Source organism: Orcinus orca, chromosome 19 (assembly GCF_937001465.1).
Source record: "Orcinus orca chromosome 19, mOrcOrc1.1, whole genome shotgun sequence".
In the NCBI taxonomy this organism is placed as follows: domain Eukaryota; kingdom Metazoa; phylum Chordata; class Mammalia; order Artiodactyla; family Delphinidae; genus Orcinus; species Orcinus orca.
Window position 1 is genome coordinate 5,469,643 of NC_064577.1, and position 1,153,433 is coordinate 6,623,075.

Genomic DNA, 1,153,433 nt, shown 5'->3' on the forward strand with positions numbered 1-1,153,433 from the left:
CTGCCAAACACATGCCCCATTGGCCAAGGGACGAGGCAAAAGGAGTACTGCTTAAAAAACGAACTGGCAGCCTCCCCCATCCTCACCCTCCCCGCCAGCTCATTCTGGCCGGCAGCCTTTCCAACTAATCAGCAGGACACACATGCCTTGCAACAGGGTGACACCGCCATCCCCCACTGCACCCCTACCCCCAAACAAAGCTCCAATGTGCGGTGTGTCCCTGCAGGCCTTATCTCAGCCAGGAACAGGACCCACTCCTCACCAGGCTTGGTACCAGCGGCACCCCCAACAAGGGGGTGGGGGGCAGCGAACCTTACCATCTCCCCTTCCCATTGGCGAAGCAACTGGCATGACAGGTTCGCAGGGCGGGGCATCAGGGCAGTCTCTCCCAGAGGCCTGGGGCAGATAGTCCAACCTTCCCACACGCACCCCACCCCTTGGCAGGGAGAGGTGAGGTGAGCAGCCATTCGCAGGGGACAGCTGGCACACCCTAATCCCCAAAGCCTACCGTTCACCCACCCGCCCCCCGTCTTCTGCCCCAAGGGGAGGGGGCCCAGGGAAGCAGGGTCTCCATTGTTTTGCCAGCTGTCTGGCAGCTGCTCCTTTGAGAGGAGTCCGGTGTCGGCCTGGCAATGAAAGGGTGAAGGCCGCTGGGAGGGATAAAGGACTCGGTGGAGGTGCTCGCCTTCCCCGCTGCCTTCCTCAGAGCCTCGGTCCGTCAGTCTGTCTGGGGGGCCTGGGCCTGGCCTCGAGAAGCCCCCTACCCCCCGGGCTGCAGCCTCCACCCCGCAGCTCGGGGCCACCTGGGCTCCCCCGAGCCCCGAACGCCCCCCCGAAACTGAAGGCCACCCTGTCCGGCCTCCCCCCGCCCCTCGAGGTGGCAAAAGGGGCCGGAGCTCGCCCTCCCGCCCCACTCCCGGTCGGCCCCGCGTCCCGGCGCCGAGCTGCGCGGCACGGCCAGGGACCGGAGCCGGGAGTCCGGGCCGCCGCTTCCAGGGTACAGGGGAGGAGGAGGAGCCGGCGGGCCCCGCCGCCCGCCCGCCTTCCCGGCCCGAGCCCGCCCCGCCGCCCCCCCCCACCCCCACCCCGGGCCCGGCCCGCTACCGAGCGGCCATCCCCGCCGCCCCGCACTCACCGGCCGCCGGAGCCCGCCCGGCAGGCAGCAGGAGCGAAGACGCGGCATCCAGCGGCCCCGGCCCGGTCCGGGCAGAGCGCAGCACGGCGCAGCGCAGCGCCGCCCCCCGCGGCCGCACGAGCCGAGCCGAAAGGGAGCTCCCTGCTGGCGGCTCCGGGGATAAACGGCCGGCCTTCCTGGCAGCGCCTGGGCGCGCCTCCAGAGCGGGCCAGGCGGGCACCGGGAGCTGCCCTGGAGGCCTCGGTCCGGGTCCGAGAGGCCCTGCCTGGAGATCCTATCTGCACTGGGCACTGGGGGCTGCTGAGCGTGCCCAGGGCAGGCCCCGGGGTCATGCTGAATGTATGGAACAGGCTCTGTCCGCGGCAGTCACTGGTGGACTCTGCTGGCTGTGTCCAAGAGGGTGCTGCCCAGGACAGTGCTGTCCAGAGAGAACAACTGAGCCTCGCGGGCCACATCTTCCCAGGGTGACTCTGCAGAGACAGACATAGGGTGCTGCTGGAGGATGCCAGATGGCCTAGTCCAAAGCAGGCACTGCCAGCCATGCCCAAGGTGGCACTGGAAGAATGTACTCCCCAAGGTGGACACAGCCTCCTGGTGGCTTGGCCTGAGAGAGCCCTGTCTCAGGTGGAGCTGCCTAAAGGATGAGCCAAGGCCCAGGAGTCATAGCCATAAATGGCACTCACTCCCCAAAGGAGTCCCGCAATGCCAAGATTAACAGCTTTCAGAAGCTCTTTGGAATGAGGTCTGCCCCTGGGTCCTCATGTCCTATCAATATCGGGTGAGCTGCTCTACCCACTAAGAAGGAATTTTAGACTTTCTGGAAGAGGCCAGAGACATTTAGAGACCAGACCTCCAAGAGAGGTGCTATGCCTTGAGCTGAGAGAGAGAGGTGGGCATTTCTACGGGCAGTGTCCATACTGAAGGGAGGTACCCCAGAACGTGAAAGAAACTGAGTGGGGTGGTGCAGGTAAAAGGGTGTCGCAGACAAGGGCAGCTGCCTCCGTAAACAGCCCAACCAGGAACTTCTGGCAGGGGTGGCCCAACCCGACAGACCAGGGAAGGTTCAAGCAAGGGGGCTCAGGAGCTAAGAGCTAAGTAAGAACTGAGAGATCCTGAGGAATAGACCAAACCCAGAACGTGCATGTTGGATAAAGGAATAGCATGTAACCCAAACTCAATGCAGCACACTTTTACTGAGATCCTGCTAAGTGCCAAGTGCAGCACACTCTGAGGGACATAGAGCTATCAGACCTGGAGCGTCTCTCCAGGGAACTCACATGGTGAGGGCGGGGGCTGGTAGTGAACTTTGACTGCAGGGGGATTCACCACGCTGTCATCCCTTGGATGATGAGATGACGCTATAATGGATGGCTTATTTGGCTGGAGGAATGAAAGAAAGCTGCTCTGAGGACATGCCATTTGAGCGGAACCTTGGAAGCTAAGTAAGACAATGATTATCACTATTGCTTTCTGAGCAGCTACTATGTGCTAGACACTATCTCTATTCCTCACAACAAACGTATGAGGGAGACATTTTTTTAAAAGATCTTTTTGATGTCAACTTTTTTTTTTTTTTTTTTTGTGCGGTACGTGGGCCTCTCGTTGTGGCCTTTCACATTGCGGAACACAGGCTCGGGATGCGCAGCCTCAGCGGCCATCGCTCACGGACCCAGCCGCTCCGCGGCATGTGGCATCTTCCCAGACCTGGGCACGAACCCGCGTCCCGTGCATCGGCAGGCGGACTCTCAACCACTACGCCACCAGGGAAGCCCTGATATCGACCATTTTTAAAGCCTTTATTGAATTTGTTACAATATTGCTTCTGTTTTATATTTTTTGGTTTTTTGGCCACGAGGCATGTGGGATCTTAGCTCCCCGACCATGGATCAAACCCGCACCCCTGCATTGGAAGGCGAAGTCTTAACCATTGGACCCCCAGTGAAGTCCCTGAGGGAGAGATTATTTTTATAGATAGGGATTGAGTGCATGGACTCGGGAGCCAGGTTGCCTGGGTTCAAATTCCAGCTCGGTCAAGGCTAGCTGTGTTACTCTGGGTGACTTACAAAACCTCTCTGTGCCTCAGTTTCTTTATCTGAAAAAGTGGGCTAATAATGCCTGCCTCAAAGTCTATTTTGAAAATCAAATGAGTTTAGTGTTTTCAACAAATGTTGCTGGAACAGCTGGACATCCACAGGCAAAAAGAGAGAGTCTAAACACAGACCTTACACCCTTCACAAAAATTAAAATGACTCATAGACCTAAATGTAAAAGACAAATACACAAAATTGCTAGACGATACCATAGGAAGAAACCTAGATGACCTTGGCTACGGCAATGATTTTTTGCATACAACACCAAGGACATTTATGAAAGAAAGAACTGGTAAGCTGGACCTCATTAAAATTAAAAACTGCTCCGTAAAAGACAATGTCAAGAGAACGAGACGATAGGCCACAGACTGGAAGAAAATATTTGCAAAAGACACGTCTAATAAAGAAATGTTATCCAAAATAAACAAAGAACTCTTAAAACACATCAATAAGAAAACAAACAATCTGATTTAAAAATGGGCCAAAGACCTGAACAGTCACTTCACCAAAGAAGATATACAGATGGCAAATAAGCATTTGAAAAAAGACTCTACATCGCGTGTCATAGAGAATTGCAAATTAAAACAACAAGGTACTATTACACACCTAATAGAAAGGCCAAACTCCAGAACACTGACAACACCAAATGCTGGTGGGAGTGTGGGGCAACAGGAACGCTCATCCGTAGCTGGTGGGAACGCACAATGGCACAGCCACTGTGGAAGACAATTTGGCAGTTTTGGGATTTTCTTTTAATTTAATTAATAAATTTTTTATACAGCAGGTTCTTCTTAGTTATCTGTGTTATACATATTAGTGTGTACATGTCAATCCCAATCTCCCAATTCATCCCACCACCCCCACCCCCCGCCCCGCTTTCCCCTCTTGGTGTCCATACGTTTGTTCCCTACATCTGTGTCTCACTTTCTGCCCTGCAAACTGGTTCATCTGTATCATTTTTCTAGGTTCCACATATATACGTTAATATGCGATACTTGTTTTTCTCTTTCTGACTTACTTCACTCTGTATGACAGTCTCTAGGTCCATCCACGTCTCTACAAATGAACCAATTTCGTTCCTTTTTAACGCTGAGTAATATTCCATTGTATATATGTACCACATCTTCTTTATCCATTCATCTGTCGATGGGCATTTAGGTTGCTTCCGTGTCCTGGCTATTGTAAATAGTGCTGCAATGAACATCGGGGTGCATGTCTTTTTGAATTATGGTTTTCTCTGGGCATATGCCGAGTAGTGGGATTGCTGGGTCATATGGTAGTTCTATTTTTAGTTTTTTAAGGAACCTCCATACTGTTCTCCATAGTGGTTGTATCAATTTACATTCCCACCAACAGTGCAAGAAGGGTTCCCTTTTCTCCACACCCTCTCCAGCATTTGTTGTTTGTGGATTTTCTGATAATGCAGTTTGCAGTTTCTTATACAACTAAACACACTCTTCCCATGTGACCCAACAATTGTCCTCCTTGTTCTTTACCCAATGGAGTTGAAAACTTATATCCACACAAAAACCTGCACACGGATATAACAGCTTTATTTATAATTGCTAAAACTTATAAGCAACCAAGATGTCCTTCAGTAGCTGAATGGTTAAACTGTGGTACATCCAGACAATGGATTATTATTCAGAAACCAGCTATCAAGCCATGAAAAGACATGGAGGAAACAAATGCTTATTACTAAGTGAAAGAAATCAATCTGACAAGGCTATATGATTCCAACTCTGTGACATCCTGGAAAAGGTAAAACTAAGGAGACCATAAAAAGATCAGCTGTTGTTAGGACTGGGATAAGGGAGGGATGAATAGGCAGCGCACAGAGGATTTTTAGGGCAGTGAAACTACTCTATATGATACTGCAATGATGGATGCATGTCGTTATACATTTATCCAAACCCACAGAATGTACAACACCAAGAGTGAACCCTAATGTAAACTGCAGACTTTGGGTAATGATGATCTGTCAGTGTAGGTTCATCAGGTGTAACAAATACACCACTGTGGTGTGGGATGTTCATAGTGGGGAAGGCTGGTGGTGGGGAGGGTGAAGGGGGTATGTGGAAACTCTGTACTTTTAGCTCAATTTTGCTATGAACCTAATATTGCTTTAAAAAATAAAGATTATTAACTTTTTAACAATTCAATGAGTTAATATGTAAAAAGAACAGTTCCCAGCATACAGTAAGCATTCTATAACTGTTAGCTTTGTTTTCATAACTTTCCCAACTCACAGCTATGGAAACACAGCCTGCAAGTGGCAGAGTGAGGATTCAAACTGAGGTCCCCAGGACTCAAAGCCCATGTTCTTTCCCCTGTACCACGGCAATGAATGAATAGACATATTAACATCTGTGTTATTTATGTGCGTCCACATCAGGGCACTCGGGGGTAGCACACGGTGTTCCTAAGAGCTCCTCTAGCCTGAACCAGGAACCAATTTCAGAAACCCGGCAAGAATGAAACACCAGAGCAACGCCCACAGTGACTCTGGCTCATGGTCACTTGTTTATTAATCTTTTACTTCTCAAAGGTCAGAATAATCCCTGCCCTGGCTCTAAGTAAAAGTAAAAGTAAAGCCCCATTCCCCTTCAAAGAAAAACGTCACAGCAGTGTCCACATAAAATAGCCCAGATGACCACGGAAAGGCCAGTTTTTTCCAGAAAATTCGTAAGCTCCTAAAGCAATCTGACTCAAGTCGAGAAGCCCCTAAGGGAGAAGGCTGGTAATAATAAATATCCCTTACAGCAACTGAGCCTTCACTATGGGTCAGCATTAAGCTAACCCCTTGGCTGGCATTGTCCCATTTAGTCCTCATCCTCACCCTATTAGGGAGGTGATGTTCTTATCCCCATTTTGCAGATTAGAAACCAGGCTGAGGAAGATGAAATAATTTGCCCAAGGCCACACGACTAATAGATAGCAGAGCCCGGAATGCTTGCTCTGAGTCACTCTGCAGGGCTGTGTCCTGGGCAGAGTGAAAAGTGCATGGACTTTGGGGCCACGCGGCTTGAGAGGACACGTGGCCTAGCAGCTGCTGGCAAGTTCCTTGGCCTCTCTAAGCCTCAATTGCCTCATCTATAAAATGGGCATAATAATAGTGCCTACCTCATAAGAGTGTGAGGATAAAACAAGCAAATTCATTTAAAGCAATTAGCCTAGTACTTGACAGGTAGTAAGTGGTTAATAAATGTTAGCCCTTATTAATCTCTCTGACTCTCCTCATCTGTAAAATGGAGGCTGGTAATAATGTGTAAGTCATAGAGTTATTGTGCGGCTTAGAGGAAATGGCACAGGTAAACATGATGATACTCGTCACACAGTAAGCTACCACGATATGACACTCCAGAAAGGATCGCAAATAAGCAAGCCAGTTTTTTTTTTAAAGCTCACGGAATTGCATATCTGTGTGATAGCAAGTGATGTTCAGGTGACAAGAGCACATGTTGAATATTGTTCCTCAAAATGCATTAGCCGAAGATCCTTTATTCCTTTGCATAGACATTTGCAGTGTGGGTGCAGAACCCTCTCTAGGAGACTTGAAGCTAAATTCTTAGAAGAGAGTACCTGCCGAATACCAGGCCAAAAAAAGGAGCATGTCTCTGAAATGACATAAAAAAGTTTAACTTGGGAAAGTTCAAACACAGACGAAATAAAAGAAACAATATAACAAACCCCTGAGTACCCATCATACAGCTTCCATCAACTCCTGGAAATCTTGTTTCAACTATACTCCCCCCTATAACTGTAACTTTAAAACAAATCCCAGATCTCGTATCACTTCATCTGAAAACATTTTGGTGTGTATGTCTAAAAGATAAGGATTATTTTTGAAACAACACCACATACCATTGTCACACGTAAAGATTTTAAATAATAATTCCCTCATATCATCAAAGTTCAAATTTCCGATTATCTTCATAAAGTTTTTTTTTAATTGCTTGTTTGTTTGAATCAAGAGTCACATGTTGCAGTTAGTCAACTTTTTTTTTTTACAATTAATTTAATGGCAACTGGTAATCATCAAATTAGCAATAGTTATCTTCAAAAGTTATTACACTAGTTGTGCTGTAATTTCTCGAGGTTGATCAGATACCTAGAGTCACAGCCATTTCCCACGTAAGATGCATTATATGAATCAGGCTTGATTTATCACCAGCATTTATAAAACCAGACCTAGGGAAAGAACTAGGTCTGGGGATACATGCATGGTCTTAGTGTAGCAAATTCTTAGCCTGCTCTGATTATTATAAAATCAGAATAGCAAGAATATTTGCAGGATGTGACTTTTAAGTATCTTTTAACCTCCAGGTTTCTCTTCTATCTCTTCCTTTTTTCCCTCACAACTCATTTGTGGGAGAAACTAGGTCATTTATCCTACAGATTTTCCACAATCTGGACTTTGTTGATTGCATCCCCATGGGGTAGTTTAATATGATACTCTGGACTCTGTATTTCCTATAAATTGGCAAATAGATCTAGAGGCTTGAGCAAATTTGAGTTTTATTTTGGGGGGAAGGATACTTCATAGGTGGCATGGTCTTCTTTCTTCAGGAGGCATATAGTATCTTGTTGTCTCTAAAATGATACTTAAAAACATCAGAAATATATGATTATCTTTATTAGAAGTGTAAGAATATGAAAAGAGCCCATCCAGCACCAGATGAATGAAAAAACAAAATGTAGCATTTATACAATGGAATATTATTCAGCCATAAAAAGGAAGGAAACTCTGACACATGTTACAATATGATTGAACCTTGAGGACATTACGCTAAGTGAAGGAAGCCGGTTACAGAAGGACAAATGCTGTATGATTCCAGTTACATGAGGTACCTAGAATATGCAAACTCATAGAGGCAGAAAGTAGAATAGAGATTACCAGCATCTAGGGGGAGGAGGAAATGGGGAGTTATTGTTTAATGGGTACAGAGTTTCTGTTGGGGATGATGAAAAAGTAATGGAAATGGATGGCAGTGATGGTTGTAAAACATTGTGAATGTACTTAATGCCACTGAATTGTACACTTAATGGTTAAAATGGTAAATGTTATGTTATGCATATTTTACCACAATAAAAAAATATCTTTAAGAGCCCAGCTATTGGAAATTCCCTGGCAGTCCAGTGGTTAGGACTTGGTGCTTTCACTACTGGGACCCAGGTTCAATCCCTGGTCAGGAAACTAAGATCCTGCAAGTCACACAGTGCAGCCAAAAAATAAAAAGAGTCCAGCTATTGCATAGAATATGGCCCCTCTTCAGTTTATATGTCGGCCTTTGTCTGAACCTGCAGCCTTACTCCTTCTGTACTGATCTGCACATAGTTGTGGGACTCCTTCCATGCTCCCAAGAATCTCACGGGCTCCGCGTGACCCCACAATGAGCCACAATCCCACCAGCCTCGAGCCCAGCATCCTAGACTATAGACATACACAAGCAGAGCTGTGGAGGCAGCTGGAGTATGTGCTTCTGGAGATATAAGGCTTGAAATTGAGCCTCTCTTTGCTACTTACTTGTCATGAGAGCTTAGTCAAATCACTTAACCTCTCAGTTTCCATTCTTATAAAATTAGGGCTATGAACTCCTACCTCACAGGGTTGTGTAAGGATGGAATGAGGTTGCATAATGGTCAAGGGCTGTACAAAGAGAGGGCTTCATGTTGTTATTATGCTTGGAGTGATTCAAAGAGGATCCAGCTAGGACATAGGTTTATCAGCTCATTGGGAAAATAATGTCTCCGGAAGTTAGTTACTTTGCAAGCTAAACTTTTCTTGACGTCATTCTTGGTGAGGACAGCAGTAGAGTCACCAGCTGTCAGTGCCAACACTGAGGGCATTCCCAGGATGTGGGATTTTCAGTGCTAAAACAGAAAGTTCCAAGCAAAATAGGACAAATTGGTCACCCAAGCCATGACCTACAAATTGCTAATGCTAGGGACTGCCTCTCAGGCTTGCTGACTACTGCCTATTTGACCTGCCTTTTCTTCTCAGCTTGGCCCCGGAACCTCTTCTTCTAAATCTCTTTGCTGGACCTACTTCCTCTGTTTGCCCTTCAGTGTTGGTGCTTCCTAGGATTTCTTCCTCCACCTTCTGCTCTTAGGATCCTACACCCCCTCCTTGGGAGATCTTGTAAAGCATCTGATAGTAAATATTTTAGGCTTTGCACGTGTCTCAACTACTCATTTCTATGACTGTAGCACAAAAGCAGCCATAGACAATGCACAAACGAAGGAGCATGGCTGTGTTCCAATAAAAATTATTTTTAAAAACAGATGGTGGGGGCTTCCCTGGTGGCGCAGTGGTTAAGAATCCACCTGACAATGCAGGAGACACGGGTTCGAGCCCTGGTCTGGGAAGATCCCACATGCCTTGGAACAACTAAGCCCATGCGCTACAACTACTGAGCCTGCGCTCTAGAGCCCGTGAGCCACAACTACTGAGCCCGTGCACCGCAACTACTGAAGCCCATGCACCTAGAGCTCGTGCTCTGCAACAAGAGAAGCGAACACAATGAGAAGCCCGTGCACCGCAACGAAGAGTAACCCCCACTCGCTGCAACTAGAGAAAGCCCAGCGAGCAGCAACAAAGACCCAACACAGCCAAAAATAAATAAATAAAATAAATAAATTTATTTAAAAAAACAAACAAATATATGGTGGGCCAGATTTGGCCCAAGGACTACAGTTTGCTGAACCCTGGCCTAAGGACTGGAATCCAAGCTTATTAGCATAACCCAAAGGCAATTGGTCCCCCGCTACTCAGGACCAAGACACCAGTAGCCTGAGGCCCAAGGAGAACAGCTTCCACTGCAGCAAGCAGGACTCCAATTAGACTTGGAAAGAACTTTCTTAGCTGTTAAAATTGCCCCAAGTTGTAGGAGACAGGGGAATGTCCATCTCCTCTGGTTTGCTGACATGCCTCAGGCAAAGCCCTTTCTGGCCACTCCTAATTCTGGTCTGAAGATATCAACCTTAAATTAAATCAGCATAGATGAGTCGAGCCACTATTCCATGCAAAGCACTAAGTTAAGAGCAGGACTGTGTGTCCTCTTCCTGCAAAGCTCAGCATCTCTGCCCTGCCTGCAACGGAGGTGCAAAGACCAGTCAGAGATATGTGCAAAGTTACACAGCAAGATGGATGTAAATAACTGCTGAAGGTCACAGTCAAGGGGAGTCACAACATGCATGACTAATTATCGAGTGGAATCGTCCTGGAGGTTCAGAGGAAGAACAGATCAGAGGAGGGGTCAAGGAAGGCTTCACAGAAAGAGGCTAGGATTTGAGCCTATAATAGTAGAATTTCGACGGTCACAGCACCGCTGAGGAACATTGTGCACCTGGTGCTTTATACCCCTGTGATGTGGGTATTATTAGTCTCTTTTTATACAGAAGGAAACTGAGCCTCAAAACCCCAAGCAGCTTGGCCAAGGTCACACAGCCAGTGAGTGGCAGAACAGGATTTGAACCCAGTTAGTTTGGCCCTGAAGCCAACCAGGGCAGAGCTCCCCAGGAGGGACTGTAGCAAAGGGTGGGAAGAAGCGGGTGAAGGTCCGGGTATAGCTCCTACTGTGGCTGGAATGGGAAAGAGTGGATAGCGAGTTCTGGACTGGCTCGTGGAAGATGCTGGATGCCAGGCTGAGGAGCTTCAAGGGGTTAATTCAAGTGGAGAGCTGAGCGGGAGGCAAGTGCAGGTTAGAAGGGAGGGAGGGGACAGTGCAGGCAGGAAGGTGCTGGCAGGTTCAGCAGTAGCAGTGCAGGCAAGTCTGAGGCAGGGAGGTGATGCGGGGACTGGGTAGGAGAGACTAGGAAGGAGGATTTGTGTGGGGACTCTGCTACCAACAGCCATAGGAGCAAGTGAGGGAGGAGTTGGCAATTGATCCCACAGTTCTCCATGGGCCAGGCAGCAAGGCAAAAGCAACCCTCCAGATAGCTAAAGTTAATACAATGGCTATGGGATAGGGAGGGTGGGAGGGAGACGCAAGAGGGAGGGGATATGAGGATATATGTGTACGTATAGCTGATTCACTTTGTTATAAAGCAGAAACTAACACACCATTGTAAAGCAATTATACTCCAATAAAGATGTTAAAAAAAGAAAAAAGAAAAAGAAATACACACACACACACAAATACAATGGCTTATGTTTATTGTGACCAGCTACTATTGGTGAGTACTTGACATATATAAACTCATCTTATCCTCACAACACTCTTAGGAGGTAGGGTTTATTATTCCCATTTTTTTCAGGTAAAGGAACTGAGGCACAGAGAGGTTAAGCAACTTGGGCAAGGCTATGCAGCTGGTAAATGGCAGAACTGGGATTTGTTTTTCGTTGTTTTTGGTTTTTTTTTTAATATTTATTTATTTAAGCTGCGCCAGGTCTTAGTTGCGGCATGTGGGATCTGGTTCCCCGACCAGGGATCGAACCCGGGCCCCCTGCATTGGGAGTGCAGAGTCTTACCCGCTGAACCACCAGGGAAGTCCAGAGCTGGGATTTGAACCCAGACAGTCTGGTTCCAGAAGCCTTGCTCTTAATCACTTTGCTATCCTACATCTGTTGAGGTAATGCTTTCAAGAGGAAGCAGGATTCCCCAACCTCAAGGATAAAGCAGGAGAGTGATGGCGATGGCAGGGTTTTTTGCCGGGTGGCATTGCCCAGTGAGACCTCAGGTCTCTGCTGCTACCTTGAGCCGGTTGCCTCTCACCATCAGGCAGGGAGCCTGAGGCGTGCTGAGCTGGGGCCTGCACTGACCCGGCCTACACCTCCAGGCAGAAGGGCACCTGGAGCCCAGGGCTGTCTCATCAGAATGGAGCAGGGGAGCATGGGCAGGCCACCCCATAAGTGGCAGCAGTTGGCACAGGCCACAGAGAGGGGCTGGCAGGGGAAGACCCAGCCCCAGTACTACAGCTTCACCAGGTTCGGGAGAAAGAATCCCACTCCCACCCCAAATATGAAATTCAGAAACATCACCTTCTCTGCGGCCCTGGACACAAAGGAGTCAGTACTAGGGGGACAGGGATAGGAGTGGTAATGAAACAAGCATGGAACATCAAACCCAAACAGGGAGTATTGCCCCAGCAGGAAGGCCAACCCCGTAAAGGCCTGCAGTGCCACGTGGGCAAGGTTGATGGCCAAGACTCTGTGTGACCTCAGGCTGAGGTCCTGGGCTGCAGCCTCAAGGCATTTGAGGAGAATCCTCTCTCCCGCCAGGAGCTGTCCCTCTAGGAAGTGAGAAGACTCCAGGAACCCCAGTCTGGGTACCTGTGGACACAGAAATCACAAGGTTTAAGGGAGGAATTGAGGTGAGGGAAGGAATAGGGAGGGAAGGGGGGGGGCGCGGATAAATATAAAGCCCCAGCAGCCAGATATTTGCATAACTATTTCTGGCCCACAGCAAGAACTCCAGTTCCATCTGTGCCTGATACCCAGGCATGCCACTTGCTGCCTGACAAGGACAAGGAGAACAAACTGGCAGAGAAAAGGACATTGAGGAAGAAAGGATGGAAGCAGCAACTCTCCAAGTTTCTCCCCAGCACAACCCCAAATTAACCAAGACAGTCTGAACACTTACACTGCAATTAGGCTTCCGCAGAAATGTTCCTGACTAATGGGCTTTTGAACCTTCCAACCGTCCTGGGCATTTTTTTTTTTTTCAGACTTACAAGGCACCAGGCCTGTTTTTCTCAACATGCCACAGCAGACTATTCATAACTTAGATTGTTTCTCCTCCAGGTTCCGGGGTCACATATAACTATTTGTCACCATGCCAGGATGTGGAAGAGGCAAGTCTCACAGCCCCCATTCTTGCCTCCCATTGCAAAAATCTTATCTAACTTTACATGTCTGTAGCTTCTAATCCTAGGAATTACTGAAAAGCTTGCCAAGGCATAGTTTAGAGGGGGTATTGACACCCCTTATCACCATCAGCCCCCTCTTTCAGCCTCCCAAATGCGAGTACAATCTAAATAGAGCAGCAGCATGCTTACTGCGCAAACTCAGGGGCAAGACAGGACCCCAGCCTTCACAGCTGACTTGATCGTCTTCCCTAGTCCCCTCCTAAACAGAATCCTGCAGCTGCCCCTGGAACCTCTCTCCATTCCCCTTAACTTTCAAAAAGACAAGCTGTCCACATGAGTGAATGAGGGTTGAAGTTTCTGGTTGCCGGGGCTTTAATACAATGGATGAGAGCACAGTCTCTCAGGAGAACTTTGAAAATAGGGCAGAGATCTATCTGTGCAGGCCCAGGGTTCTCAACCTCAGCTTCAACCTCAGCACATTGACATTTTGGACCTGATAATTCTCCATCATAGAGGACTGTCGTGTGCATTGAGGGAAGTTTAGCAGCATCTCTGGCCTCTATTCACTAGATGCCAGTAGCAACCCCCCTTCCACCCCGAGTCATGACAATCAAAAATGTCTCCATTGCCAGTGGCCCATGGGGAACAAACTTGAGAACCTGGTCTAGGCTAAGCAAAGTGTTTTCCTGCTTGGAGGCAGGGGATGAAAAAGTTGACCTCTAGATTCTAAGATCCAAAAGGAAAAACTCCAAGAGGGGTAAACAAGATGCTGTGACAGGCTAGAAGTCAGGGAGTAGAGCAAAGACCCCGTATCATAGGAAACTGTGATGCCCCAGCCAGCCAGCCAAGGTCACGTAACAAGGACCCTGCAGAGTCAAGAGTAGTGAATCCCCAGGTTTTCAGCAGCTACAGGCCTTATCATGCAAATCAGTTCCACCTCCAGTGTGTCCAGCTCCTCCTCTGAACTCAGATCTTCGGGGATTGGGGGAGACTGCTGGGTAGACTTCTCTGGGTGTTCCTTGGAACCACACAGATCATAGAGGCCTGCAAGAAGAACCAAGGCCTGGAAGGGTTTCCAGGTCCATATCTTAGAGTATCTCTGCCCGCCCCAAAGCCCTAGAACACAGGGCCAGAGAGGGGCACTGCTGGCAGGGTTCTTAAGCTCCTCTAGTTCCAAATCAGTAGTACAGATTCTTCCTTTTGCCTCAGCCCCCCACGTGGCCTGGCACAATACCGTTACTGATCTTTTCTGTATCGAAAACATTATTTTGTTCAACATGGATTTTTTTTTTTGCATCAGTTTAAATTTTTGAAAATATTCCAGTAAAATATTCTTTATCTTGATTAGTGAGGTTTTTAGCATTCCTTAAATTTTGTGCCTGAGGCTACTGCCTCCCTCACCTCATTCTCACCCCAGCCCTGCTCACTGGGTCCCCAGCAGGACAGCCCATGAGGCACATGTGAAGGCAGAGGTCACAAATGGAAGCCCACAGGCTGAATTCTGCACATAAATGTGTTTTGATTGGCTAGCACTGTGTTTTCAAAAATGTCTTGATTTGTAGCCAATTTTTTTTAAGTCAAGAGATTCACATAAAAATCCACATTTCTGGTTTCTTTTGAAACCTTGGGTGATCTAGCAATACTACATACCATGGTCAATAGCTGGCGGGACCTGCTTAGTGGTTTTCTGTTTAGGATAGGGGGTGCTGTCCAATTTCCCTCAGCCACACTCACGCGGCTTCTCCTACTTACAAGACCCATCTGATCTCCTGTGCAGTGGTATGCTGGAGCTGGCTGGTACCCATTCACAAGAGTTGATTGTCAAATTTCTAGAGTCAGTTGTTGAGCCATTATAAAAAAATTAAATTATATAAACTTACAATTAAGTACATTAAATTGAAAACAAAACTCAACTTCCTAATGACTATTTTTACTATTATGTTTACTATTTTACAAATACATTTTACTATTATCTATTCTCTTGAGGTTATTTACATCTGTTGTGTCTATATGGTGGAAATATTATATAGTGGTGTGTTACTGCATCTCTTCCCAACACTGTGTTCAGTTTTGTCACATTGGAAGCATGAAACTGGCCACAATAGGAGTATTTACACCATGGAAATCGGCAAACACCATAAAACGGGGCTTGATTCATTGTGCTGATGATTGTCTAGACTTAAGTTTTTTGGTTTATTTTTTGGCCATGCTGCAAGGTATTGTGGGATCTTAGTTCCCTGACCAGGGATTGAACCCAGGCCCCCGGCAGTGAAAGCTCCGAGTCCTAACCACTGGACCGCCAGGAAATTCCCTAGACTTAAGGTATTGATGGAGAAAATATTAATAACATCAATAAACTTAGTGTGTCACATCTGTAGCTGTTACATTATGATTAGCACAAAAATTTGAGGAACTAGTCTTTCAGTATTTGAAAACTACCATGCAATTCAGCAAGGAAGTTGCTTAGTCATTGACTAAAAAGTGAAGTTCAGACAAAAGAAAAAATCTTTATTGTTTCACTTTCATCTTATGCCTTAACTTCAACAAAAATATCAACCAACATTCACGTCAAAAGTACACCTGTTTATCAGTTGTAACCTAAGGCTGATTACTGATACAAGTGGCCCTTAAAAATCAATGAAGGCATTTTGTGGGAATGAATTGGCTAAATGGAATTGACCATAAAGAGTATTGTATATTTTGTTATTATTTCTAAATTGTGTGCTACACATTCTTTATACAAATAAAACATTTTAATAACCTTATGTGTTTCCACACATCTTTCCAGGGAGCCAGTTTTTAAACGTTTACCAGCACACCCCTGTTGGCATCTGTTTGCCACTCTTACTGTAAAGTTTCTGGGCTAAGAAGGCAGTTACTTTCTCTTCTGTTTCTCCCCAATTCTTTGTGCCACATGGTCCCAGGGTGGGCACCCAGGAGTCCCCCAACAGAAAATCTCTCAGAATCCACCTTCCTTCCAGCAACCACCTGCTTCATGCCAGCCTTCTCACATGTGCTCGTATCAAAGTCCTCCAACAGCTAATTGAGATGGACGTGATTATCCCCATTTCACAGACGAAAAAACTGAATGGCAGAGCCAGGATTTCAATCTAGGTCTGCTGCCTCCAAAGCCTGTGCTCTTTGTACCATGCAGCCTCCCAAAGGAGAGAGAAACATGATTTAGAGCAAGCAGGGCACAGGAGAAATACCTATGTATCTCTCTGATCCCAGATTAAAAACAATGCCATTGAACCTGTGCCATAGACAAGGGCTGCCCTGGAGCCTTCTCCTCCTTCTATCAGCAAGATATTCCTTCAGTCAATTCTAAATCCTTATTATGGTTCTGGATTCTGGAGACCCCTAGAGCCAGGCCCACAACTCTCTTACCTGGAAGGGAATAGTTATTGCTGAGAGGTGGAGGCTGAAAGAAATCTGCTGCCTGCTCCGGGATGCTGCAGACCAGGAAACACGCAGAACATGGGCTTTTGTCCCCAAGCTGTGGGGGACTTGCAGGAGGTAAACTCAGAAAAGGATGCCACCAAAGCTAAGACCCACAGTGTGTGTTCTTTGTGTTCAGAATCCTACACCCTCGGCACAACTGAAGCCACGAGTATCCCCCTACCCTCCAGTGTTCAGGACCAAGCTGTGGCCATGGCCTGCCGGGTTCAGGAAATTCCCTCCTCAGGTATGGACACCCTGACGTAGTCACCCTTGCAGAGGTGCAGGTGAGGCCCGGCTTGGAAACCACCTGGCTCCCAGGAGTGCTTGGCTGGCACTGACAGGAACGGATCAGTAGCTAGGGCTGTTCCGTTCCCAAGGCGGAAGTTCCTACCAGTGAAGCTCTTTTCTCCCAGTTTGGTGGAGGGGCCCCGGGGAAGCTTGGGAATGACGTTTAGGAGTGCCTCCCCAGCAGAAAACCCTGTTCCCCAGAAAGACTTCCCAGTTTGTCTGACCTTCCTGATGTCTCTCGGCATCTGAGTCTGAAATCAGGGGCCCCAGGCTCTATCACTTCTTGTGTGACTTGGGGCAACTCACTCCACCTCTCTGGTCCTCATTTGTGTAACAGAACCAACAAATATTGGATGGCCGGGGCCAGACTCAGGAACATCACATTCCTTACCTCATTCATATCTTCTCTCTGACCCTGTGAGGTTAAGATTAGGATCCCTACGTTGTAGGAGCGGAAACAGAAGACCAGAGACGTTAGGTAATTTATCTGGGATCACTCAGCTAGAATTCAAACCCAGGTCTAGGTGACTCCAGCTTCACAGATTCCTGTCATAAACTATAAAGTACTTGACACAGAATAGCAGGAATGACTCTGTTCTCTACTGCAGGGTATAAGAAATAGATGTGAACTTTATATCTGTATTGAACCATAGAGTTTAGTTTAATCCCAGGCCATTTTGGGTTCCCCTTCCCTCTGCACACAGGCCTCTCACTGTTGTGGCCTCTCCCGTTGCGGAGCACAGGCTCCGGATGCACAGGCTCAGCAGCCATGGCCTACGGGCCCAGCCGCTCCGCGGCATGTGGGATCTTCCCGGACTGGGGCACGAACCCATGTCCCCTGCATTGGCAGGCGGACTCTCAACCACTGCGCCACCAGGGAAGCCCTGCACCAGGATTTTGTCAAGGTGTCCCAAGGCAAGTGTGCAAGCGCTCAGCCCTCTATGTCATCTGCCTCTATGTCAACTGATTGGTAGAACCGGGCCATTGGTTGTCCCACACTGGGTTACTGCTGAGATGTCCTTTATTTCTTGGCTTTCTCTGTTATGTCCATGCCAGGCTTGAGGGTCCAGGGTTCTTGGCAGCCAAGTTCCCATCTGCCCCACCTCCCCAGACTGCCATTTCCTTTTTGCTGCCCCAAGCTCCAGCCCTAGTACACCACAGGATCCCTCTGGCTAAGACTCATGGCCACCTACAGAGTCATCCTTTCCCCTCTGTCTCTTCTCCTCCTTAGCCTGGAGGAAGCTTCTCCAGTTTCTGAAAGGAGCCCCTCTCCTCTCAAACACCCCATCCGGTTTTCACGTATGATATTTTCCTCAAATATTCAGTCCTACTCAGAGGTCCCTCTATTCCCCTGAAGACTAGATTTCTGGAGAGGGAGGCCAGAAAGCAACTTTATTTCTGAGGTGTCATCCTCTGAGGCAATGAGCACAGGACGACCCAGCTCCTTGAAAAGCAGGAAGTGGTGGGGATGAGGTGTTAAAAATACCAACAGGAAGGAGAAAAAATGGGTAAGATCTCAAAAAATTTTACATCAATAATCTTGTACAAACTTACTATTCTTTCTCCCAATTCCCCTTTCTTTGGGGGCAGAGATATAGCGTTTCAGGGCTTAATACTAGTAGTAGCAGTAATAATAATAATAATAGCTAATATATGTTGAGGCTTTTTTTTTTTTTTTTTTTTGCGGTACGCGGGCCTCTCACTGTTGTGGCCTCTCCCATTGCGGAGCACAGGCTCCGGACGCGCAGGCTCAGCGGCCATGGCTCACGGGCCCAGCCGCTCCACGGCATGTGGGATCCTCCCGGACCGGGGCACGAACCCGCGTCCCCTGCATCGGCAGGCGGACTCTCAACCACTGCGCCACCAGGGAAGCCCTATGTTGAGGCTTTTTTATAGGCCAGGCACTATGATAACTGCTCCATCTATATTACTCCATTTAATTCTCATAAAAATTCTGTGAGGCAGTTCTTATTATCCCCATTTTACACATGAGGAAACTGACCCTCTGAGAGCTCTGCCCCAAGTTCTTACAACCTGTACGTGTGGAGCCCAGTTCTCACCCAGTTTTCCGACTCCAGAGACTGTGCAGCAACCACTGGACCACACTGTAGTTGGCTGACCGGTATCACTCCGACTGCCCACTCACCAGCATCGAGAAATATTGTCTACAAGCAAGTCAGGCACCTCCTCAGGTGAGGATGTAATGGAACTTTGGCGTGAATGGGTTTCACCCGCAGAAGCAGGAAGTTGGCTGGGAAGGAGGTTACTCCCAAGGACCAAAAGACCGGACTGTAAGTCCTTGGCCCACCTGGCAATGGGCTCCCCAGGCCAGACTCAGAAGCATTGCCTGGGGTTCCAGGCTGGACCCACCTCCAGCCTGTCTTCCCTCTTGTCTAGAGGATGCTGAGAAATCACTGCCCTAATCCAGGGTCCCCTCATCCACCCAGAATGTGGGTACCAGAAGTGGTGTCAGATGAAGCAGGTACCAGCAGTCTGGCCCCGGGAGGTGAGGGGTCAGCCTGGGAACAGAGCTGCATGTTCCAGGTCCAGCTGCTCCCTGGATACACACATGCACGCACACACACACACACACACACACACACACACACAGAGTGACAGACTGTTAATCTTCCCCTAATATGAGATTCCTTTTCTTCTATAGTGATAGAACTTTTTATTAATAGCTAGGCAGTATCTACCCAGAATAAAGACCTCATTTCCCAGCCTTCTTTTCAGGAAGGGTGGTCATATGACTATTTTCTGGTCAATGGATGTACATGGAAGTGTAAGTGCAACTTCCAGGCGGGGCTCACCTGGGTGATTTTCTTGCCCCTTGTGCCACTGACTGAGGTCACCTGGTGGTATTCAGCCGGTGCATGGGTTGGCTTGGAATGTCCAAGTCAGCTTCACTCACATGTCTAGCATCTTGGCATTGGCACGGGCAGCTTTTGGTGAAAGGCTCAGCTGGGACAGTCAACTGGAGCACCCACGTGTGGTCTCTCGAGCATGATGGCCTCGCGAGAGTTGGACTTCTTATGTGGCAGCTCAGGGCTCCACGAGAAAGCGTTCCAATGATCAAGACAGACACTCCGTGGCCTTTCACAACCAAGCCTTGGAAGTCACTTGACATCACCTCTGCCTATGCTATTGGTCAAAGAAGTCACAAGCCCACCCAGAGTTGAGGAGAAGGGTCATAGACCTGCACTTTTCAATGGAAGGAGAGTCAAAGAATTTGCAACTTTGTTTTAAAAACACACCACCAGCCCTGGACCACTAGGTCTGGACTTGAAGTCAGAGAAAAAAGAAACTTCTATCTCATTTAAACCACTGTTATTTTGACTCTCTCTCACGCACAGCTGAATCCAACCCCAACAGACACACATATATACACAGACATATTCACAATATGCACAAGACACGGAGGGTGGGGGTATGGGCAGATACTGAAATCTCACAGGATTAGGAGTATTCATTTACTCACATTTAGTCATTCAACAAACCAAGCTCAGCAGCTGTCTTTCCCCAAAGCTCTTATCTCACTCCATACTTCCCCCGTCATAACACTTTACATAACCTATTGTAATTACCCATTTATTTGTCCATATCATCCTTGCTCTGCTCATCTCTTGGACCATCTCTGTCTTGTTCATCATCATTCACTTATCACCAAGCACAGAACCTCCGTAAATATTTTCACAGGTTCATATTTTACAAAGAGACAGCGGGTGATGCTTCAGACTGCTGGGGTCTGGAGATCAAGTGGAGAGAAGTGACACTGGTTAGGAGTCTGCATGATGCCTGGAAATGATGAGTTCCCGGACTGAAGCGTCAGCAGCTTCAGGGGGATGAAATGAAGAGAGAGCAGGAGGTGGGACTGCCAGGCCTTGGTGATGACAGGTGAGGGAGAAGCAGGAGTCAAGAGTGGCACCCACAGGAGTTCCCTGGTGGCCTAGTGGTTAGAATTCCAGGCTTTCACTACTGAGGGCCCGGGGTTCAATCCCTGGTGGGGGAATGAGATCCTATAAGCTGTGGGGTGCAGCCAAAAAAAAAAAAAAAAAGAGTGGCACCCAGGTTTCTAATCTGAGTAAAAGAATAATAAACAGTGGCATTGTTTGCTGAAAGAGAAAAACAGGAAAGGGAGGTAGAAGACTCAGGGAATGTAATGAACTCAGTTTTGGCTATCTGCATTTCAAATGCCTGGGGGCCGTCCAGGCGGAGTCATGCAGGAGGCAGCTGGACACACAGAGTTGGACAAACCCAAAGACCGGTAAAGACATGAGCACACATTCAGAAACATTTCCACTTGTGTGCGTTCATCGTTCGTTTAAAAGTGCTGGAGGAAGCAGGGTCCGGAGCAAGGCCCTGGCATGGAACTTGGTAGACTCACACGCCCGTCTCCACCACAACCTGATGTGTCATCTTGGGAAGGGGCTCTGCCTTCCTGGCTCATAGTTTTCTGCTGTGTTGTAAAAATGGGAGGATTGTTTCTGACTTCTCTTTCCTTCTAGCTCTCCTGGGCCACGATTCTTAGTGAAATATTTGAAGGTCTACGACTTGCAGGCTATCACGCTAGACACTGACCCCAGTCCTGCTTCTCACACACACAAAAAACAAATCGACAGCAGCAACGAAAAGAAGCTCACCTTCAGGAGGAGGGTGCCAGGTGAATTGCATTGTATCCCTGCACCCAGTTCTCTGGCCACTCAGTACTCACACCTGAATCCCACCTTGGCCTCCAGGCTCCTCCAGCTATTCTTGGCCTAATCCTACCCCAACAGCTGTTTTCTTAAAGACCAACTAGGATTAAAAATTATCCTAATTCCTCACATTTGTGTCACACTTTATATTTCTACTTTCTCAGTATAAATGATATTTATTGCACAGGAGCTATGTGGTAGGCAATGTGTCAGGCTCTGAGGCTCCAGGATGAAGAAGACATGGGCTCTGCCCTCCTCACAAAAGGAAGGGAAGAGAATTAGCAATGTAATCTGGTGTGATACAATCACACAGGGGCTTGCAGGAACCACACAGGGGCGGCATAGGTGGGGTGTGTGTGTGTGTGTGTGTGTGTGTGTGTGTGTGTGTGTGTGTGTGTTTACGAGACTCCTCAAACCCTGTGAAATTTTCACAGAACATCAGCACTGGAAGGGATCTCAGAGACCACTTAGTCCCACTTTCTCATTTTATTTGTGCAGAAACTGAGGCCCAGGTAAGTTAAGTGAATTGCCCAAGGACACACAGCTGGTGAGAGCAGCAAAGCCTACACTGGGAGCATATATCCCAGACTTCTTCCAGGTCTCATCCACTGTGCTCTTTCCCCCTCACCGCACTCCCTCCTAAGATCATTCAATAATAATGATATATTTTTAATTAATTAATTAATTTTTGGCTGTGTTGGGTCTTTGTTGCTGCATGCAGGCTTTCTTTAGCTGTGGCAAGCGTGGGCTACTCTTCGTTGTGGTGTGTGGGCTTCTCATGGCGGTGGCTTCTCTTGTTGTGGAGCACAGGCTCTGGCGCATGGGCTTCAGCAGTAGTGGCACACGGGCTCAGTAGTTGTGGCATTTGGGCTCTAGAGCGCAGGTTCAGTCGTTGTGGTGCATGGGCTTAGTTGCTCCGTGGCATGTGGGATCTTCCCAGACCAGGGCTCGAACCCGTTTCCCCTGCATTGGCAGGCAGATTCTTAACTACTGAGCCACCAGGGAGGCCCCAGTAATGATAATTTAAGCTTTATAAGTGCTAAGACACTGTCTGGCACCATGCTAAGCTCTCTACATGAATTGTCTCATTTATTACTCACAGCAACTCTAAGAGTTAAGTCTAAGAGTCTGGTTTTATGGTCCCCATTTATGATAATATTGAGTCTCAGGTTAATTGACTTGCTCAAAGTCACCCAGTTAATATGTGAAAAAGTCAATATTTGAACACGGGTAGTCTGAACACAGAGCTATGTGCATGAAAAAAAAAATCACCTGGTGACCTTGCTTAAGGTACAATTCCTAAGTTCTACCCGTGGAAAGTCTAATTCTACGGCTCTAGGGTGCGTTTTAGCCATGCACTCTAGGTGATTATGATTTGGTGGTCCTTGGACCACACCCGGAAAAACCCAATTCTCTTGTATCTTTTTTCTAAATTCAGAGTTTTCTGACAGACCCCTCTCTTCCCCAGGGAACTGGCTTTGGGAGAATGAGGGACAGAAGTGTGCCCCCTGGTGGTCAAAGATTAGAGGCCAGGAGCTGCAGCCAAGAGGGCCCTGGGTCAACATCACAAATGTGGATTTTTCTACAGTTCTGTTCAGCCAATGTTCCTGAGGTGCCACTATGTGCCAGCACTGAGCCAGTGTAACTCACGGTACACTCGACAGAAGCAAGATTTCTGGGAGCAGAATTCTTCACGGTGACCACTCGCTTGTTTCTACCCGCCGATACAAAGGCATGGATTTCTGGCTGCAGTTGGGCACATTTCATCTGCTCCAGGTAGTCATATCTGACAGTACATGGCTCTGTATTTTAGGTCTTTAGGGAGGTGCAGAAGAGGTTTTTGACAAAAGCTGAGCCCACGCTCTGGCAGGAGGATGCAGGAGCGTATTCGCCGTTCAGAGTGAAGAGGCCAGGCTTCGGAGTTAGGCTGCTACAGCTCTGCTGCTTCAGGCTCTGGGGTCCTGGGACAGTTCTTTCATCTTCCTGAGTTGCAGCTGCCTCACCTGAAACATGAAGCAATAATAATGCCTACCTCATAGGGTCGTGACAAGGAGGAAACGGCTTCCTGGAACAGTGTCTGGCACATGGTAGAAGCTTGACAAACTGTAGTGTTTTTGATATACTTTGTAGTTATATATCATGAAGTATAAAAGAGATAAACCAGGGCTTCTGATATCAATCTTGATTTAATCTCCTTGAAAAGGAGCAGTAGTAATTCTCAATCCCGTGTAATTGAGGGAAAAGACCTACTCTAGTGCCGAATCCTCTAATATGTGCCCACAGATGTGAAAACTGCTCCACACTGTTTGTGGGAGTGTAAATTAGTACAACAACGTTGGAAAATTGTTTGACGATGTCTGCTAAAACTGAGCGTATGTGTGACCCAGCAATTCCACCCCTAGGTATCTTCCCAAAAGCAATGCTTCTAGATCTTAACCAAAAACATATATAAGTATGTTCACAGCAATACTATTTATACTATACTATAATACTATTTATAATAGTCCCAAAGTGGGAACTACCCAAGTCTCTATCAATAGTACAATAGTACAAAGGATTTAAAAACTGGTATTTTCATAGAATAGAATACCATGCCCCGGTCTGGAAAGATCCCACATGCCGCGGAGCGGCTGGGCCCCGTGAGCCATGGCCTCTGAGCCTGTGCGTCCGGAGCCTGTGCTCCGCAACGGGAGAGGCCACAACAGTGAGAGGCCCGCGTACCGCAAAAAAAAAAAAAAAAGATTGTGTAATTATTAAAATAAAAGAAACAGAATGTACACTTTTCAAACCAGTGGAGGAAAAATAGATAATTTAAAAACTCAGTCAGAAGGCAGGAGTGAAGGGGGAAATGCACAGAAATCATGATAAAAAAAGACACAAAGTAAGATTGTAAATTGCAGTATATTCATAGTATGGAATATTATATAGTCCATAAAATGAGTGAACATGATCTACATGTATCAATATGGACAGATTTCAAAAATATAATGTTGAAGGAAGAAAGGGATTTGCAGAATTTATATGTGTTATGTACATTTATGTGTATACATTTTATATGTACATTATGTACTTTTTTTTACAAAACAAAAAAATACACATATATTTTTATAAGCATGTAAAAGAAATATACAAACATAGATGGGAAGCATCCATAAGTTCAGAATAGTGGTTGCTTCTGAGGTGGGATTGAGGAGAATAAGACTGAGGGAAGTACAAAGGAATCTTCAATTTTATCTGTAACGTTTATTTTTTTAAAAAGACCTGAAGTAAATACGGCAAAATGTTCACTCTTGTTAATTCTAGCCAGTAAGGCACAAGTTTTGGATATTGAAGTCTACTGGGAAAGTTCTTCCTTACTCTTTAGGACGTCACTGGAAGCCACTCTCTCTCTCCTGATGGATGGGAAAAATGAAACACATGGTCCCAATTGCTACTGGAAAACATCCAATAATCATGAAAGCAACCAGGCTTACGATGAAGCCAGTAGAATAAAGATGGAAAAAAAACCCAGGTCATGGGCTTTCCTGGTGGTGCAGTGGTGAAGAATCCACCTGCCAATGCAGGGGACATGGGTTTGGGCCCTGGTCCGGGAAGATCCCATGTGCCACAGAGCAACTAAGCCCAGGCACCACAACTACTGAGCCTGTGCTCTAGAGCCTGCGAGCCACAATTACTGAGCCTGCGTGCCACAGCTACTGAAGCCCGTGTGCCTAGAGCCCGTGCTCCGCAACAAGAGAAGCCACCTCAATGAAAAGCCCAAGCACCATAACAAAGAGTAGCCCCCGCTCGCCACAACTAGAGAAAGCCTGCACACAGCGACAAAGACCCAATGCAGCCAAAAATAAATAATTAAAAAAAAAACCCAAAAAACCCAGGTCATTGAAACATCACTGGATCAACCAAGCCTGAAGCTTACCTTACTGCATTATTATTATTATTATTATTTTATTTATTTATTTATATATATCTTTATTTTTGGCTGTGTTGGGTCTTCGCTGCTGTGAGCGGGCTTTCTCTAGTTGCAGTGAGCTGGGGCTACTCTTCGTTGAGGTGTGTGGGCTTCTCATTGCGGCGGCTTCTCTTGTTGAGGAGTACAGGCTTCAGTAGTTGTGGCGCATGAGCTTTGTTGCTCCGCGGCATGTGGGATCTTCCCAGACCAGGGCTCGAACCCATGTCCCCTGCACTGGCAGGTGGATTTTTAACCACTGAGCCACCAGGGAAGTCCCCTTACTGCATTATTGTCTGTTAAATGAACTAAATAATTTTCTTAGTGGCTAAGCCAGTTTGCATTAGGTTCTCTGTTACTTGCAGCCAAACTTATAATAACTGATAAATGGGATTGCAGAAGTGGGGACATACAGAACTATTAAAGAGGTAGAATTAGCAAGAGTCAGCCAAAGGTTGGATATGATGGTGAGAAAGAGAGAGGAGTCAAGATTGATCCCAGGTTCTGGCTTGGATAACTAGGTGGATGGTGACACCATCTCTGAGACAGCGAAAACCAGAGGAAGATCAGGTTGAGGGGTAGGAGTGACAGTGGAGATCATCTGAACCGCTTGGCTCTGTTGGGTTTGAGGAGTCTGTTGAAAGCCATCTGACTGCAGATGTCCAGGAGGAAGCTGAATACTCAACACTGGAGTTGAATAGTGAGCAGTGTCTCCCCAAAATTCATGTCCACCTAGAACCTCGGAATGTGACCTTATTTGGGAATACAGTCATTGCAGATGAAATTAGGTGAACTTAGATGTGGTCATACTGGATTAGAGTGGACCCCAAATCCAATGATTGGTGTCATCAGAAATCCATGTGAAGACAGAGAGACACATGGGGAGAACAGCATGTGAAGATGAATGAAGGCAGAGACTGGAGTGATGCATCTACAAGCCATGGAAGGCTGAGAATTGCTGGCAACTACTGGAAGTTACGAGAGAGGCATGGGACAGTTTCTGCCGCAGAGCCTCCAGAAGGAACCAACTCTGCTGACACCATGATTAAAAGTTCTGGTCTCTGGGGCTTCCCTGGTGGCGCAGTGGTTGAGAGTCCGCCTGCCAATGTAGGGGACATGGGTTCGTGCCCCGGTCCGGGAAGATTCCACATGCCGCAGAGCGGCTGGGCCTGTGAGCCATGGCCACTGAGCCTGCGCGTCCGGAGCCTGTGCTCCGTAACAGGAGAGGTCACAACAGTGAGAGGCCCGCGTACTGCAAAAAAAAAACAAAAACAAAAACAAAAACTTCTGGCCTCTGGAACTCTGAGAGAATAAATTTCTGTTGTTGTAAGCCAAGTTTGTGGTTATTTGTACAGTAGCCCTAGGAAACGAATACACAGAGAGATGTCTGAATTTGAAATATAGCTCTGAGGGTTATCAGAATAAAGTGGTTGTTGAAGTCTTGGGAGTAAATGAGATTAGCTAAGGAGAGTCTAGAATGAGAAGAAAAGGAGGCCAAGAACAGAGTCAGGAAGACTGACCTAGAAGGAGCAGGAAGGGGAAAGGGAAGAGACTGAGAAGATTGAGAAGCAGCAGAGAGCGGTCACTCAGACGGAGGTCAAGGGAGAGTTTCTAAAGAAGGACACGTTCAATGAGTCAAATATTGTAGAGAGAGAAAAAAAAGGGTCCGTCGGATGTGGCAATATGGAAATCACTGGTCTCCCTTGCCAAAGCAGTTTTGGAAGAAAGGCAAGGACAGAAATAAGATTGCTGTTTTTGAAGACAGAGAGGGAGGTGAGGAAGTTGAAATAGTTACTTTTTTTTAAGACCTGTGGTTATGAAGGCAGAGAGAGAGTAGGTGACATCCAGAAGGGGAAGCAGAGTGTTGGAGGGGGTAGGTTGGGGTTTTGTTTTCAGATGAGGAGGCTTAAGCATGTTTATAGGCTGAGGAAAAAGAGTCAGTAGGAGAGAGGTTAAAAATTAACATGACATGGAGACCAAAAACCAGAAACAAACTCCATCACTGATGCAACCAGCAGACATATGTAACTTCCAATCAGATCTTTGAAACAAAAAGTGAACAGGAGCCTTTAAGGAGGTGCAGTATAACTCACCAGTCCCTGTGTTTGGGCTGTGCACAATGACACAAAGAGTGCAGTATGACTTCCAGGAGGGGAAATTGAACCAACCCAAGCAAAACGCCTACAGTTACTGATTTTTAATAATTCCCAACCAAAAAAGCTGGCTGACCACCTTTTGTCATATAATGAAATCTACAGTTGACAGTGTTCACCCAGCCATCCAGACTTTCCAATCAGTTTTTCCCAGTGCACTTTTTCTTCAATAAGAAAGGACATCCACAGATCATGACACATGTAGGAAAAGTCTCCAACATAAAATAATAGTAGTAATAAACAAACAGAAGTAAAGGAACCTGAAGAGAATAGAGATATTGTAGGGAGATGAAGAAACTTCAAAGAAGCAAAAATATGCACAGGGAGATAAAAGAAAATACTGCATCTATGAAACAAGAACGGGATGCTTTAAAAATGAAACAATCAGAAAACAAAACTGGACTCTTGGACATTAACAACGTGATAGTTAAAATAACAAATTTGGTAAAAAGTTTGTGGTAGACAGAATAATGGCCCTGCAAAGATACGTCCACATTCTAATCTCCACAGCTTGTGAAAATGATTTTACATGGCAAAGGGACTTTGCAGATATGATTAAGGAACTTGAGATGGGGGACATTATGCTGGATTATCTGGGTATATAATCACAAGGGTCCTTTTGAGGGAGGCAGGCAGGAAGACCAGCGTCACACAGAGAGAGATTCAAAGATGCCATGCTGTTGGCTTGAAGGAAGGGGCCATCAGCCAAGAAATGCAGGCAACCAGCCTCTAGAAGCTGGAAAAGGCAAAGAAAGAGATTCTCCCTGAGAGCCTCCAGAAGGAGTGCAGTTCTGCTTCCAGAACTGTAGGATCATACATTTGTGTTGTTTAAATCACTATGTTTGGGCTAGTAATTTGCTATAGCAGCAGTAGGACACTAATATAGAATTAAAAGCTAAGATCAAGGAAATCTCTTAGATGTCAGAACAAAAAGACAAAGAGACATAAAAATAGAATAGGAATATAAAAAAAACTAGAGTATCAGTTCGGGAGGTCCAATGTCCAACGAATAATAGCTGCAGAAAAAGAAATACATTAAACAGAGGTGAGAAAATGATCAAAGAAGTAATACAGGAACATTTCAGAGAATTGAAGGACCTGTCTTTTCTGAAAGTTGAAAAAGTCTACTAAATGCCCACAGAAATAAAGGGAAAAAAAGATTTTACCAAGGCACAGCCTCAGGAAATTCAGATCACTGGGAATTAAAAAAAAACCAAAAACTTCTAGAAAGAATGAAAAAAGTCTCATACAGGATGAGGAATCAAAATGGCATTATACGTCTCAATAGCAACATTGCACATAGAAGACAAAGGGGAACCGCCTTCCTGATCTATAGGGTACTAGCACTCTATACGCAGCCAAACCTTCAATCAAATGTGACCATACAAAAATACATTTTTAGATATTTTGACCTTAAAAAATTTATGTTCATGTGCCATTTCTCAGGACACTGTTAGAGAATGTGTTTTCCTAACACAAGAGGGTAAACTATGAAAGAGGACACAGATTCAACCCTGGAGCACTGACAAGGGAGTTCCCAGGATGTCAGCCAAGAGAGGTCTCTGGGCAATACCTATGCAGTAGCATAGACAGAAACTTCTTCAGTCTGGAGCAGGAGAACAGAGGCTTCTAGATGGAAGTCTCCAAGGGGAAAAGATGCAGCCAATAGGAGGTTCTGATAGGTTGAGCATGTAGGACATTGTATTAAGAGGTATTTCATGAAGATGCAAGAAAACTGAAGCTATGACAAAACTAGGGAATGTTTAACTCCAGGGAAAACAAAACACTGTTCAAGAAAGGAAACGTTATCATGCATTACTTGGTCCAGTAGTAAATAATATTTACAAAGTCATAGAAACGAATTCACTGAATATGGATTTAAGCAAAATTTGTAATGGATCTATAGGACAGTGGGGAGGGGAAGAGAGCTAAAATCCTGTCTGCCAAGATAAGAAATCAGTATATAATGTCTAAAAATCAATGAATACCAAAGGAAAAGCTAAAAGAGTTGAAAATGGTAACCTTTGAAAAGCAGGGTTCCTGGGTTTGTAAAAAATATTTATTGTACAGTTAATATATGACTTCTTCAGTTACATATACTTTTGTAGTAAAATATAGACATTATTTTTTAAAATACTAGAAAAGAGAGGGCTAATCGATTAAATAAAATTCCTAAGAAGACAGAATGGTATGTTATCCAGGACAGGAAGTGGTGAACATCTGGGACTGGAGGTGAAGAGGTGAGGGTTGGTGTGGAAGTAGATAGTGCTGCAGGTACTGTAGGTTCCAGGGTTAGGAAGTTGGGGAAATCCATGCCTGATGAAATAGGATGTAAGTTCTCCTGCTGGGGGTAAAGGGAGCACAGGTGGGTGAGCAGCATGAAGAGAGCAGCGAAGTAACACACCCATGTTACAGGATGTGAACATGGACGTTTTGGCTGAGACATTAGATGTTAGAAACCAAAGTGAGGGGACTTCCCTGGCAGTCTAGTGGTTAAGACTTCACCTTCCAATGCAGGGGGTGCTGGTTCGATCCCTGGTTGGGGGGAGATAAGATCCCATATGCCCCACAGCCAAAAAACCAAAACATAAAACCGAAGCAATATTGTAACAAAATTCAATAAAGACTTTAAAAATGGTCCATGTTAAAAAAAATATATATTAAAAAAAAAAAAAGAAACCAAAGTGAGTTATGTGACAGAACACTATGCAGAAATTCCAAAGGAGGTGTTTGAGAACTGATTTGACGGCTCTTAACACTTCCTTCCGACACCGAGGCTGTACAGTTGGAGAGATGAGAGACAGACTATGGAGAGAGTTTTTTGAGAAGCTGTGCTGTGAACCCCATCATCCTTCAGGGAAGGAGTGAAAGAGCTTCACCTTAGGTGAAGGCTCCAGGGTCTCCACTTAGAAAGCCTGTTATGTGTCCCTGCAGTTAGAAATCTAAAGGTCAGAAGTTGAGCTGGGCAGTTGCTGAGGGATGAGGCAAAGCAGAGGAGGCTAAGTAAGAATCAGCGTACATTCTAGAATTTGCTGTGGTAAAGTACATGTAGTGTTTCCTGAGGCATGGCGTGGGTCATGCCTCAGAAGGAACTGGGATGGAGCTGGAGCAGATTCAGTCCAGCAGAACTCTTGGAGGATTGATGGGTCCTCAGCAGAGTAAAGCTAGACATAGACCACCAGGGGCCTAGGGGCTGTAGAAGGAACAATAGCCAGAGTGGAGATGCACAGACCTGGGTCAAGGTTACTGCAGGTGGTGGTGGCGGCGGCGGGGGTGGGGGGGTGGGGGCAGGGAGGTCGGCGTCTCCCAAGAACCAGTAAGTGCCCACAAGACGGGCAGTTTTGAAGATTTGCTGGGCACAGAATGTGAAGCCATCTTATCACAGGACCATCAGGTAAGGAATGTTCTGCTCTCCTTCTCCCATTCCCTCCAATCCTAGAAGGATCAGAAACCAGTGAGTAAGCAGGAGAAAGAAAAAAGAGTGCCCTTAACCTGGGCTCAGGCTTTCTGCCTAACGCAGGTCCTATCTGGGGTAGCAAGGAGAAGACACCTTTGAATGGAGATTGACGTTTTGGTTACTATAGTGGATTGAACATTCTCACTTTAACTTGAGACTGTCTTTTATGATTTAAAGTACATCCAACTTTTTATTACCTAAAAATGGCCACAAAAGGTCTTGGGACTGCCCAAGTTTACATCCAGGGCAAGGGAAAGAAATTAGCTCCAGTGGAAAAACATAATGAGGCAGAGGAGATGAAAATAAATGTGCTTTTATGGCTACTCTCTATGAGTCATGCTGTTCAAACAAATGAAGGGTGAGGGATTCCTATAAACAACACAGTAAAGAATATGGATTTTGGAATCAAAGAGAATCAAGTTTGAAACCTGATTCTGCCACTTCCCAGCATTGTGACCTTGGGCAAGTAACATAAGCTCTCTGAGTCTGATTCTTCTACTGTAAAATGGGGTTAACCAAGCATATCTTTCAGCGATACTTGGGAGGATTAGATAAGATAACATTTGGGAAAACACTTAAAAACATATAGATTCTCTCCCGTTCTCCACTCTATCAAAGGATGTTGTAGGGTGGCTGGTGGGACGGGGTATGCCAGGGAAGTGATCGTGAGGATGGTGACTTTTTTTTTTTTTTTTGCGGTACATGGGCCTCTCACTGTTGTGGCCTCTCCCGTTGCGGAGCACAGGCTCCGGACGCGCAGGCTCAGCGGCCATGGCTCACGGGCCCAGCCACTCCGCGGCATGTGGGATCTTCCCGGACTGGGGCACGAACCTGTGTCCCCTGCATCGGCAGGCAGACTCTCAACCACTGCGCCACCAGGGAAGCCCGGGATGGTGACTTTTTTACACTGTCTTCTCCAAAGGACAACAGAGAAGCAGATTGGCAGAGGGGTATCACCTCTGGATCCAGACAAAGGTGGAAGGAGACCGGTGTCGGCAGATCAAAAGCAGGACACCCCGTTCCATTTGAATTTCAGATAAACAGCAAATAATTTTTTAGGATAAAAAATGTTTAGGACCTATTTATACTTCAAAATATTAATCGCTTATCTGGAATTCGAATTAACCTGGGTGTCCTATATTTTTATCTGCTAAATCTGGCCGCCCTAAATGAGACACAGAGTTGAACTACTTGGCTGTAGTTGAGAGAATGGGCTGAGTGCCACCCAATAGGATAAGTCCCATCTTTGTTCCTATTTTTCTAATAGTTTCATGGGGTTCCAGTTGAGAGGAAATGACAAGCTGCGGTATTGAGAAATTCAGTAAGACCGAATGGAATTGAGATGCCCTCCAGCTAGTTACACACAGGAGAAGCAGGTTACGAGGCTGGGCCCTTAGGACCACGGCACTCCCTAGTAGGCAAGCGGGCATCCGTTTATGCCTGGAAGCAAAGGGATAGATGAACACAGAAAGAGCTCAGAAAGAACCAGAGACTTGAGATGCTCCCAAGTTCTCTCCTAGCGCTTGCGCCTTCTCAGGCCCAGCCAGGCCCTGGCTCTCCTACTTGTTTAAAGGTGTAGCAAGGACTAGGGCAATAAAGGTCCCCCCGAAGCAGCCCCTCATGGGGGAGGTAGGTGCTGGCTGAACGCTGACTGGGCCCTTTGCTTTGTACTCATCCTGCTTATTCCCAAACAACAGAAGTGCTGCTCAGCCGCCTGGTCAGCCCCATTATGCTCTTGCCAAAAAGTGCTGAGTCCAGGGGCTGCCCTGGCCCCATGACCTCACCCCTCTCACCCTGGGCCTCATCCTGTGAGGCTCCCTGGGCTCAGAGACAAGGTCAGGGTGTCCAAGCCATCCATAAAATTCTTCTGAGCATCTACCATGATTGTCACGTAGCCTTAGTGCTGGGGAACCCAAGGTTCAAATCGACCACATTACATTTGGGGACTGTCTCATTCTCCTCAACGCCTGTCATCACCTCCACATCTAAAAGCCCCTCCCACTGGGTAGACAGTTGCCCCACCTGTTCATGTGATGAGTGTGTGGACTGAGAACAGACTTCACAATCCCTGTCCCCCGTAGATCAATGCCCTGCAGGAGATTAGACTGACAGAATGCGCTGTTAAAATGGAATAGAGAAAGCTATTGGGAAAAAAAAAAGAAAACGGAATGAATGTGGTCTTTTTGAAATTCAAAGACAGTATTTTTTATCTGATAAATGTTTCTAAAACTTTGTTGCTTGTTCCCACTCATCTCTATGAGAATCTGGCACAAGATAGTATCTGACTTGGAACAAGCTATAATATAGTTACCATTTATTGATGGTACTGGGTCCCAAAGGCTACCCTAAACACCTTCATTTCCCTTCATCTGACAGCCGTGGGTCAGGTAGGTATTATCATCCGACTTTACGCCAGAGAGGCAGGGTTGCCAGTAGGAAAAACTCTGTGCTTTCGAATCAGAGAGACGTGCATTCAAGTCCCTGTTGGGCTCCCTGGCCCAGAACTTGGCCCCTCAGATCTTCAGTTAAGTCACTGGTAAAATGGGTATCATAATGATCTACTTCATGGGGTTGTTTTGAGAATAAAGAAGGTAGTGTCTGGTTCACAGTAAATGCTCTGTACACTGTAGTTATTGTTATTAAGGATGAAGAGGAGAGACCCAAACCCAGCTTGGGAGAAGGGAATACAAGCTGGTTGCTCTCTTGGTTCCCACTCCTGGAGTGGCTGTGCCCTGACTTTCCTGGAAAGAGACAGAGGAGGGAGTTGGAGCTCTGAGGCCATAACCATCATGGGGCAGGTGAAGCAGTAGTTCCAAACAATGTCGGGGGGGGGAATCCTGTAGAACTTGGTTAAAAATCATATTGAGGGGACTTCCCTGGTGGTCCAGTGGCTAAGACGCCACGCTCCCAATGCAAGGGGCCCGGGTTCAATCCCTGGTTGGGGAACTAGATTCCACATGCATGCCGCAACTAAGATGATTCCAGGGCTTCCCTGGTGGCGCAGTGGTTAAGAATCTGCCTGCCAATGCAGGGGACGCGGGTTGGAGCCCTGGTCCGGGAAGATCCCACATGCCACGGAGCAACTAAGCCCGTGCGCCACAACTACTGAGCCTGCGCTCTAGAGCTCCCAAGCCACAACTACTGAGCCCATGTGCCACAACGACTGAAGCCCAGGCGCCTAGAGCCTGTGCTCCACAACAGAGAAGCCACTGCAAGGAGAAGCCCGAGCACCGTAACGAAGAGTAGCCCGCGCTCGCCACAACTAGAGAAAGCCCACGTGCAGCAACGCAGACCCAATGCAGCCAAAAATAAATAAATAAAAATAAATAAATTTATTAAAAAAAAAGATCCCGCGCGCTGCAACTAAAGGAGCCCACACGCGGCAACGATCCCATGTGCCGCAACTAAGACCCAGCGCAGCCAAATAAATATTTTTAAAAAAACATTGAGGTGCTATTTGGAAAGCATGATGGTTGCACTGGAGATTTGGTACTCCTTCTCCAGCTTCCTTGGACTTAAGGTAATTGAGGAAAGAGGACAGAGGACAGGCTAGGGATTCTCATGACCCCAGGAAAATTGGATGGATATTTGTAAATTGTTTGCACAGTGACCTTGATCTTCCCCCTTACAGTGGTTTTGTTCATGGGATTGGGCTTTTCAATCAAATGTGAAAGCCCCATTTTTCTGCAAAAATTAAAAATTGGCTCAATCAGCCTGCATGGATCTAACACTTCAGTAGTGTGTAAAGCTCCCAGATTGAGATGCTGAGCATGTAAGAAGCACAAACACAACACAAGCAGGTCGGCTGTGGCTAGGGTGGTAAGGACTACATCAGTTTCACCTCTGCCCCCAGAGTCACAAAACTCCATCATTGGATGTCATTCATTCATTCAAAACATATTTACTGGGCTTCCCTGGTGGCACAGTGGTTGAGAATCTGCCTGCTAATGCAGGGGACACGGGTTCGAGCCCTGGTCTGGGAGGATCCCACATGCCGTGGAGCAACTACGCCTGTGAGCCACAACTACTGAGCCTGCGCATCTGGAGCCTGTGCTCCGCAACAAGAGAGGCCCTGATAGTGAGAGGCCCCCGCAACGTGATGAAGAGTGGCCCCTGCTTGCCACAACTAGAGAAAGCCCTCGCACAGAAACGAAGACCCAACACAGCAAAAATAAATTAATTAATTAATAAACTCCTACCCCCAACATCTTCTTTAAAAAAACAAAACAAAACAAAACAAAAACATATTTACTGAGCTAAGAGTTTTGCCCAGAGCCAAAGATATAACAATGAACAAAACTGAGCCCCGGCCATCATAGAGGATGGCGTCTAGCAGAAGCAGCAGATAATTAAGCAAACAGTTTCTTTATCTTCAAAAATAACTTTGTTTTGATAGAAATATGTCCACATTGTTCAAAACTCAAAAAGTACAGAAAACTAAAAAAAAAATAAATAAATAAAAATAAAAAAATAAAAGATAAAAAAAAAGTACAGAAAACTATACTATGAAAAGTTTTGTCCTATACTCGAACCCCAAGGGCCCAGTTTCCCTCCCGAGCCCAATATTTCTAGTTTCTAAAACAATTTCTAAGTGTGATCCATGCCATCATCGGTAAGTGCAGGGTGTCATGAGAGCACTTGGTGGGGGTACCTAAGCCAGTCCAGGAGTTAAGGAATGAATGAATGAACAAATGAACAAATAAGTGTTTTCCCAAGACCCCAGTTCTGAGGAGAAAGAAAAGGAAAGTCGAGGAAGAATCACCAGCATGGACAGCTGGTGCCTTAAACCCTTGCACAGCCACCAGCCGGCCACGATCCCCAAGGCGACTCTGTTCTCGCCAGCCATCGATCCAGATGCCATCAATTAATCAAGCAGCAGAAACATCCTAGGGTGGCACATCACGCTTCTCATCAGACCAGTGGATTTGGAATGTTCTGCCTGACCTGCAAATACTTGTGTGTATACCAGAACTGGCCCCTGGATTTTTGGTTCTGAGAAAAGGGGGCTCAGACAAACCTGAGTTCCAGGCCAGAGAGGTTGGCAGAGGGATTGGGAGAACTTTACTAGGAAAAGTTTCTTCCTCTCTCCAAGCTGCTATGAGATTTTCTACAGGATCTGTCACCAGAAGGAGAGTAGGATAATATGTAATAATAAACCTACGATGTGTCAGGCAGATAGTATCTCCTTTTTGGGGGTTGAGAGAAGCTGAATAACTTGCCCAGTCACCCACCCAGGGGGAGTTGGGATCTGAACTCACATCCGCCAGGCTCACCCATGGCAACCTCCACCCATGCACCCTCCTCCTTCTCACAGTAGCTATGATTCTTGAACAACACATCCTCCCCTTCAGGGCTCCTGGGGAGGCCCCCAATCACCACACACTCTTCTCACCAAGAGCCCTGAAATTCCAGGGAGAAATCATTTTACCTGTTAGGGTACCTTGGGCCTGTGAGACTGCTAAGGGCCTAAAGCAATATATTTTTTAAAAACCTCAAAAGATTTATTGGCTCCAAATTTGAAAAAGAAAGCTGCGAAATTAAAATGAATATTTAATAACATAGCTACAGAGAGAGTCCTGTCTACTAGCTGACCATAACTGAATTCGACTCTTGCATAGTTATACATATAAATATGGTATAATGAAGATTTCCAAGCACACACTGAACCATTTTTTTAAAAAATAGAGTTCAGAATTGTAATAATCCTTTGTATTTTTAAACAAAAACAACCAAAACGTATATCCTGTATGAGAAGGGAGGTGCGTTTTGATGTGTTTGTTACGACATGGGGTCTTAGAACGTCCTGGGGTGGCGAGAGGAAAAGAATCTGGAGAAGAGTAGGGGACAAGATGCACGCAGAGGCCTGTCCTCACCTCCCAGCTGCTCTGAGAGCAAGTCCACAGCAGCCAAGGCCTGCACAGCCAGCCTTGCCCACAGCAGCAGGGCCTCTCTGGATTTCTGTATCCCAGGTTTAAACAAAGCCCTGAGGGATGCCCGCCCAGCAGGCTGAGCCACCAAAGCTCTGGGATCAGGGGGAACAAAAGCAGAGGGAAAGCAGAGTGCTGACAGGGCCGGAGGGCATCAGCCGCAGGGCTATAAAGAGCAGGGCCATAGAGGAAGTGGCACCAGATGGAGACCCAGACTGTGCAGCAGGAGCTGGGTGAGTAAGGCCTTGAGGGGTGCTCTGGTCCTTCCTTTCCTTCCCCTGCAGAAACATGCCCAGAAAGGGGACCCCGTCTTCCTGCCTTGTGGTCAGAGCCTCTGAAGATGGCTGCAGAAGACTGGGGTACTCTGGGGGAGGTAGTCTCCTCTTGCCACCCCAAGAGGAGTCACTTACATGACAATAACCACTGCCCTAGCCACCACGGCTGGGAGGGGGCATGGGGCCCCAAGAAATGACAGGCTCCTGGGGCATAGGGAGAAGGTAGGGGGGCAAGAGCTAGGAAGTGCTTGTTCAGAGGTTCAGAACGGAGAGTTACGTCACAGAGTTTATATGCATCAGTCCCTGGGCCAATACCAGCCAGAGGGAAAAGCTATGAATAGCTGTTCTGAGTTAAGAAAATTGACGTCCACCTGCCTGTCTTCTTTCTTCCCTCCCTCCTTGACCTCTGCCCCCTGTCCTTCCCTCCTTTACTCTTCCTACCATCTTTTTCTATCTACCTCAGCTCTATGAGCCTCCTCACCTGTAAAATGGGGACAAGGATAGTGCTTCCCTCATAGGCTCATTGTGAAGATTAAATGTATTAATGCATGTAAAGCATGTAGGACAGGGCCTGGCATAGGGTGGGCCACTGTTAAGTGTCAGCTATTATGATCATCCTCTTTTCTTCCTCACTTTCCTTCGTTAAGTCTTTCAATGCCGCCCGTCCCCCTCCTTAAACACGCACCACCCCAACATGGGCTCAGCATGGTGCTGCATCAGTCACTCTGGAGACCCAGGCCCTGCCATGGAGATGTTCACCCAGGACATATTCAATAGGAAGACAGCTCAGTACTGTGATGAGCGCTGGAAATGAGGAAAGAAAGCAAGTCACCATAGGCTGGGGAAAGCAGCAAAGTCTCCGGAGGCAAGACCAAGGCTGGGTAGGTCTAGAAGGCAGAGAAGTAGGGAGGGAATGGTGCATGGCTGTGCACAGCTGGTCCGTGTGAGGGCTGTGAGAAGCCAGGTGACAGTGGTAATATGAAGCATCTGGACTGGATGGCTGCCAAGGGGTTTATACTGGGGTATGTAAGACTGAGGCGATGCTGCCACCAGCAGCGGGTGCCTGGAGGCAGGCAAGAGGACGAGAGCCACGTTTATCAAGTGGTCATGGCATCTGTTCAGTGCTCTACCTGCGTTATTGCTTCTAATCCTTACAATAACTCTGCACATAGAAGTTTTACCGATGGAAAACAACTGAGGCTCGGCTAGGGAGAGGCAGAGCCAGCGTCCCAACCAAAGTCTGTTTACTGGACTTCAAGCCTCCTTTACTTCCGCCTGTGCTCCTCTTCCCTCACCCCAGAGACCATGTCATTGGTGTGTGTTCTGTCTTCCAGAATCCCTTCCAACCACCAAGATGGCTCAAACTAACCCCATGCCGGGGTCTGTGGGGCCATGGAAGGTAAGCCCATCGCTATCACAGGGAAAATTGAGGACTCCATCAGGGCAGGGGGTATAATACCACCTCAGAGCAGGCCTCAGAGCTGTGCTTTTCCATGGGACAGTGACCGACCAATAAAACACCAGCTTGTAGGGGAAGGGTTCACCCAAAATCCAGATGCTGTCTCAGGAAGGTTCTTCTCAGGGTGCCCCATTCGGACAGAAGAAGGATGACCCCGGAAGCCCATGATGGGTGGGAAATGATACCTAGTTTTCTAGGTCAATTTTCCTCCACACCACTAAAATCATCTTAAAATAGAGCAGCCCAAGTGAATTATGACATGGAAAAACTGAGGGCCCAGAAATGAGGACAGATTTGCCACCAGATCCCAAATAAATGGTTGGACTATGGTCTCCTGACTCCCAACATGAGGTTGGTTGTAACCACTGCCTGAAGTGGCTGGTCCTCAGCCACTGTTTCCCTCAACACCCTTACCTTCCTCACTGGGTCAACTCTTGAGTCCTGTTCACAGCTTTGGGAGTTGTCCTCTAGCCAGGTTCAAGAGCCAAGTTCTAGTTCAAGGTATGAAAGGGGTTTATCACAACTCTCCCTTTACTCTTTAGGTTTCTATAGCAGGTGTGGCTGGAGAAGCTAAGAAATAATTCACAGGGAGGCCCTCCCTGGGTCTCCCAGATTCATGGCTTCTGGCCACACTTATGCAGGAAGCATGGTGGAGTAAAAGTCCACAAATCACTGGTACGCCCACTAGGTCGGCTATCATCCCTGGAGGACAATTCCTGTCAGAAACCAATCCCCACGCCTCATCCCGACTGGGCATGTGAACACCGCCAACCAGTGCTATTAGTTCAAACCCCTTCTTAACCCAGTCTACACTAGAAGAGACCTCATCAGGCCTCCTGGGCTGCAGCTAGTGATGGAAAACATAGGTTCAGACACAGGTTAAGATGTTGGCCTGGGCCTCTGTTCTTCCTGATGTACCACTTTCTTGCTCTGTTTTCCCATTTTAATCCCATTTCAGATAACCATCTATGACCAGGAGAACTTCCAGGGCAAGAGAATGGAGTTCACCAGCTCCTGCCCAAATGTCTCTGAGCGCAGTTTTGACAATGTCCGGTCTCTCAAGGTGGAATGTGGCGCGTGAGTATAGACCTCAGCAGAACATCAGGCCCCTTATTTCTGGTCCCTTCAGACATGTGGCCATAAAGGTGGAGATCAGGGAAGAAAGATGTTCCCCCAAACTCTAATCATTTCTGGGAGAGCAGCCTCCATACTTAAGTAATCTCAAAAAAAACCCAAAAGTCACTACATATGTAATTTAGTAACTCAAAACTGGAAGGAACATGAGGTTCTTAGTGGCTTGGTATTAGATTTGGGCGGGATTAAAGAAATATATACCATGTGGTGGGGCAGTGATGGTAATCAGTTCTGTGCTTCTGGAGCCCAGAGGCTTCTGCCTGGGATTCCCTCAGAATAGCCACAAGCCCCTTGAGTTTTTCTTTCCTACAGAAAAGAGAGAGGAAACTATCAAGCTACAGCTTCACAGCTAACTCCCCTCCATGTCCCAGAGCAGACAGTTAGCTAATTTCTCTTTGTAAAAAGGAACTCAACTCCAGAGAGTAATTGTAGTTCCTAGCTAGTCTTTCAGGAGTTTCTTGGTGGTGGTTAATCTCCTTGGCAAGGAAGACCCTCTCTTGTCTTCTTATTCTTGGCAAGTTAGTTGAGGCCTTGATCATCAGCCTGAAAACACAAAGGCAAGGACTCTACTTTGGCCTAGGCAGAACTGGCCGTGCATGTAGATAGGTTTCCACAAGTTGCTCACCCCCAAAATTGAGCTCTTCAACCCTTAAAGTAAAATTCTTTAAGGTGTCATCAGTAACTGAGACCTGGTTGTGAAAAATCAATCTGAGGTGTTTTAATAAATAAGGTATAGGTATATATAGGCATGCAGAAGAACCCACAAAGTGACAAGGAAACAAGAGACTAGTCATTCATCAGCTGCCTGTTCATCCCTTTGCTTCCTTAGAAAGAAGTCAATAGGTTTGGCTGGAGCCAAAGCAATAGTCAGTCACTAGATCCTGAACCTGGAGCTCCAAGTAGAGAATAAGGTAACTTGGAAAGGAAATATAATTTTAGACTGACTTTGTCAATACTCATTACTCAGGCCAGTGAAGTACACCTCTTCAGTGGATAACCCCAAACAAATATATTTACAAACCCACATAGTGCAGCTGCCATTCTCCACCTCTCATGATAAAAGTATTACTTTGTATGGCTTTAATTGGATATTTTACCCCACTGTTAACATCTAAAACAAAAGATGCCTTCTCCATGAGGCCATGTAAGCTCTGAACACCATGAACAAACACCATTACTTGTCTTTGGCAGCTGGATTGGTTATGAGCATACCAGCTTCTGCGGGCAACAGTTTGTCCTGGAGAGAGGAGAGTACCCTCGCTGGGATGCCTGGAGCGGGAGTAATGCCTACCACATTGAGCGCCTCATGTCCTTCCGCCCCATCTGTTCAGCTGTGAGTCCCTGAAATTTTCATTTCTGTGCATGTGGGGGATGGATAAGAGAGGGTGCATATGGACTGACACTTATGTTATTTCCCATCAGTTATGCTGAAATGTGGCAGGAAGGAAAAAAGTATAAAAAGAAAAACACTGCTCCCTTAGTTTCTAAGTTTACCATTTGATTTTTTTCTCTCCTAGATGGTATTTTTATTAAGCTAAAAGTAAGGGCTTCTTATAGGTGTCAGGAAGCGGGTACTCAGGAGCCCAGATCTTCAGAAGTGCAATAGGATAATTAGTGAGAGCACTTACCATGTAATAAAAGTAAATCCTGGGCCAGTTAAATTTCAATCTGTGTATCATTTTACCTAGAAACAGGGTAATGCTGAAGTAACCCTTTAGTACAGTGCAATGACTGAAGAAGTAGGCAAGAGCTCCAGCACCTCTTATCTTTGATTCCTAACTCTTGTTTCTAACACTAAGCAATATTCAATTATGCATCAGAATGGGATGCTTTTAGTCTTTTGGAGAATTCAAGCAGAAGCAGGATGACCTTGAGGGATGTGTTGAAAAATGATCCCTACATTGGGAGTAAGGCTAGGCTAAAACCTTTTCAAATGTTCATCTATATCATGTGATTTTCTCATGATTTTAGCTGTTAATTATCTCATCTTAAAGTCCTACCAAAATTCAAGTAGTGGAAATGGTAAACTAAACTGTTCTAGAACTAAAAGGTATTTAGTATTTCCCTATCTGGATGTGTCTTCATCTCACTTTAACTCCAATTTTTTTCCTCTAATGTATTGATATAATTTACACATAGTGAAATGCACAAATCCTAAGTGTATATTCTTATGAGTTATGAAAAACATGTATACCCACATAACCAACACCCTAACCAGATAGAGAACAATTCCATTGCCCCATAAAATTACCTGGTGTCCCTTTCCAATCAATTGCTCCTTTCCACTTGCTATCACTAAGGCTAGTTTTGCCTGCTTTTGAACTTCATAAAGGTTAGTCTCTGCCTTCTTAATGCCTGTGTAGTCTTCATATCCCCTACTGGACATTTACATTGTTTCCAATGCCATGCACACACACAAACACTTAGGCACACATGGACTTACTTTTCCTATCAATTTGTGGGATCTTTTCCACATTACAATTAATCCTTTGGTTGGCTATGTGTTTCAAATATTTTTCCTGCTGTCATAATTTTCCTTCATTGGTCTTTCGTTGTTCCAAAGTATATCAGTTATTTGTACATCTTAAATGTTATGGTATTGGGACTTCCCTGGTGGCGCAGTGGTTAAGAATCTGCCTGCCAATGCAGGGGACATGGGTTCGAGCCCTGGTCCAGGAAGATGCCACATGCCACGGAGCAACTAAGCCCGTGCGCCACAACTAATGAGCCTGCGCTCTACAGCCCGCAAGCCACAACTACTAAGCCCACGTGCCACACTACTGAAGCCCGTGTGCCTAGAGCCTGTGCTCCACAAGAGAAGCCACCGCAATGAGAAGCCCGCGCGCCGCAACTAGAGAAAGCCCGCGCGCAGCAACTAGAGAAAGCCCGCGCGCAGCAACGAAGACCCAACGCAGCCAAAAAGAAAGATCTTAAAAATCTTAAATGTTATGGTATTAAATTGGATTAAACAGGATAACCCAATTTTTAAAATTTTTTTTTTGCGGTACGCGGGCCTCTCACTGTTGTGGCCTCTGCCGTTGCGGAGCACAGGCTCCGGACGCGCAGGCTCAGCGGCCATGGCTCACAGGCCCAGCCACTCCGCGGCATGTAGGATCTTCCTGGACCGGGGCACGAACCTGTGTCCCCTGCATCGGCAGGCGGACGCTCAACCACTGCGCCACCAGGGAAGCCCAGGATTACCCAATTTTTAAAATCTCTGTATTGCCTGAAATATTTTTACAATTAATGATCATGTACTTCCTCCTGTAAACCAGGAGAGTTTTGTGTTTGATAAATGTGGTAAAGAATTACAATGACAGCCTTAACACCGGTACTAAACTTAAAAAAAAATTTCTGCATTATAGAATCATAAGGAGTCTAAGATTACCATCTTTGAGAAAGAAAACTTTATTGGACGACAATGGGAAATCTGTGATGACTACCCCTCCTTGCAAGCCATGGGTTGGTTCAACAACGAAGTTGGTTCCATGAAGATACAATGTGGAGCGTAAGTGCATCTGTTTTTCCTCCCCCAGACATTCCTGTATGGAAGGATTTATGTTGACTACTCTCATACCTTTTTTCATAATCAAGGTTAATTTTCAGCTGGTTGTAGGTATCTGCTCACAAATGGTGCCTGGCGTATTTAGGATGGCTCTTGTTTTCTAAGCCTAAAAGCCTTCCATATCATTGTGTCGAGGAAAGAGGCTCAGGTTTGGGGGTCTTGACCAGGTTCCTAACTAGTTCTAATAATCCAATCTGCTTTGGCTTTCCTAGCTGGGTTTGCTACCAGTATCCTGGATACCGTGGCTATCAGTATATCTTGGAATGTGACCATCATGGAGGAGACTATAAACACTGGAGAGAGTGGGGTTCTCATGCCCAGACTTCCCAGATTCAATCAATTCGCCGTATCCAACAGTAGTGGATTAGAAGCTCCAAGTAACAATTCCCCAAGCACGAGTCCTTGCTAAGCAATCTAGAATGAATTTTATGTTCTGCTCAGATACTGCTTCCAAATGTTAGCTGCTGAAATCCACAATAAATGTCATTAAAAAAAACCCAACAACTTTGTAGACTGAATTAACTACCATGCTTTATAGAAATCACATTTACATGTCTGAGAATCTTAAAAGACAAGCTTCAGTAAAACCCCAAGTTCCCTTTTGTGTCCTTGCAAGTCACTTACCTGGCCAAGGACAATGATTCCCTATTTCAAAGAACATGAAAGCATATAACCCAAATGCATCAGTCTATATAGTGACACACACTTTTGGTAAATGTTTTTTCATCTTTTCTAACCCCCACTCTAATGTTGATGTTAGCACTGTTTTTTTTTCACTTGTGACAAATCAATGCTAAACAAACTTAGGAAGTTTCTCAAATATGCATTGCCATATTGCTTAACTGCTTAGCTCAATTTCAGTTTCTTATTTCAACTGGAAGAACATAAGGCTCAATGTCATGACAAAAGGCAGGATAGCTGCTCTCACAACCGATTTTTCCATACATATGGCAATTCTTAAGTACCTTAATAACCTGTATGATTAGAAAAAAAACCATGACCTATGACCATGCTATATTTAAGACAAATTATTTGTACATTTGACACTTTGAAAAAAATATTATCAATGTCATGATCTTAACTTAGTTTTCAGTAGTTTTTTTGAATTAAAGCACACAAAAGATGATAACACAAACACCTCAGAAACTTTAAAATTTTTTATTCAACAATGTACACTTATTGTCTCTTAATTTGATCTACAAATTTCTCAAGTTTTTTTTCCTGATAAAATAAGTAAATCTGGGTATGGATGTAGAGTGTTTGTAATTTGTATTTTTAAAACACTGAACATGAAGTAAGACACCAATAAAGGAAGATCATCATGAAACTGACACTTCCTCAGAATCCATGACATCAGAAACAGCTATGGCAAATACCTAAGCATTTAGCAAAAGGGTAAATTTCTGGCCACTGTTCTTGTATCTAGAAAAGGCCTATCATTCTGGACTGGTCAAAACAAACACTGAAAAAACATTTTTTAAATTGGGAGATGGAAGGAAAAAAATCCTCTAACATAATTGTAGCCCATTAATTGTCCTTTCCCCCAGATTAAGAGGTAACTCAGCTCCTAAGTGCTGATGCACACAAGACACAGAAATTACTTTGCTCCTCCAATAATGTTCTAAGACTGAACATGTGAACCACTGACAGATGCTGAGGAGTAGTCATAGCCATCAAAGATGATGCTATACTCCTGCATTCATGCCTTTTAAGGCCATGCATTATGGGCCACCTTTCACATCTTGATTAGTAGACTTAGATTTTAACTGTCACTTTCAGTGAAGGTATAGAAGGGTTTTGCTGTGTTTTCAAAGACAACAACATACATTAAGAGCACACTTGATGATAGAGAAGTAATATTCTTCTATACATAGGAAAAAGCTATAAAACAGAAATATTTCTTTTATATCTAGGAGCAAGGGGAAAATACCATTAGTATTATCTCTACTTAAACATATTAGCCTCTTCTACAAAGGTCCGGAAGAGAATATAAAACAATCTTTTAGAAGATGATTTGACAAAACCTGGCCAGTACATCTACACAACCTTTACCTTTAAGTACACATACATGTGAAGTAAAGCTATTTAGTACATGCAGACTGCAGCAATTAAACCAAATCAGCTCAGTTTCTAACCTGTTCTAATCAGCTTGGGCAGTTTTAAAAAGATACACATCATCTTTAACCTGTGCTTTGATCTTTAAAGAATTGAATGATTCTTATCTCAAGTCAGTCATTCATTCAGTAAACCAAATTTATGCTAAAGCAAAGGTAAAAAGGCTATCCTACCTTTAAACCAGGTTTAGAGGTTTAATATAGAATTGTCACAGAACTCCATGTGGCAAAGGTCCTTCCTTCACTTCAGTTTCAATTACTTCCCATTTCTATTTGATCAAATCAACGAAAATTTCATTGAAGAGTATCCAACAGTTTGGAAAGCTGATAAAACTGCCCTGTTTCAAAAAAAAGCCCTTTAGTAGACGTGAGTCAAGCTCTCATTTTAAACCTATGTTATTAAAATAGGTGCCAATTTTCCTCTCTTCTAGTTCCACTGATGAGCTAGCCCAGAACTCTAACTTTGAGCCATGTTTCTAAACATGGTAAAGCTAAGAGCAGCAAAGTAATAAGGATAGGTCACTTTTGGTAATGACACACAAATTAAACTTTCAAGACATGTGCATAGCTTTATTCATCTACTTAGATCTAACCTTTTCATGGAGCTTCGGCAAAATTCGAGTGTGCAAAATGCATTTCTAAAACGTAATGCAAGCAAAGCTTTTCACATTTACACTGGCAGGAAATACAGAGAAACTAACAAGTCACAGTAGGGAGAGTTCAGATCTTTTTTTTCTTTTTTTTAATGACAGAATTGCACAGTTCATTATTTTGAGACAATTGTTGCAGACATAAATATTTAAAATTTTCTAAGCAAGGTGCTTTAACAATAAAAAAATTTAAAGTTGGAAAGAGCCAATAACTTGGATCATAGCTCACATAGAATTCCAAATGAAAGTGGACTCCATTATCTCCCTAGATTTTGCAAACAATGCTTTTTATAACACTAAAGGAAACAGCAAGCTGAAACTTCTTTCAAAGCACACAAGAAATGGTGTCATCACATTACTTGAAGAAGGTGCTGAGCGGGGAGGGAAAGAAAGTGAAGAATCCTTTTACTATTTCCCACTACAGAACAGCCACTAACAGACTAAGAACTGAGAAAAAAAAAAAAAAGGAAAAGATACAACCAAAAAAGTAAATCAAATCACTTCCCAGTTTATAAAATAGTTCCAGTTTGTGACGAGATCTGTAACTTTAAACAGAGAGCACCAGTTGGGTGATAGAATGAGCATTTCATACTGCATAAAAATTAGTGAGGTGGTAAGAACCATCAACTATCTCAGGCATTGTAACATGGCCTTTCCAATTTTTTTTTTTAATATACATGCAAGGCACATTGATATAAAAATAGATCTCTGGCCAACAAATATATTAAATAAGCAAATTAAAATTTTGGCTTTGCAATATTGGCAACATCAAAATATAATCAGATAGCTTTGGACCACATCTCTCTCATATTCTTCCACCCCATTTGGTGTTTTTCCTCCATCATATTGGGTTCAATCTCCTTCAAGTTTGAGTACGTGCTTGAGAAATGACTTTTCCTCTTGTAAAGTAGCATAAGTTTATCTTTCCTAAGTAAAAGTACGCTAGAGAAGAATAGCTGGTTTTGATTGATTTGATTAAACTAAATCGGATTGGCTTGGGGCAACATTATTTCTCCTCTGTATACAAACAAAAATAAGCTCCCAGTATATATAGCAGACAATTGTTTTCTTTCTAAAAGATCAGCAACAAACCAATGATACTTCCTTTAAGCCATTCTTCCCAACTCCTCTTTTTGAGGCAGAGGGAATAACAGAAGCAAAATTAAGATTTAAGATTTTCAGTAGTAGAAGACATTTTAAAGCCAAAACGTGTAATACTAACAGAATTTGTATTTTCCTAAGTTAATGTCCTTCATAGGCCAATACCATAAATAATTTGCACTGATTCCCTCCCAAAGAGAATTTTTAAATTCATTCACTTTTGTTAGTGGCTGTGCTACAGGAAAGGTATCAAAGCAACCTATAAAGGTATGGTATATAGTAATGTAAAAAGTGCATCACATTCTTGATTTTTCAGTTTCTCATAGCAGCAGCAGGATTAATCCAAGACAGAAAATAGTTGTATTCTCATCCTAAAAATGCAACAATACCTAATGAAATGTATTCAGTATCATGAAAGGATCCTCCTCCATGGAGGATAAAGGAAACAAACAGGGGTAAACTAAAGGCATTCATTCATATTTACATATTAAACCACTTTTGTTAACACCAAATCTTTACACCTAGCAAAAGAAATATTTAAGAATAAAGCAGACATTACTAAAGCAGTATCCATTTTTGGAGCCTTTGTTTAGCACCTGAGGAGAAAAGGATTTATGGAAAGCTCTGCAATTTACCTCAAGTTGGTTTTGTTGGTCTACAGAGTAAAATTTTGATATGCAATCAAAGTGAAACTGAATTGGAAAATGTCTGTAGCTATTTTAATAAGGCTGCAGAAAAGGGATACTGCAGTACTATAAAATGGCTTTAGAACTCTGGACATAAACAAAATCTTACGGATAAATAGGGAAGTCTGAATCAGCAAACCCACTTGTGAGGATGGCTGTTCCATAGGTTTCTAGCACATAACTGCTATTTGACACTCCCAGTAATGCAAAAGCAATATACCATTCATGCTTCACTGAGTGTTTTTATCGTGTAGACAACTTAAAACTCTATTTATTCGTAAGACCCTTCTTGAGTAGCAAAATGGTGTGAAATTTAGTTTAAAACTCGGTAAATTTTGAGTGAAGTGAAATTTTGCTTTTCAGTGAAGCCAATGATTCATCATTCTTTAAACCAACCCAGGGTGGTCCTGGTTCTCACACATCTGAACAGATTGATGTATATTTAAATAGAAACATTTTAAGATACTTAAAGCAGCAGCCCATCTTTCTCAAAATAAAAGAATCCTGGTGCTCTGTCAATTAATTACATTAATGAAAATAACATCAATATTAAGAACTAATGATAACCTAATGCATCTCTGCAAACATAAAGCAGTTATTATTCTTTTAGTCTTATCCTCTGCCCCTCCCCTTTAAACAAATATCAACATTTTGGGGGGAAAAAAGCTGAGCAAATTCTACCCTTTCTTTTAAAAATTCAACAGTAAAATTATGGGTAGGACTATTAAAAGACACTGCCTGATCAGAATCTACAACTGGTGCAGCATTAACAGACCTGATCATAATATGTATTTGTCCCACTATAGTGTCTGTTTTACACAGTTAGCACAGGTATACAAGAGGGATCATGTGTTATTTGAGGATATGGCTCAGTGGCATAACTATTCTCATAATCCTTGGAAAGTGTAGACTTTTAATCTATTTCTAGAACTTGAGGAAGAAAGCTTTGAAAGAATGACTTCCTCCTTATTCAAAGTCCTCTTCTAAATTTCCTTGACTGTGGCCATTTGGTACATGACATACAATTTCACTAAAAAAGTTTACAGCAAAAAATAAACCATTAGATGCCTCCAACTGGGTTAGCAACAAGCCTAACAACCAAGTACGGAACTACCACTGCTATGTAATGTTTTGTGAAAGAAACACATTTTGTACTGTGGACAACACTCATTGAGGTTTGTCATATTTTCCCTAGAAACGGTTATTTGAAAAAACAATGCAGCACTTTTTTTCCTTTATAAAGTTTTTGCAGATTCTGTGATGATTAGGGTAAGCAGATGATTAAGGAAAACAGCAAAATTCTAAACCTCTCCAGCTATTTAAGGAAAAACAAACTGCCATTAACAAATTCCTAGTTATTGTCTATCCACTCCTAGAAAGTAGAGGAGGAGGAAGGGCTGACTACAGATGCTGTAAATACATTGTATGTGAAAGCTCATTATTACTGAAGTCAGAGGAAAGGCTATGGAATTAACTTCAGTTCAGCAAAGTGGGGTGAATGAAGAGAAAGATAAATACACCCTGTCTTTTGTGGGGAAGGGGAATTATTCAAGACATCTACAAGAGAGTGGTATGTGACACAGACACCTACAATCAAGACAGATTTAAAAAGAAATCTTCACCCTTAATTAGTATCTTCATAGCTATTAAAAAAATAGGTCATGATTTCATTCTTAGTGCCATTTTTCAAATACTACCCTTTTAAGGATTAAAACCACCTGACTTTATTCTGTGTAATGAAAACAAATGGCACAAAATAAATACAAGTTCATTCTCTGAATACTAATATAATGTCTTACACACATTCATTTACTAATTTTTAATATCTCCCTCTCTCTCACACACACAAGCACTCAACAAACACACACACAGACACACACCTTTTCAGTCTTTATAATGGAGGGATGTTAAAAATCCCCTCTAGACTGTATTTGGTTTATGCTACAGTACTAATACTCTGAGTTGAATAAAAATTCTTTATACCGAACAATAACACATCAATGTTATTTAAATGTGCTAAATTAATCACAGCTGAAGCTTACACAAAATAATCAGAAAACATCAACTCTTAAGATTTTTCTTTTTTTAATAAGTGCTCTGTAAGGAATTGTGTGAGGACCTAAGAAAGATTGCGACAAGTAGAGTTAAGTGTTACCAAACAGCACAAAGGAGACATGTCTCAAAAGTCCTGCTTGTACCTAGGCAAGTAAGTCCATTAACCCAATGCCCCCAAAATACTGACAGTTAATTATGGGGCACTAGGGTTCCAGAAGGTTAAGAGACATCCCTAACTCTATACCTCTAACCATATAATCAAGGAAATTTCAGTGGGGAAATCAAAGTGAAATGTTGCATTGTTTCATTTAGAAGTGAGACTCAAAAACCTTTGGACAGACACAGAGATGGGGTACATTCTCTTTTTGGCTTCTCTAAACATGGAGGCCTGAGGGATGTGGAAGGGAAGTAGGAAAGCAATGACAACTTTCAAAAGGTATTTTCAAGTAAGTGTTGCTTCTAAATTAAAAATTCAGATGCGGGCTGTTTTTTTTTTTTCCTTTTAAAATATATATTCATTCAACCTCTGTATATCACAAACCCAGAAAGTTTCTTGTGAGTTGTGACACAGAAGAGCTTTCAAATTCCAGGTAAGCAAAATGGATGTTTAAAAAAAGGAGGGTGACAAGGGGAGAGGGAGAGAATCTGGCCCTAAGGCGACAAGTGGTTACACAAGGCAATTGAACACACAGCAGAACTTTAAAACCTGTAAAACAAACTGGAGCCTTTTTTTTTTCCTTTAATCAACCTTGTATCTTTTTTTTTAACCTTTTGAAAATTTTTATTTAAAAAAAAAACACAAAAACACAGACTTCTTTCACTTCAGTATGTGGTATGATGCATTTTCCAGTTTGTTCAATGCTTTAAAGCTCAAGGATGCCTCTGCTTTCAATTGTACATGGGCCTGAAGCATCCTAGCTTTTGGCAAGCAGGCAGGAGACTCAACAAAAATCAAAATAGAACAAGGCAGACTAAATGCAGGGCACATCTGTAAACATATTATACATTTGAAAATTACAATATCTGTAAAAGTGATACAGTTTACAGGGGAAATGAAACTATCTGGAACTGGCCTACCACAAGTTTCTGAACCTGGACTGATACAATAAGTTATTATATATATATATTATGTATAAAAGTTTTGTTTACATCAAGTGGAATTGGCAATCCATGCTTATACTTTTAAAATCTAAGCAGGGCAGAAATCCAGACTATAAAGATATTTTCTCTACTCTATGCTGAGTCCAACAGCTTCTTTCACAAACTACTTGTTAAAAGCCTCAAATAATCAACAAAACAAGAAAACTCATCCATACTACAGTCGCTCAAAACTGGACATTTCTTAAGCAAAAGGGTTGAGCAAAAGTAGTTACTTTCTCCCCAAATACCCCTGGGGATCCAGTCTACTTTTATTAGAAGACTACATCTCTCTATATAAATGCCCTGCTATTTTAACCTGTATTTGACATACATGGATATACTAATTTCTATGTGTGTGTGACGCAATGCTATGTCAGGCCAGAGAACTTGTTTTTACGCCACTAACACCACCCAATCTTAAATTGGACCCTTAGTTTCTGCACACACAAAAAAATTTATTTTAGCATGCTATATACAAGCTGCAGTGCAACAGGATGGTAATGTGATGATAAGACAGGGCTAATGCTCTTCTCTGCCCAAAAGAAAATTTCCAGAATTTCACATTATTTTCTTTAAAAAACCCATTTGCTCTAGTATTAAAATATATTTATTAAGATATAATCAGAAGCTAATAAGCTCAGAAGTATAGTCTGAATGGAAACACACCTTCTATAGGCAGGGTTTATTACCTCCTCACTGGCTAAAAACATGAAGTTTCATAGTTTTCATGGACTTTTTTCTTCCCCCTTTAGATTATTTCTGAGAAATTAAAAGAGAATTTACAGAAAGGTACAGAAGCTTCTCTTCAGATGTTTGATGAAAAACAAGAAAAACAGCACATTTAGTGTTAGTGACAGAGAGCAAGTCCGGAGCACCTACAGTTGAAAAGCAGAATATATTTTTGCTCCCACTTACACAATTACATTAAAATATGGGCACAGGAGTATTTTTCCATATTAAATATCTAAAGCCAATTGTTTGTTCTGTAACTTTTCTTTAAATGACACTCATGGATTCTTTACTTATTAAAGTCCAATATGTAACCAAAGCCAAGTGAACTATGTACCACCAACTATTCCAGAACTGTAGAACTTCAATGCCCTCCCCTATCCCCACCCCACAAAAAAATAAAAGGAAAGAAAGAAAATATTTCCCCAACACCCCACAGAGGCTGCTTAGCTCCTGGCAAGACATGCAAATCATATTCTCTAAAAAAATACACCCCTGCAAACTTCAAGGCATTTTATCCAGCATTCTCGCAGGGCTCATAGTATAACCAAAAGATCAAGGGAGGAGTGGGGAAAAATGTTGAATCATTCTGGGTTCCCCGTGATTAGTGTATCACTTTAGTCACAGAACAAGATACAGAGATCTTTTAAGTGGATTTGCCTTTCCAGTGGGTCATTTGTTGCCCAAGTTGATGACAGCAGGAACTTTAGAACCACGCTTGTTAATAAGTCCATATTCATTAATCACTTGCATTCACACTTAAAAACGAAAACTAACAAAAGAAAAAAGAAAAAAAACTATTCAGTACCAGAGATTAAATAACCATGTGTAGTCTCTTGAAATAAATTTGATTCCTTAAGAAGTCTAATTACTTTCAGGTGCCTTTTTTTTAAATAACTATATATATATATGTATATATATATATATTTGTATATATTATCCTGTGATTCTACTTATGGTTCCTCTGCTGCGTTGAAGATCTAGGAGCATAAAAGCCTTGTGTCCCCCATGAACGGTGGCTCTAATGCTGCAGAAAGGTTACAAATAGGCAGTCTGGTCCTTCATTGATCTGGACTATCCATGGCTTCATTGTAAGTGATTATCCTTTTGGGATCTGCAGGGAAGTTTAAAAAATAAACACATAAATAAAAACGAAGTCTGAAATCCCCAAATGCCCATGTTCAAAAAACAAATCCCAAATAACCATCATCATGTAAACTCCTTTTATGAAAACACAATTTAAAGGCCATTTCCTCTTTGTATCAACACATGTGTGATTCATTTTTTCTCAAATAAATCCACCTCAATGGATTCCCAGCATAAAGGTCCTCGAGCCAGTGAGGGGCCTCAACGCCTACAGGTTAAGAGGGTTGAGTTCAATTAACCAGGACAATGTGCTTCTCCTGATTATAAAAGTAGCACATTTGAAAAAAGCAGACAAAGGTTAAGTCATCAATAATCCAATACTAAAGTAAACACTTAGATTTATTTTCTTTTGTTCTTCTCAGCAAAATGAAGTCAAAATTTATTTAAGAAATGTGGATTGTCTATTAAGGAACTGTTCAAGAAACACCTAGCACCAAAAATTTCAGGTTAAATTAAAGCAAAACTACCAGTTCCGTCCTAATTATTACTTATTTCTTCCCTCTAATTTCCCATAGCACCACCAGACTTTATCCTCAGCAACAGCAAAAACCTGTGGATATCCTAGGTTGAAGTATAAAACAGTCAGAATGTGTCTGGGCAAAGACTCCAGTGTTATTTTAAATTCCCATTATTTATCTGTATGCCCCCCTCTTCTGGAGAGCAATGTTTTTATTACATACTACGTCTATCTACCCTAAGAACTTTTTGAAGTACACATGCTTTAATGAAAATAAAACTTGTCAACCTAATAGAAAAGTATAAAGGCCTGAAAATAATATCGAAGAATTCAAGCTCACCTGAGGCTAAGAATCAATCTAACTTAGTCCAGAAACAATATCCTTTCTAGAACTCCAAGGGACATCCATTAGCAGCTTGCCAGGAAGGCAACGCTCAATTCTTAATAGTTAATAACCATTTTAGAGTAAAAAACAGGTAGGTCTACTTCTGCAGGGTATATTTTCTAGTCTATGTTTTAAATGTGTGTTTGAATAAGGAGGTACACAGAAAGCAATTCAAAATAATTTAAGAGCTTGCTAGTTATTTTCAGGTCATGGCTGTGTTAGACAAAAAAGACCTGGCCTAAGAATAAGAGAGAGGATGGAAGAAGAAGCAATGCTGGAAAATCGGGGAATCTTACTTTCTAGTCCGGACACTTTCTAGTTTATATAGTAACCCCTCTGTGCCTCAGTTTCCTAATTTGTAGTAAGAAAACAGAATTTCTAATGCCTTCAAGTTCTGAAATTCTAGGACTTTCACATTCATCTGAAATTCACTTATTTTAACTAGCAAGGTGCATGGCAAGTGGGATCCAGCCCTGTAAGTGGGCTTACAGGGCTCTGAAAGCCAAAATCTATTATTAGTGACTGACTCTCCAAACCAATACTCACTTTATTTCAGGTATCCCACAACTAACATATTTTATTGTATTTGGAAATAAAGCACTCAATAATTAAGATAAGCAATTTTCAGTTTTTTTAAAATTCCAAATTATCCAGATGTGGATTATCCAGTCCCTCTGCCCTCCTGCTACTCACATCTTGTTTACGGGAGTGAAGGAAGCTAATCTGCTATTCTGTAGATTTCTAACCTTCTTTGCAGAGAATATACAGCCCAAATAAGGTTTTTAAAACAGCTAATATTTTTATGAACTATGAATTTCAGTTCTTAGGCTACCCTTTGTCTATCACACAAATACAGATAAAGACTGGCCATAAGGACATTTTAGGTAACCTAACCATTCTTACCTTGCTTCTGCAAATTCCAAACAGATTCCATTTCTGCAAAGAAGGAAAAAAAGGATTACTTTTATACACCAAGTTTTGTAGAGCAAAGTTTAAAGCTATGCTTTTCACTTTAAACCTAAAAAACCTAGACGGATTATTGCTGGGCTGGAGGTAGGGCTGGGTTCTATGAAACCCAGACAAAATATTCATATTTTCCTTTAATTCTTGAGCGTGTCATTGAGATGGCCTTAAATGTTGATTACAGAAAATCAATTATCACCTGAAATCAAATTGCCAAGAGAACAATCTGTCTGCACAAACAGTAAAGATATGCACATGCATGCTACAGATAAAATGTTTTTTTGTAATAGCTCATTGTTATTAAAAAACACCAAGTATTTTTTGTCAACCCATCATCCTTCAACAAGGTGCCGACGTCTTTTGAATGAAGCAGTCATCAAATTTAATTAAGCTTGACACTTAAAATGCCTTATTAAAATTTTACTTAACTCTGTGTTATAGGTAAGTAGTTCTCTCCTACAAACCCAACCTACTCTTCTTAACCCATAAGGTCAAAATGTCAATCCATACCTATTTATTAATAACACACAACCCTTATCTGTTCCAATTCCATTCAAATGTGATCATTTACCATGTGCCTATTTTAGTATCTTAGAATAAGGGAAGTAGGTACATGACCAAACTGTACTGACATACAGAGAGAGGGCAAGAAAAACTCTACCTGGAAGCATAAGAAAAAGCTTCACAGAAGGGATATTTGAAGCCTTGAGGAATAAGACAGTAGACGACTATTACACCACAAGAACCTAAGAACTGTTCCTTGAAAGGAGATTAATGTAAACAAAAACTACTTAGTAATGGGAATGACCTATAACTAACACTGAGAATAAGTGCTCTTCCACAGCCCTATAACTACCATTTTGAAAAGACAAAAAGGTGATTTTTATTCTGTATAACTGGACTGTCTGTAATTGTATTCTATAATTTATCAGCAACCAATTATAGTTAAGGAAAAATAAAACTGGAGCTCATTAAGATCAGATACATCTGAACATGGGTTATAGTTAAGGTACAATATAATAGCTCCCCAGGGCTAAAAGGAAGTAAGTGTCGTCTAGATCTAAAATTATTACTTTTTGTTTTATGTGAATGGATGGGGTCAGGGAATGGTAGAATCACATTCTCCCTGCCCCCACCCCATCAAACTCACTTCTAAAAAACCTGCTAAGATGTTTTGAAAATTTGTCAAAATTGGATGTTTGGAGTAATGGGTTAATTATTCAAAATGATCAAAGAATTACCCAGATAAAATCCCATTCAAGGTATCACAGCAATTCCCTGATTAAACAAAGACTGGGAATAATGCACTGGTTGCCACTTGGTCCAAGAGCTTAGATGGATGCTATGGCCTTTAAATTGCTGAGCAGATGCCCATCTAAAGATTGGCAGGAAAATTCCCATCTCCTAGGAGGTCTAAGGAGAGAGAATTGCAACCAGTCTAATCTGGGAAAAAAAAGAAGATATATCAGGAAAGGAATTCTAGTCATGGCACTCATGTATCTATCACTTCAATATAATTTCTAATCCCACTAGTTTCAGGCAATTAGGAGTAGCTGCAATAGTCATTAGAGCTGTTATCTACAAACTTCTGGATCTCAGAATGGCTTACTTTAAGAAGTCCGAAGATAAGCCTTCCTTTGGTTGACCTCACTACAGAAAAAATTAATCCAACCACCTTTCCCCCTTTTAAAGTACAGAAATCTCCCATTTTGCAACAGATAAATTCCTGAGTTGTGTATACACAGATTACTTGATGCTCATTATTTAAAGTCTGCTTAATGCAAAGATACATCTATATTTAGTTGTATGTTGAGAAAAGAAAAGAACAATAGAACTTTTCATTGTTATAGCCCGCCTATGCTATAACATTTTCCTTTCTCTTCTCAGCCGAAAACCTCAACCTGCCGCTGCCCCACCCTGTTTTTGGTGGGGGGGGGGGGCGGGAGAAGGGCACTACATTCAAGAGTCACAGTAGCAGCATACTATTGTACTTCTAAAGCTGAGTAAACATACACATTTAGAATAAAGACAAAAATAACTATTTGCAAACATCCCATTTCTTTAGTGGATTGAAGACATTTCCTTAGCTTCAACTAGGACATTCAGTTTTACATTCTACTCTAATAATTTTAAATTATTTCTGGCAAGAAAATTTTATTACCCTCATATATGGGCTCTGGAGTAGTGAATTTGACTATGACTCCTGAGGAGGGAAAAGGGATGCTGACTTAGCTAAAAAATTAGTCATGGGCCAGCCTAGCTTCCAGCCAGGAAATCAGCATTATCTGCAGTGTTGTACTGAGAAATGAATGCAATTCCCCTTCCTGCTATTTAATATCAATTACTTCTATAACTAGTAGCAACTTGATCTCCTTGACTAGAATTTAATGTTTCCATGAAACTCCAAGTTAAGATGAAAAAGAAGGGGAAATAAATCAAATATTGTTTGCAGGATTATATGCCATGCTTCAACCACTCTAAAAAGACGAACAAGAAGCTAGTGACAGAGAATACATGGGAAAGAACTGAATGACATTTTGCCCTCTTTCAGGTTACAAAAGTCTGGATTCAGACATTAAATATGAAATGAGTTTCTGTTTAACTTTATAACAAGAGAAGCTGAACAAGTATAAAGAAGCCTACAGAAGGCACCTTCAACTATACAGAATCATAACATAGCATAACATTAATCTTTTTACTTTTAACACTGCCCTCTTCTACACACATGCACTCACACACACACACACGTCTAACTTCCCAGTTCTTTTAAAACAGGAATCACATCATCCAATTATGTAAACAGTTATTGAGAAACAGCCACAGGGCCAAACTTGGTAGGCAATTTTGTCATGATTCTATCATTTAAACTACCACCACCCAAATTTGAAATTTTACTGTATCAAAATTTTAAAAATTCAAATATTTAGTAATGCCACTCAAATGAATAAAATGTAACATTCAATTTTCTAAAGCAGACTACCTTCTATGTAGTTCCCTATCTCAAGGCTTCCTGTAGTAAATGCCCAATTACCTACAAGTTCTTAATTCCAAGTGGATTAAAAAGCACTACTTAGGGGATAGGGATATAGATACAAAAACAGAAGAAAATGCTCTGCCTCTGTGAGCTTAGTAGAGTAGGTAGGTAGCTTTTCTAGGTAGAAGAAACATCAGCACAAACAAAGCTTGATGGTATTTTAAACAAGGTGTGCTAATTTAAAGCAGTCAGCCAACTGGGTTCTACATACCACTTGTTTTTGCAAATAAAGTTTTACTGGAACAGAGCCACGCCCACCGCTTTTGTGTACAAGGCTGAACCAATAACAACAGAGACTGGCTCACAAAGCCTAAAATATTTACTATCTGGTCCTTTATAAAACAAGTTTCCTGACCCAGGCTTTAGCAGTCACAGGTAATTTAGTAAGTCACTAAGAGGAAAAGATTTAGACAACAACACTATTCAGGGAACAAAGCTGAAAGTCATCAAGAAGGAAAGATTTAGACAAAGAAAAATGCCTTTTTGCTATTTTGGGGGAAGAGCACAAAGCATTCATAAAGAAAAGTTTGTTATTTAATTACATCGGTGAAGGGAACCTACTGAAGAAATATGAGGTTATTAACTAAATATTAGGAATGATTCCTCAAGGCAGCTGAAGAGAATGGATGAAATGACAATACAGAAAAAGAGCCCAGTAAATGTTACTGCAGAAGTAAAGAATTTAGGACAGTTGTATTAGAGACAGAAAAGAATGGAGATGTTAGAGAGGATCCATATAAACCTAACGATAAGGGCTGTATTTGTATTGTATGTTAATTCCCTGAGAGGGAAGGCAAGAAAGAAAGAGCAGGTTTTAGGAAAAAAATGAATTCAGTTTTACAAACACAGAATTGGTGTGATGTTGAATTGAATATACGTGGTCTGAACTCAGCATAAAAGCAGCTGAAGAAGTCTTAAGCTTAATTCACAGCAACAGAATTAAATGAGATTACCCAGGAGTTCAAAAGCATGAAAAGGGGACTGAAGGAGCACCAACATTTGAGAAAAAGAGAATGATACCAGGAAGGTTATATCAAACATACAGGAAGTAGGAAGAGTGGGTAGAGTTAAGGAAATGGAAACTAGAGAATTCAGGGAGGGAGTGTTCAACTACTGCAACTCTTACCCAAGGTTAAGACATTTGTAACTTTCTAGTTACCTATCCCCTTTTCTCTAGCCCAGTGCCACTGCCCTGGTTCAAGCAGTGGTATCCTATGCACATTTCTGAAGTTGTCTTTTAACTGCTCTCTTATGCAGTTAACTGAGCCTCACTTTCTATTTTCTACACCATGGTTATAATTCTCTTCCTTTAAAAATATAAATCTGAAAGTGACCACACTGCTCAAAACATTTCAATGGATTCCCACTTGCCTACATGGAGACTGGTTCTGTGTATGTCTCATATAAAATTTATTTGTAGGGCGTCCTTGGTGACGCAGTGGTTCAGACTCTGCCTGCCAATGCAGGGGACGCAGGTTCAAGCCCTGGTCCGGGATGATCCCACATGCCACGGAGCAGCTAAGCCCATGTGCCACAACTACTGACCCCGCGCTATAGAGCCCGCGAGCCACAACTACTGAAGCCTGCACCTAGAGCTAGTGCTCCGCAACAAGAGAAGCCACTGTAATGAGAAGCCCGCGCACTGCGACAAAGAGAAGCCCCTGCTCTCTGCAACTAGAGAAAGCCCGCACGCAGCAACAAAGACCCAAAGCAGCCAAAAATAAGAAATGAAATAAATAAATTTCTAGCATTTGACACAGTGGCTGATACATTAATAAATTCAATGACTAAGTTAAAGATTTAACTTGCACCATTCACCTTCCTTGAAACAAACTGAATAACTGGCAATCTTCAAACACTATTTCACTTCCACCTAAAATATTCTGACTCTCCTTCTACAAATAAATAAGCCAACGTTCACTTCTTTTTTGAATCCTGACTACCCTCATCCCCTGACCCCACCCATTCACCTTAGCAGTTTCTCTATATTCTAAATGCATTTTTCTATAGAGGAATGACACTAGTAATTTCTTTCCATATGTTTCCCCATCAGACTGAGTTCCTTAATAACATGAACCCTCTCTTTTCATCTGCTTATCACCACACACAGTGTTTGACATAGTAAATAAATATTGATTTGAACGGAATACTACTCATAAATCAGTCAAGGAAGTAATAATATAGAAAAGTAGTTTTAGGTAGACCCATTTGAAACTGCTATTATTCAACCTGTTTTGACCTACAAAAACAGCAATTTCATGTGGATCAACCAAATAGATTAATCTTCTAATTCTAAAATCCTTCAAAGAAAAAGACTGAAGAGGGTTAAAGCTAACTAAAAGCTTAACTGTTTGCCTTTAAAACTGAAAGATACTACTGTCCCAGTTTAATAGAACATTTAAAAAAAATCATTTATAAACATTTTAAGAAGCACGTAATGGCTCCCCACAAAAAGAAATCATATATAAGGCAAAACAAGCTGATTCCCACAAATGAGAACCCCCAGATCAATTTATCAGTAATCATGCCTTCCAACCCCTTATTAAGACATTTTAGATCAATTTCTGTAAAATTCTGCAAGGGTGGTGGCATAAATTTAAATTCTGCTTTTTCTCTAGTTTAGATTTACCTGTCTTTTGATGATTTCTGGCTATCCCAACACTGTGTTTTGCTATCCTGACTTCCTCCTTCTCAACCAGTCACTGTACCTACCTACCTATTCTTTTGCTTGTCAGAAATTTCTCCCCACCCTTTTTTCTTTTCATTTTGACTATACCCATAAAGAAATACTGTACATTTTCAAGTAAAGTTGATTAAGGTAGTTGTTAAGTCACCACCTTTTCAGTAGATGCTTAATGAACTCTTCAGTGTATCAATCTCAATCCTACATTCCCAATTTGGAGCAACACCAACAGACAACAGAATTGTCTGGACAACCTCTAAATACACACAATCGAAACTTGGAGCACTTATTCTATTCCAGATTACTTTTAAAGGTTAAATATAAAATTCAAGTTGCTTACAATGAAACTGCCACTACTATGAAAGTAATAGACAATTTCTGTTTTTATAGCATGGGTGATTACTTCCCTCAGGACTTCAGCTAATGAAATCTAGGGGTTAAATTTTAGCTTCTATTAAATTCCTTACAAGTTACCTTCCAGATTAGTAGCAAATTACTGTACTCATAAAGCAGAATTAATGAGAAATCAAGTACCCAGTATGGATGTTAAAATGGAAAGTCACTGGGAAAAAAGGATCTCACACGATTATTAAGAATTACTTGTCACATACATTCCTATATGTTCCATATTACAGAGAGGGGAAAAAAGGACTCTTCCCAAATATAGGATATTCAGCTAGGACTGAAACCAAACTCAAATCTGCAGGTACCTATTAATAAGATTATTAGAAAGATAGCTTTGATGGCACAATTATGGAGCAAATGCAATACAGTGAAAAGGCTTATTAAGCACTGTGTTAACGGGAGAAAATTTAATATTCAGATCTTTTTGTGAACAAATATATAAACTGTATGTATAGTTCCCATCAGTTTTATGGATCAATTTAATTAACCATAACTTGCCTCCTCAATATCCTGTTTCCCTTGGGAGATTGGGATTGACATATATACACTAATATGTATAAAATAATAAGAACCTGCTGTATAAAAAATAAAAATTTTTTAAAAATCCTGTTTCCCATTATCCTGCAGATGTAGAAATATTTATCAGTTCCCTCTTGCCCTTACCCAATCTAAAAACTTTAAAAAAATAAATGTTTGTTCATTTTTGGATAAATAATACATTCACATGACTGCAAATACAAAGGGGAAATCTTTGTTACTTCTCTGCCGGGACTATTCCAAGAGTCTGACTAATCTTTTACTTCTAGTCACCAGAAAAATGGCTTCTAATCTACTCTACAAATTGGTGCCACATTAATCTACTCGAACAGAGATCTACAAGTCAATTGTTTAATACCAACCCAGTTTTTACAGCAGTTGAGTACAATCTGGTAACACAAAACAAAGGCTGATATACTTATTTTATAAAATTAGAAAACCCAGGCCTAAAAATGATAAATGATTTGCCCAAGTACATAGGAATTAGGAATAGCATTAAAACCCCTGTCTTTTGTCAGTTTAAATTACTTCATTCTACTTGCCTATCTCCCTGATATTCAGTGGCTCCCCCTGCCTCCAGATGGAAATTAAAAACCTCCATGATCTGGCAATTTACCTTCCTTCTCTTTTATATCCCCTCACCACATCCAAAATGGATATCTTCCTACCTTACTTGTTTTCCAACTTTTCTGTTCTTTATCTTTCTGTTCTCTGTATTTTCATTAAGTCAAAAATCTTACCCCCATCCATCAAAATCCAGTTTAAATGCCACTGCCTCCAGGAAAACATACCCTGCATTTGCTCTTCCTACCTTTACTCCAGTAAGAAACTCTCTCTCCCCCAACTAAAATCTCTTATTTTTATCCTTCTTATGACATTTAAAATCCTTGCCTTAAAACTTGTTTATTGTTTTCTCCTCTACTGAAGTTCTTTAAAGGAAAAGACTCATCCTGTGAAAGCAAGTCTTCCACAACTAGGCCTATGGTAGGTACAACATTAAGAGGAAAACAAATTATTGCACAACTCCTTAGAAGTACAGAAAACTGTGACAGAAAAGAAAAAAAAAAGAATTAAGCTGAGGAAAGTTCTCTATAGACCTAGAGTCCCAATCCTAGTCGGCAATTAGAACCACCCAGTGAGTTAAAAATTTCTTTCAATCCAGGACCCAACTCGAGTGGATCAAACCACTTATGCCAATAACCTGCCACCTGTGGAGGTAATACATAAACAATTTTTTAAAATTTCATGCAATAGCCTAGAGCTGCCTTAGGAATATTTTATACTAGACAGCTTTCATTTTGACTCACCCCAACCATCAAAAATTAAATCTTACACTATTTATCTCCCCTGCGTCTCTATGTGCTGGGTAAATTTTATCAAATCAAATTATTTAATGAATACTCCAAAATGTCAGCATTTTGAATGCTTAATATCCTTTAGTGCAGTATTAGCCAGGCAAGATAAATTAACTGGTTTAAATTAACACATTAACCACACAACTCACACCAATCAATGTTACTTCTTGGATTCAAATGACTTTAGACCATTTCAAAACTAAAGATATCACCTCAGAAAGTTAGGATCTAGTATTCTAAGCCTTTGACAACAAATCAAAGAGTTCTACTAACTAAGCATTCTGAGTAATTACTTTGAAGGTGGCAATGGTTATACGTCTTGGGTATGTGCATTAAAAGCCATCACCCTAACATACTCAAAGTATCAATGAGTAAAATGCTGATACCTGGAATTTGCTTTTAAAAACTCCTAAGCGTGTGGAGGTGGGTAGATGAAATAAGAATGACAATGTTTTCTAAATGTTCAAGCTGGATGATGGGCACATTGGGGTTCACTGTACTATTTGGCTCCATTTTTAAATATACATAAATATATTTATATACTTATATATACTTAAGTTTTTCATAATCAATTAAAAAATTATCACTTTAAAGTTTTAATTCAAGTGTCACTTGAGATAAATAGGAGAAGACGACCTACCTCTTAACTTAAATACTGGTACTGCTATGTCATGGTACAATATTCCCCCCAAAACCACAAAGATTAACAGTCTTACTTCTTAAGAAAAGTTAGTAGCATATTTATATCAAAAGCTATAAGAAAAATCCCAAGAACAAGAATTCCCATCAATTCCTTTTTTATGCCTCACTGTATCTTCATTTCACATCCCTCAACTAAACATTCAGATTTTTAAAATCTGCAGTAACTAATGTTTAAGACCACAGGTAATTAATATTTAATCTAAAAAATGTGCCATTCCTGTCGAACTGACATAATGCACCCTCCTACCCACTATTTCCAAATAAAGTTGCTGAAGGGCTTATTTTTGAAGTTAGGAAGTATGCACAGAACTTTCAATTCTAAGTCTAACTTCATTCAACTTACTCAGTACTAGTTTACTTTTGAACATTTAAAGATCATACTAAAGGATCAAGAAAATAATACAAGTGCTCTTTTAAAGGATAGTCCAATAAGCCCCACTGATTATTGCCTCTTTTAGAACACTTGAAAAAAGGGCAAGCCTTCCTTTAAGAAAAAGATCTTCGTATCTTCAAAAGGTTGTGACCAAAACAAATTCAAATAAAAGAAAAATTAGTGACCTAATGGATTTGGTAGGAATTCAAAGAACCTGCCACTTTGGGACCTAATTGAACTGAGTATTACCTGTTTGTTCTAGGGAGGAAAATAAAAAAATCAATACCAATTTCATCTCAATAATGTCCAATTACAAAACTCAAACTGATGCACTTTACTAAAGCAAATCTTTCAGTTACATCAGCAAAAGTAAGTACAACTGCATCCATGTAGGGGTATTTAGCTTATCTAAATACCATGGATTTCACAGTTAGTTAGCCCATCTATAGGACAAGTGCATACACAGAATACCTAAGAATAAACAGGAGTTAATACTGCCATTTAAAAAGGCCTGCATTTCTCCATAATAAACATCATACATAATACCAACAACCAAGCTCCCAATGGAACAACTTGTCCCAGAATTTTTCCAGGTTGTGGGAGAACATAACACAACCAGGTATCTTCTCAGGCTCACACAACCACCACCAGTATAAAGTAAAGATTTTCCAAGTACAGCGGTCTCTAGAGGGCAGATGGCACAGAAAATATCAAAAACACCCAACTCCCCTGGCAGAATTTAACATATAATTAATCAATGTCTTAAGAAACTAAGTATTTCTTTTTTACCCTAACTTTCCTAAAAACACCCAGCTCTTGATTAACGCGTATTTACTTCCGAAGAGCAGTGCTGGAGAAAAGTGAAAACAGGTAATTTTATCTGCCAGGATTTCTACTCCTAAACTCCCAGAAGGCAATTCTACTATTTACTCCTATTTTTTAAAGGAAGAAAAATTTAAAAGGATATCTGCTTATTTTACTAAATGTCTTACAATCTGCAGCTAAAGTATGGAGACTAGGTAATTTGCTTAGAAGTCACATAAATAGCTTTGTTATTCATCTATGAGGCAGTGATTCTTCCAGGGAGAATATGGTAATTACCTTACCCCTATTATCTGATATGCTATCTCTTCGCTGCAGTTGCAAATCATTGCCTAAATGAGCTACTGTTAAAAATGGGACTGTGCAGTATATATTAGGCGTGTGCATGTACGCATGGGGTATAGATTTCTGTTAGGGGAGGTGGGGGAGGTAGAGAAGGAAAACTGAAAACCACTGTTCTCCAAAGCACAGAGGTACTTGTAACATCATTTGTAAACATCATTCATGAAACAAAAAACATTGTTTTAAGTGGGAGTTTGGGATTAGCATATGCAAATTGGTATATATAGAATGGATAAACAACAAGGTCCTACTGTATAGCACAGGGAACTATATACTCAATATCCTGTGATAAGCCACAATGGAAAAGAATATGAAAAACAATGTATATATGTATAACTGAGTCACTTTGCTGTACAGCAGTAATTAACACAACACTGTAATTCAACTATACTTCAATAAAAAATAAATTTTAAAAAACGGCTACAAAAATACTGCAAAAACAAACAAACCAAAAAAACATTATTTTAAGGCTTTAAATTAGTTATGCCAAATAGCAAATTTTTCCTTAAGACACAAATAAGCCTTATCCTAAGAAGGTTATTAACATGGAGCTTGAAAGATATCTGGTTCTTTTTTAACATGGGCTTTGGGGCTGTGACAGGCGCAGACTCCCAAGAGCCTGGTCCATACAATGATGATTGTACCTGCCATTGTAGTTTGATTATTTTCTAGCTACCTTTTAGCACCCGTTATTCCTTCTTATAAGAGAAAAAATTAGTTGACACTCCACCTTTTTGGACTCCTCCAAAACACTGCTCCTACTCATTTTAAGCAAATTAGAACAAACAAGTGAGCTCACTAATAAAGCAGCATATGATATAAAAAGCAAAGGAGAGGCAACACCTGTTCAAAGAAAAAATTTAATATTCCTTGAACAAAAGGCAGGAGGTCAATTATCCTTGTCTATATAAAAAGAAACACTTTTAAGTTGGAAAAGTGAACATTCCTTCTAAACCTTAACCGTACTGTTTTCAAAGACCCTGAATTAGAGTCTGATATCAGCTGCTTATCAACATTGTTATTCTCAACTAAGCTCTGGAATTCTTAAAGAATCTCATAGTAGCTTCCAAATGTCACTCTTAATACAACAGGCAATAAATGTACATTAAAATGACCAGTAAGAACCTTCATATAGGAAACAAATAAGTTACCTTTAGTGTGATATACAATAGCAGCCCTCAGGTCAAAAGAACCCCAGCTATCATTCCTTTCTAGGCCTCTCTGGTATCTCTGTTCTTTGGCGGAGCCTAACAAAGTGTTCGTAGGAGACGCCAGAGGATTTTGATTTTCTATCTCATAGTCCTTTGAGAGAAACACTAAAGCACCTTGACTACTGGTGTCTGCTTTTTGCAGGTCACCTATATGACTGGGTTCCAAGGATAAGGCTCCACTCTCACTAGTAGTCCCAGATTTTAGAATGCTACCCAGAACTTGAGGACTAGTCCGTTTTTCCAGCTCATAAGCCTTGGGAAACACAGGATGCTCAGTTCCTGAGGGGATTATTTCAGCACCCTGTGAAACCAAAGTGGCAGGATATTCCCCTTGAAATGTCACCTCCATCACTTTATGATCTGATGATTTCCCAATAACAGTCTCAGGGCCAGCACTGGGCTCATTGATAAATGATAAACCCCACTGATTCTGGAAGATATCCCCCAGGTTTTGCTGATCTGTCTGAGAGGGTAGATCCACTTGTGCTGTGCTCAACAGCACAGTTTGCATATTTGAAGGGTAGATAAAAAGGCTGGACTTAATTTGTTCAACAGCTGCTGAAGTCAGACTCATGTCTTGGAGAACTGAATCAGTCCCAGAAGAGATGGGTGTTAGAGTATTAGCAGCAGTAGTTAGCAGTGGCTGACCCCCAGGAGAATACACACTTGCATCAGTCCCTGCTAAAACTGGCCCATTAGAGAAGCTGGCCGAAGTAACAGATTTCAGCGCTGACATAGGGACCTGGGATAATCGACTTGAAGATTGGGTCTGAGTTTCCCCAGTAGATGACGAAGAGGATGAAGATGAAGATGGTGACACGGAAGAGTTCTGTACAGTTTTGTTGAGGTTTTCCTTAACTTTGCTTGCATAACTTATTTTAGGAACTATTTTAGCACTGCTATTGTCCACTGGAAAAACTGGGGGTGGTTTAAATAGGGTCCACGAGTCCTCTTTGGAGGCAACAGCAGAAGTATGCTTTCCTTTGGGCCGATCATCAAACTTTTTGCTGCTCACACCAGGCTTAATATCAGAGCTTTTCCTCAGCATATCACCCACAGCAGGTTTTCCTCGACTTGGTCCTCCAGGCCCAGTTTCATACTTCCAAATGGGCTTTGAACCATCTACTCGATTTCCCTTTTGTTCACTGTAGTCAGGCTTGAAAGTTTCAAGTCCCTGTTTTAAGGTTGGGACATTGGTCTCTTGTTGCATTATTTTGTCCTGCACTAAATTAAGGTTTTCACAACCCTTGGCACTATTGCGCCTAGCTTTCCTTTTTTTAGGAGTGGTATATCCGCTCTCAGATCCACTACCATCATTATCTGCTCCTTTGCCCATATAACCATTAGCAATATAGCCAGAATTATTTGTTACAACACCATTTGGAATTGCTACGGTATCAGTCTTGTCTACAGATTGGTTCTCTCCGGATTTATTTTCATAAGACTTCCCATTCTTTTTGTCCATACTGTTTTTCTGAATGAAATTCCTGGTTTTAATTCCTGCTTTCCCAAAGGTGCTGGACTTTACAGTCTGCTTCAGATTAGTGTCTACAACTTGTTGGTTGCCATTGAGGACCCTGGAAATAGGGTTGGTGGCTTCATCAGAACCCAGGTTCTTTAAAGATATTTCTCTTTCTCCAGCATTACCATTTAGTTCACCATAGCCTAGGGAAAAAAAGGTTAAAAAAATTACAATATGTACATAACACTTAACAACTATTCATTTACAACGCACTAGACACTACGACTTCAGCTTTATGTTATTATTTCATAACTCTATGAGAAAACACTTGTCAGTCCCATTTCACAGATTAGGAAGTTTACTAAGCAAGAGACAGAACTGACCTGGTATCAAACCAGAGTCTAAGGTCAGAAAGAAGATGACATCTTAAGCATAATATCTCTCACCTAACAGGATCAACCTTCCCATCATTCTCACAAGGCTGTTATAAAATTTCCTTTATAGGGACTTCCCTGGTGGTCCAGGGGTTAAGACTCCATGCTCCCAATGCAAGGGGCCCAGGTTCAATCCCTGGTGGGGGAACTAAGATCCCACATACCATAACTAAACACTGCGCGCTGCAACGAAGACCCAGTGCAGCCTAAATAAATAAATAAACAATTTAAATATAAACAAATAAGTAAAATTTTTTTACAATTAAGAACAGAGCTACCTTCTGGGAAAAATCAAGTTATACTGATACAGTAAATCTAAGTATTACAACAAAATTAAAGATTCCACTTCTATGAAACCATACATGGCTGGTGGTCACCATAAGCAGTTCCTATTGCATTCTGTGAAACAAAAATCTAACACTTGTGAACTTTTTCAAAAGTGGTCTTGGGCTTCCCTGGTGGCGCAGTGGTTAAGAGTCCGCCCGCCGATGCAGGGGACACGGGTTCGTGCCCCGGTCCGGGAAGATCCCACATGCCACGGAGTGGCTAGGCCTGTGAGCCATGGCCGCTGAGCCTGCGCGTCCGGAGCCTGTGCTCCGCAACGGGAGAGGCCACAACAGTGAGAGGCCCATGTACCGCAAAAAAAAAAAAAAAAAAAAAAAAGTGGTCTTAAATTCATTGACACTTCCCAGACATTAAATCATACTACTACTGTATGAAACCCAAGCACCTATGTACTAACTCTTATAGATACATTTTCTTCATTTTATATTTGGGTAAACAGACTCTCAGAGAAATTAAGGGACTTGCCCAAGTCACAAAGTGGAAGAATTGGAAAGCTGAACTCCAGTCTGTCTGGAACATGGTTTCCCATCACTATGTCATACTGCCTAACCAAATGATTCAGTAAGATACTAACAAAACTACAATGAACGGTATCTACTTTGAAAAAGTGTTATGGTATTCAAGTTTAATTTAAGAACTTCAGTCACCAGAATCAGCTTATTACTATAGGTGATTCAGCCGGGTCAACAACTTTTCTCACTTCCTTACTAGTAAAATAGCATTACAACTTATCTACCTTACTGTGAAATGTTCCCTAAAGCATCTTGAGGTCAAGTCATTAGAAACAGATACATGATCCAAGAGAAGGATGGATACAGACACACACTCACACTCATTTAAGGCAGCTTTTCAGGGGGTGGGGGGGAAATCCAATAGTATTTAGTATTCCTAGTATTTAGTATTCCAAAAGGAATAAATAATTTGTCACTCTCATTCATTCTCTTGGGCCTTTAGCCTGTCAAGGCTAAAAGGCACATGAGCTTGTACTTTCTTGTCTTGAGATTTGTTTTAATTTCCAATATGGTAAATATCAATAGACATAATCCACATCAAAAGCTCTTTGTATACTTTAAGAGTATAAGGGACACTAAGATTTTTTCTAAGGCCTGAGAACCATTGTTTTAAAAGAACTTGATGTGAAACAGAACAAACTGAGAAGATTCACAACACTGTTTACTATAATTTTAAGTCACTCCACATCAGAGAAATGAGCAAATTATATAAACTTTCAGGAAATAACTTAAGAAAACATACTGAAGGCATAATCATTCTTGAGATATAGTGGCACAGAACTTGTTTCATGAGAGAATATATTTTGTAGAAGTTCTTAACTTCTGTAAAGGTACATTTTATTTTTTGGCTGGCTAAAAAAGCTATGATAGCCAATCAAATCAAACTTTTGGTGGAAAAATTCTATGAAACAGCAGAGATCACTGCTTAGGATGTTTTCTAAAAGGTTCTTATTTTTCTCCAGAAAAGCAGAAATTTCGACAGAGACTCTCAACGTTTTTTAACAGATACAAGTTTACCAGTGCACAACTCTAGACCAATGAGAACTATATATACCATTTAACATACTAACAGGCTAAAACAAAGGCTTGTACCCTTGGGCCAATTAGTCATAACTTTTCAGATCTCAAACATAAGCAGTCTTAAACACAAAAATAAATAAATAATCCAAAGTCCAAACTAGTTGGACCAAAGCCAAGACTTTAAAATAAAATTTTTCCTATTTAATGGCTCTGATATCAGAAATCACCAACTTAAAAACCACCCAGAAGCCCCTATACTTCCGCCCCCCAAGTTTTAACAACAAAAAATATTTCTCATTTAACCATATAAAAATTTTCCCATGGCAACTTTGTTGGTTGCAAAAAGTCTGCCGAAGAGACATTTTCTTTTAAAAATTTAGATATTGAAAGAAAATGTAAACACTATAGAATTACTGAGAGAAATCAAAAGTCTCCAAGTGCTTTTATTATTTAGGATTGCCATGCTAAAGCACCTAACCCTACTTCAAAAGGACTCAGCAGAACTGGAGTTCTGATAAATCTAGCTTTTGGATTAGTATCTGAAATTACCGAATGAATTTGCATTTGTCCCTCTCTTGCTCCCTCTTCTGGATAAAGAAAAATTGTTACTCTTTACAGGTTTATGGGTAATGGGTCATAAAAGCCCACCTCGACACGTTACAGACACATTTCAAAAATCCTCACAAGTTTTCTTAATATATTAGCACTATGCATGCTGAAGCAACAGTGGTGTGACCAGGCCACACAAGAAAAGCTGCTCGCCCCAACTGTTTACATTCTCTCAGAACTGCTAAACCCAGTTTCCCCTATTTATTCCCTTTCAGGATAAGACAAACTATTATAATTTGAAGGATGCCACCTTGAATGGTTCAGGGGCTGCCCCCATAAGTAGAGAGGAGTCCTGCAGGAGTATATTAATACCTGACAGACAAAACTGAATTTTCCAATCTGAACTGTAATACTGCCTTATAGTCCAAGTAACCATAGTAAGATTTTTTTCACCTGAAGTTGAAAAAAACCTAACGTTAAAAAGATCTAGTATTATATAGTTTCTAACAGTTTTTAAACTGTTCCAAATCCTTAGGATTAAATACTCAACAAATTTAATGTTCATTTCTACTGCACACCATCAGTCCCTACCACCCCCCAAAATGGAAAAGCTGACATTCCAATTTCACTCTTCAAGTACTATTAAATCTGCAATAGAAAAGCAGTTTTTCTCCAGCTCTCAGTAACTGCTTATATCAAATTTGACACGCAGGATTTAACATTCATTCTCCTACCGTTTCAACTTATAAAGAACCATTATTTTTTTTAATCTGCGTGGTTATAAACTTTTAAGTTCATTTCTTTTCAAATGTTTTCTAAAATGACTTTTGCCCTCAATTTAACATTTGTTAAAAAGAAGAGTTTGGGGATCCATATCGGTTTTAAAATCGGAAAACACCTTTCCTTTCTAACATGGAAAAAAAGTCTCCTCCCAGGCAAGATGGTAGTGCACCAACCTCATGGATGAGCCACCTCGGTTCACCCTTAAGGGCAAGAAAAAGGGGTCAAAAAAACGTCGCCCTCTCTACCATTCAATCAAACATTTTTCTAATCTCTCTCCTCAAAACCTCTGCCCAAGCCCGGAAAATAAATGTTGGGGTGGTTGGAGAGAGATAGAACAAGCTTTTTTTTGTAAAAATGAGCTGCTAGAAGGAAAGGGCCCAAGTGAAAGCCTGAGAGGCGGAGTCGTGAGCGAACCTGGCAGGAGACGAGGTTCCTGTGGCAGAGAAACTCGTGACCGGGGAGCCTGGTTCCCGCTGGGTACCCCACCCGGTCTTCAGGCACCGCCTCTACCCAAAATGTATCCCTCCCGCCCCCCCGCCCAAGCCCTCCTGCCCCAGGAGCGCTCGCGGCCGCCGCCCGCGGCCTCCTTCTCCCTCAGCCCCGCTTCGAGGCCGGCTCCCCGCCCCGACCGCCCGCGCCTCCCGCCGCACCCGGGAGCGGGAAATGCGGCCGCCAGCACGCGGGGCCCGGCGCAGGCCGCTCCCCTCGTGGCCGCTTCCCTCCCCCACCCCAACCGCCCCCGCCCCTCACCCCAGGGACCCGCCCGGGGCCGCGCGGCCGCCACCGGGTTACACAACCCGGCCGGCGACGGGGGGAGGGGCGGCCGCGGGCCGGGGGCGGCGGCGCCCCCGCAGGGCGGGAAGCGAGGTGACGCCGAGGGGGATCCCCAGCCACCCGGCTCGGCCGCGCCGTGCGCCCCTCGACACTGTTCCCCCTCCGCTCTTCAGTGGGCCGGAGTCGGTGACAGGAATCGGCTTCCAACATGGCGGACAGGAAGCGGCCCCGCGAGGAGGAGAGAACATTCCAGCCGCGCCGGCTTTGGGGGGAGCGGGCCCGGGGCGCCGGCCTCGGGGGGAGCCGCGGGGATAGACTGCGAGGTGCGGTGCCCGAAAGGGGCGTCTAGGGGTGGAAATGACCCGAGAGTCGAGGGGTCCCAACCGCCCCCCCAGACGGGGAACCCCAAGGCCACAGGTGGGCTTGGGGTGGCGGGTGAGGGAGGACACTTCCTCAACTCTGCCCCCCTACCCTCTCATCGCCGTACGCAAAAGGGTCTCGCGACGCCACCCGAGTCGGAATTCGCTAGGCCTTCCTGAGTTACACCCGAAGGACTTTCCTGGGGGGGCGAGGTTCACCCCCAACTCAGGGCCCCCAAATTAGGGTCCCTCCGGGGCCGCAAGAAAGTAAACGAGAAAGGAATATAAGCCTAGACTTCCAAGGCCGACCCTCCGGGTCTCCCTCCAGTCCGGGCCGGGAAGGTCACACTGGCCTGGTTGGGCCTCTCCCAAGCTGAGGAGAAGAGGGCGCTGCAAACCCCGGGGCCCAGCCCGAGCTTTCGGAGAATGAAAGGGGGCTTCCCCAGACCCGCAGGACACGGACACACACGCACACACACCCTGACCCCGTCCGCGTTTCCCCGATCCAGCCCCACCCCCATCTCCCCTACCCCCCACCTCCATCCCCCTTCCCCCATTCGTCCTCCCTCCCGGACCTGTTTTCTTCTTCGGCGTTTCCTGGTGCTGCTGGAGGGCGTGTTTCTGCTCATGTTTCAGCGGCTTTGGCTGGGCCTTGGGGCTGCCCTCGGCTCCATGCTGCAGGTATTGGTGAGGCTGCTGGTGATGGTGGTGGTGATGGTGGTTGTGGCTGTGGTTGTAGAAATAATAATGGTGGTGGTGGTGCGACTGCTGCTGCTGTTGCTGCTGGGGGTGATGGTGCGGATGGTGGTGGCTGTGATGGTGCTGAGGCTGTGGCTGGCTGGGCTTCTCCTCCATTGAAAGCGGCTGGGACTCTCTAGCTGAGGCTGCGGGCTGCTGCACCGTCAGGATCTGAGACTGCTTCTCAGGGCTCACTCAGTATATCTGAGCGCGTCTCGCAAGCGCACTGGTTAACCGAGCGATTCTGCGAGATTGGCAGCCGCACCCCAGCAATCAGGAGCCACGCTGTGCCTCTGGCCCCGCCCCTAGCCCAAATCCTCTTTCCTTCCCCTTAGCCACTGCCTGCTGGCCAACGCCACTTACCCTATGCAACCTTACAGGGCCGGGCCTTCAACGTCAGCACTATGGCTCTCTCTTCTGTCGCTTTCTCTCCTTCACTGCGCAGTCTGCGAACAGCACTTTCTACACTTCTCGCCCGCAAGCTAGCTCATGTTGAGGGCAGCAGATTCCACTGGCGATTCCAGTGGCTCTGGGAGCCATCTGTTGGTTTTGCATCTCCTAGAATCTATTGGCTTTTTTTTTTTTTCTTTCTAAATCCTTTTCCGGGTAACCAGAGGGGAAGCTCAATTCCCTTAACCCTGAGACCACTAAAGGGGCAATACAAAAAGAGGAAATAAATACATTTTTAAAAATACAAGAGCTTCGCAATCCAGTAGATCATTTTGTATTCTGGATTCATTTTGCTTTGTATTCATATGCTAATCTCTTCCTTTCCACGAAGGGATTATAGGATTCCACAATGGGGTATCTGTGTAATTTTCTAAAAGAGCACAAAGGGTTTAAATCATTGTTTCTTTGTAGTTGGAGGCAAGGGAGAGTGGGAGGAATGAAAATCTAAAATCTACACTGAAGTAGGTTTTTTTGTTTTGTTTTGTTTTGTTTTAACGCTGCAGGTGAGGTCAACTGTGGAACTAAGAAGGGTTTTAGATTGTGAAGAGTTTCAAGAGAGAAAGAGGGTGAAAGAGCACTTTAAAAGTTAAGTTAAAAAATTTTTTTTGCATATATGGAAAATATTGGAATTTAAAGAAATACTCGGTTGCATTTTCTAATATTGATTTAACTTATCCTGCATTATCACATCACAGCCTGATTTTTAAATGTTTAGTCAGGTCAGTGGTTACTCAGGAAGGAAGAAAACGGTTGTGATGGGGGCACAGGGGTGCACTCTGATAATATTTTATTTCTTGACCTAGTTGGTGATTACACATATATTTGCTGTATAATTATTTCTTAAACTGAATATGTATGTATGTATAATACATTTTTCTCAATGTATGTTATACACTGGATTTTTTTAAATTTACCATAAAATATATAAGATTTACTATTTTACTCCTTTTTAAGTATGCAGTCCGGTGTCAGTAAGCACACTCACACTGTTACGCAACCATCACCACTGTCCATCTCCAGAACTGTTCATCATCAGAAAATGAAACTCTGTACCCATTAAACAATAACTCCCTGTTCCTTCCTCCCCCCCATGCCCTGGTAACCGTTATTTTATTTTGTATCTCTATGATACCTCATATAAGTGGAATCATACAGTATTTGTCCTTTTGTGTCTGGCTTATTTCACTTAGCGAGCGTAATGTCTTCAAGGTTCATCCATGCTGTGGTATGTATCAATATCAGAATTTCCTTCCTTTTTAAGGCTGAATAATATTCCATTGTATGCATATGCCACATTTTGTTTTTCCATTCATTCAGCAATGGACATGTGGATTGCTTCCTCAGTGTATATTTTACAATTTTTAAAAGTGGCTTGAATTCCTACAGCAGGACAATGTTAAAGGAACAAGAAGCTTAAAAGAAAAAGTTTGTGCTTTGAAATCAATGAATATCAGCACAAAAGCATAATTAAAAGGTAAAAATCTTTTTCCAAGAGCAAATGTCACTGAATTCAGACAACCATGTCCAGACTTGACTTGTTCTTTATAGTGAGGATTTGCGTTGCCTTGCGGAATTTTAAAGAAAGACCCCTTTGGGTGGTGGGGGAGTAAATTTACCCCATTTTGAGAGCTAAAACCCTAATAATAACACGTTGTGACAGATAAGTCCTTGCTGTTGAATAGTATTGCACCACTTTCCCATCTATTAAAGAAATAAAAGTGTTTATGGAATTTAGGATTATATTGATAGGGCTTTATATTCTTTTGCTGACTTGGGACGTTTGGTTGAAAATCAAGAATCCCTGAGTCATAACTTCTCTTTCTACATTTTCCACATTATAGTTGCAGGCAAACCAAAAGCACTCACTCCAAGTTTCTGACTTTTCAAACCTTGGCCTGCCTTAGTTTCTTCACACACAGTCATATGAAGTTTAGGAAACTAAGCCTTGCTCTCAGATGCTCTAGTTACTATGAATGTCGCTGTAGTAGTATGTAGTAGTATGGAGAAAGACTTGTGATATAATGTAGGGAAAAAATGCAGACTATCAAATTATATGTACAGTAAGATCATAATCTTATAAAAACATGAATCTTTATTTACTTATTTATTTATTTTGGCCGCGCCGCGCGGCTTGTGGGAATAACTATGGAACGACAACAGTAGAATGTGTACCTTTTCTTCCTCCTGATTTTTCTCAAATAGTTTTATGTAAAACATATTTTGAGATTTGCCATGTATTTGAAAATAATAATGCCATAATACCAACCCCCTTGAAAAGAGAATAATTGGGGGACTTCCCTGGTGGTCCAGTGGCTAAGACTGTGCTCTCAATGCAGGGGCTCTGGGGTCAATCCCTGGTCAGGGAACTAGATTCCACATGCTACAACTAAGAGTTTGCATGCCGCAACTAAAGATCCCACGTGCTGCAACTAAGACCCAGCACAGCCAAATAAATAATTAAATTTAAAAAAAAGAGAATAATTGGGTCTACTTATTTCAAGCATTTTTATATTTTAAATGAAGCCTGCATTAAGGAAAAAAACACAACAAGAAAATATAGCGTAAGTCTGGAGAAATTATGGGTGCTATTTTTTTTCTTTTCTCTGTTCTCCAAATGTTCTGTTATGTAGTTACTACTTTTCATAATAACATTATTTATTTTTTTATTTTTTGCAGTACGCGGGCCTCTCACTGTTGTAGACTCTCTCGTTGCGGAGCACAGGCTCCGGACGCGCAGGCTCAGCGGCCATGGCTCACGGGCCCAGCCGCTCCGCGGCATGTGGGTTCTTCCTGGACCAGGGCACGAACCCGTGTCCCCTGCATTGGCAGGCGGACTCTCAACCACTGCACCACCAGGGAAGCCCCATAATAACATTATTTTTAAAAATTAAAATAATAAAAAATTGAATCTGCACAATCCTTAAAACTCATTTTACACCATATTTTACCTACAGTCAATGTACAAAGTTGTAATGGAGAGACAGGAGGTTCCCATATAAGGTAGGCTAATGTTTTAACTATCACTGTAATCATAATACCTAATCTTTATGGAGCATTTATGATGTGTCAGGAACTGTACCAACTATTTTATCTTTGTTTTCATTTGCAATTCTTTGAGATAGATATTAAGCCCATTCTACAGATGAGGAATTTGAGACCTGAAGAAGTTAAGAGACTTGCTTATAATTTAAAAGCCACCAAGTTTATGGTGGGGCCTGAAGTAGATTCCAGGTCAGCTGTATAGAAAGAATTTCTAACACTGTCAAAGTGTGATGTACATTTCTAAAATTTTAGTAAACCTCTAAAAAACATTCAAGCTGTATCATAACCACCATGAAGGTGGTATCTGGTTACCAACAGAGGCATATGTACTATGCAGCTAATGAAGGTTCAGGGCCACTCAATGCACAGGCCCCTCCAAGCCCTGGAGGGGCCCTAGAAATGGTCTCTTGAAAGAGAGAGATATTTTTTCACTGTTTTGTAAAAAATTTTTTTAAGTAACATATTTTTGTAATTTTTCCTTAATGAGGGCCTCCCTGCAAAACCTGGATTCACCCCTGTTAATAGTCATTTTTTTTTTTTTTAATTTTTTTTTTTAATTTTTTTTTTTTTTTAATTTTTTTTTTTTTTAATAGTCATTTTTAACAGTCATTTGGGAATCTGACTCAGAAGTGTTGTAACTTCAATAGGTCCTTTAAAAGGTTCTGGTCATTTTATAACACAGAAAAATGTTATGCTATAACTCAAGGGCAAAGAGCAAAATAAACTATGTGTATACATTATGATTGCATATAAGATATGAATTAAAGGATTGTGAGGGAACTTGAAAATGAAAGCAATAAAATCTTTTTATTCATTTGTTCATTTGCAAATATTTATTAGGTACTTTTTATGTACCAGATCTTATGCTTTTTGTTATTTGGGGTTTTTAAAAAATCTGTTTCTCTTATTGATAGAGTTTTAGAACTTGGGTGAATACATTTGCAACACTGTCTTAATTATCAGATGAAAGTCACTTTTCACACACCTGTACTCTTACACTTTGTCTACTTTGACAGCTTAAGAGATACAGAGATAGTTAATTCTCTGGACCTCAGTTTTCTCCTCTCTAAAATATGGAGAATGGGCAAAGTAGCCTCCAAATTTCTTTCTATTCTAACATTCCTTAATCACTATCACTGCTCTTTCTTTCCATATTACTCCTTTATTTCATTATAATAGACTCTACAGCAGCAGAAGTGTAACTGATAAAAATCTAGCTTTTCAACTGTAACAGTTGACTATAACTTTAGAAATTATAATCAGAAACAGAATTATGTAGTTTTATATAAATGGAAATTGGCTCCCTGATGATAGTTCCAGTTTCAAACGAGGCAAATCATTGGTAACATCCACTGTTTTATTTTGGCAGGGAAAGAATTTTATTCATGTATATTTCCTTTAGCTCTTAATATTTTTGTCTTGAGACACTATCTTCAAAAAACTTTCAAAGGAATTGAATGGAGGTATGGGTAAATTAGGTTAGTCTTTTAATAACAAATATGATGTCTTTTCTAAATATGAAAGTTTTTTAAATGACATTTTTCCTTTATGAAAAGCATTATGGGAACAAGTTTGAGGGAGAAACTATAGCAGAGTGGTATGAGTATAAATTTTGTAGTCAGACAGAACTGGGATGGAATCTCTATTCTGAAACTGCTTAGCTTTGTGACCCTGTGTGAGCAAATTATTTAACCTCTCTAAGCCTTAGTTTACTTATCTGAAAAATAGAAGTAATATTAGTGCCTAACTCACAAGGTATAGTGAAAGTCAAATTAGATAATGTAAATAAAGTTGTTCGGTATAGTGTTTATAACATTAGTAAGTGGTACTAGGTATTAAATATTAGTGATACTAAATTATTAAATATTAATACATAAAATTTCAGATATAATATTTCATTAAGGAAACTGAGTTTCAGAAAAATCAATTAGCAAGTTAACCAAGAATAGAATATTTTCCCAATTTTTAAAAAAATAAGCAAATAATATGTTTATGTATGACTGATTCACTTTGTTATAAAGCAGAAACTAACACGCTATTGTAAAGCAATTATACCCCAATAAAGATGTTTAAAAAAAAAAAAAAAAAGCAAATAGCCCTTTTGGCCCTCTGAGCAGCACCATGGCAGTGGGCAAGAACAAGTGCTTATGAAAAGTGGCAAAAAGTTTGCCAAGAAGAAAGTGGTTAATCCATTCTCTATGAAAGATTGGTATGATGTGAAAGTACCAGCTATGTTCAGTATATGAAACATTGGAAAAACACTAGTCAGGAAAACTCAAGGAATCAAAATTGCATCTGATGGCCTCAAGGGTCATGTTTTTAAAGTGAGCCTTGCTCATCTGCAGAATAATGAAGGTGCATTTAGAAAATCCAAGCTAATTACTGAGGATGTTCAGGGCAAAAACTGCCTGACCAACTCCCATGGCATGGATTGTACCTGTGATAAACTGTGCTCCAGAATGGTCAAAAAATGGCAGGCCATGATCGAATCTCATGCTGATGTCAAGACTACCAATGGTTATTTGCTTCATCTAATTCTGTGCTGATTTTACTAAAAAACACAATAGTCAGAAATCCAGAAGATGTTGGGAATCATGACCCGAGAGGTGCAGACAAATAACTTAAAAAAAGTGGTCAATAAATTGATTCCAGACAGCACTGGGAAAGACATAGAAAAGGCTTTGCCAGTCTTTTTATCCTCTATCTGATGTCTTTGTTAGACAAGTAAAAATCCTAAGAAGCAAAAATTTGAATTGGGTAAACTAATGGAGTTTCATGGTGAAGGTAGTAGTTTTGGAAAAGCTGCTGGGGATGAGTTGAATGCTAGAGTTGAATGAGCTTATGGATATGAGCCACCAATCCAAGAATCTCTTTATAATTCAGACATTTAATGGTGACAATAAAAAGTCTTATTTGTGATGTTTAAAAAAAATAGAATAGGCAAATGCTGTCAACTAAAATCAATAGTGCATTCAGTAGCAGTCCTCTCTGAGTAGCAGGTTCAAAGTTGACTTTCACTTTCTTCTTTTTTGCGTCTCTATTTTTTCATTGTACATTTAACATTTATACTTTTTGTTTAAAAAAAGTATTTTAAAAAAATGAATGAATTTAACATCTAACTCTCCTGTGAACATTAATCCAAAAAAAAAAAGACCAACAGAATCAGTATGCCATTTGGGATTCCTTTCTGAGTCTTCAGTAGACAAAATGAATTTATGTATGAATGAATCAATAAATATTTAGTTGTCAGTGTGTATAATACTCAGTTTGTTGGAGTCCATAGTTAGATGCATCTAGAAGTTAGATAAAATGTCACTCCCTGGGAATAAAACTAGTAAGACTCAACATAAACTGGATGAAATTAACCACTACTAGGGAATCTAGTCAGTGTGATTAGAATGCCTAAGAAGCTATTAAAATAAATAGTGTAACCATGGAAACTACTGTTATAGTTTTTATTCAATTTTATTTCCCTCCTTATTGTCTTTTAGTGTTTTTAAATTAGTATTTCAAAAGTTATATGATTGCTGTTGTGTTAGTTATTATTGCTGTGTAACAATTTACCCCAAACCTTACTGCTTAAAACAACAAACATTTACTATCTCACAGCCTCTGAGGGTTAGGAATCCAGGTGCTGCATACCTGGGTGCCTCTGGCGAGCATCTGCTTCCAAGCTCACTCATGTGGTTGATGGTGGGACTCAGTTCCTGGTGAGATGTTGGAGTGAAGACCTCAGTTCCTCACTGGTCATTAGCCAGAGGCCTGTCTATAGGGCAGCCCACAACGTGGCAATTGTCTTTCCTCAGAGTGAGCAATAGAACAAGAGGGAGCTCTCAAGATGAAGCCACAGTCTTTTTGTAACCTAATCTCAGAAGTGAAATCCCATCATTTCTGCTACATTCTATTCGTTAAAAGTGAATACACACCTACACACAAGGGGAGGGGAATCACAGGAGGGTATGAATACTATACTTTCATTAGAGGGATCATTGAAGGTTATCTCAGAGCCTGCCTACTGCAGGTATAAAACCATTTATTAAACTTCTGCTTGCTCATATGTCATCACCTAGCTACATTCTGAATATAATCCCATATTATATATGACTTGTTTATAAGGAGAGTACACTAATCAACACACATAAGTTCATCATCATTTATTAAATTAATAAATATTTTTAAACACTTGAATTTTGTCACTTGCCAGCCTTGTGAGTGTGGCTAGTGTGATTCAGTCTTCCTAACGCTGATAAGTATATGAACCTAAACTTGTGACCAGGCCCAGGATTGTAGTCTTGCCTTGAGAGGGCCCACCTGAACTACCACAAGGCCTCCTTATGCAATAGGAATGGCAATATAAAACACCTACATGGCTAGTCAGGTTAACTTAACTTGGGTTAAGTTACTTGGCTGTAAGCAAACTTGGATGTAAGAAACATTTCTCCTAACACAGCATCAAATTCTACAGTGACAGCTCTATTAAAACATACACCTATTTACCTCAAGAACTGGGTAACTTAATATCTCAGTCTAATATCTACTTTCAGCTTACAGAAAGATAATCTGATACACACTCTCAAAATCCTTAGTTACATCTTTTCACATAATTTAATATTTACTCTTTTACTGTATAAGGTAATAGTCACAGGTTCCAGTGTTTGGGATATGGATGTATCTTTTTGAGGGCCATCATTCAGCCCACGACAGGGCCGTTGTCTGCAAAGAATTTTTAAATAATAGTAAAATTGGCTAAATGTCAGTCCACTTTTTATTATCACCCTATGCAGGCAATTTTAAACAGAGTCAATGATAAAATACTCCCCATGGGGGCAGACCACTTGCAACACCTTCCCCCGCTCTCAGTGTGCCCATACTGAATATTCCAATATGAGCTATTCAGCCTGGCTTAACTTTTCACAGTCAATTTGGTGTTTCATCGATAGCCAGGCACATCCCCTAATCTTGGTATGACTGACCCCTCATCCTTCAGGAATCAAGTAAATGTCACTTACCCAAGGAAAATTTCCCTAAAGACCCTTTCTAAACCCAAAGTGCCATACCACCCCTCCCACTTATTTCCTGGATCTGTTTGTTTCTTTCATAGCACTTGCCACACTTTGCAGTTATTTTATTTGTAGGTTAATTTTTCCCCATCTCCTTTGCTTGTTTGTAAGGTGCAAGTCTTGTCTATCTTGTTCTCTGAGTTATCCCCAGAACCTAGCACAGGGCCTTGCACATGGTAGATGTTCAAAACACGTGTATTTTCATTGCATTCTCAGCTTGTGTGCTACCAGTGAAGCACATTGGCTCAACATTGAACAAACTTGTCTTTCTTCATCTCATGTCCATTACCCAAAAAGAAATAGCCACTTGTTGTTTAGGACTGGTGACACAGAGAACCATTTATCTCCATAATTCAGAAACACCTTCAATTTCATGGATCTTAGTAGAATTGTTTCTCCTGATCCAAACTCCAACTCGGACATGACCATGAATGTTTTATCCTGAAAATTCACAGAGATATTGTAAGGCCTCATCACAAAATAAAATATAAGTATGGCATTAACATTGTGAAGGGGGACCTATACATTTTGCCAGGCATCACACTAGAAATGACACGAGTCTAGTCTGTACCTTAAACTTAGCAAGTTCCAAAGATAAATCATCAATTTCCTCTCCTAACCATATGCTCCTCTTAACTTCCTTCAGCATTTCTTTTAGTGGCACAACTATTCACCTGGCTAGTTCTCCATGCTCAGTCTTCAGCTCTCCTTTCTTCTCCCTTTACTCTGTCTTCCTAGGAGATCTCACCCATCTCCAAGTCTAAAATATTATCCCAGGACTTCCCTGGTGGCGCAGTGGTTGAGAATCCACCTGCCAATGCAGGGGATATGGGTTCAATCCCTGGTCCGGGGGGATCCCACATGCCGCAGAGCAGCTAAGCCCATGTGCCACAGCTGCTGAGCCTGCACGCCTAGAGCCCATGCTCCGCAACGGGAGAGGCCCCTGCTCATTGCAGCTGGAGAAGGCCGGCACACAGCAACAAAGACCCAACACAGCCAAAAATAAATAATTAGTAAATAAATAAATTTATAAAATAATAAATAAATAAATAAATAAAATATCATCCCTACAGTGTTATTTCTAATATATGTCCTCAGTCCTCTCCTCTGAGCTCCAGACTCTCAATTGCCTACTTGTTCTATCTTAGATACATCGCAGGCATTTCAGATTTATCATACCCAAAAGCAAAACTGGTTTTTCTTCTAACCTCTTTCTGTCTGATCTTCTCAGTCTGCAATGACACTACTATTCACCAGTGGCTTAATCCAGAAACCTGGGAGTCTTCTTGGACTCCCCTCTTTCTCTCATCCCCCACAATTATTTCATTCACAAGTCCTATCAGCTATACCCACAAATATATGCAAATTGTGATGACTTCTTTACATCTCCACTACCTCCTAGTCTAAGCTATTGGTCTCTACTTTCATGGCATTCCTTGCCAAACTCATTTCATATCACCCTCTCCTCAACCATTGTGTTACAACCATTCACTGTATCTTTCAGTTCTCTGTACAAGTCAAGCCTTAGCACATTCTGTTTCTTCTGCTGTAATGCTTCTCCCCGGCTCTTTCCAAAGCATGTTGCTTCTCATTTTAAAACTTAATGTGTCACTTCAAAGACTCTTTTCCTCCCTGCCCTATGTAGTAAGTAGATCTCTCCACTTCTACTCTTTTTTTTAAAGATCGAAGTATAGTTAATTTACAATGTTGTGTTAGTTTCTGGTGTACAGAAAAAGTGATTCTTTTTCATATTCTTTTTCATTATGGTTTATTACAAGATATTGAATATAGTTCCCTGTGCTATACAATAGGGCCTTGTTTATTTTATATACAGTAATTTGTATCTGCTAATCCTGAAGTCCTAATTTATCCCTTCCCCCCCTTCCCTCTTTGGTAACGATAAGTTTGTTTTCTAAGTCTGTGAGTCTGTTTCTGTTTTGTAAGTAAGTTCATTTGTGTCACATTTTAGATTCCACATATAAGTGATGTCATAGGATATTTGTCTTTCTCTGTCTGACTCACTTCACTTAGTATGATAATCTCTAGGTCTATCCATGTTGCTGCAAATGGCATTATTTCATTCTTTTTTATGACTAATATTCCATTGTATATATATGCCACATCTTCTTTATCCATTCATCTGTCAATGGACATTTAGGTTGCTTCTGTGTCTTGGCTATTGTAAATAGTGCTGCTATGAACACTGGGGTGCGTGTATCTTGTTGAATTAGAGTTTTCTCCAGATATATGCCCAGGAGTAGGATTGCAGCATCATATGGCAACTCTATTTTTAGTTTTTTAAGGAAACTCCATACTGTTTTCCAAAGTGGCTGCACCAATTTACATTCCATTTAGCAGTGTAGGAGGGTTCCCTTTTCTCCACACCCTCCCCAGCATTTATTTGTAGACTTCTTAATGATGGCCATTATAACTGGTGTGAAGTGGTACCTCATTGTAGGTTTGATTTGCATTTCTCTAATAATTAGTGATGTTGAGCATCTTTCCATGTGACTATTGGCCATCTGTATGTCTTCTTTGGAGAAATGTCTGTTTAAGTCTTCTGCCCATTTGTTGATTGGGTTGTTTGTTTGTTTTTGTTTTTTTATTGAGTCACATGAGCTGTTTATATATTTTGGAAGTTAAGCCCTTGTCGGTCACATCATTTGCCAATATTTTCTTCCAGTCCATAGGTTGTCTTTTCATTTTGTTTATGGTTTCCTTTGCTCTGCAAAAGCTTATAAGTTTGATTAGGTCCCATTTGTTTATTTTAACTTTTATTTCTATTGCCTTGGGAGACTGACCTAAGAAAACATTGGTACAGTTAATGTCAGAGAATGGTTTGTCTATGTTCTCTTCTAGGAGTTTTTTGTTTGTTTGTGTTTTTTTGAATAAATTTATTTATTTTTGGCTGCATTGGGTCTTCATTGCTGTGCTCAGGCTTTCTCTAGTTGCAGCGAGTGGGGGCTACTCTTTGTTGAGGTGTGCGGGGTTCTCATTGTGGTGGCTTCTCGTTGTGGAGCTCAGGCTCTAGGCACGCAGGCTTCAGTAGTGTAGCACGTGGACTCGGTAGTTGTGGCTCGTGGGCTCTGGAGTGCAGGCTCAGTAGTCGTGGCACACGGGCTTAGTTGCTCTGAGACATGTGGGATCTTCCCAGACCAGGGCTCGAACCCGTGTCGCCTGCACTGGCAGGCAGATTCTTAACCACTGCGCCACCAGGGAAGCCCTCTTCTAGGAGTTTTATGGTATCCTGTCTTATATGTAAGTCTTTAAGCCATTTTGAATTTATTTCTGTGTGTGGTGTGAGTCTGTGTTCTAATTTCATTGTTTTACATGCAGCTGTCCAGTTTTCCCAACACCACTTGCTGAAGAGACTGTCTTTTCTCCATTGTATATTCTTGTCTCCTTTGTCGAAGATTAATTGACTGTAGGTGTGTGGGTTTATTTCTGGGCTCTCTATTCTGTTCCATTGATCCATATGTTTGTTTTTGTGCCAATACCACACTGTTTGATTACTGTAGCTTTGTAGTATTGTCTGAAGTCTGGGAGGGTTATGCCTCCAGCTTTGTTCTTTGTTCCTCAGGATTGCTTTGGCAATTGTGGGCCTTTTATGGTTCCATGTAAATTTTAGGATTATTTATTCTAGTTCTGTGAAAAATGTCATGGGTAGTTTGATAGGGATGCATTAAATCTATAGATTGCTTTGGGTAGTATGGCCATTTTAACATATTAATTCTTCCAATCCAAGAGCGTAAAATGTCTTTCCATTTCTTTGAATCATCTTCAATCTTCTTTATCAACGTTTTATAATTCTCAGCATATAAGTCTTTCACCTCTTTGGTCAGGTTTATTCCTAAGGTTTTTGTGTGTGTGTTTTTTTAAATGCGATTTTAAAAGAGATTTTTTTTTCTGATATTTCCTTCTTAGTATAAAGAAATGCAGCCAATTTGTGTATGTTAATCTTGTATCCTCCTACCTTGATGTATTTGCTTATCAGTTCTAGTAGTCTTTGTGTGGAGTCTTCAGGGTTTTCTATATATAGTATCATGTCATCTGCATATAATGACAATTTTACCTCTTCTCTTTCAATTTGGATACCTTTTATTTCTTTTTCTTGTCTGATTGCTGTGGCTAGGACTTCTAATACTATGTTGAGTAGAAAAGATGAGAATGGGCATCCCTGTTCCAGATGTTAGTGGGAAAGCTTCCACCTTTCTGCTGTTGAGTATTATGTTGGCTGCAGGTTTGTCACAACATAGCTTTTATTATGTTGAGATATGTACCCTCTATACCCACTTTGGTAAGAGTTTTTATCATGAATGGATGTTGAATTTTATCAAACGCTTTTTCTGCATCTGTTGAGATGATCATGTAGTTTTTGTCTTTTCTTTTGTTGATGTGGTGTATGACATTGATTGATTTGCATATGTTGAACCATCCTTGTGATCCTGGGATGAATCCAACTTGATCGTGGTGTATGATCATTTTTATGTGTTGTTGGATCCAGTTTGCTAATATTTTTTAAACTTATTTTTTATTGAAGTATAGTTGATTTACGTTATGTTAATTTCTGCTGTACAGCAAAGTGACTCAGTTATACACATATATACATTCTTTTTTATATTCTTTTCCATTGTGATTTATCCCAGGATATTGAATATAGTTCCCTGTGCTATACAGTAGGACCTTGTTGTTTTTCCATTCTATATGTAATAGTTTGCATTTACTAACTCCTAACTTCCAGTCCATCCCTCCCCAAAACCCCCTCTACCTTGGCGGTTTGCTAATATTTTGCTCAAAAGGGAAAAATTCTTATTCCTCCATTTCATGTCCATTACTGAAAAAAAAGTCACTTGTCTGAGACCAGTGATATAGAGAGCTATTTATCTCCACAGTGCTGAAACAGCTGCAGTGTCATGGATCTTAATATAGACAATATTTTTTCCCACGATTAGGGAAATTTAATATTGAATCTTATAGGAATTTCAAAAAGAAATTGAATCATAAAATACAGGAAAGATTAACGGTAGGAAGGGATAGAACCTGGAAAATTTGGCCCTGAGGCAGTAAAATATTTTCTTTAAGCTTCTGGAATAACAATACAGATGTTTCTTTTTTGCATACTTCCAAGTCATCTCACAAAGATAGACAACATCTGCTGCCTATGCTGGCCAGAAGTACAAAAGTTGTTTATTAAGGCATGATTCACCCACCCAGAGGCCTTCATTTCCATGAAGAGGAGAAGCAAACTAATTTCAGATAAGCCGGGCATAGTAATTTGACCTAACAGGAAAATGGGTCCACAGTTAACACTCCCTTGCATCTTACACCACACGACAGTGTCCAAAGCAGTGTCGCTTCTTGGCTACACTTCAGAACTGCTTTGCATACCTGGGCTTCCCAACATCCAGACATCATTTGTTACGCCTCAAGCAGACAGTCTTTAGGCTAGCTTGAAAGTACTCAAAGCTATAATAGCATTCAAACAACAACAAAAAGTCCTCAGATTTCCTTAGTTTCTATCTTTGAACAGTTCAAAGAACTTCCACATTTATTTTTTTCTGGTTCTTTCCCTGTCATGGTATGACGTAAGAAGATCTAAGATTAGAGAACCTGAAGTTCAAATAGTTTGTTCAAAGCCACAATGAAATTACATATCACAGTCAGACTCCATTCTCCCAGCTCTCTCTAGACCATGTAGTTTCCCAAGGGGTTTGAGACCCTTTATGAAAAATTTCAAAACTACATATAATTATGAGTCTTGAGCATTTTTTCTAACCTTCTTAACATAGAGAAAAAAATATTACTTTGCCGTTTTTAAATAAAAATGGCTTTGTGAGGACAGGCTTCTAAATTTCCTCATTCTAAATTCACATAGAAAAGATCAAAGGCATAAAAATAGAGGAAAAACCTTCCATATGCCAGAAACTTGGAGGGATGTCTTCTAGTTAAAATGTAAAAGGGCTCAATTAGGAGGAAGGGTCAGTTCAATATTCCACTTTTGTAAAATATATTATCACCCCAGTAGAATTCCATGAGCATCCCCTTACTCAAGGTCGAAGGCTAGATGAAGGCAGACGAGGAGCTAGTCAGGGCACACACTCAGACCCACTTCAATCTCTGACAGAGCCCTCTGCCATTCCTACTTAAATATTAACCAAAGCTGGACACATACAGACCTCTCTATGTTAAGATGAGCAAACGGAAAAAACCCATAGGACTATGAAAATATGCTGAGGCTCAAAGGATGAGGTTTCCTTGAAAAATCGGAACAAAGGTGGGTGATATAGAGAGCAGAGTCAGAAGATCCAATCAACAAAAATGTAAGCATTTATGTTCCCTAATGATGTATCCCCAGTACCTAAATTAGTGCCTAGCATAGAATAGTTGTTGAATAAATTGACTGAGTACATTAGGAATCTCAGAAGGCGGAAACAGAATAGGAATAGAAGCAATAATTAAATAATTTTCCTAATACTTAAGCCTGCTGGCAAAATGAATGAAAAGAAATCAACACCTAGACTAGCCAGGTGACATTTTTTAATATTTCTGGGATAAAGCAAAAAGCCTTCGAGAATCCAGGCAGGGGAGTGGGAGGGAACAGATTATCTCCAAAGGAACTAAACTCAAACTGGCCTCAGAATTCAGCACTCTAAGACACAAGTCAATAAAGTATATCCTGCAGAATTCTGAGAGTAAATATTTATAATTTAAGAATTCTACACTCAGCAAAGTTGTCATGAAGTTGTGAAGGCCTCATAAATAAGTACTGAGATACAAAGGGCTCAAAAGTGACACTACACAGGTTATCTGCCCTGAAAGAAAAAACTTCTCAAACATGTACTGCTGAATGAGAAGTCAAGAATAGGGAAGAAGGGACTTCCCTGGCGGTCCAGTGGCTGAGACTCCATGCTTCCATTGGAGGGGGAGAGGGTTCGATTCCCTGGTCAGGGAACTAGGATCTTATACGCTGTGTGGCGCAGCCAAAAAACAAGAGTGAGGAAGAAGAAAGTCAGACCACAAAAAATTTATGCATAAAAGAATTTTATTTAATTGTCTAAAATAACTCTCATAAGAGAAAATACATAATGTAGAAAAAGAAATTTTTCTTTCCAAGAGGGATAATCAAGGTAGAAAAGGCCAAATTCCACGAACAAAAACCAAGCTGAGAGGATGTGGGGAGTGGGAGGTAAAGAATGAGGAGAAATAGTGTGCTACAGCAAAGGAAACCATAAACAAGACAAAGACAACCCTCAAAATGGGACAAAATATTTGTAAATGAATCAATGAACAAAGGATTAATCTCCAAAATATACAAACAGCTCATGCAGCTCAACGTCAAAAAAACAAACAACCCAATCAAAAAATGGGCGGAAGACCTAAATAGACATTTCTCCAAATAAGACATACAGATGGCCAAGAGGCACATGAAAAGATGCTCAACATCACAATTATTAGAGAAATGCAAATCAAAACTACAGTGAGGTATCACCTCACACCAGTTAGAATGGGCATCATCAAAAAATCTACAAACAATAAATGCTGGAGAGGGTGTGGAGAAAAGGGAACCCTCTTGCACTGTTGGTGGGAATGAAAATTGATACAGCCACTATGGAGAACAGTATGGAGGTTCCTTAAAAAACTAAAAATAGAATTACCATATGACCCAGCAATCCCACTACTGGGCATATACCCAGAGTAAACCATAATTCAAAAAGACACATGCACCCCAATATTCATTGCAGCACTATTTACAATAGCCAGGTCATGGGAGCAACCTAAATGCCCATCAACAGATGAATGGATAAAGAAGATGTGGTACATATATGCAATGGAATATTACTCAGCCATAAAAAGGAATGAAATTGGGTCATTTGCAGAGACATGGATGGACCTAGAGACTGTCATACAGAATGAAGTAAGCCAGAAAGAGAAAAACAAATGTCGTATATTAACACATATATGTGGAATCTAGAAAAATGGTACAGATGAACCGGTTTGCAAGGCAGAAACAGAGACACAGATGTAGAGAACAAACAAATGGATACCAAGGGGGGAAGGGGAGGTGGGGTGAATTGGGAGATTGGGATTGACATAATATGTATAAAGTAGATAACTAATGAGAACCTGCTGTGTAGCACAGGGAACTGCACTTCGCTGTACAGTAGAAACTAACACAACATTGTAAAACAACTATACCCCAATTAAAAAAGAAAGAAATAGTGTGCTAAACACACCATCTTGCACAAGAGAAATGAAGAGATATTATTTCATTGTGATATTGAAAATAAGGTGTTTTTCTTTAATCCAAAGGTGAGCATTTTTAGAATAAAAACAGGATGTATACCTTCCAAAGCATGACACAGGATTTGAAAAGCAAAGAATACATAGTTCATATAGTAAGAGACAAGAAAAAGAGAAAATCGTTTCAGAATATGAAAAGAATTAAGAAAATAAAATGACAGAAAGAGTCTGAAACATCAGAGCATCTAAGCAATCCATTCTTTACCAAAGCAGTGTGTGAGAAACAATATTTCATTCATTCATCGATTATTTCAATAATCTTATGGAATATCATAAAGCCATTAAAATTAGGTTAGTAGAGGATAGTGAAATATTATATAGAAAATATAATAAAAAGTCAAAAAGCAGAATCAAAATTATTTCTATAGTAATTCCAATTTGATTTAAGACATGGAAATGTACCGGCAGTCATAATGGTTGAGATGATAGACTTTAGAATTGGATATAGATTTGTATCTCAAATCTACCATTTACTAACTAATGACCTCAGGCAAACAAATGAATACTCTCAGCCTCAATTTGCTCATCTGTAAAGTAAGAATGATAGTATCTTCTTATAGAACTATTGAAAGGATTATAAGAGAAAAACTGTATAAAAAGGAAATCAAGATATCTGGCATACACAGTAAATGATAACTTATATATGTGTGTGTATTATTTATATATAATATATATGTATATATACACATAGAATATATATTATACATACATATTACATATACATATTATATATGCAAATATACATATGTGACATGTGTATATATGCATTGTGTATAATATATACAATATAGATGTGTGCCTATGCACACATACACATAGAAATAGAGCCAAGAAAAACTATACAGAAGGTTTTTTTGTTTTTTGTCTTTTTGCGGTACGCAAGCCTCTTACTGTTGTGACCTCTCGCGTTGCGGAGCACAGGCTCCGGACGCGCAGGCTCAGCGGCCATGGCTCACGGGCCCAGCCGCTTCGCAGCATGTGGGATCTTCCCGGACTGGGGCACGAACCCGTGTCCCCTGCATCGGCAGGCGGACTCTCAACCACTGCACCACCAGGCAAGCGCCTATACAGAAGTTTTAACAACGGTTATCTCTAAAACTAACACAACTTTGTAAATCAACTATACTTCAATTAAAAACAACTATGGTGGGACTTCCCCGGTGGCACAGTGGTTAAGAATTGCCAATGCAGGGGACACGGGTTCGAGCTCTGGTCCGGGAAGATCCCACATGCCGCGGAGCAACTAAGCCTGTGTGCCACAACTACTGAGCCTGCGCTCTGGAGCACGCGAGCCGCAACTGCTGAGCCCACGTGCCACAACTACTGAAGTCCGCGCGCCTAGAGCCCGTGCCCTGCAACAAGAGAAGCCACCGCAATGAGAAGCCCGCACACCGCAACGAAGAGTAGCCCCCACTCGCCACAAGTAGAGAAAGCCCGCGCGCAGCAATTAAGACCCAATGCAGCCAAAAATAAATAAATAAATTAATTAATTAATTAAAAAAAAAACAACTATGGTTATCTCTAGGTGGTGGAATTTTGAGTGATATTTTTTGTTTGTTTCTTTATACTTTTTGTTTCTCCCTCATGTTTTTCTGCATTTTCCAAAATTTCTGCAAAGAATATGCTTGCTTTTACAATTATTAAAAAGATTAATTAAAATTAAAATACATAGTAAAATTTTGTAGGATAGCAATACAGATAGAAAAATATAACAGTCCAAAAGCAATATCCATTCTTAGATACCTAAAAGGCACAAAATTATCTATAAGTACAGCAGTGTCTTTCATATAGCTTGGGTTCAGTTTTAGCAAAACAAAACAAATGTCTTTTCCTCTGAATGGTGAATGCCTTGGAGGTACTCCAGAATAATATTGAATTATTCACATTGAATGGTTAATGCCTGGAGTTACTCCAAAATAATATGAAATCAAACCTTATTTCAGTAATAACTTTTAAGCCTAAAATCCTACAAATTGAATCAGTCCTAGTACATGTATCTGTTCCAGAAACCAGTCTCCAAATTTAGAGAGTCTAGGTCTGGCACTAGGAGATTGGATGTTTTAGACAAACGCTCCTTGATGCTGAGGGTAGAGGTTGTGGGGAGTACAGGATGATGAAACCAAACACCAATCTTTTAAATATTGTTAGTAACATCCATTTCCACCTCAGCTATCTTTTACCAGAGTAGTATGCGATAAACAACACTTCATTCATTCATTTATTCTTTCAGTTAATATTTATTTAGGAGCCTATTATGCATGCAGCACTGTGCTAGGCACTGGGTTTACAGTGGAGAACAAAACAGGTGAGGTTTCTGCTTGCATAGGGCTGAGAGCCTAGTGGAGAAGATAGACAAATACATACACTAATAGACATGCAGTTGCAAATTGTGATGAGTGCTATGGAGGAAAGTTCAGAATGTTTTGAAAGAGAACTGGGGGAAGGGATATTTTAGGGTAGGAGAAGGGAGTGGTCAGACATGACCTCTCTAAGTAAGTGACATTTCAGTCAAAAGATGAGTAAGAGTTAGGGGAAGAATGGTGAAGAGTATTCTAGGAAGGAAAAGTGGCATATGCAAATGCCATGAGGCAGAAAAAAGCTTGAAGCCTTAGGAGTAATTGCAAGACCACTGCAGTCTCCTATGGAAAAGCATGTCTAGGCTCCACTTTTCCTCATCCCAGTGAGAACAGAGCACAATGCAATGAGACAACGCACAGGTGGCAGCAGCACAGGTCTTAATCACATCTGTCACTTAGCTGTTTAACCTGATGTCTGGGCCTTTTTTCAGCACCTTTGAAATGAGAATTACGGAGTTCCTTCTTGAACCTCTTGTGAAATTTCATTATATTTCATCTGTAAAATACTTGCCCTTTTTATGATGTTACATAATCATATGTGTAATGTAATAATTGACAAAATGTGGCACTTTTACTATTAAAATGCACATTCTGAGGAAAAAGAGTAGGCGCTACCCGCCGGTTTAGGAAAGTGAAAAGAGAGAACTATATTCACTCATTTGCAATTGTCATTTAATTCCAGAAGGCTAATTATGATCATGAGCTAGGTCATCTATTTTTGTGAAAGTAAACTGTTATTTGCAAGAAGATGGTCTATTTGAAGCTTTCTCAAGGGGAATCCAGTGACTTAGCCTCAGAGCTTCATTGTGAAGTCTCTAAATCAACATGTGTTTCACTCAAATATACTCCTGCTTTGAACCATGTGGTACTTAGATAAGTGTCAGAGTCAAACTGACAATAATATATCCAGAGTCTCACCCCCACCCCAACCCTGCACTGGTCCTAAGTCCCTTGCTGGGCACAATGCTGAACTCTTGCATGCAATAGTTTTTAGTTAAGCCCTGCTATAACAACCCTATGAGACACAGTCAATTCTCATTATTTTTGGTAGTTATATTCTATAAAGTGGCCACAAGCACTGAATTAATGACTATCAAACCATTGCTCCTAAGGGAAACACAAGGTTAAGTTCCTACAAACTTCTGGTTATAATATTTTTATCAACTGATCAATACATAACCTTGCTTTATGTGTGTTTCTGTTTAAAGACACCATATTTATTATATATTGTCGATTCCTTAACGTTGAACTCATGGCCAACAGCCTTATAACTCATGCCCGAATGAAGCTTATCTAATGTTTATTTTCTCCATCTCTTCTTCATGGCAGTCTTCTTGCACCTAGGAACAATAGACAACACTTTAGCAATAAGCTTGGGGGACATATTAAGTAGTAAAATCACCAACAGAAAGTGCAAAAATGCAAAAAATGTGGCATTAAATAGACCACTTTCTATGGTTATGTCTACATGTGGTGCCCTGGAACTGCGGCAGCCATCCTGCAGCCATGAGGAGATAAGCCCGAGGACAAAAGCCAACACACTGAAGAGCAGAAAGTTAGGAAAAAAAACCCAAAACCCTACATCCTTGATAACGTTATTTGCTGCTAAATTAACCATCCTAGTAACTATTCTATCTCTTTCCTATTAGGTGAGATAATACATTTTCCTTATTTAAATAATTTGAGCTGGAGTTTTCTGTTGCCTGTAATCAAAAGCAGCCTAATTGAGAAAGTCTGCCAAGAGAACTTTTTAGCTCACTGATTTTCAAAGACAGATATAGTTCTCCTAAGAGGAATTGCCCTCTGCCTAGTAGACAAACTAACATGTACCCTATTTCCACAAATTTGGATGGAATTTGAGCTCATGGAAGAAGATAGTGAAATGATCACTTATTTAGCTCACACATGAAGCTTAACATGATGTTTCTAGAAATTTAATGGTTTTTCTTTTTAATAATAAGATACTCACGTGAAAAATATTCCTCCAAATATTCCCCCCTCACCCAGAAGACCTCTTTCATATATCATTAATTAGAATTACATTACATGCTCATGCCTAAGCCATAATTGGCTTAGATCAATAAAAATTCACATCCTGCAGACAGGAAGGACCCAGATGTCCATATCTTAATAAAACTGGGGTTCTGTTAGAAAACAAGAATGGGAAAAGGGACAACAGTTGGGTAGGCAACGAACAGGGTCTACCACACTGCTAAATAGCTATTATTTGATGTTATCATACCCATTAGCTAATACTAATATCCTATACCCATGATAGATGTCATTGATAATGGAGCTCTGTAATGAGTCACTTCTTCAACATTATAGGTTTACTTTGTGGGGGTGGGGGCGGCAAGAATAATACAAATAACTCCTCCCCACCCCCAATCCATTTGGGTAAAAATTGCCAACATGATGAGCCATTATCCAGAAATACTTCAGAGTGTAGTTCCTACAAACATGGATATTTTCCTATGTGACCCCAATACAACCATCAAAACTGATATGTGACCGCCACCTAATACTCAGAATCTATTCCATTTTCAGCCATTGTTCCAATAATGTCCTTTGTAGGTATACAATTCAATCCAAGATCTTATGTTGTGTAATTGTGACCTTCAATCTGGAATAGTAGTTCCTCAATCTTCCTTGACTTTCAATACCTTACACTTCTGAAGACTACAGACCAATTATTTTGTAGAATATCCCTCAATTTGGGTTACTCTCATGTTTCCTAATGATTAGATTCAGGTAATGCATTTTTGACAGAATTATCACAAAAGTGATACTGTGTTTTTCTCATTGCATCCTATCAGGTGGTACACAATTTCAGTTTGTCCCATTGCTGCTGATGATAACTTTGATCACTTGGTTAATGTGATATTTGCCAGGTTTCTCCATTCCAAAGTTACTCTTTTTCACTGTGTAACTAAGTATTTTGTAAGGAGGTATTTTGAGACTATGTAAATATCCTGTTCCTCATCAAATTTTCACCCAGTAACTTTAGTATCCACAATGTTTCTTGGTTTAATTAACTATTACTACAGGTTGCCAAATGGTGATTTTCTAATTCCAGTATTCTTTCTACATGTATTAGTGTTCGAGTGTAAAGAAAATCTTTCTAGTCTTCCCATTGGTTTTCATGTATTTATCAGTGTAGACTTATGCATTGCTGTTTATATAATCCATTACTATCCTCATGTATTTTGATACCCAAATTGTCCCAGATTTAGCCCCCTTGAGGTGGCTTCTGTATCCTTTTGATGTACCCTCATGATTCTTTGAATACGACCTTATTTTTTGTGTACAAAAAGATGTTCCAAGCTTATCTTGTGCTTTCCATATTCCAGATAGTTTGGAATAAGCTATTTCTCCCAGTATCCCTGATATCGTTTAACAGAGAGTACTATTTAGCAACCAAGATATGGCACTTGTGTACTCATTGCTATTGGATTGTTGCTGCTCTAAGGCCCTCTAAGCTAATGGATATCTATATCTATATCTATATGTAAATATAAATTATGTACACATATATGTCGTATACAATGTATAATATTGTGTACCTATATATGTATTATATGTATATGCATGTGTACATTTATTTATTTATTTTTGGCTGTGTTGGGTCTTTGTTTCTGTGCGAGGGCTTTCTCTAGTTGTGGCAAGTGGGGGCCACTCTTCATCACGGTGCACGGGCCTCTCACTATCGCGGCCTCTCTTGTTGCGGAGCGCAGGCTCAGTAGTTGTGGCTCACGGAGCCAGCCGCTCCGCGGCATGTGGGATCTTCCCATACCAGGGCTCGAACACGTGTCCCCTGCATTAGCAGGCAGATTCTCAACCACTGCGCCACCAGGGAAGCCCTGCATGTGTACGTTTATATCTATATTTGTTTTTATGTCTCTCTCTGTATTTTAAACCATGAGTTCACACCGATAAGTTCAATTCTAATATAACATTAGAAGGCCTTTCTAGTTTTCTCCCCTTCCATATTTGTAATTCCCATAGTAAAATATCCTCAATATTTACTCATTGAGTCAATTCCCCCCATATTCTCCAAAGTGACTAATTGCCCAAATTCATGATGCTCCCTCCTCAGGCAAACATTCTCTTCTTCCCACTCATACATCAACAACCTGCACCCAGTTGCCACTGCTCTTCACCCCCCTTCCTCGTGGACACCTATCTTGCTTGCACCCCCCATAATGGCTTTTGGATTGAATATTCAGAAGGAGAGGAAGTCAGAAGGGCAGGAAGGCAGGCAAGAAGGCAGTTGGGAAAGCAGGCAAGCCATATATTTACCTTTTAAGAGACGGTACTCTAACCCAAAGGAGAACTATAAGAGTGAGAAATGTTGGACGTTGGGTCAGGCCAGTGGAGATTATATTTTGGAGGAAGCAGACCTTCACTACAATCTTTAAATAATAGGGTAAATATCAATACTTAGAGGTTAATGTGAATTAGGCTTTTTCCTTCTAAATATTTATGTTCATAATTTTTAAGTTAAAATAAATCACATCTCTTAAGTTAGAGCCTTGATACTCAAAGTATGATCCACAACCAGCTGCATCAGCATCTTCTGGGATCCTGTCAGAAATACAGAATCTCAGTCCCCACCCTAGATGTTCTGAATCAGAATCTGCATTTAACAAGATCCCCCAGGTGATTCATCTGTTCGCTAAAATTTAAAAAGCACCGAGTTTGAACATTCACCATTTGTTGGCAAAATCCATCCTGGTCTCACCTACAAAATGTAAGTAGTAAAAATCCTTCTTCACTAACTCCAGAAGTTAAAGATAAAAGTAAATACTTCATCTATCTCACCTCACATGCTATTATTTATTATTTTTATCCCCTCACTTCCTTCTTCCCTTTCTATAATGCTTGTCTGCCTCCCTCCTCTTCTCCCTTCCTTCTCTTCTTTTTAAATGTCTAGTTCCCTTAAATAGGGTGTAAACACCTTTAGAATAGAAAACATTTGCCCTATAAGTCTACAGTTTAGTCAAATAATGAAAAGTCTGGCTATCGATTTACAAACTAACTTGTAAGGGAAATATATTCAAAGAGTACAATGAAATAAAACCCAGTTAGATTGCTCTGCTTTCAGAACTAGCTTCAGATCAGAGAACTAAATTATTTTTCTTACTGCAAAATGTCAACATTTTAATTCTGGAATCAGGCAAACCTGGATTCAGATATCAGTCTGTGATTTGCTGGCTGTGTAACATTGAGCAAGTCTCTTAAACTCTCTGAACTTTTATTTCTATTTTTGGAGTGCTCAAACTCATGAGCTTTGGAATAAGAAAACCAAGCTTTGAATCTTGCTTCTTTCTCTTCTTTGATATTTAGACTTAGGCAAAGTATTTAACCTTCTTTATCCTCAGTAAAATAGAGACCCACCTCAGAGGTTTGTCCTGGGAAAATGCATTTCAAGGGCTTAGCACAGTGCCTTGACACATAGTAAGATGACCATTGAACAACGTGGGGATTAAGGGGACTGACCCTTCATGTAGTGGAAAATCCATGTATAATCTACAGCTGGTGCTCCCTATCCACAGTTCTGCATCCGGGGATTCAGTCAACTGCAGATCATATCGTGTAGTACCGTATTATCTACTATTGAAAAAAATCCATGTATATATGGACCTACACAGCTCAAACATGTGTTGTTCAAGGGTCCACTGTATGTTCAGTAATTGTTAAATCTATGTTCTTTTCTCAATTTTGAAATAAGGATAATTATCTGCAACAAAGGTTGTAGTGAGAGCTTAGATGTGAAGAGTCTGTGGTACAAAGTAAGCACTCAGTAAATATTAGCTATGATTGGCTCATAGTGTTGCTGTGAGGATCCAGTGGGATAAGATAGTGTGATACTCATAATCATTATTGTTCCCTTCCAATAGGGAGTAATTCTGACTTTGAGTTTTAGAGAATTTTGACTATGTTGTCTGTAACCTGCAAGCTGTTTTAGGGTTGGTTTTTTTTTTTAAGCCATTCTACATTTTACTTAATCCCTATACTTATCACTTATGTATATGCTGAAATGCTACAGAAAGAAACAGCTGGGCGTTTCCACTTGGATCTGGCTTGATTATGCTCCTCTGATCCTAAGATCCTGCTCCTGAAATGGCCAGCACCACCCGGTTCTTCCCAGGTGAGTGGCTGGATTTTGACTGCAAAAAAAAAAAAGGAAAAGGAAAAGGAAAAGCAGGTGGAAAGAAATGTTCCAAAATCTTCTTTAAGCTAAACGGCAAGGACTACATCTGCCTAGGAAATGACTTTTTTAAAGGCCATGCAAAGGATAAAAGGAGGAACAGAGGAAAGAGCAGCATCCAATTGCTATGGCAACTGGAATTTTGCAAATAAATACTACAGCATAGCTTGTTTCTCAAACAAACTGACCTATTCTTTCCGTTATTTGGTTCCCCTTCTGTTTCCTTATTCTCCCTTCATTAGTGTACACTCATTCCTATCATACCTTGGAAAGAAAAGGATAAGTATTCCTTTTTGAGACTTTTTACTCCCCCCCACCAAATAAAATCTGGTAACACCTTGTTTGTTCATACACTGAGATGGGAAGTGTCCGTATTATACAGAAACTCTGTCCCTCCATGAGTGTCATCATGGAGGTATGGTAAGCCAGAAACTTCCCCCAAATCCTGACAGTCGAAACAATGAAGGTCTACTAATGACTTGTGAGTCACCAGATTTCTCTAAGCTTCCCTTTCCCAGTGTGCATGGGGTAAATGCTGCCCCAAATTTTAGGAAATGTGGGCAAGATTTGGGTCATTTGTATTCGTATTCAACTGACCCAGTTTGGACCCAGTCTCCCTTTACAGCTTAAGCTGTCACTGATCTCCAGTGCTTTAGCCAAACACGTCTACGTGTTCCTGGCACACATACTTCTTCTGTGCCTTGGCTCTTCCCATCTCTCTGTCTGGAATGCCCTTTCCCCTTCTCTCGATTTCCTCCTTCTATTTTATCAAACTCACGTCTGTCTTCCTATATGTCTCAAATCAAATAACACCTCTTCCACAAAGCCTTCTCTGATTTCCATAGCTAGTACATTTCTTGCTTTTCTTATTTGTGTTCGTCTCTGGTATTTGTAGTTGTTTGTGTACATCTTTCATCCACTTCACCTTCCCCCCAGAAGAGATTAAGCCCCTTGAGAGCAGAGAACGTATATTCTCCTTGATTCCCTATAGCATCCCAAACTATAAATGGCCTTTTTACTTACATGTATCCCTCCCCAACAAACCCTTGACTTATAAGCTTTTTAAGACCAAGGGCCGTGTCTCGTTCCCTATTACTTACCCAGTACCTAGCTCATTGCTTGGCACATAGCTGGTGCTCAAAAAAATTATGGTTGAAGTAATGAATAAAAGTAGATGCTTTTGGAAATGAATTAGATTAATTTGTAAAATAAAACGTTAAATAGTGGGGAAAGTATATTGAGTAGGTACATGTGCATGAAATTCATTCATTCATTCAATCAGCAGTGAACAAGGCAAATGAGGATCTTGACTTAATGAAGCTTATGTTTTAATGGGGCATGCAGAGAATTAACACACAAGCAAACAAAAAGATAAATTCAGGGACTTCCCTGGCGGTCCAGTGGTTAGACTCTGCACTTCCACTGCAGGGGGCATGGGTTCGATCCCTGGTTGAGGAACTAAGATCCTGCATGCCGCATGGCACAGCCAAAAAAAGGTAAATTCAGACTGTGATAAGTGCTGTGAAGGAAATAAACAGGGCAATGAAATAGAGTTACTTTAAATAGGGTGTTTTAAAGTGTTGTTTGTAGGGTTTCTCAACCTCTGAACTATTGTCATTTTGGAATGGATAATTCTTTCTTGCAGGGGGCTGTCCTGTGTATACTAGGTTGTTTAGTAGCATTTCTGGCCTCTATCCACTAGATGCCAGTAACAAACCCCTCCAGTTGTGTTAATCAAAAACGGCTCTAAACGTTGCCAAATCTCTGGGGGTCAAAATCACCCCCAGTTGACAACCACTGTGTTAAAGTACTACCTCTTTGAACTTGTGACATGAGCTGAAACCGGAAGACAAGACATAAATAAACCTTCAGAACTAGTGAAGTGTATTCCAGGTAGGAAAGTAGATTACAGAACACACACACACACACACACACACAAATAGACTATAGATATGAAGATTATTCATGTGGTGGAGGGGAGTGATATATGATATGATTGGAGAGGGAGGCAAGGGCCCAATCATATAGTTGCTTGAAGTCATATAAGGAAGCTCAGTTTTCATTTTAAAGCAATAGAGGCCATTAAGGATTTTAAGCTGAGACGTAGCATGATCTAATTTGTTTCTAAAGCTTGCTGTAAGGTGGCAAATGGATTGGGCAAGAGTTGAAGCAAGGAGACTAATGGGCAGACTATTGGAACAATCCAGGTGAAAGATGATGAGGCTTTAGTCTGGGGTAATAACAACGGTAATGAAGATACTTGAACAGATTTATGATATCAAAGAAGTATAAGACAAATGCTATCACTTAAAATTAAATACTACCAGCTAGAACAAGACAACCTATGGAGTGGTAATCTGGGCTCCTTGCTCCACCTCTCATAGTAATGGTTGGTCTATTGTCTCCATTTGCTCTGCAGATGAGTTTCTGTGCATCCACCAAACTTTAGCCCTCACATGGTTTTGATCTACTGTGGCCTAGCATCTATAGTACCTTTTCATTCAAGCACCCACCACCTGCTAATTGCCTTGGTCTCTCAGCTTCTCATTTCCATATTCCTGAGAGAGGGAATCTGATTGGTCTAGTTTGCTTCAGGTTACCCTCTCTTCTAGGGAATATGGGAAGAACAAATTCACTAAAGATGGGATTCAAGTGAGGAGACAATGATTGGCACATCTACTGAAGATGGCAGGTTTTTGGTTTTTTTTTAACTCTGTGCTAATTTGAAAAAATTTTGTGTGGGGCTTCCCTGGTGGTGCAGTGGTTGAGAGTCCGCCTGCCGATGCGGGGGACATGGGTTCATTCCCCGGTCCGGGAAGATCCCACATGCCACAGAGCGGCTGGGCCCTTGAGCCATGACTGCTGATCCTGTGCGTCTGGAGCCTGTGCTCTGCAACGGGAGAGGCCACAGCAGTGAGAGGCCCGCGTACCGCAAAAAAAAAAAAAAAGAAATTTGTGTGTGTGCAGGTAAAATATACACAACACAAAATCTGCCATTTTAAGCATTTTATGTACAGAATTCAGTGGAATTAAGCACACTCACAATGTTGTAGAACTATCACCAATATCCATTTCCAGAACTTTTTCATCATCCCAAACTGAAACTCTGTACACCTTAAACAATAACTCCTTTCTCTGCTCCCCCTAGCATCTAGGAACCTCTGTTATACTTTCTGTCTCTGTGAATTTGCCCACCTTCGTTACCTCATGTAAGTGGAATCATACAGATTTGTCCTTTCGTGACTGGCTTATTTCATGTAGCATAAGGTCTTCAAGTTCATCTATGTTGCAGCATGTATCAGAATTTCATCCTTTTTTAAGGCTGAATAATATTCCACAGTATGTATATACCACATTTTGTTTATCCATTCATCTGTTAATGGAAATTTGGGTTGTTTCCACTTTTTGGCTATTGTGAATAATGCTGCTATGAACATGGGTGTACACATATCTGTTAGAGTCTTTGCTTTCAATACTTTTGGGTATACACCTAAAAAAGGAATTTTTTTCTTTTTGCTGGATCATATGATAATTAACCTGAACTTTTTGAGGAACTGCCAAACTGTTTTCCACAGTGGCTACACCATTTTTAATTCTCACCATCATTCAGCACTTCAGACCACTGCAAATTCCAGGAGTCAACTCAGTCTATCAGATCACCAATGCAACAACCCAAAATACATAAATATTTTTAAAAGTAAATAAATAAGTAAAATAAAAGTGAGATACAGATAAGTCTTAAATAAGCAGCGTTCACAACATAATGTCATAATGTCATTAAAGAGGTATATGCAGGGACTTCCCTGGTGGTTAAGACTTTGCCTTCCAATGCAGTGGGTGCAGGTTTGACCCCTGGTCAGGGAGCTAAGATCCCACATGCCTTGTGACCAAAAAGCCAAAACATAAAACAGAAACAATATTGTAACAAATTCAATAAAGACTTTAAAAATGGTCCACACCAAAAAAAAAAAAAAAATCTTAAAAAAAAAAAGGGCATATGCAAAGTGCTTTTGGAAGCACAGAGGATAGAGTAATGCTGGCAGAGCCAGAGAGGAAGTGACATTTGAGCTGTGTTAAAAGATGAAATGGAATTTTCCCGGCAAAGAAGAAAAAAAACAGTTATACCATGCATAAGTAAAGACATGGCATTTTCAGAATCTGTTATCTAGTTAAACTTTCTCCTGTAGGTCTTAGAAGCAAACAGCAGAAAATTACCTTTTATTATTCGGGTCCATGGTTGATACCTGTGATGGTAACGTGGAAGATAGTTTGGAAGAGGGAGATTCTTAAATCCTGGAGATCTGCAATGATATTGTGGTTGCCTAGGCAAGAGGCACAAAGAATCTGTTGAGGTATGGAAGAAAACAAAGAGCTATGAAAGAAGTTGCTTATCGACTGCAGCAGTGAAAGAGGGGGAGTACTTGAAGACAACTTTCAAGTTTCTGGCTTCGGCAACTGGGTGGATGGTACTGCCATTCTCCAAGCTAAAGAACGTAAGAGAAGCAAGTCTGTGAGCATGAAGAGAATACACCCATTTCTTTTTTTTTTTTAATACCCATTTATTTTATTTTTCTGCCTACATCTCTGGAAAAGAGGATTTCCCTGCAAGTATTACAGATAGTTTAAAAAACTGACTTTTATCTGTAACATAAAATTTTAATTTTGCTCCTCTTAAAAAAATTTTAAACTGTTGCATGATATTCCACTGTATGGCTGTAATAATTTCATGACTTATTTCAGAAGTTTGTTATTTATTGTTATCATACTATTGTTTATAGATAATTTTGAATTTTAAAAATTTATTGCTTTCCACATTTTCAGGAATAGGCAGGTACCATTAATACAGTTTTTAAAAAGTTAGAGAAAAAGCAATGATATTGGAGTTTTGAGTAAGGGTACTAGAATGTTGTCATTGAACAGAAAAAGGGAACTCAGAAGGATGAACTTTTTCTTGGGACAGACTTGGGGGTGCTGAATGAGGAGCCAGTGTTTCTAGTCTGGAACAGGTTAAGACATAAGACTAGAATTCAGGAGAGAAATGAAGTATGAAGATTTGGGGTCATTCACAGAGGGAGAGTTGAAATTACACAAAGAAGAGAGGGTAGAGGGAAAGAAGAGAGGGTGAAGGAAAAGGAACTGAGAACACAACACACAGAAAACATGAGGGTTTGTTGCTAGATTGAGTTCATATTCTAGTTCCATAAATTACTATCTGTTCCAAAAATTACTAGCTAAGAGTCTTCTGGACAAATCACTTAATGTTTTTGAAACTCAATTCTCTCTTTAGTAAAATGGGTGTAAATAATACCATTTACCTAGAGTGCTGTAAAAACAGAGAAAAAATGTAGGAAAAGTATTTTATTAATTATTTTTGTTTACAACAAATTATCCCAAAATTTAACTGTTGAAAACAACAGTAATTTATTATTTCACAGTTTCTAGGGGTCAGAAATATGGAAGTGAGTTGCTTAGCTGGCTCAGGGTCTCTTATGAAGTTGAGATCATGATGTCAGTGAGGGCTGTGGTCCTCTGAAGGCTGTAGGATCTGCTTCCAAGAGAGCTTATTCGTATGGCTGATAGCAGAGGGCCTCAGTTCCCAGACACGTGAACTTCTCCACGGGGCTGTTGTGTGTGCCACTTCACAATGTGGCAGCTGCTTCTCCAGAGTGACTGGTCAGAGAAAGCTGTGATGCCTTTTAGGACCTATCTCCAAAGTCAAACACCATCACTTCTGTTGTAGTCCATTCATTAGAAGTGAGTCACTAAGTCCAGTCCACACTCAAGGAGAATGGGATTAAGCTCAATCTCTTGAAGAGAGGAGTGTCAAAGATTTTGTGGATATATTTTAAAACCACAACAAATACCTGGCACACTGTTACTTCTTCTTTTTTAAAAAACAAATTTATTTATTTATTTTTGGCTGTGTTGGGTCTTCGTTACTTTGAGAGGGCTTTCTCTAGTTGCAGCTACTCTTCCTTATGGTGCGCGGGTTTCTCATCGTCCTGGCTTCTCTTGTTGCAGAGCACAGGCTCTAGGCACGCGGAATTCAGTAGCTGTGGTGCGTGGGCTTCAGTACTTGTGGCTCACGGGCTCTAGAGCTCAGGCTCAGTAGTTGTGGTGCACAGGCTTAGTTGCTCCGCTGCATGTGGGATCTTCCTGGGCCAGGGATCGAACCCATGTCCCCTGCATTGGCAGGCAGATTCTTAACCACTGCACCACCAGGGAAGCCCACTGTTACTTCTTGAGATTTGATCCTGAATCCTCTTTTCCTCTCTATCAGTCTTGATTTTCTTACAAAACCCATCTTCCCTTAGCTTTCCCTTTCTTCGTAAGTGACACTACCATTCACTCAGTTACGAAAAGCCTGAGTCATTCTTTTTGTTTTCTTTATTACTATTATTATTTTTTGGCTGTGTCGGGTCTTAGTTGCAGCACTCGGGGTCTTCGTTGTGGCGCACGGGCTTCTCTCTAGTTGTAGCGTGCGGGTTTTCTCTCTCTAGTTGTGGCACGCGGGCTCCAGGGCGTTCAAGCCCAGTAGGTGGGGCACGCGGGCTTAGTTACCCCACTGCATGTGGGATCTTAGTTCCCTGACCAGGGCTCGAACCCACGTTCCCTGCATTGGAAGGCAGATTGTTTACCACTGCACCACCAGGGAAGTCCCCTGAGTCATTCTTGATTCTTTTCTTTCTCTGACCTTGTATATCCCAAGAAATCTATCTGCAGGTATTGTTGGTTCTACTTCTAAGGTAATGAATATATGAAAGTTGGGGAATTGAGGTGGTAGGGACCCACTGGTGAGATGGGGAAGCAGAGGTTTGGTATGGTTCTCCTGCCTTCCTAAGGCAGCTTTTCAAGTGTACAGGTCTCTGTTAAGTGTTAAGTATGGAGGGTTGGTGAGATTGCTTCCTAGCATTCATAGCAGCCACCCCTTTTTTCCAGGTTTATTGAGATGTACCTGACATATAACGTTGTGTAAGTTGATACATTGTGATGATTTGATACACGTATGTATTGCAAGATGCTTACCACAATAGGGTTAGTTAACACATCCTTCACTTCACATAATTATCATTTTGTTGTTGTTGTTAAAGTGAGAACATGTAAGATTTACTCTCTCAGCCACATTCAAGTATACAATACAGTACTGTTAGACAGTACATGCTATACATTAGATCCCCAGAAATTATTCCTCTTATAACTGGAAGTTTGTACCCTTTGACCACCTTCACTCATTTCCTCTGCCACCCAGCCCCTGGCAGCCACCAATCTACTCTCTATTTCTGTGAGCTCAGCTTTTTTAGATTTCACATGTAAGTGAGATCATACAGTATTTGTCTCTCTGTCTGAACTTTTCACTTAGCATAATGCCCTCAAGGTCCATCTATGTTGTTGCAAATTGCAGCATTTTCTTCTCTTTCTATAGCTGAATAATATTCCATTTTGTGTGTATATATAAATATATATATATATATAATATATCACATTTTCTTTATCCATTCTTCCATCAGTGGATATTTAGGTTGTTTCCATGTCTTGGCTGTTGTGAATAATGCTGCAATGAACATGCAAGTGCAGATACAAGATAGTGATTTCATTTCCTTTGGATGAATACCCAGAAGTAGGATTGCTGGATCATACGGTAGTTCTATTTTTAATTTTTTGAAGAACCTCCATACCATTTTCTATAGTGGCTGTACCAATTTACATTTCCACCAATACTGCACTTGGGTTCCCTTTTCACCACATCTTTGCCAATACTTGTTATTTCTTTTCTTTTTGAAGAGGTGTGTAAGAGGTGTGAGGTGACATCTCATTATGGTTTTGATTTGCATTTTTCTGATATTAGTGATGGTGAGCATTTTTTCCTGTATTTGTTAGCCATTGGTATGTCTTCTTTGGTAAAATATCTATTCATGTTCTCTGCCCATTTTTAAATTGGATCTTTTGGGTCTTTGCTACTGAGTTTTACATGTTCCTTATGTATTTTAAGTATTCAGTATTAACCCCTTATTTAATGTGTGGTTTGCAAATATTTTCTCCCGTTCTGTAAGTTGCCTCTTCATTTTGTTGATTGTTTCTTTTGCTGTGCAGAAGCTTTTTGTTTGATGTAGTCCCTCTACAAATATAGTGTCATTTGTTTATTTTTGCTTTTGTTGCTTGTGCTTTTGATGTCATATCCAAAACATTATTGCCAAGACCACCGTCAAGGAGATTTTTCCCTATGTTTTCTTCTAGGAGTTTTAAGGTTTCAGGTCTTACATTTTAGTCTTTATTCCATGTTGAGTTAATTTTTGTGACTGGTGTGAGATAGGAGTCCAAATTCATTCTTTTGCATGTGAATATCCAGTTTTCTCAACACTGTTTACTGAAGTGACTATCCTTTCCTCATTGAGTGTTTTTGGATCCTTGTCAAATATTAGTTGACTGTACATGAGAGCCACCTTTTATTAAGCATTTACTTTGTACCTTGCACTACACTAAGTAATTTTCATGCATTATCTCATTTAATCATCACACCTCTCTAAGGAGTAGCTGTTACTATTGCTCACCTAACACGTTTGCTTAAAAACTTACTTTTACTATTATCAAGATAATGCATGTTCACACATATATTTTTTTATTCTTCTGTTAAATTATTTTCTTAGGATAATTTTCCGAAGTGGAATTACTGGGTCAAAGAATATAAAACTTTTAAATCCATCAATAACTTTTTTCTAGGCTCACTTGGAGGACTTGTTTGCTCTCTTTCTTCATAGTCAACTTTTCTATTAAAAAAGAAAAGTGGGCTCCTTCCCTTCCTGATGACCTGCCCAACCCAGAGCCTGACAGACAGTAGATCCTTAATAAATATTTACTTTATGAGTACCAAATATATTTAGAGTATCTTATCTAAAAGCCCATCTAAGAAAAATGAGTAGGGACTTCCCTGATGGTCCAGTGGCTAAGACTCTGCACTCCCAATGCAGGGGGCCCGGGGTCGATCCCTGGTCAAGGAACTAGATCCCACAAGCTGCAACTAAAGATCCCGCATGCCCCAACTAAGACCCGACACAGCCAAACAAATAAATAAATATTTTTTAAAAAAAGAAAGAAAGAAAAATGACTAGGTCTGTCTTTAATGAAGATTCAAGGATGAGGCTTCAAGGAATTGCCTGATTTTAATTGAACTCATTCATTCATTCATTCATTCATCTATAGTTTGTCTTCTCGCAAACAAGACCTTGGACTTCCCTAGTGGTCCAGTGGTTAGCACTCGGTACTTTCACTGCCATGACCCTGGGTTCAATCCCTGGTCGGGGAACTAAGATCCCGCAAGTTGCACAATACGGCAAACAACAACAACAACAAAAACCTTAAGGTGGCTTAGTAAGTTGCAAAAACAAATAGCAAGAGAAAATATATTCCATATAAGAAACGTAAAGCAAAGGGACTATAAGGGTAGGAAAATGGAGCCAAGAGTGAGGAAATCTCAAAAAGTGCATACCATGAAGTTTTATATACACTTGCTAATAAGGACAAAAAATTTTGATTTTAAGCTCCCTGGCAACCTGAAAAAAAGATGAGAATGTGATCAGCTGCAACAATATTTGCAGTGTTCATAGGCAAAAACAGTCTGGTTACTTAAGGAAATCACCACCTTTCCTGGAGATAAAACTTGACATAGCCCATCAACAGACGAATGGATAAAGAAGTTGTGGTACGTATATACAATGGAATATTACTCAGCCATAAAAAGGAATGAAATTGGGTCATTTGTTGAGATGTGGATGGATCTAGAGACTGTCATACAGAGTGAAGTAAGTCAGAAAGAGAAAAAAAATATCGTATATTAGTGCATGTATGTGGAACCTAGAAAAATGCTACAGATGAACTGGTTTGCAGGGCAGAAGTTGAGACACAGATGTAGAGAACAAACATATGGACACCAAGGGGGGAAAGCCACGTGTGAGTGGGGATGGTGGTGTGATGAATTGGGCGATTGGGATTGACATGTATACACTGATGTGTATAAAATTGATGACTAATAAGAACCTGCTGTATTAAAAAAAATAAAATTCAAAAATTAAAAAAAAAAACCCAAAACTTGACATAAATTTCTGCTGTGCTTTCTCTGACTGCAAATCTTGTGAACAATGTCACCTCCAACAGCATCCTCCTTATAGTAAGCATGGAGATACATTTTGAAGGGCTGTTTCTTATAGTGCCTATAATAAAGGCTGAGAACATGACAGCCATGTATAGTTCAGTAAAGGCAAAGGATGATGATGATGATCATGATGATGCCCAGAAGATAAGCAACTCTCCTGGTTTTATTCAATCTATGCTTCTTTTATTTAAGGGATCTCTTGTGAAAGTTCTTAATCTAAGGTTCATGGACAACATTTAGAGTATTTAAATTCTCTGAAATTGTATGCAAAAATATTGTGTCACTTTGAGGGATTATGACATGTCAAGGTAGATTCGGCAGTTGCAACAAATGTACCGCTATGATGGGGAATGTTGACAATGGGGGAGGCTATGCATGTGTGGGGCAGGGAGTATATGGGAAATCTCTGTATCTTAGTCTCAATTTTACTGTGAACCTAAAACTGCTCTTAAGAGATAAAGTCTTGGGCTTCCCTGGTGGCGCAGTGGTTGAGAGTCCGCCTGCCGGTGCAGGGGACACGGGTTCGTGCCCCGGTCCGGGAAGATCCCACATGCCGCGGAACGGCTGGGCCCGTGAGCCATGGCTGCTGAGCCTGCGCGTCCGGAGCCTGTGCTCCGCAACGGGAGAGGCCACAACAGTGAGAGGCCCGCGTACCGCAAAAAAAAAAAAAAAAAAGGTAAAGTCTTAAGAAAAAAAATTATGTCCAGGAGTAAATGCATTTTCCTAGGAAAAAGTTTAGAGCAGTAGTTCTTAAGCTTAACTGCACATTAGAGCCACCTAGGGAGCTTTAAAACTATAATTGTGGGAACTTTGGGTATCCTGATTTGATCTTGAGGAGCCTGCACATGGCTATGTTTTAAAAGCTCACCAGGTGATTCTAATGTGCAAGGTTGCTGTGAATGCAAAACACCTAAAGATTTTGTGAAAATGCAGATACTGATTCATTATATCTGGGATTAGGTCTGAAATTCTGCATTTCTTTTTTTTTTAAACTCATTTTATTGAAGTATAGTTGATTTACAATGATTCTGCATTTCTAAAAAGCTTCTACTGCTGCTGATCTTCAGAACATACTTTCGGTAGTAAGGCTCTAGAGCAGTAATATTCAAAGTGTGATCTGGGGATGCTTAAGGTGGAGGGAATGGCTTATTTGCATAACAAAACCAAGATATTATTTGCCTTTCTCACTACGTTGGCATTTGCACTAACGGTGCCAAAACAGTGGTGAGTAAAGCTGTTGGTGCCTTAGCACAAATCGAGGTGGGTAGCGCCAACCGTATTCGTACTCATTGTATTCTTTACTGCCATCTGCTTGCAATTTTTTTGAAAAGTGCAGTTTTACTTAAGAATAAATGACGATGCAGTAAAAATTATGAATTTTATTAAATCTTGACCCCTCGGTACATGTGCCTTTATTTTGTATGACAAAATGGGAAGTGTACATGAGGCACTTTTGTGCTGCATGTGTAAGAAGGATCGATGGCTGTCTTGAGGAAAAACATTTATGTGATTCATTGAGTTGTGATCTGAGCTGGCTGCTTTTCTCATTGACTATCAGTTTTACTTGGAAGAATGACTAACAGACAAACTCTGGCTATTCAGACTTGTGAATTTGGCTGAAATTTTCTGAAAAATGAACAAAGTGAGCCTGCGTGTCAAGGAAAATAACTGATGGGCTTCCTTGCCATTGATAAAATTTGAGTTTTCAAACAAAACTTAGGATTTTGGGAAACTTGTTTTTACCACCATGAGCTCAACAGCTTCCCAATACTTTAAAGACTTTTCTGATGATGATAAATGTGTTTTTTAAAATATTGTACAATAAAATGTGTCAACAGTTGGAAGATCTGCATAGCTCAGTGAACCAATATTTTCAAATGACCAGTGCATATTAAATCATGCATGGTTAAAAGATCCATTCAATGAGCAAGAAAGACCAATGGATTTTAATGAAACAGAGAACAAAAAGTTCATTGATATGGTTTCAGATTCTACACTGCAAGTAACCTTTAAGAAATGACTACTTGTTGAATTTCCATATAATATCAAAAAATAACCACAATTATCTGAAAAGACTATTAAAGTATGTCTCCTTTTTCCAGCTACATAGCTGTGTGAGGTCCAATATTCTTCATATACTTCACCTAAAACAATATATTGTAACAGACAATGTGCATATATATATATGGGAATCTAGCTAGAGAAGACATTAATGAAATTTGTAAAAATATAAAACATTGACAGTCTTCTTATTACATTTTTTGGAAAATATAGCTACTTGCCATAAAAATATATTATTTATGTTAACATGTACTAATAAGCTTACATCTATTTTAAAATGAAATCATTATTTCTTTAATTTCTAATACAGTAATTACTGATAGATATAACCAACATAAACAAAAGCTCATTAATTTTTAAGACTTTTTGGTCTGAGAACTGCTTGCTCTAGAACTTTCATTAAACTACAAAGAGGTCCAAGACCTCAAAATGGTTAAGAACTTCAGACTTTTAGAAAGGAATGGATGAACTGATGGTATATTCTCCACAAAGCTTATTTTTCTCAGTTAAGATTTTTTTTAATAAATTTATTTATTATTTTATATTTATTTTTGGTTGCATTGGATCTTCATTGCTGCTCACGGGCTTTCTCTAGTTGCAGTGAGTGGGGGCTACTCTTTGTTGCGGTGCGCGGGCTTCTCATTGCGGTGGCTTCTCTTGTCACGGAGCACGGGACCTAGGCACGCAGTCTTCAGTAGTTGTGGCACACAGGCTCAGTAGTTGTGGCGCACTGGCTTAGTTGCTCTGCGACATGTGGGATCTTCCCGGACCAGGGCTTGAACCTGTGTCTCCTGCATTGGCAGGTGAATTCTTAACCACAGCACCACCAGGGAAGTCCCTCAGTTAAGCTATTGAAAAGTATGGAATGGCAGTGTGTTCTAGGATATATTTCTGATAAGAAATTGGAGTACAACAGTTCTGAGCTGCCAGTTATCTACAGTCTTAATATTAACAGTTTGAAAACAACTCTTGAAGCTCAAATCCAATTCCATTTCCTAATATGATATACAAAAATCTTTATGAACTATGCTTTACAAGAATTAACCAATTTAATTCATGACAACCCTGGTAGGTACTCTTCTTTTTTTCCAATAAATTTATTTATTTATTTCTGGCTGCATTGCATCTTCATTGCTGGGTGCAGATTTCTCATTGTGGTGGCTTCTCTTGTTGCAGAGCATGGGCTCTAGGGATGCGGGCTTCAGTAATTGTGACTCGCTGGCTTCAGTAGCTGTGCCTCACGGGCTCTAGAGCACAGGCTCAGTAGTTGTGGCGTATGGGCTTAGTTGCTCTGCGGCATGTGGAATCTTCCCGGACCAGGAATTGAACCCGTGTCCCCTGCATTGGCAGGCGGATTCTTAACCACTGCACCACCACGGAAGCCTGGTAGGTACTCTTATTATGTCTGATTTGTACATTTTGTTGAGTGAATGAATGAGTGACTACATGAGTAAATAAACTTAATTTTTTTACCTGTACATAAGTCTAATTTATTATAGTAAAGGGTTCTCAGTAATGCTCTACTCATCCAATTAGTGATCACTTCTTATCTTTTTTTCCCTCTTTATTTGCCTATCTTCAGTTTTCATCTGTGTTTTTTGGTTTTTTTGTAATAAATTTATTTATTTATTTATTTTTGGCTGTGTTGGGTCTTCGTTTCTGTGCGAGGGCTTTCTCTTGTTGTGGCAAGGCAAGGCCACGCTTCATCGCGATGCGCAGGCCTCTCACTGTCGCGGCCTCTCCTGTTGCAGAGCACAAGCTCCAGACGCGCAGTCTCAGTAGCTGTGGCTCACGGGCCCAGTTGCTCCGCGGCATGTGGGATCTTCCCAGACCAGGGCTCGAACCCGTATCCCCTGCATTGGCATGCAGATTCTTAACCACTGCGCCATCAGGGAAGCCCTCATCTGTGTTTTTATTACCATCTGCTTCTTTGTTTTATCTCCTGAAAAGCCCCAGAGTTAATTCTTTTCCTTCTTGGGACTTGAGATCTCTTCCCTCTAAATCTCCATGCATCTTTTGAAAATAAATACAAATAACTCAGTCTCCATCATCTAGTCCCACCTGGCTTACTGCACCCCAGTGCTCCTGCTCCCTATATGGGCCATGTGCTCATCCTATCAGGCAGATCTCACCACCTTCTGATAACACTAATAATAACAAGAACTAACATTCACTGGGTAATTACTATGTGCTATGTGCTTTACTGAATGACCTTACTTAGTCTTCATTGGGTAGCTACAGTACTATTTTTATCATCCCTATTTTACAGATGAAAAAAATAGAAGTTTACGGAGCTCACATAACTTGTCCAAGTCTCATAGCTAGATAGTAATAGAGCCAGGATTTGATTTAAACCTTCCACCACCACCCCCACAGGTCTACTGAGGTATAATTTACATATCATAAAATTCACCTATTGTAAATATACAATTCTATGATTTTTAGCAAATTTATAGAGTTGTACGACCATTGCCACAATCTGGTTTTGAAATACCTCCCTAAGCCCAAAAAGCTCCCTTGCGGTCATTTGCAGTCAATTCCTGCTCCTACTCCGAGCTCCAGACAGCTACTCATCAGCTATCTCTATAGAGTTGCCCTTTGTGGAACACATGTAAATGGAATCCTACATTGCATTTAAGTGGAGCTTTTTGTGTCTGGCTTTTTTCACTCAGCATGATGTTTTTGAAGTTCATCCATGTTGCATAGTGTGTCAGTAGTTCATGCCTTCTTATTGCTGAACAATATCTGTTGGCTGGGTGGTTTATGATGGTTATCATAAACCATCACCAGCTGACGTACATTTAGGTGATTTCTACCTTGGGACTATTATGAATAATGCCGTTATGACATTTACGTACAAATTTCTGAGTGGACACGTATATGGTCATTTCTTTTGGGTAGTTCTTCAGAGTGAAATTTCTGACTCAGAGTAAGTTTATGTTGAACATTTTAAGAAACTCTCAAGCTATCTTCCAAAGTGTCTGTGTCATTTTATATTCCCACCAATGATGTATGAAGGTTCCAATTTCTCCATATCCTCATCAACACTTGGCATTGTCAGTCTTTTGGATTATAACCATCCTAGTGGATGCGAAGTGGCATCTCATTGTGGTTTTAATCAGCATTTCCTTAATGACTAATAATGTTGAGTATCTTTTCCTGCACTTGTTAGCCATTCATATATCTTCTTTGGTGAGAACCCATGACTACAAAGTTAATGCCTCCCAAATATGCCATACTCATTCTTGCCTTTCTGCTCTTGATAGTCTTCCTATAACCTAAAATGCCCTGTTATTTTATGATCCCAAATTTACAATTTTTAAAAATGTATTTCTAGATTTGCATCCCCTATAAGACTAATCCTGGCCCAACCTTTTATACATCCTATCTTCCATCCTTTTTTCTTTTTTTTTTTTTTTAATTTAGGCTGTGCTGGGTCTTAGTTGCAGCACTCAGGATCTTCATTGCAGCATGCGAGATCCTTAGCTGCAGCATGCGAACTCTTAGTTGCGGCAGGAGAACTCAGTTGTGGCATGTATGCGGGATCTAGTTCCCTGACCTGGGATCAAACCCAGGCTCCCTGCTTTGGGACCGTGGAGTCTTACCCACTGGACCACCAGGGAAGTCCCTCCCATTATATTTTGCATACAGCAAAAATCCAAAAAATGTTTATTAAGTTTATGCATGGACTTTGCCCCAGTTAAAACATGTGAATTCTACTCCATTTCTGAGCAGAACAGATCCTCAACATATATTTCTTGAAAACTGATATGGAAGATACCAAGTCGAATAGAGCAAAATAAAGTTCATCATCTATTTAATCATCTGGTACAAGGTACAGATACAGGCCCAAATAATGCAAAAGTACATCTTCTGCAGTTGTGTCATCACTTCAGGCTTAAATGACACCCAAAAGCTTACTATCTATTTATGCATCGGTTTGTTTAACTATCATTTATTGAGCACATCCAATGTATCAGCAACTGTGTAATTGCTACTCTTAGATACTAGAGGTAAATAAGATCCTTCTATTTGTTCATGGCAAGAGGAAGGGAAGTGATAGGTAATCAAATAATTCTAATACAATGTTAAGTGTTGTAATAAAGGTAGTTCCAACGTGGGACCACTGAGGAAAATGCGATCATGCTGTCACAAAAGAGATGACTTTGATTTGGTTCTTTAAGAAAGAATATTAGCCAAGTGAAATGTTGGGCTTCCTGGTAGGAATCTGGCCCATCTCTGGGTTTTTCTCTCACCTCAAGGAAGTCAGACTGTCAAAAAACCATATCCAATTTTGGACTCAGTTAAATAATCAGGGCACAAAGTTGTCCTGGATTGACCTGAGTTCCTAGGGATGTTGGAATAATGTTAACAACAGCACTTCTCTTCACCTTTTCCCTCTCTGGACTCATTTCCGGGCATTATCCTCTGAGTTTTTAGGAAATGAACAGTCGTAGAAATTAACAAGGGCACAAGGGCATGAATACTAGATAACAAATGAACCTCTAGAAAAAGGCCATCTTTAGCAATCTGATCTCTTCAGTCCCGGAGGATAGCCTAAGAGCTGGAGGCTCTGAATTGTAAATAAAGTAAATTGTTCCAAAGTGAAACCATTAGGTTTTTAGGTCCAAAAATTCTGCCCACTTGTGTTTGGTTTTAGCCCATACTGACTGCTATTTAAGCCTTTCTTGGAGGACTTAATCTGGAAAACAGAAGTGGATGATGGGACTTCCCTGGTGGCGCAGTGGTTAAGAATCTGCCTGCCAATGCAGGGGACGCGGCTTCTAGCTCTGGTCTGGGAAGATCCCACATGCCGCGGAGCAACTAAGCCCATGTGCCACAACTATTAAGCCTGCACTCTAGAGCCCGCGAGCCACAACCACCGAAGCCCGCATGCCTAGCCTGTGCTCCACAACAAGAGAAACCAGTGTTATGAGAAGCCCGCGCACCGCAATGAAGAGTAGCCCCTGCTCTCCGCAACTAGTGAAAGCCCGCGCGCAACGAAGACCCAACACAGCCAAAAATTAATAATAAATTTATTTTTTTAAAGTGGATGATGGCCAAGGAAACAAAGTAAGCATAAATATTGAATAGTAATATTCGTCTTGGGAATTGTTATTCTGAGTAACTCTAAACAGGAATCTGTTTCTCCAGCCATTAACCTGGTGTAAAGACGTAATTTCAGTCCTGACTCTGAAACCTTGGTCAAACCACTTAAATCTCCTAAATCTTAATCTCTTTATCAGAAAAATAATCTGCCTTTCATTCTTTATTGAAAGTTAAAGGAAGTAAAGTATGTAACAACCCCTGGTTATCTGCTTGATGATGGTGATGATGATGCTAATACTAATAGCAAACATTTATTGAGCATTTTCTATGTGCCAGGCAGTGTTCCAAAGTGCTTTTTATGATAAAGATTGTGATTTTTTTTAAAAAAATTTATTTATTTTTGGCTGTGTTGGGTGTTGGTTGCTGCATGCGGGCTTTCTCTAGTTGCAGCGAGCGGGGGCTATTCTTTGTTGTGGTGCATGGGTTTCTCATTGTGGTGGCTTCTCTTGTTGCAGAGCATGAGCTCTAGGTGCCCAGGCTTCAGTAGTTGTGGCACGTGGGCCCTAGAGTGTGCCAGCTTCAGTAGTTGAGGCGCATGGCCTCAGTAGTTGCTGTGCGTAGGCTCAGTAGATGTGGCACAAGGGCTTAGTTGCTCCACGGCATGTGGGGTCTTCCCAGACCAGGGATCTAACCCGTGTCCCCTGCATTGGCAGGAGGATTCTTAACCACTGCACCACCAGGGAAGTCCTGTGATTATTTGTTGAATCACTGCTCAGCAGTACGTCTATATGAAAGACCAATGAATTATCAATTTTCTTAGCCAGCTTGGACTGTTATAACAAAGTATGTATACTGGGTGGCTTAAACAACAGACGTGGATTTCTCATAGTTCTGGAGGCTGGGAAGTCCAAGATCAGGCTGTCGGCGTGGTCACATTTGCAGTGAGGACTCTCTTCCTGGCTTGCAGATTACCACCTTCTTACTGTATTCTTACATGGAGGTTAAGGGGAAAAAGTCTGGTCTCTTCTTCTTCTTATAAAGACATTAATCCCACCATGGGGGCCCCACCCTCTTGACTTTATCTAAACCTAATTACCTCCTGAAGGTCCCACTTCCAAATATCATCACATTGGAAGTTAGGGCTTCAACGTATGAATTTTGAGGGGGATACAAACATTCAGTCCATAACCTCATTCTAGGAATTGGTTCTCCATCTTGACTGCACATTAATCATCTAGGGAGCTTTTAAAAAATATCATTGTCTATATGCTAGACCAATTAAGTCAGAATATCTGGAGGTAGGCCCAGTTCTTCATTATAGAATAAAGGAGAGTTACAAAGAGGTAGCATTCACATTTTTCCTAAGTAATGAGTACCCAAATTCATAAAGCCCAAGGAGCCCTGATTCACCCAATTTTCACTTCATTCCTGGATTTCTTTGTTTTTCCATATAGGAAGAAAATCCAAAGAGATACTTCTTTAATTATTTCTGTGACTTCTGAAGAAAACATGTATCTGAAGCATGGTTAACACAGCGCTTACTATTTCTCAGAGTCCTATCAGGTCTCTTATTACTAGTTTCTGGGGCAAGCTTTGAATTTCTTGTAGAGATGTTCTGTTCCAGATTGATTGATTGATTGATTGATTTACTGTGCGGCATGCAGGCTTAGTTCCCCGACCAGAGATCAAACCCACACCCCCTGCAGTGGAAGCAGGGAATCTTAACCACTGGACAGCCAGGGAAGTCCCTGGATTTATTAATTTGATTACGATATATTGGCTGTATATCCAGAGCTGTGCTGGGTGATGGGGATTTAAAGAAGAAAACAAATACTTTGTTCCTAAAGAATTCACCCTCCAGGGTAAGAGACCCACACAAATAACACAGATAAAAAGTGGAAACTTTTATGTAAAAATATTGTGAAAGGTTTGAGAATGCTCATAAGGGAGCAGTTAATTATAGGCTATTAGGGAAAACTGGAGAGGGAGTATGCCATTAGCACTGGGCTTTAAGGACAAATGATAACAAGGGACGGGAGTGGGTAGAGAGGGTATTTCTGGCAGATAAATAATGTGAACAATGGGCTGAAATGTGATGGAATGTTGAGTGGTCCAGTGTCACTCAAATGTAGGGCATTTAAGGAAATTGTAGAAAATGAGAATAGGATGGTAATTTCTGGTTAGATTTTAGAGGAGATAGAGATTAGAAGATGTAGTTTAAAGAGAGTAGTAAAGCTTTGAAACAGCCGTTTTACAGAATGAGAAAGGGAGTTCACTAGGAATGAAGGTAGCAGTTACCATTTCTGAGCACTTACTATGTGCCAGGCAATGTGCTAAATGCAGGATATGCATTGATGAACTAGGTGGACATGGTCCCTGCCCTCATGGAGCCTCCAATCTAGGAAGGGAGGCAGAGAACCAATAGGTGTATTCTAAAAATATATAACATTATTGTTGAGATAAACATATGAAGAAACAAATGGTATCATGTAAAGGAATGGTTAGGGATGAAGGCCAGGTTGGAGAAGGGGAATAGCCTCGGACCAAGACTCAAAGGATAAGGAATAGAACATGACAAGAGCAGAGGGAAGAGAGCTTTTGCCAAAGCTTGTGTCAAGAGAGAGTTTTGCCTGTTCTAGGAATTGAAAGAAGGCCAGTGTGGCTGGAGCACAGCAGAAGAGAGTGGCATGAAGTTAGAATAGATAGCTGGGTAGAGGCCAAATCATTCAGGGTTTCTTCTAGGCCCTGGTAGGGAATTTGAATTATATTCTTAGAGCAATAGGAATTTGTAGACTAGTTTTAAGCAGGGGAATAACATGACTGGATTTGTGTTTCAACATTAGTTACTGAAAGTGGAGTGGATTGTGTCAGAGCAATCAGGAGGCCTCGAGAAATTTTTGGAGGACTAATGCTTCTGTCAAATGAAATCCTGAAGGAAATTAAGAGCACAGAGTGGTTTGGTGAAGGAGTTGATGATGTAGGTTTAGGTTTTGTTGACTTTGGGGCGATATATATTAGTTATTTCTAGCATAGCTCCAAGTGGGACTGAGATAAGGAGATTTGTAGAGTCAGTATAGAGAATTGCACAGACTGTGGACAGCTAATGTAAGGATAAGAAGGGTCAGAGAGGTAATGCCTTGACTGGAGTACAGAGAAGCCAAGGTGTTTTTTTGCCCAGAGCTACTTTTACAGGGCTGTCAAATACCTCACATTATCCTGTTGAAGATGTTCCACAAACTGGACTAGACCAGTAAGATCCAGGTTGTAGCACATCATGTAACCGAGAAGGACCCTACGGGGCCTTCCCGGGACAGGCCTCTCCCCCATATCCTCTGCTTTAGCTCCTCTCTGAAGTACCTAGATAATAGTATCTGAGGTACATTTCCTGAGTTGTTTTACAGGTGTGAAAAACCCCCACCAAATGGAAGATGTTAACTATCTGATGACCATGAGCACATAGGCCCAGGTCTCCTGGAGCCTAAGGACTGATAATGTTAACACCTGTGCCACCGCCCTGTTACTTCACCATCAGCCAATCAGAGAATTGTGCATGAGCTGATCACATACCCTGTGACCTCCCTCCCTCACCTGTTTTTTAAAATTGCTTTGCTGAGGGACTTGCTTGGTGGTCCAGTCGCTGGGACTCCACACTCCCAGTGCAGGGGGACCTGGGTTCTAATCCCTGGTCAGGGAACTAGATCCCACATGCTGCAGCTTAAAGCCCCCCACACTGCAATGAAAACATGGCACTGCTAAATAAATAAATTAATATATTTTTTAAAAATGCTTTGCTGAAACCCTTCTGGGAGCTCAGGGCTTTTTAGGGCATGAGCCACCCATCTCCTTGCATAGCCCTGCAATAAACCTTTCTCTGCTTCAAATTCCGACATTTCAGTTTGTTTGGCCTCACTGTGTGTCAGGCTCACAAACTGACGCTAACAATAGCAAGTAGTTAATTAAATTTATTGAATGAATAGGATTGATGTGGTAATTCTCTATCTAGCAAGGGTAGTTGAAGGTATAGGAGTGGATGAAACCACTGAGGGAGAAAAGAGAGAGAAGGAAAAGGGAACAGCCAAGAACAACTAAGTTCTGATTGGAATTGATCTGACATAAACTGAATGGTGTGACCACAAGAGAAATTTGAGTTAGACTCTGGAAGATCTTAAAGTTGATATTTTTAGTAAGAATGGGAGAATATCTGTTAAAGAAACATGTTTAATTTTCTATCTCTTACGCCCAGAGATTTTTAAGAATAGACAGCCTACTAGATAAGCAGGATCTCAAGCATTTGGGGACACGATTTCAATTAGATTGGTGTTTTTTACATAGGTCTTGCCAGGACCAACCAGGTGTTTTTAAAACAATAGAATATTGAATAAAATGGCATTCAGTCATTGTCTCTTGTACAAAATGGCTAAGTAGGGTCTCTATAAAGAACTGTAATTAAAGGGGAGTGAAAACAAATTCTTTGCTTACAGTTTCAGTGGGTTTAATTAAAATATATTTATGTGGGGCTTCCCTGGTGGCGCAGTGGTTGAGGGTCCGCCTGCCGATGCAGGGGACACGGACTCGTGCCCCGGTCCGGGAAGATCCCACATGGCCCGGAGCGGCTGGGCCCGTGAGCCATGGCCGCTGAGCCTGCGTGTCCGGAGCCTGTGCTCCGCAGTGTGAGAGGCTGCAACAGTGAGAGGCCCACGTACTGAAAAAAAGAAAAAAAAAAAAAAAAAAAAATATATATATATATATATATATATGTGGATGAGCCAGCCCATTACACATGTAATATGTATCTAAAGTATCTGGATTTAGAGTTCTAGGAAACAAACTCAAAGACACTAGAATAGGCCAGTTGATTTTCTACTTTTCTATAGGAGAGTTACTATAACCTAATTATTAAGATTGAGGGCATTAACGTTAGACAGACCTGGTTTTGATTCTTACTCGGCCACTTCCTAGCCCTGTGACTTTATGCAAGTTACTCAACCTCTCTAGGCCTAGTTTTCTCATCAGTGCTATATAGAAAATGAAAGAACCTACTTCAAAGGGTTATTGTGAAAATTAAATGAAAAAATTAAAGCGTTTAACCCAGTGCCTTAAAGGCAATCCCTGACACGTTCCATTACAGAAAAACATAATAGAAACAATATAATATCCAACACTTAATATATGCCAGCTACCGTGCTTAGGTACTTTAAATACCTTATCTCATTTAATCCTTTGAGATAGGTACTATTTCTTACCTGAATTTCACTCATGAAGAAACTGAGGTTTGAGGAATTCCAGGAATCAGAGAGCTATACGGATACCTAGTTAGCTCAGTCACCCACAGGTGTGCACATGTAATTTAATGCAAACATATGCAAGGATATTTACACGCTCATTGTTGCCAGTCCCACATTTCCTGGCACTTCTATCTGAAACTGGTGGTGCTGGCATAGCACAGTGGCATTAGTGGAAATGCGTGGAGGAGCACCTACTCAACCAGCATGAGTGTTTTCAGGAAAAAGGTGATGTAATATCGCAAAGAGCACAACTCTGTCTCTAACTTGCCTTAGGACCCTAAATAAGTCATTGAATTGACGCTATGGGCCTCAATTTCCTCATCTGTAAAATGAGGGAGCTGGCTCAGTTCCAGAATCCTCCGAAGCTAAGCAGCCCTCAAGCCTACCACCTTGTATAGGCAGTTCTATACAAACACTCTCGCCCCCATGGCAACGGCCACTCAGCTCTCAGCAGCACTGGTATGCGGCTCTACTCTAGCCAGCAGTACTATTTCCATCTCAAATTCCTGGGTGAATAGAGGGCCTGAATGGGGGAGGGATCTGTTGGTCAGAAATCTTAAAGCCTCTGGCTTTAAAAGAAATTCTGGAATAAATTGCCTGTGGGTGGTGTGTATGTGCTAAATCAGAAAAACAGCATCAGTTTTTAATTCTCAAAATCATCCTTTTAGCAGGTAGAGGAGCTGTCTTAGCTGAGATGAGACTTAAAGGGTCACTTTGCCACTAAGTGCTGAGTCAATGAGTAGAGGAGACTGTGGCCCAAGTTCATTAGTGTTGGTGAGGATGCCAAAGGAACGTTGCCAGAGGGCATTTAAATCAATCCGGATTTTTGAGAAGCGATTCCAGTATTTATTTCCAAGATCCATACACTTGGATGTGACTCTTTCATTATGATGGGCATTATCAGAACTCCATTTTAGAAGCGTGGGGACTCTGGGACAAAAGGACAAGAATTAAGGTTTGAGAGAAAGACAACAACTCTTTTCAAGGAAAGCAGGAGATGTCTTTGACGAGGCTACCCTATATCTGCCCTACTCTGTTTTCAAGCCTTTGATAAGTTGTTTTCCAAGTCTGTTACTGGTAATGGTGATGATGACGATGCTGAATTCATGGAAGGGAGGAGCTCCTGCTTTTTCCTCCTCCACATTGCTTCCTTAAGTTTGAGTCCTAGAGTAGAAGGGGGCACTGTCTTTTTATAACTCGGATGCAAATGAATCGGGGGCTCCATAAGATACCAAGTTTAAAGAATTGACTTTCTGAGAGGGAGTGGTTCCGGGAAAAATGCAATGCACACTTCCCTAGGTCTCCACTTGAGGGCAGCAGTGCTAGCTTTTGCAGCCTCTTTAGGGCTGCCCACTGCCAGATCTGCATTTCAAGGGCACTGAAGAGAGGAAGAGTGTGGAGGTGGGGATGGGAGGTTGGGAACAAGGCTGGTAAGAGTTCTCAGAAGAGGGCTTTCTAAAATGGGAGACAGAGCTGTGTCCATGGAACTGGGGGAATCCTGGAATAAATGGATGATCTTTGCTGAAGACGAAGCAACAGAACTTGCTCGGAGATACAAGAGCTGTGACATTCAGGGCAAATCAAAGCTGGCTGCTCCTTATAAACCTGTGGAGCTAGAACTTGCTAATTTTCCTCTTGCCACTAGAGGACAGAATATGAAAAGAAGATTTGAGCTTCATCACCCTTTCAAACTGGCTATACAGCCCTGGAGGAATTCTAAGCTTCAGAAAGGATAAATCTTGGTCTTGCTAACATGTATATCTGGTCAAACCATTTCCCTGATGACATGTTTTCAATGGCTCCCTAAAGTCTCCAGAGTAAAGTCTGAGCTGATGAGAATGGCATACAAAACTCTTTCCTAATCATCCTTGGTCTTCCTTCCTAACTTTATTGGTTAACTCCCTGTTCCCCACCTGAACAGACACAACCTTAGAGGGAGTGGTGAGGTGGAAAGGGTGAGGGTGCTGGAGCCAATCACAAACCAGTAAATCATCCCAGACCCTCTCTTTTCCATCACTCTCACATCCAACTCCACTAATTCCTGTCTATTCCATCACAGATAAACTCTGTGAGGCAGGACCCCATCTGCCTTGTTCATCTTTATATCCTTGGTGCCTAGCACTCATAGTAGGAGCTTATTAAATATGTATTGATCAGAGTAATAAATGAATGAATACATCCATGTCACTGTTACCGTCCTGTCCAACTTACTACTATCTCTTACCTGGTCTGCAATAAGAACTCAAAGGGTCTCCCTGTGTCCCCCCTTTATTCCCTGTAACCCGTTTTATACTCTGCAACCAGAGCAATCTTTCTGAAATGCAAATTCGCTTAAAATCCCTCCATGGCTTCCCCACTGGTCTTAAAATAAAGACAATAACCCTTAATATGGCCCATACACTAAGTATAATTTAACAGTTTGGACACTTGCTAGTTAAGTGATCATAAGAAAATTATTAAATCTCACTGAATCCTGGTTTCCTCATCTAAAAAATGTGAACAATAATTATTCTTACCTCATAGGGTTATTGGGAGGATTAAATAAGCCAATTCATATATATAAAATGCTTAGCATAGTGTTCAGTTCTGTGTTCAATAAATGGTAATTACAATTATTAGGTCCTGAATGATGTAGTTCCTGCCTGTCTCTTATTATTCCCTCTCATTTCTGGCAGCTTCATTAAGCTACTTTCAGATCCTGGAATGTGCTATGCTCCTTTTTATTCCTATTCCTCTTACTTCTTTTTATTTTTAAATTATTTATTTGTTTATTTATTTTGGCTGCGCTGGGTCTTAGTTGCCGCGTGCATGTGGGATCTAGTTCCCCGACCAGGGATCAAACCTGGGCCCCCTGCATTGGGAGCTCGGAGTCTTAACCTCTGGACCACCAGGGAAGTGCCCCTATTCCTCTTTCGGGTCCCAGTGTACAGTTTACTTCCTCTAAGAAGGCTTTCTTGACACTCCCTGTCTGCTTCAGGTGACCCTGCAGTGGGTTCCCATAGCGCCCTATATACCATTTATCACGGCATTTGTTATCCGCTCCTGGCACAGTGACTGACATATAGCAACGCCTCAATAAATAAATGTCTTGAACCAACTCTACACCCACTGCACTTCTCTTTCCCATGCTCTTTGTTATGTTTTTTCTTCTTTCTGTTCTAAACAGAACTTCATGACCGCTACATCCATATTTCCTTTCCAAGGGAAAATTCCCCACCTACAGCCACTGTTGAAGAGGCAGCCCTAGGTAGCCATAGTTCATGTACAGTTCATGGAGGTACTTTTGCCTTAGCTGACTAGACCAGAACTGGCATCTGATGCAATGGTGGACAATCCAGAACCTGGCCGGCAACTTACAACATACCTGGCACCAAAAAAGGACTAGGTCAATCAGATTCTCTCTTACTCTCTAAACATGAGTTAGAGAAAGGAGAGAATGTGGTTATTTTTTTAAATAAATTTATTTATTTATTTTTGGCTGTGTACGGGCTTTCTCTAGCTGCAGTGAGCAGGGGCTACTCTTTGTTTCAGTGTGCGGGCTTCTCATTACGGTGGCTTTTCTTGTTGAGGAGCACGGGCTCTAGGCGCGTGGGCTTCAGTAGTTGTGGCACACAGGCTTCAGGAGTTGTAGCACTCGGGCTTCAGGAGTTGTGGCTCGCAGGCTCTGGAGCGCAGGCTCTGTAGTTGCGGCGCACAGGCCCAGTTGCCCTGCGGCATGTGGGATCCTCCCGGACCAGGGCTCGAACCCACGTCCCCTGCGTTGGCAGGCAGATTCTTAACCACTGTGGCACCAGGGAAGCCCAAGAATGTGGCTATTAATGACAGGAACAAGAGCTAAAATGACATGTAAAGAAAAATCATGAGGGCTTCCCTGGTGGTGCAGTGGTTAAGAATCTGCCTGCCAATGCAGTGGGCGTGGGTTCGAGCCCTGGTCCAGGAGGACCCCACATGCCACGGAGCAACTAAGCCCGTGCGCCGCAACTACTGAGCCTGCGCTCCAGAGCCTGCAAGCCACAACTCCTGAAGCCCGACGCCTAGAGCGCGTGCTCTGCAACAAGAGAAGCCACGGCAATGAGAAGCCCACGCACCACAACAAAGAGTAGTCCCCGCTCACTGCAACTAGAGAAAGCCTGCGCACAGCAACAAATACCCAACACAGCCAAAAATAAATAAAATAAATAATAATAAAATTTTTTAAAAAGTTGTATAAAAAAAGAAGTCATGAGATAAACTCAGAGTCATGAGGGGTCAAGGCAAGCTAGAGCTGTGAGGATATAGAAACTATAAATTAGAGAACATAAATACAAAGCGAAGAATAAGGAACCAGTTGGAAAAGAGGTCCTGCCTGGAGGATAGCTAAGTCGTGCTAATAGTCACTAGCATCCTGAGCATCAGGATGAAAATTCCTAAGATGCTGTCTCTTGCTCTTCTGGGCTGTTAGTTTTCCTGGGTTTCTTGTGACATATATCTTTAAAACAAAATTGTTGAGCTAAATGGGGTGAGTCATCCTTTGCAACCCAAAGTGCCTAACTAATAAGCCATTTGTTTTAGGAAAACCCAGACATCCTTCAAGGTTGAATTTCTGGCCCTCTTGTCTCTTCTGTCTCTCCATTCAGAGAAGTACTTGTCACATTACCTGTAATTATTGGTTTTTCTATCTGTGTCATGTGGATATCAGCCTTTGAACTCTTTGAGGTCAGGTAATTTGTCTGTGTTTCTCAGCAACATACTCTGTCCAGAGGCATACTTGATATATAAAACCAGGTACTGATCAAAGTACTTTACATATTTTAATTTATTTAATCCGCATGGAAGCCCTCTGAACAGGGTACTATTTTTTCTATAGATAATATTGAGGATTTATTTATTTATTTATTTATGGCTATTAGCTCCTGACCAGGGATTAAACCCGTGCCCCCTGCAGTGGAAGCGTGGAGTTCTAACAACCGGACCACCAGGGAATTCCCAAGGATTTAATTTTTAAAACCACACTCTCAATGCTTTGCTTTAGCAAACTGTAGCCAGAACTTTTAGCATATACTGGTAATTTTAGTTTCTCCTACTTTTTCTGACTGTCATTTGATAGTTCTTTTTTAAAAAAATTTTTATTGGAGTATAGTTGATTTACAATGTTGTGTTAGTTTCAGGTGTACAGCAAAGTGAATCAGTTATACATATGCATATATCCACTCTTTTTTAGATTCTTTTCCCATATAGGCCATTACAGAGTATTGAGTAGAGTTCCCCGTGCTATACAGTAGGTCCTTATCGTTATCTATTTTATATATAGTAGTGTGTATATTGAACAGGGTACTATTATCTTCCCCATTTCACAGATGGGGAAAGTGAAGCACAGAGAAAGCCTTGCCAAAATTGCAAAGTGAACGGTAGAGAAGGAATTCATACTAGGAAGTTTGGCACCAGAGTCCTATGCAATATAGCTTTGAACTAAAGGGGAATGTGGGCATGGAAGAGTAGTTAAAAATGAATATTTGAACACTCTTCTACAGGGTACAAAGAACTTCCACATGTATTATGAGGACATCAGAAGTCCCCTCACCCTTTGTGGGAAACTAGCCAGCAGTCCTAGCCTTGAAATACTAAATGCCCAGATTCTCCCTACAGGCACAGGAAAAAATGAAGTATAAGTAAAGGGCACATATGGATGTATTTTGTAAACTCCATGGACCTTTAGAGATGTTAATACTCTTGGTAGGTTGGTCAGATTTCTAGGCTAGTGTCCAAAGAAAGAATTGTATTAGAATGTGGAAACCTTTCATTTGGGGCAAAACAGCCATTTTCTCAGCTATTCCAAGAACTGAGTCTGTCTATAAAACCTACAATTGAGGGCTTCCCTGGTGGTGCAGTGGTTGAGAGTCCGCCTGCCGATGCAGGGGACACGGGTTCGTGCCCCGGTCCGGGAAGATCCCACATGCCGCAGAGCGGCTGGGCCCGTGAGCCATGGCCGCTGAGCCTGCGCGTCCGGAGCCAGTGCTCCGCAACGGGAGAGACCACAACAGTGAGAGGCCCGCGTACCGCAAAAAAAACAAAAAACCTACAATTGAGAGTGTGTATTTGGTGTTGTGAGGAGAGTGGTGATTCCACATTATGCTATTGTTTTTAAAGGAGTCTGAGTTTAGGGACTCTTGCAGATGCCTATATTGGCAGCTGCAACCATTTCTTCTGAGTTACCATGACAACAGGAAGCCGAACTTCGGGGGCTATATATTGACGAGTGGTAAGGAGCCAATTGAAAGGAAAACTCTTTGAGGAGGCCTGGTGTTGTTTGGGGTGGTAGTGGAGCAGGGTGTGTATGTATTGGTATAGGGTAAATCCAGATGCCTCCTGGCGAGATACACAAGTAACTTCCTCCTAATTGCCTATATCTCAGAGATCTGAGTTACCAGGGGAGAGGTCTGACAGTAGCAACTGTTCAGCATGAGAATGTTCTTAAATAGTAATGGTGCTGTGTAAGAACAGGAAGAGTCTTTAGGTTCCCCAGAAAGTGAGGGAACGGCAGGAGATGCCTATACCTGAGTAAAATTTCCCCAGGAAGTGAGTGCGATTTGTGTTCGGGCTGAATTCCTGGTGACACAGCCATATGGCTTTTGCTGACTGCCATCCTCCAGACAGTATATTCCTTTTGCAGAGCAGCTAAAATGTATAGAGAACTGTGCTTCCCTCACCGTCACCTTTACTCCCTCCCCCATCATCAGCAGGTACTCTTTTATTTCTTTATTTCTTTATTTATTTATTTATGGCTGTGTTGGGTCTTCGTTGCTACATGCAGGCTCTCTCCAGTTGTGGCCAGTGGGGGCTACTCTTCATTGTGGTGTGCAGGCTTCTCATTGTGGTGGCTTCTCTTGTTGTGGAGCACGGGCTCTAGGCGCGTGGGCTTCAGTAGTTGTGGCATTAGGGCTCAGTAGTTGTGGCTCGTGGGCTCTAGAGCGCAGGCTCAGCAGTTGTGGTGCACGAGCTTAGTTGCTCCATGGCATGTGGGATCTTCTGAGACCAGGGATCGAACCTGTGTCCCCTGCATTGGCAGGCGGATTCTTAACCACTGTGCCACCAGGGAAGTCCCCAGCAGGTACTCTTAAATGAAGATGCCCCTACCTATCCTTTCAGCCTGAATTCCTACTCAAGATGCAGGATCTGGATCTTTTCCCCAAGCCACTTTCCCACATCTCTGATTTTCTCCCAAGAGTAGGAGGCTCCAGGGGACCACAGCTGACTCTGCCAGGCACAGAGGGTTGAGTCATTCTGCAGGCGTCAGAGCTGTTAGCAACAGCTCTGCTGATCTGTATGCAGCTCCAACTCCCTCTCCAGTTCAGAGTTTTGGAGCTGTCTTGTTCAAAAGTAAAGAACAGAACACAGATGGCTGGTAACAGGATCCCACAGGGGCCTCCTTTCCCACTGAGCCCATCCTGCTAATCCTTTTATAGGAGAAGAGGAAATAAATGGTGAATGAAGCAAAAAAGGAGTATCAGCTTTTGCTTGGTTCCTTGGGTCTTAGGATCTTGGATCTGAGAACAATCTTAACCTCCTGCTACCCATTACATTTCCCAAGCATTTTCCTGGTCCTTCTTTCTGGTCCTTCTTTCTTCACATCCACTTCTTTTCCCTCCCAGTTCTCTATTCTCTGTAGCATCTTTGAATCTGATGGAGTATTTTGTTGAATGTCTTCTATTTAATCAGGCAATTGTAATCCATACATGTATAAGAAAATCAAATGCACTAGAAATGCATTTATCAGTTTTATCTCTTGGGAATCCCTTTAGTTTCTTCTACTGAGGCAGCATAATGAATTACAAAGAGAACAGGCTTTGGAGCCAGAAAGTGGGTTCTAGGCTCTGTCCTAGGAAATAAATAAATACATTAAAAAAATCTGCTCTGTCATTTACTAGCTGCGTCATCTTGGGCAATTTACCTAACCTCTCTGAGCTGCAGATATGGCGTCTGAAGATGTGTATAATAGTATCTACTTTGCCAGTTGATTTATAGATTAAATTAGACAGAGGTAAAACATAGTATCTGGGACATAATAGATGTGCCCAGTAAATGTTAACTCTTTCCTCCAGTCTCCTGTTGCAATAAATACGAGGTCCCTGATTTTCAAGAATCTGAAGAAAATTTTTCCCATTGAGAAAGTCAGCATCCATGCTCAGGTGCTGCAATTGAAGAAAGAAAGGCGAGTGGGAGGTGTGTGTGAGTGTTTTTGCAAGACTAGAGGACAAAGACTTTGTAATAACTAGCATGTGAATACGCTAATGTTGATTTCCCCCAATTTAAAGATTCTTGGTAAAGATTGCTGGTTTCCTCATGTTGCTGCTGCAGTGTGGTTGATATTAATTTATTTTCCTTGGAAGATAAGATGCTGGGTTGCTGATTAGGTAAGTTTTTATCCCTCTCTAAGCTTCACCAGAACAAAGGATCACTGCTCCTCTTCAGTTCAGGAAAGAAGGAGGATTGGTTGAAGTTTGTGTAAATTCCAGGAGAAAAGTTAAGTATGGTTTGGTATTATCCTTGGCACTGAGAATACCAGAAGTGTTTGTACAATCAGGTCAAATGCCACTGTTCAATTTATGTGATTACCAAAGACTCAGCTGATACAGGGCTGTGGTTTGACACGGTCCCTTTGTTCCCGATAATAAACATGTGTAATGTCAATTATACTAATGTGCTTTGCTCTGTTTGAAACAAGGAGGCTGATGACGAGGCCAGGACACCGTACCTCATTCTCTCTGACCAGGTGCTCTCTGACAACACGCTTTTCCTGTCTTTCTTTGTAACTGGTAATTAGGTTCTCAGCTGAGCTGCCAGGAATCTTGACAGTTTTCACAGGCAGTCACCATCTGACAGTTTACACCTGTGGGCTTTTCACAGCTGGCATGTTCCCTCCCTGGAAAGCAAAGTTTCTCAAATCCTAAGCTCCTCCTATCATTCAAAGAGTCTGATGTGAGTGGAAGGATAGCTCTCTCAGTGCATCATCCAATACCAAAGCAGACTCTTGGGTCCCGTGGTGGTGATGGGGGAAACCTCTGTATTCATGTATATCCTCAGCAGTAAGGGCATATAATTGGGCAATAGAGTGGGAGTGGTCCAAGTCAGAGGCGGCATGGGAGTTTGAGAATTTGACATAATCAAAAAGAGAGGAAAAAAATTAGCTAATAAAGTTGCTTTTTCTTTTGCTCTTAAAAAGCTCAACCCCTGTACACCCAAACAATTGAAAGCAGGGACTCAGATATTTGTACACCATGTTCATAGCAGCATTATTCCCAATAGCCAAAAGGTGGAAACAACCCAAATGTCCATTGACAGATGAATGCCTAAACAAAATGTGACACATACATACATGGAATATTATTCAGCCTTAAAAAGGAATGAAATTCTGACACATGCTACAACATGAATGAAACTTGAAGACATTATGCTAAGTAAAATAAGACAGTCACAAAAAGACAAACACTATGTGATTCCACTTATACGAGGTACCTGGGGTCATCAGATTCATAGCGATAGAAAGTAGACTAGAGATTACCGGGGGTGGGGGGTGGGCAGGACGGTGGAGGTTGTTGGTTAATAGGTATAGAGTACAGAATTTCAGTTTCTTAAAAAATTTTTTCACTCTTTATTTTATATTGGAGTATAGCCTATCAGAGTTTCAGTTTTGGAATACGAAAAAAATTCTGGAGGTGGATAGTGGCAATGGTTGTACAACAATGTGAATGTACTTAGTGCCACTGAACTGTATATTTTCAAATGGTTAAAGTGGTAAATTTTGTTATGTGTGTTTTACCACAGTCCCTTTTGGATTAGGGGACCTAGGTAGTCGATTAAAAGAAATCAGTTCTTCCCAGAAGCTCCTCAGATGGGCTCGCATACTTACCATGATCGCAGCACTGGCCAGACTGTACCATCAAGCCTATTTTGCTGCTCATGTCTTGTTTTTGCTGCCTAGCATCCACCTCCATTGCTGGGAACAAGCCTGTCCTCTATTCATAGTCTATGTGGTTCTTGTGACATTGCATTCCAGAGATGGAGCACGTTTATCAGGCCTAAGCCCCCAGTGTGTGCAGTGTATGACATTCCCCGGTGTCTGGCTCAGGGATGGGCACATGATCCAGATACAGCCAATGAGAGGCAATAAAACTTTCTCTGGCATTTTGGGGAAAAAAATTCTCTTATTTTTTTCCTGAAATTTGATGACAATAATGATAACAAAAATAAAGAAATAGTTAACACTTATTAAGTGCTTATCCCGTGCCAGGGAGAGTTCTGAACACAATTTATTTTCTTTAGCCCTCACAATAACTATACGGGGTAAGTACAGTTATTATTCCACTTTTACAAATGGTGGAACTGAGGCACAGAGTGTTTCAATTAACTTGTTGAAGTTCTCATAGCCGGTATGTGGTGAGGCCAGGCGTCAAACCAGGTCTCACTCTGAACCACTACAGTCTGTTGCCTTGAAAGGATGTAAGGACTGGAATTGCTGATGCTTCTTGCTGTGAAGCCTCCAGACCAAAGTTAACATGGTGGAAGTCCTAGAGATGAAACCAGAGCATTTAAGCCCTAAACCAACTCTGCCTGAAGCCGGCCCGAACTGTGGACTTTTTAGCTTGTGAGCCAAAATATTCCCATTTTTTTCTTAAACTACTTTGGGTCTATGTCACTTACAGCCAAAGAGTCCTAAATGACTTAGGACTGTTTATTCGTTGGCCTTTTCCATCAGGCTGTGATCTCAAGAATAGGAATTGTATCTTATTCATCTCTATATCCATAGAGCCTAGCATAATGCACATAACTGACATTCAATAACGCTTGCTATCTTTCAATTCATTATTCCATAAACACTTATTGTGGGTTGTCTGTGTGTCAGAAATTGGGTTAGATGTGGGAGATGGAAGTAAAGTGAGTGAATGAAGGCTGTTATCCTGGAGTATGTGGAAGAATAGCAACTATAAATGTTAATGTGATAGAGAAATCTAGGAAAAGATGCATATGTGTGCTAGAGTTCCCAGGAAGTTGCAGTCACCTTGGCACTATGTACCTGGATGCTGGGCATTTTCTGGGTTCCTGCACATGCCAGATACTTTCAGAATTGTCTAACGTTCTAAGAATGTCTGGGAAGGCACCCGCCTCCCAAACTGACGTACATACCAGATACATAAATACCAGGTACCTGGTCTTGTCGTGTGAACCATGTGTTTTCCACTGTGCTTCTCTCTGTTGCTTGACTCTCAAAAGTGCATTCTGTAAAATAAGTATGCCCTGACCATTTCTCAGAGTTATGGTGAAGATCAAAAGAGGTCATAGATATGAAAGTTCTGTTGTGTCCAGGTGATAGTTGCTTTCTTTTACCTGGCCACAGCAAGTGCCAATATATTGTACTCTAGCTAGCATCCCCACAACACCATATCATTTGGCCTTGCCAGCAGTTCTATTCTTCTTGTAGTGAACATCTGTTGTTTTTGTCTGTCCAGAATTTCTCCCTCATCTTCTGGCAGAAAGTACCCTACATTCCTTTAAGGAATTTCCTCTCCATCACTCTGTGTAGTTTTGTGGAACTGTTACTCTGAGCCTCTTGCCACAGAGTGGACACACAATCCTAGCTAGGGCAATCAAAATGTCTCACCCCTTGGTGAAATGACTAGCCCAGAGAAGGGCATATAACACAGGGTCCAATTTGGGCCACTCAAAGATGTTCCTTTGGATATTATATACTGTTAGGTGAGAGTGAGAAGCTTTCCTTTGCCTTTAGGGTCACTAAACTGGGATGAACTGTAAATCTGGACTTCTGTGGCCATTCCTCCCATTCCACTCTGCCCCCTGCCTCAGTCCAGCATCCATGCCTCTGCTACATGAATAAACTACTAAGATGAAAGTTCATCTAATATGATCTATGTGAAGCCTGTTTGCACCTCTCATGGAAACACTGTCTCTGGTCCATAAGACCCAAGTTCTGATCTGCTCGTCCTCACAAAGTACCAAATGACTTCAATTTCTACATTTACAATATTGTTATATTTTTGTGTTGAGAACATTTGTGAAGAGGAGAAATAAAGGATGAGTTTCATGATAACCATTTATATGGTGCCATTTGATCACTAGACTAGACCTCTGTCCCCTGCTCGGGGGTTTTGGGCAACAGGTGAGAGAGAGCAGGTTATGCAGGAAAGGCCACATAGCAGGAGAGATTAAGTGGTTGTATAAACCTAAATTTTGGGACGGGGCTCCTGTCACTAGTGATCATAATACAGTGTCATATCAGCAAAGGAAGCATCTGGTTAAAACCAATATTAGAAATGCCCTTGATTCGTTTCCTGTGTATAGACAGTATTAATGGCAGCATTCAGTGTTGGGGTATATTAAACTAGATGACAGCAGTGGGAAGCACTCGGATCCTCAGTTGCATTCCCCACTCCAATACAAACACAGACAACCTTATAACAAAATCCAATCTATGGAGAAAAATAGCCAAGCAATTGGGAGCTGGGTATGGTGCGTGGAGAGACTGAAAACGGGAAACAAAAAGAGGCAAACACCTGACAAAATTCTTTTAATTCCTAAAGCACTGGACTTTTCAGTTACAGGGTTTAATAAACTTCCTTTTTTTTTTCCCCTGTAAGGTGATTTCAATTGTCACTTTCAACCAAAGACTTCTTACCAGTATCATATTACTGCCTAGCAAAGAGAAGGCTAAAGAGGAGGCCCAAAGACAATCCTAGGCCAATAAAATAACAACTTATTTTAAGTTTTGATTGCCAGCTGTTTGTTTCATATCCTACATATCAGAACTCTGGTAGGAATTTGTGTTTTCAATTGTGGCAGATGTCAGCCAAAGACACGGGCATGACAAAATCACCAATTGGTCCAGAAGATACATTCCAAAAACCTCTCAGTCCACAGACATGCTGCCCAACCCTTGCCACATTCACAGATGTCCCAGACAGTCGTGATGCACTGATCATGGGTGCCTGCCAGAGGGTAGTGTCAGAGCAGTGCAATGGATATTTACCTCCTGACACATACACAATAACAGCTAACACTTTAAAACATTTCCCATGGGTTAGGCACTTTACATGGTATCTTATTTAAATCCTCACACAACCCTGTAAGGAAGGTAACGTTAACCCCATTTTACAGATAAGGAAAGCAACACCCAGCCTGGTTATGAAACTGGCACAAAGTAACATACTCACTGACAGGAGTAAGAGATGGAGGTGGGACTCCACAGTCAATGTTTTTAACTACGGCTGTACTACCTTCACATCCAGTGCCTGATATCTTCAGGGCTGGCTTTCTTTTAGACTCCGGTGCGGCTGCTTTCATTTATTCATGGCTTGCTGCAGATGCTTATCTGATAGATACATGAGACTGAAAGGTTTCTAGGACAGGACTTTCTTGAACTGAATTGTATTCTACCATCCTTAGGGGACCTTGGCCCAGCATTTGTCTATTTCTGTGGGTTAAAATAGAATAATCTGCTGCCTCCACATGCAGGGCATTTTCAAATGTGGCATTTGTAAAAGGTTCACAAAATGAACCCGATAAATACGGGGATGCAGAGCTCAAGAACCAACTCTGTATATGATGAGTGTTACTTTGCAGTCTGTGAAACCATGCTTCTATCAGGCAGCCTTTTGTAGACACATCTGAATGAGGTATGACCACCAGACTTCAAGCTGTCAACAAATTTAACAAGTATTTGTTAAATTGAGTTGAACATGACTTGGTCTTTTAATGAGTGACAATACTGAACAGATAGTTTCATTAGCTAGAGGTCGTGTCAGTCAGTGTACCCACCCACACATTGACAAGCTATCTTTCTGCACACAGATACATGTGCAACAACAAATACACTGACATTACACGGTCAGGCATCTCTTAAACACTCCAAATGTGTACGTGGCATCAAGCTATCCTCGGTTGGTGGTACCAGGAGTATAATATGGTAGAAAGAGAGCATGCTTTGGATTCATTCACAACTGGGTTCAAATTCTAGCTCACCACTTACTTATTAGTTTTTTGATTTTGGGGAAGTGACATAAACTCTCTGAACCCTGGTTTCCTTACCTATAAAACAGAGGTAATAATAATAGTACATCACAAGTTTGTTGTGAGGATTAAATGAGACAATGTTTGGAAAGAACTTATTCTTGGTTTTGCCACTGCTTGGGTAACTTTTCTGTCAAGGTCAAATCATGGTTGGTACCCATTCATCTCCCACAGCTTTCTGACCCCAATTTATAGGCTCAAAAGAATACCTAGTTGAGATATGAGATGGCCTCTCAGGGAGGTGACACTTGAAGCATATTAGCCGTTAGCAGAAGAGTGAATAATATCAGGATGGTAGGAATATCCTAAGGTTAGAGAGGTATGCAGGGGTTTTGTTTGGATTTAATTTGGAAGGCTTTGGGGAGTCATGCAAGAGTTTTAAGCAGAGAAATTAAACATTCAGCTTTTAGAAATTGCACTTTAGGAAGAATAAAACCATTTAGCTCAGGACAGAGAATGGGGCATCCTGAGGGGTAGCAAGGAGAGTAGTTGGAAGGCAATTACAGTACCTCAGGTGAGAAACTGAGGTATGAACCACCACAGCAGAAGCAATGGGGATGAAGAACGAGACCAATCCAAGAAGTGTTCAGGAGTTAAATCCACAGAAAGTGCAATATCTGCAACCATTCTAAGCATTGACTTATTTTCCTACCATCGATGAGTATAATTTTCTTTTTTTTGATAAATTCTAAAAATTAAATAACTGATATGTTTTGCAGTATCTACTAACAGTACTTTCCTGTTGAACAAATTTGACATTGGGATAAGCCCATGTGTAGGTGTGTGTGTGTGAAATTTGAAGAATTTGAGGAGGGAGGCCTATTTGCACCAGATCATAGGCACAGATCTGGAATAATAATAATAATAATGAGACAGCCAGAATCTCTTAAGATGCCCCATGTGCTGAGGAAATGGGGCGGGGGGAACTACAATTTGTGGTAGAGGTGGAGGTAAGTGTGAGAACGAGGTAGTGGCAGATACAAAATACTATAAAAACACCACACATACAACATCAAATCTTTAGATTTAACTACCAGTTTATAAGAAATACAATCATTGAAGCAAATATGAAATGACATCATGAGGAGGCAACTGGCCAAGTCCAGAATGTGGAAAATTCTTAGGATATATAATCTGATTTCTTCAACAAATAAACTACATATGAAAAAGAAAGAAAAAAGGAAGGAAGGAAGAAAAAAGGAAGGGGAACATGAAAAGAGACTTAAGAGACATATTTATCAATCAAATGCAAAGTGGAGAATTTGTTCAGACCCTGATTCAGATAAATGTGCTATGAAAAGATATTTTGGAAACTATTGGGAAAAACTGAACACGGATTGGGTATTAAATAATATTAAGGAAGTATTGTAAAGGTGTGATAATGAAATCAAGGTTATGTTACAACAAAAGTATTTGTTAGAGATACGTATTAAAGTGCGTACTTACAGGTGAAATGTTATGATGGTTTATTAGAGATTTACTTAAAAGTACATGGGGTGAGGGGAAAGGTTGTGGGAGAATAGGTGAAACAAGATTGATAAAGTGTGATAACAGCTGAAGCTGGATGATAGACACATGGTTTACTATTCTATCTGACTCCCTTTTTTGTATGTGTGAAATTTTCTATAAAAAGATTAAGAACAAATACTATGGGAAAGCATGAATCTCTTTCCATTCCCAAATGTATGAAGTAACTAGAACATTCTTGCTGTAACACTTTCAGAAGATGGGATCAGGACTGGAGGGGCATCATTTAAGGAGTGGGTGGAGGATGAGGGGCTTCAGGGACAGGAAGGTACAAGAAAAACTGGTTTTGAGTGGTGCTGAAAAGCCAAAGAGGAACACAAGTTTCAAGATGGAAGGAGTATCAACTGTGTCAAGTATTGTAGATGTCAAGAAGGAAGGGATTAAAATGAATACTCCACTAGACATAACTAAGGAGGACACTCTTGACCTTGGCGAGATCAAATTCTTAATTTTCTGTGGAGGTGGGATGAGAGACAAATTTTCCAAGACTTTGTCTGTGAAGGACAGGAGAGGTGAAGATCATAATCTTTCTTTTCCCCTCAGAGAAGGAGAAACTTGGGCTTGTTTTTTTAAATTTTATTTTGTTTTATTTGTTTTGTTTTTAATGCTGAGGGGAAGTTGCCGTTTGAGAATGGTTGACGATATAGGTGAAAAGAGTAATGACTGACTGACTTGCAAAGCAAGGACCCTTACTAGGAGAGGGAACATTTAGAACAAATTACATGTACATCCGGCTGAAGCAGAGAGCTTGTTTTTTCTGATCACAGCCAATGTACTTTCCTAGTTTATTGTAACTTCCAACAACTGTTCTGGTGTACATTTTCACTCACAAATCTCACACAACAGATCTATTCATCTCAGTTGTTTTACTGATTGAAGAACCAAGATTTTTTATGACTGCACCTTAGGCATACCTTTTGGTTCTTGAATAAAATTTCTCTTTGTGGCCCACTGGAGGGGTTTTCCCCTAAAAAAATGTTTTTCATTTAAAAAAATGAGAAGCACTACCTCTTCCCTTAGAACTCTTTAGTTTGTTTACTGCACTTGTTACTCAACCTACTCAATCCACAAAAACTTTTCAAGAATTTGTCCCTTTCCTACCATCGCTAACTATAGGATGGTTTAGCTCTGTATTTCCAACTCTTGTTACAGTTCCAAAAATTATTATAAACGTTTAGAATCTGAAAAACTCAGTTACATACTGATTACGCTGACCAGCTTACCTCTGAATTCCACGGAGGGATTGAAATAAGGTGTGTAAGAAGGGGGCTATTCAACATGTCAGGGCAAGCTTCTCATTCGCAGGGTTTTCTGGGGGGGACGGATATTTTGGGAGTGGGAAAAGCAAAGGAGAAGAGCAGATAAGCTCTTCTTTCTTAGATTTCAGGGTGAAATGAATGCACCTGACGCTTCTTCCTTAGATTTCAGGGTGAAATGAATGTACCTGACGCCCACGTGGCAGAACGGCTCCGCCAGGTGAGCGAGGCCGGACTGGAGACAGGACAGAACTCTGGGCCATTCTGGAGACTCCGCCCAGTGTAAGCACTCGCGCGCTCCCGTGAGGGCGTGCACGCGTACGCAGTCTTGCCTCGCGCAGGGTCGAGCCTGTCAGGCGGGAAATCTCGCGAGATTGGAGACTGGGATGACTGTCGGGAGGAGGGGAGTGGTGTCTGGGAAGGGGGGGGAATCTGGGCAGCGGCCGGGCTCTGTGGCTTCAGGGCTCGGAGAGAGAGAGAGGGAGGGTGGCGAAGAGAGTGAGTCGGTGCCGCCGCCTGCCTAAGGAGAGAGGAGGGGTCCTGCTTGCCTGCGCCCTTCGCGGGCCGAGAGCGCGAGGCACCCGCGAACCTCTGAGGCCTCCAGCCCCTGGGGACCCCGCCCCGCCGGCCGGCCGGCCCGGGGCCTCTCTTCCCTTTGTGAGCGCCCCCTTCCCAGGGGTGGTGGTGGCTGAGGTCTGTGCGTGGGCCCGCCCGCCGAGGGGCCGCGGCGGGGGACCGAGAGGGCCTCGGCTGTGTGAGGACGGGAGGCGGCCGAGGCCCGGGCCGGTTCCCCCGAGGCGGCGGCGGCGGCTCCCGGCACTTCCCCGCGCCATCTTAGCTGAGTCCAAGCGCTGAGGGCGCCTCCTCGACCCCGGTAGTCCCTTCGCCCCCCCCCCCCCCCCCCCCGCCCCTTGTCGCAGAGCTTGGGCTGGGCGGCTTGCTGGGGCTCCGGGGGGGGGGGCGGCGGTCTGTCGCCTGGCCCCCTCCTCCTCCTCACTCCTCGTCCTCCAGCGTAGCGGCTACCCAAGCGCTGCAGGGGGCTGTGGCTGCCTACTCCGCCCCAGACCTGTCGGCGAAAGGGTAAGGGCACCTCTGCCTTGGGAAAGGGAGACATGGAGGGGGCGGGGAAATTCGGCCCACTTTGGCCGCTGCGCGGAAGAAGGGATGTGGGGGTGGGGTGGGGGAGGGAGACAAGGAGGGTCTGTGATTCTGTGGGTGGGGTGAAGAAGCTGGTGAGCTGGGCGCCCTCCCGTTTTGAGGGGCAAGAGCAATTACATTCCTCTTTCCTGAGGGTTACCGGAAGGGGTGGTAGAAGAGGATGTCTCGAGGAAGGTGTGGCCCTCCTAGGGAGACTGGATTGATGTGCACCCCGATTTAAAGGCGCGAGGTCCCTTTCCCTTCTGATTCCTCTGCTCCTCCCTCTCCTCCTTTGTAGTGTCTGTGAATTCTTGGGAAGGGAGACCGCTCTGGGTAGTCTACTGGGTGGATTCCCACCCTCCCTCCTTGCTCGGGAAATCTGTACCCCTCTTCTCTAGGGGTGATGGAAGCGTTTCTTTCCCTCAACCCTTCCCCATTCTTTAGTCTACTGCAGTGCTGCAGAAGTCCAAGGCAGTTTCTTCATACACAGGCCCGTGTATACACTGAAGGGAGGGGGAGCAAGAGAGGGAAGTAATGGCGCTTCCCTTAGAAAGGTTACCCCTTTTCCTTTGGTTTTAAATCGATAACGGTACTGGTTTAATACTCCTCCCCTGAGATCTGTCCCTGGGAAGTATGTCTGTTACTGTTGGGGGGCTACGGCCTCTCAAGAGAGACCCTGCCATGTTAGAACAGTTTTGATGTCTCTTTTCAAAACTGGGTTGACTTTTTTTGTGTGTGAGCATATTGGGTTTTCGTTAGGATTAAAATAAAATAATTTTGTACTCCCTCATTTCCCTCTTTTTTTTTCTTCCTATGACTTTTGTAGTTCTTGAAGAATTATTAAAGATTATTGTATACAGACAGGCTGTCTGATGGACATTCCTTCTCCCTGAGCTGTGAATTTTTAGGGTTAATACTATTTTGTATACATTGAAATCGGAATTTTCCGAAAATGATTAGGTTACAAACCTTTCTGTTGAAAATGCCTTGTTTCTTAATGTAATAAAAATTAATAAAGATTAATTTGCCTAATGATATTGTGATAGGATCTGTATTCTGTAGTCAGTAAGTCGTTTTTCCACTTCTTTTGCTTCATGTCATATTTGTTTAAAACAAATCATCTTATCTGGTTTACAGTAGTACTTGTTGGTTTTGTTTAGTAGAGTAGAAATAAATTTAAAAAAAATTAACATTCTGGAAGTGTGTTGCCAAGTTCTTGTGACCAAAGAGTAGTCTTGAAATCTACAGTTGATACTTTTTTCTTTAAGTATTTAGAGTTACTGATGAAGTGATTTCAAAATGTTCCGTACATGAATATTCATATAATTAAATAACTTTTATACAAAGTGATGAAGGTGACTAAACTAACTACAGAGATCTTGTCTTGACGTTTTACTAGCAAGTTGTATTTGGTGTTTAAGCTTTACTTAGTGGGTGACTTGTTTTTAAATACTTCCAAATGCCATCTGCATATTACATTGTCCATCAGAGCTTTTTTGGTGTTTGTTGTATTTTGAAACCTGTTTTAAGACAGGTATTTAAAGATGTTAGTAGTAGTGGTGTTAAGCATTAATTTAGTTTCTGTCATCTTATTTCATGATTTTAATATAGGGAGACACATTAATGGTATGTTAAATCAGTTTTTATTGTTTTTCCTCAGCAAATGGAATTCTCCTTACTTTATTCTCTTTTGATTTTTATCTGAACTCATTTTAACTTAAACAGCACTTCTCATTTGAATCTTTATTTCATGGCACAAAGCTGCATGTTGTGGTGTGTAGTTTTCCCCTCTTTGGCAAATTGTGAGGTAAAGTCTAATTCCTGTGTTATGGCTTGTTGGTAATTAATTCATATATACTAGCATGTATAAACCCAAGCATACTGCTCAGTAAAAAGTGACTGTTTCTGTCTTCGAAAGGTGAAGGCAGAGGGGATTTATCAATAAGGGCTACAAAACTTAAGGATGTACACTGGATATAGGTAAACTACTTGCTATATATCAGCATACTAGAACTAAGAGGTACTCTTTAGAACAACTATGAAGAAACCCTTTTCAGTAGTTGGTAGGAATTCGGTTAAAGGTGGTAAAACTATGTTCATGACCAATTAGATAAATTCATTATTAAGGAAAAACTGTCTGCGGGTTATTGCAGGTGAGTTCTGATGCCCCTGTCAGAAAGAGAAACTAAGAGCTGTTAGTCTGAGTTAATTGATTCCAGATTATATGGTACCTCTTGGGTTTCTAGTTATCTACAAAATGGCAGTGTACATCACTTCCTGTTCTTTCACAACTGATTCTCTGAATTCCCTCTTAGTGACTTAATTTTTGGCATTCTGATACCTGATTTGTTAATTTGGTTATAATTCTCATGTTTTATAGATGGAAGAATTTCTAAGAATCAATTGGGTTTAAAGGCTTTGTATAGTCTAGGATTATCTTGACAGTAACTAAATTTCCTTCCAAATTAAAGGATAGTTTCTCAAACAGATTTAAACTGAGAGGTTTTAAAGAAATACAGCAATATACAGGACCAAAAGTATGAGTGAATTGAATAGAAAATAATTATTGTATTTTCTGTAATATATATTTTGGGAGAACTGTAGATGTGGCAGTTAACTGACCATGTTAATATAAAACAAGTTTTCTTTACATCAAGGTATATACATGATATTTGGTCCCATGCTGTGATGCCATCCCAGTAGTAAGAAAGAAACTGATTACTTACAGAATACTAGGACTGAATACTCTTAACTAACCATAAAAAGTGTAATTTATTTTAAGAATTTGCTGGTACCTAGTAGATATGAATACTTAGTAAATCCAGAAGTTATCTAGGGGGCCAACTGTTGGCATTGAAATTAGATTTGAGATTAATCTGTTATTCAAATTAATAAATTCTTTGTTTTTCATTTGACTGCTCTGTATAGTAAAATCATTTTATTTCTCCTCTGTATATCTTTTTGGTTATCAGTAGTCTGTTGTAATAATTGTACTCATACTGATTTAACCTTTTAGAAATTAGGAGCTTTTTTCTATGTATAAGGTAAGGGCTGCTATTCAGTTCAGGATCATATATGAATGCATCTCTTCTAAAAAGTGTCAATTCTGTAGTTAAGTCTTGCATAAAATTGAGATTGTTCCATTAAGCAGAGTGCCAACGTATGTTCGTCTGCCTTTAGGTTTCTGTACTTGTTCATGGCTGGATTATTTTTTTATATTCTTCAAGATTTCAAATTCTAAAAATGTAAGTGTAAAAGATACAAACCTCTATTCATTCCATTATATTGGATTAAAATATTTTAATTTTAATGATAAAAATTGATATTTAATATCATTAAAGTGTTTCATACCTTTTTAAAAAATCCACATGAATTTAAATGTTGTGTGGAGGGGCTAGAAACAATTACTTTCAATTGGGATGTTCTTTTAACATTTGGTAACAATTATTTCTGTATCAGTCTCTTCTGTTTGTGCTAGAAGCAGACTTTTTGTTCTGAAATACAGTTTAAGGCTGCATTTTCTTAACTAGTGACAAAATTAAGCGGCCCATAAAAGGTGGAAAGGTTTTTCACAATATAAAAAATTTATGTGGCATGTAAATAAAGTTAATAAAAGTACAGGTTACTAGGTACTTTGCATAATTAATATATAGCCTGTTAAAAATGCCAGTAGCAGTGACATTGTTATAAAAGCATAACTACATTTAATTGGCCTCTAACTTATCTTTAAAGCTGAGAAGGGGCTGAATTTTCTTTTTGATAAAATTATTCAATATGATTATGTTGTGCAGATTCAGAAGTAGATGAATTACTTCATTTAGAAAGACATGCAAAGTTTAGTTTCTGAGAAAAACATCAACAGATACTGGAATGGAACAAAATATTCGGGTCTGCAGCCACCAATAATACAACTGTCACTTAATATATCTTAATTTTACCATTTATTAGCTGTGTAACTTCTTTATATAACATTTTTAAGCCTCACTTTCCCTGTCTATAAAATGAAAATAATGCCTACTTTATAAGGTTGCTAGGTTTAAATGGGATAACCCTTGTTAAGTACCTAATGTATTGTTTGATACATAGTAAGCACCCAATAAGTTGTTGGCTGTCACATATTAGCCACTTAATAAATGTTTACAAATGAAAATAGTGAGTCTAATATTTAAGAATGAATTACATTCCATAATTTTGATTTGAAGTTGGATTTATACATTTGGAGCTCAACGTATATTTTTTAAAGAAATGGTTCGAATTTCTAACCAAGAATAGCTTACAAACTTTTTTGTACCTGAAATGGACTACTATGTAGTTCTATAAGAGATTTTCTTTTTCCTTTGCTGGATGTAAAACCTGTCCTAAAGAACAAAATTTCCTTCCTCTTTGGTACTTCATTTGTTTATTTAAGTCTTTTGCTATCATACTTCTACTTCCTGGAACTCTTTTCACCATCCCTGGCTTTGAGGGAATCCAAAGTACTCATGTTCTCCTAAGCGTTTTTTTTAGGTATGTTTTGTAGGTATGTCTCATCTTGAAAGTGCTTTATATTCCACAATATATTAATTCAGCAAATGTTAAGTGATGATTACATGCCAATAAGGTTTGGTCCCTGCCCTGGAGGAATTCTGTCTTCTCACTTTTTCCACTTCCTAAATAGTTTTCTCAAACCAGATATTCAGAGGAAAGCAAGGATCTTCCTGTGGTTGTCAGTTCCTCTAAGCCAGTGCTTTTCAAACTTCAGGTTGTGACCCATTAGTGACTTGTCAGTTCAATTTACTGGGTCACAACACCAATTTTTTTAAATAAAAAATAATGGGAAATACCAGAGCGTGTTGTGTAAGTAAGGGTGAGCATTGTAATGGGAAACTTTTTTTGGCTTTATTTTTATGTGTTCTGGGTACACAGATAAATTTTTTTGAAGTTTCTTTTTGAACTCATGCTTTTTACTTCTAACTGCATATTTCTGAAGTATGAATATGCTTGTTTTTTCTTTTTCTTTCAACAATTCTCCTTTCAATCTCTCCTGATTCTAGTCTCTAGTCTATTTGTTAGTTATGTTGCACATATTTACCGTTCCTAGGTCTCAAAGCTTGTTGGGGTACTGATAGGTCCTGGGCAGGATACCAGCAGTTTTGGGTATGATGATAACTTCTGAGGTTTTTATATTGGGGAGCATGTTATCACATGCTCTAATGTCACGTCTTATGTATGTGAGGGCAATTTCTCATGAATTGCAGGATTTATTTTAAAAAAAGAAAACTTTATTTGGAGCATAATAAGAAAATATCTTTTATTTTTATTTGAGTCATATATAGATTTAATTTTAAACTATTAATTGCACTATATATATGTTTGTTTATTTGTTTGTTTGTTTTTTTGCGGTACGCGGGCCTCTCACTGTTGTGGCCTCTCCTGTTGCGGAGCGCAGGCTCAGCGGCCACGGCTCATGGGTCCAGCCGCTCCGCGGCATGTGGGATCTTCCCAGACCGGGGCATGAACCCGTGTCTCCTGCATCGGCAGGCGGACTCTCAACCACTGCGCCGCCCTATTAAGTATTTTTTAAAAATTTCAGTGTGCTTCAGTGCATTACATCTAATGATATCCTTATATTTTGGTTGATGTTTTTAGTTCACTTATAGTGGTAGTTACGAGTCTCTAGTTTGTATTTTGGACTGATTTTTTCCAGTTTGTTTCCACTGAAGCAGAGAAAGGTTTTAGAAAAAGTTGATGAACAGCATTACTAAACAAGGTCAAGGTTTTTCCTTTTTTACACTTGGGAATTTAGTGTCACTCAAAATTGGAAAACTTGTCTCTTTGCCAAAAGCATCCATATTTTTGATTGTAAAGACTAAAATTACTTATTAACCTATAATGGTACTTGATAAGGAAACTTTACTCTTCACTGTTGCACTCTGTTTAGTATGTGTTACAGTATTTAATATACTGCGGTTAAGGAAGCTCATGCTGTGTAAATGGTAGATGATGATTGTGATGTTTTTTATAGGGAACATCACATTATTGGAGTACGGTATTTCAGTTGGTTTTGTTTCTTACAATTCAAGGGTTTTGAGTCCTGGGGGCGCAGTATAATGTGCTCACTCTCAGATTCTTTACTTTGACATATGTGCTTGTTACTGATGATAATTTTTCCATTACCCAGAAAAGCACAAGTAATTTGAAAATACCGTAATGAAAAGATCCTTTTATCTTTAGTTTAGATACTGACAAAATATTTTTGTGTATTATGTGTGAAAGTTCAGTTCTATGAAATAATGCCATAAAACTTAAATCAAGAGTAAAAAGATTTTAAGGAAAAGATGGGAAAATTTTCTATTTAGGAAAGAAATGTTCTGTAGTAGAGAAACTTGAATGCTAGCAATAGAAAGTATAGAATTTGGATATTTCTTTGTTTATGTGGCATTTTGATTGAACTGATTATGCATATGCATACAAATGTATGGTAAACTGGTTGGAGAGGTCCACTGCCTTCAAGAATAGCATGGTTTTAGGGGAAAACAAAAATATTGATCCACGAATTTTGTTTTTGTAATATGTATTAGATAATTTGATAAATTAGAAGAATAAGTTTCACAAGAGAGTTTATTACTGTAGTAAATGATGTTATACCAAAATCCTAAATAATGCATTGTTACCAAATGAATTTTTTTCTTTCTCTGGTTGAATACATGTGAAATACGTGTTGTTTATTATTTGATAATCAAATAAATGATAAGGGTGGTGGGCTTTTTAAAATTTGTTTTTTGTTTTCTTTCTGCATTTAGTAGTTTCAGTATCAGAAGTGAATTAGATTTTGTGTCTTTAAGGAAGACCAAATGTGATTTTTTTTGCAATTGTTTTTTTCAGTCAACAAGAATGAACCTATGTTGGAAGTTAAATGTTTTGAGAATTTTAAATAGAAATCAAATAAAGAACTTTCATTTTTATTTATCAGATTTGAAATGTAGATGTATTAATAATGTATCATTCTCTCAAAAATTTAAGTTGGAGACTTAGTCTCCTAACATTTTACAGTCTGTCTACTCTAAAGAACTAAATTTAACAAGACATCTGGTTGATTTAAGAGCCTTGTAAATACACATTTTCTTTCAACCTTCCTGGAGATGGCATGGAATATATTAGGGGAGGAATGGTGAAATAGATACAGTAAGCAAACATCGAAAATGCGTTTTATGATTATCTTTGAGGTGGTAAATCCAGTCATTAACAATATAATGGTTCTGCTTTTGACGTACGACATGTTTATTAAATAATACAAAAACTGTCTAATTGTTTTTGACAATTAATATATTAAGGTACACCACCATTCTGTTTTTTTTAACATGAATTATATTGGATTAATATTAGGTGAAATGGTATCCCAAATTTTAGTATCTATTATTCTACTTTATCTCATTCAAGTGGCATTGTGATATGAGATTATAACATTTTTTTTTTGAAAAAGTGTTCTTTGTTAAATCCTTTTGAAGCATAGTCATTAAGCTCTTTGGTTTACTCATATTTGGTTTAAGCTTAATATAGAAATCAATTTCAGTTTAACACTTTGAGATACATAGGTTATAATTTATGATCTATCGGTATGTACTATGAAAACACCAAATCAAAATAGTGATTGATGGAATTTGAATTTAAAGACTACCAGTATAACCATTATCTACATAGCTTTAGTATCAAAATAAGATTGTCATAACACATGTACTTATCATGTATCTTTTGAGTGCTGCATTCTAGGCACTGTACTTATCAAAATAGGTTCAGTGATGACACATCTATTTATTATACATTTTTGACTGCTATTTGCTAGATACTGTGTTGGGATACAGAAATGAGTACGATTTAATCTCTCCTGTTTTTTCAGTTCAACAGGGATACGGACTTGCAAATAAATATATCATACAATAATGCAATGCAAAGTTTCGAAAACATGACAGTGTTGACATTTTAGGTAGGATAATTTATTGTGTGGATTTATGCTGTGTATTATTAGATATTTTGAAGCATCCCTGGCCTTTACCCATTAGATGCCAGAAGCACTCCCTCTCCCCAGTTGTGACAATTAAAAATGTCTCCAGGTATTGGCAAAAGTCCCCTGGGGAGTAAAATCACCTGTTATTGAGACTCACTGGTGTAGTGAATACTAAGGTACAAAGAACTGTCATCAGACAAGTGAAATAAAGTGAAGGGATGTTTAGGTGGAATGACCCCTAAGGGAGTGCAGTTTTATATGGGTCTTGAAGAAAAGTAGGAGTGGAAAGGGAATTATATACCTGAGAGCATGAAAGATCAATGTCTATGAATGTAATTAGTAATAGTTTGTGGCTATAGGCTATTTATGTGGTTTGGGATGGAAATTCAGTAAAATGAAGCTGAAAAACTACTTTGGGGCCAAAACTTTTTTTTATTTTAATTTGATTTATTTATTTTTTTATACAGCAGGTCCTCATCAGTTTTATACACATCAGTGTGTACATGTCAATCCCAATCGCCCAATTCATCACCCCCCCACCCCCATCCCCCCACCTCTTTCCCCCCTTGTTAGTTCTCTACATCTGTGTCTCAATTTCTGCCCTGCAAACCGGTTCATCTGTACCATTTTTCTAGGTTCCACATATATGCGTTAATATACGATATTTGTTTTTCTCTTTCTGACTTCACTCTGTATGACAGTCTCCAGATCCATCCACATCTCTATAGATGACCCAATTTCGTTCTTTTTTATGGCTGAGTAATATTCCATTGTATATATGTACCACATCTTCTTTATCCATTCATCTGTTGATGGGCATTTAGGTTGCTTCCATGACCTGGCTATTGTAAATAGTGCTGCAGTGAACATTGGGGTGCATGTGTCTTTTTGAATTATGGTTTTCTCTGGCTATATGCCCAGGAGTGGGATTGCTGGATCGTATGGTAATTCAACTTTCAGTTTTTTAAGGAACCTCCATACTGTTCTCCATAGTGGCTGTATCAATTTACATTCCCACCAACAGTGCAAGTGGGTTCCCTTTTCTCCACACCCTCTCCAGGATTTGTTGTTTGTAGATTTTCTGATGATGCCCATTCCAACTGGTGTGAGGTGATACCTCGTAGTTTTGATTTGCATTTCTCTAATAATTAGTGATGTTGAGCAGCTTTTCATGTGCTTCTTGGCCATCTGTATATCTTCTTTGGAGAAATGTCTATTTAGGTCTTCTGCCCATTTTTGGATTGGGTTGTTTGTCTCTTTAATATTGAGCTGCATGAGCTGTTTATATATTTTGGAGATTAATCCTTTGTCCGTTGATTTCGTTTGCAAATATTTTCTCCCATATTGAGGGTTGTCTTTTCGTCTTGTTTATGGTTTCCTTTGCTGTGCAAAAGCTGTTAAGTTTTATTAGGTCCCATTTGTTTACTTTTGTTTTTATTTCCATTACTCTAGGAGGTGGATCAAAAAAGATCTTGCTGTGATCTATATCAAAGAGTGTTCTTCCTATGTTTTCCTCTAAGAGTTTTATAGAGTCTGGTCTTACATTTAGGTCTCTAATCCATTTTGAGTTTATTTTTGTGTATGGTGTTAGGGAGTGTTCTAATTTCATTCTTTTACATGTACCTGTCCAGTTTTCCCAGCACCACTTATTGAAGAGAATGTCTTTTCTCCATTGTGTGTCCTTGGCTCTTTTGTCATAGATTAGTTGACCATAGGTGTGTGGGTTTATCTCTGGGCTTTCTGTCTTGTTCCATTGATCTATGTTTCTGTTTTTGTGCCAGTACCATATTGTCTTGATTACTGTAGCTTTGTAGTATAGTCTGAAGTCAGGGAGTCTGATTCCTCCAGCTCCATTTTTTTCCCTCAAGACTGCTTTGGCTATTCGGGGTCTTTTGTGTCTCCATACAGATTTTAAGATTTTTGGTTCTAGTTCCATTAAAAATGCCATTGGTAATTTGATAGGGATTGCATTGAATCTGTAGATTGCTTTGGGTAGTATAGTCATGTTCACAATATTGATTCTTCCAATCCAAGAACATGGTATATCTCTCCATCTGTTGGTATCGTCTTTAATTTCTTTCATCAGTGTCTCATAGTTTTCTGGTCTTTTGTCTCACTAGGTAGGTTTCTTCCTAGGTATTTTATTCTTTTTGTTGCAGTGGTAAATGGGAGTGTTTCCTTAATTTCTCTTTCAGATTTTTCATCATTAGCGTATAGGAATGCAAGAGATTTCTGTACATTAATTTTGTATCCTGCAACTTTACCAAATTCATTGATTAGCTCTAGTAGTTTTCTGGTGGCATCTTTAGGATTCTCTATGTATAGTATCATGTCATCTGCAAACAATGGCAGTTTTACTTCTTCTTTTCCAATTTGTATTCCTTTTATTTCTTTTTCTTCTCTGATTGCCATGGCTAGGACTTCCAAAACTATGTTGAATAATAGTGGTGAGAGTGGACATCCTTGTCTTGTTCCTGATCTTAGAGGAAATGCTTTCAGTTTTTCACCATTGAGAATGATGTTTGCTGTGCGTTTGTTGTATATGGCCTTTATTACGTTGAGGTAGGTTCCCTCTATGCCCACTTTCTGGAGAGTTTTTATCATAAATGGGTGTTGAATTTTGTCAAAAGCTTTTTCTGCAACTATTGAGATGATCATATGGTTTTTCTTCTTCAGTTTGTTAAAATGGTGTATCACATTGATTGATTTGCTTATATTGAAGAATCCTTGCTTCCCTGGGATAAATCTCACTTGATCATGGTATATGATCCTTTTAATGTGTTGTTAGATTCTGTTCGCTGGTATTTTGTTGAGGATTTTTGCATCTATACTCATCAGTGATATTGGTCTGTAATTTTCTTTTTTTGTAGTGTCTTTGTCTGGTTTTGGTATCAGGGTGATGGTGGCCTCATAGAATGAGTTTGGGAGTGTTCCTTCCTCTGCAGTTTTTTGGAAGAGTTTGAGAAGGATGAGTCTTAGCTCTTCTCTAAATGTTTGATAAAATTTACCTGTGAAGCCATCTGGTCCTGGACTTTTGTTTGTTGGAAGATTTTTAATCACAGTTTCAATTTCATGACTTGTGATTGGTCTGTTCATATTTTCCATTTCTTCCTGGTTCCGTCTTGGAAGGTTATACCTTTCTTAGAATTTGTCCATTTCTTCCAGGTTGTCCATTTTATTGGCATAGAGTTGCTTGTAGTAGTCTCTTAGGATGCTTTGTATTTCTGCAGTGTCTGTTGTAAATTCTCCTTTTTCATTTCCAATTTTATTGATTTGAGTCCTCTCCCTCTTTTTCTTGATGAGTCTGGCTAATGGTTTATCAATTTTGTTTATCTTCTCAAAGAACCAGCTTTTAGTTTTATTGATCCTTGCTATTGTTTTCTTTGTTTCTGTTTCATTTATTTCTGCTCTGATCTTCATGATTTCTTTCCTTCTGCTAAGTTTGGGTTTTGTTTGTTCTTCTTTATCTAGTTCCTTTAGGTGTAAGGTTAGATTGTTTATTTGAGATTTTTCTTGTTTCTTGAGGTAGGTTTCTATAGCTATAAATTTCTCTCTTAGAACTGCTTTTGCTGCATCCCATAGGTTTTGGATCATCGTATTTTCATTGTCATTTGTCTCTAGGTATTTTTTTATTTCCTCTTTGATTTCTTCAGTGATCTCTTGGTTATTTAGTAACGTATTGTTTAGCCTCCATGTGTTTGTGTTTTTTACGTTTTTTTCCCTGTAATTCATTTCTAATCTGATAGCGTTGTGGTCAGAAAAGATGCTTGATATGATTTCAATTTTCTTAAATTTATTGTGGCTTGATTTGTGACCCAAGATGTGATCTATCCTGGAGAATGTTCCGTGCGCACTTGAGAAGAAAGTGTAATCTGCTGTTTCTGGATGGAATGTCCTATGAACATCAGTTAAATCTATCTGGTTTATTGTGTCATTTAAAGCTTCTGTTTCCTTATTTATTTTCATTTTGGATGATCTGTCCATTGGTGTAAATGAGGTGTTAAAGTCCCCCACTATTATTGTGTTACCATCAGTTTTCTCTTTTATAGCTGTTAGCAGTTGCCTTATGTGTTGAGGTGCTCCTGTGTTGTGTGCATATATATTTATAATTGTTATATCTTCTTCTTGGATTGATCCCTTGATCATTATGTAGTGTCCTTCCTTGTCTCTTGTAACATTCTTTAAAGTCCATTTTATGTGATATGAGTATTGCTAGTCCAGCTTTCTTTTGATTTCCATTTGCATGGAATATCTTTTTCCATCCCCACACTTTCAGTCTGTATGTGTCCTTAGGTCTGAAGTGGGTCTCTTGTAGACAGCATATAGATGGATCTTGTTTTTGTATCCATTCAGCAAGCCTGTGTCTTTTGGTTGGAGCATTTAATCCATTCACGTTTAAGGTAATTATCGATATATGTTCCTATGACCGTTTTCTTAATTGTTTTGGGTTTGTTTTGTAGGTCCTTTTTCTTCTCTTGTGTTTCCCACTTAGAGAAGTTCCTTTAGCATTTGTTGTAGAGCTGGTTTGGCGGTGCTGAATTCTCTTAGCTTTTGCTTGTCTGTAAAGCTTTTGATTTCTCCGTCGAATCTGAATGAGATCCTTGCCGGGTAGAATAATCTTGGTTGTAGGTTCTTCCCTTTCATCACTTTAAGTATATCATGCCACTCCCTTCTGGCTTGTAGAGTTTCTGCTGAGAAATCAGCTGTTAACCTTATTGGAGTTCCTTTGTATGTTATTTGTCATTTTTCCCTTGCTGCTTTCAATAATTTTTCTTTGTCTTTAATTTTTGCCAGTTTGATTACTATGTGGCTTGGCGTGTTTCTCCTTGGGTTTATCCTGTATGGGACTCTCTGCGCTTCCTGGACTTGGGTGGCTATTTCCTTTCCCATGTTAGGGAAGTTTTTGATTATAATCTCTTCAAATATTTTCTCGGGTCCTTTCTCTCTCTCTTCTTCTTCTGGGACCCCTATAATGTGAATGTTGTTGCGTTTAATGTTGTCCCAGAGGTCTCTTAGGCTGTCTTCATTTCTTTTCATTCTTTTTTCTTTATTCTGTTCCGTGGCAGTGAATTCCACCATTCTGTCTTCCAGGTCACTTATCCGTTCTTCTGTCTCAGTTATTCTGCTATTGATTCCTTCTAAATGAAATGTAGATTTCATTTCAGTTATTGTATTGTTCATCTCTGTTTGTTTGTTCTTTAATTCTTCTAGGTCTTTGTTAAACATTTCTTGCATCTTCTCGATCTTTGCCTCCATTCTTTTTCCGAGGTCCTGGATCATCTTCACTATCATTCTGAATTTTTTTTCTGGAAGGTTGCCTATCTCCACTTCATTTAGTTGTTTTTCTGGGGTTTTATCTTGTTCCTTCATCTGGTACATAGCCCTCTGCCTTTTCATCTTGTCTATCTTTCTGTGAATGTGGTTTTTGTTCCACAGGCTGCAGGATTGTAATTCTTCTTGCTTCTGCTGTCTGCCCTCTGGGGGCCATATCTTTTTAACTGTTTAATTGAGGCATAATTAATGCAGCAAAGTGTATAAATATTAAGTGTAAGCTTGTTGAATTTTTGCAGATGTATATTCTCATGTAGCCACCGTGCACAACAACATATGGAACATTTCTAGCATCTCTTACGTTTCTTGAAGGGCCGTTGCTGTGCTCCTATTTGATGTGAAAATCATATAAAAGCAGGGGTGTGGTATCATCAGATTTGTGTTTTAAAAAGATTACTCTGGAGTTGTGGAGAATAGATGGGCAAAAATTACACATAGGGAGTTTGGTTATAAGGTTATTAGAGAAGTCTAAATAAGGAGTAGAGCTGACATGATGGATTTTAGAGAGACTAAGGTGGAAATATTGATGGAATCAAGGGTTTACTAGAGGTAAGGGACAGGATATGTTGAGAATGACTCTTGGTAACAAGCAGTTCAAAGATTTCAGTGACTTTTAACAGGACAAACATTTTTTGCTTGACATGATGTATGTGTAGTGTGGGTTTGTGGGGGATTCTGTTTGATCTCACTACGTAGGGTCTCAGACTGATGGAGGCTCCATCACATGGTTCCATGATCTCCGTGGCAATGGGAAGGAGACTGTTGCTAATAACTTATTGGCTCTTAAAGTGTCTACCTAGAAGAGGGTCATGTCGTTTTGGCTTATTGTTCATTGGCCAAAGCAAGTCATATGGTCTTAAGAGATTTCACAGAGAGGGTAAGAAAGTGCAGTATGTCCTGAAGGGGAGAACTGAAATATTTCAGCTATGGTAAATATATGTCGTTTTGATTTACAGCTTATTTAGTCAGTTAAAAAGTGAATAATATTGAAATTTATGGTAAGAATTTTAGTAGTAACAAGAGCCACCATTTATTGAGCATTTACTGTGTGCCAGGCACTATTTATGTATTTTAAGATATATTTTTCATTTCAGTTTTTTACAACATCCCTGGAAGGTAGATGGCAGTTGCATTTTATAGAGGGGAAACTGATGCTCATGAGGTTAAATAACTTAAGATCACATAGCCAGGAGTATATGTAAAGCCTGAGCTAGTTGTACTTTATTTGGTTGAGTAGAACCTTCTTGGCAGTAGGGTAGAAGGAGGGAAAAAAACCCAAAACCTCTTTGATTGAATAATCAATCAAATATTGTTAATTCGACGTGTTGTTAATTAGGCTTAAATGAATTAACAGTGGTATTGTTCTTGTAAATAACATTTTGTCCTCCAAGATTTTTCTGAAATTTCACAAGTGTAGACTATTTAATTGCATTTTAAAGATTCACAGATTAGAAGCTGCTGTTTGTTATTCATTTATTCTGTTTTTTACCGCCTTCTGTCTGATTCCTGCGTATATTGCTCTACTTAACCTGTTCTCTAATTTTTTTTAAAATAAATTTATTTATTTATTTTTGGCTGCGTTGGGTCTTCGTTGCTGTGCGCGGACTTCCTCTTGTTGCGGCAATCGGGGGCTACTGTTTGTTGCAGTGCATGGGCTTCTCATTGCAGTGACTTCTCTTATTGCAGTGGCTTCTCTTATTGCGGTGGCTTCTCTTGTTGCGGAGCATGGGCTCTAGGCTCGTGGGCTTCAGTAGCTGTGGCTCGAAGGCTCTAGACCGCAGGCTCAGTAGTTGTGGTGCACGGGGTTAGTTTCTCCGTGGCACGTGGCATCTTCCCAGACCACGGCTCGAACCCGTGTTTCCTGCATTGGCAGGCAGATTTTTAATCACTGCGCCACCAGGGAAGCCCTTGTCTAATTTTTTGATTGTGAGAATCTTTCGTCAGTTCTTTGTATCTGAAATTCTAGTGTATGTGATTTATCTCTCTATTACTACCCTTAGTGAGAATTTCCTTTCAGGTATGTGAATTGCTAGTCATGGGGATGTTGGTAATTAGAATAAGAGGGAGTCTGGCTGTTGGGAATAGAAAATTCAAGTAGAAGGCTGAGTCAGGAGTAGGGATTTTTGTAAGAAAACCTTAGGAAAGATTAAAGGAAACAAGTAAATCTGATCTGTAAAACTGTCTTCTTACCTCCATTGGAAGGAAAGGGCTTATTTTTGAGAAGCTGACAGTACTTCAACATGAAGTTAATGGGCAGAGCTAAAGCTCTCTGTAGTGGGCAAGGTCTGTGAAAAATAAGTTAGTCAAAGCATTTCCATCATCCAAGCTGTCCTTGCATCCTTGGACCATGGTTGGCCTTTGGAAAATCAACTTTTGCCTTAAAAATTTTAAAGTCCTCAAATAATGGAAAAAAGTTAAATTGTTTAGAATAAGTTGTAACAATACATGATATAAAATTCAGAAGGTACAAAAAGATGGGACTTTCCTCGCCGTCCAGTGGTTAAGACTCTGAGGTTCCACTGCAGGGGGTGTGGGTTCCATCCCTGCTCGGGGAACTAAGATCCCACGTACCACGAGGCGCGGCCAAAAAAAAAAAAAGAGAAAAAAGAAAAATACATAGTTAGCAAATTAACTGTATGGTGTGCATAGCTAATATTGGATATATAAATGTTATTAGTATTCTCTTAGTCATTTAGTGTGTCCAAAAACATATGAAAAAAACGTTTCTAAGAGCATAAATCTACTTGTGACGTCAGTCCTCCTGACCCTGTTTTCTTTTTTATATCTCAAGTGCCTAAAACATCAATTTGTTTATTAGGTAGATTTTCAGGGAGCAGGACTTTGACTCTCAGAGAGGGAGACTCTCTCTCTGTTTGCAAAACACTGTGTTCAGTGTTAGAAAAAAAAATGTTCATAAAAGACAGGTTTAGAATTCACAAAAATAAATTCATGTGTGGTCCTTTATGCCCTCTGTTTCTTTGTAATACTTAACACTATTTACCATCTCCTTCCTTCTTAAAAATTTTATTTTACTGATTCTTCTTTCTGACTGCCCCTAACTGTAGATGTCTCAGCAGTTGATACTTTTCTTTCTCTCTCTGCTCCTCTTTCTCTCTCTGCTCTTTCCAGTGCCTCTCCCATCCCCATCCTATATGCCCAACTGCCTGTCTGAGATGTCTTGTACTTCTTGGATATCTATAGGCACATCAGGTTCAACACATCTAAAATGAACTCATCTTTTTCATCCTCTTTCGCAAAAGGTTCCCCTTATTTACCCACCTGCTTCAATGCTAATAACACTTTTTTTTAAAGTCAGCTTACTTTACCAAGGTATAATTTACTTGCAGTAAAATTCACACATTTTTAGCGTAGAGATCAATGGCTGTAACCATCAACCTAGTGAAGATGTAGAACAGTTTTATTTCATCTGAAAATTCCCTAGCAATCAGTCTCATTCCACTCTTATTCTTAGGCAGCCAGTGATGTGATTTCTGTTACTATGAATTAGATTTGTCTTTCCTAGAGTTTCGTAGAAATGGAATCACACAATATGTGGTTTTGTGCTTGGCTTCTTTCTCTTGGCATAATGTCTGTGATACTTATCCATTTTGTTGCGTGTATCAGCAGTTCATTTCTTCTGTTCCTTAGTAATATTCCTGAGTTTGGAGATACCATAATATATTAATTCACTTGATTGATATTTGAATCTTTTCCAGTTTTTGACTTTTTTTTTTTTTTTTTTTTTTTTTTTTTGCGGTAAGTGGACCTCTCACTGTTGTGGCCTCTCCCGTTGCGGAGCACAGGCTCCGGACGCGCAGGCTCAGCGGCCATGGCTCACGGGCCCAGCCGCTCCGCGGCATGTGGGATCTTTCTGGACCGGGGCACGAACCCACGTCCCCTGCATCGGCAGGCGGACTCTCAACCACTGCGCCACCAGGGAAGCCCTGTTTTGATTCTTTTAATCTCTTTCCTCACCTATATTCATCCAACAGATTGTGAAGTCATGGGGTTTCTTCCTTTGAAATATGTTTAACCCTTTGTTCTCTTTTCCAGGGATCTTTTTTTTTTTTTTTTGCGGTACGCGGGCCTCTCACTGTTGTGGCCTCTTCCGCTGCGGAGCACAGGCTCCGGACGCGCAGGCTCAGTGACCATGGCTCACGGGCCCAGCCACTCCACGGCATGCTGGATCTTCCCGGACCGGGGCACGAACCCGCGTCCCCTGCATTGGCAGGCGGACCCTCAACCACTGCGCCACCAGGGAAGCCCTTTTCCAGGGATCTTTAACAGTGTTGTGAGAAGCTTTTTTTTTTTTTTCTTGAAGCCTTATTTTAGGAGTAAGGGATAGAAGGGTGATTATGCAAATGGAGTCCTTGCTGAGTGAGGTTTATAGTCAGGTGGAAATGCTGACTGAAATTGGTGAGAAGATGGTACTGACATTGAAGGATGGGGAAAAGGAATGTTGCTGCTGAATGCTCTCTATCCCTGGTAAAGCACTGTTTTAGTCCCTGTTTTTGTTGGTAGGTTGAGATTGCCATTTTTTAGCTTGTTTTGATTTTTGTTTTGTTGTATATTCATGGGTATATATGTAGTGTGAGTGGTGAAAAAGAAAGGTTTTTTTCACGGATATTCTCATTATGTGACTACTTAACCCGGGCCTTGGCTTCATCATCGGTAAAATGGGGATAATAATTAATACCTGTCACATAGCGTTGTTTAGAAGATCAGGTGCGTTATTATATGTAAAGCTCTTAGAACAGTACCTGGCATGTTGTGTTCTATCAGTGTTAGCTAGTATGATTACCTTAATTCTAAGTTACTTAAAAGGCTGTCTTTTTCTCTCCCATTTCAGTTCCTCTTACATATTAATGTAAGATTTATCTCCTAACACACCACTCTTTGGCTACCTGTTCAAAGCTATAAAGCTGCTGTATTATTTGGCAACTATTTGTGTGTCCTTTTTTTCAATTGTGGTAAAATATACAAACAGTAAAGTGTACAAATTAAATTTTACAAATGTATCTACCACTCAGACTAAGCTATAAAAGTTTCTAACATTACAGAAGCTTCCCTCTTGTCTCTTTCCCTTCAGTAACCACTCCTCCCACATCTGTTTTGACTTCTTTACCATAGATTATTTTTGCAAATATGTCCTTTTTAATTTTTCATTTATTTTTAAAAATATTTATTTATTTGGCTGCATCGGGTCTTAGTTGTGGCAGGCGGGATCTTTTGTCATGGTGAGCAGGCTCTCTAGTTGTGGCGTGTGGACTCAGTAGTTGTGGTACATGGGCTTAGTTGCCCCGTGGCATGTGGGATCTTAGTTCCCTGAGCAAGGATCGAACTTGCATCCCCTGCATTGGAAGGCGGATTCTTAACCACTGGACTACCAGGGAAGTCTCTGTCCTTTTTTAAATTGAGGTGTAATTGACATACTAGTATCAGGTGTACAACATGATTTGATAGCTGTATGTATTGTGAAATCATCACTGCAGTAATTCTAGTTAACAGTTGTCACCATACATAGTTACAGATCGTTTTTCTTGTAATGAAAACTTTTAACATCTACTCTCTTAGCAACTTTCAAGTATGCAATACAATATTATTAACTAGTCACTCTGCTGTACATTACATCCCTATGACATTTGTTTTATAACTGGAAGTTTGTACCTTTTGACCCACTTCACCCATTTTATCCACCCGCAGCCCCTGCCTCTCGCACCTGCCAATCTATTATGTGTATCTAGAGCTCCGCCCTACACCCCAATTCCACATATAAGTGAGATCACATGGTATTTGTCTTTCTCTGTCTGACTTATTTCACTTAGGGTCCATCCCTGTTGTTGCAAATGGCAGGATTTTCTTGTCTTTTTATGGCTGAATAATACTCCATTTTATATATGTGTGTATGTATGTATCGCACATTTTCTTTATCCATTCATTAATTGATGGACACTTAGGTTGTTTCCGTTATCTTGGCTGTTGTAAATGTTGCAGTGAACGTGGAGATGCATATATCTTGTAGTATTTTCATTTTCTTCAGATAAATACCCAGAAGTGGAATTGCTGGATCGTATGGTAGTTCTCTTTTTAATTTTTTAGAACCTCTGTACAGTTTTCCATAGGCTGCCTCAATTTACATTCCTACTAACAGTGTGCAAGGGTTCCTTTTTCTCCACATCCTTGCCAGCACATTTCTTTTCATTTGGGTAATAGCCATTTTAACAGATGTGAGGTGATATTTCATTGTGGTTTTGATTTCCATTTCCCTGATGATTAGTGATGTTGAGCAGCTTTTAACCTGTTGGTTAAAGCAATTAACCAACAGGTTAAAAGCTGCTGCAACAGGTTAATTGAGCAATTAACCTGTTGGCCATCTGTATGTCTTCTTTGGAAAAATGTCTGTTCATATCCTCTGCCCATGTTTAAATTGGATTGTATGTTTTTTTGCTCTTGAGTTGTACGAGTTTTTAAAAATATATTTAGGATATTAACCCCTTATCAGATATATGATTTGCAAATATTTTGTTTTAATAAATTTATTTATTTATTTATTTTTGGCTACTTTGGTTCTTTGTTGTACGCGGCTTTCTCTAGTTGCGGCGAGCAGGGGCTGCTCTTCGTTGCGGTACGTGGGCTTCTCATTGCGGTGGCTTCTCTTGTCGTGGAGCATGGGCTCCAGGCTCACGGGCTCAGTAGTTGTGGCTTGCGGGCTCTAGGGCACAGGCTCAGTAGTTGTGGTGCACAGGCCCAGTTGCCCTGCGGCATGTGGGATCCTCCCGGACCAGGGCTCGAACCTGTGTCCCCTGCACTGGCAGGCGGATTCTTAACCACTGCGCCACCAGGGAAGCCCGCAAATATTTTTTTCCTGTTCTGTAGGTTGTCTTTATTTTCTTGTTGGTGCAAATAATTATTTGTTTAATTTTAAGCTTATCTGTGATTGGCCCCTCCATATCTGTGCAGTCTTATTTCCCATTACTGCTCAGCACACAGATTTTATTGCATCTGCTCTGCCTGTGTTCATGATGTCCCTTGGATGCCCTTCTGATCTCATCTGCCCTTTTCTCCCTGTCCATTCAAGTGTTCTTCCATGAAATTGTCCCCAACTGTTCCAGCTTATATTGTCCTTGTTCTTTTTTTTTTTTTTTTGTCCCCACCACACAGCATGTGGGATCTTAGTTCCTGGGCCAGGGATTGAACCTGTGCCCCCTGCGGTGGAAGCACAGAGTCCTAACCACTGGACTGCCAGGGAATTTTCCCTGTCCTTGTTCTTATCTAAGTACTTTTTGGCTCATTATCAGTATCCCAGTTTAGTACTTAATGAGATATTCTCCTTTTTTGTAATTACGTAATTGTCTTAACTTTAGTGGGACAGTGGTTATTTTCTATTTCTCCCGTATGATGCCTAACATAGTATACATAGGACTAATTGTTGATGAGAATCTAATTGAATTTTTAAAGTTTAAGTTCTCCTAAGTGTTGGATAGCAACTAGCAGTCGTAGTAGACAGCTTGACAGTGAACTAGGACAACTATTTATAAAACTACACAAAGTAGGGCTTCCCTGGTGGCGCAGTGGTTGAGAATCTGCCTGCTAATGCAGGGGACACGGGTTCGAGCTCTGGTCTGGGAGGATCCCACATGCAGCGGAGCAACTAGGCCCGTGAGCCACAACTACTGAGCCTGCGCGTCTGGAGCCTGTTGTGCTCCGCAACAAGAGAGGCTGCGATAGTGAGAGGCCCGCGCACCGCGATGAAGAGTGGCCTCCACTTGCCACAACTAGAGAAAGCCCTCGCACAGAAACAAAGATGCAACACAGCAAAAATAAATACATTAATTAATAAACTCCTACCCCCAACATCTTCAAAAAAAAAAAACTACACAAAGTAAAAAGCACATCTTCATGAACCTATGTAGATCTTGAGGCTATTCCAGTGTATTAGACTGCAGTAGAATGTGAAATTTAGAACTGAAAGGATCACAGAGATAATCTAATTAGGTTATTCTTACCCCCTCCTTAATGCTGAACCCATGGGAATTGCCTTTGTGAGTTCAGTAGGTCTGAACTTCCTGAGATTGTATGTAATTTGCCATGTATATATGTGCACACGTGCATTTTTCTGTGGTGATAATCTGTAGCTTAATTGGATTTTCACAGGTATCTGTGGCTCTAGAACTGTTAAATATCCTGTGATCTAGCCAAAATATGACATTTCACAGATGAGACAACTGAGGCTCGGAGATAATTAAGACATAAGACGCTTACTCATATAGTCATTGTTATTCACAGTGATGATCCTGAGTCAACAGGAAAATATTATGTTCGGTGTGCTTTTCTTTAAAAAAAGAGAAACAAGACTGTATGGAAGATTCTAATACAGTTAGGAAATGTTTCTGTCCCAGATGGTTAAAACAAACTTTTAAAAAATTGAGATGAAATTCACATAACATTAAATTAATAATTTTAAAGCGAGCAATTAAGTGACGTTTAGTACACTCAAAGTATTGTGCAACTACCACCTCTTTCTAAGTTCCAGAGTATTTTACTTACCCCAGAAGCAAACCATTTACACATTAAGTAGTTGCTCCCTGTTTTCCCCTTTTCCTGCTCCTGATAACCACCAGTCTGTGTTCTGTCTCTGTAGATTTACCTATTCTCAGTATTTCATATAAATTGAATCATAGAACGTATGTATCTAACTTCTTTCACTAACATAATGTTTTGGAGGTTCATCCACATTTAGTACTTCATTCCTTTTTATGGGTGAGTAATATTCTGTTGTATACAGAATTGTATACACAATTTATCCGTTCATCTGTTAATGGACATTTGGGCTGTTTTTACCTTTTGGCTGTTGTGCTAGTGCTGCTGTGAACATGTGTATACGTGTACTTCTTTAAGTACCTGTTCTCAGTTCTCATGGGTTTATACCTAGGAGTGAAATTGCTGGGTCATACAGTAATTCTCTGTTTAACTTTGAGGAACTGCAAACTGTTTTCCACAGTGGCTGAATGCACAGGGGTTCCACTTTCTCCACATCCATTCCAATAGTTGTTATTTTTCATTAACCTTTTTTTTAATGATAAGCCATCCTCATGGGTATGAAATGCTACCTCTTTTGCTTTTGATTTCCATTTCCTTAGTGGCTAATGATGTTGAACATCTTTTCATTTGCTTATTGGCCTTTTGCATATCTTCTTTGGACAAATATAAACTTTTGATTCTCAAAGAATATTTTAGTTACCAAGAAAAATCTTTGAAGATGTAAAATATTTGGTGTTACTGTATAATTAAGTGCCAAACTGGTACAAATACAACATACTATGCGTAATTAAAAGATGTGGGGCTTCCCTGGTGGTGCAGTGGTTGAGAATCCGCCTGCCGATGCAGGGGACGCGGGTTCGTGCCCCGGTCCGGGAAGATCCCACATGCCGCGGAGCGGCTGGGCCTGTGAGCCATGGCCGCTGAGCCTGTGCGTCCGGAGCCTGTGCTCCGCAACGGGAGGGGCCACAACAGTGAGAGGCCCGCGTACCGCAAAAAAAAAAAGGAGATGTGGTGAGACTAGTTTAAACTTTGAGTTTAAAACCCCTTCTAATATTGTGTACAATTATAAATTTTAATGCAGATAAAGTAATTTGGGGGCTTTTCTCACTTCAAATATTTGAATATTGTCCTCTGACTTGGCATTGAAAGATGTTCGTTTGATTTTGTGCATGAAAAAAAGCACATTTGAAGTTATGCATATCAAATTACTTGATTTCAGGTGACTAACATAAAAACATATAATACATTAAACAGACAATAAAAATAAGCAGATGAAAATAAAGGTAGGATACTAAGATAAGTGCTGTAGTAAAATACACTGAAAGTATCCATGATGTTCACTTTTTTTTAGCTTTATTGAGCGGTAATTGATATATAAATAATTTCACATATTTAGTGTATACATTTTGATGAATTTGGACATAAGCATACACCTGTGATACCATCACCACAACCAGAGTATCCATCACCTCCAAAAATTTCCTTATGTTCTTTTGTCGTGTTATTTGTTTGTTTAGTCAACTAAACTTCAGTTTTAAAAAAAAGCTGAAGGTTTCCCTGGTGGCGCAGTGGTTGAGAGTCCGCCTGCCGATGCAGGGGACATGGGTTTGTGCCCCGGTCCGGGAAGATCCCACATGCCGTGAAGTGGCTGGGCCCGTGAGCCATGGCCGCTGAGCCTGCACGTCCGGAGCCTGTGCTCCGCAATGGGAGAGGCTACAACAGTGAGAGGCCCGCGTACCGGAAAAAAAAAAAAACAAAAAACTGTTGAGTAAAATTTTAAAAAATGATTCAAGATTTTAGTTTCTCTCTTTGGAATTAAATTCAGTACCTTGTTTGGTACTTTAGAGAGGCAGATTTGAACTCATTGATTTTCTAAAAGGGGTATGCTTCTTCAAAGTAGGGTGATCTTTTACTTGTCTTCTATTATTTAATAAGTATTTGTTAAGTGAAATTTCAGTTGTTCGTATATTTGCCTTCCCACTTAATCATTTCTGAATTCCCACATCTAGGAAAGGGCCTGGGACTTGGTAGCGGCCTAGTAAATATTGAATGAATTTGGTTTACTGGTTGGTTTTTTTTTTTTTTAATTAAGTTATTTATTTATTTATTTTTGACTGTGTTGGCTCTTTGTTGCTGTGCGTGGTGGGCTTTCTCTGGTTGCAGCGAGTGGGGGCTACTCTTCGTTGGGGTGTACGGGCTTCTCATTGTGGTGGCTTCTCTTTTTGCGGAGCATGGGCTCTAGGTATGCGGGCTTCAGTGGTTGTGGCTTGCAGGCTCAGTAGTTGTGGCTTGTGGGCTCTAGAGCTCAGGCTTCAGTAGTTGTGGCTTGCGGGCTCAGTAGTTGTGGCACACGGGCTTAGTTGCTCTGTGGCATGTGGAATCTTCCCAGACCAGGGCTCGAACCTGTGTCCCCTGCATTGGCAGGAGGATTCTTAAGCACTGCACCACAAGGGAAGCCCTTCTGGTTGGTTTTCATGTTGTCTAGTTGTGTCAAATGAAAGCAAGTTGGTTCAAGCTTGACAAATAAGAATGCTTTATCTACATGAAGTTCCTCTTCCCACATGAGTTATTATATATATTTGATATTGGCACTTGGAGCATTATTATACCTTATTGTTAATGATTTGCTAAGATAATTATATCCTTTAATGTATGGTCAAAACTGACATATCTCCCCCTAAAGTTTTACACATTTTAAAGGATATTTTGCCCCTCTTTTTTGGTAATCGTCCTTTTACTTAAAGAAGTATTACAATAATTGCTTAGAATAAAATGCATCTCTCAGTTTGCTAATATTCTGGCATACCATAAAAATTCATTAACTACAAAGGAATAGGTATTGTGAAAATTTAATATTTCTTCCATAGGATTATTTATAAAAATCAAAGTAAATGCTGGAATATCATTTTAATACATAGCTGTTGGGTAAGGGCTTATAAGTTTGGTGATTTTACTAGAGAGTCAGGAATTCTTTTTTTTTAAATTTTTATTGGAGTATAGTTGATTTACAATGTTGTGTTAGTTTCAGGTGTACAGAGGAGTGAATCAGTTATACATATACATATATCCACTCTTCTTTAGATTCTTTTCCCATTTAGGGCATTACAGAGTATTGAGTAGAGTTCCCTTTGCTATGCAATAGGTCCTTATTAGTTATCTATTTTATATGTAGTAGTGTGTATATGTCAATCCTAACCTCCCAATTTATCCCCCCCCTTCCCCCCTGGTAACCATAAGTTTGTTTTCTACATCTGTGACTCTGTTTCTGTTTTGTAAATAAGTTCATTTGTACCATTTTTAGATTCCACATATAAGCAGTATCATATATTTGTCTTACTCTATCTGACTTATACTTCACTCAGTGTGACAATCTCTGAGTCCACCCATGTTGCTGCAAATGGCATTATTTTGTTCTTTGTTATGGCTGAGTAATATTCTATTGTATATATGTACCACATCTTCTTTATCCACTCCTCTGTTGATGGACATTTAGGTTGCTTCCACGTTTTGGCTATTGTAAATAGTGCTGCAGTGAACATTGGAGTGCATGTATCTTTTCGAATTATGGTTTTCTCTGGATATATGTCCAAGAGTGGGATTACTGGATCATACGGTAGTTTTGTGTTTAGTATTTTAAGGAACCTCCATACCATTCTCCCTAATGGTTGTACCAATTTACATTCCCACCAACGGTGTAGGAGTGTTCCCTTTTCTCCACACCCTCTCTAGCATTTATTGTTTGTAGATGTTTTGATGATGGCCAGGAATTTTTTGTAATTTTTTTCTCAGTTTTATTGAGATATAATTGACATGTAATGTATTTTTTAAATTTTTGTAATAATTTTTGTCTTACAGAAAAGTTACAAAGTTAGTAGAGTGTTCAGGTATGCCCTTCATCTAGCTTTCCCTAATCTTTCGTAACTATAAAATAATTACCAAGACAAAGAAATCAACATTGTTATAATCCTGTGATCTTAACCTCAGCCCTCCTTTGAATTTTACATTTTTTCACTAATAACCCTTTTCTGTTCCAGGACTGCACTCTGCAGTTTGTTGTAAGACCTTGTTCTCCTCCAGTCTGTTGGTGGAACCTCAGTCTTTCCTTGTCATTCATGACCTTGATTTTTTTTTTTAACCTTGCCATGTTTAATGAGTACTGGTCAGTTACTTTTAAAATGCCTCTCAATTTGGGCTTCTTTGGGGACTTCTCTGGTGGTCCAGTGGTTACGACTCTGTGCTTCCATTGCAGGGGGCACGGGTTTAATCCCTGGTCGGGGAACTGAGATCCCACATGCTGCGTGGCATGGCCAAAAAATTAAAATACACACATTTAATTAAAGTACGTTACAACTGGGGCTTCCCTGGTGGCGCAGCGGTTGGGAGTCCTCCTGCCGATGCAGGGGACACGGGTTCGTGCCCCGGTCCGGGAGGATCCCACATGCCGCAGAGCGGCTGGACTCGTGAGCCGTGGCCGCTGAGCCTGCGCGTCTGGAGCCTGTGCTCCGCAGCGGGAGAGGCCACAGCGGTGAGAGGCCCGTGTACCGCAAAAAAAATAAAAAAATAAATAAAATAAAATAAAATACGTTACAACACTAACAAAAATTTGGGACTTCTTTGGTGTTTTCTCATGATTAGACTGAGGATATGTTTTTGCTAAGAATATTGCAGAGTGTATTGTGGCCTTCTCAGTGCATCATATCAGGGATATGATACATGATGTTGGTATGTTTTACTGTTGATGTTAACGTGGTTTTTTTGTTTAAGGTGGTATCTGTTGGATTTCTCTACTGTGATTTTCCCCTTTATAATTAATAAATATCCTGAGACTGTGTGTTTAATAGTACTTTTGTCAAAACTAAGAAAACTGACATGAAACAACAAGGTCTTACTGTATAGCACAGGGAACTATATTCAATATCCTGTAATAAACCATAATGGGAAAGAATATGTATATATATGTATAACTGAATCACTTTGGTGTACACCGTGAAGTAACACAACATTGTAAATCAACTATACCTCAATTTAAAAAAAGAAAGAAGGAAACTGACATGAGCATATTACTTACTAACTCACAGACTTTATTTGGATTTCACCAGTTTTTCCATTAATGTTCTCTTTCTGTCACAGTCTCCTCTGGAATATGATAGTTTCTCGGTCCTGTATGTCCTTCTTGTTTGGAAGAATGTCCGCCAGTCTAGGTTTGTCTGGTGTTTTTCTCATGATTAGCCTGAAATGATGGGTTTTGGGGAAGAATACTGTAGAGGTGTAGTGCTTTTATTTTTTTTTTTGGCCTTGCTGCGCGGCATGTGGGATCTTATCGAACTGCACCCCGTGTAGTGGAAGCACGGAGTCTTAACCAGTAGACCGCCAGGGAAGTCCCTTAGTGCCTTTCTTATCACGTCATATCTGGAGGTACAAGATAGCCACATGACAACACTGATGATGTTAGCCTTCCTCGCTTGGTTAATGTAGTGTTTGCCAGGTTTCACCACTGTAAAGTTACTAATATTCCCTTTCCCTACTCTGTTCTTGGGAAGTGAGTCACTAAGTCTAGCCCATCCCTTAAATGGGGAGGAGATTCATGTGATTTTGGTTTGCATTTCCTTGACGTCTCTTCATGTGCTTACTTGCCATCTATACTTTTCTTCAGCTAAGTGTCTGTTCAAATTATTTGCCCATCTCCATTTTAAAATTGGGCTGTTTGTTATTATTTAGTTATGATTGTTTGTTATTATTTAGTCATGAATTATTTATTTGTATATAAGCCTTTTATTAGGTAGATACATGTTTTGCCAGTATTATCTCTCAGTCTGTGGCTTGGTTTTTTCTTAACAGTATCTTTTAAAGAGCAGAAGTTTTCAATTTTGATGAAGTCTACTTTATCAGTTTCTTTTATGGGTTGTGCTTTTGGTTTTATATCTAAGAAATTTTTCTATAAACTAAGGTCACAAAATTTTTTTAATGTATTTTATTTATTTATTTTTTGCTGAGTTGGGTCTTTGTTGCTGCTCACGGGCTTTCTCTAGTTGCAGAGAGTAGGGGCTACTCTTCTCTTCGTTGTGATGCGCGGGCTTCTCATTGAGGTGGCTTCTTTGTTCGTTTCTTGAGCGCGGGCTTTAGGCGCGTGGGCTTCAGTAGTTGTGGTGCACGGGCTTAGTTGCTCCGCGGCATGTGGGATCTTCCCAGACCAGGGCTTGAACCCGTATCTCCTGCATTGGCAGGTGGATTCTTAACCACTGCGCCACCAGGGAAATCCCTGTTATTACCTTCTTTATGTTTGTGTTTAATTTGCTCTTTTCTTGTTTGTTTAAGTTGGAAGCTTGCGTTACTGATTTCAAATCTTTTTTCCTTTTTTTTTTCTTTTATATTTTGGCTGCACTGCACAGCACGTGGGATCTTAGTTCCCTGACCAGGGATCGAACCCACGTCCTCTGCATTGGCAGTGAGGGGTCTTAACCACTGGGCTGCCAGGGAAGGTACCCTCTTGTTTTCTAATATAAGGATTTAATGTTATGAAATTTCCCTTTAAGTACTTCTTTAGCTGTGAACCAGAGTTTGGTATATCATGTTTTCACTTTTATTCAGTTCAGAATATTTTCTAATTTCCTTTGTGTCCTGCTCTTTGATTAATCATGTCATTTAGAAATATGTTGTTTAATATACAGATATGCAGCAATGTTCCTAATTTAATTTTTAATTTAATTCTGTGTGGTCAGAGAACACACTCTGTGTGAATTTAATTCTTTTATATTTACTGAAACTTGTTTTATGGTCCAGTGTATAGTCTAGATTGGTTAATGGTCCATAAAGCTTAAGAAGAATATGTATTCTGCATTTATTGATGGTGTGTTTTTTAAATGTGAATTAGGTCAAATTATTTTGAGTGTTAAGTTTCTGTATACCTGTTGCTTTTCTGTACTTGCTCTCTCAGTTATAGAGAGGAATGTTGAAATGTCAAATATAATTATTCATTTCTCTATTTTTCTTTTCAGTTTTGCTTCATGTATTTTGAACCTTTGTTATTAGGTGCATACCCATTTAGGATTGTTGTAAATTCTTGATGAATTGTCCTTTTCTCATTTTGAAATACCCCTTTTTTTCTTTGGTAATTTTCCTTCTCTGGAAGGTCCTTTGGTAATATGGCTACTCCAGCAATCTTTAAACATTTTTTGAAGATTGTGTTAACATATGCATAACACAGAATGTACCATTTTAACCATTTTTAAGTGTACAATTCAGTAGCATTAAGTACACTCACAATGTTGTGCAACCAGAGCCACTATTCGTATCCAGAACTTTATCATCCCAAACAGAAGCTATGTATCCATTAAAAAATAACTCCCATTCCCCCTCCCCCAGCTTCTGGTAATCTCTATTCTACTTTTTGTCTCTGAATTTGCATATTCTAGGTACCTCATATAAATTGAATCATACAGTATTTGTCCTTTTGTGTTTGGCTTATTTCACTTAGCATAATGTTTTCATGGCTGATTCATGTTGTTGTATGTCTCAGAATTTCATTCCTTTTTAAAAGCCTGAATTATATTTCATTGTATGTATATATCACATGTTTATCCGTTCATCTGTTGATAGACATTTGGGTTGTTTCCACCTTTTGGCTATTGTGAATAATGCTGTTTCCAGCATTGGTATATGTATCTTTGAGCCCCTGCTTTCAATTCTTTTGGGTGTATACCTAAGGCTACCCTGGTACCCTTAACAGTGTTTGCATGGTATGTCTTTTTTAAAAAAAATAAATCTATTTATTTATTTTTGGCTGTATGTGGGCTTTGTTGCTGTGCGCAGGCTTTCTCTATTTGCAGCGAGAGGGGGCTCCTCTTTGTTGCGGTGTACGGGCTTCTCATTGTTGTAACTTCTCTTGTTGCGGAGCATGGGCTCTAGGTGCACAGGCTCTAGGCACACAGGCTTCAGTAGTTGTGGCACGCGGGCTCTAGAGCTCAGGCCCGGTAGTTGTGGCGCATGGGCTTAGTTGCTTTGCGGCATGTGGGGTCTTCCCAGACCAGGGCTCGAACCTGTGTCCCCTGCCTTGGCAGGTGGATTCTTAACCACTGCACAACCAGGGAAGCCCTATGAGAGACATTTTTAGGTACATAAGATTCAAAGATAAATAAGGTAGCTTCTTCCTTTAAGGAACTCACCTAGTGGTTAGGTGAGATAGATATGTAAACAAATAATTCAGTACAATGAGATGATGTAAGTGCTAATTGAGTATAAGCAAATTTAATGGAGGTATCACTCACAGAGAAAACCAATTAATTTTGCCTGGAAGAAGAACTGGGTTGGGAAAAGTTTCCCAGTGGAGATGACAACCAGAAATTGAAATGGAGAGGAGTTTGGCATGAAGTGTACTTAATAATTTTGAGCACTGTGTTTTCTGCACATAATTCATTCAGACCTCACAAAATCCCCATGACATAGGTATTATCATTTCCCCTACTTTAGAGATGGGAAAGCTGAGGTTAGAGAGATTAAGTTACTTGCCCAAGAAGTTAACTGCCGACAGCTAGTATGTTGGCAGATCCAGTTTGGGGACTTAAATAATATGATTTCAGAACCTGTGTTTTTAGTCACTGTGTGTTCAGAGCTCTGTAGAAAGAGGAGCATAGTGATAAACTGAGAGGCTCATGTCGTCAGAGCACTGGAGGTTGGAAGGAGATGAGGCTAAAGAGGTAGGTAGTGTCAGACCATTCAGTTTCTTGAATGTCATGGTAAGGATTTTTGTTTCAACCAAAGTAAAGTGTAAAAGCATCGAGCACTTAAAGAGAGGGAATGACATAATCAGATTTGCGTTTTGAAAGGTCATTCTGGTTGTAGTAGATGAAATGAATTGGAGGGGGGCCGAGAGTGGATGCAGTGGCACCCTTTAGGAGTTTGTTATAATAAGTAGCCCGGGTAAGGTAAAGTAATAGCCTGGATAGAATAAGTAGGTGATTGTGGAGATGGAGGAAAGTGGACCGATTTAAGAAAGATATAAAAGGACAAAACTACAAGACATGATGATGGATTGGGTTATGAGTGAAGGAAAGGGAAGTGTCAAAAAATAACTCTTAGGTTTCTGAATTGTCCAGTTGGATACATTAGATTGGTTCATTTTATTTTATATTTGACGCACAGAAAGAAGATTGATTATGTTGTTGATTGATTATGTTATCTAATCTAAGAGGTTAGATTATGTTGAGTTAGAAGTGTCTTTGAGTTATTCAAGTGGAGATGTCAAACACATGGTGTTAATAGTACCTTTGAACTTTCTATGTAGTGAATAAATAAGCTTGCTCATTCTTTTGTTCCTAATAACAACTTTTTCAGGGCTTCATCACAGTTGTAGTCTCTTGAGTTACTGGTAATAAAAAAGAAAGTAAATAGAGTTTGACTCTTAATCATTAGAGCTAATAAAAGAATGTGGAAAGATTCTGCAGTCTAGAAAGCCACAAGGCAAGTATATTAGGACAGTTCTCCTTTGGAGAATGACAGAACCAAGAATAGATCCTGGAGAAAGACTAGTGAAAAGAAGGCACAAAGTGCTAATCTAAGTCTAAAATAACAATTTAAAAGTAATCTCTTTTCAATATTGAAGTTAAATATTTCCTTCCTTTTGGTAACAAAGGAACTATTCCTGGCTTATCTAAACTACAGTTACCCAAATTACTGTAGATCTGCAATGGGAATAGCTATACCGGAAGGGAAGTGTTTTCTCTTTATTTCCCCATCACATTTGATGATGAGCTGATAAATCACCACAGTTTTGCTTTATATATTTGGGCATATTGGGTATTTTAATTATTTTAAAATTTTCTTGGAAAACAAAAGAGGTCTGATGAATAGTTCTTAAATAAGTTAAAAACTATTCTCAAGTTGTTAGATTTTTATTGTTGAGCTTAGATCAGTGGTTCCTCTTTACCAGAAAATATATTGCCGCTCTTGAAAGTACTGTGATACTGAACTAACAAGACTAAGCTTTTGTTGCAGATTTTTAAACTTCTAGGTATTGTAATATTGGCATTTGTGTTACTGATATTTTAAAGTTCTCTGGAAAAAAAGTAGTTTTAAAAGTAATTCATGTATAGGGACTTCCCTGGTGGCGCAGTGGTTAAGAATCCGCCTGCCAATGCAGGGGACACGGGTTTGAGCCCTGGTCTGGGAAGATCCCACATGCCGTGGAGCAACTAAGCCCGCGAGCCACAACTACTGAAGCCCGCGCGCCTAGAGCCCGTGCTCCTCAACAAGAGAAGCCACTGCAATGAGAAGCCGGCACATCGCAATGAAGAGTAGCCCCCGCTCGCCACAACTAGAGAAAGCCTGTGCACAGTAACAAAGACCCAACACAGCCAAAAATAAATAAATAAATTTATTTTTTTAAAAAGTAATTCGTGTATAGATGTAGACCATTTGGAAGATAAAAACCTGATTTTTTACCACCTAGAAATATCACTGTTTGTGTATTTTTCCTTTACTATTGCTTCTCTGTATCTTTAATATGTAGGCAGTATATGGGGTAGTAGTTAAGAATGGGGATTCTAGAATTAAACCTCCTGAGTTCAGATTTCTGTTCTACCACTTATTAGCAGTGTGATTTTAGCAAATCACTTAATTTCTCTGAATCTTGAGTTTCACATCTTTAATGTGGGGATAGTAAAAGTAAACATTATTGTTTGCTTTGTGCCAGGTACTTTGCTAAGTATATTATATGTAAAATCTTAATTTTCATAACATCTCTACTTAGGAGCTACTTAGTGCCTTTAAGAGGATAAATTAAATAATGGATGCAATATACTTAGTATAGTGCTTAAGGCACAATAATGTGCTTAAGGCACATTACTTATTCTTTTTCAAAATTGCATTTATACAATATAGTCAACCTGTTATTAAAGCTTTTATTGTGGCAACATCCCCATGCCATTAATATTCTTGGAAAATGAAAATTTTTAAATGGCTTTAAAGAAGTTCATCAAATGGATTCATTTAGTCACCTCTCTAGTGATAAAGATCATTAAATGGTGTTATGAACATATTTTTATGATTATTTCTTTAATTCCCAGAGGTAGAATTGAGTCAAAGTGCAGGAATATTTTTAAGGTTCTTTTTTTGTGTGTGTGTGCTATGTTGGGTCTTCGTTGCAGGTTCTTGATACCTTGTCCTGCATTGCTTTCCAGAAATGTGAATCAGTATACATTCTTATTTCTCATACATTCTTTTTTAAAATATTTATTTATTTATTTGGCTGTGCCGGGTCTTAGTTGCGGCACGCGGGATCTTCATTGCAGCATGCAGGCTCTTTAGTTGTGGCATGCGGGATCTGGTTCTCTGACAAGGGATCAAACCTGGGCCCCCTGCATCGGGAGCGCAGAGTCTTAACCACTGGAGCACCAGGGAAGTCCCTATTATTATTATTGTCTGAGTAATTTTACTTCTTGTCTTTGTTTCCTCAGCTAAAAGTATAGGCTTTACTTCCATGGTTTCTTGCAGTTCCAAATTCTATTTCTGTAACCCTGGAGTAGGGTTAAGTTTTAAATTATTGTAGGTTGATTACTTTTTGTATCTTTGATGCCATTTTAGCAGTCTTTGACAGCTAATTAATTTCAGTGGTTTATCAGATTAATTATATGGAAAAGTAAAGAATGTTTATTTAGTTCATATTAAAATGAAAAGAGACTGACCAACAAACTCCAAGTGTTTGTGAGGATGTTAACAACATATATTGCTGGTGGGAAAGCAAAATGTTGTGGCCAGTTCGTACTTAGAAAGTTAAATGTATGTTTACCAGCAATCCCTATCCTAGGAATTTACCTAAGATAAATGCAAACACATGTGCTAACAATGACACATACAAATAATGTTCATAACAGCTTTATTCATATTAGCCAGAAAATGGAAAAACTCAAGTGAACATCAACTGAAGAATGGATAAACAAATTGTATTATATCCATACACTTGAATGCTACTCAGCAATAACGTCGATGAATCTGAAAGGCATTATACTCAATGAAAAAAGCCAGCCACCAAAGGCCGTATGATTCCATTTATAAGAAGTTCTAGAAAAGACAAAACTATAGTGACAAAAATTGGACCAAGGGTATTGGGAACTTTTTGGGGGTGATGGAAGTATTCTTGATTGTGGTGGTGATATCAAGACCGTATATACATATATCAGAACTGTACCTTTAAAATGGGTGGATCTTACTGAATGTAAATTATACCTCAGTGAACCCTATTTGAAGGTATTTAGAACAGTTATTTGGGTTCAGTAGCAAATTAATATTTATTGATATATACCAGAGAACTATATAATTGGTATCTTACGATTAACGAATTTGCAATATTATTAGAAAGAAAATACAGTTTACAGAGTCGTTATATCTCTTAGAAAATAATACTGAACCTCAGATACAAGTATGGTCAGTTCTGCTATAACACAACATGTGTGTTCCTAAAACAATCACCATGTTATGCTAAATTATGTAGTGAAAACTACAGGGCTTATGGGAAAAATGGGGTTAGGAGCCCAACACTCAAAAACTTTAGTGTCACATAAAAAAAGATAGGAACCTAATAAAAACAGCATAGTTTTACACATGTTAAATGATTAATAAATATATAAATATTACAATAAATACAGAACTTACTGAAAGAGACCTTAGGTTTGTTGTGGAAGTTGATTTAGTGGGAGTTATTGTGAAGTGACAAAAGACAGGTTATCTAAAATCAGATAGAAAACTTTAACACCAGATGTGGTTGGGCATGTATATAACACATGCGGTGAACTAAGGTAGCTAATATATGTTTAAGGTGTGTGTGTGTGTTTTGTTTATTCTTATATGGCTTGGTGTTTTAAAATGTAGGTTTTACTATTTTTCAGGTATGATGAGACCAACAGTTCAGAAGATGACTGTCATTGAAAAGATAGTTTGTTTCAGTTCCCAAGAGGAGGTGGGACACCAAGCCATCTAAGGCCACACAGGGAAGCACCAGGTTGGTCAGGAGGCAGAGGGAGCAGGAGGAAAATATGGCAAGAGCCTTTATTGTGGTTTCTGTGGGAGGAACTGGGCGAGGCAGGTTAAGCAGTTTTAGGATTGGCTACTTTTAATAATTCAGTGGTCTCTGAGCTATAGGGGCTGTCCTAAGGAAGGGTCTGGTACGTGGCCCTGGCGTGATTAGGGCAGGGGAATACTGGCCTGGAGTGTAAGAGCTAGGTAAAAGAGGTAGTTGGAAATATGGATTTTGGATTGATTGGTTTACATATGAAAGATATGATCTCAGGTTAGTTGTTTGCTGTCTCTAAGAATTGACTGGCCCTGAGAGGACCAGAACATTGAAAATACAGAAAATAAGAAAACACAATTAATAGACTTGGTTCAGCTGGGTGCAGTTTGCTGCACTCATCTAGTGTTTCTCAGGGATGAAATTGCACGTAAGTAAATGAATAATTCACATTGTACTACAATTGTTTTAAAAATAAATGTTATAGCAGAACTGACTGTACAAAGTAGGATACAGTATTTGAGTCACCATTCCCTCCTTTGCAAAATTAATCATGCAAATTCTATTATATAGATTTTACATTAGTGTAATTCCTTGGGACATGACTGTATTTGTAAGCAAAACAATTTAATGGTAGATTTGATCTTGGGAAAGTAATCACAGATTTAAATTTAAATTTTAACTTAGAGAAAAATTTTGTCTTAAAGTACATGCTCAGTGTAATTCAAGCAATTAAGCTGGGTAATATGTGGGGGTGAGAGACAAGATGGTGGAGTAGAAGGACCTTGAGCTCACCTCCTCTCCCGAGCACACCAAAATCACAACTAACTGCTGAACAAACCATCAATAAAAAAGACCGGAACCTACCAAAAAGGTATTCTATATCCAAAGACATTAAGAAGAAACCACAATGAGACAGCTGGTAGGAGGGGTGCACTTGTGATATAATCAAATCCCATACCACCTGATTGGGCGACCCACAAACTGGAGAATAATTGTATTTCAGAAGTTCTCCCATAGGAGCGAGAGCTCTAAGCCTCACGTCAGGCTCCCAAGCCTAGGCGTCCGGCATCGGGAGGAGGAGCCCCCAGAGCATTGGCTTTGAAGGCCATTAGGGCTTGATTACAGGAGCTCAATAGGACTGGAGGAAACAGACTCCACTCTTGGAGGGTGCACACAAGGTCTCGTGCACACCAGGACCCAGGGCAAAAGTAGTGATTTCCTAGGAGCCAGACCTACCAGCTGGTCTTGGAGGGTCTTCTGGGGAGGTAGCGGGTGGCTGAGGCTCACCCTGGGGCATGGACGCTGGTGGCAGAGGTATCGGGTAATGTTCTTCTGTGAACTCTTGCTTGAGGCAGACATCTTGCTTGGGTCATTAGCAGCAAGACCTGGCCCCACCCAGCAGCTTGTAGGGTCCAGTGCTGGGATGCCTCAGGCCAAACAACCAACAGGGTGGGAACACAACCCCACCCTTTAGCACACAGGCTGCCTGAAGACTTCCTGAGCCCCCAGCCACCTCTAGACACAGGCCTTGACATGGCCCTGCCCACCAGAGGACCTAGACCCAGCTCCATCCACCAATAGGCAGACACTGGCCCCTCCCACCAAGAAGTCTGCACAAGCCTCTAGACCAGCCTCACCCAGTAGGGGGCAGACACCAGAAGCAAGATGGGTAATATGTAGGAAGCAGATAGATTTGAAGTTATTTTGAAATCTACATGGAAATAACTGTTATATGCTTAATAAAATTATTTTTATTTTTTAAAAAATGAATTATCTGCTTTTATAATTGGAATGAGTTTAAAAATATCCACCCGTACCTAAACTTGCATAGAGTCTTAGAAATAAATGAAATGATAGGGTATTTAAATAGTCATTCAACAAACTGTTCTTTTTTTGATTGGCTGTGTAAAACTGTTAGGCTCTATGTATGCAGGAGCTCTAGAACCTTATGATACTGCCTGGGAATATAAGGCATGTAAACAACGAGATTATGAGCTATTTGTAATGAGGTGGATAGACCTAGAGTCTGTCATACAGAGTGAAGTAAGTCAGAAAGACAAAGACAAATACCGTATGCTAACACATATATATGGAATTTAAGAAAAAAAATGTCATGAAGAACCTAGGGGTAAAGCAGGAATAAAGACGCAGACCTCCTAGAGAACGGACTTGAGGTTATGGGGAGGGGGAAGGGTGAGCTGTGACAGGGCGAGAGAGAGTCCTGGACATATACACACTAACAAACGTAGTAAGGTAGATAGCTAGTGGGAAGCAGCCGCATGGCACAGGGATATTGGCTCGGTGCTTTGTGACAGCCTGGAGGGGTGGGATAGGGAGGGTGGGAGGGAGGGAGATGCAAGAGGGGAGACATATGGGAACATATGTTTATGTATGACTGGTTCACTTTGTTATAAAGCAGAAACGAACACACCATTGTAAAGCAATTATACCCCAATAAAGATGTTAAAAAAAAAAAACAACGAGATTAAAAATATGTATTAAAATAGAGATACAAAATGAAAATTTATATAGTAAAGAGAAAGGAATCACTAATTTCAAATTGAAGTTCTGAAGCTGTATTGGAAATAGTAGGATAGGTTGGTTAAGAATGTAGACAGTATTTCAGGTGTCATGGAGGCTTTTGCTGGACATTGCTATGATTAAGGGATAGATACACTAAGAGAAAAGACTGGAAAGGAAGGATTTGGCCAGATTGTGGAGTTCTTGAATGCCTTATATACCGTTTGAACTTTATTCTTTAAGTGTTATGGTATTATTTGAATTTAATAAAAAGGTGAGCAGTAATTTTGTGACTTTTCTTAAGAATTTCCTGGGAATACCCTGGTGGTCCAGTGGTTAGGAATCTGCACTTCCACTGCAAGGGGACATGGGTTTGATCCCTGGTCAAGCAGCTAAGATCTCACATGCCGCCCAGCATGGCCAAAAAAAAGAATTTCCTGCCTTAGTTTGTACTTATATATATTAATGAAAAAATTAGAGAAACAGTAAGAAAGATGAATTGGAGAGAATGAAACTACAAACAGTCCAGATAGGAGGTACTGCATTAGTCTAGGTGAGATATGATTAAGGCCTGAACTAGGCTACCCACAGTGAATGGAGGAGATGCAAGTCTGTTGGGTTTACCAATGTATTAGCTTGATGTTAGAGGAGAAAAAGAGGAAGGGAAAAAAATTAAAAGGTCACATCTAGTTTTTTGGGTTTTTTTTTTAAACATCTTTATTGGAGTATAATTGCTTTACAATGGTGCGCCAGTTTCTGCCTTACAACAAAGTGAATCAGCTGTACACATACACACATCCCCATATCTCCTCCTTCCTGCGTCTCCCTCCCACCCTCCCCATCCCACCCCTCTAGGTGGTCACAAAGCACCAAGCCGATCTCCCTGTGCCATGCGGCTGCCTCCCAGCAGCCATCCATTCTACATCTGGCAGTATACACAAGTCCATGCCACTCCCTCACTTTGTCCTAGCCCACCCCTCCCCCTCCCTGTGTCCTCAAGTCCACTCTCCACATCTGCGCCTCTATTCCTGTCCTGCCCCTAGGTTCTTCATAACCATTTTTTTTTTTTTTTTTTTTTTTACATTTCATATATATGTCAGCATACGGTATCTGTCCTTCTCCCTCTGACCCACTTCACTCCGTATGACAGAGTCTAGGTCCATCCACCTCACTACAAACAACTGAATTTCGTTTCTTTTTAGGTCACATCTAGTTTTCTGACCTCGGAGACACAAGGAATAGCCATGCCATTATCCTGGGTGGGAAATGCAAGATGGATTTGCTGAGTGGAATTGTGGGGTCATGTGGTAATTCTGTGTTTGGCTTTTTGAACTGCCAAACTTTTCCACAGTGGCTGTACCATTTAGCATTCCTACCAGCAATGTGTGAAGGTTCCAATTTCTTAACATCCTCCACAACACCTGTTATTTTCTGCCTCTTTGATTATAGCCATTCTAGTGGGTATGGTATGGTATTTCATTGTAGTTTTGATTTGTAATTAATAATGATGTTGAGAATTTTTTCATGTGCTTATTGACCATTTGTGTATCTTCTTTGGAGAAATGTCTGTTCAAATCCTTTGCCCATTTTTAATTGAGTTATTTAATTGGATTAACCCAGTTAACAGTTCTTTTTAAAAATATTTATTTATTTGGTTGCACCAGGTCTTGGTTGTGGCATGTGGGTTCCTTAGTTGAGACACACAGCCTCTTTAGTTGTGGCATGCAAACTCTTAGGTGCGGAATGCGTGTGGGATCTAGTTCCCTAACCCGGGATTGAACCTGCGCCCCCTGCATTGGGAGTGTGGAATCTTAACCACTGCGCCACCAGCGAAGTCCCAAGAGTTCTTTATATGTTCTGGATACTAGACCCTTATCAAATATATTGCTTGCAAATATTTTCCCCCCTTCTGTGGGTTGTCTTTTTACCTTCTTGATTGGTGTCCATTGATGCACAAAAGTTTTTAAATTTTGATGAAGTCCATTTTATCTGTTTTTTCTTTGCGTGTGCATTTGGAATCATATCTGAAAAACTGTTGCCTAATCCAGGGTCTTGCAGGTTGTCACCCATGTTTCCTTCTAAGGGTTTTATCGTTTTAGCTTTTGCATTTTTGGTCCATTTGGATTTAAATTTTATATATGGTGTGAAGAGGAGGTCCAAATTCATTCTTTTTTGCATGTGGATATCCAGTTATCTCACCAACTTTTGTTGAAAAGACTTCTTTTCCCACTGAATGGTCTTGACACCTTTGCTGAAAATCATTTGACCATATATGTATGGGTTTATTGTCCCATACATTTGACTGTAAATATGGACTCTCAGTTGTTTTCTGTTGGTATATATGCCTATCCTTATGCCAGTTCCACACTGTCTTGATTACTGTAGCTTTGTAGTATGCTTTGAAATTGGGCAGGGTGAGTCTTCCAATTTTGTTCTAAATCCTTAAAGATTGTTTTGGCTATTCTGTGTCACTTGCAGTTACACATGAATATTAGAAAGAACTTGTTCATTTCTGCAAAATGACAGCTTGGAAACTGTTAGGGATTACTTTGAATCTATATATTAGTTTAGGTGGTATTACCATTTTATGTGTTCCAATCCATGAACACGATGTTGTTCCATTTATTTAGGTCTTTAATTTCTTTCAACAATGTTTTGTCATTTTCTAAGTCTTGCACTTTGGTTAAATTTATTCCTAAGTACTTTTAAAATATATTATTATTAATATTTGTTTTATTTTAGTGACATTGTAAATGGAATTGTTAATTTCATTTTCGGAATATTCATTGCTAGTATATAGAAGTACAACTGATATTTGTGTATTGATATATCCTGAAACTTTGCTGAACTCATTTGTTCTAATAGTTTTTTGTGGATTCTTTAGGTTTTTCTATGTATAAGATTATGTCATTTGTGAAAAGAGATAATTTTATTTCTTTTCCAGTCTACATGCCATTTATTTCTTTTTCTTGTCAAGCCCTGACTTGAACTTCCTGTACAATGTTGAATAGAAGTATTGAGAGCCACATCCTTGTCTTGTTCCTGATTTTAGGGGGCAAGTTTTCAGTCTTTCACCATTAACTGTCACGATACCTGTGGGTTGAGGAAATTCCATTCTTTTCCTAGTTTGTTGAGTGTTTTTATCACGAAAGGGTATTGGATTTTGTCAAATGCTTTTTCTGCTTCTGTTGAGATGATTGTTTTTTCTTTCATCTTATTAATATGGTATGGTACACTGATTTATTTTCATATACTACCCTGACATTCCTAGAATAAATCTCATTTGCTCATGGTATATCTTGTTGAAAATTTTTGTATCTGTACTTATAAGGGATATTGGTGTGTAATTTTCTTTTAGTGTGATTTAAAAAAAAATATTTATATATTTGGCTCTGCCAGGTCTTAGTTGTGAGTGGGATCTTTAGTTGCAACATGTGGAATCTTTAGTTGAGGCATGTGGGATCTAGTTCCCTGATCAGGGATCAAACCTGGGCCCCCTGCATTGGGAGCACAGAGTCTTAGCTACTGGACCACCAGGGAAGTCCCTCCCTAATCTTAATTATAAAGATTTTAAGTGCTTGTTACATCTAAGATGTGAAAGGTGCGCAAAAGTTTCACTTGGTTAGTCTAATTGGAGTAACTAATAAGGTTGTGTAAGTAAGGACCTTTTTTTTTTAATACATTTTAAAAATTTGTTTTATTTATTTTTGGCTGCATCGAGTCTTAGTTGCTGCACGTGGGTTTTTTTTTTTTTTGTTTGTTTGTTTGTTTTTTGAGGCACTTGGGCTATTTCATTGTGGTGCGCCGGCTCCTCTCTAGTTGTGGCATGCGGGTTTTTTTCTCTTCTCTAGTTGTTTTTTCTCTTCTCTTCTCTGTCGCAGGCTCCAGGGCGTGTGGGCTCTGTAGTTGTGGCGTGTGGGCTCCAGAGCACGTGGGCTCTGTAGTTTGCGGCATGCAGGCTCTGGTTGAGGTGAGCAAGCTCAGTAGCTGTGGCGCTCAGGCTTAGTTGCCCCGTGGCATGTGGAATCTTAGTTCCCTGACCAGGGATCGAACCTGCGTCCCCTGCATTGCAAGGCGGATTCTTTACCACGGGATCACCGGGGAAGTCCCTGTAAGGCCTTTCTTGAAAAGAGTATTACCTGTATCTCTCTTTAAAATTAAAAGAAGAATAATACATGCATTTGGGGAATAAAAACTTGAAAGGTAGAAAGGATTCATAGGAAAAAAAAAGTCTCCTAAACACCCCTATTTCTGATGAATCCCTCCATAGATTACCTGTGTGTATACAGATATATTTTTTATTTTTATATAAATGGTTACATATTACTTATACACCTATATCTTGTTTTATAAAAAAAATTGAATCTTCATATCTTTATCAATGCTCAATGTTAAACAATATTCATAATACTGCCCTATGCATTCTCTCCTACCCAACAACCCAGTGACTTCTTTAATAATATTATTTTTGCTTTTCACCTTTCTCTTCATTTCAGTTTGAAGTAGTAAACAGTGGTTCAGGTAATTGATTCTGTATTTCCCACCACTAATTTGCCCTGTGATTTTGAGAAAAGGCATGTGACCTTTTGAAACCAAATACTCTCTTAATTTCTTCCAACCTTAAACTTTTTTAATTATAATGTATAATATTTACAAGTAGGTTGAAGCACCAGGCATCAAATCAGTTCTCTGTCAATTAAGGTTGATGTGAATTCCTGTAATGTCAAATTTATCTTACTGATGACATTTCTCAGTTATTGGTAAAGTGATTTGTGTATATGTGTGTTTCTTTTGAGGGAAGACATAGTAGACAGTGTAATCTGTCTCTGCCAATTCTGTGTAAAGAGACAATTTTTCTTTCTCTAAAGTAATTGAACATTTGACTAAGTTGGCTGGTTTCTAAGCCTGAACCCTCTGAGTAACATGTAGGGAAAAGGGCGTTATGGTATTGAAGCAGTTGCTTAAGACCAACAATGTCCTTTTTGTGAAAATCTGAAGGTTCTTAAAAGATGGAATACTATGACATCATCACCGTTCCTCCAAGGAGCATTCCTCAAGTAATACTGAATATGCTGTGATTATCAGCACCCTTCCCCCATCTTCTTTCTGTGGCTTGACTGATGTTATTGTCAATTATTTGACTGTGGTTTGCAAATGTGGAGCAGTTACTTAATTCTGAAAATCCTTTTGGGTCTGAGATTTTAAAGTATATTGGGTTTTTATTCTAGTTTCATCAGCTTTCTTAGCGATCTATGTTTTAGGATTGAATAAAATGGTATCACCTACAAAAATTATGTATCTTTTACATTCAGCCCTCAGTAGCTTAATAAATGATATGCTTCTCTGATCTGTTTTTGTGGAACCAGAAACAAATTAGATCTCATTTGCTGTTTATAGGATTGTTAATGTCTTTTACTCTTCTCTTTTAGTAGGAAGGATATGGTGAGTTACAATAATGATATTTTCCCCGAAGGACAGATTAGGTATCTTTAAAATGTAACCTAATAGCCTATTTTTTGTTTTTTTTTTTGAAGAAGATTGTATATGCAGTCTCATAGTACCTTTAAGAACTTTTTACAAATATTTATATCTTTTAAGCCTGATCTGTAGTTTATCAGGCTATATTAGTCCTGTACTTAGGGTATTCATGTACCTAATATTCATTTTCAGCAGAAATTATGGAGTTTATGATTAGGGTTGCTGTGAAAGTTCCTCTGTGCTGTTTTCTTTTCCTAGTTTTTCATGACAGCTTATAAAAATGGACAAGATTCAGGCTTCCCTGGTGGCGCAGTGGTTGAGAATTTGCCTGCTAATGCAGGGGACATGGGTTCGAGCCCTGGTTTGGGAGGATCCCACATGCCGCGGAGCAAATAGCCCCCATGAGCCACAAGTACTGAGCCTGCGCTTCTGGAGCCTGTGCTCCACAATAAAAGAGGCCCCGATAGTGAGAGGTCCGCGCACCGCGATGAAGAGTGGCCCTCGCTTGCCACAACTAGAGAAAGCCCTTGCACAGAAACGAAGACCCAACACAGCAAACATAAATAAATTAATAAAAAAAAAAAAAGGGACAAGATTCAAATCAAGTACCTTTGTCAGTTTTACATTGATGACTCTATTGTAGCAATGTTCTGCATGGGTACAGGGCAACCAGTATGGTGCTGATTTTTATAATAAAGTACTTTACTTTTGGAAATTTGAGGATGTATAGAAAAGAAGCAGTTATGCAGTGGATACTATTAACTCTAGCTTAACAGTGTAATGATATATTTCAGGGATTTCTAACTTTATTGGCGTTCTCACTTTTTATACATTTTATGTTCATCTCTTCTGTCTTCTAACAATCCAAAGAATATGCACAAATGTTGTTGGATTTTTTTAAATCTTTTTTCCTGGTTGTAGAAATCAAACATATGATTATTGTTGAAAATTTGGAATGTAAGAAAGCTATAGACTTGTGAATGTTTTTCAAAATACCAGCCATAATTAACTAAAAATAATCCATATGATTTTGTTGTATTGCCCTCTTTGCAAAAACTACAGTTGAGTCTCAAACAACGTGGACTTGAACTGCACGGGTCCACTTCTACGCAGATATTTTTCAGTAAATACATGTATGTACTGTCAATGTATTTTCTCTTCCTCATGATTTTCTTAATAACATTTCCTTTTCTCTAGCTTACTTCATTGTAAGAATATAGTGTATAATGTATATAACATACAAAGTGTGTGTTAATTGACTTTATGTTATCAGTAAGGCTTCTGTTCAACAGTAGGCTATCAGTAGCTAAGTTTTGGGGGAGTAAAATCAAACATAGATATAGAAAATTCACAAAATAAATGAATTTGTTTAATGAACTATTGTAAATGAAATCCCGTATCTAAGGCAAGAAATAGAACTTTGCCAGCCAGTCCAGAATTTCCTCCATGTGTCTCTTCCCAATCACAACTCCCCCTTTCCCCTAAAGTAACCACTATCATGACTTTTTTTTTTTTTTTTTTTTTTTTGCGGTACGCGGGCCTCTCACTGTTGTGGCCTCTCCCATTGCGGAGCACATGCTCCGGACGTGCAGGCTCAGCGGACGCGCATGGCTCACGGGCCTAGCCGCTCCGTGGCATGTGGGATCTTCCTGGACCGGGGCACGAACCCGTGTCCCCTGCATCGGCAGGCGGATTCTCAACCACTGCACCACCAGGGAAGTCCTATCATGACTTTTTTTTTTTTTTTTTTTTTTTTTCTGTACGCGGGCCTCTCACTGTTGTGGCCTCTCCCGTTGCGGAGCACAGGCTCCGGACACGCAGGCTCAGCGGCCCTGGCTCACGGGCCTAGCCACTCTAATGCATGTGGGATTTTCCCGGACCGGGGCACGAACCCGTGTCCCCTGCATCAGCAGGCGGACTCTCAACCACTGCGCCACCAGGGAAGCCCTATCATGACTTTTATAGTGATAACATCTGGGAGTTTCTTTATAGTTTTATCATTCAAGTATGCATCTCTGTACTCCATTATTGAGTTTTGAGAGTTCTTTATATATTTATATATTTTATCTATTTTGAGATATGTGACTTGAAATAATGTTTCCCAGTCTTTGGCTTGACTTCATTCTTTTCTTTTAAAAGTGTCCTTTGCAAGAGTAAAAGTTTTTGATTTTGATGAAGTCCAAATGATCAGTTTTGACTTTTATGGATTATACTTTTGGTGTCAAATCTAAGAACTCTTTAACTAACCTAAGGTTACAAAGATTTTCTCCTGTGATTTCTTCTCAATGTTTTGTAGCATTAACTTTTTAACACTGAGATAAATGAACCATGTTTGGACTTAATTTTTCTGTAAGGTATGAGGTATGAGTCAGAGTTCATTTTTATACATATGGATGTCCAGTTGCTATGACACCATTTTTCAAAAAAGATTATCTTTTTTCTGTGTTGTACCTTTGTCAAAAATCAATTGACCAGGGACTTTCCTGGTGGCGCAGTGGTTAAGCATCTGCCTGCCAGTGCAGGGGACGCGGGTTTGATCCCTGGTCTGGGAAGATCCCACATGCCACGGAGCAACTAAGCCCGTGCACCACAACTATTGAGCCTGCGTGCTAGAGCCCGAGAGCCATAACTACTGAGCCCACACGCCGCAACTACTGAAGTCTGCACACCTAGAGCAATGCTCGGCAACAAGAGAAGCCACCACAACGAGAAGCCTGTGCACCGCAATGAAGAGTAGCCCCCACTCGCCACAACTAGAGAGAAGCCCACATGCAGCAACGAAGACCCAACCCAGCCAAAAATAAATAAATAAATACATTAAAAAAAAATTGTCTTGACTAATTTGGATTCTTTGCCTTTTTATGAACATTTTACAATCAGTTTTTTGATATGTACAAAAACATTCTGTTGGATTTTGATTGAGATTGCTTTGAATCTATGAATTGTCAAATTTTTAAATCAGTTGGGAAGGATTGACCTTATAACAATATTGAATCATTCAGTTCATGAACATGGTACATCTGTTTAGTCAACTTTGATTTATTTCATCAGGGTTTTATCGTTCTTACTATATAAATTCTACTCAAATATTTTATTTTTTTTATTATTTATTTTTTTTGTGTGGTACTTGGGCCTCTCGCTGCTGTGGCCTCTCCCGTTACAGGGCACAGGCTCCGGATGCGCAGGCTCAGTGGCCATGGCTCATGGGCCCAGCCGCGCGGCATGTGGGATCCTCCCGGACCAGTGCACGAACCCATGTCCCCTGCATCGGCAGGCGGACTCTCCACCACTGCGCCACCAGGGAAGCCCCTACTCAAATATTTTAGACTTATATCTGAATATTCCATTTTCTTCCCTTGCTGTTTTGTATGTTCCTTGGGGGTTTTTTGTGTACACAGTAATGTCTGCAACTAGAGGTGTTTTTTTTCTTCCTTTCTGTTATTTATTCCTTTTCTTTCTTTTTCTTTACTTATAAAACTTCTAGTGTGATGTTGGATAGGAGTGATTATAGTGGAGATTCTTACCTTGCTTTCCCTATATCTTTAGGGGAAAGCTTTCCGTCTTGAATCATTAAGTATTGTGTTAGTTGTAGTTTTTTGTAGATAGCATTAACCAGGTTAATGCCGTTCCCTTCTATTCCTAGTTTTTTGAGAGTATTTGCCATGAATGGATGTTGAATTTGTGAAATCCTTTTTCTGCCTCTGTTGATATGATCCTGTGTTTTTTCTTCTTTAGTCTGCTTAGAATGGGAGAATTATGTTAATTTTTGACTGCTGAATCAGCCTTGCATTTCTGGGATAAATGCTACTTAGTTGTGATGTAGTATCATTTTTATATATTTCTGGATTTGATTTGCTAATTTAAAAACATTTTTTATTGAAGTATAGTTGAATTACAATGTTGTGTTAATTACTGCTGTACAGCAAAGTGACTCAGTTATACATATATATACATTCTTTTTCATATTCTTTTCCATTATGGTTTATCACAGGATATTGAATATAGTTCCCTGTGCTATACAGTAGGACCTTGTTGTTTATCCATTCTATATGTATCAGTTTGCATATGCTAATCCCAAACTCCCAATGCAACCCTCTCCCATCCCCCTCCCCCTTGGCAACCACCAGTCTATTCTTTATGTCCCTGATTCTGTTTCTTTTTCATAGGTTCGTGTCATCTTTTATTTTTTAGTTATTATTATTTTTTTAATTTATTTATTTGGCTGCACGCAGAATCTTTGTTGCGGCATCCAGGGTCTGTTTCCCTGACCAGGGATCAAACCCGGACCCCCTGTATTGGGAGGGCAGAGTCTTAACCACTGGACCACCAGGGAAGTCCCTGTGTCATCTTTTAGATTCCACATATAAATGATACCATATGGTATTTGTCTTTCTCTTTCTGACTTACTTTGCTTGGTATGATAATCTCGAGTTGCATCCATGTTGCTGTGATTTGCTAATATTTTGTTGAGGATTTTAGCTCTTATCTTCATTAAGGATATTAGTTAGAAATTTTCCCTTTTTTTCCTAATGTTCTTGTCTGGTTTTGATAGGGTAGTTGTGGCCTCATAAGATTAATTGGGAATGTTCTCTCATAATTTGAAGAGGTTATGTAGAATTGGTATTATTCTTTTAATGTTTGATAGAATTTGACAATGAAACTGTCCAGTTTCAATGGACTGGAGTTTTCTATGTGAAAATATTTGAATTTAATTTCTTTCTATACATATGTCTATTCTTACCTATTCTTGATTATTTCTTCTTGATTGAGTTTTGGTAGTTTATATCTGTCAAGTACTTTACTTCATCTATATTATCAAATTTATCAGCTTAGAGCTGTTCATTGTACTTCCTTATCCCTTTTAATGTCATAAGGTGTATGGGAATATTCCCCCCTTTGATTTCTGTTTTTGGTAATTTGATTCTGTTCTTGTTTTCGTTGGTTAGTTGGGCAGAGGTTTCAGTGTTATTGATCCCGCTGTCCTGTCCCCCCGACCCACACACCAAAAAACAGCTTTTGGTTTTATTGATTTTTCTCTATTGGCTTTTTGTTTTCTAATTTCATTGATTTCTACTCTCTTCTTTAGTGTTTACTTCCTTACATTTATTTTTGGTTTTATTTGCTTTTCTCTTTCTAGATCCTTAAGGTGGAGGCTTAGATTATTGGTTTGAGATCTGTCTTGTTTTTCCAATACAGAATCAGTGTTTCTATGTAAACACTGCATTAGCTGTATCCTACAAGTTTTATGTTGTATTTTTATTTTCACTCAACTCATTCTTTTCTAATTTTCCTTGAAACTTCTTTATTGAACCATGGGTTACTTGGGGAAAAACCAAGTCTTTATGTGATGATTCCAACATGAGTCATTTCAAAATAATTTTTTTTTTAAGTTATCTTTCTGTTACTGATTTTAAGCTTAATTACACTATGGTCAGATTACTTATTTTATATGAATTGAAAATTTTCACGCTTAAGATATGTTTTATGGCTCAGAATATGATCTCTCTGTGGGACTATCATATATGCACTTGAAAAGAATGTATATTCTGTCAGGTGTAGTATTCTGGAAATGTCATTAGGTCAGGTTGATTGATAGTGGTGTTCTACAGTGTTGTTCTGTGTGTTTTCAGACTGCTTTTTCTTTAAATTTCTGAGAGGAGTGTTGGTGTCTCTCAGTATAATTATAGACTTGTCTTATTTCTCTTTTCATTTGTATCAATTTTGCTTCATTTTATTTGAAGCTCTTTTGTCAGTCAGGTGAATACAAATTTAGGATTTGATAGTGGAATCCTCTCATTATGTAATGTCCCTCCTTATCCCTTGTGATTTTCCTAGTTCTCAAGTCTGTTTTGTCTGATATTAATGTAGCCACTCTAGATTTCTTTTGTTTAATATTTTGCATTTCTTTTAGAGCAGATCTGCTGGGAACGGATTCTCTTTGTTTTCCCTTAGGTAAGAATCTCTCTCTCTCTCTTTTTTGGCTTTCATTCGTAAAGAAGATAGATAAAGGATTCTGTTCTGGGTTGGCAGTTCTTTCCTTTTATCACCTTTAAAAGCTATTATTCTACTTTCTGTGGACTTCATTGTTTTTTATGAAAATCTGTGGTCATTCAAATTTTTGTTTATTTTTGTTTTTTAGCATTTTGATTATGATGTGTCTAGGCCTGATTTTCTTTGAATTTTTCCTGTTTGGGGTTTACTGAGCTTCTTGAATCTCTAAATTTATATCTTTTGTCAAATCTGGGAAGTTTTCTGCCATTACCAAGAAAGTTTTTTTTCTCTACCAATTTATTTTTCCTCTCCTTATATGAATGCCAGTAATGTGAAACTTAGACAATTTGATATAGTCGTATAAGTTACTAAGGCTCCATTCATTTCATTCAATCATTTTTTCTTTTCCTCAATTTAGATAATTTCATTTGCTCTCTCTCCAAGTTTACTGACTCTTTCCTCTATCATTTATGTTCTGTGGTTGACCCCATGCAATGATTTTTTTTTTTTAATTTCTGATACTGTATTTTTCAGTTCTGAATTTCCCATGAGGTTCTTTTTTTATAGTTTCTCTTTCTCTGCTGAGAATTTGTCTTTTCAGTTGTTTCAAGAGTGTTAACCATCATCTCATTTATTATGATTATAATAGCCACTTTAACATCTTTATGTGGGGATTTCCCTGGTGGTGCAGTGGTTAAGAATCCGCCTGCCAATGCAGGGGATATGGGTTTGAGCCTGTGTCCGGGAAGATCCCACATGCTGCAGAGCAACTAAGCCAATGTGCCACAACTACTGAGCCTGCGCTCTAGAGCACACGAGCCACAACTACTGAGCCCACACACCACAACTACTGAAGCCCGCGTGCCCTAAAGGCCATGCACCACAACTACTGAGCCCACATGCTACAACTACTGAAGCCCATGTACCCATAGCCTGGTCTCCACAACAAGAGAAGCCACCACAACGAGAAGCCCGTGCACCGCAACAAATAGTAACCCCCACTCGCTGCAACTAGAGAAAGCCCGAGCACAGCAACGAAGACCCAGTGCAGCCAAAAAGAAAAAAAAGTCTTTATGTGATAATTCCAACATGCATCATCTCAAAATAAGCATCTGTTGGTCCTCTTTTCCCTTGATAATTTGTCACATTTTCCAATTGTGTGTGTGTGTGTCTGTTTTGTGTGTTTATTTGTTTTTGCATGTAGAGTAATTTCGGATTTTATCTTGGACATTTTGAGTATTGTCATTTCTGATCCTGTTACTGTCCTCTGGAGAGTGTTGATTTGTTTGTTTGTTTTAGCAGACACCTACCAGTTTAGATGGCAAGTTGTCTCACTTTCTGTGGGTGGTGGCTCTAATATCAGTTCTGTTTACAAAGCTTTGTTGTGCTCTTTGGATTTGCCCTGCATTGTGCCTCTCAGTGATAGTCTGGGACTTGGGCAGTGGTTTATATCATAGATTAGTTCTCTTTAGCATAGCCTCTGCTGCACCTCTTTGAGACTGTTTTACACAAATGTAAATCATTATTTGTATTGGTTTGTACACAGAATTAGGGGATCTCTTTTCCAGCTCTCTCCTCTCCATGATTTCCCCCATACTCTTCAGTTTCCAGTGGCCTTTTTCCCAGTTCCAGAAAGACAGGTTTCTCTCAGAGCTTTTACACCTCTGCATTGTACAGTTCGCCATAACTGGGGCTGCCCTTAAGTGAAGTGGGGAAAGAAGAGAGAGGAGGAAAAAAAATAATGGGAATTCCCCTAATACTTTTTGGATGACAGAGAGTCTGTTTTCCCAGTTTTTCTGGCCAGAGAGATTGGTTTTCTCATTGGGTTTTTCTGTTGCTGGGGCAGTGCAATTCTATGGCTGAGGAGAGAAAAGAAAAGACCAAAAGAAGGCATTTCCCCCCACAATCTCCAGATCACAGGGTTCCCTTTTCCTGCTCCTTTGGACAGGGGGAGAATTTCTTTAAGTGTTTTCTTGTCAGCACCCTGAACATAGTTTTGTAACTGAGGCCACACTCTTTTGTCAGAGACGGGAGATAAAGGAGGAAAATGGAATCAGAAAACTCGTGGCCATACCCATTATTCTTCAAGTTTTGACTTCTCTCCCCAATCATTTGTATTGCCTGTTTATGGCATGTTGATATATATATCCTTTGGCCATTTATATTTTGGTGGATTAGGTATTTGATTAGTGATTTGGATGATATCTCTATCTTTAAGGAATAATAATAACGCTTAATTTTGGGTGCTCTGGATGTTTCAGTTTTTGCGTTCAACTCAATTTTTTGATATACAGATTTTTTTAATGCATTAGTCTTTTGTAAGTTAAAGTACTATAGCCTTTTGGATGTTCTCTCTATTTGGAGTATGTATTCTTCTAGTTTAAAAAGTATTCTATTTTATTTTTCTCAAATTTAAAATTTTTTTAAAACGTTGAAAGTGGTTGCTATAAAAATTCAGGTAATATAGATGTCTAGGTTAACAAGTAATGTTCTTCACAGCCCTACTTTATCAGAGAAAATAATAACATTTTAATACATATCTTTCCATACCTTGTTTATAAATTTGCTATATATATATCTTATATATATAAATATGTATATATACACATATATTTATATACTTATATATACACACATATATATATATTTAAAATTAATTTTTAATATTTGGCTGTGCTGGGTCTTCGTTGCGGCACGTGGGCTTCTCTACTTGTGGTATGTGGGATTTTAAGTTCCTGACCAAGGATCAAACCCGGGCACCCGACGTTGTGAGCATGGAGTGTTAACCACTGGACCACCAGCGAAATCCCTACATATATTTATCTTAGATTTTAAGACATTTATTTAATTTTTTTAAAGTTATTACTTTAATTGAGGTATAATATACATAAAGGCATCTATTTTAATATAGTTGGAGTTTTGACAAGAGTAATTCACTGCTGCAGTCAAGGTAATAGAAGATTCTATTACCCCAGAAAGTCCTTGTGAGCCCTTTCATGGTCAGTTCCCCTTTTCTTCCCCCAACTGACCCCAAACAACAGTGACTCTGTCACAATACTAGTTTTGCCTATTTGAGAATTTTTCAGGGGAATCATACAGTTTTTACTGTTTGGTTTCTGGTTTTTTTTGCTGGAGCATAATGCTTTTGAAATTCATCTAGGTTGCTGCATGGATCAGTAGTTTTATTCCTTTTTATTGCTGTGAAAAGAATTGCATTGTGTGAATGTATCACAATTTTATTATACATATATTTGTTGATAGACGTTTGTATTATATGCAGTTTGGGGCTATTATGAATAAAGCTGCTGTGTACAAGTCCTTTTGTGTGCCTTTGTTTTCATTACTTTTGAGTAAGTGATAACTAGTTAAGGAACTGTTCCATCTCATAATAAATGTTTATTTAACTTGATAAGAATCTGTTAAACAGTTTTCCAGAACAGTTGTATCATTTCAAATTCCCATCAACAAGGTAATGAGTTCCAGTTCTTCACTTTGGTTTTTTTTGATCTTTTTATTTTTTTGGACATCTGCATGGCTTATGGGATCTTAGTTCCCTGACCAGGGATTAAACCTGGGCCCCCTGCAGTTGGAAGTGAGGAGTCCTAAGTACTGGACTGCCAGGGGATTCCCCTAGTTCCTCACTTTGTACATTTATCATTTCTTATATTTTGTATAAGTATTTTTGATATGGATTCTTTAAGTGGGAATTTTGTGTGAAATGGTAAGTGCATATTTGATTTTGCTAGATTTTTCTCCACAGGTTTTGTACTGTTTTTGCATTACCACTGCTACTATATGAGAGTGCAGATTTCTCTTCCATCCCACCATCAGTGTGTGGTGAATTTTTGCCATTCTGATAGGTACAAAATGAAATCTTAGGATAGTTTTAATTTGTATTTCTTATACTTTGAGTGATGTTGAATGTATTTTCATAGATTTCATGGTTGTTTCTTTTCTTCCTTCCTTCCTTCCTTCCTTCCTTCCTTCCTTCCTTCCTTCCTCCCTTCCTTCCTTCCTTCCTTCCTCCCTCCCTCCCTCCCTTCCTCCCTCCCTCCCTCCCTTCCTCCCTCCCTCCCTCCCTTCCTCCCTCCCTCCCTCCCTTCCTCCCTCCCTCCCTCCCTCCCTCCCTTCCTTCCTTCCTTCCTCCCATATCTCCTCCGGGTTGTTGGTGGTGGTGGTGGTGTTTTCTTGGGGGAGGGGTGCTGTTTTTAGAAACTACCAATTAAGAATGTAAGAATGTTAGGTTATTGTCTTTTTTTGCTTGTTTTTTTGAAATTCTTTACATATTAGGAATACTAACCCTTTGTAAACGTAAGTTTCAGACATTTTTTTCCAAGTTTATCATTTGTCCTTTTTGTCTGGAGTGTCTTTTTCCATGGCCCCTTCTCCCAAGTTTTTTTTTTTTAACCTGTTAAATATATCTGTCTTTTTCCTTATTGTTTTGGATTTGGATCATAGTTAGGAAAGTTTCTACATTCCCTGATTACAGAGGAACTTACATTTCCTACTAGTACTTATATAGTTTCATTTTTCTAATTTTTGCATTTCTGACCCATATGTAATTCTGATATTACAGTTTGAGGAACAGGTGTTATTTTATATTTTTCCAAATAGCTATTGGGGTCTCCCGGCAACACTTATTTTATCAAATACTTTTTTTTCTTCATTGATTTGAGAGGTTTGTTTAAGCCATTTAGCAGTAATGGTTATGTAAGGTATGTGATAGGGATATCATTATATAATTCTTATAATTTTTTCCGAATGGGTTCTTAGTTTTCTTAACAAAATTTATTTCTTCTCCTTTAATTGTATGCTGAATTCCGAGATACACATACATGGGTTTGTTTCTGGACTCTTTTAGATTAATGGTTTACTTGTCTTATTTTAACATTCTACTGATAGCAATAGATTTGTATTATCTTTCGGTATGTGGTACAGCAGATTTTCCAGTTCCTTCATTTCTTTTTTCTCTGATTTTCTGGAGGGTGCTGTCCTTATGAATTTACTCTGTTTCTCTACTATTAACTTAAATATTTCGCATATCATATTCTCATGTATACTATTTGGTAAATATTTGTGGAAACGAAATCATTTTAAGGGGTGTTAGAGAAGAATTAAGTGTGTTCTTTTAGTTCAACAAATATTTATGTAATATTAACTGTTGGAGGTATGGTGTAGGATGTAGACAGGTAATATAAAGATGAATGAGACACATTGTGCCTACCTGTCTAGTTAAAATTTTACACATTACATTTAATCTAAATCTTGAAAGATTTTGAGTGGGAATTTGTTAGGCAGATAGGAATATGCAAATCATGGAACTGGTTAGAGAATTTTAATGTAAAATAATTCTGGTAATAAAGGTACTATAACTTGATCATTCAGAGTTCTTAAATAAGTCTTAAGTAACACTGCAGGTTTTTAAAAAATAGGTGGATTAATTGAATAATAATACTTTGTATGGAATTTACTTCAATCTTCTGTGATCACATATTCTTAGAACTATAATTGAAATACTTTGCAGGGAACTTGCAGAGCAGGAAAATTGGTAAATGTATATGGAGCAGCCTAGAAAGTGTGTTAGAAATGAAATACAAATTAATAATTTAAATGTTTTTATTGCAGTGGAGTGTTAATTTAAGGAGGTACAAAAGACATTTAAATATGTTTTGTGTAGTTACAAGGAAGTTTTCTACCAAAAATTAAAATTGGTTCAGTTGACTTCACTAAAAATGAGACCAGTAGTTACCTGCTTAAAAGTTGTGTGAAGTGGGGGAGAATTGACTAGTCTAATGAAATCAATTAGGAGGCAAATGAAATACATTTTGGAGGGTTTTCTTTTTTTTTTTTGATTGGTGAATTTATTTAGGTTAAAATAGCTGACATTTAATGTAGTGCTTACTATGCCTGAGTACTAGTCTATGCTTGTATTTATTAACTGATTTAACCTTTACAACCACTGTATTAGGTAGGATATTATTTTCACTTTACAGATTAGGAAAATAAGGCTACTCAAGTTCGCAGTTTATAAATAGTGTTGCTAGGATTCATATCCAGGTAGTAACATTCCAGAACCTAGGTTCTGAAGTTTCTCAGTAATGACAGCCATTTTTTAAATTGGGTATCTGATATAGAGGAACTGATAGCAGAACCACCAGGGAATTTATTGGTTATCTGTAATGTCTACTTATCTAATGCAGCAGATTTGATAAAGGCCATATTTTAATGTGAATGTTTACAGGGGAAGCAGTTGTCTGCATTAAATTCATTACTTTCTCCTACTGCATTTTTCTTTGGAATGTTTGTGTTAGAGTTGATTGAACACTGGCATATGGTATCTGAAAGGAAAAGAAAGACAGCTAACTGAGTTAAATCCTTTGTGTATTTTCTTATATTTGAAAATCATCCTGTTGTTAGGAACCTATTACTGGTACATCTTAAGTTGTCATGCATGTTTTTTTAATGGTCTGTGTGTTCTATTATCTCTTCTGCCAATGGGCTCACTACCTCAGAATTAGATAAGGATTAGATAAGCCTTCCAAGATACAAAGATTTAGTTAATTTTTAAAAGTATATGTACAGTAATACCCTATGTATAGTAGGACTCATTTTTTTAAGCACCACAGGTGATCGTGATGATGAGCCAGATTTAGGAACTACTGCACTAGTAGATCACACTTCCTTCTCAGTGAAATTCTAGGCCTGAGATAATTTTATATATACTATCAGAAAATGATCTTATACTAATTATTCTTAGCAGCTTTTGGTTTTCCTGACTTTTTTCTTTTCTTATTTCTCTACAATAGTTTATGCCAGCGTGGCTTCATTCATACAGATGAACCAAGGATTGGGATAGCAATATAAAATTAGAATCAGACAGCTGATTGCCCAGCAGGATGCCATCAACTAACCGTGCGGGCAGCCTGAAGGACCCTGAAATTGCAGAGCTCTTCTTCAAAGAAGATCCAGAGAAGCTCTTCACAGATCTCAGAGAAATTGGCCATGGAAGCTTTGGAGCAGTGTATTTTGTAAGTGTTAAAGGCTTAATGTCAGTGACCAGGATTTACTTAAAATCCAGTCCTGGCAAAATGAAAAACAATAATATAAAGAGACAGACAGAGGCCATAGTCCATTATATAGTTACATGCATAGGTGTGTGTGTGTATAATATGAAAATAGCTTTATTTATTGAGTTTCTTGGATTATTGAAAAAATGGAAACGAATATTATTTTACTTTGACTTAGTGTTTAGAATTTTTAGCACACTGTTTTTAGGAGTCATATGACTTGCATTGCTATAGAATTAAATATTGCAGAACACTGACTTCTGTAAAGTTCCATACAGAGTCAGTTTTAGTTTTGTGGAAATCTAGGATTATTATTTGGCAGAAGGATATGTACCAAAGTTTTTTTTCTTGTGTGCGTATGTGTGTATTTTGTACTTAAAAAACCCCAGAAAACACCAGATTTGCCATTTTAACCATTTTAACTGTACAATTTGTGGCATTAATTATACTTACAATGTTTACAACCATTACCACTATCTATTTTCAAAACTTTTTCATCACCCCAAACAGAAGCTCTGTATCTATTAGCAATAACTCCTCATTTCCCCCTCTACCCAGCTGGTGGTAACCTCTAATCTACTTTTTGTCTCTATGAATTTGCCTAGTCTAGATATTTCATATAGTGGAATCATACAATATTTGTACTTGCATGTATAGCTAATTTCACTTAGCATAATGTGTAGCATAATCACTTGGTGGGTCTTTGATGTTGTAGCATGTATCAGTACTTCATTCCTTTTTATAGCTAAATAATATTCCATTGTTTGTATATGCCATGGTTTGTTTAACCATTCATCTGTTGATGGGCACTAGATTATGTCTACCTTTTGCCTATTGTGAATAAATGCTACAATGAACATTGGTGTACAAGTATCTATTTGAGTCCCTGTTTTCAAATTTTGATATGTACCTAGAAGTGAAAATACTGAATTACATAGTAATTCTATGTTTAACTTTTTGAGGAACTGCCAAACTGCACCAGAGTGGCTGCTTCATTTCCATTCCCATCAACAATGTACCAGTGTTCCAATTACTCCATGTCCTTGCAAATGCCTATTATTGTCTGTTATTTTGATTTTAGCCATCCTACTAGGCCTGCAGTAGTATCTTGTAGTTTTGATTTGCATTTCCCTAATGACATATGTCGAGCATTTTTTCATGTGCTTATTGGCCATTTGTGTATCTTCTTTGGAGAAATGTCTGTTCAAGTCTTTTGCCTGTTTTAAAAGTTGGGTTTTTTGTCTCTTTGTTGTTGAGTTGTAAGGGTTCTTTATGTATTTTGAATATTAAATTATTGGATACATGATTTGAAAATATTTTCTTGCATCTGTAGTTTATCTTTTCTCTTTCTTGATAATGTCGTTTGATATACAAAAGTTTAAACTTTGAATGAAGTGCAGTTTATCTATTTTTTCTTTCGTTGCTCATGCTTTTGCTATCATGTCTAAGAATTCATAGCCAAATCCAAGGTCATAAAGATTTACCCCTGTGTTTTCTTCTAAGAGTTTTATGGTCTTAACTCTTCTATTTAGGTAATTGATCCATTTTGAGTTAATTTTTGTATATGTTGTGAGGTGGAGGTCCAACTTCATTCTTTGCATATGGAAATCCATTTGTCCCAGTACTATCTGTTGAAGAGACTGTGTTCCCCACTGAATTGTCTTGACATCCTTGTCAAATCACTTGGCCATATTGTATACATTTATATCTGAACTCTCTGTTCTATTCCATTTGTCTTTATGCTAGTACCACACTAGCATACTAGCATGTTTTGATTACTGTAGCTTTGTAGTGAGTTTGAGATCAGGAATAACTTTATTATTCTCTTTAAGGACAGTTTTGGCTATTTGGGACCCCTCTCAATTCTGTATGAATTTAAAGAGTAGCTTTTCCATTTCTGTGAAAAAGCCTATTGGAATTTTGATAGGGATTGTTTAAATCTGTAGATCATGTTTGGTAGTATTGGCATGTTAACAATATTAAGTCTTACAATCCATGAACACAGCATGTCTTTCTAAACATTTATTTAGGTCTTATTTAATTTTGTTTAGCAATGTTTTGTACTGTTCAATGAACTATGTTCTGATGAACCTACATTGACGTAGCATACTCACCATAGTTTATATCAGGGTTCATTCTTAGTGTTGTACATTCTTTGGGTTTGGACAAATGTATAATGACAAGTATCATTATAGTATCATATAGAGTATTTTCACTGCCCTGAAAAAAGCTCTGTGTGCAGGTTTTTGTGTAGACGTAAGTTTGCAATTCCTTTAAGCAAATACCAAGTGCTATTGCTGGATAAGTAAGAGTGTGTTTAATTTTGTAAGAAACTGCCAAACTATGTTCTGAAGTGGCTGTACCATTTTGCATTCCTACCAGCAGTGAATGAGAGTTCATGTTGTTCTGAATCCTAACCAACCTTTGGTGCTATCAATGTTCCAGATTTTGGCCGTTCTAATTGGTATGTAGTGTTATCGCATTGTTATTTCCATTTCCCTGATAACATATGATGTGGACTATCTTTACAAATGCTTATTTGCCACCTGTATATATTCTTTGATATATACAGATATATACCTGGTATATAGACCTCTGTTAAGGTCTTTGGCTCATTTTTTTAATCAGGTTGTTTTCTCATTTAAGCGCCCAGTGGGTCCAGGGCTTTTCTTTTTTGGGAAATTTTGTCTTTTTTTTTTGGGTTCGTGGGCCTCTCACTGTTGTGGCCTCTCCCATTGCAGAGCACAGGCTCCAGACGCGCAGGCTCAGCGGCCGTGGCTCACGGGCCCAGCCGCTCCGCGGCATGTGGGATCTTCCCAGACTGGGGCATGAACCCACATCCCCTGCATTGGCAGGCAGATTCTCAACCACTGCGCCACCAGGGAAGCCCTTTGGGAAATTTTTGATGACTTATTCAATCTCTTTACTAGTTACAGTAAGTAATAATAATAAGTAATATTATTCAGGTTTTCTATTTTTTCATCCTTTAGTCTTGGTAGGTTTTGTTTTTAGGAATTTGCCCATTTTGTCTAATTTGTTGGCATAGTACTCTCTTATAATGCTTTTTATTTCTGTAGAATCAGTAGTAATGTTCCCACATCCATTTCTAATTTTAGTAATTTGGGTCTTCTCTTTTTTCTTAGTGTGTGTAGGTAAAGGTTTATCAATTTTGTTGATCTTTTTGAAGAACCAACTTTTGGTTTCAATTATTTTGTCTATTTTTTGATTCTTTCACTTATCTCTGCTTTAATCTTTATTATTTCCTTCCTTCTGCTAACTTTGCATTTAGTTTTTCTTTTTCTGGCTTTTAAGTTGTAAAGTTAGGTTAATTTGAGATCTTTCTTGTTTTTTAATGTGTTTATAGCTATAAATTTCCTCCTGAGCACTTCTTTCACTTGGTTCCATAAGTTTTGATATGTTGTATTTTTGTATTAATTCAGCTCTCAGTATTTCTAATATGCCTTGTGACTTCTTCTTTGATACATTGGTTGTTTAAAAGTGTGCTGTTTAATTTTTACAATTTTGTGAATTTTCCATTTTTCCATTTTCGTTATTGATTTCTGACTTTATCCCATTGAGGTCAGAGAAGATACTTTGTATGATATCTATCTTTTAAAATCTACTGAGACTTGATTTTTGGCATAACATATGGTCTGTCCTGAAAAATGTCCCATGTGCACTTGAGAAGAATGTGTATTCTGTTGTTGTGTATAGAATGCGTATTCTGTTAGATCTAGTTGGTTTATTGTGTTAAGTCCTCTATTTCCCTGCTTATCTTCTGTCTGGTTGTCCTCTGCTTTATTATGAGTGGGTTATTGAAGTCTCCAACTATTATTGTAGAACTGTATATACTTACTGATTTGTCCATAGGTGTGTAAATGTTTATAATTGTTATATTTTCTTGCTGTATTGAACCTTTATTAATAAATAATGTCCTTCTTTGTTTTTTATAACCTTTCTTGATTTAAAGTCTTGATTTACAAGTCTTTTTGTGGACCCAATTTTTCATTTCTTTTAAGTAAATACCTAAGATTTGTTGGAGTTGTTGGATCATAGGGCAGGTGTATGTTTAGTTCTATGCCAGTTGCCAGACTTTTTCACTAAGTAGAAAGTTTACATTCCCATCTACAGTGTATGAGAATTCTTTTTGCTTCATATCCTTGCCAGCATTAGATGTTGACAGTCATTTTAATTTGAGTTATTCTGATGGGTGTGTAATTGTATTTCAGTTAGGTTTTAATGTACACTTCCCTGCTGATTGATGTTGTTGAGCTCTTTTTCATAGACTTAATGATCATTCACATATCTTTGGAAGTATCTGTTCAAATATTTTGCCCATTTTTTGAAAATCAGGCTTTCTTTTTAAATTGAGTTTGTAGAATTTCCAGGATACTTGGTCAATCAATATATGTTTTGTGAATATTTTCTTCTAGTATGTGCACTGGAAAATTATATATATTCTGCAGTTTATTGGGCGTGATTATCTATGTATGTCAAGTAGGTAACATTTGTTGGTTATATTCTTCAGATCTTTTGGGTCCTTTCTGATTTTACTAGTTTGTTTTTGGTCTGTGTGTTCTATCAGTAACTGAAAGGTATTTAAAAATCTCCACTGATAGTGGATTTATCTAATTTGCTTTTTAGCTGCATCTTGTTTTACTTTATACATTTCTGATCTATGTTACTGGGAATGTACAAATTTAGGATTATTGTATCTTGTTGAATTGTCCCACTATCATTAAAATTCCACTCTTTACCTTTCTTAGTATTTCTTGCTTTAAAATCCACTTTTTTGTGTGTGTGTGTGTGTGTGGGGTACGCGGGCCTCTCACTGTTGTGGCCTCTCCCGTTGCGGAGCACAGGCTCCGGACACGCAGGCTCAGCGGCCATGGCTCATGGGCCCAGCCGCTCTGCGGCATGTGGGATCTTCCCGGACTGGGGCACGAACCCGCGTCCCCTGCATTGGCAGGCGGACTCTCAACCACTGCTCCACCAGGGAAGCCCTAAAATCTACTTTGATATTAATGATAGCTTTCTTTGGTTAATGCTTATGTAGTGTATTTCTTTTTCCTTTTCATTTATTATTTCTGGAACTTTATTCTAAAGTATTTCTCATCTTTGTTGTTTTTTCCCCCACGAATTTTTTTCCACCTTTATTGTGATATAATTGACATATAACATTGTGTAAGTTTAAGGTGTACAGTGTGTTAATTTGATACATTTATATATTGCAAAATGATTACTACTATATCATTAGCTAACACCTCCATCCCACCACATAATTACCATTTCCTTTTTGTAGTGAGAACATTTATGATCTACTCTTTTAGCAGCTTTCATGTATATAATAAAGTATTATTAGTTGTAATCCCCATGTTGTGCATTAGATTCCCAGAATTTGTTAATCTTATAACTTGTACCCTTTGGCCATTATCTTCCCTACCCCCAACCCCTGGTAACCATCACTCTATTCTCTGTTTCTCTGAGTTCAGCTTTTTTAGATTCCACATATAAGTGATAATAAACAGTATTTGTCTTTCTCTGTCTTACTTATTTCACATAGCATGATGCCCTCACGTTTCATCCAGGTTGTTGCAAACAGCAGAATTTTCTTCTTTTTCATGGCTGAATAATATTCTGTTGTTTGTATGGACACACACTACATCTTCTTAATCCATTTATCCTTTGATGGACACTTCAAGATATGGTTGTTTCCATGTCTTGATTATTGTGAATAATGCTGTAATGAACATGGAGGTGCAGATATCTCTTCAAATCGCAGTTCCAATTCATTTGGATATATATCCAGAAGTAGAATTGCTGGATCATATGGTAGTTCTATTTTTAATTTTTTGAGGAGCCTCCATACTGTTTTCCATAGTGGCTATACCAGTTTATGACCACTGCACACTCTTGCCAACACTTGTTATCACTTGTCTTTTTCATAATAGCCATTCTGACAGGCGTAAGGTGACATATCATTGTGGTTTTGATTTGCATTTCCCTAATGATGAGTGATATTTTCCTGTACCTGTTGACATATGTCGTCTTTGAAAAAATGTCTATTCAGGTCCTCTACCTATATTTTAATTAGGTTGGTTTTTTGTTTTTGTTTGTTTGTTTTTTGCTATTGAGTTTTATGAGTTCTGTATATATTTTGGATATTAACCCCTTATCAGATACATGATTTGCAGATATTTTCTCCCATTCCATAGATTACGTTTCCATTTTGTTGATTGTTTCTTTCGCGGTGCAGAAACTTTTTAATTTGATGCAGTCCCACTTATTTAATTTTGCTTTTGTTGTTTGTGCTTTGGGTGTCATATCCAGAAAATTGCTGCCAAGACCAATGTCAAGGAGCTTTTTCTCTATCTCTGTTTTAACTGGAGTGTTTTGCCCATCTATATTTGATGCTGTTACTAACATAGTTGGGCATAAGTCTGTTTTCCTATTTGATTTTTGTTTGTCCTATCTGTTCTTTCTTTATTCCTCATTCTTGCCATCTTTTGAATTAATCAAGTGTTTATTGTTTTTTTGTTTTAAAATATAGGTTTTAATTCAGGTATGGAAAGACCAAAGACCAGGTAACAACTGCCATTGAAAAGATAGTTTAGGGATTTCCCTGATCGTCCAGTGGTAAAGAATCCCCCCTTTCAATGCAGGGAACACGGGTTCGATCCCTAGTCAGGGAACTAAGATCCCACATGCCGTGGGGCAACTATGCCTGTACACCAGAACTAGAGGGAAGCCTGAGTGCTGCACAACTAAGACCCGATGTAGCCAAAAATAAATAATAAGTCTTTAAAAAAAAAAAGAAAAGATAGTTTATTATACTCATAGATTCCAAGAGAAGAGGGCATGCCATGCCAGAGAGGGCCACTTGGGGAAGCACTGGTATAAGTGAGAAAGCAAGGGAAAAAGCATGGGCAAGAGCCTTGTGGTTTCTGTGGGAATAAACAAGTGAAGCAGGGTAAGCAAGTTTTGGATTAACTACTTTAATTTTAGCAGGCCGTGGGTAGAGGGGCTGTCCCTGGTTGTCTGGCTCTCGGCCCTGTGGTGATTAGAATATGGTGTAGGGGCTCATAGTGTGAAGGCATTGGAGATACAGGCTCTGGATTTGTGGTTTGTATATGAAAGAAGTGCTTGTTTTTTCTCTCTAGGAATTAGCTAGCTCTGGGAGTATAGTCTCTTCCTGTTAGCAAGGCCCTAGCTGTCAAAGCGTCAGATTACAGCAATTTAGAAGATATGATTAATATATTTTTTCTCACAATTAACCTTTTGGTTATACAGTCCTTTATTATTATTTTAATTGTTACCCTAGAGATTGTACTATATATTCTTGACTTATTATAGTTAACTTAAATGAGCACTTTTACCACTTCTCAAACAATGTAAAACCTGTACAGTATTTCAACTTTCTCCTGTTTTTTGTGCAGTTTTTCTCATACATTTTACTTCTAAAATGTCCATTTGATTCCCTTTTTTTTAAAAAAAAATATTTTATTTATTTATTTGGCTGCTCTGGGTCTTAGTTGCAGTGTGTGGGATCTTCATTGAGGCATGAGGGATCTTTTTTTTTTTTTAGTTGCAGCATGCGAGATCTTTTAGTTGTGGCGTGCAGGATCTTTTAGTTGTGGCATGCAGAATCTTTAGTTGCAGGATGCAGGATCTTTAGTTGTGGCATGCAAATGCTTAGTTGCAGCCTGTGGGATCTAGTTCCCTGACCAGGGATCAAACCTAGGCCCCCTGCATTGGGAGCTTGGAGTCTTAGCCACTGGACCAACAGGGAAGTACCCCCCCCACCCCCCGCTTTTTTTTAAGACTCTGTCAGTAACTCCAGTATTTGAGTCTCCATTGGGCCTATTTATATTTCCAGTTTTTTCCTTTTCAGTATTTGGTCCACTTTTTAGCATGCCTTACAATTTGTGATCGGTTACTCTTCTTTTTAGAGGAGAATTTGTAGATGTTTTGGATGGTTCTATTTTTCTTCAAAGACAGTTGTGGTTTCTTTTGGTAAGCTGATAGTATAGTGTTGAATCACCTTGAGGCTTGGTTTTAGGCTTTATTAGGGCTAGTTGATGTCAGTTTTGCCCTTATTACTAGGCCTTTGCCCTTACTCTTAAACCATGGCTCTTCTAGAATCCCAACTGACTGTCTAGGGTGTTTATCAAAGCTCAAGCAGGGCTTCCCTGGTGGTGCAGTGGTTAAGAATCCGCCTGCCAATGCAGGGGATATGGGTTCGAGCCCTGGGCCGGGAAGATCCCACATGCCGTGGAGCAACTAAGCCGGTACACCACAACTACTGAGCCTGTGCTCTAGAGCCCGAGACCCACAATTACTGAAGCCCACGCGCCTGGAGCCCGTGCTCCACAAGAGAAGCCACTGCAGTGAGAAGCCTGCACACTGCAACGAAGAGTTGCCCCCACTCGCTGCAACTAGAGAAAGCCTGTGCACAGCAACGAAGACCCAACACAGCCAAAATAAAATAAATAAATTAATTAATTAATTTATTACCAAAAAAAAAAAAGCTCAAGCAGTTTGGTGGGGTTTGAATTCCAACCTCCTCTCCAGCACTTTTTGTCTTCTGAAAGCTCTGCTTATCTTTTTAGTCTTCCAACTGCTGTTTTCTTTTGGGTTTCTGGGAGTTTTAGGCAGTACATACTTAGGAGTTGACTGTTCACTTGAGGAGAATTCGCAGATTTTTGAGCTGCTTCTTTTCAGCTCCCTCTTCTGTGATTATGCCTTTTTTTCCAATATATTAACCTTTACAAAAAATTGAAATATTGTTGATTTACAATATTATGTTAGTTTCAGGTGTATAGCAGAGTGATTCAGTTATATATATTTCAGATTATTTTTCATTACAAGTTATTGTAAGATATTGAATATAGTTCCCTGTGCTATACAGTAAATCCTTGTTGCTTATCTATTTTATGTATAGTAGTTGTATGTATTAATCCCACACTCCTAATTTATCCCTTCCTCCCTCCCTTTCCCTTTTGGTAACCAGAAGTTTGTTTTCTATGTCTGTGAGTCTGTTTCTGTTTTGTATGTAGATTTATTTGTATTATTTTTTAGATTCCACATATAAGTGATATCATATAATATTTATCTTTTTCTGTCTGACTTCACTTTGTATGGTATTTTCTGCATCATTCATGTTGCTGCAAATGGCAATATTTCACTCTTTTTTATGGCTGAGTAATATTCCATCATATATATACCACATCTTCTTAAACCATGGTTGTGCTTTTTAAGTTCCAGACGCTTTGGAAGCTCCTGTCTCTGGCCTCTCTCCTCAGCCTAGCTTCCTCCTTGGACTCTTGTTTTCCTGTAATACCACAAGTTCAAGGATGAAGCTGGAGTAAATTTATTGCTCACATTGGATACTGTTCTTCTCTCAAGGCTTCTGGTCTCTAAAGCTTTGCCTACATTTGTTGCTCTCCAGTAGTTTCATACAATTGTTTTACATACATTGACTGCTTTGATTCTTGTTTGGGCTTTTGGGACAGTCTAACAGAAACATGGCAAAAATTAGTGGTGAAGTTTCCCTTGATTTATGTTTGATATTATTTGTACTTGCGTAGACTTTTCATATATCCTACTCTAAAGATATGTGGTTTTGTTTTTTTATTTTTATTTATTTATTTGTGGCTGCATTGGGTCTTCGTGCCTGTGCATGGGCTTTCTCTAGTTGTGGTGAGTGGGGGCTACTCTTCGTTGCGATGCATGGGCTTCTCATTGTAGTGGCTTCTCTTGTTGCGGAGCACAGGCTCTAGGCACGCGGGCTTCAGTAGTTGTGGTGTGCAGGCTCAGTAGTTGTGGCTTGTGGTCTCTAGAGTGCAGGCTCAGTAGTTGTGGTGCATGGGCTTAGTTGCTCCACAGCATGTGGGATCTTCCCAGACCAGGGCTCAAACCCGTGTCCCCTGCATTGGCAGGAGGATTCTTAACCACTGTGCCACCAGGGAAGCCCAAGATATGTGTTTTTGGAGCAATTGGTCTTTCATTGTTGATATTGAAAAGTAGAGAATTTCAGTAGGTTTTCTGTCTTCTTCAGACCTGCCCATATGATCTATCCAGTGAGGAAAGTTATTGTCCTTTTCCTTTCGTTAAAGGGACTGAATTAAATCACGTATTAGCAAATTATCAGTGATTTTAAAATTTTAAATAAAACTATAAAATTGCATTATCCAAAATCCAGAACTGAAGTGGGTGTGTTTTGAATTAAGGTTGTAATGAGAACTAAGGATGGGATTAGAGAAAGGTAAAAAGGAAAGACAAGCAAGGCTCCTGAAGGGAACCTCCTCCACTAAATACTAAAAAATGTAGGCTTTAATCTGAAGTCTTGAGGGAACACTGAAGTGCAACAGAAATATTATATTTCCATTTGTGACATAGAAAGTTTATTTTTGTAGCAGTGTAGAAGAGAGATTGGCAAGTGTCAAAGATAAAAGAAGGGAGGCTGATTATGAAGATTTTATAATTGGAAAGAAATGCTGAGAGCTCAAACTAGATAGTGGCAGTGAATTTAAAGCTTAAATTGATAGAATCAAAAGAACTTGTTTTCTGACAAGATAAGAGGGTGGACACTGTGGTGCCTCACTCACGGAAGAGAATTATTTACTGAGGATGGGGGAGTGGTGGGCAGGGAGAGATTCTCTAGTGCTTGGACCTCCTTGTGCAGTATTTCTGGGTTTGTCCTACCCAGGCTGGATTATTTTAGAGAGCTGTGGTTGGGAGAGAAAGTCTCATAGTCCCAGAGTTAAGTATAGCAGGGGCAACAAAAGCTAATTGGTCTAAGCTAGATATCAGGAGCTGGCTTAGGAGAGATCTGGTGGTTAAACACAATGGGTGATCCTGGATTGGGAAAAAATTCCTGTAAAGTACATTGAGATAGTTGGTGAAATTTGAATATGGACTATATATGCACTGTATAATAGTATTATATCAATGCTAAATTTCCTAAATTTGATCTTTTGTTTTTCAAGAGAATGTTCTTGTTCTCAGGAAATATATGAAGTTCTTTGGAACCAAGAGTAGGAATTTATCTCAAGTCCTATTCAATAATAAAAGAATGATAATGTAATGATAACAGTATATATTTTTAGATAAAGAGTTTCAAAGCAAATGTGGCAAAATGTTAACCAAGGATTTATCTATAGTAGGTGCCATGGTCTATATCTATAGTATAGCTCATGGTCCAGCCTGTGAACTATTTTCATTTAGCTTTCAAACTAAGAATGATTTTTACATTTGGAAAAACAAAAGGAAGAGTATGCAACAGAAAAAGAAGAAATGTATTTGGCCCACAAGGCCTAAAATGTTTAATATCTTGTTCTCCACCCTCCCAACGCAGGGGGCCTGGGTTTGATTCCTGGTCGGGGAACTAGATCCCACATGCGTGCTGCAGCTAAGAGGTGTGCCTGCCACAACTAAAAGATCCCACACGCTGCAACTAAGACATGGCGCAGCACCCCCCAAAAAATGTATATATATATATATATATATATATGTATGTATGTATGTATGTATGTATGTATATAAAGAAAAGAAACCTAGGTTCTGGTTAGGGCCACCTGAGGAACCATTGCATGGAAGCTTAGAGGGGTCAGGGACAACTGCTCAGAGCAGGTGTTTTCTGTTAATTGTTTTGATGTCTGGGAAACATGTACCATATAGATGAGCAAAGTTTAACTGTAGCTCACAACTGACTAACTTTGCTGTCATTCTATTTCTAGGTCACTAACATTCATATTTTGTAGTATCAGCTAAACCCATGTGGCAGTGTGTGTATGTGTGTGTTGCATATGTGAGTGTGCACACCTAAAAGTGTGCTTCTGATTTTATGTGCTCTCTCACCCCAGCCTCATGACAGGGCTAAATGTGCAGTGTCTTTCTATAGAGTATATACAGGAAGGACCTTCTCATCAAATTTTTTTAGGTGACTAAAAATAGTTCTTAAAATATAGGTCTGAATTTTCATTAATTGACAGTAGGGGTCACCTTAAATTTAAAAATACTTCAATTGAGCCAGGTATTCTGGCTGTCTTCAGACAAGCTAATCAAGGACTGGCATCATAATAAAGTGTTTGAAACCAAACCAAAGAGTCAGATATCCAAAAGGACCACTATCTCTAGATTGCCAGGAAGATAAACGTTTTCTTTTAGTTTCCAGTACCTTACATAGAACCAACATGATGTCTGTAGATGGGCCATAGAACACTGGCTTTGGAACCAAGCTTCCTAACAAATGTGGCAGACCATGTATGATCCCAGTGAAGTCATTTATTTACTTTGTAAAAGTTTTTTTCTTTATTTTAAAAACAGATGTAATATTTACCTCTTATTTCCTAGTGTAAGATTTTATTAATCTGTATTCTTTTAGGGGCTTGGCAAGTTTTATATTTTCACTGGTACAGCAAATTGTTTAATGTTTTAAGAAAAAAGATATAAATATAAAAAAGAAGGGCTTCCTTGGTGGCGCAGTGGTTAAGAATCCGCCTGCCAATGCAGGAGACAGGGGTTCGAGACCTGGTCCGGGACGATCCCACATGCCGTGGAGCAACTAAGCCCGTGTGCCACAACTACTGAGCCTGTGCTCTAGAACCCGTGAGCCACAACTACTGAAGCCCATGCGCCTAGAGCCCGTGCTCCACAACAAGGGAAGCCACAGCAATAAGCCTGTGCACCACAACGAAGAGTAACCCCTGCTTGCCACAACTAGAGAAAAGCCCGTGTGCAGCAACGAAGACCCAATGCAGCCAAAAATAAATAAATAAATTTATTTAAGAGAAAGAATTATAGAAAGACAATTTACATATAATTGATTGATATGGTGATTTCAGATCATTCTTATTAATTCATTAAAATAGCTCCCAAATGGATATTCACAGTTTCCTGGTCTGTAACAAAATGATTGGTTGTATATATTGTCTTTTTTTGCTCTTTACAGCATGAAGTTTGTCCTTAGGCCTGTAACCAATTTTGCCTTTACTCCTTTACTTTCAGATGGTGAGAAGAGATAACATGTAGTATTGTGCTCTTATTTAATTACTCATAGCTCATTTAATTCTGTTCTAAATAGTATTTTAATTTTTTTATTTTTTGAATTATAATGGACCTACAATACTATGTTAGTTCCAAGTGCACAACATAGTGATTTGATATTTCTATATGTTACAAAATGGTTACCATGATAAATCTAGTTACCATCTGTCACCATACAAAGTTATTACAGTATCATTGCCTGTATTCCCCATGCTGTACATTTCATCCCTATGACTCACTTAGTTTCTAACTGGAAGTTTGCACCTTTTAATCTCCCTCACCTGTTTCACTCATCCCCTCACCCCCATCTCCTCTGGCAAACCACCTGTACCTTCCCTGTATCTATGAGTCTGTTTCCATTTTGTTTGTTTTGTTTTTTAGATTCCACATGTTAAATGAAATCATATATTTGTCTTTCTCTGTCTGACTTATTTTACTTAGCATATAATTATTTTAATTAGCATAATTATTTTACTTAGCATAATATCCCCTAGGTCCATCCATGGTTTCACAAATGGCAAGATTTCACTCCTTTTTAATGGCTTAGTAATACTCCATTACACACACACACACACACACAGACACACACACACACAGACACGCACCATTATATATATGTGTGTATGTATATATGCAGCATATCTTCTTTATCCATTGGACACTTAGGTTGCTTCCATATCTTGGCTATTGTGAATAAAGCTGCAGTGAACATGGGGGTGCGTGTAATATTTTCAAATTAGTGTTTTTGTTTTCTGTGAAAAAATACACAGAAGTGGAATTGCTGTATTGTCTAGCAGTTCTATTTTTAATTTTTGAGGAAGCTCCATACTGTTTTCCATATTGACTGCACCAGTGTGCATCCCCAGCAATAGTGCACGACGGTTCCCTTTTCTCTATATCCTCATCAACACTTGTTATTTGTTGTCTGTTTAATAGCCATTCTGACAGGTGTGAGATGATATCTTACTGTGCTTTTGATTTGCATTTCCCTGATGTATCTGTTGGCCATCTTTATGACTTCTTTGGGAAAATTTCTATTCAGGCCCTCTACCCATTTTTTAATTGGGTTGTTTGTTTTGATGTTGAGCTGTATGATTTCTTTGTATAATTTGAATATTAACCCCTTATCACATATATCATTTGCAAATATCTTCTCCCATTCAGTAGGCTGCCTTTGCACTTTGTTGACAGTTTCCTTCCCTGTGCAAAGCTTTTTAGTTTCATGTAGTCCCATTTGTTTATTTTTTGTTTTGTTTCCCTTGCCTGAGAAGACATATCTGAAAAAATATTCCTAAGACTGATTTCAAAGAGTGTACTGCCTATGTTTTCTTCTAGGAGTTTTAATCCATTTTGAGTTTATTTTTGTATATGGTGTGAGAGAGTAGTCCAATTTGATTCTTCTGCATGTAGCTTTCTAGTTTTCCCAACACCGTTTATTGAAGAGGCTGTCTTTTCCCCATTGTATGTTCTTGCTTCCTTTGTCATGGATTAATTAACCATATAAATGTGGGTTATTTCTGGGCTCTCTTTTCTCTCTTATTGATCTGTGTGTCTGTCTTGTGCCAGTATCATAGTGTTTTGGTAACTGTAGCATTGTGGTACAGTTTGAAATCAGGGAGCATGATACCATCAGCTTTGTTCTTTCTTAGTATTGTTTTAGCTATTTGGGGTTTTATGTTTCCGTACATATTTTAGAATAATTTGTCCTAGTTCTGTGAAAAATGCCATTGGTATTTTGATAGGGATTGCATTGAATCTGTAGGTTGCCCTGAGTAGTATGGGCATTTTAACAATATGAATTTCTCCAATCCATGAGTAAATACATCTTTCCATTTGTGTAATCTTCAGTTTCTTTTATCAATGTCTTACAGTTTTCAGAGAAAAGTCTTTTACCTCCTTGGAGGAATTATTCCTAGGTAATTTTTTTTTGACGTAATTTTACATAAATGGGATTGTTTTCTTAATTGCTTTCTTTTTTTGATAGTTGTTATTTGTATAGAAACTCAAGAAACTTCTGTACATTAATTTTGTATCCTGCAACTTTACTGAATTCACTGTTGAGTTCTAATAGCTTTTTGGTGGCATCCTTAGGATTTTTTAATATATAGTATCAGGCCATCTGCAAAAAGTGATAATTTTGCTTCCTCCTTTCCAATTTAGATGTCTTTTATTTCCTTTTCCTTCCTAATTGCACTAGCTAGGACTTTCAGTACTATGTTGAATAAAAGTTACGAGAGTAGTCATCCTTGTTCCTAATCTTAAAAGAAAGGCTTTCAGCTTTTCACCATTGTGTATAATGTTGTCTTCAGGTTTGTCATATATATGCCCTTTAATATGTTAAGGTATATTCCCTCTATACCCACTTTGTTGAGAGTTTTTATCGTAAATGGATGTTGATTTTTGTCAAATCTTGCTGGCCTTGTAGAATAAGTTCAGAAGCATTTCTTCCTCTTCAGCTTTTTGGAATAGTTTGAGAAGGATAGGTGTTAACTCTTTAAATGTTTGGTTGAATTCACCTGTGAAGCCATCTGGTCCTAGACTTTTGTTTCTTGGGAATTTTTTGATTACTGATACAATTCATTACTGGTAATCGGTCTCTTCCTATTTTTTATTTCTTCCTGATTCAGTCTTGGGAGATTGTATGTTTCTAGGAATTTATTTATTTCTTCTAGGTTGTCCATTTTATTGGACATTGGACATTTATATTGTCCATTATAATATTATTTATTATAATTGTTCCTAGTAATCTCATTTGTAATACATTTGTAGTCTGTGATGTCAGTTGTAACTTCTTTTTCATTTCTGATTTTATTTATTTGGGCCCTCTCTTTTTTTCTTAACGGATCTGGCTAAAAGTTTATCAATTTTGTTTATCTTTTTGAAGAACCACCTCTTATTTTCATTGATCTTTTATATTGTATTTTTAGCCTTTATTTCTGCTCTGATCTTATAATTTTTTTCATTCTACTAACTTTGGATTTTGTTTGTTCTTCTTTTTCTAGTTTCTTTACATTTAAGGATAGGTTGTTTATTTGAGATTTTTCCTGTTTCTCGACGTGGGCTTGTATTGCTATAAACTTCCCTCTTAGAACTGCTTTTGTTATGTCCCATAGCTTTTGGTTCATTGTATTTCCATTTTCATTCGTCTCCAGGTATTTTTTTATTTTTTCAGTGACCCACTGATTACTTAGTGTTTAATATTATATAGTTTAGCTTCCATGTGTTTGTGTTTTTGCAGTTTTTTTCCTGTAATTGATTTCTAGTCTCATACTGTTGTGGTTGGGAAAGATGCTTGATAATAATATTATAATATTTATATATGAATTTTTATTTTATTATTTATTATTATTATTTTTTGGCTGCGTTGCGTCTTCATTGCTGCATGCGGGCTTTCTCTCTAGTTTCAGTGAGCGGGGGCTACTCTTCATTGTGGCGGGTGGGCTTCTCATTGCGGTGGCTTCTCTTGTTGCAGAGCACAGGCTCTAGGTGCGCAGGCTTCAGTAGTTGCAGTATTGAGTATTCGTTACTCAATCCTCTTTTTTTTTTTTTTTTTTTGTGGTACGCGGGCCTCTCACTGTTGTGGCCTCTCCCGTTGCGGAGCACAGGCTCCGGACTCACAGGCTCAGCGGCCATGGCTCACGGGCCTAGCTGCTCTGCAGCATGTGGGATCTTCCCAGGCCAGGGCAAGAACCCGTGTCCCCTGCATCGGCAGGCAGACTCCCAACCACTGCACCACCAGGGAAGCCCCTGATTGCTATTCTTTGCCTTTAGCTCAGCTTTCATCTCAGCAAATGAGTTTTCTAATTTTAATTGGCTCCTCTTTATAGTTTCTAATTCCTTGTTACAGTGGGTGGCATTTTTATCAATAGCTTTCTTAATTCCTTCAGTATTTTTATTACTTTTTGAACTCGGGATCTCATAGACTGGAGAGGTCTGTTTCTTTTTTTATTAATTTAATTAAATTAATTTATTTATTTACTTATTTGGCTGCGTTGGGTCTTCTTTGCTGTGCGTGGGCTTTTTCTAGTTGTGGCGAGCGGGGGCTACTCTTCATTGTGGTGCGCGGGCTTCTCATTGTGGTGGCTTCTCGTTGTGGAGCATAGACTCTAGACGCGCGGGCTTCAGTAGTTGTGGCACGCAGGCTCAGTAGTTGTGGCTTGTGGGCTCTAGAGCGCAGGCTCAGTAGTTGTGGTGCACGGGCTTAGTTGCTCCGCGTCGTGTGGGGTCTTCCTGGTCCAGGGCTCGAACCCATGTCCCCTGCATTGACAGGCAGATTCTTAACCATTGTGCCATCAGGGAAGTCTCGAGAGGTCTGTTTCATTGCTTGTTCTTTCAGGAGATTTTTCTTGTTCTTTTAATTGGGAGTGGTTCCTCTGCTTCTTTATTTTACTTATATTTCTCTGACTCTGTGCATTTAAGAGAAACCCTTATCTACTGTGGTCTTGAAGGGCTGTTTTTATGTGGGAGCATCCTTGTGTAGCCTGTGTGAGTCTGATATTTTTGGTGCGAGGACTGTTTTTAATATGGGTTCCTGCCATGTCTTTCTTCAGTGTGTAGTGGCTTTTATCCTCTTGATAGGAGGTGTGATTGGTGGTGTAGTGAGCAGATAGCCTGCACTGGATGTTGAGTGGGGCCTCCTATTTGCTCTGTAATTGTCACAGCCCTTTCGGGGGTAAGGTCTGCTCCTCAGTTGTTGTAATAGAAGCCCCTAGATTGGTTTCTGAGCTGTGATGTGAGGTAGGTGGTACTGGAGCACCTCCGCTGGGAGAGGAGCCACTGAGTATTCCTCTACAGGAGCTGTCCACCAGGAACTGCACTCTGTGGTGTTGCCTGCCACGTTATGTGCACTCACAAAGTACACTGTTGTTGGCACTACCTTCAGCCTTGCCTCAGTCAAGGGAATGCAGGCAGTCAGCCTGGATATCCCTCAGGCTCTGTGCTCACAAAGCCAGTAGGGCAGATCTACTGAAGTCAGGCACCTGGACGTTCCACGGGGGCTACAGAATCAGCCCAGCTCTTGGCCCTGCCTCTGCATGCCTGTGTCCGCAAAGCCTGTAGCTACTAACACAGGACCACCCCAGCCTTGGAAGCAACAGTAATCCACTGGGATGTCCGGCAGGCACAGAGCTTACAAAGCTGCCAGTAGCCATGTAAATCCACCAGTCTCACAGCCCCTGAGGGTAGGCTCAGATTTCAGCCCCACTTCTGCATGGGGACAACCCACCAGCACAGAGGTGGTAGAGGTGGAGCCACATTGACTGTGAGCTCAGGTGAGCTCGTGGAGAATGAGGCTGCTATGGTGGGGCCCCGTCCCTCCCTTTACATGTGTGTTTAACTATGTGGCTTCTATTGTGGCCCCAGGCTCTATCCTGCGCACACCCCCAGTTGCAGCCCAGAGCACCCTCCAGCTCCTTCCGTCTGTCTCCACACAGCCATCCCCAGCCCTTTCCCCAGGTCTGTCCACTGAAGCCCAAGTTGCAGCACTCAGCCCCTGCACGCACCAGCAGATGTGCATCTCGGGCTGGGAAGTGCAGCGAGGTGTCCAGGACCATCTGTGCTGGTTTCTCTCTGTTCTGCCTCCCACAGTCTGGTTGCTGCACTCTCCTCTGAGCCTGTGAAGCTCCGTATCTGTCCCAGCTGATCTCCCAACCAGTGAAAGGGGTTCCCAGACTGAGGGAACCTTCCTCTTTCATAGCTCCCTCCCAGGGGCACAGGTCCCATCCTGATTCCTTTTTTTTTTTTTTTCTTCATTCGACTCTGTTACGTGGTGCTCTTTCTTGCAGTTTTAGTTGTATTAGATATTCTGCCAGCGTTCAGTAGGTATTCTGTGAGAATTCTTCCACATGAAGATGTTTTTTTGTTTTTTGGTTTTTTTTGGCGGTATGCGGGCCTCTCACCGCTGCGGCCCCTCCTGCTGCGGAGCACAGGCTCCGGACGCGCAGGCCCAGCAGCCATGGCTCACGGGCCCAGCCGCTGTGCGGCACGCAGGATCCTCCCGGACCGGGGCACGAAGCCGTGCCCCCCGCATCGGCAGGCGGACCCCCAACCCCTGAGCCACCAGGGAAGCCCTATAGATGTATTTTTGATGTATTTGTGGGAGGAGGTGTGCTCCACGTCCTTCTCTTCTGCCATCTTTATCTCGAGAAGCGGTTTTCTTAATGTCCAAGAAAGAAGTTAGGAGTAAGGAAATGAGGAAGGCTAGAAACAACCCTGTTGTATGTTGGATTGGAATTGGAGGTATCAGTAGGAACTCCTCTCTCTCTCTCTCCCTCTCTCTCTCTCTCTCATGCGCACTTCTCTCTCTCTCTCTCTCTCTCTCTCTCTCTCATGCGCACACACACACACAGATATACACATATTTATAAAGAATAAAAATTCCTTTTATTAAATGTAGAAGAACTAAGGGAAATAATTGTTGCAGCCAAGATCCACTAGTAGATGCTAAAATTAGTAGGTTAAAGTTTGAGATGAAACAGGATATATGCATAATCTCAAGTATAGCCCCAAAGATATTTATTAATTAAAATGGAAAAATCGGGCTTCCCTGGTGGCATAGTGGTTGGGGTTAGTAGTTAATAATTTTACCAGTGTTAATTTCTTAGTTTTGATAATTTTATTATGCAAGATATTAACATTAGGCAAAAGCTGTGTGAAAGGTATATGGTAACTCTCTGTACTATATTTGCAGCGTTTCCCTAAGTCTAAAATAATTTCAAAGATAAAAAGTTTTTTTAACTGACTAGTAACCAGAAAGGGACTTTTTCCCAAAAAGTGGGGAGGATGTAAGTTGACTCTTTTTTTTTTTTTTTTTACTTCAGAAAGATAATATACACTTCAGAAATTAAAATTTCTAGGAAATAAAATTGGTAGTTAAAGGAATATATTTTATTATTTTAAAGACTGTAACTTTAAGATTGAGCCAGCGATATACTATTCTAAAGTCATAAAACATCTCTAAGTATTCCTTTCTTAATCTATAGTGGAAAACTCCACTCATTGATTTCTTCTTTGTATAAAAATTGTTTTTTCCCCCTCAAACAGTAAGTATTGTACAGATGTTTAATATTTTGGCAGTATTATGGGTTTAGTCTTTTTTTATGGGCACCTTAGGAATGAAACTACAATTTATTAATTAATAAATTTAGTAATTTATTAATAATAAAATGTTATTTCCCTTGAGAATATATGGTTCAAATTCTTAACAATTTGAGCTTTTGGTTTATACCCCAATTATAAATTGGAGACAAAAATAATAAAAACTCCATCTATAATTTCACTACCCACGGACAGCTACTATTAACATTTAGGTATATAAGTTGTAGAATTTTGTGTACACATGTGTATGTGTGTGTTTGATGTTGCTCACGTTTGTTTAATTTGTGGATTGGACACAAAATAGAGAAGAGGGACCCAGGATATTGATATTTTAGAAACAACCCTTTTTCTATATTACAGTTTTGTCTGAATTTATGCTTATACCTTTCCTCTCCAAATACACTAATATAGAGAAATATAGAGAAAAGGAAAAATATACATAGAATCTTAGAAATGGGCCCAATAAAAGAACCCCACTGAGAAAATCCCTGAAAAATAGCCATTCAATATGCTGGTAGGAATTTTTAAAATTGATTTTATTTAATTTAATTCATATATAATAAATATCCAGATATTAAATATATAGTTTGATGAAATTATACAACCAAGTTCAACATATAAAATGGTGATAGTTGTAGGAATGGATATGAAGAGATAGAGGATGGAATGATTCTTGTTTGAATATACCTCTTTGGATAATAAATACTTTATATACTTAAAAATTAAAATTAATATGTATGGGGGGAAGGTTGTCACTGACATCAAAGGCAAACAGGAACAATGAACCCAACTGTATTTCAGACATAACCACATTGAAGGGAAAAATAGAACTAATAGGAGTAACTTTTGTACGTAGTATTTTAACTGTATACTCTCAGTCTGGTTGGGAGAGGGAAACTGTAGGCAAATCTTGAACCCTTCTTAATAGACTTGTTTCATATTTGTATGGGTGTGACGGATCTGAAACTATATGTTAAAGGATTAAGTGGGAATTCCTTGGTGGTCCAGCGGTTAGGACTGGGCGTTTTCACTGCAGTGGCCGGGGCTCAATCCCTGGTCGGGGAACTAAGGTCCTGCAAGCCACGTGGTGTGACCAAAAAAAAAAAAAAAGAAGGAGGATTGAGTAATGAATAATGTTGATGTTGTTTGGGGTCAGGATCCTAACTGTGAAAATATGGAAAGAAATATGGAAGTGGGGAAGGTAAGGAAGAACCCTGTGGGTTTGATTGGATAGGAATTAACAGTGTTAATATGAAATAATTATATCTCATATATGTGTGTGTTCATCTCCTAGCTCTGTCTGCTGCAAGATTCTATTTGTAATGACACCCAGTAGTAATGAGCACACTTAGCACTCAGATCTCGAATTTAATTCCTAACTAAAAGGAACAAGAACTTATTGGAGGAATGTCTCATTTTGTTGCAGTGGGCAGGGAACATAAATGATAAGCCTTAGAAGACCTTGTGCCAGAAAGTTAAAAAGTGCTTTAAAGAAAGAAAAAAAAAATGGGGCCTGTCAAAAAGACATTGAAGCCAGCTTAGAAGGGCTCCCACTGGCCAAATCTGGAACAATTTGAACATCAGTATATAAAGATAGTAATGGATTATAACCCATTTAATAAAATAGGACTTCATAATTTCCATGATAGATGATGGATGGATGGATGAAAAGGGGGGTGTTTTCCTTATAATAGAATGCCTGACTGATAAATGTGAAGGGAATGGTAGAGGTGGGGGGAGGAAATGAGCATTTTGTAATTGTCATAGTGAAGATTGTTTTGGGCTATTATCTTTAATGTTTGCTAAATCTAAGGGAAAATTTTGATGAGCAGGATGTTTACATGGTTTTAAAGTATCTCTCCACAGATTGTTAGATACAAGGTAGGAAACAGTAACTTTAACTATACACATTGGAAAAACACAGACAGCACCTTTAGTGGGTGATGAAAATTGGTAACACCAATGAGGAGTGGACACATTGTATACCTCCAGATATGATACCCTGGGAAGGACACAATATCACTCTTATAGTATTCTTGCCAGAGGTGTATAATCAGAATCTAATCTTGAAGAAATGTCAGACAAGTACAAATTTAGTTACATTCTCTAAAATACCACTGTGTATTCTTCAAAACTGTCAGTATCATGAAAGATAAAGAGGGGTTATGGAATTGTTCTAGATTAGAGAAGACTAAGTAAGCACAATATGTGATCCTGAAGGGAGGGAAAAACATGTTTGTGAACATTAAGTATTTTTACTTTTTGCTTTTTAAAAACATGAATAAGCAAAAGTCGTATCTCCTTTTAACTTGGTCATTTAATTTTAATCATCATTACTAGTACATTTGGATTTTAATAGTCAAATTTTAGTTTAATTTAGTATTTTAAAATAATATTAGATTTGCAGATTTCACAGTTAGTACAGTGTTTTCCCCTATAATCTTCATCTAGTTCCCCTAATGTTAATATGTTACATAATCATGGTACATTTATCAAAACTAAGAAATCAACATTGCTAGGATACTAGTAACTAAACTATGTACTATATTCTGTGTACTAAATTTTACCAGTTTTTCTGCTGTCTCTTCTCTGTTCTAGAATCTAATCCAGTATACTTCATTGCATTTAGTATACCCGCTTTTAAATTAAGCTTTGTCTTAGGCTAATTAAAAGTGTAGCTGTTTAATGCAAAACAGTGGAATTAGGTCCTTACCTCATACTATAGAAACTATAGAAAAATTAACTCAAAATGGATCAAAACCTCAATGTCACAGTTAAAACTATAAAACTCTTAGAAGAAAACATAGCGGTAAATCTGCATGTCTTTAGTTTTGGCAGAGCATTCTCAGATGTGACACCAAAAGCATGAGCAATAAAAGAAAAAAATAAATTGACCTTAATCAAAAATAAAAATTTCTGTGCTTCAAAGTAGTGAAAAGACAACCTACAGAATAGGAGAAAAAATTTTGTAAATCATATATCTAATAAGGGACTTGTGCCTAGAATATGTAAAGAACTCTTATAACTCAATCAAAAGACAACCCAATTTAAAAATGGGAAAAGCATCTGAATTGACATTTCTCAAAGAAAGATGTACAAATGGCTAAGGAGCACATGAAAAGATAATATCATTAGTCATGAATCTTGAAAAAAGCCAGTCACAAAAGACCACATATTACATAGTTCCATTTATATGAAATGTCCAGAATGGTCATATCTCTAGAGACATGGAAAAGTAGATTAGTTGTTGCTTAGGGCCGAATGGGTTTTTTTTTTTTTTTAATGAAGAAAAGAATTTTATTATAAAATACACATAAAATTTACCGTTTGACCATTTCTAAATGAACAATTTGGAGTTTCTTTTTGAGGTGATGAAAGTTGTAAAATTATAATGATGGTTGCATATATCTGTGAATGTTCTAAATGCCACTGAATTGTACACATTAAAATGGGTGTATTGTATGGCATGTAAATTATATCTCAGCTCTTATAAAAGAGCGCAGTATAGCTGTTTAGACCTGATTAAAGTAAAGAGGTTCGTAGATAGATAAGCAGAGAACATTTTGGAAAAATAAATTTATATTCAAGCAGGATGTCTGTGGATAGATCCGCTTCACCCATTACAATAAGTGGTGCCAGTTTCCTAACCAGTACACCGGTAATTGAAATTGGAATGTGATTAAGTTTCCCAGGGCCCACTTAACTGAGTGCCTTTTTTTTTTTTTTCCCCAAGCCACTCTGTTGAGATAAAATTCACATATGTGCTGTCTTTTTTTTAACAAGTTTTAAAGTATAAATTACATACCATAAGTTCACCAATTTAATGCCTACATTTCAACGATTGTCAGTAAATATGAGTTTTGCAGCCATCACCATAATCTAATTTAGAACATTTTATCTTTGGGAACTCATTAAAAATCTGAATTGAAGATGAGTTCTTCCAACAGATGATTTGAGGTGGTTCTGATACTTTTAGTGAACCCATTTAAAATATTTTGCAGCTAGTCTCATGTGCCTTCTTAATATATAATCATTTTTTTAACACATGGAAGTTTAGCTTTTCTAGTTAACTGTCGTGTTTCTGTTACATTTTTATTACCTTTTTTCAGAATTACCTCAACAATGTTAAGTAATAATTGTGATAGCATTTTAGCATTCTTAAGCCTGATTAGCAGTAGTTTACAATAGAGGTGATTTATCATGTTAAAGAATTACCTTTCTAATTTGTTTCCTAAGAGTTTGGCCTTCTTTGCAATTGAATACATTTAGAGTTGGGCACTTCTGCATTTTCAGGATTTATTGAGCATTTATAAATATGTGTGTGTGTGTGTGTGTGTGTGTATTATTTGTTTGTTCCCCCTTTAACTTTTACAAATTGTGGTAAATTATGAAATGTTTTTTTCTAGTATTAGAATCTCTTTACAGATTCTAGTATTAGAATCTGTAAGTTTATCCAAATGAAAAACTGTATATATTTGTGTATTTTATCCAAATGAAAAATTATTTTAATGCTCTATAATATTTTAAAAATTTTATTTAGAGTTTTCTTGTCTATATTTACAAGTGAAATTGATACCTAACTTTCTATTTTGTGCTGTTTGTGAGGTTTTAGTTATTGGGTTATACTGCCTTCTTAAAATTAATGGGCTAACTTTCCTTTTTTTCCCCCCTTACATCCTGAAAAGTTCACCTGGTAAAACTATTTTCCACTGAAGAGTAGTTTTTTTGTTGTTGTTGTTTTGTTTTGTTTTTTTGGTACACGGGCCTCTCACTGTTGTGGCCTCTCCCATTGCGGAGCACAGGCTCTGGACGTGCAGGCTCAGCGGCCATGGCTCATGGGCCTAGCCGCCTCGCGGCATGTGGGATCTTTCCGGACCGGGGCACGAACCTGTGTCCCTTGCATCGGCAGGCGGACTCTCAACCACTGCACCACCAGGGAAGCCCACCACTGAAGAGTATTTTATATTTGTTTGTTTGTTTGTTTAATATTTGTTTATTGGTTTGAGTTGGGTCTTCGTGTGGCAAGTGAGATCTTTGTTGCTGTGTGTGGGATCGTCATTGCAGCATGTGGGATCTTTAGTTGTGGCATGCAAGATCTTTAGTTGCGGCATGCGAACTCTTAGTTGCAGCACATGGGATCTAGTTCCCTGACCAAGGATCGAACCCAGGCCCCCTGCACTGGGAGCTCGGAGCCACTGGACCACTGGGGAAGTCCCTATGTTTTGTTTTGCTTTTTGGCTGCTTGCGGAATCTTAGTTCCCTGACCAGGGATCGAACCCGTGCCCTCGGCAGTGAAAGCCGGGGTCCTGACCACTGGACTGCCAGGGAAATCCCCACTCAAGAGTATTTTAAAGACAATTCATTGGTGTTCTTTTCAGTCTGCCACCATTGTTTGTTTTTCTTACATTTTCTTCTTTAGATCAGTTTTAGTAATTTATTCCTTCCAGAAAATTGTCCGTTTCATTGAGATTTCAAAATTGATTAGCGTAGGCTTGTACATATACTAGTCTTGTTTTGTCTCTCTGTTATAGTACTATTCAAATTTCTGTTTTTTCCTCTTAACTAGATCTCTCAAAGATAAACCCTGCTTTATATTTCTTTCCAAAGTACCAGTTTCTGGATGATTTGATAAGTTTCACTATATGGTTATTGGGTTCTTTTGTTTTTAATGTTCTTTGAAGGCAGTTTCGATGTTCCTTTTGACATGGTAGCTCATAAATGCTTTTATTCTCAAAGAAATTATTGCCCAGATTTAATCTGTTAATTTTTACAATAGTTCTTTCTTTGTTTTTTTAGGCACGAGATGTGCGCACCAATGAAGTGGTGGCTATCAAGAAAATGTCTTATAGTGGAAAGCAGTCCACTGAGGTAGGTGAAATATTTATATTCTTCTTGGCATGTTAGAAAAAGACATACTGTTTTGTTTTTGTTTGTTTTTTGTTTTGTTTTGTTTTTTTGCAGTACGCGGGCCTCTTACTGCTGCGGCCTCTCCCGCTGTGGAGCACAGGCTCCGGACGCGCAGGCCCAGTGGCCATGGCCCACAGGCCCAGCCGCTCCGCGGCATGTGGGATCCTCCTGGACTGGGGCACAAACCCATGTCCCCTGCACCGGCAGGTGGACTCCCAACCACTGCGCCACCAGGGAAGCCCGACATACTGTTTTTAATTGAGGGTAGCTGGGAATTTTTTCAAAAAAGTGTAGCATACCTAAAAGTATATGAATATTAAGAATATATCTCAGTGTATTTTCTTTCACAAACTGAGTGTACCTTTTTAACTTGTACCTAGAGCCATAAACAGCATATTACTGGCATTCCAAAAGCCTACCTGTCCCCCTGCTTTTAATTTTTTAACTGTGGTATAATATATTACTTTATCTTTATCATAGAAGGCTTATCAGTTTCTAAAAGAGTAAACTAGAATAAGATGCATTTAACAGTAAGTTATATTGGATGTAATTTTTTTAATGATTCAGACTTTAAGGGCTGATTTAAGCAAACTTTAATCAGCAGACAATATATATCTAGTCTGAAAAATAAAAAAAATACAATTATTGATACTACACTGAGTATACTTTAGTTCACTAATATTGTGAGTAGTGCTTTTTAGTATATTTATTTTGTTTAATTGCATAAATTTATTTTATGAAATATAGTCTACTTTTAAAAACTAGGATCTGTCAGTCTTTAATTTTTCAATGTAATTATTTTTAATTGTGGTAAAATACACATAACAAATTTACCATCATAACCATTTTCTAGTATGTACTTCAGTGGCTTTAAGGACATTCACATTGTTTTGCATCCATCACCACCATTCATCTCCAGAACTCTTTTCATCTTGAAACACTGCAGTTCTTTACCCATTAAACAATAACTCCCCACTCCCTCCTCCCCTCACCCCCTGGATATCACTCTTCTATTTTCTGTCTCTATGAAGTTGACTACTTCAAGTATCTGATGTAAGTGAAATCATGCAGTATTTGTCCTTTTGTGACTGGATTATTTCACTTTACATAATGTCCTCAGAGTTCATCCATGTTGTGGTATGTGTCAAAATTTCTATCCTTTTTATTTTTTGCATGTGGGATCTTCCCGAACCGGGGCACGAACCCGTATCCCCTGCATCGGCAGGCGGACTCCCAACCACTGCGCCACCAGGGAAGCCCTCTATCCTTTTTAAAGCTAGTGTGTGTGTGTGTGTGTGTGTGTGTGTGTGTGTGTGTGTGTGTGTAAAACACTACATTTTATTTATCCATCCATTCATCTGTCAATGGATGCTTAGGTTCCTACTGCCTCTTGGTTATTGTGAATAATGCTACTGTAAATATGGGTTACACAAATATTTTTTTGAGTCCTTAGTCTCAGTACTTTAGGTATATGCCCAGAGTTGGAATTGCTGGATCAGTCTTTAGTTTTTAAAGAGTTTGGTTTTCTACTTTTTTGGAATCTCTTTATTTTATGATAAATCTTGTTTTTGTAATGATCATACTATGAATATGATAACACTATTATGATTGTATCACTGTTCCATCATTTTGATACCTAAAAAACTCAGTTTCTTACAGGATTACTCTCATTTATATTCTATTCTGTAGCACAACTTCTGAACTAAGCTTTCATAGGCAAACTTGTACTTGTCTGTTTGATTAGTCACACCTAGAACAAAAAGTTTCATTTAGGGCATCATCTTTTCACATCTAATATTAACGTCTTTCATGAAATTTTTTTCAATTGAAAATTGCAGGGTTTTGTTTTGTTTTGAAAGTTTCAAATATCATTCAGACTTGAAATTTAAAGGCCATGAAACATTTTCTCAGTTTAGCAGCTTATATCTTACACATTTTATATAAAACACTGTGAACATATTTTGCTGTATTTTGTTGAGGGCTTGTGAAATAACATCGGCGATGTATGATCTTACATTCTAGTACAAAACGTTTTTTAAAGTTTCCTATTATGCCAGTTTCCCTGCTTTTAGAAATCTGGCCCAAGTCAGTGGTAAAGGTTGAAAAAACGAAAACAAGAACAAAAAATAGATTCCTCATTCTCACCCCACAGCTGCTAAGCCTCTAGAGTCTCTGGGTGTAGACCCAGTAAACAGTATTTTTAGAGTTCTCTGATTGCTTCTTAAGAGTAACTATGTTTAGGACATGGCCTAAGTGTCTAAGGTTGTCATGGAGTAGCTTATGGCTGAAGGTTTATCTGTATTTCCTGGTAGGTGTCATTGAGGAATGCTCTTAGTAAAATATGTAGGGAAATGTTTTCATACTGTTTTTTTTTTTTTTCTGTGAACTTTCCCATATAATAACTAATTGTTCTCTAGCATTTTATTTTAGGAAGTGTGCACTTACGGGTTTAAATCTTCGTTTGAATTTAAAAAGCAAACAAAACCTTAACGTTTGGTAGAACACATAACCCAAAAACACAATAGATGAACTTTATGGTATGTAAATTATACATGAAAAAGCTGCAAATAAGAAGGGAAGATGAACTTTTGAAGAAAAATCACTAAATATGGTATATAGGTTTCATCAGCATGTTTGGTGTGTGGTTATAAAATTTTAATAAGACTCACTGATGATAAGTTTTACCAAACTAAAATTTGTCCTACCTTGAATGAAACAATTTTATAAATTATGTAATTGAGTTATAAACTATATGAACATAACTTTTTAATTTATTATTTATATATTTACATATTACAAATGAAATTTAATGTTCTCAATAACCCTTCTTAATCTGATAACTTTTTTCTTATATAACTTTCTCAGGAAAAGCAGCTGTTCATAATTTTTTCCTTTATTCGTTTTTTTCCTCCCCATAGAAATGGCAGGATATTATTAAGGAAGTCAAGTTTCTACAAAGAATAAAACATCCCAACAGTATAGAATACAAAGGCTGCTATTTACGTGAGCACACAGCATGGGTAGGTATATGCTTCCTCCTTGCTGTAATTTTAGTTGGTTTCTGTTTAGAGTTAATTATTTCAAGAATGTCTCAAAATGGTTGTGTAAGGCCATGCAGAAACACCTTGAAATGTTAGTTCATTCTGAGAGGGAGAGCAGCTTTTCCTAGAGCTCCTAGGCAGGAGAGGGAATGTATGATTTGTGAGTTTACTGCAGAGATTTAGCTGACCTTTATGTACATTTCTTGTACTCATTTTTTAAGGTAAATGGTGACTAGGGTTTGTTTTACTTCAAACACTCTTCTTGATCTCCTTGGTGAATTTATTTTATCTCAAGTAGAATCTTTTTAATAATATATTACATGGTACATGGTAAAATGTTCTCTGACATTTTTTAGTAGTATCATTCTTCAAATGGTTTATCAAACATTGTGAAAGCAATCCTATTACTTGAGGATGAAAGGTAGCCTATCTTTGACATAAACATATTGTAATCTATTTAACCACAAATATCTTGGTGAAGTCCTGCTGAGTCCTGGTGAAATTTGAACTGATTATGATTCCTTGGCTGAATAATACTAATGCTAGAGAATTGAGACACTTTGTTACAAGAAGTGGTGATTAATATTGCCCCATTGTTACTGCTGAGGTGACACGGTAGTAATACTGTAGCATTGTGGGCATAACTGTATCTTTTAAGAGAGAGGCTAAATTTTCTTTAAATGGGAATGATCCCTTATTTTGAATAATTAATAAGTCACAGCTAATTATCATTTTAGTATCCTGAACCTAGATTTGTAATGTTTGGTGCATTTTTATCCAGTTTAATTTTGGTGGTGATGGCAGTACTCCTAAATACAAGGCTGTGGTTAAAGAAAAAGCAGTGACATTGAGGAGATTACCTCTCTGTCTCTCATGTTTCTCCATTTGTAAAATAAGGATAGTAATAGGGCCTACCTCATAAGGTGGTTGTGAGGATTTAATTCGTTTTTTTTTAAATATTTATTTGGTTGCACTGGGTCTTAGTTTCGGCAGGTGGGCTCCTTAGTTGTGGCTCACTGGCTCCTCAGTTGTGGCTGGCAGGCTCCTTAGTTGTGGCATGCAAACTCTTAGCTGCTGCATGCATGTGGGATCTAGTTCCCTGACCAGAGATCGAACCCGGGCCCCCTGCATTGGGAGCGTGGAGTCCCAACCACTGTGCCACCAGGGAAGTCCCTTAATTAGCTTTAATATATATAAAATATCTGGCACATAGAAGGTGCTCTGTGTTTGCTTTAACTATAACCTAAGCTTTGTATATATAGTTCCAAAGGACAGTTTTTTGCTTCCTAGCGATTACTAAAGTATTGCTTTAGTACTATAGATTAATAGTAACAGAATGTGTATATTCCTTTATAATTTTAGTAGTAGTTATATATGAAATACACATCTTATACAAATGATTATATGTTGGTATTGTAAAAGATTAATGTATCATTAGCTTAACTTTACATATGCACTTAATATATTACTAGATACGTAAATACTCATTTTTTAAGGTAAATGGTGACTAGGGTTTGTTTTACTTCAAACTGTCTTCTTGATCTCCTTGGTGAATTTATTTTATCTCAAGTAGAATCTTTTTAATAATATATTTTAATACTTATATAATTTTTCTTCCCATGTAGCTTGTAATGGAATATTGTTTAGGATCTGCTTCAGATTTACTAGAAGGTAGGTTCCCTTTAATCATTAAGAAAAAATAGTATTAGCAAAATAAAATGAGAATTCAATAAGAGGTTTCTTAAGTAATGTACAAATTTTCCAGAAAGAATAAAAATCTTAACCTTTCTATATTCTCTGCATAGTATGCACTATCCTCATTAAATGTAATGTAATAGCATAAAAAAAGGGATTTTAAAAAAAAAGGGATTTTTCTCTCATTTTGACTCAAGTTTTTTTGGAATCTTTGTCATTCAGCTCCATCTGTTCCTTCTGTTCAGAATGAAGATATTAGAATAAAGGGAGAACTTTTATTACTTTTGTTTTTGTAATCACCAAATAATTGCTTAATGTTGTTAGCTTAGAGGAAAATTGGCTGTGGACTATATACTTTAACAGCTAGGCACAACTGTATACTAGTTGAAAAGTTCAATAGCATTATTTTCTTATCTTTGGAAGGAAATCCCGTCTTGCTAAATGTTAGTTTTTAAAAATTGCCCTATATATTAGGTATGTATTTTTAAACAAAAATGTTCTTTATAAAAATATTTTCAAATAACTTTCTTATTTTAAGTTCACAAAAAGCCATTACAAGAAGTGGAAATAGCAGCAATTACACATGGTGCTCTCCAGGGATTAGCCTACTTACATTCTCATACCATGATCCATAGGTAAGCACTTTGAAAATTATTATATATTAACAAGCAAATGGCTTGTTACATTATTCACTTATTAACCCTGAAAGTTTTGTTGGTTATAGCCAAATAAAACCATTTCTTATAAACTGAGGTGTTTTAGATTGTCCATGTTTAAAAGTACATACTAGTACACTTGATCTCTTTGTTTAGGATAATTTTTATCTTTGTCTACACATGTTGCTGGATTTTCCGAAGTTCAGGCATACCTCATTTTGTTATGCTTTGCTTTATTGCACTTCACAGATACCTCGTTTTTTTACAAATTTAAGGTTTGTGGCAACCCTGTGTCAAGCAGGACTCTAGGTGCCATTTTTCCAACAGCATTTGCTCACTTTGTGTTTCTGTCACATTTTGGTAATTCTCACAGTATTTCAAACTTTTTCATCATTTTATTTGTTATGGTGATCTGTGATCATTGATCTTTGATGTTACCATTATGATTGTTTTGCCATTTATTAGCAGTAAAATATTTTAAAATTAAGGTATATACAATGTTTTTTTAGAGATAATGCTACTGCACACTTAGTAGCCTACAGTATAAACATAACTTTTATATGCACTGAGAAACCAACAGATTCATATGACTTGCTTTATTGTGTATTCTGTTTGTTAGGGTAGTCTGGAATCAAACCTGTAGTATCTCTTAGGTATGCCTGGATGTGCACTTTATAGATTTGTGCACATTTAATTGAAATTAATTGTAGAATCATTTAATTTGGGGAATGGAAAAGACATTAGGGATTATATAGTCTTACTTTTTTCATTTTACCAGTGAAGAAACTGATGCCCCAATTTGTGACTAATTTCCCAAAGTTTACAAAGCCAGGTGGATTTAGACTAGAACTAAACCTAGATCTTGTCTTCCTGGTAACTGATAATGCCAGATTTATTCCATGATAGGGATAAATAAATGATACTTAATACTTTTTATGCTTTGAGTATTGATCCTTGATGATCCTTGATAATGAATAGTAAAATTAAGCCATTCCATAATGCATTTTTAGCATTGGTATTGGTTTTACCTGTTTTAGAAGGAAATTAACATTTTTTGATTATATATGTGAATCAAGCAATACATGTTAAACTATATAGTAGAGTCAATTGTGAGTTAATGTGATTTTTTTTTTTAAGATTAGGATTGTAAGGTCCAAGAGAAATTTACATACTAGTAAGTAAGTGAATAGAAGATTTAGAATTATAACCTAAGGTCTTTGCACCGCACAGCTTGTGGGATCTTAGTTTCCTTACCAAGGATTGAACCCAGGCCCAAGGCAGTAAAAGCGCTGCCAGGGAATTCCCTAAAATATCTCTTCATTTTTAAAAAACAAATGGAAGGAAAATAGATTAATTTAGTATTATGTCCATTACAATAGTAAGAATTGACAAGTGCTCGGAAGCTTAGTTTTTCTGTTTTTGAAAGGTTAAGTGTATGTTATGGTGCCCGTTGGACATACAGTCCCATTTTATAAATATCCATAATTTTCTGGGATCATGGATATTACATTATCCATATGTTTGTTTTCATTTCATATCCTGAGGGTGGAAATGATATGAATAATCCTTTTTTAAAAATTGGGGGCATGAAATTCTTTTTTTTTTTTTTTTTTTTTTACATTAAGTAGGTTACTCAGAAATCTTAAAATTATGAAGGAGTGGTCTGCTATTTAAATTTAATTTTTAAAACCATTATTTGTACCAATAAACAGGACCTCAAATGAAGACTATACACTTTAATTACCTGATTTTCTGTCTTGTTTTTACTGCTATTTTGCCTTCTCTTTTACAAAATTGTTACTATATATGAATTCTGTATTTTTTGTATGCTAATTTGGATCTTAATTCTCATCCCAATTGAGAGATTATCCTAGGACTTAATTATTTTGATTTCTCCTTCTCTGTTTTACAAATTTTTATTTGATTTTTATCATTTTTTTACACAACCCAGTGAAGGAAAGAGAAATAATTTTCTGTGTTCCTTAAACCCAGAGATATCAAAGCAGGAAATATCCTTCTGACAGAGCCAGGCCAGGTGAAACTTGCTGACTTTGGATCCGCTTCCATGGCATCTCCTGCCAATTCTTTTGTGGGAACGCCATATTGGTAAGAATAATCTTATCTGGATTTGATCTTCATAATTGATATTGTGTGTGGTTGTGCGTCTTTAAGATGTCTTTCTCCTGAAAATACTATGTTATTTTGGACATTTTAACTTTAAGCATTACAGTTAGTTTCAAATATAGATTTGGAGTGCTCCCCTTACATCCCCCATTTTTAAAATTTGTCCCCCCTACAGTTTCCTTCCTATGATTATCTGCATCATATATTGGGTGTGGGAGTGAAAACATTCAATAAAAATTCAAGTGGGGAAAAGATAGAAATGCTAAGTGGAAATGTGTGTGTTTTCTTTAGATTTATATTTACTATATATCATTGATCTTCAGACTAGGAGTACCTAAAGACTGGTAGTGGACTTGGAGTTCTCTGGGGTTTTTTGTTTTTATTTTTTATTATGGAGAATTTCAAATATAACACTAGACAAAAGTATAATGAACCCTACGTATCATTCATTCAGCCCAGCAACTTTATCCCCATGGCTAGTCCTGCCCTATGCACTCACCTCTCCCTTTGTTCCTCTCCCCTCAGTTATTTTGAAACATTCTAGACATCATCTAATTTTATCCATGAATAATTCATTATTAATGTCAGCAAGTTTGAAGGGAATAATTTTCCAGATCTTCAACTTTCAAATGTATCTTTTTCTATGTATGCTGAGAGCTGTGTCTTAGGCCCACTACGTCATCTTTCTCACCTGCCTTTCAAATCTCCCTTCTCCTGCCTCATAAAAGAAAGGCTTCTAACCCACCCTGAATATTACAGTGATGCATTGCTCTGTGGTGTAAAAGCCTCAAAGTAACACCAGAGGAACAATTTGAGAAGATGTAGCATCTGTCAGATATTGAAGAGTCAGGACAAAACTCTTGGCAGGTCCTTGTACCTTTCCAGTCATCTGCCTTCCATTCCTTTTACCCTTTGCTTTTTCTTTCTCCCCAATTATCTTCTCTCCTTTTTTTCTAGTGCAGAATTCATAACTGACATGGTTGTCGTGGGGACACATAAACATGTTATTTGCATTGAATTCAGACTTTTTTCTGGCAGAAGGTGATTCTGATTTGACTGATTGATATGACCATGAAGACTGATTTTGCTAACTAGATTATAGGGCAGTGTTTTTAATAAATTGAATGAACTAATTCTGCAGCTCCAATTTTTAATATCTTTAAAGCACGTACACAATATACATACATACACTGTGCATTATATCCTTTGCAGCTATTAAATTTATAAAATTTACATATCAACTCAAAAGTGTGCAAGGGATACACAGTTTTTATAAATTCATTGAAGGTAAATAAATGAATAAAAAATTTGAAGACCACTGCTCTAGATGACCAAAAATTTCTATGTAAAACCCTAGTTTAGATAGAGTCCCCCCCATAAAAAAGGGTTCTGTGAGTGTATATTTCTCAGTGCTTCCCCTCTTTAGATATTAATGATGAATATTAGATATTAAAAAGGCCCTCAAAAGTTCTGCAATAAAAAAACAAATTACTTGTTTAACTTTTCTTGATAATTTCTCAAACTTCCTTCAGCATCTTAAAGAACACATTGACAATTGAAAGTTTACAATAAAGTAAACATATTGGTTAATTTGTATATAGTGTACTTGGAACAGAGGAACTAGGTTCATATTTATATGTCTTTACACAAATGCACATGTGCACGCACACACAAACACACACACAGGGATACCTGGTAATAATCTTATTGAAGCCGTCAGCAACTGTTATAAGTACCTATCTGTGCTTAATACCAAATACATATGAAGTATAAGGTAAAGTATCATCAAGAACCACAGACTCTAGTTGAAGACGTGAATTAGTGTTTCGTTTTTTGTAGGCTTTTTTGGGGGTTTTTTGTTTTGGTTTTTGTGTTTTTTTGGCTGTGCCAAGTGGCATGTGGGATCTCCCCGACCAGGGATCGAACCTGCCACCCCCGCTGCAATGAATGGAAGCGTGGAGTCTTAACCACTGGACTGCCAGGGAAGTCCTGTGTTTCATTTTATCACCAAGACACCATCGTTGGTTGGTTATAAAGTTGATAATTTTGTGATTGTTTTAGTTGTGAGCTGCCCTAGCCACTTTTATCATGGGACACTATTCTAATTTGAAAGAAAGGCTGACAAGCTATGCTTATTCAGCGTTGGATATTGTGATAGGTACTTCCTGAAATAAATGGAGTGAGTTTGTCATTTCAAGGGAAACAACTGATGGTATTCAATGCCAATGGTAAAATTCCATCTTTCAAGCAAAAATTAGATGGAATCCTGAGACCAAAATGTTTGAGAATCACTGGCCTAAAGGCTATACAGTATTAGAATTTGCAGACTTGAACGGATGCAGAGTACAGCCCTCCTCTAGGGCATCCTTCCTTTAGGATGCTGTTATATGATCATGACACATGGTGAGAATGAGTCTCACACTGTATATGCAAAGGTAAATATTTACCTCACAACCTGTAATACATTTATTTCATATTATAAAAATTCTTAATGTCCAGATATATTGCCTGGAATTCACACCAGGTGTTCTCCATGTAGATAGTCATTACATTTTAAAAGAATAGTATACATTTTTTTAACTTTAATTTAAATGACATTTTATTTTTTAGGATGGCCCCAGAAGTAATTTTAGCCATGGATGAAGGACAGTATGATGGAAAAGTAGATGTATGGTCTCTTGGTATAACGTGTATTGAACTAGGTAAGCATGTTCTTTATTACTATGTAGTAAATTTTGATCAAAGTTTTACCTCAATTTCTATACCAAATTACAGCTTTTTATTTTTTATGTTGGTTGCTAAGGGGAGCAATATGTTTATTACATAGTTTTCATTTTGGTTATCTGGTAATTTTTATATATATTAGCTTAGGTATATTGTATTTGCTCTGTTAAATTAGGTCTAAAATAATTTCCACTATAGTATTAATTAAATTTGAGGTATCTATGTCTTATTATTAATGAGTATTTGTTAAACACTTGGAATATGTATGTGATTAGTAGATTTACCATCTATAGATGGTCTCTGAAGCATTTATGAGTTACTTACCTTTACCTAGGATACTTACTACTTTGAGTTAGATTTAAGAATTAGCTGTCAGGCTGCATACATATTGTAGTAGTTTAATTTTATGCACACATTCTGTTGCCCATAAATTGAACTATGCTTAAAGCAGCGGACCACCATAACTTCACTAACATTCCCAATGTAAGTGAGCCAGGTGGGTAATTGAACTGTCACTGTAACTGAAGATGATGGCCATCCTCTTGCTCTTGATTCCCCAGGCTTCCCCCCACAAGCCCAATATCCTTTTCTTTTTTCCTTCTTATAAGAGCATTCCATTAAACTTTATTTAAAAACAAGAATATTTAATTGAACCATTCTAGGAGTGACCAAGAATTGAAAACAACACATTAAAGTAAAAATCCATGTGTAGGGCTTCCCTGGTGGCGCAGTGGTTGAGAGTCCGCCTGCCGATGCAGGGGACACGGGTTTGTGCCCCGGTCTGGGAAGATCCCACATGCCGCGGAGCGGCTGGGCCCGTGAGCCATGGCTGCTGAGCCTGCGCCTCTGGAGCCTGTGCTCCGCAACGGGAGAGGCCAGAACAGTGAGAGGCCTGTGTACTGCAAAAAAAAAAAAATCCATGTGTAATTTTTTTTTTTTCCATGTGTAATTTTGACAAATCATATTTATTTTAAAGTTTGATAACAGCAGTAAATAGAGATTTGGCGATTACCATAATGCCATTCTCCTCTGATCTCTTCATCTCAGTTTGAGGTTTGCAAAATGTTTCTTCCATTTGAAAGTATCCTTAAGTGTCTTAAATTCTTTTTCTCTTGATTCTTCTTCCTACTGGTAGATCTTAATTACTTTCTTAAGAAACCTGGGTATAAATGTAAAAAAGCTGGTTAATATATTCTGCCCATGGGTTATTTTTACACTCTTATGCTGGCTGATGCATATATGTGCCCCTTGGTGATAGCGAAATTGCATTAATGGTCCTGTTAGATATCATTGATATATTTTAGTATTTATCTGATTAGAAAGTATTCATTGGCTAATTGTACTGCTCTAAACTCTGCAGTTTCTGTGAAATGGTTTCTTTTTTCCAGACTTTTCTAGCTTCTTTTTATTGTAGTTCACAAGATAGAATTACTTCACAGTGAGAGTTTTTATGCTTATATAATAAAGCAACTTCAGAAGATGTGACTGCCTTTGGATAATTTCAAATGAGTGAGATGTCTTAAAGAAATTCTTAGAGTTTTAGGCATACATTTGGCATCTTCAACTTTTATAAATAGTCTTTCATAATCACTTTAAAAAATTTTACTTACAAATGTTTTGAATTATGAAGTTGTTCTAAGTTCAGGAACTATATTTTAAGCCTGCTTTGGGTTCCAAGGGAAAGGTCTAGAGGAGCACAAGCAAATAAAACTCTGCATTGGTAGAAATGTTCTGTGTCTTCATGCCTTTTGAGCATTTGAAATGTGGCTAATGTAACTGAGGAACTGAACTTAAAATTGTATTTTTCTTTTTTTTTTAAATATTTATTTATTTAGTTGGTTGTGCTGGGTCTTAGTTGTGGCATGCAGGCTCCTTGTTTCCACGTGTGGGATCTTCGTTGCGGCATGCGGAATCTTTAGTTGTGGCATGCGGTATCTTTAGTTGTGGCATGCAGGATCTTTTAGTTCTGGCATGCAGGAACTAGTTCCCTGACCAGGGATCAAACCCGGGCCCCCTGCATTGGGAGCTCCGAGTCTTAACCACTGGACCACCAGGGAAGTCCCTTAAAATTGTATTTCATTTCAATAAGTTTACATATAAATAGTCACATGTGGCTAGGGGCTACCCTGTTAGACAGTACAGGTCTATAGGCATGCAAATTAGATTTGTAGTCTTGGGAACTAAATCTGTTACATGCTTTTACTTTAAAATAGTTAAAGATAGTGAATTAAAGCAAACTGTTTTCTCATAGCTTGGTTATGTCCTATGACCAAGAAATCTTAAAGTGCAGGATTTTTCATAGGTGAGTTTATATGTATGATTACAGTTAATCTGATGGAAAAGATCCCTGGTTTGTTGTTTTCAGGAATGATTGTACAATCATGTTTATAAAAATAAATTTACCACATTTTTCTGATTATAAAAGTATATATTGAGGATGTAAAATTTCAGAACTTTAAAAGGAGTAAAAGGAAAATAAATCAAAATAAATATAACTACAGTAATTTGTTAATGTGTGCACAGGATAGAAAGATGTAAACTGTGACATCAAAAACATAAATCAGTGGTGCACCTTGCAGCTATGGCGGCCTTGTGGTGGTGCTGTCCATTCAGCCACTGGTGGTGGTGGCGACTTCCTCTCAGGAAGTCCGGTCTCCACCTCCTGCTCCCACCACGCTTGCTCGGTGGCGGCAGAGGCAGCGGTTGTCCCTGCCTCTCCGCCTCCTCCACCTTGGCCTATCCACCAGCTGGCATTGGCGGAGAGGGAGATGGTAGTTGTAGATGGCCACCCCTGCCTCAGAGAAGATACCACATTGAATGAGCAAAGAATGAACTTTTTACAGATACCTTTTATAAAAGGCTTATAAGGAATAGTGCCATAATTTGAATCACAATGGATTTCACATTATGAGGTGAATGGGAGTGAAGTATTGGACAAAAATAGATTTTTTAATCTCTACATCATGGTTTTTAGCTCCTCAGTTGTTGCACAGTCTCACTATTTGGGGAAAGTTTGTGCTAAAAAACTGAAGCAATTAATGGGTGAATATGATCAAATTTTTCCACCAAGTTCTCAACCTGATAAGCAGAATCCTTTGTCAACCTAATGAAGTATTCAAGGAAGACATCTGACTCTTTTCAAGATGAACTTGAAGATTATATCAAAGTGCAGAAAGCCAGAGGCTTAGAGCCAAAGACTTGTTTCAGAAAGGTGAGAGAGGATTATTTGGAAACCTGTGGATACAAATAAGAGGTTAATTCTAGACCCAGGTGTAGAATGTTTGATCAAAGACTCCCTTATGAACCCGTCCAGACCTACCGAAGACCGTGCAATATTTCACAAGCAGTGGAGAAGCGGTTACCTCAGTGACTACCAGCTCATGACAGCAGGCTGAGACTGGACTCCCTGAACTACTGTCAATTCACCAGGGACTGTTTCTCAGGAAAACCAGTATCCCTGAACTTTAGTCAGCAAGAGTAAAACTGTGGCTCATACAGTGTACGATCTGGAGTTTACAGGCACCTCTCCTCAGAAAACAGTGCCAAGCTAGTTATAAACAGATACATCAGAAGAGAGAAAGATACCCAGAGGAAGGCCAGGAAAAACCAGAGGAGGAGTGGTCCAAGCATAAGAGGAAGAAAGCTTATGAGGAAATAGATTTAGACAAACACAAGAGCATCCAAAGAAACAGAGGTGGAAACAGTCAGAGTCAGTACAGAAAAGCTTAAGAACCGAAAGGAGAAAAAAAGCTGAGGTGTAGCCTCTAAGAAAGAGGAACAGAAGCGTAGAAAAGAGAAAAAGGAACAAGGGAAAGAAAGGACAGAAGAGGAGATGCTTTGGGACCAGTCTGCCCTTGGATTTTGAAGCTCTTGCATTGGTTCTCCTGAGGTTAAACTGAAGAAATAGTTAAGGAGCTTGGTTTTATGATGTTTATGTTCATATCGCTCTTTTCATGTGAACAGGTACAAAGGCTAAGTGAACAGAAAACATTTAGTGTGCTTGCTCTCCAAAATGGAAATTACTTTTCTGCTCCTAAAATCATTACTACATTTTTCTTATACATAATGTAATTTCCCTTAATGAGGGTGGCTCTGCTTTTATTCATCAAATTGCTATGATGGTGGAAGTATTTTTCCCTTGGGAGGTCATTTATTTTAAATTGGAGGATTAATAGGCTTTATAGAATCTATTTCTTGATTGGGTGTTAGTTTGGGGTGGGTGTTTTTATATTCATTAGTTTTCTCTGTGAAGCAGCTTACATTGATTTTTTTTTTCTTCATTAGATCTAACTTGCAGTCTATTTTCTAGATTGGAAAGTGGAAAATGACATACATTATATAATAAGCTTAAGTTACAGTTTTAAACGTTTCAAAAAGTCTTGATACAAAATGAGTTTATATTCTGGAAATGTTTATAATATAATAAAGTTCTAATTTCTACAAAAAAGTACATAAATCAAAACCAACAAACAAAAGATAAAACATGGTGGTGGGGAGTAAAAATGTAGAGCTTTTTTTTTTTTTTTTTTGCGGTACGTGGGCCTCTCACTGTTGTGGCCTCTCCCGTCGCAGAGCACAGGCTCCGGACTCGCAGGCTCAGCAGCCATGGCTCATGGGCCCAGCCGCTCCGCGGCATGTGGGATCTTCCCGGAGCAGGGCACGAACCCGCGTCCCCTGCATCGGCAGGCGGACTCTCAACCACTGCGCCACCAGGGAAGCCCTGTGTAGAGCTTTTTTTAAACTTAAGTTGTTATCAACTTAAAATAGACTATTATAAATATGTTGTTTTATATATTTTGTAAGCTTCATATCAATCACAAAGCAAAACCTCTAGTAGATACACAAAAGATATAGAGAAAGGAATCCAAACTTAACACTAAAGATAGTCATCAATTCACAAAGGAAGAGAGTGAGAGGAGAAGAAAGGAACAAAGGAATTATGAAACAGCCAGAAACCGATTAACAAAATGGCAATGAGTACATATATTTATCAATAATTACTTTAATTGTAAGTGAACTAAATTCTCCAATCAAAAGAAATGGAATGACTAAATGGATAAAAAAACAAAACCCATCTGTATGTTGCCTACAAGAGAGTCACTTCAGATATAAGGACACATAGAGACTGAAAGTGAGGAATGGAAAAAGATATTCCATATAAATGGAAACCAAAAGAAAGCTAGGGTAGCTATAGTTTTGTCAGACAAAATAGACTTAAAAAAAAGACTGTAATAAAAGACAAAGAAAGGCATTACATAATGATTAAAGAAGTCAGTTCAGCAAGAGAATATACCTTTTGTAAATATTTATGCACCCAACATAAGATCACCTAAATATATAAAACAACATAAACAGACCTAAAGGGAGAAATCGACAGCAATACAGTAATAGTAGGGGACTTTAATACCCCGTGTTCATCAGTGACTAGATCACAGACAAAAAGTCAATATGTGACATTGACCTTAAATGACACATTAGACCAAATGGACTTAACAGACACACACAGAACATTTCATCTCAAAGCAACAGAATACACGTATTTCTTAAGCGCATACGGAATGTTCTCCAGGATAGATCTTATGTTAGGCCACAAAACAAGTCTTAATAAATTTAAGAAGATTAAAATCACATCAAACTTCTTTCCCAACCACAATCGTATGAAACTTGAAATCAGTTATAAGAAGAAAACTGGAACATTCACAGATATATGGAGATTAAACAAAACAGTACTGAACACTCAATGGGTCAAAGAAGAAATCGAAAAATATCTCAAGACAAATGAAAATACCTGGGACTTCCCTGATGGTCCAGTGGTAAAGAATCCACTTTCCAATGCAGGGGACGTGGGTAAGATCCCTGGGCAGGAAGATCCCACATGCTGCGGAGCAACTAAGCCCATGCGCCGCAACTACTGAGCCTGTGCTCTAGAGCCCATGAGCCACAACTACTGAGCCCACGTGCCACAACTGCTGAAGCCCGCACGCCTAGAGCCTGTGCTCTGCAACAAGAGAAGCCACCGCAGTGAGAAGCCCGCACACCACAATGAAGAGTAGCCCCCGCTCACCGCAACTAGAGAGAAAAGCCCACACGCAGCAATGAAGACCCAACGCAGCCAAAAAAATTTTTTTTTTAAGTTTTTTTTTAAATTATTAACATCGCATCAAACTTCCTTTCCAACCACAGTCGTACGAAACTTGAAATCAATTATAAGGAGAAAACTGGAATATTCACAGATATATGGAGAGTAAACAAGATGGTACTGAGCACTCAGTGGGTCAAAGAAGAAATCAAAAAATATCTCAAGACAAATGAAAATAGAAGTACAACATACTAAAACATATGGGATTAAGCAGGGACTTCCTTCGTGGTCCAGTGGTGAAGAACCCTCCTTCCAGTTGCAGGGGACGCCGGTTTGATCCCTGGTCAGGGAACTGAGGTCCCACATGCCTCGGGGCAACTAAGCCCGCACACCACAACTACTGAGCTCACGTGCCTCAACGAAAGAGCCCATGTGCTGCAATCTACAGAGCCCACACACTCTGGAGCCCACGCACCACAACTAGAGAGAGAAAACTCGCACACCACAACTAGAGAGAAGCCCGCGCGCCACTGCAATTAGAGAGAAGCCCGTGCACTGCAACGAAGATCCCACATGCTGTAACTAAGACCCGATGCAGCCCCCCAAAAAAACCACTAAGGGACAATGGAAAATCAAAGTAATAAATGGGATTTCAAAAAAAAAAAACAGCGAAACATGGGATGCAGCAAAAGCAGTTCTAGATAACTAATGAGAACCTGCTGTATAGCATAAGGAACTCTACTCAATACTCTGCAATGGTCTATATGGGAAAAGAATCTAAAAAAAAAAAACCGAGAGAGGGAGTGGATATACATATATGTATAACAAATTCACTTTGCTCTACACTTCAAACTAACACAACATTGTAAATTAACTATACTCCAATAAAATTTTTTTTAAATGATTAAAAAAGGCAGTTCTAACAGGGAAGCTCATAGTGATAAATACCTACTTTAATAAATAAGAACAATCTCAAATAAACAACCTAACTTTCCACCTCAAGGAATTAGTAAAAAAAGAACAAGCTAAGTCCTAAGTTAGTAGAAGGAAGGAAATAAAGATCAGAGCAGAAATAAGTGAAATAGAGACTAAAAAGACAATAGAAAAGAACAGTGAAACTTAAGAGCTGGGTTTTTTTTTAAAAAGATAAACAAAATAGACAAATCTTTAGATAGACTTTCCATAAAAGAAAGAGAACTCAAATAAAATAAGAGATGAAGGAGACATTATATCTGATAACACAGAAATACTAAAGAATCACAAGAAACTACTATGAACAGTTATACATCAACAAATTGAGCAACCTAACAGAAATGGACAAATTCCTGGAAATATTCAATGTACCAATACTGAATCATGAAGAAACAGAAAATCTAAACAGACTGATTATTAGTAAGGAGATTGAATCAGTAACCAAAAACCTCCCAGCAAACAGAAGTCCAGGACCCAGTGGCTTCACTGGTGAATTTTACCAAACATTTAAAGAAGAATTAATACCAGTCATTCTCAAATTCTTCCAAAAAACAGAAGAGGAGGAAACACTACCAAACTTATTTTACAAGGTCAGCATTACTCTGATACCAAAACCAGACAAGGACACTATAAGAAAAGAAAATTACACGCCAATATCCCTGATGAACATAGATGCAAAAATCCTCAACAAAGTAGTAACAAACAGTATTCAACAATACAGTAAAAGGATCATACCCCATGATAAAGTGGTATTTATTCCAAGCATGTAAGGATGGTTCAAAATGCACAAATCAATCAGTGTGGTACATCACTTTAACAAAATGAAGGATAAAAATCATATGATCATCTCAGTAGATGCAGAAAAAGCTTTTGACGGAATTCAGCATCCATTTATGATAAAAATTCACAACAAAGTGGGTATAGAGGAAACATACCTCAACATAATAAAGACCATATATGACAAGCTCAAAGCTAACATCATACTCAACAGTGAAAAGCTAAGATATTTTCCTCTGAGATCAGGAACAAGAAAAGGATGCCCACTCTTGCCACTTTTATTGGAAGTCCAGATAGGCAAGAAGAAGAAATAAAAGACATCCAGATCAGAAAGGAAGAAGTAAAACTGTCGCTATTTGAAGATGACATGGTATTATATACAGAAAACCCTGAAGATTCCACCAGCAAACTGTTAGAACTAATAAACAAGTTCAGTCAAGTTGCAGGGTACAAAATCAGTATACAAAAATCAGTTGTATTTCTGTACACTAATAACAAACTATAAGAAAGAGAAATTAAGAGAACAATCCCATTTACAATCATATCAAAAAGAATAAAATACCTAGGAATAAATTTAACTGAGAAGGTTAAAGACCTGTAAACTGAAAACTATAAGACTTTTATGAGAGAAATTGAAAAGAACACAAATAAATGGGAAGATATTTTGTGCTCATGGATTGGAAGAATAAATATTGTTAAAATGTCCATATTATCCAAAGCAGTCTACAGATTCAGTGCCATCTCCATCAAAATTCCAATGGCATTTTTCACAGAAATAAAACTAACAATCCTAAACTTTGTATGGAATCACAGAAGACGCTGAATAGCAAAAGCAATCTTGATAAAGAAGAAGAAAGCTGGAGGCATCATACTTCTGTTTTGAACTGTATTAGAAAACTTTAGTAATCAAAACAGTATGATATTGGCATAAGACAAACACATAGATCAATGGAACAGGATAGAGAGCCCAGAAATAAACCCATGCCTATATGGTTAATTAATTTACAGCAACAGGTCAAGTATAGACTATAGGGAAAGGACAGTCTCTTCAGTAAATGGTATTGGGAAAACTGGAAAACCACATGCAAAGAGTGAAAATGGACCAGTATCAGGAATTCCCTGGTGGTCCAGTGGTTAGGACTCAGCACTTTCACTGCCATGGCACGGGTTCAATTTCCTGGTTGGGGAAATAAGATCCTGCAAGCCACATGACATGGCCAAAAAACGAAAAGAAAAGAAAATGGACCACTATCTTATATCATACACAAAAATCAGCTGGTTACATACAGGGGAAATTTATCAAATAAGAAAATATATTAAAGATAATGAGAGTGAGGTTTTTCATTGTCAGAGGGGGGTATTACAAATCATGGGAAGAGGATAAGCTGGAATAAATACTATGGTATTGGGTTGGATTTGTGATATTATGGTGAACTCAATTGTTTTCAATAAACAAATATAGATATTTAATGTGCATGTATGCCCTAACTCTATCCACTGAGAGGATCTAAGAACAGTGACACCTCAGTAGCAGTGAGTACATCCGTTGCCATAGTTTCTTGGAGTGGGGAAAGTACAAGATGCTCCTGGAACATCTTAGTGTGCCAGAAAGCAAGGAAGGATCAAGGAGTGATGGGGCCACGTGAAAAAAATAGAAGCCATCATAAAAAGGTTCTTAATGCTCAAATGTGAGGCAGTTTGAACATCAAAATAAATGATAATAGCAGGTTATAACTTATTAAATAAATAGAAGTCTACAAGTCCATATAATAAAGAATAAAATGAAAGTTTTATGAAAAACAGGATATTTATATAAGTACCTTCTCACAAAATACTTGTTAATTACAAAGACAAAAAGAGAAACTACTGTGAAGAAGCCTGGTAGACACCACCGTAAGTGATCAAAGTGAACACCATCAATAATGAAACCATTTGAAATCATACATCATCTTATAGAATAAATTAGAAAAATATAACATTTACTTCTGTGATATTCCTGCCAAAGTTGTATAGCCCAAATTTAATTATTAGGACCAACCCAAATTGAGGGGTATTCAAGAGTCTTTTATACTTCAAAATTGTCAAGGTCATGACTTGAGCGCACCTTAAGAGACTGGAAAAAGAAGAGGAAATTCAACCCAAAATAAGCAGAAGAAAGAGAATAAAATATCAAAGCAGAAATCAGTTAAATAGAAAGCAGAGAAGCAATAGAGAAATCAGTGAAACCAAAAGCTAGTTGTTTGAGAAAATTAATAAAATTGGTAAACCACTAGCCAGATTGATCAGGAAAAGAAGAGAGAAGACACAATATCAGGAATAAGAGGTGACATCACTACAGATTTTACAGGTATTAAAAGAATTATAGGGACTTCCCTGGTGGTCCAGTGGTAAAGAATCCACCTTCCAGTGCAGGGGACGCAGGTTCGATGATCCCACATGCCGTGGGGGCAACTAAAACCCATGCGTGACAACTACTGAGCTCGCACACCTCGACGAGAGAGCCCGCGTGCCACAAACTACAGAGCCCCCGCACACCACAACTAGAGAGAGAAAGCACAAATGCCACAACTAGAGAGAAGCCTGCACACCACAACGAAGAGCCCATGCGGCAATGAAAGATCCCTCACGCTTTAACGAAGACACCCCACCCCACCCCACCCCCCACCCCCACCCCCCCCGGCCCTGTGACGCAACTAAGACCCAACGCAGCCAAAAAATAAAGAAAAGAAAGGAGGGAGGGAGGAAGGGAGGGAGGGAAGGAGGAAGGAAGGAAGGAAGGAATTATAAGGAAATACTATGAACAACTTTGTTAATAAATTTAACAAGTTAGATAAAATAGATAATTTCCTTGAAGGATGCAAATGACCAAAGGACGTTTTTGCTACAGAGGACATTATTGGGATACTCGATTGAAACTTGAATGGGGTTTGAGGATTTAGATGATAGTCATGTATCAGTATTAATGGTCGGTTTAATGGCTGTGTTATGGTTTTTTAGTATGAGAATATGTTTAGGAAATATACACTAAAGTATTTAGGAAGGGTGGGGCATCATGCCAGCAATTTACTGTACATTGACTCACTTGAAAAAGTTCTTTGAACTCTACTTGAAATTTTTTTTGCTAAGTTTAAAATTATTTCAAAAAAAAACAAAAACAAAAAAACTTTAACAATACTTGTATGTCCCTGTATAACAGGCACATATTTTAACAGGAAAGTTTTCTTTCTTTTACAGCGGAAAGGAAGCCTCCTTTATTTAATATGAATGCAATGAGTGCCTTATATCACATAGCCCAAAATGAATCCCCTACACTACAGTCTAATGAATGGTGAGTATTGCTAAGAGATATATTACTCGACATTGTATAAATTAAATGCTTTTTCATAATGTTATCAAAGTGATTTCATTTCAATTAGGTAAAATATATTACCTGAAAAGATATTAAAATAGGTTATATCATGTTTATCCTTTATTATGTCTGCTTTCTTAGCATATATATAACTTAGTTCAGAAACAAAGGATAGATGATGCCACATGGAAACAAAAAGTATTTGCTTTTCACAAAAAAATTATATTTAGTTTTTTGAACTTTAGGAACATACATAACCCTGATTATATAATAAATAGCATGATTTAAACATAATATTTTATAACTAAAATATAGATTGCCACAACCTGTAGTGAAGTTCAGTTGGAGAATGGTTTATAATTTATATAGTATAAGACATAGGTAAAATGGTTTGATTTATCAGAATTACCAGATAATTCATAACTTTGGAATCATTCTAATTGTTATTATGACATTTGTTATTCAGACTGCTTAATGTTTTTTTTCTTCTAGTGCTTCCTTGTTGTGATAAAATTACATTCATTCATGTAAAAAAGTTTATGGAGAACTGATTGACAGTTTTAGAAAATGAGGATTTTTATCAGAAAATTTTACTGGGAAATTAATTCCTCAGGTGTATCTAGCATTTGAAAAATTCCAGGGGTATATGTAGCATATTTAATAAATATTTTTAAAAAGGTAGACGCATAAGTTAGCAATACTTTATTTTTTAAGGATTAATTAACACACATTCATAGTTCTTAGTACTTTTGTAGATATACATAGAAGGAATCTTTTGGCTCAGACTTTAGTATTATGGTACATATAAGTAATAAATATATTGAACACAGACTGTCTTCACACTGTGTTCAATTGATACGCTGGGGATTCAAAAAAGAGTTCCTTTTTTGCTTGTAAAGAACTTAAGGTCTTCTTTGAATATTACAAACATCGATGGAGAAATTATTACTGGCTTACTCATTGAACTCTCATCAGTAACACTATATAATAATAATGTGTTAAGACTTCTGATGTTTTAAAAAAATATCTCAATTGGTTTTCTGGATTTAATGGAAGTTTTATCCATTTGCTCTAGGACATCAAATACTTAGGTATACAAAATGCTCCCTTCAAAGCAAATGGAGTGATATTCTGAATCACTCTATACAGAAGATGATCCAGGGGGCAAAGAAGAAAGAAAGGTGGCTTATAGAAAGGAAAAAAAAATAAAGTTATCTTAGATTTGAATGCTAAAAGGAAAATATTGGCTTTTCTAATTTTCCCTCAATATACAATGAGTTATGATATTTTAAATGTGGGAGCAGAATTTTAAAATAATCTGTGCAAATTTATCTTCGGAAAATGGTGAAGATTCATTGGTTGCTTTAGATAACTTTTCATAGATATATATGAAATGTATATAGTATCTCCTTTTTTTATCATTTCTTTTCCATCCCCCCTCCCACCAGTAGGCACATGCCTTGTTTTGTGGATGTTTTTAAAGGAAATAGCAATATGTTCACTTGATACTTTCCTTTACAATAGGTCTGATTATTTTCGCAACTTTGTAGATTCTTGCCTCCAGAAAATCCCTCAAGATCGCCCTACATCAGAGGAACTTTTAAAGGTCAGTTCAATTATACTCTGTTTTCTACCCCTAAGAAATTATTTAAGAATGTGTTTTATTTTTCTTTGATTCTGCATCAGTATTAAGTATTCTCTACTAGTTTTTAATTAAAATGCTAATTTTGTATACTGTTCTCTCTTGAGACTCTTCTTAGATGCTAAATTTTTTCATTTATTTTTTGAAAATTGATTGTTTTTACTGTGTCTGGATAGTTATTTTGGATATAGTTAAATATCCAAAATAGTACCAAATGGCTAAATTTTTATATGTGCAATAATATATTCATGAGTTATAATTACAAATTTTAATTCATGTGGAACAATATCATATTTCAAAGTTGGTAAAGCATAGTTTAACTTTGGATCTAATTTTTATATCTACCATACTTTATGTATTTTTCTGTCCTGTATTAAAATAATATGAAAGAAAGAAATGACATGTAATATATTTACAAAAATATTGTGGGAGGAAAGAGATTTTAAAAGAAACTGTTAAAATGGATATCATTTATCCTTTTTGGAAATACATTTTTCTAACTTAGCAATGAAAATATTTTTTAAATCATGTAAATTCTATTCAGTTTTCACTAACTTTCATTGCCTAATTTAAATAAATGATTGGTATATGCTTCCTGTTCTCAAAAATTTTATTTCATTTGGCAGTTGACTGTCTTATTAATAGCAGTAATAGTATTGTTGAACTTAATATAGTTCTTAAAACATCTACATAAAGCAATAGTAAGTAGATTTGATTCTCTTTGTGACCCTAAGAAATCTTGTTGATTTTTCACTCTAAAATTTAAGTAGCCTATTTTTATATGAATGTTTTAGAATTTCAGAGGGATTCAGTTTATTTTCACCAACGCACATCAATTAAAGATACAAAGAAATTGAAAGGATCTTATATATATTCAATAGTATTATTTGCAACTTTAGCATGTAGAAGAGCAGTATAAAGTTTCAGTAATGCTTGGGGAATTTTAGGCAGTAAGCGCACTCATACCGTCAGAAATGAAAGCTTGAATAAATTGGTACTCACAATAGCAACAAAAGATTTAGTAAAGCTAGGAATTATATTAGTGAAAAATAAGCAAGATCTATATGTAGAAAACTGTCAAACTTAGAAATATTTCTAAATATATTATTTTTGGGTAAGAAGACTGAATATTGTAAATAGTGGTACATACCAAGCTAAGGCTTAGGAAAAAGGAAGAATGTGATTTGCTTCTTACACTTGTCTAATATAGGTGAAAGAAGCTCTTTGGGTATAACCCAACCCACCAGGCCTAGGTATTTGGTATTTGGTGATTAGGTCCCAAGTCTGTATATAGTATTCATTTACCTGGTCCATAGTGTGTATTGGCACAGCCTTATTGGAAACGATAGGAAGTAGCTATCAAGTGCTTCTTTCCCTTTGGCCTAATGACATTTCTTTCACAATCCATCATAAAGAAAAAAATTAATAGAAAAAAGGTGTTTTTTACATATGAAGCTATTTATCTCAGAATTAAAAGTTGGAAATAAACTGTCCAGAATTAGGGTAATGGTTAAATAATTATGGCATAAAGATTTGATGAAATATTCTGTAGGCATCATGTTTATGAGTTTGAAATAACAATACTTATGATAGTGAAAGTAGAATCAAATATGATATAGTTAGGACTCTGCATAGAGAAGAAATAAATTTGGCTAACAAAGGACGTAAAAGTGTTACAAAAATTCAAGGGTATCTCATGAACTCAAGGACAGAAGGTATCTTTCTGCAATCTATATACTAACTGTATCTACAAAACAAAAGTCTATACATAGAAAATTTCTGAAAAGAAAGGTATCAAAATGTAGCAGTGATATTCTAAAGTTGGAATTGTTCTTTCTACTTTATTTGATAACGTTAAGCTTTATTAAATGTTAGTGGTAAAAATCACTAATAATATAATGGCTTTTAATCAACTGCTAGTGTTTTATGAAGAGTATTGTTTATGCAACATACAAAGAAAACCATAATATCCAGGTTTATATTACATAATTCACCATCAGTAAATGCATTTCTGTTGAAACCTAATAAAACTCAGAACTGACGTGCCTTTTCTGTGAAATCAACAGTTATAAGAATATGTAAACCTTTATTTAGCCTTTGTTTAGGGCTCTAACTGGACTTACCTCTTAGTGTTTAATTAAACCCTTTTATCATTTCAACTCTGCATTTTCAGTTGACCAACAAAAGTATGATGTGCAAAGTTTTTATAAAATGTACGGAGGTAGTTACGTAGGCAGAGAGTGAATATATGTAAATGACAGTTTCATAAATATAAGATGTCAGAAATGTAATAGAATTAAATAGCTATAGATTATATGCGTTATCTATCATGATTATTCAGGATAGTATCTCTAGGGTCTAAGAAGGGGTACATTTGTACTAACTGAAAAATATATAGATTTCAACTTGACTTTTACATTCTCTTATCCAGCACATGTTTGTTCTTCGGGAGCGCCCTGAAACGGTGTTAATAGATCTTATTCAGAGGACAAAGGATGCAGTAAGGGAGCTGGACAATCTGCAGTATCGAAAGATGAAGAAACTCCTTTTCCAGGAGGCACATAATGGACCAGCAGTAGAAGCACAGGAAGAAGAAGAGGTAGTAATTTAGAAATGATGCAAATATTGAGCTCTCTTCATTGGCTTCTTTACTTATGCAACTTGTCTTTTACATCACGAATCTCTTACATCAGTGGTTCTCAGGTTGTGTTTTCTTAACACTGGTCCTGTAAGATCCCAGGTGGGAAAAAAGGGTTTTGTGTTCTTTAAATCCAGTCCCTTCATAGTGCACATTGGCATACATAGTAAAGCTCTGAGAAGTCTTGTATTAAAGAAACTGGTTCAACTTTGTTTAATCTGGTCCCTCTCAAATATCTTGGACACTGAACCCTTTTTTTTGCCTGCTTGTCCAGTTGTGTGGGACATGCTTTTGAAAGTATTTGAAACTATAGACTCTGGAAGTTGACAGTACTCACTCACAAGTCATTAGAAAGTTACCAAGCATTCTTCCAGGGACACTTCTTTTCAGTTCTGCATACTTTGATTCCATCTACGCAGTTCTAAAATACTCATTTTACAAATGAGTAAAAGCAAGGGTCAGTGGTTAACTCACTGTAGGTAGAGCCATATGGGTTCAAATTCAAATAGCTGTCACTCTTAAGGTCAAGTTCTTTCCCTGTTGCCTTTTAGGGAGAATGGAAATATAAATTTGCAATGGATATGTTACAGAACTTTCTCACATGGAAATATACATATAAAGCTATCTTTTTTACTGTAAATATTTTCAGTTTTCTTCTTTGCTTCTGTCAGAATTCCAGAGCTTTGATTTGTTTTTTCTGTTTTCCAGTGAGAGAGATCACTTTGCATTCTGAAACTAGGAGCAGCAGTTAATTACTTTTATTTTTAATAGTGCTACGTAATTAATGAACTATAAAATGCAAGATTTTATTAACCTACAGTTTTGGGTATTTTTGTTTTATTTTTTAGTTCTTTTGATAGTCTTTTGAAAATTGTTTTGGGTTATTCTAGATATATGAAACAAAGTTGTGGTAAAGTAAAGTTGTGAAATTAATAAGATTCTCATGTAGTTTAATCTATAACAGCATCTCTGTTAGGCTAGAGACATAAGAAAAGTTCCTCTATATATACCATGTGTCCATATTTATTAAATTCTGCATATCTTATAGAATTTTGGTATGGTAAGACTATTGTAATGTTGGTACCCAGATACCATGGCTTGCCTGGTTACTTCACAAAAACATTCTTGTGATTGTGATTAAATATATATGTAATACATAATTTTTAATTTACAGAAAAATAGGAATTAAATTATTTGGTGGTAGAAGGATAGGTTAGAGACTATATTTTAAATAAGAAAGAAAAATACACTTCAAAAGGCTTCAACAAAAAAATAACAACTAAAAGGAGTTGTTTCTAGGATTTTTTTTTTTAAAGGTTGGGGCTTGTCTTTTGTTTCTTGGAAGCGCAGAATCCTAACCACTGGACCGACACGGAATTCCCGTGTAAGATCCCAGGTGGGAAAAAAGGGTTTTGTGTTCTTTAAATCCAGTCCCTTCATAGTGCACATTGGCATACATAGTAAAGCTTCTTTTAACGATGGGAATCATTGAGAAATGAGCAGAATCTCTCTATATAACCCATGAGATGTGTGGTAAAAATGAATTTCAGAAAGTGTCAAACAATTTAGAGAAAATGCTGTACTTTGGAAATAACCCAAAACTGATAAACTGCCTTTTTCACACAGTTGGTTTGGTTTTTGTTATTTACCTGTTGGTCATTTTTATTTGTTTATTTTTCTGTTAGCAGTTGGTTAACTTCCTGGTCTCACCAAATAAAGGAAATGTCTCATGATACACCTCTGACTTTCTAAAGACTGTGTGCCAAGCAGTGTGCTTGGTGCTTATGTTCAAGAAATCGGAAGAGATACAGATATTTGAACCTAATGCTCTTTTTCCTTAGGAACAAGATCATGGTGTTGGACGGACAGGAACAGTGAATAGTGTTGGAAGTAATCAGTCTATTCCCAGTATGTCCATCAGTGCCAGTAGCCAAAGCAGTAGTGTTAACAGTCTTCCAGATGCCTCGGATGACAAGAGTGAGCTAGACATGATGGAGGGAGACCACACAGTGATGTCTAATAGTTCTGTCATCCATTTAAAACCTGTGAGTATTTGGATTTCAGTGAAAAAAAATTTCAACTTTGGTAAATAATTTTCTTCATCTGATTAGTTTAAGAGGAGTTTTTTTTTTTTCTGGATTTTTGTATTTTATTTTATTTATTTTTTTATACAGCAGGTTCTTATTAGTCATCAGTTTTATACACATCAGTGTATACATGTCAATTCCAATCGCCCAATTCAGCACACCACCATCCCCACCCCCCCCCGCGGCTTTCCCTCCTTGGTGTCCATACGTTTGTTCTCTACATCTGTGTCTCAACTTCTGCCCTGCAAACCGATTCATCTGTACCATTTTTCTAGGTTCCACATACATGTGTTAATATACGATATTTGTTTTTCTCTTTCTGACTTACTTCACTCTGTATGACAGTCTCTAGATCCATCCTCGTCTCAACAAATGACCGAATATCGTTCCTTTTTATGGCTGAGTAATATTCCATTGTATATATTTACCACATCTTCTTTATCCATTTGTCTGTCGATGTGCATTTAGGTTGCTTCCATGACCTGGCTATTGTAAATAGTGCTGCAATGAACGTTGGGGTGCATGTGTCTTTTTGAATTATGGTTTTCTCTGGGTATATGCCCAGTAGTGGGATTGCTGGATCATATGGTAATATATTTTTAGTTTTTTTAAGGAACCTGCATACTGTTCTCCATGGTGCCTGTATCAATTTACATTACCACCAACAGTGCAAGAGTGTTCCCTTTTCTCCACACCCTCTCCAGCATTTGTTGTTTGTAGATTTTCTGATGATGCCCATTCTAATTGGTGTGAGGTGATACCTCATTGTAGTTTTGATTTGCATTTCTCTAATAATTAGTGATGTTGAGCAGCTTTTCATGTGCTTCTTTGCCATCTGTATGTCTTCTTTGGAGAAATGTCTGTTTAGGTCTTCTGCCCATTTTTGGATTGGATTGTTTGTTTCTTTAATATTCAGCTGCATGAGCTGTTTATATATTTTGGAAATTAATCCTTTGTCCATTGATTTGTTTGCAAATATTTTCTCCCATTCTGAGGGTTGTCTTTTCGTCTTGTTTATAGTTTCCTTTGCTGTGCAAAAGCTTTTAAGTTTCATTAGGTCCCATTTGTTTATTTTTGTTTTTATTTCCATTACTCTAGGAGGTGGATCAAAAAAGATCTTGCTGTGATTTATGTAAAAGAGTGTTCTTTCTGTGTTTTCCTCTAAGAGTTTTATAGTGTCCGGTCTTATATTTAGGTCAGTAATCCATTTTGAGTTTATTTTTGTGTATGGTGTTAGGTAGTGTTCTAATTTCATTCTTTTACATGTAGCTGTCCAGTTTTCCCAGCACCACTTATTGAAGAGACTGTCTTTTCTCCATTGTATATCCTTGCCTCCTTTGTCATAGATTAGTTGACCGTAAGTGCATGGGTTTATCTGGGCTTTCTATCTTGTTCCATTGATCTATGTTTCTGTTTTTGTGCCAGGACCACATTGTCTTGATTACTGTAGCTTTGTAGTATAGTCTGAAGTCAGGAAGTCTGATTCCTCCAGCAAGAGTGGAGTCTCTGTTTCCCCCAGCCCTGTCGAAGTCCTGCAGTCAAATCCCACTAGGCTTCAAAGTCTGATTCTCGAGGAATTCCTCCTCCCGTTGCCAGACCCCCAGGTTGGGAACCTGACGTGGGGCTCAGAACCTTCCCTCGAGTGGGTGGACTTCTGTGGTAAAAGTGTTCTCCAGTCTGTGAGTCACCCACCCAGCAGTTATGACATTTGATTTTACTGTGATTGTGCCCCTCCTACCGTCTCATTGTGGCTTCTTCTTTGGATGTGGGGTGTCTTTTTTGGTGGGTTCCTGTGTCTTCCTGTCGATGATTGTCCAGTAGCTAGTTGTGATTCTGGTGTTCTCGCAAGAGGGAGTGAGAGCGCGTCCTTCTACTTCGCCATCTTGGTTCCTAATCCCCTTCGAGATTTTTCTTTTATTTTCTTTGCTGTTTCAGAAGTTTTGAACAATTTTAGGTAACTTATTTTAGAATGGCAGTAGGCTTGTTAATTCCCAATGTAATGTCTGCATTTGGGAAACTAATGTTTTGAGAATACAAAAAGAATATTTTTAAAAATCTTAGAAGAAAAAATACAGAAATACTATGTATAATGTATTATTTGAAGTTACTTAGATGGAAAATAAAGTATTTAAAAATAGTAGATTAAAAAAAAACTAGTAGGTTTATAATGAAATTCATTATAATATAACAGTTGCCTTTGAAGAGTGGGAGAATGGGTTAGGATGGGTGGTGACCAAAAGTGACTTTTGCGTTATCCATAATGTTTACATCTTTAAGATTTAGTGTAATTAAAGAAAAGTATAAATTCTGGGTTTAGGAAATACTGGTGTTTAGTACATTAGTCTTCATACTTTCAAATGCAACATTTTGAATTTTCTTGAAAATATTTGAAGATCAGATAACTCCTTTTAGCAGTTAATAGGAATGCTTCCTTTTAAACTTCACAGCTTAGTGTTACCTAGAAAGTTATTAGGAACAATAGCTAAAAGGTGGAACCAATCCAGGTGTTCCTCAACAGATCAATGGATAAACAAAACCATGGTATATACATACGATGAATATTTTTCAGCTGTAAAAAGGAATGAAATTCTGATATATGCTACAACATTAGTGAACCTTGAAAACATTATGCTAAGTGATATACGTCAGATGTAAAAGGACAAATAATGTATAATTCCACTTATATGAACTATCTAGAATAGGCAAATTCATAGAGACAGAAAGTGGATTAAAGGTTACCTGGGGCTGACTGAAGGATGAAATGGAGAATTTTTGCTAATGGATACAGAATTTCCATTCGGGGTGATGGAAAAGTTTGGGAAATAGTGGGGATGGTGGCACAGCATTGAAAATGTAATCAGCGCCCCTGAATTGTATACGTAAAAATGGTTAAAATGGAAAAATTTATATTACAAATGTTTTAACACACAGTTTTCAAGAATGATTTAGTTAAGTAGTGTTATTTAGGGAAAAACCATGTTTAATTTTTATATTCTTAGGTAAGAGGATTAGCTGTAAAAAGATTATTCCCACAATTAGTTGGTTGCTAGTTGACTTCCTCTTCAGTTAATGAACTAAGGTATATGTCAAGAAAGACATAAGTTCTCAAAATTTGTATAACTATTTTTTGTTTACTTGGGCAAATGGCAGAAGTATTATAAAGATCTTTTTAAACTATATTATTACTTTTAAAGCCCAAGAGCCTTAGAGTAATTAATTTTATTACTGCTGTTTAAAATACTGGCTGCATGCTTTATTATCTTCGTTTTTAAGTTATGTTAAAACTTTTTAATTTTGCATTTAATGACTGTTAATAACTCTAGCCATATACATTTCCTTATCATGAATCTGTGTGCTATTTCATACACTGAGGAAATAATGTCTCCTGATTCAAATTGTGTTGAAAATAAAATGTCAGCATTCCCATTTTTTGTTTTTGCTTTTTAAGATTATGTCTTTGAGATTTATTGATCAAGTTGTGTTTAAACTTTAACTTTCTTGAAAGTTCACATGAACTGTGTTGGCCTTAGGTAGTAATGTCTGTTTCTTTGCCTAGGAGGAAGAAAATTACAGAGAAGAGGGAGATCCTAGAACAAGGGCATCAGATCCACAATCTCCACCCCAAGTATCTCGTCATAAATCACACTACCGTAATCGAGAACACTTTGCTACTATACGGACGGCATCACTGGTATGTACTACTGCAAATTAGAAATATATTTTTCATGTTGGACCTTGGCACCTATACTCAAGTATAATTATCTCTTTTTTTTTTTTATTCTGGGTTTATTTTGCAAAACATTTATTTAACATTTAATTACCTCTTATGAGAAAGATATTATACAAAGCACTCTGAGAGATGTGTACACAAATAAGAAATATATTTGAATATATTGAATTAGCTTGAGAGGGCTAAAAGGTACTAAATAGGAATTCAGATTACCTTTGAATCGGGGCATAAAGGGAGTATTTATAAAATAAATCATCTGAGCCTTTAATAATTAGTTGGTTTTAGGCACAGGGGAGAGGAAAAATGTAATTTCCACCTAAGAATTGACCAAAATGAGGGAGGGGATGTTTGGGAAATAGCAGGTAATCCAATTTGATGTACTCAAAATGTAGTTCTTCTGATTTCCCAAATAATAAAAATGGATTATTTGTTCATTACAAGGATGTTGTTATACTGGGGTACTCATAACCCTAATCAGTCAGATATGTAAGTCCAAAACATGATAAAGGATACTTACTAGGGATAGAAAGAAAATACGTTAAGATATCAAAGGGAAAATAGGTTAGTAGAAAATATGACAGAAAGAAAAAAATATATGGGAGTTATCTGAATTATCAACTACATAGCAGATCTTATAAATCCCATGCTGTGGCCCATGAATCTGAATGATGTCTAAGGTCAAGAACACCATCCCCTGCCATAAGTCAAGTCATTCCTACTATTCTACAACATGTAAATAATTCTTTGAAGAGAGCAAGTAGCAAACAATGATTGCTTAATTTTTTCATGACTATTTTAATAAATACCTGGACAGGGGCCAGCTTGTGGGAAAACATCTTTGTGACTGGGCACATATTAAGTGTTTCCCAAGCAAGCCTTCTGTCTCAAATTTTGGCTCCCTCAAATTAATTAAGGACACTATTTATTTATTTAGTCAGTTAATTAGTTAGTTAGTTAGTTAGTTGTGCTGCGCTGCATGACTTGCAGATGTTAATTCTCCAACCAGGAGTCCTAACCACTGGACCGCCAGGGAGTTCTGTAAGGACAGTCTTAAAAAGTTATGGCTTTAGGGCTTCCCTGGTGGCGCAGTGGTTGAGAATCCGCCTGCCAATGCAGGGGACACGGGTTCGAGCCCTGATCCGGGAAGATCCCACATGCCGTGGAGCAACTAAGCCCCTGCGCCACAATTACTGAGCCTGTGCTCTAGAGCCCGTGAGCCACAACTCCTGAGCCTGTGTGCTGCAACTATTGAAGCCTGCGTGCCTAGAGCCCGTGCTCTGCAACAAGAGAAGCCACTGCAATGAGAAGCCCTCGTACCGCAACAAAGAGTAGCCCCGCTCACCACAAGTAGAGAAAGCCTGTGCGCAGCAACAAAGACCCAACACAGCCAAAAATAAATAAATTAAAAAAAAAAAAGTTTTAGAAAACTTAAGATCCATATCCTTAAACCTAGTAAGTCCATTTATTTCAAGTAAAACATTCAGAGAGTAGGTATATTTGTGTACAAAGATATGAGTAACTATATTATTCAATATGATTACCACGTACCATAACTCAGGCTGGCTTATGCCTTGGATTTTTTTCATACAATAAAATGCGTAGATCTTAGGTATTCAATTTGAAGTATTTTTAGTGGTACACATTATGTTAACCATCGACTAAAAAAAAAAAAAAATTAAAATTTATTGTCATCCCACAAAGTTCCCTCATACCCCTCTTTAGTCAAGTCTCCACTCTCATGACCACCACTTTCTGTTTCTTCACTATTGTTAGTTCTGTTTTTGGATTTTATATAGGTGGAATCACACAGAATGTACTCTTTTGTGTCTGGCTTATTTTGCTCAGCTTAATGTTTCTGAGATTCATCTATATTGTGTTCATCAAAGTTCATTCTTTTTTATTACTGTAAATATATTTCCATTGTGTGAATATACCACAATTTTTTAATCCATTCTTCTATTGAGGAACACTTGGTTTGATTCCTGTTTGGGGCTATTACCCATAAGATTGTTATAAACATTCTTATACAAGCCTTTATGTGAACATTATGTTTTAATTTCTTTTTGGTAAATACCTAAGAGTAGAATTGCTGAGTCATGGGGTATATATATGTTTAACTTCCTCTGTCAAAAAGTTTTCCAGGGCTTCCCTGGTGGCGCAGTGGTTGAGAGTCCGCCTGCCGATGCAGGGGACACGGGTTCATGCCCCGGTCCGAGGATCCCACATGCCGCGGAGCGGCTAGGCCCGTGAGCCATGGCCGCTGAGCCTGCGTGTCCAGAGCCTGTGCTCCATGGCGGGAGAGGCCACAACAGTGAGGGGCCTGCGTACCGCAAAAAAAAAAAAAAAAAAAGTTTTCCAAAATGGTTGTACCATTACACGTGCCTATCAGCAATGTGTAAGAGTTCCAGTTGATCTATATCCGCTCCAGCATTTGGTGTTGTCACTTTTTTTAGCCATTGTAGTGGGTGTGAAATAGAATCTCATAGTGGATTATTTTGTTTGTTTTTTGCATTTCGCTGTGACTAAAGATGTCACCATAATAAGCACATTTTCATGTGCTTATTGTCTATTCATATATCTTTAGTGAAGTGTCTCTTCAACTCTTTTGCCTGGTTTCTTACTCAGATGTTCACATTATAATATTGATTTGTACGAGTTCTTTGTATAGTCTGGATACAAGTATTATATCTCATATATATCTTGCAAATGTTTTCTCTTCATCTGTGGTTTACCTAGTCTTTTTCTTACTGTTGTCTTGATGAGAGGTTAAAATTATTTAGTTTTAAATTCCAATTTAAACAACCAAATTAAAACATAGGTAAAGGACTTGAATAAACATTTCTGCAAAGAATGTAATACAAGTCGCTAACAAGCACATGAAAAGTGCTCAATATCATTTGTCATTTGGGAAATGCAAATCAAAACCACAAAGAGGAACCACCTCACATCCACTAGGATGGCTATTTTTTAAAAAAAAGAGGGCCTTCCCTGGTGGCACAGTGGTTAAGAATCCGCCTGCAAATGTAGGGGACATGGGTTTGAGCCCTGGTGCGGGGAGATCCCACATGCTGCAGAGCAACTAAGCCCGTGTGCTACAACTACTGAGCCTGTGCTCTAGAGCCCATGAGCCATAACTACTGAGCCTGCATGCTGCAACTACTTAAGCCCGCACGCCTAGAGCCCATGCTCCGCAGCAAGAGAAGCCATTGCAGTGAGAAGCCTGTGCACCACAAGAAAGAGTAGCCCCCACTTGCTGCAACTAGAGAAAGCTTGCGTGCAGCAATGAAGACCCAATGCAACCCAAAATAAATAAATAAATAAATTTTAAAAAATAATAATAATGCTGCAGTGAACAGGAAGGTACAAATATCTTTTAAAAAAAGGAGGGCTTCCCTGGTGGCGCAGTGGTTGAGAGTCCGCCTGCCGATGCAGGGGACACGGGTTCGTGCCCAGGTCCGGGAGGATCCCACGTGCCACGGAGCGGCTGGGCCCGTGAGCCATGGCTGCTGAGCCTGCGCATCCGGAGCCTGTGCTCCACAACGGGAGAGGCCACAGCAGTGAGAGGCCCGCGTACCGCAAAAAAAAAAAAAAAAAAGGGAAAGGGCTTCCCTGGTGGCGCAGTGGTTGAGAGTCCGCCTGCCGATGCAGGGGACGTGGGTTCATACCCTGGTCTGGGAGGATCCCACATGCTGCAGAGCGGCTGGGCCCGTGAGCCATGGCCGCTGAGCCTGCGCATCTGGAGCCTGTGCTCTGCAACGGGAGAGGCCACAACGGTGAGGGGCCCTGTGTACCACAAAAAAAAAGAAATTTAAAAAATAAATAAAAATGAATTTAAAAAGGAAAAGAAAAGGAAAAAAAACAAAATAACAAGTGTTGGAGAGAGTGCAGAGAAATTGGAACTCCTGTATATTGCTGGTAGGAATGTAAAATGGTTCAGCTGCTGTGGAAAACAGTTGATGATGCCTCAAAAAGTTAAACATAGATTTACCACATGACCCAGCTGTTCTACTACTAGGTATATACCCAAAAGAATTGAAAACAGTTACTCAAACAAGTACACTACACACATGTTCACAGCAGCACTATTCACAATACCCAAAAAGTGGAAACAACACAGATATTAATATTCACCAGTGGATGAATGGATAAAGAAATTATGGTATATGCAAATAATGGAATATTATTTAGCTATAAAAAGGAATGAAATACTGATACATGCTATATACAACATGGATGAACCTTGAAAACATGCTAAATTAAAGAAGCCAGACACAAAAGGTCACATATGATGCTATTTATATGAAATATCCAGAGTAGATAAATCCATAGAAACAGAAAACAGGTTGGTGGTTACCAAAAGGGGAGAATGGGGAGCAGCTGCATAACAGCTGTCTTTTAAGTATATAGAGGTGGTGGTTGCCTAACATCGTGAATATACTAAATGCTGCTGGGTTGTTCACTTTAAAATGATTAATTTTATATTATGTGAATTTCACCTTAATTAAAAAAATCAGTTTATACATTTTTGTCTTTATAGTCAGTGCTTTTTGTGTCCTGCCCAAGAAATATTTGCCTGCGCTATGGTCATGAAGATATTTTGGGTTTTTTTCTACTTTATGATTCTAGATTTTGTGTTTATGTCAAATCATTCTCAATTTTTGTATATAGAGTGATACAGAAGTCAAGATTTTTGTTTTTGCTTTTATATACAGAGAACCAGTTGCGTCCGCAGAATTTGATGATAACACATTTTTTCCTCTTTGAATTGACTTTTTGGTGGAAAATCAATTGACTAAATATATTTGGGTCTATTTCTAGATTTTATTCTGTTCCTTTGATCTGTTCAGCCTATTCTTCCACCAATTCCACATTGTTTGGATTACTGAAATGTGTGTCTTCCAACTTTTTTTCCCTCAAGATTGTTTTGGCTGTTGTAGGTCCTTTACATTCCAATATAAATTTTAGAACCAGCGTGTCTATTTCTTTAGGAGACTGCCTGGAAATTTAATTGGAAACTGCTCACTGGAATCTCTTACAGTGATTGTCTACTTGGCTAAGTAGTAGAGTGCTCTAAAATGCTTCTGAAATAAAAATGTTTTCCTTAATTTTATTCTTTTCTCTCCATTGTTTGTGTGTCTAGGTTACAAGGCAAATGCAAGAACATGAGCAGGACTCTGAGCTTAGAGAACAAATGTCTGGCTATAAGAGAATGAGGCGGCAACATCAAAAGCAGCTGATGACTCTGGAAAATAAGTTAAAGGCTGAGATGGATGAACATCGCCTCAGATTAGACAAAGATCTTGAAACACAACGTAACAATTTTGCTGCAGAAATGGAGAAACTTATCAAGAAACATCAGGCTGCTATGGAAAAAGAGGTGGCCAATTCAGTATTACTATTTTATTTACTCTAGATTGTAACCATCTCAGAATTAACCAAGATGGCATTGTGATGTTAGGATATATCTTCCCCAGAACCAAGCAAATCAGTTGGGGAAAAGAAGAAACATTTATATAAATTGTGTAATATTAAGTACTGAGTCTGGGAAGCAACAGATGTGGGATTATTTCCTGACACTGATAGTTTTATAGTATCACAGTGGGTAAATCATGCAACCATTCTAGGCCCTAGGTACCCTGATTATCTGAGGAGTTTGTTAATCACCTATCAATAGGTGATTTAGGTCTCGAAAAATCATTCATGATTCTCTTCTCTGTGATTTTTGGAGACCTATCTTAAATTTATAGCAGCATTTTAATATCAGAGAATAATTGAAGATTATAGAGAATGTTAGAGATAATAAAAGAGGTTCAGATTAAGATTTAGCCCATTTGTGGGTTTTTAAAAAAATATTTATTTATTTATGGCTGCATTGGGTCTTCACTGCTGAACGCAGGCTTTCTCTAATTGCAGCGAGCGGGGGCTACTCTTTGTTGCAGTTCAGGGCTTCTCTTGTTGCAGAGCACGGGCTCTAGGTGTGCGGGTTTCAGTAGTTGTGGCACACAGGCTCAGTAGTTGTGGTTCACAGGCTCTAGAGCTCAGGCTCAGTGGTTGTGGCACACAGGCTTCGTTGCTCTGTGGCATGTGGGATCTTCCCAGACCAGGGCTCGAACCCGTGTCCCCTGCATTGGCAGGCGGATTCTTAACCACTGCACCACTAGGGAAGTCCCAGCCCATTTGTTTTTTGGTGTTTTTTTTTCATTTATGGCTGTGTTGGGTCTTGGTTGCGGCACGTGGGATCTTTCGTTGTGGCGCCCGGGGTCTTCGTTGCGGCTCACAGGCTTCTGTCTGGTTGTGGCGCATGGGCTCGAGAGTGCATGGGCTCTGTAGTTGTGGCACGTGGGCTCCAGAGCCCGTGGACTCTGTAGTTTGCCATAAGCGGGCTCTCTAGTGGAGGCACGTGGACTTAGTTGCCTTGCAGCATGTGGGATCTTAGTTCCCCAACCAGGGATTGAACCTGCGTCCCCTGCATTGGAAGGCCGATTCTTAACCACTGGACAACCAGGGAAGTCCCAGCCCATTTGTTTTTTTACAAATAAGTGTCATTTTACTATATGATTTAAGTATATTTTTTTAGGACTCTTGTTACGTGAGACCTTTTTTTTTAATGTTTTTGATGTCCCATCAGTTAAATTTTATTTTGATAGTCACACTTGTCAGGTAAAATGTAAGCTTCTCTGTAAATTCACACAATATCTAGAAATGTGTCTGGCTTGTCCACATTGAGGCATTATTTATTATAGTTACCCTGTTCAGCCTTTCCCCCTAAAATAGAAGAACTACTCTCTCATAATAGAGAATTTGGCAAAATAATTTACGGAGTAAATAATTATTTGCTTTTGAAGTAATTTGATGAAAGAATGTATAGATATTTAGAATCCTGTTGGACATGGGGTAGTATTTTTAATAACTCGGGAAGAGGTAGATACATATTTAGAAAAGCAAATCATGAAACAGGATGTGCAATATGATTACAGATTTATTTAAAATGTATGTATGCATAGAAGTAAATAGGAAGAGTGTGCACCAAAATGTTTATATTGGTTATCTCCGGGTGGTAAAATCATACAAGATTTTTTTGTGTTTTCCTGTATTTCCTAAATGATCTACAATGAATATGCATTGCCTATATAATCAAAAATAAAACAGTATGATATGTATCTAATATTTAATATTTTCATATTACTTAATATATAAGTTAAAGGTCAGGGTTTTGGGGCTTCCCTGGTGGCGCAGTGGTTGAGAGTCCACCTGCCGATGCAGGGGACACGGGTTCGTGCCCCGGTCCAGGAAGATCCCATATGCCGTGGAGTGGCTAGGCCCGTGAGCCATGGCCGCTGAGCCTGTGCGTCCAGAGCCTGTGCTCCGCAACGGGAGAGGCCACAGCAGTGAGAGGCCCGCGTACCGCAAAAAAAAAAAAAAAAAAAAAAAAAAGGTCAGGGTTTAATTTGAAGAGGAGTATATTACATTATTTAATATACAAATCAATCTAGATAAAAGGTCATTACTTAATTATATTTGTGGATAGATATATATCTGTTTTATTTTCTTGGGGGAGGACATGTAAAATTTTTAAAAAGGTGAAAACATTTTGATTTTGTAAAAGATCAACATATTAAAGATGAGTTCCATTTTACTGGTTCTCTGAAATTCAAATAATAAGATGCTGAGTAATTGGTATTGGTAATGCTTATACTGATTTTATGTTCTTAAGGGTAAAAATATCCTTAGTGGTATATATTAAACTGTTGCTTTGAATCTACTTAACTAATTTGATCCATTTTTTAAATTTCCCATAGGCTAAAGTGATGGCCAATGAAGAGAAAAAGTTTCAGCAACATATTCAGGCCCAACAGAAGAAAGAACTAAACAGCTTTTTGGAGTCCCAGAAAAGAGAATATAAACTTCGAAAAGAACAGCTTAAGGAGGTATCTATTTTATAAAAATTTTCACGCCAGTTGTCTACTTATTGATTTTATCTATTGATGTTGATTGACTCATAGAACCATTAGGATAAATTCTTCTTCTGTTGTTTGTGGCCACTAAATGTTTACCAGTTTGAATGAAGGCAAACTTTAATCAGTTATTCTTCAACAGTTACTCTTCAACAGATATCTTCAATTGAGTAGGATCTAAAAAGAATCATCTCCTAAAAATATAAATTATTTTATTTATAATAGTTTTCGTATGCACTTACTAAATAACTGACTCACGAGAAATAAAATACTTGAGCTGTGATCGATGTGGAAGCAACTTAAGGGCGGCTGGCCTGGGCTCAGGGCTAGAATCCCTGAGGACCCAGGAAAGGGCAAGGAGGCGGGTGGCAGGCTCCCCAAGGACGGGTCTGAAATCATCAGGATCTAGACGGGTATTGGGCTTCAGGACATTTATTTCATGTCCCTCCGTACAGGCCCTGGGGCCAGGTGTGGGGGCAAGAGACCAGGCAGGGGTAGCAATAAATAATGCGGACAGACAGAGCTCCCCTCGAGACAGATGAGATTAAAGGTTACAGGGGAGCCACAATGCCGAGGTGGGGACTGGCAGGGCAGGGGCAGCTGAGAGAGGGAGGGTGAGACCAGGCCCTCATTGTCACCTGCAGCATCCCTTTCCTGCCCCAGCCCCCGCTACTTTGGGGAGGAAGGGAGTCCCCCCCAAAATATACTTGAGCTGTGAAAGGAAGCCACACATTTCTTTTTCTAAAAGTAGACCATACCAGGCTTCCCTGGTGGCTCATGGTTAAGAATACGCCTGCTAGTGCAGGGGACACAGGTACGAGCCTTGCTTCGGGAAGATCCCACATGCCGTGGAGCAGCTAAGCCCATGTGCCACAACTACTGAGCCTGTGCTCTAGAGCCTGCGAGCCACAACTACTGAGCCTGTGTGCTGCAACTACTGAAGCCCACGCGCCTAGAGCCCATGCTCTGCAAGGAGAAGCCACCGCAATGAGAAGCCCGTGTACCGCAACGAAGAGTAGCCCCTGCTTGCCTTAACTAGAGAAAGCCTGCGTGCAACAACGAAGACCCATCGCAGCCAAAAATAAATAAATATATTTAAAAAAAAAGAAAAACTTAGACCATTCCTTCTTACTTTTGGCTCAGAAGATTACAATAATTTGTTCATAGAGTAAGGATAAGAGGCATATTTGCTCATCACATTTTCTTTAATAGCAAAACATGCTGATTATTTATTTACGATTCCACGATTTCATATTTATTTGCTCTCCATGTGCTGCATTTTTGAACTTCTTTTAAAAGCAGATGTAGTCTGACTTTGAAGAACACCTTGATTGTTCCAAGGCAGTTTCTGAAAGGGGGTAACTATTCAGGATAGTAGTCAGGAGAGAGAAATGATATGTCTCAATTTAGACCCCCTTTTACAGACTGATTGACTGAAATTTTTAGTCCATGTAATTAATTATTAGGGCACTGATAAATTAATTGGTCTTGATAAAATAATAGTAATCTCTTTGCTAGTAATGCTTTTATTTGTGTAGGAATTTATAGTCACTTATTTAAATGTTATTATGGACATATTGTTGGCACAAAAGCTTGCTCTGTATACGCTGCCAACTGAGCTTCATTGAAAAGATTTTTCTAACTCTAAAGGGTATAACCTGTAATATATTCCTGTGACTGTAATACAAAAGCCAAACTCTATATTGGCACACTGGGTTTGAAAAGACTGTAAATAGGTCCCCAACTGTAAATAAATATCCAACAAAATGCAGTTTTACAGATCCGTTTCCCAGTGAAATGAGATTTTCGTTTTATGGGTGCATTGCTTTAGGTAGTCCTTTAAGCATATAACAGGTAGTCCAGCTAATAAATTCGTTTTCTTTTAGAAGCCAAATTAGTGTGTATTTATGTGTGTGAGTTCATTTAAAACAATCATTTTTAGCATAGAGGAAGGGATATACTAGAATCTTAGTGGAGAAGTTCCCTGGCAAAAGATTTTGAAAAATATACCCAGGTGATTATTTATGTGCCCTTTCTCTTCCGTGTGTACACATATACCCTTAAGTTTAGAACTACTAAAATTTTTTTTATGTGTTTGTATATCTTATGAACTAAAGTTATAAAGAACTGATCTCTTTCTTGAAAACCAGGGGAAGGACCATAAGGTTAGTAGTCTTTGAAAAATTATCTTATACCTAGGAAAGATGGCTTATTTATATACTGTGCAACATTGTTGCTTTTTAGGTTGAAGATATATTAGTATTAATTATCATCCTAGAGTTTGCCTCATTGAGCGCATTGTCAGTGTTCTCATCTGGCCCAATATAAATGCATTTTCATTTAGATAGTTGTAAGATAATATATATATATTTTTGAAGTATAGTTGATTTACAATGTTGTGTTAATTTCTGCTGTACAGCAGAGTGACTCAGTTCTACATATGTATATTCTTTTTCATATTCTTTTCCATTATGGTTTATCACAGGATATTGAATATGGTTCACTGTGCTATGCAGTAGGACCTTGTTGTTTGTCCATCCTATATGTAATAGTTTGTATCTACTAACCCCAAACTCCCAGTCCTTCCCTCCCCACCACCACCACCAGCACGTCTGTTCTCTATACCTGTGAGTCTGTTTCTGTTTGTAGATAACGTTCATTTGTGTCATATTTTAGATTCCGTATATAAGTGATATCATATAGTATTTGTCTTTCTCTTTTTGACTTACTTTGCTTAGTATGATAATCTCTGAGTCCATCCATGTTGCTGCAGAAGGCATTATTTCATTCTTTTTTATGGCTGAGTAGTATTCCATTGTATATATGTACCACATGTAAGGTAATACTTTATTTTCACTTTTATTATTTTTTTATTGGAGTATAATTGCTTTACAATGTTGTGTTAGTTTCTGCTGTACAATGAAATGAATCAGTTATATGTATACCTACATCCCCTCCCTCTTGGACCTCCCTCCCACCTCTGCCCCCCACATCTCCCCCATCTAGGTTTTCGCAGAGCACCGAGCTGAGTTTCCTGTGCTTTATAGCATGTTCCCCACTAGCTCTCTATTTTACACATGATAGTGTATATATGTTAATCCTAATCTCCAAATTCTTCCTACCCTCCCCTTCCCCCCCCTTGTGTCCACAGGACCGTGGAAGGTGATATTTTAAATGCTATAGAAAAGCACTGGTTTTGATTTGTTTAGTTAAATACGATTCATAAAAAGGGTTTCTATTCTCCCATGGTTTTGTTGATTTTCCATTTAATTTCTAAGTCTTTTATACTGAGTCTATCCATAATTTTGCCAAAAACTTAATATTTAGAATGTCAGAAACCAAGAAGTGACACATTAGATGTATATTTGCCCTAATATTAATTCATATAAATAATTTTTACCTGAAAGCACTGCCTTATGTCTCTTCTTGGGAAGCATTTAAAGAATGATGTGTTTTACTTCATTTACCAATATTGTATTCTTTTAAAACTAGTAACCATCATAAATGTAGCTGTGTAAAGCTAAAAGGTATGCATGTTTTCTAGCATACATTTCTCTTTCCTGTCCTACTTCACCGGTTAACTCAAGAAAAGGAAAATATTACCTACCTCCTTAAGGTCATTGCCCTGCCTTGAGCATTAGAAAGGACACAGATTAAGTACTTTTATTTAAATGCACCAAATACCAGATGATATATTCATGCAATTAATTTTTATGTATTTTGAACTGAGTTTTGGTTTTTTTGGTTGTTTTTTTTTTTTGCGGTACGCGGGCCTCTCACTGTTGTGGCCTCTCCCGTTGCAGAGCACAGGGTCCGGACGTGCAGGCTGAGCGGCCATGGCTTACAAGCCTAGCCGCTGCGTGGCATGTGGGATCTTCCCGGACCGGGGCATGAACCCGTGTCCCCTGCATCGGCAGGCGGACTCTCAACCACTGCGCCACCAGGGAAGCCCGAACTGAGTTGTTTTTTATGTTGCCAGGAGCTGAATGAAAATCAGAGCACCCCAAAAAAAGAAAAACAGGAGTGGCTTTCAAAGCAGAAAGAGAATATACAGCATTTCCAAGCAGAAGAAGAGGCTAATCTTCTACGGCGTCAGAGACAATACCTAGAGCTGGAATGCCGTCGCTTCAAGAGAAGAATGTTACTTGGGCGCCATAACTTGGAACAGGACCTTGTCAGGGAGGTACGTTTGAAACGAGAATATTTCCTGAAAGTATGTTTGTCATTTCCCAGACTCAGGGTCTTTGCACTTGTACCTCCCTCAGCCTGAATTCTTCTTCCCTAGATTATCTACATGGCTTGCTTCTTCCCTTCATGTCTCTCCTCAGATACCACCTCCTCAGAAGTGCCTTCCCTAATGTCCAAATCCTTCTTCTCTAAATGTTCTTCTCTGCACTTCTCTCTCTTACACATACACACTTTTTGGGGGTAAGTTTCTCGTCCTGCCTAGAATGGAAATTTTCTAAAGTCACTGGTTTTGTTCCGGTCTTTATATCCCCCTAGTATCTGGCCCATAGTAGGTATTCAATAAATATTTATTAAATACATATTAAATCTGTGAATGAGAGGGGTGTTCATTTTTAAATACCATAAAATTATTGGATACTTTATACCTTTTGAACTGAAATGGGTGCCATTAAGTATGTGTTATCATTTAACACATTTTTTATAATCATGTAATTATTAATTGAGCAAATGTAGAAACTCTTATGCCAGTGAAAACATATTCTCACTATCAGGGATACCTGTGAGCACAGATTAATTTATTTACAAGAGTGGCTTAAAATAAACTTCAAGTATAGCATAATTGTTCAAATTCACTAATAATTAAATAAATTCAAATTAAAACAGTTGCATCAATTAAATAATATAAAGACTAGCAACATTGAATCCTAGTAGTGGCATTGGGAAATGTGCAGTGTTGCTAAGAATATAAATTGATACTGATATATTGATAGATATGCTTTTATCTATCAAATCCACTCCTAGAACTCTATCCTAAAGAAATAATAACATGATTATATGATGCATCATGAATAAACATTTAATGAAAATTTCTTTATCAAGCAAAAAATGGAAAATTATGGTATTGCAAAGCAGAAGCTTACTATGAAACTTAAAAAAAAAAGATCTGTATATACTGATCTGATGTGGATGTATATCCATTATATTAGGTGAAGAAAGCACATTATATGCCTATAATGTATGTTATTCAGTTTTTAAAACTGTATGTTTTTGTGTAATAGATGTTTCACGATAAGCATGGGGAAGGTTGGGAAGCATTTGCACCAAACTGTTGGCCTCTGGAGAAGGGGTTTGCAGGGGCAAAGGGGGTAGGTTTGACTTCTGTGTGTGTGTGTGTTTTATGCTTGTTCTTTTTAATCTGAAAAAAAAAAAAGAATTAGAACATTTGTTGAGCAGCATGTGTGAGGTATTGTTCTGAGAACTTTCCATTTGTGAACTCACTTCATCCTCACATTAAATCTGTGAAATAGCAATATTATTATCTTCATTTGAAAAGTGATGAAACTGAAGCACAGAGAGTTTAAACAATTAACCCAAGGACTGCTCATAGGTAGCAGAGCCAGATCCATGTTCTTATTCACTATACTGTGCTGGGTATACTGCCTGTAATAGAATTGAATAGGATACTCTGAAGAAATTCAAAGAATGGCTTACGAGTTCTCTTCAGATATAAAATTGGGAAACAATAAAGAAAGAAAAGAAAGAAGGAAGGACATTCAGCCTACTGAGATAGATTTGCTATGTCTTAAGCTTATTGCATAAAATAGTATTAATGAATAGTAAATGAATAGAATAAGGAAATTGGTGCTACTAATTGCCCATTTACTGCTGTAAAGGTCATAAAATCTAATATTTACTATGCAGTCATTATTGAATCTGAGGATTACATCTACTTCCTGATTAATCTATTTCTTAGGAGTTTTTTCCCTAGCATTGTAAATTATACCTTTGTCTTTTGTGTTATGGATTAGGAGTTAAATAAAAGACAGACTCAAAAGGACTTAGAGCACGCCATGCTGCTGCGACAGCATGAGTCCATGCAAGAACTGGAGTTCCGCCACCTCAACACAATTCAGAAGATGCGCTGTGAGTTGATCAGACTGCAGCATCAAACTGAGCTCACTAACCAGCTGGAATATAATAAGCGAAGAGAACGAGAACTAAGGCGAAAGCATGTCATGGAGGTTCGACAACAGCCTAAGAGTCTGAAGGTACCTTTAGCCTAAGCTTCTTGACAAAGGGGAATAGGGATAAAAGGCATCCATATAAGCAGTAAAAGTCTAAGACAGAAATCTGTCGTAAAGAAATTGAATAAACCTCTTTCTTTTCATTTTAAGCATGTTTAATTACTTTTGACATGGAGTGTCTGTAGCTACAGACTTTTGCTCATGTATTTCTCAGTAGAGTACCGAAAAAAATTTAACTGTAGCAAATGCCATAAATAAGAATCAAAGTTCTTATTTTAATGTACCCAAATGTCCAATGCTGACATTACAGTCTACACGTCAACATGCTAACTAACCTGTTGGCTTCTCTTTATTGTTCCAAGTAATACAGTTTTGGAATCTTATTTGCTCCTAGTGTGATTTGTATCCAAAAAAGACAGTAAATTCCTAGACAGTACAGAAGCCAGTGAATGAAAAAAAATGCCTTTTTACCCCCTCTCCCTTCACTGTGTGTGCTTATCTTAAGAGGAATAGTGGAATCACCACAGTGTTACTCCCATTCTGCTTATTTTCTTTATGTATTTGGTAGTGTAGGTGAGACCATGGCGTGGTAGTTGGGGTATGTTTTGTTTTTTTGTTGTTTTTTTGTTTTTTGTGGTACGTGGGCCTCTCACTGCTGTGGCCTCTCTTGTCGCGGAGCACAGGCTCCGGACGCGCAGGCTCATCGGCCATGGCTCACGCGCCCAGCCGCTCCGCGGCATGTGGGATCCTCCTGGACCGGGGCATGAACCCGTGTCCCCTGCATCGGCAGGCGGACTCTCAACCACTGCACCACCAGGGAAGCCCAACACAGTATTTTCTTTTAAAACCCTACCCCCTTATCTGAATAACTGTCCTGGAGTGAAGTGAAATTCATTCACAGGGGTAATCTGTGTCAAAATCTAGAAGCTACACCACACCGAATGGTACCTATTGATTCCCACTCAACTCCATTCAAACAAGCTGTCTTGAACAAAAGTATAGAAGCAAAGTTAAGATGTTTTTACCCTTTCCTTGTGAACCTGAGTAAAATTTCACTTTGTTTTCCGAACAGCTAATTAACATCATTTACAGAGTAGCTTATGTTGACTACTCACATAATCTTCATTAGTCACTGCTTAGAAAATTGGAATTCATAATGATTTTTCAAATTTATTTTGTCTTTGTAGTGGAGAGGTATATACTCTTTTGGCTATAGAATAGACAATTTCCCACCAAAAGATTAGTTAAATAACATGTCTGTGAAATTAATGACTGTTTTAAAGTCAGCAGCACCCAGAAATAAACCAGACTGAAAACTTGTTAGTTTTCTATCATCATACCATAAATTTAATATGACTGCATTTATGTAGGGCTTGGCATAGAGTTGTTTGATGTTTACCCATTCCTGTTTTTTGTTTTTGCCTTTTCAGTTTGAAAGCTTGTAAATACTAGTGTAATCTTCACAGATACTATACAAAACGTGAGGCAAAAAATAATGTTTCACAATTGTAGTCAGATTTAGAATAGAATGTCTCCTTCTGATGACAGATGAGCTCAAGATTTTCCATAAAGGAGATTGTTCTGTTACTTTACTAGGGAAGAAAACCATCATGTTCCTCTTAGTTATGTATTTCTGTCTGCTTACTCAATTTGAACAAAACTGACTTGATTTTAATGCCAAGTTATCCATTTTTATTTACCTAAGTAATGGTTGCCTCTTCCAACTTTTTCCAGGACTTTAAAGGGAGGTAGGGGGACTTCAGTTTTAGCACTTATGTAATTTGACTAGGATTTGGGGTGGGGGGTTTGGGGTACTATGTCTATGGAATGGGTTGGATATATGCCTGCTCTGTTGTTTCTTCATCTGGCATCCAGATGATGTTTTGTCAGTGTTAAATGAGTAGAAACAACTGTAACTTACATTCATCTTGCTTTCACTTGAGTCAAACATTGAGGGATATAGTTTATTCTTGGTACAAGTATTACTCTTCTTATAGAAAAAACATTTTTCAAGGAGCTTTTCTTTTTCCCTCATTAGGCTAGTGATGTGGAATAATTAGTTTTCTTGGCACAATCCTTTAAAAATAAAAACTTTTAAAAGAATAGAGGCTGTTATACAGAGGTAGAAGAGAATGTCTAAATGTCATTGTCCCATTCCTGGCTAACTTGGAAGAATTTTGTTAACCAAGGACAGTATTTAAGAGTGGTGCCACTGGGACTTCCGTGGCGGTCCAGTGGTTAAGACTTCACCTTCCAATGCAGGGGGTGCAGGTTCAGACCCTGGTCGGGAGCTAAGATCCCACATGCCTCATGGCCAAAATACCAAAACATAAAACGGAAGCAATATTGTAACAAATTCAATAAAGACTTTAAAAATGGTCCACATCGGGCTTCCCTGGTGGCGCAGTGGTTGAGAATCCGCCTGCTGATGCAGGGGACACGGGTTTGTGCCCCGGTCCGGGAAGATCCCACATGCCGCGGAGTGGCTGGGCCCGTGAGCCATGGCCGCTGAGCCTGCGCGTCCGGAGCCTGTGCTCCACAACGGGAGAGGCCACAACAGTGAGAGGCCCGCGTAATGCAAAAAAAAAAAAAGGTCCACATCAAAAAAATCTATAAAAAAAATTTACTTGTAACTAAATGTACTAGTAAAATAATGAGTATGACCTGAAGTCCTATGAAAAAAGTAAGGTTCTTGATATTCTAATGTTTTAAATTAGAGATTTTTGTCACAAAAATACATAGAATGCAATGGTTTGACCTAATAACCAAGTGGAAAAGTACTGTACCTGCAACCTTACGGTCTGACCTTTTTGTTTTTCATCTCCTCATCTCCTAGTAGCCTTTATTTTCATATAAGCATAAGGTATAACAAATGCCATATGTTAAAAATTATATACATCTTTTTTTTCCTTCCCAGTCTAAAGAACTCCAAATAAAAAAGCAGTTTCAGGACACCTGCAAAATCCAAACCAGACAGTACAAAGCATTAAGAAATCACCTACTGGAGACTACACCAAAGAGTGAGCACAAAGCTGTTCTGAAACGTCTCAAGGAGGAGCAGACCCGGAAGTTAGCCATCTTGGCTGAACAGTATGACCACAGCATTAATGAAATGCTGTCCACCCAAGCTGTGAGTTCATTTTATTTAAGCAAAACAAATTCAGTGCCCCTTTCATCCCACCACCTGAATGAAATCCCAGCAATTAAAATACTGGTTGGAAGTGATAGCTCTCCTACAGCTTGAGAAATAGTGGTGGTTATCTATATTTTTCCTGTTCTCTGCATTGCTTGGAGGTAGGCATGATTTATATAGAATTCTCATTGATACATTTAGTCATGAGGTTCTAAATAGGCTCTCTGCCACTGCCTCAGGTGTTCAGCACATATCCCAACGGTATAGGAGGATTAGAGCAGCAGCTTTGTTAAGCAGTGAGCAAAAAGTAGTACTGTATTGGGGATCCAAATGGTCACATTTTAGTGAAGGCAAATACAAAATATTTTCTATATGAGTTTTGCAAACTTTTTCTTAAAGGGCCAGATAGTAAATATTTTAGGTTTTGTAGTCCGTGATACAAAATTGAGGATAATTATGTGGGTACTTATATAGCCATTTAAAATGTAGAAGCCATTCTTAACTAGTGGACTATCAAATTAATTAATTAAAACAGGCAGCTGTCCACATTTGGTCTGGAGGCTATAGTTTGCTGGTCCCTGTTCTGTAGTTATTTCCATTGCAGAGAAGAGATTGAGAGTCTTACATCAGCTAATCAGATTCTACATTTTTCTTAAGAAAAATATAATTATTCAGGCATCCTCCTAATAGATCATGATAGCTTTTATCTTCATATTACCATCACTGGTTACTGTGCCTTCCTTTTCCAGAGATGTTTACTCCAAGATACAAGAGAGAACAATTGTGTATCCTACAAAAGAGTTGTCTGTCTTTTCTCACACCTCCTTTCCATAGGTCATGGGTAAATAGCTCACAGTAGGATATATCTGGGTTTTTTCCTCTCTTTCAGCTGCGTTTGGATGAAGCACAGGAAGCAGAGTGCCAGGTTTTAAAGATGCAGCTGCAGCAGGAACTGGAGCTGTTAAATGCATATCAGAGCAAAATCAAGATGCAAGCTGAGGCACAACATGATCGAGAGCTTCGGGAACTTGAACAGAGGGTCTCCCTCCGCAGGGCACTCTTAGAACAAAAGGTATAGATAATAGAAGGAAGTTAATTGTGCTAGTATTTGCCTTCATCAGAAACATTTTATAAATACATTTTCATATTAGCAGAGGTGGCATTAGATTGTTTTCACCATACCATATTTCCTTAATTCTAGTTTTGGTGGTGTTTTTCTTTAAAATTATTGTTTCAGTAATAAACCTTATTATAATTAATGAATTCTAAACATCAGAGGAATGTAGTTAAGTAGTAATTGCTAGAGGAAGGATATGGTGTTATGTGAAGAGAGTTGAATTGTGAGAGAGTAGCTCTGGCTCCATGTTCCTCACTTTTTTTGTGTACCTAGCTCTACCTAAAGAGATTGGAGAAAAACTTGGATAGTGAAGAAAAAGAACTTTAGTAATTGCCTGAGAGAGGCAGGGGCAAAGGATCTGGAATATATACTTTACTCTTCTATCCTGGGCCTGGAACTATACAGATTGGTGGAAGAGTACTAGGGGACAGAAGGTAAAGCCAGTTCTACACAAGCTGAAAATGTTACTTCTAGATGTATCTTTTTTTCTTTCTTTCTCTCTTTTTTCACTTATTCTTTGCCAGATATATTAGAGAATAGAACTAAAATCCCCAGATTCACTTCCTTTCCATCCTTTAAGATATTATAGCTGTGCATGTGTGTGTGTGCGTGTGCGTGTGTGTGTATTTTGGGGAAAGACTGATGGACAGAAGATTTTTAGATTTTGAAAGATAAAGAGGAAAGTTTTGCCATGAGAAGTAGTAGAATATAATTGTATCTAGGATTCAGAGCTATGTTCCAGAATTCCTGAGCCATAAGTTCCCAACAGGTGATAGTCTTAGCTCCATTGATCCTTTTGTATGTTAGTACTTGGCTAACTTAATAAAAGTTGTCATGGTTTCTAGACCATTGCTCCATAGATTTTCCTCTGTTTCCTGCAGTTCTTGTGATAAAAATAGAATTCCTTATTAAATTAAAAAATACATTCTTAAAAAAACCCACCTAAATAAGATGTTACTCTTCTTCTGGCATAGCTCTCATTACTGGCTTCTTCAAGAGGTTCTTGCCTCTAAAAATTGTCTCACTTATGTTTCTCATTCAAGATGGGAAAGATATAAACACATATAAATTTTGAGAAAAATCTAGTTTGTCCCATGTACAGATTTCATAAATCTGTCTGATTCCAACTTGCTTATTAAAATTCAACCTAAAGTTCTATCTCTTATGCTTCAAAAAATTATCACTAAAATGAAAACTCCCTATAGTGTTGTGAGAGAAATATTAGTACTATTTACAGTCAGCCCTCTCATACCTGTGGGTTCTGCATCCATGGATTCAACTAACCTCTGATTGAAAGTATTAGGGGAAAGAAAATTCCAGAAAGTTCCAAAAAGTAAAACTGCCATCTGCTGCATGCCCCCAGCAACTAGTTACAGAGCATTTACATGGTATAGAGTATTGTAAGTAATCTAGAGGTGATTTAAAGTATGAGAGTATCTGTGTGGCTTATATGCAAACACTACACTATTTTAGATAAGGGACTTGAGCATCCTCAAATTGTGGTATCTGAGGAATGGTCCTGGAACCCTTCCCCCAAGGATACTGGGGTAGGACTGTGTATTTGTATTTTTAGCTCCACCTAGTGGTTCAGAGTTAGGGCTGATTAGTGTCTTAGGTACAATCTTATTTCACTATATGAACCAAGCCTGTATGTTCTACAGAGCCTAGTAAAATATGGGCATAAAACTGATACACATTGGTGAAGGTGCAGTGGCACTCTCATATAATGTTAATGCATTTTGCAAAGCAATTTGGAAGTGTGTGTGTGTGTGTGTGTGTGTATATATATATATAAAAAACATCTTTATTGGAGTATAATTGCTTTACAGTGGTATGTTACTTTCTGCTTTTTAACAAAGTGAATCAGTTATACATATACATATGTCCCCATATCTCTTCCCTCTGGAAGTATATATTGTACTTTGGAAATGTTAAGTGTTTGAGAATTTATTCTAAGGAAATCCAAATATAGGAAAAGCAAGATGCTAAATATGGTAATTATAGCATAGTTTATAATGGTTTAAAATACATAACCATCTAAGATAGAGATATAATTAATTATGGCCAAGCCACTTAATAAAATCTTATTCAGCCATTTAAATGATGGCTACAAAGACAGTATTAATATAGAAAAATGCTTATGATGTGTTGAATAAAATAAAAAAGACCAATCACACTTAAAGTGAATTGAAGTAATGCTAGAAGTGGCTATATTAACATGATAGAATAGTTTGTTTTTCTGTTTTACTTCTTTGGTGGGGACTATACCACGCGGCATGCAGGATCTTAGTTCCCTGACCAGGGATGAACCCGTGCCCCCTGCAGTGGAAGCACAGAGTCCTAACCAGTGGACTACCAGGGAATTCCCTATATTTTACTTTTTTAATGTGGTTTATATTACTTTGATAAGGGAAAATACATAAGATTATTTAGTATGACAGATAATAAAGGAACAGTAGGGTGATGAATCTATAGTGCTTTGAGTTGCTACTAGGGCTAATATTTACATTTCAAGTGACATGCATGTAAAGCAGTTTGGGGTCAGTTGGCAGCTACCAAACCCAGGTATCCTCTCTACAGAAACTTTGAAAAATCTTAACTGCTGTATTTTCTGCACTTGGCACTTACTCGTTGTACAGATGAGAAACAGTAATCTGAAAATAAATAGAGGTGGAACCAGAGTGAATATTACTTGTTTCATGATGAATAGTTCTCTTTGAAGTTTGCTTTAATCTCGAAATGAACCAAGAGTTGTTTCTGTAGGTTGAGGCACCAACAAAGTAAAAGTAAGCCTCACTTGACTCACATAAGGTCCTTTTATGACTTTTCTCATATTTCATTTACATTAAAATTTTCAGCAAAATGACAACATAACTATAAATGTTAAATTCCCTATGAATTTAAAAAAAATTTATTTTTTATTGGCGCCTAGTTGATTCCCTGTGAATTTTATATGTGCATGAAAAGTGGCAGTATTTCCAAAATATAAATGTTTTCATTTTTTAGTTTTATCATTTCAATTAATTTTCTTTCAGTATTTCACTTAAGTATCAACAAACATGGTTGGTAGTTTTTAAGTGAGAATTGACGACTGGAACATCTTACAGGATCTTTCTTTGTGGAACTGAAAATATTCACACAAAAATATCACATTTGATTTCAAAGAAGATAGGTCGAGAGAGCCTCTCAAGTCTTAAGTATGGTAACTTTTATCTACCCAGTGAAACCACCTTTCTAATTTGCAGTAATAAATAACATGTTTTAAAAGAAATGGGGATTAGTGTAACCTATCACAAATCTTAGGTTTTATTTTTCTTTAATTGAAAAATGTTCTGAGTTTCTTGAATGGCAAAACTAATCAGCAAACGAAATTGAAGCAGTACTTACTGGATAAAAGGTACATAAGCATTAATGTGTTTAATATTTTTATCATGAGTTTCCTTCAGATTATATGCAAGGAATTCAGATCAGTTACATGCTGAGTGCTTTCCCATCATTTATTAGATCCTTCAAATTAAAATAAGTGCTTTTAAGTAAATGGATTTAAAATTTTTTACATATAACATACTTTAAAAATTTGAAGTTCTCTGAATCCTTAGAGATAAATAAGTTTAATTCCAAAGAATTGGGTATTTTATCTATAGATATGAAAAGAGTGGGGAAATTATTTTATAAATACACAGTCATTTTTTAAAACCTGGCAAATATAGAGAAACAGAAATGTCCTTAATCCTTCCACTCAGAGATCACCACAGTTAACAATTTGATGTCTTTACCTCACAGGAAGCATTCATGTTTAATCTAAGTTCTCCTTCAATCTTCAAATGAATGGCCCTCTCTAAATCTTTGTAACACTAGTATTTAGAACTTTCGATAATTTTCAAACTCTTCTTACTGGAGTCCATCTGGCCGATCTGTAATTCTCCAAACACTTCTTATTTTTACCATTTGTCCATGTTTTCCCACATGTTCTCTCTGCTGAAAATATTTTCCCCTCTGCTTGTCTTCCTGGTAAACTTGTATTCTTCCTTCAGAATCCAGTCTCTACCACCTCCTCTAAGAAGACTTCTTTGCCCTAGTCTCCTTCTCCTGTAGAGTGAATCACTCCGTCCCTTAGTATTTCTGCTATACTTTATAAATCTATTATTACATCTTACCATATTCTATTGTAATTTTTATTTGCATGTGTTTCCCATGCTAAACTGTGTTTTTCTTAAGGGCACTTAAAAATGACACATAGAAAGTAAACATTTATTGAGCTAGATTTCTACAGATAGCAATATGACTATTGGCTTAAGTTCTCAAATATCTTGAAACATGATTATTTAATGCTCCTTTACAAATTCTCTTTTTTCCTATCTTTTAAAAACTTTTTTTCATGGAAATTTTCAAACATATACAAAAGTAGGGAGACTTAGTACAATGAAATTCCAAGTACTCATCACCCAGCTTCAACATTTATCAGTATTTTGCTAATATTTTCTTATCTATTCCCCCCACTACATACACACACACATACACACACACACTCTTGGGGGAAAGAATGTCTGGGATATATATATATTTTTAATTAGAATAATGTATTATTCTAACAAAAGTACAAAGTATGGAAAATTAGTGTGTTTGAATCATTTCAGATTAGAGAAAATTTCACACTTAGCAGATTTAGACTTTTAGCACCTTTGAAAAGAAACATTCAAAGTTAAGACAAGTGTCAGGACAGGCTCCTGACTACCTTCAGTGATGATTCCTCTGACTTAGGATGTGCAGGTCACAGAACAGTGTGGTTATTTGGTTTTTTTCTCTGCATTTTGAGAGTGCCACAAAAACACACTTAAAGAGAGTGAGACAGGTGATCACTGACTAGATGGCTGGTGGTTAGAAGATGGTAGAGAAACGTTGGGACAAAAGGAGAAAATCACAGGCTGGACGAGGTGGTCAAATGGACAGCCTGGGGCTTCCCTGGTGGCGCAGTGGTTGAGAGTCCGCCTGCCGTTGCAGGGGACACGGGTTCGTGCCCCGGTCCGGGAAGATCCCACATGCCGCGGAGTGGCTGGGTCCGTGAGCCATGGCCTCTGAGCCTGCGCGTCCGGAGCCTGTGCTCTGCAACGGGAGAGGCCACAACAGTGAGAGGCCCACGTACCGCAAAAAAAAAAAAAAAAAAAAAAAAAAGGACAGCCCGAAGGCGCTGACAATGTAGTACATGGTCTTGTTCTCCCATCGCACAGTGCAGCTCCCATCAGTAGAGCTGTCCCAGAAGCAGGAACTTGCCATGTGTAATCCCGCTCTGTTCTTCTGCATGATTACACGGGTCACAATGTATTTAAATGGTTTCCCCAGCTTGGTGAGTTGGCTTAGGGTTTGCTCCACTATGTTTGTGGTCCACTGATTCACTTTGCTGTGCTGATAGGCATTGCCACCAATGGCTCTTTCTATGGCCTCTTTTACAATGTTGCTCACTTCATCAACAACAAAAGCAGTCTCCTTGGTAGCCTGGTAGTCTTCCATCTTTCCTTCAGTGCCTTGCCTCTGCCTTCTGTCTGGGATATTTTAAAGCAAATTCTAGCATAGCATCATTTCACTCCTAAATATAGATAAGGACTTTTTTACTTTAATATAATCATAAGTCCATCATAATATTTAACAAAATTGATAATAAAATTTAAATATTACCTCATACTCAGTCCATGCCTAAATTTCTCCTGTTATCTCAGAAATGTCTTCTTTAAGTTGGCTTATTTGGATTGGGGCCCAAACAAGGTCCAGACATTGCTTTGGTTAATTGTCTTTTAAGTTAATTAGTCTATAATAGGGCCCTCTCCCCTACACTTTTTTTTTCCCTCCATTTGGATTGGATCATTTGTTCTGTAGGAATTCTCAAATCTGGATTTGGCTGATTGCGTCCTCATGGTGTCGTTTAATGTATTCTCATTTTTACTTCATATTTCCTATATAAACTGGTAATGAGATCCAGAGGCATGATTATATTTAGATTCAGTTTTTAATTTTTGCAAGGAATTTTCATGAGGGTTACTGTGTACTTCCTTTTGCATCACATCAAAAGATACATAATGTCTAGCTGTCCCCCTTTTAAGTGACATTAATATTGATCAGTGGGTTTAGGCAATTATCAATTTGATCAGTCATAAAAAAGTTCTCCATCAACTTTTTTTTCATTCTCTTGACTTTATTATGAATTATTTTACATTTTAAAAAATATATGTATAGTCAACTACATTTATTTGTAATACCTTTCAGTTTTTCAGAACTGATGATGATGGCTACCCAACCACTAATTTCTAGGTATATAGAAACTAACTTTTTTTTTTTTTTTTTTTGCACGGTACGCGGGCCTCTCACTGTTGTGGCCTCTCCCCTTGCAGAGCACAGGCTCCGACCACGCAGGCTCAGCGGCCATGGCTCACGGGCCCAGCCGCTCCGCAGCATGTGGGATCTTCCCGGACCAGGGCACGAACCCATGTCCCCTGCATCGGCAGGTGGACTCTCAACCACTGCGCCACCAGGGAAGCCCTAGAAACTAACTTTTTAATGAAAATTTTAGTTTTTGTTTGTTTGCTTTTCACTTAAGGCTTTGGTCTATCTGGAATGTGGTATAAGATGGGGTGCCATTTTTATTTCCTTCCAGATGGTTGGCCAATTGTGCCTGTGTCATTTGTTTAAGAATCCATCTTTTCCCCCATTGAATTAATTAATTAATGCTTTTGTCCTGCTTTAAAAACCTACAAATTGAGATCTTTATTTCTGTTTCACTAATAGTCTGTCCCTACACCAATACCACATTTATTTTATTTTTTAATCTTATTTATTTAATTATTTATTTAGTTTTGGCTGCATTGGGTCTTTATTGCTGTGCGCAGGCTTTCTCTAGTTGCTGCGAGCGGGGGCTACTCTTTGTTCTGGTGCGTGGGCTTCTCATTACGGTGGCTTCTCTTGTTTCGGAGGACGGGCTCCAGGCGCGCGGGCTTCAGTAGTTGTGGCATGTGGGCTCAGTAGTTGTGGCTTTGGGACTCTAGAGTGCAGGCTCAGCTGTTGTGCACGGGCTTAGTTGCTCCGTGGCATGTGGGATCTTCCCGGACCAAGGATCGAACCCATGTCCCCCGCATTGGCAGGCGGATTCTTAACCACTGCACCACCAGGAAAGTCCCCCACATTTATTTTATTAGAGTGAGATTTTGCTGTGTCTGATGAAGCTAGTTTCCCTTCACCCACTTTTTTTTTATTCAGTGTTTTACCTAATGATTTAGTAGCCATTGGTGATAATTGCCTTGATTTATTATTTCAGTAGAGGTTATTGCCTTTGCTTTTAAGAACTTGATTTTACACATTTTAGAAATATAAATTATGTATTATTTCTATAGTACATCTCTTTGATTTTTGAATGTACAGCCATAAAATAGCCAGAGGGAACTTTTTTATGATTCACTTCAAAGCTGAGTAATTATCACTTCCTTAGTTTGTAGATTTTAAAAAATAAATCAGCTTTCTTTTTGCTTCTCTCCTCCTAACCCCCATCAGATTGAAGAAGAAATGTTGGCTTTGCAGAATGAACGCACAGAACGAATACGAAGCCTGCTGGAACGTCAAGCCAGAGAAATTGAAGCCTTTGACTCTGAAAGCATGAGACTAGGTTTTAGTAACATGGTCCTTTCTAATCTCTCCCCTGAGGCATTCAGCCACAGCTACCCAGGAGCTTCTGGTTGGTCTCACAATCCTACTGGGGGTCCAGGACCTCACTGGGGTCATCCCATGGGTGGCCCACCACAGGCTTGGGGCCATCCAATGCAAGGTGGACCCCAGCCGTGGGGTCACCCCTCAGGGCCAATGCAAGGGGTACCTCGAGGTAGCAGTATGGGAGTCCGCAATAGCCCTCAGGCTCTAAGGCGGACAGCTTCTGGGGGACGGACGGAGCAGGGCATGAGCAGAAGCACGAGTGTCACTTCACAAATATCCAATGGGTCACACATGTCTTATACATAACTTAATAATTGAGAGTGGCAATTCCGCTGGAGCTGTCTGCCAAAAGAAACTGCCTACAGACATCGTCACAGCAGCCTCCTCACTTGGGTACTACAGTGTGGAAGCTGAGTGCATATGGTATATTTTATTCATTTTTGTAAAGCGTTCTGTTTTGTGTTTACTAATTGAGATGTCATAGTATTTGGCTGCCGGGTTTTGTTTTTTTGTTTTTGTTTTTTAACTTTCGGAGAAATTTTGAAAAGGGGAATAGATATGTATGTGTGTATACATACACACACACACACACACACACACACACACACACACACATACACACACACATATATCTCAAGCATGTGGTTACAAGAAATTGGCTAGTTAGGGGGTATTTTCTGAACACTGCAAAAATAGAATGCAGGAATGTGTCTTGAGTCATCACTTTGGGGCAATTATATCCTAAGAAGGTCGTGAAAAAATCTAAAGCCTTTCTCCATACCCCAAATTCTTATAAGCTACTCACAGCAGGCAGCATATGCTGAAACACGTTATTATGGAAACACATCTGTGTCCCCTCACCAATGTATTTTCTTTATTAAATTGGTCTGACTTCTCAGCCTCATTTGGAGTGAAAAAGAATGTGGAAATCCATGAACACTAAAGGGTTCCATTGACTTTTTCAGAGAGTAGAAAACAATTTAGTTCTTTTTCTGAATGCTGCATAGATTTGTCAGTGATTTTTTTTTCTTTTTTTTTTTTTTTTGGTCCATTCAATTGTGCCTTGTTTGTGGCATGGTGAGATGGGAGGTGTAAGGAGATGACAAGTTGTGTGGGAATTGCATCAACGAACCTGTGAGCCTTTAAAGGGGAAGACCAGAAGGGTGAGAGAGACCCCTGAAAGTTCATATGGTGGGTATGTTCAGCAGCATAGTGAGGAGATGAAGCCTCTATATCCTGACATTTTGTTGCTTATACTGTGATATCTTATCCTAGCTAAGCTCTATAACTCCCAAGACCCCAAACAGTACTTTTACTTTGTACAGAAACAAAGAACATATAGCCAATACAAATCAAATGCCAGAGAGTTTTGAATGATGCCGTATTTGCAAACTGCCATCTATTGGAATTCTCACCACACTACATAGACATAATTTGATTACCCCTTTTGGCTTATGGGATTTCCTGTTTACAAGTAGAATAGCCAATTATTTAAATGCTTAGTTGCCATAGTGAACCAGGAGTCACTGAGCCAATGACTTTACCAGCTGCTGACTAATCCTCATCACCACTGTAGATTTTGCTGCATGTGCAGGTCCTCTTTTTTTTTTTTCTTTTTTTTTTTAATTGCTGTTTTTGTTGCTGCAATACTTTACAAACTTCTAGTTCCTTGAGACTTAGTGACCATTTGGCATCATGTTAACATCACACAACAGGAAACACCACTTCCAGAAGTCTCTAGCCTCAGTGCTAAAGTACTACTGAAAAGGAACTAGCAAGTTTGGCAAATTTTAAAAAAAAAGTAAAGTAAGTTATAGTGGTCAGGGAATCTCTTGACAAACGCTAACTTTTTTTTTTTCCCACAGAGGGGCGTGTTTTGTTTTGTTTTGTTTTGTTCTGTTTTGTTTTGCAATGAAGGATCAACCCAATGCTGAAAGTTAGATGTTACTTGGTATTCCACTGCTAGTGTGGAAATTGAGTTGAAGGTGGGTAGGAAGCTGTGAGTATGACTTGAAGGAAAAAAACTTTCTTTTCAGTGATAAATCAGAGTTTCTTACAAGTTGTCTTGACCCCTCCCTTGTCTTGAAGAACCCTTGCTGCTGACTCTGGATCCTGCTTTTTGTAATAGTCAGAGAACTCCAAGGTAGAATTTTCTGAGTCCCTCTCAATGATACTCTTCACCTAGACCAGGCTAATGACCAAACAGTAATCTATAATTGTTGAAATATTGGCTTTCTCAACAAAATTTAAGTCTTCCCCAGGTATGTCAGTCTAATCTCCATGAATCCTCCCCTTTAGGAGTTTCTGGCATTCATTTAAAAGTAACTAGAAGAAAAATTAATATTTTAATGTAAATCTTTTAAAAACCAAGATCACAGTAGAATTCACACACAGTTTTAGGCAGTGTTTCAGGTAGCACTCCGGTACATTGTCCTCTTGGCCATGCTTGAGATCACCAGTTTTTAGGTGAACGTGACATGTACTTCTTGTCTATCTAATGAAAGGAGCTTTTAATTTTCTATCATTTTGCATTCACCTATTATACAGTATTTCAAACAAATTGAGATATTTACCTATTTGGAGGAAAATGATAGGAGAGAGCTTTAAAATTAATGTCCAAAAATATGAATTTGATACCTTTAAAAAAATTCTTATTAGGTCTGGCCCCTCTATACTACTGGAGGCATGGAATAGGAGTGCAGCTCAGTTTTACATACAAAACTCTTTAAAATAAAAAATACTACCAATAATACATGTTAAAGTCCACTTGTGGACTTAAATTAGTCAAATTGAGTTATTGAGTTCATGCAGATCATATGTACTTGTAAAATTGTGATTGAATACTGACTCCAAATGTCTATCCAGTAGGTCTTTGTATCTGATTTAATTGTGTGGCAACCAGTTTTACATGTAGGCCATGACTATACCTGGATTATTCCATTAAGTTCATTTTAATTAAAATATATATAGTTTGCAAAAATGGTTCAACTTAATTGATTTGTGTGTGTTTGCAAGATCTAACTTCTGAGGAATATCATACATGGTAGGAATTATCAAAGAGTAAAGCTTGTAGCAGGAAAATTTGAAAGGTTTTGAGAGATTCTGAAGAAAGAAGCAGGCACTTTCTGAATCAGTGTACAGACGTCAACATTTGATCAAATTACTACTACCTCTTCCCCATTGTTGGTGTTCACTTGATATATATGTGTTTAAGAAAATAAAAAGTATGGGATATTTGTCCAGCATATCAGAAAGTCGTAAATGCTATGTCTGGTATCCAGAGCTTGGCAGTAAAAGTTTCTTGTGTTCACTGTCTCTCCCTTTTTTAAGTTAGCATTAGAAAAATGCAAAACCTCATACCTTGAAATATATTGTTCCTAATGGGGTTCCCTTCCTTTTGCACATATTTTTCCCCTTATTAAAGTCAGCTCTAACCCCAAATTAAAGTATCAAAGTATTTTCATTATATAGATAAAGTTAGTTGGAAAATATGTTTTTATTAGTTTTATTCAGAGCTGCCATTCTTTTTAGTCATTTCTGTGCCTAGAGATGAGTAGTCCTGCATTTGAAGCCACACCCACAGATATGATATGCTTGGTACTCTAGGCCAAGGATTTATTGGTAAGTTGAACTTTTTAGCATAGTCATTATGATTTTCAGCTGCCTAGACATCAGGTAAACATCATTCAGTACACTAAAGAAACTGTCCTTGACTCTCTCCCACTCCCACCTATTTTTCCTCACCCCCTTTTCAAAAATTGAAAACGCTATGAGTGTCTTTTTCAGACCATAAGGCAGACTTTAGTAGCTTTCTACTTCTTTAACTAAATGGCATTTTAAACTTTTATAGAATACATTGTGTTGGACACTGGAATAATACTGTTTATTTTCACCTGTGAAAAATGACTTTATTGTACTTGAAACACCTCCTTTGCATTTCTCCATTTGTGCCATTCACTAGTGGAAATAAATTGTATTATACCATAATCTACTGGCTTTTAAAAACTGTGTTAAATATGCACATTTTTGGTATAGTTATTATCATTTGTATGTATATATTGTATATACATATGAGTGTCTATATGTGTGTATAGATTGATGAATATAATTCATACTGTACATTTCCATCAGGGCACTTAAGGTTCTGTTATTTTGTTTCATTATTTTAGTCCTCAGTTAAGGCAAGAATGCATGTGTTTCTTAACAATGAGTACTCTGGGTTGATATTTATGAGAAGGTGGTCATTAGATGCAATCTTTTCTATTTTAATCCCCTCTTAGCACTTGAGTGGGTGGAAAGAAAGTTAAGTAAAATGTGGAACCATAAGTTGCAATGCAGTAAAATAGTGCTGGGGAAGGAGCCAGTTAGTGTTTCTGTGAGTTTGTGTCATGATGCAATGAAAGATAGGTGATGCAGAGAGAAATGAACCATGGAAACTAAAAACACTGGTGGTGATTCCTCTGCAAAGATAAAAAGAACCAATAAGTCACATAATCTTCATGTGCACTCCATGCATATTTCTTAGTAGTGGTGCCATTGATCCTCTTACCCTTTTTACTCCATTGATAATAATTATTATAAATTTTGCTAAGGACCAAAACATCCAAGAAAGGAATTACTGCTAAAGCATCTAAGGTTCTCCTAAACTATAAAATCAACAGGAAATGGCCACTGGGAGAGAAGGATTTGGTATTGGCAAGGGGCTTTCTCCTTTTAGCTGCCTCTTCTTGCTTACTAATAGTAAGTTCTTCATGCACCTTCCACCCCTTCGGAGGCACTACTTTTCAAGCACAGATTTGGCCCAACACTGCAACCCTTTCCTAAGTAGTTTATATGGCCCTGCATTTTGTTCCATGCTCACAATGTGAAGTGTCTAGTGTATGTTCCAGTCAGAAAATAATATATTTAAGGTGTATAAGTGTGAATCTCCTATAATGATGGAAGAGGAGGCTCTTATTTCTTAGAAAACTGCTTTCTCTAAGGAACAAATCTAAAACTTGGGCTGTCATCTTGGAGCTGCTTACCAAAATACAGATCCTTATTAAAGAGAAACAAATTCTCTGTTTTCCCTCATCTATCATGATAGTGCCCCCCAACCAGGTTGTAGCATTGCCTATTAAAAGGCACTCACTTACTCTTAGTTGTTAAGAACTGGAAATTTTCCATCCTCAGATTCCTTAAAGGATGAAGAGTGTGCTGTACACTTAGCAGACTTGCCTCTTGTATGCAAGGACTACTGATTGAAGTCTATTTTGCTGTGTGTCTGGTTATGTTGTCTGCACTTTTATTAAATCACTACAGTAAGTCTACATTGGAAGTGACTTAATTTGTAAAGAAGTTTTATTAAACACTGTCTAGAAAAAGAAAGTGAAGCTGAGAACTCTTCCTTTATTGTGCATTTATATTTTCTACTGAATTCTGGTAGCCCCCTTTAAAGTCACATTAACTAATTCTTCCCTTGTTTATATTCAGATTTCCAAAATTTCACTCATGCAAGGGAAGAGAATCTATTTGGCCTAATGGTAGTCTTCAGATCATAAGAAATATGTAAATTAGCATGCACCTTATCTGCCTGTTGTGGGTTTCTTAAACTTGCACTTCCCTCTCACGCACCCCAAAATAGATATCCTTTAAAGAAAATAAAGGCAGAGAATTAAAACTGGGGAGCCATTTACTATGTCACCATCACTGTTAACTGTTACCCAGCAATCAGAACTTTTTGAAGTTTCAGAGCTTGTGTGTGTGTATGTGTCTGTGTGTGTGTGTTTATGTTTGATTGTGTTGGGTTTGTTTTGTTTTTAAATGTACAAGAGAGTCTTTAAATAGAGAAAAAGGTTAATCCTCTCTGAAACAGGATGCCCATTGGATATACTAATCTGGACATCTGTAGGTAGTTTACCATGAAAAAGTAGAGAGAAGATGAGACTTGTGAATGAATGAAAAGGGTATCTTGATACCCCAGAATTCCCCCTAAATTACGGGTAATTCAACCTGCACAGTTTCCTTTTCACTCATAGTTTTTAGCAATTGTGAGTGAAGAAATCATGTAATTATCTGTAAATATTTAGCTAACAAATTGACCTAGTTTCTGTATTTTTTTGTTTTTGTACTAAAGTTTATAAGTCTGTGCCAGCTAGAGAGGAGTTGCTGTCATTGCCAGTTGTGGTCCTAGCATCTAACCCTGAAACCATCCTAGGTAACATTTTTAGAATTAATGCTTCAGTGTTGTTAAACAGGGAGAAATTAAGCTCAACCATTGGTCAGGTTTAAAATCTTTTGAAGCAAAGTCATTTTATTTAATACAATGATTACATGTCTTCAATCATGAATGAGGTAGGGAACCTCCCTCCCCCAGTGGCCATGTTTACAGAAGTGTGTTTTGTCTATAAAGTGCAAGGGTTTTAATGTTTATGTAAATTATGCAGGTGATAACATTATGGCTTGGAATTGTTTATTGGGCTCTCGCTGAATTTTCAAATGAAATGAACTATGCTTATTACTGGCACATTGATCCCATTTCTGGAGCATTTTCCTATTTCCAGAATTACATGTATTCCTTTGTCAATCCTTTGACAATTTCTTTGTCATTAAAGCTGGTAAACATAGATGAGGGAATTGCATTTTTTTAAATCCATGAACCTTCATTTGTGTGCCTTCATTACTCATGTTTCTTTGGCAACTCTGAGGTCAGTGAAGTTTAGAAATGAGATACCAGTGTTAATGAAAAGTGTGTACTCTTCGCTTTTGCATGGCTTGGCTTAGCATCAAGGGTATATTTGGGCCACTTGAAAGCATGAAGACCAGTTGTATGGGAACAGGTTTCTCTCAGTGGCACAGTTTGCTTTTTCTGAGCCCTCAAATACATTGCCTCAGCATGAACATTATTGTTTGTATAAATTACACATGGTCATGGAATGAATTATGTGATTTGAAAGGATGGAACTGCTTAATGTTTGCAGATTCCAGCTGGCCATGTGACTATTGGGCACATATCAAACAAACCTGGGGGGAAATATTGGAACCCTTCTAACCCTTTTTTGGTCATAGACAAGTATATTTAGTTTATTAAGATGTTGGCTGCCCCTGGTATGTTGCCAGAAAGCTCTTTTTTGGTGCCTATTCCAAATGTGCTTTCTTGCATTTCATAGTATCAAAGAAACCACCACCCCTTCTTCCCAGCAGCATTTTATGTCAGACCTTTTATTCCACATTAAATGGGAGTTGTGCCTACTTAGAGTGCCCCTCCAATTAATTACATACACGTGTCCTAAAATAATCCAAGCAGGAGACACAGGTAGGAAAATTTTTTTTAGGAAGTCCACTCGAGGCCAGTAATCTATCTGACAAGGTATTTTACCACGTTATCTTGCCACTTGATAAATGAGCCTATTAGGAATTGCAGGTGGTTTCATAGGGCAAAATCCAAGTAGAGAGGGATATGTGGGATTTCTATTAAGAGATAATTTTGTTATTGTTTTACCTCTCCTTTTATGATCCTTCTCTGCTAGGTTAGAGTGGGTTAATTCTCCAAATTTATTTTGTTTTTTATTTTTTAGGGAAATTTTTACAAAAGTGATGGTCTGATGTAAATAACATTTTGAAGTATAGTGCACATAAGTTCCCGAGACTATTTCAACCTGATAATTTGTAAGTGCTTTAGAGTTTTTTGCATTAACACTTGTGTTGCTAAATCCTATTTATGTAAGTCTGCTAAAAATTTTAACCCATTTAAAACTTAAACATTTAAATAATGGATGAGTTACTCTGAGCAATTTAGCTTTCAAAACCCCCTTGTTTTAGTACATGAAAAAGATAGCCTAATGCGCATTAATGAGGTTGGAGAGACTATGAGAAATATGTATAGTGTATATTTTAAAACAGCTTTGCTTGTATTGTGAAGATTTAAAAACAAACTTGAGATTTTTAACGTAACTATTAACACAGTTTTAACATAAGTTATCCCACTGGGTTTAAGAGCATCTTGAATGTATAATCCTTTTTGTAACCCAGGTTGGTTTCTGCTTTTACCAGTCATCCAAACATATTATTTATGATTTTAGTTTTATATACTCATTTACTTTTGTTTTCCTCAACCAGCATGATTTTTTTGCACATGTATTGTAGAAATTTTTAAAAAGAAAAATCAGTACATCATTTTCTCTGGATTTTCTTCACTTCTCTTCCTTTCTACTAACCCATTACCTTAAAGGCCATATCGCTCCATTTGCATTATTTGTGCAAATGCCAGGGTTGGTTTTTATTTTTATTTTTGCTATTTACCTAAAAAAAGAAAAATGCTTCAGTCAATTGCTTTTTTATTTAAAAAAAGAAAAAAGAAAAGAAAAAAAGCTGTAACCTTATCATTTCTGAGTAGACCATTGAGAGATGAATGCACACCTGTAATAGCCCAGGACCAGCTTTGGTGGCTAAAGGGAATATTTTAACTAAGCAAGAGGTTCTTTTCTAAAAGTGGTATATATTATTCACAATCTCTTTCAGTTATTCCCACAAGTCAGGGGTCCAGATAAAATGAGGGTTATCAGCTAACTGATATGTTATCATTGAGGTTCATCAATGAATTTGTACATTTCTAGTTCCCTTTGGTGAAGGGAAGAAAAATGATGATTTTGCAAGACCTAGATTTTGGCTTGGTTTCTTGCCTCCTTTTTTGGCAGCCTTCATCTTCTCATCTCCTAAAGCCCTTGAGCCTGTAGGGTTTTCATGGTGGACAAAGGACCTGTGGTCTTTTAAAACTAGGACTGACTTTTTTGGCAAGAGATTATCATGTTGAAAGTGATGTTCTGCCACTTTACCGGAGACTAATTTTAAATATACACAGTCCTCTTAATTTTCGGACCAAACAGACACCCACAGGGGAGGCTTATCAAGGGTTGCAATGGGGAAGAAGCCTCTCCCTCACTGTCAGCACCAGCTGGTAAAGGTGACTGTACAGATGTGCATTTTCCTTTTGGTAGAAATGGTCCGCAGCACTAATTGGTAAGGCTTATTGTACAGTATATTGTCAGTATTCTTCTGGTTCAACATACCTTATAGTTCATATATAACCTGTATTAATTGTATAGATTGTGCATTTAAAGCTGTTACCAAGTTGTCAGAACATAAGAGCGAAAACAAGGTCATATGTAATATTTTGTTTGTAAGTATCCTTTGTATCATAGCAAAGGAAATGTTTAAAAAAAATCAACTGTAATAAAGTAATTTTAGTACACAGAGTGTCTGCTCAGTTTTTTTAAGTAATTGTATTCCCATAAAGTATATTTCAGTTCAGTGACTATTTACTGGGTAATTACTGAATCTCAGGCACTGTGCTGTACGTTGGGGGGTTACAAAAATGAGTAAGATATGGGTAAGAATGAGCTCCCTAGTGTAGACTAAAACCCTCTAGACTAATTGCCTCGAATTCTGTGTGCCCAGACAGTGAAGTAGCCTACTGTGCTGTGGATGTGAGATGATTCTACTTTAGCTTCTAATGGCTTGTTGCAGGTTCTTAAGTTTTATATAGACATATGTTGTGTTCTGTGTAACTACAGTTCCTCCCAGACACATGGACACATAGATGTATGCAGTTCTTGGACCTTGTACAAAGCTTCACAAGGTGGTTTCACCTGGGTTCGTTTTCCCAGATTTGAAAATCATCACATTTTAGCCCTGAATGGGGTAGAGTATCTAATCCAGTCCTGTTAAAATGACTGTCAGAAGGCTTAATTTGGAGGGAAGGAGTTTCTTGGGCTGGGGTTTATATGTTTTTTTCTATTAGAAAATAGTTTTAAGTGTTGTCATTTTAAAAAGTATAGTTGAGATTACCTACTTTATTGAATAGAAGACTATCAGAAAAATGGCACTTTTAACTTTTTAACATAGCTTCTAAACTCCTAGAATGTTGATGCTGAGCTATTTTGAGATTAATTAGCATTTATGTAGTGTTTAATTTGCCTGGGTCAAACAACTACGTGGCAGAGCCAAGATTTGATTCCAGGTGTTCTATCTCCAGCATTTCCCAACATCCCACCTTGAATTTGGTTGAGTTAAAAGGGGGGTTAAAAAACAAGAGTTCTTTCTGCTTTATCCCCACAATTGAGCAGTTCAAACTACAGTGGATGGAGAGTTAGGTGTGTCTACCATGTCAGCAACCCAAAACAAATGCTGTCATTGACTAAACACATCAGAGATGCTCTGAGTTATGCTTAGGGTTTAAAGCCTATCCTACCTGACTATAAAAGAAATTTTTTTTTTATAAAAAATTTTAACATAAATTAAAAAATCACCACAGTGATAAACTAAACAGCCCCAGGGTTATAAGTTAGTGCTATCATCTACATGACTATATCTATACTATATCTACCTGACTATAAAAGAAATTTTTTTTTATAAAAGAAATTTTAACATAAATTTAAAAATCACCACAGTGATAAACTCCACAGCCCCAGGGTTATAAGTTAGTGCTATCATCTACACCTCAGTGATGCCAGCTGCCAAACCAGGGTTTTCCTATATATGTCCTAGGCAATTAGTGACTTTAATTATACTTTCAGATACTTGTTCTTACGGATAAGAGGGAGACAAGGCTGCTGAGGGTGTTGTTTATTGCAGGCTGTGTAATAACTTTAGGGGTGCCATTTATAGATTCATGTTGGCTCCGCCACAAGAGTTGTGCAGCAGCTCTGAAGACAAATTCTTTCTCCTTTTGTTAACACCCTTTACATTATGGAGTTTAAAATGAGCATTATTTACTGTCATCTTAGCCAGTGATTGAATAGGAAAAGGCAAAGTATGGCATAAAGAGCAGTGGTTTAGGGTTCTGGTCTTTAGCCCCATCACTACTAACTGAGATCTTCAAAGTCACATCCTTTCTGACCATCACTTACAAGAAATAGGAAAGCAGATAGTTTTTGGCTGGAACAAATGAACCAATGTATAACCTGTTAGCCATAACATGGTTATCAGAGAGAGAGAGCGTGTGTGTGTGTGTGTGTGTGTGTGTTTGGGAAGGGGGTGGGGAGAGTTTGTCCTCAATTGGGCAACCCAGCACCCAGTTTGTAAGCCTCAAAGGTGCTGCTCTTCCAGGCCCTTCCCAACTTTGCAGTGGAATTAATAACTGGAAATCCTTGGCCTTACAAGAATCAGAATATAGACTCTGATCTGAAAGCAGATGCCACCTCATTGTAGAGGTCTTTGAGCTCTGGTTGAGGAATTAAATGGGCTTGAAGAATGGGATCCATCTGCTTTTACTATTTCATTATAGCCTAACAGGCCTTAATTAAGGCCTATTCACAGTCTCAGTCTTTGCATATGGAATAACTCATAACTTGCCCAAACTCATATGAGTCACAAATGAAGTAGAAACTAGAACCCACATCTCCAAACTATTTCAGTGCTCTATCCAACACACAAATTACTAATTGCCCACTGGAAGATATCTCTGTGTAGGTACCACTGATGATCAGGGAATTTTGAGCCTGCTGGGAAATTATTAGCCCAGAGCAGAAGGCCTGGCTGTTGATTAAACAGAGGTTCCGCTGGTTAGTGTTAGGGGACACAAGCCTAGATCTATAGAAGTGAAGCAACAACCAGCAAATAGAGAATGTGCAGTGAGGCTCCGTTAACTCCACAGGTAGGTAAGCACAGCTCAGTACATAGAGGACTTAAGAAGAAGACAAACAGCACATTTGTTTGTGGAGATTTAAAAAAGAATTACATTCCATTGTTGCAGGGAGACTGCAATTTATTATTCAGAGGCAAACAAGCTGAGAGAATTTTTTCTTCAATCTCACTAGTGATAGACACTAGAGCAAGATACCTTATTACACAGGAAGGCTGGAGGAGCCAGAGACATTTGTTTTTTAAGTGTTAATATCTTTTATTTTTTGTTTTAATGAAATTCTACTTTTCCTCTAAACTTTTAGCTCTTCCTGGATACTTCAAAGCATAATTATTAGATGTCTTAAAACATCCTCTGGTCACTTTGGTAGGGTTATTTTCATTAAAATCTTTATGTCATCTCCCAACTCCCAGAATTTAGACCAGGTCTATGATCTGATCCTCAAGCCCATAAACCAACCAGAAGTCTTTACAACCCACTGAGTTCATTAGCATTGTTTCCAGTCACTGACTCTCAGATGAGAAGAGACCTTATATCTAATGTAGGCCACCCTTATTTCTCAGCACATGTCCCCTCCATGATATGTGCCTAGGAGCAGTCTAGCTTGTGTATACCACCAATGATGTGGGACCTTCTGCTTCCTAAGGCATTCGTTCCATCCCTGGGCACTTGGACACTCCCTAGGTATAACTTCTTAATCTTAACTCTACAAACTGTCATACCTAGTGAAAACAGTTTCTGATGCCATCTTTTGTGGCTTGGCTGTAGGATCATTGGTATCATTGAATCATTGGTATCATTGGCAAGTTCTGCCAAAGTGGCCAAGTATCTCTGCCTGTTTAAGCAGGGTGGGAACTTTATACTAAAGTTCATTTCTAAAGGAAGAAACCATGGCATTACTGAGGGTGACTGACTGACAAAGGATCCTGCAGTCTGGGTGGAAGATGAGTACAGAGCAACTTCTGACTCTGGGGTGGTTTTGAGGTTATATATAAAGCTAAGATGACACTTCCTGTGTCAAGACCTCTTTTCTAACAGTACTCAAGTCTTAGCAAGGATATCTTCACTCAAAACAGAGATGACATCTCAAAATGAGGATTTGGTGCTGTGTTTTTTTTATTATTGTCATCTCTGGCCAAGCCACCTTGGAAACCTATGCATAAATACATAAAATACTAAATCTTTAAGAGAATTAAGTTACAGCTTAGCACAGTCTTTGGTATCAGAGGTCAGAACTTAGTAGGACTCAAGAAAACCTTGAGAAGCAGTTGTCTGCTTCCTGCATTCTGATCCAGTGGGTGGAGACAGATAACTCAGGTCTGAGATTATGCCTCCTTTATTATAATTGGATTGTGTTTTCTTTTCCCCCTTTACCATTTGAAGGTGTTTATAAATAATGAAGAGACCAAAAGGGAGGCAAGCAAGTGAATGAGACCTGAGAGGATTGCTAAAGACTTGCTACCTGAAAAACTCCCAACTCAGTGGTACTTCTTTGGGTTTTGTTTGTTTTGTTGTTTGTTTCTTGCTTCCCCAAACTCATAATTTGTCACTTCGTTTTTAGGGCCATGCCTTCTCTCAGAATGTGTGCCTGGGGTTCCTCCATCTGGTTTCATATAATTAGCTATTAACCAAAGCAGAGCCAATTTGGGTGATTCCTTCATCGTTAGACTGAAGGACAGGGTCACCCAAACCTGCTTGAACAGGAACGACGCTTTCTTGGCAAAAATGGCTTGAAAAGCAGCGATGTCACCAAATGGTGATGAGAAGATGAGAGAGAGGTAGCTTCCTGAGAATGGCTATGAGTACCTCTGGCACAGGGGCATGGAGGAGAAATACTTTAGGGTTTAGGTCATTAGGGCTGTGGATCCAAGGGGATCCAAGGGACAAGGGCTGTTCTGCTGTTCACAGAGCTTTAAGACTATAACTGGAAAAAAATTTATATATATATATATATATATATATATATATATATATATATCTCCTCCCCCACCCCACCCCACAAGCTGGCTTTCCTGTAAAAAAGGAACCATGATTTCTCCCAAAGCTATTATCTTAACCAGAGTCCCGTGGTATCTGGCCTAGAGAAACAATCTGGATTTTAGCCCTTAGGGGCCCTTTAATCCTGGGTGGTGAGGGTGGGGGTGGTTAAAAACCACTGGACTGCTCCCCATTTTGCAGTGAGTTCTGAATGGTTATAGGGTCCTGCATATGGGACTGCAAAACCTAATAAGCTGAAATCCCCACTGTACCAGATGCTGGGGGAGGGGGCTGGCCAGATGTCAGTAATTCTTCTTTGCCAAGCCTTATACCCAGGCGTTAACCAGAAGTAGAACAGCTTCTTTAGGGTTCACTTCCTTATTATCTCTCCTGCTCAGAAATGGTGAGAGAATGTTAGATGAGGAACATAGAGGAGGAGGAACAAGAAGTGGGGAAAGGAGGGAGGGAATTTTTTCATGACAGGATAATGTGCCTTAGACAATTGAATGTTGTCTGCGTTTCAGTTTAGATTCTTGGATAGTTCAGAGTTTCTTTTTATTTGATCCAGAGGAACAAGGATGGGCTAAAATTATCCAAACCTAAAATCATGGCCCCAGAAGTTCCTCATACCAAGCCTTAGGATATGGCTTTTGGTAAACATCTCTCCTTCTTCAAATTGCTTTGCTATTTGTGAGGCCAGTATGGAGCTTCCTGTCAAAACAGGTGCCTTCTTTCTTGATGACCAATTAAAATTTCAGGGCAAAGATTTTCTGGGAGGAACTGGATGTCCTATTGTATTGCTTAATGACCTAATCCAAACCAAGGTGTGGGTCGATCTGTACAATGCCTTATTTTACTCTGATCTTAAGCATTAGTCCTCATAAAACCAAACAGCCTATCAGTCACTGAGTGGTCGGATCCAGGAGGAAGCTTTTCCTGCATCTACATGGATGGCCTTTTGAATAACTGAGCAGAAAAAGCATGGTAATGTGAAATATTCATAAATCACTGAGTCAGTTCTAGCCAATCTCTTGGAAATTTTGTTTGCTTTCTCTGGTCCCAGATGTCTCTCCAGGGTCTGGAGAGGGAAAGGCTAGTAGTAGTGTCAGAAAAGAGGGCAACTAACCAAAAAAATACCTAAGATATGAGGTTTATACTTTTACCACTTAGAGAAAGCCCACATCTCAGGAGAAAAACACCTCTCGCTAGAACTCTCTGGAGTTAATCCCCCGAAATGGTACTGGAGGGAGCAGCTAGAATGTCTGAGAGCCTGGCTCCTTGAGCCATGGTCAAGCAGACCCTGCGAGGATTTCCTCTTCCTAAAATCATCCTTGGGATCTCTCTAGTGAGTCTTGAGGTCCTAGGCTGAAGCCCCAGATCAGCCCCACTCCCAGTCAGGACCTGCAGAACTCAACCGAAAGACTGGCCCTTGGTATTCCAGACGCAGGCGTTCACGCTGTCTAGCTGGTTGCCCTCCCCAACCCAGTCTCAGCACAGCACTTACTGCCTCTGGGCCTATCTCACAGTCAACGCAAGACGCGTTAGCTCTGTGAGCCACTTCCACGTCTGCCACCACATGAAGTCAGCAGAGCGCCACAGCCGCAGAAAAAAACGAGGGAAGTAGCATCGAGACACAAACATCCTGTCCTCACTACATCAAGTGGCTCCAGCTTGAGAACCAGCGTCACAGAGCTGATTATTTATGTGGCACAGACCTGCCCAATGGCTCACAAAACTCATCTCCTTTGTATCTTTGCTGTGAGCGATCATTTTCTCTTGAGTCCAGGGACGTACATGGAGATATTCTTTGGCTTATGAAGTCGGTGACAGGGGACAGTGACAGGGAATGCCCAGCTGCTGAACCAGGATGCGTTGGCATGTGTAGAGCAGGGCCTGGGCAGGAGTTCTGCTCAGGGGCAAATGAACGCTAGCTTGCTGAAGTTCCATCTCTTTCCACAGACCAGTTTAAGAGAGAAGGGGCTGAATCAGGGGCAAAGAGCTGAAGCTGCCTGCCCCATTCAGTCCTCAATGCCTTTTCAGGACACAGCCGTGCCCAGCTCTTTCTTCCTCGCAGGGCTGGCGGGTTCTTGGGTCAGGTCTCACCTTGTATACGATCTCTTCCAGCTAAAGATCTCTTCCAGGTTGGAAGAGGGAGAGACCTCCCGCTTTGGCAGGGTTCCCCAGCGACGCCGGCCCCCTAGGAACGAAACTCGGCGCCTGCTCAGCCCTTTCATCCTCTCCTCCGTTCGGAAGAACTCAGTCAAGGCCCGGAAGTACTCCAAGATGACCTCGTGGCTCCAGGCTGGCAAGGGCTCCTGGCGCAGGAAGCCACAGTGGCCTCCATGGCGGCTGAGCAGGAGGAAGAAGTAGGGGTTGCTGTGAAAGAGTTCAGTTGGCAGAAAGTGGTTTGGGGGCCCACACACAGGATCATCGGCGCTACAGATGCATAGCACAGGTACGGCTGCCTCGTCCACATCCCGGAGGGGGTCGTTGTGGTCCCAGTAGGTGTCCCAGCTGATGGGGAAGCTCTTGGTGTGGCAGAAGAGGGTCTCTTCAAACTCTCGCAGGGAGCGGCTCCTGAACAGTTTTCCAGTGTCCACTGTGTCCTCCAGGGCTGTGGCGTACCTGGCAGAAAGAAGTTGAATGGGGAAGGAAGGAAAGAGAGGAAAGAACTGGAATATAAATTGACAGCAGAAGTTATAGAGTGGCAGCCCACAGGCCAGATTCTGACCACAGAGGCTTTCTTTGGCCATATAATGTATTAAACTTCCATGTCATTGCCATCATTTAAAATCAGGAGATTTCATGTAAAATGCATCTATCTGGCTTCTCGAGGGGATTGGGGAGATCTGGCGACATGGGCTGGCATGGCAACAATCAGGGTATTTCCTCCCTCCTTCCTGTGTTACAGTTTCTACCAGGACAGTCATTCATGGCATTACCTCCCCAGCCCTGGGGGAGCATTTGACTTTACAGCCGCTGAGTTATTGCAACAGCTCTCCTCCAGACCTCATCTTCAGACCCTCTGTAGGGAACCTGTTATGAAATGTCACCTCCTGAACCTCTCTTGGAAGAACTCAGTGGCTCAGACTATCCAAACTAGCAAGTGACATCCCCCAACATTAACATCTTACTTTAAGTTGTATTAGTTTGTTTGCTTTTTAAAAAGATAATATGCTATCCAGCTGATGACAAATGAGTGTGTCCTTGATCAGTGGGGCAGGTATTCCTAGAGAGGACTGAGTGGCGGAGGAAGTGACTGGGAGTGTAATTAATTGGGTGAGGCCCCAAATGGGAGCCTGAGAGCAACTGCTCTGGGAAAGAGGGACATCTTTGCTGTTTCCACCTCCCTGGAGAGGGCCTGGCACCCTGACCAGGAGGCCAGGATGTGCAGCTCCGTCCTTTATTTGGATTAATTCAGCCTTAGCCAGCTGAATTTGGATAGGTGTTTCCTGCAAACATTCAAAGAGGCTTGCCCCAAGTTGGCAATCCCAAAATTCCATGGGCAGGGCAGTTCCTAAAGGCCCAGGTTTCCTCTCCACTTCCCTTACCTTATCCTCCAGCTGGAGCCCAGGGTCAGTACTGAGGGTGGTCATTTGGGGATGGAAACTGGCAGTTAAGCCACGTGAGAGTACCTTGCCCCTGGACTGTTCCAGCGGCTCTGGGTTGCCATGGTAGCACATGGGCTGTTGCTGAGCTCAGGGTTGACCTTCTTAGAACAGGAGGCAAAATAGGGCAAGGAAAGAAAGAGAAATCACAATTGTCACCATGTATTGGTGCCAGGCCCCTTACTTTCATTATCTTATTTCATGCTTATAACCACCTTGGGAAGTGGTTATTATAAACTCCATTTAACTGAAGAGGGAAGTGAGGCTCAAAGGGGTTAGCTAACTTGCTGGAAATTCAGGATTTGAACCCAAGTGGGTCTGACCCCACATCCTAGGTCTTTCTGCCACACCACACTGCTGCCATCATGTCTTTGACCTCGTTCTTCCATCTCCTAGAAAAACAACGGTGTAAGCAGAGGCCTGGTTATTTGCTGTGGGAATGTCACTCAGGCCTTCTCAGTGGAAAATTCTCCCATCACCCTGGTGGTAGATTCTTTTCTTTTTGGAGATTAAAAAAAATGTTTAAATACTCTTAAAATTTTTGCATTAAATATTGAGTATATACCTGGGAATATGCAAAACATCTGTCAGGTCTAAAGAATTTTAATCAATCAAATACCACCAAATTTCTGATTCCTGTCACCTCCAGGCTCAGAGGAAACATTCTGGACAGATAACCAGTCACAATTGCTTCCAGAGCCCTCTTTGCTGATTTGACAAGCTATGGACTAAGCGATGTCCGTGTCAGGTGCTGCCTCTTGTGGCGGGTGGGGCAGGTGCTCAGGTTGCTAGGACACGGTGGGGCTGAGGTGAGTGAGGCCAGGGGGCCCCAGGTCAGGAGTCCCTGCTCTAGCTAATGATGCTGAGTCCATCTGTGGCTTTTAAACCTGCTTCCCTGATTCTGTCCAGACTAGAGGGTTTGGACGCTTCAGGAAGTGTGTGAGGAAAACTTTGCCCAAATTGCTCTAAACCTGTTTGATTCAAAACCAGGCAGAGCCGTTTCTCAGCCCCAAACCTCTATTCCCCCGTTGCTCGTCTGCAGCCGCCGTTACCCACCTGCTGAGGGCGATCTTCTGGTGGAGCAGAAAGCCCCGCTCGTAGGGCCAGGGCAGGCCGGCCTCAAACCACTCGCGGCAGCATAGCACCGGCGAGATGCAGGCTGCACCGGTCATGTAGCTGGAGGAGCCACACTCGCCCAGGTAGGACAGCAGCAGCGCCGAGCCTGAGCCCTCGCTCACCGCGAACAGCAGGGCTGCGGGGTGTCGGAAGCGGATGTAAGTGATGGCCTCTTTGAGATCAGACGGGTCCCCGAAAGGCTGCAGCCGGGGGCTGACCAGTGGGCAGCCGTGGTGGCCGCGACGGTGGAAGATGACCGGGTAGTAGCCGCGCTCCAGGGCCAGCAGGCAGAGGCCGAGCACGTTGCGGGTGAGGCGTCCCCAGGCATTGGGAATCACCAGCAGCACCGCCGGGAGGCCCCCGGCATTGGTGACCCGGCGGCCCCGGGCGCAAGGTCCCACGACCCAGTCCAGGGCCACCAGCCCGTCGTCCGCCAACTGCAGGTACTCCCGGGCCAGATCGGACCCCGGCCCCACCGGCAGCACGAAATGGCAGAGGGTCTGCAGGTGGGGCCCGGAGAGCCAGGAGCGCGGGCCCGGCTCCAGCGCTGTCGAGCGTCGCAAGGCGCGCAGCAGGCACTGGGCCAGCGCCGACGGCTTACAGATAAGCCTGCACCCGCCGGGCAGAGGCTCACGCCCGTCGCTGAACTGGTCCGCGGGGCCTGCGCCGTCCACCTCTTCCTCGTGGTCTTGGCCCTGCGCCCCCGGCAGGGTCCTCGCTCCGACGGCGCGTCTCCCGGGGCGCCGCAGCAGCGCGGCGAGCAGGCCAAGCAGGGCGAGCGCGGCCAGGAGCAGGGCGAGGGCGGCGCCCCACGGCGGCATGGCGAGGCCGGAGAGCCCCCGGCGGGCGGCAGCGGCGGGGAGGTCCCCTTGGCGAGCTCCCCGCTCTGGCCGCGGCTCCGCCGGGCCGCGGCGGCTGCCCAGGGTCCTCCCGCGGGGAGGGAGGGGATGCACTCCGGATTGGCCGCGGCCCCGCAGAGACAGCCAGTTCGGTCCCGGCTCCCCTCACCCGCCCCCCACTCCCGCCCACGGCCCTTTGTACAGTGATTGCGACAAGCAGGAGCAAGAGGTGAAAGGAGCGGAGGCCACGGGGAGGGAGCGAGGACGCGCCGGCGAGACGGAAGGGAGTGGGGAGGGCAGCAAGCCGAGGAGTGGGGTGTGGGGGGCAGAAAAGTGGGGAGACTTGGAGACCGAGGCTTGGGGGACGGGGATGAGTCTCAGAATCCCCGTGGTGTGTAGGGTGTGCAGCTACCGGGGAGACCTGCGTCGCTGCGCCCTCAGGGGCCGCTGTTGAGAAGTAGCAAAAGGGAGAAGTGAATAAACCGCAGCTCCCGGCGCGGGCTCCCGGGCTTCCGCGGGGCGGCTGCAGTGCAGCCAGAGCCACCACCCGCACCTCCGTCGCCAGGCTCGGCTGTGCTCTCTGACCTCGGTGTTTGTCTCGGCCCCGCGGGCACCCGCAACTGCGCAATAACCCGGCCGGGCGGGGGTCCGGCTCAGGGCCAGCGAGGGCCAGGGCCGGCGTCGTGCCCCGACCGCGGGTTAGCAGCAGGAGGCTGGAGTGCCTGGGAATGCTCGTTCCCTTGCCTGCATTAGTGCGCTGTGCCGATACCCCGGGAGCGTGGGGCTCCCCTGGAACCTGGCTTCAGGTAGAGGAAATCCTCACCACCGCTCCCCAGGAAGGACTTCCCCAAAAGAAACAGCCCCAAACCTCCGAGAATAGGCTGGAGGAAAAGACGCACTCAGGTGCCCTTGGAGGGGGATGCCTATCACCCCGCGACCCGGCCGTGGCAGGGGATAGATGGCAGTCCCTTCATCAGCTCAATAACTGGCAATTACCGGGGAATGGGGGAAGGGTAAGAAATACCCCTTGCAAGTCACAGCTATGTGGGAGACGGTCTTGCTCTATTTCAAAGTTTTGGGCTGGGCATTTCAACTCTCATCCTCCACCCACTTTCCCATCTTTCCTCAAAATCCTGAGCCGGGCCGAGGAGAAGGGCACCGGGGAGAGGGCGGCAGAGCGGGCACCCGCTGCAGGTGACGTCTGGCCAGCGCTCCCTGCTGGGGGCGAGGCCTGTGACTCCACCTCACGGTGACCAAAGTCTCCTTGGGCATCTGCTTGTCCCCGCTGGGCTAATTACGAAAGCGGAGGCGGACGTGGGCAAGAAAGCAGCCCCCAGCCCGGCTCCAGCTTCCTGGGACTTCTGGGTCTGGGGAGCGTGGAGGCCTGAGACCCTTGGAGACTCCTCCGTGTTCGGGCGCTATTTGCGAGGGCAAGAGTGGGATGGGATGAAGGTGTAGCTCTAGAGTGGGGACCCTCTTCCTTCTGCAGCTCGGACTTCAGGCTTCGGTCCCTCTTCTAGATGCAGGTCACATTGGTAAGTCTGAAGCGGGTTTGCCGAAGGAGCGGACCCGTCTCCCCTCCTGGGCCACCCAGTTCACAGTGGAATCCCAATTCCCGCCCTCCTCCCCGCTCCAAGATCCACCCAGGAGCTGCAGCTGCTCCCTGCAGGCCGCGGAGACCCTCTGAGACGAGTGCCCGGGCGAAGGAGGTGGTCCCGCCTGCCTCGCAGCGCTGCGCGCGGAAGACCGGCCTCCGAGCAATTTTTCCGGCTTGGGGTTGAGGACGCTTGCGCGTACTGTCCCGGGCTGTGGGCGGGCACTGGGGCGGGGCGAGGCGAGGCGACGGGAGGGGCGCGCGAGCCTGGAGAGTCGCGGCGCGCGGTCTGGGGTCGGGGCGGGACGGCGCGCGCGAGCCCGGGGTCTACGTGGGCACGCGGGCGGCGTGGGTGCGCGGGGGCAGGGCCAGGCGGCGCGCGCTCCCTGGCTTGCTGGGCTGCGGGCAGTGCTGGGGCGGGCCGGGATGGCGCCTCCTCCGCCTCCGCCCCAACTGCTGCTCCTGGCGGCCCTGGCGGGGCTCCTGGGTCCCAGTGAGGTAAGGCGACCCGCTCCCGAGAAGGCTTCGGCCCGGGATCTCAAAGCGCTTTGCCAAAAGTTCGTGCTGGAAGGAGTGGCGCGCGGAGAGGGGACTAGGAGTTCTCCCCTTGGAGGGCTGGGCCTGGGAGGGAGAGGGCAGAGCTCGCGCCGAGGCCAAACGCCCCAGCTCTTCTGCGCCTTGAACCCACAGGTGGTGGCTGAGCCGGCGGAGGAGGCGGGAGCCCGTTGTCCCGAGGGCCCGTGGCCTCTGCCCCCACAGGTGGGTGCCTGGAGGGCGGTGGGAGAGTGGGAGAGAGGAGTGTGAAGGGGCAGCCCAGTCCCGCCCTGGCCTCGCGGCACCTTCCACAGCCACCCTCTGAGCACCTCTGCCGGTTCCTCCGGCCCTCAAGCCACCAACGTCTCCATTCCAAAGTGACGGCACGGGCCTGCTGTTCTCTCCCCACCCCCACCCCCCAGAGTCCCCCATGGGCTCTAAGCTCTCTTCTCTCCCCCTGTATAGGTGTCGCCAAGAGTGACCTACACACGGGTGAGTCCACGGCAGGTAAGTACAAGCAGGAGGCATCCTCAGTGTCTGCACTGGAAACAGCGAGCTCCTCGCAGGCTTTCTCCACCTTTTCTGCTCACCAGCTCCATTCTTTACCACTCCCCCCAGTAAGAGGCAATGTTCTTAGTCCCAGGACAGTGAGCCACAGGCCTTGGTCCTCTGCAGTGCTTGTCAGGCATCCTGTTGAGTAGCTGGCTGTGTGGGCAGGAGGCTGCAAGGGAAACTCTGAGGGTAGTAGGAAAAAACAACCTGTGCTCCAGCTCTGCTGTGTGACTTTGGAAGTCTCCTGACTTCTCTGGGCCTCATTTTTCTGTAAGAGAGGTTATTAGTAACGTCCCGCCCCATGAGGAGTTAACAAATAGTGTGGGACAGCACTTTGGAAAATAGGAAGCTGTAAGGAGTGTGTGTACCCCAGGTTACCAACCAAACTGTGGGTTCACCTTGTGTGGCTGCCTATTTTCATTGCCAGTGGTTGGATAGCTTCTCTGTCCCTTTGGTTTTCCTTCTGAAATATCTATTTTTTTGATCCTTGTAATAGCTCCAGGCCAAAAGAGCTCATGCCACCCACCTGATTCCTTTTCCCAAACAGCCCTTTCATTCCACTGTTCAGAAACCAGTGGCTCCTTATTTCTCGCCTTATCATGGCCATACTCCCCTGTCTTGTTTTTCAGGCTCTACCTCGTTAAGTAAACCTCATCCAACCCCCCCACATCTTTGGTTCCTCTCATTTTGTTGGTCTGCTCACCACACGTATGAGTTCGAGGCTTATTCCCACCCCTGTACTTTTGCACCTGCTTATTCCCCTCAACACCTGGCGTATCCTGACTTGAAGGGGGCAGCTCCCTGCCCTCCTGCCATCCATCCCCATCCATCTTCAAAACCCAGCATAGGAGTCAGCTCTCTCTTGAGACCTTGCCTGATCATATTAGCCCTTATTTATTGATCACCTTCTCCAAATTTGTGTAATGCTTATAACCTATCTCTTGTAATTGAACAACTAATCACTTTGAGTTTTATTAGTTTGCGCTTTCATTTGCATTAGTTCTGTTCCCCTGAGTTTCCTTTGCATTCCCTGCAAGCGGAGTCCAGGAGTTCTCTTTTGGCATCTCCTACAGCATCTGGCACAAGTGCTGAGCGTTAGGTCAGCTCAATCAAAGAATAATTCATAATTGATGAAGTGTTTCCATCCTGAGATTGTGCACCTGCTGCCTTTGTGCCCTGTATTTGGATGCGTTGGGGAGATGAGATTGAATATATAGATGGGGCAATACATAGAAGAGCTGGTCTCTATTTGGGGGGTGCTTACAGTCTAGACCGGGAACCTGTAGAGCCACCGTGGCAGGTCCAGAGAAATACAGCTAAAGAGTGTGGTCTGAGTCTGGCAGGGTTAACCACGCATGCTGTCACAGAAGTTGTGAGCTTTGAGGGGTGGCAGTGCATGGAGAGGAGGGATGAAAGGAATGCTCAGAGGCAAGAGGGGGTGCATGCCAGTATCCAGGGCCCTTTGTCCTTTCCTGAGCCCTGAAGGTGGAAGGGTCATCTGGCCATCCTGGGAGTCCCTTTAAGTTGGCTCCCCAGGATGGGAGAACTTGGGATTCTTAGGGAGGGACCTGGCTTGATGTCTCCATGCCTTTCCTCCAGGCTGAGGATGTCAGCTTCCTCTACCATCCCTGTGCCCACCCCTGGCTGAAGCTCCAGCTTGCCTTCCTGGCCCACATTTGCATGGCCCAGCCCTTACTGGCCCCTGACTCCAGCCTCACCCAGGATCGGGTGAGTGGTTGCTGAAAGGTGGTTGTCTGGCACTGGCAGGGGCTGCAGCCCCACGTGCAGGGCAAGGGGAATTCAGGGCCTCCTCTTGCTTGCTCCCCATCTTTGTCTTAGCTCTAACAGTTACCTCCTTTCATAGCCCCTGGTACTGGCAGCATGGGGGGTGGCACTGGAGATGGCATGGGTAGAGCCAGCCTGGGCTGCCCACTGGCTGAAGAGGAGGAGGCGGCGGAAGCAAAAGAAGGAGAAAGCATGGTTTCGCTCTGACAGTTTTTCTGGGCCCTATCCCTTGGTGCCAACACCGGGCAGAGGGAGGCTGTGCCGGAGAGGGTGTGTGCAGGTGAGGGGTGCTGGCCAGGCTTGATGGTCATTGGGTTGGTGGCCCAGGGTGGTGGTGTCATTGGGTAATCTGGGCAGGGAAAGGGTGACTGCTGTCTCTTCTCCTCCTAGGCCACGGCTTTGGCCTTTACTCTGCGGAGCTGGAGGCCCCCAGGCGTAGATGTGGCATCTAGAGGGCCTAGGCAGCTCTTCCCTAGTGGTGCCAAGAGGCGTGGGCTGCGGGCTGCCCTTGGTCTCCAGCCCACCCCCTCAGCCCTGAGGTTCCGCTCTGTTTCCCCACGGAGCATGGAGGCCAAGCAGCCTGTGTTGGGACCCCAGGGTGCAAGGGATAATGCCCCATCTGTGCCCACTGGCCCACTGCTGCCTGGGGGGCCTGGAAGCAGTGTCAGCTCCAGGCTAGAGGCTCAGGTGCCCAAAGGGCAAAGCAGCCCAGGGGCCTGTGCCTGTCCAAGTCAGGCTTCCCCGGCCGCTCGGGCAGCAGCGCCTCCGCGGGCAGCCCGGGGCCCCACCCCGCGCACGGAGGAGGCCGCCTGGGCTGCCATGGCCCTGACCTTCCTGTTGGTGCTGCTCACCCTGGCCACGCTCTGCACGCGGCTGCACCGAAACTTCAGGCGTGGGGAGAGCATCTACTGGGAGCCCACAGTGGACAGCCAGGACACAGTGGCTGGTGAGAAGCTCCCCTCCTCACCTGCCCCGCCCCGCCCCGCTCCCGATGGCTTCCCTGCCCTTGACAGCTCCCCACCCTGCCCATAGCGGTGCTGAAGCGGAGGCTGCAGATGCCCCCTCGCCGGGTCAAGCGCTCCCGCCGGAGACCCCTCCTCCCGCCCACGCCGGACAGCGGCCCGGATGGGGACAGCTCCGAGTGACCTAACCCAGCCCTGCCACTGTGGCAGGTCCGGCTCCTCCTCCCGCCGGGAGGCTGCGCCACGTGGACCGCGCGCAGGGCCGCCCCCTGGTGGCCAGATGGCGCAGTCCTGCCTAAGCGTTGTAAAAGGGCTGGTCCTTAGTGTGTGGTTTGCTGGGAGGGATGGAGAAGGGAAAAGGGAGGAGAGAAAAAGGAGCTGTCTCAGCCTCCGTTGCAAAAACTCCGTTTTTCTTATTAAATTATTTTAGTAGAGCCTGGAGTTGAGCTTGTGCATCTGCCACACAGACTCCCTCCCACCCAGGGCACTGTCCTAGGCCATTTGGGTCGTGTTTGATGTAGGGGGTTGCTAGTATCAAGTTGGGCACTCACTGGCCTGTCTCGTCTTGCCAGCCTGGCCTCAGACACTGGGGTTTAGTAACGTGATAGACCCCTCCCACCACCAGGGGTGAGCAGGTGGTGGGGATGGTGGTGGTATTTACTGAAACATTGTTATTTCCAGGACTCCTCTAAGAGATGACAGGGGCTTCCCTTCCCTCAAGTACAGGGGCTGGAAGAGTCGTGGTCTTCACTTGCTTCATACTTTTGCCAGGTTGGTCTTTCTCCGTTTCACGTCTGCCACCTCCCCAATCCCTCCCACAGTTCCCTAAGCATCAGAAAGGGCACATGGTCACTTATTTATTTTTGATACAAATGTACATGACACACATCTTGACACTCAGCCCACCACCACCACCACACAGGTAGAGCCTGGCCCCCGGGGACAGAGGCGGGACGGGGAGAGGAGCTGGTGGGCGCTGCCATCTGCCTCTCAGCCTTCCCAGGCTGCAGCCCAGGCTCCAGGGACCCAGATACTGCAGGCACTGGCCTCTCAGAGGTTACAGGGAGGGGGCTCTCAGCTGAGTCAGGGACCCCGGGGAGCCAGCCCCAGGCTCAGGTGCTCAGTTCTCTGCCCCAACCAGCACAGTTCCCCTCCACAAAGGAGGGGAAGAGAGATGGAGCCAAGTGGTTTTCCTTTTACGTTCATAGTGAAAGGGTATGAGTGGGGGGAACAATGAGGGGAGGCAGAGGGCAGGACCCCAGCTGGTTACCCGGCAGTCCCTGGCCCCAGGATGGGGGGGAGGGGCCAACGCCCAACACGGGTCCCGCTGCTCTGGTCCCCTCACCCCCTCACAAAACTCCAGTCGGGCCAGGCCTCCGGAACGGCACTGCCGCCCCGCACATTCACACGCAGGCACGCAGGGACACTCAGTTACCACAACGTTAAAATTAAGGGGTGGGAGAGAGGAGAGAGAGAAAAAAGACTTTTCCAGTGTTTGTTTGCTGCTGGGGACCCCAGGAGCACAGGTTGGGACCTGTGCCCTAGGCTGGGGCCGTTTGGCATTGAAGGAGAGCAGCAGGGGGCTGGTGGCTACAGGGTGGGGACATCCACAGGTATTATGTACAAGGGGGGATGCCCCCGCTCAGCCCCCAATAGGGCTGGACTGGCTCATGGGGGTGGGGTGCATGTAAGGGAACCACCGCATTTGGAGTGTCCCCACCCGACCCTTTGCTGAGGGTGCCCTAGAGGGCAAGGGGCTGGGAGTGACGCCTTGTAGGCCCCAGCACACTAGAGGGGGAGGGGATGCTATGTACAGGGAGAGGTGCATGGAATGTAGGGGACAGAAGCTCCTGCCACCTCACCTCCCCATCCTTGGGGGCTTGAGGGGGACGGGCACCAGGGCACCTGGCTGCCAGGTGAGAGTGGCAGCACTAAGGGCACTTGTGCCAGCGGCTCTGTTGGGGTGGAGATTAGTGTCTGGAGTGGCCCAGCTCCCATGGCCAGTGAGGTCCCAGGGTGCGGGTGAGGGTGCAGGGAGAGTGGTCACTGCTTCTTCTCTCGGGTGGTGATGGTGACCAGCTGCTTGGCAGCCTTGGCGATGTCGTAGGCGCACTGGATCACCTGCTGAGTCAGCAGCTGGAAGTCCACAGGGGCGCCGGGCTCCGGGGGCACCGTCTTCCGGCACTCGCTCTGCAGCCGGTAGGCGCTGGCGTTGAGCAGCCGCAGGGAGCTGCGCACTGGCTCCAGGGCTGGCCTCTGGAGGGAGGGCAGAGGGAGTCGGGCCTTGGATTTCAAACCACGAGCCATGATATGGCCCAGTGTGTCCATGGCTCCACTCAGGTAGTTGTCAGATCCTCTACACCTGCCCCGCCCTGAGGCCCTGCCCCACCCTGAGGTGCCGCCCAGTCCTGCTCCCCTCTCTGGCCCCTGTACCTTTGGGAAGAGAGAGGCCATCTCAGTCACAGCCAAGTGGATCTTTTCTGAGCACGGCACAAAGCTATGGGGGGAGGGGAGGGTAAATTAGGAGGGCTCTCAGGGAAGGTTCCCAGGGACAGTGGAACACTGGTCCCTCTCTTACCCTCTGCAACACTCCAGAAGTCCATACGAGCCTCCGCCCACCTCCATACCTGTCATGCTTGAATTCCTGGGCAGCCCGCAGTAATTCCTGAATGTTCTTGGTGACCTGCTCCGTCTTCAGGATGACATCCTCTGTGCTGGGAAGCCCAGGGTCGAGGTCTCCATCCAGGCTTTCTAACTCCGGGTGGAAGTCCTCTTCCTTGCCCAGCTCTAGAAACCTCTTCCCTTCCAGGCTGGGGTTAGAGAGGAGAGAGGGAGGCATTCCAGCCATGAGGCCGCTTGCCTACACCCTCACAGACGCTCAGGGGCCACTCACCCCCCCCCCTCCCCCGGGTGCCTCACCCCAGCAGCGGGTCCCCACTTTGCGTGTTCTCATAGTCACTGTCCGCTCCGCTACCATGGCGGGAAAGCTTGCTCTGGAGGGGTACAGGGAAGGGGTGGCAGGTAAGGTGCACGGTCACAGACCCCCCGCCCATCACCTCCCAAGCACACATCTCACTCAGCCCATCCCTCTGGCCTTGGGGATGCACATTACCGAGTGGCGGCTTCCTTCCTGGGAGCACGACAGCAGTGGGGAGGAGGGAGTGAAGGGCACAGCTGAGGCCGACACCCCCTTCCGGACCTGAAACCCAGGCAGGGCTGGAGTCAGTCTCCTCCTCCCCCCCACCCACCTTGCGGCTTCCCTGCAGTGAGGCTGGGACCATGTGTGTCTAGTCATCCCTGTGCCCAGCGTCCAGCATAGAGCCTGGCACCTGCTGGGGCTCACAACCTATTTGTGGGAACGGACCCACCTCCCTCAGGCCCTGCTTACCCGGTAAAGGCCAGCAGGGACGTGCACTGAATAGATGGCGTCATCCTCCAGCTCCTGGGGGTGGCACAGTGGGCGTCATGGAGGGCCCTGCAGTGGTCCCAGCCCCGTCTCCACCCCCCACCCCGAGGCCCGTAGGCAGCTCACGGTGCTGTGGAAAGGCTGGAGCCGGGTGGTGAGTTCATCCCCAGGCGGGCCTCCAAAGGGCTTCAGGGCAGAGCCCGGTTCATACATGGAGAAGGCCTGGCGGTCTCTGCGGTGGGTGCTCCCCCCAGGCCCCATGGGCGCGTGCTCCGCTCGTTCGCTGGGGAGTGGGGCTGTGGGCACTGGCCCTGGCGGCTGCCGGATCTGCAAGTTCTCGGCCTGCAGCTTGTGGATCTGAGAGCGAGAGTGGTGTCAAGACACTCCGGATGGTCCAGGCAGCTCCACCACCTCCAGGAGGGGGTAACTCCTCCCCGCACTGGGGCCCTGGGAGGCCCCCATCCTCACCTCCCGCTGCAGCCTCCGGAGCTCATCACTCAAGCTGCTGTTGACTTTCATGAGCTGCTGCACCTTTGCCTCGGAGGCAGCCAGGGCCTTCTTGAGCTCCAGGTACTCCTGCAGCGTCACGGCCCCATCCGACAGGTCTGAGGAGTCCATGCTCTGCAGAAGGAGATGTGAGCTGTCAGTCCCCTTGTCCCCGAGGCCCGACCTACGAGAGGATGGAGCAGGGCCTTGGTGGAGGCGTGGGGAGGGGCAGCGCTCAGACCCGAGCACGGTTGTTCCGAGTGGCACCGGCGCTGCGCAGGGGCTCCTGGTCTGTGTCCTCGTCCGAGGCCACGCTGTCATAGTCGTGCTGGTCGTCCAGGTCACTCTGGCTCCGCACAGACAGCTCGAGGTTGTCTGAGGGCACAGGCCTGTCACTCAGGGCTCACACGGCCCATCTACCATGCCACCCCCAGAAGGGAGCCATGAGAGAGAATATCCTGGAACAGTGCCCACCACCGCGCCCCCATCCACGCCCTTCCCACCTGTGGGGCTGCTCAGGCTCTTGCCCTGCTGTCTCCGCTTGGCCTCACTGAGAATGTCGATGATCAAGGTGGCAAACTCTCGGGCATTAAAGCGGGCCAACTTCTGTCGCCCCTGAGAGGCAGAAAGGGCCAGGCCGGTGTGAGAAAGCCCTTAGGGCTGACACACAGAGATGGGGACAAAGCAGCCAGGCCGTCTGACAGTTGACTTAACCACTAAACGTGCCAGACCAGCTCGCCGGGCCAGGGCAGGGGGTGGGGAATGACACAGATTCGGGGTGCCTAGGGGAGCTCTCAGGAAGAGGCTGGAACACCTCCCCAGGGGGCTGCTCACCAAATGCTCCAAAGAACAGCCTCCTCCCCATCCCCAAATCCCAGAGCCAGCGGGGCCAGGGAGAGGCCGCAGCCAGGAGTGGGGAAGACTCGGCCCAGACAGCAGCCTGCCAGGAAGGGCAGGACCCATAGAGCTGGTGACCCCAGGAGGGGAGATCATCGCCCCAGCTCCCCCCACCCCGCCCCCGGTCCAGCCCACTCACCTGATTCCGCGTGGCTGAGTATTCAGGGTTAACGGGCAGGAAGGGTACGGCACTGCGCTCCGTCACCAGGGTGCTGTGGTTTTGGGTTGCCAGCCACACTGGGGGGGAGGGGCAGGGAGCGGATGGTCTGCGGTGGCCAGGCCCACGGGGTGGAGGTGGGAAAGCGAGGAGCACAGCCTTCCGAGCTCCTCCCCATGCCCACCGAGTGTTGGTGTTCAAGAAAGGGGTGGTCTCCGGACAGGGGAAGTAAGGCTGGGTCAGGGAGAGGCCGGTTGGGGACTGACAAACAGAACAAGGCAACTCCCTCCCGCCAGCCCCTGCCAACTGGGAGTTTGGGCTGGAATCTGGCTGTGGCCAGGAAGAAGGGATGTAGGGGGCGGAGTGGGACTGGGGAGAGAGCCAAAGTGGGAGGCCGCCAGCGCAGAGGAGCCCCAGTCCAGGGCGCTAGGGGGAGGAGCAGGCTGGCCGCGTCCAGCTCAGCATGCTCTGCCTGCTGGGCTGGGCTCACAGCTGGCCGGGGCTTACGTGCAGGCCTGCCGGGCAGACCAGCCCCCCGTACCTCTTCCTAGTCCCAGTAAAAGGACCCCAGAGCCACACCAGGTCCCAGCCCCTCCCCAGCAGGCAGGCGCGCTGTCCCCTCTGCCCAAGACTTCGATCCCCTCCCGGCTCACCAGCGTCATTTTCTCTTCGATCCACCTCATCATACACGTCCATGGCAAGTTCCTCAAAAAGCCGGTTGCTGAGCTGGAGGCGGAGACGGGGACCCAGGCTTTGTCAGATCAACTGGCCCCCCAGTGCCAAGCAAGCCAGCTCACCAGGATCTTAGAAGATGTCGAAAACGATTTGTGTGTCCCTTGTGCCGCCCAGCCCTCCCCCCAGTCTCAGAACTGGCAACTGGGGTAGGGGTCTGCCTGCCAAGCTCCGAGGTGGGAGAGGCAGAGGGAGACCAAAGCAGACTGGTTAGTGCCCAGGTAGCTAGAGATGCGCCTCGTGCCCTGGGAGCCTTAGGAGGGCAGAGCCAGGGTCAAAGGCGAGGGGTGCAGAGGTGGAGGACAGGTGACTGAGGAGACTAGAGTGAGGGGCAGGTCCAAGACTTGGAAGAGGGCACCAGGTCAGAGAAGGGGGGAGCCGTCACAGGGACAGCCGTCGCAGGGACGGGGGCAGGTCAGAGATGGAGGGCAGCTCCAAGCCTTAGGGGCCCGAGGAGACTCACCGCCTGCAGCTTCTTCTTGGCAGCTTTGGCCAACTCGGACAGGTCTAGGCTGTGGACGAAAGAGGGAGACGGGATGGGGAAGAGGGGAGGGGCCAGATGTGAGCGGTGGCCAGGCCCCTGCCAGTGACCTCCCAAACATGCAGGGATCCCAGGGAGATGACACCCCAGGTGCTGCACACCGAATGCCTCCCTGCCCCACCAAACCTCCAGAGCCTGTCCCCGAGCAGGCACCATATACCTCTGAGACATGCACTTTTGCCGAGATCTAAGTCCAGAGGAAGGCAGCAGAGGGAAGAACAGGACAGAGGCAGCAATTACCCAGGAGCAGGGCAGCAAACGCCTTCCCACGTCAAGCTCAGACCCGTCGCCGTGCACACACCAGACCCAGAGTGTACCAAGCCCAACTCGTCTTCCCCCCAGCCCCTCCTCGGCCGGCTCGCTCTTCCTCTCAGTGACCCACCGCACCAGCGGCAGCTCCTGGGGGTCACCTGCAACCTCCCTCAGCCTCAAGCCCTAGCCAGGCTTTCCCCAGGTTCTGCCATTCCATCCTCCTGCCTGGTCTTTTGCAACATTTCTTCACCCATCTTCCCGCTTCCAGTCTTGCCCCTGCACCCCTTTATTCACCCAGAAGCCAAGGTATTTTTGACACATCTGGCTGCGCTACCCCTCGCCTTTAGAACTTTTCAATAGTAACAGGTTATGTATGGCACACTTCAACAAAAAGCTCACTTAAAAATATGCTAGGGAATTCCCTGGCGGTCCAGTGGTTAGGACTCGGTGCTTTCACTGCTGGGGGCCCAGGTTGGGGAACTAAGATCCCGCAAGCCACGCGGTGCGGCCAAAAAATAAACGAAATAAAAACGCTAAATGCTTTGCAGGCACTATCTTATTTAACCCTCTCAGAAGCCCAGAAAGATAGGTACAGTCACCCTTATTTCCAGGAGCAGTAACTAAGGCTCAGAGAGGTTAAGGAGGCTGCCTGAAGCCACACAGCCAGTAAGTGGCAGAGCAGACTCCACACGACCGTGTTGGAACCTCTCTGCTCCTGGGGTGGTCTCAGCGCTTGTCGGGGCTCAGGACCGGCCACTCTCTTGCCCCGTCTCTCTTCCAGTCTTGCTCCTGGGATTCCCTGCCTCTCACATGCTTCAGCTACACAGTCTGCCTGTAGTTCCTGGCACAGCATTTCTGACGTCTATGCCTTTGCCTCTTTTGCTGCACTCCCCACAATGGACTACAACTGACTAGGGTGCCTCTCCTCTTGGCTGTGACCTCCTTAAGGGTAGGGATCACGCCTGAGTTACCTCTGGGTCCAGCGGCAAGAACAGCTGGCACTGGGAAGGTGGTCGGTTAACATTTCATTGAGAACACGTTTACAACACACACGCAAGCAGGCAGACACATCAGGCAAAATCAGACCAGAAATGTAGCGGGGTGTCTTGGGGTCTCAGCAGAGAGATCTGGGCGTTCAGGGATCCGAGGTGCCCAGGTCTGACCATCCCCATCTGGCCACACTGGCTTCTGGAGAGGGAGGGAGCCTCCTCTCCAGATCCAGGCCAGCAGGCACAGCTTGGCCATCGCGGGCAGCCACCAGGTGGCGCTAGCATCCATCTTGTGAGCTGGGTGAGCATCCCCCCACCCCACCCCCCACCCCCACCCCGAGCCTGAGCTCCTCGGGCCTCTTGGATAAGAGGCAGAAACACCTCTACTGGCCTTGGGCCCGCAGCCCCTGCCCAATTTTGGCCTGGCAGAATCCCAAAGTTAGTCAAATTCCCGGGGCCCACCACCTTTTCACTGAAGAGCAAAAATTTGTCTAAAGATTTTACAGTTGGGGTCAGTGCCACTGGGAACAGAACTCAGTGATCCGCTGCTCCTAGGGGGGCTGCTTCTGGTACTCAAACCCCATGTGCTTGACAGCCATGGGGGTTAGGCTGTGCTGGCCGTGTGCTGAGTCAACATTTCTTACCTGCCTTGGGGCCCAGCATTAGGGAGTGAGGACTGGACTGCGATATGCTTGTGCCTCCAGCCCCGAAGGGGAATGGGGGTGGGGGTCCCAGGCCCCTAAGGCTGAAGAGTTGGGGGGTGGGGGCGGCTCTGGGGGTCTGGCACCCACAGGGCATCCAGCCGCCTCTGGGAAGGGGTGTCAGGTGGGCACTCACCTGTCTGCCATCTGTGGGATGATGTAATGCCCATTCCTGTGATCTGAATAAAAATAAAAATGCCAAGTCACTGGTGCTGGGTGGCCTTAGCAGCTGGGAGCCCACCTCACTGCCACGAGCAGGGCTTGGCACCCAGAAGTGACAGGGGAAGGGAGGAGGGCAGGCCACCCCCAAGAGCCCTGGGAACTGGCTGGAAGTTATGCCCACCCCCACTCCCTACCCCAACATGCTGCAGCCCAGAGCCTGCAGCAATTTCACAGGAGCCAGTTGCCTAGCAACGTTGTTCCCCAGCCGGCTTTGTCACCATGGCACCTGCTGCTGGGGTGTGTCTGGGTCCCACCTGCCTGGCCCAGCCAAGCCTGCCCCACACACTGCTCACCCGGCTTGCGTCCACAGAGGTAGAAGGCCAACCGGTCAGTGAGCTCATACTGGCACTCGACTAGCCTTTCCGCCAGCTCATGGTGCCCCGCCTGCCTGTGGGGAGGGGGCATGGCTCAGCCCTACAGCCGCAGCCCGCTCCCCACACCCACCTGAGCCTCACCCTTCAGCGGACCCTCACCTGGCATAGTCAATGGGTGTGCGGCCGTTAACATCAGGGGAGCCAGGGTCAGCCCCGTACACTACGAGAAGCTCGGCCTGCAGCGTCTGCCCTGCCTTGGCAGCCACATGCAGCGGTGTGGTGCCCTTCTCTGGGTGGAAGAAGTTGGCCTGGGCACCCAGGGACAGCAGGCGCAGACACGTCTCCAGGTTTCCCGTCCGCACGCTCGAGTGGAGTTGCTGTGAGGAGCAGAGTGTGCCACAAACGGGTGTGGGGGGGCCCCTCCCACCTCCAGCGGCCCCTGGTCCAGGCCCGCCTGGGACTCCTACCAGCTCCAAGGGGCCCAGCTGGAGTTAGGCTGTCGAGGAGACAGAGGGCTTCCCACTAGGAGTTCATGCCAATTAATCACAGCTGCAGTCAGTCACCACCTACCACAGCTGTTAACTCTGTGGTAGATGCTATTTCTTTCCCATTTTACAGATAAGGAAACCGAGGCTCTGGGAGGCTCAGAAACTGCCCAGAGTTTTCTGCCTTTCGGGCGGCAGCTGAAGAATTTTAGCCTCGTGTGTCCACTTGGGAGCGGAGGGGCCTTATTCACACGCGGCCTGACCACGCAATCTCGTCCCTCCACCATGCCCACCATGCTTGCCTGACCTGGCTGCCTTGGGGGCCTAGGGCTCAGTGGTGATGGCACTGTGGGTGAGGAGAGGAGAGGCCCAGCCCTCCGCTGTGGGGCCCCGCAAACCTTGCTGAGGTCCTTGGCAGTGACTCCGTCGTCATCCCGGCAGGGCAGCTTGTGCACAAAAGCCAGCATCTGGTACTTGGCTCTGATGAACTCTGACTTGATGGGGCTGCATGGAGCACGCAGGAGGAAATGGGGAGCAGAGCGGGAGAGGCCAGTTGCCCAGCGACCTCCCAGGCTCCTGCCCCTGAGCGCACAACCTCAGCCACCACCCCTCGAGCCCGACTCACTGGACTTTGTCTTGGGGGTTGGCTTTGCGCCGGCCGCTCTGCACCTGCGCGGGGTCCAGCAGGGAATGCTCCCAGATGGAGTTGGCCCCGTTGCTGGCGAGTGTGTGCACCATCTGTAGGGAAGAGGTGCCAGAGTGAGAATGCCCACTGCGCGCTGGGGAACACCTCCGAGCACCAGGCTGGACACAGTACTAAAAGGCCTACTGTGTGCCTGGCACCGCTGCACCCCTACCCAGTCAGGCCATCCCAGCCAAGGATGCGGGTCCTGCTTAGCACTTCGGGTGACATGGTGGGCACACCAAGGCTCTGAGACGTTAAACTCAACACTACATGGCCAAGCTACTAGGTGGCAGAGCTGGGGTGAGAGCCCAGGTCTGTGTGACTCCGGTCCTGGAAGCCTCCTCTCCGTGTGGGCCAGCGCCCGGGTGGAGAGGGTCAGGATTGGGTTTTGCCCTGGGTGGGTGCTGCCCCGGGAAGCTGCAGGATCCAGACAGCTGTGTATGTGGGTGCGGGGGGGAAACGTGCCAGCGCTCAGCACACGCTACGGGGAAGGAAGCACGGCCCAGCACAGCCCGTACCTGCAGCAGAGTGGGGGGCCAGGCGCTGTGGCGAAGGTGCTTGACGATGGAGATGTGGCGTCCCAGGCTCCGGTGCACACTGCAGCACTCGTCACACACCAGCACACCCCTGCTGATGGAGGCCCAGCCGGGGTCTGCCGGGGTGGGGGCAAGGGTCAGCCACAGCCAGACACGGGCGAGGCCTCCTGAACACCGCCCTGGGCCCGCACTACGCTTAGAACTCCACGCACATTTGCTCACTCAGTCCCCCAAGGCTCTGGGAGCTGGACCAGCGATGAGGACGCTGAGCTCTGGAGGTGGGAGGGACTCCCATCAGAGCCAAGCCCTTTCCTACAGGTCTTTGCCCCTCTGGGGAGGTGTGGTCCCCAGGGCCTACTCAGCGGGCAAAGCTTCCTGTCCTGCAGCCACTGCGACCAGTTCCACAGCCTTTCCCCAGGGAACAAGGCTGCCACCCTAGCCCTGCCCCAGGGAGGCAGAAGTCCCCAAGGACTGCACGCCACACATCTCTAGGCACTCCTGTGTCCGGATCAGTGCCACATTTCTCCTACACTCAGGCTTCTTTTAGAACCACTAGTTCACCTGCCTGACCCATCACACCCCTCTGAGGGCTCCCGCCTCTGTCCTCATCCTGGCAGGTAAGAGCCCCTTTCATGACCGAGTCTCCTGACACCACCAGTGATGGGGTGAGCTGGAGCCCCTCTTAAGGGGGATGGAGAGAGCAAAGGAACTAACACTGACTGAGTACCCACTGTGTACCAGTTGGGTGCTGTAAGTACGGTACCTCTAATGACTGTCAGGCAAGGTGGGAAATGCTACCCCTGCTTTACCAATGAGGAATCAGTGTCTCAGAGAGGTTAGGGTGCTTATTCAAAGCCACACAGCTAATGAGTGGGATTGCTGGGATGTGAACCCAGGCATTTAGACGCTGGAGACCATGCCATGTCCACACCAGCTGCTGTTGCAGCCCCAAGTGGGCGAGGGCCATGGGAGCCACTCTCCACTCCTTGGGGAGAAATGAACTTTAGAAGCAAGAAGGGGGACCAGAGCAGGATGGGAACTCCTGGGGTCCTTCTCCAGGGCAGGGGAGATGCCACCCATCCCAGGCCCCTTGGGAGAGGGGGAGGAGACAGCTGCATACAGCTCAGGCTGCAGAAAGGTCACGGGGGAGAAAGCAGCCATTGTGTGCCACTGGAGAGTGGGGGCAGGGAGCCGCTCTCGCAGGACACTGTGCTCTGCCCAGGCCCCCGGCCTGTCTCACGAAGCCCCGTCCTGGCGGGGGGTGAGGGGGTGGGGACTGGCTCTCTGCCTCGCCCCTAGTGCTCATGTTGTCCAGAGCGGCCCCCACCAGGGGAGGGGACAGGCTTGGGGTAATGAGAGCCTCTCCAACCAGAAGGCAATTCTCAAACCCTTCCCTGCAAGGACTTCTACCAGTGTTCGCCAGAGAACTGTGAGGAAACTGAGTCAGGATACAGCCTGAGCTCTGCCGTGGTGAGTGTCCCCTCCATGGCATGGAAACAGGAGGTGAAAGGAGGAGGGCTCAGTTCTTTGGGTCTGGACTTCTTTAGGGATCCCCCCAACACAGGGCAGAGGGATGCAGGAGGTACCGGCCATACACCTTCCTCGGAGGCTGAGGGGCCCACGAGGAAAGGACCCGCCATCTGTGCCAAGAGGGGGAGCCCTAGAGCAAACTTTAGTGTTGGCTTTACCCAAACGGTGAGGCCCCCCCAGGCATGTAAAGCTCCTTTCCCCCCCACCCCCAAACACCACTGGGTCAGGGGTCTGCCTGCCAGCCCCCTCCGCCAGCCCAGGCAGGAAGCTGGAAATGACGCAGCCTGAATTCCTCTTGTTGAAATGGTGGGGTTTCCTGTCAGGAGGGAGCCGCCCAGGCCAGGATCATAAATGGGCAGCTCTAAGGCCTCCACCCCAAGCCCGTGGCCCTACCGGAGAAGCCAGACCTGGGAAGGCTGGCCAGATATCCAGGGCCAGACCAGACATGGTGAGCCCCTGAATGAGGCAGTGACCAGGATCTGGGGAAAGGGGTCCAAGGCTCTGCTCGGCACTCCCCCAGCCTGGGGGAGGGGTTCTCCCTCTCTTCCACGGTGACCTGAAATAGGAAGGGTGGGCAGGGGACACTGTCCTGGTCTGGGGCACACTGGTGCCAGCTCAGTTCTGGATGACACAGATGGGTCACCTTACTACCTACTCCCTATGTCCAAGGGGCCTGGGCCTACCCAAGCAGGAGCCCCCAAGGCCCACCTAGGCCAGTTCCTAAGCCAAAGGGCCAGGAAGGGTTTCTGAAAGTCAAATGGCTACTGTAATTTAAGGTTAAGGGACCCTTGCCCCCAAATAGGCTTCCAGGACCAAACTCAGGGCAGAAGGGTAGGGGGCAGAAGGGTTAGGGGATGTGGTCTCCTCCTCAGTACCCTGCCAACCTTCCCCCTGGGCTTCTGCCTCAGTCGTGGGGTGGGGGGGCATCTGGTACGTGTGAGCAAGTGGCAGGAGGGGTCCTGGGATAATGTTCACCAGCACCAACCCCATGGAGGCCTCTATTAAGGTGAATACGTGTCACCACCCAAAGCCACTGGTGACCTCCAGGGCCCGGAGCCAGCCTCTTCTTATCTAGGGACCAGACCCTCACTAGACAAGAGGGAGAAGCCCACCATCTTGAAAGCAGGCAAGAGTAATCCATGGGGACAGAGGTCAGAATGGCGGTTGCCTCTGGGGGGTGTTGACACAAGAAAGCCCTATAAGGTGATAGGAATGCTCTACCTCTTGATCGGAGTTGTGGTTACACAAGTATATACACAGGTAAAAACTTATCAGGCTGAACAGTAAGATAAAGGCACTTTGCTGTACATAAGTTATACCTCAGTAAAAGAGGAAGCCCATCACTCACCCCACCCCATAATCTACATTATGAAGACAAATGAGCCTGCAGGTTCCCAAATGTCCCTAGCTGGTGGCCAGCCTTGCTCACTCAAGGTGCCTGCAGGATGGGCATCTTGAGGTCTTCACGCCTGTGCCTGGGGCTGCCAAAGTGGGAAGGCTGCCTGAAGGCCTGTGGTGTGAGGCGCAGGCCCATGACAGAGAAGCCAGGACTGTGCGGCAGGGTGAGTGGAGGGGCAGGAAAACGTTCTCCAGGGTTCCCCGACCCCTGGCCCTCTCCTGGATTCCCAAGGCTGGCAGGGACACAGACGGTGCCTAATGAGGTGGCACCAGCTGCCAGAGCAGCCATGCTATGCCCAGCCGTCTCACAGCATACTCACACTTGTCCCGTGTGCCCAGGCCTGTGAGCAGAGGGAGGACAGGGCCCTTCTGGGTCAGGCTGCATCTTACCTTTCACCTCCATGACCCTGCAAATCAACCAACCACACAAAGGCCACGACCCCATTCCTAGGGCTGGGACTGCAGGGCTCCTATCACAATGAGAAGCCTACGACTTTGGGTAGGAAGCATACACCAAGGAGGTGGCTCTGGACCTGGGCTCCAAACTGCTGGTTTCCCTCAAGCCTCTTACCTGGGCTGCTACAGGTCCCAAACTGAAAATGCCACGCCATGCATCATAGGGTCGGGGTGTGGGGTAGCCCCAAAGAGTCAGCTGGGGTCCTGAGAAGCATCCAGACACTTGAAGAATGCCTGCGATGTGCCAGACACCATGCTAGGTGCTGGGGTGGGGGGATGAGCAAGACTTCATCAGCACCCCGCATGCCCCACCACTGACCTCACCACCTGCCTCTTCCTGATCTGTATTCTGGATCAGAGGAAAAGCAGACTCCAGAGGGGCACAAATGGCTCTGTGGGATGAGGACTGGGGGTGGGAGCTGGGCACCCCAACACAACAGATACACACCACTCCTGCCCATGCCCACTGGACATCCAGAGGCTTCCAGCCAAACAGTCAAATGCAGCAGAGAAAGGACAACTGCCTTGCTAATGCTGCCCAGTGTCCCCCTGGCCCAGAATCAGGACCACAGACTTGGAGGTGGAACAGTCCTCAAAAACCATTTCTACTCCAACTTCTTTGCCTCAGAGTTGAGGAAACTGAGACCCAGAGTGAGGAAAGTCTTGCCATGAGTCACAGAGTAAGCTGGAAACAAAGACAACACCAAAATCCAGGCTTCCCTGATAAAGTGTTTACTAAGCAACCCCCTCCCAGTCCTACCTGCCCTCCCCCACTGCTACGTCTGCCCAGCAGAGGTGCAGGACAGCCTCGGACAGACAGACAGAAGGCAAGCTCTCCTCCCAGCCCGTCCATCCCCAGACCTGTCTGCAGCTGGGGTAAGGAGAGAGTTTCTAACTAATCAGGGGTAGGGACACCCCTTCTCTCCTCCCCTCGCCCCCCCCCTCAGATAGTTTCTTCAAGGCCCTCTAGACCATGACATGCCCTGAGAGGAGGCCTCAGGGTCAAAACCACCCAGATCACCGTGCCTCTGCCAGGCACCCACAGTTCCCTGTTGGGGTCCTGGTCCTGTCCAAAGGGTGGCTGCAAGTTACGGGCCCACAAAACAGCACCCCACACTCTCACACTTATTTTGTGCCCAGAGGTTCACAGACAACTCCACCCTCCCCCGAGCCTGCCCAGAGGTCTCCCAGGGAGATGGCGCCTTTTCTAAAAAGAAGCCGGTCAAGGGCCAGGTCTTTCCTTTCCCCAGGCCAGCTGCTGAGCCCCATCACTGGCAGTGTCCTCCCACATCAGAATGGAGCAGCCTCTCTGGGTCACTGATCCTCACTTCCTCAGTAGGTCGGGGGTGGGGTGGGGTTTACATCAGCCTGGACCTGACTCTGCTGGGAAGGAGAAGGGAAACACCACAGTAAATATAGCCAAGAGGCAGGCCAGGAAGCCAGGTGGATCCCAGGAATCTAGGCACCCCTCGGCACTGCTCCCTACCCATTTCTGGCCAGACTGGGCTAGGGGATGGGGAGGTGTCTGTGCCCAGGCTGGGGTAACGCCAAGCCCACCTTCCAAGTAGGCCTTACTGGAACCCAGTAAAAGCTGTCTCGTTGCTCCCAGTCACCAGGCCTGGGGACGCCTCGGGGGAAGATGCCCAGGCTCGTGGTGGCCCTGAACACCAGGCCCTGCGAGGAGCCTTGGGAACCCGGGGCAGGGAGTCCTAGGAGTAGCCACCCCGTCATCTGCTCCCGAGGAAACAGTATCCAGGCCCCCCTGGCCCATCTGCCCAGCTCTCTGCCCCTTGCCCTCCGCCACCCCGCGGGCGCGCAGACCATGCGAGCAGCAGGTGCAAGACGCGGGGGTGGCACTGAGATGACACAAAACCACACTCGCCCCCACCTCCTAAACCCGGCCGGCCTCTGCCACAGCCCTCCTGCCACCCCAGGCTGGCGCTTCCGTTTGGATACTGAGATGGAAGGGGGGGCAGCCAGCTGCCCTCCTCCCTCACACTGAGGGGTGGGAGGCGGCGCCGGTAATGTCCTTCCTCGCCGGTCCACGGACGCGAGGAAACAGCGGCCCCCCAGGCCTCCCTCCCGCCAAGGACGCGGCTCCGCAGTGGCCCGGGCGGGGGCCGAGACCGGAGGCCGGAGGCCGCAGCCCCCGGCCCGGCCCCGCCCCGCCCTCCGGCCCCGCAAAGCGCTCCCGCCAGGCCCCGGCGCCCGCCCGGCGGTGCCTCGGTGAGCGGTCCCGCCCCCGGCCCGGCCCCGCTTACCCGGGGCGCTGCAGTCCGCACACACCTCCGCTCGCGGCCCCTTCCGGGACATCCTCAGCGGCGACGCGGCCGCAGCCCTCTGGGCCAGCGTGGGGGGCGCGGGCGGCGGGCCCGGGCGGCGACGGCCCCTGCAGCCCGGCCCAGCTCCGGCAAGGCCTCGGCTAGGCTCCGCGAGCCCGGCCAACCGTCCGCCCCCGAGGCTGGCCCGGAACCCGCCGTGCCCGCCCGCCCGCTCGCCCTCGGGCGCCCTCCGCCCCGCACCGCCCCGCGCCGCCCCGCGCAGCCCCTCCGCCGCTCGCCGCTCTCTCTCTCCGCCCCCTGCGCGGCTCCCGGCCGCTCCTGCAGGAAGCGGCGCAGGCCCGTCCCACCGGGGGAGGGGCAGACTGCACACCCGCCCCGCCGCCAGGCCCTGCCTGCCGCGCCTCCAGGAGAAAGGAAGCCGAGAGCGCGGGCGGGAGGGGGCGGGGGCGCTTAAAGGGGCCACGGCCGCCGCAAGGCCAGAGCCGGCAGTGCCTCCTACGGCCCAGGCCTCGGCTCCGGCGCACCCCTGTCCCCAGACGGTGTGAGTTTGCCTCACAGCCCCATCCCCTTCATTTCCGGGGGCAGTGACCCCTGGGGATCAGAGAAGAGAGTAAGGAGCTGGAGGCCCGGGCTCCCCTTCCTCATCAAGGGGCTGTGGTTCAGGGTACCCGCTGTGGTTCAGGGTACCTGTCTCTGTTTGGGGTGAGTTGGGCATCCTGGTCCCCCATGAGTCCGCCTGTGTGTCCAGGTGTATGTGTGGTCACACTCTTGCTGACTACGCACACCGCCAGCAATATGGACGCCCAGGTGCCAGAGGTCATGCAGTGTATCCCCTGCCACCGGGCTAAAAAGACATTTATCCCTCCTCCATGCTTTCATCCAGAGAGGAAAGAATCTGGGCAATTTTTTTTGAAGACCTCCTGAGGAGTGACCACTGTGCCTGTGTGCAGTAATACCCACTTCGCATCGGTCTTGTATATATCAACGGTGTTTCTGAGCCACCAGGGGTGTGTGTGTCCAGGGCGTGTGCATATAACATACAGGGACCTTTTTTGTGGTGGCCTTTTTTCCTGGACTTCACACTGAGACTCATTGGAGGTGGGCGGGAGTGGACAGGGAGAGAAGGCGCAGGCCGCACGTGGGTGCACCCCTGGACTGAGCATGCTCCCCCATACACGTGTGCCCCACGTGCACCCAACCCCCATCCCTGCAGCAGCAAAAGGCCAGAGCTCTGTGAGGAGAGGGCAGGGGTGCCCAGGCCCAGGCCCAAGGGCCAGGTCAGTGGTGACATGATTAAGGGACGGTTCCCCAGATTAGGGGAGGGTTCCCCATCGGCATGTAGTCCTGCTGTGTAACAAGGGAGCAGGAGGGGGGTCCTTGGGCAGGGGTGCAGGAGTTGGTTGATTTTATCCCAGCGGTGCCAGAGCAGCAGTGACTTGTGGGTGGCAGGCTGCTTCCCTGGGGGAGACAAGTAATGTTCATGAGTCACACCACCCGAAATATATGCAAAGCTGCCTCCATCGCCTTTCGCTGCAGCCCAGATTGACAAGTTTGTTTGAGATTGCGATCCACGAGGTATATTTATAATCGCACCTTAGAAAAAAATCTTCTTGCAGGCACCCCCTCCCCCCATAGCCAGCAGCTCCTCTGGCAGGGTTTCTGCGAGCTAAGATACCTCGCGGGGGGGGGGGGGGGGCGGGGGAGGGAGAACACCACCTGCCGCCCTGTGCTGCACTCCACCGAGGAGTCTGTCCATGGGCTTGGTGGCCCCATCCCTGGCGATGGGAGGAGCGGCCTGTCCGCTCTTCCTGGGCGCACAGCCCACGAGCTGTGGCCGCCCGTTCACCCCCGATCGACCCCCAGCTATGGAATTTCATTTATTAGAAGTCGAGGCGGCTGCTGGCAACCCCATTGCTTGGCTGTCTTTGTTTCTCTGCTGTGTGGGCGCGTCTCGAGCACGTGGCAGCTGGAGCGCGCAGGCCGGAGGAAAAGCGACCTGAGTTTAGAGTCCAGGGCCGCTTGGCAAAAAGAGAAACTCCGGCTGCCCAGAGGATAGCACTCCCCCGCCCCCCCCCCGCCCAACCAATCCAGGCTGAGCTCCCCGCCTCCTTAAGCCCCAAGCCTTTTCAGGGGAGGAAGGATAAGTCACCCCGTTCCCCCCACCCCGCTAGCCCCATCTCCTGGTTGGCCCTGGGACTACCTGGGAGTGGCCGAAGCAGGGCTCCACTCTCCAAACTTTGTTCCCAAAGCCCCCAGCCCCGCCACAGACGAGCTTCTGGGTCTGGGGCTAGGGATAAAAGGGTTTCAGAATTTCCCTTTGGAGACTTTGCCACCTCAGGAAGCAGGACAGTTAAAGAGAGATCACAAAAAGACTCTAAAAACAATTTAATGAGGAAATGTACAGGCATTCTCCCGGCCACTCCTAGCCGTCCCTTCTCCGCTCCAGCCTCCTCCCCAACTCTGGCAGCAGCCACGACACTCTGCTGACCCCTCGTGGTGGAGGTGGGCAGCGGTCTCCGGCTGCGGGAGACGCCAGCTGGCTCCTCCCAGCCTGGAGAAAGGGGCGAGGCTGTCCACTCCTCCCTCATCCTTTCCCGCCGGGGCCTGACACTGCAGGGTGTGGAGGAGGAAGGACCGAAGACCACACAAAGAAACCTGATAGAGGCTCGGAGAGTTTGCAAACTTTTGCTAGCACCTCTCACAAAAATGCTTCCTGGATTGTTCTAAGTAGGGCTGGTATGGAATCCCTTATTCCTGTCTTGTTATAAGGTGGGCTCAAGAAGGCTCTGTGCCTGGTCCCGCCACCTGTCCCAGTCCGCCTGGTCGGGGGAGGGATGCACCATTTCCAGGGCAGTCACTATCCTTAGCTCACCCGAGGAGGTAGTATTTAGTGTCACATTTTAGAGGTGAGTGGTCCGAGAAACCAGGAAATTTAAGCAATCTGCTTAAGGTCAGGCAGATAGTAAGGAGGAATTCAAACTCAGGTTCTCTCAGACACCCCAATCCCTATCCACTCCAGGTCCTACCAGCCCTTGCAATAGGCTGTCCCAGAGGGCAATTCCACTTTTATCACGGCATCTGCAGGCACCCTTCTGGAAAGACTTCTCTGCCCTGGGGTTATTCAGGAAGGAGTTAGTCTCTGGAATCAGTCACTTCCTCTCCAGAGGGGACCACATGGGGTGGAGGTGGGGAGCTGCCACCTGCTGCTGTCTCTGCCCAGCCCCACTCTGGTCCTTGCAGAGGACAGAGTATGGGGGGAGGGGTCTGTTCTCCCAGTCTTAATAGACATTCTCTTTCTAATGTCAAATGTGGAAGATGGAGTTGAATTTTGAAAGAAGGCAGGGAAGACTCCTACGCAATATTTCAGGTGCCAGATTCCTGGTTGCTCCAGTGACCCTTACTAACGCCCCGCACCTTTCTCAGGATTCCTTCCATCAGTCACTCTTTTCTTGGAATCTGGATCCTGCTCACGTTCCACTAGGACCCAAACTCAATCCTGAAGGCCACACCTTCCCGCGACCCCTAAGGCTTGAGCAAGGCCTTGTAACCCCCTCCTTCCCCAGCAAAAGGCAAGATGCCAGCGGGTGGCGGTGCGCCCCAGTCCAACTGGCGTCAGGATACTGCCTCCGTTCCGGCCAGGCCTGACTCCCTCCCCACTCTCTCAGTGAATCAGGGGGCCACTGCGGGACCTTCTCCGGTCACTCGCCACCCCCAGTTCCACGAGGCGGACTACAAGCCCCATGATGCCGCGGGGCCGAGTTATAACAAGCACTGCCCAGGGCACCCACGTCCCCCTCCTCTCTCCCCCGCATCCCCGCATCCCTAGCCGACCGCTCGGGCTGAGGGCCGGGCTATGCAGCTGCGGGCGCGCGTCCCTGCGGCGGCGGTGGCGGCGTCCCTGGGGCCCTCGCCCCGTGCGCCTCCGCGCCCGCTGCGGGCGCCTGCTCCCTCGGCCGAGCAGCGTCTTTGTACGCGGGGGTGTGGGAGGCGAGGCGCGAGTCCGCGCCGCGCCGCCGAGTGCCCGCGCCCTCTCCGGGCGGGTGGGGGCCTCTCCGCGCAGCCCGCCGCCTCGCGAGGACGCCCGCGGCCCGCGCCGCCCGCACCGTTCCGGGCGCGCCACCCCCGCCCGCCGGCGCCGCTAGCACATGCCCGAGCCGCAGCCCTGCGAGCAAGCAGCGCTGGCCCCCCGCCCCGCGGCTCCGGGCCCTGGCTCTGGCGCGGTCCCTCCTCCCGGGCCGGGCGCCGCGGCCCCGGCATGAGGAGCGGGCGATGATCCCCGCCAACGCCTCCGCCAGGAAGGGGCCCGAGGGCAAGTACCCGCTGCACTACCTCGTGTGGCACAACCGCCACCGCGAGCTGGAGAAAGAGGTCCGCGCCGGCCAGGTAAGAGCGCCGTCGGGGCGCCGCGAGGACCCCATGGCCGGGCACGCCCGCCCGGCTTGGGGAGGGGGCGCGGCGCGGGCTGTCCCGCCCCCCTGGCGAGTTTGCAGCGCTTCTTTGTTCGCAGCCGCCGCTTTTGTGCTGTTGACCCGGAGAGGGTGATGGGAGCGGCCCCCGCCCGCTTCCCTCCGGCCCGGACTGGCGGCCCACACGTGCTCCGGACCCTCCCAGATTGGGGTAGGGGACGCCGTGCCCCTCCTCCGCGGGGGCAGTGAGGGCTGCGGGGAGGGGCTGTCGGCTCCATCTGTGTTCCACGCGGTAGGAGAGTCCGCCCCACTCAGCTCGGCAGCAACACCTCCCGCGTGAGTGTGCGGAGGTGGGCAAGGCCTGCGTAGGGAGGGGGTCACGGGTCAAGGATCAAAGAGGCTGTGACACTCCCAGACATTCCAGCCCCACCCAGTGCCCTCTACCCTCACGATGAGCGCTTATCTGTTTGCTCAGACTGGGCAGAGCCCCTGGATCCCTCAGACCCGGCTCAGGAATGGGGAGTAAAGAGAGAGACCCTCTTGGCTTTAGCCCTGTAGGGCCTTGTCCAGGTGCTGAAAGGCGCTCTCCTGCCCTCTGGTGCTGGGGCCTGGCTTCTAGGCGCTGAGGAAGCGAGGGGCCCTTTGGACTCTGGCAGGATTTGAGGGTTTGCACACAGAGCAGGCTACCAGGTTCCTCTAGTCAGTGAGAATGGGTGGGTCAGCCAGCTTTGGCTGGGCGGTGGCCTCCAAGAAGATAAGGTAAGGGATGGGGTCTCCTGGCCGTTCTTTAGGACCAGGGCAGGCAGGCAGGCAGGCACAGGTCACAAGTAGTTCCCAACTCCGCCGTTGGCCTTCAGGCACAGGTAGGCACTCATGGCATGGACGACTAACCCTCCAGGGTGGGGAGGCAGGAGCGAGAACTGGGCCCAGCCTGCCCTGGTTTGTCTCCAGTTGAGGCCTGCAGACTTGGCCTAGATCTGAGATCCTGGGGCCCTGGGCTGGGAGTGGTTTGCTAAGGCGTTGTCCCTTTGGGAATATGCCTTTTGAGGGCCACTTCCTGAGTCACAGGAAGTTCAGTTTGAGGAGCTGTCTGCTTCCCAAGGGAAGAGTGAGGTGGAGAGCAGGACATCCCCAGATGGTGAGCAAAGTGAGGGTCAGAGTGTGTCTCTGAATTCCACCACTGAGCCCTCAGACCAGTGCAGCACCCAGCTCTGCATAGCAGTCCCAGGAATTGTTGGGGTGACCTGAGCCTCCATCTCTGGTCGGGGTGTCCACTTCCATTCTACCTCTGCTTTCACAAGGATGCTCCAGGTTGCTCCTCAGACCACATCTCTGTTTATCCATCATAAAGGAAGTGGTTTGCAGCCACTGGTAACGGAAGCGAGGTCAGAGTGGTGGATCCTGCGGGACAGAGATGAACAAACCAGGCACAGCCCATGCCCTCCAGGAAACCCCGTTCTGGTGAAGCAAGTGTGAACAGGGAAGTACAGTGTGATGTGCAGGGTGCTAAAACAGTCCAGCCTCTTCTGGCTCATTCTCTGCTTTCCTCCCCTTGAGGGCAAGAGAAGACAAGCCTCTGATAGAGGTTACAGCTGGAGGGATTTAAGTATGATCTGAGAGGAACTTCCCAATGGGATGGTTGATGGTTGGTTGAAGAATTGTTAGGAAGAAGGCTAGTGGCTGAATGTCCGGATCACCTCAGTCACACTCCCTTGCCCAAGGGGTGGGTGGTCCTTTTCTTGCAGAGATTGGAGAGAGGCAGAATGCCTTAGAAGAAAAGGCTTTTTCACCCAGGCCTCTCTGATTGACAGTCCTCAGGTCAGCAGTCATCTTCCTGGGGTGAGGCTGCATGGGGAGCACTGGAACCCGCTGCAGGTAGGGGTGGTCTGGACCACTGAGTGTGTTCCTCTTTGCTCCCCTCAGGCTGCCACAGAAACCAGGGACCAGGTTCACCCCATCCCCACCCACTCATCCCCTCACCCTGGTGAGTTTTTGTCTTCCTGAAACGGATACTGCCTGCCCTGATCCAGGCCAGGGGGAATATAGGGCATTGGTTGAGATTAAACCCTTCTTCAACCATAAAGGAGTCAGGGGTGCCAAGAAGGGGAATGCCAGTCAGTCTGGGTGGGAGAGCCCCCTGGCTGTATTTCGACTCCAGGACTGACCCAGAGTGATGCTTGCATCCAGATGTGCACTGCTCAGTCCCCAGGGCCTCAGACTCCCAGGGAGAACTGAGGATGCCCACCCCAGCCATTTCCTGCAGTGATGGGTCTGGGGGCAGCCACTTAACATCATAATGAAACCCGGTAGACCCCAGGCATCTCATCTGGGGGTCCCTGATCTCTGGTCCTTCTGGCACCCACTGTCACAGAAAACAGCTGGGTTTTCCTCAAACACACAGCAGCTGGGTTTCCCTGGTCTTCACTTGTCATAGCTGCCTCTTCTTCTCTCCAAGAAAGCCCTGCAGAAGCCCTCCCGTGGGCAGGCTTGGCAATGCTGGCCAAGGAGGAGGGGGATGGCACGGCAGGCTTCTGAGCAGGTGCATGGGGCCTGGAAGCAGGGAGTGGCGGGGAGATGGGAGGTGCTCAGCGGGTGTTTTTTGGTGAAGGGAAGAGTCCATGATCACCCCTAGCCAATGCCCAGCAATACAATGGTTGCTGGGTGCCCTGCTTCCTGCCACACACCTGCTCTGCCAGGTTGGGAGGGGGCAGGGGGTTGTAGGGTAGTGGATGTGCCAGTTCCCCCTCGGCTGGCACGAAGCCTGAGGTCCAGACAGCTGGGCATGGCCTTGGTTTTGGAGTCACGCGTCCCTGGTGTTCCCTGGGGGTGGGAGGTGGAGGTTAGACTGAATAGCTCCCTGTGGGAGGGCCAAGGAGAGCAGGATTCTTCCCAGGCAACAGGCACTCTGGAGGGGGCTGGACTGTGGTCCTAGAGAAACATTTTCTTTCTTCTGGCGGCTGCCTCCACCATGGTCCTCCTTCCTGCTTTCCCTGGTTCATCCTTCTGACCTAGAGGCAGGTGAGATGGGATCGTGGGGTCCCCGGATACTCAGAGAGAGGCTGCCTCACCCTAAGTACCTGTTGTGCCAGGAGCACCTGTGATCCCTTCTCCTCGCAAAGCAGGCAGTCCTGGGTATGGGCCGTCACCACAGCTGATGAGTCGGGAAGCTCAGGAGAGGGAGCCACAAACCCTAGAAACCAAATATCCATGTGTCTGGGATGAGGGGGAGGGGCTGTGTGGGGCAGGATGGAGGGGGTGGGTGGCGGGCGTGGGCGGAGGGGGTGGGCAGAGGGGTGGGTGGAGGGGGCAGGGCGGAGGGGCGGGTGGAGGGCATGGGCGGAGGGGGAGTCAGCAGGTGCCACCCCCACTGGCCCGACTCCACTTGGGGAAGCATCTTGCCTCCCTCCCCCCGTTGAGTGAGCTCAGGCCTGCCTGGTGGGAGAGCAGAGGAGCAATGGCCATACCAGACTCTGGCTGTCTTCCCTGGGGCTGGGGGATGGAGCGGGGCAAGGAAGGGAGACGCAGGCTGAGCAGGCAAGGGGCCCCAGGCTCTGGGCCCCTCACCTTACTTCTCCAGCACCTGTGTTTAGTCTGTACATTTGGAATGTTCTTATAAGATTTCACCTAACAAAAGGACTCTGGTAATGCTAAACAACTTTGAAAAATACCCTGCTAGCCCATGTGGGTTCAAGGAGTGTGCATGTGCAAATGTTCTGGCAAATACGTGTGTTACATGAGTAGAGGGCAGCTGGGCACACATGTGCTTGTACACTTAGGGGTGCACATGTACAGTGAGTGTGGAGGCAGGAGTAAGAGTGTGTGTCCTTATGGTACGAGTGTGTGTGTGCATGCAGGTGTGTGTGTGCAGGCAGGTACGAGTGTGTGTGTGCAGGCAGGTGCCAGTGTGTGTGTGCAGGCAGGTGCCTGAGTGGAAGCAGGGAGACTCTGCTCAGGGAGCCCCAGCTCCTAAGCTCGAAAGACCCCTGCTTTGGGCTCCAGCTGAGGCCAGCTGGGGTGCAGAGTTTCCGCTCTCTTGGTGGGGAGGGCTGGCTATTGGGTTTCCTGGGAAACCTTTTCATTCCAGCAATTAAATAGCAGGCCTCTGCCGAGGAAGTTAATGAATTCTCCCGCCTGGGCCCCCAGCAAGGTGCTTCTGCCACTGCAGGCCCGGCTTGGGACGGGAGGGGGAACTCCTCTGGGGCTCGGCTGACAGTACGCAGGGCTGATGTCGGCCCCGGAAGACAGCGGTGTCTTGGGGACCCTGGGGAGTCGGGAGAGCTCCTGTGGAGTGGGGGTAGGGAGGCTCTCTGTGGAGCCTGGAGCTGGGGCACCTGAGGGGGAAGGAGGCAGGCGGCATCTGGAGCCCTGGGACCGGGCCCTGCTGGCTCCCTGGGGCCTTGTTAGCGGCAGCAGCATCTGGGGCGGGGCCGGTGGGAGGCATGGGTGGCTGGGCTGCGGCCCCATGGGAAGGCCTCTTCCTGACACCCCCCATGACCCAGCCAGCTCAGGGTCTATGGATCCTGCATCACTCCCACCCCAGGACTCAGGACCCCACTCAGGTCGGACCCTGAGGGGCCCAGCTCAACCAGTAAGAGGCTCTCCTCCCCTCTGGGGAGCTCATGTAGAGCAGCAGCAGGGGGGCCGCTCACAGGGGCCACGCACAGTTTTGGGGTTTTTTTGAGGCTCCCAGTATATTTAGAAATGAAGAAATGCCAACACAGGGTTATAAAAATTATATAAACCTGAATTATTTTAAATGTCTTATTTTTGACGAAGGAGTTCCCACTCATGTTTAAAATATGTAACTGTTGCTAGAAGGTAGCAGTCCTCACTACTTTCCCACTCCTCTCAGAGGCAACCACTTTGAACTCTTCAGGCTGTTCTGGTATTTGCCTCCATAATTATAAGCAATATACCTCTACAAGTATTTACCGGTTAATCAATTTTACACTTTACTGCCTTGCCTTCCTTCCCCATGTCCCTTAAAAAGTCATCTATGCATTTGTTTAATAAGCATTTATCAAGCACCGGTTATGTGCCAGAGGCTGTCCAGAGACTGGGGATGTAGCCCTGAACAAGACAGACCGTCCCTCTGTGGGGCTCACAGTCTAGGAGAGGGAGACAGTGAAAAAATAAATAAGCACTTCAATGTTGGGAGAGAACTAGAGCAGGATAAGGGACAATAGATAGATAGATAGCAACTGACATTTGAGATGGGTTGTCAGGACCAGCCTTTCTAAGGAGGTGACATGTGAGCGGTGGCCTGAATGAAGTGAGAGAAGCAGCTTTGTGGCTGCTAGTACCCAGGAGAAGATGGTTCCGGAGAAGGCTGATATGCAGGAGTGGAGCTTGGAGAGATGGGAGAGCATGTGAGTTCAAAGAGATGTCCAGGATTCTCTTCTCAACTGGATGGGAAGCCATGGAGAGATTTTGAGCTAAGGGGCGTCAGGACCTGAGGAATATTTCACAGAATGACAGCGCCTATGATGGGCCCTGTGAAGAACAGACCTCAGGAACCAAGAGAAGAGTGGGCGGAATGAGGTGACAGATGGGGTGGCCACGACCAGGAGGGTAGCCTGAAGGTGGTGAAAACTAAGATGACTTTGGATCTATTTTGAAGGTAGAGCCTGTAAGGTCAAATTTTACTGATGGGTTAGATATGGAAGGTGAGAGAAAAAGAAGAGATAAAAACAGTCCTAATGTTTCTTACCTGGAAAGGGAGTGAACTGAGGTGCCGTCTACTGTGATGGGAGAACCGGGGCAGGTAAAGCTGTCCAGGTATGGCTGGCATAAAGAAAGCAAGGGAGGGCTTCCCTGGTGGCGCAGTGGTTGAGAATCTGCCTGCTAATGCAGGGGACACGGGTTCGAGCCCTGGTCTGGGAAGATCCCACATGCCGCCGAGCAACTGGGCCCGTGAGCCACAACTACTGAGCCTGTGCGTCTGGAGCCTGTGCTCCGCAACAAGAGAGGCCGTGACAGTGAGAGGCCTGCGCACCGCGATGAAGAGTGGCCCCCACTTGCCACAACTAGAGAAAGCCCTCGCACAGAAACGAAGACCCAACACAGCCAAAAATAAATAAATAAATCAATTAATTCAAGTACCCTTAATTAAAAAAAAAAAAGCAAGGGAAAGAAGTCACAGGTCAGAACATCCCATTTTGTTTCATGAATTCAATTTCCTTTCCATATTTTTCTCAGGGTGTAAATTACTGTCCCCCCCCAAATTTTTTTTTCTTCTGTTTCCTGCATTGACAGTTGTTTCCTCTGGGTTTTTAGCATCTATTTGCATGTTTTGGTATCTTTCAGGTTGGCAGCTTTCCTCAAGTGTCCAGTCACCCTCGGCTCTTGGGGCATATTTAAGGATGGGGGGTGTGGAGCTTATTAACGAATGGGTGCTGCTCTAAGATGACTGGCCTGCTTATTGTTAGGATCCCCAAATTTCTGTACCCAGAGGTCTGTGGTGCCTCTGGTTCCTGCAAGAAAGAATTCTCCAGTCTCCTGCTAGGGGTAGGTTAGGGGCAGTGTTATGTGCAGTCTGGCTGCCCGTGGTTCAGGACTTGAGGCAGGGAAGGGACTGGGCTTTCACTGTTCACCAGTTTTCAGTCCCGTGACCTCATCCTCAGACCAATGTCCGAGTTCAGTACATCTGAAGCTCAACTTCTATAAAGAATACACCCCTGGCATCCTGTGGAGAGGAAGGGGGGACATCTCCCAGCTTTACAAGATTGGGGAGGGGGTTCTGAATTTTAACCAGACCCCCCTGTATTCAGTCCTGAGCCTTTCTCCTACCCCTGCTGTTCCCACTGCCTGCATGTTCTGCACCTGTCAAGGGTGCTAAGGGGGGAATCTAGCTTGCTAATCACTGGGGTTTCCCTCTGTGAATGCTTGGGTTCTAGTACCTTCTGTTCCCTTAAGTCAACTGTGATGCCCCAGCCACTTTCTTGTGGGTTTTAAATATTTTATTGGCATTCTTATACTTACTCACACATTTACTTTTATTTTTTTAATGTGGTTGTGCCGGGTCTTAGTTGCAGCAGGCAGGCTCCTTAGTTGCAGCATGCGAACTCTTAGTTGCAGCATGCATGTGGGATCTAGCTCCCTGACCAGGGATCGAAGCTGGGCCCCCCGCATTGGGAGTGCAGAGTCTTAACCACTGCACCACGAGGGAAGTCCATCACACATTTACCTTTTGAGGCAATCTTCATTACTTTGTATAGATCTAAGTTTCCATCTGGTATCATTTTCCTTCCACTTGAATAACTTCATTTAACATTTCTTTCATGTCTTCTGGTGATAAATTCTCTTAGCTCTTGTTTGTCCATAAAAGTCTTTATTCCCCCATTTCATTTTTGAAGTATATTTTTCACAGGATATAGAATTCTAGGTTGACAATTGTTTCCCCAGCACTTCAAAGATTTCATTCTGTTGTCTTCTAGCTTGCATGGTTACTGGTGAAAAGTATGTAGTATTTCCTATATTTGTCCTTATATACATAGCGTGTCTCAATTCTCAAAATGCTTTCCACAACATTGTAAATCAACTATACTCCAATAAAAATTTTTTTTAAATACTTTTAAGATTTTCTTTTTATCATTAGTTTTCAGCATTTGATTATGATGGGCCTTGGCGTAGGTTTTTTGGTGTTTTTCTTCCTTGAGATTCATTGAGTTCCTTGGTTCTGTGGACTTATCATTGTATTAGTTTCCGCAACAAATTACCACAGACTGGGTGGGTTAAAACAACAAAAATGTATTCTCTCATCATTTTAGAAGCCCAGGTTCAAGGTATCAGCTCCACTCCTTCCAAAGTCTCTAGGGGAGAATCCTTCCTTGTCTCTTCAAGCTTCTGGCGGCTCCAAGCATTCCTTGGCTTGTGGTTGCATAACTTCAGTCTCTGCCTGCATCTTCACATGGAACTTCTGTGTGTGTGTGTTTTATAAACTGGATTTAGGGCCTACCTGGATAATTCAGGCTGATCTCATTTTAAGATCCTTAACTTAATTATATCTGCAAAGACCCTTTTTCCAATTAAGGCCACATTCACAGGTTCTAGCAGTTAGGATGCAGACATATATTTTGTGGGAGCACCACTATTCAACTTACTACAGTAGTTTTTTTAAAATCAAATTTGGAAATTTTTTGGCTATTTCTTTAAATTTTGTTTTATTCCTCCACTTCCTTATCCTATCCTGTGGACTCCAATTATACATATGTTAGAATGCCTTATAGTGTCTCACAGATTGCTGAGGCTGTTTGAATGTTTTTCGATACTTTGTTTCTCCTCTTTTCTTCAGTTTGTACAGTTCTGTTGCTGTATCTTTAAATTCACTGATTTTCTTTTTATTCTGTAGTGTCTAGTCTACTGTTAATTCTATCCAGTGAAAATTTCATTTCAGATATTGTACTTTTTATCTCCCATTTCTTTCCCTGTGAATGTTGTGTTTTTCTTTAAACTTTTGATCATATTGAGCCATTCATCTTTGTTTCTATTAAATGATTTTTCTCCTGATTATGGATTTTATATTTTCCTACTTCTATGCTTGTCTAGTCATTTTTAACTGGATGTTGGACATTGTAAATGCTGTGATGTTAAGCATCGGGATAGTGTTGTCTTCCTTTAGAGAGTGTTAGACTTTGTTCTGGCAGCCTAACTTACTTTCAAATCAGTTTGATCCTTTGGAGCTTATTTTTAATCTTTACTAGATTAGGTCTGGGTGAGCCTTTTCTCTTGGGATAGGATTCCTGCTCCTAAGGTATAACCCTTCTTGGGTCTCTTGAATACCCTGGGTAACCAACAAGGACTCTCTACTCTAGCAGATTGGAGCTTGAATGTCTCCCTACCATGGGTGAGCTCTGAGAATTTATCAGCCTATTGTTCCTTTTCTGCCTGATTTTGTTGAGTTTCACTCCACACATGTGAAGTTTAGTATTCAGCAAAGACTCAAAGGGACCATATGCAGATTTCTGGAGCTTTTTTTTTTTTTTTTTTTACATAGCTCACTTCTTCCTGGAACTCTGCCCTGCAACTTCTAGCTACCTCAGCCTCCCTGAACTCCTATCTCTCTCTTTAACTCCTCAGCAAGACTACCATGCTCTGCTGGGGATTCCCCTACCTGAACTGCTGTCTGGAATATTCCTCCAAGTAGAAACTTAGGCAATCATAGAGCCCACCTTGTTTGCTTCTCTTACTTCAGGGATCACAGTCCTGGACTAATTGTTGCCTAATGTCTGAAAACAATTATTTCATATATTTTGAAGCAATAGTTTTCTCTGTTTGGTGGGAGGGTAATTTCAGTTATCTCACCATATTGGAGTAGAAGCCTTTTCCTGGCATTTTAATCAAGTTTTGGGGAGGAGAAAAGGAGTTACATACATGTAGTCAGTTCACGTATTTAAGCAGAAGTCCTAGTTTCCTGAAATATATCTAAATATTTAACAAACATATGCTTTTATCATGCAACAAAAATCTCATGTAATATAATCGTGTTATTCACAAAACAATAATAGTATTTATAAAAAATGTTAATACATAGTGTCCCATAGGCATAGGACATGGTTTGAAGTTGTACCATGAACATATTCTTTCATTCTTATCAATGTATTACTGCAACTGTTTGCTAAACCTCTCAGGGATAATGTCAATGATCTAAATTGGTGGCCCTTCCTGAAGGTGTGGTCTTGGACCCCTAGGATAGGTCCTGTCTCAGGTGCCCTCCCTGGCCAAGGGTCTTTCTAGACCACACTTTGGCCCCAGGCTTACTCTTTACAGGCAGCCCGCTGGGCCTTGGAAGAGTGAACCCAGTCAGGGCACCTAGGTGGACAGGAAACGAAGTCCTTCCCTTTCTCAGAGTTACTTCCTGCCCTCTCCTGCAAGCCCCTTTCCCCTCACCTGACCCCAGCTCATTGTGTCTGTTTTTTCCATTGCCTTCTGAGATGGGCAAGACAGGACAGCTAGGTGGTTGCTGCCTGCCTAGCGGCTGTTAGGCTTAGATGGGCTACCTCAGAAGTGACCAGGGCAACCTCTTCACCTCTTCCAGGTGGACATCGAGCAGCTGGATCCCCGTGGGCGGACTCCCCTGCACTTGGCCACCACCCTGGGGCACCTCGAGTGTGCCCGCGTGCTCCTGGCACACGGCGCAGATGTGGGCAGGGAGAATCGCAGCGGCTGGACAGGTGGGCACCCCTACTCACCCCTACCCCACAGCCTGGGTCTCCCGGCATCATATCCTCACCTCTGATTGGCTGAAGGGAGCCCAAGGCAGGGTCCTGCCCTGTGACGTCGCCTCTTGCCCACACCCCGCCCCCAGTGCTTCAGGAAGCTGTGAGTACCCGGGACCTGGAGCTGGTGCAGCTGGTGCTGCGGTACCGGGACTACCAGCGGGTGGTGAAGCGGCTGGCAGGCATCCCTGTGCTCCTGGAGAAGCTGCGCAAGGTGAGGTCCAGCTTCTTAGCCTCCCCACCACGGTCTTTGAACACTATCTCTACCGCAGGCTTAGCCACTCTCCTCTTCATCCTCCAGGCCCAGGACTTCTACGTGGAGATGAAATGGGAGTTCACTAGCTGGGGTAAGAGGGGCTGACGGGGGCCTCTCCCACCTCAGGGCTTCTGCACTTGCTGCTTCCCTGTCTAGAGCACTCTTCCCATCGCTCTCCCATGGCTCCTTCTCCCCTCTTAGCTCTCAGCTCTCAGCTCATTGCTACCTCTTCCTGAGGCCTTTCCACAATGCCTCTATTGATTCCATTATTTCCTTCACTTTGTAATGACTGGCTCATTTGTTTGTTACCTGTCACCCCTTACTAGAAGGTGAGCTCCAAGAGGGCAGGGGTCCTGTCTTGTTCAATGTTGTATCCCCAGTGCCTGGCACATAGCAGGTGTTTAATAAATATTTGTTGGAAGACTAGATGAAAGGTTGAGTGAGTGAATTACATGGTGGATACTAGGGACTTGGTGGTGGCTGAGTCATGCCTGTCCCCAGCCTCAGGTGGTTCATTTCTGAGTGACTGTGGTCTACATTTGTAGGGGGGAACTGGGGCAGGGGCTGCTTTCCCACCGGTTCCCTTACCCTTTTCCAGCCACACTCCTGACCCTGACCCCCATGCTCTGAGGTGGCCGAGGGTGGTGGGCCAGACAAACTGAAGCCACCTCTGACCTTCTCTTCAACCTAGTGCCCCTGGTGTCCAAGATCTGCCCCAGTGACACCTACAAAGTGTGGAAGAGTGGGCAGAACCTTCGGGTAGACACCACACTTCTGGGCTTTGACCACATGACGTGGCAGCGAGGGAACCGCAGCTTTGTCTTCAGGGGCCAAGGTCAGGCAGGCGGGAAATGGGGCAGGGTGGGGAGGCTGGGGACAGCCCCCTGAGACCCCTGACCCCCTGTGCTATTCTGCGGCTGGCAGACACGAGCGCCGTGGTCATGGAGATTGACCACGACCGCCGGGTGGTGTACACAGAGACCCTGGCTCTGGCTGGGCAGGACCGTGAGCTACTGCTGGCTGCTGCCCAGCCCACCGAGGAGCAGGTGCTGAGCCGGCTCACCGCACCCGTCGTCACCACGCAGCTCGACACCAAGAACATCTCCTTTGAGAGGTGAGTGGGCATGGCCTCGGAAGCCTGGAGCCAGCCCGGTGGATGCCCCCTCACCGAGACCACGCTGCTTCCCTAGGAACAAGACCGGCATCCTGGGCTGGCGCAGCGAGAAGACCGAGATGGTGAATGGGTATGAAGCCAAGGTGAGGTCATAGCTCCCGGGTGCCAGCCCCACCACACTCTTGCCTATAGCGAGCAGGGCAGGGGTTTCCTGACCATGCTTTCTCGGCCTTGGAGGTGCAGAGGCAATGCAGCGTGGAGGCAAGGTCATGAGACTAAGAGGCAACTGATGAGAATGGCCGGCATTTATTGAGCACCAAATATTATGTTCATGCTCAAGGCTCTGTTCTGACATTTTAAATGTATGTACTTGTATGTATGTATGTGTGTCTATGTACACATGCACACATGTCTATGTATATATGTGTGTATGTCTCACACACACACACACACACACACACACACTCATTTAATCCTCACGACAACCCTTTCGGGTAGATGCTATTATTATTCCCATTTTACAGAGGTTTATCGAGCCCTTTCCACCATTTCCCATTTAATCTTCACAACTCTATGAAGTAGGGTACTGGCCCATTTTATGATGAAGCAGGGGCTTGGAGTGACTAAGTGGCCAGTACAAGGTTGCCCAGAGCTAAACTTCAGACCCAGCTGGCTGACTCCAAAGCCAGGCCTTTACCCCTAAGAAGACTGTTGTGGGGGACGCCCAGCAGTCACTCTGGGACCCCCATATCACCCATGTGGGGCCATGTGGTGAAGGGTCTAACCAATGCAAGTTTCTGTGTCATTGTCGTCTCCTCCTGGAAGCCTTCCCTGGTTCACAGGCTGGGCTATGGCCTCTGGTTTTTGGTCCCACAGTCCTGTGCTCTCCCCATTAGAGCATGTATCACACTGTGTTATTACTGTCCATTGTCTTCTTGATTGTGAGCCTCAAGAGGGCAAGGATCATGTCTGGCCATGCTTGTTCACCACTGTATCCCTGACGGCTGCCTCAGTGCCTGGCTTATAAAGGCTCCTCACAAAATGTTTGTTGAATGAATAAGAGAACTGAATGAATAACTTCATATAATTACTTGCCCAAAGGCCTGGAGATTAGAACTGACAGCACCCCCCTCCCCTGACCGTTCTTTGTAGGAAGTGTTCATAACGCCCTTAGGGGCAGGGTAGGGGTACCAAAGCTGTCTGTGAGTCCTTTCCTCATCTGTCCCCAGGTATATGGGGCATCCAATGTGGAGCTCATCACCCGGACACGGACAGAGCATCTTTCAGAACAGCACAAGGGCAAGGTCAAAGGTAATGAGGCAGAGGTGGATGGGGGAGTGGGGGGGAGGAACCAGCCCTACTCAAGTACCTCCATCGGTATTTCCTCTGACATCCCAGCAAGAGCCAGGATAGCTTATTCAGGCAAATAGGTTTCAATTCAAGTGCCAAATCCTAGTGATTGGTAGTTGTTGCCTAGAGTGCTGTTAAGATTCTAAGGCAACATTTGGGCTCAACGGGAAGGAATGCTACAATTGATTACTAATATCTGCATTGGATTTGGGGCAGGGGGGGAATGTCATGTACACTGTTTGTTGGCCATTCTAGTCTAGTGGGACATACCCTAGGCAGAAGGACAGGGGCCCTGCCACTGATTCTCTGTGCCCACTGATACTACAACTGACTCTCTGGGCACCAGTTCGTCTGTCTAAAGTGGACAGACATAATTCCCACCTCACAAGAGAACAAAACGAAGTTAACGTGGATGCACCTGAAGGAAAACACATACACATGCATACCCCAAAATACTTTTGGAAGTTTTTCTTGAGCCCCAGGCCTACTTCTATTCCAGCTGTGCTTATGGTGGTCCTGCCCCTGCCCCTGCCCCTTGGAGTCCTCAATCACCTTCAGGTGAAGGTGCCTGGGTGTGTGGTGTGGGCGAGCAATCCTCCCTCCCCCCAGGGACCAGCCTCCTCCCTGGGTCTTGGGTGCTGTCACTTCTGAGGACTGCAGTGGCCTCTGAAATGCCATATTTCTTGCAGGCTGTAAGACACCTCTGCAGTCCTTCCTGGGAATTGCTGAGCAGCATGGGGGCCCCCAAAATGGGGTGAGTGTGTTCAAGGGGTACCCCTCTGTGGAAGGGTGTGGGTGGGGATCAGGAGGAAGTCTGGGAGGCACCCTGTGGGGACTTCCTTTCTTTCCACAATGCCCAAGGCCCTGTCAGCTCCACAGTGGCGGGGGGACAGATCCGGGGCTTGTAATACCAAGTGGCTGGCCTGGCCTCGGGGACTGAGAAGGGCTCATAAGCCCCTCCCTGTGTGGTACAGACCCTGATCACTCAGACTCTGAGCCAAGCCAACCCCACTGCCATCACCGCAGAAGAGTACTTCAATCCCAACTTTGAGCTCGGCAACCGTGACATGGGCCGACCCATGGAACTGACCACCAAGACACAGAAGTGAGGCCCCATGGTGGTGCTGGGGAAGGGTGGGCAGGGCTGGGAGGCCATGGCTTCTACAATGTCCCTCACCCCTTGGGATCTGGGGTGCAGGTTCAAGGCCAAGCTGTGGCTGTGTGAGGAGCATCCCCTGTCCCTGTGTGAGCAGGTGGCCCCCATCATTGACCTCATGGCCGTCAGCAATGCACTTTTTGCCAAGCTCCGGGATTTCATTACCCTGCGCCTGCCTCCAGGATTCCCTGTCAAGATTGGTGAGGCTCCACCCCCATTTCCCTTGAGCAGCTATTGGGAGGATGGGGCTTAGAGGAGGTAAAGAGTGGGTACCTAAGGTGTGAGGGAGTGGGTGGTGGTGCCTGATGGTTTCTGCATCCTCAGAAATCCCGATTTTCCACATCCTCAACGCCCGTATCACCTTCGGGAACCTCAATGGCTGCGATGAGCCGGTGCCGTTGGTGCGAGGCAGCCCCAGCAGCGAGACCCCTTCCCCAGGCAGTGACTCCTCCAGTGTCAGCAGCTCCAGTTCCACGAGTGAGACCCTGTCCCGCCCTGAGCCCGCCCTCACTTCCCCTCCCCACCGGGCACTTCCCCGGGAGTGGCCGGGAGGGGAGGTCTGGTCCACTCTGACCCACAGCCCGGCGCCCCCAGCCTCGTGCCGCGGCTGCGAGATCTCCCCCGCGTTGTTCGAGGCCCCACGCGGCTACAGTGTGCTGGGCGGCCAGCGAGAGGCCGCCACCCGCGACGACGATGACGACCTGCTGCAGTTCGCCATCCAGCAGAGCCTGCTTGAGGCGGGCAGTGAGTATGACCAGGTGCGTCCCCACGGCCGCACGGGGCCACCGGACTGCGGTGCCGCCACAGCTAACTGGCTTACCCCTGCCTCCACCCAGGTCACCATCTGGGAGGCGCTAACCAACAGCAAACCGGGCACTCACCCCATGTCCTACGAGGGCCGCCGACAGGACAGGTCAGTGCCCGCCCGTCCGGAGAGGGTTTGGAGACGCCTATTCCCCCACCTCCCATACACATGCCCAGAGAACACCAGGGCCCTGTCACGGTGCGTATGGACACTGCCGCATGAGCACCCCTCTTGGCCCAGAGGAACCGTGGTACCACCATCAGGGACCCTACTGGTTTCAAGATGGCGTCTACCACCATCACCCGTTCCTGACTCAGGGGTGGGTGAGCAGTACTCCAAACGCGGCCTTAGAGCCTTCACAGACCCTCGCCAGACAGAATGTCGGGGCTGGTGTTCTAGAAGACTGGGAGGATGGGCTTTGTAGGAGCTGGCATCAGCTCCTACCGGGTGGGAGGGAGCCAGGGAGGTGACGCGGGACTCATCGCTTCCACTGGAGAGTGTTGAGGCCTGCGCTGTGCCGGGGCCTCCACACCGTCTCCCGCCCCGCATACGGGCGCCCGGAGCCCTCGACGTATCTTACCTGCCTCCAGGAGCGCTCCGCCCACGCCGCAGCGCCAGTCCACAACCCCCGCGGGCCTGGCGTCGGTCCCCAGCCCTCGGCCGAGCCCGCGCCCAGGCCAAGGCGGCCACGTGTTCCGGAGCTACGATGAGCAGCTGCGGCTGGCCATGGAGCTGTCTGCGCAGGAGCAGGAGGAGCGGCGGCGGCGCGCGCGCCAGGAGGAGGAGGAGCTGGAGCGCATCCTGCGGCTCTCTTTGACTGAGCAGTAGCGCCCACGGCCGGGCCCCTTGGCCACGCCCCGCGGGACCCGCCCCGGAGCGAGAGTCGCCCCTCCTGCGCGCTCTCCGAGCTGAGTCCGCAGACCCGAACCGCCGCCTCGGGGGCGTAGCGGCGCACCCGGCACCAGATGGGGAGGGGTTCGGCCCGGCCGTGGGGTACCTTCCTGGAGGCAGCTGGCACGGCTCCCCTGCTTTGCTGTATCCTGACCCCACCCCACTCCCCCGGGCTCGGACCGGTCCAAGGGCGGAGCCAGGCCGTTTGAGGGGGAGACGGTCCTTAGAGGAGCACTGTCTCCATCCCTTGCTCCTTCTGGCCGGTCCTCCTTTCTGCTCACTGACCCCACTCCAGGACACTGCCCGTGAAGCCTTTGCATCTCCGCTCTTCACCCCTGGGGGGCAGCTGAGCTCCCCACGTGCTGTGTGGCTGCTTCGTCCTAGACACAAACCAGCACGTCAAGGGCCCAGCTCCTCCCCCACCCCGGCATTTCAGCGTCAAGTGCACTTAGCGGGGTGCCCGGCTCCCCCAGCCCCCACACCCCTCCCGGGTCTCAGGGTGGTCCCAGCTTCTCTTTGGGTGACCAGAGGTTGGAGTCCCCATCCCCAAGGCACGTTTTTGTGATCAGGGAGGGTGCCCAAGGTGGCCCCAAGTCTGGGCAAGGCCTGGCTCCCTCGTGGTGTCTTGGCGAATGGGGAGGCATAGTGGGCGTGGGGCAAACACCAGACTGGACACAGGGGTCGCCCAGGGCCCTGGCACCACCATCCACCCCTTCCCACCAGCTGCTGCTAGCCCTCTGTGGTTGTGCATCCTACTTTCCCTCCACCCAGGGGCTGACTCCGAAACCCTTCATCCAATGGTGCTAACCCCCGGCTCTCCCCTGCCCCACCCCACCACCCAGAGAAGCACAGACCCCGCCAGGGGCAGGGGCCCACTGCACACCCTTGTCTGGGTTCTCTCGGACTGGCCTTCCTGGCTCAGCCAGTGAGGCTTGGAAGGGACACGAAAGCGATGGAAGAAAACAACAAAGGGAAGCTGTTCCTCTCACCCTCTTCCCTGATGCCAGGGGCACCAGACTGATTCTGAGGCACAAATAAAAGAGGCTTCAAACCCGAGGCTTTTCCTACCTGCCTTTACTGGGGAAGAACGCCCATCTGCGGGTTGAGGGTTCCTTCTGAACCTCAGTGTGGGGAGGGCTCTGAAGTAAGAGGATGTCTGGTGGGTCCTGAGCCGAGTGTTGCATTTGTCAGGGCCCCCAGGAGTCTGGTGGTGGCATTTACAGAGGCTGGGGGTCTAGCATCCCCACCCATGCAGGAGGCACAGACTGAGCACTTGGTAAAATGTTTCATTCAGTACGTCTTGTTTTCCTCCTAGAGTCAAGGCCGCAACAGAGGGCTGGTGTGTGTGTGTGTGTGTGTGTGTGTGTGTGTGTGTGTGTGTGTCTGGGAGGGGGGAGGGGTGTGTGTGTGTCTGGGAGGGGGGAGGTGTGTGTGTGTGTGTGTGTGTGTGTGTGTGTGTGTGTGTGTGTGTCTGGGAGGGGGGAGGTGTGAACCTGCTTCCTCATGCCAGTTCTCTGGGTGGTTCTGCGGGAGTGCCGCGAGGAAGCCGTCCTCTCCCCTGCAGATGGAGAGAAGGAAGAGAGCCCTCTGCCGTAGACTGCTGGGTGTAGCCCGTGGGTCCGGCTGTACAGCCAACGTTTGTGTACGTCCGTAGAACTCGGGTGACGCCCGTTGAGTTTACCACTCAGGGTGGTGGAGTCAAGTGAGCTGATTACAGGGAGAAGCGTAATTTTCCCCAGCCAGTCTGGGGAGACCCGTCAAATCGCTACCCCTTTGAGGTCAAGCCCAAGCTCCCCAACATCCCCAAGCATTGCGCTAATACTAAGCACTTTCCCTGCCCTGGGCGGGAAGGGAAACAAAGGGGACACTGCCTGCCGTGCAGCACCATTGTTGAGGCCCCCGTCACCCTGGGCCTTCCAAGGCCAGCTCCTGCTGAGTCCTGTACGAGGCACACAGCCCGGTAGGCGCCAGACGGACGCGAGTGTCCGCAACGCTTCGTTTGTCCAGGACTCCCGCGAGGGGCGGAGTTCCCTCCCTACTCCCGGCCCAGGCCCAGAGAGGCGGGGTCCAGAGGACCCAAAGCCGGGGCGGCGCGGGAGTGCTTGCGCTCCGCCCCACTTTGCCCTCCCGGCTTGGAGCTTCCCCGGCGCGATGCGCTAGTCCGTGCCGTCCACCAGCTCGCACAGCATGTTCTCCAAAGACGTAATGCGCTGCTCCTGGGCCTGCACCTGCTCGCGCAGGGCCTTGATCTCCTCCAGCAGCGTCTCCAGGGTGTGCTGCTGTTGGACGCAGAGGACGGAAGAGGCGGCGTTGGGCGGGGTGCGGTTGGGGGATGTGAAGATTGGGCCTGGGTGGAGCAGGGCGGGGCCTTACCGACAAGGGGGCGTCGCTGGCTGACTGGCTGCGGCGGGGGCCGGGTGGCGGGCGCACGTCCAGGATGTTGCGCTTGGTGACCCGCAGCTCGCGGTGCTTGGGGGGCATGTAACCGTCCCTCAACGAGATGAGCACGGGTTCGGCGTCCTGGCCGGATAGCCATTCATCCGCTTCTAGGGCCGGTTCGGGGCCCGGCGTATCTGGGTAAAGGTCGTCTTGGAACAGGTCTGACTGCAGGTGTAGGGGAACACGAGAACGAGCAGGGTGCCAGGCCTGCTCCGCTCCTTTCCGCCTCGGAGCCCTGCCCAACCCCTCTCCCAGCCACTCACCTTGCGGGGCACAGTCATGATGATGGGTTCACACTTTCTTTCGTGCAACTTGTAGAACCTATAAGGGAGCGGGGATCGGCACACGCTCAGGCTCCGACTCCCTTAACTTTTGCCCGGGACCAAGGGGTTAGAGGCCAACACTTGCTGAGCGCCTACCATGCATTGCACTTTAAACATTCTGATGGGGTGTTTATCATCATTAAGAGATGAAGAAACTGAAGTTCAGAGAATGTCAAGCCTGTAGCATTGGGGCTGGCACTGGAAACAAGCCCGTATGACACCCCCCACCCCCGAAAACCCACTATTTTCCAGAGACTACACTATTGGAGAAGCCCCCGAGTCTTCCCGGATGGGACCTGGGAACAGAAGCAGGTGAGCGGGAAGGGCAAGGCTGCTGACCGTGCAATCTCGCACTTGCTGACATCCAGTCCCCGCTTGGGCATGAAGCCCATGCCCCTCTGCGGCTCCTTGCTGCTGAACGTGTTCAGGTAATGCACGAAAGGTGGTTCCTCGGTAATCTCAAAGTACCGAATGCTGCTGTCGCCCTGCAAAACCAGTCGGTTCGGAGATGCTGGGCGGGCCCCCGATATCTCGGTCCAGCCCCCTCTTCTCCCCTCCCGGCTGCGAGCACCTTGCCACACAGGTAGACGATGCTGGAGTCGGGATCGTAGAAGGGCAGTAGGACCCCGTTGCTTGTGTCCATCTCCTGCAGTGCCACTGGCTCCTCGAAGTTGTTCTGCCCGAGCACAGGAGGCGTGACCAGCCCTGTCCCGCTCGCCGTGCCGCTCTGGATCCCCTGAAGCTCCTTTACGCGTCGTGCCCTCCCCAAAACCCACGCATTCCCAAGGCAACTCTGGTGAAGAGAGCTGCAGACCCCACACCTGTACACCACTCTCGGTCCCCCGCACCTATATCCCCTGCACCGCCGCATGCAGTCACCGCAAACCACCCCCAGGGACTCGGCATCACCAGGCGGGGGCGCCAGCGTGGGCTCCTTCAGGCGACGCAGCAAAACTGGGCAGAGGGGTGGCTGTGAGGATGGCAGGCGCTGCAAAGAGGGCAGCAGCCTCCAGCCCTGTCCAGGTGGGCATGCCCTGCGGGTGGGGGGCGCCTGGCCCCTCTCCCGTGATGCCAGTCCCCGGGGCACACACCCCAAGCGTCCAGCTGCGTTACCGGGTCCCACAGGCCCAGCTCTCGCTGGCTCATGCGGGTGAAGCCCGTGGTGAAGATATGACCCTGGCGCGTGAAGACGGCCCTCATGGGCCTCATCCCCTCGTGGGCCGCAAACCTCTCCTGGGGGGAGGGGGAGACAGGGAGAGGCGTCACCCAGCTGCCTGCCCTGGGGAGCCTGGAGGGCCGGGCAACCAACTTGCTGACTTGGGTGTGGGGGGCGGAGACAAAAGGGGTCTTAAATATTCAGTTTCCTGGCGTCTCCTGGCTGGCCCCAGGCCTGGAGACCGCGGGCCTCTCTCTGCAGATTCTGAGCCCTTAAGCGCCCTCAGAGCAGGGGATGCCTGCGGGCTTCCCAGGGGAGCAGAGAGGCGCTTCCCAGACGGGAGCTCCCCGCTCCGCTTCAGCTGTCTTGGGCGCGGGCCACGGTCTGAGAGAGCGCTCCCGGCTGACCCAGCGAAGGAGCGAGCGCGTGCGCCCGGCGCGGCCTGGCCTACCGGGTCCCAGAGCGCGAGTTGCCGCTCACTCATCCTGCTGAAGCCGGTGCTGAGTAGCTTCCCGTCTGCGGTGAAGACGGCCCGCAGCGGGCGGGCGCCCTCGTGAGGCCGGGCTCGCTCCTGCTCGCGGGGTTAGTGGGTTAGAGTGCCCGCCGCGCCGCCCCGCCCCGCTCCGCTCCCGCCGCGCCCGCCGCGCGCACTCCGCGCAGACGTGCACGTGCCCCGCGCATCCAGCGCCCCGCCTTAGGTTGAGGCTGGTGAGGCAGGTGCCGCCGCCCTCCCTGGGCACCCAGCTGGGGCAAACAACGCGCGAGGGTTGCCTCCAATCTCCCGCCCAGCGGGTCAGCTAGGTTGGAAAGGGGCCTGCCCGCGAGCCAGTGTCAGGCTCAGGCGCCGGAAGATGGCGCTGGGTGCCGGCTGGGAGGAGAGGGGTCCGGGGGCGCAGGTTCGGTTCATGCAGGTCTGGTGGGAGGGTAGAGTTTGCAGCTTCTCCCCTCCTCAGTCACAAATCGAGCAGCCCTCCTCTGAGCTTCTGAGATGCAGGGGAGGGGAGGGAACAGGAGCGGGGCTGAGAATTGCGGGCTGGGGGCTTACTTAGGGCAGGGGCTGTGGCTGCAGACACGGCGGGGCAGGGCTCGTGTCTGGGGTTGAGGTGGAGGAGGTGAGAGCTGGGACGAGGGGCTCAGGGGGTTGTGGGTACAGAGGCCTGACAGCTGCTTCCTGGGGCAGGGGTCGGGACGTAGCCAGGCTAGACACTCACCGCCACCACCTGGCCCTTGCGGGGGTCGATGATGCGCAGGGTCTTGTCCTTGCAGGTGGTGGCTAGCAGCCTCCCGTTGCTGTTCCAGCACACGCTGTGGATGACGTCCGGGTGTATGTCGTCTAGACTCAGAAGCACCTCCCCAGTGCCCACGTTCCAGATGATGATCACATTGTCACCACCTGCCCAGAATGGCCAGGCACCGTCACCTGGCCCTGCCTTTGCCACTCCCCACACCCCCCCAATCTATGGTAGGGACCCCTCCCTAGGCCCCCAGACCTGCACTGAGCAGGACATTCCGGGCAGTGGGGTGCCAGGAGAGGATGCCCACACGTTTGGAGTGGCCCTCGAGTGTGAGGATGGGTTCTGTAATGTTGCGCATAGGGGTGTAGTCTGGAATCTGCCACACCTAGATAGAAGGAAAAGGCATACGGTAGGTGGGATGAGGAGCCCACTTTGTCACTCTGCTCTTCCCTTACTTCCCCCACCCCCCTTCCCCAGGGTCAAGTGCAGGACAAGATGTGATGCTGCCCACATAGGGCAGAAGCAGCTGGGAGCCAGGAGGTGGCACTGTCAGCTTTCCAGAGACCTGCCTACTCACACGAGCAGGGAGACTTCAAAGCACTGCCCCCCTGCTCTTCAGGCCCCAAGGTAGCCATGGCTAAAATTAGTCCTAAGCAGTTCATCCTGGGAGGGGGCGGACATGTAGCTAAAAATAGCCTGGGAGCTGGACAGGGCAGGGCCCTGGAACTCAGCACCTCCCTCACCACCTTCTGCAGCACAAGTGAGGCAGCCCTCCCTGCTTCCCCTGCCCAACAGTCCAGCAGCATCCACCTGGCTCCTACCATGATGGTGGTGTCATCTGAGGCACTGGCGATGACGTTGTCATTGTGTGGGCACCAGTCGATGTCCAGCACAGGGGCAGTGTGCCCAGTGACCAGTGGGTAGTTCTTATCCACTCGCCCTGTCTGCAGGGGTCAGAGAGGGAGATGTGGGGCCACTGTCCTGTGTGTTTTCAGGGGGTGGGGAGTGGATCTGTTTACATCTCAATTCTCTATTTTCTGTTTTCTCTTTGCAGAACCCACCCCCTTTCTGCTCTTCCAACCCCATCCGGCCTACTTCCTCTACTTCACGGAAGACAGAGTTGAAGTCATTTCACATCAAGGAATCAGACACAGAGAGGTAAGATAACTTAACCAAGGACACACAGCAAGATACTGGTAGAGCCAAGACTTGACTTCTTAGTCCAGTGCTCTTCTAAAAACATCTACTTGGAGGAGACTGTTCTTGGGCCTGTTCCCCCAACTGAAATGTCCATGGGAAGCCCCTGGTGGAATAGGTCAAGGTAAGATGCAATGCAGTGCTTGACAGTCCTTTCCTAGCCACAGTTGGCAGATCTCCCCCTTGTCAATGGCTTTACCTTGGAACCACAAGCAGCAGGCATTCCTTGTGCCTGCCGTCTCCCAACCTGAGCTGGGGCCCATCTATTTTTAATCTTTATGGTATGTTTGTGGGGGCTCTGAGGCCTTTGCAGGGGCTGGCATCAACCCAGACCAGGCGGTAGGGGAGAGGGGTGGCCGTGTGGCATTGGAATGGCACTTGTACTGGGGGAGGAGGTGGCTCCGGCTGAAATTTGAGCCCAGGGGATGATGTCCTTGGATGGTGTCTGCATTGTCCTGGAGTGAGTCACTGGCTATTGCCAGGCCTCATCCTGACCTTGCCACCTGTGGGGCCTCCCCTAACAAGGTGTAGGAGTCGGAATCCAGGTCAAGGTCATGCCTTGGAGTGGCCATCCTGTGGGTAGAGATGGCTGAGGGGCTTGAGGCTACTCAGTAAAGGTGCTGGTCATTGCCTGGCCCCATCCCTGGAGTAGAGGGGCCTCTGGCCTTATATGTCATGTCCCCTGGCCCTTTGCTCTCATTCTACCTCACTGCAAGAACCAGAATGGGGGAGATGGCCAAGAACTCCTTAGACAGAGCCTGACCCTGTCCTCAGTGTGCTGCTCCGGGGTGTGTCCAATGCTCACCCTGGGCTGCGTACAAAAATCCTGACACCAAAAACATAAGGGGTGTGGCATCAGGAGAGATAGGAACAGAATCTGGCCAGCTTCTGTCTCCACTGCTTCCCAACTATCCATCACCTGCTCCTGGTCCCTGCTGGGAACAGGGTGCTGCATGGAGAAGGGATGGGCTGTGAGTAGGTGGGGGCCGATGTGATGCTGCTGTTCTAGGAGGGGTGACAGAGCCTCCCAATTGGTCCCTGAGTGATTGGGGAACAGGGAGCAGTCAGTCCACATAGACTGCCCTCCTGACTGAGGAATGGAACTAGGTGAGAACACAGGCGGCTATCAGGAGTCCCCAGGAGTCACAGCCAGTGTCCTCCACCTGCTTCCTTCCCCTCATCTCTCACCTTGGCCAGAGGCAGGACGATGAAGGCACCTCCACCTCCAGCCTCCACAATAATGGCCAGGAATTTGGGGTTGACGGCACAGAAGGAGCTGTCCCATGTGACCTTGGACACACGGATGTCCTCGTAGGCCTGGTCAGCCTTTGCCGCCTGTCCAAACACATGGCGGAACTTGCTCTGCCGAACCACGCGCCGGCTCATAGCTGGGGGCAGAGATGGAGGATCTCGGTGCCCAAATTTTGGTCCTTAGTCCCGTAGCTGTGGGAGGGAGGGAGGAAGAGTTGGGGGAGTGGCAAGTGAGAAGGGTTATCTGACCAAGAGTCAGCTATAAATTAGTATAGAGTCTGGTCCTAGAAGCAGGGAGTTTTCTTCAAGGTGATGTATGGGAAAGTTCTTTGCTTAGTTCGAGGGGCTAGGATTTGGGGCCTGACTTCTCCTTAGAGAGCCAGGCTGGGGGGACAGTGGAGCCTGACTGGGCCTGAAAGCTTCCTGGAAGTTGAAGTGGTTTGGGGAGGAGCCTCAATGCCAGGCTGCCCTCCCGCTGCCAGGCTTGGATGAGCATCCCTTCACGGAAGTGGTTTATCTCCCAGAGGCATCTCGTCCAGAATCAGAGGCTTTGGCTTAAGGCCATTTGTGGGGCTAGGACTGCAGCCACTCAAGATCCTAAACTCAGCATCTGTGGCATAGTTTAGGGGGATGGGGTTTTGCCTTTTTCTAAACATTTGCCAAGGAGAAGTTCCTCCTGTTAGCTCACCTGAGTTCTTCCTGCTACTGTTTTCATCAGTTTCCTCCCATGCTGTTGGTGGGGGGGACACAGTGTAAGGTGGATCTCTCCTCCTCCCACTTCTCTCTGCACTGGCTTCTCTAAGAGGCCCTCACCACTGTGTTCTGGCTTTTGCCGGCCATATTTCAGCCCCACTTCTCCTCTGGGTCCTCTCTCCTACTAAATTCTCTTGGGGGTGGGGTCCTCGACCCCCCTGCCCCCGGCCTAGAGCCAGATTTTCAGGCGTGGAGTGGGGAGGGCGAGGTGCCTTTTCTCCCGCTTGGGGCTTGAGCTAAGCTCTTCCCCAGGAGACACACCGAGCTCTTCCAAAGCCCCAGCGACTGACTCCAGCCCCTCCCCAGCCCCGGGCATCCTTGTGCCCTTCAAGACGCTTCTGCGGCTCCCGGCCTGAGGCCCGGCCTCCCCGCACCCTTCTCCGGCCTCCTGCCCTGGCACTGCGTTCTTGCGAGACGAGGTGTCTGCGCCCTGCGGGCGCGCGGGCCGCTGTTCGGCCAAATATAGACACCAAGTCCGCCCAGCCCGGGACCGAATTTGGCGGCGGGTGGGGGGGAGGGGGCGCAGACCTCTGTCCCCTCCAGACACCCCGCCCGCTTCACTGGCTGCGGTGGCGGCGGTGGGGGGGTGGGTACCTGGTCCTGAGCCGGCCGAGGGGCGCTCACGCTGCGACTTCTCTGCGGAGGGGGTTGGGGCTGCGCTGGGGACCAAGGGAGGCGTCAGGGCACCGGAACTGCCTCTCGTGGTGTCCGCGGCGTCTGGGGCCCGGGCGTTCGGCTGCGCGCTCCGGCCACTGCCTGCGACTCTCGGGGCCGGGCGTCGCTGCAGTCCCAGCTGCCGCTGCCATCAACCTGCGGAGGCGGACCTAGGGCAGGGGCGGGGTCACATAGGCCCCGCCCCCTCCAGCGGCGGGAAAGTCGAGTGCTGCAGCCTCTGCGCGGCCAGTCCGCGGGCCTTCGACAAGCGTCAAAAGTAATTCTGCGTGTGTGCGCCGGCTGTGCGCGCTCCTCCGCGCTCCGCGCCTAGCGGGTGGGCTGAGGAGGCCCAGGTTCCCAGACCCAGAGCTGGGCGCTGAGAGAGGGAGCCTACGAGGGGGCGCGCTCCCCTCAGAGCCCGCGGCCGAGCAAGATCAGATGCCTTCACGCTGCATTCCTGCTGCAATCACACTCCCAATTTAGACCATACCGGCGGTCCGGGGCTGTGGGACTGCACGTCCAGACACCCCTGAGGAGAGGTCCCGGAAGATGCTCTGGGGGCCATTGGATGAGGGCCTAGGCTGGCCCAGGGCAGCTGTGAGGGTACCCGACAGGGGCCTGTGAATGTGACTGTTATTAATAGCAATAGCGACCACTGTCACTGTACTAGGCACTTCACCCCGTTAGAGAGGATTCCACGGAACAGGGCACAAAGCAGCCTAAAAACCGGTGATAGGGGTGTAGGAGAAAAAAAAGTGAACACCAGGTTCAAGGGAAAGCGGCTGGCACGGGTCTTTTATTTATTTTTTAATAAATTTATTATTTATTTATTTATTATTTTTGGCTGCGTTGAGTCTTCGTTGGGTGGGCTTTCTCTAGTGGACACGAGGCATGTGGGATCTTCCCGGACCAGGGCTCAAACGCATGTACCCTGCATTGGCAGGTGGATTCTTAACCACTGCACCACCAGGGGAGCCCTGGCACGGGTCTTTTAGACACTCAGCCTGACTCCTAAAGTCTTGAGGGCCTTGTTTGAATTGGTGCCCGACTGTGTTCCAGGGAAGCCCCTGCCCCCTCCCACTCCCTTCCAGACCCGCGGATCTGAGTATTGACCAGGGTTAAGGAGGAGACAAAAAGAAATCTGATCAGAATGCAGCCAGTGAAGAACTAGTCCCTGTAGCTGCTGTCTTTCCAGTGCTCACCCACTGCCTGGATTTCTTCCTTTGGATCATAAGGCCCTGGAGAGCAGCAGGGGACCGGTTATTACTTCTCACTCTCCAGGACACACCTGGAAATCAATGGAACACAGCCTTCCAGAGGGTAGAGATTAGCATTGGGGGTAAAGGGAGGGAAGGTGGTGGGAACCTCAAAGGCCCTCACAAGGCTTGTTTCTCAGGAAGAGTCCAAGTATTCAGTGGCTTGTGGGGATCAGAACCAGAAACTGTTACAGGTGCCCCAGAAATAATTATGGCATTGGTGGGGAGGGGGCATGAGTGTAGATGAGGAATCTCCCTTTTACCTGAAGATTCCAGGCACATGATTAGGAGGAAAAGACCTGAGTGACTCAGTAGCTCCTTAATAACAATAGCTAGACACTGTACTAAGGGCTTTACACATATTAATTCCATTCTGATACTAGTCTTCTGAGATGGGTACCATTATTACCCCTATTTTACAGGTGAGGAAACTGAGGCACAAAGAGGTTAAATAGCTTTTGCATCACTCAACTGGTAGGTAGTACAGCTGAGATTCTTACCCAAGAGGTCTGGTGTCTGTGTCCAGCTTTTCAGCACCATGCATTTTTGTCTCTCCCTGAAGGCCACCTTATCTCACAAGTGCTGATATTGAGAGATACGCTTGTGGCACAGAGGAAAGGATGCCTATACTGATTACAAAGCTGGAGTTTCAGCCGTTGCTCAGTCACCCTATTTTTTCAGCTCTTCTGGGCTGTAAAGCGAAAAGGGCTGGGTCAGGTGCTTTTCAAGTCTGCACCACTTGTTGGCAGAGAAGGGATTTGACATGCTGTCTCCTACCCTGAAACAGCAGTTTTTCTTCTCCCATCTCCTTTTCTCCTCTTTAAAGAGAGCCAGGTACTCCATTCTAGAGGTAAGGGTCTGGGACTAGGAAGCAGGAATCCTTTCTTTCCCTCCCTCCCTCCCTCCCTCCCGTCCATGTTTGGCTGCGTTGTGTCTTAGTTGCTGCACGCGTGTGGTGCGTGAGCTTCTCATTGTGGTGGCTTCTCTTGTTGTAGAGCACGGGCTCTAGGCATGCGGGCTTCAATAGTTGTGACACACGGGCTCAGTAGTTGTGGCTCGCAGGCTCTAGAGCGCAGGCTCAGTAGTTGTGGCGCATGGGCTTTGTTGCTCCACGGTATGTGGGATCTTCCCGGACCAGGGCTCGAACCCGTGTCCCCTGCATTGGCAGGCGGATTCTTAACCACTGCGCCACCAGGGAAGCCCAGAAGCAGGAATCCTTCAATCCATTCTGCCTTCAGTTCCATGACGTGGGTGGGGGGGGTGGTTGCTCTCCAGGTACAAAAGCAGGAACTTACAGGTGTTGTTTAGAGCTGGCATGGCTCAGCCCTGCCCTCTAGCCTTCTTCTGGCTGCCAAGGCCTGGCAGAGCTGGGGGTAGGTGGAGCCAAGGCACAAAGAGCCAATCAGTGGAAGAAGCTACTTGGACTTGGTGCTTTCCCTTGCTGTTATCCATTTGAACTGTTACCCATCTGAATAGCAATCCATAAAAGATAGGCACAGACTTCATCTTTCATAAAGCCATTTTCTGGAAGAGGTGGCCTGGCAACTTGGACATGATTTGGTCCATTTGCTTTGGCTAGAAAGCCATGACCGATCAGGGTCAGGGACTCCAGGCACCCCTAGAATATTTTGTGAGATGACCTTGCCTTCACCATCATGCACTCTGGCACTCCAGCCAGAGACCAGTGGTGTGCCCATCTCATTTGATATGGACGATCCAGACTGAAGCAGGCTGACGTAATTTTAGTTCAAGGCAGTGTTTTCTCTGGAAACTGAGCTTTCCCTAGATAGTAGGGCTGCTTTATATGTGATGAGTGGCACCACTAAATATCTCATGATGGGTCTGTGGAGGGGTGGGAGAAGTGGAGACCCCTCCCCCCAGCCTGTTTTTGTTTGTTTGTTTTTGTTTTTGGCCATGCCGCAGGGCTTGCGGGATCTTAGTTCCCTGACCAGGGATTGAACCCGCGCCCTCGGCAGTGAAAGCACGGAGTCCTAACCACTGGACCACCAGGGAATCCGCACTGCCCCCCACCCCGCGCCCGTTTTAGGGAACTGCTCTTTGGCCCCATCTCTCTTCCTCTACTACTGACATCAAGTGCTTCTCTTCTCTTCTAATGATGGGAGAGGGTTAAGCTTTTACTTCTTTGGAAAGTCACGCCCTGTTTCTAGAAACCTTTCAGTGAACTGAGGTGCCTTGTGCCGAAAGCTCGTGAACTCTATCTTGTTAATGTCCAGAGAATTCACCTACCCAAGAAATCCAGTCTCTGCTGGGGCGCGTCACGGCAGCTGTCCCAGAACACTTTGTACCACAGATGGTGGCGGAATTTTGGTCCCTTTGCTTATTCATTCTCCTAACGTTCAGGTGGTGACTTTGGCAAGAGCCTCTTTGACCAGGCAAGTTCCCAGCGTGGTCACTTGATTGGAGCCACACTGTCTGAAATAATCTTTAGTGATCCCATTTCCCATTCAGTCTTCATTTTGTGAGAGGTAGAAAGTTATATTTTTTCCCAGAGCTCAGCTCTCTCCTAAGGGAGGGAGATCAATCAATGGGAATTGCATCATGTTTACCATCAGTGTTCTCTTCCAATCCCTCCACCTTTAAGCAACCCCCTCTTTTGTTGCACTTGATCAAGTACACGTTTCATCTTCAAAATAAAAATTTATTCAATCTGTAACAAGAACATTGAATCTGCACATTTGCGCACAAGTTCACATTTAAAAACAGCGGAGCACATCAGTAATAAAAAAACCTATGATACAAGTGGAACATCCCAACCACCAGGAAGATTAAGGAAGGAGATGAGACCACTCTTTATATTCTGCTTCAAACGCCTCAAAAAGGTCCCAGAGATTCCAGGGAGCACCTGCTTTATTTAATAAAATGTGAGCATAAAAGTTTGGGGTGGCCTGGGGCAAAGGTAACAGTCAGTGGGAGAGTCTTTTGGACTTGTTTTCTACATTTAGAACAAGTCCTACAAAATTAAAGTAGAAAGAAAGAAAAGGCACCTTAAGCTATGCCAAGCAAACCAAATTCCAATAAAACATAAAAACCAAACAGTTCCCTGTGGATTTACTGATTGGGAAACATTTCAGGGCCAGTTACCCAGCTTCCAGACTGGGTCATCAGCTTGAGTTAAGCCCTGGGTATTAGCTCTCCATGTGTGCACAGGATGCTGCCACCAGTGTTGCTGTGAGGACACAGATGGCAGCACTAGTCATATACCCCTTGGGACATCTTCAAGCTGATGAGGGATGATTCCAGTTTAGAAATCCTGTCCCAGATCTCTGGGGCACTGAGAAAGTGAGGCTGGTTCTCTTTTCATAGCAGGAGCCAGGCGCAGGCACCCTCCACTTCCAGGCCAGAAAAGTACAGAAGCACCTTGCAATAGCTCTCCATGGCATCAAGGGACCCCAAGCCCTGGAGAAGGGTTAGGAGTGTGCAGCTTCCTGCTTTGGTAGCAGGAGGCTTTTTCCTGATATAGCCGTCGGATGAGTCACGGCAGCAAATACACTTATGCCTAATACATGCCTTAATCTTTTAGTTTGGAAGGGAAAACAAATCCAAGATGTTTTTAAGTTGGATTGGTGCTGAAATAGCTAAAATTTCATCTCATCTACCATCAAAAAGCAAAACAAAATTAGACAAAAACGACACTAGCCATTCACCATTACAACCATCACTATAAGACACACCATCACTGAGGAAATGATGAATATTTCCATACAGAGTGTTGGATGGGAGTGCAAGACACAGATGGAAGTCAGCTCCAGGTTTTCCCCACTTACCCATAAGGCTGACCTTGCTCAGTGTGAGGACTCAGGATGGCCAGGGCTGGGTGCCTGGAGGAGGAATCTGAGCGGCCATCAAGATGATGTACGTTTTAATATTCACAATGTAAACAAAATATCCACAAACAGTTCAAAAAAGCCAAAGAATGGCTTTATTTAAAAAATTTAAAATGCCCTTGAAAGAGACCCTTTTTGCATAATGCTTTCTTAAAAAAAAAATAGAGAGAGAGAGAAACAGTTCCCACAAAAACATCTTTACCAAACATGGCTAGATCACTTCAGAACTGAAATCCTCAGATGGAACAAATGAAGATTTCTGTGAGCTGCTATGTCTCAGAAGCTTCAGGTCTATCCGAGAGCCATCTGTCTGGGGCCCTTTAGCAGGAGGGGACCTCAGAGCCTGGGCTGTCATCCTCAGGCTGTCCTTGGGGCTCTTGGTAGTTCTCAAAATGAGGAAGAGGAAATACCAGTTGGGATAAAGGTACAGAACCAGGAAAATGCTAGATAAAGAGCCTGAAATGTTAGGAATGATCCTAAACATTCGGAATCTGAAAGGCAACCAGAATGAGGAGAGATGAGTATTACTACACTACTGTACTGTGTATCTGCTATAGTACAAACTACTCCTAAGTGTTTCTAAAATCAAAAAAGGGGTTTCTCTCCTTCCTACTGACCAGGTAACCATCCAGATTACAGCTCAAAATCTGTGTGCTCCTGGGGCTTTTATCCCATGCACCACAGTGTTACTTTTTACACACACACACACACACACACACACAAACCCTCCAGAATAATTCTGAGTCAGACTATGATGGTTTTCAAAATAAAGAGAGGCACTGAGCGAGAGGTCCAAACTTTTCCTACTCACCTCTGTCAATCTACCAGACCTGCTGTTTCGGGTCTGGCTTTTCCATGAACAGAAAAGGGAAACAGGCCACCTGAGATTATCCGTTTGAAGAGAATAAAGTTTAGAAAGTTCTTGATAGGCCGTCATGTACTTCCCCTGGACAGTGCTCAGCTACATAAATAGCACAAGAACACTCAGTTTTGGGAGTCTGAGGGCTGGCAAAACCCTATGGCATGGCTGAATTACAGACCTTGTGTAGAGAATGTTTATTTAGGCAGGTAAATTAAATGATAAAAAGTATAATTATTTAAGAAAAAAAGGCAGAGCAAGACCTCCTCTACTCTTTAAAAAAAAAAAAAAAAAAGGTTTTGTTTTTCTTCACAGCGTTTGAGGTTCCCCCACTCCCAATCTTTGTTGTTCTTTAATGCAGTGAGAGTGAGCATTAAACACGGTGGCCGGGAAAAGAAGAGAGAACAGCGCAACACTGTCGACCCTGTGTGTACTTCTTAATGTGAGGGATGTCACCATCTCAAGGGATTAACTGAGTGGACGCTACTCTCTTAACCTCCATGCAAAGCCTCCTCTTCCCACCCCTGCCACAGTTTCCTCTCCTTTCGCCAACATATTGGTGATGGAACTGCCTCAACAAGAAAGGGCAGTTTAGATGGATGAGGCCTGGAAATTCATAACCCTGTCCTGCAAGCCTCCTCACACTGGAACATGCCACCTAGTAAAACATTTTACAACACATTAAATATCCCGGAGCCACAAAGCTGTGTGGATGACACATTTGAACATTTAAGGAAACTATTTAGGGACAGCACAGGTACATATCATTACTACACCATAAAAACACTTAAGAGCAGGAGGTTTCTGTCCAATCTGCCTCCTGGCAGTGATGTCAGACCCAACTACGGCCTCCACCCGGCAACCGGATTCACAGCTCCTCTTGAACACGTACGAGTGGCCTCAGTCCACCTTTTCTCTCTCCTTTGGGTCACCATACCACCTGTCCTCATCGAACTCTGGCCTCTGACATCACTTTGACAGTCTGTGCATCTTTTTCCTCTAAGTGCTGTGATGAACCCCAAACCTAAATCTTAGGTCTGTGCTCGGTCAACCTCTCAGCAATGGGGACAACCACCAAAGCAAACAGGAAGCAAATTTGCAAACCTCTTCAGTTTTGATGAGCTGCAGTGGTGTTCCATTCCAAGCTAAATATGTTTTCTGTAAGAAGCTGAAATAGGCTTGTTTACGGCAGGTGCTCCTGTGTTAAGGACCTCCACAATAGCAGCAAAGCAACAGCATCCTAAACGCGGTCATTTAAGGGTGCCTGCCCTTGGCCGAGGCCTCCCTGCAGCCCTTCAGCCTAATCCATTAGGAGCTTCCACCCTGGGCAGCGGTAACACTCACATATACTCCCTGGCTCTGGTTCAGCTAGTGGTGAACAACGTTCTGGGATTTCAGTCTCAAAGAGAAATCAGCCTTCAGTCAAACTGTGATCTAATGGGAGCCTTTAGGGGTTTCTCTGAGGAGGAAGTTACTAACGCATAATTTGGCAGGAGCTGGTGATTAGAAGTCTCCATTTTAAAAAAAACCACCATCATTATATACTCTGCAGATTCCTACCAACACCCATCAGTCTTATTTCTGTGGTGTCCGTATGTTTTCCAGTTGCAGCTTTACTATTTCTTAAAATGGATAAGTCAAAAAGACCCTACAACATACAACATTAACAACAAAACAATGTAAGAAAGTGACAACATTATGTACATAAGTACTGTGTATAAACTAGAGAAATGACAAATCTTCCAGGAAAAGGAAAAAAAAACTTATGTCAAGTGTTAACAGTGATAATATTAAAAAGAAAACTTTGCATTCAATGGAGGTTATACATATGTAATGTAACAATTCAAATACCTACAAAATTAAAAAAAAACAGGCAGCACTGGGAGAAACAGCATGAGGGAGGAAAATAAATTGGAAAAAATATGGCCATTAAACTTAGAAGGCCCACAGAATTATTCAAGTAACGAAAGGGTTAAAACCCTACATATGTATTCATTTTACAAGAACACACTGACTTTTAATTGCTGTTTTTCAAACTTGTCCCTATTGTGTTTTAGTTGGGAGAATGCTGCAGGGCACATTTCCAGGGGATGGGGGGTGGGGTGGGGTAGGATGACCACCTGTGTGGAGCCCGTCCACCTGGAAGATACTGGGCAGTGGTGGTCTCTCCACCCCCAATTTCACCTCCTTCTCTTCTTCTGCTTTCCTCTAGAGAGGACCTCTCAGAAATCCTTTGGAGTTCATTTTAAATTTAATAAAATTCTTTGCTTGGGGTAAAAAAGTATTTGCTTGATAAGTTTACAAAGCCAGCCAATTATCATGCCTTTTTGTAATGATACACTATGGAGACCAGGAGAAATGAATTCTGGAAGACCCTCTTTGAGAGCAAAGCAGAACCTTCCCATTTCGGCAACTCCAAGGGGCTGGGGCTGGGGCTGGGGCTGGGGCTGGGGCTGGGGACGGGGACCAAGTCTGAGAGCATGCTGACGTTGGGCTGCCCCCTTCAGTGAATCCAATGCATCAGGTCTGGAGACCTAACCATCATCACACAGGCCTGGGGCAGCATTTCCAATTCCCAGCTTCAACCCCACCTTCCCCATCTGCTTCCTTCCTCAATCAAGCAAGCATGCCTTCCCTCAGGGGGCAAAATGAGGAGCAGGTGGCAGTAGACTGAAAAACAGCAATTTGCCTTTGATAAAGGTGTTCTTTGAAAATGAGTATTCTTTGAGGTTTGCATTTTCCAAAAATAAAAAATGATAAAATGGTCTTGCCGTCCAAATCAAACTCTCTCTCTCTCACACACACACAGAGGAAAAAAACCAAACCCTGCATGCGCCAGGAACAGTAAAATGACCAAAGTATTATAAAATTAACCAATAAAGTGCATGTTCCTTACATATTACACCTGCCCCTTTTACAAACATTTCTTTCAGAAAGTCACATGTAGAGGCTCAGAATCACATGGTATTATAGAAGGGGTTGGTTGTCCGTTTTTTATCATTTGCTTTTTTCAGTCTCCTTAGGGCGTGAGTTCTGCCGTGCTGCTGACGGGGCACTACAGCCAGCCCTGGAGCTGGGCCTGCACCCTGCAGTCCCTGGGTCTGTACCAAAGGAAGGCCTCCTTCAGAACTAGTCAATTCAGGTCCTGCCCTGGGGAGCAAACACTGCTGACTGGAACCAAATTCTTTGGCATACTGTACAAGGGGCCTCTCCACCGGCTTGCTCTGTGCGATACACTCTGTTGTTTTGAGTTGCTCTATGAACCACTTGGTGGGCTCTAGGTTCTGGGGAGCATCTGGGTTTTCTGGGGGCTCCTGGGCCTCCATTCCCGAGCCCATTCTGAGGAAGGGCTGAAGCAGTTTGAGATGAGGGGACTCAGAGCAGATAGGCCCCCTCTCCGGTAAACAGTCTTTACAGAGGTCCAGGTAACCTAACTTGGCGAGGGAAGCTGAACGCCTCATTTGCGATGGTTTGGGGAGCCCTACCTGGGAAATCTCTCGGGACTCGATTTCTTTAGCGCGTTCCTTCACCCCACTGGGGCTGTGACTGAGACCCTTTATACCGTCACTACTAGGGCTGTGTGGGAGCTGACAGGCTACAGGTGATGGGTCCAGTTTTTCTTGCTGCTCCCCAACACTGTCACCGAGTCTGCTAATTAAACACAGGTCTTCGCTACTTACCTGGGAGCCCTGATATGGCACTCCACTGCCCCTGGAGAGGGGGCCCTCCTGACTTTCCTCCCAGCTGCCCTTCTCCGCAGAGGGCTCATTGTCTGTGGTGCTGCTTTGCTCTGTGAAGCCTTCCAGGTGAACCACCGTCTGGGGATGCAGGTAAGCCAAGCTGGCACCAAGTACGTGTGCTGAGTGACTGACAGAAGGCGCTGCCGTCTCCAGGGCAGCTGCTGGGCTGTTGCCCCCGTCTCCAGGGCTGCTCAGGGTGGGGGCTGGGTGGGCGGGCCTGCCGTGCTCAGGCTCGGGAGAGGAAGAGTGAGGCAGAGGTAGCGCTCTGGGGTGCAGAGAAGCCTGGTCGGGGCTCAGTGTCCGGTTCAGATTTTCATCCAGTGCACAGAGGACAGTAACGGACTCCTCCACTTTCACTTTCCTCAGTCCCTGCTCCCCACTCTTTTCGCTGGTGGCTGTTTCCCCCTCTGGCCCGTGATCAGGTGTCGTGACTGTGTGGGTGTATTCAATGATTTCTATCTTCTTGGGAAGAGGCAGAGGGACTGCTGGTGTCTCAGGTCCCTGGCATGAGACCGAAGTCCTCTGCTCCTTCAGGACTCCTTCCTGCTGTGTTCTGGGACCTGACCCTGGGCACTTCTGAGGAGCTGGCAACGGGTGAGACTCCGGCAGCTCGGGTGCTGGAACGATGGCATGCTGCTCAGAATGGGGTAGGGAGCCAGCCTCAGACCCACTGCATTTCCCTTTGCCCTTGCTCGTCTCTGGTTCCCTGGGGACAAATGCATGTTCTAGGGTGGCTTCATCACTCCTCCCTTTTGATGCCAGATCTGCCACAGAAGAAGAATCATTCTTGGAATTCTTACGAGTGGACAACGAGGCACAAGCAGGGGCAGCACCGTACTGCTCCTGCTCCTGCCGCAAGCGCTCCTCAAACTCCAAGGTGGCTCGCCTCACGGACCCGGGGCACCACTTGGCACCCGGGGGCATCCCTGGGCCCCAGAGCTCTGGCTCCCCCTCAGCTGGTTCCTCTTCTTCCAACTCTGTGGTGGATGAGTGTGCCACTGGGCACCCTTCTGGCTCCCACTTCCCTGAGTCTTTGGCTAGTTCAGGCTGGGCTGTGCAGGAACCTCCACTCTGCTCCAGATTTCCAGGTTTGTTCTCTGCGGCTTGGGCCCTCTCAAGGGGCAGCTCATGGACGATGTGCTTCTTTGGTGTATGGCATGGAATGGCTAGGATGTCGCCTTTCACTTGAATCTGTCCAACTCCTTGACTGATGGATTCAATCTCAGTGACGATTTCTTTGACTGAAATTGCATTTTCTGAGTGAGACTGCATGAAGATGTCTGGACTGACCAGTTCTGAGATTGCCTAAGAAGAGAAAACAGTGAGATGGTTATGGCAAACTGTAATCTAATTGAAAATGCCAGATTTTTTGCTTACTAATCCTCTGATCCAGGAGAACCTTCTGGCTCTCTGAGGACACAAATCATGGAGTGCCTGGGACTGTCCTCTGCCTGGGGTTGTATTCTGTTCTGTCGTACAAGAAAAAACCGGATTCATCAAAGGCAGAGATAAAAAATTAGTCATAGGTTGTGTCACTGTCTAGTAAACTTGTGTTCTGTTGACTCAAATAGGATTCTAATCCAGTATCTTGCTCCAAAAGTAAACAGCAAGTAGCCTTGGAGGCTCCTATAATCCTTATTTTCCTAAGACCATGAGCCTTCAGGATTTAGGCCATACTGGGGTAAATGAAACCTTTCCTCTCTAGCCTATCCCCTTCCAGTTTGATCCTAACTTGGTTCAAGGGGAAGAGTTCCACTGAAGGGCTCAGTGGCCACCTTAAATATGCCCAGTGTTAGAGGAAGCTGGATGTCTGATTTGGAGACTCACTGCTCTCTTCTGTCCTTTGTCTTGCCAGCTTTCGTCCACGTCCTCCCACTGCTTCTCCCAGCAGCCGCATCCCAGCACATGGGGGCACTCTATATCTGACTGCACAGTTCCTAGGTTTCACATGGCTTCTTCCTTGGCTTATGCAGCCACGTGCCCGAGCAAACTTAGAAACTGCGAATCTGACATTTTAGTGTTCCACCAGTTACATATTCCCAGATGGGTTTAGAACAAGGCCAAAGAAAACTGGCCAATGCAAAATCAAGTCCTACTGTAAAAAAATAAGAATTTCAAAATTTAGAAATGGCCCTTGGACATCTCTTAAAGCAACATCATTATGACCATCAATCTACTTTGTTAACATTTTTATAAACCTTCAAGGTACAGTATTTCCCTAGGAATTGTTCTTGTCTTTCTCCTTCAAAAAGAGTCAGAGCTAGTACAAACTAACAAGATCAGTTATGCCTTTGGGAGAAATCTGCTGGGACATCAGGCAGAGGCAAACTTGCCAAGGCTGGGAGAGAAGCCACAGCGGGCCCAGTGTGTGCATGGGCTGCGGAGAGAGTGCTCATATGACCAGAACTTTGCAGAAAAGCTATTTCTGTCAGAGCCACTACATCCATTAGTCCAAAGGAGAGCTCAGGCATTCTGATTTTCCCGGTAGAAACGAAATAGAGGCATAGCTTTTGGGGAGAGGAGAAGACAGAAGCAGAGGCAACAACTGCCCTGGGGTAGTTAAGAAGAGAGAGGACAGATGAGGAGTGAACGAGGTGGTAAATATAAGTAGACAGCAATCAGGAGATGTCAAGAATCTAGTCAGCTCCACTGAAATCGTGAAATGACTTCATTTATGTTAGAGTAAATCTGTCCCCACTTGCTTCCCAATTACTGTATTATACTGACATAAGATGCCATTGTTTTTTAAGATGCAACCCAATTTCAAAAGTCAAAATGAGAATAAGTGTGAGTCTTAGAGTTGATGATATATAGTAATTCTTTCCCTGGTCTGAGACGGCTCATAAGAACTCATGCCACTGAGACGAATCTTGGGATTCTGTCTGCTCCCAAATCATTTCCCCAAACCATCCCTCAATTCTTGAATACCACAGCATCTGCAATGAGGAACAATTCAGAGATGTTATTAATAGCAAGAACTCAGCATGGGAATCAGTTGCTACTCCAACAACTATTAACACACGTCTAGTCTTTGAATTTTCTGAGGCAGAAAGAATTTCCCAAACAAATCCATCCTCTCAGAGAGACACACGTCTCACTCAGGCAACAGATCAGTCCCTGGCACCTCACTGTTGGTGAGATTTGATCTGAACTGCGGAGGTCCACAGGGGACCTTCTCCTTGGTCAGGCAGGACATTTGTTTTGGCTAATCCCTTCTTCCCTCATCCCCTCTCAGAAGTGCTTCCAATGACACCAAAAGCCTGGAAAGATAAATTCCTTGAAAGGCAACTGATTTAGAAAAATATTTAAACCCTAAATTTTCACGCCAGACTGTCTCTCTCACATCGCCTTCCTAAATCTTTAGCAACATCAAAAATACAGTGAACATAGCGGAGTCCCAAATATTTTGTCATTAAAGAGAACTTCATTAGGCATAGAACTATAAAGACAGTTTTTACCTTTGACTGTTCCTCATCTATTGAAGATTCTTCAGATGCGTGGGGAGTATTACTCAGAGAGCTGCTTCTCTGGTCATCAGCGGTCGCTTCGGAAGGGGCTACTTCGACCACTGACAGTCGACAGCTCTCGCTCCTTCCTCCACCCAGTTCCTCCATCCTTGAGTGAGAAAAAGATCGGGCCCGGGTTTCTTGGGAAAGCTCTACAAACTTCTCTAGCGCGCTAAAAAAGTCAATGCGATCTGTACTGAAATCTGAGACTTCAGCCTGGCAACTGGGTTGGGGGCTCGGTGAGTCAGGATCAGGGGACATGGGGAGATCTTTCAGGCGGGATGTCAATTCTTCCATGGGCAGTAAGTGGACGTTCATGTCTGCTTTCAGTGCGTCTGTCTCCAAATCTTCCACTGTTAAGTCTGGGAACTTGTTGGCCATTTCTGGGTCCTGTCCAGGTTGGATTAAGGCTTTGGATGCATGGCAGTTGTCAAGAGGGAATTTTGATTCATTGAGACAACACCCTGATGAGCATCCATTGATGTCATTTAGGTTTAATTCATCTTCAATCTGTCCGGCATGAAATTCCCTAGAAGTAAACTCCAAGCAGATCATTCTTTCTTTGGTACACAGGCCTTTCTGATTTTCATCCTGTGGGACGACATGTTCCACGAAGACGGGAGGTATGGGTGGGTGACTCTCCATGGTCTTGACCTCGGCAATCTGGTCTGCTGAGGTGGTGATCTCCTTCTTGTTGAGTTCTAGTCCTGCTTTGCAGATGGGTTCGTGGTGGTCCGAGAGGTCACTATCTGAATGAGATCGCCAGAGCTTGTTATGCCGCTGTTTGCTGTGGAGGACATACATAGGAAACGCCTTACTCTGGTTTGTGAAAACAATCAATACCCTCCCAGGAAACTGCTCCCAGATAAACTTAACCTGCAAGATGCTTTGTTAATGCCCAATGGAAGTAGGTAATCAACAGCTGAAAAGAGGCTCAATTGCACTAACAGCAAACAACAAAAACAAATGAATATGAGATCTGATTTTTTACTATCAGACTTATAAGAGCTAAGATAGCCAGTTAGCCACTGGCCATTAACAGCCAGTGTTGATGATGGTTTGGTCAAACTAGCCCTCTCATAATACACAGTTGATAGGAGTGTGAACTGTAGAATTTTAAAGAATGAAATCTGGCAATAGCTCTCAAAATCTAACCCTTTAAACAGCAACTCTCCCTTTAAAATTTTTACTTGGAGAAATACTACTACGTAAGTGGCACAAGGCTATACATATAAGGATGTTTACTGTAATACTGCAACACCAAAAAAAATTTATTTAAATTATAGTCCATACACTTATATGAGGCTATTAAAAACAGTCAAGGGGACTTCCCTGGTGATCCAGCGGGTAAGACTCCGCTCTCCCAATGCAGGCGGCCCGGGTTTGATCCCTGGTCGGGGAATTAGATCCCACATGCCGCAACTAAGAGTGTCCTCATGCTGCAACTAAAAGATCCCATGTGCCACAACTAAGACCCAGTGCAGACAAAATAAATAAATAAATATATTTTTTAAAGTTAAAAAAAAAACAAAACAGCCAAATATTTTAGTGGAATGATGTTCAAGGTACACTATTAAGTGAAAAGCATGTTGAACACATGCTTGGAATAGTCAGTTCCCATATTAGAATAAGTATAGTGAAATATCTACAGAACATCACCAAACTGGTAACAGTGTTTCTTTCAAGGAAGGCAGGGCTTTTACTTTTGGGGAGGGCTTTACAGTTCTACACTCTGTAGTATGTCTACAACTTTTGAATTAAAAAAATGAGCCTGATTAATATTAATAACTGGGGGGAAAAAAACACAAAACATTATCCAAGTAATACAAAGAGAAATAATCAATTGGAGCCCATTATAAGTTCTCATAATTGGGATAAAGAGCTGATATAGGATTAATCACTGATGTGGAAGTGTGAGGAGGGTGGTAATCCTTCTTGAAGTAGAAAGCAAAGAATAGGGAGTTCCCTGGCGTTCCAGTGGTTAGGGCTTAGTGCTTTCACCGCCATGGCCCCAGGTTCAATCCCTGGCTTGGGAACTAAGATCCTGCAAGACATGCGGCGCAGCCAAAAAAAAAGACAAAACAAAGATGAGGCTAGTAAATCTGGAGAAAAAGGTTGGTAACAGAACGGAAGAGGGTAAGCGTAAAGTACAGGACCTTTCATGAGGATCTGTGGATAAAAACCATCAAGCTAAAGTGACCCCTGGAAAAGGAGGTGGGCCAAAAAGACTATATGCACACATCCATCCTTTGGTTGAGTTTATGGAGAGAAGGTCTGATGAGATCTCATTTCAAACCACACTCTAACAAGGAAGCACAGTTCTCAAAGCTCCAATGAAAAAGAGAAAGGTGGCCCTGTGGCTGGGCAGGGAACAGGTCGCTAAATGTGGCATCTGGGGGTATGGTTTCCATGACTTACAAGCTGATGAAGAGCTACCTCGCCGCAGGGTGGAATGGAAACAGCCCAGAACAACTAACCCTGGGCTCAGGGCCATACCTGCCTTGGCTGCCTGTGAATCTCTGCCGAGTCACACGCCTGCACTAATGTGAACCCCTGTTTGTGCTCAACTCTGCACCTGCTCTCAGCTCCCCCCCGCCTGCCTGCTGCTTGGGTGGGGCTCTCTCTGACTCAGGCCTGCCCAGCAGAATGGTGCTTTTCTGGGTAGGGCGCAGGTCAATTTGTTTATGAAGACAAGCTATAATCAAGTAGCTGGGTGTAAGGTGGGGTTTTCCCCCTTTCCAAGCTGCACGAACTCCAGCCACCCCTAGGAGGAGACAACGTATCACACACCCCAAACGAGTGAGTGGCTGTGGGGAGGGGCAAGCTGACTGGTTGGATAGGTGGGCCCGAACTATACTTTGTGACCAACGGGTGCCAATGTGCTCCCCTTAAAGCTTCTTCTTTTTCGTCTGACACCCTGTTCCCTGACCTAAATAGGACTGTGTTCTCCAGTTTCCATCCCTCACCTATCATGAGGATGTTCAAACCTGCACCAAGTCCTCTCAGCCACCCACCAAGGCAGGACAAGTCCTGTGATGCAAATCACTGGGAAGATATCTCAGGGAGTAGCTGTTCTCACCCTAATAGTAAAGAACAGCTTATCTCATCAGACAACAGGCAAACGGGAAATTTTCATGATCCCGAGAACCCTCCAAAGTATGTTTTAAAAAAACTGCCTGTAAATCACTAATAAATTGAGAGGGAACGAGAGACTGATGTTATGCTAATAGGCACCAACAGTGCAAGTCTCAGAGAAAGTAGCTGACATCATAGCTGCTTTACCCAGCAGGGATTTCCTTCTCTTCTTGGGGAAGATATTCATCAGAAAGTATTGGGTCAGGGCTCTGGAATTAAACTGACACCTCTTGTAAAGGAGAAAGAAAAACCCCAATCCAAAAATAAGTCTGATTCTGCTGCCTTTTTCATTTTTGCAGTAAAACCTGCAGGGAGAGTGGCAGGCGGCTCTCTGACATAGTCATGATACTCATTACCACAGCCTGTAAAGCACTGCTATTCCATGTGGCCCTTCCTGATTCCCCCTTCTCCTCCCAGTGCAGGGGTTAGTAGCCAATCACCTGAATTTTGTGCTTATCATTCCCTCCCTTTTCCTTATTGTGTCATCGCATGTTTTGTTCCCACAATATATAGCTTAGTTTGTATGTTTTGAATTTTACATAAATGAAATCATACTGTATGTATTCTTCTACAACTTTTTATGCCTAACATGTTTTAAGACTCATCGATGTGTGTAGCTGTAATTTCATAGAGTGTAGTGAATATGCCACAATTTATTATTCATCCACCCTGCTGATAAGCAGTTTTAGCTATTACGAACAACACTGCCACGGACATTCTTGTGCCTGGTGCACACTTTGGTTTCACAAAGGTGTTAAATACAGGAGGGGAAAAAAGGTGGGTCACAAGGCCTATGTGCATCATGAGTTTTACTTGGTATCACCAAACTGTCTCCCAATGAAGCCCTTTCTCAAGCCAGTTTATTCTAATGCTCCGTCACTGGTAGGAATAGGTGTAAGACATTAGATCATATCTGTTATTTTAAACTGTTAATGTTTATATTCAGCTGATTCCCGCGACCTATTCCAGGTAGGCAGCAAGTGCCAGAAAGAACTTCAGAGCTGGTTTGTGGCCTGGATGATGCAAACAAGTCTCAGGTTCGTGGCCTCTGACCTGAATTTGGATTCACATAAACACACTGACACACGTGAGATGACTAGGCCGTTCTGGGTAAGAATTTGCCCTTTTACTTAGTAAATGAGCAAGAAGGAAAGCTAAATGACAGGATGCACATGATGTCCCATTCTCTTGCCTCCACTTTCTTTCTTATTGTTATATGTTTGGTAAAGTACCAACTCTGAGAAAATTATATAGAGGAAAATACTGCTAAAAATGGAGTATCAGTTGCAGTAAAATCAGACTATTTATGGTTACTTCTTAGGGCATTAGGCAGCCTGTAGAGAAGAGGAGAAGGAAGAGAAGAAGCATCAACAATTGAGCATTTTCATGCACTGTGCGTGGTCCTAAATACTTGAAGATTATTTCACTGAAAAGCTGTTAAGAAAATCCTTTAAACCTTACTTGTGATTGGCTGTCACCTGACCAGGAATCCATATCCTCTCATTCTCGGGTTCCCTCCTGCTGGCTGACCATTATGTACCAGCTAACTAGACTTCAATGTCTTCACCAGCAAAGCCAGGGTGAAAGACAGCTCTGTCTCCTCTGGCCCTGGTGACAGGGACATTCAAACAATCAAAACTAACATCTATGAGGACATGTGTCACGAACTCTCCCTGGCCACCACCCAGTTTTTCTTCCTTGCCCCTTATACACTGGAACCTAATATCTCAGACACATGGTCCACCTCGCAGATGCATGAAATCTGAACTTGTCTAATGGAACATAAATCTGCCAGATATCTAAACGATCCAACTCCAGAATAACAAACAGGGTTGCTGGTAGTTTAATGGAGGGTTTCAACACGCACACACGCACACACACGCACACACACCCCTCCTCCTGCCCTCACTCCCATCCCCCGGCTATAAAAACAGAAAAAATAAAATTAGATATGAACAGTATCAGTGCCTTTATGATACCCTCACTTTTAGGTCTAAAGGAGACTATTAAATATTAGTCTCCCTGAGGCTTAAAGACATACTAAAAGATGCAAAAAGTCTCTTGTATTTCAGAGGGACTGTCACTGTTTGGTCCACCCTCTCACATTCTGATTAAGAGACTGTAACCAATTCATAAATCACTACAGGGGCCTAGAGTCACTTTGTTAAACTTCTCTTCCACCAAGAGGTCAAAGTACCAAGCTAATACCCTCAAACAGAGGGCTGCCACCTCACGTTAAGCACCCAGTGCCACTCTGGACAACCAATGGTGCTTGACAATGCTAGGATCAGAGCTCTATCTCTTTGGGAAAACCACCATGTGCCTTCTGGGAGAAGATATGAAATACAAGATATCTAAGCACCTGGAGAGGAAATGGAATTTCTTTGCAAATACAATGAGTGGGATTTTCCCAAGGCCTTTCCTCTCTTGGTGACCTAAGCTGCAAGGCTTGACAGAGCTTCAGACCGTCACAGGAATCTGGGGCTTCTCCTTCTTTGCTCTTCTAAGCAGACAGACCCTGGAGCAGTACTCTAGGGCTGGGCAAGAGTCTGAGAGGCCCAATCTACTCGGCAGTCAGCCTGGCAGGTAGCCTACAAGTGCTGTTTCTTGACAACACATCATAGATTGCAGACCCTAACAGCTATATACCCAAGAGGCATTCCTACTCTTTTTCCTTACTGGCAGAGGCCTGATTTGGTTTGACTGTTCACTGCCCCACAGTTTCAGGGAATGTGGCACTTCCCTAGCACCAGAGAATGAATGTGAATTTGTTTTAACCAGTCCAGGAAATTCTATTTGCCTACCCAGTGCTTGGTTTTAAGAATATGACCCTGTCCTGGTCAGTGGTCCTGTGGGGGTGGGGTGGGGTGGGTGGGTGGCAGTCTAGTGGGGAGCTTCTGGGAAAAGTCTTCTCCTCTAATTGAGATGCCCATTCTTTCAGCCAGACGCGGTGGAATTTACATGTAGATGCCTAGACATGTGGCAGATATCTGGCAATCATGAGGCAAATTCAAGGACCAAGCTATTAACTAAGCAAGGGAGAACACAAAGTAGAGCAGGAAGATGAGAGCAACAAAGTCCCTGATTACATCCCCGAGCCCATTACAGTCTTCTTCGGTGCTTCTTGCTACAAAAGAAGGTAAATGGTCCAACTTTTTAACTACCTACAGCTGGGTGCTGGTTCCTGCTGATGCACTCTTCAGCCTTTCTACCCTGCTCTCTGCCCTGGAGACTGACGTATGAACCACCTCCACTGGTCCCCTTGTCTTCGGACTTCCACAGGGTTTGGCTAATGGGGAGCCCCAGCAGGAGACTGGAGGGAGGAGAGTGAAGGCAGGCCTCTAGTCCTGTAGCTCCTTCCCCGCAGCGCCACTCTGGCTGGCTGGGTCCCCTGACTGAAGGCTACTGCTCCTCTCTGAAGGTGCCTTTTCTCCAGGAGTCTCCGTCCAGGTTCTAGTAACTGCGCCATCCCTCTCTGGGCCCAGGAGCTATTACCAAACAGCCCTGCTGATATAAGTTCCTTGATTCCACTACAGTTCTACACCTTTGTAAACAGTCCCTTTATAAAGTCTTCCCCATATAATCTGAGTGTGCTGCTTCTTGCTGAAATCCCAGTTGATGAAGATATTCTATTACTTGCAGCTGAAAGCAGCCTAAGTGACACCCCCAGCACTAGATTTTAGTTTTTAAAATTCAGGAAACATCACAATACAGAAAATTCCAGGACACTTCCATTCCAGTTTCTAACACAGTTAGTGTGTCTGTTGGTGGCGGAAGGCAGTGGCTAGAGGAACTGAATGGCACATGCGTGTGTGTTCTCTGGGTAGCCTTGCAGGAGGGGTTTCATGAGAACCACTTCTGAATAACCCTTAAGGGTGCATAATATACATTATATACACTTTTATTTACAATAACCCTGTGAGCTAGGTCTCTTGATTTTCATTTTATAGATGGGGTCAGGTGAGGATCAGAACTGTGCAAACTTCTCAAAGTTGCAGCAAGGGGGTGAACCAGGAACGGAAACCACATCTACTGACTCAGATTCTGTGGTTTTCTCACTCCCCAGGGCTTGCCCCTCCCTCTGTGAATCAAGACCAGGAAGGCAGGATGGAACCAAAAGGGAAAGGGAAGAGGCAGGGTGACTTGTGGGTTTATGTTGCCCTTCTTATCCTCATCTAAGATTTTTCTGAAATACCTTTAACATCTAAGAAAAACTACATACGCTAAAAAAAAAACAAAAAAAACACCACCCCAACCCAACAGCTTGCCTGGGATTCCAGAAAAAATACTGAAGTTGGCAGGACACACAGTATCCTTCCTCTCAACGGGTCACGTGAGGACACTGCCTAATATCCGTCATGTGTGCGTCTGGGAATATACAATATTTGTGTCTCATCCAACCCTCAGATGCCTCTTTCTTGTGCCAAAAAGAACTTCTCTGTCCTACCTTCTGATGTAATCTAAAAATGTCATCAAAATCTGGCCCCAAAGACCTACAAATTCTTTTTAAGTGGAGGAGACTTCAGTATCCTCCCAGCCTCCTAAGAGAATGGCTCAGATGAAATCATGCCAAGTACTGAGTAAATGGGAGGGGTTTTTTAGTGGAAACCGTAATGCTATGCTGTGGCCACATTTTCACAATACTTCGGCGGTGGGAGGGTGGTCACTCTGCCTGGTTAGGCTGGAAGGCTATTTACCATTTTGTTCAGGGGAAACACAGCCCAGATTCAAGAGTCGAGACCAAGTCATGAGACTCACTGGAGTCAAACTCTGGCATCAGCCCCGACTGCTTCTAGGCAGCAGTGCCTTCACCCTAACAAAACCACCTAGAATGTGCCTACATGGAAAAACAAAGCAAAATATGGTACTCCACAGCATGTAGCATCTCAGGAAGTTGATTCTTGAATTCAGTTTACTAAGAGAGTAAACTGAATCTTTTTCCTGAGATCAGCTGAAGGTGGCTTTCACCACCAAAGGGTAATAAAAATAATGTAGTGAAATTACTCATTTTATAACCAATTACCAAATTATTGTTGAAACAGCCAGTTCTTATTGATACAGGAAGATGTTCAAGACCTAGTACTGGGTAGACAGAGAAAGACAAATACTCTATGGTGGTATCTCTTATACATGGAATCTAAAAATGCCAAACTCGGAGAAACAGAGTAGAGTGGTGGTTACCAGGGCATGGGTGGGGTTGTTGAGGGAAATGGGGAGATGTTGGTCAAAGGGTACAAATTTCCAGTTATGAGATTATAAAGTTCTGGGGATTTAATGTACAGCATGGCAATTATAGCTAATAATACTGAATCATATACTTGAATGTTGCTAAGAGAGATCTTAGATAGTCTTACCACAAAAAAGAAACGGCAGTTATGTCAGGGGTTGGAGGTGTTAGCTAATGCTACAGTGTTAATCAGTTTGCAATATGTAAATGTATGAAATCAATACACTGGACACCTTAAACTTATGCAATGTTGTACATCAACTGTATCTCAATAAAGCTAGGGGGAAAAAAGGAACAGTGGCAGTTAAGTGCAGTGTAAGTGTTCAATAAATGCTGCCACAGTTTAAAAAAAAAAAAAAAGACCTAATACTGGGTGAAGAAGTAAGGCTGAAGAACAGGTTTTGTGGGGAAAAAAAAAATCCATCAATATATGTGATAAGAGGTAAGATAATGTCAACTGCTCTCTGTGGTTATTGAGTTTCTAAATGATTTCTCCCTTTGTAATTTTCTGCATTTCTGCAAAACATATATATATAAAATCAGATTAAAAGATCTTAAAAAAGAAAACAAGTGAGCTATTTCTGGGAAGCCCCTTCATACCTCAAATGGGTTATATATATCCCAATTCTACAGATTTGTCACATGACCAGAATTACTGTTGAAGGTTCAGTGAAACCAAGCACTGAAAAAAAAAAAAAAAAAAAAAAAAAAAAAAAAAAAAGTGCCCAAAGCAGCAGCAGGTACTTGTTTTAAGAGAATGGGCCAGGGACTTCCCTGGCAGTCCAGTGGTTAAGACTCTGCACCACCACTGCAGGGGGTGCGGGTTTGATCCCTGGTTGGGTAACTAAGATCCCACATGCCATGCGGCCCCCCCCAAAAAAAGGGCCAAAAATTTTCTAAGAATTTCAGCTAGCACTACCCTGGAAGCAATCAGTATCCATTTTGATAAGGCAGCTGCATCTGGCCTTAGAAGTTGTTGAGAAGTATTTATTAAAATCTGCACCTAGGGCTTCCCTGGTGGCGCAGTGTTTGAGAGTCCGCCTGCCGATGCAGGGGACACGGGTTCGTGCCCCGGTCCGGGAAGATCCCACATGCTGCGGAGCTGCTGGGCCCGTGAGCCATGGCCACTGAGCCTGCCCGTCCGGAGCCTGTGCTCCGCGACGGGAGAGGCCACAACAGTGAGAGGCCCGCGTACCGCAAAAAAAGAAAAAAAACCTGCACCTAATTGAGATCTGAGATAAGGGAACAGTATTTCCACCCTTTAGTTTAATGTCTTTAGTTTAGATTAAATGCCTAATCTTCCATGCTGATCTTAAATACTGGTACTTAATTTTTAAAAACTAGATGGATAGAGGTTTCAATTTTCAAATCCTATCACACACTTAAATTAGGTGAGAACTAGCTGCAGAAGACATTTCACTGTGCCCTGGGGAGCATAAAGGAGGGAAAATATGAGAAAGTCAATTAAGGACTCACCTTGCCAGCAAGATCCCCTGGTACTCTTCCAGCTGTCTCATGAAGCTGGGGTTGGGCTTGGTCACTGTTCGTCTTTCCTTCACATAGTCATAGGCTCGGTCCAGATTCCAGCCATACTCCTTCATCGCATAGGCAATCACAGTGGAGGCTGAGCGACTCACCCCCATTTTGCAGTGCACAAGGCATTTAGATCCATGTTTCCTAGTTTGGGGGATTGAGGTAAGGAGGAAAACACAATAGTGAGTACACTTTAAGAGCTAGGTTCTAAATGTGTCCACGTCTCCTGTCTGGCCTTTCCATTTTCTTGCTTTGTAATTCACCCCACCTTAGTGCACTTGTGTGCACCTCTAATCAAATGTGTGGGGCAATTCTGGTGCACTCAAACGATATTCAGTGTTAATATTAAGCCTCTCTAGTTCATTCAGCAAACATTTATCAGGCATTTACCATGTTTAAGACAATGTGCAAGGTCTGGGATGCAAAAATAAGTAACAGTTTTTCCCTAAAGGGTAGGACCCATTGGGAGAAGTAGACAATTAAAATTCAAAAAGGTAATTGCAATGACAGTTGGTCACAGAGCACAGAAGGAAAATTTTCTATTTAGAGACTGGAGCCCATTTTGTGTGTGGCTGGAGGCCAGTCCTCTCAGCCCCAGGGGCACGTTGACGGCTGGCATGCTATTGAATTACAGGTGTGGCAGTGATTCATCTAATTTACCCAAATGTTGTGAGTTGCTTCCAGTTCCAGTTCCAGTAAGAGTTCTGTCCCGGGAGGAAAGTACAAACCAAATGAAACTAACTCTCCTCTTTACTCAGGTGTAGCCCTGGATATTACTTTTCACAACACTTTTCACAACCCGTGTTCTGTCTAGGGACTGGCTATATAACCCGTGGAGCTGGATGGGACCATGTGATGTACCACATGGCTTTCTCAGCAAGGAGGGTGGAATGAATAATTAGCTGTTTTTGTGTTTTTTTATGGGGTGGAAGAAAGAGAAAACAAAGTCACCATAAAGTGACACTAACAAACGAAACTCCTCAGTCTTATGCCAGAGCTCATTACCTTGTATCTGAGCATTACTCAGCTCTGCTAATTCTGCTAATAACACAGTGTCTGGCCCAGAGTAAGCCTTCAAATATTTGCTAAATGTATGAACAAACTTATGGATCTCCTGATTACACCTGTCAGTTGTAAGTAGGAACAACATTTTAAAATCTGGAAAAAAGAACATTTACTCTTATCACTAGTGTACGTGGGCTGGAATCCTTCCCAAGTGGTTATTCCAATAAATTAAAAAATGCACACGTCAGCCTAACAGGGGAAATCTATTCATCCACTCACTCACTCTATTACAGGAGACAAGCTTCCTTCCAGAAGCTTATAATCCTTCTGCGGGAGACAGACACACATGAATGAGTTAAGCACCAATGCAAGGAGGCATAAGGTTAAGTGCCAAAATGAGAGGGCCAGCCAGATAAGCTATGGGAATGGAGAGAAAGGTCTGGAATAAGTGAAACAGTCTCAAAAGAAAGGTACAATCTTAGTGTCCTATGGCTGGTGCGCATATGCGTCTCTGTAAGCTTAGGTGATTCCAAATGACTAGGACATGTTTGTTTTGCTTATGGCACCACAGAGTTTTCACTTAGACTCCAGTTGGGAAGCCGAGTCACAGTGACGCAGATGGAAGTTCAGACATGTGCTCTATATTTTCCCATCAAGCTCTGACTTTAGTACATCGAATTTCAGGTCTATGCCTGCAGGCACAGAAGGTGCTCAAACTTGGACAATCTTAAGAAAAATACAATTATGAAATCCACTCCTATGAAAACATTTCTTCATTTTGAACTGGGCTTTTTCAGTGGATGGCTTCTAACTCAGGTAATGAAGGATCTGCAGTTAGTTCTCACCTAGCCCAATTTCACCTTTCAGGTTCATTGCCCACCCCACCCCCTCACTTCAAGTGCTAGATTGTCCAAATTAAGCCCAGCATCACATTAGGAATGCTAAACTAGAGTGGCCCTGAAAGTGTGGAGTCCTAACCACTGGACCGCCAGGGCCCTGATTAGGGTGAAACACATGAGGTGCCCAGGGTGCCACTTAACGGGAGGCACTCACTCTGAGACGCTGACCTATACTTGCAGGACATGGAGAGTGCATGCCTCTCAGTAAATGTAATGTGGGCGCCTCACGTTACCTCCCTCTAACCCCAGCCCTGCTGAAATCAAGTCTTTCTCTTCACTAGGACTGGGGCCTTGCCTTGATCTCTAGCCTCTTTGGCTGTAACCCTGACAACTTGCCTAGTCTTTTCCAGTCCCCTTTCCTTAAGGAACTAGACTATTCCCATATACTTGATGGACTGAAATGAGACATGATCTTAGGTTCAAGTCCTGTCTCAACCACTAGTTAATATCTCTGAAACTCATCTCTGCAGTCTGTCCTCTTCTGTACAGAAGGAAGACAGCATATGCCTCTCTGGGTTTTGGAACGTACAGGAGAGAATATGTGTAAAGTACATGGCACATAGGAAGCATGCCATGAGTGGCAGAAGCTTCAACAGTATAAAACAGTCTCTCAGGTACTGGTTAGAGACTGAGAAAATGGGCTCAGAGCTGGAGTATGGGGATTCAGGACAACTAAGAGGAAGCATTTCCTGACCATGTAGGTCCTTAAGTGAAGTGTGGTATCATTCTTGAAGGAGGACTTTAAAAACAAAAGTGGGAATTCCCTGGCGGTCCAGTGGTTAGGACTCCACGCTTTCACTGCTGAGGGCCTGGGTCTTCTGAGTGTCACCCCACCTGCAGAGGGAATGTGGCCAACATGCTTACTGATGGTTTTTTCTACTGAAGGGACAAATAGGACTGGCACAAAAATCCCCAAGGACTTAAAAAATCAGTGTTGATATATTAATACTAATACTAAACACTAAATTAATACTATGGAATTGTTTCACTAAAAGGACCAATTAATTTAAGGAAGATAACAACAGAAGGGCCAGAGGAAAAATTTCACTATTTAGAGTAGCATAAAAGTAAAGTAAAAGAATGGGGAAAAATTTCCAAAGTGTACTGTTTCTCTCCTTGTCTTCAGAGAGCAGGATCAAGTGTTCCACCTGTCTGGAATAATTTCTATTCTGTAACTTTCAAGTGTCCCTATTGGTAACTTAAAATTCTTCCTTCTCTCATTCAGAATTTCTCCTCTATTTCAGAATTTCTTCCTTCTCTCATTTCTATTTCTTTCACTGCAGCTTGAGTTTATTTTCTCTAATTTTGTGCTCAACGGAAATAGCCAACATGAGATCATCTTCCAGGGGCTTCATCTACTTAAAGCAAAAGTACTAAGTCACTAGTCATCTTTTTCCTAGTATTGAGAGCTCAGTCTCCTTTTTTCTCTACTTCCTTTCCTCTGAGTATCATCAGTAAGTTATCTACAGCTTTCAGACCCCAACCATGTGTGGTGCACAAGGAAGAGGGGTCAGAACGTGTGTGTGGGACCATTACTCACTTTGCTTTAGAGATGAATTTGTAAGTGTCATTCCAGTAAGCCAGGAGATCCGTTGCCTCTTCATCATATACCCGAATGTTGTGATACTCAAAGACTCCTGGGAAGAAGTTATCTATCTCTCGAGTGACATTCAAGATATATCGCACCCTGTGAGGAAACCAAGGGAGATTATGAGCCCTACTACTCAGGCGAAATCCAATTCCCAGCACTGGAATTTTTCTTATTTAAAACTTGCTTACTTCTGGGCTTCCCTGGTGGTGCAGTGGTTAAGAACCTGCCTGCCAATGCAGGGGACACGGGTTTGAGCCCTGGTCTGAGCCCGCATGCCGCGGAGCAACTAAGCCCATGCGCCACAACTACTGAGCCTGCGCTCTAGAGCCCACAAGCCACAACTACTGAGCCCGAGTGCTGCAACTACTGAAGCCCACGTGCCTAGAGCCCGTGCTCCACAACAAGAGAAGCCACCGCAATGAGAAGCCCACGCACCGCAACCAAGAGTAGCCCCCGCTCACCACAACTAGAGAAAGCCCGTGCACAGCAACGAAGACCCAATGCAGCCAAAAATGAAAATAAACAAATAAAAAACAAACTTGTTTATTCCTGAGGCTGAAATTAAATACTAAAATATTGAAGAAAGCTAAAAAAAAAAAACCCTAAGAGGCTATCCTTATTTAATACAGAAATTGTATAACAGGGTCCTGCACATACCTGGGTATCAGGGAGTTACTGAGAGAAAAGCTGTCTACCAAGTTCAACATCTATATTCCATTTTCAGTTTGTGTTTAGTTATACAATCTCATCTTTCAGAGTCTTTTGAAAATATGCCTTGCATTTTACTCCAAAGAATCAACTTGAGGCCCATGATCTGACAATTTCTCTGCAGTCACTAAAATTACCAGCAACAAAATTTTTTGGAAGTCATCTGTATTAAATCAGACTATTAATATGTACCTTAAGAAAAAAAAATAGAAGGAAACATTCCCTCCTATCTTTCTAAATGCCAGGTTGTCAGTTTTTGCTCTATCACTCTCCTTAAACTACATGAAGGCAAGTGAGGCCAGGCTGGTAGGGTCAGAGGAAAGTTGGACTTAAAGCTCTCTTAACTCTCTAGGCTGCATTCCTGGCTGCTATGGCAGCAGATGTGTCTGAGAGTTCTCCCAGGCTTGCAGAAAATGGTTTCTGTATCAAAAATTTCTTTTGCTATCTCTCTTACTGTGCAATCTCAATAAATGCTTCGGTTTAATCTGCCAAAGGATTACCTTTTCTCAGTGCTGTATGGACTTAGACACCACTGTTGTCAACTCCAACAGCACAGCACAGACTCACTCATTTCCCTCTGCAGAAGCTGCTTCCTGGCTTCCCTGGTGGCGCAGTGGTTGAGGGTCTGCCTGCCGATGCAGGGGACGCGGGTTCGTGCCCCGGTCCGGGAGGATCCCGCGTGCCGCGGAGCGGCTGGGCCCATGGGCTGTGGCCGCTGGGCCTGCACGTCCGGAGCCTGTGCTCCGCGACGGGAGAGGCCACAGCGGTGGAAGGCCCGCGTGCCGAAAAAAAAAAAAAAAAAAAAAAAAGAAGCTGCTTCCTTCTTAGAACCACACGTGGGGTTCTACAAACCCAATCACTGAAGTCAGAGAAATGACTACTAAAAGGGAGAGCCAAGCTAACCAATTCTGCGGTTAAGGTCAAGCAACCAAAATTTTTCTGGGACATGGTTTGAATCTGTTTTAACTTAGCATCAAAGTTCATTACTAGAAAGGATTTTTTCTTTTTAATTTAAAAAGCAAGCTGGGCTTCCCTGTCGGTCCAGTGGTTAAGACGCGGCGCTTCCACTGCAGGGGGTGAGGGTTCGATTCCCTGGTCAGGGAACTAGGATCCCACATGCCGTGTGATGTGGCCAAAAAAAAAAAAAAAAATTAAGAAAAAGCAAGCAACATGCACCTGTAGAAAACACTCCAGCAGTTCCCCAAAAGGTTACCACCATATGACCCCGTAAGTCCTCTCCTAGGCATAAACTGAAGAGAAATGACAACATATGTCTACCCAAAGATTCATACATGAATAGTCGTAAGAGTATTCATAATAGCCAAAAAGTGGAAACAACCCAAAGGCCCATCAAATGATGAATGGGCAAATAAAATGTGGTGAGTATATATATCTCCATATAATGGAATACTATTTGGCAATAAAAAAGGAATGAAGTACTAATACATGGTACAACATTGATAAACCTTGAAAATACAATGTTAAGTGAAATAAACCATGCTTAAGGGACTACATATTGTATAATTTCATACAAATGAGATGTCCAGAATAGGCAAATGTATAGAGACAGAAAGTAGGCTAGTAGTTTCTAGGAGCTGAAGGGAGGAAGGGAAATGGGGGTGACTGCTAAAGGGTGCAGGCTTTCCTTTTGGGTGGGAAGATGTTCTGAATTCATTGTTGCACAACTCTGTGAATATACTGAAAACCACTGAAGTACACATTTTAGAAGGGTGAACGATACATGTGAATTATATCTCAAAACTGTCAGAAAAAAAAGGCAAGCACACTTCCTCTTATCTCATTTAAAATAAAAATGAACAACCTTCCCATCCCCAATCCCATACTTCAGTAATGGATTATAGCAGGACAGGGTTTCCCAACCTTTTTCATTACAGCAGTCTAGTCAGCCACTACCAATTGGAAATGGCACGCCTCGAAACTTCTTTGTCATTCTTACACTTCATTGTAAGCTATTCCTTACAATGCTTTGTAAGGAATAGCATTTTACTTGGAGTTCTAAAGTAAGTGGATTGGGAGAAAATGGCCTTATTGTCAAAATTACACTTGAAAAATCCCTTATATCATCCACAGGGGGCAATATACATGTTTTGTGTACAGATCTCTGAACCATAATTCTTGATCCATTGAAGTTTTTTTTAAAAAATAAATTTATTTAATTTTTATTTATTTATTTTTGGCTGTATTGGGTCTTCGTTGCTGCGCACGGGCTTTCTCTAGTTGCGGCGAGCGGGGGATACTCTTCGTTGCGGTGCAAGGGCTTCTCATTGCAGTGGCTTCTCGTTGCGGAGCATGGGCTCTAGGCACACGGGTTTCAGTAGTTGTGGCATGCAGGCTCAGCAGTTGTGGCTTGTGGGCTCTAGAGCGCAGGCTCAGTAGTTGTGGTGCACGGGCTTAGTTTAGTTGCTCCACGGCAGGTGGGACCTTCCCGGACCAGGGCTCGAACCCATGTCCCCTGCATTGGCAGGTGGATTCTTAACCACTGTGCCACCTGGGAAATCCTTCTTCATCCGTTAAAGTTTAAGCACCAGTGAATTTAAGAAACAAGATCTAAGTAGATGTCTGAGCATCTAACCATACTTGTCTTTTTTCTGTGTTCTATAATTTAGCATTGTAAGTAGTAAATGAGATAAATAGGTCTCATCTCCAGCTGGGGATATAAGTCAAAAGTCAAAGTGAATATATGCATGAAGCGATTCTAATGCATTTGGCAGGCCGTGCTCTATCAAATCTCAGATTTCATATTAAACACTGTATCAGGTGCTAGTTTCCTGCAGGTCACATTCTGTCAATTTTTCTACCATTCCTTCACATTTACCGGGCACCCTTTTGATATAAGGCTCTGAGCTAGGTATGTTTCACACAAAACTAAGATATGGTCTCTGCTTTCAAGAACTTCTGATTCAATCCTTATCAACTTAAATTTTCCAAGTTCTATTTAATTTCATACCTTAATATTAAGTAACCAGATTTCCATCCCCCCCGCCCTAAGAACTCTTTGTATAATCACTTGGCTTCCTTTCTTCTGAGGGAAAAGTAGGAAGTATGCATCTAATCACGTTAAAGACAACCAGAAGGCTGACTTGTAGCTGAGAAAACAGGCAGCCAGCAACCAGTCAGGGAGTCATCACTGTCTCTTGAGTCTCAGTAGGTCTTATCTCTGTCCAAAATGAAGAGTTAGAATGGCCAATTTCCAGACATGATTTTCTCTTCTCTTATTGGAATGATCTGACCTCCTAAGGCTGAGTTCAATGAAAGATTTAGGCATTAGCTAAGAAGTGAAAAGGGAAGAATGGCAGCATTTTGCTTGCTGAATGTTCACTGTGGTCTCAGTTGCTTCAATCAAACTCATAACCATGCCGCTTAGGAACACATTTCCTACTACAAGGTCAGTCTTCTTGTTCAATTTTATACTGTCTCTTTTATATTTATAACCTACTTAGTCTTCATGCACCTTACTATAAAAGGATAGGAACTGAGTCTTATTTTTCTTTGGATCCCTAGCATCTAGCACTGTGCTTGGCCTACAGAAGTTGCTCAGTAAATGTTTAATACAGACCTGTGAACCCAGCATATGCAGTTCTGTGTACTCTTACATAAAAATAGGCACCAAAGTCTAGAGAGACAGTAAAAAGATCAGTGGTTGCCAGGGGGTGGGGGTGGGGAATAAATGGACAGAGCACAGAGGATTTTTAGGGCACTGAAAATACTCTGTATGATGCCATCGTGATGGACACATGGTCATTATACATTTGTCCAAAGCCATAGAACGTACAGCACTAAGAGTGAACTGTAACGTGAACTATGGACTTCAGATGATTACCAGGTGTCAATGTAGGTTCATCAGTTGTAAAAAATGTACCTCTCTGGTGGGGATGTTGAGAACGGGGGAGACTATGCATGTGTGGGGCAGGGAGTATATGGGAACTCTGTACCCTCCCCTCAATTTTGCTGTGAACCTTAAACTGCTCTTAAAAAAAAAAAAAAAAAAAAAGGGAGTCAATAACTAGATTTGGTTTTAAACAGCATGAAAGGCTTGCACATTTGTTTTTGAAAGCCTTTCCACTGAAACAGTTGATCTTTCTTCGGAGGTGGGGGGGATGAAACAGTGGGAGAATAGCCATTTTAATTTTTATTAAATTATACCCAGTAAGAATCAACTGGAAGCAACTCTTAAGCTTAAAGTTACTCACTGACACCTCTCTGACGGGAAAATGTAAAGATAAAATAGTGATTTCTGCGACATGGGGGTGTCAGCAATTGCTCTGTGTGCTTACCCTCGGTTCTGTAAATCCTCTAAGTTAGAGGCATTCCATTCCGAGCCCTGTGGAACCAAAAAGACAAGGTTAGAGAGTATTAGCCAATGAACCGAATACAATACTTGAAAAGGAGTCCTGTGAGGGAAGAAACAGTTTCTAAAAAGAAGGCCAATAACATCTACCAAGTTTCCTCTCTCAGTGCCAGGTACTTTATATGCTATCATATTCAGTTTCCACAAATGATAGAGTAAGAAAGTTACCTTCATTTTTTAGAGATATGAAAACCAACCCTTATAGAATTCAGATAATATCTGCTCAAGATCACATTGCTGGAAAGGTTTCTTTGACCATTCTCCAATCTAAGTTAAATGTAGTCTGTCACTCTTGTTTATAGTAGTCTATTTTAGCAATAGCATGCATCACTATTTTTACTTGTATATTTATTTACGTGCTTATTTACTACCTTTCTCCTCCACTATAATACAAGCTTCTTGAGGGCAGCAACCAGGTCTCTTGTTCTCTAAGGAAACTCCTGCACAGTGCCTGGCACCTCGCAGGTATTCTTAAATGAACAAAGTAGCATTATTATGAATTAAAACTGGATTTCATTTTAAAACCCCCACTTTTTCTAGTGCATTATGTTGCATCTAAGAAATTGGGATGGTACGGTGTGTGTGTATGTCTGTGGGGGAGAGAGTGAAATAGTCAAACAAATGAGAGAAACATGATGTGCAAAATTTAAAGGAAAATGTCTCTACAGATTATCTGCAAGATACATCAATTGTTAATATTTTGCCATATTTGCTTTCTTGCTGTCCTTCCCTTTCTTTCAATATACATCATACTTTATTTTACCCGAACCATTTAAGTAACTTCAGCATCATGACACTTCAATACTTGATCATGTATCATTTAAGAACAAGAATATTCTCCTATATAATTCCATTTTTGCAACCAAGAAAGATAACATGAATACAATAATAATCTAACATATCATCTATATTTGAATTTTAAAAATTGCCCTCAAAATGTCCTTTATATTCATTCAATCAAGAATCATACTGTGCATTTAGTTGCCATGTCTTTAATCTAGAACAGTCCACCCCTGTGCCTTTAGTAATTTTGTCTTTCATGATACTGACATTTTTGTAGACTACAGGTCTGTAATACTGGAGAGCTCCCCACAACCTGGATTTATCTGATTGTTTCCTGATGACTAGATTCAGGTCAAACATTCCTGGCAAGAATATGACAAAGGAGGGCTTCCCTGGCGGCGCAGTGGTTAAGAATCCTCCTGCCAATGCAGGGGACACGGATTCAAGCCCTGGTCTGGGAAGATCCCACATGCCGCGGAGCAACTAAGCCCGCGCGCCACAACTACTGAGCCTGCGCTCTAGAGCCTGTGTGCCACGACTGCTGAAGCCCATGTGCCCTAGAGCCCATGCTCCGTAACAAGAGAAGCCACTGCAATGAGAAGCCCGCGCACCACAACGAAGAGTAGCCCCCGCTCACTGCAACTAGAAAAAGCCCGCGCACAGCAACGAAGACCCAACACAGCCAAAAATAAATAAAATAAATAAGTTTATATAAAAAAAGAATATTACAAGGGAGATATTGTGTACTTCGTACTGCATCAAATCATGAGGCACATAGTGTCAGTTTGTCCCATTATTTCTCAGGCTGAGTTTGAATTCTTGGTAGATACCTTTGTGTCTGCCACATCCCTCTATTGTAAAGGTTCCTTTGAAATTAATTAGTAGTCTATAGTAATCTTTGAAGCCGTGTGAAAGGCAAAGTAATCTTTTTGCCCTATGATTTCAGCATCAATTGCCGATCTTGCCCAAATGAATTATTCTACTGGAGGTTACAAAATGGTAATTTTCTAATTCCATCTTTCCTTCTGCAAGTTAGCTGACATTCTTCTGTAAAAGAGTCTCACCTAATCAATCATCACACCCTTTATTGAAGTGTCACTATGGACTCTTGAATTCTTTTTGTATTTAGAAAGTTATAATCCATTACCATCTTTTTTTTTGGACATGCAGATTGTCCGGAATTTGGCCAGTGGGAATCTCTTCAAACAGGTTCCTTTTGATATGATTCCATTAGTCTTTGAGCGCATCCATGCTTTGTGGTACAAAAAGTTGTCCCGGATTCACTTTGTGAGTAGAATCAGACAGTTCCCCAAGAAGCCCTGGTTTCTTTTAGTGAAGAATGATATTTTGTAACCAAGATCTGGGCAGTAATTAGGTATGCTCCTAACTACTGGGTGTCATTGTTTCTAAAACTTTTCAGTGGTCAGATCTAGGAAATATTTCTAAAAAAATACTGAGTTTATATTTTTACCTTCAACTGAAATTAATTCAACACCACAAGGTTCTTTCTTGCCTCTCCCACACTGTTTATATATCTCCTTACTCCACGGTGAGAACTTTGGTTCCCAACAACTCATTTACTCTACTTACAAAATAGTTTTAACATTATTACACCAATACCAAAACCAATAACAAAAATATTAAGTTCAAATTTTCTTTGCATTTCTTTTTTTTTCCCTTATTATATCCCACTAAGGGGTACAATCAGAGTATTATGCTTAAGTTATTTGAATTAATTTCTTTCTGTGAGGTTATCAATTTGACACATATTTGGGTTCATTCGCTCCTGTTTATATTCAATTTTAGGGTGTGTTTTTTCTTCCATGTTTTCCATTTTTTTGAATATACAAGATTTTTTTGGGGGCGGGGGGCGGTTACGCGGGCCTCTCACTGTTGTGGCCTCTCCCGTTGTGGAACACAGGCTCCGGATGCGCAGGCTCAGCGACCATGGCTCACGGGCCCAGCCGCTCCGCGGCATGTGGGATCTTCCCGGACCGGGGCACGAGCCCGTGTCCCCTGCATCGGCAGGCAGACTCTCAACCACTGCACCACCAGGGAAGCCCTATACAAGACTTTTATAATATTGAAAGTCAAAAGTTTATTAAAAAGTAAACTTGAAGTCTCACTCCCACCCCCATCTCCTCAATCCCCATGGGTAATCGTTTTTATTAGTTTGTGGCTTATTCTACCTATGTTGTATTTTGAAAAAAATATAAGCAAATATATACTTACCACTTCTGAATTACACAAAGTACTTTACTACACATGCTTTTATTGTTCTTTGCTTTCTTCACTTTGCAATATCTCCTCAGACCCACTCCACATCACAGTGCCACTTTCCCCACAGCCTTGCCAACAAAATGTGTGGTTAAGCTTTTGAGTCTTTTCCCAACTGATAGGCGTGAAATGTTATCTCGGTGTAATTTTAATTTGCATTTCTGTTTAGCGTAAAAGTGAGCAACTCTTCAATGTTTCAGGTCTATTTTCTATCTTTGAGCTATATGTTCATGTCTTTTGAAAAGGCAAACATTTAAAAATAAGAATTTATCTATTTCAGAATAATGCATTAAGTGGAATTTAGCTTTATAAGACTCAGGTTCAAGTCCCAACTCCCCCTCTGACTGGGGGACCTTGGGCAAACTGCTTAACCTCTCTGTTTTCACTTTCCTTATCTGTAAAATGAAACACTCCTCCCACCCTAGTCCTAGGAATCTAATGGATAGCTTCCCCTCAAACTACAAATATAAAGTTTCTCCCCATTCCTTTTGCCATGTAAGAATACAAAGAGAAGTCTGTGACCTGGAAGAGGGCCCTCACCCGACCATGCAGGCACACTGGTCTCAAGACTTCCAGCCTCTCCAGAACTGTAATAAGTTTCTATTGTTTATAAGCCAACACCTCCCGCCCCTCCCTCACGTTTCTTTCATATTAAAATGGAAAACCCTCTCTCCATCCTAAATCCTCCTCTGGACACTGTCCTTTTCCTTTTCCTGAAAGGAAATCTAATACTCACTTTCTAAAATTCCTCATCTAATACTTTCTAAAATTCCTCATTTCCCATGTATCTCAACCCACAGCACTGTGGCTTCTGCCCTCATCACTCTTGCTAATGACCTCTTCTAATTGTCTAATCCAGAGGTTACCTTTGTAACCTTATTCCACTGGCCTTCTATGAGTATCTATCTTGATATGGTCATCACTCCCTCCTTATGGAATTAGATCAGACTGCACAAATATCTAGCCTCATGCCTGGCACAACGAAGAGGATCAACAAATGCTTGCTGAATAAATCATCAAATGAGATAAGTAAATGAAGCACTCTGAAAACTGTCAAGTGTTATGTAAGCACTACCTTCGTATTACAAGTGATCTGTAATTTGGCCATCGAACTTGGAGATCTCAAGGATGCTATGTTGAAGTACATTTAGGAAAACTGTCAGTAAGTGACGGATGACTGATCTTTTCTACAGACCAGGGCTCACCTGACTTGCTTTAAAAAAAATATAAGAGGTTCTAAAGACTCTGTGCTCAAACTTAGAAAACTGGCTCCCATACCAAAGAAAGAGGCAAGAATTATTTTTTTAAAAAAAGGACTTTCAAGGAGACAGAAGCCAAGCAATAAGGGTTTAGTGGCTAAATTGGAGCCAGGGAAATGTGACCACCTCACTCCTTAATTTAGAAATCTAAATCCTCTGCGGAATTCTGTACAGCTAGATGGAAATAACCCTGATATGATGGTAAAAGTCCATGGTTTTCATCTACCTGTCCAGAGAAACTTCAAACTGACAATCTGAAATGACACATATCCAGAAACAAAATAAATTAAACTCATCAGCTACTGACTCAGTGAAGCCCATGTAAAGTGACTTGGGCTTTGCTTAGGGCTGTTTCAGGTTCAACCTGAAAGAACTGGAATCAACATGGTGTAATTACTTTTCTGTCCTCAATACAAATGCCATGCATATTAGCCCCCTTGGGTCCTCAACAGACTCAATCTCTTTTTTTTTCCTCCATGCTTCTCAGGCAGTGACATAATTCCATGGGGGTTTTCGATAAGTTCTATGTAATTATGCAGAGCATATTTTAATTGTATGGAAGTATAAAATGAAATCTTGAAACTATACTGTAATACATTTTTTAAAAATTAATTTATTTATTTTTGGCTGCGTTGGGTCTTTGTTGCTATGCGTGGGCTTCCTCTAGTTGCGGCAAGTGGGGGCTACTCTTCGTTGCAGTGTGCGGGCTTCTCATTGCAGTGGCTTCTCTTGTTGTGGAGCACGGGCTCTAGGCTTCAGTAGTTGTGGTGCATGGGCTTAGTTGCTCCGCGGCATGTGGGATCTTCCCAGACCAGGAATCGAACCCATGTCCCCTGCATTGGCAGGCAGATTCCTAACCACCCCACTCCTACAGTTTTTAAATAAGTTCACGTCCACCTTTCACTCTGGTTCACCTACACTGTACTCTGGCCCAAAGACTGAAGTGACTGATTTCTTTTAAAATGTTATCCTTAGTACATGCACCCCAGTGTTCACTGCAGCACTGTTTACAATAGCCAAGACATGGAAGCAACCTAAATGTCCATCAACAGAGGAGTGGATAAAGAAGATGTGGCATATATACAATGGAAGATTATTCAGCCATTAAAAGGATGAAATAATGCCATTTGCAGCAACATGGATGGACCTAGAGATTGTCATACTGAGTGAAGTAAGTCAGAAAGAGAAAGAGAAATATATGATATCCCTTATAAGTGGAATCTAAAAAGAAATGATACAAATGAACTCATTTACAAAACAGAAACAGACTCATAGAGAACGAACTTATGGTTACCAGGGGGGAAGGGTGGGGGGAAAGGATAGTTAGGGAGTTTGGGATCAATATGTACGCACTGCTATATTTAAGATGGATACCCAACAAGGACCTACTATATAGCACAGGGGCCTAACTCTGCTCAAAGTTATGTAGGAGTCTGGGGGAGAATGGATACATGTATATGTATGGCTGAGTTGCTTTGCTGTGCACCTGAAACTATCACAACATTGTTAATCGGCTATACTCCACCCCCACCTCCCAAAAAAAGGGGAAGAATTCTGTAAGTTCCAAATTGGGATGAAAACTAAAATTGCCTGAAGTAAAAAAAAAAAAAAAAAAAATGTTATCCTTAGGAAATAACCTTGTTGGGGTCCAAAAGTTCCAAGCAAAAAGAGGAGAGCACATCTATGGCAAAGAAGGACGACTGTACTGGGGGTTCTGCAAAGATCATACAACTCGAGATAATCTTCAAGGATTGGTATCCCTGTCCAAATCTTTATGATACCATACCTACAGCCTCAATGCTGTGAGTCACTTTACTGTGGCAGCCAGGCACAGGATCAATAACTTTTTCTTCTAAAAAGTTAATGCTACACATCTCCAGTTGAGGGGCAAAAATCATGAATATGAGACAATTTTTCTTTGAAACCAAAACTCTACTTTAAAAGGATGTGTAATGTCAAATCTTGAAAAAGATACAATCAGCAGTAAAATTCTGACTTCTCTCTCATTCACAAACAACATTACCGGTTGCCTGTCCAATATTACTGTGTTTTCCTAATTTAACTAAGAATGCTGCCTGCCTTTCTGCAAAGGCTCTCTGTTCACATCTAGCATTTTCTCGGCCAAATCGGACAGCCTCCAGGAGAGCTGTTGATACGAGATTTGGTTGGCAAAGGCTTCCAGCTCAGAGAAGTAGTACACTCTTAAGGGTGTGGAAGAACTGCTTTTTCTGGAAATACCCTGGCTTCCAACCAATCAATCCTGGCTTCTCGCTGCAGATTTTCTTTAAACTACGCTCTATACTTTTCTTCTGCATATCGGCTGGACACCTTTCCAAATAAACATCTCTGTGCAGTGCACTACTAAGCCGAGCATTCTTCCAAAGGGAGGGGAGAAATCCTGCTGCATCCGTTCACACAATCTGCTTGCGCTCCAGGCATGGCAGCTACGCACAAGATGAAATGACTTTGCAGAAAATTAACAACACCACTTACAGTTTGGATAAAACCTCTTTTTCTGTGTCAACTGCTGGGAAAGCCAGCAGAGCACAGACTCACTGGAGAAGAGACAGGGGTTTGGACACAGGATATGGTGGTACAAACAAAGGGAAATACAATAAGATGTTTAGACAACCTGTTCATGCACTTATTTTGTTGGATAAGAGTTAAATTCCAGGATTCTCTAGTTTGAAAGTTTTTTTCCCAAATAAGAAAAATATTCACAATGCAAAGAACATGTCCATTCTCGAGAAAACAGAATTATATCTGAAGCTGAATACATTTTCCTTTTTTCAAAAATATGTACATAGATACATATTAAAAAAGCAAAAAAGAACTAGGAGGCAATATTATATAATGAAAGATAATAGTGCTTATCTCTCTTGGTGTTGATTAAATGTCATTTATTGTCTTCTGAAGTTGCCTAAATTTTCTATAACGAACATGAATTATTTTTGTAATAAGAGAAAAACCCAAGACAGAAGACTACACCAATAATCATGAAATAATAGGATGAGTTTAGTGATACAAATACTCAAATGCATTTCTAGTTGATTAGCGACTAATCTGGGGAGAACTGGATTGTTTTTTCTGCTTAGAGTACTATTAAAATTTATTTATATGTCCTAAAATAGTACCATTTGAGGAAGGGGTAAGGAGAAGGTAGTTCTTGAGGGGGGTGGCATCAGAGACACAGGGAAGCATGTCTGAAATTAAACAAGTTAGTGACTGAATTTGATATTCATCATGTCTACCTCCTTTTAGGTATTAAGATCTAAGCTCAATGGGAAAGCAACTTCCAAGTTTATAGCTTTGGTCACTTTCAAACGAGTTATTTTTGGCTACAGGCACTTGCCCTTCATAAAAATTAGTCATGTTACATGGAGACAGTTGGGGGCAGGGTCCATTTGAATGAGTGACTCATAAGTTTTCTATGCACAACACAAAAATTATTTCCAAGGATACAAGAGCAGGGAATACATGAACCCTCATGGAATTATACACACAAAAGACAACAAAGCCAGGTGCTACACAAACGGAAAGGTCCATGACAGTTCTGCCGAATGATCTACATTGAGAAATGGCAACACACATTGGTCAAGTTAAAGTAAAGAAAAGAAGCTCCCCTCCCAGCTCACAGCTTTTCATGGGTAATTTCACAGCTAACCACCACCATGAATCACTTGACAAGCATACGTACTCCAAAGTGTCAACAAGTTAATTCAGGGCACAAGTCTTCAATGGCATGAAGTCTGACTGCTTGGTGAAATAAACTCTTATATTCAGGGTGAGATGATGCAGTTTAGTCAGTTCCTGTGCATATTTATTCCTCTTCTCTCCTGTTTCCCACCTTCTAATCACTTCACAAATGTCCTTACCAGAGAAACGAAGTGAAATTAAAACCAATCGATTTAGTTCCTTGTTACAATTTTTAGTCAAAGTATGTGGGAATTGGAAATAACAGTGAGGTTTTGGTGTTCCCCACTGACTTCAATTATCCTTGTTATCCTTGTTCCCACTACCATGTACAGATGAAAACTAGAACTCTTTAACATTTGGGAGATAAATAGGTCTTAGGATTTTAGAAGCTTTCCTAATCCATCTGTCAGAGAGATCTTGGGCTAATTAGAAGCCACTGAATGTTCAGGTACCATGAAGAACAATTTTAAATCACTGAAGATTTGGTAATCAAAAAGTAACTGAGGGGGCTTCCTTGGTGGCGCAGTGGTTGAGAGTTCGCCTGCCGATGAAGGGGACACGGGTTCATACCCTGGTCTGGGAAGATCCCACATGCCGCGGAGCGGCTGGGCCTGTGAGCCATGGCTGCTGAGCCTGCATGTCCGGAGCCTGTGCTCCGCAACGGGAGAGGCCACAACAGTGAGAGGCCCGTGTACCGCAAAAAAAAAAGTAATTGAGGGACTAAAAATGTAGCTACAAGGTTCCAAATGTTTTAAAAGTCCAATAGTCTTTGTTATAAGTAGTTTTCTGGGGGGGGCTTCCCTGGTGGCGCAGTGGGTGGGAATCTGCCTGCCAATGCAGGGGACACGGGTTCGATCCCTGGCCCGGGAAGATTCCCACATGCCGCGGAGCAACTAAGCCCGTGTGCCACAAATACTGATCCTGTGCTCTAGAGCCTGTGCTCTGCAACAAGAGAAGCCACGACAATGAGAAGCCCGCGCACCACTCGCTGCAACTAGAGAAAGCCTGCGCACAGAACAAAGACCCAACACAGCCAAAAATAAAAACAAATAAATAAATACATCTAGTAAAAAAAAAAAAAATAGAAAGTAGTTTTCTGCTCTCTTCAGATATATCAGATCTTAGACCCATTTGGCAGATTTAAAAGAGTGACCTCAAAAAGGATCATTCTTTTTTGGGGATACACTGTATAAAACTACTGTGGACTGGTCTGCTTTGTGGCTCTATTATGTAGGACAGATGAGATCTTTAACAACCCATGGGCAAGAAAGGCCTGATCTGTAGCATTTGCCAATTTCCTCGGTGTAAATTTTCCCACCATAGTCAACTGATGTCACTGAGGAATTGGGAAGAGATGAGCAGAAGCACACCATTATGTAACATTTCCACCATACAATAGATGTAAATAACCTTAAGAGCACAGATAATTGTAAAATGTAGTAAAATACAGGAAGTGATGAGGTTTGAGTATTTATGACCTTTGTTTTTAATGTAAGTTACATTTTATCTAAATATAATAAAATTTGATAATTACCCCCGCCTCCATGAGTTGGTATGGACTAGCCCCAGCACACCCCTTTAAAGTGGCCCTAGGACTTACCAAGAACACGTGCTCAAATATCTGTGTAGGGCTATCCATCTGACCAAGGATCACTATCATTTCATTATCTATAAATTCCTTGAATTCTCGCAAGTTGCACACCATTTGCATTTCCAATTCAGTTCGTATCTGAAACAGAGATGACATTTTGTACTAATCTCTGAAAAGTCCCTCTGGACTTTCAATCACTCACCATTTCTAGCCCCGCTCCTATTATCTTTCTACCTCTAGCCTTGGAACAATGGGGACTCAAGGTCTCTTACCTCTTTGGATGTGATATTCTCCAAATCCTTCTGCATCATAATCTCCCTTAATTTGGTTTTAATTAGCCTTTCTGTTCGCTCACGTTCAGTTGGTCTGAGAAGAGAGAAATGGTGATTTTTCTTAGGCAGGAATTTGACCAAGTTAATGAATGTGCCATCTGATCATGCTTCCAAACTGGCAGCCCTTCCCTTTGTTACCCTTAAATTTATACTCTGGAGGCACGGGAAAAAGAAAATTATACTTTATAAAGTTTCTTTTCAGAATGTATAGAATATAAACATGTAGAGATTATATATATATATAAACATGTAGAGATTATATATATATATAATATATATATATTATATATATATAATATATATATATATATAGAGAGAGAGATTATATATATATATAAACATGTAGAGATTACTTGAAGAGATTGTACATGTCTAAAAGCCCATAAATATATTCACGTATACAGATCCAAGAAGGAGTAAAAGACAAATAGGCTATACTGAGTGTAATACTTTAATGGAGGACCATTTCCCATCAAGTACCCCTGAGTACCACTTGCTGAGCTAGAATACCAAGCTGGGAAGACCAGTGGTGCGACCTACTATGGAACTGGGTCTTCTGTAGCTTAAAAATGCCACCCAATGCTGACCATCTGTTGCTACGGTTCTAGAAAAATGCGAAAGAGAGAAGAGTGATTTCTGCCTTCTTCAATGAAGCAAATTCTCTTCCAAAATGGATTTTAAGGATTAGCTACCTGGAGTACTCCATCCAAAATGTTTTCTTTTTCACAAAAGCTCTCACCAATATCTCTGTGAAATTATTATCCCCATTTTACAGATAAAGGAAATAAACAGCTAAAAGGTTAAATGACATGCCAACCGTCACTTTCACTGGCAGGAGACCCAGAACTCTCCGTCCAGCCTAACACTCTACCTGCAAGATTATGCTGCTTCCCTTAGTCTTCTGACTCTCTTAAAAACAAAAATTTCCCTTGGAACCTTACTATGAAATCAAACTAGGAAGCTGATTCTCCAATTACTGGAAAGATACTAGTTCAACATAACTAGATGCTTCTCTCTAAAAGCATTATTTCATATTATGCAGAATTTGAGTGAGGCTAACAGAGAGTACTTTCTGTCTCATCTTTCCCTCCTACCAACTTGAGAAAGGTATCTGCCCTGTACTTCCTTATTTGGAGATGGAAATGGACTAAGCCTTCAGGCATCCTGCCCTTGCTGCCTACGGCCTTATCACTGGCTGCAAAAATAGCTTCAGTATAATCTCCAAAGATGGATGCTCTGACCCCACAACCTTGGGGCTCCCCACCACTCGTACTCTTAGTTTCTCACGAACCCTGCAGAGTATAGCTAACGCCTCTGCCATTTCCCTGTCAATCGGCCAAAGCATCCTGTCTTGACTAGGATTAACATTCTTAACCATGCTCCCCACCATTTTTCCTAGACATAGCTAATGGTAGAAAGTTACACATTTCAGTCTTCTACTAAAAATAAATATTGGTAAAAAACAAATTTTAGCACCTGTGTGCATCGGTTCGATTCCCTACTTTAGCAGACTTTCTCCCAATCCTTCACACTTGTTGGGCCAGAGTGGTTTGGGAGCAGACATACCTGGGTTTTAATCCCAGCCCTGCTACTTACTAGTGGTATGATCTTGAACAAATACCTTCCCTTTGCTGAACCTCTGTTTCCTTTCCTATAAAATGTGAACAGTAATACTATTTGCCTCATGAGGTTTTTATGAGAATTAAATGAGATACCATGTATGAAGTGCCTGGCATAACATCTGACGTACCCTGGAGGCACCATACACCTATGTTCCCTGCTCTACCTTCCTTGGATTTCAAAATATAAACTTTATTCACAGTAGAGCACTTAAGTCCATTTTGGCATACATTCTCCTCTGTAACCTCAGCATTATTTTTTAGGCTTTTCTAGTCAACTTAGGGAAGAAGAGGGAATGGAAAAGGCATTACAACACAAACATACTTTCTCCCTTGATTTCACTAGAGAAAAATCTGGAAAATACATATATACACAAAGAAAATAAAAATCATTGAAAATCCCCGTCATTATTAATACTCTCACCTACAGCTCTCAGTCTTTTTCTACAGACAGACATTTGTTTATTAAATATATCTTAAATTGTGGTTATATGGTACCTAGTAAGAATTAACATTTAATGAGCCTTTACCATGTGCCAGGGACTACATTTTACATTACTATTATTATTTTTTTTGCTCAGGGATAGAGAGAGATTATGGGCAATTTTATTTTCTTTCCTTTTCGTGTTGTAATTTCCAAATCTTCTCTAATAAAATCAGGAAAAATGAAAATTCTGATTTAAAATGTTCATTTATGAACAAGATGAGACATCCATTTCTCCAATACCCATCAACCAGTCATAAAGCATGAAATCAATAACACTGCCCACGATTCTGAAAGCCATACATACTATCCTTATCTTTTTAGTTACTGTGGAATCTTATTTATTTATTTGTTTGTTTATTTATTTACTTATGGCTGTGCTGGGTCTTCGTTGCGGGCCTTCTCTAGTTGCGGTGATTGGGGGCTACTCTTCGTTGTGGTGCGCGGGCTTCTCATTGCAGTGGCTTTTCACGGGCTCTAGGCGCACGGGCTTCAGTAGTTGTGGCTCACAAGCTCTAGAGCGCAGGCTCAGTAGTTGTGGCGAATGGGCCTAGCTGCTCCATGGCACGTGGGATCTTCCCGGACCAGGGCTTGAACCCATGTCCCCTGCACTGGCAGGCATATTCTGAACTGCTGCGCCACCAGGGAAGCCCCGGTTACTGTGCAATCTTGAAAGGACTAGAGCTACTAGTACTAACTGGTTCTCGTACCAATAATACCCTATACAAAAAAGCCTTCACTGTTTTTTTTGACTGTTCCATTCACACAATTCTTGGAAATTTCACCTTTCCTAGTAAAAAGCATTTATTATCTAAATTAAGCCTTTAAAAAAAGAATCACGAATTGTTTTGGTATCACTTTAGGAATCTGAAGGTGAAGGTTTGTAAGACCATTTAGCAAGTAGCTACTCTTCTTTCCCAGATGTAGAACACCTTGGAAGTGCAGAAAGATCAATTCAGAGCAAAATAAACATCCTGATTAATTTCCAAAGCAGGAACTAAGTGTGAAAAAATTTCCAAAATAGTCACATAAGTTTCAACACATAGACCTAAAAAGGAAATAAACATCAGCTCCACCTTAGGCTATCCAATTTGCAGTACAGCAGGGAGATTTAATAAAAATGTTACAGACCTAACAAGGCAAATGTGGGGCTGAGTAAGACAGAAATTACAATATATATTTTTAAAAATTTGAACAGAAATCAGTTAAAAATTAGCATAACAACGTAGGTATTCTAAATTGACTGGAAACATCTTGTTTTCTTAAGTATTAGCAACATCCCTCTAAAAGCTTCTCTATGTCATTAATTTGCTTAGGAAATGCTTCTTTTAAGATAATGGAAGGTCAGACTTCAGCCTAACTCCTTTAAACTCAAATTTCAAATTAGTGGAATCTGAATTAATGGGATTTTATGGTATTGCAGATCTTAACTATGGAGACTCCACTGTGCCCAGGAGTGAAACTCTTCAGGCCTTTGCACACAACAGAAAGGACAGGTTTCTTTGCGAGGCAGATGTGTAGTGCAGACAATGACTAATATCACTGGTAAGGTTAATTCCCTAAGAGGAGAGATTAGGGAGGAACATGCTGGTTCTGACCCCCGAGAACGCAACAGAGAGGACTTCCATGATCCTCAGCAAGATGACTTACATGTCTGTGAAAAGAGCTGGAGAATCAGGCCGGTGGGACTGCACATCCTGCATAGCATTCCATTCATTGACTGAGGATTGATCTGAGTTGATATGGCTCTCGTAATAACTCACCCAGGTGAGAAACAGGCTGCCAGGGTAGTAGTTATGCATTCTGGCGACTTCACAAGCCTTGTGTAGACTCTGTAATGCAGACCTGAAAGATATGCTGGGAAGTGAGCACTGGAGAACTGTGGGGATACCAAAAGGCCAATAATCCATGTGCTCCCCAAACTCTTCCAATTTTTAAATCCTATAGAGTTGGGCCTCTGGAGAATCTATTCCTTGGAATTCAAGAATCTCTGATTCTGATCATACTACATTATCTCTTCATAGCAATCAACTAGACATTTCTTGCTGAAAGATATGATGCATTATTAAGGCAGGGGGTAGAAGGGAGCAGGAGAACTGACAAGCTACCAGTGAAAAATAGGTCTGAGTACCTATGGAGCTCACAATCCTGTAAGCTGGAACCACGCTGTGGCTACTGCCACTAGAGAAGTAAAGATCTACTTCATTTACTACACAAACATTTGTTTCTCTTGGCACAGAGTCACGTTAGAACATGTATTCCCTATGACTCTTAGAGGTTCCACAAAGATCACATAGACAGATGTTCCTAAGCCTTGAGGACAAGTCCTTTAATGCCCAGGATGTACTGATCTAATGACATCTGTCATTCTTGCTACCTTAGTCTCCTAGTCTTTTTAAACCATTTATTCATACACTTGAGCTACTTTCTAAGAACAGCTCTGGTTATACTGAGACTAATTAAATCTCTGACTCTGAACTCAGGAACTCAAGAAGGGTAAACAAAACTGAAAAGTACCTTTTTGGTTATATACTTGGGAAAACTAAAGCCAGAAATGCTAGAAAGAGTTATATAAGAGCAGGCATCTTTCTATGTTTTTGTTTACTGATTTGTCTCAAGTGCCTAAAAGAATGCCTTCTTTAAAAAAAAAAAAAAAAAGAATGCCTTCTAGTTCAAAGTTGGAGCACAGTTAAAATTTGTTGAATGAAATGTCTTATTAGCTATAAACTAATGTCTCTCTCCTAAGGGAAAAGGATAGTATGCGAGTACTCTGTGGCCAATCTATACCCATCTTTTTCTTAAAAATGCCTTTTTATTGTTTTTTTTCTTTCACAACAAATGTGATCATGCTCATTTTAGAAAATTTAGGGACCTCAGGTAAACAGCAGAAATATCCTTAATCTGACTGCCCAGAAATAACCACTGTTGGTCTCTGCAGAGATCAGCTGATCATATTCTGCACACCATTTAACTTGTTCTTTTACTATACACCTTGTCATCAACATCTTTCCAGGTCAATAAATATTCTTCAACTAGATAATTTTTAATGGTCGCATAATATTTAGAAACATGGATGTACCATAATTTAACTGATTCCTATTATTTTAGCCATTTAAATTGCTTTCCTTTTTATTTTTATTTTTTGTGGTATGTGGGCCTCTCACTGTTGTGGCCTCTCCCGTTGCGTAGCACAGGCTCCAGATGCGCAGGCTCAGCGGCCATGGCTCACGGGCCCAGCCACTCCGCGGCATGCGGGATCTTCCCGGACCGGGGCACAAACCCGTGTCCCCTGCATCGGCAGGTGGACTCTCAACCACTGCACCACCAGGGAAGCCCCCTAAATTGCTTTCCATTTTTTGCTACTATTAGAACACTGACAAACATTCTTATAGTTAAAAATTTGCACACACCCTTATTACCTTAGGATAAATTCTTAGAAGCACAATTACTATGTCAAAGGGCATACAAAATGATACAGCAAGCTGGCAAATCATTCTCCAGAAAGGTTGTTCCAGTTTATTTTCCCACAAGTAAGTCTATGACAATGTTGTTCCTTAAGTCCTTGTCAACCCCATAAAATGTAAATTAAAAAATAAAATCGTGACCAACTTCATGAGAAAAACATGCCAGTCCATTTTTAGTAGGGAAACAGATTTTCCCGTAAGAACAAAGTTGCAGAATCTTTTAAAATGCCTCCTTTTACTTAACGTAAGCCAAATTCTCAGAATTCTCAGCAAATTTCAGTTTCTTACACAGATTCAAAGGTAAAAGCCAGCTTAGTGCAATGTACAGGATATTCAATGCATGTTTTCTTCATCCAGGAAACACATGCTTCAAAAGCATATGCCACAAGTGTCTGGTGCAAATGTCCTAAACACACTCAAGGCATAACCAGCTCATACTTCAGCTGCAGAGGCTGCAGTAACTACTTTCCTGTGAAGGAAACACCTGGTCTAAATGCTGCTTTGATCCATACATCATCTTTTTCTTTTCTTTTTTTCTTTTGTGACTTTCAGTTCACTACTCCTCATGTGGTACACCAAAAAAAGTTTATTCTGCAATAAGCCAGCAGACCTAGGACTAGTCAGTCTACTTTAGAACATCAAAGCTTGAATTACTTGAATCCTTAAGAATTAAAACTGCTTTGTACTCCTCCCCAAAATATAACTGAAAACACTGCATTTATGGGACTTAGGACTTACGGGTTTTACCTGGTATAGGTCAGTTGCTTTTAATGGACCCTTAGTCAAAAGAGGTTGTAAGTTTTCTATGAGAAATTTATCTGTGAAATATGCCCTAAATCTAAAAATTGGTCTAAACACATAACCTGAAACTCTGTCCTACCTCAATTACTGCATGAAATAAGATTTAATTGTTCAGCTGACTCTCTTTTAGGACCGCACCCACTTCAAGCCTATCAATCCTGTTATTCAGGGGTAAGTTATCTCCCTGGAGTCTTTTTCAGGCTCCTTTATTTCTTGTTTGGCTTGCATTCTGCCCATTCTACTCCTCATGGGGACTTCCACTATACAACAGGCCACTGAATGAGGAACTGAAATTCAAATCGCTGACTGGGGGATGACTCTGAATCTTAGAGTCACATCATTCCCTGTTTATACTGGATCATTTTTCTAGATAATCTAGAACAAGAGAATAAGAATCTATTCTGTCTAAACGTAAGAGATACTCTTAGGCCAGTTATATAACCTCTCCAAACTCTATGGTTTTCTCACCCATAATAAGGAGCTAATAATACTATTTTGGGGAGTTGGTGTGATGATTAGATGTATTCCATGTAAAGCACTAGGCTCAATGCCTGACATATATAGTAAGTAACCCAAAAGTGTCAGTACACCAGCTGATGGTTATTAACAACTACAATGTTTTTTCTAGGCTTTATTTGCATTATGTAAATAGTCTCACAAACAGTTGCCAGCAATTAAATGGAAACTTATCGATGTATAATATAACTCCATCAATGCTATCCCTGATTACCTGAAGAAAGGGGAAGTTAATGCATAGTTGTGAATGTTCTAGACTTGGCTCTAGACTGCTACTTAGTCAATGTGTCCCTATAAAACTCAGTTCCAACTGGCTATCTGATCCATTGTCTTCCAGAGTCTAAGAGCACCTCTGAGTTTCACTTGTTCACCAACGCTGAAGGCCTTCCATTGTGATAATCTGAAAACTGAACTTCTAGGTCATCTTTAACTATGATGGCCACACAGACAGATCACACAAAATCCTATACACACAAACAGATCATACAGCATTTTCATAAAGAACTGTGCCATTTCAAATACTACTTCTCACAAAATATTGTTCCAATAACATTAAAAAAACTTTCATAGAGATATTAAAAGTCCTCTTACCACATTGCCTGCACAGACACAGGTTTGAATATGTGAACTCTGTTATCTGTTGATACGCTGAACCCACTAAGGAAAACAGAATGAGACAAAAATCCATAAATGAGAGTAGGTTATTTCAGTTGTGAGTTTTCAAGGCTGTTTCCCAGGCTAGCAATTGCTGGCGCAGTAGAAGGTATCATCAGGCACTTTGTGTACAAGTTAACTGGAGTATGGGACTTGACTGAAAAGCTTCAACGAATTGTCTGATTTTATCTACCAAGCAAAATGAATGGACTCCCACATTGGAGTCAGGGAATTGCATACTGTTTCCCAGCTGTAGCTATGGACAAACTGTTCTGCTGTATGTTTCTATTTGGAAGTCTTGTGGGTTCTTAGCAAACCTGACCCTGGTTTTATAAACTGGAGCAAACATCTTGGTCTCTTGGGGACACATTCTAAAAACACCAGTAGGTGGGGGTGGGGGGTCACTGGAAAGAACTGGCACAGGAATGGGTTATACTGTAGGCTGACAGCTGGCAGAGGCAGCAAGAGATTATGTGAAACAGAACGTATCATCCTCTGGGAGAGCACTGCAACAGTCCCACGTGCTCAGACTAAAGAGCGAGCCAACAAACTAGCTCTTCTTTGTGTGGATTCTTACCATAGTCGGTCTAGAGGAGTAGAAGCGAGAGGCTCTGGCAAGCTGTATTTTTACTCTACTTTACAAAACAGGAGTTTAAAAGGACTCACTGAGCTGCTGACATGACAGTTCAGCTGGGCATAATGGGCCTCCCATTCAGCTGAATGAATGGGCACTAAGATGGAACCCCACCCCTTGGCTTTCTGTAGGAGAATAAAAAGGGAAAGCTCTTACCCATCACCATCCAAATGAATTAGGGTGTCACTCCAGAGAGGCAGGACTAAACCCATGGTACAAGTGCTACTGCAAGACAAGAAATAGTCCATAAATTACTTCCTGTTACTCTAGGAAGCAGCTGTTTATTAACTCTTTCACTACAAAGGATAAGTCCCTAAGCTCGAAATTCTGACATAAGTGCAGAAATTTCTATCATATTACCAGTAACCCAACATATGTGTCCACAAGCTGTTTTTAAACAGGTGTTAGTTAGGTCTCTAGGTATTAAACATAGAGAACTTATTGACTGAGCTTCCTTTACTGCTGTCTTGCAAATGGCCACTGTCTAAAAAGTCCAGGTGATCGCTGACTTGCAACTGGCAGGTCTCAGCCCAAGTTCACAGCACCCAATTCAACTCAGAATTATTTCCAATGCCAAGAACTATTGCTAGTTACTGAAGACCTCTGAATATGTGATTTGCTCAATTCTAATCCTGCGGTTTACATAGATTTATTAAATACCAGAACGTACTCAATAGTCTAAAAGGGAAAAGTAATTGTTAATGGTTTGTAATCAAGTTAGAGAGACAAAACAGGCACATTACAACTTAAAAAAATAAAACAGTGCTTGGTGGCTGTGCACTGAAACAGCATTGCTGAAATGCAGAGTGAAGCGGAATGTCAACCACCAAAAACAGAGTAGCTCTAGTATGGTATGTTAAAATATTATTTAAATCACACCCTATCCCAGGGAGGAAACTAGCTTTAAGTTAATGGAACAGGTTAGGATGGGAAGCCATGGACTCCCAATTGTGTCTCTATCACACCACTTCTCTGGACAACTATAATCTACCCTAGAACTCTGCCACTTTCTCTCCTTAAGGCTGCCATACACCATTTTCCCCTCCATCCAGTCTCCCAAAGGCTCCTACACCCTCTCCCTTCCAATATATCTTAGAAAAGCAGCATGGTATGGTAAAAAGAACACCAGATGTAGGAGGTGGAACAGCGAAGTATGGTTAAGAGCAGAGGCTCTGGAGTCAGAGGGGCTTTAGAATCTGGATTCTGGCATTAACTGTATAATTTTAGGCAAATTACTTAATTGCGTTGTACTCCAGTTTCCTCATCTGTAAAACTGGGATAAAACCACCTCCTTTATTGGGCTGTTTTGAAGGTTAAATTAGATAACACACCAAAAACAAATGTGTACAACAGTGCCTAAAACACAATAACAACTACCACGTATTGAGCAGTTATACTATATCAAAAGATCTGGATTCGATATCCTTCAGTATTTCAATTCCTTTTGACAAGTTATTTAACCTCTCACAGCCTTAATTTCTTCATCTTAAAATATAGGTAATGAAACCTAAGCCTCACAGGATTATCATAAAAATTTAAAATATTTAAAGTGAAACAATACATATGAATGTATTGTCATGTAAAACAAATGTTGAATATGAATCTGTGGTGGGTGCTCTAACACAATGGAAAGTGATTTTGGCAGGGCAGGGTGGGGGACATTATGAAAAGTGCATTAAAAACAACATGGGGGAGCTTCCCTGGTGGCGCAGTGGATGGGAGTCTGCCTGCCGATGCAGGGGACACGGGTTCGTGCCCCGGTCCGGGAAGATCCCACATGCCGCGGAGCGGCTGGGCCCGTGAGCCATGGCCGCTGAGCCTGCGCATCCAGAGCCTGTGCTCCGCAACGGGAGAGGCCACAACAGTGAGAGGCCCGCGTATCGCAAAAAAAAATAAAAAAATAAAAAAATAAAAACAACATGGGGAATACTGAACTCCTACTGCTGCTGGAGTCACTGCAGGGCTAACAAAGGCCACTCCCTAGTTGGGCTGTATCTAAGGCTCTGCACTGCACTTGCTGCCCCGTGTTACTCACAACTCCACTAGTGATTCCAGAGTTCAGGAGATTCAAATCAAGATTGCAACAGCTTAGGCACATTGTAACCTTGGGCCTGAACTCCTGAACAGCTACCAAGCCAGGCCCTGGAGGGAGGAAGACTGCTCCACCACTGTTTCTGTTGACTAGATGAGGTGAGTACAAGGAAAACCTGTTTTTAAAATGGCTTCCCAAGGTTGAGCGAGTTATTTTTAGAGTAGTTTTTTTTTTTTTCCTTAAGTGAATGCTTAGCTAGGTCCTAGCAGCAAGTATAATTTGGGTATAAACATGAAGGATTTATAGCTTAGTGACAAATCTAGAAATTAAGTAACTACATAAGATACCAAAGGTCCAAAAGAGTGTGATCTATGAGCTTGTGACCAGACACCAGTTAAACTTTAGACAAGTGACAATGATATGCAGGAACCAAACATCACATTTTCTGCTTGTATTCAGGTTAGAATGCTTTTTTACATTAAGAAGTAGCTTTTTCACATGACAGGAAAGAGAGGCCTGAATTAGGCACACCTAGTATTTTTATCTAGTTTATCTTGAGTCTCATGAAAGTTTCTCCATTAAAGTATAGTTACTTATTTTAATAGATACTCATCCCATTAAAAAATTATTTATTGAGTGCCGCTATGTACCAGACATTTCAAGGTGTTGGGGGTATGAAGAAAAATTATAAAATAATACCATAAAACTCTATTACTTTATAACTTGAAATATATACCAAATGCAATTTGGAAACCAAGGTTATACTTTTTATTTAAAAATTTATTACTTAAAATATAACACAATACTCAAAGAACTTATAAATAGGCTAAATAAATTGGCTGTAATATATCTTGAGAATTACTTGGGATGAGCATGTCATAAACAATCTGGGTTCCACTTTGGTTTAATACTGTTTTGAAACATTAACTTTTTATATTCTCAGATACAAAATGATACAGATTCCTTCAAACAGCAACTGAGATAGAAATGATACTAGATTACTTGAGCAACAGTATTCTGAAGTGGGCAGCAATTTTCTTACTGTCCAAGCTCATTCAAACAGAGGATGTGGGGGAATTCATAATATCAAATTTACCAAATAGAATGAAAACTAGTTTCTATAGCTTTCCTTATCACATTTTGTCTTCCATAAACGAAAATTGTCTTTTGTTAGTCAGATATGATTCAGGCAGGACTATTACCAAAGACAGATGCAGTTTATCGGGGATAAATTACTGGGCACCCACATTAATAAGCATTCTTTATGATTTCTGGGAACGTTTAGGACAAAGTGAAAGAGAGATAAGATTAGACATCTGATTTCCCAGACTCTGGGTCAGGAGAATCTGAAGTTGTCGCCTTCTCTCTCTAGGGCAAGACTCAAATGACATTTCCATGCAGCTCCAGTTCCTGTTTTATGGGATTTCCAAAGGAGGAGTCAGGGAGAACCAAACAAAGGAAATGAGATGGAGAGCAGCCCTGTCCACCTGATCTTTCTGCAATGATGGAAATGTTCTATAAGTGTACTGTCCGACAGGGAAGCCACAAGCCACATGTAGCTAGAGTACTTGAAATGTGGCTAGCTGTGGCTGAGGAACTGAAATTTTAATTTTATTTAATTTTAATTTATTTAAATAGTTACAATGTGATTAGTGGCTATTGTACTGGACAGTACAGATCTAGAGACATAAAAACCCATATCAGAGGTCTTAAAGTACTAATGAATGTAGGCAAGGTAGGTATTCTTACAGGATAAATGCTTATTGAAAGATCTGTGTTGCTTAGGTAACACCAGAGGTTAAAACCATGCAGGAGAAAAAGCTTCCTAAATGTGGTTTACAAGCCTGTGTAATTTCAGAGCGTACAATTAAAGGCTGTAAGTGGTATACAAGGTAACAACTCTGGCCTTGTGATCCTGGTGAACCCACATATCATTTTCAGGTTGACTGCTATGTACAAGCTCAGGTAAACACTAGTTTGGGAATCTTTCTGGTGACAATGTGATTTTTTTTTTCCTTCCAACATCAGGACAATGAGAATCACTCTTAGTCTCCTCTTCTCTTTGCCACTAAATTCTCCCAGGCCTGGGTCACACCCCTAGCTACTCCACAATCGCATTCTAGTCCTGAACCAGGAAGTCAATGCTTTGAGATATCTGGCAGGATTTCCTGAGGCTTATTATCTACAGTGCAAAGATCTGCTTAGCAGCCACATTCCACAGTCTTCCCAAGGTTTCTCCAAAAAAAAAATGGGAAAATAAAATGGAAAGCAACAAACCTTGGAGGCACAAAAAAGCCAGGTGATACATGGTATCACCTTAGGTATCATCTTAGGATGTATAGTGCTGCTAAAGCCAAAGGTAAATGATTATAAAAGGTTCTGTTTTGAGTTTAAACAATCATCCCCCCTGCCTTTCTTTAACTCAGAAGAAGAAAAAAGGAAGTGTAACATTTGACAAAAGCAAGGTGCAAGGCCATGGATATAAGAGACTGGAATTAAAGTGGGCTCTCTTTGAACCCAGAACCCACTGGTACACTATCACAAAGGGTGTGTGCCCCAGAACCACCAAATGAATCGTTACTGCTTAAAATAAAGAGGACTGCAAAGAAAAGCCAGTCTTTTCCCCCCCTTGGAGATAGAAATTTAAATCATTTGCTTTATATCATTACCATCTAAAGATGAGAGGAAGAAGGTAAGGAATAGTGGTAAATTAGGAACACACAACCAAAGACATTCACTAAACATTTTTGTCTCTCAAGATTGTGTGACTAAGATACTTTTGATGTTCTCTAGTTTTACACACTGAACTTTTAGAGTAGAACTGCATAAGGTGTTTTTGTCATAACTCAAAAGGTACCTGGAGTGGGTTGTTTAAAAAGAGGTTTTCTCATTCTCCCCTCTGTGGTACCATACCTGTCATTAGAGGAGAAATCCATTCCTAGGACGATGCTTTCTTCAGTGTCTTGTCTACCGTTAGTTGAAACCACTACCATATAGCGTGTTCGATTCTGGTAAGTACTTTCTAGTCTTACAGCCTGGAGGTTAATAGACAATAAAGAAATTAAGAAATTTAGAAGATCAATTTTAGATCATTCAACCCTTTTTACATCACCATTTTAAAGCATACTCAAGGAGATAGCAGAGCCAGTAATTAGGAGACCTAAATTCAAATCCCAGTTCATGGATTAACTATGAAAACTTCAGTAAGTTAACTGGAGGGAAATATAATAATACCTATTCCATTGGGTTGTAAGAATCATATGAAATAATGCATGTAAAGTACAGTGCTTGGCATATACTAAATGCTCAATAAATGTTTGCCATTAGGATAATTTATAACAATAACGATTACCAGGGCATGTTCTAATGATCTAAGAGTGGAATGTGAGGTATATGAATGTGAGCACCTGACTCACAGATCCATGTCCCGCAAACAATTATAATAGGAAGCAAAGTTTAATATCTAAGAGAAATATGCTCTATTGCATTCTTACAGATTATACACTACAAGATTTTCTTTAGTTTCAAATATCAGAAGTTTATATTATTTTTATCAAAATTATGGTATTTTAAAAGGTCCTTCAGAAAATTCAAATATGCACATGGTCTCAGATGATATTAAGGATTTACTGTAAGTGTGATAATGGCATTGTGGTTATGCCTTTTTCTTAAATATCTGGAGTGAGATGACCTGAGGCCCAAGTTTTACTTTAAAATCTTCCAACAATGGGAAGCAACAAGATATTCTTCAGTAGGTAAATGGATAAACTGTGGTACATCCAGATAATGGACTAAAAAGAAATGAGCTATCAAGCCATGCAAAGACATGGAGGAATCTTACAGGCATATTACTAAGTGAAAGAAGCCAATGTGAACAGGCTAGATAGATAGTATGATTCCAACTCTATGACATTCTGGAAAAGGCAAAACTATAGAGTCAGTAAAAAGATCAGTAGTTGCCAGGGGTAAAGGGAGCACTAAGGATTTTTAGGGCAGTGAAATTACTCTGTATGATACTCAAGTGGTAGATACGTGTCATTACACATTTGTCAAAACCCATAAAATGTATAGCACCCAAGAGTGAACCCTAATGTAACTATGGACTTTGAGTAATAATGATGTGTCAACGTAGGTCCATCAGTTGTGACAAATGTTCAGCTCTTGTGGGAGATCGTGATAATGGGGGAGGCTATGCTTGAGTGGGAATAGAGGGTACGTGGCAAGTCTCTGTACCTTCTGCTCAATTTTACTGTGAACATAAAACTGTTCTAAAAAATGCAGTCTATTGAAAAAATTTGCTAAGAGGGTAGATCTTCTACTAAGTTCACCACCGTCGTCATCATCCTAAGGAGGAGGAAGAGGAGGGAGGCAGGGCTGGAGGGAACTTCTGAGGTGATGAATATGTCTATGATATAGACTGTGGTAATGGTTTCACAGGTACATACTTTTCTCCAAACTCATCAAGTTGTACATATAAATATGTACTTTTTGTATGTCAATCGTACCTCAAAATAAAGTGGTTTTTAAAAAGTTCCAGCAAAGAAAGAATAAAAGGGGGAGATAAATGAAAGAAATCTGGCAAAATGTTGATGGTTATTAAAGTTGGGTAACAGGTTCATGCAGACATATTTTCTACTTTATATGTTTGGGAATTTTCTTAATAAGAAGGCTCAAAAAGATACTTTATAAACCTTAAAAATAAAGTAAAATGGCTACTAGTCAACATTCATTCAATTATTTACTCTGTATCTACAGTGTATATCATCAGGGCAGCCATGAGGATTCAATGGTGGAAGAGAGAGATATGGTTCCTGCCCTCACAGACTGTACAGTCTAGACTACTCTTCTTTTTATCTGTTAATAAAAAGCCAGGAAGATGTGCACTGGAGGCAATATCCTCTGTATAACATACTCTCCCACCCCCACTCCTTATCTCAGAAGAGAAACGGTTTCAATCCTATCACCTGGCTCAAGAAATCTGTCACAAATTTGTTAGAAATTTCTATCTGGAATTCTTTCAGCGCTACTCTTCTTGGAGTCTCCTCCTTCATTCTGTCACTATTCCAAAAGTGGCCAGGCAAAGAAAAAAAAGAGACATCACATGACCCACTTAAAAAGGCAGAGGTGAGTCAGTCTCTCCTGGTTATCTTTTCACCTCTATTCTGATACTCCTAGGAAAAGCTACTTGTAAGCACAATCACCTGAAGTAACTACATTAAGCTTGTCTCTAATAAAGAGCTGATACAACAAGAATGTAATTCCCACCATACTAACTCCATGTACCAGGTAGAGAGCTGTACTGCTGACTTTTATGTTCCATGAAATAATAGAACATTTCAAACCAAATTCACTTGTGAGAAGCTAAGAGGAACTACTAGTTAAACTGACGAAGGTCTAGCCCTATTTGGCTGGGACCAAGTGAGCATTATACACATAGAGCTATGAGTAGCAGTAAATGCACATGAGGAGGACTGAAAGGCAGCACAGACTCTATGATTCTAGAAACATTCCACAAAATATTAAACTAACCAAAAACCTGGTGCAGGTAAACTAGAATTTCTTATAAACAAGATCTCAGATATTATTACATATCTAAACCTGGGCTTGCTTTGGCAAGCTCTGATCTAACTGTTCAGTTTCCTGAATATGTATGTTACAGGTCTTTTATCCGGTCAAAGCTCTGAGAATTTCTGGAAAGGCTCACATGCAAATGACATGGAAACAACTAAACTATGCTTCTGATCATTTATCTATAACTTCTACACCAACTAGTGGGGACTGATTGGCTAAGTTGAAGCTGATAAAGGTAAAAACAAAAACAAACAAAAGACCTCCATAAATATTACCTATTATGCAAGCTATCAGGCCAAGTTAGCAGGTGGGTAGCAAGTTTCTTTGTGATAGTCAAATAAAACATTAGTTGTTTCTCTTTTAAAAGTGAGGTGTGTATCTGTTTATCTATGTATCTATTTAAAATATAAAGAGCATTTCAAATGTTTGGCCCTCCCTTGCTTAATCTAATCAGAACAGAAGATCCTAAACCTAATGGGAAAGGCCCCAGTCATCTCACACTGATTTAGGCTTGAGAAACTGGCACATCATGGATTCATTCCATTTTAAGCTTCTTAGATGGAAGAATAGCACTTAGAGGTCTTGGGATTTGATCATGGACCTCTAGATAGCACCTACCGTTATTACTAAACCTTTACTAAATGGAAGTGGAGCTTTAATCAGTGGGTGAGAAGTCATGACATTAACTTAACACCTACATCCTAATTAGAAGGGCAAGATCAAAAATTTTTTTTTCATTAATTAATTTATTTTTGGCTGCGTTGGGTCTTCGTTGCTGCGTACGGGCTTTCTCTAGTTGCAGTGAGCGGGGGCTACTCTTTGTTGCTGTGCATGGGCTTCTTATTGCAGTGGTTTTTCTTGTTGTGGAGCATGGACTCTAGGCACGCGGGCTTCAGTAGTTGTGGCATGTGGGCTCAGTAGTTGTGCCTCACAGGCTCTAGAGCACAGGCTCAGTAGTTGTGGCGCACGGGCTTAGTTGCTCCACAGCATGTGGGATCTTCCCAGACCAGGACTCGAACCTGTGTCCCCTGCATCGGGAGGAGGATTATTAATCACTGTGCCACCAGGGAAGCCCAAAATCAAATTTTTTTATGAAAATTTTTTTTTGCAATGCCAGGGGACAGACCTGAGGCTTCGAAATTCCCTTTAAGCTTCAAGATTCTAGATTAAGGAAATAAATAAAAATTTAAGAGCCACAGCATAGAGAAAATACTAATACCCACCCTGGTTTGAGGTCTATTTCACTCCTGTGTTGGGGAGATTAACAAAATCTAATAATCTAATTTGATTCATTAAGTCAATCAGAGAAATATAATTTAAAATGGCAGTTTGCACATACCCTAATATTAGAATTGGCAGGAATTCCAATGTTTCCTCAGTTTCCAGAACTCACATGGAATAGATGACAAATAAGGCAACAATTCAGATGCATTTGATTAAAGTTCTCATTGAAAAGGATACTACTGAAGTTTACTCTAATCGCCCAAATAAAATAACAGTTTGTTTTTTTAACGTCTTTATTGGAGTATAATTGCTTTACAATGGTGTGTTAGTTTCTGCTTTATAACAAAGTGAATCAGCTATACATAAACATATATCTCCATATCTCCTCAACATTTTGGATTTAAAAAAATATTTTTCTTATCTATCTATCTATCTATCTATCTATGGTTGGGTCTTCCTTGCTTTCCCTAGTTGTGGAGGGTGGGGGCTACTCTTCGTTGTGGTGCACGGGCTCCTCATCGTGGTGGCTTCTCTTGTTGTGGAGAACGGGCTCAGTAGTTGTGGCTTGTGGGCTCTAGAGTGCAGGCTCAGTAGTTGTGGCACACGGGCTTAGTTGCTCCACGGCATGTGGGATCTTTCCAGACCAGGGCTCAAACCTGTGTTGCCTGAATTGTCAGGTAGATTCTTAACCACTGCGCCACCAGGGAATTCCCAACGTTTTGGATTTTAAAACGTGGCAGCAATAGCAACTGAGAAAATTATTCCAAGAAAGTCCATTTATTGCTAAATTTGGAATAGTACAAGTTTCAGGAGAACTGGATCCAGCAATCCTAGGTCTGAGAAGTCATCTCATTTTCAAAGCTCATCTTATCAAAGAATGTTAAAAACTTCCCTTGTTTAAACGCTTAATCTGATTATAAGCAGTTCACAAACCGATACAACAACTTCTCTGCTCAGCATCATCCAGCATCAGGAAATACTCCTTAAGTTTACATTGCACCTTTGTCTTTAATCTATTTCCAACAAGAATCTTACATCATGCCCCTACATGCAATGTTTATCCTGAGGGAAGCCACATTACAAAGTCCCAACGTCAGAAGGCAGCTCACGCAATCCATCAAGAAAGGTTTCAAAAGTATGCAAATATTAAATTCTAGCCAAAAGAACAAAGTTAATACCTAAAATTAAAATAGACTTCAGATGTGACACTAATGAACTAAAGAACACTGTCTTCAAAAGAAACAGAGCTTGAGGGAGTCTCTGGATTTTATTATTTTAAAAAATCTCTATGAAATTCTTTAAAAAAAGACCCTATGGGAGGACTTCCCTGGAGGTCCAGTGGTTAAGACTCTGCCCTTCCAATGCAGAGGGTGCAGGTCGGGGAACTAAGATCCCTCATGCCGCGGGGTGCAGCCAAAAACAAAAAACAAAAAACCCCTGCAAACCCAATGATTTATATCTGTGCAGGCATTAAAAACAGATTTATTTACTGACATGGAAAGATACCCACAGGAAAGTTTGACAAAAGCAGGTTATAAAACAACATTTAGATTTTCACCTGTTTGTTTTAAAAAAAAAAAAAGATAAAAAAGGCACTCTCTGACATAACAAATACTTTTTTTCTTCTTTCATTTCTGAGCTCAGATCAAGTACAGAAACCTTAATAGTTATAAAGGTCAGTAGTAAAATCTTTTCATCATGGCTCAGAACTGATTAGCCTTTCATACACACACTGCCCCTGCCCCCAACTTCATTCAACCACTGACAAGTCTTCAGTGATCCACTGTCACCTTATAAGTACATAAGCCCTTACTTATGTTTTAAATTACTTTATACTTTTGCTTCTCAGTACTACAGAGATCATGCATTAGGTAGACTGCAAGGTTTTCTGATGCTCAGATTTGGCTATTTTCATCACTGACCCAGTTCAGTAAGAGCAGATCGCAGAGAATCAGACACATACTCTTACACGTACACGTAAGACTAGAAGGATACTCATCCAAACAGTAAGAATGGTTTTCTTGGAGTATAGGATACAAAGTGATTTTTACTTTGCCTTTATGCCTCTCTGTACTGTCTGATTAAAAATAAAAAAATTATCCCCTTTTTCTTTTTGAAAAAAAAAAAAAAACAAAACCAAAAAACTCATTTTCTTAAATTCTCCTGCAAATTACTCAAAAACAACTCCTATTACCTTGTCAGCACCTCATTGCTAGTTAAAAACACTAGCTTAAGTTACTTTAAATGTTAGCAAAGCTCTTAATTTCCCAGTCTATTTTTTTTTTAATTAAATGGGTCTTTGATAATGTGCAAGAGCACTGTAAAACCACTGCCTTCATATTATCAGCTATGGTCTTCCCAAGTACTAAAGCTAACGCTTAAGATGGTATTTACAATGCAGAGCTTCCCTGGAGGAAAAATTAGTTTAGTCCTATTTTCAATGCTAAAGCAAAATGTGGGATTTAGTGCCTTTATTTGTTGTTGGGTTATTAAAAAAAATAAAAGCAGGAATTTCAGTTAACTATCAAACTTTTTAACCTTATGCACAATCCCCAGAATGAGAGTTTCAGCATTTCAAATTTAACTCAAAACAAAAGGCTTTGCTTTGAGTCTACAAATGCTCCTTTCAGTTAGAAAAGTGCTAATTTGTCCAAAGTCACACAATGTATTCACTCATTTTCTTGAAGATGACTCACTCAATAATCTGAAACATAATGACTATGTGTTTGTAACAATTCAAAACAACTGCTGTAAAATGGCTTGTCACTTGAGCTCTGAATTAATTTAAAGGCGTCAGTTACATTTTTTGAATTTATATTTTATAAATGTAAAGCAGCTGAAGCTGCATACTTCAGCAGGAAGGAAAAAATTTAATTGCCAATTCTGCCTTAGTAACTGCTCCCTTATGCTTTCCCAAGTCTCTTGTGGTTGAAATTATTTTAACATTCAGAGGTGCAACCCAAATTCTGGAATTTTATTAATGAGAAAGAGATAAAGTGAGTAACAGACCTCAGCTTTAGCTCTACCAAAGCAAATAATTTTTGGAAACTAGCCACAAATTTCTATCTCTATTTCTAATATATGCAAGTGACCATTATTATGGGTTTTAGAGGGGTTGTTCTCAAAGTGTGACTCCTGGACCAGCACCATCAGCATGACTTGAAAACTTGTTAAAAATGTAAATTATCATTGCCTCCCGCTCCCCAAATCAAACTCTTCAGGTGGAGTCCAGCAAATGTCAGTTTAACAAAGCTCTGGAGGTGATTCTGATGTACTCTAAAGTCTGAGCATCACTGCTTTAAAATACTAATGCTGTAAGAATTGGACCCCACTTTTTTCACTTAAAAAGAAGTGTTTAAGATAGAAGTATATCAAGAAATATAGACAAGATTTATGTAAGTATAATGCTACATTAGGATTAGGATATAAAATAATTTTGGAGGGATTTCTTATTTCAATTCCTTTAAATTTCAAAGTGAGTTTCTCAACAAAAATTAGTGGCCATGTCAAGAAGGCTATAGAGGCAGCATTCAGGAGAAAAAATGACAGAATCTAAACACAGAATGATCAGTGTAATTACCATAGAGTTCAGAGGGCTGATCATCAACTTTCCAATCATTCATGTATTCTACTCATTATCTCTCTTCCCAGACACAAAGCAGAGATCAGCTATTTGGATTTCCACAGATACATTAAGTTCAATTTCCAAGTTATCACCTTAGCCCAGAAGGGCTCGTCACCACGCACCTGGATTATTGCAATAACTACCCAGCAGGCTTCCTGATTTAAGTTGGCTGCCTCCTCCCCTCTACTCTGTATTAGCTTTTGAGGAATATTTCTTAAATACTGTAGCTGTCAAGTGCTCATGGAACATTCTCCAGGATAGATCATATCTTGAGTAAAAATCAAGCCCTGGTAAATTTAAGAAAATTGAAATCGTATCAAGTATCTTTTCCAACCACAACACTATGAGACTAGATATCAATTACAGGAAAAAATCTGTAAAAAATACAAACACATGGAGGCTAAACAATACACTACTAAGTAACCAAGAGATCACTGAAGAAATAAAAGAGGAAATCAAAAAATACCTAGAAACAAATGACAATGAAAACACACGACCCAAAACCTATGGGATGCAGCAAAAACAGTTCTAAGAGGGAAGTTTATAGCAATACAATCCTACCTCAAGAAACATGAAACATCTCAAATAAACAACCTAACCTTACGCCTAAAGCAATTAGAGATAGAAGAACAAAAAACCCCCAAAGTTAGCAGAAGGAAAGAAATCATAAAGATCAGATCAGAAATAAATGAAAAGGAAATGAAGGAAACGATAGCCAAGATCAATAAAATTAAAACCTGGTTCTTTGAGAAGATAAACAAAATGGATAAACCATTAGCCAGATTCATCAAGAAAAAAAGGGAGAAGACTCAAATCAATAGAATTAGAAATGAAAAAGGAGAAGTAACAAATGACACTGCAGAAATACAAAGGATCATGAGAGATTACTACAAGCAACTATATGCCAATAAAATGGACAACCTGGAAGAAATGGACAAATTCTTAGAAAAGCACAACCTTCCAAGACTGAACCAGGAAGAAACAGAAAATATAAACAAACCAACCATAAGCACTGAACTTGAGACTGTGATAAAAAACTTCTAACAAACAAAAGCCCAGGACCAGATGGCTTCACAGGCGAATTCTACCAAACATTTAGAGAAGAGTTAACACCTATCCTTCTCAAACTCTTCCAAAATATAGCAGAGGGAGGAACACTCCTAAACTCATTCTACAAGGCAACCATCACCCTAATACCAAAACCAGACAAAGATGTCACAAAAAAAGAAAACTACAAGCCAACATCACTGATGAACATAGACGCAAAAATCCTCAACAAAATACTAGCAAACAGAATCCAACTGCATATTAAAAGGATCATACACCATGATCAAGTGGGGTTTATCCCAGGAATGCAAGGATTCTTCAATGTAGGCAAATTGATCAATGTGATACACCATATTAACAAATTGAAGGAGAAAAACCATATGATCATCTCAATAGATGCAGAAAAAGCTTTTGACAAAATTCAACACCCATTTATGATAAAAACTCTCCAGAAAGTAGGCATAGAGGGAGCTTACCTCAACATAATAAAGGCCACATATGACAAACCCACAGCCAACATTGTTCTCAGTGGTGAAAAACTGAAACCATTTCCACTAAGATCAGGAACAAGACAAGGTTGTCCACTCGCACCACTATTATGCAACATAGTTTTGGAATTTTTAGCCACAGCAATCAGAGAAGAAAAAGACATAAAAGGAATCCAAACTGGAAAAGAAGAAGTAAAACTGTCACTGTTTGCAGATGACATGATACTACACATACAGAATCCTAAAGATGCTACCAGAAAACTACTAGAGCTAATCAGTGAATTTGGTAAAGTAGCAGGATACAAAATTAATGCACAGAAATCTCTTGCATTCCTATTCACTAAAGATAAAAAATCTGAAAGAGAAATTAAGGAAACACTCCCATTTACCACTGCAACAAAAAGAATAAAATACCTAGGAATAAACCTACCTAAAGAGACAAAAGACCTGTATGCAGAAAACTATAGGACACTGATGAAAGAAATTAAAGATGATACTAACAGATGGAGAGATATACCATGTTTTTGGATTGGAAGAATCAATATTGTGAAAATGACTACACTACCCAAAGCAATCTACAGATCCAATGAAATCCCTATCAAATTACCACTGGCATTTTTCACAGAACTAGAACAAAAAATTTTACAATTTGTATGGAAACACAAAAGACCCTGAATAGCCAAAGCAATCTTGAGAAAGAAAAATGGAGCTGGAGGAATCAGGCTCCCTGACTTCAGACTATACTACAAAGCTACAGTAATCATGACAGTACGGTACTGGCACAAACACAGAAATATAGATCAGTGGAACTGGGTAGAAAGCCCAGAGATAACCCACGCACATATGGTCACCTTATCTTTGATAAAGGAGGCAAGAGTATACAATGGAGAAAAGACAGCCTCTTCAATAAGTGGTGCTGGGAAAACTGGACAGCTACATGTAAAAGAATGAAATTAGAACACTCCCTAACACTGTACACAAAAATAAACTCAAAATGGATTACAGACCTAAACGTAAGGCCAGACACTATAAAGCTCTTAGAGGAAAACACAGGCAGAACACGCTGTGACATAAATCACAGCAAGATCCTTTTTGACCTGCCTCCTAGAGAAATGGAAAGAAAAACAAAATTAAACAAATGGGACCTAATGAAGCTTAAAAGCTTTTGCACAGCAAAGGAAACCATCAACAAGACGAAAAGACAACCCTCAGAATGGGAGAAAATATTTGCAAACGAAGCAACTGACAAAGGATTAATCCAAAATATACAGGCAGCTCACGTAGCTCAATATCAAAAAAACAAACCACCCAATCCAAAAATGGGCAGAAGACCTAAATAGACATTTCTCCAAAGAACATATACAGATTGCCAACAAACACATGAAAGGATGCTCAACATCACTGATCATTAGAGAAATGCAAATCAAAACTACAATGAGGTATCACCTCACACCAGTCAGAATGGCCATCATCAAAAAATCTACAAACAATAAATGCTAGAGAGGGTGTGGAGAAAAGGGAACCCTCTGGCACTGTTGGTGGGAATGTAAACTGATACAGCCACTATGGAGAACTGTATGGAGGTTCCTTAAAAAACTAAAAATAGAACTACCATATGACCCAGCAATCCCACTACTGGGCAAATACCCTGAGAAAATCATAATTCAAAGAGAGTCATATACCACAATGTTCATTGCAGCTCTATTTACAATAGCCAGGACACGAAAGCAACCTAAGTGTCCACTGACAGATGAATGGCTAAAGAAAATGTGGCACATATGTACAATGGAATATGAGCCATAAAAAGAAACGAAACTGAGTTATTTGTAGTGAGGTGGATGGACCTAGAGTCTGTCATACAGAGTGAAGTAAGTCAGAAAGAGAAAAACAAATACCATATGCTAACACATATATATGGAATCTAAAAAAAAAAAAAAAAAAGGTTCTGAAGAACCTAGGGGCAGGACAGGAATAAAGACGCAGACGTAGAGAATGGACTTGAGGACACGGGGAGGGGGAAGGGTAAGCTGGGACGAAGTGAGAGAGTGGCAATGGACATATTTACACTACCACATGTAAAACAGATAGCTAGTGGAAAGCGGCAACATAGCACAGGGAGATCAGCTCAGGGCTTTGTGACCACCTAGAGGGGTGGGATAGGGAGGGTGGGAGGAGGATAGGGAGACACAAGAGGGAGGAGATATGGGGATATACGTATATATATAGCTGATTCACTTCATTACACAGCAGAAACTAACACACCATTGTAAAGCAATTATACTCCAATACAGATGTTTAAAAAAAAAAATACTGTAGCTGTCCCATGTAACTTCTTGGCTCAAAAACCTGTAATGCTTCACTACAGATTACTGAAAAGGTAGAGGTACTAAAGGTATTAAATATTAGGGGGTCAGATAGGGAATGTAAATGAGTGGAGTAGTCCACGTGAAGATTAAATGGGTAGAAATACTTTTCACTTTCCACAAAGAATCATACTCATCCCATTTTTACTTTCCTACTTTTATTAGATGTTTTACTACAAGGCAACAGTGAAGGAATGATGAAAATGGTGACACTTGACTTTAGTGTGCAGGAGACAACAGAATATGTACAAATTACAGTAAATTAAGAACCCAGGCCATACTGACGCCCTCCCCCTACCAAGTCTAGCCAAGTTTTGCCATGTAAGAATAAGGTCCCAGTGTTGTCAGAGTTCTTGATTTTTCAAGAAAAGCCCCAAGTCTGGATTTCTACGTGAAATCATCCAGCTTTAAAATTCTGGCTCAGATTTAAAACAACGACAACAACAGCAACAAAAACCACTGTGTGGTCCAAACAAAACATATCTCTGGCCTGGGGACTGCCAGATTGAGACCTCTAGTTTGGAGCATTAAGTCCCTATTTGCCTGCCTTGTCTTTTGGTATTTTAACTTCCCTGTATTAACAACAGTCCCCATACGTAGGCAGCATTTTATACTCTGACATGCTTTAGTGTCCGTTTGATTCTCTCAACTGTGAGAGGTAGAAAAGAGATAAGGAAGCAGGCACAGACAGACCAAGTGATTTGTCCAACATCATATGGTTGTCACTAAGCCCAGGTCTCCTGACTCTGAGACCAGCATAAACCTTTGGCCACTTAACTCTCTCCCTGTCCCTCATATGTGTGCTTTTGCTTCAGTCATGCCCTCATCTAGAATGACTGTCTTCTTTCCTTCTGCCAATCTCATCATCTTTCAAGACCCAGCTTAAGCTCTACTGTCTATATAAAACCTTCCTCAACTAGGTTAAGTGGCCCAGTTTCTTTTTTCTGAATTTTAATTGGTGTTATGGTCAATAACTTACAAACTGGCGCTCATCAAGTCTTGAACCAAATTATTTCACATCATTTCAGATTAACTCATATCCCCAGTTACATTCTAAGCTCTTTGATGATGGGGACATGTCATTCTTCTTTTCTATGCCACACAGTTTTTATGCTGGGACATAAAAATGACTGTTTAATGTTTGCTATCTTAGACAGTCTTTTGAGGAAGAAAGTTATAATAATACCTCTAACTTACCAGCCTGATGTTGTCTTCTGGGCGGAGTAATATGAACATTGCTTGGAGATGCTGTTGGAGGTCACCTGGTGAAATTTACAAAACAAAGGATAATTATTCTCCATTGTAATGTTAACAGAGAGGATTCCTTCTACCCTAATAACTTGTGTAAAAGAAAGTTCTGGTTCACTGAGGGACTCTAATTAGACACAGAAATTGAGTGAGTGTCTTCATATGAATGGTAGACTGGATCTCTATACATTCACTTTTAAGTCTACACTACATTAAAATTTGCTTCGTGTTTGTCCTATGGAAGCTGCACTTGAAACCAGTCAGTTTTGTACCATGATTGATGTTGATGAGAGCGATGGTGAAATGTGTTGGGCAGAGAAAGCACTGGCTGTGCTTTCAGGCCCACTGAAGGTGGAATCAAGGGAATCTTGAAATTGGGATGTATGGTATACAGTGTTAGAATTATCTCTAACTTTTAAAAAGCTAACCATTTTGCCATTCCTATCTCTGTAATTGTGATATTCAGTTGCACTTAATCTAAGAAGAATTTTAGATTCCCCCCTAGAATAATGTCAACAGTTAAAAATGATTTCCACATCAGTAGCTGATATTAAAAAGATCATCCAGCAGATCTCAAGGGATATATATTCTAGTGAACATATTATTAGGTGCTTTAAAATGGCCAATCAGGGACTTCCCTGGTGGCGCAGTGGTTAATAATCTGCCTGCCGGGCTTCCCTGGTGGCGCAGTGGTTGAGAATCTGCCTGCTAATGCAGGGGACACGGGTTCGAGCCCTGGTCTGGGAAGATCCCACATGCCGTGGAGCAACCGGGCCCGTGAGCCACAACTACTGAGCCTGCGCGTCTGGAGCCTGTGCTCTGCAACAAGAGAGGCCCCGATAGTGAGAGGCCCGCGCACCGCGATGAAGAGTGGCCCCCGCTTGCCACAACTAGAGAAAGCCCTCGCACAGAAATGAAGACCCAACACAGCCGAAAATTAAAAAAAAAAAAAAAAAAAAAAAAGAACCTGCCTGCCAATGCAGGGGACACAGGGTCAAGCCCTGGTCTGGGAAGATCCCACATGCCACAGAGCAACTAAGCCCATGTGCCACAACTACTGAAGCCTGCACACATAGAGCCCGTGCTCCGCAACAAGAGAAGCCACTGCAATGAGAAGCCCTTGAACCGCAACGAAGAGTAGCACCTGCTCGCTGCCAACTAGAGAAAGCCCATGCGCAGCAACAAGGACCCAACGCAGCCAAAACTAAAATAAATAAATAAATAAATAATAGCCAATCATTATTTCAATCCTCACTTGCTTTTATACATCCTATAAAACTAAGTTGAAATTACTTTGTTTTAAACTATTATAGATTTCCTCAATTTCCCTGTTCTGTACTAGAAAATCAGAAGCTTTGGCTAGTAGGAGATAATTAGATAATGTGCTATCATAAACGATAACAATCAGAGAACAAAATAACTTCATTCCTGACCAACCCTTTTTCAAGAGTCTAAAGTGACTAATGTGGCTGCATAATCATGGATGCCACCGTAACCTGTTCTCACATTGGTCTTGGAATCTACATACATAATTTTCATCCACGTAACTTCACAGCTGTTAATGATGAGATGAAATGCTGATATGTGCAAGAAGTAGAGAGAGACAGGAAGAAAAAAAAAGTACGTTGGCAAACAACTATGTTTGTCCCTTGTGGCTTGTGGGATCTTAGTTCTTCCACCAGGGACTGAACCCAGGGCCCCTGGCAGTGAAAGTGTGGAGTCCTAGCCACTGGACCACCAGGGAATTCTCCCCTTTCTGTTAAAAATAAAAGAATCAGCGTGGGGAGACAAAGTGTTAGGTATAAACAATGAAGAATGACTACAGTTACAATTGAGGTAAGCAGCTCAGGCTTTTAAAAAATTAAGTTTCCTTTTGTTCTCTCAGGACAAATAACCTAAAGAAAGAATTTTCAGGATGGAGAACTTCTAGAGGAGAAACATTTCTGGGCAAACAGCAGCCCTAAGACTCCACTCCAAGCACTAGTGGCCCAAATATCTAGCTGGACCTTCTTAGAAGGTCCGACAAAAGTCAGGGAGCCCTACCCCTACAGTAGGGCTTCCTACGCGAGCTGGGTATGTGGAAGTTCAGGTTCGCTAGTGGTGAAAAGTACTGCCATGAGGTATTTCCTCTTGGGAAACTGTCCTTCACAGAGACTAATAGAGGCAATATACCCGTACCATTAAGATCCTTTTCCTACATTTTGTTTTCATATACTTCACTGCGGGTAGCCAAGTTTTAGACTTCAGGTTGATTTTAAAGACTTTTGGTTGTTTCTCTTTAAAATGTTAGCAGACATTCACTTATAATATCACTTTTTGATTACAAAAAAGTACTTGGATATTTTTAATGAAGCCCAGATAAAATTCTAACTCGTTCAAGAAATATGCATAAGAAAGTACAATTAGACAGAGTAAGCCCTTGATCTGCTTGCAATTCTGCCATCATCTTTCAGTTACTGCCGGCTCAGCCAAGGGAGCTCCAGCTTATGTGAAGGTCTGGCTCTGTGAGCTGCATTTATACTCACACTGCCTCATCTGTTCTGGTCTGGATCACAAGTAAAGTCCATTCATCTTGTGTTAAATCTGCTTTTCTTTTTGGTATGGAGAAAGCTAAGTGAACAAGGTCAAGTAGAAACCTGGGTGGCAGCTGAAAAGCCACTGACCCCACTTACTATTACATGCCACAGAGCAATTTGCCTAACATCTTAGTCAGACACACTGGATTTAAACCAATATTTTGTCTTCTTTTTACTGTGATAAATATCCACACCAAACAGAAACCCAAAGCTCAGCTGGGTCTACTTCCTCTGTGCATTCAAGTTTTTGTGGCGTTGGGGAGGAGTTCCCCCCTTGACTCTGGTGGTTGGCATTGAAGAGGAAGGTTTTTAGAAAATGTAGTACAAAGCGAATTTTCCAAAGAGTTTTTTCACCTGCCCTTTTTAAAATTTTTCCATGGCTGGAGAGTTTTGGTAGGAGGATAATACTGTCCAATGAGATGGATTATAATTCTGAGCTGCTACATTTGGAACTAGATGAAGGTCCAAACAAGAAGTAGGGCAGCCACTAAAATAGCTAAGATTACCTGCACTGGAGTTAAACTCACTACTGGCTCCATGGGACACAGTACTTCTGGCTTTCACCTCTGACCTACACACTCAAGGTTTACAGTCTTCTTTCTTCTCTTCTTAGTAATTCCAATTGCTTCCACTCCTGGACATCACACGTCATCAAAATGGCACATTTTGGACAATAAGCAAACACTCTTTGTATAGCACTGATTGGGATTTCTCTAATTGGTGTCCTCAGGACAACGGACTTTTTTTTTCCCCCCAAAATGACACAAGTTAGGCTTGCTGTTAGAAGAGAGGCATAAGGCTGATTATCTTCCTTTAAACTGTGGATATCCTATACCTGGAGACCTCTTTCTCTAGACCAACTTTCTTCAATTCTTTCTTAACCTCATCACCACAATGCACCTGACTTTAGAGAAGTCTAACATATGGAAATATTAAATGCGTACACTACTGTTAGTGGGTGTGATACAGTGATTTATAATAAAATATATATATATTTGGTCTTTGTCCAGTTCCTGGCACAGAGCTGTTAACATCATTGGAATTTCTTTTTTTTTTTTTAACATCTTTATTGGAGTATAATTGCTTTACAGTGGTCATTGGAATTTCTTAAGTGATGTGGAGCAAAGAAGGTGTCTTTTGTTCTATTAATGACTTGACTCTATGAAAGCACCTAGGGATGGGGGCTGTTGCCAGGGGAACCAACCGTGTGATTAGAGGGTTGGAACTTCCTTATCTGGGCAGGGGAGAGGGGCTGGAAGTTCAATGGATCACCAATAGCCAGCAATTGAATTAATCATACCAGTGTAATGAACCCTCCACAAAAACCCAAAAGGGCAGGGTTCAGAGTGCTTCCAGATTGGTGAACACATGGAGATTTGGGGAGGGCATACACTCAGAGAGGGCACAGAAGCTCCGTGCCCCTTCCCACATACCTTGCCCTACGCATCTCTTCCATCTGGCTGATCCTGAGTTATATCCTTTTATAATAAGCCAGTAATCCAATAAGTAAAATGTTTCTCTGAGTTCTGTGAGCTGCTCTAGCAAATTAAACAAACCCAAGGAGGGGGTCATTGGAACTTCCAATCTACAGACAACCCGGACTTGTGACTGGCACCTGAAGTTGGGGGTAAGGGGGGCAGCCTTATACAACTGAGCCCTTAACCTGTGGAATCTGACACTATCTCCAGGTAGATAGTGTCAGAATTGAGGTGAATTGCAGGACACCCAACTGGTGTCTGAGAATTGCTTGGATGTGTGGGGAAACAAGCCTCATATTGGTACTGGGTGCAGAATATTAGTGGGTTATTTCAAAATCAGAGTATTACACTTATCCCTAAGTGAACATTTATTTGATGATTCCTTGTTTCTATAAAAGTCCTCTGAATTAAATTTCCAGTCTTTTTAGCATGAACACAATCAAGAAGTAGACTCTGGTATTTAAGAACTGGTATTTTAATATGTGATATCATAACTCTTGTTAACACAATAGTGCTACTGAATTTATTTATATTAGTAATATGCCATATTAGTCTCCTCATAACATCACTAGAGAGCAGACAGAAAAAAAAAGTCATCTTTGGTTAATCGATTTTGCATAGAGTCTGAAGAAACATCTGAACATCTTTTAGCTGATTACCAAAACCTTAATTGAGATGTCACATAAGACTTCATTAGTGTATTTTTGTGCCTGATTATTTTTCCAACAAAAATTTATTGTTGAACATCTACTTCGTGTATAAGGTATTCTGCTAAGTGCCAGAAATATGGTCCATGAGAGCGAAAGAAAAGTGATTACAGCATAGTACAATGCTTTCTTTCACCATTACAGAACTGTTGAAGAAATGGCGATGAGGTACTCAGTCTTTTAGAACAAAAGGTAAAGAAACCAAGAAAAGGAGTGGCATATGTGGAGCTTTACCTGCATGCTTATTGCGTCTGTGGCTGATTCTTGGTGTGGATGAGCCATTTCCCCGTGGCAGAAAAAGGGCAGCACCTTTGACCGTTAGAAAGCTCTCGCTGATGCTATAAGGAAAAAGTAAAAATAAATAAATAAACAAGTAATTTAAGGAAGAAAATCAAACAGTAAGATGAAGACCGACTTTGGGATTGTTTTCTCTTCCCTTTTCTAAAGTTCCAACCTCATGGGATGAAGTAAAAATAAAATCAAAAGAGCCTCTGATAAACAACAAGGTCCTTCCTACTGTATAGCACAGGGAACTATATTCAATATCCTGTAATAAAGCATGATGGAAAATAATATGAAAATGAATACGTATGTGTGTGTGTATACACACACACACACACGTATAACTGAATCACTTTCCTGTACAACAGAAACTAACACAACATTGTAAATCGACTATACTTAAATTAAAAAAAAAAGAGAGACTCTGGTTACTCACACAGTCTTGTCTACTATAATTTTTCTGAAACAAAACTTACAATATTCTATATACATTACATGGTAGCAGTTAAGAGTGAAGGCTTTGGAAATATAGGGTAAAGGCTCTGGAACCAGACTGCCTGGGTTTGAATCCTAGCTCTACTACTTCCTACTTGAGTGAATTTTAGGGGGCCTAAGTTTCTTTACCTATAAAACAGGGATTAATAAATAAATTGAGGTTGTTGTGAGGAATCAATAAGAATAAGAAGCTTCTTAGAGTGGTGCCCTTAATAAATATTACTTTAACAACTAACAGAGCTAACAGATCTATGGTTATCAATAACTAATAGATCTATGGTTGTCAATAATGGTGTTTCAACAGCATTCTAATCAGACGTGAAATACGATACAATGCTTAGCTACTAATAATAGATCCAAAGTTTGCATAAAAGACTTATATTTAAAATATACACACATCACACTAAAGCGTTACTCAAAATTTTACTTTCACAAACTTGCATTTCCATATGATTGAAAAGGAGTAGTGCACAGGAAGTCTGGTCAACCCATGGAGTTTGCCCTCCATGTTAACATCCTTTATGTGAATGATAGCTCAACAGAGGTGGGGAACTACTGCTCAGCAGAGAGGCTATTCAAAATACAATTACTAGTGGATATCCACAGAAAACAGAAATTGTATCTAAATTATTTCATATCGACAGACTTAGCCTTTCAATGTTATCTACAGAATCTGAAAAGGATAGAACTTCTAAGTCATTAATGGCAAAGTTTAGAAACACATAATGAAGGATTCCAAGATTGCTTGCGAGTACACCATTCAGTGTTAGCTAATGTATTGTAAATTACACTGTGCTCCCTACTCAACATTTCCACTTGGAAAACTAATTGGCATTTCAAATTTACACTGCCAAAACTATTCTCTTGAGTCCCCTGCAAACCTGATCCCTAGCTTCATCCACCCAAGTTGTTTGGTACAAACATATAACAGTCGTCCTTGGTTTCTCTATTTCCAACAATATATATCTAATCCATCAACAAGACCTATGAGATTTACTTTCAAATACATCTTGAATCTGCCCATGTAGCTCCATTACTACTCTGACAATGGTCCAGGGTACCACTGTTTTTCACTTAGACTACCGTTAAAACGTTTTCTTTTATTACAGAAAATTTCAGACATATACAAAGTAGAGGTAATAATACATGAGCCCCCCACATTCTCATACATTTCAGCTTCAATTCATGGGCAATTCTGCTTTTTCTATATCTTTACCCCTTTCGCCCTATCCCTGAAGTGAAACTAACCCCAGACATTATATCAGCAAAAATCCTCTAAACTGGTCTGTCTGCAACTATTTCTGTATCACTACTATCCACTTACCAAACAGCAACCAGAGTGCTTTAAAATATACAGATAAATATCATATAATGTCACTTTCCTGCTTAAAACCCACCAACAGCTTCCCTTTTTATGTATAAATTAAACCTGAAGTCCTTAGCTGGGACCTCAGGGCCCTGTAACAGCTGATAAGAAGTTATTTCTCTGGTCTTATACCATCTCCCCTTTTGTTCACTATGACCTGGTTGCACTAGCCTTCTTTCTGTTTCTTCTATATTTCAGGCCCCTTCTGAGGGCCTTTGTGCTCTTTGTTTTCTACTTGGGACACTTTTCTCCTGGCCTGTCACTATTTAAGTCACAGCTCCAATATCATCACCTCTCGCCCCATCCCAATCATACTCTATCCTGTTGTCCTGTTTTGTTTCCTTCAGGATATTTATCATAAGCTAAAATTATATTTATTCACTTGTATACTTGATTGTGGTCATCTCCCTATGATAGAATATAAGCTCCATGAAGAATAAGACTTTATTTTGCTCAGCACTGTTGTATCTTCAACACTGGAAATAGTGCCAAGCACATATTAAGTGCTTGACAGATATTTGATGGGTAAATGAATTCATCCCAGGGGTTTTTTCCCCCCATACTCTTTTATCTGACCCATCCCTGAAACAGGAATTGTAATTTAGGACAAGAAAATAGAAATTCTGTAATCTCACAGGTAAAAAGTAATGATTACAGAATTCAATATATGTGGCAGATTACTGGGCTGTAAAATACAAATGTGTGATGATAAATTAATAGACTAAATGAAATTAAATCATCTCTATAACAGTTGTCAGTCCTTGATTCAATTTTATCGTTTAATCATGTGGCATGAAGCTGATATACCTTTAAGGTAACTTGCCAAATAGACTGGAATATGTCTTCTAAAAACAAACACAAGACTCCACAGCGGCCACTTTACAATTCTGCGTGCTGGCTGCCTTTGTTTTGTTTTGTTTTCATCTTTAAATAAAGCATTGCACTCTTGTGGTCTGTTGCACAAGTCTTGTCTCTTGTTACATTTGTGGTATGCACATGTCACCCTGCTGTGGGTCACTCTGTTTCACTCACATTACAGGAACAACCTAAAACAAAATGTCTGAGCGACAGGATGAGTGGGGTACACCACAGACAGGAAATGACATTCACACTGCTGCCAACACAGCAACTGTCTGTTTTACTAAACGAAAATATTTTAAAAATAAAGGCTAAATAGTCTACCTATCAGCAGGCAAGTTACAGCTATGGGCACTTTGGTTTCCAGTACACAAAGGGGTCTCTACATCTACTAAAGAAGTATATTTGTTGAGAGCTTATTTCAGTCATTCTTTTGTAAGACAAAAGTAGTTTCTCTTTGACAAACACACCAACTTCCTGGTTTTTAGACTTCTGGAATATTATTCTTAGATACATTTGTGGCTTATGCTTTAAAGCATATTTCTTAAGTGTCTTCTTTAAAATGTATGTAGGGCTTCCCTGGTGGCACAGTGGTTGAGAGTCCGCCTGCAGATATAGGGGACACGGGTTCGTGCCCCGGTCCGGGAGGATCCCACATGCCGCGGAGCGGCTGGGCCCGTGGGCCATGGCCGCTGGGCCTGCGCGTCCGGAGCCTGTGCTCCGCAACGGGAGAGGCCACAGCAGTGACAGGCCCGTGTACAGCAAAAAAATAAATAAATAAAATAAAATAAAATAAAATGTATGTAGTGCTTTCACAAGGGGAGGATTGGGGTGGAGGACAAGGGCCCTTGGTTAACTCAAAGCTACCTGGAAAATTTCTGATTATAAAAGAAAAACCAGGAGTCAAAGTCACAATTGGTATAAGGGAAAAGATGCCGTTCTATTTGAGTCATTTATACAAATCTCAATAAACTTTTCTGATACAACAAAATGCACAGCAGGTCCAGCTGGGCCAGGAGACTGCCCTAGTAGGTGCGATCTAGGCCCCCAGAGAGTCATGGCAGATACACTCTGGATGGTACGATCAATCCTCTTTATTCTGTGGCCCCAGATTATGACTCCCCAGTTATCACAAAAGTGGCATAAACTGTTGATCACAAGGGGACCAGGAATGAAAGTGTAGCTAATTACAAAAAACGCTTTTCATCACTGAAAAAAAGTCAAAGTTCTATAAACGCTATCAAAGATGGGATGGCAACATGGTGGCATGGAAGTGAAAAAATAAAATTCGAAATCACCAGAGTTTAGGAGGATCAATTTCAACTTGAAAATTATATGCTTTATTTGCATATGAAGAAAATAATATGTATATTTAATCACATGTACTTCAGTGTAAGGTAAAGGCTTAGTATATCTTGCTGGAATAGTGAGAGACATTTATGTAAATATTTGTCTTTCTGAAGCATCTGGCTAAAGATTCAATCAACAGAGTTGGTCTCTAATTTAAAATCTAGAAAGGCAGGTGAAAACTTCTACATGTTTCCTGAACTGACCAGTTATCTAGAGCCTGGCCCAGGAAGAGGAATGCTCCAGTAAATTCTATGGAGCCATCTGTATGTGATTACAGATGTCCAAGTTAAACACAAACCTCAAAGGACTTAAGAACCCCCATATTAAGGAAAACACAAGATAAAGAACATTCTCCAAATCTAAAGTTGGAGAGTCATTAGCTGCTTGATGAGAAAATGACAAGGATCATCTTTCTAACACAGTGACAGTGACATTCTCCAGTTTTTATCAGAATACGTCTGAAGAACATCTACCCTTCTCTTGCCATAAGATCACTTGCTCAACAAATGGAAAGTCATCCCTAGTTTGATACATGAACTGAGCTAATAACAGCTAACTTGAGTAGATGCCAACTGTATGCCAGGCACTCAGCTAAGCACTTTACATTATTTCATTTAACCTTCACAACAATCCTATGAAGTAGGCACTATTTTTTACCCCCAGTTTACACATAAGAGACTGAGGGGCTCAGAGGTGGTAAATTATCTGCCCAAGATCATACAGCTAGCTAGCAATCCTCTGAGTAAAGATTCAAACCAAGTTCTGACTTGAAAGCTCATGCTCTGAATCACTCACTCTCTATTATGCTGTTCTAGTTTTATGATATAGTTTATGGAAGATGAAACACAATGCCTTCCCTACAGAACTTTTCAACAGCACAGAATTTAAAAGTAGAGACAGAAGTGAAAGAAAAGGACTGAAATCCATTCAGATCTCAACTCTTATTCCTTTTTTGTTCCCCCTATCAAGGCCATGAACAGAAAGACTTTACTGAGGGGAATGAAGAACATCTGGCTGAGAGATGAATCCAGATGGGCTGGACAGCAGAGAAAAGAACTGGGAATGACAGTAGCGTTTTAGTCTCAAAAACAGAGGAAAGAGCACTCTGTTTTAAATAATTTGGGAAAGCACTCTGGGCCAATCCCTCCCAATCAAAAGCACTTTGCAAAGCATGAAACTCGTTAACTGGCAGTTTCTTCTCAGGCAAAGTGTAGAGGAAAAGGTCAACTAAGTGAAGAAAATACTTAACTGTTCTCAGGTTAGAATAACCTTTGAGGAATGTGGCCAGGGTGGTCACCCATGACCAGCAGGAAGGCCAAGGAAGCAAAACAAAGCAATGACACACCTGGCCAAACTGCTACATGTTAGTTTGACAGACATTCTTCTGTTTTACATGTAACACACGAGATGAAATGAATCATTCACTATGGGAAATCAAGTTTCATAAAGTGGGTGTAATGCTTTTACTTTAACATTAAAATGAAAAAGTAGATTTTCATGTTTATAATGTTTCTAATGCCAAACTCTTGAGTTTGTTTGGCATTTCTGCCTGAAGCCAAAATTCATAGGTAAATTATTGTGTAATACTGATGGCACAAAATGTTATTGCACAAGGTAAGCTAGTTAGCATTTATGTAAAATTCGAATACACATAATCTGAACTGTTATATTTTTATCTTGAAGAATATTCACTTATGGGAAACTTGCAAATACATTCCACTCTCCTAACAACACTCTCCCTTTCCTGATAAGCTTTCTCTGCTAATTTAGTTGCTTAATTTCAGATTCAAGGTACTAGGGCAGCTCTGTCAATCCCATTAGGTGGAAAGGAATTCATGTCCCCACTCAGTGTGACCACATCCCACAGAAAGGTAAGTTCATAATAAAAAGTTTCAAATATCAGACCAGAGGCCAAAGGACTACAGAGCTATCAATACTAGTGCCTACTGAAAAAGTCTGGCTAAATCCAAAAAACAGGAAGGACAAAATCACTGTGCCTTGATGGATGAAACATGGCTACAAAAGTCAAAAGCACACTTCAGGTAGTGAGAAAAGTTTGATTCTGCAATCCTAAAGAAATTTAGCTTACAACGGGAGAAAATCCAAACCCAAATACTGTATGCACTATTCTCTGTAATTAAACAATCCCCAACCCCATCTCCAACATACAGGCCATACGTTCAAGTGACAGTGTTGGAATGGCAATGGATACCTGGGACCCTCTCTGCACCCAGGACATAAACTCCCAGATACATGCCTATGAATGCAGGCAGCGGGATTTCTTCTCTATCAGCAGACAAGCAGAGGCTGGGGTACATTAGTAAACCGGTTATTGGCAAAGTGGATAAGAGCTTAAGGCAGTTCTTATTCATTAACTACAACCACCAGACCATTTTAGTTCCAGCTAATCTTCCTCTTAAACTCTGTTGCACAATGCCCAGCACAACTACCTTCAGATGCAGCTATTTTCCCCCCTTTCCTACTTCTCTACAATCTAAGAGGGAAAAAAAAAAGGTCTGTCTGTTCAAGGCTGAGGGACAAATTCCATCAGGACTAATCTTCCTGGTCCTTTCCCTACAGACGATAAATTGGAGGGGGAAAAACCCCAGAATGTTCCTTTTGAATGTTCATTTACTGATAAGATCTTGTAACTATCCCCTTTTTGCCTCAAACATGTACATCTTAGAAATGTCCAGATAGAAACACAATCTAGGATCAATAATTTTATCACTGGCCATACATTCAACCTTCCAGTTACTACAGATGGGGGCACATCTGAGTTGACATTTGTGGTTTCTGGCTGTCCAGCAATAGAGCTCTCCTTTCTAATTTCACCCTAGTCTCCTTTTGGGAATGTGCCTGGTCATGGTGACCCTCCAACTCTGGAACTGCAAGGGGCCTTGCAGGAAGCTGGCATGTGGTTTAGGCTTGGCCAGTTGGAAACTCTCTCCTGAATCTCAGGCAAGTGACCCAAGTGAGTAGGGAGAATGGGGGATGGTCACATTCATAGTGGGGAGAGTAGCAAGGTACAGCACAGTCGACTCCTGCTCCTGGGCTTTCCTTGAATGCCCTTTGCTCCTGCCTGTTCTCTAAGTTTGGTCTTCTAGTCTCCCATCCATTAGGTAAGCTCTGACATCCTTCTAAGAAATATTTTGCTTAAGATAGTTAAAATTCAGGGCTTCCCTGGTGGCGCAGTGGTTGAGAGTCCGCCTGCCGATGCAGAGGACACGGGTTCGTGCCCCGGTCCGGGAAGATCCCACATGCCGCGGAGCGGCTGGGCCCGTGAGCCATGGCCGCTGAGCCTGCACGTCCGGAGCCTGTTGCTCCGCAACGGGAGAGGCCACAACAGTGAGAGGCCCGCGTACCGCAAAAAAAAAAAAAAAAAAGATAGTTAAAATTCATTTCTGAGCTTGCAACAAAGTATCTGGTACATCAACTGAAGTTCAGAGATGTGAATGACTTGCCCCAAGTCACACAGCTAGATAGCAGTAGAGCATAGACTAAGGCCCATGTCATCTGAAACCCAGGGCGGCACTTTAACCCTTTATCTTAAGTTAGCGGTTACCATAACAGGACATATTTGCTGACTTAATAATCTGAAGCTACCAGAAGTTAAAAACACATCTGGTCAGTTCATCTAAAGAGAACAAAGGCAGGATTTCATGGCAAAGCCTGGTGTGATATTTGTTCTACTTTTCATGGTATCCTGAAAACAAAGTTCAGGTCTGGATAGGGAAATATTTAGACATACTCCCATGAGGCAAATACTTTCATGCTGTTTCTTAAAGTTGCTTCTTTTTTCTTTTTCCTTTAGTATGTTTGTTGGATATTAAACATTGCTTTAAAAAAATATCAAAAACTAGATGCCAAAAACAAGAAGTAAGAAAGACCACGAGGCCTAGGCAGGAGGGCAAGAAAGCCTACATGGGAAAAGAAGTGGATGCCTGACCAGCCCTTGGTTCCTCTGCAGTCTTCTCTCAGACTAAAGGTGCTTCTTTCTAGATGTTGTCTGGTCATATACACACCCGACCTCGTGTCAGGGATTAAAAGTGTTTAGATTTTGGTTTGGAGTTTTGAAGTTCTACCAAATAATGAAAGGTCAGAGCTGGAGGGCCCTCAGAGAGGGTCTAGGTCATGGCTCCAACGGGTAGTAGGCGGGCCTAATTCAGCACATTTTGTGAGACCAGCACAGATGTAAAATCATTTTAATTTCTGAATACCTTTGAGAAGAGCAGCCACTCTCTCCAGCTCCTCCAGGCGGCCACCACCCCTGGAATTACACTGAGAAGTCTGGCCCCCAAACACTTCTGAGTTTGAGCTAAGATTCAGAGACCAGAACTTCTCGTGGCACTACTGCCACCTTCTAATCTCTGTCCCTTTGCAGCCACTCTACCAAGTCTCAGCCTCATCTCCAACAGCCATCTGCCAATATTCCACCTACCCCTCCTCAGAGAAATAAAATAGAAAGAGAAATAAAAAGAAATAAAAACAAATACTCCCCCCTCTCCCACCACCACCAAAAAAAAAAACAAAAACGAAAACCGCAGGTGCCTATGAAAGGAGTTGGTTTCAGGCACTTCCTAACACAACGGCCCCTAGTCCGCCTGATGACTGACAGTGCTGGGGAGTTTTGTTTTCAAGAAGGTCCTCCTCCAAGGAGTGGAGAAACCACCTCAGCTCAAAGGAGCCCATTTCCTTTACAGGCTGAATTAATAAAGCTTCTCAGCCATAAAGTCTTGTGGCCCAAAACTCTAGACCTAAATACTTTTCTTTCAAAAAGGTAAAGCCTAAAAGCTGTCTGAACCAAAGACTAAATGACCTAAACAGTTCTTTCTCAGTATTTAAAATGCTGGATGTACTGATCACCAAGAGACATGACCAACATTACTTAGCACCAAATTTTAAATAGTTGGTGGGATTAAACAAAAAACAAAAGGATATTAACTAAGAAAAACTGTTCAGCATTTGAAATGTTATTTCATTTGCATGATTCAACAAATGCCTTTCCAGGTATTTTAAACACACGTGCAGAAGGAATGTAAGTTGGGCTTTTAAGCACTTGGCCAAAGCATCAACCCCTGCTTTCAGACCATTTCTCTTTCACCTTTACGCAAAGCCTCTTGTGAGGCTCAGGGCAACTTCTCTAGTCTTTGTTGCTGTCACCTTCTGACATCCTTGTCACTAGCTTTAATTTACTCCTTATTTTGCTCAATCTTCTCTCTTTTAACCCTGATTCCTACTACAATCTTAACAGATTCCATTGTTCACAGAGATGAACATCCAACAGCTTGTCCCCAAATTTCTTGTCCCCTTGATCTTCAAACACCTTCACCTGGACTCCATTTAGACTTCTAATTCCCAGAGTCCCTTTCGAAGGCATCAGAGTTTGATGGACTTGATTTCAGAAGCCAAACTCCCACTTTCTGACTACAACCCCCTTTCTTGTGACCTTCATGTGTTCACTCTCTCTTCAACCTGGTTGAGACTCCGGCCCCTTGATTTCTCAATTTTTTCCCAAGCCATCTACCTCTTTTTGGCTTTTCTTCCTTCCCTAACCAACCTAGTCCCATGTCCTATTTCCTAACTGGTTTCCCTGCAATCTGTTCTCTTCGTTTCTGAATTCCCTTCATAATACTTACTACAGCTTAAAATTATAGTATTTTTTGATGACTTATTTATAATTTTCTGTATGAGCAGCAAGCTCCTTGAGTGGGAACAACTGCTTTGTTTAATGTTCTCTCTCTAACGTCTAGCATAGTACCTGACACTAAGTGCACGTGCAATAAATATATATTGAATAAATGAAAGGCAGCCCAATGTTTAAGGAGATTATGAAACCATGCCTCTGGATGCCGGCGCACATCCATGGTCTCAGTGACAGAGATGTCAGAGATGACAGCAACAACGCTGAGTTGACTCAGCTGGGCAGTTAATCCCTCCAGACACAGCCCCCCCGCCATTTCCATCCCTACCTGCTCCAAACCCTCCTCGCTCTCAAGTCCCATCACAACTCCTGTTTCCTTCAACTCTCCACTTAACCTTGTCTTCTACACCGTCAAGAAATGGAGGCTAGCTGGTGTGATTTCTCCCAATTATTGATACTTTCCCTCACCTGCGGACTTACCGCCTTTCTCCAATCTGAGAGAATGATGCATCCAGCTGTCAAAAGTCAACCCTCTCACCTGTGTCCTTGACCCCATTCCCTTGTATCCTAGTTTTACCAATTAGTCACCCCTCTCTCTAGTGACCGCTTCTCCTCAGCCCAGAAACATGCTCAACTCTGTTCTTTCACATCCTTAAAAAAAAACCCTGACTTGATCTTGTGTCCCCTTCTAAGTTCTCTTCCTTATTACAGCAAGTCTATACTTGCTGTCTCCATTTTCTTCCCTTGTCAGTCGTTTTTTTTCTGCTGCCATCTTGCTTCTGTCCCACCTCTGAAACTCCTCCCCATCCTAAGTCTGCCAGTGATTTCCCAAGTGATAGATCCGAAGGACAAAGATCCTTGTCTTAGCTTGACACCAATTTCTGTTTTTCATTTAGCACCTGGAGCCTTGATGAGCACTAGCAAATCCCTTTCTCCTTTTTGAGACTCTCTCCTCTTAGTGTCTAAGACACTGAACCAACTTGATACTTCTCTAAGCGTCCCAGCTCGAGATCCTCTGCCCGATACCCTACCCTACCCTGCTCACTGCTCTTACACCAGACAGATTGTCTGACCTTCACAGTGCTCTGAAACTCATTTGCAACTAATTGTACTTAAAAATCAGAATTTCCAGCTTCTCTTGAAAGATGAGAATATCTGAACACATATGTCCACCTTCATGCCTAGCAAAAACTGGCCAGAGCTGCACAGTGGCTGCCCCTTTAGATATCACATGATGGTAAGTGCTACAGAGAAAAGCAGCAGAGTAACAGTGAGCGCTGCTGTATGTATTTGTGTTATAAGGTATGCCCAGGGAAAGTCTCTCTGATGACGTTTGAGCAGAGATGTGTAGGAAGTAAGGGAGGTGGCTGTGTGGCTGTTTGGGGAAACAACATTAAAAGTAGAGGGAGCAGCAAATGCAAAGGCTCTGAAGTGTACTTGGCTGGTTTGGGAAATAGCAAGGAGGTCAACAGCACTGAAGTGTAGTGAGCCAAAGACGTGTGGTAGAAGATGAAATCAAAGAGATAGGGAAGGGCAAGTGGCACAGGTCTCAGTGTCTCCACTTCATTTGTAATTTGGCTTCCAAGGCACTGTAGTTGAGATTTTCTTTAGTTAGTCAAATCCAATGGGCATTTTTCAGTCCTAATCTTTCTTGACCATTTGATATCATTGATGACCTTGTAATATTCTTTCTTTGTATTCCTCCTACGCTTCTATTCCTTCACATTTTCATTTGTGGGCTCCTATTCTTTTGCCAACCTCTTAAATATGTTGTCTTCTATCATTTCCTTGTCATTCCTCTTCTTGCTCTATATATACTCTTTTGGATGCCCTCATCCACTTTCATGGCCACCCTGTCCTATAAAGGATAAAGGACGACTCCTGACTAGTTAGCTACTGATAGATAACAAATTACCCTAAAACTTGGAAGCCTAAAGCAACAAAATCATGTATTATCTCACACAGTTTCTGTGGGTTAAGAGTCCAGGAGCAGGCCAGCTGGTGGTTCTGGCTCAGGGTCTCTTATGAGAATGAAGTAATCTAAAGCCTAGACCGGGGCTGGGAAGATCTGCTTCGCTTCCAAGATTGCTCCCTTACATGGCTATTGATAGGAGGCCTCAGCTCTCTGCCATGCAATGGTCTGCTTGACTAACCTTATGACATGGCAGCTGTCTTTCCCCTGAGTAAGTGATCCCAGGAGGAACAAGGCAGAAGTGCGGTATTTCATGTCTTAACCTTGGAAGTGACACACCATAATTTCTGCAATATCCTATTAGTTACATAGGTCAGCTCTAATGCAGGAGGGAACTACACAGGGATGTAAATAGTGGGAGGCAAGAATCATTGCGAACGATCACTGAGGCCTGACTGTCTCGCCTCCCAAATTGGTTCTCTAGCTCAGATTTATCACCAAAGCCCCAGACCTGTACAGTAAGCTGTCTACTGAATAGCTATTGTTTGTTGATGATAATGGCAACAACTCTGCCATTAACTTCACAAACTTTTTTTGTGAAAACCTGGAATTGGGTACAATGGCATGTCCATCAAAACGTTCTCTCCGGGAGTTGTGTGACGGTGGTGGAAGTGGTTAGGTGCTGGCTCTGAGCACTATGAAGTAAACTTAAAGATGCTGTAACTATCATTTACTGAGTACCCGCCCTGTGTCAGGCACGGTGCCTGGTGCTTTACAATCACCCTCTCGCAACAACTCCATGAACAGAAGTTATTCTTCCCATTTCACAGATGAAGAAACAAAGGTTTTGAGGGTAACTTCCCTAAGCTTACCAATTACACAATCAGCATGACAAAGCAGGGATCAAATTTTGGCCTATTTCCAAGTTATGCTGTTTTGTTTTGTACTTTGAAACTCCACTCCATGGCTTTAGTAGTCTTGAGTTCTTTGCCTGTTTTGTACAATGCAGTCTCACTGTAGCCCACCTAGTAGGGTACCGAGAGGGTTCTAAGAAAGAATTCTCAGATTATCAGAAAACCAAGGTTTTATGTTTTGGTTTTGGTTTTAAATTGAGTTAGTTCAGTACTACTTTACCGCAGCCTTACAAGTAATTCTCAAAATTCACTGGCCACAAAAATTTAACCCAGTCTGTAGAACGTCAGTCTATCATTTTTCCTTGCCTAACCAGTTCTTCTATAGCTGTTCTCTACCTTACTAGGCTAAGAAAATGAAATAATTTGCCAACAGGCACTCTTAAAAGTCTCTCAAAGATACTAATTCTCAAACTATCAAACCAAGGGGAAGAGAGAAAGGCATGGCAAAGTATGTTGACTCTTTTTTAAATCTACTCGCTGGTTTTCTTTACTATCCACTGCACTGTCTGACTTTTTAAAAGTCCTTGGGCAAAATCCTTGTATTTGTAACTGTCTTAATGCACATTACAGATCCTTTCAGCCCCATACTGATGCACAGTGAAATCTAGGAAGAACACTGTTGCCAGTGCTTAGGTTCTGACACTTAAAAAAACAGTTAACTTTTGTAAAATAGTAATACTAGTGATGATGATGATGATGACTAAGGAGCAGGAGGAGGAAGAGGATGAGAAGGAAGAGAAAAAAACAAACAGCAAAAGGCAAAGTTCAAAGGACAATTTAAGGAGCTGTCAGAGAAAAGGGAAAAGAGAGAAGCAAATGGCAGGCAGTCTCTGGCCTTAATCAGCTCACATTTTTTAATCGACCTGATGTTCCTTGTTTCCTGTCTTACAGAATCATCACAGAATTGTACCACCGATACAGGTGAAAAAGTTACTCCACTTTTCCTTGCAAATTTAATTTATTGAGCTTTCCTGATGCCTGATTTAATGTTTAATAGTTAATTTTTCAAATTCAGTAAATGCACATTTTTAGATAAACTCATGCAGAAGCAATGACCCACAGCACTTTCTTCCCTATTTTCCAGATAGTATTCATAAGAAATCAGAGGGCTAGGGACAAAGAGATCACACAGTAGTATTTTGCAATACTCTAGTGTGCAATATGAAGCAATGAGAATTCCAAACATTTTAGTTAGGATTTGGAAAAACAGGAAAATATTAAAATCAAAATGATTCAAGAGTAAATTAAAATTTTCCTGTGTGTTTAAATGTGGTGGAGGGAAAAATGGTAAATCATCACATATTTGCTCCAGTGTAGGAACAATCACCTAAATGTTTTTAGGTACTGGTTGAGCTAGGTCCTAAAACTACTCCAAGTGGCAACTCAGGACAAAGGAAAACATAAGGAACAAAAGGAAATTATTTTTAACTGCCAAAGGCAGATTTTTTGCACAATAATTGGAAGGAAAGTTGCAACCCTGAGGAGGATCTTTTAACCTTCTCACATGGCCATAGACAGATAGCAAGGGTGTATGTAAGTGTTGCAGACTTCCTTAGTCATCAGGGGACCCTACACACCACAGAGGTCTACCCTTTTACCTAAGCACAGGGGACCACAGGAAGTCTAAAAGGAAGGTGGCTGAAGGTATTCTTAAAAGTGCATATTTTTTTTCTTTTTGGAGGGCTGTATGAATTGAAATGTTTATTTATATTTATGATAAATACTGATATATGGACTAATCTGTTTCTTCTCTTTACTTAGCTTTTACTTTTCTTGTATATTTCATCTATCAGGGTAAAGAATATGTATTTCTATTTTTACATGCTTATCAACATTTTAATAAATATATTTAATGCAGCAAATCAATATTTCTAGTTTGAGGATGTTTCTTCCTAAATGAGGCTTCCCTGGGGTGGGCACAGCAATGTGCCTTGAAAGTCAATATAATTTAAAACACCAGTTTTTAAACGTTAAAATTAAAAATCCTGCACATATATGTGTCTTACTTTTAAGAATAAAGGTTGGATCTCAGCCATACTCTAAACACTAGAATACTTGGATCTAGGAAAGGAAAATAAGAGAAAGAGGACTCACTGACAAAATGCTGATAAGCTGCAATGCCCTTTCAGTAACTCAAGACCAAAAACCAAAAGATGATGCCAGGATCAGGGGAAAAAAAAGAGAAGTGGCTGAATGACAAAGTATCTGAAATTCGGCTTAAGAAAAAGGACGTAACCAGGCAAAACGCTATGCATGTAAACAATAGGAAGGTAATATGGCAGGAGTGGAGATGGCTATTAGTAAGGATGGAGGCATTGTGGGTGATTTTTTTCTTTTTGCAAATTTCTTTTTAATGATGGTTATACTGTGTTTTCAATTTTAAAAAAGAACCCAAAAAAGCCGGGGGGGGGGGGAGCAGTACAGGAAAACACACCGTGGGAACAGAGTCATGCACACAGATGTTTTGCGTAAGCTGCATTTTCAGAGACATCTGCCTTTGTACAAGACTTGAGAAAGTAAAGCTGTCGTCAACAAGTTCTCTGAAGTGATGGGTGGGGCCTGAGAGAAAGTGAGCTGTGAAGAAACCAACAATTAGTACCCTTAGGGCTCAGAAACCCACAGTTTCTTAGATTAAGTTCCTCATTTATGAGCCACCTCTCTGCCCAAAATGCTTTGCCACCAGCAATGTCTGCTACTCAAACAAGGAGGACTCAAGCTGCCCATATGTCTCCACTCAAGTGACTGAGCTTCTTTGTCAGCAGCACCACTCAGCTCTTTGCAGAGAGAGGCTATCTCTCTGTGGTAGAAGAGATAGGGCACAACCTACTGTATAAAAATCTGAGTGGGAAGCAAGCTTCCCTACTCCTCCCTTCTTGCTTCAATTCCAAATAAAAATGTTTATCATGTACAGAAAAATTCGTGTAAAAGCAAAGATAATACACTTGTTCTGCCACCTTGCTTTGCTGTATGTTAAACTTTACTTCTGTTTAATGAGATGAATATTCCTAGGTCTGTATTGTTTGTTTTTTTGTGTGTGAGGCACTGAAAGGAAAGTCCGTTGACACTGTTTTATATAGTGCCCGCTCTAACACCATGTACGGAGTATTTAATAAATGTGATCTGAAAATGACAACAGAAACAATGCTGAAGACTCAAGCACATTTCGAAGGATAATAAAGTATGAAAGTCACTCACTGTAAAACCTCTTCTCTGGTGTGTGTACATAGGGTGTGTGAGCCCTGAGGTCTGCAACACACATCACAGGGAGAGCCTGCTTTACTTGTTCTTCTTTGCAGCCTTCAATCATGCCTGATGCCAAGTGGGGAACTTCTATTCACAGAGGAACTTTCAACTTACTTGCAAAGTTCTTAACAAAGTTTTATCTGTTATCCTTTCTTGAACTTCCCTTTTCTGAGAAGTTGGGTGTGCTGTGTGGGTTACTGTCTTACATCTGCCTTCTGAGTGAGTTTACTACAAAAGATTTTAGAAACTTCTTGTTCAAGCATAGTAGCCTCTTCTAGGTTCTATATGAGCTTCCCTTACTGCTAACATGACAATGGAGCTGATAATCTGTATTTATATAAATTTGTTTGGATAAAGCTACCAAAACTGCTAATATAATCTTTTTTAAAAAATATTTATTTATTTATTTATTTTGGCTGTGCCGGGTCTTAGTTGTAGCATGTAGGCTTCTTAGTTGCAGCATGCGGACTCTTAGTTGCGGCATGCGGACTCTTAGTTGCGGCATGCATGCAGGATCTAGTTCCCCGACCAGGGGTGGAACCTGGGTCCCCTGCATTTGGGAGTGTGGAGTCTTAACTCACTGGACCACCAGGGAAGTCCCTATAATCTTACTATATGGTGAAAGAGTTAAGAGGGAGGGTCAAAGTAAACAAGGGGAGAGGTAGGTAGGTCATAGATCTGAGTGGTCTTATATTACTGGCCAAAGAATTTGGACTTTACCCTGAGGATAACAGAGATCCATAGTTTGCATTTCTAGAAAGATTCCTCTAACTACAGTATGGAGAATGGATTGGAAGGGGTTGAGACTTAGAAATAGGGAGACAGATGTTACTCTAGTGTTTCAGGCAAGAAGTAGAGAAGGATAGTCTGATCTGAGCTAATGGGAATGAAGAGAAGATGGATATCTTGGGGATATTTGTCTAGTTTACTTTCTGGTACCGATGGAAAATTTACTCTGTAAAGAAATTCAAATTCTAAGAAAAAATCTGAGAGAGAAAGCTTTGAATCAGTGTCAATTCCTTGCAATCAAAGAATGTCTTTTTCTTTGCACCTCCTGACTCTTCAGACAGATCTTTTCCTTTGAACAAATCGCAAAGCTTTACAGACTCTCACGCAAGAGGGTCAAAACAGAAGTCTTATTGACATGGACATTAACTTTCATACCACCTGCTTCTGTCCAAACTTTTCTCAAAGTAGATTTTTTTCACTACCTCAACTTTCTCTTAAGTTTTACTTTACTAATCCTCAGATTTGGAGGTCAAATTTGCCTTAACCTATCTGCCAGCTGACAGCCAATCATCCTGCATAAACCAGGGAAACTTACAGGCAATTCTTCCTCAGTCACTTTGTTATCACACATGTCTAAATCATTTCCTGCCAGGCACCAAACTACCAGCATCAAGGAAGAACAGCTGAAGAGAATACTTTTACACAAAGGACTTCCCTCCTTCCTAATCCCCTACTCAACGGATATGACAGTATACAGATGATACAGTCAGGGCTCAACTTAAATGGAAGATAGTGCAGCTAAGCTGTGAAACCACCATCTTAAACCAATCATAAAGAAAGCAAGGTTAATTGTCTGCACGTAATAACAAGCAAAAAATGAATCAGAAACCTGAAGCCAACTTCAACCAAAAGAAGGCAACTGAATTTTACAAATTCATCTGTATTACATTAGAATAGGACATCAGTGAAAAACTGCTGAGCTGGTAATGCTAAATCTCTTTGCCTCTCAGCTAAATTAAGTTACCCATTATTAAAGACTATCTATGAGAAGACAGTTCTCATAGATAATTAATTTCCCCACCTCTAAAATCTGTAGTTGTGTAAAACGTAGCTCTGGAGAACTCAGAAAGAATTTATATTAAACATTAACCACAGGCTATCCAGAGGAAAGGACTGGAATAAATCTGGGAATATACTTAAATCACAGTAAAGTTGCCATGTTATAAAAGCCAACTAACCTTGCTTCTTATTTCTCTTCTGTTAAGTGGGATCACAACACTAAATAAGATGTTAGAGTGAAAGATGATTAAAAATGTGATGAGGTGGCTGTACCAAACCTTTCTTCGTTGTCTCAGGGAAGACAGTAGGGGCACACCTGGCCAGGACTCAGCTGACCAGGGTTTTCTAATCTCACTTTACATATGGTTTGGTGCCTTTGAGTCAGTTTTAGCACTTTAGGCAGATTCTCTATTTACAAAGAGAAGGTTAGTATCTCACCTGCTGCAGGGAAACATGTAAAGGTAGAGAGGAAAAAGCATGGAACTGAGAGTCAGGTGACCTAGAGTTCTTGCTCTGTCACCAATGAATTGTATAATATGACATGAGACAATCGGATCTCAATTTCCTCATTCAACATTATAAACTCCTTAAGTTTGTGATTTTAGCAGATTACCGCTAGGAACCTTAAAATCATTCCATTAGTTCAAGATGAGATCACCATATTCCTATAGTATTAAACAGTCAAAAATACCAACTAGGTTTTTCACAGCAGAAGAGGTAACTCTCAAAGAATGCCCCTAAAAGGTTATGTCACAATGGGCTGGATGCCTCTGCAAATGTGATGTTAAATCCTAGAGGTTTCTGCTCAGTAACCAAATGGTTAATCTGTCCACTGGATTCCTGATTCCACTGGAAAATTTTTCTGCAAATGGAATCCCATCCCTCCCCCATTCCAGTGTTGATCAATTAAAAAAGAAAAGGATGAAACGGCTGCTTGAGTCGTTTTACACTCATAAAAGAGGGTACAAGTTGCCTGCCTGAGCTAAAAGGTGGTGTACCGGAGTCACCCGAATTGGCCATATTACTGATTCACTTGGCCCTCTAGAAAGCCATTCTACCTCTGAGTTTCTCCATCTGTAAAACAGGATTAGTTCTATCTATCCTGTCTCACATGCTTAGGGATAAAATATCCTTTCTTCTTAGTTGACCAAAGTTTGTGCAAGCTTTCTAAAAAGTATCAAGTACCAGAATTATATAAATACAAGTTATTATCCTAAAGTACATGAAGCTTAGGCTTTACCTTTTAAATTCTGAATAAATGTTAACTTTTGGTCAATGAAAGAAAAAGAAACCACCCCCAGGCATGTTTTTTTTAAAAAAATAAATTTATTTATTTGTTTGTTTGTTTATTTTATTTTTGACTGCATTGGGTCTTCGATGCTGCGTGTGGGCTTGCTCTGGTTGCGGCAAGTGGGGGCTACTCTTTGTTGCGGTGCACGGGCTGCTCACTGCGGTGGCTTCTCTTGTTGTGGAGCACCGGCTCTAGGCTCCTGGGCTTCAGCAGTTGCAGCACGCAGGCTCAGTAGTTGTGGCTCGCGGGCTCTAGAGCGCAGGCTCGGTAGTTGTGGCACACGGGCTTAGTTGCTCCGCAGCATGTGGGATCTTCCCGGACCAGGGCTCGAACCCGTGTCCCCTGCATTGGCAGGTGGATTCTTAACCACTGTGCCACCAAGAAGTCCCATGGGCATGTTTTCACATGGAATGAACTCCTGGCTTCTTTCTGAAGTGATTTACTTTAGCTTTCAAAACAATTTTTTGTTTTAGCGCATAAAACCTTTTAACCCAAGGAGCAGCTAGAAAAAAGCATCTCTACATACAAGCAGAACTAAAATAGTGTTCCTATTTCTTTAAATATAATTGTAACACTAGTAATGAAGACCAGCTAAGGTCATTCTACTGTCTTTTTCCACATTAGCCAAGTCCACACCTTGCTATATTTAGACAAGGCATGCATACCCCACTAAAGATAGGAGACTCAGTCCTAGGTTTAGGGTCAGAACAGTGGGGTTATTACCTCAGCTGAGGGGGAAAGACACTAAGAAAGAAAACCTATATTGATGCATTCCTTGGCAACCAACAGAACAACCAATGCTCAATTTTATCTCACTGTGAACAGATGTATAATCTCTAGTATGCATAGAACAATCTCTACCATACATAACTCCAGCACAGTCATGACTAAAGCAAAGCAGTGAATATCATTTAGATAACTCGCTCGCCAGGACTGCTCACCATGCCTTAGCCAAAGAGCTGTCTAGGTCAACAGGGTAAAATATTCAGCCGCTTGATCTCTTGGGAACTGGAACAAATAGGTTTTCAACTCGGGAATCCCCACTATGTCAAAAACACCAGGGTCTGACTGGTAGAGTCCTCTAGCAGTGTCCAGCTGACAGCCTCTTGGATCCAACGTCCGGCAAAGGAAGAACCAAATGGGGACAAAACTGACTTACGTACTTTTTTAAAAAAGCTTATGGAACATGGATTTTATAATAGAGACTGTGTTGGGGCTTCCCTGGTGGCGCAGTGGTTGAGAATCTGCCTGTTAATGCAGGGTACACGGGTTCGAGCCCTGGTCTGGGAAGATCCCACATGCCGCGGAGCAACTAGGCCCGTGAGCCACAACTACTGAGCCTGTGCATCTGGAGCCTGTGCTACACAACGAGAGGCCACGATAGTGAGAGGCCCGTGCACCGCGATGAAGAGTGGCCCCCACTTGCCACAACTAGAGAATGCCCTCGCACAGAAACGAAGACCCAACACAGCAAAAATAAATTAATTAATAAACTCCTACCAACATCTAAAAAAAAAAAAAAAAAAAAGTCTTATAAAAAAAAAAAAATAGAGACTGTGTTGAACTGAGTCAGGGACATGGTAATGCAGGTAATGGAGGAATCTGCTTGGGTGGATATATTCTGTAAGGGGCCCCTAAACCTGGGTCAAAAGAAAAAGTCTGGGCTTCGCTGGTGGCGCAGTGGTTGAGAGTCCGCCTGCCGATGCAGGGGACACGGGTTCGTGCCCCGGTCCGGGAAGATCCCACATGCCGCGGAGCAGCTGGGCCCGTGAGCCACGGCCGCTGAGCCTGCGCGTCCGGAGCCTGTGCTCTGCAACGGAAGAGGCCACAACAGAAAGAGGCCCGCGTACCGCAAAAAAAAAAAAAAAAAAAAAAAAAGTAAAAAGTCTGAGGAAAATATCTTAAAGAAAAACACAACTGCCCTCAAGAGAAAGCTAAGAAAACCCCAATAACAATCAGATGTTTCTGGTACCTCCTCAACTGTGAGGTGAAAAAAATTAAATACATTTAAAGAATTCAGTAAACATGCTTCTGAAACATAAGTATAACAAATAGAAATCTGTTTATCTTCATTCAAAGGAAACTGCACACTGCAATTATGAACATTTCCACTGCAGGAAAGATAAGCAGATGTTGGATGTTTTCCCAAAGTTTTTTCAGTGTCACTGAAGAGGCATGTTTTTTCAGATTAATGGTTAATGCTAAAAAGGCAACATTTTGAATGTTGTTTTTTCTCTTCCTATATATTTTAACATTTCTACAGTGACATATTTAACGAACAGTCAGTAAAGAGAAAACAACTACACATACAGCTTATACAGTATACTTGTATATTCATTTTCCAATATTTACTTCTAAACTAAGCAACATAGAAAAATATTTTAAATAGTGTAAATTCTGAAAAAAACTCCATTCTGTTTCCTCTGCATTTAAAATCCTACTTAATGAAAAATAACTACATCTAAATATTCTCAACTGACACTGAAAGACTGAATCCTCTTGTAGGACAAAATTCTAGTATGTAAATAAATAAGCTTTTTTAAAGGGTGTTTAATTTCTAAGAGAGATAAACTGGTCTGAGTTTTCTCACGGCTTTTTATGCAAAACACAGATTTTTTTTTTGCCAAATATGCACTGGATTAGGCCTAAATAAATGAATTACGTGAGATGGCAAGAAAGCAAAAATGGCACATAAAACTTAATTGCTCACACTTCTAAAAATTTGTAACTATACACTGTAGGCTGCAGAAACTGGTCTTAAATAGCAAAGAATGGTTTAATGGGTTGGAGAATACTTTGACTCTCAGTGCACAACACATTAAATAGCACACTCATTCCACTAAATATCTAAGCCCAGGGCAGTCATCCCCAAACTTCTCAACAAGCTCCTTATAATTTAATAAGAATCTGGCTTAAATGCATTTAGAAATTCTCCTAATTCTTCTCACGACTTTTACTTTAAAGTAACAACTTTAAGTTATTTCTGCCTTCCTGGATATAGTTCAAAGCACCAGAAATACTTTACCCCAATACTGCTTCTCTTTTCACTCACCACACAGGTTGTGACTATTTGCTGAGGAACAACGAACATTCAGGCTTTACAGTAATATTCCAAATCTTCTTTAGCAAAGCAAATACCATTCTTGGAATATCTACTCCAAGATTATTAGAGAGAGAGAACTCAAAAGGCTGCATAATCCTTCTCAATAGAGAGAAAATGGTAGTTCAAAATCTTTCATTGTGGGGAAATCATGAGTGATTGTTTAAAAATGGATAAATGAATCTCACTGGGAAGGCCAAACAGCTTAAAAACACCTTACTTAATTTCTAAGTCAAATGCCTAAAATAGTCTATTCCAGGTTCTTAATTTGGGGTGAGGGGAAGGGCATTATGGGCATTACATTCCTTTGAGAATTTGATGAAAATTATGGCTTTTTCCTGCAGAAAAATAAATGTACTAACAATATATACACCCACCTTTGCATATCATTTCATTGTATTCATGAACTTAGTTTAAAACTCTGGATTAAAGGAATCTTGTCGTTGCCCTCAGGAGACTATGAGCAACTGGGAATTAACAGTCCTCCGACCCCCTCCCCCCCACCTCATCTTTTAGCAGACAACAACTCAGCTTTAACAAGAGGCAAACACTGAATGATTGGTGCTTGGATTTAACTTTGAAACCAGAGGAACAGATAAGGCCTGGGGCTTTCTAAGGGTCTTCTATTAATACTCTGGACTCTTGCCATTCTAAAGCACGCAAAAGGCAAATCCTATGAAAAGGCCCTCTCACCTGCCCCATAACGCTGCCTCCTCTCCTCATTTCTGGAAATCCCTCTACAATAAACTTGCTTATATCACAAAGATTCCCAAGCATTAGGTGAAAGTTCACTTACTGAAGCCCTGTAGTACAAGATATAACAGAATTTCAGTACAATAAAGGATTTTGGACAAGATTTTGAAATTCATTAAAGTCAAATCTGACCAGCAAATGAGGTTTACATTTCCTAAGCCTGCTGGATACGCCAGACTTTTTTAATAGCTACCCAGAGCATGCCATTTCAGGTAGCATGCCATTACTGTACTTATATTCTAACAGTGTGAAAAATCCAACATCACCAATACATTAAACACTGCTTTACGTGGTAGTGATTTGGCACGAAGGAAATGACTAGATTCAGAGCTTTTTTGAGCTTATGATTTTATAATCCATGCTACATGGGAGAGGAGATTTAAATGCAAGGTATAAGGTAATGTTTATGTAAGTTAACAATCCTTATCTATTTTTTTTTTAAATTAATTTATTTTTGTTTGCATTGGGTCTTTGTTGCTGCGCGGGGGGCTGAGCGGGGGCTACTCTTCGTTGCAGGGTGCGGGCTTCTCATTGCGGTGGCTTCTCTTGTTGTGGAGCATGGGCTCCAGGCTCGCAGGATTCAGTAGTTGTGGCTTGCGGGCTCTAGAGCACAGGCTCAGTACTTGTGGCACACGCGCTTAGTTGCTCCGCGGCACGTGGGATCTTCCCCGACCAGGGCTCAAACCCATGCCCCCTGCATCGGCAGATGGATTCTTAACCACTGCGCCAACAGGGAAGCCCCAACAATCCTTATCTACTGCTATTATGTCTGTAAATGCAGTGGCCTCATATTGTTTAGATTATCTGTCATACCTAAAAATTGATTTATACATTTATACCACATGTCCATACTTCAGTTTGTGGCTCAAAAAATTTATCAGTTTCCTGACCATTTTCTCTAAAATAGCACTCCTTCTCCCAGGTTACTTTCCATCTTTTTTGTCCTGCTTTATTTTTTCTTTATAGCCAAATCATCAGCTGATTATTTACAATAGTTTATTTACATTCTGGAATGTAAGTTCTAAGAGCTTAGAGTTGGTCTTTTTGGATCATTCCCAGTGCCTAGAACATTGTAGGTGATCAATACATGAATGAACAAGTTATTTACTAAGTGGAGATACAAAATTAATTGGAGGCAAATATAGCATAGTGAAAAAGCATGAGATATAAAGAGGATTTGGATTTTAGTCACCGCTCTTACATTTATTAATTATATAACCTGAATAAGTCATTTAATCTCTTTGAACGTCAATCTCTTTCCTTTAAAATGATGCTAAAGTATTACTACAAAGGGTTATTTGCAAGGGTTATAGGAAATAACAGAAGTAAAAACTTGTTGCAAATATTAATGATTCTATCCCAGCAGTTATTCTTGGAAAATTGGCAGAAAATTCTGTAAAACAGATCAATCTTAAGAAAGCAAGTTATTCTGTCACCTAATCTTTGGTCTTGCAGAACTGCAGAGGCAGAATGAAGTAGTGAGAAAGCACAGCATTACAAGGGATGGACTTGAACCTCACTTACCAGCTGGCTGACCTTGAGAAAATCTCTTAACCTCTCTGAGGCTTACTTTTCTTATGTATAAAATGTGGGGGGAAATGCTACCTCAAAAGTGTAATTGTTTGAACTAAATGATACGTTAATTGTGAAAGCACTTTTTAAACTTTGACACAGAATATGTATTTTTAGTTAAATCAATTAATTACCTTTCCTTAAAGAAAATTCTAACCTTGTTTGTTCCACCAGCCAAATGGAAGGAAATATTATTCCAGAATGTGCTCACATGAACTACGGGCAGAAGTATACATACTCCCAATTCTTGCTGCAAGTTCTCCAACTCTGGTGACAGGATGGAACAGAACATGAAAAGACAGAAAAGGAAGATACAGAATGGAAAGAGAAAACAGAGGTTCAAATAGACACAAATAAGTAGCAAAGAACAAGCAGCAAGTAGAATAAGTAGCAAAGTTCTGATCAACACTGAGTATATCTGATTTCTTTTTTTAAGTTTTTGATGTGGACCATTTTTAAAGTCTTTATTGAATATGTTACAATATTGCTTCTGTTTTATGTTCTGTTTTTTTTTTCGCCAAGAGGCATGTGGGATCTTAGCTCCCAGACCAGGGATCGAACCTGCACTCCCTGGATTGGAAGGGGAAGTCTTAGCCACTGGACCGCCAGGGAAGTCTCGAGTCTATATTTAATTTCATATCCCAAGGTCAGGGCCCACTTCATGGACGTGCGATCTGTGCAGCTGCACAAGGTCGGTGCTTGAAAGGGGCTTGCACTTGATTCAATGCTCTGCTGTTACTGTCTTGAAATTCTTAATGCTTTTCAAACAGGGGGCTCCACATTTTCATTACGTACTGGGCCCTGCAAATTATGTAGCTAGTCCTGCTCGCGATCTTTCCACTAGACTAGAGGACAGGATAATAGCTTACAATCTTAATGACTGCATACAAGGACCACTACTAACTTAAAGGACAATCACTAACAAGTAGACTTTTAATCAGGTTGGTGATCACATATTTGTAGTACCTAAATTCTGAAGTTAACAAAATACTTAGTAAAAGCCAATTTAATTAAAAAGCAGTAGACCAAATCAGAAATGCAAATATTATTTGCCTTTCCCATTTTTGTGGTCCATCACGTCCTAATAACAGGCCAAACAGTGACGTCAGCAAATGAAGTACCTGTATCTAACCTAACTGACGTTTCATTCTGAAACCCAACAAAAGACCCCAGTGATTGTGGATTACCTTCAGTTTTTGATTTAATATCTGCTACCTTACAGTACGCAGAGTGACAGTGCCACAGAAATCATCTCTGAAGTGAAAGCCCTAACACAATCCAGTTCAATTAAAGCACACCCTTTAAATAATGTTTTGTTTCTTTCCTGCTCCTGTGGACTGAGAGACAGCTGGTGGCTTTTCTTTGATTGAAGCTGAAAGGCTGAAGCTGATGAACTGAACATTTCCCATGCCGCGAATTCAATTTTTGCTGCCTGCAGGCCAAAAAGATACTTTTCCCCCTTAAAGCCAGACTCACCCCACATTGGTCCATTTTGACCTTTGGACTTCTTATCAGTCACCTTCAGTCTCCGACAGGAGTTGGACTGGCCAACCCACAGAGGTCCACTCTCCAGAGAACAAAGGCTTGCTATGTAAAAGAGATGAGCTGTGGGCAGAGATACCATCTGTAGAGAAGGTGCTGAACTCATCCTCTGTGTTCCAGCAGCATGTCCAGGACTGCTGCCACTACAAAAAAGTGAAACTTCACCCCAAAACTTTCCCCGCCTGTGATTTAAACACACACGTTCATTAAGGAAGGAGCTCGGTTTCAGACAGAGGCAGGCAACCAATACTACTGAATCCAGCATGCAAACGTGGCCTGCATTCTAACATTCCTTTCTCCTTCCCATCTTTTTTCTTTAAGTCTGCCAGAAGCCCCTCTGAGTACTATTTAGATCTGCAGGGACATTCAAAGACTCTTTAAGAGCTTTAAGAAATACGTACACTCTTGGGCTTCCCTGGTGGTGCAATGGTTAAGAGTCCGCCTGCCAATGCAGGGGACACGGGTTTGAGCCCTGGTCTAGAAAGATCTCACGTGCCGTGGAGTAACTAAGCCTGTGAGCCACAACTACTGAGCCTGCACACCACAACTGCTGAAGCCCGTGCGACACAAGAGCCTGTGCTGCACAACAAGACAAGCCACCGCAATGAGAAGCCCGCGCACGGCAACCAAGAGTAGCCCCTGCTCGTCACGGCTAGAGAAAGCCCGCGTGCAGCAACAAAGACCCAACTCAGCCAAAAATAAAATAAATAAATTTATTTTAAAAAAGAGAAATACATACACTCTTCTCCTTTCTCCTATATTCAATATTCAAATAGCCTCAAAGATGAAAACTTGTTTTTCAAGATTTTAAATGGCTTGTTCCCTAAAAGTTCACCTCCTCAACTTTGAGAAATATACCCACTGCTTCCTATAAACAAGATGAGGAAATTCTAGCTTTGTAAGTATAGTTACAAGCATTAACAAACTAATGTATATGGTCATCGTTTAAAATTTCAGTATCCTTAATAAGATAGAACTTTGGGAAATCCCAATGATTAGGAAGGCTTAACACTTCCTAAACAGAAAACAATGAAATGTTCAAGGTTAATTTGCTTCAGGACCCTAGGTAAGTGTCAGTTATCTTTTGGCTCAGAAATCTCTAAGTCAAAAATGGCGAAAAAAAAAAATGGTGATGATTTTAGAATAAAATAAAAACATGGGGAGCAAACCTAAATTCACAAACACTACAGATATATTCAACACCATCTCGGGATAATTAGTTTCTTCATCTTATCAATGCACTATTATTTCATCTTTCCATAAGGTCTACTCAAATAGCTTACAAATTTTCCATCAGTGGTTGGGTATGAAAGCAATTCCTGATAGGAAAGACAAATAAGGATCAACTTTTCTGGGTTTCCAACTGGTTCAGATGAATTGAAGGATAAAACTGTATCTACCTTGATTTTATTTTTTATTATTTTATCAGCACTATGAAAATGAATTACTAAAATTCATTTTAGTAATGAGTGTAGACTGGTACAACATTTCTGGTGAGCAAACCGGCAATCTATATCAAAAACTCTAGAAATATGTATACCCTTTGGTCTAGCAATCCCAGAAATGAGTTTTAGGGTATTTCCTTCAGGGACATGTGTAAAGATTTAGGCACAAGGATATTCATTCAGTGAGGCTTTGTTTATAACTGCAAAAAACTGAACACAATCAAAATGTGCACCAACACGGCAGACAGAATTCAGTTCTATGGAAAACAAACAACTCTCAAAAAGGATATGAAAGAAACTCATTTGAGGACAATGACAGGATGTTCCCAATATGCTAAGTGAAAAAAGAAAAACAGAGTACAAAGCAAACGATAGAGGACAATCCCATTTTTAAAAATATATACATAAATAAATAAATAAAAGTATACACATACATAGAAATGCCTGGATGGTATTAACAGTAAACATATTTGGGAGATGAGAATAAGGATAATGCTTCTGGGGGAGAGGAGGAATGCCTCAGTGTTTTCTGTTTTTTCTATAATAAACATGCATTATCTGCAGTATTAAAAAATAACCAATATTTTTGCTTTGTTGATTTTAAGTACCAGTAAGACCAGTTCCATTAAAAAAAAAAAAATCACTCACCCAGGACACGTTCACTTTTAAGCTGAGTGGGTGGTAAAGAATGAGATATTATCAACTTTACTGTGTATAAGGTAGACAGGCTTTTTAAAGCAAAAGAGATTCTCCATTTGAAAAATTTCCTCAAATGGATTTGTAAGACTGCCATAAAGAGGAGCACTGATATTCAAAATTTATTGGTTGATTTTGATTTTAGTTGAGGAAGAGACTAGATGTTATCATTTCTTTAAAAAGCATAATAAACATTCTTACGACACTATCATTTTCTGACAAACAGGGCATATGGCCTTGCTGAGAACTTCTCCAAGTGTGTAAAATGGCAAGAAAGAATTCTAGCAGTGTGAGCATAGCGGCGGACTACCAAGATAACTGAGACTGACCACAGGCGAGACACAAAGGTGAACAGGCCCCAACTCATGAATAGCCAGGACCAAGGTAGGTTCTCAACGGATATACTCAAGTATATTTCCAAGGAGGTAAGTAATAAAGTATGATTAAAACAACAATGGCTTTCAATCTTTAAGTTAGAGAGATGATAACTAGCCAGACTACAATCTTCAGTTTTTCTTTAACTCTGAAAAACAATTACACTGGGTTTAAATTCATTTAGTTAGAATCACTAAATGGAAATAAATACAGTCTCAGTTTGGCAATTCTCTCAGTGCAGGAGAGTATAATAAGACACAATCTGCTAAATTTTTAGTAGCTGCAGTAACTCTTCTTTGAATCAATATTGTTAAACTATCATTTGGGCATTTATATAGTCCTTGGTCTTTACTGATATACAATTATAGGCTTACTTACATACGTGTAAAAGATCCCCCTGTCCACTAGGATGGTTTCCATGTGTACTTAAACTAAGGAGCTGTACATTGCTTATACAAGTCTAAATAAGATGAGCCATTAATTGACAACCAGGCCATAAACTGGTAGCCAAGCCATTAAGAACAAAATCAGCACACCCTTCCCCTTATAGGCTCACTCCACTGGAAATATTACAAGCCCTCTGTGCCATGGGAACCACCTTGCCTACCACATGGTGCTGATGTAACAATATCTAGAGCTATGCACCTGGAGAAAGCAGGGAATGAGGTTTTGCTTTGGAATTCTTGAATGTTTCTTTCTTTCCTCCCTCCTTCCTTTCTTTTAACCATAAAGCCACTAGCAGATAGTTTAATGATTTCTGTTCTTATGCTGCCTATGGGGATTTCACACTGCGCTACCAACCACTGGTACTAATTCAACAACAGCCTTGTAAAATTGGCAGCCTTCCTAAATAAGCTATGTAAAGCCTGCAAATGCTGGTTACTGTGCTGTGTAGTCAGTGGGTACTCGATAAAAACGTGATTAAAATTCTGCCCACATGATATATCCCAAATATGCTCATACCTATTTTCTAAAGAACATTATCAGTCTATACAAAAGCATTTCTGGATTCTCCTTCTTACCACAAATGATTAATAGCAGTCATTCACTGAAAACTATTTGTAATATGGCCCGACATCTGCCATATTAGTCTTCCTTTTCTCTCACCACTCAAGTACCCTTTACCTCTGCTTATACAGATCAAGACATTTAAGAGGGCCAGAAAAAAAGGTCAGCATTCCAGCTAAAATCCTACCATAAAGGCTCATTTACAATAACTTTTTGTCCTCTGAATACCTAAAGCACCAACTGCACCATTCATCTGCCACTTAGCATGTGCTAAATTGTGTTCTTATTTATCCTTTTATTGATCTGTCTCATATCTCTCAACAGACTGAGCATCCTGACTGCAAGAACCATGTCTTATATTTCTTTGTATCTCCCATGACAATTATGCATATGATGGAATTTTTACCACCAGGCTGGCGTACCACTCTAACTCTTTCTCCTATACTTTGGCTCATGTCAAAAGGGCAAAAATATTAGCTACCATTTACTGAGTGCTTACTATTTGCAGTACTTTATAAATATTACATTTAATTAACTTAAATGAACTACATTAATATTAATAGACACTATAAGTTCCATTTCATTGATAAGGAAACCAAGGCTCATGGTGGTTTTATGATATGTTGAACATACTGAAGGTCAAACAGCTTACAGGTGGTGAAACTGATTGGAACTCAGGTCTGTTTCATTCCAAACACCAGACTATTACTATCAGCCACAAGAACAAATGACAAGTAAGATAATGAATACATGACCCAAGACACCTTTTAAGAATCTCTAAATAGAGTATTTAATGAATGGGATACTTTAAGAATTGAATGTGGGATTTTATTGGGGAGGATAAGCATCACAGGTATGGGGTTGATAGAATGATCTATACCAAATCTGGTCAAAGGGACGTCCAAAAAGTTGAGCTTCACACATCGTCTAAATCTATTTCATTCCCCTCCTAGGAAGAAAAATTTACACTAATTCACATTCTCCCATAGATGTCCCAACTTCTCAAACTAAATTTCCCCCCCAAAATAAAGACGATAAAATAATAGGAAGTTAAAATTTTTTGTGTTCATGAGAATTGGGTATATTTTAGGAGAAACACAGTAATTTAAAGGTACCTGGGACAGAGGAGAGTCCCAAAGAAATGACATCTCTCTTAAGAGCTCTCTGTTATAAGTGATACTTATTTAAAATCAGTGAAGAAAAATCATAAATACTCTCATTCAGTTTATTCCTTATGAAGATCAACTGGCTTTTATCACACAAAATTCAAAGAACAACAGAGATGAGATGCACAGATAAGATGCTAAGCTCATAAACCTGATCAGCCTTTTGTGGAGGTACTGAAGGCTTCTTGGGTTGTAAACAGGCCTGCCTATCTGTGGCATGAAGTTTTAAGAATACAGACACCACAGACGACAAGCGATATGAAGTCCACAATTATAATTCTCAGGGCTTGAAATGTCCTGCTACGGATCATGAATATCCACATGAATCTTTGTCAATAAACATTAAGTACAAATGACAAAAGTAACATAATCGTTAACTGAAAATTTTATTGTTCTTTCTTATTAACTATCTCATTTGATCTCCACAGTCCCCTGAAATGAGGCAGCTATTATTCCCCCCAAAACATAAGCAACAATTTGAACCATTTCGCTCATCATCAAAAAAAAAAAAAAAAAAACCAAATAATTCTATGTCTTCTACATCTGGAAAACTGAACTTACAATTTAAAAAAACCCCACTCTAGTACAGGCTAACACTGAAGTTTCTCTTTATTTGAGAGGAATACAAGCCTCTGGATTCTGTGGCTTTAACAGACATATACCTAATGCCAAATCCCTCAGGTTACTAAAAGAAGGGTCACACCCCTCTAAAAACAGATTAATGCAAAAAACAAGAGTTGCCCAATTTGCACAACCTGCAAAAAGGAAGTGAGCCCAAATGTGCCCTTTGGTGTGCAGTACTAACAATCTATTTATAAATCATCTGCCACATCCTTTCCAAATCACAGGAACACCTAAAAAGGCCTTGATGTTTTTAGCACATTTCTTCAAGTTAAATCTAATTATGTTAGTGGAAGCAACATCCTGTATAATTCTAACAATGCAAAGCTAACTCTAACTCTATCTGAAAGTAGTTAAGATACTGATTATTATTTTTTTACTTTCACCTTAGAAATTCAGAAACATTATGTGATAGCATCCACACCACTGTTCTTTAGTCCCAAGGCAATTTTACATAAGGTAATTAAGAAGATTCACATTTACTGGAGAAACCCAAGAAGAGAGGGAGCAAGAGGATCTGTAGTTTAGCCCCTCCATTACTCCAAGGTTCAACAGCTCTTGGAGGCAGAGAATGACAACATCCTTAATTATTTGGCTTTGGGCAATGGTTTCTTATTGTAAGTCTAAAGAAATTGCCCAATTTCAGGAGTGATTACAGGTGAGCACACAATCTGAAGAACAGTAATTTAGAAAAAAAAATTCACTCAGATTTATCAAAGAAATCTTGCCTTGAGTGCATCACAACCTCGCCATTCCTGTTCATCTTCATTATGCAGTTACTCTTCAGTTAACTGGTTTCCAGTAAGGCCAAATTTGAGAGCTTTTTTCCTCTCTGTTCCAAGCCAATTACTGCTCTACTGACTTCAAAGCAGCACAAGTGCGGATAAAGCCACACAAAGTTATCACTGCTAATGAAAACACAAATGCACCTTTTACTCTGACAATTAACTTCTCCTTCATATTTGAAGGCCATAACACCTAGAAGATTAATTCACTTGATGTAAACTTATTTGAGCACCTTTTAAATAATATTCTACCTTTTAAGGGTATATTGCCTATTCAAGGATCAGAAACAAGCACAAAAACAGTACTGATTTAAAATCAAACAGACATCTCATGCCTTTTAAAAATATTATTATTAGTCTCTTTACCCACCAACGAGGGGGAAAAAAGCTCTTAAATCATAAATGAATGCCTGGCTTCAATCACTGAATTATCAATTATTACAATTATGTTTATCCATTTCTGCAGAGGACAAATGTAGATTTTAAAAGTATCATGGACGATAAACACACTTATTCAATAGAACAAGGAAATTTAAGAATTTGAAAGGCAAAACAATTTCACAAAATTATAACATTTGGAGTAGGACTTCTTGGTTCTAGGCTTTTAAAGTACAGAATTTCTGCTAAAGAACTGTTTTAGAGCTAGAAAAAGATGGAAGACTACACCTAAATCATTCAACAAATCATACGTAAGCTGGACAAAGAGAGCACCAAAGATTCAACAAATATTTGAATGAAAAAATCTTAAAATATTAGTAAACCAATTCCAGCAATATGTTAACAAATAATGCAAACAGCGTGAAAGGACAATTCAACTTTTGCAACTCAACGTGTCACTGCATTCCCAGGAAAGGGGGGAAATATTATCCTTCCAACAGATGTCCAAAAAACACGTAATAAAATTCAATAACTATATCTAATTTAAAAATACTTGAGGGCTTCCCTGGCGGCGCAGTGGTTGAGAGTCCGCCTGCCGATACAGGGGACACGGGTTTATGCCCCGGTCTGGGAGGATCCCACGTGCCGCGGAGCGGCTAGGCCCGTGAGCCATAGCCACTGAGCCTGCGCGTCCGGAGCCTGCACTCCGCAGCGGGAGAGGCCACAACAGTGAGAGGCCCGCATACCGGAAAAAAAAAAAAAAAAATTGAAATTAGGAATAGTAGGAAATATCCTTAACTTGGAAAGTGATCTATGCTGGAACCTACAGCACACAATACATCTATTTAGAAAACATAAAAAGCACCCCTTTTACAATGGAAAACAAGATAAGACCACTAGCATGGCTCCTCTTCAACACTACACTAAAGCCTAAGGCAAAGCAATGAAGAGTTACACTTAGAGAAAACCCATTTACAGATGATATAATCATCCACCCAGAGAAGTCAAGAAAATCAACTAAAATATCTATTAGATATTAGGACTAAGAGTTTAGCAAGGTGGTCTGATACAAAAGCAAATACTATAAAAACCAGTTTTACCACACACCTACAGGGACTAATTAGAAAACACCATGGGAAAGAAGAGCTCATTCACAAGAGCAACAAAAACTTTATAAAACACCTATGAATATACCTAATAAGAAATGTGTAACTACTGTATGAGGAAAAGTGTAAAATTTAAATGAAGGACATTTTAAAAACAGTGGATAAACAGACACACATACCACATTCCTCATCGGGAAGGCTCATTTTATAAAGCTGTTAATTCTTCCTAAACCTAGTTCAGTACAATTTAAATCAAAATCCCAATAGGATTTTTAAAAGTAGAAATTGACAATCTGTTTCTGAGACTTACCTGGAAAATAAGCAAGAGTAGCTCAGATATTAAAAAAAACACATACACTGAGGTAGGCCTTGTGATACAAGATATCAAAATGTCCACTAAATCTACATTAAGTAAAAATGTGCTATTGGTGTATGAAAGAAAACATGTCAATAGGACTTAATATATAATACGAATAGCATTTCAAATCAGTGAAGTGAGAATGAGCTAAATAAATGGTATTGGAATAAATGACTGTCCATTTGGAGAAAAGGTAAAGTTAAAGCTCGACCTCACACAATAAATACAGGCATACCTTGTTTTGTTGTGCTTCTCTTTATTGCGCTTCGCAGATACTGCATTTTTTTTTTTAAACAAATTTAAGGTTTGTGGCAACCCTGAGTAGAGCAAGTCTACTGGTGCCATTTTTTCAACAGCATTTGCTCACTTCATGTCTCTGTGTCACCTTTTGGTATTTCTCGCAATATTTCAAACCCTCCACCACCAAAAAGATCAAGACTTGCTGAAGGCTCAGATGAGGGTTAGCATTTAGCAATAAAGCATTTTAAAATTAAGGTAAGCAGATTGTTTTTTTTTAAGACATAATGCTACCGCACACTTTACAGACTACAGTGTAAACATAATTTTTATATGCATGGGGAAAGCAAAAAATTCGTGTAACTCATTTTATTGTAACATTCACTTTTATTGTGGTAGTCTGGAACTGAACCCGCATTATCTCCAAGGTATGCCTGTGAAGATAAATTACAGTTTTAAAGAGTGAAATACTTTTAAAGGGTAGGCATACTAGGGCTTCCCTGGTGGCGCAGTGGTTGAGAGTCCGCCTGCCGATGCAGGGGACACGGGTTCGTGCCCCGGTCCGGGAAAATCCCACGTGCCGCGGAGCGGCTGGGGCCGTGAGCCATGGCCCCTGAGCCTGCGCGTCCAGAGCCTGTGCTCCGCAACGGGAGAGGCCACGGCAGTGAGAGGCCCGCGTACCACACAAAAAAAAAGGCATCTAAAGTGTAGGCATACTAGAAAAATACAAAAGAGTATTTATAATCCTGGCAGTGGGTGGGAAGGGTAAAAGCCAGATGCAAAACTGAAATCATAAGAGAAAATACTGACAGATTTTACTACATAAAAATTAAAAACTTTTGGGACTTCCCTGGTGGCGCAGTGGTTAAGAATCTACCTGCCAATGCAGGGGACACAGGTTCAAACCCTGGTCCAGGAAGATCCCACATGTCACGGAGCAACTAAGCCGGTGTGCCACAACTACCGAGCCTGTGCTCTAGAGCCCACGAGCCACAACTACTGAAGCCCTCATGCCTAGAGCCTGTGCTCCACAATAAGAGAAGCCACTGCAATGGGAAGCCTGTGTACCGCAACAAAGAGTAGGCCCCCGCTCACCACAACTAGAGAAAGCCCGTGCGCAGCAACAAAGATCCAACGCAGTCAATAAATTAAAAAAGAAAAAAAATTAAAAACTTTATACAAGATGCAAAATTAAAAGACAAGCAATAGGCTGGGCAAAGTATTTTTAAAACATATTCAGAATATACAGAGTACTACATGAAAAAAACTACCAATAGAAAAATGGTTAAAGTACAAACATGTAAATTATAGAAGAAAAATGAGCAAGACCAATAAAAATACAAAAGGATCCTAAAGTTCTTCAATAGTAAGGGAAGTGCAAACAGAGGAGTGTTTAAGAGCAGGGGTCCTGGAGTGAGACTGTCTGTGTTTGCATCCTGGCTGTATTACCTTAGACAAATTACTTAAAATCTCTGTGCCTCTCGTGTGTAACTGAGGATACACCTAAGTCAAAGTTGTTAAGAACAGAGAATGAGGTAATATGCATAGTACTCAAAACAATGCCTGGCACACAGTAAGAGCTCAGTAAAAAATTAACTGCTATCTAATATCACTAATATTACCAGGGTTGGTGAAGATACCTATGTAAGTATATAAGTAAGATATACTCTTACTTACAGCTTGTAAGAGCAAATTGGCAAAGCAAACTGCAAAGCATTTTGGCAGCATGTATCGAAATTTTAACAGGTACATACCATCAGACCCAGAAATTCCACTGCTAGAATTTTATCTAAAGAAATGTTCCCACATATATACAAAGCATCAGGACTTTGAGTGCAGCATCATTAAGAGCTCTAGATTTGGTGACAGGAAATGCTGCTTCTAGTTTCAGTTCTACCAATAGCAAATCATGTAATCCCTGTGGCAATCACTTCACCATTTTGATTTTTTAGTTTATTTACTCTACAAAATGTGGATAATGACTTGCCCAATCTGCCTCACAGGAATACTTTAAGGCAGTGGTTTCCAAAGTGTGGTCCCTGGATCAGCATCATCAGCATCCTCTAGGAACTTGTTAGAAATTTAAATTCTCTAGTCTCACCCCAGACCTACAGAATCAGAAACTCTGGTGGTGTAGGCAGCAGTCTGTGTTTCAATAAGCCATCTAGGTGATCCTGATGCAAGCTTAAGTTCAGAGATGAGCACATGTGAAATCACTTGCATAACTACACAGCAGAACTGAAAAGAGCATTCGTACTATCACTAATAAACACAAAAAATAAAGCTGTTTCTACCTTTCAATTTCATGAAAAGGTACATTTTGGATAATCATCTCAATATGCTCCTCTGTTGCTGAGCTTGACTTCAGAAAGCACTGATGTGAAGCTAGGAAGTCAAACTATATACATAACCAAGTAAATAAATACAAGTATTTTGGGTCAAGGATAAAAAGCTCAAGGTAACCTCATTAACAAATCAAGCAATGTCTCAAGCTTCCAAGACTTTTTTTTTTTTTTTTAAGTTCCAAGACTTTTGATCAGTCGTTTTCATAATGGGAACACTGCTTTAATGATAGCCTTTGCCAGCATTTTATCTACTAATTCTTGATCCTTCCCTGAACTTTTCAGGACACAAAAATAGTCACCTATTTGTCGATAAGCTATTTGTTTGGCATATAACAATAACATTAGAAAAGCCTTGGCCCCTTGCTTAGCAACTTCACTTCTCAGAGAATGAAGGCTGGCTCTCTAAAAATAACATAGGTTTAAAAAAAAATAACATAGGTTTAAAAAAAATAACATAGGCTCCCATATTTTTCAGAACTTCAGATTTTTGTTTTATTTAAAAGCATATGTAGATTCTTAAAGGGTATGGAACTTTTCATGATCATTTGAGCAGTCTGATCCAAGACTCTTGAAGTTTGATCAGATGATGCTCGGGGTTGCTCACATATATTTTTCTAGTAGGATTAACACTTATGACAGTAACTATTCTTTGTTCCTGGAGTTAATTCAATCACTTCTTAATGTTCTTCTCTGAATACATAAGAAATAACACTATATTTGGTGAGTTTTACACAATGGTAAGGGGAGACCTTAATCTAATAATGATGATATAATTCCCAATAACATACAGTAATACCCAAGCTATTCTCTAATTTCACCTATATGTATATACACACAGTTAAAAGTCAAGAAATTCGAAAGAGCCTGTGAAATCACCAAAATAGGTATCCAAAGGCCCTACTCTAAAGGTCATTAACTTTCTCCATAGGGAAGCCCCTAAGATCTCACTGTGGTCTTTTTACTCTGACACAGTTCTCATGGGATTTGTTACACCGTTTACTTGGTTTCTAAACCCAGAGCAAATCTGAGGCAGCAAACAAGAAAAGGAAAAAAAGCTCTTATGAGTGGGTCCTCAGCAATGACAAGAGAACCACTGGCCTAAGAGTACTCAGGTGTCATGGTACCCCTTGCCCCAAGCATACAGTTAAAATTCAGTCTTCACTTAAGGACCTTAAATCTTAAATCTTTTAGTTGCTCCCATTCATCACTGCTATTTACATATCTGGCACCACAGGGAAATGCTCACACCAGTTAAGTTTTTACTGTATCAGGCCTTAGAAACAATACTTCCCTTTAGGAAGGAGATTTTTAAAAACTATTTATTTGTTTGTTTGTTTATTTGGCTGTGCCAGGTCTTAGTTGCGGCATGCAGGATCTAGCTCTCTGACCAGGGATGGAACCCGGGCCCCCTCCATTGGGAACGTGGAGTCTCAACCACTGGACCACCCAGTGAAGTCCCAGGAAGGAGATTCTTAACCTTTTACACCACATGACTTTGAGAATATGATTTTTAAAAATATATTTACCCAACATTTTCACATGACCTCAAGGAGTTCATTAAGCTTCTAAGGCCAATTCATGGCTTCAATAACCATAGACCCAAAATTAAGAACTTCTGCATCAGGTGCCAAAAATTTAACACTTATGACAGTAACTATTGTTACTGCTGTGCGCGGGCTTTGCTGCTGTGCACGGGCTTTCTCTAGTTGTGGCGAGCGGGGGCTACTCTTCGCTGGGGTGCGCAGGCTTCTCACTGCGGTGGCTTCTCTTGTCACGGAGCACGGGCTCTAGGGGCAAGGGCTTCAGTAGTTGTGACTCGCAGGCTCTAGGGTGCAGGCTCAGTAGTTGTGGTGCACGGGCTTAGTTGCTCCGCGGCATGTGGGACCTTCCCGGACCAGGGCTCGAACCCGTGTCCCCTGCATTGGCAGGCGGATTCTTAACCACTGTGCCACTAGGGAAGCCCCTAAGGATTTTTAAATGATGATGAACTGGGCAACACTATAAATGTAAAATAAAAATGATGGCTAAAGCAATACTAATAAATACACTTTAGAAGAAGAGAATATTAGCAAAACTCTCTTAAGAAAAAAAAAAGTGGTAAAAGAGAGACAAAAAGGAAAAGAGAAATATTCTGCAAATTCTTTAAAAGAGTGTCTACCTTAACAGCAAAACTCTTCGTGTAGCAAATGTTTTCACTACTAAGTTGAAGATGTCAGCACATAAAGATAACTCCTAAGACGTAAGTCTCAAAAGTGGCCTTGCAACTACGAAGACAGAAGATCATTTTTCTAGTGGTTAAGAGCACTGGCCTAGGAAACATCTGGATTCTAAGGACATTTTTGTCATTTACGAGCTATATGGTCTTGAGTAATTACTTAACTTCTCTAAGCCTCAGCTACATTATCTGTAAACAGAATAAATTAGTTCATAGGGTGGCTGTGATGATTAAATGAGATAATAATACACATTAAACTTAGCACAATGGCAAGTCGTCAATAAATGGCAGCTAATAGTTTTTGTTTAATTTCAATTACATTTTCCTGGGCAGGGGTTTATAGTTTGTAAATTGTTACCACACATATAATCTTTTACGATCCTCTGGGGTAGGAACCACCGTATCCTCATTTTACAGTTTAAGAAACTGAACTCAAATGACTTACCCAAAGTCACTAATTAGTAGGAAAAGAAATCTGTACTTGCTTGACCACACGAGGAAGCAAGATTCAAAACTCCTTTTCCCCACAAAGCTTAGAAGCTCTGCCTTTTAAGTTTTGTTTAACCTTTTTTTTAAACTGTAGTTAAATATATATAAAATTTGCCATTTTAACCATTTTTAAGTGTACAGTTCAGTGCCAATAAATTCATTCACATTGTTGTGCAACCATCAGCACCATCCATCCCCATAACTCTTTCTTCTTCCTCAAATGAAATTCTGTACCTATTAAACACAAACATCTCATTCCCCTCCTCCAACCCCTAGCAACCAGACTACTCTAAGGTCCCTCACATAAGTGGAATCATACAGTATTTGTACTTTGTCACTGGCTTATTTCAGTTAGTATGATGTCTTCAAAGTTCATCCATGTTGTAGCATATATCAGAATTTCCTTCCTTTTTAAGGCTGAATAATATTCATTCTGTTTATCCATGTATCCATTAATGGACATGTGGGTTGCTTCCACTACCTTTTAAAAAGTATTGTGAGCACTTATTTTGAGATTGGTTATCCACTTTCAGATTATTCACTCCAATTGTCTTTTTTTTTTTAAAGGGAAAATACAAGTAAACAGTTGATTTAATTCTGTAGAGTTTATAATACAAAACAGTAAAACCACGATACTGCGGGGGGATATTGTTTTTTCAGTGCGCCACCATGAATAAACACAAAGGAAAAAAGTTGAAATGCAAATTTGATTTGGTAAGAGAGCAAAACAGTTAGTTAAAATAATAAATTAGCTTTAAGATTATCTATAAATCACTTTACATGCTATTCTTGGGACCTTTACTAAGGGATAATGGAAAGTTTCTATTGTTGGACATGAAACTAAAAAGTTCCTTAGGGTTGACCTGGGAGGGAAAGAGAAGTTGCTCAAGTGCCAGGAGTCTGGGAAAACCTCAGTAGGCGACTCTCCTTGAAGCTACTCCGAATGAGTGCTAATACACTACAAAGATCAAACTGCTGCTATCTAAAAGTAACCCTAAATCACTCAACTAGTTTAAGGATGCAACTTGAATAGATGGGAGTTCCTCTACTTCGCCCTTTTTAACTGTGAGATGAGAGTTCCTCTACTTCGCCCTAACTGTGAGATGAGATTAACCACAAGCTTGAGCACACAGTTCTCAGAAATAACTAAACCACAATGGAAGGGAGAAACAACTCTAGAGACTTTGAAAACAGTTAAGATTTAAAGATGCAAATGAATCTTGCACTTTGGCGATTGAAGGTGTGCATACAGGCTTGGGTTGTTAGCACGTACTACTACAGGCGGAGACAAAAAGAAAAAGAGCCAAACTACTAAAATCCAGTTTTATGAAATAATTTCAGACTACAACCAGCGGATGTTAAGAACGAACTGCCTTTCTTTGTGTGCACGGCTTGTAACAGAAACCTATGGTCACAAGCAAACTTATTTGAAACAAGAAAACAGAACAACAAACACGGGAGCTTGAGCACCAGCAGGACCCGCAAGGGAGTGCTAGCTTTTCCGGCCGGCGATTCAGAGCTACTGACCGCCCTTCAGCCCAAGTCTCCCGAATGCCATACGGCTGTCACTCAGTCATCACAATTTCCCTGGGGCGACCTCACTTTCAGATTCTCTCAAAGTTTACCAGAAATTCTCCCAAAGGATTTTCTGTCCGCCTCCCCACCCCCAGGACACTTTCTCCCTCCAAGAATTACCCTTCCTCTCCACCTCACTATGCCCCCAGACGCCCCAAGACCTGCAAGCAAGCAGGATGCGATTTCGCCCTTGCTTGCTCCCAATTGCCGGGGGAAAGCGGCTGCTGAAAAGCAAACTTTCCGAGCGTTCACAGAGGGTGGGAGGGCGCGCGGCGCACTCACAGCTGGTTGATGGCGTTCTGCGAGATGACCGCGTTGGCTGAGAAGTAGGGGATCATGTCGGGGCCACTGAGGCTCCAGGTGCAGGCGGGGGGCGCCTTCCTCTCGCGGGCCAACGTGCTCAGGGTCATGGGGCCGGCTCAAGGCGCACAGCTCCGCATCCCAGCCCCCGCCCGGCTCCGGCACGAGGCGCTCGCTTTGGGCTCCGCCGGACTTGAGGCGCGGGCAGCGCGGACTCCCGGCGGCAGAAGAGGGCCCGCCGGGTCGCGCGGAAGCAGCTGCCGTAGCCCTGGGGCTCGGCTGTGGAGTCCCGGCGTCCGGGCGCCTCCAGCAGCCCGCCCCAACTCGCGTCCGGGGCGGGGCGGGGCGGGGCTGAGCGCGCCGGCGGGGCGGGTCCTGAGACCCGAGAGGGTCGGGCCCCGCGGGCGCCCCGCCCCGGAGCTCTTAGCAGCCGCCGGATCCGCTACCGGCGTCGGAGCCTGGGGAACAGGGTCGGCCCCAAGCCACCTCGGCTTGGGTGAAGGAGTGAAGGGAGCCGGGGGGTGAGCCAGAAAGGCTCGCATTTCATTGGAATGTTTCAACAGAAAGGTCCTGCCTCATAATCTGCTTTATGCATGAACCTCAACCAAACCCCATTTTTCAAATGACCTTAAAACTTAAAGGCTGTACACTCGCAAATGCAATAAATGTTTATCAACGGCTTCCTATGTGCTACGGACTAGGAAAATGCTGAGATAAACTGGATTTTTTTTTTTTAACAGTTGAAGCTATGATGGGGAAAAAAGTCTATCTACACTGTCGATAACATCTGCTAATGCTTGTAAATAAATTTACTAACCATCCTCCAAACCAAGGATTCCCAGCCTTAACTGCACATATGAATCCACCTGTGGAGATTTAAAAAAAATCCCAATGCCCGGCTGCACTCTAGACAAATCAAATCGGAGTCTCTTAAAGTTGGGATCTAGAAGTTAGTATTTTTCAAAGCTCCCCTGGTAATCCCATTGCGCAGCCTGGTTGACAACTACTGTGCCAAATGATCTAGAGAGGAAGACGGGCTAGAGGTTATATCCTTACTGTGCCGATGTGGAAACACTGAGGGTCTAGCCAGATGATCTTATTTGTAGCTGACTTAGATAGGAACTTAGATAGGAACTCCCGTTTTATAACTCCTGATCTAGGGGTTTCCCCACCAAATCCTATTCCCTGATGCTTTATGATTTTCCTTAACAACTCGCTGAGCAGTGCCTTTCACCTGAACAGGGACCAGCTCTGTAAAAAGAGAATCTCTTTTCTCTCTCACCTACACACTCTGCTATGTGTAGTGGTTTACAAAAGGGACTGGCCCCCTTCAGGCACTCAGTAAAAGTTAGCTCCCTGGGCTTCCCTGGTGGTGCAGTGGTTAAGAATCTGCCTGCCAATTCGAGCCCTGGTCCGGAAAGATCCCACATGCTGCGGAGCAACTAAGTCCGTGCGCCCCAACTACTGAGCCTGCGCTCTAGAGCCCATGAGCCCCAACTACTGAGCCTACGTGCTACAACTACTGAAGCCCATGTGCCTAGAGCCTGTGCTCCACAAAAGAAGCCCCTGTAATGAGAAGCCTGCGCACCACAACGAAGAATAGGCCCCGCTCGCTGCAACTAGAGAAAACCCATGTGCAGCAACGAAGACCCAATGCAGCCAAAAATAAATAAATTAATTAATTTTAAAAAAAGTTAGCTCCTTTATCTCTTGTCCTCACTGTCTCATCAGAACAAGTATTTTTGCGCATCAGTATTTTTAGCTTTTATGAATACTTGACTAAAATATACATCGATATAAGTTGCTTTAGGAATTCCAGAGCCAAAAATCAATAATTAAAAAAAAACCGACTTCACTATCATAAGAGATCATGAGAAAAAATTATAAGAGAAAGCAGAACTATAAAAGAGACTATAATTAGGAAGAACTCACTTTACTACTCAGCATATGCTGAATCAAGAAGAAATAAGTCTTTGTTTTATACAAAATTTCAGACTTCTTTTCCTATTGGGAAGTTTGGCAATTTTCAAAATACTAGTAATGAAATAATCTAAACTATAAATTCTATGTCTACAACCAGAATCCTTCTTTTGTTAGTTGACCCTTCCATAAAACAAAGTTGTTGCCAAGGCACTGAGGGACTGGAAATATTGCAAACTCATGCCAGAAATAGATATCTAAATTAAGAAGGAACTAGTTGGCAAGTGAAGAGTTAATGAATAAAAGGTCTGGACTTCGCAGTCCAGTGCATCATCATCTTCATCCATCTCTAGGAAGGAAAAATTTTGAAAGATTTATTCAGGCTATGTCAGCAGGCACCCAAATGGCAGTGTAAGAAAAAATCTGCTGATACACCCCAAAATAAATTGCTTTAAATATCTGGCAAACTTGCCAGTTTGAAACTTCTTCCAGGCTGTAATTTATTACAGCCTCCTGCAGTGATTTAAAAAAAAAACCAAAAAAAAAAAAACCGTAGCAGGCTGTTTGGAACAGCACTGTTAAGGTGAGTCCAGTTCCTTTCATGACACAGCAGTGATAGGATTTTATTGAAGTCAACACTTAAATGACGCCATTTAGGAAAAGATGATGTCATGGTAATCATTTGTATCTGCCAGAAAAAGAACTCAGCAGGAAATGTATCTTACTCAATGCAACACTTAATATCTCTGGCATTTAAAAACGCTAGAGATAAAGATTTCATAAATATGTATACTTGTCTTTTATAAATAGGTTCCTATAGTGACACCCCATAAGTGCATAGTCCTTTGTTTCTCCTCAAAAGACTTCTGTCAGTGCCCGTCCAACAAAAGGAGACTATTTTAACACCCCCATCGAGGCCTTTTCAAAAGCTTTTCAAAGTTAAATTCTCATTTTGAACTGTAATATAGAAAATTGGTGAAGTGCTAGAACATGCTTCTTGGTTTTTAAGGAAAAAAAAAAAAATCACCTCTGCAGACTGAGGTACCTTTAAGGAAATAGTTCTTTCTACTACTGTTTCAAAAAGTTGAACAAATTCCGTTTCTTTTCACAATCTGCAGAGTGTCAAAATGCCAATCAATTTAGTTTCAGCTCAATTTAATCCTTTACTCTCCAGTGTCAGGAAACAAGGCTCTAGGGAGCAAGTTCTCTGTACCCAAGCATCTGGGAATTCAAAAATGATTCCAAATTAAATTGAGCAGCATGAAATAAACTAAGCTAGTTTTCTACTCCACATGAAGTCAGAAGGGGCTTTCTCTAAAAAAAAAAAATCTGCCCAAAGGCCCTGAAGAAATATCACTGCATTTCTTTATACTGTTGCTTGAATTTAGTAGACTTGAAATGAATTTTGTCATGTCATTTGCTGACTATTTCAAGGGTCAGAAATATGAGTATTCTAAAATGTTAATTTGGCTCTTGACAGCATTAGCTATGACCAAATTAAATTTTTTGTAGACTCATATATTAAGAGCATTGAAAAATTTTAAAGTAATAGATGTCTCTTGTATCTATAAGATACTTCCATTACTATGTTTCCATGTGTCCCTCCATAAGGTAAAAACACTGTAAAACTGTATAAAACCAGAGACTTGCATACTGACCTAACTGTACTCCAGGACAGGTCCAAAGGTGAAATGTGAAGGATGTGAACATGCTTTTGTTACTGTAACAAAATTTCAACATGGGTGGATCACTTGAATTGACAATAGCTAATGAGCGAAAAGGTGACAATGTTATAGTACCAAAAACTGCAGGCTAGAAACCAGAGGACCTAAATTTAGTTCTAACACAGTCATTTAATACTCTAAGATTTTGGCCAAGTCACTTAACTTCATCTGTAAAATGGGATAATAAAACCCTAAGGAAATATCCCAAGATCTGTTTTTGGGAGAGTCGGGAACCTTAGGAAAGAAATTTCATCCAATCTGGAGATCCTGAAAAATGGATTTAATCCACTTAATGCAGTCATTTAGTTCAAAGCAATACAGCCCAACAGTTAAAAACTCTGGCTGGACTTCCCTGGAGGCAGAGTGGTTAAGAATACGCCTGCCAATGCAGGGGACACGGATTCAATCCCTGGTCCGGCAAGACCCCACATGTTGTGGAGCAACTAAGCCCATGCGCCACAACTACTGAACTTATGCAGGCTCTAGAGCCCATGAGCCACAACTACTGAAGCCCATGCGCCTACAGAGCCCGTACTCTGCAACAAGAGAAGCCACCACAGTGAGAAGCCCATGCACCTCAAAGAAGAGTAGCCCCTGCTCACTGCAGCTAGAGAAAGCCTACACGCAGCAACAAAGAGCCAATGCAGCCAAAAATAAATATTAATTAAAAAAAGAACTTTAAAAATAATTTTTTTAAAGTTTATTTAAAAAAACCAACAAACTCTGGCCTTGGAATTAATCGGCTGAGTTTGAATCCTAGTGCCACCAATAGCTATGAACTTTAAATAGCTACTTAATCTAGGGCTCAGTATTAGTACCTAATTTATGAAGTTATTGGGAGGATTAATTAAATTAACACATATAAAGCACTGAAAAGAGTGTCTGGCACAAAAATCTACTTTTTGGCCTTAATGGCTCTGTAAGCTTAAGAGAGCTAAGGGAAAGGTTGAGGAGATTGCCCTTCAGGAATAAAATCAGAGAGTTGGAGCATTCAATGAAGAATCTTAGATCAGAGTGCAGGACTATAATAAATTTTTACATTTTTATTAAAATGTTTCTACTTTTCTAACTCTTCCATGTATCTTACCCTTTGAGTGTTTCTCTAAGGTAAAGGACCTATGTGCTTTTCTTTAGGTTGTTCAGAAAGCGTGTGTGTGCGTGTGTGGGGGGCGCAAGGGGACTCTGAAGTCAGTCTGGCAACCTTCAGGTAAAGTCCACTGTGCATTTTAGTTTATTCACTGAGAAAATGAAAACGTTGGACTAGAGATAATCCTCTATGCTCTTTTCCACCAACCTGAAAAACAGCTAAAGCGGGCAACATTAAAATGGCAATGAATCTGATATCAGAAAGTTCTACACTCTAGCTACTTTGTCCACAGGCAAAACTTACTCTGTTCCAGCCCTGATTCCTTTAATCTTAAAGTGGGATGGTAATGCTTACCTCCCAGGTTTACTAAGATACACAGACACAAGTGCTTTGTAAACAGGACAGCACTAAATTTTTGTATTTTTACCGTCCATAAATTGGCCAATCAGCTTCCAATAACAGAAAGCATTGTATTTGTTTGTATTTGGGATGAGAAGGTGATGAATGAATGAAAATTAAAATACAAATAAACTTCCCCTATATACCACCATTTCATTCAGGAAGTCTTTACTATTATTGTTTGCCAGGCAGTTAATTATACATTGCCATCTTGTAGTAACATGAGATCTGCAGTGCTTACTGGGATTTTGCTTTCTTTTTTTTTAAGCTTTGAAATAATAGTATTAACTTATATAACTTTATTTTTTAAATACCTAGTCATAAGAAAGAATGATCATACCAATCAGAAGACCTATTTGTATTTTTATGTTTTCTCTAAGGGGCTTGATCTAGAGAAATAAATAGTAAATTAATCTCCTGAGGGTCAAAATGGAGAAAACCAACACTTTAAAGAGTTACAAAACAAAAAGCCTGTTACCTAGAGTAGCACAACAGTCTGTCTCCTGTTAATCTGTAAAATGCTAGGATAAAACTCTCAAGATAATACCCCTAATTTTCAAACTTGTTGCCCAGACAGTACCTAGAGGTATCTTGCTACACTTAGTCAAAGGCACTCTTCATTCAATACAATACACTAAACTCTGTAAACAAAGGCTCTTAAAAGCGATCAAGTTTTGCAATCACCACAAGGCTAATAGTTTTATTTAAAAGAATATCTGACAATAGTTTTAAACACTGGATTAAACAATGTCACTGAGCCCTTCCAATCCTTTCTAGGGAACTTTCCACCATAAGAGCAATGGGGAATACCGAAAAGATCTGCCTATCAACTCCATGAGAGGCAGATCTAAGGCACTCATCCTTCATAGTCTTAACCATATGCTCTAGTAGGAAGAGATGTTGAAATGCTGCTTTCTTCAGGTTACAAAAGCCTCACACTCTATTGTTTAGTAAAAATAATAGGCATTTATAGATCACTTTTCACATCCAACACACCTTACAAAACATTTAACCATTTAATCCTCACCATCTCTTTAAACTTAAAAAAAAATTTTTTAAACACATGCTCAAAAACATTTTTTTTTCAGTATTCAGAAAGATAAAGTAAAAGTCACTAAAAGTCACTCTTCTCATCCCCATCATCCTACTCCCAGGGATGACTGTTAATACTTCCAGAAATTTTCCTTGCATAAGCAAACATTAATATATTGTAGCTGCTCTTTAAGAAACACACATGCACACAAGCCATAATTATATTATGCATATTATTCTGCTTTGTGCTTCCCACACACTTATCACTATATCTTGGACACTTTTCCATGTTTATAAAGATGAACCTCATTTTTTTAAAGGAGTGCATAGTATTCTATTTTACAATTATATATAATTTATTTAAATAGTCCTCTACTGATGAACATTTAAATTGTTTCCAGTCTTTACTATTATATACAATATCACTATGAACATGCTTTCACACAATCTTTGGGCATTCATGTGAATATATTTGTTGGATGGATACCTAGAGGTGGAATTGGCAGTTAGTTAAAATATTTTAAACATCTTAGGAATCGGCAGACATTATCAAATTGCCTTCCTAAAGGGTTTAGTTTTTTGTTTTCCACTGGAATCTTTGTGTCTCCTCCCACACTGTGATCTATTAAATTAACTCAGGGCCCAAGATTCTCTTCTACACGTTTTACATACTGCGTTAAAAAAAAAATAATATATATATATATCAATATATGTATATATACGTACACATGCGTACGTATATGTGTATAATATGAGAAAAGTAAAACATGCTTAAGGAAACTAGAAAATATACTAAATTATAAAGAAAAATATGAAGAACTATATTATAGACAATTAATTTAAAAGAATTACTTAGACTGTAAAAAATATAGTACATAAACTACTTTGAAGATAATTTTTAATTCAAAAGATGTTTTAAGATCTTGTTTGATGCTAATGATGTAGAAGACATTATAGGTGAATAAGCCAAATGTGGCCTAATACTATCAATGTCCTGAAATGGGGTGAGACAGAGATAGAAAAATGGGAAATAAATTTGGGAGTAACATAATATGGAATCTAGAGGAGCTGAGAAGGTCTTGAAAGTAAAAACAATAACTGATATTTATTGACCTGACACTCACTGTGTACCAGATCCTCTGTTAAGAGTTTACATGCAGTATCTCAATTCTCACAAACAACCCTATGATTCTATTATCTTTGCGAGGCTCAGAGAGGTTAAATGATTTGCCTAAGGTAATACAGTAGTATTTCAAACTCAGCCAGTTATTCTGGCTCCAGAACCTGTTTTGTTAATCAGTCTCCTACATTGTCTGCATGATTATGTAGGTTCACTACCGAACAGGTTAAGTCTGAAAAGGTCTACTGCCAAAGGAAGAACTCCTGCGGACCTTAAATACCTACCTTCCTGCACCTGGTGTTTTCTCCTCTACTTGATCCTAGCTATAGCTAGCAGGTCCTGACAATAATGGGGACCTAACCCAGTACTAAATATAGCAGTAAGATGATCTTCTGGCTGTTGTATACCATCCTCTTGCTACCAGATCCCTTAGAACTCTGTATTTCAAACTCCTATTCATCCCAAGACATTTTTCAAAGCACTTATATCTAAACATATTTTTGTTTCCCTAGTTTTTTTTAACAGAGCATCTTACATGAAGGAGGCATTTAATGTATTTGTGGATAATCATGGGATCATCATCTCATTTGATGTTTTAAATAAACCTACTAGCTGGGCAGGTATTATTCCTTGCTACAGTTAAGGAAAAGATGAAGCAGACTAATGTCTAGGTGACAAGAAGCCTAGACTCTAGGCTAAGGTGTGTCCAATTCATCCAGTCTCAGATCCATTTATCTAAACTGAGATGTGTCCAATTCAATGTCAACATACTATTGACAGATTAACTTAAAACAATTGGACTAATCCTGAACACCTTAAGGCCAGGCACTTTAGATACTGATTATCAAAATGAGTTAAACCCTTTTATAATAATCCCCTACTTAAAACCCCCAAATAGTTCCTTATTCCCTTTCAGATCAAGTCCAAGCTCTTCTTCCGGCCTTCAGATCCTCCATAGTTTATTTATTTATTTCCTTTTTTTTTTTAAATTTATTTTTGTCTGCATTGGGTCTTTGTTGCTGTGTGCAGGCTTTCTCTAGCTGTGGTGAGTGGGGGCTACTCTTCGTTGCGGTGCGCGGGCTTCTCATTGTGGTGGCTTCTCTTGTTGCGGAGCATGGGCTCTAAGCACACTGGCTTCAGTAGTTGTGGCATGTGGGCTCAGTAGTTGTGGCACGTGGGCTCAGCAGTTGTGGCACATGGGCTTAGTTGCTCCGCGGCATGTGGGATCTTCCCAGACCAGGGCTTGAACCCACGTCTCCTGCATTGGCAGGCGGATTCTTAACCACTGCACCACCGGGAAAGTCCCAGATCCTCCATAATTTAAATCCTACTGTAATCCAGCCATTATGGCATATTATTCTCAACTCCATCCCTTCTCCAACACAATCGGTGTAAATATTTTTTACCCATTCTCCCAAAACAAATCCTTGCCATAATTAGGTGGTTTCTATCCTGTCCTCCTATATCTGAGTCTCCCTCTCCTCTCTGTTCAAATTATTCCTTCTCTGAGACCATTTTTATCCAGGTTATCCATGTATAAAATATTTTCAAGGCCTGGTTCAATTCTCAGCTCTTTCATTAATTAAAAACTCTACAGTGTTTTCACATACATCCTCACTTGATTCTTACTGAAATCCTGTGTATAGGTAAATTGAGCTAGCTAGGATTATCAGCTTCATTTTATCGGTGTGGAAATTGAGGCTCAAAAATTAAGGGACCTGCCCAAGTTTACATAGCAAGTGTAGAGTTAGGATTTGAACTGGGGCCTTCTGATTAAGTCCAATGATCAATTCCTGGTTTATAGTATGCTATGACTCTTTTCTAATGCCTTTAGAATTTATTTATTTATTTTTTTAAAAATATATTTATTTATTTATTTTTGGCTGCGCTGGGTCTTCGTTACTGCATGCAGGCTTTCTCTGGTTGAGGTGATTGGGGGCTACTCTTTGTTGTGGTGTGTGGGCTTCTCATTGCGGTGGCTTCTCTTGCTGTGGAACACGGGCTCTACGCGCGTGGGCTTCAGTAGTTGCGGCTCGCAGGCTCTACAGTGCAGGCTCAGTAGTTGTGGTGCACGGGCTTAGTTGATCCGCGGTATGTGGGCTCTTCCTGGACCAGGGCTCGAATCCGTGTCCCCTGCATTGGCAGGCAGATTCTTAACCACTGTGCCACCAGGGAAGTCCCTCCTTTAGCATTATAATCTGTATTGTTATTCAAGGTCTTATTCTCTATTTCATGTCACATATGCCACATAATTTCTCTCTCTGCTGAAGCAAATCACGTACAGTAACTCTCTTTTGTGGACTTCATAGAGCCTAGTACAGTGCAGGGCAAGTCATAAGCATTAAATATATTCTGGTTTGGGCTTCCCTGGTGGCGCAGTGGTTGAGAGTCCGCCTGCCGATGCAGGGGACGTGGGTTCGTGCCCTGGTCCGGGAGGATTCCACATGCTGCGGAGTGGCTGGGCCCGTGAGCCATGGCCGCTGAGCCTGCGCGTCCGGAGCCTGTGCTCCGCAACGGGAGAGGCCACAACAGTGAGAGGCCCGCGTACAACCAAAAAAAAAAAAAAATATATATATATATATATATATATATTCTTGTTGGTTGATCCTTTACCCCACACCCCACTATATTCTGCTTAGGGCTCTAGATAAATATTCCCTGAAGGAATCAATATGTTAATGACAGAGGGTCTCTCTCCCTGGGAGCTCCTGATATGGGGAGAAATCCCTAGGACTCCTTTTCATTGCCTCATCTTTCTGCTGCCTCTTGCTCTTTGGGTAGATGCCTCCTTCATACAGAGAATACAGCAGAGGGCCTGGAACACAATCCAGTATGTAAGGGTTTTATTTTTATTTTCAAGCCTGCTCTAGACTTTCAGGAGCCAAAAGTTCAAATCGCAGCAGGATTGATTCAGCCCTTTCACAAGCAATTTAGTACTATGCAGTTTGTTTAGACTGATCAAGTTTCCAGGCCCTGGCTGAGCAGCATCATTATCTCTCCAAGCTTTCATGTATCAGCTTCCCTGGCCATATTTCACTTTCCATGTCTTTCTTCTCTGAAATCAGGTGAACATGCAAAATTACACAGTTATACACAATTTTGTACTTTTCAACAACCTTCAAATATCTTCATGGAATTTAAATACAATACAGGAAGTTTTTTTTTTTTCTTTTCCCTGCCTCAGGCAAAAATCAAGGATGCAGAAGTTATACTCCTCAATTCTCAGTAGAAAGGGGTACTCTGTATCATTCTTCAGCTAGTACATCAACTAACTGAGAAGAGAGATGGTATTGCTCGATTCTATTCAATCCACCTCAGCTGGAGGCCAACTGGACAATGGATCTTAAGTGAAATGAAAAATACTTTGCCAGGGGAAAAGAAGACTAGGTAGCAACTCTTTCTCTTAATGTTTAATTGTGAAATATTGCAAACATACAGCAAAGAACAGAGAGGATAACACACAGCCAGATACTCAGTAGACAGCAGGATCACGTTCTAACATTTTACTCTTCAGATTTTAAAACATTACAGTTGAAGCCCCCTGTGAACTTCTCTATGAACACTTTTCCCTTCTTCTAGGCATGTAACTACTCTCCTGAATTTGGTGTTCATCTTTCCATTCATGTGTTTATATTATGCATGTGGAATATTTTTCTTTAATATAAAACTCATTCAGAAAATTACAGCTTATAAGCATTGAACTTTAAAAATTTTTTTTCTTAAGGTTGCTATATAAAATACACATAAGAGAGTAAATAAAAACGTTTTCCTGCTTAAAAACTTGTAGTCCAGGGATGGATAGATGAGTAGATATATGATAAAGCCAATATAGCAAAACGTTAATTGTGAATCCAGGGGGGATGTGTATTTGAGTGTTTACTGTATACTTCTTTCAACTTGCTTGCATGTTTACATTTTTTTCCTTTAATTTTATTTATTTATTTTTGTCTGTGTTGGGTCTTCATTGCTGTGTGTGGGCTTTCTCTAGTTGTAGCGAGTGGTGGCTACTCATCGTTGCCGTGTGCAGGCTTCTCATTGCTGTGGCTTCTCTTGTTGCGGACCATGGGCTCTAGGCATGTGGGCTTCAGTAGTTGCGGCACATGGGCTCTAGAGCGCAGGCTCAATAGTTATGGCACACAGGCTTAGTTGCTCCGCGGCGTGTGGGATCTTCCTGGACCAGGGCTCGAACCTGTGTCTCCTGCACTGGCAGGCGGATTCTTAACCATGCCACCAGGGAAGCCCTACATTTTTTTTTTAATAATAAAATATTAGGGCTTCCCTGGTGGCGCAGTGGTTGAGAGTCTGCCTGCCGATGCAGGGGACACGGGTTCGTGCCCCGATCCGGGAAGATCCCACATGCCGCAGAGCGGCTGGGCCTGTGAGCCATGGCCGCTGAGCCTGCGCGTCCGGAGCCTGTGCTCCACAACGGGAGAGGCCGCAACGGTGAGAGGCCCGTGTACCGCAAAAAATAATAATAATAATAATAAAATATTAGGAAAAAACCCCCCAAAATCTCTAGTTCATATTTTGTCTAAAAATCTCAGTGAGGAAGGACATCAACTGGTTTCAGATGCTTAAGGATCTAGTATACTTACAGAAAACAATTATTAGGCTTGATAGTCTAATTACTGTTCAAGCTCTTACTTTATGGTATGTAACAAATAAAAAGAGAAAAGACCAGTTCCTCTAAGATTTATCTTCACAGAGCCACATCTTATAAAGCAGCAATTTCAGCTTTGACCTTTCCATCCTTTTCTGGAGTTCATAAAACAATTTGTTTGTAATCCCTTTCTCACCATGATTTAAGCCCCCAAATGGAAAACTGTTTATGGTTGATAAGCACACCTAATAAAATGAGTGTATTAAAAAATTAGAAGAGCAATACTTTTAAATATTTTTAAAAGATTTTTATAGTCCCTCTCACAAACCTTCTAAATGAACTTATCTCAGGAAAATGCTTTGCTACAAGTTGATCTTGAGAACTAGTACAAGACATTCACTGCTGGTAAAATAAATACCACTGTGATATAATATTACACAATAGTACTTTGCCTACTGTTTGAGGTATTTTCATATTTGTATATTATTTTTGCCTGACAATAAGCACACTAATTTTTTTTTTAAGGAAGAGGAAACGGAGTCTCAAAGAATGAATCTACTTGTGTCAAGTCATGCAACCAATACAAACATAGGCCTCCTAACTTCAATACCAGTGCTCTTTTCATGTAACTGAGAACAATGAACTAAAAATCTTTTTGTTTTAGTGGCATTTAAAAAATGACTACATTACCAGAAATTACACTATTTATCATTTGTTTGTAAAGTACTTTACCTTAAGTGGCCTTATTTAATAGTAATTACTCTTTGGGGTCGATATTTTCATAATTTTATAGGTAAAGTAACATATTCAGAGAAAACTAAGCTTAATGAAGACTGTTTTTTTGTTTTTGTTGAGTCTTTTTTTTTTTTTTTAGTATTTATTTATTTGGCTGCACCGGGTCTTAGTTGCAGGATCTTTAGTTGTGGCATGTGGGATCTAGTTCCCTGACCAGGGATTGAACCCGGGCCCTCTGCAATGGGAGCATGGAGTTTTAGCCACTGGACCACCAGGGAAGTCCCATGAAGACTGTTTTAATTATAGCATACTGCCTTCCAAAAGGAAGGTCCTTCAAGGAAAAGGATTATGCTGGGTTAAAAACAGCAATTCCATTTTGGGAAGTGAGAGATATTGTTGCATCAACACAATTCTTAACAAAAAATTTTTAAGAAAAATTGTGTAGTTATTAAAATTAAATTTAATTAACATTTTAAATTAAAATTTAAAGTATGGTTATAAAGCAGAAACTAACACACCATTGTAAAGCAATTATACCCCAATAAAGATGTTAAAAGAAAAAAAATTTAAAGTATGTACAAGCTGACTTTTGAAAACTGAGCAAATAAAAAGATATGATAAATGATTGTCAAAAATAAAGTCAGTGAAATTTACTGATTGCTGAACACTGCTTATAATTATAGTCCTTTTTAAATCATAGAAAATAAATTTTGGGCTCTGTGTGTGAGCCTAGTGAGAGATTTAGCTAACAGTGAATGAATTACAGTTAAAGAGTTATTTTCTTCTTATAATATTACCAGGTGTAATTTATTCTAGCTATTACTGGAACAGAAGTGGATGATTAAATATGATGTTACAGTTAATTAAACGGTAATAAAAACATAGCCCCCCCCCCCCCCCCCCCCCGCCCCATTCTGAAACTCTTACAGCTGAATGTAATCCAAAGTGGCACCTAAATACACATTTAAAAGTTAATTCTTTCAGGGGCTTACCTGGCGGCACAGTGGTTGAGAATCCGCCTGCCAGTGCAGGGGATACGGGTTCGAGCCCTGGTCTGGGAAGATCCACATGCCATGGAGCAACTAAGCCCCTGTGCCACAACTACTGAGCCTGCGCTCTAGAGCCTGAAAGCCACACTACTGAAGCCCACATGCCACAACTACTGAAGCCCGCATGCCTAGTGCCCATGCTCTGCAACAAGAGAAGCCATTACAATGAGAAGTCCGCATACCACAACAAAGAGTAGCCCCCGCTAGCCGCACCTAGAGAAAGCCTGCGTGCAGCAACGAAGACACACAGCCAAAAATAAATAAATAAAATAAATTTATAAAAAAAAAGTTAATTCTTTTTTTTGCGGTACGCAGGCCTCTCACTGTTGTGGCCTCTCCGGTTGCGGAGCACAGGCTCCGGACACGCAGGCTCAGCGGCCATGGCTCACGGGCCTAGCCGCTCCGCGGCATGTGGGATCTTCCCGGACCGGGGCATGAACCTGTGTCCCCTGCATCGGCAGGCGGACTCTCAACCACTGCGCCACCAGGGAAGCCCAAAAGTTAATTCTTTCAAGAAGAAATTTCGTCACTTAAAAAAAAAAAAGCACACAAATACCTGTCTTTGTGGGCTAGAAGTGTTCTTTGTAAAGATGCAATCCCTGTTTAAAGGCATCTTAATTCTGCACAGCCACCCCATCTCCAAAGAGCAATATTGATATCGGACTATATAGAGTGATACCGCTTGAATGATGGATGTATTCCATCAAACATTAAGTTCACATCTCTGAAGGGAGTTCAAATTTTGCTCTGCATCAAAAAAAAAAAAAAACCCTTAAGGGATAGCCATGTTTTCCCCTAAGAACCCTGTTTTTTACAAAATCTCAAGGGAAAGAGAGTTTTAGTTAGTCAAACTGAAGCATTAACTACGAAAAAATTTCTGCTTACTCTTTTACATGGGCATAATAAGTACTGGAATGATAAGTACTAAGAATCTAGGGAAAATTCTGTAACAATAAAAAAACGAACCCTAGGAAGCAGAATATTAAATTTCTTATGCTGAACCTTCAAAATAGGGCTTTTACAGTCCTAAATGTTAATTTATGTTTGGACATATACTATACTTATTGATTATATTTTACAGATGGGTAAACAGAGGCATACCAAAACAGTGAATGCCAATTTTGCCAGGTACCATGTTAGTGGGAGATATTCAAAGAAGTATGAGAATATATAATTATATACTAAACAGCTCCCTGTAAAGCAGGGGAGACAGATGAGATATGTGAAAAAAAATGGCCCTCAGTCCACCAAACATGCTTTTTACAGGTTTGCATTTGCAGATGTTGTTCACTTAACGTGAAAAACCTATTCCTCCCCTCCTCTCATCACTACCCAAAGCTGTCTGGTTAATGCTTTTATTCAAGATGCCTTCTGTAAAGGTTATAGTGGGTTATAAATGTTCTTAGTAATAGTAAATAATTTATTGAGCATTTACTGTGTGCTAAGCATCATGCCAAACTATGTAAATGAATGATATCTCATTTCATCATCATGGCAATTTTATGAGAACTGCTAACCAGCATTCACTTTTAAGGAATTTCCTGGAGTAACTGACAGTCTCCATTCTCTCTGTAAAGCATCCTACCATAGTAGCAGAGATGCTCCTGCCTAACAGGTTACTCCTCTCCAGTATGCCTGTTCACTTCTGCTTTTACAAGTTGGATGCTCATCAAGAATATTTGTATTTGTTTTAAGAACTGTTGGTTCCGATGTAGAGAATGGACTTGAGGACACGGGAAGGGGGAAGGGTAAGCTAGGACGAAGTGAGAGAGTGGCATGGACATATATACACTACCAAATGTAAAACAGATAGCTAGTGGGAAGAAGCCACATAGCACAGGGAGATCAGCTTGGGTCTTTGTGTCCACCTAGAGGGGTGGGATACGGAGGGTGTGGGGGGGAGATGTAACAGGGAGGAGATATGGGGATATATGTTTATGTATAGCTGTTCACTTTGTTATACAGCAGAAACTAACACACCACTGTAAAGCAATTATACTCCAATAAAGATGTTAAAAAAAAGAAGTGACAGAAACAAATCCTTCCCCCCCCAAAAAAAACCTGTTGGTTCCTACTGCAATCATAATTATATAATTTAATGAAACATTATGTAAACCAATTACATATGAATACAGAAATAAGTTATTTCTATGAAAATAAAGTCGGATGCTTTTGAAAAACCTAAAAAGAGAAGAGTTACTTTAAAAATTGCTGTTGAAGGGCGTCCCTGGTGGCGCAGTGGTTGAGAGTCCGCCTGCCGATGCAGGGGACACAGGTTCGTGCCCTGGTTTGGGAAGATCCCACATGCCGCGGAGTGGCTGGGTCCGTGAGCCATGGCCGCTGAACCTGTGCGTCCGGAGCCTGCGCTCCGCAACGGGAGAGGCCACAACAGTGAGAGGCCCGTGTACCGAAAAAAAAAAAAAATTGCTGTTGAAGCCTCTTCAATAATTGGTGCTGGGAAAACTGGACAGCTACGTGTAAAAGAATGAAATTAGAACACTCCCTAACACCATATACAAAAATAAACTCAAAATGGATTAAAGACCTCAATGTAAGGCCAGACACTATCAAACTCTTAGAGGAAAACATAGGCAGAACACTCTATGACATAAATCACAGCAAGATCCTTTCTGCCCCACCTCCTAGAGAAATGGAAAGAAAAACAAAAATAAACAAATGGGACCTAATGAAACTTAAAAGCTTTTGCACAGCAAAGGAAACCATGAACAAGATGAGAAGACAACCCTCAGAATGGGAGAAAATATTTGCAGATGAAGCAATTGACAAAGGATTAATCTCCAAAATTTACAAGCAGCTCATGCAGCTCAATATCAAAAAAACCCCAACCCAATCCAAAAATGGGCAGAAGACCTAAATAGACATTTCTCCAAAGAAGATATACAGATTGCCAACAAACACATGAAAGGAGGCTCAATATCACTGATCATTAGAGAAATGCAAATCAAAACTACAATGAGGTACCACCTCATACCAGTCAGAATGGCCATCATCAAAAAATCTACAAACAATAAATGCTGGAGAGGGTGTGGAGAAAAGGGAACCCTCTTGCACTGTTGGTGGGAATGTAAATTGATACAGACACTATGGAGAACAGTATGGAGGTTCCTTAAAAAACTAAGAATAGAACTACCATAGGACCCAGCAACACCACTACTGGGCATACACCCTGAGAAAACCATAATTCAAAAAGAGTCATGTACCACAATGTTCATTGCAGCTCTATTTACAATAGCCAGGACATGAAAGCAACCTAAGTGTCCATCGACAGATGAATGGATAAAGAAGATGTGGCACATACATACAATGGAATATTACCTGGCCATAAAAAGAAATGAAATTGAGTTATTTGTAGTGAGGCGGATGGACCTAGAGTCTGTCATAGAGAGTGAAGTTAAGTCAGAAAGAGAAAAACAAATACCGTATGCTAACACATATATATGGAATCTAAAAAAAAAAAAAATGGTTCTGAAGAACCTAGGGTCAGGACAGGAATAAAAACGCAGACGCAGAGAATGGACTTGAGGACACGGGGAGTGGGAAGGTTAAGCTGGGATGAAGTGAGAGAGTGGCATGGACATATATACACAACCAAATGTAAAATAGATGGCTAGTGGGAAGCAGCCACATAGCACAGGGAGATCAGCTCATGCTTTGTGACCACCTAGAGGGGTGGGATAGGGAGGGTGGGAGGGAGACACAAGAGGGAGGAGATATATGTATATGTATAGCTGATTCACTTTGTTATAAAGCAGATACTAACACACCACTGTAAAGCAACTATACTCCAATAAAGATGTTAAAAAAAGAAAAAGAAAAGAGATGAACAGGGTAAGAATTGCTGGTGAAACCAACTGGGATACTATGGGCAGAGGGTATAAGGAGAACCAGCAAAGAATGATGATAAGAAAGCCAAAGGAGGTGAGAACTGCAGAGAAGAATGGTCAATAGTCATTTAAGATGGGGATCAAAAATTATTCACTGGCAATCTTAACAAGAACAGCAGTTTGAGTGTTGGAGGGGAAAAAAAAGTCAGATTTCATGGGTTAAACAGTGAATGTGAGTTGACAAAGGAGGCAGTAAATACAGACTGTCCTTTCAAAAAATCAAAATCAACTTGTAGTTTGAGGTGAAAACAAGGTTATGGGATGGTATTTTAAAATTATATTTTAATTTCTTTTAGTCTGATAAAGACCTGACCGTGTTTATAAGATGAGGGAAACAAGCCAATAGAGAGAGATAAAACATTGTATTTAACCCTATGACAAATTAAAACATTAAATAATAGTCATAATAAATCTTGATAAAGGATACAATATTTAAAGAGTCTAAACTCCATGAAACAGGAATATTTTTACCAAAGGTATAGATGCCAATAAGACCATTAGAATGCTTTGCAGATTAAAAACCTTCCACAAATGTGTTCACATACTTGAACCTTAAAGATCCATATCAAGTTGGCTCAGAAGTCATTTTCCAGAAATTTCTAGAATGGCAGAGAAATGTAATTGTCTGTGTGTGTGTGTGTGTGTGTGTGTGTGTGTGTGTGTGAAGGATAATTTAATTTCTCATTCTCGACATCTGCTTGACATCTGAAGAGATCTGCATAGGCTTATTTTCTGCTACATTGCATTAAGAGTTTAATATACCCCCAAATAAATTACAGTATGTAAAAAATAAAAGCCTAGAGTGAGGAGAGATTAGGAGGTAATTCAGTTAATGAGCTTTACGTGGTGGAATCTGGTATTCTAAAAATTGAGCTCCTGCATAGTTACCTTATCGCACACAGTTAAGGGACTTGGAATTTCATATGTAACTTCTGGCCAGCAGGTTATTTTTTTAAAAATAAGAACCATTTCCTCTTTTCAATCACAGGTAAAATCTCCAACTTAAAAATAGTAACACACATGAACTTCTTATTGGCACCATATTTTTAATCTAATTATTTGTAATCTTCCCAAATATGCTTTTCCTATATTCTACGTGGCCTGTATTTTCCTGTCCCAGAGTAACAATTATAAATATTTTATGTGGCTAAAGACGCAGCAGAAACATATGTGTATGTGTGTGAGAGAGAGAGTGTGTATGTAACGTATATATGTTATAGATCATCCTTTTAACAGAAAGCTTAGAGTTTGGTTTTCTTAAAATTAAGTCATTTGGTATTCTGTAGAATTCACATACCAATCTACCTAAGACAATCACCATTTAACTCAGTTGAATACTAAAAGTGATTTCATTGATTACACGTTCCAGCTGTTAAGAGGAATAGTTTTGCAAAACAAACAAAAAAACACTGGCCTGCCAGTTATATTTAAATTTAGTTGAAAACCTTAATGTATCAACTGCCTTTTTTTTTTTTTTTTTGGGGGGGGATGAAGAACTAGGCTATAGTGATTCTGAAGGTTTCTGAAATACTGTAAAGATTTACTTGTTTATTATGGACATAAAATTATGATCCTACTTTTAGAAGAGCTCAGTTTATAATAATAAAAAGGAATATTAGTAATAATAATAATAATAGTTACCACTTGTTGAGTGCCTATTATTGTGATAGGCACTTAACCTTTATATCTCAAATCCTTGTTTCTGTTACAGAGTTGATGAAATGGGCTCAAAGAGGCTAAGTATCTTTTCCTAAAGCCTGAAAATGGGTGGAAAGTATGGTTCTACAGAAAACTAGTGAGTACCATCTATGTGCCAGAATTTAAGGATACAATCATGAACAAGATATTGTCTTTGCTCTCACTCAGTTTAAGTGGCAAGAACAGACAAGTAATGTGTAACAACAGTGTTGGAAGTGCTGTGAAAGAGAAGCAGAGAGTTCCGTTAGAGCATGAGGTGAGAATTTTTCCACTGAAGAGTAAGGATTATTATAAGCAAAGGTGGCTCATAACCAATTATGTGTTTTAAATAGTTTCTAAATTTCCTGATCTTTTGTTTGGTGTGTCGGCAGAACAGCTGTTTTAGGGTTGGTTTAGGTAATCCATAACAGGTCCTTTCTTCTTCCTCCAAATGGGTCCTTGGCTTGGGGAAATTCTCAGTGAATAATTAATACCAGAATAGTCTGCCAGTTATGTTTATTAATACAATCTTTTTGCCTCAGGATGGTGGAATAGCAGTGAGTCAGAGAAGCAAGCAGATGAGCCTGTGTTTAATAAATATTCATTGATGAATGAAGCAAGATGATCAGGACCTTTAAACAGGGTTTTACAAATAGCATCCAATGGCTGTGACTTTAGGTAATCATCCAGGTGGAATCAGATTTGACTTACTGACACAGAGATGGGAAGCTCCCATTTCTAATTCAATACTAGGCTTGTACTAAATAAGAACTTTATTGGTATATGAAGTGTGACAATTTTTCTTCTTGTTTTTCCTCAGTAAATGATCTTAATATTATATGATGTAAACGGTGTCAGTCATAGTACAGAGTTAGAGAAATTAGGCTGTGAGTTTGTGAAATTAAAATGGAACAGAAATTACTAGTGAAAGTACATCACTTTATATCTTGCCTTAATATTTGGTGCTTGATATTCATTTAAGCTTTCCTATAAACAATTTTATTTGCATTTTCAACAATCCTATAGGATAGATGGGCAGATGCTATCCTCATTTTACAGACAGACAGGAAGGCTCAAGCAGAAGTGAATTTTTATCCATAGAAATATTATTATAATGAAGATAGAAAAAATAATGTAGTCCAATTCTCTGCCATTACACAGGTATAATAAAAAATATTTGATGCTTATAATTTATATACATTTATATATATTTCCTGTTAAATTACAGTTTGAAAAACAGATGCTGTGCTGGGGTAAGTTTTCACTTTTACTTGGGAAATCTTTTGGTTTTCAGAAATCTTGTTCTCTAATCACCTGATGAAAGTATAGCAAGCATTTTGAACTATCTTTTCTAAAGACTAATAGTCTACAAATAATACTAATATTCAACACATCAGTTCTAATAAACGCTTTACTCATCTTCTGAGATAATTAAATATGAATTTTGAAGTGATATAGAATTTGATGATGGCGGCAATTTGAGAGTTCATTTGAGTTATAATAGGAAATCTTTCTGTAGTGTTTATTTCCTATAAAATATGTTTAACACAAACGCATACAGGTGATACATAAATACATATCTATAATTTTTCTTACTCTGAAATATGTACTTGTGTGTGTGTATACCCTGTGTGTGTAGATACACATAGGTATGTATATGTAGATATACTTCAGGGTAAGAAAAATCATGAATCTCAGGAGTTCCTACAGTTCATACTGTTTAAACCCATAAGCACAAGAATATCAGAAGGAGAGAAGAAAATAAAAACTTGACCTTATACTGAACTCAGCAGTTCTGATATTAAGTGTTCAGAATAAACCTTTCCTAATAGCCTCTTATCCTTTCATCCAAAACAAATAACTTGTAGTGAACAAGAAAGGAAGTATATTAAATTTATTACTTTTTTAAAGTTTCCTGAAAATTTTCTGGAGGAAGGTAGATTCTAATTTTGGGAACTGCAGTGGGAGTATAGAGAAGTAGGGAAAAGGATGGGCAAATCTTTGATTCTTTTTTGTAGGCTACTTTTTTAAAAAATGAAATTAATTATACCTTTTATTCATTTGGGAAAATCATTTTTGGAGAAGGTACCAGCACTACAGAAAGTTAATCATCCAGCCATGAATTACTTTTAAAGACACAAGATGGATTTTTTTTATCAAGCTTCCCTAGCTTCAACTCATATATTTATCATTCATTGGCTCAGTAATTTAACAATTAGGTAATGCACGCCTACTGGTTGCCAGGGCTTGGCCTGGATCTTGGGAATGTAAAACCAAGGCATGCATGGGAGCCGACGGCATATGAGGGGAGACAAACAAGAGTGTGAAAAATGATGAAGTCCTTCCTTAGAGAAAATTACTATGAACTTTTCAATGTTAATGTTATTCACCAAATTAATATACAACAGACTTGCAAAATTCAACACAGTTTTAAAGTAGGATTAACAGCAAGTACATTTTTTCATGAGTGAGTGAAACTATTTTCTTTTTTTGGATATATAGTTGTCTTTCATTTGTATGTTCTGATTTGTTGTTGTTGATGATGAAAAGAAAAGAAAATCCCTAATATAGTAGCTCTCCTGTCCTGGATGTATGCATTCAAACTCATTCCCTGGGTTTCCTTGGCTGCATTGTTTTTTCTGTAGCTAGGGCCTTATCCTGAGATTATATCACTTGATGGTCTTGCTGAATTAGTAAAGCCAATGCCAAAACAAGTTATCTCTGCCCTTGAGTTCTTCACAACATGGCTTTATTTTTAAATTTTAAACATAATCGGGAAAAAGCTCTTCAAATGCTTCAAAAACTATGATAAAGGGAAGACAGCAGGGCTAGCAGGACTTTGGAACATGAGCACTAGGATCAGGCTATAGTTAGTAGAATCTACACATCTGCCTGTTTAGACTCCTTCCAGCAGCAGCTTGGTTGGCATAGTTTCTGCCGAGATCCACTGGAGCACTGCTGCCCCCAGCCCTGAGGGTTGAAGGCCAGTTCAGCACTCAGGAAGGTTCTTTTGGTGGTCTTGGCAAAAAGTGATAGCCCAAAGCCCAGAGCCTTCCCAGGGTTGGCCCCTTTCACATGGTCTGCATAAATAAAGAAAGAAAATGTTGAAGGTGCTCCCTCAAGTGCCACAATTTAGTTAGTCATCAAAGGTTATACATCTATGGAGTAGCCCTCTAATACTTTTGATTTATCTAGGATCTGTGAGCTGAATAGGTCTCAAGACCTTCCCTATAAGACATGAGAAAAATACTTCGCCACCTCTAGGAGGCATCCCCATTGCATAATCTTTAGTTCGAAGATTTCACACATCAATCTCAAACTGTTTCCACACAGGGCTGTGGTCATAAAGAGCCAAGCAAAGAAGGCTTTGGAGGTAACAGCCTCTACTGTGATGGGCACTGTAGTTGTGTTCTATTAATTCACCATAGAAAGGCCTAGTTGATAATAAAAGGGTGCACTAATTTGGTTTACTTCCATTGGAAAACCAATAATTGTTTTGTCCAGCAGCCTTATGACATTGGCTTCAAAATCTCTGAGGTCTTGCTTGGGGTCTTTGGCCTGGGTTTTTTGGACCTTGATGGGATGGACAGACTGATGCAAGAAGTTGCAACACACACGGCTGAAAAAGTACATCTGGATTGTCATGTGGGTGCCATGGCGGTATTGTACCCACATACAGAGCACTGGAGATGATGGTAGTACCTGTGGCTTTCTCTCTCTCTTGCAGCTCATTGACAATGTCTTTTTAAAAGGTTAAACTTAAAAAAGAATATTTGCATAGCACTTTGTGATTACTGAAAGTAGACGTTTTCTTTTAACTCAAAAAGGTACAGAAACATATTGGATTGTGGTTAAAATAAAAAATTCATTGCTATTATCAGTTATTTAATTGTCAGATCTTATAACTTACAGCACTATCTAGTTCTTATAGGGAGATGTCTCCTTGGTTTTAGTAGTTAATACATAAATAATTGTTAATTACTGAGAACTTTTTATTTTGCTAGAGGCATAATTTTACATTTTTAACCTTCCTGTTTGAAGACTCAAGCTTTACCTATAAAATGTTATTGTATACTTGTCAATTATTCCTTAATAGTTTTTTTTTTAAGTATCAATTTTAAGGACAACCTAGGAATTTGTCCATTTCATCTAGATTATCCAATTTGTTGGTGTACAATTGTTCATAGTACACTTCTATAATCCTTTTTATTTCTGTAGAATCAGTAGTAATGTCCCCACTTTTATTGCTGATTTTAGTAAATTTTTTTAATAATTTAATTTTATTTATTTATTTATTTTTGGCTGTGCTGGGTCTTTGTTGCTGCACACAGGCTTTCTCTAGTTGCAGTGAGTGGGGGCTACTCTTTGTTACGGTGAGCAGGCTTCTCATTGTGGTGGCTTCTCTTGTTGCAGAGCATGGACTCTAGGTGCATGGGCTTCAGCAGTTGTGGCTCGCAGGCTCTAGAGCGCAGGCTCAGTAGTTGTGGCACATGGGCTTAGTTGCTCCGCGGCATGTGGGATCTTCCCGGACCAGGGTTCGAACCCATGTCCCCTGAATTGGCAGGTGGATTCTTAACCACTGCACCACCAGGGAAGCCCAAGTAATTTTTTTTTTTAATTTTATTTTTTGACCACGTGGCATGTGGGATCATCGTTGCCTGACCAGGGATAGAACCCGCGTCCCCTGCATTGGAAGCGTGGAGTCTTAACTGCTGGACTGCCAGGGAAGTCCTGATTTTAGTAATTTTAGTCTTCTCTCATTTTTTCTTAGTCCATCTAGCACGAGAATTTGTCAGTTTTGTTGATCCTTTTGAAGAACGAACTTTCTGTTTCATCAATTATCTCTATTGATTTTCTAGTCTCTACTTCATTTATCTCTGCTCTAATCTTTATTATTTCCTTCGTTGTGTTAGCTTTGGGTTTGGTTTGTTCTACTTTTTCTAGTTCCTTCAGGTGTAAGGTTGGTTTGTTGATTTGAGATCCTTCTTATTTTTCAATGTAAGAATTTTTAGCTATAAATTTCCCCCTTAGCACTGCTCTTGCTGTGTGTGTCCTGTAAATTTTGGTATGCTGTGTCATTTTCATTTGACTCTAAGTATTTTCTAATTTCCCTTGTAATTTCTTCTTTGATGCACTGGTTGTTTAAAAGTGTGTTGTTTAATTTCCATAATTTTGTGAATTTTCCCATTTTCCTTTTGTTACTGATTTCTAACTGCATTCCATTGTGATCTTAGAAGACACTCTGTATGAGATCTATCTTTTAAAATCTATTGAGACTTAATTTGCGGCCTAACATATGGTCCATCTTGGAAAATGTCCCATGTGCACTTGAGAAGAATGTGTATTCTACTGTTGTTGGGTAGTGTTCTGTATATGTCTGTTAGATCTAGTTGGTTTATTGTGTTAAGTCTTCTATTTCCTTACTTATCTTTTGTCTGATTGTTCTATACATTATTTTCAGTGTGGTAATGAAGTCTCCAACTATTATTATAGAATTGTCTATTTCTCCCTTCAATTCTGTTTTTGCTTCATACATTTTGATGGTTTGTCATTAAGTGCATAAATGTTTATAACTGTTATATTTTCTTGCTGCATCAAATCTTTTGTTAATACAGAACATCCCTCTTTGTCTCTTGTAACCTTTTTGATTTGAAGTCTACTTTATCTGATAATTAGTACAGTCACCCCTGCTCTCTTCTGGTTACTATTTGCATAGAATATCTTTTTCCATCCTTTTACTTTCAACCTGATTGTGTCTCTGGATCTCAAATAAGTCTCTTGTAGTTGGGTCATGTATTTTTTATCCCTTATGTCAATCTCTGTCTTTTGTTTGAAGAGTTTCATGGACTCATTTACACTTAATTACTGATAAGAAAGGACTTGCTTCTCTCATTGTGCTATTTATTTTACACATGCCTTAAAGCTTTTTTTGTCCCTTATTTCCCGCATTACTCTCTTCTTTTGTGTTTTGTTGAGTTTTTGTAGTGAAATGTTTAAATTCCTTTCTCATTTCCTTTTGTGTATGTTCTATAGCTAATTTCTTTGTGGTTATCATGGAATTACACTTAACAACCTAAAGTTTTAACACTCTGAATTCAACTTATACCAGCTTAGCTTCAATAACATACAAAAACTCTGTTCCTTTACAGCTCTGTCTCCACTCCTTTCAGTTTCTGATGTCACAACACCATTATTCATTGTGTCCCAAAACATAAACTAATAATTCTTTTAAATGCATTACTCTCTTAAATTATGTATAAAACAAGATTTGGAGTTATAAACCAGAGTTACAGTAACACTAGCTTTTACACTAATCATTGGGGGATTTTTAGTTTAAATGTATTAGTCTCTTAAATCACGCAGAAAACAAAAAGTGCAGTTACAAACCAAGGTTACAATAATACTAGCTTTTATAATTGCCCATGTATTTACCTTTACTGAGATCTTTGTATCTCCATATGGCTTTGAGTTACTATCTGATGTCCTTTCATTTTACCTTGCAGGAAGCCCTTGGGCATTTCCTGCAGGGCAGGTCTAGTGGTCATAAACTCCCTCGACTTTTATTTATCTGGAATATCTTAACTTCTCTTTCTCTTTTGAAGGGCAGTTTTGCCAAATATAGGATTCTTGGTTGACTGTTTTTTTCTTTTAGAACTTTGAATACATTGGCCCATTGTCTTTTGGCCTCCAAAGTTTCTGATAAGAAAAATTTTGGCCTCCAGATTTCTGATGAGAAATCTGCTGATATTCTTCTTGGGGATCCCTTGTATGTGATGATGCACTTCTTTCCTGATGCTTTCAAGAGTCTTTCTTTGTCTTTGTCTTCTGAAAGTTTTATTATAATGTGTCTCAGTGTGTGTCTCTTTGAGTTCATCTTACTTGGAGTTTGTTGAGCTTCTTTGATATTTATAGTGTCTTTCAACAAATTTGGGAAGGTTTTTTTTGTTGTTGTTGTTGATTTTTGGCTGTGCCACGTGGCTTGCGGGATCTCAGTTCCTGAACCAGGGATTGAACCTGGGCCACTGCAGTGAGAGCCTGGAATCCTAACCACTAGGCCACCAGGGAACACCCAAGTTTGGGAAGTTTTTAGCCATTATTTCTTTAAATATTTGCTCTGGCTCTCTCTCATCCTTCCGCGTTTCCCATGATATATATGTTGGTCCTCTTGATGATGTCCCGTAAGTCCCTTAAGTTCTGCTTGCTTTTATTCAGTCCTTTTTCTTTCTATTCCTCAGACTTGATAATTTCCATTGTCCTATCTTCAAGTTTGATGATCTTTTCTCTTGCCTGCTCAAATCTGCCTCTGAATCTATCCAGTGAATTTTTAATTTTAGTTACTGTACTTTTCAGCTCCAGAAGCTCTTTTTTGGTTTCTTTTTAGATTTTCTATCTCCTTATTGACATTTCCATTTTGTTCACACATCATTTTCACAACTTCCTCCACATTTTCCTTTAGTTCTTTGAACATCTTTAAGATGGTTGTTTTAAAGTCTTTGTATAGTATATCTGCCATTAGATCTTTTTCAGGGACGGTTTCTGCTATTTTTTTCTTTTGAATGGGTCATACTTTACTGTTTTTTGTATGCCTTGTGATTTTTTTGTTGAACACTAATAATGTGGTATTAGTGTGAATCTAATAATGTGGTAACTTTGGAAATCAGATTCTCCACCTTCCCCGGGGTTTACTATTTTTTTGTTATTGTTTTTGTTTTTCTGATTGCTGTAGGCCATCTCTGTGCCAAGGATCAGTCTGAGATATAAGCTTAAGGTCTTCTCAGGTCTTTTCTGAGCCTTTCCCTAGGCATATGTGGACATATTCTAATTTTCCCCCTATATGGGCTGCTTTTGAAGTCCTGTCTTTAATGTCTGACTCCCAAAAGGTGGAAAGGCAAAAAGTGAAGAGGGAGAAAAAAAGGGTGCTAGCCCTTTAAATCCCTGGATGTCACTTCAGCATGAGGGAGAGGGGCTTGCAACAAAGGGGAGAGATGCAGCAATACTGGCTGCCTGCCCCTTTGTCTGCACCTCTATGATCAGAAGTGGTACTCAGCTATCAGATTACAGATCCCTGATATCTGGAGGACAGGGTCTTTTTTGCCCACCCCATCTTATATGAGCCCTGTGCAAGCTACACCAGGAACATGTGCACAGCTGCCTACCATGTGGCTGAGGGGGAGGGATGGATAGCTACTAAGAGCTAAGAGCTGAAATTGACCACAATTTACCCTCCAGTTCTTCCTCTAGTAGTTGCAGGCCTTCAACAGACTCCAGAGTTCGAAAATAGTTAACTCAGACAGATTCTGCCAGGTCAATTTGTTGTGGAGATAGAGAGCCAGATTCCTGGGGCTTCCTACTCCACTATCTTCCCAGAATCCTCTCCCAGCAGTAATAGGTATTTGACACTTTATTAGTCTCTGAAGTTTTATACTATAAAAAAACAACTTTTCAAAAACTTACTTTGGCAAAGTCAAGAATTGAGGGGTAATTGCTTTCTGTTGTTTTTTTTTTAATACCCTGAAGAATAACATCTGGGGGGAAAAAGTAAAATTATTAAAAGAAAAAAACCAAGTAAAATTATTTACCTAGCTTTAAAAGATATACCTAATTTCATTATGTCTGCAATAATTAGTTTGCTTTTCAAGTCAGATTTAAGAGGAATGCCTATTGTAGCTACCAGAAGCAGAACATGTCAGATAAATATAAAATAGAATCTGTGAATACATTCTTCAGAAACACAGAGTACTTCAGGGAAGTGAAAATTCTTACTCTTGTTGAGTGGCTAGGAAAAGAACCTTTCAAAGTGTGCACTTACCAATTTAAAGGGGCTACTCCATGCAGTGGCAGAACTCAAGAGGATGAGAGGATAGCTCACTACATCCCCTGGTGGCCACATCAAAATATTTATAAATAGCTGAAAGTTCTCTGGATCAGAATAGTAACCCATATGGTGGGAGGTGGAGATTCAGACTTCAGGAGGGCCAAAAGCAAAAGATGAAGAGCTTCACTATCATCAGTTAGAGATGGTTTTTAAATACATGGAAAGCTCTACTTTTGTAAATCAATCAATCACATACACACATATATTCTGCTATAAGTTCAATAAAAGGCCTCTCCATGAAATATTAATATCATCATTCTATTTCTTAAAATAGGAAAGTGAGGTGAGGGGGGCATCTTACTATCAAATGGCTCTGAAAAAAAAGTTCCTTGTACTGTATCAGCAATTTTTCTATGAGATTGCTTCAAAATTAAAAAATATACATATGAGGATAAATTATCAGTTCATATTTATAGCAGACTTTTCCTCTTTACCACTTTTTTTTTTTAAATTTTAAGTAGAATACTCTTATTCTCTAGGTTAACAAATTCTTTAACTAGAACATATACTCAGGTAGAAGTACATCTGTTTTCCTTCCACAGCCTAAAGATGGGCAATGTAGTATTTACTGTCATTATGATATTTAAATCCATATAAAAATTATTTCACTAAATAGGCTGAAATTAAATGAAGTCGTATCTCAAGAGAACCTGACGAGGTACCAAAGAGAGATCTGGAAGAAAGAGTTGGCCACAAAATGAATGCATTAGTAACACAGTACCATTGTGAAATTATATCTTACACAAAGACATGCCCTGATTCCATGTTTTCTTTCAGCTGTCTTCAAGCTGTTTCCACTTGACTACTGCCCTGTTGCTTCACATGTTCAAAGGTGAACTCTTCATATGTGTTCACAGAAGTTCTCTTTTTCAACTATATCATTTCTAGTAAAGATATCAACCAATATTCTATTCTCTTTCATTCATTCATTCATTAAATAAGCACTTACTGAGTGGCAACTACAGGCTAATTGCTGTGGATACTGAGATAAAAGACACAGTCCCTGTCCTCATGCTGCTGTCAGTTGGAGGTGATTGCCCACCTCTAGCCATTTGCCTGCAACAGCTTCCTGAGTCATTTTCCTGCCTCCTCTCATACTGCATAACACTGCCAGACTCTTTTCTGGCATTCATGCCATTCTTCTAGACAAAGATCTATCAAATCAAAACTCCTCTGCTCTTAAGATATAGACAATTGTCTTCTTATTGTCCCTGGAACACATTAGCACCTACTTCCAGACTTCTGGGGATATCCTCCCACTCTCCCCATCCTCCTATATTTGGAATGCTCTTCTTCTGTTCTCGTATCTAATCCCATTCGTTCAAGACCCAACTCTTCCCAGGATATTTTCTGATACTCCTCTGGCTCACACTACTTACTCTCTCTCTTCCCCACCTGCAACAAAACTTTCATTGTTAGGTTTGAAGTACTTAAGAGAAAATAACAAGTTTTCAAAGGTGCAGAACATTTTCAGTAGATGGTAAGTAATTCTTTATGTCTATGAAAAACTGAAGAGGAAGAAATTACGTTCTAAAACAGGAGAGGTTTAGGGCTAAACATGAAAAATAACTACACATTAGAGTAATTAAAAATAGTAACAAATATTATACATGTTGCTTGAGTTGAAGGGAGAAAACACAAAAACTGTCCTGAGTGGCTTAAACATTCATTTGTCTAAAAAAAGTAGTACGGGGGGTGGGTGGGATTTCTTTGAGATGTTTGAAACTATATTATTGTACAATACTATAAATTGCTGAGCCAAAAGACAATTTCCTAAAGGTTATTCTTTCTCTTTACTTTATACAATTCTTAGCTTAGAGTTGATATATACAGAAATGTGAGAATTCTGCTATAATTAAAATATTTTCTAAATTTAGATCTAAGGTACTTTGTTTCCTTCCACAACTAGTCACCTTAAAAAAGATGTCTTGGGATTTCAAGATTTATTTCAATGGCATCTTTCTTTTGCTCACTTTTATTTATTATCTTGCAATTTTATTAGGTTGACTCATATGAGATAACCATTTATAAATCAACATGATTGAATATTGGTGTGTTATATGGTTTCGTTTTATAGTCACCTTCCTGGCTGTTCCCCAGTCAGCAAAGTGGGTTATGACACAAGAAGACGAAAAGCTATCAGTTCATAAATATGCAAAAGAAAAGACTGGAGGGACTTCCCTGGTGGCACAGTGGTTAAGAATCTGCCTGCCAATGCAGGGGACATGGGTTCAAGCCCTGGTCCAGGAAGATCCCACATGCCACGGAGCAACTAAGCCCGTCAGCCACAACTACTGAGCCTGTGCTCTAGAGCCCGCGAGCCACAACTACTGAGCCCACGTGCCACAACTACTGAAGCCCACATGCCTAGAGCCCATACTCTGCAACAAGAGAAGCCACTGCAATGAGAAGCCCGCACACTGCAACAAAGAGCAGCCCCTGCTCGCTACAACTAGAGAAAGCCTGTGTGCAGCAACTAAGACCCAACGCAGCCAAAAGTAAATAAATTTATAAAGAAAAAAAAGGAAAAGACGAACTGAATTTCATCCATTTATATTTTTATCAAAAAGGTAATAATACACAACCTGAGTTTTAGTTCTACAATTATGTTTTTTTTTTTTTGCAGTACGAGGGCCTCTCACTGTTGTGGCCTCTCCCGTTGTGGAGCCTGTGCTCCGGACGCGCAGGCTCAGCGGCCATGGCTCACGGGCCCAGCCGCTCCGCGTCATGTGGGATCTTCCTGGACCGGGGCACGAACCCGTGACCCCTGCATCGGCAGGTGGACTCTCAACCACTGAGCCACCAGGGAAGCCCAACAATTATGATTTTTTTTAATGCTTAACTCCTGGGAACAACAAAGCAGCGCCAGAATTAGATATCATAAAAAGGAGCTGGTGTGACATGAGTAGATCATTTGTTTTTTAATTATAGTAAAATATATATAACATAAAATTTACCCTCTTAAATAACTATTTTTAAGTGTACAAGGCATGAAGTAATTCACTGTTGTTCGTTGTTCAATTATCACTACCATCCATCTCTAGAACTTTTTTCTCTTCTAAAAATGAAATTCTGTACCCATTAAATAACTCCCTATCCATCCTCCCCTATCCCCTGGCAACCAACATTCTACTTCCCATCTCTGAGAATTCGACTACAGTAGGTATCTCATATAAGTGGAATCATACAATATGTAATCCTTCTGGGACTGCCTTTTTTGACTTAGCATAATGTCCTCAAGGTTCATCATAAATTGCAGGATTTCCTACTTTTTTAAGCCTGAATAATATTCCATTATATGTATATATTACATTTTGTTTATCCATTTATCTGTCTATGGATACTTGGGTTGCTTCTACCCTTTGGCTAATAACGTTGCTATGAACATGGGTGCACAAATTTCTCAAGACCCTGCTTTTAGTTATTTTGAGTATATACTCAGAAAGGGAATTGCTGGATCATATGGTAATTTCTAATTTTTTCCCACACATTAACATTTATTAAACAGTTTGAGTACTATACACGATAGAAATATTGGTTAGTTATTTCTTTATTAATCAACATTTGGGATGTTTCCAAGTTTAAAAAAAATGTTGCAACAGATACTCTTGGATCCATCTCTTTGTTCTGGATTAACTTCTAAAAGTGGAAGTTCTGGGTCCAAATCCAGAATATTTTGAATTTTAATTGATACTGCTAATTTACACTCTAAAAAGGTTGTACCAATTTATAAGGCAGAAAATGCTATTTTTTTGGATACTAATAATCTAAATCTTTGCTAACACAATGGTTAAAACGTGTTTTAATTTTCACTTTTTAATTCTGTGAAGTTTAGTTTCTAACTTACTAATTTTGGTTTCTAGCAATATTCACTCTCAATTCATTACCTTTGAATTCTTAATTTTAGCGTGCTTGTTACTAGATTACTCTTTTTTTCTAAAGAGCAGCCTATTCTTCCATCATTGTAACATCCATGGAATCTCACTGAAGATCAGAAACAGAAAATGAGACAGAATGAAGGGAGGTTGTGAACATGAACATTCTCCAAGAAAAGGGAAGAGTACCCCAAAAAGATTCAGAGATTGTCAAGGTTGCTACTCCCACCACACGCAGAGAGTGCGAGGGCTGACAGGCAAGGCTGCCTCCATGTCAGTTTCAAAGGTGCCAGGTAGGTGGGCCCTTGCAGAACACTGCATGGGTGGTACTCCAAGGGAGCCAGAAGTGCAGGGCTGAGCTCAGGTGATCCCTGGAGATGACACCACCACTCCAGTGAGTCCTGAAGGCAGGACTACTTCCCCACTGGGTTTAGAAGGCACAATATCAAACCAAAGAGGATTATTCTTGAGCCTTCAGATCTAATGGGATTTGTCTCAGTAAGTTTTGGACTTACTTGGGCCCTGTCATCTTTTCTTTCCTTTCTATTTCTCCCTTTTGGAATGGGAATGTCTAGCCTATGCCTGTCCTACCATTGTATTTTAAAGTGTATAATTAATCTGATTCCACAGGTTCATAGCTGGAGAGGAATTTTGCCGCAAGTCTCACCCATATCTTATTTAGATGATATTTAAGGATTTTTTTTTTTTTTTTTGCGGTACGTGGGCCTCTCACTGTTGTGGCCTCTCCCGTTGCGGAGCACAGGCTCCGGACGCATAGGCTCTGGACGCACAGGCTCAGCGGCCATGGCTCACGGGCCCACCCGCTCCACGGCATGTGGGATCTTCCTGGACCGGGGCACGAACCTGTGTCCCCTGCATCGGCAGGCGGACTCTCAACTACTGCGCCACCAGGGAAGCCCATTTAGATGATATTTAGATAAGACTTTGGACTTTAGAGTTGATGCTAGAATGAGTTAAGACCTTTGGGGCTGTTGGGATGTGATGAATATATTTTGTATGTGAGAAGGAGATGAATTTTGGGGGGCATGGGTGTAATGTTATGGACTAAATGTTTATGTGCCCCCCAAGTCTGTATGCTGAAGTCAACCTCCAATGTGATGATATTTGGAGATGGGAACCTTTGGGAGGAAATTAGGGTTAGATGATGTCATGAGGGTGTGGCCAACATGATAGGATTAGTGTACATTCAAGAAGAGGAAGAGAGCAGAGCACCCTGTCTCTTACAACCATGTGAGGACTCAGCAAGAAAGCAGCTGTCTACAAGCCAGGAAGAGGGTTCTCATCAGGAAGCAAATCTGCCAGCACATTGATCTTGGACTACTAGCTTCCAGAACCGTGAGAAACAAATGTCTGAAATTTAAGCCACTCAGTCTATGGTATTTTGTTATAGGAGCCCAAGCTGACTAAGACAGGTTGTTTGTTTTTTTCTTGCTGAGTTGTAAAAGAGTTCTTTTTATATTCTGGATATTAATCCCTTATTAGCTACATGATTTGCAAATATCTTCTCCCATTCTGTGGGTTGCCTTTTCACTCTGTTGTTGTGTCCTTTGATGCACAGAAGTTTTAAATTTTGATGCAGTCTAATTTATCTATTTTTGTTTGTTTTTGCCTGTGAACATTGGTTTTTAAAGGTAGCATAGTTTGAGCTAATTATACTAAAAGATTACTTTTAACTTATGACTTTCCCAATAAATGACATTTGGTTAAAATAAGAGATTAATGCAACATCTTTTTTTATTACCTGGAATTGGTATTAGTTTCAATGATATACTGTTTTTATGGTTCTTAATGGTTTGACAATTCATTGCTATGAATAAGAAAATAGACTTGCATTGCCTCATCATTATGTAATTTTGGGGGACAATTACCCCAGTAAATGCATAAAGAAATTAACCCAGAGATCTTTAAATCTGGCCTAACAGAAAATTTAAGAATCCTTTGGAATCCTTTTTCATTCTAATGGGAATAAGGTTATGATGTCTCTGGTAAACAATGAGCTAAAATTTCTTCTAGGTTTCTGTCTTGTAGTCCTATGCAAAAGAATGACACTTCACTGTCAGATCTTCCCTAAGAGACAGTGAGAAATTAAGCTTTAAGCCTAAATTTTTGTAATAAGGCAGGAAAAATATTGCCAATAACCTCAGTTACTGATGAAAGGAAACTATTTTTATACTAAGCTGTGGTTTACACAAGCGAGGTATATATATATATCAACAAATACACGATAATTTATCATTAAGGAAGCATGCCCTTTAGCCAGCTTCTCCACAATGAACACATTTATTGTATCCGTTCTCAGTATCATCTAGTGATTGAGTTCAGAGGACACAAATTCGGTAGCATTTAAATGACCATCTAGAACTTACCAAGACTATTTCTTGTGGGAGGGAGTTGATTAAAAAAAAAACATTTTATTTCACAGACATTTAAACAAATATTTTTAAAAGGCACTTATTTCTTACAAAAGATGTACCCTATTGTGTCACAGTATAATAATGTTTATAACAGGAAAGTTGAATTCCATGCAATCTTGAGAAATTAAAATATCATATAATATAGTTTGTTGCATACAACATTGACATTGCTATTACAGACTTTCAAAGTTCTAAGGATTTCAGTGAATTCTGAACTATTGAATCTTTAATACTACCATAAAAAATTTTAAAGAAGATAACAGAAATGTTATTATATATGTCCTAGATGTCTCTCATAATTTTTTTCTTTTAATGGCAGCAGGTATTGGTATCCTTATAACATGCCCACTATTCCATGAGAGGGAGAAAAAAAGTTTCATTGTATTTTAAAAGATTGGGTAAGTTACTTAGTATATTCTTTGTATTGAGGAAGTGAAATATTAACCAATCTGTAAAAATTGCCAAAACCTATCAAAATGAATGACAAAAATAAGTATAAAACCGAAGGCTGAAATGTTCCTTAGTTGACATTTTCCTAAAAGGTAAGGAAATTTGCTTTTTTATTACCCAAGACAGTTCTAGAGACTTGGGTCAAAGCTGGGCCAATACTGGCCTTTCTGCATTAAAAAAAGAGAAATCTACCACTTAATTAGTTACTTTATTTACTGAGGTATAACTGACGTACAACATTATATTAGTTTCAGGTGCACAACATAATGCAGTCTACCATTTAAAATCTTTCTGAGTCAGTAACTGGATTCTTAATTTTTTTTTTTTTTTTGGCTGCATTGGGCCTTGGTTGCTGGGCATGGGCTTTCCTCTAGTTGTGGTGAGCGGGGGCTACTCCTCGTTGCAGTGCGAGGGCTTCTCATTGTGGTGCATTCTCTTGCTGCGGAGCACCGGCTCTAGGCACGTGGGCTTCAGTAGTTGCAGCACACGGGCTCAGTAGTTATGGCTCACAGGCTCTAGAGCGCAGGCTCAGTAGTTGTGGCGCATGGGCTTAGTTGCTCCGCGGCATGTGGGATCTCCCTGGACCAGGGCTCAAACCCACGTCCCCTGCATTGGCAGGCAGATTCTCAACCACTGTGCCACCAGGGAAGTCCCAGTAACTGAATTCTTAAAGTAATTCCATTTTGAGAGACCAACTAAGCATCTTGGAAAACGAGGATCAACTAATATGACAAGACTGAGAAAGAATTAGAGAAAACACACTAACTACAGAATACTATAGGATGTAATGAACAAACATACCTCCTGGGCTGTGATCGGCATTCCTCCTCCCCACTGTCTGCCTCCTGTATAGACAGAAAAATGAGAAAAAAAACTTTAAAATCTGAGGTCTCATATCATAATACCAACAATGTAATTTTACTAAGCTTTACATGTAGGAATATCTCATTGATGCCGTGTACTTAAACTAAATTCTCTCTATAAAAAGTGACTTCAACCAATCCAGGGAGTTGATATATATCAACATAATTTACTCCTGGAGGAAACTTTCACAACAGTCTACAAATTTTTTTTAATAACAAAGTGCTCATAATTAAAAGAATTACCTCTGAAAACCAACTGAAGATGCTATGTTACTGTTATGTTACTTAAAATTAAAATGAGTGGGTATTCTGACTTTCACCAACAAATCTCATCAAGATGGTCTATTAATGATTCTGATCCCCAAAGAACCACCTAAACAATGAACACCATTTTGCAAAGTGCTCATGATCACGTCACCATTACCTTAATGGCTACTACTTATTGAGTATGACATGCCAGGTGCCTTGCTCAACACTTTAAGTACATTGTCCAACTTATTCCTTATAAACTCAGAAGGTTGACGGTACCCTAGTTACACTGATTCTAACACATACACATAAATTGGGATAAATTTACAATCAATGTGACTAAAAAGCATTGAATCATAGTTTAATTGCAATATTTATTTTTTTTAGTGGCACATAAAGTAACTGAGGGTGTTATGGCAATTTAAGCTCAATGAAATATGAATATTTTACAGAAACTGAAATTCACAGAAAGGAAAGAAGTTGCTCAAGGAAACTCATGTAGTAAAGCTAGAATTAAAACTGATAAAATACTGCCTCCCCACACATTGAAAAAGCATATCATTCACCCCTGCCTAACCTAGGTTAGGAATTATTATATGTTAAGATACTATACAGATCTTCATGGAGACAAGAATAGCAACATGAAGGAAAAGTGAGAAAAGATGAGATAATTAATGATAGTGAGGTGCTAACTTTTTCTTTAAGTTTGCTCTCTGACATTTTATATTTGCACTCTGGTCACTTTTGCCCTATTTGGCAAACACAAAAATAGGAGGAGCAAAACAATCTCAAACAATACGTGTACTGTCTGCCGATAAGTCACCTACATTTTCGAGTTTATGGAACCATCCCCATTCACCTCTACATCATTCTACCTCCATTCCTGGGCAGCCACAACCAGCTCTATAACTTTTATTCCCATTTCATTTTCATTATTGATTTCAGGTATGCCCATTATCTTGCACAAAGGGAAGAAGACAGCAAAGATCCTACCCTCGGAGGGAGGACAGGGGAGGTGTCATGGTATATTACACTCTGCCTACAGGGGAAGTTTTAGGTTCAGAAGTATGCCCTTTAGGAAGTGAAAAGAATGGTGCTAAAATGAAAAGAACCGATCGTCTCTACAGTCAATAGTCAGAACCTGGAAAGTTTGCAAGAATGAAAATGAGAAGACTCATAAGCAAAGATAAGTGTTAGATTTTGGAGCCCAAGGGAACTGTAATAAATAGAAATGATTTCCTGGAATCTCATTTAACAAATTATTCTTCATTATTGTTATCAGTGGTTAATAGATCTCTACTTCTGATGTATTCTTCTCATTTTTTAATTGTATGAAAAATTATATGACAATAGATATATTTAAAATATATGTAAATTATAAGGCACAATAATAAAATGAATACCTGTGAACAACATTCTACTTAAAAGCTAGAATAGTACCAATACCTTTGCATTTACCTGTGTGCTTATTTCCTATCTCCCATTCTTATCCTTCGCCCAAGATGTACTATCTTGAATTTTTTTTTAATATTTATTTATTTATTTATTTTGTGGTACACGGGCCTCTCACTGTTGTGACCTCTCCCGTTGCGGAGCACAGGCTCCAGACGCGCAGGCTCAGCGGCCATGGCTCACGGGCCCAGCCGCTCCGCGGCATGTGGGATCTTCCCGGACCGGGGCACGAACCCGTGTCCCCTGCATCGGCAGGCAGACTCTCTAACAATGCGCCACCAGGGAAGCCCTTATTTATTTATTTATTTGGCTGCCCCGGGTCTTAGTTGCAGGACGTGGGATCTTCGTTGCCCTGTGGGGGATCTTATGTTGCGGCATGCAGGATCTTTAGTTGTGGCATGCGGGATCTAGTTCCCTGACCAGGGATTGAACCCGGGTCCCCTGCATTGGGAGCGCAGAGTCTTAACCACTGGACCACCAGGGAAGTCCCACTATCTTGAATTTTAAGTTTATAATTTTCTTGCTTTCATTCTACTATAAAAAATTTCATACATACAGAAAAGCTGAAACATCTTATAGTGAACATGTGTATCCACCATCTGGATTCTACCAGTAACATTTTTTATATTTGCGTTATCACTTCTCTATTCATCTTTCTGCCTCACTGATCAATCCATCTTATTCTTCTGTTGCATTTCAAAGTAGTTTACAGTGTACTTGCCCTTAAATGCACATAATTAGAATTCGGTATTACAGTTCTTTCTTTTCTTTTAAGGTAAAATGTATATACAATGAAATAAATGCACAAATCTTAAGTGCACCATTCAATGAGTTTTGACAAATGTATGTATCTGTGTAACTCAAGCTTTTGCCAAGAAATGCAACATTTCTATCAGCTCAGAAATTTCTCTCATTTATTAATACCTGGCACAACCTAGAGGCAGCCACTGTTCTTACTTTTCTTCTACCACAATTTTTTTCCATCAAAAATTAGTATATAGCATATGACTCCATTTAAATGGTTTCCCTGTTCACATAAATAGAATCATATAGTATGTACTCTTTTGTGTGTGGCTTCTTTCACTCAGCATAATGTTTTTGAGATTCACCTATGCTGTTGTATGTAAAAGGAGTTCATTCCTTTTTATTCCTGAGGATTCCATTGTATGAATATGGCACAGTTTGTTTATTCATCTCCTATTGATATATATACCCAGGATGTTTGAGTTTTTGCCTATTATGAATAAAACTTTTACATAAGCATTCTTTGCTGTTTTTTTGGTGGACATGTGCTTTCGGTTTTTTGTAGGTCATGGAACACATGCACGTGTAATTTTAGAAAAAATTACCAGGGCTTCCAAAGTGCTTATACCACTTTACATGCTTATCAACAATGTGTGAGAGTTGTAACTGAAGTCTAATTGGAAATTTTTTTCTCCTATAGTTACTGTTTTCTATGTCTTCAGAAACCTTTGCCTACCCTTTAGTCACAAAGATACTCTATAATATTTTCTTATTAAAACCTTTATGGTTTTATGTATAAGGTCTATGATCTATCCTGAATAAATATTTGTATGTGGTGTGAGATGGGGTGGAGGCTCTTTTTTTTCCCCATATCGATTTCAAGTTTTCAAGCACATTTATTGAAAAGACTTTCCTTTCTCCATTTGATAACTTGGCTCCATGTAAAAAATCAAATGACAGTGTAAGTGAGGTCTACTTCTGGGTTCTTTATTCTGTTCCATTGATCTATTTGTCATTCTTTATGCCAGTACTATATCTTTATTACTATAGCTCATAGTAAGTTTTGAAAGAAATATAAATCCTTTAACTTGATTCTTATTTTTCAGGATACCTTTATCTTCTAGTAAGACATTTTATCTTGAAATCTACTTTATCTAATATTAACATAGCTATTCCAGACTTATGCTCACTGATTGCAAGGTATATTTTTCAATCTCTTTATAACTTAAAGAATGTCTTTTATAGACAGAATGTAGTTGGATCTTGCTTTATTTTACCCATTGTGACAATCTTTGCCTTTTAATTGTAGTGGTTAGTCCATTAACATTTAATGTAATTACTGATATAGTTAGTAACATGGTAGAACCAAATCCATTTATTTTCTGTTTTTTCCCTATATCTTTATACCTCTGTTTCTCCTTTTTCTGTCTTATTTTGTATTATTTGAATATTTTTTAGAATTTCATTTTAATTTACATATTGGTTCTTTGCATTATTTTTTATTCCACTATTAAAAAAATTACATGATGTCTATATTGTCAAACAATATATTATTTAGTTTTGACTGTTTGGGGGCTTTAAAAATTGTATTACACTTATGCAGTCTTCCCAATATGTTTATTATTTTTTTATTTTTTGTCACACATACACACTGTATTTTATTTTTACACCAATATGTTTTTTAAAAACTAAATATTATGCTAATAAGACTCATCCACTTATTACCTATAGCTACAGTTCATTCATTTTTTTGCTGGGGTATAAAAGACTGCATTATAGGAATATATCAAAGTTTACCCATTCGACTCAGATAGATTGGACTGTTCCTGTTTTTGGTGACATCAACCATGCTGCTATAACTTCCTTGAAATGTCTTTTGGTCTACATGCACAAGGGTGTCAATGGGATATAGGTACACCTAAGGTACCTAGGAGTAGAAATGCAGAGTCACAGAATAACTAAAGGTACAAGTTTACCAGGTAGTGACAAATTATTTCCTAAAGTAGTTGTGCCAATCTATACTCTCACCAGGAAGGAGTGAGAGTTTCAGTTGTGCTAAATCCTAGCCAACACTTAAAATCATCAGATGTTTTCTTTTTCTTTTTTGCCAATCTAGTGTTATATGTATCTCACCATGGTCTTAATTTGCTGTGCCTTGACTACTAGTAAGGTTGAGTACCCTTTTAGATGTTTATGGGCTATTACTAACTTAATATCCTTTCCCTCATACATAAAATGAGCTGACCAAAAGAGATAATTCAAATTTTTTTCAGCTTTTTTGGTAGATTTTTCTACCTATGAGAATTGTGATGAGAAATAAAAAGCAAAAATACCCTTGATGTTTCCTTAGAGGCCACAAACAGCTAAAACCAGTTACATCTATAGAGGTAAACTAACATCTATTTTACACTACTATGGGCCAGGTACTTTATATGTTATTTTATTTAATGTGCACCACAACCCTATGCAGCTTGCTAAAGGTCACAATGCCAATAAATGCCACGTGGAGCCATGATTTGAACTCAGGTCTACATTTCTGCTATAACCAGCTGCTTCTTAACTAAGAATCTGCATTTGGTACCTATACCCCGGGACAGTGGTTAGGAAGGGAACTGCAGAAAAAAGCATAACTTTTCTCATGGCTTATAATAAAGTAATATCCTTTGCCACCTTTCTTCTATGACTTCTACACTTTAAAATAGTGCCAAAGGAGTGGAAATTCCTTTGGCCCACAAAAAAAGTAAGTCAGAGAAGTGTTTCTAACACAAGATACCCAAATGACTTTTTTTTCTTTCTTTCTTAGATTAATATTACAATAGGCCAATGAATGATTTGCTTCCCTTTCATCTTACTTGGAAAAAGAGATTTAGAAAACAAAAACAAAAACAACTCAGTATGTCAAGGCATTATAGGCCTAAGGTAAAGTGGATTTTTTTTTAATGAAGAGTGTTGATTATGCTTATTTCAATGGAATTCACTGCCAAAAACACAAAGATACAACATTGCTTATTCAGCAAGATTAATTACCAGATAATACAGTTATCTTGAATAGTGGCATTTAAATGGTAGGTAAAGGGAGAATGCTTACCATTCTATTGTAACAAGTGCATACACCAGACCATATATAACTACCTACCTTGTCAAGTAACTTCACATATTGTTAGTTAAAAAAAAAAAGAAAAGAAAAAAGAAATGCCAGTAGTCAACATGCTCAGAACATTAGAAATCACAAGGAGAAAAGTGTAGAGATAAACATTAGTTTCTTCTTAGTAAATAGAGTAATTTCTGATGTATAAGGAGAACTAATTAATTAAATGATTAAATATATGTTTGTTGACTTTTTTTAATATTCCAGAGTCCTATTGTTAAGTAGTTTTTATTTAAAGAATATAATTTCTTCTTGATGTTCTTAAGAAAAATTTGACCTATAAACAATATGGTGTGAGATTCTGAATGTGCATTTAATTTTAGGGTATTCAGAAAACACTGACTCAAAAAGACACATGCACCCCAATGTTCATAGCAGCATTATTTACAATAGCCAAGATATGGAAGCAACCTAAGTGTCCATCAACAGATGAATGGATAAAGAAGATGTGGCATGTATATATATATATATATATCTATAGATAGATCTATAGATATATATAATAGAATATTACTCAGCCATAAAAAAGAATGAAATTCTGCCATTTGCAACAACATGGATGAACCTAGAGGGTATTATGCTCAGTGAAATAAGTTAGAGAAAGACAAATATTCTATGTTATCACTTATATGTGGAATCCAAAAAATAAAATAAACAAATGTTTGTAACAAAACAGAAACACACTCATAGATATAGAGAACAAACTGGTGGTTACCAGTGGAGGTGAGGGAAGGGGGTGGGTAAGATAGGTGTATGGGATTGAGAGATACAAACTACTATGTATAATAAGTAAAAAGGATATATTATACAGCACAGGGAAATATAGCCATTATTTTGTAATAACTTTAAGTGAAGTATAATCTATAAAAATATTGAATCACTAATGTGGTACACCTGAAACTAATATAATATTGTAAATCAACTATACTTCAATTAAAAAATAAAATACATAATTTTAGGGTACTCGGGAACCATTAAGTATGAATTGAAAAATTAATGTATTCTTATTAATCTACTTAATACCTGAGCATAAAAGTAGGTAACTAAGTAAAAGATGTTTGGAAAAAACGTAAGCACCCAAGTCGTATTTGCTGAGAAGTAGGCTGGAAGTGCTGCCAGCCTTGAAAAACACCAGGCTAGGTAGGTGTTAAGCAATAATTTCCCAAGCTTTATTGTTGCAAGATTCTTTACACTCTCCATACACTCCAATCCCAGTGGACTCATTCATCAGTTTTCAAAAGCAACTATTAACTTCCTTTGTCTGTGCTGTTTCATCATCCTGGAAGGCCCCTCTCCCCTCTCCTATATCCTTCCCTAGCATTCAAAGCTGGTTTCAAAAGCCAGTAGTTCATGGTATTTCTTCTATCACTTTACTGATAGGCTGTCTGCCTCCCTCCAAACCTGACCGTCACTGTGCATGTTTCCTGTGGCACTACCGAGATCTGTTTCTGGGTTACCACTGGGTTCTTGTTTTATGTTCCATTATCAGACTGTAATCTGCCTTATTTTCCCTTTGCATCTCACTCTGTGTTTAGCACAATGCCCTAGGTGCAGATGGAACTCGATAAAGAGTTGAATGAATGCGTGATTAGAGCGGTGAACTAAAACCATGTGAACACTTGGAGCTAATTGGCTGTGCATTCTCAGCTAGTGAGGACTATGCCAGTTATGTTTTCTCCTTAGCCGGTTAAAAGAATAGTTTTTTTTGCTCAGGAGTTAGCCTGTGACGAAGATCTGGAAGTAATACCTTAGGTTTTCCCTTTGGTTAAACAGACAGAATCATTCACTTGCTCTCATTTATGTATTCATTCACTCATTCAACACTAACTGACTACCTATTATGTGTTAGGTACTAGGCACCAGGAATTAAAATTAAGCAAAACTGCCCTTATCCTTGGATAGTTTACATTGTATTAGGGGAGACAGTTCCATAAGCCAAAAAATTATAATGATATGTCATTTGGCTTACAGCAGCGGATATTCAAAATGCTATAGAAACAACAGAGGAGGAAATGACTAACTGTGGGGCTTGGATATGCTTCATAGAAGTTAATTTTCAGGCTGGGCTTGAATTAGTGGGTTTGTGTTGGATGGAAAATAGAAGGAAAGAGTATTTCAGGCAGAAACGTTGGCAAAAGGAACAGAAAGAGAAGTAAGAGTCTGGACATTTAGGGAATGGTGAGCAGCTATGAATTGCTGGAGCAAAGGTAAGGGTATTGGGGGTTAAGGCTATCAAGTAATATTGATGTTACGAGTCCATAAAGGTAGGAATATTAAGATAACAGTCCTATGATCACAAAAAGTGGTTGTGGATTATCCATTAACTGGACTTCAGATTACCCATCAGTCACTTCTGCCCCTGGGAGAAAATTAATACTGGGAGGTGTCTGTCAGACAGGATAAAGTAATCTGGTAGTCTTCCTAAGAATGGACGTGAGCTTCGAAATCAGAAAAGTCCTGCTTCTGGCTTTTGGAAGAAGCAAACGTGAAGAACACAGCCTTGAGGAGGAAGTAAAGGCACCATTTTGCCACTTGGTTACTGGTAAGAGAAGGCTTAGATTCTCTCCTAGAAACAAGAGACAAAGAAGATGGGGATGGAACCAGCAGTTTGGGTTATCCATTGCTTAATAACAAACTACTAATTTATTATATTTCATGATTTCATGGGTCAGAAATTCAAGCAGTACTTAGCTAGGCAATTCTTCTGCTCCACATGGCATTGCTAAAGCTCAGTCAGTGCTACTCAGGTGGTATTTAGCTAGAAGATGGGCCAGTAGTCAGGGTCCAGGCAGCTTTACTCACATGTCTGACATCTCAGCCTGGAAAACTGGAAAGCGGGGCTCAAGTGGAAAGTCAACTAGAACATCTATGGATTGGGCCTTCTCAAAGTCCATTGTGGCCTCAGGGTTGGTCTTTTTGCAATGGAGGCTTAGAACTCCAAAAGGCTAGGCTCAGAGCTGGCACAGTGTCACTTCTGCCATGCTCTGTTGGTGTATTAAAGAAGTCTAGCCCAGGTTCAAGGGGAGGGGAATTAGACACTATCTCTCAGTGGGAGAAATAGCAAAGAATCTGCAGCCATCTTTAATCAACTCTACCAATTCTGGTGACCAGCTAGTAAGTATGTAGGCAAGAGAGTTAATGAAGTAGAACTTCTAAAGACTAGGGCCATAGAGATATCCAGCAGAGTAAAGAATAAAGAAGATGATTCTTATGTCAGTACAAGATGCACTGAAGGCCACAGGGATACTTTTATAGGCTGGTGTCTATAACGAAGTGTCCTCCCATTTGGAAGGCTGAAGATCAGAAAGGACCTGCAAGTGTGGTCACACACACACTCTACTGTCCAGGACCAGAATGAATAACCTGGGCACTCACATCTGAGAAGCTGGTCTGTAAGAAGGTCAGACACCATCAAATCAGCAGTCCCAATATAATTTGACTTTGTTTTAAAGTCTAGCTTAAATTGAGGTGAATAGTACTTGCTGGTATTAGGAACCAAAACAGAGAGTCAATCTAGTCATATTTTAGAGAGATATAACATGCATTAAAGTAAAATATGGAAGCCAGAATACAGTGCAATACTTATTACCGACATCAAAGCCACACCATGCTCTCACGACAGGGTTTAAGAAGCCCTAAATAAACTTTCTTGCCCATGATTTCAAGCAGTAGAAAACTTCTGTGAGACACCTACTATTTCTCAAGTGTTTCCTTTGAATTCCTTTCAAATACAAATATGTATGAAACACAGTTGGAATGGTTAATGAGGTACTTCCTCAGTGATGAGAAAAACAGCTTGATTAGAATGTGACTTCAATAACTCTGTTTCTGAAGAACACCAAGTCTTTGGTCAACAGCTAGTTTAAGACGTATCACAGTCCAGTCACTGCCCACTGGGTGTAGAGCTCTGGGTGTAGAGCTGTTATTGGATGCCTTTTGTTTACAATCCTTATTTCACTTAAACATTTCATTTAAGATATGTGACTTAACCCACCCACTTGCCATAATTAGAGAGTTGCTAGACTGTCTTTTCTACCACAGAGATCCAACTCCTTGAGGCTACTTGGTTTTAAAAAGCAACTAGTCTGAATCTGTCACATCTGACAAGCATGCAATATGGAAACTTCATAGGTCACTGGTTCTTAACTCTGGCTCCATTCAAAACCTTTTTAATAACAAAAATCTCCAGGCCTCATGCCTCCAGGCTTTTATTCTTTAGCTCTGAGGTGAAGCCAGTGGTGTGCTAGAGCCAATTGCTAGATTTTTAGGGATCTTATGAGACTCACATTGGTAGCTTGAAATTAGCCATGCTAGGAGTATTTACCAGGGAAGTCAGCAAATGCTACAAAGCAGCCCTTACCCAGAAAACAGGTTTTTGAACATTTACCAGCACACCATGAGGTGTGGGGCCCAAGGATCTGCACATTTTAAAAGCTCCTGATAACTGACAAGCAGTTAAGATTGAAAACATTTGTCTTTAAGGTCTGGAAAAACATCAAAAAGCTCAGAGTACACAGAGCTACTACTCCTCCAGATAACTGTGCTAGGTGCCAGGGAGATCAGTGACGATGGGAACTCAGCTCTCCAGAAAGATCTTACGTCTCCCTTCCTAGACAGTAAGCTCTGTAAGAGCAGGACTATGTTTGCATAGTGGCAGTCATACAGAAGATGCTCCATAGGTATTAGATTAATTAATAAGTATTGCCCAAGGTATGGTAACCAGTAAGTGGCAAAATTGGGAATACACCTTAGGTTAACTCAGTATATCATGTGCCTCATCTCCATTCAATTATTGGTCATATCCTTGGTTTGTCAATCCAAAATGAGTGCTTAAACATGGAGTAGAGAGCAAGCAGCATCCATCATAAGATAATAAGACTCTGCCTGTGTGCCACTCCATAATTTAAAGTCTTTTCATGACTATTATCTCATTTGAGCCAACCTAGGATAAATGCAGCACAGGTATGATTAATACTTATTTTTCAGCTGAAGAAACTGCCTCATGAAAGTGAGATAATTTGCTCAAAGTAACCTAAGAGTAAGGAGCAGTCAGGATTCTGTGTGGGAAGGGCGAATATACCTTCTACTGGAACAAACTGCTCCTCTTGCTTAAAGGAATACTCCAGGTACACCAATAGGGGCCTAAGACCTTGTCTTTATCTCCCTGTCCAGATTCTGTTTCCTTCTATTAAAGTGAAATTCCACATCCCACTCTCTGAAGACCTCACACTTGGTCCATTTCCTTCATTGTAGCCTGAGGCCTCAATACGGACATATGGTCTTATGTTCAGCCAGGACATGGTGGTACAACTGTACTAATTGTTTACACACTGAAATACCGAATGGTAAAGAGTGGTTGCCTAGAGCCCCTCTGAATGTTTCAGGATCCAGCAACAATCAGGTTAATGCCTGGTAGAGTAGAGGACCTCCAGGTCTTACTCCTGCCGATTCTGATTGGTTGATAGCTGTGCCATATTGCTAAATATTCTGAATATCACCTCTACCCATGGCAACATCTTTACTGTTCTCTAACCTTTGGTTTAAAATTCTTGACTCTGATCTTAGCTTCACCTTGGAGATAGTGCCTCTATAATCTGTTCTCTTGTTTGTGTGTCCTGCTAGCTACACCCCACTTGCTTAGCTTGGCTTCTGGTTTTATTACTGGTCCTCTGCTATACATGATTAGCATTCCTCCACAAGGAATTTAAACTATAAAAAGCATTGATAACACCTGGGGGAGGCTAAGTACAATCCACGTATGAAGAGTCTTTTAATATTAAATCTTTGAATTGTTTATGGATATAAAGAATTAGACTATGATCAACCAAAGTTTAAGTTGAAACATTATTCAGAAATAAGGTCAAAGAACACATGCAGAAGGATAATGAAGCAACACTGATTACTTACCAAATATTACTAAACTAACAGCATGATTATTTTCAAATTTCCAGTCATTTTCAAACTAAGGAGTTGATAAATACCGTCACTGGTTCTGACCAAAAAGAAAATAGAATATTTAAAACAGATGTACTGCTGTCAGTTTTGATTAGGGGGAAATTCATTGCTTTTTTGTTAATATTTGTATTTAAATCTAGACAATTAGCTTTTTAGCCATAAACAGGGGAAAAGATAGAGGCAGGATGCTCAATATCTTTGAATGGCAAATAAATAATCAACATATTCATTTAGAGCTGCTAGAGTCCACCAGAGACAAAAAGAAATACAAGATAGTACTATGCTCAAGGAGCTTATCTGCCTGAAGAGATAAGGCTGTTATATTTGAAAAGCTGATCCAACAAATACAGTGTAAATTTATGGCACAGGAAGTATATTGCACAGGAGTTCAGAAGTGAGAACACTGTGGGTACAGTGTTCACAGGAACAAGAGAGCTTTGAATCCAGTCTTGAAGGAAGAGGAAGATCTGAAGAGGCACAGAGGCTGACAGAGCATTTGAGACATGAACAAAAAGGAAAGGACAGTGGGAATATGTCTGACACACTGGGGTGGTGGTGAACTGACCAGTTGAGTTGAAACCCAGGGCTTGCCTTGAGGTAAGCTGCAAAGATAAGTTGCAGAAGGCAGGGGTCTAGACCTGATCCTAGGGGGAAGCCAGGGAGGGGATTTATCAGCATCTTAGAAAGTAGAATAAAATTATAAATATGTTGCTTTTGTGGTAATAAAAAATTCTTTAAGGAAACAGAGGCTAAAATTGGAAAGCCAATTTTTCCAATTTTCTCAATTGGAAAGCCAATTGATAAAACTTAGGTATTTTTCCTAAAGCCGGGAGACACTGGTTAATTTAACCACATATCTCCACTAGAGGGCAGACAATTCAAAGGTTACACTGTGATGGAACTGGAGAAACAGTGCATCCACAGAAAACTAACACTAAGAGTAAACACCATACATTGTTGCTTAAAGACCATTTTCAGTGCCTTCAACCCTGGAAAGAGCCTTTAGCTAGCAGATAAATCTTTCACAGGTTAGCTTTATGTGGTATAAAATGTGTCTTAATTGCAAAATGGACTGGTGGAAAAGTTATACTTTGGGAATCTGGCTTGGCTGACAGACACATGTGCTTATACATGACAAGCATACCTTGGAATGCCAACAGTAGCACTCATCACTGGCTAATTTACCTCAATCTTCCCCACCCATCTCAGGCACATCCTAACCACCACTCAAGACACAGCCTAACAATGTGTATACCACCTGGACCATGATTTCAATCTGGGTTCTCCTTTTGGTCAACTGGGGAGATGCTTGGTCCTAAGGGCTCATAACCCTTTAAAGTCAGAGTAAGGTGAGGCCACCAGACAGAGGTCCTTCTATGTGCATTTGTCTTAGTAGGCTGAGGAGCTGTCATATAGGGGTGTTGGCGGGAGTCCCTCAGGTCTCACTAACTGGGACACAGCATCAATATTAACATCTAAATAAAAGGACTGAGAATTCCATCACACATTTAGATGCTAAAATAGATCTGCAAAGTACTATAAACACTTTTTCTGTTTTCTTCTCTCACAAAATGTCTCTCGTTAAAGGTGCAAGGGCAATTTTCGATTTAGTAGGTTGACTTTCTGCCATTAGCTGGAAGTAGTTTTGACCAATGCTGACCAGTGCTCATATCACAAGAATTTTCTTTTCCCCTGGAAAATGATAACATTTAATTTCAGATATCAGGTACTTCAACTGCAGGTGAATTTTGCTATTCTAAAATTCTTACAGTATTTCCAACAAGCTAGGCCACCTTATCTCTTAGACTTTGCCATATTCTTCTCTCTGCCTGGTATAATTCATTCCCGTCTTTGCTTGCCTCCTTCTTCTCATCCTTCAGATTGTAGCTTAGTTGTCCCCTTCTCCAGAGGCTTTCCCTGATGCCTCTACACTGAGGCATATTTCGAGAGTATCAATTTTTTTTGTGTGTGATACGCAGGCCTCTCACTGTTGTGGCCTCTCCCGCTGCGCAGCACAGGCTCCGGACACGCAGGCTCAGCAGCCATGGCTCACGGGCCCAGCCGCTCCGCGGCATGTGTGATCTTCCCGGACTAGGGCACGAACCCGTGTCCCCTGCATCGGCAGGCGGACGCTCAACCACTGCGCCACCAGGGAAGCCCCCGAGAGTATCAATTTTACTTGATACGAAGTAATATTTTTATAGTAACAGAGATACAGATACATAAAAATGTGCATGAAATTTAAAGTAAATCATAAGAACTCAAATACATTTCAGCCTTGTAATAAGCTCCTTTAAAATTTATATATCCACACTGCCAGGGGTTCCGCATCCACACTGTTCTGCTGTTAGAGCAATTTCTCGTGGAAAGGTTTGAGGAGCACTGCAGAGGACTGCTGTATGTAACTCTGAAGTTAAGCTTGTGCCTAATATTGAAAAATTAAGATAGAAGTTAAATTTGGGGGGGGGTATGGTAGTTAATAAATACGAAGAGAAGATCAGGTGCTTATGACTCCTTGGACTAATCCCTAAGACTACAGGCATGTCATTAACTTTATCTGGCTTCCATAAACAAAAGACAAAAAAACAGAAGTTCAGAAAAAGCTGATTCAGCACTTAAACAAACCAACCAACCAACGTAAAGCCTCCAAACTTACTTGAAGCGAAACATAGGTATTGAAAAGAAGGAAAAAATATGAAGTTATAAATCAGAGTACGATCTAATTCCTAATATAGGTTAGCCCTAGCTAGTGATCCTTGCTAACACACTGAACATCATAAAGAAACCAATTATTAGGTCTTCCACAGTTAAAACACTCCTTGCTTTTCTTTATTAATGGAAATAAATGACAGAGAAAAAAGTAATTGGCAACTTAATGCAGGAAGATTTTAATTACACTCACAGTCACCAGTAACCTTGACAATCCACCAACTAACATGTAACAAGACAGCGCCTCCCCCACTAATATTAGTCTAACTAAAACTTCATGAATACCTTCATGAGAAAGGTAAAATCTTATGAGAAGCATGCAATCATCTGAATTTCCCTCCAACGGTTGAAAATCAGCATCATGTGTTGTCAATATATAGACTAACCCACCTCAGAAGCTTCTCAGTTACTCCCTCTTTTAAGTATTATTTTTCTTTAACTACGTCCACATGTCTCGTTTTCTCCTGTAACCTCACTTTTACTTCCCTAAGGCTCCTTCCTATCTACTATTCCCTTCCATTTTGCACAAACCTCAAGTTCTCTCGTTGGTCTTCTTTTTACTTTTATATCTTGAGATAACTTAAGAAAATATTTATGCTCTAAACTTTGGGAAAATACTGATGCATTTCCCCCTGCCACCCTCTCACCAATTAACAGTCTAAGACAGAAGAAACTGTTATAACCAACTTTTCAATGCAATACTTTTCTTCTGCCATCCTCAGGGAGATCAGAATACAACTCACCAGTGATGCTTAAGGTCATTAGAATCTGACAAGTAACTACAGGAAGCCTATAATGATATAGTCAGATTATTTTGCTAATTATCCTATGTTATCTATTAGTAATGTACTCTTTGATCTAGATTTTCCCCCCAAAACTGAACAGAACTAGGGAAGGGAGAAAAAAAGGTAAACATAAAAGGCAAGATGAGTATACAGTAACTGACAGGAAGCCCTCTCCCCTATTTATAGGTTCTAACATAAATAAGCTTAACTATGAAAGCATCTATCCTCATTTTCATTGGTTAAATATTTCTTCTTGAGAAACTAGTACAGACCCGATAGGAAGTTGGCTGAATGTGTAAATTCAAAGAACCAATAAAAGGTACCAATAATTGCATAAAAATGCAATTCCTGTAAGCAAAGGTTAAGTATAAAAAGGCATTCCACAGATAATATCCTGGTCAGTAAATACCTCTGAGCAACTACCAGGAAATATTTATTACTTGCCTAATTTCCTAGAACCATAACTTTCCTGATAAACAATGTCTTGAACACCCCATGAAAAGAATAACCAAGGCTACTAAGTGTTGGTAAAACGAAACATTACACACTGCTATTTCATATAACTTGAACAGAGTGAACTGAAACTACAGAATAAAATAGTAGCTATAAAGTGTGCTGTAGATTAAAAAAAAAAAACCTCTCAACCTAATAAAGTGAATTGAGATGGCAAACAAAATGCTTTCATGTCATGTTTTCACTTCGATAAAGGAAGCAATCAAACCATCACATAAGCATAACTAAAACTGCAACTACCAATAGCTGGGAGATAAAATAGTACCACCGGTATTTACACACGTACACACTGACAGCATGCCCCAGGTCCCAGAAATTATGCTGTCTGTAGTAAAAATCCTAACTCCCTTCTAGAAGTTATTCCTCAAAGCTTCCTTTCGTTCCTCATCACTGGTTTACTGAATAAAGCAAATTTAAATAAAACATTTCTACTGATTGTCTGATATAAGGCTGCCCTGGAGACTACCTCAACCAGAGGCCATTAATGTAGACTTTAGATTTCAAATTATAAGGAAGCCTATTGGAAAACTAGTAAATAAACAAATAAATTAAAATTAAAAAAGGTTTTAATTCTTATGAAATTCAGTTTAGATTAAACTCAGCCCCTTGCCACCTCTCTCTTCCCAGGGGTCCTTGGATTGTGCAGCAATTTTTGCCTTTGTTGCTTAGGGGAACCATCAACCATGAGAACTCTGGCACTTTCGCTTTTCTTCTGTACCACCTACAAGCATCTGAAAGAGTCCATTCAGAATTCCAAACCATTTCAAATTATTCTTAGCACCATGTCCCACGGAAATGCCTCAGTCAAAAACATATTACGCTTTGACTCTCTTTCATCAAAGACTTGGTTCCTGCTTCTTAGGAGGAAAAATCATGAAAAATCCTAAAGTCTCTGATCTTCCTCAACTGGGTATGAGCTCTCCTTTCCTAAAAGTCCTGTTCTTTCTTCTCGTATTTCTCTTCTTCCTTGAATTATAATTACATGTAATCACATCTTATCCTGATTAAGAGTAAAGCACCTAATAGATACTCTATAAATATTTATTGGATGAGTGACTCATTGGAAAAAATAAATTATAAAAAAAATGTTTCTAGGTAAGGAAAGGAAAAATGAGTAAACTGGACTTCAAAATAATGAAAAACCATGGAGGGGGAAAATTGTGATCCACTATATAGAAAAAAAGAATTGGAAAAACAAAAACTAACCAGTCAACCAAGCCAATAATAACCAAAAGGATATCTAAATGTGTTATACCTAATAAGCCTTGGAATTCATGATCATAAGAGACTGGAAACAAGAGCTAAATAATAACCTGGGTCAAATTTGTAGCTAAGGGCAAAGGCCACACTTAATATAATCACAGAACCAGAATCACCGAGGCCCTCTTAAAAAACGCTGCTACCTCCCTGTATACTAGCCTAATCGTTCAGCATCTCCAGTGATATGTGACCTACCAGCTCAGTCACCTGAGGCTGGCAACTAGTTAACATAAAGTGCTGCACTTCCTCAATCTCATTAAATTCAGCAAATTTTAAGTCGTGTATATTTCTAGATATGAAAAGCTTTTGTTAAAATGATGTCATATAATCATTGAAGAAAAACTTCATATGAGCCAGGTACTCTTACTTTCCTCTCTACTGATCCTGGTTTCTTCCAATCCTCATTCCCTTAAAAGCACATTTTAATGTACGATGCATAGCTCTTGGCTTTGCGAAAATCAACCTGGCTCTAATTCTGCCTGACGATCACAGTGGGATCTAGGTTGGCCATACTTACCACTAATAAAATGGGCTAATCTTGAATAGTTAATCACATTTGCAAAGTGATTGCAATCATATTGTGCTGTTAGTTGGTATTAATGGTGAGCTGAAATTTCTGCTTACAGAATCAAAAGAGTTTGGGACATGAGTAAGCTTGATCTCTTTCTCTTAAAGGACTATTTTTATCAGGCTTCCTCTGAAACTTTTAAAAAGTGCCATAGAATCATTGTGAAAAAATTAAATACTTTAGTTCTACTCCACTGAAAACTAAAATGAAAAATATTTTCCATACAGATGAAATGCAGATTATAATTAATAAAATTTATGCATTATAAAAAATAAGCTGACTTGTTGGGAAGGTGAAGTTGCTTTCATCAAACATACAGGTCTTTAAGACATTTCGTGGGATATATTAAAATAAGCAACAGTTTCATATTTTAAAAAGGGGCATTAGGAATGTTAACTTCATGACATTTTCATTAAAAAATGAAAAGAGGTGCATTTTGAACACATATGATTACAAAATCACAGTAGAGTTTCCAGAGCAGTCTAAGCAGGTACTTTCCTCACTCTACTAAGAATCTGACACCTTGCATTGGGCCAATGACTATATATGCCTTCCTCACATTCTTCAGGCTCTACCACCCCCATACTGGGCCGCCCCTCTGGCTTCCCCCAGTGACTCCCTGCTTACCATACACACAGGCTCAAACAACCAGCTCCAGAGCACCTCCCTCATGTTGATGCCCCCTCACCTCGCTTGGGCTCCAATATCCCACCCACACTGGGCCTCAGTGCCCACCTGAAGATACCTACCATGCTTAGTCCTATCTAATGGCTTTTGGATTGAATTGTTAGAGAAGGAGAAGAAGGGTGTTTTATCTTTCAGTGCTTCGCTTATAAATACAAATAAAGACAACCACATTTATCTAACACATATTTATTCAACTTCAACTATATATGTACGAGGCACTATAATAGGTCCAGTGGGACTATGTAGGCCTCCAAGAGCTTCTCTTCTCTCTGAGGAGCCCACAATATCTCTACTTATTACTCAGGATGTTTTCCAATCTCAAGTAATAAAAAAAAAAAAATCCATCAAAAAGTGGCTTAAGGGACTTCCCTGGTGGCACAGTGGTTAAGAATCCTCCTGCCAATGGAGGGGACATGGGTTCGAGCTCTGGTCCGGGAAGATCCCGCATGCCGTGGAGCAACAAAGCCCGTGTGCCACAACTACTGAGCCTGCGTGCCACAACTACTGAAGCCTGCACACCTAGAGCCCGTGCTCTGCAACAAGAGAAGCCACCACAATGAGAAGCCCGTGCACCACAACGAAGAGTAGCCCCCGCTCTCCGCAGCTAGAGAAAGCCCTCGCACAGCAACAAAGACCCAACGCAGCCAAAAAAAAAGAAAAAAAAAAAAGGCTTAAACAATACAGAAAAGTATCATCTTGATTAATTCAGTAGTTGAACTTTATCAAGAATGAAATTTTCCTTATCTTTCTGCTCTGCCATCCTGATTGTTTCAGCACCGCTCTTAGGCTAATATGGTCCCAAGATTACTGCCACATTCAAGGTCCATCACATATATACCCAATATCAGTCAGCTGAAGAAAACAGCTCTTCCCCTGTGTCTCTTAAGTACAAGGAAAACTGTCCCAGTAGTTTCCTCCTCAACCTCCCCCCACATTTTCTCTCATCTGAACTGGATACATGCTCATTCTTAAGCCAGCCTCCAGCAGGGGGATGGTACCTTCTGATTGGCTGTTACACGAAACAACAAATAACCTTTATTTTTCTATTTAAGCCAGTTTCTGTTACTCTCAACCAAGATTCCTGACAAATATATTATGAACCACATTTTCCCATGTGCACCAAGGAGAGGTAAGAGAAGAAAAAAATTTTATTTCCATTTTATTTGTTTCCAATTTTTTATTTCCACCTTACAGGTAGAAAAATTAAAGCACCGACAGGTTAAAATTACAGATCACTATTGTGCTTTGCCCATGAGAATATGTTGCCCCTCATGTAAGCTGGAAAGTCCAGCACAGATATTGAAGATACAATAATTTACACACACAAATTATATATATATATATATATATATATATATATATATATATTTTTTTTTTTTTTTGCGGTACGCGGGCCTCTCACTGTTGTGGCCTCTCCCGTTGCGGATCACAGGCTCCGGATGCGCAGGCTCAGTGGCCATGGCTCACGGGCCCAGCTGCTCCGCGGCATGTGGGATCTTCCCGGACCGGGGCACGAATCCGTGTCCCCTGCATCGGCAGGCGGACTCTCAACCACTGCGCCACCAGGGAAGCCCCACAAATATATTTTTAAAGCAAAATGCTCCCTAAAATTTCAGTGGAAAAAATTTTATATATCTGCCTTTGAAGTCCAGGACAGTGGAGGGAGGAGAAGACAGGATGTTTTGAACAAATGCCATCACCTCAAAGAGACACGGTTAAAGAGGGTGTTCAGGTCCACAGAGCTCATTGCTGCCTGTATCACACACTCACTTTGCAGAGTGCAGGCACCTTCCTTATGGTTATCTGCCAAAGGCTCTGTTAATTTCAACACTTCCATACTGATACTACATGGCTGCAAATCAGGCTTTTGTTCAATCTGTCCTTAAACCATTTACTCCTACCTGTCTGGTTTCTTTATTTTCAGATAGCAAGGCCTGGTTACGGAGATGCTATCCTTGTCCTGGCCACATAAGAGAAATTCTCATGGGTAAGGCTAGAGTGTTTACATAGTGTCTGAGTTTTAAACACCCATCATTATAGACTTTGTCCTGCCACATAATATGAAACAAGGCAACTATAATTTGGTCAGAGGTCACAGCCCTAAAAGCAGATTTAGTTCCTGTATGGTAAACCAAGAAACACTGCTGTTTGCTTCTAGCCTTGCAGCTTAATACTTAACTGCAGTAACTATGCATACTAAATATTTTAATAATCTCATTCTGCAGATATTAGTATTTCTAGATGTCATATTAAAAGATTTTTTCACTTGATTTAGAAAATTTTAATATATAAAAATATATTCCAAACAAGTATCACTTAGATGGGCTACAATAACCTACAGCATTAAAATCTTAGTGGCTTAAAATAATAAGTTTCTCATTTATGCTATATGTCTGTCTTAGGTTGCTGGAGATTCTGCTCCATGTTACCCTCTCTCATCTGGAACATGACTAGTCACTATGGCAGGGAGAACTGAATATAGTGAGTCATGCATCAGCCCTTCAGACTTAAAGGCATCCATCCATCTGGAAGAGACAAAAGTCACATATTTCATTTGCCAAAGCAGTCACATGATCATGCCCCACTCCCAAGGAATTATAATCCTACCATTATCTGGAATAAGGAGGACCAGAAATATTGGCAAACACAAATGACTACTACAATAATAGATAAGGATACCGTATTATACAAGAAGCAATGTGAGTTAAGAAAAACAAAAAAGGTAGTGGTTCATGTAACTGGTAAATCCAAGAGGGATTAAAAAAATGCAATGATGTTATTAGGTCTCTACTTTCTCCTCTCTCTTTGGACTCTGCTTGCTTCCCATTCTTAGGCAGACTATCTCAATGTGGTAGTTAGATGACCACCAACCACACCAAGCATATATCATCCTCTTAATCAGACAGTCCAGAAAAAGAACTTAAACTTTTTACTCCCAGCGTCCATATCTCTCTCAACATGACCCTGACTGGTCCAGCTTGGGTCATGTGCTACCCTGGATCAATCATGGTATCCAAGGAAAAGGGATACTTTGACCAGCCTGACATGGGTCTATGGGCATATGACCAATCCCAGTGGTAGAAAAGCAGGGCCAAGTGATTGTCAGCCCCACCAGAATCACATGGAATAGAGCAGATAAGCTCCCAAAATGAAAGCAGACCATACCAAAAATGTAGCAGCTATCTACCCAGAGAACTCTGTTATTTCATTTCCTACCTCATTCCCCTCAACTCTGATGACATGTGTGAGATTAAATTCTACAAACATAAACTCATGTGTTCTTGGCTCACATTGTACAAATTGTTGGTGATGTTAAGCCAGATCAGCTGTAAAACACATTAGGGAACATATATAGGTAAATCCTGGGACAAAATTCCTTTATTTTGCATAAAGTTCCTCCAAGTACAAACCCAAGCAATTAACAAGGAAATTCATCTTACAGAACCAATGCAAGGGATGACTATTGAGAAACCCAAATGAATGATAACATGACAACACGATTACTAGGCTTACAAGTAAGAGGGTCAAAGAGTGACTTCCCAAGGTCAGAGACAACACGTAGTCATGCTAGATTTGAACCTAGCACTTCCCTTGGCGGAGGCAGAAGGTGAAATGGTAACAGGCATCAAACTACAAGCTTTACAGGGCAGTGCTTTCTGGTTTTGTTCACAGATGTACCTTAAGCAACTAGCATAGTGTATACTACATGCTAAGTGGTTGATGAAGAGGGGCAAGGATAAAGTTCCTTTTCCTATTTTAAATAATAGTCAACACATAAAATAAACTTGGTTTTCCTACACTGTCAGTCTTCTAAAATTTCAGTAAACAAATTTCTACAGGAATAAAATGTTCAGTTCCCAGGAAGTTCCAGGTAACACACACTGTGACTTGGTACACTCCTCAATATAGCTTATTGAAGCTGGGCAGGAAAAACAAAACAATGAAAGAAAAAGAAAAGCAGAATGAATGAGTACATTAAAAAACCAACATAGCTATAGCGTCTATATGTGAACATTTTTTTAGATCAACATAAGCCCACACCACTTTAGGTTTTAGCAGTAATGCTACATAACACATTAGTTAATCATTTAAAAGAATGTAGTTACATATGGTAGAACCTCTGTTTATCTTCCTGCAACAGCTAGGGAAAGCCCTATTTTTGGCCAAGTGCTTCCTTACCCAACACTCTCTCCGCTGCCAGAACAATTTAGCTAATACTTTTGGGTCTTCCATTAGAGCACTGAGTGACAGAAAAGGCAGCTCTGCAGGTGGAGACATCATGTTAGACAAGAGAAAGAACAAAACACAAAGCTCACTTTTACTTTAAAAATGGAATTATCCACCATCTGCGAACCATCTCACCACAGGAAATCTCTGACAAATTCAGTAAGTAAACTTGATTGCAGGGAACTCTCATTGACTACATAAGAAACTTTTAATTTTTCCCTTGGTAGCAAAATTCCCTTTAAAATTCTGCCCTCTTACATTCTCAAGACAGAAGATAAATTTAAACACAAAAGACTTTCCAGGCAGTCTGAATCCACTGCAAACTTTTAGAATAGATTCCCACCTACCCAAACTCCCCAGGACTCTTACATAAAAATGGCATGCTTTAGCCCCTCTCCCTAGTTCCACAAAACAAATCAAAGGCAGAAATGTATTTTAGAGGACAGGCTACGCGCTAACAATAACAAAAGTCAGGCAGTGAGAATTTCTATAAGCATGTGATGTGGCAAACTTTAAAGCAGAAGAAAAAACACATTTTCTGCGTACTAATTTCTTAGAAAACATTAAATTGGAAGATCCCAGTTTCCAGGCCTAGAATTACATCTCACTGAATGAAGAAATCAGTGGCATTTAAACCTTTTGTGAAGCTGGAACAATCTATTTTGGAAAAGTAGTTTTGGAGTAGACATTATTAACATTTCAAATACTGTCAACAATTAACCTTGATCAACCTGAGGCTTTGCTCAGCAGCATAATTACAGACATTAGCTACCTAGTATTGCAGGAAACAAAGAGATACAGCCGTTTCCAAGCAACGACTCCATTCTATTGATTTCCTGCAAGTGTTGGAAACCTCTCAAAAGCTAGCTTCAAAGCAAAACCATAGCTAGGGTTAAAGCAAGCTACCATTCCTCAGCTTTCATTTCCATCTCCAAGTGACATTTGTGAAATTAAACCTTATACATGATGTTTCTCTAGCAGCTGACTAGGCTAGATTCCTACAGTCCAGTGGTGGTGGCTAGACAAGCCCACATGTGACCTCTGGATGGAAAGCTACTCCATGGACCACCAAGAATGGGTGGTTCTCAGAGCAGCAGCTAAACCCTTCATGAGATTATTAGACTTTAACAGTGACTAGCATTTATTAGAGGCTTACAATGTGCCAGGCCTTAATCTAAGTGTTTTGCAGATATTATCTCATTCAATCTTCACAATTACCCCATGAAGCAGATATACTATTTATTATCTCCATTCTTTGGATGTAGAAATTGAGACTTAGAGAAGTAAAGTAACTTATCCAGGGTCACACACTCTTCACCACCATACTGCCTTTCTGTCAACCTCCCTCTTATTAAGAGCGCCATTGCCTGACGAATGAGTTAACCAAATCAAATCACAAAAAAACAATGCCCCAACTGTCTATGGCATGCATAAATAAATAAATAAATTGGAAGTCCAATTTTCATAGTAAAGCCAGGTAGATCTTTTTAAACGGTACCCTAATTCACACCCCCAGCTGAAAACTCTTCAATGGCTTTTTCTTGTCTGAGGAATAAAGACTAAGATTCTTAATTTAGTTTACAAGACTCAGTACCATCTAGCCTGTGCTGACCTCGCCAGCATCATCTTGTGTTATTTCCTCCCTTATTTTTTATGTTCCAACCTCATTGACCTTTTTTTGGTTCCTTGAATAAGTTTCCTGACGTCTAAGTATTTTCTGCCCCATTCTCTCCACCCAACTTTTCTCTGGTTGACTCTGACTCCTCTTTCAGAGCACTCAAAACACCAGTTCTCCAAGGAAGCCCTCCCTTGACCACTAACCTTAAGCAGGTCAGGTCCCGGCCTGCCATATTCTCACAGTATGGTGTGCTTTCCTCTTTTCAGAATCTATCACAATCAAAATTTTAAAATTCACTAGCTAAATTAGCTGTTTAATGCCACCCTTCTCCACGAGAATGTAAATTTCCAAGGGAGGAACCACGTTTGCTATATGTACCACTATATATCCCCAACAACCAGCACAGTGTCTAGCACATCAGACGTACTCTGTACATATTTGTTGAAAGAATAACTAAGTGAAAGGTAACCATACACACAAAACATGGAAACTAAGGTCATGCCCTTAAGGCATAGGGGCCAGGCAGGGAAGTGTCACAATAGCCAGTGAAGGAAATACCAAGGCCAGTTCTGCTGCGCTTTTGGTGGTTTAAATAGCTCAGGATAGTGCAAAATAGTTCAAAATGGAGGCATGGTACCAGATCAGTGGAAACCAAGAATGGGGAAGAAAATGAAGCAGTAGTGCTTATGACTTAATGAGAGGTGGAGCTGATCACAAGAACTGGGCCTAACTTTGCATTGTAGAATTTAAATTATTAGGACATAGCACCATCACATTGATTAATATTCCAGTAGATTTTAATTTGTATTTACTTGTTACATGTAGCTCATAACAGGAAGGACCATAAATTCTGAGGGCTAGAATTGCTTAATACAATACTGGCTGCTCTGTAGCTCACCTTTAAGGCATCTAAAAATGGCTCCAGTGAGGGTCTGCTATATTACAGAAGCTCCTTGAGAAGGAAAAAAGCAGTTAAGTAACAAAAAATTTAGAATTTTTGTTTACACACACACCCTCCCCTCAAAGATCACTGAACACTTCTACACATATGACCTATACACTAATCAGTTCCTGAGTTTGGTACGTATTTTGGATATTAACCCCTAATTGGACATATCATTTGCAAATATCTTCTCCCATTCAGTAGGCGGCCTTTTCATTTTGTTGATGATTTCCTTCACTGTGCAAAAGCTTTTTAGTTTGATGTGGTCCCATTTGTTTATTTTTGGTTTTGTTGCCCAGGCCTGAGCAGACAGATCCAAAAATATATTGCTAAGACCAATTTCAAAGAGCATATTGCCTATGTTTTCTTCTAGGAGTTTCATGGTTTCACGTCTTACATTTAAGTCTTTAATCTATTTTGAGTTTATTTTTATATATGGTGTAAGAAAATGATCTAGTTTCATCATTTTACATGTAGCTGTGTAGTGCTCCCAACACCACTTATTGAAGACATTGTTTTTCCCTATTGTATATTCTTGCCTTCTTTGTCATAGATTAATTGACCATATGTGCATCGGTTTATTTCTGGGCTCTCTGTTTTGTTCCCTTGATCTATGTGTCTGTTTGTTTTGTGTGCCAGTATCATACTGTTTTGATTACTACAGCTTTGTAGTGTAGTTTGAACTCAGGGTGCATGATACCTCCAGCTTTGTTCTTCTTTCTTAAGATTGCCCTGGTTATTTGGGGTTTTTTTGTAGTTCCATACTAATTTTAGGATTATTTGTTCCAGTTCTGTGAAAAATGCCATGGTATTTGGATAGGGATTGCATTGCATGTGAAAGTTTGCCATTTGTGAAAACATGGATGGACCTAGAGGGTATTGTGCTAATAATAAGTGAAATAAGCCAGATAGAGAAAGACAAATACCATGTGATTTCACTTACATATGGACTCTGAAAAACAAAGCACATGAATAAATATAACAAAACAGAAACAGACTCACAGATACAGAGAACAAACTAGTGGTTGCCAGAGGGGAGAAGAGTTGGGAGAGGGGTGGAATAGGTGAAGAGGATTAAAAGGTACAAACTGCCAGTTATAAAATAAGTCATGGGAATATAATGTACAGCACAGGGAATACAGTCAGTATAACTTTGTATAGTGCAGAATGTATAAAAATATTGAATCACTATGTTGTACACCTCAAACTAATATTCTATGTCAATATACTGCAATAAAATTTTTTTTTAATTTAAAAAAGGACACTATGATATATATTAAATAATCAGTCTCTACCTTACATCTGCTTCCCAGCCAACAAGTTCTTCTCCTTAAAGGCAATTGCTCTTTTTAATTTTTATGTATATTACCAGATACAGTCTAAGTGTTTTTAAGGACCTAAACATATTCTTTTCCATCTGCTATTTTGTTTTTGGGTTTTTTGTTTGTTTTACACAAATGATACACACACTGCTTTGCATCTTGGTGGTGTTGTCTTGGTGTTTTTTGTTGTTGTTGTTGTTTTTTGTGGTACGCGGGCCTCTCACTGTGGTAGCCTCTCACTGTGGTGCGGAGCACAGGCTCCGGACGTGCAGGCTCAGCGGCCATGGCTCATGGGCCTAGCCGCCCCGTGGCATGTGGGATCCTCCCGGACCGGGGCACGAACCCATGTCCCCTGCATCAGCAGGTGGACTCTCAACCACTGCGCCACCAGGGAAGCCCTTGGTGTTGTCTTTTCACAATAGGAGATAATTTCATATTGGTTCATACGGAAACCCTTTGATGGACATCTAGGATATTTCTAATTTTTTTCTATTACAAATGATGTTGCAATGAATATCTCTGACTATATGAATTTTTACACATATAGGAATATTTCTGGTGGATAAGTTTTTACTAGTGAAATTTCTGGAGCAAATATTATGGGCATTCACCCCACCAACAATAAATAGCAAAGCTGCTTCCCCTGTGATCCTGCCAACACAATGCAATTATCAAACTTTTTTGATCTTTGCCAATCTGAGAGGTAAAAAATGGTATTGGTTATGAGAACTATTAAATATCTTTTCATATGTTGAAGAGCCATTTGTATATCTTTTTCTGTGAAAGTCTGTTAATTTCTTTTGCACATCGGTCTATTATGTTTCTGAGCTTTAAAAAAATTATAGAACACATTAGGTATTTTAGAAATTAGATCTTTGTCATGTGTTGAAAATCTTTCTCCCAACATGTTGTTTGTCTTTGACTTTGTTTACAGGATCTTTTAATGTAGAATTTTTGACTTTATTTGAATTCATCAATGTTTTCTTTTATGATTTCTGAGTTTTGTGTCATTATTTTTAAAAGGGCTTTCCTGCTCCAAGATTATAAAAAAAGTTTCTCCTGTATGTTCTAACTTGTAATATCAATTTTTTAAAATTTAATTCTCTGATCTATCTGTTATTTATTTTGTCATAAGACTTAGGTAGAGATGCAACTTAATTTTTCCATTTATTTACTTTTTCACTTAACATTTCATATATAATTTCTCATAGAACTATATATCAATAGTTTTCATGTTTTTCATTTTAATGGCTTCATTGAGTTAATATTACCATAGTTTACTTAACCATCTCCTCTCTCCTATTATTAAACATATTCACTAATATGTTAGTACATATACTTTTCTTTTAAAAAATTTCCTCAGAGGAAATTTTCAAGAATTAGATTTCTGGGTCAAAGACTTTGAACACTATTATAACTTTTGACTAAACTGTCAAGATTGCAAGGATCGAGTCAATTTATAATCTTCACCAATACAATCATCAAGTAAGATGTATATATGAATATCACACACAAATCTTTTCCAAGCAGAAATTTACACTAGGCACTCTTTACATCTAAACAGTTAGGCTTATAATCCAGAATCTAACAATTTGCATCACACTTCTACAGACTCTGACCAGCCTAAGAATTGTTGTTATTGGGACTTCCCTGGTGGCACAGTGGTTAAGAATCCGCCTGCCAATGCAGGGGACATGGGTTCGAGCCCTGGTCCGGGAAGATCCCACATGCCGCAGAGCAGCTAAGCCCTTGTGCCACAACTACTGAGCCCACACGCTGCAACTACTGAAGCCTGTGTGCCTAGACCCTGTGCTCCGCAACAAGAGAAGCCACCGCAATGAGAAGACTGCACACCGCAACGAAGAGTGGCCCCCGCTCACCGCAACTAGAGAAAGCCCGCGCACAGCAACAAAGACCAATGCAGCCAAAAATTTAAAAAAAAAAAAAAGTCTTCTTTGGAGAAGTGTCTATTCAGATCCTTTGCCTATTAAAAAAAAAAATTAAAAAAAAAAGAATTGTTGTTATTTCCTGGGAGGAAAAAGAGCAAGTGAACAAATTCTTCCGGAGCAAAGGGCAATGCAGAGGCCTCTGTTGGAAAACTCTAAGACAGTAACTTGGCACATCAAGCATTGCAATAGAGTCAGAAGAAGACTGCAGCATTTAAATTCAAGACTGTATTTCACTGTTCCTCTCTGTCCTTTCCCTTCCCAAGAGCAGTTCCCCTTCCTCCTACATTCTTTCCAAGCACCTTGAGGGTCTAGGCACCATCTAACACTTCTTAGCATCTTCCATGAGCAGTCTTCTGCTTGGTTCCTAAATCAGGGCCTTCAAACTAAGTTCAAGTAAGGACAGGAAATAGGATGTTGATCCAAAGTGGAACATCCACCCCAGCCCATACATGTGAAGAGGGCATTTCTTCATGCAAATGTACCTAGCGCATTTACAGCAGAGATTTTCAGCTTCTTTGTGTCTCTCCATCATTTGCTGAAATTCATATACTATTTGCCACCCTGTTTGCTCTCCCTTCTCTATGCTGCCTCCTAGTGCTCTTTTTAAAGAAGCATTTTAGGAAGCAAGTTTCTTTTTAAAAAATTATCTTTTTTTAAAAAGATAAAAAACTGTTATAATTTCTTTCTTTATGATGCCCTTCTGGAAATCTGGTACAATGTCACGGTATGAATGCTGGTCAGACCAGAGAGGAGAGTCACAAACCTGGGGTGGATTCCAAGCACATGTCTAACAGGCAGCATGCATGGTGAGTAGAGCTTTAGGAATCAGACTTGAATTTCACCACTTACTAGATGTGATGCTAAGCAAACTCTTTAACTATCTTGAGCTAAAATATCACCACGTTAGAGAGGCTCTTCTTGATTATCCTTTATCTAAATGGCAATTCTGCCTTGTTATTCTTTATTATTATTCCCCATTTGTATTTTTCATAGCACTATCACATTTTGTAACTGAATTCTTATTTGTTTTTTATTATGTGTCTTCCCCAATGGACTGTAAGTTCCATAAGTATAGGGTCTGACTTGTTCATCACTGGATACTCATTTCCCAGCACGGTGACTGCCAGAGAGTAGACTCAAGGAATTGTAGAATAAATGAGCTCAGTTTTCTTATCTCTAAAACAGGGATAAATAACACTACTCACATCAGAGATGTAATATGAGATAATGAATGTAAAAATGTTTAGGATAGAGCCAGGCACATGGTTAGTGCTCAACAAATGTTAGCCATTATTTCATTTATAGTTCTCAGAAAGTCATGGCCTTTGAAATTATAACTCAACTTTCTTAATTGTAAAGTGAAAGGAAGAATTACTACCCCTTCCCTACTGCCAAAGCACACTGAGATTACAAAAACATAAACAAAAGGCATCAGGAGGAACTCAGAAGACAGGATCCACTGAGATTAAGAATTTGTTAAGTTTACAACTCTCCCACAGCATCTGTCTTAATCAGGGCCATCCACTGCTCTCTCCAAGGTTAGCAGTTCTTGCCTAACAGCTCTGAAATCGCAACTTCACCAGGACTTCACCCCCAGCACTGGGAAAACAGATTACCTGGGAGAGCAAACTAGGGTTGAGAAAGACTGCTTGAGCACAAAAGTGGCAGCACTCTAGAAATGCATAGAAAGAATGGAGAGTCAATCCTTCTATAAAATACCCCAGTGATATATCCAATTTCCAGTGATAAACACTATCTTACCTCCTGAAACATGAAACTTGATTGTTATTAAGCTACCTCCTCCTTCTCTACACTTCTAACAACGATGTGTCTCTACAATATTCCAAATTCAGTCTTCAAATGCCCCCAAATCTGTAATCTTATAATTCCTCTCTAGGGAACTTCTATGAACCACTATTCTTAACTCTGGCTGCACGAAGAAACACCTATGGAGCTTTGTAAAGAATAAAAATGTTGAGCTCATCCAAGACCCACTGAATTAGGAACTTCCTAAAGTGACATTTGAGTGTCTATATTTTTGAAAAGCTCCACAGATTATTCTGCTGCAAAGCCGGAGCTGAGACCCACTATTCCATTTGCTCCTGATCTCCTCGCATGAGAATAACAATATTCTGTTCAAGGGTAAAGGCAATCCAGCATAAGGTTAAGGGCTCAAGCAGGGAGTGTCAGGCAGACTTGGCTCTCAATATCAGCACTGTCACATACGTTAGGCAAGTCTCTGTTTCCTCAGCTTTAAATGGGAAATACTAAAAGTACTTAACCTCAAAGACTTGGATTTAAGACTAAATTGTATGAAAATCACTTAACACATCTGGCAAATAGTAAGTGCTCAATAAATTATCTTGCTAACCTTCCAAAGGATAAATTGTTTCCAAACTATAATCTTTAAAAAAAGTCTGTACAATTTTATTAATGAAAAGCCTACAAGTCCTGCCATCTCCTGTTTTGCTTGTTCTCCTAAACCAAAATAAGGGGAAAATATACCTGAGCAGGCCTGACCTCAGATCATGGAAGCAGAATAACTCAGCTAGTTAGAGCTTTTATTTTGTTGATTTTATAAATTAGGCCAAGTTCTTGGTTTCTGCCTGCAATTGTTTAACTGCTACATTCTGTATGTTCTTGTGCTAGATGTCTCAAAAATATGTCTCTGGTCAAAAGGAACAGAAATCAGACCAATACAAATCCAGCACAGGAAAGCAAGATGTGCAGGAAGCATCATTTTCAGATTCCTTTATCCAAGGCACGACACGACGTGCAACTTGTAAATCATTGTGCTAGGTGCTGTGGCAAATATATAGATGCATAAGAAGACGTTTCTGGCCTTTCAGTAATCACTTTATGAATTTAAATAACATATTTTAGAAGTTGCCACAAGTTAGTCATGTCACAGGCCAAATCAAGGATGGTGAGGAAAAGGAAAGACGGTCAGGATGCCCACTTTTTCCTCCTCCTTCCCTCCAGAGCTAGACTATGAACTAAATTGTGCCCACGGACCATAGTGGCGTTGTCCTGACTCTGCTGAAGACATGATGACATCAGGGAATACTATATCTGCCTCTGCTCTCAGCACAGGTAATGTGCCAGACCCATAAATTATCTCATTTAATTCTAACAACTCTATGAGACAGGTCCTGTTGTTACACCTGTTTTACAGATGGGGCAAGTAAGGCTTAGAGAAGTGGAGTCACACAGCCAGTGTGACTTACTATGAGCTGGGACTTTGACTCAGGCTGTTGGAACCTTGAACCTGAGCTCTTTAAATATTACATGATGCTGACCCCTGATTCTGGAGGTCAGAGAGGTCATCTAAAGGGCATAGCCTCATGCCCACATCAAAATCATATGGTCAAGAAGTCAGGAGAGTAGTTATCTCTGGGAGGTGATAGCCAGAGGGTGAGTAGTGACTGGAAGGAAGCAAGGAGGGGGTGTTGGAGGAAGGGGGAACTGGTGGAGGGGAGTAGTAATATTCCATTTCTTGATCTAGGTCCAGGTTACACAGTTTCTTGATGTGTGTTTGTGAAAACTTCAGTTTGTGAAAATTTACGATATAAATAAAAGTACAAAATAAGTGCACTTTTCTGTGTGTATATTTTATTTTAATAAAGTTATAATACACAAAGTATAAAAGTGCTCTTTGATTCTTTTCTATGCCAGCTCCTAGCAGTGTTGACACAGGAAGTGTAAGTCTTAATAACCTCATGGAAAACTTTATTCTTCATTGACACAGGTTTACTGAGGATTTGACTTACCTAATTTCAGTATGTTGCTCCTCTTTTAACAGAAGCCTAGCCAAGGAATTTCACTGAATAAAAGTTAATTGCATTGTACCTGAGGAAGTACATGCATACAGTCAACTCATTATTCTAATCAATCTCATATTTTATTCTCTCTTCATGTAAACAGATGTTACAAATGTTGCAGATTGGAGCTCTGATTTGGAGGCAAAAAAAATTAGCATAGCTAGAGATAAAACAGTGGTTCTGAACCCTTGATTCACATTAGAATAATCCTGCGAGCATTTAAAAAATACTAATACCTGGGTCCCACTCACAGAGATCCTGGTTTAACTGGACTGAGGTGAGACCCTGTTATTAAATTATTTTAAAAAGTCACCAGGTGATTCTAACGTGCAGCCATGATGAGAGCCACTGAGTTAAATTATAAAGCTAATTTTTAAAGTAGACTTTGTACCCAAGATTACTACAAACCTCATTTCTCTTCAAATAAATTGCTTAAGAGGGTAAGACTTCAAAAAAAGAAAAGTTGAAAACTGTTTCTCATTTGTTATTCTAGGATAAAATAGTCGAGCTATGCTTTATTCTGGAATAAAGAAAAATAATTTTAACATCATAGGAGGCTTTCTACCAGCGTTACCATTTGGATCAGACTCCCTCCAAAGGAAAAAATAGGAATACTGTTCATGGTAAAACTATGTTTCTGCCACTAGCAACACTTTTAACCTCTTTTCTGACCAGGTGCCCTAATCAGCAATCTCTTTACTATGCAGCAGAGGTGAGGCAGAAACAATTCAAATCATCCTGAACTCTGGTCTGACAGCTGTTCGCTGTTGGCTAAATGGCCATTTGAAACTCGTAATAAAAACCACATCTCCTTAGCAACGAATTTTCCTTTTTAAATTCTTTTTACATTTGTGTGCATTGGCTAGTGAAATGGTGTCTCTGCAAGTGAGTCTGAAAAAAGAAATAAAAAACACAGTACAGAGAGCTGAAAGGGAGAGAGAGAGCTGAAAGGAAGAGGGTAAATACAAATCAACAGAAATGACCAGATGCACATGCTCGTTGGCCCACATACCATCACCACCTTCCATCCAACCAGTTGGTTATCATTGTATCTGTAGGTTCATCCACAAGCATCTTGCTTGTGCTTACAATCTCTAGAGATTTACAAAAGTAGATTTCCTGACAACAGCGGTTCTCCCCTTCTAAGTGTAGCTTTACTTTCTAAGCCAACAAATCATTCATTGTTTTGATCATTCCATACACCATATTCTAAAACTTAAAACACACAAGAAAAACAGGATGCCTCCAAAGAATCTTGAAGATTAAAGCTCCTTCTATCTTCAATCCATAGGTTGGCTACTCATTTGAACCAGGGCTTATCTTAATGCTAGTAACTTTTAAAAATTCTTAAATCCTTCATCTTGAACTTAGTATTAGCCACGTCATATATTCTTTCTCTCCCAAAGCCATTCTCCTACCCCACTACAGATGAAAACCTCCGCTGAAGTTGCCATCTATTCTGAGACATCTGTCCTGACCTAGAAGAGAATGCAAACCTAAAGTTTAAAAATGTAAAGTATTCTAAACCAAATAGTTTCTACATTTTAGATTTTCCTTTCTTTTCATCTGCCCTCTTCACATTCAATTCTAGAGGGTAGCTTTCCCTTTTTACTTTTTTTTAATAACAGAAGGCTAATACCTTTCCCTTTCACTGGGCTATTCAAACATAAAATCTGTTTTGATCGCACAGAGGGAAAATGCATTCCCTACAAGGATATAATATCCAAGCAAAGGAGCGAAATAGACCATAAAAATGGTATGACCACCTATATCCATCCCTCTTCCTGCTTGGTAGGGTAGGGGTGGGGTCAGAAGAACAAAGAAAGGAGAGAAAGAATTAAGTTGTATTCTTAGGAGACAAAATAACACAACAAGCATTTCCCTGACCTACAGGCTAGGGAAGAAATAACCCTACGACGGTAATGAATCCAGTTGTTTCTAGCTGAACCCCACAATCACCATAATGGGAATCCCAGCTCAGGCTGAGCTCTTTCTCCTTTAAGGCAGGATAGCAGTAGGTATGGGGATGGGAAATTTGAAGAGAACCCTCAGGAGTCTCAGTAGCTGCTGCAGCCACTAGTAACGGAACCTGCTCTAGTCACTGCCCACATTCTTTCTTATCTGGAGACAAAGTGAAACTCCTGAGCTAGGGCCAGTGTCTTCTTCCTCTGTGACCTCTTCCAGTCACACGGTCACCCTGCTCTAGGGCAGGCAGTCCCTCTTCCCATTATGGAGGCCTCCAACAACCCTGTGCATAGCAGAGGGAGCAAATAGCTTCTTCTGCTTCTACCCTTTATCTGGTTCCCTAGAGGATGAGTGGGACTAGAGAAGGGGCGGAGGTCTCTCTACATTCCTCTCCTCTCTTCCGGGAAAGCCCCAGGAGATGTAAGGCAGCCAGCCCTCTTCCAGAGAGAGCCATCCCTTCTTTGCCTCCAGCCAAATTTCTTTCCACTCACCCACAGATTTCTTCTCTCCTCCCCATGTACTGCATTTCCGTGAATATCCATAAAACTAATCTGTTGAAGAGTAGATTATACATTCTCCTAGAGTAATTTTAATTTCAGCTTTATTGGGGTAAAACTGACAAGTAAAATTGTAAGATATTTAAAGTGTACATTATGGCGATTTGATATATGAATACATTGGGAAATGATTCCCCCAACTGGTTAACTAACACGTCAGTCACCTCATATATTTATCTTTTTTTTTTTTTGGTGAAAACATTTAAGTTCTGCTCTTTTAGCAATTTCAATTATAAAATACAATGTTAACTACAGTCACCATGTTTTACATTAGAGCCTCAGACCTTTTTTACCTTATAGCTGGATGTTTGCTCTTAGGGTCGATTTGATATTTTAGGCCTAACCCCCAATGCCTTGGGCCTGGTAATTTGTACATGAGAGTCAATCAATGCTTGGTGAATGAATGAGTGCGTGCATAAGGGAAGGAATGAATATAGCTAACCAAAGTTCACATTTCTGTTATTCCAAGGTTTATTGAAAAAGTTCTTTATCTTCTACTCTTCATAACAACAGTTAACGTCTATTTCAAATAGTTATCAAGATTCCGTACCACTTCCTTTGAAAAAAATTTGAAGTGGCATTTCAGTCAGTTTGCTCTGCAAAAACTTTGGTTTTCAAGTTTAAGTCTTCAAATTGGGAAGGAGCTTTTCAATCTCCTTCGATGTGGGGGTGGGAATGGGAAGGTGAGAAAAGAAATAAAAAGTATGGGAAACACTTCTTGAGCACACAAAACAGGATGAAGATCCAGTACCTTTACAGGTAAAGCCAGCCAAGTACATGTAACCGCTTTTGCCTCTTGAAGAAGAAAAGACAACAAACCTGACTTAAATGAATGAAAGTTCTGGCGATAAAATCAAGCAATCCTGAGTAATCTGCAAATATATATACCCATCTAATTTTTTCTAAGAGAGAAAACTATTAAAACTAGAGTCTTTTCCCCACGTGTCCAACTTCATAAAAATATTCTTTACGTGGACTGCCATGCACTGACCTCTGTAAGACAAAATCAGCCAAAACAATAAGCCAGTCCAAGTCTAGAAGACTCCACTGCAGACTGAACAGGATAAATCTTGTAAGGCACTATATATAAGGAGACTGGTACACATTCCATCACTGAAGATGCTGGCTGCTGATAATGAGCTCACTGATGGCTGTCAGCTGAGATCTGATGTCATGCTGCCTGCTGATAATGAGCTCACTGATGGCTGTCAGCTGAGACCTGATGTCAGCGCTGCCCCTGATTATCACACAACGTTGGGCAAAGAATATAACATTTCCACCCTCAGTGCGTCATCTGCAAAATGTTGATAATGAGTGTTCATATGAATTCGTCAGTTAATGTTTTCAAGTACTAGGGAAGTGAGCACCACTCCAGCTATTAGTGAGTCACAATAACTGACTTCATGCCATTTCAGACGCTTCGTCAGTGCTGAATGAAGTGCAACCAGATAAATCAACATAACGGTTGAATGAGGTCTTAAAATAGTGATCACCTTCACTGCGCCATGAAGGTGAAGTAAAGACAGTTTAAAAGCAGGCAGTACTATGGTGATATACTTGAGAGGCACAGCTTCATTCGAGAGAGAGTTTCCATTGATGAAACTTCAGCGATATTTATAGAATACCTACTATGCACAATAAGCCTTCTGGAATAGACAGAACTCAGATTTTATCATCAAGGTTTGTAGAACCTAGTTTTAGCCATGGCTAGCAAAGGCAGTTATCCTACTGGAAGCGATACGTAGTTAATTTAAGTCATTCTCTAACTTCAGCCTGATTCTGTGGGTAATTTGCAATAATTAAGCAACTCTGCCGGGGGTCAGATGAGATCAATACAATTTATAACACCTCATGAAATGTAGTGAGATGGTTCTACGTTTGAGATGATCTGGATGACTCTATAGTCTAGGATTTATAACATTTCTTTGGCTTAACATTATCAACAGCCAGGATATGTTAGGTCTTTGTATGTGGGGAATAAAGGTCCAGTGGCAGCACCAATACCAAGCAGTTGTCACAGGGAAAAGACCATAAAAAAAAATGTGAAAAACCCACAAAAACAATCATATTCCTTAGTGAAGGAGACTCAAGGTTTCAGGGTGCAACATTTATCTACTTTGAGAGATATGCTTTGAATGGAGATTATTACACATACAAATATACCATATATTTATACATACACTCATTCCAAGTCACTTATTTGCCTTCCCAGGCTATTTGGATGAGTGAGGCCAAATAGATAAAATAATAGGCATTATCTCAGATGCATTTAAGAGCCAAATTTACTCAAAAAGCTCTCACTTGAATCACCAAAGGCTGTATAAAGACAAATACCTACGTACATTGGAATCACTAAAGATTTCTGATTCTTCACGTTCACAGCAAAGTAATGCTGCGGATTCACTGTCTTCCAAATGAGAGCTCTGTAATACAAACAAGATCATTTCAGAGATCCAGATAACAGGGCCATAAGCATAAGGGAAAAGGCCAGCAGAAATCACAGTGTCAGTGTTAGCCCATAGGTGAGAAGGTGCAATTCTGATTAGTAACGGCTGTTTTGAAGAGAATAAACAACACGATGATTGGTTAGGAAAACTGAGGAATATTTGAGTAGCAGAAGCATTTTCCGTGGTTTCCAAATTGGGCAATGGGATGTCCTTTTTCTGTAAAGATGGTGCTACTAAACCTTCAGAGTATGTACTCTGGACTTTTTCCAGAATGGGGTAGGTTTGTGTTCACTTACCCTCATATTCAAAGGTATATATTTGATGACTGTTTGGAGACAGGCTTTAGAATGTAACATAGCACATGATTAAGGGATCTAACTACTAGCCTGGCCTCGTTAGCCCTCTGCTAACAAGTGTTTATAAGAAGAGCCAAAAAACATGCCCTACCCAAGTCCTACTGACAGATGCCAGAAAACAATTTAAAACATTTCTTCCACTCTCCAATCTCTTTTTCAAAATCTGTCTAGAAGACAGATAAGAAAAATGAGACAAAGGAGTGAAACAATGAGCTGGTAATACAAGAGTATTTTTCCCTTATGACTAACAGCAACACAAAAAAGAGAAGAGAAAAAGCTCCAACTCTGACCCATTAAGTTCCTTCAAATGTTTTGGGTAACAGCTGCTGGAAACTGAGTTACTCCTACATAGAGATATATAAACTTATGTCATCAAAACTTCACACTACCACATGATCCACCAAATCCACTTCTGGGTATAAATCCAAAGGAATTGAAATCAGGATCTCGAAGAGACATCTGCACTCCCATGTGCACTGCAGCATTATTCACAATAACCAAGATATGGAAACAACCCAAATGTCTATTGACAGATGGGTAAAGAAAATGTGGTATATACCTACAATGGGATATTATTCAGCCTTAAAAAAGGAGGAAATCCTGCCGTATGTGACAACATGGATGAGCCTGGAGGACATTATGATCAGCGAAATATGCCAGTCACAGAAGGACAAATATGCATGATTCCACTTATTTGAGGTATCTAAAATAATCCAACTCACAGTAGCACAGAGTAGAATGGTGGTTGCCAGGGGTTTGAGGGGAAGGAGGAAAAGGGGAGTTGTTCAAAGGGCATAAAGTTTCAGTTATGCAAATGATTACGTTTTAGAGATCTGCTGTACAACATGGGGCCTACTGTTAACAATACCGTGCATTAAAATTCTTTGTTAAGAGGGTAGATCTCATGTTAAATGTTCTTACCGCAAAACAAAAAACCAACAAAACCCCTAAGGGGCACAAGGAAACTTTTGGAGGTAATAGATTATGTTTATTACCTTGATTTTAATGATGGTTTCATGGGTGTACGCATTTGTCCAAACTCATCAAACTGTATGCATTAACTACGTCAAGATTTTTGTTTATCAATTACATCTCAATAAAGCTATTAAACAAAAAATGTCTCACTACCGGTGGCTGAAACTTAATCATATACAACTACTTTATTGCTCTCACGGTTGACTCATATTTTGTATTTTCAAAACTGAGACTGTGTTTCATTCAACTCCCAGAATACCTGCAGAGACTGAGTTTTAGAGTGCAAATAAACAAAGTAAAGTTCAGAGTTCCTACTTCTCCTAACTGCCTTCTCCTGGTTAATTTCCTTCTTACCTTTTCCCTACCCTGATCCTTTACCTACTTTTGGTTTCTGTCCTTACAACCCAGTCTCATATTCCATTTCTCCTCCCTCTTCCTCTTTCAGAAAATAAACAGAAACAACTAAATATTTAAAATCATTTTTAGGTCCTGCAAACGCAAAGTCTCTTTATTCCTTACTCCCTTGCATTTTGGAGGAGGAAAAAATAAGAATATTTACTCTGTCTTTTCAAAAAGAAAAAGTCAGTCTACAAAATATGTGAATACTTCTAATATTACAAAAGCTAAAGCCTTAATAAATAACAAACAAAATACCTGAAGGAATAAGGTAGAGATCAAAGCTGCTTTCAATTCTCCCAAATTCCCATATCACAACAAAATAACATAGATAATATTAAGCATATCAAAAATGGCTTGTCACTGTCAAGGTGTACACAAACTGAAAAACGTACACATTAATTAATCCAAATTATACTAGTTAAGATTTTTAAGTTTTCATTCTTGTATATACATCAACATGTTTACATGAGCTCTTTCAAAATGACCTTTCAAGAAAGAGGTTCGGGCTTCCCTGGTGGCACAGTGGTTGAGAGTCCGCCTGCCGATGCAGGGGATGTGGGTTCGTGCCCCGGTCCGGGAGGATCCCGCGTGCCGCAGAGCGGCTGGGCCCGTGAGCCATGGCCGCTGGGCCTGCGCATCCGGAGCCTGTGCTCCGCAGCAGGAAAGGCCACAACAGTGAGAGGCCCGCGTACCGCAAAAAAAAAAAAAAGAAAGAGGTTCTTTTATATAAAATGGAATATTACTCAGCCATAAAAAAGAATGAAATTCTGCCATTTGCAACAACATGGATAGACCTGGAGTGTATTATGCTTAGTAAAACAAGTCATACAGAGAAAGACAAATATGGTATGTAATCACTTATATGTGGAGTCTAAAAAATAAAACAAATGTATATAACAAAACAGAAACAGACTCACAGATATAGAAAACAAACTAGTAGATACCAGTGGAGGAAGGGAAGGAGGAGGAGAAAGATAGGGGTATGGGATTAAGAGATACAAACTACTATGTATAAAGTAGATAAGCAACAAGGATATACTGTGCAACATAGGGAAATTATAGCCATTATTTTGTAATAACTTTAAAGGGAGTATAATCTATAAAATACTGAATCACTACGCTGTACATCTGAAGCTAATATAATATTGTATCAACTATATTTCAATTAAAAAAAGAGGTCCTATAATGACACTTGCATTCCTAAAGTTATTTTAAGACTTCACTGCATACTTTTTTTTTTTTTTTTTTTGCGGTATGCGGGCCTCTCACTGCTGTGGCCTCTCCCGTTGCGGCACAGCCTCAGCGGCCATGGCTCACGGGCCCAGCCACTCCGCGGCACGTGGGATCTTCCCAGACTGGGGCACGAACCCGTGTCCCCTGCATCAGCAGGCGGACTCTCAACCACTGCGCCACCAGGGAAGCCCTACTGCATACTTATTAATTGAAATTCAATTCATTAAGATACAAGGTATCAATTTAAGTGTGCTGGTAGCATTAAAAATAATTGGTTCCTGGAACAAGTATTTACTTGCAACCAACGTATTTAATTCTAAATTAAATCCTAAGAATCCTAAAGGAAGACAAAGAATATTTCGATTTCTTTCCTCTGCTTTCTGAGGTACTTGGTAATTCCAATTCCTGAGTTGTTTCTGGGTTCTGCAGATTGAACTGTCTTGCTTATGACTATTCATAGAAGGAACTTTCACATATTGAGTTATGGGGAAGTCATTCTAGCTTGTACATGATTGAACTTGAATTTTATGCTAATTTTATAAGCCTTTTGTGGCCTATCAAACATACATTGTACATACGCTTTAATCACTTAAAAAAAAGGTGCTTTTACCAGAAGTAAGGAATGTCCGTGTTAAAAATAAAGATTAAGGGCTTCCCTGGTGGCGCAGTGGTTGAGAGTCTGCCTGCCGATGCAGTGGATACGGGTTCGTGCCCCGGTCCAGGAGGATCCCACATGCCGTGGAGCGGCTGGGCCCGTGAGCCATGGCCGCTGAGCCTGCGTGTCCGGAGCCTGTGCTCCGCAAAAGGAGAGGCCACAACAGTGAGAGGCCCGCGTACAGAAAAAAAAATAATAATAAAAAAAATAATAAAGATTAAATGCCTCCCTTCCTGCGACGCCAATGCTGGTACTCCTTCGATGATAACAGTTCCTTCCCAGGTGCCAAGGTCATATTGATTTGCTGTGTATATGCTGATCTGGTTTTTTTTTTTAAAACCTTGAAGAAATATATCTCTGACCTGTCTGATGTTCTTTGTTCTGACAAGATATAAAACTGTGTTGAAAACCATGCTCCTCCAGAGCAGCTCCCCAGGGTTATTTGAGAGGCTGTCTCTTGGGCTATAGTCCTCAGTTTGGTTCAAATAAAACTCTTTTTTATTCCTATTATAGACTGTTTATTGATTATTTTCGTTGACATTATAAAGGGTTTATTCTAAGAATGAATGCTTAGGAACTCTATTAATATAATTTAGCATGTAATTAAGAAAAAAAATAAATGATTATCTAATAGATATCTAATATGGCTCTGTGGAAATATGCCCCTTTGGTCAAGTATCATTTGGAGAAAAACAGGGGCTAAGATTGGTTAGGAAAACACATCCGTATATAACAAGAAGTTTCAATCCAGAACAGCTTCTGAGCAACAATTATTGTAATAAAATGTTGCAATCTTTATATGGAACTTATGACGTAAAGCATCATGTACTACGGAGGATGTTTTGAAGAGTGTTAAAATCTAACTTGCGCAGTTACCTAACAATTTGCAAGCAGAAGTCTTAAAAAATAATCCCAAAAAAGTCAAAACCTATTCCTACTGTTGTCTCTTTTATTCTATTTTTGTTACAGCTTATGTGATTTTAAGAAGTAGAAAAATTAACTATTATTACATTTCTATCTTTCCTTTTTTCCTGCATCTTTTCTCCCCCCAACTCTTTTAGGGGTTCTAATTAAGTGAAGAATCACAGTTGTTCCTTCTTTTCTCTTTCTTTTGACTGCCTTGGGTCTTCATTGCTGTGTGCGGGCTTTCTCTAGTTGTGGAGAGCAGGGGCTACTCTTCGTTGTGGTGTGCGGGCTTCTCATTGCGGTGCCTTCTCTTGTTGCGGAGCACAGGCTCTAGGCACACAGGTTTCAGTAGCTGCAGCACGTGGGCTCAGTAGTTGTGGCTCATGGGCTCTAGAGTGCAGGCTCAGTAGTTGCGGCGCGGCTTAGTTGCTCTGCAGCATGTGGGATCTTCCCGGACCAGGGCTCAAACCCATGTCCCCTGCATTGGCAGGCGGATTCTTAACCACTGCGCCACCAGGGAAGTCCCTGCAGTTGTTCTTAAAGAACTAGAGACTTTGAAAATATACTTTGGACATCAAACAATAAAATACATGTGTACCCTAAAGCCTGATGACTACTTTCCGACTAAAAGCTTTTAACCTTTAAAGGTCAAGACGAGAAGTAGATCTTATTTATCCTGACACTTATGTGTAACTGGATTGAACAAAGCAATTTCATAGCCTAAGGATGACCCAGCTGAGAAAACTCTCCGCAGTCCCTAACCCCAAGTTACACATTTAAAACCATTCTTTCTTTTCTTTCTTTTTAAAAAATTACATTCCCATGACTTATCTATTTTAGAAGTTTGCACCTTTTGACTCCCTCACCCATCCTGCCCACTCCCTGCCTCTGGCAACTACCAACCTGTTGTCTGTATCTGTGAACTTAGCAAAAAACATTATTTCAATAAGTACGTGGTAAACAAGATTCAGAAGGTGTCAGAGAGTATTTATTTTCCTCCCATCATTGTCCCCCACACCTCCTAGTTCTCTACAACCCCATTCCCAGAAGTAGTCACTATGCTAGTTTCTTGGGATATCTTTTCAGAGATACAGTGTACACATACAAGCATTACATGTGTATATATCCTTTCTCTAAAATATACAATGGAAACACACTGCACCTATTTTTCTGTCGCTGCCTTTTTAACTAATCTTTGTTTAAAATTTTTTAAATTGTGGTAAAATAACATAAAATTTACCATCTTAAACATTTTCAAGTGTAGAGTTCATTAGTGTTAAGCATATTCACGTTGTTGTTCAACCAACCGCTGGAACTTTTTCATCTTGCAAAACTAAAACTCTACACCCATTAAAAAAAAAATCTTCATTTCCTTAGAAGAAGTAAAACTGTCACTGTTTGCAGATGACATGATACTATACATAAAGAATCCTAAAGATGCCACCAGAAAACTACTAGAGCTAATCAATGAATTTGGTAAAGTTGCAGGATACAAAACTAATGCACAGAAATCTCTTGCATTCCTATACACTAATGATGAAAAATCTGAAAGAGAAATTAAGGAAACACTCCCATTTACCATTACAACAAAAAGAATAAAATATCTAGGAATAAACCTACCTAGGAAGACAAAAGACCTGTATGCAGAAAACTATAAGACACTGATGAAAGAAATTAAAGATGATACCAACAGATGGAGAGATATACCATGTTCTTGGATTTTAAGAATCAATATTGTGAAAATGACTATACTACTCAAAGCAATCTACAGATTCAATGCAATCCCTATCAAATTACCAATGGCACTTTTTACAGAACTAGAACAAAAAATCTTAAAATTTGTATGGAGACACAAAAGACCCCAAATAGCCAAAGCAGTCTTGAGGGAAAAAAACGGAGCTGGAGGAATCAGACTCCCTGACCTCAGACTATACTACAAAGCTACAGTAATCAAGACAATATGACACTGGCACAAAAACAGAAACATAGATCAATGGAACAGGATAGAAAGCCCAGAGATAAACCCACACACCTACGGTCAACTAATCTATGACAAAGGAGGCAAGGATATACAATGGAGAAAAGACAGTCTCTTCAATAAGTGGTGTTGGGAAAACTGGACAGCTACATGTAAAAGAATGAAATTAGAACACTCTCTAACACCATACACAAAAATAAACTCAAAATGGATTAGAGACCTAAATGTAAGACCAGACACTATAAAACTCTTAGAGGAAAACATAGGAAGAACACTCTTTGACAAAAATCACAGCAAGATCTTTTTTGATGCACCTCCTACAGTAATGGAAATGAAAATAAACAGATGGGACCTAATGAAACTTATAACTTTTGCAAAGCAAAGGAAACTACAAACAAGATGAAAAGACAACCCTCAGAATGGGAAAAAATATTTGCAAACGAATCAACGGACAAAGGATTAATCTCCAAAATATATAAACAGCTCATGCAGCTCAATATTAAAAACACAAACAACCCAATTAAAAAATGGGCTGAAGACCTAAATAGACATTTCTCCAAAGAGGACATACAGATGGCCGAGAAGCACATGGAAAGCTGCTCAACATCACTAATTATTAGAGAAATGCAAATCAAAACTACAATGAGGTATCACCTCACACCAGTTAGAATGGGCATCATCAGAAAATCTACAAACAACAAATGCTGGAGAGGGTGTGGAGAAAAGGGAACCCTCTTGCACTGCTGGTGGGAAGGTAAATTGATACAGCCACTATGGAGAACAGTATGGAGGTTCCTTAAAAAACTAAAAATAGAATTACCATATGACTCAGCAATCCCACTACTGGGCATATACCCTGAGAAAGCCATAATTCAAAAAGAGTCATGCACCCCAATGTTCACTGCAGCACTATTTACAACAGCCACGTCATGGAAGCAACCTAAATGCCCATCGACAGACGAATGGATAAAGAAGATGTGGTACATATATACAACGGAATATTACTCAGCCATAAAAAGGAACGAAACTGGGTCATTTGTAGAGACATGGATGAATCTAGAGACTGTCATAAAGAGTGAAGTAAGTCAGAAAGAGAAAAACAAATATTGAATATTAACGCATATATGTGGAACCTAGAAAAATGATACAGACGAACCGGTTTGCAGGGCAGAAATTGAGACACAGATGTAGAGAACAAATGTATGGACACCAAGGGGGAAAGTGGCGGTGGTGGTGGTGGTGGTGGGATGAGTTGGGAGACTGGGATTGACATGTATACACTGATGTGTATAAAATGGATGACTAATAAGAACCTGCTGTATAAAAAATAAAATTAAGTTAAAAAATAAATAGAATTAAATTAAAAAAAATTAACAACAACAAAATTCTTCATTTCTCCCTTATTAGCCCCTGGTAACCATTATTCTACTTCCTGTTTCTATGAGTTTGATAACTCTAGATGTCTCATATAAGTAGAATCATATAGTATTTGTCTTTTTGTGACTGGCTTATTTCACTTAGCATAATGTCCTCAGTGGTCATACACGTTGTAGCATGTATCAGAATTTCCTTCCCATTTATTTATTTATTTATTTTTGGCTGTGTTGGGTCTTTGTTGCTGCGTGTGGGCTTTCTCTAGTTGCGGCAAGCGGGGGCTACTCTTTGTTGCGGTGCACAGACTTCTCATTGTGGTGGCTTCTCTTGTTGCAGAGCACAGGCTCTAGGCGCACGGGCTTCCGTAGCTGTGGCACATGGGCTCAGTAGTTGTGGCATGTGGGCTCTAGGGCACACGGGCTTCAGCAGTCATGGCTCGTGGGCTTTAGAGTGTAGGCTCAGTAGTTGTGGCACACGGGCTTAGTCGCTCCACGGCATGTGGGATCTTCCTGCGCCAGGGATCGAACCCATGTTCCCTGCACTGGCAGGCGGATTCTTAACCACTGAGCCATCAGGGAAGTCCTTCCTTCCCTTTTAAGGCTGAATAATATTCCACTGTATGTATATACTACATTTTGTTTATCCACTCATCCATCAATGGACATTTACTTCATGATTTTTGATCACTGCATGATATCCCATTGTATACATATTCCACAATACAGTTCATCAGTCTCCTATTGGTAGATTCAGGTTACTTGTATTTGTTTTCTCATTTGCTATATCGAATAATCACAAACTTGATGGTTTAATCAACATAAATTTATTATCTTACAGTTCTGGAGGTCAGGAGTACTAAAATCAAAGTGGTGGCAGACCCATGTTCCTTCTGGAGGCTCTAGTGGAGTGTTATGGTCTGAACTGTGGTCCCCCCCAACCCCAAATTTATATGTTTAAGTCCTAATCCCTAGTATCTCATAGTGTGACTGCATCTGGAGATGAGGTAATTAAATTAAAATGAGGTTATTAGGGTGGGACTTCATCCAGTACGACTGGTATCCTTGTAAGAGAAGATCAGGACACAGATACACACAAAAGAAAGATCATGTGAAGACACAGGGAGAAGACAGACACCTACAAGCTAAGGAGAGAGGTCTCAGAAAAATATCAACCCTGCCAACACCTTGATCTCTGACTTGTAGCCTCCAGAACTGTGAGAAAATAAATTTCTGTTGTTTAGGCCACCAGTCTACAGTACTTGTTATGGCAGCCCTAGCAAACTAATACAGAGAGAGTCCATTTCTTTGCCTCTTCCAGCATCTAGAGGCCACCTGAATTTCTTGGCTTGTGGCCCCCTTCCTTCATCTTTAAAGTTAGCAAAAGTGGGTTGAGTCGTTCTCATATCAGTCCGACCTCTTCTCTGTCTCCATCTTTGACTTTTAAAGATCCTTATAATGACACTGTCCCCTACTCAGATAATCCAGGATAATCTGCCTATTTTAAAGTCATCTGATTAACAACCTGAATTCCATCCAACCTTAATTTCCCCTTTACCATGTAACATAATATATTCACAGGTTCACAGATGAGGACTCTATTGGGGGAGCCATTATTCTTCTGCCTACCACAGAATCTTCTTTTCTGCAAGTTTTACTGGGGAAAACAATTGTGCTTTAGAACCCAATATTCACACCAGTACAGTGGGAAGCACAAAATTAAGGGACCAAGCAATGCTAGAGCTATATATTTTACACTTAAAGAAGATCCTAAAAACCTAGTAGCAACAGCAGGATGTTTGAAATAGCTTTTTCCAAATGATGAATTGGATTTGATCCAACCACAGTATTTTACACAGGCCTCTTTATAATCAATGGTACAGATCTGCAAGATAATTGGTTAGTATTAAGGATATAATCTATGGCCAGTAATAATTAGACTGGGTCAACTTGACAGATTAAATCAGAACGAATTGGTGATTCCTTCTTCTAAGCATCCATAGTTCCCTGCACATATATTTTCTAACGCTTACCTCACACTGCCGCAATTATTTCTATATATATTGTTTCTCTCTCTAGACAGTGAGCTTCTCAAGCTGTATCTCTAGAGTCTGGCACAGAGTAAGCATTCAGTAAATGTTCAATGAATGAGTTAAGTGACAGCATTAGTTGTTACAATTCTTCCTTGTTGCCAATAACAATAACACAAATTAAGATGAGTTATAATCTTTGTGTATAGTTTTGGTTAAGAGACCAATAGTCTTCACTACCCTAAACGCATGATGTTTGTCCATTAATTAGTCATAGTAGCAACAGCTCCTATTGAAGAGCCAATTGTTACATGAGACACTGCCTCCCCTGGGCTCCAAGTCAACGTGGAGGCTTTAAGCCAAAAGAGCATCTTCATTTCTCAGAGCTACTTAGCAGCTTGGCTTGTCAGTGGCTGAGACTGTCCAGGTATTCATGCCACAGGACTCCCTGACTCTGGCTTGCAGTTAGTCCATTTCATCTGCAAAGGTACTGCTGCTCTCTACACTCTGTATGTAATTCACAGCTCTTTTATGGTAAGCATCACAGGCTTGTTTCTCTACTCACTTCTCCTTTCAGAAGGAATATAATCTTTCAATCTAAATTTTATCCATCCTTCAAAGAACCTCTCAAATCCCAGAATTTCAGGAAGCTTCAAAATGATGACTTCAGCCTCACTGGCCTTGGCAGGGGTTAGCCATCAACAGCCTGCTTTCATATGGCCAGCAAGCTAAGAATGGTTTTCACATTTTTAAATGGTTGTTTTGTTTTGTTTTCTAAAGAAAAGGCAAAGAAGAATATGCAACACAGACCATTTAAGGCTGGCAGAGCCTAAAATATTTACTGTCAGGCTTTTAACAGAAAAAGTTTGTCAATCCCTGGCCTAGAGCATACAATTTAACTCAGGCTAATGAGAATACTGCCTAGAACTGTCTCTAATCTTTGTACAGACCATAGTTTTATCTCCCTGCGGTTTTATGGAGATATAACTGAAATATAACATTGTATTAGTTTAAGGTATACAGCATAATGATTTGACATATGGATATTTTGTAGATTTAGAGATTTTGCTTTTAATTCTTTGAATATTCACTTATGATAGTATTTCAGATCCTATACAAATGCCACATTACTTGTATCAGCAAATTCACACTCTCACACAGAGATAATCTGAAAATATTTTTTAAAAAGCCCACCAAATCCCATGATCTCCATGAGGTTTGGTTTCCTTTCTCTTCTCTTTTTCTGATATAACCATCTGTCCTACAAGGGCATGTTTCTGAAATAGGAGAAAAATTCCTATTTTGGAAGAAGCAGTGATTCTCAAAGTGTGCTGCCCAGACCACCAGGCGCAGCCTCACTTGTGAACTGGTTAGAAATGCAAATTCTTAGGCTCCATTCTAGATCTATCAAATTAGGAAATCTGGGGTTAGGGCCTAGAGATGTGTTTTTAACAAGCCCTCCAACTGATTCTGATGTACATTAAATATATTAACTATAAGTTAAAGTTTGAGAGCCACTGGACTAAAGTATTTGCATCTGTAGATAGCACATATATCACTGCTTTAGAATCGGAATGATGGAATCGTATCACTCCAAAACTAACTCCTGATAGCAAAACCAACGAAAGGAAAGTAGTGAGTAAAGAAAAGTGGCAAGTGAGATATAAAAGCAGTTATTCATATGCACAGGTTATTCAATTTACATAAAGGGGCACCACCTGTATTTAATGAATGTGTATATAAGGTAACTAAGCTAGGTACCATGATGGATTCTGAGAAGTAATCATCCACAGCAGTAAGAACAAATTAATAAACGAGTAATAAGTCCATAAACACAGAGAAAAGCCAAGAAGCTGGTGGTAGATGCTCAACCTTCGCTGAAAGCCCACAAAAAGAATGAGAGTAAAACAGCTGCTGCACGGACTTCCCTGGTGGTGCAGTGGTTAGGAATCCGCCTTCCAATGCAGGGGACACGGGTTCAAGCCCTGGTCCAGGAAGATCGCACATGCCCCAGAGCGACTAAGCCCGTGCGCCACAACTACTGAGCCTGAGCTCTAGAGCCTGCGAGCCACAACTACTGAGCCCACATGCCACAACTACTGAAGTCCGCGCGCCTAGAGCCCATGCTCCACAACAAGAGAAGCCCCTGCAATGAGAAGCCTATGCACTGCAACGAAGAGCAGCCCCCGCTCACCGCAACTAGAGAAAGGCTGCGCGCACCAACAAAGACCCAACGCAGCCAAAAATAAATAAATAAATTAATTAATTAATTTAAAAAATAGCTGCTGCAACTCAGAACTTCAAGATCTGGAATCCCAAGATACAAAAGGAAAAAGAAAACTTCTGGATTTATGTCTCTAGTTGATAATTAAGTGGCTCAAAATTGATATGTAATCTACAGAGAGATGAGTTTGTCTCAATTTAGGCAAACCAATATTCTATTATTTTCCATTTTCGGTTAGGCTTCTGCTATTAACTAGTTAGCTGCTTACTTCCCTCCTGTTCTGTGTAGGAGTTAAAAAAAAAAAACAATTCTGTCGACTTCATGAGCTGAGAGCAAGCTAGCAAAACAAGGAGGTACAGAAAGCTTAACTCCACATCTGCTGAAAGCATACAATTCTTGTTGACCCCATTTATTTGTAAATCATCCTACATATTGTCTTATGGCCTTTAACACCTTAGAATTATAATTCTTTATTTCCCGCCTCAGACCAATGTATGAGAGCTATCTGTGGTTTAAACACAACCATTAATCACCCCCAACTCCCCTCTCACACACACACACATACACACACACAAACACCTTTAAAACTTTTTTGTGTAGCTTGATTTGGAACCTGGGCTATGAAAGTGAATTAGGTTTTAGAGATGCTAATGTGTATGCCATGTAATATGACCACTGCATGCTTCTGTAGAGTGTGCAGAGAGGTGAAGCTCTTTATTCCTTTGGGGAACACAGGTTTGAAGAGCAAAGAGAAGGCTATTTTAGAGAAAGTAGGAGAATTCAGGAAACAAGAGGAATCTGAAGAAGACACTGAGTAAGAAAGGAGAGAAAAGCCTCCCTTGGACAATTGTCTGGGGATGTGTGCCAGGAAAGAAAGATTGCTGTTACTGAGATAGAATCATGAGACATTACCAAGTCAGGTTTCAGACGATTGTGAAAAGAACAGTTTTTTACTGAGAACCGAGGATTAGGCCTATTTTCCAGTAAGTAAAGAGCTTGATTCCTTCTGCAATAAATAAGAGAACTAAAAGATTTAGCTCTAGTACTGGAGGAGGAATCTAGGTTGATCAGCAAGGAAGGCTAGAGATACCTAAAATTAAGAACTAACAGGCTGAACTGGGAGTAAAGTGAGTGATGGTTTTGTATTTGTAATTAATTTCCTATACAAATTCTGACCTCAAGATCTCTTCACACAGCAGAAAGGTCATTTTTGCATTTTAATTGATAAACTGGACTATGATGAGAGAAGCTGCCCAGAAGGAGCTTAAAGGTTGTAAACCTCAGCCTCTAATCTTTCAAAGAAATTCTCTCTGGAGAAATAGTTACCACCAACAGTTCAAACTATCCAAGGGGAACCTCACCTGAATACCATTCCAGAGCTCTCCTTTCCTGATCCAAACTTTCAACATGCGCTAAAAAAATCACATTCAGCTTTGGGTACGGCAGAGGTAGGGCCTACCCCTCAAGATCCTTGAATTCTTAAAGCTATTTAAAAGTGAGAGAAGCCCAATTACAAAATCTGTCCTAGTCTTTTTCTCCCTAGTCACCCATATTTCAGAAGCTGACACCATAGTGAGATTGCCAAGCTCCTTGGGGAAAACTCATGCAGGTCAGAGACAAAGTGATCACATAAAATTCAGTTTCCACCAGAGAATTCTGAGAAGGATCCCTATCAAATACTGGTCATGGGCCTGTGAAATCCTCCCCACTCCCCTCAGTGAGGAGAAAAAAAGACGGACTTTTCAGCCTCTCTCACCCTGCATCATAAAAAATAATCTGGAGAAGTGGGACTTTGGACTTTGTGAAGGGCTAATAGTGCAGAGCTGACTACAAGTTGAGCAACGTAAGGAAACGAGCAAAGAGATGAGAGTGGAAGTGTCTCAAGAGATTCCAGACATAAAACAGCAATGCCCCAGAGCGAGAGGAGCAAGAGAACCTGGAGAGAAGAACCCATAAAAGAGGGCACTTCTCTAAGTTTAGTTTCTACTTTAGGAAAAGGATTTTAGAGATCAATTCAGAAATTGCTTCAAGGGCCAGAGATTCCAGGGCGATGGTCAATACCAAGGGGGTCTTATCTCCTAAACCACAATTGGAAGATATCATAAGAGCCATTGTGAGAAACTCCCAAAAGCTGAAGTGGTCTATGGGCTCCGGCAACAAAGCAGTGTCTCCTACAACCAAGAATGCTGGTTGCCCCAAATCCAAGCCAACCATGCTTTAAAAAGGAGATTGCTGGTGAGTCAAAGCTCAAATTTGAGGTAGGGCTCCAGTACCAGTCACTGGGCTGTCCCCTTGCAGTGCTCCTTAATTCAGTTGGGTTGGCTTCTAAGGTCTCAGAGTCCCATCTCCAGAGTATTTCCAATGGGGCCATGGCAGCTTTCCAGGTGCTGTGTGTCCTTATGGAGGCCAAAGGGAAACACCTTGGGTCCCTAAGCTTCAGGCCAAAGGGAAGAGCCAGGACAAGGATTTTGCACCAACTGACAGAAGCAAGGATACTAGACTAGAGACTCAAAGGAGGAGAATATCAAGGACGGATGAAGGATTGGGGGACTCACAAGGGAAGAGTTACCCTGCCTAGGCCAGGGCATTAGAGACCCTTGTGAACAAGGCCCGCTGATTACTGCCACAGAAGGAAGTTCCTCTGAAAAGAAACTTGCAGAAAAGGATGACTTGCTTTTGAGAGTGGCTTTTTCTCAAGAACAGAGGCAAAGTGCAGGAAGGTCCCCTGTAGAAATCAAAGTCCATGTCAATCTCTGCACAGAGCCCAGGGCCAGTTGAAACCAGAGCTCTTTACATGAGCAGCAGGGATAGATACTAAAGCACAGGAATTTATGAGAGCCACTATCCTGATCCTAGAGAAAAACTGGAGCTTATGCATGGACTTCTTATATGGGACATCAGTCAGCACAAGGAAGAACTCCAGGCCCATGCAGGGACCCTGAGCAAAGCAAAGTGAAAAGTGCCGTGTCTCACAGACATCAGTCAAGTTCTGACAGCCAGAGTTGTCTGAGCCTGGTCAGGATTGTCAGAAATAGGGATATTCCAGCAGAAAATCCCCTCCCAGGAGGATAACTTCTCTGAAGGAAAATGTTCATTCCATGTAGAGAAAGATCTTAGTTCTCATGTTAACATATCCTCTAAAGATGATGGTCTCTGTTTCTCATAACCAAGGAATTTCTTTCCAAATACACTAGTTTCTTCTAACTGGAGAAACAAAACAAAACAAAACAAAAACCTGAGAAGCCTTAGACTTGGGAACTGTCCTAAGCCCATTTTGTTATTCTCACTATTCCCACTGTCTAGATGGAGAACAAATATTTGTATGAGAACACTGGTATTCTTGGTTGGTATTTAAACCACGTGCATCTTAGAAAATTATTGTTTAAAATACAATAATTTACTATCACCCCTTTGCCACAATAAAATAATTCCATTAGAAAGGGGACCAGGCCATCAGGAAATACAACGGAAACTTACACCCTCCAGAAACTTTAAATCTGGACCATATTTTCTGTAATTCCTCAAATCAATGTTAATTAGCTTATGTGGATTTTTCAAAGGAAGGTGGTTAGAAAGATTCAAAGTAAAAAAGCACCCTGCTATAGTGTTACACTCCCATTGGGAGTTAAAAAACAAAAATCTTCACTACCAAAAACTCGACTTTTAGGTCCATTCTGAGTAGAAATCAGACTAAAAAATGTCACAGAATAAAACTTCCTCTGATTAAAAGTCTCTAATTTCAAATTTCTGAAGCAACATCCTTTCTTCTCTAATCCTCAAATAACTGCAAACTGAGATAAATGGATAGACCCCTCTCATGTTCTGAAGTTCTGAATTGTCTGCTTAAAAGGTAAGAAGCAGTTTTATATTTTGATAAAAAGGTCACTTGTGGTGAGGGTTCATAAAACTCCCTTCTCTGAGGACTGTTCATAATTTATATCCAGCCAAGTAATACCACTCAGGATACCCAGTTTCCTCAATTCCAAACAATCAATGAAGAAAGAAACTTTTAAATTTTCTTACTGAAACAGTTTTTCAGGTTTCTGTGTATGTTTTAGCATTAGTTTGAGCGACAAATTTCCTTAGCTAGTTATTTCCCACTTATTCCTAAATCTATAATAGGCCTCATAATTTTGTGAACAAGAAGAGAAGCATTGTCATTTCCAGCACTACAGAATCTTACAAAGGAAGTAAGTAAGCGCTTCCTTTGAAATTTTGAAAGTTTTGGTGTGTTTAGGGGGAAAGTATAGTTATACTTACTGTCCCACTTGACCAAAGGGCAGCTGGGAATCTCAAGAAGCAAACACTATATTCATGTTCTCCCAGCAAGCCCCCTGGCAACAAACCACAGTCTGTAAGTCTTCCCAAAACACAGTAATGAACCAGCTTCTATTCATTTTTTTTCAAACTGCAGGCTGAGAGACCCATGAGCAGCTTGTGAAATCAATTTAGAGGTCTGTAGCAACATACTTTTTTTTTTTTAAACTAACTAGAATAGAAAATATCAGAGTACACTGACTGCATGAAGGAAAAGGAAGAACTGTTTCATGAAACTTGTTTTAGACATGTATACAAGAACACCTACACAAGCATACCAGGTCATAATGTAAAATGTATTTATTACTGTGAATCTCAGTCATAAGAATTTGAAAGCTACTCCTTTCCAGGGGTCCCCAACCCCCAGGCTGTGGTAGCGTCCTCAGCCTGTGAGGAACCTGCTGCACAGCAGGAGGTGAGCCGCGGGCAAGCAAGCAAAGCTTTATCTGCTGCTCCCCACTACCACCTGAACCATCCCCCCACACCCCATCCGTGGAAAAACTGTCTTCCACAAAACTCGCCCCTGGTGCCAAAAAGATTGGGGACTGCTGCTCTAGACTATAAGTTTCATGAGGAAAAAGATCAAGTGTACCTAATTCATTCATTCTATATACCCAGCAACTACACATAATGCCTGGCATTTATAATAGGCACTCAATAAATATTTGTTGGCTGACTATTCAAGATGCATTCTTACATTACTAATACTGTGGGCCATAAATCAAAATTTGGACTGAATCTAAGTAGTTAGACAATATCTTTTATGAGGCACTAAGAAAATAACATTTGATTTTAGTAAATTTAACAATTTCTCCCTTGCTTGCCCTCTGATTGATGGGCTAAACAAATGGTAGATCCCAGCAGGAAATGAGAGAAGGCAAGGTCTTGGGAACTGACAAACTAAATGATTAGCCTTAGGATATGTCAGACCAGCAGGGTTTATGATCTTCCTATGTACATATTCTGACATAATATGCACAAACTTGTACAGCAAGAAAAGCACAGAATTTAGAATTAGTTAGAGATAATGACAACTAACGACTAAATGACCTTGGGCAAATTGTTTTAACTTCTCTGAGCCTAATTTCCTCAACTGGGAAAGCAAGTTGTGACAACTATAAATGGTTACCAAAATATAGGTGTAACTTCTACAAGAACATACAGGAGAAAATCTTTGCAGCACTGGGTTAGGCAAAGATTTCTTAATGACACAAAAAGCACTAACCATAAAAGAAAAAGTTTGTAAAAACTATGCTCTTTGAAAGACACACTTAAGAAAACAAAAAGTAATCCACAGACTGGGGAGAAATATATGCAAAATACGTCTGACAAAGTGCTTGTCAACACAATATATAAAGACATATATCTTAATAAAAAATAGGCAAAATATCTGAACAGACCCTTCACCAAGAAAAGATACAGACTGCAAATAAGCATCTGAAAATATGCTAGCCAAGTGTACCATTTATTGATGGGAAAATAAAGAAATAGATAAAGTACAGATCATGATACGTAACACTAAAGAACGAAAAGAATCCTTTCTGAATTTTTGCCCAGATTATAAACTACTAATATAGTTTATATTACTATACTGAGGGCAAGGACAATGTCTTCAAAGATTAGGAACTAAATAAATGTTTATACCTAGTATATTGTGAATGAGTTTAAAATCATGATGCTATTTAAAATGTCGATCATTAATTTTTTTTAAACTGCAAAGCAGTATTTAGGATGGTAGCAAGTTGAATAAGTGAACTTTCTTAGAATTATGTAATTGCCTTGAACTATCTGTGGTAATAAGGAAGTAATTTAAAGTGCTGAATTAGAGTTATTGGTCACCACTGAAAAGTAATCATTACTGAAAGTAATCCTTTAGTATTTTCATTGCCTTTTTTACTTACATAAAGAAAAATATTTCAAAGCTATCTCATTTAGTGATACAGATCAGAATCTCTGGTCAGTTAACTATGACCTGTTTCTTTCCAGGTTTGGCTTTTAAGGTTGAACCCTTGGGTCACATTCTAGCTTTATACCTATTGAAAATAAAACTATACCTTCCCTTTGGCCCAGCAGCTCTATTTCTAGAAATTTATTATAATTATGTGAAATGACATTTTCCTAATGTTATTCACTGCAGCATTTATTATAAAAACAAAAGCCTGGAGACTGGAAATTAAAGTACATCTATGCAATGGAATCCTATCTAGAAATAATAAAAACAAGGGAGCTTTTTATGTACTAATATGGAGCATTTCTAAGCTAGACTAAGTGAAAAAAAGCAAGGTACAGAATATTGTAGATGGTATGGTACCATTAGTATAAAAAAGGGGAAAGGCACGCGCGCACACACACACACTTGCTTGTCTATACATAGAGTACTTTTAGAGACACAGAAAATTAATAACATTAGTTTTATGTGAAGAAGAGGAGTGAGTGGCTGGGGGACAGAAGTAGGAAGACTCTTCACTATACACCCTTTCATAACTTCTTGAATTCTGAATCTTATGAATACATTATCTAGTTTAAAAAATTAAAAAATAAACTTAAAAATCAAATAATAATAATGAAGGAATTTAGTCTTTCAGCAGTAAGCAAGTCCAAGAAAAAAAGAACAGATTTGACTAAACTCTGACATTTGAATGAAGATACTGACAAGTGTCACAGAGGCACCCATCTGGGCCTGTGTGAGTTCCTTTGGAGACCTGAAATACTGATACAATAAACCCAAAACCTGTACGTGGCATCATTCAGACACTGATTCATCAAATTCCTACTGGAATTACCACTCCTTCATCATCCATTTGATTAAAAAAATAGTTTTAAAGTTTCTTTTCATTACCTGTAATTTTTACCTCAATACTATATGAAGAAGCAGGCTTTTTTATGATGGATATAAGACAAATGAAGTCTGGGTATCTTTAAAGGTCAAAATAGAATCTTTCATGGGTGAACTCTAATTGTACACAGAGTCTTCTAAATATGACAACATCATAGGGTGGCAACTAAAGGAGTATCAAGACTTTCTGAAGTTGTGAGATTCCCTTAAACATTTCTAAAACTTCTCACATGAGAAGGAAGGGAAGTAATATATGGAATTTTAGGAATGAAACTCTGGCTAACAGGGTTATGGGGCATCTGAGAAGTCACGGGATAGGTCTGACTTTCTCAGAGGGGAGGCTGCATTTTTTTTTTAATTTCCATCATCTGCTATTAAAATTAGTTCTGCACAAATGTTTGCAGATGCAGAGCAGCTGGCAGTCTTGCTGCATTTTGCTCATTGGTAGATCATAAGCAAGTCAATGAAGAAGGGCTGTTGAATTTTCCATCTGTGTTCCAGTGTTTTCAGAGAACTGTCAAATTTATGTTCTGGGACACTGGATTCACAATGTTAATATACTATTGAACACTGGCTAGAGCTTGAAAGTTTACATCTAGTCTCTGAAGATAATAAGATTTGAAAACATACTCTCTTGCAGCCATTTGTAAGCAAATCCTTTTTATACCCATGTGGAATAAACGTATATTATCCTATCTACATTAGTGCTTTCTGATGCATTTGATTTTTAAAACAATATCAGAACATAAACATATCCTACTTCATTAGTTAATCAAAAATGCAAAATAAAACAAGATACAATTTTCATCCTTCAGACTGGCAAAGATAAGAGACTATAAATGTTTCCAAAGCTATTAAGGAAAAGAGAAAGAGGAACTCTCATATACCAATGGCTGTGAGTATAAAATAGTAAAATTTTTCTGAAAAGTAATCTGATATTGTATCAAAAAAATCTTGAAGATGTTCATTATCTTTGACTGAGGAAATTCCAGAATTTATTTTAAAGAAATAATCTGAGATGTATATAAAGATTTACGTAAAAAAATAAAAAATTAAAAAACCAGAAATAAAGTCACAGATGTAGAAAACAATCTTATGGTTACTGGGGGAAAGCTGGGGAGGGATAAATTGGGAGATTGGGATTGACATATACACACTACTGTATATAAAATAGATAAGTAATAAGGACCTACTGTATAGCACAGGGAACTCTACTCAATACCCTGTAATGACATATATGGGAAAAGAATCTAAAAAAGAGTGGATATACGTACATGTATAACTGGTTCACTTCACTATAAAGCAGAAAGTAACACAACATTGTAAATCAACTATACTCCAATAAAAATTTTTTTGAAAAGATTTATGTCCAAAATATTCCCTATAGAACTATACACATTGCAACTCAAATATCTAACAACAGGTAAATAGTTAAATTATAGCACATTGAAATGAACACCTTAGTAAAACATAGGGAGACTCTTATTTCAGCCAAATCCTTTAATAAGTCTGATTCTTTTTTTTTTTTTTTTGCGGTATGAGGGCCTCTCACTGTTGTGGCCTCTCCCGTTGCGGAGCACAGGCTCCGGACGCACAGGCTCAGCGGCCATGGCTCACAGGCCCAGCAGCTCCGCGGCATGTGGGATCTTTCCGGACCGGGGCACGAACCCGTATCCCCTGCATCGGCAGGCGGACTCTCAACCACTGCGCCACCAGGGAAGCCCTGATTCATTTTTTAAAAACAGAAAAACAGTGATGAAAAGCAGGGGTCCATTAGACATGCTTGCTTTCTGGTTTTCAAAGTGATAGAAGGATAAAACAATTTCTTTTGAATTATGTACATGTTTGTTTTAGACTAATTCCAGCTCTGATTCTAGAAAACTGAGAGTTTAGAGATTTACGTTTGTTTTAGCATCTCACAAAAGGAATTGGTGACTATTAGTACCCACTGGACATAACGGCACAGTACAACATTAGCATGAAGACTTGGCTCCTATCCAAGAAACAATACAATAGCAACAATAAAAATCAGTGTGTATTCCTATGCCTAGAGCCTACACTACAAAAAGAAAAGCCAACGCTCCCTCCCCCAGCAAAAAAGTTTAATAATATTTACATAAGGTTAGGTGGGTATAGGAACAACTAGAGAGAGTGCTCTCTTAACATGGTGATATGGAGCACAGAAGGAGGGCCCCTGCCTACTTCTCTAGTTTTTTAAATTCTGTCTCACGGCACGTTGATCTAGAAACACTGGCCTTCCTTCAAATTCTCAAATATGCCAAACTCTCTCCACCTCAGGGCCTTTGAACACGCTATTCTCTTTGCTTACACTACTCTTTTCCTTATTTTCTTATGGCGGGCCCCTCCTCAATAAGTATGACTTCTTCAGGGAGGCCTTTCCTAATCTCCAATTTAAGCACTGCTCCCTGTTGTTTCAGTCAGAGAACCATCACAATTTGTAATTACAAATTTGCATACATGCTTAATTCTATCTTCACTACTACATAGAATAAGCTTCATGAGAGAAGGAACTGTCTGCTTTATTCATCAATGCACACATAATTGCCTAGAACAGTATGTGCTTATTGCCTAGCACAGTATGTGACACATAGTAGTGTTCAATATATATTTTTAGAATTAATAAATCAATGAATGAAGATATTTTAAAAGCAATTGGAGAAATGTATGAAAACAATGAGAAGATCAAGAGAAACTGGGAGGCAAATACTACCATACTACCTGTTTGGTAGTATGGGAGTATTTAAAATTTCTTCCAGATTTCTACTATAGTAGATATTCCATATTAAATAATGCATTACTAGTCATAAGTATCAGTGAAGGCATATGGAAAATATGAGATAAAAATCTAGCCATATCCTACTAAATACATTACACTATGATTGTAACTAATAAACTCTAATGGTGCAATATGATACTCATGATCTCAAATTATTAATTATCTACATAATTAAGAATAGGCATAAGCTACATAAATTATGAATAGTCAGAAAAATAAGCTCAAAGCAGCAAGTAAACAACTGAAAAAGTCTGGTTCAAGACTCGTTGATTTTCTGATGTGAATCATAGGAAATCTTTAAAAACATAGCATTTGGTGTTCTTATTTTTCATAATTATACAAATTGGTGACTAAATTACATTGATTTCCTCTAAATCTCATGTCTGTACATTTCATTTTTAAAAATGTGTCCAGGAGTATATCGTTTTAAAATTCCATGGTGAAAAGTCTAAGAACTAAAATATGATGACCACATTTTCCAGACAAAAAATCAGAATGTATGTTGACAAATATTTTAAAACAAGAGTATCAAAAATCTTAAGTATCATCATCTCCATATTACAGATAAGAGCACAGGGACTCAGTCAAGTAATTTATCCAAGATGAAAATAAGAGATAGAACCAGTATTCAAACTAGGTTTTTCTTACTCAGAGGCTCATGCTATTTCCACTTTGCTACAATGCTTTCTGCTGTTCATTTTTTCATTTACTCCAATATTAATCGAGAATCTACTAGATGCTACTGTGATTAAGTAGATATAAGAAAGGAAACTATAACTTGTCCTTGAAGCTCGAGAATATTTCCAGAATCAAAATAAACCTAACGGGGGGGGGGGGGAGGGAAGAAGGGAGGGGGAGAGAGGGAGGTTCCTTGAAACAAAGAGGGATCAACTGTCTGTCTTTTTCTTTGTTAGATCTGCTCAAACAGCATGTGACATCCATTTGAGGCCTCTGGCCCATCAGAAAGTCATCAAAACAAGATGCATTGTTTCCAAGTCCCAGCCAAGGCTCATGAAAATTAAGCTGGTAAAAGCAATGCCATAAATATAATGTTGAAATTCTAAATTTTGATACCTAAAGATGTAAGAGAATTAGAATGTTAGAAAGATGAAGGCTGTTTTTAAAAACTTCATGTTATAAAATAATTTGTTAAGAATCAAATAAAAAAATAAAATGCAAACCAAGTACAAGGCCACACTTAATATAGTTATGCACATGCTGCTAGGAAAAAAAAGACGTCCAGGGCTTCCCTGGTGGCACAGTGGTTAAGAATCTGCCTGCCAAGCAGGGGACACGGGTTCGATCCCCGGTCTGGGAAGATCCTACATGCCGTGGAGCAACTAAGCCCGTGTGCCATAACTACTGAGCCTGCGCTCTAAAGCCCGCATGCCACAACTACTGAAGCCCGTGCGCCTAGAGCCTGTGCTCCACAACGGGAGAAGCCACCGCAAATGAGAGGCCTGCACACTGCAACAAAGAGTAGCCCCTGCTCGCTGCAACTACAGAAAGCCCACACCCAGCAACGAAGACCCAACACAACCAAAAATAAATAAATTAAATAAATATAATTTTAAAAAAAGTCTTCTAGTCATTCCTTCATTCATCTATCAGTTCATTATCTATCTCACCAGCTGGCCATCAAACATCATTGAGTGCCTATTACATGGGACACTCTGCTGAATGGTACATAAGGATGAACCAAATGTGGATTGTACTCTTAAGTAGTCTTCAGTACTAGAAGGAAAAAATAATTACAAGGTAGAAAGGATTTCTGCTTAAGGATTAGGGAGGGCTTTGTGGAGGAGGGGTGTTTAAACTGGACCTTGACACAGAAAAGATGTGGACATATGGAAACGTGAGGAGAGTGTACTTGTGTATTCTGACTTGGTGGAGGCAGCAGGTTGAATACGTAAGGAGGTTAGATGGAATCCAGGCTTCATCCTGGAGTCCATGATTTTGCTGTTAACTCAGCCCACTTAGCTCATAATATTAAGATACTTCCCACTTCTAAACTATAAAATGGAGCTAATACTATCCTCCTCCTTGCCTTGGATTTTGTGAGGAGTAATTAATACTTACAAAGGAGTAATATTTATTCTCAGAGGAAGTTTCTTTTCCTGAATTTTAAAAGACAGAAAATCATTTTACACATTACATTTTCTTTCCTAGTTTCTCCTTAATAAGTTTTGCATCAGTCATAGTTAGTTTCTCTAGCCAAGCCAATCTAATAAATAAACCTAAGATAATTCCTCAAAGTATCACAGAATTCTTTGTCTTCCTTGGATCTGTGTCTTAACCCTTATTAGGCTAACAACAGAAGTAAGAGAGAGCAACTGCCTAGGAGGGGTAATAGTGAGATAGAAAATACACTCAGGTGAATTAGTTTGCTGCCATCAGAATATAAGCTTCTTAACATAAAAGAAAGTAATTCTCAGAAACTGGAAGGGTTGTTACAGATGGATTTAGTTCAACTTACACAGATGAGGGAACTAAAGCTGAGGGAGATCTAATGACCTGCCCAAGATTGTTCAGCTAGTTAATGGCAGACCTAGGACTTCCATTTCTGGTCCAGCATTCTTTCCTTTAAACCAGAGGTCGAAAACCAGGACTTGCAGGAAGAATCCTGCCTACAGAATTGTTCAGTATAGCCCCCATGGTATTTTTTTTATTAACCTGAATTTTTAAACAAGAGACACACAGAGATTTGTCACAGACTCCATCTATTCCCTAAGTCTTAGATAGTCCCAATTCACATATTCATGCTACCTGCCTGGCTCTGGTGGAATGAATCCTGACCAATTTTCTCCGTGCTGCCTTCTCTAACAGTACACACTGAATTTAATCAAGGAAGTTATTTCCCTACCATCCCAAATCTCAAATGCCAAGTTTTTTTTCTTTTCCCTAGTAGTATTACCTCATATTTGAACAATACTTTGATATAAATTATATTCTTTGTGTAGGACATTTTATGAAAACACAGAGATAAGTGATATGCTCAAGGTTACAAAGCTAACTAGTGACAGAGCTAGGGCTAGACCCGAGGATTCAGTTCAGAGGTCTTTTTTTTTCCTTCCAGTTTTACTCATATATTTACAGCACTGTATAAGTTTAAGGTGTACAGCATGATGATTTGACTTACATACCTCATGAAACAGTTTCCCAATAAGTTCAGTAAACATCCACCATCTCATATAGATACAAAATTAAGGAAATAGAAATTTTTGTGTGATGAGAACTCCTAGGCTTTACTCTCTTAACAACTTTCATATGTAACATACAGCAGTGTTAATTATATTTATCATGTTGTACATTACATCCCTAGTACTTATTTAACTTATAACTGGAAGTTTGGGTACCTTTTGACTGCTTTCATCCAATTCCCCTTCTCCCCACTCTCCGCCTCTGGTAACCACAAATCTTATCTCTTTTCCTGTGAGTTTGTATGTTTTTGAAGTAGAGTTGATCTACGACACTATGTTAGTTCCTGTTATACAAGACAGTGACGTTTTTCTATACATTTCAAAATGATCACCAATGTTGAGTCTATGCTATGTTACCATACAAAGATATTACTTAGTTATTGACTATATTCCCCACACTGTACATTTCATACTTGTGACTCATTTATTTTGCAACTGGAAGTTTGCACCTCTTAATCTCCCTCACCTATCCCTCACCTATTTCTTTCTTCCCCCATCCCCCTCTCCTCTGGTAACCACCTTTTTGTTCTCTGTATCTATAACTGTTTTGTTATGTTTGTTCATTTGTTTTTTAGATTTCACCTGTAAGTGAAACCATACAGTATTTGTCTTTCTGTCTGACTTATTTCACTTCGCATAATACTCTCTAGGTCCACCCATGTTGTAGCAAATGGCAAGATTTCATTATTTTTTATGGCTGAGAAATATTCCATTGTATATATATTCCACATCTTCTTTATCCATTCATCTATTGATGGGCTGCTTCCGTATCTTGGCTACTGTAAATAATGCTGCAATGAATACAGGGGCGCATGTATCTTTTTGAATTAGTGTTTTTGTTTTCTTTGGATAAATACCCAGGAGTGGAATTGCTGGATCCTATGGTAGTTCTATTTTTAATTTTCTGAGGAATCTTCATACTGTTTTCCACAGTGGCTGCACCAATTTACATTCCTCCCAACAATGCACAAGGGTTCCCTTTTCTCCACAGCCTTGCCAACACCTGTTAAATGTTGTCTTTTTGTTAACAGCCATTCTGACAGGTGTGAGGTGACATCTCATTGTGATTTTGATTTGCATTTCCCTGATGATTAGTGATGTTGAACATCTCTTCATGTGCCTGTTGGACATCTGTATGTCTTCTTCGGAAAAATGTCTATTCAGATCTGTCCATTTTTTTTATTTTTATTTTTTATTTATTTATTTTTTGCGGTGAGTGGGCCTCTCACTGTTGTGGGCCCTCCCGCTGCGGAGCACAGGCCCCGGACGCGCAGGCTCAGCGGCCATGGCTCACGGGCCCAGCCGCTCATAGACATGTGGGATCTTCCCGGACAGGGGCATGAACCCGTGTCCCCTGCATCGGCAGGCGAACTCTCAACCACTGCGCCACCAGGGAAGGCCTGTCCATTTTTTTCTAATGGAGTTGTTTGGGTTTTTTGACATTGAGTTTTATGAGCTCTTGCATATTTTAGATATTAACCCCTTATCAGATATATCATTTGCAAATATCTTCTCCCATTCAGTAGGTGGTCTTTTTATTTTGTTGATAGCTTCCTTCACTGTGCAAAAGCTTTTTAGTTTGATGTAGTCCCATTTGTTTATTTTTGCTTTGTTTTCCCCTGCCCGAGGAGACATATCCAAAAAAAATATTACCAAGACCAATGTCAAAGAGAGTACATCTATGTTTTCTTCTCGAAGTTTTATGGTTTCAGGTCCTATATTTAAATCTTTAATCCATTTTGAATTTATTTTTGTGCATGGTATGAGTAGTCCAGTTTGATTATTTTGCATGTAGCTGTTTTTTCCCAACACCATTTATTGAAAAGGCTGTCTTTTCCCCATTGTATATTCTTGCCTCCTTTGTTGTAGATTAATTGCCCGTGTAAGTGTGGGTTCATTTCTGGGCTTGATATTCTGTTCCATTGATCTGTGTCTGTTTTTGATTACTGTAGCTTTATAGTATAGTTTTAAATCAGGGAGCATGATACTTCCAGGTTTGTTCTTCTTTCTCAAGATTGTTTTAGTTATCCCTGGTCTGTGTCTTCATACAGATTTTATAATTATTTGTTCTAGATCTGTTAAAAATGCCCACTGGTATTTTGGTAGGGATTGCACTAAATCTGTAGATTACCTTGAGTAGTATGGTAGCAAGATATACTGTGTTCATGAATTGGAAGAATTAATATTGTTTAAATGGCCATACTACCCCAGGCAATGTACAGGTTCAACGCAATGCCTATCGAAGTACCAATGGCATTTTTCACAGAACTAGAACAAATAATTCTAAAATTTGTATGGAAACACAGAAGAGGCCTTTTTATTAAGCCTTGAGCTCACAGGACCAAACAGCATATCCCCCAATAATTCATCTATAGCTCAATTCCTTATTTTCTCAAAAATATTTATATCAAACTAAAAGTGAACATATTTTACTCAAGAGTATATTTCTCACTAGGTATACGGGGTCTAAAATATAGAGAGCAGTATCTATGTGCCCATTATATATTCCAGGTTGTAATTAATGTCTTCAAATACATATATATAATCAATTATCACAAATGGAATGTAAGATGAACAAAGTGTTAAATGGCTAAAGATTAAAAAAAAAAAACCAAAAAAACCCTAAAGACTAGAAACTAGAATTTAATAATACACTGCCAACATCTACACATATGTGAAGTACTGAAGATATCCCAAACCTTAGCTACAGTAGCTATAAGTTTATTGTCAACTGGCCACCAAAAAATAGGATGGTTTTTAAATGAAAAACAGAAATTAAATCCTTATATTAAACAGAATTAGGGAATTGTAAACCATCTGTAGCAGCCACTTTCCCAATTTTTTGTTAATAACAAAATAATTATGTAAAGTACACCTGGGGGATGAAATCAGAACTTGAAAATTCCCTAAAAACTATAAAATGAACTCAAACTTTTAAAGGCTTCAAGGAGAAAAAAAACATTAAACATATCCATTGAGAAACAGACTGCAAAACTGGCTTCTTAAGATGTATAGGAAGTAGTTTGGTTATCAAATTCAATGGCTAGAGGATTCTGGGACATACAATAGGTTGGTACACAGCTATCAACTTTGTCATCTGAATAGATATACAATGACAAGTTTCTTAACTTTTCCTAAAATGAGAATATAATTTTTAAGTTTTGGAAAATGATGTTTGGGGCACACTCGCTGTCGTTACTGGTAGAAGTGCAAACTAATATACTTTTCTGGAAAGTAATGTGGCACACTTACCAAAATTCTTTTTTTTTTTAAATAAATTAATTTATCTATTATTCATTTTTGGCTGTGTTGGATCTTTGTTGCTGTGTGCGGGCTTTTTCTAGTTGCGGCGAGCGGGGTCTACTCTTGGTTGCAGCGCGTGGGCTTTTCATTGCAGTGGCTTCTCTTGTTGCGGAGCACGGGCTCCAGTAGTTGCAGCATGCGGGCTCAGCAGTTGTGGCTCACGAGCTCTACAGTGCAGGCGCAGTAGTTGTGGCGCACGGGCCTAGCTGCTCCACGGCATGTGGGATACTCCCGGACCAGGGCACGAACCCGTGTTCCCTGCGTTGGCAGGTGGATTCTCAACCACTGCGCCACCAGGGAAGTCCCACCAAAATTCTTTAAAAAGTTATTTGCCTTTTTTCTAGTAAATCTATCTTGCCATGCCATTTTTCTTCCCTCCTACTATCATCACCATCAAATGAATACAACAAATTTGAATCATCAAGGATTTATAACTGAACAAACCAGGATTTTTTCCCCCTCATAATATACTCACTGTAGCATTCTATTCTCACATAGAACTTTACAATACTTGCTTTTTAATAAACATGCTTCAAGCTGGAAGTCTACCAAGTTATCATTAATGACAGTTTTTTTCTTAATGGCCAAATTAAATTCTTTTGCCTAGTGACAAGTTGAATTCTTGTATAACAAAAGGCACCTATTAAAAACAGTTTGGTACTAATTTTTAGAGTTAGTAAGTTCAAGAATGTAAACCCTGAATGATGAGTACCTTTTATATTTTAGGCTATAGGCCTGTAATTCAAACATTCTCCAAATCCTATATGAGGTGCCATTTTTTTGGGTGTCCAGTATGTGTTGCATGACTGCAAAAAGAAAGGAAGAACATAAAAAGAAAGAGAATACACATTTTCCTACCACGTTTCAGAAAGGTTTTTGCTAATCTGTACAGAAGTCAAGGCAACAGATTAGTATTAACCTAATTATATATGACATACTATATTATCTAAATATTGGTTATTCGTAGGAATTTTTATCTATGTACAGACAGATTGATAAAACCACAAATAGGATATATTTTAAGTTCTAATGAGAGTAAAAGAATGAGAAATGTCATCCTATATAGTAAGATTCAACCATAAGAGGAAATAGATATTTAAATCACAGAAGATGAGGTAGCTCTTTTCCTGGTTCAGACTAACTCCTTATTCAGGGTTCTGGACGCCCCCCCCCCCCGCTTCCCCTGAGACTTGGACCCCATCAATTATCCCCTCCCTCACTTTTATCTTCTATATCTTCCCCTGCTCACAACACTTTGGCTCATTTCCCTCAATATATAAACATTTTCAAGTCTATCTCATACTTCAAAAACAAAAACAAGACGTATCTTCATCTGATCCTACCATTCTTTTTCTCCTTGCATTCACAGCAGCACTTCTGGAAAGGAGTATTTTATATTCACTGTTTCCACTTGATCAATTTCGTCTTCTACCTACTACAATCAGGTTTCTCTGTCCCACCTCTCCAATGAAACTACTCTAGCCAAAGTCACTGGCGGTCTCCATTCAGAGCACTTTTCTTGGTCTTACTGGATTTCTCAGCTGCATTTGACAGAACTGGACCATTCACTCCTTCCTAAAACTCTCTTTTGGCATTTGTGATACCACTCTCTACTGGTCTTCCGCAAACTGCTTTCCAGTTGTTCCTTCTCAGTCTCTGTCAGATATTTATTTTCTACTTTTACTCCTTAAACATGAGGGCCCTCGGGATTCTGCCCTTGGTATCTATCTCCATGGGCATTCCTTCAGTGATCTCATCTCTCTGAGTTTCAACAAAAGCCTACAAACTAATTACTTCCAAATTTTCACTGCCAGTCCTCTTGGATACCCTACTGCCTAATGGGAACATATCTGCTTAGATGTTCTACAGCATTACACACTCAACATGTCTACAACTGAACTCATCTTCTTCCCACGGAAGTTTTACTTCTTGTACCTTTGTTAATGGAATCCGTCACCTACTCAGCCCAACCAAGCTAAAAATCTTCAAGAGTCAACTTAGGCTTCTTCTTCTGCCTCACCTCTCACAATCCACCATCAAGCCCCTACAGCGCTTTACTTTTTATATTTTTCTCTCATCTGTCTCATCCTTTCTATCCCAACCACAACTGCCTTAGTTTGGGCCTTTGTGTTTAGTTCTAAGACTTGGCTACTGCAACGATCTACTCTAAGTCGCAGTTCTAACTTTGCTTCTGTGAATAAAGCCCTTTATGTTCTTCATTGCCAAAAGCAGCGTTTCCTGTGTCAGAGTTACCTAAGGATGCTTATAAAAATGCATATTCCTAGGCCAATCTGCAATTTTACATGCTTCCCAAGTGACTGTGATACAATCTAAAGCTTGAGAAATAAAGGCTAAAGTTTAAGTCCAAAATTCTTACCAAGGCACACAAGGCCCTGCAGGACTTGGCTCTTGTCTACTTAGCTCTCTAAGCTAGCATCTCCCTCTCTCTCCCATCAAGTGCTTTATTATCTAGAATATTGAAATTTTCTGCACTTATCTCCATGTCTTTGGCTTCCATGCCTTTGTTGTTCTCCCCGTTTCTTCATCAAGCCTTACTCAACCTTTATGGAATTATGAAAGAAGGTCCACCACGAAACTGCCTTTATTCTACCAAGCTGACACTTAGCTCCCAAATCCTATTAACCAAAGACTGAGTTTGGCTGTCATGGTATCACAGAAAGATATCTGGTCTTTGTCCCTGGTTCCAGGCACAGAGCCTAAAACCCTTGTGATTTCCTTAGTGGCAAGGGCGATGGGAGCATCTTTTGTTCTAATGAGGTGACTCTTACTGGGCCTCTAAATAGCTTCAGGATGGGAACTAGTGGCGAGAAAGACCAAGCCTTAATTAGAAGCTTGGAAATTTCAGCCCTACCCTGCAAACACTAGGAAGAGGAGAGGGGATGGAGACTGAGTTAATCATCAATAGCCAATGATTTAATCAATCATGCTTAGGTGTTGAAATCTCCATAAAAACCCCCTAAACGACAGGGTTCAGAGAGCTTTCAGGTTGGTGAACACATCAAGGTGCTGGGAGGGTGAAACACCTGGAGAGGTCATGGAAGCTCCATGCCCCTTCCCCCACAGCTTGCCCTATGCATCTCTTCTTTTTGCCTATTTCTGAGTTGTATCCTTTACAATAAACCGGTAACAGCAAGTAAGGTGCTTTCCTGAGTTCTATGAGTCATTCTAGCAAATTACTGAACCTGAGGAGAAGGGTTGTGGGAATCCCTGACTTTGTAGCCAAGTTGGACAGAAGTGTGAATAATCTGGGGACCTGATACTTGAGACTGGTGTCTGAAGTAAGGACAGTCCTGTGGGACTAAGCCCTTAAACTTCTGGAGTCTGATGCTAACTCTGGGCAGTTAGTGTCAGAATTGAATTGACACCTAGCTAGTGTCCTCAGAGAATCAGAGAGTCAGGAGGAAAAACAATTCTCACTTGTCTTTAGAAGCATATGCATTCTCCGAAGGAGATGGAACTTATGATTAAGAAAATAAGTAAAATTATTATCATTCTCCATCTTTAAGAATCTACTGCAAAAAAAAAGGCATCTCACACTCTAATACAACCATAAACAACGAAGGAAGACTCTCCGGGAATTTCCAGTGACCACATTTTCAAAAACAATTCATGAAGTACCCCCACTTGACCTGCTAAAATTGCTGATAGGAAACTGGAATTCATTAAGAGGAAATGTAACAATGTCTTTCAAAGTACTGAAGTGGATTAAGTCTAATTCTACAGCTTCCTGAAGAAGAAAGCCCATGTTTATATATGGGTTACTACCACCCTCCAAACTTAAACTCACATCAGTAAATGTTAGATTTGATTAAGAGTAATTTTCACAAAAACTTAAATATCATGATTCAAGTGAATTTTTAAAAGAGGTTTCAACCTTCATCAGAGGGCCTCTTTGTTTTCTCTTTAGATAACTGCTTCTGTTATAAAAATGTGTTGTTCACTGTGAAAGAAAAACATTAAAAATATAAAAGCATATAGAACACATCAAGTATTAAAAACTACCCATGATTCTACCATCCAGAGAGTTTCAATGTTTTTATGTATTACCTTCTAGTTACACACATATAAAAGTATTTTATTGGGGGCTTCCCTGGTGGTCCAGTGGTTAAGAATCCGACTTCCAGTGCAGGGGACGCGGGTTTGATCGCTGGCCAGGGAACAAAGATCCCACATGCCTCCAGGCAACTAAGTCCGCGCGCTGCAACTACTGAGCCAGTGCGATGCGCCTTAACTAGAGAGAAGTCCATGCGCCACAAGTAGAGAGAAGCCCAGGCGCCGCAGCGAAGAGCCCGCATGCCACAATGAAAAGATCTCCCATGCCACAACTAAGACCCGACGCAGCCAAAAATAAATTTTTAAAAAGTGTTTTACTAAGTAAAAATGATTCCACACTGTAGAAGTGTTTTCAAATATACTTTTTTAAATCAAAATTTCCTATCACCATAATTTTTAAAATTAAGTTTATTTTAAATTAAACAAATGAGACAAGAATACACTGTTTAAAAAATTCCAACTACACTTTAGAAAAAGTCCAACTTTCCCTTTAGAAAAAGCCCAGGCTCAGTCTCCTCCCAAGGTAAGTGCATCTATTAGCCAGATTTTTATTTTTTTATTATTTTAAAAACATTTATTTATTTATTTAGGCTGCCTGTGTCTTAGTTGCGGCATGCAGGATCTTTGTTGTGGCATACAAACTCTTAGTTGCATCATGCAAGCTCTTAGTTGTGGCATGCATGCGGGATCTATTTCCCCGCGACCAGGGATGGAACCCAGGCCCCCTACATTGGGATCATGGAGTCTTACCCACTGGACCACGGAGGAAGTCCCCAGCCAGATATTTAGATATGTGTACATGTGTATGTTTATACAACAGAAATGTTTTATTTTACATAAGTAGTATTATATTGTATTTACTGTTCTGTAATTTGCTTTCTTTATTCAGTGTTATTTTGAAGATCTTTCCCTGTTGGTACACATAGATTTATCCCATTCTTCTTAAGCACTACCTAGTGTTCCTGAGTTTAAGCATTCCCCTATGAATGAATATTTAGGTTTTTTGGTTTTATTTTGTCTTGTTTTCCTATTACAGATAACGCTACAACAGTCGTTCTTGCAGCTCATGCTTGTATTACAAGTAAGAATGTTTTTCCTAGGGTAGATAACAAGAAAGGGAACTGCTGAGTCATAAGGTACAGGTATTTTAAGTTTTAACAGATACTACATCAAATTGCCCGCCAAAGTGGCTGTACCAAATTATATGTCCACAAACAGTTTATGACAATACTTCTTTCTCTATCCCCTCATCATACCAGATATTATCACATTAAATATTTTTGCTAACGCAATGGGTGAAAATTTTTATCTTATTTTTAAATTTCTCTAATTACTAATGAACATATTTCTCTAATTACTAATGAACATATTTTCTTATGAGTCATTTTTATTCCCTCTTCTATGAATTTGTTTTTTACTATTAGGTATATTTTGTATTATTTTTAGGAGTTCTTTATGTATCAGGAGTACAAAGTATTTGCTATGTATATTATGAATACTTCTCAATTATTGTTTGTTTTCTAATGTAATTATGGTGTCTTATTTTATTAAAATTTATATTTTGATATAGTCAAATTTATTAATCTTTTTTTTAGGGTTTTGTGTTTTGTCACCTACTTTTTTTTTCTTTCTCAAGGAAACATAAACATACTTTCCTATATTTTTCCTCTAATAACTTTATATATTTAAAAATGTTTAGGCCTGTGATCCATCTAGGATTTATTTTTGAGTTTGATCTAATGTGGAGCTCTAATTTTACTTTATTCCATTTGGAAAGCTAATTACCAACTCCAGTTGTCATTCTTCTTATCACCACTGATTTGAAACATTATTTCTATCATGTAGTAAATCCCTATATATACACATAGATCTGTATCTGTTCCATTAATTTATACTGCTTTAGTAACGGTTTATAATATATTTTGCTCTCTGCTAGGGCACATCTCTCACTCTCTTATTTAAAAGTATCTTGCTATTCTTGAGCATGTCTCTTCCACATGATTTTCAGAATCAAGTTCTAACAGAAAGCCTGTTGGGATTCTGACTGGGATTGCACTGAAGTTGTAAATTAATCGGGGTAGAAATGGCATCTCTGCAATATTAAGTCTTCTCTTCAAGGAACATGCATAGATCTCTACTTACTCAGGTTTTCTTTTATATCCTTCAATAGGGTTCATACAGGTCTTACAGATTTCTTGTCAAAATGCTGCCATGCACAGTGGGCACTCTGTAAGTGGTAGCTACTATTATTACTAAGGGTTTATTGGTTACAGTATACTAAAAATAACCAAGGAAGCATATTCTAGAAACCACTGTCAGTTTCTCAGGACAAAACTAAATCTGGATCCTAAATTATCCTTCAACCCCCATCTCGCTTCCTATTCTTACCTCTATTCATACCAAAAGGTCCACTTTTAAGAATTATTTTAAAAACAAGTTTTTAAAAATCTAATTTTAGTCAGTAATATATTAACTCATTAGAGAATATATTTAAGCCTTGAACAGTCTCTGGGCAGATCCTTAATAGAACACTAAGACCAACTAAAAATACATATCCAAAACATAGCATGTAAATCATATTTCCTGTGCAGGAACAGAGGTTTCTACTCCAAGGATCGACAGGTCAGTTAACAGAATTATCTCTCAGCCTGTTCTGCACGCCTGCCAATAATTACCATAAAACCCAAGGAAGAAAACCCAATTAAAGTACTCGTTCAAATTATATTTCATGGTTCCAAAGACACTTTACCAAGAGTACATAGTATCTTTGAATGCTAAAACTCAAAAGGACCTTAGAACTTCAACTCTTATTTCTTACATGAGAAAACTAGCGTCAGACAGATGAAGAGACTGGCTAGGGTCACAGAGTTAAATGGTAGCAAAGCCAGATGAATGGCTCTCCTACCACGCCAATGTTACTTCTTCCAGGTCATGCAGCTTGTGTTACTTTGGGGCCACCTGTTTTATTTATTTATTTATTTAATAAAGTTATTTATTTATTTTTGGCTGCATTGGGTCTTCAATGCTGCACACAGGCTTTTTCTAGTTGTGGTGAGCGGGGGCTACTCTTCGTTGTGGTGCAGTGGCTTCTCTTGTTGCAGAGCAAGAGCTCTAGGCGCATGGTCTTCAGTAGTTGTGGCTCGCGGGCTCTAGAGCGCAGGCTCAGTAGTTGTGGTGGACAGGCTTAGCTGCTCCGAGGCATGTGGGATCTTCCCGGACCAGGGCTCGAAACCCTGTCCCCTGCATTGGCAGGCAGATTCTTAACCACTGTGCCACCAGGGAAGTCCTGGGGACACCTGTTTTATTTGATAATATTCCTATGGACGATATTTTGGTAACAATACCCAGGATTAGTAATTAATTAATGTTATAAAAGCAAACTGTTACCATAGAATACATTTAAAAAGTCTTGGAGCACATATGGGGATCTTTTACATTTGGGATATTATCATTATGGAACTGTTTAATGAGGATTAATGGAGGATAAGATTGAGTTTTAGAAGGAAAAAAAAAAACCCAAAACCCCAGGGCACTTCAGGTGTATTTCCTAGATCCTCTTTCCTAGACCCACCAAAAATGACACATGGAATTCAAGATTAGAGTTTAAGACAGGAAGGATAAAGCAGGCCAATCTTCAGCAGGAGCTATTAAGACAGTGGGATCGAAGTCAGACTACCTGGATTCTAATCCTGTTCTACCCCTTATCTGTTCCTCAATTTTCTCATCTGTTAAATGGAGATGATAAGAGCACCTATCCGCAGAAGGTTGCTGAGATCATACCTACAAAGAGCTCAGAACAGTGCCTGGCAGAGAGTAAATGCTCAGGAAATGTTGGTTATTCTTATTTCTGTCTCTTTGGAAAGAAGAAACTTTCTGGTCATCACAGAACAGGGAATAAACCTATTTTTAAATGGTCTTCTGCACTGGAAGTTAGGGGATGCTATTGCTAAATATTAATTTTAGGAAAGAAAGAATTTTCAGCTTTGTAATTTTTTTAAAATTAATTAATTAATTTATTTTTTGGCTGCATTGGGTTTTTGTTGCTGCGCATGGCTTTCTCTAGTTGTGGCAAATGGGGGCTACTCTTTGTTGTGGTGCATGGGTTTCTCATGGTGGTGCCTTCTCTTGTTGCAGAGCACGGGCTCTAGGTGCGCGGGCTTCAGTAGTTGTGGCACGTGGGCTCAGTAGTTGTGGTGCACGGGCTTAGTTGCTCCACAGCATGTGGGATTCTCCCAGGCAGGGGCTCGAACCTGTGTCCCCTGCATTGGCAGGTGGATTCTTAACCACTGCACCACCAGGGAAGTCCAATATAGTGGAATATTATCCTGCTATAAAAAAGAGTGAAATACTGATACAGGCCACAATATGGATGAAGCTTGAAAATATTATGGTAAGTGAAAGAAGCCAGTCACAAAAGACAACATACTGTATGATTCCATACATATGAAAGTTCAGAATAGGGAAATCTATAGACAGAAAGTTGATTACTGATTGCTTAGGGTTCAGGGGAAATAGGATGGTGATAACCAAAGGGTAAGAGGTTTCTTTCTGAGGTGATAAAAATGTTTAAAAATTGGGGCTTCCCTGGTGGCGCAGTGGTTGAGAGTCCGCCTGCCGATGCAGGGGACACGGGTTCGTGCCCCGGTCTGGGAGGATCCCACGTGCCGCGGAGCGGCTGGGCCTGTGGGCCGTGGCCACTGGGCCTGCGCGTCCGGAGCCTGTGCTCCACGACGGGAGAGGCCACAACGGTGAGAGGCCCGTGTATCACAAAAAGAAAAAAAAAAGTTTAAAAAATTGACTGTGGTAATAGGTACACAAATCAGTGACTATACCAAAAACCAGTGAACACTTTAAATATGTTAACTGAATAGTATGAATTCTATGTCAATAAAGTTGTTAAAAAATAATAAGTCTGAAAAACACTTTAAAAGATCATCCTGGGAATTCCCTGGTGGTCCAGTGGTTAGGACTCCGCGCTTTCACTGCCGAGGGCCTGTGTTTGATCCCTGGTCGGGGAACTAAGATCCCACAAGCCGTGTGGCCAAAACAATAAAATAAAGTATAATAATAATAATAAAATGGATACCTTAAAAATATATATATATCATCCCATGAAAAGCACCTGGACACATACTCATCTGATTTAGGTTCTAACCATGGATACTTTTGCCAACACTCAGTGGAAGAACCAGGATAGGTCAGACTTAATCACAGGCTGGATCCCCTGCACCAGTAGTTTTCATATGTTTAGTGCCTATCAGAATCACACAAGAGCCTGTTAACAATACACAGTCCTGAACTCCATCAAGAGAGATTTGGTAGGACAGAGATGAAGACCATGAATCTGCTTTGCTATATACCCACATGTGTCTAGTGTAGATGGATAGCAAACACATTGAATACAAACACTTCCCTGTACTGTGCTATCTGGATGAAACCCACCAGATTTAATCTACATTTCTAAATAAATTCCAAAATGCTGAACATATACCCTAGTTAACAGAAAAAGGGGAAAAAATAGCTTCCAAACTTTTGAAAAGTAGTCCAGAGGTAACTGCATAATTTCCAGATTTCTCATTTGAACAAAAGGGCTAGCTAGCTCTAGAGAAAGAACCATAAATAGCCATAAAAGCACAGAGCAGGACTACATCCTTATATAATGACCCACTTAAATCAAAAGGCCTCAGTATAGACCACACCACAAATACCTGGTACTACTAACTGGAGAATATTTACTCTTGCACATTTTAATGGTTATAATTTAGAACCTTATATCCTGTCATCCCATTACTTTACTAGACTCTAGTTAAAAACCATCTTTAAACTGAAGAGATTTTGTATGAACAATATATAGTTTTTTAAAATGAAGGAATGGCTTTTGGAATTTAAAAAAGTAGAGAAATGAAGTACTAGTAGACATTTTCAATAGAAAATATATAAAAATAAAAAACTTCTAAAAGTTCCTTACTTGGTATTTCATCTGGAAAATGTAGAAATTCCAAAGCAACTCCCTTCCACCACCTCACCTAAAAAAAGGGGGATTCTAAGTACAGAAGAGACACGTCCCAAAGCTTATGAACTCCATCCCTTGGAGGTGGGGCGCAACATGCTTTCTAGACCTTCGGTTTATTACTCTTGCTTCCTATTCAAACCTGAACAGCTTATTTCCTGGTTTTCTAGTTGGAAGCAGATACGAAGCAGCAAATTAGAAGTAAAGAACTACTAGAAGACACTATGACAGTAGAAAGCGACAGCCAACTCTGTGACAATAAGGAAGAAGACTCAGTAAGACTATAAAAAGTAGACATAGAGGGCTTCCCTGGTGGCGCAGTGGTTGAGAGTCCGCCTGCCGATGCAGAGGACACGGGTTCGTGCCCCGGTCCGGGAGGATCCCACATGCCGTGGAGCGGCTGGGCCCGTGAGCCATGGCTGCTGAGCCTGCGTGTCCGGAGCCTGTGCTCCGCAACGGGAGAGGCCACAGCAGTGAGAGGCCCGCGTACCGCAAAAAAAAAAAAAAAGTAGACATAGAAATACAACCTTACTTGGAAAAGAAGCTGCTAAGGGCATTACTGTATTAGAGCTCAGAGTAAAACTTCCCATTCCTCCAAAGCTAATCTCTCCATCTTCTGGAAACTTCTCCCATGTCCTCCAGAATCTTGCTCCATGAATCATCCTCTCTTCCTTCCATATATTGGCCCTCTTCTTGCCTAAGGACTCCTTCCCTTCATAAGAAAAATATTCTCAAGTCTCTTCCAAATAACACAAAAGAGCCCTTCTTTCACCCACACTCTCTTCTAGTTAACTTTCTTCTTTCCTTCAGAGGCAAGGTTTTGGTAAGAACAGCCTCTACTTGCTACCTCTCCTTCCTCACCACTCATTTATCTTCTAGCCGGCTGCAACACAATTGTCTTCTGACCTCTTACTCCACGGTACCTGCTGCTCTCACACAGGTCACTGGTGCTCTGCTAACTGCCAAAGTCAACTGACTTTCTACTCTTGGCTCCGTTGAGCAGTCTGAGACATCAGATCCAACAGTGACCAGTTCCTTCCTGAAACTCCCTCTTTGCTTAGAGTCTGTGATGCCACACTCAGTTGGATTCTTCAGTTCTGGGATGCCAATGGAATGTACGCAAAAAAGCGGGAGAAGGGTTCATGATCAAATAGATTTAGGAAATATGGTATTAAATTAAACAGGTTTCTCTACTACAGGATTTCTCATATTTCTCAGGATTTCTCACATCAATACTGATGCGTATTGTGACTCTACAAGATAGGGTCAGCATTTGTAGAGTCAAACTTACATCCCAAACTTACTTGATTCTAGAACCCCCTCCCTTTTAAAGAACTATCTCATAGGACAAATGGAGGAACATATTTTGGGTAACATTGTTCTTGATGTTCTTTTTCAGTCTTATCTGCAGGATCTTCTTCCTCCACTAGCCTCTCAAATGTCTAAGTTTCTCAAAAGTTCACATTTAGTGCTTCACTTATCTCATGCCTTAGTCCTCCACTTATCTCACCTTATACATTCACCGTAAGTGACCTCATTTACCCTCATGGTTTCAACCCAACTCTAAAGTCCACAAGTGACTCTGACGCTTACTAACTTGTGCAACCACGGATCTTGGTTTCATAATCTATAAAATGGGAATAATGATAACTAATTCATAAGGACCAAATGCATGATGTATATAAAGTATTTACCACAGTGTAGTCACACATTTACACCTTTAAGCAGAAGCTCAGTAAATGGTCACAATCATTTTCTCTGTCTCCAGTCTAGATCTTCTTGCTGAGCAGCAGATGGATTTATCCAACTTGGGACTTTCCCTCAGTTGTTTCATATATACCTTAAACTCAGGATACTCACCTCCCACCCTACCATCTAAACTGACCCCTGCACACCCTAGCTGGGTGAACAGCACTATTCTCTCCACCCAGCTGCCCAAACCTGAAACACTGAAGCCATACTCTAGACTCTTCCTTTTCAATTACCATCCTTCCCTCTGCCTACCAATTTAGTAACTAAGTAGACTTGGCTTCCCTCCAATACGTTTTCTGATGGCTAACTTTCAAAAGCACGAAATCTGATCACACCACTCCTCCTCTTAAAATTCTTCAATATTTCCTCATGGTTTTCAGGATAAAATTCAACCTGCTAATGTATTACAGAAGCCTCTTCATAATATGTCCTCTTTAGTTTCATCTCTCTCCATGCCCCATCCTGACATACACTCCCCACTCCAAACAAATCCAATCATGTGTATTTCTACAAATGATCATACTGTCATGTCTTCCCACATCCTATCTTGTCCATAAAGTCAATTCAACCCTACTCCTACCTACTTTATTGATGGTTAATTCCAAATGGTCTTTTTCATGAGTTTATTTGTTATCTCATTCTTATCCTTTAAATTTTCTCTGTAACAAATGTAAAACACAGCCTATAAATTTAAATATCCATCCTCAACCTATTTAATGCTATGAAATACAAGGAATCCATCCAATATGCTTAGGTAAAATTATCAGCCCCAGAATTGTCTTATTTTTGTAATGAGGAAATCTATAATTAAATTAGATCAACATTCCTTCACTGACATATATTTATTACATATTTATTACATTCCGACACTAAGAGGGTTACAAAAAGGAGCAAGAAAATTTCCTTACCTCAGTCTAATGAGAGAGGCTGACCCTTAAACAAATAACCCCAATATAATGCTATAAATATATGTAGTTGTATAAAATTTCTATGAGAAAACAAAGGAAGAAATGACTAACTTATGTGAGGTAGTTTCAAAGAATATTAATGGGAACAAATTCCAAATAAAATATTTTCCCTCTCAGTAAACACTCACCCAATAAATATCAAGATAAATTCCAGTTCTATCATAGAGTGGCCATATGTCCCAGTTCGCACTTCCTAGTTAACATCTGCCACGCAGTGAAATGACCACTAGCACCCCTTTCATTCCCATTATCATCCTGGTTTGGAATAAACTATAAGGTCACTTTATCATCCATTTCCTGTTCCCCTAAAACCAATCTCAATAATTTGGTTTTTTTGCTCTGAAGGTTATTTCTATCATTTAACATCTTTAACGTCTTGAGGGGGGAAAAAAGTATCTAATTTTAACTACTCTGTCTCTGAGATGGATCAGCTCAAAATATTCTTCAGTTTTACTACCTCTTTCTCCCTCTCTCCCCCTCACATTTGCTGTGAAAGGAGACTATCTTCTTCAGCCTTAGGTAGGGAGAGGCATCTAGGAGAGGTAGGAAACAATGGAGGAACTCTATGTTAAATTTACATGTTGAACACTTTTTGAGAATATCTCTTAAGGTAAAAATAGGGAATTCAATTTAAGCCTCCAAAAAAATAAACTAATGAAAGTTTATTTTTTAACCAACACAATGAATGTTCTTTTTAAATGGTCATCTTAAGAGGTTCTATGATATCCCACTATTGGAAATATTTTTGGAATATCTGCTTGGAAACTGTGTTTAAGCCAGTTCATGACTCACAAAAATTCATCTCACTAACTTATAGACAGGCCTATCTTCATTTCCTTTCTTTTACTAAAATTATTAATTTTGTAAATAGGGCTTTAGAGTCCACTTCTCTGCTATGCATCTCCCTGCCAAATCCCTTAAACAGTCTCTCGTTGTGCCATCTGCCCCAGGGTTATGTACCAACTCCTGTCCCACAACTTTGAAGGCAGGGCCTGATTATTTTAAACATTCTTACACCCTTAGGGCCTGAAATATGAAAGACACTCAACTAAGCTGTTTTAGATTGGTTAATTAATATTCATCAGATATGGATATGAGTTATTTTTGGCTATTTCCAAAAATCAAATTCACCTTCAAAGGAGATTTGCTACCTTTGGAGATACTTAAAAGAACTGAAGGCAATGCCAAAAAAGGAGCTCCAAAGATACTAAGCAAAGTTGCAACATTTGCACAAATACATTGTCCACTTCCCTTGGGGACTAGACAACAGTCTTTTGAATGTATAAGCTAATCTTATTACTCAAATCCTGGAACTCCTTAACTGAAATCTTCCAGATAAATAAAGAAAAAACTTAAAGTCCAGAGCCAAATTGGCTACTCTTCATCAACATCTGCCTTAAACGTTTTCTTGCTTTTAAAAACTCTCTAATTCTCTCCAAGATAAGACTAGCAATCAGAGTCAAAGTGCATCAACGCTGCCAAAACCTTAATTACGTTTAATCCTTTCCCTAAGTTTTTCATCAAGAGTTTCTCCAAACCTCTCTTAGCTTTAGAAGATTTATTATTAAAAACTATACTCTTCCTTATTGTAAAAACGACTTACGTTTCAATTCAACTTCTCTTATAGGAAATTCAAAACATCTCCAAATCTCTGTAAGTAGGAAAAGAAATGTCTAAGTATCTTTCCAGTTATCCATACTTCTTCCCCTTTTACTAGCAAACAGTATTTCCTGGTATCATGGCAATACGTGTACAGCTATAAAGATACAAAAATCAAGTCTCCATTAGACCTAGTTCCATAACCACAGTAAGATTAAAAAAAAAAAAAAAGAAACACCATAAAATAAGACTCAGTAGCTGAATTTAATTAACTCTAAATGGATAAATCATCCAATCGAAAATGGGTCTCAAAGGACATTAGGAGAAAAATAATCACAGATAAGAGAGACTGTTATATATTTGAAGTCTTAAAAGTATAAGCTAATTATAACTCATATATTGTAAATGCCACACAAATTCCCATGGTCATATAGCAGTGATATTTAACGATTCTTACTATTAACCTTCTGGAACCAGGTACCTACCTGTACACAGATTCCTAAGAATTCCCAATGTGAGTTAAATTCTATGGGAAAATTGTCAGTATCTGTTATTACTAGTTCTCATATTGAGCAAAGAAACACCCACCCCATTACTCACATACTACATCACTACATGAGTCACTTTAAAACAAGATTTTCCTCCCTCATTTAAAAACAAGACAACTCTATACCAAGCAATGAGTGATAAGGTACAAATTTAGACAACTTTACTTCCAGTAGAATATACCTGACAGCACTTGAACAAAAGGATATTACTGATCTTAGAGTTTTACTTTCTATCACGGTTATTCTTACTTTTAAATTCTGGATCCTCAAGAAAAACATTCAGAGGTTGCATCCTTGCCCATAGTAACCTGCAAAATAAGTACTTCCTCTGAGAAAAGGGGGGTCTATTTGTCTTCCTACATGGCAATTTCTTAAGCTATGCCTTACTCTTTATATGATTAATTATATTTGAAGCACCACAATCTGACCCAAGCAACTAAAGTCCCAAAGTATTTTAAGCAACAACTGCATGTTATTCAGAGAGTAAGTGTACAAAGATTATTATATCATTATATACATAATATGTACTTTTCGTCAGTGGTATAAGATCTTGTCAGACATATGTGTCAATGCTGTAATACAGATCACCTGTATCATTTACAGTTCAGTGTAGCTTTACTTGAATAAGATTAACATCCTTGACGATTGACTTCCAGGTGAATTTTATCATTAGGGCTTCCTGACATCTTGCATTCCACTTAATATCACTTTGTCTTTTAAAAACCTTTACATCATAAATTTAAAAGCAAGCAAAAAATTTTTTGCATTAAAAAAATCAAAATATTCTTCTGTGTAAATGACATACATCCAACTTGAACAACAAAAAAGAAAAAATTAGCATATTTTGGGGAATCATGTTAATTTGGGCTTATAAATTTGGAGGCAGTAATGTTAGTTTTCCCTTGAAATACAATTCATAACCCTCATCTTAACCCCTAAAATAGTGACATTATTCCCTTGGCTACACTCATCTGTTATAAATTTTGGCTGGTGTGGCAGGAAAAAAGAATCATCACTGGCCATGTTGCACATCAGGAGTCAAGCTGAGCCCTGGACAACTTCAATTTCTTCATCCTAAAACAGCACATGTTATACCTATGCTAGCAGCAATAGCTACCATTTATTGAAGGCTTAAAAGGGCCAGGTTCCATGCTAAGCATCTCACAAATAATAACTCTCGAGTTGCATCAAACATGCATTTAATTTATGCTAATTTGATTACATGTGCTCATAAGAGAATAAATATGAATGAAAATATAAGTTATGTTACAGCTCACATGACTTTACATGCCATTACATTCAACAAGTTCATGCAGGGGCTTCTCTGGTGGCCCAGTGGTTGAGAATCTGCCTGCCAATGCAGGGGACATGGGTTAGATCCCTTGTCTGGGAAGATCCCACATGCCGTGGAGCAACTAAGCCCGAGTGTCACGACTACTAAGCCTGCACTCTAGAGCCCGAGAGCCACAATTACTGAGCCCACGTGTCACAACTACTGAAGCTCACGTGCCTAGAACACGCGCACCTCAACAAGAGAAGCCACTGCAATGAGAAGCCCACGCACCACAACGAAGAGTAGACCCCACTCACCGCAACTAGAGAAAGCCCATGTGCAGCAACGAAGACTCAACGCCGCCAAAAATAAATTAATTAATTAATTTTTAAAAAATGCATGCAACAAAATGAGCATGAGATGGGAGAAACTGTGTCCCCTCAGACAGTCTCAGTTACAGAGTTGTATGCCCAAATCATGAATACTGTTCTTTATGGGTGATTTAAGAGATGTTTTTCAAGGGTAATTTTGACTATAATTTGATTTTTTCCTATATGTTAACTTTCAAACCCTGCTAAGGTGGGACTTCACTGTATCTCATTTGGTCTTCATAAAGAATCTGTGAAATAAGTACAAATATTAACCTCATTTTGCAGAAGAATTAACAAGCAGAGAGATCGTGCAACTTGCTTGGCAGAGATAGGATCCAACTTAGGTCTTTCTGATTCCACAGCCTCTGCACTTAACCACTATGCTATACCGCAATATTATATGCCCATTTTCCAGATGAAGAATGAGAGGCACAGAAAGATTAAGCAAACTTGTCCAATATTACACTGCTAACAAGTCTTCATACCAGGACTTAAATGCAAGCTTTCTTTTTTTAAAAAAATATTTATTTATTTATTTATTTATTTTTGGCTGCTTTGGGTCTTTGTTGCTGCGTGTGGGCTTTCTCTAGTTGCAGCAAGCGGGGGCTACTCTTTGTGGCGGTGTGTGGGCTTCTCATTGCAGTGGCTTCTCTTGTTGCACAGCATGGGCTCTAGGCACGCGGGCTTCAGTAGTTGTGGCACATGGGCTCAATAGTTGTGGCTCTCGGCCTCTAGAGTGCAGGCTCAGTAGTCGTGGCACTCGGGCTTAGCTGCTCTGTGGCATGTGGGATCTTCCCAGACCAGGGCTCCAGCCCATGTCCCCTGCATTGGCAGGCGGATTCTTAACCACTGCGCCACCAGGGAAGTCCCAAATGCAAGCTTTCTAATTTCAACACTCTTTCTGCATTATGAAAAGATATCTCTTTTCCACTAGGCTACCCTGGAAACCTAATAAAATAACTAACTGATAGAAGCCAGAGCAAGTAGTAGAGTACTAAACTAGGGCGGGGCGGGGGGGGGGGGCTGTGATAATGTGTCCACAAACTAGTGGCCCACAAGATAAGTCTGTGCCATGGATGTGTTCTGTTTAGCTCTCAAGATACATTTCTTTAAATTTCATTAGTTGTTATGATAGATAAAGTTTGACAACAGACATTCCAAACATCCTTCTCCCTTGCTGCCACTCAATGATTATTATGGAAAGTCATATAACTGCACTTCCCAGGCTCTCTTGCAGCTAGAGATAACCATGTGACCTATGTTCTGGCCAGAGGCTTAAAGAGAAGTCGGCTAGGAATGGGGTTGGTTTCCAGGAAAACTTTTGCTTTCCTAATTAAAAGTAAAGCTAACTGCTGGCACTGTACCTTTCACCCCTTCTTGCATCAAACATGGATGTACTGCCTGGAGCTACAACAGACATCTTTTATGTGGAGACAAGTATAAAAATGGGAATCCAACATACTATCAATGGTAGAACCTAAAGACATAGAGAGCTTGGATCCTTATGGTATTGTTAAGCTGCTGAATGAGTTAGTCCTGAACTATATATCTTTGGATTTCCTGCTAGACAAGCCAAAAATATTCTTATGTTTTAAACGGTCTTTTGTTACTTGTAGCCAAAATATCATTCCCAGACAATTCAGTTGCCAACACTGAAAAATCAAGAGATTTCACGTAACAGTCTGCATTACTAGTGTTTCTTGAAGTAGAAGACTTTTGCCACAACACTGGGTCTGCACTCTCACTTGGTCACAATTGGCAGCCCCTGACAATACAGCTTAAAGTCTCCAACTTGCCAGAAGCCTCATTTGGCTAATTTCATTAATTTTGGTCACCTGCATAATCCCACCACCACATTTAAATGTGTGACCTTCTGTATTATACCTCTCAGTAGGTCTAGCCTAGAACCCAGGTGCCTACTTGAATGCCTAGCATTGCAGAAAACCTCCAATCAATTCCTACTAAAGATGTAGTACAGAGCTTTTACTATAGCAAAAACTCTCCTGAAGCTGCCCAAAAGATGAGTTATTTTGAACTTTATCACTAGAACCAAACTAGAAACTATTTAACAGGAGTTAGAATAGTCAATTTTCTAGTTCTGGAACTCTGTGAAACCCAAGGAAGCAATATTTATGAATAAACCCCAAGATTTCAATAGTCATCAAAGGTCCAAGAAACCTGCTGGATTTGTTCCATAGAAGTAGCAAGGAAATATAAAAATCACTGCATCCAAATTCCTCAAACAAGAGACTGGGTTGTGATTCAGTAATCTTAACAATAAGGTGAGCTTGCACCACCACTGTACATTACTGGTAAAAGGTTTAGGGTTCTGATGTCCAAAACTATTAAGCCAGAATTTTACAAAAACTCAAATGTCACAGGTGAGAGATGATGTTGGGGGACATTTCAAAAAGGTTGTCATTTAGGAGAGCTAAATAATGGAGACTTTCACTAGAAGCAGTCTCAAAAAATGACACACAACTCTCAGAAGAAAATTCCTTGTCAATTCTTTGGACAAATAATATAAATCAATGGCTGAATTATTTTAAATATCACTCATGTGTGTCACTGAGCATTAAATTTTGGACTCATATGCTTAGTGCAAAAGGTCACTGCATCTTTATCTAAAAAGAATTTTAATAGCTTTAAGGGTAGCCGTAGATAACCACAAACTACAGTTTTCACTATCTTCAAGTGCACTTCATTACATATCACTTCACTACCATTACAGAGATGGTTGTGCTAATTTCAATCCAGGGTGTACAACTTCTCATAAAGTGACCCATGTGAAAGTAATACATATTTGACACAATTATATCACCTATAATAAGTTCACTTTGGAAGCCAAGCTTCCAAATCATATAATCATATTAAATTTAAAAATTAAACACTATTATATAATAATGTGCAAAAAGCAAAGAATTAAATCTACTTAACATTAGTAATCACTAGCCGCTACCTAACGCTATGCTATAGTCCTAGACATTGTGCTAAGCTTTCATTTAGTTATTTCATGAAAGCCAACATAAATCCTGTAATATAAGGAAACTGAAGCTTAGAAAGGTGATTTTCCCAAGGTCTACACCTAGTAAGTGGGAGAGCTGGGATTTTAACTCCAGAATCTGGCTCTAGAACTTAAAGTCAATTTAACCACTATGCTATGATACAGCCTACTTCCTTAAGAACAAGAATTTAAGACAGAAAATCATTATTAAGTTAGCCAGAGAGAGAAACTGTCCTTTGAGGTCTGGATTTGGCAGTGAAGAAAAGTATACTCAGAGGCAATGTACAGAATACTTTTCTTCTGAGGAATATAATCAAGAAAGTTTTAGCAGCATTAAAAAAAATTCATTATTTCAATATCACTGTCACATTGGCTACTGATCTTGAAGAAATTCTGCTCTCAATTTCCTGAATGGTATTTCAGAAAGTCAATAATAAATCAAGTGAAGTAGGCAAAAAGGAAAATGAGAAAAGAGAACTTCCTAATTTTAGGGAGGGGTCAAGAGATAATTATCTTATAAGGTATTTTCTCAACTATTGACCCAACTATTGTCAACTATTGACATTTTCAAATAACATTTTCGTATATTTGAATATCTTCCAAAGGCAACTGTCCATTTCAATAATTTCTTTCCTTGTCTTTGAATTAGGACCACATGTAATCCCATTCTACACTACAAGGTTTCACTTTGGAGTCCACACAACTATTGCAGAAAAGTTATTTCTAATTAGAAAATCACTATTACAGTTATTGCAGAAACGTGAGCCACAAAATAGAATACAAAATTTTAAAGTACAAAATCAAATGGGAGATTTCAGCATATAAGAATAAAGAATAAAACACAGAACCTCAATCTTCCAATTTTCTACATCACACGTTCAAGATAAGGCAACTTGTTTTAAAAAGTACACTGTACTAGAAGCTTAAATGATATAAAGTCTTATGCACAGTAGGAACTTAATAAATGTTTGCAAGTGAATGCTATTCAGTAAAGTGAAAAAAAATCTATGGAAAAAACAGAATGAAACAAAAACATAAGCCTGGGACCTGTTAAAACACTATCTTCCTCTAAGTGCCATGAATCACCTGAAAAGACAACTGGAAACAAACCAAAGACTAATTTGGTGAGTAATACCTCTCTTTTTAACTTTCCATGTACTGGCATTCTAAACAAGCTCATGAAACAGAGAGGTTCAAATCATCCTTGGGCCTTTAAACTTTTTCACTTTGCACCACAACTATAGTCTTCTATAAGACAATTTTAAGAACACAAGAAGACTTCTCATGGTTTTGTTTAATAAAATTTTCTTGTTTTAATCTTATAGATTAAAATCCTACAAAAAATGGTGCTTAAATGGAAATCTCCTAAGCATATGTTCTTTCTCCTAAGAGCCCTATATTTAATTTTCAAGGTTCTATATCCCACAAGAATGTTTTGTAGGCAAGTGGAGGAGTTCCTGGATTTTTCAGCCACACCTTGCCTAACCAGACTTCCTTTACAGCCAGCACAATTTCCTTTGAAGTTTAATTGGAAACCACAGAATCAGCATAAAAATGCTGAGTTGAGAAATTTGAAGCTTGTATAGACAGATCAAAAAGGCAAATCAAAATATTGTGCTTATAGAAATCTTAATGCAATTTTTTTCAGTACTCTAAGAAGAAATAGGTTGTTTCTATTTTCTGACAGGTTCAATAATAAAAACTGTAATCAAAGTGCGACCAAAGTCTGAACCAAAGCTCTCTTGTTATATCATATGTGAGTTCATCCAGTTGCTTTAGAAATGCATCTTCAAAAGCTGCATTCAATTTCTACTGTCAACTGCTTGGTATAGCTGGATTAGACAGATCATTCTTCTCACCTATTGTTTCCTTATACAAAGATATATTTAAACCCATAAATACATTCAGTGTCCTCAGAGTCTCCATATTTTAAAAATATCTATTTACAATAGCCAGGACATGGAAGCAACCTAAGTGTCCATCAACAGATGAATGGATAAAGAAGATGTGGCACATATATACAATGGAATATTAGCCATAAAAAGAAATGAAATTGAGTTATTTGTAGTGAGGTGGATGGACCTAGAGTCTGTCATACAGAGTGAAGTAAGTCAGAAAGAGAAAAACAAATACCGTATGCTAACACATATATTTGGAATCTAAAAACAACAACAACAAATGGTCATGAAGAACCTAGGGACAAGACGGGAATAAAGATGCAGACCTACTAGAGAATGAACTTGAGGAAACGAGGAGGCGGAAGGGTAAGCTGGGACAAAGTGAGAGTGGCATGGACATATATATACTACCAAATGTAAAATAGATAGCTAGTGGGAAGCAGCCGCATAGCACAGGGAGATCAGCTTGGTGTTTTGTGACCACCTAGAGGGGTGGGATAGGGAGGGTGGGAGGGAGGGAGACGCAAGAGGGAGGAGATATGGGGATATATGTATATGCATAACTGATTCACTTTGTTATAAAGCAGAAACTAACACACCATTGTAAAGCAATTATACTCCAATAAAGATGTTAAAAAAATCTGTCAATTTCTGTTTTATTTTGCTATATGATTCATAAACTCGATCATTAAAAACACCAACATATTCAGTCTATGATACAAACTAAGGTGGCCACTTACAGTGGCTACCATATAGCCAAACATTCAACAGATGAATATGCTGCTGGACTTGCCTGGTGGCACAGTGGTTAAGAATCCGCCTAACAATGCAGGGGACACGGGTTTGAGCCCTGGTCTGGGAAGATCCCACATGCTGCGGAGCAACTAAGCCCGTGCGCCACAACTACTGAGCCTGTGCTCTAGAGCCTGCGATCCACAACTACTGAGCCCGTGTGCCACAACTACTGAAGCCCGCACGCCTAGAGCCCGTGCTCCACAACAAGAAGCCACCGCAGTGAGAAGCCCGTGCACCACAACGAAGAGTAGCCCTGCTCACCGCTACTAGAGAAAGCCCACGTGCAGCAACGTAGACCCAGTGCAGCCAAAAATAAAATAAATAAATTAAAAAAAAAATACTGCTAAGCATGGCCTAGAAAACTGATAAGCTCTCAAGTGAAAAAATTTTTTAAAGATTACAGTTACATTATTATTCTGTATGGTGCTCTAGGGTCATTACAAAATCAAACACAACATACTTTGTCATGGAGATTGGCATCTAGAGCTGAGATTCCCCAATTTTTTAAATATAGCTATTATTGAGTTAAAAAATACAAAAGAAAGAAAAAAGGTAAAGAGAAACTAACCCTTGAAATAGGCTATTCATTTGAATTATACTGCCATAAAACAAATATCCTCCCCACCAAATTTGTGTTATAACGAAAAATTGCTTAACAACCAAACAGCAACTCTAAATCACCATCATTATAAAAATGACTAATACTTCATAAGTGCATGCTTATTTGGTGCCAGGCATGATGCTAAGGCATTCTCTCATTTAATGCTTATTTCTGTGAAAGAAGTACTATTATTACCCCTATTTTACAGATGGGCAAATTGAAGCATAGAACAGTTAAGTGAGTTGTCTAAGTCTAGTAAGTTGTAAAGGCAGGGTTCAGATTCAGGCAGGCTGTTTCCAGACCTTACACTCTTTACCACTATGCTAGACTGCTTCATGTTGCTACAGGCATTTCTGAAGGGCTAAGAAGAGAGAAATGAAAATACTTTTAGGGATTTCCCCACTCCCATGTGATTTATACTAGAATCATTGGCAAATACTATTTTTATTCTAAACCACAATCACTTTCTTAAACTCCAAAGAATCAATGAGCTTCCCTAATAGACTAAGATAATGTGTTATGAGTTGCTAACCTGTGGTTTACTTTAATTCCTGCCTGAGATGTGCTAAATATCGTAAATGTGAAAAAAGGGCTCTCCCAAATTGTTGCTCTTTTTATAAAACTGTCTGAAGCAACAAGTGGAAAATCATTGCTCTAATAATTAACTTGCACAGAAATGTCTTCCCTTAAAGTTCAATAAATATAATTTCATACATTCACCTATATGAAGCAGTAAAAAAGAGGTGGTTGTTTTTCTTTAAGTGGGGGAAGGTATAGAGGTGGGAGAGGAAGAACAGGCAAGGGGCAAGGTAATATCTACAAACACACATTTTGCAAAAATAGAAGCTTCAGTATCTGGTTACCATGCCTTAGACAACAATATCTTACAATAATCACCCTGTAGAGAAAACTGGCTTCTAATTGTAAATGGAACTGAAAGAGATTAATATTTAGAAGTAATAAACGTATCTTTCATTTTCTTAGCTGCAAAAATCTTTTGCTCCTCCAACTTTTCCAATTGATCTGTTAAACATTCCCTGTCCAGCATGCCCTACAGAATTGGTATCTTCTTCCCATGTTCACACTTGGTTTGTGCCTCTCCTATTGCCCTCACCATACTAGGGTTTGCTTTGTTTTGTTTTGTTTTAATTCATGCTTAGCTTATAGCTGCCTTCCCCTACTAGACTTTTAAATTCTAAGGCAAGGATAATGCCTTATATCATCCCATAGTGCTTGAGAAGGTTCTCAACAAACTTCTGCTGAACTGAGTTTATCAAGTACCAAGGCATAAGCAGCAAAATGACTCAAATTGCAGTGACTTAAACTAAAGGAGGACAAACAGGAAGCGAAATGGTCCAAAAAAAAAAAAAGAAGAAGAAGAAGAAATCAAACGGAACCTAGTAGTTGGTCTCTGAGTGTGACAACCAAAGTTTAAATCCCGGCTTTGCCACTCCTAGCTGGGGGAGTCTAGACACCTCTCTGAAAAATCAGTTTCTTCATCTGTAAAATGGGAACAATTATAGTACTTCTTCAAATCATTGTTGTGATGCCTGTTAGTGCTGAATCCAGTGTCTACAGCACAGCAAACACTTGAAAAATGGTAGCTATGCAGTTATACTTTAAGGTTTCTTGCTCATATCACAAATTTTAACAAATTCACTTTAAAGTAAAGCCAAAGTAAGGGCACATGTGTTACAGTTCAAAAGAAGTTATCTTTGCTTCTTCAGCCCCATTTTCTGCACTTTACACAGCATCAACACTGTACTGCTTGTGGCTTCCAGCACACACGTGCCATTTCTGGCCCTGTGCCTTAAGTTCATGCTTAGAAATGCCTGCCTCCCTCCTGCTACTCACCCTCTAATTGCTGGTCAACTCCACTCACTCGTTAAGGCTCAACTCAGTAGTCCTTGCTGGCCTTCCCTCTCTTCCTCAAGGCTTACACATCAATTGTGATTACTACATTGTAATATAATTACTTATTTAATACCAATCTTTCCACTATACTCTAAGCTTCCTGAGGCCAGGGACTACCTGGCTGCTGGATCCCCAATCCTGGCATGAATAAGTAAAGAAATAGATACCTTCAGAATCAAGTATAGCACAGGATACAAAAAGGTGCTAAATTACCTTTAAAAAAAAAAATGAATCAAACAGCTCCAAAAAATCTAGGCTGTAACACAGTACATTACTTCTGCCCATTTCTTTCTAAGCATATCCTCTCCCACCAAGTAAGAAATCAAGGGAACCATGGGACTTTCATTACATTTCAGAGCCAAGATCACCTCACCTGACTTTCTCTTGACAAACAGGAAAATGAGGGGCGCTGTGAATAGCAGCTATACTGCTCAGCTGCACAAGAAAATGCAGGGCAGTTTGTAAATGTATCTGAAAAAGACACGGTGCTGAGAACCAGAGTAAGAAAATGGATTGCATTACCTGCACAAAACAGCACTCAGTACCTATTTGCTGATTAACAAGATTCCTTAGGTCTCACCTCCCATGTACACCTGACCTCTGGCATATTTCAAATTGGGTAGAGTCATATCAATAATCAAACTGCTTGGTTTTTTTTTTTTTTGAAATAGTTTCCCTACTACAGCTAGGTTTCTTGAATGAATGAACAAATAAATCAAACACATGGACATGAGAATGCCTACTATGGGCTAGGCACTGTGTAGCCAACATGACAGCAGGCATTTAATGGAAAAACTGCAAAGCTCTAAGCTGCTGGAACCTGGAACGATATGCAATGGTGATACACAGAAAGGTAGTGTGGGCTCTGCATGGTGCCTTTTTCAGACAGGGCATAATCTAGAATCTGCTCCCTCTCACTAAAGCCAGATAGAAAGGACAAGAGACTTGAAGACACATTTTAAGTACCAAAGAACTGCTCTTCCTCTGGACTTTCCAGATACCAGTCAAATTTTAAAATCTAAGCTAGTTTAAGTTTATTTTCTGTCCACACAACTTTTTTTTTTAATAAATTGACTTATTTATTTTTGGCTTCATTGGGTCTTCGTTGCTGCGCACAGGCTTTCTCTAGTTGCAGTGAGCGGGGCCTACTCTTCATTGTGGTATGCGGGCTTTGCACTGCGGTGGCTTCTCTCGTTGCGGAGCATGGGCTCTAGGTGCACGGGCTTCAGTAGTTGTGGCTCGCAGGCTCTAGAGCACAGGCTCAGTAGTTACGGCGCATTGGCTTAGTTGCTCCACAGCATGTGGGATCTTCCCGGACCAGGGATCGAACCCGCGTCCCCTGCGCTGGCAGGCATACTCCTAACCACTGCACCACCGGGGAAGTCCCTGTCCACACAATTTAATGAATACTAAATAATATGTGCTAACCTAACTAAAATCCTGTGGGAAGAGCAATGGAACTTCACTGGAACACACTCTAGCTTATACCCTAATGTAGTATTTCCCAGAGGTGGAATTAGAAAAAAGGAGTGATTGTTTCATAAAATGAACTGGGACAAGTTAACTATTTGGAACAAAATTAATTTAATATTTATCTCACACCATGCAGTAAAATTAAGTATAAAAATAATCTATAAAACAATTTAAGAAAATATCAGTGAATATTTCTCTACTCTATTGATGGAAAATTGAACTAAGTAGAAAAACAATGGAAACACACATACACAGACTTTGAGATGACAGCATTAAAATTTTTTAATGTCTGTACATCAAAGTGAATAAAAAACAAATAGAACAGAATGGCAAAGGAAAACCAAGGCAAAATGTGTAACATAACAGAAAAACGTTAATATTATAAGTATACAAAGAATATTTACAAATCAATATGGCAAAAATAACTCCACGAAGAAAGCTGGGCTAATCACATGAATGACTTAAAAGACAGGGACTATAAAATAAATAATGGTAAGTATTTGAAAAATGTTTAACCTCTGACTTAAAAAAAAAAAGGCAACTCAAAACAATAATAAAATACTAGTGTTGAAGAGAGTTCTGGGGTCAGACACCAGACCTATAATCTTGGGCAATTCATTTTACTTCCTTGAGCCTCAATTTTCTTTGTAAATTAGAGACAATAATACCTAAACCACAGGAGTGATGTAAAAATTAAACAATATAATGAACGTAAGGTACTTAGCACAGTGTTTGGCACACAGTAAATGTTCAGTAAACAAGAGCTCTTAAAATGATAAAGAAAACAAATGATGACAATATTCAGGGCTGATGAGGGTACAATGAAGCAGACATTTTTATACATAGCTCATCAACAAAATTTGATTCAACTTTTATGGAGGACAATTTAGCAATATTTATCAAAAGTCTTAAGGGTAGGGACTTCCCTGGTGGAGCAGGGGTTAAGAATCCGCCTGCCAATGCAAGGGACACGGGTTCAAGCCCTGGTCCGGGAAGATTCCACATGCCGCGGAGCAACTAAGCCCATGCGCCACGACTACTGAGCCTGTGCTCTAGAGCCCGCGAGCCGCAACTACTGAGCCCGTGCGCCACAGCTACTGAAGCCCAGGCGCTCTAGGGCCCGTGCTCCGCAACAGAGAAGCCACCGCAATGAGAAGCCCACAACAAAGAGTGGCCCCCGCTCGCCCCAACTAGAGAAAGCTCACGCACAGCAACAAAGACCCAATGCAGCCAATAAATAAATAAATAAATAAATTTTTTAAAAAGTCTTAAGGGTGGTCATATTCTTTGGGCTTCTAGAAACAAATCGGTGCTTAAAAACAATGGAAGAACTCAAAGTGGAAAAAACTGCTAAATATGACTATATCCATCGATCCATCCATTGATCCACAGTCCAATATTTTTGACCCTGGTGATACAAAAATATGTAAATAGACCCAGTCCCTGGCTTAAAGGTTAGTTGGAGAGATAAGCAATCAAACAGTCAAGTACAATAAAGAGATAAGAGCCACGACGGGTAAGTATAGGGTGCTATGTTGCGCACAGAAGCAGCACCTACCATAGTCTGGGAGTGGAGTCAGGGAAGCTTCCCAGAAGAAGTGACATTTAAGCTGAGACCTGAAGGATGAGCAGGAATTAGTCAGGTAAAGAGATGAAGGGAAGGTTTCCAGGAAAAGGGAACAGCATGTGCAAAAGCCTAGAGATCAAAGGGAGCATGGCATGTCAGCGTGACTTGAGCAGTGTGCAAGGCAGGCACTTGGGAAGAGACAAGGCTGAAGAGGTAAGCAAGTAAAAGCCTTAGTAAAAGTCTTGCTAGCAAAACTCTGGAGTGTAGACTTTATTCTAAGGGCAATACAAACAATTAAAAAGCAAACAGTTTTAATAAATAAAGGGGTAATATTCATAACGTATCAAGAGAATACACAGATTGAAAAGAATACATAGCTCATAAAATAGAAATACAGGATTATAGTGAAGGTGGAACAACTCTGTAGGTTTATAAAAAAATCACTGAATTGGGGCTTCCCTGGTGGCGCAGTGGTTGAGAGTCCGCCTGCCGAGGCAGGGGACACGGGTTCATGCCCCGGTCCGGGAAGATCCCACATGCCGCGGAGCGGCTGGGCCCGTGAGCCATGGCCACTGAGCCTGCGCGTCCGGAGTCTGTACTCCACTATCCACTACGGAAGAAGCCCCAACAGTGAGAGGCCCGCGTACCGCAAAAAAAAAAAAAAAAAAAAAAAAAATCACTGAATTGCACACTTTTTAAAACAGGTTTATTTTAGGGCCTGTAGTCTATACTTCAATAAAATTATCTTTTTAAAAAGTTAACAAAAATGCCTAATAAACATCTAAAAAATATTCAACTTGTCTAATAATAAAATGCATATCAAGCCAACTAGGTACTACTGTTTATCCTCAAAAATTACCAATGATTAACAATAAAATGAGAATAAGGCTAAGTGTTAATAAGGCTAAGAGAAATGAGCATTCTTACACTACGTTGGTTGGAATAAATGTTAGCTGGGAACAACCGTCCTAGGAAGTATAACTATGTAACAGGAATCTTAAAATTGCATATACTCTGTGATCCAGTAATTGTATTTCTTGAAATCTTAATAAATGTTCCAAAATGCAGTCAAATATTTGACTGCACAATGATGGTCACTGCAATGTAATTTATAATAGAAAAAAAAGTTAGGAAAAAACCGAGATATTCACCAATAATGGAATGGTTAGAATGAGTTATAACTACTCAACGCAGCCATTTAAGTGATTTGGCAATACATCTATGATATGTATAAAACTGTTAAAAAGTATACAAAATTATACATACAGTAGCATTTCAGCTATGTAAAAATACACGCTCAGCTGTATGGCATGTACCTTTTATTCTGTTTTCTGTGCTTTTCCATATTTTCCAAATTTCCTACAACTGGCATGTATTATTTCTACAGTTCAAGAAAGTTTCTAAAGCTGTCTTCAAAAAAATTAAAAAGCGTCACTTTTAAGTATATACTTTATATAAATCAATTTCATATTTGCTATGGCTTTATTTTCTCTGACTAGGGAGAGAGGTGTGGTCATATCTGAATATATATAATTCAATAATATCTATTTATCCCACATCCCCATTTGTTTATATATATATATATATATATATATGAATTGCCCAATTAATTAAAATGTGCATCTTTTTTTTAACATCTTTATTGGAGTATAATTGCTTTACAATGGTGTGTTAGTTTCTGCTTTATAACCAAGTGAATCAGTTATACATATACATATGTTCCCATATCTCTTCCTTCTTGCGTCTCCCTCCCTCCTACCCTCCCTATCCCACCCCTCTAGGTGGTCACAAACCACCGAGCTGAGCTCCCTGTGCTATGCAGCTGCTTCCCATTAGCCATCTATTTTACGTTTGGTAGTGTATATATGTCCATGCCACTCTCTCACTTTGTCACAGCTTACCCTTCCCTCTCCCCATATCCTCAACATGAAGACTTTGGTGAAACTTGGATGGATCTCTATCTGAAAATACACTTCACTCAATCCCGACTGCTTAAACCAAGACAAAACAAGATTAAGTCTTCTTACGATGATTTGGGGTCATCACTATAACCATATAATAGTTGCTCTGAAGGAGTACTGGGTCTTAGAGGGGTATTTGTCCTTACATTAAGTAGTCCCTAACTGCTAAATTTTTTCCTTGGGTCAGCTATTTATAGGTTTTCTTCCTCCTCCCTTGCTGTAAAACCATTCAACTATTATTTCCCAGAACTTTAAGGAGCCTGCCTTTAGCAGCACCTGCCCCTTTCCATTCCTATTTTGCTGCTGGTAATCTTCTATGAGCATGGAAACTAAATATTCAAGTTTATAAGATTTCTATGTAAACCAAGAGATAATAGGCTTCAAATAAGGGTATCACCGAAAAATGGTTTGTACAAGACTTGGATGATTCTGTTCTAGACAGTCAAGATAGAAAGTCAAAACAGACAATATATAAATGAACTCAAAAGACAGTGTGAGTTCTTGATTGCATCTCAAGTCTTGATTCCTTTTCTCTATTGGCAGTCAAGTTCTCAGGATCAGAAACTAATATGCTGTCTCTCTTATCACTCCGTGGACCAGGAGCCAAGGAACTTAGTTCTACTGCAGGATCTTATACCAACCAGTTTTGCAATCTTCAGCAAGTCCTTTTAACCTGGGTATTTGTCCTGCGTAACTTATGAGGCTATTCTAGAATTAAATTAGACCATGAACACAAGACACTCTGAAAAGCATAAAGCACTTTTACAAAAGTAAAAGATTTTTATGGTATTTCACTGTATTTATATAACCCTGGACCAATATAGGTATCCATTCAGAAAATTCATACCAGATAGAAGAGATAATTCTTAAATTGCCCACAATTAGTTAGAAACATCTAGAACAATATATTCCAAGAGTTGGCATCTCTGATTCCTCCTCCCCTATATCCAATCCCAGGTCCTTTGCGTCTTCTCCACAATCCCTTGCATCTGTCCTTTTCCTTCCCTTCTTTCACATTCCCAGTTCATGCCTTTATTATCTCACACCTGGGCTACTGTAACAGCCTCTAACCTGCTCCACTCATGCCCTACCTCTCAACTCCCTCTGGCCCACAGCTGCTAGATCAGTTTTCTTAAAACACCACTGTGATCATATCCGCTCAAAAACCTCTGAGGACTCTCCATTACCTTCTCTATCAAGTTCAAATTCCTAAGCTCAGCAGTCCCTTTGCAGCCCTAGCTGCCTCCCCACCTTTATCTATTACTACTCTTCGAAACAAATCCTTCTTCAAACTGGTCTATTTAATAAGTCCTTCAGATATGCGTTGTACATTCCTGTCTCTAAGTCTTGGTTTATACAGCTTCTTTCCACCTGGAATACTCTCTACTTCCCAGCTTCTATGTCGGCCTATAAACATTCAACCTATCCTTCAAGGCCTAGTTCAAGAGCCACCTAACTATGTATACTTCTCTTTGATTACCAGGAAGGATAAAGATGGAAGATTCTAAAGTTAGACACATCTGTGTTTCAATTACATCTTCAACAGGTGAGTGTCACTGGGTACATTCCTTAATAGCCCTTCGCCTCAGTTTCATCAGTAAGATGGGGATAATAGCAATTTCCCTTGGGCATACTGTGAGGAGTAAATAAGTTAATCCATATAAGGCACTTAAATGTTACATATTATTATTACTACTATTGCCATTAGTGAATTTATCTTAATTTGAATTCAGACAATACTTATGGCCATTTACAAACTGGCTGTTCATGTACATACAGTAGCATCCCCTCACTCTCCTTTTCTACTCTCACGTTTGTTCCTCCTCCAGTCCCTGTCCCTTCCCTCACCCCCTCCCTCCCAAGATTATAGACCCTGATAGATAGGGTCAATATCTTAGATAGGGTCAATATCTTATACATCTTGATACTATAATAGTCATTCACACCCAGTGGATGATCAATAGATTTGTTTAATCTCTAATGAAAGAACACTGAAGAGCTGACAGTATTAAAATGTCTTACCTCCTACAGTGAAAAAGCGTAACAGAATGCTTAATATGATTAATTAAAAAACCCTAAATTTCCAGCCTCACAAAATTAAATCTCTCCTTTTGAGGTTCTGTAGATTCTTTCTGTTCTCTTTTAAAACAAACAACTCAACTTATTCATGCAGCAAGAGATGCAACAGCAAATATATTCAAGTCAGACAGCAGTCAAATACTGGAACGCAAGGACCATGAGACAACTCAACTGAAAAAGCTCTGGATAAAGTGGAATAGGAAAACAATTTAAAGGGAAAGGTAACTGGGTCATAGTCATGCTAACAATGCTGACTGTTACACACGTCCCAGGATTCCTTTACTCCCAGGGCCACATATAAACTGAAATACCCAAGTTACTATAGCAAGTAGATGTAGAAATATCAGCCACTTAGCTCAACAACTGAGCTTACCACATGATCAATTTAATTACCTATGTCAAAAGTGCCTATTAACATACCTCCAGATTCTAAAATAACCAAGTGTTGGCTAATTAAGTTACATCAAGTAGATATGGTACTACTAATCATTCACCTCAAGAAAATTAGTATGATAACGTGATACACATATATTATTATTACAGCATAAACTGCTTCCAACAATGCCCAGGGAAAATCATGTCAATATAATACTGGTTCCTGGTTTGCCTACATGACTCAATTAACCTTCAGTTGCTTTCTCAGCCAAAATCTGGCGTGGTAACCACTTTCTTCCAAAGGTTTACTGGTGGGGTGAATTAAGATGGTCTGATGGTATGTTAGTGACTTTCCAAAAACTAGCATAAAATACCACATATAAGAATAAAGTATATTAAATTTCCATTCCTGTGATACTTGTCTTCAGAGGACCCTTAAATATTTTATTAGCTTTCAAGTGCAGTTATTCTCAAATCACATAATCTTCAGAGTTGGAAAGAGCCCTTTTACCACCTCCTAGGCAAAAGGCCCTCCAGCCTTTGCTTGAACCTTTCAGCAATGGGCACTCACTATTTTGCAAGGCAGTCCACCCCACTGTTACAAATTCCTCCTTAGAATGATTGGAAATCTGCCTCCCTGAATTTCTTTCTATCCAAGGATCCTAGCTAGTTCTGCTCTCTGGAAACAACACGAAGTAAGGTAACCTCTGAAGTATAATCACTTCTAGAATTAGGATACAGCTGCCAATTTGGTCACACAAAGTGCAAAAGCTAGCTCAGGAAAAAAGAAACCACCACTCTACACAACAAAATTTTGAAATTCAGGAAACTACGTTGAAATTACAAACCAGCACACTTTCAAGACATCAACACTCACACACACCTCAGTTAACATATACATATGAAGAGTAACCCGAATTTTTACAGTGGAAGGTAGTACAGCGTTTACTGAATACGTTTTTGCAAGTTGAAACCACTACATCCACCAACACAGTTTTTTAAATTACTGTTCTGAAGGAAGTTCAAAATGGTTTTTCCAATTTCTCATATATTCATTCCACTTATTCCCTCTAAAACATCTAGGTTTTTTTTTTTTTAAGATCCCATTTCCCCCCACTGGTACAATATTTTATTTAAAAAAATAAATATTTTCAGGAAAAAAAAAAGGCTAAAAGAATGGAGCGTAAAGGAGTGGGGGTGGGGCGAAGGTAAAGAAGGGCCCAGCAGGAAAAGGCTGGTTACTGGGTATTTTCCTTCTGGAAGCACGCTTCACTGGCACAGGCATCTGAAGTAACGAGCCATACAAACACGACCCAAGAACAAGAACGATCATGAGCAATGAGTGTAAGGCATAAATGTCTGTGAGATGTAAATGAATTGGCACTGGTCATCAAGCAGCGCCAGATGCTTCGGGACCTCGCAGAGGTAAGAGATCCAAAGAGCAGAGACCACGGCCACCCTTTGGAGGAGGGGAGGAGGGGAGAAACCAAGGAGTAACTACCGTTCAGCCGTCCAATGAAGCCCAACGGACAGGGCACAAAAAGACAGCGAGTGACCAGGGTGAAGAAAGACACCCGGAGAGCCCGAAGGGCGTGCAGTGTGCGAATACGGAACGGGTCCCTGAAATGGGCGCGGGTAAGGGGATGTGGGTGTGTGTATGGGGCAACGCAGGAGTCCCAGGGTCCTCTCCCCGCAGCGGAGCAACAGAGGGTAAAGGAAGGGGGAGGGTGAAAAGCAAGAATGACTCATTCCCGAAAGGAAGTGCTCAAGCCAGAGGAAGGCATGCCACAGGGGGGTTCGGGGCGAGGACTGTGAGGCGCTAGGTGCTCAGAGTGATGGGGGCACAAATCGACGTTCTGTAGTTCCTGCAGCTCGTCTTTAAGATGGGGGGGTGTGGGGGGTTCGCGGCAGCAGAGTGCCCAGGCCTGGGAAGCGGCGCGGCGCGTGCGCAGTGGCGCTCGGCGGGACCCGCTGAGGCAAAGCGGAGCCGCAGTGACAGAAGCGAGCAGAGCGGCTGCCGGGAAAGACTCACCGAGGCGCAGGGGCTGGAGGTAGTGCTGGGGGTAGGCGACCGCTGGACTGTGACCAAAGCCATCTAGGCGCTGCTGGGCTGTTCCGGGCAGGGCATTCTTGTCCTGAGTGTGGGGGGGCGGGAGGGTGACGGAGCCGGGATGAGGCAAGGGGTGTGGGGTGGGGATGAGGGGGGCGGGGAGGAGGAGGAGGAGGAGGAGACCGCGCGAACGGCAGCAGGCTCCGCACCCACCACCGGACTCTCGCAGACTGACGCGCTGAACTGGCGGCTGGCGGGCGGGCGGGCGGGCGAGCGAGTCGGCAGCTGCGGGGCACAATGAGCGCTCCCAGTGCGCAGGCGCCACCTGTCAGCAACCGCCTCTCCCCTCGGCGCGCGCCGCCGCCTGGCCGTAACCCTTGAGTTGCCGGAAGCCGGCCGGGTGCGTGCGCCAAGGGCCGCCGCCCCCTCCCGGGTTTCCTCCTTGCCTCTGGAATCACGCAGTTTGGCTGCGCCGGGGGCTGTGGAGTGGGTTGGGGGGCGGGGTCTCGCAGCTGAGGGTCGCTGGAGCCCCCACTCCTGAGGGACGACCATTTTCTGAGGTGGGGCGCACAGCTTAACCCACCTTCGTGAGAAGAAACTGAGGTAAAAATCCCGAGGCAAACATGTTTCCGGATGGGAAAGGGCGCCGCGGGGTTTCAAACGCTTTCTCTGAGCGTGGGTGGGGCTTACTGGGCTAGAGACCCTCCCTTTGACCCGGCCCTCGGGGAGGCTTTTTCTGAGCGTTCCCACCCTTCCGTCTCCGACTCTATGTTTTAGGATGAGACTTTTTGAAAGTAAGAAAGATTTGTAATTTTATACCCCGGGAGTCTTTATGGTACCCTCGTGCTTCCTCTATTATCCTGGCCCCTGTCTTAGGACTCATTCATTATTCGTGAGGTGCAGAGAGGCCGAGCGAGCCTGGGAGGCCGAGAAAGCTGGGCTCACGGAGTTGGAAGGGTCCAACCTGCTATTTACCTCCCACTTGCTCCCTGCTGGCAAGAAGTTCTCTTGACTAAACAGGATTTGCTCCTAGGGGTTTCCTCTCCTTCGTCTTTAGATTTCATTATTTCATAGACACATGCGGAATGCCGATTAAATATTTTAAAGAAATCGCTTTCTAAAAGATAAATCAGCTGAACATAAGCCAAGAATGTAATGAAAAATCAAGATGGAAGGTGGGGGGGGAATCGCACTATGCAAATGCCATTGATTGATTACACAGGGCAAGAGAGTTGACAAAGCTGTTTCTCAATTTGATTGGATGTGCTGGTAAATACTACCATACATATCAAAGCTGTAAAACACACACATTCAGGAGTTTGCAGTTATTAACCCACCGCCTTATCGCTCAGACTCTCTTGGATCTTATTGCTTCTTTTAAACTGACAGAGCTGTCGTGAGCTCTTTCTGGCCGCTTTATGGTTAAGTGCCACTAGAGCCCTCTGTGCTGAGCCTTTGTTGTCTCCTTGGGGCCCTGTGGTTGAAATAATTAGCAGGGAGGTTCCATCAAGAATCAGACACTGAGGGTCCCTGTACAGTACGGTCCTATGTAGAATGTACCGCAGAGAAGCTAGCTGGTAGGCTTTTGCCCCCTGGTGGTGGTCAAGAGTGCCTGCGAGACAAAATTAAACAAAGATGTATGGTTCACAGATTAAACAATCTGACTTGTGTTTTTCCCAGAGCTACTTAGTAAACAGGAAAAGAGAAGACAAAGTTCAGAAGTAAGAACTTTGAACCAAAGCTTAGGAGACCAAACAGGAGGCTATATGCGTAGGCAAGAATTATACATAGCTGAAAGCTGAATGAAGGCAAATAAATGAAACGTGATTTATAAACCAAAGTATCATTCTAGAGAAAAGTATTATTCAAATCAATAGGTCTTAGTAATGTACTTATATGTTAATTTTCTTACTGACTCAGGGACAGCAACACTGATTATCTACTTTTATGTAGCATTATGTAGCAACATTATCGGAAGATGATAATCTTACAGTGTAAGATAATCCTACAGTGGGAAAGAGCACTACCCTAGGAATCAGAGACCTGGCTTCTAGTTCCAGCTCTGTAAAACCTTGAACAAATGGCTTAAACTTTTTGAGCTTTAGTTTCTTCATTTCTGCAATGGAGCTCTAACTCACAGGATTCCTGTGATCAAATGAGAAAAAAAATGTAAAGTGCAATATAAACTGTAAAGCCCCATATGTAATTAAGATAACTTTATTATTCTCATAAGTTTGTTCCAAGTTCAGTGAGCTTTTGCTGAGTGTATCCTATGTGTAGAAAATAACATCAAGCAGAAAGGTAATAAAAAAAAGAATGAAAAATACATGATTCCATGCCTTTTCTTAACAGTAGGAGAAGTAGATTAGTGGTCAAGACATGTCTCATTTGTATGTAGGTATAGAACATCATTATTCATCACATCTGAGGTGATAAAAATCCTGGTCAAAATTGGGATTGTAAGGTACCCAAATTCACATAAGGCTTGTAACAGAAAGTTAATTTATTTACAGGAGAAATATCTCTTCCTGGCATATGCCTTTTAAGGAAACTAAGATTTGGAAATTGTTGGTGCATGTTCATTGATTTATTCACCATTAATTGAGAAAATACCAAGGGTGTATTATACACTAGTCACTTTTAAAATCAAAAGTCTATCTACCCCTCGTAGCTTGTTAGCAGGAAAAAGCTCATCAAATAATTACAGTAAGGTTTAGTGGTACTGTTGCTTCAGTTGCCTCTGCTAGGCCCCAGAAGTACACACACACACACACATATATATATGAGAAGTCTAGATGTGTACAAAGTGCTTTAGAAATACAGAAAAGGTCTGGACAAATAAATGTATGCTTTATGATATTGGATTTCAGGCTTTGCCTACAGATCCCAGTATAGCCACGTTGTGAACTGATCTGGATCACATGTGAGCATTTGCAGTCTATGCTCTCTGCACCATTTATACCTATTCTTTCCTGGGCTCCACCCTGCTTCCTACTTGGTCTTCTGGTGATCTGAGGGAAGAGGTGTCATAATATGCTAGCTGAATTCGAGAAGGGAGAGGCCAAGAGCAGGATTCCCAAAAGAGGGAGCCAAAGAGAAAAGTTCTCCCAGCTCTATTTAGAGCACCTTTCTTCTTCCCACCTGTGATAATGGAGGCCTCCTTGTGCCATTGGAGTTCATTTAACCCTTAACTTGTATTATCACTTCTTCAAGGTGAAATTATAAGGGAGCTTTTGAAATTTCTGAGATCAGCTGGTTCTTAAGCTTTGAGAACCTGATGAAAACTGTTAGCCATCTCTCCAGAAAGATACATTTACATATTTCACACACACACTGAAATCCATTAAGGGGTCCCAGGTTAAGAATCCTGGTTTAAAGGTTAAAGCAGTGCTTCTCAACCTTTTTTCATATCATGACATCCATAGAAATGATATTGTTCAGCACACTGGGATAAATTAGAGGGGATTTGGAGGCAACAATATGGGGCTTGGTGAAAAAAGTTATTTTCTTTTTATAATTATAATGAGAAAAATAACAAACATATTTAAGGGTGATATTAAATATTGAATTTGTATAAGCTTCCAAATAAAGTCTCTCAAAAATTTAATGAAAAACCCGAGATTGCCTCTATAAACATGACATTTTCTGTGTAGGGTTTTATGACCGAAATGACTGCATGTAATTTCTGAACAAGACAGTTTAACAGTGATCAATTAGTAGTCTTTATTGATGAGAATTTAGTTCATACAAATAGGTGATAAATTTAAAATAATTTTCACAACTATTCAAAATTTGCAAGTATAAATTATGTGTGACTCCAGTAGCTCTTACTTTTTTCCCACTAGAAAATGTCATGTGGTAATATCTTATGATAGCATGACTGGATTTAGAATCCACTCAAACTTTTTCATATTAAGTATATTTTACAAAATAATGACAAAACTCCCATTTGCAGGGTAGGACTGTGTTACGAGAGCAATAATTCTGCAGCTAACTTGGATGTAACTAAAAGGGCACATCAGCCATAAACAAAGGGAAGAATTCAATATATATGAAGAGAGATTAAGAGCTGAGTCCATGAGGAGTATCTGGCAGACTTCCCTGCCTTTCCTGGCCACAGCTTAGGCTCTGAGTCCTGCTCCTTGAGTGCCTGGAGCATGCACTCCTCCAGCAGCTCCAAGGTTCAGTGTTTATGATGAGCAGCAATACACACCGCAACTGGCCTCTGAAAGTGATGTCTTAGAGATAGAACATTCCTTTGCTTTGCTTCTTTATTAGAGGATACTTGCTTTAATAAAGCAAGTCCTCCATTGTGTTTGCCTCCTGTGGAACCATGGGGCACACTAGGACGGATCATCAGACTCTGATTCTTTGGGTTACTCTTTGAGAATCCTTAAGTCAAACTGCTTCTGGCCAGGGGTGAATTATGTAGAGGCACCAACCACCATACTCCTTTCAGGCCACTCCTAGGGCTGAATAGATAACTATCTTGCAGTACGTCTGTAACTGATTGATCACAGGCCAAATGAAGTATGTCATTTAAAAGACTGTATAGCTAAGCTTGTTAAAATGTGGGGGGGGGAATCATTCTTTATAATCCAACCCCTTACATTTGAAATGACTAGTTACAAATTATAAAACAAGTAGAAATATATAGAGATAGAATATAAAATAGCTAAGAGTGAGTGGAGTATGACTGAGTCATGTATTGCCTCTACCTGGTTGTAATTCTTCTTAAATTTTAATAATCTTATACTAATTTATTGATAGTCAGTGTCCAGATAGGAGATAAAATTCACACCGGTTATTTGAACAGATAATTTAACAAGAATTGTTAACTAGGTATGAAGTTAAGTAGGTGACTGAAAAACTGAAAAGAGAAATCTAAGGTGTGACAGAGGTAGCAACTGTTATTACCTTTAGGACTGAAAAACAACCTAAACAAAGGAATTAAAGGGAAAAAAATTACAGACTTGGAGGAGTGAGCCCACAGAGCTGAAACTCAGGTCTCTGAGAAGAAGACACTGCCTGGCTGCCGTTGGTGTCTCTGAGCTTAGATGGGGTGCTCCATGGGACCCAGCAGTCTGGGGCCCAGACCTCTGCAGCAGGAACACTGGCTGGCTGATGTCAATGAAAACTACAAAACTTTAGAAAAACTGCAAACTGGATTCAGCTGCTGCTACCAGGTTAAAGAAGCATAGCTGGAGTGAAGCACACTGGAACCAAAACACCACAGGAAGCAGTCGTGAGGTAGACAGGAAGGAACAAGTCTCTTGTCCTTCCTCAGCCTTGTGGTCTCCATCTGATGCCCCCAATTAGCAGAGCTTAACAGAGCCAGCTGGCAAGGCAAAGAAATGTGGTTTTCATACTCCAGCTCCAGCATGAAAGAAAAGTACAAAAGGGTGAATTTGGAGCTGAGAAAATAATCTAATAACTGGCACTTGGCTGATGTAGAAATTGATACCAGAAGTGGAATTTATCTTCCATCCGTTGGTTTTGCATATATTTCATGAAGACAGTTAAAGACCTCGCTCCTTTTGTTCTCCGGATCCAATCAGCATAATGTCATCAATGTACTGGACCAACTTAATGCTGATTGGAAGATGAAGATGCTCGGTATCTCTGTGGACTATATTATGGCAGAGAGCAGGAAAATTGATGTAGCCATGGGGCAAGACTGTGAAGTTATATTGTTGGCCCTGCCAAGTAAAAGCAAATTGCTTCTGGTGTTTCTTGCCAATTTGTATGGAGAAATAAGCATTTGCTGGATCACTAGCTGCATACCAAGTGGCACTGGCTGTGTTGATTTGCTCCAGTGAAGTTACTACATATGGAAGAGCAGCTGCAATTAGAGGCATCACCTGATTAAATTTATAATCACCCACACTCATTCTCCAAGATCCATCTGCCTTCTTCACAGGCCTAACAGGTAAATTAAATTGGCGTGAGATAGATTTCATCACTCCTGCTTCCTTTAACCTTTACTGGTGTCACTAATCTCTATAATCCCCCATTCTGCCATCCCAAGGAAGCAATAATTTTTGTTTACTCTTCTGGTGTATGGGGGAGGTGGGAGGGGGTTCCCAAGGGCTTCAACGTGGCTCTTCATTGTCCTTATTCCAGGATCAAAGAACCAATATGGAAATTCTGCCAGTTACCAGGTATCTATTCTAATTATACATCCAGGAGCTGGTGAAATCACTGCAGAGTGGTTCTATGGGCCTACTCTGCCCACTGTGATACAAACTTGAGTTAAGGGGACTTCCCTGGTGGTGCAGTGGTTAAGAATCTGCCTGCCAATGCAGGGGACATGGGTTCGATCCCTGGTCCAGGAAGATCCCACATGCCGGGGAGCATCTAAGCCTGTGCACCACAACTACTGAAGCCGGCACACCTGGAGTCCATGCTCCGCAACGAGAAGCCTGCGCACCACAGGGAAGAGTAGCCCCGGCTCACAACTAGAGAAAACCCATGCGCAGCAATGAAGACCCAACGCAGTCAAAAATAAATAAATAAATAAATTTAAAAAAGCAAAACACAAACCAGTTAAGACTCCATCTCCCACCTGTCCAATACAGGCCCCACTTAAACTGGTGGAATGCATTTGGGTCCCCAGAAATTAACACCAATTAATGCCAATGTTTAGAAGTCCCTGAAATACCTGAATATTAATCTTTTTCCTCATTACACAGTCATTTTAGGAAATGGCCTAAGGTCTTTGTGGAGAAGACTTGGAGGAAGATTTTCAGTATATGCTATGGTAGTGCTGCAGAATCCTTCCTTAAGGGGATCCAGCCTGCCCTTTCAATTAAGAGGCTCAGCTCTGGAAACTGGGTGAGAGAAGTCAGAACTCTCCACTATGGTGACTAAAGTCATATTTTTGGCTACCATATATAGATTTTTAAATATTATGTGTAGATGATCAATACTTTATTAGGCTGCCCATCTATTTTAATCCTGGGACCACCATAATCATTTAGCTGAATGTCAAAAATAATCTGATTACCACTGTATCTCTACTTCTCTTTATGGTAAATGTGCCTGCCTTGTCTTTGGTGGATAAACACTGACATCTGGCTTCTGCTGCCTGAAATGGGTCATCCCATCATGCCTTGCCTACAGAAGAAAGCCAACATAGAGCTTTTCAAGGATATAAGTACTCCCACTCACTAATGTATTTTTCAGTGCTTTAGTAAAGGGACACCCCCCAGGTTCTCTTGGAGAATATACTTGTGGGGAGTGGATATGCAAGTCAAAATGTGATAAATCTACTCCAACATTCCCATATCCCTAAGACTTTGGATTCCTCTTACATTATCCAAGGAAGTTCCAGTATCTCCACTTAATTAAACATAGGCCACTATGGAGTCCAAGTTTCAGTGAACTTACCAAGTAAATAGTGAGTGTCACTTCCAGCTGTAGGTGCTAATACATTAAATCCTTAATTTCTGATACGGGTACCCATATCAATAAATTCCAGCCAACCCAGTATTATATTTTGTGCTCCTTCCTTTAACTCCCTTATAATATACTCATGTATGTTCCCTGGGCTTCTGCCACTAAACAAGAAAATAATGAAAATATTTTGCCATAAAACCTATTTCCACTTGGTTAGACTTTGTATTTGCCCTGCTGGAGCATTTTAATATCTGATTTTAGCTTTTTTCGCAATGGGTTTGCCACCAGAACACAGGTGTCATGAAAACCACCGCTAAATTTAAGCCACAATGGGAAAGGAGAAGCCTCACATCAACATCACTGTGGACATGTAGATCTGGGCAAGTCTACCACTACTGGCCATCTGATCTATAAATATGGTGGGATCGACAAAAGAACCATCGAAAAGTTCAGGAAGGAGGCTGCTGAGATGGGAAAGGGCTCCTTCAAGTATGCCTGGATCTTGGACAAACTGAAAGATCAATGTGAGTATGCTATCACCATTGATATCTCCCTGTGGAAATTCGAGACCAGCAAGTACTATGTGACCATAATTGATGCCCCAGGACACAGAGACTTTATTAAAGACATGATTACAGGTGCATCTCAGGCTGATTGTGCTGTTCTGATTGATGCTGCTGGCACTGGTGAATTTGAAGCCAGTATCTCCAAGAACGGGCAGACCTGTGAGTATGCTCTTCTGGCTTATACTCTGGGTGTGAAAGAACTAATTGCTGGCATTAACAAAATGGATTCCACTAAGCCACTCTATAGCCAGAAGAGCTGAGAGGAAATTGTTAAGGAAGTCAGCATCTATATTCAGAAAATTGGCTACCACCCCAACACAGTAGCATTGGTGCCAGTTTCTGGGTGGAATGGTGGCACCATGCTGGAGCCAAGTGCTAACCTGCTTTGGTTCAAGGGATAGAAAGTCACCCATAAAAATGACAATGCCAGTGGAACCATGCTGCTTGAAGCTCTGGATTGCATCCTGCCACCAGCATGTCCAACTGACAAGCCCCTCCAGTATGTCTACAAAATTGGTGGTATTGGTATTGTCCCTGTGGGTCGAGTGGAGACTGGTGTTCTCAAACCGGGCATGGTGGTCACCTTTGCTCCAGTCAACGTTAAAACTGAAGTGAAATCTATTGAAATGCACCATGAAGCTTTGAGTGAAGCCCTTCCTGGGGTCAGTATGGGCTTCAGTGTCAAGAACGTGTCTGTCAAAGATGTTTGTCGTGGCAGTGTGGCTGATGACAGCAAAAATGACCCACTGATGGAATCAGTGAGCTTCACAGCTCAGGTGATTATCTTGAACCAACCAGGCCAAATCAGTGCTGAATATGCACCTGTGCTGGATTGTCACACAGCTCACATTGCTTGCAAGTTGTCTGAGCTGAAGAAGATTGATCATCGTTCCGGGAAAAAGCTGGAAGGTGGGCCCAAATTCTTGAAATCCAGTGATGCTGCCATCATTGATATAGTTCCTGGCAAGCCCGTGTGTGTTGAGAGCCTCTCTGACTATCCTCCTCTGGGTCATTTTGCTATTCGCGACATGAGACAGACAATTGCTGTGGGTGTCATCAAAGTAGTGGACAAAAAAAAAAAAAGTGGGCAAGAAGGCAGCTGCAGCTGGCAAGGTTATCAAGTCTGCCCAGAAAGCTCAGAAGGCTACATGAATGTTATCTCCAATACCTGCCACCCCAGTCTTAATCAGTGGTGGAAGAACGGTCTTAGGACTGTTCACTTCAGTTGGCCATTTAATAGTAAAAGACTGCATCACAAAACCTTCAGAAGGAAAGGAGAATATTTCGTCAACCATTTGTTTTATGTGTGGCAGTTTTTCCTTTATTTGATTTTATTTTTTTTTAATTTTTATTGGAGTATAGTTCATTTACGATGTTGTGTTAGTTTCAGGTGTACAGCACAGTGAATCAGTTATACATATACCTATATCCACTCTTTTTTTTTAGATTCTTTTCCCATGTAGGCCATTACAGAATATTGAGTAGAGTTCTCTGTGCTATACAGCAGGTTCTTATTAGTTATCAGTTTTATATATAGTAGTGTGTATATGTCAATCCCAATCTCCCAATTTATCCCTCCCCATCCCCATTCCCTGGTAATCATAAGTTTGTTTTCTACATCTGTGACTCTACTTCTGTTTTGTAAACAAGTTCATTTGTACCCTTTTTTTTAGATTCCACATATAAGTGATATCATATGATATTTGTCTTTCTGTGTCTGACTTACTTCACTCAGTATGACAATCTCTAGGTCCATCCATGTTGCTGCAAATGGCATTACTTTGTTCTTTTTTATAGCTGAGTAATATTCCATTGTATATATGTAGCACATCTTCTTTATCCATTCCTCTGTTGATGGACATTTAGTTGCTTCCTCATCCTGGCTATCGTAAATAGTGCTGCAATAAACACTGGGGTGCATGTATCTTTTTGAATTATTATTTCCTCCAGGTATATGCCCAGGAGTGGGATTGCTGGGATATGTGGTATGTGTGGCAGTTTTAAGTTAGCTTTTAAAATCAGTACTTTTTTTTTGTGGTACGCGGGCCTCTCACTGTTGTGGCCTCTCCCATCTCGGAGCACAGGCTCTGGACGCGCAGGCTCAGCGGCCATGGCTCATGGGCCCAGCCGCTTCGCGGCATGTGGGATCTTCCCAGACCGGGGCACGAACCCGTGTCCCCTGCATCGGCAGGCAGACCCTCAACCACTGCGCCACCTGGGAAGCCCTAAAATCAGTACTTTTTTATGGAAACAACTTGACCAAAAATCTGTCACAGAATTTTGAGACCCATTGAAACAAAGTTTAATGAGAAAATAAAAAGACCTGATTTGAGTTAACAAATCTACTATAAGTAAGAGGTGGTTGTGGTGAGTCTTGAGGAAAATGGGCATCCTCTTGCAAGGCAGTTGCCCCAGATGATATTATTACAAAATTTTCAATTAAGAGGATATTCTTCACAAATACAAGAGGACAAACTGCTTTCACTGTCAAAAAAGGCTCAAAGTGACTCAGAAGTTTGAGATTATCAGTCTCCTAGTCCAACTAAATGTCCCCATTCCAAATTTCAGGGTACTCCTTCCCAATCAATCCCTCAATTTTGACATGAATAACTTGGCTGGAATTTGAATTCAATTAATATTGTAATTCTGCAACCCATAATTCTTGATTAATTGACTCTTTTATCATTAAACGATGACTTCCTTTGTCTCTTATTATAGTTTTTGGCTTAAAGTCTATTTTGTCTGATGTAAGTATAGCTATCTCTGCTCTCTTTCGGTTTTCACTTGCCTGGAATATCTTTTTCCATCCCTTCACTTTGAGCCTATGTGTATCCTTAAAGCTGATGTGAGTCTCTTATAAGCAGCATATAGTTGGGTCTTGGTTTTTTATCCATCCAGCCACTCTATGCATTTAGATGGAGAATTTAATCCATTTTATTGATAGGTGAGAACTTTTATTAATCAACATCTAATTAAATGTCATCTTATTGTTTTCTGGCTGTTTTGTAATTCTTTTGTTTCTTTCTTCCTGTCTTACTGCCTTCCTTTGTGAATTGATGATTTTCTGCAGTGGTATGCTTTGATTCCATTCTCTTTATCTTTTGTGCATCTACTATAGGTTATTGCTTTGTGGTTACCATGAGGCTTACATAAAACACCTTATAGATACAATGGTTTATTTTAAACTGATGACAACTTAATTTCGATCACATACAGAAACTCTACCTTTCTATATCCTCCCCCCATCTTATATTTTTGATGCCACAGTTTACATCTTTTTATATTGGATATCCAATAGCAAATTATTGTTTGCAAAGCTATAGTTATTTTTAATACTTGTGTCCTTTAACCTTTATTCTAGAGGTAAGTGATTAACACACCACCATATTACAGTATTGGAATATTCCGAATCTGACTGTATAGTTATACTTACCAGTGTGTTTTCATGTTACTAATTAGTGTCCTTTCATTTCAGCTTGAAGAACACCTTTTAGCATTTCTTGTAAGACAGTTCTGGTGGGGGTGAGCTCCCCTCAGCTTTTATTTTTCTGGGAAAGATTTTCTCTCTCTTTCATTTCTTTTTATTTATTTAAATTTTTAAAAGATTTTTTTGATGTGGACCACTTTTTTTAAAGTCTTTATTGAATTTGTTACAATATTCCTTCTGTTTTATGTTTTGGTTTTTTGGCCACGAGACATGTGGGATCTTAGCTCCCCGACCAGAGATCGAACCCGCACCCCCCTGCATTGGAAGGCAAAGTCCTAACCACTGGACCACCAGGGAAGTCCCTCTCTCTTTCATTTCTGAGGATAACTTTGCCAGATAGAATATTCTTGGTTGACAGGTTTTTTGGGTTTTTTTTTTTCTTTCAGCACTTTGAATATGTCATCCTACTCTCTCCTGGCCTGTAAGGTTTCTGCTGAGAAATCCTGTGATAGTCTTATGGGGTTCCTTTGTAAGTGGCAAACTTCTTTTCCATTGCTTCTTTCAAGATTTTCTCTTTGTCTTTGATTTTGACAGTTTTATTACAATGTGTCTTGGAGAAGATCTCTTTGAGTTGAATTTGTTTGCAGACCTATGAGCTTCATGAACTTGGATGTCCAAATTTCTCTTCAGATTTGTGAAGTTCTCAGACATTATTTGGGGGGGGTGGGCTGTTAAGGATTCTACATATTAATTTGTGGGGACATGGTGGAGGTTGCACATACAAACATTTAGTATATAATAAGAAGAAAGTTAATGGACCAGGAAGGAGACTTGAAGATGGAAGTATGAGATTTTCTAATCACTTGGAGAAGTTGAGACAACAGCAGTTAATTGGAGAGGTCAAACTTACACCACTGTATTTTTATGGCAGGCTGGTGGTATAGGTCAGACATTATTTTTCAAAAAGTTTTCTGCCCCTTTCTCCCCTTCCTTAGACTCTCATATTGTATAGATTGTTTCTCTTAATGGTGTCCCATAAGTCCCATAGGCTTTCTTCATTCCCCTTCAGTTTTTTCTTTTTTTCTCCACCAGCTGAATATTTTCAAATGATCTGTGTTTGAGTTTACCGATTCTTTCTTCTGCTTGGTTTAGTCTTGTCTACTGAATTATTCATTTCAGTCATTGTATTCTTCAGCTCCAAAATTTCTGTTTGGTTCTCTTTTTTTGTTTTCTCTTTGTGGAACTTATCATTTCATTCTTGTATCATTTCCCTTATTTCATTAAATTGTTTACCTGTGTTCTCTTGTAGCTCTCTGAGCATCTTTAGAACAGTTATTTTGAATTCTTTATCAAGCAATTTGTGAATCTCCACTTCCCATTACTGGAAGTTTACTGTGTTCCTTTGGTAGTGTCATGTTTCTCCGATGTTTTGTGATCCCTGTAGTTTTTGTAGGTGTCTGTGCATTTGAAGAAGCAGTTACCTCTTTCAGACTTTATGGACTGACTTTGGTATGGAAAGACTTTCATCTGCGGGCAGGCACATGCTGGAACATGCTGTGACCCTGGGTCTAGTGGTGCGGAGTGCAAAGTGTGAGGGCATGTAACATCTCCGAATGATGGGGAGGGGCGTGATGTCTTGTTGGTTTAGCAGCTGGGGTTCATGACGTCAACAACCGCATAATCTTTGGTGAGAGCTGTAGGCAGTCCACAGTGGCTTCAAGGACTGTTGGAGTCTTTAACAGTACCTCCAGTCCAGTGGCTAGGGATCAGGCCAGGCAGTGGTGGTGTCCAGAGCCAGTGGTATGCACAGGCTTGGCTGCAGGGCTAGTTGTGGGGACTGGCTGCAGAGGCACAGTGGCAGGGGCTGGGGCCAACTGGGGGTGCACAAGCAGCTGCAGTGGCCCTGGCTGTCAGTGTGTCCTTGAGTGACAATGGGGCTAGCCGAAGGCACATGCTGGGCAGTGGTGGCCAGTGACGGGAGTTGAGGCTGGTGTCTTGCAGGTACACAACTTTAAGGTTAACTGCAGGTAAGCAGAGCCATGCAAGCCAGTGACAGGTGTCCACATTGAATCCAGGCCCTCCAGCAGCTATGGGGGCCTTGGCTGTTGTTGTACACTTGTGGGGCCATAGGGGCTTGCTGTGGGCATGTGCACGGCTGTAGCGGCTGGTAGTGGGAGTCAGGCCAGCAGTGTGCAGGTGCACAGCTGCAGTAGTCTCCTGCCATTCTCAGCAGTTATCAGTATCTTTCACTGGCTCTTCTTTCTTAGCCCTACTTTTAAGTGTTCATCAACAAGGGTTTATTTTCAGCCTTTTTTTCCCTTCTCTTAGCTATTATTGGGTGAGCCCCACTAGCATCCTCCTACAAATGTATCTTTCTATCAATACCCAGGGGTTCAAGACTCACAAGAAATCCAGGTAAATGACATTTCTTATCCTCTATGAGTCTGAGAAATCAGAATGATGTATGATTTCTCTCATACTGAGAAACTCCTTCCTCAAGGATAATTGGCTACTCTTTCACATGTGACTGACAGTCTTACTAATGAAGATGCTATTGGAATTTCCCTGGTGGTCCAGTGGCTAAGACTCCACGCTCCCAATGCAGGGGGCCTGGGTTCGATCCCTGGTCAGGGAACTAGATCTCTTATGCCACAACTAAGAGTTCGAATGCCGCAACTAAAGATCCTGCATGCCGCAACTAAGACCCAATGCAGCCAAATAAATATTTTTTAAAATGCTATCAAGCAGGTGTCTTAAATGTAATACCTTCAAACTCAAACTCATATCATTCTTCAAACCTGTTTTTCTCTCCTTTCCTTATTTCACTTAATGGCATCATCATCCATTCAGCCTTCTAAATATTAAAAAACGCTCAGTGAGCCTTAACTACTCCTCTTTCACTCCTTAGATCTAATTATGCCCCCAGTCCTGATCATTCTATCTGTTGTAAATAGTTTGGGTTCCCTCAGAACAGACCCTGGTCCAAGGAGTTGAGTGCAAGTTTATTTGGGTGGAAACAATGGTAAGGGAGTAGGGAAGTAGACTACAGTCAGGGGCATTCATCTCAGGTGCAATATTTAAGGTACAAAATTTACCTTCATTCTATCTTTCCCCACTCTTTCACACTTCCAGTCTTTGCCGGCAGAGTCAACTTTTTAAAAACACCGATTTCATCGCATCTTGTCCTATGCTTAAAAAGCACAAAATAAAATCCAAACTCCTTGATTTATTGTGAAAAGTTACCTTTTTAGCCTCATCTTCTGCCACTTTCTATTATATAACTATGCTCTGCTATGAATGCTTCAAACACTTTTTGAACTTTTATACTCCAGCGTATAATGTTCCTTCTGCCTCAAATACTCTTTCCCCCCTCCTTTACACACACACAAAGTCTTATTAGTCACTTAAAATCTAGCTTGGAAATCTATTTTTCTGTGAAATCTTCCCTGACCTCCCTGAGAAAATTAATTGCCATTCCTCTGTGTTCCTTAATATTTTGTATGTACCTCTGCTTTTTTTTTTTTATTCATTTATTTAATTTTTGGCTGCATTGGGTCTTTGCTGCTGCACGCGGGCTCTCCCCAGTTGCAGCGAGCGAGGGCCACTCCCCGTTGCAGGGAACAGGCTTCTCATTGTGGTGGCCTCTCTTGCTGCGGAGCACAGGCTCTAGGCACGCGGGCTTCTGTAGTTGTGGCACACGGGCTTCAGTAGTTGTGGCTCACGGGCTCTAGAGCGCAGGCTCAGTAGTTGTGGCGCATGGGCCCAGTCGCTCCGCGGCATGTGGGATCCTCCCGGACCAGGGCCCGAACCCGTGTCCCCTGCATCGGCAGGCGGACTCTCAACCACTGCGCCACCAGGGAAGCCCCTGTACCTCTGCTTTTGCACGTACAGATGGAATTGCATCTGTTTATCCCTTTTTCCTGTCACTAAACTAGGAACTCTACAAAAGCAGATTCTATCCATCTTTTTAACCCCAAAGTCTGCCTGCATATAGAAGGCACCCAGTAAAGGTTTACTGAGTTGAATTTATCTGGGTGCATCCAAACAAAACAAATTTTAAAAGAAATGGGGGGACTTCCCTGGTGGTCCAGTGGGTAAGACTCTGTGCCCCCAGTGCAGGGGGCCTGGGTTCGATCCCTGGTGGGGGAACTAGATCCCGCATGCCTGCCGCAACTAAGAGTCTGCAGGCTGCAATGAAGATCCCACGTGCCGCAGCAAAGATCCCATGTGCTGCAACTAAGACCCGGCACAGCCTAAATAAATAAATAAAAATAAGTAAATCTTAAAAGAAATGGGAGGAAGCTTTTTAGCAATTTCAGGAGATGGACACCAGAAGCAAAAACAGCAGTCTGTGAAAATGTACAATTGGGACCTATCAAAGAAATCTATTGTGTATTATTTATTATTTATGAATTGCTTCAAAAAGGCTTTGAGGCAGGCATTTTTGTGTTGGAAGCTGTTGTCTCCAAAGGCCGTACTTTTGGTTCATTCAAGCAGAACATATGTTGATAAAAAGAAAAGTGAATACTCTAGCACATTATAAATAATACCATTTCAAATTAAGAAGTCCCTAGATTGTAACTGCCCTAGCAGCAGAGGCCATGTATATAAAATGCATTACTTTTTACATAGAACCTAGCTTAAATATACACAAAGTCTTAAATATACACAAAGTCTTACATGATTTTTGACACAACAGTGATTTTGATCATCTGTGACTGAATCTATAGTCATTTGCAATTGAAGTAGGGGATGTGGTAATTATCCATTTTTATTCCTTAGCATAAATAAATAAACCAGATAAATCTCATTCCTCTCAGAACTCCCCCCTCCAAAAATACTTTTTAGCAAGGTGATTATTCTAATGTCTGTCTTTCTCACATGAATTAAATAGCAATCAAAGTTTCATTTCACCTCACTTTGTAATTTCAAAAACTAATGAGGATGATGATAATGTTTTAAAAATTCAGTTGCATTGCTGTTGCTGTTTTTTTAAACACTAATGGTGATGATTACTGTGGTGACTTTTCCTGTCTCCCTGAACCCTGGCCTAGCACTAATCGAGCTTTGATCAGTAACCACAGTAATAACAGTAGTACAGTCAGAAGTTTAGCAGCTGAGAACTTATTATCATTCAGTAGAATGGTGGGATGAGGTTGGGTGGGGGGAGATTTTGATCTTCCAGAGTATTTCTGTTTGTTAATATTTTCTTTCTCTCTTTTTGTTATAAATAGTGGTCTGGTAATACTTTTCCTTACCATTTGGTGATATCTTTTAGTGGTCCAGATGAGTGAGTCGACATCTCAAGAGGAACCCAAACCTGCTCAGGTACCTGGTCTACATAGGTTTCTAACCATTTAGCCATGAGAGGATTTGAGATTCAACATTTTTGGGAAAATGGAGATGCAATATCGTATTCTGTCATTGAATTATTTCTCTTTTTAGTTGAACTTTTCTGCATGAAGTTTTGACAAAAATGGGGTCAACTAATAGTTGAGTCACAGTGGCCTGCTTCCAGTTGCTTTGTATTCTTTATACCTAACAAGTCTAATACTGTTTGAGTTTGCTAATACAACTACTTTATGTGATTTTATTTGGTATGATGTTTACTCATTATGTGAATTTTTTTACATAAAAAGCTTGCTACACTAGAGTATAAAATGTTAGTTTTATTTCCGGCTCCTGTTGGATACCATTTACTAACACTATTTCCACTTCAGGAAAATGGAAAAGAAGACAAAGAAAGGAACCAGGAAGCAACCAAAGTAAAAGAGCCTATGAAGGTAGAGTTTTCATGAGTAATCAGATGTTAATGCTTGAGAGTAAACTGGAGAAATTAATTTTCTCACAAAGAAAAAAAAGGAAAAGATGTGGGTATTCAAAAAGATAAAATGGCAAATGGGAAAAAGCAAACCCATGTTGATCATTAAGCTGACTCATTTGAGTCAGTTGCAGAAAACTTCCATCGACAGGTAAATTATTTGTGAAGAGCTATTATGAATTATAAGTAAAGTTTACTTTCTAAAATCAGAACTGTTACCCTGAGTACAATAACCACCAGTTTTTAGGGGAACTTCGCTATCATTCTGAAAATGTAATCTCCATGTTAATCGTTTAAGTAACTTTGTGTTTAAATAAATAGAAGATTTCAATGAGGAAAAATATTTTATAGAAAAGGGGAGGCAAGTGAAAATAGTTATATGATTCACCATTAAGTTGACTAATGTGAGTCTTAAAGTATTCTGTTATCATCGTTTTAAAAGTACATCAGCATGAGTACAAAAAGCTATTTTGTCACCATTTATTCATAAAACTAACCTTTACTTTCTTTAATTAAGGTGAAAACGTTTTTCTTTCCACCACAAACGTGGAAGGTGATTCTAATAGTAAAAGAAACCAGCAGCAATTTCAAATGTCCTATTTCACTGTGTTGTGGTCTCAAATTATGTTTCTAGAAAGTATTATATAATTCAAGGATTCATGTACATCTGGAATAATATTCTTAGCATATTTACTACGTTAGCAATAGAAAGATGTGATGACATTCTGAGCCAATGAACTTTATCTTGTAAATGCAGTAAATAGACTGTGATTACTGCTTTGCTTCTAATATATAGCATTAAATCCTAGCAAAATTAGGGAGGAATGTTTGGTGATTTTTACAAGGGATTTGTGTGCATTCTTTAATTGGGAGAGTTGATGCAACTTTGATGAAAAGCATTTCACTTTTTAATTGGTGTTTCTTTTCTCCTTTCAGAGTTCACGGAGTATACCAGACAGTTTGGCATTAGGCATCTGCAGCAATGTGGCAGGAACAGCAGCAAATAAAGTCAAATCCCAAGGTAGAGAACTAGACTTTCTCCTACACAACAGAATGCAAAACTATTACTAAATTTTAGTTGGGGATGGGTTCCTCAAGATTTTGCCTTTTAAAGATATGATCCCAGGGATATTTTAAATGCGGTTTGGGAAATAGTTTAAAATATATTCCCGTCATCTTCTACTGATACTTAGAGGCAAGTTTATAACCATTCATCTTGTGCTTAAAGAGAAAATTTAGCTAAGAGAGCTGACTGACACATAGCAGACAACCCATTAATACAAAAATAAAATGAAGAACCCTAGTGATTCAACCTGCCTGCTGTTTTTCTATTTCTTCTTTTTACCTCTGTACTTGACAACACATTTATTCTATTTGACTTCCAGCCCAATCCTTAACCCAAATCCCACATAATTATGCAGGTTGAAAATTTATATGATCAAAAGGCAACAAATAACTGGGCAAGACATTCATCCCTTTCACTACAGTTCTTCTAATTTTAGATACTTAGTGAAATCCTGTATGACAGAAAATTTTCACAATATTTAAAATTTAACAATTTCAACTTATATTTTAGTTAATTGAAATTCTTTTCAATTTGGTTTACAACTATTGAGTGTTTAGTATGTGCTAGGCTGAACTATAATAATAATTTTTTAAAATAAATTTATTTATTTTATTTATTTATTTTTGGCTGCATTGGGTCTTCATCGCTACGTGCGGGCTTTCTCTAGCTGCGGTGAGTGGGGGTTACTCTTCGTTGAGTCAGGCGGGCTTTTCATTGCGGTGGCTTCTCTTGTTGCTGAGCACGGGCTCTAGGCGCGCGGACTTCAGCAGTTGTGGCACGTGGGCTCAGTAGTTGTGGTTCGCAGGCTCTAGAGCGTAGGCTCAGTAGTTGTGGCGCACGGGCTTAGTTGCTCCGCTGCATGTGGGATCTTCCCGGACCAGGGCTCAAACCCATGTCCCCTGCATTGGCAGGCGGATTCTTAGCCACTGCGCCACCTGGGAAGTCCCAATAATAATTTTTAAAGCATTTTCTAAACTATAAATTGCTATATAGATGGTAGTTATAACTTGTAGTTGCTTACTTTTCTCCAAAGTGTTTTTCTGTCTTTTAAACCAATTATAAGTATTATTTACTATTCCTTCTTATTAGTAAATATATAATACATACACATTAAGAACCAAACTTTTCAGCATTTATTTTGCCTTTATTATAAACTTAGTACTGTTTTCACAGCTTCACTAACTTTTAAAAAGTTTCTTGGCAAGTCCCTCCCTACCTGCCCCCTACCACCAGTTTCCTTCTTTCTTTTTTTTTTTTTTTGCATTTGTCAACATTTTTTTCTTTTTACATCTTTCTTGGAGTATAATTGCTTTACAATGTTGTGTTAGTTTCTGCTGTATAACAAAGTGAATCAGCTATACATATGCATATATCCCCATATCCCCTCCCTTTTGGGCCTCCCTCCCACCCTCCCTATCCCACCCCTCTAGGTGGTCACAAAACACAGAGCTGATCTCCCTGTCCTATGCAGCTGCTTCCCACTAGCTATCTGTTTTACATTTGGTAGTGTATATATGTCAATGCTACTCTCTCACTTCATCCCAGCTTCCCCTCCCCGCCCCGTGTCCTCAAGTCCATTCTCTACGTCTGCGTGTTTATTCCTGTCCTGCCACTAGGTTCATCAGAACCATTTTTTTTAGAGTCTATATATATGTGTTAGCATATGGTATTTGTTTTTCTCTTTCTGACTTACGTCACTCTGTATGACAGACTCTAGGTCCATCCACCTCACTACAAATAACTCAATTTCGTTTCTTTTTATGGCTGAGTATTCCACTGTATGTACCACCAGTTTCTTGATTTTACTTCCTCCTCACTCCCACCCTTCACCATCACCCCATAAATACACTTTGCCTTTACCATACTCACTTGAGCCAGGTTTATAAATGAACTCTTGCGTTTTAAACATGCCAAACAGAATCACGATCTAGGTAATTTGCTATAAATTTGATTAGGTGTTCACTTTAATCAGTTTATGGCCATATTTGCACCTACAAATCTTCACACATATATTCCAACATGTAATTTATTGCCTCTCTAGAAAACATATCAATCAAGAGTTTATGGTCTTTTCTGTTCTTATACTTTCAATTTGTTATCACTTTTCAATGTATGGTAGAGGGAAATGTGTTTTGTTTGTTTAAGTCTGTTCATCCCAGTTTATGAAAACATTGCAGTTGCTTGTTGCGCTATCAAATGCAATGCAATGTACTTATTTATTCAGTGATCAGTCACTATTAATCCTAACATTTCTAAATCTCCCTTTGTAAATACATGTGTGTGTGTGTGTAAGAAGTGGGAAGAGGAACCGTTATTTTAGTCTCAACATGTCAAAGGATGTGTCTTTATCCTTGTTATATACTTGTCAAAATTAAAAGGATGTTATCTTGCCAGGCAGCTCCCAGAATACACTCAAATACATATCTTTGCATAGAAAATATTGTGGTTAAACGTACCATGTGGGGCTTCCCTGGTGGCGCAGTGGTTGAGAGTCCGCCTGCCGATGCAGGGGACACGGGTTCGTGCCCCAGTCCGGGAAAATCCCACATGCCATGGAACGGCGGGGTCCGTGAGCCATGGCCGCTGAGCCTGCGCGTCCGGAGCCTGTGCTCCGCAACGGGAGAGGCCACAGCAGTGAGAAGCCCGCGTACCGCAAAAAAACAAAACAAAACAAAAACGTACCATGGGAATTCCTTATTTCTTTCCCTGGTCATTGTATTTTTTAGGCTATGAGCTTAACTTGTGTTTTGAGAAATCTTATTTCTTTTTTATTAATTTGCTCAGCTTTATTCTTATTACACAGCCCTAAGTTTAAAAACGTTTTGTAGGAAAATGCCTTTTCCTATAGTTATTGAATTTTAATTACAATAGTGTTTAATAGTGCTTCTTTTCTTCCTCCTTTCGTAGTAGTTATTCTACATTATGTACAAATGGTAAGAAATTCTGGTAAGACCAAGACAGCTGAGTTTCAAACAGGACCTGTGTTTAAAGGGAACATCACACATCTGTTAAGTAGCCCCGCTGCGTCAATTTTCACCAGTTTAATCAGCAGCCAGTCCCTGTAATGTTATATGCCTTCTGTGAAGAAAGAGTCTGTTAAAGCTTATTATAATGTGGGTTATAATTCATTCCTATTTATGTCCTTAAATAGGGTTGTACTGAGGCCATGCCCAGCAGTGAGCCATGCACTAAGTGCAGGAAATGATAAAAGTCACTTATAAGATTGGACCTTTCAAAATATGAATAAGGAATTCTTTTGTGTTCCTACTTATTTAGTTGAAAGCATTTGTGCCCATATTGCCTGAATAGGACTTTGTATGTTAGAAGGTGGATTGATACAGGGGTGAAGGTGTGCATATTGGGAAAGAATGTGAAAGCCTCTTAATTCCGCAAGAGTTATGGAAGACAATCCTGAAAAAGAATTTCAGTGCTTAGCATAGTGCCTGGCACTATGACATCAATAATTATTTATTGAGTGAATACGTAAATGAATCTATCTATCTGTAAAAGGTTTAGGAATGTCCAAGCATAGACCTGCTAAAAAACCCAGTACCTATTTGAAATTATATTCAATTAAACCTCTTAATTTTCCCTTGGGGCAGTGCTGTAATTTATGAATTCAGAGATCACCCAATCAAAAGACAGCTACAGATAGGCTTGTTCAGAATTCTGATTTACTGACCCTGCTATTGCTGTGCCTCCTTTTCTTTTCTTGATTTTATGGCTCTAAGACAGAAGTGTTTGACCAGAGCTGTAACCAAACACATATCTACTTCCATTCTGCATATTGGTGGGGACAATGCAAGCACGAGGATTATTGCTTAGCAACCTATAATAGCCAAGCACACTAGAGGAGCACTAGCAGGCTGCAGCAAAGATAAGACAATGCCCCAGTTCATGTGTGAGTTTACTAATGAGCCATGCAGATGGCTAGATATTAAGTTGCTATAAATCTGTAGCACTCCCCTTAAAGCAGGAGGAGGAATATCTGCCTTGGGTTATGCTAGAGAGGTTAAAAGCAAAGAGAGTACATTAGAACCTGCAGACTTTAAAAAAAAATTGGTCTCTATCACACTTATTTAAAATAGAAGTAAAAGTATTGTATATTAATGAGCATTGTGACAAAACAGAATGGAAACACTACCCGCCCACCCCCCAAAAAAAGAGGTTAACTTGTTTACAAATCCAACTGAGAGGTAACAAAGAGCATTATACTACCCTCCTCATTTCCCCCATATATGAATAAGCCAAGAGGAAATCAAAACTTGGGAGAGATATTCATAAATACTATCCAATATTGGACTTAAGACATTCTTTAAATGAAATGTTGGCTTTTCAAGTGTTTTAAAAAATAAACCACTTAATATTTTTCCTGGTTAGAAAGATGGACACTATGTAGGTAGAATTTTTTTTTAATATCTTTATTAGAGTATAATTGCTTTACAATGCTGTCTCAGTTTCTGCTTTATAACAAAGTGAATCAGTTATACATATGTCCCCATATCTCTTCCCTCTTTCATCTCCCTCCCTCCCACCCTCCCTATCCCACCTCTCTAGGTGGTCACAAAGCACGGAGCTGATCTCCCTGTGCTATGTGGCTACTTCCCACCAGCTATCTGTTTTACATTTGGTAGTGTATATATGTCCATACCACTCTCTCACTTTGTCCCAGCTTAACCTTCCCCGTCCCCATTTCCTCAAGTCCATTCTCTAGTAGGTCTGCATCTTTATTGCCATCTTGCCCCTAGGTTCTTGTGACCATTTTCTTTTTTTTTTTTTTTTTAGATTCCATATATATGTGTTAGCATATGGTATTTATTTTTCTCTTTCTGATTTACTTCACTCTGTATGACAGTCTCTAGGTCCATCCACCTCACTACAAATAACTCAGTTTCGTTCCTTTTTATGGCTGAGTAATATTCCACTGTATATATGTGCCACATCTTCTTTATCCATTCATCTGTTGATGGACACTTAGGTTGCTTCCATCTCCTGGCTATTGTAAATAGAGCTGCAATGAACATTGTGGTACATGACTCTTTTTGAATTATGGTTTCCTCAGTGTATATGCCCAGTAGTGGGAGTGCTGGATCATATGGTAGTTCTATTTTTAGTTTGTTAAGGAACCTCCATACTGTTCTCCATAGTGGCTGTATCAATTTACATTCCCACCAACAGTGCAAGAGTGTTCCCTTTTCTCCACACCCTCTCCAGCATTTATTGTTTGTAGATTTTTTGATGATGGCCATACTGACCAGTGTGAGATGATATTTCATTGTAGTTTTGATTTGCATTTCTCTAATGATTAATGATGTTGAACGTTCTTTCATGTGTTTGTTGGCAATCTGTATATCTTCTTTGGAGAAATGTCTATTTAGGTCTTCTGCCCATTTTTGTATTGGGTTGTTTGTTTTTTTGATATTGAGCTGCATGAGTTACTTGTATGTTTTGGAGATTAATCCTTTGTCAGTTGCTTCATTTGCAAATATTTCCTCCCATTCTGAGGGTTGTCTTTTCGTCTTGTTTATGGTTTCCTTTGCTGTGCAAAAGCTTTTACCTTTCATTAGGTCCCATTTGTTTATTTTTGTTTTTATTTCCATTTCTCTAGGAGGTGGGTCAAAAAGGATCTTGCTGTGATTTATGTCATAGAGTGTTCTGCCTATGTTTTCCTCTAAGAGTTTGATGGTGTCTGGCCTTACATTTAGGTCTTTAATCCATTTTGAGTTTATTTTTGTGTAGGGTGTTAGGGAGTGTTCTAATTTCATTCTTTTACATGTAGCTGTCCAGTTTTCCCAGCACCACTTATTGAAGAGGCTGTCTTTTCTCCACTGTATATTCTTGCCTCCTTTATCAAAGATAAGGTGACCATATGTGCGTGGGTTTATCTCTGGGCTTTCTATCCTGTTCCATTGATCTATATTTCTGTTTTTGTGCCAGTACCATATTGTCTTGATTACTGTAGCTTTGTAGTATAGTCTGAAGTCAGGGAGCGTGATTCCTCCAGCTCCGTTTTTCTTTCTCAAGATTACCTTGGCTATTCGGGGTCTTTTGTGTTTCCATACAAATCGTGAAATTTTTTGTTCTAGTTCTGTGAAAAATGTCAGTGGTAGTTTGATAGAGATTGCATTGAATCTGTAGATTGCTTTGGGTAGTAGAGTCATTTTCACAATGTTGATTCTTCCAATCCAAGAACATGGTATATCTCTCCATCTATTTGTATCATCTTTAATTTCTTTCATCAGTGTCTTATAATTTTCTGCATACAGGTCTTTTGTCTCCTTAGGTAGGTTTATTCCTAGATATTTTATTCTTTTTGTTGCAGTGGTAAATGGGAGTGTTTTCTTAATTTCACTTTCAGACTTTTCATCTTTAGTGAATAGGAATGCAAGACATTTCTGTGCATTAATTTTGTATCCTGCAACTTTACCAAATTCATTGATTAGCTCTAGTAGTTTTCTGGTAGCATCTTTAGGATTCTCTGTATAGTATCGTGTCATGTGCAAACAGTGACAGCTTTACTTCTTCTTTTCCAGTTTGGATTCCTTTTATTTCTTTTTCTTCTCTGATTGCTGTGGCTAAAACTTCCAAAACTATGTTGAATAAGGGTGGTGAGAGTGGGCAACCTTGTCTTGTTTCTGATCTTAGTGGAAATGGTTTCAGTTTTTCACCATTGAGGATGATGTTGGCTGTGGGTTTGTCCTATATGGCCTTTGTGAGGAAAGTTCCATCTATGCCTACTTTCTGGAGGGATTTTATCATAAATGGGTGTTGAATTTTGTCAAAAGCTTTCTCTGCATCTATTGAGATGATCATATGGTTTTTCTCCTTCAATCTGTTAATATGGTGTATCATGTTGATTGATTTGCGTATATTGAAGAATTCTTGCATTCCTGGGATAAACCCCACTTGATCATAATGTATGATCCTTTTAATGTGCTGTTGGATTCTGTTTGGTAGTATTTTATTGAGGATTTTTGCATCTATGTTCATCAGTGATATTGGCCTGTGGTTTTCTTTCTTTGTGACATCTTTGTCTGGTTTTGGTATCAGGGTGATAGTGGCCTCGTAGAATGAGTTTGGGAGTGTTCCTCCCTCTGCTATAATTTGGAAGAGTTTGAGAAGGATGGGTGTTAACTCTTCTCTAAATGTTTGATAGAATTCGCCTGTGAAACCATCTGGTCCTGGGCTTTTGTTTGTTGGAAGATTTTTGATCACAGTTTCAATTTCAGTACTTGTGATTGGTCTGTTCATAGTTTCTATTTCTTCCTGGTTCAGTCTCGGAAGGTTGTGCATTTCTAAGAATTTGTCTATTTCTTCCAGGTTGTGCATTTTATTGGCATAGAGTTGCTTGTAGTAATCTCTCATGATCCTTTGTATTTCTGCAGTGTCAGTTGTTACTTCTTTTTTATTTCTAATTCTACTGATTTGAGTCTTGTCCCTTTTTTTCTTGATAAGTCTGGCTAATGGTTTATCAATTTTGTTTATCTTCTCAAAGAACCAGCTTTTAGTTTTATTGATCTTTGCTATCGTTTCCTTCATTTCTTTTTCATTTATTTCTGATCTAATCTTTATGATTTCTTTCCTTCTGCTAACTTTGGGGTTTTTTTTTGTTCTTCTTTCTCTAATTGCTTTAGATGTAAGGTTAGGTTGTTTATTTGAGATGTTTCTTAAGTTTCTTATTTGTTTCTTAAGGTAGGCTTGTATAAAACTTCCCTCTTAGAACTGCTTTTGCTGCATCCCATAGGTTTTGGGTCATTGTGTTTTCATTGTCATTTGTTTCTAGGTATTTTTTGATTTCCTCTTTGATTTCTTCAGTGATCTCTTGGTTATTAAGTAGTGTGTTGTTTAGCCTCCATGTGTTTGTATTTCTTACAGATTTTTTCCTGTAATTGATATCTAGTCTCATAGAGTTGTGGTTGGAAAAGATACTTGATGCGATTTCAATTTTCTTAAATTTACCAAGGCTTGCTTTGTGACCCAAGATATGATCTATCCTGGAGAATGTTCCATGAGCACTTGAGAAGAATGTGTATTCTGCTGTTTTTGGATGGAATATCCTATAAATATCAATTAAGTCCATCTTGTTTAATGTATCATTTAAAGCTTGTGTTTCCTTATTTACTTTCATTTTGGATGATCTGTCCATTGGTGAAAGTGGGGTGTTAAAGTCCCCTACTATAATTGTATTACTGTTGATTTCTCCTTTTATGGCTGTTAGTATTTGCCTTATGTTTTGAGGTGCTCCTATGTTGGGTGCATAAATATTTACAATTGTTATATCTTCTTCTTGGATTGATCCCTTGATCATGATGTAGTGTCCTTCTTTGTCTCTTGTAATAGTCTTTGTTTTAAAGTCTATTTTGTCTGATATGAGAATTGCTACGCATGCTTTCTTTTGATTTCCATTTGCATGGAATATCTTTTTTCATCCCCTCACTTTCAGTCTGTATGTGTCCCTAGGTCTGAAGTGGGTCTCTTGTAGGCAGCATATATACGGGTCTTATTTTTGTATCCATTCAGCCAGTCTATGTCTTTTGGAGGGAGCATTTAATCCATTTACATTTAAGGTAATTATCGATATGTATGTTCCTATTACCATTTTCTTAATTGTTTTGGGATTATTACTGTAGGTCTTTTCCTTCTCTTGTGTTTCCTGCCTAGAGAACTTCCTTTAGCATTTGTTGTAAAGCTGGTTTGATGGTGCTGAATTCTCTTAGCTTTTGCTTGTCTGTAAAAGCTTTTAATTTCTCCATCAAATCTGAATGAGATCCTTGCTGGGTAGAGTAATCTTGGTTGTAGGTTTTTCTCTTTCATCGCTTTAAATATGTCCTGTCACTCCCTTCTGGCTTGCAGAGTTTCTGCTGAAAGATCAGCTGTTAACCTCATGGGGATTCCCTTATGTGTTACTTGTTGTTTTTCCCTTGCTGCTTTTAATATTTGTTCTTTGTATTTAATTTTTGATAGTTTGATTAATATGTGTCTTGGCGTGTTTCTCCTTGGATTTATCCTGTATGCTCTCTGTGCTTCCTGGACTTAACTATTTCCTTTCCCATATTAGGGAAGTTTTCAACTATAATCTCTTCAAATATTTTCTCAGTCCCTTTCTTTTTCCCTTATTCTTCTGGGACTGCTATAATGCGAATGTTGGTGCGTTTAATGTTGTCCCAGAGGTCTCTGAGACTGTCCTCAGTTCTTTTCATTCTTTCTCCTTTATTCTGCTCTGCAGTAGTTATTTCCACTATTTTATCTTCCAGGTCACTTATCCGTTCTTCTGCCTCAGTTATTCTGCTATTGATCCCTTCTAGAGAATTTTTAATTTCATTTATTGTGTTGTTCATCTCTGTTTACAGTTTGCTCTTTAGTTCTTCTAGGTCTTTGTTAAACGTTTCTTGTATTTTCTCCATTCTATTTCCAAGATTTTGGATCATCTTTACTATCATTATTCTGAATTCTTTTTCGGGTAAACTGCCTATTTCCTCTCCATTTGTTAGGTCTGGTGGGTTTTTGCTTTCCTCCTTCATCCACTGTGTGTTTCTCTGTCTTCTCATTTTGCTTATCTTACTGTGTTTGGGGTCTCCTTTTTGCAGGCTGCAGGTTCGGAGTTTCCATTGTTTTTGGTGTCTGTCCCCAGTGGCTAAGGTTGGTTCAGTGGGTTGTGTAGGCTTCCTGGTGGAGGGGACTAGTGCCTGTGTTCTGGTGGATGAGGCTGGATCTTGTCTTTCTGGTGGGCAGGTCCACATCTGTTGGTGTGTTTTGGGGTGTCTGTGGCCTTATTATGATTTTAGGCAGCCTTTCTGCTAATGGGTGGGGTTGTGTTCCTGTCTTGCTAGTTGTTTGGCATAGGGTGTCCTGCACTGTAGCTTGCTGGTCGTTGAGTGGAGCTGGGTCTTGGCGTTGAGATGGAGATCTCTGGGAGATTTTCGCCGTTTTATATTACGTGGAGCTGGGAGGTCTCTTGTGGACCAGTGTCCTGAACTTGGCTCTCCCACCTCAGTAGCACAGCCCTGATGCCTGGCTGGAGCACCAAGAGCCTGTCCTCCACACGGCTCAGAATAAAAGAGAGGAAAAAAAAAAAGAAAGAAAGAAGAAGATAAAATAAAATAAAGTAAAATAAAATAAAGTTATTAAAATAAAAATTTAAAAATAATTATTAAGAAAAAAATTTTTAAGTAAAAACAAAAAACGGACAGACAGAACCCTAGGACAAATGGTAAAAGCAAAGCTATACAGACAAAATCACACACAGAAGCATACTCATACACACTCACAAAAAGCGAAAAAGGGGAAATATATATATATATATCATTGCTCCCAAAGTCCACCTCCTCAATTTGGGATGATTCCTTGTCTATTCAGGTACTCCACAGATGCAGGGTACATCAAGTTGATTGTGGAGATTTAATCCGCTGCTCCTGAGGCTGTTGGGAGAGATTTCCCTTTCTCTTCTTTGTTTGCACAGCTCCCGGGGTTCAGCTTTGGATTTGGACCCACCTCTGTGTGTAGGTCGCCTGAGACCGTCTGTTCCCGCTCAGACAGGAAGGGGTTAAAGGTGCAGCTGCTTCGGGGACTCTGGCTCACTCAGGCTGGGGGGAGGGAGGGGTGCAGATGCGGGGCCAGCCTACGGCGGCAGAGGCCGACGTGACGTTGCACCAGCCTGAGGCGCACTGTGCGTTCTCCCGGGGAAGTTGTCCCTGGATCAAGGGACCCTGGCAGTGGCGGGCTGCACAGGCTTTCAGGAGGGACGGTGTGGATAGTGACCTGTGCTTGCACACAGGCTTCTTGGTGTCTGCAGTAGCAGCCTTAGCGTCCCATGCCCGTCTCTGGGGTCCGCGCTGATAGCCGCGGCTCGCGCCCATCTCTGGAGCTCTTTTAAGCGGCGCTCTTAATCCCCTCTCCTCGTGCACCAGGAAACAAAGAGGCAATAAAAAGTCTCTTGTCTCTTCTGCAGCTCCAGACTTTTTCCCGGACTCCCTCCCGGCTAGCTGTGGCGCAGTAGCCCCCTTCAGGCTGTGTTCACGCAGCCAACCCCAGTCCTCTCCCTGGGATCTAAGCTCCGAAGCCCGAGCCTCAGCTCCCAGCCCCCATCCATCCCCACAGGCGAGCAGACAAGCCTCTGGTCTGGTGCGTGCTGGTCGGCACCGATCCTCTGTGCGGGAATCTCTCCGCTTTGCCCTCCACACCCCTGTTGCTGCGCTCTCCTCTGTGGCTCCGAAGCTCCCCCGCTCCGCCACCAGAAGTCTCCACCCGCGAAGGGGCTTCCTGGTGTGTGGAAACCTTTCCTCCTTCACAGCTCCCTCCCACTCATGCAGGTCCCGTCCCTATTCTTTGTCTCTGTTTTTTCTTTTTTCTTTTACCCTACCCAGGTACGTGGGGAGTTTCTTGCCTTTTGGGAGGTCTGAGGTCTTCTGCCAGCGTTCAGTAGGGGTTCTGTAGGAGTTATTCCACATGTAGATGTATTTCTGATGTATTTGTGGAGAGGAAGGTGATCTCCGCGTCTTACTCTTCCGCCATCTTGAAGTTCCACCTGTAGGTAGAATTTAAAAGTATTCTTCAGAGTACTCTCAATAAAGCTAAGAAAGAAATTTTAATAAATAAAAAGAATTTTAAAATATTTATGGATAGCCTCCCCCAAAATGAGAATGAATAAATATATTGCAATGCAGTCATATAATGAAATATTATGGAGCAGTGAAAAACGAACACACTGGAGCTGCAGTTATCAATATAGATGAATTTCATAAACGTAATATTAAGTATTTAAAAGGTCACAGAATACACATATGAAATAATTTTTATAAAAATTAAAAACAAGAACAATATTATATTGCTTATATATAATATATACAAATGCAGAAAAATGATAAACATGAAATTCAGAATAGTGTTTCTATCAAAGTAGGGGTATTTGAGAGGTTTTAATATACAGGTAATTTTTTTCTTAAGCTAAGAGTAGATATATGGCTACTTATATCATCATTATATTTACAAGTCTCAAATATTTCATAATATATAAGATTTATAAAAACACTGCTCTAAGTTGAGGAGGTTCTGGTCTCTTACCCTTTTATTGCACTACTACTATTTATTGAGAGTTATTAATGATTGAAGCATGGCTCAATAACTACTTTCTGGTTATGTTAAAAACAGTGAGTATGGGGACTTCCCTGGCTGCCCAGTGGTTAGGACTGCGCCTTCCAATGCAGAGCTAAGATCCCAAATGCCTCGTGGCCAAAAAACCAAAACGAAAAACAGAAGCAGTATTGTAACAAATTCAATAAAGACTTTAAAAGTGGTCCACATTAAAAAAAAAATCTTTAAAAAAATAATGAGTATCAAAATAATTTACATATCTATTTCTTCTTTTCTCCTGAATCCACGAAGTAATAGAGGCAAAGAACTTTAACAGTGTGTGGCCCTAATCCTATTGTGGTTCAGTTTGACATTAATATTTTTTCAGTGGAGAGAAGCAAATTGACTAGTAGATAATATTTGAAAGACCTGGAACTACTTCATCTCCATGGCCATATCAGAAAAAACCTTAAGATTCTTACTAAGTTTTTCATTCCAATCACCTCAGCAATCGTGGCTGTAGAAAAAAACATCTGATAGCTTATTGATCAGAGCCTGAACTAGCTAGGTCCTGGGAACCTAATTATATTTCTATTATATATTAACAACAAACAATGAGAAAATGAAAATTTTAAAATACAATTTTAATGGCATAAAAAGCACTAAATATCTCAAAATAAATCTAACCAAAAATGAACAAAACCTGTACACTGAAACTATAAAACATTGTTAAAAGAAATTAAAGAAGACCTAAATAAATGAAAAAGTATACCTTATTCATGAAGTAGAAGACTTAATATTGTTAAGAAAGTAGTGCTCCCTCGATTGACCTCTAGATTCAGTGTAATTCTACCAAAAATTTGTGCAGGGTTCTGTATATGTGTCTGTGTGTATATAAAATAATTTGATTCTAAAATTTATGTAGAAATGCAAAAGACCTAGAAAAGCCAAGGAAATCTTGAAGAACAACAAAGCTGGGGGATTTATATTACTAAATATCAACATTTATAATTAGGTTACAGAAATTAGGACAGTAAGACATTGACATAAGGATAGACAAATAAGCCAATGAAATAGAGTCCAGTTGAAAGTCCTGTATTGAAAACAGGAGGTGTTTTCAATAATGATGCCAAAATGGAAAGTATGTATTTTTGAGTCCTACCTCACCCCACACATGCAAATAAATTCTACATGTATTGTAGATATAAATGTGAGTGATAAAACAGTAAGTAATTTTAGAAGATGACAGGAGAATATTCTCATGATTTGCTAATATTTTGTTGAAGATTTACATCTATATTCATAAGGAATAGTAGTCTGAAATTTTCTTTTCATGTGGTGTCCTTATCTGGCTTTGGTATCATATCTATGCTGGCCTCATAGAATGAGTTAGAAACTGTTATGTCCTCTTCAATTTGGGGGGAGGAGTGTTGTAAGGATAGGTTTTAATTCTTTAAATGTTTGATTAAATTCACTGGTGAAGCCATCTGGTCCAGGACTTTTCTTTGTTGTGAGGGTTTTGATTACTAATTTAATCTCTTTACTTGTTATGGGTCTGTTAAGATTTTCTATTTCTTTTTGAGTCAGTTTAGATATTTTTTGTGTATTTTTTGTCCATTTATTCTAGGTTATCCTTTTTATCTCTGTGAGATTGGTGGTAATGTTCCCACTTTCATTTCTTATATTAGTTTTTTTGTATCTTCACTCTTTTTCTCTTTGCCAGTCTAGCAATTTGTCAATTATGTTGATCTTTCCAAATAACCAACTTTTGGTTTCATTGATTTTCTCTGATGTTTTTATAGTCTCTATTTTGTTTATCTCCACTCTAATCTTTATTATTTCCTTCCTTCTGTTAGTTTTAGGTTTATTTTACTCTTCTTTTTCTAGTCCTTGAGGTGTAAACTTAGATTATTGATTTGAGATTTTTCATCTCTTTTAATGTAGTCACTTAACAGCTATAAATTTCCCTCTGAGCATTGCTTTCACTGTATCCCATAAGTTTTGGTATATTGTGTTTTCATTTTCATTCATCTCTAAGTATGTTCTAATTTCCCTTGTGATTTCTTCTTTAACCCATTGGTTGTTTAAAGGTGTGTTTTTTAATCCCACAGATTTCTCCTGTATCTTCAAAGAAGACACTTTGTATGATATTTATATTTTTAAATCTATTAGGATTTGTTTTGTGGCCTAACATATAGTCTCTCCTGGAGGATGTCCCATGTGCACTTGAGCAGAATGTGTATTCTACTGTTGTTGGGTGGAATACTCAGTGTAGATCTGTTAGAGCTGGTTAATTTTTGTTTATGGCATGAAGTATGGGTCCAACTTCATTTTTTTACATATGGATACCCATTTGTTACAGCACCATTTGCTGAAGAGATAATTTTTTCCCCATTGAATGATCTTGGCACCCTTGGCAAAAGTCAATTGGTCATATATTTATGGGTATATTTCTGCTCCAGGCTCATCTTGAATATTTCTTGCCCCAGTCCTAGAATCAGCCATTTTTTCAATGAGTCCTGATTTTTTTTAATTGGAGAATGCTGTTAGAAACCAAGGTCTGGGGACTTCCCTGGTGGCACAGTGGTTAAGAATCTGCCTGCCAATGAAGGGGACACGGGTTCGAGCCCTGGTCCGGGAAGATCCCACATGCCGCGGAGCAGCTAAGCCTGCACGCCACAACTACTGAGCCTGCACTTTAGAGCCCATGCTACACAACAAGAGAAGCCATCGCAATGAGAAGCCTGTGCACCGCAACGAAGAGCAGCCCCTGCTCGCCGCAACTAGGGAAAGCCTGCACGCAGCAACGAAGACCCAATGCAGCCAAAAATAAATAAATAAATAAATTTAAAATTTCAATCCTATTAAAAAAAAAAAAAAAGAAGCCAAGGTCTGAGCACTAGGTTTACAAGCTCTCGTAATTTTTAAAAATAATATAACTATATTTTTAATTTCCTCTAATTGCTCTGAGGATATTAATTACAGCTCTTTTAGAACTCCTTATATTTGTTCTATTAGTGGTGCTTCCTTGGATAGTATTAATCATTGCATTTGTTTAGTCATGGAGTTGGTTTTCGTTAAATATTTGGTGATCCTTATGTGTCTGTTTACATTTGCATTTGGGAATCCCTGTTTGCTTTTCTCTGGATGACGTTTCTGTTTTCTGTAGCCTGCTGCCAGTGATTGTGGAGGAGGGGTAAGATATGCAGACAGTGAAGTCTGTCAGCAATTCATTTTCTCTGTGTGTGGAGGCATTATTCTGCCTCTCTTGCCCGAATCCCCTTGTCCCATTTCAAGGGTGAATGCCTCTGGTGCCCGATGATTAGCTCAAATGGGGATGAAGATAGACAAAAAGGTCAGTCATTCCCCTGCTATCCGTATCTACACCCTTTAAACTTAAGGTGGCCCAGAGCTGCTCCCAAATTTCACAGTCATCTTCTGGATCTTTTTAGTCTTATAGTTTCTTTAATCAATCTAATCCCATCTACCTTATATTTTTCAGAGACCCTCAAAGTTTCTGAAGGCCCTCTTCATAATTGATTGTTAGCATTCTTTTTTTTTTTGGCTGTGCCACCTTAGTTGTGGCATGCAAGGATCTTCGTTGTGACATGAGGACTCTTAGTTGTGGCATGCATGTGGGATCTAGTTCCCCAACCAGGAATCAAACCCAGGCCCCTTGCATTGGGAGCGTGGAGTCTTACCCACTGGAGTCTTTGCCCACCAGAAAAGTCCTTTTTTTAAAATTAATTTTTACTGGAGTATAGTTGCCTTACAATGTTGTGTTAGTTTCTACTGGTTGTTAGCATTCTTATGTTCATATTAAAACACACACACACACACACAAACACACACACACCCTTTTCTATCATTTCTAGAGATTTTAGTAGGGAGGGCATGTAGGTCCTGACCTCAGTCCACTATCTTGGTCTAAAATCTCCAACATGAAAGAAGTTGGAAATATGAGAGTGGGAAGAAATATATTTATTGGGTTGGCCAAAAGGTTCATTTGGGTTCTTCTGTAACACCTTATGGAAAACCCCGAACAAACTTTTTGGCCAACCCAATACACGTACATGTCTGGTAGTCTCTCTTCACTGCCTACTCAGCAGACATTTTCCCACCTTTTGTCTGCCAATGGAACTTCAGTTTTGTAGCAGATGGAAATCACTTGATATCAGAGAATTTGGTCTAAACCCTGACCAAATTTGGTCTAAACCCTGACCAAGGAATAAATTATGATTGATCAAAACTATTCTCAATAACCCTTTTATCTTTACCAGCTATTGGCCTAGGGTGGGCATGTAACCTAATTAGGGCCAATGAAATGTAAAGGAAAGTCTTAGAGTGAGGAGTCTGGGATCTTCTCTTCTTGAATAATATAACAGAACCTCAAGAGGAGAAAGCCCCTTCGTTCTCAATCCTTTTCTCCTGTAAAGAAGTGATGCCTGGGCTTCCCTGGTGGTGCAGTGGTTGAGAGTCTGCCTGCCGATGCGTGCCCCGGTCCGGGAAGATCCCACATGCCGCAGAGCGGCTGGGCCCGTGAGCCATGGCCGCTGAGCCTGCGCATCCGGAGCCTGTGCTCCGCAACGGGAGTAGCCACAACAGTGAGAGGCTCGAGTACCAAAAAAAAAAAAAAAAAAGAAGTGATGCCTGGAGCTGCAATAGCTATCTTGTGATCCTGAGATACAAGCACAAAAAATGAATAAAGAACGATAGAAACATGCTAGGTACGTAATAAAAACACTGAGCTGTTGAATGGCTTCTGATTAAGAAAACAGTAAATGTCCTTATGGTTAAAGTCACTGCTGTCTGATTTTCTGTTACTTTTAGCTGTGTTCGAATATACCATGTAAATGGATGTAAAATAATTTTCTAATAATATTCTAAAGTAACATAGATTAAAATCTACTTCTAATATTTCTTACATTTCAATTTTTGTCCCCTCAGAATTAAACCTGGACCAGCCAAAAATCTCTACTTGTTCACTAGAGGACTCTAGAATCTCAAAGAATACTGTATTTAGAAAACCTGCAGAAGTGATTTTCAATTTAGATCAAACTGCACAAAATTCAAAGCTAGAACAGTCATGGAAGAAAAATCTTTTTGAAAGAGTGCAGGCAAGAGCCCAGGCAATGCAGCAGAAAATCATAGATAAGGAAAATCTGAAGAAGGAACTAGAAAAAAAGGCTGAAGAAAAACTCCCCGCGGATAATTTGGCCAAAGAGTGGTTTAATACTGAAAATATGACACTGAACACTCGTGCGTATTTACTCGACAAACTTCTACCCACCTTAGTTCCTGGAATGGAAAAAATGTTAATGCAAGTGGAAAAGAAAAAGCTTTTGGCAGAAGTTGATATTCCAACCAAGTTTGATCCAATTAACCATTTGGGGGAATACTTAATGAGAAACAACCCTAATTACATCAAAGACTCAGGAATGTCTGGTTATCAGAGGGTGATGAGAAATATTGCAGAAGACCTGAAGATAAACGTTCCAAGCACTACTTACAACAGGTACAGTTTGTTGTATTTTCAGTTGATGATCTAGCTCCTTATGTTGAAAAGCAAGTAGAACAGTAACATAATCATACAAATAGGACTTAAAGTAACTTTATAGTTCTTCAAAAAGTATTTATTGAGCTACTACTATGTGCTTCACTATTTATGAGGCACTGTGAAGACTAACAAGGTATATTAAGTAAGTTCCTTGTACTGATGAATTTAGTTATCTCACTAGGATCCCAAGTGTATATTTATTTGTTTATTATTTGTCTTCTTGCATTGGAAAGTAAGCTATATGAGAGGAAGGACTTTTTAAAATTTAACTTTTCAGATAGGTAATATGTTCGCCTGGTTCAAAAGCTGAAACGTATAAAGTGTTATATGTTAAAAACTTTCTCTCCCATTCTTTTCCTCCATCCACGCAGTGCTCCACCTCTGCTATAAATAGCTACTGTTCTTAGTTTTCAATGGATCCTTCCAGAGTTTCTTAGTGCATACATAAGCAAATGCAAATATACATTCTTAATTTTCTTCCTTTTATCCAAAGCATGTGAATGAGTTACAAATATTTTCCTGTTTTTCACCTGTCATTTATCTTGTGTCATGTATAGGATTTTTTATTTCTATGTGGTCAAATTTATTTACTTTTATTTTATGGCTTCTGGGCTTTGAGTCATTGTTACATTTCATTTCAAGATGTTAAAAGAATTGTCCCATGTTTTCTTCTGGAATTATTTTAATTTTAATTTAAAATATTGATCCATTTAGAATTTATCCTAGTGTAAGATTTAAAATATGTATCCAACTTTTTCTTTTCCAAATGGCTACATAGTGAGCCCAATAACAGTTACTGAATAGTCTATATTTGTTCTTTTCTAATCACTACTGTCTATTCTTGTGTGTTTACTTTTCAATATGAACTTTAGGATTCGTTCATCTACCTGAGAAAAAGAAGAGTGGGGGAGAGAGAACACCAAAAGAAACGTTATAGGAATTTTTATTGAAATAAGATTAAATTTATTCATTATCTTAGGGAAAATCAACATCTTTAATAATGACAAGTGTTTCTATATGAGAATACTTGTCTTTCCATTTGCTCATCTTATTCTGTATCAGTCAATGTTGTCTTAAAGTTGTTAGGAATATCATGAAAGAGTTAAAGTATTTAAAGATGCTTTCTTTGCTGAGATTATCAGAATTAGGGTTTCATCTTCCTCTGGCAAAAATCCAAGATCCATATGTCAACACAAGACAGTTTCAGGCATTTATAGAATATTCAGAAATCCTAGGGATGCTTTACAGCTTTTGACTTAAAGCTTGGATACCCAGCAATCTTAGCAAAAACCGTCCTGCTTTTAAATTCTCTGAACTATATCACTGTTTGTGTTGTTCTCAATCCATTAGAGAGCTTTGGAGAAGTCCGTTCATTTTAAGAATGAGTTTTCCTTACTTATGCTCAAGAAAAAGGACACATAATATTTTTGTTTGGTTTGTCAAGACTTTATCTTCTGGTGATAATGTTAAAGTGTCTGTTTGACTCAACCTGATCTGAAAATTTTTCATCTGCCTACTTCCCTGGACAAAAATGGATTCATCTTTGTTTGGTGTCTAAGTACGATAGATAGAGAAGACACTTCTTACTGATTCGGAACAATTTATATAGTGGTAGCCACTTATCTAAAAAATAAAATATCACTGCCATTTGTAATTTTACATATGCAATATACTTTCATTGCTTTCCCTCAGGGTTCCTGAAAGACAGGTATAGAATTGAAGTGGACTATAATTCTTACATGTAAATTTGCAAAACTGATAAGGAGGGTAGGTTTGTGTCATTTTGTTTTTCTTCATATTTTCTTTTCTTTTAGCATCTTTTCCCTCTGATTCTTGATCCCTCCAATTCTTGAGAATGCATATTCTATGTCACTACTGCCTTATTGTGAATTGATAATGAAAAATATTTGCACTTAAAGTAAGATTACAGGGCTTCCCTGGTGGTGCAGTGGTTGAGAGTCCACCTGCCGATGCAGGGGACACGGGTTTGTGCCCTGGTCCGGGAAGATCCCACATGTCGCGGAGCGGCTGGGCCCGTGAGCCATGGCTGCTGAGCCTACGCGTCCGGAGCCTGTGCTCCGCAACGGGAGAGGTTGCAACAGTGAGAGGCCCGCATACCGGAAAAAAAAAAAAAAGTAAAATTACAAACTTTTGATAGCTTGATTATGGTGATGGTTACACATATTTATATGTGTTGAAATTTATACAACTATGCACCAAAAAAGGTTAATTTTACTGTATGATATATTTTTTTAAAAGTTAAACATTAAAAAGGAAGTGTAGAGAAAGATTATTAGTGTTAGAATTTTACACTGTTGCAGAGAAGTACACTATTGCACACTATTTTCTATCATATTGCACACTATATTGCATGCCATCTTCTATCATATCTATATTTCCAACACTGAGCGAAGTATTTGGCATGAGTTGGGCCTCAATAAATATTTGTTAGATGAATGAATTAATAACTTAAATTTATTGAGGAGTCTTCACAGTCAATCAGTATTTATGGCATAATTATTCAGTGCTTAATGTTGAGCCATACCTTATACAAAAAAGAAATACAAAATTTGGTTCTTGTCATGAGGAGCTTATACACTCTAGTTGAGGAAATATGACTAAAACATAGCTAAATTTATCAAAATAGTTGTCCAAATAGCACTCTCCCTACTTCCTACACTTTTATCAACCTGTTCCATCTGGTCTTTTTTCCAGGCTCTCTTCAATAAATGTCACTTACCAATATGACAACATTCTCTCTGCTTCTAGGCCCAGTGGAAAGTTTGCAGTCCTCATCTTACTTGACCTCTTAGCAGTGTTCAATTGTGTTGGCCATTTCCTCCTTGAAATGCTGTTTCCCTTCCTTCCATGATATCATTCTTTACTAGTTTTCCCTCTACCTCTGTTTAATCCTTCTCAGTATCCTTTGCTGGTTCATTCTTTGCTACCTGATCTTCAAATATTAAGGTTCCTTAAGGCATAGTTCTCCTAGCACTCCATAATCCATCCCTGAGTGCCCTCATTACAACACATGTAACTATCTATTCAGAATGTGCACTTGGATGTTTCACGAGCATCTCAGTTTCAACAAGTCATTGTCTTAATTGATCATCCATCCAGATTTTTAAGCCAAAACCAGAGGGATCAACCTTGACACTTTCTACTTCCTCATTGATCACTTCCAGTCAATCATTAAGTCCTGCTGATTTTACCTCCTTCTTTCAAATCTATTCATTTCTGACCCTCCCCACTGCTGTCACCCTAGTCTAAGCTACCATCATCTGTCACCTGCAATATTGCAATAGTCTCCTAATTGTTATGTTTACATCCATTTTGCCCTCTTCCACTCTATCATTTACCTGTAACTGAAGTGATTTTTTTAAAGTTTAACGTTTTCATATTTTTCTCCAGTGTGAAACCTTTCAATGGTATCCCTTTATTCTTAGGATAAAAACCAAAATCCTTAACTAGGCCTATACAAACTTTCTTGTATGACCTGGTCTCTGACTTTCTTTCTAGCCCGGGCTCCCACCTCTCTCATTCTCACACTCTATACCCCAGGCATATAGGATTTCTTTCAGTTCTTCAAACATACTGTGCTTCTTTCCACTTCAGGATCTTTTCACATGTTGTTACTTCTTTCCCTTCCTCTTTATCTTATCCTCCCAGTCCTTCAGAGTTCAGCTCAAATACCACTTCGTCATGAATTTGGGTTGGGGTCTTCCCTTATAGGCTCTCTCATTGCATCCTGTGTTTCTTCTTCATCGCACTTATCAAAATTGTAATGGTTGTTTCTCCTGCTGTAATGTGAGCAGGAACTACATCTGTCATATTCACCATTGAATCCCCAGCATCTAACACTGTGTTGTGTAAGTAATGCTCAATAAATATTTGTTAAATGAATTAACTGACATATTCTAATCTGGCTTAGAATGATGAAAGTTTTCTTGTTTTTTTTTTGATACATAAGATTATTTGGAGATATGTCTTAATTTGGAGTAATTGAGTATTTAATTTTGAAATCTCTATGATTAATCATCTGTACTTAAGTGGGAGGCTATAATAAATGTTCTTCATCATTTTATAAAATTCCAAATAGGCCTAATTATTTAGCTGTTCAAATATCATTGATTAACCAGTAACTTAGATTTTTCTTAAGTCATTGAACCTTATGTCAGGAACTTCATTTCATAATAAGCTGTATATTGAATAAACAGAAGAAAATGTGTTAAGTACAATAACTAAGTAGACACATATCATATATGTATTTTTATAGGAATACTCATCACAGGAATAATGTGGACATGCTCCAAGAATGGCAAGAAGTCCAATTTAGCTCTGTGAAACTAAGACCATCAGAGCTTAAAAACAAACAAACAAACAAAAGCTGAGTTTATTAACTTGCCAGGCAAAGGAATCTACACCAGTGAAGAATTCACTGACTAGTTTGCTGAAGGGGAAAATTCTGGAGTTTTTAAGTGTTAGGAAGGGAGCTTTATAGTGGTTATAACAACTGAAGACGATCACACTGTATATAGGACAGAGTGAGTCCATAGGTTTGTACATGATTGATTAAAACAAGTTCTATTGTTTAGCAGTTGAGAAAGAGTCCTCCCTTAGGTCTAGTAATGGTCTGGTGTACTGGGGTCACTCAAAGTTCATGGTCAATTATGCACTTAAGCTGGTTAGAACCAGTTTTTATGAAATACAACATTCATTTTTGATATAATCTAGGCAAATACTCTGAGTGGAAGATTTTCCATACACAGCTTGAATGGATGGATAGGATTTGGATTGTCACAATTAGGGTAAGGAAGCATTTTTACTTCTTTAATCAGTTAGATTTATACTGTACTTTTCTTTAAAAAAGCTCAAAACAGTTGTTAAGATGGCAAAACTGTTTCGTTAGTTAGCTTTTGCTGCATAACAAAATACCTCAAAACTCAGTGGCTTAAATAAACAATCATTTATTTGCTCATGATTTTGGACTGGGCTCATGGCTCATCTCTGATCCACATGGTATCAGTTGGACTCACTCATACATTGCGGTAAAATGGCAATGATAGTCTTAGTCATTTGTCTATTAGTTGGCTGACTGTTGGTAAAAGCAATGGAGGTAACTGGATCATCATCCAGCAGGCTAGCCAAGGCTTATTTCCAAGGTGGTGGTAGAAGTGCTCTTAAGTTCAATACAAGAGAGCAAACCCCAATGTTTAAGTACTTTTTCTTCCAGTTTTATTGTGATATAATTTATAGCACTTTTCAACTTTCTGCTTCCATCATGTTTGCTAATGACCCATCGGCTAAAGCAAGTCACATGGCCACAGACAGACACAAGAGATGCAGAAATAGACTCCAGCTCATAATGGGAAAAGCTGCAAAGTTACACTGCATACAGACAGACATGCATACAGGAATGGGAAGAATCTGTGATAATTTTTGCATTTTACCACACTGCAGGTTTTTTTCTTTCAGGTCTCCTTAAATGTGGATTTATACTTAGAATCTGCTTACAGATTATGGCTACCCTACACTACCCAAAGTTATGAGTTTTGGATGCTATGGAATTCTGTTGATTAATTTAGATATCCTCTTGAGATAATGCAGACCACTAAAGAGAAATTTTATTCAGTCCCTGAATGAGTTACCTAGTAAATTAAAAATCCATCTGGATTATATTTGGAGTCTCATGTGCAGTAGCCCTGAAGCACAAAACTAAGTTTTGTTTCTAAATGTGGGCATTAATAAGAGGGAGGAAATGATGTCTGAACTGAGACCTAAAGGACGTGGAGGATCGAGTCAAACAAAGAGAGGGAGGAAGGCTTTTCAGGCAGATGGAAATAGGACAGAAACTCAATTTTGTTAATCTATGTTGATTAATACACATGAGAATCTGGAGACACCGAGTACTTATTACACAATATCACTTACTTATCTGTTCTGCAGTGGACCCTAAGCTTTATAATGGCAGAATCTATAGTAGGTGCTTGATAGATGTTTGTGTAACGAGTAAATAAGTAACTGACTTAGTGAGTGAGTGTGAATGAGTGAATAATGAGAAAAAGCTAGAAGAAGGATGCAGACACAGAACAGAAAATCATGCAGAAAAGACAGAAGTTGAGGAGAGTGCTGTATAGAGACAGGGGAAAGGGGAGAGGAGGATAGAGAGAGAGGGAGAGAGGGAGAAAGATAAAGCAGCAGGGGGAGAAAGAGTAGGGGAAGAGCAGAAGAAGAGCCAGCCAAGAATAGACTGGGGGTTCTGAGATAAGTGATGGCGGTTTGGCTAGTTAGTAGTCGCATTAGAGGAACTTAGCACATCCTTTAAAATGCTAATTAATCTTCCAGCAGTTCAGAAACAAGCCCTTCTGCACTATTTAACAACTTGCCTATTTTTATTTTCAAACTTCAAAGTTTATTTTTGAAGGCTTCTTTTCTTAGAGAATTTTGAAGGCCTTATATGGGCATAAAGTAATGATTTAGATTTTAGTTGTTTCTTTTGGATTATTGGAGTTCTCCAGTTTACCGGTTCTTACTGAGAATTCTTTTGCATTTCCAAATCTGTCAGATTGCCCTAGTCTCTCTTCTTTGAAAGATGAAGACCTGACTCAAACATTACTTGAAAATTGTATTTGAAACCAGCAGCTATTTTTATTATTCTGAACCATTTTGGTGTTTCAATCAAAACCAGTTTTGGGGTTTTGAAGTCCTAGTAGGGATGATAAACATAGGAATGACTAAAATCACATTCTTCCCCCATTTTCAACCTGGGTGATGCAACTCTGTCTGAGTACAAGTTAGCTGTCATGCTCAGAGGCTGTCAAAAGTATTTGACTCCGGCCGGATAAAAGAAATTGACAATAAATTTTCCTAGACAGAAATCAGAAGTTTGGTCCAAGGCATCAGAATTACCTGAGATGCTTTTCATAAATGCAGTTTCCAGGCTCCCACCCTAGACTTGGAATTAGAGTCCTTCCAAGATGATTTACGTGTCCAGGGAAAAAAGAGGCCCACCACCTTGAGGCTTTAGTGCGTTCAACCTTACTTTTATATGTGGCAGGTTCTAGAGCTATTCTTAGTGCTTCTTAAGTACAGTATTTAGTTGAGTAAAATAAGGCCTACCTCTATAAAAAGTCAAATAATAGTAGAAGGCAGCTTATCATTAATGCCAAATTCAGTATGTGCTGGGGGAAGGAGGGATCCCTACAGGCTTGAATGAAGGAAAATTTCACGGAAAAAGACAGATCCAAAGTTTAAATGAGGCTCTGAACTCCTGTATTCTGCCATTTGAACAATCTGAGTCAAATCCAGTGGTCTCAACTTGACATTTCTTCTGTTTCTACATCCTTCAGAGTATCCAGGATGAAGGAGAATATTAAACAGAAACGAGAACAAATAGAATGCATGAACAAAGTCAAAGCCAAGGTGGCCAACACATGGAAACAGGCTCTGCAGGAACAGTTCAATGAGTGGATTCTAGACCCCAAAGGAATGATTCCTATGATAGTGGTAAGGAAGAGGGTATCTGTGAAGGGTAGGTGGAATGGGTGATAAGAGGGTGATTGCTAGATACTGAGCAGAGTGCTAGAAACCTCCCTCTAAATTTTTGGTCCTGCTGATGTAAGTCTAGCCCATGAAAGTCAATTTCTTCAATTTTCTCTTGAACATTAAAAAGAAAATTCTAGGTAGATTTCCAAAATATTGACTCTGGCTGAATTTCACAAACTCTTCCTTACAGACAGACATAGCTTTCGTTTGTTTTTTGTATGTGTGTGACTAATTACTTCTATGGACTAAAAGACCATATCCTTTTTTGGGGGGGAGGCCGTGCCACACGGCTTGTGGGATTTTAGTCCCCTGACCAGGGATCAAACCCAGGCCCTCGGCAGTGAGAGCACAGAGTCCTAACCACCAGACCGCCAAGGAATTCCCTAAGAGACCATGTCTTTAGCTCTGAAAAATAACTGTACTCTAAGAGTTATATATGTTCTCTTAGGTGTATATAGATGTGAGAATAATTATTGGTTAGATACAATACCAAGCATATTTCCAGTTGCTAAAAATAGACCAAGGAAGACAAGCCACAGACTGGAAGAAAATATTTGCAAAAGACATACCTGATAAAGAACAGTAATATACAAATAACTCTTAAAATCAACAATAGGAAAACAAATAACAGATTTTAGAACGGGCAAAAGACCTGAACAGACACTTCACCAAAGATATATAGGTGACAAATAAGCATATGAAAATGTGTTCCACATATGTCATCAGGGAAATGCAAATTAGAACAGCAGTGAGATACCACTACACACCTATCAGAATGGCCAAAATCCAGAACATTGACAACACCAAATGCTAGCAAAGATGTGCACCAACAGAAACTCTCATTCATTGTTGGTAAAATAAAAAAAGGTGTGGTCACTTTGGAATACAGTTTGGCAGTCTCTTATAAAACTAAACACACTCTTACCATACAATCAAGCCATGGTAGATGGTCCTTTGTATTTACCCAAAGGAGTTGAAAATTTATGTCCACACAAAAGCCTACACATGGATGTTTACAGCATAATTGACAAAACTTGGAAGCAACCAAGATGTCCTTCAGTGGGTGAATAATAAATAAATGTGGTACATCCAGATAGTGAAATATTATTCTGTGCTAAAAAGAAATGAGCTATCAAGCCATGAAAAGACATGGAAGAACCTTAAATGAATATTACTAAGTGAAAGAAGCCAATCTGAAAAGGCTATATACTGTATGATTCTAACTCTATGACTTTCCAGAAAAGGTAAAATTATGGAGGCGGTAAAAAGATCATTGGTTTCCAGGAGTGAGGAGGGGAAATAAGGATGAATAGGCAGAGCACAGAGGAGTTTTAGGGTGGTGAAGCAATTCTGTACAATACCATAATAATGGATACATGTCATCATATAATTTTCAAAACCCATAGAATGTATAACACTAATGTAAACTATGGACTTTGGGTTATGAGTTTCCAGTGTAGGTTCATTGATGGTAACAAATATACCATTGTGATGGGGGATGTTGGTAGTGGAGGAAAGCTATGTATGTGGTGGTCGGGGGCAGGGAGTCTATGGAAACTCTCTGTACTTTCTGGTCAATTTTTCTGTGAACCTAAAACTTCCCTGAAAAATAAAGTCTTATTTTTAAAAAATGGACCAAGGAACTTCCCTGGTGGCACAGTGGTTAAGGATCCGCCTGCCAATGCAGGGGACGTGGGTTTGAGCCCTGGTTCAGGAAGATCCCACATGCTGTGGAGCAACTAAGCCCGTGCGCCACAGCTACTGAGCCTGCACTCTAGAGCCTGTGAGCCACAACTGCTGAGCCCACATGCCACAACTACTGAAGCTCTTGCACCTAGAGCCCGTGCTCCACAACAAGAGAATCCACCGCAATGAGAAGCCTGCGCGCCACAACGAAGACCCAATGCAGCCAAAAATAAATTATAAAAATAAAAATAATAAATAAAAATTAAAAATGGACCAAGAAGAGCTCAGAAATTTTGTTTTTAGTCATTGAAGACAAGAATTATAGAGGATTCTTTGGATTGCCAAACTGGTTGCCAAATTTGCCTTAGCTCCGTCATGCCCAATGTCTGAGTGTTGTTAGAAATTTCCTTAGAGGGGGCAAATGGGATCTGCTCAGCATCCTAGTTCTCACACAAAAATGTTGAAAATCAGTGAGGAAATATATGCAAAAGCATTTTATATACTTTGAAATCTGCTATAAACTAAATGTTAATTATTACTATTTCTGTCCCTGGGTTAGAAGAATTACCTAGGACTTAAATTAAAAGACTACAGATGGCTTTTAGTCTAAAATACTTAATATATGCTAATTGAAAAGTAGTATATGGTCTCTTTTCTTTGATTTGCAGATTCAGAATGTCCTTCATGAATTTTTTCAAAATCCAGATTTCCAGCTTGGTAAGCCTGCCTGTTACTGCAGTGTTTATATTTTTCTCTGTCCTTTTTTTTGAGGGTGGAGGGATGCTGAATAAAGATGAAGAGTCATGTAGTCAAGCTCTTTTGCTCTTTTCAGTTGGAGAATGTAGAAAAGCAGAGATGCAATCAGTGATTTTTAATTCTTTCAGTCGAGTGCCCCATTTTATTACAACTATTTTGTAATAACCCTTTATTATCCTATCAAATTCCTAGAAAATATTGCTTACATACACAGAATTTTAAAAGAAAGATATGTCATAACTGTGATATGAAGGAGAGATACAAGTAAAGACATAAGAAAATTAAATTGTGCTGTATTTCAATATATAAATGCTTAGTTACAACTTCGCTAAAAGACATATGGAATAGTCAGACATTTGTACCTATTTATAATGAATATTTAGACATAAGAAAAGTAAAATTATATCCAATCAGTCATACTCTTTGTATCTGGCATTTTGAAATAAGAGCAAAATGAATGGATTTTTATATACATGTAGAATCCTCGGGCTTCTCTGGTGGCGCAGTGGTTGAGAGTCTGCCTGCTGATGCAGGGGACACGGGTTCGTGTCCCAGTCCGGGAAGATCCCACATGCCGCGGAGCGGCTGGGCCCGTGAGCCATGGCTGCTGAGCTTGCGCGTCTGGAGCCTATGCTCCGCAATGGGAGAGGCCACAACAGTGAGAGGCCCGTGTACCACAAAAAAAAAAAATAAACTTTTTATGTACCAGCCCATAATAGGCAGGAAGAGTTATTCTTAGAAGTAGGAGAGGAAACCAGTGTATTAATTCTTTTATCATGAGCTTTCATACAATTTATGTGTCCTAGTAAGGTCAATAAGGATCATGTAATTGTCATATCAAATAGAGGTTTATTATTTCAAGTTTTGCTGTTTATATTTTTGTATTATTTGAATCTTTTACCAAAAGAATATATTCATATTTATTTAATTTTTAAAATATTAAAGACAAAATTAAGTATTTAAAAGGAAAGTTTGTGGAAGTGTTGTGTTTTAGGACCTTATAGCATAAATGCTAGCATAAACCAACACAGATATTTTTGCAGTCTTTTATACTATTGATGAGCCTATTTATTTCTGCTTTATCTTGACATGGTCATCAAAAATTTAGGCATGTTCTTTAGTGTTTGAGTTGCTTAGTTAAATAGAAGTCAGGAAAAATAATAATTTTGTAGTAATTGGAATGTTACCCAACTATATATCATTTACTCTATTATAAATATTGATGGACATTAAGACTTTTATGTTCTTTTGGAGTACTATGATATGAATATAAAATATGAATGTATCACAACCAAACTATCAAATAACCTTTGTTCCATAATTAAAAGCATGCTGCCAACAATTGGATATTGCTGACTCAATGGAACCAAGACTGAACAAAATGGAATTTATAGAAGTAAGTTACATTATTCATTATTTGAATCAAATTATTTTGCCAGTTTCAGTTGTCTTTTGGTGGATGTCACACATACATTAACTTAAATGAAAGCATAAAAACTTATTTTATCGATTCTAAGATGTACACTTTAAAATATTTTAACCCCTCTGAAGTTAGGTTACATCTTATAATCAAAGGCATGTTGCAACTTCTTTCAGTCAGTGGTACTCATGATGCGTGTGAAAAACTTCCACTGACACCTTCGGGTAGGGCCAAGAAAAACCAGCTTGTTCTATTCAGTGAAATCTGGTTCTACAAATAATAATGAGGTTTCAAACTTACAAAGCATTTCCTATGGGCCAGGTGCTGTCCAAAGCTATCCATATATTAACTCAGGTAATCTCAGCAATCCTTATTCCTACTTTTATAGATAAAGACACTAAGGTACAGAAAAGGTAAGTAACTTGTACAAGGTCTCAAAATTAGTGGAGCTAGGGAAATTTGTATTCAGGCAGTTTGGCTTAGAAGTCTACATAAAATTACACCTGAGAAAGTATGATTCTACTGTAGTGGAATAAGCAAAAGAAGCAATTTAATAGTACCAGGGTCCTAAGTCTTCTATAGCCTGCTTTTATATTTTTTCATGTCTCTCCTCTAATTCCCCTTGTTTTTCTCTGAGTCCCAGAGTCAAGGTAACTTTCTCCTCCTCTCTTATACCCTGGCTCCATGGAAGGTGATGACTATGCACTATATACAATTTCAAGGTTCTATATGAAGGATTTCTGGAATCCTTGAAATGATTATCATACAGATAAGTATTTGTCAATCCTGTCTCAATTATGTTCTGTTTTCTTAGATTCTGTATTTGTCTATTTGGCATCCATTAGTCACAGGGCCAAACTAATGGCCAAAGTTGTTTATATGTCCTCCGTGATCCAGAGCACATACTCTAAACCACCTCCTTATTTAAATCTCACTCACCAAACCAATATTTCCCCTGCACTAAATCAACCCAGGGCCAGATAGATACCAGATAACTAGGGACTGCCCCTGTACCCCAAGGCCTGCTGAGATTATTCAAGCTAGCCAATCCTAAACTGTTTACTCTGCCCTACCTTGCCTTTCCTGAGGAAATCCCAAAAACGGCTCTGGCCTAGGCTTTCCACTTACTCCTGCTTCTGCCTCCAGACCCAAACCTGGTGCTCCCTCTGTGGCTTTGCATGGCATGACATGCTCCCTTCTCTTGGAAACTGTAAATAATAAAAAAAATCTTCTGTCAGTGACATTAGCTTCCCCATGCCAACACTCAGCCATCTCCATAAACTATTGGATTGGCCAAAAACTTCTTTCGAGTTTTTCCATAACCCAAATGAACTTTTTGGCCAACCCAATAAAATCTTGTGAGCGCAAATGAGAAAAGTTACTCAAAGAAAAATATGCAGAAGAATAAACTATAGTATTTAAATGGTTTAGAAAAAGTCAAGGCTTTATCACTTTAATGTAGTAATAAATGTAACTTAAATATCTTTGCAAGACACTGATTCTAGATGCTACTTGCCTTTTTGTCTTATACTAGTTTCCCTAAAATGGGGCAATTTAGAAAATTTTCTTATTTTTTAAAATATATAAGTAATACTATATGAATTTTATGGTATGTGAATTATATCTCAGTAAGAAAGTAATATTCAGTTTAGAAAATTAAAAATATAAAGAAGAAAAAATTTTTAATCCATAATTCATTTTAATGGAAACATTATAATATAATTATTATAATTTATTTAATCATTTATTTATTGTTGGACATTTCTCATTATTCACTATAAATATGATGATTAACATCTGCATATAAACTTTTGTTTACAGCTTGATGTGGACTGAATTATGCCCCCTGCAAATTCACATGTTGAATTCCTAACCTTCCCAATGTGATTTTTTTTTAGGAGATAGGGCTAACAGAGGTAATTAAGGTTAAATGAAGTCATAAAGGTGGAGTTCAAATCCGATAGGATTGATGACCTTATAAGAAGAGAAAGAGAGAGACCTCTCTCTCTTTCTACATGCATGCACTAAGGAAAGGCCATGTGAAGACATAGCAAGAAGGCAGCCATTTGAAACCCAAGAAGAGAGCCTTCACCAGACACCAACCCTGTTGGCACCTTGATTTTGGACTTATCAGCCTGCAGAACTGTGAGTAAATACATTTCTGCTGTTTAAGCCGCCCAGTCTGTGGTACTTTGTCATGGCAGCCCGAGCTAAGACACAGTAATTTCCTTAGAATAGGTTCCCAGAAAGAATTACTAGGTCAAAGAATAAACATTGGAAGGATCTGGGTATCTATTGTCAAACTGTGCTTTTGATTATACTGATTTGTTCTCCCATTAGCAATATGTGAGAGCTTTCGAAGCACCATATTCTCACCAATAGTGGGCATTATTGCATATAAGAAATCTCTGCAATTTAATGGCATTTTGTTTTTTAACTTTTATCTTTTTGATTACTAATGAGGTTAAATATTTTTCTGTGCAATTAAAATTTTTTTCTTCTGTGAATTATCTGTTCACATCCTTTGCCCATCTTACCTATTGATGTTTATTTTTTCTTATGGAATTGTAAATGCTCTTTATGTACTAAAGACATTACCGTTTATGCTGTAAATTGCATGTATTTTTCAAGTTTTTCCAATTGTTTAAAAAATTTTAATGTGTTTTCTAACTTCCAAAAACTTTTTTTTTTTTTGTGGTACACGGGCCTCTCACTGCTGTGGCCTTTCCTGCTGCAGAGCACAGGCTCTGGATGCGCAGGCCCAGCGGCCACAGCTCACGGGCACAGCCGCTCCGCGGCATGTGGGATCTTCCCAGACCAGGGCACGAACCCGTGTCCCCTGCATTGGCAGGCGGACTCTCAACCACTGTGCCACCAGGGAAGCCCTAATTTCCTGGACTTTTTGAACTCCATGAATTCCCTTTGTTTTGGTAAAGAATTTCCTAATAATCTGTTTCAAGAGAAGTCTGAGAGATAAGTATGTCTAAATTTTTCTTGGTACATTTTAAGGCAGAGATTACCTTGAGTTGTCAAAAAGTGCCCATAATTTTTTTTGATAATAGTCCCACAAATGGCTGTATGCCCCTCTCCAAAAAAAGTTTCTGTAGGTTGATGGGTTGTTTGGAACTTGAAACCCATTTTCCAAATAGAAGTAATATTTTATATAGTGGTCGGGGTCCTTGTTTTCAAAGTTCCTGAAATGGAGTTCTTAATAATCATTAAGTAACTATTTCTGTGGGGGAAAGTGCTACCTGAAGAAGAGGGCAGGGCTTCCCTGGTGGCACAGTGGTTGAGAGTCCGCCTGCCAATGCAGGGGACACGGGTTCGTGCCCCGGTCTGGGAAGATCCCATATGCCGTGGAGCGGCTGGGCCCATGAGCCATGGCCGCTGAGCCTGCGCGTCCGGAGCCTGTGCTCCGCAACGGGAGAGGCCACAGCAGTGAGAGGCCCACGTGCTGCAAAAAAAAAAAAAAAAAAAAAAGAAGAGGGCATCACCATGCACTACCAGGGAAAGGAACTTCCTTATTTCTAATCCATTGGTGATGACTATATACGAGACCTTTAGTATGACAAGGTTCATGGAGTAAAGGGTAAGGATGGCCTCAGGTAGAAGAGAGCCTCCGAAGACCCCACAGTGAGGAACTGAAGGAGGCTGTCCTCTTATCAATGCAGATCATCCTTTCCCACCTCTGGGGGGTCCAGAGATTGACACACTTCTATTTCTACTGATACTAGCAATCGGCCCTTGACTGATGGATGTTCTTTCCCTGATGCAGTTTCACAGTTAGTCCCCTAAACCAGGGGTCCCCAACCCCCAGGCCGCACAGCAGGAGGTGAGAGGCCAGAGAGCCAGCGAAGCTTCATCTGCCGCTCCACATCGCTTGTATTACCGCCTGAACCAACCTCCCTCCAACCCCCCGCCATGGAAAAATTGTCTTCCACAAAACCGGTCTCTGGTGCCAAAAAGGTTGGGGACTGCTGCAACTGTTGCCTCAAAGTAATACAAAGTATAGATTTCTCAGACAAGAGTGAATCCTTTTAAAGAACTATTCTCTAGGGGTATGTGGCCTACTTATCAGTTCTGCTCACTCTAGGCACCAGAATCTTGACTCAGATTGTCATTTGTGTTCACCATTCCCAGTTATTTGTAACAAACGTTTAGGTGTTCTTTATCTTGTAATTATCTAAATACAACAGAAGTATAAAGAATGGGTGAATGCATACCACAGAATAATAACTCTCTATATAGTTTGCTTTATGTTTGTCCCAGTGGATTGGAGATGAAAAGATGCCACAGACACAACGCCTGCAAAGTTTCGTTTACAGATACTTACAGAGAAAGTTTGTTATATAAAGCAGGATACAACACAGCATGCTTCCAGAGGATCCCTCGAGTTCCCCACAGGGATTAGACTATTGGCATGAATCAGAGTAGAGGGTTTCAAACCATCCTGGTTTGCCTGGGACTGAGGGATTTCTCAGTATATGGGACTTTCAGTGCTTAACCAGGAAAGTTCCAGGCAAAGTGAGTCAGTTGGTCACCCTAATTGAGGAGCTTACTTTGCTTACTTTGCTTTTCTTTTTCCTTATCTCCCACCTGATCATTGTGGATGATCTCCACGTATCTACCTGCTCACCAAGGACAAGTGAAAACAACCCAACACCTTCCTGTTTACTGTGGAACTGGCTAAGGTTGAGGGTCAGTTTCCCAGCAGCATCCTTCAGTAGACATAGGCTTCAAGCAGTCTGAGGTCTACACCTGAATTATAAAATGGGCTTAAGAATAATTATATACAAAACTGCAATTTACTATACAGTGGGATTCAGATGTTAAGTTTTGATTCTGCCACACTGAGGAACCAGTGTATCCCTTGGCCAGGTGTAAATAAGAGCCAGGCCTCTGCCTAGACTCTCTTTTATGGGATTCTTTGTTCTTGCTCCAAAGTGGTCTGCTTTGAGATGGTCACTTCCTTATGCTCAGTTGTTTTATATCAATCAGACAGTCTGAGGCCTTCAAACTGACACAGCTCAAAGTTTAAACTTTAAATAGAGAGGCTTCATCAGCTGTACCCAAAGATTATACTTTAACATATTCTACTAAGTCCAGGCTGTGCATTTTCCTTGAGATGGTATGCATCTGAGTGGCTTTCTATTCTCTCTAGTTCAACTGTATTTTGTAATTTTTGTTTGTTTTGTTTTGCTCATTTTGTTTTCCATGTGCTTTGAGCTATGGCAGAGAAGGACAGAAGATGGAAGAATGATGGCTTTGGGAGAGGTAGAGGCAGCAATATGTTGTGAAACTACCTGAGGAAACCTTAGGAGGAAACAAGGGAATTTTAAACCAGGGAAATGGGAGAGCCTATGGTAAACTATCCTCCAAGTTGGTGTGTGTCTTCCCAGGTGGTCTTCAACTGTAAGAAACACACAACTCAAGGAACTGTCTGATCAGCAATTCCTTATTGTTTGTATTAATTTGCTAGGGCTGCCATAACAAAGTACCATAGACTGGGTGACTTAAACATCAGAAATTTAATTTCTCAGTTCTGGAAGCTAGAAGTCCAAGACAAGAAATTGGCAGGGTTGATTTCTTCTGAGAGTCTCTCTCTCCTTGGCTCGTAGATGGCCATCTTCTCCTTGTACCGTCACGTGGTCTTCCCCTCTGTACATGTTCAAATTTCCTCTTTTAAAAAAAATTTTTTTTGGCTGCACCGTGCGGCTTGCAGGATCTTAGTTCCCTGACCAGGGATCGAAACTGTGCCCCCTGCAGTGGAAGTGGGGAGTCTTAAACAGTGGGCTCCCCGCCAGGGAAGTCCCAAAATTTCCTCTTTTTTTAAGGGTACTAGTCAGATGAGGGCCCACCCTAGTCACCTCATTTTAATTTAATTACCTCTTTAAAGATCCTATCTCAACATACAGTCACATTCTGAGGTGCTGGGGGTTAGGCCTTCAACATATGAATTTTGGGGGCACACCACTAAACCCATAACGTTGCCTAAGCCACCTTTCACCAGTATGGGTTAGACTGTGTGTTTCAGTCTGTCACTTTTAGTATTATTGGATATTAAATGAGGCCTTTGTTCAATTCATTTGTTAAGCAAAGTTTTTAAAGATCAGAACATTTTTCTGCTTTGTTGAATATATAATTAGCATTAATTGTTTTTAAAAGTTCCCTGTCTGAGACTGGAAAGCTAATTTTCTGCCCAAATGCTATATGAACATATCACTTCTTCAATGATAGATAGCAAATATACTATGTGTATTTCAATATTCTATAGTTCTTGCTTGCAGACATTTCTGAAAACGTTATTTACTACCAAGGCTTCCAAACACAATTTGGAAGTTAATACCTAACATAAATAGTCTCCAAACATAGTTTTCTTCCTACTGCTCTCAGATCACCTACTTCATCAATCTTCCAGTATGTCTATAATTAAATAAGTGTGAATCCCAAGGCTGTAGAATCTAACAGTAGCTACCAACCTGTTAAGTGTGACATTTACTGCATTCTCAACATTTTGATTTTCCTGTCAGAAAGGAAAATCTTAGAATTCATTATGTTGGGATCCAGCACACACAGACAACTTAATTAAGTACAGTTTTAATGTTTAACAGCTCACAAAGTGATTAAACTGAAGGATATTAGTAGTTAATCATATTCTTAAATTCATCTAAGCAATTATTTCAGGACTTATGGATATTAATTGACTCATTCCTTGGGAGGATGTGAAAACACAAAAGCTACCATATGTTTTCATTTTTTCTGTTTTTACAGGAGATACTGGCAAACTGCTATAATTGTTCTATTTGGAATTTGATTTGTAGTTCAGTTGGCATCTGGTTGTCTTTCATGTCATATAGCCCATGCTTACGGAATATGCTCACTCAGAAAAGCCATAGGCTATAAATCTAGAATGTTAAAGTGTCTCTTGGAGAAACAGTTAAACTAATTCTTGATTTAATAGCATTCCCACAGCCAGAAAATTCATATGGCTTTGAGGTCAATTCCCAAAAGCTTAATACAAAACAAGATGAATCTTTTCATGAATCAGTAATTTTTATTTCAGCATTAGAGCACTGAGCCACAATATTGCCAGAAAATGTCAATTATTTGGAAATTCTACCTTATCAGTAATTTAGAAAAGTACCTACTATTCAAGCAAAAAGTCATTAAGGATTGAACAATAGGATCTTAGAATACTGGTATACTTAGGACCAGTTGCCTTAGACCATCTAATTCAAACTTAAGTGAGTTTGAGCATAAGAATCACCCAGAGGGCTTCTAAAAACAGATTCTAGTTCTCACTCCAGAGTTTCTGATTCAGTAGGTTTGGAGTAGCGTCCCCAAATTTGCATTTCTAACAAGCTCTCAAGGGACCACACTTTGAGAACCACTGATCTCATTGAGTTTTTCCTTCTAAGATACGTATGTCAGCTGAGAGGACTTTTATTTTATAAAGAAAACCTTCTTGATCAATTTCTTACCTAGTTCAAAAGGAGACAAGAGCGATGGCTGCAGAGAACTTATTGCATGAAATACCTATACTCTGTACATATACAGGGTCCTCTCCATGACCCAGTGAGATAGCGACTGTGATAGCTATTAGGGAACAAATTAAGGAACTGGGAAGTCCAGCGACTCATCCCAGGTTACTCAACCAGTAAATATGGGAACTGGGATTTGACCCCAGACAAAATGTGAGGTCTTAACCGGTATACTATTCTGCTTCCCAAGTAACAGAAAAGAATTAATTATGCTCACTAATCCATCAAGAATAATGACAATTAGGTTGTTTAGGCAGTTAAGGAAATGAAATATTTAGAAAAGCTCCTTTGCTCTGTTTAAATTTTCCTCTTTTGATCTCTAAGCCAGTTGAATGATGGTTTATGATTCATTAGCATGGATTCAAGTCTAATATTTCTCTTACATAATACATCCTAAATTTGCCTATATGATATTAATGAGGAAGTGAAATATCGACTATAATCTTCATTTCAAAGATTATGTCAATGAAATATGCCAACAAAATGTTCCATTTCAAACAAACTGTATTAGTTGTTATTCTTTAATTGTAAGAAACAGGAACCAGCCTGAGCTAACGTAGCTGAAAATGCAATGTGCAGAAAGCAAGGGCGGGAATTTGTTCTGGCTTCAGGAAGAGACTGGAGTAGGGAGTTGGAGAACATCAAGACTCTCTTCTCTCTGCTTTTTGTTTCATCTGTCTCTGTGTACAGACTTCTTCTGCATCCTTAGTTCACATGGAGAAATCTGGCCTCCCAACAAATCTTAAGTTTACATTCACAGGTCCAGCCCCTCTCAGAGATCAGTTGGCCATTCCCCAGTCCTAATTCTCAATTCGCAGTATAGAGAATCTGAATGAGTTTGTTTAGGATAAGTATCCTCCCATGGCCTAATCATTTCTAGCTATGGAAGCAGGGTCATTCAGTACAAATTTGACTGCCACTGTGCTTGGGGCAGAGGAAGAAATCATTGACTTGTGAGGTAGGCTAACACCTAAAGAGGAGTTCACTCAGAAACTCTTCCAGTGGTTGATACACTGCTCTCTATCACAAGATACTTACAGTCACGTGTAGATCAAGATTGTAATGTTCCTGACCTATCAAATTAGCAGAAATGTGGAAAGCAATACACACTGATGATGAGGCTGAAGAGAAACAGCCACTCATTCATTAGTGGTGGGAGTGCAAAAGGGTACAAGCCTGATGTCAAAACCTACCAAAAGTACAGATGCGTTTACCTTCTAAGCAAGCAATCCCACTTCTGGGAATCTATTCAACAGGGCTCAAGAGGAATAGCCCAAGAGCACAGGTGTTTTCAGATTCTAGACTTTCAAAAGAAAAAACAAATCATGGACAAAGGATACTTTATTGCAAAATCAGAAGATAAAAAAACCACCCACTCTCCCCATCCCTTCACTCCAATAATTAAATGTAGCCAGTCTTGGAGCACACGTGCTCTTATATCCCCTACATCAAAAGAAAAACTACATTCAATTTTTAGAGCTATTCATTTATAGGCCACATTTTATGACTGCTGCTATTTCATACTGTGAGGTTAAAACTGCTCCCATATAAGACTGATGTGATCTAGAGGGAAATTGTTCCAAAAATATCTAGTCCCGCTTGTATATGGTGTTGGGGACTGTATTGATCACCTCTCTCTGCAGCATAACCTTGTATAATAACACTAACAGGAAAATACTTTATCTAAGTGACAAGCAAATGATATGGAAAAAATTGCAGTCAATAATTTCATGCACATCAACTGAATCCTTGGAAAAAATCCAAGTAAAGAGCACGGTTTTAAATCAATCATTTATCCTCTTTTTCTCCACAGTTCATCTATTCTCACATTGCAGGCTTTAAAAGTGAAATGTTTGAGGAGCTCCTTAAGCACCTTTGCCACTGTGCAGATGAATTCAGGGAGGTTATAAAAACTGACATGCGGAGACAGATGTTTGCTGAACTCTTCTTACATTGTGACCATGGGAAGGTAAGGTAAGACCCTTAAAGCAGTGCTTCTCAGACTATTTGTTATGAAGGACCCGTTTTTAGGTTGTTGGTGGTGGTGGTGATGTTTTTAATATCCAACCTGTTGTGGACTGATGAAAATGGATTACTAGGAGGGAAAAAGGACATACAAAATACAATTCACGTTTTATTATCAGATTCAAATCTGATTTATTATCATTTACTTTCTCAAGTTGCTATAACATTCTAGATGTTATTCTCAATTTCTGCCTTTCTCATCACAGATTACCGCTCGAGTGGCACTGTATTTCATGATTTATAACTTGTCCCTAAGTTTCTTTCCCATTCTTAAGAACAGGTTGCTTAGAATTGTTTTTGCTTACTCTCTTTGCTGGTGGCTTCCGATAGAAAAGAGCTGCTGGGAATAGAAAGCCTACCACATTTTATTCTGCTTCTTAAAAACAAGAAACATTTATATCATAAAGTATTTCTAGAAATAGGATTTGGGAAGGCATTAGTGTGCCAGGATACCAAATGGATTTGCAAAAATAGATACAAACTTTACTGAAATATATTTGTTTATGAACCTTATATTTATTTGTTTGTATCCCCATGTTACTGAAAAGATTTAAGGAAGCTTATAAGAATAGATAAAATACAACAGAATAACATAGATTAAAAGTAGGGTGAAAGAAGAAAAAAATAAGAGGCAGGATACTAAGTGAAGCTGGGAACAAAGCCCAAAATGCATACCAGAATGACCTAAATATTTGCTCTGGTTGTCTACAGGTCTGAATCTAATCTTCCTAGTAGTGAATGTGAAAGGGAAACATGACGAAACACACTACTGACAATGCTTTTAAGATAAATATAAACTGGAGCTAAGAAGAAGTGCAAAAATTTGGGATAAAAAGTATAGTCAGGAGTTTCTTCTGGAAGTACCCATTAAAGGGGCCCTAAGTGATGAAGTGAACATCTTTATGCTGGACGTACAATAAGTGAAAAAATGACTTTATTAGAACAGTTTCTTTCCTTTTTTTTTTTTTTCTTGCGGTACACGGGCCTCTCACTGTTGTGGCCTCTCCCGTTGCGGAGCACAGGCTCCAGATGCGCAGGCTCAGCGGCCATGGCTCACGGGCCCAGCCGCTCCGCGCCATGTGGGATCCTCCCGGACCGGGGCACGAACCTGTGTCCACTGCAAAGGCAGGCGGACTCCCAACCACTGCGCCACCAGGGAAGCCCTTTTTTTTTTAATTAATTAATTAATTTATTTATGGCTGCGTTGGGTCTTCGTTGCTGTGCGCGGACTTTCTCTAGTCACAGTGAGTGGGGGCTACTCTTCACTGCAGTGCGTAGGCTTCTCATTGCGGTGGCTTGTTGTGGAGCACGGGCTCTAGGCACATGGGCTTCAGTAGTTGTGGCACGAGGGCTCAGTAGTTGTGGCTTGCGGGCTCTAGAGCGCAGGCTCAGTAGTTGTGCACACAGGCTTTGTTGCTCTGTGGCATGTGATATCTTCGCGGACCAGGGCTCGAACCTGTGTGCCCTGCATTGGCAGGTGGATTCTTAACCACTGCACCACCAGGGAAGCCCAGAACAGTTTCTTAAAACCACCTTACCTGTAGGTAAATGATACCACACCTGACCGCAATTCAGAAAAAGCAGTTCTTAAAGGAGCCAATGCATTACAGTCTAGGTTCTCAGATACCTACTAATTTGGCTTGTCAGGAATATATTTTATAAAATCTGAAATGTCTGTGTGCTTTTCTTTTCTTTTAACAGAGCTTATAAAATTGTTTCTTTTAACAGAGCTAATAATAAATATTGGGTAACATGGGTCAAGATTTTACTCCCTGACAAATGCCTGGAGAACAACTATTCTCTGTTGGCCAACTTAATACCAACTCATGTGCAGTACAAAACATTACCTCACATAGTGGGATATCCCACACAGTGGGATAATATTTAGAAGAATAACTCAGGTTTGCTTATGCTTTTTGCTTTTCTTCCCATCGTTCAAACAATAGTTATGTGCTGATCTTCGAAGGATACAGTCTAGAGCAAAGAAGTTAATTGAGTTTCTGAAAATTTTCAATGAGGAGCTGAGACAAGAGTTCAAAAGCCTCTACTTTCAATTGAAAATACTGGGATCTTGAGAAAGAATGGAGAATCATAGGGTGAAGAAGAATGCAAAATATGACATCAAAGCACTTTTTCTGTCAGTGGGAAGTTGTGACCAGCTGATGGGAGAAGGAGGTTGGAGGGGTTGTGACTACTGCTTAGGGGTTGCCTGGATCCCTAAGTCAGAGTTAATATCTGATATTACACCCTTATACCCCAACCAGGGTTGTATGTTGAAGGCAACATTATAGACACTTAGAAATTCCAAGTAGGTTGAGGAGAAATTTAAGAACACCAGGGCATCATTATGCATAATGATCATTATGCATCATTTCCTGGGTGTAGCTCAGAGACTGCAAGCTTCATTGAGAAGTCCTGAATGCAACATGGCACTAAAGAGGAAGGTTAGCCACTGCAGAAGGAGGGGTCTAGGTGGATGAGCCTGAGGGTAGTCCCACTCCTGTGGCTAGAGGAAAGATAATGAGTGTTCCTAAATACCTGTGTGTAAAGGGGGTGGGTGTGCAGAGATGACAGTAAAAGTTCTGGAAGTACCCCCAGGAAGTGTCCAACACTTGAAGTTGGGACAAGGAGAACCATGGGCATTAACAAAAAACACCAAAAAAAAAAAAAAAAAAGGTCCACTTCCAAATGATTCAGTGGGACGAACTCCATATGGTCAGAATCAACAAGTACTACTGGCACTGAACTAATTGCCCCTTTATTTGATGGTAGGACACTGTGTAAGCCCCCAAAGAAAAATGGGCAAAGGATATGAACATAGAATATGTAGAATCACTGCATACTCAACAGATGAGCAAAAACATTTTAAAATTACAATACCAAAAATAAATAAAAACAAAATGATAATACCTATTGCTGGTAGGGATAGAGGAAAGGCATTTTCTCACACATTCCTGGTGAAAATTTAATAGTATAATATCTTTGTAAAGCAATCTGGATATACCTATTTAACTAAAAATTATACACATCCTTCAACCAAGTGATCCCATTCCTGAAATTTTTATCCCAAAGAAATAAAAGCACCAGTAGATAGAAAATACACGTACAAGGATGATTCCTATGGCACTGTTTACACAAGAAAAACAGAGAGAGGGATAGATAAAGGGAATGTTTATCTGTAGGGAAATGGTTTTTTTTTTTGCGGTACGCGGGCCTCTCACTGTTGTGGCCTCTCCCGTTGCGGAGCACAGGCTCCAGATGCGCAGGCTCAGCGGCCATGGTTCACGGGCCCAGCCGCTCCGCGGCATGTGGGATCCTCTCGGATCTGGGCACGAACCTGTGTCCCCTGCATCGGCAGGCGGAGTCTCAACGACTGCGCCACCAGGGAAGCCCGGGAAATGTTTTTTAAATGAGGGTACATCTACATCTTGGAATATCATGCAGCCTTTATACAAATTGAATAGATCTACACCAGCTGAGTTGGAGGATTTTTATATATTATTAATGAGTAAAAAAAAGTAAAAGATGGAGAAATGTATGTAATAAAATCCCATTTTTGTAAAGCAAACAAAAATGTACATATACATTGGTACACATGTTTGTATATCTATAGCTACATGAGCGTAGAGAAATGTTTATAACAAGACATGTGGTTAACTGGAATGAGGCTCAGAATCCACCATTCAGAGTGGTCCTTAAAGGCAGAAATTCTCCTCTGAGATATTTATTCAGTTGAAGTTTTCAGAATTAGGTACAGCATTAGAAAAAAAAAAAGCAATACTACTTCTTAGTCAGAGGATGCTATTAAAAATATATATTGGGGCTTCCCTGGTAGCACAGTGGTTAAGAATCCTCCTGCCAATGCAGGGGGACACGGGTTTGAGCCCTGGTCTGGGAAGATCCCACATGCTGCAGAGCAACTAAGCCCGTGTACCACAACTACTGAGCCTGTGCTCCAGAGCCCGTTAGCCACAAGTACTGAAACCAGTGAGCCACAACTACTGAAGTCCACGCAACTAGAGACCGTGCTCCGCAACAAGAGAAGCCACCACAATGAGAAGCCCATGTGCAGCAATTAGGACCCAATGAAGCCCAAAATAGATAAATTAATTAATTTAAAAATACATATATATATTATATATATATATTATATATATATATATATAGAGAGAGAGAGAGAGAGAGCGAGAGAGAGAGAGAGTGCCATGCTTTGTTGAGTGAGGAGCAATGATCTTTTAAGTGTTAACCAGGATCTTGAATCCACAGTGCCATCCACTAGCTTCTTGTTTCAACCAGCCATGTTCCAAATTAAACCCCTAGAGATAAAAAATATATATATGTGAAATTAAAACTTTACTACATAAGATTAGCATGAAATTAGACACTGAAGAAGAAAATATTAGTAAACATAAGGGCATAGCAATAGAAACTATCCAAACTGAAGCAGCGAGAGAGAAAAAGAAAATTCCTGAGTGGTTATAAAAGACTTTTCTCCTCATTTAAAATGTTATTTAAATGATCATTTACTCTTTGAAGCAAAACTAATAATGTATTGTGAAGTTTACAATATATGTAGAAGTGAAATGTATGACAACAATAGCAAAAATAATGGATGGGAGAAAATAGAAATAAGTTTCTTACATTAGGCATAAAGTATATAATATTATTTGAAAGTAGACTGTAATAAGATAAAGATGCATAATGTTAAATTTTAGAGCAATTACTAGAAAAAAGAGAGGTATAGCTATTAAACCAATTGTGGCAATAACGTGGAATATTAAAATATAATCAAAAGAAGGCAGGAACGGGACTTCCCTGGTGGTGCAGTGGTTAAGAATTTGCCTGCCAATGCAGGGGACACGGGTTCGAGCCCTGGTCCGGGAAGATCCCACATGCCATGGAGCAACTAAGCCCATGTGCCACAACTATTGAGCCTGAAAGCCAAAATTACTGAGGCTGTGTGCCACAACTACTAAAGCCTGCAAGCCTAGAGCCCCTGCACTGCCACCGCAACAAGAAGCCCGCGCACCGCAACAAAGAGTAGCCCCCGCTCTCCTCAACTAGAGAAAGCCCACGTGCAGCAACGAAGACCCAACACAACCAAAAATAAATAAATAAATTTATTTTTTAAAAAGGCAGGAAAAGAAGCAAAAAAAGGAGAGAAAGAGGAAGAAGAAGAAGGAGGAGGAGAAGAAGAAGAAGGAGAAGGAGGAGAAGAAGGAGAAGGAGAAAGAAGAAGAGGAAGAGGAAGAAGAGGAAGAAGAAGAAGAAAGAAGAAGAAGAAAGAAGAAAAAGAAGAAGAAAGAAGAAGAAGAAGGAGGAGGAGAAGAAGAAGAAAGAAGAAGAAAGAAGGAGGAGAAGGGGAAGGGGAAGGGGAAGAGAAAGAAGAAGAAGAAGGAAGAAGAAAGAAGAAAGAAGAAATGGGACAAAAACAAACAAAAAAGCCAAGTAGCAAGATGGTCTATTTAAAGCTAACCATAGTGATAATTACTTAAATGAATATGGACTAAACACTGCAGTCTAAAGACAGAGATTGTGAGGCTGGATAAAACCAATATAAAGATACAAATAGTTTAAAAGTAAAGGTATGGAAAAAGATAAATCTTTTGGCTACTTTAGTATAAGACAAAGGAGCCTTCAGAACAGGAGTATTACCAAGGATTAAGAGGGCTACAGTATAATGATAAAGGGGTCAATTTGATAAGAAGACATAATAATTCTAATTGTCTATACACCTAATAGAGTTTCAGAGTACATGAAGCAAAATATGACAGAACTGCAATTACAATTGGAGAATTAAACACTACTTTCTTAGCAGTTGATAGAACAAGTAGACAGAAAATCAGCGAGGGTATAAAATACTTCAAAAATGCTGTCAACCAACTTGACTTTGAGTGTTATAGATCATTCAACTCAACAACTGCAGAAAAACATACTTTTCAGTTGCACTTGAAACATTCACAAAGATGATCACATGCTATACCATGAAACAGATCTTGATAAATTTAAAAGAATTAAAATCACACTGTAGGGCTTCCCTGGTGGCGCAGTGGTTGGGAGTCCGCCTGCCGATGCAGGGGATGCCGGTTCGTGCCCTGGTCCGGGAAGATCCCACGTGCCGTGGAGCAGCTGGGCCCGTGAGCCATGGCTGCTGAGCCTGCGCATCCGGAGCCTGTGCTCCGCAACGGGAGAGGCCACAACAGTGAGAGGCCCTCGTACCGCCAAAAAAAAAAAAAAATCACACTGTGTACGCTCTTTGACTACAGCAGAATTAAGTTAGAAATCAATAAGAGAAAGATAGTTGGAAAATCCCCACATATTTAGAAACACTTCTAAATAACCCATGAGGAAAAAAAAATCACAGGAGAAATTAGGAAATATTTGAAACTGAGTGATAAGTAAAACACAATGTAATAAAATTAGAGAAATGCCACTAAAGAAGTGCTTAGAAATTTATAGCTTTGAGTGCTTATATAAGAAAATAAGATCAGTCTAAAATAAACAAATGGGTCCTAATTAAACTTAAAGCTTTTGCACAAGAAAGGAAACCATAAACAAGACAAAAAGATAACCCTCAGAATGTGGGAAAATATTTGCAAACGAAGCAACGGACAAAGAATTAATCTCCAAACAGTTCATGCAGCTCAATATCAAAAAAACAACAACCCAGTCAAAAAGTGGGCGGGGGCTTCCCTGGTGGCGCAGTGGTTGAGAGTCCGCCTGCCGATGCAGGGGACACGGGTTCGTGCCCCGGTCCAGGAAAATCCCACATGCCGCGGAGCGGCTGGGCCCGTGAGCCATGGCTGTTGAGCCTGCGCGTCCAGAGCCTGTGCTCCGCAACGGAAAGACAATGGGGCGGGGGGGTACTTTCCTGGCAGTCCAGTGGTTAAGACTCTGCCCTTCCAGGACTTCCCTGGTGGTCCAATGGTAAAGAATCCGCCTTCCAATGCCGGGGATGCGGGTTCAATCCCTGGTATTCAGGGAACTGGGATCCCACATGCCACGGGGCAACTAAGCCTGTGCCACAACTACTGAGCCTGCGTGCCTCAACTAGAGAGCCCACGTGCTGCAAACCACAGATCCCACGCGCTGTGGAGTCAATGCACCACAACTAGGGAGAGAAAACCTGCACGCCACAATTAGAAGAGCCTGCGCCACAACTAGAGAGAAGACCGCATGCAGCAAAGAAAGATCCCGCGTGCCTCAACTAAGACCAGACGCAGCCAACAAAAAAAGGAAGGAAGGAAGGAAGAAAATAAATAAGAAGACTCCGCCCTTCCACTGCAGGAGTTATGGATTCAATCCCTGGTCAGAGAACTAAGACCCCTCATGCCGTGTGGCATGGCCCAAAAATATTAAAAGAAAAAAAATTTTTTTAATAAAATAAAAAGACAATGAGGGAACATTATGAACAACTTTATGCCAATAAATTTGCCACTTAGATTGAGTGGACAAATTCTCTGACAGACACAAATTACCAAGTCTATCTCGAAAAGAAATAGAAAACCTAGATACTCTCATATGTATAAAGAAATTAATGTCATTAAAAACCTTTCCACAAACAAAACTCCAGGCCAAGAGGCTTTACTGCTGAGTCCTAGCAAACATTTAAGGAAGAAATAATTCCAGACCCACACAAAGTCTTCCAGAAAATAGAAGCGAGAACATTTTCCAACTCATTTTATGTGACCATGATTATTCTGATATAAAAGCCAGACAAAACTATCTCAAGGAAAAAAAAAAACCTGTAGGCTAATATCTTCCATGAGCAAGATACAAATATCTTTAAGTTAATTTTAGCAAATTAGTTCAGCAATATATTAAACAAGTAATATATTAAGATCAAGTGGAGTGTAATCCAGGGATGTAAGATTGGTTTAATATTCAAAATTCAATCAAGGCAATTAACCATATTAAGAAACTAAAAAAAGAAAAACTATATGGCCATCTGACCAAATTCAACACACATTCATGATTTTTTTTAAAAACCTCTCAGCAAACTAGAAATAGAATTTTTTTCAAAATGTTAAGGAGCATCCATGGAAAGCCTACAGTTATACTTAATGGTGAAAAAATTAATGATTTCTTCCTTATATCAGGGAAAAGGCAAGGATGTCCATCCTCACCCCTTTTATTTAACATTGTAGTGGAGGTACTAGCCAGTGAAATAGGCATGAAAAGAAAAAGAAATCCTCTTAATTCAATATTACATGATCTTCTATGTAGAAAATCCTAAGGGATATAAAAATTGAATTCACTAGAACATATACATGAATTTAGTAAGGCTTCAGGACGTAAGGTCAATACATACAGATCAATTGTATGTCTATATACTAGCAATGAGCAATTGGAAAATGAAAATTTTAAATGCCTAAATCACACACATGAAATACAGATAAATTGAACAAAGTATATACAATACCCATAGACTGAAAACTACCGAACATTACTGAGAGAAATAAAAAACCTAATTCATTGAAGAGACCAGTCCTCATTTCTCTCAGAGACCATACTCATGAATCAAAAGACTCACTGTGTTTAGTCAGTTCCCAAATTGATCTATAAATTCAGCACAATTCCAATCCAAATCCTAGTAAGCTTATTTATAGAAATTGACAAGGCTAATTTTAAAATGTTCATGAATTTCAAAGGATGCAGAGTAGCCAAAATAATTTTGAAAAAGAACAAAGTTGGAAAATTTACACTAGCTGATTTAAGGATTTAGTATATATCTACAGAAATCAAAACAGCATGGTATTGGCGTGAGAACAGACAAATAGATCAGTGGAACCAAATAGCAAGAAATGTAACCACATGTACGTGGTCAGTTGATTTTCAACAGAGGTTCCTAGGATAATCTTTTCAACACATGGTGCTGGAAAAACTGGCTACCGACTTTGGGGTGGGGGGGGCAAGTTGTACTCCAAGCTTTGCCTCACACCAAACATAAAAATAAGCTTGAAATTGCCTTTAGACCTAAATGTTTAAAATCACAAACTTCCAGAAGAAAACATGAACCTTAAAGGAATATTTGATAAAATGGACTTCACCAAATTTAAAATTCTGTTCTCTGAAAGACACTATTGAGGAAATGAAAAGACAGCTATAGACTGGGATAAAATATTTACAATAGATTTAATGACAAAAGTTGTGTGTCCAGAGTGCATAGAGGACTCCTACAACTTAATGAAACAATCTAATCAAAATGCCATGGATTTTATTTTTAACTTTCAGGAAAGAAGATATATGTATGTCCAGTAAGCACATGCAGATATGTTCAGTGTCAATAGTCATAGAGAAATGCAAATTAAAACCACTATGAGATAAAAATTACACCCACTAGAGTAACTAAAATTAAAAAGCCTGACAATACCAAGTGTTGGTAAAGATGTAGAGCAACCAGCATTCTCATACATTGCTGATAGAAATGGAACAACCACTTTGGAAAACAGTTTGGTGGTTTCTTTCTTTCTTTCTTTTTTTTTGTCCACACCACACAGCTTGCAGGATTTTAGTTCCCCGACGAGGGATTGAACCCGTGCCCTCGGCAGTGAAAGCACTGGGAGTCCTAACCATTGGACATCCAGGGAATTCCCAGTTTGGTGGTTTCTTAAAAAGTTAAACATATACTTACCATATGACCCATCAACCAGCAATTCCACTCCGAGATATTTACCTAGGAGAAATAAAATGGAATGAGAGAAACCTGAACATATGTATACCCAAAGACATATTTAATGTTCTTAACAGCCTCATTCGTAACAGCTCGAAACTGGAAACAACCCAGAGGTCCATAACTTGTGGATAAACACACGGTAGTATAGCCACACAGTGGAATTACTACTCATCAATGAAAGAGAATAACTACTGATATATATTATAACGTTGAGGAATTTTTAAAATATTATGGGGCTTCCTTGGTGGCGCAGTGGTTGAGAGTCCGCCTGCCGATGCAGGGGACGCGGGTTCGTGCCCCGATCCGGGAAGATCCCACATGCCGCGGAGCGGCTGGGCCCGTGAGCCATGGCCGCTGAGCCTGCGCGTCCGGAGTCTGTGCTCCGCAACGGGAGGGGCCACAACAGTGAGAGGCCCTCGTACCGCAAAAAAAAAAAAAAAAAAAATTATGCTAAGTGAAAGAAGGCAGTCACAGAAGAGAACACACTACATGATTTCATTATATGAAAATCTAAAACACAGAAAACTAGTCTACAACAGTAGAAAGCAGATTGGTAGTTTTCTGGGGCCATGAGTAGAGGGGACTGATTGCAAAGTGGCACGAGAGAACTTTCGGTTTCATGAAAATGTTCTTTCTCTTCATTGTGGTGGTAGTTACTTGGGTGTATACACTATCAAAACTCATTAAACTGTACACTGTTTTTAAAGATTTTTTTTGACGTGGACCGTTTTAAAAGTCTTTATTGAATTTGTTACATTATTGCTTCTGGTCTATATTTTGGTTTTTTGACCTCAAGGCATGTGGGACCTTGCTCCCCGACCAGGGATCCAACCTGCATCCCCTCCATTGGAAGGCGAAGTCTTAACCACTGGACTGCCAGGGAAGTCCCTGAACTGTATACTTTATTTTTATTTTATTTTATTTTATTTTTGCAATACACGGGCCTCTCACTGTTGTGGCCTCTCCCATTGCGGAGCACAGGCTCTGGACGCGCAGGCTCAGCAGCCATGGCTCACGGGCCCAGCCACTCCGCGGCATGTGGGATCTCCCCAGACCGGGGCATGAACCCGTGTCCCCTGCATCGGCAGGTGGACTCTCAACCACTGCACCACCAGGGAAGCCCTGTACACTTTAAATTGATGCATTTTACTGGATGTAAATTATGTTTCATTGAAATTGACCAAAAAAGCCAAAAAATGTTCATAATAGTCAAAAACTAAAAACAATACAAATGTACATAAACAATAAAATGATTAAATAAAATTTCATATATGTATTCATACAGTAGAATATTGTGTAGCAATGAAAAAAGAATTACAGTCAAATGAAACATGAATAACATTCACAGATAAAATGTTGAACAAAAAAAGACACAAAATGTCATATATAACTCCAATTATATGAAATACAATAACAGATAAACTAATCTATAGTGATAAATATCAGAATAATAACTACCTTTGGGAGAATTATTGACTAACAGAAACCATGAAGGAGCCTTCTAGTGATGATAAAAATGTTCTATATCTTTATCTGAGTAATGTTTACACAGTATATAGATAGGTAAACATTTATTCTGCTGAACATTTAAGATGTATACCCTTTATTGCATATTTATTATTCCTCAATGAAAAAAATTTTAAACGACCACTTATGGTTGCTTGGGATGAAGTGCCTTGGGCTTTAAGACACCAAGTGGCTGCTGCATTTTATCATAATTGTAATAGTGCTGACTACAAGGGCTGTCGGTGGTTGAGCTTCATCTCACTGTATTGGAGAGATTATAGAAAGCAAAAGACAAGCTCAGGGCTTTAAATGCTCAGCTCAAGTTGCAGTCACAAAACCAGAAAATGTCCATGATGACTCTAAAGGAATCTCTATTTCTTGTAGCTTCAGAGCAGATATAGATTTTAAAAAATCAGCCCTCAAGTTTAATGGGACAGAATGAAAACATAAGCCAAATTCATAAGTCTCTCATGTGAAAGTCAGCACATTGCTTGGAAAATAGAGAGATCCTGAGACTTGGAATGGTTACATTTGGATGGAAGCTGAGACTTGTGCCACAAACCTCCCTAAAGACTCCCTTGGCAGCAAAAGCAATCCCTTCTCTCCTTTTTTTGAGGATATAAGCTTTTCTTTCCTTACAGAACCTATAACATCACTTGGGGCAATTAGCTATTTTCCTTAAGGCCCACCTGTGTATCATCCATTGCCTTTAGACCCAAAAGTCAGATCTCAGCATGCCCCAAGAGGACTAGTCAAATCTGTAGAGAAAGGTGATTGTTAGTATTCCAGGAGAATAGCAAGTTTTTGCTAATTCATAGCAGCAGAAACTTGGGGAACATGTGTGGGAATTGATTATAACAATTTTTTTTTGGCCACGTCACGTGGCATGTGGGATCTTAGTTCCCAACCAGGGATCACACCCATGCCCCCTGCAGTGGAAGGTCCCATGCCCCCTGCAGTGGAAGGTAAAGTCCTAACCACTGGGCCGGCAGAGAATTCCTGATTATAAACCTTTTAGACTTAGGAGGATGGATATAACTTTGGATTAGCCCAGATTTATCAATATCATTATACTTAGAAGATTTGCTAAGCAGTAATATTTTTAGTATCTTGGAAATGGTTTTAACAGTTTTCTTGGTAGATTAACTATAACCTTGACTCAAATACAGCCTGCATTCAATGAGATTGAGATGCTAGAGCCTTCATGGCATGCTATAAAGGAATAAATCCAAAGGCTTGTAAAATTGACAAAGTTGATTTCTAATAGGTAGCCTACCCATATTTACCTTCATCCTATTCCCCAAGAGTGCCCAGGTGACAATCCCTGAGAAATCCATTAATGACGGGAGCACTAACATCCCTACAGAGGTAGCTGTCCTCTGTAGGTTGGGAATGATGGTAGGAGATAGTGGCATTGAAGTGGGCTTTCTGGTTTCAATGAACTGATGGGATTCCTAGAAGACAAGTGGCATTTAACTACCAGAGTTAGAGTCTACTGGTCAAAGTTAATATCATAGATAAATGGTATTTTGACTTAATGCCCAAGGTTAAAGGCCATATTATAATAGGCCTTATTTGTCTATGACTCATACTGTGGTTTTTTACCTAGTTCCTGAACGTATGATTGGAATTACCACAATGAACAGCAGAAATTAAAGTGGCCATATGAATGTTTTGACTCATAGATTTTCTGTAGCGATCATGATTTTCTTAGGAATTACATAGGTAGGATATCTACTAAATTATTACTAGAACTATTTACCGAAAAGCTCTAACTGTGGGGCCAGAAACATGAGATGAGACACCACAATGGAGAGTTTTGGCTTCTTATCCAGTTCGTAGACAATCAGTTGATACACCCAGAAGGCTTTGGTTGAAGTGGAGGCTGGCCTTCTTGAGGAAGAATTCTGCTATGAGCATATAGTCTAGATCTTACTTCAAGCCTTCCTCAAAGGGTATGTAGCCCTTTACTAGGGTGAATATGCATTGGAAAAAAGGAAATATCCCACCAGACTTTCAGAGATTACCAGACTCCAAGTTAACACTAATCCCTGGTATCCCAAAGTGCCCCAGTGGACCATTTGGTTAAAGTTAGGGCTTATGCATGTCAGGTGATAAATGCTGTTTTGGTCCAAGGTTATATCATAGACCCAGTTAATCTGCGGGACCTAGCTATATTTATTTCTGGTTCTTGAATGTACAACTGGAATAGACATGTATAGCAACTAGCAGAGTTCTCACAAATTAGGGGCTGAAGGCTATCATGGTGAACTTTCTCTGCCTGCCAAAATGGTAAAAAATAAACGGATAACAAAAACAAATTAAAAAAAAACAATTCCACAAAGATTAGATATGAAAATATATTAGTGATATGAAGGATTCAGAAAATAGCATTCTTATCTAGTTCTTCTGTTTTGCCTATGCAGAAGGTAGGTAGATCTTGAAGAATATTTGTAGATTACACTAACACCATTTGCAGCTGCTATTCAAGATGTGGAACCTTTTTTGGACCAAATTGACACAGATCCATCATTCACAACAACTGATCTGGCAACTACTATTTTCTCTAGAGCAGTTTGCAAGGACCAACAAAAGAAGCTTGATTTCACCTATTAGGAACAGCAGTATCCTTTCACTGCCTTGGCATAGGGCTAAGGCAGCTCTTTTTCTTTCTATCATAATTTAGTATGCAGAGACATTGATTGTGTTGACATATCATAGAACATCATACAGTTCACCACCTTGATGGTTTCCATTGTGGTGATTGGATTGGATGAGCTGGAAGAAGCATTAGATGCCTTGGTAAGTTCCATGTGTGTCAGAGTGTGGAAGATAAAAACCATAAAAATTCAGTGTTTTCTATGTTGGTAAAATTTTTAGCTTCCAGTAGGTGGAAGCATGACAGGATATCTGTTTCAAATACGGGGCAAATTGCCATATCCTGTGCCACCTACCACTAAGAAAGAAGCATAATGCTTATTGGACCTTTTTACATTTTAGGAACAACCTTTACCACATTTGTATCAATCTGTGCTGCTCTTTTGTGTTAACTGAGCCATCAGCTGGCAAAGGGGGTCCCAGAGCAAGAAAAGGTCTTGTAGGCTTTCTAGGCTGCATTACAAAGCCTCTTCTTTATCTTGTGCCTTATCACCTAGAAGACCCTACAGTACTTGAAATGAACAGAGCAAATTAGAAAGCTATCGCAAGTTGCAATAGTAGAATCACAATGTAGATCCCTCAAGTTTTGGAGCAAAACCATGCCTTCTACTAAAGTTAACTATTCTCCTTTGAGAAACAGCTCATGTGTATGTTTATACTGTGATAATTCATAAAACCATGCGCTTATTATTTGTGTACTTTTCTTTATGTTATTTTTCAAAGCTTTAGTTTTTAAAACTTGTATGGAAAAATGAAGGTCCAAATATAGCAAAAACAATTCTAAAAAGAAGAACAAGTTGGGGAGAATTTTCCTGATTTATAAAAATAAAGTTATATTAACAGAATATTGAACCTGGCATCAGACCCATGAGAATGTGGGAATTTAGTGTATAACATGGATGTAAACTAGTGGGAAGGGACTAATCAATAAATGATATTGGGATGATTGGCTTCCATATTGGAAAAAAAATAAAATTAGATTTCAGTCTCCTTAATGAGGAAAAATAAGTTCCATCTGATCAGAGACCTAGATATGGAAAACAAAATTTTTAAAGTTTTAGAAGCAGATATAGAGCATGCCTTTTGACCTCAGTATAGGTAATACTTCCTAAAGAATACAGCAAGTAAGCACAAACCATAGAGGAAATGATTGATGCATTTGACTACTTCAAAATTTAGAACATTGGGGCTTCCCTGGTGGTGCAGTGGTTAAGAATCCGCCTGCCAATGCAGGGGACACGGGTTCGAGCCCTGGTCCAGGAAGATCCCACATGCTGCGGAGCGACTGGGCCCGTGCGCCACAACTACTGACCCTGCGCTCTGGAGCCCGTGAGCCACAGCTACTGAGCCCGCGTGCCACAACTACTGAAGACCGCACGCCTAGAGACGGTGCTCCGCCACGGGAGAGGCCACTGCAATGAGAGGCCCACGCACCGCAACGAAGAGTGGCCGCCGCTCGCCGCAACTGGAGAAAGCCTGCGCACAGCAACGAAGACCCAAAGCGGCCAAAAATAAATAAATAAATTTATAAAAATAAAAAAAAAAAAAAAAATTTAGAACATTGATATGGCTAAACTCACCAAAAGTTAAGTAAATAAGAGATTAACTGACACTGATAAAGATAAACTGAGAAAGACTATTTGCTATATAGATAACAGAATGATCATTATCAAAAATTTATAAGTTAATAAGAAACAGACTACTCATGCCAACTGAAAAAATGGGAAAGGACAAGAAAAAGCCGTTCACTGGGGGACTTCCCTGGCCGTCCAGTGGTTAAGACTTCCCCTTCCAATGCAGGAGGTACGGGTTCAATCACTGGTCAGGGAGCTAAGATCCCACATGCCTCGTGGCCAAAAAAACAAAACATAAAACAGAAGCAAGATTGTAACAAAATCAATAAAGACTTTAAAAATGGTCCACATCAAAAAAATCTTAAAAAAAAAAGCCATTCATTGATCAGGAAACCCAAGTACATAATAAACATATGAAAATGTAATATATTTAATCTCACTAATAATCAGGGAAATGCAAATTAAAATAATTAGATACCATTTTTTATCCATCAGATTATAAACTCTAACAATATCAAATATTGGCATGGATATGGAGAAATTATATCCTCATTCAGTGCTGGTGAGAATGTAAATTGGTATAGGTGTTTTGTAGAGCTATTTGGCAATAACTACTAAAGTTGAAAATGCACATTATACACAATTCGTTAATTACACTTTTGTTTATTTACCCTAAGGAAATGTTTACATATGTATACAAAGAGATGTATATAAGGATATCCGCTGCAACATTATTTTGGTATCAAAATACTGGAAATAATCTAAATGCTGATCCATAGAGGGGTGTTTTTAAAAATTAGGATGTTTTCATATTATAGAATACCATGCATCAATTAAAGAAATAAAATATATTTCCTTAAATACATGAATCATATCTCAGTGCTGAGTAAATAAAAGCAAGGGAACATGTATTATATCAGTATTTAAAGTACATACATAAAATGTTAACAAACATAATTTCTGGGTGTTGGGAACACAAGTGTTAGTTTTATCATTTTCTATATTTTTCTCTAATTGAAATTTTTCTTGAAATAAAAACAATGCAAAAAAAGAACAAGTAGAAGCAATTAATTGTTCCGAATGTCATACTCAGGTCAGATTAGATAAGAACTGAACATTATATATTGGTTTTAGCAATTAAGTAAGTAACAACAAGTATTTATGCAGCTACTAAGTGTTACAGAAAGGGGAAGTAGAGTATAAGCTTAAAGGCAAGATATAACTTTCCTGATTTTGACTCTGCAGCTTTTACTTACATGATTACGGTGCTGGTGGTAATGATAAAATCTTCAATATTCCATCTACATAAAAATTTCAAATCTCCTGTAACAACTAATTGCCAACTTTCTGCTTAGGTGGGGTTTTTGGATCGGCAGAGGACATCGGCTTTGCTGGAAACATTCTATGACCAAAGTTCAAAAGTGCTCAGAGGTTTACTCCGAAACCCAAGACAATGTAAGTGCCACCCAGAGGGAGCATGCTCAAGCTGGAGTGATGCAGTACACTGAAATGATAATACAAGGTCATTCTATCCCCATGGAATCCCTTCATATAACATCTCCCTTAGATCATGATAGCTCTATCTAGTTGTTCATTCCACACAAAATTCAGTCTTCATCACAACTAGATGTATTTTTCACTATGGTGTAATACTAAAAGTTGTTAAGTCAGAGCTCAGCTAGAATTCAATTTTAAATTCAGTCAAATGAAGGGGTGCTTTAGTGACAATCTGAATGTTTTGGAAATTAAGTTGGTAGTGGTAATTCCAGTTTTAATGTCCAACTTAGAATTCTAAAGTTTCTAAGAAAAATGTTTCCTTCTCCCAAGCATTTTTAATTGAAATATAGTTGATGTACAATATTATGTTAGTTTCAAATGTACTACATAATGATTTGACATTTTCATGTATTAGGAAATAATCACCGTGATGAGTCTAGTAACAATCTATCCCCCTACAAACTTATCACAATATGATTGACCATATTCTTTATGCTGCATATTACATCCCTGTGACTTATTTATTATATAACTGGAGGTTTGTGCCTTTTAATTCACTTCACCTGTTTCACCCACACCTCAAACCCTTCTGGCAACCACCCATTTGTTCTCTGGGTCATATGGCAGTTCTACTTTTAATTTTTTGAGGAATATCCATACTGTTTTCCATAGTGGCTGCATCAATTTACAATACCACCAACAGTGCACAAGGGTTCCCTTTTCTCCATATCTTTGCCAGCACTTACTATTTGTTGTCTTTTTGATGATAGCCATTCTGACAGGTATGAGGTGATATCTCATTGTGGTTTTTTTTTAATTTTTTTTATTTTTATTTTTTTACGCGGGCCTCTCACTATTGTGGCCTCTCCCATTGCGGAGCACAGGCTCCGGACGCGCAGGCTCAGCAGCCATGGCTCACGGGCCCAGCCGATCCGCGGCATGTGGGATCTTCCCGGACCGGGGCGCGAACCCATGTCCCCTGCATCGGCAGGCAGACTCTCAACCACTGCGCCACCAGGGAAGCCCTCATTGTGGTTTTGATTTGCATTTCCCTGATGATTAGTGTGACGTTGAGCATCTTTCATGTATCTGTAGGCCATCTGTACATCTTCTCCGGGAAAAAAGTCTGTTCAGGTCCTCTGTCCATTTTTTAATCAGGTTGTTTTTTTGATGTTGGTTTGTATGTCTTCTTCATTTTGGATATTAACCCTTTAGCAGATATATCATTTATAACTATCTTTCCCCATTCATTAGGCTGTCTTTTTGTTTTGTTGATAGTTTCCTTTGCTGTGCCAAAGCTTTTTAGTTTGATGCTGTTCCATTTGTTTATTTTTGCTTTTGTTTCCCTTGCCTAAGGAGACATATCCAAAAATACATCACTAAGGCAGATGTCAAAGAGCCTACTGCCAATGTTTTCTTCTAGGAGTTTAATTGGATTCAGGTCTTAAATTTAAGTCTTTAATCCATTTTAATTTTATTTTTGTACATGGTGTGAGAAAGTAATTCAGCTTGATTCTTTTGCATGTAGCTGTCTAGTTTTCCCAACACCATTTATTGAAGAGACTGTCTTTCCCCATTGTATACTCTTGCCTTCTTTGTTGTAGATTAATTGACGATATAAGTGTGGGTTGATTTCTGGTCTCTCTATTCTGTTCCATTGATCTACATGCCAGTTTTGTGCCAGTACCATACTGTTTTGATTACCATAGCTTTTGTTTGTTTGTTTGTTTGGGTTTTGGGGGTTTTTTTTGGCCACACTGCACGACTTGTGGGATCTTAGTTCCCTGCCCAGGGATTGAACCCATGGCCTTGGCAGTGAAAGTGCAACGTTCTAACCACCAAACCTCAGGGAATTCCCTGTAATTTTGAAATCAGGGTGTGCGATAGCTCCAGATTCTTCTTTCTCAAGTTTGTTTTGGCTATTCAGGGTCTTTTGTGTTTCTATAAAAATTTCAGAATTATTTGTCCTAGTTCTGTGAAAAATGGCATTGTTGTTTTGATAGAGATTGCACTGAATCTGTAGATTGCCTTGGGTAATATAGTCATTTTAACAATATTGATTCTTTCAGTCCATAAGCACAGTGTATCTTTCCATTTGTGTCATCTTCAATTTCTTTCATCAATGTCTTATAGTTTCCAGGTACCAGTCTTTAAGGGCCCTGCTGCCCTTCAAAGCCAGATGTTCTGGGACAGGACCTCCAGTCTAGGATCCTGACGTGGGAGTTAGACCCCTTGCTCCTTGCAGAGAACCTCTGCAATTGTAATTATCCTCTTGTTTGTGGGTCACCTACCCAAGGGTGTGGGTCTTGATTATACCACATCTCTGCCCCTCCTGCCTGTCTCATAGTGGTTCCTTCTTTATGTCTTTAGTTGCAGAAAATCTTTTCTGATTTCCTGGATAGTCGCTCTGTAAATAGTTGTAATTTTGGTGTGCCCAAGGAAGGAGGTGACCTCGTGGTCTTCCTAATCTGGCCTCTTGGCCACACCTCTCTCTCTCAAGCACTTTTACTTGTACACCTCTACTGTACTTATACAGTAAAATATCTTTTTTATATTACTCCCAAAACAAAAGGATTGTGATTTATATTTTTATTTTTTAAAGAGAAGGTCTTTGAATGGATGAGTTTTCCAAAGTAAGTGAATATTTTACTTGTGTGAAAATTTATTACTTGGATACTTAAAAATCTATGGATAATGTACATAGAGTATCCTGAAAATTGTGGGAATCACAGTTTTAGAACTTAAATACTAACTGTTTTGGGAGGAAGGGGTACAATCTTGTGGCATGAGTCCCATTTTCTGTAGTCCTGGATATCAGGGTTGTTTTGTTGTTTAACAGTGGGATTCTCATGAGTGCTATCCAATCTTTCCCTAGAATTCTGAACCAGGTGTCCACATAAGTTGTGGAGAAAAAGAATTGAGGAATGAAGAAGAAAGAGAGGGAAGAGGGAAGGGAGAGAAAATGAATATTGGAAAAATATAGCTCAGTGAAAGATTATCATAGAACTTTGCTCTTATTTTGGTATTGCAGATACTGAAAAGGTATATGAGGTGAAAGACATTTGTCGCTTTCCTCAGCCCTATGCTATGCTTACTGTGGGAGGACTAAGAGTAGAGGATAAATTCTATTTGCCTTGGAAGTCTAAGCAACTCTCCTAGTAGCAAAAGAAGAATCATGTTCATTTCCAAAACCATACCTTTTAGGAAGGGATTATTTCTAATTTACAGTAGTGAGCATCTTTTATGTTCCTTTAGATACCTTTTTGTTTTTTATTGGGTTGCTGGGAAAGGTAACTGATATTTATTTAAAGCAATAGGTCTATATTACAGTCACTGTGCTGATTGCTTTTTTGTAATTTTTATTTTATAATAGAGTATAGTTGATTTACAATGTTGTGTTAGTTTCAGGTGTACAGCAAAGTGATTCAGTTATACATATACATAAATCCATTCTTTTTCAGTTTCTTTTCCCGTATAGATTTTTTTTTAATTGGAGTATAATTGCTTTACAATGTTGTATTAGCTTCTGCTGTGTAATGAAGGGAATCAGCTATACGTATACATATATTCCCTCCCTATTGGTCCTCCCTCACACCCCTCCCATCCCACCCATCTAGGTCATCACAGCCCATTGCTTTTTTACATTAATTTACTAGCTCTGATTCTACACTATAAGATCAATTGTTTAGGTAAATGTTTTGTTTTCTGTGTTAGGGCCATTTGTTGAATTTGGAGAGATAGACTTGCCTGAGTTCTGGGGAGACATGGATAATCAGAAGCACATTTATGAAGACTTTGACAAAGTACTCTTAGAGATGAATACATTACATGCTAGCAAACATACAAAACATGCTAGCAAAAGCCAGAGTAAATTATTAGCAAATCCAGAAGATCAACATAAACATGATAAACATAGAAAATCAACACTACCACAAAGCCCACCAGAACAGCAGAGAGGGACAACTGCACACCAAGAACCAAACAGAATTTCAACCAAAGAACAAGACAAAGAGTCAACTGGAGAGCAAGAACTGAACAAAGAATCAGTAGCAAAACGAGGAACCTACACAGGGTCAACTCCAGAACAAGGATCAAGTAGAGAGTTAATAATAGAACAAAGACCACATATTGAGTCAATAACAGAACAAGGAGAACCACCAGGAATCCACACTGAACCAGCTGCAGAGCAAGGACTTTACAGAGAATCAGTAACAGCACAAGGACAGCATGAAGAGTCAACAACAGGACAAGGATCACACAGAGGGTCACCTGAGGAACAGGGACCACATAGAGAGTCAGTATTAGAACAGGGACCACACAGAGGGTCAGTTGCAGAACAAGGAGCACACAGAGAGTCAGTAGTAGAACAAGGACCACTCAGAGGGTCAACTGCAGAACAACAGCCACCCATAAAGACAATTCCAGAAAAACAAGAGGACATAGACTCAACTTCACAATCAAGAAAAGGTAGTATCTTAAGAGAAAGTGAAAAATCTAGGGAGGCTATTTCCTTTGAGTACACTGAAATCCTTCCACAGGAAGAAAGGACTCAGGGGCAAATCTATGAAGAGCAACTATTCATGAGTCCTGAACTGCAAGAGAAAATTTCAGTATCAAGCAGAAAAGGTCATCTTTCAGGTATTAATATAGTTCTTCTACATTAGCTCCTTGCTTTGTAGAGTGGTTTTTAAAGTCCTTTCAGGAAATATTCATTTCAATTAGGATCTCTTCCTGACATATAAGGTCATGCAATCTTCAGATATATTTTGCTACTCAACATGAGTCTAGACCTTGAGTAATCAATTACCTGCAAACCAGAAAGTCTCTATTATCAATTTACCTAGAATTGCTTTAACACTAGAAGCCCATTTGTAAGGAAGAAATCTGGTAATGTTACATGTAGAAATTTTCATTGGACCTCTGAAAAGGCAGTAGAAGCCCTTTTATTTTAACTGTGGTGTCTGATATCAGAATAAAAGAAATAAATTTCTTTTATTTAAAATTTTAAAAGTATCTCACTTTTTTCAGTTGTATATAAGAGTTTTTGGAGGTCATATTTAAGACTGAAAGCACCCCACATTTCAAATATTTATTCTGAAGAAGACTTTTCCTCTGAATTGCCTATGCCAATTTATGCCCTTTTTGTTGAAGAATTCTAATCTTTTAGAGAACCAATCTCAATGCCACTTAAGACCTCAGTTAGGCATAATTTTTTAATTCTAAAGTTCTACAGTCCCAAAGAAAATTATTATTTAAAACTCCTAAGAGATGGGTAACCTATGTTCTAGATTCTACACTAACATTAACTAATTTTAAATCTTTCATTTTTTTCAGCATTATATTTATTTCTCCATGAAATAAGACTGCTAATTTCTGGCTCTCCCTGCATAGTAGGGATACAGCTTAAAAAGTTAGTGAAGTTTCTATTCAGTCAGATGTATTATTAGTGAGGACTTAATTTTGACTATCTGTAACAGTGATCTAAAATAACAGTGTCTAAAAAACCAAACAAAAGCAAAACAAAATAACAATGTCTAAACAAGACAGGAGTTTCTTTGTTTCTCATGTAAAAGTCAAAATTTATATGACAGCTCAGCCCCATGAAATCAGCAGAGGCTCAAGCTCTTTCTGTCTTGTGTCTCCTCCAACCGCATGGTCCAAGATAGCTCACCACCATGTCCACATTCTGACCACCAGGTGAGGAGAAAGGATAGGTATTACATCATTTCCCGTCACAACTCATTGGTCGGAATTTAGGCATATAGTGACACCTAGCTGCCAGGGAGGCTAGGAAATATAGCCCTTAATTTGCATGGCAAAATTTGGGTACAACAAATAGCCTTTGTCACAGAGCTGCTCCCAACAACTAAAGTTATTAAGTGATACCATTATGATACAGCATATATAGGAAAGGACCTGAAAGAAAGTTTTTGTGTTCTATATGCAAGGCATTTCTCTCATTTATTAACTTTAGAATATATAATAGAATATATAATGTCCAACTCATAGGCATTTTATTTTGTACCTTTTAGAAACTGAAAAAAAGGAAGTTCAGAGAGACAAATCCTGTGAACCCAAGTCCCAAAAAATAGAAGGAAAATCATGGTCAGGTAACTTCTCATTTAATCCTCCTTTCATTCATACTCTAGAGCAAAACCATTATGAAAGTGAAGTTACGCTGGCTATATTATGGAACGTGTATTTTATAGGTGAACTTTTGACTTGTAACTGGAACACGAAGTATGCCAAATGTGAAGAGGAGGAACAGGCAAACTTAATCTATGGTAACTCCAGGTTCACAGGTACATGTTAACAACAAAACCAGGAAGAATAGATGGCACTCTAATTGATGAACTTAATTTACTGTGGTACACGATGATAAGGACTGGACTTAGCCAAGGCACAATGGCAGAGTGATACTTGCATTATTGTGTCCCTGAGCTGATGGATCTAAACATATTCAAGATGACTGTTTTCGGTGGTAGTGTACATGCAGTGCTATTGATGAATGCTCTTTAACACATATGCATTAATACAGTTGTCCCTCAGTACCTGCAGGGGTTTTTTCCATGGAAACCACCCCCCAGAGCTCCCCCCATGAATACCAATATTCAGGGATGCTCAAGTCCCTTATGTAAAATGGAATAGTATTTGCATATAACCAGTGCACATCGTCCCATATACTTTAAATCATCTCTAGATTACGTTTAATACCTAATACAATGTAAACACTATGTAAATAGTTATAAATACAATGTGAATGCTATGTAAATGGTTGCCAGTATGTGGCAAATTCAAGTTTTGCTTTTTTGGAACTTTCTGGAAATTTTTTTTCTGAATATTTTTGATCCACAGTTGAATCCACAGATGCAGAACCTGCGGCTACAGAGGGCCGTATCCAATTTTTTTTTTCTTTTTACTGTTAAATGGCCCTGAAACCACTTTGAAGCTATCATCAAGGTATACAAAGGGAATCAGATGTTAGATATTAGAAAAATAGAAATCATTCCAGCTATTCCTCTCCCTGGTAGTTCCACATCCAAATATGCGAGGCAGGTGAGGATCTATCTTGTTTTTGAAGACTTACAAAGGAAGATCTACTCAACAGAGACAATAAAGAGTAGATGTTAGCTCTCAGTAAACCATGTCTTTAACAACAATTATCCCAACAAGTACTATTTTATCATTTTACCTTTCATTAACAAGTAGTAGAACTTATAAGATCAAGATATTTTCCACCTATCTGTAATTTTTTTCTCATTTAAGCATGGATCAAATAACAAATTTCTATCCTCCAAATATTTCATGGAATTACATGGCATTGATTAAGCTCTTGTTGCCTGCTAATTCATGTTCCTCTTCCCCTGGTCTTACTTCTTTATCTCAGTTTTGCTTTACCATTTTAACAGTTGCATGGGTGATCCTTTTTAAGTCACATCAAATCTCATATGGGAAGCATAAGGGCATGAACGATTGAATTAGTTAATAAATCAAACATAAATCACTGGGCTTTTTCATGAAATATGCTTCATATTATAACATTGAGCTTCAAGATAAATATATTAGTCAAGACTCTTTGGGGGAGAGGTGGTAGTGGTGGTATTTACAGACTTATTTAACTAGTGAGTCCAGACTGCAGCTGGCTTCAGGCACAGCTGAATCCAAGAGCTCAATAATAGCAGCAGGACAGTGTCTCTTTGCCTCTCAGCCCTGTTCTTCTCTGTGTAACTTTCAGTTTTAGTTTTCACTGTATTGTGGCAAAGATGTCCATGAGAGCATCTCTAAGCCTACATCCTACTTTAAATCATCTCTAGATTACGTTTAATACCTAATACAATGTAAACACTATGTAAATAGTTATAAATACAATGTGAATGCTATGTAAATGGTTGCCAGTATGTGGCAAATTCAAGTTTTGCTTTTTTCAAGTTTTGTTCAGGAATCAGAATATAAGAAGAGTGATTCTCCCCCAGTAGTTGCCCCAAGAGTTCTGGGGCTAATTCTCATTGGCCTATAGTGGATTCCATTGCTGTCCTATGTGAATCATTGGCCGGACCTATATCACATGGCCATCCTTGAAGCAAGGATGGAGGAAGCTCAGAACTACCTGATACATCTAAACTGACAATGGGGGAGAGATGTTTTCCTAAATCAAAAAAGGAGGGTGCTGAACTCATGAAGGGAGCATGAATTCCTGACAGGAAAAAAAGGAGCAGATGTCCATTACAATAAGTACTTGTATATTTTCCAGAACTTTGATAAAATTGTTCACTTCACTGTTTGATGTATGTTTCTTCCTTGATAGACCTACACTCGATGATCAGAAATATTCAGTCTTACAAGGAAATAAAAGGTAGGAGTGCCTTCAATGGAGTTTCCTTCAATCTGCTCCAGTTTGTGCAACTCCTGGAGACATTTGTTGGTGAAGATGCCCCCTTGAGTGTCAGCGAAGCCCTCACCTCCTTTTTAAAGAAGGGCTTTGTTGAAACAAAAGAAGAGAAAAGGAGTGGCTTAGAAGAGGTGAGTAATATTATTTATCAGTAAAACAGGTGAGGTCACTATTATAAATAAATCTATCAATCTCAGTTGCTCCTAGTCTAGCTCTTCTTAAATAACTTACAACCAAACCTATCCCTTTAGTTCAACCAGCATGGCCATTAAATACTTCATTTGAATGTCAAATATTCTAAGATCACACTCCAGAGAACTCATTCTCCTAGTAAGAACATGATTTCTGATGGCAGGTGATGGTTTATTTTACAGCTGTGTTTTTGCTCCTCTGAAGCTGGAAGAGCAGATTCCGAGGAACAGAAATGTGTATATACAAAGATGTGTGTTTGTGTGTGTGTGTGTGTGTGTGTGTGTGTGTGTGTGCGCGCGCGCACTGTCTGCTGTGTGAGTGCATTTGCAAATGCACATACATAGGGGTACAGTTGTGGCTTGAATATATATTTTTATTCATGTGCACCAAGGTAGTACATATTTCTTAAGAAATTACTACTTACTTAGGTGATAAATGCAAACACATTAGCTGATATAAACAACTTATGTACTCTTATACGAAACACATAAATCAGGTTCACCAGGCATATTCAGTAAACTTATCAGTCTTATGAGTCTTCTCAACCTAATCTAGAGTTGATATTCCTTTTGCCTCCTCAACTGCTATTCCCCCCATTTAATCAAATGGTATATGTTCACTTTCTTTTAGCAACAAAATTAAATTACTGTCTAGTTGACATAATCTAGTAAAAAAGTCTAAACAGTAAATAAAATTAATATCAAGTTAGGTCAATGTTAAATATAAAAAAGAATTTTTGAACACAGTCATTTTTTTGTTGTTTGAACACTGCCATCCAACCCCCTTTACTACAAAACATATTCCATCAAGAAGCCAGGCAGAGCACCCCATGTTTTATCACATTCTTGAACAACTAGTAAGGGAGTGGAAAGGAATGAATCAAAGATTCTCAAGGAGTGAGTCCCCTTCCTAAATTAATGTGTTTTAGCTCAATGCAGAGAATGCCTGCTTCTTGGCTTAAGGTGAAACAAAGAAATGATATTTAGAGAACTAAAATTAAATGCTTCATTTAAAAAATTTTTTTAATTAAAAATTTTTTTAAATAATAAAAAATTAAATGCTTCATTTTACCATTCATATTTATGCTTAGTCCCAAAGCAAAGCTGTTTCTATAAAAAGTGCTGCACTTTGGGGGGAATAAGCCTAAGATGCCAGCTAGCACAATACGGTGTATCTTCTGTGCTTTGTTATCCTGTTTGTATCCTAGGCTAGACAAAATGCTTCCCAAGTCCGACGGGGACTTCTCCTAAATGCCCTCTTTCAGAAGTGGGACTGTGATAGCTCAGGCTTCCTGGATCTGAATGAAGTTGATGAACTCTTGTATACATACAAGGAGGGAATGGAAAAGGAATCTATGAAGAAAGGTAAAAATGTAAGAATTTTCTTAAGTTGTGGTAACAACTTGGTTTCAAGTTTCCCGGTATTATGGCATATATACAGTTAAAACACTGGTTGGTCTAAAACCATGAGATACCACTTCACACCTACTAGTGTGGCTATAATTTTTTTTGAGCTTTATTGAGATATAATCGACATGTAACATTGTGTAAGTTTAAGATGTACGATGTATTGATTTGATGCACATATATTGTGAAATGATTACCACAGTAGCTTAGTTAATACTTCCATCACCTCACACAATACCATTTCTTTTTTTGTGATGAGAACATTTAGGATCTACTCTCTTAGAAACTTTCAAGTATACAATGCAATATTAACTATAATCACCATGCTGTACATTTAGAATCCCAGAACTTTTCTTATAATGAAAGCTTGTACACTTTGACCAACATCTCCCCATTTCCCCCACCCCCAGCCCCTGGCAACTACCATTCTACACTCTGTTTCTGTGAGTTTGGCTTTTTTAGATTCCACATATAAGTGAGATCATACAGTATTTGTGTTTGTCTGACTTATTTCTCTTAGCATAATGCCCTCAAGGTCCATCCATGTTGTTGCAAATGACAGGATTTCCTTCTTTCCCATGGCTCAGTAATATTCCATGGTATATGTGTCATTCACATATATACATACATATATATATAATTCATATGTCATACACACACACACACACACACACACCATGATTCTTTATCCATTAATTCGTTGACAGACACTTAGGTTGTTTCCATATCTTGGCTATTGTGAATAATTCTGCAATGAATATGAGATGCAGATATCCCTTCGAGATAGTGATTTTATTTCCTTCAGATATATATCCAGAAGTAGGATTCCTGGATCATTTGGTAGTTCTATTTTTAATTTTTTGAGGAAGCTCCACACTGTTTTCCACAGTAACTATACCAATTTACATTCCCACCAACAGTCCACAAGGGTTCCCTTTTCTTCACATCCTTACCAACACTTGTTATCTCTTGTCTTTTTGATGACAGTCATTCTAACAAGTGTGATGTGATATCTCATTGTGGTTTTGATTTGCATTTCCCCGATGATTAATGATGTTTGAGCATCTTTTCATGCACCTTTGGTAATTTGCATGTCTTCTTTGGAAAAGTATCTATTCAGTTCCTCTGCCCATTTTTCCACCAGATTTTTTGTTTCTATTGAGTTGTATGAGTTCCTTATGTACTCTGGATATTAACCCCTTATCAGATATATGATTTGCAAATATTTTCTCCCATACTGTAGGTGTTCATTTTGTTGCTACTTTTGCTGTGCAGAAGGTTTTTAGTTGATGTAGCCCCACTAATTTATTTTTGCTTTTGTTGCTCATGTAGTATGACTATAATTTTTAAAATGGAAAATAACAGTGTTTGCAAGGATATGGAGAAATTGGAACCCTTGTGCATTGCTGGTGGGAATATAGAAAATGTCAGAGCAATCAGGAGTTGAATTGTTGTCCAAGACCTTAACTGTACTTAGTTAGATTCCTTTTGTGTACCTGGCTACCCATGCTCTTGGGGTTAAAAGAATCCAAACCACTCCACAGTTCTGCCTATTTTCCCTTCTTGTTTTATCTTTCCGCTTCTACAAGGTCTGATTCACCTCTCAAGTCTGAATGGCTTGCAAGTTTCCCCTGAAGTTACTTAACTTCTTATTCTCCTTAATGACTTTTTCTTCTCCTATATTATATTTTTCTCTTCTGATCGATTCTTCTCAATCAAAAGCTACTAAAAATCTTATTCTAATGTAATAAGTTCTCTCCTTCATTTGCTTAGATCCCAGTATAAATGATTTTGCTCTTCACTGGGTTTAAGGATTTATCTGATTACTTTAGCATAACAGATTTCAAATTCTTGAAGTATGTAGTACATGAGGGAAAGAGCAATCAGATGAACGTAACCAATACGTTGATCTTCAAAGGTACCTAAGTTTATCAACTGTCATGTGTTCTTCATTAACTATGCGTTCTACAAACTGTACATTATACTACACTACTTGTCTTAGACTGCCTCCAAAGACAATTTACTTAATGAAGCTTCAAAAGGCATAATGAGGTGGTTTCCACTTACAAGATGGGAAAACTTCATAACAGAGAACTATGTTCCACAGAGGAAAAGATACTACACAATGGTCAGGAGAGCTGGGTTCCAATACTGGATCTTTCACTAAATGGTCACATGACCATGGGTAAGTTACTGAACCTCTATAGAGTCAGGTGTCCACATGGGTAAAATGAAGGAGTTGGACACAATGGATTCTAGAATTTAAGGGACCTAAGGATGATGTTATAAGGTTTCACCTGGCTGAGTGGTAGAATTAAAACAAAACAATAACAGATGACATAAGAGTCATCTTGAGTTCAGTATAGGAAGTCACTGTAAGATGTTCCAGTGGACTTGAGGTGCCTTTGATATGCCTGGTTTTCCATGGGAAGCAGTTGTCAGAGGCTTCAATTTGCTGTAAGAGAGGAGAATGAAAATTTCCCCCACAGATGAATGAACTTTTGATTAGTTCTTGGTTTTGTATTTATGTCTTTTAGCTAAACTACACATCCAATTTCCAAAGCCACACCCTGGTCACGAAGTGAGGTTGTCTTCCAAACAGTTTCAGAAATACATAGAATTGGTTGTATCTGAACTCAGGGGCAATGAAGATCAAGTTCTGGAAAGCGTTGTGGAGTTTCTGATGAATACTTTAGAAAGGAGCCATGTTGAGAGTCTGAGAAATTGTGCCAGACAAAAGTGGCTGCACCAAATCCAACGTGCTGCAGAGACAAGTGGGGTATCCCTGGAGCCAGTGTACGCAGAGACCTTTAAGGCCCTCACCCAGGTGTGTTTTCTAAAATGATATATAAGAGAAAAATTTTCTTACAATAGGTGATGTGCAATGGTTACAAAGGGGAAACACACTAAATTCTCTTGAGAAATTGCTGCTATAGATGTTTTATTCACTCCGATACTTTACAATGACCCAAAGCCTAGTAAAGTTGCAACTGGAATGATTGCAAGTTGGCAAGCAGAGAGGAAAGGTAGAAGAAATAAAATTATGTCTTGGGATTCCCAATTTCATTTGTGCCAAAAGTCAGATAAGCCTAGAACAGACAATAAACTGACATTAAAAAACAACCGTGGGCTTCCCTGGTGGCGCAGTGGTTGAGAGTCTGCCTGCCGATGCAGGGGACATGGGTTTGTGCCCCGGTCCGGGAAGATCCCACATGCCACGGAGCGGCTGGGCCCGTGAGCCATGGCCGCTGAGCCTGCGCATCCGGAGCCTGTGCTCCACAGCGGGAGAGGCCACAACAGTGAGAGGCCCGTGTACCGCCAAAAAAAACCCCAAAAAACAAAAACCGTGAGGAATGTTCATTGCAGCACTATTTACAATAGCCAGGACATGGAAGCAACCTAAGTGTCCATCGACAGATGAATGGTTAAAGAAGATGTGGCACATATATGCAACGGAATATTACTCAGCCATAAAAAGTAACGAAATTGAGTTATTTGTAGTGAGGTGGATGGACCTAGAGTCTGTCATACAGAGTGAAGTAAGTCGGAAAGAGAAAAACAAATACCGTATGCTAACACATATATATAGAATCTAAAAAAAAAAAAAAAGGTTCTGATGAACCTAGGGGCAGGACAGGAATAAACACGCAGACGTAGAGAATGGACTTGAGGACATGGGGAGGGGGAAGGGTAAGCTGGGACGAAGTAAGAGAGTAGCATGGACATATATACACTACCAAATGTAAAATAGCTAGCAAGTGGGAAGCAGCTGCATAGCACAGGGAGATCAACTCGATGCTTTGTGACCACCTAGAGGGGTGGGATAGGGAGGGTAAGAGGGAGACACAAGAGGGAAGGGATATGGGGATATATGTATACATATAGCTGATTCACTTTGTTATACAGCAGAAACTAACACAGCATTGTAAAGCAATTACACTCCAAGAAAGATGTTAAAAAAAAAAATAGCCATGAGGAGATGTACATGCAGTTTAAGCTACATTTCCCTTGCATGATGTTTTGGGAGTCAGTTTTAAAAGGAACTATTTAAATCATAAAGTCATTATAAAGTAGAATCCAACATGACACTATATTTCATAGCACTGCCTAGAAACAATCTGAGACTATCACAGAATCCTGTCACTTAAAATACATGACCTGGATGGACCACTGTCCACAGCTCTACTGCTACCTCAGACACTCCCAGCTTGCTGCTCTTTCCAGGCAGAAATAGCATGGCTGTCTTCTACATATATCACAGCTTCCATTGATCCAGGGAAACTATGTCGTTCATCTCAGCTAAATAGCAGCACTTGATTATGGGAATCATCTCCTGAATGGCTGAATTTTCCAATATAGTTGGAAATGATGTGACCAGCAACAGGAGGACAATCAAGAAAAAAAGATATTGCTCCAACTTGCTTCAGAGATCTGCAGTACCCTAAGATACATCTTTTTTTAAAAAACTATTTATTTTTGACTGTGTTGGGTCTCATTGCTGTGTGCGGGCTTTCTCTAGTTGCGGTGAACGGGGGCTACTCTGTTGCAGTGCGCGGGCTTCTCATTGCGGTGGCTTCTCTTGTTGCAGAGCATGGGCTGTAGGCGTGTGGGCTTCAGTAGTTGTGGCACACGGGCTCAGTAGTTGTGGCTCACAGGCTCTAGAGCGCAGGCTCAGTAGTTGTGGCGCACGGGCTTAGTTGCTTAATGGCAGGTGGGATCTTCCCAGACCAGGGCTCGAACCCATGTCCCCTGCGCTGGCAGGCAGATTCTTAACCACTGCGCCACCAGGGAAGCCCACCCTAAGATACATCTTAATACATCTTTGTTAGTTAGCCTATTGATCTTCTATGTAGAAAAGGAGGAATCAAGGCAGAAGGGAAAAGAAAAGCACAAAGAGCAAACCCAAGTACACAGAAAGAGGAGACAAATATCAGAGAAAGTGTCTCTCATGTCCCCAATTTATGGGCATATTTAATATATGTGTTAACATATAATATTGTTATAATATTTTAGGTACAGCGAATTCTCAGTTATTTTAATTAGAAATAGTAGTTGAGTAAAGTCTGCAATCTGTATCCACAAGTAATCCTTTCCTGAAATGATGTAAATCAAATGTCATAGCCAAACAATGTTAAGAATTTCTTGAGAGCATTTTTTCCCATATTCACATCATAGTAGATGGTTAAGAAATATGAATGAAATGAAGTCATCTTGTTGCCCCAGCTCTCTAAAATAAGTACTTTTAACTGAAGCCCATACAACATGAGTATGGTTCAAAGGGATCCAAGTTTTAAACCTCTAAATTTAAGTAGACCTGGCAGGTTTTTTTTTTTTTAAGTAAACTAGTCTGATTGACATAGTGTATATCTATTCCACTCACTAAATCTCAGGTTTCAGGAACAGCTGTGGTGTCAGCTTTTCTCCCACTGCCTATGAATGGTAATATCTGCATCATTTATTCAGGAAAGTTAAATTATCGGGTTCAGATACACAAACTGGCTAATGAAGGGAGACATGATTAAGAGAATAGCTCTTTGGCTATTGGCAAATAAATGGTGAGAAACATTTTGCCATAGGATGCTGAAGCCCATGGAAATAAGAAGATCAGTGCTCACATTTCCCTCTTAGAAGAAAACCTACTACTGCCTGATAGAGGGAATGTTCTATTGAGGAACATAGCTTGTACTTTAGACGATGCTCCATTTGTACTGAACAAAGTGCTCTACAGGGACATGAAGGGGATCAGGTAAGAATATCTTGAAGAGGTTGGTTTCACCCTTCTAAAAAAAATAATTCCTTTTGTGAAGTAAACTAGCATTGAAATCCTAGTTAGCTGCCCAAGAGAGAAATGCCTCAGATCACCAAACTTTCTAGAGCAGGAGGTGATGGGTTTCCAGTCTTGGATGGTTTCACCTGGTTGTTTCTAGAGTTCACTCTTAGGCATTAATTTTCCATGTAAGGACTCTGCTTCACAGTTTCAGTTCAATTATTTCTGCCTACTCTGTAAGTTATGTCTCCTGCATCCTTTTTATATATGTTTTCTCTGTTATGATCTAAGCTTTTTTTTTTTACTCTATGTCAACTTTTATTGATATTATTTTCCTTTGTAGCAGTCTTTCCCCAACAACATTTAGAGTCCCACATCAAATGCAGCTGGATATTGCAACCATTATAACAATATAATCGCTATTAATTCCTTGCACTTTCCATCGTGTCCCCCTATCTGACTGTATCTGGCTCATCCATCCTCATTTTTTTCTGAGCAACATCTTTCTTCTTCTATATACACACCATTAAGCTTATTTTTTAAATCTTTCTCTCAAGTCAGACTCTCCTAACTGGTAATTTTATCTGAGTCCACTTCTCTGACATATAATACTAATGATTATGAATGGTTGGATCTAGTTTCCTGCATGGTTTAATCTAAAGCCCCCTCCTGTTGCCTTTCTCCCATCCTCATATTCCTATTTCTCAGCTTTACAGTAGTGGATGAAGGGAAGCCAATACACGTCCCCCAAGTTCAGAACCATGGGAACATCTTTTTCTGGAACCATTCCCGCAAGAAGAACGATCAAAATGGGTCATTCCTGGCTCTGCCTCTTCAGGATGCATATATGAGGATCTTTGGGGTCTTGGCTGTCGACACCTTAAGAGATCCCCAGAAAATAAACATCTTCCTACCCCATGAGATCAAATTCTATCAGGTAAGGCACAGAAAAATTCTTCAAGGTCTGTGGTAGGGTAGTCTTTCCTTCTATACTTTTTAAAAAACAAAGATGAAAGTGAAGCTATGTATACAGATAGTGTCATCATACTTGTATCAGTCTTTGGAGAGGCTCCCCATTACACATGGAAGGACTCAGCCTCAGTTGTCCATCTATGTCTCAGCCTGTCTGGGAAGATTGTTAATATGTGTCTGATTGCATTAATCATAGGAACAGCATTTTCTGCTATAGAACTGAAATCCAACTATTAGACTACTAACTAAAACCCAAAAAGTAGGAATGAACTTTTAGAAGGGACATATTAATGTTTTATTAATATTGGTACCTTGAAATCCTTTGCTGTTTCCACAAGTGGTTCTAAATATGATATGCCTTCCTATAGTTCTTATTTCAGTGTTATAATTTTTGAGGATAAAAAATGAAGGAAAAGCCTAAATGTTTCTCGAGTATTCGTGTTTTCATGTTAGATCTCAAAAAGGAGAGGCACTTTTAAGACTATAAAATAACTGGACCATTTCTACAAGCATTTAAATTTAATTTTATGAATAGAAATTTCAGTGAAGGAAGATTGAAAACCTTTATGGAGGCAATGGACTGGGACATAGCAGCAATCAGGAAGTTGCTATCATGTGTTCCCCTGTATGCTCTTGATGTTTATTTACCATTATTTAAATTTTTCTCCTCTCATTTACTGGATGTACAACTGAGGAAAGTGGTAGAATCATTTTCCCTGGACATCTTTTTTAATAATGTTTCATCTTTTTTAACAATAAGAATCATGTGAAGATATTAAGAAGCAAAATGGAAGAGTATGGAGCTATCAGTAGGTGAACTATTTATGGTCTTATTAGAGAATATGTCAAAGTGAATTCCAAATTGACTCTCTAGCCCTTGGAGGTAAAGGCTCCTGGGTTACCCTTAGATGCCTTGGGTCCTAATATAAAATGCAGATATTTTTGAAGAATTTTTGGTTCCTAGAGTTTCTTGACAAGAAGACCACAGATGGGTTCTAAGGACTTCCCGTCCCTTCTCTGTAGAACAGGCTCTCTTTACGTATCTAAGACGATGGTGTACTCTAGCGTGTTGCAGGCCTTGGAACCCAGCACACCTGTACTGCTTGCTGATCTGATGACAGTAGCCTTGTAAAGATGCAGACATTAATATTGCATCAGATCAGGGCAGCTCTTACCCATCTGTCCAAGGTTGGCATCAGTTCTTGGCTTTTAAACCTTTTTTTCTCATTTCAAAGTTTATCTTGTTCTTCTGACACTATTTTCTGATAGCACATATCACAGATTTCACTGGATGATTGTCAGGAAACACAGTAAGTTAGGTTGATCTTATGGTAGATCTCTCCTTACTTTTGATTTCACTGTGATTGATCCTTTTTTCATAGTAGAATCTGGAACACTGCCTTTTGAGAATTGATGAATAATTTGTAGGAAGTAGATTATCAATTAAAAAGATAATCCAATTGATGCATTACTAATTATTTTGGTGTTTTAAATTGAAAAGGCAATTTAAATTTTCTGTCTCTACAGGGAGTTGCCCATGTTTTTAGTACTGCCTATCACTACGTCCACAGCCGAGAGCATATCCTGCATGTTGTGATCACTGGCATCAGCTGGCTCTACAACATCACATCCAGCATCACTGCCATCACTACATACTTCACTGAGCCTAGCCCAGCGAAGGTAGGCAAGGCTGGGCAGTGTTAGACCGCCCCAGGTTAACAGAGTTTCTAGATACTATTGTCTTGCTCGTATTTTAAAGCATATTCAGTTAGCTATTATGCTATGACCCCAACTCAAGATCCTTGGCTGTGAGTGGCAGAAATCCATCAAACTGCCTTAGGCAAAGGGGGGCAGATTGATTAACTCAGGTAACCAAATGAAGAAGGGGCAGGAGTCAGGCTGGCTTCCGGGATGACCATCTGGGCTCTCTCATGTTATTTCTCTTCCCAGTTCTCACGTTTGCTTCCCTCTGCACTTTGGCTTTGCCCTTCTGGCTAAAGACAGGTTTTTTTCTACAGGGCAAGCCTGATGCTTAGTAACTAAAGAAGAATTTTTCTTTCCTGTTCCAATTTGGAAAAACCAAGGAAAGAAAACTCGTTTTGATCTATCCTGAGATATGCCCCTCCTGGCCAGGGTGGGAAATTTACAGTAACTGGCAGACCCCACCAGGATCATATGGGTGAACTGGGAAGGGATGAGGCACCCCTGTTTTGGAAGGACACCTTATATCACACCAATCAAAAAAAGAAAAAAAAAGGCTCCCTATCTACAATGTGATGAGTTTTTGATGAATGTTTGCTTTGCTTCTTTACACTTAATGTTAATGTTAGGATTTTTCATGTGATAAGAATGGATGGAAAGGGGTCTTCGTTTCAAGAAGGCTAAACTATTCTGCCGGTGCCTGATCAGGTGGTGGCAACGCCTTGATTGTCTTTCAGTCCTTTACCTGGCCGTCCCACAGGTGCCTCTCCCCTTCCTTTTTGGCTTCTTTTCCTTCCTTCCCTCCAGGTCCCCGCTTCCCTCCTTCAGTGGCTGGATCAAGCTGATGAGGCCTTGGCTAAAGAGGGCAGAATCACAGAGCTCTCTGATGGGGTGACCAGGCCAAGGAGGTGGAGAATGCCTAGTTGTGGGTGCTGCTCCTGGGGTGGGGTGGGGGTGGGAGCCTTCAAGTGCCTTCTGAACTGGGGCGGACCACCTGGTGTGTATGTGTTGGGTGGGCGGCGGTGAGAACCTCTCAGTATAGGGGGCAGACCACCAGGTCCCATAGGCCACAGACACAGTGGGGCCATAGCGTGTGGGGTCTGGGGAGCATTCCACTTGGCCAGCGTCTAAGCACTTTGTTGGAGCCCTCAGAGAAACAGCACTTAGGGCCCATGAAGAAGGTTAACATCGCCTATAGCAGTCAGCAAGAAGCGCGGCTGAAGGGGCGTGTAGTTTCAGAATTGTAATGCTGTGGACAAGACCACAAGGGTCACTATCCATCTGACCCAAGGCCATCTTATGGAGGTGGAGACCATATCCCGACGGGGAGAGGAGGACCACTCAGCAGCCAGGGTCTGGGTGGGGTCACAGCCAGGTAGAGACCAGTACAGCCTGTCCAAGCCTGTAGTCAGGGGTTTGTCCTAGGTGGGAGATACTAGGTGAGGTTTTGATGTTAAAAATGGCTGAGGATGGCTGTAGGGATACCTTTTTTTAAAGCATTCAACTATGGTAACTTAATAAGCCTCTCCCTTACTTTATGCAGCCCCTCCAGATCTACTCTCCTCTCTTCTCCAGCTTGCTCTGTACCTCAGAAAGTAGACTGAATCAATGGACTCCTTGGCCTTTAGCTTCTTCTTGGGATTGTCCAATGAGAGGCACCAGTAGGAGATTGGTGGGTAGAAGGAGAGGGAGGCTCTCCTTCTGCTTTTGGCTCTCCCCTCTGCCAGGTTGCTGTGGGTTAGCTGTGTTCTTCGACTAAAGGCCACTGTACCTTTAGTCAAGTGGCCCTCTCCCTCTCCTGTCTTCTCCAAGTTCCAGTAATTGCTTCCATCCCTTGCCTCTTCAGGCTAAAAGTGGTAGCAGCTCCCCATTGTTACTAGGCCTGGGATTCTAAGTACTGCCCATGCTTTCATAAATAGTCCCTTTATTAAACTCTCTTCAAATTAGCCAGTACTGGTGTGTCATCTGCTTCCTCCTGACATCCTGACTGATACAAATTATAAAGTAGATTCTGAGACATCCCACCTCACCTCATGCCCATGTTTCTGTAAGGTACAGAGTCATGGAGGAGAAAGAGTTCTCACTCTTTTGACAATAACTATAAATGAGGGAACATAGGAGTTTCAATTTCTCTTAGATATGAAACTCAGGCTATCTCTTTTATTGTGAATAATAATAAATATCATTATTATTATTATTTATTTAGTTTATCACCCCAAAGCACCTATGTCTAACTATTTCTTTGGAGCACCGAATTTGTTAAATATTTAACTGTGGTAGGCTGAATAATGTTTCCCCCCACCAAGACGTCCATATCCTAATTCCTGGAACCTGTAAATATGTTACCTTAGTGGCAAAAGGAATTTTGCAGACATGATTAGTATTAAGGACCTTGAGAAAGGGAGAGTGTCCTGGATTAGCCAGGTAGGCCCTATCGATTATACGTGTCCTTAAAAGCAGATAACCTTTTCTGGCTATGGTCCCTGAAAGGTGAAAGGATGGAAGAAGAGTCAGAGCGATGGCAGTGTGAGAGAGTTGACACTCTGTTGCTGGTTCTGAAGCTGTACAAAGACCCAAGGTCGCTAGGAGCTAAGGGCAGCCCCCAGCTGACAGCCAGCAAGGAGACCAAGACCTCAGTCTCTTACTTTCCTGAGGTCTAACATGTGCCTGGTTTGCTATCTTAAGTTATATCAAGTAGGCTTTTGAAAAAACAAAAGCCAGAGATTAGCAGGTGATTTCTGCTTTCCACCTCTCCACATTTCTTTTCTTAGGCAGCACAAACTTTCTGCTTGAGTGGGGAGGAGGGTGGTATACAATACCACAATTAATGTTTCACATCCCACCATACACAATAGAAACCTTTTTAAAAATTTTTCTTTTATTTTGGCTGTGCTGGGTCTTCGTTGCAGTGCGCAGGCTCTTTGTTTCCGGCTTCTCTCTAGTTGCAGCACACGGGCTCTCTAGTTGTGGCACGCAGGTTTAGTTCCCCCACCACATGTGGGATCTTAGTTCCCCGACCAGGGATCAAACCCCCAACCCCAGCATTGGAAGGCAGATTCTTAACCACTGGACCACCAGGGAAGTCACGAAACCTTTTTTTTTTTTAACCTCAGGGACTTCAAAAATGCTGTTACCCTGCCCAGAACATTCCCCCCACTTCACTCCATCACGCTTAGGTCCTACCTGAAGCAAACTACAAACTTTACCAAGGGACATAAATTTTTTTCATAAAGTTAAAAAGTCATATCATGATTATTTTCACAAGAAGACCACTTTTTAAAAATATAATTTCTTACCAAAATTATTTTTAAATTTAACAAAATTCCAAGATAAATTCCAGCATGATTTTTTTAATTGACCAAATGATTTTAATCTTCATTTGGAAGAAGAATAAATGCATGAGAATAGCTAAGAAAATGAAGGATAGGAGGGAATTTACAGCCATGGTCTGAGGAAGGATGGCTGATTCTATTTCAAAGATTGAAATGATTAAAGCGAGGTTGATACATTGATGACATAAAAATGTAAAACTTTGCTGCATCAAAGTTATAAACACAACTAATTGCCACATATTTGACAAAGGATTAACAGTGTTATATAAAAGTCAATGAGATTTTGAAAATCCAAAATAAAAATAAGCAAAGGACAATTTTATTTAAACAAAAAACCTCATGCAAATGGTCAATAAACATGGGAAAAAATGTTCAATTGTTCTCATAATGAAATAAATACAAAGTTAAGTAGAAGATAATTTCTTACCTAATAAATTGAAAAAGATTTTTTTAAAATATAATTTGAAATGTCTGTTAGACATCTAAGTGGAGATATTGAATAGGCAGTTGGTTATATGAGCTTGGTGTTTGGGAGAAATCCAGACTGGTAAATAAATTATATTTAAAACTACTCGAGTGGTTACACATTGTGAATGTATTTAATCCCACTGAATTGCACACTTATGAATGGTTAAAATGATAATATTATGCTGTGTATATTTTACCAAAACAAAACAAAAATCATGAGACTGGATGGGATGACCAATAGAATGAGTGAGGATAGGAAAAAAAAAATTCTGAGACCCAAACCTTGAGGCCCAAGTGTTTGGCATCATTGTGGCTCAAAATTATATTGACCTTGACCTATAATTTGAAAAACATTTTATATTACCTAAGCTTTTCTAATTTTTTTCTATTTATTTGTCCCCAAAAGTCTTAATGAGAGTATGAAGTCTGGGGGACTTCCTGGTGGTCCAGTGGTTAAGAATCTGCCTTCCAATGCAGGGGACAGGGGTTTGATCCCTGGTCAGGGAACTAAGATCCCACATGCCTCGGGGCAACTAAGCTGGTGCACTGCAGTTACTGACCCCACAGACCACAACTAGAGAGAAGCCGACGTGCCACAACGAAGAGCACGCACGCTGCCCATGCACCACACCTAAGACCCTGATGCAGCCAAAAACAAATAAATATTTTTTAAAAAAGAGAGAGAGTATGAAGTCTAAGTACTCCTCTCTCTAATGATATCTCTGCCTCTTTTCAAGGATTCAGACTACGTTTTACGAAATATGATGGTCACAGGGCACCTGGGTCTAACAGAAATCCACAGGAATCCCCCTATCATCTTTAGGAAGACTTGCATCTTCAGGTATGAGACATACCTCATGGTCTGTTTTGTTTGACTGCCAGCTTCTGCCTCTTATTAATATACACTGGCTCTCATTCTGATTGGGTTTTAAAGAAAAATTACTGCAGACCTTTGTCTGCCTGGGTCCTTTCCCCAAGTCCTTTTTAAAACAGATTTCAATTTAGTGTTTTATTTTCTATAATTGTCCTGTAAACATGGAATTAACAAAAACCCACCATGGTTATGAAAAATACACCCACATCACTTAATCAGAGCTCATCCTCTTAATGTTAACTAGCCTGTGGACTTGTATTTTTTATTTAAAGAAGACAGTCTGGGGCAAAGATGGGGAGGAGGCAAAGAATGTTGCCTTTAATAAACCCCCAGTTCTAGATAACCTTGAATGCCTCTCACATGTGGAATGCAAAGACTATTAAACTGTGGACAGATGCAAAACAGATCTTAACTAGAATACATCTTTTGCAAAAAGGGACCACTGCTTCTTAGAGGGTCAGCATAGTTGAATAGGCGGTAACCTATCTCAGACTAGTAGGCTAATTTGACATTTAAGTACCTATGTTAATTCAATTTCAGTTTGGCCTCATACCAGAATGTTCATTCAGTTTTAAGCTCTTTTCCATACAGTTATTCCTTGTGCTGGTCAAGAGTTCTACAGGAGTCCTTGTAACATCCAGACTTATAACCTCGGATTTCTGTGTGTAACTTAGAGTAGGTGCTTTTTTTTTTTTTTTTTTGCGGTACGCGGGCCTCTCACTGTTGTGGCCTCTCCCGTTGCGGAGCACAGGCTCCGGACGCGCAGGCTCAGCGGCCATGGCTCACGGGCCCAGCCGCTCCGCGGCATGTGGGATCTTCCTGGACTGGGGCACGAACCCGTGTCCCCTGCATCGGCAGGCGGACTCTCAACCACTGCGCCACCAGGGAAGCCCAGAGCAGGTGCTTTTTGAGGACCTCTGTTGACCAAGAAAGCTTAGCATGATGTATCATTACTATGGTTATCATAAAGACACAAAGTGATGGCTCAGCTGCAGCAAGGGGTAGGAATAGCAAAAGAAGGACATAACCTTCCCTATCATCATAGGATTGATGTTATGAACTAAATGTGCTTTTTTTTGACCATGCCCTGCAGCATATGGAATCTTAGTTCCCCGACCAGGGATCGAACCCCTGTCCCCTGCAGTGGAAGCATGGAATCCTAACCACTGGATCACGAGGGAATTCCCTAAACGTGCTTTTGAGGCTATGCAAAGCACCAACATTTTTACAAATACCTCAAAGGAATGACATCTAAATATCATGTAAGGACTTCCCTGATGGTCCAATGGTTAAGACTCTGGGCTTCCACTGCAGGGGACGGGGGTTTGATCCCTGGTTAAGGAAGTTCCGCATGCCAAAGTTCGGCCAAAAAAAAAAAAAGATACACTCAATATCATGTAGATGGGGAAAGAGAGAAAGAGATAAAAAGCTATACCTCACTAGAGAAAAAAGGAGCCACTACATTTCTATGAAAACCGCAGGTCCCTCACTGAAGCAGGTGCCCTGCCCAGATCCCCATGTACCTTCTGCGAGGGGCCAGGTCCTACTGCTAATGACTTACACTGTAACTTTCTCTGGAGGAGCACCCTTGAGCAATGGGAGCCTCTCACCAGGAGGTGCCTAAGAGTTCTGTAAACACCCTCTCCACACACAACCCAAGCAGATTAGAGCTCTAATGACTGACAAAAGGCCTCTCCCCTGCCTCAAGGTGGAGCAGAGTCTGGGCACAATTTGCCTTCCAGAGCTCCCCTTGGGATCAGACTGAGGCTAGAGTTCACCTGAAATCACATTCTTGCTTAGCTCCTCCCCCTTGCCTATCGTGCTTTTCTCAGACCCTTACAGGTTTCTCCTGAGAGCACTCCCTCAATAAATCATTTGCACAGAGCATCCCTTTTCTCAGGCTCTGCTTCTAGGGCACCTGACCTAACACGCTCATTGTTCCTTCAGGCATTCAACCAATACGTATTGGACAATATTTAAACAAAAAACAAATACCCTCAGATAAGGATAAGTATATAGTAAAAACAATAAGGCAGAGTATTAGGGTGGAGCGAGACTCAGGTGCAGCTATTTTAGATTGTGGGGTCTGGGAGGGCTTCTCTATGAGGAGCTGAGGGAGAGACCCCTGTGAACTCAAGGGGTGGAGTGGTCCAGGCAGACGAAACAGCAACAAGGGCTGGTGCGGCTGGAGTGTAGTAGGCGCAAGAGAAGATGATTCAGTATGTTTGGGTGGAATGTTATGAACAGGCTGTTGTTTTATATCCTTATGCTTATTTGGTTTTGGTTTCAGAGATTTCCTCTTTAAGTGTACAGACAGTTCAGAAGTTGTTTTGGCCTCTGTCTGTGGAGAAAACCACATAGTAGTTCCACTTCGTGAGAGAACAGGAGAAGCTTTGGGAGCTCTTGATGTTAACATTGGCAGGAGTAAGATGTTGTTGTATCGAGAATTTAAAGATCTACAGAAAATGACGAAGGTGATCCAAGTTGCCTGCAATGAAATACTGGGCGAATTATCTGGAGAAATAAAGAAAAACTATATCTTAGGTATTGTACATGTGGCGACCATCTGAATTCATGGATTTAAAAAGTTTTGGGGAAATCACAGACAATGCAATGCAGGATGCATTTTCTAAAATGAACTGTTGCAATATATAGATCTTTCCACATGGAAGGATTTCCTTCTTGCAGTCTTGGGCTGATGAGTATGGGCTATAAATTCTAGCAAAGGGTAAGGAATCACATTTTCTTGGCTAGAGTCATGGTTTTAGAACTGGAAGGACTCATAAAGGCAATATACAAGTAGCATTTATTGGGTTGGCCAAAAAGGTCATTTGGGTTTTTCTGTAACATCTTATGGAAAAACCCGAATGATCCTTCTGGCCAGCCCAATATTAAATGTCACATCATGTGTCAAGCACTTTAAATATGTTATTTCAATTGGTCCTTACCATAACTCTATGAGGTGAATGGTGATTATTTCATTTTACAGATGAGGAAAGTAAAGTTCAGAGAAACAACTTGCACCAAATCACATAGTTAACAAGTGGTGAAGGCTGGATTTGCACCCCAGTTTGGGTGCTCTTTTCAGTACATTACACAGTGCTAACTCTTCGGAACATCTCATTTTACAGATAAAGTAGCTAACGCCCGTCAAAACAAAAGTCCAATAGCAAGCTAGTGCACGACCAAGTACAGGCCCCCGGTCCTTATGATTCCACATCCACTAGGCTACCCTTAGCACAAAATCAGTTTGGGCAGAAGGGAGGGAAGAAGGAAGCATGGAAACCTTTGGCTGCCTAGAATGGAATGACCAGAATTAGTAGAGTAACACTCTGGTGGGGTAAAACTGAAAGGTTTCTAGCCACTACACAGTGTGGGAGAAGAAGAAAAAAGAAAAGAAAACTCATGTCTTTTGAGCATCCACTATGTGTAAGACCTGGGGCTAAGCACTTTTACATATACCATCTCCTGTAATTCCCACAGCTCAACAGGGAAGTAGGGATCAGCTCTATCCTCACAGAAAATGAAAAGGAGGCTCAGAGAGACCGCAGAACCAATAAGGGGGAAAGTAGGTATTCAAACCAAGATCTAACTCCAAAAAAGTTTCCACATTTCCTCAAAGCCTCTTCCTGTGAACTTCACCAGGTGTAATTCCATTTTTGCCTTTTGATTTCATGACTAGAGAAACTGATTGTTTAAAACCATAGGATATGGTCTTCTTTTTCCTGAAGAAAAAAAAAAGTTTTACTATATTATGTTCAGAATCCTATTAAAAAGTAGTGTGTGTACTAAACAACAATGTGGGATGTCATTCTATCATTCCAGAAATTGAAAATGTGGGAGCAGTCCAGCGGGCAGGCATTCTCTTCTTCCGAGTCATGCTGAAAGAGCTACAACAGTGCCTCCGGCTGCTTACCTCCATGGACTTTGTGTCACTGTTGCTCTATGATTATGATCTTCTGGCAGAGCCAAAATCACCAGACAGCCAGTCCCAGGAGTTGGAAGCTAACATAAGACTAGTACAAGACATCCTAAAAGGGATTATCTTGTTCTTTCATCCAGAATTGGAATTATCAAGTGACTTAGGAAATTGGGATCAGTGTAAACTGGTAAGTTTTTTTTTAAGTACACTTTATTGAAAAATATCCTACACAAGTTTAGATATACAAATCATAATTGCACAAATCCTAAGTATACAAAGGCAAGAATTTTTACACAATGAACATTTGTAACAGGCACCTAGATCAAGAAACAGAACATTAGTGGCATCCCCAAAGCCGTCCTCTGTACCGTACCCTCTCCCATCACCAGCTTCTCACACACACACACACACACACACACACACACACACACACACACACACACACACACACACACACGCACACTCACCCTTGGGTAACCAGAATCCTGACTTCTAACACCATAGACTGGTTTTGCCTGTTTTGAAGTGTATATAAATGGAATTATGTAAACTGATGAGTTGGGCACTCTACTTCCACTTGTTGATGATTCCATAACTTTTGTTCTTTGTTCACAGTACGTTAACCAATACTTAGTCGAGAATATTTGTGACTTTGATCCAACTGCTAGGAAACTGAAGGTTAATTTAAAGCTCATTGATGAATATATCAGAGGTAAATTTCCACTTAATTTTGGTCTAAATCTATACCAAGAGCAACAAAACACAGTTGCAATCCAGAGACTTTTATTAGAATAAAGCAAGTGGCTCATACATTCAATTTTTAGGGGAAAATAGTTCTGATTATAGTCTTCTAAAAGGAGGGGCATTGTCTGTAACCTACTGCAATCCCCAAAGTGACTGTCTGTGCCACACGTATGAGAATTCAGAAGCACCTCTGTCTCCCACTTATTGACTACATGTTCATAATTCGCTAAAAAATAAAAGCAAATAGGGGCTGCAGTGAGACTAGGAGACAAGTATGTTAAGCAAAAAGGCAGCTATTATCTTTAGTTCCCATGAAGAACCGAAGAAAATAATAGATTATGAGTCTTTATAGACTAGTAATGTAGACTTTTTGGGAGGAGCATCAGCAGGAATCAAAGCAGTGAGGCTCCCAGGTTGGAAAAGGTGATGAGCTCTTTGACCACAGAGAACTGGTAACATATAAGGGTAAATATGCATATACAAGCACACATTTCTCTATGTGTGTATATTACCCCACCAGAGACCTAAGGCCAGTTTTGTTTTGTTCTGTTTTTGTTTTTTGCTGCTCGGCTTGTGGGATCTTAGTTCCCCAACCAGGGATCGAACCTAGGCCCTCGGCAGTGGAAGCACAGAGTCCTAACCACTGGACGGCCAGGGAATCCCCCTGAGGCCGTTTATATGAATAGAACAGTAAAGAGTGAACTTAAAAATTTGGTTCTTTTTTTTTTAACTCATTTAGAAAACTAATCATTAATTGGAAAAATGGCTCTGTAGAAATCTCTTCACTAAGCCTATCCATCTCTCCCCCACTCTCTTTGGAGACTCTGGACCAAGTCACAAGGGTTTCTAGACTTCTGTGACACCTATATTAGGCAGAGTGGCTTAGAATCAGACTCCTAGGACAAGAGAAAAGAAAAGGCAACTCGGGGGAAGACAGCCACACTCTTCAGGCTGTCTGTGGCAGTGGAAGCACGTAGCACAGCGGAAGCACAAAGCAGTGAGCGAGGACGGGTGGATGAGAGAGAGAGAGATCTTCTGGCTTAGGAAGGAGAGATACTTTCAGAAGTTCGGGAGTGCTAGACACGAGATTCACATAAAAGTTAACATAGGGCTTCCCTGGTGGCGCAGTGGTTGAGAGTCTGCCTGCCGATGCAGGGGACACAGGTTTGTGCCCCAGTCCGGGAAGATCCCACATGCCGTGGAGCAGCTAGGCCCGTGAGCCATGGCCACTGAGCCTGCGCGTCCGGAGCCTGTGCTCCGCAATGGGAGAGGCCACAACAGTGAGAGGCCTGCGTACCGCCAAAAAAAAAAAAAAAAGTTCACATGAATTCATGTGGACCGAGAGTGGTGTGAGTAAAGATTAGAATTCCTGTTTGGAAGGTCTTCTGTGTGCCCTCAGGGCCATGGACTGATTCACAGAGCCTCTGCATTCACAGGTGTTGCAGTTATCACTTCTAAGGTGCTGTTTAAGGAAAACAGTAACGGCAGCAACAACAAAAACGAATACGTGTTCACTATATATTTGTATACACTGTACTTGGTCTATACTTGTTCACTGTTCACTGAGGACTTAAAACTCTAGCAGAAATATTTTCTATGTCAGTGCCTAGTTGCTGCTCTTCCCTTTGGAGTAGATTTAGTCCCTGCCTTGGGCCTGGCACTGCCCCATGTGTGACCCATTTGTCTAATTGAGATTCTCCCTGAGTCCCTACTCCACTTTGGTCCCCATCCAACCTGCCAGCCCCTTGGCCTAGAACCAGATCCTGCTGCCACTTGTGTCCCTTCAGACTGATGTTCCCCTTCTTGGGCAAGGACTCAGGTACCCCCCCAAGTGTCCAGTCCAGTCCCTCTGTCAGATAGGAGCTAGGGATGAGGATCAGGCCCCTCCCCTCTCCACCTTGAAGGCATGTTCAGGAATTGGCTCTCAGCCCTTAATAAAGGCATCATCCATGGCATTGTACCAATGCTTCATGGGAGTTTCTTCATGCTCACCTCCAATTTGCCTATCAGAACTACCTCCTGTTGTCATATATAGCTCTTTTGTTTCAGGAAAACATGCAAATTTCTGTTTCCTTTGCTTGCCCCCACTTTGGACTGTGCTAGCTGATTCCTGAGTAGCCTTGATCTCCAATGCTCCCCAGCACTTTCTCTTCCAGCAGTGTCCTCAGGTGCCAGGAATTCCAACTGCAGTTAACAGCTGGATTCAGCCAGAAGCTAATATCCCCTAGGCTCCCCTACCACGGCCACCAAACCTTTAGCATTACCACAGTCTCTGAATCAATCAAGAAAGTTCAGACCACCCAGGTACCAACCCTCTCTTCTTCAGATGCAATTGTATCAGGAAATTCTAAGCTCCGCATTTGGGGAAAGGAAAGAGAACTCTTGGGGCACCCTTCTGCTTGTGCCAGAAAAAGAGGAGTCTTCTGGCAGGGCACTCTGCTGCCCAAGTTTATCTGAGCCTTCTTCTAGAAGTAAGTAAGGCCCCTACTCAATGACTCCACCCGGCATGAAATGCCACCAATACCTATAGGTTCTGCCCAGGATGGGGAGGGACTTTTGGCATAGCTCCAAACTCACCAAACCTTCCAAACTGATGATTTTGCCAAGAAAACAGAGTCAGGGCTGGTGATGTGCCCACACTTCTTTAGGGCTTCTGCTTCCAACTCTCACTCCACTTCATCCTAGCTCTAGCGAGATCATACGGTATTTGTCTTTGTCTGACTCATTTCACTTAACCTAATGCCCTGAAGTTTCATCCATGTTGTTGCAAATGGCAGGATTTCCTTATTTTTTATGACTGAACAATATTCCACTATATGTATATATCACATTTTCATTATTCATTCATCTGTCAGTGAACACCTAGGTTGTTCCCACGTCTTGGTTATTGTAAGTAACACTGCAGTGAACATGAGGGGTGCAGATATCTCTTCAAGATAGTGATTTCATTTCCTTCAGATGTATACCCAAAAATGGAATTGCTGGATCATATGGTAGTTCTATATATAATGTTTTGAGAAAACTCCGTATTGTTTTCCATAGTGACTGTACCAATTTACATTCCTACCAACTGTGCATAAGGGTTCTCTTTTCTCCACATCCTGGCCAGCATTTGTTATTTCTTGGGGTTTTTTTGTTTGGTTGGTTTTTGTTCTGGTAATAGCCTTTCTAGCAGATGTGTTGTGATATCTCATCGTGGTTTTGATTTACATTTCTAGAAAGGGTTATTTTATATTCTGGTGGAATTCCAGGCAGCTGTGTCCCACCTTTATATTGAGACAGTCACCTTTGCAGGAGCACTGGGCAACTTTGTTCAGCAGGCTTGGCTTCCCAAGACTATGCCATTGCATGTGAATGTTGCTGACATACTTCCCTGTGGGGGACCCACTGACTCCAGTGACCACTCCCGGACAGCTGTGCATAGTGCATCAAAAGCCTGCTACCCTCTGTTACTCTGCCTAAAGTACTCATGTAGTTAGCCTTCTCTACCTGAAGACCCGTGACCTGACCACCTTGTAATGGATCTGTTCTCCTCACTCCATTTTGGACCTCTGATGCCAGCCTCGCCTGGTTTTTCTGTCCCATGTCGCCTTCCCAGTGGGTTTGGACAGATGTTTTCTACCAGGAAATGTTCTCAGACCTAGAGGTAAGAAGAGCTGTCTCCCATTCCAAGTGTGACCACAATCACTTTGCTATCTAGAAACTGTGTTTCTGCAAGTAGCCATACTTCCTCCCCACACCTAAATCCAAGCGTCTATAGGTGCACAGACACTGGTCTCAGCAGGAGTTCCCCAGGCCCTCCACTTTTCCTGCGAGAGACCCAGGGCTCCTCTTCCAAAGCGGCCACAGCCTCAGTGCTATCACCATCTATAAAGAAACTCACCAGCTTCCTCCATAAAATACCACCATGATCCTCCAAGAATGACAATGGAGGGAGATGCTCTACCATCAGGGGGCAGGACTGCTGGACTCACAGCCCTGATTAACTTCTGTCCTCAAGATTCACCTTTCCCCCGGGAGATCTTTCCCTAATTGCTATTGCCACCACCGTGGTGGCTCTACTGCGTGCTGTTCTCCATCCCTCTCCACTCCAGAAGTGGGGCAAGACTCTCTCCTTCACCTCCCACTGCACAGCTAAAGATCAGACAGGATTCTACCAACCATCCAGAAATAGCAAATATGAATACAGCACTGAACTGAATCTGCAACTGTGAGGATGTGCCGGGTTCTTTTAAATGAGTCAGAATGAAATGGACAAGAAACCAAGAAAATTGTTTTGTCCTATTTGGCTTGGATTTGGTTACAGTTCCCTACCACCTTTTCAAACCTAGTATTCTTAGATAGTGGCCTCTTCCAAGACTTGTTCCTACTTGTCGGAAAAGAGCTGCTATCACAGTTAGATCTGGGTTTAAGAGGGAGTCTAGAGTGTGATGTTTATGAGTTGCTCACGAATTTCAGGCTCTAGAGGTAGAAACATCCATTCCGTTCTAGAATAGATTCCCTTGTCCTGAAAAGAACTGCTTAAAGGGCCCTTTTAGTTAAGATATCATTGAGACAAGTACTCACACACTGTTCAGGAACTATTTTGGAATTTGTTAAAGACCTGGGGCCTAGATGCTTGCCCATTTCCCATGCATTTCCCTTCCAGTTTCAAGTCATCTGGGGGAAAAAAAAAGAGAAAAATTAAATTAGCTATTTTCTTTCGTTCCTTATCACTCCTTCTGATTTTAAATTTTGAAGTTTTCCAATAGTAGTTATTGAATTATGAGAAAAATGGTTTTGTCAAGGTAACATCCCATTGCTTTGATATCTGATAAAGGCTGTTGAAAATCAGTTTAATGAGAACATTTTTCTATTTAAGGCAAACATATTTTCCAAGTTCCTTTGTCACTCATTTTTTTCATTTCAGTGGATGTTAAAACAATCTTTTATCCCAAAAGGATTATAAAAATTATATCATACTTTTTTTTTTTTTTTTTGCGGTACGTGGGCCTCTCACTGTTGGGGCCTCTCCCATTGCAGAGCACAGGCTCCGGACGCGCAGGCTCAGTGGCCATTGTTCATGGGCCCAGCCATTCCGCGGCATGTGGGATCTTCCCAGACCAGGGCACGAACACATGTCCCCTGCATCGGCAGGCGGACTCTCAACCACTGCGCCACCAGGGAAGCCCTATATCATACTTTTTATTAAAGTACTTTAAAAGGTCAAATAGAACTAAAAGCCTTCTAACAAAGAAGTCACTAGCCCATCCCTTTCCTCTCTTTTCCCCAGTTCCTCTCACCATGCAATTCTTTTTGACTCTTTTGACTGTTTCTTCTGTTGTTTTCAAATTTTCTATATTTCTAATATTATGCACTATTGCTATCTTTTGAGTCATTAACTTAAGCCTTGTCAAATGATTTTCTTCTTATAGATGAAAGTTTAGTTCTGTTATACCACAATTTTCTTACCTTGCCCTCCCAATGAAATTGTATTACTATTTGGAGTTAAATCCAAATGCAATGTTTACATGATTTTGCCTATTCAGATATCCACAGCTGAGCATTGTAGCATATTTTGATCATTCCTTTTTCATTTTTCTTTTTCCTGAAGTAAATAATTGCCTTTTATTTTTTAAATTGCTTAGTTTTCTTTGTACTTCATAATTATTCTCACCCCTTCTATTTGTCTCTCTGTATTTTTAATTTCCCAAAAGGTCAGTTTTACCAGGTAATTTTTGTTGGTTTCAATTTCTTTTTTTCTTGAAGCCATCCTTTCTAGAGATCTTAATTTTCTTTGAATCTGGGGCCTTCCCCCACCCCAGATCTGCTCCTTAGCTGCCTTCCTGAAATTTATTTTGCTGCCGTCAGAGGCATTTACTTTGCCATTCTCTTCGTTCATTCTTCCTCGATCTACTCCCATGTTTTGAGGTAGCATATCTCTAGTAGTTTCCTGAGCACTAGTGCATGAATGGTAAATTTTTTGAGACTTTTCACGTCTGAAGATGTTTTTATTCAACTGTCACATTTGATTTGTAGTTTGCTAGGAAGTGTAATTTTAAAGACATTGCCCCATTGTCTTTTTTTTTTTTTTGGCTGCGTTGGGTCTTCGTTGCTACGCCCGGGCTTTCTCTAGTTGCAGTGAGCGGGGGCTACTCTTCATTGCAGTGCGTGGGCTTCTCACTGCGGTGGCTTCTCTTGTTGTGGAGCATGGGCTCTAGGCACGCCGGCTTGAGTAGTTGTGGCACGCGGGCTCAGTAGTTGTGGTGCACAGGTTTGGTTGCTCCGAGGCATGTGGCATCTTCCCGGACCAGGGCTCGAACCCATGTCCCCTGCATTGGCCGGCGGATTCTTAACCACTGCGCCACCAGAGAAGTCCCCCATTGTCTTCTTTTAGAAATTGAGATATAATTCACATACCACAGATTTCACTCTTTTAAAGTATACCATTTAGTGGTTTTTAGTATGTTCACCAGGTTGTGCAATCATCACCACTATCTAATTTTAGAATATTTTCATCACTTTAGAAAGAAACCTGGTACCCATTAGCAGTCACTCTCCTTTGCCCCTCCCCACCCCAGCCCTTGGCAACCACTAATCTACTTACAGTATCTATATATTTGCCTATTCTGGACATTTCATATAAATGGAATCATACAATAGGTGGCTTTTGTATGTGGCTTCTTTCACTTAGCATAATGTTTCAGGGTTCATCTATGTCCAAGCATGTACCAGTACTACTTCATTACTTTCTTATAGCTGAATAATAGTCTATTATAAGGATATACCACATTTTATTTATCCATTTATCAGTCGATGGACATGTGAGTTGTTTCTACTTTTTGGCTATTATAAATAATACTGCTATGAATATTTGTTTACAAGTTTTTTTGTGAGTATATGTTTTCAGTTCTCTTGATACATAACTATGAGTGGAATTGCTGGGTCATATGGAAACTCTATGGTTAACTTCTTGAGGAAATGGCTCCGTTGTTAGAAGAAACTTGGAAACTTCCAAGCTTGCTGTTGAAAAGAAGTCTGAAGCCTTTCTGATTCTGCGCATGTAACTTTCAGATTCTGTGCATGTTTTGTTTTGTTTCTCTCCAGAAGCTATAGAATTACTCCTTTATCTCCAAGACTGTGAAATTTCATAGTGATATATCTTGATGTGGGTCTGTTTTCATCCATTGATCTGAGCACTCACTGGGCCTTTTCAGTTGTGAAACACAGGTTCTTAAGTCCTGATGATTTCCTCCATGGCATCAAGGCTGCTACTTACAGCTGTGCAGTCTGTGCACTGCACAGATGTGCCCTGCTGAGGATGGTGGGGGCTGAAATCTAACCAGAATTCCATTCACTAAACTGTGTGCTTCAGCTTAAGGCTATATCTGCTTGGAGGAGGGGTATCTCTTTCCTCACACCTTTTTCTTTCTTTCTTTTCTTTTTTTTTTTTTTTTGCGGTATGTGGGCCTCTCACTGTTGGGGCCTCTCCCGTTGCGGAGCACAGGCTCCGGACGTGCAGGCTCAACGGCCATGGCTCACGGGCCCAGCCGCTCCGCGGCATGTGGGATCTTCCCGGACAGGAGCACGAACCCACGTCCCCTGCGTCGGCAGGCAGACTCTCAACCACTGCGCCACCAGGGAAGCCCTCTTTTTTTTTTTTTTTTAACTTTTAATTTTATATTGGAGTATAGCCGATTAACAGTGTTGTGATAGTTTCAGGTGCACAGCAAGGCAACTCAACCATACATATACATGTATCCATTCTCCCCCAGACTCTCCCCCATCCAGGCTGCCACGTAACATTGAGCAGAGTTCCCTGTGCTATACAGTAGATCATACACCTTTTTCTCCTCAGCAAGCCGTGTGCTTATAGAGTATATTCATCCATGGTAGGTGTCTTTTTCTTATTTACACAAAAATGACCTAGAGGTTAGTGGAGGCCCTACCCTCCCTTTTCTGTGTTCCCTCTTTGGAACTCCTCCTATTATTCAGACATGGGATCTCCTAGATTCAGCCTCAAAAATCCCTGTATTTTCTGTCCTATTTTCCATCTTTTTGTCTTTTTGTTTCACTTTCTGAGACATTCTCTCAACTTTTAATCCTATTGAATTTTTGTTTCTGTGCATTTTAATGTTTGAGAGCTTTTGTTGCTCTTGTTCTCTAAATATTTGCTTTCTACAACATGTTGTTCATATTTCAAGAATGCAATGTCTTATCTCACTGAGAGTATTAATGTTAAGTATTTTTTGAAGTTTTCTTCTCCCTGTTGTTTCTCATCTTTCTGTTTTAGTGTTTTGGTCTCTGTATCTCATCTTCTCTACATCACACCACTGGGCAACCTTCCCTCCCCAACCTTAGAAATTTATTCCTCAGAGAAGGTAACCTAGAATTTCTCTGGACTGGGGGACGTCAGACACAACTGAGAGAGAGAGTACCAGAGTGAAAACAGGGAGAGTATTAGTGTGTTTACTGAATGCAAAGACCCCTGTAGGCTTCCCACACTAAGCTCCAAACAAAAAGGAGCAAACAACTGATACCTGTGCCATTGGAATACAAGAAAAAATATCATTCAACTTTTATTTGTAATGGTTTTATCACATCAATAGCGAGTTTCTATTTTTTGTTTAAAAGTGTTTTAAAATAATTTAATTTAAATAAACAGTAAAGGGACTTCCCTGGTGGCGCAGTGGTTAAGAATCTACTTGCCAATTCAGGGGACACGGGTTTGAGCCCTGCTCCAGGAAGATCCCACATGCTGCAGAGCAACTAAGCCCGTGCGCCACAACGACTGAGCCTGTGCTCTGGAGCTCGCGAGCCACAACTACTGAGCCCACGTGCCACAACTACTGAGCCCACGTGCCACAACTACTGAAGCCCGTGCGCCTAGAGCCCGTGCTCCGCAACAAGAGAAGCCACTGCAGTGAGAAACCCGTGCACCGCAACGAAGAGTAGCCCCCGCTCACTGCAACTAGGGAAAGCCCGCATGCAGCAACAAAGACCCAATGCAACCAAAATTTTTTTAAAAAGATACACTGCTTGCTGATCTTGGGTTAGATTTTAGTTGAAAGGAGCAGTTACACTTTAACTTTTGGACTTGAAGCTTAAGGACTTCATTCTTTATTGCTTCGCACATCTTTCTAATTGTCTATAATTCCCAAAGGATTAATCCAGTGTTAAAGCAGAGATCCATAAATGGAATTTTAATTATAAATATCCTATAATACCCCAATGTTTTCAGCAGAATGAATTCCCTATGTAATTAAAAGTTTGATTAAGGTAGACCCTACAAAAATACCATAAAGTGTTTCTGAATTAATAGGTTCATAAACAGAGATTCAAAGTTTGACCCAGCAAGTCTTTAAACTCAGATATATTCAAATAATTTACTATATCCTTTACAAAGGAAGAATTACTAAATCTATGCTCATTGGAGCTCTGCTGAACTGCAGAGATCTGGCGTCTATCCACCACAAGAGGGCAGTAACACTCAACCGTTGTTACTGGGAACCCAGCCGACCGATGGAGGCTTCATTAGAGAAATCATTAGAGCCAGTTGTTAAGGCATCAATCTCTCATTGAAACGGGGCAGGGAAACAGGAACCTCCACCAGACAGGTTCGGAGCTTCTGTCCTCGGTAACAGTAAGACAGGAAATAAGCAACAGGGGCTTGTGAAAGGGAGCGACGTCGCTCCCCGTCCTCAAATCCTTGAATCACCGTGGAGATGGCTATTAGCTTAATAATGGCTGCAGATAGGGGTCTGATCATTTGGATGTCGGATAAGAACACTGGCAGGCGTCAATGCAACAGGGCTCTTAATGGGGATCTGGAAAAGGCAGAATAAAGGCTGTGGGCAATAGCAGAGCTGTTATATCTCAGAAAATTAGTTAGGACTGGTATTAGGAGTGTTCTAGAGTGAAGTTTTATTTAATTTAGATTCATAACATTGGAATATTATGATAATCAAAGTAATCTTTGCAGCCTATAGCATTAACTTTTAAAGCTTCCAGGAAGCTAATTAATACAAAAAGCGATCAATTATAACAAATGCATCTCAATAGTTTAAGTATGTATGTTATTGGTCTAGTATTACCGATAATATCATATGAATCAGAGTTTTTTTTTTTTTTTTTTTTTTTTTGTGGTATGTGGGCCTCTCACTGTTGTGGCCTCTCCCGTTGCGGAGCGCAGGCTCCGGACACGCAGGCTCTGCGGCCATGGCTCAGCGGCCATGGCTCACGAGCCCAGCTGCTCCGCGGCATGTGGGATCTTCCCAGACCGGGGCACGAACCCGTGTCCCCTGCATCGGCAGGCGAACTCTCAACCACTGCGCCACCAGGGAAGCCCTGAATCAAGTATTTTTAATGTGCTCTCATGACCAGCATCTGTTTTAATTTTTATTCATAATTGTCACTAATGTTACTGAAAAGACAGTATTTGAAAAGCCTAACTTAATTATTCCACAATTTAATGTTGTTTCAATCAACATTTATTAAACACCTACAACTGAGAGAAGACAGTACCTCTGTGTGTGTGCGTGCGTGTGTTAAAACAGAATTTTAGAAAATTGTACCCACGTGTTTTAAAGTGAGCTTCAAATAAAAATGAGACTTGAGTATGTTTTCCATATTTTATGTGCCTTTCCTGTCCCACATTGTACCTTTGTGGTAGTGATGCCTTCAAAACCATAGAAAGTCTAAGCCTAATTCAGGGAAATTTGTTCCTTCATGTTGATAGAAGATAGGGAAATAATATATGTTCTGTTTTGTCATCCTAATAGATATCCATAAGTGACATAATTGTCAGTGTTGTTAATGAGCTACTGTATAGAAAGCATTTAAAACCTCTTATTCAATTATAAGTATCATTTAATAGTTTGATTCAACTCAAATCAGCAAACATTTATTGGGTTAGGAACTGTATTAGACACTAGAAGTAACAAAAATGAGTAAAACATAGACCTGAGGGTAGAAGGCACCTGAAAGAAGGAAGCTAATTAACATTTTTTTGAGCAACTACTCTGTGACAGATTTTTGCATATCTTTTCTCATTAATCCTCATAGCAATTCTGAGTTATCTCTGGTTTTTGGAAGAAAAAACTGGCTCAGAGCAATTAAGTGACTTTTTTCAAGGTCACAAAACTAGTTGGGGTACAGCCAAGATTAGAACTCAGATCCTTTCAACTTTAAAGTATATTCTCTTTCCATTGGACCATTCTATCTGAATATTAGTCACTGACTGACTCCTGGGAAAAAGTAACTTTTACGAATGGCAGCTTAATAGTTAGCAGTCTAACAAATGAAATGTTTTGGTGTACAGTGATTATATGTTTAAAAATAATTTTTAATTAGGAAATATTTCAAACACAGAAGTTAGAGACTAACACCTGTGTAGTCATTATGGAGCCATATTCTATATCCAAGCTTAACATTATGCATGGTTGAGTCAGACTTTCTTAAAGAAAGAAAACATTATAGGAACAGTTGAGACTTTCTATACCCCTCCCTGATCCCATTCTCTTCTCTTCCTCCCTAGAGCTAATATTATTATGAATTTGGTGTTTATCAGTTTCATCATGATTTCTTACTTTTACTACATGCCTATGAATCCATAAACAATATAATATTTTCAGGTTTTAAAATTGTTTTTAACTATATCCAAAAGAACATACTATTCTACAACTTACTTTTCTCAACAGTATGTTTTTGAGATTTATCCACAATGATATATGTAGCTCTAGTTCTTTGTTAAATGCTGTGTAGTATTCCATTATATGAATATAAGGAAATTTATTTATCCATTTTCCTGTAATTACATATTTAAACAGGATTCTGCTATGGTTTTGACTCAAAATATATCGAATGAACTTTTGTCATAATTTATATTTTATATTTTAGTATTAAAATATATTTTAGTAATAAAAGTACAAAACTATTCACACTTTCTTTTTTCTTGGTGCAGATCATTCTAGAATTGAAGTATGGACATTTGGTAATACTGCTATCGAATACTTATACCACTGGGCACACATCTGTTCAGCTCTTATGAAGCTGAACAAAAAAATAAATAGTGCCATTTCACCCCCATTGCCATCCGAGACTGACTCCTATGTGTATGCAAAATGCCAGGGGGAAGCTTGCTAGGGAAATGCTAATGGAACTGCTACTGTATTTAGAGTATTTTTGTCATGTTCAGTTTTGTTTGTTAACTATAAAATAAAATATTTTCATTTGGAAAGGAGTGCCACATAAACATATTCTTCTCCTAGACATTTATCTCAGTGCTTTATAAAACCAAAAGTGCTACCTAAGGAGAAATTTGATCTAAAAAATATCCAGTTAAGGTAGCCATAACGAAATGTATGTTATAGAATATATTTTAAAGTTTCCTTTTAGTTTTAGCATTGTATCTGGCATGGGACTATTACGGTTCGTTGGGCAGAGTTATTTTAATTTTTTTAAAGTACAATCGAAGAAAGACTGAGGATTTAGAAAAAATGGCAGTTTTTACATCAAAAGAGCACCAAGTAATAAAGATTTTAAGAAATGGACTGGGAATTGTTTTTCTAATTTTTCAAAGACTTATATGAGCACCACTTCCTCCCCATCCCCATCTCCACCCCCCACCCCTACTTACCTTAACAATTTAAAAGTTATTTCAATGAATAGAAATTCTGGGAAAATGTTTGTCCATGACTCACGGAAAAAAGAAGACACTTTTTTTAAATAACAAAATCCTCTCAAGTTCAAGAACTGCAAAAAGAATTTATATTTATTTAAAGCTTCTTACTACAGCAAACTTTACTGCTCTGTTGTGAGATTTCATCTTTGCAATAAGATATCTGATGACAGAGTCCATTTTTAATAAAATTTTGGGAAATTAAACTTCATTTTCTTTATTTGGTTGACAAAATGTGATGTGTTCCAAACATCTTATATTTTGAGATTGGAGGTCCCTTTTTAACCTTTTCTGATAAGATGGCAGTGTTATTACCAGGCCTCATCTCTTGGATGATCGTATGCCCAGTTTTAACCTATAAGCCTGTTTCATATTTGGAAGTGGTCTTTTCAGGGCATTTGCAGCAACATTTCTAGGAACAATGTTCTTGAAGATATTAAACTGATAGCCACATATCGTGATGGCTTCAGATCAAGCTTATAAAGAGTCCACTGTGAATACAAATGGCATTTTAGGCAGCAAGGAGGGGAAATTTTTGCAGACTGCCACCTGTTTAACCATTATCATGGTTATTATTTTATTAGCTCTTTCTCCATAGTTTATAGGTAACAATGATACTGCATGGTGTAGACCATCCAGACCACTTTCTTTTATCATGGAGTTAACTAAATGGCATCCAGCTTAATGATAAAATTATCACACACTTGCATGGCATTTTAACTTGTTTGAAGTATCAGCATTTTCACATACTAGCTCATTTGATCCTCCTCATAACGTGTAAGGTGGCAGTCTCGATATTACAATACTATGCCCATCTTATAACCAAGGAAATAGGCTCAAAGAGTGAGTTATTTAGGTCACAACAGCTAGTAAGAGGCACACACATGTCCTAATTTCTGTTTTATTGCTCTTGCCAGCATTCCAGACATCTCACCAACACTTTCCAGACTTTACTAGGCTAAAGACTATGCTATTAGTCTTTTGGAAACTACTTTAGAATTAAGCAACCAACAGGGTTGAATTTATCTAACTATCGTTCAAGTAAAATCCTATCCCTTAACACCAGGAGTTTACTCTTTTAGTGAAGAGGATGTTATTTATGCTTGACAAAAATTTAGATGTAGGTTTATATTTAAACTATTTATTTGACTCAATAGATTTATTGATTTATTTGTATTTACATATACTTCAGAAGCTTAGACTTGATTAATTGGATTTTTAAATTAGCTCTTTCTCCATATTTTATAGGTAACAATGATACTGCATGGTGTAGACCATCCAGACCACTTTCCTTTATAATTACAGCTTTCCATGGTCCAGAAACAACATAAGGTTTCAAGACAATGATATTGGAATCCCAGAAAAGCTCCTATTGGCTCTTTTAACAGCTTTATTGAAATATAACACATATATTATACAATTCACATACTTAATGAAAATGCTTTTTAGTATATTCACAAAATTGTGCAACCATTTACAACTATCAATTTCAGAACATTTTCATCACCCCCATAAAAACTCCATACCTATTAGCAATCACTCCCCATTTTTCCCCACCCCAGCCCTAGGCAACTACTAACCTTGCTTTCTCTATGGGTTTGCCTGTTCTGGATATTTTATATAAAAGGAATCATACATTATGTGGTCTTTTGTGACTGACTTCCCATTCCTTCATAATCTAAATGTGATCAAGCAACCAGCTGCCCTTAACTTCCACAGACATCCTCAATCTACGGACTCAGAAGACCCTTTGCAGGTAATTTAGGGAATTTTCATTCCTCTTCTGTAAGGTTTTATGCAATGCCACTCCCACCTAACCCCACCCTACATCATCAACTCTATGTTCCTCCCCTCCCCTCCATGACCTTATTATAAAGACTTCTCAGCAGGCAAGATCAATTCATTAAATATTGCCTATGTCTTTCTCTGTAGGCATTGTAATTCCCCTTGGTGGGTGTTCCATCTCCTAGTCATTAACCATATTTTACCTCTCCTCAACCTACTGCCTGAGCTTAAAGGCAATGGGAGAATACAGAAGCTTGCATTATATAGGATATCGAGCTGGATAACTTTGTGTAACTAATTCCCCATCCAGTCTCCATAAGTAAGAGGCAGACAGCCCAGGCAGGAGGCTTTATTTTTACCCTTTATCGATTCTTTTTATTTTAAGCAAAATAACACATGCTTATAGTTTAAAAAGTCCTTCTGTCATACAAGGTCTATCAAGACCAGAGCATTTCCAGCTCAACCTCACCCCTACTTTCCTTGCTTCTAAGGCATCTACTTTCAGTTCTTTTATCTCAGGAGCTAATAAACAGCCCACAAGCTAAATCTGGCTAGTTGCCTGTCATGATAAAGTTTTATTGGAAAAGCCATGCCCATATTGTCTATGACTGCTTTCATACCACTGGGCAGAGCTGAGTAGCTGCCACAGAGACCTATGACCCATAAAGCCTAAATATTTACTATCTAACCCTTTGCATAAAAAGTTTGCCAACCCCTATTCTGGCTGTAGTTTTGACATGTGCCTCCATATTGCAAAATAACATGCTGTGTGGCTTTTTTTTTTCCTGAATTAGGCAATATTTATTAACCTCCCAGTATGCAATACAAAGATTTAGCTCCTTCCCCAGTGTGTGCATCCACACACACACAAACACATACACATTTCCCACTCCTTCCTTCTTCCCAATATAATTACATAGTAACTTAGATCAGAATAGCAGGATATTCAGTGTTTGCATTATCATGATCATGTATGCTATTTAGGGCTTAGCTACGTAGTAGGTTACAATTATTTTCCTTTCCTGAACATCTTTTTGCTTTCCCTGGCGTTTGTGTCAAAAGAAAACTTTTGGAGTGGCTGGAGTGACTATAAAGATATCAGACAAAGTAGATTTCAGAGCCAAGAATATTACTGTGATAAAGGTCATTCCATAATGAAAAAATGGTCAATTAATTAAGAAGACATAAAAATCTTAAATAGTTACACACCTAATAACATAGTTCCAAAATACACAGAGCAAAAACTAATAGGACTGCAGGTCCATAGAGAACAGAAGTAGATTACTGTTGCGGGGGCGGGGGGAGGTAAATGGGAGTGACTAATGGTTACATGGGGTTTTTTCTGGGTATTGAAAGTATCCTAAAATTGCTTGTGATGATGGTAGCACAACTCTCTGAATATATTAAAAACCATTGAATTGTACGGTTTTGTTTTTTTTTGGCTGCGTGGCATGGCGAACGGGATCTTAGTTCCGGTACCAGGGATCAAACCCATGGCCCCTGCAGTGGAAGTGCAGAGTCTTACCCACTGGACCGCCAGGGAAGTCCTGAATTGTATGCTTTAAATGGGTGAATTGCACAGTATGTGAATTATGTCTCAATAAAGCTGTTTAAAAAAAAGATGTTTATACTAAATAGAAATCTGGTTTTACACAAAGATATGGAGACATTGGAAATGGTAAATATGTGAATAAACATAATATTTTTCTTTTCTTTTTACATTGACCTATTTATTATATAAGGGATATGATAAAGTATACATATAAACAACCAGATAGAGATACATAGGTGAGGTCAGGAAGGGTGCTTCTGTCCTCATGAAGTTGGGGTGTACCACCCTCTGGGCAGGTGGATATGTTCACCAACCTGGAAGCTCTTAGAATTCCATACTTTTGGGTTGTTTATGGAGGCTTCATTATGTAGGCATGATGGATCATTAATTTGGTTTAAAACCCCTCTCTTCTTCCCGGAGGATGGGAGGTGGGGTAGAAAGTTTCAAGCTTCTAACTATGGTGTGGTCTCTCTGGTGACTAGCCCCCATGCTGATGCTATGCAGAAGCCCACCAAGAGTTACCTCATTGGAACAAAATAACTCCTGTCACCCAGGGAACCAGGAACTAGGGTCAAAGACCAAGTATAAAAACAACAGTTACTCTTAGTGCTCTAATTACTCAGGAAATCACAAAGGTTTTAGGAGCTCTGTACTGGGAATCTGGGACAGAAACCAATATATGTGTCTATATATGTACATATATTTTTTCCCTCTTATTTCACTGTGCCCCAAGCAGATTTCATATTTGGTTTCTATCTAGCCTTACCCTAATCACTTTGGGGGAAAAAAAGACATTCAGCATATTCCTATATGCAAAGCTATATAATTCCTTTAATAATATATCTCAGCATTAATTCATTTAGAAGAGTGGATATCAAAATGTGGTCTGTGGACTCCCAAAGGTCCCTAAAACACTTTTGGAATTTTCCAGGTCAAAACTATATTTCTAACAACTTGCCTTTTTCACTCATCCTCACACCAGTGTGCAACTGAACTTTGCAGAGGCTTCATGATGTGTGATGATGTCATCGTTCTGACAGCTAATAGAACGTGTGCCTGTGGATTCTTTTGCATTTTCTTTCAACTTTATTTCTTCCAGTTTTATTAAGATATAATTAACATACAGCACTGTATAAGTTTACGGTGTACAGCATAATAATTTGACTTACATACATTATGAAATGATTACAATAAACTTAGTGAACATACATCATTTCACATAGATATAAAAGAAAAAGAAAAAATATTTTTCTTTGTGATGAGAACTCTTAGGATTTACCCTCTTAACTACTTGCATATATAACATACAGCAATGTCAACTATATTAATCATGTTGTACATTACATCCTAATACTTTTTTATCTTATAACTGGAAGTTTGTGCCCTTTGACCATCCAATTCCTCCTCCCACTACCCCACCCTTTCCTGCTAAAAAGAAAAAGAAATCTGGATCTACACAAAGATACGCAGCCATGGGAAATGGTAAATATGTGGATAAACATAACATTTTTCTTATTTAAAAATATTTTTAAAAGATAATTGACTGTTTAAAGCAAAAATGATAATTTATTGTGCATTTATAACATAGGTAGAAGTAAAATGTGTGACAAATACAGCACAAAGTCTCAGGGAAAATGGAACTATACTTTTATAAAGTTTTTATACTATACAGAAAGTGCTTCATTCTTACTTGAAGGTAGACTGTGATAAGTTAAAGATGTGTACCAGAAACCCTAAAGCAAAACCTTAAAAAAAAAAAAAAAAAGCAAAGTATGGCCAATAAGCCAACAAAGAAGTTGAAGCATAAAAATCTTAAGCAGAGTCATAAAAATTTATTAATTCAAAAGGGCGGGGGAAGGTGGAGGGGGAGCACAAAAAACAGATAGGAAAAAGAGAAAACAAATTGCAACTATACTAATAACTGCTTTAATGAAAATGTTCTAAATACCCACGTTAAAAGGAAGAAATTGCCAGACTGGATAAAAGAGCAAGACCCAACTATATGCTATCAACAAGAGAACCACTTTAAATATATAGACACAAACTAATTAAAATAGGTTAAAAGTAAAAAGGACGGGAAAAGATACACTGTGCTAACAATGCTGGTTACATTAGTATCAGATAAAGTAGATAAAAATAAATAAAAAAATAAAGAGGATCATTTCTTAATGGTATGGGGGTCAATATAAGAGGACACAACAATCCTACATGTTTATATATCTAATAACAAAACTTCAAAATACATGAAACAAAACATGACAGGAGTAAAAAGAGAAATAGACAAATCCACAATTACAGCTGGAGATTTTAACATTCTTCTGTCGGTAATTCAAAAGATCTCTTTGCTGTTACTAGTTTGGAAAGGGCCGAGAATGAGTGGGTCCACAGGTGAAGTGTGACTAGCATTTTTTAAAAAGTATCATATATAATTTTACTTCCTATACCCAGTGGTACCACGGTATTTTATTAATCATTTCTGTCCTATAATGAGATACTTAGCGTACAGATTTTCATCTTCTGCCGAATTACCCTGAGCCAGGTATACTCACGCTGAGTACCTCGGGGGCGGGGGGCGGGGGGAAATCGATAGCCTAGGGCAGTGGTTTTCAAACTTGAGTATCAGAATTACCGGGAGGGCTTGTTAAAATTCAGATTTCTGGGCCCCGTCCCAGAGTTTCTGATTCCGTAGATGTGGAACAGAGCCGGAAATTTTGCATTTCTAACAAAGTCCCGGGTGATGCCGATTCTGCTGGTCCCAGGACCACTCTCTGCGAACCTCTGGCCTAAAATTTTGCCATTCCTTTCTTCACACTGATTTCGAGGCAGTCTGTCGGTTTTTAAAACAACGCCCAAAGCCAAGCATCAGATTCCCAGCAGTGCGGAAGCAACACAAAACGCGAACCCAGCCGGTAGGCGGGGTCTAGGCCGCCCAAACCCGCGCGAGAGCTCACGTTCGACGTCGGCGTCTGCGTCAGCGTCACGTCGGCGTCGGCCACGTTCAGCGGAGACGGGAGCAAGATGGCGATTCCGGGCAGGCAGTGAGTGACCTGGGAGTTAGGGTTAGGCTGGGGAGTGAGACACCACGGCGACTGTGTCTTTGGCCGAGCAGTAGAAGTACGCTGGAAGTGAAGGGGCTGTGTCGTCAGGGATAGAGATGGGGGAAAGCGAGAAATCCTGAGGAACATATATTCCCATCCCCCCCCACATTTTCCAGGATGGAAGCCCGAAGTTTGAGGGAGAAACTTGTGAGGAAATAAAGGAAGTTAGGCTGAGGGGCAGAGAGCGAGACTTTTCTATTTTCCAAAAGCTCGGTCTGAGGCCCCTCAGTCTTGCTTCCTACCCCGCGCTTGAGTTTCTCCCCGGTTGGATGCTTTCAGGGGCAATGAGAAGAGAGACAATTCCTGGCTTTCTTAGAGGGCCTTGTTCTACTTGGCAGGTCAAGTTCTGATTACCGCCCTCCCTTCTCGGTTTAGGACTGTTGTGCTGAGAAGCCACAGAAAAGGGTAGGCATATAGGGAATTGGGGTATACGTTGCCACAAAAGAGACAAATGTTATATGTTCTTGGAAGTTTTATCTTTGATGTATAATCCTCGCTTGTGATGCGGCCTTCTGTGATTTCTGCGTCTTAAAGGCCAAAACGTGAGAAACTAAATGAGTTGGATCTGATGGGATGGTTCTTTCAGGTGCTCCAAGACAAAGCAAGTGTGCTTAATAAAGTGTGATGGCAATTTGCCCCGTGGCTACTTGGGTTTCTCAGTTAATGTAATCTTTTAAAAAATTTTCATGGGTGACATTAACCTTTATCCAATAACTTCTTTAAAATTGTGTACCCAATAGGAAAAAAAACCAAGTATTTTCTTGACTCTTGTTAGATCACAAGGATAATTTAGAGCATTTTTATTTTTAGTGGACATCAACTGAGCTTTCCACTAACATGTTCTTTTTAAAACCTTGCTATCATTTCACCATCTAAAACATTTCTGAACTCTTCATTCACTTCCCTTCTTTGATTAAAATGGTATTTTGATTTTGGCCCACAAATAATCACTTAAAGTAATAATTATAAAAACTTAGTGCATATTAGAACTTTTAGATAGTTGAAAATCAGAACCAGTGTTATATGTTCATAGGTTATGTGACATGTTTTGACTTGGTAGCTTCGTCTGGAGGAGGTAGTGGCTGTATTATTGTTTAACATTTAAATATAATGGTGTAATTTCTATTTCAAAAAAAAAAATGCAGGTATGGGCTTACTTTGCCAAAGAAAGCACAGCAGTTGCACCCTGTTTTGCAAAAACCTTCAGTGTTTGGGAATGATTCTGATGATGATGATGAGGTAAGGGAAACTGTTTTTCTACTGCATTGTTGGAAATTTTTTTTTTAAATTGAACTTGTGAATTTAATGTCTTTGCTTGCTTTAGATATTTGTTAATACAGCATATCTGTAGCATTATAATTTACAGAATTATCAAAAAGAATAAAGAAGAAAGGTCTGCTTTTTTTTTTTGTAGGTGATACACAGATAATCTAAGAGATTTTTTTTTTCCCCAAGGCTATGAACTTCAGTTATTTTTGAGCAGTTATACAGAGTAATTTCAGACAATAATACTGATATATAACAAAATTGTTGCTGTAAAGATCCCTGGAAATAAGCTATTAAGATGTTGCCAGTTTCCTAGAAATTTTTATTAGCAAAGTAGTTTCTTATGAGACTACTTTTGTGGTTACTCAGTGTCTGCTAAGTGTAGTTATTCAGTTGTAATATGGTAGTGTATAAAGTTAGCATTGATGATAATGACATCTAATATGAACATTTTATGTTTTAGCAGCCAAAACAGTGTTTTCCTATGAAGGCCCAGTTTACAGCAGTTTATAAAACCCCCAAATGTGTGCTTATTTAATACTTCAGTTATTTTCTGTATTTCTAAAAGACTTTGTATCAATTTCATACTTCCTTTGCTCTGGCAGAAAAAATCACTTCTCTTTCAGTTTTTACTAATTATATAATAGCATAGTTAGGTAATTGAACATATTTGATCCTTTGCTTCTTTTCTTCTGTTGAAGAAATAGACTCTAGATGGCTTACATTTTTTAAAGTTGATAATTTACATATAATTTGCATATAAACATGGATTTTAAGTGTACAGGTTGGTGACTTTTGACAAATATATACACCCCAGTCAAGATGTATTGTAGAATATTTCTCTCTTCCCTGAAAGTTCTTTAACGCCCCTTTGCAGTTAGTTTGCTTCCCCACATTATGCCCCAGACAACTATCTCATTGTGGTTTTGATTTGCATTTTACTTACGACCAAGGATATTGGCCATTTATGTATCATCTTTAGAGAAATGTCTGTTCATATCATTTGCCTAGTTTTTAATTGGGTTGTCATTTTGTTATGAGTTGTAAGATTCCTTTATACATTCTAGATACAAGTCTCTTATTAGATGTAATTTGTAAATATTTTCTCCCATTCTGTGAATTGTCTTTTCACTTTCTTGATAACGTCCTTTGAAGTACAAAAGTTCAATTTTGAGAAAGTCCAATATATTTTTTTTCTTAGGTTGCTACTGCTTTGGTGTCATACCTAAGAAACCATTGCTTAATCCAGGGTCACAAAGATTTACGCATATGTTTTCTTCTAAGAATTTTGTAGTTTTAGTTCTAAAATTACATCTATGATCCATTTTGAGTTAATTTTTATACGGTTATGAGATGGGGGTTCAGTTTCACTCTTTGCATGTGGATGGATATCCAGTTGTCCCAACACCATTTGTTGAAGGCTCTTCCCCATTGAATTGACACTACCCTTGTGGTTTGTTTTAATATACAAATAATTTTTTAAAATCACTGTAGACACAACAGAAAAATACGTCATGGTTATCTTGTAGTTTCACATAAATCATCCTGGCATACCCACGTAATGCAAAGCAACATATACTCCAGTTTGAGAAGGATGGGTTTATACAAGTGATCTAGAAAGTTTACTGATGTGATTGCTGTTTCTTTTCCATTGTGAAATGAGGCTAGTGGAAGCTGGACGGTGGGTACACTAGAGTCAGAAAAGAAAGGCCTAGGGCCATTTTGCTCTTCCCTCCCTTCCTCCCACCCTCCTTCCTTTTACATAGAGAGACTTTAATGCAGATATTGGTTACATGGGTGATGGAAGACTTGAGAAGCTACAAGAGATGGTGAAGCAACCCAGAGATTAGCAGTAGTAAAAGGCAAGAAGTGATAAATGGAGGGATACAGGTAGGAGTTGGACCTGGAGGCCAGAGGCTAGGGTTACTTGGTGGGAACTGGACTTTTCCAAAAGGAGTTGAAGCCACGGGGAGATTCAGTCTTAGGTAGAGAGAGAGGCAGGGAGAAATACCTCGTCTTCTCCCTTTCTCCTACCCTCCAATATACTGTTTTTGTATTCCGTTGGTAGAACCCAGCCAGAAGCCAACTGACAGGGAGATGCAGTTTAGTTCTTAATGAGCAGAGAATATAAAACCGGTCTTTAGAATAATTTCCTTACCTATAAAACATCAGTCTGGTGAATTCCAGCTTATATTATTTGTATATTATTTAAATGTTTGTGAGCTTTGAATATAAAACTCTTCTTTTTAAAAAATTTATTTTATTGAAATATAGTTAATTTACAATGTTATGTTAATTTCTGCTGTACAGCAAAGTGACTCAGTTTATACACACACACACACACACACACACATACACATACACACACACATTCTTTTTCATATTCTTTTCCATTATGGTTTATCACAGGATATTGAATATAGTTTCCTGTGCTATACAGTAGGACCTTGTTGTTTATCCATTCTATATATAATAGTTTGCATCTGCTAATCCCAAACTCCCAATCAATTCCTCTCCCACCCACCTCCCCCTTGATAACCACAAGTCTCTTCTCTATGTCAGTGAATCTAAAACTCTCTTCTTTAAAAATTAATCAGTTAAGAAATAATAAAATTATTGGTGTTTTGGAAAATACAGAGAAAGATATTTTATGTTTCCCCTCTTGAGGAGGGCATTTGATAAACCTGGCAAGGAGCTTCTGAAGCAAATCCAACTATTCTTATTTTCAGGAATTCCGCAGAAGCAACTAAGAGCCCAAATTTAAGATCAGACTTTTATTCCAGTGGTCAAGCAGAGGGAGCCCTAGCAAGCGAATTCTGTTTCAGTGTGTGTTTGTATCCAGAGTTAGTTTAAAAATGGGAGAAAGTGGTAGTCCAGCACTTTAAATTATTATTTAAATAGTCCCTCTTTCTGAAATTATCAGAACTAAATAGAAACAATTATCATTTTGTTCAAAGGTAGAGGAGATGAAGAGTTTTTACTCCATATGAGTAAGGTTTATATTATATCCAAATGCTGCTGTCTGATAATAAGTGTTTGAGTGGTTTTGCTAAGATAGTGTGTTTGTTTCATTTTTTCCCAGTCTCTCCTCTCTTTCCAGTCCCATTGCCACCACCTTCATTACTTCTGTCATGGATTATTATAGCTTTGTAACAATTTCCTTATCACCTCTCTCTCCTCAAATTCATTTCAAATACTGTTGATAGATTGATCTTCCGAAAGCACAGTTCTAATCAGTTAACTTCCTTACTCTTGAACCTAATTGTATTTAAAATCTAAACTGCTCATCCTGACATTGAAAGCCTTCCCTATGCTTTGGCTTCAAAGGACTTATTAGCATTTTCTCCTAACTGTGCTTCTCCATGCAAAGTACACTGTTATGTTTGTATTCTTTCACAACTCTACTTTTCTTCACACTGGAAGTCTCTCCATCCTGTATGTCCAAATTATAGCCATCCTTTAAAACCCAGTGCAAAAGTTGCTTCCTTCAAGATTTTCCCCACTAGAAAGACTCTTTTTCTGACACTCTTTACCTTTCTTAGAGCACTTAGCTTTTTATATCTTGTATTATAAGTTAGTTGCATACAAGTCTTTCACTGTACTAGAGTATGAGCTCCATGAGTTAGGATCCGAATGTTTGTGCTGACTTCTAAGAATGAGTAAAATCATTTACTCAGATGTTTTAGCTGTCTATATTGTAAAGAGCCAGAGAGTAGATGTTTTAGGCTTTTCAAGCTAAGTAGTCAACTTTGATCTCCTAGTGTGAAAGCAGCCATTAGATAATATGTAAATGAATGAGCATGACTAATAAATGTGTTCTAATAAAACTTTATTTACAAAAGTGGGGATGGCTGAGATTTGGCTGTAACTTGCTGACCCATGATGTATACAATTATCCAAAGTATGTGTGACAACCAGTATTTCACAAGTGTTATGAAGTGGCTAGTGACTAAAATAGATGTTGCATGACAAACATGGAACTTCCTTTTAGATATTTCTCCGTGATAAATGCTTGCTCATTTTGCAGAACATAATGAATTTTTCTTTTAGTCTTGGCAATTGAAATGCTCATTTCTAGATAATAATAACCTTGTGAGATCCAGTTTTGTAATATAATTCATATGCCATGAAGAGGTATGAGCCATACAAGCTGAGAATAGTCGCTGTTGGATAAAGATGCAAAACTTATTGATCTCTTTAAAAGAGAATATTAAGTTAAAATAGATAGCTTAAGTTCATTAATTTAGTTTTTTGTGTATATATCAAATATGTTAGATAAATGGTAGATGATAATAATTGCACTTTGAGTACTCAGAAGCCATGGTATAGTCCTTTTATAGGTTAAGCTTTCAATTTCATAAACTACAGAACAGTTACAGAAACTATAAGGAAAGCATTAAAACTCCAGCAGAAAACTAAGGAAAATACATAGAGAAATGTAGAAGAAATGGAAATATCTAATAAACATTAAAAATATTTAATCTTAGTATATCTAAGAAATGTAAATTAGGGCAACAGTAAGCTGCCATTTTTTTTTTTTTTACTATGTTAGAAAATACTTTAAAAAATGATAATGGCAAGGTTTTGGTGAAATGGGAAATTCTGAAATTCAAAATTTTGTTCTTGTAAATCATTGCCCCTTTTTGGAAGGCAGTTTTGCAATTTGTATCAATCCTTTAAGAATCAAGTATATTTAACCCACTGTATCAATCAGAAGACAGAGGCTGTGCCAGAATTTTCCCTTCTAAAATTCTCTCCTAAGGAAGTTGCCAGAAGTTTGCATTAAAGATTTATAGGTATTCAGAAGTCTTTATTTCACAGTTGTTTATGATAGTAAAATCTTAGAACCAGTCCAACTTTCAACAGTGAAAGCATGGCTAAGTAAAGTGAGGTGCAGTGTATATTACAGAATTGTTAGAAATAAAATGAAAGGAAAAAAGAGTAAAGAGAGCATTTCAGAATATTAATGGTAGTTGTCGTTGGTGGACCTATGAGTGGTTATTTTGATTTTTATGCTTTTCTGTATTTTCTAAATTTTCCACAATAGTTTTTATAATTGAAAAATAATTTTTAAGAAAAATTTATGGTGAATTTTAAGAATTTCCTGTAAGATACTTAGCTTCCAAATCATATTAAAATATAACAGGAAATAACACATTTAATCTGATAGAAGTCATAATGAGAGAGAGTACTGGAACCATTTAAAAGCATGAAAGAAGATGAAATAAGCAGAATACAAAATTGAATATGTATATATGGTTGTACAGAACTATATGGATATATAAGTGGAAAATAAAAGAGAATTGGTTTGGGTTTTTTTGGTGACAGTATGAGCTTTTTTCTTTTTTTTCAAAATTGTATTCATTTCATTGTTATAATTTTTGAAGAACAGAAGGAAATCAGTGCTTTAAAAAATACATGACTGTATTTGTATATCCCCCAAATTAGAAACATTTGCAAATTACCGGATTACATGGTATATTTTCATTGCTTTTACTATTTCTTTTTTTTTAATTTTATTGAAGTATAGTTGATTTACAGTGTTGTGTTAATTTCTTCTGTACAGCAAAGTGACTCAGTTACACACATATATATATTCTTTTTCATATTCTTTTCCATTGGTTTGTCACAGGATTGAATATAGTTTCCTGTGCCCTACAGAAGGACCTTGTTGTTTATCCATCCTATATATAATAGTTTTCCTCTGCTATCCCAAACTCCCATTCCTTCCCTCCCGCCCTCCCCACCCCGCAGCAACCACAAGTCTGTTCTCTATATCTGTGAGTCTGTTTTTGTTTTGCGGTACGCGGGCCTCTCACTGTTGTGGCCTCTCCCGTTGCGGAGCACAGCCTCCGGACGCGCAGGCATGGCTCACGGGCCCAGCCGCTCCTCGGCATGTGGGATGTTTCTGGACCGGGGCACGAACCCGTATCCCCTGCATCGGCAGGCAGACTCTCAACCACTGCACCATCAGGGAAGCCCATGTTTTGGGTTTTTAAAAAATATTTATTATTTATTTAATTATTTGGCTGCACCGGGTCTTAGTTGCAGCAAGTGGGATCTTCGTTGCTGCATACGGGATGTTTAGTTGCGGCATGAGAGATCTAGTTCCCTGACCAGGGATTGAACCCGGGCCCCCTGCATTGGGAGTGTGGAGTCTTAACCAGTGGACCACCAGGGAAGTCCCTGTTTTTGTTTTGTAGATACATTGATTTGTATCGTATTTTAGATTCCACATATAAGTGATATCATATGGTATTTGTCTTTCTCTTTCTGACTTACTTTGCTTAGTATGATAATCTCTAGGTCTATCAGTGTTGCTGCAAATGGCATTATTCCATTCTTTTTTATGGCTGAGTAATATTCCATTTTATATATGTACCACATCTTCTTTATCCATTCACCTGTTGATGGACATTTGGCTGTTTGTGAATAGTGCTGCTATGAACATAGGGGTGCATGTATCTTTTCTAATTATAGTTTTGTCCAGATATATATGCCCAGGAGTGGGATTGCTGGATCATATGGTAGTTCTATTTTTAGTTTTCTGAGGAACTTCCATACTGTTTTCCATAGTGGCTGTAGCAACTTACATTCCCACCAACAGAGTAGGAGGGTCCCCTTTTCTCCATAGCCTATCCAGCACTTGTTATTTGTAGATTTTTTAATGATGGCCATTCTGACTGATATGAAGTGGTACCTCATTGTAGTTTTGATTTGAATTTCTCTAATAATTAGTGATGTTGAGCACCTTTTCATGTGCCTAGGGCCATCTGTAAGTCTTCTTTGGAGAAATGTCTATTTAGGTCTTCTGCTGATTTTTCAGTTGGGTGGGTTGTTCTGTTGTTGTTGAGTTGTATGAGCTGTTTATATATTTTGGAGATTAAGCCCTTGTCGGTTGCATCATTTGCAGATGTTTTCTCCCATTCTGTAGGTTGTCTTTTCGTTTCCTTTGCTGTGCAAAAGCTTGCAAATTTGATTAGGTCCCATTTGTTTATTTTTGTTTTTATTTCTATTGCCTTGGGACACTGACCTAAGAAAACGTTGGTATGATTTATGTCAGAGAATGTTTTGCTTATGATTTCTTCTAGGAGCTTTATGGTGTCATATCTTGTGTTTAAGTCTTTAAGCCATTTCGAGTTTATTTTTGTGCATGGTGTGAGGGTGTGTTCTAACTTTGTTGATTTACATGCCGCTGTCCGACTTTCCCAGCACCGTTTACTGAAGAGACTGTCTTTTTCCCATTTTATATTCTTGCCTCCTTTGTTGATTAATTGACTGTAGTTGTGTGGGTTTATTTCTGAGCTCTCTATTCTGTCCCGTTGATCCATATGTCTGTGTTTGTGCCAATAACACACTGTTTTGATCACTGTAGCTTTGTAGTATTGTTTGCAGTCTGGGAAGGTTATTCCTATTTCTTAATCTCTCACCACTTTAACTCCAGTCTTTTATCTTTTATTTATTTATTTTTTTATAGAAGCAGTTAGGTCTTTAATTTTTTTAAATTTTTTGGCTGAGTTGGGTGTTCGTTGCTGCATGTGGGCTTTCTCTAGTTTCGGCGAGCAGGGGCTGCTCTTCATTGCAGTGCGTGGGCTTCTCATTATGGTGGCTTCTCTTGTGGCAGAGCATGGTCTCTAGGCATGGGCTTCAGTAGTTGTGGCACGTGGACTCAGTAGTTGTGGTGTGTGGGCTCAGTAGTTGTGGCTCGCGGGCTCTAGAGTGCAGACTCAGTAGTTGTGGTTCATGGGCTTATGGGCTTAGTTGCTCCTCAGCATGTGGGATATTCTGGACCAGGGCTCAAACCTGTGTCCCCTGCATTGGCAGGTGGATTCTTAATGACTGCACCACCAGGGAAGTCCCAACTCCAGTCTTTTAAAAACACTTTCTTGGGACTTCCCTGGTAGTCCAGTGGTTAAGACTCCGTGCTCCCAATGCAAGGGGTGCGCGTTCGATCCCTGGTCGGGGAACTAAGATCCCACAAGCTGCGTGGCCAATAAATAAATAAAGAGTTCCCCCAGATAAAAAAAAATAAAAACACTTTCTTGAATAACTAAAGTAGCCTTCATAAGTCTGTTTTTCCTAAAATGAATCTTTTTTTCGTTGGAAGCCTGTTTGGCTTGCTAATGGTAAGAAAAAGTTAAAATTTTAATCTCTCTGAACATTATAGTACATCTGAATCAAGGAAGTGTTTCAGTTTCAGTTTTTCATCAGTTATCAGTCTCATAATTTCCTGTTTCTCTGGAGATAGTCTTGTATAGTTTGAATAAAATGACAGTTTTATATGGACATGACAAAGCATATTATTTGTGAAAATGGCAGGAAATTTGGGTTATTTTAATGATGGCTAAGAATTTTTTACGTTTTTCTCATATGCTAGTAAACTGAATTCCTAGAGATTCATGATACTGAATATATCTAATAGCAGTATAAGCAGTGAGAGATTTTAAGTAATTGTGTAGCTTTGCTAAAAATTCATCCCTTGGGCTTCCCTGGTGGCGCAGTGGTTGAGAGTCTGCCTGCCGATGCAGGGGACACAGGTTCCTGGTCCGGGAAGATCCCACATGCCGCGGAGCAGCTAGGCCCGTGAGCCATGGCCGCTGAGCCTGCGCGTCCAGAGCCTGTGCTCCGCTATGGGAGAGACCCACAGCAGTTAGAGGCCCATGTACCGCAAAAAAAAAAAAAAATTCATCCCTTAACCTGCTATCCGTGAGTGAAATGGATATGTAAGAAAATGCAAGAAGAGAGCAAAGGACAACATTAAATGATAGAATTTTGTGAGGAGTGGGAGCGACAGCAAGAGGATTCTGTTCTTCTTATGCCAGTAGGATAAGAGCATTACCGAAGTGGCTGAGATCATCCAGATTATGAAGATGAGATGAAGTAGGAATTTTTGTTCTTTTCTAGGAAAAAAATGGTGGTATTAATCATGTGCCCTCATAAACGTAAAGTTGCTTTATGAATCTCTGGTTAAATCTCTTTAGCCAGATTTACTTATGTTGACACACGGGTGGATTATGTTTTTTACATCTCCTTTGTCTGAGATATAATGCATTGTTGTATTTTCAACTCCTGAGGTTTGTTTTTTTTTTGTAAATTCTTTTTATTGGTATGCTCAATTTGGTGAGATATTCTCATAGTTTTCTTTAGTTTTTTAGACAGTTTCCTTTAGTTCATTGAATGTGTTTATTCTGTGTGTGGACTGTACTTTCTTGTTTCTTTGTATGTCTCATAAATTGGGGTTGAAAACTGAACGTTTAAAATAATAGAAATGGCAACTGTGGAAATCAGATCTTCCCCTCTTCCCAAGGTTGGTTGTTTTTGCTGGGTTTTATTGGCTGTTGTTTTTTGCTTAGTGACTTTTCTGAGCTAATTGTTTGTGTTTTGGTTTTTTTGGACGCACCACGTGGCTTGTGGGATCTTAGTTCCTGGACAGGAAATTGAATCTGGGCCCACGGCAGTGCAAGTGCCGAGTCTCAACCACTGGACTGCCAGGGAATTCCCTGAACTAATTCTTAAAGTCTGTATTCATAGTTGTGTGTGGCCACTGAAGTCCACTTGGTTAGCTTCATGGTCAGCTAGTGAGCTGACAGAGACTTTCTTAAACACCTGTAGCTAATAAGTCACAAATCTGCCAAGAGACTCTGTGTGCATCTTGGGGTATGCCTTCAACACATAGCCAGGCATTTTACAACTTTGCCTTATCCTTCAGTTCTTGCTTGTGCAGAGCCTGATGTCAGTCCTCAAGATCTGTCTTGAGAGTTTAGGTCTTTCCTGATCTTAAGTCTTTCCTGATCATGCTCAAAGGTCTGTGTATGCATGTGATCTTCATGATCACTAGGAATATTTTGGGGATTTCAAGCCCATATGGACAGTCTGTTCCTCTGCTTTTCTTCCTTTTAAGCTTTTTGGTTAATCGGTTGTTTTCCCCAACTGTGAAAACTGTTACCCACTGCCTCAGGCCACCCTGAGGTTCAACAGTTGTCTTTGATCGTTTTTCGACAGATACTCCCAAGGAGAAGGCTGTTTTACATCAGCAACTCTGTCAAGTCAGATAAAGACAGCCTTGTGAGTGGTGTCTTCCAGGGAACCACCAGACAGGTCCAATAATTCTCTGGGATGAGGTTTTCAAGGAACTTCATCTGCCCTTTGCAGTGGCTGCCAGACTGCTGATTTTTCTACTGTACTATGATTGTGGTCTCTTGTTTTTAGGCTACCATGGCACTAGGGAGGGGATGATGGAAATAGGGCAAGTTAAAACACCACAGAGTTCTTACCAATATTCAGTTCTTGAATAAATGCTCCCTGGACTACTGTAAGCCTTTGGTTAATTTCCAGAGTTCTAAAAAAGCTGATTCTGACCTTTTTTGCCAGTATTTTCTTGCTGTTTTGGAGAAGAGAATTTCTGTTAGGTCCATACCACCATTTTCAGTGACATCCCAGGTTGTCTTTTGAGCCTCTCCAGTACATTTTTGCACACTTTTGACAAAGTCGTCTTACTTGTTTTAAAATCACTGTTGACTTCCCATTGCTCTTAAAGACCGAAATCTTCATTTTTGATCTGCAAAGTCATTCATTGTCTTGCTATTCTGTTCAGCCTGTTCTCTACTGTAGTGCTTTATCTTATTCTTTAAAATTGCCTTAAGTCATTTAAATGTTTTAGTGTCACCTTCAGTTTCATAATAAAACTAGGGATTTTGATTGGAATTGCATTGAATTTATAGATTAGAAGAGAATTGATATTTTAATATTTCACTCTTTTCATATATAAAGATAGCATATTTTTTTATTTGTTCAGGTGTTTTATATGTCCTTTAGTACAGTTTTATTGTTTCTTCCATGAGGGTCACACCCACCTTTTGTTGGATTTATTTCTAGGTACCTTGTAGCCCTTGTTATCGTATAAGGGGATTTTTTTCTAATTTATTATTACTAGTATGTGTAAAAGCTTCTGATTTTTTTGTTATTGTTGATTTAATTCTAGTACCTATATAGTTCTAATAGTTTACCTGATGATTCTTTTGGATTTCCTTTGTAGACATAGTGTCTATAAATAAGGATAATTTTGTCTCTTTTCAATTCTTTTACCTCATATTTCTTATCTTTTGTTGTGATTATGAGTGTGTCTTATTACGTTGTCTGAAAACTACAATATATAGAGAGAGGCAATGATAGAAACTTTGTTACATTGCTGACTAATGGAAATTGCTTATAAAATTTCTCAAATGTGATGTTCGCTTTACATTTTAGCTACTATTTCTAGTTTACTACGAATTTTTATCATAAATGATTTTAAATTTTAATTTTTTTAGCATCAATGTGAGTTTACATTAATTTTTTAACAACTTTATTGGAGTATAATTGCTTTACAATGGTGTGTTAGTTTCTGCTTTATAACAAAGTGAATCAGTTATACATACACACATGTTCCCATATCTCTTGCGTCTCGCTCCTTTCCACCCTCCCTATTCTATCCCTCTAGGTGGTCACAAAGCACCTAGCTGATCTCCCTGTGCTAGGCGGCTGCTTCCCACTAGCTATCTATTTGACGTTTGGTAGTGTATATATGTCCATGCCACTCTCTCACTTTGTCACAGCTTATCCTTCCCCCTCCCCATATCCTCAAGTCCATTCTCTAGTAGGTCTGTGTCTTTATTCCTGTCTTACCCCTAGGTTCTTCATGACCTTTTTTTTTTTTTTTCCTAAGATTCCATATATATGTGTTAGCATACGGTATTTGTTTTTCTCTTTCTGACTTACTTCACTCTGTATGACAGTCTGTAGGTCCATCCACCTCACTACAAATAACTCAGTTTCATTCCTTTTTATGGTTGAGTAATATTCCATTGTATATATGTGCCACATCTTCTTTATCCATTCATCTGTTGATGGACACTTAGGTTGCTTCCATGTCCTGGCTATTGTAAATAGAGCTGCAATGAACATTTTGGTACATGACTCTTTTTGAATTATGGTTTTCTCAGGGTATATGCCCAGTAGTGGGATTGCTGGGTTGTATGGTAGTTCTATTTGTAGTTTTTTAAGGAACCTCCATACTGTTCTCCATAGTGGAGAGTCAATATTTGTACAGTCGCTTGAATTGTATTTCATGAGGTTAATAATCCTGGTTAATCCTGATGTCTCCAACTAGAAGTACTTGAAGTCAGAGAAATTCTCTTGCAAGACTGTTCCCTTTTCTCCACACCCTCTCCAGCATTCATTGTTTGTAGGTTTTTTGATGATGGCCATTCTGACTGGTGTGAGATGATATCTCATTGTAGTTTTGATTTGCATTTCTCTAGTGGTTAATGACGTTGAGCATTCTTTCATGTGTTTGTTGGCAGTCTGTATATCTTCTTTGGAGAAATGTCTATTTAGGTCTTCTGCCCATTTTTGGATTGGGTTGTTTGTTTTTTTGTTACTGAGCTGCATGAACAGCTTGTAAATTTTGGAGATTAATCCTTTGTTAGTTGCTTCATTTGCAAATATTTTCTCCCATTCTGAGGGTTGTCTTTTCATCTTGTTTATGGTTTCCTTCGCTGTGCAAAAGCTTTTAAGTTTCATTAGGTCCCATTTGTTTTTATTTCCATTTCTCTAGGAGGTGGGTCAAAAAGGATCTTGCTGTGATTTATGTCATAGAGTGTTCTGCCTATGTTTTCCTCAAAGAGTTTGATAGTATCTGGCCTTACATTTAGATCTTTATTCCATTTTGAGCTTATTTTTGTGTATCGTGTTAGGGAGTGTTCTAATCTCATACTTTTACATGTAGCTGTCCAGTTTTCCCAGCACCACTTATTGAAGAGGCTGTCTTTTCTCCACTGTATATTCTTGCCTCCTTTATCAAAGATAAGGTGACCATATGTGCGTGGGTTTATCTCTGGGCTTTCTATCCTGTTCCATTGATCTGTATGTCTGTTTTTGTGCCAGTACCATAGTGTCTTGATTACTGTAGCCTTGTAGTATAGTCTGACGTCTGGGAGCCTGATTCCTCCAGCTCCATATTTTGTTCTCAAGATTGCTTTTGCTCTTTGGGGTCTTTTGTGTTTCCATACCAATTGTGAAAGTTTTTGTTCTAGTTCTGTGAAAAATGCCATTGGTAGTTTGATAGGGATTGCATTGAATCTGTAGACTGCTTTGGGTAGTATAGTCATTTTCACAATGTTGATTCTTCCAATCCAAGAACATGGTATATCTCTCCATCTATTTGTATCATCTTTAATTTCTTTCATCAGTGTCTTATAATTTTCTGCATACAGGTCTTTTGTCTCCTTAGGTAGGTTTAATCCTAGTTATTTTATTCTTTTTGTTGCAATGGTAAATGGGAGTGTTTTCTTAATTTCATTTTCAGATTTTTCATCATTAGTGTATAGGAATGCCAGAGATTTCTGTGCATTAATTTTGTATACTGCTACTTTACCAAATTCATTGATTAGCTCTAGTAGTTTCCTGGTACCATCTTTGGGATTCTCTATGTACAGTATCATGTCATCTGCAAACAGTGACAGCTTTACTTCTTCTTTTCCGATTTGGATTCCTTTTATTTCTTTTTCTTCTCTGATTGCTGTGGCTAAAACTTCCAAAACTATGTTGAATAAGAGTGGTGAGAGTGGGCAACCTTGTCTTGTTCCTGATCTTAGTGGAAATGGTTTCAGTTTTTCATCATTGAGGACGATGTTGGTTGTGGGTTTGTCATATATGGCCTTTATTATGTTGAGGAAAGTTCCCTCTCTGCCTACTTTCTGGAGGGTTTTTATCATAAATGGGTGTTGAATTTTGTCAAAAGCTTTCTCTGCATCTATTGAGATGATCATATTGTTTTTCTTCTTCAATTTGTTAATATGGTGTATCATGTTGATTGATTTGCATATATTGAAGAATCCTTGCATTCCTGGGATAAACCCCACTAGATCATGGTGTATGATCCTTTTAATGTGCTGTTGGATTCTGTTTGGTAGTATTTTGTTGAGGATTTTTGCATCTATGTTCATCAGTGTTATTGGCCTGCAGTTTTCTTTCTTTGTGACATCTTTGTCTGGTTTTGGTATCAGGGTGATGGTGGCCTTGTAGAATGAGTTTGGGAGTGTTCCTCCCTCTGCTATATTTTGGAAGAGTTTGAGAAGGATAGGTGTTAGCTCTTCTCTAAATGTTTGATAGAATTTGCCTGTGAAGCCATCTGGTCCTGGGCTTTTGTTTGTTGGAAGATTTTTAATCACAGTTTCAATTTCAGTGCTTGTGATTGGTCTGTTCATATTTTCTATTTCTTCCTGGTTCAGTCTCGGAAGGTTGTGCATTTCTAAGAATTTGTCCATTTCTTCCAGTTTGTCCATTTTATTGGCATAGAGTTGCTTGTAGTAATGTCTCATGATCCTTTGTATTTCTGCAGTGTCAGTTGTTACTTCTCCTTTTTCATTTCTAATTCTATTGATTTGAGTCTTCTCCCTGTTTTTCTTGATGAGTCTGGCTAATGGTTTATCAATTTTGTTTATCTTCTCAAAAGAACCAGCTTTTAGTTTTATTGATCTTTGCTATCGTTTCCTTCATTTCTTTTTCATTTATTTCTGATCTGATCTTTATGATTTTTTTCCTTCTGCTAACTTGGGTTTTTTTGTTCTTTCTCTAATTGCTTTAGGTGCAAGGTTAGGTTGTTTATTTGAGATGTTTCCTGTTTCTTAAGGTAGGATTGTATTGCTATAAACTTCCCTCTTAGAACTACTTTTGCTGCATCCCATAGGTTTTGGGTCATCATGTCTCATTGTCATTTGTTTCTAGGTATTTTTTGATTTCCTCTTTGATTTCTCCAGTGATCACTTCGTTATTAAGTAGTGTATTGTTTAGCCTCCATGTGTTTGTATTTTTTGCAGATTTTTTCCTGTAGTTGATATCTAGTCTCATAGCATTGTGGTTGGAAAAGATACTTGATACAATTTCAGTTTTCTTAAATTTACCAACGCTTGATTTGTGACCCAAGATATGATCTATCCTGGAGAATGTTCCATGAGCACTTGAGAAAAATGTGTATTCTGTTGTTTTTTGATGGAATATCCTATAAATATCAATTAAGTCCATCTTGTTTAATGTACCATTTAAAGCTTGTGTTTCCTTATTTATTTTCATTTTGGATGATCTGTCCATTGGTGAAAGTGGGGTGTTAAAGTCCCCTACTATGAATGTGTTACTGTCGATTTCCCCTTTTATGGCTGTTAGTATTTGCCTTATGTATTGAGGTGCTCCTATGTTGGGTGCATAAATATTTACAATTGTTATATCTTCTTCTTGGATTGATCCCTTGATCATGACGTAGTGTCCTTCTTTGTCTCTTGTAATAGTCTTTATTTTAAAGTCTATTTTGTCTGATACGAGAATTGCTACTCCAGGTTTCTTTTGATATCCATTTGCATGGAATATCTTTTTCCATCCCCTCACTTTCAGTCTGTATGTGTCCCTAGGTCTGAAGTGGGTCTCTTGTAGACAGCATATGTATGGGTCTTGTTTTTGTATCCATTCAGCCAGTCTGTGTCTTTTGGTGGGAGCATTTAATCCATTTACATTTAAGGTAATTATTGATATGTATGTTCCTGTTACCATTTTCTTAATTGCTTTGGGTTTGTTATTGTAGGTCTTTTCCTTCTCTTGTGTTTCTTGCCTAGAGAAGTTCCTTTAGCATTTGTTGTAAAGCTGGTTTGGTGTTGCTGAACTCCTCAGCTTTTGCTTGTCTGTAAAGATTTTAATTTCTCCATCAAATCTGAATGAGATTTGATGGAGAAATTAAAACACTTTAAATATGTCCTGCCACTGCCTCCTGGCTTGCAGTTTCTGCTGAAAGATCAGCTGTTAACCTTATGGGGATTCCCTTGTGTGTTATTTTTCCCTTGCTGCTTTTAATATGTTTTCTTTGTATTTAATTTTGACAGTTTGATTAATATGTGTCTTGGCGTGTTTCTCCTTGGATTTATCCTGTGTGGAACTCTCTGTGCTTCCTGGACTTGATTAACTATTTCCTTTCCCATATTAGGGAAGTTTTCAACTATAATCTCTTCAAATATTTTCTCAGTCCCTTTTTCTCTTCTTCTTCTGGAACCCCTATAATTCGAATGTTGGTGCGTTTAATGTTGTCCCAGAGGTCTCTGAGACTGTCCTCAGTTCTTTTCATTCTTTTTTCTTTATTCTTCTCTGCAGTAGTTATTTCCACTATTTTATCTTCCAGGTCACTTATCCGTTCTTCTGCCTCAGTTATTCTGCTATTGATCCCTTCTAGAGAATTTTTAATTTCATTTATTGTGTTGTTCGTCGTTGCTTGTTTCCTCTTTAGTTCTTCTAGGTCCTAGTTAAATGTTTCTTGCATTTATTCTATCTCCAAGATTTTGGATCATCTTTACTATCATTATTCTGAATTCTTTTTCAGGTAGACTGCCTATTTCCTCTTCATTTGTTAGGTCTGTTGGGTTTTTATCTTGCTCCTTCATCTGCTGTGTGTTTTTCTGTCTTCTCATTTTGCTTATCTTATTGTGTTTGGGGTCTCCTTTTTGCAGGCTGCAGATTCGTAGTTCCCATTGTTTTTGTTGTCTGTCCCCAGTGGATAAAGTTGGTTCCATGGGTTGTGTAGGCTTCCTGGTGGAGGGGACTAGTGCCTGTGTTCTGGTGGATGAGGCTGGATCTTGTCTTTCTGGTGGGCAGGTCCACGTCTGGTGGTGTGTTTTGGGGTGTCTGTGGCCTTTGGCGCTGCCCTAGTCTCGAAACTCCTGCCCCTGCTCCTCAGACTGCGTCCCCATCTACATTAATTTTTTGAAGTTAAATCATTTTTGTATTCCTGTATTTTGTATTCCTTGTTTTTTTATTTAATTCAATTCAGTGCACTCTACTAGTCCTTTTACTAGTGTTTTCCATTTCTGAGGTCTTCAGCTTAATTTCATTGTCCCATAGTTTTTCGACATGTGCTTATAGGGGCATTATTTCCGAAATTCTTTTTTTTTTTTTTTTTGCAGTTCGTGGGCCTCTCACTGTTGTGGCCTCTCTCGTCACAGAGCACAGGCTCCGAACGCGCAGGCTCAGTGGCCATGGCTCACGGGCCCAGCCGCTCCGCGGCATGTGGGATCTTCCTGGACCAGGGCACGAACCCGTGTCCCCTGCATCAGCAGTTGGACTCTCAACCACTGCACCAGCAGGGAAGCCCCCCTAAATTCTTAATTGTTAAGGAGTGATTGATTTCCTGTTGCTTTTGTCACCTAAATAATCTATCTGAATGGTTGTAGAATTTCTAGAATAACAATTTATTTCAAAACTTTGTAGACTGTAGTTATTTTCCCTGGCACAGAGTATTTTTATGAGGAAGTAAAATACTGTCATTATTTTATCCCACTTTCAATGACTTACTTTTTTATTGGCTTGGACAGCTGGTGAGTATTTTCTTTATATCCTTTAAGTTCAGTGTGTTTTGGTGCAAATCATTTTGAATTACTTTTTCTGGAATACATTGTTGTTTTTTACCTAAATATTTAACTATTCCTTCATTTCATAGAAATTTATCGTCATCATGTCAATACTTTTTCTGATCCATTTGCTTTTTATCTTTTATCTTTTTGGAGGATCATCTTTGTCTTCCATATCGTCATGCATTCATTAGTTCATTCAGCTATTTAGTGATTCCCTCCTCTGTGCCAGTGAAACAAAACAAAGCCACTGCCTTTCTGGAGCTTACATTCTGGTGGGAGGAGGAGAGGTGATAAATAGTTAACCTAACAGATTAGTAAATTACATGTTAGTTTAGAAGATGACAAGGACGAAGAAAAAGTAGAGTTGGGTAAGATGAGAGAGTTAAACAGATATTTGGAGGAATTACTCAGTCTTTGTCTTTTTCTCTGCATCAAAGATCATCATCTTAAACCTTTGTTAATACTTCAGTTAGATCTTTTCTATTTTTTTGCTGTTTCTAATTTATTTGTTGGTTCTAGTGGTGTTGTTTTAGTCCTTGGTGTATTTTGTCAGTTCTTCAGTCTCCCTTTCCATCCCTTTTATTGTTCTGTTATGTGATCATTAACTTCTTTGATTTAATTCATGGTCTTATTTTGAAAGAGTTTGACCAGGAAGAGAGGAGACGGAGTTGATAGAAGGAATAATGGTAGAGTTGGTGGAAATTTCCTTTTTGTTTTTGTTTTCTTAGGATGAAGGTGTTTTGTACATGTTTAAAATGGAAGAAGCTGAAGGAAAAGGGGAGATTTTATGCTAAGGAATCTGAGGTGTCAAGAAGTTAATTAACCTGTATCACACACAGAGTACTTAGGTAATAGAGCTAGTTTTTGATCCCAGAAGATCTGCCTGTTACCAAAGTCCATGCTTTTAAACATGATAATATATTGCCTCTGAGAGGCAGTTTGTTTGTAATAGAGTTTTTAAAGTTTGAGAGAGCAATGGAAAAAGGGTTAGTTGAGGAATTGGCAGAGCTAGAGACTTCAGAGTCAACTTGTTTACTAGTTGGAAAAGGAACACAAGCTTATGTTGAGATGTAGTTTTTATCATGTGAAATTACACAACTCTGCCTTCCAGTGATTTAGGAATATTTTGAGGAGATGGGTCTATTAATTTTCAACAAAATGGATAGCTAGTTGTTCAGTTTTTTTTTTGAACAGTCTTATTCCAGGGGTTTTCGGCGCTTCAAGAGAGGCATTAAGAAACGTATGGGGTGGCTTTTACTTATCACAGTTACTCAGAGAGAGTGTATTGACAACAGTTTGATGTGGGCCAGGAATTGTAAATATTCTTCCTCTCATTTACCCCCATTCATATAGGTGAAATCCCTCTGAACATGTGTACAGATGAAAAGCTATAATTTTATGAGCCTTGGACCTGTTCTTTTTACACGTAAACACAACATATGTTTTGCACATTCTTTTTTTTTTCTTGGTTGGGGGGTGGGGGTTGGCCCTCACTGCGCAGTATGTGGGATCATAGTTCCCTAATCAGGGATTGAACTTGCACCCCCTGCATTGGAAGCACAAAGTCTTAGCCACTGGACTGCCAGGGAAGTCCCTGCACATTCTATTTTTATGAAATAAAAGTTTTGTTTTGTTTTTTGTTTTGGCTACACCACACGGCTTCTGGGATCCTAATTCCCTGATCAGGGATTGAACCTGGGCTCCCTGCAGTGGAAGCACGGAGTCCTAACCACTGGACCGCCAGGAAATTCCCCAAAATAAAATAAAACTTTAAATACTTTTAAAAAGTATTATTTTTATGTGGCAAAAGTATTATTTTTATGTGGCAAAAGTATTATTTTTATGTGGCTAAATTTTCCCCTATTTTTGACTGTCTTATAGATTAAGTGAAGATTGTATCTTATTCTGTTCTTAACTTTACCAAGAGTTCACCAATTTAAGAAAACCAGGTCACCGTCCCCAGTGTCACTTGTGGTATTTGAGTCACCAGTTCTACAGTCAGCATTTGTATCTGTAGCATTAATGGTGATTACAGTGATTCTGCCTGTTAGAAGCATTTGACAACTTACTGTCTTCTAATGTGGTTATGCATTTATATATTGAAATATAGTATAATTCTCCTATAAATTAATTTCCCTTTATTTTTTTAGTTCTGTAAGGATGTATGTGTGTATCCAAAACTGGGTTAGAAAGAAGAAATGGGTGTGTGTATGTATAACTTTTAAGAATTGTGTGTAGATGTTTATATTATCTTTTCATTTTCTTTCAGTATGGATAAGGAGTATTTACAAAGTCTTCCTATAAAAGAGGGGTATTGAGTATGATAGGATGAGAACTACCATTATGTACCTTCCCCACTGATATAAAATGATTCATTTATTATGTATTAAATTCCCATAAATATGCAGGTCTCTTTCTCTGGACTGTTTATTCTGTTCCATTGATTTCTTTCTCTAATCCTGCTCCAATGCCATTTTATTTCAATTACTCTAGCATCATAATCTGTTTTGATAGATATAGTGGGACAAAGAATAAAAAAACTAATATTTATTGAGAACTTGCTATATGTTAAGTACTGCTCTAAGTGTTTCATATGAATTAGCTCATGTAATCATCACAATAATATTAAATATTACTGTATTTTATCAAATGTAAGATACTTTGATATTGATGCTTTCTTGATGTTACCAGAAAGTGACACTGGAAAGTGTTCATATACTATTGATGCATTATTATTGCTTTCTGGGTGACAGCTATTCTTTCAAGAAGTCATCAGTTTCTGAGAGGTTAAAGTGAAAAATTTGTTTTAGAATCAGTGAAATAGGTTGTCATCTTCATTTCACAGTTGAAGAAACAAGCAGAGTTTGCCTAAGATGACGTAGTTAATTGGCTTCATAGCTCATATGCTTGGTTGGGATCTTTTAAATTTATTGTTACATTTATTATATTTTCTAAGTGTTTATTGCTGATATATAACAATAGTTATTTTTGCTCTGGGTTCATGGTAAATACCTTTTTTCAAATGAAGGGAGTTCCCCTTTGTTGTAGATTTATCATCCCCAAGTCTTATTGGGCAACCCTCTCTACTGGGTCCATCTCTATGGAGTCCTCCCATCAGATGCCTCTCCCTTTGGGAGAGTATACTTCCTGCCCCTTGATACTAGGCTTATTCATGAGACTTGTTTTGGCAAGTGTGGAATGTGAATGGAAGTGATAAGCTATATCCTGATTTAGCCATTGCTTTTTTTTCCCTTTGCCATATGAACAGCATGTTGCAGATAGGTAGTATGAGCAAGAAATAAACCTTGTGTTGTAAGCCATGAGATTTTCGTGTTTCTTAATGCAGGATAAATTAGTGAAAGTTGGTCAGTAACTCTGGATTGCCAGAAATTTTTATTAGGCATTTCCTCCTCCCCCTAGCTCCTGGAAACCACCATTCCACTTTTGTGAATTTGACTACTCTTCTTACCACATATAAGTGGAATCATACAGTATTTGTATTTTTGTGACCAGCTTATTCACTTAGCATAATGTCCTCAAGGTTCATCCATGCTGTAGCACGTCAGAATTTCCTTCCTTTTTAAGGCTGCATAACATTCAATTGTATGTATATAACACATTTTCCTTATCCATTCATCTGTCATGGACACTTGGGTTTTTTCCAGCTTTTGACTATTGTGAGTAATGCCACTATGACATTTGTGTACAAGTATGTTTTGAGTCCCTGCTTTCACTTCTTTTGAGTATATACCCAAGTAGGACTGTTGGATCATACGGTAGTTCTGTGTTTTTGAGGAACCACCATATTGTTTTCCACAGTGGCTGTACCATTTTACATTTCTGCCAGCAATGAACAGTGGTTCCAGTTTCTCCATATCCTTTCCAATCCTTTCAGTAGTTATTGACTATTTTTTTAATAATAGCTATTCTCATGGTAGTGAAGTAATATCTCATTGTGATTTTGATTGCATTTCCCTGATAACGGATGTTGTTGAGCATCTTTTCATATGCTTATCGGTCATTTGTAGATCTATTTTAGAGAAATGTCTGTTCAAGTCCTTTGCCCATTATTAAATTGGGTAGTTGAGGGGTTTTTTTGTTGTTAAGTTGTAGGAGTTTATTCTGGTTATCAATCCCTTATCAGATATATGACTTGTGAATATTTTCTTCTATTCCATGGGTTGCTTTCTCACTGTTGATAGTGTACTTTGATACACAAAAATTTTAAATTTTGTGGAAGCCCAGTTTATCACATTTTCTTTTGTTGTCTGTGCTTTTGGTGTCATATCCAGTAAATCACTGCCAAATCCAGTGTCATGAAGCTTTTCCCCTGTTTTCTTCCAAGAGTCTCAACTCTTAGGTACAGGTCTTTGATACATTTTTAGTTAATTTTTGTGTATGTTATAAGGTAAGTATTTGCTCTTAAGTCACACTGACCTAGTTTTCTTGTTCTGTTTTTACCTGGTATTGGTGTAGCTTTCCATCTTTTTTTTCTTTTCTAGAGCAGTGGCTCTCCAGTTGTAATTTGGAGGCCCCTAGATGTCCTCAAGATCCTTTCATGAGGTCTGCAAAGTCAAAACTATTTTCATCATAATACTAAGACGTTGTTTGCCTTTTTTACTCTCATTTTCTCACAGATGTACAGTGGAGTTTCCTAGATACTGCAGTACATGTGAATTGCAACAAATTGAACACAGAGCAATATGAGAAAACCCAAAAATCTTCTGCTAAATAGACTTGCAAAAATATAAAACACCGCCACTCTTCTTAGTAAATTTTTTTGCTAAAGTACAGTTTTTTTATAAGACTGTGGTTAGTATGAAATGAGTTTATTGCTGTTTTTCAATGAATTAATAAGTATTTAAAATTTTCTGTTTTACTTTCTAATGTGATAAATATTGATAGGTATAACTCATATAAACGAAAGCTCTTTGGGTCCTAAATAATTTTGAGCGTAAAAGTTTCCTGAGGCCAAAACATCTTAGAGCCTCTGCTTTAGAACATTTAACAGAGGAAATATGTTCCTTTAAAATATTTTAAAATGCACAGTGATATTTTGCATTTGGTCCTTGACTATTTCAATTTCTTCCTTTTTTAAATCTGTTCCAGTTTCTACATTTTCAGCTAATTTTGTTTTTTTGTATTTTCCTAAGTAGTCATTCATTTTTCTAGGGATTCAAATTATATTTGTAGAGCATTTTAATAATAGTTAAAATGCTTTCAAAAAATCTCTTCTGCATTTGTAATTATGTCTCTTTTTTTCCCTGATGTTGTTTATTTGCAATTTCTTTCCTTTTTTCTTGATCATACCTGGCAAAAGTTTACCTATTATATTACCTTTTCAAAGCATTACCTTTTTTTTATTGGTCATCCAACTATCTTTTAGTTTTCTATTTTATTACTTTGTTCTCTGTTATTTCCATGTAATCTTTCTTTGTTCTTAGTCTGTTCTCTCTTACATTCTTCAATTGAACATCTTTTTTGTTTCCTAAGAAATTTATTAATGGCTGTAAATTTTTCCATAGTCCTGCTTTGCATGTCATAGGCTTTGTTATTTGCCTACCTCATTGTATATTTTTTAAAAAGTAGTTCATAATTTTTGTTTTGATTCTCTTTTTTTAATGAAGGAATCATTTAGAATTGTGTTTTTAATTTCCAGGTATCTGGTCTTTTCCTTCCCACTTGCTATTATTAATCCTAGTGCATTTTGTCTGTGAACATGGTCCATGTGACTTCCGCTTTTTGTAATTTCTTGACATTTTCTTAATGGCTCAATGCAGATTTTGTGACTGATCCATGTATATTTGAAATGAAAATTTCTTCTGTTTTCTTTAAAGTACTACACATACTTGTACTATAACAAACATTCATGTACATATATATGAATATATATTCATATTTGTATGTATATTTGTGCATTCATTTATTTAATAGACACAAGCAAGTTGACTGTCTGTCATGACAGTCTTTAAAATTTTTTGAATGTGACTACTTTTAGGTGGGGCTTGTACTCTTTGGTTAGCTATAGTTTCTACCAGTCCCTGTTGATTACTATAGGCTGCATCTCCCTGGCCCGGGAATGAGTTTATATTCTCTGTCCAAACTTAACTGCATTGTTCAAGTCTACACCCTTTCTCACTTGGTATCTATTTGATTTTTCTCTTGAGTATGGTATGGTAGTTTTCCACTATGGTTACAGTTTGTTGCTTTCTCTTTTTAAATAAATTTTATTTTTATATGTTTGGAACTATGTTAATTATGTAAAGATTCATTAATATCTCCATGGGTTGTTCCGTTTTTGCCTTGACTTAAGATTTCTTTAAATTAATTTTGCTGGGTTTTTTTTAGCGTGTTCATGCTGTGTCTCTCTTCATCTCTTTATTTTCAGCTTTATTGAATTCATTCGTTCGTTACCTTTTTTTGTATCTCTTGGATATAGCTGTGTTTTGTTCTTGTCTTTTAAATAGGTGATTATGATGTTTGTACTTATTCCTGCCATTTTATATCTCTTGTTTGCCATGCTTATTAATCATATATTTCTTGTTTTTTCTTCTGTTTGTTGGATTAAGTTTTTGTTGATGTGGTAATGGTGGTTGTTCCATTTTACCCTTCTCTTTGGGAGCTTTACATTCTGTTATTTTAATGTTTACCCTTAAAATTTCAACACAATAATTAAATTATTCTAATGGTGTTTAGAATAGAATATTCACATCCTCTCTTGGACAAGTCAAGAACCTTAGCAATTTGTTTTTAATTTATTTTATTTTTGGCTGCATTGGGTCTTCGTTGCTGTGCACAGGCTTTCTCTAGTTGTGGCAAGCAGGGGCTACTCTTCATTGCGGTACGCAGGCTTCTCATTGCGGTGGCTTCTCTTGTTGGGGAACATGGGCTCTAGGCACACGGGCTTCAGTAGTTGTGGCACATGGGCTCAGTAGTTGTGGCTCTCGGGCTCTAGAGCTCACGCTCAGTAGTTGTGGCCTATGGGCTTAGTGCTTCACGGCATGTGGGATCCTCTCAGAACAGGGATCGAATCCATGTCCCCTGCATTGGCAGGCGGATTCTTAACCACTGTGCCACCGGGGAAGACCAAGCGGGGGCTACTCTTCGTTTTGGTGCACCGGCTTTTCATTGCGGTGGCTTCTCCTGTTGTGGAGCGTGGGCTTAGGCACGCAGGCTTCAGTAGTTGTGGCATGCGGGCTCCGTAGTTGTGGCACGCAGGCTCTAGAGCACAGGCTCAGTAGTTGTGGTGCACGGGCTTAGTTGGTCCGCAGCATGTGGGATCTTCCCAGACCAGGGCTTGAACCTGTGTCCCCTGCATTGGCAGGCAGATTCTTAAGCACTGTGCCACCAGGGAAGCCCAGCAATTTTTTACTTTCTTCCATTTTTCTCTTTTTTCCTCTTTCTCTGTTACCTTATGCTGATTACATTTGAGATTTTAGTTGCATGTATTTTTTTTAACAGTACATGCATTGTTGATTTCTGCTTCCTGCTTCTTTGTTTGTACTTCCATTAGTATTTTCTCAAGTAATTCTTTTAGAGAGTATCTGTGGGTGATAATCTTTGAATCCTTGCAGATCTCCAGATGTCTTTATTTTGCCTTCACTCCTGAAAGATAGTTTGGCTACATACAGAATTCCAAGTTCAAAATTACTTTCCTTCAGAACTTTAAAATAACACTTTGTTTTCCTTTTATATCCACTATTTCCAAATGGAGACATCTGATATCAATCTGATTCTTTGTAAGTAATTTTCACTCCCAGCTTCCTTCTTAGGTGTTAGGATTTTTCTCTTTATCCTTGGTATTATAAAAATTTCACCAGGCTAACTCAAGCTCCTATGTTCACTATTCTCAATTAAGGGCAGAAATGAATCTTTTTATTTACCTTTTCCAAGAAAGACAGCATGTAAGGATCACCTGCATTGCTGCTTCTAATGCAAAAACCCCAGCTAATTTATCTTTATCGTCTTCTGCTCTTTGTATCCCTTACCTCAGAACATGTAGTGCCCTTGGAACCACTCCCATCTTTTCTAGCATTCAGCCTCTGGGCAGTTTGGTTTCTAGTCTTCTATCTTCCTCAAGTTTCTAGTCTATTGAAAGCACCGTTTCTTGTTTTTCAGCATAATTATGGATTTCTTTTCTGTCATTCTAAGGGTTTGGAAGAGGAGGAGGCTGCAGCGTGTATTTTTTTTTTTTTTGACATCTTTATTGGAGCGCAGCATGTATTAATTTGCCGACTTAAACCAGAAACTTTGCATTGCTTTCCTAGCTCTGAGGTCTTGAGCAGATTGTTTAATCTTTTTAGTTTTAGTTCCACATTAAAGAAAATCTCTATAATATCTAAACGTTTATTTTAAGTATTAGAGGTACCTTAAGTGCCTAAGTACAGTGCCTGGCACAGAATAGAAGTATAATAAATGGTAGCTATATTGCTACAATAAAAATGATATCTTCTTTGTGTAGAATAACTGTCATCATTAATCATTAGTCGTCTGAAAGTTACTTGTGCTGTCTCCATGCACTTTGTATTAGACTCATATTTGGTAGCCTGGCTTTTTTGTGACTTTTTAATAGAATCTTGATCTTCATTTTGGGTTGTGGCCATTAGCTAAGAACCATTATATTAGAAAAATTTTCTATAAAGAAGGCAATAATAACCATAATTATATTTTTGCATTATTATTGTTTTATTTGGTTTCTATACAATCTCATTGCACCTTTTTTAGTCATCATTTTTAACTGACAATTTCTAATTAGATGATGGTAAAAGCCTTACTTCTAAATTTGCTGTTAAATAACAAAATTAGTTTTCTGTTTTCTAAAACCATACACATCTTTCTCATACACTGACAGGCTTTGATATTGCCTATTCTAGCTTCACCATAAAAAACATTAAAAAAAAGTTTTTCCTTTATTTTCATGTTGTGTTTCAGTGTGTGCAGTCAGACAGAAAGCAATAATCCCCCATCTCATTCTTGGATTTATCAAAAGCTGAAAATAAAATAGATCAGATCACTTTCTGAAACAAAATTACTTTATTAGTTTAGTAATAATTTGAGGTTACTTTAAAGATAAGAAGCAGCATTTGGGAGGAGATTCATTTCCTGCCTTTGGGCTTTATCTGTAAGAACTACATCTTCAATGTCAAGAGATTGTGTATTTATAACTGAACTCTAATAAAGTCTGTACTGGGGTTTACTGCACACCTGACTTGGTCATTATGATTATATATTAGGTGCCAAACTGTTGCTTGTCTTTTGAAAAAAATACATTACCAAATATATTTCATTAAAATTTGGCCTGTGTGGGGAGGATTACAAGACCATCAACTATTGATTATAAGTGTGCTGGTTATTACCAACATGGTTAATGATGTTCCTTTGGGAAATAAGTGGAATAAAATGTAGTTTTCCTTTTATTGGTGAATTAAGCAATAATTGGAAGAGGTGTTATTATAATAAATGTTTTTACTAAATCTTATAAAATGTTTTTCTACCACTCTTTTTGACTGTGCAACATAAGATATCGAGAATCATGTTCTGAGTTTTTTTTTTCGTTTAATCCTTATCTGTCACTATATGTGGATATTAAAGAACTGTGTTCTTTTCCTTATGAGCGGTCCAAAATTACCCTCTTATTTACACAACTTTTATGCTTCTCCCATTTTGCTGTCTTATCACAGAGAAATTGTCACATGAAACAGATAAGATTGTTATTTCAGAACAGCATCCTTCATGACATTTTCATCTTTGTGTTGTTGGTGCACGTGTGTGTATGTCTTTCTGGAACTGTGACATCTCTGACAAGGAAAGAACTGTTAAGCATGTAGTAATGTGCTTTTTTTTAAACAATCAGAGAATTCTTAGTCATACTTCTCATTTCAGGGCACACTCACATTATCAGCCTGCACAAGACTCTTATTTTATTTATCAATTTTCCTCTTCATCCCCTCTCCCATTCCCTTTTAAACATACTGTGTTATGTTTGATATATATGCTTGAATATGTGTGTATGCTTTTGTATTGTGTTGTTTTGAGTGTGTATTTTTTTTTTTGGCCACGCCCTCAGTTCCCTGACCCGGGATTTAACCCAAGCCAGGACAGTGAAAGCTCAGAATCCTAAACACTAGACCACCAGGGAGCTCCCGAGTGTGTATATTTTATATATATATGAGCTTCACTGTATTGTAGATCTCATTTTTTTCAATTAATACTACATTATATTGTATATACCTAGTTGATTCTAACGATAGCATATTACATGCATCATATTTTATCCCATTCCCCCAGAGATAAACATTTAAGTTATCGTCAGTTCCCTATCACAGCACTATAAAAAACATTCTTGTACATGTCCCAGTAAAAGCCAAATAGAAACCAAAGGGTTTCTTTGGATTTCTGGATCAGAGAGTATATAGATACATTATTTCACTAAGTACTGGCAAATTGCTTTCTGGAATGACTGTACCAATTTGCATTCCATTGGTGGTCTCTATTTCTTCATCTTGTTAACACTTAATAATTTTTCCAATTCTTCATTGTTTTACTTTGCACTTCATTGATTGTTAATTATTAGGCATTTCTTCTTTCTTTTCTGTAAATTTCTCATTCATATCCACTACCCTCCTTTCTATTGTATTTCCTGTCTTTTTTTATGGTATGTAATTTGGATAGTAATCCGTTGTTAGTTTTAGACATTGAAAATCTCTCAGTCTGTTACTTCTTTTGTGGTCCCTATGGTGAGGATTGCTAATTATACACATAATTCTATCCTTCCCTAATGCAATGACAGAGTTTAAGCTGGGCACATAGCTGCTCAGTTAGGGGTTGTGTTTTCTGCTTTATCATTAGCTAATTGAGACCACATGACTAATTTTGCCAATCAAACATGGACAAGGTATTATGTGCATTCTTACCTCAATGTGGGCTTCTTTTCTACCTTGTCGTAAGTTGGAATATGGATAGGTTTATTATTTCAGGCCATGACCCAACTTTCTGTGTACCCTTGTGATAGCTGGAAAGAGCTTGGGTTTCTGAATGACCATATGGAACAGAGAGCTGTCTTGCCAAACTGAACTGTCCCCTTGGTGGAACAATAATCTAGAGAGAAACTTAATTAGCAGTATTTGAGAGCTAATTTGTTATTGTAACTTAAAGTTGACTATAATATAGTGTCCTTTATAGAGCATAAATTCTCTCTCTTTAATATAGTCAAATCAATTATTCCTATATGGTTTGTGCTTAAGAGGTCTTCTTTAAGAAGCTCTTCATCACCCTGAGGCTACCAAGATATTCTCCTATCTTCTATTAGATATATAATACTTTTTATGTATAGGTCTTTAATCCATCTTGAATTCACTCTTTATATATATTGTGAGGTAGGGATCCAACATTATTTTTCTTAAAATGTACCAGTTCTCCCAGTACCATCTATAGACAGTGTGTGCTTACCTCTTGATTTGTGGGTCATCTTTATCATGTCAAGTTCCCATATATTCGTGAATCTGCTTCTAATCTCTCATTTTATTACAGTTTTTTTTATTATTGCTTAGTAGTAAATCTTACTATCTAGTAAGCTGAGTCCTTTATTTTACACCTCTCTTACAAACTTGATTAAACTGTTTTTAGACAATTTTGAGTTGTAAAATTCCTTAAAAATTAAAACTCCAATTTGTATTGGAATTGCCTTGGATTTATAGTTTAGTCTTTAGGAACTACCGATAAATGTGGTATAGTTCTCCATTCATTTAGGCTTTTTAATGAAGTAATTTTTTATTTCATTAATGTTCTATCCCTTATCTTCAGGTTTACTCCTAGATACTTCATAGTTTTTATAGCTATTGTGAATGGTACCTTATTTTCAAGTATATTTTCCAGTTGACTGTTCCGGTGTAGAGCAATGCTGTTGATTTTGTAAATTGATTTTGTATCTGCCAGTCTTTCTAAACTCATTTAGTGTAATAATTTGTTTATACTGTCTGCTTTATCTCTTCTAATCCTTATGCTTTTTTTCCCTCTGTTTTATTATATTAGCCAAGTCTTCCAGTAGTATGTTAGACTACCTAAGTGGGCATTCTTTCTTGTCTGTATTTTAAATGAAATACTTCTGACTGTTCCTGAGTAAAGTTTTATTGGAACACAGCCTTGCCATTTACTTATTTCGTTGTCTGTGACTGCTTCTGTGAAACAGTGACACAAAACTGTTTGCATGTTGCAAACAGTTGCAACAGAGGCCACATTGCCACAAGTCTAAAATATTCACCATCTGGGCCTTAAAGAGAAAGGCCTACTGAATCCTACTCTAGATCTGTGCTAATATGGTAGCCACTAGTCATAGAGACTTTTAATTTTAAACTTAAATAAAATTTAAGTTTAAAATTCGGTCACTGTAGTTACATTTCACATGCACAGTAGCCACATGTGACTAGTAGCTACCATATTGGGCAACAAGTATAGAACATTTGAATTATTTCAGAAAGTTCTGTTGTATAGAGCTGCTCTAGGTTTTTAGTTCTGGATCATTTTGGTTATCTTTTTGCTCAGTTTTAAAGATAATATTAAGTTTTACTTAATCTCACAATATTTTTATTGGGAATAGTTCCCTTAATGCGTATTTTCAGAGAGAGCCTTTATGTGGCAAATCTTCTGAGACTTTGTGTGCTTAAAATATCTTTACTTTTGATGCTAGTTTATCTGGATATAAACTTTTTGGTTTGAAGTTTTTTCCATCAACACTTTAAAATTACTCCACCCAGTAATTTTAAGAATTACTTATTCTTAAATCTTGTGTGGCTGATGAGGTGTCTGAGGTCAATCTGATCTTATTCCTTTATAGGTGATCTATTCTTTCTTGTTAGAAGCTTTTAGAATTTTCTTTTGTCTTTGATTTTCTTAAATTTCATTCTAATGTATCAAGGTATTGTGTATGTATATGTGTTTTATTTATTTTCTGTTCTCTTTGGCATTCACAATCTGTTCAGTTTGACTTTTTATTCTTTAATTCTTGAAAAGCCTCAGTCATTCAGATGTTTCTTTGAATCTGTTTAGTTTATATGTCTTCTTTGTCTTTAATTTTTATGAATGTTGATACTTCTATCTCTCATATCTCTGTATCTTTTAAAAAAAAATCTCCTTATCCCTTCTTCATATGTTCCAGGAGCATTTCTTAGCCTAATAATTCTAGCTCACTAAAACATTTTAGAGCCATATCTTTTAATCCATTCACCCATCTCTTAATATTTTTATTTTAACTGTATTTTCTATACATATTATTTCAAATTGTTTCTTTTTAAAAACTGTTATTCTGGGGCTTCCCTGGTGGCGCAGTGGTTGAGAGTCTGCCTACCGATGCGGGGGACGCGGGTTTGTGCCCCGCTCCGGGAGGATCCCACATGCTGCGGAGTGGCTGGGCCCGTGGGCCATGGCCGCTGGGCCTGCGCGTCCGGAGCCTGTGCTCCGCGACGGGAGAGGCCACAGCAGTGAGAGGCCCGCGTACCGCAAAAAAACAAACAAAAACAAACAAACAAAAACTGTTATTCTGCTTCATGTTGCCAGTGTCCTCTCTCTTATTTCTGAGGATATGTATTATGGTCATTTAAAATTTATATTCTGTCTCGTTCATTAATCTGGTTCTTTTTAATGTACATTATTCAGTTCTTTTGTCCGTTTTTTAATCTTTAGAAAGATTTTTATAATCCTTAGACTTCTCCAATGCTGGATTATTATTTTTCTTTCATGAACATATTTTCCATTGGGATTATCAGCCACATTAATTTTGATGGTAATATGTTTGGGAGGAATGGTAAGGTCCGGAGAAAGGAAGAAGAACCTCAGGGCAGAGAGCCTATGATGTTAATCCTAGGCTTCTCTTTGCTGTATCCACCAGGTAACCATATCCCTCAGGGCACTTCCCAGTAACTACATCAGAGTTGCTCTTTATTTGAGAACAGACTCCCATAGAAGTTTAAAGATTGGGGTGCTGCTCTGACATTACCTCAGAACAGTTGCTTTTTTTGCCTCTGGGGAGACAAAGAACATTTCTGAAAAGCTTTCCATCATCCAACCCCTAAGTTGTATGCCCTGTCCTCTTTAACTGTGGTTTGCTACTCTGCCCTCCCTCTGTCCAGACTAGTCAGCTTTTTTTCCCCAGGCATTTTTTTCCCCACAGCTTTTATATTTGTTTCTCGTGTCCAACCTCTCTCACTTGTAGAACATCTTCAGAGAAAGAGAGCCTGGCTTAATTTCTTACCAAGAATTAGAAGCTGAGTATGACTAATTCTAAAAATTTTATATATGTGGCTTTTGATTTCATGAGTGTTTATTTATTTATTTTTTATTAGTTTTGTATTTAGGGATCACATATTCTGTTGGCAGTGGTAAAGAACATAGGGAGGGCCTGTGCAATGGAAGGAGACTGGTCTAGGAATATTATTAAGTGGTAATTCAGAAAGTTGATAATGGAGATTTCAATAAAAATAATGTGTATATATTTTAATGGTTTTCTTGTTCAACACTTTTTTTTTTTTTTTTTTTTTTTGTGGTATGCGGGCCTCTCACTTTTGTGGCCTCTCCCGTTGCGGAGCACAGGCTCCGGACGCACAGGCCCAGCGGCCACGGCTCACGGGCCCAGCCGCTCCGCAGCATGTGGGATCTTCCCGGACCGGGGCACGAACCCGTGTCCCCTGCATCGGCAGGCGGACTCTCAACCACTGCGCCACCAGGGAAGCCCCTGTTCAACACTTCTAACCATCATTATTTGAGCATCTGATGTGTAGAAAATACTGACCTCCTGTTAGTAAATAAAAGGCTGAACAGGACAATCTCTGCTCTAAAGGAGCTTTTTATTGTACATTATGAACATGAATTTATAGACGATTCAAGTTAAAACAAAAATATCTTCACTTCTGGGAGAAGTTAAAATTTCAGAAACTATTAAGGGTGTTTTGTTAGAATTAGGGCCATTTCTTATTGAGCCACCAGGAATAAAAGCCAAATGGAGCATCCAGCTTTACTTTGAGAAGAATTTTGTGTGAGCTCCTATTCTTGTGCATAGCTTTGCCTCTTTTGTTTATTCGGCAGTGTACTTGACTCTAACCACTCTCTAGCTTCACCTGTTTTTGCTGCCTGCTTTCTGTTCTTAAAGTCAGCCTTAAACCATAGTTTGTTTATGTGTTCCAGGAATGATTTGCTTTATATACGTGGACTGTGCTCTTTAGTTTGTCTCTGTCAGTCTGTTCATCTGTTGCATCATAATTTGCCTTTGCTACCAGGTTCCTGCCTCTGAATTTGCTCTGCACCTGTCCTCATATGTACTTGGCTTGGCATATTTTGATTCTTGGCTTTGGTTTCTAAATATGCCCTCACTTCTCTTTCTCCTGAGGTTAATTCATTGAGGCTTCTTTGCATCTGGTTTTGTAAAACACCTGTCAACCCTGTCACTGGTTCAAATCATCTCTTCCTCCTCCCCAGTATATGAGTCATGATAACCACAGCTCATTTTATTTTAAAATTATTGTTATTATATCATTTTTTCTATTTAAAATTACCCGCCAGAGGTAAATAGTCCACAGTTTTCAGCATATGGCCTGACATTATTTTACTTAAAAAAATACCTTTATTGAGGAATAATTGACATATACATGCACTTATTTAAAATACACAGTTTGCTAAGTTTTGACCTAAGTTTATACCTTGAAACTGCTCTGCAACAAAGGCAATGAACGTCCATCACACCCAAAAGTTTCCCCATGCCCCTTTGTAATTTCTCCTTTCTGCCCCTTTGCACACACACCAACCCCCAGGCAGCTACTGATCTGGTTTATATCACTATAGTTTTCATTTTGTAAAATTTATGTAAATGGAATCATGCACTGTGTACTTTGGATGGGGGTGAGGGGTGTCTGGCTTCTTTCAGCATAACTATTTTGAGATTAACTCACATTGTGTTTCAGTAGTCTGTTCCTTTTTTCTTGCTGAGTAGTATTCCTTTGTATGAATATACTACAACTTGATTGTTTATTCACTGTTGATCATTTGGATTGTTTCCAGTTTTTGGCTATTACAGGTAAAATGGCTATGAACATTTGTGTACAAGTCTTTGTATAGAGTTATGCTTTAATTTCTCTTGGGTAGAACCTAGGCATGAAATGGTCACATGGTAGATGTAACTTTTTAAGAAACTGCTAAATTCTGGGGACTTCCCTGGCGGTCCAGTGGTTAAGAGGCTGTGCTTCCACTGTGGGGGGGCACGGGTTCTATCCCTGGTAGGGGAACTAAGATCCCACATGCTGCGCAGCATGGCCAAAAAAAAAAAGAACAAAGAAACTGCTAAATTCTTTTCCAAAGTTGTACCATTTTACATTTCCACTATTGGTATATGAGAGTTATAATTGTTCTACCTCCTTTGTACAGACATACTGTTGTTTTACCTTTGAGTAAAATTTTATTCTCTTAATGTTTTGCATCTTCTGTTTGCATTTAAATGTTTAATAACACCTGGCGTGTATTTTGATGTTTGTTATAAGGAATGAGGTGTGAGGAAGGTATCAGTTTTAATTGTTTTTTTTTGTTTTTGTTTTTTCCAAAAGGCTGGATAGTTGTTTCCACACCATTTATTAAATAGTCTGTCATTTTCCCACTGATTTGAAATTTGCTTTCCTAAGGAATTGTTTCAAATGAATACACTTTTAGGTTCTTTGTCTATTCAGAACCTATATGTTTAGATATTAGAGAAAAATGTAGAACAAACCAGAAAATTCTCCATTTATGATGCAATAAGGTATTTTTAAGGAGGTAAAATTATGAGGATCGCATCCTTTATGTGAGATGTGAGTTGTCAATGGGCGAACTATTATAATAATACTTCAAAAAATACAACTCATATCTTTTGGATAGGGAGTATAATTTTTTTGTTTAATTTAAAACCATTTTAAAAACAGCTCTGGATGAAATGAGCTTTCTATAACATACATATCATTCCACTTCTCATCACTATTTCTGCAGTCTCCTAGCTTAGAGACTTTAATACCATGTTTGATTCTATTTTCTACATTCCTTCTATTTCCAAGTTCTTTTTCTTTTAGAATATTGCCTAGATTTACCCTTTCTGTCCACTCCCACCTACCATAGTCTTGTAAACCCTGTGCCCTGAGTCTCCTTATTAACCGTATTGCATTGATTCCAGATCATTTTTCTAAATTACTTTTTCATTAGCTTAAAAAAACCTCTAATAATTCTTTTTCATCTTTGTATCACTTTCAGAGTTCCAGCTGTTTTCATAACATGGTCTTAGTCCAACTTTACTTCTTAACACCCAAATAGAAGTCATTTGCTATAATCATATTGATTTCTGCATCCTTTGTTTATTTTGTTTTGTTTTTTGGCATGCCACCCATCTTGCAGGTTCTTAGTTCCCTGACCAGGGTTTGAACCTGGGCCCAGACAGTGGAAGCTCAGAGTCCTAACAACTGGACCGCCAGGGAATTCCTGATCTCTGCATTCTTTATTGCCATGTTTATGTCATCATATTTCCTATTGGGGTTTCCTCTATATAATACAATCTATTTATTTATTTGTTTGTTTGGCTGCATTGAATCTTAGTTGCAGCACGCAGAATCTTCGTTGTGGCATGCGGGATCTTTCATTGTGGTTCGCAGGCTCTCTAGTTGTGATGCACAGGCTCTAGAGCACATGGGCTTATTTGCCCTGTGGCATGTGGAATCTTAGTTCCCCAACCAGGGATCAAACCCACGTCGCCTGCATTGGAAGGTGGATTCTCAACCACTGGACCACCAGGGAAGTCCCCACAATCTTTTTTCACTGTTACCCATCTTTCTAAATTTGGCCTCATCCTTCTTCCTCCATAGATGATTCTTTGATTCTCTCAGACCATGATTTTCCTTTCCCTGAACTCTAATACTTATAGTTTGTTTCTTCACTCACTGTTCCATCCTTGCCTTCCTCCTTGGACGTATCTGGTATGTTCTTGCCTATTGTCTGTGCCTGAAAAGCTCTTCTCCAGATCTCATTGTGACTTGTTTTCTCATCTTCTACTGGTCTTGGTTCAAATTTTATGTTGTCATTGAGACCTTCCTCGAAGATCCTATTTCAAATTCAATCCACTCCTGCCTCTACTCTTCTTTGATTTATTTTTCTGCATAGAACGCAACATATCTGACATAAATTTTGTCTGTTTATTGTCTGTTCCCTTATAAGCTCATTGAGGGCAGGGGTTTTTGTTTATAATTTTTCCTCCAACATCTTGAATAGTGCCTTGAACATGGCATATGGTCCGTAAATATTTAAATGAATGAATAAATGCCATTATGTTGGTATTGATTGCTCTTTAGTTGTATAAAAGTATTAGTTGTTTAATTGTTTCCTTAACTAAATGGTAACTTCTTTAAAAAGTAGAGTATATTCTCAACTCCTTCTTGGTGTTGGCATAGAGTGACCTAACCAACATTAAATACTAACTGGCTGAAGGTGTGGAATTAGAAATTTTGACCACACAAAGGCAGGTGGCACTTCCTATTCTGCAAAATTGGTCAAGATACTAAGCATAATTAACTTTCAGTTCTGAGTAGGGTCTTAAAGATGCTTTTGTTAATAAATTAGAATAACTTCTGTTTACTTAATAAATCAGAATAACTTCTTGTTATATAAAAATACGTAGTCATTATAGACCAGTTAGAAAATACAGAAAAGTATGAAAGAAAAATTAAAAGTACTGTTAATCCCATCACTCAGAAGTAATCACTGTACACGTTTGGGCAGCAGCTCCATAATATTTTATAGTATATTTGGACCATAATTTATTCAGCTGTTTTCTTATTGTTGGACATTTCAATTTTTTTTTTTAATACTCTGGTGCTTTTATTTCAATGACATATTTCCATAATGAGGCTTCTTGGTTGAAGAATATGTATGTATATTTTAAATACTAAATAGATGTGCAGGGCTTCCCTGGTGGCGCAGTGGTTGAGAGTCTGCCTGCCGATGCAGGGGACACGGGTTTGTGCCCCGGTCCGGGAAGATCCCACATGCCGCAGAGTGGCTGGGCCCGTGAGCCATGGCCGCTGAGCCTGCGTGCCCGGAGCCTGTGCTCCGCAACGGGAGAGGCCACAACAGTGAGAGGCCCGCGTACCACAAAAAAAAAAAAAAAAAAAAAGATGTGCAGTATCATTTTAGATGGTCATATCGCATTCCATTGTATGAATAAACCATAATTTAACCATTCTGCTGTTGAATCTTAGAGTGGTTACCAGCTTTTTGATTTTACAAATTCCATTATCCCGCAAGGCATTCTTGTACACATTTGAGATTATTTCCTAGGGATGAATTCTTGAAGTGGAATTGCTGGATCAGAAGCTGAGCAAGTTTTTAAAGCTTGTAATATCACACATAGAAAATGTGATAGTAGTGGAAAATACAACCATAAATTGAACTTATTTATTTAACAGATACTTAGTGTGCCAGTCATGTTGCCAGTTTGTGAAGTTACAGAAGTGTTTAAATAAGATGGACAATGTCCCTGTCCTTATGAAACTTTTAGTCAATAGGGGGTACAGCTAAGTAAAATGACAACTTCAGTATAGAATGATAAGTAAAATGAGAAGATATAGATGTACCTAGGAGGGTACAAATATCTAACACATTCTTTGAGTCAGGGAAGATTTCCTGAAGGAGGCCAAGACTAGAAGGATAAGTCACTTATCCAAGCAGAGGGAGTTAGATACACAAAGTCCTGAAGTGGAAAGAGGACATGATGTGTTCAAGAGAATGAAAGTAGCTAATTAAGAATGGATCATAAACACTGTAGTGTATACAGAAGTCTAAATAGAATGTTGTATTTACATATACAATACATGTATAATGTTATAAACCAATGTTACCTCAATTTTAAAAAAAAAAAGAATGGAGCATAAAAAGAGGAACTGATAAGAAATGAGCTTGAGGGAGTTTAAAGCAAGGCCAGGATCAACTAGGTCAGATACTTCTGAGAAGTCAAATAAGATAAATATCAAAACTATGGATTAGGTTTAACAACAAAGGTTTTAGAACGATTTCAATGGAGTGGTAGGGACAGAGGCCAGGTTGCGCTGGGGTTGAGGAATGTTTGTGGATAGAGGCAACAAGGGTAGACCACTTTGGCTCTTATGGGATGCCAGGATTCTTACGGTGGCTATAGGGACAGTAGGGTCGGGGGAAGGGAATCTTTGTTTTCATGTAGGAGAGATTTAAGCATGGGTCCTGACGCACAGGTTTTTAGGTTTTGTGAGAGGGAGTTATAGGAGTTCCTATTTGATGTTTCTTTTCAAAGATGCCAATATCATAGGTGTCATTTTAAAAGGGAAAACACAAGCCATAGGGGAAAGATATTTGCAACCATAAAAATAAGAAAAGATTATTGTCCAGAGTATACCAAGAACTCCAACAAATCATTAAGAAAACAAGAGAACCCAAATAGAAAAATGTACAAAAGACATGAATATGACTAATAAATGTATGAAAAATATATAAATTATATGAATATATAATTCAGCCTCAATAATAAGGGAAATGCAAAACAAAATCATTTTATGCCCATAAAATTGCCTAAAGAATAAAATGTTCCACAATATAAAATGTTCACAAGGATAGAGTAGTGGGAATTTATACACGGTAGGTGGGAGTGTGAATTGGTTAGACTACTTTGGAGAATAATTTGTCAGTATTTAGTGACGTTGAAGATATATCTCCCTACAGTGTAGCAGTTCTCCTAAATGGTTACACATGTGTATCAGGACACATGCATAACAATGTTCATAGCTTCTTTGTTTGCAAAAACAAAGGAAACCCAAATAAATGTTCATCAGCAGAGGCATGGATACGAGTTCAGTTTCTGTAAAGTAAAACATCATTTGGTGAGGTATACTGTAGAAGGAGGTAAGATACTCCTTCATTCTACTAGAGACTCTAGCTGGGGCTGACGTAAAGACAGATGAGCAGGAGAAAAGCATATGAAGTTCTTTTACACATATATGGGAGCCCTCACAAGAAAAAATGAAAACCCAAAGAAGTGAGTAGGCCTAAGTGCTTATATAGTAGGTTAACAAAAAGTAGCAATTGTGGAAAAGTAAAATTTGGGGGAGACTAAAGAAAGAGTTATTCTAACAATGTCTGTTTATAGATTTCTCCTGGCTTTGACTCCCCATCTCTGGTGATAAGAATTTTTCTAACTCCTAGTACAGGGAAGGCACCTTTCACATGGGAATTTTATCTCCTGCTTTTAGGAAGAAAAAGGAAGGTCAGAGTGTCCTTGTATCTGCTGTTTTTCAGGTGTCTTTAACTCAAAACTAATCAATATGCCAAAGCAGCATATTTTGGGGTAGCATGTCCTGAGCCCCTTCAATATCTATGTAGCAAAACTTTTTTTAAAAAAATCAAGGAGGGGGCTTCCCTGGTGGCGCAGTGGTTGGGAGTCCGCCTGCCGATGCAGGGGACACGGGTTCGTGCCCCGGTCTGGGAGGATCCGGAGCGGCTGGGCCCGTGGGCCATGGCCGCTGAGCCTGCGCGTCCGGAGCCTGTGCTCCGCGACGGGAGAGGCCACGGCAGTGAGAGGCCCGCGTACCGCAAAAACAAAAAACAAAAACAAAACAAACAAAAAAATCAAGGAGGGGGCTTCCCTGGTGGTGCAGTGGTTAAGAGTCTGCCTGCCGATGCAGGGGACATGGGTTCGTGCCCCGGTCCGGGAAGGTCCCACATGCCGCGGAGCGGCTGGGCCCATGAGCCATGGCCGCTGAGCCTGCGCGTCAGGAGCCTGTGCTCCACAATGGGAGAGGCCGCAACAGTGAGAGGCCCGCGTACCGCAAAAAAAATAAAAAAAAATCAAGGAGACTGTAAACAAAATTCAGGGTGGAAAGGGTAGGAGATGAGATCAGGGAAGGATATATAGGGACTTCAGGTGTACTGATAATGTTCTGTTTGTTAGGCTGGATAATAAGTTCATAGGTGTTATTTTTTGTGCAAAATAATTTTTCATAATAGTTTTGAAAGGTGGCAGTAATCTTAGGTAATGTCTGTACAGGGAGTTGACAAAGACTAGGAGGTTTAAAAAGAGAGGAGGCCTGGATATAGTTGGTAGAGAAAGAAGATAGACTTGACTAATGAAAAAGAAGAATTGGTAGGTAGCATTAGGGCCCAGTTACAATTAGAAACTAAGAAATTACATTTTACGGAAGTGCTTGGCAGGCCTAATATAGATAGCAGATGGTTGGATTGATTCAGGGCTTGGGTTTGTCAAATGAGTAATAGAAGATAGGCAGCATAGCAAAGGAGTTAAGATTATTGGCAAGAGTTGAAGATTTACTACTGTAAAGATTCTAATAGAAAATGGAAGAATCAAGGGATTAGGGGCATCCATAGGATCAAAGAAAGGATACGGTGGAAATAAATGATCACGAGAGCTACTGTATTTCATTGAATTGAAAACATTGTAGGTTGCAGTTATTTTATGTACCACTAAGAAAAAAAGAACACTGTCAATTAAATATGACAGTCTTTCCTGTCACTTAGAATTTTAATTGTATATTTAGTACACGATACAATATTGAAAGGCTTCTTTTAGTCTAAATTAGATACAGATTTTTAAATTTAGGTTACTCTTATACGTGCATAAAACAAAATATAAGCAAAATTAATTGGTTAAGGAATTCTTAAAACTTTTTCATATCTAGTATTTTTTGGACTCACTTTTTCACTCAGACAATGTTTTTCCGTGCTATATCATTTCTCTCTGACATCAAACGACGTTTATAAGGAGGGTGTTTGGAGGTGGTGAAGTAGGCTTGTTAAGTAATAATCCCAAATGGGAGTCAAAAGTAAATTATCTCCACAAAATTGCATAATTTTAAGAAATGCTACATCAGCACTCAGTGATGCTCATTCTGCAAGTTTTGATGCTGATACTTTTTAATATTCACACATGCAAGCAGTAGTATCAACTAAAGTATTAAGAATACCTCTGGGGCTTCCCTGGTGGCGCAGTGGTTGAGAGTCTTCCTGCCGATGCAGGGGACACGGATTTGTGTCCCGGTCTGGGAAGATCCCACATGCCGCGGAGCGGCTAGGCCCGTGAGCCATGGCCGCTGAGCCTGCGCGTCAGGAGCCTGTGCTCCACAACGGGAGAGGCCACAACAGTGAGAGGCCCGCGTACCGCAAAAAAAAACCCAAAACAACAACAACAAGAATACCTCTGGTTTGACAGTAATTCGATGATGCCACTGATTGTAAGGTGTATTCAGATTTCAGCAATGTTAAAATGTGAAATAATGCACATCTTATGTTCAGTGAAATATAGTTAGAAGAGTAGTGGTGGTTATCAGGTGGGTTGCACAAGTTTACAGTTTCAGAACTGGGGCAGTTGCAGATAGTAACAAGAGTGACCGTGAGAGAGGGTGGCTGAAGTAGAGAGGAAACAGTCATTAAACTGCAGTCAGACAAATATATGACTAAAAGGGAGACTTAAAAACCATTAAAACATAAGTGGAGATGAGGAAAACAAGGTTAGTGTTTATGCATTATCTGGGATGATGATGGCATGCCAGGGTGATGGCACGATGTAAAGTAGAGAGGAAGACTGAGCTCAAGATGTCAGAGATAGTAAGTAATAAAGGGTTCATGAATTGAGAGAAGAGAGGGGTAAGGGTAACATAGTCATATAGCATGAACTTCAAAGGAACAGGGATTTTTACCTACAGTGTTTGAGACTAGAATCAGGAGAAACAGCCTCCTAATCTGAAGTACGGGGTATATGAGCCATGAGCAGCCTCAAATGAAAGATGTCTTTAGGGAAAAGCCAGGTTTTAGCCGAGGAAGTGAAAGAGAAGGCCATCAAAGAGGATGAGGATATGGGGAGGTTTGAGTCAAGGTAAAATACGCAAGAAGCAGTGTGGCCATAGTATGAGAGGGAATGATTATTGGGTCGCTTCTTGAGTAGTGAACAAGGACTAGTAGGCATGTAGCCTTAAAGTTTCCCCATACCATTAAATGTTGTTGAAAACAGATTTTCAGTTGGCTACAAAACTTCCTGTTGAAGAGTATACACTTATTTAACCAATCTTATTTTGTTCAAAGTTTTTCACTAATGTGACTAGATATCCCATTATATAACACAGTGAATATCATAGTACCTAAATCTTTTTGTGCATCTTCTTTTATGTCCTTAGAATAAACTGTAAGTGGAATTACTGGATCAAAAGAAATGGATATTTTTCAGGCTCTTTTGATACATTTTGCTAAATTGAAACTATTTCACATTTTCACAATGTAGGAGTATATCTTTGTTCATTACCTTGCCAGTATTGGATGATATAATTTTAAAAAATCTTTACCAATTTGATAGGTGATAAAAGTTAGTATTTTCATTTTCATCTTTTTAGTTATTGGTAAGATTGAACATTTTTTCATATAGTTAATGGTCATTTATATTTTCTCATTTCTAAATTTTCTGTTCAGAGCCACATCTTTTTCTGTCTGAGTTTATATAATAAAAATTTTCTGTATTTTTCACAACTCTTAAACAGACTTTGTACTTAGAAGAGTCATGTGAATGTGGACAAATAAAGCCCATAATACAGATGACTGTGTTGTAGGACCTTTAATAAATGATCTGTTGCTAGGTTTAAAGAAAAAATAACAGGAATTTTTCATTTCTAAGTTCGAAGAGCACAACAGAAGATTGTAGCCATAAGACATTTAAGGAAGGATTGATTCTTTTTTTATATAAATAAATAAATAAATTATTTTTATCCTTTTTGGCTGTGTTGGGTCTTCGTTGCTATGCGCGGGCTTTCTCTAGTTGGGTCAGCGGGGGCTACTCTTCGTTGTGGTGCGCGGGCTTCTGTCGTGGCTTCTCTTGTTGCGGATCATGGACTCTAGGTGTGCAGGTTTCACTAGTTGTGGCACATGGGCTCAGTAGTTGTGGCTTGCGGGCTCTAGAGCTCAGGCTCAGTAGTTGTGGCGTATGGGCTTAGTTACTCCGCGGCATGTGGGATCTTCCTGGGAGAGGGCACGAACCTGTGTCCCTTGCATTGGCAGGCAGATTCTTAACCACTGCGCCACCAAGGAAGCCCAAGGAAGGATTGATTCTTGAACTGTTTTTTCTTGTAACTGAGATCTGTTTTGGATAAGTGGATAGGTAAACCTCTTTTTTCAGAAATAAGCCCATAGGTAATTTTTTTTTCCCTTTGTGGTTTATTAGTTATGGAATAACAGATTAGTTTCTGTAAAAAAAAAAAAAAACCCTTTTCTGAATTTTCATTTAATTAAAAAAAGTTTATGACTGAAAAAAGATAATTTAATAATATAAATAATGGTCCAGTATCTGTAATTTTTCCCCAGTGTCATTAAGCTATATTTTGTGTATTGATGAAGGAGTTCCAGTAATATATACAGAGCCATTTCTCTTCTGATTGTTACCACAGCTCAGGAGGCAACCCAGTAGTGATGGAAGAAAGGTGTTGCACAACCATGTGCTTTCTCTTCCATTTATCTGAGCTAACTGCAAAGGTTTTTTTATTTTTTTTTTTCCAGTACGCGGGCCTCTCACTGTTGTGGCCTCTCCCGTTGCGGAGCACAGGCTCCGGACGCACAGGCTCAGCAGCCATGGCTCACGGGCCCAGCCGCTCCGCAGCATGTGGGATCCTCCCGGACCGGGGCACGAACCCGTATCCCCTGCATCAGCAGGCACACTCCCAACCACTGCGCCACCAGGGAAGCCCTGCAAAGGTTTTTAAAACAGTCTCCCATTTAGTCATGTCATATCTGACTGCAATTTAATGAAACAAAACACTCGTAAATAGTTTTTATTCTCTACAAGAACAATGGAGGTAATAAAGACTAAGAAAATCCAGTTGCAGTGTTCTCCTTAATTCTGCAATCATGGTGCTTATACTTGATGATCACATCTTTACCCTTTATAATTGTGTGTGTGTGTGTGTGTGTGTGTGTGTGTGTGTGTGTGTAGAGAGAGAGAAAGAGAGAATTGTTGTATATATAAAATGGATGAGGTTTTTATATTCTTTTTCTTCATGTTCATTTTTTATTTGGAATTAAAGCTAATGTGAGTGTACCAACTCTTATATTAGACATAAAAAATTAAGATGTTGACCAAATATGGCTCCTCCTCCACTTTTAGTGCTATACACATACTGGGTGCTCCGAACATGTTTGTTCAATTAAGTTCAAACATTTTCAAGGAACTACTACAGGTTTTTTAAAGGATATTTCCCTGAGATTTTTGGTAGAGAACCTAAATATTTTGAAACACCAGTGTAATACAGTAGTTTTTGTGCTTTTAGGACAGTCAGAATGTTTGCACTTCAGGACTTCTTTGGTGGTCCAGTGGTTAAGACTCCGTACTTCCACTGCAGGGGACGCAAGCTAAGATCCCGCATGCTGTGTGTGACTCCCCCCCCCCAAAAAAAGTTTGTATTTGACCCAATTTATAAATTGAATTTTTTTAAAATTTAAGATAAAGCCCCTTTGTCTTCCTAAATTTAAAACTGATCATAATTTGTCATTTTATTAGAAGGCACCATTAATGAATACTCTTATTGCTCTGTGAAGTGGTCCTCAGACATAGAATTAAGATAATTGCCTACCTGCTAATTTGGAAACTAATCAGTTAATGACAGTGTTGTGGTTTGGTCACATTCAACCTCCATCATCAGGTTTTTTTGGTTTTATTTTTTAAATATTTATTTATTTATCTTTGGCTGCATTGGGTCTTCGTTACTGTGCGCAGGCTTTCTCCATTTGCGGCAGGCAGGGGCTACTCTTCATTGCGGTGGCTTCTCTTGTTGCAGAGCATGGGTTCTAGGCGTGCGGGCTTCAGTAGTTGTGGCACGTGGGCTCAGTAGCTGCGGCTCGCGGGCTCTAGAGCACAGGCTCAGTAGTTGTGGCGCACAGGCTTAGTTGCTCCGCAGCATGTGGGGTCTTCCCGGAGCAGGGATCAAACCTGTGTCCCCTGCATTGGCAGGTGGATTCTTAACCGCTGCGCCATGAGGGAAGCCCCCATCATCAGTTTTTAACAGCTATATTTCCTTAGGTCACTTGCAGGCTAGAATATTTTGTGGCAAGAACTGAAGTGTTTTGTAATATGTGTACTAAGCAAAATACATTCCATTAAAATAATGCTGAGTGAAAAAAAGCTAGTCTCAAAATGATTCCATTTATTTAACATGTTACGTTCTTGAAGTAACATAATTATAGAGATACAGAACAGATTAGTGGTTGCCAGTGATTAAGGTTGGGAGCGGGGAGGGGAGGAGAGGTGGGTATGGCTATAAAAGGGTAGCACTAAGGAATATTGTGGTGATGTTACAGTTAAGTATCTTGATTGTGGTGACAGTTACACGAAACATGTCATAAAATAGCATAGAGCTATACACATACACAAATTTTGCATGTAAAATGGGTGAAATCTGAATAAACTTTGTGGTTTATACCAAAGTCTATTTCCTGGTGTTGGTATTTTACTCCAGTTATGCAAGATGCTCACATTGGGGGTGTGCTGGGTGAAGGACCTTCTTGTACATTTCTTTGCAACTTCCAGTGAGTGTATAATTATTTCAAAATAAAGTTTAAAAAAATATACTTCTTTAACAAGAACTCCCACCCCAAACGGGGCAGTTATTAAAGGAGGATGTCCATTCATTTGGTCATTCCTTGCTATCAGCTCCCATCATCCAATGATTATTATAGCAGCACAGCAGAGGACTCTCTCAAAAAGAAGAGTTCTTTCTAATCTCATGCTTTGGGGCAATGTATTTTCATTTATAGTTGCTTGTAAAACCACTCTTAGTTCTAGAAAACCCATTTCTAGCTCTGCCATAGCTCCCATGGCTAGTAAAGGATTCAAATGTTTGCATCCTCTATTTTCCTGTGTTTTGGTGTACTAAGTATGAAACGTTAAGGAATCTTAACACACAAAAGAAAACATGTACAGCCTTTTAAATATTCAACAGGATAGACTCTTCTATTTCAGTAGATGCAAATTGAATCATATTGTCCATCTTCAAGTAAGCCAATCTTATGTTTATTAAACACACTGATAAATATACTATAAAGTGGAACATAGTGTACATGCTTTTCTGGTGAACACTTTGGTTTAACTGTAATACTCCAAGGGAAAAAAACTTATAACTACTGTTTTCACATAACTTAATTTTAATTTGTTTAAATATAAACATTTCTTCAGCCCAAAATGTTCTTAAATATGAGCATAGTAATAATAATGGTAGTAATGATAGCTAACCTTTACTGAGCACTTGCATAAGCCAGATACTTGCCAGATATCTCATTTAATCCTCAAAACAACCTTGTGAGATAGGTACTATTATATAGATGAGTAACATATCTGAAATAATACAGCTAGTAAGAGAGAGGGAATAGTTTGAAAGGCAGTCAGATTCCTGAGCCTACACTTTTGACCGTCATTCTGTACTTCCCCCTTATGCCATGCAGTACAGGAACTCTAAAGTTAGAGGCTGACATGTTGGCAGTTATTACATATTTTAGTTTTGTTTTATTCATAGGGCACATGTATGAAATCTGTTTCTTCTCTTGCTGAGTTCAATAAGGTGAAACCTTCCCTGACTTACGCAGGACAACCTGCTTTTCTCATTTTTATCTTCTCTTGCATATCCTTTTTCATGGAAACCAGACTAAATTAAAAGTTGTCTTAACATTTGTATTGGTATTTTAATTTAAGGATATCTCTTAAAACTTAGAAAGACTTGACCTTTAAAATATAAAATCTTATTGCTCTTGTGTTTAATTTTACCAGTTATTTTGTCTCCAGTATGAATCTAGACTACAGTTTCTTATGTTTGTTATGTAGAAGATAAGGATTAAAATGTCATTTAATACATTTACTGATTTTTATATAGGATCACTATTACTGAAACAAAAGTTTTATTGCTACTATTTTCATTTTTAGTTTTTTGTGTATATGTATTTAAACAGGTTGTTGACATTTTAGCCATCACCACTAATAATCATTGTTAGAGTTCCTTTAGCTAGAAAACTGAGACATGAACTTCAGAAGGAGACAGTCCTCCCTGAGTTTTTCAGCGTAGGTTCAGAGTTACCTCTTCATCCACTGATGCTCTTGGAATTCCAGGGATATAAGTTGGTGGATAGGATCTGTAAAATTACTGTCTCCGTATGTTATCAACCCCGTAAGTAATAACAACTGATGTTTTTCAAAGGCCAGACTTCATCCTTCTAAACAGCTATAAGCATGGAAACAAAGTCTCTTGAGATATTTCAAAGTATATATCACTTTACATTGGAAGGCCCTTCCCAGTCTGCCTTTTCTATATTATATAAAAGTCTAAAAAGTCACAGGCTTGTGTTTTGTTTTTTCAAGTTCAGTAGTTCAGGTTGAAGCAACCAGTTTGAAAGTAACAGCCTGTGAACTGTGACTGACTGGAGGAGAGGTGGGAAAAAGTAATAAAAATAAGTGAAAGTTCAGCATTTGGGATTTACTCTTTTAGTAAATCCTGAGGACATTACTGACTCAATGATCAAGAAAAATATATTTAGTATACACTAATTAGAAAGACTGAGACATAAAAATGCATTGGAGGGAATTCACTGGTGGTCCAGTGGTTAGAGCTTGGTGCTTTCACTGCTGGGGCCTGGGCTTGATCCCTGCTAGGGGAACGAAAATCCCACAAGCCATGAAAAAACAAACAAACAAAATGCATTAGAATTTCATGAGATATACTTACTAGAATATTTAATATTTTCATGTTTAAAATTTATATTCTAATGCGTGAAAAATGTGTCATATTACATAACAGGGACATTTGAATTAAATGAGTGATACATGTAATACACAAGTAATAAACTTAGCATAATAGCACCTGCTCTATAGATGTTAGCTACTATTATTATTCTTGTTATCAACATCTCTTCCTCTAGTTGGAGTCAATTTACTATAACCTAAAGTAAACTTAGTCTCTGCCTGTACACTTCTTTTAATTTATTAAGTAAGTGTTATGTTATTATTGTCTGGCCTTTGTGTATTAACTTTATTCATCTGCATGGTCATAGAAAACTAGAAATAGGTTTATTTTGTTCTGTTTGTTGCCATGGAAAACAAAGGATGCACCAGTTGATACTGCATAGCTGGAAACAGCAAATGTCAATAGGCTAGAGAACTATAATTCATTAGTAGTCTTTTTTTTAAGATATAATTTACACACCATAAAATGCACCCTTTTAGTGTGTACATTTCATTGTTGGTTAGTATATTTACAAGGCCTTATACTTTTAAGGGAACAGTTTTTCCTAAGTGTTCTAATTATATTTCTTTTCTTAGCTGCAAGTCTTTATTTTCGCCCATGTGGTTACTACTTTCTGTACTCTTCTTGTCTTCTCTGAAATTCCTTTTGATTGAGGTCTAATGTCATATTTCTTTTGGGAAGGCTTTCTTTTTTTTTTTCTTCAGTACGCGGGCCTCTCACTGTTGTGGCCTCTGCCGTTGCGGAGCACAGGCTCCGGACGCGCAGGCTCAGCGGCCATGGCTCACGGGCCCAGTCGCTCCGCGGCATGTGGGATCTTCCCGGACCGGGGCACGAACCTGTGTCCCCTGCATTGGCAGGCGGACTCTCAACCACTGCGCCACCAGGGAAGCCCGGGAAGGCTTTCTTGATTCCTTATACATTTAGTCTCCTGCTCTGTTCTCCTGCAGCCCTTTTTTTAATCCCTTTGTTATATTGCCTATCACATTTATATTGTGATTATCTCTTTTAGTTATCTGTCTTCCCTTTCAGACCATTTCTCTCTCAAGCACAGAGACTGTTCTTGTTTTTCTGCTGTCTTCAGGAGCTAGAACAATGCCTGTTATGGTAGGCTTTTCAGTACATATTTATTGAATGATAATAATGACAGATAGTCCTGGCTGTCGCTGAGCCTTCAGCATGTACTAAGAGTTTGATATACTATATTCAGTGGTGAATATTAAAATAATGTGCTTTTTGTTGCTGGGAATCATACCATTTTAGTATTGGAAGGGACCAATTTTCCCCCACTCAACACGCGCACATTCACATATGTACACAAAGCAAATTGAAATCCATAGAAGTTGAACAACTTAGTGGTGAAGCTGGGACTGAAAACCCATGTTACCTCATCTTGTCCTGTACCATTTTATTTTCTCTTACACCCTGATGATTTATAATGAAGATTCATTCGTTTCCTAAAGTTTAGGGTGAAGACCTTGAAAATGTTAATTTAATTCATAATATTATCTTTCTGGGTTTTTTTTTGTTTTTGTTTTTTTTAATATCTTTCTGTTTTTAACCGTAAGTAAGGGACTAGTTGCCAACCAGAATACTGGAAAAGAAGTTTTAAATTGGTTGAAACAGTGACAGCATTTTCCTGTTTTATAGACCTCCGTGAGTGAAAGCCTTCAGAGAGAAGCTGCTAAGAAGCAAGCAATGAAACAGGTAAGGTAGAAGGGTGAATTAAATGCATCTGGTGAAGTAAGTAGTTCAGCTCACATTTTAAAGTATCAGTTTTGGTATTAGGTACCTGAGACTAAAGAGAGTAAGGGTGTATAAGGAAAAATTTTATCTTGACACTTGTTTTCTGAAAATGTGTAAGATGTTTCTTGATTTACATAGATTTCAGGTTTCTTATATAAATTTTAAAGGAGAAAAACACAGTGAAGAATTAGCTCCTTATTGCTGTGTTGTAGATTAAACCCATTTCTGCTTTCATATGACTTAGTCTGACGATGGATTACATGGTTTAATAATTTCTGCTAATGAGCTTACTTGCTAAAAAAAAAACAAAGGATACAACCAAAATGATTTTGCAGTTTTATAATTATTTCAAACTCATCTAGCAAGGAAGGGGAATGTCAGGTGATTTTCGGTAGTCTTGCCAGCACCTTATATTTATGTATACTGTATAGTATTTCCAAGTACTTACACATACATTATCTTTTTAAAATTCTCACAAACCTGCCCATGGTCCTGATAAAGAAGTTTGAAACTTCAAAAGGATGTTTACCCCTCATGATCACACAGCTCATTACAGAACTAGGCCTGGAGTTTTAGTAATTTTTCTACTACTGTACCAGTGTATTTTAGATTTAGCTGCAGTAGAAAATAATGAAATTAAACAGTGGCAGAGTACCTTTCTTTTCAATTTTAATTCCTTTTCCTCCACATTTTCTTTAATTTTGGGCACCTGTTTTTCCCTTGTGTATCTAGAATCCTGCTTAAGGATAAATTTGTTAAGCACTTTCTATGAGCCAGACATTATGGTAACTCCTTTCTAAGAGTTACCTTTAATTCTTACAGCAGTCCTATTTTAGGATAATTGCTCTTATAATCTCTATTTTGTAGTTGAGGAAATGAAGGCAAAAAATATTTATGTGACTTTCATGAGATCGCATAGTTAGTAAATGGTTAAGTTGTGTTCAAACCCAGGCAGTGAAATTGCAGAGCCCAAGCTTTTAGCCTCTGTGTTTTACTGCCTCCTTGGGGAATGGGCACAGAATTATGTATTTAGTTCCTTTAGGATAATATCTTAGTGTCATATGAGATATAACATGTAACTTAGCCTCAAAATGATTTAATACACACATAACATTAAAAACTTTGATTCTTTAGCTTAAGTGCTGGAGTGCTTTGAATTAGAATTTTAGAGCTCAGTAGAATTTTAGAAAGACCATCAAGTTCAGTTTCTTCACTATGTGGATGAGAGAATTAGTTCTAGAGAGTCTGGTGACTTCACCAAGTCATGTAGGTATCTTGTTTTCTAGTGTTCTTTTCACATTTTTTGCTGCCTTTTTTTTTTTTTTTTTTTTTTTTGTGGTATGCAGGCCTCTCACTGTTGTGGCCTCTCCCGTTGCGGAGCACAGGCTCAGCAGCCATGGCTCACGGGCCCAGCCGCTCCACGGCATGTGGGATCCTCCTAGACCAAGGCATGAACCCGTGTCCCCTGCATCGGCAGGCGGACTCTCAACCACTGCGCCATCAGGGAAGCCCTGCCTTTTTTTTTTTTTAATTAATTAATTAATTTGATAGACCCAGCTCCTTAGTTGCAACATGCATGTGGGATCTAGCTCCCTGACCAGGGATCGAACCAGGGCCACCCCCCGAACTGGGAGCGTGGAGTCCCAACCACTGTGCCACCAGGGAAGTCCCTGTGTTGCCTTTTCTTATTCACTTAAAGCATAAGTCCCAAATCTGATTTTATTCTTAACTCTGGCTTGTTCAAATCCACTTTTTTGATAGTGGGACTTTTTCATAATTTGCCTGGAAATTGGGGATGCTGCTACAGCTCTTCTGCCTCTCACCTGCCTGCTGCTGCTATACTACCTTTCACCTTATTTTCCCCACTTGAATGATTCAACTCTTCTGCTTTAATCTCAAACTAACTTTTATCATGAAGAATACCACCTTGATTGTATTTACTAAATCTAAGAGAAAATACTCTTAGAAATGGGGTACTTTATCTGTTAGACCTTTCTTCTTTCCTTTTTTAAATTTTTTATTTATTTATTTTTGGCTGCGTTGAGTCTCCGCTGCTGTGCACAGGCTTTCTCCAGCTGTGGCGAGCGGGGACACCCCCCACTGCAATGCGCAGGCCTCTCTCTGCAGTGGCCTCTCCCGTCGCGGAGCACAGGCTGCAGGTGCGCAGGCCTCAGTAGCCATGGCGCACCTCAGTAGCAGTTGTGGCGCACAGGCTCAGTAGTTGTGGCACGTGGGCTTAGTTGCTCCACAGCATGTGGGATCCTCCTGGACCAGGGCTCGAACCCATGTCCCCTGCGTCAGCAGGCGGACTCCCAACCACTGTGCCACCAGGGAAGTCCTTTTCTTTTTTCTTTTTTTTTTTCTTTTGTTTTCTTTTCTCCCCTTCCCTTCTCTCCCCTCTTCTCCTCTCCCATCAGTTTTTTTATCTGGCCATCAGGTGCACAGAACTGATATTGTCAACATTATTATCTTATTCCCTATTTCACTGGAAAAACTTTTAATATGTCATCATTAAAATAATATTTCCTGTAGGTTTTTGGTAGATATCTGTTTTCAAGCTAAGGAAGTTCTTTTCTGGTCTTGGTTTGAGGTTTTGTTTGTTGTTGTGTTTTATTTTTTGAAAGTCATGCATGAACTATATTCATACCAGTAAAGATCAATTTAACTTTAGAAAATCAGTAATGATCACTTCACATAAATGATATAAACACAATATAGGTATAGAGTATTCTTTTTATGTTCCATTGCATTTGGTTTACTAAAATTTCATTAAGGATTTTTGTTTTAAGTGTTAAGGAGTTTTTCTTTTTTTTATCATCAGTGAGATTGGCCTGTGATTTTCCTTTTCTTTCACTGTAATTATCCAGATTGAAAAAAATATAAAAGTCTGACAGTCCCAAGATTTAGTGGGTTAAGTTTGTTTCTCATTCATTACTTTCTGTGCTGACAAATTAGTGTTTTCTTCATTCTGCTTTCTTTGGGTTTATTTTGTTATTTTTCTTACTTTTTGAGATGAGTGCATAGCTGTTTTCAAAAGCCCTTTCTCTTTTCTAATGTGTTTAAAGCTATACATTTTCCTCTAAGCACTGCTATAGCTGTGCTTATCTCACAAGTTTTTGGTAAGTAGTACTTTTTATTCAGTTCAAAATATTTTATAATTTCTGTTATGATTTCTTCTTTGGTCTGTGGGTTATTTAGAACTTAATATAGGGGTTTTTTGTTTCCTTTTTAACATGATTTCTTTGTGTTCCAAGATGATGCATTGTATTGTTTCATGTCTTTAAAAAATGTGTTGAGATTAACTGTGTGGTCCAGTAGTTTTTAATAAATATTCCTTTGATGCTTGAAAAAATATTCTAAATGGTGTTTTTTGGCCAGTTGTGTGAATCCATATATATTCATACTAATTTTTTTGGTCTCTTAATTACTGAGAGGCATATGTTAAAATCCCCTATTATAGTTTTGGACTTGTCTGTTTTTCCTTAGATTTCTGTTCAGTTTTTACTTTATATATTTTGGGACTTAAGTTAATTGACAATACCCTATATCTACACACATGCCCTCTTGCCACTCTCCCAGTATACAAAAAAGTAAGTTATCAATTTAAAACAATTTAGTGTCCTGTTTCCCTTGCTTTTTGTTGGTATGATGGTGATGATTTCTTGGATTCCATGTTTTCCTCCTCTGAGTTTTCCAGGTTGGTTTTGGGCAAGGAGCAGCAGTGCTAATTCACCATGTAGGCAGGAGAATTATTGTTTTTCTGAGGTTAAAGTAAATGTTGAAATGTTTTTAAAAATTATTATTTTTTAATATCTTAAGCAATATTCCAGAAAAAAAGTTTTTAATTTGGCATGTACATCATTCCAGTCTAATTGTTGACACGTAAAAACCTGAGAATATCAGGTCAGTTCTTTGAATAATTTATACTATCCACCCTATCACTTAAAAGAATCACTTTTATGTTCCACATTGCATTAGGCAATGTACCAATTAAAGAAAAAGTTAAAATGTGTACTTTCTGTACCTCAGGAACTTACAAGTTGGGACAAGAGGCTAAGATTTGTGAAATAATTAGAAAATAATAACATCAGGAGTATTCTTAGGAACTATATATTGCAGTACAGAATGTGCCATCAGACTTCGAAAGAAAGACCTAATTGGGGGTAAAAGCCCTCAGAGATGGTCTCGTTTAAGAGGTAGGGGGTGAGCTGGCCTGAAACTCTAGATAAGATTTTGATGGCCTGAAAGCAGGAGGAGGAACATTAAAGTATTTCCCCAGAGAGGACCTACAAACAGCCAGAAAACAATTAACAAGTTGGCAATAAGTACATACATATCAGTAATTACTTTAAAGGTAAATGGACCAAATTCTCCAATCAAAAGACATAGAATGGCTGCATGGGTAAAAAATCAAGACTCATCTATGTACTGTATACAAGAGGCTTACCTCAGATGTAGGGACACACACAGACTGAAAGTGAAGGGATGGAAAAAGATATTTCATGCAAATGGAAACTAAAAGAAAGGTGGGGATACCAATATCAGACAAAATATACTTTAAAACAAAGACTTTAATAAAAGACAGAGATGGGTATTACATAATGATATAGGGATCAGTCCAACAAAAGATATAACACTTGTAAATTTTTGTGCACCCAACATAGGAGCACCTAAATATATAAAGCAAATATTAACAGACCTAAAGGGAGAAATTGACAGCAATACAATAATAGCAGGGGACTTTAATACCCCACTTATATCAATGGGTAGATCATCCAGACAGAAAATCAATAAGGAAACATTGGCCTTAAATGACACATTACACCAGATGGACTTAATAGATAGGTACAGAATATTCCATCCAAAAGCAACAGAATACATTCTTCCCAAGTGCTCATGGACCGTTCTCTAGGATAGAACATATGCTAGGCCACAACACAAGTCTTAATCAATTTAAAAAGATTGAAATCATATCAAGCATCATTCCAACCACAGTGGTATGAAATTAGAAATTACAAGGAGAAAGCTGGAAAAATCACAAATATGTGGAGATTAAACAACATGCTACTGAGCAACCAATAGGGCAATGAAGATATCAAAGGAGAAACAAAAAATACCTTGAGGTAATAGACAGTGGAAATACAGCATACCGAAATCTGTGGAATACAACAAAAACAGTTCTAAGATGGGTGTTTAAAGCAATACAGGCCTGCCTCAAGAAACAAAATTCTGAAATCTAAAAGAACTAGAAAAGAACAAATGAAGCCCAAAGCGGAAGGAAGGCAATAGTAAAAATTAGAGCAGAAATAGGCACTAAGGGACTTCCCTGGTGGTGCAGTGGTTAAGAATCCACCTACCAATGTAGGGGACACGGGTTTGAGCCCTGGTCTGGGAAGATCCCACATGCCACAGAGCAACTGAGCCTGTGCACCACAACTACTGACCCTGTGCTCTAGAGCCCATGAGCCACAGCTACTGAAGCCCGCGTGCCTAGAGCCCATGCTCTGCAACAAGAGAAGCTACTGCAATGAGAAGCCCACGCACAATGAAGAGTAGCCCCTGCTCGCCACAACTAGAGAAAGCCCGTGTGCAGCAATGAAGACCCAACACAGCCAAAAATAAATAAATAATAAAAATTTATTTTAAAAAAAGGGCTTCCCTGGTGGCGCAGTGGTTGAGAGTCCGCCTGCCAATGCAGGGGACACGGGTTCGTGCCCCGGTCTGGGAGGATCCCACATGCCGCAGAGCGGCTGGGCCTGTGAGCCATGGCCGCTGAGCCTGTGCGTCCGGAGCCTGTGCTCCGCAACGGGAGAGGCCACAACAGTGAGAGGCCGCGTACCGCAAAAAATAAATAAATAAATAAAATAAAAAAAAATAAAAAAAAGAAGTAGTCACTAAAAAGACAATAGAGAAGATCAGTGAACTGAAGAGCTGGTTCTCTGAAGAGATAAAATTGACAGACCTTTAGTTAGGCTCACTAAGAAAAAGAGAGGGCTCAAATAAATAAAATCAGAAATGAAAGAGGAGAAATTACAACTGATACCAAAGAAATACAGAGGAGTGTAAGAAAATGAAAAATTATATTCCAACAAATTGGACAACCTAGAAGAACTGGATAAATTCCTAGAAACATACAATCTTCCAAGACTGAATCATGAGAAAATAGAAAATCTGAATAGACTGATTACTAGTAAGGAGTTCAATCAGTAATCAACTCCCAGCAAACAAAAGTCCAGGACCAGGCTTCACTGGTGAATTCTACCAAATATTTAAAGAAGATTTAATACCAATCCTTCTCAAACTCTTTTAGAAAACAGAAGAGGGGGGACTTGTGCAGTGGCAGTATCATAGCCAATGGGGTTTATCCGAGGTGTGATATTGCTAATTGAAAACTTTTCCCCATGCCCTTCCATGACGACTTGAAATATAGTCGGCACTGGCAATTTTTGACAGTCTCTGCAGAGACTGCATAATAAAATTTTAAAAAAAAGAAGGAGGGAACTCTTCCAGACTTATTTTTTGTGAGCAGCATTATTCTGATACCAAAACCAGTCAAGGACCCCACAAGAAAAGAAAATTATGGACCAGTATCCCTGATAAACATAGATGCAAAAATCCTCACCAAAATATTAGCAAACCAAATTCAATAATACATTAAAAGGAGCATATGTCATAATCAAGTGGGATTTATTCCAAGGATATCAGGATATTTTAACACCCACAAATCAATCAATGTAATACACCACATTAATAAAATGAAGGACAGAAATCAATGATTATCTCAATAGATGCAGAAAAAGCATTTGTTGAAATGCAGCATTACATTTTTGATGAAAACTCTCAACAAAGTGGATATGCATGGAGCATACCTCAACATAGTAAAGTTCATATATGACAAGCCAACCACTAGCATCATACTTAATGGTGAAAAGCTGAAACCTTTTCCCTTAAAATCAGGAAGAAGACAAGGATGCACTCTTGCCACTTCTATTCAACATGGTATTGGAAGTCCTAGCCACAGCAGTTAGGCAAGAAAAAGAAATAAAAGTCATCCAAATTGGAAAGGAAGAAGTAAAACTATTAATATTTGCAAATGACATGATTTTATATATGGAAAACTATAAAGACTCTGCCAAAAAAACTGTTAGAATTAATAAATGAGTTCAGTAAAGTTGCAGGATACAAAATTAATATACAGAAATCTGTTGTTTTTATATACTATCAATGAACTATCAAAAATAAAAATTATGAAAACAATCTCATTTACAGTTGCATCAAAGAGAATAAAATTCTAGGAATAAATTTAGCCAAAGAGGTGAAAGACCTGTACATGGCAAACCATAAGACATTGATGAAAGAAATTGAAGAAGACAAAAATAAATGGAAAGATTCCATGCTCATGAATTGGAAGACTTAATTTTGATTAAATGTTCATATTACCCAAAGCAGTGTACAGATTTAGTGCATTCCCTTTCAAAATTCTAAGGGCATTTTTGATAGAAATGGAACAATCCATCCTAAAATTTGTGTGGAACCATGAAGATTTCGACTAGCCAAAACAATCTGGAGAAAGAACAACAAAACAAGAGGTGTCACACTCCCTGATTTCAAACTATATTGCAAAGCTATAGTAATCAAAACAATATGGTATTGGCATAAAAACAGACACATAGGTCATGGGACAGAATAGAGAGCCCATAAATAAACCCATGCATATACAGTCAATCAATTTATGATAAAGGAGGGAAGAATGTACAATGGGGAAAGGACAGTCTCTTCAACACATAGTATTGGGAACACTGGACAGCCACATGTGACAGAATGAAACTGGACCACTAGTGTACAGCATGCACAAAAATTAACTCAAAATGGATTAAAGACTTGAGTGTAAGACCTGAAACCATAAAACTTGCAGAAGAAAACAGGTGGTAAGTTTCTTGATTTTGTTCTTGGTGATATTTTTTTGATCTGACTCCAAAGGCAATGAGCACAAAAGCAAAAATAAACAAATGAAACTACGTCAAACTAAAAAGCTCTACACAGCGAAGGAAACCATCAACAGAATAAAAGGCATGCTACTGAACATGAGAAGATGCTTGCTAGTCATATATCTGATAAAGGGTTGATATCCAAAATACATAAAGAACTCATACAGCTCAAAAACAAAAAACAATCCAATTAAAAATGGGCAGATACATGTATAGCTGATAAACTTTGCTGTATAGCAGAAACTAACGCAACGTAAATCAACTATACTCCAATAAAAATTAATTTAAGAAAAAGGAAAAAAAAATGGGCATAGTATCTAAGTAGACATTTTTCCAGAGAAGACATACAGATGGCCAACAAGCACTTGAAAAGATGTTCAACAGCACTAATCATCAGGGAACTAATAATCAAAACCACAATGAGATATCACATCACACCTGTCAGAATGACTTATGAAAAAGACAACATATAACAAGTGTTGGCAAAGATGTGGAGAAAAGGGAACCCTCATATACTGTTGGTGGGAATGTAAATTGGTACAGCCAGTATGGAAGATGGTATCGAGCTTCCTCAGAAATTAAAGGTAGAGCTACCATATGACCTAGCAATTCCACCTCTGTGTATTTATCCAAAGAAAATGAAAATATTAATTCAAAAAGATACATGCGCCCGTGTGTTCGTTGCAGCATTATTTATAATGGCCAGGATATGGTAACAACCTAAGGGTCCATTGACGGGTGAATGGATAAAATATTCCATGCCACACAAATGGAATATTACTCAGCCATAAAAAAAAAAAGAAATCTTGCCATTTGCAACAATATTGATGGACCTTGAGGGTATCGTGCTAAGTGAAATAAGTCAGAGAAAGACAAATACCATATGATTTCACTTATATGTGGAATCTAAAAAACAAAATGATCAAACAAAACAAAACTCATAGAGAAAAGATTTATGGTTGCCAGAGAGGAGGGGGATGGGGGGGTTGGTGAAATCAATGAAGGGGATCAAGAAATAAAAAATTCAGGGCTTCCCTGGTGGTGCAGTGGTTGGGAGTCTGCCTGCCAATGCAGGGGACATGGGTTCGAGCCCTGGTCCAGGAAGATCCCACATGCCGTAGAGCAACTAAGCCCATGCACCACAGCTACTGGGCCTGTGCTCTGGAGCCTGCGAGCCACAACTGCTGAGGCCCACACACCTGGAGCCTGTGCTCCACAATGGGAGAAGCCACTGCAGTGAGAAGCCTGTGTACTGCAGCGGAGAGTGGCCCCTGCTCACTGCAACTAGAGAAAGCCCGCGCAGGAACAAGGACCCAACGCGGCCAAAAATAAATAAAATAAATTTATTTTTAAAAAAAGAAAAAGAAATACAAAATTCAAGTTATAAAGTAAGTCATGGGGATGTAATGTACAGCATGGTGACTGTAGTCAGTAATACTGTATTCAAATTTGAAAATTGCTAGGGAAGTAAATCTTAGAAGTTTTTATCATGAGGGGAAAAATTTTTTTTTTGGTGACTTTGTATGGTGACAGATGGTAACTAGACTTACTGTGGTGATCATTTCACAATGTATACAAATGTCAAATCATAATGTAAGTTATACTTCAATGAAAATAAATAAGTATTTCCTTATAATTATTATTATTATTTTTTTTTTTTGGCTGCGTTGGGTCTTCTTCGTTGCTGTGCACGGGCTTTCTCTAGTTGTGGCAAGTGGGGGCTACTCTTCGTTGCAATACATAGGCTTCTCACTGCGGTGGCTTCTCTTGTTGCGGAGCACAGGCTCTAGGTGTGGGCTTCAATAGTAGCAGCACGCGGGCTCCGTAGTTGTGGCCTGTGAGCCCTAGAGTGTGTGGGCTTCAGTAGTTGAGGTGCGTGGGCTCAGTAGTTGAGGTGCGTGGGCTCAGTAGTTGTGGCACGTGGGCTCTAGGGCGTGTAGACTTCAGTAGTTGTGGTGCACAGGCTCTAGAGCGCAGGCTCAGTAGTTGTGGCTCACGGGCTTAGTTGCTCCGTGGCATGTGGGATTTTCCTGGACCAGGGATTGAACCTGTGTCCCCTGCATTGGCAGGTGGATTCTTAACCACTGTGCCAGCAGAGAAGTCCGTATTAAAATATTTTTATGAAAAATGTATCAGAGACAAAATTTTTTTTAAACTACTTGTATTTCTGTAGTGAATATACTGCTTATTTTAAATTCTGAAGGTGACATCTCTAAAAGTAAAGTATTTTTCAATTACCAAAAAAAAAAAAGTATTTCCTACCATTTGAAACTTGAACATTTTATTTGGTAACACAAGTAAAAATGATATGGAAGTTTAATATGTAATATAGGCATCTCAAAATTAAGGTTAGGTGTTTCTAAGTCATACCCTGGTCCTTTTGTAGATAATTCTATTTATGTACAAGTGAATAGATAATAATGTTTACTGAACACTTAACTCTCTGTCAGGCTCTATTCTAAGTGCTTTAAGTTTAAAATGTGATTGATACAATTTTTATGATATATTTCTGATTTATGATCCTGTCTCAAAAGGATTACTTAGACTTTTTGTAGTATCTATTAGTTGGCTCATATTTTTGAAACATGTTCAATATTTTCTTTAAAGACCAAACTGGAAATCCAAAAGGCCCTTGCAGAAGATTCTACTGTATATGAATATGACAGTATTTATGATGAAATGAAGAAAAAAAAGGAAGAAAGTAATCCAAAATTGCTTTTGGGAAAAGACCGAAAGGTTTGTAGCTGAAAATACAAAGTTTCTTTGACCTTGACCTGCATTTTGTAACTTACTCTTACTTCAACATGAGAATGATCTGAGAAAAAGCTTTTAGATATTTGAAGTGTGAAGAGCCCCTACTTCCAGATAGTATGGATTTGATTGAGAACCTAGGAAACTATATATTTAGTATCCTAACAGTAGCAAGAGAATTATCTGACAATTTTATAAATTTTGGATTTTTGCTTTAAAACTTTTACAGATTATTTTTTGAAAGTTTTTCCTAAGAAAGTCTTTGTACTGCTGCTTCTCCTGTTCATGTTTGTGTCTTATAACTTTTTATTGCTTCCTAGCTGGTAACTGAATCATCTGAGTGTAACATGGTCATATTTTTAGTTTGAAAAAACAAGTTAGGGTGTGGAGATTGAATGAAATAAGTTCAAATTTTCTATCACTCTTATTCTTTCACAAAGCACAGACTGGTATTTAAGGATCTTTACATCTTACAGTATCTACAGATAAAGTGGTGCTCTAAAATGATATTAAAGCTGCTATTTTAAATGATTGTATTTCAACTAATGTGAAAAATTAGTCAGAAGCCTTCCTATTCACGTATCTGTTGAAGTAAGACAATACCGTTTTGTAAAAAGGGAGAGAAAAACAGTGGGAAAATGACCTATTTAGCTTGAGATATTTTTTAAATGCCATTTTGAATAATTTTTTGTTTTTATACTTAAATTTCTATTGAGAAGAATTTTATTATCTTGCTAGTAAATTTATATTGAATTTTGAGAAGTTGACAGTCCTATTTATTTGCATTTCTATAGTAATAAATTCATGATAAAAATCGAATATTAGCAGTTAATTATCTTTGACTCTTTCCTAAATAATCTTATTTTTACCCCCAGCCCAAGTACATTCACAACTTACTAAAAGCAGTTGAGATCAGAAAAAAGGAACAGGAAAAAAGAATGGAAAAGAAAATACAAAGAGAACGAGAAATGGAAAAGGGAGAATTTGATGATAAAGAGGCATTTGTAACATCTGCTTATAAGAAAAAACTGCAAGAGAGAGCTGAAGAGGAAGAAAGAGAAAGGAGGGCTGCTGCACTTGAAGGTGAAATGGAAGAGGGAGAGGAGTAGCAGGAAACAAACAGGAGAGTTCTGCCCTGTGGTTAACCATTTGCTCATCACTGAACTTTTAGATTATAATGTTGTCATAATTTATGTATATGAATGCAGGGTACAAGATATATGATGTTATGTATATTATAAAACAGGAGATTTTAACTAAAAACACAGTTGCACTCTTAGTAACTATTACTTCTACTGAACTTTTCAATTACGTCTCACTTTGTTGCTTAAAACTATGATTATCACAAGTCATTGCCTTAGAAAATGATTTCAAATGTAAAAACATTGATTACAAGGCATGGAAAGCATGACATTTGTCAAAAGCAGTATAAACTGAGATTTAAATCCTAGTTATATTTCCTGGGATGAGAAAACTAGAGTAACATCACCCAAGGAGCATTAACTGGGCATTTACAAAAAGAATAACATTAATTCAAGAAAGAACAAAGATGTGCAGAGGCCAAAGAATACCTTAGTGCTTTACTTCATTGCTTCCTACTCGTGGTCGTTTCTCAAGGTCTAAGTAAAATGTGTACTTACAAATAGCTTAATTGGCAAGTGCTTATCAACTTTAAGTGGAAGAAAACCAAATGTATAAGACTTGGTCTAAGCATGTACTATGTGTTCATCTAGAGCACCACTTCATACACTGTGTTACATACTCTATGCCTGTGAAACTGAACTGCATTTTGCCTTTTTGAATATATTATTCTCACTTTTGCTTTCATTCTCTTAGCACGTTTGGATGTAACCAAGCAGAGCGATCTCAGTGGATTTTATAGGCACCTATTAAATCAAGCAGTTGGTGAAGAGGAAGTACCTACATGCAGCTTTCGTGAAGCCAGGTGAGATGTGGCATATGGAATATTTAGAAGAAAGATACTGTTCATGATTTTTGATTGTGGGATCATTTTAACTCTCTGGAAGTAGAGGATTGCAGTATTGCATATTGTGTTGTTAGCCAAACCTGACCTAATTGAATGAATAACTAGGGATTTACAGTTTTCTAATTAAAAAACTTTTAGTTCAAGTTTATTTTTATTTTACAGTAATTCTACACGCATGTTCAGATAGTATATAAAAAGAGAAGTGTATATATATATTTTTTAACATCTTTATTGGAGTATAATTGCTTTACAATGGTGTGGTAGTTTCTGCTTTATTACAAAGTGAATCAGCTATACGTATACATATATCCCCACATCTCCTCCCAAAAAGAGAAGTATATTTTTTCATAAATAGGACCTAGCCTCCATAAAACATAAGATTCACATAATCAAGGGCTTAGAAATACATTATCCAATATGTAGCCACTAGTTACATGTAGCTGTTTAAATTTAAATTATATTAAATCTAAAATTTTGGTCACAACAGTCACATTTCAAGTATTCCGTTGCCACATTTGGCTAGTGGCTACCATATTGGACAGCACAGATATATGGACATTACTATGTAGACATTTTTTTTTTCTGGCCTTGCTGCACAGCCTGTGGTATCTTAGTTCCCGAACCAGGGATTGAACCTGTCCCCGGCAGTGAAAGTGCTGAGTCCTAACCACTGGACCATCAGGGAATTTCCCATTTCTGTGGACATTTCTATTAATACTGGTCTAGAAAGTAAGGATTGGAGGATTTTTGAATAAAATTATAAAATATTATGGGGATGGTGAAATGATTATGGTGTAAGTTTATAGCTGAAGGTAAAATTTGTCTTAAACTTGTATCTAAGGAAATCATTTTTTGGAATAGAAACATTCAGATAAGAGGGTCTGAGTCTTTGTTGCTAGGGAAAGAGGAGATGCAGGAGAATGGAATTAAGGATGAAGAGAAGGGATTACACCCCAACTACTAGGTTTTGATTGTAAAATTGATGAGAATTATGAGTCTCAGAAAGCATATTTGAAGACTGAAATTTTTGAATGAAAAATTAGAGTTTCATCTGGAATTGTTGTGAGGCCAGCCGTGAAACTTCATAATGTCATATAGTAGTTGCAATTCCCAGAGTCTAATAATAGAATTCCTAACTATTAGTGAGTCCTTTAGCCAAGACACTTTTGCCAGCAATTGCTAGAGAACCATAGTTGTTGCTTTGTTTGTTTGGTAAGTGATTATTGAGAATAAATGTGTAATGTAAATAAATTAACCATGCTTATTGGCTGGGAAAATGTAGGTGATGTAAACAGTGTTAATGTAACTGATCATAATAGCTGGATAGATTCTCATATTTCCATTTTGTTGTAAAAGATGCCAAGGGGTAGAGCAGGATGCTGGTGCCTTTTCAGTCATGAGAGGGATTATTTAGTGATACTTAGAATTAGGTTTTGTCACCATTTTGCTGTGAAAAAATTTATCTTTTTCTTCCAGGACTATTTTTAAATATTTTTTAAAAATAAAATAAAAATCCAATAAAGCCACAACTTGAACCTCATGTTGTAAACTAGTACTTATCTTCAGAATATATCTTTTCCCAATTATTCTTTGTCTGTGCTTGGCAAAAATGAAGACCTTGCACACACCCCTGCCTGAAGGTTCTAGTGGTCCATACAGAAGGGCTGATTTTTACTTTTTCATTTCTACCAATATTGAAAATATTCGGAATGGTTAGAAAATACTAGTTTGCAGATGTTTACAAGGTAAATAGACAGCAGCACCTTTTCGAATTTGGGATAATCAGCAGGTTTATATAATGTAGGTGTATTGACTTAAGTACTGATGAACTTTATATGAACACTTCATTTATTTACTATAATTGATAATGTAGCATTTTCTGTTACATTATTTTTCTTAAGGTCTGGGATAAAAGAAGAGAAATCAAAGGGATATTCCGATGAAGTAAGTTCAGAAGACAGAACAACACCTCATGAGAACTGCATTCGCCAAACAGTTGTGAAAGTAGAGGAAAACCCAGATGCAGACAGTGACTTTGATGCTAAGAGCAGTGAGGATGATGAAATGGAAGAAGATAATAAAGTGAACTGCAGAAGGGAAAAGGGCACAGAGACCTTAAAAAATGACTCCAGGCATCACAGAAGTCATACCCACTCACGGTCATCTAGTGAAGAAAGAGAGCATGGTACCAAATACCACACAAAAAGTTCCAAGTCAAGAGGACATGAGAAAAGGGAAGATCAGCACCAAGAGAGACAATCCAGGGAGGACAACTATTACACTGACCGTGATTACCAAAAAGAAAAGAAGGATTCCCATAGGCACAGAGAGGCCAGTTACAGAGATTCACACTGGAAGAGGCATGAACAAGAAGATAGACTGAGGGGAAGAGACCAGAGAGAAAGAAATGATAGGGAATGGAAAAGGGAGAAAGACAGGGAGAAATACCCCTCAAGAGAACAAGAAAGAGACAGACAACGAAATGATTATGACCAACACATTGAGAAAGGAGGAGAGAAGGAAGAGAAAAGCAAAGAAAAGGAAGAGCATATGAAAGCAAGGAAAGAAAGATATGAAAACAGTGATAAATACAGAGATAGAGAAAACCGAGAAGTAAGTGTTCAATCTTCAGAAAGAAATCAAGAAAGAAAGGAAAGCCCAAATTCTAGGGCAAAGGATAGGTTTCTTAACCAGGAAAGAGCCAATAAAATGAGAAACATGGAAAAGGACAAAGAAAGAAACCCAGAGAAACCCTCTAGTTCTGAAACATCACTGGGAGCAAAACACAGATTCACAGAGAAATGCCAAGGGACTGGCAAAGAACAAGAGACGCCACACGAGACAGTGAACAAGTTTGCAAAGCGGAGCAACGAAGAAACTGTAATGTCAGCGAGAGACAGATACTTGGCCCGGCAAATGGCACGGGTTAATGCAAAGACATATATTGAGAAAGAAGATGATTGATAACTGCCCCAATAGGAAGACCTATGGAAACACAGAAAATTATAATTCCTGGAAAATGTTGAGTGAACACATAAAGGAGTGTGTTAACAGTGGTTGGGAGGGTATTTTAAAATATATTTTCAAAATTCATTTTTGGTTTAGGTTTAAGTCAGAAGTCAGTCCTTTTATCTTGAATGTTTAACTAAATTAGTATATAATATTTACTTATCAATACCACATTCTTGGTTATAGTCAAACAACCTAAAGAGAGTGCTGAATCCCCGTAGGTGCTTAATGAGGAAAATTGGCTCCACTACAACCATTAAAAAATAATTTAAATAACTCTTCTGTGTTGCATTTGTTGCAGGAGCTGTTTGTTTTATAAATGTCATGTTTCAGATAAAAATATGTGGATTTGAACAGAGAATATTGTTTTACTTTATGTTCTAAAATTTGTATTAAAGTGTAAAATACAGATCACACATCTTGTCTAAGTTTTTTAGCCCACAACATACTCACTTAAATGAAAATAAAAATAGTGATATATTTGCATGTTTAATTGAAGCTTATATTTTATTTTAAAAATAATGTCATTCCTGTCATGCTGTAATTCCTCTTTTTTTAATTAAAAATCACTTTAATTCTGAAACCCTAGCAAGTTAGTAAATTGGTTATGTGTATAAATCAGTTTTAGCTGAGGGTGAAAAGATGGAGATACCAGCCTAAAGAAATTACCTAAGATCCAGGTGGCCTGTTTATGAACATGTCTTGTTTAATATACTCTAAAAAATATAGTACGTCTTATTAGAGTTTCTATTTAAATATCAAAATAAAACTAAAATTTCTGTACTAAGTCTTTGAAACTTAACCATTTGAAGTTATAAACTGTAAATAATTTATTCATGTGAAAAGGATGAATCATACGGAGAAAACAGTTCTCTTAACAGTCTTCCCATTAAGAAAGTGCTATTTTTATCTCTCATACTTCATGAAGAGTTACCACATTGTCTTATTTTAGAAGGATAAACGTAGTTTAGTAAGAATATTGTCTTTAAGAAAATATATATAAAAGATCAAATTTAACATTCATAAATCATTTTGTTATACTTTTTAAACCAGAAAGGAAAAGTAGCAAGAAAGCTAATGCCTGTATCTCTTGACTGACATATTAAATATCAGTTACACCCTAATAATTTAAAATATATCAGTGACAGTGACAAACACTTCAAAAGCACTGACTTTGTGTACACAGAGGGGTGTAGTATAATGTAACTGTGAAAGAATTAGGGTGAGATCATGAAAGACCATGAGTGACAGGCTAAAAATCTTCAACTTTGGTGGAGAATTGGATTCCTTTGTTAGGGTTGTCATACTAAAGCCATATATTGGGAAGGTTTCATTTGACTGTAGTATGCAAGATAAAGCCTAGGAGAAAGAGACTGGAGGTGGAGAGATCTGATAAGAAACTGTTGATTTCCCTCTCCCAGTAATTCAGAGACTCAAAGCAGCATGGATGGTTTAGATAGGAAAAGTTACATATTTAAAAAACAAAATTATTTAAGTGTAATTGATTTACATTATTGTGTTTCAGGTATATAGCAAGTGATTCAGTTTTTTTTTTTAGATTCTATTATAGGTTATTAGAAGATACTGAATGTAATTCCCTGTGCTATATAGTAAAGCCTTATTGCTTATTTATTTTATGTACAGTAGTTTGTATCTGTTAATCCTATACTCTTAATTTGTCCCTCCTGTCCTCCCTCTCCCCTTTGGAAGCCATAAGCTTGTTTTCTAGGTCTATGAGTCTTTCTGTTTTGTATGTAGATTAATTTGAATTATTTTTTAGAGTCTACATATAAGTGATACAGTATTTGTCTTTCTCTGACTTCACTAAGCATGTTCTTCTCTTGATCCACCCATGTTGCTGCAAATGGCAATATTTTATTCTTTTTTATGGCTGAGTAATATTCCACTGTGTATATATACCACATCTTCTTAAGCCAGCCTGTTGATGGGCACTTGAGTTGTTTCCATGTCTTGGCTATTGTAAATAGTGTTATGAACATTGGGGTGCATGTATCTTTTCCAAGTAGAGTTTTTGTTTTTTTCTGGATATGTACCCAGGAATGGGATTGCTGGATCATGTGATAGCTCTGTTACATAATACTTTTATTAACCAAGTTTGACATAACTCAGGGAGAAACTGCAAATTAAGGATTTCTTCTCTCTCCTTCCCCAGATGTACAGATGTTTTTGCCTCTTTGGTATTCATTCCCCCATTTCTGAGAATAGTGCCTTGATTTTCACTTGGGAAAGTACCCTTCACTGCTCTTAGTCCAGTGTTTCAAATGGGGCTGTAAGAGCTCCAGGAAGGTATGTGACTCAAGATAGGCCAATTCTGAGACTTGTCATAACTTAAAGTGATGTTTTCCAGTAGAATTCTGGACTGTGAAGATGAAGTAATTCCAGAGTTACATGGGAAAATGAGTGCCTGACTGCCTGACAGAATAAAGCCCACACAAAAGAAAACAGAAATGAGAGGTGAGAAGGACAAAGATCTGATGATTGCTTTTGAAACTTTGGCTCTAGTAGATCATATTTCGATGTTTAAACCAGTATTTTTCTCTTGGGCCGATTGGATTTGGATTTCTACCAAAAAAGCCCTACTTGACACAAAAAGGTTCCACCTCTGATAAGTCTGTGCCAAAAATCACCAGAATATTCTTAGTAAGCTTTTAAAAATTGTAGGATAACAAAGAAAAGTCCATATATCATTAGTACATAATTTAATGGATTTACACAGTGAACATACCCAGTTCAAAAAGAGACCATTACCTGCCCCACAGAAGCTCCCCTCAAACCATTTCCCAGCGTACTCCCTGCCTTTAACACCATAGATTAATTTTGCTTGTTTTCTTGATTGTATAATATTTATCCATCTACTGTTGATGGCCATTGAGTTATTTCCATTTGGGGGTTATTATGAATAATGCTTCTAGGAACATTCTTACATTTGTCTTCTAGTATGTACATATATATGTTTTGATTGGGTAGGTCCTAGGAATGGAATTGCTGATCCATAGGGTAAGTATATGTTCATGATAATAGGTAATGTCAGTTTTCCAAAATAAACTCCAATGTATGAGAGTTACAGTTGCTTCACATTCTTGCTTACACTTGTAATTGTTTAACCTTTGTCTTTTTGTCCTTTAATTTGAGCCGTTCTGGTGGGTGTGATGGTATCTCATGGTTTTATTTTGGGGTTCCCTGATGACTTTCATATTTATTAGCATTTTGATATCATTTTTGAAGTATCTGTTTCTTTTGCCTATTGTTTTTTAATTTTATTTATTTATTTTTGGCTGCGCTGGGTCTTTGTTGCTGCGTGTAGGCTTTCTCTAGCTGCGGCGAGTGGGGGCTACTCTTCGTCGTGGTGCGCAGGCTTCTCATTGCAGTGGCTTCTCTTGTTGCAGAGCATGGGCTCTGTGCGCGGGCTTCAGTAGTTGTGGCGCACGGACTTAGTTGCTCTGCGGCCTGTGGGATCTTCCCGGACCAGGGCTTGAACCCGTGTCCCCTGCATTGGCAGGTGGATTCTTAACCACTGTGCCACCAGGGAAGTCCTGCCTAATTATTTTTTTTTTTTGCGGTACACGGGCCTCTCACTGTTGTGGCCTCTCCCGTTGCGGAGCAACAGGCTCCGGGCGCGCAGGCTCAGCGGCCATGGCTCACAGGCTTAGCCGGTCCGCGGCATGTGGGATCTTCCCGGACCGGGGCACGAACCCGTGTCCCCTGCATCGGCAGGTGGACTCCCAACCACTGCGCCACCAGGGAAGCCCCTGGCAATAGTTTTTTGACCTGGGTGGTAGTTACTTGGCTGTTCACTCTATCAATTGTAAATGTGTTTTATATATTATTCTGTATGCATAAGATATCTCACAGTAAACATTTTTGTAATTTAAGATTTTTAACATATGAATGGAGGAATGTTGGCTATGCTGGTTAATCTTAGTCATTTCTATAGGAAGAATATGTAGATGTTGATTAGTCAAATGGCTTATGCACAGGGCAGCAGTTCTTTGATAACGAATTATTTGGACCAGTATAAACAAGGGGTTCATTATATTTGTTGCTAGATACGTGTTCTTTTAAATATATGAGGTCTAAAATACTGTACTTAAAAGAAATTATCATGAATTGGTAAACAGCTGTTCCTGTGATTCAGTGTCTTTAATTTTCCTTCTCCCTCCCCTTGTTTACTCCTGTTCCAATCATACCAATTACACAATGCTGTTTCAAGGTAACCGTGCCTTCTCACATACTAATCGCTTTGCCTGGAAAGTCATGTTTCTGCCTAACTCCTTATTTTTAAAACTGAAGTGTGATTGCCTCCAGAAAACCTCTTATAATACCTTTCTTTGTTTCAGCCACACCTGTGTTTCCTTTTAATTCTGTGGGTAATACCATCACAGCATTATGGTATAATGATTGTATGTTAGTTGTTTGAAGGCAAAGATCTGGTCTCAACTTTGTATGCCCAGTACCTACTGTAATAGCTGGCATGAGTGAACGTTTAGAAAAGTTTTTACTTCATTGTTTTAACTTCATTTACTTTAATATCTGTTAAGTATTTCTTAAAATTAGAATTTTAAAACAAGGATGAACTTAGAAATCATCTATGACCCCTCGAATTTAAAATGTTTTTAAGATGGTATGACATCAGGTTTAATAGCTGAGATTTGGAAATCTTGGGTCCACCACTTGCTGCATAATCTTGGACAAATTAAGTTCTCTGAACTTTATTTTTTCCTTATTTGTAATATGAGGATAATAAAAGGGTCTCTTTCATAAGACTGATGTGAGGATTGCTTGAAACAATGTATGTAATGCTGTGCCTGACGTTAGCACACAGTAAATACTAGTGTGTATATATATCATATGTATATATATTGTGTGTATATATGTATATTATTACCCATGAGGAGATGGGGCCAGTAAAGTTGAGTGACTTAAATAAGGTTCCTTAGCTTGGTAGTGGATGAGAAAGGACTTGAGCTTGTCTTCTCAATTCTATCTAGTTGCTCTTAACACAGGTGCAGAAAAGTTTTTTTGCTTTTGGTAAAATGTATGACATGAGCCATACTTACTATGGAGGGAAACTAGGCCAGACAAATGACATGAAGTATGCATTATTTTCATGTATTCAGCAAATTGGGGGCTATGTACCAGATGTGCTAGAGTCTTCTTAATTGTGTTAAGAAGACAAAGCCTTAAGAATCAAAGGAATACTAAGCAGGAAAGATTTTGGAAAAAGAGTTTAGAGATACACTTTAATACTGAAGTTTCTGTCTTGGGAGATGCTTTGTCCAAGCTTTGCCCATCCCACTATACTGCTAATCCCATTCCTCTCTCTGCCCCTTAAGAAAAGACTATGGGTTTCTTAGGCTATAATTGTAACAATTAATGAATGTAAACCGGTCCTCTTCCTTTTTCACCATCCCTTCCCTAACAATTCAATCCAAAAGCCATTAAGTGGGGCTGAGCAAGGTAAAGCTATCATGACCCAGAGCTGGGTGTCACTAAAACACAGTGAAGAGCATCGTGAAGGAGCAGCCCAAATGAATGTGAGGGGTAATCCATGCAGAAAGGAGGTCCATTCAGGATATCTGAGCCCAAGTGGTGGAGGGGGAGGCATCTGTGCAGTGGATGGTGATGGTGACTGCCCACCAAGGGATGTCAGCTTGAGCACGGTGAGAAGGGCATTTGTACAGGGACAGTCCCAGCATAAGGTGTCAGAACCTGAATGGGGTAAAAAGGGCTATGTAGGGCTTCCCTGGTGGCGCAGTGGTTGAGAGTCCGCCTGCCGATGTAGGGAACACGGGTTTGTGCCCCGGTCCGGGAGGATCCCATATGCCGTGGAGCGGCTGGGCCCGTGAGCCATGGCCCCTGAGCCTGTGCGTCCGGAGCCTGTGCTCCGCAACGGGAGAGGCCACAACAGTGAGAGGCCCGCATACCGAAAAAAAAAAAGGGGAGGGGGGCTGTGTAGACGGCAGTGACAGCAGCAATGGAATATTGCTTACATTCAGGGATATTGATCAAAAGTAAATATATTTGTTATAATGGGAGCCAGGTTTCTCAATGCCCTAGAAGGAGTTATAAACATGAAGAGAGAAAATGAGAATGAACTTTGTAGTGTTGGTTTGGAACTGGAGTTACTGGTATAAACTCATATAGTTTTCAAGATTGAGAAATAATAATAGATGAAAATGTGTGTTTTTGTGCACACATGTGAGAAGACGGGATCAGTGACACTCCAATGAGCATACCTGGCATCTAGATCTCGGTTTCTAAATATATTCTTCACTGAAAGAAACCAGGACTTCTTGGAGAAATGGCTGTGGCAGAGAAAGTACAAGATGATACTGTAACATCTTACTCCAGAAGGTAAGGAAGTGAGTGTTCCAGGAATGATGGGGACATGTCAAAGGATACCGGAGCCAGCTTGAAAGGATTCTCACTGGCTAAATATGAAACCATTTGAGCATCAAAATGAATAATAATTGATTATAATCCATTGAATAAAATAAGAATCCGTAAAAAATGAAAGTTAGATGAGGAACAACAGTGTATTTGCACAGTCTCAGAGTAAACCCCCTACAAAATATTAATTACAAAAACAAAAGGAATTTTACTTGGTGGAAAGTCTGGCAGATACCACCTTAATGAAGTGATTCAAGTTAATATCACTAGTATGGGGACAAAAATTGAATCATACTCAACCTGATAGAATGTGCTGAGAACACAACATCATTCCTGTGATATTTCTGCCAAAAATGTATATTAGCTTGAATCTAATCATGAGTGAAGTATCAAATCAAATTGAGAGAAACTCTACAGAGTAACTAGCTTGTAATATTCAAGTGTCAAGTTCATGAAACAAGGAAAGTCTGGAAAACTGTTGCAGACTGAGGGAGACAAAAGAGACATGAACGTGTGGTTCTAGACTGGAACCTTTTGGTAAAAGGACATAATTGAATGGTGTCTGAGATTAGATGACAGTAATGTATCAATGTTACTTTCCTGATTTTGATGGTCCTATTTTGGTTATGTAGGAGATGTCCTTGTTTGTTGGAAACACATCCTTCATGATTTTCCTTTTTGAATTTAGCATCTGTATTTTGGCTTCTATGGATGATGTTTTTTTTTAGTTAAGACATTTTTTTAATCGATTTACAATGTTGTGTTGATTTCTGCTGTACAGCAAAGTGACTCAGTAATATATACATTCTTTTTTTTTTAATTATTTATTTTTGGCTGTGTTGGGTCTTCACTGCTGCATGCAGGCTTTCTCTAGTTGCGGCGGGCGGGGGATACTCTTCGTTGCCGTGCGCAGGCTTCTCATTGTGGTGGCTTCTTCTGTTGCGGAGCACGGGCTCTAGGCTTGTGGGCTTCAGTAGTTGTGGCTCACGGGCTTATTTGTTCTGCAGCATGTGAGATCTTCCCAGACCAGGGCTCGAACCTGTGTCCCCTGTATTGGCAGGCGGATTCTTAACCACTGCGCCACCAGGGAAGTCCCTACATTATTTTTTTTTTAATATTTTCCATTATGGTTTATCCCAAGAGATTGGATATCGTTCCCTGTGCTATACAGTAGGACCTTGCTGTTTGTCTATTCTAAATGTAATAGTTTGCATCTACTAACCCCAAACTCCCAGTCCATCCTTCCCCCTCTCCCCTCCCCCTTGGCAACCACAAGTCTGTTCTCTGTGTCTGTGAGTCTGTTTCTGTTTTGTAGATATGTTCATTTGTGCCATATTTTAGATTCCACATGTAAGTGATATCATATGGTATTTGTCTTTCTGACTTATTTCACTTAGTATGATGATCTCTGGCTGCATCTGTGTTGCTGCAAATGGCATTATTTTTTATGGCTTAGTACTATTCCATTGTATATATGTACCACACTTCTTTATCCATTCATCTGTCGATGGACATTTGGCTATTTGTAAATAGTGCTGCTATGAACATAGGGGTGCATGTATCTTTTCTAATTATAGTTTTGTCCAGATATATATGCCCAGGAGTGGGATTGCTGGATCATATGGTAGTTCTAGTTTTAGTTTTCTGAGGAACCTCCATACTGTTTTCCATAGTGGCTGCACCAACTTACATTCCCATCAACAGTGTAGGAGGGTTCCCTTTTCTCTACACCCTCTCCAGCATTTGTTATTTGTAGACTTTTTAATGATGGCCATTCTGACCAGTGTGAAGTGGTACTTCATTGTAGTTTTGATTTGCATTTCTCTAATAATTAGTGATGTTGAGCACCTTTTCATGTGCCTAGGGCCATCTGGAGAAATGTCTGTTTAGGTCTTCTGCTGATTTTTCAATTGGGTTGTTTGTTTTGTTGTTTAGTTGTATGAGCTGTTTATATATTTTGGAGATTAAGCCCTTGTCATCGCATCATTTGCAAATGTTTTCTCCCATTCTGTAGGTTGTCTTTCCGTTTTGTTTATGGTTTCCTTTGCTGTGCAAAAGCTTGTAAGTTTGATTAGGTTCCATTTGTTTATTTTTGTTTTTATTTCTATTGCCTTGGGAGACTGACCTAAGAAAACATTGGCATGATTTATGTCATAGAATGTTTTGCCTATGCTCTCTTTAAGAGTTTTATATGGGTGATGATTTTAAAGAAAGACATGCAAGTAATGTTTGGCCTGCAATCAGAAAACCTAGGTATAAGGCCTGTTCTAGAACTTTCCAGCTGTGTGAACCTGGGCAAATCAACTGACCTCTCTGAGCCTCAGGTTCCTTATCTGCAGAATGGGGGAAGTAACACTGTCACCCATGTCACCCAGAGTTCTGATGATCAAATGAGATGATCTATGTGAAAGCACATTATAAACTGAAGCTCTGCACAAATTGCAAAAATTGTAGTAATTTATTTAGCTTTACTGAAATTTAATATCTCTAACTCTAGGTACTTTTGATGCTAAGTATTTGCAAATCACATCCAGTGATTTTATATCTATTTATTTGGTTCCGTTTGGTCTTAGTTGTGGCAGGCAGGCTCCTTTGTTGTGGCAGGCGGGCTCCTTTGTTGTGGCAGGCGGGCTCCTTAGTTGTGGCTCACCGGTGCCTTAGTTGTGACATGCGAACTCTTAGTTGTGGCATGCATGTGGGATCTAGTTCCCAGACCAGGGATTGAACCTGGGCCCTCTGCATTGGGAGCATGGAGTCTTAACCACTGTGCCACCAGGGAAGTCCCACATGCAGTGATGTTTTGGGGGATGTGTAAATGTTTTGACAATATACAGTTAAGATTTTTCTTTTAACCTTAAGAGTTTGGAAAGGTTTTTTTGGTTTTGTTCTGTTTTGTTTTTTAATGAGACAGAATCTATTCATCATGATGTTATGAGTTATTACAGTAATAGTTCACAACAAAAGGCATTTACTGATACCTTAAAATATAGTTTGGAACATTTATGACTAAACTGCATAAATGTATACATGGACATTTCATGCATCTTAAAGAGGGGACTCCTATTTTGTATAAATAAAACAGGTTTAATTCTGTCACTGAAGTTTAAAAATAAACACGTTTCATGTAAAAAATAATGTTTCATGGAAAATTTCATATTATCACTGTTGACAGGTGAATAGTGGAAGAAATTTATTTTTCTTAGCTCTAAATAATGTGGAAGAAGAAAGGAAAGATGAGGAAAAAGAAATACCATTTATATAATTCAACTAACTGTATATAATCCACACTTTGAAGCACCTCATTGATATGTTCAACACACAAAGTATCCTGAAAATGTTTTTTGTAAATCAAATCATATTTTAAATGCCACTGGAGAAATAACTGCAAATTCTTATGTAAAGTCCCTAATTTTATCCTTTAAACTTTGCATTTTTCATGTATCAAGTTTTAAGATAAGGTACACTTACCATATTAGAGTTTGAGTAAGAATCAAATCGTTTTTTTAAAAAAAAACAGCAGATGTTCTTATTTATTTATGGAAATTTAGGTATTTTAGCATAGAGATGGGCTAGCTGCTCCTTCCTAAATATTTGTTGTTTGGACTGTCAGTGTTTACAAATTGTTAGAAATAAATTATCTACTATAATTGTAGTCTTCAGTTGTAGAACTGAAGGACTGAAATCATTTTTTCTGTATCCTAAATGATAAGGTTCTTCTTAGTTCAGCAGACATAAAACTTTCTTCTGATGACATGCCCCACCAATGCACACTGGTTCCAAATTAGATTTGGCCAATGAAATAATCTCTTTTTGATAACTTAAGGGAAAAACTTGCATTGGTGGCAGAGCAATTTGGTGTGAATTTTATGATGTGTTGGTAAGAGAAATACAACCTGAAATTCCAATTGAAATATACTGTGAATTATTTCCAAAAAATAAAGACTTCTCCTGAAAAGATGATTTGTGTTGAAACACCTAATGTAGAAACAGTACTGAATGAATTATAACTGTATGTAACAAAAGGAAAGACATATTTAAGATTCCATCTTTTCCATTGTGGTAAATGCCTACTAAACAATTGAGAAGGGCATTATTTCATTCTAGGAGAGGAAATAAAACTTAAGCTCACCTTCCTTTAGAAACTTCCAGATCCCAAGAAAAGTAGAGAAATTAGCTAGGTTTGTTTCTGCCTCTAAATGTAGTTATCTGAACTTTAAAATATTGTCCTATCATTGAAATTTAGAGACAGTTAAGCAATGAGGGGAAAAGGTGATACTATAAAAAGTAAGAAAAAAAGATTTAGAGCTTTTAAAATAGTCCTTCCATGGAACTGAACGTGACAAATTTTAATAAATATCAGACTTATCTCTGATATTGAAGAAAAGAATTCAGAATGTTTCAAGTGGACCAGGAAAGCTTTCCACAGTGTAAGAATATTCCCTGTCTTAATGGGTTTCTTTCCATATTTGGATTTATAAATTTCAGTCTCTAACATACTTCTCAAGCAAGCATTTTCTAAGTTCCCCTTCCTAATTTAGAGCCTTTTGTGTAACTCTCCTTGCGTTTTTAAATAATGATGACTTTAAAGTATACAACTTCTGGGCTTCCCTGGTGGCGCAGTGGTTGAGAGTCCGCCTGCCGATGCAGGGGACACGGGTTCGTGCCTCAGTCCAGGAAGATCCCACATGCCGCGGAGTGGCTGGGCCCGTGAGCCATGGCCACTGAGCCTGCGCGTCCGGAGCCTGTGCTCCGCAACGGGAGAGGCCACAACAGTGAGAGGCCCACGTACCGCAAAAAAAAAAAAAAAAGTATACAACTTCTTCCACTTAGCATAGGACTATTTTGCTTTTATTGCTTTATGGGGATGACAGGTTGTAGTATAGTCTCTCTGAGGAATCTGCTATTTCACTTCCCCATCCATCTCTGACAATAAAAGAAAAAAGGGAGGGTAGAAAATGCCTTCTGAATACTGCCTTATTTAATGATATCTTAAGCACCAGATGTTGATTTATGAGCAAAGAGACATGCTATGAAAGGAACCAGGTGTGGATTGTACCACTGGGTAGCTAAGCATTGTCTAAAATGTGTAAGAACAGCACAGTTAAGCCACTGCATTCCATGGTTTTAAGCTTTGCTTGACAGTGACCTCCAGATCAGTTATACAACAGATACAATGTATCAGGTCAGCCTTTCCTAATTATCAAAAGAATATGGTTCTAATTCTAGGAGAATAATCTCCCTTTTAAGGGGTCAGGGTGGGGTGGGTGAATTAAATGGAAATTCATACTTACACTTAAATATTGAGGTTGGTGGCACCAAATTAACAAGTTTCCTAAAAAGCAGGGACGATGAGAGAGTGACTCATCTCAAGAATAACTTTTTGCCTTAATATGAGATTCATTATTTGGTTTGATTGTCATTGTTTGATTTTGGAGCTAATACATTGACTTTGGGTTTGTTGGGGTCTTTGCATCCATCTCTACATGGGGCAGCCAGGGCAATGAATTTAGGTTACAAGTCATATGCATTCCACACAACAAATGGAATAAGTTTTAAATGGGTTGCAAGTTTTTTGGAATAAAGATGAATTCTTTGGACTCCATTACATGTCAACATATAGGAACAACCTCAATCAACTGAACTGCCTCCATGCCTTTGCTTGTGTCTTGCCTATTTCTCAGGTATTTCTCACTAATAAAATCACAGAAAAAAAATTAACTTCAGTACTTAAATAACTTTACAATTCATTCCATTTTTAGTTTTTACTTTTATGTAAATGCTACATTAGATGTAAAAGGTCTTTAAAAGATTATTTTAAAGTCCATTTACCAACTCAAGTTTTCCTTAAAAAAAACATCCATGGTATAGTATTGATAAATAGGGGTCAAGTAAATGCAAACTATGCTGAGGAGAGATGTTGGATTTTTTCCTGTCTAGTGACATTTGAAAACTTTTCAAAACATCTGTATAACACCTGGCTTGACAAAACTTTGTTTGAAAAAGTGCTTTTTAAAAAATGATATCTTTGGAAAATGCATAAGTGTGTGTGGGATGGGGAGAATACATATCTGAATATATTTATAAAGCAAGTTCTTAAATTTGCAAAGCTGTTTACTACTGAATATGCTGCCACTTATATAACCTCTCTCTTTTCAGCATGCTAGAAAGCAAAGAGAAGACATGAGGTAGCAGGAAGGAATGAAAGAGTGAAGATAATGAAGGTAGGTCAGTTAAGAGTCGTTTTTAAATCCCCCTCTCTTTTCCCCTAATATTTTGGGAAACTTCTCAGCAGCTAACATCTATGAGGAAAATATTCTGCTAGGAAAAGCAAAGAATCAGCAATAGAAGAATGTAGGGGGAATACAGGAAGATGGCCAGAGAATATTGTTGGGGAAAGGAAGCCAAGGGAGGAAGCTCTATAATTGGATTAAACTAGGCTTCTGCTATATAGATCTTTCTATAAGGTTAGGATTAAGTTAGATTTATATAGAGGACTGATGTGATATGGGGCCAGATCATTGAGTCCTTTTATCATTGACTAGGCTTTACTCCCTTTAAGATTTTGGTAAGGAAATCTCACACTACAAGGTAAAATTTGCTTCTCTACTTATGCATCTGAGAGTCCCAAGCCACTGAAGGTCAAATGTACTTGATCTGTATTAAGGGTTTTATGTGGCGTGTAAGGTTATTCACTTAACTGACCCTTTTCCAATCAGGCTTACTTAGACTCAGTCTTAAAAATTATCTGGAGGGCTCAGTATCCTGGTAGCCAACCAGGAAGGGTCAAGGGGTTGGGGGGAGGTTCATTTAAGGCTAACCCAGATTCTCCAATTACTTTTGGGTTGAGGATGACCTTGGTTTAGGTCAGGGTACCAGAGCTCTACACTCTGTGAAAATTTGATTTATCCATTCTTCACAAAGCCAAGTAACCTTAATGGTTAAACTGAGTCATTTGAAGTAGAGCTTAAACCAGATAGTCAACTGAACACTGAAGATGCATTTATCAATATTCATCTTCAAAGTAGTTCATAGCCAAGCCACAGTGACTAATGAAATAGGCCAGATTTGCCTGTGGAACATTATCCTGAATGTTTAGCAGAGAGAGACAAGAAGATGGCAGTGAAGTGCAAGAAATACTAAAGCATGGCCCATAAAGGAAGATGTATGGGCTAAAGTTCATTGGAAAAGGAGCGGGTGGCAGATTGTGTTGTAGTAATTATACCCTTCAAATAATAACATACATACAAATTTCAGTAGGTGGAATTTGTTAATGTAAGAAAAACTAGAGGAAATTCATAAAGTTTGTAATGGGCCCAAAGTATTAGAATGGAGATAGGGATACACTGGAACAACAGTATACACAAACACACATGCTCACATGTACACATTATTTTTCAGCTTAGCTTCTTACATCTTCCTCTCCTGACTCCAGAGCAGTACACAGGTTACAGGGTTCTAGTAGATTCCAGCTATAGTAGAATTCTATGCTACTCAGGAAATATATGGCTAGCAAGACAGTATCCCTGTTTTCTTCTAAATGGTTTATGCATTCATGAACAGTGAAACCTTTGGAAGCAAACGATGTTAAATACTGATGATCGTAACAAGGAATGATACAGGAGACTTTCACAGACTTGATCCTAAACCTAATCCTAACTGACGATATTGTGGTTTTCATCACCTCCATACACACCCTCCCACATCCAAAGCAGTCCACTTCAGCTGCATCACAGAGTCTAACATGATAACATGTCTGGGAGATTTCACAGAAATAAGTGGCTGGAGGCCATAAGAGTCTGGGCACCATAGTCTTTTGGGACTGTGTCTCTATGAAGAAGGCCCTTCCATCGGCAGGCTTAGCTGGCAGCTCATTGACTTAGAGGGGGAAGGCGAGGTGTGACTTGTCAGAACTGGAGGAAGAGCTTGTTGGGAAGCCATTTTCCTTTCGTTGATGTTTTACACAGCGTTCAAGTGGATATCCCCACAGGGAATTTCTGTCGGTGTTTCTGGAGTGATACCTTTAATAAGACGCTGTTAGGAAGAAAACATGATGTTATAAATATTCTTATAATTTAACAGTTTAAAATGTTTTTCAATATTAATACAAAGGTTAAGTAGCATTTAAATGGCATTTAATAGTAAATTGAATAGTCTTACTGACTTTCCTTAAGAAAGGAATCTGCAATTTATTTGTTCTCAAATATGGGTAAAAATGGCATATTCAGGAACTATATAAGCATCTGTAAACTAATTAAGAAAGTCATCATAACACTAATGGGAGAAATGATGGACCTTCAATAGAACCTCTGCTGGCCTGTAACATGCCTTTGATGGCCTGGGAAAGGGCATCCTTTTCTCTTGTCAGAGGAGGCTTCATATGGCCCACAGGGCTTGGGAAGCAAAGTGAGCTCTGGATTCTGGCTCCCCCACCTCAGCCATGCTCCTTGTGCCTGCATACATGCTACAGGCACAGTGCACAGTGCCATCAGCCACTGTAACAGCCAGGATGTTACTGATTTAATGAATTTACCTGTTAAGGAGCACTGGTTAGTTCATACAAGGGTGCAAATTATTACATAATTAAATTTTAAAAGATGTGCCCATTTAAATCATCATTCGTAAAGCAATCTCATGTTGATGTAGTACTTAGCACAGGGAAAAGGCTGAGAATTTTTACTTTAGAAACAGCTGAGGTACACAGAAGCTTTGGGACAGATCTGAAATATGCTTGGGCTTGGGTGTGAAATATACAGCCTGCCTTGCAAAACTTAGCATCAGTGACACGAAGCAGCTCAGGGATGTGGGGAGCACTGCAGAAGCGTAGAAGAAAATCTTTGTTAAGTAAGTTGCTCAGTAAACTCTTTGATGCCAAAAGTCTGTACATATGGTGAGCAAGGCAAAATTGGATCTGAAAGCATATTTTGATTTATTGATTTTAGGTGAAGCTCTGCTACTTGTCCTTTTTATTTTGGATTGAAGAAGTATGTAGTCCCCTTCAGTTTTTTTTATTTCCTGGTTCTGGGGGTTGATTCTTCTCTAGGGAGCAGGGCCTATGGAATTTTAAAAGTTCCCATTCTCATAGGTAATGAAGTTCACAAAATTGTACATGTTGTGTTTCTAATGACCTTAATATTTCAAGAACTAAAATCTCACACTGGAAATCCATTTAAAAACGAGTTGCTGCAGTGCTCATCAACTTCCTGGACATGTCAAGTCATAGAAAGCAAAATTTCACAAACCATCCTTTCCCACAGATGAATCTGTAACCCATAATTGATTAAGGAGAATTAGGCCTTGCTAATTGGGAACTGGACACATCACTGTAACTAGGGTAGAGGCAAGACCCACAGTAAACAACACTGTAAAGTAGAACATTTGGCTTTTGTGCCCTAGCCCCCACCTGCCCATTCTCCTGCCCTTCTGGCTGCTGATCTCCCCAAATGCCAGGTCCACCTTCGTCTTCCATATTTCAGCAGCATTCCAGTTGCCACGTTACTATCGCTCTCAAAATTTGCCAGTCCCTGGCCTTCTGCAAGGCAGTCATCTAAGCAATGGATCACTGTTGCCATCTTCATGAATGCTTACTTATTAGGGACCATCTTCCCAGTGTCTTTGTGCAGGTTACTAGGGGCTTCTGGGGGCAGTGACCTAATCCAGTTGATGACTCCAACCTTGAGACTTCCAGGTTGCAGATGCACATGATAGCCTCCCAATTACAGGTGAGTAAGTGGTGGCTCACTCCACAAACTGTAGCCTTGTATATGGCTAGGGCCCAGAAGAGTTAAGAAATTTACTTATTTTCTTTTTAACCATACCAAAATTTTATATGAGTTCTCCCTCCCTCATAGGTAGAATGTTCAAGACCATCAAGTCTGGTATTCACAAAAAATTTTAGTCCCTTGGGGTGCTTGGCAAAAACATGGCATGCTTTATTCTTATCAAAAATTAAGCATGCACATAGGCGTGTTAAGGCTTTTGAGAAATCCTGTAGTAAAGAGACCTATTTACCTTGCCTTAATCCAGCATTCTCCAAAATTATTTGACCACGTAACCTTTTTCCCCCAGCAGTAACACTTATTCATATCCCGTGGAACTACTACTACTCCTTAAAACATACTTTGGAAATGTTAATCCAATTCAATGAGCACATTTTAAAGATGAAGAAACTAAGGCCCAGAGCAGGTAAATGACTTGCCATAGTCTTTTCCCTCCTAGTCCCCCTTGACCAGCTATATCATGATGCTTCCTGGTAACCCACTGTTTCCCATCTGGTGGCCTATGACAAACATGGCCCTGCAATCGGCCTTACCTCTACTACTAATGGATCTGAGCTCTGTTAATTATACACCGTTGGGTGGCATTTCCTTGTGGCTAACGGGGAATTTGCAAGAAAGATGATCAAGACTTGAGGTACAGTCTGTGACCAAAGAATACTGAAATTTATTAACCTAACTAGAGTTCCCACCCCTGACCTTGGACTCTGGGTTTGAGTCAGCTGGGCCAGTGGACTATCATGACTGCCATAAAGGACAACCTGAAGGAGCAAGTACAATGACTCTTGTCTGAGCGTGTATTTCAGGCAACACCAGAGTCCAAGCCCCTTTGGGAGGAATGAGGTTGTGATAGGACTGTTTTGGGTGTAGAAAATTAGTAACTCCTGGCAGAGTTACTAATTCTGTTCACCTAGAATTCAGTTTTTCTGTTTGGAAAAAGAAGCAATCTCAGTTCTTAGAAAAGAGATGATGTTTAATGGCCTCACATTCTCTTGCTTCGTGTTTCTTGTGAAATGTTTTAGGAAGATGAGTATGATGATCTGATATTTAAGTTTTGCTTCTAAGAGTCCGTAGACTAGCCCACCTATGCTCTCAGGTCATTATAGAGCACAGGTCCCTCTAGCTCTTGCCCAAATACCGCTCTTCACCTTTGAGCTTGTCTCCTACAAAAGCACCCACCCACAGACTTCTAAGTGGCCGCTCCTTCAGGCTCTACTGCCACAGTAACCTTACTATGGCAAGAAACACAACCAAACAAGTAACGACCCAAGCATTTTCGATTCTGGTAACATTGCTAGGAATCCTGGCAGCCTGAACACTAACTCTTGTCAGTACAGGATGAAAAGTGGCAACTCATCTCTCCCTAACCTCTAGAGCCAATTTCTACATTAGCAAACTATTAGTACCCTGAGGACACAAAAGAGAAGCTGCACCTAAACATGAAAGAGCATTGGACCAAAAACCAGAAGACTTGGATTCTGAGCCTCCCTGTACTGTGTATCCCTGGACAAGTCACTGAAATAAGGAAACTATGAGCAGCATTATTCCCAGACTCAGTATCTTTGTCTGCTAATGATACCTGCCCATCCACCTCACAAAGTATTTTGATAACAAAATAAAATAGTCTACATGAAGATGCTTTAAAATACATACAATCTTATACAAATTGTAAGATTCTGTTATTGAAATTTTTACAGCACATTATTCATTTACTGACATGAATCTTGCTAAAATGGCAACTTTTTTTTTCATTCCAGTGACTTGAACTAAAACTACGATATTGTTGCAACACCCTTATTTAGTGATTTTCAAAACAGCCCTTGTAGGGCTTCCCTGGTGGCACAGTGGTTAAGAATCCGCCTGCCAATGCAGGGGATGTGGGTTCGAGCCCTGGTCCGGGAAGATCCCACATGCCGTGGAGCAACTAAGCCTGTGTGCCACAACTACTGAGCCTGCGCTCTGGAGGCCGCGAGCCACAACTACTGAAGCCTGTGCTCCGCAACAAGAGAAGCCAACGCAGCGGGAGGCCCACGCGCCACAACGAAGAGTAAGTAGCCCCCACTCGCTGCAACTAGAGAGAGCCCCCGTGCAGCAACCAAGACCCAACGCAGCCAAATAAATAAATAAATTTTTTTAAAAAAAGCCCTTGTCACACTGCTGTTAGAAAATGACCACAGGCATTTTCCATCATAATCTTCACTTAAACCAAGTGGATTTAATTTAAATCCACTTAAATCAAATTTGCGTTATTGCTCCAGACACCACTGATCTGATGTGCATGCCCAATGCCATGCAGGAGGCAAAGCAGTTTTCTGATATGTTTAGAATGCTATACACCAAGCTGTGTGCTACAGTGCATCCACCTGGCCAGCTCACTCTTTCGCCTTTGTACTTGTGGCTTATGGGAGATGCCTTAAGGTGATAGTGGCAGCTATTAGAGGCTACACGACGGTATAGTTATATAATTATATAAGACTAAGAGCCTCCTGATGAATTCTTGTGGTGGACTTAACATCCTTTGAATAGAGCATAAGAAGAGAACCCTTTTCTCCCCAAACAGTTACCAATCTGAACACACACACACACACACACACACACACACACACATACACACACACACACACACACACTAGCACATACCTCCTTAAGTGTCCCTGGAGTGATGATCAGCCGATAAGTTATATACATCGGGATGCAGATGAAAGATGAGGTTCCTATGCAGTAACCCAGGATGATGCTCCACTGAGGATAATTATACTGAAAAAGTCGTAGCTGTGGTGGGCTCATCAAAAAACTGCAAATGATGAACTAAAACAGAAATTCCAAGAAACATTAAAAATTTTTCACGCTATCCACACAGAGACAGTCCATGTACCACAAACACTGAACACTAAAGCTAAGACACTTTCACGAAATTGCCTAAGTGTGATATATCCTAGATTGAACTCTGACACAAAGAAGTCACTAATTTCTGTGCCTCAGCTGCCAACAATGAAGCGGTTAGGGGCTTATCCTGATTTTCCTCCCTACCCCCACCTCAGCCCCTACAGTGGGGATGCCAAGGCCTCAGAACGTTATTTAGGGAGGTTACAGCGCCCCTTTCAGGGCAAAGGAGAAGAGACGCATCCATCAGGAGTGGTTCAGGCCCGATTTGTGAGACAGTGGAGGAATAAACTGGGAGACCTCTCCATAGCTCCTGCCAGTCCTAGGGCTTCATATTTCTTTCTGCTTTGTTTTCATTTCCTCCTGCGTTTCTCTGCGGTGATTGTTTTTGGTAAGATGGAAGGTACCTAGGTCCAGGAGACGTAATAAGGTTCTCAAGACCTGGAGAAGACTCAGGCTCCTAGGTAAGTTCTCCTTCTCCCCCCTTTCCTTGCATTAACCCAGGCTAAGAACTGGGATTTCAACAAGGATGGCTCTGCCGTGAGGCATCTTGATAATAAATGACTGCCTGCCACAGGCCCTTGTAATGAAAAGAATAATGGAAGGAAAAAGCAGCTCAATACACTTTTGATGTGAAAATTCAGTGAAGATTCCGACCAAGAAAAATTCCATGGTGTGCTCCCAGTACTCGGTTTATGAGTTTTCTTATTTCAGTTTGGTTTCCAGAGACAGCGTAAATACCAGTTTTTGCCTAGTAACCGCTGTGCTGAAATCGTTATTGCTCTTGATTTAATTTTATCTTATTATTTCATAGTCATAAAGAAGACAGTAATGTAAATTATTTGTGGGCTTAAACATCTATTTATATCTTTTTTTTCTTTCTCTTCACATAATAAAATGGGAAATTGTTAAACACACATTCATCTTCAGAACAGTGTTATCCTAAGTCCAGGAGGAAGCTTTCAAAACAGGAGCCCAGCCAATCGCAAACCTTTCTCTGGACAGACTCTCCTCAGCCCCAGACCCGGCTACTGAGAAAGGTAATTTTGAAACAGGGAAAGGTGGGGTCTGGTTAGGAGCCATCCCTGCTGTAACTCGTCTCATCTTGATGTCAGGTGTGTGAAACCTAATGCAGTTCAGGGAGGCCTCAAGCTCTCACTGTGGCCACTAAGTATTGCTCCAGACACCCCCTCACACATCCCCACCTCCTCTTGCTCACATACGATATTTTTCTTTTTTATAACTTGGCTTCAGTGAAAAAGAATACTTTTAGTAAGCTACTTGTTGTTTACCTAAAGCCCAAAGCAGGGGATCTGTTAAGTAAACCCAGAAGTGAAGACAGATTTGCCTCCTCTTAATTGGGCCCTGGAGCACTTACCTTTAGAGGAAGTGAGTAGAGTGAACTTCACAGGAATTATGTCATGTCCCTGAACCCAGATCTGTACCTGGGTTTTGCTGGGCACGGAAACTCATTGGCTGTACACCAGGAGTTCACCCAGTTTGCCAGACAACCACAGAAATGAAAATACTAAAAGCCTGGGGCCAGGACTAGGGTAAGGCATATGAGATATTCACCTTGGGCACAACATTTAAGAGGATGTCAGAATTTCAGTAATCAAGAAATAATAATAATATAATATTTTAGTGCAATACTTTAAAAAGACAAGCTCTGACAGGGCCAGATTAGGGCAAGGTGAGTGAAGTGAGACATGCAAGTATATGGTTGGATCCCGTATTTATTTAAAACGTTGGTATTTTGTTCATCAGGGATTTTTTTTGCATTAATTTTGATTTTTAAAAACTACTGCATAAAAATAGTATTTATCGGGACTTCCCTGGTAGTCCAGTGGTTAACACTCCATGCTTCCACTGCAGGGAGCAAGGGTTCGATCCCTGGTTGGGGAACTAAGATCCCACAAGCTGCGCGATGCAGCCAAAAAAAAAAAGTAGTATTTATCTTGACCACTGAGTTTTTTGGCACCCCCGGAAATTTTACATCCAGGATGAGTGCCTTGCTTGCCTTTCCTGAGTCTCAGCCCTGAACATCATTCCCTCCCTGTGTGGAGAATATGAAAGTAGACAAACAAACAAACATGGCTTCTTCCCTCAGGGAACTAATCCAATATCTCTCCTTCCTTTGAAAAACAAATGAAAAGATTTAAGTAGATTATCAAGAAGCACTGGTAACAATATAATAACCCATTTATGTCAGGACTTCTGCTTCTACTAATGGCAGATTAGTGATCCAGACCAACCCTCTCACTGAAAACAACTAAAATTTCTGGATTTAAAAATACATTGTTTTAAATTTACCAAAAAAGCAACAGCAAGCTGACAAGGTAATAAGGAACTACCAGGCCAAGATCTAGAGGAACACGAGCCCACAGCACACACCAGAGCCCCCAGGCCCTGAGAGTATCTGCTGCTTGGGGCAAAGGTTGGCTTTGGTTCTGGAAACCTCCAGGGTCCAGGGGAATGGAAGTCAAGGAGGGATTCTGGGGTGGAGAGAGACACGTGCAGCATTATGGAGGCAAGAATGAGCACGCTGTCCATCTTATAGGTTAACATCGAGATGTGCAGGTACAGAAAAGCACAAAAAATAAAGCACCACCCCGAGGGCTTCCCTGGTGGCGCAGTGGTTGAGAGTCCACCTGCCGATGCAGGAGATGCGGGTTCATGCCCCGGTCTGGGAAGATCCCACATGCCACGGAGCGGCTGGGCCCGTGAGCCATGGCCGCTGAGCCTGCGCGTCCGGAGCCTGTGCTCCGTCCGCAACGGGAGAGGCCACAACAGTGAGAGGCCCGCGTACCGCAAAAAACAAAAAAGAACTACCCCGAGAAAGTCAAAATAGAATGCAAAAAGGGTTGTTTTGAAAGAAGGGGAAGGCACAGATGCATACATGTCCTATGATGAAATGGATGGTCCAGATATCCTAATAAGCAGGAGCTGGACTGAAGGAACAGTCTCTGGCTCTAAAAGACCAAAAAGCTCCCCCCACCCCAAATCAAGTTACAGATAAATGAAAGAACTGAGAGTAATCCCTGCGGATGTGCACGGAGTCACTTTACCCCAGGCTACCTCAGAGTGCACTTGGGATGTTAGCATGGTGCTTATCCATCTTTGGGCAAACATCTCCTTCAGACGGGTACCAGGAGGGAAGTGGGGGCACACGCAGCAAGGCTGGAGTCAGCACTGAACACGTCCTGGCAAACAGGCAACCCTTGGAGCTGAGCTCTCTCATTCTACAATGAATGGATTCTACTTTTGACTCAGATCTACACCTGAGAAACCTGGTGGGGGGTGGGGGTGGTCTTTAAGAAAATGAATACAGAATTACTAGGACCCTTGTTAGGTCCTTCATGAGCAGCACAGTAAATACTTCCCCGGCCTTGAACAGTTCTTGTCATGTGACCTTGGACGCTAAACCTCAATTTCTCTGAAACTGTGAAATGGGGAACTAGAACTCTACTTCATAGAATTGTTGTGAGAGTTGAAACAGCAATGGGTGTTAAGTTTAGTGTAAAGTCTGGCCTGGCACTCACTACTCAGTGAACGTTATGTGTCATTATCACAGAGCAGGGGAGGGATGAAATAATGTGACAGAAACCGGAAGAGTGGTTAACTATGGGGGGCACGTGACTGGGAGGGGACACAAGAGGGGCTTGTGAAGTATTGGTCATGTGTTTCTTGGTATGGTTTTAGCTACAAAATGGTGCTCAATTTATAGAATTTCACTGAGATGTACACTTGTGATTTGCACACTTTTCTGTATATATATGTTACACTTCGATAAAACTTATTTTTTTATGAGTGTTTGAGGGTGAATCTTTCTCCAGGGCAAGAAGGAGAAGGGAAATGACAACTCACCAGGAGAAACAGAGGGCTGATGGCTACCCAGCAGATCCTCCAAAACCATCCAGGGCTGAAGCCAAGCATTTCCTTCACGTCACTGCAGAACTGATTGATGCCTAAAATCATCCAAAAGAGAACGAGATTGACTGACCAAGAGAGGAGCTAGACTGTCCTCCTATCCCTTGACTCTCAGAGAGAGTAACAGCTCTGGAGTTTCTCCAAAGGAGGGGCTTGGGGTCACCAGTCTGGTCTGAAAGTGAGATGGGGGACTTGTCACAAAAATGCACGTTACAGTAAGCAAAGCTCTTTCTACACAGAGTGGGAGGATTGGTGGACATCTGGGGAGGGACCTAAAGCCCCCTCTTGGTGCCCACACTGCCTTTCTAGGATTTCAGCATATATCTGATTTTATCGTTACTATAGAAAAGGAAGTGGAATTTTGTCTAAAAATGGTGAAACCACTTGACAGAGACTGACTCTAACCATATGCTGGAAACTTTGAAGAGAAAATTTTAACCACACTGTTGCACATTCATATGTCAGATCAAGATCAAGGTTCTTCTTAACTGGCATGGAAGTGAGGACTGGGGGAGAAATCGACAAGGGGAAGGAAGGGTGCTCTGCAGTTGCTTCCCTTAAAGTGCCCAGCAGGTCTGTAACATCACACACCTTGCACTTGGTCCTCCGAAGTGCTGAGGAGGTGGGGAGGACTTCTTTCAAAAAAAAAAAAAAAGGGCTTACATGCAACTCAAAATGTGGGCCCCCCCTTCTTTATATTATGTGTAATGACACACATGCTAAAGCTGTTCTGCTATCATAGAAACTAGGAAAATATTTTCAGAATGAAATCACATCTTGATTTTAAAGATGAAGAAAGGCATCTCTGAACTTGGTTTTCTTCATTTCCATTGCCTGTGCCCTCCTCATCCTCGCCCAGGGGCTCTTGGGATCCCTGCCCATGAACCTGTGTCAGCTCTCTCTCCGCTCCTGGTGGTTTCACCCTTATCAGATTCCGTCCCACGATTGGGGGGCCGGGGGTGGGGGCGGTGTAAATTGGAGGCTTTACCAAGACAGATAATCCAAACAAGAACATTCTTGCCTCTTCCCTAGAAGATAAGCTCCTAAACTCTGTCTCAGGGCTCTGGAGGGAGTGCTCGTTTGTGAAATTTAAAGTGGGGCCACTCTATGTAACAGCAGAATATTGTACACTCTGCAAATGCATTCACTGTGCACTAGTTCTTTGTTGTCTGTCCAGTTCTTAGAGCCTGTCAGGATCTTAAGCAACCACTGTGGATGAGCTATAGGGAACCACTTCAGCCCTGTCTCCACTGGGTAAACATATAAACTCAGAAGAAAAAATCATCCTCCCAGGAGTGCAGGCAATCTGTTGCACAGAGTGTGGAGGAAGTGATGACCTGTTTTTGAAGAAGGGATGCAGCAGGTGACGTCTTGTACACTGGCCTGCTTTTCCCTGACGACATCGGCCCTTCTGTATTCTGGTGGCTATATGGGCTGGTGTAGGAAGGATCATAGCTAGTGGAAGGGAGCATCTTACCATAGAACCAATACACAGCAATTGCTTCTATCAGGGCAACAGTGAGCACTGCGGGTCCCGTGGCAAACTCCTCCAGCAGCTTCACCACATAGGCCCCTCCCTGGAAATGAGACCACAAACCCCGTTAAAGGCCCTCTAAGGCACTGCCTCCTCTTTACAACAGGAGCAAAAAGAACTTCTTAGGATAATTCTGGAAAATTCTCTCCTTGGGTCTAACATAAGTGTCCCAGAGCCTACTTCTTGGACTGGCCTTGGCAGATGGGCAAGATTTCATCCCATCAGACACACCTCTTCCCGCCCTACAGGTCACTCGTCTGGTTTCCACTCCCCACTAAGCTTTAAGACAAACTCAAAAGCGCCTCTGGATCTGTTTTCAACTTTCTTCAATTTACTGAATACCTACTGTGTATTCTACCCCAGAAAATCTACAATACCAGACACACCGGGCCCAGTGGTCATGGTTTTTGCCTCTGTCCTCACTCACATATCCCTTGGGTCCTACTCAGGGCCCCACAACCCTGCTGAAGCTCCAGAGCCATTGGGGTCATGGCTTGAAGATGTTTATCTACAAAATCTGCCTTGAGTCAGAAGGATACACGCCTACAATGCCTATGGGTACTATCTGATGCCTGATTTACAGTTTGACAGTATGTGCCTAAGCTACCCCCCCAAAAAAATAAATAAAATCACTAGAGAAGGTCTAACTTCTTTATCATTACAAATTCTCTGGAGGAGATGAAGTGACATTACAAACATGAGATGCCAGCCTCCAGATGTTCAGCATATCAGGACATCAGGGCACTATTCCTATGAAAGCAGCCCTAAGGACTGGAAATAGACTGAAAAGACACATCTTAGTTTTCCTCCAGATAGTCTGTCAAGCCTTAAATCTAGTTGGATTTGCTGTAAAATGCTGAGCCTCCAGATACCACGCCCAGATTCTTCAGACAGATGCCACTAGAAACAACTTTTCTTCCTCTCCTTGATGACTAACTTTTTAACAGCGGTGACAACTTCTCTGCCTTTGGCTCCAAAGCCAGGGCACCATGTGGGATGGAAAGGAACAGCTTCTTGTAACATTCTGTTGCCCTAGGGGAGGTTGACTCTAAGTTTAGGGTTTTGGTACTCACAAAAGTCAGGGTGATGAGGGATCCAAAGAAGCAGGTAATGACCACGCTGAGCACAAACCACTCCCGGCGCTTAGACCAGATGTGTGGAAACTCATCCAGCACGGCTGTGATCACCCCCTCCAAGCCTGCAAACTGAGAGGGGCACACAAATGGTCACTGTGTAGACTTTGGGACAAATCTGTTACCTCTAGGACAGTGAACAGAAGGGAGGGGTTAAATTGCCAAGTGACCTGTCAAGCTGATCGTGACCAGTTCCCCCTACTCACCGGCCCTCACTGGAAACATATCTCTGTTTTTTACCCTGTCATTTAGAACCCATTCCTAAGGACATCAAGGAAAGAAAGTATAGCACATGGACAGGACTTCTTTACATGAGGTGTCTTGGGGAGACTTTGGTTGCACCAGAAATGCCAACTGAAAGCTGAGACTCATTCCACACTAATGATATGAATGCTGGGCTGCAGGGCACTGAGACACAAGTGTGACCTTGCCCTGGCCTTCAGGTGCTGCCAGTCTGGTCAAGGAACAGTGCACAATCAGTGCACAACAGTTCACATATGCTGAGCTCTTGGCCTGTGCCTGGCACTATACCCTCAATATCCCATGAATGCCTCTAATGTACTAGAGGGCAGTAAGCACCCAAGTGAACAGGGGCTGAGGGAGCACCAAGAGGGAGCAGCCAACATGGCCTGGGGTGGCCAGGATGGGAAGGAATGGGTACATCTTCCTTCCCCTCCTCCTCCCCCCCTTCTCCCTCCTCCCTAGAGCCGGATTTCCCTCCCCATTCACTTACTGTGCTGTCCAAGCCCAGTGTGATTAACATCAGGAAGAAGATGATGGCAAAGAACGTGGATGCCGGCATGTTGGCTATGGCTTCCGCATATGTGATGAAGAGCAGGCTGGGGCCTGAGACAGAGCGGGAAAGAGGAGGAGGTGGCCGCTGAGACCTGCCCTACAAAGATGTCTCAGGAGAAACTTGGCCACACCAACAATTACAACTCCTGTCACAAAACCTTACATGTGAATCAGGGTTGGACACGTACCAAATGCTTCCTCACACCCCACACCATCCTACCTGGACATCCTGGGAGGCAGGAAGGGAATAGTATCCACCTTGAAGTGTATGCGCCCTCAACCAACATGGAGCAACGAAGCAAACCTGAGACCTCAAGACTAGCAAAGCTGAGCACATGAATTGGAGTGTCCGCTATATAATAATTCAGTGCTTTTTTTTTTTCAACATGAGGATTGATATATCTCTGAAGTCGCACAGCGTTTAGCTCTCTCTCTAGCTCCAGAACAGTAGGAAATGTTATACTGATTTCAGAAGAATCTAGCGGCCTCGGAATAAAGACCTCCAGCTATTTTGAAGTCCTTTTTGATAGTATGAGGGACATGTCTTCAACCTCTCATGGACTAGATAGGCCGCCCTTAGTTTGGGGCATGGAGTTCATCAGAGCACCATGTCGGGCTAAAGACAGATGTATGTTTGCAAGAAAGCCCTGGGACTCCATCCACAAGATCCCATAACCTCTTCTTCAACATCTGTCACTCTTTTTCCATGAAACTTTACAGTACAGTAGAGTGCTACATCATCTACATTTAATTTTTCTGCAAAGGATTAGTAATCATTTGCTTACTAGACTTGGACCCATCACAGGACCCAAACACACTTTTTTTGTTCTGTTTTGTTTTTTTTAAATAGGAATTGCTATCTGTCTATTTATTTGTTTAGGCTGTGTGTTGGGTCTTCATTGCTGCGCGAGGGCTTTCTCTAGTTGTGACCAGCGGGGGCTACTCTTCGTTGCGGTGCACGGGCTTCTCATTGCGGTGGCTTCTCTTGCTGCGAAGCACAGGCTCTAGGCCAGTGGGCTTCAGTACTTGTGGCTTGCAGGCTCTAGAGCAGAGGCTCATTAGCTGTGGCACACAGGCTTAGTTGCTCCGCGGCATGTGGAATCCTCCTGGACTAGGGCTCGAACCCATGTCCCCTGCGTTGGATTCTTAACCACTGAGCCACCAGGGAAGCCCCACACTGTTTTTTAGTTAGTTTGTTTTATTTGGCTGCCGCTGGGTTTTAGTTGCGGCACGAGGGATCTTTGTTGCAGCATGGGGGATCTTTTAGTTGCAGCATGCATGCGGGATCTAGTTCCCTGACCAGGGATCAAACCTGGGCCCCCTGCATTGGGAGCACGGAGTCTTAACCACTGGACCACCAGGGAAGTCCCCCAAACCCAATAGTTTTAAAAGCCATCATCCAAGTCATATTTCCAAGCCCACAATGTATTCAAGGCCCCAGTACTGGGTGCCGAGGGAGCTGCCCCATTACCACGATGGAAAGGGTTGAAATTTCCAAGGCAGTAAGTTTCTCTAAAACCTTTGAGAATTTTAAGAGGAACATTTAGAAATAATGCAAAAGTTAGATATTTGTAAAGATCCAAAGAGCAGCAAAGCAATTCAGTGGGAGCCAGGAACCCAAACAAAACCCGAGGTCCTACCTGCATCTTTGGCCACCTCAGACACATCTTCGTTCCTCATCTCAGCCATATACCCCAGCACTGTGAAGATGACAAATCCTGAAACGAAGCTCGTCATGCAATTCACCACGCTGGTCACCAAGGCGTCTCTGGAGCAGAAAACCCAAGGGGCCTGAGACATTTCCAAGTCAGGAATCTAAGGAGCATCTGTCTCCAGCTGTGACAAGGGTGAGTGGGCTGAGCTCACAGGGACTTCAAGCCTGTCCGGGTGTCTCCTCCCCTCCTCCCAGGGCTCAGCCTCTCAGACGGGTTGCATTACCTTGAAGCACAAGCTGCTGTTATCACCACGCATGGCATGGGGAGAACAGCAGTCAGGGGTGGTTTTAAGAGATGATTTTGTTGTAAACCAGCACAGCACAGACCTCTGGATTTCAAACAAGGCTTGTTCTGAAGCAGGGCCTGAGTTGCAGCAGGGGCCAGGAGGAGGCCTTGGCCTTACATTTGTGAAGACCTCAGATTTAGACTTTTGACATTATGTGTAAATGAGGTTATAAGAGTGCCACAAAGATATCCTGACACTTTTAAAAGAGGACTTCACCATACAACTCTAGGCTGGTGTCCCAATGCAAGGCCACATTGCTTAGGGTGCATGTAAATTCCTTTTTTTAAAAAAAATTAATTCTATAATTATCTTACGAATAGCACAATCAGACTGCTGGACATTGCCATCTGTGATAGAATATTAAGACAAAGTTAACTCTAAAGATGAGGAGTGATATTTAAATCATAATTGGCGCCATGCTCCCTGTTTTGTCACATTTCTGAAATGAGATTTTGACATAAAAATTATGGCATTCTATGTTGGTCAAAATAGTTCAATCATTATTCTTTTTGTATATATATACATAAATAAATTATCACAATTTTTGTTGTTAAATACATTAACAGGTCAAATCTAAACATTGAATGTATGTTGTGATTTCTGTAAACCTGCTTTGGAATTTCTTAATTTTTCCTGACATATAGAGAATCTCACAAAACAGAAGTGGCCTGGAGCCTCTCTCAACCCCTGAGTGAGGCTATGGTCTAGGTGAGTGGTCAGGCACCTGTGGCACCCCTGAGGGTCAGAGTGTCAACGTGGCCTAAGCCTGGCCAGGTTTGAGGCCATCGGTTTGATCGCTTTCCTCCAGACCAGCTGACTGACACTCACTCCACTTTCAAGCTTTGCTTGGGGGGGCCCCAGATACTCACTGGTAACAGTTGTTGTTGAATTTGTTGTAGCTCGCGAAAGCCAGCAGGACCCCAAAGCCAGGACCGAGAGAGAAGAAGATCTGGGCGGCCGCATCCACCCACACCTGCAACACAGCAGAGGTAAGGGCCAGGGCCGAGACCCAGGCCATCGCTGAGCACCAGCGGGGCCAGCGCCCTCATGCCTCCATGTGGCTACATGCAGAGGCAAAAAACAGGCTTCTCAGGGCTCCTTCCAGGGCTGGCCACATACCAAGTGCAAACAAATGTGAGTTCTCTTCCTATCACTTAGCCATAAACCAACGCAGTGGCCTCAAGTGTACTTTTTTTTTTTTTTTTTTGTGGTACGCGGGCCTCTCACTGTTGTGGCCTCTCCCGTTGTGGAGGACAGGCTCTGGACGCGCAGGCTCAGCAGCCATGGCTCACAGGCCCAGCCGCTCCGCGGCATGTGGGATCTTCCCAGACTGGGGCACGAACCCGCGTCCCCTGCATCGGCAAGCGGACTCTCAACCACTGCGCCACCAGGGAAGCCCCTCAACTGTACTTTTCATGCTTGTATTTCTGGTTTAAAGCATCACTGCAGACTTGCCGCTGAACCCAAATTTCAGTTGTTCCTACTGTCCTATTCGGAGGACTAGCTTCAGTTAGTAAAAAGACAGACAGGTGCACACTGCTTTCCTCATTATCTTACCCCTGTCTCCAGGAGTTTCTGCCAGTTGGGTTTCAAATAGAAGAGAACTCCCCTCCAGGCTCCGGGGAGGGTGGCCCCCCTCACCAGCAGGATCGAAAGGATGATGTAAGGGAAGGTGGCTGTTACCCAAACCACCTGTAAGGAAGGAAACATAGGTTATCACCACATGAATGCTGGTGTCTTATTCTTGAAAACGTCCAAGAAAGAAGATCTACCTCTTTTTTTTCTGTAATTTTAGGAGGCAAGGTGGCAGAAAGATCACAGCCTTTAAATTCATACAGGGATCTGATTCCCTGCTTGCTGGTACTAACTACTTCTAAACCCACTCCCCATCTGTAAGATGAGGAAAATACCTAGCAGGAGACAAAGTAGCCAGTGTATACAAAACACTGTACATGGTCCATGATGGGTTTTCAGTAAATTATTGCCACTATTATTAGTTATGACACTACCAGCGTGTTAAAGGAATTTTTAAAAAATCATATAATGGTTCTTGGGATTGACCCATTTCTAGAATTTTCTAACCGATTTGGTGACGAGACACTGAAAATCATGGAATGTGTTTGGTGTAAAGGAAAACATGTCCCCCTGTCTCTGGCTATCCAGGCCACTGAATTCTGAGTTAGACCCTCCAGGGCCCCTTGGTAGGCCTGGATCAGCAGCCAGAGTCCTCCTCACCTTGCCAGATGTTTTGACACCTTTCCAGATGCTAAAGTAGATAACAGTGAAGATCAGCATGATGCAGAGGGCAAGCTGCCAGCTGATGCCCCCCAGGTCCTGGAGCCCCTTTGACCGGTGGATCTGCAGGACGTGGCGCCTGAGTGAATGAGAAAGAAGGGCCAGTGACGTGGTCTGAGCAGTTACCTGAGCATACTGCGTGTGATACCTCTGGGAGGACACCAAGAGAAAAAACGGACACAGTACTGCAAGGATCAAGTGGTCAGCAAGCCTCGGGAAGAGCTGGGAGGGGCTCTGCCCATCCTGAAGGAGAGAACAGGGCAGTCAAGCCGACCAAGCCTGGGAAGAGCGCTCGACCCAAAAGCAGACTTCCAGGTCTCCTTCCTAGGCTGGGACCCAATGAATGACTAACATGACTGGCTTCTGGGTGCATGAGGATTTGTATGTGTGGGCAGTGGGTCCCTTCCCCACCTCAAAACAGCTCCCTTTGGGCTGCTATTTCCTGAAATTCCAGCATTAAAGAAAACTGCCTACTCCAGGCATCTTCTTCCAAAGGGTAGATCCCACATATTAAGTGAATACATGAAACCAGAAACTCTTTGTGTAGTTTCAAACTACTGAAGTAGTGGGAGGCTTTGCTTCCATGACAGCTGGCTGCAAGGAGGGCCCAGGAAGAAGGGCAGTTTTGATGCAGGGGAATAATTTTGGAATGTGAAGGTAGGGACTGGCCTGGGCACAACAGAAAAGAGGGGGATGGCGCAGAGACCCAGACTGTGGAGCACTCCCAACTCCCTCACTCACATTTACTCCCCCTCCCCGATAGCTTCATCTCTCAGAAATCCATCAGCCAAGAGGTGAAGAGCCCCTGGCTCCCACCTCCCTCCTAAGAAGCCAAAGCCCAGGGGTGTGGCCTGCCCCTAACAGGCCACCCCCTCGCTTACATGCACTTACGTATAAAATTCTTCTGCAGGGGATGTTGAGTGGAGTGTCCAGGTGACGTTGTCCTCGGAGAAGTAGTTGGTGCAGTTGCCAGTGTTCCAGGAGTTCTTACAGCTGGTCCAGGGCAGCTGGGCCGCAAAAGAGGAGATGAGGTAGTAGAGCGCCCAGGCCATGATGGTGTTGTAGTAGGAGGCGATGTAAAAGGCAATGATGCAGATGGCGTAACCGATCCCTGGGAGAGAGAGGGTGAGGGAGGCCAAGTTTCAAGGGCAGCCCAGCAGTTAGGCAGGGCGTCAGGGGCACTGCAGCCCGGGTGAGGGCTAAAGGTGGGGCTGCCATTCATTTCATCCTCCAAAGACTCCAGGAGACAGTGGAAAAGTGGCAATATGGTAGATTCCTTATTTGTATTTGCAGAGTTACATGTTTTAGAAAATGTGTACATGTGCTATTAATGCTTTTTCTATTTCGTTTATTTTTAATTGCCATTTATTCTATTTTGCTTTTAACAATCTCATACTGCTTGAGCAGTCAAAACCTTAATTACTCAAGTTATCTCCCAGGGATACCTAAGGCCTAACTGATTCCAGAAGAAGGTGTCCAGCTCGACCCATTGATAGAAATCATCACTTCCCAGGAGGACCCACTCACCCACCCAAGCCTTTCCGTTACCTTTGAAAATCGGGCAGATTTTCCTCCATATCGAAATGCATCCATTTCGGTGGTACTGGCCCAGCGCGAGCTCCATGTAGAAGAGCGGGATCCCCCCGAAAACGGCCATGATAGTGTAGGGGAGGAGGAATGCCCCTGAGGCAGATAAAAGACAGTTTCACTCCCTGCCCACATCTGACTCAGGACAGCCCAAGTGATCTGGACACACAGAGCCATCTGATGCTCCAGAGTCATGAAGCCACCCTGTCCTGAGTGACCTCACACGGTGCTCCCCTGGTCTTAATCCTTTGCCAGAAGTAGTAGTAGACAGAGCTCCACAGTGAAGTGAGGTTTGGGAGGAGGCAAAGAGTAAGTGGGAAGGAAACTGGGTCTGGGAGTCAACAGAAGAGGCCCTAGGACCAGTTCCACTTCTAACTGCCTAGAGGACCCTTCTCTCTGGGCTTCTTTTTCTTCCACTAGAAACTGACAGGGTTGAGGAGAACTGAGGTTCCCAAACCCAGCCACTCATCATAATCACTGGTAAGCTTAAAAACACACACACACACACACACACCCCAAAAAAAAAAAACACCCACCCACCCTGACCTCCTGAAGCAGAAGCTTCAGGTATGAGTAAAACAAAGATTTTTTTAAGTTCTCCAGGTGATTCTGATGCAACCAGTACATTGACCAGCATTTGGGACCCTTGAAACAGATCTCCTGCGACAACCTGTACAACAGCTGCAATAGTCTGTTGACTACTGCACATCACTGAATTAGTATCTTTGTTCATCTGTATCCCTGGCTCCAGACACTTGACTACTGATGTTTGGTTATACTTCCATAACTCCACGGAGCCAGGATGCTCCCTCCTGAGCCAGATTTGCAGGTGTGGCTGAAATTTGCAGGTAGTTTGCTACAGAATGAGAAAGTGCAGAACTGCTGCATCACTGGAGATGCTGGTGTCTCCTGGCTTTTGTGGCTGAGGCAGAATTTGGGTATGCCGTGCTGGGGATTGCTCACCTGCAGCCTGAGTTTCAGCCCAAAGGGTGAGCCGGCTGTGATATTTCCTTGATAACTTTCCCTCCCATAAAGTGTTCTGAACCTAGAAATCTGAAATCTGTGCAACTCAGAAAGGTTTCATCTAACTTACAATCACACTGGGTAAATCTGGCTTGAGAATAATAACCATGTTGTATTCTCATGATGACATTTGTCCAAAGGGTTTGCTTGACTGGCTTTACAGTAGGGAATGAGTGTAGGGGAAACATCACCGGTGACCCAACCGCTTATATAATGCTCAGGCTACAGGCGGGTCCTCCCAAACTAGAGATAAGATGATTCCAACTTCTGCCCCTCCCAGGCCAGGAACGCTGGGCTTCCCGGCACTCCCTCCACCCCCCACCCTCCCCGAATAGCCTTTGCTGCCGAATGGACCCAGGTCCTTAAAAGATGCAGCAGATCCAGGCAACTCTGTGTCAGGTCATGGAGGAAATGAAGGCGACACAAACAAATTATCCCTCAAACCTCATTTTAGTTACCCTCCTAAATCTGTTGCCAGAGCTCCTGTCAAAATAAATGACTGGGACTCCCCTGGTGGCGCAGTGGTTAAGACTCCACGCTCCCAATGCAGGGGGTGTGGGTTCGATCCCTGGTCAGGGAACTAGATCCCACATGCATGCCGCAACTAAGGAGCCCGCGAGCCGCAACTGAGGAGCCCATGAGCTGCAACTAAGGAGCCCACGTGCCGCAACTAAGGTCTGGCGCACCCAAATAAATTTTATAAATAAATAAATAAACAAACAAAGATTTGACTCCCACTTCTGGTCCTTTTCCTATTCTGATAGCAAGTCCATTGTCAAAACAGAGGCCCCATACCTACCTGCTCTGCTCTCTGGGGCTCCCATATCTATGCCTACAATCAGCTACTATTTTTGATAATCTGCAAATAAACTGCTCTGTAGGCATTAGGAATAGTAGGAGGAACAAGAAATCGTCTCTGGCCTCAAGAATCTAACACTTGTAGGAGCTATAAGGCATATCCATATATGGTTTGGTGCTGGCATTAATGTGGCTGGGTTCAGCTACGGATCACGCCCAGATTGTAACTTAAGACTGTGGACTTGAGCTGACACCCTCTCTGCCCTCACACGGGTCCAAAGGCCCAGCAGGGTCTGGGAACGTGGAGCCACTTCCCAATTTTTCCTTTCACAGATCTAAGCTCTCTGGACTCTTCTGAGCAGAACCAGCCAGCCGGAACTCAGCATAATGCTGATGCTCATTCCCCCATGTCTCACGTGGAGGAGAGCAGGACTTGTATAATGCAGGGATAAGAAGGCGGCTCTTCCACAGATGAAGCATTAATGATGCTGAAAATCTGGTGAGGTCAGGTTCAGGAGGGCTTTCATTCAACTTCATGACCCAGAGAGCCACAGACATGCTGACTTAAAGTTTTGGTTTACTGGAGATGTGTCTTTTAGACTAGCTTGAAAGGCTAACAACCATGTTCCCAGATGCATTATCAGTTAAACAAGACAGAAAAGACATGATTTATCCTCTGGCCTCCCAAGAGGATCTACAGACCACCCCTGGGTCACAGCCTCTGCTTGCAGCCCATGATACTGACCACCTCCATTCTGGTAACAGATGTAGGGAAAGCGCCAGACGTTGCCCAGGTCCACAGCATAGCCAATGACGGAGAGGAGGAAATCCACCTTCTTGCCCCAGGTCTCCCGTTCCCCTGGATGAACCTCAGCCACTAGGGTGGTGGTGGCAGCCGGGATGGAATGCTGAGTGTCTTCTGCACTGGGGCTTGGAACTGCTGAGTACCCATTCGAGATTTGGCTGGACTCCGCCTTATCCCCAGGGACAGGGACACCCCTCTGTAGAACACTGTTTCCTTGACAGTCTTCTCCATCCACATATGCTGTTAGCTCCTTCTGGGAATTTAAGGGTGTGGTCTCCATCCTACTAGCTAGTAGACGATGCTGACGCCCATGTGCCGAGGACCGACCTGAATTCTTAGTGCTCAGATCTGTGAGTCTCCTCAGCACTTGATATCAATGGGGTTGAGAGCTCTGTTGGAAATGCACACAGAGAAAGGAAAACAGAATTAGGCATTTTACTTGTCTTTGGTAACTCATCATACATCTTGAATTACATTAGTTAATGGTATTACGAAGGCATCTGTTAAATGTGAGACACCCTGTTTGCTATATGAGAGTCAATAAAATCAACTATGGCCGCAAAAAAGAAAAGAAATCAACTACGGCCACTCGTCTTCTGAGACAGATCGCATTCTGCCTGTGGAATGTGTATCTCTCTCAATAAACCTGCTTTCACTTTACTATGGCTTGCTCTTGAATTCTTCCTGCACAAAGCCAAGGACCCTCACTTGGTGGCCTGTCCCAGGAACTCATCCAAGACCTGGGACATGACCATCCTCCCATGATCCATTTTCTGTAAACTCTTTTTTTTTTGCGGTACGCGGGCCTCTCACTGCTGTGGCCTCTTCCGTTGCGGAGCACAGGCTCCAGACGCGCAGGCTCAGCAGCCATGGCTCACGGGCCCAGCCGCTCCGCGGCATGTGGGATCTTCCCGGACCGGGGCACGAACCCGTGTCCCCTGCATCGGCAGGCGGACTCTCAACCACTGCGCCACCAGGGAAGCCCCTGTAAACTCTTTACAAAGGATATTAATAAATCTGCTTCTTGCCTATCAAAAAAAAGTTTTAAAGTAAAGTAAAATCAACTACATTTTTCAACCCATGCAAGGTATCAAATCACAACCAAGTAATTGAAAAGGAAAAAACAAAACAACAGCACAAACAAAAATAGCAAATAACCAAGGTTTTGCCTAGGCTCTATTAAGAACAGAGTATTGACCTCAATTTGAGGGACTGGAATCCCACCCTGGAGTTTAGCAGTGACTCAGAAGAACAAAGCTTCACTTCAACAAAGTTTCACAGGGCACTTACTTTGTCTTGGATGCTGTGCTAGGAAAAGAGTAACAAAGAAGCAGTTTCTGGCTACAAATAGATAAGGACAGTCCTCTCCATCATTTAAACTGAACACTCAAAGTATATTTTATATAAACCATAGGTATGACTTAAAAAGGAAGAGAGCATAGGAAAGAGATGAAAAGGCCACCCTTTGTGAGGACCCCTAGCTCCTTAGCTGTAGACTTTTTCACTCTTCCTGGAGCCCAGCTCTTAGAAACCTTTGGGCAGATTCTAGCTGCCTCCAGCTGTGTCCAGTCCGTCTGTGCCTTGCCTTTCTGCATTCCCATCATGCCTCTGCAAGTCCCACTGAGCCTTAAATGTCACTGCTGCTCCCCATTCATTCTTCTTGCCACTCCCCAGCAACTCCTGTGGCTAATGCACTTGTGTTCTGCAACAGTGGGCAGGCAGGGTCGCCTCTCATCCACGCTGGAAGAGCCAGAGAGAAGAGCGTGGAGGTTACACACGCCAGTGTGACTGGTGTCTCTGTCCCCACATGCCTCAAGGCTGCCATGCCTTCATGTCACTGCCATGGGCCAGGGTACAGGGAAGTCAGCTCAGCTCTCTGAGATGTCAAACATGGGGTAGAAATCCGAGCCCTTTCGGACTTTAAACCTATGGCCTGTTATAAAGTAGTAAGGAGCCAGGACCTTCCAGCTAACTTCATTCTTCTGGGTGTGAACTTTGTTTCTGCTTAGCTCAAGTCACGTTATACCTTTCTAGGAAAAGATGTCCAGGGATACTGCTACTGCTATGTATAACTGCAAAGATCTGATACTAATCCTCCAAATCCAACAGTAGGAGGCTGGCTAGGAACTGGTAGCTCATAAAAAATGTGAGTGTAAAAAAAAAAAAAAAAATGGGAGTGTATGTCTCCTACCCTGGTGGGGCTTTCGATGACTACAACTTAACTATCCACGTGTGGAAATGTGGAGACAAAAACGTAGTGAGTGAAAACTTAGAACACAAAGTATGTAGCTTCACACTGATGGCTATGCACATAAATATTGGCAAGGATCAGAAATGAACACAGGGGATGCAACTAATTAGAGTTTCATGTTTACTGGGTAGTTTCTTTCTGTAAAGTAGAAAATAAAAATTTTAAAGGGATTGATTGATGCCAAAAATATCACAGCAACAAAAGAGAAACCATCTCTATGTAGCGAGGGTGTGTGTGTGGTGTGTTAACGGGTTGGGGTAGGTGTCCTGGGTTCTACCCTATCTAACTGGCCCCCGCCACCGACCCTATCCCGGGTTCAAGGAGACAAACATGACCCATAGAAGGATATGAATTTCTGACAGAGTGATCTAGATAAAAACCTGTTCTGCTTATCCTTATGCTGCTGTCCCGCCTTCCCTGCCCCCATCCGTTCCCTGAGACCTCAACTAGACTTGATGGACTTTTTAAATAACCACACATCCTCTCATCCACCATAAGGTACCATCTACCAGGCTAAGGGATTTTTATTTTAAGGTGTTTCTGTTTTTGTTTTTGAGAGAAATGAGTTGTCAATATATTTGAATACACAGCTAAATTAAACCTGAACTTGGCAGTCTCTGGTTGTGTTGTTTGAAGAAGGCCTCTGTACTTCCCTCCAGCCTATATCAATGGCATGTTTTCCACATTAAACAGTGAAGAACTTGCAGACCAGATGGCAGAAATAGAGCTTTACCACATGCGGATGGTCAGATGGCACCCAGCTGACAGATCCTGCCTATGACCGAGGCCCCCCTTCCCTGGTCTTTCTTTTTCCACCTTCAAAATTTTACCCAAAATTTTCTGTAGGAACATCTTCCCATCTTTAATACTGCAACTTTCCTCTCATTTAAATTGAAGCTCAGAGAGCAACTGTATCACCCAACCTTTCTCTGGCATGTCCACCACAGTCTCTAGAAGGGAAACATCACCCATCTCTGAAGAATACATTGGTGGGGGAATAAACGTTTAGCCATACAGTGGCTCTGTCACCCTCTTGCTGCAAGTCGTGTGAATTTTTCTAGATTTCATTGACTTCCTCCCCTGGGGCACCCTGCAGGAAGTTGGAAAATGTGTGTGGGCTGGTGAACTTTGGTTGGGCAATGTATGTTCTTCAGGGTTCTCAGGGGTTCAGCCCCCAAGGTATTTGATCTTGATTTCTCGGCAATTGTTATGAGCAACTCCTAGAAGAATAAGACACCAGACTATTTTTGCTGAGCATTACAAAAGGTCTTGTTTCCTAAAATATCCCTCAGCATTAAAAAAAAAAAATTCATCAACAGCTGAAATAGCCCAAGTCATAAGAAAACCTGTTCAGAGGGTCCTTTAGCCCAATCATGATTTCAGGTTGCCTCTCCCCTGAGGCTGGTCTCTCTCCATCCAGCTGTGCTTTCTGGGGTTGTCTTATTGGGCTCCTGCCCCAATCATAGAACCCGGGGTACAAATAGATAAGTTACAGCCACACGAAGCCACCGAACAGGCAGGAGATGCACATCTCCTTTGCTTCACATCACTCCTCTGCCTTTGAGAAGGAAGCTCCTCCCAAAGACTAATCTGTCATCCAGGAGCAGATGGCCGGGCCTGGGTGCCCTTCTGCCTGCAGGATGCTGCCTGTGGATCCAGACTCCTTTCCCATTTTCCTGATTCTACAGAGCACTGAGCAGCTTTTCCTACTGAGACCGGCAGATAGCAATAGTTGAGAGCAAGCTGGCCCAGGAATATAGAAGGAAGAGATGTTAAGAAGGTTGCTTTCTAAGAATGTTGTCTTGAAAGCTTTCTTTTTTAAAAGGTATTTTTATCCTGCTGGGTAGAGAGACTGCAAATGAGTCCAATATTACAGCTGTGTCCTCTTCTAGGCAGACTTGAATTTCTCCATGGCCAGAAACAGCCCCAGAAGCCTTCCTGTGCACCTTGAATGTATGCCATTTTCTCGGGCTGAGCAGGTGACCAGCTGTGGGTGGGGCCATGCACGTCACCCAGCTCCATGGTAGGATGACAGCTTGACACGCAGGAGCCTCATCCCCCAGGGGTCCGCACACGAGGGGCCGAGCAGTGATGCACTTGACAGAATGCTCGTATTAGCCCAGAGAGTGGGCTAATTCACTCCACCTCCCCCCCGCCCCCCAGTAAAAAGGATTTTTTCTATTTAAACTTCTCCTGATCAAATCTCCATTCCTCTTTCCACAAATTTGGTCTCTGTAGCCAGGGGAACCAGTATCTGAACAAGCATGTAATCACAGTGATTAGTCATGAAACCACCCAGACCTTTGGAAATGCCCGTGACCCTACTTGTCTGTTTGATGCCTCAGCACATCCTAAGCAGAAACACTGTAGAAATTTTGTACTTTGACTTCACATGTCCAGATCAAAGTGAGCTCATTTCTCAGGACACTCAATTTTCATTTTCAAAAAAACAAACACAAAAACCAAAAAAGAAAACCCCCAAAACCAACATGAATTATGGGTTTACCACTGAGATAAGATTAATTATAGGTCATATACTCAAGTGGCAATTGGCACTCTCTATTCAGAGGGAGTCTAGAGTTCCCAGGACACCAAGGATGATAGGAGTTACAGAGTCCTGGTGCCTGTAATGCAGTAAACACTGAACCTGGCCCTCTGCCACGGATTGGCACTAATTCAGCAGACACGTACTGTCTGCCTACTATGTGCTAGGCTCTTGCAGACAAAGCAGGCTCAGTCCTGCCTTCATGAAGTTTATGGTACAAGGCCAAAATATGACTGGTAGGAAAACACCAACATGCAGAACAAGGGAGAGTCTGGTGCTGCTTCCTAGTGCTGCCACACAACCTGTTGTAAACCAAGATTTCCGCTGACTTGACGCGGCATGTTCAGATACCTTGCATTTTTAGCTTCCAAGTTGCCCTTGGGTTTTAAAGGTCTTCCTTTTGTTGCTATTGCACGGCTTCTGTCACAGGACCCTGGATTTTCACTGCTTCTGGCTCATGTCTTCACAGTGCAAAATGGTGGCTTGTATTTGTACCTGTTGAAGGGACCGTTGAGTTCTCTGAGGGTCATAAGCCATGGGACTCCTACTCGCCTTTCAAACAAAATAGAGACTTCATGATCTGAACAGAGAGAGTAGAGAAAATCTTGATTTTTGGACGTAAGGGATAGAAATGAACTCCACTATCACAGCCATCTCCTTATCCAAAGAGGGCCTTGTATGGGACAATTTAATTTTTTGGAGAGGAATTAAATAGGCTATAATCCTCAGGGCCATTTGGGCCAGTTACCATGAGAAAGGAAAAGGGTCTCCATCCAGAACTTTCCCTGGGGGAGGATAGCTTCGAGCTTCTCACCACACAGGGTGTAAAATTTAGAGGATTAGCCATTTGTGCTGGGGTTGAGATCACTCCAGAGGCTGGGCAAAAGTACAGAGGATTATTTATTTTGACTTTAATAAAAAGAAGTGGATCTGGCATAGATAGGCATAAATAGCCCTGCTGTAGTGAACACAAACAGGAAAGCCTAATTACCTTCATTTTTAACAGTCCTTGTGTGTCCACAATCCATGGCTCTCCTGTTGCACAGATCTGCACTGGAATCCCAGACCCATCACTTACTGGCTGTGTGACTTTGGGCAGGTTGCTTAACCTCTCTGAGCTTCACTTTCCCCATGTGTAAAAGCAGACCCTTAAAATTCCTGCTTCCTAAAGGTTGTTGTGGAAATGAAATAAACGTATGACAAACACTTAACTCAGTGTCCAGCACATGGAAAGCATCAATAAATGACAGTGAATTGATGGCCACTAAGCCACCACATATATGCAACCCATTCTGCTTTTCTACTCCTCACCCCAGTCTGAGAAACTGGGGCCCACAGGGCTAAGTGATTCGTAGCCCACAGCACAAGTGAGCCACTTGAGCCAGAAGCTACAGCCACCATCCCCTTCCATAGGCCCTCACTGGTTCTTGCTTGTTCCTCTCAATCAGTGGCTTGGAGTCACTGGGAAACTTGTAAACAGCAGATTCCTGGGCTGCTCTCTCGGAGATTCTAATAAAGAGATCCAATGCAGTGGGTGCTGCATTGTTAACAAGTACCCCAGGTTACTAGGGGCAGGTGGGCCACTGAGCATGCCCAGTGCATCACCACCCTGCCCCTTCGCTCCCTCTAATCATCCTGTATCCTCCAGGCGTGGCTTAAGTGTCTATCCACCCCCGCCATATAGCTTTCTCTCACCACCCCAGCCCAAGATGATCTCTCTCTACTCATTTGTCATTCCTCACTGATTTTCAAGTATCATTAGTTATCCTTTTATGTCTAGTTGCTTTGCATCCGCCTGGAAGAAGGGGCCATGGTTCATACATTCTGTACTCAAATACTTGCTGACCCGTGTGTGCACTGCACAGCTCCCAGCACAGAGGGTCTATTTCAGGTTTCCCAGGCATGGGACCCAGGGAACCACAGCTGCCATGCTGGCAGGTGTAAGCCTCAGGTGAGGCTCTACTCTTTCTTCCCAATCTCAGGGGGCTGCCCCTCCTCCCTCCTCACCCATTAGGAAGATCTGCATCTCGGGGGCCGAGGGAGGACTGTCAGAACAATAATTTTAATGAACTCTGGATTGGAAAAGACTGACATGTCTAGGATTAAAGAAGAGCCCAGGTTGTGCTTTTAGACTTTGAAACAAGTACCAGCAGGTATGCCCGTCAAAGGTCTGTGTTCCAAACATTCATTTGTGAGTTGTTTGTTTGGAACTTGCAATATATTTTCTACCTACAGAAAGAAATGTTGTAAATGGTGGTTAATTTCCTAATCTAGTTTACAAAATCCTAGTTTAACCATAAAATGCAAAAACACCTAAGATGCAAGCTGTAGAACACAGCATTGTTAAGTACTACAAAAGGGGGTGGGAGGTGACAAACTGATTAGAAGTTGTTTATTTTAACATTCTTCCTGGTTCCTGAGGAAAACTAAATTTAAGGAGAGAAGGATAAGGAGGTAGAGAAGCTTGTGTATAGAATCTGTGGAGGTGCCTTTAGAAGTTGAGGACACAGATCCCTTATTACATTTAACTACACAATTTACAACTTTTTGCAGAAAACAAAACTGCCTTCACTCTGTTTCAACATGGACAAGGCCAGGAAAGAGGCTTGGGAAACTCGAACAGGTGATGTGTTAGATTAGGCAGAATGAGGAGTACCGGGCTTCCTTTGTGGCACAGTCGTTAAGAATCTGCCTGCCAATGCAGGGGACAAGGGTTTGAAACCTGGTCTGGGAAGATCCCACATGCCGCGGAGCAGCTACGTCCGTGCGCCACAACTACTGAGCCTGAGCTCTAGAGCCCGCGAGCCACAACTACTGAAGCCTGCACACCTAGAACCTGTAACAGGAGAAGCTCTGCAACAGGAGAAGCCACCGCAATGAGAAGCCCACGCACCACAACGAAGCGTAGCCCCTGCTCGCCACAACTAGAGAAAGCCCGCACAGCAACGAAGACCCAACGCAGCCAAAATATAAATTTAAAAAATAATCATTAAAAAGAAGTTAGTTTCCTTTAAAAAAAAAAAAGAAGAAAAAAAAGAACAAGGAGTATCACTTACACCTTCTAAATACTCTTTTATTGTTATAATGCAATTTATGCAATAAATAGAAATCAAGATTTAAAAAAAATGGGAGCACTTCCAAACACAGATTTTTCTTTTCCTTAACACAGGTATATTACTAAGACTACTTTTGTGTGAAAGACATGATTAGACCCACAAAGAAAGCCGAGAGAGGGAGAGACAGGAGAGAGAGAAAACCAGCCCCAGGGAGAGGGTGTTATGAAATGAGGGCAGATTTACCAGTGGCAGCTGGTAGAAGAGAGAAGGGGAGGAGAAAGGGATTCGAAGTGGAATTAGATACAATGTGAGTGAAGAGGAAAGGAAGGGGGAACCGGGCCCATTTCTCTGGGTGGGGCAGGGAGCGGGAGAACTAAATGAGGAGAGAGATGGGGTCCAGCAGCAGAGCAGGGTGGGGGATGGGGGCCGCCTCTGCAGCCACAAGCTGTTTGTGACTTGGGTAACGTTGCTCAAAGGTGCCTATGCTCTTAGGTCAAGTTCTGAAATGTGCTTTACAATGTGTCATACACACATGGTTCGGGAACATTCATGAAAAATCAGTTCATCATTACACAGAATTGATCTAGTTCTCAGATGCACTGACATGAGGGCAAGAGGTAATTTCCCATCCCTAGGATCTGATGGTCTCAAAAAGTAACCCTCTGAGGGCTTCCCTGGTGGCGCAGTGGTTGAGAGTCTGCCTGCCAATGCAGGCGACATGGGTTCGAGCCCTGGTCTGGGAAGATCCCACATGCCACGGAGCAACAAGGCCCGTGGGCCACAGCTGCTGAGCCTGCACGTCTGGAGCCTGTGCTCCGCAACAAGAGAGGCCGCGATAGTGAGAGGCCCGTGCACCGCGATAAAGAGTGGCCCCCGCTCTCTGCAACTAGAGAAAGTCCTTGCACAGAAACGAAGACCCAACACAGACAAAAATAAATAAATTGATTAAAAAAAAAAAAAGTAACCCTCTGAGCTAAAACGGACATCACTGAGATAGTGAGGGAAATCTGAATATGGGCTGTATATTTTGTAAAATATTTTATCAATGTTAAGTTTTCCAAATGTGATAATTATGGGGCTCTGGTTATGTAGGAGGATGTCCTTGTTCTTAGGAGACACGAGCTAAAGTATCCAGGGGTGAAGTATTTGGATATCTGCGAATTCTCACAGGTTCAACAACAAATTATATACATGTACATATATATAGTATAATTATTACATTAGTTATATCATATTATACACAATGTATCAAGTTATATATATGTTAACATGTGTAAAAATTAGATATGTGTCTAATTAGAGAGAAAGCTCAGGCCCAAATGTGGCAAAATGTTAACAACTGGTGAAGGTTCACTGGGCCACTTCGCCAACTTTTCAGTTGAAATATTTCAAAATTAAAAACTGGGAGGAGATGGGATCGGGCACATTCCGGGTGGTATGGTTGAGGGGTGGGATAGGGAGGGTGGGAGGGAGACACAAGAGGGAGGAGATATGGGGTTATATGTATATATATAGCGATTCACAGTGTTACACAGCAGAAACTAATACAACATTGTGAAGCAATTATACTCCAATAAAGATGTTAAAAAAAAAACAAAAAAACTTAAGATTACCAGGGGGTAAAGGAGGGAGGGATAAATTGGGAGATTGGGATTGACATATACACACTACTATATATAAAAGACATAACTAATAAGGACATACGGTAGAGCACAGGGAACTCTACTCAATACTCTGTAATGGCCTACATGGGAAAAGAATCTAAAAAAAAAAGACTGGATATATGTGTATGTATAACTGATTCACTTTGCTGTACACCTGAAACTAACACAACATTGTAAGTCAACTATACTCCAATAAAAATTTTCTTTAAATCATAAAACAAAAAAATTGGGGGGAGAAAAATAATTCTAGCCCTCAGACGAGCTGGGAAACTTCCAGTCAGTCAAACCTCCCTGCTGCCTGGAATAGCATATCTCCTCTCTCTCCGTCTCTTCCCTCCCCTTTCCTTCCTGCCCCAGCTCCTCTCCTCTGAAACAAGGGAGAGAGCCAGCTAATTTAGCGTTTAAAACAACACACCCAGCGGAGAGAAAAAAACAGATGCGCAGGAGACTCAAGTTCGAGGCCTGGCCTGGAACTCGGGGCTGTGGGCGAACTTCAACGAGCCATAGAGGACTCTGACCGGCTCTCCGGAGAGGCCCCTTCCAGCTCTGCCCTTCCCTAATTCTAGGGAATCCCTTAGTTAGAGGGGAAAAAAATCAGTTTATCTTCTTTTCGTGCAGCAGCTCCATAGCAAAGGAAATACCATCTTCTTTTTCCTTGAATATGCCCCGAAAGACCACACGACAACACGAGAAAGGAAAGGCCCACTGACTGGCTCCCTCTCACTGAGCCTACCTACCAGGCTCCAGCTCTGGATTTGCCCAGGGTACACAGGTGGCTCTCCTGCATCTGCCACCGGCCTCGTCACAGATCCTACCTCTTCCCTTTCTACCTCAAATAATGACACGAAGAACTGGACCTCAGGATTCCAGGAGGCCTTCCAGTGCCAGGCCCCAGGCACTGGCAAGTGGCATGGGGACCCTGGCAGTCGAGCTGGCCCTGGGACACCACCTCCGTGTCTCCACGTCGCTGGGGTTCATCCCTCACTTTGCAGTCCAGGAGTTTTGGGGGTTAATGGAGAGCTATCCTGTCCTGGCTTTTAGAAAGCCTAGGGCTTACAGTACCCCCTGTCAAGTGCCCTTGGTCCCGGGCTGGGGTGGCAGCAAGGGAGCTGCTGCCAGGTTCCAGGGGAGCCAAAGGAAAGAGGAAAATAAGGCAGCCGGACTGCCTCTGCTTGCACAGGCCTTATCTCCACTCGTTTCGTCACCCCATTAGACACCCGGCTGGCAAAACACTTGGTTACAAAAATGTTGACGTTCAGTAAGTGAGCCTTCATCTTCCCAGGTGCTGACAGCTGACAAAGGTCAGGCAGGAGGAAGTGCCCCGTGCACAGAGCCTTTACTCAGAGATCATTCCTGCATGTGGACCCACGTCAGTTCGCTGAGCTCTGCCTAGAAATGGGGGGCTGTGCTGGCCGACGTTGGGTCTCATGCCCACCCTAGAAAAGCAGGTCACCCTCTGACCAGAGGAAGTCATTTATGCCAGGGTTCTTTAAAATGCTAAGTTTCATCTATTTTCCACCTGGGTCTATTTTCCATCTTTCCCTCCTAGAAAGATGGCAGTTCCCTTTCCTTAGGGCGCTATTTGGCCTGGTTAAACCCAGAAATGGGATTCTCCACAGGAGCAGGTGAGTCAGTATCACTTGCCGGAGGAACAGAGAAACGGGACACTTTATCAGACCTTTGACTCCACTCCCAAGCCTGTCCTGTGGAACACCACCAACCTCAGTGGAGTGCAGCCCACTGGCAACAGCTCAGTGACTGCAAAGCAAACCAGCCCAGCCCAAATCTCTACCATCTGGGGGCCGTTTCTCCTGCCCCACACCCTGGGCAGTTTGCAAAGGGGATTCGAGGAGTCTAGGAACTCAGGCCCCTGTCAGCTGGACAGGGTTGAGGTGCAGGACTTAACTTGTGCATGTCAGTGTGCAAAGCCCCTGCCTTAGAGGGAAAGCCGGGGGTCCTCAGAGGACCCTAATCTGATGGAAACATCTGGGTAGAGAGTCCTGGCCCCCAGGCATTTTGCACCATCACTTCAACTCGTGTTTGCTTAAAGCAGAGAGGCTAGGCTCACAGTCACAGAGTGAGTGGAGGGGACGCAGACATCCTGTTAGGCAGGGCCCCCCACCCCTCGCTTAGAGCTGAGGACCTCGAGACCCAGAGGAGCTGATCTGTGACGGGGAATAATTAAGGTCTGAGGTACCTTCTTAAACTGACAGAAACATGACTGCATAATTTTCCCTTTGGCCATCCAAGCATCTTTAAAAAGTCAAGTCATGACCATATCCTGTTGATTCATTAAAGCCAAATTAAAATTAAACTTCTTCAGGCAACCCTGCCTTTGTTCCCCCGAATCATACCATTCGAGGAGTAGGAAGGAGAAGAACTGCCATTTACTGGCTTAATGTCTGGAATTACCTGCATTTCTCTTTGGAGGGGGACACATCCAGGATGTTTTTGCAAGCATGACATAAGAGACAACACCCTCCAGCCAGCACCCCATTCCACGATCACCTCACCCATTTGTGACTCTTTGACATGCCTCTCCGAATTTCATCAAAATGCTCAGACAACTCTAAGAATTCCCCAAAGAGGAATTTCTGAGGTTTTGCTGATTCCATTAAAACTGCAATGTTACTCCGTCCCCACCGCCCACCCCTAGTATAAATATTTTTAAGCAAGGAGACAAAAGAGATGGGTTTGAATATCTGTGCTGGTGTCACATCTCTGAAATGTCCTAGATGGATCACCCGAGCGTTGAGGGGACTTTTGATTAATTGTGAAGCAGTTGCAAGTAACCTGCTCTTACTCAGGTTCAGTGAAAAAAAAGGAAAACCCGTGCCCAAAACAGCTTGCACAAACCCCGTAAGAACCTGCATCTCATCCACGCTGGAAGCGGCCACCCCAACCCGAGTCTGTGGTAGGAAAATCTGAACCTTTGAGCACCAGTGGCTTCACACAAAAGCGAGCAATGGGACAGAGTCAAAGCTGTGTGTTTCCCTCCACTCCCCAAACCCAAACGGCCATGTGCCATGGCGCCCTCCACTTCATTAAACACAAATCCCAATGTTGTTTTCTTAGACATTTTTCCTATGTAACTGAAGGCAAAACACATTAAATATTTGATCTCTTCTTACTCTGATGAGAGCTAGCAGGCTCATAAATAATCCATTGACCTGGTTCATTTTTCTGGACAAAATTGATCATAAAAATACATACACACAAGCCTTTGTAATGTCTGACTCTTAGAAATTCCACCCCTGAAATTCTTTAGAACCCCAACTGAAAAAGAAATTCATTATGCAGAAGACCCAGGGCAAAAAGAAATGTTTCTTAGTGTTCTTTAGCTCCAGAGATCCTTTTCAAAAGCAAATTTGAATATACACATTTTTCAAGCAACTGATGGTTACACACTTCAACCATGTAAAACAGCTCGCTGGAGTTTTGGCTTTCACATAAATTCTGAATGACTGAGCATGCATCGGCTGTGCCAGGGAAAACTACCCAAGGGCACGGAGACTCGTCCCACTTATGTGTCATTCAGAGATTTCTCTAGATATTTGGGCATTTGCATCCACCAGGACTCTCCCCCAAGAGATGCCTGCACACAGCCCCCTGCACGCGATGGCCGTCAGTGAAGAGCAAACAGAAGCCATGGGTTGAAAGTAAAGCAACTTTTCCTCCCGACCGCAGGACCGTCCTGAAGGGCTTTCCTGGGCTACTGGGCCACCCGAAGCCGGGCAGCCGGGGACGAAGGAGCGCTCCGAGCCGGTCGCCCGCCCGCGTCCCCTTGTCCCCGCTGCCGATTCCGCGCGCGCCCACCCTGCCCAGAGCCCCCGCGCCGGTGCCCGGAGAGGCCGGGCGGGATGAAGTTCGGGAGAGAAGTGGGCATTAAAAGCCGGGAGGAAAGCGGACCCACCTGCCGGGAGTCCGCAGAGGCCGGTCCGGAGCTTCCGAGGCGGGCGACCCTCGCGCCCTCGAGGCACCGGGGCGTCGCTGCTTGTGCCGACGCCGACGCCCGCGCGGCCGTATTTGTACTCTCGGCCCCTCACATGGTCTGATCTCTAGATATCCGCCGCCAAAGAGCTCTTAAAGAATTTGTGCGTCACTTTTGAGCTGCAGAAACTTTACGTTTCCCCGCGGCTGCGGCTCTGCGTTCCTCCTGGGGAAGGGGAAGGATAGGGGATGGGGAGGTGGGCGCGCTCACCGGGGAGGGGCCGCTGGGGGTGGAAGTGGAGAGGGAGCCGGGGCCCGGGGAGGTGAAGGACCCCTTCCCCGCAACACACACACTGACACACACACACACACACACGCACACTCGCACACACGCTCCCCGGAAGGGGCAGCGCCCTGGGAAGAGAGGGAGCCGGGGGCGGTGAGGGGCGGGCAGCAGGCCGAGAGGCGCTAAGAATCCTGACCCTCGTGTTCGTTAAGCTTGCGCGGGAGGAGCTGCTCCACAACCCACAGGTGTAGTTCCTCCCCCAGCAAATTGCTCCCAAATTTTTATTTAGTTTTCGGCTCAATGTCACTTTCTCAGAAGGATCTCTCTTGACCACTGACACCCCCCCATCACCCTCACCCCGCATCCTGCCCTATTTTCCTTCCTGGGACTTAGCCCCTGGCTCTCCGTCCGGCTCCACCGCTGGGAGGTGAGCGCAGCCAGAAGGGACCTTGTTTAATTCCTCGCCCTCCCCGGTGCCTCCAATAAAGCCTAGCCTAATGACTCACAGTAAATACTTGCAGAAGGAATGAATGAATGAAGAATTCTTTCCCATTTTGTTAACCAGCTACAGTTAAAAGCAATATCAGAACAGTGGGTGGTGATCTGGAAAACGTAGTATATGCCGGTGGTGTTGGGCGAGTGGCTGAATTGTTAACAATATTTTAATTATCTGAAGAGGGTCAATGGAGCCTATTGTGTTGAACCATGTGAATACATTGCTTCGATAATTTTTTTAAAAATTAAGTTTAAAAGTGAACTTAATGTCATTATATTTTCAGTAAAATTATTTTTTACATTTGAAAAGAACAGCTGCAGTACTTGCTCTGTGATGTCCCTGAAGCTGAGATGGGAGGGTGAGGGCTGACCCACCTACTTTTCCCTAGAGGAGGCCAGGGTCCCAGCCAAGTAGAAGGCAGAACAGAAACAACAATTGCAAGTTTGCAGCCCCTGTACTTGGACGGAACGGAACCCAGAAAGCTGAGCTGGCAGCCAGCTGAGTTGAGCTGGAGTCTGCAGGGACTGAGTTGGAACAACTCCGTTCCCGGGCGTGGGCGGTGCCCCAACCTGGGAGGAATCAGTGTGAGGTTTTGGCGCCACCTAGACGTCAGGCTGGCGATTGCAAGGAAAGCGGGACGGGCTTCATAGAGCACCGGGCTGCTCTGGTGAGCTGGCTGGCGATTCCCCGGGCAATCTTGGGCATTTCACCCCGTGGCCAAATCCCGGGATGACAGGGTCCACATTAGACAGCGCCTCCCTTCAGATGAACACAATGTGTGAGCACTGTGTGAACAGGGACTACGCAAGTGTAAGGTGTGGTTCTGAGGAGGGGACTGGGGGCAGTGCGTGACTCCAGCCCTTGGCTAAGGCTCTTCTTGTCTCTCCACCCAGTCTGTCCTCCACGTTGGGTCAACGTGACTTCTTTTTTTAAGATTTTTTTTTTTTTGATGTGGACCATTTTTAAAGTCTCTATTGAACTTGTTACAATATTGCTTCTGTTTTATGCTTTGCTTTTTGGCGACGCAGCATGTGGGATCTTAGCTCCCCGGCCAGGGATCGAACCCACACCCCCTGCAGTGGAAGGCGAAGTCTTAACCACTGGACCACCAGGGAAGCCCCCTCAACATGACTTTTTAACACCATTCCAGAGTCTCATGAACTTGTTGAACACTCCTGGCCTCCTTTCGAGGACCTAATACCCATTCCTGCCCAGCCACCCCGGCCCCTCTCAGAACTGCTGTTTTTGCGGGGGGGGGGGGGGGGGCGGTGCTGGCCTAGAGAGTGGGACTCCCGAAGACCTGGGTTAAATTCCAGCTCTGCCCCTGTGCTGTCCGTGGGGGTTTGTTCCCACACAAGGTGAATCCCTTCATCTCAGCCAGTGCGGCCTTCAGCTCCTTTGTGTGTAAAATAGGGATCACAAGGATGGTGGGCACCTCCTAGCCGCAGGGAGGGAAGGGGCTGGTGTGTGCAGTAACACCAGGGCCCTCTCCGCCCAGGGAGACCCCACCCTCCCTCCCTCCTCGGCCTTGGACCACCCCAGGCCAGTCTTCTCCCCACTCGCTCCCTGGCTGAGGGGTGGTATCAGAAAGACATTGGGATTACCCAGACTGGACCTTTCCCTTATTCCTCACCGCCTCCCTGGCACAGTCCACACAGAACTATTGCAGACGGTCCATCCTCTCTCTACACATGTGCTGTCGCTTCTTCTTGTCCCTGTGGGTGTCATCCCACAGAGACCAGTTGGCCTCAGCTGCCCCGCTTCCCCTCAACAATTCCAGCCTCTCTCCTCCCTAAAGCGAAGTCTTCCCTGTCTTGCTTCCCATGCTCGTTGCCATGTCTGCCCTGTCTTTCTCCAGCATCCGGACTCCCTCCCTGGTGGAGCTCCTTAGTTCCGGCACCTGGTCCCACTGCCGGGGGGCGGGGGGGGGGGGTCCACTCGACCGCCCTTCCTCGCCTCCCGATCGGGGTGAGTGGACCGACATTATCCACTGCCCAAGAGAGGGCAGCCCTGTACCCTTCCCAGCTGTCCGCCTCCATCAAAGCTCCTTCCCGACTGAGCACCTGCTCCACGCCAGGCCCCGAGGAGGACACACCCTCTGCCCTTGGGGGTCAGGGAGAAGGGCTGTGCTGAGCATGGAAGGCATTTGGGAGCCCTGAGCGGGAGAGGCATTGACGAAAGCAGTGTTCCCAGGGAGGACTGACATGGGCTGGAGGAAGCAGACGGGTTCCTTAGACCGTGAGTGCAGTTGTGAAGCAGGTGTGAGGCAGGCAGGCACCAGCACACACAGGGAAGAGACTGGAGTCAGACACCGAAGGAGAACCTGTGGGGCTCGGCGGCTGGTGTCTGGGAAAACAGTGCATCTGTCAATGATGCCGTGAACCTGGGCGATCATGGTTCAGCAGGACTTTCTCTTTGCTCCACTAGCTCTAGATCAGAAATAGCAGGGCCTCCAGCCTGCTATGAGGCTGCAGAATAAGCAGTCTCGCTTTGAGAGGTAAAGAGCACGTCTAAGTATTTCCAACCTCTCCCCAGCTCCTTCTCCCTCACCACACACAGACACCGCCACCAAGGAGACCCACTTCCTGCGCGTCTCAAGGCCCAGCAACTGTTCGCCTGTGGAGCCAGGCTGGGACACACGGTGTAAATCACAATAATGGAAGACAAGGCCCACCCATCCCTTCTTGTGGGCTCTTTCTCAGTACTCCAGTCTTTAGAGTGTCTCACAGGACCCCCTTGTTTCTCCTGGGACGTGGCATAGTTTTGGTGATGGGGTCCACGGTCAACCATGCGAGGGGTACAGCACCTCCAGGGCAGGATTCGCTGCCACTGTGAACCCTGGGCTCATGCCCACAGAGATCTACGTAGGAGCCCCCCATGGGAGGCTGTGTCTGATCCATGAAGCAAGGCCAAGGGGAGGAGACGAAAAGCCCTTTCAGGAGTGCCAGGAACTTGACATGCGGGGGGGGGGGTGGGGGGGGTGGGAGAGGAATGCCCCGAGGAAGGCAGAGGACATTTGGAAGTAGATGACTTGTGTCTTTGGTCACCTTTTCCTGGCCCCCTCTCTCCCATTTCTTATGAGCCTACTGCCTTTGCTAAACAAACCCTGTTCCCCCAGATTTTACAGGTATTGTGACTTCCCCGTGCTCTTTCTATGATATTTTTGATCCAAGGTTTTTGGTTTTTACTTCCTTGCTACAGGATTCCCTCCCCTGACTCTGAACACCTTAGCCAGGGCCACATTCTGGAAGGCAGCTGTTTTTACTTTCCACCTTGGCGGAGAAGTCGCAGCCGGGAGCAGCACAGAGTACCAGGGCGGGACGCCAGCCCTGTGCACGCACAGACCTGTGAGAGCCCTCAGATGTCTCCTAAATGCCCACCTCCTCCGCTAGGCTCTGAGTTCCCAAGGGAAGGGGCTCTGCCTCTCTCCACGTCTCAACACCCAGCACTGTGTCTGCATACAGCAGGCCCCATAAGCGAGAACTGGCAATGAATGACTAGGAAAATGCCTTTCACTCTTAGCAGACTTAAAGTGTCCTAAGAACCAGTGCCCTTGGCACTGGTGAGTAAACCGTGGCATATCTGACAATGGAGAAACAGCCAGCAGTGAAAGGAGTGAGGCAGTTTTCTCTGCGTATTGAAATCGCTTTTAAGTATGTAGAAGAAACTGGGACTCGTAAGTGCCTTGGAGGGAAGGGACATTAAAAGTAGAAGGGAACCCTGCTTTTTCACTGTATTCCCTTCTGTATTATTTAAATATTTGCCATGTGTAGGTAATATTTTTATAAAACCTTTTCAGAAAGGCAACATTTTAAAACATTTATAAAAGTTTTTTTTTAAAAAAAAAGGAAGAAAGAAAGAAAAAAAAGAGAGGGGAAAGAAAGAACACAGGAAGATGTTCTAAGGGCCCCGAGCTTGTGGCAAAGCAGGGGAAAAGCCTGGAAGATTCTCAGCTCCACTTCACGCAGCGCAGACATGTTTCCTTCCCAAACGGGGCCAAATTACTCAGGACCACTGTCATTTTCTTTTGTTCCCTCAGGAAGGAGGCAAATGTTTTCTCTAATTTTCTAACCAGGATGCTGTGAGCCAAGAGGTGACATCCAGGGCTTTGCTCAGGATCCGATCAAGAGGGACAGGACTCTTTTTAGAACCAAGTCCTCTGCTTCCAGCCCCCGAAGTCATTCCTCTCCCCTCCGTCCCACTCCCAGCTTTCTTGGCCTGCTCAAGATTACACTCACCCCCTCCTTAGCTCTTCTTCTCCTCCAGGAACTTCAAGATAACTTGGGCCTCTGCATATAGGGAGATTTTCCCTTAGTCTCTTCTTGGAAAACTGATCACCCTCATCCTTGATGTCTGTGGTCACTGTGGTCAGAAGTTAGTTTAAAACCGGTCAGCTTTTCTTTTCCTTCTCCAACTTCAAGCTCTTTCCTAACAATTATGGTATTTACTGGAAAACTTCAGACAAGTCATCTGCTGTTGCAACCGGCTCGTGCATATACATCTTATTTTCCCAACTACACGGCACGTTTCTGGAGAGCAGGGAATTGCTTTAAGCCCCAGAGGGCCTCACACAATGGACACACTGGAGAAGCTCTGTGAGAACTGGTTATTACCAACGGCTCCCACTTACTGAGCCTCTCTCTCCCAGGCACATTATCTGCAGCCTCTTTTGTTCTTTTCCTACCACATGTGGGTAATATGCAGTCTTTTCAACCCTTTGGCTATATTTTGCTGTAAGTGTTATTTAAGATATAGTTCTTTTCAAGCTGTGGCTTTTCCTATCTAATACATTTCAAAATGCTTTTCAATAAAGACGGTGTGGAGACCGAGGCTCAGAGAGGTTTGGTGACTTGTCCCTGCTTACATGGCTCCAGGCAGATCAGCCGAGCCGTCTGCCTGAGTCCAAAGTCGCTGGGATACTCACTCTGCTGGGCTGATTTGAAGAAAGAAAGGTGCAAGCAGTGAAAAAAGTGGAGTAAACTTTTGAGGGTTTCCCCCTCTCTTCTACTCCCCTTATGCCCGTCACCAGGAAAGCTAGACCTTTCTGTTAAGCACTGAAATATGAAGACCCACGGGGGCTTTGTTCTCATTCTAATTGTCCCTACTCGGCAAGTTATCGGGAAGCCCACTTCAGATCTATGTATAAACTTTTTTTTTTCCCTTTGGCTGTGTTGGGTCTTCATTGCTGCGTGAGGGCTTTTCTCTAGTTGTGGCGAGCGGGGGCTACTCTTCGTTGCGGTGTGCAGGCTTCTCATTGCAGTGGCTTCTCTTGTCGCGGAGCATGAGCTCTAGGCACGTGGGCTTCAGTAGTTGTGGCACACGGTCTCAGTAGTTGTGGCTCGCGGGCTCTAGAGCACAGGCTCAGTAGTTGTGGCACACGGGCTTAATTGCTCCGCGGCATGTGGGATCTTCGCGGACCAGGGCTCAAACCTGTGTCCCCTGCATTGGCAGGCGGATTTTTAACCACTGCACCACCAGGGAAGTCCCTATGTAGAAACTTTTAATTGAGTATAGCTGTCAGAATTTAGGGCATTTTCAATCAGGCAGCCAACCGTATTTACGGTGAACCAGGCTTGTGAATGCAGTGGCAAGCAAGACAAAGCCCCCGCCCTTGGGGAGCTGACAGGGAGTACTGACTTTGGGGAGAACAGAACTAAACATACAAATAAACAAGAATTTCAACAAGGCGGAGGGCGGTTGGTTGGAACAGAAGAGAAGGGAGGCAGCTGAGTCCTGAGAGGCGGGTCAGGGCCACAAGGGAGGAGGCTGTGCGCTCCTGTCACCGAATGTGTCCAAGGAGAACTTAAAGGGTTCCTTATCCATCTTGGGGCAGTGTGGACGAGATAACCTGTAAGGCCCCTCCCAGGTGAGCGCACACTCTGGTACTTTCCACCATGTACCCACCCTGCCTCAGATGCTCCATTCTTCTGCAAAGCAGATAATTTTAAAAAATAAAACAAAAAACTGTCTTAGGATAGCCTGAGAGATGATTCCAGAGCCCATTCCATCCACTTCAAGAGGAGCTACTAGAGTTTTTCTACAGGAGTAAGCAAGAGAGAGAGAGCAGGGAGCATTCAAACCGTACCAAGAAAGACGAGTGCAGAAGGGCTTCCCATCTTCACACAATCCTGTTCCCAAGTAACTGCAGCTTCTATGAATCAGACATTCCCTCCCTCTCTTCCTTTCCCTTTGTGGTAATGTGTAAAGGGCTTGGATTTTGAAAAGGAAAACAAAGCAAAACGAAACAACTCTGGCCAACTGATTCCTAGTTCTCAATCAAATTGTGTCACAGACCCCAAGGAAGAATAGTCATCTTCCTAAGAAGCAAGACTGGTTCTGAACAAGTTGTCCTAACTATGGGAATGCTAATCTGATATCACTTAAAAGGAAAAATCCAACTTAACCAATGACTATGGCATAGTCAGCAACAAGGCTCACCCATGCCACACGGCCGGAGAAATGGGAATTAAAGTGCAAGTGCCCTGGCCCTGCCAACAGCAAATAAGAATTCAGCTACTCTTTGACGACAAGCCAGAGCACATAGAAGGATCCACAACCACATCCTGGAGGAATGTCTCATCATCAGGTCCTGGCTTCTTGGATGTGTAGGGTCAGCATGACTCTACATGTCTCAAGAGGAATCCTGGGGCTGGCAAGGAACTTCCAGAGGTGAGAGTGTCATTCAAAGAGTTACAGGGGAAGACAATTCATACCTTCTCCTTTCCGAGCTTACCCAAAAGTTAGCAAGTTCTTCCAATTCAGATGTCTGGCTAAAACTCTGGCCCATTTCCTTTAATCTTCAGCAGAGAAGACATACCCGCCATCCTTTGTTTCTCTACACAGGATCCTAATTTTATTTGGAAAATAGATTTTATTAAATATTTGGTTATGAAGATTATCTTTTTTATATATTGTTGGATTTGGTTAGTAATATTTGATTAGGAATTTTGCATCTGTTTATGGGGGAGAGTTGCATGTATTTTTTTCTTTTACTATCTTTGTCAGGCTATGGCAGCCTCATAAAATAATTCTTTATGCCATAAAATAGTTCTTTACATCTTTCCTCTTAATCTAATCAAGATTCCCCAGAGAACATTTCCAATCTCCTGCACACTAGGGTTCTGGGAGTCTAGTATGACTGAGGGCACAGAACCCCTTAAGGTACTTTCATCCTCAACTCAGTTTCTGACCTCTAGGCCATAAACTACTTTTCTCTATGGAGAATAAATCTTCAATTGGCTGCTGCGGAGATGGGGAGGGGCAGTCACCTAGCTACCCAAAGCAGGGAGGGAATCTAACAGACATTCAGTAACCCTCTTTTTACTCCCAATTCCCAGAGTAATGCTCTCTGGTGCTACCATATCTGAGATTTGGGGCGATTATGCAATTATAAACTGGTTTGCTTATCACTAGCTATCTCCACCACTGGCTCAGGATTCAACTTTTTCAGTTCTGCTAAACCTTTCAATGTCTCAATCTGCTTTTCTGTTTATTTCTTCTTTCCCTTCTTCCCGGGGTTTGGGGATTTATGTCTTCCAAAAAAATCCCTTTACTGTCACTTTTGACAACATTAAGGGTATCTTTTCTTTTTCAAATATCTGCAGTATAATAGTATCCTCCTTTCAATTTCTTTAATGTCTGTGTATGTACTTTTTTGGGATCAGTCTTGCCAAATATGTTAATTTGCTTCCTTTTTTTTTTAAGAGAACCACTTCTAATATAAAATGGGAAAAAGACAGTCTCTTCAGCAAGTGGTGCTGGGAAAGTTGGATAGCTGCATGTAAATCAATGAAGTTAGAACATACCCTCACATGATGCACAAAAATGAACTCAAAATGGCTTAAGGACTTAACCATAAGACATGACACCATAAAACTCCTAGAAGAGAGCATAGGCAAAACATTCTGTGACATAAATCGTACCAATGTTTTAAGTCAGTCTCCCAAGGCAACAGAAATAAAAACAAAAATAAACAAATGGGACCTAATCAAGCTTACAAGCTTTTGCACAGCAAAGAAACCATAAACAAAATGAAAAGACAACCCACAGAATGGGAAAAAACATTTGCAAATGATGCAACCGACAAGGGCTTAATCTCCGAAATATATAAATAGCTCATACAACTCAACAACAAAACCACCCAATTGAAAAATGGGCAGAAGACCTAAATAGACATTTCTCTGAAGAAGACATACAGATGGCCAAGAAGCATATGAAAAGGTGCTCAACATCACTAATTATTAGAGGAATGCAAATCAAAACTACAATGAGGTACCACTTCACACCGGTCAGAATGGCCATCATTAAAAAGTCTACAAATAACGAATACTGGAGAGGGTGTGGAGAAAAGGGAACCCTCCTACACTGCTGGTGGGAATGTAAGTTGGTGCAGCCACTATGGAAAACAGTATGGAGGTTCCTCAGAAAACTGCAAGTAGAACTACCATATGATCCAGCAATCCCACTCCTGGGCACATACCCGGACAAAACTATATTCAAAAGGATACATGCACCCCTGTGTTCATAGCAGCACTATTCACAATAGCCAAGACATGGAAACAACCTAAATGTACAACAGATGAATGAATAAAAAAGATGTGGTATATATATACAATGGAATAGTACTCAGCCATAAAAAATAATGAAATAATGCCATTTGTAGCAACACGGATGCACCCAGAGATCATCATACTAACTGAAATAAGTCAGAAAGACAAATACCATATGACATCACTTACATGTGGAATCTAAAATATGGCACAAATGAACCGATCTACAAAACAGAAACAGACTCACAGACACAGAGAACAGACTTGTGGTTGCCAAGGGGGAGGGGAGAGGGGGAAGGATGGACTGGGAGTTTGGGGTTAGTAGATGCAAACTATTACATGTAGAATGGACAAACAGCAAGGTCCTACTGTATAGCATAGGGAACTATATCCAATCTCCTGTGATAAACCATAATGGAAAAGAATATAAAAAAAGAATGTATATATACATATAACTGAGTCATTCTGCTGTACGGCAGAAATCAGCACAACATTGTAAATCAACTATACTTCAATAAAAAAATAAAATGAAAAAAAGAAAGCCAAAAAATAAAAAGAACCACTTATGGCAATGTTGATCCTATGTTTAATTTCTGCACATATCTTTCCTATTTCCTTCTACTTTCTTCAGGTTTTTTTGTACTTCTAATTTCTTGAAATAGATGCTAAACTCAATTTTTAGCCTTTCTTACATTCTAATAAACTTTTAACTGTATAAAATCTAAGTACTATTTTATCTGTATCTCATTTTGATATGTATTTTTATTATTGTTCAGGCTAAATTTCCTTTTAATTAGTTATTTTTCTTTAGTTTTTATAGCTTTATTAGTTATCTTTTAATTTTTGGTTTCTAACTTGATTGCATTGTGGTTTGAGTGTGGTCAGCATGGTAACAATCTATTGAAATTTGTTGAGATTGACTCTATTGCCCAGCATCTGCTCAATTTTTGCAGAAGTTCCATATGTGCTCAAAACAGAATTAGTAAGGACTTCTCTCGTGGTCCAGTGGTTAAGACTCTGTGCTTCCACTGCAGGTGGGCATGGGTTCAATCCCTGGTCGGGGGTGAATGAGAGATCCCACATGCCATGTGGCATGGCCAAAAAAATTTTTAAAAAAAAGAATTAGCCAAAAAAAAAAAAAGAAGGGCTTCCCTGGTGGCGCAGTGGTTGAGAGTCCGCCTGCCGATGCAGGGGACAGGGGTTCGTGCCCCGGTCTGGGAAGATCCCACGTGCCACGGAGCGGCTGGGCCCGTGAGCCATGGCCGCTGAGCCTGCACGTCCAGAGCCTGTGCTCCGCAACGGGAGAGGCCACAACAGTGAGAGAGAGGCCCGCGTACCGCAAAAAAAAAAAAAGAATTAGCAGTTGTTAGATGTGGTAGGATACTAGATGTCTATTATATCAAACTTATTAAATGCTTAAATCTTCACCTGATTTTTTTGGTTGCTTGATCAATAATTGAGAAGTGTTAAAATCTTCCATTATGATATTGGGTTATTTGTTTTTCCATGTAGCCATCAGCTTTTGTTTTATATATTTTGAGGTTATTAGGTGAATACTAATTTAGAATCCTTCAATTTTTCTGGAGAATCAAGTGGGCATATAATTATGTACTGATTCTATCCTTAGTAATGCTTTTTGTTTTAAAGCCTATTTCCAGAGCCACTGTGCTGTACAATTCCAGGGAGGCTGTGAAAAACATATCCCAGAATTAGTCTGAGTGGCCATAATTTTACTGGTTATTAAGATAGCTATACCAAATTTATTTCGGTTAGTACCTGCCTGATATATCTCTTCTATCCTCTTTTATCCTAGGTACTGACGTCTCTTGTAATCAACTTATGGCTGAATTTCTTTTAAAAATCCCATTTGACAACTTGTCTTTTTTCTGAAACATTTAACAAATGGGTTTATTTGTTAAATAGACAAATAGACATTGTAATTATTGACACATTTAGATTTCTATCTTATTTGGACATGGTATTTGTCCTGTGTTTCCTTTTCTTCCCCCCATCTTGTTTTATTTTAAAGTTAATCAATATACTTATCGTCTTCCTCAGTAATGCGAGGACTTCAGAGTATGTTTATTTTATTCCAATCATCTCCCTCATTATCTATTTTCATGTATTTTGGTTTTATCTTTTTTTGAACCCTGTAAGACTACCCACAGTCACTTCTTGTTTAGATGGTGCACGTGTTTATCACTTTGATTCTACATTCTTTTGTTGAATTTCAGACCTTCTATATTAGACCACTATTGTTCTGCTTGGGCAACAGTTTTTGACTGAAAATGTCTTATTTCACCCTTGTTTTCCCCCCTCCCCACCCTTGTTCTTGAAAGACAGTTTCACTCAGTATAAAATTCTAGGTTCATGGTTAATTTCTAATTGTACTTTGAAGGTACATTTCACTGCCTGCTGTCATATATAGTTGCTGATGAGAAGTTAGCTGTCAATCTGTCTTTTCTTTGCAGGCAATCTGTATTTTCTTCCTGGATGCTTTTAAGATCTGTTCTGGGGTTTCATCATGATATGTCTAGAAATGGATTTATCCTGCTTGGAACAGGATTATTAGAATATTGTAAACACTGATTAATGCTTGAGCCTTTAACTAATGTTATCTTGGAAAGTGCTATGACAAACAATATTCCATGCTAGAACCGAGAAAGTTCTTGGAGAGCCCGAAAGGTAGGGACTCAGGCACTGATGGAAATGTTGATTAGGGTGCTGTATTTATTTGCTTTCAATGAAAGAAAGGCCCAGTCTTAGTAAAATACATACTCTTAAAAAAAAAAAATACATACTCTTCAGCCCATTCTAAAGCTGGACCTAACAGAGCCTTACTTCCCACCCTTGTAGAGACCCTGGATCTTGGTGAAAGAACGGTTAAGTGGCAGGGGCACAAGCCCTCCTAAATATGGTGCCTGGAAGCCCTCTGCAGAAGCCAGTGAAGATCAGCACAGGCTGGGAAGGATCACACATCCCACAGAGAAGCTAAAGCAGGGCAGCCCTGAACCATCTTGCTGTTTTCTCACTGTCAAGAACACAAGTCACCTGGTTGCTTTCCTTTGTAGCTAAACAAACACACACTTCTTAGAGCAAATAAGCCAACGTACTCTCATTTAGCAAAGTGTTTTATTCAAAAGCTTCTCAGCACCATCTAGTTGTCAGAAAGAATGGATATCCCCTTTTCATGCCCACCCAACTCCCAAACCCAGAGGCAGAAGTTAAACCACTTGGCGAGAGCTCCCTCTAATGGTTATAATTCAGATCATGATAAGCTTGTGGTTGTTCTCTCACCTACCTTCTCCAACCCTCTACTTAACCATGACTCAAGTAGAGCTGTGCTCCCCCACAGTTCAGAACAACAGGAAGGAATCATGTCAGTGTTGATCAACCTCCCAATCCTGGGCTATTAGAGGCACATGAAATTACCTTGAAAAATCCGAATTCAGTGACTGCCACCTAGGAGGGACAGTGTTACTGTCAGGCAGCATGCAGTTTTGAGAGCTCAAATATTAGGGCACCCTCCCCCCACTCTACTCTAGGAACAAGGAGCAGTAAGTCTGTTTTCTCTCCACACACCTCAATTGCTCATCCTCTCCTGCCTTGTAAAACAGACACTGAACCGAACTGGTGTGACAGAGTTAAGACAAACAATTACATCTGATTAAAATGCTAAGAGATCCTGAGCTGTTGGAGATGAGGAGAGTAGATATAGTACGACCTGATCTTTCCCTTTTTTTCTTTAGAGAATATTTTGTTTCACTATAAAGCACACTTTCCCAAAGAGGTTCCTGGAGGAGAAATCCAAGAGTCTGACTGTGTCCCGTGGGAACACACAGTCACCTGTGTAACTCTGGCTTCAGTCCCTGGATCTGTCCTTTGCAGCTACTTCAGGTCCCATGGGAGGAGGAAAAGCTGGAGGCAGTATCACTCGGCCAAAGCCCCCATGGGGTCCCAGGCTGGCAGGACAATGGGTTCCTGCTCTAGTACAGCTAGCACCTCTTCAGGGACATGCTTCCTGTCCACCACCACTTCGTAGACATATTCAGAGAACCACTCATCTGTCATGCACAGGTAACCTGGAGAAAAGAACAGAAGCCTCATGAGTCCACAGGGCGGGGGGCAAAGAGCAGAAGCCTTACTGGCGCTACAAGAAAGTCTTTTACAAGCCTCATGAGTGCAGAGGGCGGGGGGCAAAGAGCAGAAGCCTTACTGGCGCTACAAGAAAGTCTTTTACAAAACTAACATTTGTACATGTTTTTCAGCTTTCCCATCTATAATCTCACTTAATCTGATTAAGTCTTATTAGCAACCCTGTGAAGCAGACAAGACAGGATGGCTATATTTTTACCAATTAGAAAACTGGGGCTCAGAGTAACTAAGTGATGTACCCAGGTCACATGGGTTCAGAAGTTCAGGGCTGGGCCTTGGACCTAAAGCTGCTACCAGATCTTGCTATTCCACTGCCCAGGCTGCCTTGCTGAAGGTGGGTCAATGACCCTAAAGGTAGGTGGAAATGTTTCTTGTTCATACAGCCACACATACATAGGGGGTTAATCTCTAGGGTGAGAAGGGCAAGCATACCAGTTCGATTCTTACCCTACCCACCTTCTCAGCATCCGTGGCTGCTGTCTCTCCTTCCTCTCTACCATAAATTCCTACAACAACCAGCTAAGCCATTAGGGGGATCCTGATGGGGCCTGATCATCATTCCCAGGTAGCCACTTATTTCCAGATGGTACTGGGGGAGTCGCTGCTTTCTTAGGAGGAAATCTGTGGTGAGGATCAGGCAGAACGGACGACGCGACAGTTGCTCGACCTACATTCCTCACAAAGGCCCTGGGATTTGTGGATCTCTCCAGTGGCAGGACTGGAGAGGGGCTCAGCTGTACGAACACCCCAGGCTGAGAGCTTAGCTGAGAAAAAGTGTGGTGTCATCAGGTACCTATCCTAGACACCTGCCTCTTCCCCTCAGGGAGACTGCATCTCAGGCTCCGCTAGGACAACACAAATTCCTCTTCAGGATCACACATCCAACAAACTGAAACAGGGGGGGGAAATGCTTCACCTGAGCCACTGCTAATACAAAGAGCAAAATTAAAGCAAGAGATGAAAGAGTGTGTATTTAAAACAAGGATGGGCCAGGGAAAGAGCACAGAGGACAAAACTGTGTACCTACACAGGGGTACTGCGTGCACCTACACACCCAAGGACTCACAGGAACTAGCAAGCTTCCTCTTCATCATAATCATCTTATCATATCTGGCACCTGCTGTATACTAGACACTTGAGCAATTTTTCTCTGAAAGTGTCCGTGCAAATCTAGGTCTATGCTATAGCATTTCCCACTACACAGGACCAAGAGGAAGGGAGAGGAGGTAGTATTTCTCCTAAGGTGATCTTCTAGTATGTTGGTTCTCAAACTTCCTGGCCCCAGGATCAAGACTGTACACTTAAAACTACTGAGGACCCTAAAAAGGTGTTTATGTGGGTTATACTTACTGATATTTACCGTAGTAAAAATTAAAACAGAAAGTTAAAAATACTGGTGCATTTAAAAATAAGAATTAAAAAACGTGAATAGTAATAATATATTTTTAGGAAAAATAATTATATCTTTCAAAACAAAATAAATTTTAGTTAGGAAAGTGGCATTACTTTACAATTCAGAAGATAGCTAAATTCTTGTACCTGCTTCTGTGTGCAATCTGTTGTTTTGGATGAAGTAGATGAAGCAAATCCGGCCTCACACAGATACGTTGTTGGAGAAGGAAGACCTTGTAGATGCCCTAAAAGGGTCCCAGGGACCCGGCAGGGGTCCTCAGACCACACTCTGAGAACTGCTGCTCTAAAAGCAAGACTGATTTAAATAATTAAAAGGCATCATGACGGTTAAGTCTAATTTTATAAGCTAAATGGTGTGACAGAGGACGTTATTTAACTTGAAAACACAACTGCTTCGGGGAGCTCGTCTATGCCCAATTCTGCTCCTGCGACAGCAGTCAAAGACAGCTCATCCTGATGTGGCACCGCACGTTTACGCTCACCAGAAAATGCCCGGGAAAGCGCGCAAGGGCTCTCATCCCCTCACGATCCAGTGTTCCTTTCTCAACAGGAGATTCAGGGAAGAAGAACACAGATAAACGCTGTAGCCCGTGCCATTCCAAAGTCCCTGGCCCCTACCATCACCTACATTACTGCCACTAAGTTCTAGCAGCCAAACCTTGGTCAGCTGAAGGGCCAACCAGTACCATTTCTTGCTGCAAGAAATGTAAGTACGTACTTCCTGAGAAAGTCAGCATCTGCCTTGTCTAAGAGTTCTCGTGGGCAGGAGACCAGGCTACTAAACGCTACACCATTTGAGACATTAGGCATCCTTCCCCTCACCCTAATGCACGCTGAATAAATCCTTAGAGGAGCTCGGGGCAGTGAGGCAGGTGAAGGATAGAGGCAGATTCGTGTAATAAAATTCTGTATCCTTATGACAATACTATCATCACACAATCAAATGAGTCTTCAAAGAATGCCCAGAGAAAATGGACAATAAGTACATCTACACCATCTTGTTCCAAAAGCAGGAGATAAGAGTAAGTCCTTACAAATTAAAACTCCTATCAATTGTAATCCACCCTTTCAGTGTCCCTGCCAAGAGGGCCTGCCTTGATTAGTCTCTCTTTTCAGGATATGAGTTCTTTGGGGGCCCACAGAAACCTCACAGTCTAGGTGGCTGCCAAGTAACTGCGCCCTGGGTAGGTAATGAACTTGTGGCCGCTGTAACTGTTGATACTGCGTGTCTTGGAGTTTGACTGAGAAGATTAGGATCAGTGTGTCTAAAACCCAAGTGAGGGCTCTGCAGAGGAGCAGTAAGGTACCCACTCAGGCAGGATGAAAGAGGCCATTTCGATTTGAGGAAAGTTGCAGCTTCTAGCCCTTATGTACTCTGGCCATTAGAAACTGGTGTTCCCCAAAGGAAAAAGGAAAAAAGAAAAAAAAAAAGGAAAACAACAAATCTGCTCCAAGGATCCCGAGGTTCAGGGAACAAGGCATTCAGGGAAACAGATAAATGGATAAAGAAAGCTTTAGGAACTAAATTAAATTTTGTTTAAACTTTGTCTTGTTTACATGCTATGAGGAAGAAATAGAATAAGTGAACAGGCCCTCAAAGACACTGGCAATGTTTCTGTATTTGTTAAAGAGAAAGGGCAGTATCAGTCTGTAAGGGGAAAAAGTGTCTATGGATACAGCTCTAGGCCGGTTAGGCCAAATTCACTCAGAAACAGAAGAGTTTCGAATGGGTTCGTTTAAGGGAAAGAAGAACTTTACCCTAAGAAAACAGTTTTCTGAAATCCTGCTAAAGGTCTAAATTTTAAACCTCTCAGACTAAATTAAAGTGATAAATATATTATCATTTACGAATTAGATATATTTTTTGCTTTGTTCTATGAAGTATTTCACCTCAATAACAAACTATTTGTGGCATATATATATATATATATATATATATTTTTTTTTTTTTTTTGCTATTTTAAAAAAAGGTATGACAAAATCAAGTCATCAGCTCTGCTGTGATGGATCTGTCTGGCAGCGCAGACCTAAGGAAGCCAGACGACTGAAGCCTCATTAAGTCACTGCCAATCTTTCACCTGATGCAGATAACTCAAGGCTGAAGAAAGGCTCCCAGAAAGGAAAGCAAAGCCTTTACTGACACTTGTTTCGTATTTCAAACTTCCTAATAAATACTGAGAAACCACTTCATCCAACATTAATCAGGCATTTAAGATGAAGTTGCAAAGACTACATAGCAACATGGATACAAAACATGGATATAAAAACAAGTATATAAAAATGGCATATCCTACATAACTATGTTAAAAATCCAGATACACAGGGGGAGAAAACATGAAAAAAAAAAAGGCAAAATGATAATTTTATATCACTGGGTAGGTGATTTTCCCCTCAAAATTCTGAAATGTTATATTGCTTTTTGATTCCTTAAAGATTACCCAAATAAATAATGCCCATTATAAAAAAGTATGGAAACACAGGAGGAGGAGGAAGATGAGAAAAAGAAGGAAGAGGTGGATGGTAAGAAGATGAATATACATTTTAAAACTCCTACAATCCCACCACCTTGGGATAAGCCCTATTCAGACTTATCATCCTCTGATGAAAGTCTCTACATACACTCTGTACATTTAGATTCTGTACATTTAATAAAAATGAGACATCACACGTGCTCTATTATTAGAGTACCACACATGCTGTTTTCCAATATTGCTCTTTTCACATTGATAAAAAAATACATCTATCTACATCTTAATTTTTAAGCTGAATTTGTATGAATAAAACCAAACTGTATTTAATCAATCCCTTACTGTTGGAATCTGGATTGTTTTTTAGGCTTAGAAACAACACTGCTATAAACATTTTTGTAATTAAACCTTTGTGTACATCCTCAATTATCTATTTAATTTCTTTATATCCTCATCAATACTTGGTATATATAACTACAACTTTCTTTTGGGTTCAATCTGAACTTCTGTCTGTGTGTGCTTGCTATTTACAGTTTTCTTTTATAAAGAGTCTGTTTCGGACCTCTGCCTAATTTTAACTGGTGTGTTTGTCATTTTCACAGTGATCAGTAATAGTGCTCTCTATATTAATATATTATAATGATTGCAAACTTTTTATACTATTATGCAATTTGCCTTCTAATTTAGTTGATGATGTATTTTTCTAGTATACTAAAATTTTTTATATTTTATGAAGTCAAATGTATCAATCTTTTCCTTTATGACTTCTAACTTTTTGGTTATGCTTACAAACATTTTCCTGCTACTATATTAAAAAAATAAATAAGAGAGAAAAGTAGGGTTAGTGGTAAGAAAACATAAGAAACACAAACTCAGTGAAAAATCCACCACTCAGTAAGGCCTCGGCACAGTCTAGTCCCCAGCTATGAACATACACAATTTCAACAGGTAATTAAGTAGAGACCATCTGTCAACCACTTCTGTTGGTTACCCACTGTGTAAAGCATGCCTTACATTTGTACAGAGTATGCTGCCAATGTACAAAAAGACACAATCCCTATGGAATGGAATTTGGCAACCTAGAAAAAATTCAAATGCATTTACCCTCTTCACTAAGCAATGCCATTTCTGGAACTTCATCCTACAGACAAAACAGTACTTACATGCAGACAATACATGTTTATTTAGGCACAATAATAGTTAATATTTATTCAGCTCTTACTATTGTCAGGCACTATTCTAATCATTGTATGATATTAACTCACTGCAATATAGTTTGTAATAGCAAAAGCCTGGAAATGACCCAAGTTCCATTAGTAAGGGAACTGGCTAAATAAAGTAGGGTACATCCAGACAATGGAAGATAAAGAAGCTGTACTGATGTGAAAACACACTGACAGGCCCCAAAGGCATGCTGTTAAGTGAAGTGAGAGCAAGATGCAGAGTGGGGCATAAGGTATGCTACCTTTGCTGCACTAAAACACACTGGAAGGATACAACAGAAATGAACAGAAATGGGAAACTGAAAGAAGGGGAGGTGAAAGGAGTAGAGAGTGACAGAGATGGAAACAAGATTCCCCTTTTATACTTTTTTGTATTTTGATTTTGGAACAATGTAATTTTATTATTTATTAAAAGAATTATACCTTAGAAAGCAAAATAAAACAAAACACACACAGGGATCTATAGGGAGCTTAGACTTCAAAATGCAATTTTAGGGCTTCTCTGGTGGCGCAGTGGTTGAGAGTCTGCCTGTTGATGCAGGGGACACGGGTTCGTGCCCCGGTCCAGGAAGATCCCACATGCCGCGGAGCGGCTGGGCTCATGAGCCATGGCCGCTGGGCCTGCGCGTCCGGAGCCTGTGCTCCGCAACGGGAGAGGCCACAACAGTGAGAGGCCCACGTATCGAAAAAAAAAAAAAAAAAGGCAATTTTACATCCACTATCCTTGTTTTGATTTTAATCCTCACAGCAACACTACAAGGCAGGCGGGGTTGGTATGAGCTGTTTAAAGTCACATAGCCAGTAAGTAAGTAAAGCCCAAACTGAAATCCAGGTCTTAACTTCAAATTCGGTCTTTTCCATGGGGCTCAGCTTCCGCACTCAGGGGGGCAAAGAGAGTGGCAGGTAGTTATGACTTTGGCCAACAGATAACTGCTTAATCTAGCTCCTCATCTAGGCACTGTCTGGAACCAGGTCCCATCTGCTCACACACCCCACATCAAGAGCCATGAGCCCAGGTTTTGCGGGGTCCATTTATGAGGTATTCTGTATCTTTAAATCAAAGAGATGTCATGTGTTCTAAGTGCATTTATTTAGAAGGCTGGAGAACAGGATGGGCTGGACGTTTTTCAAAAAGAAACAAACCCACTACTTATGAGACAGATATCTGGACACTGATCTGAGGAGAAGCTTCTTTTTCCTCCAGAGTATAACACAAATGTCTGGTCTGTAGTTCAAGTTCCTGAACTTTTTGCTGATAAGAGAAGGGATACTCTTACAGCTGGATATTACTTGTAGCCTCTTTCAGAAACAAAGGCTACAGAAGATTCTGTTTCCCTGGTAAGAAGGCAGAATGGAAAATGTGGTTGGGAAAGAGGGTTGTTTTGGTTTGTGGGTTCCATTTTTTTAAACCATCAAACCACAACACAAGTTCAGTCTGCAGAAGTGCACACTTCCTGAGGACGTGCCCTCTGCTAAGGAGTCCAGAAGAAGCCTGTCCACCTCTGGGCTGAGGAGAGAAGGCAGCACACCAACCAGTCTGATTTTTTGTTTCCCTGGACTGTGGGCACGAGCCAGGCAAGTCCGAGATCACACAAAAGCCCGCCAGGGTCTCTGATGTTGGACAGGAGGAGAAAACACAACTTGAGGTGTCATCCAAGGGTCTGTTTCCTCACCAAAACTCAACGACTTCTCTCTAACCCCAAACATCATTACTCCTATGTCGTTCAGACAAAGCCTGCTTTCTGATCATTCCTCAAAAGCTCCATTGATGGCAGGCCACATTATTTCTTGGCCCCAGGCCTCGGACTGGCCTGAAGCATGCACCACAGGTCAAGAGCAACGCTTCTCAGCTCCCCTTTCCTTGGCCTTCCACTTCGCTTCCCAAAAGAGCCACAACCCTAACGCCTTTCCTAAAACTCTGCTCACCTTTGAAGAATCACTAAGGAGCCTTCCCTGTTCCAATCACTCACCATCTCTCTCGTAGTTTACCCCCTTTATTATTTTGCACTTATAATTATAAAAGCAACTTGTTTTTATAATAAATTGCAAACACCATACGGAACAAGATTTACAGCCTCAATGGCCCCAGCTCAATTCCTGGCCTCCCCACTCCCTGTACCTAGCATTTGAAAGAATCAAGTACAAAATGTTCCTGATGTGGCATTAATAGCACAGTTGGGCTTCTACCCTCACCCCTCCTAAAGGTTCCAAAACCTGCCTTAAAGTCCAATCCCAAAGCCTCTCCCACTGACTCATTTTCTGGCTGCCCTGCTGCAGCACTATTTTTTTTTTTGGGGGGGTACGCGGGCCTCTCACTGTTGTGGCCTCTCCCGTTGCGGAGCACAGGCTCCGGACACGCAGGCTCAGCGGCCATGGCTCACGGGCCCAGCCGCTCCGCGTGCCCCAGACCGGGGCACGAACCCGTGTCCCCTGCATCGGCAGGCGGACTCTCAACCACTGCGCCACCAGGGAAGCCCTGCAGCACTATTTACCACCAAGTTCTTGCTGACATCACCTAGTTCCATGACTTCTCCCTAACCCCTCACCCATTTCAACAACCTCAGCTTCAATGTCTTTCTATTGTCTCCCCACTGAGGGGGCTCTACCCGGTTCCCCCTCTTTTGTTGTCATCTGCCTTCTTGGAGAAATCATCCCTTCTCTTGCTTTTCTTGGTCTACTTATCCTATATCTTACAGTCTGAGGAGCACACCATGAATGCCACTTTTGTCCTATCACAGCCCTCTTCAAATCCCCTTCCATGCCCCAGGTGAATAAGTATAAATTCCTCTGAGGGTCAGAGACATACGTTCCACCATGGTCTGTGCACGGTTCCCTGCATCCCATCAATAAATGTGAGGTGGTGATGCTATTGCTAATGGGTTTTCCTGGGCACTAGGTTTACTCGCCTCCACTGCTCCCTTTCATGCAACTAAGCCCACATGACGAGTCATCCATCCAGTAAACTGGTATGCAGTCCAGTGGTCACACGAGGGTCTTGAATTCTTAGAGACCTGACGTTAGAACCATGGGCAAGTTAAGACAGCCCTCTCCCAGAGGGAAGGATTAAAGAGCCTTACGTTCTCGCTCTCCTGCTCTCACCTGTCTACAGATAACATTAACAACAGTAACAACAATAGCTAATATTTTCATGCACCTCTTATATGCCTGGCACAGTTCTCACAACAACCCTATGAGGTAGGTACAATTATTAACCCCATTTTACAGATCAGAGAACTAAGGCTTATAAAGGTTAAATACCATGACCAAGGCTACACAGCCAATAGGAGGGACTGCCAGGATGTGTTCCCAGGCATCTGGTGCCAGGTTCTGTGCTTAACCTCTATCCTCCTCAAAGCAATACAAACACACCTGGGAGACAATCTGGTGAAAATGACAGATCCTCTCTACAGGAGAAAGCAAATACACACACACAAATCTGTATTAAATGTGAAGAGATTTCTCCCTGAAACCAATGCCTGCTTGCAAGTTAGGAGGAGCCTCTGTTCCATAGTTTGTCCCCCTCTCACAAATGTAGCCCTCTGCTAGTCACACACTTTGATAAGGAAGCAACGGTCAATCTTCCTCTGTTCCACTCACATGAACTATTTTTTAGCTTGAGTCATGCAGGTTCGTTGGTGAATGGAGATGGAGGATGAGGAGTCCCTCTGAAAGAACTCAGATACCCGAATCTGACAGTAGCAGCGCTTTTTCCAAGCCTGGAGAGACATGAAAACCCTGAGGTGACAAAACAAATTTGTATCTTGCTCTTTTACAGGAAATCAGAAGCATCCACTTTTACCTCATATAATTTTCTCTTATTTCTGCAAGTCCAGCTCAATATTGTCTATAATTATATTATCTGTGCTAGAAATCCACTAAATCTCAAACTGATCTGCAAATAACTGGTTATCTTTCATAGGTAATATACATTTTTAGGGAAGCTGCCTGTGTCACATTAAGAAATCTGAATTCCAATCCTCTCTCTGACACTGTGCAACCTGAACAAGTTAAAACCTCTCAGCGTGTTTTCATTTTTTCACATCAAACATGGGTGTTCATATCCTGAGTTACTCTACATGATGCTGTGAGGGAAAAAGAGACAAATACATTAGCAAATGCTGAATTCTTATGAAGCAAGATGTTATGAACTCTATGTCCTGAGTACCTCTGACAGAAATATGGAATATTCATTGAACTTTTTAGAGTTATGTAACAGTATACAGTTTGATGGCTATATATAAACTATAGGGCCTCATAAGGAAATTAGTCATTATCCATGTTACTGACAGAGAAATGTGAAACCATAAGGAGACAAATGACTGCGCAGGATCTATAATCAAGAAAGTAGTAACTGTCTCTCTTGGTTCCACCATATAACGTTATATGAAGGATATGATGAATTTTGTGCCTAGCTTTGGACATACTGTTCCCCAAATCACATGGTGAGGCAATTTAAAGGCCATTCTTTTGGTTTTTAGAAAGCAGCAGAAGTCCAGATGTAATGTGAATCAGCCACATAAGTTTCTTTCCAGATTAATCTCTAACATGCCAAAGCCTCTTTAACTGAAATCATCAAGAGACTCCCTTTTATGAGGAAGTCTGGAAATTTTACTAAAATAAAATCAGGAACAGAAAGGCTTATTTGTAAGGAAAGATGAAGAATGTGAGTTAAAAACAACTTCAAAGTTGAAGCTGAAAAAGGCACAAAAACAATTTGAAAAATGAAAACTAATCTTGGTTCAAAATGAAAATGTAGAGAAACAAACTTTTAAAAGATAAAGATTTTCCTTCAATGACCATTGCAGAGTTAGAAAATAATATTCCTCCTAACTTTACTAAAAAGTTGTATTATTCAGCATATTAAGAAACTAGACTATAAGCATGAAGAACTATATTATGATAATTCTACCTTCAGAGCTCTAATGTATCAGACTTTAGAACTGGCATATCATCTCATGACTAAGTGAATCAATCATAAAAAGAAGTTCCGTAATAAGACTGGTTCATTAGGGAGACCATCCAAGAATTTAATTTATTGAGTATCAACACTTTTGTTATACGCATGGCAGAATGTTGATAACTATTGAAGCTGGGTTATAGGCACATGGGGACTTCTTAATACTATTCTGTTTGTATATGCCTGAAATTGTCCATGATAAAAAGTTAAAAAAAAAAAACAGAAACAAAAACAAAGAACCATTTTATAAAGCAGCATGGACAAAATAATCCTGGGAAATTTTTGGTGGTTACATACAGTTTTTCACTTGCCCAACTCACGATGTGCTAACTCTGGACACAAACCACTCACGAGATGCTCCATCCTCCCCTCCTTGTTCAGATTCCCAGACATAAACAGTGCTCTAAGAGCCCTTTCTCCTGACAGCAGACATTTACTCGTCTCCAGATACTTTATACAAGTTTTATGTCCCCGTAGCCACTAGTTTCTGGTCACCAAGTTCATAAATTGATCTGGTATGTCCATGAGTAGACTAGATGTTACTAGAACAGAGAAGCTTGGAGGAAGCACAGTTTAGTGATTAAGAAACAGGCTCTAATGTCAGACTGAATTATAATTCTGGCTCTACCACTTTTTAGTGAGATGACCTGTAGGTCATTTTGGCTTAAAGATTATGCTCTTCTCAGATGAATTTCTGACTAAGAGTAAGAAGCACCAAAGGTTATCACCCCTATTTTAAATTTTTAAACATTTTACAAACTACTTGATTCTAACAAGCCTATCAACTTTTCAAAATGAAAGACAATGTACCAAGTCCCAAGGTCTGTTCCCTCATTCAACTATGAAATCCATTTCTAATGTGATCCATAAACATACAGTCAAGTACTTCAAGAAGTAGGGGAGAAAAGAAAGCCACGTTGGTTGTACACCATCTTAGATATGTATCCGATTTTCAGTCCATCTGACTAAGAATACTAGAATTCTAGAATACTAGAATACTTCCCCAATATGAAGTAACCCAATGGCTTCAATAAGATAAGAATTAATTTCTCCCTTTATGTGTCTAGTGGTCAGAGGTAATATTTGTCCCCTTTAGGAAACAGTCAGGTTATCTGATTCAATTATTAGTCTCATGACCAATGGGAAAGACCAAAGCCAGAACTGGGCAGAGGGAAAAGGCAGCCTGCCCAGGTATCTCTGCTCTGTTCACCTCCAGCTTGTAGTATTATCAACATTGCTTTTTGAGAAACCATCAATCTTAACAAGCAGAAACCCCATAGAGAACAGTAACAAACTGTTAACAATGTTATCTACAGAAACAAAATCCTAGCGATGCTGTTTATGGTTGTCCTGTCTCCTGAAAGAGCATCAAAGAGGTTCTGTCTCAGACATGGCAGCCAATGCCCACCAGGATGACAGACGGGAGGGCCCTGCTGGGGTAAACACACATTGCCCGCATAATAACATACTACGTATTCTCCTAAGGTCAGGCCAAGTGTGCCAATTAAATTAGATCATGTTTTCTTTCCTTCCTTCCTGTTAAGTCAGAAAGAACATTACCAAGAAACACATGAGAATAATTTATTTGGCTTTGAATGAACTATTCGCTACCCCCACTCAGTTCAATTTATCTTTTGGCTCTCTACTGAAATGCTTTACTCTGTATAATCTCAGGCATTTCAGTTACTCAAGAACAACAAAAAAGTTAGTTTAGTCTTAACTAGACAGGTTTCACTAGGAAGGATTACAGGCAGACCACAGGGATCAAGACCCCAGCTCTTGGGACGAAGTGAGAGAGTGGCATGGACATATATACACTACCAAATGTAAAACAGATAGCTAGTGGGAAGCAGCCGCACAGCACAGGGAGATCAGCTCAGGGCTTTGTGACCACCTAGAGGGGTGGGATAGGGAGGGTGGGAAGGAGACACAAGAGGGAGGAGATATAGGGATATATGTATATGTATAGCTGATTCACTTTGTTATACAGCAGAAACTAACACACCACTGTAAAGCAATTATACTCCAATAAAGATGTTAAAAAAAAAAACTAAGAAGGGAGTATCATTATTATTAAAGTAAATTTTATGAAGTAAAATGGTGATATAATGCAAATGTAAAATGAACACGTGTTAAAGATTTTTATTCAACTCACTACAAGAGTGAACCAGTAAGATAACACAATCAGTTCAAAGAGCCAAAGGACATTTGAAAATGTGTGTGTGTGATATAATTATGTGTGCTTTATAATATAAATGATAAAATTCGTATAATTATGTAAATAATTAAATATTAGACTTCTGGGTTGGAAGCAAAACTGGTTAATGTTTTATAGTGCAATAAGCTATAACCTTTGAACTTAAAAAAAAAAAGACCCCAGCTCTCTCAACATAATAATAGAATGAATAAATCAGCAGAAGCAAAACTTTTATTGAGTTAGGAGTAAAGAGGTACAGTTGAATGGAAAAAAATAAATTAGCAAAGTGGCCTAGAATCCTCTTTAAGAGTAGGTATTTAGGTTCAAAGTAATAAAGACAATAACTCACACTACACAGAACACATAGCTTTTGCCTGACTTTACAAGTGTTTATCCTCTCTTAAATGGGTATCACTACTAACTACAAACTCAGTGACTGTTATAGATAGAAAAATATCTCAGAAACAAGCCAACGGATCCAGGCTGGTCTAAACAAACCATAACTTTAGTCCTTTTCCTAGACACTAATCTTTATAATAACAAACCATTTACAGGGACCAAGTAAGACCAAAAATGAAACAGAAGCTACAGAGTTTCATCTGAAACAATAGCTTATGTTTTAAAATGTTACAAATACCAAATCCTTCCAATTCAAGACAAGCTTTTCCTTTGCATCCACTTCTTAACCATCATCAACTTAACGGATATAACTGAATTCTGAGTTGTTTGTTTTTAATCTTTTTGCTAGTTTCCTTATACCCACCTCTACCTGATCCCAATGTTTTTGTGTCTTAAAATGAATTTATCTTATAAGAAATCACCAATTAAAAAATATGTTGCACTTTAATTCATAATAGTTAATTTAGCAAGTGCCCCATAATCACAGAACAATAACAGAAATCACAGATGGGGGACATGCAACTACCTGATGATGAACAGATACACACCAACAGCGCTAATATTCGTTTACATATAATCACTGAGCTGAGTTTCACAGCAGATCCCAGGGATAGTTTGCCAAAATCCACCAATGAGCATTTCATGGGGAGATGAAAAGACTTGAAATGACAGATTAAATGGCCTCTAGGTGTTGGCTATCACCTACTAGCCTGTGCCACTCAATCGCAGCATACTCAAGTCTTGTCAAGGCTCTTCTAAGACAGTAGTTTTCAAATATAAACGACTGAAGCCCCACCTGCTCCCTTCCAAACCTCCACCTTTTACCCGTGGAAATCTTAGAGCTCTAAAGAACTTAGCTGGAAAATCACTTAAACAAAGAGGGAAGCAACAGGTAAAGAGTTGCTGAGATCGCTATTTTGTTTTTCTTGTTTTTCTTTCATTTTGTTTTACTTTTTTTAAAGAAAATTTCTGGCTGATTGCTGCTTGGGTGAGATAGCTGAAGTCTGATTCCAAGTGTCTGGGTAATCTCACTGGATTCCCTACCTATTTCCTTCCAGTCTTCTAACTAGTCTAGAGAGCTGTGGTTTATGTGTCCTTCCTAGCCAGAATCCACTGGCTAAAAGTAAGAAATATGGACTCTGGGAAACAGCTGCTACAAGATGTGACCAGCGCATAACACACAAGCAAATAATGCTGACATGCATAATATTCTCTGGTAGTTGCCACTTTTTGGTTTGAAACTCTAAAAATTAAAGCATAACAATACCTTAAAAGGCTTTTATCTACTAAATCTATTATGAAAAACAGTCTTAAGAAATATGGTCTCTAAGATTTGCAAGAATATACCCTAAACAGTTAATCAATGGTGATCGCTGGGTAGCAGGATTATTAGAGATTTTTTTCCCCTCTTTTGGCTTATCTGTAGTTTTTATTTTTCTACAATTCATATATTACCTGTGGTTTTTCTTTAAGCCTAATTACAATAATTTACTTACGACTTCTGCCTGCGTTTTGATTGTCAGAATAAAACCGTCTAAATGGTAACCACAGCATTTAGACTTCACAACTTTAGACTTCACAACTTCTCATGAGTCTCCAATACATGCCTAAAGTTTCTTGCCAATCCCATTCTCCCACTAGAAAGCTTCTGATTATTCTAGAGTTAGTGCAGTAAATGAAAATGCACCAAACTCCACAAAGCAAGTGTCCTGGCAAAGGGCACTCCAACTTCTTACTGGCCAAGTGATTCTGGTACGAAGGTCTATTAGGGTCAGCACGGTTTGGAACAAATGCCAGCACATACTGATCTCAGAGCCAACCAGGGAGTTCAGGCCTACCATGCTGGGCATAGGGATCCTGGGGGCAAACGAGATCCTCAGATTTTTCTCCAGAATAGTCTAGCTAATAATCTAGCTAATGGGACCAATTACTGAAAAATAAAAATGATCCACACTAGGGCAGCTTTTTCTTCACATTAGGAGGCAGAGAGTAGAGCACACCTAGTCACTCTGAGTTAGTATTACCAGATTAAGCTTACCTTTGTGGCCATGGTCTTCACCCCACGAATTTTCCACTCTCCATTTCACGAAAGCACCCTCCTGATCATCCTGCAAAAGAGTGGATGACAGTGTGTAGTCTGAAACTAGATCCGTCCTGATGAGATGTCATGTAATTTTAGCTCTTATTCAGCCACTCAGAAGAAAGAGCCTTCTCTATACAGCAATGATATACATGACCAGGGCCATATATCTTCCACTATAACCAAAGGGATACTCTAATAGAAGTGGAGTTTGAATCTCTTGGGGTGAAAATGCAATAAACCCAGCAAAGCGATAAATACTATTTTCTTCTTTACATTCTATTGTATACAGAAAATAAGCACACTAAAATGCCTCTTGGCTAAGAAAAACAAAATATTAAATTACTGAAAGCAGTGAACACCATCTGAAGCCAGAGACTCTTGCTTTTAATTAATCAGCATTCTTTGCGGAGGTATCCCACTGTATTTATTTTAGAAATGATTCTAAGACCTAGTCAAGAGTTTAAAAAAGAAAACAAACACATTCTCATCAATACAGCCTACTTTTCTTTCTTAGGGGAACCGAGCAATGACACTCTCCTATGTGTTCTTTTATTGATTCAGTTACACAAATATTGAATTTAATACAATAGAGGTTGAATGGCAAACCAAACACTATTTTCATAAAACAAAACCCAGGCAGTTCCGTTCTCCTTCTATTTTCATTAATAAAATAAGCTCAATTTTCATCTTCTTAAAGGGACAACGATACTCATCATGATAACCTTCATTTATAGTCTTTATTACAGTGACACAGAGAGGGATAAGAAGGCTGCACTTGGGAAAAGACTGTTCTCTCTCATGTTTACCCAGGGCATTAGCTGATGTCAAAACAACTTAAATCTTGGTAGCATGAGAAGAGAGCTGGCTCCTGAATTATCTCCTAATGATTTCATCTGTCAACTCCCACCTGCATAAAACTGCACGAGTCTCATCTACATGGGATTTGATTTTACTCCTGAGAGTTTTCTTGAATCTCAGCAATTTTCAGTCTCAGAAATAGCCAACAATCAAACCCACAAGTTTCAAACACCCTTATCTGTACTACCTACCCCTTAATCTTAGCCCCAGGTACCTTTAAAACCACATCAATAAACTATACATTCTGGGGCTACCTTATTAAATGTTTTGGTTTTCTACTCCCTGCATTATAGTCCATCTTTACTTTCCTTTTAAATATAACTGTTAGAATCTATATCACCTAAAGTCATTTATTATAGTAAGTTTCAAAATGTTTCTTCTTTCCTTTGCCAATGAATTCCTGCATGACCTAGATCAAGCCATGTCATCTACAAATATAGAATAATATCTGGACCTCCCTCAGAGGGATTCCAAGAAACCCGAAACAAGAAAGAATATCCCAGAATACTTACTAGCATTTATCTCTGCATTATCATTCAAATGCAGTGCAAACTAGTTATGCAGTGGTCAAAAACTCAAAGTAGAAGGAAGAGAAAAATCTCAATATAAAATTCCAGTTATGATAGTATCGATTCTGCTTTATAATATTTACAGGTAATGTAGCTCCGTTTCCCAGAGGGGAAAAAAAAGCATATTAATAAACCATGCCAATGAAAGAATGGAAGTTCCAGAGAAAATGACATGGAGTATGTATGATTTTTATTTCTGAAAAACAGGAATACTCTATAATAGAGATGGAAAATGATAAAACCCAAAACTCTCTTGGAAATTACAAGGTTTTTAGTTTGTTTTCCGTTTTAATAATCCTCTGAATAGTTTAAAAGTTTAACTTTAAGGAGCTTTAGTTATAAATCCACTGAATTTTACAATATAGAAGGTCCAAACATAAATATGAACAACTTAATAATATTTTATTCTAAGTATTTTAGTAGTATTTTATTCTAGTTTATTTACTATAGAATTTTATTTCATTATTTACAGTATTTTATGAGAAGTTCCTTCTAATATTTTGCTTCTAAGGTCAAGGTAGTTATTCTGTGACTTTCTTTCCAATTAGGCTAGGAAAAGAACACTTCTGCTTGCAGTGGTAAAGAACTAAAGTATTTTGAAGTCTTCTCTTCTTTATGATCCCTGAGCACAGGAGTAAATATCTATTTTATAGCCTAGAAATGGGAAGGCTTATTTGTGAAATAAAACTGCAGTTGTTGTTTCCAACACTGTGTCTTAGAAACAGTGATATTACTAGTCAGAGTATTTCATAGGAAATTCAACATACTTTTTACATCCAATTTCCTGAAGCTCTGCATAAATCCAGTAATGGGCATGGAGTCTACAAATTACTGTTATTGACATTTTACTGCAGAAGAATCTGAATGACAAATGAAAGGAAGGTGAGTCTGAACATAAGTCATCAAGATATGAACACTTTCAGGGTACATTTTAATTCCTTATTAAACTGAAGTTATCCTCTCCCAAGTTCCCTTGCTGACCTCTTTTCACACCAGGAATTTCCAAAGTTACAGAAAAGCAGTTACTTCCTTACTCCCTGCTGACACAAATTCTGCTCCTCATGGAAAGTTTCTATTTTTATTACTTCTGAGCATCCAGCCAAACCCCAAGTGAGGCAGGTACAATGTCTTGCTAACTTTTAACAGAAATCATATACACTATGAAGAAGCTCTGCTGGAATAAACGGTCTGCAGGAGCATGTAGATCCATCTATGCAAACACTGGAGTGGGCACGCTGAGGGTCATACCTTTTCTGAGACAGCAGTGAAGGTCATGGCGTGGGTCATAAGTGACTCACCAAAAGTCAGCCTCTCAGCTTTATTCATGTTCTTCATGGAGACACCAAACACTAACTCATGGTCATAGCTGTAAAAGAGAACAATAGCACAGAATATACAGAGTACAATCATGGGGGATAATTGGCTTCTGGTTGTAAAAGGATCATAGAAGAACCTGAAGGGGCTTTGCAGCTCCAGATATATCTGGGCTGTAGCTCTTTGCAGAATGTGGTACATGCAAAATTTAGTCTCTTAATGGGATTCCATTCTCTCTGTGTCACAAGAGTACTCAGAAAAATACAAAGTTATTAAACATAAATTCCCCAAATCAAAAAGCTGACAAGATAAGCCTGCATTGTCATTTTGGCAAGAAAACTTAAAAGTTTCTGAAGTAATTTCTTTCAAAAATGCTCTCTTTTGAGCCGGCAGAAGCACTCAGTTTCTGAATTCATTTAGACCACTGCTAACTGTGAAATTTAAATAAATAGTGTCAAAATATTGGAGAATATTTTCAAAGTTTAAAAAACCTCATGAATTCTCTCTTTTAGCAGACTTCCTTTCTCCTGTTGTTAACTGTCAAGATATTTACTCAATTTCCTACAAGTAATAATTACTTACAAGTAACACTAAAGTGATATATTTTAACAGTCAAGGAAGTTGAATGATTCAGTTCACAAATCAATCTTCATTGTCATAAACAAACAGGAGGAATGCTTTAAAGTATGTATGCATATTAGTCCTAGTTGTCATAAAGACAAAATACATAAGGTATCAAAGCAATAGAAGTAGTTAAGAAGGCTCAAATAGCAAACAAGAGATCTGGAAAACCTTTAATTATAACCCCAAACGCACTAAGCAGATTTACACAGTAATCAGTTACTATTATTTTTATAACCTTTCGTAATCCAACTTTTTTTTTCTTTTTTTTGGCTGCGTTGGGTTTTCATTGCTGCGTGCAGGCTTTCTCTAGTTGTGGCGAGCTGGGGCTACTCTTCATTGTGGTGCGCGGGCTTTTCGTTGCAGTGGCCTCTCTTGTTGCGGAGCACGGGCTCTAGGCACGCGGGATTCAGCAGTTGTGGCACACGGGCTTAGTTGTTCTGTGGCATGTGGGATCTTCCCGGACCAGGGATCGAACCTGTGTCCCTGGCATTGGCAGGTGGATTCTTAACCACTGTGCCACTAGGGAAGTCCCAGTAATCCAACTTTTAAGTTGCCTTTTTTAAAAAAAATATTTATTTATTTGGCTGCACCAGGTCTTAGTTGCGGTACACAGGATCTTCATTGCCTCATGCAGGATCTTTAGTTGCAGCATGTGGGATCTTTTAGTTGCATCATGTGAACTCTTAGCTGCAGCATGTGGGATATAGTTCCCTGACCAGGGATTGAACCCGGGCCCCCTGCATTGGGAGCGTGGAGTCTTAGCCACTGGACCACCCATGGAAGTCCCTTAAGTTGTCTTTTAAAAAGTAATTATTGTACAAAAATAAAGACAAAAAGTATGTGGTATCTTTGATAAATACTTGGTATCAAATACTTGGCATCACATTGATTGTATCTTTTACAATATTACTTTGAGTGTTACATTATTTTTTTTTTATATCAAAATAAATTTTTTTTTAAGTGTCTTTCTCATGTAGGATGACTTTTTAGGAACATCCAACAATTTCAACTCAGATATGAAGTACGATCTTGACTTCCCAGGTTAGAGCATATAAATATGTGGAGTTTCTGCTGTGAATCCTCAAACTCTACAAAATAGAAAGAAACAGACCCACCCTCAGGCCAACCTTAATCTTTGAGTGAACCTGAGCTGAGTCACTTCGTACCAAGAATGCACTCCAACAGTCACAACCCACAAATGATTTTCTATTTTAAATTTCTTGCACTCACACATTCATGTCACTGAGGCCCAACTTGCCACTGAAGTGTTTTCCAACATCACAGCCAAACCATACAGCCTAGAAATAGAGGAAAGAAGAAGAAAGAAGTCAACATAAGTTCTTCCTATTACACCAAAAAAGTTGGAAGAAAAGGTTTTAACCCCTATGCAGAAGACAAAGAAACAATACCAACCTCTCCATCTTTGATGGAGGCAGCAACCATCTTTTTCAATAAGTCAATGGGCTGGTTGTTATATAGAGTTTTCCTCCCTCCAACCATGTTGCTTAAGTAGTCCACCGTGTAAAGTTTGCTGTACTTGTGGTGGGGCCGAGGGTCATTCACTAAACAAATCTATTGAGATCAAGAACATGTTGATTAGAACATAAAACCCGGAGTGTCAAGCAAGATGCAGACCTCTCCTTTAAGTTCATATATTTGTTATCAAGCTTAGCGCCTCTGCCTACAAGAACAAGCATTACACATTGTTAAATGAGAAACAAAAGGTGGCAAGGTCATGTGAGAGAGGTCCCTGTATATTCTAATAGTATAAGGGACATATTTGGGAGTTGCAACAACCTGTTTCTCCTACTGGCAGGAATCACCCCAAAACTAATTCTGCAGAATTGTGTGCACTGAGTAAGGCAAGATGGCAATTCACGAGTCCATCACTACAAGACCTCTGCTCTCAAGTTACCAGAAAGGCTCAACATCTGGCAGTACCACAATTGAGTTGGGACTCCAATCGTAAAACAACGCCATGTGCTTTTAAGACGGTCAAGATGCCAATGAAGAAGGGGCTCTAGTCATCTTGCTAGGCAGGTGGAGAAGCCCTGAAGTGAGCGGGAAAAACGAGGATGGGACACTGCTCCCTTCTGCAAGAGAGTCCCGAGAGGGGCCCACAGTAGAGTGATGCTCTGAACCCACGGTAAGAAACACCCAGTATACTTTTATTGTCTTCGCACCTGAGAATGACTCAGGGCCCAAATCAGGGGAGCATATGGGAATTAACCTGACTGCTGGCCCATAGTTAGAAAAATCTCTGAAGAGGAGCACTGGGGATCCTAATATGACCAACTGAATTGGTACATAAAATACCTCAGAGGAAGGAGGAAAAATTGTGTTTAGTGTCTAGTTTGATGACCATGCATGGTAACCCAGGAATCGTGTATTCTTTCTTGTAGTCAACAGGCATTTGAAAGTAAACAGCCAGTGGCTGCCAGTGCCAGTCTCCAACCTTATCTTCCATATTGAAGAGTGGCTTGACATGTTCCTTGTAAAACTTCAAGGGTGTTATGGGGCCAATCTTCTGATAGTTTTTATCTTTGTCTCGATACTCCCAGGTAAACGTCTCTGGTGGATTACCCAAACAGATGCACACCACTCTGAATATCTGGAAAAAAGGAGGACAGATGAGCGATGGCTAGGGAGAAGCAGTATTTTTTACCTCTTCATTTTCTTCTAGCTTCGGAAACACAAGAAATCAGTGGCTAAGTTCAAGCCAGAAATTTCACAGGAAATCTAATATTGCTCCAAAAATTGGAAATCTAATATTGCTCCAAAAATTGCTCCAAAAAAGGATTTGATATCAGCTAACTTCTGAGTTCTTAAATAAACACTGTGAACAATACAATTCTGAAATGTTAATATTTAGTGCTTAGTATTTGCCCTGCAAGTTAAACTTCCTTAGCCAAGAAATCACTCACTACTGATACACAACAAGACCTGGGTTGCTGCTCTGCTGATTATATTTCTTATTTTTTTTAATTTTTTTTTTCCGGTACGCGGGCCTCTCACTGTTGTGGCCTCTCCCGTTACGGAGCAGAGGCTCCGACGTGCAGGTTCAGTGGCCATGGCTCACGGGCCCAGCCGCTCCGCGGCATGTGGGATCTTCCCGGACCGGGGCACAAACCTGCGTCCCCTGCATCGGCAGGCGGACTCTCAACCACTGCGCCACCAGGGAAGCCCTGCTGATTATATTTCAAGTAACAAATAATTACATACATTTTATGGATTTCCTTCCCTTTATGCTTCTAGGTTTTGCTTTGATTGTGACAGGGGTCTCTACTCACAGAAAAGTCATTAACTTTTTGGTGGAGCTTAGATGACAATGTCTATTAAAATTATTATTAGAACAAGACTAAATTTAGTAGTAAGGTACCAGTTTTTGGGTTGTGAGACCTAAACATACTATCCAATGATGTCATAAAACCTTCAATTAGCATTATTACAATCCAAGGATATTTCAATATTTTATATTATTTTCATCTTATAGAAAGACAAAAATAGAAGTATAGAGACATACCTTCCTCTTCTGTATCAAATTTGCTTTATCTTTTAAAAAATACACACTACGATCTGCTTCTTCTTTCTCCACCCCAGGCACCACCCTAATCCAATCTTATTACCTGTATTATTTGCTCCATACATTTGTATTGATATACTCCAATACAGTCAAAAGAAACGGATCCTGTATTTATTAAGTGTGACTATTTTGTGCTAGATACTATATATCTGCTAGGTTAACTTAATTCTCACAGAACTCTCTCAAGGCATAATTTCCCCTCCTTTTTCTTTTCTTCCCCCAAAAGAGATTGAGACTCAAAGAAACTAAGTAACCTACTTAAGATCACATAGCTAGTAACTGGCAGAACCATGGTCTAAACTGACGTCACACACTGTCCAAAAAAAAAAAAGTATTGCTCCATTGGTACAGGGTTTAAAACAAAAAAGGGAACATTTATTGACTGTTTTCTGTGCTGTACTACAATTTTTAAATATCATATCTCTCAATCCTCTAAAAAAAAATGGTAGGTATTGTTCACATTTTACAGATAAGGAAACCAAGGCTCAGGGAAATAAATAGCTTGACTGAAGTCCTAAAGCCAATAAATCGCAAAATTAGGATTTGAACCCAGGTCTGACCTCAGCACTATTTCTATAACACCATGAATTAAGCATTTATCGTTTACTGTAACTTTGTGAGTTTCCTATAACCTGTCTCTTACAAAAGGTCATAAACTTCTCAAGGATAAGGACCAGGTCATGGATATTTTGTATCTCCTATAGCATCTAGCACTATGTCAGACCTAGATATGATAAATGATGTGAACACTGTTCCACTCTCCACCACAGGATGAATAATTTCAGAAGTACCACCCTTTCTTCAAGTCACTTCTTTGTTGAAGATTCAATAATGCTTTCCTATTACCTCCCATAACAAATCTAAACTCCATGACCTGATCTACTTGTCTTTTTTTTATTTCGGCATAACATATATTCAACAGGTATGCAAAGTGCACTAATCTTACATATACAGCTCCGTTCAATTTTTTACATAGGTATACACCCATGTAACCACCATTCAAATCAATATACAGAATATTTCCAGGGTCCCAAAGGTTCCCTAGCTCCCTTCTAATCAATAACCACACCTTCCCCAAGGTAAGCATCATTTTTTTTGTTTAAGCATCATTTTGGCTTATATAACCACTGATTATTTTTGCCTGTTCTTTAATTTCATATAAATGGAATCACACAGCATATTCTTCACTGTGTATGGTAACCTTTGTTGACATAATGCCTGTAAGATTCACTCATGGTGCTGTGGGTATCACTAATTTGTCTTTACTGCTGTGTAAATATATTATAATTTATTCACTTGTGTTGGTGGACATGTGAGTTGTTTTCAGTGTAGGGTTATCTATAAAGCAGCTAAGAATATTTTTATCCAAACGGTTTTCCAGGGGCTTGAAGGAATTTACATACTCTCCAGCAAAGGAAGGGAGTTCCAGTGGTTCTAACAATACATTCTTGCCGAGCCTGGCACTGTATTTTTAATTTTAGCCATTTTGGTGGTAAGTAGTGGTATCCCCAATGTGGTTTTAGCTTGCATTTCTCTGATGAACACGGCTGGATTTTAAAGGCTCTCTGTAACTTCACCCAACCTTATTTCCCATCATGGAGCCTGCTCACCCGTCAGGCCTGTCTATGTCTCTCCTTACTGTCCACTCAATGCACTCAGCTCGTTGTCACCTTCATAACTTTACTGTCTCTTCTGTTCCTCAAAACCCAATCCTACTCGCATGCTATAAAACTCAGTGCAGGGAATTCCCTGGCGGTTCAGTGGCTAAGACTCCACACTTTCACTGCCGAGGGCCCGAGTTCAATCCCTGGTCAGAGGACTAAGACCCCGCAAGCCATGTGGCACAGCCAAAAAACAAAAATTAAAAAAAAAAAAAAAAAAGCTCAGTGCAGGATGACCCTTTTCCAGAAAGTTTTCACTAATTAAATTTTTATGTCAGAAGTATTCAGAGAAGGGAGAAATTAGTGTGAGCTAGAAAAATTAACATTTGATTCCATAGCGTCATTTGTGTTTCTCTACTGTCTCCCCTGCTAGACTTAATCTACCAGGGACGGAAACTAGACCTTAGACGTATCCCAACAAACACTAGAAGAACCACATTAAAAACAGTTTTCTTAAATTGAAAGTTCTTCTCCAGTGACTGGTGTAAAACTTAAATTTAGGAGTTCAAACTGGGCAGACCCTAAAAGCAGAACAAAAGGGAAGGCTTAGAGAATAAAACAAAGCTATAGCCTGTAAGAAATAAACCTTTCCTTCCCCTCCTCTCCTTGGACCCCAACTCTGGAGAACTCTGCTGTCCTTAACCTGATAGACCCCACCCTCTTCCCTCACTTTACCTTCCACTCCCTTCAGAAATGTTGGCTCCTGCCTCTGCTCTAGAAAGAATCACCAGAGAATGATCTATGACGGCCTGATTTCTTAATACGCCCAACCCCACCACTTTCAGCCAGAAAGACCACTTAAGGAGCTTAGTTTTTGACACTCCTTAGCTGTACATTAGTAGTTGTTTTGAGTAGCCAGGACTTCTCCCGACTGACCTTTAGGTAAATTCATTAGATACCCCAGTCCCTATCGGGCTTTAGGGAACACACGTCCAAGATCCCCCAATTCTAAATCGGCATCCATATGTTATCATCAGCCACTGAATTGTATTTATTTCTCTTCATCATCTCCAGTGCATTCATTCTAGGCCTCAAAAAGCCTTGGGACAGACTGGAACCTGATACCAAGACTCAAACTTATTCTCTGAACCAAAGCTAGAAAACTAGATGTAGGCCTGCCTATGACATTAGGCCTATAATTAAGGATAAAAAGACTCTTAATTCATGTGTTATTTTGGAAGACAGAGCCTGACTCTACCATCTTAACAGAAACAGATTAGCCTACAGATGAAGTTATGTTAGCCTTTCATTTTATGTTTTGTTTCCCAAGAGAGAATCTTCCTTTACTAGGATTTACTTTGTGTTTTATAAGCCTGAACAGCTGCTCCTTAAACCACCTCTTTTTTTTTTTTTTTTTTTTGTGGTACGCAGGCCTCTCACCGCTGTGGCCTCTCCCGTTGTGGAGCACAGGCTCCGGACGCACAGGCTCAGCGGCCATGGCTCACGGGTCCAGCCGCTCTGCGGCATGTGGGATCTTCCCGGACCGGGGCACGAACCCGTGTCCCCTGCATCGGCAGGCGGACTCTCAACCACTGCGCCACCAGGGAAGCCCCACCTCTCTTCTAATGTATCATTCTCAGGTTGGTTTCTAGTACAGAAAAGCAGCAGCAGGGTATCACATTAGCAACTGTAATTGAGCTAATCTAGCCATGGACTAATGAGCTCTGTCTGGGATTCATAAGGACCAGAGAGTCGTTTTGTATTTGCTCAGCACCAAGGCCACAAATGGCACCTTTCATCATGAGGACACTGCCACTGGTAACTAAACACAATGACAGTGAAAGTATATAACCAGAACATGTTTAAATAAGGAAGGTTTTATAGACTTAAATGATGTGTATTTTTAACTAGTAATCATTGTCACATGTGTATGAACATTTTATATGGGGTCATCTTGATTAATTCTCAGTCACCCAAGGGTGGTTTATCCAGTTCAGTTAGGCTCTGGCCAAAAAAAGGAGGCTAGGGCTAGGCCTAATGAAGATTTAAGACAACTAAGTGAATTTCTGTTTACTTTTAAACACATTCTAAATATAAATGAGTGTTTTACACTATAATTTACATATACCTCATTATGCATTTGACTCCCTATCTAAAGTAAAAAGTGTTAAATCATTCCTTCCTTCTCCCCAAAAATGCATTAAAGGAAACCTGCATTTTAGTTATCTAAATGAATTCTATGATTAATCTTTTTGGAATACAAATACTTATGCCCTACTGCATATGATTTATAAATCTGAAGTTTTATCAAAGGTACACATAAGGCATGAATGAGGATAAGGGTGACATCTCTTTCTCTTGGATTTTAGTAAAACTGTAATTTGAGACATGTTGCTTTGTTTACCATGACTATAATTATCCAAAGCCATTCAGATTCAAGTCAGTTTATAACACTTTGGAAGGAATATTTGGCTCCAAGTCAACTAACAATAGTTAAACAAGCTCTAATTTTTAAAAACTCTCCAAAGTATAGTCTCCAGGGCCCCTGCTGATACTACATTTCTTGATAAGAGACTCTGCTGTTCTGAAATAATATTCCCGGTTCCCAAAGTACAAAGCTGGCAGTGAGCTTTGGATATCTGAGTCTGCTCTCTGGTGGGCAACTTGGGAGTGTCACCTGTTTCTCACAAGATGCACTTGGTATTCAGGACAAAAAAAGATACTGGACACTGAACACAAGTCATTATGCAGAACTGAATACTGGTAAATAATAAAACCAGGAAAGGGAATGGAAAAAAGAAAAAGGACACAGAAAGCATGAAATACAGGACATAGGGAAAGAATGTGTAACCCCAATTTAAAGACAAATGACGTGGGATGGAGTCAATTCCTATACCCATGGCTAAACTGGAGACAGACATCAAGTGAGAGGAGGAAGGCAGGATGCAATAGTTGAGCGTCAGTCATGAATACTTAGAAGGGTGAGAGTTGAAAGCCAGCTACAGGCAGACGCAGAATGGAGGAAACTGTAATAATTAGAAATGCTAGAATGGGAAGGTAGTGCAATGGTAACAACCAAGCTACTTGAAATGGAGCAAAATTGGTAAAGCTAAAAGATTTCAGTGCTTGGAATGATTACTGCAGAAGTGACAGAATATTAGAATCTTCATTTGTATTTACAATACTGTATTGCCTAGTAAAGTCTAAAGCACTGTAGAAATATCTTACTTCTATTGTTATAAAAACACAAAGCTACAGTGCCATTAAGAAATCACCTACTCTGACTTTTTAGTTTCACTGATGGAGAAATTAGGCTCATAGGTAAAATGACCTATTGATCACAGACCGCAAGGACACAAAAGTGGTCAAAGAATATAGCTGAACTTTGAAGAAAGTTCAGTGCTAAGGGTAAATGAACCAGTTACAAGAGGGAAGGAGTAGAGACCTTAGTGACTGCTGATAATGCAGAGAAAGGAGAGAGAAGACAGCTCTCTACTGCTTTCTGGTGGGGAATGAAAGAAAGGCAAGGATCTGTTTTAAAAACAAAAATCTTACCTGTGCCTGCAAAAGCAGGCAGAGAAGGAGATACTTTCTGGGGGCACCAAATATATTTTCAGGCAGGGAAAGACATAAAAAGGTACACTTAAGGGGTATGTGCCCTTCTGTGATGTTAAGGAAAATGAGGTCATACAGATGATAACTAAGAGTCAAATGATCATCTTGAGACTCCTTCTAGAGTGGTGGCTGAATCAAAGAAATAGTTAGAAATTCAGACTCTCTAGTCCCACCCAGACCTACTGAATCAATCTGCACTTTAACAAGATCTTCAGGGGATTCAACTGTACATTAAAGTTCGAAAGCACTACTTTAGAGCACATTTATTCTTTCCCTCCTCCAAAACCCTGCTTCTTCAATTACTGCTTCTCTCATTCGCATCTGCTATCCCTTACCACACACAGGTTTCCTCATCACTGCCAAAAAGCCCTCTCTCCTATCTGTAAGCCCTCCCACTTCAGACACCATACATCACTCCAATTCTTCCCTCTTCCTTGTCCTCCACATCAGCAAGTCCTGACAGCTTCACTTCCAAGATACACCCCCAAATGTATTCATTTCTCTTAATCCTCACTCTCATCAATCTGGTCGGAACCACTAGGATATCTCATCTACACAACCACAAGAGCCTCCTAACTGGTCCCCCTACCTCCTCTCCCACTGTTTTACCATCCATTCTCAAAACAGCCAGAGTGTCATATTTTTAAAACAAAAATTAAACCATGTCACTCCTCAGCTTAAATTCCCCGGTGCCTAGCTCACTTAGAATAAAATGCAATATCCTTACCATGGCTCACAGGTGCTATATTAGCCGGTTCTCATTTCCTCTGAAATCTATTCCAGCCATTCCCACTCTCTTTCCAAGCTCGAATCACACTGCCTTCTTTCTGTTCCTCAAAAATACCAAGCTTCCTCCTGTCTTAGGGCTTTTGCACCCACTGTCTCCTCAGCCTGCTATGCTCTATGTCCAGATCTCTGAATGGATGGATTCTTCCTGCTATTCATATCTCAGCACATATTTGACCTCAGAAAGGCCTTTTTAGTTTTTTGGCTGTGCCACGTCTTGCAGGATCTTAGTTCCCTGACCAGAGATTGAACCCCGGGGCCACAGCTGTAAAAGCCAAGCCCTAACACTGGACTGCCAGGGAGCCTTTCTTAACCACCCTATCAATCACCACATTCTATGTTCTTCAGAGTACATATCACATCAGATTGTTTATATACTTGTGTATCGTCTGTCTCCCTCCACTAGAATGTAAAATCCATGTGAGCAGGGACCAGGTCTGTTTCAGTCATCACTGCCCCCACAGTGCTTAGAACATGCTTAATATTTAGTAGGTACTCAATAAATACTTATGGAATAAATGCGTATCAACTTCTCTCCTCCGCACTGCCGAGCTTCTTGAAACTCCCCGCCTCTCCGTGCCGTGGTCTGACTCCTCTCCACCTAGCTCCTTCCCTTCTCCATTCCACACACCCCTACTCAGGAATCAGCAGCCTTTCCTCAGTCCTCAGAGTCTCTGGCCTGTCTGCAGCATCTGACACTGATGACCAGCACCTACATCACACAGTTCTGGCACTCACTTTTATAGAAATAGAAGTTTTATGGAAACAGATTATTTTCCAGAATTCTTTACTCAGACCTATTCTATCCTTCCATTCTCCCTCAGGAATTTCAAAAATTCGCAAGGCTTCAGCCACCTGTACTAGCATCACTATCACTTTTCTAGATCATTTTCTTTCCTGAACTTTGGAATTATTTCCATATGCTTGAAACCCATTTCCAACTGGACAGTGCCTTGGGACTAGGCACTCTGAAGTCAGTATTTCTCCTCTTCACGGTGGCCTCTGAAAAGAGCTTCTCTTACTGACGTGTGCGACCCACAGCAGCATTCTCCCAGTTGCCAGGCTTAAAACCTTAAAGTTATTTGTAATGATGAACGCTTGGCAGATAAGTTGCCAAGTGCTACGGATTTTTCCTCTGAGATGTCTCACATTTCTCTCACTTCCATTTCTATCTTCACTATCCTCGTTCAGGCCAAATTAGTACCACCTGGACTGCTGCAGCTTCTAACTGGTCTTCCTACCTCTCTTCCTTCCAGTTTCACCTATTTAACTAACAATCTCCTGAAGTGCAGCTTTACTTCAAAAGGGAAATGCAATTTGTGAATATAATCTATTTCCTTTAAGAACCTCAAGGGAAAGGTTAGTCCCCTATTCAGTGTCAGAAATGTCCTCTACGACTATCAAAATAATAATTCCTTTCCTCTTCCAGAATCCAAAAGACAAGACCATATTAAAAAATGTGACTTCTTAGCAGCAGTGGCTCTTAAACCAGAATCACCTGAGAAGCTTTTAATGGTACAGATGCCACAATTCGACAAATGCCAAAACAAAATTCACCAGGAAAACAATAAGAGAACAATGAGATGGGGCTAACTCTACAAACACTAAAACACTGTAAATAGCTTCAGTAACTAAAATACAGAGTTACTGGCAGATGAATAAACACACTAAACGAACAGAACTGCATGCCTGGAGACTTTAGAAATGATGGATGGCATCTCAAATTAAGGGGTAGGGAGAGGATGGACTATTTGAAAAGATGTGCGTCAACTGGGTAGCCTTGAGAGGAAAAAAGTTAGATCCATACCTCATACCCTATGCCAGGATAAATTCTAAATGGATCAGAGATTCAAACACAAAAATCAAAACTATAAGTACTAGAAGAAAAATTCTTTTTTAATTTGAGAAAAGCTTTTCTAATTAAAAACCATAAAAAATTTCAAATTTGACTATATATAAGTAAAAAATTCTGCATAGGGCTTTCCTGGTGGCACAGTGGTTGAGAATCTGCCTACTAATGCAGGGGACATGGGTTCGAGCCCTGGTCTGGGAGGATCCCACATGCCGTGGAGCAACTAGGCCCGTGAGCCACAACTACTGAGCCTGCGTGTCTGGAGCCCGTGCTTCGCAACAAGAGAGGCCGCGATAGTGAGAGGCCCGCACACCGCGATCAAGAGTGGGCCCCGCTTGCCACAACTAGAGAAAGCCCTAGCACAGAAACGAAGACCCAACCCAGCAAAAATAAATAATAAAATTAATTAATAAACTCCTACCCTCAACATCTTCTTAAAAAAAAAAAAATTCTGCATAGCAAAAAAAAAGCATATCACAGATAAGCAACAAACTAAGAAAAAAATTTTGCATCTCATATCACAATGGGCTAATTTCTATAACATTTAAGGAATACCTAGAAATTGATAAAAGACCAAGAAAAAAAACAAGGATAAGAATACACAGTTCACAGAACAGATGCTTAGCCCCACTCAAAGTAAGAAAATATAAATTAAAATTACAATGAGATAGTTTATCTATCAGACTGTTTACCTGTCAACTGTGTACCTTATCAGATCGGTAAGGATCCGATTGTTTGATAAATGCACTGCCTTGATAAATCTAAAGGGAAACAGGTTCTGTCAGATATTGCTGATGAGAGCGTAAACTGATAGACCCTCCAAAGAGGTTAATTTGGCATTATATATCAAAATTACAAATGTATATTCTCCCTGACTCAAAAATTCTATTTCTATTATGTTTTTTAAAAAAGAAATCTCTGGAAGGATGACTAACAGCTAAAACTAGTAACAAAAACTAATAAAACTAATTTGGGGGTACATGGTAATTGGAAGGATGGAGAATAGGGTGAGAAGACTTCTCACTGTATATCTTCTTCTATTTTTGATATTTATGCTAAGTGAAATGTCAGATAGAAAAATACTGTATGATATCACTTACATGTGGAATCTAAAAGATACAACAAACTAGTGAATATAACAAAAAAAAACAGACTCACAGATACAGAGAACAAACAAGTGGTTACCAGTGTATGTGGGGGGGAGGGGCAATATAGGGACGGGAGAGTGGGAGGCACAAACTAATGGGTGTAAGACAAGCTCAAGGATGCACTGTACAACATGGGGGATATAGCCAATATCTTATAATAACTGTAAATGGAAAGTAACCTTTAAAAATTGTATTAGAAGAAACTATAGGCTTTAGAGAAAGACAAAGAAAATGAAAAAACCAAGTTATAAAACAGTGTATAGGATCCATTTTTAAAGCTATTTTTATATGATCTTAAATGAAAAAAATATGGAAGAAAATGCACCAGAGTGTTAGCAGTGATAACCTTTGGCTCACAAGGATTTTCTATGTCATCCTTCCCTGTGTTAGTATGTAATTTCTTATATTTATGAAGTTTAAAAGCACAAGCATTATTCATGCTCCTGGTGTAACACTCAAAAGCCTCTAATGTGCAACAGGGTAGAATGATTAGCAAATGTAATTCAAATATGTTGTATGTTTCAAACTAAGAAGTTAATTGTTCAGTTGAAAAAATAAATGGGTATACATCCAAAAGAAAGATAACTAGGCCTTAATCTCAAGGAAAATGACCTTGACCTTAGGTCTGAAGCAAGCCTAAGCCCATATATTGTTTTTTTGGTTTTTTTGAGGTACGCGGGCCTCTCACTGTTGTGGCCTCTCCCGTTGCAGAGCACAGGCTCCGGACGCACAGGCTCAGCGGCCATGGCTCACGGGCCCAGCCGCTCCGCGGCATGTGGGATCTTCCCAGACCGGGGCACGAACCCGTGTCCCCTGCATCGGCAGGCGGACTCTCAACCACTGTGCCACCAGGGAAGCCCCCATATATTGTTTTTAAGAGCGGAGAGCCACTGCTATAGAATTTCCTGAGTAAATCATAATGACTCCCTGTCTCTTCCTATGGCACTGATAAATATTGTTTCTGGTCTTTGTTTTATGTTTTGCTTTTTAACAGACAGAGTTTTGGTAGAGAATACACTTAATAATCCTAAGGGAATCTGGAGGCTAAAAGAGAGTAGACACACTAAGAAAACACTACAACAGAAGTGACTACACCGGGGGCTTCCCTGGTGGCGCAGTGGTTCAGAGTCCGCCTGCTGATGCAGGGGACACGGGTTCGTGCCCCGGTCCGGGAAGATCCCACATGCCGTGGAGTGGCTGGGCCCGTGAGCCATGGCCGCTGAGCCTGCGCGTCAGGAGCCTGTGCTCTGCAATGGGAGAGGCCACACAGTGAGAGGCCTGCGTACCACAAAAAAAAAAAAAAAAGAAGTGACTACACGGTTCCAGATCTGCCTTGCCTGTCATCACAACAAACAACCTGCCTTTCTCTTCTCTTAGAAAGAATGCCTTTAGCATAAATATATTTCATTCAAAGCTATCTGAGCTTCATGGCTGTTAAGTCATCATTTTGATGTGCCTACAAGGCTAGGCAAAACATACGTACTAATTTGTGGCTTTAAAACCACAGCTAGACTCTTCATTACATAAGAGTCAGGTTAAATAAAGAGTTATCTATGGGATGTAAAAATCTAAAGACCTATACCACACAGAATTCTGTAGTCAACAGTTTACCTAGAATCATTAAGTAAACAACCCTATTTATAAAACATCCATACTCAGGACTTGGTAAGGTAGTGGTGTACTATTTTTCCAAGGTTAAGAACAGGAGAAAAAAGATATGTGAAATATACCTGCCCTAATTCTTTTTTTTTTTTTTTTTCTTTTGGCCGCACCACACATGTGGGATCCTAGTTCCCCAACAAGGGATCGAACCTGCGCCCCCTGCACTGGAAGCGCAGAGTCTTAACCACTGGACCACCAGGGAAGTGAACCTGCCCTAATTCTTATCAGCTAATCCCAGAGTCAGAACATGGATTTTAGACATATCATTTAAAAGATCATTAAAGCAAACATCTTAAGCCAACAGAATGCTTGTTTTTTGCAATAAGTATTATCTGAGCCTGTTTCCATGACTCTTTATAGAACCTTCATCCTTACTACACCCCACCATCTTACTATAATCATAAATAAAGGCAAATTATGCAGGAGGTATGGCCTCAACAGGAGAGATCATTCCAAGGAGTAAGGGAAAAAACTAACATTTATTGGACCACTGCTATGTACCAGGCACTATGCCTTATACTCTTATACTTAATTCCTTATTTGATCCCCACAAAAATCCAATGAGAAATATATTTTAAACCCCAAACGGAATCTCAGACAGGTTAAGTATTTTATCCAAAATCTGTTAAGCTGTTAAGTGATAGAGCCAGAACTGAAACCCATGTCCTACTCCAAAACCTATTTTCTTCTACTACAATCAGATACCTCTCTTAACAAAGAACACTTAAGGAGTAAATAAAGAGGTAAATATGAGATAATTTAAATGTATCTAGCAAAATGAAACCTCTGTATTCATCCACTGAACAATATTTAAGAAATGAATATTGTATCAAGCTGGACGTGTTACACTTGAACAAATTGAGACTTCAGAGCTTCAGGAACCTGTCTCAGGTCACATGGCTGTTAAATGAGGAGATTAGATAGCCTGACTCCAGAGACCATGCTCTCGACTACACTATGCTGCCTCTCTAAAATTCAAAGGAAAACACGAGTGAAGCATTAATGTTGTGCACTGCAGTGAAAAAATTTAGGCCATCTTAATTCCATACAAACAGTCTTGAAAGGACTGTTAGTTGAGTGATTCCTAGTAATGGGCCCACTAGACGAAAAAGGGAAAGGTTTGTACTTTTCTCAAAGTGATTTCACAGTTTTATACATATTCATCTGGATTATGAATAGTATTTAATAATAAAGATTTTTAATGACTTGATAATAAATATTACTGCCTTATATTTAATGCTTTTTAAGTTTTCCAAAATGTTTTCACATACATTATTTTAACTGTTATAACCATTGATAGCTTCTCATCTTTATTCCTGTAGAATAAACCCAAAAGACCTGGCATCTACTTAAGATCCCTCACAGCTCTGCCTTTCTAGCTTAATTTACTACCAAACACACTCACAAAATGTTATGTTTCAGCTACCCTGTTCTCTGAAGATTCCACCTTTGTTCATGCCACTGTACATGCAATTCCTGTTGTCTGGAATGGTTTTCCCAGTTACCCATCTGGTACATCTTTACTGCTCTTTCAAGAGCTGGTTCCAATATCTTCCCCATGAAACCTTCAGTTCACTGAATTAGTCACTCCCTCCTCTATGACCACCAAATCCTTTATAACACATCTCTAGCATAGGATTTATTATAATTATTCATGTGTTTCTTTCACCAAGAGATTGAGCTCCTTGAAAGTAGAGACCATGTCTTTCTCATCTTTGTATTCCCAGTGGCAAACTCATAGCACGTAGTCAATATTTATGAAATGAATAAGAGTGAATTATAGAATAATAAATTGGGAAATAGAAGATATAAGCCTCATACTAAACTGCAAAGTTTATACCTCAGGCTTTTCAGCTGTAAAATAAGTAATTTTCTTTCTTTTATTTTTTAAAGATTCTATATTTATTTATTTTTGGCTGCATTGGGTCTTCGTTGCTGCACGCGAGCTTTCTGTAGTTGGGGCGAGTGGGGGATACTCTCTGTTGCGGTGCGTGGGCTTCTCATTGCAGTGGCTTCTCTTGTTGCGGAGCGTGGGCTCTAGGCGTGCAGGTTTCAGTAGCTGTGGCACACGGGCTCAGTAGTTGTGGCTCGCAGGCTCTAGAGCACAGGCTCAGTAGTTGTGGCACACAGGCTTAGTTGCTCTGTGGCATGTGGGATCTTCCTGGACTAGGGCTCAAACCCGTGTCCCCTGCATTGGCAGGCAGATTCTTAACCAGTGCGCCACCAGGGAAGCCGTTTTTTTTTTTTTTTTTAATATTTACTTATTTATTTATTTTGGCTGCACCAGGTCTTAGTTGTGGCATGCAGGATATCTAGTTGTGGCATGAGGACTACTTAGTAGCGGCATGCATCTGGGATCTAGTTCCCTGACCAGGGCTTGAACCCAGGTCCCCCACATTGGGAGCTCAGGGTCTTACCCACTGGATCACCAGGGAAGTCCCTAAACTAAGTAATTTTCAATTCAATTCAACATTAACTACAATGACCACGCTTCCCAATCAATGTAACACATAGGAATATTCTGAGAATTCTTTAGAAGGGACACAAAAAATCCAAATAATTGTTATTACCTCCTCCATCATGGCATCCTGTGTGGCTGAGATTTCTCCTTTGGTTGCGCCGCTGTGTACCAGGTTCCTTAGTCGTATACAGAATTCTCTCATCTATGACAGAAACTTATTCAGTTACCCATATTCAACTATAAATGAGCCTAATAGACCAGTGCTAGCTCTATTTTGAAGTATAACTCAGCCAAGACCCCGGGCAAAGTTCATAAAAGCAAATGCATTTTTCCCCAACCAGTCCACTTAAACACAGAGCTAAAAACACTCTCCATAAGGAGAAAAGACATCGATCACTCCCCAAAAATACTAGATGGAACTGCTCCTGCTCTGCAACTGATGGCACCCTCTGTGATACATGTCTGGGGATGGGGAAAACATGTAACTCCATAATGCCATCGCCCTCTGAAAAAGCAAGAGACAAGCTGATTATGCCAGTAAGTCACTCTAATAGACTTTAATTTACAATTTTACTGGTTGTCCATTTCTTCTCTGCAAAATCATTGTGACCATGGCTATGCCAACCCCCAATACACTTTTCATTTTTGTTGTTTTCAATTTTGAGAGATGCCAAAGATAAAGGTGAGTCATAAACCTAACCACCGTGCTAAAGAGAATCTTGCTCCCACCTGAAATGGAATCCAATGCTATACTATTTTTTTTTTTTTTTCAATGCTATACTATCAATGACCTTTTAGCCTGTGGATAATAATCCCCAGTTTCCTGGGTGGAAAATAACCTACTTCTAATATTGAGGAAACACATTTACAGTTTATTTTAAAATGTAGTCTTTCTCCCAGGGATGACAAATCCAATTTTAGCCTCATAGATCAAGACAGCAGATTCTGGCAACTCCCAGTTCTTAAAAAAGATGTCTGGCTGGCAGAGCAGCATCCCTGTAGGATTCACAATCCTCCTTGGGAAAATGGGTTATGTAGAGAAGAGAGAATGATTCATTAAGACAACTGAGGCAATAAAAAGCAGTTCAGTGACTACATCAAATGTTAAGTGAATGGATAAACTACACTGATATAGATTGGGGAAGCCGCAGAACTCTGCACACTCTTTGAGGAAGTCTTCCAAAGAGTTCTTTTTGGTTTTACTAGAACATAAAGCTGCCCCAGTCCACCTCCAGTAGAACCAAGTTAGCATGCTTGTGGCTGAGAATGGGACTTTCTTTCCTCAGTACCCATAAGAAAATATTAAAATCAATAGAAATAAAAGTGGGAGATTTTTAAAGAGAAGGAAAAAAACCACCCTAATCTCAATTATTTTTAAAGTTAATATGAGACTACATTGCCTTGGATAGACACTGAGTAGCTATGTTATACATAGACTGTGTATACTGAAATGCCCAGGAATGTCCCTGGAAAATCAGTTAGGAGTTTTAAGGTAAGCATACTACAAGCAATCCCACCCTGCTCCATATGCTGTACCTTGTGATTCAGAATATCATTCATCCTTCTGGTTGCCTCTGTTGTATAAGATTCAGGGAAGCACTTCTTAGGGATAACACCATATTTTTCTAAAAGAAAACAAATTTTAATGTTCAATAAAGTAAACGTATACTCCAGTGACAGGAACCCTGGCAAAAATAACTATTGCTTTTTAAAATAGGCCATATTGGGCTTCCCTGGTGGTGCAGTGGTTGAGAGTCCGCCTGCCGATGCAGGGGACACAGGTTCGTGCCCCGGTCCGGGAAGATCCCACATGCTGCGGAGCGGCTGGGCCCGTGAGCCATGGCCGCTGAGCCTGTGCTCCGCAACGGGAGAGGCCACAACAGTGAGAGGCCCGCATACCACAAAAAAAAAAAAAAAAAAAAAAAAGGGCCATATTTTGCTAGTCTAACTCAGAAAACTTAATGACCTTACAATATTATTAAACAGGTCATTTAATCTGCCTATTTATCCATTTATCTTGAATTAATTCTGTTCTTTTTAATCTAATACACTTTGTAAAGTATTCAGCATGATGAAGTTTCTCCAAAAGACAATTTTTTGAATGAGGACATTTTCAAACAGTTGCAGTTTCAACGCGTTTCTTGATTACATCAACGGATAAGAGATAAACTTTTTCATAGAAAGTTAGTTCTACTTAATACAACCTTTTCTTCTCTAACTCAACCTTCACAGTACCTATCTCCTTACCTCTAATTTAAGAAAGGTACTTAATAGGTAAGAGTGTGAGATAAAGGTTCTTAGAGCTAACTGTATAACCCTCTGGGGACCAATTCTACTCTGTACTTAACCACCAAATAAATGGCCTATGCCTAACTACAGAGCCGTGCTTGATCATGCTGGGTTTCAGTTTCATTAGAGAAAGGCTCTTACCAACAATATTGACAAGCATATCCCATTGTCCTCCATCATTTGCAGGATTCGTAAGCAAATACTGCACCAGCCTACCATCCTCAGGCTCCTTTTTCTGGGCTGTGTCCACAAAAGCATTTAAGAAGAAATAACAGCGTTCAACCTAGAGTAAGAGAAGTTAAATAAAATTAAAGGAGAAGAGAGCTAATATCTTTATTGGCATTATCAACAGAATATGAGTCCTGGAACTACTGTAGACCCAACAGTGTAGGTATTTTTAAACTAAAGTTGGTAATTACATAGCAGTATCTCTAGGGCTTCCCTGGGGGTCCAGTGGTTAAGACTCTGCACTTCCACTGCAGGGAGCATGGGTTCGATCCCTGGTCGGGGAACTAAGATCCCACATGTCACGTGGTGTGTGGGGGGGAAAAAAAAAAAAAGGCAGTATCTGGCTTCATGAGAATGTCTGAAGTGTTTTCCTTTATCTGTGTGTACACATTGTAATAGTTTATCCAAATCAAGGCACTGCTTTATTCTGAAACAGAAAAATCTGATATTTAGAGTCTTCAATCAATAAAGATCTAATGGACACATATAACATACACTTTAAAGATAAAAAACTGGAATAAAATTATTTACTGTTTTTCAGACAAGTATTACCCGGAGAAAGGGAATTAGGTCCTAGAAATACAAATAATCTACTTAAAGATGCTAAAAGGGGAAATCACTGAAAACAAAATAAAAAATTTTAAATAAGAAAGAAACAAGGAAGTAGTAAGGTGAGTCATCAGACTTATTATTTCATTGCAAAAAGTAGCCACCTACCAACCAAAAGTAGTTCTGCCTTTGGAAAGAGTCAACTTTTGATACTTTGGAAATCAGAATAAATGCTGTCCCATCTATAATGGAAGGCAGACTACAACTAGAAAAGCAAGAAACGAAGAGATAGTCCCTACCAAGGTTGATATTGAAACAAAAAGAATATTTCAAGATCAGTCCCATACCTTGTCCCAGAAAAAGAGGTAAGACTGACTAAATTCAAATTCTTCAATATTTAATTTTCTCATGAATGGAAGTCTCATAACATTCAGACAAGAAAAGATCCAGCATCGCCCTGAAAAAAGAAAGCAAATCAAGAAATTATGATGAATGTTCACATAGATTCCATTGTTCCAACTGTATTTCCCAACACTGAATCTATGACAAGATCTTGGACAATTTAAGACCAAATCAGAAAGAGCAGAAAGATACAAAAACAAAAACAAGAAAGGTAGTACTTACTATCTGCAATATATATGCAAAGGTTTATATCCTTAACATATAAAAAAATCGCTTTACGTATCACATAAAGAATCAATTACAAATCACCTAAGAAAATTACATTAGAAAAAGAAATACTGGTAGAGAAACATGAGCAAAGATCATGAACAGCTAATTTAATAGTCAAAAAAGATACAAATAGCCAAGAAACATTTTTTTAAAGTTCATCATAAGACACCTGCTAAATGGAGAAACGTTATTTTTCAATTAATAATGCCCAATATTGGCAAGGACCTGGGGAAACAGCATTATTATATACCCTGGATAGGAATCTAAACAGGTAAAAAATATCTGAAGGCAATCTGGCAATATGTGGCAAAACCTTTAAAAAGTCTCCACCCTTTAATGTGGAATATATAGTATATGCTTCAGTATAAGATGACTCTAACATAAGTCAATCCCCATGCCCCCAACGAGAATTTTTTTTTAAGTTATTTAGTTAACTGGATTATATAAACACTTAAAAATATAGATGAAATAGTAACTGTCTGCCTATAATATTTAATTTAGTAGCTTTAATATTTAGATATTTCAAATCATATTAATATAATAAATTGATGCAGAAGCATTGTTTTTTCCACTTTCACATGTCATTTTCACACTGATACACACTTTTCACGTGCATCTTGGCATCAGTGCCTTTACCATTATTAGATCCACTCTTTCAAACAGAACACATCATCCTTCTTCCATCTACGTTTGAGTCACAGCAATGCTTTGAATCCATGCATAATGCTGTCCCTAAAAAATGTTATGTCACCACCATATAATCATATTCGTCATTTGTCCTGTAAGTGGATAATCACACACTCCACAATGTCACCATCTTCTGTACTTCTGTACTTCATCTCTCACCAAGTGATCTTTAGAGGTCTATTTACAAGGATATCCAACATTTCCACGTGAGGTCATGTCCTAGAAAAATAGTGCATTCAAATTTTCTGCTTTTTAAAAAAACGGATTCAATCAAATGATCTCCATAAGTATCCCAAACTAGCATGGATCAAGGTCATTTCAGAGTAATTAATGTCTTTGCCAAAATGTACTTTACTTCAAATTAAATTAACTGAGAATGCTCATTATCAAAGTCTTTGTAAAGCCTCACACATAGGGTAACTCTTTTCTAAGGAAGATTCAGAGGGGAAAAACCTTGACTTTTATCTGGGCATAACTTTTTTACTAATATGAAAATACATTCATAATATATTGGTAAGTGAAAAAGGTAGGGAGGTTACCTAACAATATGTAAGGTATCACTTATGTTAAACACACACACACAGAATAAAGACCTGACAGAATACTTACTCATCGGTATTTTGCAAATATTCTACAATTGAACAACAGTAATCTTACACGAAGAAAAAATAATTAAAAATAAGTAACTACACACAGTGTTTTTCAAAAGTCACTAATGGGGCTTCCCTGATGGCACAGTGGTTAAGAATCCACCTGCCAATGCAGGGGACACAAATTCGAGCCCTGGTCCAGGAAGATCCCACATGCTGCGGACCAACTAAGCTCATGCACCACAACTACTGAGCCTGCGTTCTATAGCCCGCGAGCCACAACTACTGAAGCCCGCACGCATAGAGCCCGTGCTCCGCAACAAGAGAAGCCACTGCAATGAGAAGCCTGCGCACCACAATGAAGAGTAGCCCCCATTCACCGCAACTAGAGAACAGCCCGCGCGCAGCAATGAAGACCCAACACAGCCAAAAATAAATAAAATAAATAAATTTTTTTTTAAAAAGTCACTAATGACTTAGTATAGCTCATCTCTACCTTGGTTTTATCTGTATGCCACCTCTCTCATAAGCACACTATTATTTTCTAGTGAGGAAATCTGGATGAACTGTTAATGTGAAAACTGCAGGAAAATAACCTACATAGCTCATGTGCTATTTGTACCTCTTGCAAATAAAAGTGACATTACAGGATACGTAAGACATGATCTGTTCTAGATGAACATTTCCAGGCTTTTCCCTAAAAGGGCACTGCAATCTAAACCATGTAGAACCACTAATAACATTACTAACTGGATCTAACTGGATAATTTGTAGCCTGACAGGCCACACCACCACAAGCACTTTCTACTGTGGCAAAACATTAATTACTGCAAGATCATAATTTTTTTCTTAAAATTTAAAAATAACCTTTACTGAGGTATAATTTACATACAATAAAATACATCCATGTTATAAATGTACACTTTGAGTTCTGACTGGCTTTAAGCAAGCAGTGATCTACTTTCTGCCAAAATAAATAGACTGGGAGTAGTTTTAAAATGGATAGACTTTAAAAAGTCCTTTTAGTACAATTCTGCCATGAGAATGTCCTTATTTACATTCCTGGATAACCCATCTTTCACTGTAGCTGTTTTTCTGTTTTCTAGTGGTGCTAGATAGCAGATAGCAAAGCAAGAGCTCTTGACCAGCAAGGCATGAGAAATGAGTATTTTTCTGTATTACAAACTAGTCTACTGGTGGTAACTTAGCCCATTAGCACATGTGTTCAAATTGCAACCAAAAGGTACACTTAAAAATAACATTTGATGACATTTTGATGCAATTACATTGTGTCTTTTCCATTCCATACATTTGTACATGGCCTTCAGGGAAACGTGGAGGTGTCCTCTAGGGCATGAACCTTTTTGCATGATCTGTTTCGTACCAAGAACATATATCTCCAAGACATGGGGCTGCAGTCACATAACTTCAAGACAGAATATCGTGAATTACATTCAAACAGATGACCATGGGCTAGTCAGTCACTTTAGTGCTCAAATCAAATATATTAACGAACCACAGAGCACGAAAACAAGTTACAAAGTAACCTTCTTGGACCTGCCTGTACTTGGCGCCTGTTCTCTAAAAATTCACTACAACTTCTTTCTATCCAAACCTCTTCTCCCCAAGGCCATTCTTAGGTAAGACACCACAATGGGACGCTGTCAATAAAGTCAAGGGAAGCGTGCAAGAAGTTTGAAGACCTCACCTGAGCTCTTCTGGTTGGTGACGGGCTTGCCTTCAGGATGCACGGCGTGCTGGAACACATGCTGAACACCCTGGACCGTGGCCCTCTTCAGACAGATGTCCAGGAGGTCGTGGGTGGTGCCGACATTCTGGGCCAGTACGAACTGAGGATCGGAATTCAGTTTCTGAAGCAGAGCAGCTACCTTCTCCGAATTCAGTCCTGCTAAAAAACCAAACGGGATTGATTATAACATCAAAAAGAGGCTGAGAAGGGCTGATCCGGGACTCCCACACTCGGGCTCTAACTTGGTAAGAGCATCCCGTGGTGACCATACCAGCGGAGAAGCCCTTCAACGGCGTCCTCGCCCACGATGCTGCCTCCCTCCGGGCCGCTCCAGCCCACCCAGAAAGCTCTACCCTCACCATCGCCCCGGGACCCGGCCCCGGCCCTTCCCCGCCGCCCCGGCCCTTCCCCGCCGCCGGGCCTCCGGGGCGCAGCTGAGTCCCCAGAGGCCACCCGCACCCCCCTGCTTACCCTCGGCGGGGAGGAGTGGCGCCTCACCCGCGTCGTTCATGGCGCCCACGCTGCCCGGCGGGGGAACGGTAGTTTCGGGGTCCTCAGGCAAGAGCCGGGGCTGCACAGCAGCTCGCTGCCTAAGCGGCCCGACCTGGCTCTCGCACCCCGACCGCCGGAAAGAGGAAACCGGCTCAGCGGTGGCGGACGGCAGAGAGAAACGGGGTCCGCGGAGGGACAAAACTCCCCCCACGCGTTGCTGAGTCAGCGCCATCGGGGCTGGCCCCGCCCGTGGGAGGGCCGAGGGGGCGGGTCGGTGACGCGCTGCAGCCGCCTGCGCCCCCGCCACGGGCGGGTTCCCCTCGGCTCAGGCCCAAGCTCTCCCTCAGCGCTGCCAGCCGTCGGCCCCGGCGGAGCCGGCGTCCACAGCCAGCCGTGATTACGCTTCCTGACCACCGGGGCGCCCTCCTGGGTTAAGGTCAGCCCCGAGCGTGGAACTCGAGGGGTTACATGCTGGGCCCGGAGACCGAATACCCTAGCATTGTGAAATTGGCCCCATGAAGCCTTTTCAGAGGCCAAAAGGGGGCTCCAAGGCGGTAGGGCGGGCTCAGGGGCCGCATAATTAAGCACTGGGCTTAGAATGGGTTGACTCGTTTCAGAAATGAACCCGAAAGCTCTTCCAATAGGCATCCTTGGCCGACCAGCCACAGCACTTTCAATGGCAATGTTTTTTGTGTTTGAGGGGAAATGGAATCAAGCTCTTTCTTACCCACTCAGTTGCTACCAGGGTTCAACAAACATACAATTGCTGGAACCTCCCTTGTGGTGCAGTGGTGAAGAATCCGCCTGCCCATGGAGGAGACACGGGTTCGATCCCTGGTCCGGGAAGATCCCACATGCTGTGGAGCAACTAAGCCCATGCAAGTACTGAGCCCGCATGCTGCAACTACTGAAGCCTGCGTGCCTAGAGCCCGTGGTCCATAGCAAGAGAAGCCACCACAATGAGAAGCCCACGCACTGCGTGGAAAAGTAGCCCCCGCTCGCGGCAACTAGGGAAAGCCTGCGCGCGGCCAAAAAACCCAAAGCAGCCAAACAAAAAAAAAAAAAAAAAAAAAAAAACCAACAACATAAAAAACATACAATTGCTCATTTCGAGGAAACTACCCATTCTGGGCTTCATGGAGTCAGTGAGTGTCTCCTACCTAGCTAAGGGAAGTGACAGAAGTCAGTCTGATGCATCGATACTGTTTGTCCAGCCCTCTACAAAACCTTCAAATGAGCGGGCCCCCGTCCCCAGGCTTTCAGGATAACTGAGAAGTTTAACAAGGTTTTGAGATAGTGAAGCCTTTTTATGTTGTTTTTCGTGCTCTGAAATCTCAAACTTTAGTGAGTTGTTGGGATGGGACCCAAAGGTGATGAAACAAATCCAGATAGATCTGTCTACTACTGAAAAGCCTGACTCTGCTACTTAGAGCAGTGAGAGTCTTCTGTGGAACCTAGCATCTAGGTCCTAGATTGAAAATAATCTCTGATTCTAAGGAACTCTAATATCTGGGGAAAAACCATACTCAGACACCAATCAGTCATTTGAGAAATCACAGTCTCTGTGTCTCTAGAGAGACCTAGCCAAAGTTTGGGGATATGACATAGCAACTGTCTCCAACAGGGCCCATCAGCTGTCCCATTCTGAGAATCTTCTGATGTCTGAAGAAAAGGAACAGGTTGAAAATTATGCTGAAAGAAATCATTGGTCCTTTCACAAAATGATGTTCACGCATCCTGCCCAATTCAACTCATAAAATTTTATTCAATATCTACCATGTACAGTCACTGGGCAAACTGCTGATGATATGGAGACCTTAAGCTTAAACTTGCCCTTAAGAAACACACGATGTAGTGAAAAAGATGCAAAATAACTTTTGGAGAATCTGTATTAACATAACAGTAGAGATGTAAAAGCAGTGAGGAAGGAGCTGTTAATTGGACCAGAGGTGCCTGAAAAAAGGGGTCACAGTGAACATAGTCTTAAAGAGTGGATGATGGGCTTTCACAAGGCAAAACACAGAGGAAGGGCATGCAAGGCACCAGCAAAGGCACTGGGGCATTAAAGCATGTGGCAAAATTATGTTCAAGAAACTGTGCATCATAGTCTGATGTGGTTAAGATCAGGGAAGGTGTTGAGATCAGGGACAAAGTGTAGGACTGGAAAGGTAGATTTGGGCCAGAATATGAAGGCTTTTGTATGCCATGCCTGAGTATCTGGACTTTATCTTATGGTTAACTAGAAGCCAATGTAGGTTTTTGAACAAGGGAACCATATGCTCATTTCTATGTAAAGAAAGAAATGCAAGAGTAGTGGGGAGAGTGATTTGGAGGGGAGAGATTCTGGACCTAGGGAAACTAGTTAGAAGGCTAACCCAGCAGTGCACTTGGGGGATGATAGAAGCTTTAAACTGTGGTAAAGGAGGAAGCACAGATAATCTGGAAGTTTTCACTTGAGGAGTGGATGCATGGTGGTGTCCTTAACTTAGAGAAGGAATACAGAAAAATCGATATGTTTGGGAATATGCAAGTGAGTGGGTAATGAAATTAGTTTGGGCCTTGGCAAGTTTGGGATGCCCACAGGACACCCAGGAAAAGAAGTCCAGGAGGCAGATTAAAAGATGTCTAGAATTACACAGGTCTTCGAACCATGAAAGTCAACGAGGTTGCACAGAGAAAGAGAATAAAGAAGAAAAAGATGAGCACCAAGATTGTACCCTGGGCAGCTGCATGCTGTTGTGCAGGGTGTTAATGGCACAAGGGTACCAGGCTGAGTGGGGTGAATGGGACCTGAAGCCACATGCCCTGGCCCAGGCCTGCGCCCAATCAGAGTACGGTGAACCTTTTACTGCTTGTTACAAGGATGCCATAAGGGGGTACCATTAACTCTGGAAATAGTGGTATTAAAGAATGGGTGAAGACAGAGAAGCTAGCAGTAAATCACAGAAAGAGCACTGAGAGAGGGAGGAGAAGACCTGTAGAGTTATGCCCTGGAATCCCAGGAAGGCAAGGAGAAGATGGTGAATGGGACTGAAAGCTCCAGAAAAGTTTGGTAACTACGTCAGAGGCAACCTTAGAGAGGACAGCTTCAGTGAATGGTGGGGTGGACAGAAGCCACCACACTGCAGTAAGTTGAGAGGGAAGGAAATACCAGGGAAGGTCTTTTGGGAGAAAAGGAAAACTAATGTCTACCTGGAGGGTAAAAGGCAGGAACCAGTACAGATGAGAAATTAAATATGTGGCAGAGAAGGTACCATGGCTAGAATATAAGCACTGGAAAAGAGGAGGGATGGAATCACTGGAGAAGGTGGTGGGGCCAGTTTTACTGCTACCCTTTTCATGCCAATGACTACATTTCCCCACCCCATGCCCAGAAATTCCTATCATCATCACTTTGCCAGGTCTCCTGCTCTGCCCTCATTGCCAGGGTGTCACCCTTAGTACCAGTTTCCCACCGAGCAACTCACACCCATACACTCGGCCCGTGTGTGGGCACGGAGAAGAAGAGCAGAGGAAAGCTGGTTTTGCAATGGGTCTGCCCCAGATGACCAAGCCAGGAAGACATTTCCCTAAGAGTAGGATTGTTCAGACCTACCCCTGTAACTCCATCCAGAAAAGATACTGTTGAGCCCTGTGACATCTCATGGAACAAAGCTACAAGAAGCAGGATTCTAGCATGAATCCACACTTTTAGAAAAGAAAATGCATATAAATTCAGTGAGTGGCATCACCTGCCTTTGCAGATATGCCTCTGCCTGTTGCTTCTATGGGGCTTCCCTAGTTAAACAGATCCAGTGTCAAGGCAAATTAAAAAATAATACTAAAAATATGTAGAGAGCTCCTAAGCATCAGTAGGAAAAAGACAAAAAACCCAATAAAAAATGGAAAAAAGACCTAAACAGGCATTTCACACAAAAGGAAGAATGAATGGCAACAGTAATGTTGGAAATGCACAATAAAATTTTAGTAAGATGCCATGTTATCTCTTGATAGGCAAAAGTTTTAAAGGCAGGTATTAAAAAGTAATATTGGCAATCGTTACATACTGCTTGAGGAGATATGAATAATATTACCAAGTTGGAAAACATTTGTCAATATTTGTAAAGTTGAAGATGCAAGTACTCTATAGCCCAGAAACTTTATTCGTGGGTTTGTATTCGAAAACTACACTGTCCAGTATGGTAGCCACTAGCCACTAGCCACTTGTGGCTATTTAAATTTATTCATTAAGATTAAAGTTAAAAATCTACTTTCTCAATAGTAGTAGTCACATTCCAAGTGCTCAGTAATGACGTGCGGCTACTATATTGGAGAGCATAGATACAGAACTCTTTCATCATCAGAGTAAGTTCCATTGGACAGCCCTGCCCTAGAGAAATTCTTGCATACGTGCCCTAGGCGTCACAGTCATGACTGTTTATGTGAGCATTGCTGGTGATTGCATAGAACCTGGAAAAAACCCAATAGTTCATCAACAGGAGTGTGTGTGAATTGTAACATATTCATACAATGGACTACTACAGAGAAGATGAAAATCAACGTGGGTGAATTTCAGAAACATAATGTTGAGTGCAAAGAGCAAATTGCAAAGCAAATGACACACAACCACTTTTTAAAACTTCAACAACAAACAAAATTACATAATGTATTGTTTAGACATACAGACATACGTGGTAAAAGAATTTGTTTTTAAAACAAGGGAATATACAAGCAGCTCATGCAGCTCAATATCAAAAAAACAAACAACCCAATCCCACTACTGGGCATATACCCTGAGAAAACCGTAATTCAAAAAGAGTCATGTACCACAATGTTCATTGCAGCTCTATTTACAATAGCCATGACATGGAAGCAACCTAAGTGTCCATCGACAGATGAATGGATAAAGAAGATGTGGCACATATATACAATGGAATATTACTCAGCCATAAAAAGAAATGAAATTGAGTTATTTGTAGTGAGGTGGATGGACCTAGAGTCTGTCATACAGAGTGAAGTAAGTCAGAAAGAGAAAAACAAATACCATATGCTAACACATATGTATGGAATCTAAAATAAAAAGTTCTGAAGAACCTAAGAGCAGGACAGGAATAAAGATGCAGATGTAGAGAATGGACTTGAGGACTCGAGGAGGGGGAAGGGTAAGCTGGGATGAAGTGAGAGAGTGGCATGGACATATATACACTACCAAATGTAAAATAGATAGCTAGTGGGAAGCAGCTGCATAGCACAGGGAGATCAACTCTGTGCTTTGTGACTACCTAGAGGGGTGGGATAGGGAGGGTGGAAGGGAGACGCAAGAGGGAGGAGATATGGGGATATATGTATATGTATAGCTGATTCACTTTGTTACACAGCAGCAACTAACACAACAATGTAAAGCAATTATAATCCAATGAAGATGTTAAAAAAAGAAAACAAGGGAATATTAAACATCGAATTTAAGGTAGTGTTTGCCTTTGGGAAAGAGACACAGCCAGCTTCAAAGATATTGGCAATATTGCGTTTCTTAAACTGGTGGTGGGTACGTGGGTTTTCATCTTATTTGTTACACCTGATTTCATACGTTATCTATATTTTTGTATATATGAAATATTTCTTCTTAAAAAGGTCACTCTAGCTGCAGTGTAAATGAGAGACTGAAGGGAGATGGGAATGTAAGCCAGAGACCTGTTCGGAGACTATAATTGTCCAGGCAAAAGGTGACTGGTGACCTTGATCAAGAGGGCAGCAGTGGAGATGAAAGGAAGTGGATGAAAATGGGATATGTTTTGGAGGTGAATCACCCTAACCCCAATCCTAACCCTAACCATTATGCTCTGGTAGAGGTTTGCATGGTGTAATGTGGAGCATGAAAGAGGAATATGTAAGTCAGACCGGGAGGTTTAGGGAGAGCTCCTTGGAAGAGAGGAGAAATGATTTGAATTTGGGGCAATTAAGGGTTTGTTAAATGATAACGATTGAGGAAAGGCATTCTACCTGGAGGTAATTCTTCTTTTAAGAAGAATTTAAGGCAGCAAGTCTCTGTCTGGGAACTGAAGACACTGAGCATGGTTGGAACTAAAGAGCGAGAAGGCAGGGGCCAAACGCGGAGAGCCCATTGTGTCCATTGGGGGTTAAGACCTTATTCTGGAAGATGCAGGGAAATTGCCCTTGTTTTTCTTTCCTTTTGCCAGATCCTTGTGAACAACAACAGAATAAGGAACCGATATAACGCTGTGAAGATCTAGCCACAAGGAGGCCCTAGCTGGGCTACTCTGAGAATGCTTCTCTTTGAACTAATCGTTTTTAGAAAATGATCACCCGTGATCACCAAAACCTAAATTGCAGAATCACAGAAAGATTGAGATGAGTATGAAAGGAAAAGAAAGGCACATGGAAGAGAAAATGATAGAGATGAAAAAGGAGAAATTGGACTTGAGAGAAAATAATAAGCATCATTGGAGACCATAGATCCCGGTTTCCTTTTAGGAATGCTGTTAGACTGGTTTTCCTTAATGGTGCAATGAACAAAACCAGAGCTTTCTTTATTTCTTCTTTTGTTCATGAACTACATTCTTTGCTATCTTAAGCAAATATTTAAGTGTAATAATTATGACATTCTTGTACTCTTTTCAGAGGTGTTTCTTGAGACAAAGTATAAAAATCTGAGAAATATAGTTAATACGAAGGAGGTGGTGACTCAAATCCACCTTTTCTAATGCACATTCTTTATAATATTTTCTCATCAGATTCCCATTTGTGCATCTCATTCTATTTTTCTTTCATTTAATTTTCTTTCTTCCTTGTTCCAAGAATAATTCATCAGATAAAAGTAAAACTGGACACATTCACAGGGCAAATAAAAAACTAAAAGAAGATAATATGCATCTCACCCTGAAAGTAGATGAAAAACTTGTCCTCTCTTTTAAGGACTAAAAAAAGAAAAGAATATGTTCCTTAAAAGCTCTCTGTTAGAAAGCCTGGTTTCTTCTCTTAAATAAGAAAAGCAATGTGGAGTTAAGAGGCAAAGGTTTGAAGTTCATTCGACCTTGTTTTTAAGTCCCAACTCCTGTTTATAGGTGTAAAAAATCATTTAATCTGAGGCTCAGTTTCTTCTGTAAAGTGGGATAGTAGCTATAATAGCTAAAATTCAGTGAGTGCTTAGTGTGACTTACAGTGTACACGTCTCAGCTCATTTAATCCTCATAGTAACCATAAGTCAGGAGGTAGATTCTATTTCTATCCCCATTTTATAGATGAGGGAATGCAGGAACAGAGAGGTTAGGTAACTTGCCTATCACCACACAGCTAGTAAAGTGGTAGAATTTGGATATATACCTAGGTAGTCTGATTCCAGAGACTAAGAGTTCAGGCTCTCTAAGCCTAAGGATCAAAAGATATAATGTAAGTGAAAGAATTTTGAAACAAGTACTTGAGACATGTCAGTTTAAATAATAAACTTGCAGATTTATAAATTGCTGAACGTCATTTTTCAATTTGCAATGAAGTAACCATTGTGGATATTCCATTTGTGGATGGTTTAGTTTTATGGGTGCTTTTACTCTAGGCTTTGACAAATGGAACATAATCAGGAAGTTTTTCTTGGGCCCATACGTATGCAGCTGTTAAGTTTTCACATTGGCCCATTTTAATTGGTCTAATATAGGTAGAAAATCATGATAACCACTCATCATGACAAAACAAAGTCAATGATAGAAGCCTTAAAAGCTTAATAGATGCTTAACTTTTTTTTTAATTGATTTATTTTATTTATTTATTTTGGCTGTGTTGGGTCTTCGTTGCTGCACACGGGCTTTCTCTAATTGCGGCAAGCGGGGGCTACTCTTCATTGCAGTGCGCGGGCTTCTCATTGTGGTGGCTTCTCTTGCTGCAGAGCATGGGCTCTAGGCACGTGGGCTTCAGTAGTTGCAGCACGTGGGCTCAGTAGTTGTGGCTCACGGGCTCTAGGAGCACAGGCTCAGTAGTTGTGGCGCACGGGCTTAGTTGCTCCGCAGCATGTGGGATCTTCCTGGATCAGGGATCGAACCCGTGTTCCCTGAACTGGCAGGCAGATTCTCAACCACTGCGCCACCAGGGAAGTCCCAAGAGGCTTAACTTAATAGCATTGTGGAATCATAAAACACATTATGCCTACATCTAGAGTGATTGAAATAGGTTGTGCAGAAATCTTAAGCAGAAATATGAAATTGTTAATAAATTGTTAAATATTTTCTTAAAAACAAATATGATCCACATGTCAGATTGGGGCAAAGTCCTTTAGACTGGTGATTTCCAAGTGAGCCAAGTTTGTTATTAAACACTTTTATGAGTACCATAACTATAAAATTCAAGAATTCAAGGCTATGATTCTTTATCGACAGCAAAGTCTATATCCTCTTTAGTGCAGTGTTTTAAATGATGCCCTTGAGCTGCCTATAAACTGCCTACAAATGACAGCTGGAGTGAAAAATGACCTGTTTTGGGATGAGAATCTGTTGCAAGAGGAACATACAGTTTGCAGAATGATGCACAAGGAGGTAAGACTTCCTAAGTTTTGTTACCATTAAATTATTTTTTTAAATGTCAGTCATATAATATGAGGGCTCGCAGGATCTTAGAGATTGTCTTTTGGTATAGTCCCTTAGTTCAGAGTCTCTGAAAGATTATGTGACACCCTTGAGCTGAGCAGCTCTTTAGTGGCTGAGCCAGGAGGAGAGGCCTGTTTTTCTGTTCGTACATGTGGTAGCTTCATGTACATCTGGTAGCTGAAACTTTTCCATGAGCAATGTTGAATATATGCAGCAGAGTTGCGTTACAGCTATAGGAATCCAGCTACTCCCTTTGACCTGGCTCATGTTCAGTGATACAAGTGGGTTGCAGCTTATTCAGAGATAAAGTTCCAAAGTCAGGCAAAAATAGACTATAGTCAACACTATCCTTGGAAATTCTTTGGGAAAGTATCACTTCAGAGACCCAAACACCTCCTCTTAATAAGCACTGCAGGGCAGGTTTCTATTCCAGTATGGGAAGAGATTGCTGTTTCTTCGGTTGAGAACCAAATGAAGTAGTTGGCAAATCTGTGAGCACTAGATTCTTCCTCAGCACATGAGATGCTCACACTTTGAGAGCTATGAGGGAATTAACTGGGACTGGCCAGGGGAGCTGATTCTCCTCCTCATCTCATGCTCACTTCAGGGCACATGTTCTTTCAGTTGAATGGCATGTCTCATTGCAGGCACTTTTAAGTTGTTCTTCCTGTCTGTCTCTCTCTCTCTCTCCGCACCCCTCCTTTTTTACCCATCCTCTTTTTCCTCTCTATCTCCTAAATCTAATTTCGATTTGAATTCAAATGTTAAATGTGTTGCTTATAGGGATTAAATGAGTTTATATATGTTTGTTCCTGCCATGTAGGAAGTACTATGTAAGTTAGTCATTAATGTAAGAGGCAATTTTGTCTAATGGTTAAAGACCCAGGAACCATACAACCTTGGTCTCAATTCTTATTCAGCCACTAACAAACTGTGTGACCCAGGACGTGTGACTTAAATTCTCTGTGCCTCAGTTTTCCTCCCCTGTAAAATGGGTGTGATAAAAATAGGACCCTTCTTATGTGATTGTTATAAAGATTAAGTAAGTTATACATAAGGTGCTTAGCATAGTACAATATAAGGGAAGTGTTTATTGGAGTATAACTATTGCTATGTGATGTCACTATACTTCAGGTAACTCAGAGAACTCAGTTTTGAGAAGTTCTAAAAATTACATGTGTTAGTTTAATTTCTCATCTCCTATCTCAATTCTTACTGGCATACAGTGATTACCCATAAGGCAAAAGGGCTGAATGATTGTCCTGTACAAAACCGAGAGCAATTGTAGTACTCACCTAGAGCCAAAATCATCATAAATAATGATATCACTACCTGTCTCCCAGAGTGACTGTGAGGATCAAACAAGACCTGTGTAAAATGTTTTATAAACTATAAGGTAACATGAAAATATAAGAGATTGCTGTTAATACCTATAATTTAAACAGAGGCTGACACTATTGTTACTACCAAGATTGCCCAGAGAAATAAAGACAAATAATTCATGAGTTTCCACAGCAACACTTTAGGAATCTGTTGGCAGGAACACCAGATCTCCAATTTTTTCTTAATATGTACACAATCCTCTGAGAGCACAGGTTTTTGAGAATTCACAGTAGTGTCCTTCATGTTTTCTAGTATTACATACAAAAAAACTACCCATGATGTTTGCTATACAACAACCTTGATGTTTCAGAGATAGGCTCTTGAAAAAAGATTATATGAGTGTTAAGGAATTTGTCATTAACATATAGATTTTATTTTCTGTAGTTGCTGGCATGAGATTAAGTATAATTTGTCTTTTTTAATAAAATGAAACAAATGAATTAATTTTTTTCTAGCTGCACTACTGCTGCCCTATTTCCTTAAAGATGTGTTGTCAATAGATGTAAGTCTATTCCGAGGGAAAATTATGATTTTACTGCAGGTTATTCAGCATTTTATATGACTCAGGGTCCCTGGTGGGAGGGATGGGGATTATTATGAACTTGCCCTTGAAATTAAGCAGTATTTCATTAAACTAGATTAAACTTTCCCCTGAATTCTTATTATAATGAAAGTTTTCTGAGTATTTGAATTATGCCAATGAAAATACCTGTGTTAGTCAGGATAGGCTAAGTTATGCTGCAGTAACAAATTAACCCTAAAGAATAGTGGTTTAACACAAGGATCTACTTCTCACTTACATGTGAGCAGGTAGCTCTGTTCCACATCATTATTCAAATCCCAGACTAACAGATGTTCTCCCCAGTTGCCATGTCAGAGGAAGGAAAAAGTGAAAGAATATGCATCCATTCTGCTTTGCTTTGTCTGAAAGTGACACCGTTAATTCTATCCATAACCCCTTGACTAGAACTATTCACATGGGCTAGTTAATGGCAAGCGAGCAGGGAAATGTGAAGAGCACAAGGATATTCAGTGAATGATGAATATCTCTGCTACAACCCCCAAACTCCTAAAGCAGTAAGATGTTCTCAGTCGCTTTCTGGTAGCTTTATCCTAATCCTTAGTCTCCAAGATACTGCAATGTAGAGGAAGGAGCATGGACTGTGGGGTCAAACTGCCTTGAGTTCAAATCCCAACTACACCTCCTGCTAGTTGTGTGAGTTTGAGCATGTTGTTTTGTTTCTCTAATCCTCAGTTTCCTCATCTGTAAAATGGGGATTCCAACACCTACCTGTTAGGGTTGTTGCAACAACAGGAAATTATGAGAGAGGTGGTTTGTCTTTATTATTCAACTTTTGCCCCTTCTGTGATAGCTTCTCTCCTACTCCAGGTCCCAGGCTTTGGATCAGCTTGGTATGAATTCCAGCTTAGTCCCTCTCTATTACTTAGTTAAGCATTCTGAGCCCAAGTGTCCTCATCATCAAAGTTGAGACAATCATGACTACTTTGTAGGGTTGTTCACAGGATCAAGTAATGCAGGTAAAGTCCTCAGCACAGCGCAGGCATACTTTGTTTTATTGCCCTTCGCTTTATTGAGCGTCACAGATATTGTGATTTTTACAAATTGAAGGCTTGTGGCAACCCTGCATCGAGCAAGTCTATTGGTGCCATTTTTCCAACAGCATTTGCACACTTTGTGTCTCTGTGTCACATTTTGGTAATTCTCACAATATTTCAAACTTTTTCATTATTATTATATTTGTTATGGTGATCTGTTATCAGTGATCTTTGATGTTACTTTTGTAATTGTTTTGGGGTGCCACAAACTGTGCCCATATGAGACAGCAAACAGTTGATAAGTGTTGAGTGTGTTCTGACTGCTCCATCGACCAAGCTGTTCCCCTGTTTCTCTCTCTCCTCAGGCCTCCCTATTCCCCGAGACACAACAGTATCGAAATTAGGCCAATTGATAACCCTACAGTGCCCTCGAAGTATTCAAATGAAGGGAGATGCGCGTGTCTCTTACTTTAAGCTTAACGAGGAAGGCATGTCAAAAACCAAGATAGGGGCTTCCCTGGTGGCGCAGTGGTTGAGAGTCCGCCTGCCAATGCAGGGGACACAGGTTCATGCCCTGGTCCGGGAAGATCCCACATGCCGCGGAGCGGCTGGGCCTGTGAGCCATGGCCGCTGAGCCTGCGCGTCCGGAGCCTGTGCTCTGCAAAGGGAGAGGCCACAACAGTGAGAGGCCCGCGTACCACAAAAAACAAAAAAGAAAACAAAACAAAAGATCAGAAACTGCTTGGAAATATTTCTAACGCTTTTGGGGATTATACTCATAATCTAATCTAAAGATTATGAACTAGCACAATCATTACTGGGGCCAACATTTCAAAATTCGCCAAAGCTAGCACCAGGAGAGTATTATACACATAAAATTGAGAAACAGATCAACTTTACTTCAGAAAATAACAGTCCTACAGAGTATTGCTCTCATTTAGCTAGTATAAGGGTCAATCTGTCTCACTGAGGCATGTATCTATCTTTGCGCTATTAACATCTTATCTGAAATGCTTTCCAGTTTTTTGGTACCTGTTGAAAACCTGTGCTCTATAAATGGAACAACAAAGCCTGGATGACAGCACATCTGTTTACAACATAGTTTACTGAATATTCGAAGCCCACTGTTGAGATCTATGGCTCAGAAGAAAAGATTCCTTTCAAAATATTGACAATGTTCATTGACAATGCACCTGGTCACCAAGAGCTCTAATGGAGATATACAATGAGATTAATGCTGTTTTCATGCCTGCTAACACAACATCCACTCTGCAGCCCATGGATCAAGGAGTAATTTCAACTTTCAAATCTTATTATTTAAGGAATACATTTCATAAGGCTATAGCTGCCATCGATAGTAATTCCTCTGATGCATCTGGGCAAAGTCAATTGAAAACCTTCTGGAAAGTAGTCACCATTCTAGATGCCACTAAGAACATTCATGATTCATGGGAAGAGATCAAAATATCAACATTAACGGGAATTTGGAAGAAGTTGATTCCAACCCTCATGGATGACTGAGGGGATCAAGACTTCAGTGGACAAAGTAACTGCAGATGTGGTGGAAATAGGAAGAGAACTAGAATTAGAAGTGGAGCCTGAAGATGTGATGAATTGCTGCAATCTCATAATAAAACTTTCATGGGTGAGGAGTTGCTCCTTATGGATGAGCAAAGAAAATGGTTTCTTGAGATGGAATCTACTCCTGGTGAAGATGCTATGAAGATTGTTGAAATGACAAGAAAGGATTTAGAACATTACATAAACTTAGTTGATAAAGCAGTGGCAGAGTTTGAGAGGATTGACTACAATTTTGAAAGAAGTTCTACTGCAGGTAAAATGCTATCAAACAGCATTGCCTGCTATGGAGAAGTCACTCGTGAAAGAAAGAATCAATTGATGTGGCACACTTCATTGTTCATTACTGCCTTATTTTAAGCAATGGCTACAGCCGCCCCAACCTTTCAGCAGCAATCATCCTGATCAGTCAGCAGCCAAGAACATTGAGGCAGGACCCTTCACCAGCAAAAAGATTACATACAACTCACTGAAGCCTCAGATGATGGTTAGCATTTTTCAGCAATAAAGTTTTGGGTTTTTTTCTCTGCTGCACCCCGCAGCATGTGGGAATCTTATGTCCCCCGACCAGGGATCGAACGCATACCCCCTGCATTGGCAGCCCAGAGTCGTAACCACTGGACTGCCAGGGAAGTCCCGGCAATAAAGTATATTTAAATTAAGGTATGTACATCGTTTCTAGACATAATGCTAGTGCACATTTAATAGACTACAGTGAAGTGTAAACCTAACTTTTATATGCACCGGGAAACCAAAAAAATTTGTTACCCACTTTTTTGAGATGTTTGCTTTATTGCAGTGTATCTGCAATATCTCTGAGGTATTTCTGCAGAACTAACTGTCCTCTGATTTGGTTCATCGTGATCATGCTTGAGCTTCGGGGAATAGTAGACTATGAGTGAAAATTACAAGAGCTGTTTCACAAAAATCTCCATGAAACAATGAAAGCCCAAGTCAACACCAGGTTTTAACTTACCTAACAGAGAATAACACATATTGGGGTGAGAATATTCTTCTACTCCTAGATATACAAGAGTTTTTTTAAAGTTTTTTTTTAAATTAGGAGGACTACACATAAAAATCCAGATTTCTGACTTCTCTTACAGAATCAGAAGACCTGTCCCCAGTGGTAACTATCAGCCCCCTTTTAGACATAGATGTGCTATTTGCCACATTCTCCACCACTCCCTATTGTTGTACATCTAGCCTGCTTCACTCATTGATCTGCTTGACCCCTGTAAGAATTTGACTTTATGACCCCTGGCTAATAGGTTCAGGAAAGTAGTCATGATCATGGTGATGAAAGGCGTAAAGTTGGTGAACTATTTGGTAATAGTTGTAAGCTATTTTCAATGATTCAAAAAGCCTGATTGCAATGATTATATTGTTAACCTCTAAAAAACTGCGCAGGTTAACTATAGTACGAGATTTATTTTCTTTTAAATGGAATTACATCAAGTGGGTAATTGTATTGTCATAAAAGAAGCTTAGACTGACAAGTAGGTATTATTGATAAATGTTTTTTAAATTGGGAAAACAGATAACTCTTATTTAATAAGTAAAATTTGTTTGATAGACCAGTTCTTTCAAAATATGGGGCCCAAGAAGGAGAAAAATAATAATTATGAAAGTTGTCCTTATTGATAAAAAGGTTGAGAGGGGAGCAACTGGATTTTTCTGTCACTTCTCCACTGGTATTTGTAGTCCAAAGGGTCAAAACCAGATGAGGGAATGTTGGAATTCCCCGTACCTCACAGTAGGTAGAGAAAACATTGGGGAAAGGTTATGGGGTGTCTTTATTTTTTAAATTTTATTATTTTTTAATTGAAGTATAGTTGATTTACATATGGGGTTTCTTTTGAATCCTGGAATTTCACATCTTTCTAAGACAGGCTCTAGGCTAACTTCTAAGTTTAAATAATAGACATAGTTTTAGTACAGACTCTGTTTCAAAACTGTAAGGCAAAATGAGAGGCAATGACTATTTATAATATTGCTGTGCTCTGTTAAAACTAGTTAAGGTTCCTTCTCTGTGCTAATGTACAAGGTCATTGTATTTAACAAGGGTGAAGAAACTCTTTCCTGATGACCTGTAATTCTCAAGGATATTTATATGTCCTAGAACAAAGCTGATTCATGACTCTGCTAGGCGGGGCAAAGGTATTACATTTTCAGTCTTTCTTGCCAACTCCTTTAGACATTAAACTATGTGGGAATCTTTTTAGGATCACAGAATTTTCAAGCTAAAATGAAAATGCATCTTAATCCTCCTCTTAATCCAACCTCCTTATTTTCCAAAGGCCCAAGAGAGGGAAAAGCACTTGCCCAAGGTAACACAGCCAAGACTGGAACTCAGATCTCCTGATTCCAAGTCCAATTAAAAAAGTTAAGTTTTTCTGTTTCCTCTTCCACTTTAAACTATCCCAACCCACCGTTTTTTAATTTCTCGTTTCCAGGGTTCTACTTAATTGTCTAACCTTTCAGATTTTCACAGTCCTCCTACCTTATCCTTACAGCATTTTCACAGGGCTTCCAAATTCTAATTTGAGAAATCCTGAATGAGGGAAATGATCTGAAGGCTTCCCCACAAAACCTACTAGGGCCTCCAAGAAGACAGAGAAATCTGTGAACCACAGTTTTTAATGGTCTCTCTCTCCATTTCATGCTGACGTTTCCAAGGAAGCAAAGAGGAGCCTAACAGGAGGATGTGTCTGTTCTTCTTAGAAACAAAAGACTGTTAAGATTTAATACATTCTGCTCATTTCTTCTCTTTGCTTCTAAGGCAATAAAGGGATTTTAACCACCTGTCTGACAGCAAGCAGCTCTCTCTCTTTCTCTTTCACTGTGGCACATTTAGCTCCTGCAACATTAGACAAAAAAATTTTTTTCTAAGATAGAGTGAGAGCACAGCAGAGACAATCAAGGGTGCTTCTGGCCAAGGCTGCCTCTCCCTATAACCCACCCCAGCTGTGTGGGAAACTGAAGCAGAGACTCTTACAGGGAAAAAAATGAAGAAAGAATGGAAGTGGGGAAAGTCAGCGATAAATAATAGGAGAGCTGCAATTTTAAATTAAGGTATATGAGAAGAGTACAGGCTGATTCATAATATCGCTGGATCTATGCAAGTGGCTATGCGAAAAGAACAAAGGATACTAGGAAACAAACATGCTATCCCCTGTCCCCTGCCGTTTTCATCTTCATCACCACACAAAACTCACAAAGTTTGTGACTGTCAACCACGATGAGAAAAATAAGGACATATGTTGTTTTTTATAATACTGAATTTTTTCCATTTAAAGGAATACTTTATATTCTGAGATTATATCCTTCCTTTTTTAGTCCTAGAACATTTCTTTTTTGAAATGACAGTGAAGGTAGATATAATTGATATTACTTATGTGTTTCCTTGGCAACTTTAGAAATTGATCCCTCTATGTTGCCCCCATCCCCCAGTTTTTTTTGGTAGTGTACTGATTTGTGAAACCCAAATGTCTGTTAATCTCCTATCTAGAAGAATACACACTAAATGTAAATGGTTACCAATCTTTTCAGGACAAATTTCAATTAATTGACATATCCTTCAAGGAGAAGACTTTAAAAATCTTATCTTTCAATCTTTACAGCTTTCTTCCTGAAAGTGTTCTTGCAAGTATATTAAATTAGTCATAATAACTACTTCTAAGTGCTTAATGAAACACTTCTTCATAACCTCTGACAATTTGACAGGAATGAACTTAGTAATAGCAATAAATACAGACGGGACTACATAAATCAAGGAGGTCCTGATGCAAAACTCTTGCCGTATTAGATGTCATCTTGGCTTTTTCATCTGAAATGAATCAAGAAATTAATTATAAAGGTGATCATAACGCTAAGAAAAAAAATCAAAACAAAATTCATACTCTTGGAAAGTATGCCTCTGTTCTTTTTAGCCACTGCCCGCTTCAGGTATGCTGGAGCCAACAGTCTAAAGGAAGCTCCAAAGAGGAGGCGGTATTTAGGATGAGGAATGTGGCTTCTGACCTAGTTGTGAAGGAGAATGCAGCAGTGGCTTCCTCCAGGGTAAGCTCTCTCAGACATTTACATTGTGTGGCGATAAAAGGCAGTTTGCACAAGAATTAGCCTGAAATTGCTTAAAGAAAAAGCAGGCTCAAGACCAAAGGTGTGGTCAGTTCCAAGCAACCTTCCAACCTAGCCTCACCTGTCTTCCTCTAAAGGGGAGGCAGATTCTCCTCCACCCTCCATTCTCCTCTGAACCACTTCACCTTCTAGCACCTTCCATCTCAGGAGGAGTTTGCCCAGGATGGGCTTTATGATGCGCACCACTGACTGCTACCCATCTGCTTATGGAAAATCGTTGACCCCAGCCCAGAGTACTTACAGAGCTGTTCTGCTTTGAAGATCTGTATCCTTTACGCAGAGCTAAAAGCAAACAGGACAAGGGCAATGAATTTGCCTGTTTTGCTAAGGCCCATGAATAAACATTTTGAATGCATCAAGGTGGCTCAAGGGACCGGAAACCCAAATGTCTGTTAATCATCTATGTAGAAAAATACATACCAATACAGAGGTGGCTGGGAATACAGCCACCTCTGCACTGGTCGAGGTCTTATTTCTTTGACCACATTAATCATTTTTATTTAACCTAAGAAAAGGTAATTCCACACTGGCCTTTCCTTAGAGGCTTTCTGCCACATTTGCCTGCCTTTGGCACTGGATTAACTGGTGGAGTCAAATGCATAGCATTAACCTATGCATGCAGGTCCTCTGCATCATGCTAACCAGCAAGGTTAACCATTCAACAATTCAAACTCCAGCCCACCACAACCAGGGCATGTGGCTGTACTCAAGAGGTGAGCAGTAAGTGCCGTGTTTTTCACACAGATCTCTGAATCCAGAGCAGATGCGCCTCTATATTTATTTATTTATTGTACCAAAGGAACCATAGCAACAATAAAGAGAAATTTAAAAGGAAGAAAAATCAGCACCTACTTCTAACACCACAGCTATTTTCATTCAGGTCTTGTCCACATGCACTTCTATCCTTCTACTCTATTCTTCGTAAAGCTGTACTCATAATAGATGTACAATTTTATTCCCTTAAGCAACTTCCATTTTAGATCTCATGGGAGAGAGACCAGATCGTTCAAGTATGGTTCCTAATTCTATAGTCACTTATATAGCCAGTTCTCTGCTTTTGTTTAGATGACTTTTTAGCTTAGAATACTTAGATACCTTCATCATTCTTTTTCTTCTGGCAATCAGTCCAAATAACAAGGTCAGAAAGACCACAATACATGCAGCAATAATGGGTTCTATTGGTACAGATGAAGCTTTATCTGTTGGAAGTGCAAACACAGGAAACGAGAAAGTTAACATTTATATGCTTCTAATTTATGTACTTCTAGTATGTCCCAGCCACGGTGCCTTGCACTTAACATTTTTCCTCTTAATTAAATTCTCCAAACAGTCCTGAAGAATTTTATTATCATTCTTTTTTATAGGCGAGGAACCGGGGGCTTTGAGTTTACTTGTCCAAAGTCACAGAACTAGTAACTAGCAGAGACAGGCTTTGAATCCACTCCTCTTTGGAAGGATAATTTATTGTAATATGAATAACTCCCCAAAGTCAGATCATTTTGTGCTTGATCCATAATTTTTGCCATGCGGAAAGCAGAAGTAAGCTGAAATCAATGCTTTTTCCTGCCATTTGAAAAGCCCGAAAGATGTTGGGAGGTATCCTCGAAGGAGAAAGAGAGGCAGGAAGGTTTTAAGAGGAAGAAGAGAAAAGGTGAGGAAGCTGCTGGACTAAGGAGGGAGGAACAGTGGGACCCTTGTAGCTGTGCTGTGATTGTGCCCCAGGTAGGTGACAAGACATTATACAGGGTGATTGCATAGTGCCTGCCCCTAGGAAAGTAGAACTCTAAGCATCAGCCTTCCCAATCTTGGCAAAGATTTTTATCTTTCCCTAAATGATATGGAAGAACAGAGAGTCTACTTCTAATTTGGGCTAGGAAGACACCAGCCACCTAGAAGTGAAAGCCCATTCCCTTGTTTTGTGAACACCAGGTAAGCTCAGAGCCATTTTGTACTATAGGTGCAGTCCCTGTGCTTGTAAGCTTTCCAAGAGCCTATGAAAATATTTGAGACTGGAAAAAAAAGTATTGGCTCCAAAATATGAAAATAAAGTGGCAAAGTTAATCAAAATGCATAAATGTTTAAGCATCTATAAAATGTAACTTTGTGTCGACTATCACCGAACTGTTAAATAATAATAATAACATTTAAAACTTAAGAACCAAATTAATAACTTATTTATAGAAAAATTTAAAATGTATGCAAGTTTTAAATACCCTTTCAAATTTTTACAGCCAAAAAGTATACTTAATACTTCATGTTAATATATTTGATATGGGGTGAAACGTACAAAAGTAAGAGTGCTAAGGTCAACAAAGGTATTTAAATGACTCTGTCTAAGCTCCTGGATTCTGATGACACCCTAGGAGGGAAAGGGGCTCCAATCATGGCTAAGATAAAATTTTTGGAATTTATAGGAAATAAAGAGTGTGCTATTTATTGTATAATTGAGTTTGTAGAGTGAATGAAATCAATAGATTTTTGCTAAATGACTACTGTGTGTTAGGTGCTGTTCTTAGCCCTGAAAAAATAGGACAGGCATGGAGGGCTCCTGTGTCTGAGGAGCTCATATTCTAGTGGGAGAGACTGACATTAAAAAAAAAAACTACCGCAGATTGAGATAGTGTTGTAAAGGACAAAGTGTTACGAGATAGTATATGAAGGGTGAAAGGAAGAGAGAAGGGGAAGAGAAGACTTTTGATTAATCTAATTTCAAAGCCCAAGCCCTATTTGCCTCAAGATTATGAAATGGGGTTTATCCCTCCATAATTGTATGACACACTATTTACCTTTCAACTGTTGTCTTCTCCATTATGTGTCCGGCTCAGGATAATTTTAGGGAGTAGATTAAGCATTCTTTACTTTTGCTCTCTTTTGGCTGTTGCTAAAAATTATTCTCATGACGGTGTGGGTGACACCAACCCTCTGGAGAAGCTCTTCTCAATGGGATTTCTTTCTTTCTTCTTTTTTTTTTTAATATTTATTTATTTGGCTGCACTGGGTCTTAGTTGCGGCATGTGGGATCTTTAGTTGCAGCATGTGGGATCTAGTTCCCCGACCAGGGATTGAACCCGGGCCCCCTGCATTGGCAGCACAGAGTCTTAGCCACTGGACCACCAGGAAAGTCCCTGGGACTTCTTGTAAACCCTGACTCTGTAATAGCCAGCCCTGGGACACACCAAAGGGCATCCTACTGGGGACCCCATGAACTTATAGTGCCAAGGAAAGATGTCAAAATGAAGGAGAGGCAAAGGTGGTATAGTTGGGGGAAAAAATCAGAACTCAGTCACAGATCAGAATATTTTTACCAAGCTGAATAAAATGAAGCCACACGTGACAGCTTTCACTCCATAAACAAACTGAAATAAACTGCCTGACCCACTGGCTCACTTTGGATTCCAAGTTTCTGTTGAAAGTGAGTTTGGAAAGTGTAACTGCATCTCTTCCCTTTACTCTCTTATTTATAACCAGATCTGGTATTTCCCCCCAACGCAACCCAGCCCATATTCATTACGGTAAAATAATCTCAACACGTGGCTAAAATCTTGTGCTCAAGAAAAGATCCGTGATGTCATTTCTCACTTTGCACAGCCTCATTTATAAACTACCCCACTGAGCGGTGAAGCTGGGAGAGCTCATGGCAAACCTGGCATTTAGCCTGAGCACCAGCATCGGAGTGCTTATGCTCCTAAGGCAGCCAATAGCCAGGCAAGTAATAACGCAGGAAGAAATGAGAAAAACCAGTTGGTTTGGAAGAGCTCAACCCCAAACAGGATTCTGCCCATGAAAGCTAATTTGCCAAGCTGGCATCCTGCTTGCCACACAAGCTGTATGTTTAATGTGACATAGAGCAATTATGATTCTTTCTTAACCAAGAGTTTGTGGGTTTGGTGGGTTTCTTTGTTTGTTTTTCTTTCTTTTTTTTTCTTTTTTTTTTTTTGCGGTACACGGGGCTCTCACTGTTGTGGCTTCTCGCGTTGCGGAGCACAGGCTCCGGACGCGCAGGCTCAGCGGCCATGGCGCACGGGCCCAGCCGCTCCGCGGCATGTGGGATCCTCCCGGACCGGGGCACGAACCCGTGTCCCCTCCATCAGCAGGCGGACTCTCAACCACTGCGCCACCAGGGAAGCCCGTGGGTTTGGTTTTTAAAGCAAGTAGCCCCTGGGCATACTGTCACTGTTCTGCAGGAGAAATTACTGAACGCACCAGTAATCACAGTGATGGGCATTCAACTGGCAGCCCTTCCTACCCACCAGCCACTCTATTGGTACAGTAATAAGAAGCCCTATGGTCACATGTCCAGCGCTTCTGGCTGGGGTTCAATTGGCTTCCTGAGGACTGGCAAGAAAGGCAATGAGTGGCACAGAGAGGCAAATGACAAAGTGAATGATGTTCTAACAAGATGTGGGAGCCTCAGCTTGTCCGGCTGCTTCTAGCATCCTGGCCCCAGACCAGGAAATGTGTGCGTGAGCATTAGCTGCATCTGCCCCTCCAGGTATCTCGCCTTCCTCTTTCTGTATGAGTGAGAAATAAGAGGAGGGAAAGACACGTGGAGCTTCTTTTGTTCCTTGTTATTGCAGAGATCATAAACCTGGGTAGAAGAAGCATGAAGCCAAGAGAAAGAAGCTGTTTCCCCCATTCTCCCTCACTCACTTTTCTGATTAGCCTATAGGTTACAATTTCAGAGTTAGGAGTGATTTTATAGATCTATTTTCTTATCTAGTCAGTATATTTTTCCTCTATGTGTTTATGACTTCTCTTCCGTTAGTCACTAAGCTGTTAACTCAAAAGTCCAGTTCCGGATTTCCCTGGTGGCGCAGTGGTTAAGAATCCGCCTGCCCATGCAGGGAACATGGGTTCCAACCCTAGTCCGGGAAGATCCCACATGCCGAGGAGCAACTAAGCCCGTGTGCCACGACTACCGAGCCTGCGCTCTAGAGCCTGCAAGCCACAACTACTGAGTCCGCGTGCCACAACTACTGAAGCCTGCGCGCCTAGGGCCTGTGCTCCACAACAAGAGAAGCCACCGCAATGAGAAGCCCACGCACCGCAACGAAGAGTAGCCCCCGCTCGCCGCAACTAGAGAAAGCCCGTGCGCAGCAATGAAGACCCAACGCAGGCAAATAAAAAAAAAAAAAGTCCAGTTCCTACAAACCTTGTTGCCTAGGAAAATTCATGGAAATACTCCTCCATAAAAGCCAACCAGAACTGTCTTCTACTACTTGATTCTAGAAAAGGACCTTTGCTCAAAAAGCAGTATCCTATATGGAATGGGAATAATTCCCCTAAAAGAAACAACTAGAATTCCTTGGATCGAGATAATTCTCCAAAGAAAATCCTAGCTACTAATCATAATTGTCATCATCATTAGTTGTCACAGAAAATATTTACTGAGCATCTCTCTGAGTTTTGTACTATGCTAGATATTACTTAAAAAAAGAGTTACCTTTGTGGATGGACCGCAAAAGTATTACGCTCTCTGTCGATTTGACAGAGAAAGACAAATACTGTATGTTATCACTTATATGTGGAAAAGAAAAATGAATGTATAAAACAAAACAGAAACAGACTCACAGATATAGAAAACAAACTAGTGGATACCAGTGAGGAGAGGGAAGGAGGGAGGGGCAAGATAGGGCTATAGGATTATGAGATACAAACTCTGTGTGTAAGCAACAAGGATATATTGTACAACACAGGGAAATATAGCCATTGTTTTGTAATAATGTGAAAGGGAGTATAATCTATAAAAATATTAAATCACTATGCTGTACACCTGAAACTAACATAATATGGTAAATCAACTATATTTCAGTAAATAAACAATAGAGTTACCTTTGACAATAAGGTGAAAGTCCTTGGTCTTCGTTTCTATAAGTGAATTTGCAATACAGCTGTAGGTTCCATTGTCAGATTTCTTGACTTTGGTGATTGACAGTTGAAGATACTCACTTGTCTGTTGGATTTGGTGATGGTTTTTCTCTAAATTCAAGAAGCCACTGTTTTTGTACCACATCATTTGAGGCTGGGGGTTGGATTTCACATTGCAAACCAACTTCACATCACTGCCTTCCTCAGCTGTTTGGAAGTCGTTTCCACTTAGGAGAGGAGGAACTGCAAGACGCAAGCATTTAAGTTTAATTAGCAGATAAGCAGTAGTTTATTGCCAGTGTTCAAGATGTCCCTTCAGTCTATCTCATGTAGTCATTCATTTATTTGACAAAAATTTATTGAGTACCTACTGTATGGCAAGCACTGGGCTAGGAACCAGGGGTACAATGGTAAATAACATACATCCAGTTTCAAACTTAATAGCACTTTTAATGTGGTGGGGAAGACAAACCATGAAACAAATGTATATAATAATGAATCTGTATTAAGTAGACAATTTGTAACACATGGAACAATAACCATACTTGTCCTGGCCAGAGATTTACCAACGCATATTTGCATTTCCTCAATGATCTTCTAGAAATAATGTCCTTCTATCAGAAGGCACTCCAGTCGTGGCAACTCTGGCATCCATGGAAGGTGAGCATAACCTTGAGTCCCACTCAACCTTCTGTGTGAGCAACTTCTTATTCCCGTCATGATAAGGACATCTGTAGACCCATAGATTGTCAAACACATTTATCTTCACCAAATGATTCCAACCCTTACTACCGCCAGGGCTTTCCAACATCTAGGGGGAGAGATGGCTGAACTGACTCTCCCCTCTTCTCCATGCTCCTTGCATTTTTTTGGCCAAGCTACAGAAGAGTAATAAAATGCATGAAAAGTGGGCAGTAGGAAAGAGATAGACGCAGAGAAGGAGGGAAAAAAGGAGCTTGTATAATCTGCACACTGAATAATTAGACCCTGAGTAGGCTGTGCTATTAATAGCTCTCTCAGAAGAATGACATTTTATTGCTCTTTGGAATGTGTTTGAATTCTGTATTCATGTCCAACAAGAATGTTATATGGTATTCAGATAGTTGTTCCTTTTTATTTAACTATTTAAAATTAATTTTTAAGCATATCGGCTCTACATGAGCATTCCCTTTTAAAAGTATTAGTACATTTCAGATAAAGTTAAGGTCCTCCTTGACTCCATCCTGGTCACTTCCTGACTCCCCAGAGACACCCAGTGCTATGAGTTTGATGTAAATACTTGCAGATCTTTTTTTTTTTAAATAGTATTTTAAAAATACATATGATATTCCCATAGGAAATATATTGTATTGTTCTAGGAGGGTGAGAAGTGTTTACATAAAAGACTTCACTCTCTCAACAATTGCACGCTTTGAGATATATTCATGTTGAACCACAGAATTCCAGCTCATTGCTTTTAGAGTGCTATAGTATAATATATGACTCTTTAATTATTTTATTTTGATGGGCATCAGGTTATTTTCATTTTAAAATGCTAAACAGTGCTTCAATAAACATCCTTGTAAAAAAAAGTATGGGCTCAGGACAGAACCCTGTGTAGTGACTATATTCTAAAGACTAAAAGCAAAAACAAGGAGAAAAATGTGACCAGATGTTTAGCAAATATTTAAATAAAATCTAAAAGGAAAAGTCCAAAAAAATCCTTGTATATGTCTCTTTATGCATGTGTGCACGTATTTCTCTAAGGTTAACATCTCAAAGCAGAAACGCTGGGTCATAGGGTAGGTGCACTTTAAATTTTGATAGATATTGCGAAAGAGGTGGTCTCAATTTATACTTTCAGCAACAACGTTATAAAAGAAGTTTCTGCACACCCTCCTCAAATTGTGTATTATCAAGTTTCCATTGAGTTCTTGGTCTGCCATTTATAACAATAATCCATAATACACAAGATTGTACATGATATTCTTGTCACTTTATGACCTTATCTTAATTTATTGATTGATGAGTTTGTGTCAATTATTGTCACTATGAATCACTGACCAATTGGTTTTTTTTTCTATATATGTGCAACGATGATAATATTAAATGTGGAATCAGGCTGGGAAACTGAAAATCATTTTTTTAAGCCACTGAATCATATTATCGGCATTTCTACTGCGTCTCTCTTAAGAAGGTTACAGTGGGAAGAGCACTAGATTAGGAGCCTGGGGATTTGTTTTCTGTTCTCAGTTCCAGATGTGATAATTAGGGCCTTCATGCTGGGCCTCAGTTTTCTTGTCTGTCATTTTATAAGGATTACAAAACCTCCAAGGTATGCTGATTGTCTTGGATTCTAACAAAGTTGACAAGAGATAGCTTGTTAAAAATCACATTTTATCAATTCATAGGAAATAAAAAGCAAAGCTCCTTTGCCCAGAAACATGTAAGTGATTCACTCTGGAAGCCCAAGCTGCAGGATACCAGCAGATTCCAGTACTGGATTCCTTGGCATTTTCCCCACCCTTTTATCTCAGGAACAATGGCATCAATTTTTCACAGAAAAGTTTGCTGAGCTCATGGGATCAAATGGCTTTGACATTTTATTACTAGGTTCCAAGTCCAGAGCTCTTTCTACCAGACCACACCATATTATCACCCTTACTCACATCACCCCTCACCACACTATCCACACCCCCCTCACGTAGAACCAGTTTTCCACCCAAACCACCTACGTGATCACCTCCGTAGACTCATTCAAAGGATGACTAACCTCAGATAGTTCCACCAATGGCTTACCAGTACCTGGAACCCAAATATCAAAGAGCTTCACCTTTGAGGGTTTAAGGTGATGTTAAAAGATTGCCAATGAATATCTTTCTAAGTAGAACACAAAAGCTAGAAAAACGTTTAAGAAAGAAAAGATTGGTAATTTTAAATACACAAACATGTAAAATTTCAATATGGCAAAAAAAAAAAGAACTATTTTAAAATGTCAAAAATAAATAGATGAGGGGCTTCCCTGGTGGCGCAGTGGTTGAGAGTCTGCCTGCCGATGCAGGGGACACGGGTTCGTGCCCTGGTCCGGGAAGATCCCACATGCTGCGGAGCGGATGGGCCCGTGAGCCATGGCCACTGAGGCTGCGCGTCCGGAGCCTGTGCTCTGCGACGGGAGAGGCCACAACAGTGAAAGGCCCGCGTACCGCAAAAAAATAAAAAATAAAAAAATAAAAATAAAATAAATAGACGAAATACTTATCATTCAAAATGACAAAAGGCTAATTTCCTTAATGTACAAAGCGCTTATACAAATCAATAAGAAAAAGGCAAATAACCTAATAGAAAAATGGGTAAAGGACATGAGCAAGCATTTTGCAGACAAGAACCATGAAAAGCTAATGCATTTATGAAAAGGTGAACACCCTCATTCCTGATTTAGAAAATGAAAATAAAATTTCAAGTCAGGCTGGCAGATTCTTAGAGCTTGAGGATACTCAGGCTCATGAGGGTGTGGGAAACAGGCACCCTCATGCAATGTTGTGGGATCATAAATAGGGCAATTGGGCAGTATCAAGCAAATGTTAAAATACACATACTCTTTAGACCCAGATTTCATCTACCACTTAGTGTAGTACAGACAACACAGACTAACTAGCAGTTTCTTTCCCCTCACTCACAAATGACATTCAGCACCACTGAGATGGATGTCGACTGATTCCTCCTCAGCTTGCAGGTAAAGGTGATGCCGTTGTCATTTTCACTGATGGAAGTGACACAGACAGAGCTTGAGTTGATCTTGTTTGCAGATTTCAAATCCACTCTCCCATCTTCGCGGTACCAGAGAAGTTCTTCTTCTCTGGTATGGTTTTGAACAGCACAGTTCAGAGATTCTTCGAGGCCAGGCTCAGTGTCCAGAATATAGTTTTCAGTTTTACCATTCACAGTTAAAACAGAACCTGGGAGTGCAGGAGGAAACTATTAAGATAGAGTGAACAATCTAAATGACCATAATTAGAGAATTGGTTAAATATGTTACATCGGTACAATGAAATGCTCTGCAATGATTAAAAATAGTCATATTGAGCTATGCAATTTTACAAGGAAAAGATTGAAAAAGGATTATTAATTTAAAAAAGGAAAAGGTTAAAAAATGAGGGTTACCAAATTTTGCTGCACATTGGAATCATCTGGGGATCTTCAAAAACGTACTGATGCCTGGCTCCCACCCCCAGACGTTCTGACTAATTAATATTAGTGTAACCTGGGCACTGGGGTTTTAAAAATGCTCCCAGGTGATTCTAGTATGCAGAGAAGTTTGAGAACCACTGGGTTAGAGAACAATATGTATGGAATTACCCCATCTATACATACAAACACACACACACACATACATGCACACACATATATATATGTATACATATATATATATGGACAAGTCTTGGGAAAATCCTATCTATATATTGACTAGGATGGATAAAAATAGAGAAAACAGTGGAGAAATAGTTACCAGATCTAAATTGTTTATTTCAAGTGCTTGGAAATAGCATAGTAAGGGGATGGGAGTGGGGAAATACAAAGGAGAAAGAAAGAGCAAAATGGAAAAATATTTAAGACATAATATTAGGTGAATAGGCAGAATGTAAAGTACGTCTCTAACAATTCCTATAAATATATAAAAATTGAATATGCATATGGGCAAAAGCTACTTTGAAAACATTTTTGATTAGATGATGGGATTATAGACAAATTTGGTTTTGTATATCTGATGTTTCGCTATTATACTGACAGTGTAGTAAAATAAGATGTTTAAACATCTGTGGTTTGTGTGGTAAAGCTGTTGTTGTGGGGTGGATGATCAGGATATATAGCAGTTAATTTTTACCTCTGATTTTTAGAAATCCATTGTAACATACCTAAATTTCAGTTTGTACTTTCCTCATTTAGAAGCAAGTAACAAAGCTAAAAAATGACTTTAGCTGCCACAAACTTGCCCCCAGTGTATCGTTTGTTAATATATTCTGTAAATGCGTTAACTTTTCCTGTAAAAAGCATGAACTACTGGTGATTGCTGCCTAGCATTTTTTTAAAACCTGGAAGAATATACATCAAAACGTTGAGTGGTTATCTCTTGATGATGGGATTTGGGGGGATTTTTACTTTTCTTTATTCTTTTATATATTTCCTAACTTATATTACAGTGACTGCTTATCACTTTTTGAATCAAGAAGGAAAAAGGTATTTCCAGGTTGGGGTGGGGAGCAAACATAGAAAAGATTTTCGTGTATGTTGTATGCTCAGATAAAGAGCAGAGGTTTATTTTAGGTATGATTAGTAATGAAATGCATTAAAATGTAGGAAAATTCTGGCTGTGGCTCTGGAGAGAATAAAATACTTCAACCCTGTCTTATAATATCAGAACCATAAAAATATTTTTCCACTTAATTTTTCACTATTTTATCTGACTTCTGTACTCTGAGCCATACCAACTGTGTAATCATTCCAGTTTGGATTCTGTATTTTCCCAAAGCCCCCAATCATTTTATAATCTGAAATTTTCTTTATTTAAAAAGAAGCCCAAAAGTATTAACTTACTTGTCATCTCATGTGGCAGAAATAAAATCACTAAGAGAAGAAATCTGTACATTTGCATTAGGCTGCTGGTCTTCCATGCCATGTTTAATGAATTTAAGTCTGATCTGCTGGGGGAAAAAGAGTGCATTTGGTTCTGCACTTTGGTCTACACTGAGCTTATGAACCTCCTCTTGTCTATTATATATTTAAAATAAAGTCCCAGATGAGTCATCCCAGTTATAATGGTACTATTTCTAGTTTTTAATTAAACAATCTTGTTCTGACTACTAAGTTCAAAGTACTTCTAGTATTAGGTTTCTGTTTTTTTTTTTTTTTTTTTGCGATACACGGGCCTCTCACTGTTGCGGCCTCTCCCGTTGCAGAGCACAGGCTCCGGACGCGCAGGCTCAGCGACCATGGCTCACGGGCCCAGCCGCTTCGCGGCATGTGGGATCTTCCCGGACCTGGGCACGAACCCGTGTCCCCTGCATCGGCAGGCGGACTCTCAACCACTGCGCCACCAGGGAAGCCCGTATTAGGGGTTTTTTAAAAGACAGCAAAAAACGAAACCACAAGGAAATAGGCCATAAAACAGAGGGTAGCTACAGAGCAGCCCCGGGGAAGGTGAAACCAGTCTTCCCTAGAGACATTGATAGAATGTCATTTTAACAGTAAGAAAAGTGAAATTTCCTTTCTGCTCAGATAGCCTCTGCTGAACAAAGTAATTCTTGTCTTGAAAGCCTCTCTTGGGTCATTTTTCATAAAGTTGCTCTCTGCTAATAGAGGATTTTTGAAACTGTTCCAAATCACATAGATTCAAATGGTTTGTACCTTAGAAAAGACTCAATTCGAACACGGCCTCTAGTCTTTTTTTTAAGATTTATTTATTATTTATTTATTTAATTTATTTTTGGCTGTGTCGGGTCTTAGTTGCAGCACATGGGATCCTTGTTGTGGTGCGTGGGCTTCTCTCTAGTTGTGGTGCGCAAGCTTAGTTGCCCCATGGCATGTGGGATTTTAGTCCCCTGACCAAGGACTGAACTCGCATTCCCTGCATTGTAAGGCAGATTCTTTACCACTGGACCACCAGTGAAGTCCCAGCCTCAAGCTTTAAACCACATTAATCTCTGCTTTCCCCCTTCCCTCCACCCCTCATAACACTCTTCCCCCTTGACTCAGTATAGGCTAAAAAGAATAAATAACAAAGGCCTCTTTTCTCCCTTCTTCTGCACTTTTCCTGCTGCCATCTCTCTCCCAAAGATATTCCCTGCTTCCATCTGGGAGAAACATGTACTTATTACTTCCTTTTAGGAGTATCACTATAAATACAATAGAAACACATATGGAATGTTTTCTAAGCAACAGGCAGTGTGCTAAACACTTTACATACATTATTTCAATCTCAGTTAAGCCCCTAACAAGCTTCTTGAGGTCATTTCTAAAGGTTTTGAGAGATTATATAATTTGACCAAATGTCAAATTACATGATCTGTAAATGTCAGGGTGACGATTCTAACCCAGGACTCCTAAAGCAATGTTCTTCACCATGCTGCTGCCTAGGTAAACATTATCTCCCTTAAAGAAACTGCTGTTAATCCCTTCCTGTCCCTGTCCACTCCAAAGACCTCAGCAACTTGGAGTTTTGTCCTCTTAACACAAATATAAAACTTCAAGAGCTGGAACATACCTATGACTTTTGGGGGCTGGCTCTGCTCCTCCCCATGCCAGGCCTGTCCTGCCAGGAGCAAGTTTCATTCCTGCCAGGCTCACTCTTTCTGGCTGGCATGTCTTCATCAATCTTTCAGTAAGATGCTATTAGAAATAATATTGATTCTTTTATAATTTAAAAATTTTGTCAGTAAGATTTCCAATACAGCACTGTTAACAGTGATGATTTCAGAATTTGGTCATTAATAGAGTTTTCTCAAGCACTATCCACTGTAGATGCTTAGTAAACAGTGGGAGTGTGGGCTTCTTAGCAGACCTCACCCTACCCTATTAAGGAGGATGATTGCTATCTCCCTTTCTCTTCCACCCCATTAAGACAACAACTTTTCAAAAGGAATTTCTCTCACTTGATTTGTTTTTAATTTTCATGACTCTTTACTTTCTATACAAGACAAAGTCTTACCGCTTACCCACTGAGCTCTGAAAGCTGACTTCCTTGGCCAATCGTTCCTCCATCTGGGAACCCTGAATCCTTTTCCTGTTACCATCTTTATAATACTTGAATTTGAACACTTTATGACAGTAGGGTCAAGTAAATAATGTACATTGGGTTCAAAGTCTGTTTCTCTTTGTGGATTCTTAGAGAAGAGAGTAATTGGGAAAGGCATCTTCTTAAGATCCAAGTTTTTCTGTGTACTTAAGTTACTGGGTGGGGCCAGGTATTACTATCAAGGATGTAATTGTTCCAAGAAAGCCTGACCTTGTGCAAAAATTGTAGCACACCTCACTGAGAGTTGTCATGCTCAAGTTAGAAGGCTGTGCTTGATAATCTGACAGCCTGAGAATTGTGATAGGGCAAGTCTGAGGGGAGTCTGATTTTCATAGCGGCTGAAACACTGGAAGATTCCACACAACTTAAATAATGCTGGAAAAATATTACTTACCACTGGCAACCCAAGTGTAGTATATAAGCTGTGCTAAGACAGGCATGGCAGGGGAAAGTTTTATCCCTTTGAGGCTCTCAACTGACTGAGAATCCTTGCTTTACACTTTCAAGAATTAGTAATTTGAAGATAACATTTTTATTTATTTATTTATTATTTATTTATTTATTTATTATACAGCAGTTTCTTATTAGTCATCAATTTTATACACATCAGTGTATACATGCCAATCCCACTCTCCCAATTCAGCACACCACCATCCCCACCCTCCCACGGCTTTCCCCCCTTGGTGTCCATATGTTTGTTCTCTACATCTGTGTCTCAATTTCTGCCCTGCAAACTGGTTCATCTGTACCATTTTTCTAGGTTCTACATATATGTGTTAATATACAATATTTGTTCTTCTCTTTCAGACCTACTTCACTCTGTATGACAGTTCCTAGATCCATCCACATCTCAACAAATGACCCAATTTTGCTCCTTTTTATGGCTGAGTAATATTCCATTGTATATATGTACAACATCTTCTTTATCCATTCATCTGTTGATGGGCATTTAGGTTGCTTCCATGACCTGGCTATTGTAAGTAGTGCTGTAATGAATATTGGGGTGCATGTGTCTTTTTGAATTGTGGTTTTCTCTGAGTATATGCCCAGTAGAGGGATTGCTGGGTCATATGGTAATTCTATTTTTAGTTTTTTAAGGAACCTCCATACTGTTCTCCATAATGGCTGTATCAGTTTACATTCCCACCAACAGTTCAAGAGTGTTCCCTTTTCTCCACACCCTCTCCAGCATTTGTTGTTTGTAGATTTTCTGATGATGCCCGTTCTAACTGGTGTGAGGTGATACCTCATTGTAGTTTTTTTATTTTTTTATTTTTTTGCAGTACGCAGGCCTCTCACTGTTGCAGCCTCTCCCATTGCGGAGCACAGGCTCCGGACGCGTAGGCTCAGCGGCCATGGCTCATGGACCCAGCCGCTCTGCGGCATGTGGGATCCTCCCAGACCGGGGCACGAACCCGTGTCCCCTGCATCGGCAGGCAGACCCTCAACCACTGAGCCACCAGGGAAGCCCCTCATTGTAGTTTTGATTTGCATTTCTCTAATAATTAGTGATGTTGAGCAGCTTTTCATGTGCTTCTTGGCCATCTGTATGTCTTCTTTGGAGAAATGTGTATTTAGGTCTTCTGCCCATTTTTGGATTGGGTTGTTTGTTTTTTTAATATTGAGCTGCATGAGCTGTTTATATATTTTGGAGATTAATCCTTTGTCGGTTGATTCGTTTGCAAATATTTTCTCCCATTCCGAGGGTTGTATTTTCATCTTGTTTGTGGTTTCCTTTGCTGTGCAAAAGCTTTTAAGTTTCATTAGGTCCCATTTGTTTATTTTTGTTTTTATTTCCATTACTCTAGGAGGTGGATCAGAAAAGATCTTGCTGTGATTTATGTCAAAGAGTGTTCTTGCTATGTTTTCTCTAAGAGTTTTATAGTGTCCGGTCTTGCATTTAGGTCTCTAATCCACTTTGAGTTTATGGTGTTAGGGAGTGTCCTAATTTCATTCTTTTACATGTAGCTGTCCAGTTTTCCCAGCACCACTTATTGAAGAGACTGTCTTTTCTCCATTGTATATCCTTGCCTCCTTTGTCATAGATTAGTTGACCATAGGTGCGTGGGTTTACCTCTGGGCTTGTTTCTATCTTGTTCCATTGATCTGTGTTTCTGTTTTTGTGTCAGTACCATATTGTCTTGATTACTGTAGCTTTGTAGTATAATCTGAAGTCAAGGAGTCTGATTCCTCCAGCTCTGTTTTTTTCCCTCAAGACTGCTTTGGCTATTTGGGGTCTTTTTTTTTTTTTTTTTTTTTTTTTTGCGGTATGTGGGCCTCTCACCGCTGTGGCCTCTCCCGTTGCGGAGCACAGGCTCTGGACACACAGGCTCAGCGACCATGGCTCACGGGCCCAGCCACTCCACGGCATGTGGGATCCTCCTGGACCGGGACACGAACCCGTGTCCCCTGCATCGGCAGGCAGACTCTCAACCACTGCACCACCAGGGAAGCCCCTATTTGGGGTCTTTTATGTCTTCATACAAATTTTAAGATTTTTTTGTTCTAGTTCTGTAAAAAATGTCTTTGGTAATTTGATAGGGATTGCATTGAATCTGTAGATTGCTTTGGGTAGTAGAGTCATTTTCACAATATTGATTATTCCAATCCAAGAACATGGTATATCTCTCCATCTGTTGGTATCATCTTTAATTTCTTTCATCAGTGTATTATAGTTTTCTGCATACGGGTCTTTTGTCTCCCTAGGTAGGTTAATCCTAGGTATTTTATTCTTTTTGTTACAATGGTAAATGGGAGTGTTTCCTTAATTTCTTTTTGAGATTTTTCATCATTAGTGTATAGGAATGCCAGAGATTTCTGTGCATTAATTTTATATCCTGCTACTTTACCAAATTCATTGATTAGCTCTAGTAGTCTTCTGGTGGCGTCTTTAGGATTCTCTATGTATAGTATCATGTCATCTGCAAACAGTGACAGTTTTACTTCTTCTTTTCCAATTTGTATTCCTTTTATTTCTTTTTCTTCTCTGATTGCCGTGGCTAGGACTTCCAAAACTATGTTGAATAATGAAGATAACATTTTTAATTGGTTTAAAATACATATGTTTATGATATCACTTATACATGGAATCTAAAATATGACACAAATGAACTTATCTACGAAACAGAAACAAACTCACAGACATAGAGAAGAGACTGTGGTTGCCAAGTGGGAGGAGAGAGGCAGAGAGATGGACTGGGAGTTTGGGGTTAGTAGATGTAATTATATATAGAATGGGTAAACAACACGGTCCTACTGTGTAGCACAGGGAGCTATGTACAATATCCTGTGATAAACCATAATGGAAAAGAATATGAAAAAGAATGTATATATATGTATAACTGAATCACTTTGCTGTACAGCAGAAATTAACACAACATTGTAAGTCAACTACACTTCGATAAAAGAAATTTTTAAAAATACATGTTTATGGTGTTGTTGCAACATGAATTTTATCTGGCAAGTACTGTTGTTCCCATTCATACAAGAATAGAATGAAAAAATATTTATGGTCATCTGTACATTTTAATACATTGGTTAAGAACACCAGAGATCTGCTGCTTGCTAGCTGTACGAGTTCATAAACGTTTTTACTCCTAGGGTCCTCAGGTTCTTCATCAATACAATGGGAATAATAATAGTGCCCTCCCTACAAGGTCACTTGAGGATTAAATGAAATAAAGCATGTGAAGCAGCCACACAGCAAGCTCTTATTAAGCATTAGCTATTATTATTATTAATATAGGCTGGGCAGGGCATAATAAATAAACACAGCCTCACTATAGCATTCTTCCAGTAAGAATCATAACTAAGAGCATTTCCTGTTGACTGGGTTGCAAGCTCCATCTAAGCAGATTTTGAGTTTGCTTCTGTATGGATCTAAGGGCACTGTGTTTTGCTATCATTTTAAAGATTTTTACATTTATTTATTAATTTTATTTATTTATTTTTGGCTGTGTTGGGTCTTCGTTGCTGCGCGCGGGCTTTCTCTAGTTGCAGTGAGTGGGGGCTACTCTTCGTTGCGGTGCGCGGGCTTCTCATTGCGGTGGCTTCTCTGGTTGCGCAGCATGGGCTCTAGACGCACGGGCTTCAGCAGTTGTGGCACACGGGCTCAGTAGTTGTGGCTCACGGGCTTGGTTGCTCCACGGCATGTGGTATCTTCCCAGACCAGGCATGTGGTATCTTCCCAGACCAGGATTTGAACCCATGTCCTCTGCATTGGCAGGTGGATTCTTAACCACTGTGCCACCAGGGAAGCCCTTGTTCTCATTTTAAAATGAACTTAGCAGAGGATTGATGTCTTGGTTCTGGGTCCCTCCAAAGCAGACCTGAAGATAAAACTTTGCATGCAAGTAGTTTATTTAAAGGTGATCTCAGGAAGCACAGTAAGGTAGTGAGATAGGGAAGGAAGGAAAACTAATAAAGGATGTGTTAATGAACAGGTTACTATGGGCGACTGTTGCTGTGGACCCTTTGACAAGCTCTGTGGAACACACCTCAGAATCAACTTAGGCGGGGGAAGGAAGCTTGAGTATCTATCTACCAACTTTCCTCCATCATTGGTTAAGGGGCACTTTTGGGGTGTTGACTCCCCAGCACTTCCAGCCCACCCTGTGAAGGCAGAGTGCACTCTCTTGGTCTGGCTGTGAATGTCCAGGCAGACCCTCAGGAAGTCATTGGCTATACGGGAATTGTTTGCGGGTGACCTCTAGGCAGGCCAAGGGGATGTGAGTAGGGCACCAACATCAACTTCTGCAAGTGGGTACTAGGTGGTTAGGAAATAACGGTTAATTACTCTTACGTGTAATAATGGTATTATTGTTATATAGGAGAATGTCCTCATTCTTAAGAGATGCCTACTGAAATATTTGTGTCACAGTGATTGCAACTAACTTTCAAATGATTCAGCAAAAATAAATAAACACACTCACAAAGCAAATACAGCAAAATGTTAACATTTACTGAATCTAGAGTTAGGTAGTGGTCTATAGATATTCATTGTACTATTCTTTCAACTCTTCTGTATGTTTGACATTTTCATAAATAAAATGTTGAGGAAAAGTATTTAGTATTTATTGAGTGTCTGCTATGTGCTGAACACTCTAAGCAATGGGGTTGCCAGTCCCATCCAAACCAAGATGGTAGCTTTGTCATGAATTAGTAAGACTTGGCTTTTCAAGTCACTCTCCTGCCATCTGTGGAGAACTGTTTTAATAACTATACAATGGATAATGTCTATAAAACGAATGGTGCTCCTTTAACTCCACAACATTAGGTTGGTACCCTGGGAGATACTAAGATGAGCAAAACAAACCTCCTGGTCTTCAAGCGTCTTACATTTCTAGAGGGTTAACAATGATTAGGAGCCAGTTAGAGTGCATTTTCAGATTAAAAAACGTTATCATGGAGCCCCTTCTGGAGAGTCAAAGAAGTGACGTGCTTTGTCCAAGAACACATAAGTTGTCCCTGGAACATTCCTCTTTCCTAGGACCGACAGAGAGAGGAAACCATTTTGCCATAAGTAGTTAAGCCCAGTAGTTAACCATTAAGCCTAAGTAGTTTCGCTGGTTGGAGTATTAACAGAGTCCAATACTCCACGTCCTCCACAAGTGGCTCAGGCCCAGAGGGACAGAAGACAGGCAGCCTCAAATGTGGAAATTCCTGAGAGTAGAAACAGTCTGCTCCACATCAGGCCCATGTACTTCTGGGCAGAGGAAGGGGTCCAAGAACTGGCAGCCATGGCCATCTGATTTAAGTGAGCCCAAGAAGCACCTGTGGAGTCTCTGGGCACCTTTCCTTCATCAGGAATCTCATCTTTAACAAACTCCCAGGTGACTGACATGGTGGTTCAGGGGTCTCATTTTGCGAACCATGGACTATGGGACTAAGTATTGATGCGGGTGATGAAGGTAGAAGCCCCTCAGCTCAGGGTAAGTGCCTAGCACAGTGCCTAGTGCATGGTGGGTACTCAGGAAACAGTAGTGAAAGGAAGGAAGGAGGGAAGGAAGGAAGGAAAAAAGGAAGGGAGGGAGGGGGGGAAAGATGGGGAGGATGCCTACTCGGAGGTAAATTGGGTGCTCTGCCCTGGAAGAGAATGTGTACACAGGGCTGCCCCGTGGGAAAATGACTCTGCTGGTGCACAGACCTCACAGTACTTCCTGCTGTGTGGGAATGAAGAACAGAGAGGGAAACAGACAACGAGGAGGAAAGACCCGATGGGCAGCACAGCTGACTGCTGACGCGTGCCATCCCCAAAGGCCTTTGAGCTGCAGCCTTCACATTTGCTGTCACCAAGCTTGATGTGACAGAGGCAGCAGCTCAGCAAATGGGTGGAGGGTCACAGGCCATCAGGGTCATCTGGCCAGGTCACTGGAAATACAACTGAGGGTTTTAATGTAAAAGAAAACTTAGAAATCTGGTAGTCACAGCCTTGCAATGACAGAGTGGTTCTTTGAGCAATGCAGGGACCCAGTGTGGTGCCTTTCCATCTAGAATCCGACACAGTTTCAACTAAACTGCTTAAAATTGGTCATGGAACTTCAGAATTTCCAGCTTGTAAACAGTAATTAATGATCCTCTAACTTCCCATCCTCCATTAGGATTCCTTCATCCCCAAAAATCCTAGACCTTAAATCAAGACCTGAAAGGCCACCTGTCTAGGGTTGCCAGATTTAGCAAATAAAAATACGACACCCATTAAATGTGAATTTCAGATAAGTAACAAATAATTTTTTAGTATAACTATGTCCTGTGCACCTACTATCTGTTAATTTATGACAAAGCCAATATTTGGAATATACTTATACTAAAAAAAACCCTTTATTTATGTGAAATTCAGATTTAACTAGGTGTTCTGTCTTTTATGTGGCAACTCTACTTCTGTCTAATCCTCCTGTTTTTTAATAGGTGAGGAAGTGAAGTTCAGAGGGGTAAAGCGACTTGTTCCTAAAGTGACACAGGGTTAGAATCCATTCAGGATTCCTCGCTGCCACACTGTATCCTTTTCCAAATGCCTTACTTCAGAGTTTCTTAACTTGGCTTCTTGAACCACTAGGGATGAATTTTAGAGTGTCAGTAAAATCCCTGCATTTCAGGCAAAAACGTGTGTGCGAGCACGTGTGGATATTTCTCTGGGGAGGTCATCTCTGCTTTTTCAATTAGCTTCTCAAGAGTCAAGATTTTAATAAAATATTAAAATATGCTATTTCAGGGACTTCCCTGCTGGCGCAGTGTTTAAGAATCCACCTGCCATTGCAGGGGCTATGGGTTTGATCCCTGGTCGGGGAAGCCCACATGCCGCGGAGCAACTAAGCCCGCGAGCCACAACTGCTGAGCCTGCGTGCTGCAACTTCTGAAGTCCACGCGCCTAGAGCCCATGCTCCGCAGCAAGAGAAGCCACCGCAATGAGAAGCCCTTGCAGTGCAACGAAGAGCAGCCCCCGCTTGGCGCAACTAGAGGAAGCCCATGCGCAGCAACAAAGACCCAACGAAGCCAAAAAATTTTTAAAAAATAAAATAAAAACATAAAACATACTCTTTCACAGTACTACGTTCAGCTTTCAAAATGCAGAACATCTACTACTTTGGGCTGAAATCACATTTCTGCTTCCCCTATATCCCTTCATTCCCTGGCACAGCACTGGGTCCAATCATGCTAGGAGATGAATAGATTTTGAGTGCAAGTATACAGAAAACCATCCACTACATCTTCTACATGCCATGCAGTGGAAGCCATCTTACCCTCCACACCCTACCTATATCAAAATGCAAAATTCCTCTTAACTATCCTGTATTTTACTTCCTTCACTTCTTAGACTGGCAACCCAGAGTTGACAGGTCAGAACACCTTTCAGAGGATAGGTAGAAGGTCGCAGTGATGTGACCTTTGAGATTGACCACTAGAGGTCCCTTTTTATCCACAGTGATTCTGAAGTTAGACTTTGCTAGGGGTTAGAGAAGATATTTCCATGGACCAATGGGGCAGATCTCTGCCTGTTACAGGCATAACTGGCGTATTCTGTATCAAGCAGTGGGGAAGTAGCCATGTGACACAGCAGGAATGATGCAGAATAAAATGGCTTTCTAAGAAGAAATTGGATAATGTCTTCCAGTGTCAGGCTCAAAGGCAGAGTTTTTAAACAGAAGCAGGGGTCTGGAGCTTCCTCCTCAACCAAAAGGAAAAAAAATGCAGGACATTCCACCACTCACCAACACCAGGCAAACATCCAATTTCCTTCTGAGTGTAGTCTGGCTCCAGGGGCATATTTACTGGAAGCCAATGATGCTTCAGCTGGAGACCCTCATTTGCACAGGCTCATTCTAAAGGCCCTGACCTCAGTAGCTTTATATTTGTAATTATATTTGTAATTCTTTTCCTTAAAGAAGACCCCTGAGTATATAAACATTAGGCCCCATAGGGCTTGGATCTAGCCTGTCTGGCTCCAGGATACAGGATGTCAGGGAGGAAGGAGGTGGGGGAGAGTTTCAAAGTCCCTGGAGACTAACCAGAGTTTTCTGTGGGATGAGGAAGAGATTCATACATGTGCCAAAGAACCAGACAGCAACTTAATTTCCAAAGAATTGTAACTGTGAGGGCACCAGAAGTGAGGGGGCTCCTTCTTGCCTGCTCAGAGCTTTCCTTGGCCAGTAGAAGTTTGCCAAATCTTCAGGTGAACTAACAAGCCTGTAGCATCCTGTTGGCTGCTTTCTGAATAAACAAATGGTCTTGCCAACCATTGTGTAGATTTCGGAGGAAAAAACCAACCAAACAAAACTCTGGTTCCAGAATTCCTGTGAGCTGGGATAAACCATGAAGTTTACAAAGGATTAAATAATCAACCAGGGTTGAATGAACAATTCTGTTTGGGATTTATGGATTGGATTTTGGAATACCAGTTAAAGCAATATCCACAAATGTAGAAGCAGTTGAATGTAAGGAGTTGCTTCTGTTTTTGAAAGAGAATATGGTGCTAGAAACCTGCAGCCAGCAACGTGGTGGAACTGCCAGTACCGACTAGTAAGAGCTGCCTCTGCACTTTTCTTCTCAACTCTGCATTCAGTGACTTCAACTTGGTACATTGAAATTGGCCTCATTGGGAGCATTTACACCATTGAAATTGGCAACCATTACAAATCAGGGCTCTCCTCTCCAGGACGGGCTCTTAGACCTTTACCAGCACATTGCTGCTTGCACCCCACCCCTAACCTACTCTCCCCCTCCTGCGCCACCCCACCCACTGACACATCACAGAACCTGCAGGCACATCCCCCTGCGTATTTGTATATGTGTAGACACACAGAGGATCATATATGCACACTTTCCCCTTTACGGCCAGCTTGGATGTCAGCAGTCGTCCTTGCTCTGTCGTGCCGACATCTTTGGTGTTTTTCTACTAATTACATCGTGATCTCACACAGTGATCTCTCTCTCTCTCTCTCTCTCATTCACAATTGTTCTCTCCCTTGCATCATGAGGCCCTCAGTGCCTCAGGGATTAAAGTAGCCAATTGTGAAAGTTCTGAGGCAATAATACTGGTCAGGATAGGGGATTTACCTTAGCTATCCATAAGTGAGCAGTAAACAGGACACGAATAACTGCACAGTATCATCCAAATGGAAACCATGTTAATACTGGGTCAGTGTTCTTTCACAATGCTCAGTTTTCACCAGTGTACATCCCGTTCTTGTAGCACTCAGAGAAATTTGAGATGAGCAGCTTTGTGTCAGATGGACAGAAGCAGGCAAAGAAAAGTCATGTGACTTGCTCAGGCCAGTCAAACCCAGGAACGGATGTCACTTCTCAGCCTGAAGACCTTGAGCTACAAAATACTACATGGGAGACAGAGGGGAGGGACTGACATTTTCATGCCTACTTTATGCCAGGTAGTCCTGTAATAAATAGTCATTATTCCCAATTTCCAGACAAAAGAACAGAGGCCCAGGGGATTTAATCTATTCAAGGATATATAGCTAGTAGGTAGTAGAATATTTTGTTGATAATTTAAAACTTTTTATATCTAAGAAAGGTGTGTATATACATATCCTAAATCCACTCCCCAAAGGAACTCTTTTCAGACTTTTACTGTTTCTTCTGGTAGTCATCTTAATGTCTCCACCTTTAACCAATAGGCTTATTAGTAGAATAATGAGTACAGTGGCTTTTTTTTAGTTTAGTATTTTATGTTTGTATCCTTGATACCTAGAACAGTGCTTGGCACATCATAAACGTGTTGAAAAAATATCATTATTTCTTTTTAAAAATTCTTTTCCATTGCAGTTTATTATAAGATATTGAATATAGTACCCTGTGCTATATGGTAGGATCTTATTGTTTGTCTATTTTATACACAGTAGCTTGCATCTGCCAATCCCAAACTCCTAAGTTATCCCACCCCCCTTTCCCCTTTGATAACCATAAGTTAGTTTTCTATGTCTGTGAGTCTGTTTCTGTTTTGTAAATAAGTTCATTTGTATCATATGTTAGATTCCACATATAAGTGATATCATATGATATTTGTCTTTCTCTGTTTGACTTACTTCATTTAGTATGATAGTCTCTAGGTCCGTTCATGTTGCTGCAAATGGCACTATTTCATTCTTTTTTATGGCTAATATTCCTATATATATATATATATATATATATATACACACACCATATATATATACGTATATATATATACATACATATATATATACACACCATATATATATACATATACATACACACACATATATATACCACATCTTCTTTATCCATTCATCTGTCAATGGACATCTATGTAGCTTCCATGTCTTGGCTATTGTAAATAGTGCTGCTGTAAACACTAGGGTGCATGTATCTTTTTAAATTAGAGTTTTCTCTGGATATAAGCCCAGGAGTGGGATTCCAGGATCATATGATAACTCAAGTTTTAGTTTTTTTGTTTTTGTTCTTTGCGGTACGCGGGCCTCTCACCGCCGTGGAGCACAGGCTCCGGACGCGCACGCCCAGCGGCCATGGCTCGCGGGCCCAGCCGCTCCGCGGCACGAACCCGTGTCCCCTGCATTGGCAGGCGGACTCTCAACCACTGCGCCACCAGGGAAGCCCCTCGATTTTTAGTTTTTTAAGGAACCTTCATACTGCTTTCCATAGTGGCCTCACCAATTTTCATTTCCACCAACAGTGCAGGAATATCGTTGCTTGATTTATCAATTGACCTCCTGCTGTGAGAGAACAGGCTCTAGTGCACTAACAGCATTTCCCTTTCATCTCCCAAGCTGCTTCCCGGCAAGGTTTTATCAATATTTTTAGTTCTTCAGCTGGTCATCTTGTAACTCTAAGCAATGGATGTACCCCTTCATTTCTTGTTCCACAACTACAGATAGTATCTTTGGACTCCAGTGTGAGAGTCTTGATCTCAGTGCAGGTCTGCCTGACTTGAGGACCCAAACACTTTGTATTCCACACCGAGCCTCCCACACTGACCCCTTCTGGACCAGTGAAGGTCCCTTTGCCTGATTTTTGGGAAATGTATTTTAAAATAATTGGCACTGGTAATGGATTTTGAACAAGAGGTATTCTTGGGCCAGTGCATACCAAGATAGAACAGTCTGAAGATAATGGAGTAAGTTTATCAAACTAAAGTTAAATTTAGTTCAGAGCATTCAGAAAAATGTGCATGGTCTAGAATTTTGACAGTAGGTAATAAATTTGCTGAAACTCTCCTGTTCCTTAAGGTGAATTCCTGCTCTTTCCACAAGGCTGGACTTGCATTTTACAATAGGAATACTTTGAACCTAAGAAACTGGTGGATACCTTGGATTCTCCACTGCTCTCATCGGCACAAAATGCCCCAGAAACATCCCCTGTGTGTGCCCTGAGGCAAGTTATTTCTTGGTATGCCGCGAAAAGGAGAGTGAGAGCTGAGCATAGCCCTGGCATAAGCCTGGGTGTGGGTTTCACTAGAGAAGGTCATTGATACCGTAGAGCAGAGGCTGTGAAAGGAAAACAGACATGGCCTTTGTTTCCCAGGGCCCTCTGGCTGGCATTGCATACACAACGCAAAGACTGTGCACGTTGGTGCTTGATATGGGTTTTTTGTTTGTGTCTATTCCCTGCCTACTTTCAGAAGACAGCTTTGCTTATCTTTTATCTGTACTTCTTTGTCCCTGGCAACTCCCACCCCTTGTTCTTAAAGGTACCTGCTGGCTCTGCATATCTGAGTTAGACAGGGACTTGACCTACAGATTGTGAACCTGTCAGGCCTTTGGACTTAGGCAGCACCCATGGCAGATGGCAGGAGAGCTCAGGGTCCCACAGCCTCCTGCTAGCCCTGCTACCCGAAGAGAACCCCAAGGACTAGCCCCTGCCCTGATGTAGTCCCACCCCTGGGGTTCAACAGGTACATCCAGCTCACTGCAGATTGCCCCATAATCTGGATACAGCCGGTCAGCCCATCCTAGGTCCTCACCCATTACCAGTGGGAACCTGGCAACGTTTACTATAGCTTTCTGCCCTATACTTAGAAACAATACCTGCCCACAGGAAGAGAAGTAGGAAGCAGTGGGGCAGCTCAGGTCATAGCAAGACTAGATGTGAATTGCATACATTTAGGATCTGCACTTGGACAAAGCCACATCTGTAGTTAGGATTAGCTTCAGTCAGGAGTAACAGAAAAATCAAGACATGGCTCAAACAAAAATGCAAATTTATTTCTCTTTCACATATAAGAAATCCAAAGATAGTCATCCCAAGATTGATGTGGTCTGCCAGAGTGTCCTTCTTTCATGGTGTTTCATCCTGCATAGCTTCTACTCCCAAGGTTAACTCAATACGACCGCTAGAGTTTCAGTCATTACATGCATATGCTAGCTAACATAAAGGAAAAAGGCTATAGAAGGGTATACTGCTTTCCTGTAGGGTCACTTCCTCAAAATTGCTCACACCATCTACTTATATTGCTTATACCAACTATGCCTATATTTCATTGGCCAGAACACAGTCACATGACCATATCTGACTGCAAGAAAACTGACCATTGTTGTCCTTTCTCCTGGCAGCCATGTGCCCAGCTAATAATTGAGATTTTTTTTACTAAGGACAAAGAGGAAAATGGAGATTGGAGGATGACCAACAGTCACTCCTCCCTGGTAAAGCAGATCGATGAAAGACTAACTGCCCTAATTCAAGCCACTCTTATTTGGGCTGACTGGCCGAAACAAAAAATGCCTAAAGTTTGAAAGCCTACTCCCAATGCATAACGATGGAGAATCCTCTCAGGTCAAACCCACTCTATTGCTGTTTCAGTCAGGTCAGACCAACTCTATTTGAGGAACTAGGATGAATCCATTTCTCAATGTATCCCAGCTGAAATGGCACGCTAACTGAAGACAACCTTTATTCCTGCCATGGGAAGGAAGAACAATAGGTTTAGACCTCTCCCACCAAACAGCCATCCCAGCTGAAGGGGGCGGAGGAATACCCACTAGCTCTATAATACAGGTGTATGCACAGACACTGGACTTCTCAATGAGGTTTTGATTTAGACCTTACACCCATCTTCAGCAACTGACATGGCTGGTCAAGTTTGGCCTCCTGGATCACAGAACACTGAGAATTCAGCCCATGCCAAATGGAGGAGTAGAGAGCTTCACTGATCAAGACCTGGTGAATTGTGTGACACCTGGTCCAAGTAAAACAACACCACGAAGTATATGGTTACTGTGGCAGGCAGCCTCTGAGAGGGCCCTAATGATTCCTACCTCCTGGTCTCCATACCTGTGTGTAATCTCCTCTCCCTGTGCATGGGCAGGACCTACTGACTCATTTCTAACAAATAGATTAGGGCAGAAGGGATGGATATCACTTCTGAGATTAGGTTACGAAAAGACTGTGGCTTCCGTCTGGCTGGCCTTCTCTTACTCTCTTACTTACTCTGAGGGAAGCCAGCTGCCATGTTGTGAGATGGCCTCGGGGTGGATGGAGGGGCACGTGGCACTGGATGAACTGCCATCTCCAGCCAACAGCCAGGGATGACTGAGTCCTGCCAACAGCCACCCAAGTGAGCTTGGAAGTGGATCCTTCTCCGGTCGAGCCTTGAGACAACTGCAGCTCCAGCCAATAGCTTGACCGCTGCCTTGTGAGGAACCCTGAGCCAGAGGCACCCAGCTAACCTGCACCCAGATTCTTGCCCCGCAGAAACTGTGAGATCATAAATGTTTGTTTGTTTTTTGGTTTTTTTGCGGTACGCGGGCCTCTCGCTGTCGTGGCCTCTCCCGTTGCAGAGCACAGGCTCCGGACGCGCAGGCTCAGCGGCCATGGCTCACGGGCCCAGCCGCTCCGCGGCATGTGGGATCTTCCCGGACCGGGGTACGAACCCGCGTCCCCTGCATCGGCAGACGGACTCTCAACCACTGTGCCACCAGGGAAGCCCTGTTTGTTGTTTTATACTGCTGAGTTTGGGGATAAGTTGTTATGTAGCAACAAATAATTAATTCAGCTTGTTTATATCTTCTTAAGAAATTCTGCTGGTTTATTTTCAACTTTTAAAACTTGTTGCTATATCCATCTTGAAGTGACAGGTTCAGGCCATGCGAGACTGTGAACACAGAGCCGAGATAATCCACTTGAAAATAGAGAAATGTCTCTGCAGGCATTATGAGTGTCACGAAGAAATACCAAAAATCCCTTCCTTTATTTAAAAAAATGTGTGGGAGTGACTTTCTTCAGCAGACAACATGTCTCCACTTAGAAAAGCAGAATCTTGTTTCTTCTCGCTAAAAAGACATTCACTCAGTGGTTGTGACCTGAACATATTTGCGATCTTCACTCTTGCCTTTATCCTTGATTCAAGGTCAGGGTGCATGTTGTCTGCTAATCATTCTCTAGGAATGAAGCAGAAGATTGGCATTCAAGTGCAACCTTTCTTTGCTAAACATATGGCCAGGTTTCCATCAGTACCGACTCCAACATATATTTTCTCAGAAAGTAATTTTTGTAGATGAAAAATTTCTTCTCCTGTAGCATGCATCTGTAGCAATAAATAGAATTAAATGTCGTGGAGGGTTTTCCCCTCATATATGTAGCACACATATGTCAAGGGCTGATTTGTACATAGCATATCAGCCGTTTCCTTCCTGTGCAATGGGCAATAGCTTCCAGGATGCACACATGATAGTAATTGCTCTTTCACATTGTATGCCATTGAATTTTTGCAATTGCCTAGACTTTATAAAGGACTTTTGTTCCCTTTCTCTTCAAGCATAAAATGTGTCATTAGCTTCGTAATTGGATTTATACCTATTTGGCAATAGAATGATTTACAGCCTGATTTTGCTGAAGAAAGGTAGCTTTCATTACTATAGCAATGATGTTGCTATAGTTTTGATATTTTCTGCCTGCCTTTAGAAACAAAATTCTTCCATTTGGAAAGTATTGTTTTGTTCTTATTCTAGAAAAATATTATTTCTTTACTAGGCAGGTCACTTTTGTTTGAAAATGACAATAAAAAATCAAGGGTGGCTTTATGCTCATATATGAACAAGTTCATAATAAATAATACACTGAGGAATACAGATGAATAACTTGCTAGCCCAGTAATATCCAATTTTCAGATACTCATCATCCCTTTTACTATTCGCACTGTTATCTTTTGCTTACCTGTGCAATTTAATCGTATTTTCAGATGCTTATTCTATAACACACAGAATCATACTCTATATTTTCACTAGAGTCCTGTTCACTATTTGACTTTATAATGCTATTCTGATTTATGGTATCACATTACCATATTAATGATTTGTTTAAAAAACTTTAATAATAGGTTTATTGATATAAAATTCACATAAAATGTGCCCTTTTAAAGTGTGCAATTCAGTGGTTTTCAGAATATTCATAGTGTTGTGCAACCATCACTATCTAATTTTAGGATATTTTCATCACTCCAGAAAAACCCCTGTGCCTCTTAGTAGTCACTGCCTATTTCCCCCTTCCCTCCAGTCCCTGAAAAACCACTAATCTACATTCTGTCTCTATGGGTTTGCTTATTCTGGACATTTCTTATAAATGTAATCACACAATATGTGGTCTTTTATGTCTGACCTCTTTTACTTAGCATGATGGTTTCAAAATTCATCTGTGGTATAGCATGTATCAGGACTTCATTTCTTTTGATGGTCAAATATTACTCCATTGTATGGGTATACCACATTTTGCTTATTCATTCATCAATTCATGCACAATTAGATTGTTTCCACTTTTTAGCTATTGTGAGTAATGCTTCTATGAATATTCATGGACAGGTTTTTGTGTGGACTATGTTTTCATTTCTCTTGGGTATATACTGAGGAGGGGAATTGCTGGGTCATATGGTAACCCTATGTTTAACATTTTGAGGAACTTTCAAAGTGACTGCATCATTTTATGAACCCACCAGCCATGTATGAGGGGTGCAATGTTTCGACATACTTGTCATCATTTGTTATCGTTGGTCTTTTCTATTTTAGTCATCCTAGTAGGTGTAAAGTGGCATCTCATTGTGGGTTTCCGGTGATGGCTTTATTAAGATATAATTCACCTGCATACAATTCACCCATTTAAAGTGTACAATTCCATGGGTTTTAGTACATTCACAGTTGTGCAACCATCACTGCAATCAGTTTTGGAACATTTTCGTTGTCTCCAAAAGAAACTCGGTACCTTTTAGCAATTTCATTGTGGTTTTCATTTGCATTGCCCTAATGAGTAATAATGGTGAGCATGTTTTCATGTTCTTATTGGCCATTTGCAATTGTTCTTTGAAAAAATGTCTCTTCAAGTCTTTTGCCAAATTTTCACTGAGTTATTTTTCTTCTTATTTTTGAGTTGTTAAGATTCTTTATATATCCTAAATACAAATCCCTTATCAGATATATGATTTGCAAATATTTTGTGGGTTGTCTTTTCACTTTCTTATTTATTCATTTATTTTTATTTAGAAAATATGCTCCTATGTTGGGTGCATATATATTTATAATTGTTATATCTTCTTCTTGGATTGATCCCTTGATCATTATGTAGTGTCATTCCTTGTCTCTTGTAACATTCTTTATTTTAAAGTCTAGTTTATCTGATATGAGTATTGCTACTCCAGCTTTCTTTTGATTTCCATTTGCATGGAATATCTTTTTCCATCCCCTCACTTTCATTCTGTATGTGTCCCTAGGTCTGAAGTGGGTCTATTGTAGACAGCATATATATGGGTCTTGTTTTTGTATCCATTCAGTGAGCCTGTATCTTTTGGTTGGAGCCTTTAATCCATTCATGTTTAAGGTAATTATCGATATGTATGTTCCTATTACCATTTTCTTAATTATTTTGAGTTTGGTTTTGTAGGTCCTTTTCTTCTCCTGTGTTTCCCACTTAGAGAAGTTCCTTTAGCGTTTGTTGTAGAGCTGGTTTGGTGGTGCTGAATTCTCTTAGCTTTTGCTTGTCTGTAAAGCTTTTGATTTCTCCATCGAATCTGAATGAGATCCTTGCAGGTAGAGTAATCTTGGTTGTAGGTTCTTCCCTTTCATCACTTTAAGTATATCATGCCACTCCCTCTGGCTTGTAGAGTTTCTGCTGAGAAATCAGCTGTTAACCTTATGGGAGTTCCCGTGTATGTTATTTGTCATTTTTCCCTTGCTGCTTTCAATAATTTTTCTTTGTCTTTAATTTTTGCCAATTTGATTACTATGTGTCTCGGCATGTTTCTCCTTAGGTTTATCCTGTATGGGACTCTCTGTGCTTCCTGGACTTAGGTGGCTATTTCCTTTCCCATGTTAAGGAAGTTTTCGACTATAGTCTCTCCAAATATCTTCTCAGGTCCTTTCTCTCCCTCTTCTCCTTCTGGGACCCCTATAATGTGAATGTTGTTACATTTAATGTTGTCTCAGAGGTCTCTTAGGCTGTCTTCATTTCTTTTCATTCTTTTTTCTTTATTCTGTTCTGCAGCAGTGAATTCCACCATTCTGTCTTCCAGGTCACTTATCCATTCTTCTGCCTCAGTTATTCTGCTATTGATTCTTTCTAGTGTATTTTTCATTTCAGTTATTGTATTGTTCATCTCTGTTTGTTTGTTCTTTAATTCTTCTAGATCTTTATTGAACATTTCTTGCATCCTCTCGATCTTTGCCTCCATTCTTTTTCTGAGGTCCTGGATCATCTTCACTGTTGTTATTCTGAATTCTTTTTCTGGAAGGTTGCCTATCTCCACTTCATTTAGTTGTTTTTCTGGGGTTTTATCTTGTTCCTTCATCTGGTACATAGCCCTCTGCCTTTTCATCTTGTCTATCTTTCTGTGAATGTGGTTTTTGTTCCACAGGCTGCAGGATTGTAGTTCTTCTTGCTTCTGCTGTCTGCCCTCTGGTGGATGAGGCTATCTAAGAGGCTTGTGCAAGTTTCCTGATGGGAGTGACTGGTGGTTGGTAGAGCTGGCTGTTGCTCTGGTGAGCAGAGCTCAGTAAAACTTTAATCCACTTGTCTGCTGATGGGTGGGGCTGGGTTCCCTCCCTGTTGGTTGTTTGGCCTGAGGGGACCGAACACTGGTGCCTACCCGGGCTCTTCGGTGGGGCTAATGGCGGACTCTGGGAGTGCTCACACCAAGGAGCACTTCCCAGTTCTTCTGCTGCCAGTGTCCTTGTCCTCACTTTGAGACAGAGCCATGCCCTGCCTCTGCAAGAGACCCTCCAACATTAACAGGTATGTCTGTTTCAGTCTCCTGTGGGGTCACTGCTCCTTCCCCTGGGTCCCGATGTGCACACTACTTTGTGTGTGCCCTCCAAGAGTGGAGTCTCTGTTTCCCCCAGTCCTGTTGAAGTCCTGCAATCACATCCCACTAGCCTTCAAAGTCTGATTCTCTAGGAATTCCTCCTCCCGTTGCCGGACCCCCAGGTTGGGAAGCCTGACGTGGGGCTCAGAACCTTCACTCCAGTGGGTGGACTTCTGTGGTGTAAGTGTTCTCCAGTTTGTGGGTCACCCACCCAGCAGTTATGGGATGTGATTTTATTGTGATTGTGCCCCTCCTACCATCTCACTGTGGCTTCTCCTTTGTCTTTGGATGTGGGGTATCTTTTTTGGTGAGTTCCAGTGTCTTCCTGTCGATGATTGTTCAGCAGTTAGTTGTGATTCTGGTGTTCTAGCAAGAGGGAGTGAGAGCACGTCCTTCTACTCTGCCATCTTGAACCAATCTACTACTAATTCTTTTTAAAATTTTGGAAATATGGTGCACTGTGATAGAAACAATGAAAATGCAAATTTGATCATTGTTCAGTCAGAATTCTTAGTTGCAAGCAACAGAAACTAGGTGATTTAAGCACAAAAGAAAATTTGCTGAAGAGCTATTGCTAGGAAGGATGGAGAAATAGGCTCTGAAAATGGTCAAAACAAGAAGTCGGGGTGGCAGGGGGTGGCGGCAGTCCCAGCAGCAGTCAGGACCACAGCCTAAATGTTGCCATAAGTCAGTCCAGGGAGATTCTGTGACAAGTGCTGAAACATTGAATGCCACAGGTTGGACCACGGTCCCCAGAGGCACTGGACACTACCCCACTGCTGAAACTGTAGCCCCTGCAAATGGATGTTTCTCCCACCAAAGCTGCCACTGGGCACCATACGCAATTCTGGATTCATTGTGTCACTTGCTCTAAACTCAAAGTTGAGGGGAGGGGCGTGCAAGTGCATGCTTACTCTTGTCTTTCTTATCTGTTGACACTTGCAGTGGTGAGGAGGTATAGCGCTCCAGCGTTAAGAGCACACCTTTGGAATAAGACTGGACCAGATCAAAGATACAGCAATCTGGAGGAGGTCTTGTGTTGAAATTGCATTCACAGAGTTGTTTTTCCTTAGATTGTATATTTATTTGAGGTATTTGAGGTGGCTTTGGGCAAACTAATAGAAACTATGGAGAGACAGTGGTTGGAACACTCCTCCACACCAAACCATCCTTTAGCATACGTAATTCAGACATACCTAGGTTCAAATCCTGGCTGAGCCACTTAATTTAGCCATGGGGCTTAGGAAAATGGCTTCATTTTTCTAAGCCTCAGTTTCTTTGTTTAGAAATTGAAGTCATAACAGTACCTTCTTTACAAGGCCACCGTAAGAGATAAAGAGACAATGAACATAAGGTGAATAAGACAGTGTTTGGGACATAGTTAGCATTAACAGCTGGTGACTATTGTTCATAATCCTCTGTCACCCTATTCCTTGGCAACCAGATCCTTTTCCTTGGACTCAACCACAGTCTCTGTTTTTCACTCTAGCTTTTGAACCATTTCTGGCTCCCAGTCTTTTTTCATATTTCAACCCCCAACCAGTGCCAGTGTTTCTGAACTTGAGTATCTGATCCACTCAGGAGCAGCACTGCCTCATATTGAACTTGGGATCGGCCATGTTATTGGCTGAAAGCTGTCTGACTTAGCAATGCCTCTCCACCCCGTTACAATTAGCCATGACAAGTTGGCGTGAGACAGGGCAGAACAATGAAGTGCTATAAGCACAGGCTCTGGTGTTAAACTGCCTAGACTCCAACCCACCCACCTCTACCATTTACTAGTCAGTGACTTTGGGGAGGTTGTATAATCTCTGTGTCTCAGTTTTATCTTCTGTAAAATGGGGATAATAATATTATTTTAGAGAGTTACGAGGATTAAATAAATGTATGTAAAGCACGCAGAACAATACTAGGCAAGGAGTAAGCGCTGTAGTATTTGCTATTATTGTTGTTGTTATTCCTTTATCTATTTACCTATCTATCTGTCTATGTATCTATCATCTATTTATTTTCAATCCGGGACTCAATCCCAAGCATTGACGAATGAGGACACAAGGCGAGAAAACCATAACTGGCAACTAAGTTGCTAAGGTCAGACTGTGCCCAGTAGAAAGACTGGCTCAGGCCAAACAGTGCGTTGCTGACGTTGGCCTCCTGGCAGAAGAGGGACAGGGTCAGAGCAATGTTTTACTACAGTGGCCTCCAAAGGGGGTACCTGTGCTCTTTCCTGAGTGTACATTAGATGCTGCCTTAGGATACAGAAAAAATATTACAATTTCTATTTATTTTTCTTCAAAAAAAATTAAACTTTACTGATATCTAATATATCAATTCATGCCGGTAGCCACACTTGTCTGTACAGAAGTTGTGTCATAATGGTAAGAGAAATCTCCTGAGAGGAATTTGTGTGCTCTAGGGTGTCATTGTTAAGAGCATTTTCATAAAAACAAAAACAAACCCCCCCAAATTTTTAAGTGGCAGAACCTTTATAATATTGTAATGAGATGGGGAGCAACAGTAAAAATCAATTGTATCAAACAGGTTCACGGGTCACTTGAGGGTGAAGGAGTTAAAAGAATTGTCAATTTAAAGATGAATTACGGGCTTCCCTGGTGGCGCAGTGGTTGAGAGTCCGCCTGCCGATGTAGGGGCCGCGGGTTCGTGCCCCGGTCCGGGAAGTTCCCACATGCCGCGGAGCGGCTGCGCCCGTGAGCCATGGCCGCTGAGCCTGCGCATCCGGAGCCTGTGCTCCGCGGCGGGGGAGGCCGCAGCGGTGAGAGGCCCGCGTACCGCATAAAAAAAAAAAAAAAAAAAGGTGAATTACTTATTCTCTTACAAAAAGACCGGTGTTCCAAAATTCCTGACCTTTTCTGTAATGACAAGTGACTTTCAATACTGTGCTACCTAACAGATATTAAAATAATAAATACATTTATTTAACCAGTACCTTTAAGGAAAAGATGGTGTTAACAATGAATGAAAAAGTAACTGCTTTTGCAAATAAACACTTTTTATTGAAAGAGCTTTTTATTTGAAATGCCTGGAAATGTTTCCATTATTATTTTATTCCTGAAATTAATACAACTGTATCATTGCCTATGAAAAATTTATATTTACATGCTTAAAAAATTGGAAACAATCTTCTAACCTATTAATATTCCAGATGTAGACTTATAATATCTTTCAATGAGCTTGCAAGAATAACTCTTTGATGGGACTTCCCTGGTGGTGCAGTGGTTAAGAATCCGCCTGCCAATGCAGGAGACACAGGTTGGAGTCCTGGTCCGGGGAGATCCCACACGCTACGGAGCAACAAAGCCCATGCACCACAATTACGGAGCCTGTGCTCTAGAACCGCGAGCCACAACTACTGAAGCCCACGTGCCTAGAGCCCATGCTCCGCAACAAGGGAAGCCACCACGAGAAGCCCGTGCACCCCAACAAAGAGTAACCCCTGCTCGCTGCAACTAGAGAAAGCCCGCATGCAGCAACGAAGACCCAGTGCAGCCATAAATAAATAAATAAAAGATTAATTGTAAAAAAAACACTTTGCATAGTTGGTGGATGAAAATGAAAAATAGGATTCAGTAATGCATTTTTGGTGCATTTGGTACTATGTAACTTTGTGAATATCTTCTTCGGCTATGATGACAATTAAAACCTATTTTCAAAAGACGGTGAAGTTAGAAACATACTTGTGAATCTTTGCATCACAAATTATTAACCAATAATTTAAAAAAACAGTGACATTTATTCAATTATAGGGAGAACAAAAATGATTTTGTACCTTTAAGAAAGCAAATAAAAATTTAAAGTAGTCATTTCCTCTCTATTTCCTTTTACTTTCTATTTTTCTGTACATTTTACAAAGTACATGTATATTTAGTCATATGTGTACATTAGTTAGAAATAAATAAATATAGTAGGAATTCATGCTCAAGCATTTTTATTGGTAGAGTGTGCTTTCAAAAGGGTTTGAAGACCACTGCTTAGAAAGACAGGTCTGAACCTGTGTATGAGATAAAAGTAGAGAGAGGGCAGAAGGATGACAGGACAGGAGATTAATCAAGCCCTCGAACAATGCAACATTCCATGTCAGGGCAGAAGCTAAATTAGAGTGGTGACATTTTGAATGGAAAGGAACAGATTCAAGAAAATGAGGGAATGATGGGATTTCCCTGGTGGTCCAGTGGGTTAAGACTCTGCGCTCCCAATGCAGGGGGCCTGGGTTTGATCCCTGGTCGGGGAATTAGATCCCACGTGCATGCCGCAACTAAAAGAGTTCGCATGCCGCAACTAAAGATCCCTCATGCCGCAACAAAGATCCCACGTGCCTCAGCTGAGACCCAGCACAGCCAAAATAAATAAATAAGTATTTTAAAAAAAAGAAAAAGAAAATGAGGGAATGAAAAGACAGGAGCAATAAATTTTGATGACTAATGGTACGTAGAAAGCAAGGGAGAGGGAGGTGTCAGTGAATAAACTGAGAGGAAGAAAAAGTCCTTGGGGGTAAAACAATGGATTTCCCTTTAAATATGTTGAACTTGAGTGCCTTTTGGAACATTAACTGAAAGGATCTAGGGAACAGTTGAAAAAAGGCCGGGTGACAGTGACTAAAAATGACTTTTTAGAGAAGTTTTACAGTCCATATGTTTTACAATTCTGACATATATTGCTGTAAAGATAATATGCATTCGTGGGAACCAACAGATTTGACTTCTTAAAATATGAATACCCTTTAGAGGCACACACATCTCTTTTTGTCCTTCAGGACTTCCCACTATAGCAGAAGATGGGAGAGAGAGAGGATTAATGTGGAAACACTGCTTTGGGAAACTCTGGTTCCAAACCCACTCTACCATTTAGCAGTGAGGCAACTCTGGAGATTTATTTAACTTTCCTGAGGCTTGATCTCTTTATTGAATGATGGTCTAATAATATTTGTTTTGTATAGTTAGTTTGAGCATTGAATGAGTTAACACATGTAAAGTGCTTATGTCTTTGCCTTGTACAGTTTTGAAGCATTATTTAACGTTAACTAAAAATTAGTTCTAAGTATTGCTTGGTCACTGTAGTTCTTGGAAAACAAACTGACTACTGTGTTATCTTTTATCTCAGCCTACAACACCATTATCACACATTCACATGCTTATAAAACCTGGACCTTGTGGTATGTCTGTTCCTAAATAAACATTATTTTCTCCCCTTCAATATTGCTGTAAACAGTGGCACACATGTAGCATATGCTTGATTTTATTTTTTACTGTTTCATAAGAAAAGTACATAATACTCAAATGTGTACACACACACTCAAACACACACTAAAGGTCATTCACAAAGTTTTTAGTATCTGAGACCTGAACTGAGAAAGAACAGTAAAATTCCCATATTTGGATCACACTTGTAACAATAATTAGGATCCTTATGTTCTGGACTAAATGTTTGTGTCCTCTCAAAATTCATATGTTGAAATCCTAACCCTCAATAGGATGGTATTAGGAGGTGGAGTCTTTGGGAGGTGATTAGGTCATGAGAGTGGAGACCTCATGAGTGGGATTAGTGCCCATACAAAAGAGACTCCAGAGAGTTCTCTTGCCCCTTTGACTGTGTGAGGATACAGTGAGAAGATAGCCATCTATGAACCAGGAAGTGAGCCCTCACCAAACACTAAATCTGCTGGTGCCTTGATCTTGGACGTCCCAGCCTCCAGAAATGTAAGGAACAATTTTCTGTTTTTTATGAGCTACCCAGTCTATGTTATTTTGTTGTAGAAACCTGAGCTAAGACACCTTACAACTACATAGAATTTTGCAGTTATAGAAATGATATACATTGATAAGTGACAAGAGAAATCCACTATATATAAATGTATTTGGTGTCCCTGAGGTAGAGAGTACAGCAAATGGAGAATAAAAGTATTCAAAGAGAAAAGTATACTTTCCTGAAATGAAGAACAGAATCCACAAATTTAAAGGATACACTGTGTTGTAGGAAAAATTAACACAGAAGCATAGAGATATGACATGGCCACATGAAATGACTAAACTCATGAATTAAGTGAATAATCCTATGTATATCTAGGCAAAAAAACACAAGCCACGTGTAATAGGAAGAGGTGAATCTGGGTTCAAACTTACTCACAGCAATGATCCTCACTAGAAGATGATAGAGCAATGTTTACAAAGTTCTAAGGAGAAATGAGGTGACCCAAGAATTTTATACCCAGCCAAATTTCTGTGTATGAAGGAAACCAACAAATAGTCTCAAAAATGCCACGGCTTGGGTCAGGTAAGGCACATACAAATACTTTTAGAAAAAGTTGGGGACTTCCCTGGTGGTGCAGTGGTTAAGAATCCACCTGCCAATGCAGGGGACACGGGTTCGAACCCTGGTCTGGGAAGATCCCACATGCCGTGAAGCAAGTAAGCCCTTGCGCCACAACTACTAAGCCCGCGTGCCACAACTACTGAAGCCCACGGGCCTAGAGCCTGTGCTCCACAACAAGAGAAGCCACCATAATGAGAAGCCTGTGCACTGCAACAAAGAGTAGCCCCTGCTCACCGCAACTAGAGAAAGCCCGCGTACAGCAACAAAAACCCAATGCAGACATTAAAAAAAAAAAAAAAAAAGCTACCTGATGATAAAATCCAGCCAAGTAAGACATTTCAGAACAGAAAACAAGGGAATGGGGAAAATAGGATATAACAAGACTTGTCGTGAAGTCTAATCTATGTAAATCTAGAAATAAGGCAAAACAATTACAGATATTGCAAAATATGACCTACATGTTTGAACAAGGAAGATAAACTGACAAGCAAAGTGAGGAGGACATCCATGCAATGGTGCAACCCAGTATGGGGTGTCAGAGCCTGAGTGGAGCAAGGAGAGCATCCCCTCAGGGGAGCAACTCAGCACAGGGTGGGTGTCCGAATCTGAGCAGGGTGCCTCTGGTGGAATGCAAGGAGCTGGAGCCTGTGCAAGGTGAGAATGGTGTCCTCATGGAGCGGTGGTGATGGTGGTGGCTCAGAGTAGGGTTTAGAGTCTGAGCCAGTTGAGGAAAATGTCCGTGCATAGGGGTGACCCGGTGAGGGTATCAGAGCCCAAGGAGGGTGGAGGAGAGCCGTCCTATGGGTGCACAAACTGGCATAGGGTTTGAGAGCTTGAGCAGGATGAAAGGGAATCCCCACTGGAGGGACATAAAAAAGTTTTTGTTCTTATTTATGATTTTTCTGAAAGTATGTTATTTTTAAAAATGTGTCGTAACCCATCAGTTTTTTTTTCTGATATTGTGGCTACTTACCTGGGAGGAAACATCATACAAAATATATTTAAAGTCTTATTTGATGTACTATATGTCTACAAATGCTGGGATTATCATATTAAATCACATGACACTGATTCCTTTCAACTGTATCTTGCTTTCATAATACATAAATCATTCTGGATGTATCAATAAGAATTTTGTTGTGCTAATTTAATAGAATATTTTAATGCTACTTAAAGAATGTGAAGTCAGTAGAATGCATATAGACCCTGAAAATTCCTGGACTTCGCAATGCCTGTTCACCTCTTTCCTAAACTGGCACATGAAACTTAGCGTTCAGGCACCCAGAATTTTCTGGGACGCCACTCACTGCAAAGGTTGAACCTTGGAACCAGCTCTGAATTTCCTTGTGGTTTCACACTTACTGCATTTTCTTCTCACCTTGCCACTTCCCACGCAGACTCAGCCTTCCTGGCTGTGTCAACTTTGGGTTGCTTCACTTCCTGGCTTCTGTGAAGCTGCAGCTGCAAGAGCTTTTGCACGCTAAGCAGGCGCCCTATATAAGGCACACAAATTAGAACATAGATGCAGGAAAGTCACAAGTGTGCTTTCTGAGGGTGTCAGGTTGAGAAGAACTTTGTGTCCCCAGTCCTCACTGTCATCCTCTGGTGAAGAGGTCTCTCTGATCTTCAGTCTTTCAGAAGCTGTCCCTGGGATATTTTTGTGTGATAGTCTCTACACGTGAATGAAAACACAGTTTCAGGACACCGGAAATGTCATGTTGGGTCAAATAATGGTTCGGTGGGCTCGGGCTTTTTATCACTGCTTTTGATGCCATCCACCCCCACTTTGTAGTAGCTAGTGGTAGCAGTTCCAAACTCTGGTCTCCAAACAGCTGCTGATATGGGAATTTTTAAAAAAAAATTAATCTGTAATGAAATAAGAAGAGTAAGAATAACATGGGAGAACATGTCCAAATGTCATTTTGGGGTAAAGAGCTGTTCTTTATCGTGAGACTATGTCCTTCTTCCATTTTTTTTACCTTCAAAAATATCCCTCCTTTTGTGAAATGCAGGTAATAGTAGATGGCAGATTGTTTGTAGTTTTTTTTGTGTCTCACCTGGCAAAATAAAAAGGAGACAATCATAGTCCCTGTGCAACTTTTTTCAATACTCTTTTTTTAAAAAATTGTGCTGACAGGGAGATCAGCTCGGTGCTTTGTGACCACCTAGAGGGGTGGGATAGGGAGAGTGGGAGGGAGGGAGATGCAAGAGGGAGGGGATATGGGGATATATGTATATGTATAGCTGATTCACTTTGTTATAAAGCAGAAACTAACACACCATTGTAAAGCAATTATACTCCAATAAAGATGTTAAAAAAATTGTGCTGAGATACACATAACTTAAAATTTACCATAATTTTACTGAAAAATTTTCAAGTATACAGTGCAGTGGTATCAAGTACATTCACAATGTTGTGCAACCTTCACCAACATCCATCTCCAGAACTCTTTCCATCTTGCAAAAAGGAAACTCTGTACCCATTAAACAATAAGGCCCATTCCCTCCTCCCCTTCCCAGCCCCTGGCTACCATCATTTACTTTCTGCCTCTATGAATCTGACTATTCGGTACTTTATATAAGTGAAATTATACAGTATTTTTCTTTTTGTGACTGGCTCCTCTCACTTAGCATAATGTCCTCAACGTTCGTCCATGGTGTAGAGTGTGTCAGAATTTCCTTCCTTTTTTTCTTTTTTTTAATAAATTTATTTATTTATTTTTGTCCGTGTTGGGTCGTCATTGATGCGCACGGGCTTTTTCTACTTGCGGAAAGTGGGGGCTACTCTTCGTTGCGGTGCGCGGGCTTCTCATTGCGGTAGCTTCTCTTGTTGCAGAGCACAGGCTCTAGGTGCACGGGCTTCAGTAGTTGTGGCGCACGGGCTTAGTTGCTCCATGGCATGTGGCATCTTCCCAGACCAGGGCTCGAACCCGTGTCCCCTGCATTGGCAGGTGGATTCTTAACCACTGCGCCACCAGGGCAGCCCAGAGTTTCCTTCCTTTTGATAGCTGAATAATGTTCCATTGTATGTATACACCACTTTTGTTTATCCATTCTTCTGTCAATGGGCACTTGTATTGCTTCCACCTTTTGGCTATCGTAAATAACGCTGCTATGAACATGGGTGTACAAATATTCTTTTTTATTGAGGTATAATTTACATAAAATGCACAGACTTTAATGAACTGTTTGATGAGCTTTGACAAATATATAGATCAATGTAACTGCCACCCTATAGAACATTTCTACGACCTCAGAAATTTCCCTTGTGCCTATTTCAGTCAATGTCTCCTCCCAAACAAACTCCTCCTCCCACTCTCCTGATTTTTATCACCATAACTGATTAGTTTTGCCTGTTACTAGAACTTAATACAAATGGAATCATACACTATGTACTCTTGTGTCTGGCATTTTTTGCTCAATGTAAGGTTTTTGAGTTTCAGCCACATTATTGTAATTCATTACCCTTAATTGCTAAGTGTTATACCATTTTATAAATATATACAATTTGTTTATCCATTCTCATTTGAGTTGCTTCCAGTTTGCAGCTATCATGAATAAAGCTGCTAAGAACATTCTTGTACATCTTTTTGTGGGTAAAGACCTAGAAGTGGAATCTCTCTCATAGGAAAGGTGTATGTGTAACTTTATTGGAAAATGACAAAAAGTTGTTTTATTTTATGTTTATCATCTTACCCCTTGTCCTCAGCAATGTCTGAGAGTCCCAGTTTTTCCACATTTTCGCTGTTTGGTATTGTCAATTTAAAAAATTTTAACCATTCTAGTTGATGTATGGTAGTACCTGTGCAACTTTTAATAAATTCCTCAGGCAATTAATTTCCTTCAGTAATATTGCCAGATGGCTTTGCTAGGATAGGATTCTTTGGATAAAAGTTAAAGAAACACAACTTAAACTAGTCTAAGTGGAAACAAAATGTATTGCCTTTTGCAACCAAACCATGGAGGTCAGAGGTGGAACTGCCCTTCAGATCACTCTCCCTGTGTCCTCTCCTCTCTACCTCTCTTTGCATGTTGGCTTCATTCTCATTTTGGGGTAAAGAGCTGTTCTTTATCGTGAGACTATGTCCTTCTTCCATTTTTTTTACCTTCAAAAATATCCCTCCTTTTGTGAAATGCAGGTAATAGTAGATGGCAGATTGTTTGTTGTTTTTTTTGTGTCTCACCTGGCAAAATAAAAAGGAGACAATAAATTTATTTATTTATTTATCTATGGCTGCATTGGGTCTTTGTTGCTGTACACAGGCTTTCTCCAGTTGCAGCGAGCGGGGGCTACTCTTCATTGTGGTGCGTGGGCTTCTCATTGTGGTGGCTTTTCTTGTTGCGGAGCACAGGCTCCAGGTGCATGGGCTTCAGTAGTTGTGGCACTTGGGCTCAGTAGTTGTGGCTTGCGGGCTCTAGAGCGCCGTCTCAGTAATTGTGGTGCATGGGCTTAGTTGCTCCGCGACATGTGGTATCTTCCCGGACCAGGGATTGAACTCGTGTCCCCTGCATTGGCAGGCAGATTCCACTGCACCACCAGGGGAGTCCCCAGCTTATAACTGGAAACTTTCTTTCTTTACAGTTCTCAGGTTCCAAGCCTAATTATTTTAGCTGTTGGAGGCCATCTCAGGAACTCTCTTTTCCTCCCTGGTCTTGACCCATACCTATACTGCTTTTCTGTGGACCTGCCATTCTTCAAGTTCTGCCTGTTTTAACATTATTCCCAGACTTTAGCCACTGGATTCTAATGGTCCCTGAGGTTGTTTATAAGAAGTGATCTCTAATTCTGGAGTTCAAGGATATGATGGACAAGGCCACTTTTGCTGAAGCCATAGCTTTATGATTTGGGTCATATAACCTCCCAATTTTTATATGTTTAGATAGTGTTAAAAGTATGAAATGATTTAGTTTATCATTAGGATGGAAGTCATTTCATCCCTCTGATATCTTGGTGTTCCTCCTCTCAAAACCTTCGGCACATCTTGAAGCTCAACTACTAAAAGTTCATTCAGTGTCCTGATGTGAGAGCCCAGATGATTTTGTGGGATTTTTGTCATCAAGGAAGCTGGCCCCTTTTCCAGCATATTAATTCCTCCCCTTGCTGCCATCCTATTCTCCTTCCACTCATTAACAACCATGGTGGTTACCAGAAATTGGGAAAGAGAAGAGCAGCCATTGTAGCCAGAAAGGCAAGCATCATCCTCCCTCTTGAGAGCTTTTTAAGGGCTGGGAAAAGGCCCATAGCTAGGTTACCCCTTAAGGCACTGGCAAAGCAGGAACATCAAAATGAGAGAAACATTCATCTTTAATGTAATCTGAACTTTCTCATCCTCAAATCTAGAAGGAAGCTATTTTGATTCTGGAATATATATAAGGTTTGTGTCATTTTGAAAAATAAAATTCTAATTTGAGTTTTATTTTGGGAATGGGATACCATAATTCTTTAGTTCTTAAGGCGCTGAGGCTCTTCTTAATCTGCTGTTAATTGTGTTTTCCTTACTTCTATGTCCAGAGCCTTGTACTGGATCTGGCACAGAGACTGTGCTTAGTCAAGTTCTATTGCATGAATTAATAAATGGATGGAAGACTTGTAGAGTAGAATGAAGTGCTGGGTAAGGAGCAAAGATGGGAGTTGGGGGGTAGGATGGCATTGGGAAGCAGCATTAGAGAACCTGACAGGAACATCTGCTCTGGTGTCCCTAGAGATTTGCTATAATTGCCATCTATGCTGTCTTGTCTTTGGTTGCATCAGTTCCACCTGTTTTATCTGGTTTCCTTGTCATTCTTTCCTTTCTGCATAAAGTGTTTCCCTTCTCTATTGAGCATATGAGCTAGTAATTCCTTCTTATAAGGGTCATTTTGCAAACCCACTGCTTTGTTCTGTGTCCCTGGCACTCAGGGTCTCCTGGGGAGCCTTGGCTTTTCTGTGGGCTTGCAGCATTTCAGTAACTGCTTTGTCCTGGTAACTGCTATCATTCCCTTACACCGTTTTCACCCAGACCTGTAACAGAGAGATGACTGCAGATTGTTCCCATAAATAGTATCAATCTCTTCACCTTCTGGAAATTCTTCATCTTGTACTCTTGAGATAGAGTCCAGCTGGCTGGGTGTGAATGTGCTTTGTTTGTGCCAATCCAGTCTCGGCAAGTATTTTCATCAAAATTAGAGGCTGCAATTGCTGACTGCCAGAGCATCCCTGGTAACAATATTTTTCTGGTTGGGAGGTGTGAGTTGTGCTCTGGGGCCTTTATGTAAGAGCGCACAGTCCTAGTTTATTGCTGTTTTTATTGGAAGATGTCTTTGGATCAGGGCATACCTGACTATGTCTGGGCAAGAGAGCGCTTGGTCTCATTTGAATTTGTTGCTAGAATCTAGGACCAGCCTCGGGCAGACTTATACAATAGGTATAAGGTATAACCCAAGTAAGACTAAGCTCTACTCAGCCCTGTCTCAGCATGGTCACATCCAAAGGAAATCCAGATCCGATTCCTGAAAAGTATGGTAAGTCTTCACTGAAGTTATCTTAAAGGTGTGTCTCTCCTAAAGTCTCACACTTCTCAGGAACTTCCTCCAGTCTTCCTTTTCTCTCTGAAACTCCTCCACCCTCATACATGCTCTTTATTACCTCCCCACTCTCAGGGAATTCAGGGTGTTAGTTTTTTTTTTTTTGTTTTTTTTTTTTAATTTTAGCTCACATAACATAAAATTAACCATTTTAAACTGTACATTTCAATGGCATTTAGTACATTCACAATCTTGTACAACCATCAGTTTTATCTAGTTCCACAATTTTTTCATTGCCCAAAAGGAAACCCTGTATCCATCAAGCAGCCACTCCCATTCCCCCCTACACTTGTATTTTCAAAAAGCTCTCAAGGTGGGCTTCCCTGGTGACGCAGTGGTTGAGAGTCCGCCTGCCGATGCAGGGAACACGGGTTCATGTCCCGGTCCGGGAAGATCCCACATGCCGCGGGGCGGCTGGGCCTGTGAGCCATGGCCGCTGAGCCTGCGCGTCCGGAGCCCGTAAACAGCTAGAAAATGGCTGATCTAGGATTTGAACTCAGTTCATGGTCTAACAGTATTGATGAACTTTTTTCTGACTCCCCATCACAATTAGTTGCTTTTTCCTCTGTGTTCCAATAGAAGGTTTTTTTTGTTTTTGTTTCATTTTGTTTTGTTTTAGTTCACTACATAGAAGCAGCTTTATCATAGAGTAAACACACAGACTCTGAAACCAGACTCCCTGAGTTTGAGTCCTGGGTCTTTGGCTTGCCAGCTGTGAGATCTGGTGCCTCAGTATATTTATTTATCTTTGAAACGGGGAAGATAATAGTACATAACTCAGGATTGTTGTGAAGATTAAATGCATCAACCAATGTAAAGGGTTTAGCACAGTGCCTGTTACATAGCACTGGCCTCATGGGAATATTCTGTCCTGTCTATGTTATATCTCCCTCACTAGACTCTGGCCTCCTAGAAGAGGACAATCCTTCATTCGTCTTCCAATCCTCCTGCACCCAGCACAGCAGACCTTTCACTAGATGGGTGCTCCATAAACATTTGCCAAATTGAATGTGTCAGTCTGTGGATGTTTCTGCCAGACAGTGTGACATTTACAGGTTCATGATCTATGGTGTGCTTCAATTACCTAAGAGTCTTTTTAGAAAAAGTGGTTGCTGAAGTCGGGCAGGCCATTCAAAAGCTCTGCCCTGTTTCCAAAAATCCAGGTCATTACCACTCTGCTTCTGTGAACCAGAAGCCTTTCCCCAAGTTCCCTCACTTGTGAGGCCAAGACTTTCCTTGTGGGAAGGAGAAAAGGGACACCTGTCACAAGGTTAAGATTTCTCAGGGGCAGCTGGAGTTATTTAGTTGGAGTTTTCCCCTCCAGTGAGCAGTGACCGGGTTGGGAGCTTTGGGTTTCATTTCTAACCACCAGCACAGGGTACCTGCTTAGGATGGAGACTCCAGACCCAAAAGAGGCTACAATCACAAGGCAGGAGGCCCAGGGATTCCTGGGAGGGTGGTGGCTCAAGTTACATCACATTATTTCACTGCCTTCACACGTTTATTTATTGCCTCACTAGGTGAGGCTGCAGGAGTGAGTTGGCAGGAAGAGGCTTCAAAGGAGAGTGAAAACGGTAGAAAAGGAAATATTTGATTAGAGGTTAACATGTCCCCTGGGGCTTCTTTGATTTGGATTATTCTAAAAGTACACAGTGTAATGATTAAGTACTCCGGGTTGGAGGGGGGGAAGGGAGGAGTGGTCTCTGTACAGAGTTGGGGCTCTGTTTCTGATGAGTTGCAGCTGCTGTGTAAAAGGCGCACTAAACCAAACAGGCAGGGAGGAGAAGAGGAGCTCACAGGACCAGAGTGACTGTGTGCTAAAGTCATCATCTTCACCTAAGCCCACGCCTTCTCCTGTCCTACACCTCAGTGAACACCTGCAAGTTGCTTTGGCTATAACCTGAAGTCAGCCTACAACCCTCTGTCTCTCTCTGTCACCAGATCCTGTCCACTTTCTCTCCTAAAGGTCTTTCAAATCCATTTCCTTCTTTCTACCTCCACTGGCACTGTCCTTGAGGGTTCAGAGCCTCATGTCTTCTCGGATTATATCTTCCTTACAGGGTTCTTGGTCTCGAGTCTTAGTCCTTCCACTCCATTCTCCATGTTACTGTCAGAGGGATTTTTCTAAACTAGCTTAAAATCCATCAGTGGCTCTCCGTGGTCTTACAGATCAAGTGCTCCCCAGAGTCTGGCTTGTGAGGCTCTTTGGGTTCTGGTCCTGCTTCTCTGGCTTGTGTCCTTCATACCTGTGAGCTCCTTCACAATCCTGCTCTGCATGCAGTTCTCAAAATGTGCAGTATTTGCTCTCAAGCCTTCGGCGCTTGCTCTTCCTTCTGTCCAGAATACCTCCCTTCCTCCCCTAGTGTCTCTCTTTCTCCCTTACTCCTCCTTGGGTTGAATGAGGTTTCCCTCACCTGGGCCCCCATATCCATATTGTACCACTTACCACAAACTGTATCCAACCTCTAACTGAGCAGAGTGAATTGCTTACCAGCACGTAGCTCTAGCACACAATAGTTGCTCAGTAAAAATCTGATAAATGAATGAACCCTTTACTATTCATATTAGGGTTCAATCATAGTTCAAGGAAGGAGACTTGAATCGCTTGGCTCTGAAAGAAGGAACCAGAACAGTTATTGCAATTATGTTCTTTGTTGGGTAGAATTTCACACTTGATAAAAGGATTGTGAGGTTTTGTGTTTCTTCAAGCTAAAGTGATTTAAGCCTACTTTGAAGACCAGTTTAAAGGCCTCTTCTCCAGATGATAAAACAGGGTACTTGTCAGTTTTGAGGCGTTCCGGAATTATTCTCACCAAGCAAGTGTCTCCAGAAATGTCATACCTGCTGCTTTTAAAATGTTATTCTAAGGCCACAGTTAAACAAGTATCTCGCTCAGGAGAGGTGTGAGAGGTGGGCAAGTGAATCATGAAATGAAATCTGCCTACAGGGCTGAGAATAGCACACACAGGAACCAATGGCAGTGAAATAAACTGGGGTAACACCAAGGAAATATATCCATTAACACAAAGGGAGCCTACTACATAGCAGATTTCCACTGTACATAAAGGAGACACCTTCTTTCAACAGAGACTAAAAACTGAAATGAGGTAGTGAGCCCTCTGCCACTCCAAGTGTCCCAGTCTCTTCAACCGCTGCCGAGGCGCTGGGCGACAGACTCCGATGGAAGGGGTGCAAGGTGCAAAGGGCTGAGGCGTATTTTAGCTCTTCCAAGGTAGATTCTTTAGAACCTTTGGATTTTTTCGAGTCCTTTGAGTCTTTCTAACCTTTTGATTCTTTCAATTCTCGGTTCTAAGCGTTAAAGCGCCGCTAGGAAAAGCTGCAACAAAGATGGGAAGGAAGCTAGTGAGAGTACTCAGAGAAAAAGGGGTGAGAATTTAAGGGGTAAGCCAGAAAGAAGAGACTGAGGGAGTAGAGGAGAAGCGGAGCAAACGCAGAAGGGAAACGGGGAGGAGGGAAAGAGAGCGACAGGAACCTAGACCGTTGAAGAGAGTGACCAAACTCTTCCCCGAGAGAAGGAAGGCACGCCCAGAGGGAATCGGCTACTTTAAGGACAGCCCCGCCCCTCGGCGTGACGCCGCAGCAGGGCCGCCCGCGATTGGCTGCGGCCTGGAGGGCGGGATGGGGTTGCTAGGAGCGGAGGGGATCCGGCTGGCCAAGGCCTCCCGGAGCGCGGAGCCGAGGGAACGGGGTCCGGGTTTGCAGCGCTGCTGGAAGATGGCGAGAGGCTGGGACGCGCGGCCGCCCTGGCGGCCAGGGCGCGTCTCGCTGCTGCTGTGTCTGCTGTTGCTGCTGCGGAGCCCGGCCCGGGCAGCGCACATCAAGAAGGCGGAGGCGACGACGACGACGACGAGCGCGGGCGCCGAGGCGGTCAAGGGCCAGTTCGACCGCTACTACCACGAAGAGGAGCTGGGCTTGGCGCTGAGGGAGGCGGCGGCCGCGGGGCCCCCGGGCCTGGCCCGCCTCTTCAGCATCGGCAGCTCGGTGGAGGGCCGGCCGCTGTGGGTGCTGCGCCTCACGGCGGGCCTGGGGCCGCCGCCTTCTGACGGCGATACGGGGCCCGACGCGGCGGGGCCGCTCCTGCCCGGCCGGCCGCAGGTGAAGCTGGTGGGCAACATGCACGGCGACGAGACCGTCTCGCGCCAGGTGCTCGTCTACCTGGCCCGCGAGCTGGCGGCTGGCTACCGCCGCGGGGACCTGCGCCTGGTCCGCCTGATCAACACCACTGACGTGTACGTGCTGCCCAGCCTCAACCCCGACGGCTTCGAGCGCGCCCACGAGGGCGACTGCGGCTTCAGCGACAGCGGCCCTCCCGGGGCCAGCGGCCGCGACAACAGCCGTGGCCGCGACCTCAACCGCAGCTTCCCGGACCAGTTCAGCACCGGTGAGCCCCCGTCCCTGGACGACGTGCCCGAGGTGCGCGCCCTGATCGAGTGGATCCGCAGGAACAAGTGAGTGTCGTCCTCCCTCCACCGCCGCCTCCTCCCCCCCGCCCCCTCCCCATCCAAGTGAGCCTCCAGAGCAGAGGCTGGATCCGGCACTCAGTAAGCGCTCAAACGGTGCTCTCAGGCCTAAGGGACGGGGGTAGTGAGGGCGGAGAGCGACACCCCGTAACGGGGACAGGGCCCAGGCCGCTTAGCCTCCTGTCCGGCTAATTGTCCGAGAAGCGCTGCCTAGAGGCTGTCATTTGTTCAAAGGATGCAGAGAGCGCTGTTTGGCCGGAGGGGAGACTCTTCTAGCATCCTGGCCCCTGTTCTCACAGGATCGTAGGATATGAGCGACGGAAGAGACATTAAGGATGACCTAGGTCAGCTCACTTATTTTATACATAAACTGACAAGATTGCGATTATCTTATTACTACAGGCACTGTGCTAAGCCCTTTCCGTGGACTGCATGATCTCAGTTTATGTTGGCCACAACCTGATGAGACAGACAGCATTAACATCCCTGTTCTGTAGCTGGGACTTCAACTCACGCATTTAGTCAGTGCTCTTAACGGGCATGGAGGGAGACTGTAGCCTAGAAATGACAGATGGCACTCCCGGGGTCTTCTTCTTGGTTATTTAACCGAAACTGATTCACTTCCAGTCTTTACCTCTGACTCAGCTGTGGAGCATATAGGTATGGCTGGCTGGAGAACTTGTACAGATCTGGAACCTTCATCTGTAAGCAGCTTCATTTTAGACTCCGAAGGGTTTCTGCTGCCACTTGTGCACATTATTAGTGGGCCAGGGCCAAATGACTAATTGTCACACTTAATAGACACCTTAAGTGTTAGTAACCACTCTGTGAGATTTAAAAACTTAAAGGAAGCACAAGGACCTGAAGAAATTGGTGTATAACAAGAAAATATTATAAATATATATATGGTGTGTTTATGTACCCAGTTAAACCTTACAGGAATTGTTCCTACTGGCAAAATGTATGTGGGCTACAATAATATGGGTCATCTCTGTGGAGAAGGTAGAACTTGAACTGAGTCTTGAGAGATGGGTAGGATTTTCAGCAAAAAGGTGGAGGAGAGGAATAAAGGAAGAAGGAACTTATTCCAGGTGGAATAATATCTGAAGTGACCATGCACCTCTTCCTTTTGTCAAGCATCGGCTTTGCCAGCATATCCCCATTTTTGTGTCTTCATAAGGCTTGTGAAGCAATTAATCTTTCCGTACTGATTTGAAGAAGATATCTGAGTGACAGATAAGATACAAGCAATAATGAGCAAAGAAGTTTCCCTTTAGGACTTGGAATCATCTCCTCTACAAGGTTCAGCATATATAGCAGACCTTGAAAAATTCATGGCCATTATGACAATTCTAGATTCTTTTTATCTCCTACCTTTCACTTTACTCCTTCTGAGATCCCTTGTAGGTATTAATTTCACATGCTTTCTGGGAAGATTTTTCCTTTAAAGATAGTGGTGTCGGGACTTCCCTGGTGGCGCAGTGGTTAAGAATCTGCCTGCAAATGCAGGGGACACAGGTTGGAGCCCTGGTCTGGGAAGTCCCACATGTCGCAAAGCAACTAAGCCCACAAGCCATGACTGCTGAGCCTGTGTGCCACAACTTCTGAAGCACACGTGCCTAGAGCCCGGGCTCCGCCACAAGAGAAGCCACTGCAATGAGAAGCCCGCTCACTGCAACGAAGAGTAGTCCCAGCTCGCCGCAACTAGAGAAAGCCCAAGTGTAACAATGAAGACCCAACGCAGCCAAAAATAGATAAATAAATAAATAAATAAAATAAAAAATAAAAAAATAAAGATAATGGTGTCAGGACCTCTGAACATTTACATAAGAAGTGTGACTTTAACATACAGCTTATTGTCAGAAGCTGTGATGGCCAGGGCCTTTCTGAGATGATATATCAAATTCACTGTTTGCATTGCTTGAAGGACACGTTTAAAAAGCCCCATCATGACCTTTGCAGGGATGTAAATTCTGTGAGTAGATTTTTCTATTCAGTATTACTTCTGCTGTGACCAGAAATAAAAATGAGCTTTGTCTTGGTGCAAGTCACCTTGAGACTATACTGAAAGCTTTAAATTTTAAATCTAGGACCAAAAATGTGCTCTTTGGATAACTCTTCCATATCACCAGTATTTAATGATTAAAGTTATGGTCTGGGCTGGCTATTCAATGATAGGAGCTTGTGAAGATTTTAAAAGCTCATCTGTGTCAGTTGGTATTACAAAGGAAGTGGCTCTATTTTGTGGCTATGGACTACCCTAATCATATCCGCCCTCTTTTCAAATGTAACTCTAATCAGAAGGGAAAGTATGTGAGTATATAGGGTGAAAAGTACATCCTTCCATCCTCAATCATAAATAACTCAAGATGCACATTATTTAATGATTAATCAGTAACAAGGGACATTGATATGTGAATAAAGTAAAAAAAGCAAGCACATACACGATTTGAGATTGATTCCTAAATATATAGAGACAACTTTATGGATAGGAAATTCTAAAACCACAGACATCCGTCGGTACAGGGAAATTACCTTTTTCAATGTATTTCGTGAAATAAATCATTTGAATAATTTCTTGATATCCTATTCACCCAGCTGTATTAGAAATAGATTTTTGTTGTTGTTTTGGATATGTAACAATTTAACACTCATTTCCTCCTGCTTGGGAAAGTGGAGTTTATTTTCTTTGTTTCACTTTATACTTCATCCAATCCATGATTTTGTACTACTGATAATTGACTCATCTGCTCAAAAAATATACAAGATTTTAACTCCATCATTAAAATAAAGATTTTATAGTTTACTTCACCCTCATATTTTTGGCACAGTTCTTTAATTAAATATACCTGCTTAGACTTTAATAGCAGATTAGCATATAAATGATTTTTTGGGTATGTTTGTGAAAAGCATTATCATATTGTTGGGGTAGGTGTATAGCTACAATTTCCTGAAACCTTTAGAATTTAGTTCATCAGATATCAAGTTTTCTTAATTTTTTTAAAGTTATTTACAAGGTTATCTGGGGACCATAATAAAGTTAACTTGGAGATTGACTTTTTAATATCCACAGACTCTTGTTTATAATTTTTATGATATATTTACCAGTTACTTTAAATCTTACGCAAGGAATGATATATGATATTGAAGTCAAGTGTGAGAAACACTTAAGAGAATTGATTTGATTGGAAACCATAAAATACCCTTCAAATAAAATTGGATCGATATACAAAGTTGGTTTGACAAAGACTAAAAGAAATAATCTTACAACCACTATAATAGATATCACTTTCTTTTGAAATCGCCCTTACCAGAGTGGCATTGGTGCTTTTAAAACTATGTGAGTAGAGTAAGGAAAATCTAATAATTTAATTTTATCACTCAAGTAGATTGCAAATATTTCATTGTTCTAAAAGTATTTGATTAGGCCATTTCAACAGTATTTCTGAGAAGTGTTACAAGAAATGTCAAACAAAGTGAAAAACAGCATTTAATAGAGAATCTTGGAATTTAAAATTTTAATTGAACACGTATAAAGTAACATGCTTCACTTATTTAGAATATTCAGTTACCCTTTTTTTTTTTTCCCACTAGACTATGAATGCCATGAGGGCATTTTTGTATTTGTTTCTTCACTAATATATTCCTTAGTGCCTATAGAACATTTGGCTTATAGTTGACACTCAAGAAAATTTGTTGCTCAGTTGATTGTCTGAACTGGGCCAGCCTTCTTGTAACTTTCCCAAAGTCAGTGTGGGGTGGTGGTGGGGAAGTACTTAAATTATTTTAGGCATAGAAACCAAAAAGTAAATTGTTAATAACTTGCTATGGAGGAGGGATGGGTAAATTGGAGTTAGAATAGATGCTTAGTTTTTGTTTCTGTAACATTGTAGCATTGGAACTGGTGAGTAGAATTATAGTCTGTAAGGCAGTGATTCCCTAAGCAGGATGCTAGAGGTCTCCAAAGGAATGAACATTTGCTGAGCAGGGGCTATAAAGCAGTCATTGTGCTGGAAGATAATTGTACATGTATTATCTTATTTAATTCTTGTAACAACCCTGGGAGGCAGGTAGCATTAATCCCCATTTTACAGATGAGAGAGAAACTGGGGTTCAATGGATTTAGAGGCAGCAACTTCTGATCATGTTACTAGTGAGTGACGTGTCTGCAAAACCAAATGTTCTTACGCATATTTGCCTGGTTTTAAAGCCTGTGCTATTGCCACTATACCAAATGGCATTCCCCTCTGGTATCTAGAACTGTGCTAATTTTAATTATGTAAAACTAGTCTTCTTTCATAGTCTATTCTGGTGTTTAATCACTGTCTTTATCAGCTAAATTCTGTCTTCTGATAAATAGATTCTGTGTTACAAGTAATTTTCATTGTTTGACCTCCTCTGGGAGGTACTGATCATACTTAACCTTTCAAATTAAACATATCGTAGACTTAATTTTCTTTCAAACATATAGAAAGAAATGTTATAAATCAACCCCCTTTAGAATTACTGTAGGTCAGTTTATTTCAGCCACAAAAAGGCAGAAGCAAAAAATCTAATTTTGAGTGCAAAGAGAAAAGTGTTTAATCTCCACTCATAGTAATGGTTTGAACTGTTACCTGAGTGAAAAATGTATAAATAGGACTTTGGCATGTTTTTGCCTTTACCTTTTACCATAAAAGGCATTCTTCAGTATTTCTATATCTATAAATTTGACCAAATTGTAAATGGGTTCGCTTAAAAGTATCAATAAAAATGCAAAAAGTTTAAAATGTTTCTTTTATAGAAGCAACCTTGTCTCCATGTCAGTTTATTTTTTAATGGTCCAACCAGGAACCTTGCTCCTAGAAAGAGAGCTGCTTTTACAGTGATGCAATGTGCTGTATTGTTTTTATCTGAAAGCAGCTCAGGTCTTTCCCCGCCCCTGAATTTTCTCAACTGTGGCTTCTCTCCTGAAAATGTGAATTTAGTGTACTGTGAAAATGGAATGAGGCAAAGCACATCCTGTTTTAAATTAGACTCCCTATCTTAAAAATTCTCTCTGGACAGTAATATAAAAAGCATGAAACTTATTAACCTAACTCGTATATTCAACAAATATTTATTTATGCCAGCCATGCTTTCTATGAAATTAACACAATATGAAGTACAAGAATTAGATTGAACTCTATGAAATTGTAATTTTTGTAGGTCAAGACATGGTTGAATAGTGGCAAGTTCATATTGTTCAACTTAATACATGATTTTACAGTTCCCTGAATAAGATGTCTCCTGAAACATTAATTTACACTGTGTTATTCAGCTATTTTTTTCAGTGATGGGGAAATTATTTAAAGTTATTTGAAGTTAACTTGGACTGTAAAAACTGTTTGAAATTTATTGAGTTAATAATACTTTCTTTCCATTTTCTTTTTTTTTATTGTTGTTAGTCTAACAGCTGATAGAGTTGTCTTCTAGGTGTCAAGAGGAATATCTAAGTTCATTTATAAAAGATGTAGAATTTTAAAATACATGTTTTCTGTTCCCTTTAAAAAATGATATGTGATTTGGTTATGTTTTCAAAGGTTTGTGCTTTCTGGAAATCTGCATGGTGGCTCGGTGGTAGCAAGCTATCCTTTTGATGATTCTCCAGAACATAAGGCTACTGGAATATATAGCAAAACCTCAGATGATGAAGTATTTAAATACTTGGCAAAAGCCTATGCTTCAAACCACCCCATAATGAAAACTGGTGCCCCTCATTGTCCTGGAGATGAAGATGAGACTTTCAAAGATGGGATCACAAATGGTGCGCATTGGTATGATGTGGAAGGTATGTAAAGCCCTGAATATGCTATATTTCCCCCTGTGTACATTTAGCATTCCTAAGTATACTCTGGTGGAAAGAGGAAATTTCGAGGAATTCTGATTTTTTTTTTTTTTGGCCGCGCTGCACAGCATGTGGGATCTTAGTTCCCTGACCAGGGATCAAACCTGTGCCCCCTGCATTAGAAACGCAGAGTCTTAACCACTGGACCACTGGGGAAGTCTGAATTCTGATTTTTTTAATCTTTTGTTTTTTAATTTTGAAAATTTCAAACCCACAGTAAAATTGAAAGAAAACTACATGAACACCTGTATATCCTTCATTTAAATTCACCAACTGTTATCTTACCCCAAATGTTCCCCCTTCTAACCCCTCTCACGTGTATGCACACACACACACATACACACACACACACACACACTCTTTTGCCAAATGATCCAAAAGTAGGTTGCAGATTTTATGACACTTCACCTGTAAATACCTCCCAAGTATGTATTTCCTAAGTACAAGGACATTCTCTTGTATAACCCATGTACTATTATTGTAACTGAGAAATCAACAGTAATTCAGTACTATCATCGCACATGCTGTTCATAACTCAAAATTCCTCTGTTATCCCCCAGATATCTCTTATAGCTCCTTTTCTTCCAGATCAGATGCAGTCAAGGTCCCAGCATCGCATTTGGCTCTTGTGTTTTTTTAGTTTCCCCCATCTAGAACAGTCATATCAACAGTCTCTTTTCTTAATGATGGTGAAATTTCTGAAGTGTCCAGGCCAGTTGTCCTACAGAACGTCCCATATTCTAGATTTGCTGCTTTCTTCCTGATAAGATTATCAGGTCAGAATTTCCAGCAAGATCATTATATCAGTCCCATCAGGAGTCACATAAAGTGAGGCTGCAAGTGGCCAAGTTGGGCAGCTTGGTTAATGTGATGACCACCACTTCTCTCCATTTTACATAAAGGCACATTTTCCCTTTGTATTTTAATATGTGGGATGATTGTGGAATGCTGTTTTTTAAAAATTGTGGTTGAAAAAAATATATCATAAAATTTGACATTTTAACCTTTTTTTTTTTTTTTTTTTTTTGCGGTACGCGGGCCTCTCACTGCTGTGGCTTCTCCCATTGCGGAGCACAGGCTCCAGACGCGCAGGCTCAGCAGCCATGGCTCACGGGCCCAGCCGCTCCGCGGCATGTGGGATCTTCCCAGACCGGGGCACGAACCCGCGTCCCCTGCATCGGCAGGCGGACTCTCAACCACTGCGCCACCAGGGAAGCCCTTAACCATTTTTAAATGTAGAATTAAGTGGTATTAATTATATTCACAATGTTGTACGTCTGTATCACTACCGTCTACTTACAAAACTTTAAAAATACCAGACAGAAACTCTGTAACCATTAAGCAAAAACTCCCTATTCCCCACTCATTTCCCACTGCCCCCACCCCCACCCCCAGCCACTGGTAACTTCTAATCTCCTTTTTATCTCTGTGAATTTGCCTACTCTAGATATTTCATATAACTAGAGTTAATATATTTGTCCTTCTACATCTGGCTCATTTCACTTAGCATAACGTTTTCAGGGTTCATCCATTTTGCAGCATGTATCAGAACTTCATTTCTCTTTATGGCTGAGAAGTATTCCATTGTATGTATATACTACATTTCATTTATCCAGTCATCCGTTGTTTCCACCTTTTAGCTACTATGAATAATGCTGTTATGAATGTTGGTGTACAAGTATCTACTTGAGTCCTTGTTTTCAAATCTTTTCAAATACTCAGGAGTGGAATTGCTGGGTCATATGGTAATTCTGTATTTAGCTTTTTACACAGTGGCTGTACTACTTTACATATCCACCAGCAATTTCTCATGAAATGCTATGTTTATGTTAAAGTAAGCTTGAATTGTTTACCTTTTCTTTTAAATGTTACAAAAACAGCTATTGTTCTTTTTAAACTTTTGGTATCCTTTGAATAATGACTTTTTCATTTTTATGCCCAGGCTTAGACAATTTAATTAAGAGTAATCAGAAGGAACAAGTCACTCTATGGGAAAGTCATCAGTATAAACGTTTTTCTCTTCTTAGAATCTGCCCACGGTGAATGCCTTAGATTTCCCCTTACCTTGTTGTTGGCAGTTAGTCACATTATAAAGTATGTTACAACGTTTCTCTTCATGTGCCTTCATATAAATACTTGAATAACTCTTTGACTTCTTATGTCAAGCCAAGTGTACACAAATTGGGTGCTAAGTTTGAGGACTTGATACTTTCTAGAGTCTTCTTATTCCCGTATAGTTTCTACCAGTGTTTCTTATATATAACTAGTGATTTGAACTATTTAGAAAGGGCTTTGAAATATTTAGAAGCCAGGCTTTCTGCCTGGAACAATTAGAAGTGGTTTGAAAACCATTAAAAAATTTTAAAGATAAAGGACGTACTTTAATGTTTAATCTCATTTCAATCTTTAGCAAATATATTTCTATTTTTTCTTTCTTTCTTTCTTTTTTTTTTTTTTTTTTTTGGTGGGATCTTAGTTCCCCGACCAGGGACTGAACTTACGCCGTCCGCAGTGAAAGCACAGAGTTTTAGCCACTGGATCACCAGGGAATTCCCTTTAGCAAGTATATATAATAAAACCTGATTTCATGAACTAGTGGTTTTGTGATGTAGTCAAGTTGCTTCATTATTTGAGATACTATTTAAAATAATGGACTAAAAAATAATTAAATTTTCATTTTTGGAGGAAGTTGTAAAAGGTTAGAAATTAGTTTCTAATTGACAAATAATTAAGGAAGGTAAATATATGTTATACTATTTAAAAAGTAAGTGTGCTTCCTTCATAGTAAGATTACTTGGTTAAGCCAGGCAACGGGTTTTTCTGAGTCTTCAGACATCTAAAGGAGCTAAATTTTGCCGTTGCCATTATTATTGTTTTTATGAACATCTACTTCTCTCCTGTTTTAGCTAGATGGTCAGGCATATTTTATTTCTACAATAGGTAGCTTATATCTTTTACTGCCTTAGCAATATTGAGCAGTTTCGGTAGTTTCTTTTGTGTGTGTGTTTTAATAGCTTTATCAAGGTATAATGGACATACAATAAACTGGACACATTTAAAGTGTACAATTTCATAAGTTTCAACATATATGTGCACCCATGAAACATAAGTATTAAGTTTCAGTAGTTTCAACAGGGTAAATTCATTGTTTGTCTTATACTGGACTGCGATAAGATGTTGTGAAACCTTGTGACTAGGCATATATTCAGACCCGGATGTCCTGGAATAACTTGACTGACATTCATGTGATGTATTTAAAAATTCTAACTCGAGGGCTTCCCTGGTGGCGCAGTGGTTGAGAATCTGCCTGCCAATGCAGGGGACACGGGTTCAAGCCCTGGTCTGGGAAGATCCCACATGCCGCGAAGCAACTAGGCCCACGAGCCACAACTACTGAGCCTGCGCATCTGGAGCTTGTGCTCTGCAACAAGAGAGGCCGCGACAGTAAGAGGCCTGCGCACCGCAATGAAGAGTGGCCCCCGCTCGCCACAACTAGAGAAAGCCCTCGCACAGAAATGAAGACCCAACACAGCCAAAAATAAATAAATAAATATTAAAAAAAAAAAAAAAATTCTAACTCAAAGAAGTTTAGAGCTGAAAATGAATATATTGATCTAGTCCAACCCTTCTGCTTTATAGGAAATCAAGGCCTTAGAGAAGAAATAACTGGTGCGGAATCATTTATTAACCTAGCAAATATTTACTGAGCACTTGCCACATCCCATACACTATATTAAGTGATGGGGTACAGTGTGAGCAAAACAGAAACAATTCCTGCTCTCGGGGATCAGATAGTCTATTAGTAATGGGGGATGTGAGGTAATTTTGCCCCCACCACCTTCACCTTCATTGCCAGGGTTGATTCAGCATATCTAGCTGCCTACGTGGGTGGCCTTGCTTCTCTCAACATGTCTCTCAAACCTCAGGATCCATCTGGGGAATGACTATCCTAATAAGGCCTGTGAACAGTCGTGTTCCTCTGCTAAAGCCTGTTACTGTGAGAGCCTAAGCTGAACTTATTCACGGGGCAGGCCTTCTTCTATTTTTTTTTTTTTTTTAACCACAATGTGCTGATTTGTATGCCTTTTGTTTACCATTCTTTATTATTTTCTTTCTTCATGGTTTTGAAGATATTATAAAAATCATCTGATGGTTTAATATGTTTATTCCAAAGCAAACCTAATGAAACTGAATTATAGTTTCAGTCAACTTTTAAGAATTGCCCTCTTTCAACTTACAGAAATTTTTAAAAGGGCAAGTAACCATCTAGAAAGAGAAGAGAGCTATGAAATGTGACCAGATAACATATCTGTAACTAATTCAGGATTTTTGGTGCGACTTTAAACTCCTTTGATCATGTGGGCAGCCATTCTCTGCGTAAAGTGGAGGTCAGACTGAGTAGCACTGATGTGCTCTTAAATACTGAGGTATGTTTGGCTTTAAGTAGATTGCTGACAGAAAGGAAAGAGCCTGGGGAAAATAATTACCAAACTGTTTTGAACAGCATAAAAGGTTAGTTAGATTTGGTCCAAAAATGGACTGAAAAGCTTATTCTTGTGCAGCATTTTCTCTGTCATTAAATAGGGCATTATGTTGTAATTCTTATGACACCAGGAAATTGGAATCTATATAAAATAAAAAAAAATCAAATGGATGGTACAGAACTGAAGAAATATAATATCTGGTATTAAGAAATAGACAAATCCATAAATACAGTAGGAGATTTTAAACATGCCTTTCTCAGTAATTGTTAGATCATGAAGACAAAAATATCAGTAAGGACACAGAGGATTTAAATAACATAAACCAATCTGACCTAATGACCATGTACAAAATACTGTCCTCATATCTAATTTTCCTGCAGAGTCTGTTTACTAATCCAAAGTGTATATGATAAGTGATTTACCATTGGTCACACTTAAGGTAGATGTGTCTAGTTCTATTAGTGCTTGTGTTAATTTTTGTTTTAAAAATTACATATTAAAAGCAAACTAGCAAACACACTCTTATATCTTTGCTTGTTTCACATTTTAATTGGAGCAAGTCTAAACTTTTCACAGTCTGACTCAAGCCTACATTTCTAGTCTTCTCTCCTTCTTTTCACCTACCACTGAATGACTTGTCCTTCCTGCAAAATGTGAACCTTCACATACTAGGCTATTCTCTGTCCGAAATGCTTTTCTCCAGTTCAGCTGTAACCTTCTCTGAAAACCTCCCCTGTAGTAACTGTCACTCTTACCTTCCTAGAACATTTTGTTTAACATCAGTGTAATGCTTATCTACTTATGTCGTTAGTTTTTTGTGTCTCCTGCCAGAGCGTGAATTCTTTGATAAGGACAGTGTGGTGCTATGCATTTTGTAGTTATCGTTATACAAAATGTATTGGCAGGGAAAGGGTCCTACAGGAAGTGAGACTAGGGAGGTTTTTACAGTTATTCGGAGTAAGGTCTTTTTTTGGAGATATGGGCTTTATCTAGAGGGATGCCATGGGAATGAAAAGGGAGTATGAGATATATAAGAAATTGTGCAAGAAGAGTTGCAGAACTGACCGTCAGTTAGATAGTAGAACAGAGTGTCAAGGCAAAGAAAGACTTAATTAAAGATATAACTTGGAGATTTTGAGTCTGGATAAGTAAGAATGATAATGGAAATGGGAAAAAACTAATTGGAAGGGGTGTGTTTGTGTGTGTGTGTTTTCTCTTTAGATGTGAGAGGAGTGAAAATTGGAGGTGAGGTGGTACTGGATGTACTAGTTATAAATACTTGATGTACAGTTGGGAGATAGGCTCTGGAACTTGGGAAAGAGGTCAAGGTTATAAAGAGATTTAGGCATTATGAGATATGTGGAAAGCATATGGCAGTGTGCCTGATTTTGAAAATTGAATTGATATTGTTTCCTAGGATCATTTAATTGCTTGGAGCAAGAAATTCAACTAGGGGGGAAAAATATATATATATATATGAACAGATGGGTGCTTTTTCATCTCCAAAGTGAATGTACTTCTGGCATTTTGTACTGGGATGTTTTCTTTAAGGAATGCCAACAGTTTAGATATTGTCAGCCTGTTCATATTTTAAGAATACTATTGATAATCAAATGTGCATTAATAAAGGGCTTTTGGTTTTATCTGATCTTGTACATTAAGGAGCTACTTGAATCTTTCTTCCTTTCTCTCTTTCTCTCTTTTATCTGAGTGCCACCTCATTTAAAAGGAAAGCAAAAACTTAAAATGATACTCAAACGGAATTTTTTCTTCTGCTTGAGTCATAAGTTTGTTTGTTTTAGTAAACTGAAGTATAGCCTCATATAAAAATCTAACCTTTAGGAGCAGTGTGCTTGTATATTTTGTAATGTAATAGTAGACTTTCCTCAAGGTTGAGAACCAAACACCGTTTTAGGATATGGCCCCTAAATCTTCAGATCCAAAGTCTAAAAATTAGATGTGCTTTTTTTTTTTTTTTTTTTTTAACTACAGGTGGTAGAAAATAGGAAAGTACTTAAAAACAACAGCAACAACAAAAAAACCAAAGGAAAATACAGTTCAAAGACCTGCCTGAGAGAGTGTTGACCAAGTTAGACAAAACTGAAAACAGATACAGGACTGTGTAACGTAGTTTAACTTTGTAGAATCATATCATTAGCAAATGTATATTCAGTGGGAGTGGTGAAGGAAATAGATTTTCATAAGATAAGTTGTTCAGAATATGAAGACCAAGTTCAGTTAAGATTTGGTGAAAGCAAACTTGAATTTAAAGACCAGGAATATGGGAAAAATTCTTTCAAGGGCAATCTCTGTTTTTTCCATTCATTTAATGCAGATCTTCCACTTAAAATTTTTTATGACCATCATACTGATTAGCTTTTAAAAATATCTCAAGGAGTGCAAAATTATCATTTAATAACCCACTTATTTATAAATAAATTGTTCACAGAAGTCAAAGTTGTGAGAACTTTTCACTATCCCTTGAAGTAGTTTTTTTTTTTTTTTAAATTTTATTCCACCACATTCTTTTTTTTAAACATCTTTATTGGAGTATAATTGCTTTACAATGGTGTGTTAGTTTCTGCTGTATGACAAAGTGAATCAGCTATACGTATACATATATCCCCATATCTCCTCCCTCTTGCATCTCCTTCCCACCCTCCCTATCCCACCCCTCTAGGTAGTCACAGAGCACCGAGCTGATCTCCCTGTGCTATGCAGCTGCTTCTCACTAGCTATCTATTTTACATTTGGTAGTATATATATGTCCATGCCACTCTCTCACTTCATCCCAGCTTGAAGTAGTTTTATTAAAGAAATAACAGTAAGCTCCAAATTTAAATATAGAATAGAAATTGCCTATCTATATTCCTGCATGCTAAAATGCTTTTCCTAATGAAAAAAATACATTGCATTTTTTTTTCTGTAAAAGGTTTATGGGGTTCTTGTGTCATACAGTTTGATACTTTATAGTTGGCCTACTGAGGCAAGTTAAAAAAAAAAACTTGCTATGTTCAAGTCTTAACATTGTAGCATTGGTTATATTTTTTTTCCATTGGCTTTCTGCATGAGGCATAAGAGTGAGTTGTTAGTGCACCATCTTTGAATGAATGGTTGAATTTATTTAAATACCCTCCACTTCCTTAAAGCTAGATCTCTCTAGTGAAAACAGTAATAGGGATTGGTTCCATGATAAAGATGAATTGAGTATCTTCAGGCATACGAAGATTAGTTGTGAGACACATGGATTGAAGGAGTTGAATGGGTATGAATAGATTCTTTGATCGGAAGATTTAGCCACCCATAACAATTAGTATTGATCACAATTTGTTGTAGTACTGGACAGATTCCTAGTGATTACACTTTTAGTCTTATTCTTTAATATTGGTAAAGGAATGAAAACATCATAGCTTTCACAATACATTGCATTCAATATTTTCTGAGTATAGAAAAATTAGATTGGTAGGTAGGCTTAAAACCAAAATATATACCTTTCGTCTTTCTTTGCCAGTTTCCCTTGGGAGTAGAGGAAATAGTCTAAATCAGTGGTTTTCAAGCTGGGTGTGTATTTCAAGCTGGGGAGGAGGAAGAGACCAGTTAGTTTGGATAACTTTAAGGAAATAAATTTCCAGATCTTCCATGCCTGAGAAAGATACTGGCTGCTGAGGTTCAATCTCATATCCTCTTCTTCCACTTGACTGAAGATAGGCCTATTTTTTTCTATCCATCTGAATCACACTATGATGTGTTAACTCAGGGTTTTACAAAGTGCACCAAAAACAAAAGGGACAATTTGGTGATTACTTTAATGGTATCATAAAAGCATCACTGAAACGTCTCATGAAAAGATATATTTTCAGTAATTATTACCTGTTAGGTTTATTATTTATTGAAATTGATAATAAAACTATGCCTTTATTGATAAATTGTATACCAGTAGTTATTGTCATACTTCACTCTATAAAGTTTTTTTTGATGTGGACCATTTTTAAAGTCTGTATTGAACTTGTTACAGTATTGATTCTGTTTTATGTTTTGGTTTTTTGGCCTCGGGGCATGTGAGATCTTAGTTAACTCCCCGACCAGGTATACCCCCTGCACTGGAAGGTGAAGTCTTAACCACTGGACTGCCAGGGAAGTCCCAATAATTCAATCTAGAAAACAAAAATTTAATAGGGCATTAATGTCATTGGAAATTAAGAGAAATTTAAATATGCATACATACATATTATTATAGATTGAAGTATTATAGGATGATCAATGAAGGACTTTCAAGCATAAAAGTATATCCCATTTGAAGCAGCAGCATAGCACAAGGAGATCGGCTTGGTGCTTTGCAATGACCTAGAGGGGTGGGATAGGGAGGATGGGAGGGAGGCTTAAGAGGGAGGGGATATGGGGACACATGTATTCATATGGCTGATTCACATTGTTGTGCTATAGAAACTAACACAGCATTGCAAAGCAATTATACTCCAATAAAGATCTATTAAAAAAAAAGTATGTCCCATTTGAATAACAATCTGTGGAGCAAGTGGAATGGAAATAAAAGTTCAAGTTTCTTTTACAAAAGAAAGCTATAAAATCCATCCTGTTGAAGAAGAGTGTTCATGCAAGTTTTAAAAGATGATTCTAGGAATCAAATCTCTGTAGTATTTTTATTTATTTGAATCCACCTAAAATAACAATGTAAAGGCTTTATTTAAAAAATAAAAATTTACATTATGCAAGAAATTACATTGTTACTGTTTAAATTTAAAATCAAAACTTTTAGGTACCAACTTTAAAATGTGTGAAATGTTGCATAATTTTTCAAGATTATTTTCCTATGAATAAAAAAGTTTGAAGGTCATTGGTTTAGATAGCCCAGTAAGAGACTAATGGATTTTAGAGGCTTGATTATTTATGATTGTTAATGAGTAGGATAAATAGCAGATCCTTTATACTGTTAATAAAGTGCTATATTGCTTTGAGATATGCCTATGGTGAATGTTTCATTCCCAAAATTAAAATTTTCTTTGACTGGATAATGTTCTGAAATCAGACATTTTATCCTTTAGTCTATGTTGAGCCACAGAACGTGTCAGCTTAAAAAAATAAACTGAATCTGGTAGTAGCTGCAGCTGTCAGAAATGTCAGGCCTATCTGCAGATCAGTGTTCTCTGTGACAGTGAACTCTAGCTCTAGCTTTGCATAAGTAGGTTTTCTGTTAAGGAAAAAATCAAGACAACGGATCTGGACCAGCTACTTAGCTAAGATTACTTATTACACAGTCTTTGACATTTAGTATTGGAAAAATAATGTGAAGTTTAATACAGATGGCAAATAATGCCTATTTGTGGCATCTTGAAAAAAAATCTTAAATTATTCATAACTCAGTTAATATCCCATTTGTTTCCAGTTTTTTAGATGATTTTTAAAAGGTTTTTTTTTTTTTTTTTTTTTTGTGGTACGCGGGCCTCTCACTGTTGTGGCCTCTGCTGTTGTGGAGCACAGGCTCCGGACACGCAGGCTCAGCGGCCATGGCTCACGGGCCCAGCCGCTCCGCGGCATGTGGGATCTTCCCGGACCAGGGCGCGAACCCGTGTCCCCTGCATCGGCAGGCAGACTCTCAACCACTGCGCCACCAGGAAGCCCAGACCTTTAGTTTTAGATTGTTCGTAAGTTATATGCTACAAAATCATTATTTATATAAAATGTGATCTGTAGGACCAGAGGCCACTGAATGTAGTTTCTTCTCTGAGAATTAGGTTTTATTTTTAAAAGACTTCTGTCCTTCCTCCCCGCCCCTTACCCTGGGCATATGTTTGTATGTGTTATTGATTGGAGCTGGCTAGTTACAGTCCTATTAAAGTTACATCTAAAAAGATGATTAGATAACACTCTAAAATATGACTGTAAGCTTTGTCTTCTTGTTGCTGTTAGCTAGTATTTCTTAAATTACTGCTGAAGTAAGACAATTAAGGGGTAGACAAAAGAATGCTAGGACTCAAGCCTGGTGATTATAGTATTATAAGTAGTCTATTTCACTGCATTCTGGCATAATTAAAGCGTGAGTTGACTGTGTTTGCAATTTAATTCAGCTATTAAGTTTTTTTTTTCCGTAGATGGGAAGATTTTTTTTCTATTAACTTTTATATATGCAGAAAAATAGATTAGTTCACATTTGTATTGCTCTGAAATTATTTGTATGTGTTCTGTGTTTCTTTTCCTCACCAAGACTCTAAACTCTGAATGGAAATATGTCTCCTATTTATAAATCCCTATAATCTTAGTTTAATGATTTACAATGACCATTGTACTGTGACCAATACAGTAGTAAATATTGGTGATTAATAAATATGATATACAATGAATAACATATGTATGTTCACATGTGTACATGTGAGTCAGAGTTACCAAAGATGATCTGAGGTCAACAATGACTGAAGGTGACTTACGTCACTTAATGACGAAATATGACTGGTAGGGATGTGAAAATCAGCATCTCACCATTTTTCTTCCAGACCCAAAGTAAGTGCCAAGATGCTGGAAGATAAGAGAAAACCAAAAGATGGATAGCTTGCCTTCTAAGAAAAAAGGTTAAGACAAAGTTACTGGGCTTGTGGTAGTGGTAAACCTGCACATATATTTTACGAAGACAAAGTCTATTTGACATCTCCACATGGATGGTCAATGGGAATCTCAAATTTAATGCATTCAAAACAGAAGTCTTAACTTCCCACTGATCCAGCCTACTTACTTTCATTCCTTCAACAAATATTTACTGAAGGAATACGATGTGCCTGGTACTGTTCTTGTGCTTGGAATGTCCATCAATGAGCATAACAAATATTCTGCCCTTGTGTTGCTTATAATCTAGCAAGGAGGAACAGGCAGTAAATAAGAAACATAATAGGTAAATTGTTAGGTACCATAGAAAAAAAAGAAAAAAGTAGAAAAGGGTGAGAGTGCTGGTGAGATGGGCTTGGGGACAGCGATGGGGAGAAGTAAGTAGCAACTTTTAAGTGGGGAGATCAAGGTGAGCCTAATTGTCAAGTTGAAATTGGAGCAAAGAGCTGAAGGTGAGGGGAAGGAGTTAGTCAAGTAGAGATATGTGGGGGAAGAGCACACCAGGCAAAGGAAACAGCTAGAACAAAGACCCAAAGTCAGGAGGTACCTAGTGTATCCGGTGAACAGCGGTGAGGCCAGTGTGGCTGGTGCACAGCCAGTGATGGGGAGAGTATAAAAGGAGGTTAGAGAGGGAAGGGGAGTGGTGGTGGACAAATCATGCAGAGGCTTAGGCTTTGGCTCTTAGTCTGAGTGAAATAGAGAGTCATCGTATAGGGGAATAACATCCGACTTACATTTTAGCAGAATTTCTCTGGCATCTCTGTTGAGAAAAGAACATAGAACGGCTAGGGCAGGGACAGGGAGACCTATTAAGAGTGATTGCAGAAATCCAGGTGGAGAAACAATTGTGGCTTGTATCAGGGCAGCAGCAGTAGAGGTGAGGAGAAATCTTGGGATTCTGGATATATTTTGAAGTTAGAACTAGCACGATTTCCTGATGCTTTAAATGTGGGATGTGACTCCAGAGCTTTGGGCCTGAGCAACTAAATTCTTCTAGTGCCATTGACCATCATGGGAGAGACTGGTTTAGGGAATATGAGAATATGTTAGGTTTGTGATATCCAAGTAGAGATATTGAATAGGCAATTGGATGGACAAGTCTGGATTCTGGGAACGAGGTGTAGGCTGGACATAGAAATTTGAGAGTTGTCAGCCGGCAGATAATATTTAAACCCCATGGGGCTGCATGAGACACCAAGGGCATAAGTGAAGAAAGAGGAGAGGATCAAAGACAGAGCCTTAGGCATGCCATATCTGTTTCCTTTGTTCTCCTTCATCCTCTCAGTTAATGACACTAATAACACTGTCTCCCTAGTTTCTCAAGCCAAAAATCTAGACATCATCCTTGATTCCTTTTAAACAAGTCCTTTCTACATCCAAATCTCTCTGCTTTATCTCCATTACCAGCAACCTAGTCAAATCCATCATTCTCTTCTAATTCATCTTCCTGCTTTCCTTTTCGTTTCCCTATAGTCATTTTTCACTCAGCAGTCAGAATGATCTTTAAAAAAGGCTGTTCAGATTATACCACACCTCTGCTCAAAACACTTCAGTGTTCTGTGCAGCAAGGGAGACAATCAACAGAGTGAAAAGGCAGCCTACTGAGAATATTTGCAAACCATATATCAGATGAGGGGTTAATATTCAGAATATATAAAGAACTCCTACAACTCAACAAGTAATCTGAGTAATAAACGGGCAAAGGACTTGAATAGACATTTCTTCAAAAAACATATAAACGGCCAACAGACATATGAAAAGATGCTTAATATCATTAATGATCAGGGAAAAACAAATCAAAACCACGATGAGATATCACCTTATACCTCTGAGGATGACCACTATCAAAAATACCAAAATAGCAGGTGTTGATGGGGATGTGGAGTTTGCACAGTTGGTAGGAATATAAAATAGTGCAGTTGCACAACTTTGCACAGTTGGTAGGAATATAAAATAGTGCAGTTGCTATGGAAAACAGTATGGAGCTTCCTCAAAAAGTTAAGAATAGAATTACCATATGATTCAACAATCTCACTTCCGGGTGTAAATACAACAGAATTGAAAACAAGATCTTGAAAAGATATTTGTACACCCATGTTCATTGCAGTGTTAGTCACAATTGCCAAGAAGCAACCTAAATATTCATTGACAGATGAATGGATAAAGAAAATTTGGTATATACATACAAAGGAATATTATTCAGCCTAAAAAAGAAGGCAATCACATCTGATAAAGGACTGTTATCCAAATATATTAAAAAACTCTTAAGACTCAATACTAAGAAAACAACAACTGCATTAAAAAAATGGGCCAAAGACCTTAACAAACATCTCACCAACAAAGATAGACAGATGGCAAATGAACATGAAAATATGCTCCACGTCATATGTCATCAGGGAAATGCAAATTAAAACAAGTTACCACTACACACCTATCAGAAAGGCTAAAATCCAGAACCCTGACAACAGCAAATGCTTGTGAAGATGTAGAACAACAGGAACTCTCATTCATTATTGGTGGGAATGCAAAATGGTACAGCCATTTTGGAAGATAGTCTGGTGGTTTCTTACAAAACTAAACATACTCTAATCATACAACCCAGCAATTTTGCTCCTTGGTATTTAACCAAAGGAGTTGAAAACTTACGTTCTCACAAAAACCTGCACATAGATGTTTATAGTAAACTTTATTCATAATTGTCAAAACTTGGAAGCAACCAAGATGTCCTTCAGTAGGTGAATGGGTAAAATAAACTGTGGTACATCAGACAAAGGCCTATTATTCAGCACTAAGAGGAAATGAGCTATCAAGCCATGAAAAGACATGGAGGAGGGAATTCCCTGGCAGTCCAGTGGTTAGGACTCTGCACTTCCACTGCAGGGGGCCCAGTTTCGATCCCTGGTTAGGGAGCTAAGATCCCACAAGCTGCGCAGCCCAAAAAAGAAGAAAAAAAGACGCAGAGCAACCTTGAATACCTATTACTAAATGAAAGAAACCAATCTGGAAAGGCTACATACTATATGATTCCAACTATATGACACTCTGGAAAAGGCAAAACGATATGGAGATAGTAAAAAGATCAGTGGTTGCCAGGGGTTAGGGAGGAGGTTGGGATGAATAGGTGGAGCATAGAGGATTTTTAGGGCAGTGAAACCACTGTGTATGATACTGTAATGGGGAAACATGTCATTATACATTTGTCAAAACTCATAGCATATACAACACCGAGAATGAACCCTAATGTAAACTATGGACTTTGGGTGGTAATGATGTGTTGATGTAGGTTCATCAGTTGTAACAAATGAAGATTTTTGCATCTGTGTACATCAGGGATATATTCTTTTTCTGTAGTGTCTTTGTCTGGTTTTGGTACCAGGGTAATGCTGGCCTTGTAGAACAAATTTGATAGTGATTCTTCCTCTTCAACTTTTTGGAATAGTGTGAGGAGGATAAGTATTAACTCTTTTTTAAATGTTTGGTAGAATTCAGCTGTGAAGCTGTTTGGCCCTGGACTTTTGTTTGTTGGGAGTTTTTTGATTACTGATTCAATTTTATTATTGGTAATCAGTCTGTTCATATTTTCCATTTCTTCCTGATTCAGTCTTGGAAGATTGTATGTTTCTAGGAATTTATCCATTTCTGCTAGGTTGTCCAATTTGTTGGCATAGAATTTTTCATGGTAATCTCTTATGATCCTTTGTATTTCTGTGGTGTCAGTTGTAACTTCTCTTTCATTTCTGATTTTATTTATTTGGGCTGTCTCTTTTTTATTTGTGTCAAGGTATTTATTTATTTCCCCTTTGATTTCTTCATTGACCCATTGGTTGTTTAGTTGTATGTTGTTTAGCCTCCACATGGTTGTGTTTTTCCCATTTTTCTTATTGTAATTGATTTCTAATTATTGTGATCAGAAAAGAATGCTTAATATGATTTCAGTTTTCTTAAATTTATTGAGACTTGTTTTGTGGCCTAGCATGTCATCTATTTTGGAGAATGTTCTATGTGCATTTGAAAAGAATGTATATTCTGCTGTTTTGGGATGGACTATTCTGTATATATTTATTAAGTCAAGCTGGTCTAATGTGTTGTTTAAGGCCAGTATTTCCTTATTGATTTTTCTGTTTGGATGATCTATCTATTTATGAAAATGTGTTAAAGTTCCCTACTACTATTGTGTTCTGTCTTTCTCTTTGTATGTCTGTTAATATTTGCTCTCTATATGTATTTAAGTTCTCCTGTGTCGGACACACAGATATGTACAAGTGTCATGTGCTCTTGTTGGCTTGATCCCTTTATCATTACGACATTCCCTTTTCTGTCTCTTGTTACAGTCTTTGTTGTAAAGTTTATTTTGTCTGATATAAGTATTCCTCCCTCAGCTTTCTTTTCATTTCCATTTGAGTGGAATATCTTTTTCCATCTCTTTACTTTCAGTCTGTGTGTGTCTTTAGATTTGAAGTGAGTCTCTTATATGGGTCTTATTTTTTTATCCATTCAGCCATCCTGTGTCTTTTGATTGGAGCATTTAGTCCATTTACATTTAAAGTAATAATTGATAGGTATATACTTATTGCCATTTTGTTAATTGTTTCTCTGGGTTTTTTTAGTTGTTCTTTGTTCCTTCCTTCTCTTGTCTGTATCTCTTACCAGTTTTTGGTTTGTGGTTACCTTGAGGTTCATGTATAATGACCTTTGTATATAGCTGTCTATTTTATGATGATCTCTTAAGTTTGAAGGGATTCTAAAAGCCCTACATTTTTACTTCCCCCACCCCTACACCACATTTTATGTTTTGATGCATATTAAATATCTTTTTATTTTGTGTATCCCATAACTATTTATTGTAGATATAGATGATTTTACTACTTTTGTCTTTTAACCTTTCTACTAGAGTTGTAAGTGGTTGATCCACTACCTTTTACTATATGTTTGTCTTTGCCATTGAGATTTTTTCTTTATTCATTTTCTTACTTCTAGTTGTGGCCTTTTCTGCTTGGAGAAGTCCCTTTATCATTTCTTGAAGGGCTGGTTTATTGGTGGTGAACTCCTTTAGCTTTTGTTTGTCTGTCAAATTCTTTATCTCTCCTTCAATTCTGAATGATAACCTTGCTGCGTAGAGTATTCTTGGTTGTATTTTTTGTTTTCAGCACTTTGAGTATATCATGCCATTCCTTTGTGGCCTGCTAAGCTTCTGCTGAAAAGTTAGCTGATAGTCTTATGGGAGTTTCCTTATATGTAACTAGTTGTTTTTCCTCTTGATACTTTTATGAGTCTCTTTATATTTAATTTTTGACATTTTAAATATGTGTCTTGGTGTGTACCTCTTTGTGTTCATCTTGTTTGGGACTCTCTGTGTTTCCTGGAACTGGATGTCTGTTTCCTTCCCCAGGTTAGGGAAGTTTTCAGCTACTATTTCTTCATATAAGTTCTCTTCTTTTTTTATCTTTCTTCTCCTTCTGGGACCCTATAACGCAAATGTTAATATGCTTGATGTTGTCCCAAAAGTCACTTAAACTATCCTAATTTTTTTTTTCCTGTTCAGCTTGGGTAATTTTTACTACTCTGTCTTCCAGATCACTGATCCATTATTCTGTATCATCAAATCTACTGTTGATTCCCTCTAGTGTATCTTTCATTTTATTTTTATTTTTTTAAAAAAGTTCATGTGTCCCTTTCTATTTATTTATTTATTTATTTATTTTAAATTTTATTTATTTTTGGCTGCATTGGGTCTTCGTTGCTGCACACGAGCTTCCTCTAGTTGTGGCGAGCGGGGACTACTCTTCGTCACGGTGCACAGGCTTCTCATTGCGGTGGCTTCTCTTGTTGCAGAGCACAGACTCTAGGTGTGCAGGCTTCAGTAGTTGCAGCACACAGCTCAGTAGTTGCAGCATGCGAGCTCTAGAGCTCAGGCTCAGTAGTTGTGGAGCACAGGCTTAGTTGCTTCTCGGCATCTGAGATCTTCCCAGACCAGGGATTGAACCCATGTCCCTTGCATTGGCAGGCAGATTCTTAACCACTGTGACACCAGGGAAGTCCTGTTTTTCATTTTAGTTATTGTATTCTTTAGCCCTAATTGGTCTTTTTTATATTTTCTAACTCTGTTGAAGTTTTCAGTGTGTTCATCCATTCTGCTCCTGTGTTCAGTGAGCATCTTTATGATCATTACCTTTAACTCTTTATCAGGTAGATTGCTTATCTCCATTTCATTTAGGTCTTTTTCTGAGGTTTTGTCTTATTGTTTCATTTGGAACACATTCCTCTGTCTCTTCATTTTGCCTAATTTTCTGTGTTGATTTTCTTTGTATTAAATAGGTCTGTTATGTCTTCCGATCTTGGAGAAGTGACTTTATGTTGGAGATGTCCTATGGGCCCAGCAGCTTGCTCCCCTCTAGGCAGACACTTCAGGGGTGTTCCCTATGAGGGCTGCTTGTGCCTTTCTGTTGTGGCAGGGCCAACTGCTTGGGCACATTGATGGTCAGGGCAGGCCCGGGCATGATTGAGTGTGATGCTCAGCATTGTTTGACCACTGTGGGCATGCTGATGGGTGAGGCAGGCCCCTGGCTCTAACAGGCTCGAAAGAGGATTCCAAAATGGTGCCTGTCAATGCTGGTGTCAGCATAATAGAATGAGATCACAAAAATGGGCTGCTGCCAGCATCTCAGTCCCCAGGGGGAGTCCCAGCTGCCTCCTGCCTCTCCTGGAGGCTATCCAATATCAGCAAGTGTGTCTGATTCAGGTGCCTTTCAAACTGTTGCCTCTGTGCTGGGACTTGGAGCAAGTGTATTTTTGCATGTACCCTTATAAGCAGAGTCTTGGTTTCCTACAGCTCTCTGGTACTCCTGAACATAAGCCCCACTGGCTTTTAAGCCAGACATTTTGGAAGCTTGTCTTCCTAATTCAGGACCCTGGTCTAGGGAGCTCAGTGTTGGTCTTGGACTCCTTGCTCCTCAGGGATGACTGTCACAGTTGTGATATTCCTCCTGCTTGTGCGTCGTTGCATCAGGGGTGTGGGCCCTGACTAGACTGCATCTCCACCCACCCACCCCATTTTGTTGTGTCTCCTTCCTTATGTCTTTAGCTGTGGAAAATCTTTTCTGTTATTCTTCAGGTTGTTCTCAGAGGTAGTTGTTCTGTAAGTAGTTGTAATTTTAGTGTGCCTATGTGAGGAGTTGAGCTCAGGATCTTTCTACTCTACCATTTTGATCCAGGCCCTTCTTGTCACCTTTGTGATACAGGGAGTACAGTTAGAATAGTAAGCCCTTAATAATGCTTTGGTGTGAATATCCTTTATAACTTTAAGATCTTGAGTATTCTTCATGTTCATTCTGTCAAAAATCTTCACCTCTCTGTGCCTTACTTCTCACATCTGTAAAATGGGTGAAATAGCAATACCTACCTCAAAAAGTTTTTGTAAAGATTAAATGTTAATACACATAAAGGTCATAGAACAGAGCTGGCATATAGTAAACACTCAAATGTAGAGTGGTTATCATTATTGCTATTGTTATTAACAATTATATTCATGCTGTTTATAACTGTTTATCCTATCAATCAAATATATTTCCTTTATGTATATTCCTTTCCAAGGTGTATTCCTTTCGCCTTCCTTGTTAGTGTCCTCTATAATTCAAGAGCCTTCTCCAATTTCAAACAATTTAATGAAAAGAGAATTTATACATGCAGAGATGACTGATTTAATTTCTATGGTCTTTTTAAGAGTAGAATTCTGAGAATAAACTTATTTTTTCCTTCATGTTTCAGGTGGCATGCAAGATTACAATTATCTATGGGCCAACTGTTTTGAAATCACATTAGAACTGTCTTGTTGCAAGTACCCACCAGCTTCGCAGCTTCAACAAGAATGGGAGAACAATCGTGAGTCTTTGATCACATTGATTGAAAAGGTAAAAGCTGAATGGAAGGTTGGCGTATGGTAATAATTGATTAAATAAGGGAGAAATTTGTGTATATGAACAACAGTTTATTCTAGATACCCTTTATTTTTCTGTTTTTATTATTTAAGATTGTAGATTATATTTAGAAATTATTATATTAGAATCTGTTAGAACATATTCTAGCCATGCCTCTGTTATCCTTCCCCCCAGCTCTTTTCCTCTGGAGGGCTTCTTTTGACTGTCTTACAACACTTTTACCACCTGAAATAATTAGCAAAATTTGTAGTACCAGATTCTTACAATGCCATTCGATCATATTTGCTAGAGAACCTTTATCATTATATGAACCACGGACATAAGTTTAATTTAAATATCAGGCAGGCTAATATACTACTGGATAAATCAGAAATGATTACTTATATCTTGCTGATAAAAGCAGAAGTCTGGCTTTGAGGAGAAGGAATTTCAAAAGCATTTTACAGTCTAGATTTCAGATGACTTAAGTTTAAGGATTTAATTTTTTTGGTCTATATTTTATTTTAACTTGGAGAGATTGAAAACTATTTCAGGGAGCTAGAGGAATAAGCTTATTTTAAAAAACTTCTAGCATCAATGCAGAGAGGTTATTTTCTCTTGCCTTCCAAACTGATTGTCTGTGAGCAGTCTACTTTGATTCTTGTTTTTTTTAGGTCCACATTGGAGTTAAAGGATTTGTTAAAGATTCAGTAACAGGAGCTGGCTTAGAGAATGCAACCATCTCAGTGGCTGGTATTAATCATAATATCACAACAGGAAGATTTGGTGATTTCCACCGATTACTTGTTCCTGGAACTTATAACATTACAGCAGTTTTAACTGGGTAAGAATTTAAACTAGACTCTTAAAATGTCAAGTTTCCGTTTATATCTAAGAAGAGAAATATACTCTTGGAGATCTTATTTACTGTATCTGGCTTTTGTTTTTCCTTGTTTTCTGATTTTTTTCCCCCTTTATAACGAGAAAATACTATGGTGGATCTTCTGTCACATTAACAATACAACTGGATACGAAGCATCGTTGTAAAATTGGGAGGAAGGACAGTTTTAAAAGCTTGATGGGGCTTCCCTGTTGGCGCAGTGGTTGAGAGTCCGCCTGCCGATGCAGGGGACACAGGTTCGTGCCCCAGTCCAGGAGGATCCCACATGCCGCAGAGCGGCTGGGCCCGTGAGCCATGGCCACTGAGTCTGCGCGTCCGGAGCCTGTGCTCCGCAACGGGAGAGGCCACAACAGTGAGAGGCACACGTACTGCAAAAAAAAAAAAAAGCTTGGTGGTCAGCTGTGTAAAGCATTGCTGCAAGGCTAATTGAATACCAAGGTAGAAGAAACTCAGGGCTCCATGAAAGACATTTTGAAGAGCCGTCTCACCATCAGCTTTCTAATACATGACATGAGTGGTTCCCCACCTCCTCTGGGAGCATTTCTGGAAGCTCATTTTGCTAAGGATTTACCTTTAGCAAATAAATTACCTTTAATTTTGAACTTTCCCATTTGGTAAAGTAGTTGGAATGTCAGTCAGATAAGGCACTACAAAGAATTGGATCATTTATCCCTACTTTGAGTATTGTAGCAATGGTTACAATGGATTAACGACCTTCATTTTTCATCGTATTCTCTCCTTTGAATGTAATTTTTTAAATTATTTATTTAATAAATTTATTTATTTTTGGCTGCGTTGGGTCTTCGTTGCTGTGCACGGGCTTTCTCTAGTTGCAGCGAGCAGGGGATAATCTTTGTTGCAGTCCGCGGGCTTCTCATTGCAGTGGCTTCTCTTGTTGCAGAGCACGAGCTTTAGGTGCGCAGGCTTCATTCAGTAGCTGTGGCATGTGGGCTCAGTAGTTGTGCCTCTCTGCCTCTAGAGCACAGGCTCAGTAGTTGTGGTGCACGGGCTTTGTTGCTCCCTGGCATGTGGGATTTTCCTTGGACAGGGCTCGCACCCGTGTCCCCTGCATTGGCAGGTGGATTCTTAACCACTGCGCCACCAGGGAAGCCCCTGAATGTAATTTTTTATAAGCATTCTAATGTGTGGAACCTGAAAGGATGGTAAGAGAAATAGTTCTTTAAATACTTAATCTGGGATTCTTTGTGAGACAATACTCTAAAAGTCTTGAATTTACACATTTATCTTTATTTGATTTGATTTTCGATAGACCAAGCGCAAGAGTATGAAAAGGCTATTGTACTTTTATAATGTTAATGCATTGTCTGTTTCAATTTAACTCCAAGCCATCTACTTTTTCAAATTTTTCTCTTCAGGTATATGCCACTGACTGTTAATAACATAATAGTGAAAGAAGGACCAGCCACAAAGGTGAATTTTCCCCTTCGGCCAACTGTGGCTTCAGTAGTCCCTGACACAACTGAGGTTGTAGTAACTGCTAGCACGGTTGCTATACCTAATAGTCCTCTTGGAACACAGTCCTCCCACCAGCCAGTTCAGCCACAGGACTTTCACCACCACCATTTCCCTGATATGGAAATCTTCTTGAGAAGGTTTGCCAATGAATATCCTAACATCACCCGGCTTTATTCATTGGGAAAATCGGTAGAGTCAAGAGAACTTTATGTAATGGAGATATCTGATAATCCAGGTGTCCATGAACCAGGTAATTGGTGTAGTTTCACACATAATTTCAGATTGCTTCTCAGAGCTATGTGCTATATTGCTTTGCTTCATCTAGAAAGGTCACCTATTGTATATATAACTGGATCAAAGAAAATGTAACCAATTTTTTCCTAGAAAAGAGGAAAATCCATTTGATAATCCATATTATGCACAAAGTTTAACATACTGCATAATTAGATTCTTTCTGCTAATAGTACTTTTATTTTCATATTATATGGCATATATACGTATGTATATGTATATATATCTATATATATATACACATACATATATATGCTTTGAGCTTGCTCAGACGTATATATTACTAAGGACTGCTTTATAAGATGCTTTTTCCTGTTTCTTTTGCCAAAATACATCTTAAATCTTTGGTTTAGGGTCTTTGTATGTGTTGGGGAAAAAGTAGAGAGAGTCTAGGATTAATGAAGAGGAAAAAACATCTTCCATGTAATTACTTTATTTTCAGGTGAACCAGAATTTAAGTACATTGGAAATATGCATGGAAATGAAGTGGTTGGAAGAGAACTGTTACTGAACCTCATCGAATACCTTTGTAAGAACTTTGGAACAGATCCCGATGTAACAGATTTGGTTCTTAACACTAGAATTCACCTTATGCCATCCATGAATCCTGATGGGTATGAAAAGGCCCAGGAAGGTAAAGAATAGCTGTCTACTAATGCTTAACCTTTTTGATTATTATATGGCATAATTATTTGGGGATAGAAAAGAATTTGAACTGGTTGTTTCCCTGAAATTTCTTCCTATTTTTATACTTATAATTTATCCTTGGTTCTAGCTTTTGTATTCTTGTAAGATAGGCTAGTTCATTCAACAATTATGTCATCAAGTTTATATTTAATGAAGTTCTCCACTTTGGTAATGGCTCTTATTTACTAAAATAATGTAAGATTTTTACAAATTGTTCCACTTTAACAGTAATTTTTGTTAAATTATTGTATTGGGAACTTTATCTCATAAGTGAAATATCAAACCAAATATTTTTTAAGCCAGTGACTCTGTTTTGACTCCCATTTCTACTCCCCATGCATGTATAATCTAAACCTGCTAAGTTATTGGCTTCCCATTCCTCTGCCTCCTCTGGGCTAGCCCATCTTTCCTAGGGCATTATAGTAAGGGCAGGGAGAGCAACTTTCTTACATGGGCCACATTATGCAGAACACTAGGAGAGTGAGAATCCATCTTTTCCTGGCCTGTGATTCCTTCCAGGCAGTGATACCAGTGAGTAGAAAAGATACCACAATATGAATATGCAGCCACGTGGTTTATTACTCTCACTGACTGAACACTGAGAGAATCAATTAGTAAATGACCAGGTTAATCCTTATATATATCATTTAGATTCTTTCGCTAAGGACCTTATTCTCTGTCAGCCTCACAAATTCCTTCCACATTCCTCCCTTGAGACCTTTCTGAAAGATGGAACTACTTACTACTAGTGAGTCCTCTAGTAGGTTTTCTTCATTCACTTGCATTCATTTTCTCATTATAATGACAATAATAGGGCTCTCATCCCATAGTAAAATGGAATAAGCTTAAGTTGAACCCTTTCTCCTCCTCCCTTCCAACTATGTTCTTGACTAACTTTACCTTTTTGTTATCACTTTAATGTGAGCATACTGCAACTTTTTTCTTTTCATTTGGTCTGTTTATTTACATTGTTTTAGTGACCTGTATGCCAGTACAATAGAGTCCCCCCTCATGCCAGTCATGCCCACTCAACATTGTGATCACGTCACTGTATGTGGATTATCGACAGATGAGCAATATGTTAATATAATTCGTATGGTTGGAGTTTTTCCCCTCAAAGTATGACCAGAGGCAGAAATGAAAGGATAATGGTTTTACCTTTCTATTCAGAAGATCTAGAAGAGATACATTTTTTTTAATGTACAATGTAAAAACGATGTGTGTTTTAATCACGTTACCCAACTGAACTTGGATCCTCTCACCAGCTGCAGAGCAAAGCCAATTTACTGATATGAGGTTGTGGTGAAGGAAAGTACAGGATTTATCTGCAGGCACTAAACAAGGAGAATGGGCAGCTCATGCTCAAAAGACCTGAACTTCTCAATGGCTTTCAGGGAAGGATTTTTAAAGGCAACATTTGGGGTGAGGGTACAGGGTGCATGACTTTCTTCTGATGGATTGGTGGTGTGGAGGTAGCAGGGTGATGTTTCGGGAATCTTAATCATCAGCCTTCTGGTTCCAACCAGTCCAGGGTCTACATGCTTGTGCTCAGCACATAGTCACCTCCCCCTACTGGGTCGGGGTCTTACATCCTGCAGAACGACTCAAGGATACATGTTAGATTGTTATGTATATCCCTTGAGTAAGAACTAGGACTCTTGTTTTTAATCGGGAATCGTTGTCATTACTTTTCTTGCTTAACTGCTTTTCGTTTACTTCTGAATTTCCTCACTTCCCTAATTAGTAACTGCTTATACCTGCTCTTTGGAACTCAGGGAAGGCCTAGGAGACTAAAGCCTTTTTTCTACAAACAAGAAATACGGGATACAGAGGGGCTTTTTTAACCTGGGAAGGCCCCACAGGGTCCTACTCGGTTTCAATCATAGTGTGTTTGATCATAGTGAAGCCTGATGTGTTCACACTTACCTTTGAGTTAAGATAGCTGAAGTCGTATGTATTGGATTAAAATATAAATGAAACATGGCTTAAATTTGAATCTTTTATCATACAGGAGATTCAATAAGTGTAGTCGGCAGAAATAACAGCAACAACTTTGACCTGAACCGAAATTTCCCAGATCAGTTCATTCAGATCACAGATCCTACCCAACCAGAAACTATTGCTGTAATGAGCTGGATGAAGGCCTATCCATTTGTGCTGTCAGCAAACCTGCATGGAGGTAATAGCAACTTGATATTCCACTAATTAATTCTTGTTGAGAGCATTTGAAAATCCCAGTGGAAGTTTATCTGTTTATAGTCTTAGGCTATCTTAAGCCTGTTATTGCTTTTATGGCAGACAACAATAAAGGTCTTTTCTCATTACTTTTTAAGCCAGTTTCCTGGCTGTTTTCCCCGTTCCTCCCCCACCCCTCCCCTCTCCCAGTACTCTTCCATTCTCCCTCCTTCCATCTGCCCTGCCTCCCTCTCTTTCTCTGTCTCTCACCCTCCACCTCTCCTTCCCTTTTCCTCCTTCTCCCTCCCTCCATTTCTTTCTCACTTAGTTCTTCAAGTGTTTTATATTTATCCCTCAGAAATGTTTTATATTTATCCCTCTCACTGGGAATTTGGTAACATGTTCTTTGTCATTTATAAAAATTAAACACTAACAGATCCAAATGTTTAGTCCTATTTCTCCCTAAAGTTTAATATGCCCTTTTATGTAGGTTTAGATTTTGACATTCTCTTATCTTTTATCTGCTGTGTATTTAACTGTAGCACAATGACCTCATTCTCATGTAGTATCTGAGCTTATACACCTCCATATAATTCAGCAGGAACTTAGTTGAATAGGATGAGAGGTTAAGATTAAAAATCATCACAATGAGGCTTCCCTGGCGTCTCAGTGGTTAAGAATCCACCTGCCAATGCAGGGGACACAGGTTCGAGCCCTGGCCCTGGAAGGGCCCGCCTGCCATGGAGCAGCTAAACCTGTGCACCACAACTACCAAGCCTGTGCTCTAGAGCCCGTGAGCCACAACTGCTGAGCCCAGGTGCCACAACTACTGAAGCCCACGTGCCAAGAGCCCGTGCTCTGCAACAAGAGAAGCCACCACAACAAGTAGCCCGGGCACTGCAACAAAGAGTAGGCCCCCCTGCATGCCACAGCTAGAGAAAGCCCGTGTGCTGCAACAAGGACCCAATGCAGCCAAAAATAAATAAATAAACAACAACAACAACAAAAAATCATCACAATGTCCAACTAGGGTTGTGTGAATAAGTGTCAAAACCCTAGAGACCTGAAAACACATGTCTACATGTAAACTGGTATGTGGACGTTCATAGTAGCACTATTCATAATAACCAGGAAGTATTAAATAACCCAAATGTCCACCGACTAACGATCAGATAAATAAAATGTGGTATACAATTGAATGTTAACTGGCTGTGAAAAGGAATGAAGGACTGATGCATGCTACAGCATAGATGAGTCTTGAAAGCATGGTAGGTGATAGAAGCCAGTCATAAGAAACCATATATTGTATGATTACATTTTTTATGAAATGTGCAGAAATAGGCAAATCCATAGAGATAGAAAATAGATTAGCAGTTGCCTCAAGCTGTAGAGGATAGTGGTGGAGAGGATGGGGAGTGACTGCTAATGGGTATGGGTTTATTTTTTCAGTAATGAAATGTTCTGTAATTAGATAGTAGTGATGGTTGTATATTCAACCCTGTGAATATACTAAACAACAGTGAATTATATACTTTAAGTGGATGGATTGTATGGTATGTGAATTATATCTCAATAAATTAAAAAAGAGTGAAGGTATTAACACCAGGGGCAATAGGTAAGAAATTTAGTGTCCACATTTGTTGGATTATCCAAGGAAGTATCACAGTCGAGATTTGATGGCATATAGATTAACCTGCCATTTTAGAAATGACAGTACACACTTATGGATATTTGTATTTAAGAAGTAAATTGAGATTCTCCAAAAATGACTTTGAAGGCTTGCTAATAGTAGGAGAAAATGCTTCTATAATTGGTAATCATGGACGATTCTCAAAGACCCAAATAGGAATTATGAAGTTGCAGCCTGGTTAGCAAAATAATTTTTTGGCTTTTTTCTTACTTTATTAATTGTATACCATGTTTGACAGAAAATATTTTTTACTTTGAGCTTTAAAAAATATTCTGTAGTGCTTCCCTGGTTGCGCAGTGATTGAGAGTCCGTCTGCCGATGCAGGGGACACAGGTTCATGCCCCGGTCCGGGAAGATCCCACATGCCGCGGAGCAGCTGGGCCCGTGAGCCATGGCCGCTGAGCCTGCACATCCAGAGCCTGTGCTCCACAATGCGAGAGGCCACAACAGTGAGAGGCCCACGTACTGCAAAAAAAAAAAAAAAAATCTGTAAAAAATACATCACGTCATGTTGGCTAAAGCTGAAAACTTAATACTAGTTACATTCCAGTGAAAATAATTGACAGATGTTTACATGTGGTATCAAGACCTTGGCATGGTGGGGGATACTTCTTCAATCACGTAGATATGTTTCTTTCCATGACGTATTTTGCATTTTCATCTTAAAATCTTTAAATGAGTTTTGAAATCTTGGCAAAGAAATTTAACAGAGGAATTCTTTGCTGCCAACTTAACAATTTAGAAGGATTTTGAACGAATATAGAGAAAAGTAATATTTCTTTTTGTAATTTTTGATATTAATTTTTTATTTAGGTGAAATTCATATAACACTAACCATGTTAAGGTAAATAATTCAGTGACATTTAGTGCATTCACAATGCTGTGCAACCACCATCTCTATCTCGTTCCAAAACATTTTCACCTCCCCAAAAGGAAACCCCTTACCCATTAAGCAGTTGCTTTCCATTCCCCATGCCGCTCAAGCCCTGGTAACCACCAATCTGTGTTCTGTCTCTATGGATTTACCTGTTTTGGATATTTCATAGAAATGAAATCATATAATATATGACCTTTTGTGTCTGTCTTCTTTCACTTAGCATAGTGTTTTCAAGGTTCATTCATATTGTAGCATATGTTAGTACTTTATTTCTTTTTATGACTGAATAATTTTCCATTGTATGTATATACCACAATTTGTTTATTTATCTGTTGATGGACATTTGGGTTGTTTTTACTTTTTACTATTATGAATAATACTACTATGAACATTGGCAGACAGTATCTGAGTCCCTGTTTTCAATTCTTTTGGGTTATCCTATGTTTGGCTTTTTGATGGAAATACCATCATATGGTAATTCCGTGTTTAGCTTTTTGATGAACTGCCAAACTTCCACAGTAGCAGAACCATTTTATATTCCCACCAGCAATGTATGAGGGTTCTAGTTTTTCCACATCCTCACCTTGTTAATTTTTTTGTTGTTGATTATAGCCGTTTTAGTGGGTGAAAGGTGATATCTCACTGAAATTTAGATTTGCATTTCCCTGATGGCTAATGATGCTGAGCATCTTTTTGTGTGCTTGTTTTGGCCATTTGTATATCTTATTTGGAGAAATAGCTGTTCAAGTCTTTTGCCCATTGTTAATTGGGTTTTTCATCTTTTTGTTGAGTTGCAGGACTTCTTTATATAGTCTGGATTCTAGACCCTTATCAAATTGCTGATTTGCAAATATTTTCTCCCATTCTATAGGTTTACTTTAACTTTCTTAATAATGTCCTTTGATGCACAAAATTTTTAATATTGATGAAGTCAGATTTATCTTTTTTAAAATAGCTAATGCTCTTTGTGTTGATACTAATTTTTATTTATTTATTTATTCATTCATTCATTCATTCTTGGCTGCGTTGGGTCTTCATTGCTGCGCGCGGGCCCTCTCTAGTTGCGGGGAGTGGGGGCAAGCCCTTGTTGTGGTGCGTGGCGCTCTCATTGCGGTGGCCTCTCATGTTGCTGAGCCGGGCTCTAGGTGCGCGGGCTCCAGAGCGCAGGCTCAGCAGTTGTGGCGCACGGGCCCAGTTGCTCCGCGGTCCCAGACCAGGCCTTGAACCCGTGTCCCCTGCATTGGCAGGTGGATTCCCAACCACTGCGTCACCAGGGAAGTCCCAATACTATTTATTTTTTAAATAAACTTTTGTAGGAGTATTGTAAGTCTTTTATGACTTTTTTTTCCCTTATAAAATTAGCCATTTGAAAGACAATATTAAGTAGAAGTTGACTTTTTTCTGTTGTAACTTTTAGGCATGAGTCATAGATCCAGGGTAAAATTAAATTTTTTTGGAGTAATTTGTCTAAGAACAGGTGTTGAAGTACACTTATCTTGTTAGAACTATTTTGGGGAATAAAATGAGCATAGTTCTTCATACTTGTTTCTTAAAGAAAATTTTTTTTAAATATATGAATGTTTGCTGGTATTTGTTATCACAGGATTACTTCATCTGGATTCAAGTTGAATTTGTTCCTTCACTTCCATGCCCAGGAAGTGGCATGACAAAAAAGGCAAAGATGAATGGCCTAATCAAGGCAGAATAAATGGGCACATGGACAAATGAAAATGATGTGACTAATAGGAAAATAAGGGATTTGATCCTATGGTGGGGGAGGTGGGCTCAGGGCTCCTGCCTGAGAAGCACCCTAATTGCTTTATGTCCTAGGGGGAGCATGAAGGGAGTTGATATCCTTTATATATGTTTTAAAACATCACTCTCTGTATTTTAGGTCATGAAAAATCATATGATATAACTCCAGTTGACTAATTTATAATATGAGCATAAGAGAAATTTTTAGCATTTTTTTCTGAATGAAGGTCAGGACTGGCTCTACTATCCATACATTTGTTGTTTAGCCTCTCCATTTTAGACTCCACATCTGCAAAATGAAGAGGGTGGGTTAATCGGACTTCAAGAGTCCTTTCTTAGTTTAAAATTCTGTGACATGACCTTATAAATGTCTGAATTTTAGTGAAAAAGTACCAAATTTTGCTCAATTTTTCTGATCCTAAATATTATAAAAGTAAAGTTGTTTAAATTAAGGCTGTATACTTCTGGTTTCAGTTCTGACATGTAAAGTATGCCTGTAAGTTCAGGCAAACTCCCAAGACCTTTCCAGTTAAGGCAGTCTTTAAGTGTCATGCATAGCTATTTAATATTTTATTTATCCACTTTGATTTTCTGTTGAGGAAATTAGCAACTTTTTCATTTCTATTGAGGAAATTAACCTTGGAAATTTGTATTGGTTTCCTGTCTCTGGCAGTAGTGTGAAAAGCTTACTTTATGTTAATGCTCCATCTTGAAAGAAATAACACAATACATTTTGCTCATTTCCCTCATAGGTTCTTTGGTGGTTAACTACCCTTTTGATGATGATGAACAAGGGCTTGCCACATATAGTAAATCACCAGATGATGCTGTATTTCAACAAATAGCACTTTCTTATTCCAAGGTAGGCTTGTGCTTAAACATAAAATGCTATAAAAATTCATTTTTCATTTAAAAAAGTGCGTTAAAACGAAGTCCTACAAGACTCAGGTCAAGTGCTTTCTTCTCTGTTAAGCCTTCCATGATTCCTTTCAGACAACCTTACCTCTTTTTCTCCTCTGTTTCCCACCTCACTTTTAAACATACTGCATGTGTTTCCCCATTAGCCATGAAGTTCAGGTAATGTCTTTTCATCTACAGCTTTTAGCACAGTACCTGGAACATAATAAATTAAACAAACTGCTAGTTTATTTCATTTGAGAAGTACTTAAATATAAACCTTGTAAAGTAGTCTAAGGTGGGGTTGACAAGTTACAGCTCTGGGACTAAATCCAGCCTACCACCTGTTCTTGTAAATACAGTTTTATTGACATACAGCACATCCATTCTTTAAAATACTGTCCATTGCTGCTTCCTTGTTTAACATTTGAAAATAGTCAGTGTAATTCACCATATTAACAGACTAAAGAAGAAAAACGCTGTAATCATCTCAATAGATGCAGAGGGCAGGGTTGAGTCATTGCAACAGACACTTTAGAGCCTGTAAAGCCAAAAGTTTTTACTATCTGACCCTTTACAGAAAAAAATTGCCAACCTATAGTCTAAGGAAGTGGTCTCCAACCTTTGTGGCACCAGGGACCAGTTTCGGGGAAGACAGTTTTTCCACGGACAGGGGTGGGGAGTGGGGGGTGGTTTAGGCAGTAATGCGAGTGATGGGGAGCGGCAGATGAAGCTTTGCTCACTTGGTGGCCGCTCACCTCCTGCTGTGTGGCCCGGTTCCTAACAGACCAGGGACTGGTACCAGTCCGCAGCCTGTGGGTTGGGGACCCCTGGTCTAAGGTATTTAAGAGCCTAGTAGTAACATTGCAAAGGAGCAAGTAGAAATTTCTGTATTTTCTAAACTTCCTATAATGAACACACGTTACTTTCATAATCAGAAATGTTATATTTGTGTGTGTATGTATGTGTGAAATTTTAGTTTAAAAGTTGTTCTTAGAAAGCATGTTAAAAGTTGAGGCTTGGGAACTAGGCTTGTTAGTTTCAGTTTTTGGTCTTACTACTGACTCAGTCTGTGACTTTATTGGTCATAGATAAATGAAGATTATTACTGCAGCTCTGTGCTCTGTAATCACACCTTTCTGTCATTCTATTTTTCCCACTCCCTCATTCTCTGCAAGTGCATCTTGTGAGATTGTTCAGAGTTTCTAATAGGGGAGTGCATCTATTATTTCACCTTAAAGTGTAGTTGTCTTCTGTTTGGGCATGCCGTTTTAGAGGGATGTACATGAAATAATAAAACAAAAATGAGATACCCTCCAATCATCAAAATAAAAACTAAGTGATCAGATTATACACATATCCCCATCACATTCTGTCCATTATTATAGTTCCACTTTTCATCCTCTTTGTAACTTCTCATTCCTTAGCCTCTTTTTATATTTCTTTGACCTTTGACCCTTTTGATTTGATTTCCTTTCTACCCAGCCTACACCTATGGACATACCTTTCAGTGATGCACTCACCTACACCTTAGGATCTTTTATACCCTTTTGACATACCTGCCTTGCCAATGTCCAACCCTTAGTAATTACAATCATCTCTCTTCTACATCCCAGAAAAGTCACACAGTCATGGCAATTGACTACACTATGTATATATAGTGCTCTCTAACCTCAGCTGAGCCCTCAGTTCTACCTGGCAATAGTTCACATTTTGCTACGTGACTCCGTGGCTCATTTCCCACTATGGTGATTCTGAGCCTTCATCCTCTTCCTGAGCCTTCTAATCCTAGCTTTGTCTTAGTCTCAGTAGATCACTTTGCCTTGAACTAAAGTGGAACTGTGAATAATCTGATGTGTGTTCATTCTGATTCTGTCTTCTCAATTATTGTTTATTTGTGTTTTACCCATATTCTGCATTTCTTTTTTTCCTCCTAATTCTTTTAAAGTACTTTTGATGTATGATATTATATAAGTTACAGGTATATAATATAGTGGTTCACAATTTTAAGGTTTATACTCCATTTGTAGTCATTATAAAATATTGGCTATATTCCCTGTGTTATACAATATATCCTTGTACCTTATTTTATACATAATAGTTTGTACCTCTTAATCCCCTACTCCTACATTGCCCCTCCCCCCTTCCCTCTCCCCACTGGTAATCACTAGTTTGTTCTCTATATCTGTGAGTCTGTTTCTTTTTTGGTATATTCACTAATTTGTTGTGTTTCTTAGATTCCACATATAAGTGATATTATACAGTATTTGTCTTTCTCTGTATGACTTATTTCACTTAGCATAATGCCCTCCAAGTCCAACCATGTTGTTGCAAGTGGCAAAATTTCATTCTTTTTTATGGCTGGGTAGTACTCCGCTGTGTGTGTGTGTGTGTGTGTGTGTGTGTGTGTGTGTGTGTGTGTGTGTGTATCACAGCTTATTTATCCATTCATCTGTTGATGATTGCAGTTTTCTCTTGTCTGGTGTCTGCCCCCTGGTGGGTGAAGCTGGTCCATAGGCTACAGTGGGCTTCTTGGAGGGCAGGGTCAGGGCCCAGGGGAGTCTGGGACTGGTGCCTTCTCACTGGTGAGTGGAGCTGGGTCCTGGGCCCTCTGGTGGGCAGGGCTATTTCCAGAGGCAACTGTGGGTTCAGGAGATCTTCTGGCAGCCTGTCTGCTGATGGGTGGGGCTGTGTCTCTGCCAGGTTAGTTACTTGGCCTGAGGCATCCCAGCACTGGCACCTACAGGTTGGTTGTTGGGTCGGGGCCAGGTATTGGCATTAATGAGCCAGAGGGAGGATTCCACAGGGGTGTCTGCCAGCACCAGTGTCCATGCAGTAGAAGGAGGTCCCCAAAATGGCTGCCACCAGTGTCTATGTCCCTAGGGTGAGCTGCAGCTGCCCTCCGCCTCCCCAAGACACTTTCCAAGATCAGCAGGTAGGTCTGACCCAGGCTCCTATCAAATTACTGCTTTCGTCCTGGCTCCCAGAGTGTGTGAGATTTTGTGTGCACCCTTTAAAAGTGAAGTTTCTGTTTCCCCCAGTCCTGTGGGACTCTTGAAATTAAGCCTCACTGGCCTTTAGAGCCAGATGCTCTAGAGGCTCATCTTCCCTATGCAGGACCCCGGGCTGGGGAGCGGGATGGGGATTCAGAACTCTCACTCCTGTGGGAAAACCTCTGCAATATAATTATTCTCCACTCTGTGGGCCGCCCACCCATGGGTATGGGACTTGACTATATCACGAGTCCGAGATGGTCCACAACCCATCTTGTTGTGATTCCTTCTTTATGTCTTTAGTTGTAGAAGATCTTTTCTGATAGGTTTCGGTCTTTTTCACTGATGGTGGTTCTGCAAATAGTTGTGAGTTTGGTGTGCTCGTGAGAGGAGGTGAGCTCAGGGTCTTTCTACTCCACCATCTTGGCTGATCACGCTTCTTCATTTCTTGATCCCACAGCACCCTGCCTCCTCTTTGTCTTTGTTTCTTCTGTTGTAAATGGGAAGGTGACAATTAAATTCCTCAATCATTACTCCAGCCTCCTTTCTCTTGACTGTGATCTATCATGATCTGTTGTGCGCCCAGCCACCTTTCCCCTGCCACAAGACTTCATGGTAAGGAAAAGCAGACCAAGAAAATCGGTGAAGACAAAAGAGGGGGCTTTAAGGAACAGCAGGCATAAAGGTGATTCGGAAGGACCACCAAACATTGAAAACACGCTACATCTGAAACCTAAATCTGAAAATACTAAGATAGTAACTGGGCAGATGAAAGCACTGGAATATAGGGAAGAGGTTTCAAAGTACATGCAAATTAAAGGACCTGGTGTACTTAAAGGAATAGGCACAATTTAAAAGGAAAGCTGGATTTAAAGGAGAATCTTCCAATCTCCCAACTTCTGGGAGAGAAGAAAAGCAAAAAGAAATGAAGAAGTGGCCTTTGACAATTAGATAGTGAAGGGGAAAGAGAAAAGGGGGGAAATGTAGCATTGTCCAAGACAGAAGAGAACCATAAAATCAGTGGACTCAGAGCTCCACCCTTATACCGAGGCAAATAAGCAAACAAACAAACAAAAATCACATTAAAATACCTTGACTTCTAGACTGACAGAAAAAGGGCACCATTAACTAGGAATCATGTGAAACAGCTCAGTATAATAAAAATAAACAAGAGGGGGCTTCCCTGGTGGCGCAGTGGTTGAGAGTCCGCCTGCCGATGCAGGGGACACGGGTTCGTGCCCCGGTCTGGGAAGATCCCACATGCCGCAGAGCGGCTGGGCCCATGAGCCATGGCCGCTGAGCCTGCGCGTCCAGAGCCTGTGCTCCGCAACGGAAGAGGCCACAGCAGTGAGAGGCCCGCATACCGCAAAAAAAAAAATGAACAAGAGGTAAAAAAACCCATGAAGAACCATCGCAGAAAAAATCAGGAAATGGAATTTCACATATATCACCTGAGGAAACCTTACCACTACCAAAAAACAATCAAGAAGCAGAAGAAAACTATAAGTTTACACTCCAGGCAGATTGACTATACCCAAACACACACTGAGAATATGAAAAACCACATAGGCTCAGATATTTAAAAAATTAAAACAGGAATGGAAAAAGAAACAGGAAGAAATGAAAGAGAATTGGTAGAATTCAGGAAAGTAATGGAAGAAAAAGAAAATTATCTCTAAAGTGAAGAATAAATTGTAAGGGCTAAAGACCTCACGTCTCCCAATTTCAAACTTACTTCAAGACTGTGGTAATTAAGACACTGTGATACGGGAATAAAGATGGACATATACATGGCACATATATACAATGGAATATTACTCAGCCATAAAAAGAAACGAAATTGAGTTATTTGTAGTGAGGTGGATGGACCTAGAGTCTGTCATACAGAGTGAAGTAAGTCAGAGAAAAACAAATACTGTATGCTAACACAAATATGTGGAATCTTAAAAAAAAAAAATGGTTCTGAAGAACCTAGGGGCAGGACAGGAGTAAAGATGCAGACATAGAGAATGGACTTGAGGATGCGGGAGGGGGGAAGGGTAAGCTGGGATGAAGTGAGGGGGTAGCATTGACATATATACGCTACCAAATGTAAAATCGATAGCTAGTAGGAAGCAGCTGCATAGCACAGGGAGATCAGCTCAGTGCTTTGTGACCACCTAGAGGGTTGGGATAGGGAGGGTGGGAGGGAGGAGATATGGGGATATATGTATATGTAATAGTGATTCATTTTGTTATAAAGCAGAAATTAACACACCATTGTAGAGCAATCAATTATACTCTCCAATAAAGATGTTAGAAAAAAAAAGATGGACATATACACATCAAAGAAATAGAATTGATAGTCCAGAAATAAACTCTTACATTTATGGTCAGTGATTTTTCAATAAGAGCACCAAAACAATTCAATGAGGATAGAAAAATCTTTTCACTAAATGGTTATGAAAAACTGGATATTCACATACAAAAGAATAAATTTGGACCTCTTCCTCATATCATACCCCAAAATAATCTCAAAATGGATCATAGACCTAAATGTAAACTGTAAGACTTTTAGGAAAAAATAAAGAAATAAATTTTTGTGACCTTGGGTTAGACAATGGTTTCCTGGATGTGACATCAAAAGCACAAGTGACAGAAAAAAGACATACTGGACATCATCAAACTTTAATACATTTTTGTTGCAAAGGATACTGTGTTAGTTTCCTAGAACTGCGGTAACAATTTTCCGTCTCACAGTTCTAGAGTCTAGAAGTCCAAAATCAAGATGTTGGCAGGGCCATGCTCCCTTGAAACCTGGAAGGGAATCCTTCCTTGCCTCTTCCTAGCTTCTGGTGTTTTTCTGGCAGTCTTTGCCATTGATTGGTTTCTAGATGGATTATCCCAGTCCTCTATCTTCACATGGTATTCTCCCTGTTGTCTGTGTCCAAATTTTCCCTTTTTATAAAGATACCAGTCATATTGGATTAGGGCCCACTGTAATTACCTCATTTTAACTTGATTACCTCTGTAATTAAATACAGTCACATTATGAGGTTTTGGGGGTTAGGGCTTCAACATATCTTTTGGAGGAGACATAATTCAACATGTAACAGATAATAATCAAGGAAGTAAAAAGACAACCCACAGCATAGGAGAATACCATATATCTGATAAGGATCTTTTATCTAAAATATATAATGAACTCTTACAACTAAATAATAAAAAGACAATCCAATTGAAAAATGGGCAAAGAATCTGAATACACATTTCTCCAAAGAAATATACAAATGACCGACAAGCTCACAAAAAGGGAAATGCAAATCAAAACAACGAGATACTACTTTTTACCCACTAGGATGATAGTTTAAAAAAAAAAAAAAAAAAGAACAAGGGTTGGTAAGGATGTGGAGAAATTGGAACCCTTGTGCATTGCTGGTGGGAATGTAAAATGGTACAACTGCTTTGGAAAACAATTGCGGTTCCTCAAAATGTTAAATATAGAATTATCATATGGCCTGACAATCCCACTCCTAAGTATATGTCCAAGAGAAATGAAAACATAGCCCACACAAAACTTGTACACAAATGTTCATAGCAGCATTATCCATAATAGCCAAAATGGACACAACCCACATGTCCATCAAGTGATAAGTGGATAAACAAAATGTGATATATCCATGCAATGGAATACTATCCAGTCATAAAAAAAAATAAAGTACTGAGACAAACTACAACTTAGATGACCCTTGAAAACATGCTAGGTGAAAGCAGCCCGTCACAAGAGACTACATATTGTGTGATTCCGTTTATATGAAATGTCCAGAATAGGCAAATCCATAGAGACAGAAAATAGACTGGTAATTGCCTTGGGCTTGGGATGTAGGGAGGGGCAGGGAAGAGGTTGGGAGGAAATGGGGAGTGCTGATGGGTACAGGTTTATTTTGGGGTCATGAAAATGTCCGAAAATTTACTGTGGCGATGGTCACACAACTGAGTGAATATACCAAGGACCATTGAGTTGTATACTTCAGATGCGTGAGTTGTGTGGGGTGTGAATTATATTTCAATAAAGCAGATTTTGAGAACCTAGAGAAGACTCAGGGGTGGGGTATCCATGCTCAGTTCGTATGTAGGCTAAAAAAACATCAAAAGTTATATGCCAAACTATTAAATGATTGGTGATCTCTAGGTTTATATTTTTTTCTTTTGGTTTGCCTCAATTTTCTAATCTTTCTACAATAACTTTTATTATATTTTAAGTATAATGAAATTCAATGAATTCAATTAAGTGAAAGTGAGAAAATGGAGCTATACAGTGTGACATAAGTGAAGAGAAAATTTCAAGGAGGCATTAGTGGAAGACTGGTGATATTTGAATAAAATATAGGTTTTTTTAGTTAATAGTATCATGCCAGTGTTAATTTCCTTGTTTTGATCATTGTGCTATGGTTATATAAGATGCTAACATCAGGGAAAGCTGGATCAAAGGCATATAAAACTCTCTGTACTATTTTTGCAATTTTTCTGCAACTCTAAAATTAGTTCAAAAGAAGTCAAAAGAAAAGAATAAGAAAAGTGAATAGTCTCTGCTTATCTCCACTTCATTAGTGTTCTCTCATGCCTCAGTTTCTTGTCATCTGTCTTCTGCCTACATTGTTTTACCTGGAAGTGCCCCCTCAAAGGTTACCAGAAGTCTATTTTTTTAAAATGTTCTTGACCTCTGAAGTCTAACACTCTTGTCTTCTCCCCTTGATCTCTGTTACATTATATAGCAGAGAGCTTTGCTTCCTTTTTTCTCTTTCAGTGGCTCAACCTCTCTCTTTTACTTTTTTTCCCGCCTCCATATTCTGTCCTTAGTCATTTTTACTGTCTTGGCAATTGCATCCAGTTGCTTTAGCTGTCACCACTATGTAAATGCCTCTTTAAAAAGTTGTTTCATATAATGAAAGTTATTACAAAAAGATTAGAGACTATAGCCAAGCAAAAAGAAGAGAATCATTTACTGTCTTGGTATATATTTTAGACTCTTTATATGTGGACTGAGACTGGACACCTACATCCTCACCCCCTGTCTTCTTTAAGTTGTCAAACTGCTTTAAAATTTTTAATTAGTTTTTTCAAAAAAGATTATCAAAGTAGAGTAGTGAGAATTAAAGAAGATGGTAAAATACACATGGTAAAACCTATCTGTCACAACCTTTCAGATGCTCATTATCTCTCAGTTGGATTATTTCAGTAGTACTCTGATGAGTCTCCCTGGCTTTGGTCCATTTTTTCACATTATTATTGGAATAAACTTCCTAGAGCCATGAATATATCATATATCACCCTTCCATCAGAAATCTTCAGAAGTTCCTTATTGCTCTGAGAATAAAGTCAAAATGTTAACAGTAATTGCCTAGAACTGTGGTGTCTAGAGTGGGTTTTATACTAGATGATCCGTTAAGATGTAGGAAGACTATATTAGACGTTCTGTTTTTAAAATGATTTTTTAATGCAGGTTTGTAATATACATACTATATTAATTAGTACAGTAGTACATCTATATAATTTATAATCAAATGGATAGATATTGATAGAAATGGAGATGGGGGTATAGAGACATAGAAGATGTGTGCAAGTGTTTAGTGGAAAAACCAGAGAGCAAAAGAGCATGTACACAAATATTCCAGTAACCTAAAACAATAGCTTTCATTTGATAACATTGGTGGGATCATAAGCCTGTAATTGGTATGTCAAGTTTACGAAAGGGGGTTGTTTTGTATATTTTAAAGTTAAATGGTTAATTCTCAGTGATGGGAAAGTGAGAAATTACTTTTCTCTTTACACTTTTCTGTACTTTTTTTCTTTTTCTATTTACAAAAGAGAGAAATGAAGTTTTGACCACCTTTCAAAGCTTAATTTCTTCAGGAAAATTCCCCTGCCACTCTAGTCAGAAATAATCTTTCTCTCCTCTAGCTCCCAGTAGTGTTTATTTGTGCCTCTGTGGCAGTTTTTCTTACTCTCCATTGAACAAGCAATTGCACACGTGCTATGTAGACACTGCTGGATGCCGAGGGCACAAAGACACAAACTATTTCAAGGAGTAGTGTATTGTCTTTAGGGGGAAAAGAGGTGCAACCAGTTTTAACAGGATAAAATAATTGTACAGAGTGCAGTCAAAGCACAGCGGGGCTACCTTAGTCCCCAAGAAGTCAGAGAAAGATGCTTACTTTCCATTGTGTGTGAATTACCTCTTTTGGACTTTAAGCTTCTTGAGATCATGAAGTAAAGTACGAATATGAACAGTGTTGTTTTTGTTTTTGAGAGGGGTTGGGTTGGATTTTTATATTACTTGTAATTACAAGTAATAAATGAAGTCTTCACTTTTTTTTTTTTTACAGAGCATAAACTGTTTAGCTTTGATTTTAAAAAATAGGTAGAAAGTCACTGCTTCCCATGACTCCATCCACCCCCACATATACCCTATTGTTAAACACTCTTCCTATCTTTCTTTATCCTTCCCATGTTTTTTGATGCAGATACAAACAAATACAAGTAAAGATTCTTTTTTTTTTTTCCCAGGAAAATTCCCAGATGTTTCAAGGTAGACCTTGCAAGAATATGTACCCTAATGAATATTTTCCTCATGGAATAACAAATGGAGCCAGTTGGTACAATGTCCCAGGTAAACATTTTTTATATTAAGACCGTATAACTTGATGGATTTTCTGTCCCCCTGGATGGTACTGCTTGTTACTGATTTTTTAATTTTGAGAAAGAATCATTCTTTTAAAAATATTGTATAAATAGTTTAAAATATTCAAATTACCGTTTCAACTATTTTTAATATTTGGTGTACTTTGACCTTTGAGTAAAATAATGTACTGAAACCTCATGAAAGTGTTATATTTTACTGCTGGCTATTACAAAGAACTTTAGATGTGCTAAGAAGAAGAGTGTGAGCTACACTTGAATTCTTCCTGAACATGAAAGTACAGATGTTTTACCTGGACCACAAGCATCAGAGAGCTCTCAAATGAACGCATTATTGGTTTTCAGCCATGCTGATAAAAGATGAATTTGGCTTTTTACTAGGAATGTTGCTTACGATTTGGGATCTGAGCTAGTTAGAACTTCTTCAGAGTAACTAATTTAAAATTTTTATCCTTCAGGTGGTATGCAGGACTGGAACTATTTACAAACAAACTGCTTTGAAGTGACTATTGAACTTGGTTGTGTGAAATACCCATTTGAGAAAGATCTGCCCAAATTTTGGGAACAGAATCGAAGATCTCTAATCCAGTTTCTGAAACAGGTGACGATTCTGGAGTGACATGAAATTTCTCCCAAGAGCAAGAAGATTTTTGTGTGTACATGTGGTTTTCATGCATTGATTTTAGAATACACCTCATTTGAATTCCAGTTTGACCTATTCATGTTTTCGTGTATTTATCTAGAAAATTCATGGATGTAAATGAGTTTATTTATATGCGCAAAGAAGAGTTAAAAATGATTAAACAATATAGGGATGATGTTTGGCACTTAATGGTTAGTGGTCACTTTTTACCCTTGTCTTTATAAAGGGCTACTATAGATTGGGTACATGCCTAAGAATTTGTCAAGTGATAAAGATGGGCTATGGGGTAAATTTTTTTTTTTTCGCCATTGGTTTACTGTGAAACGATTAATTTCCTTTTGTTTGGATGTGCATCGTGGCCAATAGGTAAAGACTATAAGAAATATGCTAATAGTGGTTAAAATTATTAGGATAATCTGACTAATACTTTGTGCCAGTACTTTGCTGAGTAGAATGGCATAATGGCTGTGAGTTTGCATACTAATTTTTTAGAACATTTTATTCTGAAAATTTGTAAGCATCAGGAAAAATTATAAGACTAACAATAAATACTACTATTCCTTTACCTAGGTTTAACAATTTTTATACTTTGCTGCATTTGTATTTTATATATATATAAACACACGCACACCTTTGTTGAACTATTTCAGTATAAATTGCAGGTGTTATGATATTTATCCCAAAGTATTTCGGAATACATCTTCTAAAAATAAGGTTAATTCTCCTACCTGACTTCTCCAATTGCTATTATCTCACCTAAGAAAATTAACAGTAACTCCCTATACTACCTAATACCTAATCCATGTTCAAATTTCCTCCACTTGTCTTCAAAATGTCTTTCTGTAGCTGATAGGAAGATAAAGACAAATCTAACTTATGAAAAACTAGCCTTTCAGAAACTGAAATATTTTGTTTAATGGGCGGTTACATTTAGCTTTACTCTGAGCTCCTGAATTCCTATTTGTTCTACATGTTTACATTATTTAACAATCTGTTATTTTGGATGTGAACTTCCAAAATAATTAGATGATGATCTTTATCAGTAAAATCTGGGTGTGCTTGTGCTTTATCCAGGTTCATCAGGGTGTCAAAGGATTCGTCCTAGATGCCACAGATGGCAGAGGTATATTAAATGCCACCATTAGTGTTGCTGAAATTAATCACCCAGTAACTACTTACAAAACTGGAGATTACTGGCGTCTGTTGGTTCCAGGAACTTATAAAATCACAGCATCTGCTCGAGGGTGAGTTACTGAATGCTTTGTAATTGAGTGCTTGGAGAAGAAATAAGCATAGTTCCATTCTAAAAGATTATTGCCAGAAAGCCCTGTAGAGGCTAAGCAACCTTGAGTTTAACGCTGAGAAGTCTAGAGCTGGTTACACATTTGACTCTTCTCTGATGGCACAGTGAGTACATGAACCGTCAGATGTAAGAAATCTGTGAAATTATTCACTTTGAACAGTAGCCTCTTTTACCTTCATCCTCTCAGGTCACCTTCCCCTGTCCAGATGTAAAGCCATAGTGACTGATTTCCTTCACTATGGGTAACAGTTCTGGGAAGTACTTGTTAGTAGGGAAAAAAAGACTTCTGTTCTGCATACTTCTAGTCATGTTGTCCCCAAAATACCACCACTTTACATCTGTACCCTTTTAAAACTCTTTCACAGACACTTATTTTTTATTATTGTACCTTTGCCTTCTCGCATCAAGTGAGATTTTCTTACTTACTGCTAATTCTCTGAGAAAAGCCATTTTCATATTTTTTACAGTTTTTCTCACCACAAAGATATATTTACTTGAAAAGAAAAAATTAACTTATGACCTTTTCCCTTGGAAAAAACTTAATATTCCTTATGTTCCTCCTCCTTTACAAATACCTTAGAACTGGAGCCACCTTACTTTTTAGTCGAAACTTATAACTTTTATCCTCTTGTAGTTTTCTTTTTTATATTTGATACATGTAGGTGTTCCCACAGAATATTTTCCCCTCCCCCTACTAGCTCTCTTATTTCTGAAGAGTTAGTTTGAACACTCATTGAAGTAAGGGTAAATACATGGAAACATTTAAAGTTATTGTTACCTTTTTTTAAAAAATGGTTTTCAAATATCAAGTGGTCTGTAAATGAATGGGTTAGAACTTTAACGAGTAAAGAAGTCTATTCTGGTTTTTTTCAGTTTTGGCATAGTATTGGAAAAACCAAAACATCAAGGTGTCTGAAAAATGGGGCAAGAATGATGCGTTTGGCAGAGAATGTCCTAAGTTAGTACTTCTCAAACTTTTTCCATCATATTCCCTGATGACAGACAAATGAACTCAGATTCCAGGAAATATGGGCGTATACACTGCAAGCATGAGCTTTCTTTTGAAGTCATATATTTAATCTTAAAAACTCATTTATGTTTTATAGTCTACCCTTGGATGGTCTTCATTAATGTTTAAAACAAATCTTAAATTCTCACAAAGTTAACAATTTGACCCTTTAGGGAGATGCACCACATTTATCTCTAGGATTCACATATCCTCTGCACACCTCTGTTTTCCCAGGGTTTGGGTACTCCAGCTGCAGAAGCGTGGCTCTGATCTGTCTCCTTTATTACAGGTATAATCCAGTTACCAAGAATGTGACGGTAAACAGTGAAGGTGCTGTTCAGGTCAACTTCACACTTGTTCGATCTTCAACAGATTCAAACAATGAATCAAAGAAAGGCAAGGGGGACAGCACCAACAATGAGGGTGCCAGCGATCCCACTACTAAAGAGTTTGAAACTTTAATTAAAGACCTTTCAGCTGAGAATGGTTTGGAAGGCTTCATGTTACGCTCCTCCTCAAATCTGGCTCTTTATCGATACCATTCATACAAGGACTTATCAGAGTTTCTGAGAGGACTTGTGATGAACTACCCACATATTACAAATCTTACCAAGTAAGTGTCACCCTTCTTGCTACCTTTTTTTCCTCTTTCTTTCTCCCTTTCTCCTTCCCTCTCTCTTTCTTCTTTCCTCCCTCCCTCCCTCCCTTCCTTCTTTCTTTATTTTAAAGAGGTTACATTTAGCATAAGCCACATTAAATGGTTCTTGTAATTTATTTAGAGATATTTGGGAGCTGAATGTATAGAGAGTTGGATTTCACTTATTTTGAAACAGATGTTTGCTTGGAGATCTTTCTATCAATGAATCTTGGAAACTCTTATGAGAAACATTGGAGCAGAATTACTTGTTAGTTTAGCAGTGTGTGGCTTGTGCCTCCAGAAAATGTAAAATCATTCTTTCTAATGATTACTTTGATTTCAAAACCCTTTCTACTTCTCAGTTGCAGATTCACGTTCTGACTAAATATTATTTAGTTTGTTTCATTTTGCTGGGGGCAGGGACAAATTTGGAACTATGAGCTCACTTGTCAGGGATCAGGTTTAACCTTTTCTTCAAATTAAATAATGAAGCCTGGTTGGCTATCATTTTCTGTGCTTCAGTCTCTACTCACAGTCATGGTTCCCTGAAGCCTTAGGGACATATGTGATTGAGGGTTCTGGGAAAACATGCAGTACCGGCTTATGTAAAACTGATGGCTGAGACAACTTTTACCTTCACTTCTTAGGCTTCTCTGCTTCACTTTCACTGTCTCAAAACTATTTCCTTGATTTGTTGATTCCTGTTATTTGCCTATTTTAGGGCCTTTACTTTTTGCCCTGAACTTACAGTTCTCTACTACAAACCTAATGAACATTAACTAGACTTTCACTTTTTCACTTTTTTTCCTTCATTGGTTCTTTTAATTTTACCAGTAAATTTACTTTCTCAAATACTGGTTTATAATGTCTGTAATTGCAAAGACTGATATTTACTTTGGCAATACCAATTACCTCTCTTCCGCAACTGACTCTTGAACATTTCTGCCCAGGTCAGGTTTTAATACTGTCCATGTTAGTGCCATATAGACGTTACAGACTTCCTTATTTTAAAACAAAAAATTGGACATTATTTTGCTATCCATTTACTTAGTTCATTTGTTTTTTTTTAACCTTTCAATTAAACATGCACTTCTTAGTTAAATAGTTCCCCAGCAAATATGCAACACCTGCCAGTGGTGGGACACAAGGCAGTTTTAGGTGGTCCTCCAACGGTTGCTTAGTATCATTAAATACCATTGTGAGATAGTGGTACTTTGTCTATTCTATTAATCCTCAATTTAATGCCAGTATTTTTTTTCTATCTAACTCTTGTAAATCTCCCTTTATATCAAAGAAAGCAGGCCTTTTCAATTAGTTTTGCTGTAATCTTGGTACTGCATTTAAAGTATAAAATGTCTTATTTGTGTAAATTAATTTAGATTTTAAAAGTAAGGTGCTCTACATTTGTGTATATTTAAATATTTCCATAATAAAAATTTAAGTGAGTTAACTTAAAAGACATATGTTAACTAGAGACTTCCCTGGGACTTCACTGGAAGACTCCATGCTTCCAGTGCAGGGGCCGCGGGTTCGATCCCTGGTCAGGGGACTAGGATCCCACATGCTAGGCGGCACAGCCAAAAAAAAAAAAAAGACATATATTAACTAAAGAGTAGTATAGATTATAGAAGATTGGGTAAATATCATGAAGATGATAGGAGAATGACAATTTGGAGGAATGCTGAACTAAATCATGATCTTTCCTAAATCTGATAGTATCTCACATCTATTTGACTTTCTTTGATTAAGGGAACCTAATTTTCTTAAAGTAGTCTGACATAAAGATTTACTCTTTAAAGACTTTTTAAGACTTTTCAAATTTTGTTCTCATTTGTTTTTTTTAAAATCTGTAAGGCAGCATTAACATAATACTTGATTACTTGCTGACTTTTTGTTTCTGGTTTTTGAAAGTTTGGGACAGAGTGCTGAATATCGTCACATTTGGTCCCTTGAAATCTCCAATAAGCCCAATGTATCTGAGCCTGAAGAACCAAAGATTCGTTTTGTTGCTGGTATCCATGGAAATGCTCCAGTTGGAACTGAACTTCTTTTGGCTCTGGCAGAATTTCTCTGCCTAAACTACAAAAAGAACCCAGCTGTTACCCAAGTAAGAAAATAGCCTGTTTTGACATGCTTTAAAAGGAAAAAGCTCAGTGATACACTGATATCAAGGCACCATTTTTTAAAAATTTAACTTCCTGTTAGATTTTATACAGAGGTACTTTTAAGGTCATTATACACTTTACTCTTTAAAAATGGACCTTGGTATATAGTCATTGTTAATAGTGTCTTTCTATTATATTTCTTTGTATGTATTAAGAGCCATAGAGGAAAAAAATAATAAAGATTTGCATTCAGTCCTCTATTCCTTTATGTTACCCTTCCAATCTTTACTCACAGTGATGTATATTCTAATTAGAGGGACTTCCATTGCCAATTATTTATAACTAGGATACTATATTGAAAAGTGAGGTAGAAGAGAAATCGGGTTTCTTTTCATGTAATAAAGATGAAATTATTGGACACCTTGGATGCTAAGAGATTTTAGAAAAAGTGATATGGCAGTGCCTACTTTAGTCGCTCGTGACTATAGAATAGAACGTTGATCCAGAAGCTGGTTATGTATGATTAAGCAACCTAGTTTCTGTGTTGTCTTAGGGAAAGGAAGGAAAGAGTGTGCATCTGTCTAGAACACTCACTAATTGGCACTGTCTGTATAGAATTTAGGAAAGGGAAAAAGTACTAGTATTTGTTTAATACCTACTATGTGCTAGGTACTTTACATACATCATAATTTAATCCTCAACCCTGCAATTATGTTAGCTTCATTTTATAGATGTGAAAACTGAGGCAGAGATATTTGATAACTTACAGGAGGTCACACAGCTACTAAGTGGTAAAGCAGGGATTTAAACCCAAGCTTGTCTCACTCTAAAGCCTGTGCTGTTCTGTTTTACCCTACTGCCTCCCCTGAAAGAAATTTGGAAAGAATTGATGTCATGATTAGGATCCCATGATGTGGGATTAGGTGAGATGAACTTAAATCAGACTTGATCAAAAATTATTTTACCATTTTCAGCAAAGCAGATCCCATTGACTTCTTCATGTGAGTTGCAGGAGTATTTCAAAGATTTTCGTTGTTGTTCTTTTTTAAAAGGGAGATTACCTAGGACAGTGGTTCTCTACCCGGGCTATACATTGAAAACATCCGGGAAGCTTTTACAAATACCAAATGCCTGGGCTCCATCCCCAGAAGCATCAATATTTCTTTAAAAGCTCCTTAGGTTATTCTAACATTTAGCCAGAGTTACTACCTACTGATCTTAAGGTTATAAGAGACTATATATCCCAGGTAAAACACCTACCAGGCATTTCAAAACTCCTAGTTTATTAGAATTTGCCTCACTGGTCTAATTAGGCTTAGATCACTTTAGATTGCCATTTGTTTTGAGCTAAGTGCCGGAATTGTCTGGAGAGTTCAAGAAAATATACGTATACCCAGAGACATATGGTTAAGCCCAAGCATATAGGAAAAAAATCTCCCTCAGAGATTCCAGCATAAATGAATTAAAGGATTGCAAATATATTTTCAAGCTACTGACAATTTTACTAGAATAAATAAACCAGGGATCACTTATTCTGATTTATTATTAGAAATATGTAGGATGAATTATATCAGAAATTCATGCCATAAATGTAGGTATTAACACCTCTGGATATGGCTCATTTGAGGGAGAAATTATGAGTAAGACAAATATCCCACCTCATTTTTTTTTGATATGCTGATTTCAACTCTTCTGTCTCATTGTTTCCAGACATACATTGATATTTGTCACATTATATGTTCCAGTTTTTAATCTGGAAGTATAATATTATTATAAATACAATATTATTGTGTTTATTGTATTTGTATTATTTTTATTTATTGGTCAGTTATGATTCATCTAAGCCAGTGGTCAGCAAACTTTTTCTATAAAGGGCCATATAGTATATATTTTGGACTTTGTGGGTCAGATGCTGTGTGTTGCAACTACTCAACTCTGCCATTGCAGAACAAAAAAAGTCATATGAATGGGCAAGGCTGTGTGCCAATAAAACTTTATTTACAATAGCAAGCAGCAGGCTGGGTTTAGCCTACAGACAGTGGTTTCTGACCCTGTTGTAAGATATTGGGAGGTCTCTGGGAACAGCAGCTGTGCAGTTTTTTGTTTCTTTTTTGATTTTTTTGGAGCAAGAGAGAATTTTATTTATTTTTCAGTTCTGCCTTTTAAATCTGTGTTTAAAACAAACAATAAAGACTTTCTGTTTGAAGCATGGGAGGGTACCTTTTGATTCCACATAGAGCTAATAAACTCATTGATTTCTGTTTCCGTTTTAGTTGGTCGACAGGACTAGAATTGTGATTGTCCCTTCTCTAAATCCAGATGGGCGAGAGAGAGCACAAGAGAAAGACTGTACTTCAAAGATAGGACAGACAAATGCTCGTGGCAAAGACCTGGATACAGACTTCACAAGTAAGACCAATATTTAGGTCATTAAAGTACTTGGTAGATAATTTTATTTCTCTTTGCTAGGAGATTGGTTGATCCTATTTTATAGATGAGTAAGGGGTGCTTTCTTGTCTAGGATGTACAATATAAATGAATAGAGACATCTAGAAAACTTTTCAAATTCTTCTTGTTTTTCATTTGCAAAAGTAATTCAAGTTTTTTTCTTAGAAATTCAATCAATAATATTGGGGGGGAGGTTTTCATCATAGTCATACAGAGATGTATATTCTTCCTCTCTACTCTCTTATATATGAGTGTACACACACGTATACACACACACAATGTATGTGTGTATTGATTTGAAGGGGCCTGTTTCTTATTTACTTAAATAGGATCATCAGCTATACATATTGTTCTGCAACATTTTTATTGGATATATCATTGACATCTATCTATTTCAATACTCATAGATCTCTAACATTCTTATTAATGGCATCTTATTATGCTATTAATATATGGTAGTACTCTAGTTTATTCAACAATTTCCCTACTGATAGACATTTAGTTTCTTTTTAATTTTTTGCTCTTGCAAACGATGCTTCAGAAAATACCCTGATTTCTGAAAATCTTATTTTCTTTCAAGGACAGGTTATTATTTTTTAAAAGAGGATATGTCCATCCCTTTTTGTTTCCAGTAAGAATTTTCTTAAACTTGGTTAGAGTCATTAACCTTTCAACATTATCCTAAAGGGTGTAAAACTCAAAATAACCTACCTCCTAGGAAGTATCTTTCTTGCGTGAGGTAGTGGCTTATGGAGTAATAAAGTATTTATCTACAGATTTTGTAAGTTAGCCTTTTGACTGTGCTCAAGTAGGGAATATTTTCTTAGCTACTCATACTAAAATTTTAAAACTTGGTATTTTATGTTTGACATTTCTATATTTTTAGATAATGCCTCCCAACCTGAAACTAAAGCCATCATTGAAAATTTGATTCAGAAACAGGACTTCAGTCTTTCTGTTGCTTTAGATGGTGGTTCAGTGCTGGTCACATACCCATATGACAAGCCAGTACAAACAGGTATGTAGAGTGTCACTTTACATATATACTATTTAAGCTTAAATAGGAAATTTCAATTAGGTAACATCCCTTCTAAAAAATTTTTAAATGGTGAGCATTTGAGCACACTGCATGAATAAACAGCCTAAGAAGTCTGTACATACATCAACAGTTCAGTTACTTGGAACAGGGAGGTCAGATCTAATGATGGCCTAGCTTTATTCAATGTAGCCATCTTGTCACATCTGCTCAATTTTTACTCCATAAACATTTATGGAACAATTATTATATCTCTGGACATTGGAAATACAAAAGGGAATAAGACACAGTGCCCACCCCAAGAAATCCATATTATGTAACCAAACATTAACAATACAGAATTGCCCTCTCCTGCTTTAAACCTTGACTGACTGGTTGCACCTTGTGGTGAGTTAAACAGTTGCCTGTTGATCTCACTGAGGCATTGTATATGGAGATAATTTGTGTTGCTTGCAATGCAGCTTACAAGGTATATTGTAATTAGGCCACAGTTGCCCCCAAATGTAGTAAAACATACCAAAATAGGTTTGTATTTTAGTGTGATAACTTGTTAAACTCGCCGTTAGTGCCTTTTAATATAAGGAAGATGCTTATCTTCTTGGTCAGATTATCTTGGAGTGAACAGAACCGTGTGCTTAATTATAATAACTCCTCAATAAACTTCAGTGAGGTACAAGATTTACTAGAAGGAAAGGAATATGACTTTTGTGTCCATGAAGTTGAACTTGGAGACAAATCTTTTCAATTTCTCCGCTAACTTCTGTATTTTTCTTTTTGTAGTGGAAAACAAAGACACTCTAAAGCATTTGGCATCTCTTTACGCAAATAATCATCCATCGATGCATATGGGTCAGCCCAGTTGCCCAAACAAATCAGGTAGGTATTTTCCCTACCCTTTGTTATTGTTGTTGCTGTTTTGGGAGAGGATGAGGACTTGCCTTATGATCTTGTTGATCCTACATCTCTCAATGCTTTTATAGATGAGAATATTCCAGGAGGAGTAATGCGTGGAGCAGAATGGCACAGTCACCTGGGCAGCATGAAGGTATGCTTTATAGAATATGGTGAGAATGGAATTATAAATACATATTGGACATTGAGTGAAAGAATAGGTGACTTTTCTGATATAGTAAAGTGAATGGCATCTACTTTGTGGCTTCCTTGACATGATAGCCCTTTAACTAACTAACCCCTGACAGCAATTTTTTTTGCCAATTTAGCCATTTTTAATTATAATTTCAGTGATATTTTAATTACATTAACAGTGTCATGCAACTATCACCATATCTATTTTCAAAACTTTCATTACCCCAAACAGAAACTCTGTGCCCCAAAGCAATAACTCCCCATTCTCCTCTTCTCCCAGCCCCTGGTAACTTCTAATCTACTCTCTGTCTCTATGTATTTGCCTATTCTGGATATTTCATGTAAGTGGAATTGTACAATATTTTTTCTTTTGTGTCCAGCTTTTTTCACTTAGCATAATGCCTTCTGGGTTCATCCATTCTGAAGCATACATCACCTACTCCATTCCTTTTTATGGCTAAATAATATTCCATTGTGCGTGTAGATCACATTTTGTTTATCAGTTCATCTTTTGATGGACAGATGTTTCCACCTTTTGACTCTTGAAAATAATGCTGCAGTGAACATTCGTGTACAAGTATCTGTTTAAGCCCCAGTTTTCAATTCTTTTGAGTATATACCTAGAAGTGGATTTGCTTGTCATATTGCAATTCTCTGCTTAACTTTTGAGGAACCACCAAACTTCCACAGCAGCTGAACCATTTTACATTCTTATCAGCAATGTATAAAGGTTCCAGTTTCTCCACATCCTCACCAACATTTATTTTCCATTTTTTAAATTATAGCCATCATAGTAGGCGTGAAGTGGTATCTCACTTTAGTTTTGATTTACATTTCCCTGATGACTAATGATGTTGAGCATCTTTTCATTTGCCCATTGGCCATTTGTATGTTTTCTTTGGAAAAATGTCTATTCAAATCCATTGCCCATTTTAAAGTTGGGGTTTTTCTCTTTTTGTTGTTGAGTTATAAGAATTCTTTATATATTTTGAATACTAAACCCTTACCAGATGTTTGATTTGTCAATAGTTTCTCCTATTCTGTTGTCAATAGTTTCTCCTGTTCTGTAAGTTTTCTTTTCACTTTCTTGATAATGTCAAGAAAACTTCTGATACACAAAAGTTTTAATTTAGATGAAGCCAAATTTGTTTTTTTCTTTCGTTGCTCATGCTTTATTGTCATATCTAAGAATTCATTGCCAAATGCTAGGTCATAAAGATTTACCCCTGTGTTTTCGTCTAAGAATTTCATGGACTTAGCTCTCATATTTAGGTCATTGATATATTCAGAGTTGATTTTTGTATATGATATGAAGTAGGAGTTCAACTTCATTTGTTTGCATATGGAAGTCCAGTTGTCCCGGAACCATTTGTTGAAAAGACTATTCTTTCTTCCATTGAATAGTCTTGCCATCCTTGTCAAAGTCAATTGACCGTAGATGTATGGATTTATTTCTGGATTCTCAATTCTATACTATTGGTCTATATCTCTATTCTTTTTTTTTTAATTTTATTTTTATTATTTTTGGCTTCGTTGGGTCTTCCTTGCTGCCCGCGGGCTTTCTCATAAGCGGGTAGGCTTCTCATCGCGGTGGCTTCTCTTGTTGCAGAGCAGGGGCTCTAGGCACGTGGGCTTCAGTAGTTGTGACACGTGGGCTTGGTTGCTCCGTGGCATGTGGGATCCTCCCGGACCAGGACTCGAACCTGTGTCCTCTGCGTTGGCAGGCAGATGCTCAACCACTGTGCCACCAGGGAAGCCTCTATATGTCTATTCTTATTCTAGGACCACTGTTTTGAACACTGTAGCTTTGTACTAAGTTTTGAATTGGGAACTGTGAGTTCTCCAACTTTATTATTTTCCAAGATTGTTTTGGCTACTCAAGGGTCCTTCCAGTCTCACTTGAATTTTGGAATTGGCCTCTCTTTTTCTGCAAAAAGGCTGTTGGGATTTTGTTAGGGGTTGTGTTGAATCTATAAATCACTTTGGGTTGTTTTGACATCTCGACAGTATTGTCTTGCTATCCAAGAATACAACATGTCTTTGCATTTAATGTCTCTTTAATTTCTTTCTGAGAGCATTTTCATTTGTTGTCCATCCATTTCAAATTAGTCAGGAGTTGTTAGCAGATGGGTGGTTAGCTCATCATTCCGTTCACACGTACAACCAGAAAATTGACTTCATTCCCTTCTCTGCCTGCCTTCCCTCCTTTATTTATTAAGAACTTGCTATGCGTGAGGCACTTTTCTATATGAAAGATAGAGAATATTCTGTGGCCCATTAAACAAATAACTATGTTACAGAATTAATCACTGTGATCTAGAAGAGATCTCAATGTGCCATGAGAAATTAAAGACAGAAAGGGTTACACCTAGTCAGAGATGTAGCCTTCTTTTCATAGATGAGATGGCATTAGGGATGCAGAGCTGGTGAACCGAGACATCCATAAAGAGGAAGCAGTAAGGGCAGAGGTCAAGAAGCAGTCTAATATGTACACACTGCTATACCAACAAGGACCTACTGTATAGCATAGGGAACTCTGCTCAATACTCTGTAATAACCTAAATGGGAAAAGAATTTGAAAAAGAATAGATACGTGTCTACATATAACAGAATCACTCTGCTGGACACCTGAAACTAACACAATGTTGTTAATCGGCTATACTCCAATACAAAATAAATGTTTTTTTTTAAAGAATCAGTCTACGTTAGTTAGAATATGGGATGTAATGGAGAGCAGCAGAAGACAAGAATGGAAAGAGAGTTTGAAGCTTTGAATGCTTTGTTTTTTTAGTAAGGAATGGGAAGCCATGAAAGGTTTTGAGCAGGGATATAGTGACATGATCTGAGCTATTCTATGGAAATCTTTTAACAGTGGGTTAAGATGGTTTGGAGGAAGGAGAGACTGTGGCACAGGGAGACTGGTTTAGAATAGCCTAGACGAGAACTACTGAGGGCCTAGATTAGAGTAGTAGCAATGGGAATGGAATCAAGGGATGAAGTTCCAGAGATATTGTAGAAGTGGAATTCACAGGATTTGGCAAATTCTGGATGACAGCAAAAAATTGAAGTCAAAGACAAAAGATTTCATACCTGTGTGAGAAAATGAGTTACTGTCATTAACTGAATTAGGAAGAAGAACAGGTTTGGGGTGAAAAAGTGGTAAGTTAGATTTTGGAACCTGTCCACACAAGTAGTTCCTACCTAAATAATTGCTATATTGCTGTATGGTAGGTTCGAGCCTGCAGATTGAGGGTATCAGAGAGCAAATACTTGTGCTTTTACCTCTAAGAACTCAAAAACAGCAGTAAGGGGCTTCCCTGGTGGCGCAGTGGTTGAGAGTCCGCCTGCCGATGCAGGGGACGCGGGTTCGTGCCCCGGTCCTGGAAGATCCCACTATGCTGCGGAGCGGCTGGGCCCGTGAGCCATGGCCGCTGAGCCTGCGTATCCGGAGCCTGTGCTCCGCCACGGGAGAGACTACAGCAGTGAGAGGTCCGCGTACCGCAAAAAAAGAAAAAAAAAACCCAGCAGTAACAGCAGTGAAGTTCCAGGGTTTAGAGGGAAGCTGACCCTCTGCGTGTACTTATTCATTTATTCAACAAACCCTAATAAGAACCCCTCTACTGCCAGTCACTGTAGGAAGCACTGGAGATATAAAAATGAATTAGACATAGTCCCTGATCTTAAGAACTCTCTTGGGGTGGCCATGTTTGTGACTGGTTATAATACCAAGTGGTTTATTTGTATTTGCTGTAAAATGCTTTACAGATTCTTTGTTTACATCACCCAGCTTTTCTTTTTATTCCATTCCTTCCATTTGTCATATTACATAGCCTCATTCTTACTTTTACTTATTAATTTTCCTACATTTGTTTTTGAATCTTATATTCCAGGATTATAGTGTTACCTATGGCCACTGTCCAGAAATCACAGTATACACAAGCTGCTGCTACTTTCCTAGTGCAGCACAACTCCCTTCGTTGTGGGCAGAAAATAAAAAATCTCTTCTTAGCATGTTGGTGGAGGTGAGTCTTTCCCTTTTAACTAGAAGCAAACTCCCAGGAATCTGGTCATTGAAAACGTTTATCAAAATATTTTCTTAATCTTTTACCAAAATTTTGTATTGTTTATTTTAAATGTATGTAGAAAGGAGAGTTTTGTTCATTTTTTATTGCCTAAACAGGTGCCATGAGTTCGCATATCTGATGTATATTGAGGTAATTTAACCCTGTGAGATGCTGCAGGTTCTTCCATTTGAATATCACACGGAGTTACTTGAGACAGTGTCCTGTGGTGGGAAGTAAAGCATTCAAGACGTCGGAAGACTTGGGTTCAAACATTTTAGGCTTTGACTCTATCAGAGTCCTCTCTCCCCTTATTTCCATCTCCGTGCCTCTGAAGCAGTGAATGAGTAGCAAACAAGGTCAGAGTCAGTGGGGAGGGACGAATAAGCTAGACTTACAGAGGGTTTTGTTGTTTTGTTTGTTTTTGTCAGGCCTCAAGTTATGGCCTCTAGCATATCTGGCATTATGAAAACATAAATTTATATCTTAAACATTTATTTTTTTAAGGTTCACAAGGGAGTTCGTGGATTTGTTAAAGATAAGTCTGGAAAACCAATCTCTAAAGCAGTCATTGTGCTCAATGAAGGAATAAAAGTACACACAAAAGAGGGAGGTTATTTCCACGTACTGTTAGCCCCAGGTGTCCATAACATCAATGCCATTGCCGATGGGTATCAGCAACAACATTCCCAGGTAAGAAACTCAACTTGAGTGGTCTCATGTAAATTTTTATTATTAATAATACTTATATTTAATTTGAAACTCTTGTTCGAAAGCTTGTGGGGAATAAAGAAAAATGTGACCGCCTCTTGATTATGGTACTTGTTATCTTTCTATCCTTTAGCAACAAAAGGGAAATTTTTGTAGCACTTTGTGTACTTTAGATGACAATGAACCATCTCCTTGGTTTGCTATAACGGCCCTAGGAATATAGCAGGGATACAATATACCTTAGGTAAACTTTTTCCTAATTCTTGCACTTTATCTTCCTAGGTCTTTGTGCATCATGATGCAGCCAGTTCTGTGGTAATAGTCTTTGACACAGATAACCGGATATTTGGTTTGCCAAGGGAGCTTGTGGTAACTGTATCAGGTAAAAAAATTTAAATCTTCAGTAGTTGAAGTTAAAACCAATCCTGACATTTCAATTTGAGAGTGGATCACCTCCATAATCACCCGAAAATAATCACTTTTCTTCTAACGTCTATCTAAACATGATTTTCCTGGAACACTATTTCCTCATATGTTCTCATGGCTTGCCCCATCACATTTTCAGGTCTGTACTCAAATGTCACCTCCACAGAGAGGCCTTCCCTGATCACCCTAGCTAAAATAGTACCCCTGTCACTATCTCACCGCCGCTCGTTTCTGTTAAAGCCCTTATCACTACCTGCCGTTCCATTATGTATTACTCATCTATTTGTCTGTATTCGATCTCTCCCACTAAAACATAAACTCTGAGAGGACAGGGATTTCATCTGCCTCCCAGTGCCTAGAACCATGGGTTGGCATGTAGTGGGTCTTAATGAAGAGTTGTTGATTGAATGAATGATTTGCTTTATACTAAGATCATAAGTCCCTTGGACTTTGACTTATATTAGTTCTATTTTTTCCATGATCCTGGAAGGAGGGAATATTTGTTTTCTCCAGGCTTAATGTGTGCCATTGCTTGAATCACTGAAAGTTTAGAAAGAAAAAAATGTGGTAAAATAATAAATACTCTGCTGTATTGTATCTTTTGACACAAAGAACCTTGGTTCATTTCTAAGTACAACTTGGACCTGATGCAAAGTAACCAAGTTTTATTACAGGGTGTGTTGGGGAGAGATCCTTAGTTGAGAGAGAGTGGTATATTGGAAACATGGTCAAATCATAGAGCCTGTTGTGGGGTGTTTATGGTAGAGTTCTTAACTTGAATCGGATAAAGCATAAATCACTAAGTGCTTAGAAACATAGGAGCTGGGATTCAGTTTAAATCTGGCTCTGCCACCCATTTGCTGTTGTGAACCTAATTTTTTTTTTAATATTTGGCTGCGCTGGGTCTTAGTTGCGGCACCCAGAGTCTTCATTGTCGCGTGCGGGATCTTTAGTTGCGGCATGTGGGATCTTTAGTTGTGGCATGCATGCAGGATCTAGTTCCCTGACCAGGGATCGAACCTAGGCCCCCTGCACTGGGAGCCTGGAGTCTTAACTACTGGACCACCAGGGAAGTCTCATGAACTTAATTTTTATTATGATTTTATTGGTATTATTTTCTGTTACTTAGACTGTTACTCTGATAACCTTATGTAAAAATATTTTAAATAAATGAGGGATTTGGGATGAGATGAAAATTTACCAGAAAGGAAAAGTGGAAGTCATTGATTGATGAAAAGCAGGTTACACAACAGTAGACACAGTTTGAATTCATTGTGGTAAAAGAAAAAATATATGTGTACATACACACACGTGAAGGAAAATCCAGAAAAAATATGCCCTAGGGTTGTTAAAAATGACCTCGGGGTAATGGAGATGTGAAGTGGAGTTTGGAGTATGGGTTTTTAGTATTTTGTTTGTATTTTTCTAATTTTGCACATGATACATGTACCACTTCTGTAATAAAAAAGGTTGTTTTTAAGTGAATGAAAATAAAATAAAATAAATGAAGGGCATAATATAAAAAGTGCTATTGTAAGCAGCTGCTTATATGTATTCTTCAACTAGAACACCACTCACGTGATGGTTTTGGTTGACAGGTGCCACCATGTCGGCATTGATCCTAACAGCCTGCATTATTTGGTGTATCTGCTCAATCAAGTCTAACAGACACAAGGATGGCTTTCATCGGCTCAGGCAGCATCATGATGAATATGAAGATGAAATTCGCATGATGTCAACCGGCTCCAAGAAGTCTCTCTTAAGCCACGAGTTCCAGGATGAAACAGACACTGAAGAGGAAACATTATATTCCAGCAAACATTGAAACACACACCTTGCATCTCTCCCAGCATAAGTACCAAGCAAAGTTACAGTTCCTTTTGGGAGACACTGCATTAAGAAGAGAGACTATTTTGCTTCTTCAAAGAGCTTTGGGAAGTTAACTTGCTAAATCTGTATTCTCTGTGAATTTGGCTGGCAGTTTTGAACTTCCCCTCCTTAAAGTACTCTTACCTTAAAAAGAAAAAAAATCTGCTTTCTATTTATGCAGAGATGGGACAGCCACTTTGTTTTTCTTCTTAATTTAAGATGAGCTGTTTGGAGCTTATGCTATAACTGAAGAAAGCCAACTAGTGGATGTTGTATTTTGCACACCAGGTGTTTACTAGTGGCTTTAGCTTTTTCTCTTTATTTTAAATGGCCAAAAGAATCCAGAAACATTAAGGCAGGGACAGCAGTCAGAATCTGACATAAAGCTTTAAAAACTCGAGGTTTTTTCAACCTATTGAGGAGTACTTTTCTCTAGTTATTAAATAGCTGGAGTTTCTCTTATTATTCAGGTTTAATGGAGGCTGGATTGATTTTGAAACTTATGTAACATTAGGAAATGATTAAACGGGCTTCCATATTTGGCTTTCTACCTGTTCCAAGGCTAGATCAGAACTGGTGGGCTGTGCTCTAAGCAGGATTTCACTACCTCTTGTGTAAGGTTTAGCAAAGCTGTAAACATCCCCATTTTAAGGGAGAACTTGTTGACTGTTGTAAAAGATCTCAGTGTCCATTTGCGTAGAGCTGAGAGGGAGATCTAGCAAAAGCTAAAACTCGTGTTGCCTATCTTTTAACTTGGTAAAAACCCACAGGTGCTGTTGCTTTTATCTGTGAAGCACTAGTTTATTCTAGGAATGCCTAATTCTTTACTATTTCCTAAATTTGAACCTTTTTCTATGTTGTACACTTAGGGTTTTCAGATGACCTGGCAATCGACAAGATCTGAATTCTACTGAAAATACCTGGAAGCGTGGAAGAGACCTACTTGCACATTCTTAACCTACCTTTGAACGCAGAATATCTACGCTCCTTGTTAGCCCAAGCCAGCGCCCTATCATAGCATCCTGTTATTGAAATAGCTTGGCCAACCTTATGCGTAAAGGCCTCTGCGTGTGATTGGGTTCTTTGTCCTAATGTTTCATTTGATGGTCTCTTCTTGATCAACCAATTTTGTTAAAAGTTCAGTTGAAAGCACTTAAATATGGCTCCCTCCATTAAAAAAAAAAAGTAACACTGTAGTGAGAAAGTGTTATCTTCAGTGCCAGTGGGGTTACTGCAAAGGCCTAAAAGATTTGCGTTTTATTGTGTCTGTCATATCATGCTATTCAATGGAAATGATGCTTTTTGTAAGTATGAGTCTTACCAATGATCTAATGGTTTAATACCTTTGAATGTTTTAATGGCCAAGTTGCTGCTGAACTTGTACTAAATCAGGGGATCAAAAAACTTGCTCTCATCTTTTCAAGTTGTATTCTATATCCATTAATGTATCTATCATCCCAAAGCCTTCATGTGGAGGTGGTTTACCACCCATCTAGGTCATTCAACCAAGTATTGTGAGAAATGTACCCAAAGTGGCTTCATAAACAGAGATTTGCTTTAGCAGGAATAATGAAGTCATGACATTTATTAATGAGTATCTGTGATCTAATTTGGGTGGTTCCGGGTTAAGCCATTCTGGTATTAATCCTGTTATTAACAACTCGAAATTTTGAGCCCTTGCCACCCCACTCTTAGCCCACCACGTACACAGGACAGAGTTTGTGGGGTGCTAATACTTAATGAAATATACATGATTTAATTTCTTCTAATAATGCTCTACATTTTCCTTAAGGGGATGATGTGGTGGTATCGCTTTTTGCAGCTTTATTTTTGAGTGCAAAGTCAGAAAACCAACAAAGGGCCTATGAGTGGCTGGCTCTGCTTGGGACATTGCAGGTAGAAGTGAAACAAAGTTGGCATGACAACCTTTACTTTATTAGCATTGGTCTTCACTAGAGGATGCCTTTTAAATTCATCTCTGTCTTAAATTAAACATGTCTTTCACTGTACATCACAGTGGCTGGAGTCCATTGCCTTTTAAGCATGTGTAAACTATTTTTAGAGATGAACATACAGGTAGTTCTTTTAATAATTTTTCCTGAAAGGAAAACCAAATTCTGCTATGAATCTTGAATCTCTAATGAATTTCTAAATAATGCATTGCTCTGGAAAACAAGGCCTTCTCAGCCTATGTTACCTGTTAACATGAATGTACAGGGTAATGACTACTAAGACTGTGTTCTCTGCCCTGCTTTGTCTTTTATTTGTGGATCTAATCTAATATGAGACCACATCAACTGCTTAAGGCGTTGAAGCCATATGGCATGGGGAATGCATTTCTTCAGTATTTCTCCTAGAGACTTTCCATTTCCTTGGAGTCATGGAGGCAAGTAAGTATCACAGTATTAAGAAATTTGCCCAAGCCTGAGTTGTGCCTTTCTTTACTCACAAGGCTTTTGTTTTTTTGTCCTGGTGATCAGTTTGTGAGCCTTCTTCCCTCCCAGCTCCTTAATAAAAGCAAAGTGATTGAGTAGGTAATGTTCAAAGTGTCTGCCTATGTAAATGCACTTGTACTGATTATGCAGTTCAATAAGATGAACTCAAGTTAATTTCAGAAGGAAAGACCCTTTCGTTTTGATGTATTTCGCTGAACATTTGAGTAGTAGTCGGGATCCCATCCAGTTGAGGAATGCTTGCAATTCTCTTTGGAGGGAATGTGCTTTGGGACTTTGTCATCCTCCAGAAAGGAAACGTAATGTATATTTGGCCCAGTGTGATTGATTGGTTAATCTTTGGTAACTTTCACCTGAATGGGATTTGCTGAATTAATGAATATTGAACTTAAAACTAATTATGAGTTGACAAATAAATAAAAGGTAGTGCTTATGCCTGAGCTTATTGTGTTTCTGAGCTAACACCAGGTTACTCAGTAACCAGGACCTGTTCTTCTATTTCCATTTATTTTCAGCAGTAAATCATTTTATTTTCTTGTGGCCTGAAGTGCACTTGTGCCAGGTTCTGTCCTTGCTGTATTAAAAGCTTCTTGGCTATGAATGCTGTAATAGTGCCCTATGTTATGGTTCTCTGGTGGAATTGTTTTTAACAGTAGCAACTTTAATGTTACTACAAAAAAGTCCACTATGGTTGATGTTCAGTGATCTTCTATATAGCAAATTTTTGATAAGTATTTGGTTTCTGATTTGCTTTAATTAAAGCAGATTTTGGGGGGGTGATTAGAGCCCTTGATTAATGTCAGCTGAACTTGGATTTCCAGTTCACGAAGAAATGTTTCCCAACATCCAATCCTCCTATTTTTAGCAATAATTCATTAATATTCCACTTGACTTTCAGAATATTATCCTAGTTGATTTCCATTTGGCAGAATCTATTGTGAAACTTGAAAATAGGCTACCATTTTGAGGCATTTGGATATAAATTATATAAATATGTATGATTATGGCTTTTACAAATGGCATAACATGAGTATACTAGCTACCTTCTATGCTGGCCATGCTGCAGACTTTCTGGAGGTATGCCATAATGGTATTTTTTTACACACAGATTAAAAATCAACTTTTCACCTCCCCATTTTTTCAGAGTGACATTCCCCAGCTCCAGAACAATCTATAGCTATTTATATGAGGTGCCCAGAACTCATTCATCTCAAGTGCTTCAGTCTTTGGTTCATTTTCATGCACTGTGCCTTCAAAATGAAATTTTTAAAAGGGACTTTAAACAAAGTTGAATAGTAGTTTTAAAAAGTCAATCTGTGTAATTTATGTGAAATCTAAATGTAATGAGGGCCTTTCTGTTTTTTATATGTAAACAGATCTACTAATCCTGTATAAAAGTTATTTTATGATGTTTGTCTTTCTTTGTGTTTTGTCTCATAATCTTTTTTCAAAAGCAATAGACCAGAAAAAGTTACTGTTCCAATTCGAAAGTTATGGATTTAGTTTTTCTACCTAGATGAGGGGAAAAATAGTCCCAGGCAAGGAATACAGGTTGTTAGCTGCAGAGTGTTTCTGTCTTCATGAATTGACTTAAAATAAAACTATGTTTCTGGAATAATTACATAGTAGCCACAGCTCAGCTAGATTGATATGTGTCCAGTCATTCCACAATGAACATAATAAAAGTGGCCATTGAAAGGTTTATGTACCCATTTCAAGGTTGTTTGTTTAAAATTTGGTTCTTTTTACAGATGAGCCGAGTTAGAGTAATGTGTCCTGGCACTTTTAGGCACAGTGGCAATGAATTTAATATCCCCTTTTCATTTAGCAATAACTTGTTGATACTGCTGCTCTAATAGGAATTGGGAAAACAAAGTTATATAAAAAACGTGGGCTCTGCTGACAAGGAATTCATACTCCAGACCAGAAAAACAGAAATGGAAATAAGCTGTACTTCTATAGTGACGGGTTCCTCTGAAAAGAAAGTCTGCTATAGAGGAAGTACAGCATAGAGATCATGGACTTTGGAGTTGAACCAATCTCAGACTGACTCTTGGCTCTGCTCTTGCTTCCTGTGTGACTTAGTTTTGTATAAGCTTCTTAACATTCTCTGAGTCTTAGTTTCTCTACTGGTTAAGGAATAATACCTGAAAGGATTGGAGCGGGAATTAAGCGAAATAATGTTAGCAAAGGGCCCAACATAATATTTGACTCAGAATTGAATTACCATGGTAACCAGCATCATTTGCTGTTTTCTGATCCCTGTGAAAGAAAGTTATTTTATCAAATATATGAACAAAGATCTGTTTACAGGTGGCCTTTTAAATGTAGAAGAAATCCCTAGACATGAATACTAAAAATGAAATAAACGTTTCCATTATGTGGTTCCATAAATTGTCTATAGCATGGCAGTAAAGTTTTAAATTGTGCCAAATGCTTCATATTTGTTTTTAAATAAAATTAGATTATATTTATGCTTATTCAGTGAAAACAGCCTTACTTAAGTGCTGCGAGAAATAGGAACCATAAAGACGGCTCTTTTTCCCCCAACGTTTGAAATATTTTCCTGAATTTTTGTCTGGAGTTTTCTCATAACTCAATCAAGAAACTTTTGGTTTGTGTTATAAATAGTAACCTACCAATTATATTCAGTTTTTCAGATTTCTAGAAGCTGATTGTTCTCAGCAAAGTAAACATGAATGCTCAATGCTAATACACTACTCAGTTACAAATAAATGCTAGCATGTAGGTCTTCACCTCTTACTCTCACTTGCAGTTAGAATGCCAATGGATGCTATGCTGTTTACAGCCTCAGATAAATACACCATTAACTCCCAATTCAAAACCAATGAAATCAGCCTATAAAGCCAAATTTTAACTTTAGTATCACAATTTCCACCTACATTAATCAGTAGAATGTTAAAAGTAAGCATGTTATTTGGCATTGTGCCTGGAATCCTATTCTCTATCCCTGTGTAAACAAAGGTCAACGAGGCAAGCAAGAATTAGAGTAGAAAGTCATTCAAGGTTAGAGGCCAGCCTGGAAAAAGCTTGAAAGCAGAAGGGTGAGAAGCTTGATTAGATTGAAAAATGTGATCATTGGAAGTGGGAGTATATAGAGATGGATGCCTCACATTCAGCTGAGACAGTTTATTGATTCAATCAGAAGCCGTATGAAGAGATTTTGATATAGTCAGAGCTGTAGGTGGAAAATAAAAGTAGTAGGAGGAGAAATTTAAGATAGAACATGTAGAAAGAGATTATGGATTAAATAGAAATTGTTTTAACATGGATTATATTCTGTGATTGTCATTGAGGTTGAGCCAAAGTGAAAGAATCACAGGGAAGGTCTAGATTATTAGATCTGAACCACTAGTAATTTCGAGTATTTGCAGTTATTGCAATACTTATAAGTATTATCATCACTTATTTTTGTATGATTCCTATTAGAGTTTCTCAAGATCAAATGACTTCTGATTTGGTGTTTGAAAGATGGCAGGTGCCCAGAAAAATTGATCCTAAAGATAGTTAGGGAATAGGATAGATGGGGAGTGGGTATATTATGGTAATAGATGAATTGGATGACTGCTAGATTTTAAAAATAATTTAGAAGATTTAGATTTCCCGAAAAGTTGCGAAGATAATATAGAATTGGCTGCTGGACTTTTATTTGGAGGGTGTGGGTGTTGGGAGGGCAGAAGAGAAAGGATTGTACAGTTTGCTATTCAGTGGGACTTGAACACATTTGAAAAGGAGTGGGCATAGGAGGGAACACGATGTCTAGCACCTAGTCAGGTATGTAGAGCCTGGGTAGTCCAGGTGTCAAGCCACGTGGGACTACTTCTAGTTCAACTTAGATCTTCTCTAGCGGAAGGTATCTCCGTCCTAGATTTGGAGATCTCACTATTTTTCAAGAGCGATGACCAAACATGGAAAAAGGTAACTAAGCATGTAGAGAAATAAGACACCACCAGTAAAAAAAAGCAGAAAAAGCCCACCAGCTTCAGATGACGACATTATCAAACACTGTAAAGCAAATAAACTTACTGTTTTCAAAGAAATAAAAGATAAACCTGAGACTATCACAGGTAAAATAATAGAACTTCTAAAAATGAAAGTACAGAAACTAAAATGGATAGTTGGCAATGGCAGTTTGGACACAGAGAAGCAGAAACTAGAAGGCAGATCTATAGATTCTCTCCTCTGCAGCTGAGACAAAATGGTAGAAAATAGGAAGGAGAGGGTAAAAATATGACGAATGCATGTTTGATCATTTGTTCTAGAGAGAAAGAGGAGAAAGAATGAAGCATAGGAAACTAAGAGACAACGATGGAGAATTTTCCAAAATTGATAAATGATATCTGTAGATGAAACTCCATCCAAGACAGACAAAGTAAACATCCACACTTAGACACATTGGTGAGACTGCTGAGCATCAAAGACAAAGAGAAAAAAATGTAAAGCAGAAAGAAAAGAAATTAACTTCAAAGAATTAGCAATTAGACTGAGATTAGAATCACTCCCCACAAAGGAAACCAGCACAGTGAAATTAAACTTTGGAAGTGCCAGGGAAGACATTAACTTCCAACATAGAATTCTCTATTGAACACATCTTTCAAGAATGAAGGTGAGGGCCTTCCCTAGCAGTCCAGTGGTTAGGGCTCCAGGCTTCCACTGCCGGGGGCATGGGTTCGATCCCTGGTCGGGGAACTAAGATCCCACGTGCCGCATGGTGCGGCCAAAAAATTTAAAAAAGAATGAAGGTAAACGTCCAGGTAGCTGAAAACATTGGTGGCAACCTAAGCTCCCCATCTCCCAATATTTCGTTGTAAAATAAGGCAGAAAACAAGAAGGAAAAAGTAAATCTATACAAAAACCTCAGTGTAACTTGAAGCCAGACAATTTTGAAACTTCACTAACAATAAAATGAGAAAAATCACCAAATCTCTGCATATACTTTCATATGCCTGCCCCAGTCCCACCTCAGAGCAAGGCTTTGTGGAGAGAAGGCAGAGGGAGATGAACTTCAAGAAAGAGAGGAGAAGGATGCCAGCAAATGAGCCTAAAGTTAGTGTAAAACTACTGCCAAAAAGACTAAGTGCACCATAAGTCTGAATGCTCTAAAAAATATGTGCAAGCAGATCAGAGCACAAACCATAGAGAAGGGGCTTCAAAGTGAGCACAATTTAAAGAGGCTGGTGTAATCTAAGCGGGCAGTCTCTGAAATACAGAAAAAAAGTGAAAAAGGAGATGGACCTTTTGACAATTAGGTGATGAGAGAGAAAAGAAAAAGGAAAATTTACAGTCCTGCAAGATAAATGAAAACTGCAAAATTGGAACACTTATGACCCCTCCCTATCACCAAAACAAACCAACAAAAACCCCACTAAAGCATGTGAACTTTGCTGTATGGACTGAAGAGATCTCAGCCATGAAGCATGGAAATATCAGTAACAGATATGAATATTGATAAGGAAGAAACAAATTTGTCATTATTTGTAGATATGATTGTGCATGTGAAAAATACAAAAAATCTACAGATAAGTTAGAGATAATAACATAACTTAGCTTTACTTCCAGTTATGGGTGGATTAAAACAGAAAGACCTTCCCATCAAGAATAATTAGAAAAGCTTGGATTTTAAAACAACCACCAAAAAACCTGTTGAAGGATTGGAGAGCTACTAAAGTAACAAAGACTTAGGGGTCAAGATCCTAGCAAAGGGAATTCAGGGATGAAAATAATGAAGTTTTTACCTTAAGTTATTGGTTGATTCATAAGTGGTGACTAAGAGTTTAGAGATGCCTGGTAGCAGAGAGGCCAGGCAAGAGGCAGAGAACCATGCAGAAGCTTTAGGCAGTACCACTGTGTGGCAGGAAATATGAATTCAGCACCTATCAAGGCAGTGGGCACTGGTCAACTTTAAGTTAGGACACTTGAATGGCTACACATTAGAAGTAAGGGCTAGTCAGAAACAGACCAATTTTTATGTAGAATCCCACTTGGTATTAGTCCCATCCCATACTGGAGTAAGCTGATCTGCCCCTACTTGAACTGCCTGCAAGAAGCAGCAAACTGTGCCTGGAGCAAGATACCATCTAGAGCCTCAAATGATTACTACAAATTTTAATCCATAACATATAGCATCCAGTTAAAAGTTACTTTTATTGTCACATCTCAAATGATGAAAGATCAAGAAAAAAATAGAAACAGTCCCACGGGAGTTACAGATTTTTCAGTTATCAATCAGAAACTTTAAAACAATGGCAAGGAATAAATTCAAAAAAGTATAAAACAATGAAGAATTTTTTTTTTTTTGCGGTACGTGGGCCTCTCACTGTTGTGGCCTCTCGCGTTGCGGAGCACAGGCTCCGGACGCGCAGGCTCAGTGGCCATGGCTCACGGGCCCAGCCGCTCCGCGACATGTGGGATCCTTCCGGACCGGGGCACGAACCCATGTCCCCTGCATCGGCAGGCGGACTCTCAACCACTGCGCCACCAGGGAAGCCCCCAAGATGAAGAATTTTAGCAGATAATTAAAATCTATTAAAAATTAAACGGAGGCTTTCATTTCTCAACAAAATGGACTAGATGTATTTCTCTTCTATTCCTCCCACTAAGCACAGCAAAAAACCTCATGCGTTATATATAAAACAAAGAAGACTCAGAAAGGTGGAGAGAAGAAGGCAGACCAGCTAGGAACCTCCAAGGGACCTCCAGCATCCAAGGAACGACACTGTGGTGAGTTCCTTGGTTTTCTTTTTGCCTCATATATCCCATAATAGATGTTGCCTCATATATCCCATAATGGATGCTGGAGAAGCTGGCAACCCAGAAGTGGCACACGGGCTTAGTTGCTCCGCGGCACGTAGGATCTTCCCAGGCCGGGGCTCGAACCCGTTTCCCCTGCATTGGTAGGCAGATTCTTAACCACTGCGCCACCAGGGAAGCCCCAGGTGTGATTTTAAAACCTTTACAAGACGTAAGATTTCTGCATTTCACAAGAACTGGTAAAATGTGGACACGAGCAAACTGTGATAATTTATGTATCTATAAAGAGTGAGTTTGGACAGCTGATTTTAACAGGTTGAGGGGTCAGGATGAGGCACATGGAAGCAGTTAGCACACACTTTTTAGATTTGGCGGCTGGGAAGGAAAGAGGGCTGGGATTCTACCGTAAAGGAAAAGGCGGCCAGTGGAGAAGAGCACATATATCAGAGATGTGGGATAATGGAACACAGGCAGAGGTAGCATGAAGAGGTTGGTCTTGGGAAGAAAAGAGCCTCTGGCTTGGAGAAGAGAAAGAGGCTGGCTGAAGATGCACATTTGAGAGAAGGTGAAGGAAACAGGTAGTTGTGTCTAAGGATAACTTTCTTCTCAGCCTGGGAGGTCCCTGTTGGAGAGGGGATAAGCCCAGCTGAGGGCGATGATGTAGGTTTAGGACGCGGAGAGCGGATACCAACACCAGAAAGGCAGATGTTCAGGGAGTGTCAGGCGCTAAACCTGAAGTTGTCAGTCTCGCTGCTCAAAAGGTGTAAAATGATGAATTGACCGCCAGGTGGCGGTGTCTGTGGAAGCTCACGTATCCCATCGGCCCTGGCGCCAAGCGGAAGAAGGCGTGGAAATGACTCTCTGGCCTGCATCGCCTCTACTCTCCTATCCCGACTGACGTTGGACAACAAAGATGGCGGCAGGAACCAGCAATTACTGGGAAGGTAAGGGGAGACTTCCGTCTGCGTCTCGCCGAGGGGCAGAAGAGCTGAGCGAGGACGGGTCTTGGCGGAGGCAGCAGGGGGAAGAGCCTGTCTTCCGGAGCGGCCGAGTTGACGGGCAGGGCCGGGCTAGTGCGAGCCGCCGGGCCTGGGGGCTGTAGAGACCGTGCGGTCTGGGGAGGGGACTGACCTGAGCGACAGCGGGACCTGGGGCAGGGGTTGGGCAGAGAGGGCTGAGCCGGGACCGAGAGGAAGAGGGTTTGAGTCGCCGGAGGAGAGCTGGGTTGAGGGGGGAGCGGAACTCGGACGAAGGGGGTTGGGTGTGAACTCTGGGAGGAAACGAGTGTTGAGCGAGAATATGCCGAGTCCAGGAGACTGGAGGTATCAGCGCCTTAGAGTTGAGGTAACTGTTGGGCAGTTGAGTAGGAAAAGAGGAAGGAGAAACTTGTCAGTCCGGTCCATCGAGGGAAGTTGTGTGAGCGGAATGTCTCCCTCCTGTTGGGTCTGCTTGGCACCTTCAGGCTGGGACTTCGAGGATTGGGTGTGGAGTCGGGTTTGAAGGCAGAGGAAATAACTTTACCCTCTGCTCTGGAAATCGGTTTTCTTAAAAAGAGAAAGTTGAGAGAACCAGTGTGAGTTGTAATTATTGCATTTGCTTTACCTCTTCTACCAAAAAAAATCTTGTGACTTGACAAGCAAGTTTATTTAATCTGAAAATATGGTTTGATAAAATGGGCTCATGTAAAACTCATTCCTGGACCATGATGATAAGCAGAGATCAGAGAAGGCTGACCTTTTTCTTTCAGTTGTCTCTTTGCTTTACTGCAAAATAGAAACTACTCTCCGAATCCCTTTTCCCTTTTAACCTATTTCCTCTTGCTACCCACCGAAGCCTCTGGAACCCACCACAAATAGCAGTATTGTCACTATCAGCCACTTGGTCTAAAATACTTAATTCTGAGGTCATCCATACTTGCTTGTTATACTTTCAAAATGCTTTTACTTGATGTTTTCTACTATAGAAGACAGTTACTAATTACAGAGAAGCATGCTTATAGTTTAAAACATGTATTAAAACGGTTATTTGAAATGTGTGTGCTAGCTAGAAAATATTTTAAAATTATGTAGAAGTGGCTATTGGTATCTTGAACATTAGTCATTAGGCTATACTTTCTTGAAGCGTCATGCTCTAATAATTATAGCAGCTTATTATTGACAGCCTACTCTGTGCCAGGTGCCTTAAACACATGATTAGTAATGCATAGGAAAACCCTGAAGCTAGGGGTTTAAAAAACAAAAAGCAGAGATTCATAGGTTAAGTAGATTGTGAATAAATCAGAGCCAGTTCTCAGAACTTCAGAACTTTAGGCTGAGCTGAGATTCTAACTGAGGTTTGGTCTCTGAGAAAATGTGCTCCCCTGTATTACCTGCATGCTGCTTCCTACTTCTGGTTGCTGATAAGTATATTGAAATAATGTTTCATATTCTTGTTCCTGAAAGATGAGATCTTTATACTATGCCTTCTGTATTTCAGCCCTTTTATTTTGACCTCTACTTCACCATTAATGAGAGTATTCACATCTAGATATGGGCTTCCTCTCACTCAACCACCTTAGATGCCAAACCATTATACCAATTTCTCTGCATGCTTGTTTGCTTCTGTTCTTTAAAAACTTACACTCTTATTTCTGTTTTACTTATATTTGACCTTGTCGGTAGCACATCGTTTACTGCCAAACTCATCCTCTCCAAATATCTTTCAGTAAGCTTATTGAAAGACAGTTTTTTAAATCTTTGTCAGTGATTTTTTTCTTTACACTCAAGCACTTACTCACTGTACTGTTAAGAATTTCATAAGCTTAATAAAGCTTTGGAACATAAAGAGATAGGAAAATCCTTGTCAAAAACAGTGATGGTTTCTTTCTTATAAAGTTAGCTGGTAAATTGATATAATGCTTGTCATAAACCATACTCGGTTCCTTTGTGATTTGTATTCTCTTCTGTTTTCCCCTGAATTAAAATTAAAAATTTTAGCTGTTGCTATATAAGTAATTTCAGGGATGTTAGAACAGCATTTGTTGTCTAGCTGTCTTTGGGATAAAGCTGAAAATTTGCATTTCCCACTGTTTCTCCCCTTTTTGCCTCATCTGAAGTTTAAATAAGTGACAATTTGCTTTCCTGGGTAGGTGTTTGGTTTGCTTCTTTTAATACTTTTCTTTAAGGGGGACTCTAGATATATGATCATTTTCATAGTTTGTTTTCTTCAGAAAAGTTTTGTGATTTTTATATCTACTGATGGATTTTTTGTGTCTAATTATTTGCTTTTGTAATTTTGTTAAAGATCTCAGGAAACAGGCTCGACAGCTGGAAAATGAGCTTGACCTGAAACTAGTTTCCTTCAGTAAACTATGTACAAGTTACAGTCACAGCAGTGCCCGAGATGGAAGACGCGACAGGTATAGGTACTACCAGATTCTCTCTATTATGCCTTAAACTATATAATGTTTTTGAAGCATTAAAAAAATAAAGTAAAATATATAACTCTGTAACTTGGTCTATTGGTAAATTTTTGGTATTTTATTTTTTGTTTTTGCCTTGTTTTTTAGTGACTTATAAAAATTCTTAAGTCTTGAGATGAACATTTATTTGGGATCCTTAGGCAAAGACTGTGTTGTTGTCAGGAGGAAAATGCTAAGGCTTAAGAGTGAGTTTGCATCAGAAATAAGCCAGTATAAGGAAATGTTGCTTTGCCCACATTGTATTTCTTATATTTTCTGATTGCTAAATGGATCTGAGAGACTACTCAAATGCACAGTATACCTACTGGTATTCTGGTGTTTTAGAGTTAATCTAATGCAGTGTGTATCCTCACTGTTAATGATCGAAGCTCTTTTAAATTTTGGTTCTTTTTTGAGAAACTGGTATACTACTATTTTGAACATATTTAAATGTATTCTTATCTTTGAAACTCACTTTAGACCATCCACTTTGTTTTGAAAAATATTAGGAAATATTTAAGACACTTAGGAAGATATAAAGAATAATATAATGGATCCCCATGTGCCTATCTCCCACTTTAAGAAATAATCATTACCAATTCAGTTGAGGCCCCTGATGGCATCCCATTTTCTCCCTCCGGGTAACCTCCATATATTTTTACTACATATATATTTGTGTTCCTGAACAATTCATAAGAGTTATTTTGCAACTTGCTTTTTTGTGTAACATTATTTTTGAGATTAAGCTATGGATACATTTAACTCTAGTATATTCATTTGCTGCATATAGTATTACATTGTGTGCTTGTATCAGTTTATTCTGTAGATGAGTGTTGTTTCTAATTTTTGCTTATTTTAATAATTTTAAACACAAGAGTGTTCATCATGCCTCAGGTCCTGTTTTTAAGAGCTTTATATAAAGGCTGCTGGGAACATTTTTACTTATTTTACATACCTTCTTGAGGATTGGTGGTAGGTGGGATATTTTTTCAGCTAGTAATAATAAAAACTGAGCTTGGATTTGAAACCAGATCTTTCTATATCCTGAGCCCATGCTCCAAACCTTTCTGTGTACATTCCAACAAAAGTCTTATTTCAGTACTATAGCCAGTGTTGCTTCTTTTTACAAGGTCACATGATTAAAGAATTAAAGATAGCAGGGCCAACATATTGACTTTAGGAGCTAAAAGTAAGCTATTGGCATGTCACATAGCTTTGATTGCAATGCATTGCTTTCGGCTTGCCTTTATTTAACAGGTAAAGAGAATGAGAAATATTCTTTTCTATGAGTAAACTTATTTTATCACTAGAAAGCATTTTTCCTGAATTTAAGTCTCCCATTTGACTACGCCAGTGAGTATACAATTTTAAAACTCCAAACTGTTAAGAGATACGATTACATGATGCTTTTCCTGTGTTCTCTGTGTATCACGATCTTAATTCAGACGCACCTTGTTTTATTGCTCTTTGTTCTATGTGCTTCACAGATATTGCATTTTTTTACAAATTGAAGGTTTCAGCCTTGTGTTTAGAAGTCTGTTGGTGCCATTTTTCCAACAGCATTTGCTCACTTCGTGTATCTGTGTCACATTTGGTAATTCTCGCAACATTTCAAACTTTTTCATTATTAGGATATATTTCTTCTGGTGATTTGTGATCAGTGACCTTTGATGTTACTTTGTAATTGTTTTGGGGCACCACAAACTGCACCCCTATAAGATGACAAAGTTAATTGATAAATGTTATGTGTGTTCTGATTCCTCCGTGGACAGGTCCTTCCCCCATCTCTTTCCCTCTCCTCAGGCCTCCCTATTCCCTGGGACACAACAGTATTGAAATTAGACCAATTAATAACTACAGTGACCTCTAAGTGTTCAAGTGAAAGGAAGAGTTGCACGTCTCTCACTTTAAATTAAAAGCTGGAAATGATTAAGCTTGGTAAGAAAGGCATATTGAAAGTCGAGATCAGTTGAAAGCTAGGCCTGTTGTTCTAAACAACCGAGTTCTGAATGCAAAGGAAAAGTTCTTGAAAGAAATTAAAAAGTGCTACTCCAGTGAACACACGAATGATAAGAGAGTGAAAAGCCTTATTGCTGATATGGAGAAAGTTTGAGTGGTCTGAATAAAAGGTCAAACCAGCCACAACATTCCCTTAAGCCAGGGCCTAATCCAGAGCAAGGCCCTAACTCTTCAATTCTGTGAAGGCTGAGAGAGGTGAGGAAGCTGCAGAAGAAAAGTGTGAAGCTAGTTGAGGTTGATCCAAGAGATTTACGGAAAGAAGCCGTCTCCATAACATAAACGAGCAAGGTGAAGCAGCAAGTGCTGATGCAGAAGCTGCAGCAAGTAATCCAGGAGATGCAGCTAAGGTGATTAATGAAGGTGGCTACACCAAATAGCACATTTTCAGTGTAGACAGAACAGCCTTTTATTGGAAGAAGATGCCACGTAGGACTTTCATAGTTAGAAGTTGATGCCTCAGAGCTTCAAAGGACAGGCTGACTCTCTTGTTAGGGGCTAATGCAGCTGGTGACTTTAAGTTGAAGCCAGTGCTCATTTACCATTCCAAAAATCCTAGGGCCCTTAAGAATTATGCTACATCTACTCTGCCTGTGTTCTATAAATGGAACAACAAAGCCTGGATGTCAGCACATCTGTTTACAACATGGTTTACTGAATATTTTCAGCCCATTGATGAGACCTACTCTCAGGAAAAAAGATTCCTTTCAAAGTATGACTGCACATTGACAATGCACCCAAGAGCTCTGATGGAGATGTACAATGAGATTAATGTTATTTTCATGACTGCTAACACAATGTCCATTCTGTAGCCCATGGATTAAGGAGTAATTTCAACTTTCAAGTCTTATTATTTCAGAAATACATTTCTATGGCTTCCGTAGATAGTGATTCTTCTGATGGATCTGGGCAAAGTCAGTTGAAAATCTTCTGGAAAGGATTCACCATTCTAGATGCCGTTAAGAACATTCATGATTCATGGGACGAGGTCAAAATAACTACATTAACAGGAATTTGGAAGAAGTTGATTCCAAACGTCATGGGTGACTTTGAGGGGTTCAAGACTTAAGTGGAGGAAATAACTACAAATGTGGTGGAAATAGCAAGAGAACTAGAATTAGAAGTGAAGCCTGAAGATGTGACTGAATTGCTGCAGTCTCATGATAAAACTTGCACAGATGAGGCGTTGTTTCCTGTAGATATATAAATTTCTTAAAGGTGAATGGTTTCTTGAGATGGAATCTACTTCCGGTGAAGATGCTATGAAGATCGTTGAAATGACAGCAAAGGATTTAGAATATTACATTAACTTAGTTGATAAAGCAGCAGCAGGGTTTGAGAGGATTGACTCCAATTTTGAAAGAAGTTCTACTGTGGGTAAAATGCTATCAAGTAGCATTGCCTGCCGCAGAGAAATCGTTCACAAAAGGAAGAGTCCATCAGTTCAGCAACATCAGTATTGTCTTGTTTTTTAAAATTGCCCCAGCCGCCCCAGCCTTTAGGACCCGGATCAGTCAGCAGCCATCAACATCAGGGCAGGACTCTCCACCAGCAAAAAGATTACTCACTGAAGGCTCAGATGATGGTTAGCATTTTTTAGCTATAAAGTATTTTTAAATTAAGATAGGTACATTGGTTTTTTAGAATAATACTATTGCAGACTTAATAGATTACAGTAAATTGTAAACGTAACTTTTATATGCACTGGGAAGCCAAAAAATTAGTGTGACTCACTTTATCGAGATACTTGCTTTATTGTGGTGGTCTGGAACTAAACCCACAATATCTCTAAGGTATGCCTGTACTTTTATGACTCCTTTAAAGGGGAAACTATTCAAGAACATTCCCTCAGAAATTCTACAACAAATTGGAAATGAGTTTGTGGAATTACTTCAGCCTCACTGTCCCTTTTAATGAGAAACCTAGAGCCATGAGGACCAAGATCCAATGTGCATTCTAAAGTTTTGTTTGTTGCCCAGGTTGAAAGCACATCATAATGAATAAACTCAGTGACAACCAGAAGTTTCTTTCAGGAGTAATTTTTTTACTTTTTGTATTTTGAGAACTTTATGATCTTATGAATCACCATGTACTTACAAAATGAATTAAATTTAACTGAATCTTAGTATTGTGGAGAGTATGTTTTTGACCTTTTCCCCGGACTCATACCTCCCTGAGAATGGTGAGTGTAGAGATTGCCTCCTCATCCATTCAACAAGTATCTAAAGAGCATCTACTGTGTGCCAAGCACTATTCTCAGTGATAGGCATATATCTGTGAGCAAGACATAGGCAGTTTTCCTCCTGACGGAGCTTATGTTATTGGCCCATTGTTCTTTTCCTTATTTCTGGTAGGGGAGGATCTGTATTAGTAGTATATAGAGCATTTCACGTGGGCATGTTCTGAGATAAGCAGAGAACCTTGGGTTGGCTCTGACACATGATCAAGAATGAGATATTTTAAGGCAAATAACTTAAAATTTTTAAAGAAATAAAAATTTGGACCTAGTTAAACATCCTAAAATAAAAATCCTCCTTATTGGCTATTTCACTGCTTGTTACTATTGCTGTAGATGTGTATGTGGAAAAGGGAAAGAGCTAAGGTAAATTTACCATTAAACTGGTTATTTAATCTTTTCATTTACTGCACCCAAGCAACTGTCACAGGGCAAGAAAAAGTCTTCAGTAAGGTTGGAGAGCATAGTCATTTCCTGGTATTTATCTGTGTTCAGTATAACTAAGATCAGTATTGAGCTGCAGCTGCTCATATGATAGTATATACCACTTGGGACCTGTGGTATATACTATATATATAACATATATATATGGTATATATGAAGGTTAATGGTTTTTCAGAAGAGACAAATGAAACTTTCAAGACATGTGGTTTTAGAATTTGAATTTGTCAAACATAGTTTCACTTGTAAAAAGTTAGGATTGACTATTAAGATTTCAGAAGACAGTTAAATACATTTTTGCAAAGCAAAACAGAAACAATTATGTAGTATAAGTGGAAATGTAAAGGATTGGTATTAAAACTTCCCTGCTGGATGTGGCTATCTGTATTAGACTTAAAGCCAGTTCCTGATTATTTAATAACTATTTATCCAATCTGTGGATTGTTTAAATCTCAATTTTATTTCTTCTTGGAAAGAGTCATAGAAGGAAAAAAGAACTTAAATTAAGGTCTCAGGAACCATATTGAGGTAAAAATTTTAAAGGTTATTCCTCACAGAGCTAACATAATTTGTAATACATTTTATGGCTCTTCTTAGATGCTGTACTACATAGGTCTGCAATTTTATTTCACATAATTTGTTCCTTTAGATACAGCATTTAATTGGGCACTGCCATAGTTTAAGTTACTTTCATTTGGGAAACAGTAAACAAGCATTTAGAATTTCTTTGCATTATTAAGATTGGATGTATTAAAGCTTGGGACAGTCTTACATTCAATTATATTTTATACTGAATTTAATATTTAGGATGTGTGATCTTTATAGAAAAACTTCTATAAAATTATAACTTCTTATGAAACAAAAAGAATGTCTCCGGGGTTCCACTTGACCTCTTTAAGAATAATTACCTTATTATTTTAAGTATATTTTAAAGGATTAGGTTTAAGTAATGGATACTCTTTATTTGAACTTCTCTTCAGCTCTGACACAACACCCCTTTTAAATGGATCAAGCCAAGACAGAATGTTTGAAACTATGGCGATTGAGATTGAACAGCTTTTGGCAAGGGTAAGTACCTTCTGTTAAATGGCTGTTTTGCTAATAACTGTGTACCTGTTAGATATGGTACTAGATTATATTAATGCAGACGTATTTATTGAAATCACCCTTTCATTCAAGGTGTATGCCTCCCCAGGCCACTTGAATTTTGATGACAGCCATTCCCAGGTCCTATGGATGTTATTTTAGCCTTTATGGATTATTTTGGGGAAATACTGAACCCTTGCCTGCTGTCTTCTTGGTTTTGTTTTTGTTTTTTGCTGTTAGCCAGAAAGGCATATACGCATATAATTTACTTTTATCTCTTTACAGTGCTTTCTAAAATATTTTTATTGGTTTTCTTTTTCTTTTTTTTTTTTTTCTGTTTTAGCTTACAGGAGTAAATGATAAAATGGCAGAATATACCAACAGTGCCGGTGTCCCCTCCTTGAATGCAGCATTGATGCATACATTACAGCGACATAGAGACATATTGCAGGTAGTACATTGGGCTTGAGATTTTTATGTTATTATAGGAAGTTTTAGGGTTTTTTTTAACTCTATGAATAGAATGTGTTCACGTGTATGTAGGGGAACAAAGGGAAAAATCTTGTAAGAGGATAAATGCCATGCTATAGAAGTTTGTCCTGTTTTACTTTTTTTTCTTGATATTATAAAATTCTGAAAATGGTTAGCAGCTCTTGCTTTTGCCTGGTAAAATTGAATAATATTCATCAGTAGGTAAGTATACTTCTACTGTGGAAGATCTTGCTAGCTAGCTGAAACAGTGAAATAGCCAGTGGTCACGCATAAGCAGTCATATGGTGGTTTAGAGTATACTTTCATCAAGCTTTGGAGATAACATGGAAGAGAAGTAATTTGCTATATTTAGTGTATTGTTTGAGAAAAATATTAAAAGTATACCAATAAAATGAAAAAACTTTTAAAGATTTACATGGGAGGTGTTAAAAATATAGTGGTACAAATAGGAAGGCAAATTTTTTTTTTTGGCTGCGTTGGGTCTTCGTTGCTGTGCATGGGCTTTCTCTAGTTGCGGCTAGCAGGGGCTACTCTTTGTTGCAGTGCGTGGGCTTCTCATTGCAGTGGCTTCTCTTGTTGCGGAACACAGGCTCTAGGCACACGGGCTTCAGTAGTTGTGGCACATAGGCTCAGTAGTTGTGGCTCGCGGGCTCTACAGTGCAGCCTCAGTAGCTGTGGTGCATGGGCTTAGTTGCTCCGCGGCATGTGGGATTTTCCTGGACCAGGGCTCAAACCTGTGTCCCCTGCATTGGCAGGTGGATTCTTAACCATTGCGCCAACAGGCAAGTCCCCAAATTTTTTAATATTGAAAAAATTCCACCATTTCTAATTTTTAAAACTTGTTAAAAATAGGACTAGAAGGATACTTTATTTACCTAATGCAAAAATGTGTACATCAGATTAAAATCTGTCATAATGCTTAATAATAAAGCACTAAAAGCTTTCCCACTGGAAAAAAGAAAACAAGACAAGGAGGGACTTCCCTGGTGGCTCAGTGGTTAAGGATCCGTGTGCCAATGCAGGGGACATGGGTTCAATCCCTGGTCCAGGAAGATCTGCATGCTGTGGAGCAACTAAGCCCATGTGCCACAACTACTGAGCCTGTGCTCTAGAGTCCGCGAGCCACAACTACTGAGCCTGCATGCCACAGCTACTGAAGCCCATGCGCCTAGAGCCTGTGCTCTGCAACAAGAGAAGCCACCGCAATGAGAAACCTGCACACTGCGACGAAGAGTAGCCCCTGCTCGCGGCAACTGGAGAAAGCCCATGTGCAGCAACAAAGACCCAACACAGCCAAAAGTAAATAACTAAATATATTTGGAAAAAAAAAAAGCAAGACAGGAATACCCACAATCCCCATAGATGTTTAACATTGTTTAGAAGTTCTTGGTTGTTCAGTTACACAATAAAAAGAACAAGATATAAAGACTGAAAAGGGAGACAAAATCTGTATTCTGTGGTAATGATAAGATTATATAGCTAATACAAACCAAGAAAACTAACTAAAAAAAAAAATTGGAAACATTCAGTAAGTTGATGACTTATAAAATTAATATATAAAAGCAAGTAGTTTTCCTACACACAAACAGTAATCTGTTAGAAAGTACAATGGAAGAAACTATTAAAATTTTATGTATAATCTAATAAGAATGTATAGGATTTATATGTATAAAACTCTACTGAGGAACATAAAAGAAGGTTTACTCTGCTTTTTTATTGATTTATTTATTTTTTTGCGGTACGCAGGCCTCTCACTGTTGTGGCCTCTCCTGTTGCGGAGCACAGGCTCCGGACGCGCAGGCTCAGCGGCCATGGCTCACGGGCCTAGCTGCTCCGTGGCGTGTGGGATCTTCCCAGACCGGGGCACGAACCCATGTCCCCTGCTTCGGCAGGCAGACTGTGAACCACTGTGCCACCAGGGAAGCCCTTACTCTGCTTTTGGATGGGATGATTTCTCTCTAAATCAGCCTATATATTGAATCTTATCCCAGTGGAAATAATAGGGGTTTTTGTTTGTTTCATTTTTTAAAAAACAGCAAAATGACACCAAAGTTTATTTGGAATTATAGTTATATAAGAATAACCAAGAAAAAAACCCATGTGAAAATGAAGATAAGTAGTAAAGGATGCCTAATTCTGCCACCTGTTAAAACCTGTTAAGCTAGAATAATAAAACTGTTTGATTCTGGAGAAAAAGTAGATGAATAGAGTAGAGTTCATATATAGACTCAAACATGCATGAAAATTTACTTTCTGATAAAGGCTATTTTGAATCAATGGAAAAAAGAGGGATTATAAAATAAATAAAGCTGTAACAATTTGCTAACTATTTGAGGGGAAAAACCCCTCAATTTCTATCTCATTCCTCCTATCCAGAGTAAATTCCAAATGGATCAAAGATTTATATGTAGAAAAAGAAACAATAAAATTTCAGAGTAAAGCATGGGTGAAATTGTACATTTTGGGGTAGTAAAGGACTTCCCTAAGCAAGACCTGATACCAGAAACTATAATAAATGACTAGTTTGCTTAATATACAGAGATAATAGAAATAAGAAAAAAGCAACCCAGTAGAAAAATGGGCAAAGGATATGAACTTGTTTACAGAAAATGAGTGGCCAAAATCATAAAAATATGGTCAGCCACATTCCCAAATGAAAATATACAAATCAAAATGAGATATGGGAAAAAAATGAGATATGATTTTTCACCTGTCAAGTTAGCAAATATTGAAGCATTTGTAACCCATTGTTGGCAAGAGTGTAGAAAAATGGGCACTCATCCATTTGCTGGGCATGTAAGTTGGTGTAGTCTTTCTAGAAGGCATTTTAACACTATCAAATTCATGTAAGATTCTTTGACCCAGTTATTCTGCTAGGCATTTACCCTTTAAATACATTTAGTTCAATAAAATATATACACAAGAGTGTTTATTGAAGCATTTTTTTAACAGCAAAAAAAAGGCAACTAAAATGTTTATCAGTAGAGAATTTATTAAATTACTATAGTCATAATTTAAAAATTAACTATTAAATATTAAAAAGAACGTAGATTTCAATTTGCTGATATGGAAGGATTACTTCATACTTTATGAACTACAAAAAATAAGGTTGCAGCAGAATATAGTATGATTTCTTTATCATAAATGAAAGAAATAATAAACTCATATATGCAAAAACATATTTCCTGAAAGAAACTGAAAGACAGTGATCATAATATTAAGAACTGTGGAGCAAGATGGTTTTTACTTCTGTTCTTTTTGGTACTCTTTTAGTTCATGGTACCCCATGTTCATGTATTATTTTTGTTTTTAAAGGGCTCTCTGGGAGGTGGCATTATGTTTTTTATCTTTTTTATATACTGATCTGAATTTTTTAAAGTAATGAATACTCCTTAGCAACAAAAATATGGTAGAAAAAGAAAGGAAAATATTTAAAATTATTTTATTCTTTATAGCTCTCTTCTGTTCTTCTTTTGATTAGTTTAGGAATTAAATTTCTGCAGGAGTTCCAAAAAGGTGAAATTTGAAAATAAGCCCCATTGGGTACACTGATGAGTAGAAGGAGCCTCTTAAGTTTTATCCTAGGCTATTTGAAGTCATGTTATCTGAGAATTATTTTTTCTTTACAATTCTGCCCCATAAGACAAGGTACTAGGGGATACAAAGGATAGTGATTTAGTGGCACTGTTCCCCTACCTCCAAATTGTTTTCATTTGAAAGAAGTTGGTCACTCTTCAGGAAAGTGATTATAATGTTATTTTTACCTCTTGGCAATTTGATTTCTTAAATAGCAGTTTTCTGGGCAGAAATTTGTAATATAACAATACATAACTGGCTCAATAAGGTGAAAATTTATAGTTAGCTAGTGTTGATTCTAGATGTTGATTGATTGCAGGATTATACACATGAATTCCATAAAACCAAAGCAAACTTTGTGGCAATACGGGAAAGGGAGAATCTCATGGGATCAGTACGAAAGGATATTGAGTAAGTTACCTTTTATATTTTTTCGTAGGATGTTTATTCAGAATCAGATTTAGAGTATATCCATGATTAATAGCAAATTGAGTGGCAGAACCATGGTTTAGATTTCAAGGTTTCTAATTCCCATTTCACTGTTCTTTAAACATTGCTGCTCCAGTATAGTCCTAATCTACTTTGCTGTCTTATCTCCAGTTTCCCCTAGTTTTATCATTGGCTCCTGCCAACCTTGACTTTCCTGTCTTAATTCAAAGTCCAGTTTAGATGATGTCTTGGTGAGTTCTTCTCTGATCTCCTACCACCCACCTTAAGCATTATAACGTTACCAATAAATGAAGCTGTCCGTGTTTCCCTTCCTGATTACTGTCTATCCCCCTACCCTCTCCCTTGCCCCAACAATTACATATCAATACTTAGGTAGCTATCAAAGTAGCCTTTACTTCCCTGGAATCTGAAATCTGTTTTTTCCAGATTTCATACAGACTCATAACTTTAGTCAAATTATTTAAAGACTCCCAACATTTTTATGCTGCTCTTAAGCCATAATTTTAAAAATGTAATATTTTCTTCCATTCCTTTACCTCACCTTTAATAATATATTCTAGCATTTTATACACATTTTCAAAATGTTTTTCACAGCTGTACATGACTGACAGGGTTAAATCCATTGGGCATCTAATTAAAGCTGCAGACTTTCCACTTTTGGACCATCTGTTGATGGCTATCATTGTCTCACTTGTGATAAGCTTAAGTTTCATAAGTATGATACTTATGTTTCATGAACTATGATGTGTACTACCATCTCATGAACTGATATATATCATGTGTACTCTGATAAATATTTTCTTAGAGTTCCTTTATTTTGTTGTAACAGTAAGACAGTTTTGCAGGAGAGATCATTTAATATTCATCCCATGCAAAATTTTTGTCCAAAACTCTAAACCAGGATTATCCAGTCACCAGTTGTGTTTCTACCTCCAGAAATTATCTTGGAAAATTAATGTTTATTGTTTGTCTGTGTTTTATCTGTGTTTCTTATATTTAGTCATATGTACTTTGTATAACATATAGGAGTGAAAAAAATGAAACATTTTTGCCATATTAGGAATTTTGGAATATTTTTAGTTCTCTGGCACATATATAAGTCTTGTGTCTGTTTTCTGTATAGTCTATTTACATAGGTATTTTAAAGAATGCGTTGAGAATCAGTGTAGCGGACAGCCTTTGATGTGTAGGCTTTTAACTACCATTCAGTTTGTGGGAATTGTTAGACTACATTCCAATGTAATAACTTGTTTTCTAAAAGATGATCATAAAAGAAACATGTTCATCCATTTACTAAACTATTTCCTGATTACCAACCATGAGTAAGATAATATGTCAGTCACAGTAGAAGGTAGAAATGAAAAGATCAACATGGCCCTCTAGATGCTAGAGGGGAGTAAGGCACATACTCAAATTAATATAATACATGGCAGAATATGATTAGTGAAATGAGATATAGTAGTAATAACTGACATTTAAGAATTTTTTCTGCAGTTACACACTGCTTTTTCATATATTCTCTCTTTTTTGGCCTCATATAATCTTTGGGTATAGATATAAATTATTAGTCCCATTTTATAAAACTAGGTATTAAGAGTTATCTAAGGTTAACTGGCTAGTCATCAGTCTTCCAAGTCCAGTGTGTTCTTGGTTATATCATGCTGCTTTTCCTGGTGTTTTCTTTCCCACTGCGCTTTGCACATCAGCCCTACTCTCAGCTAGTGATTCAGTTTTACCAGCATGACCCTCTTTTGTCTTACTGCGGTGTATGTGCAGTTACTTAAATTTTTTATTTTGTTCTTGATACTTTGTAAGTAAGGAACTGAAACGTGTGTTGATAGTAATGATACAAAGCGTTTTCTAGTAAATTGTAATGAACTTAAGACCAGGATAGAAATCCTTAAGTATGCCACAACTGGCAGATCTTTAGCTTCCTTTTTGTGTTCCTTAGACTTCAGTTGATGGACTGCATGTATCATTGTGAAGGGAAACATTCCATTTCAATAGCTTCCCCTCCCCATGTGCTGTGTAGTAATCAGTCCAAAGTAGTATTCCCGGACTTCCCTGGTGGCGCAGTGGTTAAGAATCTGCCTGCCGATGCAGGGGACACGGGTTCGAGCCCTGGTCCGGGAAGATCCCACATGCAGCGGAACAGCCAAGCCCAAGAGCCACAACTACTGAAGCCCGTGCATCTAGAGCCCGAGCACGGCAACGAAGAGTAGCCTCCGCTCACTGCAGCTAGAGAAAGCCCGTGCGCAGCAACGAAGACCCAATGCGTCCAAAAATAAAACAAACCAAAAAAAACCCCAACAAAGTATTATTCCCACTTGGGGAAAATAAAGATATAGGAGATAATAGACAAAGAAAGGAAAAGTAATGGCTTTAAAGGCCTCTCCTTTCCTCATCTTTTACAGTATCCTCCCAAACCTTACTCTTCAAGATGGACAATGCAAAGTTTTCTGAAGACACTCTGTTCTTCCACACCTCATGATGCTGCACACGCTCTCCTTCCTTCCTGGAATAATCTTCCACTTTTTATAACTAAATTATCACTCGTTCTACAGGGTACCCTTTGAGGATTTTCTCTCTTTAAGAATGTTTCTGTATTTCTCATAGTCTCTCTAATCTACCCCCTGCCCTATAGAAATGACTACTCTCTTCTTTTGTATATAACTATTATCATAATAGTTCCTATTACACTGAATCACAATTATATAATTTATGTACCTCTCTAAACTCTCTATGACCAACTTGTGGCTAGGTAGCATGTTTTACTGTTATAATGTCTGGTACCTCACAAATGTTGAATAAATATTTGCTGAGTTAATGAATAAACGAATGAATGTATATTCTCTTTTCATGTACTTTTAGTGAGTTGGAATTTTTGGCAACTGATACAAAATAAACACTTTTAGAAGAGTTATTAATAAATGTATATAAAATCAAAAAAAGGAAAAAGTAAGATTTTTGTTTAAGAATGTTGGATTATTTTGGTGAAAAATAATAAAGTCTTAGGCCTAAGTTAGAGAGCCAGTCATATTTATCTATTTATGATAGATGCTATTTTTAGAAGGAAATGAAAAGGATTATACATTATAATTGTTTATTCAAAACTATGGAGAGGCTCAATTTGTCCACTTTGGATATTACTTGAGTCAATCATTTAATCCTTTTTTATAACATGTACCAAAAATGTTCTTAAGTTTTCTTTATTTTTGTTCTAGGTCATATAAAAGTGGGTCTGGAGTAAACAACAGAAGAACTGAACTATTTTTGAAAGAACATGACCACCTTCGAAAGTAGGTATTATTGAAAATATGCATACTATATAGTACCTACTTATTTATTCACATATATAGCAAACATTTTATGGTGTTTATTATAGTAAGTGCTTTATCAATGCTAATTCATTTAATTCTTCTACTGATCCTATTGGGTAGAAATAGAATTGCAACTGTTCTGACCATAATTAGGAACAATATGATGCTATCAGATATACAAAATATGCATTCATTACTTGTTACCTGTAATATGTCTTTTATTGCCTTAATGTTTGTTTTCTTTAGTGAGTCTATTGCTGTAATACTTTGTCCACTACTATAGATTACTGGTAATAATAATAGTAATAATATTGATACTGACTTATGTTTGAATGGCCTGATACCACTTATATATGTCAAGAAGCTTTACAAAGGGTAATTGGCCATACATCAAATTCAAAGAAAATATCTTATCTCCCAAGAACTCAGAAGAAAATACCTAAAAACTTGGATGAACGAGATACACACACACACACACACACACACACACATATAAAAACAAGCCACCATACTCTATCCCTGCTTTATCTATTTTCCTTCTGAAATACACTGGTTTCTTTAATTACTTTCTTTGTATTTTGTTATAGAACTTAAGGATCAGAAAATTACTTCTCTCTCTGAGCTCAGCCTCTAAGCACTTGAGCAGCTAATATCCATGATAGTTAAATGATATGAATTATGTTGATATTTGCTGCTGAATGTCATAAATTAGTCATGTCCATATGCGCTTAATGTGCTGTTCAATTTGTTTTTCTTTAAAGATTACCACTTTAAATATGAGCTGTTGAAATCAGAACATGGAAAGATCAAGACCTTTTTAGTAGAAGTCTGAGTGCTTCTAGTGTCAGAAAGTTATTTCTTAAAATGTTAAATATTATTGATTGGCACAAGGGGGCAGCCTTTCCTAGAGTATGTTTAGTTTATAGTTATTTATAGCTTTGGTAGTTCTTTTTGTATTTGATAGAGACCACCATAAAAAGAATTTTGCGTTATATCGAAAACTATATTAATATATTCTTGGGGTACAGAGTAATTTAAGGAATAAGATACTCAAGTAGCATAAAAATAAATATTAGCTTGCATTAACATTTTTATATTTATCAACCCCAAAAGAAGTTAAACAGAAATGCAATAGTTTAATTACTTTAAGGATGTTTTGATGCTGAAAAGAGTATACCAGAGTTATTATATAAATTGATATTCTTTATTTCATTATTTCAGAACATATTGTTTATTATAAATTTTATATGAAAAATTTTAGTTTTGCATTCATTTTAGTAATTCAGAGAAAACCCTTCAGGAGTTTAATATTGTCCATTTTACAGGAAAATAAATATAATAGTTCAGGGGCACACAGCTTAAGTAATTTGTTTAGGGTTATAAAAATGATAAGAAAATTGGCAATCAAAAGGTATTTACCATTTTGTTTCCCAGGTGATTTTATGTATGATATACTTTACATATATTCCTTTCAGCATTCTTGTGAGAAGTTAGTATGTGCTTACTCCGTACAGAGAGAAACTGAGGCAGGATGAAGTTGAGTGAAACATGAGCTGATAAATGAGGGGAATTGTTAACACTAAGGCTTAATCTCAATAACAAGAGTTTAGTCATTGCTTTCAGTATTAAAGCACAGAGCTTCCAAATATGTTTTAGAAAAATCAATATTTTGTGTAAATTACAAATACTTGTGAAGTAATAAAATAATAAAAAATTATGGACTAACATATATACAAAGTAATAATGATATGAAAAAGTTTCTCTTTTTCAATGTTGTCTCTCTTTCATTTGCTAAGTGCTTTGAGGAAGAATTTTTTTAGAATAACTTTTTAACGTAAAAGCTATACGTACTTTTTATAGTACTCATTTTAGAAAGTATGAATAATAATTCAGCAACACAGAAAAGACAGTTTGAAACACTTATCAGTACAGATGCGATACCATTTTTTACTCATCAGTAGGTTGTGAGCCTTCTCCCATGTTATTTGACAATTTTTGTTGTTTGTTTTTGAATAGTTCTTTTAACTTTTAATAGTCTACATATCCTATAATACAGATAAACCATAATTCATGTAACCTAATGAGTGTTGGCCTTTTGGATTATTTCTAGTTTTTATTATTGTACATACTGAAGTCTTTGCATATATCCATAATTATTTCCTTATGATAAATTCCTAGAATTGGCATTGTAGGATTAAAAAATACATTCATTTTTAAAGCTTTTGATTTAGTATTGTCAAAATTCCCTCTAAATTTTTGCTACTTTAGAGTCCCATTAGTAGCATATTCTGCCAATGCTCTCAGGAACAGTTACTTGATTTTTTTCTAACTCATGCCATGAAGATAGGCGAAAATTCTCAGGCAATAGATTTTTTTTTTTAAATAAGAAATATATTTTCATTAGAGAAAACATAGGTCAAACAGCCAAGCACAAGAAGCATAGGTGGTCCAGTGGTTAAGACGTGAGCTCTCACTGCCGTGGGCCCAGGTATGATCCCTGGTCCAGGAACTAAGATCCCACAAGCCACATGGAGTGGCAAAAAAAATTTTTAAAAAAAAAGAAGAAGAAGAAGTAATAGTTAAATTAACCTAAAAGTGAAATGGACAGCAAGAGATTATGTATTGCAGCAAGACCATTTGTAATGAAGAGGCCAGATTTGCTGTTAGGGTACTTTTTAGTTTGATCTTTCATGAATAAAGGTGTTTTTTCTTTTAAACTACTCAGTAACTCAGGTAACTCATTTGATTTTGCGCAGTAGGGTCATACTTTTTATGGCAAAAAGCATATTTACATTTTTATTTGATTCTTCATAAAATATTTTTTCATGTTAATGTAAATTTCTACAACTTGCTTCGAAAGTCCATATTTTTGGGCTTCCCTGGTGGCGCAGTGGTTGAGAGTCCGCCTGCCGATGCAGGGGATGCGGGTTCGTGCCCCAGTCCGGGAAGATCCCACATGCCACGGAGCGGCTAGGCCCGTGAGCCATGGCTGCTGAGCCTGTGCGTCCGGAGCCTGTGCTCCACAACGGGAGAGACCACAACAGTGAGAGGCCCACGTAACAGGAAAAAAAAAAAAAAAAAAATCCATATTTTTGTCTTGAAAAAGAGTAAAGCAGTTTTTATAAATGAATGGTAAACTTTATTAAAAAAAACTGACTTGGTAATGAATTGCTTTTAAAGCTCTTCTTAATATTCTTTTTGTCTAAAAATAAATGTTGTTATCTTATAGCAGTTTATCTTAGAGAAGATAGTCATTTCTCTTCCTATTTGGTGGATAAGCTAGCTTTCATTGTTTTTTTTAAGATTTAATTTTATTTATTCTTGGCTGCATTGGGTCTTTGTTGCTGCACGTGGGCTTTCTCTAGTTGGCAGCGAGTGGGGACTACTCTTCATTGCGGTGCGCTGGCTTCTCATTGCAGTGGCTTCTTTTGTTGGAGAGCACGGGCTCTACGTGCTCAGGCTTCAGTAGTTGTGGCTCACGGGCTCAGTAGTTCTTGCTCGTGGGCTCTAGAGCGCAGGCTCAGTAGTTGTGGCACACGGGTTTAGTTGCTCCGCGGCATGTGGGATCTTCCCTGACCAGGGATCTAACGTGTCCCCTGCATTGGCAGGCGAATTCTTATCCACTGCGCCACCAGGGAAGTCCCTAGCTTTTTTTTTTTTTAACTTGCCTTTCCCTGAGTCTCAGTATGTCAGAAGAAAATGCTGGCTTTGAATGAGTGTCAAGCTTGTAGCTGTTTGTGTTTTGCTGTACTGTGGATGCATTCCTGTGGGCTCTTTGGTTGCTGTTTAGATTAATTTCCTTTATATGTTTGTTCTCTTTCATTGCTCCCTTATATTTTCCTTTTTGAAAGGAGTATCTGAGTTAGTTTAAAGGGTGTGGGGCTGATTGTATTATTGCTGTTTTTACAGCTTTTTCTTTAGAAGAATTTTGTCATTTTGAATAAAACATGTCTTCCACATTTACCTTAATGAAGTTGACAAATTTCAGAGTAGTGGTGAGAAACTTGGATTAGGACATAAGTATACACAAATAGAACGAGCCTAGCCTCTTGCTGGACTTCTTTACTGCCAGTGATCATCACCTCCACGTGAAAATTAGCCACCTTTTACCAAGGCTCCTGCCTCCATCTTCTCATCTGTGATTCTATCACTTCAAAAATCTTCAACTCTAACATTTCACTCTGACCAACACAGTTTATTCTTCCAAGACTATCTGCAGCTTCACTAGCTTCTCTTTTATATTTTTCTTCTTACCTTTAACCTCTCCTACCCTCGCTAGCTTGGATCTCATAGTTGATCAACTGAAATATTCCCAACATTTGGCCTTTTCTGTGCTCCTGTCTTTTTCTGTACCCTAGTAAAATGCCAACCCGATCCACAGTCTACTGTTCTACTCCTCTATTTAAGGGTTAAAGAGAAAGCACCCAATATACCCAAAAGCACCTCTATTTAAGGGTTAAAGAGAAAGCACCCAATCTAAAAATTTAGATTCATTATTTCCAACCTCGTCTGAGTATTCAGCATTGCCCAGTACCTTTTGCTTGCTTGATCCAGTTTACTTGTCTCTCTCATTCTTTTCAAGAAATTTACCAGGACTTCCCTGGTGGTCCAGTGGTTAGGACTCTGCGCTTCCAATGCAGGGGGCACGGGTTCGATCCCTGGTCAGAGAACTAAGATCCCACATGCCACAGCGTGGCCAAAAGAGAGGTCCTTAGCTCCTACTTCATTGAATTTTTAAGGTTCTTTCTCCTTAGTACAAATTCACATACAGGAATACCCTTCTTTACCCCTTTCCTGTAGTTTTTAGAGGACTAGTTTTTTTCCTGGGAAGGCTAATACATCCGTCTGGCTTCTATCTCTGTCCTTACCTGCTACCTCAGCTATTTTACTCTTCAGTCATCTTCTATACTGGCTCTGTCTCTCTAGTTTATGGATACACTTGCTGTCTCTGTGTCAGTACTCATTTCCTCCTTAGCCTATTGACTTCTTCCCTCACAGTCTACTGAGCATGTTGTCACTGGGGACATCAATGAGCTCCTGAAGGCCAAATCTAATATTGTTTGACTGCTCTGCCTCACTTGATACTCTTAATCTCTTCCCTCCTTGAAAACCTAGGCCACTGTAACACTGAAATTTACTGGTTCTCCACTTGCCTTTCTTACTACTCTTTGTTTCCTTCCTGGCTGCCTTCTGATGTAGCCTCAGAATCCTTTACATAGTGTTCTCCAGGCAGAAATTAATTAGAGCTAATCCACCAAGTGAAACTTATTTGTCGTCTACCCTCTCACATTAGCCCAGTTATTTGTCGTTGACATGCATCATAACAACAATTCCTCCTCCCCAGAGATGGCAGCTATAAAGAAGACCTAGCAAAGAGAAATTGAAAGAAATTGAAATTTTCATTCAAAAATTTATAGGAAAAGCAACTGGTGAGATTTTTTTTTTTTTTTTTTGCGGTACGCGGGGCTCTCACTGTTGTGGCCTCTCCCGTTGTGGAGCACAGGCTCCGGACGCGCAGGCTCAGTGGCCATGGCTCACGGGCCCAGCCACTCCGCGGCATGTGGGATCCTCCTGGACCGGGGCACGAACCCATGTCCCCTGCATCGGCAGGTGAACTCTCAACCACTGCACCACCAGGGAAGCCCAACTGGTGAGATTTTTATATTGCCAAGAATAATAAAATTAATGAGAGAGTTGAAGAAAGAGGAACAAATTCTGAAGTTATATAGACCCAGCTAAGAAGGTAAGCTGAGGACTTTCATCCATACTTAGAGGCTCTGTTTGTTTTCATGGAAGTACTCTGATTTGTGGGAATGGCATGATTACAACTGGAATTGCAGACTGGTTATATTGAGCACATCACCTTAAAAATTCTTGACATTTTAAACAGACCTTTGGCAGTATTTCAAAGTAGTCAAAATATTTAAAATATTACATAATATGTCGGTTTCTAAATTATCATTTCATTTAGTTGGATCACATCGTAAGAACATATAAATAGACATTTTAGTTTTTCCTCTTTATTAACTCGCCACTGTTATCTTGACTAAGATACCTTAATGGATTTATTCCTTAAATTGGTATAATAGATAGGGAATGGGTTTTGAAGCCAAACAGATCTGAGTTTAAATCCTGGTGTGAACTGTAAATTTGGGGGCAAGGGCCTTAAACCCTCTGACTCTCTACTGTCTTAAATGGGGAAAATTGAATTCTTACTTTGCACAGTGTTAAAACACTTAAAATTAGAGATAATGTGTAAAGGTTTTGCCTAGTACAGTGTCTGACATGTAGTAGACCAGTTCTCAAATTACATTGAGCCATTCTTGCCCGTAGCAGTATTAGAACAGAAAAGTAGACTAGTAACTAGAATTGTGTACCTAGAGTTAGGTGACAGAGACTCCAGCCCTCTGGGGCCCTTCAATGCCAAAATGGTATGTAGGAATAAATAACTATCAGCTAACCCTGATTATCTATTAAAGCTCAGAGTGTGTTTTTAAATCATTCCCTTCATTTATTGCTCATTGGATTTTCATTAGTATAATAAGTGGTTTATTTATTCCTAAGCTTCATTTCTAGATAGGAGTTTTCAAATTCCAGTTGCATTCCATCTGTTTCTTTGCATTTATCTGAATGTACATATAATTTTTTGTATCAGTTTTTGTTGTTACTGTTGTTTATTGAGGTAACATTGGTCTATAACATTATATAATGAAGTTTTGTGTGTACAGCATTATATTTCTACTTCTGTATATGCTACAGCTTGCTTACCACCAAAAATTTAGTTCGCATTTGCCACCACACAGTTGATCCCCTTTACCCATTTTACCTTCCCCTTCCCTTCGCTTATGGTAACCTCTACTCTGTTCTCTGTATCTATGTATTTGGTTTTGTTTGGTTTGTTCATTTATTTTGGTTTTTTATTGTTGTTTGCATTTTTTATATTCCACATATGAGTGAAATCTTATGGTATTTGTCTTTCTCCATCTGACTTATTTCACTTAGCATAATACCCTCAAAGTCCACCCATGTTGTCACAAATGGCAATATTTAATCTTTTTTATGGCTGAATAGTATTCCATTGTATATATATTTACCACATCTTCTTTATCCATTGAGATATTACCTCATACCTATTAGAATCGCTATTATAAAAAAGGCAAGAAATATCAAATGTTGGTAAGAGTATGTAGAAGAGGGAACCCTCATACACTGTTGGTGGGAATGTAAATTGGTACAGCCTCTATGGAAAACAGAATGGAGATTACTCAAAAAATTAAGAGTAGAACTACCATATGATCCTGCTATTCCATTTCTGGGTATTTATCCAAAGAATATGAAAACACTAATTCAAAAAGATAGATGCACCCCTCTGTTTATTGCAGTATTATTTACAATAAGTCAGATACAGCAACAACCTAAGTGCCCATCAATAGATGAATGGTTGAAGAAGATGTGGTATATATATATTCAGTTTTCATTGTTTTACCAAGCATTTGTTGAGCATCTACAATGTGGAAAGCATTGTACTGGGTGTTGGAGATAGAGAAGAGATAAAGCCTAGTGACGTTCTGCCCTGTTTCTAATGAGCTCCCCTAGGATGGGAGTTGGGGGGCAGAAGAGAAATGTTAACAGGTAATTACAGTGCATTGTAATTAAGTTTAATGTATGGAGACGTTTGTGCATACCACTATAGTATCACATTAAAGGGAATGATTAACTCTAAAGCTTCTGAAAGGGCTTTATAGAAATAAAGCATTTGATTTGAGTCTTGAAGGATGAGTAGGTATTCACTAAAGTCGACATAAGAAAAGGTTTTGGGAAAAGATGAAACTTGAACCTTATGATCATATCTTTTTTTAAAAAAAAATCTGTATCATTCCTGATAAATGATCAATGTAGATATATTAGAAATATCATTCATTTATTGCCTGTCTACAAACCCTCTCCCAGATTACAGGCCTTACTCATGCCCCTGAAAGGGCAGCCTCATGGGGAGCAAGAGAAAACAGTGGAGGGATGAACTGAGAGGCCGTAGTGTTTCTGAGATTCATCTATATGTTTTGTTTTGTTTTGTTTTTGTGGTACGTGGGCTCTCACTGTTGTGACCTCTCCCATTGCGGAGCACAGGCTCCGGATGTGCAGGCCCAGCGGCCATGGCTCACGGGCCCAGCCGCTCCGCGGCATGTGGAATCTTCCTGGACCGGGGCATGAACCCGTGTCCCCTGCATCGGCAGGCGGACTCTCAACCACTGTGCCACCAGGGAAGCCCCTATATGTTTTTTATATCAGTAGTCAGTTCCTTTCTATAACTGAGTACTTTCCATTTTATGATGCTATACCACAATTTGTTTATCCATTAACCCATTGATGGATATTTGGGTTGTTTTCAATTTGGGGCTGTTACAAATAAAGCTGCTATGAATATGAATATTAAAGCTCCTAATATTCTTTCTTATAGAATTCCAATTAATAAATGTATAAGGGGCTTCCCTGGTGGCGCAGTGGTTGAGAGTCCGCCTACTGATGTAGGGGACATGGGTTCGTGCCCCGGTCCGGGAAGATCCCACATGCCGCGGAGCGGCTGGGCCCGTGAGTCATGGCCGCTGAGCCTGCGCATCTGTAAGCCTGTGCTCCGCAACGGGAGAGGCCACAACAGTGAGAAGCCCGCGTACCGCAAAAAAAAATAAATAAATAAAAATAAAAAAATAAATGTACAAGGACTGATAGAAATAGAAAATCAGTAGGTGAACAGCACAGTAATAATGGGAAAGAAAGATTCACTAAATGGATGCTAAAATTAGTGGGAATTTTGAGGAGAAACAGGGTACCTGCATATTCTCAAAGCATCTTCCCCTACGTTAATTAATTACAATAGGAAATATAGTAATTTTACAGTGGAGAAACCTGGCAGACACCACCTTAACTAAGCAGTCTAGGTTAACATCAGTAATAAGACATATTGACATGATATACAGCCTGACATGATGCTTCAAGGGCCTGACATCACTGTATGGTATTCTTGCTAAAACTGCATAAGGTCATGACCATAACACTTTAAAATACTAGTCAGTTATTTTTGTAGAATGTCCCTCAACTTGGGTTTGTCTGATATTTCTCATGACAAATTAAGGTTAGGCCATTTTGTCACAGACTGAAGGAGACTTAGGAGACATGACAACTAAATGCAATATAGGATCTTGAATTGGATCATAAAAAGGGACGTTATGCTGACACATATATATGGAATCTAAAAAGTAAAAAAAAAAAACGAAAGAAAAAAAATGATCAGAAGAACCTAGGGGCAAGATAGGAATAAAGATGCAGACCTACTAGAGATTGGACCTGAGGATACGGGGAGGGGGAAGGGTAAGCTGGGATAAAGTAAGAGAGTGGCATGGACATATATATACACTACCAAACGTAAAATAGCTAGCTAGTGGGAAGCAGCCGCATAGCACAGGGAGATCAGCTCAGTGCTTTGTGACCACCTAGAGGGGTGGGATAGGGAGGAGGGTGGGAGGAAGGGAGACGCAAGAGGGAAGAGATATGGGGATATATATATATGTATAGCTGATTCACTTTGTTATAAAGCAGAAACTAACACACCATTGTAAAGCAATTATACTCCAATAAAGATGTTAAAAAGGACGTTAGTAGAAAAATTGGTGAATAAAGTCTGTAGTTTAGTTAATATTCTTGTACTAATGTTAAATTCACTGATTTTGATAACTGTACTAGGGTTATGTAAGACATTAACATTAGGAAAGCAGAGTGAAGGGTATACGAGAATCCTCTGTACTATTTTTTGCAATTTTTCTGTAAGTCTAAAATTATTTCAAACTAAAAAGCTAAAAAAACCAACCAACAGAAAAACAACCATAAGCAAAATAGGAAGGAAAAGTTTCTTCCTCAACCTGATTAAAGGCATGTACAAAAACTGTTAATATCAGACTTAAGGATGAATGCTTTCTCTCTAAAATATAAAACAAGGCAAGAAAGTTGGCACTAACCACATTTTACAGCATTGTATTGGAGGTCGTAGCAAGTGCAATAAGGGAGGAAAGGGATAAAAGGAGTACAGATTGGAAAGGAAGAAATAAAACTATTTTTGTCAGATAACAAGATTACATAAATAGAAAATCCCAAAGGATTTACCTAGAAGCTATTAAATTAGTAAGTAAATTGAGCAGGGTCACAGGATGAAAGGTTATATATAATTATAAATTCTATTGCTATACTAGCAAAAACAATTAGAAAATTAAAAATTTTTAATTCCATTTATAATACGTCCCCAAATAGGAAATATTTTAAAGTAAACTGAATATAATTTGTGCAAGACCTTTATGCTGAAAACCATAAAATGCTAAGAGAAATTAAAGGAGACCTAAATAAGTGGAAAACATACCATGTTTCTGGATTGGAAGATTTCCTACTGTTAAGATGGCAATTCTCCCCAAATTGTTCTATAGATTCAATGTAATCTTATTTAAATTCCCAGCATATTTTTTTACAATCTGACTGTAAAATTTATATGGAAATGCAAAAGACCTGGAAGAGCCAAAAAATTTAGAAAATACAAACAAAGGTAGAGTACTTGCACATCTCAACTCAAGACTTACTCTAAAGCTATAATAATAAAAACAGTAAGCTACTGGCATAAGATGGACCTATATAGGTTAATGGAACAGAACAGGGTTCAGAAAACCAACTAACATGTGGTCAATTAATTCCCAACAAAAGGTGCCAGCATAATTCAATGGGGGAAAGAATATTTCCAACAAATGGTGCTGAAACAATAAGTAAGTCCCCTACATACGAACCTTCAAGTTGTGAACTTTCAAAGACGCGAACCTGCGTTCGCATGTCCAGTCACGTAAGTTAGTTCACGTGTCTGATGTACATTGTCACGTGCGTGCATCCTCTACAAGTGGTTGTGCTTTTGTGTACTTTACGGTACTGTTTATTACCAGGTAGGCTCAGTCTTATTTTATACTCTGGGTTATAATCCAGCACTATCATTATTTTGTTCTTCAAACTGTTTCACCTTTGGCCATTGGGAGCTCCTGCAGATTAGCTTCTGTCATTTGACATGCCCCATCCTTTTTTTGAGCACTTCCTGTACTATCTGGCACGACAGTGTTTGTGGCTCATCTTGTACTTTCCCTGCCTTGGCTCTAGAACCAACCACTTCTCCAAGCAGCCTTGGTTCCTCTTATTGGAGAGTGGTTCAAAAACTAAGATCTGGGTGCTAGATATGCTTATTGCTATCGAAGTGTCATATCCTTCTAGGCTCTCTCTTGCTAAAAGTTTTTATCTTGAATGGGGTTGAATTTTTTCATGTATTTTAATCTGTTGAACTGATCAGATCTTTACATTATGCTTATGAAGAATATCTTTAGATTTCTTTTCTTTGACGTGTTTTTGCCTGGTTTTAGTGGAAGGGTAAGACTGGCACCATTAAAATGAGTTCTTTCTGTTTGCTGAAAGAGTTTGTGCAGGCTTGGTGTTGTTTCTTCCTTAAATATTTGATAGAATTTACTATTGAATCCATCTTAGCCTAGAGTTTTCTTTGTGGCAAGATATTTAAATTACAAATTCGGTTTCTTTTGTAGATGTAAGACTATGGCTCTGTTTCATTTATTCCTGGGCCAGAGGGTGATAGGTGATTGTGATTGGCCCAGCCTGTCACACATCCATCCTTGTGGCCAATGGACTGGAAAGTTCGTTATCAGAAGAAAGAGAATGCGGCATATACAGGGCTCCAGGGAAGTTATCAGCCAACTTAGTCACTTCAGTTTGAGTTTACTACACTCTCTTCTATACTCTAAGCCATAGACGTAGAAATAGTATAGTTAAGCAAAATCCTTTTTTCTAGTGATAGTTATTGAAGTGGACTTTTACTTTAATATTTCATTCCTCCCTCCATCCCCTACCAATGAATTATGAACTTTTTATGGGTCTATAATGCCCTACATGACCAACATGTTTTATCTCTTTCTATCCCTTCATCTGTATCACTCTCTCCCTCTACTTATTAGGTACCAGCCTGACTGGTTTTTATTCATTCCTTTCCCAAAGATATCAAGGCTTTTCCTTTCTTGCTTCTTTGTTCTTATATTTTGATTTATCTGCTTAAAATACTCTTCTCTTAGCTTTTCATATACCTTATTCCTTGACATCTTTATGGTCTAAGCTCACTTGTCACCTCTTCAGAGAGGCCTTTTCTAACTATCTTGTCTGAAATAGACTCTCCCTTATTGTTATTTAACAAAGTACTTTTTTTTGTTTCCTTCATAGCATTTATGAGAATCTGTAATAATTTGTTCTTTTTGTTTATTTTTTTAATTATCTGACTTTTCTTAGGCTTCCTGAGGGTAGGGCCTAGTTCATCTAGTTCTTGGCAGTGTGTTGGGTGCCCAGTTCCTGTTATATCATGAACACTTAATATTTACTTGTTTGAATAACTGGATATAAGTAGAAGATGTATTAATTTTGGTTTCATATACATATGTGTATATACATGTGTGCCCCAATGTAGAAAATCTGTTTCATTCATATACTTATTCCTCAAATATTTATTGAATACATACTGTGTACAAGGTATTGGTTCCAATGCTATGTATATATGAAATCTGATTTTGAGAACTGAAGGGGATATTATTGATGTGATTTTTTGTGCTTTGCAAAATGAATTCTCCATGAAATACCTTTTAAAAATCAAATTTTTACGTGGTATATAGTAAAAGTCTGTCAAGCATCTCTCTTATTTACAGATGAGGAAACAAGATTCAGAGAGGACAAGGTCTCATAACTATTTAATAGTATAGCTCTTACTAAACCCACATTTCCTAACCTATTTCCATATTTGTCCCACATCACACTGCCTTCTCTGTGATTTACTTCTTTAAATCTTTATTTTTTCTTGTATTAGGGAGCCAGCATGGTGTAATGCTAATGAGAATTGAAAGACCAGTGACTTTTCACTTCTCTGAAAAGCAAGTGACCTGGCCTTTCTCTGTTTTTTCCATCTTTAAAATGGGATAGTAGCTGTTCCCTTATGTTAGATGATTTTGAGGAAGAATGACTTAAGATTTAAGGCATTTTACAAAATTAAAAGCACTCTAAAAATCTAAAGAATTTGTTTCATATAACTTTTCAAATATGGGACTGTTGTACAAAGCAAATTACACTTAAACAGGATCAGTTACATTATTTAGTTGAGAATTTGTTTTGTTTTCAATCCATTAACTATTTAGCAGATATGATTGAGTTATCTGAGATGGCACACATATTTGTATTATAATTGTACACTTCAGTATAAATATGTCCATGAATGAGTAAAGAAAATTCTCAGGTGGAGGCTTAGTTTTATCTGCTGACAACTTTTCTTATGTCTTAGGCTATGTTTAGACTTGAATTTTTAAATTCACCAGCCTTTTTTCACTTTTTGTTTGTTTCATGATTTTAGTTAAATTTCCCTGAGGTCACATGCCTAGTAAAAGCTGAGATTTAAACCTACGTCCTCTGATTGTGTTGTTTCTGCTATACTGCACTACCTCTCCAAGATGATTCTTACGGTATCTACTTCACAGAGTTGCTGAGCTAATGCATGTAAAAAGGCTTTGTAAACTGTGAGGCATTTCTGTATAAGGCAGAACATAACGGGGATTATAAGAGTAAGAAAAGAAAATACTGAAGGAGGAAACCTTTTATATGCACTGTCAATTTACCTTTCTTAAATAAAATTTGAAATACTTTTGATGCCAGAATAGTCTTGATGAAATGCATTTCTAATGTATTAACAGACCATGACCATATTTGAGAAATATGAGATATATGATCACCGTAATTTAGTGACCTTTTGATGGAGTGGTTTTCTCCCAAAAGTTTTTGGTATACATAGTTTATATATATTATTTAATAAATACCATACAAGTCAATTAAATAGTGGTCAGATTATAACATCTGTGAATGGAACAATATAGTAGACTCTTGGCATTCAAGATTAACATTAGCTTTCTTTTTTTTTTTTTTTTTTTTTTTTTTGCGGTACTTGGGCCTCTCACTATTGTGGCGTCTCCCATTGCGGAGCACAGGCTCCAGACGCGCAGGCTCAGCAGCCATGGCTCACGGGCCCAGCCGCTCCGCGGCATGTGGGATCTTCCCGGACCAGGGCACGAACTCGTGTCCTCTGCATCGACAGGTGGACTCTCAACCACTGTGCCACCAGGGAAGCCCTCATATACTCTTAAAAATATTATTTTTCTTTAAAGATTTTTTTTGATGTGGACCATTTTTAAAGTCTTTATTGAATTTGTTACAATATTGCTTCTGTTTTATGTTTTGGTTTTTTGGCCACGAGGCCTGTGGGATCTTAGCTCCCCGACCAGAGATCAAACCCGCACCCCCTGCATTGGAAGGTGAAGTCTTAACCACTGGACCACCAGGGAAGTCCCCCAAATATTATATTTTTTAAAATATGTGAGATAACATGTGAAAAACTTCCTAAGCTTTACACATTTAAAATACTTTTCCTCCAGTGCATAGTATGATGTCTGATATATCTTAAATGCTTGTTATAATCTTAAAGGAATTGATGAAGAGCAAGGAGCTATGAAAACACATTATAGTATAAAGAAGTATTAGTTCTGCCTGATGTATAGGTAGAATGGGAAAGGCTTCCCAAAGGATATGACTTCTGAACTGGACTTTGAAATGAAAGCAATTTATGTTGAAAATCAGGAAAGGGGTTGCATAACAAGAGAGAGACTATGAGGCATGAAAGTTCCTTGATCTACATGAGCCATGTATCTGTAGGCTTATACAGTTTACACAGTACTTTTGTTTACACTATCGCTTTTGAGCCTTATGACAACTCCATGAGCTGAGTTCATATAGTCAAGTGCTTGAGCCTTGACTAATAAAACTCAGGTTCTAGGGTGTAAGAGAAAGCAACTAGCCATTTTATTCTTTATAGTTTCATGAATGTCATGATTGCTGATACTATTGAATTTGTATGATTATATTTATGAAAGAACTGTTTTCTGAGTTATAAGTATGTGAGAGAGAAAAACATATACATACAATGAAAAGTATATTTCCATTTTTATTTACATAAGCAGATTAGTTTATATTGATATACAAGTTAAATTTTTAGAGGTCTCAGAAACAAATTAGAAAATGCTTCCTTAATATTTCATACTCTTTATAATTCAGGTAGGTTTTTAGGATTTCAATCCTTGTATACCATTTATCTAAAGAACAACAAATGGAAACTGTGATTCCTCACATTTTCTCTTAGGCTTTTTGTTTCTGCTATAGTTAAACAAGTTTGTTGACATTAAAAAATATTTTTTTTGCACAAAAATGTTTATTAAAATACTTTGAAGGAGAAAAAGAGAAACAAAAACTCTCCCCATTTAAACTTGACTTCCTATTGTATATTGTTTGTAATCAAAACAGTGTGGTATTGGTGAAAGAACAGACAGGCAGATCAGTGGAACAGAATAGAGAGCCCAGAAATAGATACACAAATATAGTCAAACGATCTTTGACAGAAGAGCAATGGCAAGTCTGTGGAGAAAGGATAGTCTTTTGAATAAGTGGTGTTAGAACAACTGGGCATCCACATGCAAAAAAATGAATATAGACACTGACCTTATACCTTTCCCCAAAATAACTCAAAACAGATCATAGACCTAAATGTAAAATACAGAACTTATAGAAGTTTTATAACATAGGAGAAAATCTAGGTAACATTGGGCTTGGCAATGAGTTTTTAGATACAATGCCAAAAACACCATCCATGAAAGAAAAAGTTGGTAAGATCTACTTCATTAAAATGAAAAACCTCTGCTCTTCCAAAGACACTATCAAGGGAATGTAAGACAGCTACAGACTGGAAAAAAAATATTTGCAAAACACATATCTGATAAAGGACTGTTATCCAAAATATACAAAGAACTCTTAAAACTCAACAGTTAAAAAGTGGGCAAAAGGTCTGACAGACACTTCATCTGAGAAGGTATGCAGCTGGCAAAGAACCATATTAAAAGTGCTCAACATCATATGTCATTAGGGAATTGCAAATTAAAACAACTGGATACCACCATGTACCTATTAGAATGGCTAAAATCCAAAACATTGACACCACCAAATGCTAGCAAGGATGTGGAGCAACAGGAATTCTCATTGCTGGTGGGAATATAACGTGATACAGCCACTTTGGAAGCCAGTTTGGCAGTTTTTCTTAAAAAGCTAAATAATCTTACTATATGGTCTAGCAGTCACATTCCTAGGTATTTACCTAAACGAATTGAAACTATGTCTAAATAAAAACCTGCACATGAATGTTTATAGCACCTTTACTCATAATTGCCAGAAGTTGGAAGCAACCAAGATGTCCTTCAATAAGTAAATGGATAAGCAACCTGTAGGTACATCCATTCAATGGAATATTATTCAGTGATACAAGAAACAAGCTATCAAGCCCCCAAAAGATATGGAGGAACCTTAAATGTATAAAAGAAGCCAGTCTAGAAAGACTTCATACTGTATAATTCCAGCTACATGACATTCAGGAAAGGTCAAAACTATAGACAATAGAAAGATCAGCTGTTGTCAGGGGTTCAGGGTGGGAAGAGGAGGAAGAATGAATAAGTGGAGAATAGGGGATATTTAGGGCTGTGAAACTATTCTGTATGATACTGTAATGGTGGATATATGACATTATGCATTTGTAAAACCCATAGACCTGTACAACTGCAAAGAGTAAACCCTAATATAAACTATGAACTTTGGTTAATAATGTATCAGTATTGGTTCATCAGTTGTAACACATGTACCACACTAAAGATGTTAATAATAGGTGGGGGAGAATGGGTATATGTGCTCCCTGTACTTCTTGCTGAATATTTCTGCAAACCTAAAACTGTTCTAAAAAGTCTACTGATTTTTTAAAAATAGAAAATGTGGCTCTCTGATTTCACTGCTAATAATTTAGCTTTTATCTTTCTCTTTTTTCTCTCCCTGACTGAAACGGGCAGAGTCTGTCAGGTGCTTAACTTTTTTGTCTCTAGGTAACTTCATGGGATTATAAAACAAAATTTTCCTCTGCTAAATAAACCATGAAAAAAGCAAGTAGAGTTACTCCTTGGTCTACCCAGACAAGAAACAAATATGCCACAATATCAGTGTTAATGGAAGAGTGGTTACAAATGATTTCTACGTTCATCTTTGTTTTTCGGTATTTTCCAAATGTTATCTGTAAAATAACACTTTGTTAGCGCTTAAACAGCTTTTTGTATCCTACTGCAGCTTAACTGTATTGTTAACATGTCTTAGAAGATATTATATAGAAATAAATAAGACACAGGTCTCTGGTTAACTGTAAGTGAAACACTGTATCACCACAGTGCTTGATGTAAATTATCTCATTGGTTGGTGACAACCTCATCAGATTTTTTTGCAGTTTACAAAAGGATCAGTTTTAAAATTTTATTCGTTATGCACTTGATTGTTCGTTTTCTTACTTGCTTACTTGTTTATTATTTACTTTCTCGTTTATTATTTACTTATTCACCTACTCTTTTAAAAGAAGATTCTAATTAGTGTTACCTAAGTGGTTTTCCCAAGTTCTTACATTTTGTTGGTTAAAACTACTTTAAAATATGTGCTTGAAATTTGTGTCATTTGCAGTTTGTGTATTTAGGGAAATGAGTTATTTTTTAAACAGAATTATTATCTAAGTGTGGCTTTAGTGATTCCTTGGTACAGTAATTGGTGATGAAATTTAGCTCATTGTTTTCAGCCAGTTTAAATCAGTTTTGAAAGAAACAGAAACTTGTTGCTTAATATAGACTCTAGATGACTCTTTGGAATGCCTCTGGGCTATTATGAAGTACTTGTTTAAGAAGGATAATTCCACTTGATTATATATTATATATAATTTTAAATTCAATTTTAACTAGATTATGCTGTCTTTATGGAGCCACTTTGTTGCTGAATTGTATCCACACTATCCAGGATGCTTTTAATGAATGGAGTTTATTCAGCTAATAGGTGATACAGTTACCATTCAGAAAGCCACATAGTCTGGCTCTTAATCCCTCCACCGTCTTTGTAATTTTTGAAATTCTTAATCATAGCATTTATATAAGATATTTATGACATTTTTAAAGTTCATCTTTGTTCCCTAATTCATACAGTAACTTAGATTTCCTGGTCCACTACCTTATAATAAAACCTCAGTTTATTAATTTATACAATAAACTTAGAAATCCTTTTGGAAAGAGGTAGTTGGAAAAAACATACAAGTATTTGAGTCCCTGCTGTGTTCCATGCACTCTACCAAATGGATACAGATGTCTGGGAGTTTGTTTTCCTACTTTCTGCTATAAAGCTGCCCCTTTACCCAATTTAGCTACCTGTAAATTCCTCCCTAAAATGGATTTTTGGTGGGTTTCTTTGTTTCCAGTGTGTGATGCATAAAGGCAAATATTTTACGGATCAAAGGTGCATTGGTGTCTTTATTCAGGTTCCTTTTTTTTTAAAACAAGTGAAGGGTCCTTTATTTATTTATTTATTTTTGGCTGCATTGGGTCATTGTTGCCGTGCACGGGCTTTCTCTAGTTGCGGCAAGTGGGGGCTGCTCTTCATTGTGGTGCGCAGGCTTCTCTTTGTGGTGGCTTCTCTTGTTGCAGAGCACGGGCTCTAGGTGCACTGGTTTCAGTAGTTGTGGAACACGGGCTCAGTAGTCGTGGCGCACGGGCTTAGTTGCTCCGCGGCATGTGAGATCTTTCCGGACCAGGGATCAAACCCGTGTCCCCTGCATTGGCAGGCGGATTCTTAACCAGTGTGCCACAAGGAAGTCCCTATTCAGATTCTTGAATTCTAAAGTGTGGCAAGCTGAGATTTGATTTTGTGTTTCAAAAAAGGAAGGAACTTTAAGATATGAATAATTACTGCTTATAGGCATTAGAACTATATTTGCCTATCCTGTCTCAACAAGTTGGTTGTAATTCTTAAGTTTTGAATAGACAATGGTGACAACTTGGAGCTATCTAAACTAAAGAAGTAGTTCTATTTATTTGTGCTGTCATTAAAACTGTTCTGACTTTAATAATCAAGTATCTCTGTGGAAGAAACAGATTTAAGCCAACAAATAAAAGTAAGATGAAAACTGTATATGTGGATTAATTAATTTCAGAGTCCAGAATTTTCTCCAGACGCTTTCAAAAGTCTGGGTGCTCTTTCTACATAAATGGTTGGAAATGTAATCTATCTGTAAAATGTAGAAAAATTAAGTGCAAGTTTTAAATGTGCGTTTAATAATTCCAGAATTTGAATTTTCTTTTTATTTGCAGCTCAGATCGTCTAATAGAAGAGACAATAAGGTAGGAAAAATGTTTTGTTTTTGTTTGTTTGCATATAAATGAACAGATAAAGTTAATTCTATAACTAGAGTTAAAGTCAGTTCATCTTCCTTAAAGATGAGAATTTCATTACATGGTAATGTATTTTTACTGTGACTTTCCCTTGTAAAATACATTTGAAGCCTAAAACATTTGTTTCCAGAATTAGTAGAATTGAGCTGTTTTACCTAGGTCAATTTTTCTGATTAATTCATACTCGGTATTTTCAGCCTCTGTCTTTTTATTCTTATTTTTTAATGAAAACAGTCTTGAACATGTGATTTGTTAAATGTCTTATGTATACCATTTATGTAGACTTGGTTTCTGTTACAGCAGCTATAGAAAACCTGTAGTAATTACTATTATCTGTAATAACATTAAAGTAGTTTCTTGCTTAAGGTAAGGGAAATATGTTGGTTTGAACTGCTTAAGTCTCTAGGTTTGGTGAATTTTTAAGTACCTATTTTAAGACAGTAAAAAAGTAAGTTAACTAGGAACGGTCTCCGTTCTTTAAAATTCAGCAATGTCTACAGCACTGTTTTTCAGGAAAGGTAGAACGAAGTACATGGGAAAAACAACAAACATTTGTATTCTTACCATAGGCTTTGGTATTGTGTTCAAGTGTTCTACATGCTGTATGTTATTTAATCTCCTCAATAACTCATGAGATAGGCACTGATCACTAGATACTATCTCCAAAACAAAAAAGAAGTTAAGGTAAGTAATTTGCCCATGGTCACATGACTAACAAATAGTATTGAGGATTCAAATCCTCAAATCTGAGTCTCTAACTGTAGAATAAGAGCTCTATCTAAACCACTACTATATTTACTACCTTACAGAAAGAGGACAAGCTTTGGAGTGTTATTTGGTTTGAAACCTGGCTGTGCTACTTAATTAGATCTGTGTCTTGGATAAGTTTCTTCATTTTCTTATGTGTTTAAAAACATGGGATTGATGATAATACCTACTCTAGAAGATTGTTTTGAAAATTAAAGATAATATGAGTAAAATGCCTAATACAATGCCTGGCTGATACTAGGTAATTTGAAAATGGCAGCTCTATTATTTATATATTTTTTTAACTTTTTATTTTGCTTTCATTTCGGATTTCAGAAAAGTTCCAATGGTACAAAGAATTCCCTTATACCTTTTACCGAGATGCCCCAAATGTTATCATTTTGCCACATTTGCTTTTTTGCAATTTTTTTTCTGAACTACTTGAAAATAAGTTGCAGACATGTTGCCTCTTAACCTCTAAATATTTCAGTGTTCATATCCTAAATATTTATGTTGAAATGGCCTCATGGATTCTTATTTTATTAAATGGATCCTATCATTATTTAATAATCTTAATAAATTATCTTTTATAATAATACGCAGTTATCACATCTTGGAATTTTGTTTGAATTGCATGCACTGGGTCTTCCATCTGACCAACGTTTTCACAAAATTGCCTAATTATCAACTGAAATATCTCCCTTGTGACTCCTTACCTTTCATCAGCACATAAAGTTGGGTCACATTTTGCAAAGGATTCTTTACTTAAGGTTTCCTTATAACCCTTTTCCTTTTTTTTCATCCTTTTATTTCTTCCTTTATACCTTATCTTCTAGCACCAGGCTGCCTTAAGCTTTTCGATTCCAAGCTGGCCTTTTTAAGGGCAGGTGATATGAGTATAAAAATTTGGAGTACCTCATAGGATAGGAACATTTGAGAACTATCAAGTCACTGATATTATTATTTTGCTAGTTAAAAAGCAAAAAAACATGTAATTAGAAGGCCTTTTATTTCACTATTTCACTTTGTTTCAAAATATGATAGGTATCACAAGTGAAATTTTATTGAATATAAAGCTAGTTATGATTACTTATGGATAATATAAAATTAAAGTGTCAAATAATTATTTTTACATATTTACATGTAAAATTTTACCTTTTCCTTTTAGAGCTGTATTTTTAGAATATGTACACAAATGAATATAAGCTGACACCAGTTTATTGAAAAGAACGAATATTTTTAATATTTGTAAATGTATTCTTAAGCTTTAAATGTATAACTAGTATTGTCTGTTGTTGAAAAAATAAGTGTCTGAGTTTAGTTCACAGAACGTGTGAGAAAGTTGAAGTTCCAGTAAACACATCAATAATTTATCATTTTAAAAGCATTATATATTATTTGGAGCTTATGTTTTGCCTCTGCATATTTGACCCTTGAAATAACAACAGCCTAGATTCACTCAGCTTGACTCCAGATGATGGAATAAGATGGGAAAGTATATCTAGATATACTTGGTGTGGTACTGGAAATCATGCATATTCAACAAGATAATAACATAATGTATGATGATAATATCCGTTCTCCAAGGAACACAAAGTGCTTTGCGGAAATTATTTTTTAATTTTCCCTATCTGCTTCTGAGTCAGAGTGCATAGGAGATGGTGATAGTCCCAGTTTAAGAAAACAGAGGCATATATGATTCAGAGATTGGCCTCAGATATCTCAGCCCAGGTTTGAATTGTAACTTTTTACAAGGCCATAATACCTATTTAAAAATACCTGGTAAAGTAAATTTATTATAAAACAACCAATTTTAAATGTATTGTATTCTATCATAGATATACACTTAACCTGAAAAATTATGAATAAGAACTAATGGTGCAAAGGATGTTGTTAGTTTGACTCTTATTCTTGTGATCTTTTTACTTTTTGGATCTAAAATTCAATGTGCTATAAAGTTGACATTGCCCGCCTCTTTCTGCTCTAATCTTGACTGGTTTTGCTCTAGACCTGGTGCATTCACTGTACTGGTCCTGGGATGTCATTTCACCATTATCCTAAAATGACCTCCTCTATTGGATCACTTATTTCTAAAAAATAAAAGTCTTCAACTGTCTTAGTTTATTCCCTCATTATGTTGGACCATGTTCTTTAGTAGCTTCCTCAGAAAGAATAGGAGGTAAAATTTTTGGACTTTACACATCAAAAAAAGTCTTTATTCTACCCATATTCTTGATTCATTGTTTAGCTAAGATATAGAATTCTAGATTGAAAATAATTTTGAAATTTTTGAAAGCATTGTTTCCAGTGCTGCTTTTTAAGTCCAATGCCAATTAAAATTTCTGGTCCTTTATATTTGTTAAGCATTTTTTTTTCCTCTGGAAGCTTTTAAGATCATCCCTTTTCCCTTATGTTTTTGTTTGTTTTTAATCTCACCATATGAGCTTGACATGCATCTTTTTTAGTCCATTGAATTAGGCATTTGGTGGGCTCTTACAGTCTGGAAACTTATCTTCAGATCTGAGAAATTTTCTTATGTTTATCATTTTCTTCCCTCGTTCTTCTTGATCCTTTTTTCTTTTTAATATACACTTTATATTTGTCAAGTATACCTAAATAAAATGGGAAAAAAAGAATTCACCTAAAATACAGCCACTAGATTGGTTAATAATTGGTATGTATTCTTCCATATTTTTCTCTATGTCTCTCTTTGTATCTGTGTAAAAATAATAAAAATATGAACATATTCATAGATATAGGCAGACACATGTGTAATTGGGCATTTAGAAAAAGTGGAATGATATTAACCATAGCAGGTTAGTATGTGCCATCACCTAACTTGTCCATGACTTAAATCAGTAAGTTGTGAGAGGGCCATATGGGTAAGTGTTAATCCCTGTAAAGGGAAGGGTGGTTGCTTGTAGAACACTGGTTATGGACACTGGAAATGGGGTTCCTATTCTTGACCAAGGATAATCTTGGGCAGTGGAAGTCCATGATGGTCTAGGGAGCTGCCCTACTGTAACCAACCCCTGAATGGTGGAACCACAACATGCATTTTTCCTAGTTCCTTTTTATTTTTGTAAGGCCGCGTCATGTGGCATGTGGGATCTTAGCTCCCTGACAAGGGACCGAACCTGCACCTCCTGCAGTGGCAGCGCGGAGTCTTAACCACTGGACCGCCAGGGAAGTGTCCCCCCCTTTTTTCTTATTTTTTTATTGAAGTATAGTTGCTATACAATACTCTATAAGATATGCATGTACAATATAGTGATTCACAATTTTTAAAGGTTTTTACTCCATTTATTAGTTATTATAAAATATTGGCTATATTCCCTGTGTTGGGCAATATATCCTTGTAGCTTATTTTATACCTAATAGTTTGTACCTCTTACTTCCCTACCTTTTCTTGATCCTTTCTTACCTTTTCTCTGTCTTGCTTTTTTTTTTTTTCCTACTTTCTGGGAAGTTTACTCAATTTTTCCTTCTAACGCTTCTGTTATGTTTTTATTTCCACTCTCCTTTTTGTAATTTACACGAGCTCTCTAAAGGGATAGACACACACACACGTTTATGTTTGTATGTTTCATGGATGTGATACTTTATCTCGGAGGGCATTAAATATAATTAGATTTTAGAGTTTCATGAGCCTCCTTTATTGCCTCTGTTTCCTCAGAATCACTCTTCTGTTTGCTGGTTGGTTTGTTTGGATCTCTGCGTTTTATGTTAGAGGCTCTCCTCAAATGTCTGGTGAACCTTGGCTCTTTGTTCATATTTAAGGGTGAGGCTCCAAATCTAGTGATTGGACGCTCATTCTGTGTGCGTGGGTGGTAGGATTTGTTGAGTGGGAGGCTTCACCATGGGTGATCAGGAAGGGGCCTGGCTGTTTCATTGGGGGCTTTAAAATGTCAGTATCTGTAGGTCTCTTCTTGGTTAGATTTTCTGCTGAACTGAGGGCAGTCACCTGCCTGCATGGTTTGGAACAGGTAATTTAGGGGTCTGACAACTCCTTTTACAAATTTCCACAAATGTTCATTCTGTCTTCCGATATACCTGATCCCTTCAATTCTTTAGATTTTCTAGGATCTGGGAAAACCTTTATAAATCATTACTTGACTCATAATGGTACTGAGGTGAATAACAGTAGGGGATTTGGTGCTAGTAATGTTATTAACATTTCTTAATCACTCAGGTGGAATTCCTCTAATTTTCTTTTTGATTTTCTTTATTAGATGTTTATGTATTATAAAAGTACAATGTTCTTACTATAATAATTTAAATAATTCTAAAATGTATAAAGAAAAAGTTTGTCTCCTGGTGGTGCCCCGCCATTCCTACCCCCCGAAGTAACTTGTATTAGCTGACAGTTATGTATCTTTCTGATAGCTTTCTCACTGTCATACAAACATACACAAAGATGTTTTGAGTGTTTCTTAAAAAAGGACTAATACTATACACATTCTGTGGCTCACTTAAATCATTCAGTATATCATAAACATCCCTCCAGGTTAATGGAAATAATTCTGATTCATTCTTTTAATAAGCAAATATTATTTCATAGTATAGGTATACCATAATCTACTAAACCATTCCAGTGTTGTTACCAGGTTTTGCGGGGAGGGGGTGATGGTGGGGAGTATTTTTTCATTTGTCTTTCACTATTCCAAACAATGCTTATCCTTTTATATATCTCCCTACACACTTTTGTTTCTTCTTTGCCTTCTCAGATCTTGAAATTTCAGTTGATTCATTTGTCATTTGCTCCAAGTACTCCCTCTAGCATTTTCTTCCAGAAGCATACCTGGTCTTGGCCTGTCCAAAAATGTGTTCAGTTAGCCCTCTGGTAGGTCAGGCTGTTAGAGACCCTAAAGCAGGTACATACAGGTGGCAGTAGATGGCCCAGCAGTTTTCCCTCTTAGGGGCTCGTTGTCACACCAGCTTGTAGATGTCAGCTGTCTGCTTATAGGTCTCTCTGGCTGTGTGTAGCAGGCCTTTCCCAGCTGTAGGGACTGAGCAGTTCAGTACATCACTGCAGCCCCTGTGCATGCAGACCCTTACCTTCCACTGTCTGGGCTTCTCAAGATGCAGTGAAACCTACATCTTTGCCCCAGGCTTGAAGAAAAATATAGTCTTCCCTGCCATCAGTTCTTTGGTTCTTCCCTTGCTTGAGAGAGTGTAGCCCTCCCTGGCTTTCTTCCCTCGAGATCTCAAGAGAACTTGGGACCTCAGATGGACCCTCCCTGGCATGTCTGCCTTTGTCTTGTGTTCTTCCATAGAGGAAACTGGGCCAGAGATAAGGTCAAGAATTTGTGCTCTACCATCTTCCCAGAATATCTTCATTTCTGTTGCTTTTCGGTTTTTTTAATGTTTCACGTATTTTCAGAATTACTGAAGAACTTCCTATTTCCTACTGCTTTTTATAATATCAGTATCTAAAACGCTCCCCTGTGTGTTACGTATCAAAATGTATACTGACCCTGCCCTCTAGGATACTAATGTCCAAGAAGATAAGACTATTGAAAGTTAATAATCCTGGCAGCGATAGCAAAAAGATATTAACTGAGATTTCTTTAAAAAGCACATCTAAGTAGTTACATGAAAGAAACTGTACTCTACAAAGAGTGAAAAAGTGACTTCCCTTCTTTCTCATTTGCTTAATGAATCTGTGACCTTTGTCACCTGGCTTGGAAACTAGCTTAATGTTGCATGTGTGTCCTAAAATCTACTTGGTTGGGTCTCAAATAGAGTTTTGGAACATAATTTCTTTTTTTAAATAAATTTCTTTCTTTCTTTCTTTCTTTTTTTTTTGGCTGAGTTGGGTCTTCGTTGCTGTGCGTGGGCTTTCTCTAGTTGCGGTGAGCGGGGGCTGCTCTTCATCGTGCTGCGTGGGCTTCTCATTGCGGTGGCTTCTCTTGTTGTGAATCACGGGCTCTAGGCGCACGGGCTTCCGTAGTTGCAGCACGCAAACTCAGTAGTTGTGGCTCACAGGCTCTAGAGCGCAGGCTCAGTAGTTGTGGCTCACGGGCTTAGTTGCTCCGCGGCATGTGGGATGTTCCCAGACCAGGGATCAAACCCGTGTCCTCTGCATTGGCAGGCAGATTCTCAACCACTGCACCACCAGGGAAGCCCCTGGAACGTGATCTTTCCATAAGTTAAGGGCTGGTTGTATATAAATATTTTGTGATATGTTGCACCTTTGGTTCTATTTTTATAATTGTAATTCCCTACTTCTCTCTCAAGGGTTTTTCCTGATTAAGGATATTTTAGTACCTGGCCCCTTTTAAAAACATTTTAAGAAGCTTTTGTAATGTGTGATTTGTCAGTTGTCTTATTTCATTTGTTACTTTGGAAAAAAAAAAAAAAGCAATCCACAGGAAACAGTCCACTGCCTTGTCCAAAAGAATATCAGAGAATAGCATTGGGGATGAAGTGGTCATTCAGAAAAAGGACAATGGGAAGATGACTTGGGAGGTGATTTTTTTTCTTCCATGTTCCTGCCCAGTGCTTTTCAAAGGTGATGTGCTCACCTTAGTTTTCTGTTTACTTTTAAGAGTATGATGGATGCATGCAGGATCATCTTGAAACATCAGTTTATTGAGCTTCTCTTTTCCTCCCTTGCAGCATTGCTATGGCAACAAAAGAAAATATGACTTCACAGAGAGGAATGTTGAAGTCAATTCAGAGCAAAATGAACACTTTGGCCAGTATCCTTTTTGAAAGCTTGAAATCTGGGGTTTTTTGGGGGAAAAAAGTCTGCGTATGTGCTTCACCACTCTCCCCCTCTTCTGGACAGGTTGCCATCATCAGTAACAGTAGAGGCCATCAGTAATTCTGTATTATGATATGCCCTGCACTCCTGAAAGATCATACTGTTTAATGCCATATGTAAAAGATTGCACACCAGAGGGTTAATACTAGTAGATCTAGAAAATAATTATGTGAATTTTCAAATTCACAGAATTATTTTACATTTTAAAAACTCTTGAACTTTTAAACTTTTAGAACTCCACAGTGTACACAGTTTTTACCTAAACATCATAATTTATGTGCTTTTTCTTCTTTCTTTATTCAGTTTGGAGAATAAGTCAGTGGCACATGCTTAGAAAGAGAGGGAAGTAGACAGCCATACATGTAAATGAGTTGTCACTGCTGGTGGCGTAGTTTCATTTTGCACAAGCTAAACTCTAGGATAGATTTGCTGCTTGTTTATTGTGACCTCTACCTTTTTAATTCTTCAGTTTCCCAATTTAAAGTAGGATTACTGCTACTTCTGAGAAACCCAGCAGGGAAACTGATAAGCCTGCTAAGCTAAAACATTTTGTTTACTTTGAGAAGTCAAGCCTTCTTAGAGAAAAAAGTTTCCTCCCCCAATTACTAAGGGGGAAAGGACCTTTAATTTTCAAAAGTTGAGTATCTTCTGGTCCTAGATAATTTAAGGTCACTTTTAGTTTCATACCTTATTTGCCTAAGGAAAGGAATATCCTGAAGGCTGTTGGTATTTTCCAGTTTTTGGTGAATTTTGTTCTTGCTTTGTCACCCTAAGTATAAAACCACACCTCCAAAATCATTTATATTTTATATAGGGCTCTACAGTTAACAGGGTACTGTTATATACATTATCTCATTTTACAGTACCATAAATTAGAATCATTCCCAAAATTATGTTTAAAAAAATCAAATAAAATGGGTGTGAGTTAGTCAGGACTCCATAGAGAGATAGTAATAGAAACCTAATTCATACTGACTTAAGGAGGAAAAGGAGGGAATTAATTTGTTCATATATCTGTAAAATTCAGGGGTAGAATTTGGCTTAAGGTGTAGCTGGAAGCAGGGGCTCAGATTTTATTATCAAGAATCTGCCTTTCCTCTCTGTTCCCCTACTCCATCTCTTATTTCTATTTTCTTGTGTGTTGGCCTCATTCTCAGGCAGATTCCTCCTCGTGCTGATAGAGATGGCTACAAGAGTCACCTCCTACCAGTTCAAAAATTCTCATGGAAAAAGGGCGTCTTTTCTGACAGCTCTGGCACATGTCCCAAGAGGACTGTGGTTGCCCTAGCTTGAGTTACCTCAAGCTGTTCCTAACCCAGCCATTGGCCAAGGGGAGTGAGTATTCTCTCTGGCCAATCCTGAGTGCGTATGTACACCTGATGTCAGAGGACAAGGTCAGCCCCACCCTGTTACATGAACTGAACTGGATTATTATAGAAGGAGGGGGGTGGTTCCCCTAAGGTAATAAACTAGATAGAAATATGTCCACTATAGACAGGGTTTCCTAATGTCAAAGGTTTTCTTACTTTCTCTCACGGGGTTGTTGACCCTTCTTTTACCAAGCAAGAAAAGATTAAGCATTTGCTTTAAAAGAGATTTGTACCTTACACTGTATAAGTTTTTGCACATTACTTCATGCTTTCTGTTCTGCATTTTAAAAGTTGTTTCTGCAAATTGTCCCCTTTTTTTTGTTGATTAATTTGAAAAACACATTAATGCCTACAGTGTGTAAAGTTCTCTTCATTAGGCACAGGAAAATTCAAGATTAGAAAAAAACATAACCTCTACATACAATATGTAGAGTATATAAATACACAATACAGTCCCTGCTGAGAGTCATTTATTTACAGGAAAATGCAGTGAGGATTCACCGGGAGTAGGGATTATTCCAGCTCTCTAGTAACCTAGGTGATTTTGTTGTTGCTTTTCTTGACCTTGATACAATACCTCTATTAACAAAGAGGATGCACCTGCAGGTGTGTAGTCAGAAACCAGTGCTAGAAATGCAAAACAATGTAGGATGCAGAAGCGTGTGCTTTGCAACATACCAACAAGTAAGATATGAAGATATTTTACAGTACTAAGTAAAATGCAGTTGTGACTGCTATAAAACTCCTAAAATTGAAAATTTTCTTTCCTTTCTTTATGTTCCCCAAATAGGACAGCCAGAGCAGTTTAACCCACTTTCTTACGGTATCCTGCCTACTGCTGTAAAGTAAATTTAAAATTTTAAATAATTAACCAGTACTTGATTATAGAGACACTTAAGAGTTTGTTCCCACCAATTACCTGAATCCAAGGAGGCTTATCACCTTGGGGAGAAGATCACATATTCCTCAAAACCTTTCTGGCAAAACTTCCCAGTCTCCTGAGAAAAGGGGTTTAAGAAAGAGAGGGAGAGAGAAAGAGAAGGAAAAAAAGGAAAGACAGGAACCTCAGGATAATGGTGGTGGTAGCTGGCTGCACCTGTACCTCCGTGCCCTGCAGGGTTCCTCTCTCCCGACCACATGGGCTCCCACCCTGATAGCAATCCCTCGGTACATGGTAGCAGTCATCATTGTTTCTTCTCTCGCTGTTAATTTTTTTCTTTTCATGGTTCTTGTGTACTGCAGTTTACTAGGAGACTTGAATTTGCCCTTGAGCAGTAGGGCATTTGTGTTTGCTGTAGCTCCCTCAGTGTGACCTTTTTCCCCTCTATTTCTTCTCATCATTTATCGTTTCTGGACTCCACTGATCTCTGTTTTTGTGATTCCTGTGAGTTTTCACTAAAGAGGCTTCTTCCAAATATGACCTTAATAAAGATTTCCCAAAGATCGTTTTCCTGCTGTGAACAGCCTTATCCAGAGGATCAACCTTAGGAAGCGGCGAGACTCACTCATCCTGGGTGGTGTTATTGGTGTCTGTACCATCCTATTGCTGCTGTATGCTTTCCATTGATGAGACATCTCCAGGGACTCTTGACAGCCACCACTTTCACACCCTGATCCGGAATAAGAAAAAGTAGGAAGGAGAAGTTGACTGACCTGATAATTAGCCTGACCGGCAGGATTAATTCAAGACTGATAGTGACGGACTCTGTGACATGGTCAGGTTGAGCTGAAGTCACAGGTTTTCTGTGCTATCTTTTCTAACACACGTTTCCTTCTGTTTTTAGTTTTAAAAAAATAATAAATGTTTTCAGTTGCTTTTGTCTCCCGAAGAGGTAAGTAAACCCATCAGAAACAGAGTTTCCGTGCCTCGGTGAAAGTGTTGAAGGCTGATGACAAGCCCGGTCTTACAGCTGGATTCTTCAGAAAACCAGGTTTCTCCATATCCAAAGACTGCTTTCCTTTCAGCCACCAGATGGGGTTGTGAATAAAAATAGTTTTTGTCCTTCTATTTTACACTCATGATGAGAAATCACAAGTCATTTCTTGATAATCTGTGCTATAAATTTCTACTTTGTCCCCAACTCTTTCGGTATTCCAGAAAAATTACATTTTTCAAAGAATCTTTGAGATGCTCACAGACCAACTTCAACACAGTTGAGGTTGTCTGAAATAGAAGACAAGTACTGCAAAAAAGCTTTTTTCTTTATTTTATTTTTTAATAGTGCACACTCTGGGGTTAACTGTGTTCCTGGAAAATCATCAAGAATGACAGGCTTTTTTTTTGGTCAGTCACTGTTTTTTGTTAATCTCTTCCATTGGGTTAATATTTACTACTGTAAGAAAATGAAATCTCAGTTCTACCATGACAAAAAGCCAGTGTCTGTCATTGCAACTATTCTTCATCATGTCAGGATTAACACCGGCAACTGAGTGAGGGGAACGCTTGGTTTTCAGTGAGATCTCTTTAACAGGCCACATGTAAAAAGACACTGAGTGAGGGGTCACCATCAGATAATTCCATTTGTAAGTGTTCCACATTTATGAGCAAAAGTTTAAGAACCACTGTCTGATGTACCAGGAATTCTGTGTTCTGTGAAAACCTATTCATTCCAAATCTCTTAAGCTTTTTCAAACATCCAGAGAATGGCTTTATTATTGAAGGTGCATATAACAGAATCTATCTCTATCTGCACCCTGGACAGTGACAAAATTTTAAACCACCCACCAGAAATCTTTTCAAGTTTAACCATTTCTCAGTTTCTGTAAATCTATTACTTCTCTAACTGAACTACCACAAATAGGCCGAAGACTTCCAACAGCTGTATTCCTCACCAAGAAAGAAGGCTACTCTTCACCTTTGGAATTTACTATGGTATTTATAGTACTGGCTTAAGACCATGCCATGGGGAATAAAAGGATATTAGTATGTAGTTCTTAACTACATCACAGAGTGTTGATGGTGATATTCAGATGAATTTGATTACAGGCTGATGGGTAGACTAACCTCTGGTCTGGTGCAGAAACGGAGAGGTTTTTCATGCTGGTGTCAAAGTTTTACTATGTTCTGGGTAGGAAGAGTGTTTGATACTTTTTTTTAACTATGGGGTTTATTTTTCTAAATATGGGTTGATTGATCAGTCGGTTGATTGGGGATGCCCTTAAAAGAAAGTTTAAGTTTTCCCAGTGTGAACCTTAAAACATCAGAGAAATAAGTTCATTTATTTAGTTCTCTGTTGGGAGAACAAAACTTCTCTCCCCTGACACTTTATTATCTTTGATTTTTCAAAGGGTCTTGATCGGTGGTTGTGCCTCAGCTAGAATTTATGGGACTTTGGTTGCTATATAGTCGGCATTTAGAAAATCTGAAGTATAAATAAAGTTATTTATTTAATTATACTACCAGTCTTTTTTACTGGTCTGTTTGGTGTGTTCATTAATGGGTGGTGGTGTGAGACTAAAACTAGGACCCAAGCTAATCTAGCTTTTGCTGCAGCTGAGCAAACAAACACTTTTGATGGTTGGGAAGCCTTTCCATTAGGGTTGTGCTTAAATGAAGTAATAGAATTATGTTGATTATTTTCTTTATGAAAATAAAGAAACTAGTTCTTCTGAGGAAGTTGAAAAAGCGTGGTGTAGATGTTGGTGTCAGGTAGGTCTGACTAACCTCCCAGTGCTGTAGCCCATAGTGAGGTAACCCAGGGCCAAACGTAGAGCGCTAGGGCTGTGCTCCTCTGTCCTTTATGGTTCCTTCTTTTGCAGAAGGAGGCCCTAGAGCGAGGATAGAAGTGTGCCATTTACAGGTAGAGGCTTATTTTGGATCCCGTGATAGCTGATTTGAACTCTTTCAGTTTCGTGCCATTTAGCTTTTTTTTTTTTAGCAGCTTGGTTTTCTTAACTTTTTTGCTGTCCTTACAAACCAGTTACTAGGCTCAGGGGCCAACAGTAAATTGCTTATTAGAGCCAATCAGAGCCAGGTCCAAGGAATTTTCTATTCCTTGTCCCAAAGGTTACCTCTTAGAGGAAGTTATTCTCTCTCAGCTATTGTCTTATATGATGGATCTTTCCTTTTGGGATCTTCTTAATAACCACTCAAAACTTTCCATTTCACTTAAAAGTATGAAAAACCATGGCAACAAAAAGGGTAGAAAATTCCAAAAGGTATACTTCTGAGAATTTGTTTTACTGTGCACTGATAACTTTAGTTTAAAATGCTTAATGAATCTATTACTCAAGTTCAAGCCCAGATATTCAAGTGCTTCAGTTGATCTCTCCTGGCTATTTCTATATTTTTCTTACTGTTATTAATAACGATGCTGAAGGAGTCCCTGTAATTTGCAGCATTGCATACCCATATTTTTCTAATGTTAGAAAAATATGGGCTTTTCTTCTCCATTATTCATTTCTCCTGCTTACCAAAATTCACTTTTATAGAGAATGCCTTTTTCCATACTGCCCAGTACTCAGATCAGACATGGGAGTACAATCCTGAGAGTGGAGATGAGCAGTGAGAGGAGTCATCATGAGGGCACTTTTTGTATCTGGAACCAATTAATATTGATTTTAGTTCTTTCCTGTTGGACGCTGAATACAAAAATGTACTTATGGAGCTTTTTGATGCAATGACTTTTGGCCTCTATGGAATTGAGGCACCTTGGACTTGCATTCCCACCATTAATTTTCTATTTCATTGTTAATGATCTCAACCTGAGGAAAAGGACTTTAAAGAACTGGACTAGCCTTTTTGGTTTTCTAATACCTCATGTTTGATCACTAGCCAGATATGATTTCTTGGAAATTGACCGCATTTTCTAACTTGCAATATTAAGCTATTGAGGATAAATGGCCATGTCTAGTGTTACACTGAATTTTGTGGCAAATGTAAAGAGTAAATGGATTCTGCTGGGAATTAAAATGATTGTGTTCTATTCTCCTTTTGGGGTAGGGGTTGTTTAGCCTGGTCTCCAAAAAGATATAGAGCTTTTCATCATGATCTTTATAAACTAATCTTGTTATTCCTTTATAAATCTGCACACCCGTAAGTTTTATAGGGCAAAAGAAGATGAGGAACAAGTGACTCTTGAGGATGTTTATTGGATAAGAAGCTGAGACAGCTGAGCCATGTCCTAAGGGATCTTTCTCATTTTCTTTGTGCCTAGTACAAAGTATCAGAAGTATTACTTTAGTATCAAAGTATTTGCATCTATTCCTATCCTATTTAGCTCTTAGGGAGGGAAATCAATTCCAATCACACTTTACCATGATGGAAGATGTTTCCTCATGAAAAATGCCAATACAGGTTTTAAAAAATCTATTCCAAATGCACTTTCTAATTTTTTGCTTTTAAAATGGCTTCTTGGAACCAGGTTTATTGTATTTGTACTTAATTTTTTGTTCTCATCTAAATGTGCATTTTCTGACTGTATAGAAGCTTTGTTATGTAATTTAATAATAAATTAGAAATATGAATGGTGTGTCTGTTGTTTGTATTGGAATAGTGCCATCAAGGCAGTTTGGGGTAGTGTTATGAAATCTTTGGTATTAATAAGTATTTTTCATGGTGTCCTAAAACCCGGGGTGAAACAGTACAGGCACTGAAAAGCTATCACCTATCATTCAAAAACATCATAGGAATATTCCACTAATAATTTAGCCCAAGAAGTGAAGGAGAATCTCTTAGCAAAATGAAACTTCAGGAAGTATGATGGAAATGTAAAATAGTAGAATTTAGCAATAAAAACAAGTTCTTGCCCTCCCTAAATAATGACATTTAATTGTATAGATCTGAGGACCCCCACCCCACAAAAGAGTTTGAAAATCCCTCACTTCCCATTACCTCTCCAAATATTCTCATTCATGCATTCTGCATCCTTTTTAAAAAATAACAGCATAGGGACTTGCCCTGGTTGTCAAGTGGGTAAGACTCCACACTCCCAATGTAGTCGGGGAACTAGATCGCACATGCATGCCACAGCTAAGAGTCCGCATGCCGCAATTAAACATGCCGCAACGAAGATTCCACGTTCCGCAACTAAGACCTGGTGCAACCGAAATAAATAATTAATAGTAAGTATTTTTTAAAATAACAGTATAATTGAGATATAATTCAATTCACAAAATTCACCCTTTCAAAGTGTACCGATGGATTTTAGTATGTTAGTTGTGCAACCAGCACCACTGTCTAACTTTAGAACATTTTTGTCATCCCAAAAGGAAACCTGTCCCCATTGGTAATGATTCCGCACCCGCCGTTCATCCTTTTTATCTGACCACGCTGTTCTTCCTTTGTGGGCCACCCCCAGCTTTTCCCGCCCATCCACTCACATGGCCTCTAAAGCCACCTATTCCTCGGGATCTGGACCTTTTTACAGATTAACAAACTAGTGCCGAGGACTAATTTGCTCAGAATCAGAGTGAACAGTTTAAAGATTTGAATCTTGAGGGCTCTTTGGTGCCAAACCTTGTCCTAGTTCCACAAAATATATTGTAACTCATGCTGCATGATTAGGAAAGAAGCTATAGAAGAACCACCAATTTCGCCTGATTTTAGAGGCAATACATTTAGAATATTTAAAGCCCTGTGGCTTGATTATTTTCAAGGAATGCTAGCTACTAGCCAAGGGCTTAATAAAGAGTTCTCATTTGTAAATCACTATTTCTTTACAAGAAATAATGCATTGAAGTTGTAGGAAATTTTTTTTTAATGGGTTTAATTTGGACCAAACTTCCTGCCCATTTCTTCTAGTTTAGAACCTTGGAGGTCTTCCTAGAGATGGCTGAGGCCAAGCCTGACAAAGCACCTCAGCACAGATCCTCAGTCAGTGCCACCCAGACCGTGTCGTGGTACATTTCCCTTCAGGTGGCATGGCTTTGAAGGGCTGCCAGCTCCTACCTAACCTGGCCTTTCCTTAGGATCCGAGGCTCTGCCCCAACATGCCTTGTCTGCTACCAGAGGCGCCTAGAAGTTAAAAAAAAAAAAAAAAAAAACAAAGGCGGCTGGGGAATCTCACTGAAGGTGTTTTCTATCAGGACATTTTCTCTTGTTTCTATAAAGCAAGAGCCATGAGAAAAACAAGTGTATTCCTCCTTCCTAAGATAAAGGTTTGCCGGCCGAGTTGGACCAAAGAGGAATGCACTTCAGCCTGATGCCTTCAGCTCTACTCAACTAAGATTTCTCACCTTGGCAGAGATGATCAGCTTGCAAAGCTCTTTATTACTAACTCTCGGAAGACACTTAAAAGCTAGGAAGATAGGAAGCTGAAAGTCTGTTGTAACTTTTTGCTTAGAGGAATCCCAGAGATCATTGACAATGTTCTCCTCACCCTTGTAAAATTGCCTTCTAATTTGTTATCCCGATCTGTGGTATTCATTTTCTCTCCTTTGAGGTATAAAGCTCTTAGGAAACAGTCACTTTGTCTTAACTGGTACATTTCTTTTAGATACTCTCAAACATTCAATTAGTCTTTTACTGATGAAATTGCTTACAGCTTGAGAGAGCAGGCAAATATGGTTGGTAACTACTTTTAACTCAGTGCCAAAAAAGTATGGTTTAACCATAATTATTTCCCCCAAAGTGACAAGTTATCCCTAAACGAATGTGGCATTTGCTTTTTTTTTTTTACAGTTCTCTCTCTCATTAAGGATAACATGCCGAGAATATGGCATTTGGGGGATTTTCGCCCTGGAATCAGTTCTCAATCAGTTCTCCCTGTGGCAAACAGCCCTCTGGGCTGACTGCGCTGTCTCCCATCTAACCCCTCTACCCGCTCTGCACTTAGCTGCCTAGTTTATGTTCCTAAACAACTTCTAATCTGTCATCACTCTGTTCAAGAATATTTGGCATGGCCTTCCCTGGTGGTCCAGTGGTAAAGAATCCACCTTCCAGTGCAGGGGACGGAGGTTCGATCCCTGGTTGGGAACTAAGATCCCACATGCAGCGGGGCAACTAAGCCCACATGCCGCAACTAGTGAGCCCGCGCACTCTGGAGCCCGTGCGCCCTGGAGCCCGTGCACCACAACCAGAGAGGAGCCCGCGCACCGCAATGAACAGCCGTACGCTGCAACAAAAAGAACCCGCATGCCGCCACAAAGATCCCTCATGCTGCAACTACAACACAACACAGCCTAATTAATTAATTAAAAGAAAAAAATATTTGGCAGCTTCCTTCTATCTCTGCCAGTGTGTTATAGCAGCACTTTGCTTTGTACGTACATACCTGCGTGCCTACATACATCACACATAAAAAATCCTGTTCACTTAGTGAGGCAGTATTCTCCTTTTACAGATAAAGAAACAAGCCCAAGAGATTAGAGTACTCCTGATAGCCATCTGCTGCCCTTTGCCTAACCAGAGTTTCCTCATCTCTCGTGAATGAGCAGAGCCGCCTGGTGCAATGGAAAGAACGAGGCTTGGAGTTTCTGACTATATCCTGGCACTGGGTCTGATCCTTTTAGGCCAAGGGCAAGTCACTAAACCACTCTAAGTTCAGTTTTCTTATCTGCAGAATGGACTCCAGTAACTTGATGCAGTTGTAGAGATCAAGGATAACAATGGGACAAAATTCCTCAGAATGTTCTCAAGAACTAATGTGGAGGCAGAGAGTTTTCCATGAGACTGCAAATCCCTGGAGAGCCAGGGCAGTGGTCTGTTCATCTTAATGTCATGTTTATGAACCTTATGCAGAAACTGTCACAGAACTAAGTTCAATTAAATCTGACTCAGAGGCCCCATCCTACTGGGCTTAGCAAAAAAAATAATAATCCTGCTCATAATTGAATCTCCTTCCCTTTGCCTCTTGGGCTATGCAAAGCTCCCAAGAGTCTTTCCCAGTCCGGAACACTTGGGGCAGGTACTCTAATCCGCACCGGACCCCACTGATAACGCTTGCCATCTGAGTCCGTGTAGTCCTCCTTGAAGCCACCAGCTGCTCTGCTTCTGTGTCACCCTTGGACACAGGGATCTTTGCCAAGGAGCTCCTGGGCCAGGAGGTTCAGCCTCCCTGGCACATAGTAGGCATTAAGTTGTTGAATAAATGGAGGAAGGAATTTTTAAAATGCCACAAAGTTTTAACGCTGATTTGCTTGTGTTTGACCAGTTCCCAGAGATGGTCCTGCTCTGTGTTGTGTCCTGCTCTCCATACAGCTGGAAGGGGTGCCTCTCACAGCACCATGTGGTTTGCCCGCTCCTTAGAATGGTGAAGTATGGGGTCAGAGTTCTTCCAGTGGTCTCAACTTGGAGAGATTTACACATAAAGAAAAAACATTTTTTCTTTATATATAAATACGTATATATATTTGGGAGATGTATATATAAAGATGTTCATGGCAGCATTGACTGTAAAAGAAAGATGGTAAGTAACCTAAATGTCCATCCGAAGAAGGATGGCTAAATAAATTGTGTAAATCTATACCCTGGAATACTTATTAGCTGTTAAAAAGAAAGGTAACTTGCTATGTACTGATACGGAATGATATCCAGGATATGTTAAGTGGGGAAATGATAATGCCCCCCCCCCAGGGGGCATTTAGCAATGTCTGGAGACGTCTTAACTGGGCTGGGGTGGAGTAGGGCAGATGCTACTGGTAGTGCATAGAGGCCAGAGGTGCTGCTAAAAAAATTTACAGTGCAAAGGACAGCAAAGAATTATCAAGCCCCAAAACGTCAGTGGTGCCAAAGTTGAGAAACCCTGGCTCAAACTGAATTCGTATTAAAGTTGACAGTATCCCCCCAGGCATGAAGATTACTCAAATGGGTTCCGGAACCACCGATTCCTCCTGTGAGCTGCTTCCGGGACAAAGGTGGCACATGTGATCTTCCCTGACCCTCTAGCCTTTCCTTCCTGCCTCATCTCATCACTTCTTCACCCCCGCAACACACACATTTGCACCATCCCAAGTGACTTGATGTCCCAAGGCCTTTGTAAAGTTCCTCTCTTGGAATGGCCTCCTTTCCAAGCCTGCCTGTGCAATGCTTCCTCCTTGTTTCTAAACCCTGTTTATGGGGAGTAACTGCTTAATGGGTATGGCGTTTCCTTTTGGGGGGACAAAATGGAAACTTCACAGAGGTAATGTCTGCACAATGATGCGAATGTACTAAATGCCACTGAACTGTACACTTTAAAATGATTAATTTTATGTTGTGTGAATTTCACCTCGATTTTCCACTTAAATGGTCTTTCCTCTGGGAAGACTTTCTGACCTTCCCCTCCTCTGTGCCTCCTGTTTTCCTCTGTGATCCCACAGTCCCTATCGATCAACATAGTAGGTGCTCAGTAATTATTGAGAAAGAGAAAGAGAGAAAGAAAGATAAATGGAAGGATCTGGTTGCCCTGCATTAAAGTAGTGGCTGTAACGCTGGAAATGAATGTCATGAGATGCTGTGGCTTCCCCACTAACTGCCGCCTCACTGCTTTACAGCAGCCCAGCCCTTCAGGTTCCTTTCCCTGGGTTCAGTCAGATAAATTAGGCACCTTGGCACGGGGCACCTGATTTCCCACAACTGTTGCAAGACAATCCTGTTGCCAAAGAAAGCTTGGAATCAAAGAGTGACTGCAAATCAGGACTGCACCATCAGCTCACAGGAGCGTAATTGCCAAGGAAATCCCACTTTGTGGATCTCAGAAAGCTGCATGGCAGTTTCTTTAATCCGTGTGAGGACCATCCCTTCCATTTCAGAACAAGGCAGGACTTGAGCCTGTGAGAGAAATGGGGCCATTTCATACTGTCTTTCAAAATCGTACATTAAACCTTTGACTAATAAGAAAGTCCACTTCTAAGAATTTATCCTACAGGGGCAAAAAGATGTATATATAAAGATGTTCATGGCAGCGTTGACTGTAAAAGAAACATAGTAAGTAACCTAAATGTCCATCAGAAGAAGGATGGCTAAATAAATTCTGTAAATCTATACCACGGAATACTCTTCAGCTGTTAAAAAGAAAAGGTAACTTGCTATGTACTGACATGGAATGATCTCCAGGATATGTTAAGTGGGGAAATGATATGCATGTGTCAAACCCACCTATGCATGTGGGTTTTTTTAAAACAGATTCATTGGGTATAACTGGCATATAATAAACTCCGTATGTTTAAACCATTTGATCACCCTAATCAAGACAATGAATGTATCCATCATCCCCAATAGTTTCCTGTGCCCCTTTGTAAATCCCTTCCTCCAACCCCTTCCCTGGGTGGTTCCCCAAGCAACCACTGCTCTGCTTTCTGTCACTATCAATTAGTTTGCACTTTCTAAAGTTTTATGTAAGTGGCATCATACAATATGTACTCTTTTGGTATGGGTCTGGCGTCTTTCACTTACCATAATTATTTTGAGATTTATCCATGTTGGTGAGTGTACCAAGAGATCATTCTTTTTCTAAGTAACTGTCAAATGGTTTTCCAAAGTATACCATTTTACAATTCAGTCTGAGAGTTCCAGTTCATCCACATCTTCACCAACACTTGGTACCATGCCTTTATGTTTTAGCCGTTCTCATAGGTGTGTAGTGATGTCTCATTGTGGTTTTAACTTGCATTTCCCTAATAACTAATGATGTTGAGCATCTTTCAGGTCTTTATCTGTCACCTGTGTATCTTTTTTGGTGAAATGTCTGTTCAAATTTTTCCCTGTTTTTATGGGTTGTTTATTTTATGTGCAGAATTTGAGGGAAGATATTCAAGAAGATGGTATGAGCAGTTGCCTCTGGGAAACAGAATGAGCAGACTGGAAGGCACAGATGAGAAGGACTCAATGTCTCACCCTCCATATACCGCATTTTTTGTTTAAATTATATTTTATTTATTTATTTGTTTGTTTGGCTGTGTTGTGTCTTCATTGCTGTGCACAGGCTTTCTCTAGTTGTGGCAAGCAGGGACTACTCTTCATTGCGGTGCATGGGCTTCTCATTGCAGTGGCTTCTCCTGTTGCAGAGCACAGGCTCTAGGCGTGTGGGCTTCAGTAGTTGTTGCTCAGGCTCAGTAGTTGTGGCTCGCGGGCTCTAGAGCACAGGCTCAGTAGTTGTGGCACACGGGCTTAGTTGCTCTGCGGCCTGTGGGATCTTCCCGGACCAGGGATCGAATCTGTGTCCCCTGCATTGGCACGTGGATTCTTAACCACTGCGCCACCAGGGAAGTCCCTAAATTATATTTTAAAAAGAGAAGTAGGTTGCTCTGAAAAAGGACAGTATTGAAAGCATGTTTTTTAATGGATGGATGGAGACTGTTCTGTTTAGCCAAGAGCACTTCAGAAACTCCTCACTGGTAGGAAACTGGAGCTCTGAACTATTAATGAGACATTGAGCATTTTACAGTGTTTTGTATTTAATCATTTATGGTGGTGATGTCTGGGCTATGGCTCCTCTAAGACCCCATCAAGCCGACTTAGTATTTATATTTAAGTGAATACTGTTCCAGCTTTTTAATTTCCTCCCCCTTCCCTGCAAAAGGTGACCTATGAAAAGAGAAGCCAAGAGTGGCTTTCCCAGCCTGTCTGTGGTAAATGATTTGGTAAAGTTTTCCTTTTCACAGCCTGCTTTCTGCTTCCAGCCCTGCTTCCCACCTTGGGACGTGACTTAGGCTTGTAGGTGTTGTTTTGCAGACCCTGGGTAAGCAAGTGCCTCATCCAAGTTCATGTCCTTTTAAGAAAGCAGTAGTGAATTGACAAATGCTTTGTTTTCTAAGACCTCTTTGTGACTATTCTGGTCCTGCTCTTTGATCCAACCCACTAATTAGTTCATAAAAATTTCACATAAATTAAATTCTATCTCCTAGTCGGGGCTGCGTTCTATCAGATTAACATTTGACTCCAAGGAAATGTGGACATTTGCCTTAAAGAAGTTCTTTATTCCAGGGAAGGATCTATATTGTTGTCATTATTTGAATGTCATTGATTATGCTGTGAAACTCTGTTTCAGCCTAAAACTCTGTGCATCCCTCTGTTGAAAACAGCAGAATTTTATGGATCAGTTCACTGGCTCAGCATCTAAGCTTTTTTATTACTTTTTTTCTGACAAAATTGATGTGTTTATTATAGAAATAAGGATCAAATAGAAAAATAGAAATAAAAACTACCTATTTCCCCAACATTCTGTGATAATGGCTGTTAACCCTTGGAATGTTTTTCATTTTTCAAATATCTAAACACTTAAACATGCATATATTTTTAAATTGGGATCCTCTGGTACATATTATCTTGCAAACAGGTTTTTTTCATGTAATACAGCATACACAGCCTCCTGTGTCATTAAATTTTCATATGTAGCATTCTTTGCAATGGCTGCACTGAATTTCATTATGCAGATGCCCAACTTCTGATTGTTTCATTGTATGGCTATAACACTATTTTTTTTAACTATAAAGTGGTTTCCCATTTTTATCCCATTGTAAATAACTGAGCAACACTTGGCTTTTCTTTTTAAAAATCTTACAAGCAGGATACATTCTGCCAACTCCCAGACTACTGTTATGTCTGCAGCCTCATCGTTTCCTTCTGGGTGTGTGTATGTATGTATTTGTTTGCTTTTTTTTTTTTTTTTTTTTGGGCGGTACGCGGGCCTCTCACTGTTGTGGCCTCTCCCGTTGCGGAGCACAGGCTCCGGACGCGCAGGCTTAGTGGCCATGGCTCACGGGCCCAGCTGCTCCACGGCATGTGGGATCCTCCTGGACTGGGGCACGAACCCGTGTCCCCTGCATCGGCAGGCAGACTCTCAACCACTGCGCCACCAGGGAAGCCCGCTTGCTTTTTTTTTTTTTTTTTTTTAATTGGACCCAGTTGAGCTCTCCAGTTTGCCGTGAAGAAAGCTCTAGGCTATTGTCGATATAAGAAGAAGGGAGTCCAAGGAGGACAGTGCCAGAGTAGAGAGAGTAGCACTCATCCACTTAGAGTGGACCAGGAATGGTTTTATGGAAGCAGGGTTGGTGAGGGAGGGGTACTAAATGACCTCCCCTGAAAGGTTCCTTTTTTTTTTTAGATTTTTTTTTTTTGATGTGGACCGTTTTTAAAGTCTTTATTGAATTTGTTGCAATATTGCTTCTGTTTTATGTTTTGTTCTTTTGGCCACGAGGCATGTGGGATCTTATCTCCCCAACCAGGGGTCGAACCTGCACCCTCTGCATTGGAAGGCGAAGTCTTAATCACTGGACAGCCACGGAAATCCCTGAAAGGTTCCTTTTAAAACCCTGTCTCATGGTCCATGCTTTGGAACACTCCACCTCCTATTTGTTGATTCATTACTATGATCATTCTCAATCCTTGCTGCATATTAGAATCACCTGGGAAAGAACGGTTTAAATATATATATATTCCAGTTCTACCCCCAAGAAGTTTCAATCCAATTGCACTGGGTGGAGCCCAGACATCGGAATTTTTATAAGCTCTCTAGGTGATTTCAACTTGCAGCCAGGGCCGAGAACCTCTGCTTTATGGCTTCTTGTCTTCCAGTGGGGCTGGAATCACTGGCCTGGGTGCTGAATCTCTTCAGGTTGCAGGCTGCTCTTGAGGAGTTCCTACTTCCCATTGGGCTCTGCCAAAGTCATAAGCAGCTGTTTGAAAAATGCTGATGCATGGAGGAAATGGTCTCCCAGCTCACTCCAAGCGATTAGGCTGGAAGATCAGCATTTCGCTGCAGCTGCATCCACCTCCCCAGACAGCCAATTAGCCACAGACTCAGCAGACACTGCCTAAACGAGCTCTTTCGGGGATGAACTTTTAATGCCCAGAAGCACATTATGTAGCTAAACAATACTATATTCATATCAGGCAAAAACATCTTGCTTTGAGTCACAGTACTTGTTTCCTGGAGAAAGAGGGCCTCGCCTTAGACCTGGAACGTGATGGTACCCAGATGGTTGGAGAAGAGGGAGAAACGTGCCTGGGATTCTGGGGATGCAGCCAGCTATGGAGGAGGGAGCATTAATCCAGAGTCAGAGGATACGGGTTTGAATCTCATCTCTACTTTTGCCTAGCAGCATGACCTTGCAGTTAATCCAGCTAATGATCAATTCCTTCTCTATAAAATGGAGATAAAGATGGCTGCCATAATTATGTCAAAATTATGCTCTAAGTATGTTGTCAGGATTACGTGAGGAAATGCTCATAAGTATATCAACAAAGGCAGGGGTTCAGAGCTGACCTGACAGAAGAGAGATTTTTGTGTATGCACCAATGGTCAGAAACCAGGCCACATGCCTCCTGAGTCCCCTCTTTTGCAGATACAGGGAAGGAGAGAACATTCAAGGTGGGGCTGGGAGCCATCTTCAACTCTGATAAGGACAGCTAAGGGGAAGAAGAAATGTGAGCTGTGTTCTCTGTGGTGCCAGAGGACGGGCAGGTGGAGCCCAGCAACCAGTAGTTTAACAAGCCCTCCGGGTGATTCTGATGCACACAAATGTCTACCACTGCTCTAGAGTATTCCATTGTATGAATATCTGCATTCTATTTAGCTGTTCTATTGTAGGTGGATAATTTTTATTTTAAGTTTGGAACTATCACAAATTGTGCTGCTCTGAACATTCTTGAATGTGGGTTTGGGGACACACATGTGCACTTTTCTGTTGTTTCTATATCCCTAGGAGTAGTATTGTTGGATTCCAGGTTGTGCATATACTCAGTTTTATGATACACCATCAAACAGCGTTCCAAGGTGAATGTGCCAGTTTCCATTCCCACCAGCAGCGTATGAATATTCCAGTTCCTCCACATCCTCACCTTGGTGCTGCCAGTCTGAACTTGCATTCCCTGATGCCTGATGAGGTTGAACATTTTTTATATGCTGTCACTATTGAGGAGATATCCTTTGTATAGTGTCCGTCAAGTTTTTGCACATGTATTTATTGAATTATCTTTTTCCAATTAAATTTGCCATTATTGGATAAATATATTGCAAACATACCCTCCCATTCTGTGGCTTGTCTTTTCACTTTTTTTTTTTATAAATTTATTTTATTTATTTATTTTTGGCTGTGTTGGGTCTTCATTGCTGTGCGCGGGCTTTTCTCTAGTTGCGGCGAGTGGGGGCTACTGTTCGTTGTGGTGCGTGGGCTTCTCATTGCGCTGGCTTCTCTTGTGTAGAGCATGGGCTCTAGGCACGTGGGCTTCAGTAGTTGTGGCACGTGGGCTCAGTAGTTGTGGCACGTGGGCTCAGTAGTTGTGGCTCGTGGGATCTAGAGCGCAGGCTCAGTAGTTGTGGCGCACGGGCTTAGTTGCTACGCAGCATGTAGGATCTTCCCAGACCAGGGCTCGAACCCATGTCCCCTGTCTTGGCAGGCAGATTCTTAACCACTGCGCCACCAGGGAAACCCTCTTTTCACTTTCTTAATGATGATTTTGATGAATGGAAGTTCTTCATCTTAATATAACTCAATTTATCATTATTTTTCATTTATGGCTGATATTTTTTATATCCTGTTGAGAAATCTTTACCTATTCCGAAGGCCAGGAATACATTTTCCAGTACTTTCTTCTTGAAGCTGTGTTGTTTTACTTTTTGTATTTAATGTAATAATTATTCTGCAGTTGATTTCTGTGTGCAATATGAGGTAGAGGTCAAGATTCATTTTTCCTTGCAGATATGCGGTTGATCCAGCATCATTAATTGGAAAAGGCCATCCTTTCCTCACTGCACTGGTTTGTCAGCTTTGTCATAAATCAAGAAACCGTGTATGTGTGGATCCTTCATTCTTTTCCACTGGCCTGTTTTTCTATCCTGAGTCAATACCAACCACTCGATGTTATGTCTGATAGTAAAAATCCTGCAGATTTGTTCTTTTCCTCAAGATCATTTTGGCTATTCTTGGTCCTTTGTAATTTATATAAATTTCAGAATCACGTTGTCAGCTTCCACAAAATGTCTGCTGGACTTTGAGATTACACTGAATACATAGATCAGTTGGAAGAGAATTAACATCTTTATAATATTGAAACTTCCTATCCAAGCACATGGTGTTTTCCTCCATTTATTTAGGCCTTTTTAATATTTCAGTGCCTCTTTTTTTTGCTGTACGTGGGCCTCTCACTGTTGTGGACTCTCCCGTTGCAGAGCACAGGCTCCGGACGTGCAGGCTCAGTGGCCATGGCTCACGGGCCCAGCCGCTCCGCGGCATGTGGGATCCTTCCCGGACCGGGTCACGAACCCACGTCCCCTGCATCGGCAGGCGGACTCTCAACCACTGCGCCACCAGGGAAGCCCTATTTCAGTGCCTTTTACTGGCAGATTCTGATGTCTCTCTGATCACTGTCCCTATGAACAGAGCCCTTTTCATTTTACATCTTCCCTGTTATTAGGGACAATGTGCAGGATATAAAACTGTGGGCTTACCTCTCACACCCATTAGGATGGTTACTACCAAAAAAAAAGAAAAGAAAAAGAAAAGTATCAGTGAGGATTTGGAGAAACTGGATCCCTTGTGCACTGTTAGTAGGAATGTAAAATGGTGGAGCTGCTATGGAAAACAGAATGGCAGTTCCTCAAAAAATTAAAAATAGAATTATCATATGATCCAGCAAGTCCATTTCTGGGTATATACCCAAAAGAATTGATATCAGAGTGTCTAAGATATATTTGTACACCCAGGTTTATTGCAGCAGCATTCACAATAGCTGAAAGGTGGAAGCAACCCAGGTATCTATTGATGGATGAATGGATCAACAAAATGTGGTATGTATGTACAATGGAACATTATTCGGCCCTAAAGTAAGGAAATTCTGACATACGCTACTACATGGATGAACCTTGAGGACATTGTGTTAAGTGAAATAAGCCAGCCACAAAAAGACAAATTCTGTATAATTCAACTTACGTGAGATACCTAGAACAGTCAGACTCTTAGCGACAAAGTAGAATGGTGGTAGCCAGGGACACGGGGAAAGAGGAAATAGGAAGTTAGTGCCTAATGGGTATAAAGTTTGAGGTTTGCAAGACGAAAAGAGTTCTGCAGATGAATGGTGGTGATGGTTACATAACAATATGAATGCACTTGACATTACTGAATCATACGCTTAAAAATGAGTAAGATGGGGCTTCCCTGGTGGCGCAGTGGTTGAGAGTCCACCTGCTGATGCAGGGGACATGGGTTCGTGCCCCGGTCCGGGAAGATCCCACATGCCGCGGAGCGGCTGGGCCTGTGAGCCATGGCCGCTGAGCCTGCGCGTCTGGAGCCTGTGCTCCATAACGGGAGAGTCCACAACAGTGAGAGGCCTGCTTACCGCAAAAAAAAAAAAAAAAAAAAATAGGAAGACTAATCCCTGTTTAAAATAGGTTGTCATGAGGATCTAATGAGATAGTGTATGTGAAAGTAAGTGGCACATAGTAGATGTTTAATAAATGTTAGTTGAATGTGAATTTGTTAGTCTAAAATAGAGCTTCTGAGAGTGGAATGGAGTATCTCACGATTTTTCCCCAGGTAATTAGCATTAAGAATGAGACTGAAGTTTTTGGTGAAAATGAAAATCTGCAGTTTACTATGGATTTAATTCACCTGCGCTCCATCTAGCTGCCCACTATTAGCCATCTCTAAAAGGGGTGACTTTTTCATGTCTCTTTACTCTCCAGTCACATGCCCTTGTCCCCAGAAGGAAGATTTTCTTAATTTCTGCATCAGTGAATCCCTCCTTAAGCAGGGAGAAGTCTCAAGGGAGGTGGTTTTCCTTCTCTGCAGGACCAAGTGTCCTGAGAATGAGCCTCCAGGGCTCAGCCCCCCACCACCAAATCCCCCACCTCCCCGCACCCCTGATCTGCCCTGGGGAGACGCCTCTGAGCTAGGGAGGTGTCCTGGGGCACAGGGCTCTCTGGGGACTCCAGCCTGCTGGGCCGTGGGTTTCTCAAGGAGGCTCCTTGGGCAGGCAGGACTTTGCCTTTGGTGTGGTTGGACCCTGCAGGGCTACTGTTGGGGCCGGGACTGAGGTGCAGGAAAATTTCAGGAACAGACTTCCCAGAGACATGAGTGGTTATCCAGAGATGAGAACCCGAAGACCTCTTGTTAAAATGATTTGGTCTATGAAGTTCAATCCATACCAGATATAGTTCTGGCTGGGTAAGTGTTGATGGCTGGAGGTGACCAGAAAGAAGACTGACAGCATCGGAGGAGGCAGCTGGGAAAGGGACTGGATTTGGGGGACAGATAGACCTGTGCTTGATTTTAAACTAGAAACTGTCAGAAGCTCTTTTGTTGGATCACACTTGTAAACTGTTGCTGGTGGGAGACAGCAAATTGCAACAGTCTTCTCAAAAGCCTCTCTGACATACTTTTTGATTTTGAAAGAACAAAGACCCAGAAAAGTGGGGTGATTTTTTTTTTTTTTTGGTTGTATTGGGTCTTCGTTGTGTGCGGGCTTTCTCTAGTTGCGGCGAGCGGGGGCTACTCTTCGTTGGGGTATGCGGGCCTCTCATTGCAGTGGCTTCTCTTGTTGCGGAGCACGAGCTCTAGGCGCATGGGCTTCAGTACTTGCAGCACACGGTCTCAGTAGTTGCAGCAGGCAGGCCCCAGAGTGCATGGGCTTCAGTAATTGTGACTCATGGGCTTAGTTGCTCTGTGGCATGTGGGATCTTCCCGGAGGAGGGATCAAACCCATGTCCCCTGCATTGGCAGGCGGATTCTTAACCACTGTGCCACCAGGGAAGTCCCCCCGATTTATTTTTAATTAGCAAGTGCAGTTGATGTATTTCATTTGAAGTGATGAATATATACAGTTGGTATATATTCAACTGTAAATATATATGAATATATAACAGTTGAACTATTACCATCTCCTGACTGAACCACAATTTTTTCACAATTATCTAAAATATATTTTACAAACATAGAGCTTTACATTTCAGATGGATAAAGGCAAACTCATACATTAAACCAATCTGACAGCAAGAGAATCTTTATCTTCCTGTGTTGAACAAGACCAGGGTCGCCCAATTTAAATTCCTGTGAGAACTTTGCCTCGGTTAATTAATCAGCTAATCAAACCTCTTTGTTGAATTCAATCTTGTGAAACACATTTTCTTATCAGCAGAGGCTAAGGTTTTTGATATAACAGTGTCCAGATGAAAAGGGCATCTGGGTCCCTGAGATGGGCTTCAGAGCTTCTTTTTAATTAAAAGCCACTTTTATATGTAACCCATATTTCTGATTTGATTTTTTTTTTCTAAAAGATGAAGCTTTTATTATTGTATCTGGAGTTCCAAGTCTAACTCCACTGCTGACCAGCTCTGAAGCCTTGAGCAAGTTCAGTTAAGTTCTCAGATTTCTGAACAAACAACCCCAAAGAGTTATGAGATATAGTCCCCACACGGGGCAGATGTGGGACTCTGACATCAACGTCATTAGACCACCTTCTCTGTGCCTTTCCCTGTCCTGCCTGTGCCTAAGCCTGGGCCCAGAGCCACCAGCCCTCCCTCCCCAATGCCACCCCAACTGGCATGAAGAACATGAAGAGATCAGTATACAAAATAGCATGAACTGGGTCATCACAACTGAGTGAAAACATACACATCACTCTGAATTCATTCATTCATCAAACATGCAATAAAGCACCTACTATGTGCCTGGCCCTTTCCTGGGCATTAGCTGTGTACAAGGCAGACTTAAGACAGACTCTTTCTTGGGCTTCTGTATAACTTAACTTGTATACACTGTGTACAAGCAACCAACCAAGAGAAAACCCAACAGCAGACACTTAAAAAAAAAGTGGGGGGGCTTCCCTGGTGGTGCAGTGGTTTAAGAATCCGCCTACCAATGCAGGGGACACGGGTTCGAGCCCTGGTCAGGGAAGATCCCACGTGCCACAGAGCGACTAAGCCCGTGCGCCACAACTACTGAGCCTGAGCTCTACAGCCCGTGTGCCACAACTACTGAAGCCCGCGCACCTAGAGCCCATGCTCCGCAACAAGAGAAGCCACCGCGATGAGAACCCCGTGCCCCGCAACAAAGAGTAGCCCCTGCTCGCCGCAACTAGAGAAAGCCCGCACACAGCAATGAAGACCCAACACAGCCAAAAATAAAACTAAATAAAGTAAGTTTATTAAAAAAAAAAGAAAAAAAGGCACTGGGGATTCCCTGGTGGTCCAGTGGTTAGGACTCGGCGCTTTCACTGCCAAGGGCCTGGGTTCAATCCCTGGTTGGGGAGCTAAGATCCCGCAAGCTGCATGGCGTGGCCAAAAAAAAAAAAAAAAAAAAGGATAAAATTAAGGTTGTGGTGGGAGAGAAATAGTAAACAAGCAAACAAAGAAGTCAATAAGATGAATTCAGGTGATGGTGGCAAGTGAGATGCTAAAAATAAGGCTGCTTAGTGTGAGAGGAGCTGACGGACACAATCTGGAGACATTTTTGTTTTGTTTGTTACGCTTTTTGCATTTTCCAAGTTTGCCACAATGAAGTTGTATTAATTTTGTAATCAGAATGAAATTAAGGAAGGAAAAAACCACTCCACACTCTGGTGGAAGTCACCCAGGAGGGAGAGTGTACACACCAGACAGTGGAAAAGTGGGGGGAGGTGGCTGGTGAGAGATTTTCCCTCTGTGTCCCCCACTTTCTACCCTGTCGTCGTTATGTTGCATTTGCAATGCGACCCGCTGCACAGGGAGCAGGCGCCGGTCTCCTCGGTGCCTGTTTTCCTCCTGCCTGTTCAACCAGCGCCAGAGCAGCTCCCACGGGCCGCGATCAAAACATGAGTTCACCGCACTTGGTTCCCCTGGGAGGGCAGCCTGGCCCTGCCTGGAACTGTGGGTCCCCCTCTCTGGGGAATGTCCTGAGGCTCCAGAGTGTCTCTCCCGGCCAACCAGCCAGAGGACGCCAGACCTGGGACCTCCCTCAGCTTCCCAACAGATGGATGGGTTTGGGGAGGCCTGTGAGGTCTGGTTTGAGGGGTAAAAGAGAAAAATCACACAGGCCCATTTTTCCATCCAGGTTTAATCCCACTACAGTAGACTTCCCAGCATCCGAGTTGTCCCTTAAATGGACGGAGTGCTACAACTACAGCCCCTCAGAAAGGTGAGCAAAGAGAAAGGAGCTCCGACTTCAGGAGGGGAAGGAGGTACCAGGGGCATCTGCCTCCAGCTGGGGTCATGGGAGAGCAGGGTTCCAGCCAGGAGGCCTGGGGCTGGGGTTGAGAGGAAACTCCAGACAAGAGCCAGACAGAAGCATCCAGTTCTAGGGCAAGGACCAAGGGCAAGCACTGACTCCAAAGCAAAGGTCAAGAGTGAGCCCTGGGGAGGTCCTGGAGACCATGCTGACGGATGATGGACAGAGCTTTTCTGGAGACCTGTCTGGGCAGTCGGTCAGTCCAAGGAGGGGAAGAGCTTCTGGGGGCTTCCAGCCCCTCTGACAGCACCCACTCCATCCTGCCCCCGTGGCGCCTGTGTTGTAGTGCTGAGACTGGCACATGTAAGGAGGTGGGCTTGAGGGAATGTAAGGGGCCTGTTAATTAAAAGTGCTGCAAAGTCCAGGTACAATGCTAAGAGCACTTAGATGAGCCCTTTTATTATAAGGCAACTCGCTGCATATTAAAAACAAATTCCTTTTTAAAAGCCTAAAAGAAATATACTCAGATATTCACATTGATTGCTTCAGCTAATGGATTATGGGGAAGATTTTTTAAATTAAATTATAAATTGTCCAAGTAATACAGATATAAACGCTTGCTGTAAGATTCCATGGATACGAGGTATATGGAATAAAAACTTGATCACTGCCCCAGTGCCACTCCCCCACCCCATGTGTGACTGCTGATATCAGTGTGGTGTCTATCACTTGTATAGTTTTTATGTTTAAAAAAAAGTTTAAAGAATGCATACTGCATGGGCCTGAGAGCACAGAAAGTTCTCATGGAGGAGGGTTGTTGACCACATCTGAGGGGCCTGAGAGTCAGGCGAGCATTGCAGCAGCAGACAGAGGCGTCTGGGACACTGGTGCTTGCACCACTGCCCTCCTGCCCACTGCATTACTGGGACAGTCCCAAGGAGACCAAGTCTCCTCTCACCCAGAAACCTCTTCCCCTGACAGGCAACTGTGCACAAGGGGATCCTTGTTAAAACTTCCTTGAGGATCCTAGAATTCAAACCCGGTTAAGAAATGTGTACAGGAAAATTCTTCATCCAGTGAGAAGGCAGAAATATGGGCTAATCTACTCCCAGCCACCCTTCTTTCCCAGCTCCTGACCCCTGCCTCCCACTTTGCCCCAGCAGGCAAATTCATGTGGAGAAGGAGGCTTCTGGCTGGTAGCCTGGCACTGCCAGTAGCCATGAAGAAAGTAAAAGCAGTTTAGAGGCCCATCCATCATTCCCAGGGGGGTCCCCCAACAGTCAGACCTGGTCAGCCTCAGGGCTCAGGGTCCCAGCCACCAGACCCTGGGAGCTTCCTTGTGTAGTCCCACCTGCCAGCATCTTCCCTCTTCCTGACTCTGTGGTTGCCATGGCAACGAGTCAGCCCCAGGCATTGCTCTTCTCCCTGGTTCCTGAGAGCAACAGAACCCAGTGAGGCCCAAGTAGCAAGAGATGCTCCTGGAGCACTTTCAGAATTTCCTCCCCTAGTGCTTAAGCCCTGTTTTTAAATTATAGGCAGGAAAAAAAATGGAGAGAGAAAAACTGAATACCTACATGCCCTGCAATGGGAGTAAAGATAGGTAAATACATGAGTGATGGTTTATACCTATTATACAGCCACTAAAAAAGATGTTGACAAAGAGTCTTTAATAACATAGGGAAATGCTTGGCTTAGCAAATCTACAGTAGGTTCGCAAGAAAATGCACCTCAAAGAAAGGGCTTGGTGGTGCATTAAATTTAGGAAATACCATGTCCCTAGCCTCTCTCACAGATTCATGTTGCACGTCGATGTGTTCAAAGCTCTGAGGAGTGTCACAGTCAAGCAACTGTATTTAGCTTTATTTAACTCAGTGTTTTCCGGATCTATTTGACGACAGAGCCCTTATCTGTGGAGACCCCTTCTCGACCACAGGGCCAAGGCATGTTGCCCTCAGCCTCCCTGTCTCCCTGTTGGGTGGTCACTGTGTCTCCAGCACCTGGCGGGCTTCCCACACCTCCTCGGAGGCCCCCAGATCTCCTGGACATGGGAACTGCATTTCCTATCTCCTCTCCCTGCCCCTGATTCCCACCCATGGCCTGGCACTTGGGAGTTTGCAGTAAGAGCTTTTGGATTGGACTGAATTACAGTCCATGTTTGCTTCCAGTTTCGATACTGATGATCTGACTTTTCGTTTGTTCTTCTTTAAATGGTGTTTATCGTGGGAAATGAACAATCAGCCCCAGCACTGTCATTAATCTACCTACAATAAGGGATTAATCACCGATGGGCCAGGAGGCAGGTGCACTAACTGGCCTTCCTAATATTGCCATGTGATAAGCCCAGCACTTTCCCACCTGGACTTTGGCCCGTGCCAGCCGTTGGCCTGGCTCTGTCTCAATGCCCTCCCCACTTCCACACCTGGGCAACTCCTTCGGGACTCGGTGTAAATGTCATTTCATTAGGGAGTGCTTCCCCGATTCCATCATCTGTGTTAGTTCCCTCCATCACGTACTTTCATAGACACTTTCTACCACCCATCACAGATTGTGATTATGTATTCATTTGTTTAATCTCTCCAGACACTAGGCCATAAAATCCTTGAGCGTAGGCACCCAGTTGGGTTTTGTTCAGCATAGTATACCCAACACTCAGCACAGTGTCTGGCACATAGTAGGCCAACAAATATTTGTTCAGCGAATGAACTATAACTTGACATTACTTTACTTAAATTACTTAGCCAATACCTTGATATTTCACGTCTTAAATTAGCTCACCTTACTTTCCCATCTGTAAAATGGGTAGAAAAAAGGAAGGACATTGAATTAGGTACAGATAAACCCTGAAATCTTAGGTGGCATAACATGTATAAGTCCAATGAGTAGCTTGGGATTGAGGAGGGGGGCTCTGTTCCATGTAGTCATCCAGGGACCCAGGGTGACAGCATCTCTGCTGTCTTCAATGAGCGGCTTCCAAGGCTTCCCTGGGAGTTGATATCAGCTGGCAGATGGGAGAGATGGAGGATTCTGGGGGAAGTTTTTAAGGGCCAGGCTTGGAAATGAAACACATCACATCCATTCACATTCACTTGGCCAAAACCTAGTCCCATGGCCACATCTAACAGCAAGGGAAGCTGGGAAATGTAGCTAGGTGCCCAAGATTCAAAGGAAAATGGGTTTAGTGAAAAGCTAGCCCGTTCTTGCCACAGAAACTAATATATTGAGTGGGTTTAGAGCAGGGTTAGCAAACTACAACCGATGGGCCAATTCCCGTGCACCCCATGTTTTTATAAACAAAGGTTCATTGGAGCACAGCCATACTCCTTTGTGTATTGTCTATGGCTCCTTTGTGCCACAACAGCAGAGTTGAGGAGTTGCGACAGAGACCATGTGGCCTGCAAAGAGCTGGCATGACCAACATGGAAACCAGCATTATTATTATCATGCTTACTGTTTGCAGTTCGTTTTTAGTAGCAATTGCTGAAGAGTACGAAATGGCTTTTTTCTTGCTTTGAAAGAGGATTTGCTATCTACTGTCAGACTTGACACTTTTCCTTATAGCCCAGGGTGGAGAATCATAAATAGATCATTTGGAGAAATCCTTCTGAATCAGAGATAGGCAAACTTTTTCTGTAAGAGGCCAGATAGTAAATATTTTCGGCACATTGAAGGTTGACTCAGCAGCCATCTGCAGGGACTGAGGGTGACAGAACGGGGATGCCTCTAGACGACACCGAGGACCAGATTGTTGCCACCTGTGTCCTGGACACCCCGGCCTGCTGTCATCCCCAGGGAAAGGGGAAGGAACTCTGAAATGACTGGGCTTATGTTTTCTGCAACTAGGCAGAATGGAGACAAAAGAGAGATTAAACTGAATTATAAAGAAAAAAAGCAAACATTTCTTGCACACCTGAGTTTGGCCTGAGACTGTACACTGACATCACCCTTACTAAATACGTGTTAAGTGGAACCATCAAAACAGAACTCAGCGCAAAAGCCCCAGCATCAGGGAACGGGCAGATTCCAACACGTGCAGTACCCCCTGCCTCTCCCTGGGGGATTTGAAGCCCCCGACACTGTGGTTTGGAAAAATTCGGTCAGAGGGAAAATCACTGGAGGGATTCTGAGTCATTTTTTCAATACTGCCCACTACCACCACCCCCTGTCCCACACGGCCAGCCCCGCTCCCGGGCACCCACATCCGGGGGTCCCACACACCTGTGCGCTGAGCGCCCCCCACCCCAAGCATGCTCACCCATCATCCAATGCTCACCTCCTTCCCAGCTGGGGCCCTCAGCCTTTCACCAAGACCTCGGCAGCAAAGAATCCCCCATTTATGACAAGTGGCCTCAACAGCAATAATGACTCGTGTTTACTAAGCAGGTGCTGCGGGTCGGATGGTGTTAGGCCTTCTCACACCCGACTCATCCTCCTAATCAGAGGGGCTAAAGGGCTCAGGCCGTGTGCCTCGAGTCCCCGGTGACCAGAGCATGGTGGGGATGGACGCTCTGCTCCCGGAGCTGTGGGCAGCTGGGTTTGCTGCAACCCCAAACCTTCGAGGTCTTTCTAAGCCTGCCCTGTTGGCAGGAGGAGAAACTGGAGAGTCAGCAGGGGCCTTCCTAGAAGCGCATTAGGCAATGCAGAGTAAACCCAGAGCTCGAGGTGGGGAGGGGCCCAGATGCCTAGAGTTTGCGATCCTCAGGCTTCCTGCTCTGATGAATTATTCACGTCCACGGCCAGGCAGCAGATCAATAATGCAGGAGGCAGAAACCCTGGCAGGGCCCAGCTTCTAGCTGACCAGCTCTGTCCCCCAGCTCCGGGGAGGGACCCTCGGCAGCCCTGTCGCAGTGGGGCGCTGTGGGCAGGCCAGTGGGGGAAGTCAGCTGTGCCCGGGCCTCTGCAATCCAGCTGTCCTCAGGGCTCCAGGCTGGGAGTGGGCTACAAACACAGCCAGGAAGGGAAGGCCTTTTACAATTTCCGTACTTCCTCTGCCTGCAGTGGGCCTGTTGGGCCATCAGTACAGGGGAACCATGTGTACCTGGGCCAACCCTGGGAATAGGAATTTCTGCCAGAGGACAGGGGTGCAAGAGGCATCACAGTTTCTCGAGGTCCCTTCTTCACGCTTCCTCCAGGGCCTAGGGGCTGGGGGATGGAGACCCAAGAGAACCAGGGTGTTAATTTTGACTGCGAGTAGAACTTTCCATCCAAGCAGCTTTAAAACACCTGCTTGCCTCCGCCAGCCCCATGCAGGTTCTAGCCGGTGCATGGGGTGGGGGTGAGGGGTGACAGGCTGGGAGAGGGGAGAAGGTCCTGGCTTCCTAGGGATTTGTGCTTTGGGGGCACACTCACCACCCACACGTACCCATACCCACACAGGCCACCTTCTGCACGCTGCAGCCTCACAGGCAAATGTAACGGAGCAAAGGGCTAGTGTGCCCACAGCACAGAAAGCCGGACTCTGACAGCAGGAGTTTGCCGCAAAGTAAAGGTTTATTACAGAGCACCCAGCAAGGGGGTGGGAGACAGGCCTCAGACCCACTCCAACTTGGTCTTTGAGTTAGCAGTTGGTTTGTTTCTTTTAAAGGGAATAACAAACTGGCTGGGATTAATCATTGTCTTGCGACATTTCTTAATCATAGTTTCATGAGTCAGGATGTCTCTGGATTCCCAAGCCAGGTGGTCTGTTAGCTCATCTTGCCCTAGAGAAATGATCTGAATTTGCAGGTTAATGACGAGATCTATAACAGCAGTTCTAGTACCTTGGTGTTGATATTCACAACAGCAGTCTGAGTCATCTGATTCTGGTTGATTAATGTTCAGTTCATTCAGGGTTGGGGTCAGAGGGAACAAGAAAGGGAATAAAGTTTTGGAGAGAGAGATCAATCATAAACTCGTTAAGGGAACTCCGTTAAAGGGGAACTCAGTTTCACAAACACTCTGGGAAACAGGGTGAAGAATTTTTCTGCTATGAGACCCCCCCCGCAACTTACTTGGGGTTTCTCTTAATGTCCTTCTGTTTGCTTCTCAGTATTGCCTAGATTTTCTCCATTTGTTTCGGTAGACCCTTGTAAGAAAGAAAGGAGAATGGGACTTCCCTGGCGGTCCAGTGGTTAGGACTCTGTGCTCTCACTGCTGAGGGCCTGGGTCCAGTCCCTGTTTGGGGAACTAAGATCACACAAGCCGCGCGGAGTGGCCGAAAAAGAAAGGAAAACAATTATTATTTTTAGAGGGGAGATAAAAGACCCGCCCCCACAGAAGGTACGGCCTAAGGGGAGACTGCAGCAAGTTGGCCCACGTGACTCGGCTTCCGGCGTCTAGCCCAGAGCGTCCCCAACTTCAGTGCACAGGAACCACTGGTGATCTTGTGAAAGGGCAGAGATTCTGGGTCGGGGTGTGGCCTGAGCTTCTGCATTTCTGACTGCTCCTGGCGACGCCCATTAATGCTGAGTAGTAAGTCTCGAGGGCCCAGCCCCATAGCTCCCAACTTCAAATGACCATTGGGATCACCTGGAAATCTTTAAAGGCTCTGGAAGCTTAGGCCACACCTCAGACCACTTAAACCTGATTCACTAGGAGTGGCGGCCAGGCACCAGCGTGGCCCACGCTCCCAGGTGATTCCAGCGTGCCGCCGGGAGGGATTAAGAAGCCCGCTCTAGACCCGCACAGCTCACTCCTTTACCTGGAGACTGAGGCCCAGAGAGAGGCCAGGGCTGCTCAAGTTGACACAGCCAAGGAGTGAAGGTTTGAGGCCTGGGCCAGAGACCTCTCCTGGGCACACGGGGTGGTCTCCTGTCATGGGTCAGGGAGAGGCAGGTAGGGCTGGGGATGGAGGGGAGCAGAGTCTCAAGGGCCAGCCTGGGATGCCCAGCACCTCCCAGGTTCTGGGGTGCTCTCCTGGCTGTGCCTTGGGAAATTGTTATTGGCATTCCCCACGTGTATCCAGCCCTCACGGTTCACCAGGACACGCCACTGGGTCTCCGGCAGCCCTGTGGGTGTGCAGAGAGGATCACCGCACCGTTCACAGGTGGGGAGTCCAAGGTAGAGAGAGGGCGCAGCCATCTGTGATTTCAGGCTTCTGCATTGTGGAAGCTGCAGCTTTTCCCTTGCTGAATCTGAGACACATGTCCCCCTACGCCCTTTGCCCCCTACAGCCTTTCCTGTCCAGGCAGCAAAGCATGGCGGCAAGAAGCCAACTTTGGGGTCAGACCTAGGGATACGGTCAATTCACCAACATTTCTTCAGTACCTTCTGCATGCCAGGCATGGTGTGACCCGGGCCCAGTGTCTGAACCTCTCTGAACCTCAGTTTACTAATCGGAACCCCGGGATAACACTAGCGACCCCCTCGGATGGCCGTGTGGATTTACCAAGGTTTGTAAGACGCCAGCACAGCCTCCTGCCCTCTTCAATGCCTGAGGCCTTTGTTCAGAGGCAGAAGGAACGACCAAGGGAAGACCAGCATCGCTCACCAGAGAAACTGAGGCTGGGTGGGAACAGATGGCTTGCCCAGGGGAATGCTTCATGGTGGCCATGGAGCCCCTGGATGGCCAGGCTCCCCAGTGCCCCCCAAGTTGTTTGGAACCCTTTGAACCCAGCGGCACAAACAAGACCCTCGGTGGGCTTGGACGGTCAGCTTTATTTCTTTCCATGCCGAGAAATACAGAGAGAACTGGTGAGTGGGGGCCGGTGGTGGTCAGGGGGTGGTGCTTGCTGTTCCCTAGGGGACCTGGGGAGGGGCTGGGTCAGTGCCCCAAGCCAGGGGACCACTGTGTTCATGCAGCCAGTACTGGACCCACGAAGGCGCTAGGATGGCAGGGCCACTGTCCCTTCATGTTCAACGAGGCCTGGGGGTGTCAGGAGACCTGTGGGTGGGAGGCAGCAGGGTCCCTCCGTCACAGCCTTACCTCTGAAGGGTTTCCCATCCTCTGGCCCTGGGCTCCTCTCTGCTGGAAGGGCCGGTCTCCCGAGGCCTCTGCCCCTCCCGCACACCTTGGAGGCCTCTGAGCTACATCCTTAGTATGACTAGAAGACTCTCAAGTCGTTCTCGCCTGAACGGAAGGATGCTCCTGCCGTGCCTGCGTTTGCAGTGATCTGCTGTGGCTTCTCTCCTTCTCCACTATCCTGGGTTTGGAGTAGGAACCAGTGTGTGTATCTGTGGGAGTGCGTGCGTGGCAGGGCCTGTTTTTGTGGGTGAGACTATAGATGGGGGGGCAGGTCTAGGTGTGCGTGACAGTCCCAGGGCACACACAGGCCACGGTCCCACCTCTGCCATCATTTTCCCACAAGACCACACCTAAACAGTCTGGTTCACTGCTCTCTTCTCCCAGGGGTGCTGAAGCTGGGGACCCCTGGGACCTGCCGGAAGACAGCTGACTCATGACCCCTCCTTCCAGGGTGGGGGCCGGTGAATGTCAGATTCATAGACCTCATCATGACTCCCCTGGCCTGACCTGACCTTGAAAGTGACACAGATACTCTGGGCTTATCCCCTTCCTCCCCGCCCCGACAAACACGGGCATTTCTATTTTGGCCTCAAAGGTCCCATAAAGCAAATCCAGCTGGTCCCTCCTTTAGGGTCGGGAGAGGTTGGAGTTTATTCCCTGGGTGGGTGACTGACACAGGAATGCCAGCCCTAGAGGGATCTGCCCATGCCCCTGGGCCCTGAACCCTCCCTTCGTTCATACAGGCCCTCCTAGAAGGCTTGGGGCTGCACCCAGGACCCAGAGCCCCTCCCGGCAGACAGAGCCTCTGTGCTGACATGCTCCCTCCTCAGGAGCCTCTGAGGAGGGTGGGAGAGACGGGCAGGGACCCTGAAAGGAGGCATGAGGGTCCTGAACAGGCACAGAGGAAACATTCTTGGCCAACTTGGGGCCCTGAGAACCTGCCCTTCCAACCTCCTGGAACCCTAGCTGCTAGGCAGGGCCTCACAGGGTGGGAAGGCCTGTAGCATCCTTCTCCAAGGGTTTGGGGGCTGAAGCCAACAGGGGAAGTGGGAGCAAGAAAGACCCGGGAGAAATCTGAGGGGCCCTGCTTAACTCCTTCCAGGTGTCCCATTAGGTCCTGAGACAAAGGCCATGGTGTCTGGGCCCCTGATTCTGGGCATGTGGATGTGTTCCTAAGCCCAGGTCCCCAAAGATGGGACCCTTCAGCCAAGCTCTTCCCTCTATCTTGAAACTCTCTAGACCCCATGAACAACAAACCTTCATTAAAAACTCTGGCCCACGCCCCTGCAGAAGGCACAAACACCCCTAATGGCCTGGGAGCCCATGGGAATTTCCCCCAGGGGTGGTCCCAAAGCCTGCTCCAGGGAAAGCCTTCGCTGTTTGTGGTTGGCCAGGGGCACAGGGTGAGGCACAGAGCATCAGATGCAGCTGGGCTGGGAGCTGGGAGCCCAGGCCCCACCTGAGCCCCTCTGCATGGGGACCCTGAGCCCCTCTGCATGAAACTCTGAGTTTGTGCCCCAGACAGCCAGGGAGGGCCTGTCAGGATGAGAGCTCAGGCCTGGGTTCCTTTTCACTGGCTGTCCTGGAGGCAAGGTCAGGCCCCGGGAGTTCTTGGTTGGTGCCCAGGCTACGGCCCAGGTAGGGACTAGAGGCAGACTGCGTCAGCCTGGCAGATGCTCTGACACCAGACTTCTCAGCCGAGATGCTCGTGAGGCTGAAATGTCTGGGAAGAGGTCTGTGGGTCATGCTGTCCCCGTTTCTGTCTCCACCAACATTCCGCTCGGTGCCTGCACCCTGCGATGGATGTAGGATTGAAGTATGGCTGTTGCCTCTTTCCAGAGCAGCTGCACATCCTGTGTGTCCGAGGGGTTCCAGGGCATGTGCTGAGCAGAAGCTTGGCCTCTGAGCTCAGGGTACTGGCTGGGATCGCAGCAGGCACGTGGCACAAGGCATGCAAACAGTCTTTTTTATCCTGCCTCAAGAAAAATACAAAAGATAATAAAGGCCCGCGTCTTTTCTCCCGGTCGTCAGACACGCAGGGACTGTGCTACCTCTCTCCCCGCTGTAGTCTTGCTTGTGGGGCTGGTTTCTTCTCACTCTGGCTGTATGTGCTGCTTGGCAGGTCCCAGGAAATCGTGGGGATGAGAAACCAGCCAGAACCCTGGGGTTAAAATGCCGGGACGTGCATCTGAGATTAAACCACAGTATTCACTGGTTTCACAGTCAATTTCATCTCCTCCCTTCCTTTCTTCCTCTTGCTTTCCCATTTGATGTGGGCTGGCAATGGGGTGACTTGGGGGTTTCCCTACAAGTTTGTACTTTTGGAGCTGGGGGACAGGTGGGCACTTGGCAGTCACCATCCTGTCCTCCGAGGTACATGGGGCATGTGGGTGTGGAGCTTTCCAGTGGGTGGGGGCCTGCTTCTGCTAGCACAGCCCCCTAGTTAGGTTTATTTCTTCTGAACTGTAAAGAAAAGAACAGGTATGGCAGAACAGAGCTCAGAACATAGGGTCTTCCGGTCCCTTTTTTGAGGATTTGAGTCTTTGTTTCCTAGCGGGAAATGGTACCGGGGTGAGTTGGCTGGGGGCTTCCAGTGGAAGTGAGCTCCTGCCAAGGACAGGACCGGGGCCTCGGTGGTTGGTTCGGAGGTAGGCGCGTGGACCCCTGAGGCTAGAACCATCGCTGCTTGAATATTTTAGTGAAAACTAAAGTCCCCTTTGCCAATTTGAGTCCAGTGGTTGTCACTTGCCATTGAAAGAGTCATGGCTAAGGCGACAAGCAGCAGCAGAACAAAGAGACTGAGACGTCGGAAGGTGATACTGAGGTTCATACCCTGGGCTAGTGGGTTCCTGCTTCTCAGGCACCTGCACACCTGTCCAACTCAGAGATTATGGAACATGCTTCCGCTCAGACAGATGAAATGGAGGACCTGCCTTTTGAACCCAGGCAGACTGATTACAGACCTGAACTCTTCCCTCTCCTACGAGGCCAAGGTCCCCCATGACCCCATGGCTGAATCCCAGGCTTTCTACCCCAAGTTGAAAACTCTGTATTCCAGATCAGTGCCTCCCAAACTCTAACGATTGGGCTGGGAATCTTATTAAAATGCAGATTCTGATTCAGTGGGTCTGGGTGGAGCCTGAGATTCTGTATTTCCAACCCTTTCCTGGTGTCAGCAGCCACGGCTGCTGGCCCATGGAGCACACATTGAGGGGCAAGGTCTTTAGGGGAACAGCTTACGTTGATCACCAAAGGGGCAGAGATGCTTGGAGGCTCCCAATGTGAGTGTGTGACGAGAGGGAAATGGACAACACTGACCTGCATAGCCCAGAAATTCTCAAAGCTGCCTGGGCTCTGTGAGCAGCTGAGTGTCACCTTTGAAAATGGTCGTCCTGCTTGGATAACTTCCCTGGGCCACCTTTGGGCACTCACAGAAGTGTTGCTTCCTGACTTCCAGCACGTGCATGGTTGACTTCCAGTAGGTCCTGGCTGTCTCATCAGGGATGCTGTCTGGCAGGCCCCCAGTTTACAATGCAGAGTCACATGCATCATCTCAGGTGATGCTCACAAAAGCCTCTGTGCTGGAGGCTTCTTCCTACCGCTTTCGACGTGAAAACCCCGAGACTCAACCCAGGCAGACCCTGGTGCGGGACCCAGGACCATCAGAGCTGAGACTAGAGCTCGTGGCCTCTGACTCCTGGGCACGTGCTCTTCCCACGCCCTTTCCTAGTGATCTATTCTCCAGGCATTAGAAAGTCAGAAAGCCAACCCCACTCAGGCAGTCCCTGCAGGGGACTGGGTTGCTTTCCTTGAGTGAGAGGAAAAGGCTGTGGCCCACACGTGCTCTTACCCTTCTCCCCACCAGCACCCCTGTCCCAGGGCGCTGGGCCACAGCCTTCCACAGTCCTCACTGAGTAAGCTGGAGTGCGGCTGGGCCTCACCTGCAAAGTTGACAGCCACGGCCACGATGATGATGACGACCCCCAGGATGATGAAGGTGACGCTGAGCATGCCGGCCAGGCGGCCCAGCCTCCGGGCCCCGTCCAGGTCTCCCTGTTGCATGCTACTTCGAGACTGCAGAGAGAAGGTGGCAGAGACCTCAGGAAGGCTGTCCTTGGCAGCCTTGGAGGGGGCCCCTTACTGAGCCCCTGGAACACACCCGGTCCCCACTGCGGCCCACACTCCAGCAGCCTCCATAGGGGAGCGGCAGGGGGCTCCTTCAGGACTCCAGTGGCCAGACCTCTTGAGGAGACCCGTAACTAAGCCTGCCCCTCGCTGGCAGGGGACAGCTGGAAGCATGACCAAGCAATGCAGGGTGTTATCTCAGGACAGTGACGGGCAGGGTGGTATAGTGGAGACCGAGGGCCTGGGAGGGTGGACCAGGTCCAGGCCATGCTGAGCTGGCAGGAGAGATAAGCCAGGCCCCCGCGGACCCCAGCCCAAGGCTCATTCCTACAGCTGCACTAAGGCAGCCCCTGTGGCTTTTTCTATGGCCTGACATACCTGCCTCTTTTGCTCTGTGAGCCCCCTCTTGCCATAAAAGGAAAGAAATCACTGGCCCTCCCTCTCCCTATATCCCACCCAGGAACCACATCCTTGTTCAACCAAGTCCACTTCCCAGATCACACCAGAAAGGCGAGGCATTTGGGGTTTGAACCAGGAAGGCTGGGGCTGGGGCGGAGCCATGTATGGCTTCACAGGGGCCCCTATCTGATATTTCACTCCTTCTCAGTGAGCTCGGCTTCTCTTGGCCCTATTGAATTGGGTGAAATCAGGTGGGTTAGGATGGGGATGGACAGAGGACATAGGGACAGATAGGATCATGAGGGGTCTGGGGGAAGCAGTAGGAGGTGTGTCCCAAGCTTCTCCCCCCTCACCACTGCCCAGGCTGGCCTGGGACCTCCAGATTCCTCCAGCTCTAGAACTTGGACTTCTATTGATAGAACAGGCACAGGCAGGAGTGTACTAAAGGTGTGACGACTTACAAGACCTCAGGCCATTTATTTGGTTATTTTATGTTCTGATTACTGGAGGCTCCTGAGTTCAGCATGGAACCATCAAGTACGGTGACGATGATGGTGATGATGATGACAAGGATGTATTGAGCCCTTACTTTGTGCCGGGCAGCTTACTGACGACTATGCCTAAGTGGTCTCATTTAGCCTCAGAATCATTCTATGAGGTTGGCAGTGTTGCCCATTTTTAAAGACGCTGAAGTTCACAGAAGCGACACCTCCCCCTCTGTTCTCTTCATTGGGGCACCCCCCATTCCCTGGGTCCTGTCTTCATCTCTCAGAATTCTGATTCCCCACCTCCACCCCATGGTTCCCTGTGCCAAGCTCCTTCCAGGCCAGTGCCAGCTGCCTGCCCCAGTGTGACCTCACTCACTTTGCCCCAAACCACAGCTTCCTACTTCCCAGATCTGCTCCTTGCCTTGCACTCCGCCTTCCACGTGCTCAAGCCCCAATTATTGGCAACAGCCTGGAGTGTCCTCCCACTGGGTCATAACTCCCCTCCCATCCTACTCTACTAATTAGTTTCCTCTCCTAGTCAATTCCATTGCAACTCTCCTCTCTAGCTTCGCTGCACTTGCCCTAGTTCCAGGGGCCACTTCTCACTCAAGCCATGACAAGAGCCTCCTGAAGGTCCCCCTGGCTCCAAGCTCTTTTCCTCTCCATTCTACTCCCCACACCACCATTTCACCCTATAGATATTCATGCCAGGCATGGTGCTAAGACCCTGGGGTGCAGCGGTGTACAAGAGAGCCCCGGTTCTTATGCTCATGGAGCTTACAGCCTTGGGGGGAGGCTGGCCTCCATTGTGACCACACAAATAAAAGCAAAATTGCAAGTGTGGGTAGCGTTCCGAAGGAGAGGTACCTGGTACTATGAGAGTTTATAAAAGGGGAGAGTCAGGGAACACATCCTGAAGGGAGGACATCTGGACTGAGATATGAGAGATGAGTAAGAATTAAATAGCTTTCTTTTCAAATGGAAGAAGAGTGTTCTGCGCAGAGAGAACAGCATGTGCAAAGGCCCAGAGGGAGTCCCTACGTGGCAAATATGTAGATGTTCAATAAATCGTTATTGACTGAAGGAAGCAGGCGGGAACTTGACAAAGGCCAGTGCAGCCGGGGCTGAGACAGTGAGGAAGAGGAGGCTGCAGAGGCGGGCAGGGCCAGGCCAGGTAAGGCTCTGCCCATACAGCAAGGAGGTCAGTCCTTATCCCAGAACAGTGAGAGCCAGTGAAGATGGAAGGATGGGGCAGAGGATGGTATGATTGGATGCAGGTTTCCCAAAGACCCCCCTGACTGTAGTGGGGGATCACAGGAGAGCCAGGAGCTGAGGCAAAGTCTCAGAGAGATGATGATGGCTGAGGCAATCACTCTTGTCCAGCATCCTCCACGGCCCCCCACTGTCTGCAGAACAGAGTCCAAACTCAGGTTTGCTTTGCATTTCCTGGTTTTACCCTCTGCCATTCTCTTCCACAACCTCTGGGTCTAGCCGATCTGAACTGCTCAGGGTATGAGCACCGACTTCCACTTGCCTTTGCTCGTGCTATTTCTCCCCCCACATTCCTGCTCCCCCATAACACCTCAAGTCCAAATCCTCTCTATTCTTCAACAGCTGGCTCCAATGCCACCTCCTCTGTGAAGCCCACTGAGATTCCTCCACCCCCACTGGAATGGTCATAATCCCTAGCATTATTTGAACATTTACCTTGTGCCAGGAACTATGCAAGCTCAAGTCTAGACCTCAGCCTCTCTCTGCTGCCCAGGGACATTGGGGCACCAATCACTCCTTGGTCTTTTCACACTCTCCTTTTTTTTTTTTTTTTTACCCTCTCCTTCTTGACTAGATCTTTTTCTCTCCTGTCTTGAAGAAATCCTCTATTTGTCTCACCCAGTTGTAGGCTCCCTAGTGCCTACAGGACAAAATCCAGATTCCGTTTTGTGACAGTTGGGGCCCTTCTTGATCTGGCCTTTCTCCATTTCTCCAGTTGCTTCTCTCACCACGCCTGCCTGGTGTTCTATATTCCAGCTGCATCTCCTCATCTGTAAAATGGCCTAATAACAATCCCTGCCTCGTAGGAGTGGTAGAGGATAAAATGCTCTAATGGACGGCAAGCTCAGGTCACCAAACTCAGGACATCAACACCGAGGCAACATTGGGAGGAAGAGGGAGCAACATACAGAAAGACTTCTGGGATTTCCAGGAATTTCAGCTTCAGAAATCCTGGGGTTACCTTGAATCATTATCCAGGACTCATTCTCAGCTGTAAATATAGCATCAGGGGGAGGGGCAGAGGGTTTAAGATGAGTCCTGCCCCCCATTTTCCAGAAAATGTCTGTGCAGTAGTGATTCAGGGCCATGGAGAGAGGCACACAGGTAGTTTCTTGGGTATGAGAGGTGAGGAAGAAAGGTGAGAGGGAGAGAGAATTTTTTTCAGTTATACTGAGCCCAGTCTCGCTTATTTATCCGCAGAGCCATCAATCCATGCATCCTTGGATTGATGGAAGGTCGTGCGTGTTCCTTCAAGCCTGAGGGACGCCACTGAAGGAGACACAGTGGGAATGGCTGCATGGGACAGGGCAGACCTGATTGTGGCTTCTTTGTTGTGTCAGACACTTTATACACTCTATGCAATGTAAACCTCACAACTATTCTGTAAATTTTAGTTTTCCAATCTGTAGACAGGAGGGATAGTAACTGCCTCTAAGAACATGAGAAGTTGTCCACTGCTAGCTGGCACTCATTTCTGAAGTACCCCCCCCCAATTAGTTACCAAATGAAAGATCCATCCCTTGTTTCCAGGGATGGAGGAAAACCCTTCATTTCTTTTTATGAGTAAATTACCAGCTGCTCTGCATCCCCGTTAGTGACATCAACTTCCTCTTACACCAAATGGCTCAAGTTGAAGGCAACTAATAATAATTGCAGTAATGGTTGTAATGACTGAATTAATAGATCATTTGTGATTGCAATGACTGTGGGGATGGTGAGTGAGAAAATGAATTCAGGTTAATAGATCAGTGAGGAAAGATATTGAAAAAAGTTTGAGTGTGGGGAAAGGACAAGGTGGGGTTGGGGAGAGGATAGGGTGAGAAGGATGCTGATGACAGCTGCTAGAGGCTGAAACCAGCCAGAGGAGGGTGGCAACAGAGCTTCTCAGGAACGAGCGTTCTCCACCCATGAGGCTCAGGCCAAGGCCTAGCAGATCTCAGGAGAACTGACAAGACGTGCCAGGGCTGATCAGTTATTGGCCCTTCCACAGAGATCAAGCATCTCCCAGTAGATCAAGGCAAAAGGATGTGCTTCTCCATGTGCTTCCCAGCACTGTCTCTGCATAGACACAATTGTTTCTGAAATGCCCTGACTACAGTTTAACCCCCCTGTTGCTGGAGAGAGGGGAGGGGTGGTGGAGGATCCTGGGGAAGGAGTCAGGGCAGCTGCAGTGGTGGATGGGACGGATTGGCAAGACTTAGGGACTTGAGACCGCAGCTGTTTACCAGCTTATTCAGGAGCATGTCAAGAGGCTTCCCTGGTGGTCTGGTGGTTAGGACTCCGTGCTCTCACTGCAAGGGCCCAGGTTCGATCCCTGATTGGGGAACTAAGATCCCACAAGCCACGAGGTATGGCCAAAAAAAAGAGGAAAAAAGATGTCAATAACTTAAGCCATATGCCTACATACCAGCTGACCGTCAGCCCTGGTCAGGACTTAGCACTCTTGTTGAGTGAATGGATAAATCATAAATGAATGAGAATGAGCCTGCAACACATCAGTTAAATAATTAAGTTGTTGAAAATGCCTAAGTAAGGAAGCGTTGAAGCCGCTCTGGATCTCTGCGTCGCTCCCACATGCTGTAGGAACAACCTACAGAGAAGGGACTGCTCAGAGGCTCCAACCAAAACCACAGACAGGGCCGCCTCCCTTTCCCAAGGCTGTAATGAGGGGTGAGACTCCATTATATCCAAATTGCTAAAAGCCAGAAATGCCTGTTCACTGGGGGTTTGTCCTGTCCGCTGACATTGCAGTTTCATTTAGTATTAATAATAATAGCAACCACTTCCATTTATTAAGCATTTACTATGTTCCAGGCTTTGGCACACACGTTAGTTCATGTAATCCTCCCAACAGCCCTGTGAGGTAGGTGGTTTTATTACACGTTTTATAGATGAGGAGACTGGAGCTAAGGAAGGAGGTTGAATGATTTGGACATGGTCATGTGACTTAAAAGGGCTAGAGATGGGATACACACCCAAGTCTATCTGATGCTTCTTTTATCAACAACTGAAGGCCCACTGCCTGGGGCCCAGCATCCCTCACTGACAGGAGATCTTGCTGGATCGGGGAGCATGGCCGTTTCTCATCCTGGCCCAGGGGTAAAATGGATGAAGCCAACCTTGCCCTGGCCACCCCAGGAAGCTCACAGGAAGCTGCGGTGCTGAGCAGGCCTGGGCCTGGACATCTGTGATCACAGCTCCTGAGGTAGAGCCCCTGATCCCAGCCCTGGTCCCAGCAGGGCCCTGTCAGAGCTACAGTGGGAAGGACACTGCTGGTCCATTAGTCTTCCACTGATGGAGTGAGTGGGTGGTGGAGAGGAGGCTACTGGGAGGTGGGGGAGAAAAAGAGGGAGGGAAGTAGAATTATTCCCTCCCTGCATAAATGCCTAAAAGGTTTGCCTTTCCTGGGAGGGACACACCATCCTTGTCCCAGAGGTAGATACAGGGTGGGGCCATCAACAGAACACTGGATTCAGTATCCAGGTGATGTGCCTCTTGCCAATTGTGTGACCATGGGCAAGGCACTGTTTTACATGCCTCAGTTGCCTCATCTGGTAAATGGGAACAATTAGCTAGACTCTGTCAGCCTCATACTAGGGCATGCATTGCAGACAGCTCTAGCCAGGCTGTCAGGGCTGTGGGTCTCCTTCTCCCCTGGGGTCAAGGGCTTGATCCTTCACTTGGTAACCAGTGGGAAGACTTCAGATGAGGAGCTCTGAAGTCTGTTGCCAGGACCTGGAGACACCAGCATGGAGACTTAACTCTCTTTCCATACTCTCTGTCTCTCCTTCACCCCTGCTACTGTTTGAGTGGCACTAAGTATTTCAGCTCTAGATAAATAACTGACCCCTCCCTCCCCAGGGCATGGGAGTGTCCTATGAACTAGAAAAGTGAATATCACAAAAAAATGACTCACACAAATGTTTTGGATTCCCAGTGTATATAAAAGTTACGTTTATACCTTTCTGTAGTCTAGTAAGTGTGCAATAACACTGTATCTAAAAAAGCAATGTACATACCTTAATTTTTAAACACTTTATTGCTAAAAAATGCTAATCATCATTGCTCAGCAAGTTGTGATCTTTTTGCATTAGTAACATCAAAGATCACTGATCACAGGTCACCATGACAAATATAATAATAATGAAAACGTTTGACATATTTCGAGAATTAACAAAATGTGACCCAGAGACACAAAGTGAGCAAATGCTGTTGGAAAAAAAAAAGGCGGCAATAGACTTGCTCGATGCAGGGTTGCCACAAACCTTCAATTTGCAAAATATGCAATAGCGGCAAAGCACAATAAAACGAGGTATGTCTGCTTATAAAATGTCCAGAAGAGGCAAAACCATGGAGACAGAAAGAAGATGGGTGATTGCTCAGGTTTGGGAGGGATGGGGAAGAAAAAAGGCCCTGGGTTTCTTTTGGAGGTGAGGAAAATGTTCTAAAGTTGACTGTGGTTATAGTTGCGCTTGTCTGTGAATATACTAAAAATCATTGAATTGTACACTTTAGATGGGTGAATTGTATGACATGTGAATTATATTTCAAAGCTCTAAGAAAAACAACAAACAGGACTTCCCTGGTGGTCCAGTGGTTAAGACTCCATGCTTCCAATGCAGGGGGCACAGTTTCGATCCCTGGTCAGGGAACTAAGATCCCATATGTTGTGTGGCGCGGCCAAAAAAAAAACCAACAAACGTGATGGCTTCCCATCCCCGCCAGGGAGACACTCACCTAATTACTACCATCACGTGATAGCTCTTACTATGTGCTGGGTGCTTTAGCACTTTGTATGGCTCATCTCATTTCACCCTCACACAACTCTATAATTTAGGTGTTATGCTGACACCCATTTTGCAGATGGGAATACTGAGGACAAAAGATGTTTGAGTGACTTGCCCGAGGCCACAGAATACCCTGTGGTTTTGTCTAGCGTGGGTGCTTCTTGCAATGTGTTGTAAGGATCTGTTTACAAGTTTCTCCCCACTGATCGGGAGGCTCGTGGGGATTGGTGATGGCATCTGGTTTAGCACTGTATTCCCTGCCCCAGGCCCGGTGACCATCAGACCTGACTCAAGAACCTGAGAAGGATGTAGAAATGCACTGGGGGTGGGTTCGGTGGTCTCACAGCCTTGGGCCCAGGTTTCCCTTGACAAAGGCAGCTCCTACCCAGCTCACACCCTGCCACCCCCAGCAGGAGATGGGTTCTAGCGAACGTTTTCTCCTGGGTCCTTGTGTGGATTCCCTCCGCAAAGCCTGTCTCTCCTCCTGGGGCTTCTCCCTGTAACCAAGAGGTTGGCCCTGCCCACAGCCACTGGCTGCACCCCTATGGCCCGGCTCTGCCCCCAGCTGCCTCCAAGAGCAACAGGCAGCACAGGAAGTTCCTCAAAGGCCTGGCCCAGCCCTGGCTCTTCTGCCCACACCAAGTCCCTGCCAGTGTCCCCTGAAGCCCTGGCAGGTGGTGCTGGATTTGGTGGGGGTTGGGGAAGGCCCCCCTGGCTGGAGACTGGGCCTCGGTGAAGTGGATAGAGACGTATGAGGAAATAGGGGGTTTCTCAGAGGAGAGTGGGGCAGCAGGAATGACCACAGCTCCTGGGGGCTCGATGATGATGACTCAGCAGGGGAGTCACTCCAGAGGGGAAGCAGACAGTGTCTCCCCTCTCAGTGTACTGTCCCCTGCTGCTAACCTCATTCTGAAAGTCATTCCCTGCCAGCCTCTCTCTGTGTGTCTCTCTCACAATCTCCTGGACCACAGAAGTCACTTGCCAACACGTACCAACATTTTCTGTGGCTCCTCTATAAGTAGCTCTATCCAGATGACTTGGATTGGAGATGATCTAAGGTAATTTACTCAAAACCCTAGAGCATGAGTGTGTGGGAAGCAAGGACTAGCCCCCATGCCCCTCCCTGGCCAGGCCAGCCATGCCCTCTGACACATGTGTGTTCCCACCCTTGGCCCAGGCCCCCCCCACCCTGAAGACATGCTGAAATCGGTGCAAAGGCGAGGCCCAGAGGGCCCCAGCGAGAAGTCACCCCCAGAGGAGCAGCCCTGGGGCAGCCGGGCCCCGGAGCCCTCAGTCCATGGCAGGGAAGCCACTGCCTGATCTTGGAAACCAGAGCTGCCAGAGGCTGACAGAACTCCGGGGGGGGGGGGTGCCTGGCTCCCCTCCTGAGAACATGGGGCCCTGGGACCCCATGCCAGGTGCAACCTCTGCTGATTCACAGCCCCACTCAGGAATGACTCCTTGGGACAACGCCCCCGACCCCTGCAAAGGCAAGACCCCCAACTTGGCTGTATTTCTGTGCAGAATTTAGCTCCAGGTGGCTCTCTGGAATCCCCTTCCCAGCAGGGATGTGTGCAAAGTCAAGCTGTGATGTCCAGGAGCAGAGATGAAGGACAGCAAACAGAAGATCTCCAGGCCCCTGGACCCCTCTCCAAGGGGGAGTAATAGACCAGCTGAGAAGGGGAATCTTCCCCCAAGCCCCCGGCACCCAGCTCTTTTCTCTACCTCCCAGGCAGGGAGACTGGTGCCTGCAGGGAAGCGTGGCTGCTGACCCCAGGCCCAGCCCCTGCCCTGGAACAAAGAGTAGCACTTACCATAATGGAAAAGATGAGGGGGATGAGGTTGAGGGGCCAGATGGGGCAGAAGCAGGAGGTGATGGCAAGGACGAGGTAATCTTTGGGAACTTCTCTGTCCCGGGTATAGGAGGTGGTGGCAATGGAGGATGCCCGCCTCGAGCTGGCCCGGGAGGATGCCTGGGGGAGCGAGGCCTCCCGGTGCCCCTCGGATACCACCTTGAAGGGCAGACTGTGGCAGCCCTGCTCCAGGTCCAGAGCCCCCGAGGGGGACTTGGACAGCTTCAGGGTCTTGTCATCCTGGCCCCCGACCTTGGTGAGGAGTTTCTCCATCTCCGGCAGGTCCAGGGGTGAGACGGTGCCTGGCTCCTGCGCCGGGGAAAACTGAGGCTGCCCGGGGTGGGCCATGCTGGCCTGGGCCTTGGGCTGCTCCAGCTCCAGGCCGGGACGAGGGGCTCCAGAGGGACCTCAGCGCACCATTCCTCAGCCCAGACTCAGGGCCTACAGGTCAGGGGCAGACGTGTCACCCAGGAGAGCAAGGGCCAGCTGGGGGCTGGGAGGGTCAGCCTCTCCGGGCCAGCTGAGTTCAGAGTCTCAGGCCGGCCTACTGCCCCATGGAGCTCCGGGAAGCTGGAGCCTTCAGCTCCATTCAAGTTTGAGGCCAACTTTGCCGATGCTGCTGACAGCACAGATGGGCGGGGAAGCAACAGAAAGCAGCTCGAAGAGCAGAGAGAAGACTGCTGTTCTCCGGAGTGAGGCTTAGACTAAGTCAGGGAGGGTGTGTGTGTGTGTGTGTGTGTGTGTGTACATCACCCAGCCTCCCTCCCTCCCTGCCCTCCTCAGAGATGCTTTTCAATTCCTCTCTCCCCAGAGAACCGCCCAGCAGCATTCCGCCTCTGCCCCAGCCCGGCCCAGCTCAGCTCAGCCCTGCCCAGCCCAGCCCAGCCCAGGGGGACTTGGGCCAGCCTCTGGCTTCCACTACTGACCCAGGACCTGCTCTTCAGGGTGGGGGCTCTGGATGGGGAAGAAAGACAGAGAGGGTCCAAATGGGTGTGTCTTCAACTGTCACGGGAGACTGAGCCCTCTGCTGCTCCTCTACTGGGGCAGGCTCCCGCTTCTCCTATCTGTTGGGAAACGCTGGCCCCTGGACCTACTGCATCCCACCTCGACCCTGACCTCCAACGCCCAGAGGCGTCCACACCAGAGCCTGGCTCCTAACTCCGGAGGGGCTACTAATAGTGTGGCCCCTGGATTCTGCCTGGACCCTCTGAATGGGTGTATGAGCAGCTCACAAAGGGGTGGGGCAGAGGGGCTATTAGGGAGGAGTGTTGGCCCCATCTCATGGCCATTAGAGCTTTTCTAAGGTGCTTTTAAAAAGCCAGCAAAGGGGCTTCCCTGGTGGCGCAGTGGTTGGGAGTCCGCCTGCTGATGTGGGGGACGCAGGTTCGTGCCCCGGTCCGGGAGGATCCCACGTGCCGCGGAGCGGCTGGGCCCGTGAGCTATGGCCGCTGAGCCTGCGCGTCCGGAGCCTGTGCTCCGCAGCGTGAGAGGCCACAGCAGTGAGAGGCCTGCGTACCGCAAAAAAAAAAAAAAAAAAGCCAGCAAAGATCCTGTTTCAGGAGCTCCTTAGCGCAGATGCCGACTTGAAGGGCCCGGGTTCTGGCTGCCTGTCCTCTGTCTCTTTGTTCTCTCATGTCTCCCCCCTCCATTTCTGCCACCTTCTCTATTGTCTGCATCTCTTTCTATGTCCCCATCTCTCTCCTTACATTGTTTTATAAGGTGACCTAGAACCACCAGGGTGTGTGTGTGTGTGTCTGTGTGTGGTTTGGAGGAGGGCATAGGTCATGGGGGTTGGGGGTGGGAAGTTAGAGGTGAGAAGGGGTCTCAGAGGTTGTGGCGTTCAAATCCTTTGACATCACAGATTAGAAAAGCAAGGCCCAGAGTCATCTCAAGCTGTTTCCCAATCAGATATCAATCCCTGGTCCAAGTCCAGGGGCTGGCTTGGAGCAAGATGAGCCATTTTAGTGGAAAGAATTATCTTTGGGTTGTGTATCAAGCTGGCTTCAGAAATGCTGCTTCCAACAAGGGCCGTGACAGGCAAAGGAGGCAGAGAGTGTGACGGGCAGGGAGTGGAGAGCTGGCCACAAAGGGATGGGAGGAGGGCTCCCCCAGGCCAGGGATGGGGCAGAGGGAGTGAGCTGGGCTCTTGTGCCCAGGAACTTCCAATTTTATTTATTTATTTTTTAACATCTTTATTGGAGTATAACTGCTTTACAATGGTGTGTTAGTTTCTGCTTTATAACAAAGTGAATCAGCTATACATATACATATATCCCCATATCTCCTCCCTGTTGCATCTCCCTCCCACCCTCCCTATCCCACCCCTCTAGGTGGTCATAAAGCGCCGAGCTGATCTCCCTGTGCTATGAGGCTGCTTCCCACTAGCTATCTATTTTACATTTGGTAGTGTATATATGTCCATGCCACTCTCTCACTTCCAGAGAGTGGCTAATGTCATTTTAAATAAGAGACCTCCTGCAGAGGGTGGCAGGTTGGGTGCCTGAGACCCCTGGACTCTAAGTCCGTGTCCAGCTTAGACAGGATTCCATGTTACAACCTGGGAGCTGATTCTTGGAGTGAAGGACTCAGGCCCTGTGGACCTACCGCTGCCCAGCCCAATTCCATAGCCTCCAGCCCAATGTGACTACCAGTCGCCTGAAATGTGGCTCATCCGCACTGAGACGTGCTGTAAGTATAAAACATATACTGGATTTCAAACATTTAGTACGAGAAAAAGAAGGTAAAATATCTCATTAATACACTGTATATAGATCGCATATTGAAATGATAATATTTTGGATATATTGGGCTACATAAATCATTCTTAAAATTAATGTCACCTGTGTCCTTTCTTTAATATGGCTGCTAGAGAATGGAAAACGTGGCTTGCATTATATTTCTATTGGGCAGCACTGGCCTGGAGGACGGAAGGAACCTGACATAAAGGGATTTTTTGACTTAATAAAAACTCGAAGAGAAAAGAAAAAGCCAAGAAGTCCTCAGGGTGGCCCACGGCAGCGAGGTTACCAGGTATGCTGGGGTTCAGGGACTTGGGAGCCGCGTTTGCTCTGTCTGCTGTGAGATCCTCGGCTTGTGGTGCCACCTAGTGGCCGAGTGGTGGTGAGGGAAAGGACCAGAAGTGGGAGCGGAAACCAGGGGGAGGGGCAGAGGCGAGGACCAGGAGCCCCGGGATTGGGCTCCGGGGCTGGTGAGCCCAACCCAGCCAGCTGCGCCTCCTCTGGCCCGGTCCTGCCCCCGCCTGCAGGTGCGGCCTCCCCACTCCACCCCAACTGAGGTCTTCGATGGAGGCCCACGGGTTTGGCCTGCACAGTGTTGGCTCAAAAAATCCATTTCACAGACTTTTAACATGAAGATCTGGGAACCCTGGGCCCATTTTCTGCAGAGCAGCAAGCAGCTGGGCCCGCTGCAGCCTTCAGAAGGGAGGGCGCTGAGCTCCGACTCCGACTCCGCCCTCACACCGCCCGCGGGCCTCAGGTGGCGGCCTGCGCTGTGAGCGCCTGCAGCTACACAGGTGTATCGGCCTTTCTGTTCTGCTGCAGGCTGGCCTCGCTGTTCTCTAGTGTGGATGCAGGGAACTGAAGAAAGTCACTCCCCTCTCTGTGCCCCCTCCCTGATGGGCTGTGACGTCTTGGAGTGGGCAGGTGTGACCCCAGCTCCCTCGCCCAGGGCCTGACTTGCAGTGATGGCTGGCTGAATGAACCAGAGGAAGATGAAGACGCCAATAAAATGCCCAGGGTGTGTCCACACCGACGCTAAGTCCACCTCTGCCTGTCCCACCCTTGGTACACCCCGGGTGTGAAGGATGCTGAGGTGTAAACAGTGGAGTGGAAAGTGGACAGGGTGGACAGGGAAGCAAACCTCAGAAGGGTAGGTAAGTTCGAGCTTAATCCAAGGAGAAGAGGTAAAAAGCCCCCCTATACCTGTACCCATGGCCTTTTTTGTTCAGCCGTGCGGAGCTTAATTCCCCGACCACGGATCGAACCCGTGCCCCCTGCAGTGGAAGTGTGGAGTCCTAACCACTGGACTGCCAGGGAATTCCCCCCAAGGCCCTTTTTATCCCCAGCATCGCCTTGGGTGTCAGGAAACCATATGGGGCTGACAAGGCAGGAGTAATTAAGAAAACTCCACTTCTCACTGAGGCCTGCCTGGGCCCAGCTCCACTGCTCCAGGCAGCCTTCTGGTGTCTGCACACACATACACACATACGTGCAAAGTGTGAGCAAAACTTGATGTGGTCATGCACCCATCAGCAAGCACCCCAGTTTCACATCCAGTGAGGTGGGGTCCCTCCAAAGGAATCCTTGCTGTCTGTGCTCAAAACATTTCCCTACTCCTCTTTGGAAGGTGCCCTAAGGAAACAAAACTTTCACCTTTTAAAAACAATTATCAAGAACCTAATGGAGGGACTTCCCAGGCAGTCCAGTGGTTAAGACTTTGCCTTCCCAGAAATAGAGACACAGATGTAGAGAACAAACATATGGACGCCAAGAGGGGAGAGTGTGTGTGGTGGTGGTGGGATGAATTGGGAGATTGGGATTGACATATATACACTAATATGTATAAAATGGATAACTAATAAGAACCTAATGTATTAAAAAATTAAATTACAAACAAAATAAAGATTAAAAAAAAAAAAAAGACCTTGCCTTCCAATGCAGGTGAGGGTTCGATCCCTGGATGGGGAGCTAAGATCCCACATGCCTGGTGGCCAAAAAAACCAAAACATAAAACAGAAGCAATATTGTAACAAATTCAATAAAGACTTTAAAAATGGTTCACATCAAAAAAAATCTTTACAAAAAAAAAAAAAAACCTAATGGATACTAACCCTGTTACATCCTCCCAAATTCTCTCAAGGTCTGTTCCTGCACCTACCTGCTTGTCCACACTTATAATCAGCAGGTACAGACCAGTTTGTGATCCGCTCCCCGAACTCACCATAACTGGCATCCTGTTACAACACTAGAGAATGCTTTGCCCGTGCCTCTATGGTTGGGCATCTGTGTTGTTTCAAAATCTTTCATCGATAGGTACAGTGCCGATGGGACTGCCTTTTTGCAAATTTGTTTTTGCTTTTGGATTACTCCCTTGGGGTATTTTTACTGCGATTTTGCCAAATTGTTCTCTACCAAAAAGGGAACAGACACACAGTACAAGTAGAAATCTGTAAATGTGCCCTTTTCTCCATATCCCTGACAACACTGGGTCTTACAATTATTTACTTTGCTGGCATGTCTCATTCATTATGCTGTAAAGCTGCTAAAAGTGCTGTAAATTGTTATTATTTTCTGCCCTGTCAAAGTGAACCCTCTCTCTGCTTTGAACACTATTTGAGGGATCTGTTGGGATTAACCTTATAGATACATAATTTCTGTCTTTAGGTATCAGTCATTCATATCTTTTGGCCATAACTTTTAGCAGCTCTCTCTTATATGTGTTTTCTCTTTCCAGAACTTTCCTTTTTATATTCATTCAGTGCCTCTCCTTGTATTATTTTTCTCAATATTTGAATAAACCTATGTGGCCTTGGTTGATAACTTCCATTTCTTTAACAATCACAGATTTATCTTCTTTCCACAGCAAATCAGTTATCTTGGAGAACGGATATGGTCTTAGGAAGCAGATTAAAAAACTCAAGCAAGAGTTCCAGAAAACCTGGAAGGCACATAATTAAAGGTATTCTGGCCTAGCATCCCCTAAAGAATCAGGGAGAGGAGGGGGTACCTGTTAGGTCAATACATACACATATGCACACACACACATTCACAGATCTACACATCTCTGTAAGCATGCACAAAGTGTGTACATGTTAAAAAACCTGAGAATGCCAGGCAAATACGTATCATCTTGGAAATATGCAGATGTGTGCACTCAAACAAATAGCCCTGATGAAACAATGTTACTAACTAACGTGTTGGGGGCTTTAGTTTATAAAACACCTTCCCATGCATTCTCTCCTCATAACAACCCTGTGAATAGAACTTGTCTTAATAGCTTCCATGCAGTGAGTGCTTTGTGGGCCAGGCACTGTGCTAAGGGCCTTAAATGCATTCTCTCCTTTAGTCTGCACAACAGTCTATGATGTGAGTACTTATTTCAGCCCATTGTACGGATGGAAGTACCTAGGCTCAAAGCCCTGGGGGCGCCCTCAGCGGGGAAGAACGTCGTTTCTTTCCATCCTGGAACTTTGGAAAGCAGGACTTGATGGTCATTTTATTATGTTTCCAGAGAATAGAAACCTGAGGCTGAAGCAAGGTGGAAGCATTGTCCAGGCTGGTCTGTCATAAAATTATAATATGCAAACAGTACTAAGTTGTGGGACACCTTCTCATTGCCAGAAACTGTACCTTAGAACGAATGTTAATGCTCACCGCCACCCTGAGGTGGAATCATCTGTGTCAGAGGTGAGGCACTAGAGGCTTAGAGAGGTTAAGTGGTCACACATGTAGTAAGTGGCAGAACAGAGATTGGCTCCCAGGCCGGTCTGGCTCTTTCCTTTCCGCTCCTAGACTGTGACACTGCCTCTCTCTTATAGGGCAGGCTCAGCGGGCAGGCCTGGGGCCAGAGTCCCACATTTTGCTCCTAGCTAGGCCCCAAGACCCCTCTGCCCCAGAGTCAAAGCCTTCCCGTGATCTGTATCTACCTGCCCTGTGAAATTTGGAGCCCTGAGGCCTGTGGACCTGATGCCAAGTGTGCCAGCCAGTGTCTCACTTGCAGAAAGCAAAGACACCTGTAATCAGGACGGTGAGTCTCATCTCAGCTGTTCTGGGGACACTTCACTCCTCCCTGGGTGACTATAGGCATCTCTCCAGCTTCTGTGGGGTCCCCCATTCTGAGCTGCATAATTCCCCCCACCCCAAGCTGGCAAGAGCCCAGCGCTCCAAGGAGACCAGAAAGCCCTCAGGCCTCCCCTGGCACACCTGGGTCCTCACCCCAGCAAGCAGCACCTGCAACATCAGCCGGGTCAGCCCAAGTGAGACCGGACACAAGCCCGGAGCGCTCACCTTAGATGCAGAGCAGCTCTCCAGACTTCTCTGGGGGGCTGGCTGTCCCGCCCACTTCCTCAGCAGCTTTGGCCCGAGGCCCACCTTCCTGGATTCCAAGTCTGCGCCTCATCACAGAGGCCCTGGCTGCACTGGCCCACTCTTCCCTGGGAGCTCCATCCACCCAAAGCTTGGGGTACAGGCAGGACTTACCCCCCAATCCTTGGCCCTGGCCTCAGCTTCCTTCCCTGAGACTGGCCCAGACTCCGCCCTCATTGCCACCATCTCTGTGGCTCACTGCAGACAGCAGCTCTGCCGGGGGGCCAGAGAGGAGGCTGACCACATCCTTAGCCTCCCAGTCCCGCCTCCTGTCTCCAGATAATGTCTTCTCCCACAGCGCCCCTCACAATGCTCCGTCACACCTGGGGTCTCACCAGGAACCAGTGTCTTCAAGTACCTACCTGTGGGCCTCACTCAGGCCAGGGCCCAACATTCCAGGGTGAGCCTCCAGGCCTCAAGCCCCTCAGGCCTTCTTGCCACCCTGGGCTACTGGGCCCAATAGAGTCCTGGTAGCAGACAGAGACCATAGCTTCTCCTTTTTATTGAGCTACTCCTGATGGCCTCTCCCGGATCACAGACTCGGGGCATCAGCACAGGCAGGGGGAGGGGACCCCACACTGTGCCGTCAGACCACACCAGCTGCCACCCACACTCCCACATACCATCACCCCCCTGTCCAAAAGTCCCCATTCTCCTAACAAACAGCAGGACTTAGAGGCACAGGGATGCAAAAGTCACTTTCCAAGAAGAGTTCATCGAGTCCAAAGGTAAGAACCCAGCAGGATCCTGCTCCTTTTGGAGCTGCCAACCCTGGCTAGGATTGGGGGCGGGGGGGTAAGGGGTGCAGCCCCGGGCTCCAGAGTTCCTTCCCACTGGCAAAGCGCCTCCTTTCCCCCTCTGGCCTCAGCCCATTCAGCTATGCCCAGGATGATTTTATAATCTTCCCTTCTGTAGTCATCAGGTCATTGGCTCCTCCCAGGCCGGCCTTCCTCCAGGCCCGCGGGTGCTCTCGGCGCCGGGTCAGGAGTGCTGGTAGCCCAGCCCGGGGCCCGCTCGCAGGTGGCCCCGCGGCCAGGCAGAGGGAGCCCCGAGACTTCGGCGCCAGCTTCCCGCGGAGGCCTGGGCCACGCCCCGCGCCTCGGCCACCGCCCTGGCCTGTCCCAGGGGCGTGTGCAGGAAGCACGAGGCGCAGCGCGGCGCGAAGGGCCCGGCGGGCAGCGGCGCAGGCTGAGGCGGGCTGGAGCCCGCGTCCGCCGCGTCCCCAGCGCGCGCGGCCTGGCCGTAGCACTCCAGGTGCCCGCAGGGCCAGCGGGGCGCGGGGCTGGCGCGCAGCACGAGGGAGAGCGCCGAGATGCGGTGGATGGCCCTGCGCAGCGTGGCGATCTTGGAGAGCCTCTTGCCGCCCAGGTCGTGCCGCAGCGCGCGGCGCAGCGCGTTGAAGGCCTCGTTGTAGTCCAGGATGCGCTTGCGCTCTCGCACGTTGGCCGCCATGCGCCGCGCTTTCGACCGCACCGGCCGGCTGCGCTTTCTGCTGCCCACCACCTCCTCTGCCTCGCCCAGGTCGCGGGGACTGCTGTTCTCTCTCAGCACCCCAAAATCCCTCCCGGCCTCCAGGCAAGAGCTCCCCAAGTCCTGGGCAGAGCCTTCGTCCCCCTTCAGGCCCCTGAGGCCTGGTCCCGGCGCGCCTCGGTGCATGGCCTTCTCCCGGGCCTTGGCGCCCCGGCTCCGGCTCACAAGCCTGACAGTCCACCTTCCGAGCGTTGACTCCTGCAGTCTGGACACTCCCGGGACAGGCCCTCTGGCTGGGCTTTATGGCACCACGTGGCTCTCCGCCCTCCCCATCCATCCATCTCCCTCCTCCTGCTTTATTACCTGCCTCCAGGTAGGTTGGTGAGGGAGGAACCCAGAGGAAGGAAGCAAGGAAGGGAGGACGCATGCAGATTCTTGTAGGAAGGGATCAGATGGGCAGCCGGGCCACGCCCAGGGCAGTGCTCCAGCCGCGGGGAGAGGTTGCCCTGCTTCACTCCAGGGCCTCTCTGGCGTGCCTGGGTTCCACCTTCTTCCTCCCGACCCCAAAAAGAGTGCCACATTTGGCCTCCGGGCAGGAGAGCTGATAGGTGCACAGAAGGGCCCCAGTTTTGTAGTTGAGTGTGTTTAAAGAACCTTGAAAGTTTTGTCAAGTCCTGTGGGCAACCACGGGGCTGTCACAGAGGAAAGCATGACTGTTCCAGCGGGACCGATAAGGGAGGGGCAGATCAGCTACAGCAGGGCCTGCAGGTGAGATGGACCGGGAACTTCTGGCTTTCTCAGCTCCCAGAGTGAGGCTGGCTGTGATTCTGAGTTTGGATTTTGCTTGGGCCTTAACTCACCTCCTATCTCTCTTTAACTCCCTCTTCCGCAGGCAGAGCTGGGCTGAGTGCTGACTCAGAGGGTGATGGTGATTGTCTGGTGGCCCCCTGGCTCCCCTTGTGGTACCCATCAGGGCCTCTTTTGGAGTCCAGAGTCCTTGAGCAGCTCAAGACACAGCACTGTGGGGAGGTGGAAGGGTAAGCTGGGACGAAGTGAGAGAGTGGCATGGACATATATACACTACCAAACGTAAACTAGAGAGCTAGTGGGAAGCAGCCGCATAGCACAGGGAGATCAGCTCGGTGCTTTGTGTCCACCTAGAGGGGTGGGATAGGGAGGGTGGGAGATGCAAGAGGGAAGAGATATGGGGACATATGTATATGTATAACTGATTCACTTTGTTACAAAGCAGAAACTAACACACCATTGTAAAGCAGTTATACTCCAATAAAGATGTTAAAAACAAACAAAAAAAAGACAGCACTGCCATGTTATGACCTCAGTGAACCCACTCACCACCCCCCACCCCAGGGATTTTTAATTTTACACAGGGTATCAGAAAAAGAATAATGCTTAGTCCTAGAGAAAGACTCCCCCCGCAATGGAATTTCCGGCATCCACAAGTAAGTTGTATGGAGCACCAAGGTCAATATCATTCCCAGCCACAATCCAAATGCCTCCAAAATGCCAAGACTGTGTGATCAGCTGGGATGGATATGGAGTTCACATCCATCTCGCCCAACAGCAGACTAACAACCCCATTACTTCAAACTATGAATTGCTCTATGGAGAAAAAGAATAGGGCCGTTCTTTGGTTTTGTTTTCTGCCTTGCCTGCTAGACTGTAAGCACCCTAAGGACACTGTATTTCTAGGGCTCTAGTCCCCAAATCTGCAATGTCTGTGAAATTTAAAAGTGAATGGAAGCAGCTACAGCTGGATGTTTTCACCTCTCAAGCCGTTTCCCACCGTCCCTAGAAACCACAGACACACAATCATACAGAAATGCAGGCCTCAAGCAGGATTCTACCCTGAGCCTGAGCCTCACAGCAATCCTATAGGGAAGGCTCTATTTTTATAATACCCATTTTACAGACTGGAAACTTGAGACTGAGAGAGTTAAGGAATCTGCCCCAAGTCAGAGGGCTGAGCTGTTGCTGAGCCAGGATTTCAAATCAGGTAGCGTGGCTCCTATTTGAAGACCTAACCCCTAACACAGCACAGAGCTCCTAACCCCTCTGTGCTGGGCCTGCGTTCTGGGCTCAGTGAGCACTTCTCCACCCCCAGTGCGGACAGCCTCCACCGACCACCTGTAGGTAATAGAGGCCTTGCATCTGCCCTTTGAAACCACAGTCATCGAGATAGTCAAATAGTTTCAACTGCGTGTGAAAATAAAAAGCTTGGCTGCTGTAGAGAAGACTGGGAAGGTGGGGGCAGGGGGGAAGGAGGGTCCTCCAAATGGAGACAGACAAGCAGGAAAAATATAGAGAATCTGCGCTGGAAGCTAGGAGCAGTCCGAAGCAGCCCAACTGCCTGCCTCCTGGGACGGAGATTCGCTACCTGGGATTTCCTTGGCTAATTCTAACTCTGTCCCCAGCTGAACTGACGGCTGCTGGACCCCAGGGGGAGCATCAGAGAGCAGAAGTGACAGGCCAGTGCCCACTTGCCAACCTGACCCTCCACTGCAGGTAAGCCAGGGCCCTGTAAGCCAGGAGTAGCCTGAGGGCACTCGGGATCAGCCTGCAGCCACCTGCATGCACGTGTTGGAAAGGCATTAGGCCTCTGCCTGCTGGAGATGTGGATTGAGTTCAGTGGCCTGCAGTGGGTCACCAGCCCTGGCTGCTTGCCAACATTTCCTCTGTGAAGCCAGCCCCGAACCCTCCCCTTCTGTGCTTTACCCCACCTTAGCATGTAGCAGATCATATTATGCTTCTTTTCCCATGTATTTATATGTCTTTTTTTAAAAATTGAAGTGTAGTTGATTTACAGTGTTGTGTTAGGTGTACAGCACAGTGATTCAGATATATATATGTATGTACATGTATGAATATATATATATATAAGAATATATATATTCTTTTCAGATTCTTTTATAGGTTATTACAAAATATTGAGTATAGTTCCCCATGCTATACAGTAGGTCCTTGTTGGTTATCTACATATCGTATTCAATACTTCTATGTTCATGCTGGATCCACATCCAGGTCGCTTCTATGTTCCCAGTACCTAGCACAGTGCCTGGTACATAGTGGATGCAAGGAGATATTTGCTGAATATTGAATAAATGGTGCCATCCCTGATATTAAGATATTCACGAGGGCTTCCCTGGTGGCACAGTGGTTAAGAATCCGCCTGCCAATGCAGGGGACACGGGTTCGAGCCCTGGTCCGGGAAGATCCCACATGCCACGGAGCAACTAAGCCCGTGTGTCACAACTACTGAGTCTGTGCTCTAGAGCCCACGAGCCACAACTACTGAGCCCGTGCCCCACAGCTACTGAAGCCCACCCTCCTAGAGTCTGTGCTCTGCAACAAGAGAAGCCACCACAGTGAGAAGCCCGCGCACCGCAATGAAGAGTAGCCCCTGTTTGCCACTGCTAGAGAAAGCCCGCGTGCAGCAACAAAGACCCAACGCAGCCAAAAAAAAAAAAAGAAAAAAAGATATTCACGAAACTCTGGAAACTCCTCACTGGTCTGATCAAACAAGCTCTATATTCAAATCTGGTAAACAGTTATTGAACATGTACTAAATACCAGGCCCAGTGCTATAGGCTGTCACGTGTGTTGACAGCCATGAACACGTATATTAAGTATATAGAAGCTCCATGGGACTTCCCTGGCAGTCCAGTGGTTAGGACTCCGCGCTTCCACTGCAGGGGGCATGGGTTCAATCCCTGGTCAGGGAACTAAAATCCCACATGCCATGCGGTGTAGCCAAAAAAAAAAAAAAGTATATAGCTCCATATTAAAATAGAAGGAAGTAAACCTTGCAGCCAAAAAGAAATGCCATAGAATTCCCCACCCCACCCCCAGTCACCTGGGGGGAATTTGATAATTGCCAAAGCTGTATTCACCCATGTGGTTGTAGTGGCAGCAGCAGTACATTACAACTTCTCAGACCCCACCGCAGATCTACTGAATTCAAACTTCTGAGTTAAGAGCAAAGTGGTTCAGATGTTCAGAAATATATATTTGTTCTTCCAGAATCTAGCCCAATCTAAATTTCACCTTGCTTAAGAATGTTCAGGATTGCACACATAATGGCTTATTTAAGGTTAATTTAAGTCTTAGTCAAAGATAATTCTGAGTACACACAATCTTCTTCTTGCACATTAACTTGAGAACGTGCCCACCTATACTTGGACGGAGGAAAAAATACTCACGGCAATAGACAACTCTGGGGCTCAAATGTAACAACATAGTCGTAGAATATCAGCAAGGAAAGAAAACGAGGTTGAACCACAGATTTCTCTGCTGGCCCCCGACCATGAACCCTCAAATCGATATGAAAAGGAGGTCAGTGAAAGTAAAGACAATGTCCCGAGGGCACAAGTTCCCCGATGCCGGGAGCAGGCCTGCCGTCCCATCCCTTCCCTAAAACAATTCTGGCTTTTCCTTCCCGCGTGTCCTACTTCTCCAGGCCGCCTCCTCCGCCCTTCCCCGCACACGTCAGGAAATGACCCTCGGCTCCAAGTTAATAATTCTGAGGCCACACACTCCTGACAAATGGCCGGGGCTCCCAGAGAGAAGCGCCCCCGCCCCACTCGGCCCCCTTCCCACGAATCCCTGGAATCCGAGGGGACCCGTGTGATCCCCGGCTGCGACCCCCGGGGCGTGCAGCTCGCGGGGGCCTCGAGCGGGGTTGGGCCGACTTCAAAGGCCGGCGGCGGGGCAGGCATTTCCGCGGCATCTGCAGCGGCGGCCCGTCCCTCCCGCCGCGCGGCTGGAATCCGCCCCCGCGGGGAGCGCCACTTCTCCCGGCCGGGCCGCCAGGAGGCGGGCGCAGGGAGGAGGGGCCGCGCTCGTGATTTAGGGCCGGGAGATTCCGCTGACGGCCGCGAAGGTACCTATTACCTCTCGGCGGGGCTTGGATTTCAGAAATTCCTGCTCTTCCCCGGGAAGTTCCGGCGTCGCTCCCCCGAGGGAAGACAGAACTCCCACCTTGGAGAGAAAGCCGGGATCCAGGGACGGGCCTTCCGGAGAAACCGAGTCCAGGGCGTCCTGAGAACCCCGTCATCTCCGGAGAGCTGGCCTCCAGAAAGGCCCACAGCCTCCCTTCTCTCCCAGACCGGGATCCTCAGCGTTCAACTTAGAGAGAAACTTGGCGTGGGGGAAATGTGGAATCTGGCAGTTCTGGGCTCAGTTTCAGGCTCTGTGCCTTCATTCAACAAAAATGTGATGACTGCTTCCTGTTCTAGTTACTGGTGCAGAGTAGTGAATTAAACAGGCAAAAAGCTGGCCTCACGGAAGTCATATCAAGTGCAGAGAGCAAATAATAAGGAAAATAAGTAATTTATGTAGTAAATAAGTACTATTAGAATATATTAGAAAGTGATAAATGGTACAGAAAAGATAAAATCAGAAAAGATAGAAAGTGGAGAATGTGGGGGTGGGAGGGGTCAGGGAAAGCCCACCTGAGAAGGTGACATCTGAGTAAGGACTTGAATGAGACAAGGTATTTTTGTGGCTATCTTGAGGAAGAGCTTCCAGGCAGCAGGAACAGCATGTGCAAAGGCCCTGAGGCAGGAGCGTGTCTAAAAGTTCCAGGGGCAGCAAGGTGGCCAGTGGGGCTGGGGCGGAGCAAGAGGTGAGCTCCAGCTGGTGACATGGTTGCACAGTCTACTGCAATATCTTGAACTTTTACTTGGCAAGAGATGGGAAGCCATTAAATAATTCCATCCCCTCACTTCATGAGTCTTAAATACAAAAGAAAACCCATTAGCTTTCTCTTTCTCTGACTGCTGGATGAGTATTCCATAAGCCATCATAGTATGATGAGGAAAATACAGTAAATTGGCCAAACCATGATATGAGAAAGCAGGGGGTGATGGGAGATGAAGCTGGGGGTTTACTAGGCATCATGCCCAAAAGCTTGGATTTCATCCTGTAGATAACTGGGTACCACAAAAGGATATTAAGTTAAGGAATGACACAGTCATGTTTGGATGGTAGCTAGAGCTCCTTCGAACAGTGTGGAGAAGGGATCTAAGGCAGACTCCAGTTAAGATACTGTAAAGATCCAGGTGAGAGCGGAGTGCCCTGAGTTATGCAGGTGGTTGGGAGAGAGGTGGGCTGGAGTCCACACCTGTGTGGAAAGTAGAACTGGCACATGGCGGTGGCCAGCTGGAGGTAGCAGATGATGAAAAGGAAAGTGTTACCATCTCCATATCCTCCTTCAAGAATCTGAGGCCTGAGATTTCTGGGCAGCCCCTAGTGATGGGCTCTCTGAAATGCAGAGTCCTACTCTGGATGTGGGAGGAGGCTCAGGAAGGACAGAGAGTTGATGGCCTTCTGGTCACTTCTTCCCAGGGGCTGGGAGACCTGGGGCACGTGGGGCTTGCAGTGAATGTTTTTTTGTTGTCGTTGTTTGCTCTGCAGCATTTTAATTGTCTGTCTAGGGGAGGGACGCCTCCATGGTGGGGCTCTGGGTGGGAGAGACTCCTGGCAGCTAGGACAGACAGGAGTCTAGGTACTTGACTCCTTGAATTGAATACAGAGCAGGTGTCCCAGAGAAACAGGCTCTTGGGGAGAAATTGCCTGTACTGGGCCAGTAGCTTCCAGTGTCCTGTGGGGGCATCCTCAGGAGCTTCCTGGCTGGGCTGTGGTTCCAGCCACCCAGTTTCCTATAATTCTAATGAGTTTCCCAAGCTTAATCCCATTCAATTTTCTACTGATCCTGTGAGCTATCTCAGAGCTGCCCAGCAACTTCCTCTTCCTCTTAAGTGAACCAAGTTGGGTTTTGTTGTTTATGACCCAAATCCAGACAATCTAGAGCAGAGAGGAAGTAACTGCCCTGTTGCTGCTCTTACTCCCAAATCAGTCCCTGTACCTACCCTACCATTTACCAGCTTTGAGACCTGGGGCAGGTAACTTAACCTCTCTGAGCCTCAGTTTCCTCAGCTCTAAAATGGATTGGTAACTGCCTCACAACTGGAAGGCCCTTGGTGCAATGCCTGGCAAACTTCATAATATTTAGTTATTGTGTTATTTTTATCCTGTTTCTGGCAGACTTACTCAGCATCCCAGGGGTACTTTCTTCCAAGCTTATGTAATATCCCTTTCCCCTGCCCCTACTCCCAGCCCACAAAGTAACATCGCTCAGTCAGGCATCTCCTGACTGCTTGCTCCCTCTTGGTCTAAAGCTAGACTATTTCTTGGACCTTCCCCTACACTCACCTCTGCTGTGCCTATAACAGTGAACAACAAAGTGGATGTTTGGGCTCTGGAATAAGACCATCATTTATTAACTGTATAACCTTGGGTAAAATGCTTAATTAACCTCTCTGAGCCTCAGTTTCCTTATCTGTGAAATGGGGATATGCAATAATACTGCTTCATCAGACTAGTTGCAAGGATTAAATAAAACAGCATGCTATGCTCTCATAAGAGGTCCTGGCTCCTCTGAGGTGCTCTAACTTTCTCATCCTCCTGCGGCTCTGCTCCCTTCCCCAGGCAGCCTGGCACTGCAGCTATAAATCATCCAGAAGCCAAGAGCACCCTCCTCCCTCCCACCCCGGTACCAAACTCCTCATCACCTCCACCCACTAATGACCTGGTGATTGGCTTCTCATTAAAGCAATGACAAAGAGGCCTCTGTGCTTTTAGCTGGGGTCTAATCAGCCATAGATCTGCCCCAGGGTCAGTCAGGGGTGAAGGAGGAATTCTGGTTCCTGGGGCCTGGCTTGGCGTTGATGGGGCCTGTCTCCTGGGAGAGGCAACCACTGGCCTGAACTGGAATTCTCGGGACAGCGTCCTGCTATTGTGGGGAGGAGAAACAGGGCTCCTACTCAGTGCCCAGGAGACTGAGAGCCTTGTGTGGTCTGCCTTCCTGAGATGCAATTTTCTCATCTGTCAAGTGGGAATAATAAATGATAATACCTACCTCGTGGGGTTGGTGTGAAAATAGACATAAATAATCAAATGTACATTTCTAAAACTTTGTAGCTGTCAACAAATGGTAGCCAGTATCGTTGTGATTGCTTTCATTATGATTGGATTTTTATTTTAATTTTTATTGGAAACCAAATGCCAATTTTTCCACCTCCATTTGGTGAATAGTTTATTCTGTCTCCAATGATTCATAATGCCACATCTCTATAATGCCACCTCCAGCCATCTCTGTTTAATGCCTGTCTGATCTGGCAATCCCTTGGCCTCATTGCTCATTTTCATAATTTTCTTGAGTATTCTTGGCTCTTTACACTTCCGAGGGAATTTTAGAACCCCTTTGTTTAATTTAATCATCCATATGGTTATTCTTCTGTGATTCTTTTCATATCTCTTCTATGTATATTGGTTTCTCAAGGTGGCTTCCCTCATGGTGGCAAAATGGCTGCAGGAGCTCTAGGAATCACGTACGTACTCCATCATGCACAAAAGAGGAAGAGACTCACCCAGGTAGGCCGCTTCTCAAACTCTGACCCATAGAAACTGTGAAGTAATAAATGCTCATTGTTGTTTTAAGCCAATATGTTTTGAGGTAATTTGTTACATAGCAATAGATAATGAATACAGCAGTTATACCATTTCCCAGCCTTTCCTGCAGTTGACTGAGTTCTCCTCTTAATATGAGCTTGAGTGATGTGTGTCACTGCCAGGCCTGTCCACGATAACTTCCCATGTGCAGCCTCCACACTCCTTCCCCTTCCTCCTGGATCAAAGACCCAGGGCAGCCATGGGAGCCGCAAGCTAAAGATGATAGAGCCAAAGGGTAGAAGGAGCCAGGCCCTTCATCGCCTGGAGGAGAGCTGCCCAGGAAAACTGCCTGACCGGGAACACCCACAGTGAATGATTACACAAGTGAGAAATAAACTTTTATGTTAAAGCCTTTGAGATTTGGGGATTTATCTCCTACAGCATTTAATATCATCATTTTTTTAAGGTTTTTTTTTTTTTTTGATGTGGACCATTTTTAAAGTCTTTATTGAATTTGTTACAATATTGCTTCTGTTTTATGTTTTGGTTTTTTGGCCATGAGGCATGTGGGATCTTAGCTCCCCAACCAGGCATCAGACCCGCACCCCCTGCATTGGAAGGCGAAGTCTTAACCACTGGACCACCAGGGAAGTCCCTAATACCTTCTATTTAAAAAAATTTTTTTGTTTTTGGCTGCGTAGGGTCTTTGTTGCTGTGTGTGGGCTTTCTCTAGTTGTGGTGAGCGGAGGCTACTCTTCGTTGCGGTGCGCGGGCTTCTCATTGCGGTGGCTTCTCTTGTTGCGGAGTGCCGGCTCTAGGCATGCGGGCTTCAGTAGTTGTGGCTCGCGGGCTCTAGAGCACAGGCTCAGTAGTTGTGGCGCATGGGCTTAGGTGCTCTATGGCATGTGGGATCTTCCCGGATTAGGGATCGAACCCATGTCCCCTGCGTTGGCAGGTGGATTCTTAACCACTGCACCACCAGGGAAGTCCCCCTAATATCATCTTAATTAATACACTTTTCATATAGCATTTTACAGATCTTTTTTTAATACAATCAATGTTCATTTAAATGTGCTCATATATTTACTAATTTCTTTGCTCTTCATTACTTCCTGCATCTCAGACATTCCATGTGGAATCTTTTTTTTTTCCCTGCCTGAATTATGTCCTTCAGAATTTCCTCCAGTGAAAGCCCACTGGTGATGACTTGCCTTTATTTCTCCTATACAAGTCTTGTCGGTTCTGCTTTTTAAAGTCACTTTGAAACTATGATGTTGTCTTCTTACTTTCATTACTATGGATGAGATGTCAGCTTCAGAGGAACTGTTGCTCCTTTGACGGTAATTTTTTTTCCAGATTGGTTTTGAAATCTTTTCATTGTTTTTGGTTCCTGATATTTCACTATGACACATTTAAGTGTGTGGGTTTAAAAAATATATATCTTCTAGGATTTGTTGGGCTTCTTGAATTTGTGGTTTGATACTTCTCAGATTGGTAAATTTCCTCACACTTTGTCTTTTCAAATATTGCTTCTGTTGCATGTTCTTTTTTCTTTTCTTATGGTTCTTCAATCACATAGGATACACTTTCTCACCGTCTCCTTCACATCTATTCTCACTTTTGCTTTAGTCTACAGATACTTTTTAAAGCCATTTCCATAAGCTTCAGTTTAATTTGATCCTCCTAACTCCTTGTGACGTAGGTAGGGCAGAGTGCCTCTTTTGCCAAAATAATTATTTTGTCAGCAAGGCAAAGGTGTTTGCCCAAGGCCACACAGCTGGTGGCAGGGCAGTCAGTGAGGCAAGTGGTAGCAAAGAGGCAGGATAATCTAGTCAAAAAAGTTTAAGCTCCGGGGACAGATAGCCAGGGATATGAGTCCTGGACCCACTACTCAGTAGCCTAGTAACCTTGGACAAGTCACTTAATCGCTTCTTGCTTGGATTTCTCCATCTGCAAAATGGGAACCATAATGACTAACTGGCAGGGCTGTTTGGGGAAGTTCACTAGATAATATATGCAAGATTCCTGGCACCGAATAGGCACTCAATAAATATTTGATCAATGAATTAATAAAGTGTTTAGCCAGCTTGGCGCGCAGTCTCTCAATCAATGTTAGCTATTGCTATTATGCTTAAATTTTATTTATATGTAAATGTATTAGTTTAGTACCGTTGTCATTTCAACAAGGCCCTCAGAATTCGGGATCCTCTCTGGTCTCCTGTCCTCCCACCCCTCCCACCCCTGTCACCCCCGCCCCTCCAGGCTCCCCTAGACTTGCCCAGACACAGGACTCAGCCCGTCCCGGCATAAATCAGGCCCTGCAGACCCTGGGTCTGTAATTAACAAGCCGAAGTGGGCGGGTCTGGGTGACCCCGCCCACCCCGTCCCAGGGGCTTCCTGCTCCCGCAGTCCTCCCCAGAAGGGGGAGGAAGGGCGCAGGAAGGTGTGTGTGGGGGTCTCTCACACCCCTCTAATTTATCGCCCTCTGTGTGAAGGAGATTTACGAGCTACGAGACCGGGAGCAGGTACTTTGAGGAAGGGGTGGAGGGGGCGGCGACGGGGGGACCCAGGGGCTAGGCGAGGAGGCAGGTGGTCCACCCGCCTAAATCCTGCAGGGTGGCCGTGCGCGTCCTGCCACAATTCATGGTCCCCAGGTCCTGGCGCCTCCCTCACCAGGGTCTCCCAGGGCCAGGCTCTGAGCTGGGGGTTCCACGTGCTTACCGATTCTTGACGACATCCTGCAGGTTCTGGTATCTGTTGCCCTGTTTTTCAGATGAGAAAACGAAATCTCAGAGACTTCCTTTGCCCTGACTCCAAAGCTTCAGTTCTGTCTATTGTTCCATCCTCAATTACTTCTTGGGGAAGTAGGAAATGAAAATGAAAATTTTCCTACAATTTAAATGAAAATTTTCCTACAATTTAGCTGTATCATTCCCCCATAAAGGAAAGAGCCACCTGCTTGGGGTGGGTCAGGGAAGTGGGGAGAGGGAGCAGACATTCTCCAGGCACTGCAGAGGCCTAGCTTAGCTTCAGGACAGCTCTTTGCTGTGACCATTTTTATGCCCAGTTCACAGAAATGGAAGGAGTTTGCAGCTTTGCCAAATTTATTGACACAGGATCCTTTTCTCACAGAGCATCTCCCAGGGCAAGCTTTCCAGCACACACACCTGTTGAAAAATTGTTAATTGGTTGATTGTTAACTGAAAGGAAGCAGGAGTAGGGCTACACTCAACAGGAAGGATCTTCAGATAACCTCCTTTACCTCTCTCAGACTCCATTTATTCCTCTGTAGATGGGATAATAATAACCACTACCTCAGAGGTGATTTGTGAGGATTAAATGAGACACGCTTGGAACATCACACGACACATAGTAGGTCCTCAGTAATGGTGGTCGTGTCCTCTGCTTTGCCGGCGCTTCCTGGAGGGAGGAGGCAAGTAAAAGACATTAGCTCTGAGACACATAGCTAAATTCTTGCTCTTCAAAGGTGTTCCTTTGGGCTAGTTCAAAGAGTTTATCGTCCTTCAAATACGGCTGGCTCAAAAAGAACGTTTTACTCTTGGAATCAGAGAGAAAATTGGGAGATCTAGGACCGGGTGTGAAAAGGTTGGGCGGTGTCTTGGCGCCCTCTGCTGGTCCAGTAGTGGAACTCCAAGGAGACGGTCCAGCTAGGCCTCTAGGCCTGCGGCCCAAGGTTCTGCCTTTTGGGGCAACACAAATCTGTGACGTGAGAGGAAATTGCTCTTTTCTGCCTCTGGTCAGCTTCCTCTTGCACTCCTCTCAGAGGCTCTCCAAACTTTTGCCACTTGCAACCCACAGTGTTTCCACAGGCCCTCTCTCAGCAGACAGCCCACCCTCACCTCTTGTGTCGTAAAGGAAAAACTGAGGCCATCAGGTGGAAACCCTCAACTTCCTGCCGAAGGCCTACAAAAATATCTGTCTGCACGCACCTGCGCCTCCTTTCCTCCTGCCGTCTGAAGCTAATTCCCCTCCTGGGGAATAGATAAAATAGATAACTGATGAGCACCTACTGTATAGCTCAGGGAACTTTACTCAGTGCTCTGTGGTGACCTAAATGGGAAGGAAATTCAAAAAGAGAGGGGTTATATGCATACGTATAGCTGACTCACTTTTCTGTACAGTGGAAACTAACACAGCATTGTAAAGCAACTATACCCCAATAAAAATTAATTAAAAAGTAAAAAATAAAATAATTCCCTGCTGGGCTGGGAAGCCCCTCCCCTCCCATCTCTTACAAAACCTACACTTTGTCCCTCGCTCTCCTGTATTTTTAAAAATGTTTTTGAAATAGACTATCTTTTAAAAATAATTCTAGATTTACAGAAAAATTGAGAGGATAGTACAGAGAATTTCCATATGCTCTGCACCCAGTTTTCTTTATTATTAACCTCTTACCAGGTACATTTGTTACAATTAATGAACCCATATTGATACATTATTATTATTAACTAAAGTCCATAGTTTATTCATATTTCCTTAATTTCCTAATGTTCCTTATCTGTTCCAGGATCCCATCCTGGATACCACATCACATTTATTTGGTGGAATTTCAAATTATTTGGAATTCTTCTGCACTGGAGATTTGTCTCTTCTCTCCTATTCATTCATTCATTCATTCATTCATTTCATTGTGGGCTCATCAATATTTATCTTGTATAATTTAATATAACTTTGGTTTAATACTTTATTTTGTTGCTTAAATTTTTCTCTCTCAAATATTTTTAACTTCTTCCTTCTTTGGTGTCAGACACATAGGGATATTATGAAGGCTTGTTCCATGATATTTATCGCAGCACTATTTCAAATAGCAAATATGGGAAATAACCTAAATGTCTATCAGTTGGGTTAGAATGATTAAATGAGTTTTGGGTATAACCATTTTATGAAATACTAGGTAGCTCCCCCCAACTCCCTGTCACTTTCTTTCAGTGAAATAGATCTTCGTATACACCTGCATGGAAAAATATAGTGATTAAGGCCATGGGCTCTGGAGACAGGCTGAGTTCAAATTTTGGTACTATGGCCTTGGGCAAGTTACTTAACCTCTCTGAGCATCAACTTTTTTAATCCATAAAATGGTGATTACAAAAAAAAAGGTAATGACAAGAGAATCTATTTTGTGGGATTGTTGTGAGAATTAAATAATACATGGAAAGTGCCCAGAACTATGCCTGGCACATGGTAAGCTTTAATAAATGTTAATTATTATTGGTATTATTATGGAAAGATCTCCAAGACATTGTGTTGAGTAAAAGGGGCAAGTTGAAGAAAAATACTTAAAGCATATTACCATATGGTGTACGTATTCATTACATAATAATAGGTAACACCATATGCATATAAAATGTGACACTGGATCAAGTCTATTCCATATGAGGGGGAAAAGTCTCCCTCTGGCCGGCATCTCCTGCCATGTATGCTCCTAGAGGGAATAGTTTCTATTTATATCTCTTTATCTCTTTATTACTGTGGGACAGTAATAGTAATAAAAATAGCTAACATTTATTACTCTTGGCTCTTGCCATGAGCCAGACCCTGTGCTAAGCTCATTTTATGGATTCTTTCATTTATTTCTCCCAAAAAGCCTATGCAGTAGTTGCTACTATTGCCTCCATTTCACAGATGGGGAAAGTGAGGCCTAGAGAGGTTTAGAGCTAGCTAGCAAGCAGTGGAGCCAGGATTCAAACCCAGGCAGTTAGACCTTCCATAATCCTTTACCTAGATTCCCCAATTTTTAGCATGTTGTCCCATTTGCATTATTATTCATTTGCTCTTTATATATGTATATATTTATGTTTTTTTCCTCCTGAACAATTCGAAAGTTACAGACATCCTATCCTGCTCCGTTTACCCCTAAAGACTTCCACGTGTATTTCCTACGAACAAAGACGTTCTCTTACATAACCTGAGTACGATTGTCAAAATAATCAATACTATTATCTAATCTACAGTCCATATGCAGATTTGTCAATTGCCTCATGAATGTCCTTTTGAGCTCTGTATTTTTCCCCCCTGGTCCGTGCATTGCCTTTGGTTGTCATGTCTTTTTAGCCTCCTTTAACTCGGGGCAGCCTTTCCCTGTCAGAGGCCTCACTCTCAATCCCCATGTCACAGGGGTGAAGCTTAGCAGAGCAGGCATGGCACCTTTGTTTATTCGGGAAGTGCTACAGAAATTTTCAAAGCAATGACTATCTCACTTACGCAAATAAAATTGAGTCCCAGGTCTACAAGACTCAGACTGATGGGTCTTTTCCTAAGAACAGAAAAACTCCCCCCTGTGCATGAAGTTGAGGCCAGCAGATATCATCAGAGGTATGCAAACTGCCTCAGAATTAGGGGTCTAGTGGTTGAGGGAAAGGCAAAGAGAAGTCTTCACAGGCTGCTGAAACCTGGCAAGCATTGGGGGCACCTGTGAGAGGTGGAAAGTCAAGCCTTTCCTCATCCCCACCAAGGCTATGTGGTCTCTGACTCTCTTGCCTGAAGCTGTTCCGGCGTCAAGGGGCCAAAGAGCCTTCGAGAGAGGCGTGAACTGCATCCACAAAGGAATTGCCGCTCCAGACCGCCACCTTCACCCACAGAGGAGCTGGTGGGGGTTTCTGGTTGTTTTCCTGACACCCATTCCCTCTTCTCCCACCAAAATGATCTTAATTTTCTGTTAGAGGTTCACTGCTCTTTCATTCTCAGCACACTGGGTGGGATCCCGTCAGGAGGTCTCATCCTCTTGGCCATAGTACATGGTTCAGGTGTGGGCAGTTGCCAGCCAAAGGCAATAAGATACCCAGAGACGTTTGCTGGAGCTTCCAAGAATCTCAAGCCTCCATCGTCCTGTGTGGAAATTGCCTGAGTAGACTCACCTGCTGGATAGGCAAGAGCCTGGCTCCAGCTCTGGGGGATGGTTATTTCCATCTGGCAAACCATGGGGGAGAGCAGGCCTGAGAATGGAGCTAGCATCAAGGAAGGAGAGCCAGGAAGGTTGGTAAGAGAAAACCCAGGTTCCTGGTCACGTTATTTGAAGACTAGATCAAGCCAGATTTAAAAATCTACCCACACTGTTCGGTTACGTGAGCCAAAATAGTCTCTTTATTATTTAAGTAGTGCCTTTAGATGGAATTGTTGTTTGTAATGTGAAGAGTCCTAATGAATACAGATGGTCAGATTCCATTGATTCTATTTAATGGGTATTTCTTGATCATCAGGCTTTTCATGAGGGGCTGGGGAAATGCAAAGATAAACAAGAGGGGGTCCTGTCCTTAAAGAGCCCCTTTTCAGTCTGGAGAAGAGGACGAGGGAAGAGAAGGATGGCTTGAACTTGAACCCTGCCTCTGAAATGCAAATATTCCTCTGAGGAGTTCACACAGCTCCTATAATCAATTAATAGACTCACCCTAAGCAGCCCAGCTATGAAAGCCCATCTCTGGATATTGCTGGAGACGCTGCTGGAGAGAATTAACACCTGATAGTTTTGCTCTAAGCATTTGGGATTGAGTAAGTCAATGTGTCCATCAGGGAAATAGCAGCCGATGAAAACCCAAATCCCACATCGTTCAATGTGGTCAGCAAGGCTTTACTTTCGATTTTCAAGAACGAGGCGCCAATTTTGCACCTAAAAGCTGCCCAATCTGACCTTGCTAAACAGCAAAATGAAGAGCATCCTTACACAACTGATAAAATAAAGGCAGTTAGGTTACAAGACAAACTGTCATTACAGATGAACCCAGCTTGGTCTTTTAATTTTTTTGGCCGTGCCATGGGCCATGTGGGATCTTAGTTCCCCGACCGGGGATCGAACGCGCGTCCCCTGCATTGGAAGCGCGGTCTTAACCACTGGACCACCAGGGAAGTCCTCAGGCTTGATGTTTTTAAAAAATCAAAGTTTTCGGGTTTCCCTGGTGGCGCAGTGGTTGAGAGTCTGCCTGCCAGTGCAGGGGACACGGGTTCGTGCCCCGGTCCGGGAAGATCCCACATGCCGCGGAGCGGCTGGGCCCGTGAGCCATGGCTGCTGAGCCTGCGTGTCCAGAGCCTGTGCTCCGCAACGGGAGAGGCCACGACAGTGAGAGGCCCGCGTACCGCAAAAAAAAAAAAAAAAAAAATCAAAGTTTTCAAGAAAAATTCCAGCTCTGCAAGCCCAGATGTTTCTGTATCCTAGAAACATCCTAAAGAATGAAGAGATACGACCCAAAATGAATGCTATCAAATGCTCCCTTTGGCAGCACATCTGCTAAAATTGGAAAAATACAGAGGAGATGAACAGGGCCCCTGTGCAAGGATGAGACCCAAATTCCTGAAGCATCTCATATTTTTCAGGTACACTCATCACACACACAAAACAGTGACTGTGTGAGGAGATGTATGTTAATTAACTTGACTGTAGTCATTTCACTATGTATATCAAATCACCATGTTGGACCCCTTAAATATATACAATTTTTATTTATTGAATAAAATTTATAAAGAGAGAAAGAAAAGAGTCATCACCATAAAAACGACCAAACAAACAACCAAACAAAATGCTATCAAGATAACCTTCCTCTCACTGGAAGACATAAAATAGTGTAAAGTAGTTGCTGGAATCCCTAAGCATTACAAGGTTCTCCTCCTGTTTCTGGTGAATTCACAGCAGTGAAAAATGAATATTTTGCTTTTTTTTTTTTTAATTTTCTTTCTTTAAGGCAGCCTGTTATCTGGGATCAAATAAGAACCTGAGTAGGAAAAGAGGCCAGACCCAGGGAGGTGCCTTGTGGTCAGGCACCCCAGAGAAACAGAACCAATAGGAAATTGTGATATTGTGATTTATAATAAGAAGTATGTAGTTGGTGTTCATCCCCATTCCTGGCACAAAGCCCCTAAAACCCTTGGAATTTCCTAAGTGATGAGAGTTATAAACATGTCTACTGTTGTATTAATGAGGTGACTATTAGACTGTATCTTAGGATGGGGGCTGGTTGCCAGGAGAACCAACCATGTGATTAGAGTATTGGAACTTTCAGTCCCCAGTTCCTCTGGGGAGGGGAGAGGGGCTGGAAGTTGAACGCATTGCCAATGGCCAGTGATTTAATCAATCATAACTCTGTAAGGAAGCCTCCGTCAAACCCCAAATGGTTGGGTTCAGAGAGCTTCCAGGATGGTGAACACATGGAGATTTGGAGAGAGTGGCACACCGTGCCCTTTGCCCATGCCTTTCCCTATGCATCTCTTCTTCCTGGCTGTTCCTGAGTTCTAGGTAATAAGCCAGTACTACAGTAAGTAAAATGTTTCAGAGTTCTGTGAACAGCTCTAGCAAATTAATTGAACCTTAGGAGGGTCATTGGAACCTCCAGTCTATAGCCAGTCAGTCAGAAGCACAGGTGACAACCTAGACTTTTGATTGGCATCTGAAGTGGCGGGGCAGGGGGTGCAGCCTTACAGGACTGAGCCCTTAACCTGTGGGAGCTGATGCTACCTCCAAGTAAATAGTATCAGAATTCAGCTAGTGTCAGAGAATTTTTTGGTGTGTGGGAAAAGGCCACATGTCAAAACTGGGTGCAGAATTGGAGTTTCTGGTGCAGAAAACTGTGTTGGGTATGGAGGAAGCTGGGTCAGGTTGACTGGAGACAAAAGGACCAGCAAAGGCAAAAGATACTGCACCAGTTCAGGCAAAAGATAATGGATAATGGAGGCCTGAATTAGAGGTGGAGCAGTAGGGTGGATGGGGAAGAGGGAGTAGATTTTTAAATAGACAAGACTTGGTGCTCGATTGGATGAAAGGAGTGAAAAAAGGGGAAAGTCTAGAATGACTCCAAGGTTTCTGGCTCAAGCAACTTAAGTTGTCAAGGAATTGCCTGAAATAGGCAACTTTGGAGGAGGAACGAGTCTTGAGAAGAAAATGAGCTTAGTTTTGGAAACGTTGACGTTGGGGTGATTGTGGGACATCCAAGTGGAGATATTCACAACAGGCAGGGGGTTAAAGAAGCGCGAAGCCCGAGGGAGAGGTGAGTGTGGAGATATAGACTGGAGAGTCATCAGCACATGCTGGTGGCCCTTAACACCAGGGGAGTGGATGAAATTGCCCAGGGGAAACGTGTAGAGTGAGAACAGCGGTGAGTCATTAAGAACGTTAAAGTAGTGGGTGGTAAAGAGGACCCTCAAAGGAAGCTGAAGATGGAGGTCAGAGAGGTGGAGAGGAAACCACGAGAGAAGATTCATGGAAACCAGTGAGTAGCACATTTCAAGAAGGTAGCCACGGTCGTGAGCTAGAGGCTCTGGAGAAGTCAAGTAAGATGATTAACCGTCGGGTACCGGCTGGATTCTGAGGTTGTTTCAAGATACAAGGAAGGGACTTAATTTACCTTAGGACAGTGGTTCTCAGACCTTAGCGTGCATCAGAATCACCCAGAGGGCTTGTTTAGAACTTGCCTGGCTCCCAGAATTTCTGATTCAGTAGGTCTGGGGCAGGGCCTGAAAATGTGCATTTCTAACAAGTTCCCAGGTGGTCCTCATGCTGCCGTCTCAGGACCACACTGTGAGAACTACCGCCTTCAGCGTTACCATCCTCAGGGAAGTGAGGTAGCAGGGACGCCTTCATGGCAGCCACACAGTGACCCAGGGACACAGGGAGAACTAGGACACTGGCTCGTTGGAATTCCAGTCATGGAGGAGGTTCTGGTCTAACAGAGGGTTGAGAAGACAGGCCCCCTCTGCACAGAGTGAGGCCAGTTTCCCTCCTGGCAGCCATACCTGAGAGGGCATCACCCTTACGAAGGGCAATTTGGCAACAGCTATCAACGTAGCACTTGTATATTCCCTTTGACCCAGCAATCCTACTTTTGTGTAAAATAAGAATATAAATGTTTATATATAAATATATGTACATACTTGCAATTAAAGAAATTCTTTTTTTTTTTTTTTTGCATGAAAAGATTCTTGAAGGATAAATGAGAAATAATAGTGGTTTCAGAGACCAGGGTGGGGTAGGACTGGAAGGATGGAGAACAGAGGTGGGAGATAAACATTTTACTGAATACTCTTTTATGCTTTTTTTAAAAAGCATTTGGACCATGTGACTCTATTATCTTTTTAAAATAGACTTTATTGTTTAGAACAGTTTTAGATGCACAGCAACACTGAGCAGAAGATACAGAGATTTCCCATATGCCCCCTGCCCCAGCAAATGCACCGCCTCCCCATTATCCACATCCCCCATCACAGGGGTGCATTTGTTACAGTCGATGGACCAACACTGACACATCATTACCACCCAAAGTCCACAGTTTACATTAGGCTTCATCCTTGGCTTTGTATATCCTGTGGGTTTGGTTAAATGCATGATGACATGTACCCACCATTATAGTATCATACAGAGTAGCTTCACTGCCCTAAAACCCTCTGTGCTCTGCCTGTTCATCCCTCCTCCCCCCACCCCCTTCCCCTGGCAACTAAGTGTTAATCTTTTTTTTTTTTTTTTGCGGTAGGCGGCCCTCTCACTGTTGTGGCCTCTCCCGTTGCGGAGCACAGGCTCCGGACACGCAGGCTCAGCGGCCATGGCTCACGGGCCCAGCCGCTCCGCAGCATGTGGGATCTTCCCGGACCGGGGCACGAACGCGTGTCCCCTGCATCGGCAGGCAGACTCGCAACCACTGCGCCACCAGGGAAGCCCTGTTAATCTTTTTAAAACTTAAAAATGTTTATTATTCAAAGAAATAGACTAATATCTTCAGTCCTGCTGCCTGGGTTTGGATCTCCTCCCTACCATGGCTGTGTAACCCGTGGCACATGGATTAACTTGCTTAAGCCTCTGTTTTCTTATCTGTAAAGTGGAGGTGCTAATAGTATCTATGTTGTAAGACTGCTGAAAGATAATCTAAAATTTGAGAAGCATTCAGCCGGGCACCTGGCACTTAGTAAACACAAATCCAGGTACATACCATGGTTATCATCTGTCATCTTGTCATCTCTGTGGAGGCTGCCTTTCATTGTCCCAGTGTGCATCTCACATTCATCCATCCAGAGGAAATCTGATTGGGTGACGTTGTCGTTATCCAATATGGAGTGTCTCTGTTAGACTCTTACAGACCCATATCATGGGTGGTTGGTCATTTTGATGTGCAGCCTATCCATAGCCACTTTGGGCTTGGGCCCCACCCCCAGACTAAACCACTGGCACCAGAAGCATAGTCCAGTGATATGACACAAGACAGAACAAGAACTGCCCCCCACCAATGTAACCAATTTCCTCAGAGGAGGGCTCTGGGGGTAGCAGGCACTCAGAACTCTTTGGCTTGTGCAGTACAGTTGGTTAGGAAAGGAAAAGAATCCAGAAAGAGCCTGGAAGAAAATGAGGGAGGACTTCCCTGGCGGTCCAGTGGCTAAGACTCTGTGCTCCCAGTGCAGGGGGCCCGGGGTTCGATCCCTGGTCAGGGAACTAGGTCCCACATGCCACAACTAAAGATCCCGCGTGCCGCAACTAAGACCCAGCACAGCCAAATAAATAAATAATTTTTTTTTAATGAGGGAACAAGGGATTAAAAACTCTATTATTATTGGTTTAGGGTTGCTGGGAGGATTAATGGAATCAATCCACATACAGTATTTCTCGAAGTGCTGGGTGAACTGTAAGCACTCAATATATGGTAGCCTTGAGGATGGCAGTGATGATGGTGGTGATGACGATTATGACTGTTATCAGGTCTATTTGAGGCTGAAGAACAGGTACAGGTAGAATGATGGGGAGAGGGAGATAAAGGACAGATTGTACTCAAGAGAAAGGCCATTAGGGTTTAAGGTTTCAAAGCAGGAGTAGCTCCTGGGGATGTAACAGCCCAAGCCGAGGTCCTAAGAGTGGCAGTGTGACATGCATACACCTGGCAGCTCCGTCCTCCCTGCACCTACAGATAGACTGAGTGTCCAAGATCTGTATTCTCCTAGGGTCTCACGCAGTGCCCACTCCTCCTGCCTCGGATCCATGGGGAGTGCTCTGCCACTACCTGATGCCTTTTCAGAGGTACCCAATTCTCTCCCCTCCTAGGACTTCAGAAAGGGGCCAGTGTTTGAGGTCCTCCTGCCTACAGAGCCACTGGATGGCACGTACTGGCAACTGGTGTGAGCTTGGGCTGCGGGGGAGGTTCCAGAACAGGAGACTATTTATAGCCTGGCACAGATGCCCAGTTCCCAGCTAAGGGAGGGGGCGTGGTAGATGGGAAGCAATCGTGCTTCCATTGTTTATTATTTTATTAACCACTTAGGATACTGTATGCAGTGAGCATCACCTGGTTTCATCTCTAGTTTTCCTGTTTGTGATTCCTTCCTGCTTTTTACCTCAAGAACAACATTCTTCCCCAGGGGCCAAAGAGGGGCCAGGGAGAAAATGAAATTGACCAAGTGACAATGAATGACGGCAAAGAAGGGATAAATATTCATCCGGCTCCATCAGCAGTGGGAGTGGGTCCAAAAAAACACTTAGCCTCACAAATTGCTCACTTATCCTCCCCATAGTGAGTTTGCTCCAAATGGTTTGGAAAACTATTGCTGCTAATCAAAGGCGTCAGGCCCTTTGCTGGAAGGGGGCCAAGCACGGGCCCAGCAGGAGTCTGAATTGTGCCTGGATTCATTATCTAGTCCAACATTTTAGTGGTAGGTTTTTGTTTGATTTCAAAGTGAGATGGTTAGGTCATTATTTGTTAAATTATAGCTTTTAATTAGCAGCTCGATTAAAATGAAAAGCCTAAGAGAGGCTCACATGCCTCTACGTTTTTGTTTGGAATTTATAATTGTTGCTATTTGGAAAAGATTAGCTGGGGGCGTTAAAGTTTGTTTGTTTGTTTGTTTTAAAGAAAATCCTCAAATTATATGCTGTTGGGGAGGGAGTGATGGGGGATGCCAGTAAGCTAGATACAAAGACCTTACAAGAATGCTATCTGTATTATTACCCATGCCCAGTGTTCTTATATTTGCAGAAAAAGAGGGGGGACAGATGTTTTATAATAATTCATACATTTTCCCCCAGGTTGAGCCCAAGATGGGAACTGAGGCATTAAGGGGTAGTGAATTTGCCAGAAGAGTGGTTAGCCAAGGCCCTGGTTACAGATGGAGTTTTGTTCACCGCTTACCCACTGCTGATTCCCCCAGAAGGTTGGGAAGATGGGGGGCCCTTGATCAGCCTTGGTAGATTTCTTCCCCTTGGCAATTTGGTTTCTGCATTTGGGAGGAACGAGGAACATTCCTTATTCCTTGCCCCAACTTTGCGGCCATCATCCCACCTGGTTTAGCCCTTGTTCCGCTAGTTGCAGAACAATCTTAGATCCAGCAGGGGGCGCGCCACTGCCTGATTTAGAGCTCGAGCCTCCCTCCCTTGCGAAACCACACCCCCACCATCTGCACAGAAAGTGTGTTTTCTTCCCGTCTCTGTGTTGGTTTTCCTTCTCTGGTAACAGCAAGGATGTAGATTACAATCTCTGCACGTTGGGCCTCGGGCTGGGAGCGGCTGTCAAGGCAAGCGCCTTGGTTTTCTTCATCTTTTCACACCCAAAGAGAGCATCGCCGCCCACCCCATGGGGGCTAAGGCAGAGAGAGGACCCCCGGTGTCTGAGCCATTTCCCTCAAGACTCCTTTGCTTTGTGCTCTGCAGGTCCCACCGACAGCAGGTGGGAAGCGTCTCTAGAGCGCGGGGTGAGCCCGCATCCATCATCCCTCATCCGGTCTCCTGTGGTGCTCGGGCATCTTGTACCATTGGGCAACAAATGCCATTAGAGCAAAGATCAGGGTTGTCCTCTGATCTATTACCGACACATGTATCACGGATACATGATACATAATGAATGAATGAATGAATTCATATAAACCTTTCTTTAATTATTTCATTCTTTCATGCACTGAGCAAGCACTCTGTGCCAGACACTGGGGAATCAGAGATTAAAATATAACCCCAGTCTTCAAGGAGATTATAGCCTGGAGACAGAGACAGACATGAATCTGGGCAACTAGAATTTCCAGCTTCCCCTAGTTAGTGGTTAACTAACTTCGTTTAGCCAGCAAAATCACACCAGTCATGTAGTAAGGATACATACTGGCTGGACACGACAACATCCTTCTGAAATTCAACCACCTCTTACCTTGGCAGTGAACTTGACTCCCACCCTCTTTCCCAGGGTTGTGGGGCAGGGGAGGTTCCAGTTCAGATGCCCTTAGTCTCCTATTACTCTGAAGCTCCAGATTACGCTCTACGTCCCATATCTCCTGTGGAACCAGGCCACCTTGCCGAGGTCACTTTTGACCCAAAGCCCTTTGGCTGTGCGTCAGGGTCTCTGTGAGTGATTTTTCCCTCAGGAGGGGAGATGTGAAAATAGCCCATTAATAAATAACACTTTGTCCTGAAGGACTTTTGGACTTATGCTGTTATTGATGTTTTGTTTGTTTTGATTTTGCTTTAGAGTATAGATTTGATGTTCCACCTCCCCATCTTGCTTTCATCTTTATTCTTAATGATCACATTTTATTTCACTTATAGGAGTAATCGAAGAGGTAAAACCCTCTGCCTGTGGGGGAGAACAGCACAGATAAGAAGCCCAGAAATAGGAACTGTTTTCTGATGAGAAAATGTCCAATTTTATAGGAGATTAGCTTTGAGTATTGGAGGGAGGCTTATCATTATGGCCTGAAGCAACTATACGTAGCTCTAAAGTTCTGATGGCCAAGAAAGGTGGAATAAATGTTTGGGAAGTGGTTTAATATTTTGATCTCTGAAAAAGGCTAGAGCATGAAATAAGTAAACGAAAAGACTTTGACGCTTTTTGACTCTTGGAGCAAAAAAAAAAAAAAAAACCCACAAAAAATTAACCTTTATAATTTCATGGTATTGAAATTTTACTAGAATTAAATTGTTTTAAATCACACAATTGCTCCAGCTCCAGCTGTGTGCGCTGGTGTGAATCAAATACTGTCTGTCATTTAGATTACATTTCTCCCCTCCATAGCCCCCCAGCAAGGGTCCCAATGACTACAATTAAAACCACTGCACTACATGGTTTCGCAAGGGAATTCTAACAAACCTTTAAAGATAATCCCAGGGCTGTTTAAACATGCTATATAGAAAAAAGAGGAACTTTTCCAAAATCTTTTAGAAATACGAGCACAAGACTGATACCAATCCAGTGAAGACTTCATTAAATATAAAAACATAGGTGCAGGTCATTAATTACTAGTAATGCAAAAAGTTCAATTACAATATTAATAAAAAGAATATAGCATAGCAAAATTAATATATCATATGGAGTTTGTTCCAGGAATTCAAGGGTGGTTCAACATATGGACCTCTACTACCAAAACCCAGAACATCCTCTTCGGTAGTAGTGGACTAGATAATTTAGAAGAATACTTTCCACAAAGAAAAATCTTTAAGTTAGACAAAGTATAACAAAAATATTTTAGTAAGAGTTAATAAGATAGGGATCAATTACCGAATGAGGTCTGGGAGAGGTTGGGAAAGTGGGTTGGTGAGCAGAGCACTTGGGGTCACTTTTTCCAGAAAATGTGCTGAGAGTCTAAGATGTACTTTGTGCAGTCCCATAGGGATGGGGGACAAAAGATGGAATCCACCTAGGGTAGGGACTGTGGTTCCATCCCATAGTATTTAATTCAGATAGAATCTAGAAGCAGTGGGGGAATAGATTGATTTCTCAGTATGTAGTATTGGAACAACTGGGTAGCCACTTGAAAAACAAAGTTGGATTCAGACTTCACACTACATATGAGGATAAATTCCAATTGAATCAAAGTTTGAAATGGAAGAAAAATGAAATCATGAAAATAATAGAAGAAAATATGAGAGGATTCTAACTCCAAAGGGAGCAAGGCCTTTCTCATTATATCACAAAATCCAAAAGCCACTAAAAATAAATTGATACATTTGGCTACATAAAAAATTTTGCAATGCAAAATATAAACAAAGACAAATGATAAACTTGGAAAAATATGTTCAACTCAAATCACAGGCAAAGAGTTAATTTCCATAATATTTACAGAGGAAAAGATTACTAGCCCAAGAGAAAAGTGGGCAAAAGATGGTCCACAGATGGTTCACAAAAAAGAAGAGAAATGACTCTTATTATAAAAAGATGCTCAACCCTAGTCATATGAGAAATGCAAATTAAAACCACATTGAGGTATCATTTTTCACCCATTATACTGGTAAAATCCCAAAATTTGAAATCAGACTGAATGGGTCAGAAAACAAGCATTCTCACACGTTACCAGTAAGAGGGTAAAATGACACCCCCTATCAAGGGCAATTTGTCAGTATTTATCAAAATTACAAATGTTTATACTCTGATCTAGCAGTCCCAGAATTTTTTCCTGCAGATAGCCTTACACATGTGCAAAATGATATTCATAATTACGTAATGGCAAAAGAATGGAAACAGCTAAATGTTCAACAATAAAGGATTGGTTAAATAAATTATGGTCCCTCCATATGTTGGAATATTATACAGCTGTAAAAAGAGAGTAAGGAAATTCCTTATGTATTTTATGGAAAGTTCAGCAAGGTACGTTCTAACAAAAAAAGGCAAAGTCCGGAGCAGTGTGCTACCATTTGGGTAAAAAAAGAAAGAGAGAAAAATAACGTATACCCATAGTAGTTGGTATACACATAACTTTTCTAGAAGGATAAACAAAAAACTAAAATCAAGAGTCACCTATTAAGGGACATGGGCACTGAGTGGATGGGAAAAGGGTAGGAGGGAGACTTTTTACTACCTGTGTTTTGTTTTATTGGATGTTTGAACAATGTGGATGCCTTATTTATTTACACCTCTGAGGTGTAACATTCAGTGTCATGGCCAACCTCCTAACCCACTATTAAAGTAGCAGATGGACTCTATTTCCCAGCAACCAGAAGAGATTGCCCTGAGATGAACTCTCTTCTGGCCAAAGGCACTGATTTCTAATCACCAGCTGGGCTTGGAATGCAGCTGACGTGGTTTATGAGACAGAATGGAGCTAACAGGCCCCTACTTCAATTTTACCTCTAACTTTGACGTAAGAAACAATTTTTTAATCGTGGTAAAATATACATAATATAGAAGTAACCATTTTAACCATTTTTTATTGAAGTATAATTGATTTACAATGTTGTGTTAATTACTGCTGTACAGCAAAGTGATTCAGTTATACATATATATACATTCTTTTTTAAAATATTCTTTTCCATTATGGTTTATCATAGGATATTGAATATAATTCTCTGTGCTATACAGTAGGACCTTGCTGTTTATCCATTCTATATATAAAAGCTTACATCTGCTAATCCCAACCTCCCACACCAGCCCTCCCTTAACCCCTCCCCCTTGGCAACCACCAGACTGTTCTCTATGTCTGTGAGTCTGTTCCTGTTTCACAGATAGGTTCGTTTGTGTCCTATTTTATTTTCTTTTATTAAAATTTTTTAAAAAATTTATTTATTTATTTTTGGCTGCATTGGGTCTCCACTGCTGTGCGTGGGCTTTCTCTAGTTGTGGCGAGTGGGGGCTACTCTTCATTGTGGTGCGCGGGCTCCTCTTGTTGCGGAGCACAGGCTCTAGGCGTGTGGGCTTCAGTAGTTGTGGCACATGGGCACAGTAGTTGTGGCACACAGGCTTAATTGTTCCATGGCATGTGGGATCTTCCCAGACCAGGGATTGAACCCATGTCCCCTGCATTGGCAGGTGGATTCTTAACCACTGCACCACCACCAGGGAAGTCCCCTGTGTCATATTTTAGATTCCACATATAAGTGATATCATATGGTATTTGTCTCTTTTTGACTTCCTTCACTTAGTATAATAATCTCTAGTTGCAACCATGTTGCTGCAAATGGCATTATTTGATTCTTTTTTATGGCTGAGTAGTATTCCATTTTATGTAGGTACCACACCTTCTTTATCCATTCATCTGTCAATGGGCATTTAGGTTGTTTCCATGTCTTGGCTATTGTGAATAGTGCTGCTATGAACATAGGGGTGTATGTACCTTTTTTGAAATATAGTTTTGTCAGCATTTTAACCACTTTTAAGTGTACAATTCAGTGGCATTAAATACATTCACAATGTTGTGCAGCCATCTCCACCATCCATCTCCAGAAAATTTTCATCATCCCAGATAGAAAGTCTGTACCCATTAAACAACAATTCCCCATCCCTCCTTCTGCCCAGCCCTTGGTAACTACTGTTCTACTTTTTGTCTCTATGAATTTGCCTATTCTCATATAAGTGGAATCATACAATATTTGTTCTTTTGTGCCTGGCTTATTTCATTTAGCATAATATATTTTTTATAAATTTATTTATTCATTTATTTTAATTTTTGGCTGCATTGGGTCTTCGCTGCTGCACGCGGGTTTTCTCTAGTTGCGGAGAGTGGGGGCTACTCTCTGTTGCGATACATGGGCTTCTCATTGTGGTGGATTCTCTTGTTGCAGAGCACGGGCTCTAGGTGCGTGGGCTTCAGTAGTTGCGGTTTGCGGGCTTCAGTAGTTGTGGCTTGCGGGCTCTAGAGCACAGGCTCAGTAGTTGTGGTGCATGGGCTTAGTTGCTCCACGGCACGTGGGATCTTCCCGGACCAGGGCTTGAACCCGTGTCCCCTGAATTGGCGGGCGGATTCTTAACAACTGCGCCACCAGGGAAGCCCCATTTAGCATAATATTTTGAAGGTTCATCCATGTTGTAGCATGCACCAGAATTTCATTCCTTTTTTATGACTGAGTAATATTCCATTGTATAGATATACCACATTTTAGTTCTTCATTCATCAGTTGATAGATATTTGATTTCTTTCCACTTTGCGGCCATTGTGGATAACGCTGCTACGAACGTTGGTGTCCAAGTATCTGTTTGAGTCCTTGCTTTCAGTTCTTTGGGGAACATATACCTGGGAGTGAAATTGCCCTTATTTTGGCTTTTAACCAAATGAGCTAACCAGAGCAACCCTCCTCAAAGATTGTGAAGACTCTTGACTGCAAGGAAGATCAGGAAGAAAGTGAAAATACAAACAATTAAACAATGTTAAAACAGCCAAGCACCGTCTACACATAAATGCATCACAACCAAAATGAACGCGAGGCAACTGAATGCCACGGGCTTTGATGTCGTCGACTTTTTCCCACAGATGATCCACAGCTGTGTTGGTATCTCAGGTTTGTCTTCATCCCAGGGCCGGAAGGATTTCAAAGGATGCCTGGCACTCCCCCTATAGGAAGCACAGATGGATCTGCAGTTTCTACCTACTCACAGGTAAATTGGAACCTGAGCTGTGCCTCATGGGAGTTTTGGCACTCAGCAAACCTGCCCTGTGGTGGCACTAATGTATCATTTGCTTTTTGAACTCTGCAAAAGGCTGCTGGCAAGCTTAATGATGTGCTGGTGGCGTTCTGACCTCCTCTGAGAGGGCTTCTGGGCAGGGGCATCCTAAACGGCATTAAACCTGAGCCAAGGTATCACCAAATTTGTGAAATAAGCACCCTGCCCTTCCCACTTCTCTGGCATCAGTTTCTACTCATCCTGAACAGTGGGTGAGTGGCTATTGGCAAGGCTGCTTCCTCTATGTAAAACTTCTCAAAACCCGCCTACAGTGGGTCACTTGTGAAGTCCCACAGTTGGCCACGGAGAAGCGCCTGTTAGGTACATAGCCGCCCCACATTCACCCTGTGTGCAGTTCTCACTGTGGCTTGCTGCCAGGCGGATGGCAGAAGAGGCTCACCCTTAACTCCAAGAAGATAAGGGAGGGATCATGTACACAAAAACAGCTTCCTCTGCCTTGAGGAGTTGAAAGAATGACACAATGGACTCTTGGAATCGGGAGAGCTCTTTTTTGAGTACCCTTAGTTCAACACAGAGCAGATATTTTTGTTTGCCACCCCCTCTTCTGTCCACACCACCCTAATTTCTCATGGGGGAATTAACCCTTCCCTGGTTCGCAGCCATGTGGTACTTTTTGTTTTTTTGTTTTTTATAGCCGTGCCACGTGGCTTGTGGGAGATCCCCGAGCAGGCATCAAACCCATGCCCCCTGCAGTGGAAGCACGGAGTCCTAACCACTGGACCACCAGGGAATTCCCTCAGCCACATGGTTTAGATATACCTAACCCTGCCCCACAGTTCCAGGGATGGATCGTGATTAGCTTAAGACAGAGTGTCCCAGCCCTTG

At 40.8% G+C, this 1,153,433-nt stretch overlaps 18 protein-coding genes, 4 long non-coding RNA genes, 5 other non-coding genes and 5 pseudogenes across 79 annotated transcripts; 16 read left to right on the forward strand and 16 right to left on the reverse strand.

Moving 5' to 3' along the window:
- Nucleotides 1-7,387: 7,387 nt before the first annotated feature.
- Nucleotides 7,388-7,519, reverse strand: LOC117200427 (small nucleolar RNA SNORA72). Its single transcript, XR_004482005.1, has one exon. It is a non-coding gene; the product is annotated as a small nucleolar RNA SNORA72 (small nucleolar RNA).
- Nucleotides 7,520-37,146: 29,627 nt separating this feature from the next.
- On the forward strand, nt 37,147-43,777 carry CRYBA1 (crystallin beta A1). Its single transcript, XM_049701931.1, has 6 exons — nt 37,147-37,177; nt 38,419-38,618; nt 39,637-39,755; nt 41,004-41,145; nt 43,178-43,320; nt 43,590-43,777. The coding sequence occupies exons 1-6, from the start codon at nt 37,147-37,149 to the stop codon at nt 43,735-43,737; spliced, it is 783 nt and encodes a 260-aa protein (XP_049557888.1). The 3' UTR covers nt 43,738-43,777.
- A 742-nt stretch (nt 43,778-44,519) lies between these two features.
- NUFIP2 (nuclear FMR1 interacting protein 2) lies at nt 44,520-73,466 on the reverse strand. The gene is made up of 4 exons (XM_004267111.4): nt 73,081-73,466; nt 66,208-67,932; nt 54,744-54,776; nt 44,520-52,966 (listed from the first exon to the last, which is right to left on the reverse strand). The coding sequence occupies exons 1-4, from the start codon at nt 73,358-73,360 to the stop codon at nt 52,914-52,916; spliced, it is 2,091 nt and encodes a 696-aa protein (XP_004267159.1). The 5' UTR covers nt 73,361-73,466; the 3' UTR covers nt 44,520-52,913.
- A 5,390-nt stretch (nt 73,467-78,856) lies between these two features.
- LOC117200282 (40S ribosomal protein S3a-like) lies at nt 78,857-79,626 on the forward strand (annotated as a pseudogene).
- Nucleotides 79,627-138,457: 58,831 nt separating this feature from the next.
- TAOK1 (TAO kinase 1) lies at nt 138,458-288,000 on the forward strand. Of its 5 annotated transcripts, none has more exons than XR_007473358.1 (21): nt 138,458-139,127; nt 194,839-195,060; nt 221,038-221,109; nt 224,067-224,168; nt 225,815-225,860; nt 226,423-226,519; nt 228,533-228,646; nt 231,275-231,366; nt 242,451-242,544; nt 244,090-244,171; nt 246,639-246,806; nt 248,687-248,890; nt 252,489-252,623; nt 257,803-258,039; nt 260,462-260,590; nt 264,597-264,800; nt 266,614-266,853; nt 269,747-269,959; nt 270,852-271,034; nt 278,616-279,194; nt 279,854-288,000. XR_007473358.1 is itself a non-coding variant. In XM_033423321.2 (21 exons), the coding sequence occupies exons 3-21, from the start codon at nt 194,929-194,931 to the stop codon at nt 279,075-279,077; spliced, it is 3,006 nt and encodes a 1,001-aa protein (XP_033279212.1). In that variant the 5' UTR covers nt 138,458-139,127; nt 173,919-174,031; nt 194,839-194,928; the 3' UTR covers nt 279,078-288,000. The 5 variants fall into 5 exon arrangements, 3 of the variants coding, with proteins under 3 accessions (XP_033279212.1, XP_004267157.1, XP_033279214.1); XR_004481959.2 differs by lacking the exon at nt 279,854-288,000 and adding an exon at nt 271,353-271,513 and having other exon boundaries at nt 278,616-278,714; XM_033423321.2 differs by adding an exon at nt 173,919-174,031 and having other exon boundaries at nt 278,616-288,000.
- LOC117200409 (lysine-rich coiled-coil protein 1-like) lies at nt 232,337-238,133 on the forward strand (annotated as a pseudogene).
- Nucleotides 276,235-276,656, reverse strand: LOC105747872 (dynein light chain Tctex-type 1-like; annotated as a pseudogene).
- ABHD15 (abhydrolase domain containing 15) lies at nt 286,304-298,052 on the reverse strand. The gene is made up of 2 exons (XM_004267108.4): nt 297,033-298,052; nt 286,304-294,993 (listed from the first exon to the last, which is right to left on the reverse strand). The coding sequence occupies exons 1-2, from the start codon at nt 297,911-297,913 to the stop codon at nt 294,468-294,470; spliced, it is 1,407 nt and encodes a 468-aa protein (XP_004267156.1). The 5' UTR covers nt 297,914-298,052; the 3' UTR covers nt 286,304-294,467.
- TP53I13 (tumor protein p53 inducible protein 13) lies at nt 297,044-310,367 on the forward strand. Of its 4 annotated transcripts, none has more exons than XM_049701751.1 (7): nt 297,044-297,175; nt 300,216-300,284; nt 300,525-300,566; nt 302,211-302,339; nt 302,476-302,676; nt 302,787-303,342; nt 303,429-303,792. In XM_049701751.1, exons 4-7 carry the CDS (start codon nt 302,292-302,294, stop codon nt 303,539-303,541), a joined length of 918 nt encoding a protein of 305 aa, XP_049557708.1. In that variant the 5' UTR covers nt 297,044-297,175; nt 300,216-300,284; nt 300,525-300,566; nt 302,211-302,291; the 3' UTR covers nt 303,542-303,792. The 4 variants fall into 4 exon arrangements, with proteins under 4 accessions (XP_049557708.1, XP_049557707.1, XP_033279238.1 ...); XM_033423347.2 differs by lacking the exons at nt 297,044-297,175; nt 303,429-303,792 and adding exons at nt 299,806-300,023; nt 304,040-310,367; XM_004267107.3 differs by lacking the exon at nt 297,044-297,175 and adding an exon at nt 299,811-300,023.
- On the reverse strand, nt 304,203-319,747 carry GIT1 (GIT ArfGAP 1). Of its 4 annotated transcripts, XM_033423326.2 has the most exons (21): nt 319,407-319,747; nt 313,744-313,877; nt 313,166-313,278; nt 312,939-313,044; nt 312,215-312,432; nt 312,035-312,129; nt 311,656-311,698; nt 309,738-309,764; nt 309,500-309,548; nt 308,958-309,030; nt 308,287-308,384; nt 307,754-307,865; nt 307,492-307,625; nt 307,233-307,385; nt 306,891-307,121; nt 306,747-306,800; nt 306,471-306,557; nt 306,278-306,351; nt 305,986-306,168; nt 305,792-305,855; nt 304,203-305,614 (listed from the first exon to the last, which is right to left on the reverse strand). In XM_033423326.2, exons 1-21 carry the CDS (start codon nt 319,456-319,458, stop codon nt 305,402-305,404), a joined length of 2,313 nt encoding a protein of 770 aa, XP_033279217.1. In that variant the 5' UTR covers nt 319,459-319,747; the 3' UTR covers nt 304,203-305,401. The 4 variants fall into 4 exon arrangements, with proteins under 4 accessions (XP_033279217.1, XP_033279218.1, XP_033279216.1 ...); XM_033423327.2 differs by lacking the exon at nt 309,738-309,764; XM_033423325.2 differs by having other exon boundaries at nt 309,500-309,764; nt 319,407-319,728.
- Nucleotides 319,748-323,224: 3,477 nt separating this feature from the next.
- ANKRD13B (ankyrin repeat domain 13B) lies at nt 323,225-340,678 on the forward strand. Of its 10 annotated transcripts, none has more exons than XM_049701733.1 (16): nt 323,714-323,810; nt 325,757-325,817; nt 326,268-326,372; nt 333,870-334,005; nt 334,140-334,264; nt 334,352-334,397; nt 334,998-335,141; nt 335,231-335,420; nt 335,497-335,563; nt 336,650-336,731; nt 337,460-337,524; nt 337,745-337,875; nt 337,969-338,126; nt 338,251-338,403; nt 338,521-338,684; nt 338,763-339,463. In XM_049701733.1, the coding sequence occupies exons 3-16, from the start codon at nt 326,349-326,351 to the stop codon at nt 339,153-339,155; spliced, it is 1,878 nt and encodes a 625-aa protein (XP_049557690.1). In that variant the 5' UTR covers nt 323,714-323,810; nt 325,757-325,817; nt 326,268-326,348; the 3' UTR covers nt 339,156-339,463. The 10 variants fall into 10 exon arrangements, with proteins under 10 accessions (XP_004267151.1, XP_033279219.1, XP_049557690.1 ...); XM_033423332.2 differs by lacking the exon at nt 323,714-323,810 and adding an exon at nt 323,962-324,044; XM_033423333.2 differs by lacking the exon at nt 323,714-323,810 and adding an exon at nt 323,962-324,044 and having other exon boundaries at nt 326,289-326,372.
- Nucleotides 340,679-341,057: 379 nt separating this feature from the next.
- Nucleotides 341,058-348,783, reverse strand: CORO6 (coronin 6). 13 transcript variants are annotated; one of them, XM_049701737.1, is made up of 12 exons: nt 348,571-348,779; nt 347,161-347,415; nt 345,597-345,719; nt 345,031-345,160; nt 344,752-344,933; nt 344,021-344,111; nt 343,498-343,617; nt 342,956-343,338; nt 342,724-342,869; nt 342,325-342,382; nt 341,996-342,226; nt 341,605-341,901 (listed from the first exon to the last, which is right to left on the reverse strand). In XM_049701737.1, the coding sequence occupies exons 2-12, from the start codon at nt 347,356-347,358 to the stop codon at nt 341,779-341,781; spliced, it is 1,785 nt and encodes a 594-aa protein (XP_049557694.1). In that variant the 5' UTR covers nt 347,359-347,415; nt 348,571-348,779; the 3' UTR covers nt 341,605-341,778. The 13 variants fall into 13 exon arrangements, with proteins under 13 accessions (XP_049557692.1, XP_049557694.1, XP_049557693.1 ...); XM_049701736.1 differs by having other exon boundaries at nt 343,476-343,617; nt 343,992-344,111; nt 348,571-348,778; XM_049701738.1 differs by having other exon boundaries at nt 342,956-343,060; nt 343,992-344,111; nt 348,571-348,774.
- Nucleotides 348,784-350,413: 1,630 nt separating this feature from the next.
- Nucleotides 350,414-597,772, reverse strand: SSH2 (slingshot protein phosphatase 2). 7 transcript variants are annotated; one of them, XR_007473354.1, is made up of 18 exons: nt 597,520-597,772; nt 534,542-534,622; nt 497,666-497,709; nt 421,007-421,110; nt 415,961-416,025; nt 403,359-403,480; nt 398,570-398,638; nt 397,717-397,782; nt 393,995-394,189; nt 390,182-390,275; nt 389,919-390,047; nt 380,230-380,276; nt 375,176-375,322; nt 371,675-371,875; nt 361,789-362,623; nt 358,271-359,635; nt 352,134-352,410; nt 350,414-350,577 (listed from the first exon to the last, which is right to left on the reverse strand). XR_007473354.1 is itself a non-coding variant. In XM_049701725.1 (17 exons), the coding sequence occupies exons 1-17, from the start codon at nt 597,580-597,582 to the stop codon at nt 350,551-350,553; spliced, it is 3,654 nt and encodes a 1,217-aa protein (XP_049557682.1). In that variant the 5' UTR covers nt 597,583-597,772; the 3' UTR covers nt 350,414-350,550. The 7 variants fall into 7 exon arrangements, 6 of the variants coding, with proteins under 6 accessions (XP_049557682.1, XP_033279209.1, XP_033279210.1 ...); XM_049701725.1 differs by lacking the exon at nt 352,134-352,410; XM_033423318.2 differs by lacking the exons at nt 350,414-350,577; nt 352,134-352,410 and having other exon boundaries at nt 357,431-359,635; nt 597,520-597,770.
- On the reverse strand, nt 408,876-408,945 carry LOC117200437 (small nucleolar RNA U2-30). The gene has a single exon (XR_004482015.1). It is a non-coding gene; the product is annotated as a small nucleolar RNA U2-30 (small nucleolar RNA).
- On the reverse strand, nt 409,084-409,163 carry LOC117200438 (small nucleolar RNA U2-19). The gene has a single exon (XR_004482016.1). It is a non-coding gene; the product is annotated as a small nucleolar RNA U2-19 (small nucleolar RNA).
- On the reverse strand, nt 483,710-485,061 carry LOC125962047 (RNA 3'-terminal phosphate cyclase-like protein; annotated as a pseudogene).
- LOC125962049 (uncharacterized) lies at nt 547,752-568,222 on the reverse strand. Its single transcript, XR_007473364.1, has 3 exons — nt 567,121-568,222; nt 563,938-564,031; nt 547,752-560,206 (listed from the first exon to the last, which is right to left on the reverse strand). It is a non-coding gene; the product is annotated as an uncharacterized LOC125962049 (long non-coding RNA).
- On the forward strand, nt 597,073-711,622 carry EFCAB5 (EF-hand calcium binding domain 5). The gene is made up of 24 exons (XM_033423317.2): nt 597,073-597,538; nt 614,163-614,256; nt 614,649-614,711; nt 615,686-615,770; nt 632,832-633,399; nt 640,791-640,947; nt 643,341-643,389; nt 644,757-644,824; nt 654,203-654,358; nt 671,184-671,283; nt 675,040-675,963; nt 677,358-677,435; nt 677,535-677,627; nt 679,631-679,845; nt 681,114-681,270; nt 683,850-684,139; nt 686,889-687,058; nt 687,788-688,016; nt 689,579-689,731; nt 694,290-694,393; nt 696,717-696,970; nt 698,252-698,535; nt 698,964-699,060; nt 711,034-711,622. The coding sequence occupies exons 2-24, from the start codon at nt 614,215-614,217 to the stop codon at nt 711,213-711,215; spliced, it is 4,518 nt and encodes a 1,505-aa protein (XP_033279208.1). The 5' UTR covers nt 597,073-597,538; nt 614,163-614,214; the 3' UTR covers nt 711,216-711,622.
- On the forward strand, nt 601,354-606,653 carry LOC101287878 (elongation factor 1-alpha 1-like; annotated as a pseudogene).
- Nucleotides 711,623-718,038: 6,416 nt separating the features above from the next.
- Nucleotides 718,039-784,563, forward strand: NSRP1 (nuclear speckle splicing regulatory protein 1). Of its 3 annotated transcripts, none has more exons than XM_004267098.4 (7): nt 718,039-718,125; nt 719,331-719,424; nt 768,317-768,373; nt 779,008-779,136; nt 780,027-780,234; nt 780,988-781,096; nt 783,040-784,563. In XM_004267098.4, exons 1-7 carry the CDS (start codon nt 718,106-718,108, stop codon nt 784,100-784,102), a joined length of 1,680 nt encoding a protein of 559 aa, XP_004267146.1. In that variant the 5' UTR covers nt 718,039-718,105; the 3' UTR covers nt 784,103-784,563. The 3 variants fall into 3 exon arrangements, with proteins under 3 accessions (XP_004267146.1, XP_033279203.1, XP_033279204.1); XM_033423312.2 differs by lacking the exon at nt 718,039-718,125 and adding an exon at nt 718,146-718,590; XM_033423313.2 differs by lacking the exon at nt 718,039-718,125 and adding an exon at nt 718,589-718,727.
- LOC117200441 (U4 spliceosomal RNA) lies at nt 774,738-774,877 on the forward strand. The gene has a single exon (XR_004482019.1). It is a non-coding gene; the product is annotated as a U4 spliceosomal RNA (small nuclear RNA).
- A 2,069-nt stretch (nt 784,564-786,632) lies between the features above and the next one.
- LOC117200406 (uncharacterized) lies at nt 786,633-816,253 on the forward strand. The gene is made up of 9 exons (XR_004481954.2): nt 786,633-790,522; nt 796,715-796,779; nt 800,166-800,277; nt 802,089-802,378; nt 803,611-804,254; nt 807,051-807,717; nt 812,292-812,453; nt 813,507-813,596; nt 814,871-816,253. It is a non-coding gene; the product is annotated as an uncharacterized LOC117200406 (long non-coding RNA).
- On the reverse strand, nt 797,085-834,308 carry SLC6A4 (solute carrier family 6 member 4). Of its 2 annotated transcripts, XM_004267096.3 has the most exons (14): nt 832,545-834,307; nt 819,056-819,506; nt 816,451-816,585; nt 815,794-816,013; nt 814,843-814,981; nt 814,165-814,299; nt 813,477-813,580; nt 812,247-812,374; nt 810,545-810,657; nt 809,752-809,883; nt 808,622-808,721; nt 807,082-807,182; nt 802,972-803,139; nt 797,085-798,589 (listed from the first exon to the last, which is right to left on the reverse strand). In XM_004267096.3, exons 2-14 carry the CDS (start codon nt 819,393-819,395, stop codon nt 798,515-798,517), a joined length of 1,890 nt encoding a protein of 629 aa, XP_004267144.1. In that variant the 5' UTR covers nt 819,396-819,506; nt 832,545-834,307; the 3' UTR covers nt 797,085-798,514. The 2 variants fall into 2 exon arrangements, with proteins under 2 accessions (XP_004267144.1, XP_033279202.1); XM_033423311.2 differs by lacking the exons at nt 797,085-798,589; nt 802,972-803,139; nt 807,082-807,182 and adding an exon at nt 807,189-807,316 and having other exon boundaries at nt 832,545-834,308.
- A 541-nt stretch (nt 834,309-834,849) lies between these two features.
- BLMH (bleomycin hydrolase) lies at nt 834,850-888,343 on the reverse strand. Of its 8 annotated transcripts, none has more exons than XR_007473359.1 (13): nt 888,097-888,341; nt 887,584-887,784; nt 884,274-884,383; nt 883,291-883,432; nt 882,397-882,485; nt 880,970-881,062; nt 866,608-866,763; nt 865,566-865,724; nt 865,383-865,450; nt 863,463-863,580; nt 860,743-860,812; nt 854,749-854,867; nt 845,834-845,974 (listed from the first exon to the last, which is right to left on the reverse strand). XR_007473359.1 is itself a non-coding variant. In XM_049701747.1 (13 exons), the coding sequence occupies exons 1-12, from the start codon at nt 888,134-888,136 to the stop codon at nt 854,771-854,773; spliced, it is 1,362 nt and encodes a 453-aa protein (XP_049557704.1). In that variant the 5' UTR covers nt 888,137-888,343; the 3' UTR covers nt 845,834-845,974; nt 854,749-854,770. The 8 variants fall into 8 exon arrangements, 7 of the variants coding, with proteins under 7 accessions (XP_049557705.1, XP_033279207.2, XP_049557703.1 ...); XM_049701747.1 differs by having other exon boundaries at nt 854,749-854,886; nt 888,097-888,343; XM_049701748.1 differs by lacking the exons at nt 845,834-845,974; nt 854,749-854,867 and adding an exon at nt 834,850-840,190 and having other exon boundaries at nt 888,097-888,342.
- Nucleotides 888,344-888,388: 45 nt separating this feature from the next.
- LOC117200407 (uncharacterized) lies at nt 888,389-926,509 on the forward strand. Of its 4 annotated transcripts, none has more exons than XR_007473362.1 (4): nt 888,389-888,553; nt 896,502-896,636; nt 900,649-901,868; nt 926,192-926,509. It is a non-coding gene; the product is annotated as an uncharacterized LOC117200407 (long non-coding RNA). The 4 variants fall into 4 exon arrangements; XR_004481957.2 differs by lacking the exon at nt 926,192-926,509 and adding an exon at nt 919,789-924,991; XR_007473361.1 differs by lacking the exon at nt 926,192-926,509 and adding an exon at nt 910,119-910,496.
- TMIGD1 (transmembrane and immunoglobulin domain containing 1) lies at nt 906,381-919,182 on the reverse strand. The gene is made up of 5 exons (XM_033423310.2): nt 918,451-919,182; nt 916,785-916,888; nt 914,870-915,148; nt 911,178-911,456; nt 906,381-906,544 (listed from the first exon to the last, which is right to left on the reverse strand). The coding sequence occupies exons 1-5, from the start codon at nt 918,555-918,557 to the stop codon at nt 906,381-906,383; spliced, it is 933 nt and encodes a 310-aa protein (XP_033279201.2). The 5' UTR covers nt 918,558-919,182.
- An 11,005-nt stretch (nt 926,510-937,514) lies between the features above and the next one.
- LOC125962065 (uncharacterized) lies at nt 937,515-941,568 on the forward strand. The gene is made up of 2 exons (XR_007473394.1): nt 937,515-937,677; nt 940,911-941,568. It is a non-coding gene; the product is annotated as an uncharacterized LOC125962065 (long non-coding RNA).
- Nucleotides 941,569-954,284: 12,716 nt separating this feature from the next.
- CPD (carboxypeptidase D) lies at nt 954,285-1,021,610 on the forward strand. Of its 2 annotated transcripts, XM_004267092.4 has the most exons (21): nt 954,287-955,107; nt 960,681-960,928; nt 979,846-979,988; nt 980,669-980,838; nt 982,272-982,621; nt 983,105-983,296; nt 985,361-985,528; nt 990,599-990,708; nt 1,000,283-1,000,385; nt 1,000,873-1,001,015; nt 1,002,132-1,002,301; nt 1,003,659-1,003,982; nt 1,005,918-1,006,113; nt 1,008,385-1,008,520; nt 1,009,446-1,009,577; nt 1,010,376-1,010,471; nt 1,010,576-1,010,640; nt 1,014,572-1,014,703; nt 1,015,250-1,015,435; nt 1,015,736-1,015,835; nt 1,017,478-1,021,610. In XM_004267092.4, the coding sequence occupies exons 1-21, from the start codon at nt 954,374-954,376 to the stop codon at nt 1,017,702-1,017,704; spliced, it is 4,125 nt and encodes a 1,374-aa protein (XP_004267140.1). In that variant the 5' UTR covers nt 954,287-954,373; the 3' UTR covers nt 1,017,705-1,021,610. The 2 variants fall into 2 exon arrangements, with proteins under 2 accessions (XP_033279200.1, XP_004267140.1); XM_033423309.2 differs by lacking the exon at nt 1,014,572-1,014,703 and having other exon boundaries at nt 954,285-955,107.
- A 6,196-nt stretch (nt 1,021,611-1,027,806) lies between these two features.
- On the forward strand, nt 1,027,807-1,077,825 carry GOSR1 (golgi SNAP receptor complex member 1). 2 transcript variants are annotated; one of them, XM_004267091.4, is made up of 9 exons: nt 1,027,807-1,027,916; nt 1,030,255-1,030,369; nt 1,036,085-1,036,172; nt 1,036,534-1,036,641; nt 1,040,578-1,040,669; nt 1,043,933-1,044,007; nt 1,063,393-1,063,422; nt 1,070,842-1,070,924; nt 1,073,802-1,077,825. In XM_004267091.4, exons 1-9 carry the CDS (start codon nt 1,027,886-1,027,888, stop codon nt 1,073,924-1,073,926), a joined length of 747 nt encoding a protein of 248 aa, XP_004267139.1. In that variant the 5' UTR covers nt 1,027,807-1,027,885; the 3' UTR covers nt 1,073,927-1,077,825. The 2 variants fall into 2 exon arrangements, with proteins under 2 accessions (XP_004267139.1, XP_012387469.1); XM_012532015.3 differs by having other exon boundaries at nt 1,027,808-1,027,916; nt 1,030,255-1,030,375.
- A 27,776-nt stretch (nt 1,077,826-1,105,601) lies between these two features.
- Nucleotides 1,105,602-1,115,569, reverse strand: TRARG1 (trafficking regulator of GLUT4 (SLC2A4) 1). Its single transcript, XM_033423308.2, has 2 exons — nt 1,115,183-1,115,569; nt 1,105,602-1,106,371 (listed from the first exon to the last, which is right to left on the reverse strand). Exons 1-2 carry the CDS (start codon nt 1,115,567-1,115,569, stop codon nt 1,106,144-1,106,146), a joined length of 615 nt encoding a protein of 204 aa, XP_033279199.2. The 3' UTR covers nt 1,105,602-1,106,143.
- Nucleotides 1,115,570-1,122,716: 7,147 nt separating this feature from the next.
- On the reverse strand, nt 1,122,717-1,129,019 carry BHLHA9 (basic helix-loop-helix family member a9). Its single transcript, XM_033422597.2, has 2 exons — nt 1,128,706-1,129,019; nt 1,122,717-1,124,951 (listed from the first exon to the last, which is right to left on the reverse strand). The coding sequence occupies exon 2, from the start codon at nt 1,123,978-1,123,980 to the stop codon at nt 1,123,306-1,123,308; it is 675 nt and encodes a 224-aa protein (XP_033278488.1). The 5' UTR covers nt 1,123,981-1,124,951; nt 1,128,706-1,129,019; the 3' UTR covers nt 1,122,717-1,123,305.
- Nucleotides 1,129,020-1,140,481: 11,462 nt separating this feature from the next.
- LOC117200422 (U6 spliceosomal RNA) lies at nt 1,140,482-1,140,588 on the forward strand. The gene has a single exon (XR_004482001.1). It is a non-coding gene; the product is annotated as a U6 spliceosomal RNA (small nuclear RNA).
- Nucleotides 1,140,589-1,153,433: the final 12,845 nt, after the last annotated feature.

What these genes read in the sequence shown, in the direction of transcription:
- BLMH (XM_033423314.2), bottom strand. Translation starts at nt 888,136, where the DNA reads ATGAACGACGCGGGTGAGGCGCCACTCCTCCCCGCCGAGG. An exon ending in TATGCTTGTCAATATTGTTG is followed by an intron (nt 882,486 to 883,290) that starts GTAAGAGCCTTT and finishes GTTTTCTTTTAG; the next exon opens with AAAAATATGGTGTTATCCCT. An exon ending in TGAAGACCATGGCCACAAAG is followed by an intron (nt 845,975 to 860,742) that starts GTAAGCTTAATC and finishes TCTTTTCTCCAG; the next exon opens with GTTACCTGTGCATGACAGAT.
- SSH2 (XM_033423318.2), bottom strand. Translation starts at nt 597,582, where the DNA reads ATGGCTTTGGTCACAGTCCAGCGGTCGCCTACCCCCAGCACTACCTCC. An exon ending in AAATCTTTAGTGATTCCAAT is followed by an intron (nt 497,710 to 534,541) that starts GTACGTAGGTAT and finishes CTGTCTATACAG; the next exon opens with GAGGCAGACAGTGGGGAGGA. An exon ending in CAGAAGACAACATCAGGCTG is followed by an intron (nt 403,481 to 415,960) that starts GTAAGTTAGAGG and finishes ATTAACCTCCAG; the next exon opens with GCTGTAAGACTAGAAAGTAC.
- EFCAB5 (XM_033423317.2), top strand. Translation starts at nt 614,215, where the DNA reads ATGAGTGAGTCGACATCTCAAGAGGAACCCAAACCTGCTCAG. An exon ending in ACAAAATGGAATTTATAGAA is followed by an intron (nt 644,825 to 654,202) that starts GTAAGTTACATT and finishes TTTTCTCCACAG; the next exon opens with TTCATCTATTCTCACATTGC. An exon ending in ATTGGGATCAGTGTAAACTG is followed by an intron (nt 698,536 to 698,963) that starts GTAAGTTTTTTT and finishes CTTTGTTCACAG; the next exon opens with TACGTTAACCAATACTTAGT.
- ANKRD13B (XM_033423328.2), top strand. Translation starts at nt 323,697, where the DNA reads ATGATCCCCGCCAACGCCTCCGCCAGGAAGGGGCCCGAGGGCAAGTAC. An exon ending in ATGGGAGTTCACTAGCTGGG is followed by an intron (nt 334,398 to 334,997) that starts GTAAGAGGGGCT and finishes TCTTCAACCTAG; the next exon opens with TGCCCCTGGTGTCCAAGATC. An exon ending in CTTTGTCTTCAGGGGCCAAG is followed by an intron (nt 335,142 to 335,230) that starts GTCAGGCAGGCG and finishes TGCGGCTGGCAG; the next exon opens with ACACGAGCGCCGTGGTCATG.
- NUFIP2 (XM_004267111.4), bottom strand. Translation starts at nt 73,360, where the DNA reads ATGGAGGAGAAGCCCAGCCAGCCACAGCCTCAGCACCATCACAGCCAC. An exon ending in TATTGTATATCACACTAAAG is followed by an intron (nt 54,777 to 66,207) that starts GTAACTTATTTG and finishes CCTTCTTTGCAG; the next exon opens with AAATGGAATCTGTTTGGAAT. An exon ending in TTGGAATTTGCAGAAGCAAG is followed by an intron (nt 52,967 to 54,743) that starts GTAAGAATGGTT and finishes ACTTCCCTGCAG; the next exon opens with ATCCCAAAAGGATAATCACT.
- CORO6 (XM_049701734.1), bottom strand. Translation starts at nt 347,358, where the DNA reads ATGAGCCGGCGCGTGGTTCGGCAGAGCAAGTTCCGCCATGTGTTTGGA. An exon ending in TCGTCCTGCCTCTGGCCAAG is followed by an intron (nt 345,720 to 347,160) that starts GTGAGAGATGAG and finishes TGACCCCTGCAG; the next exon opens with ACAGGGCGAGTGGATAAGAA. An exon ending in AGCAAGTGCGAGATTGCACG is followed by an intron (nt 342,383 to 342,723) that starts GTCAGCAGCCTT and finishes GCTCCCTTATAG; the next exon opens with GTTCTACAAGTTGCACGAAA.
- TP53I13 (XM_004267107.3), top strand. Translation starts at nt 299,952, where the DNA reads ATGGCGCCTCCTCCGCCTCCGCCCCAACTGCTGCTCCTGGCGGCCCTG. An exon ending in CACGGGTGAGTCCACGGCAG is followed by an intron (nt 300,567 to 302,210) that starts GTAAGTACAAGC and finishes CCTTTCCTCCAG; the next exon opens with GCTGAGGATGTCAGCTTCCT. An exon ending in CAGCCAGGACACAGTGGCTG is followed by an intron (nt 303,343 to 303,428) that starts GTGAGAAGCTCC and finishes CCCTGCCCATAG; the next exon opens with CGGTGCTGAAGCGGAGGCTG.
- NSRP1 (XM_004267098.4), top strand. Translation starts at nt 718,106, where the DNA reads ATGGCGATTCCGGGCAGGCA. An exon ending in ATGGCGATTCCGGGCAGGCA is followed by an intron (nt 718,126 to 719,330) that starts GTGAGTGACCTG and finishes AAAAAAATGCAG; the next exon opens with GTATGGGCTTACTTTGCCAA. An exon ending in ATTCTGATGATGATGATGAG is followed by an intron (nt 719,425 to 768,316) that starts GTAAGGGAAACT and finishes CCTGTTTTATAG; the next exon opens with ACCTCCGTGAGTGAAAGCCT.
- CPD (XM_004267092.4), top strand. Translation starts at nt 954,374, where the DNA reads ATGGCGAGAGGCTGGGACGCGCGGCCGCCCTGGCGGCCAGGGCGCGTC. An exon ending in TAATCCAGTTTCTGAAACAG is followed by an intron (nt 1,001,016 to 1,002,131) that starts GTGACGATTCTG and finishes TGCTTTATCCAG; the next exon opens with GTTCATCAGGGTGTCAAAGG. An exon ending in TTCTTAGCATGTTGGTGGAG is followed by an intron (nt 1,014,704 to 1,015,249) that starts GTGAGTCTTTCC and finishes TATTTTTTTAAG; the next exon opens with GTTCACAAGGGAGTTCGTGG.
- SLC6A4 (XM_004267096.3), bottom strand. Translation starts at nt 819,395, where the DNA reads ATGGAGACCACACCCTTAAATTCCCAGAAGGAGCTAACAGCATATGTG. An exon ending in TCAGCCCTCTGTTTCTCCTG is followed by an intron (nt 803,140 to 807,081) that starts GTGAGTTGTCAT and finishes TTTCTGTTTTAG; the next exon opens with TTCATCATTTGCAGTTTTTT. An exon ending in CTCCAGGGACACTTAAGGAG is followed by an intron (nt 798,590 to 802,971) that starts GTATGTGCTAGT and finishes TCTTCCTAACAG; the next exon opens with CGTCTTATTAAAGGTATCAC.
- TAOK1 (XM_033423321.2), top strand. Translation starts at nt 194,929, where the DNA reads ATGCCATCAACTAACCGTGCGGGCAGCCTGAAGGACCCTGAAATTGCA. An exon ending in TATAACGTGTATTGAACTAG is followed by an intron (nt 231,367 to 242,450) that starts GTAAGCATGTTC and finishes TTTCTTTTACAG; the next exon opens with CGGAAAGGAAGCCTCCTTTA. An exon ending in ACACTACAGTCTAATGAATG is followed by an intron (nt 242,545 to 244,089) that starts GTGAGTATTGCT and finishes CCTTTACAATAG; the next exon opens with GTCTGATTATTTTCGCAACT.
- TRARG1 (XM_033423308.2), bottom strand. Translation starts at nt 1,115,569, where the DNA reads ATGGCCCACCCCGGGCAGCCTCAGTTTTCCCCGGCGCAGGAGCCAGGC. An exon ending in CCCTCATCTTTTCCATTATG is followed by an intron (nt 1,106,372 to 1,115,182) that starts GTAAGTGCTACT and finishes TTCTCTCTGCAG; the next exon opens with TCTCGAAGTAGCATGCAACA.
- ABHD15 (XM_004267108.4), bottom strand. Translation starts at nt 297,913, where the DNA reads ATGCCGCCGTGGGGCGCCGCCCTCGCCCTGCTCCTGGCCGCGCTCGCC. An exon ending in CAGAAGATCGCCCTCAGCAG is followed by an intron (nt 294,994 to 297,032) that starts GTGGGTAACGGC and finishes TCTTTCTGCCAG; the next exon opens with GTACGCCACAGCCCTGGAGG.
- BHLHA9 (XM_033422597.2), bottom strand. Translation starts at nt 1,123,980, where the DNA reads ATGCACCGAGGCGCGCCGGGACCAGGCCTCAGGGGCCTGAAGGGGGAC.
- GOSR1 (XM_012532015.3), top strand. Translation starts at nt 1,027,886, where the DNA reads ATGGCGGCAGGAACCAGCAATTACTGGGAAG. An exon ending in AACCAGCAATTACTGGGAAG is followed by an intron (nt 1,027,917 to 1,030,254) that starts GTAAGGGGAGAC and finishes ATTTTGTTAAAG; the next exon opens with ATCTCAGGAAACAGGCTCGA. An exon ending in TTGAACAGCTTTTGGCAAGG is followed by an intron (nt 1,036,173 to 1,036,533) that starts GTAAGTACCTTC and finishes TTTCTGTTTTAG; the next exon opens with CTTACAGGAGTAAATGATAA.
- TMIGD1 (XM_033423310.2), bottom strand. Translation starts at nt 918,557, where the DNA reads ATGAAGACATGCCAGCCAGAAAGAGTGAGCCTGGCAGGAATGAAACTT. An exon ending in AGTGGTGCTGAATGTCATTT is followed by an intron (nt 911,457 to 914,869) that starts GTGAGTGAGGGG and finishes TGCGTCTTGCAG; the next exon opens with TTCCTCCTCTCCTAAGTGGA. An exon ending in CTTTCACCTTATTGTCAAAG is followed by an intron (nt 906,545 to 911,177) that starts GTAACTCTATTG and finishes CACTTCCAACAG; the next exon opens with ATAAAGCTTCATCTGTACCA.
- GIT1 (XM_033423325.2), bottom strand. Translation starts at nt 319,458, where the DNA reads ATGTCCCGGAAGGGGCCGCGAGCGGAGGTGTGTGCGGACTGCAGCGCC. An exon ending in TGCGGACTGCAGCGCCCCGG is followed by an intron (nt 313,878 to 319,406) that starts GTAAGCGGGGCC and finishes CCACCCCGGCAG; the next exon opens with ACCCCGGCTGGGCCTCCATC. An exon ending in TCCCTGCTGGCCTTTACCGG is followed by an intron (nt 306,558 to 306,746) that starts GTAAGCAGGGCC and finishes CCTGGGTTTCAG; the next exon opens with GTCCGGAAGGGGGTGTCGGC.
- CRYBA1 (XM_049701931.1), top strand. Translation starts at nt 37,147, where the DNA reads ATGGAGACCCAGACTGTGCAGCAGGAGCTGG. An exon ending in GACTGTGCAGCAGGAGCTGG is followed by an intron (nt 37,178 to 38,418) that starts GTGAGTAAGGCC and finishes AAAACAACTGAG; the next exon opens with GCTCGGCTAGGGAGAGGCAG. An exon ending in CTCAAGGTGGAATGTGGCGC is followed by an intron (nt 39,756 to 41,003) that starts GTGAGTATAGAC and finishes TGTCTTTGGCAG; the next exon opens with CTGGATTGGTTATGAGCATA.